This window comes from Chiloscyllium punctatum, chromosome 25 (genome assembly GCF_047496795.1).
Source record: "Chiloscyllium punctatum isolate Juve2018m chromosome 25, sChiPun1.3, whole genome shotgun sequence".
Classification (NCBI taxonomy): Eukaryota; Metazoa; Chordata; class Chondrichthyes; order Orectolobiformes; family Hemiscylliidae; genus Chiloscyllium; species Chiloscyllium punctatum.
This window is the reverse complement of record NC_092763.1, coordinates 9,301,324-10,454,756: the sequence shown is the minus strand read 5'-3', so window position 1 is coordinate 10,454,756 and position 1,153,433 is coordinate 9,301,324. Positions and strand designations below refer to the sequence as shown.

At 40.1% G+C, this 1,153,433-nt stretch overlaps 1 protein-coding gene and 1 long non-coding RNA gene across 7 annotated transcripts; one reads left to right on the top strand and one right to left on the bottom strand.

The window, feature by feature from the left end:
• Nucleotides 1–190,284: 190,284 nt before the first annotated feature.
• On the bottom strand, nt 190,285–970,568 carry diaph2 (diaphanous-related formin 2). 5 transcript variants are annotated; one of them, XR_011964075.1, is made up of 30 exons: nt 970,036–970,568; nt 899,598–899,630; nt 894,952–895,128; nt 852,240–852,344; nt 843,576–843,596; nt 746,650–746,789; nt 720,806–720,880; nt 718,001–718,070; nt 715,104–715,240; nt 713,677–713,785; nt 679,284–679,394; nt 678,144–678,262; nt 675,251–675,367; nt 674,301–674,419; nt 672,275–672,339; nt 668,779–668,883; nt 659,352–659,717; nt 639,447–639,561; nt 529,857–529,955; nt 528,895–528,989; nt 526,615–526,716; nt 513,731–513,970; nt 494,931–495,060; nt 419,954–420,077; nt 371,377–371,542; nt 347,974–348,109; nt 304,828–304,923; nt 303,826–303,873; nt 223,233–224,819; nt 190,285–190,299 (listed from the first exon to the last, which is right to left on the bottom strand). XR_011964075.1 is itself a non-coding variant. In XM_072594675.1 (29 exons), the coding sequence occupies exons 1-29, from the start codon at nt 970,153–970,155 to the stop codon at nt 224,755–224,757; spliced, it is 3,405 nt and encodes a 1,134-aa protein (XP_072450776.1). In that variant the 5' UTR covers nt 970,156–970,568; the 3' UTR covers nt 221,583–224,754. The 5 variants fall into 5 exon arrangements, 4 of the variants coding, with proteins under 4 accessions (XP_072450778.1, XP_072450776.1, XP_072450779.1 ...); XM_072594675.1 differs by lacking the exon at nt 190,285–190,299 and having other exon boundaries at nt 221,583–224,819; XM_072594677.1 differs by lacking the exons at nt 190,285–190,299; nt 899,598–899,630 and having other exon boundaries at nt 221,582–224,819.
• A 164-nt stretch (nt 970,569–970,732) lies between these two features.
• On the top strand, nt 970,733–975,777 carry LOC140495693 (uncharacterized). 2 transcript variants are annotated; one of them, XR_011964077.1, is made up of 3 exons: nt 970,733–971,001; nt 971,106–971,234; nt 975,394–975,777. It is a non-coding gene; the product is annotated as an uncharacterized lncRNA (long non-coding RNA). The 2 variants fall into 2 exon arrangements; XR_011964076.1 differs by having other exon boundaries at nt 970,733–971,234.
• Nucleotides 975,778–1,153,433: the final 177,656 nt, after the last annotated feature.

Below are 1,153,433 nucleotides of genomic sequence, written 5' to 3'. Positions count from 1 at the left end.
CATTTAATTCAAACATGTATTAAAATGTAAACATGCAGAACCAATATAATTAAATGATGACAGAGACTTTTTGCATTTAAGATATTACTAAACATCTCCATTGTGTATTGGAATTTGTTGCAATGATACATATTAGCCATGATATGTTCCATCTCTATATTATAGTTTTAAAATGTTCCAGATTTGCCACAAAAACATTATAATGTTAATATTTTATCATTTCTGTTAACATTAGTGTAAGAATGCTTTGAGAATCCTTGCATATTTAATGCATGATCAAACAATAATTAAGGATTTAGTAAGGAAAATTTATCATAAAGAATTCTGCACTAAGTCATAGAGACTTAACATCACAGTAGGGTAGAAGTGAAGGTGAGACAACTAACCCCAGTGCCACTGAGCTACAGAAGATCAAAAAATAGAACAGCCAAGCTTCCTACTCTTGATTCGCTAAAGGTGTAAAGTGATTATATGCCAATATGGGGGTAGATCTCAATGTCAATGGGAATAAAACTTGGAAGAGAAAGTAAACTGCTCAATCGACTGGTAGGCATCCAGCTGGCACGATCGTACAAAGTCAATGTCAACCCCATGGAGTGAAGAAATGAACAGGCTGGGCAGTAATGCCTTTCATGATAAAAAGCAAACTGCTAATGTCCACTATTCTGGCTTGGTCATGAACAGCCAGGCCACCCGAGTGAGATACTGGAAAATGGCCAAAAAATTGGAACCATACGGAGTCAGAACTCAGAGGAGGAGGCTGAGGAATTGAAAGTGAGGAGCCAAGTTCAACGAAGTAGAAAACAAGCTCTACTGAAGCACGATAAACAAGTTGCTTTACAATCCAAGTGAAAAGGCTCAATTACAAATCAATTAGGTCAATGAAAAACATGCAGAACAATTACTAATGGATCAGTTCTAACACAAAATATATGAGCTTTGAATGTGTTTCTCTAATTCTAAGTTTTAAAATCATTTATTCAAACATGTCAATCAAATTCATATTGTGCTTTCTGTTCATTAATTTCTCTGCAGAAATATTTTCAGAAAATCAATGCAAATCTAAGAGCCTCCATAATAGCTGTTTGAATTAGGCAACATTTATAATTAGTCAGATATTGGAGATGATGCAAAAGAGAGAATTAAGGGAAAAATACACTCAAAGTGTAACTTACGTGTCGCAGCATAGTGACCCAGAAAGCTCTCGTCTTTGAGTTGTAGCAAAGAAGAAAAAGTTTGGTTGTGTTCCTGAAAATCACAACATTCAATGAAAGTAAGTGAATTATAAATAGGTGGACACGGTGGCTCAGTGGTTACCACTGCTGTCTCACAGAGCCAGAGATCCAGGTTCGATTCCAGCCTCAAGTGAATGTCTGTGCGGAGTTTGCACATTCTCCCCGTGTCTGTGTTGGTTTCCTCTGGGTGCCCCAGTTTCTTCCCACAATCCAAAGATGTGCAGGTTATCTGAATTGGCCATGCTAAATTGCCCATAGTGTTCAGGGATGTCTGGGCTAGGTGCATTAGTCAGGCGTAAATGTAGAGTAATGGGTCTGGGTGGGCTACTCTTTGGAGGGGTTGTTGGCCTGAATGGCCTGTTTCCACACTGTAGTGATTCTGTGTTGCAATAAGAAAAAATGTTGAAGGCATTTGCTGTCCGAAGAAGAAAGTGTACAAGTTGAAATATTGCATCATATATATGTGGATCGTAACTGAAATAGCTTGCAAAATAAGTATCGAAATATTCAGGAAAAAAATGTATTAATTATCAGGGGAAGTATGACAGTGGGTTAAAAATAGGGCATTGCTATTCAAAATGTTGACTCTTCTGCTCCTCAGATGCTGCCTGACTGGCTGTGCTTTTCCAGCACCACACTTTTCAACATTGCTATTAAGCGAATGGGAAACTTTTCTACAAACATGAATATCGTATTTATGACATCATGAATTGGAAATCACAGCCCAACAAATGCCTTAATACCAACAAATAATCTCAGAGCTCCGATTTAAAATAAAAAGTTAGAAAGGCGAGCTAAACATGAAGAAAGTGAGATTGATTGGATGAATTGGTGATGTTTTGCTGCTGCTTTTGTCTCTTTTCTGCTCTGTTCATGGCTGACGGTGAATAAAATCCTGGGTGTGGGAAAATGAGGAGGTTATGGGCTCCCACAGTTACTGCCTCCCATCCAGTCCCAGTACAAGATATTGTAGAGCAGTGGGGCCAGACCCTGAAACCATGTGGACACAGCATCTGCAGTAACCAACAATCACCTCCAGTCTCACCCATTTTGATCATCCAGTCTGCCAATGATAGCGTCCATCTTTCTTTCCTCACAATGTCTACTCTTCTGCTCTCAGTCCAAACGCCAAGGACTCAGAATTCCCTTCCTCTCCCTCCTATCCCAATTCATTCCCCAGGATGAAAGCAAATATGCTGCACCAGGAATTACTTGGGTACACAGGCAAGGAGAAAGTCAGGACTGCAGATGCTGGAGATCAGAGCTGAAAATGTGTTGCTGGAAAAGCGCAGCAGATCAGGCAGCATCCTAGGAACACGAGAATCGACGCTTTGGGCATGAGCCCTTCTTCAGGAATGAGGAAAGTGTGTCCAGCAGGCTAAGATAAAAGGTAGGGAGGAGGGACTTGGGGGAGGGGCATTGGAAATGCGATAGGTGGATGGAGGTAAAGGTGAGGGTGATAGGCCGGAGTGGGGGTTGGGGGTGGAGAGGTCAGCAAGAAGATTGCAGGTTAGGAAGGCGGTGCTGAGTTCGAGGGATTTGACTGAGACAAGGTGGGGGGAGGGGAAATGAGGAAACTGGAGAAATCTGAGTTCATCCCTTGTGGTTGGAGGGTTCCTAGGCGGAAGATGAGGCGTTCTTCCTCCAACCGTCGTGTTGCTATGGTCTGGCGATGGAGGAGTCCAAGGACCTGCATGTCCTTGGTGGAGTGGGAGAGGGAGTTGAAGTGTTGAGCCATGGGGTAGTTGGGTTGGTTGGTCCGGGTGTCCTAGAGGTGTTCTCTGAAACGTTCCGCAAGTAGGCGGCCTGTCTCCCCAATATAGAGGAGGCCACATCGGGCGCAGCGGATGCAGTAAATGATGTGTGTGGAGGTGCAGGTGAATTTGTGGCAGATATGGAAGGATCCCTTGGGGCCTTGGAGGGAAGTAAGGGGGGAGGTGTGGGCGCAAGTTTTGCATTTCTTGCGGTTGCAGGGGAAGGTGCCAGGAGTGGAGGTTGGATTGGTGGGGGGTGTGGACCTGTCAAGGGAGTCACGGAGGGAGTGGTCTTTTCGGAATGCTGATAGTGGAGGGGAGGGAAATATATCCCTGGTGGTGGGGTCCGTTTGGAGGTGGCGGAAATGACGGCAGATGATACGTTGTATATGGAGGTTGGTGGGGTGGTAGGTGAGGACCAGTGGGGTTCTGTCCTGGTCGTGGTTAGAGGGGCGGGGCTCAAGGGCGGAAGAGCGGGAAGTGGAGGAGATGCGGTGGAGAGCATCGTCGATCACGTTTGGGGGGAAATTGCGGTCCTTGAAGAAGGAGGCCATCTGGGTTGTACGGTATCGGAACTGGTCCTCCTGGGAGCAGATGCGGTGGAGACGAAGGAATTGGGAATATGGGATGGCGTTTTTACAGGGGGCAGGATGGGAGGAGGTGTAGTCTAGGTAGCTGTGGGAGTCGGTCGGTTTATAGTAAATGTTCGTGTTGATTCAGTCGCCCGAGATAGAAATGGAAAGGTCTAGGAAGGGGAGGGAGGAGTCTGAGATGGTCCAGGTGAATTTGAGGTCAGGATGGAAGGTGTTGGTAAAGTGGATGAACTGTTCAACCTCCTCGTGGGAACACGAGGCAGCGCCGATACAGTCATCAGTGTAGCGGAGGAAAAGGTGGGGGTTTTGCCAGTGTAGCTGCGGAAGATGGACTGTTCCACATATCCTACGAAGAGGCAGGCATAGCTGGGGCCCAGGCAAGGGACTAATCTGTGCCTACTGCCAGCACAATATTTATTGGATGAATTGGTCATGTTTTGCTGCTTCTTTTGTCTCTTTTCTGCTCAGTTCATGGCTGATGGTTAATAAAAACCTGGGGAAAGTAGGAGGTTCTGGGCTCAGTGGCTCAGTAATTAGCACTGTGGCCTCACAACGCCAGGGACTCAGGTTTGATTCCAGCCTCAGGCGACTGTGTGGAGTTTGCACATTCTCCCCATGTCTGCATGGCTCTGGTTTCCTCCCACAGTCCAAAGATATGCAGGTTGGGTGAATTGCCCATAGTGTTCAGGAGTGTGTAGGTTAGGTGTATCAGCCAGAGGAAATGTGGAGTGATGGGGTGGTAGAAGTGGGTCTGGGTGGGTTACTCTTCGGAGGGTCGGTGTGGACTTTATGGGCCAAGTAGTCTGTTTCCATGTTGTAGGGATTCTATGATTCTATGAAAAAGCAGGAAGTGTCTAGGTAGGGAGCCAGAATGCTGCTGTGTGAATCCAACACATGATGCCCATTCACAACTCCAACAACACACACACACACTCCAAGGAAATGAGGGCCTTTGTGCAATTGCTCACCAGTTTGTGCTCACAAATATAACACTAATGTTCTTGCTGAGGTGTCATCATTTGAGTTGGTGGCTGTGTGGGAGACAGTCTTACCATTGAGGCTTTCCCCTGAGGCCTCCGTAGTCTCTTCCAGAGAAGGGAGGGAGTGAGGGAAGATGCCGTAGGTGATAGTGAGAGTGACAAAGCATGAGCCTTGGTGGGAGGTGGCTACAGCAGCAGATTGAGTGAATGCAAGGCACTCACCAAAATAACCTACTCACGCTCACTGTTCAATGTTCATGCTGTCCAATAGAATTGTCTTGACATGTTGATCAAGACGTTATCACAGACATTATTGGATTGGAGTGCCCCCTAAAATAAACATTTTATTACATGTCCTTCCTGTTTCTTTAATGAATGAAGCAAAACAATCCCTTCCTTGGAGTAACCTGACAGTCAGTTTCAATACTCTACGGCTGGGTTTTACAAATACGTAACTCTGAAGTAGGGGTCTGGGTGAGGTTTGAAAAGCCACATTCCCAGACAGCAAGACTGAATCACATCTCATTTGCAATGTGATGTGATTTTCAAAAGGTGGGTTCAAGGAGCAGTGTTGAGGGAGAGATGGGAATCCACTTACCTCCAAATAAGGGTACATTAAAACCTTTGAGGAGTGGCTTAATGGGCCACAGTCAGTGTGGATGCCACTTTCAAAAGTGAGATCACCAAAGCTAAAAGATTTGTTGCATGCCAATTTATAGCTGATGGGCTCAAAGTGGGTAAAGATTAACATTTTATTGCTGAAAAATTTCAAGAGCCTGGTGATCATATACCATGTAACGTTCTTTCCCATGGACATTTGGCCACTCCAATGTGTGGTGAGGCTGGTGGCTGTCTGATGTGCTGACTCCTCTCTTCTCTAAGACAAAGGCAGCCTCCGCCATGGATGTCACCGCCTTTGCTGCTCACACTCTACAGGCAGCTCCCAATTCCAAGTAACATTCTACATGTATGATTGGGCACCAAGTCCATTTCTGGCACAATGAGAGTATTTACATTTCAAGACTGTGTCACGTAGACTCAAGATCACATTGTGGCTCAAAATCTAGACCAACAAAATATCTGGGTGCCAGGTTTCAACATTTGATTGGAAACTTTGGCCACCTGTGTTCACATGAATTTGTCTTGAATGCCGATATCTTACCAGAAGAGTTCATTTTGTAGGTTTCCATTTCCAATGGTTCTTTTTAACCTTCAGTAATTTCTGGATATTCAAGCCCACATCACCTCCTCTTCTGTTAATTTTATCTTTTCAAGAATACTTTCATTTTATTTCTAATCTCTGGCATTAGCCATTTTTATGATGTTCCACTAAACGCTGCAAGATTCCAATTGCGGAATCCAATATCCAGTGATTCACTAGCTCACATCAATATATCTCGCAGATTTGCCTTTTTTATTTCATTGTTGTTTGTGGAGCTTTTTACTCATAAACTGGTTGTTACACGTGCCTACATTACAACAGCAGCCACACTTGAAATGCAAGTCTTCACCTGTGAAGCGGTTGAAGTATCTTGAGCATTTAAAATGTGCTATTTAAATGCAAATTCTTTCTAGGTTGAGTTAAAAATACATACATATTTGTATTTGCTCTGCGTTTTGCTTTGGCATGATCAAAGTTCACAATTTTATGTGAATCTAGATCAAATCAAATCATTGTAACTTAAAAGAGTAAGATTGAGCAATACTGAATTGTATAACTGGCAAGATCATTTATTCATGGAAGGAATTACTTGTGCCAGAAGTAGGCTGGCCATTACAAGTGGTCAAGAATACTGGATTTCAGAGCAGCAGGGGAAAGATGACTTCATCACACTGAGGGGTCCATCACTGTTTGATGTAGCCAAGGCACAATGGAAAGTGTAAAGAGCTGAATTCAGAGATGTAAAGGTGGAGGTGAGAGTATAAAATGTGAAAATAAACCGGTGTTCTGTTCTGCAACCAGTTGGAGGCAACTGCAGGCAGAGAGAGAAAGGAATGAGGTCAAACCTCTTCCAGTGATTGAATGGGCTAAATGTACTAAGGCACAAAATGGTATCTAGTATCAGGCAATAGCCAGACCGGGTGATAGCTGAATGAACAATTATAAAACTGGACAAATGACTACTTGAAAATATTGAGATTAGAGTGGTGCTGGAAAAGCACAGCAGGTCAGGCAGCATCCAAGGAGCAGGAAAACCTACTTTTTGGGCAAAAGCCCTTTATCAGACTTTTGCTCAAAACGTTAATTTTCCTGCTCCTCGGACACTGACTGCTGTGCTTTTCCAGCACCACTCTAATCTTGACTCTGAACTCCAACATCCGCAGTACTCACTCTAAAATGTTGTCCAATCTAAAATGTTAATCAAATGTGACAACTCAAGACCTCATGTCTTAGCAATCAGTTTTAAGTCCATGTGAAATCAGATCTCTTCCAGTTTCTTTACTGAATTACATTCAAATGTGTATTTTTGGAATTGATTGTTGTTGCTCTGTCATATTATTGGCTAAATTCTAAACATGTACTTAAATGTTTATATTTGCAATCGGGATATCAAACAATATTTATGTTCAACTCTCAACATGGCACATTGCTATGCACCAATTTTGCATTCTTTAAAATATGCAACAGATGTTAGAGCAACATTTGTTACCCATCTGTAATTTACCACCCCCGCTCCAGTGTAGATGGTGATGAGCTTATTTCTCGCATCTTCTGGTACAGGTATACATACTATGCTATTTGGAAAGAATTCCAGACTTTTTTTACCCCAAAACAGCAAAGGAATGGCAAAAAAGTTCCTGGTTTTGCTTCAATAAAGCAAGCAGCAAGAGAAGAGGTAGGGAATAAATTGAGGCCCAGGCTCAGGGGCCCAGTGGCTTTACCAGCTGTAGCTTGCGAGGGATACCTAATTGGGGAAATCAAAGAGTAATACAATCATAGGAAAGCTGTGGGTGACTATGCATATATTAGTGATATCCAGTAAGCCCTTAACTACCTATAACTATTAGCAATCATAAGCATTTTACTGGCACTGGTAAAGATTAGAGTTGAGGAGGTTATTTATTAGCATGGGTAAAAGATTGGCAGCAGAAAACAGAATACATGTAAATGGGTCCTTTTCTCATTGACAAGATTTGGCAAGTGGAATCCCAGAAGGGCCTGAGTTAGGGTCTCAGCTTCTTACAATTTAGATCAACGAATTGGATGAGGGGTGTCACAACTTCACAGCTTAATTTGTAGATACTTCAAAGAGAGCTTGGAAAGTATTTTGTGAAAAGGATGGAAAGATAGATTGAGTGAACTGGCAAAATCTGGCAAATGGAATGTCAGTGAAAAATGTGAAGTTGTTCACTTTGGCAGGAAGAATAAAAAGCAGAGTTTTACTAAGATGGAGAATGACCGCATAATTCTGAGGTACAAGAGGATGTAGCTGTTGTAATGCAATGTCATAAAAAGTGAGGGTGAAACCTTATAGGGGCTTGAATTAATTCAATTTACTCCAAACATTCCCAGACTAAGGAGAACAATGCACTTCACATTGAACACTAAAGACATAATATGCAGACATGAGGGCAGAAGGCATTGCTTTGACATGTGAAAGACAGAATTTCCTCGACGCTCCAATTCAAGGAAATGTCAACATTTCAGGAAAGACTCGTCTGTGCATTGTAATGAGTACATTCATTTTATGCATCTGAAAGACAGGACACACACCTGGGGTACAAAGTTACATGCATCAGCACCATCTAAATTGCTCACTCTTCAAGGCAAAGCCCTAACACAGAGGGTATGAGGCTAATCCCCTGTTTTGCTGTAATGCCCTCATATATTCTCTTCAAAGACGGTCACTGGATAGTGGCCAACTTGTATTTTTTCTAAAGTACCATGGTGAGAGGGAGCCTGAAGTCTCCTACTGCCCCGGGATCAATTATGACATCATGTTTCACTGAACCCATGTGATGTAACTGGCTGTTGTACCACAGGGAAAAATAAATTTAAAGATGATTTCACTTTTTTCAAATTCTACATTATGACTCACCGGTCCAAATCACCAGACATAATCATTAAGCGAAATGATTAGCCTGTTAATCCCTTGTCAGGCAGCTGGAGATCATGCTGTTTAGATGAACGCATGATAAGAGCAAAAAACATACTGCTATGATTTTAATATTTTTTTAAAAACAGGATTTAAAAAAAACAGGTGAACTTAGAAGGGAATTTTTTTTAAAAACCTTAATGTTAGTTTATCAATGCTATTGAGATGTATTAATTCTCATACACAAATAATAGTTTATAATTTTGCTTTCAATCCTGTGATCTTCTTTTGACTGAACATAATTGGTTATAAATAAAGAGACAGTATAATCAAGCAATGTGATCCTAAATGCTACCATGGTGAGGTATTTTGCTAAAAACAGTAAGTGCCTTTTGATTCATCTTTGAATGCATAATGTTGTCTTCAGTCTTTCCACAACGAAAAGATCCCAACAAATCATATAATGACTCTCACTCAAACACAATTCAAAATACATCATTTAAAATCCCACAAAGAGCCCCCAATCTGCTATGGACTAGGCCAAAAGGCTCAAAACATTCTTAAGCAGTCAGCCCAGACCATAACTTAATAATTTATTTCAATAAGTGTACAGTGAAAATTACCTGGAGTAAGTTAGCTAGGTTGACTACCAGGTTTTAAAACAAACAAAAATTTATTCATTAAATTACACAATGAAACACAAAGAACAGAACAAATAATCCCTACAAAACTCAGTTTATCTAAACCAGACTTAATTATGCTGCTCCAAATATGCACAACAGTCCCACAAAGCAAACCCCCTTAAAACACAGTAAGAAAAATGGAACAGGTGCTTACAGGTTGAAGTTAGAAGGGCCGAAACAGATCACAAAGTCCACTGCTGAACTCCCAACTAGTTCTGGACTGAATTGCTCAATTAGAGAGCTGATCACTCCCCTCCCATTATACAGGACACTTCTAAAACATGACCACTTTGGCCTGATGTCTCATCTGTTTACATATGAACAAAAAGCCTCTCAAAATCTTTTTCATCTCTGTACCAAACTAGTCTAATCAGAGCCCGGACAGTTTTACGACCCCTCTGAAAAAAGTCAAGGACACAGTCCCCTTGAGAAAATGAACAGCTTTTTTTAAAAAAAGGGACCAACTTTATGACAGTGGGTTACTGTTTGGAGGGTTGGTATGGACTTGTTGGGCGAAAAGACCTGTGTCCACACTGTAGGGATTCTATTTTAAAAAGATAAAAATCACACAACACCAGGTTATAGTCCAACAGGTTTATTTGGAAGCACTAGCTTTCGGAGCTTCCTGATGAAGGAGCAGTGCTGCAAAAGCTGGTACTTCCAAATAAATCTGTTGGACGATAACCTGGTGTTGTGTGATTTTTATCTTCACCCCAGTCCAACACTGACATCTCCACATCATGGAGACAGGTCAAGCACCCATCATTGGCAAGCAAGGTCCTAAGTGTTAGTTCACAAAGGGGCATCCTAGAATGCCAGTCTAGACTTGTGTCAAATACTAAAGTAAAATACCATGGAAATTTGAAAATTTGAATTAAAACAGTAAAATCTGGAAGTACTCAACAGGATGGACAGCATCTATGGAGAGAGAGGCAAAGTTAATAGCTGAATCATACTTGTTTGTCTAAGTGTGAGTTTCACTGAGTATTTTGGAGGTTCTTTTTATTTTTGCCACCAGGCCTAGCTGTTTTTCTCACTGTATCTTACCAAACTTGCCTCAATAACTGTCTATCCACCACCAATTCCAGCTCCATCATCTCATGTGCCGTTCCTGGAACAACTTGCCACACAGCAGATATTCACGGAAATATTGGCATCTCTTGCCACCTTTAAAAGAGGGCTCTGTACCTGAATGAGCACTGGCACTCTGAAGCTGTCCTTGCCTGGAAGGGGGTTACCAGAAGCTGTGGGGGAAGAGAAACTTGGCGCTATGATTTTTCTGACAGACACCTGGGAGACTTGGTTGTGGAGGTGGTGCAAAGAAGAGAAATCCTCTTCCCAGATGACCCACAGAGGTGGCTGCATTGCCAGATCCTGGCAGCCTGGCTTGAGCCGCCACAGGATTCAATGCCAACTCCAAGGTCCAGAAGAATGGTCAGCCATGTCACAAGAAGGTCGATGACTTTCTCTGCTGTGCCAGGGGAAATGCCTGTTCTTCTCTTTGCAACCTCATACTCACTCACCCATATTCTACTGAGATTCTTACTCTGCCATTCTCACAATCTATTCCATCATCTTCCCTCACCCACTCTTACCAACCCTCGCAAATTTCCACACCAGCCGTGCATGCCCTCGGCAAAGCATCCTCACTCGTCGTGCACCACACTACCTATCACCCACCTGCACCAGGACTACCAGCCACATCACCCACTTCTATCTCACTCAATTTCTCCTTTCTTCTCATCACAGGAGAAAACCACCCACATCAAGGCAGAAAGGGCCTGTATGGGTGAATAGGTGTACAACATTAGGATCCAAAAAACAGAGAATCCTGGCACTCACAAGAGAAGGCAGCGATCCATTTTATAGGAATACCAAGACATCGATGTCTCCCAATGAATATGCTTCATTCCACTGGAAATTTCATTTTGACACTGATATCAGAGTTAATCATGATATACCACTTCTAGCCACTGGCCACAGCAGTCTTGCAGATAATGGCAGCAGGACACAGTGAAACAGCCAGCTCTCCCAGAACTCACCTTCTTGACCTTTAAGGGGGAGGGTCTGGAAGCCTCAGAAGGAAGCATTGGCATGGCTATCTCCTCAACCCTCCACCAGCTCAGACACTGACATGTTGCGAGTTAGGATTTTTAAAAATCCTCTAATGGATGAGGCCAGTATTTATTGCCCAACCCGACTTTCCCAGTAGGCAGTTAGGAGTCAATCACATTGCTGTGGGTCTGGAGTCACGTGTAGGCCAGGCCAGGATTGAATGGCAGATTTCCACACTGAAGGACATTAGTGAGCCAGATGGTTTTTTTTCCGAAAATTGATGATAGTTTTATGGTCATCAATAGATTCTTAATTCCAGATATTTCTTGAATTAAATGCAAATTCCACCATTGCTGTGGTGGGATATGAACCTGGGTCTCCAGAACATAGGCTGAATTTCTAGGTTAGTAGTCTGGTGGGAACACCACAAGATCATCACCTCCCCAAGGGTAAAGAAAGGTAGAAATGGCACATGTCACTGGCACTGGGTGGACTGATAGAGACTGGGCACCTGCTTAACACCAGGCCAGGGTTGATGACCCTGTGATTTGGGCCATCAGGGATTTTGTCAGCATGTACAGGGAAGAAGAGGACAGGCAGACAGATGGTCTCCATCAGTCCTCTCTGTGCCAGCAAACCCTCCAAAAAACTCAATGCAACTCAGATTCAGTCAAAACAAAATGTAACATTCAGCCCCAAGTGTCTGGATCAGCTGCAGTGCTATCATGACAAGGATCTTGCCAGATTGTGGATCCTCGCTCTCTATTACAATGATGCTAATGGAGATGTTAGAATCTGGGCTGGGATGGGCTGCAGGAAGTAGCCGATGGTTCCTCTGAGGCTTCTGTGTTCTCTTTCTCAGCAGGAAAGGATGGAGTTTCTGGTGGAGCCAGGGGTTTTGGTGCAAAGGTTGAGGGTAGTGTCATGAAACATGCAAGACAAAAGAGAAACAAGGCATCATGACCAGTGTTTAAAAGTGACGTCCAATGACTGATAGTAATAGCAGAGTTAATGATTACCACTGGCATTCATGTTTACTCGTTTGGTGGAACATGGATGTTTCAGCATCCCTGAAGGAGCGAACCCAGTCTTCTCTTGCAAGAACCAAACTTCTCTTCTCTTAGGAAGTGAGGAGCCTGATGTCCAACACTTCTTCACTGTCCAATCTTTCTCTGTCCTGTTGTGGTTGTCTTCACCTGCAATATGAATAAGGTGGTCGGTGGATCAAGAGTGAGATGACAATGGGTGGCATGGCTGGTAGATGTGGAGAAAGATAGTGAGATGCAGCAAAGGACTGAAGAGGCAGCACAGAGGTCATGGTGTGGGAGGCTGAAGGGGGAAGCATGGCTGAAGAAAAATGTTGCGCATAACTGTGAGAATAGTAGAGCATCAGGTTTAGTGGGAGGTGTATGCAGTGACACTGATTCTGTGTGGCATTTAACTGGTAGAATAGTGAAGATCATTGATCTTTGTGTGGCACTACTGTTTGTTCCTCCACGCCCTGTAATGACCCAGATGGCAACTTCACACCAAGTTGGCAGCGTCTGGTGCTGCAGACTCCTCTGAAGGAAGAGAATGGCCCTCCTCTGCATCACCCATCCACCAGGTCCTCTTGGTCAACCAATGAATCAGGGCACTATGCTCCCCTTCTTCCACATCCTTCTTGTGACCACATCCTTTGATGAGCAGGGCAGTGTGGAATGTCAGTGGAACTTTGAAGATGGCATGGATGCGAGGGGCGCCCATTCTTGGGCAGATATCCACTGAGTGGTGAGATGCTCCTGGATTAGTGTGTGAAAATTGAAAGCGAGAGATGCCATTAGAAGCGACATTGGCGATTAATATAGTGGTTTGGTAAGATAGAGGGAAAATTTGCTAGGCCTCATGAACCCTCTAAAAAGCTCTGGGCAACTCAGATTCAGATAAAACAAAATGTAACATTCAGCCCCAAGTGTCGGATTGGGATTTGAACGCACAACTGACTCAGGAATAAATGTGTTGCTTTTAAACCATGACAGCCAACCAAATGGCACAGAATTGGTGAATGCCAGGACACAATCAAATTCCATTTAGAATGCACAAGTTCATGTAATATAGGACAGTTGGTTTGAAAGGTCACAGAAAGTTAATGTCAAAAGTTTGGATTAGCGCCATCTACTGATATATAAATGCCTGTCTCTGGCTGGAGTCAGTCAATTCCATAATCTACAGCCATGCAGTATAGACTTAGTTGTTATCACTTAGGAGGTAACAATGTCTCTAACCTAATATTGATATGATTAACCAGTCCTAGGCTGATATAACCTATTATTTTCCTATTACATAGTAAACTATTTCTTGTTACTCAAGTATGTGCTTCTTCTATTACTCATTACTCTTCACCATTTCACACTCATAAGCTCTATAGACTCGTGCTACAAAAAGGGTTGATGGCAGCAAATCTAACCAAAGAAAATCCTCATAGGTGTAGGTGTCAAACGCTAGCATGTTTTATGATACTTTAGATGTCTGCTTTCTCCAACTGACCCTGCTGAAGTGTCACATGTCACTGCTCTTCACTGCATTCAGCGGTGGAGTACAAATTCTGATCCCAGGGCTCTTCCTCTCCGGCTTTTGTTTCTTGCTTTCGCTCTCTCTCTGTCTCTCTTCTCACTTCAGTTTAGCAGCATGGTGGACATGATCTATCTGGACTTCAGTAAGGTGTTCAACAAGGTTCTTCATGGTAGACTGGTTAACAAGGTTTGATCACATGGAATACAGGGAAGACTAGCCATTTGGATTCAGAACTGGCTTGAAGGTAGAAGACAGAGGGTGGTGGTGGAGGGTTGCTTTTCAGACACTTGTGACCAGTGGTCTGCCATAAGAATTGGTGCTGTGTCCACTGCTTTTCATTCTTTATATAAATGATTTGAATGTGAACGTAGGAGGTACAGTTAGTAAGTTTACAGATGACACCAAAATTGGAGGTATTGTGGACAGCAAAGAAGGCTGCCTCAGAGTACAATGGGATATTGATCAGATGGGCCATGGGCTGAACAGTGACAGATGGAGTTCAATTTAGATAAATATGATGTGCTGCAATTTGAATAGGCAAATCAGAGCAGGACTTATACACTTAATGGGAAGTGGTCCTGAACAAATAGACCTTGGAGTGCAGGTTCATAGTCCCTTGAAAGAGGAGTCACAGGTAGATAGGATAGTGAAGAAGGCATTTGGCATACTTTCCTTTATTGGTCAGAGTATTGAGTAAGATGTTGGGAGGTCATGTTGTGCTGTACAGGATGTTGGTTAGGCCACTTTTGAAATATTGTGTGCAATTCTGGTCTCCTTCCTATCGGAAAGATGTTGTGAAATTTGAAAGGGTTCAGAAAAGATTTACAAGGATGTTGCCAGAGTTGGAAGGTTTGAGCTGCAGGGAGAGGTTAAATTGGCTGGGGCTGTTTTCCCTGGAGCATCGGAAGCTGAGGGGTGACCTTATAGAGGTTTATAAAATCATGAGGTGCATGGATAGGATAAATAGACAAGATCTTTTCCCTGTTGTGTAGGAGTCCAGAACAAGGGGGAATAAGTTTAGGGTGAGAGAGGAAAGATTTAAAAGGGACAAAAGGGTACTCTTTTCACACAGAGGGTGGGGTGTGTATTAAATGAGCTGCCAGAGGAAGTGGTGGACGCTGATACAATTACAACATTTAAAAGGCACCTGGATCGGGATATGAATAGGAAGGGTTTAGAAGGATATGGGACAGGTGCTGGCAACTGAGATGAGATTAGGTTAGGATATCTAGTCAGTGTGGATGAGTTGGACCAAAGGGTCTGTTTCTGTGCTGTACCTCTCTATGACTCTATCTTATTTTACTTACCCCTTGGTGAAAAGCTCAGTCGCAGCGACGGCACCGGTGGCAAGTAGGCTCAGCAGGACGGACTCACGGTGGTGGCAAGGTTGGGTTTTGGCCCATGTGACACCCAATGATATCAGTGGAGTCTGTGAGGACTCATAGTGGCAAGGCATCAGTGGAAGCGAGATGGTGCTGAAGAGACGTGACTTTCATTCCAGCAGTGGTGGTGCAGAGAGAGGGACTTGTGCCTGGCTACCATGCCCATGGCTGATGACCAAGCACTTAACAAGAAGGACTACACAGTGGACACTTTCTCTTTATTTCTTCATTTTTCTGCCTCTGTTTTGGTTTATTTTTCTGTGTTTTGAGGTGGTGCCGGAGAGCGGCAACACCATACAACACTTTTCACTGTATCTTTGTAACAAGATACATGTAGTAATGAATAAGTCAGATAAATCATTTCAGGCAAGCCCACATATTTGGAGGAAGACAAATAGGAATAAAATAAAATGTTGCCACATCATCAGCCCCACAGAGGGAGAAGACAAGAAACAGCTCATAACTTTGTGATTGCAAACAGCTTCTTGGGTCACTGTTTTGCCAATGTAAACAGAGTCCCACTGCATAACAATCTTTGTTGCACACTTCAACAGTTCCAATAATCACACTGAAAGATATTCAAACTTTTTAGCCAGCTTCTAATGACATTCTGATGATGCTGATACAGAAGTTGCTAAGAAAACACTATACAAATCAAAGTGACTTAAGTAATAAAAGGTGATTTATTTCATGCAAAATATAATAATTGTTTTCCATTTATTTCATACCAATGCATATAACGAGGAATTCCTCACTCTGGTATTTCTACAAGCTGGTCTCCTGCAGAGAATGGAAGACTGCTGTTCCTCACATTCATTTCTTGAAAAGCTCATAGTTAATTGTATTCTTGTGTCTTTGAAGGCACAGTCACAGCCTAGAGCAGTACTTTCTAATTTAGCCGGCTCATGGGTGTTATGGTGCATTTTGCTTGAGCACAGGGCAAATGTGAAGATGTAATGATGTCCTCAGAGTAACTAATATACACTGCTCTGAACATACACTGAAACTTCCTTGAGATAAATCCATTCATTTGCACCAAAACAAATGACTGACCCTTTCAAAGCTTTGATCAGTTCATCCTCCCATTCTGTGTCCACGGAGTTGAGGGTCTGCACAGCAGTAATTTGAAAATCTGCTAATAAACTATCCTGGTTAGATTCCAGTGTGGAGGACCAGCAACAATGTCTTGTACCCTGGGGCTGACTACACTATAACAAGATAGGTTGCAAGTGGTAATTCCATGTACAGTGACACCACAGCGATTGGATAAGGACACTGCATCTCACTCCTCTCACCCAATGAGCTGAAATGCCTTGCTACTCATTCCCACATCTGGAACTAGTAGTCATGTGAGGTCACGGGTCTTCGTCCAGGACCAGGCACTGAAACATTCTTATCTCTGTCACATGTGGATCACCTGACATCTGCTAGTTAGCCTCTGTGGATATGTGAAGAGTGACTGTAGGGGAATGCTAGTGTGGAGCAGCTAAAAGTACCCATATAGAAGGATATTCTTTCACTGGCATTTGTCATGTAGAAACCTTCACGTATCAAGAAGAGCCAGAAAAAAAAAGAAGAGAGAAGAATTTGAGAGAACCCAGTGAGAGTATTAAGAATACAGCTTGGTGTTAACCTTGCACTACCTGTGCTGAGCTGAATGAAGGGATACAAGAAAATATGTAAAGATGTTCAGCCCTTCCCATTCCCAACTTCTTGCCTGGGCCAGTCACTTTGAGGCCTTTGACTACTGAAGAAGGGTCACCGGCACAAAACATTAACTCTGCTTTCTCTCTACCGATGCTGATAGACCTGCTGAGTTTCTCCAGCAATTTATGTTTTTGGTTTAGATTTTGAGACCTTTTTGTTTTGTTTTGGAAACTGTACCTTCCCCATCCTGATCATTCCCTTGATATTGCAATCATGTTCAATCCCTCAAGTTCAAATGATATTTACTTGCAGTATGTAACCTTCTTTGTGGAATTCGATCACTAGAAAATATGCAACCCTAGCCCTGCCATTGAAATTCCAGCATTTGACTCACTATGAGCAACACCACAGGAGATCTGCTAATGTGTATAAACACACTGCCTCTAGTGCCTATTTAGTCTGTCATGTCACATTTAAAGCATCACACCTTTGGCATCATGCCTGATCACATGCAAATCTCTTACAGCTTGGTTCAGTATTTGTCTTCAAAAATCAGTATCAAATCAGAACTGATAAGAAGGAACAGCAAAGCAAAGACAATGGTAACATTAAAGAACCAATGAGGACATAAGAGAGTAACATATCATCAATGAACAATCTGCAAAGTGTACCAATAAATGAAAGAAAGCAAGCTAGTGTAATTGCACCAAACACACTTCAAAAATCCTTCAATCACCATCTCAGTTTCGAGTAAAGTGGAACATTTACAAAGAGCTATTAACTTTATAGCACCTTTCAGCTCCTCATAGCATCCCAAATTGCTTCGGAGCTTTTTTTTTCAGGCGTAGGCGTTCTTGTTATGTAAGCAAATACTGAACAGAAAATCTGCAGTGAAATTATTATCCATGAGATATTATATTACGTGTTTAAAATGCCAATTACAATGTCTTCTGTTGAGACCAATGATGAAAGCCTGAACATTTGACTTCATGGAAATTATTAATGGGACTAACATGATAGCAGACATGCCACATATCTGTATTAGAAATTTCCAAAAGTGTTTATGACTGGCAGCAATCAGAGCCAATGACAGAACATGTCAGAATTTGTTGCTTTTAAGAAATCTTCACACTGTCAAAGCTAAGGCTTTTCACATAGGCAGAAATCTCCAAAAGAAAACTTTGCTGTGTACCTTTTAAACAAACTGCCATGTTATTGATAATCATTTACAAATTATTTCAAGCAAATGTTCATCACAGAATTGCTAATTTAAGCACTACTGCAGCATTTTGGGAGCATGTTGTGTTATTTGTTAAGCAGGTAAACTGGTATAACACAGGATGGAAATTAGATGGAAGTTGTAGGAGGGTGTCTGCTCCCTCAACCACAATAGCATTCTCACCAGAAGTCTTATTGGACCTGTTACAGAGAGAGACAAATAATGGAATATGGCAAACAACATACTTTCACATGACAGAATTTCTCAAAACACTTGAGTAAGTGGGATAAAAGCAAAATACTACAGATTCTGGAGATCTGAAATAAAAACTGATCGTGCTGGAAATACTGAGCAGCATCTGTGGAAAGAGAAATAGAATTTGATTCTAATATGACATGTCTTCAGAACTTCAAAATACAGGAGATGTCTGGGTATACTTGCATCCAATATTGTTCTAAAGCTCAGGGACAAAATGAAAATTAATATTAAAAGGATTGATTCGCCAATGCAATTAAACACATTCTACAAGATTAATGCTGCAGCAATTAAACAATTTGTTTGCATGAGGTAATTCACACAATTGTATACTGGCCACATTGCAATTCCCATTCACTTACTCTGTGGCAGGATACCACAATGGTTTCTGTCCTTCACTGTTGATGTAGACACGTGCAGTGGCCCCATCAATAATACCTGCACTTAACCAAAATATGATAAGTGCTCTCAATCCCAGAAATGAAATAGGTCAGAGTCATGTCCTGGTGCTAGAGAGAGATTAAACCACATTGAAGATGGTCTTATTGCTAGACCATTAGACCCAGGTAATGCTCTGGGGACCCTGGTTCAAACCCAACTGTGAAGATGGTGCAATTTGAATTCAATAAAAATCTGGAATTAAGAGTCTAATGATGACCATGAAACCATTGTTTATAGTCAGAAAAATCCATCTGGTTCACTAATACCTTTTACGGAAGGCACTCTGCTATCCTTATCTAGTCTGGTCTACATGGAAGTCCAGATCCACAGCTCCAGGCAATTAGAGATGGGCAATAAATGTTGACCTAGTTCACCCTGTAAATGAATTAAAAAAGGAAAACAGGCTGCATTGAAGTACCACTGTCACTGCTGTCGTGGAAATTTAATTGTTAATGTTTGTTGCTTTACTTTGATAGATTACATTTTACCTTTCATCTACAAGCAGAACCATGCTACTGCACATGCCATTGAACAGTTTATTTTCTGACAGTTAATTCCCTCCAGACAAATTCTACTAATGGCAACAAATGCCCACTTTGCATTCACAGGCAACAGCAAGAGTTTATGATTGCATGTAAATAATACAGACTTACAGTAGTCCCATTGCTATGGTGTTGACCTTATATACACAACAAATTAGGAACAAATACAAGTATAGGCCCAACCCTGTACTGGGGTGTTCCATAGCATTTTCTACACGGGGACATGACGCACAAAGAGACATCAGGTGCTGTTTGCAATCAACTGTTCTGAACTGGGGTTCTATCCACAAGACACATTTTATCTTGATATGATTATACAATCAATATGAATTTCTATAGTTTAAAATGTTGGTAATGGTTTGTCATCAGGGAATTAGCGATGGAATGAAGTTCTCTATGTAGGCCAGTCAAGGATTCTGACAATGATTGATGTGGTTTCAGTTTAAACAAATGCGATTTACATTTATAGATTAAGTTTTGCATAGCCATTAAAAAATGTAATATCGGAAACTTAGCTTCCATAAGCAGGGAGGTGAGTGTGGCCAGAATGCAAACTGAGTTCAATTGCATTACACTTCAGTTTCCTTGTCAGTGAAATAAACAGGTTCATTCCAACTTTTCCAGTCTTCTGAAGTATAAATATTGATCATTCAAAATAATACTTACATTTATGTAATTACAACCTTATTACAACCTGTTCAAATGGCTCCCTCAAATAATTGTCATTAGAGTGCAGTTACTATTCTTATATGGGGTTACTATAATGTTCTGCAGCAGCATTATCACAAAAAATAATTACTTCATACCTGTCTTTTGTTGATGGAAATGGCTGTGGAATGAATGTTGGTCAATACAGTGACATAACATCTTGTTCTTTACTCAGCAATGGTGAAGAATCTTGGATATCCAAATGAACAAGTTATAGTTTAACATTTAACTCAGAGCATGACATCTCCACCACACAAGATATCTCTTCTATGTGACTTTAGATTAGTGGTTGAGGACATAGTAATGGTTCAAAGACTCACAATTTTATAATACAGTCCTGACAATCCCTAACTTATTTAAAACATTCTTACCACTGTACCCAATATTGTTCATGTGCAGGTCACTGCCAATTCTTCTATTTTAGCAAAATCTATATTGTAATAAATAATGAAAGAACTTGTTAAACAAAAAGACCTTGAATGCAGGTTCAAAGTTCCTTGGAAGTGGAGTCGCGGGTAGATAGAAGTGAAGAAGGCATTTGGTATGCTTTCTTTTATTGGTCAGGGCGTTGAGCATAGGAGTTGGGGGATCATGTTGCGGCTGTAAAAGACATTAGTTCGGCCTCTTTTGGAATATTGTGTCCAATTCTGGTCTCCCTCCTGTAGGAAGGATGTCTTGAAACTTAAAAGGGTTCACAAAGATTTACGAGAATGCTGCCTGGGTTGGAGGATTTGAGCTGTAGGGAGAGACTGAATTGGCTGGGACTATTCTGCTTGGAGTGTCATAGGCTGAGGACTGACCTTGCAGATGTTTATAAAACCATGAAGGGCATGGATACAGTAAATATCAAGGTCCTTTCCCCAGGGAAGAGAAGTCCAAAACTAAAGGGCATAGGTTAAGTTGAGAGGGGAAAGATTTGCCACCTTAAGGGGTGGTGCATGTACAGAATGAACTGCCAGAGGAAGTGGTGCACACTGGTACAATTATAACATTTACAACACATCTGGATTGGCATATGAATAGGAAGCATTCAGAGGGATATGGGCCAAATGTTGGCAAATGGGACAAGATTAATATAAGATACCTGGTCAGCATGGATGAGTTGGACTGAAGGGTTTGTTTCTGTGTTGTACATTTCTATGACTCTAGTATACCTGTTCAGAGGATGGGATTTGGAGTGCAATTTCACTTCAAGTTGAATAATTTGCTAACCAAAAGCTGTCTGAGATAGTGGACAGGCAGTAATGACATGATAGTATGAGTGACAGTCCTGGAATACAGAAGCAAAAAATCAACAGCTTTAATTATTGTGGCTGAAAAAGAGAAAAAATATCCAGCTTGGATTGAGATTTTTCAAGAAGGGAAAACAAGCTGAGTCCAATCACAGGTCATTGTATTTGACAGTAATATACAGGGAACCCATTCTGGTACAGGCAGAACAGTCTTTCATGGGCCCTATAAGTTTCTATGGTTCAGCTTTTGTCAGCTTTACACACAAAGGTTTCTTTTAAAATCATGTGAGGATGTTGTCAAATTGCTACTAAACATATTGTACCAGTGATAATGTATTAGAAATTCCGTTTAGTTTGAAAAACCCATAATTTATCTGCAGCAGACCAATGACGACATTAAATGTTCTTTCCCACAAGGCATATAACATCATTAATGACCCACTAGAGGAGTAATTTGATTTATCCATGCATGTATGCTGTTTGGTTTTAAATCTGCTCTGGATCTACCTCAAGTTGTGGTGTAATCCTTTGCAGTTAATTAGGAACCAGCTTTAAATAGTTTCCTTCATTTCTGCATGTCTCTCTTGCATTGAGGTCAAACGATAGCATTGTACAACACCATTGAGCTGATTCTTTCAAAAATTCTAGAAAGGACATGAGAAGAATTTATTTTGCACAGCAAGCTCTTATGGTCCAGAATGCATTATCTGAAAGGGCAATTGAATCAGATTTATCAGTATTTCCAAAAGGTGAATCATTGTGTATTTGAATAACAAGAAAAAAGATGCAAGGTTTCATGGAATGATTAGGAAAATTGAACAAATTCAATAATTCTTTCACAGAGCTAAAGGGGGAAAATGGGATGAATAGTCTCCTTTTGTACTCCAAGATTTTGCAATGATGTACTCTTCAATGTTCTTGTCCAATTATACAACATGTTGATGTATACCAATGCACTGGGGTAGCTGGTGCCTGTGAGTCCCATGTGTTGACAAGATTGCTGGATTTTAAAGCAGAAAATGAGGAAAAATTGAGCAGCAGTCAATCAAATGTATTGCAAGCAGTTAGCTTAAAGGCTGCAGAGGGATGGTCACCAGCTTACCTCCTAAACTAGGAAATGGGTATGTGGTTCACAGCAGAATGGAATCTAAATTTAGCCAGAAATAAATCTGAAAAAGCAATGAGAGAAAAAAAACAGGAACGTTGTGAGTTCAACTTGTTGACATTGCTCCGGGGGATTTAATACTAATCCACAAGTTGCAAAATTCACAACTTGTCAGCCTTGAAGAAAAATGCGTATTTTAAAAAAAAAACTATCCCCCAAGAGAGCACTTGACGGCAAGACAATATAGAATCGTGTTTCACAGCCTTCCCTACAAAAAATATTACTTGTATAAGGAAAAACAAATCACGATCTTGGGCTGTACAAATAAGGATTCCTCCTTTACGTATCCATGTTGCAGTCTGCCCTATGTCTGAATTAATTAGAGTCACTGGCTAAAAGACAAAGAAACCCTCCAAATGGGAAGTCACCACAAGATAGGAAAGACTGACCCAGCTGTATGGAAGTGGCAGAGGCACTCACTTTTCCTCTCTAATTTGATTCCCTCCCTTACCCCCACCTCCCCCAATCCCATCCCTCCATGTATAAACGTTTAACTTCCACTTTGCCTTTCTGATATATCCAAAGTATGAGAACTTACTAGTCAGAGAAAGATGAGCTTAAATGAGCAGCTTGCCATTTTACAGCCAAGTACAGGTCATGCAATAATACACATTTCATCAAAGCATATTTGCTGTAACATGACTGATGAATTGGGGAACACTGTTTCTAAAGTGCAAACTTTTAAAACGTATGTTGGCAGTTCTGCAATTACAGTGCCAGCATTTGAAATGTTGTTTCTAAAACGCAATTTTTCGATAACACAGGGTTGCACAAGAATGCAACCATCGTTGCATAGAAAAAATGACTGTAGGTTGAAATATGAAGATATTACTGTAAGTTAAAAGCTTAAGTGTGGTTTATGTTGACAACACTCTTGCAACTTTAAAGAAGTAGTGTAAAGAAAAGTGGAGGTGCATACTGAAGGAGAATTTCCATTGGGTTTGCTATAAGAACTTATCCATCAAATTGTGAACACTTAAAGTTTGGTATAGTGCATCAAGAGAGATGGCGGTAAAAGGATCCCAGGTCCCACTAGAATGTAATAAAACAAAGAACTGCAGATGCCGGAAATTAGAAACAAAAACAAAAGTTGCTGGAGAAATTCAGCAGATGTGGCAGCATCTGTCAAGAGAGAAACAGGGTTAGCATTACAACCCAATGACCCTTCTTCAGATCCTTCTCTGGAGAAGAGTCAATGGACCCCAAAATGTTAACTGTGCTTTCTCTGCATGGATGCTACCAGACCTGCCGAGTTTCTCCAGAAACTTCTGGTTTTGTCCCACTAGATTCTGCAGATCAAGAGTCACCCTGATCAGCCATGTGAAGACCCACGGTCTTGAGTAGACATCATCCATGAACTGAAGGACAGTGGAAGAATTAAGGAAACTCTAGGAAAAGACAAACAACAGCCTTTTTTTTCCAGCATTTCAACAGCTCGTCTGTTAAGGTTCCGTTAGATAACCAATATATGTAATAGATATATAAAAGTAAAACAACACAAATGCTTTGAAAATTAGGTTTGTCTTCCATATAAAAAAATTACACACCCACCACCTTCATGTAAGTTAGCTTACTGGAAACAAAAGACACAAGGCTCACGCAAGCCACATAGTCCCAACCCAGGAAAGTAGTTTGTAAGCCTGGATACTCTTCAGGGATCAGTTGTGTTCCAAAAATAACCCCAGAGAGCTAGCAATTCTTAAAACTGAGTACTAATAACAGCTTAATTCTACTACAGCAAATGATTAGGTAAGTGAGTAGCAACGTGACCATTTGCAACCCCTTATTAGACAAACATTTATTTAATGGTTTTCAAATATCATGGTTTGTGTATCTATATAGAAGCTGAACAGTAACTGTGCTATGTGCTGCCCTTACAATGGATACACAATTTCCTGTAATCATCTGCTGATTATTTCTGTAAACCTGCGGTAATGATGTCCCAAGTGTCTTTAATACCCTTCTGTGAACTTCATTCTTCATTGCTCTCAGCTGTCAGTTCACCATAGAAATCCACAAGGAACAAAAAATTATGGTACCTCAAAACTATAGCACTGGAAAAACAACATCAGCTTTGTTAAACAATTTATCAGCATTGCTGTGAAAGAGAAACATATTTTTGTTTATCATCAGAAACAACATACTTAAAAGAGAAATACTGCTGATTATTAACAGAAACTGGTGATAGGTCCTTATTAAATTTGGGAACTTTGACAAATCCACAACACAAATTGGAATAAAACTAATGATTTAGAATGGATTTTTTTCTGGGAGTAAAATATTTTCAGGTGGTAATGTACATTGGCAACAGAAATTCTCCTTCAATGTTTGCCAGACTATCTGAACCGTTTGGCTGGGTTAGAATCTTGCATCACACCATGTTATGCACCATTTAATTTGAATTCTGACAAATTGAACAATGTGCTTACATCTCCTTTTGTTTCTGCCATCGCAATTTTTTGTGCCAATAATTCTCCCGCTTTTCTTGTGGAAAGGTACTGACTCCTTGCTAGGGTAATGATCTATGAATGTCAGTCACCTACTGATACCTTGGTAAAAACAATGACTGCAGATGCTGGAAACCAAATTCTGGATTAGTGGTGCTGGAAGAGCACAGCAGTTCAGGCAGCATCCAAGTAGCTTCGAAATCAACGTATCGGGCAAAAGCCCTTTATTCCTGATGAAGGGCTTTTGCCCGATACGTCGATTTCGAAGCTACTTGGTTGCTGCCTGAACTGCTGTGCTCTTCCAGCACCACTAATCCAGAAACTACTGATACCTTGTCAATGAGGTAATTATCAACCTGCAGTCAGGTATTCTATTTAAGGTCCCAGGTATTAAGCCTGATTCTGTATTCATTGGATGTTTCTGGAGAGGTCAGAATGTCAATGACTCATTGAAAGCTGCAATAGTGAGCCCATATGCAAAACCATAGACCGCACGGGTGGATAATGGGATGGCATTGCAATTTTACTAGGGTGACTTCATAACCGGTCACTTCAGGACCTGGAGATTCCAATGCTCCCAAACCACCACACCTGTGCCCCAAACCAAGGAAAGTGCTGATGACCTCTCCACAATGCAGGGACTGTTCTGATGCTTGCACACTGCTGGCAAACTGGGAAAATGGCTCTTAAGTGGGCCTTTCATTGTTTGCATTCATCTACCTCCAGACAGTGGGCAGTTGAGCCATTGTTGTCTCTGCCATGGGGATACTTCCTCAGTTGTATGAATGCCCTTGGGAAGGCAGTCTGATGAGGTTCCCCAGTGTATGCCAGTCCAACCCTCCATTTCAGCCAGTTACCAGCAAAATACCAGCCATAATTCCAACTAGGTACACTTGATATAACTCCGAAATGAGAACCATTGCTGATTGTGGCTGCATGCAAACATCTTTGGCGAACCTTATCCTTCTCCACCTCAAGAATAGTCTAAATATTTAGGATCAATTTGAAAAGAAAACAGGTATTAAGAGCTCCCGGGCCACATCAATGTCATGCAACACTTTTATACAAGTACACTAACTACTGCTGATCATCACAAGTACTTTGAAAGCTTTTCGACACAATCCAACAGCAATATATGCAAGTCATGTTGTTTGGTGCCTGCCCATCAATTACCTTGTCATCATCAAAAAGTTGCTGGTCATTCAGCTGCTTGTACATTTCAAAACATTTATGTCCTGCTGGCTGATGCCTGCATATAAAATGTACTGAACGCAACGTTACATCAAATGTCATGCTGTAATTTTCACTCACTCCTTTTTCAAAAGAGTCAATAGGATCCATGCTCCTTCATAACTGTAGCTATATGCTTTTGCAAATTCTTCACGAGCCAGAACACTATTGCACATACAATAAACCAGTAACGTGTGAAATTGGCTGCATGCTGCACGTTTCTTTGGCCGTTTGTTGTGACCAGCGGTGTGCTGCAAGAATCAGTGCTGAGTTCACTGTTGTTCACCATTTATAAAAATTATTTGAATGAAATCATCTCACACCAGCCTTTAGTCCAACAGGTTTATTTGAAACCACAAGCTGCTCGTTTATCAGGTTAACCTTCATCACCCGATGAAGGAGCAGTGATTTCAAATAAAGCTGTTGGACTATAACCTGGTGTCATGTGACTTCTGACTTAGTCCATCCCAATCCAAAACCACTACCTCCACATCATGATTTGAATGACAATATAAGAAGCATGGTTAGTAAATTTTGTGGATAACATCAAATTGGTGGTATAGGGGGCAACAAACAAGTTTACCTCAGAGTACAACGGGACTTTGATCAACTGGGCCAATGGGCTGAGGAAAGGCAGATGGAGTTTAATTTAGATAAATGCAAGATATTGCATTTTGGCAGGACTTACACAGTTAATGATAGTGTTCTGGTGTTGAACAGAGACACCTGGAGGTGCAGTTGCATAAGTTCCTTAAAAGTGGTGTCACAGATAGATAGGTTGGTGAAAGTCCAGACCTGTCCTACCTGCCTATCTCCTTTTCCACCTATCCACTACACCCTCTCCTCCCTGACCTATCACCTTTGAATGAAATCATCTCACACCAGCCTCCCCCACTCACCCATTGTACTTTATGCTACTTTCTCCCCACCCCCACCCTCCTCTAGCTTATCTCTCCACGCCTCAGGCTCACTGCCTTTATTCCTGATGAAGGGCTTTTGCACGAAACGTCGATTTTGCTGCTCCTTGGATGCTACCTGAACTGCTGTGCTCTTCCAGCACCACTAATCCAGAACCAGGTTGGTGAAAAAGGCATTTGGCATGCTTACCTTCAGTGGTCAGTGCATTCAGTATAGGAGTTGGGATGTCATGTTACAAGAGATTGGTAAGGCCACATTTGGAGTACTGCATATAATTCTGGACACCATGCTATAGCAGGATGTTATTAAACTGGAAAGGATGCAAAAAAAAAAGACTTATAAGGATATTACTGAGACCAAAACGTTTGAGTGAGAAGGAGAGGTTGAATAATCTCTGGAGTGTTGGAGACCGAGGGGTGATCTTATAGAAGTTTATAGAAATATGAGGGGCATGGTTAAGGTGACTAGCGAAGGCCTTTACCCCAGAGTGGGGAAGTCCAGAACTAAAGAGAATAGGTTTAAGGTAAGAGGTGAAAGATCTAAAAGGAACCCAAGGGGAAACCTTTTCATACAGAGGATGGTGAGTATGTGGAATAAGCTGTCAGAGGAACCTTTAGAGGAGAGTACAGTTACAACATTTAAAAGACATTTGGACTGATACATGGTTAGGAATGGTTCAGAGGGATATGGGCCAAATGCAGATAAATGGGACGAGTTTAGTTGAGGAAATCTGGTCAGCATGAATGAGTTGGGCTGAAGAGCCTGTTTCCAAGTTTTATGATTGATGAAGATTATGTAAAGGTGAGGTCTGTAGTAATTGTAATGAGGACAACCAGGTGGATCTCATAGAATATGAGGTTCCTAACTGGTCTAATCAGGAAGCTTTGTCTGACAAGTTTAAACTAGAGTCTGGATTAGTGGTGCTGGAAGAGCACAGCAGTTCAGGCAGCATCCAAGGAGTTTCGAAATCGACGTTTCGGGCAAAAGCCCTTCATCAGGAATAAAGGCAGTGAGCCTGAAGCGTGGAGAGATAAGCTAGAGAAGGGTGGGGAGAAAGTAGCATAGAGTACAATAGGTGAGTGGGGGAGGGGATGAAGGTGATAGGTCAGGGAGGAGAGGGTGGAGTGGATAGGTGGAAAAGGAGATAGGCAGGTAGGACAAGTCCGGACAAGTAATGGGGTCAGTTACTGAGCTGGAAGTTTAGAACTAGGGTGAGGTGGGGGAAGGGGAAATGAGGAAACTGTTGAAGTCCACATTGATGCCCTGGGGTTGAAGTGTTCCAAAGCGGAAGATGAGGCACTGCCAAAGTGTAGCTGGGAGCTGGGATCTGGTGTGGGTGTCGAGCTGGGAGTGGGGGCGGAACCTGTAACTGGAGTGGATGTGATGGTGGGGGGAATGGGAGTGGAGTCATGAGCAGGGGTAGTGTTCCCCTCGGGGTTCTGGGGGGTGTGGATAGTGACATTGGGGGTCGATGGGGGGCATGTCAGCAGAATGCAGGTGAGTGGCGCTGGTGGGGGTGGAAGTGGTGGTGACCACGGCAGTAGGGGTGGCGGAAGTCACTGAGCATGTGGCATCAGCGATGATGTGAAGGGCGGAAGTGATGTCACGTGTGATGCATGAGGAATTGTGAGGGGTGGAAATGGTTGTGGGAGTGGCCATGATGGGGGCGGAAGTGACATCATCAATCAGCATGGGCATGGCAGCTGCATTAGCCGCATGGCTAATGGCGGAATAGATTCTGAGGCCAGTGGAATCTTCTGGAATGTTTGAGGAGCGTTGGTTATGGAGGTAGGTAGATAAAAGTTTGTTGTACTTATAGTTTTTGATGTTTGAGATGGAATTGAAATACTGTTTGTTGAGAGTATGAATTCTCCTGAGGATGTAGTACAGAGTGGGTCCTTTGCAATTCTGAGAGAGTGTGGCCCTTAGCTGAGGCAGGGCTGACTGTAGAGAGGTTAGGTGCTGGCGCATTGCTGCAAGCATGGAGCGGAGGATCTTGAAGGAGAACTGTTGCTGGTGTTTTTGAATCTGTAGTCTGTACTGTTTGTCCTGTTCGGGTGTCAGGGGTTCTGTTCACTCTGAGAGCTGGTCCTGAGGAAGTTGGACCTGTGTCAAGTGCAACTCACATGTAAATAACGTATGATTTGGTGTTGAGATATTGGCTTCTGTCGAGTTATTTCAAGTTCGCAATCCAAAATTTCAGAAACGCAAAGCTTTGAACACAATGCAGAACCCAATCATTCCTTGAGACTGTGCCATATTAAGCACTACAGGACAGAACTATGGGAAAGGAATATATGTGTTATGACACAGGGTAAACCCCCTCTGTTAATTTTAAACCAGCAACATAGAAAAGATTAATCTTGTGCAGTAATCTGTGAACATTCCAGAGACCTAAAAATAGTTAAAGTAAAAAGTAACAACTTTATTTCTTAAAGTATAACAGAGAATAATTAGCTAACAACTATTTATAACTCCTTCCTCTAACCTAGCCATTACGTTTCCTTCTATAATACTAGTCTGATAAATCCCCCATTAAGATTTACTGAAACATGCAAATTTCAAAACAGCCAGCTGCCGAATTTTCTCTTTGTAGATTTGCTCTCCAGGTCATAGAGTCATAGAGATGTACAGCATGGACACAGACCCTTCGGTCCAACCTGTCCATGCCAACCAGAAATCCCAAACCAATCTAATCCCACCTGCCAGCACCCGGCCCATATCCCTCCCAACCCTTCCTATTCATACACCCATTCAAATGCTTCTTAAATGTTGCAATTGTACCAGCCTCCACCACATCCTCTGGTAGCTCATTCCATACACGTACCATCCCCTGCGTTAAAACGTTGCCCCTTAGGTCTCTTTTATATCTTTCCCCTCTCACCCTAAACCTATGCCATCTAGTTCTGGACTCCCTGACCCCAGGGAAAATACTTTGTCTATTTATCATATCTATGCCCCTCATAATATTGTAAACCTCTAAAAGGTCACCCCTCAGCCTCCGACGCTCCAGGGAAAATAGCCCCAGCCTGTTCAGCCTCTCCCTGTAGCTCAGATCCTCTAACTCTTGCAACATCCTTGTAAATTGTTTCCGAACCCTTTCAAGTTTCACAACATCTTTCCGATAGGAAGGAGACCAGACTTGCACACAATATTCCAACAGTGGCCTAACCAATGTCCTGTACAGTCACAACATGACCTCCCAACTCCTGTACTCAATACTCTGACCAATAAAGGAAAGCATACCAAATGCCTTCTTCACTATCCTATCTACCTGCAACTCCACTTTCAAGGAGCTATGAACCTGCATTCCAAGGTCTCTTTGTTCAGCAACACTCCCTAGGACCTTACCATTTCGTATATAAGTCCTGCTCAGATTTGCTTTCCCAAAATGCAGCACCTCGCATTTATCTGAATTAAACTCCATCTGCTACTTCTCAGCCCATTGGCCCATCTTGTGCAGATCCTGTTGTAATCTGAGGTAACCCTCTTTGCTGTCCACTACACCTTCAATTTTGGTGTCATCTGCAGACTTACTAACTCTTCTTCTTATGCTCGCATCCAAATCATTTATGTAAATGACAAAAAGTAGAGGGCCCAGCACGATCCTTGTGGAACTCCACTGGTCACAGGCCTCTAGTCTGAAAAACAACCCTCCACCACCACCCCTGTCTTCAATCTTTGAGCCAGTTCTGCATCCAAATGGCTAGTTCTCCCTGTATTCCATGAGATCTAACCTTGCTAATCAGTCTCCCATGGGGAACCTTGTCGAACACCTTACTGAAGTCCATATAGATCACATCTATTGCTCTGCCCCCATCAATCTTCTTTGTTACTTCATCAAAAAACTCAATCAAGTTTGTGAGACATGATTTCCCACGCACAAAGCCATGTTGACTATCCCGAATCAGTCCTTGCCTTTCCAAATAAATGTACATCCTGTCCCTCAGGATTCCCTTCAACAACTTGCCCCACCACTGAGGTCAGGCTGACCAGTTTATAGTTCCCTGGCTTGTCTTTATCGCCCTTCTTAAACAGTGGCACCACGTTTGCCAACCTCCAGTCTTCTGGCACCTCACCTGTGACTATGGATGATACAAATATCTCAGCGAGAGGCCCAGCAATCACTTCTCTAGCTTCCCACAGAGTTCTCGGGTACACCTGATCAGGTCCTGGGGATTTATCCACCTTTAACCATTTCAAGGTATCCAGCACTTCCTCCTCTGTAATATGGACATTTTGCAAGATGTCACCATCTATTTCCATACCTCTATATCTTCCATATCCTTTTCTACAGTAAATACTGATGCAAAATATTCATTTAGTATCTCCCCCATTTTCTGTGGCTCCACACAAAGGCCGCCTTGCTGATCTTTGAGGACTCCTATTCTCTCCCTAGTTACCCTTTTGTCCTTAATATATGTGTAAAAACCCTTTGGATTCTCCCTAATTATATTTGCCAACGCTACCTCATGTCCCCGTTTTGCCCTCCTGATTTCCCTCTTTAGGATTCTGGGTAATCCAAGATGGAGGACAGGAAACATTTCTGGCTGTAAGAGCTGCTCCTTTCTTTGGAGGTATTTTAGGTGTTAGATGTGATTTCCTGGAATTCCAGAAGCAGCAATTACATTGTTTTGGAACTTTGGGAAAAAAAAGTCAAAACAATGGCAATTTTAAAAGGGAGAAGTCAGACAAAGGAAGCACATGGTGAGGACAGTGCAGGAGACAGAGAGAGAGAGAACCTGCACAGTTACCGCCTTTGCTGTTTGAATTCGTGTATCACTGGACATCGGAGTACATCTGGAAAAATTAACAAACAGTGAAATTCACAACTAATCTTGGAGGAACAATTGGGCAAAGTTCACAGCACAGAATCAGATAAGTTAATTGTTGTTTTAAGTCTGTCCAAGAGAAAGGCTGCAGTAGTGAGTATAGTGGATTCTTTCTTGATTATATGTTTTTGGAGGTAAGTCTCTTGATTAAACTTAAAATATAAGCCACAGCTATTAATTTAACCTGGGGCAGTGTTTGTAGAGGATTAAGACGGTGTTATTTTCTGAGTGTGTAGATTGTGAAGGAGCAAAAATGGCCTTTGCAGTGATATGTACTTCTTGTCAGATGTGGGAGTTTAAAGAGAGTTTAAGGGTTCCTGCGGATTATATCTGTCATAAATGCTGTTGGATGTGAACCTTATCAGATCGAGTGGATTGGTTGGACAGACAGATAGAAGCGATGAGGAATTTGCAACAGCAACAGTATGTGATGGATGGCAGATATAGAAAGGGGGGAAAGTCTCAGATATAGTCACATAGATGGGTTAACTCCAGGAAGGGTAAGAGAGGTAGGCAGCTAGTGCAGGAGTCTATTGTGGATATACCCATTTCAAACAGGTATGCTGTTTTGGGAAATGTAGGGATGATGGATTCTCAGGGGAACATAGCACAAACAGTCAAGGTTCTGGTATTGAGACTGGCTCTAATGCAATGAGGGGTACGTCAGCTTCCAAGAGATCAATTGTGTTAGGAGATTCTGTAGTCAGAGGTACAGACAGATGTTTCTGTGGCCAGCAGAGAAAAAGCAGAATGGTGTGTTGTTTCCCTGGTGCCAGGATCAAGGATGCCTCAGAGAGGGTGCAGAATGTTCTCACGGGGGAGAGGGGTCAGCAGGAGGTCATTGTCCACATTGGAACCAACGACATTGGAAGGGAAAAGGTTGAGACTCTGAAGGGAGATTACAGAGAGTTCGGCAGAAATTTAAAGAGGAGGTCCTCAAGTTTAGTAATATCTGGATTACTCCCAGTGCTGCAAGCTAGTGAGGGAAGGAATAGGAGGATAGAGCAGATGAATGAATGGCTGAGGAGCTGGTGTATGGGAGAAGGATTCACATTTTTGGATCGTTGGAATCTCTTTTGGGGTAGAAGTGACCTGTATAAAAATGATGGATTGCATCTAAATTGGAAGGGGACTAATATATTGGCAGGGAAATTTGCTAGAACTGCTCGGGAGGATTTAACTCGTAAGGTGGGGGGTGGGACCCAGGGAGATAGTGAGGAAAGAGATCAATCTGAGATGGGTACAGCTGAGAACAGAAGTGAGTCAAACAGTCAGGGCAGGCAGGGACAAGGTAGGACTAATAAATTAAACTGCATTTATTTCAATGCAAGGGGTCTAACAGGGAAGGCAGATGAACTCAGGGCATGGTTAGGAACATGGGACTGGGGTATCATAGCAATTACAGAAACATGGCTCAGGGATGGGCAGGACTGGCAGCTTAATGTTCCAGGATACAAATACTATAGGAAGGATAGAAAGGGAGGCAAGAGAGGAGGGGCAGTGGCATTTTTGATAAGGGATAGCATTACAGCTGTGCTGAGGGAGGATATTCCTGGAAAAAACCCAGGGACGTTATTTGGGTGGAACTGAGAAAGAAGAAAGGGATGATCACCTTATTGGGATTGTATTATAGACCCCCTAATAGTCAGAGGGAAATTGAGAAACAAACTTGTAAGGAGATCTCAGCTATCTGTAAGAATAATGGGGTAGTTGTGGTAGGGGATTTTTAACTTTCCAAACATCAACTGGGACTGCCATAGTGTTAAAGGTTCATATGGAGAGGAATTTCTTAAGTGTGTAGAAGACAATTTTCTGATTCAGTATGTGGATGTACCACTAGAGAAGGTGCAAATCTTGACCTACTTTTGGGAAATAAGGCAGGGCAGGTGACTGAGGTGTCAGTGGGGGAGCACTTTGGGGACAGCGACATAATTCTATTAGATTTAAAATAGTGATGGAAAGGGATACACCAGATCTAAAAGTTGAAGTTCTAAATTGGAGAAAGGCCAATTTTGACAGTATTAGGCAAGAACTTTCGAAAGCTGATTGGAGGCAGATGTTCACAGGTAAAGGGACGGCTGAAAAATGGGAAGCCTTCAGAAATGAGATAACAAGAATCCAGAGAAAGTATATTCCTGTCAGGGTGAAAGGGAAGGCTGGTAGGTATAGGGAATGCTGGATGACTAAAGAAATTGAGGGTTTGGTTAAGAAAAAGAAGGAAGCATATGTCAGGTATAGACAGGATAGATCGAGTGAATCCTTAGAGTATAAAGAGTCAGTGTCCATGTTTTTTCTTGGTGCAAACCCCTTCTCTAGACAGGTACCTCTCAGACAGCTCTGACTAGCTGTTTACACCTGTTAGTCTTTTGGCAGTTCTCCCTCAACTGTTCAATTTTTCCTGGTCTTATACCCTCAAAGCATCAGATTGTGTCATAATATTGTCAATATACTCAATTCAAACTTGATTAGAGTTCGGTTTTATTTGCGATATAATTTAAACTGATTGGTCACATTCAAATTTGCTTTTGTCTACCCAAGCTGCTGGACCAAAAGATTACATTATACCTTGTTCAGAACATTTGGTGCTGTCAGGTAGTTCTGCTAGCTTTTAACTCTCTTAAAGTTCACCTTAACTTCTTCCCATATAACTGTATATATGTATGTAACATTAAATAAATACGTATCTCATCTAAATTTTATCAGTTAAATCCATGATAACACATCTGCAATTACTTTCTTATGACCCATAACATGTATGATTTTTAAATTAAAAGTCTGTAACATAAGACTCCAATGAAATAGTCTCATATTCTTCTCTCTAAAGTGTTCTAAGAATGTAAGTGGATTGTGGTCAGTGTATGCAACCGTCTCTGACATACTGTTCATGACATACACATTAAAATGTTGTAAGGCCAGTACCAAACTCAATAGTTCCTTTTCAGTTTTGGAGTTTTTCCTCTGGTGAATGTTGACCTTCTTTGAAAAGTTACCAACTCGCAGTTCAATCGCATCCTCATCGTCCTGTAGAAGTACAGGTCCAACTCCTATGTCACTGGGACATAGGAGTTTTGAAAAGTTTGATGTAGCCAAAACTAGTTTGATGGTTAATATTGATTTCAAATGATTGAATGACTCCTTGCATTGTTCTGTCCACTGAAACTTTGTGTTTTTCTTCAGCAAATCAGTTAACGTGCAACTACACTGCTGAAGTTTGGAACAAACTTCCAATAAAATCCAGGCAGCATCCAAATAGCTTTTTGGATGCTGCCTGAACTGCTGTGCTATTCCAGCACCACTAACCCAGAATCTGGTTTCCAGCATCTGCAGTCATTGTTTTTACCTCTTCCAATAAAATCCGCTGAGTACCAATAATCAAAGCACCTCTTTCTTTGAGGTTGGTCATGGAAGTTCCTCGATGACCTTCTTCTTTGCATTCCATGGGGTCAAACTTCCATGATCGATGTTATGTTCCAAGAATGTCACCTCAGCTTTCGCGAATTCAGTTTTATTTAAGTTTATCACCAGTTTTGCTTCTCATAGTCGTTGAAAGAGCTCTGCCAACTATACCATGTGATCCTTCCAGGACTCTCTAAAGATCATTACATCGTCCAAATAGACTGCACAGTTTGTTAACCCAGCCACAACTCTGTTCATGGGTCTTTGGAATGTGGCGGGTGTGTTCTTCATTCCAAAGGGCATTACTTTAAACTGATAGAGGTAAAAACAATGAATGCAGATGCTGAAAAGCTTTTTATTCCTGATGAAGGGCTGTTGCCCGAAACGTTGATTTTACTGCTCCTTGGATGCTGCCTGAACTGCTGTGCTCTTCCAGCACCACTAATCCAGTATTTAAACTGATAGAGCCCATTTGGAGTGACAAACGCAGACATTTCTTTCGCTGACTCTGATAAAGGTACCTGGCAGTAACCACGCATTAAGTCCAACTTGGTGATGTAACTGGCTTGTCTGACTTTCTAGATACTGTCCTCCAATCTAGGAATTGGATAGGAGTCTGATCTTATAATGGTGTTGACCTTCCAATAATCCTATCAGAATCGATGAGTCCGGTTTGGGAACTAAGACGATTGGCAAACTCTTCTCGCTCTGGCTTGGTTCGATGATGTCCTCTTCGAGCATGGCTTCCACCTCCATTTGGACCTGTCTGACTTTGAGAGGATTAAGCCAATAGTGGTGTTGTATTCCCTTTGTCGACTTCATGTATAATAGCATTATTCCTCCGCATCTGATTCTTACATATGTCCTTATACTGCAGTAACAAGTCTTTCAACTGTGTTCTATGCTCCTGAGACAGATAGCTTACTAACCTATCTCACTCCTCAAGGACTTCTTCATTTTATAATCTATTTTGAGGCACATCAAAATCCACATCATCTGGATTTGATTCCTCACTTTACAGGGCAGTAACTAACACCTGTTTCTCCAGTTCTTTCTCTCCAGTATAATATGGTTCCAACATGTTCATATGACATACACAATACCTTTTGTTTTCCATCTGGTATTTTTACTAGATAGTTCACCTGACTCAATTTTTTTCTCAATTTGATAGGGACCATGAAATCTGGCTTTGAAGGGATCTCCTATCATTGGTGACAGTACTAACACGTTATCCCCGCAGGAAAACGTCTGAATCTCTGAGCTTTTATCTGCCAACTGCTTCATTCTACACAGTGCCCTCTTTAGGTGCTGTTTAGTTAACTCATCTACTCGATTTAGTCTCTCCCTCACCTCCAATACATAACCCAAGTGTGAGATCTCTGACTTTAGTCCTGTCAACTTTTCTTTAATTAATTTCAAAGGGCCTCTCACTTCATGCCAGATTATTAACTCGAAGGGTGTTAATGGAGTAGATTTATTTGGGGCATCTCTAATGGCAAACTGTACAAATGAGATACCTTTATCCCAATCATTCAGATAATCCTGACAGTGTGCTCTCAACATGGTCTTCAGGGTCTGATGGCACCTTTCTAAAGCTCCCTGGGATTCAGGAAGATACGCACTGGATTTAAAGTGCTGTATACCTAAACTATCCATAATTTCCTTAAACAACCTAGCAGTAAAATTTGACCCTCAGTCTGACTGAATCTTGCTGGGTAGCCCATACTGTGTGAAGAAGGCTACTAACTCCTCTATGCCTCCTTTTCGCCTTGATACTTTCCATAATGGAATTGTCTCTGGAAATCTGGTAGTCACATTCATTGTGATTAAGAAGTACTGGTGCCCACTTTTAGTTCTCGGGGAAGGCACCTACACAATCAATTATAACCTGTGTGAAAGGTTCTTCAAATGCGGGAATTGGCAACAAAGGCACTGGTTTCATTACCGCCTGTGGCTTACCTACCATTTGGCATGTATGACACATATGGCAAAAGTTAACCACATTCTTGTGCATTCCAGGCCAATAAAAATGTTTTTTTTATCTTAGCCTGAGTCTTTCGTACCCCTAGGTGACCTCCTACAGTTCATGTGCTACCCGTAACACCTCCTGTCCGAATGCTACCAGCAACACAATCTGGTGCACTTCATCCCATTTCTTCTCTGTATTAACCTGTCGTGGTCTCCATTTCTGTCTTGGGATTCTATCTTTCAGATAATAATCCTCCAGAAATTTCTCTGCCTCCTTTTCAAAGTATGTATCCACATATATATCTTGTATTGTCTTGTCTTGCTGTTGCAAGTCCCTTAGCCTTTCAGGACTAAACACTTCTGCCTGACCCTCTGCCTGTTCAGGTTTTTCCTGCACCATTGCGTCAAACAGGGTATCTGCTAACTAAACCTCAACTTCTTCATCTCTACTTTACTTTTTGCTTTGTGCTGTGACTTATGATAATGGGATCTGGTTACCACACATTCTGGGAAAATACTAGCATATTTGTGTTTTAACTCCTCAGTTACTTGGTCTTTCTTGGGCTTCTCCACAACAAGAGGTGTCACTCCCACCCTGGATCCTGCCAAATCATTCACAAGAACAAACTGAAATCCTGGAACTGACACTGTCAATCACTCCCACTGTAATGTCCCCAATCTTGAGTTGGCACTCCAACCTGATCTTACATAGGGGAATGCTAAATTTCTGTCCATCAATCCCACAAATTACCACACTCTCAGGTAACAGATCAAGAAGAGTGCATAATTGCTCACCCCTTACTATCAGCAACTGCTTATAAGACCATAAGACATAGGAGCAGAAGTAAGGCCATTCAGCCCATCGAGTCCACTCCACCATTCAATAATGGCTGATGGGCATTTCAACTCCACTTACCCGCATTCTCCCCGTAGCCCTTAATTCCTTGTGACATTAAGAATTTATCAATTTCTGCCTTGAAGACATTTAGCGCCCCAGCCTCCACTGCACTCTGCGGCAATGAATTCCACAGGCCCACCACTCTCTGGCTGAAGAAATGTCTCCGCATTTCTGTTCTGAATTTACCCCCTCTAATTCTAAGGCTGTGTCCACGGGTCATAGTCTCCTCGCCTAACGGAAACAATTTCCTAGCGTCCACCCTATCCAAGCCACGTATTATCTTGTAAGTTTCTATTAGATCTCCCCTTAATCTTCTAAACTCCAATGAATACAATCCCAGGATCTTCAGCCGTTCCTCATATGTTAGACCTACCATTCCAGGGATCATCCGTGTGAATCTCTGCTGGACATGTTCCAGTGCCAGTATGTCCTTCCTGAGGTGTGGGGACCAAAACTGGATACAGTACTCCAAATGGGGCCTAACCAGAGCTTTATAAAGTCTCAGTAGCACAACAGTGCTTTTATATTCCAACCCTCTTGAGATAAATGACAACATTGCATTCACTTTCTTAATCACGGACTCAACCTGTATGTTTATCTTTAAAGAATCCTCAACTAGCACTCCCAGATCCCTCTGTACTTTGGCTTTACGAATTTTCTCACCGTTTAGAAAGTAGTCCATGCTTGTATTCTTTTTTCCAAAGTGCAAGACCTAGCATTTGCTCACATTGAATTCCATCATCCATTTCCTGGACCAATCTCCCAAACTCTCTAGATCCTTCTGCAGCCTCCCCACTTCCTCAGTACTACCTGCCTGTCCACCTAACTTTGTATCATCGGCAAACTTCGCTAGAATGCCCCCAGTCCCTTCATCCAGATCATTAATATATAATGTGAACAGCTGCGGCCCCAACACTGAACCCTGCAGGACACCGCTTGTCACTGGCTGCCATTCCAAAAAAGAACCTTTTATCCCAACTCTCTGCCTTCTGTCAGACAGCCAATCCTCAATCCATACCAGTAGCTCACCTCAAACACCTGTATATCCTGTATCTCTCAAAATTATAACTTCTTGTCCTTCTCCCCCTGTTCTTTCTGAGTAAACTTTACCTACAGAGGCAAATTATTTGTAGACATCAGGTACTAACTCCATACTCAGCCCCTGCCTCAGCAATGCACTCTTCTGCAGCTCCTTGGCTCTTAGGGTCTGCTTTAATACTTTCACTAATGCAGCGGACTTTGCTTCTTTTAACACATTTTTTCCCACAGTGCCTTTCTTTAGCGACCAGCACTGTGACTTTACATATCCCACTTTACCACAGTGGAAACACCTGAGACCTTTCACTTCCTTTCCAACCTCTTGGGCTTCTTTTTTATCCTGTGGTAAATTCTGACCAGGGCTCTTTACTCTTCGTTTCATAGTGTAGGATCTCCCTTTCTCCCCATTTCGTTCCCTCACAGGACGAAATTTTGACCAGAAGCTTGTTTTATTCAGCAACATGTATTCATCTGCTGATTCTGCTGCCCTTCTCACTTCCTGAACTTCCTGTTCTTCGACATGAATTTTTACCATCTCTGGAAGTGAGTTTTTAAACTCCACCAGCAGAACAATTTTTCATAGAGCTTCAAAGGTCTTATCTATTTTTTAAAGCATGCATCCATCAATCAAAATGACTGTTTAATTCTTCCAAACTCAACATAAGTCTGACCTGGTTCCTTCTTTGGATTTTTGAACTGCTGTCTATGTGCTTCTGGTACCAATTCATAAGCACTTAAAATAGTCTGTTCAATCTCTTCATAATCTCTTGACCCCTCATCTGACAGCATGGTAAATACTTCATTAGCTCTGCCAGTTTAGTCTGAACTAGCATTACCCATAAATCTTGGACCACTCCATCTGCCTCACCAATTTTTCAAATGAAGTAAATGTGGTTAGCACTGCTGCCTCACAGTGCCAGAGACCTGGGTTCAAATCCCACCTCAGGCGACTGACTGTGTGGAGTTTGCACGTTCTCCCTGTGTCTGCGTGGGTTTCCTCCGGGTGCTCCGGTTTCCTCCCACAGTCCAAAAATGTGCAGGTTAGGTGAATTGGCCATGCTAAATCGCCCGTAGTGTTAGGTGAAGGGGTTAATGTAGGGGAATGGGTCTGGGTGGGTTGCGTTTCGGTGGGTCAGTGTGGACTTGTTGGGCCGAAGGGTCTGTTTCCACACTGTAAGTAATCTAAAAATCTAATTCTAAATAAGGCTTCAACACCTTTCTCATCAAAACGTGGCAGAGTTTTGACATACTTGTATGTATCACTACCTTTTCTTTTAATCTCCATCCTGTTATCTTGACTTTGCTAAGTCACAACTTCTCAAGTTCAAATTCTCTCTCGTCTTATGTCTCTCTTTCTCCCCTCTCTCTCTTCCCCTCTCTCCATTTCTTCTCTCTCCCTTTCTTCTCTCTCTTTTTCTTCTCTTTTCCTCCCTCTCTCTCTTTCTCCTCTCTCTTTTTGTTTATCTTCTAACTCAATTTTCCTCAATTGTAATTTAGTTTTTTCTACCTCTACTGCACTTGTCAGTTTTTCTGATACACCTCAGTGTTTGAGTAATTCCCTTACAATTTCAGCTTTACTTTTGTCCTTAGTTAAACCCAAATCTAACTTATTTGTTAATTCTAAAAGTATGGCCTTTTTCTTTCCTTCTAAACTTTCTTGGCAAATTTGAGAATTATCTTCAAATCCCAGAACCCTTCACAACTTTAAGAGCCATTTCTCTCACTGTTAATTTGATCAACCACAAGTCACCGAAATTTAACAAATTGTCTCACTTATGTTTTATTTAAAGATCTAGGACAATAACCTGCAAGTGTTTAAATCTACTGGGCTTTTTCATACCTCCAACTCTATTCAAATCTGTCCAAACCAGTTCAAATTTCAACAACAAACTTCCAAACCATTCAAATCCCAGCAATGATCCCCCAAATCTGTTACAATACAGAGTAAACCCCCTCTGTTAATTTTAAACCAGCAACACAGAAAAGATTTATCCTGTGTGGTAATTTGTGAAAATTCAGAAGGCCAAGAACCAGTTAAAGTAATAACTTTATTTCTGAAAGCATAACAGTGAATAATTAACCAACAACTATTTACAACACCTTCCTCTAACCTATCTTTTACCTTTCCCTTCTATAATATTAGTCCGACAAAGCCCCCGATTAAGATTTCCTGAAAAATTCAAATTTTAAAACCAGCCAGCTGTCAAATCTTTCTCTTTGCAGATTTGCTCTACAGATCAATGTTTATGTTTTTCTTGGTGCAAACCCCTTGTCTGGATAGGCACCTCTCAGGTAGTAATGATTAGCTGTCTACATCTGTTGGTCTTTTGGCAGATCTCCCTCAACTGTTCAATTTTTCCTGGTCTTATACCCCCCCAAAGCATCTGATTGTGTCATTGGCTTTTAATATTGTCAATATACATAATTCAAATTGGAGTTTGTTTTTTTTTTGGAGGTATAATTTAAACTGATTGGCTGCATTCAAATTTGTTTTTGTCTCCAGGCAACCAGCTACCCTAGCTGCTGGACCAAAAGGTTATCATTATATCAGAACACTTGGTGGTTCTGCTAGCTTTTAATTCTCTTAAAAGGTACATTACCCCTTATACCTTCATAACATATGGAATATATGTTTACATATAAATGGAATATTTATATTTCTGTACTAATGGAGGCATGTGAAGTAAGCCCATTCCTCTTCACCCTGGAGATGGCAGCAGCCTCGGTGGTGATCTCTGATCAGGCTGGCATAGTAAGGCCTTCTCTGCCAGTCCACCTGTATGAAGACTCCTCTTCTCTCTATCACCCATTCCACAAGGCTCTCTGAGCAATAGGATGCCAGCTTTACCTTCTCCATCATCTCCACTGGCTCCTTTCACATCTGAGCAGCCCTGATTCCCGATGACAGCAATCTTGCACATGCACAGTGGGCACTCTTTAGAAGATGGCGCACCTGCAATGGATGCTGGTCTTGGAGAAGATCTCTGTTAAGCAGTGAGTTGCTGCGGGAGCAGAGCATGGTCAAATGAGGCAGAAATAAGTCATGATTCTCTGCATGAGGGCTGAAACACAAGTTAATGCGACAAGTTTGGTAAAACGCAGCAAGTAAACACACGCAGCCTCATAACAAGAATTAAGTATCAAACTCAATGCTACTCACCCTTGCCAAATATCCACAGGATTCAGGCCTGTGGATTTTCTTTGTCAGAATTTGAAGTTGGAGAACTTTCATTTTGCACAAATATAGAAGTAGACCATAGACCAGAGAGACGGTTCACAAATAATTATAACTTAGTACATTGGTAAAATATGTAGCAATGTGCTCACATCTCATTCAATGAGTAATAACTTTTGTGAGGGTTTTTACAGCAAGATTAATAACATAAAAGTGCATGTTCCCATCAATTCAAGCAATGTCTAAGATTTCACTTTGTTCAGACTTCAAATGGGCACTCTGTGGGGAGCAGGGTGTCACTGAAAGCAACTTGTACACTTCCATATTTACCTACACATGTGCAATCACTAGAAATTGCAATCAGTTTCCGTGAGTAATTATGTTCATTGTTGAAAGTTACACCATCATTACAATTGTAAAATTAATCTCTAGCACAATGAATAAACATGTCTCACATCTTTTAGCAATAAATTCTGCAAAGAAATTGCAACTCCAAAGGATTCCTGTTTGTTTTACAGGGATTGATGTGCATGTTAGCTATTTTCAGGACGTTCTCATGCTGCAATGCCTGCTGATATAGTAGTACGGAAGAATGACTTTCAAAAGCCTCTTATAAATCAATTCAATATTTACTCATTGCTAAATCATCAAATTAGTGTACAAAACTTGACATGTACTTTCCATGCAATGCCTAATAATTGGCACTGAAAACATTCAACAAATCTCCTGTGGAAATTGCAGTTTGCCTCAATGCTGTCAGGTGAGATGGCCATTTGTTTGCCTTGTTACATATGAAGGAGACGTAAGCATGCAATTTAAAGTTCTTTTAAGATCATTCATTCAAACAGTGCCTGCAGACTAACTCCCTTCTTTGAAAATAATATCAACTACCAATTTCTCAAAGTCCAGATTTTGCTTTTAAAAATGATATCCACATTTTCTTTGTTTTAATGGAGCTAATTTTCATGTCATTCAATGTAAGTCAATCGATAATTCATCTAACAGCTTGCTTTAATCTAATGGACTTCAAGTTCTTGCTTGAAGTACAAAGACTTTAAAGTGTCAACAACTTAATAGTTGGGTAATTGAATTGTCAGTCTTTGGCTAAAAACAGAGAAAGGAATTGAGTTAGTCTGCTTCTCCATAGAACTTAACATTTATTACGTCAAGTCTAATAAATAGTGCCTCACTGTTATAATCTGCTAGAATTTTCAGAAAGACACAATGTCATCTGTCCTGATAGGGAAGTTAATGTAGAGACCAGACACAAAACATAGGACTGTTTTCTTCAGTTTTGAGTTAATCAGGGAAATTACCTTTCGCAGTCCTAAAGAATACACATTTCATACTGCCTTGATATTAACAGTAAGGCATTGGTGACACTGCTGTTCTTTCTATAATCCTTTCAAAAGTAACAAACAAAAAGAATGTCACTAAATACTGCATCAAAACATCTAATCAGAGATACACGTGTAACAAATCTCAAATTTAAATCTCTCACCATGGATTTTGGAGTAAGGGTTCCAGAAATATTATACTGGCACGCAGAGACATCACACTTGTTTTCTTGCTCTGAAATTCTGCTCATCAAGATCACAGTGATTGGGTTGAGGTATTCCAAGACTCACTGTTGAGCAGTCTGCAGTTAGGTAAAACATAGAGAGAAGTTATGTAAGGTCCTTCTTTACTACTTTATCACCAATCTCTCTTAAATACCAATCTGTTTTATTTTCTCTCAATTTCTCATACAACACCAACTCCAGAATCACTGATTTGAGTAAGAGCAGGAGGGGAGTTTGGGGGAAATGGACTTAGAGATCAGTGGCTTTCAACAGACTCCACCTGCCCACTGCCAGATCACTCAAACAGTCACAGAGTAACATTGAACGAAAGACACCTCATTACTCTCCATTCCTTCCAAGAAACCACTTTCACTCTTCGGGTTTCCTGTATGTCAAATGCTTCATCTCAAATTCTGCATAATAGCCCTCATTACTAAAGCGCTAGCCATTTTATCTACCAAGTAATTTGAATAAAGCTAGCTTTGATTATTATTTGATGTTTAGCATACACTGTGTAAACCTTCAATTATATAATGCTCAGTCAACTAAATGTTCTAAAATGAAATTAAACTTTATGTTCTTGCTTCTGTACACTCCCTGTGTTGGCTTATTCCTGATACTGTCCTGTTGTCAACAATTTCACAGGAAGATACTAATATTTGGTTCAGAGTCAGTTACAAGGCTATGATGCAGTGATTTAAGAAACTACAGCTATTGCAAACATAAAAGTTTGGAAATATTCCATGAACCCTTTAGGATACAGACTCTTATTTTTGAACTATACCTTAAATTTTTCATACTTAAATTTCCAGCAACGATTCATCTTGAGACAGTAGGAGTGGAGAAGAGGTGACTCACTCAGACTTATAGATTTGAGAAAATAACAATTGCAGAAATTGTCACGACTCACCTTCAGGATACCACTTATCCTCCCAGATGAATGCCAACCTGGTGGGTGAGTACCATGGCAAAACCTTCATCTAGGTTCAAACCAAGCCTGAAATGATTGGCCATTATCGTGCAAATCGCTCCATCACCAATAAACCTGTGAAGCATGGCAGACTTGGATTTTGTACCACACACTCCTCCAGGTTCATTTCACCAAAGTAAACAGTTTGCGATGGAAATGTGCAGTAAAACTTCTTTCAGTGCACCCTAAAAACTAGAAAGTAAGGTGAATAACCTTCAAAAAATATGGATTACTTAAATGTGTAGGTTGAGTAACAGCCTTTAATCCATTACATTGAAAACAGAAAATGCTGGAGGAACTCAGCAGATCCAGTGGCACCTGAGGAGAGAGAAACAGACCCAAAGTGTGACTCAAAGAAGAGTTCTACTCTACTCAAAACATTAATTTTGTTTTTCTCTCCACAGATGCTGCCAGACGTGCCAAGCTTGCACAGCAATTTCTGTTTTTATTTCAGATTTCTGGCATTTAGAGTCATAAAATCATAGAGATGTACAGCACAGAAATAGACCTTTTGGTCCAACTTGTCCATGCAGACCAGACATCCGAAATTAATCTAGCCCCATTTGCCAGCACTTGGCCCATATTCCTCTTAACACTTCCTATTCATCTAATCATCCAGATATCTTTTAAATGCTGTAATTGTACCAGCCTCCACCACTTCCTCTGGCAGCTCATTACACACACCTGCCATCCTTTGCATGAAAAGGTTGCCCCTTAGGTCCCTTTTAAATCTTTCCTCTCTCATCCTAAACTTATGCCCTCTAGTTCTGGATTCCCATACCTCAGGGAAAAGACTTTGTCTATTTACTCTGTCTATGCTCCTCAGGTCACCCCTCAGCCTCCAACACTCCAGGGAAAACCAGGCCAGCCTATTCAGCCTCTCTGTATAGCTCAAACCCTCCAACCCTGGCAACATCCTTGTAAATATTTTCTGAACCTTTTCAAGTTTCACAACATCCTTCCAATAGGAGGGAGATCAGAATTACAAACAATATTTCAAAAGTGGCCGAACCGATGTCCTGTACTGCCATAACATGATCTCCCAACACTTCTACTCAGACGAGGGAGTTGCAGGGTGAGCAGTCCTTGAAGAAAGTGGACAGGAATGGGAAAAGAAATATCTTTTTGGTTGTGGGGTCTGATTGTAGGTGGCAGAAATGTCAGACGATGATGCGTTAATTTGGGAGGTTGGTGGGGTAGTATGTGAGGACTAAGGGGATTCTATCATTGTTATTGGATGGAGGAGATTTGAGGGCAGAAGTGCAGGAGATGGAGGAGATATGGTTGAGCCTTACTGTCTCCAAGTTACAAAAGGTGGTGTGCGTAGCTCAGACCATCACAGAAGCGTACTTTCCATCCATGGACTCCATTTACATGGCTCACTGCTGCAGAAAAGCTGTCAACATTATCAAGGACCCATCACACAATGACCTTCCACAACCCCTTCTGTCAGGCACAAGAATGGAAGTCTGAACATACCCATCAGCAGGTTCAAGAACAGCTTCTTCCCTATCATTATGAGACTGATGAATGGAGTCTCTAGCCTCAAATAATGCTGATCTTGCTAATGCTGATCTTGCCTAAGGCATGCCCTGTGCAATGTAACCTGTATGCCTCTGTTTAAGTCTTTTTGATCTGTACATCCTTGTTTACTGTGAACTGCCTATACTGCTCATAAACAAAGTTTTTCACAATACTTCAGTGCACGTGACAATCAATCAACCAATCAAACATAATATGGAAAAATATAATCAAAAGTGAAGTAGATGTATCTTGGATATTAAAGATCCCTTCTGTCTCATTTGAAGAAAGCAAAATCTTTTTCCCTAGAAATCTAGATAGGATCTCATCTTCAAATAACATTGCCAACAACAGATTAAATATTCATCCATCTCATTGTTGTTTGATGAGTCTCACCATACACAAATTGCCTGCTGAGCTCCTCATCAAAAAATTATCAATTGTGCGTGAAGCACTTTAACAATTTTTCAGATAGCTGGGGAGTAAGCTTGTTTTTCCACTCCAACTGATCGTCCTTTTACAGGTTTGGACTCTAGAATCACAAAGGGCCTGAAATTACCTGAATGTTAAGTGAAGTCATAGATTCTTGTTTAGAATGAAATGCTATTTGCTGCATCAAAACATGATTCCAACTAGAAATGTCACCATGTCAACCATCAGCTGTGCTGGCATTTTGTATGACTTATTATTAAAAAAAGTTCAACTGTGCATGTTTCAGTGCATCAAAAACGATTCTTGAATGATTCAAAAAGATTTTGAAAAGTTTTACTTGTGGTACACATACCCTGTTTTGGCAGGGTGGGGTGGGGAGTAGTTGGTTAACTCAGTTCACTGGCTGATTAGAGTGTAATGTAAAATAAAGGAAACTATGGCTCACATACTGGCTATGCTAGTTCATGAAGGTTCTGCCTCCTCACTTTACCCCATGCTTGTAGAGAGGCTGCCAACAAACTAGATATAACCAATTGTCTCTCTAGCTAATGGAGACTAGATCTGTTGTGCATATGGTTCCTAATATTACATTCTTGCTTTATTTTATTTGCTAATGTTATAATGAAAATCTGCACGTGGTAATTATAACTGTTAAATGTAATCTAGTGAAATCGAACTTTGTGGCTGAGTGAGATTATAAAGCAATAATACATGCAAATTTGTACTGATGAGAAATCCTCACTGAGAAACTCGTAATTTCACTACGTTGCAATAGTTGCCTATGCAAAAGAGCCCAGCAACTCCCGCACTAAAGAAATGAGGAAGGATTTCAGTCCTAGTTTCCTGCCAATGTTGGACAGATGGCTGAAAGATTGGTATGAAACATTTCTTTTATTCAAGTCCTATCATCAGCTCTTGAATGCACTTCATGGACAGGCATAGAGGAAATGGAAGAGAGATGGGAAGAGCCTCCAGCCATCTCGCCATCTTGATTGCCAGAAACTTGGCTAAACATACTGCAAAGGGAGGTGAGGGCCTAGTGGTATTATCACTAGGCTATCAATACAGCAACTCAGCTGATGTTCTGGAATCCAGTTTGAATCCCACCAGGAAGATAGTGGAGCTTCATTTTAATTTTTTTTTAAAAAAGCTATAATTAAGAATCTAGTGATGACTATGAAACTCTTGCTAATTGTTGGGAAAAACCCATCTGCTCACTAACATCCTCAGGGAAGGAAATCTATCACCTTCACTGGGTCTGGCCTACACTTACCCAGCCCCACATCAATCTGGTTGACTCATCTGCACTCTGTTCAAGGGTAGGTAGGGGTTGGCAATAAATGCAAGCCAGCCAGCATACCCATGCCCCATGAGAGAATAAAACAAAAAGTGCACAATAATGGAATTCAAACTTCAAAGCAAGGGCTTGGACGGAGGTAAGGTGGACAGACAGGATGCTTAAGAAGGCGTTCAGCACACTAGCCTTCATTGCTCAGACCAATGAGTATAGGAGTTGGGATGTCAAGTTGAGATTGTACAGGAGGTTCGTGAGGCCACTTTTGAAACACAGTGTACAGTTCTGGTCAGCCTGCCACAAGAACGCTGTTGGAGAGAGTTCAGAAAATATTTATCAGGACGTTGCCAGGAATGGAGGTTTTGAATTATAAGGAGGGTCTGGATAGGCTGGGATAATTTCACTGGGATGTAGGAAGTTGAAGGGTGATCTTATAGGGGTTTACAAAATCGTGAGAGACATTGATAAGGTGAGTAGTAAAGGTCTTTTCCCTAGAATGGGGGAGTTCAAACTAGGGAGCATATTTTTAAGGTAAGATAAGAAAGATTTAAAAGGGACACAGGGTGGTTCATCTGTGGAATGAACTGCCAGAGGAAACGATAGATGCAGGTACATTTACAATATATAAAAGACATTTGGACAGGCACATGAGTAGGAAAGGTTTAGAGGAATATGGGCCAAACACAGGCAAGTGAGTCTAGTTTAATTTGGGAAACTTGGTCGGCATAGGTGAGCTGTAATGAAGGGTCTGTTTTCATGCTGTATGATTCTATGACTCTCGATGACTCTAAGACAAATACTTAGTAATGGGACTCCACCATCCAAATATTTTAAAATACTGATGAACAAACAATAGATTTGATCTCAACATAGCCCTTGAGATGAGAATGGAACATGCCATAAATATGCTTTATAATGTCACTTGACTGCAAAGTGAAATTTCACCAGATTAAATTTAACAGTTATTCGAAATACATGGAGATATTTACAACTATGATCACAAATAATAAAAACAAAGGGGTGAATTTTCCAAACATTTAGCTAAATGTTCAGAGTTTCAGAGAAGGTTTCTCTTCCTGAGCTCTGATAATGTTTCTCACGCAATTCTCCATCTGCTCACCTCATTAATTAAGCTCATTGGCTTCCATGACACTGCGCTTCCACTATATTGCACTCAGCACTGGTGTAAGAGCTTGCTGGTGCCAGGACCTTATAGTGTCCGCGCCTCAGTGGGCATATTTAAACCTCAGCTAGGCACCAGTTCAAACACTGCCAGCTTGGTCTATAGTAGATACCTGCATCAGTGCAGTGTCCATGGTACAGAGGAACATAAAGCGATGTTGCAAGGAGATTAATGACCTACTGTGGCCCACAAGGATAAGTGCCATTATTTTTTCTCTGCTACCTCACACTCACTCTAACTCTTCCATTGCATCCACTTTATAGCAAGGCCTATAGTCCACCGCTCTCAATATTGCATGCAGCATCTTCCCTTTTGGCTTTCACACATCCCATGGCCCTAAACAACTACCCTTTCGTGCCCTCTGTGCTTTACTCACTGGAGATGTTCAGCATCATTCCTGACTGAGGATGGAGTAGCTTCCTTACTGATCATAGTCCCCTTTGACTAAAGACTGCTTCCCTTATACTTTCAGACTGCCTATTTGCTTAAAACACATTCAGTGTGTTTATTGCATGAGCTGAACACATGACATTGATGGAGCATGATACTATGCATCAACATGTCCACCCTCTTAAGTGTTTATTAATGATAAACATTGCAAGCTGCTTGGCTTTTTGTATGACTAAAGTGCAAGGCAAGGGGGAGATGCTGTGAGTATCCAAGTAAGTGAGTGAACATGAAGAAAGCAAACTAAGAGTCCAAAGGTGCGCCCTGTTCCAGATGGATATGATCCCTGTGTATAAAGTGGCCTGGCAGCAAAGGTGCAATATAAAGTATTGGTGCTCTCCAAGGTAGAATACTGAAGTGTTGAACTATACTAAAAGTTATCTCAAGATTAGATTAGATTACTTACAGTGTGGAAACAGGCCCTTCGGCCCAACAAGTCCACACCGCCCCGCCGAAGCGTAACCCACCCATACCCCTACATCTACATTTACCCCTTACCTAACACTATGGGCAATTTAGCATGGCCAATTCACCTGGCCTGCACATCTTTGGACTGTGGGAGGAAACCGGAGCACCCGGAGGAAACCCACGCAGACACGGGGAGAACGTGCAAACTCCACACAGTCAGTCACCTGAGGCGGTAATTGAACCCGGGTCTCAGGCGCTGTGAGGCAGCAGTGCTAACCACTGTGCCACCATGCCGCCCACTAAGATGTGGCCATGATATTGTGGTGAGGCTGGCACTCTACCAATACCCATATCCATGGACAGAGGATGCAAGCCATCACTGTCCATGCAGCCTGCCTTGAACTGGAGGGGAATGCTGGACAACATGGCGTCCTGGAGAAGATGCCAGCAAATTGCAGCTGACAGGTAATAGTTCTAACTTTCATGTTGGGAACTGGCGCCATCTAGTTTCTCTCCAGTACCTGCGAAAACAGCAAACTGTACATAAATGAGTCAAAATTAGGGAATAGGGAAATATTAATACATGCAGATAGGCTAAAACAGGGAAGGGTGGCTACAACTGAAAACATCACAGAATGTCTGTGAGGCCCCACCCAGTACATTGTACAATTTTAGTCCCCATAGTAAAGAAGCATTCTTTAACATTGGGGATTTTTCAAAAGAGATTCACTAAATTGATTTTTGGAAGAAAGGGATTAACATATCACGAGCAGTTAAATAGTCTAGGCCTTTATTCATTAGCTTGTAGAAGAATGATAAATGATCTTATTGAAACTTACAAGATTTTGAGGGGACTTAAAAGGATAGATGTTGAGCAGATGTTTCTACTAGTAGGGAAATCTCAAATGAAGGAACATAGATACAGAATAAGGGAACATTCATTTAAAACTCATATGTGAAGGAATTATTTCCTGGAGAGGGGAGTAAATGTCTAGAATTCTCCATCTCAAAGAATTGTGGCGGTCAAATCATTGAAAGCATTTAAAGAGGACGTAGATCCATTTTTGTAATGTTAGGGAGTTCATGGCTTTGCTGAGCTAGCATGGAAAAGGATTAGAGGCTTGGCACAGATCAGCCATGATTTTATTAAATGGCAGGACAGACTTAAAGGGCCAAATAGTCTTCGCCTGCTCCTATTTCTAATGTCCTTACATTGACTTCAAAGGGAAGACTGGTGTTGCCATTAGATTTAGATGATATTTCAAAGGCAGTACTGATGGTACTTCTGTAATAGATGGAGGTGACTGCTTTAAGTTGTCTAACTCTCCAAAGCATATAAAAGCCTGGGGATCATTGCCACACAAAAAAAAATCATTTCACTTTGGGTTTGAAATCCTGGTCCTCAAATGTTTTTTTCCTCAATCATCTAACATGCATATTGGGAGAAATGCTGAACTTGTCATCTGCATCTGCTTTCATTGAATGGAGACTCAAACAAAATTACGTATGCACCCAGACTCTTGTGCATCTGTGTTGTAGAACCATATGGAGGAGAGGTGAAAGTGCTCCTCCCTGCCAGGACATTACAACATTTACACTGCTGTTGTCATATTCAACCTAGAGTCCATGCTGAAAGCCAGCAAGTGCCCGTCTCACTGTGGTCTGTCCATCACACTGTAATCTTGCACCATTATCCAAAAGGAAATAGCTAAGAAAGGGAAGTTAGTTGATCAGAACTCTGGAGTCCATTGCTGGTGAATATGATGGTGGAAAGAAGGGCAGTGTGCACTTACCTGCTGACCAACAAAGGAAGTCATGCTACCAGAGTCAGGCAGCCCAGACCAGGTCACAGCAGTATCCCAGGTAAATCACAGCACTGCAGCAAAAAAAAACAATGATCTCTGTGCTCCTCAAAGGTAAGTACCATTATCTTCTTTCTGCTACCCCACTCTAACTCTGCCACTGCACACAAACCTTATCATGGCTCAGTGAGTACAGCTCTTATGTTGCAGGCATCATGACCACTCAACAGCTCTCACGCAAAATATTCTCCCTAACTAGTAACCCTTCTAGTCTCCTTTGTACTCACTTACTGGGGACCATCTCACCAACTCCTGTATTGCCATTAACTACTCTTTCATCCACTATCTTCATGGTTAATCACTCCCTTTGACTTACTTCAGGGAAAGCATTGCCCTCTTCACCCTTCTCCCAGAGTAGAATCAAATGAGCCCCTTGACTGAATATGACAGTTTACAGGTGTCCCTGGGCTCTGAAGTGAGCCTTGAATGGTTGGCGCAGTGTAAGAGTTAAACTAATAGTAGGCATGATGATATGGTGAGCTCACTGGTTTGTTTATGTTGACTTGCTTAGCCATGGGGTAGAGGAGGCTGGTGTCCATGGAGCATGCCATGGACATTGTGGTGAAGACAGAGTTGGATGAAAGCACCAAATTGTTGCCATCAAGTTATTGCTCTGATTTTCAAGTCAGGAATTTACACCATTTTGTTTCTTAGGCAAGGAGAGGAGAATTGAGAGCTGAATAGAAATAAGCTAAGTTGGGCTAGTATTCAAATACAAATCCATGGAATTAAGGTAGCCACTCGTCATTAATGAGATTTTGAATTTGCCACTTAAACTTGACACAGAAAATCAGAACCTTTATTCTTGATGTTGAGGTTCTGACTCTTTCAATTTTGCCATATTTGCCCCCATTTGTCACCATTACCCACGTTGCTCCAGGAGTGGAACATTCCACCTTGTATATAGTTTACATGCAGGACTCTACCCTATTCCCTTAATCAGTAACTTGACTCAGCAGCGAACTGTGATGACACTAAAGCCCAGTCCTGTAAATTTTCTGTATTATATTGTAATTTGCCTCAATGCGTATAAAACGGGCTGCTGCATCTTTTTATTTAAACTGAATTCATTTATCTGTCAGGTGGAACAACAAACTAATACTGCCCAAGGGATTTTGTATTTCTTTTGGGAGATTATTTGAGCCAGGCAGTTTCCTGAAGGGAACTTATTAAATAGACATATAAATTAATTGTATGAGAATGGTTCTTATCTCTTTGAAATGCTAAATGCCCTCAGAACTGCAAACATTGTTCTTCGAGAAGAAGCTCTAGGGTCCTTCTTGGAACCAAACTATTTGATATGAAAGTCAGGTGTCAAAAGCAATTTATCTATTTGAAATCTGATGCTTATCTAAACAGTAGATTTGTTGAGTTATGCACTTGGTTTCTATTGGGAAAAATACACTTTTGAAAATAGAACAGGAATTCTCTAGGTATTGTGGCTAGTGTTGGTCGACAGCTAAGAGTTTAATTAGTTGTTCAGTTCACTGCTGTTTGTTAGGCTGTACTATCTATAAATTGGCTGGCATGTTTGCCTACATAATAATAGCGATGACATTCCATTTTCTTCCTCTTGAAGAACAGTGAGGGAAAAGCTACCCTCTCAGAAAGGCAAGCTCTACATGTTAAGACCAGAAGGCCATAAAATGTAGGACCAGAAGAAAGCCATTTCACCCACTGAGTCTGCTCCATCAATCAGTGATATCATGGCTGATCTGATAATCCTCAACTTCACTTTCCTCTATAACCCTTGATTTACTTACCGTTTAAAAATCTGTCTATCGCAACCTTGAATATACTTAATGATACAGACTGAACAGCCCTCTGTGATAAAGAATTCCACAGATTCACTGCCCTCTGAGAAAAGAAATTCCTCTTTATCTCTCTCTTAAATTGTGCAACCCACCATTCTGAGATTATGCCTTCTGGTCCCAGACTCCCTCAGAAGGGAAACAACGGTTTTGCATTTACCCTGTCAAGTCACCTAATAATCGTGCACGCTTCACAAAGTTGCCGATCATTTTTTGAAATTCCAGTGAATACAGTCCCAACTCACTCAACCTTTCCTCATAAATAGTCCCTCCATACCTATTATCAGCCTAGTGAACCTTTTATGGACTAGTTCCAATGCCAGTATATCTTTCCTTAAAGGGCCAAAACTGTTCAGTCTTCCAACTATGCTCAAACTAGTGCCTTGTGTAGATTTAACAAAACCTCTGTTCCCTTTATTATAAAGCCCAGCATTCTATTTGCCTTCTCTATTACCTGCAGAAATGGTAAGCTGGCTTTTTGAAATTCATGAAGTCCCAAAAGACTCTGCTGTGTTATGCCAAAATGCATAACCTCACGTTATCCCACACTGTATTCCATCTGCTAAGTTTTTTTCCATTCACCCGTCTATCTCCCTCTGCAGATTCTTTGTGCCATCCTCACCACTTGCCTTCCCAATTACTTTCATTTTATCTACAAACCTGGCTGTAGCACATTCACTTTCCTCGTCCAATTCACAGATTCACAGATTCCCCACCATGTGGAATAAGGCCATTCGGCCCATCAAGTCCACCTCCACCCTCCAAAGAGCATTCCACCCAGATCAATTTCCATACCTTATCCCTGTAATACTGCACTTCCCAAAGCTACTCCACCCAGCCTGCACATCCCTGGACTCTATGGGCAATCTAGCACAGCTAATCCAACTAACCTGCACATCCTTGGAGTGTGAGAGGAAACCAGAGCAAACCCAAGAAGACAGAGGGAGAATGTGAAAACTCTACACAAACAGTTGACTGAGGCTGGAATTGAACCTGGGTCCCTGGCACTGTGAGGCAGCTGTGCTAACCACTGAGCCACTGTGCCATCCCACTAACATATATTGTAAATAATTGTGACCCGAGTACTAATCCTATGGAACTCCAATAATTACAGGTTGCCATTCTGAAGATGTTCCCCTTTTCCTCACTCTCCTTATTCTATAAGTTAGTCAATTCATTATCCAAGCTAATACATTACCTCCAACATCATAGGCACTTACCTTATTAATCAGCCTAATGTGTAATACATTATCAAACACCTTCTGAAAATCCAAATATATCATATCCACTGCTTCCCCCTTATCAATTTTGTTTGTTGCCTCCTCAGACTGATATCTCTGTTGACATTCTAAGCAAGTGATTTGGAATTCTAGGAAAGCAACCAAGAATAGAATATCAATTTTTTACGTTAAGTAAGCCCATCATTCTTTTAAATGAAAATTGATCATTTGGCAACCCTCCCAGTAATTCCCCAATTTATGTGGAATAGTGTCAGCTTGTAATTACTCTGCCAATTTTGTTGTGAGTGACCTCACTCATCTCAAACAGAAGCTCATCTCTCTCCCTATAAACTCGTTGCACACCAGTGACTTGCAAAGCATACTGTGGACAGTCATTAAAGCTAATTATTGTGCAGAAGAAGCTCTGCCAAAAATGAGGGGCAGGTTGTGGTTTCAGCAAGAAAATATTGAAAGCTGATGAGCTAATTAGCCATTGGGCAGTGTAGCTGTCCAGGGGCATAGATAAATACGCAGACTGATGACAGCAACGTGTACGAGCCACAACACTCCAAATTTAAATTGATTTTAGTGATCTGAATGTCAGAAACAAGAATTTACATTTCACTCAGGGCAAAAAGGGGGAGCATGGAGGTAGCAGGTCAGGTGTTGACAGCCAGGCAATGTGGAGAGCTTTGTCAAATAGGAGAATGGAGCAATTGCAAGTAGAAAATGAGGAGCAATGGAGATTCCAATCATTTAAAATTAGTCCAAAATACATGGTTGCAATTCACACAAGTTTTCTTCCTCTGCGTGCTTGCCTGTGAAAAAAATGGTAGTGGGCTGACAGTCTGCCAATAAATAATTAATACACCAGTCTTAGAAACTTCATGCTGAAGCCACCACAGCCGACTAATTTTTGGCAAAATATCCTTTGACAAATAATTGGCCTTAATCACTGTCCACAGCTTGTCACTGAAGCTGCTGATGTGAGACGAGTTGCATCTGCAATATGCAGTGAAGCAAGACGAGAGGATTTTTGAATAGGGATAAAGGAACAGGTGGATAAGAGCTCAACAGCTCAGAAATGTGTTGCACTGATTGGAATCCGAAAGCTTATATTTTCATCCCAGTTGATAATTATGTTCGGTCATCAGCTATAGTGCAGCCAATTTACATAGCTCATGATTAAGTGACAATCTTGAGCTCAATATAAAACTGTGTTTTCATATGCACAATGCTCAGTACTAGTGACAGGTAAACAATTTTGAGTTGGTATCAAATTCAGATATTCAAAATGGAGACAGTGTTCCAGGCTTCCTGAGATTGTTGCACTTTCACTATTGAAACAAAGTGACATGAATCCACACCTATTCCTGCATTAAGACTTCTTACATTATCAAAAATCATGGGCATGTACCCACTGCATGACCAACAATCCCACCACAAACTACCAAGGATTTGATGTGAAAATGATAATCGACAACACCAACCTCGCAGGTATCACAGGACAAGTGTTTAAAGTGGTAAACAGTTTCTATTTAAGGACATTAGCAAAACACTTGCCACAAGAGATTGTAATGAATACAACACGGACGTAAGGGGAAAAATAATGCATTGTTATCTGTAACAAAAAGCATCCTCAAATCAAAATTGTCTAAATTACAATAATAGGGAAGTATTGACAATTGCATTTAGAATTATAGTTGTAAATCACTCAGTTTCAAAATAAAGCATTTTGTGTTTTGCCTGCTTGTTTTAAAACAAGATTTCATAACCTTTCACAGTTCAACAATCAAGCTAGCCTTACACCTACATTCTGCTGAACACACTTGAGTTGAAACAAATATTCAGGCAATATAACATAACAAAATGATCAAAGTCAAATTCTGCTAACCAATCTGATATAATAGATCTTTCGTTCTACCAGTTAATCAACATAAGTACCTCATTAAGTGGTTGTGGCATTATGTTTCACTGATGTTATTTTTAGCAAAACATTTAGAGCTGGAGGATGAAAGAAGCAGCTTAAAAGAAGACAGTAATATCAAGTGGATTTTGGATAAGTGAAAGCATAGGAACCAAGATAGACTTATTGCTAACTGTCCATTATTACTGTGTCCCTACAGTTAGGCCAATTTCAAAAGGTATATGGTACACTGCATTCAAAATAACCTGCTGACTTGCAGCATTCCATGTGATGTGCTTCTTTGCATCTTGATTATTGCTGAAAGAAATCACATTTTCTCAAAGCTTTTCATCTTGCACTCTTCAGGAAAATTCACAAGAAATACTAATATAAAGGGAAACCAACATTTATACTATATGAGAAGAGAGGCCTGATAGGTGGACAAGGGGGTTTTTATTGATCGGGCATTGCCATGGAGAATGCAGCAATTAGATGACTGACTGACTGCTTAACTGCCTAATGTTTCTTTTCAATTAAGCTAGGCCTGTAATTCTGATTGGTTAAGACATTGTTCTGAGAAATTAACCACAAAATGGATGTTATTCATTTTTTTGAGCTGATACATGCACAAGCTGTTATATGTTTATTCTGTTGGCAAAAATTCGGGCCTTCTGTATAATGTATTCTTACAGTATGCACAGACGCTCCACAATGTGACCCTGACTGAAAATCCTAAACTATTTGTCAGCATAATTCTTAGCACACTCAAGATTATTTAGTAAATCTGTCTTATCATTGATTCGCATCTGATGTTGAATAATATTGTCTGTTGTGAATAGCTGAAAGGATATGTTGCTTCATACAAATTATGCTCAAAACCAATTTAAGATTGCAAGATTAAAAGCTTCAACAAAATCTCTTTCTTTCAGCAATACACATATTCTGTTGTACCAAATGACTACAGTTACGTTTTCAAAAACTGATGGAATAAAGTTCTGCAATAAGCCAACAGAGAATTGGACTTGGCACTACGCACTCACTAAAGTTTCAAAATAGGTGAGCTTTGTTGGTGCCATTCAGACCTCCAAATTGTGATAGTAAAGCAGAAGAGGACTCTGATGAGAGTGAGGAAGAGAAATTTCAAAAATGAGTCTGGAAGTTTTAGTTATGCATTTATATCTCTGCGTTAGAATGATAGAATAGTGTACAAAAGTGAATGCAATTCTTAAAGTGGCCTAAGTTACTTATAGAGTTATCGAATCATATAGCATGGAAACAGACCCTTTGGTCCAACTCGTCCATGCCAACCAAGTATTCTAAACTGATCTAGTCTTATATACCAGCATTTGGCCCATAGCCCTTTCTAAGCTTTTCCTATTCATACACCCATCCAGATGTTTTAATTACTGTAATTGTCCCCAGCTCCACTTCCTCTGGCAGCTTGCTATATACATGCACCAGCCTCTACTTGAAAAGCTTACCCCTTCGGTCCTTTTTCAATCTTTCCCATCTCACCTTAAACCTATGCCCTTTAATTTTGGACTCACTGGAGAAAATACCTTGACTATTCACCCTATCCATGCCCATCATGATTCTATAAACCTCTATGCGGTCACGCCTCAGTCTCTGACGCTGCAGGGAAAAATGCCCCAGCCTATTCAGCCTTTCCCTTTAGCTTAAATCCTCCAATCCCAGCAACATCCTTGTAAATCTTTTCAGAACCTTTCAAGTTTAACATCACCTTTCCTACAGCAGAGAGACCCAGAACTGAATACAATATTTTAAAAGTGGCCTAACCAGTGTCCTGTTCAGCTGCAACATGACCTCCCAATTCCTACTCAATGCACTGACCAATGAAGGCAAGTGTGCCAAACACTTTTTTTACTACTCTGCCCTCCTGTGATTCCACTGGAAAAGAATTATGCACCTGCACATCTAGGTCTCTTTACTCAGCAATAATCCACAGGACCCTACCATTAAGAGTATAAGTCCCGTCCTGGATTGCCTTTCAAAAAACAACACCTCACATTTATCTAAATTAAATACCATTATCAGTAGGCCTGCAAGTGCTATGAGTTATGAAATAAGTCAGGCTGATGAACAAAATATGGGTAAATGCCATTTGACTAATGATCATAATATGACACAAAGTAATCGCTCTACCAAGAACTCAGCCATGCAGGAGATTCCCAGGATTAGAGTGGAAAAGCTTTAAGGATGTACACAAAGATCCTTGTTAACTCATGGGAGCTGCTGGCTTATGGCTGACCAAAACAGAAAAGGGTTAATTTGGGAACTCGCCAATACAGCAAGAAAATTCCTCAGGAACAGGCAGAACTAATGTTGAAGTGTCACAAAGAACATCTAAACAATTTGTCTGCCCAATCTTTCAAACATCACCTGACCCATTAATGTGGCAGAGTCCACAGACCATGTAATGAACTTCTCACATCAGATCCCATCAAGTTGGAGTAGAAGCAAGTCATCCTTGATTCAAAGGAACTATCTCAGAAGAAGAAGAAGACGTAAGTTAAGGTTTAGCCGGTAAGAAAACAATGGCAAAACAAACATTGGAATAACATGTTACATTATGGCAGGTTTTTATAAAGGTGAAGAGCGAATTAGTTAAGACAGAAAAAGTGACTACAGAGCCACAGTGAGAATTTGAAAAGAAAGAGAGTACATAAACAAATATATATAAATTCAATTTAAAAAGTGTGCTCTGCATTTGGTTAGAAACCAAATTAAATGGAAGAAAGTGACAAGTATCTGTTGTTCATTCATACATTCCTTTGAACTGAATGGCTTGCCAGCCCACTTCAGGAAGTAGTTAAGAATCGACCATATTACAATGGATCTGACATCAGAAATAGGCCATGCCAGAGAGAGACAACAGATGTCCTTCCCTGAGGGGCATTGGAGAACCAAATAGTTTTAGCAACATACTCAATATAACAGAAATTAGCTTTCAATTCCAGTTTTAATTAACTGAATTAAGTTCCACGGTGGTGAAGATTAAATGATCAACCAAACCAGTGAGAAGTTGCCATTTTGACCTAATTGTTCAGGTCTAGAATCAAACACATTCATCAAGTATAACAGAATACTTCATAGCATAAGGCAGGAAAGGTTGCAAAAGGGTTCCTATAGATAGAAACATGGGGACAAGAAGAGGCTGTATAGCCCCTCCAGTCCCCAATGGCCCTCGGGATTATTAACCTAGTGACATGATCATCATGTGGAGATGTCATTGTTGGACTGTGGTGGACAAAGTCAGAAGTCACACGAAACCAGGTTATAGTCCAAAAGGTTTATTTGAAATCACAAACTTTCAGAGTGTTGCTCCTTCATCAGGTAATGTGAACTGATGAAGGAGCAGCACTCCAAAAGCTTATGATTTCAAACCAGCCTACTGGACTATAACCTGGTGTCACGTGACTTCTGACTTTGGCATAACCATTATACACCAACTAGATAATGTGTGGGACCTCCCACTCCAATGTCTTCATATATTGAAATTCTTCTTAATTTCATCCCTTAAAGGTTTAGCTCTAATGTTTACAAATCTCCATGCTCAATGGAAAGAGTTACTTGCTACTTCCCCATGAGTTCACCTTAATACTTTGAAAACGTTAATGAAACCACTCCTTCATCTTCTAAATTGCACAGAATAAAACTTTAGCTTATGTAATATTTCCTTCTAATGTAATTTCTGGACTCTGGATTCATTAGATCTGTGCTGCTGGGTGAAATGTTAATTTTAAGTCTGAAAGTGATTGATATTTATTAAGAAAACTTATTAAGTGATATGGCACAGAAGATAAGATATATGTAGTTAGATCACAAATCAGCTGCAATCTCAGTGCATAATGCAATGGACTGGAGTGGCTAAACAGCTTCTTTTTGATCCTATGTTTCTATTTATGGTAATCCTTTTTTCAACTTTTTCTGCCTTATGCTATAAAGTATTCTGTTATACTTGATTAATGTGCTTGATTCTAGACCTGAACAATCAGGTCAAAATGGCAACTTCCTACAGGTTTGGTCACTCATTTAACCAATGAGAGTACAGCAAGAGTAGACTCATCAATTAACAGCGTTGCTATGGCAACAATTAGCTGCAGTCAGGCAGTAACTACCATTATACTTTGTATTCTCTTAATGGGTAAAATTAAACATTCTGATTATGATCTGAACTTCTCAAATTGAGTGTTTTTGAAACCTTTTCATAATTGCCACCTTTAAGGTGTTTTTAAAATGAAAATATCATATTGAAACACATTTTTCTCAAGATGAAATGGAAAAATTGAAAATCTTAACTTCAACTATGTTTGAAATGCACAGCAGGTTTATCAGCATTCAAAGAAAATGATTGAATGATATTTTTGCCATGAACCTGCATGTTTATATCACATTGTGTTTCCTGATCATATATTTGGTCCACACAGGGTTGCACATGTATAGATTGATTGCCAGGATACCCAATAGTAACAGCACAGAGAATGTCACTCAGCACAGGTCATCACACTGCTCACCTTTCCCAGCAATCTTGTTTCTCCCCACTTTGTTATTGAAAGTAATAATTGAATTTATCTCCACCACATTCCCAAAACAGCTCATTCTAGATGCCACGTATACAGTGCAGAAAACCATACGCTAACACAACATAATAAAATAATGAGCAAAACCACATCCAGTGTGGATACAAATGTAAAATGTTATAGATGCTGGAAAACTGAAGTAAAAGCAGGGAACCTTTCTAACACTCAACATAGTAAACACCATTAGTGTTTCAGGTCAATGATCTATCACCAGAAAGTGCTACAGGCGACAGTACTGCTTTAGTATTCTTGTGAGATTCATTCCAAATCTTTTAAGTTGTTCACAGGAAAAAATTACCTTAGGAAAACAAATGGCTATTAGGACATCTATATTAGTAGATGCTAATCATCACTCAGCATGACATCCGTGAGTTGCCTATGGGGGGCTGAATCTGCAGCTGCCCCATTCCCAACTTTCAAATTTCTTTTTAGATTAGATTACTTACAGTGTGGAAACAGGCCCTTTGGCCCAACAAGTCCACACCGACCTGCCGAAGCACAACCCACCCATACCCATTTACCCCTTCGCCTAACATTACGGGCAGTTTAGCATGGCCAATTCACCTAACCTGCACATTTTTGGACTATGGGAGGAAACCGGAGCACCCGGAGAAAACCCACGCAGACATGGGGAGAATGTGCAAACTCCACACAGTCAGTTGCCTGAGGCGGGAATTGAACCCAGGTCTCTGGCGCTGTGAGGCTGTAGTGCTAACCACTGTGCCACTGTGCTACCTGTAATCTTGAACTGATGGCATGAAAAGTGAATCCCTGAAAGCAACCCCTGCAGCTTAGACTGCACTGTTAGGTCTACTGTTCACTAAGTGAGGAGAGTGAATACAGGCACGCGCATTACTGATGCAGAGTGGTATTCAAGAATGCCCCGAGGTGAAGACAGCATTTCTTTGTGCTGAGGGAAGATGCTGCATTGATTTCACGACAGACAATCATCCAAGCAGCTAGCGCGGAAATGAGACTCCATCAAACATTAAAATAGTGAAAGTGAATATAAATTTACAAATGTAATCTTTCTGTACATTAATGAAAGATCCATGCCATGAAAATGCCCCCAAAACATTTTCTTCTTCCATTTGCCATGACGGCTAGATGCAGGTCCATTATCTGGAGGGAACCTGTTGGCGAGCACATCTTGGTAACTTTGATGACTTTGGCAGATATCGAGACTGAGAGAGGCCTGGGTTGGTGATCATCAGGCTGATTCATTGCTCCTCCATCTTTCGCTTTGTGCTAGTAAGGAGTAAAGCTTTCCTTCCTGACATTGCCCAGCTTGTCTCTGCATGTTGAACATGTCATGAGTGGCCAAGCACAGAGACACATCCTCTCATGGGGCTGAAAAGTGTCACATACCTCTGACAGTTCCCTCTTGTCAACATTGTGCTCCCCAGATTGCGTCTCCAAGGTGACAGTCTCTGTGTGCTGGTGGAGGGTGCAAATGAACACCTAGCTGATGCATCCTATGAATTTTTCTCAGGGCTTCATTCTCAGGGTTGCAAGTACGGCAGCAACTCTTGTGCCTTTTCCATCTTGCTCAGGCTTGTGGAAGAGAAGAGAGAGAATTAGTTTATGGAGGTGCAGATACATAGAGGAACTTAATTAAGTATCTATATCTCTGAAAAGAGCAGGCAACAACGTTGCTCACTTGCTTCTACAGTTCCAATCTCTCTATTGACCCAGACTGACCGTGGCCATCACTTGTTCACTGGAAAAATGCTTAACTTTCCATTTTATATACTTGCTCAAACTCTTATATGTTTGCTTATATACTTCTGGCGAGCCTGCTCATCATCTATTTTCTCCCTCTTTATTGTACTTTCTATTATCTTTTGCTGGAAAAATGTCAGTATAATATCTTTATTTTAGAAAGCCAAAGAAACTAAATTAAAAGATACCCATAGACAAGTTGGCATAATATCTGTTACTGGGAAAATGTTAGAATCTATTATAGAGGATAGAACAGTAGAGCATTAAGAAATTCACCATATGATCAAGTAGACTCAGCATGGCTTCATGAAGGAGAAATCGTGCTTGACAAATTTATTAGAATTCTTTGGAGGGGTGACACACACAGTGAGACAAAGGTAAAGCAGAGGCTGTAAAATATTTGGACTTTCAGAAGGAATTTGAAAATGTACACACGTTAAACTACTTAATAAGATAATTGTCCATGATGTCGGAGATTGTGTATTAGCATGAATAGAGGATTGTTGTCAAGAGTATGTTGCTGGAAAAGCACAGCAGGTCAGGCAGCATATGAGGAGCAGGAGAATTGACGTTTCGGGCATAAGCCCTTCATCAGGAAATAATACATAACTGAAAGGATAGATAAGGAAGGCATTTTTAGGTTAGAAATCTGTAACTAGTGGAGTGGCATTATATTCAATGCTGGAATTATAATTATTTGCAAGCTCTACTAATGACTTGGATGAGCAAAGTGAGTGTACTATAGCCAGGTTTATGAATGATATAAAAATAAGTGGGAAGGCAAGTGGTGAGGATGACACATAGAGTCTGCAGAGAGATATGGACAAGTTAAAACAAATGAGCAAAATGTTGGCTGATATAATATAATGTGGGAGAATATAGATTATACGTATTGCCAGGAATAATAGAGGAGCTGAGTATTTTTAAATGGAAAAAGACTGCAGAAAGATAAAGAAGGATTTGATAGTGCAGTGCCATATATCACAAAAAAAACTAGAATCCAAATTCAGCAGGTAATAGGGAAGGGAAATGGAGTATTGGCCTTTATTTCAAAGAGAATGGAACACAGAGGGAGGGAGGTTTTGCTGAACTATTGAAAGCATTTTTTGACCAGAGCTGGAATACTGTGAAGAGATTTGGGCCCCTTTTTTAAGAAAGATATATTGGCATTGAAAGCAATCCAGAGAAGGTCGCAAGGCAGATACCAGGTCGAGAAGGATTGTGAAATGAGGAGATAGTAGTTATGATTTGGAGATGCCAGTGTTGAACTGGGGTGTTCAAAGTTAAAAATCACACAATACCAGGTTATAGTGCAACAGGTTTAATTGGAAGCACTAGCTTACCCCAGACAGACAGACAGACACACACATACACACACACACACACACACACACACACACACACACACACACACACACATGCACACATACACATACACATTTGTAGGGTGAATTTGTACTTGCTGAGTTACATTGTACTTTGCTCAAAAACTGCATGAATCCATGTAAGACTCTGTTAACTCACCTTTTAGATTAGAATCGGTCTAAACATTAAGGCACAGACAGGGAACACATGGGGCTAACACCTTCAATATCTCAACATCTTATCTGGCTGACACCAATTGTTACAGTTAACCTGAGAATGTAACTTTTTTAAAAAAACGTTTTGTGATTCACATATGAAAGGAGTGAAACTATCATGGTCATTCTAACAGATGAGGGACTCAACAAAAAATCAAGGTATTTTTCAATGCATAATTTGAGTTATATCACACTGTAAACTTTTGTTATAAATTCTGTGCCTTACAATGGTGTCCTCCACTACCACCTGATGAAGGTGCGGCGTTCCGAAAGTTAGTGCTTCCAATTAAACCTGTTGGACTATAACCTGGTGTTGTGTGATTTTTAACTTTGAAATGAGGAGAGATTGAGTAAGTTTGGTTTGTGTGCATAGGAATATAGAATATTGAGTCATCCTTATTGGAACATAGATGATTTTGACAGGGTAAAAACAGAAAGGTTGTTTCCCCTTGTGGGAGAATCCAGGACGAGAGGGCATATCTCAGAATAAGGTGTTGCATATTTAAGACAGAGATGACAGGGAATTTATTTTCTCAGAGGGCATAGAGTCTGTGGAATTCTTTACTGCAGATGGCTGTTAGTACAGGGTCATAAAGTATGTTCAAGACTGAGATGGACAAATTTTTAAATGTGAAGTAACAAGGGTTATTGAGTTACAGGGAAAAGTCAGGGAAATGGAGTTCAGGATGATCAGACCAGCCTGATCTCATTGAGTGACAGAGTGGATTTGATGGGTGAAATGGACGGCTTCTGCTCCTGCATCATATGGTCTTATGTAATGACCTTTACTTAGGATTAAGACTTTCATTTCAGACCTAAGTTGAATATAAACTTTGACTATGTTGTGATCAGCTTTTCCTCGAACATCTGTCATTATAATGTCATTAACAAATTCTGTCTCATCACACATTACCAAATCTAAATTAGCCTACTTCACAGATGGTTCCACCATGCATTATTCTGAGGAACTGTCTCAAATACAAACTATGAACTCATCCTTAACTTTATTTTACCAGTTTGAAATACCTGACAGTTATATGAAGATTAAAATGGCCCATGATTGTTCTGGTACCTTTCTGACAAGCTTGACTTATATTCTGTTCAGCTACTGTTAGGTGCACCATAGATTATTCGGACCAATCGTTCTTTTTCCTTCCTATTTATTATCTCCACTTAAATTGATTCTACAACTTAATCTTCTGAACCAAGGTCATTTCTCACTCCTAGGCTTATCCTATTAATTAAGTGAGCTATCACACCACTTCTCTCTTCTGCCAACACTTCTGAAATGTCAAAATTCCCTATACATTCGGTTCCCAGCCTTGGTCCCCTGGCAGTCACATTTCAGTGCATTTGTTGTCTTACCAATTCAGCTACATTGTTATGAATTCTGTATGCATTCAGATAAAAAGCCTTTTTACCCTTTTCACTGCTCGCCCTATTTGATGATGCTCCATTTTCATCTCTAAGTACTGTCCCTTCCTATAACACTCTGGTTCTCATCATCCATATCACTATCTTGCATTATTACCTTGTCTTAGCTCTTCAAAATTTCTAAATATTCCCTCATTTGAACACTCTCCACTTAATTCAAACACCTACCTACAACCCCAACTATTCACTTTGAGGTTCTTTTTTAATTTAGCCTCAAGCCACTAATACTTCTTAGCAGATGCTCTTTTTTATTGCTAACTATGTCATTAGTATTCATGTAGACCATTGCAACTAGACTTATTGAAGGCATATAGCTGACATTTGTCTGGTTTTGATCTGGATGGCCTAGGTTATCAAAATATTGTAACCTGGTTGTCAAAGTATATGCTGGAAGTAGAAAACACAAAAGGTCTCAATTAGGGAAATAGAGAGGTCAGGAACTGTGGAGTACTATGCTTGGCTCAGCCCACAAAGGATTTAAACACAAGTTACACATTTTAAATGCATTAATTATAAAGATTTCCAGTGGCTATTATTCAACTTCAAACATCAATACATGGTCCATACTTTACATTCAAGCTCCATCTTGCAACTTGTCTTATCATGGATCTTACAAGAATCAATCAAAGTGATATTTCTCTGATTGTTTTTAATTTGGCAGTGATATCTCCATAGTGAAATAGCTTGCTGATACCAACTAACTCACACATGAAGATCATGAAATAAGGAACCACAATTCTATCAAGGTCCCTAGCATGAACCATTGCCTCCAGAAAACAGAAGAAGTGTGAGTACAGCAGTATATATTACATATTAGATGCTTCCTGAAATGAAGAAAATTCTGATCAATAACGAAGGGCAGACAGAATCAAATGAAAGACTGAATTGTTACAGTACGCATTGTTTCAACACTTTATTAATTGTCATTATTACTATGAAGCCCTCTTTTCAACAGATAAATTGAAGTTGGTATTAGTAGTGATATATTGTAACCAGAATAATAGGCAGTCAGACATTGACATGTGCTGGCTTGAGACCATTGTTCCTATGCATCTCACCCTCATATTCCACATACCAATAAATGTCATTGATTCCTACCCAACTATCAATTATTTTTTGATTAAATATGCTTCTTTAAACTAATTCCTTCTCTCTGAAAAGACTGGCAATTCGTTTCATGGTCAGCTGAATAGGTAAGGGAATAGGCAGTTTGTAATGAATACTTACTTGACATACATCAAGTGTAAACAAATCAGATATTCACATAACATATAGAAAAAAAGCTTTTAAAGAATCCCAGACAACTCAAAATGATTTATCTGTTGTACCAGGAAAAAAAATGAATTTCTTATAATGTAGTTGATGTTGCCCCGCATGGATTTACAGAACCACTGAAGCTGTTGCTTAAAAACAAAGTGATTGCTTTGTTTCCGAGGAATCAAGAGAAACTAGCATATTGTGAAAGAACTACTTCCAAATGATTTGATTTCCCCTCAGTCTGCTTCACATTTGTGACATTACAAATGTCATTCTTCTCTTGCACAGGTGCAGTATGTCAAGCAACACAAGGCTTTGCATATTTGCATGTAGGTGAGCAACTATACCAGAAAAATAAGAAGCAAGATTCTCGCTGCAACTCCGCCTAGTCTGTTTGAGATTTATGGGCTGGTTCAAAAGACCAAACAACTGGGGAATCAGCTCTCTGCCATGCCAGGTTGCCTGTCATGAAGTAATGCAGCTGAATACAAGGGGAAAAAAATTCCTGTGCAAAATGGCACTCTTACCATAAATCATAAATAACAAGCAAAACACAATATAAAGTACCATTTTATTAACTGTCTTTTAGCATTTACAGCATCATTTTTCTGGTAACCTGTCCAGGGGGAGAATGCTGCAATGCCTGATAAGATCCATATGTGCAGGGGAAAAAGTAAGAAATGAAAAATAAAAGGGCAGGAGAATAGGGATTCTGAGAAAGGGACAGCGCCATAAAAAGGATCAGCTATCCTTCAGTGCTGGTTTCATTATAAATGGTGAAAAAAGAATTGATACTTTTACTGCATGTGCCTGCAATGAAAAATATATTGAGACTGTGACATTTCTTATGATGCAACTCTCTTTTTATTTTCACTGGCCTTTTCTGTTGCATGATCTGCAGACCTCTTTGAATTTCTAATATATACCTCATCCTGTTACTTGACATTACAGCTGTTAGCACCTTCAAAAAACTGTCAGGACAGACATTACTTAGGCTGATTCCATCTTAAATAATATATATGCCTTTCTGCCTCTATTAGAAAATCTTGGAAAGGCCTTTTGAGGCACCCATTGCTGCTTCCTAATGAACAGCAAGGTCAATTTCTACATCCTCTTCTCTTTCAACCTTTCTAAGGTCTGCTCATCTGATGAGCCAATCTTACTAGTTTTTTTCTCCCTCTTTCATCACGCTCAGCTCTGACCCTGGGAACTGTGTCCCTCATCCAACTTTCATTGCTCCCCTCCATATTGCCCTCCCCCATCAGGATGTACATGCATTTACTGAAAATGCCCTGACTATCTGTGAGCCAATTGTGGATTCACATATTGACATTGCCAACTTTGGACAATATATCATTAAATTTCCATCACACATTTCCCTTTAAGTAGGATTCCCCTTCTAGCTAAATCTTTCATTATTTGCCCTTCTCATTATCATTAATCGTTGTAGTCTTTATCTCTAAACCACACTTTGATCTTTCCCCCTGCTCCTATGGTGAGCTATTCTCCTTTGAACATTTCAATTTGTTCTAAGTACATCTCATTTAAAATCCTTGTTCTGTACCATCCGCCCCAAATGTCACTCCAAATATCTGTGATGTATTCTTTGCTTTTCTCCCCTTCCCTTTGCACTTAGCGATTTATTATCCTCTGCAATTTCAAATTCATCTCAACTTCTATTTCCGCTTCTCCACATTTACTGCCTCCCTACATCCCTGACCCTCCCAACCTATGCAAATTCGCCTAACCACTATCAAGGACACCATCACAAGCTTATCATTTTATATCACATCCGTAACCCTGCCTTGCATATAACTGTTATGGCGATCATAGATCATTTCCTGGTATCACTTTGTATTCTTATTCCCCTTGGCCTGTTTGAAATCCATTACCTTCTGTGTCTGAACCTGGAAAAATCCATTACCTTAATTACTTGACAGTGCTCTGAAATTCCCAACTACTTAACCGTTGATTTTTACTTTATCATGACATTTTAACAGCAAATGATTTTGATAAGTCGCACCCTCTCCATCAAATTAAATACCCTTCTCCCAGTTAAAACAACTACTCCTAGTACTCTCCAATGATCTGCACTCTACTCTTTTGCTCATCTGCACGTTGCCTTTAGTGATATCATATGAAACCATGGTATCACTTTCATCACATATGCCAAACACCTGTTCCTCCATCTCATTTGGCCTCTCCACTCCCTTTACACTATTAGACTATCTGTCCAATTGTAGGCAGAAACCTTCTCCAATTAAATATTGGGATGTCAAAATCCATTCCTTCAGCTTCCACCAGCTATTCTCTGTTCTCTTCTTTGTAAATTCTATCTGTCTCCCGGCCAACTATTTGATTCTGAGCCTGATTTTGTTTTCAAAGAAACCTGAAAGAACTGGCAATGCCTGAAATCTGAAACAAAACCAGAAATTGCTGGAAAATCTCAGCAGGTCTGGCAGCAGCTGTGGAGAGAAGTCAGAGTTAATGTTTCAGGTCTGAGCTCTGAAGAGAGGTCACTGGAGCCAAAGCGTTATCTCGGATTTCTCTCCCCAGATGCTGCCAGACCGGCTGAGATTTTCCAGCAATTTGTCTTCTTGTTTATGATTTTTTTCAGCTTTGGTGTTGGTTTTAAGCACAAACCAAGCTGCCTATTGCTGAACACTGATTCATGACATCACGAAAGCTGCCTTTTTCCATCCCCGTAACATTGCCTGACAGTGGCCTTTCCTCAGCTCATCTGCTGCAGTAATTCTCATCCCTATTTCTGTTAGCAGTAGCATTGGTTATTCCAGTGGTCTATTGGTCAGTGTCCTATGTTGTACTCTCCATAACATTGATCACTCATAACTCCACATCCTAACTCACAATCAGCAGTCCTTGCAAGCTGCAGAACTGCAGTCGCATGGAGCTGCCAACATTGACTCTGATTCATTTGTTGTGCACAGCTGTTGGCGATTGATACAACAGACACAGAAAAAAATAGGAGGAACATGGCTCAAAGCATAACTTTATGTTCACTGATCTGTGTTGACTCCCAATCAAATAATCACTTGACTTCATAATTTTCATCCTGGGTTCCAAACCATACCATAGCTTTGACCTCCCTATCTCTTTTGGCCCAAGAATCTCCCTAAACCTTTGCAATTTTCCATTTCTGGACATATGAGTATTTCTGATTTCAATCACTCCGTCTTTGGTGGCCCTGCCTTCAGCAATCTCGGCCCTAAGATCTGGATTCCACTTTCTTGAACTCTCTGCCTTTTCTTCTTCCTTTGGCATACTCCTTAAAATCCATCCCTTTGGCCGAACTTTCCATCTCTCAGGCCTCATTATCTCCTCTGTAGCTTTGTGTCAATTCTGATCCACGGCATTCCTGAAAAATACTTTGAGAAGTTTTATGACATGAATTTTGTAGGCAACACTTACCAAGAGCAGAGCCAGTTACGTTTGTAGGTGATGCTGTGGTTGTGAATTTTAAAATGGTGTGTTTAGTTGGGTAAAATTTTAACACTTTAAAAATCTGAATCCTCATGTGGACCTGTTAACTTCCTGTTTTGGTAAAGGTAGATTGAAAGTCTGGTAAATGATACATTGCCAAGAGGTGGGTGAGTGTTGTAAATATTTTAATAAGACACTCACCTTGTATTTAACATTAAAAATCACACAACTCCAGGTTATAGTCCAACAGGTTTATTTGGAAGTATAAGTTTTCAGTTGTTGAAGGAGCAGTGCTCTGAAAGCTTGTACTTCCAAATAAACTTGTTGGACGAGAACCTGGTGTTGTGCAATTTTTCTTTTTGCTTCGTTCACTCCAGTCCAACACTGGCACCCCCACATCATGGCTCATATTTAACAACCATTTTAAACTTAACCCTGGCTGGGTAACATTTTGGTGACGTTGGGAAATCAAGCAGCTAAATAAAATTGACAGGTTATGGATTCTAAAGATAAGGGCAGCTCGTGCTCATAAGGGCAAGCTCCAGTTTGCTTGCTTTACAAACACCACAAACTCGCTTATTAGTGTCTATCCTCCCCATCTCCAACTCTGATACCATCAGTAGGCTTCTGATCACCTCCATCCTCTGATTTTCAAGCATCTCTCTTTCCAATCCCCCGAAAGTTGGCATCAATCTTTCTATTGGTCCTCAATCTCCATTAGCTAGTCTTTCTAAATCTGTCTCCTCCTATGAATCGGTCGACTGTGCCCTGGTGCTAAATGCTGATACTCTCATAGATTGACAGTCTCTCATTCTGGCTAACTGAAATCCAGAATTGTTTTTAAAAATGTCAATCAAGTCTTGCCATTAAATTGGGAGGATCTTCGTGAAATCCCATTCTATTTCTCCCCCAAATTCATTGTCCAGCATTTTGAGATTTATTTATATCATACTGGTTGTATCTTAACCTCCATTTACATTACAAAGCCATTGTACTGATTATGCATCTTTGCTTTAAAAGAAGTATTGCTTTAAGAGCTCAATATGCAGATGGGCCAAAGGCCAGGATGTCATCATATGTCCAGAGGCCACAGTCAGTCTGCATTTCAGCATCCTGGACCATGGATATGTCTTGACATTACACTGCACCATATCTACTAGCTGGTGTAGATAAATCCAAAAAAGATGTTCATATAAATTGGATATGTACATAATTTGTATTGCAAATAGCTAGCACAAATAATCACTGCTTGGTTTGCAGCAGCGATTGGCTCTTCCAAAAAAGGCAGAACAAAGAAGGCAGCTTGACATTACAAGCTTGTGGACCAAGGGGAAAAGTAGCGGGCAAGATATCACAGCAATTTATAAGGTCGCACAAAACAGAAAACAGAAGAAGATAAGATTTCTTCACAAACTGTAAATTGGCTAGTCCATGCAAGCAGCCACTTGAGTCAGGATCATACTATATAAATTTTAAAAGGTGTTAGGCATTTCCATGCAGAACAAAGAAATCGCATGTGCAAATCAAACAAAGGAGAAAAAGAGCAGGCTTCAGTCTGGAATAGTGCAAAGTCAACAGGATGACTTTACGTAGAAAATAGAAAAGTGACTCCAAGTACAGTGATGAAGACAAATACAAAGCTGGACAAAACAAAATATAAAGAAAAAGTTAGAAAAGACAGCAAGTACATTTCTAAAAGAGGCGTAACAGTTAGACTATTAAAATCCTTATTCTGGATTAGTGGTGCTGGAAGAGCACAGCAGTTTAGGCAGCATCCAAGGTTTAGCAGTAAAATCGATGGTTTGGTTAAAAGCCCTTCATCAGGAATAAAGGCAGAGGGCCTGAAGGGTGGAGAGAAAAGCTAGAGGAGGGTGGGGTTGGGGAGAAAGTAGCATAGAGTACAATATGTGCGTGGGGGAGGGAATGAAGGTGATAGGTTGGGGGCAGGGGGAGGGTGGAGTGGATAGGTGGAAAAGAAGATAGGCAGGTAGGACAAGTCATGGGGACAGTGCTGAGCTGGAAGTTTGGAACTGGGGTGAGGTGGGGGAAGGGGAAATGAGGAAACTGTTGTAGTCCACATTGATGCCCTGGGGTTGAAGTGTTTCGAGGCAGAAGATGAGGTGTTCTTCCTCCAGGCGTATGGTGGTGAGGGAGCAGCGATGAAGGAGGCCCAGGACCTTCATGTCCTCGGCAGAGTGGGAGGGGGAGTTGAAATGTTGGGCCACAGGGCGGTGTGGTTGATTGGTGCGGGTGTCTCGGAGATGTTCCCTAAAGCGCTCTGCTAGGAGGCGCCCAGTCTCCCCAATGTAGAGGGGACCGCATCGGGAGCAAGGGATACAATAAATGATATTAGTGGATGTGCAGGTAAAACTTTGATGGATGTGGCAGGCTCCTTTAGGGCCTTGGATTGAGGTGAGGAAGGAGGTGTGGGCGCAGGTTTTGCAGTTCCTGCGGTGGCAGGGGAAGGTGCCAGGATGGGAGGGTGGGTTGTATGGGGGCATGGACCTGACCAGGTAGTCACGGAGGGAACGGTCTTTGCGGAAGGCGGAAAGGGGTGGGGAGGGAAATATATCCCTGGTGGTGGAGTCTTTGTGGAGGTGATGGAAATGTCGGCGGATGATTTGGTTTATGCGAAGCTTGGTAGGGTGGAAGGTGAGCACCAGGGACGTTCTGTCCTTGTTACGGTTGGAGGGGTGGAGTCTGAGGGCGGAGGTGCGGGATGTGGACAAGATGCGTTGGAGGGCATCTTTAACCACATGGGCAGGGAAATTGTGGTCTCTAAAGAAGGAGGCCATCTGGTGTGTTCTGTGGTGGAACTGGTCCTCCTGGGAGCAGATACGGCGGAGGCGGAGGAATTGGGAATACAGGATGGCATTTTTGCAAGAGGTAGGGTGGGAAGAGGTGTAATCCAGGTAGCTGTGGGAGTCGGTGGGTTTGTAAAAAATGTCAGTGTCAAGTCGGTCGTTATTAATGGAGATGGAGAGGTCCAGAAAGGGGAGGGAGGTGTCAGAGATGGTCCAGATAAATTTAAGGTCAGGGTGGAATGTGTTGGTGAAGTTGATGAATTGCTCAACCTCCTCACGGGAGCACGAGGTGGCGCCAATGCAGTCATCAATGTAGCGGAGGAAGAGATGGGGAGTGGTGCCGGTGTAATTACGGAAGATCAACTGTTCTACATAGCCAACAAAGAGACAGGCATAGCTGGGGCCCATACGTGTGCCCATGGCTACCCCTTTGGTCTGGAGGAATTGGGAGGATTTGAAGGAGAAATTGTTAAGGGTGAGGACTAGTTCGGCCAAACGAATGAGTGTGTCAGTGGAAGGGTACTGTTGGGGACGTCAGGAGAGAAGAAAACGGAGGGCTTGGAGGCCCTGGTCATGGCGGATGGAGGTGTAGAGGGATTGGATATCCATGGTGAAGATGAGGCATTGGGGGCCGGGGAAATGGAAGTCTTGGAGGAGGTGGAGGGCATGGGTGGTGTCTCGAACATATGTGGGGAGTTCCTAGACGAGGGGGGCAGGACAGTGTCGAGGTAGGTAGAGATGAGTTCAGTGGGGCAGGAGCATGCTGAGACAATGGGTCGGCCAGGATGGTCAGGCTTGTGGATCTTGGGAAGGAGGTAGAACCGGGCAGTGCGGGGTTCCCGGACTATGAGGTTGGAAGCTGTGGGTGGGAGATCTCCTGAGGTGATGAGGTTCTGTATGGTCTGGGGGATGATGGTTTAGTGATGGGGGGTGGGGTCATGGTCGAGGGGGCAGTAGGAAGAGGTGTCCTCGAGTTGACATTTGGCTTCAGCGGTGTAGAGGTCAGTGCGCCAGACTACCACTATGCCCACTTTATCCGCTGGCTTGATGGTGAGGTCGGGATTGGAGCAGAGGGATTGGAGGGCTGCGCGTTGTGAGGGTGAGAGGTTGGAGTGGGGGAGGGAGGGGTAACAGGTTGAGGCGGTTAATGTCCCAGCGGCAGTTGGAAATGAAGAGGTCGAGGGCAGGTAATAGGCCAGGTGGGTGCAGTGTGTTGGACGTGGGCGAAGGGGTCCTCAGAAGGTGGGCGGGAGTCCTGATTGTGAAAGTAAGCTCGGAGGCGGAGGCAGCAGAAGTGTTCAATGTCACGGCGTGTATTAAATTCATTGATGCTTGGACAGAGGGGGATGAAGGTGTGTCCTTTGCTGAGGACTGATCGTTCGTCCTCAGTGAGGGGAAGGTCTGGAGGGATGGTGAAAACTCGGCTGGGCTGGGAGCTGGGATCTGGTGTGGGTGTGGAGCTGGGAGTGGGGGCGGAACCTGTAACTGGAGTGGGTATGATGGTGGGGGGAATGGGGGTGGACTGTCCCCATGACTTGTCCTACTTGCCTATCTTCTTTTCCACCTATCCACTCCACCCTCCCCCCACCCCCGACCTATTATCTTCATCCCCTTCCCCACTCACCTATTGGACTCTATGCTACTTTCTCCCCACCCCCACCCTCCTCTAGCTTATCTCTCTACCCTTCAGGCCCTCTGCCTTTATTCCTGATGAAGGGCTTTTGCCCGAAACGTCGATTTTACTGCTCCTTGGATGCTGCCTGAACAGCTGTGCTCTTCCAGCACCACTAATCCATAATCTGGTTTCCAGCATCTGCAGTCATTGTTTTTACCTATTAAAATCCTTAGATATTTGTATAATGCAGTGCTCACAAAAAGCAAAAACAGACCAGAAGGATGGATACCAAATACCTCAGCATGAAATGGAGGGTCACGAGTTAGAATTAGAATTAGAATTAGAAATAGAATTAGGTTTTATTGTCACGTGTCCCCGAGTACAGGGATACAGGAGAAAAGTGAAAAATGGAGAAAATTGCAGTTCTCCGGTGCCATTATAGGTACAAAAAACCAGAATGAACAGCATCAACCATCTAAGATATGAAATCAAAGCAACAATTTTAGATACAAAATACAGATTTTCTTAAAAAATGCAGAAATACAAGAAACAGAGCCAAGAAGAAAGGGAAACATTTGTACAGTCATTTCTTCGAATAGCATGATAGTCACGTTCCTGTGCGACCCTGCACGATACAAGGGTCACTCCATACAAATAACACTTAACGTGTTGGTGATGCAATCACACTATAGCCAACACGTGTTTTAAAAGTTTGCGCTTTAGAAATAGCGTCGCTTATTTGTCAATCGCATTAAATTGAATGCACGTTAATGAAACATGCGTTACAGAAGAACAATCTGTATCTTAAAGTCTTATCTCCATAAGGTAATTGGGCCTCCATCCTCAAAGCCATAAGTCGCTGTTAACTCACTGCTGCTGCCATCCCCCAGAACCTGTTCAAGCGGCTGCCCTTCTTTTTAGACTTTTTGAATGAAAACCTTAATTATGCTTCATAGACTAAGTAAACACAAATACTCACAAATACATAAACAAGCAATGAAATGACTAACTTTTTTCACACTATGTTTTGGTTAAATTCAATCATATGCTAGACTGGACTACAGCTCCAGGGCCACTAACAGATTTCCATGATCTCAACCATCTGCTATTAGACATGTCTGTAATTTCAGTGTAGGCATGCCATTCAACTATAAAAGGATGTTTCAGCTGAGTTAAATTTTAACCTTATCTGAAATCTATAAAAATAATGGACCCTTTAAAATTTAGTGTTGCATTCCCACTTTTTTCAATGCACAGTCCCATAACATTTTCTGTGTGAACTCGCAGACATTTATTTAGTCTGTTGTTCAGTTGCATACATGCAAAACCCAGTGGAAATAGTGCGCACATGCATTGTTCAACAATATCAAGCCTAGCAATAACTCCCCCTCCTAATCTAAGAGAATTGAAGTCAATGATTTCACCCCGAGCATCATTCTAGTTCAAATCAATCAAGCTATCACAAACCATTGAAAGGGAAGCTGTCCTTCTTAGTTTAATTAGTTTAGTAACAAAAAAAACCTGCAGATGTTGGAATCCAAAGTAGACAGGAAGGAGGCTAGAGGAATACAGAAAGCCAGGCAGTATTAAGAGGTGGAGAAGTCAACATTTCGGGTGTAACCCTTCTTCAGGACTGGGGGTAGATGTACGGGCGGCTCAAGATTAAGGGGGTGGTGGGGGCAGAGTGAAGTGGGAATAGGTGAAGACAGGTAGAGGGTACAACCTGGCTGTTCAATGGGAGGAATGAATCTAGTTGGTGGCAGGGAGGAGTGGAAGGGAGGGGGAAGAGCTGGGAAGGGAGTTGGCGGATGTGAAGGGAGGTTATTTGAAATTGGAGAACTCAATGTTGAGTCCTCCAGGCTGTAGGCTGCCCAGGTGGAAGATAAGGTGTTGCTCCTCCAATTTGCAGTTTTGTTCATTTTGGCAATGGAGGAGGCCAAGGATGGTCATGTCGGAAAGGGAGTGTGGGTGGTGACTGGGAGGTCAGATCGGCCCGCAGTGATTTATTCCTCTACCTGTCGGATTCATTCCTCTCATTGACCAACCAGGTTATACCCTCTACCTGTCTTCACCTATCTCCACTTCACACTGTCCCCTGCCACCCCCTTTATCTGCAGCTCCCCCTACATCCACCTCCAGTCTTGAAGATGGGTTACACCCGAAATGTCGACTTCTCCACCTCCTGATGCTGCCTAGTTTTCTGTGCTCTTCCAACCTCCTGCCTGTCTCATCTGGTTTAGATGCAAGCTAAATATTGGTTTTCCTAACTGGAAAGGAACTCTTGCTCACTGTTTTCAGGTATCGGACCTTGGTTAAAGTGATGATTAGTAGTTTATAAGAAAAGAAATGGTAGATAGACCAGGATTAATTTTGTTCAAAAATAATACAAATTGCATTGGAACAGTAATTTTGCACAATGTTTCTCAGATGGAAGGCCTCCTTTAAGAGAAATAGTTGCATGTGGAAGCATTAGAACTAATTTGGCAATAACTATGTACAAGCATCAATCCATAAGAACAGTATTGTCCACTTTTCCCAATGGTAATTTACCACCAATAGCAGATTAAGTCAGCAAATCAGAGCTTTGTTACAATAATAGATTTAACTGAATAAGCTTAATAAGTCAGATCAATACAGATTAGTGCACAGTAAAACTGACAATGCAAATTTGAAGAAAGTGGCTAACTAATGGAATAGACTGAGTAAACCAGGATTTACTGAATAGAAATAGATCAAAGTGGACAAGGTGTCCAAAAGGAGACCAAATACCTTTCAAAGCAAACATCAATCTTTTCTGCCTGTCAACCCAAGAGAATACTGAAGGGATTGGATGAGGATATTCAGCTGTTGAATACAACCCCCCTGTGGAAAAAATAATTTGGATGACTGTCTTAAATATTTAGTGACATTACGAAAAATGTGCACTTCTGTCAGGCTCACAGAACATCTCCAGGAGCAAGTGCTCTGGGAGGAAAACTTCACTGATCACTAAGTATTAGTTTCAATTTACTAAATGATACAATCCCTACAGTGCAGAAGCAGGCCATTCAGCCCACCAAGTCCATACCAACCCTCCAAAGAGTGTTCCACACAGACCAACCCCATTTTTGTTCCCCTGCATTTCCCATGGCTCACCCACCTAGCCTGCACATCCCTGGATACTATGGGCAATTGAGCATGGCTAATCCATCTAACCAGGACATCTTTGGATTGTGAGAGGAAACCGCACCCAAAGGAAACTTGAGTAGACATGGGGAGAATATGCAAACTTCACACCTGAGGGTTGAATCAAACCCAGTACCTGACAGTGTGAGGTGGAAGCGCTAACCACTGAGCCTCCATGTCACCTGCAATGAAACATATTTTGTCGTGGTCAAAATGTGTGGCGCTGGAAAAGCAGAGCTGGTCAGGCAGCATCCGAGGAGCAAGAGAGTCAATGTTTTAAGCATAAGACTGATCAAGCGGGCGGTGCCGAGTTGGAGGGTTGGATCTGGAGTGGGAGGGGAGATGAGGAAACTGGTGAACTCGACATTGATACCGTGCGGTTAGGATGGCGGAAGATGAGGCATTCTTCCTCCAGCCGCTGGGTGGCTAGGATTTGGTGTTGTAGGTGGCCCAGAACTTGCATGTCCTTGGAGGAGCGGGGGGGAGAGTTGATATTTGATCGTGGTGCCTTTCTGTATATCAGTTGGCTGCTATGTTTCCTACAGTGTAATAATATTTCTTTTCTCTAATCAACCTGTTTAAATGATATTATAACACATATCTAGAGCAGATGGGACTTGGGTCTCCTAGTCCAGATGTAGGTACATTACTACTACACCAAAAGATACAAAATGAAATATATTGTATTAAGTTCAATGTTCAACACAGCAGCACACTTAATCATGTTTGCAATCCTGAGTATTGGCTCCACTTTCTTCAAAGGTTGTGCTAATGCAACTAAAGCCCTGCAGTAGCAACATCCACTACTGACATGCAGTGAACTTGCCAGTGCAGAAAATACTGGCAAAGGAAACTAGCAATGCGTGCTAACCAGTCTCCTTTCCTCATTACCAGTAAAAGTATTATCTAACATCTATCTCAGAGATAACACTGAGATTTATGCCAGTGTATGCATCTTGGAATTCAAAAGAAAATTGTAATCAGACCTACATGCAATAGAGGAATAGGCTCATGTACAATAAATGCATTTAATGTGGTTGAATGTCATTTATATGCACATGGATAGTGCCAAAATTAAGGATGTGTGGATACCATACTGAGTTTCGAATTAAAGTCTATTGGAAGAGTTAAAGTCTGGTGCATTATCGTGCACAACTCCTGTGCATTCTTGACCAGTGCCAAGGGGCTATAGCAAAATCGTATAAATCATGTCAGGATATATAAACAGATTGGTCCATTGTAAAATAAGAGATAACATAGCGTCCTTGTACAAGTATTTGATTATGGAATGCAGTCCTAGTTTCTCATGAAGGTGGGAAATATAAAGCAACCTGAGAAAAGAAGCTAAGGCTACCTCACTTACACCCAGTTAAACAACCCTTTATATCCACAATAGGTTCAAAATGCTCGATTTTTTTTTTAAATCTTAAAAATGCAGACTCCAGTAATTTATTTGAAGGATTGCTTTGAAAGAAAAGGGACCAGACGGTATCCAGATGGATTCATTATTTGAATTAGGCAGATGAGGGAGAACCAGGGGACGTGTGCAATGATACAACATGCTAACTCTTCAAGCAGACCTTAAACATTTGCAGGTCTAAATTAGGTTGCATAGAAGGCTGCTTTTGAATGCCCATTTTTTGCCACAGGGTTGGAGATACATACGTACACTTCCAACTGAAAGATCACATGGTGTTCTCCAGTCAAGAGGATTGCATGCACACCAATGATTGTCGGCAGCTTGCAGAGCAGTAAGGTGATTATACAAGCCTGTAAAACAGATTTGACTCTAGTTCTGTCATTCTCCAACCCACATTTCAATCAATATCTTGCCATAACCTTGCACAGCTATGTATAATCTTCTAGGAGAAAGTGAGGACTGCAGATGCTGGAGATCAGAGCCGAAAATGTGGTGCTGGAAAAGTGCAGCAGGTCAGGCAGCATCCAAGGAATAGGAGAATCGACATTTCGAGCATGAGCCCTTCTTCAGGAATGAGAAGAGTGTGTCCAGCAGGTTAGGATAAAAGGTAGGGAGAAGGGACTTGGGGGAGGTAGGTGGAAGGAGGTAAAGGTGAGGGTGATAGGCCGGAGTTAGGGTGGAGGCGGAGAGGTCAGGAAAACGATTGCAGGTTAGGAAGGTGGTGCTGAGTTCGAGGGTTGTGACTGAGACAAGGTGGGGGGAGGGGAAATGAGGAAACTGGAGAAATCTGAATTCATCCCTTGTGGTTGGAGGATTCCTAGGCGGAAGATGAGGCGCTCTTCCTCCAGCTGTCGTGTTGCTATGGTCTGGCGATGGAGGAGTCCAAGGACCTGCATGTCCTTGGTGGAGTGGGAGGGGGAGTTGAAGTGTTGAGCCACGTGGTGGTTGGGTTGGTTGGTCCGGGTGTCCCAGAGGTGTTCTCTGAAATGTTCCGAAAGTAGGCGGCCTGTCTCCCCAATATAGAGGAGGCTACATCGGGTGCAGCAGATGCAGTAAATGATGTGTGTGGAGGTGCAGGTGAATTTGTGGTGGATATGGAAGGATCCCTTGGGGCCTTGGAGGGAAGTAAGGGGGGAGGTGTGGGCGCAAGTTTTGCATTTCTTGCGGTTGCAGGGGAAGGTGCCGGGAGTGGAGGTTGGGTTGGTAGGGGGTGTGGACCTTACAAGGGAGTCACAGAGGGAGTGGTTTTTCGGAACGCTGATAGGGGAGGGGAGGGAAATATATCCCTGGTGGTGGGGTCCGTTTGGAGGTGGCAGAAATTACGACGGATGATACGATGTATATGGAGGTTGGTGGGGTGGTAGGTGAGGACCAGTGGGGTTCTGTGCTGGTGGCGATTGGAGGGGCAGGGCTCAAGGATGGAGGAGCGGGAAGTGGAGGAGATGTGGTGGAGAGCATCGTCGATCACGTCTGGGGGAAACTGCGGTCTTTGAAGAAGGAGGCCATCTGGGTTGTTCGGTATTGGAACTGGTCCTCCTGGGTGCAGATGCGGCAGAGATGAAGGAATTGGGAATATGGGATGGCTTTTTTACAGGGGGCAGGGTGGGAGGAGGTGTAGTCGAGGTAGCTGTGGGAGTCGGTCAGTTTATCGTAAATGTCCGTGTTGATTCGGTCGCCCGAAATAGAAATGTAGAGGCCTAGGAAGGGGATGGAGGAGTCTGAGATGGTCCAGGTAAATTTGAGGTCGGGGTGGAAGGTGTTGGTAAAGTTGATGAACTGTTCAACCTCCTCGTGGGAGCACGAGGCAGCCCGATACAGTCATCGATATAGCAGAGGGAAAGGTGGGGGGTGGTGCCAGTGTAGCTGCGGAAGATGGACTGTTCCACATATCCTACGAAGAGGCAGGCATAGCTGGGGCCCATGCGGGTGCCCATGGATACTCCTTTGATTTGGAGGAAGTGGGAGGATTGGAAAGAGAAATTGTTCAGGGTGAGGACCAGTTCAGTCAGTCGAAGGAGGGTGTCAGTGGAAGGGTACTGGTTGGTACGGCAGGAAAGGAAGAAGCGGAGGGCTTTGAGTCCTTCGTGATGGGGGTGGAGGTGTATAGGGGCTGGATGTCCATTGTGAAAATAAGGTGTTGGGGACCGGGGAAGCGAAAATCATGGAGGACGTGGAGGGCGTGGGTGGTGTCCCGAACGTAGGTGGGGAGTTCTTGGGCTAAGGGGGACAGGACCGTGACAAGATATGCAGAGATGAGTTCAGTGGGGCAGGAGCAGGCTGCGACAATGGGTCGGCCGGGGCAGTCAGGTTTGTGGATTTTGGCAGGAGGTAGAAACGGGCGGTGCAGGGTTGTGGGACTATGAGGTTGGAGACGGTGGATGGGAGATCCCCTGAGGTAATGAGGTTATGGATGGTCTGGGAGATGATGGTTTGGTGGTGTGAGGTGGGGTCATGGTCAAGACGGCAGTAGGAGGAGGTGTCCGCAAGACACCCGGACCAACCAACCCAACCACCCCGTGGCTCAACACTTCAACTCCCCCTCCCACTCCACCAAGGACATGCAGGTCCTTGGACTCCTTCATCGCCAGACCATAGCAACATGCTGCCTGGAGGAAGAGCGCCTCATCTTCCGCCTAGGAATCCTCCAACCACAAGGGATGAACTCAGATTTCTCCAGTTTCCTCATTTCCCCTCCCCCCACCTTGTCTCAGTCACAACCCTCGAACTCGGCACCACCTTCCTAACCTGCAATCTTTTTCCTGACCTCTCTGCCCCCACCCCCACTCTGGCCTATCACCCTCACCTTAACCTCTTTCCACCTATTGCATGTCCAACACCCCTCCCCCAAGTCCCTCTCCCCTACCTTTTATCTTAGCCTGCTTGGCACACTCTCCCCATTCCCGAAGAAGGGCTCATGCCCGAAATATCAATTCTCCTGCTCCTTGGATGCTGCCTGACCTGCTGCGCTTTTCCAGCAACACATTTTCAGCCATGTATAATGTTAAACACAATGAACCACTCCAAACACAAGCATTATTTAAATCGATCACAAAATACTTGCTAGTTAGTTGTTAGATTGTTTCTTCTTTGTGTTGCAATTGTACTTGTTCTTGGAGCTTTGCCATACTTGGCCAATGCTTCAATAGTCTATAGGGAGTGGTATGCCTGTCGCTGAAGTAATTTTTTTACTTAACCATCTTGTGTCAAAAGATATTGTCTCCAATTCATGTTTGACCTGACAGAGATTCTTCTCCAAGTTAATATGATTCGAAAAATGAAGTGAATTGACACAGAGGGCGAAGAAAGAGAGGGAGGAGGGCACTCACTAACAGGCCATGTCCATCAAAGATCTTTAACGATCTCTGATCCTACCTCAACTTCATTCAGGACTGAAGCATTTTTGATACTCAAAACAGATTATGATTGAAATTTGTCAATTGCTTTTTATATTCGTGGGCCTGGATTCATTGCCAAATTGGCCCTTGAACTGAATGACATAATAGGCCAACTTCAGAGGCAGTTTAGAGCCAACTACATTGCTGTGGATTTGGAATAGGTTGAACCAATTAAGGATGGTAGAGTCCTTTCGTCCAGGACATTTGAGAGTCAAATACGCGTTTACGGCAAATGACAATGGTCACCATCGAAGTTGCTTTTCACTCCAGCTCAAGTTTCACCATCTGCCTAGTCAGGTTCAAACCCAAGTCCTCAGAGTATTAGCCTGGTCCCATTACACTACTACATCCAGTCAACTAGTGCAGTCACAGCTCAACCTTAAAGCAGGGGAAGGACTGCATTGCCTGCTGTTGTCATCTTGACTGTAATCCCTAACTTTGACACATCTAGCTTATCCCAGGCTCCTGCTGGATACGTAGGCAACAACTGACAATTTGCCATGCATTGCTGGGTGGTCAATGCAAATGCAAGATCAAGTGATAAGTGTCTCTTCATCCGCCTTGCCTCGATCTGCTTCTACTAACAACTGGGACGGTTCAATTCTTGGGAACCTGAAAGGAAAAGGAACAAGAGTTGAGTTGAGGGGAAAAAGATAAAGAAGAAAATGCAATTATGGATCCAAGGAGGTTGCGGATTGTGGAAGGATGATGTTATGCACTAACCTCTGCTGGAAAAGTAGAGGGAAGTGTATCAATGAGCATCCTGCACAATTATTTGGATAATGTGGATGTTGTAGTTGAATAGCTGCCAGTGTGTCTGAGGTGTGAGTGCTGGTTGTCTGGCTTGCAACAGTGTTGAATATCGGAGAGTGAGGTAAAACATTTGAAGCAAAGTGTTGAGTCCTGATTGATAGAAATTCCTGGTAGGTGAGTGGTGGGAATGTAGTGAAGTGAGCAATGGGTTGTGCTAGTGATATGATGAGATGTATAATTGAAACATAAATGTATTCACCTTGATAACATATGTCAGTTTACTCAACTTCTCGCTCTGTATCCATGTTTTTGGAGCAACGTTCCTGCATTAATCTTCATGCTACTACCTCCCAGTACCTTCACTGTGGATCAGTCAGCACTCACCAAAACAAACTCCCTGCTGATGAAGAAAAAGATAAAAACCACGGGTAACTCAAGCTTCACACCACAACCATTTGAAACAATATTATTTGAATTCAAAGGTGGTGCTTGCAATGCAATTCATGGACATGGGTCAATTTTGTACCCCTATTTTCAGATTTTGGTTTGTCTCTTTTCAATGCAAATCATTGAGAAGCTGCTGGAGAGACTCAGCAGATCTGGCAGCATCTGTGGGGTGAAACCAGAGGTAATGTTTCGAGTCCAGTGACTGTTCATCAGAACCATTCTGTGATGAAGAGTCACTGAACTTGAAATGTTAATTCTGTTTTCTCTCCCCAGATGCCGCCAGACCTGTTGAGTTTTACCAGCAATGTCTGTTTATATTTTCGGATATCCAGCATCCGCAGTCCTTCACTTTTATGAATAAAACATGGTCTCATTTAAAAGATGGGTCCTCAACAGAAAGCCCCCTTCCTATTGCACTGACATCCAACCTGGACTACATGCTTCAACTCTGCAACATGATTTGAACCTGTGCCTTTCTGATGCAGAAGCAAGAATTAACGCCACTGGAAAAAAATTAACAGCAGCAGAGATAGAGCAGTGTGCTGACTGACTGCATGGCCGGTTTCATTTCAGAAGTCCATAATGCCTTACATAATGTGCTCATATCAACTTAGCAAGTACTCACACTGCTATAGAAGCTAATTTAACTCACAAAAGAAAATGATTACTATCTGCTCTTCCTGTTGTTTATGCTGGCCTTGGTGCTGCAATACTATTCATTTGTTAATGTTGAATATGCCAACATAAAGCTTGAATCAGCTCTGAATCACTACAGTAAAGGTTGAATTGTTTATTTAATTCACAGGAAGATAAGAATGTCAATTTCATTGCAAGATCAAATTAGCTTGTTCCCTTGGTTTCCCTTGCAGCATTTTTCCTCTGAAAAAAAGAACTGATAACTAGTTTGCTCCTTTGTGAAGGTTTGATGCAAAGATGAAAAGTATTTATACCTTTCTGCATATGCACCACTCTACTTATAATAGCTGGTTACTGAGATTAATTCAGCATATGTAAGAAGCAAGCTTGAATTTGAGAACTGCCACATCAAAAGTATTGCCTTTGTCATCTACAGATTTAAAGCAGAGTTTGAAAATCATTGTAAATATTTGGTACTTAATTTGAACAAATGTAAACATCACTCGCTATTTGAGGGATTAGGTCACACTTAACAATTGGGAATGTATGAAGCAGGTTGCCTGTGTGTGCAGAAGGGAAGGCTTTTTATTGAACTGACTGACTTGCGTAGACCTCCCAAGGGGCATGTTTTAAGTGTAGACAAGGGAATCAATCTTGGAAAATGCAAGCACCTTTGATCTATTTGTGTCCAAGGGGGGATTACATTTGTTATTTATATATTTAAATGGCTGTTCTGACAGCTCCATGGATTGCCTGAGATCACTAACCCAACCTCATCAACCAATTCAACTCCTCCAAGCCCACTTTTAATTCACTCTATCCTTTCCCTCACCTTCCACTCAAACCCCTTACCTACCTCCTACCACTTTCTTAGCCAGTTGCCACTGAAACCTCTCACCCACCTATCCCACAGCCCATGTATGCACCCGTCACCCTACTCATTCACCCTACCTTCTGCATCCTCACCCACATGGAAACTAGTCCTGTGTCCTATCTGCCATCTTGACCCCCACTGTAGATTCTCAGAGACCAACCTCCATCCCACCTGCACCTGCCACATGAACCCCTTCACCCACCTGCATCCTACTCACTCAACCACTGCCACACAATCACATGACTACTTGGTTTTCTTTCCCCACACCCACCCATTTGCCAATCTAACCCATCACCTACTGATCTTCCATGCTAACCCTTCACCAATCCACCTATTACATTACCTCCGCAACCACCACTCCAACCCCTCACACACCTAGCTCACTTACTTTCTCTCTGTAGTGTTTGAGTGAGTCTTTGGGATATTTGATCATACTGGAATATAGTAGTTAATGCTGTAAAATAAATAGTTATGAAGGGTATCTGTAAGGAATGAGTGAGAGAGTATACAAGAAGCGATTAACTATCAGGTGCACATTTGGAGGTGTGGAGAAGTACATCTGGAGAGAAAGAGGTAGGGGCAGGTTGTTAGAGGGGATTCTAAGGGACAGAATTTACATGCATTTGGAAAGGGAAGGACTGATTAGGGATCATCAACATGGCTTTGTGTGCAGGAAATTATATCTCACTTGATAGAGATTTTTGAAGAGGTGACAAAGAAGATTGATGAAGGCAGAGAGTTAGATGTCTATATTGACTTTAGCAAAGCATTCAACAAGGTTCTGCATAGTAGACTGGCTAGTAACATTAGATCGCATGGGATCGGGGGAGCTAGCCAATTGGATACAAAATTGGCTTAAAGGGAGGAGACAGACGATGGTGGTAAAGGGTTGCTTTTCAGAATGGAGGCCTGTGTCTAGTGATGTGCTGCAAGGATCAGTGCTGGGTCCTCTGCTTTTTGTCATTTATGTCATTTTTATCATTTATAAATGATTTGGATGTCAATATAGGAGGTATGGTTAGTAAGTTTGCAGATGACACCAAAGTAGGTGGTGTAGTGGACAGCGAAGAAGATTATCTCAGCAGACAATAGGACCTTGATCAGATGGGCCAATGGGCCAAAGAGTAGCAGATGGAGTTTACTTTAGATAGATGTGGGATGTTGCATTTTAGTAAGGCAAACCAGAGCAGGACTTATACACTTAATGGTAGGGCCCTGCGAAGTGTTTCTGAACACATTCACGGTTGCAGGTGCATAGTTCCTTGAAAGTGAAGTTACAGGTAGACAGGATGGTGAAGATGTTTGGCATTATTACCTTTACAGGTTAGAACAGGTCATGGGACGTCATGTTGCAGCCCTATAGGACATTGGTCAGGCCACTTATGGAATAGGGCATACAATTCTGATTGCCCTTCTGAAGGAAGAATGCTATTAAACTTGAAAGGGTGCAGAAAAGATTTACAAAGATGTTGCCAGGACTGGAGGGTTTGAGCTACAGGGGGATGCTGAATAGGCTGGGGCTTTTTCCCCAGAATGTCGGAGGCTGAGGGGTGACCTTATTGAGGTTTATAAAAACATGAGGTGCAGGGATAGAGTGAATAGATAAGGTCTCTTTTCCAGGAACGAGGAGTTCAAAACTAGAGGGCATAGGTTTAAGATGAGAGGGGAAAGACTGAAAAGGGACCTGAGGGGTAACTTTAACACACATGAAATCAAGCTCACCCAGAGAAAGTGATGGAGGCTAGTACAATTACAACAGTTGAAAGGCCTATGGATGGGTATATGAATAGGAAGTGGGCCGAATGCAGGCAAGAGTGACCAGGTCAGATTGGGATATCTAGTCAGCATGGACAAGTTGGACTGAAGAGTCTGTTTCCATGCTGTATGACTCCATGACTCTTTATGTGGAGCTGCATGGTGCTAAGGCTGAAATGCAGGAGAATGCTGAGAAAGCAGAGTGTGGGACTTGCTACCTGAAAATGTCATCTTGCGTTGCTTTTGTATCCTTCCATAGCCATTGAACCTCTTGCAGTACTGCTGCCATGCTCTTGACACTGCTGCTGACTGCTTCCAGCCACATCTGTTGAAGTTGGGTAAGTTGACGCTGCCTCATGCCAATGAGAAATAATACATCTCATCAGGCCCTCATTTCCTTCAGCCACACTTTTAAGAATGAATCACAAAAGCTGGATGCAGCCCTCTCATATCCTGCTTGCATTCCTCTCCTACTTCCTGCAGCCTTCAGGAACAACGCTGGATGCAGTTAGTGTCACTCCTGCTGAGGTCCTTGTAATTAGAGAGTCCTTTATTGATTGAATTGGGTTGGCATCACACCCACAATCTTCAAAAATCCAGAGGCAAGACTCTAATTCCACGGCTGAGTTCAACAGCCTTAACAAAACCTGCCACTACTACAAATTCCAGTTTGGTGCTGCCACCCTACGAACCCACTACAAGCAGCCAGTCATTGTACTCAATCGAAAGTTAAGTAGTTGTGTCCTCAGCTGCCTAAGGACTGAACTCTGGAATTCCTTTCCTAAACTTGTCTCTCCCCTTTTAATATTCTCTTGTAACCTACTTTGAGATATTTTGCTGTATTAAAAGGAATGATATTAATACAAATTGTTGTGGTGAAAGGTTCATTGTCTCATTATTTACATATTTTTAATGGTTACTGCGTGGTACTAGTGATATTTATTTGTATCGTTTTGAAAGGTTGTTCTCCAAAATACTAATTTATAATACAGTTGACTGAGTGCATGAAGAACTTTAAAAAAACGCACATTGTACTCATACTATTCTACACAGCTCACCTCATTACTTATGCACTGAGTGTCTATTGTGTCTCGTTTGTTGCAGAGATAAATTGAGTGTTGGGTGGCAGTAAAGGGAGTGTAGCAATTACCTTGATGCAGCAGAGAAGGTCGCTAATCTTCTTTCAACAAGGCTGGCCATTCCTGTGGACCAGGGAGACAGCAGTGACTGGGTGGCAACTGCAGACCAAGCTGCTAGGATATGTTGGCCTTTGATGGTCCTGAGGAAAAGGACCCCTGTTCTTTGCATCACCCACTTGACCATGTCCTTCACGTCCCAGTCTGACAATCACAGTGCCATCTTCTCCTTCTCAAACTGCTTCTAACATCCTTGACTGAGCAGGACAGCTTCAGAATGCCAGTGCTTATCCGAGTGCACTTTGAAGATGGTGTGGGCGCATGCAATGGGGTCACAATCAGATGTGGAAGACACCATTGGTGGTGGGATAGGTATGAAGTTAATAGTCCATAAGGCAACTTTGGTAAGGCAAGGTGAGAAAATATGCTCAGCCATGTGGAGGAAATACTGCCAAAAACTAAACCCCAAAGTCACTCAGACGTAGTTAAAGAATCAGCCCATAATTTCAATATCAAGTATTGCCACTTCATAATCACACCTTTGCTCTGCCGCAAGCTTGTAGCTTCACCCAGTTTAAAATAAAACTACTCTCTACTGCACCCATGTAAGATATGTCCTCCACTCATATCCATATGGCATCTCTGGGTGCCAAGATATTTTCACATAGTCACCTCAGGCAGCTGACTTTGATCGAAATAAATTCAGGTTCCGCAGGAGAAACAACAATGTCCTGAACTAAATACAATCAGTCCCATTTGCAAAGATGTATCGATGCTTTATCTATTATTCCATTATATAAGTTATGGGATGATTTACAATGTGTTCTTATCAATGTTTTATTTGGCCTTGATGTGAAAAGAAATGACCTCTATCATAGTTCTACCACTATAGGACTGAAATATATTCAGCTCTGACTAGCTACATAAGGGATGCTTTCCAGTCTAAGCTGTAAGCACCAGCAGACATTTCGAATGTTATTTACATGGTCCTCAACAAGGCTAATGTAAAATCCGGTTATTTGATTTGGAATCTTTCAGACAGAGGAAGGGCCCTCTGGTTAAAACTGTGCCTTTGGTGTTTTCAAATCCAAGCAATACATCTTTTGACGTGACAACAAAAGTCATTTAATTTGCTGGTGGAAGCACTTACTTTTCCTGAGGCAGGGACAGCAGTAAGTGTCACTGTTCCACCTCTGATCCCAACTCAAAATCCCTCAGAGGAGAAGTTGATGTTTCTCCTCCAGCAGTAACCATCCCAAGCTTCACAAGATAGAAATATTAATTGCAGCAAACTAGGCCGGTCACACAAAATGGTGTTTGTTAAACAAAGACAATTTTGTTAATTATTGTGTACTGCATCTTTACATTAAGTTTATTAAAATCAAATTGGAACCCAATATATTATGTGAAGTATAAATATTGAAATTTCAAGGCAGTTTAATTTGAGGTGAAGCGTTTAGTGTGATGACTGTGTATATTTGTTCAGGGCATCTAGTTTATGGGGTTATGTTAATGATACAAAGACAGACAATATTCTGGGAATGAAGGAGTAAACATGAAGCGACATTAAAAATAAATCATTACCTTCTTTGTATTTTTGTTGCTTTTACCACTCTCAGTCTACCTGTCAGCTGGGAGTATAAGATCCAACAACATTTTCATGCAGATGGTGGTAATTGTATGGAATGAGCTGCCAGAGGAAGTGGTGGAGGCTGGTACAATTGCAACATTTAAGAGGCATTTGGATGGGTATATGAATAGGAAGGGTTTGGAGGGATATGGGCCAGGTGCAGGCAGGTGGGACTAGATTGGGTTGGGATATCTGGTCGGCATGGCCGGGTTGGACCGAAGGGTCTGTTTCCATACTGTACAGCTCTATGACTCTATGAACACATGGTGGCAGATGGACACAACAAAGAAAGATCACATGTAAGTTAAATGTAAAATCGTCAAATATAAGTAGAGAAAAGAAACTCTTAATTAAATATCCCTGACTATCTACCCAACCCCAGAGAGATTAATTTCAAAAGGTTTATGAATGGACTGAACTTATTCAAATATTTCAGCAGTACAGGTACAGCTTCTGCTTTGTATGAAGAGAAAAAATAGTCACAGATAATAGTTCCACTAATACACACAATGGGGGAAAATAAATGTTCTCTGCTTGTGTAAACAAACTGAAAGAAAGATAGAGGTGGTTGTTTGGACAATTTAAAATTAACTTGGATACATATCTACATAAAATTAGTGACAGGTTTAAAAGCACATTAAGTAGCCCAACAAAGGTGGCTGCAATAATCATTTGACTTGACTTTGCAGTAACCTTCCAGAAACTTCTCAGAAGTCAAATTCAACCGGGCGATCAATACCTCATGGATCTCCTGTTGGGACCAGAATGCTAACTATTGCACCATAAACTGTCACAGAGATCTGGTTACTCTAAAGAAGACCCATACACAAAAGAATCTCAGGTTACCCATATCCTTTTAGAAGATGTACTAATGGCTCCAATTAATCTCTGAGATGGGCCATCGACAGTTGCTTATTTTTAATACAAGCCTTTTTCTACAAGGTAACTGTTCGCCTGCCCAAGGAGGATTGGTCACATGACTCCAAAGCACAAAGCCCAACTGCTTTTTAAAAAAAAATATTTTATTGAAAAAATGCTTCTTTACAAAATTATAAAATTACAAAAGTATGAAAATATAACATTATAACAACAACAATAAACAATAAACCAACTACTATACTATTCTGCAAAAGAACTCACAACTACACTCATTACACATCAATAAATAAATAAATAACGCTGCCCAACTTAACAAGACCTCAGCTCTTGACCTTCGAGAGCATCAACTATTAAACCCACGTTTGCTCGAAATTCTTCCTCTCAGGACATTAGGCTTATTAAACCAACCACCATGGCTAGACAAAAGCCCCAATCAAAATGGCAGACTGATCTGCTTCCAAATAATTCAAAATGGCTGCCATGACTTATAAAAATTGTTCATTTTCTGGTGCACCAAGTTTGTAAGAAAGTCCAAAGGAATGTGTTCCCTAATTAACTTATGCCACCCTGACAGACCCGAAGGGTTCTCAGACTCCCAGCACATCAGAATGTTCCATACTTACAAGTTATTTGATCAAATGACATTAATGTTTCATTTTCAAACAGGTCACCCAAACAAGAGACTCCCCTATCTGTCCAGGAGTTAAACCCGAGATCCATTGTCCCTGACTGGAAACCTGGCCTATCAACTATGGGAGTATGGAAAGGTGTTTTAGGTATATTACCCTCCATCTGTCTCATTTCCCTCCATGCTTCTACAGTATTAATTACCATTGGATTATCGCAATGTTCCGCAACTATCCTCGTTTTATCCAAAAACATTAGGTTAATAAGAGGACACTTTGCTTGGGAGGCCTCAATGTCCAACCATATCGAAGCTGAGGCCTCACAGACCCAATCACTCACAAAAGAGAGATATCTTTTGATATCAATTGATATCTTCTGACATCCCGGAGATCCACTCCTCCCGACCCCTGGGACATTTGCAATTCCGTAAACTTGATAAGGGGCTGTTAATGGAATCAAATAAATGAACTAAACCAACTATTTAATTTCAGAAACGTTTGTCTAGGAAAGAGCAAGGGAAGCATCTGCAGAGGGTAGAATAAGAGAGAAAGAACATTCATTTATAAGAGCAACTCGACCTAGCCACGTTATTGGAAGGGCTCCGCATCTTAGAAGGTCTTGTTTAAACTTGTCAAACAAATGAACAAAATTAGCTTTGAATAACTGATCACAACTAGGGGTAATAAAGAGGCCCAAATAAAGAAAATCTCCCTGTGCCCACTTAAAGGGGAACCCACCTTCAACCTAAGACCCCCCCCCCCCATTAGGCACAGCCTCCAATTTTGAAAAATTGATCTTGTAACCTGAGAAAAAGCCAAATTAATTAATACATTGTATCAAATAGGGCACCAAAACTGCCAGGTTTGAAAGAAAAATGAGAACATCATTCGAACATAATGTGATCTTGTGCACCTTCCACCCTACCTTTGGGGGAGCTGTATTAGGGTCGAATTCCCTCAAGAAGTATTCTACAAACTTGCTGTCCTTAAGGATGAAGGGATCCATTCGCCAGTACCGTGATCCCATTGCATCACCCTTACCCATAGCCATATACCGCTGCATGACCAGAGATAGCAATATTCCCAATCGAACAGGATACCACCGAATCTAAAAAAGCCACAGGAGTTAGGAAATAATCAATCCTTGTATGGCATTTATGAAGATTGGAAAAGAATATTAAGTCCCCGACAGTAGGTGTGAATGTCTCCAAACATCTACCAACCTCAGTTCCACACATAGATTGTGCAACTGTTCAGATTGTGAAGAAAGCTTTGGGGGGCCTTTGGGCATTCTATCCAGCACAGGATCCATAATGCAATTAAAGTCCCCCCCTATAATAATATGCTGCGACACTAAGGCCATCAGCTTAGATAGTGCATCAGTCAGAAATTTAAGAGGGTGGGCCAGAGGACAGTAGATATTCAAAATACCATATTCCTCGCCATATATAAGGGCCTTAAGAATAACAAACCAGTCATATTCATCTTTAACACAATCTAATGAATTAAATGGGTGACCCTTCCAGATGAGTATTGCCACTCCTCTGCTCCTAGTACTAAATGACGAGAAAAACACCCAATCAAACCCACCCTGCTGCAACTTCAAGTGTTCCTTGTCATTAAGCTGAGTCTCCTGCAACAAGGCAACATCCACCCTCTCCTTCCTAAGGCTTTTAACTGGCGAATGAATCCCTTTGATATTCTAGGTGCACCATTTAAGAATGCTGCTAACCATGATCCTTTACAATCACCTTTGACCTGCCGAGAGGAAGAATTCATCTTGCAACGCGCTGAGCATACTCAAAAGGAGACTCATAGAGTCTATTTACAAAAAAACCCAAAAAAAACGAGCTACAAAACACAAAAGGCATTTAATGGGGGACTCTACCCCCTGCCCACAGAGGGCACTTACATTTCCCACACACACCTCCATTCCCTCACCCTTCCAGCTCGAGCCACATCCCAAACCCAAGCAATGGAAGAAACCAAACAAAGGACATTGTAAACACAAAGGTGTAACAAAAACAGTAAGTACTCCGCCCACCCACCCCCACACACAATATATCAATGCCACTCCAGCTTGGAGAGAGAAAAAAACACCAACAACAATTTCTTTGGGAAAAGAGTGAAAGTACAAGAAATAAAAGTAAGACAAACAAAAAAAAATGTTATTGTCCATGTCCATAAATACATCCACGTTATTTTAAAGAGTCCAAGAAGTTTTTGGCCCGCTCCAAGGAATCAAACAAAAGCACAGTCTCCTCATAGGTAATACAAAGCACTGCTGGGTATCTCATCGAATATTGAATATCAAGGTCCTTTAACCTTCTCTTAGCCTCATCAAACAATTTCCTCTTATGGATCACTGCCACAGAAAAGTCCTGAAAAAACATTATCTTACTTCCCTGATAGGTCAGGGCCTATGGATCTCTCCCCAACTTTCTAGACCTTTCCATGACACTCTGCTTGTCCCTGTTGCATTGAAATCATATCAGAACTGTGCTGACCCTGACCGGATCTGTGCACTGCAACCTGATGAACTCTGTCAACCTTCACCCGGTCGACCTCAGCAACCCAGCCAAAAAATTGTGGCAACCTGTCTTCAAAAAGACATGCTGACTGCCCACCTTCTACTCTCTTTGGTCAGCCAATGACCCAGTTATTTTTCCTCCTGCCTCTATTTTCCAGGTCATCAACTTGCTTAGTCAGGGCCCAAATCTGTTTTTCAAGCGCCTGGATTCACCCCCCCCCCCACCCCCAACCCCCCACCCCCCACCCCCTCAAGGACTTGATCTCGGTCTCCAGCTCCACATTCCGCTGCTAAACCTCTTCAACTTGCTCCGTGAGCCCTTCCAATTCCTTCTCATGCTTCTGCAGCATGGCCGAGATGGACTCCAGTTGATAATGAGTCTCTTCCCTCATCTCCTGGATCAGCTGTCGGATCAATCCAAGTTCCTCCACGATGTTCTGCTGTGCAAGCATTTCTTTCACAGCTGCAGAAAGAGCTGCAGCTCTCCCACAGTTTCAGTCTTGGGCCCGCCCGCTGTTTTCAAGTGTCCTGAGTGTTGAGACTTGGTCATTTGCTTCCCCTTAGTTATTCTTGCACGCTCAAAAAAGGATTTAAACAGTTGTCTTCCCGTTTAATAAAAATTGCTTCAGAGAAAAACTAAGGTGGGGGGGTGAAAAAATATTACTACCCTGGGTTGGGGTGCAGAGCTCAGCAAGGCTGATCTAGTCACAAAAGGCACTTAACAAAAATAACAAAAAAAAAGTAGCTACAAAACACAAAAGGCACTTAATGAGGGAACTCTATCCCTTGTCCGCAGAGGGCACTTACATTTCCCACACAGACCTCCATCCCCCCCTTCCAGCTCGAGCCACACCCCAAACCCAAGCAAAGGAAGAAACTAAACAAAGGACATTGTAAACACAAAAGTGTAACAAAAAAAAATGAGTGCTCTGCCCACCCCCCACAATATATCAATACCACTCCAGCTTGGAGAGAAAAACAAACCCACCAACAACAGCTCCTTTGGGAAAAGAGTGAAAGTACAAGAAATAAAAGCAAGACAAACAAAAAAAAAGACGCTATTGTCAATGTCCATAAACACATATGCATTATCTTGAATACCCCCCAATTACTTTTCAACATTCTTGAAGTAACAGTCACCTATGGGGTCAACATTGTTTCATGCTGACAATATCAAGAACCTTAATTCATGGCTACAAAGGAAAAGTCTCTAGCCTGTAAAAAGCAAGAACAACCTGTTTTTTGTGTTCAACTGCCAGTTATCAACTTCTTTTCATTAAATCACTAAAGCATTTTAGCATTATTCCTCAGATATCCATTGAAGGAAATTTAGAAAGGGCATCGCTTCCAACTCCTGGACTGCTGGCTATCAAATCAACTAACCTCACAAAGCAATTCCAGTCTGCCAACTCAAGTTTTGGACTTTTGACCTCTGTATGGTATCCCTTGATTTTACTCTACTTAAGCTGTTTTGAATTGACTAAGCTCTTTGTCATTTTTGATTCAATCTCTTATATGTCTATAACCATGTGCATCTTGTGAAGTATCCTCCAACTCCCTAACCACCCCCACCCCACCCATCCCACCTCACTTCCAGGCCACCCTCATCAAACATGTATGATTTTTGGTTTAACTTTACAATACTACCTTTGTGGTCCTCACAAAATCAGGACTCACAAATCAAAGAGAGTAAAGAAACATGCCACCAATAATTGAAAAGAGGAAACTTAAATTTCAACCTGCTGATGGGCAGGTGGTGAGAATTATAGAATGCTTACAGTGCAGAAAGAGGTTGTTCTACCCATTGGGTCTACACTGAACCTTCAAAGACCATCCCATCCAGGTCCATCTCCCAGCAACCCCACATCTACAATGGCCAATCCATATAACCTGCATGGTCATTCACCTAACCTATATATCTTTGGACTGTGGGATGAAACCAGAGCACCTGACGGAAACCCATGCAGACAGAGGAAGAATGTGCAAACTCCATAGAGTCATAGAGGTGTACAGCATGGAAACAGACCCTTCGATCCAACCCGTCCATGCTGACCAGATATCCCAACCCAATCTAGTCCCACCTGCCAGCACCCGGCCAATATCCCTCCAAGCCCTTCCTATTCATATACCCATCCAAATGCCTCTTAAATGTTGCTATTGTACCAGCCTCCACCATTTCCTCTGGGAGCTCATTCCATACACATACTACCCTCTGTGTGAAAAAGTTGCCCAGTAGGTTTCTGTTATATCTTTCGCCTCTGACGCTAAACCTATGCCCTCTAGTTCTGGACTCCCGACCCCAGGGAAAAGACTTTGTCTATTTATCCTATCCATGCCCCTCATAATTTTGTAAACCTATATAAGGTCACCCCTCAGCCTCCAACGTTCCAAGGAAAACAGCCCCAGCCTGTTCAGCCTCTCCCGATAGCTCAAATCCTCCAACCCTGGCAACATCCTGGTAAATCTTTTTTGAACTCTTTCAAGTTTCACAACATCTTTCTGGTAGGAAGGAGGCCAGAACTGCACGCAATATTCCAACAGTGGCCTAACCAATATCCTGTACAGCTGCAACAAGACCTCCCAACTCCTGTACTGCAGACAGTAACTCAAGGCTGGAATCAAACCCGGGTCCCTGGCCCAGTGAGACAACAGTGCTAACCACTGAGCCACTGTGCCAACCCAAACATGAACAGAGAATTGTTTTTAGAACTTGTAATCTGCCCATTTAGGAGGGAAACTGATAGAGTGGTGTGAGTGAAAGAGAATTAGAGAAAAATAAAGAGAAATAAATAGAGTAAAAGAGAAAAGGAAGATAAATGAGAAATTAAGACTAGAAAAAGCAAATGAGAAATAAAGAACATGGAAGACAAAAAGAGAAAGGACTGAAAAACATTTAAAACATTACATTTTACATGAACTTGTATTTGAAATCTATTTTCTCATTGTGGTGGTATTAATCTGTCTCAGGAGGCAATGGACTGTACCCAGGGTATTTTTTTTTTAATTGAACATCATCTGTTGTGTCCGTAGAGGCTGAATAGTGAATGACAGTTCCATTCTCAGCTGGCACAGATTAAAGCATGATTCAAGAACAAGTGATGTTTGTTTCCTTCAGGCAAGCTCGCTTTTCCTTTGCTTTTTCTACATCCTTTCTGACTGCTCAGTCCAAATCTTCTGGTCTGGAAAAATGTTCACTCTGAGGTATAAACATCTAGAGATGGTTAGGCTGCTATGGTTATAGTTCTGATTCAAACTTGAATTTCTGTGAAGTTTTGAACAGTGTATGACCATCGCATCAGCAAGGCTTGGGGAAGCTCCAGCATGGTTGAAAGACGAGTGTGATCTACCATCTTTGAAAATTCGTTATTTGTCAAAGATGATATGAAATTTAGAACATGTCAAAGACGAGTCAGATGTTAAGGGAACCTTAGTAGGTGCAGCAACTGTTAACTGACCAGCTGATGAACAACCCAACCAGCTAGGAAACTGCTCATCATTGCTGGATTGAAAGCAAAATGACAACAAGTTCTGCAGTGCAAAGCAAAGCCTAGAGCTGAAACAGAGAAACAGGCCAATTATTTTGTATTCACCCACACGGCAAATGTGTAAGACTTAAAGGGAGATCTGGAAGTGACAATGGATGCTTTCTTAGTGGCAGGCTAGTTTAGAATTCCAAGATATGATTCTGGCCACAAGCAGGTTATATTTTGTGAATAATTGAGCAAAAGGAGACAAAGTGACACAAAACTTTTGTCCTTAGTATGAGCTTCTTAATAATTTCTAATTAGGATAGTTTCCTTGTTAACATTGATTTCAAGCCACTTATTATTGGGATATAAAAGTGTATTTGACTTACTATTGCAAATAAAGAAACTTTATTGATTTCATGAGGTTCTCTTATATCAACCTTCAAATTCAAAGAAATATCCAAAAATAGTCAATGTTCTAATGTCACATTTTAGGAATTTGCTCATTTTTCCATGGAAATGGGTACAGCTATGAATTATTTCAAGATGTTCTTTGTGCTAAATCTTCCTGCAAACCAGATGCATTTCTCAAGTCAACCTGATGACAAATTGTAAATCTGAAGAAGAGAAAAGGTAATGAATGTACCAACTGGCACTTTGTTTTTGCAAAGATCCAATAGCAGATTTTCATTCATTGACTTGTCTGGATTTTCAGGAAGAACTTTATATCACTGCAGTGAAAACTGCTTCAATGTTTGTTAGTCTGTGAGGTCAACTTTCAAATATAATGCTGTTTAAAAAAAAAGGTTATTAGATAGCTGAACGCTGAGGGAAAGTTGAAATTGCAGACAATTCTGTCAATAGTACTAGTCGACATTCCTTGTCTTTGTGCGCAGTAGTTGGCAGGCAAAGATAATAGAAGCAAAGAGTTAAAAATTGGATAAGGTCCATTCGCATGTCCAGGGTTAAAATGATCGATTAAATGAATTCAATCAAGGTAATGCAAACAGCATAAATCCTCCTGAGCTTCATGTTAGCATCATGCAACCCAGCATTAAATGTACTGTGAAGTGGTTATATACTGAGCTAGGACCTGGATTAACATTTGATAACCAGGCAAGGTTATCTATGTTAACCATGATGAACCATGAGGTGCCGGTGTTGGACTGGGGTGGACAAAGTTAAAAATGACTCAACACCAGGTTACAGTCCAACAGGTTTATTTGGAAATATTGGCTTTCAGAGCACTTCTCCTTCATCAGGTAACTAGTGGGGCAGGATCATAAGACACAGAATTTATAGCAAAAGATCACAATGTCATGCAATTAAAGCGATATATTGAACAAACCTAGATGCTGTTATGTTTTTCATCTTTTAGAATGGGTTGCAGGTTTTGGTTCATTAATATGTAAATCTCAGAACTTCTTTTAAGTCACATTCTCATCTGGACCTGCAGACTTGTCCACACTAATGCCTTTCAGAATACCCAACACTTCTTCCCTGCTTATGCCAACTTGACCTAGAGTAATCAAACATCTATCCCGAACCTCATGTCTCTCACCTCAGAGAATAATGATGCAAAGTACTCATTTAGAATCTTACCCCTTTTCTCTGACTCCACACATAACTTTCGTCCTTTGTCCTTGCTTGGGCCAACCCTTTCTCTAGTTACCCTCTTGCTTCTTATATACGAACAAAAGGCTTTGGAATTTTCCTTAACCCTATTTGCTAAAGATATTTTATGACCCTTTTTAGCCCTCTTAATTCCTCATTTCAGATTGGTCCTACTTTCCTGATATTCTTCCAATGCTTTGTCTGTTTTCAGTTGCCTGGACCTTATACATGCTTCCTTTTTCCTCTTAGCTAGTTTCACAATTTCACCTGTCATCCATGGTTTCCTAATCTTGCAATTTCTATCCCTCATTTTCATAGGGACATGTCTGTCCTGCACTCTAATCAACCTCTTTTTAAAAGCCTCCCACATATCAAATGTGGATTAACCTTCAAACAGCTGCTCCCAATCCACATTCCCCAGCTCCTGCCAAATTTTGCTCTAGATGGCCTTCCCCTAATTTGGTCTTCTCCCAATTTAGCACTCTTCCTTTAGGACCACTCTCGTCTTTGTCCGTGAGTATTCTAAAACCTATGGAATTGTAATCTCTACTCCCAAAGTAATAGCCTCCTGAAACTTGAACCATCTGGCCCGGCTCATTCCCCAACACCAGGTTCAGTCATTCCCGAGTTGGACTATTGCTCTATAAAACCCTCCTGGATGCTCCTTACAAGTTCTGCTCCATCCCGCCTGCTAAGACTAAGTGAATCCCAGTCAATGTTGGGAAAGTTAAAATCTCCTATCACTACCATGTTGTTGCTCCTACATCTATCTATTAACTTTTTACAGACTTGTACCTCAATCTCACACTCAGTGTTGGGAGGCCTGTAGTATAGTTCCAACATTGTTACCGCACCCTTCCTACTTCTGAGCTCTGCCCTTATTGCCTCACTGCTTGAGTCCTCCATGGTGCCCTTCTTCAGCACAGCTATGATATCCTATCTGACCAGTAATGCAACTCCTCCACCCCTTTTACCTCCCTCTCTATCCTGCCTGAAGCATCTATATTCTGGGATATTTAGTTGGCAATCATGCCCCTCCCTCAACCAAGTCTCAGTAAGAGCAATAACCTCATACTCACAGGTACTAATCCAAGCTCTAAATTCATCTGCCTTACCACGTATACATTTTGCATTAAAACAAATGCACCTCAGTCTACCTGTCCCATTACATTCTCCCTGCCTAGTCTTCCCCTTAGTCTTGTTGATTTCATTATCTAGTTCCTTACAGTCTGGAGTTGCTATCTTCTTACTCTCCAGTAACCTCTTCACTTGATTCCCATCCTCCTGCCACATTAGTTTAAAGCCTCCCAACAATATTAGCAAAAGCACCCCCAGGACATTGGTTCCAGTCCAGCTCAGGTGTAGACCATCTAATTTGTAATAATCTCACCTCCCCCAGAACTGGTCCAAATGTCCCAAAAATCTGAACCCGTCCCTTCTGCCCCATATCCAAAGCCACTCATTCATCCAGCCTATTTTTTCATTTCTACTCTAACTCACACATGGCGCTGGTAGCAATCCTAAGATTACTACCCCTGAGGTCCTACTTTTTAACTTGGCTCCTAACTCCCTAAATTCTGTTTGTAGGACCTCATTCCATTTATTACCGATATCATTGGTGCCTATATGCACCAGAACAGCTGGTTGTTCACCCTCCCGCTTCAGAATGTTGTGCAACTGATTTGAGACATCCCTGCTCTGTGCACCTGGGAAGCAACATACCATTCGGGAGTCTCATTTTCAACCACAGAATCATCTATCTACTCCCCTTACAATTGAATCCTCTATGACTTTAGCCCTTCCACATGTTTTCCCACCCTTCTGTACAGCAGAGCCAGCCACAGGGCCACGAACTTGGCTACTGCTGCCTTCTCCTGGTGAGCCATCTCCCTCAACAGTATCCAAAATGATGTACCTGTTTTGGAGGGACATGACTGCAGGGGGTGCCTGCACTGCCCTCCTGCTCCTTCTATGCCTTTTGGTCACCCATTTCCTTTCACCCTGAGCAATCTTAATCTTCGATGTGATCAATCTGCTAAACGTGCTATTGATAACCTCCTCAGCATCGCAGATGCTCCAAAGTGCGTCAATCCACAGCTCCAGAGCCATCACACAGTCTAATAAGAGCTGCAGCTGGTCACACTCCCTGCACGTTAAGGAGTCAAGGATATCAGCTGCGTTCCTGAGCTCCCACATTGAGCAAGAGGAACATAACACAAGTCTGGGATTTTCTGCCACTTTTACTCTTAAACTTAACTTAGTCCAACTATAAAATCAAATTGTAGATAAATACAAAAAGAAAAAAAGAAACATTTTTACTAATCACACGATAAAAAAGAAAAATCAAAAGACGACAGATTTCTTTTTCATTCGAGGAGGAGAGTGGGTGGAGAAACTACATGTGCAGTGTCTCGGGTTCAGCCATTGCCCAAATATATCAGTTCACTCACTTTCCCAGAGTGCAATTCAACTGGTCCCACTCAGCTCTGCTGCCAAAATGAAAGGGAAATTAACCTTCCCAGCAGCCCCCGGTCCTTGTGCTCACCGCTCCCACTGCTGCAGCAATGTTATGGCTGCACAGGAGGTGCACAAAGCAAGATCAACATTATCAGGATCAACATTATTTGAAATCAGGGAGGTCCATTCAGCAGTCTAATTATAGCAAGCTGTTCTTGAATCTGTTTTTGTATGTGTTCAAGCTTCTATATCTTCTGCCTGATGTAGGAGAGCATTACCAGGATGGAAGGGATCTTTGATGATGTTGGCAGCCTTTCTGTGGCAACAAGAAGTGTAAATGGAGTCAATGGATGGGAAGTTGGCTTCTGCAATAGCCTGGACTGTAATTTCATACGATCCTGGACAGAACGGTTGCTAAACCAGGCCATTATGCACCTGGATACTATGCATTTTGTGGTGCATCTGTAAAAGTTAGTGAGGGCTGTTATGAATATGCCAAATTTCCTAAGCTGTCTGAGGGATAAGAGGCAAAGTTATGCTTTCTTGTCTGTTGCAGCTACGTGGGAAGTCTAGGACAGATTGTCAATTATTGTCACTCCCAGAAACTTGGCTCTCGAGCCTTTGCACCTCAGCTCTGTTGATGAAGATAGGAGCGTGTCCTCCTTCTTTCTTCCTGAGTCAATAATCAGTTCTTTTGTTTTGCTGACATTGAGTTAAAAGAAGTGCTCCAAATATTTCAAATAAGTAAGGCTTTCTGTTGGAGTTCATCCTTCTCCACCTGTTATGAACAGCTTATTCACTGTATTGCTGCCTCTGAATTGAATTTAATTGAATTTAATTTATGTCACATGTGCCGAGGCACAATGAAAAGCTTTGTCTTGCGAACAATATAGGCAGGTGACATTGTTAAATAGCATAGGTAGGTAAATAATAGGTAAACAGCAGCAAAAACAAAAACACAGGTACAGGTGAAGGCCAAGAGTTTGTGAGTCCATTCAGTATTCTGACAACAGTAGTGTAGAAACTGTTTTGAAACCGGCTGGTGCATGTGTTCAGGCTTCTGTACCTTCTCCCTGATGATAGAGGTTGTACAAAAACGTTGCCAGGGTGGAATGGATCTTTGAGAATGCTGGCGACCTTTCCTTGACAGTGGGCCTGGTAGATGGATTCTATAGATAGGAGGTTGGCCTTTGTGATTGTCCGGGCCGAGTTCACCACTCTCTGTAACTGTCTCCGATCTTGAATGGTACAGTTGCCATACCAGGTAGTGATACATCCAGACAGAATGCTTTCGATGGCGTACCTATAAAGGTTGGCGGGGGTATTCAGTGTCATGCCAAATTTTCTCAGCTGCCTGAGGAAGAAGAAATGTTGGGCTTTTGCAACCAGTGCATCCACAGGAAGAGTCCAAGAAAGTTTGTTGTTGATGACCACTCTCAGGAGCTTGACACTCTCTCCTTGCTCCACTTCTATGCTATTAATGTGTAGGAGGGCGCTCCCTGTAATGCTATAGAAGAATGCAATACCCCAACAGCCCTCAACACTGACAATAGACTTTCTGCTTAGAAACCTTTCAAGTCCACCTTACTCCCTTTCGAATGAAAAAAATGTCTGTTTACAGCTCGAACAAGATAGAAGACCATGCTTGGACTAGCTTGGCTGCAGCAAAAGGAACTCAAAAGCACTTTGCCTGAAAGTCGTTTCATCACCTTCTTAAGAAAAATGGAGACTGAGGGGAAACCTTATAGAGGTTTATAAAATCATAAGGGGCATGGATATGGTAAATGGACAAGGTCTTGTCCCTGGTATGGGAGAGTCCAGAACTAGAGGACTAGAGGATTTAGGATGAGAGGGAAAGATTTAAAAGTGACCTAAATGGCAACGTTTTCAGGCAGAGGGTGGTGAGTGTATAGAATGAATTGGTGGAAGCTGGTATAATTACAAAATTTAAAAGGCATCTGGATGGTATATGAATAGGAAATGCTGAGAGGGATATGCACCAAGTCCTGGCAAATGGGACGAGATTAGGTCAGAAAATCTGGTAGGCATGGATGAGTTGGACCAAAGGGTCTGATTCCATGCTGTACATCTCTATGCATCTATGATTGGAGGTTTTTCAAGCAGCTGAATACTTATTTACTTCTGTATGTTTAAAATCTGACATGAACAGAATCTACGAAGTTCAAACTGGAAGTTGAAGATCAAATGTGTGTTACATAACTGAATTTTGTACCCCAATTTTTTTTTTGCCATCTTTTTCTAGACTTTCTTAACTTATTTTGTAAATTAATGTATGGTCTTTGTCTTCTCCTGCAACATATTTTGCTTTGTAGATATAGAAGTAGTTTAGTCACACAAGATACATTTAAGGATGGGGATTTAGAGAATAAAAGTTGGGAGTGTGTTGCTGGAAAAGCACTGCAGATCAGGAAGCATCTGAGGAGCAGGACAATTGACATTTCGGGTTAGAGGTCTTCATCAGGATCCTTCAAAAAATGTCAAATTTCCTGCTTCTCGGATGCTGCCTGACCTGCTGTGCTTTTCCAGCAACACACTCTCAACTCTGATCTCCAGCATCTGCAGACCTCAATGTCTCCCATTTAAAGAATAAAAGTCTAGTGGGACAACACTTGCCACTTTCAGAGAGATAAATGTGTCAATTAATTACACAATTGACTGAAGAGCTAGAAATGTGAAATGCTAATTAGTTGACATACTGTACTTCATGTATCAGGATGGTTTGTTTGGGTCTAAAAACCCTTGCAGAACAGAAAGGTCAGCTTTCAACCTTCTAGAAGCTAACAGGAGAGCACAGAAGATACAATGGCATCAACTCAGCTTCTCCACTCATAATGGTGAGGTTGTGAGCCCTCGCCCTTTACGTACTTGTAGACTGCGAGTTTTGAAAGGCTGGCCATCTGAAGAGTTAACTCAAGAATTATCCCAACAGTTGTAATATTCTCAGATTCCAATCCCTGCTATCACTAGCTGTCTTTTAATGGTAATTCATAATGATACACTGAATTGCCTGTGTAAATTCTGCTACGCATTTGTTAAATAACTTTGTCTATTAAGAATTACTACTTAAGATGCCATATGATCTAACTATGTCTGTTTGAAACTAATTGCTCATGTACTCAAATGCTTAATTTTATTCTGTAATAATGTAGTCAATAATTTGTTATTAGTACAAAACCAGTTTTCTGACCACTTCAAAGAGGTTAATTCATCCACTCAGTATCTTGTGGTTATTTTAATTGAGAGGAAGATAATCTGAAAGTGTGTCCAACCTGATTAATTATAAAATGGGTTGGCAAGCCACTTAAGCATAATTAAAATGGGTGATAAAACCCAAATGATCTTTTGGTGATGACTTAAACATTCATATTAAGAATTCATCTCGTTTCTTTACACCTCAGGATAGTAAAACCCAGTATGAATACAGAATCTTGCAGCTCCTCCACAGGTATCAACAGTTCTTGCATAGGGGCAGAGAAGTTAATGAAACTCTCCAGTGAGGGAGAAGAGACAGCAGCATCTATCTTTCTCTGTATTATATTTTTTGTTCCAGTTTGGTAAATTATTAATCAGTGGACGATTCAGAGTCTGTTCAAAATAAGAGTGTCAAACAGGAGTCAAGGATGTTAAAATATCTCGAGTTGGATTTTTATCCCGTGTTAACATTGTAATTTTGCTTTGAAGTTCATGATTACATAAATAAAGAGGAGCAGGAATAAGGCATTTAACCTCGTAAACCTGTTCCGTTATTAAAGGGAGATCATGATGCGTGAACTAACTCCAAATATTCATCTTTTCCCCATATCCTTGAGTATCCTTTAACAAAAATATGTCAGAGTCAGGTTTAAAATTAACAATTGATCGAACATCAATTGTCATTTGCAGAGAGAATTCAAATAGAAAAAAAACCATGAAAAAGAAGTGATTGAAAAAGGTGAAGAGAATATCACATTCATTCCAGGCATGAAAGAGGGGATTGATTACATGTGGCAGTTTCCAAGCACAAATGAGCTACCCATAAAATGATCAATGGAGATGCAAGGCTTCACAAGAAAAGAATCTGCTATCTTAGTATTAGATTTTTGACAATTGATTATTTTGGAACACTGAACAAAGGTTTATGGATCGTTCCCCCACAGGCACCATTTTAAAGGAAATACATATTTGTTTGAACCTATGGTAAAGTAAGAGTAATGTCAGTAAATGTTAATTCAATGGCTGCAATGAATGAACAGCTACAACTGCCAGCAAACTGTGAGGATTAAACATAAATCACCTCACGGTGTGTGGCATGATCTTAATTTTGCATAATTAAAATTAATTTATATCTCCTATGTTATACGTGAAAAATAATCCAATAATACAAGTGTCAAAGAGTTTATTTTCGTTATGACCATTGAAGGTTACTGGAGGTATTTATTTCTATTTTTCTTCAATTCCCTCCACTGCCTTTCCCTATAGGTACTGACTTATAGTTATAGAGTCATAGAGATGTACAAGCATGGGACAGACCCTTCCATCCAACTCGTCCATGTCGACCAGATATCCTTACTTAATCTAGTCCCATTTGCTAGCATTTGGCCCATATCCCTCTAAATCCTTCCTACTCATATACCCAACCAGATGCCTTTCAAATGCTGTAATTATACCAGCCTCCGTCACGTCCTCTGGCAGCTCATTCCATACACACACCACTCTCTGCGTGAAAACGTTGCTCCTGTGGTCCCTTTTAAATCTTTCCACTCTCACCTTAAACTCATACCCTCTATTTTTGGACTCCCTCAGCCCAGGGTAAAAAAAAACCTTGTCTATTCATCCTATCCATGCCCCTGAGTGAAAATAGCCCCAGCCTAGATAGCCTTTCCCTATAGCTCATACCCTCTAATCCTGGCAACATCCTTGTAAACTTTTTTTGAACCCTTTCAAGTTTCACAGCATTCTTCCTACAGCAAGGAGACCAGAAATCCATGCAATATTCCAAAAGCCATTGATTTGCCTGCATTTTCTATGACAGTAGATACCTTACCCCAAATTGTCATTCATTAATGTGGCTGCCTTATCAGTAAGGTTGTTAGTGTTCCCACCTTAGAACTCATACATATTCTTTTCAATGGCTATGCATGGGATCCCTAGCTGAATTTTCCTTCCGTAACTCAAGGGTGATTTGATCCAATAACCTAGTTGAATTCAGCTAACTCAGCACAGACAAAGGATTAAATCAGAAGCCATTCCAACACAGGCTTAGCCTCCCAGTCATGTAGGTCTGAAACTTTGTAGCTCAGCGACGAAAAGCTTGCAGGCTGGAGAACCGTCAAAATGGTGTAGATAGGAATTGGGTAGAGAGTCTAGTATTATCATATGGCTGTTTCATTTTGCCTCCAGTGGGAAAATTGGCAGCTCACCACTTGAGCCACTGAGATGATTAATTAAATGTTTTTTCCCATCTCTGTTTGCATTTGCTCTGTAGGAAAGTAAACCCTGGATGGCTCACAGTCAATTCCTGTGATGGACTCTAATTCATCAGTCTTTCCAAGGCCCGGCCCAGCCTTAATGGCTGCCCTTGTAGAATGGCATCACCAGTGTGCCACAATGTCTCCCCACAAGGAAAACCCCTTCCTTCTCAACTATATCACTGAGGCTTGTTTACCATTCTTAATTGAATAACAAATGTCCTCTCAGTTTGGTGTCCCAAACAAAAACCAGACCAGGTCCCACTTTCAGCCTTGGTAGTAGGACCTCCCATGGTTCATTTCTATTTGTTTCTCACTACCATCAGAATTTTACAACATTTCAAAAAGGTTTCTATTTCCATTTCAGGTTACTGAGATTTAGACCATTTTAAAATATCTCCTCTACTACATCAGTTTTTGTTCCTTTCATCAATCTCATCTCTGGAAAGTTATTCCTTTCTTACTTTTACTAATCATAATGCTGCTGTGCTGTATTCACAATAAAAAAGATCACTCTTGGATGGTTCAGTTTGGAGTTTCTGATTTCACTGTTTTGAAGGGAGGGACGAGCAGCAATCATTTTAAGACCTGACCACAGATTGGAAGATATTGAAAATCTGAGGAGGAGTTGAATCAGGACTCCTTGATTAATATCTTATTAATATCCTGAAAATTGGGACCATTCCTATAGATTTACTATGTCTTGTGCTTCAGTTCAACTGGCACCAAGGTGTCTGCTTTAGATGGTGTGCAGGTATTAGTGCACTGGTTGGGACATTCTTCTGAAGAGGTTAAACCCAAGATGTGAGCCAACTTACGGCAGATACTTTTAAGAGTTCTGTGTTCTTTGAGATTATGAGCAACCCAATTTATCTCTCGTGGATAAACACAGAATATGACTTGATCAGCTCGCTGGTCTTGTAGATGCTTACAATCAACATTTGTCAACAATGTGTAGGTGTGCTCAGATATGAAAGTGGAGGCTAACATCACCTGGGTGTTGACAGGAATTGAATTTTGACATACGAATCACCAGGATTTCCAACCAATGGGATAAATCAGTCACATGTGTTGAGACAGGATGCAAAAGTTTCACACTTCAAAAGGTCAAACATTGACGGAGGAAAAGGAGACAGAAGGTGTCGTGAAAGTCAATCACTCGAAAGAAACTGCGGCACTCAACACAAATTGTACACAATGAGGCACTTGCATGAATCAGCGCTCCAGCAGAAGTTGATAATTGTCGGTTACAATAAAAGAGGCTACAATTGGATTAGGTCACAATGACAAAGAAAGTGAGAAATTTTTGCAGTGTTAAAATAAAAAATTAATTTTAAGAATTTCTCCAAGCTAAAAGATCACCACTCACTATTTGAATTGCTTTACTGCAAAGGAAACACAGATATAAAATTATTTGTGTTTCTCTAATGTAGAAAACAATGAAATTGATGACTGACATCTGTGTGGAAAGTTCACACAAGTAATAACATGTATTCATAATACTGTAGGATGTCATTTCTGTCTTAATTCATCCGTTTTTAAAGATATTAAATGTTGTGCAAGAGTTAATTTTAACGGCTTTGGAAATTAATGTCTTCAAGGAACTGAGAATGGTAGGATTGATAAATAAAGTGCAAAAATAATTCTTTGTGTGCTTATTTGCAAAGTTTTTCTGATTTTATTTTGCCTGTTACAGAATTATCTTGGTTTAGATACACATCTAATTGTCTATGCATTCAAGATATTGACATTAAAACATTCTTTATTCGAGCCTTGCAATAGCACTCCCTGCTGTATCAATATGGTATTCCTTTTTACCATAATCTCTTTCTTTAGACTCTCTGAAGGTGACATTGTCAGGTTAATAACAGCTAAAGCCTATTTTTGCTGTGAATTTATGTTCTTTGGAAACTCAATTGTAACCGTGGCATAAACCATTTCAGTTATGTCCTTAAACGGCCATTAGACAAGGGACTTTAATTCCACCCATTAATGCAAGATTCATATCTAGGTCCCAAAAGTGAAGGATTAGTGTTGAAACTGCTTTCCGTGGATCATCTAAAGCCTCTAATTTATCATGAAGTCGCCAAATCATCTAAAAATGGATAGCTTAATGCAAAACATTTTCTCCTATTCAGATGCAAGATAATTGACATTATTGTCTGAAAGGTTTGTTCTTACTATATTACTCAATTCAAGAAATTTATCTATATCTGAAAAACCCAAGACAAAGTACATAAAAAAACATTTTAGGAAAATTTACAGGAATAAAATGTTCTTCAAATTATGAACAAACACAAGTCTTAACTACTGTGTTCCAGATAGCATTTACACTGTTCCCAAAACATTCTTCCAGTCCTTATTCATAATTGTCATATAGTATTTTATGTGAACCTACTGCATCTCCTGATACACAGTATACCTTGTTCAGAAAACAGCCAGCTATTGTGTCTTGCCAAGCCAAAATACATTGACAATGGTGGCAAACATAATGCTTTCAGCTTATTTTCACAGTCTTGTTACTTTTGAAAGTGCTTCCTAATGTTTTGGTCACAAATCAATGGTTTAAAATTACAGTGAAAATTATTTTCAATCTTTTTAAATCACAGAACAACACAAAAGCACAAAATGAGAGGTTTAGAAAAGTTACATTCAGCCCATCAAGCTAGTTATATCTTCAGTTTCTACACAATCTATTATGTTGTGGATTTTGAGCAATTTATTTAATTGCCTGAGAAAATCTTCCTTCCTGAAGTTATTCCTTTCTTACTTTTACTAATAATAATGCTGCTGTGCTGTCATCACAATAAAAAGATCACTCTTGGATGTTTCAGTTTGGAGTTTCTGATTTCACTGTTATGAAGGGAGGGACGAGCAGCAATCAGTTTAAGACCTGACCACAGATTGGAAGATATTGAAAATCTGAGGAGGAGTTGAATATCTTGAACTTACCATCTTTAGTAAGTGTTTTTCTAATTGAACAACCATTTAGCACTAATTGTTAATTTTGTATTTAGGTTTAGGTTTAAAATTTTGATTCCAAATAGTATACCAATCTACTTTTTTTTTGTTTACTTTACATAGGTTTATATGTTACATGTGCATAAAGAAATGGAGAAAAAATCATTCTGATCTGAATGTTTGGTTCACACATTCACACATTCCAGCTAAATTCAACACTGACTATCCAGGTTAAATAGTTCACTTGCCATCACATCACATCTCAGGATTGTAAAATTTTCATTAACTCTCTTTACAGCTCAATTATTAGGTACATTGGTCATTGCTGCAATATATGATGTGGAACAGGAATATTCCATACTCAAGTTCTATTGTTAAGTCAGAGGTTTATTTAGCAAGAAAACTATAAAGGCATAGTTCTGAAATTTCAATTCAAATTATTTTCATGGTACATGCAAAAAGGTAGACCTGAAATTTTTAGCATTTTTGGGTATGAAATGTGTTTCAGTTGAGGACAGATGGTGGGATAACTTGTCAGTTGCTTCCTCACCTCTCAGCTGACCATGACAGTGCATATTTTTCAGGAGGCGTTTAAAATACTTTTAGTTCTGTGACTTTAGAGAAGGAAATTACCAAGACTGGAGGGAGACGCTGCATAGTCTAGGGCTTTTGTCCCTGCATGTAAGACACTGAGGGATGACCTTATACAGGTTATTAACATCATAAGGAGCATGGATAGGGTGAATAGCTAAGGTCTTTTGCCTAGGGTGGGTAATCCAAAACCAAAGGACGTAGGTATAAGGTGAGAGGGAAAGGATTTAAAAAGGATTTGAAGAGTACCTTTTTCATACAGGGGGTGATGCGTGTATGGAATGAGCTGTCAGAGGAAGTGGTGGAGGCTGGCACAATTACAACATTTAAAAGGCATCTGAATGGGTATATTTAAAGGAAGGGTTTGGAGGGATATGGGCCAAATGCTGGCAAATGGGAATAGGTCAGATTGGGATATCTGGTCAGGGCGGATGATTTGGGTCAAAGGTTCTGTTTCCATGCTGTTTAACTTTATGCCTCTATAACATATATGAACCGACTTTCTGTTAATTTAAAAAAAAACAAACACTTAACTTACAAAATGTCCAAAATGGAAATGCTACCAAGTATGCACTCCCTCAAACACAGAGAGACAAATGCACAGAAGAAAAGATGAGTTACAGAGGTGAAGCATGCACTTTAATTATCATAAAAATAACAAGAAATAGGTCAAATATTCTTAACTAGTTCTTTAAAATAAAAAGCACTGCAGGAAGGATGGACTCTTTTTTTCAGTTCTTTGAAGACACGGGAGGCTAAGTTTCTGATATTTCCTCTGAAATTGTGGTCAAGCTTCTGTCCAGAAGAAGTTATAATCTTACAGATGAAAACAAATTAGTTTCTTTCTTCACTGCTCAATGGCTCTCTGTTCAAGACAGTGTTTTTTTCTTTTATCTGGTAATGTCATCTCTGTGCCGCTGGTCACAGGCAGCCTCACTGGCTTACAGTGGTCATCCTAAGCTGCATGGTTCAGCATCACTTCCAAGATGTACCACTGCCATTTCCAGCACTGGCTTCCAGTTTCAGAAGTCACTGCTATGCCCGGACCTCGGATACCCGCTCAGAAGAAATTAAAAATAGTGGGAATGTAGTTGGGTTTCCCCATGGATCAAGAAAGAATTAATCCTCCTTCCAATTAATTGTAATTGGGGAGATTTTGAATGAATATTTCTCCTCAGTGTCTACTGAGGGGAGAATCATAGATGCTAAGGAAATAAAGGAAACAAGTGAGCATGTTTTGGACCACATACTTGTAACCACAGAGAAGGTGTTTGCAGCCTTAAAGTATATTAAGTTGGATAAATCCCTTGGCCCCATTCATCCTTGGGTATTGTGGGAGGCTGGAGAAGAAATTGCAGAGGCTCTTGCAGAGATTTTTGCTTTATCTCTAGCCACTGATAAAGTTCCAGAGGTCTGGAGGGTGGTTATGTTTTTCCATTCCGTTTAAGAAAGATAGCATGGACAAGCCAGGGAACTACAAGCCAATGAACCTGACATTAGTCATAGGCAAGTTATTGGAGAGGATACTGAGGGATAGGATCAATCAACATTGGAATAGTCAAGGTCTGATTAGGGATAGTCAGCATGGATTTGTGCGCAGGAAGTCATGTCTGACAAATCTTTTAGGGTTTTTCAAAGAGGTAACCAAGAGGATAGATAAGGGTAGGGCAGTGGATGTTGCCTATATGGACTTTGGTAAGGCCTTTGACAAGGTCCCACATGGCCAAGCAGTCATGAAGGTGAAGTCGCATGGGATCCAGAGAGAGCTAGTTAATTGGATTCAACATTGGCTTGATGATAGGAAAAAGAGAGTGACGTTTGAAGGTTGTTTCTTGGACTGGAGGCCTGTGACCACTTTGGGTCAAATGGCCTGTTTCCGTGCTACATTACTGTATGACTTTATGACTCTATGACGGGCATTTTGGTGCTTCCATTTTCCATATAATGGATCTGAGCTGAGGTGATTGATAACAATGGGAGAATATCTATCAACATTCTTGAAATGATTGAAATATTTAATTTCCCATTCCACCAACTTAGGGGCTGCTATGTCTGGTAGCTAATGTCTTTTAAATCTCTTCAGTTAAAATTGTGAACGTAGTTGAGTTACACATGGAAAACCCATGTGTATTTTTAAGTCACTTCCCATATGTTTTTGCTTTGTCTCGATATCACAAAACAAGGTCACCTCATATCATGGAAAGTATTTTGAGATCTTAAGGAGCCCTTGCTTCATGTTACTTCCTTATTTAAAGATATGAAGACCAATATCTGTGACTGCCAGCAAGTTACTTTTAAGGTTGAGAAAACACCATGATGACTTCTGGATATTGGCAGACTGGTATTTTGAGAATTCCTGCCTATATAACCTGCAGTTAGGGTAGGAGGCCATCTTCCATAAGCAGATTTCACCGGAGATTATAGGTAACTAAATTTTTACTCCACAAATTTCCCTTACATGTTCATTTGAAAACAAACCTTGAATAATGTAGATATCAAATAAAGACCATTGATTACTTGCCATTTGCTGAATTAATGTATCATCATTCAAAATTAATATCTACCCCATAGGTACTCTACAATTCTGAACCAGGTTTCAGATGTCAATGAGGTGTTCTGAAATTGAGATTGTATCAGTAAAAAGCCATGTTCTGTATTCGGTTGACAACTAATCAAAGTGAAAGTTCTCCTCCTCTAGATATAAAATAATGATCAAGAATGAGCTTGACTTGAAGCAGTCAGAATTCTGATGCCACCTTTCTTTCCAGCACAGATAATCATAACCACATCTAAAATTCACCAAAGATCCTTAAATAGCATCTTCCAAACCCACAACAGACTAGAAGGACAAGACACATGAGAACACCACCATTTGCAAGATCCCCTCTAAGCCATGTAGCATCCTGACTTGGAAGTACATTGCCACTCCTTCAGTGTAGTTGGGACAAAATCCTTGAATTCTGTCCCCAGTGGCATTGTGCGTCTACATACATCATGTGAATGGTAGCTATTCAGGAATCAGTTCACCACCACTTTCTCAATGGCAATGAGGAATGGGCAGTAGGTGTTGGCCCAGCCAATGACACTAATGTCCCATGACTGGATAAAATTAAATACTTAAGAGTTTTGTGTCTAAAAATACAAGTGCCAGCGCATATGCCAGAGAATGAAATTTGGTCATGTGTACATCCAAATACCAAACAAATCATGCGACTAAAGAATAATTTATCAAGTAGGTCCAGTTCTAACTAAGATAAAGTTTTTGTTTTTAATAAAGAATGTCAAAGAAGTTTTGTTTTAAGAAGATCAAGGCCTCAGCTGCTAATGCCCACAAAAGGTCAACTGAAATGTTAATTTAGTGTTGAAATAAATTAGAATAATTATCATGAAATATAATAAGAGCATGGATATTCTCTAGATTGTATTGGTTGGAGAACATAGGTGAGGGCCAAATGCTGTTAAAGTTTCTTAAAATAAGATAACATTGAAGTTCATGTGACAGAAATTAATCAAACATTGGTCTTTACATTGTTATCATGTTCCATTCTCCATTGTTTTAAAAGGGTTAATCAATTAACCCTTTAACCAATTAACTCATTAACCAATTTGTTATGATACAGCAGGACTTCAACTCCATGGTAAATAGCTGAAGGCCAAGAGAAAAAAATCACGAGCAAGAAAATTGAAAATGAAAGAGGAAGAATCTCAATTGGGGTTCAGCTAAAGCTTTATTGATCTGGCAAAGATTCAAAAAACAATCTGTCATACTATCTATGTGCAAAGCAGCTCTTATCCTGACAGGAAAGTCAATTGATACATGTGGAAATACTGGTGAGATATAATTCAAAATTAACAAGGGTGCAGTCACTGATAGTTTAATGTGTGCAGCATACAAGTATCATGAGAGAATGAATTGGGCTAGGTACTGGTAGAGAAAAGATAAGTGATTAAAATTGCCCTGCATGAGACAGCTGCATGAAATGCATTCAGGGAAGCCTTCTTCAGGAACACAATATTCTGCAAACATCTTAATAGTAAACAAAAAGGACAGGGAGATACAAATCTGAGAACCTTGTTAGCAAAAAAACAACAGACAATCAAACAAAGAGCAATACGAGGAACAGTGCTGTTACAAAATACACAAACCTTCCTCTATTTTCAGTCACGGCAGCTCAGTATGTTATGAATAGATTTACATGCATTGAGATTCTGTTATCTCCTTTGAAGAAGAAACTTGTTCGTCCTTTATGTGGAGGTAAGAGAGAAAGTCACAAGCTTCTCAGTGAACACATGGATCAAAAAAAAGATAAAGAATTCTGATCAACCAATGCAGCTCACCAAAAGTTATTTGTGTCGAACTCACCTGAGAAACATTGATGCAGTTCATCATGGGCAAATATTTTTTGAGTATTGGATTTTAATTTCCTGACTGCAAAATCTCAGCGTGAATAAGGCAGACGTAAAGAGTATATCATCTTATAATGTTCACATTACAGCAACCAGGATTTTAAAGATTGTCCCAAGCCATTGAAAGATTTGAATTACAATCATTATAAAACTCTAACTTTGGAGGCAATGTAAATGCTCTCAAACAATTCAGAGCATAGAAGTGAACAGATCTATTAACTCTTGGAGGTTGGTTTGTGTGTCATGAAAGAAGAAAACAGGTATCTACATAATTCTGGATTAGTGGTGCTGGAAGAGCACAGCAGTTCAGGCGGCATCCAAGGAGCAGTTTACCTAGGTATCTGCATAAGGTTAATTATTATATGAAACTGTGACTTTAAAGTTAACTTTTTCAAACAAGGATGACAATGCGATTCAAGAATTACTCTCACAATGCTTCATTTTGTTTTGAAAGTGCAACTAAAGAAAGAAATACACAGAGAATCCAATCATAAAATTTAAAGCACAAACTAGGTGAGTGTTTACACTCATTTCCTGCACATGACCTCACAAATTGAACCCAGCAGGTCACAATATACAAGCTGGATTATAACCCTAGCCACCACTTTCGAGTCTCTGCAGCTGCTGCCAGACAGTGATAGCAGGTTGTACCAGCTGCTAGATGCACTGCAGTAACTCATCAAACAGGCTTTGACAGCATTCTCCAAACCAGGACCTCCACTACTTAAAGGACAAGACCAGCAGAGGGCTGTGAACACCATGACCCGAAAGTTCCACTTGAATCTATGCATCATCCTAACTTGGAACTGTATGACTCTTTCTTCAATGTTGCTGGGTCAAACCCTGGAACTCCCTACCTAACATGATTGTGGATGTCCCCAAACCCCAGGACTGTTGCAGTTCAAGAAAGCGGCTCAACATCGCCTTCTCTAGCACAATTAGAAATGGACAATAAATGATGGTTCAGCCAGCGACACCATGCATCCCATGAACAAATGCCTTAAAATGTTGAGCTATGCTCATTAATTGGAAAGCTTTCTGCAGAGCACAATCATTTGACAAGTAATTTAATTTAATGACCATGCATGGATTATCACACCTATGGAAATATCATTTAGCAATACTGTGGCATTGTTACACTTCCATTCATGCCAATCTGGAATTGGAATTCAATTGTTGATGACGATCAAGAAGCATATTTAAAGGATGCCTCCTAATCAGCCTGGCTCAAAGTATGCTTAACTGAGTTGGTCAATATTAGCAAATCTACCTCAACCTTGAGCGCTGACAATGTTCCAATTCATGATGCTTGCCTTGCATGACACAGTTGTATGAAACACATTCAGGGAAGGCTGAGCCACAAATAATTGCCTTTCACTTTCTAAATACCCATTGAGGAAGTGATGATCCTTTATTTTGGTCAATAAATGTAGGCCATTTTGCTGCATATTATTCATATTAAAAATCAATAGAAAGTTAGATGAATGGATGGATGATGTACGAGGCTCTCTGCTACAGTGAAGAATGGCTGCAGCTTTTGTGTCACCTTTTATTCTTTCTTGGAAGCCAAAATCGCTGCCTAGGGAGCATTTACTATTCGTCTTTAATTGTTGTGATGTTGTGAGCTGCTTCTTGAACCTCGTTGTAGTCCATACGTAAGTTATTGAGAGAATTGTTCGGAAGGGAATACCAGGATTTTGATCTAAAAACAGTGGCAGAACAGTGATAGAGGTCTAAGGCAAGTTATTGTCTGGCTTCGAGGGGAACTTGGAAGGTGGTGGCATTCCCAAGCATTGGCTGCCCTTTTCCTTCTAGATGCCAGAGGTCGTGGGTTTGGAAGATGCTATCAGAGGAGCTTTGGTGGGGTTGTTGCAGTGTGTGCCATCGCACATCAATAGTAGAGTCATAGAATAAAATTCTAGAATCCCGACAGTGTGAAAACAGGCCATTTGGCACATCAAGTCCACGTCGACCCTCCAAAGAATACACCATCCAGACCCAACCCGCTACCCGATAACCCTGCATTTTCCATGGCTAACCCACCTAAGCATGCAACATCCCTGGATAGTATGGGCAATTTAGCATAGCCAATTCACCTGATTCACATATGTTTGACTGTACTCCTCCAGAGCACCTGGAGGAAACCGACGCAGACACAGCGAGAATGTGCAAACTCCACACAGACAGTCGCCTGGGGAGAAGTGAAATTGACCTAGAGTTGCTGGTGTTGTGAGGCAGCAGTGCTAAGCACGAGCTACTATGCTGCGCATTAATGAGTTTTTAAAGTGGAGGATCAGGTGTCAGTTGAGTGGGCTGTTTTGTTCTGGATGGTGTTGAGCTTCTTGAATGTTGCTGCTTGATCTGTCCACATCATGAAGGAAGGGTAAACAGAATAAGTCCTCAGACCCTGAAATAAGGAATGCAACGTAAATAAATTCTCCATTGTTCCCATTCCTTATGGATATACATTAATCTTATAAATAAGCAAACCAAAATGGATATTGGTCACTTCAATAACTAAGCCAGACATCTGATCAAGTAACCTGCCATAGATTACTGTTTCAATTTACTCAGAAAAAATTGGAGGCACTGTCAGAACCATTGGAACCTTTTGACAGTCTGAATGGAGGATTTGGGATGGAGAAGGCAGCAGAGGGTGGTTAGAGAGAGAGAAAGCAGGATTTACTTTCTAAATGAGGAAGAACAACTGAATTGGCCTATGCTTCAGCCAGAACTTGCAATTCTACTCAGAGTGCAGATTATGTTTCTGCTAGGAATAAAAGATTATCATGGAGTGAGTGGAAGGACTGAAGGGAGGAAGGAATGCTGTCCTACCAACAGGTAACACAATCCCATGCATAGTGAGTAGGAAATTTAAATCTTTCATTCAGTTTCAGAGTAAGGAAAGCCGATTTTAAGTTAGCGAATTTTGAGATATGATAATTATCTCCCAGATTCCTGAATGCGAATGTCAGTGAATTTACGAGGATTCCTTCTCTATTTTATCTCTGCCTGAAGTTGTAGAGAGAGATTTTTTTAAACGTTTGCTACAGTTTATTTATCTTCCGATAACAGCAGTAAGAGATTGGTGAGAGTGTACACGTTTCAACTCAAAATAGCTATCTCAAAGGCCAGTTTTTAAAACAGGTGTGCAAACTCAACAAAACTTTGAGAGAAACAAACAATTGTGCTGTAATATACAACCCAACCAGTGCATATATGGTTCCTGTGTAAGGTGAAAGGTTATTTGTGTAATAGATGTAATGTCCTTTGATAACTTTTATTAAGTCACTTTTATTAAGGCACTTACATGTGTGACTGGTGCTACTCATATAATGTCAACCATGAAAATTCTGATGAAAGTTGCACTCCAAGAGCTGAACATGAATAAAAAGTAGATCATGTTATGAGATTATATGTACGCTCAGAGGTGAGACAAGTTGCTGAAGGATGAATGGCAGTCTTACCCCCAATTGAGTTACAATAAGCTCTTCCTTGCCTTATAAAGTCCAAACTAGTTGGGGCAATAGCTGTATGAGTAAATTATTACAATGCATGATCATGTAGTTCCTATAGCACCTGTGAAAACTGAAGTATAAAACAAAAAACTGCAGATGCTGGAGATCTGAAACAAAAGCAGAAAGCACTGGAGAAACTCAGCAGATCTGGCAGCATCTGTAAAGAGAAAATCAAATGTAATGTTTCAAGTCCAGTCATCCTTCATTAGAACTGTGTGAGGATCAGTTGTGAGTAAGTGAGGACTGCAGATGCTGGAGATCAGAGACAGGAGTGTGGTGCTGGAAAAGCACAGCAGGTCAGGCAGCATCCGCGGAGCAGGAGAACTGACATTTTGGGCATAAGCCCTTCATCAGGATGACCACGAATTATGAAAGCTCATTGGCCTTCTCAGATTTTAGAATGGAATTGTAAAGTCCATCTTAACAGCTGCCATTTTCACATTGTGAAGACAAAATTACGGGGGCGCAACTATTTCATTATTTAACTAATTTAATCATTAACTAATGCATTGCAACTGAGTTGCAAACAGTATATAAAATTATACACAAAAATGTTCAATCATTATATGAAGGTAATGGGATGGCTGGCCATGCTACAATTATTTCAATCAAAATATCTCTGCATATCTGAAAAATATCTCTGCATATCTGTGTTGCTGGAAAAGCGCAGCAGGTCAGGCTTTCTATCTAGAGTTTTCTATCTTTGCATATCTCATGGAATCCTGATCAAAATTCAAATTCTGTTTACATGACTCTTTGACACTCAGTTATTAAAGACAAACTTGTGGGTACATGCAGAAACCTCCAAAGTAGTGTGAGGGAACAGGGATTTTGACACATTTTTCCAAGAAGTGCCTTAAGTGGAAATAAAATAGCCCCTGAATGACCAATTGTCATCCTAACTCTGTAAACCTGTCAATAAAATGCTGAGCAGATTTTACATGGTGATACCCATCTACTCATTTGCTGAACCATCCATAGCCATATCAGTTGAGTGGCAGCGTCTTAGTCACAGACTGACTTTGTCAGGAGATACAGCTGGAAGTGATTAAGATCTGTTACTCTTCTTCATTTTTTATGACAAGCATATTATTTGTGTAACCAGTGCTGACTGTAATAGAACAGAATATTAATGGCTGGAAATGAATTCTGTCACTTCTGGTGACATCAAGTTTTCAGTTTGCATTTTATTTTCAGATTTAGTTGCGCTGACATCAAAATATACATATTCTATTTTATCAGCATTCAATTTTTCACTTTGAGCAAGTGGCAACATTTCAAAAAACTGATAGTCAATAATTTAATTTTGTAAGTGGGTGAATTTGATCTGCACATTTGTGAGATGAACTGTGAAGACTGTCTCCATAGAAAACTGTTTTCCCTCTATGCTTCTCCTTGGCATAGTGCAATGTAGTTTTCACTAGGCACTGAGTCACTGGAGCAGCTCTATTTTTATGTTTTATGAAGGTGAGGATGTTGGAACATCAAACAGATTTACAATGCACTCAGTGATAGCATCAAACACTTTCCAGACAGGCACAAAGAAGATCACCTTCAATACTTCCATGACAATATGTTTTTACACTCAGAAAAAAATGTTCTGCATTGCACAATAGAATTTCAGTTTTCCCTGCTCTCTATCCATGGGATCCCTTAGAATGAGATTTCTGATTTATTAGTCTTTGGAGCCACATTTTAAAATAAGGTACTTTGGCACAGTGGATATTTGCAATAAGAATCATGAGGCTTTAGAATCTGTCAGAGAAAAATGGATTCATTCAACTCATCTGGTCCAATTTCAAACCCGGACTCAAGGAACCAAAGGAACCGATGTCAATAATATTATACTGCCCAATCACAATACTACTCTAAATATTATGCAGTTCAGAAAGCATAATGGAGGCAAGAATGAAATACGATCGGTAGAAATAACAACTTCCTTGTCTTCTCTGGGGTAATTTTCCTGCAAGTGACAGCCAATACAGAAACAGTCACATTCATTTGATGGAGATTTAACAGTTAGTTCTCTCAAATATGATGCAGCAACTTGACTATGGAAAGAATGTGTGATTTACCTGACATTGTCATTGTAAATGTCACAAATGCAAAAGTGTCAAACTAAGTAAAATTCACTGTTGACTTTCAAAAAGAGGATGAGTTTGGTTGCATCAGATATGCAACATTGGAAGAGAAGTAGTGGTAGTCAAATGATTCAGTTAACTTCAAACTAATTGATTTCTGCTATTTCTTTATTTTGCAACCATTTACCTGGATTTAGTAAGCTTACTGGTGCATGGGTTCAGATAGGTACTTTTTTTAAAATAAAGGTTTATTTCAATCAATAATTTACAGAAATATGCTTCATGCAGGCATTAGTTTATTTTAGTTTTTAAAACTTAGAATCTATGCTGAAGCAATTGGTGAAATTTTCTGAACTCACTCAGAGTTTTGTCAGGTTGGCAGAAGTATGTAATTGGGCAGGAGGCAAACGCCCCAGTTCCTGATTGTGGTTAAAGCTTTGCTGTTGATTCCTCCAAATCTTGCGAGTTGGGCTTTCCTGAACTGGTTTTGTGTTTATTAGTGTACTATGAATACTCATTAAAACTGCATCCGACTGGAATTACAAATTCACAGAATTATTATGGTGCATTAGGGGGCCATTGGCCCTGATGCCTGCACTCTCTCTATTGTCTAGTGTCAATCTTCCACCTTGTCCCAACATCTCCCCACTCCAGCGCCTACCAAATAACTGTCCAATGCTTTCTTAAAATGATATTCACTGGCACAATACTCCTAGGTAGAAACATGTGTTCACAAACCCGATCATATATAAGTGTGTATCCAGTGAGGCAAACTTCTTCTTCCAAAATCCAGTGAGTACAAGTTTCTTAAATTAATTGGCTCTTTCATAACTAAGGTATTTCTTTCACTCTTTTGTGGCTGTGTCCATGTCCTTTGAAAGGCAGAGGTCAAATACAATCAGATGTGTACATTCTCCTAGTTATGATAAAAGGTCAGTGACATGTTGGTGCTGTCGCTCCTTTGATCCTTTCCCGGCAGCTGTGTGAGAGGCAATATCACTGTCGTGTGAGTAATAAATAGTAGATGCGATGAAGTAACAAACCATGATTGCATATGAGCTATGTGATGCAGAGCCCTGGCACCCAATTTTCTCTGTGACAGTTCAAGTCAATTGCATAGTTATTGTCCAATTCATGCTCTTAGATCATGGCGAATTGAGCAGACAGTGACATATCCTGCAGAGTGCAGCAGACCATTCATAATATGGCAGCACTGGAGTCAGGTCTATTAAGCCGTCACTGACCTCTGTCGAGATGTCTGTTCAAGCTTCCTTCATCACTTGGGAGGAGCCCTTGTTGCCATCCTCAGAGAAAGGAATTTCCCTGGTCAGCCTTCAGGAAAACCTCGTGGGAAGCATAGATAAAGCATACTTTTTGCCAGGTTCCTGACCTCTCCAGGGAGTGTTTGAGGGTGATGAGCAGAGGTTGACTGATGGTCCTGGGTTGCAGAATGAAGTGTTGTCTGTGTGTTGTTTCAATATGGATGTTAGAGCCTAGTAGATCCTAGCAGACTTCAAAACGTCCTCCTTGTAAAATTTGCCCATGTATGCCTATGTAATGAGATGAGAAAAACCTGAGGAGTGTCTCCATTGAAACAAAAGTGCTGCAAGAAGTTGGGAATCCCAAGTTCTGATCTGGAACCTGGTACTTTCCATTTTCGAAAAGGCAGGAATGGAAGCTATATACATATTGTGAATGTATGATTCCCAAAATTTGCTGCCCATTGAAATGATCAGCTGCCTTCAATGAAATCAAGTTTTGGAATCTCCTGAGTATGGACCCTGGAATATGGAGATTAGACCAGGTTAAGTCAGGTCTGTTCTCAGTGCATTTCCTTTGGATATCCAAGAAATTCCAGTGGAGTTATTTATTCCTGGTACACTATTCAGAGAAACTCCTGTAGTGATGTTCTGTAGCTAAGTTGACTGACGTCCAACATTTGATAACCATCTTTCTTAAGGTATGCTCTCAAGTTCTCAGTATGGAAAGCTTTCTCTTTAATTCCCATTGACTTCAGTTCTTCTAAGTTTCATTGTTGCCACACATGGTTCGATACTGCCTTTCTTGAAGTCACTCTCACTTCTTCTCATTTTCATGTTTTTTTGTTCACCTTTGTAATGAAGTCAGGAGCTGAGTTGTCCTGGCAGAACCCAAACTGGCCTCTCTTTGCAGGTGAATAAGTGCCACTTGGCAGCACTATCAACCATACCTTCCATCACTTTGCCAATGATTGAGAGCAAATTGATGGAACAGTAATTGGCTAGGTTGAAGTTGTCCTGCTGTTCTGAGGAAGGATATACCTGTTTATTTTTCCACATTGTTAAATGGATGCCAGTGTTGTTAATGTGCTGGAGCAGTTTGGCGCAGGACACAGCTAATACTGGATTAAAAGTCTTCAGTCAGTTTACTGAAATGTTTCCAGGGCCACAGTATTTGCTGTATCCAGTGCCGATAGCTGTACCTTGATGTCTCGAATTGGTGAAAGTATGGCATTTGTGATGCTGGGGATATTAGGAGGAGGTTGAAACGCTGTTCATTTTTTATTGCTCCATTGCTTAGTCCCAGCATGGATGACAGTAACAGAAGGCAATTTACCAGCATCTTCTCAATGGCAGTTAGAAAATGACAATAATACTGCTTCACCCACATTCCAGGAATGAACTGAAAAAATTAGGACATGGTTAGAGGTTGAGGGAACGTTTTCAGTGTTGGTCCCATGCATTATTGCCCTTGCCACTCAAGGTAATAGAGATTGTGGTCTTGGAAGATGTTACTAATGAGTTCTTGGCAAATTGCTGCAGTCATCCCATAGATTATGTGTGTCCAGTCTATGATTCATAGAACACATATGCACAATCCCCATTCCCCAGAATATTTTGCACAGCCCAAAACAAACAAAAGCGAAAATTGCTGGACAACATCAGCAAGTCTGGGAGCATCTGTAGAGAGAAAACAGAGTTTCCAGTCTAGTCACCCTTTTTCAGAACTAGAAGCAGCTAGGAAAAGTTAGTATTCATACTGATGGTGGATGGTGGCGAATTGAATTGAGCAGATAGGTGGAGACAGAACCCAGACAGAGACAGAGAAAAATAAGTCAGCAGACAAAGGGATTGTTGATAACAGGCCAGGGAAGAAGGGCAGAATTACAGGTGACAATGGGGACTATGTGTAATTGAAGTAGTTGGTTGTACTGAAAGCAACCTATTTCATGACAGGACTAGGGGTTTGAGGTTTATTAAGGAAATGAATAGAGGTGTCCATGCCCTAAAATTGTTAAACTCAATGTCGAGTCCTGAAGCAAAGTATGAGTTTTGTTCCTGCAGTTTGCATTGAGCCTCACTAGAACACTGCAGCAAACCTTGAACAGAAACTTTGGCATGGAAACTCAGTGGTGTGTTGAAGTAGCAGTCAACTTTAGCCAGCTTTACTATAGACATATTTACAGCTCAGTCATGGGTATAGTTACCATCATCCCAGAGGACCGTAAGGCTGCCCTTGAATGAGCAGAGAGACATTTGGTGGTGTGTTTAACCTGAGAGGCACTATGCTTTCGGTGAGAGGTGAGATTGAGAAGGTGGAAGCATCATGGTAACCTCAGCCCGTGTGGGAATTGAACCCACACTATTGACCAACCAACCAACCAACAAAACTAACTGACCCCTAAGCTCATTCATAGGGTTAGTTTTTTTAGTTTTTTTTAGATTAGAATCCTTACAGTTTGGAAACAGCCCTCCCAAGATTAACCTACTCAGACCCATTGCCCAATATTTACGCCTGACTAATGCACCTAACCTATACATCCCTGAACACTATGGGCAATTTAGCATGGTCAATTCACCTAACCTGTACATCTTTGGATTGTGGGAGGAAACAGGAGCACCCAAAGGAAACCCATGCAGATACAGGGAGAATGTGCAAACTCCACACAGACAGTCGCCCAAGACAGGAATCGAACCTAGGTCCCTGGTGCTGTGAGGCAACAGTGATAACCACTGAGCCATCATGCTACCCCTTATATAACCTTATGCAAGAAGGATCACAAGCCATGAAAATATCAATGTCAGAAGAAAGTTTTTTTTTCCTTTTGCTCATGATTTACTTGAAACCAGATTCCAAATTCAGTTAAGTATAAGTTGAAGATTTTATAAGGAGCCACTCCTTTGATCTCTCTCCGAGGACCTTTTTCCCACATTTGTCCTGCTGCTGATTTACTATCAATAGCAAATGCTGGAGAGAACCGCTCTGTGATTGGAAATGCAGCGAGACCTAGAGCCTTGGTGGTGAGTCTGCAGCCAGGCCCTGGAATAGGAGCTTTCATGGAGATTCTGGCTTGAAGAGGAACAGAAGGAGGTGAGAGTCACACACCACGGGGAGAAAGCAATGAGAATCAGGTGACAGAGAGGACCACTATAGATGACTGGGCATGACACTGATAGGATGAACTGAAAGTCAAACTTCCAAGTCACTCACACTAAGGTTTCTTTCCCAAAACCTTCTGGCAGTGATCATCTTTTTACTACATCAATTGGTTAGCCATACAGCATCCCCGTTTGTTCATTTGGCCTGGACTCTCCTCTTCGAGATTGCAGGGGTGTGTTCAACTTGAACTTTCATGCACATGGCAGAGTGGGAATTCCTACTCAGAAGGATTAATTTCTAGATAAATTACCTTTTACCAAATGGCACTTAAGTCTCTATTGGGAAAAACAATCTTCGCTACTTTCATTTCAATGCAAAAAGTTTGCTGGTGGAAACATTTGGAGTGTAAAGTCTCATGGATTATTTTCTTGAAGTTAAAGGGGGAAGAGAAAAAAACACAGACAAAGTGAGAGGGTGGGAAAGAGAAGGAAGCAAATATGAGAGAGAGACAGGAAAAGGGATCGTGAGATGCAGAATGGTATTGTACTATTGTTAAGATTTGCTGCTTATTACTTTTTAAATTTCTGTATTGATGAATTACTCATTTAATTATTAATTTATTGGTTTTAGATTTTTTTTTGTTTTCTTTTCTGTCAGCCCTTAACTTTCTGAAATTTTGTCACTTCAAGGAAGAAAAAAAATTGAGATATGGTTCACCATGTAAAAATTTTGGACCACAGTGCAGATGATAGCTATTTTATCCAGTTGTGGAAGAATGGACATTTAAACAAAAAGGGTGGGATACCAATCAACACTGAAAGTTTACAATAATTCTCTGCACAGTATCACTGGATTATTTTTCTGCATCAGTGCTTGCAACTTAGTGGATGCTTCAACAATCATATCACGGATTTTATTTCGACTGGTGACTGTAAGAATTACATCGGCAACATCACAAACAAAAGTGAGCGCTGGCAAATATCACTGATTTTACATTTCACATCGCTGGCTTGATAGTTTCAAACAGGAATTTGTCATTAATTTCTGCATTTTGGAATTCACTGGATTCATTTTTACAATAACGATAGCCGTCTTCACCTATGCATTTTTCTCTGCTCATTAAGTTAAACATAAAGTGCTCAGCACATGAATCTTCATGAAATTAGACATTTTGGAACCTGTGACCTTTACTTCTCTTACCATTGGGAATGTACTGGCACAATGATGTACAATGTATCATAATGTATGCTTGCTGTAGAGAAGTAATTACTTACTGCTCATTTGTCATGATTTATTTGATGCTGAAGTAATTGTCCCATCCTTTGTGCAAAATCATAGTGCAATTTCTTTGAACACCCATCGGCATTGAGAAAAGTTGAACTGCATAGGTAACAGGGTATTGCAAATCACAGCCATCGCCTCATGAAAGGGAGATCCAAAAATTATCATTGTAAAATGATCTTGATCAGTGGTAGCTTTGAAAAGCTTTTTGTTCATATCAATGTTACCACATTGATTTTATGTTACATTTCAACACATTAAGATACCTAAATTAGATCAGGGACATAAAATGCAGAGAATCAACTCACCTTGTGAGAAAATGGAAAAGAACAAATGCAGTACATTTATCTTCAGGGAATTTAACAAATGGATGCAGGCTCTGAAGTTGTATATAATTAAAGGGAAACAAGTGAAAAGTACAAGCACAGATGAACTAGTTACTTCAGAAGAGTTTGAATCACACACATCTTTTACATGGTCATGGCAAATATCCTATAATGTGATTTAACAGGAAGTTCAAACTTAATTATTAGTGACTTGAAAGATTACTTTCTACAATGATCAAGTTTTGTTCGTAATTGCCTGTGGAATTTCTTTTGTAAAGGCATTTGTACAGACTCAGCTGGGATATTATAACTCTGATATCGACAAGCATTCTCTGTTGAAAATTAAGTGCTTACAATGGGCAGATCATATCTACACTGTTATTAAAGCTCTAGAAGAAGCTTTAACAGTTATACACTAACCTCAGATATAAGTGATGATCTAAATGCTATTACATTGGTTCCAGTGAAATCAGAGTTAAGCAAAAAAATGACAATTACAATAATTGGCCTTTTAAGTGGTCCACAATTGGAAAAGTCTACATGTAATAGGCAAATGCTAACATACTGATGGAGGAATAATATCTTTGCAGTAGAGTTCATTGATTATTATTTCTTTTATCATCATTTTGTCATATTTATAAAACTTCAGTTATTTTCCTCATTTAACATAAAAGTTTAATTGATTTGACACCAAAATATTTTACTGAGTATTTCTGTGAATGGTAGCATTGCATGAAAATTTGGCCCAATCAAATTAACTTGCTTTCTCGATAATTTTGATTGAAGTATTAATTCTTTTAAGTAAATTAACTCCTTGGTTAAATGTTTACACTATTATATCAGTCCCAATAATCTCCAGGCTAAAAGAACAGTATTGCCATGCCATACTAGCCTTATCTTGTTCCTTCTAATTATTTAATATGCATTTTTAAGGAGTTAGTAAATACCATTGATGGACTTTAAGGCCAACTGACCTCAATGTCACAAACAAATCACAAATCATAAATCAAGTGGGCTGCTCTTTAAAGGATCAGTGTGGATTTGATGGGCCAAATGGCCAGCCTCCACACCGTAGGTATTCTATGATTTTATAACTCTATTACTTTAAATCCAAGCCATTTTCAGTTATTCAAATTTTTTTCTCAACCCCTTAGTGATTTAGACACGGGCAAAGCCTATCTGACTTTTATTATTTTGTCCTTTGATACTAAACAAACCAGTTACACTGAAATATTTGTAGATCTCAAGAGAATCCAGAAAAAAAGAAGAAATGTGGGAGCTTGGGAGATGTAAATTCCAAAGGCAAGTGCTTCCAAGTCTTGATGCTTTTTACATTGACACCATCACTTGTAAAGCAATAATAAAAATGGCCATTGTATTCTCATGAGCTACTTAACTATGCAAATGTTGATAATTATCCTTGGATCTGAAAGTTGCAAACAGGAGCTGATGGTGAATAATTTGTGAGGAATAAAACATGCCCTTTATTTCACAATTAATATTCCAATGCAGCTTTGTATATTTATTTTCAGCAATGGGCATTTGGAAGATAGTTCATAAACCTGTTTTCTGCTCCCTGTCAGAGCCCAATTTAGCTAGCTGTCAGAACTGGTACAGTTGTTTTCTTGAAACTTATTTGTTATAGAATCATAGGATCCCTATAGTGTGGAAACAGGTCATTTGGTTCATCCAGTGCACACCAATCCTCTGAAGAGAATCCCACTCAGACCAACCCCCTCTATCCGTGTAACCTTGCATTTCCCACAGTAAGTCCACCTAACCTACACATCCCTGGACACTATCGGCAACTTAGCATGGCCAATCCACCTAACCTGCATGCCCTTGGAATGTGGGAGGAAACTGAAGGAAATTCACTTCACCCCCAACTGTAAGCAACTTGTGTTCAATCTTTACATCCCTGTCTATTACAGCCATCAGCAATGTCTTCTTATCTTCCATTATCATTTTTTCCAAATGAAAGAAGCAACTAGTTTCATTAGGAACCTGAATGGAGAGTTTCACCTGACTTGTGTTTCACTAACTTGCAGCACTTCAAGCATACACGTCAGCCATGTTTAATGTGTCAGTCAGTCTTTGGACCCAGCATTCTCTTTGTACAGGTTAAGTTTCAAAACCAGCACTGAGTTTGTACCTACTGTCTGCTTCTTCACTTCTAGGCTACTATTCTTCTTCCTTCTCAAACAATGAAAGAGGGAAGTTGTACTTATACAGCAAATTATACAACTCTGGGATGATAAATATAAATCCACAAGCAATGAAGTAAAGTTACAAAGTAGGAAAAGGGACAGTCAACTGGCGCAAGCAAGCTCCCACAAAATAACCTATTTTTATCAATTCATAGAATGTGGCATCACTGGTTAAGGCAGCATTGTTTGCCCGTCCCTAATTGACCTGTAGAATGTACTGATGAATTACTTACTTGGACCACAGCAGGCCATGTGATGTAAGGCACACCCACAGTGTTTTAACAAAGGCAGCTTCCCCAGAATTTTGACGTGAAGGAACATAGATATAGCTCCAAGTCAGATAATGTGATGGCATTACCATACATCAGTTGTGTTTTTCTTTCTAAGTGATACAGGTCTTGGGTTTGGAAGGTTCTGTTGAAGGAGCCTTGGAGCATTGTTGCAGTGCATCTTGTAGATGTGCACTCCGTTGTGTATTGGTAAAGGAGGCAATGAATTCTTATGGATGTGGTGCCAATCAAGCAAGCTGTTTTGTCCTAGATGACATTGAGCTTCTTGAGTGTTGTTGGAGCTACACTCATCCTTGTGGAGCGAATTCCATCATACTCCTGACCAGATAATCTATTTTAGGAAAATTCCTCGAATGTTGGCCAGGATAAGTGAGAACTTCTCGGTTCTACAAAATAATGCCTTGGGATATTTTGCATCAGTCTCAGAGTCAAATGGAGTCTTGGCAACTCTAAAGTGAAATAGTAAAGAATCTGAGTTTTTAAAAAATTATTTACTTATGAATAGATAGCCAAGCACAAAAACACGATCAGAGCACTGAGTTGATTTGTAGGATAGCTGAAGATTTCTAAGGCAGTAAAGCTAGGGCTGAATGAACATATCTGAATTTCTGCTTTGTCATTGCTATTCATCTCACTGAACATATACCATAATTATAAAACAAAATGCACTAAATTAAAATATGTCCATACTCCCATGATCATGAAAAGGATAGTCTTCCAATAAGCAGCCACTCATGTGCAGAATCAAATTAGGAGGAGTGTTGACTTATTCACAATATATTTAAGTTTTACTTTCAATTTTGTTCAAATGTGTTTGTATAAAATTAGTTGTGCATCTGATTAACAAATTCTGCAGTAGAAAATGCATTTATGTTCTTTTGATTTCCTGCATTAATATGAACATGTTGAGGTTTGCGTAATGTGATTTTTTTTAAAAAGCTGCAGTTACCATGGAAATTATTTTAACATAAGTAACTTAATCTTGAAATCAGTCCATTCAATCCACAGCTCATGGGGAAATAATATATTGTGAAAACTGTATTTTGCACAAATAACTTCTTGAGATTTGCCAATATGCAACATGTAAATTGTCACCAGTGTTTGCAGATGGAAGTGGCAATGGTTCAACCAGAATGGACTGGTGCCAACAGGGACTTAATAATAGTGTTTAACTATTATTCATTAAGAACATAGGAAATAGGAGCAAGAGTTCAAGAAGGAGCTTGTCCCCTCAAGCTTGTCCACCTTTCAACAAAATTATCCCAGGCTGTCCTCCTCTTTTGTGCCAGCTCATCTTAGCCCTCAACTCCTTGATCATTCAAAACTCTACCATCCTCCGCTTTTAATACTTTCAGTGATCTAGCCTCCATAATTTTCTTTGGTTGAATTCTTTCAAATAAAAATCAAGAAAATAGCTGTCTAACAGTGGCTCAGTGGTTAGCACTGCTGCCTCACAATGCCAGGAACCCGAGTTCGATTCTAGTCTTGGGTGACCGCCTGTGTGGAGTTTACACATCCTCCCTGTGTCTGCGTGGATTTTCTCTGGGTGCTCCAGTTTCCTCCCACATTCCAAAAGATGTACAGGTCAGATGAATTGGCCATGCTAAATTGCCCATAGTCTTAGGTGCATTAGTCAGAGGTAAATGTTGGGAAATGGGTCTGAGTGGGTTACTCTTCAGAGGGTCAGTATGGACTTGTTGGGCTGAAGAATCTGTTTGCACACTGTAGGGAATCTAATCTCAACTAATTCATTTTGCATATCTCAAATATAGCAGTATTTTGCTCCATTTGTTACTTCATCACTGAAGTTTTAATAAGTTATTGAAATAGTCAAGTGATCAAGGTTTTTCAACATTTGTTATGTACTAAGCCAGACCACTCAAAATGTCCTTAAGCAGGCAGCTCAGACCATAACTTTGCAATTTGTTTTGGTAAGAGTATAATGAAAATTACCCGGATTAAGTTAGCTAGTTTGACTACTAGATTTTAAAACAGACAGAACTTTATTCACAAGGTACACAATGAAACACAAATAAAAGAATAAAGAACCCCTACAGATTTCAGCCTATCCAACTAGACTTAATTATGCTGTTTCAAATATACACAACAGCCCCAATAAGCAAACTCCTTTAAAAACCAGTATAAATGGAACAGATGCTTACAGGTTAAAGTTGAAGAGCAGAAAAGAGAGAGACAGTTTCCACACAGCTCCCTGATGAACTTCCAATCAGGTCAGGACTGAACTAAACCTGCTCAGCTCAGCTAGAGAGCTGACCACTCCCCTTTCTTTATACAGGTCACTTCTAAAATATGAACACTTTGGCCTGAAGTCTCATCTGTTTATATAAACAAAAGGCCTCTCAAAATCCTTTTCATCTGTACAAAACCAGACTGATCAGAGCCCGGCCCGGTTTATTATCCCTCTGAAAAAAAAATCAAGGACGGAGTCTCCTTGAGCCAAGAAACAGTTTTTTTTTAAAGGGACTAGATTTGTGACAATATAGATTTAAAAAATAAATTACATGTGTATTTATAGAGTACTTCACAATTTGTGTCCAACTAAGCAGTAGAATAAGCAGGTGGGTAAAGCCTGAGCTTGACATTGAAGCACCACCAGCAATATACACTTCGGTCAGTTATGATTAGATTAGGTTACTTACAGTGTGGAAATAGGCCCTTCAGCCCAACAAGTTCACACCAACCCGCCGAAGCACAACCCACCCAGACCCATTCCCCTACATTTATCCCTTCACCTAACACTACAGGCAATTTAGCATAGCCAATTCACCTAACCTGCACAGTTTTGGATTGTTGGGAGGAAACCCACGCAGACACAGGGAGAATGTGCAAACTCCACACAGGGAATCCGAGGCAGGAATTGAACCCGGGTCTCTGGCACTGTGAGGCAGCAGTGCTAACCACTGTGCCACCGTGCCGCCCACTATGCTATAGAGATTATACAGTTAGTTCCTGGTTTTGGACTTGATTTTGTCACAAACGCTGCTGAGCAACTTTAAAAATATTAAGCTGGGTCCAAAGAGAGCAGACAACTCATTGAGTTGATCAATGTATACCAAAATAAAATGCAAACAAATGTTTTTAGCTGACATTCATTAGATGATGAAAGAAATGTTGGTCTGAGAATCATCACAGAAAATGCCCATGATTTCATATTTAAAAAAGAAATAAAGACTTGCAATTGTATAATGCCTTTCATGACACCAAAGCATTTTATAGCCTATGAAGTACTTTGGTAAGGTAGTCACTGTTGTATGATAGGAACTTTCACAGCCAATTTGCTCAGCAAACTCCCACAAGCAGCAATGTGATAATCACTGGATAGTCTGTTTTGTTAATGTTGAATGAAGAAAAAACATTGGCCAGGAAAGGGATCATTCTCTTGCTCTTCTACAAGATAATACCATGGAATGGTTGATGGATAAAAGGAGATCTGTTATAACCGCAGGCTGAGGGGTGACCTTATAGAGGTTTACAAAATTATGGAGGGCATGGATAGGATACATAGACAAAGTATTTTCCCTGAGGTCGGGGAGTCCAGAACTAGAGGGCATAGGTTAATGGTGAAAGGGGAAAGATATAAAAGAGACCTAAGGGGCAACTTTTTCACACAGAGGGTGGTATGTGTATGGAATGAGCTGCCAGAGGATGTGGTGGAGGCTTGTACAATTGCAACATTTAAAATGCATTTGGGTGGGTATATGAATAGGAAGGGATATGGGCCGAGTGCTGGCAGGTGGGACTAGATTGGGTTGGGATATCTGATCGGCATGGACAGGTTGGACCGAAGGGTCTGTTTCCATACTGTACATCTCTATGACTCTATGACTTCCATTTCAGTGTCAGTCTTGAATTTTGTCTTCAGTTCCTGGAGTGGGACATGAACCCACAATCTCTTCATCGGAGAGGAATCTACTACCACATTTGTCATATTCTAGTTGGCATTACTCTGTTGTTAGTGAACCATTGCCACTTTTCCACTCTCAATTGCTGATCTTCGTAGATATTAAATTCTGTGACTTCAGCTGACTACACCACAAGTTAAGTTATGACAAGCCTATGTGCCACAGCTATTTGAATATGGCTAATTATTTTTGCTTGCCAGTCTGCACTTCCAGGTCCTCAAATCTTTTCGTGGTGTCAGGTTTTTTTGGCTGTCTCAGTATTTTTGAAACAGTTCTGCAGCTTTTTCTAAATTTCCAAATTGATATGTTGGTTTAAGTTTGCTCCAACTTATGTCACCCTAACTTAGCGAATACTTTAATCACTACAGGAATACATTGGTCATAATTGACAAAATATTCATATTTAGAGGCAATTACAACTTGAATATTGAACCATAAATTGATTTTTGATTGTACATATCCTATTTCTGTTCATCTTGAGTGGATTCCATTAATGTAACTGAAATATAATACTTACAGGGAATTTGAATGGTAGGTTTTCACTTTATTCTGTTTTAACATAAAGAATAAAAGGGCTTATGTCTGAAATGTCGATTCTCCTGCTCCTTGGATGCTGCCTGGCCTACTGTGTTTTTCCAGCACCACATTTTTCAACTCTTAACATAAAGAATGATAAATAAAGATTCCACCAGGGAAATCAACTTATCAGCAAACATCATTAAACTCAATAAAGTCAATGCTTGCAGAGTAGAGCAGCATACTGGATTAGTGGTGCTGGAAGAGCACAGCAGTTCAGGCAGCATCCAAAGAGAAAGCCCGAAACGTCGATTTCGCTGCTCTTTGGATGCTGCCTGAACTGCTGTGCTCTTCCAGCACCACTAATCCAGTATTTGGTTTTCAGCATCTGCAGTCATTGTTTTTACCTTTACAGAGTAGAGCAGCAGTCAAGTCATTGCAGTGCATGCATCTTAAAGGAATTCATGGCGTTTACTTTGTAATTGATGCCATCCATCTGTCAAACCAACAAAACAATAACTGGGCAAAAGTATCTATATAAGACATTAAAGACCAAGTGCATGCAATTACAAACATTAGGAAACACTAACTACTGAATGTGCAATTCTTGACTGTGCCATTTTAAAAAAAATATAATTTTTGATAAGCAGTATTACTCTTTAGTGTCATTAAACCTTTTGACAGACTTTTAGACACAACATATGAATTAGGTACAGAAGCAGAAAGCTCAATGAAAATAAAAATGATCCTACTGAAAATTATGCTGGACTGAAGATACCAATAATAAACAAGAGGATTTTAAAGAAAAGGGATAAATTATGCAACCATATATCAATCTCATTTTCATGTGGTCTGTGTCTATATTCAAAAAGTTTTAAAAAAACACCAAGGCAGCACTTAAAAAGGACTATTAATCATGTTTTTGCGTCTGGTGAATAGTAAGGTCTGCCTCACAAACCTTATTGAATTCTTTGAGAAGGTGACTAAGGAGGTAGATGAGGGGAAAGCGGTAGATGTGGTATATATGGATTTTAGTAAGGCGTTTGATAAGGTCCCCCATGGTAGGCTACTGCAGAAAATACAGAGATATGGCATTGAGGGTGAGTTGGAGGTTTGGATTAGGAATTGGCTCTCTGGAAGAAGACAGAGGGTAGTAGTTGATGGCAAAGGTTCATCTTGGAGTGCCGTCACTAGCGGTGTTCCGCAAGGATCTGTTTTGGGACCATTGCTGTTTGTCATTTTTATAAATGACCTGGAGGAAGGGTTAGAAGGTTGGGTGAGCAAGTTTGCGGATGATACGAAAGTCGGAGGAGTTGTAGACAGTGAGGAAGGATATGGCAGGTTACAGCGGGATATAGAGAAGCTGCAGAGCTGGGCAGAAAGGTGGCAAATGGAGTTCAATGTAGCTAAGTGTGAAGTGATTCACTTTGGTAAGAGTAATAAAAAGATGGATTACTGGGCTAATGGTAGACTACTTGGTAGTGTGGAAGAGCAGAGGGATCTTGGTGTCCATGTACACAGATCTCTGAAAGTTGCCACCCAGGTAAATAGTGCAGTGAAGAAGGCATATGGCGTACTGGCTTTTATTGGTAGAGGAATTGAGTTCCGGAGTCCTGAGGTCATGCTGCAGTTGTATAAGACTCTGGTGCGGCCGCATCTGGAATATTGTGTGCAGTTTTGGTCGCCATACTATAGGAAGGATGTGGAGGCACTGGAACGGGTGCAGAGGAAGTTTACCAGGATGTTGCCTGGTATGGTAGGAAAATCCTATGAGGAAAGGCTGAGGCACTTGGGGTTGTTTTCATTGGAGAAAAGAAGGTTTAGGGGTGATTTGATAGAGGTGTACAAGATGATTAGGGGGTTAGATCGGGTTGACAGTGAGAACCTTTTTCCACGTATGGAGTCAGCTATTACAAGGGGGCATAGCTTTAAATTAAGGGGGGGTAGATATAGGACTGATGTTAGGGGTAGGTTCTTCACTCAGCGAGTCGTAAGTTCATGGAATGCCCTGCCAGTAGCAGTAGTGGACTCTCCCTCTTTATGGGTATTTAAGCGGGCATTGGATAGGTATATGGAGGATAGTGGGTTAGTGTAGGTTAGGTGGGCTTTGATCGGCGCAACATCGAGGGCCTGTACTGCGCTGTATTCTTCTATGTTCTATGTTCTATTAGCTAATAGGCAGTTGCTGGGTTGAGAATGGGTTCTGTTCTGGAGTCCATTCACAAATTGAGTTGTACACAAGTTGGAACACAATGGAGGATAATATAAAGGAGCCATTTGTAAGGATAGGAAATACTCATAAGTTGGATCTTTAAAATTACACCATGGTATGAGATCAATTTATAAGTATGAGCATTTGTAAGTCAGATTTTCATAAATTGGGTTGTCCTTTATTAAAACAATAGATACAAGGTATGTACCAAACATCAAAATTCATGCTTTGATTCAGTAATGCCTGGATTCCAAGGAAGAGTAATTGAGTACGCTAATACTGTATACATTATGTGTCATCTTCTTAAAAAAAAACTAGTTTTTGCCTCCTCCAACTTCTCATTGCTATGCATCCTAAGATGACCCAATTTGCAATCTTATTTAAACTGGGACATGGTTGCTACCTGTAAATAGAAATAACAACCTATGCCATGACTAAGATACATGAAGGCACTATAATATATTAATCGAACATACTGGCAACTTAAACAGATTGCTATTGAAAAGACTTATAAGCATTATTTGTAATGTTGCCTGTCAGGAAAACAATGTTTCTACTCTTCAAACAGCAGTGAATTAGAAATGAACATTCATAATAATGACAGCTTCTTATTATTGCTGTGTCTTTCTGTCTCTCACCACATTAAGTAGCACCGTCAAGGCACCAATCTATGTGTTTTAAGATAATGACATTAGATCAACTATTGTAATGGTTTCCACCTTCCAACCTTTCATAGGATGACGTTCCTGATACAAAGCTTCTATGGTATGCAATTCTGACCTTCTTTCTAGTGGATTTAACTTAAAATGGATTATATTGGTCTTTCTTATTCCTTTGCAAAGTAAAGAACTGCAGATACTGGAAATCAGAAACACAAACAGAAACTGCTGGAAAAGAAAACTCAGCAGGCTTGGCAGCATCATGGAGAAAAAGAATACATTTGCTTTCTCTCCTCAGATGCTGCCAGACCTGCAGAGTTTTTCAAGCAATTTCTGTTTGTGTTTCTTATTCCTGTCTTATCCAAATGAAACACTTCATTTCCTCATATCACCTTGTCAATGCAACTATTTCAGAACTGATGGCAACTAGCACAACTGAGGCAAATTATTCTGAATGATTGACAACAAAACAGAGTTAACGAGCAGAATCTTAAGGCTTTATTTTGCCAAGTGTGATTGCACCAGGTTTTTGTGCAGTATTTTTGCTGCTAGGGTGTTTTCTCAATTTGAGTTGCCAACAGATGTCATTAACCACCAACCCCATCCTAAGACTTTCCTCTCATTTAATTCTGTCCCCACTTCACCACACATCATTCCTGGAACAATTCATCACTCACCAGATATCCCTGAATTGACTGGAATCGCTGGCACCAGCACCAAACTAAAAGGCCAATGTTTACCTGTACAATTATGCTCAGTCAGGAGCTGCCTTGCATGGTGCCGATATTTACCCAGGACATGGCAGACAAGGCATTTGGCAATCCCCATTGCATAGAAGGACCTGAAGCTACTGCTGGATGGAATGTTGCAGAGGAGTGATATATTCCTCCCTTCCCCCCAACAAGGGCCAGCAGTGGAAGCCATTAAACCAGACCATGTCAACTTTGTTCAGCATTGCCATCCAGGTGTACAGTCTGGAGCAGTAGGCAACGATGTAGGAAAAAGGTTAATGTCATATCCATTCTATCAGTGCTACCATCTTCTTTGATACCTCACACTCAGTCTATTTGGTGTCCCATCAAGGCTCATGCTGCATCACTCTCACAATTGCCTGCAACATCTTCCCTCATTCACTTTCATCTATCCCAAACCTCAACAGCATCAAACCTGCTTGCCCTCTGTGTAGCCCAATTGCTTTCTAAGGACATCTACCCATCTGCATCAAAAATAACAGCTGTATCACCCACTTTCATCTTCCATAATAACCTGCATTATTACAATCCAGAAGGAAAATAGCCCAACAAATGGGTAAAAAGAGGCTGAAAGACTCATGACAGGTAGTGGACTGAGTGACTGACATTTCACTCCTCATTCCATATGTGGATAGCATCCTGCATCTGACTGACAGTGTCCAAGCACTGGTATTGGAGGTTGCCCTTGACAGACTGAGCTGGTACCTACTGAGGAAAGACTTTCTCTTGACTGGACTGAGGTCTGTTGACATCTATAACAAACTTCCTGGCTTTGTGTCTGCACTGAGAGGCAAGGCAATGAAGCAAAACTGTGAGCCTGACATCTCTGGGAGGCCAAAAATGCAAAGCAAGGCAATGCGAGACAGGATACTCTGAGCAACTAGGTAGACTGAAAGTCTGTGAGCAGTTTGACATCAAGCAGACAGGCTTCAGATGCAACCTGGTCCAGTCAATAAGTTGGATACACATGCCTGAATACAGAGTGCCCTTGCTACAGCATTGCAATAATCATTGCCAGTGCAACACTGAAGTGTAGAAGCATCCTGGTAGTGGAATGGAGATGTGCCATGAGGCTTTTTAGAGGCACGTTTATGGAGAATACCCTGAGATGTTGGTGCTCTGTGTCCAATATGGAGGTCTTTTGGAGCAAGTGGTGGATTTAAATTCACGAGGGGCAAGCTCAAAAATTCTCAACATCTAGCTTGTTTGGTGCATTTGGTAAAATAGGAAACTAAATGTTAATAAGGGGGGAAACTGTGTTAGTAAGGAAACTGTGTTAGTAAGGTGTTTAACAAGCTTTAATCCACCTTAATTGGCACCTTGCTGTTGCCTAGTAAGAAACTCACCTCACCACTTGACAAATGCATAAAAGGTGGAATGAGTTGCTCCTGACGTCGATGAAGGCCTTGCCCAGCTTTTCATGGGATGCTGCTACAACTCTCACTATAGTCTACATCATTCAGGTCATGAGAAGATTATGCTCAATGTTTCTTTTTTTGAGATTACTTACAGTGTGGAAACAGGCGCTTGGGCCCAACAAGTCCACACCAACCCTCTGAAGAGCAACCCACCCAGACCCATTTCCCCCTGACTAATGCGCCTAACACTACGGGCAATTTAGCATGGCCAATTCACCTAACCTGCACATTTTTGGACTGTGGGAGGAAACTGGAGCACCCGGAGGAAACCCACGCAGACACGGGGAGAATGTGAAAACTCCACTCAGACACTTGCCTGAGGTGAATTGAACCCAGGTCTCTGGCGCTGTGAGGCAGCAGTGCTACCGTGCCGCCCACAGATAATTTCAGATAATTTCCAGATATTATCATGGGATTTCTCTCTGCAAAGATGCTGAGGGCAGAATTCTCCCATTGCATTTAAAGTGTGGGAGTGACTGCTTTCAACAGGGTGGAACATGCTGGCTCCACTACCAAGAAAGTGACTGCATCTTCCACCAATCAGTTCATTAAAACCTGATTGGCGAGCTGGGGCAGGTTCCTTGATGAATTCCACATCGTCGGAATCTGCCAACCCAATCAGAAGCCCGAAACTTCAAGATTCTAAAGTCGAGGCCTATTCTTTGGAGACTCCAGTGGCAGGAAAGTAAGTTTGAATTTTACTTTTCTCATGGGGTGGAGCCCGAGGGTTTGGATGCAAGTGCAGGCAGCTGACTTCCAGATTGAGGCAGTTGGAGGCCACCCCCAACCCAAGAAGCAGGTCTATCCTAGTTTCCCAGTCAAGAAGCTACCCATATTGAGGAAGGAGGGGATTGCGGAGGCAACAAGATGAGAACCTCTCACCTTAGAGCTTAGCTAGTGAGGTAGCAAAAAGGAGGTGTGTTTCTCTCTGGGGCTAACTCTCCTCCTTTCCACCCTCTAAGGAGGGCAAGAAAATCATGCCTTGATTAACTTTTTGAGCTTTTCCAACATTTTATGTTTTCACATCAGATTTTCCAGCATCCACCATGTTTTAAAGCCGTCCAGTCATAAGAGGTCTATAACATGGAGAAAGTCCCTTCAACCCATCAAGTCTACAATGGTCAAAAATAATCCCTTACCTACGCTAATCCCATTTTGCTTCTATTTTAAATAATTGATGGCTTTGAGACAATGAGATTTTTGCCTTCACTTTCACTGAAAACCTTGGATATCTCGCTCTCCATCCGAGTGAAAGAGTTTCCATTTAAAATAATAAGCCTCTTTATGCACACAACAATCACTGAGGTCCTTAGTCTATTCACCAGGCGATCAATTATTTCAGATGTGGTAAAAGCTTTCATATTCACCATCAGCATCCAGAAAAAGCTGATGGCCGTATTGGTTACAGAGATTTTTATTATGTCACCAAAAATCTGGAACTCAGCCACAAATCACTCATCATAGCAACTGCTAATCTAAATGCGGCATATACTGTGTATGGATTTCTCTTCACATCATGATCTGGGTCAGTGAACCATGGAGTAATAATCATATACTGCAGATGGGTCTTCCATATAACAAAAGCATTGGCAGGGAAACAAAAACAGATGTCATGTCTACCAGATGTGGCATCAATTTTAACACCACCTGTGAACCCAATCAGCATTTATCAAGAACAGGTCAAGTAAGTCAATTGCTCAAAAATTGAAACACAGTTTAGCAGTAGCCAAGGAAACTATTTAAATATTTTGCCAAGTATATGGCTACCTCTTTTCATACTGTTCAATACATGTCAGACTTTACAACTTGGACATTTTGAAATACATAACCATTAGAAAGAGCTGAGCTTGCTTCCAGTAATCTCACAAGATGAGCCCAAGACTAAGTGCCATCTATGTAACGTGGAGTACAGGTTCAACGATAGCCAAGTTGCTGAATGACTTTGAACATGTATCAATCTCAAAAAAAGATGGAGGAAATCACTTTCTTTAAAGTGCTTAAGTAAAATGGTTTCAAAACCACAGCAAGTGTTCTCGTGATTCTAAAAATAATTTATGATAGCATGACATAATTGCAACCGTGTTTCTCTGAGGAACACTTCATCCTTTGGGATTGACAGTATATTGGAGTGAAATCCTTTATGGTTACTGCCAGTTTATTGTGCTTTATTTGATAGCAAAAAGAAAGTGACAATAAAACAGCATCATTAAATTTCTGACAATCCTTTCAAAATACAGAAAACCAGAATTGCATCAGATACCACATAAATGATATCACCAGCAGCACAAGGAGTAATTCATCACCTTTATACATCTGGAGAAGGTGCTGAAGCAGAGCTTCATTTCTTCATTTATAATTTTCTTCATTTATAATTTCTATCACCATTCACTAAAAATTGTGCCGACACATTTCATTCCAATGTATGCTGAATCTGTTGATTTTTTTTTAAAAGGAAAAAGGACACTCCTTCATTTCTCATAATTGTGTGCCCACATCCAGCCATTCCTTTACAAGATCACGAGGAAAGTAATGAGATGTTCGACCTCTGTCAGCAAATGAAGAAATACCAGGGCAGTGTGACACATATTCAAAGAATGGATTAGTAGTGCTGGAAGAGCACAGCAGTTCAGGCAGCATCCAACGAGCAGCTCGTTGGATGCTGCCTGAACTGCTGTGCTCTTCCAGCACCACTAATCCAGTATTTGCTTTCCAGCATCTGCAGTCATTGTTTTTACCACATATTCAAAGAAGCCCATTTCAAAATGAGCTCCCTTCCCAGCTTAGCTACCCATCTGACAAGACCATTATTCCTCTCCAACTCCAAATAATCATTGAGTCAGAACCAAAATAGGCTGCTGCATGTATTACTCCAACCTCCCAACTGACTGTATCGCTCTTGGTGCAAGTAAGCTGCTGTGGTAATGTATTCCACATGCATGTAGTCAGAATCCTTGCAATTGTGGCATTAGAATATATTTCTGGGAATGTACAGTTTCTTAAAATCCAACCAAATATACTTTGGGAAATGTATGATATTATATCTGCATATAGAATGGACTCATAAGAGGAATTAATAAGAAAACCACTAACAAGCTCATTGACAAAATTCCTTGCTGTTAGAACATATTCTCCACAATCTCTCCCTAATTTCGGTTGACTTTTGGGGCCTCGGTGATTTTCATTAGAAAGTTGCCTTAACTCATAAGGTTTAGATTTAGTGTTGATTGTTGCAATATCAACCACCAAGAAAGTAAGAATCAGTATAAATAATAGGACATCTGCTCCAAATAACACCTCTTAAAATGGCTTTGAATGAAGTAAGAATCCTGCATAACAAAAGCAAGACACCATCACTCTAAAACGCCATTTCTTTCTGCTCCAAGGGAGTCCAAGGTTCATAATGGATACAGTGAATGCAAAGTTTGCCAATGTCTGATTATTTTGGAATATCTCCCATGAGGAGTTTTTTATGTTTCAAGTTCATCTCTGTTAAGCTCTCAGCCCTGCCATTTTAATCTGCAGCTAAAAAGTTGTTAAATGGCACTGCAGAATACTTCATAATGTAATGTCTAAGTTGATGTTGGCAGCAGCACCTGTCTATCCCAAAAGCACATAAAGTTGAGAAGGACTGCCATCTGTTTTCACACAGATGGAAATACCCATGTCAGTGCTTTGCCCAAGAAATGATCAAATTCATCACACATATGGTATGTGAAGTGCAAGAACATCAGTTTCATCTGGGACACAATCCCAAAATCGTGAAGCGTTGCTTTTATACCAGACTGCATAGAAATTTTAAAAAGACAATAAAAATTGCAGATTAAAGGGCAAGTGTATGCATGTATCTTAATTACAATCGTCGTTATTTTATATAAAGATGCAGATCAATGTAATTCAGAACACTTTTCTACACAGTAACACGAGTTAGGCATAGAGTGAGTCAGAGGAAAGGGAAAAATCCTCCCCAGAACTATCTTTGCAGTGTACTTTCAAGATAAAACATTCACCATTGTATCAGCTAGGACCTTTCAACTTACAAACCATCATTTCTTATGTGGTGAGTGAACATATGAAAATGATTTTTAGCAGTCCAATCTTTTAGGACAGATTCATGCTTGTAAAAACTAAATATAAAATGCAGGTGATTCAATTTATTTTTATTAAAGATGTTTAATATCCAATAAGGGTCAAATGCAAATGGTGACCATTCAAATAATCACAATCCAAACCCACAATAGAAACATATAAGGATTGTTTCTTTCATTCAGTTTGTCAGGCAGTCTTTCTATCACAATGATTTTATGTTTGGTCAACCCTGGTTTTGATTTATTGAGGAAACAAATGAATGTTCTTGGGTGGACAGTTGGACAGTTCCCAACAAAGAGATTTATGAAAGGTTCATGATACCATTCATTGAGCTTGGAGAAAATCCAAGGACTTTTATTTTCAAGGCAATGGTTGTTCTTAGATTCATGAAATGATTTTCATTTTGTTTGCGTTTTTTTCTCAAAAGAACTCTCAACTCTTGAAAGACAGTCACTTTTAGTGAAAAGCTAATCAAGTTGATTCATTGAGGTGATAAACTAACATTCCTAGACAAACAGGCAGACAGGCAACTTTAAGCATGATCATTTCAAATGGAATGCCAGAGTCCCATGAGATGAAGTCATGTTTGTTGAAAAACAATAAATCAATGAACAATTTTTATGGTTATTGAGGAGACAAATTATAGTCTGATGAAAACGTCCTTGTGAGATTTGGCGGAAAGTTGATGGATCTATTTGCAGACAAATGGTTGGACACAAATTATTTCACTGAGTTTAACTCAATGTTCCATTTAAAAGCTAGATTTGTTTGCGTGTGCACAATTCATTTAATATCCATTGGCTATGGTTATTAATGAATAGTGGTAAAATTATAGAATAATTCATTCCATCTGTCAAATTAATTACCAGCACAAACAACACCTAAATTAACTATCAAGCTGTCAAGTTTCATTCATAAAATGGGAACAAAGACTCTTGGCTATGAATATTCACAACATGTTTTTAGTGGGCAGGTTGCAATGTATATTTCTGACTTTGCACAGCTTGACTTTGTTCCAGCTTCATCAAATTGACCCATGGAGCCATGACAAATCCTACCAGTAAATAATAATCATCATTTAGCTGATTCAATGTTCCTGATGTCCATTCAGTATAAAATTCCCTTTAATGATACACAAGAAGTCTGTGATCTATGCAATGTCTGGAACATTTATGTTCTTTAGATTGCAAGCCCAGTATTCAGGAAAATACAAAGGTGGCTCTTAGATCTCAGTTAGATATTACAGAATCAACTTTGACTTTCATGAGCTGCAAGAGGCTGAACACGAAGAAAACATGTCCATTATCTGGGGGAATTGCTGTGGTAATGTAAGCAATAATGGAGAATCTTCTGTAATGTCAATCCAATATATCTCAATCAGAGGCTATTTAAAGTGTACTGTGTAATAGGTGTTCTTGTGCTCTCTTGCTAAGTCTCAGGGCAGAACCTGACCCATTTGTGTTAACAAGTCTGAATGAAGTGTTGGGCACGGTTGAATAAAACAAAATCAAGCAGAGAAACAGGTTATTAATGAGGGAAGTCAGGCCACTGTATTGCTGCAAGTAATCTCAATAGTATACATAATTAAGGCAATTCCAGCATGCTGCACTCTTCATAAAACTGAACAACATAACCTGCATCAAATATGTATTTCTACTTCACGAACAGTACAATCATGATCCGCTGAAAGGCATCTATAGACAATAAATTGGTCTCCACCGAAACCAACATCAACACATGCTTTCAAGTAACAATATTCTGTTCAGTTACAGAGTTGGCATCAGTGAATACAGAGAATGATGACAGAAAGATGAAACCAGGAAAACAGCACACTGGTTGAAATCTTGAAGGGAAAGAGATATTTCAAATTCCAGTCTAATTACACAAGAAAGGTAACCTGGAGGCACTGAGCACTTAGAAATTGAACAGCTTTTTTCACTCATACATTTCAGTGCTGCTAATGAAAGGTTTCGTAACCTTTCCAAACTGCAGCAGCTTGGTCAGAAACAGATCTTCCCTCATCATAACCGCTGAGTTCTTTTCAATATAATTGGATGAAAGTTTTGAAATGTGCTTTCAAGTGCCTTCTACACATTAGGCTCCTTCTTTTGCAAGCTAGAACATCAAACTAAACACCATAATTGGTTCAATTGTATTACAGAGGAATTTGATTGCTTTGATTTATAATTCTTTTCTTCTTTACAGTTTGACTGCACTGTGTGAATACTGTCCTGGGCAGTTGACTAACTCTAAAAAGATCCATGGTTATAATAAATAGCAGAGTGCACTTGCAACTTATAGGTAGATGCAATACTGAAATTACTACATCCAAGACTATCTTAGTATCAACCCTGTAGGTATATGCTATATTCCATCTTATTGTTATTTTCTGATTCTTGAGAAATGTGGTTTGGGGCTAAATAAATAAAATGGAAAGAAAAAAACATAATAAACACACAATTATTAAACATAGAGCTTACAAATTAGACTGGCTGATTAACTGTTCAGCAACCATCTCTTGAGTTCTCCTTGATATACTTATCGGTCATTTATGCTGATTTTTTTTGATGATTGAACAATGATTAGTGAAACATCAAATTTAATTATAGAAGCAAAGTAAAGTAGCATCACCTAGCTTCACCCAAATGAGAAAAGTTCTAAGAATGGCACAAACAATTAAGATGAGACATTACACTCATAACAAAAATACAAACTAAAGTCTCACAACAAAATAAATGAATTGATAATAATATTGAAATAAATGCATTTGATCTGGAAGCCATTACAGAGTTGTGCCTGAAAGATGAACAGGTTTGGGTCCTGAATATTGAGGACTATATGACATTCAGGAAGAATTGAAGGCTGTGTAAAAGTGAAACATTAAAATGCTATTCAAGGAAGACATTTGTGCAACAGTCAATATTGACCTCAGTTCAGAAGATCAGTATGTAGAACTGAGTTGGTTGCAGGTGAGGAATAGTAGAGGAAAGAAGTCATTAGCGGGAGTGGTCTACAGGATTCATAACAGTCACCACAAGGCAGGACAAAAGATGCAAGAAGAAATGTTGAGTGTTTATGATAAAGGGACAGAAATAATTGTGGGTGATTTTAACCTGCGCATAAACTGCAAAAATCAGACCGATAATGATAAACTGAATGAGAAGTTCATAGATTGCTTGCAAGATAGTTTCTTAGTGCAACACATTTTACAGCCAACCAAAGAGTGGACTACATTAGACTTGATATTGCGTAAAGTGACAGGATTAATTACAACCACAGAGTAAAGATATCATGAGGCAGCAGTAGCTATGTGATCGAACTTAACATCCAATTTGAAAGGGACGGGTTGGTCTAATATTTGCACTTCAGACTTAAATAAGGACAACCATCTGGGCATGGAAGCAATATTAGTTGAAATGAAATGGGACACGTGGCATGCGGATAGATTTCTTAAGTGCGTATGAGGCCATTTTCTGATTCAGTATGTGGATGTACCTACTGGAGGAGGTGCAAAACTTGACCTACTCTTAGGAAATGAGGCAGGGCAGGTGATTGAGGTGTCAGTGGGGGAGCACTTTGGGGCCTGCGACCATAATTCTATTCATTTTAAAATAGTGATGGAAAAGGATAGACCAGATCTAAAAGTTGAATTTTGAAATTGGAGAAAGGCCAATTTTGACGGTATTAGGCAAGAACTTCCGAAAGCTGAGTGGAGGCAGATGTTCGCAGGTAAAGGGACGGCTAGAAAATGGGAAGCCTTCAGAAATGAGATAACAAAAATCCAGAGAAAGTATATTCCTGTCAGGGTGAAAGGGAAGGCTGGTAGGTATAGGGAATGCTGGATGACTAAAGAAATTGAGGGTTTGGTTAAGAAAAAGAAGGAAGCATATATATCAGGTATAGATAGGATAGATCGAGTGAATCCTTAGAAGAATATAAAGGAAGTAGGAGTATACTTATAGAGTCATTGAGTCATAGAGGTGTACAGCATGGAAACAGACCCTTCGGTCCAACCTGACCACACTGACCAGATTTTCCCAACCCAATCTAGTCCCACCTGCCAGCACCCAGCCCATATCCCTCCAAACCCTTCCTATTCACATACCTATCTAAATGCCTCTTAAATGTTGCAATGGTACCAGCCTCCACCACATCTGACATGGAGAAGGTACTAGACTCAAAGATATTACAGCTTAGCACTTAGAAAAGCTCAGAAACTTGAAAGTCAGCATTGTTTCAGTTTGTAAATAAATAAAGATAGGTTAAATGAGAAGACAAAAAAATCTGGCAAATGCCAGAGAAAAATGTGAATTCACTCACTTTAGCAGGAAGAATTTTTTTTTTAATTACACACGATTTGGAGGTGCTGGTATTGGACTGGGATGGACAAAGTTAGAAGTGACACAAAATAAAGTTATAGTCCAACAGGTTCATTTGGAAGCACTAGCTTTGGTGAAACACCGGATGAAAAGGCAGCACCTCAAAAGCTAGTGCTTCCAAATAAACCTGCTGGACTATAACCTGGTGTCGTGAGATTTTTAACTTAAAAATTAAAGCATTAGTTAAACGAAGAACATCTGCAGAATTCTGAGGGACAGAGGTATAGGTGTTCAAGTGCATAAATAACAAAACCTTATTATGTAAAACATATCTAAGGCAAGTGACATATTGTCCATTCTTGTGAGACGAATTGAGCATAAAGATAAGGATGTTATGCTTCAGTTATGCAGGGCACGTATGAGACTACATCTTGAATATTGTTTTGGTTTCCTTATATAAGGAAGGATGTATTGTGTTGGAGGAAATTCAGAGAAGGTGTACGATATTAATAATGGAATGAATGAATTATTTTATAAAAATATGTTGGAGAGCCTGGGATAGTTTCTATTGTAGAAGAGTGAGGGGTAGCTTGAGTGAATTCTATAATATTCTGAATGGTCTTGTCAAGATGGATGTGGAAAGGATGTTTCTTCTTGTGGGTGAGTCTTAAGCCAGGAGGCGTTGTTTTAAAATTAGGGGTGGCCCTTTAAGGTCAGAGGTGAGAAGAATATTTTTCTTTCAGATAATTGTGCAACTTCAGACTGCTCTGCCTCAGCAGGTGTGGAAGGGCACTCATTTAATATTTTTAACAGGAAGACAAATTCTTATTGGGAAAGGGAATCAAAGGTTATTGGAGGTTGATGGAAATGTGGAATTTGAAACACAAGCAGATCAGCCATGATCTTATTGAATGAGACTGCATGGGGCTGAATGGCCTACATCTGCTCCTATAGCATATATACATCTGTTTCTATCTGCCACAGCCATTGTATAAAGTAACTGCCTCGTGTATCTGTATGTCAAATTTCACAGATTTGTTTCCCCATTTTTTAAGAAACTTTGTTTGACTAGTAATAGATGCACAAAAAATAAAAAACCAATTATATATTTTGAGCTGAATTAAAATGATCCAACCCTTTCCCCACGGGCACTGTTCTGATCTATTATTGTATTTGAGTTTGCAATGACTTATATAACACATCTTTGTTGCCTGTCAACTACAAAGTGTTAATTTGCCAGTTTGCCTTTTAAATATTTTTAGGTGAGTAATAATACAACAAATGCTGGGAACCAAATTTTTTGAGTTCTAGTTTCCAGTGTCATGTTCGGACCATGTTCGGCAGTGCTCTTTGGCATTGTCCTCACTAGTACTTGTAGAGAGTTAGGAGGGCACCAAATTAGCACTGGGCACATGGCCTGGATCCATCATGAGTGATGTCTCCATTTGATTGATCTCTTTGGCTTCCACACACCTCAACATATAAATAGATCCACAGTTTCTGATTATACTAAAATCCAAAGGAAGACCATGGGCCAGTCTCCTTCCATTTGGCATTTGGCCTCCTTTCTTTTGATAAGGTATGTCCTGAATGAGCATTGGATGCAGATAGTCCCAGTCTTTGGAGAGTAAAATCATATTGGGCTCAAAAGGATTCCTTGATTTCCCTATCCACAGAGACCTGTTGAGTTTTTCTACCCTTTTCTGCTTTATTTCAGATCCCCAGCACCCGCTACATTTTGTTTTCATCCTCCCAAGGTGGGGGGAGGTCCTCAAACTGGCTCCAATCCCAGTAACTAGCTGCTTAATAAGGTGCTCTTTGTAAGGCAAAGAACAGTCTCACATATAAAACAGAAACCCAGTGAGCTTCCACATATCTTCTGAGGCAATTTGCTCAGCTCCTGCTGGAATTATGCTGGGAAGCCAGAGGAACATTCAAGGATTTAGAAATCCTCAGGGTTCAATAGTTTAAATCAAAATAACTGTTCAAAAAAAAACTTATGCTGCTGCTGCTACACATTTCAAAATTGGAACAATTGATAAAAATCACACAACACCAGGTTGTAGTCCAACAGGTTTATTTGGAAGCACTAGCTTTTTGAGTGCTGCTCCTTCATCAGGTTGCTGTGGAGTATAAGATCATAGTACACAGAATTTATAGCAAAAGATTACAGTGATGTAACTGAAATTATAGATTGAAACAGACCTGGATTGTTTGTTAAGTCTCTCATTTTTGAGAATGGGCATGTTGGTTTCAGTTCTTTCATATGGTAATCCCAGAATTTACTTAAAGTTACATTCTCAAGTGAAATTTAACAATAGGCGCCATGTCGGCCCAAATAATGCATTCAGGGTGCATTTCAATATATAGTTTCAGTTACATCACACTGTAAACGTTTGCTATAAATTCTGTGTCATACGATCTTATACTCCACAACCACCTGATGAAGGAACAGCGTTCTGAAAACTAATGCTTCCAAATAAACATGTTGGATTATAACCTGGTGTTGTGTGTTTTTTTAACTTTGTACAACCCAGTCCAACACCGGCACCTCCAAATAAGGGGAACAATTGATGCTATTGTTCTCGTAACCTAAACTACATTTTCATACTTCTCAGAACAATCTCCTATATCAATTATCTCAACTAGTTAATTCATCCAAAATTGCCCGGTAGCATGGATTAAAGAAGAATATGCATTCAAATGCCTGAAATGTGGATTAAAATTGATATAAATAAATGCATTTGAATTATATTATATAATTTATATTACAATGTGTATCGATTATTTCGTACATGTGCATGACGAGACACTATTGAGAACAAGATGGAGAAAAATAAACATCCAAAAATGCCAAGAGTCAACCACTTCTCTTTGTGTGTTTGGAATCAATGTTTTTCTTATGATAGCACGAGATCAAGATGTAGCAAACGCTTCACTGCTTCTGTTTGTAGGTGGTGCTACTGGCCCGACAGTCAGGCAACAGCTGCAGTTCAGCAGGGTATTTCTCCAATTAAAATAGCACGATTGTTTGGTCCCATGGCAATCCAATTTAGGGCAGCCTTGAAACCTTGAAGCCAATCAATTAGGTGGCATTTGTTTTAGTTTTTAAAGAAAATGACTGCCTTATCAATTCTGTTAATTGACATTGGCTGGTGTTTTTTTTTTAAAAGCTGAGAAACACAAATTTTACTTGTGAGTATGTCAAAAGTGCAGTCAAAACACAGACAGCATATAAACATCCACATGACCACAAGTACCTTGGCAGTGACTTTGCCTATCATGTGATCCTGGTAAGAAAGCTTTTATCCAATGCCGGAATCAGACAGTCTTTCTGTCACATATCTTGAACCCAACAGCAAAATGATCGTGAATGACCATGACTAAATTTAGAGTTTGCCATTAGTTTGAGAAGTCAGGAATGAAATAGCAGAAACAAAAGCACTAAGCCAAACTGAAAATATAAGGTAATCCAGCATCCACAGTTTTATATTTTAAACACTTTCACTAGCTTATGTTGAATTACTGTATGTAAAATAACATTTGTGATTCTTGTTACTGATTGTAACATAATCTTAGGATCACAACTGCCTAAATTGCTTCAGCTGTAACCTTGCAGTTTGTGAGCAGTAAGAACTTCAATTATGGAGAAAATCTTTTAAACAAGGTACTCGACAATTCCAGAATAACTCCTTCAGTGATGAGAGTATTATTTTAGGTGATCATGCCCCCATTGAACTGAGTGTTATGTTTTGGTAATTTTTGCCCATTTCTCGACAATGGGAATTGGAAATACTGCTCTTTGTAAATGTATTTAACACAGTGTGTTCACACAAGTGAATCTGAGATGAAAGCCAGTTAAAATACTAACGAGTTATCTTTGATGTTGTTTCCCTACAGACTGTAAATGAGTAGCAATCTGTTGACTTGTCTTCGTAATTGATAATACTTACACCCATTTTGTTAAAAACTCACTGAATCAGAGTGCTCACTAGACAATCTGACTGTCGTACCCTTTTATCTGTGAATACAGAAAGGCAAAAGAGAAAGTGGACATGAATTCCATTTAGTAGCACCTGTTTTTCAGAACTATTAGATTGGTATGGTTTCCAAAAAAGCATTCATGCTGCAAGCACTCACCTTTGATGCGGAATCTGCCAGATTCCTTAACAGTAAAGGAATTAATGCTTGCAAATTAACTTACACTGCAGCAGGCAGAAAGAAAGGACAATCAGGATGCAATGCTATTTTGACACCAGTGCTACTACTTTGGAGCTTCCCAAACTATGGCCTCCCTCAATATTCTACAGGTAAGGATGTATTTAATCCTCTAAAGAACCCAACAATGTTAATCCAAGAGTTCACTGATTACATATAGGTTAATGACTGAATTATTTATATTTGCCAACAGCTTACAGAAACTGGGCTGACTGATATTGAAGTATTTGCCAACTTAAATATGCATGCACAATCCAGTTGCTTCCTGAATTGGTTGGCCAAGTGAATTCTCATCTTGGAATAGAGCAAAACCACAAAGTATAGAGGTCATGCAGAGCTGGACAAGCTGTTAAGAAGTTGGAGGAGGAGAGAAGAAGGAGAAGAATCAGTGCTGTCATCCTAAGGTATTCCATTGACACACGACCACTCTAGTGAGGTGGTGCCTCGGTAATTCTTAAAAGTATGTTGAAGGACAGATTGTTATGACATCCTTTGAACATCAGAGTCTGTAGCTATTGTAGCAACAATCTCACGTGACAGAAAGCATGTCAGGAGTTTCAAATTGCATGTTGTTGTGATCCCAGATGATGTTTCTACTGGACAAATCACATCCCAGAATAAAATCTGGTTTTATAGCTAATACTTCATTTTGTATTAATTTAATGTGGTGGTCTTTGACTGAAACATTAGCACACAAAGCCATAAACTTAGTTTAACAATAAAATAGAAGTGTAATATGCACAAAATAAATAAAAATGAAATAAACCATACCAAGGGATTGAAATATAATATTTTGAAACACACAGCAAATGAATGACCATGACTAAATTATAGCGAAAGAAAATCTTATTTACTCCCCAACACCGTTACATTATGTTTTCTCAAACCACAGAAAAAAAAGCCTTCCCTATCAAATCTGTAGGTTTGATATAACTGCTTATTTCTCTCAGTTCCTATCCTGAGGGTCATGAAGCCTTTTCCTTCAATCTTCACACAACTGAGATTTTTGACTTTCTCAGGTTTGAATAGTCATTGCAGGTTTCTCAGCAAACACTCCTGGTTTGGATGTTTTCAGTAACTACAGTCTGTCACTAAGGTAACTTAGTTTCATGACTGCTCTGAACAATCTCCTTATTTCTAAGACAGCCTGATTCTTGTATCTCACTTCACTCTGGCCTCCTTCAAACTGTCTAAACGTTTTCCAGATTCTGGGTTTTTCTCAGTGAAAGTAATCAACTCTTGACTATTCTGAGCCTGAAAGCAAGCTAATATTTTTCTCCCCCCTGTGGTAAACATCCACAATATAAACAAACTTCCATTAATACTCCAGGAGTCCCTGAGGGCACTTGCTTTCTGACGAATACTCTTTTAAAATCATGGTTCTGAAGATGCTGAGCTAGTTATCAAAGCTCTTCAGAAAAACAGACAAGTATCAACATGCCACTAGTTCAAAGGGGAAATTATATGGCATACAGTCCAGAAAGCAGAATAATCTTCCATTATTCAGATAGAATTAAGACTGCAAGTTTTGAAGTTTGAAGAATGGATGCTTCACAATGCATATACAGTCATGCAAGTTTGCAGATGTAGGATCAGGACAGCAAGTTTAGTAATGATAGAGGAACAAATGGATAATTTTGATATTGGATTTCATGTTTCAGGATTTGCAATTCAGCAAGGCTCCAGGGAAAAATGGACTATAGAACTAAAGGCCAACTTCAGTCTTGTTGATGTTATTTTGGAGCAGCTTTTGGCTTACTGACAGTTTGATGGCAATAAACGTTTAGTGAGTTTTTGATGATCGAGGTGACTGACTCTCCCTTTAATTTACTTATTTGAATCCTGTTAATCACTCTTCAAAAATTCACATCAAGCAAAGCCTGACAAAAAAAAATTCTTAAACAACAAACTGGTGAGAGTATCTTATTCTTGTCACAGCCACAGTTGCATGCCACAGTTCAGACCAGCCTGTTACACAGCAGTCCATGTCTCATCATCTGCAAGAGCAGCATGTAGAACACACCAAGTGAAGCAGAGTACCGTAATGGCTCCAATTATATTACAGGCAGAAAGATCAAATATGCTGGAGATTCCAAATACAATTAGTGAAGATAATGGCCGATTGTTTCTCAAATAGGATGTTCAGAATGAAGTGTTTCTGAAAGTGGTATTAACTTCATTGAAAACATTGGTTTGTCTGAAAAGCTTTATGTCAAGTGCCTCCTTATGATTCTGTCTCTTACACCAACAGTTTGGGTAACTGCTCAGTTTTTTTTTAACTGACCATCAATTATGAAGTATATTTTCTGAGGCATAATTCTTTTGATGCACTATTATATCTTAGAAATGCTCATATCATCAAGGGAACCAAACAATGTTTGCAACTGGGTATATTTGAAGTTGTTGGCACGTCAGTGTCTTTGAAAGGTAGTTATTAATAATTCATAAGTTGCATTTATGAGATACATCCTTGTAGTGTAAAAACAGGAATTCTGACAGCTGACCTGTAAAGCCTCTTAACAACTTAATTTCTAATAAGATGCTTGTTTCATGCATAGTTATCCCAAGTTAATTATTATAATAATGCATTCTGACATCTAAATGATTTAATATTTTGGAGCTCATGTGTTACAGAACCATCCAACACTCAGTGTGATTTGAAGGTTGTTTCTGGTCTGTGGGATCACGTATCCACAGATTGCAGGTGAAGAACATTTTAAGACAGAGATGAGGATCATTAGAATGTGGAATGCTCTTCCCCGAAAGGTAGTGGAGGCCGAAACATTATGTTTATTCCAGATGGAGTTGGATAGAGTTTTAGTAGACAATGGAGTTAAGGATTATGGACTAGAGGAAGCAAAGTGAAGCTGAGATCACAATGAGATCTGATTAATTAGAGGAACAGAGTCAAAGGGCCAAATAGCCTACTCATATTCCTATGTTCCTAAATGTTCTGCAGTGAGGGAATTTAAGATCTGAAGATGAGAAAACAATGGCACAATCATTTGAAAGGAAGTCAAAAATCCCAAGTGAGGGGATGTGTAGTAGTGGTGACCAAATTGCATTCATTGAATGACTGACAGTGTGATTAGAATTTTGCATTGTTTCGAGATTGAACAACTTGATGGGGCAGGAGCTTGCAGAGACGATGGGTCAGTGGGGGGTAGTTGGCTGTGGATCTTGGGAGCAGGTAGATCCGGGCAGTGTGGGGCTGGGGGATAATGAGGTTGGAGACGGTGGAGGGGAGATCACTGGAGGCAATGAAGGCACAGGCAGTGTGGGTGAAAAGTGTGAAGTGATGTATTTTAGCCATAATTTCAAGGTAAAGGAGCACACAATGAATGATAAGCACCTTAGACACAGATTAGCAGGCCCTAGATTTCCATGCATATGACCCCATTTGCCTCCGGTGATCTCCACTCCACCGCCTCCAACCTCATTACCCCCAGCCCCATACTTCCCAATTCTACTTGCTCCCCAAGCCCAGCTACCCTGGCAAACCCATCATCTCCGCATGCTCCTGCCCCACCAAACTAACTTCTTCCTAACTCAATTCCATCCTCTCCCCCTTTGTTTAGACACTTCCCACCTACATCCACGACATTAAACATGCCCTCCACTTCTTCAGTACCTTCCTGTTCCCTGGCCCCCAGCACTTTATCTTCTCTGAGGACATGTCCACAAGATTTGGAGGTCCTGGTGTTGTCCAATGGGCCAAGGAGCGGAAGATGGAGTTTAATTTAGATAAATGTGAGGTGCTATATTTGGAAAGGCAGATTAGGGAAAGACTTATACATTTAATGGTAAGATCCTGGGGAGCATTGCTGAACAAAGGCACCTTAGAGTGCAGGTTCATTGTTCCTTGAAAGTGGAGTCGCAGGTAGATAGCATTGTGAAGAAGGCATTTAGTATGCTTTCCTTTATTTGTCAGAACATTTAGTATAGGAGATGGTCATGTTGCAGCTATACAGGACATTGGTTAGGCTACTTTTGGAATATTGTGTGCAATTCTGGTCTCCCTCCAGATGGAGGGAGGTTGTGAAACTTGAAAGGGTTCAGAAAAGATTTACGAGGATGTTGCCAAGGTTGCAGGGTTTGAGCTACAGAGAGAGGCTGAATAGGCTGGGGCTGTTTTCTCTGGAGCATCAAAGGCTAAGGGATGATTTTACAGCGATTTGTAAGATCATGAGGGGCATGGATAGGGTAAATATACAAGATTTTTTCCCTGGGTTGGGGGAGTCCACAACTGGAGGTCATAGGTTTATAGTAAGAGGGGAAAGATTTAAAATGGACCTAAGGGGCAACTTTTTCACACACAGACTGGTGCTTGTATGGAATGAGCTGCCAGAGGAAGTGGTGGAGACTGGTGCAATTACAACATATAACAGGCATTTGGATGTGTACATGACTAGGAAGCATTTAGAGGGATATGGGCCAAGTGCTGGCAAATGGGACTAGATGAGTTTGAGATATCTGGTTGGCATGGATGAGTTTGACCGAAGGGTCGGATTCCATGCTGTACATCTCTATGACTCTATGACTACAGCAGCCTCTATGGGCTAAAAGGTGTCTTTCCATGCTGTAATATTCTATGATTCCATGACTCATTTGGCATTAAAACAAAACATACTTTGAAAAATGCCTGTTTGTTAGCTTCAACCCTATTTTACAATCTTTGGGCCTCTTAGACAAAGATTCTATAATGTGAAAATTCTAATTTCCATCACAGTTCAATGATCATGTACAGTTGGGGGGAAAAAAAAATCACCTTGACAACAGGCTATGACAAAAAGCTTTGTCATTTATCTCAATCATCAAGGCACACCCACCCCATCCCCACAGCTTGAGTAGCTTTCTAAAATCTCAGCAAATAATTTTTCCCAAAATATTGTTAAAGTAGTCAAGAGCTTCTGACAGTATTGCTCATTTACTAAGCAAACCAGACTGTGACAGTACAACTCAAGGCAGCAACTAAGTATGCCTACATTTTTTTAATGTTGGTTTGCAATAAGGATTTTGACATGAGAGAAACCGGAATTCTGAAACGTATATCGGTCGAACTGTGTGGAATATTAAGGTTGGCAGACACTTTGGCAAATGATTACTGTTGGAACTTTATTTGAAAAAAGATGATATAACCAAAGGGGTTGAAATCATTATGAGGAAAAAATTAAGTCTGTTGTGTTCATTGTTATCAACATTTGATTAACAAAATTGACAGAAATTTAATGCCCTCTCCGAAGGCAAGTTTGGCAGTGACGGGATTTAAAAACACTTAAAAGAACAACAGGCAGAGATGTGCCACCTTTTCCTCTCTCCTTGAACCTGATGATATCCGAGGTGGGAGGTTTATGAATGGTGTCCCACCTCATTCGTGGAGCAGAATAAGAAAACCTGTGCAGGGCTGTTTGCACACTCCCAGGTGGGTGACTTATTTAAGGGTGCACAGGGACCCAGCATTGCGGGGTCAGCCTTGCTGCCAATCATCTCCCCCGTCTGACTATTACTATGACCTGGGATCCAGCTACAATAGTAGCTCTGGGTGGGTATTGCAAACAGACAATGCCTCTGATTGGAAGGCACCATTGAATGCGTGGAACCTTTGCCCTATAGCTTCAAGGAAAGACCTACTGCTCTCTAATTAAGCACTTGAGTGGCATTTAATTCAGTGGACTAAAAGAGGAGTATGGATCTTCAGTCCCTTTGTCTGGCAGATTAGAACTCCATCATTAAATACCACTATCTGTGGCTGTTAAAATGTTGCCTTTTTGATTAATTTCAGAAATGGATTTGATATTATGGCTGAAAATCCCATATCTAGACTGTGCTATATTTCTCTCTTTTCCTCACAGGAATATGTATATTTTTCTTCCATTAAAATTGTCACAAAATTCTAATTTTCTTTTCCCTGCTACATTTTGCATCAAAGTGTTTAGTATTTCTTTGTTGGCTTCCTTCAGTGCAGCAGTTTCCCATTAGAATTTCAGGCAATCAATGCAAAAGAAAGTGGTTAATCTGCAAAAGTTGATGATATTCAGACGGTGAAACAGATAAAATGTGAATGATGTCATGATGCTTTACTGAGCGCCTGGGAAGCCAATAACATGAATTGCCAATAATTTTTTAAAGATAAAGTTGCGTGAGCAGTGATTGGATCAGAGAAACAAGCAGAAATTTAAGTAATGAGATATAAAATAAATTAAAAAGAAGCGAAATAAATTACCTCACTGTTGGTTTTTATTCCCCTTCAAGCAAATTGTTGATACATCCACCCACCATATAATGAAATGTGCTACATTATGTCACCTAATTACAGCTTTCAACCTAAATGAATTATGAGGAGTGAGATTTCATGAGCACAAGTGTGAGACAGATTGCAAAGCCACTGAAGTATGTAAACCTGGAGTTGTTTTCAAGGTGTATGACATACAGGAAAAGTTTTAATGAATGCATCTCAAGACACAATGAAGCCGTGAAACTTGCAGTCAACTATATTGTTCATTCTGCAACTCGAGAATTAAATTGCAAAGGTAGGTACTGGACCAATATGGCTGAACTTAGAAAGAGAACGCATTAAAATACCCTGGGCTCCTGCTACTGCATTAGACATAAGAGAGAATGTGACTAACTGTTGTGGAGCTGTTTCTTTGTTCTCCTGACACAAGACAACAATGATCAGAGATAGACGGTGCAGGTAAGCACTGGGGAAAAATCGTGGCCATCTTGGACAGAAGCATATCAGAATAACATGGCAACTTGGGCTATTGGTAACAGCATTTTGCATCACATGTACTGTTCCAAATACACTGAAATAAAACTTTATCTTTTCGTTATTCCTCCTGCTGCTTCCAAAGGTAGCAGTTACACTTTAATTGCATTCTTTGGGAACCATCAAATCTTTTGGTTTTGTGAAATGGCAATGTCATAAATGATGATCCAAGATGACGTGGGGAGAATTTTCCAGTTCGGAGCAAGAGCAGAACTGACACTCATCAAAGTACCAGAAAGAAAGGTCATGGAGGAGATCAGTTTGTCTTACAGAGTATTCAAATGTAGCATGAAGTTGCAGGCATTTGCAGCTCACCCAGATCCACTGCCTTGATAAGTCCCTATGGTGAGATAGAACATTTAATAATAAAACTGTGCTCGAATAAAAAGAAATGCAAAGAATTCTAAAGGAATGAATCTCAAATTAGTTTTCTATTTTGGACTCTGGAAACAAATAAATGTGAAAATTATATTAGAGCATGGACATTTATGATAGCAGGTCCAGTACTTTTGGGAGATATTATTAAACATCAGCAATGACCTGGTGTTTCTGATTTCTGCAGAGTAGTTGGGAGCTGTGCATTTGGATCCTGTGAAAATCCCCACGAAGCAGACTCTGAAGAAATGGCCCAGGAAATTGAAGATTCCACTCGTCAATTCCCCTGCGCCTGGAACACTCTGAGAGTATCCAGTCAAAGCGAATAATTCAAACGGTCCCATTACAGTTAAGTCAAGTTCAGATAACAGAGGAAAAGTACTACTAAAACCTAGTTAAAAACCACATGACACCAGGTTATAGTCCAACAGGTTGATTTGGATGTACAAGCTTTCGTAACACTGCTATTTCTTCAGATAGCTACAAAGGAGCAGTGCTCTGAAAGCTTGTACTTCCAAATAAACCTGTTGGACTATAACCTGGAGTCATGTGATTTTTTTATAACTTTGTCCACCCTAGCCTAACACCTGCACTTCCACATCATTAATCTGATCCCTCAACTCACCGCCTACTCCCACCATCACACCTTTCACATTTCCCAAATCTCAAAAAAACCAAAAAACCCCCTCCTCACCATGACCAGATTCCCCACCTCCTGCCAATCACTCCCTTTCTTTCACCATGGGATCTTACCTCCCCAGGGTCTGATGTACCCTGCTAACCCCCCGGACCCACGGTTTCAATTTATCGCGTTGAAACTTGACCTCCCCTAAATGCTCCATCACGTCCCTGAACCCTGAGGCATATTGGACCCTGGCACCTTACCCACTTGGCACCTTACTTAGCTGGTTCCCAGCCTCTACAACCCACCTGAAGACCTACCTTCCCGGCATTTTAACCTCACACTTAGTTTATGTCCTTAGTATTTCACAGCAGTTGTGAAAGTGGCTCTCTGTGCTGCTGGAATATTAAATTACAGGATACAGCAACTGACTGCTGTGTAAGAGGAGATATGGCTTTCCTTTCCCTGACAATCTGCCACTTCAAGGGACCTGTCAGACTTAAAGCATTGCTACACATTTCTGGAAGAAGTCCTGATCATAATCTCCATCAGAAATATGGAGCTTTTCCTCAACATAAAAAAAGGAGCAAGTGACAATCTTTGTGTGTTTGCCACTCCTCTGAAAATCCAGCCTAATGTCTAGCCCAATCTTTGATACAAAGCTTGGAGAGTTTTGTGTGTGGAATGTAGAAAAACAAGGTTTTACTGGATGTGATACATGGACCAGCTTATTAAAGGTTCTAATTGCACGGAGAAACAGCAGAACATGGAGGGATGGACAAGACTGCAATAGGCATAACACAATTCCCTAGTTTCACAGACAGAAGTTCTGAGGAAAGGTCACACGAACTGAACCATTAACTCTGACGTTTCTCCACAGATGCTGTCAGACCTGCTGAGCTTTTCCAGCAACTTCTATTTTTGTCTCTGATTTACCGCATCCGCAGTTCTTTCGATTTTCAATTTACACAGACCAGAAATCCACTCACCAAGGGAGTCTTTGGGCACTGGGATTTGAACATGTGCCAGTAATGAGAAACATTGGCTTTTATGTGTATTGTCATCCATCAGTTTCTCGGTGGTTCTGCAGTATCTTGTATTGTACTGGACTCAACATGTAAAGAGTCAAAAAAGTGTAGTGCTGGAAAAGCACAGCAGGTCAGGCAGCATCCGAGGTGCAGGAGAATTGACTTTATGGCTTATGCCCGAAACGTTGATTCTCCAGATGCTGCCTGACCTGCTGTGCTTTTCTAGCGCCACACTTTTCAACTCTGAACTCCAGCATCTGCAGTCCTCACTTTCCCCAACACATTAGGAACCGACAATCAGACTGGCACTATCCATGGGTTTGGCTGATGCCTGCTTGGGGGTGTCAGATTACAGATAGATGCAAAACTTTTTGGACAACATGTAGCATAATAGTAACACATCCAAAAATGGTGACTTGCATTCACTTTTCTCCTTGGATACACTCAATCGAACTACCTTGGATTCAGAATAAACCTGCTGAGTATTGTTGACATTTGACTCCAAATCATTTCCGAGTGGTCACCACCTGTCCTAATTTACTTGAATGACGGAAGCTGAGAATTATATCCTTGTCTCCATCTTGCATGTGGCTGATTTCATTCAATCGTCAATTCCAAGCTGTCTTGTCTGACTCACAAGGAAGAACCAAGTCATTATTAAGACTGACACAAATGTGTTTGAGTGGCACTAATTCTGGACTCAGACCCAAACTTGACTGCAGCAGTTGTGTAGCACTGGTTTAGGACACATTTGGTGATGATCTACTTCCTATCTGGAGGCCAAGCTATTTTCAGTTCAGGACAGGAGCTTGCTCGGTCAATTGAGGCCGATGCAACTGCCATCCACTTTTGGAAATGCCGGTGTTGGACTGGGGTGTACAAATCACACAACACCAGATTATAGTCCAACAGGTTTAGTTGGAAGCACACTAGCTTTCGGAGTGACGCTCCTTCATCAAGTGATTGTGGAGGGCTCAATCGTAACACAGAATTTATAGCAAAAATTTACAGTGTGATGTAACTGAAATTATACATTGAAAAATTGATTGTCTGTTAAGCCTTTCATCTGTTGGAAAACAGTGATAGTTTCACTTCTTTCATGTGTAAATCACAAAACCCTTTTTTTTAAAGTTGCATTCTTGGGTTAGCTGTTAACAATGGAGATAGCTAGACAATATGTTGAAGGTGTTAGCCCCCTTTAAAGAGTTTTGTGATTTACACACGAAAGAAGTGAAACTATCACTATATTCTAACAGATGAAAGGCTTAACAGACAATCTATTTTTCAATGTATAATTTCAGTTACATCACACTGTAAATTTTTGCTATAAATTCTGTGTTATGATCGAGCCCTCCACAATCACTTGATGAAGGAGCGTCGCTCCGAAAGCTAGTGTGCTTCCAATTAAACCTGTTGGACTATCACCTTGTGTTGTGTGATTTTTAACTTTGTACACCATCCACTTTGTAATTGTCCTTTATATTGAGATAATGGGTGAGCAGATCTTTTTTTTAGATTACTTACAGTGTGGAAACAGGCCCTTCGGCCCAACAAGTCCACACCGCCCCGCCCCGCCGAAGCGCAACCCACCCATACCCCTAACCTAACACTATGGGCAATTTAGCATGACCAATTCACCTGGCCTGCACAGCTTTGGACTGTGGGAGGAAACCAGAGCACCCGGAGGAAACCCACCCAGACACGGGGAGAACGTGCAAACTCCACACAGTCAGTCGCCTGAGGTGGGAATTGAACCCGGGTCTCTGGTGCTGTGAGGCAGCAGTGCTAACCGCTGTGCCACCGTGCCGCCCTGCTCTTTGATTTAAATAAAGGGTGACACATCTGGTGACATAGTGATTCATGTTGGTTTAGATTGAGTATCCGGAGTGGCAGCAAACACTTCTGCAACAAAAATAGAAGGGGAATACAGGAAGAAAGTAAAACATGGTTAAAATGTAGTGATTGTGTTCATAATGCACCATAATACATGTAAAATGCGGCCTTGCTTGGCAAGCATTTGTTAGCTTGCCTCACTTGCTCTGCTTGAAAATGCAACAACTTATGGTTAGCACACATCTTTGACTGCAAATGAAATGTTTGAGATATGTGTTAACTGCAATCTGATTGTGAGAAAACGTTAATTACAATATGCATCTCGATTTGCAATTGCTGACTTGATTCTCTGAATAAAGACTTTACAGGAGAAAGAAATAAGCAGTTTTATTTCACACATTAACTAAAGTGCAACATTTTTATCCATTTACAAGCTACAGCAAAGCAATAAAACAATATTACAGTGACCTTGAACGTTTCAGGTGTAGTGAAATAGATTGAGCTGAACATCAGAAATGAATTGTAGGCAGTAGAATCGAAAATCTGACACTGATGCACTATGCACTTTGCATAACCTACCTTCCTAGTGAAGAAAAGTACAGAACAAAATGTCAACATCAGACTCAAATCTTCAAACGCCATAAAACACCATTGGGAAATGAGTTTGGATTATTCCATTTCTGTCTAGACAGAATGCAGAGTTTAAAAAAAGAGTGCAGTCATTTCCAAAAGGTGATATTTGTAGTAGGAAACAATTTTATGGACACCATCCTAACCACACTTATAGCCATTTTGGATGTGGAAGGTTAGATGGTTAGGAGTGGAATATAAATGCCCGGCCTATTCTTTTAGGAAGAAGCTAATTACATTGATGGCATGAACATCATGCCACCAGCAAATTGCATGCATCAAAAAAGTGACCACCACTTCCCAACACTTGCACATCGTTGTTGCTATGGGCCCCTGCCGTTAATGTCCAAATAAGTACTTGCAACATTTTATTTTTTTAATGGACTTTGAAGTTGTATTGAGCAGAGTTTCCACAATATATGATTAGTGTGCCTCACATTTGATTCATGTTTACCATAGCAGTGGGACATCAGAAAAATTACAATAAAGCAGCAACTCACAACCTCTATTTTTATCTCCACCAAGGTCCTACTTTTGGCATTTTGGCATGTGGAAGATTGGATGGAATTGAAATGGTTTCAAGTCAGAAAGCCACTACACTGGGGGGAGGAGGTGGTGGGTGGTGGTTGGTGACAATGGAGTACACCCCTAGGGGGATTTTCCCACTCTCTTCAGTGGTGTGTGCAATAATGAGTAGTTTAAACTTCCTTGAAATACTGCACAGTGCCAATTGCTGACAGGAGGTTTAGAGCAGTTACTTGGTGGCAGCAGCTTGTCAACTGCTTCCCTGGGTCTGCATTCACAGCATCCCCGAATGCTCCATATACACAGTCCTCTTTCATACTTTATGCACGCAAGCCGGCACTGGCAAACCACCAGCCACACCCCACCATTGTGCCTGCTCTTGAACAACCGTGTTAGGGAACTGGAGCTGGAGTTGGATGAACTTCGGATCATTCGGGAGGCAGAGGGGGTCATAGATCGGAGCTATAGGGAAGTAGTAACTCCAAAGATGGCAGATAGATGGGTGACAGTGAGGGGGACTGGGAGGAAGCAGCCAGTGCAGGGACCCCCTGTGGTCGTTCCCCTCAAGAACAAGTATACCATTTTGGATACTTGTGGGGGGGACGACTTACCAGGGGTAAGTAACGGGGCTCAGGCCTCTGGCATGGAGCCTGTCCCCGCTACTCAGAAGGGAAGGGTGGAGAAGAGCAGAGCAATAATAATTGGGGACTCGATAGTTCGGGGCACAGATAGGCGGTTTTGTGGGAACGAGAGAGACTCACGTTTGGTATGTTGCCTCCCAGGTGCAAGGGTACGTGATGTCTCTGATCGTGTTTTCCGGGTCCTTAAGGGGGAGGGGGAGCAGCCTGAAGTCGTGGTCCATATTGGCACCAATGACATAGGTAGGAGGAGTGCTGAGGATGTTAGACAGGCTTTTAGGGAGCTAGGTTGGAAGCTCAGAGTTAGAACAAACAGAGTTGTTGTCTCTGGTTTGTTACCCGTGCCACGTGATAGAGAGTCGAGGAATAGGGAGAGAGAAGAGTTAAATGCGTGGCTACAGGGATGGTGCAGGAGGGAGGGATTTCGGTACTTGGATAACTGGGGTTCTTTCTGGGGAAGGTGGGACCTCTATAAACAGGATGGTCTGCACCTGAACCTGAGGGGCACCAGTATCCTTGGGGGGAGGTTTGCTAGTGCTCTTGGGGGGGGTTTAAACTAACTCTGCAGGGGCATGGGAACCCAGACTGTAGCTTTAGGGTGCAGGACCTGGAGTGTAGGGAGGTTAGGAATATGGCATCAATCTTAAAGGAGGGTGCCTGTAAACAGAAGAGTGGCTTGAAGTGTGTGTACTTTAATGCCAGAAGTATACGAAATAAGGTAGGTGAACTCGCAGCGTGGGTTGGTACCTGGGACTTCGATGTTGTGGCTATTACGGAGACATGGCTAGATCAGGGACAGGATTGGCTGTTGCAGGTTCCAGGGTTTAAATGTTTTAGTAGGGTCAGAGGTGGGGGCAAAAGAGGGGGGGGTGTGGCTTTGCTTGTCAAAGATAGTATTACAGCGGTGGAAAGGAAGATGGACGAAGATTTGCCATCGGAGGTAGTTTGGGTTGAGGTTAGGAATAGGAGAGGTGAGGTCACCCTGTTAGGAGTCTTTTACAGGCCTCCTAATAGTCCTAGAATCGTTGAAGAAAGGATTGCGAAGATGATTCAGGAGAAGAGTGACAGTAATAGGGTGATTGTTATGGGAGACTTTAACTTTCCTGATATTGATTGGGAAAGCTATAGCTCAAGTTCGTTAGATGGGTCAGTGTTTGTGCAATGTGTGCAGGAGAGTTTCCTGACACAATATGTAGATAAGCCAACAAGAGGTGAGGCCATACTGGATTTGGTTCTGGGTAACGAACCAGGCCAGGTATTAGAACTAGAGGTAGGTGAGCACTTTGGGGACAGTGACCACAATTCGGTGATTTTTAGTCTAGTGATGGAGAGGGATAAGTGTGTACTACAGGGCAAGAGTTATAGCTGGGGGCAGGGAAATTATGATGCGTTGAGGCATGACTTAGGATGTGTGGATTGGAAAAGTAGATTCCAAGGCAAGAGCGTAATTGATATGTGGAACTTGTTCAAGGAGCAACTATTGAGTGTCCTTGATAAGTACGTACCTATCAGGCAGGGAGGAAAGGGTCGTGTGAGGGAGCCGTGGTTTAATAAGGAGTTGGAATCCCTTGTTAAATGGAAGAGGGCGGCCTTTGTAAAGATGAGGCGTGAAGGTTCAATAGGGGCAATTGAGAGTTATAAGGTAGCCCGGAAGGACCTGAAGAGAGAGCTAAGAGCAGCAAGGAGGGGACATGAAAGGTCCTTAGTTGGTAGGATTAGGGAAAACCCTAAGGCTTTCTATAGGTATGTTAGGAATAAAAGAATGACTAGGGAAGGAATAGGTCCAATCAAGGATAGTAATGGGAAGTTGCGTGTGGAGGCTGAAGAGATTGGGGAGGCGCTGAATGAATACTTTTCGTCAGTATTCACTCAGGAACAGGACATTGTTGTCGATATAAATACTGAGGCACGAATAAGTAGAATGGATGGCTTTAAGATATGTAGAGAAGAGGTGTTGGAAATTCTGGCAAGGGTGAAAATAGATAAGTCCCCTGGGCCTGATGGCATTTATCCTAGGATTCTCTGGGAAGCAAGGGAGGAGATTGCAGAGCCATTGGCCTTGATTTTTGTGTCCTCTTTGTCGACAGGAGTAGTGCCAGAGGACTGGAGGCTAGCAAACGTGGTTCCCTTGTTCAAGAAGGGGAGTAGGGATAATCCTAGTAACTATAGGCCAGTGAGTCTCACTTCTGTTGTGGGCAAAGTCTTAGAGAGAATTGTAAGGGATAGGATTTATGCACATCTGGATAAGAATGATGTGATCAAGGATAGTCAGCATGGTTTTGTGAAGGGCAGGTCGTGCCTCACAAACCTTATTGAATTCTTTGAGAAGGTGACTAAGGAGGTAGATGAGGGGAAAGCGGTAGATGTGGTATATATGGATTTTAGTAAGGCGTTTGATAAGGTCCCCCATGGTAGGCTACTGCAGAAAATACAGAGATATGGCATTGAGGGTGAGTTGGAGGTTTGGATTAGGAATTGGCTCTCTGGAAGAAGACAGAGGGTAGTAGTTGATGGCAAAGGTTCATCTTGGAGTGCCGTCACTAGCGGTGTTCCGCAAGGATCTGTTTTGGGACCATTGCTGTTTGTCATTTTTATAAATGACCTGGAGGAAGGGTTAGAAGGTTGGGTGAGCAAGTTTGCAGATGATACGAAAGTCGGAGGAGTTGTAGACAGTGAGGAAGGATATGGCAGGTTACAGCGGGATATAGAGAAGCTGCAGAGCTGGGCAGAAAGGTGGCAAATGGAGTTCAATGTAGCTAAGTGTGAAGTGATTCACTTTGGTAAGAGTAATAAAAAGATGGATTACTGGGCTAATGGTAGACTACTTGGTAGTGTGGAAGAGCAGAGGGATCTTGGTGTCCATGTACACAGATCTCTGAAAGTTGCCACCCAGGTAAATAGTGCAGTGAAGAAGGCATATGGCGTACTGGCTTTTATTGGTAGAGGAATTGAGTTCCGGAGTCCTGAGGTCATGCTGCAGTTGTATAAGACTCTGGTGCGGCCGCATCTGGAATATTGTGTGCAGTTTTGGTCGCCATACTATAGGAAGGATGTGGAGGCACTGGAACGGGTGCAGAGGAAGTTTACCAGGATGTATGGTATGGTAGGAAAATCCTATGAGGAAAGGCTGAGGCACTTGGGGTTGTTTTCATTGGAGAAAAGAAGGTTTAGGGGTGATTTGATAGAGGTGTACAAGATGATTAGGGGGTTAGATCGGGTTGACAGTGAGAACCTTTTTCCACGTATGGAGTCAGCTATTACAAGGGGGCATAGCTTTAAATTAAGGGGGGGTAGATATAGGACTGATGTTAGGGGTAGGTTCTTCACTCAGCGAGTCGTAAGTTCATGGAATGCCCTGCCAGTAGCAGTGGTGGACTCTCCCTCTTTATGGGTATTTAAGCGGGCATTGGATAGGTATATGGAGGATAGTGGGTTAGTGTAGGTTAGGTGGGCTTTGATCGGCGCAACATCGAGGGCTGAAGGGCCTGTACTGCGCTGTATTCTTCTATGTTCTATGTTCTATGTTCTAACTCAGACACCACTTCATTCCTTCAGGTTGGACACAGCTTGCATGTTTCTGCCAGGGTATTTTGTTTATAGACATGCATTGGCATCACATGGGTGCCAGCCGCTTATGTGACAAAGACACTGCATGGATTACAACCAAATGGCCATGTCAGAGGACCAGTCCTTAGTCAAATCATCAGAGATTATGATTGGCCAGGTGATACTGCCACACTCAGTAAAGGCTCTCATCTGATGCCAGTCCAGAGGATGGACCACTTTCAGTCAAGCACTGCGTCCTACAAAGTACTGGGCCACTTTCAGTCATGGCTGACCCATCAAGTCATTCCAGAAAGTGGACTATGGTCAGTCTGGAGGTTTGGGTGTTAATACTGGGGGTGTTATCAGAGGGGCAGTCTATGGAGTTTTGGTACGTGGGAAGCTCAGGGCTTTGAGTTGGGCTTCTTTGGATTGGATCACTGAGGGAATGCTTGCAGTGAAAGAGGGCAATTCAAGATCGAATGCTGGGTTCTCCTACAGCAATAGAATGGGTATTGCACATGTTGCAATCACTCTGGCTAAGATGTGCACACTAATTTGCAAAGCTGTGGTCTTGGGGGTAAACTGGGGACATTAACCATTCTATAAAGGGGATGAACAAAAACTAGGTGAACAAAAATTGGGAAAACTGAAATTAGGTGAGTGGGACAGCAACAGCAAGGAAACATGAAGGATGTGAGAATCCTGCATATCAGGCAGAACCTACAAGTCAACCACAAGATCACATAGCTGAAATCTTGCTATCTTTGAATCAAAGCCAACTGCACAATAACAAGCTAAAATAGTTGCCACAAGTGGAGTAGGCAGAGTAACGTACCTTGTTTTTGGGGTAAGAGTCAAATTTTTGGAACTTGTGGCACTGCTCATGGCAATTGAATCTATCGTGCATCTACTGATTCAATAATGCCAGCCATCTGGCATTAGATTATTATTCATTGGCAGGTCATTCTTTTTGCAAGAATGAACACTACAAATTTTGTCCTCAAGCAACTATAATTATGACACCACTTGCACTACTTACCTCCTTGTTATGTCAGATAAGCAAATTTAAATCAGACATTAACTTGAAACTCATCTGTTCTTGTCATTTCTGAATTCCAGTTCGTACCTGACATGGGAAGACAATGCTTCAGATTTGCCACGTTCACTCAACATACTGTATATGAGCAAGGACAATCTCTGTGATTTCCAATGGATAGCATTTTATGAGTGGCAATGGGGGGAGTTATCATAGTCAGAATTTAATTCCACTAATGTTTCTGCTTCAAACATCTGGATAAGGTGTCACAACTCAGACCTCCTTATGGAGGCAACGACATTGGCCCCTCACAATGCCTTCATGGCACTGTGTCAAGTCACAACATTATTCTTCACTGTGGTTTGATGAGAAGCCTCAGGTGTACTATTACTGAAAGAGTGTTTTCCCTTCCTGACATTCCCTACAGATTAATGCCTCATTAATCTGACATGATCATTGCAATTGCTGGAGTTTTTGTAGCCTTAGTTCATAGGCAAAGACACATAAAGTAAGACAGAAATTACAAATTTGGCAGTCAGCTTGATAAGAACTGCAGCCTCCAGAGGGAGAAGCAACAAATAAAGATTCTCTAAGTTGACAATGGAGAACGATGAGACCCCACATCTATTGACTTAGCTACCATTCTCTACAGCTCTCAGAAACATTGTGAAGTCCATCATCACTGAACTGTGTCTTCTGCTGGAGCAGAAATCCACTCAAAAAGAATAGGTGGCCATCTTGTCTCAGTGACATGAAGGTGACACCTGCCTTGAGATGTTATTCTAGTGGTTCATTTCAAGGTGCAGCTAGGAAACTGTGTGGCACTGCCCAATCCTTGACAAATTGGGATGTCATTGATCCCGGTTTCTACACATCACAGCTGTTTATTTCCGTCCCCCATGACAAGGAGAGAGTGGATAGTGGGATTCTCCATCTTTGCTTGCTTCCCTTAGGAAGGGAAGGGCCCTTGGAAATACATGCATGATGCTTTGAGAGTGCCCTAACACCAGCCTGTTGAGTCCATCAACACAAAAGACTTCGATCCCAACCAACGTTCAACTTATCTGTGATCATCAGTGCCAGATTTTGGCATAAGAGGTATAGTTAGTAAGTTTGCAGACGACACCAAAATTGGAGATGTAGTGGACAACGAAGTAGGTTATTAGGATTACAATGGGATCTTGATCAGATGGGCCAATGGGCTGAGAAGTGGCCGATGGAGTTTGATTTAGATAAATGTGAGTTGCTGCATTTTGGCAATGCAAATCTTAGCAGGACTTATACAGTTAATGGTAAGGTCCTGGGGAGTCTTGCTGAACAAAGAGATCTTGGAGTGGAGGTTCATAGCTCCTTGAAAGTGGAGTCGCCGGTTGGTACGATCATGAAGAAGGCGTTTGGTATGCTTTCCTTTACTGGTCAGCGTAATGAGTACAGGATTTGGGAGGTCATGTTGTGGCTGTACAGGACATTAGTTAGGCCGCTGTTGGAATATTGTGTGCAATTCTGGTCTCCTTCCTATTGGAAAGATTTTGTGAAACTTGAAAGGGTTCACAAGGATGTTGCCAGGGTTGGAGGATATGAGCTATAGGGAGAGGTTGAAAAGTCTAGGGCTGTTTTCCCTGGAGCGTCAGAGGCTGAGGGGTGACCTTATAGAAGTCTGTAAAATCATGAGGGGCATGGATAGGATAAATAGACAAAGTATTTTCTCTTGGGTGGGGGAATCCAGAACTAGAGGGCATAGATTTAGGGTGAGAGGGGAAAGATATAGAAGCACCTAAGGGATGACCTTTTCACGCAGAGCGTGGTACATGTATGGAATGAACTGCCAGAGGAAGTGGTGGAGGCTGGTACAATTGCAGCATTTAAAAGGTATCTGAATGGGTATATGAATAGGAAGGGTTTGGAGGGATATGGGCTGGGTGCTGGCAGGTGGGACCAAATTGGGTTGGGATATCTGTTCGGATGATTGCGTTGGATTGAAGAGTCTCTTTCCGTGCTGTACATCTCTATGACACTCTGACTCTAACCCAAGAACTGAGCAGCAAGGATTTGAGACACCTCAACTTAATGGAAATACAACATGTGAATCTGTTGAGGAGCACATTTCAAACATCATTTGGTGAGTCAAAATCCTGGAACTTCCTAACAGCATTGTGGATGTAGCCACAGCAAATGGCAGCAGTGGTTTGAGGTGACAGCACACCCCAACCTTCCCAAAGGCATTGGGATGCCCATATCACATGAATGAATAAGTAAAAACATGAACCAAAGGCAGGGCTGAAACTGAACAATGCTTTGGAGCTGCGTATAGGCAGTTTTATTGATGGCACTATTTGTGCTTGTAAGCTCATCTCAGTGTCAAATATAATATTAAGTTTGCGAGCTATCTGCTTCAACTTCAGACAGTTGTGAAGTTGCAGGATTGATTTGCTGCATTGAGAACGAGCGACGTTTCATTTTTCTAATGTTTAATGACAGGAAATCTTCGCTAATCCAGTATTAGATGTCAGACAAGTAGTGTGACAGTTTAGAGATAGTGAAAATGGTAGTAAGCTCGAGCTGGTGTTCATGCAGAAAGAAAGCTGTGGATCGAACATTATATGCCATTGCTGGGGGTGTTTTCAGTGCTGGGGAATGTAAGCTCGGGTGGATGCCCAGCCAACATGCCATCCACCTTTGAACTCACCCCATTATCACACTAGTAATATTGGATAGATATATCAGAATTTTGACCATTTGCCTCCTGTATCACATTTTGTTCTATAATCATCCTTTGAAGTCACTTGGACATTTTATAACATCAACGTGTTTTGAGATTAGTTTAGATTAATTATAGTGTGGAAACAGGCCATTTGGCCCAACAAGTCCATACCATCCCTCTGAAGAGTAACCCATATGTACCCCTGAGTAATGCACCAAACACTATGGGCAATTTAGCATGGCCAGTTCACCTAACCTGCACATCTTTGGATTGTGGGAAGAAACAAGAGCACCTGGAGGAAACCCACACAGACATGGGGAGAATGTGCAAACTCCACACAGTCGCCTGAGGCTGGAATTGAACCCGGGTCCCTGGCACTGTGAGGCAGCAGTGCTCTACTAAGTCCTTGCCCTCACAACCTGAGTCTGTGTCCCATTCTCACCATTGCCTTAGTCTATGATCAACTTCTCTACCCGTCAAGTCTCAACTCTGTGACCATCGATGGGAGGACAACCAAAATTGGTAGCCAAATGTAAATCCAAACTGAAGGGTTTTTGTTATAGTGTTGGCAAAGAAGGGAGGGGAGTACTCACTGTGAGAATTGTCCTTTCCTACTGGGAATACATCCTGAGAAGAGAGTAAGCCCCTTCCACCAAAGTGAGCGAGTCTTCCCCAACCCAATACCACTCTCACAGCAGAAACTGTGGCTCTCTTGCACATGGGCCTGCCTGCAGTACTGGCAGCATCCACTAAGCTGCTGGAACTATTGGGGCCATCAGATGACTGGCAGCTCCAGAGGTTGCAAATTGTTTCCCATGGAGGGGTGTAAGTGCCACTCTTAACCATGCAGAGAGGAAGGGGGGTGTTGTCCTCTTAAAGCTGCACACACGCGCAGTCTCTCTGTGGATCTGCACATTGCTATGGGAATGCCAATGCCATTTGCAGCACTGACTTCTGACTCACCCTGCGCTCAGACCTCAGAGATCCTTGTCAAAGAGAAAAAAGCCAGTTGCCCGTTTGGAGCAGGGAATGTATTGTGGCAGGGTAGATGTTTTCATTACTTGCTGGTCTCTGACTTTTTAGTTTGGAGCTAAAGCCTTCTGCTTCCCTACAAATGTTAGTCCTGCATTTTTTGATTGATGCCTATTACGTGCTCACAGGATAACAGTCTAGCTTTTACAGTGTGCTTATTGAAAGGGATGGATGTCAGCCACGAGTGTCACCTGGTAGAGGTTGCATGACGATTTTAAACCAGGAAGTACATTAGCACAGCATTGCATTTCCTTCCACACAACACCTAGAAGAGCTGCCTGCAGATGAGAACTGGATGGGTGGGCGAAAGATAGACCGGACTGTTATAGGGCAGCATGGAAAGAGAGCTTAGATCTGCATTGTGACAAGGTCCTCAGATTCAGAAATGCGTTAGAAGAGGGGCTTGGACAAAGTGGATTCTTAATTCAGGCTGTGAGGGGGAAATGTGATGTCAAGTGAGGATTGAGACTTGAGATGTGAAGGCTAATCAATTTTTAACATTTTCATTTTAAATAACTAGTTAATGATGTCTCATTGTGCTCTGTGTCAGGCTGGGACATGTATCGGCCTGACTGTTCCACTGCCGTGCATTTGCCAGTCAAGGACTGGGGAGCACAATGGTACAACTTCCCACTTTTATCAATAATATCTCCCTTCCAGACTGAAGTTCTAAAGGGAGGCACTGAAGAAATCAAAACCTCCATTCCAAATATAAATGTGACTTATTGAATACACATGAATTTCATTACACTAACCATGCTCTTCACAAATAGTGATTGGGATATCAACATGAGAAAAGTTCCATAGCATACCTGTATCAAAACCAACCTTCAGGTTTCCCTGGGTTTCCACATGAAAACACACATTCTTGAATATTAAATATCTCCTGCTGTGGCAGCACTGTTTTCTTTGGTTTGTTGACAGTCTTTCAGCAGTTACCTCCAGGACCACCTCCCCGTTGAGTATTTCAATATTCACAACAGGAATTCATATCAAAGTATGTGAAAATCACTTAGTTATAACGTGCATCATAAGAATCGCACAGCAAATCTGTGTTGGATATTTTAAAGCATTTATATCTTCGAGGTTGAAGATGCATCTAATTAATAATGTAGAGATTAAGAAACAGCAATGATATACTCAAAATATTCTTCTGAATCCATTACGAAGCAAATCCCTATTTTCATCAGTGCAGGGTCAGAGGGAAAGAGTGAAGGAAATTTATCCTCTCGATGACTCCAGCTTTAGGCATCTTGAGCACAGTGTCAGAGTTGATGGACAAAAAGTAATTTATGGAGCTGCAACAAAGCCTTCACTGCAGAATCCACAACAGACAGACAGAATTACAGAGTAAGCTATGGGGCAGAAAGGTGATTTTTAGGAATGCTTTTGTCAACAGAAAAGTAATGCAAGAAAATCTTTATCTCAAGGTGGCTAGAATACAAAGTAGTGGAAATTATGCTTCAGTTACAGACAGTCACATTAAATTTGGACTACTGTGCAATTTTGGGAATCTAACGTCAGCAAGGAAAAATAGACCTTGCAAGGGATCTGGCAGAGATTCACCAGAATTACTTTGAATGTAAAGGGTTAATTTATGCAGCTACACAGTCTAACTTCTCTTGCATCCTTCTTAGTTGACAAGGCTGAGGATGATTGAATCAAGGTGTTTAAAATAACAAAAAGATTCCATATGCTGGCCATGGGATGGAGGAGTTAGGAACAAATGGGTAGAATCTCAAAATTATAACCAGTCATTCCAGTGTGTGACCAGGAAGTACTTTTAAAGGGTAGTAGAATTCTGGAACTCACTCTATCCAAAAGGCTACAAATACAGCATCAAATTAAATCTTCAGGATGAAGAGTGACAGAATTTTGTTTGCTATTAGTGACAAGTAATATGGATCAGGTTGAGGCAGAGAAATATTCTCATAGAATTGTGGAGCTGGTTCAAGGGGCTGGATGATCTATTCCAGTTTCCACATAAACTAACCTTCTTATTAAATTTTTGATTGAAACAGGTCATCTAAGTGACAGCACACTTCAACTCTTCTGACTGCAATTCTCAGAAAGTTGCTTTTCATATTCCCAATCAGATTTTTAAATAGATCTCACAAAATTATTCACAATGGGGAATTCCCAAGATCCAGTGTCAAAATGCATAGTCATGTTTCATAATGCTTGTGAAACCTCATCCATCTGCTTCGATATTTCACACATCGATAGATGAAGTTTGGTGGTGTCATACATCAGCTTTGTTATTGCTACACAACTGCATTTTCATTGCATCTGGGACCAGAGCAGGAATACACCATGAGCTGAGAAATTCTTGGGAAAAACACAAGATGTCATATGGCTTGTTGTGTCACTTGCTTCTGTAGCCATGCACCTGGATTATAGACTGACAGCATGCTCTCTGCACCCCAGAGTAAACACTGGGGCTGAACTCACCTCCACTTAGTTAGGTCAGCCCTCTTTCATCATCTATTTCAGGCGATGGCTCTGTAATGAATACAAGGCAGGATGTCTTGCTTCATGGAGCTGTCAGCCAATTGGAAACTAGCAACTCAGCGTTTCTCCAGGATTGGTGGTCACTGCTGGTATTGCAGGAAGTCCTGGAGGAAGAGTCATCATTGATGTCCCCAAACCCAGGTAAGTGCAGGATTTTTCTCGGTCTGGATTGAGGGCATGTTGCACAGGGTACAGTGGCAGTGGCGTGGTTCTGGGGAGGTTACATTGTGGTGGTGGGGTCTCTAATTAGTATAATGGGCCTGGGTAGTTAACAGCTCATAGGGTTAAACCTGTCGAGCAATAGTTGGGCCTAGGTCTCTTACACTGCAAGTTAGATTGGAGCAGGAGAGGAGGCCTTTATTTGGGATTTAACTGCCCATGAACTCGATTGAGCAGGAGCAGGTGATGTACCTGCAACATTGTTTTTAGGGATGGTGTGTCTGTGAGCCCATAAAACTCATCTCATGGTCTCCTGAATGAAAACAGTCTATCTAACTCATTTGCCCTTTCAACAATCTTTACAGCCGTGCAACAATATTGTCAAACCACGAAAGTATCAATGGTGCTGCATGAAAGGGATCTTAAGCAGAAAAAGTATCCAAGCAATCCTTGTTAACCTTCACCTTAAACACATCAGGCCTTGTCCATTGTCTTTTGATGAATAAGTTCTCCTGTTTCCACAGCAACCATGAGACACAATGAAAAACATTTAAAGGTATCTATGAATGAGACATAAATCAATAAAACTAAATCTTGGTCATGTGTTTGACAACAACACAGCACTGAATAGATGAGAAAGTGAACTTCAGGCCTAATACTGCGAGAGTTCTTTCTTTGACACAAATTTCAGAATTGTACATAAATACTTGAAGCAAATGCGATTTCTAGAAAAAGCAGTAATCAATATGTCAGCACAATGAACAATGGCAGAAAAATGAAGTATCCGAAATTCAAGCGTGATGAAAAATTTAACTCAATAGTTAGTTGCAGCACAAACTGACAAGTACCAAACAGGGAGGATTCCTGGTCACAAAAACAACTAGATATTTTTGAAGCATATGGAAGAGCACCTGCCAATTTACTATTTCCAGAAATTGAGGAGTCGTTAAGCTCTGGAATTTGCTATCCCAGGAGGCTGGTTCATTGAATAAATTTAAATTTGTGGTAGACAGATTTTTGCTGGTGCCAAAGGTTATGGAGCTGGAGCAGGACTAAGCAGAGTTGAAAGCCACAATCAGATCAGCCATGTTCTTATTGAATGGTAGTGCAGGCTCAAGGGAGCAAAAGGCCTACTTCTCCACCTATTTCTTATGTTCTTAGGTTGAATGAAAGTGACATTGATATGAGATTTAGGTCAAACAGCAGGAGAAAACATTTCTTTCTTACTGAAAGGTTTGTGAGATTGTGAATTGCAATCAGAGATAATGCTTAAAGGACAGACTTTGTCATAATTTCAGAATAGACTACACGGTTTATTTAAGGAACCAGGACATGGGGACAGACTCATTGGAATTGGGCTGCTTTTCGTGTGAATGATAAACATCAGTGGGGGCTGGTTGGTGCAAATGCTTGTTTTTATGTTGTAATTTCTTGTAAAAACTAAGGCAGTGAGCTCAATAAATAACTCCCAATAAGGAAACAAAGGTTGCAATTAAGTTCTGTAACAAGGTTCTCCCTTCGAGATTACAAGCCAACCAGTTTACAGAATTTGTTGAGTCACATTTAAGTCATTTAAGTCACATTCTCGAAGTTCTGGGATTTACATTTTAATGAACCGAAAACTACAACCTATTCTAAAAGGTGAAAGACTTAACAACACCTATGTTTGTTCAATGTATCATTTCAGTTGCATGACACTGTAACCTTTTGCTATGAGTTCTGTGTCTTATGTTCCTGCTCCATAACTACCTGATGAAGGAGCAGCACTCCGAAAGCTAGTGCTTCCAAATAAACCTGCTGGACCATAACCTGGTGTTGCATGATTTTTAACTTGCGTGAACGGCAGCACAGTCTCTGTGATTGGTAAAACTTCAAAATGTTGCATGTTGGTTTTACAACGTTGTCAGAAACAAGTAGATTCTTAAAGTAACACATTAAATTTCAGGCAATTTCAGGTCATAAAATAAGTCCATTCAGAAATTGATTATTTCTAAAAGAAGAGTTTTTATAATAAAGTTATCCTGAATCATTATGCTGGATGACCACAATATAGGATTGAATTCCATATGGTAAATAAAAGCGATTGTTATTACAAGGACAGATTGGTGCAAGAGGAATAAGCTTTACTCTTACAGAGTCATACAATCACACAACATGGAAACAGACCCTTCAGTCCAACTAGCCCACGCCAACCATGTTCCCAAACTAAACTAGTCCTGCGTTTGGCCTATATCCCTCCAAACCTTTGCTATTCATGAACTTATCCAAATGTCTTTTAAATGTTATAACTGTACCTGCACCCATCACTCCCACTCACAGTTCATTCCACACACAAACCACTCTCTGTGTAAAAACGTTGCCCCTAATGTCCTTTTTAAAACATTCTTCTTTCACCTTAAAAATGTGCCCCCTAGTTTTGAATTCCCCAACCCTAGGGAAAAAAAACCCTTACTATTCACCTTATCCATGCCTCTTATGATTTTATAAACTTCTACAAGGTCACCACCATCCCCCCCTCAACCTCCTACAAACCGATGAAAGAAGTCCCAACCTATCCAGCTTCTCCTTATAACTCAAACCCTCCACTCCCGGCAACATCCTGGTAAATCTTTTCTGAACCTTCTCCCATTTAATAATATCCTTCCTAATGCAGAGTTGACCAGGACAGCACACAGTGCTCCAGCAGAGGCCACACCAATGTCCTGAACACCTCAACTCCCACACTTAAAGGTATGAGCAATGAAAGCATGAAAACTAAATGCCTTCTTAACCACTGTGTCCACCTGTGATGCAAATTTCAAAGAATTATGTACCTGAACTCCTAGGTCTCTCTGTTCTACATAACTACCCAGGGCCCTACCATTAATTGTATAAGTCCTACCCTGGTTAGCTTTACCAAAATGTAATACCCCACATTTATCCAAATTAACCATCTGCCATTCCTCAACCCATTTACCCAAATGATCACGATCTCTTTGTAACCTGAGATAACCTTCTTCACAGTCAGCTATACCACCAATTTTGGTGTCATCCACAAACTTACTAACCATGCTGGCTATATTCTCACACAACTTATTTATATAAACGACAAATAACAGTCGACCCAGAACCAATCAGTTCAGTTGCAGACCACTGACCACAGACGTCCAGTCCAAAAAAAACAACTCTCCACCACCACCAAAGCCAATATCTTTCCCCCAAAGCCAATTTCATTTCCAATTAGCAAGGTCACCCTGAATCCTATGTGATTTAACTCTACTAACTAGTCTACCATGTGGAACCTTGTCAAAAGCTTTTCTAAAGTCCCAGGTAAACAACATTTACTGCTCTGCCCTCATCAATCTTTTTAGCTGCTTCCTCAAAAAACTCAATCAAGATTGTGAAACATGATTTCCCTCACACAAAACCATGCTGACTGTGAGGGATGAAACAGACTGAACAATAGTGAATGATGAAGAGAGAAGGCTAAGAGAAATGGAAGGAGAGATGCAGAGAAGTGCAGAAACACAAAGAAATTGACAATTTGAGCTTCTGTGAACTGAATTTTCAAGGTGAACCACCTGCTGCTATGTACGAAACACTGTGGGGGATTAACACACAGCAAGATCCAACAAATAGCAATGTGAAATAGTCTCCTCTGACCTCAGAAAGTGCTAAACCCCTCCTCTCAACAAGAGACAATGGTATTGGTTCCTTGTGAGGAGGCTTGGTTTAAGTCTTTAATGTTAAAAGTACATGCAACATAAGAATGATATGGTTGGATACAAAAAAAATCAGACAGTAGTGAATAAATATCAAAATGCCTTCTAAACATAGAATAGAATAGAACAATAATTTATTGTTACTTGCATTTTTACAAAAAATACAGTGAAAAATGTTTAAGTCACCATACTCTGGCACCTATATTAATAACAGAAATCAGACATTAAAAGAATCATAAACATTAAGACAAAGTCCATCTTTGAGGAAAATACAAAACCCATATTCCCCAGCACTGCAGAAAACCAACATCGAAGCCACCAAATCCAGGGCTGTTGGACCCACCAGGACATGGCTGCAGTGGCAACGAGGAACAGAGCACGCTGTCTTCACCACTACAGTGGGCTCCTGAAACATCCTTCCTTCTCCAGCCAGTCGACCCTGACACTGCCACCTCACTGCCAACACGAGAACTCCAGCCCACAAAGGTAAAAGCACCCCCGCCGCTGCTAATAGTCTCCCTCCAGACGATGCTCTTCAGCCACTTGCCAGAAGGCAAGTATAAGGAAAAACCGAAAGGAAAATAAAGAAAGGAGGAAAGAAAAAGAAGTGGACAAGCTCCAGGCTCAGGAGCTTGGATGCTGCTTAAGGGATGGGAGGATAAAGAGGAGGAGAGAGAGAAGGGAGGGAGACAAAGAGGGGAATGAAGAGAAAGGGGAGATGGGAGAGGAAGGAGGGGAAGAGATAAGAGGGGATAAATTGAAGAGAGAGGGGGAAGGGGAAGAGAGGGAAGGGGTGGGGGAGAGAGGGAAAGAGGGATGAAGACTGAGGGATAGAGAGAGTCTTCTTTTGCATAACATTTGAAAGCTTATCATTGCTTCATCTCACAGTTAGCATACAATATACCTCTAAGAGGCATGTTCATGATATCATCACCATAATATGACACGTGACCCAATCATACAAATGTCTCAACTTCCTAGGGCACTCGCAGTATAGCACAGTAAGTGTGCAACAGTTGGGAACTGAATTGCTCAGGGCTAGCCCTGACGCTGCCACCTCACTGCCAACACGAGAACTCCAGCCCACAAAGGTAAAAGCACCCTTTAATGTACAGGAGCAAACTTAAAAACTAGACATGGGTAACATAGCACTGAAAAATTCAACATGACCTGTATTGCAGCTCCTATGATCTACATCTGTGACAAACACAGGCACTAGCCAATCACTGCACAGACGACAGATTGTGTGGATGCTACTGGCTTCTGGGATATCACCAATCATAAACGAAAAGGAGGGAGAAGAGGAAAAATATTTGATGGAGAGGAAGAGTCTGGTCAATAAGCAAATTCAATGGAGATGCAGGCATTTTAAATTTTTTTAATGCAACACCATGTTTTTAAAAGAAGCAAAGTTGTTGACATGTTATGATTATCAAACTCAGCATAAAAAGGAAGCAAGTACAAAAAATGCAAAAGATTTCTTAGAGTGATTGCAAGACTATCTAACTCAATTCCAAATTCTGTCACAGAAGGAATCTGATGGTGATTACAGAGGGGTGCAACACTGGAACTGGGATTAAACTAAAAAAAAAGAACAATTACTTAAGGAGCTGAAAGGGATGCAATTCAGATGTGGAAGAAGCAGGCATGTGAAAAGATGAATCATGGTGTCAGTGGACACATCATCTGGAGGACTGGGAACACTGCTTTGTCAGTTATCAGCTAACAAGCTTTTAGTCACATAAGGAACAAAAGCCTTTATGCAGATACTTAAAAATGTGAAGAGATGGAAAGAAATGCACTCAGTGTTTAGTTATAGAGAGATTATATTGTTACACTTTCAGAATATCAATGGAAACACATCAGGATCCATTCAAGATTTCACTTGAGCCCATTACAGCTGCGTCATTTGGTTTACAGGGACAATGAAGCAACAAAAAAGTCTATGTGAGTTAAAACATACCAAAAAATGTTGCGTTTATATGTTGCCCTTCAACAACCCAACCCATCCTAAATCACTCACATCCAGTGAAGTGTTTTTTTTTGTTCAAACTGTAGTCACTGTTATACTGTAGGAAATGTAATAGCCAATTTGTAAATTAAAATAGTAATCAAAAAATTAAGACGGAGATAACAAACATAATAAAGAAAAATGTTAGGTCATGAGCTGACTGAATTAAAATATGAATGGCCACCCTCTCAACAAAAGTCAATGTACAGGATACATTATTGTTCAAAAAACAAGTTATTAATTTCTAAAAAAATGTCGTCAAAAGCATTTATCAGAATCTTGTGAACATAAAAATACAATTTCATTGCAACCTTATATGTCTGACCATTAAAGGTACAACCATTATAGCGTAAACCCAAAGAAAATATGGCAGAAGACTAAGGGCAGAGTTTTAACCATGATGCACCATTCCCAGGGACAGTTACTGCTTTCTTTATTTTTGCTAGGTCCAAAACAACAATTAAACATTTAAAGCACTGGTGACATTCATGTAGATACAGGCATCCAAACACAGAAGCTTTTCAGCAGTGAAACCCACTTTGGTTCTGCATTGTTGTTGTATGCATTCCTGTTCAGATAAGTTCAAGCCAAGGTATTTATTTAAATCATATTCAATTACACAATGTACTTGAAAATCTTGAAATCAACATTGTGGTCTTCAGCTATTCTAGTTTTAATTTTCCAGCAGAGTTCCTCTTCCATGACACTGATGTCATTGTTATGCTCATCTGCTTGTTTCTTAAATCCCATCTCTCCATATACCATAGCTGGAGCTGGCCTGCCAACCACACTGTCTTTAACATAAGCTTTATTCGTAGCTCAAGAGTGTGATGGTTTTTTTGTAAAAATAAACTTCAGTTATACATTTTTCACATTAGATTGGTTTATACGATATTCTTGTGAATCATTATTTATTGAAAATAGCTTAGTAAGAGAGATAAATATACTGCATGCTTCATGGTTGGCATGCATTGATATTTATAGGAGAGTTAGAGACATTTCCTTTACTGTCAAAAGGCATTTTGCCATTTACCTTTTATTGAATAGTCATGTTAATGTTCCATGTTATGTTTGCCACTCTGTGGTACATAGATGAACCCGTGGGCTCAGCTCAACCTTTCCATGTTTTGTGAAGGGCATTTGTCCAAGATCACTCAGTGGAGAAAATTGCAATTTTGGAAAAACTCAGAGCTCAATAAGCAAGCCATCGCCCAGAATTCCAAGGACTGATAATGTCCCTTAAGCCCTTATTTTCTTGCCTTGACTGTTGTTGATGGTGACCTTCCATCATACCCAGGATGTCAGGCCCTTCGTTCTTTCACTGCCTTATGCTCCTGATCTGACTATTTGTCTTCCCTTAGTTCCCTCATTCACTTGGATTCATCATGCCCCTGAACCCACCCTTCCATCCCAGCCCTCACCATTTACACATCCTAGGCAAAAGTGAGTCCTCATGACCCATCCCATCTGTCCATCTTCCTTCCCACCTATCTGCTCCACTGTCCCCTCCGACCTATCATCTTTCCTCCCCCCCCATCTCCATCCACTTATTGCACTCTCAGCTCCCTTCCCCCCAGCCCCACCCCTCTCCCATTTATCTCTCCACCCCTGAGGCTCCCAGCTTCATTCCTATGAAGGGCTTTTGCCAGAAACATTGATTTTCCTGCTTCTCGGATGCTGCCTGACCTGCTGTGCTTTTCCAGCACCACACCCTTTACCGATATACACATCCCAACCATCTCTGAGCTTCCATGCAGATTGCCATTCCTGTGCTCCAACCACCAAACATATTGTACACATGTGACAATAAATGCTTAGTTTGTGATTTTAAGAATAGAATACAGATTAGAAGTACAAACAGGAAGAATGGCCCAGATTTGGCAGTCCCAATGGGAGCAAATGCTGAGAACTTTAATGCCTTTGAGGGCTGTTGCAGCACAACAAATTCTGGGAAGTTGACTTCTGCTGAACTGAAGGTTATAGTTTGCCTATGTGGACTCCAAGTGTGCACATGTTGATGGTCCTTGCCAGGATGTCCCAACAGTGTTAAATTATGGACGTCAATTTCTAACTTCCAACTGGTAGATAGGATAGTGAAGAAGGCATTTGGTATGCTTTCCTTTATTGGTCAGAGCATTGAGTATAGGACTTGGGAGGTGTTGTTGCAGCTATAGAGGCCATTGGTCAGGCCACGTTTGGAATATTGTGTGCAATTCTGGTCTCCCTCCTATAGGAAGGATGTTGTGAAACTTGAAAGGGTTCAGAAAAAATTTACAAGGATTTTACTAGGGTTGGAGGATTTGAGCTACAGGGAGAGGCTGGACAGGCTGGGGCTGTTTTCCCTGGACCATCGGAGGCTGAGGGAGAGAGGTTTGTAAGATCATGAGGGGCATAGATAGGGTAAATAGACAAGGTCTTTTTCATGGGGTAGGGGAGTCCACAACTAGAGGGCATAGTTTTAGGGTGAGAGGGGAAAAATATAAAAGGGACCTAAGGTGAAGAGGATAGTACTTCGGTCCACGGGTACTCTCTCGGTCAGCACCCTCTATTATTTGTTAGGATGTAGTGTCTCGAAGGACGTTGAGCGGCTGTGCAGAACCTGGACTCAGGAATTGGGGGTCGAGATCTCATCAGATGTATGGGAGGATATTTTGGGGAACATAAGGAAGATTTTGAATTCCAATAGGATGCAGGCTATGCAACTGAAGGTACTCCACATGTCTTATTTGGCACTGGAGCAGCTTGCAAAATTTAAGACAGAAGCACCCCAACCTGCCCCAAATGTAAAACAGATATTGGTACTCTTACTCATCGCTTGTGGTCATGTCACAAGCTTCGTAGGTATTGGGGTGCTATAGCGACTGTCTTGGAAGGGGTCTTAGTAACCGAGGTCAAGGTAGATCCAGTGTCCCTCCTCTTGGGTTTGCCGAATCTCTCCTCTTTGGACACGCATGGGAAGAAACTCTTCAATATCCTTTCATTTTGTGCGAACAAGAACATTCTGATGAGCTGGGTGTCAGATCATCCCCCAGGGCTCTCAGGGTGACATAGGTTAGTTATGGAGCACATCCTTCTGAACTTTCTTACCAGTATGGTGCACCAGAAACAGAACTCTTTTATAGGACATGGCAGCCCTTTTTGAACTGTATAGATGCAGACTTGTCAGCTAGATTGACCAGGGCCTTTGTGTAGCCATGATGGCTCTGTCTGGTGGGCCAGGAGCCCCTTGGGGGGAAGAATTCTGAATAAATACAGGTATGCCAACTGATGCTCCCAGTGATGGGAGCTTTGGTGGGGTTGTGCTGAGTGTTATAACTTAATTTAATTTAATTTGCCTTGCTTCAACTCGATTTAATTGAGTTTTTTGTCTAATTTATTTATTGATTTGTAGTTTGCCTAGGGTTTGTTTTCTTTTTTTCTTTTAAATCATTTGTGGAGTAGAGTAGTAGTCTGTTTATTGTTATTATATAAGATTGTTATACTATTTTGCAGTAATTTTATAATTTTTGTAAGAAATTCAAAATCTTTTTCCCAATTAAAAATATTTACAAAAAAGGGGACCTAAAGGAGCAACCTTTTCACACAGAGGGTGGTGTGTGTATGGAATGAGCTCCCAGAGGAAGGGGTGGAGGCTGGTACAATTACAACATTTAAGAGGCATCTGGGTGGGCAAATGAATAGGAAGGGTTTAGAGGAATATGGGCCAAGTGCTGGCAAATGGGATTAGATTAGGTTAGGATATCTGGTTGGCATGGACGAGTTGAACCAAAGGGTCTGTTTTCCTGATGTACATCTCTGTGACTCTATTTGATCTTAATACCTGGGACTTTCATGAATGTAGGGGATGATGGACTTTCAGGAGAATGTAGCACGAACAGCCAAGTTTCTGGTACTGAGACTTGCTCTAACGTAACAAGGAGTATGTCAGGTTCCAAGCGATCAATTGGGACAGGGAACTCTCTAGTCAGAGGCAAAGACATATGTTTCTGCAGCCGACAGTGAGAGATCAGAATGGTGTGTTGCTGCCCTGGTACTAGGATCAAAGATATCTCGGACAGAGTGCAGAGTATTCTCAAAGGGGAATGGGACCAGCAGGAGGACATTATACACATTGGAATTAATGACATAGGAAGGGAAAAGGTTGAGATTCTGAAGAGAGAATATCGGAAATTAAGCAAGAACTTAAAAAGGAGGTCTTCAAAGTTAGTAATATTTGGATTACACCTGGTGCTACAAGCTAGTGAGGGTAGGAATAGGAAGATAGAGCATCTGAATGTGAGTCTGAGGAGCTGGTGCAGGGGAAAAGAGTTCACATTTTTGGATTGTTAGTATCTCTTCTGGAGTAGAAGTGACCTGTACACAAAGGACAGATTGTACCTGAATTGGAAGGGGACTAATATACTGGCAGGGAAATTTGCTAGAGCTGCTCGGGAGGATTTAAACTAGTAAGGTGGGGAATTGGGACTGAGGGAGATAGTGTGGAAAGAGATCAGTCTAACACTAGTACATTTAGGAAAGGGAGCAAGTCAAACAGTCAGGGCTGGCAGGAACAAAGCAGAGACTGAGATAAATTAAACTGCATTTATTTCAATACAAGAGGCCTAACAGGGAAGGCAGATGAACTCAGGGCATGGTTAGGAACATTGGACTGGGAAATCAGAGCAATTACTGAGATGTGGCTCAGGGATTGACAGGACTGCCAGCTCAATGTTCCAGGATACCCATGCTACTGGAAGGATAGAAAGGGAGGCAAGAGAGGAGGGGGACTGGTGTGTTTGATAAGGGGTAGCATTTCTGCTGTACTTAATTCCCAGGCATACATCCAAGGAAGTTATTTGGATGAAACTGAGAAATAAGAAATGGGTGAATACCTTATTTGGATTGGACTTCCCAATACTCAGCGGGAAATTGAGAAAGAAATTTGTAAGGAGATCTCAGTTATCTGTAAGAATAATAGGGTGGTAATGGTAGGGGACTTTAACTTTCCAAACACAGACTAGGACTGCCTTAGTGTCAAGGGTTCAGATGCAGAGGAATTTGTTAAGTGTGTACAAGAAAATTTTCTGATTCAGTATGTGGATGTACCTATGAGAGAAGGTGCAAATGTTGACCTACTCTTGGGAAGTAAGGCAGGGCAGGTGCCTGAGGTATCAGTGGGGGAGCACTTTGGGACCAGTGACCATAATCCTATTCATTTTATGATAGTGATGGAAAAAGATAGACTGGATTTAAATGTTAGAGTTTTAAATTGGAGGAAAATGGGAAGTCTTCAAAAATGATATAACGAGAGTCCAGAGACAGTTTGTTCCTCTTAGGGTGAAAGGCAAGACTGGGAGGTGCAGAGAATACTGGATAACTAGAGAAATTGAGGTTTTAGTCAAGAAAAAGAAGGAAGCATATGTCAGGTACAAAGTAGACATTGAGAGAATCCTTAGAAGAGTATAAAAGCAATTGAACAAAGAACAAAGAAAATTACAGCACTGGAACAGGTTCTTTGACCCACCAAGTCTGTGCCAGTTGGATATAGTAGGAATATACTTAAGAGAAAAATCATGAGGGCAAAAAGGGCACAGGAGATAGCTTTGGTAAATAGGGTTAAGGAGAATCCAATGGTATTTCATAAATACATGAAGGACAAAAGGGTGACCAAGGAGAGAATAGGACCCCACAAAGATCAAGGCAGCCTATGTGTGGAACCGTGGGAGATGGGGGATGATACTAAATGAGTATTTTGCATCAGGAGAAGGACATGGAAGATACAGAATGTGGGGAAATAGATGGTGATAGATCTTGAAAAATGTCCATATTACAGAGGAGGAAGTGCTGGATGTCTTGAAACGCATAAAAGTGGATAAATCCCCAGGACCTGATCAGGTGTAACATCGAGATTTGTGGGAAGCTAGGGAAGTGATTGCTGGGCCCCTTGCTGAGATATTTGGATCATCAATAGTCACAGGTGAGATGCTGGAAGACTGGAGGTTGGCAAACATGGTGCCACTATTTAAGAAAGGAGGTAAGGACAAGCCAGTGAACTATAGACCAGTGAGACTGACGACTGTGGTGGGCAGATTGCTGGGGGGGATTCCTGAGGGACAGGATGTACATGTATTTGGAAAGGCAAGGACTGATTAGGGATAGTCAACATGATTGTATGTGTGGGAAGTCATGTCTCACTGACTTGATTGCGTTTTCTGGAGAAATAACAAAGAGGATTGATGAGGGCAGAGGCAGTGGATGTGATCTATATGGACTTCAGTAAGGCATTCAACATGGTTTACTCATGGTAGACTTGTCAGCAATGTTAGACCACATAGAATACAGGGAGAGTAAGCCATTTGGATGCAGAACTGGCTCCAAGGTAGAAGACAGAGTGTGGTGGTGGAGGATTGCTTTTCAGGCTGGAGGCCTGCGACCAGTTGTGCCACAAGGATCGGTGCTGGGTCCACTGTTTTTAATCATTTGTCTAAATGATTTAGATGTGAACATGGGGGTATAGTTAGTAAGTTTGTAGATTAAACCAAAATTGGAGGTGTAGTGAACAACGAAGAAGGTTACCTCAGAGTACATCAGGATCTTGATCAGATGGGCTAATGGGCCGAGGAGTGTCTGATGGAGTTTAATTTAGATAAATATGACACACTGCATTTTGGAAAGGCAAAACAGGGCAAGACTTATACATTTAATGGGAAGTTCCTGAGGCCTGTTGCTGAACAAAGAGACCTTGGAGTACAGGCTCATAGTTTCCTGAAAGTAGAGTCACAGTTAGATAGGATATTGAAGAAGGCATTTAGTTTGCTTAGCTTTATTGGTCAGAGCATTGAGTATAGATGTTGAGAGGTCTTGTTGCAGCTGTACAGCACATTGGTCAGGCTACTTTTAGAATATTGTGTGCAATTGTGGTTTCCCTCCAATCAGAAGGATGTTGTGAAACTTGAAAGGGTTCACAAAAGATTTATAAGGATGTTGCCGGGGTTGGAGGGTTTGAGCTATAGAGAGAGGCTGAACTGGCTGGGGCTGTTTTCCCTGGAGTGTCAGAGGCAGAGGGTGACCTTATAAATTAGATTAGATTACTTACAGTGTGGAAACAGGCCCTTCGGCCCAACAAGTCCATACCGCCCTGCCGAAACGCAACCCACCCATACCCCTACATCTACCCCTTACCTAACACTACGGGCAATTTAGCATGGCCAATTCACCTGACCTGCACATCTTTGGACTGTGGGAGGAAACCGGAGCACCCGGAGGAAACCCACGCAGACACGGGGAGAATGTGCAAACTCCACACAGTCAGTCACCTGAGGCGGGAATTGAACCCGGGTCTCTGGCGCTGTGAGGCAGCAGTGCTAACCACTGTGCCATAGAGGGTTACAAAATCACGAGTGGCATGGATAGAGTAAATAGACAAGGTATTTTGCCTAGGGTAGGGGAGTCCAGAACTAGAGGACATAGGTTTAGAGTGAGATGTGCGAAAGATTTAAGAGAGACCTAAGGAGCAACTTTCCCATGCAAAGAGTGGTGTGTATGGAATGAGCTGCAAAAGGAAGTGGTGGAAACTAGTACAATTACATTATTTAAAAGGCAGCTAAATTGGTATATGAATAGGAAGGGTTTAGATGGATATGGGCGAAGAGCTAGCAAATGGAACTAGCTTAGGTTAAGATATCTAGTCAGTATGGATGAGTTGGACCAAAGGGTGGTACAGTGGCTCAGTGGTTAGCACTGCTGCCTCACAGCACCAGGGACCCGGATTCGAATCCAGCCTCGGGCAGCTGTCTGCGTGGAATTTGCACATTCTCCCTGTGTCTGCGTGGGTTTCCTCCGGGTGCTCTGGTTTTCTCCCACAGTCCAAAAGATGTGCAGATCAGGTGAATGGCCATGCTAAATTGTCCGTAGTGTTAGGTGCTTTAGGCAGGGGTAAATAAAGGGTCGGTGTGGACTTGGCGGGCCGAAGGGCCTGTTTCCATACTGTAGGGAATCTAATCTAATCATAACAACACAACAACAGAGCTCCCATAGCTTCAATTTGTGTGAGCTGCCTGTGTCAGCTTGCTTAAACTCAGATCTGCTTTCTGATCCTCAAGTTGAATAATCCCCATCGTTGAGGAAAGTTTTAGCTACTCTAACCTCTGCATTTGGTATAACTTTGACTTCTGATGATAAACTTTGTTTAACCATTACTCTGGTCACCATATACGATGGAAAAATACCTGCAAATTGTTACTGTGACATTCACTTGGATCTCCTGCGATATAGACAAAGCTTTCACTCTCACTCCTGTGTGTTATCACATAGCAGTAAGTTAACTTGATTCACTGGTAATTTCAGAATAACTACCACCACTTCTCCAGACAGTAATTCATATTTTAAGTGCACTTTGTACAAAGGAACCTGTATACGAATCCTATTTATTAAAACTTTGGCTTTCAATAATGCATTCTCTGGACCAAAAATGAGATCCTTCTCTCGCAAAACAGTTTGAGTACCTCTTGTATTCTTGATTAAAATACTGAGTTTAACTCCATATTTTGATGGAAAACCTTCCTTTCAACAAAATGTTTCATCTGCCCTATTCACCTCTCCTGTATGCATGGCATTGTTTAAGTTCAAGGTAAAAACAATGACTGCAGATGCTGAAAACCAATTGTTTAAGTTCAGTTTTGTAGTGGTAGTTACAGCTACAATGTAATCTGTAGAATGTTCCTTTTACGTCCTCTTACGAATTCCAAAGAGTCCTAATAGCTTCCTCTCAACTTCCAGAATTCTGAACAAAAGAATCCCACTTTGTTACAATGGAAACACTCAGACCTGCGACTCTCACTTGCATTCTCAGCACCTCCCTTTCTGCTCTGCGCGGAGTTGTTTCATGCTCAGTGAGAGAGCAGGTTGCCACAATGATATAAAGGTAGGAATATAGTTTTAAAGTAATGAATACCTCCACTCGACTGAAATATCATTTATCATTTGTCAACAATTTACCAAAGTATTTTTTTCCCAAGATCAATGCTGATGGAGCATGAACAGTAACAGATGGCGACAGTAGGATAGGCAACATCTGAGGTCCTGTGCCTGGGCTTGTTCTCTTCGTCTGCTTTTAGTTTTCTTTTTATTTTTCCTTTTCCCCTTCTTTTCTCAGTTTGATTTAGTTTATGTTCAAACTTACCTGATAAAGAGAGCTCTTTGGTAGGAAGGTGGCTTCGATGGGTTCTGGCGTGGTGGTGGCATCTTCAGAGACAGTGTGGCTACAAAGTGTGAAGCCTGGAACAGGAATCCGGTTTCTGCCTGGAGTGGGCAGATGTATCCGGGAGCAGGACTCTGGTGGTGGCATGGCATGGGTTGGGAGGCCGAGAGCGAGGCTGTAGCAGCGGAGAAGGAAAAGTTGGACTCTCTTTAAGTTATCTTTCTTTATTTTTTATTTTACATTAATGTGAATGGTGCCAATGCATGGCAATGACACACACTCTTCACTGTATTTCACATTGAATACACATGGCAATAAATGATTCAATTCAATTCAAATCAAAGTAGATGCAGAAAATGAATAGTTAATACCAAGGTGCTTTTTAGTGAAATCTGTACATTCTCAGTGTAAAGCAAGAAATTTGGAAATTAACAGAGACAAAAAAAGACAATTGTACGGGATACTGATGCAGTGGTGATAATTATGTGACACAAAGAGACGGAAACACATGAGTGCATCAAAGAGTTGTAAGAGTTCCAACAAAAAAGGTCAAAGTAAGGGAAAAGGTACAAAATACAAAATCTCTTTATTCAATTGCACTCATTATAAAATTTATATTTTGCTAAAGCAAATAAAAATAAATGAGCATATGATATGATTGCCATCACAAAGATGTGGTTGCAAAACCTCAACATTATCGGGCAGTTGACATTTCAGAAAGGCAAGGAAAAAGGTAAAGAGGTTTGTTCACAAACAATGAGATCAGTGCAGTTGTGAGAAATAACCTTGATTTGGAAGATCAAAATATAGAATTAGTTCAGGTGGAGATGAGAACTAGTAAAGGAGTTACTGATACAGAGTTTATAGGGCCTTTGACATTATCTACATTGTCGCACCAAATATATATCAAGAAATAATGGGAGCTTGGAAGAAAGGTACTGCAATGATCATTGGTGATCTTAATCTCTTCATATTGATTAAGCAAATTAACTTGGCAAATGTAGCTTGGAAGATAACTTCATAAAGTGCATTTATGACAGCTTTTTAGATAAATATGTTCTGGAACCAACCAGGGAACAGCATAATTTTGACTTGGTAAGCATGAGGAGACAGAATTAATTAATGACTTGTAGTAAAGGTTTGTCTCAGTAAAACTGATCATTACATGGTAGAATTTCACAAGCAGGTTGAGGAAGAGAAATTTCATTGGAAACTAATGCCTTAATCTTAAATAAAGAGAACTACATAAGTATGAAGGCAGAGTTGCCTAAAATTGAATTGAAAATAAAAGGTAAGACAGGATATAAGTACCAATCCTTTAAGGAAATATTCCTTAACTCTTGACAAAGCTATGTTCCAATGAGAAAGAAAGACTCAAATGAATGCACTAACAATGTTAATTATAGAGACTGACATTTGGATTAAATTTGAAGAAAAGATGTACAACACTGGGAAGATTATTGGTAGCCCAGAGATTGGAAACACTTCAAAACCTAGCAAAGGAAAGAACGATTTAAAAAAAGGAAGAGATTGGAGTATGAGCTATAACTAGAAACATAAGTACAGAAGTAAAAGCTTTTACAAGCACATAAATAGGAGATGAAACTGGGGAGTTAAAAAAAATGGAAAACAAGGAAGTGGCAAAGGCTTTTAGCAAATAGTTTGTATTTATGTTTACCAGAGAAGATACAGAGATCATCCTGCGAGGATAAAAATATCAAGGGGTGAAAGGGAAGTGGAACTTAAAACAAAGTTGAAAAGATGTGGCGCTAGAAAAAGCACAGCAGGTCAGGCAGGATCGGAGGAGCAAGAGAATTGAGCTTCAGCCATCATCAGGACTGGGGAGGGGGAAGGGGGAGGGGGTGTGGGGCTAGGGAAAAGTAGTTGGGATGGCGATAGAGGAACTTAAAACAATAATAACTAAAGGTGAGGTTGACCACTGTGGCAGGAATAATAGAGAAGCATAATATTAACTAAACAGAGGGAACAAGCAAAAGGTAGGGTTATCTGGGAAACTTTGCATGTGAATCACAATTAAGTTAAATGCAGCAACTAATTAGGAAGGCAGTTGGAATATCGGCCTTTATTTCAAGGAGGCAGGAAGATAAAAGCTGGGATATCTCACTACAGCTGTACAGGACATTGTGAGACTCCAGGTGTACAAGACATTGAGAGACTACAGCTGCACAGGACATTCTGGGACTATAGCAGTACAGGGCATTGAGAGACTACAGCTGCACAGGACATTCTGGGACTACAGCTGTACAGAGCATTGAGAGACGACAGCTGTACAGAGCATTGAGAGACTACAGCAGTACTGGGCATTGTGAGACTATAGTTGCACAGGACATTCTGGGACTACAGCAGTACTGGGCATTGTGAGACTACAGCTGTACAGGGCATTGAGAGACTACAGCTGTACTGGGCATTGTGACTACAGCTGTACTGGGCATTGTGACTACAGCTGTACAGGGCATTGTGACTACAGCTGTACAGGGTATTGTGACTACAGCCACACAGGACATTGAGAGGCTACAGCTGTACAGGGCATTGTGACTACAGCTGTACAGGGCATTGTGACTACAGCTGTACAGGGTATTGTGACTACAGCCACACAGGACATTGAGAGGCTACAGCTGCACAGGGCATTGTGACAACAGCTGCACAGGACATCCTGGGACTACAGCTGTACTGGGCATTGAGAGACTACAGCTGTACTGGGCATTGAGAGACTACAGCTGTACAGAACATTTGGAATAATTCTAGTTTTGGTTTCTTTTCTTCCAAGGAATATACTTGGAAAGAAGTCCAGAGAATGTCCATAAAGCTGATTCCAGGTTTTTCTTAGAATCAGGTTTTCTTAGAATCCCTACAGCATAGAAACAGGCCCTTCAGCCCTATAAGTCCACACCGATCCTCTGAAGATTAGCCCACTAAACCCATTCCCCATTACTCTACATTTACCCCTAACCCACACATCCCTGAACACTATGGGCAATTTATAGAGTCAGAGTCATAGAGATGTACAGCATGGAAACAGACCCTTCGGTCCAAATTGTCCATGCCGACCAGATATCCCAACCCAATCTAGTCCCACCAGCCAGCACCCGGCCCATGTCCCTCCAAAGCCTTCCTATTCATATATCCAACCTGATGCCTTTTAAATGTTGCAATTGTACTAGCCTCCGCCACTTCCTCTGGCAGCTCATTCCATTCATGTACCACCCTCTTTGAACAGAACGGTGAGGAGAGAGGGCAGAGAGGAACGAGGGCTGCCGGGAAGATTTTAAGTGGGTGAAATCTAAACCTGAGACCCTACACCATAGGGCATCCCTCCCACCCATCTCCTCTAATCTTACTAGGAATCTGTAAACTCGGTAAGTTTTCAGGTTTTCTCATTTTTTTTCTTTTCCTCTCTTCTTCCTTGTTTAGTCCTGTGTGGGTTTTCAGATTAGCGGGGTATGCATGTTCTTCCTGCAGAATGTGGCAGGTGAGAGACACGACACGTGTCTCCGCTGGCGACATCTGCGGGAACTACACCCAACTCCAGCTCCTTGAAAACCGAGTTAGGGAACTGGAGCAGGAGCTGGATGAACTACGGATCATCTGGGAGGCTGAGAGAGAAATGGAGAGGATGTACAGGGAGGTGGTCACTCCTCAGATACAAAATAAGGACAGCTGGGTTACAGTCAGGGGAGGAAAGGGAACCAACAGATAGAGCAGGGATCCCCTGTGGCTGTTTGCCTCAGAAATAAATATACTGTTTTGGATACCGCTGGTGGGGATGGCCTACTAGGGGAAAGCCATAGTTGTCAGGTCTCTGGCACTGAGGCTCAGAAGGGAAGGAGGGGAGAACAGAAGAATGTTAGTGGTAAGGGACTCAACAGTTAGACGAATTGACAGAACATTGATGGCACTCCCGGAAGCTATGTTGCCTCCCCGGTGCCAGGATTCGGGATGCCACCGATTGGAGTTACAGGATTCTGAAGGGGGAGGGGGAGCAGTCAGAAATCGTGCTACATATAGGCACCAATGATATAGCCAGGAAAGGGATTGAGGATCTGAAAAGTGACTACAGAGAGCTAGGTTGGAAGCTGAAGAGTAGGACGAGTAGAGTAGTGATCGCAGGTTTGCTACCGGTGCCACGAGACAGTGAGGTGAGGAACAGTCAGTGAGTACAGCTTAACATGTGGCTGCGAGGCTGGTGCAGGAGGGAGGGCTTCAGATACTTAGGCCATTGGGATGCCTTCTGGGGAAGGTGGGACCTGTACATGAAGGATGGGTTTCACCTGAACTGGAGAGGCACAAATGTGGGAGATTTGTTCATGTGGTTTGAGAGGGTTTAAATTAGTTTGGCAAGGGGTTGGGAATCAGAGCTACATATCTGAGAGGGGGTTAGTTGTAGATGGGGCAGTGACATGATTTAGTCAATCTACTGGAAAGGTTTTTCACGTGATGAAACAAAGGGATTGGTTAAAATGTGTCTGCTTTAATACAAGGAGTGTCAGAAATAAGAGTGATGAACTGAGAGCATGGATCAGTACTTGGGACGTGGGTTTCACTGGGGCAGGAATGGTTGCTTGATGTTCCAGGGTTTAGAACATTTAAAAAGAACAGGGAGGGTGGAAAAAGAGGAGGGGGTGTAGCATTGCTAATCAGAGAGTGCATCACAGCTACAAAAACGAAGGGGCTGTTGAGGAAGGTTTGTCTACGGAGACAGTATGGGTGGAAGTTAGGAACAGCACCTCACTGGGAGTTTTCTACAGATCCCCAAATAGCAGTAGGGAGATTGAAGAACTCATAGGCCGGCAGATGCAGCAGGGTTGTTGTTATGGGTGATTTCAACCTTCCCAATATTGATTGGATCCTCCCTAGTGCAGATGATTTAGGTGGACCCGTTTTTGTCAGGTGTGTTTAAGAGGGTTTCCTTACTCAGTATGTAGACAGGCCAACGAGGGGAGAGGCCATTTTGGATTTGGTGCTCAGCAATGAACCAGGACAGTTGTCAGATCTCGCGATGGGAGAACACTGGTGACAGTGACCACAACTGCCTCACATTTATCATAGCCTTGGCGAGCAAAAGGAGCAGTTACCAAGGGAAGATATTTAATTGGGGAAAAGGAAATTATGACACTTTCAGACAGGAGTTGAGAAGTATAGATTGAGAGCACAGAAAGGGCACAGCAGACATGTGGAGACTATTTAAGGAGCGGCTGTTGTGAGTGATGCACAAATTTGTTCCTCTGAGACAGGTAAGAAGGGGTAAGATTAAGGAGCCCTGGATGACAAGAGGAGCTGCTCGTCAAAAGGAAGAAGGCAGCTTACATAAGGTGGAGGAAGTAAGGATCCAGCACAGCTTTAGAGGATTACAGGCGTACTGGAAAGGAGCTCAGAAATGGACTGGGGAGAACCAGGAGGGGGCACGAGAAAGGTTTGGCAGGAAGGATTAGGGAGAACCCAAAGACATTTTACTCATTTGTGAGGAATAAGAGAATGATCAGGGAGAAGATAGGGCTGGTCAGGGATAGTGTAAGGAACTTGTGCGTGGAGTCTGAGCAGATAGGGAAGCCCTAAATGTGTTTTTTGCTTCGGTTTTCACCAAGGAAAGGGACCTTGTTATGAATGAGAACTTCAAGGTGCTGGGAAACAGGCTTGAACAGATCAAGATTGATGAAGATGTTGTGCTGGAAATTTTGGCAAACATTAAGATCAGTAAGTCCCCAGGGCCAGACCAGATTTATCCTAGGTTGCTCTGAGAAGCGAGAAAGGAGGTTGGTAAACCGCTGGCAAAGATCCTTGCTTCCTCACTCTCCATCGGAGTCGTACCGGAGGATTGAAGAGAGGAGAACGTTGTTTGTCTTTTCAAGAAGGGGAATAGGGAAATCCCCGGCAATTATAGATTAGTCAGTCTTACATCTGGGGTCAGCAAGGTTTTGGAAATAATTCTGAGGGATAGGATACATGACTATTTGGAAAAGCATAGAGTGATTAAAGGCAGTCAGCATGGCTTTGTGAGGGGCAGGAGATGCCTCACAAGTCTTATTGAGTTCTTTGAGGGGGTGACAAGACAAGTTGACGAAGGTCAAGCAATGGATGTGGTGTCTATGGACGTCAGCAAGGCATTTGATAAGGTTCCCTATGTTAGTCTCATTCATAATGTCAGGAGGTATGGGATACAAGGAGATTTGGCTGTCTGGATTCAGAATTAGTTGGCTGACAGAAGGCAGAGAGTGGTTGTAAATGAAAAGTATTCTGCCTGGAGGTCAGTGGTGAGTGGTGTCCTGCAGGGGTCTGTTCTTGGGCCTCTGCTCTTTGTAGTTTTTATGAATGACTTGGATGAGGAGGTTGAGGGGTGGGTTAATAAATTTGCCAATGATACAAAGATTGGAGGTGCCATTGATAGTATCGAGGGCTATTGTAGGCTACAGTGGGACATACACAGGATGCAGAGCTAGGCTGAGAAATGGCAGATGGAGTTCAAAGTGATGCATTTTCGAAGGTTGAACTTGAATGCAGAATATAAGATTAAAGACAGGATTCTTGGCAGTGTGGAGGAACAGAGGGAACTTGGTGTTCAAGTGCATTGATCCCTCAAAGTTGCCACCCAAGTGGATAGATTTGTTAAGAAAGCATATGGTGTTTTGGCTTTCATTAACAGAGGTATTGAGTTTAAGAGCTGCGAGGTTTTGCTGCAGCTCTACAAGACCCTAGTGAGACCACACTTGGAATATTATGTCCAGTTCTGGTCACCCTATTATAGGAAAGATATGGAGGCTTTGGAGAGGGTATAAAGAAGGTTTACCAGAAGCTGCCTGGACTGGAAGGCTTGTCTCACAAAGAGAGGTTGACTAAGCTCGGAATTTTCTCTCTGGAGAGGAGGAGGAAGAGAGGTGACCTGACTGAGGTGTACAAGGTAATGAGGAGTATGGATAGAGTTAATAGTCAGATATATTTCCCCAGGGCAGGACTGACTGGCACGATGGGTCATAGTTTTAATATAATAGGAGGAAGGTATAGAGGAGATGTCAGAGGTAGTTTCTTTCCGCAGAGAGTTGTGAATGCATGGAAAGCATTGCCAGCGTTGGTAGTAGAAGCAGAGTCATTAGGGACATTTAAGCGACTGCTGGATATGCACATGGCTAGCAGTGAATCTAGGGGAGTGTAGCTTAGGTTATTTTAGTTTTGATTAGGAATACTCCTCGGCACAACTTTATGGGCCGAAGGGCCTGTTCTGTGCTGACCTTTTCTATGTTCTTTGTTCTGCGTGAAAAAGTTGCCCCTTAGGTCTCTTTTATATCTTTCCCCTTTTACCCTAAACGTATGCCCTCTAGTTCTGGATGCCCCCACCCCAGGGAAGAGGCTTTGCTTGTTTATCCTATCCATGCCCCTCATGATTTTATAAACCTCTATAAGGTCACCCCACAGCCCTAGCCTATTCGACCTCTCCCTACAGCTCAAATCCTCCAACCCTGGCAATATCCTTGCAAATCGTTTCTGAACCCTTTCAAGTTTCACAACATCTTTCCGATAGGAAGGAGACCAGAACTGCATGCAATATTCCAAAAGTGGCTTAACCAATGTCTTGTACAGTCACAACATGACCTCCCAACTCCTGTACTCAATACTCTGACAAATAAAAGAAAGCATACCAAACGCCTTCTTCACTATCCTATCTACCTGTGACTCCACTTTCAAGGATCTATGGACCTGCACTCCAAGGTCTCTTTGTTCAGCAACACTCCCTTGGATATTACCATTAAGTGTATAAGTCCTCCTAAGATTTGCTTTCCCAAAAAGCAGCACCTTGCATTTATCTAAATTAAACTCCATCTGCCACTTAATAGCCCAATGGCACATCTAATCAAGATTCCATTGTAATCTGAGGTAACCTTCTTCACTGTCCATTACACCTCCAATTTTGGTGTCATCTGCAAAATTACTAACTGTACCTCTTAAGCTCACATCCAAATCATTTATATAAATGATGAAAAGTGGTGGATCCAGCACTGATCCTTGTGCAATCTAATGGTCACAGGCCTCCATTCTGAAAAACAACCCTCCACTATCACCATCTGTCTTCTACCTTTGAGCCAGTTCTATAACCAAATAGCTAGTTCTTCCTGTATTCCATGCGATCTAACCTTGCTAACCAGTCTCCCCTTGGGGAACCTTGCCGAAAGCCTTACTGAAGTCCATATAGATCACGTCTACCACTCTGTCCTCATCAATTCTCTTTGTTCCTTCTTCAAAAAACGCAATCAAGTTTGTGAGACATGATTTCCCACGCACAAAGCCATGTTGACTATCTCTAATCATTCCTTTCCTTTCCAAATACATGTACATCCTGTCCCTCAGGGTTCCCTCCAACAACCCGCCTACCACCAACATCAGGCTCACTGGCCACACATCAGGCTTATCCTTATCATCTTTCTTAAACAGTGGCACCACGTTAGCAAACTTCCAGTCTTCCAGCACCTCACCTGTAACTATCGATGATACAAATATCTCAGCAAGTGGCCCAGCAATCACTTCCCTAGCTTCCCACAAAGTTCTTGGGTACACCTGATCTGTCCTGAGGATTTATTCACTTTTATCTGTTTCAAGACATCCAGCACTTCCTCCTCTACAATATGGACATTTTTCAAGATGTCACTATCTGTTTCCTTATATTCTATATTTTCCATGTCCTTTTCCACAGTAAACACTGATGCAAAATATTCATTTAGTATCTCCTCAATCTCCTGTGGCTCCACACAAAGGCTGCCTTGCTGATCTTTAAGGCCCTAATCTCTCCCTAGTTACCCTTTGTCCTTAATGTATTCCCTATATCTACCAGACTTTCCTTTCACCTTAACAGGAATGTACTGTCTCTGGACTCACCTTATCTCATTTCTGAATGCTTCCAATTTTCCAGCCGTCCCTTTACCTGCAAACATCTGCGCCCAATCAGCTTTTGAAAGTTCTTGCCGAATACCATCAAAATTCGTCTCCTCCAATTTAGAACTTCAACTTTTAGATCTGGTCTGTCCTTTTCCATGACTATAATAAAATTAACAGAATTATGTTTGCTGGCCCCAAAGTGCTCCCCCACTGACACCTCAGTCACCTGCCCTGCCTTATTTCCCAAGAGTAGGTCAAATTTTGCACATTCTCTAGTAGGTACATCCAAATACTGAATCAGAAAATTGTCTTGTACACACTTGACAAATTCCTCTCCATCTAAACCCTTAACACTATGGCAGTCCCAGTCTATGTTTGGAAAGTTAAAATCTCCTACCATAACCACCCTATTATTCTTACAGATAACTGAGATCTCCTTACAAATTTATTTCTCAATATCCCTCTGATTATTAGGGGGTTTATAATACAATCCCAATAAGGTGATCATTTCTTTCTTATTTCTCAGTTCAACCCAAATAACTTCCTGGTTTAGCATGGCTAATTCACCTAACTTGCACATCTTTGGATTGTGGGATGAAACCAGAGCACCCGGAGGAAACCCATGCAGACACTGGGAGAATGTGCAAAAGCTACATAGATAGTTGCCCGAGGCTGGAATCGAACGTGGATCCATGGTGCTATGAGGCCATAGCGCTAACCACTGAGCCACTGTGCTGCAGTTTTGAAGGGGTTTAGCTTACGAGGAGAGGGTAATCAATTTGGGCTTGTATTCATTGGAATTTGAAGAAACAGAAGTGATCTTATTGAAATCTGAAGGGGCTTAACAGAATAGATGCTGGAAGATTATCTCTGACAGAGCAATCTAGAAATAGATTGATGCAGCTAGAAATTAGAGATCTCCAATTTAAGATGGAAATAAAGACAAACTTTTCTGGCATGTTTGGGATTCTGCTCCGTATAGCAGTGAAGACTGGATTATTTATTATTTTAAGGCAGTGTTATACAGACATTTGATTAATAAGGGAGTTATGGGAGTCAGAAAAGTAGAGTTTAAGACCACACTCAAATCTTACTGAACAGCAAACCTTTTTCGATAGACCAAATGGTCAACTGCTGCTCTTATGTCTGACAATCTTCAGAAAGAGAATGTTGCATTTATGTTGCAACTTTTCTGAACTCCGTATGATCCAAATAACTTTCCAAGTTAACTTTTAACAATAAGAGACTATTGTTGTAGTGTTAAAGTTTGAAAAGGTAGCAAAGAGATTGAATTTTTTTTATTGTTAAATTCCAGAAAAGATTTATTTTTCCAAGCACACAATATGGTCACATCTTGAGGTTCAAAGATTCCCTATTGCAATTTTAATAATAGCTATAAATCACGCAGAAAACATCTTGCTCTGTGGTCTTACAGAGTACTAAGTAACAACATACTAACTGGAGGCAACATTGGAAGAAGCAAGCTGTATTAAAGTGAGTGTTTCAACTGAAAATAGATGATTAGTAAGTATCCCAGTCATCAAGTCCTGCTGCTTACACACTGGGTAAGGAACTGGAAAAGAATAATTAGTCTTTGAGTCATCCTGGATTGATTTTGCCCAAGTTCAAATCTGCAAACAAAATAATCATCCACAGAAGTTGGCTTCTCATATTCTGAAGTCGATATGACACAAAAGAGATGAAGAGGAAAAGCTGTTCTTCATACGGTATTTTACAATTCAATAATTTATACTAGTTTCTGGAACTGTTTTGTTTGTAGTTGTATTATGTAACATAGCACACTCAATGCTGCAACGTCCAGCAACAGCATTTCTTCTCGCACAGGCCCAGGACAACGCTCTCTATAATTTTTGTCAGAATACAGGCTGATTTCACAAACTTCATTTTGATTGAATAGGTCTTATACCCGAGCTGCAGACTGGTAGGCAAATTGCGAGGAACCAAGGCAATGTAGGAGGCCAGACCAACCTCTTGAAGCTCTTCAAAATTATGGATGTCAGAAAACCGGGTGGTAGCCAATGAGGCGCAGACTATTTGGTAACTTTCTGTACAGTCACCAAGTATGGCTCTCTCATTTCTCCTCAAGGTACACAGACAGATGTGAATTCGTTGAATTCTAAGAATTAAACTCAGATCTTTTCTCAGCCCTGTCCACTTGAACTGCTAAAACAGTTCAAGGTTCCTTTCCAGCTCTGATGACCTGAATATTGATAAAACGTAACTGTCCTTCTGTTGGTATAAATGGTTGTTCTCTGATATATATCTGCTTATGGCGTCCGTGCATCTGTCTCTCCCCGGTAACACTTTTGCAATAATCCTAGCAGGTAGCTATGCAAGTTCTTGTCAATCTACTTAATTCTGGGTAATCCAAAATGGAGAATGGGAAAAATTTCTGGCTGTAAGAGCTGCTCCTTTTTTGAGGTATTTTAGGTGCTGGAGGTGATTTCTTCAAATTCAGGAACAGCAATTACTGTTTCATATGCTGTTGCATTGTTTTGGAACTTTGAAAAAAAAAGTCAAAACAACAGCAATTTTAAAAGGGAGAAGTACAGACAAAGGAAGCACATGGTGAGGTCAGTGCAGGAGAGAGAGAGAGAGAGAAACTGACACTGCCTTTGCTGTTTGAATTCATGTCTTGCTGAACATTGGGGTGCATTTGGGAAAATGAACAAACAGTGAAATTCACAACTGATCTTGGAGGAACTGTTGGGCGAAGTTCACAGCACAGAATCAGGTAAGTGTATTGTTGTTTTAAGTGTGGCCTATAGAAAGTCTGCAGTAGTGAGTAGAGTGTGTTCTTTCTTGGTTATATGTTTTTGGAGATATATCTCTTGATTAAACTTAAAATATAAGCCATAACTATGAATTTAACCTGGGCCAGTGTTTGTAGAGGAATAAGACGGTGTTATTTTCTGGGTCTGTAGATTGTGAAGGAGCAAAAATGGCCTTTAGTGGAGTGATATGTACTTCTTGTCAGATGTCGGAGTTTAAACAGAGTTTAAGGGTTATTGCAGATTATATCTGCCAAAAATGCTGTTAGTTGCGAATCTTATCAGATCGAATAGATCGGTTGGAGAGACAGTTAGAAGCAATGAGGCATTTGCAACAGCAACAGTATGTGATGGATGGCAGTTATAGGAAGGAGGGAGGGGGGGGGAAGTCTCAGATACAGTCACATAGATGGGTGAACTCCAGGAAAGGTAAGAGAGGTAGGCAGCTAGAGCAGGAGTCTTTTGTGGCAATACCCGTTTCAAACAGGCATGCTGTTTTGGAAAATGTAGGAGCTGATAGATTCTCAGGGGAACGTAGCATGAACAGCCAAGTTTCTGGCATTGAGACTGGCTCTAATGCTATGAGGGGTACGTCGGGTTCCAAGAGATCAATTGTGTGAGGGGATTCACTAGTCCAAGACACAGACAGACGTTTCTGTGGCCAGCAGCAAAAAAGCAGAATGGTGCCAGGATCAAGGATGTCTCTGAGAGGGTGCAGAATGTTCTCACGGGGGAGAGATGCCAGCAAGAGGTCATTGTCCACATTGGAACCAATGACATAGGAAGGGGAAAGGTTGAGATTCTGAAGGGAGATTACAGAGAGTTAGGCAGGAATATGAAAAGGAGGTCCTCGACAGTAGTAATATCTGGATTATTCCCGGTGCTACGACAATAACTCTATTAGATTTAAAATAGTGATAGAAAAGGATAGACCAGATCTAAAAGTTGAAGTTCTAAATTGGAGCAAGGCCAATTTTGACAGTATTAGGCAAGAACATTCAAAAACTGATTGGGGGCAGATGTTCGCAGGTAAAGGGACGGCTGGAAAATGGGAAGCCTTCAAAATGAGACGACGAGAATCTAGAGAAAGTGTATTCCTGTCAGGGTGAAAGGAAAGGCTGGTAGGTATAGGGAATGCTTGATGACTAAAGAAATTGAGGGTTTGGTTAAGAAAAGAAGGAAGCATATGTCAGGTATAGACAGAATAGGTCGAAAGAATCCTTAGAAGAGTATAAAGGAAGTAGGAGTATACTTAAGAGGGAAATCAGGAGGGCAAAAAGGGGACATGAGATAGCTTTGGCAAATGGAATTAAGGAGAATCCAAAAGGTTTTTACAAATACATTAAGGACAAAAGGGTAATGAGGGAGAGAATAGGACCCCTCAAAGATCAGTAAGGCGGCCTTTGTGTGGAGCTGCAGAAAATGGGGGAGATACTAAACAAGTATTTTGCATCAGTATTTACTGTGGAAAAGGATATGGAAGATGTAGACTGTAGGGAAAGAGATGGTGACACCTTGCAAAATATGTCTGTATTACAGAGGAGGAAGTGCTGGATGTCGTGAAACACGTAAAGGTGGATAAATCCCCAGGACCTGATCAGGTACACCCTAGAACTCTGTGGGAAGCTAGAGAGGTGATTGCTGGGCCTCTTGCTGAGATATTTGTATCATTGATAGTCAGGTGAGGTGCTGAAAGGCTGGAGGGTATCTAACCTGGTGCCACTGTTTAAGTAGTGTAAGGACAAGCCAGGGAACTATAGACCAGTGAGACTGACATCAGTGGTGGGCAAGTTGTTGGAGGGAATCCTGAGGGACATGATGTACACCTATTTGGAAAGGCAAAGACTGATTAGGGATAGTCAACATGGCTTTGTGTGCAGGAAATCATATCTCACAAACTTGATTGAGATTTTTGAAGAAGTAACAAAGAGGATTGCTGAGGGCAGAGTGGTAGATGTGATATATATGGACTTCAGTAAGGCGTTCGACAAGGTTCCCCATGGGAGATTGATTAGCAAGGTTAGATCTCACGGAATAAAGGGAAAACTAGCCATTTGGATACAGAACTGGCTCAAAGGTAGAAGACAGAGGGTGGTGGTGGAGGGTTGTTTTTCATACTGGAGGCCTGTGACCAGCAGAGTGCCACAAGGATCAGTACTGGGTCCTCTACTTTTTGTCATTTACATAAATGATTTAGATGCAAGCTTAAGAAGTACAGTTAGTAAGTTTTCAGATGACACCACAATTGGAGGTGTACTGGACAGCAAAGAGGGTTGCCTCAGATTACAACAGGATCTGGACCAGATGGGTCAATGGGCTGAGAAGTGGCAGATGGAGTTTAATTCAGATAAATGCAAGGTGCTGCATTTTGGGAAAGCAAATCTTAGCAGGACTTATACACTAAATGGTAAGGTCCTAGGGAGTGTTGCTGAACAAAGAGACCTTGGAGTGCAGGTTCATAGCTCCTTGAAAGTGGAGTTGCAGGTAGATAGGATAGTGAAGGCGGCATTTGGTATGTTTTCTTTTATTGGTCAGAGTATTGAGTACAGGAGTTGGGAGGTCATGTTGCGGCTGTACAGGACATTGGTTTTGCCACTGTTGGAATATTGCGTGCAATTCTGGTCTCCTTCCTATCGGAAAGATGTTGTGAAACTTGAAAGCGTTCAGAAAAGATTTACAAGGATGTTGCCATGGTTGGAGGATTTGAGCTACAGGGAGAGGCTGAACAGGCTGGGACCGTTTTCCCTGGAGCGTCGGAGGCTGAGGGGTGACCTCATAGAGGTTAACAAAATTATGAGGGGTCGGGGAGTCCAGAACTAGAGGGCATAGGTTTAGGGTGAGAGGGGAAAGATATAAAAGAGACCTAAGAGGAACTTTCTCACACAGAGGGTGGTACGTATATGGAATGAGCTGCCAGAGGAAGTGGTGGAGGCTGGTACAATTGCAACATTTAAAAGGCATTTGGAAGGTTTATGAATAGGAAGGGTTTGGAGGGATATGGGTTGGGTGCTGGGGACTAGATTGGGTTGGGATATCTGGTCGGCATGGATGGATTGGACCGAAGGGTCTGTTTCCATGCTGTACATCTCTATGACTCTAAGTCACATGACTTCTTGGAAATGATGTTTAGACCCACTCTGAAAATGTTTTTTACACTTAAAAATAACTGACCTTCACAGATTGAATATCTTATATCTATTTACCTCAACTTCATACCCCAGGTTCCAAAATAATAATATAGAATAAACCTTCACCACAGGAGAATACCTCATGTAACTGCTGTACTTGTTTTCAGCTCAATAACTGCAAAATTATTTTAATTATATTTTGTATATGAAATAAACAATGCTTAAAGGTGCTTCAAATGCTTGTGAATTCACCAGTCATACAAGCTGAATACATTGCATGTAGATATTTGGAACTGGACTCTGGGACGACTCAATTGTGTTTGTCATCTTCACACAAAGCCCTGGTATTTGGATTCTGTTATGCAAACTAGTAAAAATCCCTCCTTTGACAAGTTTTGTCTTACTTAATAGTCAAAAATTTCAAGTTGGCACTGCCAAGATTGATTTTTTTTTAAAAGAAGAACACTCTTGTGGTTTTAGAGTTCACACATTAATAGATTATAGGCTTTTTTAAAAAACAAATTATAAATGATTTGTTAGGCACTCATTAACACAATTTTAAAACTGCAATTATCACTCTGTATGGCTTTAAAAAAGACGTCATAATATAATTAAGACTTTAAGTAAGCTGTAAAACAAATGATTTTCTTCAATCTGTAACAATGTGAATGTGTTTCAGAAATAGAACATTTTGAGTCTGACTTTCCTCCAGTGCACAAGGGCTTCCTGACTTCATCCTTGAAGGGCCTTGCCTACTTTCAGGTTCTGGGCCCTGTTCTGAACTTCCCCACTAAAGGGGTAATTTCTCTCTGTCCACCTGTTAACAGATTTACCTTGCTTATTTACCATGCAACAAAAGATTGTCTCAAAATTCCATTTTCATAGTCCAGGCCCAAGTAGGCTGAAAAAAGAGCTTTAAGGCATTTTGTATGATGACCATAAAGTTCTCTGTAACTGTGCTACTGTCAGAGATTAAATAACTAACAGTTGACAAGAGTGTTCTGATGAAACTGACCTGGAAATTTAACGCTGTTTCATCCACAACAAATATTGTTAAATTTATATTGGGAATGAACACAACCCAATTCCTCCATTTGATGATGAGATTTGACCTTTCTGGGTTACTTCTGATTGTCCCAAAAGTTGTCATATATAGAAGAAACAGGTGCAACATATATACTATTTGGCTGTTTTGAGCTGCATTTCCCCACCAAGCTGATGCCATGTTCCAAACCCCTCATCCCCTTTACCTTAATCTCAGTTTTACAGGCTCTCCTGACCCCTAAGTTCTGATTCTTCACTTTGTTCCAAATGAAAATCTGTCACTTGCAGATTCAACTAATAATTTTAACTCCGAGCTCACACAGTGCAAGAGGAGCCAGCAATTCACCCCAATGAGTCTGCTGCACCAATATGATCATCGTTGGTCAAGGGAGGTGATTGCTTCCCCCGTGAATCTCACCAACAAATATAAGGTCAGCCAGAGGCAGCTGCACTTTAACAGAAACAACTGACTCCCCGAATCACAGATTTCCAAATTAGAACCAGCCTCCATTTGCCCTTTAACTTCCTGCTGTGCTTAGATACAGCACTTCAGAACTCTACCATTTTCATAATGTCAGAGGGGCTTTCCATGTTGACAAAATTCAGGCCTATGCTTCTCTGTCCACAAACGTTGTCACTTATGTTGAGTATTTCCATCACTTTTTTTTAAACTTGAGATCTCCAGCATCCATAGTATTTTGGTTTTACTTTGGGATCAAATGGGTAAATGGTCAACAAATAGTCAACATTTGAACTACAACCTGTCAATTCCTGTAATCATCTGAAACAGAATTTGATCCCTCTTTACTGCGTATTTAAGGGAACTCCAGCTGATTTCATATAGCCTGTTGTCACAATTTAATCCTTTTAACCCAACTGATGAATCTATGTTTTGTCCTGCACCAAGACCAATATTCCTTTCAAGTGATATTCCTCCCAAAACTTAATTCACCCCTTTCGATGGGACGTAGAGTCATACAGAACAGAAACAGACTCTTCAGTCCAGCTTGCCCATGGCAAACAGGTTTCTCAAGCTAAACTAGTCATATTTGGCAGAAGTTGGCCCATATCCCTCTTTAAAAAAAGAACAAAGAACATTACAGCACAGGAACAGGCCCTTCGGCCCGCCAAGCCTGCGCTGATCCAGATCCTCTATCCAAACCTGTCGCCTATTTTCCAAGGATCTGTATCCCTCTGCTCCTGCCCATTCATGTATCTGCCTAGATAGAGCTTAAATAATGCTATCGTGCCAGTCTCTACCACCTCCACTGGCAACATGTTTCAGGTACCCATCACCCTCTGCATAAAGAACTTTCCACGAATATTTCCATTAAACTTTTTTCCCCTCTCACCTTGAACTTGTTACCTCCAGTAATTGAGTCCCCCACTCTGGGGAAAAAGCTTCTTGCTATCCACTGTGTCTAGATGTCTCATCATTTTTTAAACATCAGTTCGGTCCCCCCTCAACCTCAGTATTTCTAATGAAAATAATCCTCATCTATTCAACCTCTCTTCATAGCTAGTGCTCTCAATACCAGGCAACATCCTGATGAACTTCCTCTGCAACCTCTCCTAAGCATTCACATCCTTCTGGTAATGTGGCAACCAGAACTGTACGCTGTGTTCCAAATGTGACTGAACCAAAGACCTATATAACTGTAACATGACCTGCCAACTCTTGTACTCAATACCCTGTCTGATGAAGGAAAGCATGCTGCATGCCTTTTTGACCATTCTATCGACCATACTGCCTATCACTGATAAGCCCATTTTCTTCCAAATGTAAATACATCCTATCCCTCAGCATCTTCTCTACCAGCTTCCCTACCACTGAGGCAGGCTCGCCAATCTATAATTATCTGGATTATCCTTGCTACCCTGCTTAAGCAAGGAGACATTAGCGATTCTCCAGTTCTCTGGGAACTCACCATGTTCAAGGATACTGAAAGATATCTGTTAAGGACCCAGTTATTTCCTCTTTTGCTTCCCTCAGCAACCTGGGATGGATCCCATCTGGACCTGGGGACTTGTCCACCTTAGTGCCTTTTAGAATACCCAACACTTCCTCCCTGCTGATGTTGACTTGACCTAGAGTAATCAAACATCTATCTCTACCCTCAACATCAGTCCTGACCCTTTCCTCGATGAATACCGATGCAAAGTACTCAATAAGAATCTCATCCATTTTCTCTGACAACATGCATAACCTTCCTCCTCTGTGCTTGAGTGGCCCAACCCTTTCTCTAGTTACCCTCTTGCTCCTTATATATGAATAAAAGATTGTGATTTTCCTTAACACTGTTTGCTAAAGATATTTCATGACTTCACTTTTCTTTGGCAGTGGTTGGAGTAGGAGGAGCGACAGTGAGGACCAGAGGCCTGATGGGAAGGTAAAATTTTAAAAGATATAAAGGTTTACTTCATCTATAGGCAGAGTGCACACTGAACAGGAACAGACACAGGACCGCTGGGTAAGTGAAACGTTATATTTGGGTGGTTGCTTTACCCAAAACACTACTCGGGTAGTGTCTCCTACCCATCTTCCTCCTCTAACCAAGAAAAGGTCCATTACGCCAATTGGTAAGTTGGCTGGTTTCTTTTTAAAAATTTTTCGTTAGTCTCATTGGGAATTTAGAATAGTGGGAATGGAGGTTAGAGCAGTTGAATGTTCCTGTTGCAGAATGTGGAGGTAAGGGTCCCTGCTGACTGCACCTGTGGGAAGTGCTCCAACTCTAGTTCCACAAAAACCACTTGAAGAAACTGAAGCTGGATGAACCTCGGATCATTCAGGAGGTGGAGGGGGTTATTGAGAGGAGTAACAGGGAGGTAGTCACACCTCAGGTTAAAGAAGAAGGTAGATGGGATACCGTCAGGGGACAGAAAGGGAACCGGCAGGCAGTGCAGGTATTCCTCTGGCCGTTCCCCTCAACAATAAGTATACCATTTTGGATACTGTTGGGGTGGGGGGGGAATGACTTACCAGCGTAAGTAATGGGACACAGGTCTCTGGCACAGAATCTGTTCCTGTTGCTCAGAAGGGAAGGGGGAAGAGGAACAGAGCATTAGTCATTACGGACTCCATTGTTAAGGGGGAAGATAGGAGGTTCTGTGGGAATGACTCAGACTAATTGGTGGGAATGACTCAGGTTGGTGTGTTGCTTCCCAGGTGCCAGGGATCGTGATGTCTCTGATCGTGTTTTCAGGATCCTTGAGGGGGAGGGGGAGCAGCCCCAAGTCGCGGTCCACACAGGCACCAACAACCAAGGTAGGAAGAGAGATGGGGATTTAAAGCAGAAATTCAGGGAGCTAGGGTGGAAGCTTAGAGTTAGACAAACACAGTTGTTATCAGAGCCCGGGCCACGTGCTCGTAAAGCAAGGAATAGGGAGAGAGAGGAGTTGAACTCGTGGCTATAGGGATAGTGCAGGAGGGAGGATTTTGGATTCCTGGATACTCGGGCTCTTTCTGGGGTAGGTGGGACCTCTACAAACAGGATGGTCTTCACCTAAACCAGAGGAGTACCAATATCCTGAGGGGAAAATTTGCTAATGCTCTTCGGGTGGATTCAAACTAATTCAGTAGGGGGATGGGAACCAAAATTGTAGTTTGAGTAGACGGAAGGATGAGAGTACTGAAGTCAGAACTAAGATTTTAAGATCACATGGAGGCACCGGCAGGCAAGAATTTGGTTTGATGTGTGTCTACTTCAACACCAGGAGCATCCAGAATAAGGTGGGTGAACTTGCAACATGGGTTGATACCTGGGATTTTGATGTGGCCATTTCAGGGACATGGGTAGAAAGGGGACTTGAATGGTTATTGCAGGGACTTAGATGTTTCACTAAGAACAGAGAAGATGGTAAAAGGTGTGGCACTGTTAGTCAAGGACAGTATTATGGTTGCAGGAAGGCTGTTTGAAGACTCCTATACTGAGGTAGTATGGGCTGAGATTAGAAACAGGAGAGGTTACCCTGTTGGGAGTTTTCTACGGGCCTCCAAATGGTTCCAGAGATGTAGAAGATAGGGTAGCAAAGATGACCCTCGATAGGAGCGAGAGTGAGAGGATAGTTATTATGGGGGATTTTAACTTTCCAAATATCGACTGGGAATACTATCGTTCAAGTACTTTAGATGATTAGTTTTTGTCCAATGTGTGCGGAAGGTTTCACACATATAGGTGGTCAGGCCAACAAGGTGCGAGGCCACATTAAAATTTGGTACTAGGTCATGAATCCAGCCAGGTTGTAGATTTGGAAGGTAGGTGAGCACTTTGGTGTTAGTGACCACAATTCAGTTATGTTTACTTTAGTGATGGAAAGGGCAAGAGTTATAGTTGGGGAAAAAGCAATTACGATGCGATTAGGCAAGATTTAGTATGCATAGGATAGAGAAGGAAACTGCAGGGGATGGGCACAATTGGAATGTGGAGCTTATTCATGGAACAGCTACTGTTGATCTTTGATGTACCGGTCAGGCAGGGAAGAAGTTGTCAAGTGCAGGAGCTGTGGTTTACTCAGGAAGTTGAATCTCTCTTCAAGAGGAAGACGACGACTTACATTAGGATGAGATGCGATGGCTCAGTTAGAGCACTTGAGAGTTACAGGTTAGCCAGGAAAGCCCTAAAAAGAGAACGAAGAAGAGCCAGGAGGGGACATGAAAAGTCATTGGCGGATAGGGCCAAGAAAAACCCAAAGGCTTTCTATAGCTATATCAGGAATAAAAGCATGACTACAGTAAGATTAGGGCCAATCAAGCATAGTAGAGGGATGTTATGCATGGAGCTAGAGGAGATAGGGCAAGTGTTAAATGAATAATTTTGTCAGCATTCACCCTAGAAACAGACAGTGTGGTCAAGGAGAATACTGAGATACAGGCTTCTGGATGAGATGGGATTAAGGTGCATAAGGAGGAGGTGTTAGCAATTTTGGGAAGTGTACAAGTAGGTAAATCCCCTGGGCCTGATAGGATTTATCATAAGATTCTCTGGGAAGCCAGGGAGGAGATTGCAGAACCTTTGGCTTTGATCTTTATGTTGTCATTGTCGACAGCAATAGGGTCAGAAGGCTGGAGGATCGCAAATGTTGTTTCCTTGTTCAAGAAGGGGAGTAGAGACAACCCTGGAAATTATAGACCCGTGAGCCTTACTTCAATTGTGGGTAAAGTACTGGAAAGGGTTATAAGAGAGAGGATTTATAATCATCTCGAAAGGAATAAATTGATTAGAGATAGTCAACACTGTTTTATGAAGGGTAGGTTGTGCCTCACAAACCTTATTGAGTTCTTTGAGAGGGTGACCAAATAGGTGGATGAGGGTAAAGCAGCTGATGTGGGATTTCAGTAAGGCATTTGATCAGGTTCCCCATTGTAGGCTATTGCACAAAATACGGAGGCATGGGATTAAGGGTGATTTAGTGGAAGGAGGTGGTTGATGGGAAATATTCATCCTGGAGTTCAGTTACTAGTGGGTACCACACTGATCTGTTTTGGGTACACTGTTGTTTGTCATTTATGTGAATGACCTGGATGAGGGCATAGAAGGATGGGTTAGTAAATTTACGGATGACACTAAGGTTGGTACAGTTGTGGATACTGATGAAGAATGTTGTAGGTTACAGAGAGAAATAGATAAACTGCAGAGCTGGGTTGAGAGGTGGCAAATGGAGTTTAATGTAGAGAAGTGTGAGGTAATTCACTTTGGAAGGAGTAACAGGAATACTGAATACTGGGCTAATGGTAAGATTCTTTGTAGTGTAGATGAGCAGAAAGATCTTGGTGTCCAGGTACATAGATCCTTGAAAGTTGCCACCCAAGTTGATAGGGTTGTTAAGAAAGCATACGGTGTGTTAGCTTTTATTGGTAGTGGGACTTATTTTCGGAACCATGAGATCATGTTGCAGCTGTACAAAACTCTGGTGCACCCACATTTGGCATATAGTTTTAGGAAGGATGTTGAAGCTTTGGAAAGGGTTCAGAAAAGATTTACTAGGAATTTGCCTGGTATGAAGGGAAGGTCTTACGAGGAAAGGCTGAGGGACTTGAGGCTGTTTTTGTTCAAGAGAAGAAGGTTGAGAAGCTACTTAATTGAGACATATAAGATAACCGGAGGACTCGATAGATTGGACAGTGAGACCTTTTTTCCTTGGATGGCAATGGCTAGCAGGAGGGGACATAGCTTTAAATTGAGGGGTGATAGATATAGAACAGATGTCAGAGGTAGTTTCTTTACTCAGTAGTAGGGGCATGGAACGCACTGCCTGCAACAGTAGTAAACTCGTCAACTTTAATGGCTTTTAAATGGTCATTGGATAGACATATGGACAGGAATGGAATAGTGTCAGTTAGATGGGCTTCAGATTGTTGCACCAACCTGTGGAACCATTGAGGGTTGAAGGGCCTGTTCTGTGCTGTAATATGTTTTATGACCCCTTCTAGCCCTCTTAATTTCTCATTTCAGATGGGTCCTACTTCCCCGATATTCTTTCAAAGCTTTGCCTATTTTCAGTCGCCTAGACCTTATGCATGCTTCCTCTTTATCTCTTAGATAGTCCCACAATTTCACCTGTCATCCATGGTTCCCTAATCTTGTCATTTCTATCCTTCATTTTCACAGGGACGTGTCTGTCCTACACTCTCATCAACTTCTCTTTAAAAGCCTCCCAAATATCAAATGTGGATTTACCCTCAAACAGCTGCTCCCAATCCACATTCCCCAGCTCCTGCTGAATTTTGCTACAGTTAGCCTTCCCCCATTTGGCACTCTTCCATTAGGCCCATTCTCATCTTTGACCACAAGTATTCTTAAATTTATGGAAATGTGATCACTATTCCCAAAGTAATCCTCTACTCAAAATTCAACCACCTGGCTGCGCTATTCGCCATCACCAGGTCCAGCATGGCCTCTTCCCAAGTTGGACTATTTACATATTGCTCTATGAAACCCTCCCGAATGCTCCTTACAAGTTCTGCTCCATCTAGACTTCTGACACTGAGTGAATCCCAGTCAATGTTGGGAAAATTAAAATTTCCCATCACCACCACCCTGTTGCTCCTACATCTTTTCATAATCTGTTCACATATTTGTACCTCTATCGTATGCTTGCTGTTGGGAGGCCCGCAGTACATCCCCAACATTGTTCCCGCACCCTTCCTATTTCTGAGCTCTGCCCATATTGCCTCACTGCCCGAGTCCTCCATAGTGCACTCCTTCAGCACAGCTGTGATATCCTCTCTGACCGGTAATGCAACTCCTCCACCACTTTTATCTCCCTCTCTATCCCGCCTGAAGCATCTATATCCTGGGATATTTTGTTGCCAATCTTGCCCTTCTTTCAACCAAGTCTTGGTAAGAGCAATAACATCATACTCCCAGGTATTAATCCAAGCCCTAAGTTCATCTACCTTACCGAGAGTCATAGAGTCATGGAGATGTACAGCACGGAAAAAGACCCTTTGGTTCAACTCGTCCATGCTGACCAGATATCCTAACCTAATCTAGTCCCATTTGCCAGCATTTGTCCAAATTTCTTCAAACCCTTCCTACTCACATACCCATCCAGATGCCTTTTAAATGTTGCAATCGTACCGGCCTCCAGTACTTCCTCTGGCAACTCATTCCATACACGTAACACCCTCTGTGTGAAAATGTTGTCCCTTAGATCTCTTTTATATATTTCCCCTCTTATCCTAAACTTATGCCTTCTAGTTCTGGACTCCCCCACCCCAGGGAAAATACTTTGTCCATTTATCCTGTTTATGCCCCTCTATCAGGTCACGCCTCAGCCTCCAATGCTCCAGGGAAAGCAGCCCCAGCCTAGTTAGCCTCTCCCTGTAGCTCAAACCCTCCAACCCTAGCAACATCCTTGTAAATCTTTTCTGAACCCTTTCAACAACCTTCCAATAGGAGGCAGACCAGAATCGCATGCAATACTCCAATTGATCTTGGTCCTTACACACTCAGAGTATAACAAGGCCCGTGGCTTGAAAGCGAGTCTTGAAAATGTAGCTACCAACCTTATATGCACAAAATCTTGTCAGAAATCAGTAAAGCGTCATTTTAGGTAAGGTTCGTGGGAGTTTCTGTCCACAAGCCCAAGTGAATTTTCTCACATTAGCTTCCCAAATTCACCTCACTAATTATGCACAATGCTCCATGGTGCCCTGCTCATCCTATTTTCCATCTCACCAAAGATGGAAGTATTGTCCCACGCTGGGACCTTCTAGGAATCCTGGTGCGAGCGTCATCTTTAAAGCCCAGCCATGCACCCTGTTAAACACTGGCAGTGCTCAGCTACTCAGCATGGTTCCTGTCAATTACCCCAGACATGTTGGGGAGAGGGAAATGGTACCTCACTTTCTTGATGGGGACATGGAAGCCGGGTGTGAGGTGCGTGCAGTCACTGCCCATGGACTGTACCCATGGATGTTGGTGACTGATGGCAGGCCAGAGAAGCCAGTGGAGAACTGGATTTGCCAGGTGACCATTCCGACTTGCATGTTGGAAATTGTCATCTGGTTTCTTTTCCGCAGACGGGAGATTGGGAAACTGCATATCAATGAGGCAAAACTTTATCATAATAAGGATGTAAGGATCCCAAACGTCAAACACAATTACGATCACAGATTCATAGAGACGTACAGCACAGAAACAGACCCTTCGGTCCAACTCGTCCATGCTGACCAGATATACAAACCTAATCTAGTCCCACTTGCAAGCACAAGGCCAATATCCTTCAAAACCCGACCTATTCATATACCCATCCAGATGTCTTTTAAACGTTGCAACTGAAATAGCCTCCACTACTTTCTCTGGTAGCTCATTCCATACACGTAACACCCTCTGTGTGAAAATGTTGTCCCTTAGATCTCTTTTATATATTTCCCCTCTTATCCTAAACTTATGCCTTCTAGTTCTGGACTCCCCCACCCCAGGGAAAATACTTTGTCCATTTATCCTGTTTATGCCCCTCTTTAAGGTCACCCCTCAGTGTCCGATGCTCCAGGGAAAGCAGCCCCAGCCTAGTTAGCCTCTCCCTGTAGCTCAAACCCTCCAACCCTAGCAACATCCTTGTAAATCTTTTCTGAACCCTTTCAAGTTTCACAACATCCTTCCAATAGGAAGGAGACCAGAACTGCACACAATATTCCAAAAGCGACCTAACTAATGTCCTGTACAGCTGCAACATGACCTCCCAACTCCTGTACTCAATACTCTGACCAATAAAGGAAAGCATACCAAACGCCGTCTTCACTATCCTATCGACCTGCGACTCTACTTTCAAGGAACTAGGAATCTGCACTCCAAGGTCTCTTTGTTCAGCAACACTCCCTAGGACCTTACCATTAAGTCCTGGTAAGATTTGCTTTCCCAAAATGCAGCACCTTGCATTTATCTAAATTAAACACCATCTGCCACTTGTCAGCCCATTGGCCCATCTGATCAAGATCCTGTTATAATCTGAGGTAACCTTCTTCACTGTCCATTACACCTCCAATTTTGGTGTCATTTGGAAACTTACTAACAATACCTCTTGTGCTTGCATCCAAATCATTTATATAAATGATAAAAAGTAGTGGCCCTAGCACCGATCCTTGTGGCACTCCACTGGTCACAGGCCTCTAGTCTGAAAAACAACCCTCCACCACCACTCTCTGTCTTCTACCTTTGAGCCAGTTCTGTATCCAAATGGCTAGTTCTCCCTGTATTCCATGAGATCCAACCTTGCTAACCAGCATCCCTTGATGAACCATGTCTAACGTCTTACTGAGGTCCACACAGATTACGTCTACTGCTGTGCCCTTCTACACTTCTCACATTAAAACAAATGCATCTCAGACCATCTGTCCCTTTGCGTTCATCATCTCCTCCCTAGTCACGCTGACTTCATTGTCTAGTTACTTACAGGCTTTAGTTACTACCTCCTTACTGTCCAATAAACTCTTCGTTGGATTCCCATCCTCCTGCCACATTAGTTTAAACCTTCCCAACAATGTTAGCAAAAGCTCCTCCAGGACATCGGTTCCAGTCTGGCCCAGGTGTAGACAGTCTGATTTTTCATAGTCCCATCTCCCCCACAACCGGTCCCAATGTCCTAAAAATCTGAACCTGTCCCTCCTGTCCCATCTCTTAAGCCACTCATTCATCCAGCCTACTCTGACTAGCACGTGGCACTAGTAGCAAACTGGAGATCACTTCCTCTGAGGTCCTACTTTTTAAACTTGGCTCCAAACTCCCTAAATTCTGCTTGTAGGACCTCATCCGATTTGGTACCTATATAATTGGTGCCTATATGCACCATGACAGCTCCCCCTTCAGAATGCCCTGCAATCGATCTGAGCCATCCCTGACCTGTGCACCTGGGAGGCAACATACCATCCGGGAGTCTGGTTTTCAACCACAGAATAATCTGTCTACTCCCCTTACAACTGAATCTTCTATGACACTCTTCTTCTCACCCTTTTGTACAGCAGAGCCAGCCATGGTGCCAAGAACCTGGCTACTGCTGCCTTCCCCTACCTCCCCCAATAGTATCCAAAATGGTATACCTGCTTTGGAGGGAGATGACTGCAGGAGACACCTACACTGCCTTCCTGCTCTTTCGCTGCCTTTTGGTCACCCATTCCCTTTCTTCCTCAGCAATTCTAATTTGCAGTGTGATCAATTCACTAAATGTGCTATCCATGACCTCCTCAGCATCATGGATGCTCCAAAGGGAGTTCATCGGCAGCTCCAGAGCTGTCGCAGCTGCAGCTGGACATACGCCCTGAACATGAAGGAGTCAGGGACATCAGCCGCTCCCACATTGAGCAAGAGGAACATAACATGGGTCTGTGATTTCCTGCTATTTTTAACTCTTAATCTTAACTTAGTCCAACTATAAAATCAAATAATAGATAATTGTTTTTTTTAAACCAATCACACTACTTACCAGCATATGATGAAAAAAAGGAAAAGCCTTACAACACACATTTTATTTTGGTTAGAGGTGGTGGTAGGAGACACAACTTGTATAACGTCTCAGGTTTAGCCACTTCCCAAATATGAGTTCACTCACCTTCCCGGAGTGCAATTTGTTCGCTCCCACTCAGCTCTTCGCTCTGACCACGCCTGCTGCAAAATGGAGGCCTCTGATTCCACGAGGTAAGTATTTAAATGGGAAACATACCTTCCCAGCAGGCCCTGGTCCTTGTTCTCACTACTCCTACTGCTGCTGCAAAATGGAGGCCTTTCCTAATCATGTACCTTTCCAAATGTCTTTTGGATAGAGGTCAACATACTATTAGGCTTAATAGTTAAATTGTTTTGTAGGTTGCCTGATTTCTTCCATGTTAATCACATGAAAGTAAGGCCTGACAGTCAATATTGGCAGGACCATCTGATGATAACAATGAAGGTTGGCATTGCTACATCATCACCCAGTGACCTCTTCACATTATTTTGTTCAAAGTGATTATCCATAATGCTGAAGATCCCGCCGTGCTGCACGGTGAAGTTAGCTGGTTGTGACAGACTGCAGGAAGTGACTGCATGTATGCGCCCAGTTGAGAGGGTGAAAAAAAAAGGTCAAAATTGTGCTTGACAAAGCAAATCTTCCTGTTCTTTATGTCATTTCCTCTGCTGTCACTCCTTCATTGCTCTCGCCTCACCAGCACCACCAAACTGTCTCCCGCTGCCACCCTGCTTGGGGAGAGGTCCTTCCCAGAACTGGGAGGTAATGCTCAATAGAGGTGGCTGCTGTTGCGCCTGTTCCTCACCAACCTCCTGCTCCCTCTCAGATGCCAAAATACTCACTGATGCATGTGCAGATAGGGCCAGTAGTCTCAAACGATCACAATGCTGTACGTGCATTCGTTGCTGTGGTAGGGGCCACTTATAGTATATCTGGCCTATTTTGTTACATAGAGTAACACTACGACAATCATTTAGCAAGAATATAATTCTCACAGTACATTTGAAAATTTGTACAAGAGGATCTTCAGAATTATTGAAGACAATGCCTTAAAAAAAATAAGTGCAAAATCAGTTGCCATTGTCTTGTTAGCGCGGCAACTTGTGGAGAGTTTGTTAAGTCAGATTCACATTCAAATTAATCTTATCATGATAAAAGACACTTTATTAGTGTAATATTTATAGACAGCACTAATCCATCATCCACATGCAACTTAATGAATAAGTGCCTTCATCCAATGCATCTAAGGGTATTCAACAATATTTTCAGTGTTGGCAGTTAAATAAATCCTGACTAAAACTACAACAAATGTAAAGATTAGTTTATGCTTCATACATTAATTTCAACTTCACAAATGACAATGTCATGATAAGTTTTAAAAAGCATGCTAGTCTAAATCTTCACATAATGTTCAATATTTTGATAGCTATTGATAAATGTGACCTCACTATTCCATGACAAGTTTAAATTTGGAATATTCAATGACCATAAAGTAATATGAATACCTATTAAACAGTCCATAATATTAAAACATGAAGGCTGATGTGACATTAAAAGTCCTACCACACAACTAGGTTTTGTAATAAATCTAAAAAATAATTCAGAAGAAAGGATTTTACTTTTAAAATTCACCAATTATTTTATTGTAGCAATCATGAAAATTAGCAAATATATATACTTCGTAAACATACATACTTTGTAAACATGTATTCACAATGATCATGCATCTAAAAATCTAACCTCACAATTTGCAAGGACTTCACTTCTTGCTTCTCTTGATATTTTTAGGAATACTGACTGGTTCAGCATAAAACAGGAGATATGAGAATCATCAGCAATTTCTCATGTTTCTGAGTGAAATGCACATTCACACCACATTTTAAAAAATTTGCATATGATGTTTATTTTATTTATTCTGGCTACATCAATAAAATATCTCGAAATACACAAGGATTCACTGTAACATGTGCAATTTAATGCATGGATCCAGCAACTGTTTCCAAATAGATTTTTTTGTACAAATGATCAAATATTAAGATCATCAAAAATGGAACTACAAAAACAAATGGATTTCAAACCAATACAAAACCTCCAGGTAATTCTAGAAATATGTTTTAAAGACCCAATTAATCCCTTTATGAATATTGAAAGTGACATCACTGCACAATTGACGTATGTTCTTAAATGCAATGATATGTGACTCAGCCAAACACAATTAAGAGGAAGTAAATAGTGAAGGAGATAGAGTAGAAATATAGCACATTGGAAAACTGTGATGATTTTAAGGTTGGGCTGTTCTAGAAACCAGTTCCCTCTGCAACCAATTCCAAATTAATGACACAGCATCATTAAGCAATTTGAGATATTCAGAGGCTGTTGAAGCACTCTAGAACTTCAATAATTTGTTTCTACTTTCACTAAGTTAAGGAATTCCAATACAATGCACTGCAAAAATTAGCTCGTGGAATTATCTGCAGGTCATGAAATGAAGTTAAGTGCAAGTTCAAAATAATTTTGATTCTATTCTCTCTTAGCTACAGGTTTTCTGAGGTGATATCAAGGCCACATGATTAAGTTCATTGTTTGTACATCAAGAAGATATATAAACAATTCATCATAAAATAAGTATGCAAATTTAGAAATTGAGAAACATTTGAACTCATATTTAATGAAATGTTCATGTGCAGTGTTTTTTAAATTTATTCACTCATGGGAAATGGACATTGCTGACTGGGCAGCATTTATTGCCCGCCCCTAGTTGCCCTTGAGAAGATGGTGATGTGTTGCCTTCTTGAAATGCTGCAGTCCACCTGTTGTGAGTTGACCCATGACACTATGAGTGAAGGACTTCTTGGATTTTGACCCAGCAGCAGTGAAGGAATGGTAATACATTTCCAAGGGGAACTTGAAGGAGGTGGTGTTCCTATACATTTGCTACCTTTGTCCTTCTAGATGGAAGTGGTTGTGGGTTTGGAAGATGCTATCTGAGGATCTTTGGTAAATTTCTGCAATGCATTTTGTAGATAATACTTACTGCTGCTACTCAGTATCAGTGGTGGAGGGGGACGGAGTAGATGCTTGTGGATGGAATACCAATCAAGTGGGCTGCTTAGTCCTGAATGGTGTCAAGCTTCTGGAGTGTTATTGTAGCTGCATACATCCAGTCAAGTGGGAGTATTCCATCACACTCCTGACTTGTATCTTGTAGATGGAAGACAGGCTTTGGGGGTGGGGGGGTGGGGGGGGTGGGGAAAGTTCAGATGGTGAGTTATTCACCGCTGTATTCCTAGCTTTTGATCTGTTTTTGTACCCACTGTGTTTATGTGGTGAATCCAGTTTAGTTTCTGGTCAATGGTAAACCAAACCTCCACCTGGATGTTGATAGTGGGGGATTCAGTGAACGTAACACTATTGAATGTCAAGGGGCAGAGGTTAGATTGCCTCTTATTGGTAATGGTCATAGCTGGCATTTGTGTGGCATGGCACATATTTGCCACTTGTCAGCCCAAACCTGGATATTGTCTCGATCTTGTTGCATTTGGATGTAGTCTGCTTTAGTATCTGAGGAGTCGTGAATGGTGCTGAACATTGTGAAATCATCAATGAACATCCCCATCCTTACATTATGATAGAGGGAAGGTCATTGATGAACTGAAGATGGTTGGGCCTAGGGCACTATCGTGATAAACTTCTGCAGCTGACATGACTAACCTTCAACAACCACAATCATCTTCCTACGTGCACTTTATGACTCCAACCTGATACCCATTGACTTCAGTTTTGCTAGGGCTCCACGATGCCACACTTGATCAAATGCAACCACTACATCAAGGGTTGCCACTCTCACCTCTGGAATTCAGCATTTTTGTCCATGTTTGAACCAAGGCTGTAATGAGGTCAGGGGCTGAGTGGCCTGGATAGAACCCAAACTGGGCATCACTGAGCAGGTGCTGTTTGATAACACTGTTGATGGCACCTTCCATCACTTTTCTGATGATTGAGAGTATACTGATGGGGGTGATAATTGGCTGGGTTGTATTTGTCCTGCTTTTGAAGTACAGGACATAGCTGGGCAATTTACCACATTGTTGAGTAGATGTCAGTGTTGTAACTGTAACTGTACAGGAACAGCTTGGCTTGAGGAGCGGCAAGTTCTGGAGCATAAATCTTCAGTACTGTTGCCGGAATGTTGTCAGGGCCTGTAGACATTGTATTATCCAATGCCTCAAACTGTTTCTTGATTTCACATGGAGTGAATTGAATTGGGGACCACTAAAGTAGGCTGAGATAGATCATCCAATCAGCACTTCTGATTGAAGATTGTTGCGAATGCCTCAGCCTTTTTTTTTGCACTGATATGTTGAAAGCTGTTGGTCACTATCTTAGACTTTACTTCACTATGTTACTCTTATTTTTTTTCCTTTGTTCATTCACAGGATGAGGGCATCACTGGCTAGGCAGCATTTATTGCCCACCCTTTATTGCCCAGAGGGCAGTTAAGAGTCAACTACATTGCTGTGGATTAGTGGTGCTGGAAGAGCACAGCAGTTCAGGCAGCATCCAAGTAGCTTCGAAATCGACGTTTCGGGCAAAAGCCCTTCATCAGGAATTTGCCCGGAACGTCGATTTCGAAGCTACTTGGATGCTGCCTGAACTGCTGTGCTCTTCCAGCACCACTAATCCAGAATCTGGTTTCCAGCATCTGCAGTCATTGTTTTTACCTCGTTGATTTTAACCCGACTGCGAATCCTCTTGTAAGGATTCCTGCCTTGAAGAAGGTTTCCTCCTCTCTCTACAAGAATCTCAGGGAGTCCCTCTCCCACTGCAACTCCCAGGTCATTTCCTCTGCCCTGAAGCTCTTCAACCATGTCGTGAAACAAACTCGCTACCACAGCCACATTTGCTTCCTCAGTGCTTGCCCTTTTATTCCTGAAGGGCTTTTGCCTGAAACGTCGATTTCGAAGCTACTTGGATGCTGCCTGAACTGCTGTGCTCTTCCAGCACCACTAATCCAGAATCTGGTTTCCAGCATCTGCAGTCATTGTTTTTACCTACATTGCTGTGGGTCTGGAGTAACATGTAAACCAGATGAGGCAAGAATAGCAGTTCCTTTCCCTATAGGATATTACTGAACAAGATGGGTTTTTCTGACAATCAGTAATGGATTCATCATTAAATTCTTAATTATAGATATTTATTGAATTCAATCTCCACCATTTGGCTGTGGCGGGATTCAAACCCAAGCCCCTGGAACATTATCTGGGGCCTCTGGATTAACAGTTCAACAATAATACCACTAGGCTATCGCCTTGTTCCTTCTAAGCCAGAAAATTTGCTTCCATCATAAAATTTAATAGATTTAAACTCTAGATTTGGGTTAATTTGTATGTCAACTTTATTTGTGCCAGTTTTAGATTTTCTTAGCAACTTTACGTTTCCCTATGAATTTACTTCTTTGCTGACAAATCAAGAAGTATCACCAACAGTCTCAGGGAAAATGTGTGGCCTTGACATTCCCATATTTCTAGCCGGAGGAGGATCTACAGTAGCAAGGAGTTTGCAAAAGCACAAAAGTAGGAAAGAGTTCACTTAATTTTTTCTATTATACTCTTACAAGGCAAGAACTCATGAAATCTTGGCAAGTAATTTTGTCATGTACACTGCTAAGAAGCTCGCTCAATTTTTAAAAGTTTAATTTTTCTTTACAATTTGTCACTTTTTCAACCATATTTACTTGAGTCCTACAATGCCTGATTAATTCCAGACTTAATTTTGCACATGTGCATCCCTTCGCTGTAAATCTGCACAATGTTGGATGTTTCTTCAATGCTTACTATGATTGCAGAGGAATCTGGAATCATCGTCTAGCATCATGAACTTTCTCCAATCTCTGCTTGATTCTTTGTCTAGTTTACAGGGGTAATTCAACATATCTAATTGGTTGCCTATTTGAGAAGATTTACTTACCATTGTACATTCTGTCATTACCATTTGTCCAGCTGTCTCCCAAGTTGAAATCTCTCAAAGGCATAGTTTCCTCTGAAGTTTGAATCTAAACTGTACACATCTTTTCTGATGAGGTTTTTAAACAGAAGGATGTGCATATGTTGGACAATAGATTTTGGGTCAGAAAATTGCAGCAAACTGATAAAAAGTCTTATTTCTCTGGTGTAATTCTAAGAATATGAGTCCAAATAGTAAAATTATATCCTAACGATTGAATCACAGTATTTAAATATAGAAAGAGTAGTCAATAACAATACAGTTTCAAGAAGAATTTTGTAAAACAAAGAAATTGTGAAAGAAAGGTTTAAAGTTACCTCTACAGTTCTTTGCCTTGGGGTGGAAGTAATATCAATGAAAGAGTTAACCATCACTCTCAACATTACCCAGACAACATCTGTGGTAGGAAGTAGACCAGTCTCTTGCATAATTAGAATTTGAATTGAATAGTTCCATCAACAAAAGGGCATGTCTGGTCTGTTGGCCTGAAAACAAATGCAGCAGCAATGCAGGGCAAAAAAGGTCAGTCAGAAACAATGGGACCATTCGGGATGTCTACAAGATGAAGATTTGTCCTGATAGACTGAGACAACTTGCTTTCTCAGCACTAGAATTCACTTACGTTTTTATAAAGTACTTTGAATTGAGAAGAAAGCAGGTGCTGTGTGAAAATTGGAAATACTTTAAATGACAACAATCTCAATAATATCAATTTTATTTTAAACATTAAAGGCATTGTGCTGATATACATTCTATTTTCATTTATATAAGACAAGCAACTCTGTTAAGTATTTGCAAATTCATTTACAACAAACCTTCACTATATATTTAATGGATTTGGAACTTGGTTGACTATTTGTAATTGTCATGTGAAGTGAAGATATTTGCTAACATATAAACTGGTTATGGAGTTTAAAATGAGTACTTTATTTGTCTGACCACTTAAACACATATCCCAACTACTGCTGAGATCTGCTTATAATACTTAAAACACATTTAAATGGAATGCATTTTATGATGCAATTTCCAAAATCATAATTTGTATAAAATAAATATGAGTGTTGCAACATTGCTATTGCACAATGTGGATATGACTAAACTTTCACTGCAGCAAAGCGGACTGTGCAATAACTATGTGATATTAAAACTCATACTTAATGTATTTTGCATGTGACTTAAGAAATCATGTAATACAGACACTACTTAATAGATGTCAGTCTCTTGTGACAGGCAGTGACAAAATAAGAATGCTGTATTCATCATTTTGTTTCCTGAAAATATGCATATAAAGTACATACAAGTGCATAATTAGAAAATATTTTTGCTCAAGAAAAATACTTAATTTTAGGGAAAACAGAAATGTAAAATAAATCCTCCTGAAAAGCCAGAGAGCAAAAGAGGGCTATTTTGCCACAGTTGATACGCTGAGTATGTTCAGACTTTGGTTATTTTGGTAGCATTCCATGACCCCAAAGCAGAATAACTTTGAACTAACTCATGTGAAGTACAAACAGAAAAGCATGAGAATCACGCCAAATCGGGATCCAAAGTATTTGAATTTCTTTTTTTTTAAGTAGACAAAAAAATTTAAACGAGTTTCAGAACACAATGGACAATTTTAGGTCAGTTAGTGGGAATATAAAAGTTAAAACTTTCTGAAGGGTCAGAAAAGGGTGTTCAACCTTGTGCATTCTCTGACACAATCTTTTCATGATTCCTTTGGAACCTCCTCTTCGCTGCCTTCACAGATTATTATCTGCACTAAAGTTCTGAGCTGCTCTGATGCCCAAGGCTTGTTAGAAAATAATCTTCAAACTTCAGTCCTTTGGCACCTTGGGATCATGCAAATGTTGTATTTCCATTGTGTCGTGAACGTGATCTCTCCAAAGTAATACGCCTATTTTCTGTGACAAGAAATATAAACATTTGAATTTTAATGGCAAGTTTTCCAAAGAAATTCGTAAAACATGAAAGTAAAATTGAAAACATAAAATTGCTATGAAAATAGAAACAGCAAAATTACATTGCTGTTGAAATGCATTTGAGGATCTGTAAAAAAAAATTCTTAAGCGCAGTGTGATTTAGCAGATAAAGGATGCACAGGCACATTATCTTGGATAGTTATGAAGCAGAAATTACAACTAAAATTGCCTACATATTAGGAATCTATTGAGGTGACAATGAAGTGCACTTCAGACACCTTTGGGGATGGAATTACAGAGTGGTAAAAATGCACAGTGATTGTTAAAAGCAAAAGCAACAAAGATTGAAATGGTAGAAATGCACGCAAGGTCTGCTGGCTCCCTTTCATGTTGAATGTCGGTTATAGACAACACCAAGTCATCAGTTATCCATAATATTAACCATTCCATTACCAATAAGACTAGGGTTTGGTATTGTACAGTAGATTCTATTGAGGACATCTTTAACAAAGTACTCTTGCCTGCAATGTGATTGATTTTTCTTGCAGTGTCTGGAGTCAAGTTGCAAAAGCATTACTGCAACAAACATGTCAGTTCTGCTACCTAAGGCTTAGTATAAAAGAGCTAATTCACTAAAATTGCAGTAATTCTATTAGACTTCATTTTGTTAGGCCATGAAACTACTTCAGAAGAACACAAGATACGGATGATATTTCAATAGGATAATCTGATATATGTTTTCTGCTATAAAGTGCATTATTTACATCATAAATAAAGATAGTACATAATATAATGGGTCTAAGAGACGCTGTTTGTTCTCTTTTCTGGAAGACTGATGCATGGTCAACAAGTACCATGTATGAATCACATAGCTTTTCTCCCACAGTTGATGATCTTTCTCATTAATGAATTGGAACAGCACTGCTCTGCAATGAGCTCATGCAGTATATAAAATAAGAGCTTATCAGAATAGTAAAATGATTTTCAGGACTGCAACTATTACACAATTATTTATCATCAGCAATGTGACCACCCCAGTGCAAACTCCAGAAAAAACCCTGAAACTGAAGATCCTACAAAGTTGTATAACTACGTAACCAAAAGCACAACTGTTTAGTAGTATTCTTGAAACAAAAACTCTGAATAAGACAGCAGGCAAATTTGACAACTTCAAAGAAAATTGACACAATGCAGAACTGTGACAACAAACAATATTTTTTAAGCAAGTTGTTCATATCCAAAATTTCAGCTTTGATAATCAATACAGTATGCACGCCAAACATATACACAATACAGCCATCTGTAGTAAATAACTTAGCAAATTCAATTTCTGTTACGAAGTACAATTTGCAAACTGTTTGTGACAGTGTAAACAGTGCTCTCTTGGATCATCATACCATGCAATAATGTAAAATATTGTTGACCTGACCCTGCTAAACTTAAAAATTAAACTGCAAAAATGTCCCAAATACATGCCAGTTCAATGGTGGAAGAAGTTGTCAGCTCTCAGGATAAGAGTAACCAAGTTCTCTGCAAAATGTTTCTAATACATCCAATTATACACAGGCGGTCTCTGGGTTGTGAACAGGCTCCATTTGCAAGTTGATTTGTAAACACCGAAAACAATGCACAACTACATTAAGGAGTTGTTCATAAATACACAAAATATTTCTTTGCCAGATCTTTAAAATTACAACACCTGTATGAGGGCATGCTCAGAAATAGAGGCATTAGTAAGTTGGACATTTGTGAATTGGGCACCCCCATTCAAGCAACAATATATTTAGATTAGATTAGATTCCCTGAAGTGTGGAAACAGGCCCTTTGGCCCAACCAGTCCACACCGACTCTCTGAAGAGTAACCCATCCAGATCCATTTCCCTCTGACTAATGCACCTAACACTATAAGCAATTTAGCATGGCCAATTCACCTGACCTGCACATCTTTGGACTGCGGGAGGAAACCGGAGCACCCGGAGGAAACACATACAGACACGGGGAGAACGTGCAAACTCCACACAGACAGTCATCCGAGGCTGGAATTGAACTTGGGACCCTGGTGTTGTGAGGCAACAGTTCTAACCAATGGGCCACCGTGCCGCCTCTATTTCAAATCATTTAATATAACGATTTGAAATAGAGTAAACAATTTTTCATTTCTATGTGCCAGTATCTTATGGGGTAGAAGTAACAATTAGAAATATTTATGCAATCAATACATTTGTGGACAACAGATTTTGATGTACTCTCTTTTCAGCAAGATACAGTGAGGAATGGATATTGAATGAATGTACAATTCTAAACTGGATATTACAAAGAAATGGAGAAATAAAAATAAAGTTGCCATAGTCCCTGAGGATCATAGGGCTGCTCTCTCATTGGAGATAGATAACTCATGGTGAGTTTAATCCCAGGTGAAGTGTGAGGTTGAGATGGCGGGACACTCATAAGTACCCTCAGCCAGTGCAGGAATTGAACCCTGTATTGTAAAACAGAGAAAGATTTAAGGAATCCAACATTAATGTGATTTATTTGAGATTGTCATACCTGAAGATTTGGGAGAACAATTGAAATGCTCATGACATTGGGGTGTCAAGACGAAATAAATATTCTTCGTTTTCTTAAACTGTCACCTGATTTGCAGTATATTTTGCAACAGGATTCAAACAGATGTGATTTTCTAAGTAGTGAATTCTTTAGAAGTTATTGGATGCATGCATGATTCAGATTTGCCTCTGCTTTTTCCAGAAGTCCATCAAAACAAAAGAACCTGGGATATTTAAAAGTAACTAAAAGGAACAAAACTGTTTTAACTACTTTTGTTTTAAAAGGACTAAACAATTTTGCACCACCTTATATATGAAGGATCTTTTATGCTGGGACTAATGATATCCTTTTAACAAGATCAAGATCCCGCTTTGCAGGGTCACCTAAAACAAATTGCATATATCTTCAACGAGCATGGATATTCTGACAGAATCCAGCAAGTTTTGATGTATGCTTCTGTTTGTTAATTTATCAGCACTGTGGCTCTGTCAACCTTTGGTGAAAAATCAAAGCTTTTAATATGGAGCTAGTGTTAAACCACTGAATTGCTAGTTGTTGAAAGAAACAAAACTAAATTTTTACTCAGTTTTTGTTTCATTCACAAAGTGAAGCCTTATAGATGTATAGCTCCTAACTCTACAACCCAACATTGGAGTCAATGTACCTCTTTAGATGTGTTGGAATAAATGAGAAACAAATTGACCGTCACTTAAAGGGCCACTGTAGCAAAGAAAAGCTGAAATGAAATTTATAACATTAAATTATTATTTCTGGGGATGATAAACTGCTCCATCCCGTGGCACCAACCAGTCACAGTGGTCTCACATGTACTGGTGAACAGCATGTACTCTGTCACCATGGAAGAGGGTTAGAAATTTGGATCATAATACCTTGCAACCATGTGCTACCTGGACTTGTTAGTGACCACTCAGGCCAGTTCAATGTCTTTTTGTAAACAGTATCATCTAGCCATAGTTCTCAGAGGACCATAGAGATCTCTCTCAATCATAAAGAGATAATTTTGAACGTAAGAAATAGGAAAGGAAGTAAGGCCATTCGGCCCATCGAGTCTACGCCACCATTCAATCATGGCTGATGAGCATTTCAACACCACTTACCCGCATTCTCCCCGCATCCCTTAATTCCATGCGAGATTAAGAATTTATCAACCTCTGCCTTGAAGACATTTAACGTCCCAGCCTCCACTGCACTCTGTGGCAATGAATTCCACAGGCCCACTACTCTCTGGCTAAAGAAATATCTCCTCATTTCTGTTTTAAATTGGCCCCCTTCAGTTCTAAGGCTGTGCCCACAAGTCCTAGTATCCCCGCCTGACGGAACAACAATTTACCAGCATCCACCCTTTCTAAGCCATGCATTATCTTATAATTTTCTATTAGATCTCCCCTCAATCTTCTGAACTCTAATGAATACAATCCTAGGATCCTCAGCTGTTCATCGTATGTTAGGCCTACCATTCCAGGGATCATCCTTATGAATCTCTGCTGGACACACTCCAGTGCCAGTATATGCTTCCTGAGGTGAGGGGCCCAAAACTGGACACAGTATTCTAAATGGGGCCTAACCAGATCTTTATAAAGTTTCAGTAGCACACCACTGCTTTTACATTCCAACCCTTTGATTTGGCTACTTGTAGCTTGAGAGACACTGCTCCACAAGCATGGGGCAAGATCTCTATGAATTACCACTACCAGTACAGAGTACAATGGGTGTCATTTTGCACCACATTCTAGCTAACAAGGTAATTGAACTAAACAACTCCCTCACAGGTCCAAAAAGATTCTCTTTACCTGTGCACAATTATCCAGTGAGTTACCCCCCACTGTCATCATTAATTACTTTATACAGCAAAGAACAGCAACCTTCCCCTTCCCAGAGGCCATTTTATGAGTCCAAACCACAGGTGGACAATGGTTTCTAAGGTTATGCATATTGGAGAATTTAGGTGCACACTGACCATGTTTTTGAAACTATAAGATACAGCTGCAGAGACTTGTAAAATTACTCAGTAGATGTCTATCGCCCCATCCATTTTCTTCAGGACACAAATTTTTTTCGCTTATGCAACCAAACTTGTCACTAAAATTGGTACAACGTCTTAAATGTAAAATAAGGCTCATTTTCTGTTAAATATTTAAGTGGAACTATTTTGTATTTTTAAATTTCTTTCTATCTATATCTACGCCACTATGTATCCTCCATAAGACAGAATTCCAAGTTAATCCAAGTGTACACATTCCAATCAATGCAATCAGATGTATACTTCAAAAAGTAAATGACACGAGATTCAAGCATAGTGCAACACATATTGTTAACTTTTGTCCCCGATTGAATTGAAATATCTCATCTCTTAATAAATTGCATGTTAACTGACTAAATTCACTTGAATGTCAGTTTCACTCTCATTCTTCTTGTTGAGAAATGATAAAAAGCTGCCAAGATAAATTATTATATTAACTGTTGCATCCTAAAGTCATGCAGTGCTTACCAGAATTAAATAACAAATGTTGACAGTTGGGGGTGCCATTATAACAGAGCTGCCAGAATTGCGACATGACTAGTTTAAACTTGAATTTTGTAATCTTGACTCTCTAATGGACATTTAGAACATAGAACATAGAAAAATACAGCGCAGTACAGGCCCTTTGGCCCTTGATGTTGTGCTGATCCAAGCCCACCTAACTTACACTAGCCCACTACCCTCCATTTGCCTATCCAATGCCTGTTTAAATGCCCATAAAGAGGGAGAGTCCACCACTGCTACTGGCAGGGCATTCCATAAACTCACGACTCACTGAGTAAAGAATCTACCCCTAACATCTGTCCTATACCTACCACCCCTTAATTTAAAGCTATGCTCCCTCGTAATAGCTGACTCCATACATGGAAAAAGGTTCTCATGGTCAACCCTATCTAAACCCCTAATCATCTTGTACACCTCTATCAAGTCACCCCTAAATCATCTTTTCTCCAATGAAAACAGCCCAAGTACCTCAGCCTTTCCTCATACGATCTTCCTACCATACCAGGCAACATCCTGGTAAACCTCTTCTGCATCCGTTCCAGTGCCTCCACATCCTTCCTACAGTATAGCGACCAAAACTGCACACAATTTAGTTTAATAGGACTCAATGCTAGTGGTATCTGTACACCCAAGATACCTTGGATACTTAAATACTTTTGCTTGATTGATAGACATGCATTTAATAACCTGGAGTTCAGCCTATCTTTAATGCTGTGAGCATGAGATAACTAGAGTATTGAGATTCTAATCTCCTATTTGATTCTATTGCTATGGTGCACTTTTTCCATACATAATGTTTCTGTCTCTGCAACAGATCTGTTAAGGGAAAGTTACATGACCGAAATGCTCCTCAAATACCCCAAAAATATCCCATAGGAATAATAGTAATCCAGTTCATCTGGTGCAACTGAAGAAGTGAATCAATTAAAATTATTCAGATTACTTAAAGCTGCTCATGAAGAAATTGGTAAGACTCTAAGTATTGTGCCAGGGCCACGAAGGATAACATAAGCCTGTAATGACAGAATTAAGTTCCTGAGATAGAGAATGTAAAATGGAAAGACTCAGTGGGTCTGGCAGCATCTGTAGGAAGAAATCTGTGGTGAGACTGGTGTTTTACCAGTGCTGACTTCTGTGGATGAAAAACAAGCAGGTTGCAGCCTGTGGAGTGTGTAATGTGATGTTGCTGAATGAAGGTAAACATGGAAGTCCACAGAAGCAATCGGTGAACTTCATTCACCAGGTAATTGCACACACATTGAAGCTAGGTAGTGGCATCTCTTAGCTTCTCACCAGTGCCTGGGAAAATCATGCTGATCATGAGGTGGGATGCAAAGATCCCTAAATAAGGTCCTTGACAATTACTAATGAGAACTCATCTAGCTGATGGAATCTTAAGGGAAATGGGACTAGTTTCCCTCAAGAACCTAATTGTCTTTTTGTTTTTGCTATCATCATCCAAATTTCTTACCGTTGCCAATGCCTCGAGGGCTGGGAGAATTCAGTTAATCTCATCGATTCTCGTAATAACTCAAACATTTTTTGAAGAATAAATATGCCCAAGATGAATGTTGGAAGGCCAGAAATGCAGAAGTCAATGTCAATCAGAAAGTGAATCAGCTGCCAAAATAGATTTCTCAAAATAGCCAAATTTTTTTCTGGAGCAAAGCCATCTCAAATGCCACAAAAAGCAAAATAGCCAGCAAATGTAAAAACATTTTAACAGTGTAAAGGGAATGAGTGTCCATTTGAAAAGATCCCCTTCAACATGATCATGAAAGACTAAAACCATTCTTTTCATAACACCAGCAAATTCAACACTCAAGATCTTTGTGAAAATACAATGGCAGTGATCTGGCTATTACTCAAACAACAAAACCTTTGTTAAATTTATCTCATACGTCTATGCAGTGCAAGGACAAGAGCATCTTGATTACATGCTGCATAACATTTTACTTGGATCTCTTTATTCTAAAGGAAATGAACATTTTCAAATTTAAAAAAAATCATTCATTTAAAAAAAAAGCAAATCAGACTTCTCTACTCCCAGGATGGCAAATGTACTACTAATTGAAAAGTCATGCCAGAAAGACACACAAAAAATCAACATTCTCATGGCTACAAGGAAGCTTTCTGTTTATATTGAGTAACTGCCTTGGTATTACTGTATCATATCAGGAAGCTGTCGAAGATCTTGTTCAATAGAGTTAATCTCATTGAGTACAAAGTAATGGAGCAGTTGTTAAGAATAAAAGGAAAATTGAATGTGTCTTAGTGAACTGGATTACAAATACCATTGGGGTATGTCCAGTGTTATGGATGGAATCAAATCACAAGATCCTAATCCACATCAACTATCCAATTTCCAACATTTCCCCCCCCAACTTTCCTCTCTTTAAGTTCTCTAATCATACAAATTGGTCCATCTTCTTGTCAGGGTTAAAATGTTTTCTATAATGGAGATATTAGGGCAAATCAAGACTTTTACCATTGTAAAATCAAACTTAAAATGTACAACACTGACTTTGTACTTGCAAGGAAAGCAACAAAGGAGTTTTCTTTTAATGTGTGAATTCAAGTTAATGTGATAATACAAGGATAAGTGTCAAAATCAGACTAAAGATCTATAGAAAGGCTAAACTCAGAGTGACATGAATTGTTCAATGTTAGTAGTCAGTGTCTGATATCAGATGAGTTCAGATCTGAAAGACTTATCGATATAGACAATTCCTGCTGTCTGTGCAGATAAGGTACATTAAGGCATGTCCACAATAAGGTCACATGTAGCAATCACCATGTTCTCTGATAAAGAGTTGAAATCTGATCATTAATAGTTACTGATATCTGTTTTCTTTAAAGTAAATGGCATATAATCATATTGACGCAAATATTATTATGTTGTTTTAGTCTCGAGCTAGTGACAGGGTGGCTGATTAGAGGGAGAGAGCATGGATTTGCAATAGCTTTCATCATTCCTGATGAAACGAATTAAATCTTTTGAAAAGGCATTGAGAGCAGAATGTCTATGGATGTAATTTACCTTTTAAGCAGATTTATAGAGGCATCTGATAATGTCCCGAATAACAGATACTTAACTAAAGTCGAAAGGGAAAACTGAGGGAAAATTATTCACTTAGTAGGAATTTGGTTGAGCTGAAATAGATTGCAGACACTAACAGCAGGTTAATTAAATAGCAGGATTTGTCCAGTGGTGCTCAAAAGGATATGTATTGGAGCATCAACTATTCACTGCTTCAGTTATGACTTAGGTATTATTTTAAAAATCAGGCAAAAAGTTTAAGCTTTTCACCTTGCACTCATTCGGACTGAAACACACAATTACCAACTTCTAAATGAAACAACAATTCATTCAGCAATGGAAGAGGGTACATACAGTATGGACTATGGTTGGTGTGGAGATGTTAATTATCTTCATTAATAGATTAAATTCAAACCAGGCAAGTCCATTCTAAATGTGTAGAGCACTGCCATGGTGATGCAGAAGGGACTGGTTGTCTCTGTAGCTCTTTTCTCAGTGAGAAAGGTGAGATACATTGGTCTTCTTTTTGCCTAAGAATAAGGCCTTGAGTGTGAATAAATGTAGCTTCTTCAGTGCACTGCTTGACTGAGATGATAGGTTCGAAAACCACATATCCAAATTCACCAGTGACACAAAGATCGTAAACAATATAGGTGGAAGCACACCATGAAGGAGATAGTGATGGATCAAATGATTGAGGAAACTGTGAAATAGATTTCAATGTGAGCAACTGTTAGGTTATCCAGCTAGGATTAAAGGAATCCTAAAATAGTATAATATCCACATGGTGGAAAACTAGAAACAATGTGATACCTGAAGAGACTTTGGGATCTAAGGGTGCATAAATCATTTTTAAAAAACCATGGTACAGGAACTAATTTAAAAGGGCAATGGAATGCTGTTGTTAAAGGGTGATATGAACAAAATATTCACGTGATAAAGCGATAGGCTAAATTGGGAGAAATTATTTATGCTAGCTGAGGTCTCCAAGATAGGGTTGGCTAGGAGCATGGTCAAAGAAACTGAGCTACATGTTTCAGGAATGAAATAAGAAAACACTTCTTCATACGAAGTGGGGTTGAAGCTTGGCATTCTCTTCTACAAATGGCAATTGGTACGAGATCAATTGTTAATTTTAAGCTTGAATCTGTGTCACAACTCATTGGGGTAAGGTGGAAGAGTCGACACAAAAGTTGAAGCTGTTATCAAACTACACAAAATCCTTAATTTACCTGTCTGTTTAGACTCTAGTTAACAGAAAACATGGGCTAGGTTTCTGATACATAAACAGATTCCAATTACAATAAATAACTATGAACTGCCAACACATAACATCAAATGTTCAAACTTCCTTCTAAAACCTGCCCTACATATATAGAGAGATTCAGACAAAAAAGGTTATAAAGATGATGGGAAAAATTGCTGGGGAAATGGTTCAATAGTGTCAATTCTCAGGATTCAATGAATTGTTCATTTTGTTTTCTAAGATCTTCAGTTCTCAGATATTTTCCTTCAGGTTCTCTCAATTATTCACTGGTGGCACAGACTGATTGTTTTCACAAATGATAAAGACTCTGAATTACTGGTTAACAGCAACAGCTTACAGCAACTGGTATGAGAAAACAAATTGTCTTTCTTCAGGTTTCAGTTATTTTACTGAAAGGATTCACAAAATGTCCTTTCAGCAGTCTAAAGGCTTCTGCCAGTATTATTCACATGTATAAGCTGTTCCATTACCCAGGAACTAATCAGATAATTGTTGTCAGGCTAATGGATATTGGCATCTGCAATAGATCACAACTCCACAAACTAATCAGCAACTAGTTGTTGGCTGAATCTCATTTTATAAACTGATCCCGATGTCAGAATACAAACAACCAGTAGCAGAGAAAGTAGTCACTTTCCTGACAAAGAAACCAGGATGAATTACCTACTCAATTTTTGGGGTGGTGGTTTACCTCTGTTGGCAATTGAAAACAGGGATGGGGAACGTTCAGACATGTGGCTAGTGAAAGTCACGTTGCTGCCCTTGCCTCTGATTCTGTTTTCATTGTGATTCTCCCCCTCCATAACTGTCCCCTCAAAAAACATACCTATTCGCCAATGGAATTCTTCTTGGCTGCATAGCTTGGGCCTCTAGCAACATGCCTCAGTTACTTGAGTCTCAGATTCTCCAGGGTGGGATATCGTTGGAGAGCCTACTGGCTGGACAACAAACTTGCCTGACACAGTTTAAATACCTAACTGGTCACTGATTCAGTGAGCTCTCTCACTGGTGGGGTTGAGGAATTATAAATTAACAGCAACAGCTTGCAGCAACTTGTAGGAGAATAGAAATTGGCTTTCTTCAGATTTCTTCAATTTACAGAAAAGATACATGAGGCTCTGCCACCCTGTATCTTAATTTCCATCATCAACAAAAATGAATCTGACTGAAATGAGGGCAGCACCTCCACATCCACCTCCCATTCTTAAAGGTTCATGGAGTCAAACCAGTGACAATCTGACCCATTGTTTCCCCTGGAATCTAGAATGAGGCCCAATTTCAGGCTGAGGGGCTGTTCACAGACTGAGGAGAAATTTCTTCACTATATGGCTAGAGAAGCGTTGGATTTGCTTTTCCCAAGTCTCTGAATGCACCATCACAAGCTGATGTGGACAGTTCTTTGGATTTTCAGGGAATCAATCAATATGGAAAATGAGGAAGGAAATCGTAATGGAGTCTAAGACTGACCATGATCATAATGAATAGCACAGCAGACATAACAGGTGGTACAGTCTTCTCATATTCCGATTCTTAACGTGAAGTGTTCGATTTGAGAAAAGCAACTTATCAAGTGTATGACAGTGCTAGGTAACCTTTCATCACGAGAATGGAACATGATTAAAAAAAAAGAGAAATATTGTGTGTAAGTCAGCAGAACAAAAAAAGTTAGGACTGCAGAAATAGGCAATTAGTGTAGATTCACCTCACATGGAAAATTTATTATTAAACAAATGCAAGGCTTTAAGTTGTTGCAGCCATCAATGTCTTCAGCCAGACATTCAAAACTTGATAGTGATAAGAAATCCAAAGTACAAATTTAACCCGATTTCGCAACATGGAAATTGTGGACACTGAGAATAACTGCTATAAAACAAAATCCAATGAGCACTTAGATAAACTACTTATGTACCGTCATGATATAAACTGTTATTTATTAAAAGGCAACCAAGTCTCTTCTGCAAACTTATTGCTAATAGAAATTGGTTAAATGCCGAGTATTTATAGTCAGCTTAATAAGTTTCATTTTCCTGCAAACTATTAAAGTTTTAATTTCTAAAAACAAATTAGTGGAATGATTATTCCTTGATGATGACATCTGTACTGAGCCTGGAAATGGGCTATGGTTAGATGAGGCCTATCCGGAGAGCAACTGGGTAGGTACTTAAAACAAATAACTATTCTACAATGTGTTGGGCTTTCCAGTTAACCTTGCTTAATTAGGACTCTTGCTGGAATGTAAGTTAATTAGTGTGCAAGAATAGAATAGGAGTTATTTTAGTGAATCACTCTATGGCTCAACAGTCTGATAAGGAATTAGAACAGATAGACTGGTTAGCAGTTTTGAACAGCTCATTAACAGGCAATATGAACAATGAAGTCTCTGAGGATAGTATTTGAGGGAGTTATGAAACTGGGCATGGAGAACAGCTTGAGATAGATTTAAAAAAGGATAGTGCAAGGTTTGGGCCTGATTGATCAAGGACAGAAGGTATAAGCAAAGGCTCAAGAAGTTAATGGCATGTGGATAAATTTAAAAGTGTATGATGCACTTAATGGCTTAGATATAGAACTCAATGTTTCATGGAATATTTCAAAAGCAATTTGCATATGTCAGACGTCCTGTTCGATTTGGTCCAGTCCTCACTACTTGCCACAGCTTTGAGGTTTTTTGCTGTATAACTTGTCTGTCATATTCCATTCCAGACTCTTTAACTCAACATGTCCACCATTTTGCTTGCAGTCAAATGTAATTGAAAGATTAACATTTTCATAATGGTCAATATTGTGGTGGTGATTTCAACTGTTGTCAGAAATCTTTATAAATTACAACAATGTTAATTCCCATATTTTAGCATCCGATGTAATTCTTAATGACTCTAGCAATTAGCCACCATAGTCTGTATTGCAGATAGTTCTTGTGACTGATTTGGTTTACGTAGGTCCATGTATTTTAGAATGGATAATGCAAGGTTGTTCAAAGGCATGATATATCCTTTCATGCTCAACTATTTCTGGTTTAAAGCTATGCATGTTAACAGAAAGGAATAATTTTGAATGATGTTATTTAACACAGATTACCTATCAGACTTTCAGAAAAATTTAATGTATGTGGAACTGGTTCTATCATCTACATGGCAATATCTTCAAATAACTGAGGAACCTGGATAACCTGAGCAACTAAATCACAGTGGTAACTAAAACAAAATCTTTACTGATATGTGGAAAAAGGTTCTTCTTATCAGTTACTGAATAAAAAAGCACAAAATAAAAACTGAACATTTATTTTTTTCATGGGTCAGTTAGGCTACCATTTAATGATCATCCCTAATTGCCCATGTGAAAGCACGAAGAAAGCCTCCCTGAACAACTGCTGATCATGAGATATATCTGCAACACTGTGAGAAAGGGATTTTCAGTTTTTTGAGCCAGTAAAGGAGAAAGATTCCAAGGCAAGACTGTGTATGTCTTGGAGGGGAAGTTACAAGTTGTGGTGTTTTCATGCACCTGCTGCTCATATCCTTCAGATGTTAGGAATCACTGGTTTGCAAAGAGCTATTGACAGATCCTTGGTGAGTTGAAGTGCATGGTGTACCTGGTACACACTGTTGCCACTGTGCCATGGCAAGTGAAAAAAGTAAACACTGAAGGTAGTGAAAGAGATGTCGAGCAGCAGCTACTTTCTCCTAGATGACGTTGAGCTTCTTGAACATTGTTGGAGCTGCACACAACCAGCTAAGTTGAGAGCATTCCATCATACTTGTGGCATGTAGATGGTGGATAAACTTTGGGGTGTCAGACAAAACAAATACAAAATTAGAATGTTATTTACTTGAGATGTAGCATAGAAACACTTTTAGTCCCTTTTCTTAAGGTTATATTTGTAACTAATAAAATTAGGGGCTGTTTAGCTTTTTGTACCATCAAATTTTAATTCCATACCAATCGGTAGAGGCATGTGACAAATGGATATGCACTTCACAATCAGTCTAAAATCTCAACCTGATAATTGCATGAACACATAACAAGACGCTCGGATCAAACAATCAAGCAACGTCAGAAATTCAACATAAGAGAGCGAACCAGATAATCTTCAGAATGATTTACTGTCACAACAGTTTGTGGAATGGATCTTTGTTTCCATGTCATTTAGAACACTAGCTTATGGCCTCAGAAAATGACTGCAGAAAACAGCAGGTGCCGTCATTGGTCACTTGCCAGGAATGTACAGATGTAGACAAATATTTTCAAACCCAAGTAACTACAGGAAATTTGACACTCATTACACAATAAGCACCACTTAAAAGCATTGCTGGATATCACACAGCGCAAGTGCAGTTTGGAACACGTGCTTGCACTGTATGGATTTTTTTGAATAAGTACAAACATTTTAGTAAAGCAGACTGTTCTGCCTAGGTTATGATGGAGATATTCTCTGTGGTCTGAAGATGGATTGCATTTATGTGCCCTATAACTATTGTCTTGATGACTCATTGAATTAATTTCCATGGAAATAATTCTTGCCAATGTTCTGGGAATAAATGTGATTTTACAAAGACCAACTCTGGTCTTTAGGTTCTACAATGTCCCGAGGGTTGAAAGTAGCTATGAGAGTCCAATTTTAATAGCTTACACCCTATAACCTTCTCTTTAGCTGACAAATTGCTATGAAGAACCTTGGGACAATTAACCTCTGAATACCACTGTGCACAATAAATGAAATATCTCAGTAACAGTCAGTTCTTAACAAAATCTTCTGCTACTGATCAGCTTACAAATAAGTTTGGAGTTGTTGTTTACCCACCAAGTTCTATCAAGGTTCCAATGTACTTTCAAGATAGAAAGTGATCAACACATTTAATTCCTTTTAGAAAGACATATCAACTTGGCTTTCCAAATTTTAAGTACTGCCACCATGCACAAATAAATGCTCTTACTATTACAAACATCAAAAATTGATTCTGCAGTTGGGGGGGGGGCGGAGAAAAACTAACAGAATAATTTCCAGAATTCTTTAAGCCTATATACAGATGTTCAAGCTCAATGGATATGTTCTCCATGCATGGATCAGTGGATGAAATTGAAATTACCAATGTAAGGTTTAATGGTTCAAATATGGCATTGAACTGAATGCTTGAATATTTTTTGGATATGCAGAAAATCACCATCGAGTTCATTTATTTGCTGAGTATTGTATCACTAAATATTTCATTTCAGTCCTGTATTAATATTGTTAAGCTAATGAATATAAGTCTTAAATACCAGTGCAAAGTTTAGTAAATTTACCACGCATACAACAGTGAGAGCAGAATATCGAACATGCCAATATTTTACAATCAGATGCCACTAGTCAAATATTAATCCTTTGGTTCTATGCTTCTCAAATAGTTCTTCATTTTAAAGACCCTTGGAGTATCTCTAATGAATTCAAATCGAATTCTGCTTGGTCATTATGTAAGACTGGTTGAGAATGCTTGAGCTTATTTAATTTGAGGGGAATTAATGGTTCAATGTGAAGAGTCTAACCCCACTGAGAATCAACAAGTCTTTAACAGTAGACAGATTTTAATTTTTGGCTGACAACTTTGAATGTCAAGCAATGCTGAACACAAATCAGTAAGCATAAGGCTGTGAAGTTAGCAATGTAATAGCTACAGGTCATTCTGCTGCAACCTGACAGTTCTGTTCCTCTGCCACCTTGCGCTATAGAAAACCGCACTGTAGAAGATTGCTATACCCATTCAGCAGAACATTTGCATATCCAAACAATGAGCACAATTGGTCAATTGCATTATAACCAATTCGCGCTGACGAAATGAGTTATACCAGAATGACCTGTTCTTTAGAGTCACAATTACTTTTTGGTTTATGCTAACTAATAATTCCAGGAACTGCTACTTTTCCCTATTTAACAACTTTTTAAAAGGTGGCAGGCCACAGCTTGATCCTATTTAAACTTTGATCACCAATTTTGAGAAGTAAATGCAATCCATTTGCCAGTTAAAATAACTTACTAAAACAAAAATCTGTTGAAGTAGTTAAAGGGGGCATGGTGGCATTGGTGCCTCACTGGCTCAGGGATCTGGGTTCAATTCCAGCCTTGGGTGACTGCCTGTGTGGAATTTGCATGTTCTTCCCATGTATGTGCGGGTTTCTGCTGGATGCTCTAATTTCCTCCCACAGTCCAAACATATGCAAGTTAGGTGGATTAGCCATGCTCAATTGCCCATAGTGTCCAGAATGTGCAGGCTAGGTGGGTTAGCTGTGGGAAATGTGGGTTTACGGTGGGTCGAGGTGAGATGCTATTCATAGGATCAGTGCAGACCCGATGGGTTGACTGGTCTATATCTGCATTGTAGGGATTCTAAGTGTTCTAGTTGGAAGTTAATTTATTTTGTGTAATCTAAAGTACCTTGGCTACATGCTAACTTTAGACTTGTTTGTGAGAATAACCCCCAAAATATTTTTGCATTCATGTCAGAACACTCAACACTGATCATAATATCCCTCTGTTTGCTAATTTAACAAGAGTACAAAGTTACTCATTTTAAAAGGCTTAATGATTCTCTCAATATTGAGAGTAGAGGAGTACCAGATGAATGTCACAGTAGCACTAATTTCAATGTTCGTTGTTTCTATATGAAATTAAAGGAAAGACACAGAAACCTTACTAGTCTGTGACTGGAGTTGGGAATTAATTTGGTTTTGCAGAAGTAAATTTTGTTTTCTGAAATGGAAGGAAATGCTGGAAGTAAATAGCAGGTGTATCAGCATCTGTATTGAGAAAGACAAAGGCAGTATGTAATGGAGGTAATGGGGTTCCTTTATTGGCTGAAAAGCTGGTTAGAGGTCCATCATGTTATGTAACAGCAAGTTAAGGATCTCAGGTTTAGAATCCCCGCCAATAAAGAATTGCCAGTCAATTAGAAGCAGGCAGTCCTATTGAATGGCAGTGCATCTGGAGGAATATGGCACCCAGTCTCTGCCTAATTTGAATTTCCTAGCTGCAGTTGTTGGATTTGAAATCACAAATTTGAATTATTAATTTAGGCAACTGGATTATTAGTCTAATAATTGAATCACTATGCCACTATGTCTAAAACTGTGAATAGTAATTATAGGTCTTATTCCAATTTGTAGTTTCACTACTGTGAGGAGATTGTTCAACTTCTGGATCCCAAACCACAACTGATGGTGGGAAGGAAATTCTAAAGTGGGGTTGCTGAGGAGTATGGGTAAGGGAAGTGGCAGGCTTTCCTCTCACCAAATTAAATGGCTCCTCATCACCAAATCTGCCACCATGAAGAGAATTAGCTTTTGCCTAGAGTTAAAGCTTTAGATGTGACCTTTAATCAGGCCATTCAATGTGCCATTCTCTTCATACTTTAATGTAAGATTAGCAAATAATTAGTTTGGAATTTTTCTTTCTTTTAACAGTTTAAATCTTGTAGAACAGTTGCTAGCTGACAATTGTCACATCATGTGCCTCTGGAATTGGACAATTCCTCACAGTAGTACTTTTGTGCCACACAAATGCTGGGCCATGACCATCACCAATAAGGAACAATCTAACCCCTGCCCTTTGACATTCAATGGTGTTATCTTCACTGAATCGCACACAATGAACATTCTGTGGGCTTACCATTGACCAGAAACTCAACTGGACTAGCTGCATAAACACAATGGCTACAAGAGCAGGTCAAAGACTAAAAATACTATAACAAACAACTCCTCTCTTGACTCCCCAAAACCTGACCATAATTTATAAGGCACAAGGCAGGAGTGTGATAGAATATTCTCCACTTGCCTAGATGACTGCAGCTCCAACAACACTCAAGAAGCTTGACATCATCCAGGACAAAGCAGCATGCTTGATGAGCACTACATCCACAAGCATCTACTACCTTCACCACTGATGCTCAGTAGCAACAGTGTCTACTATCCATAAGGTGCATTGCAGAAATTCACCAAAAATTCTCAAACAGCACCTTCCAAACCCATTACCACTTCCATGTAGAAGGTCAAAGACAGCAGATACATGGGAACATTTTCACCTGCAAGTTCTCCTCCAAGCAACTCACCATCCTGATTTGGAAATATATTGAAGTTTCTTCACTGTCACTGGGTCAAAATCCTGGAATTCTTTCCCTAATGGCATTGTGGGTCAACCTGCAGTGGTTCAAGAAATCAGCTCACCACCACTTTGTCAAGAGCAACTAGGAATGGGCAATAAATGCTGGCCATTCAGTGACACTCACATCCCATAAATGAACAGAAAAGAAATTTTAAAATAATCAAATGAATTTGGAATAAAATACATAACGGTGACAACAAATCAAATGGTTCAGTAACTTGAAGGAAATCTGCCATCACTGAGGTCTGACCTACTTGTGAATCTATAGCAATGTGCTTGAATTTTCATCGTCTCTGAAATGTATTTACAAAGACAGCTCCCCACACCTTCTCAAAGGCAATTAGAGATTAATGATAAATGCCAAAGACAAATATCTTGAAATAAACAAAGAATGAAGTCTGTCGGACTATAAGTCAATGGGAGCTCTAGTGGCTCTGTTGGCTAGTGGTACTTTCTGTCGATTGCTTATAGAATTTACTGCATAAACAATAAGCAGGTACACTGAACTCTCAAAATAATACTTTCTTCAGTTGTTTCATCACCTGAAAGCCATATGTTTTGCCCTTCACTTAAATTTTTGATTTGTAGTTTGAGCTTACCTTTGCTTACATCAAACCGTTCCACAAGAGACCACAGGAATTATACAGATCTGCTGGCAGCTTGAATCAATTTGAAATCCTAAAATATCTTGACACTCCTCTTCATTGATTACCTCCTTAAATGCTTTCACTCAGGACTATAAACCTAATGGTTATTGTAAAATTCTACAATGAGTGTAGGGATGCTAAATATCTGTGGGAAAGCAAAGTTAGCAAGGCAATTGTCTTTTCAAAGAATGAAACTGACATTGCAGAGGTCTCCTTGCCCCGTGCATCTTTTCACTAATGATATGTAGTGGCTGTGAGCCTGCAATAAGCATGTATGTGTCCATTCAGATTCCCATCATTTTGTGAAGCCAGACCGAGTTTCTCAAAAACAGAGTCACAGGAGACCAGAACCTGCTGAGGCTTGAAGGCATTTTTTGACAACAGCCTTCACTTTGCACTTAAAATGAAAATACTGGATTTGACACAACATACACCAAGTCATATGAGAAACCTTTTTATTCTCTTCTCCGAAGAAAATCCTTGACAGGAGTCAATACCAATCTTAACATCGAGCCACAGAATAATCAAAAACTTGAAATGAAAGTCTGAAAGTTGTCTTGTTTGAGATATTCTGCAAAAAAATATTTTATTAAACAGTATGGAGAGTGCACTTTACGCAGAGGGAATTTTATTTCTATTTCTGTACAATCTATGTTAGCACATGCCTTTTCAAATAGCAGAAAGAGATTGAAAGCAGTCCAGGTGGATTCATCCCACACATAACGCAAAGGACTATATGCAAAATGAGAAAAATACATGAATATACTGTTTCAAGTAATCATTTTACTTCACTGCTACTAGAGTATTGTTCCTTTATATATTTCTGCTAAAAGCAACAGTGTTTTATCCTAAAGCAATACATTTTTTCTTGCTTTCTTCTCGCGTAGTGGTTTTAAAACAAAATACCACTTCAAAAATCAAAGGCAACATTGAACCGGGCAAGTGAAGAAAATGTTTTGTTTCATGAAACACTAAAGACAGAACCACTGTCTTTGTTTCTTGTATCCCAATAGTACAAACTAGTCTACGAAGCAACAACTGGCCTGAATCTTACATGAAGAGGCATTGTATGATGCCAATCAATATTTACTTTTAATCAGGCCATGTCAATGTCAACAAATACATATAATAGCAAATAATGTATTGCAAAATGGAACATTCATAAGGACCTTTGAGTCATGAATGACTGAGGAGTTGCAAACTTTAAAGTCCACTGGTTGCTCACAACAAGGTTTATGGGTATCAACTTTATCTGTTAGAAACACGCAGAAATTCAAAGAGTTACTTGCTCAGCCTAATGGTTTGAAGAATTCTCTCCAATTTCAAAATTATACAATACAATAGTACAAGACAATACAGCAAAGGAAAAGGCCCTACATCCCACCAGGCCTGCAGTGATTTCTAATCCTTATTTAGACCCGTTACCTATTGCCTGTATGTGTGTCTCTCTGTTCACCTCCCATTTATGCATCTATGAAGATATGCCTTAAACGATGCTCACTTGCCCGTTTCCACCACCTCCATTGGCAGTGCATTCTAGACATCCACCACTGTGTGAAAAATGTTCCTTGCACTTCTCTCCTAAACTTTCCCCTTTCATCTTGAAATGCTGAAAACAACAACAAATACAGAGCGTCCATATTTAACATTGCGCCACAAAGCATTGCCATGCTTTAAAGTTGTTTAGTTATTGACACCAGAAATCTTATTGAGGGCTGTGAGATTTTTATGCTGACTTTGGTGGGGGTGGGGGGGGGGGGGGGGGGGAGGATAGAAGAGGTGGCTCTCTCAGTGAACCATGTGCACCAAGTGCCCCCAGTCACTCAGCATGACTGCTGAAGTGGTAGCTCTCCCTCAGTGATAGAACAGCTGCTGTTCAAATGGAAGGTACTGCCACAGCCTCCAGGGCCTGCCAAGATATGACAAAGCCACCCCAGTCAGCCTACAGTGCGCCTTGTCTCCCAAAACAGCAGCCAAACAGTGCTACCAACACCACTACCAAACAACAGATTCCCCACCTCCACGTCCTTCTCCCCCCCGCCCCTCCTCCCCCAACCAGCTAAACCACAGCAAACTGTGGTCCATCTACAGTAAAACAACACAGGGGAGTTGCTGAACTCCATCTGATTCAGAATGGCAATTATTCTTCACCAAAGGCCCCAGTCCTTTGCACACAGTGAGGCAGAGTGTGACAGAGGAAAAAAAAGCAGAATAATATTGACAAGATCTTAAGAAAAATACTGGGAAAGTGAAGCCCAGTGACTTATGCATCCCTGAAAGAAGACAGTTATCTAGAGGAGAATAAGTAATCATAGTATGTATTAAAAATCTATGATGATTATCTCTCCTGATCTTGTTAATCAGTTTAATCAACTCTTTCCAATATTTGCCCAGAAGGAGGCTGCTTGAACTTTATCCAAGAGCAACCCAAAAAGGATACACCCAGGCTTTCTGCATTATCCTCATTCCTGATGAAGGGCTTATGCCTAAAACATTGATTGTCCTGCTCCTTGGATGCTGCCTGACCTGCTGTGCTTTTCCAGCACCACACTCTCGTCCCTTTCTGCACAATCCTCCAATTTCTCAGCTCTCAGGGACTTATCCAATTCCTTTTTGAAAACCCTGACTGACTGCCTTCATCATTCACTCAGAAAGCACATTCCACATTTGAACCACTTGCTGTGTATAATTTTGTCCTCCTCAAGCCAATGTTGGTTCTTTGTGAATAACTTTAAACTTGGGTCTTGACCCTACCACTAGTTGGAACATTTTCTCTTTATCTACTCTGACAAGTCCCCTCAAAATTGTGAACACCTTTAAAAGGCCTCCTCTCAACCTGCTCTTGGTGAAACTATCCATATAACTGCAGTTCTTCATCTCTGCAGTCATTCTCTTAATTCCTTTTCTGCTTCATCTCTAAAGCCTTCAAGTCTTTCACAAAATGTAGTACCAGACCTGGTCAAAATGCTCCAGTTGAAGCCAAAACATCATTTTATAAAATGATTCATCATAGCCTTCTTGCTCTCTCACTCTCAGATTCTGTTTTTAAAAACCAGGATTTCTTATGCTTTTGCTCAAACTGTATTGCCATGTTCGAAGTTCACTGCGTGCATATCTCAGGTTTCTTTGTTATTGCACCACCTTTACAATTGTCTCTTCCTACCAAAATTCCCATGGAATTAGAATTAGAATCCCTACAGTGTGGAAACAGGCCATTTGGTGCAACAAGTCCACACCGACCGTCCGAACAGTAATCCCATCCAGACCCATTCCCCTACACCCATCACTCTATATTTCCCCTAACTAATGCATCGAGCCTACACATTCCCTGAACACTATGGTATTCAAAGTCTGTGAGAAGATTTGTAGCTTGGGTGCTCATTGTTGTGGTTCTGTTCACCAAGCTGGGAATTTGTATTGCAGACGTTTCGTCCCCTGTCGAGGTGACATCCTCAGTGCTTGGGAACCTCCTGTGAAGCGCATCTGTGATCTTCCCTGCAGCATTTGTATTGGTTTGAATCTGCCGCTTCTGGTTGTCAGTTCCAGCTGTCTGCTGCAGTGGTCAGTATATTGGGTCCAGGTCGATGTGCTTACTGATTGAATCTGTGGTTGAGTGCCATGCCTCTAGGAATTCCCTGGCTGTTCTCTGTTTGGCTTGTCCTATAATAGTAGTGTTGTCCCAGTCAAATTCATGTTGCTTGTCAAGCAATTCTTTCAAAATACATCAAAAACCACATGTCTCTGCATTAAATTTCATCTGCACATCTCCCTCTTCTATAGCTTATGATTTTATGAACTTTATCTTCAATACTTTCCAACATTTAACATATAGAGTTTAGCTATAGTATTATTATATATATTCCTTTCGCCTTAACCAGCTGATCTTTAATTTCTAGCGGTCTTACAAAACTTCAGTGATTAGTGAATGTTAAATTGGCTCTTCGGTAAGGCTGTAGGAGTTGCATTACACTGACTTCATTGTCAGTTGAGAGACTGATGAAGTGAATGGAATGATGTATAAAATTCAAGTTCTGTTTTCGTCTTTAGCACTATCCTGTGACAATGATTTTAAAACTGCAGACATCTAAGTGTTGGTAAAAATGGGAGACTACGTTGAGTTGTGACTTTTCCATAGCAGAATAGCTTGCCTAAGCTTTAATTTCTGAAGTGAATAGAGACACTGAATGTCCATTGATATCTCGAAGACTTCACCTTCACATAAATCAATATTTTCAGAGAGTTACAGAGTATTTGTATAACAGAATAATGGCAGCAAAGGCAAACAGCAGCAATTATCAGCATGAAAGTTTGATGGAAAATTTAGGAAAGAGAAGCAGAGGAGAAAACAGACGACAGATACAATGGGCTGGGTGAGGTTCACTTTTTCTTCCCCACTTGTTTTTTTGTAAAAATACACGTGACAATAAATTGCTATTCTATTCTGTGTTGAAGTATAAGGGCAGTAAATGACAGGTAGAGTTGTGGCTTTGTGACAGCCACCTTTCTGGGTAGATTATACTAATGATCAAACAAACAGATATATCCAACCTCAAATACCCTGCAAAACAATCACCAGTATTCTCTGCCAGGATCTGGCAGATAAACTAGATTCCTTGCTTCTTTTGGAATATATCAATGATTTAAACTTGAATGTAGGGAAGCATGATTAAGGAACTGTAAATGATAAGCTGATTGGCTACATGAGTTTTTTGTAAGGAGGAATACTGCAAACTGCAAGATGATAACAATGAATTGGTCAAGTGTGCAGAAATGTGGCAAATGGAGTTCAAAGAAGTTTGAGGTGTTCCATTTGGGAAGACAAGGGATGCACAAAAGAGATTCAAAACTGACTGGCGTAGGTAAGCAGACGGACCATGAAGCCCATGCTACAAATTCCTTGATGATAGCAGCATAGTCACCATGGCAGTTATGCAGTACACTTTCCTTTAGTAGCCGAGGCAATAGAGCAAAACAATTACACCAGGAGTGTAAAAAAAACGAGTTGGGACACAGCTAGAATATAGCATTAATAGTTCTGGTATGACATTACAGAGATGATGTTACCACACTGGAGGGAACACAGCAGAGATTTATGAGAATGTTGCCAGGAATGCAGAAAATTTGCATAGGCTGAGGTTGTTTGTCATGGAACAAAGGAGGGAGATTTGACTGTGGTGTTTAAAATTATGAAGATTTTGAAAGGTAAATATGAGGGATCACTTACTCCTAACAGAGAGGTCAATGAACAGAGCGTATCTCTTAATGCAATTTATAGAACGGATAAAAGAAAGTTGAGGAGAAATCTTTTCTCTGAGGGGTGTTGGATCTGGGAAGCCCCTGCTGAGGGTGGAAAATAGTGGCTGGATGACGAGGGATAGAAGGGAGGAGGGGGACAGGGAAGGACAATTTTCAAAGCACCAACAAAAAATACTCAGCTAAGTGAGAGCCAGCACAACTTGGAATCTTGAAACTAATTAATTCCTTGCAAATAACTCTGAAATCTCTAGCTCAAGATTGCACATGCTTAGGGACTACAATATGGGGTAGAAATGTTGTAAATGCTATTGGAATGAACTGTGATAATTCTAATGTTTTATCAAAGTTTGCAATCAGAGATGCAGTATAAAGGACATTCACTGCCATATTAAAATATTCTAGCATTGCACTCATGTGCAGGAAATACAGAGGAACCTCGATTATCTGAACGACGGGGAGTTTTTTGTTTGGATAATTGAATGCCAGAAAACACAGTTTAGCCAAGCATTGGGATGTTGTGATCTTGTTTGGATAATCCAAATTCGGATAATCAAGGTTCCTTTGTACACTTAACCAGTCTGTGGAAGATATGTTTAAGGTAATTGTTTTTTTTTAAGTGTTTCCCAGTGTGCATGAGTTATTTTGAAAAATACTTTGACTGAAAATTTGTACCTGTTGTCCTGTGCCAATTTAAAAAGTGTGGTACCAAGGAAATTAATGTTTTCCTTCTGTGTTGTGGCTTTAACTTTGATGGAAAGTTGATAATCATTAAGCGCATTGATGAAGTCTTTTAATTGCACGCAATATTCCAAAAGTAGCCTAATCAACATCCTGTACAGCTGCAACATAACCTCCCAACGCCTATACTCAATCATAATTGTACTCATTTTAATATTAAGAAAGATCAAAGATACTGCACAGAATACAATCATCCTTTAAAACATTCAAGCAGTAGAAATGTAATTTATAGTCACAACTATCCTAAGTTGGTCAATAGATGCAATAGAAATAGGACATCTGAGGTGGAATACAAGAGGAGAAAGGGAACAGAATTTTGATTTAATAAACCTTGAATTACAAGATCTAGGTAGCTCATCTCATTGTCAGACCAAAATAGCCACTAGGTTAACCCTGCAGGCATAAATTAGTTCACACAGAGATGCTTAAATACTGTACTGAAAACAACAAGCCTGTGCTAATTTTGAGCCAACCGACTGTGCCACTCAAACTGCCATTTTGTGTAAAATGGTATGATTAAAATGGATCAATAAACACAAGCAACAGCAAGCCTCCATTTATTCTGGATTTTTCATATAGAATCAATGCCGTACTCTCAAGCATTATTAATTTCTTCATATAAATCAATGTCACCAATGGTCTCTGTACCAAAACACTAATAATATTATATTTGTTGTGGGTTGAGAATTATACCTTTTAAATGAAAACAATTCTGACACTCATCACTCATGCAAATCACATTTACTGGGTGATATACTTTTCTATTAGGGGCCCTTGTTACAGAAAAAGGGTAAGAAAAACTGTAGCCAGGAACAGATCAAAGAACTTAATGCGGCTTCCAAACATTTCATCTTTTAATCTGAGGAACACATTCCTAAACTCATCAATTTTTCAAGCATAGAAAAAGCGATATTTCAATTTATCGTGCTAAGCATCAAAAAGCTTCAGGGAATGACACTGATTTGATTATTAGGGGGAAAATAACTCCAATGTAATACATAAGATTAAAAATTCAATTTGTCCTTCCCTTTGTATAAAGTATATAAATTTTTGGCAACCATTTTAAAAGGTATACATAATTGTTTATTACAATGTCCTTCTGCAACTTAAATCCATTTAGAATGGTAGATTAATAATTCCTTTTGACAGAAAATCAACATTTAATGAACAACTGCCACCCTTGAGGAATAACTAGTTATATATAGTATCACTTCCCTGAAATTCTAAAAGCTCTTGTCCAGACAACTCCTGTAAGTGTACAGGAGGCATTGCCACTATCTACCAATAATACAAAATGTCATAAATGAATAAAATAAAAAATAGTTTGTGAGTTCCCTAAATGTAAATTGCTTTTAGAGATTAAAACACATGTTACCTTGATACTTCCATTTGTGGCAATGTTATTCCATTTTTAAATCTAAACTGAAAATACACATTAATTCAGGCCATATGAAAGCCAAATTATCCACTGTATGAATCATTTTAACCATTTATCAACTATCTGCATATATTGAAAATGTAGTTATTTTGGAAGGGTCAGCATTGATCTGAAGTGATTTTGGCCTTATATGGATTCTAAACTTGCATAGTGTGAATCTGGCATTAAGGCTTATTAAGGTATCTCTGGAGCAAAGTTGAGAAAGATGTCCTTCTCCAGGAAATCTCAGTCTCCTCCACTCTGATATCAAGTTAGGCCCTGACTCAAGATTCATATCCAAGATAACAATTCAGTGGTGTACAAGCAGCTCGCAGCAATTGAAATGTGAGGCAAAAATAGACAAACCAAAGTAGAATCGAGATGTTTGTGTATGAAAATATGAATGAATTAAACGTTTAAAGAAATATAAGACTCAATACTTAAGAGCATCTGAACAAGGCCAGAAAAATAAAAATGAATATGGAAAATAACCATTGTGTCATAAAAATGTCTGAGTTCACAAATATTTCCTCGTTCTTACATCCAGTGAAAGATTACGGAACCTTCAAGTGCATAAACTGTAGTATTTTGGAAAAAAAAATCAATTATAATTTCTAACTGGACACGGCAAGTGGCCAATCAGACCATTCAGACTCACATGCACAAATGAATCAGAAGTCAACCATTTTATTCTTCGAGTCTGCTCCTCTATTCCATAAGATTGTGGCTGATCTCTTAATATTATAAATTCCACATTCTAATCTACTGAATCCCTGAACGAATAACAATCCTTCTACCTCTGCCTTAAAGATATTTCTTGACTGACTCCATTGCAGAGTTCCAAAGTCACCTCGACCTCAGAGGAAAAACATTCCTCACTTCTATGCTAAAAGAATGACATGTAATTTTAAAAACAGTTCCCCCAGTTCTAGATTTACAACAGTAAACACCCTGGTCATGTCCATGTTGTCCAAACCATTCAGGATCTTCTGAACTTCAAATAAATCACTCCTCATTCTTCAAAACCCCAATGAAAACAAGTCCAGCCCATATAATCTATTTTGATGACAAATCACTTGCCTACTGCTTCTATATGGACCTGGTAAATACTTTCATTTCTTGTAGTTTTCTTTTTAAAAACTGGTATAAATCTACATGCGACAATTGCTTGTGGTGCAGTGGTGGCACCCTCAACTCTGGACAGAGGGCCTGTGTTCAGGTCCAATTAGCTCCAGAAGTATTTCATAACATGTCCGAACAGGTTGATTAAAAATATCTAAAATTTACTTCTACCACCAACAAGGAACTTTAAACAACATTTAGAACAGGAATAGGGCAGTCAAAATAGCCTGGACTGTAATATCTTCTGACTACAAAGGTAACAATGGGCTGACAACACCCTGCTTAACAGCAAGCTATCTCCTGTGCATGATGGCAGACACATTGTGTTTTTTTCCTTTGAAGAATACAGAAGGACAAGAATTAAAAAGCTAGTTTCAACTTCATTGAAGTGAATGTTCTTGTGTCTGCCATGTTTACTAGCATGGATTTGAGCAGAGCACACTGTGAAGGTCACAGTTGAAGAAATACCCCCTAGTCACCCCTGTGTTGCAGGTAAAGATAGTCTCAAATTTGGAGTGCTGACAATCAGCCAGCCTAGTAAACCAGACAAAATGAAACAAGACAAGAAAAGGACTCTCTTTCCCCATGAATGCTGGAATTCAATCCTGGTTTATCAAAATCTCAAACAAACCAGCAAAACCACGAAACTTGAAATCAACTGTGCATATCAACACGATCAAATAACCTCCACTGCAATTGGATCCCTTTAAAACAGAAGTTCATCTGAGTCTTGAAGTATCCCCAGGGAGGGGATACATTTTTAATTTAATCCTGTTGCAACTAACTGAGGGGGCAGGTGATTAAAGAAAGGGAGCTATTTCATTCCTCCTCTCCTGGCGGTTTAATAATTTGGGTATCCTATGAGGAATTGTATGAATTATATTGTCTTGTTGACTTAAGTTATCATGGTTAAAATACAACACAAAGTGAAAATTGGTAATATTTTCAAAATATACTAAAAGGTGAAATGATCTGCTATAGTCACAGAACATATAAATTCTTCACACATGTAAAAAAATTGGTGATTTAACTCTCTAAAGGTGGACTGATGTAAATTAAGTTCTTGCTTTATATTGGTATCTATAATTAAGGATAAAGAATCAAATTCTGATATGACATCAAAGTGAAGCAAGATGTCCTCTTCTTTGCTCCAAAGACAGTTAAGACCTGAATTCCAGATTGATACCACACTAGATTAGCATCTATACAAAACCAGTACCATGTCAACAATAGAGAAAACCCATGTAAAGTCTATCAATCTCTGACTTATAAAAGAGGAGATTCACTCAGTCTTCAATACTTCAGCTCTACATCAACTTTCATTACCACTGTTTTCATTTTATCGCTTTAGCTTATGTGCCAACCCAAATAAATGACACATATACACATGATTCCTGTCTAATAAACCTCTTGGCCTTGATTTTCTGATCCAGAGTAATTGGATTATCATGAGCTTTAAAGTAATATCAACTGGATAATTTAGAAGCATGTGCTTATTGAAGAAGCCATAAAAGTAGGTGGAGCTAGATTTAAAGCCTAAGTGGTACACAAACTGCTTGGTCTCCAAACAACAGTTGTTACCTTAATGCTACCATTTCCTTGGATACCTGAGGTGCTGCCCTGATGGAGGCAGAACCTGCATAAATATATGCAAGTTATGCTCCAGTCACCCTGACACAATTCTGATTGGTTATGAGGTATCTGATGCAGTGTTATTCCTCTGGATGGCTAAAAATTAAGCTTTAAAATAAAAGCCTACTTGATTTCTAATTGACTGATGTTGGAGGTGTAGTGGACAGCGAAGAGGATTACCTCAGATTGAAACAGGATCTGGACCAGATGGGCCAATGGGCTGAGAAGTGGCAGATGGAGTTTAATTCAGATAAATGTGAGGTGCTGCATTTTGTGAAAGCAAATCTTAGCAGGACTTATACACTTAATGGTAAGGTCCTAGGGAGTGTTGCTGAACAAAGAGACCTTGGAGTGCAGGTTCATAGCTCCTTGAAAGTGGAGTCGCAGGCAGATAGGATAGTGAAGGCGGCGTTTGGTATGCTTTCCTTTATTGGTCAAAGTATTGAGTACAGGAGTTGGGAGGTCATGTTGCGGCTGTACAGGACATTGGTTAGGCCATTGTTGGAATATTGCGTGCAATTCTGGTCTCCTTCCTATTGGAAAGTTGTTGTGAAACTTGAAACGGTTCAGAAAAGATTTACAAGGATGTTGCCAGGGTTGGAGGATCTGAGCTACAGGGAGAGGCTGAACAGTCTGGGGCTGTTTTCCCTGGAGCGTTGGAGGCTGCGGGGTGACCTTGTAGAGGTTTACAAAAGTATGACGGGCATGGATAGGATAAATAGACAAAGTCTTTTCCCTGGGGTCAGAGAGTCCAGAACTAGAGGGCATAGGTTTAGGGTGAGAGGGGAAAGATATAAAAGAGACCTAAGGGGTAACCTTTTCACACAGAGGGTGGTACGTGTATGGAATGAGCTGCCAGAGGATGTGGTGGAGGCTGGTACAATTGCAACATTTAAGAGGCATTTGGATGGGTATATGAATAGGAAAGGTTTGGAGGGATATGGGCCGGGTGTTGGCAGGTGGGACTAGATTGGGTTTGGATATCTGGTCGACATGGACGGGTTGGACCAAAGGGTCTGTTTCCATGCTGTACATCTCTATGACAGAGTTCCTGGAAACAATTAGAGCAAAGTTTTTGCCTTTGATGTGGAATACAGGGTTGAGACTCCCACCTTTGGTTTGGGCATAGGGAAGCCTATAATTGATATGGAGACAGATTGCTATCACTTTTGAAACTTTGGGGGTTGGAATAGAACTGGGTCAGTTCAAGTGTGGGACTCAATTAAACAGCAGTTATTACAGATGGTGTTGGCTGCCATGAGGGAGAGGTCTGTTGTTTGGGTCATAAATTTTCTTACCATCAGGAGAAAGTGAGATGGTATGGGAGCTGGAGACCTGGTTTCTAGGATAGCTCTACACTTCAGCAATTCCAAACTGCATCTAATTCTGGAGGCCATGAGGGAAAGGAGAGAAATTCTTTGCTCATTACCAGAGTTGGTAGCCATGTTGTGCATCTCTGTTCATCTTCCTCTATCTCCAATTCCGTCTTCTCTCTTGGATTTGCATCTCTATGAGCAGTCCCATTCCAGGGTGTCATTACCTTGAAGTTCCACATATTCATGGAGAAGTTTGTTGTGGAAAAGGCAGCAGAGCTTTACAATGACCTTTGCAGGTTAGTGTTAGAGAGCTCACAGATCCTGACACCAGAGTCGCATCTCTAAAACCCCGATGATAAAAGAACTGCAAATACTGGAAACAAAAAAGAAAAGCAGAAACTGTTTTCCAGTTCTGAAGATAGATCACTGGACTCAAAATGTTAACTCTGCTTTCTCTCCTCAGATGATACCAGACTTGCTGAATTTCTCCAGCAATTTCTGATTTTCGCCTGCAGGTTACATTGGTTGCATAATCTGTGTTTCTGTGTATAGAGTAGCCAACTCAGCAAACAGTTTACCTTGACGCCTCGAATCCATTCATGTACTTTTGGAATCAGACTGAAAGTCTGAGTGAGCATGGACTGCTGAATATTGAGAGTCATGAACACCACAAAGTGGAAAGAAAATGCACACATGAAAGAACTTCTTGTTTTAGATGTTTCTATAGATGGATCCTATAAATGATTGGTCACTTGATGGCTTGACGGTGACATGGATGCAATTGATGGTATCCTGTCCTTGGAGGAGTTTAGGAATGCCTATAACCTCATTGTTCTATATTCCCATGAGCCGAAGTCCATCATGAAATAAAAAGTGTCTCCAGCTCTGGCACACTTCATTGATCAGGAAGATGCAGTGGTGTTTTCAGATGCCACTAATGTCAGCAACTGATCCTTAGAATGAGCCAGAACAGAAAACATTCAAGGACAGTGATTTTGACCCCTGCAGGCAGGGCATGGAGACGGTGCTATGGGGTGAGAGTTCTTTGATGACAAGGTCACAGATCGGTTTGGAAAGTCACAATCGCCAGCTGCACTCATTCTTGGTCATCTCCTGGTGATTCATTTTTTGGCAGTAGATCCTATGGTGAAGGTTTGGCCTCCATTGCTTTCCGGCTCCTACTTTCTGTCCTGTGTCCCCTGCTGTTTGAGATTCTGCTATTTCTGTGGATGCTGTTGCTCCTTATTATCACTGTGCTCAAATTCTGAAAGACATTGCTAGCTGCAGCCTTTCTTCTGAGCAATTGACCTTGGCTACCTTCCACCTGCACTTTTGTCCATACAATAGCAGGAGGAATAGCTGATTTAAATGCCCACTCCCCCTGCCACCTGTTCCATTCCAAGGGCACCCCTTCACCAAATCTCCAGTCCATCTTTCCCCATCTGATTCACTTATGGGGCTGTGGTGCTACCCTGGCATATTGGTATGGCTTACTACCATTTCCCCCCTCCCTTTTGCTGGTCAGTTTCTGAAGATGTGGGTAACTCATCTGACACTTGAAGAATTGAGGAGTCTGGTCAGAACAGAGCTCTTAATGAACTTTTATAGTTTTAATTCATCCCTATGTTTCTCTTCCTGGTAATTACTGTCGGCACTGGGAATGGTGTTTTGAAATAGTTTGGCTGCTTAAAACCAGTATTATTGGGGAAACTTCTGCCTCCATTCCTAACTATGGCCCTCAGACTCTAATGGAACTCATTTTATGTTAAACTATGTCAAACAGAGTAAAACCGCCCATTACATACATAATCCAGTGGAAACCCGATTGTCTGAATACCAATTATCCGAAAACTGGATTATTCGAAGGAGATCTCCAGGTCCCAATGGAAACATTACATCAAAGACGGGTTTCCAACAGTGATCGCATCTTTTGTTTACAGTGATTAAACAGGCACAGTCTCCAAATGACTGACTGCCCGCCCTCTCTCTCCCCATACTTTTCCTAGAGTTCTACACAGGGGTGTACCTCAACCACCCCGTTTCCCCCCCCCCCCATTTCCCCAGATAATCTGATCAACATTGTCCTGTACAGGGCAAAGGTATAACCTGTCATAAAGTTGCAGTAAAGGGTTGTGTGGGGGGCTGTGACTGCGTGTGTGTGTATATGTGTACGCGCGCACGCACTATTTGGAGACCTATCCCACAAAAGCAGCAGCAGTCTGGATGTTGGTGGACAGTCCAGCTGCCCCAAGAGGGGGCGCAGCGGCAGGCGGGGAGCGCTGCACGGGGGCGATGTTGGGGGTGCTGCACAGAGGCGGGGCCGGTGTTGGGAGCGGGGTGGCGATGTTGCGCGGGGCTATGCTACACGGGGTCGGGGCAGTTTTGCACAGTGTTGGGGCGGAGGCAGGGCCTCACGTGCTGTGTGCTGCTGCAGTCTCCTGAATGTGGAGCAGACTTTAAAAACTCTGAGCCTCAAAGGAAAGGCATTTAATCGATTAACTGAATAATCGATTATCCGAACGAAATATGACCCACCCATCATGTTCGGATAATTGAGGTTGCATTGTATTTCTCATGTTATTAAGTAGCGGATCTTCATGGAATCACAGAAATGTTACAATTCAGAAAGAGGTTTGTCATGTTTGCACCAACTCTTTAAATGTACACCATTACTTACTGGCAATTACCTAATTCTTCCCACATATCCTTGCACTTTACTTTCATCTAAATGGTCATCGAATATGCTCTTCAATGCCTCACTTGAACAAATCAACACTTAATATGAGTAGTGCGAGATTATCATCCAAAAAACACTTATCAGTAAATTAGGTAGGATTTTTGACTTAATTCTGGATTAACTCATAAAACTCAAAATTCTCAAACCTGATTAAAAATAACAAAATATTAAACATTACATAAAAATGAAAAAATAGCAGAATATTTTCACAAACATTGCCCCAATAGTCCACCATTCCAATAAAAAAAATTCTACTGGTACTTGCAGAAGGCGATAATTTAATTTAGAAATACAGGTAATAAACCATAAGCCACTTGGGCTTCATTCTCATGGGTTACAGGATCAAATGAACCACTGCAATAATGCATATTCATATTGATTATCCCCAGCCATCCGTATCCCTACACAGACAGAGAGGGAAATTGAATGTAGCAGCCATTTTGAAATGATCTGCTTCTGACAGCAACAGTAAAGGTAAGAATACTTGATGCTGAAATAATAGTTAGTCAAAAGCATAGTAGTTACGTTGCTGGACAAGTAACCCAGATGCTAGCATAACTGGAATTCAGAGAATGGGACTCAAATCCCATTGTACCAACTTGACTTTCAGAGTTCAGTATTTGCAAATAAAAAAGGTTTCAAGTTAAAAATGGTTGGAAACATTCAATCAGTGTATCAATGTCACTGAATGAAGTAAAGCTGCTGCTATTACTTGATTCTGAGCAATATGTGACTTCTTATCCATTAGAAATGTTTTTGAATTTTAACTGTCATCTGAAGTGCCCGAGCAGGCTTTGAAAAATCAATCAAACTGCGAGGACCACTGCAACCTTGGCATTTAATCAGAGCAGGAGAAAAACAATTATCTCAAATTTAAGACAGCTGTGCCACAGACTGGACAGGCAACAGCCCAGTAGTTAGATTTCACAATATTAAAGCAACCCCCATTTCCGAGTCCTCCACCGCCATTTCTGGTTTGTCTCCAACTCACTAGTGAGAAAGGCAGACCCAACAGAGTTCTTGCAAAGGGGTTGAGTTGAGTAGTGACTAATCAATGGTGTGGGGAGGTGCTTGGAAGGGAAGACTGGCCTTCAAAAACCATGACAATCATTCTAGATCCAGAACATCTTGTGGATTCAGGCCAAAAAGTGCAATAAAATCCTCTGCTGATTACCAGCCTTTCTGACCTTACATATCACACTTCTATGTTGAATACAAGTTTGAGAAAGTATTGTGGCAGCAAGGAGATGGAATGTTGCCCAGTGAGAATGAGGACCAGGAAATTAAGGAGCCTCAAATGTCCAACAAAGTCACCACAAGGAGAAAATGGCAGAATTTAGAGTCTGCAGTGAAGGTGTTGAGCTGAGTAATATGAGTGTCCTTTGTCCAGACATTGTAGATCTAAATTGGAGAATTTGCCAGGCTTCTAAATAAATGATGAGGTAAAACTACCCAACTCAACATAAATGATAATCGGATTTATGGTAAAATACAGCCTAACACAGTATGCTGTACACTTTGGCAATCATTCTATCCTTTAATATGGGCATGGCCGTATTGCAACAACAAAGACTTTGTGGTGCAGTAATGATTCTATTGCTGTCCATACATTTTACAGGTTGTGCACCTAAAACATCCTGTCAACACAAACCTTTAAACTGTTACATTTTCTTGCACCCATGTATGACAGCAAGCAAGCCTTGAATTGGTGAGTACAATCTCTGCTTTTCCAAATCTGAATATGTGCTGCTTTATATCTTCCTATGGTAAAAGACTACATATAATACACATATGTGTAAAGATACTCGAGAGATGCCAGCTCAGATTTTGATGAGAGAACATTGGCTTTTAAATCAAAAGGCAGAAAGCAATAGGAGTGGGACAGATGGAGGTCAAAAGGGTTTCCCAAAGCTCAAGACTAACAATCTTTTCTTATTTATTTTCCTCTATTCACTAAATTAGCATCATACAAGCACACATTGAACAGTCATGGCATAGCACACAATATATTGGCATGTGATCTCTCTTCTTGAAGGGATTCTTTACTGTTGCCATTCTAACTTACATTGCTCTTTAGATCTCTGGAGCTGTCAGCAAATAAGCCAATATCTCACAACAGGCCATCACTCACTTCACCTGGCAGGCACCAAAGTCCAAAAATAGCACGAATGAAAGCTTTTTAAATTGTGTTTAACGTGGAAAAACATATTCCAAAGTGCTTCCAAAAGATGTGAGCAGACAAAAACAGGCATTCAGCCAATGTGCTATTTGATGGAATGTTCAAAGACCTTGCAAAAGAGGTTGCTTTTAGACCAGGCATAAAATAGGGAAAGGCTGGAGGAAAGAAAAAAACTGATTTTAGGGAAGGAATTTCACAGCATAGAACCTTTAAGGAAGACTTTAATTTCTTTAGTGTTTTTCAGAACCATGACATGTCAAAGCATTTTATGGCCAATGAATTGTCCTGCTGTAATGCAATAGTGAAATGGTGGAATAGTGGCAATGTCACTGAATTACTAATCCAGAGGTCCAATCTTTTCTTCTGAAGGCAAGGACTCAACTTCCACTATGGCAGCTGATTAATAAAATCTGAACATGAAAAATAACATGATGCTAACGTCAATTGTCATTGAAAAGTCATCTCATGGACAGCATGGAAAACCCACCAATATCCATTAAGAAGAAAAGTTTCCATCCTCACCTGGTCTAACCTATGTCGTTGACTTTTAATTGCCCTCCGAAACAGCTTAACAATCCAGTCCATTCAATGGCAATTAGGGATGGCAATAAATGCTTGTCTTGATAGCGGTACCCCATGAAATAAAAATTGGGAACTCGCTAGCTAATTTGCACTCATAAAACACTCACAAACAGCAATCTGTCAATGAGCAAATAATCTTTTTTTGTGATGTTGATTGAAGGATAAATATTGACCAGGACAGTGGGGAGACAACTCCCATTCTTTTCAATGAATTGATGGGGCTTTTTATACCACCTGAGCAAGCAGATTAAGCCTCGGTTTAATATCAGAAGCCAATCGTAATGAGGGCAGTAGTGACCAAGAATTAGTGAATACTGGGTATGGGTAGCAGAGTTCAATTTTATAGATGGATCCATTTTGGGAACGTGAGTAGCCAAGAAAACAGAGGCACTTTTGGATGTCTAGGTGACAAAAGACATGGACATGGGATGCAGCAGCAGACAGAGGTCGGGGATAGCAGCTAATGTTACAGTTGGAAGTTGGTCAACTTTACAACAAAGGGGCTATGAGATAAGAAGCTCATCTCTGGACTACGCAGGATGCCAGTATGCAACAGCTCCATTCAGCATGATAAAGTATGAAAGCATTCACAAAAAATATTTAGTTTGTTGTGGGGGCCAAGTACTGAAGGTTCAATCTTGCCATGCTTTAGCAGGAGTAAATTGTAGGTCAACTAAGTCTGAATGCTTGGTAGGCATTTAGTAGGAAAAAAACAGAAGGACAAAGGGAGAACATTAGTCTCTTTTTCATAAGATCTTGGGACCCCATCAAGAAAATGCAATTTATTTGCCAAGCAACAAGTTTGTGCTTATGTCTAATTCATTAGTCTTAAGTTGAAAACAACAACATTTTCATGTCATGCATTTTTAAAAATCTCCCTATGACATAAACTCTCAAGTCTGCCAATTATGAAATCACCACTGATGTCAGCTTTCCCTATTGTCACTGGTTAACTGGGAGAATGAGATAATTTTCTATAATAAGACATAAATTTTATCCACCAGCATTGTTAGCCAGTAATTCGGATCAGGGGATTAGATAGGGTAGACAGTGAAAGTCTTTTTCCTAGGATGATGACATCAGCATGTACAAGGGGGGCATAACTACAAATTGAGGGGTGACAGATTTAAGACAGATGTCAGAGGCAGGTTCTTTAGGCAGAGAGTGATAAGGGCATGGAATGCACTACCTGCTAATGTAGTCAACTCAGCCACATTAGGGAGATTTCAACTATCCTTAGATAAGCACATGGATGATTTTGGGATAGTGTAGGGGGACGAGCTGAGAATAGTTCACAGGTCGGCGCAACATCAAGGGCCTATTCTGCGCTGTATTGTTCCATGTCCTATATATATCTTTCTCTCGAGAAACTGTCACAACTTACATTTGGGGGTTGAGCGGGTCAGCATACATATATGGTAAACCCAATAGAACTGATTTCACAATGCTACACTTCGCCAGCTTCCACCCAAAACTTATTAAAATAGCCATCCCCTATGGACAAGCCCTACGCGTACACCGCATCTGCTCAGATGAGGAGGAACGTGACAGACATCTGGAAGTACTCAGGGATGCCCTCACAAGAACGGGGTACGATGCCCAACTCATTGACCGCCAGTTCCGACGTGCCACAGCAAGGAACCGTAATAACCTCCTCAGGAGACAGACACGTGCTGCAACCAACAGGGTACCCTTTGTTGTTCAGTATTTCCCAGGAGCTGAAAAACTACGCCATGTTCTTCATGGCCTGCAACACATTATCAATGAGGATGAGCACCTCACCAAGACCTTCCCCACATCTTCACTACTTGCCTTTAAACAACCGCCAAACATCAAATAGATTGTTGTTCGTAGCATGCTGCCCGGCTCTCAGGATAACTCCATACAACCCTGTCACGGTAGGCGCTGCAAGACGTGTCAGAGTGTGGACATAGATACCACTATTATGCGTGGGGACACCTCCCACCTTGTACATGGCAGGTACTCATGTGACTCAGCCAACGTTGTCTACTTTATACGTTGCAGGCAAGGATGCCCAGAGGCATGGTACATTGGGGAAACAGAGCAAAGGCTACGACAATGGATGAATGGACGCCGCACAACAATCAACAGACAGGAGTCTTCCCTCCCAGATGGGGAACACTTCAGTGGTTCAGGGCATTCGACCTCGGAACTTCAGGTGACCATCCTCCAAGGTGGACTTCGGGACAGGCAGCAGAGAAAAGTGGCCAAGCAGAGGCTGATAGCTAAGTTCGGTACACATAGGGAGGGCCTCAACCGGGACCTTGGGTTCATGTCACATTACAGGTGACCACCATTGCACTATACACACACACACACACACACACACAGGCACTTCTATACACACATACACACGGACACACACATACACAGACGTGCACACAGACACCCACACACACCCTTACAGACACACACACTCCCACACGCACCCCCTCACAGACTTAAGACACTCTGCACTCACTACACACACACACACTTTCTCATACTCACAACCCCCAACCCAGACAGACAGACACACAAAGACCCACATGCACATATATATTTTGTGGGGTGAATTTGTGCTTGCAGGGCTACATTGTACTTTGCTCAAAAACTGCATGAATTCATGTAAAACTCCATTATCTCACTTTTTAGATTAGAATCAATCTAAACATCAGGACATAGACAGAGAACACAGGGGGCCAACACCTTCAACATATTGTCTAGCTATCACCATTGTTAACAGCTAACCCGAGAATGCAACTTTTTTTAAAAAAAAAGACATTGTGATTTACACATGAAAGAAGTGAAACTGTCATGGTATTCCAACAGATGAAAGGCTTAACAGACAATCAATTTTTCAACGTATAATTTCAGTTACATTACACTGTAAATTTTTGCTACAAATTCTGTGTTAGGACGGAGTCCTCCACTACCACCTGATGAAGGAACGACGCTCCGAAGGCTAGTGTGCTTCCAATTAAACCTGTTGGACTATATCCTGGTGTTGTGTGATTTTTAACTAAAGAGAACTGAAATGACAATAGTACAATGTAGATACATTAATAGAAACACTAGTATTTGTGAAATAAACTTGGTTTTTAAATGTTAACAAAGGATAATCCTCAACTCACAGAGTCAGAGATGTACAACATGGAACCAGACCCTTCGGTCCAACTCATCCATGCTGACCAGATATCCTAAATTAATCTAATCATATTTGCTTTTATTTGGCCCATAATCGGTCATAATCCTTCCTTTTCATATATGCATCTAGTTGCCTTTTAAATGCTGTAACTCTTCAGCCTCCACTATCCTCTCTGAGCTAATTCCATACATGCACCACCTTTTGTTTTAGGTGTTGTAACTGTACCAGCCTCCACCACTTGCTATGGCAGCTCATTCCAGACACAATTCATGAAATTTGAACGTAAGAAACATGAATCAGAGTAACATTGAATGTGTCTACTGATATGAAATGGAAGAACACAATAAATAGGATAAATATCAAATAGTACCTTGAGCCTACCCTGTAATTCATTATGATCTTCTGTACAAAACCTGTTTTTCTCCCTATTTCTCATATCTCCAATGCAGGGAGACCAAAAATCTGTCTTCCTCAGCCTTAAACACACAAAACAACAGAGTAATCACAAACTTCTGGTGTAGATAATTACAAATTGCTCTTTGGGATTTCTTCCACACTACCGATGTAACTCTCGTAGCCATCTGCAAGAGATTTTGGATACAGTAGCAAACAGGTTTTCCGTCATTCCTTCACCAAAGTTACTGTGTTCAGGAGAACCTCAAGAAACTGCTGGCCAAAGTAATTTCAAAGCATTATTTATTTACACAGTGTGTACTGCAAAACCTCATTATAAACTTCTTTTGATGGATTGGTTATACTTTATCTGCACCCCACTAAGACCTATAAAACATTGAGTCTGAGGATAAACATGGAGTCATACAGCACGAAAACAGACCCTTCGGTCCAACCAGTCCATGCCAAACATAATCCTAAACTAAACTAGTCCCACCTGCCTGCGCGTGGCCCATATCACTCCAAACCTTTCCTATTCATGTATCCATCCAAAAGTCTTTTAAACGCTGTAACTGTACCCAAATGCACCACTTCCTCAGACAAATCATTCCACACTTGAACCACTTTCTGTGCTAAAAAAAAATCGCCTCATGTCTTTTTTAAATCTCTCTCCTCTCACCTTAAAAATGTGCCCCCTAGTTTTGAAATGTCCCATGTTCGGGAAAAGCTAACTACCATCAACTATATACCTCTCATTATTTTATAAACTTCTGTCAGGTCACCTCTCAACCTCCTATGTTCCAGTGAAACAGTCCCGGACTAAGTAGCCTTTCTGTATAACTCAAACCTTCCATACCTGACAACATCCTGAAGCCTCTCCAACTTGATAATATCCTTCCTATAATTGGGCACCCAGGACTGGACACAGTGCTCCAGAAATAGATCCTCTACTAGCCTGCTCTTGCCACACTACTCCCTGACCATCAAGATCCATGTCAAGTCACTGGACAAAGTGGAACAATTCCTATATTCTGTGAGCAGTCTCTCAGCAAGGACAGACAACAATGGTTAAATTGAACCTCGTCTCCAGCATAACTATTTGCTATCTGAGAAACAAATTCATTGAGAAAAACGATTTCAAATTTGACACCAAGCTTATGCTTCATAGGGCAGTAGAATTACCATACCTCCTGCATGCATCAGAGACATGGGCAATGTACCCCAGACACATCAAAGCTCTTGTGAAATATCACTAGTGATGTCTCTGCAAATCCACTGACACGATAGCTGCTGCAATACCAGTATCATCTTTTAGGTCAACATCCCCAATATCGAGGCATTAGTTATGGTCAATCAGTTGCATTAGATAGGCCACATCTTCCAGATACCTGACACAAGACTTCCAAAAGAGACTCTCTAACCTGAGCTTCATCATGGTAAGTGGTTGTCAAGAGGACAGGTTCAAGGATGTTACTTAAAGCCTTTCTGAAAAAATGCAATATCTCCAAAGGTTTGTGGGAATCTCTAGCCCGACGTTGCCCAAAGCAGAAAAGCATACACTAAGGTGCTAACCATTTTGAGTAACTCTGACAGGCCCAGCACAAGCAAAAGAAAAAATGCACAAAAAAGCTTGAATGTCACATGCACCTGCCTCTTTAAGCACCATCTGCAACAGGGTTTGCAGATCTGGTACTGGACCAGTTAATCAGCTCAGGAATCACACAGTGGGGTAGAAGAAAGGCATCCTTGATCCCAAGGAATTGCCTGAGGACAAGATGATCAGCAGCCCAAGAGTTTTGAACCATGAGCTTTGTATATTAATTTTCCAGTCATTGAAACAACAATGGCTGATGGATAGTCTAAAATAAAATGTCTGTAAGTATGCGAATAGATGATTGAGTTCATTAGCCTCTCAAAAGAAAGAAAGTGAGACTTCCTGTTCCACTTATTACACATTTTTTTTGTTCTTAGGTTGGGCATTGGTCACACAGATTCATTTGCACAGTAATTATAAAAGCGGCACAAAGCCAACTCAGTGCTACATGTGGAATGTGAATATGCTCTAACTGTGCACAAATGAACTACTAATTTGAATGCTTTATTCATACTTAAAAAAATAAGTGGTTACAACTAAAACTCTAATGACCTGGCTCCCAGAGCTTCAAATCACAAGTGTTTCTGTTGGGACATTCTAAGGGGGTAACCATATTTGATTCTAATAAGAGAATCAAACAATTTTTGATCGATCAATTGATCAATCAAACAATTGATCGATCAATTTTTCAATGTATAATTTCAGTTACATCACACTGTATATTTTTGCTATAAATTCTGTGTTAGGATTGAGCCCTCCACTATCACCTGATGAAGGAGCATCGCTCCGAAGGCTAATGTGCTTCCAATTAAACCTGTTGGACTTTAACCTGGTGTTGTGTGATTTTTAACTTTGTACACCCCAGTTCAACACCGGCATCTCCAAATCATGATTCTAATAATATTGCTTGTGTTAAGACTTGCTAACTTACAAATGGATTTACACATCATAGTTCAGGTTTAATAGGAAATATTCCGAAAGCCATGGATATGAAGAAGAAAATTTCTGTGCTCTTTTCCACAAGTATTATTTTGATCATGTGCAAACTGTTCATATTTCAAGGCAGCTGAAGGGTTGTGATTCACACGATGTTCTTTGCACTTTAAAATGTTCAGATGCTTCTTAAAAATATTCTTTAGTTACTTCTGCAGACAGGTCAGTTATTACAAAAGTTACCTAATTTGCCACATTATGCTTCACGAATCAGAATGGTGGCTCTGAACCTTTTTTTTAATTAAGTAATGCAGATGCATAGTTCCTCCTGTAAAATCCAAGTGGGCTGTAATAAATCTCATAAAACTTTACAAGATTAATTTATTCAACTGGGGAAAGGAAAATTGCAAGAAAATGGATTGTCACTCCACAATACTTTCCCATTCCTCTCCTCCAAATGGAGTTATGCTACCGAAATATCACGCTACAAAGTATATCTGAGATATGCTCTCAAATATACACCACCACTTGGGATTATATTAACAACGATAAAGATGTTCGCAATTTCCAGTTTACTATGAGAGCACTGTTTACAACCACCCCCTGCCTCATTTACACACACTGTTCTCTAATAACTATGTTGATCAGATTCATGATGATTAATTAGGAAGGACAATTTAAAAATCACAATGCAAACAAATGCAGTTACGTTGATGCCTAAAACAATAATTAGTTCTCCCAGGGTTTATCAATACATTCCAATGGTGTACAGAATTGGTTCAGAGCCCCTGTGCACTGGTATTTGTTACAAAGGTGATTATTTTTGAACATGTTTAAGATATTTAATTTTGCACGTAGTTACTGATCTTGAAAAACCAACCACGTTTTTAAAATGTTGATTTATATTTAAGAAGAAGAAATCTCTGGCTCTAAAATACAGTGGAAAAGTACTTTAGTATTTTGAGACCTCTTAAAAACAAGAGAAGTTAAATTTAAAAAAAGAGTATCATTCCTTTTATAAAACACCAACTGTGGCCAGAGAAAATCGCATCTGCGAATTCATCATAGTTCTTAAATAACAACCCATCCTTGTATGTATAAGGACCACAATTTGGGCAGAAGTGAAATACAAACACAGTTTCACGAATGTACAAGCGTTAAATGTAATGTTTAAAATCCTGAACAGTGAATAATTCCTAATCACACATATCCCATTTCAGCTCTTCATCCTGCCCAGAATTGTCATATCGTTAACAACTCTTCAAACAAAACCTCTCGAGAGATCATCCTTTAAAACAATGTGAAGAGATAAAAGGTATAAAATTTGATTGCATAACACGCTTTCTTTTCTCAAAAAGGATATAATTTATACATAAAATTTTGCAAAAGTATATCACATAATAGCACAATTCTGACATTACATATAGACCAATACAATTCAATTTTTTGCAGTACAACCCCTGGTATTTAGAAGTATCCCCTCAATACTACTGTGGCTCAATAGTTAGCACTGCATCAGGGACTTGAGTTCAATTCCACTCTTCGGCAAATGTTTGTGTTGAATCTGTCCATTCTCCCCGTGTTTGCATGGATTTCCTCCGGGTGCTCTGGTTTCCTCCCACAGTCCAAAGATATCCAGGTTAGATGGACTGGCAATGCTGAATTGCCTGTGCAGGCTAGGTGGATTAGCCATTGCAAATGCAGGGATAGGACAGAGTAGTGAGGTTGTTTTGAATAGGGTCTCTTTGGAGGGGGGGGGCTGTGCGTGACTCAATGGGCCGAATGGTCTACTTCTCCACTACAGCAAATCTATGATTCCACAAATAAAGATTACACTTAGAATATATATTTCATATTTACAGTCACAGGGGGTTTTCATGGATTCAGCCCTCGGCCCCTCAACGTATTATGCCAGGAGGCCCTTAGATTGTGGCCTTTTCCTACTGAGCCTCGACAAGAGCTGCAGTAAGCCTCAAAGTGCTGGGTTTTGGATTGTATCCACAATATTTGTCTGTGGTCAGGTCTTTGCACTGGAAGACTGTACTGTATTTATCACTGAGTTGATGACCTTCAAGCAGCAGTTAGAATTTGTCTCACCATTTCCCTGGGAACAGCCCGCATAGCGCAGAGGACTGTGTTATACAGAACAACCTCGGTTATCCAAATGTCGGTTATCCAAATTTCGGATTATCCGAACCAGATCTCAAGGTCCTGTAAAAATGTCATAAGTTTTCCGAATATTCAGTTATCCGAACAAAATACTCCCCACCTATCTTAGTTGTTCAGTATATTTGTTATACAAGCTTGGAGAGAAAAAAAATTGAACTTTTTTCACACCTGCTTTACATATGCACTTACTTTGCATATACTTGAAGAGAAAATTAAGTACTTCCAGCTTGGGGATTGAGTTATTTCTACTGACTCTTGCTAAGTATGAAGAAACCTTTGATCGATTCTACTGTAATTTAAATTAGTGAAATTTAGAGCGTGCGGTGTGGCAAACATGAGGTCCTTGGCTCTGATTTAAAGTATTCTGTTCTCAGAAATAGAAACAGAAAGTTGTTTCCTCCTTATTTTGGAGCATGACGTAGGAATGAGCAGAGGCAACACAGAGGCACCTCATGTTGCAAGAGGAAAGAGGAGGAGAAGAGGAACTCATCAAGAAGCCTTATCTGTCCAGGATCCTCAGTGAGCAATTCTCTTTCCTCCACTTCAGTATGGAACAGTGCATCAGATGTCCTTGCTTTACCAAGGAGATGCTTACTGAAGACTGCCACCTGCTGCAATTCAAATCAGAGTGTCAAATTAGAATATGGATGGCATTGCCATTGCAAGGACATTGAAAGACAAACTGGAAGAGGTCTACTGGTGACAGGGGATCTCTAGATCCCTCATTTCTGAGGCACTTGCAGGCAGTCACATGACATATCTTCCCTTCTGCATTTCCTTGAACAAGGTATTTATTTGCAGGTCCTTGGGAACCCACTCTCTTCTGTGCGTTGTCATAATTCAGTGATCATCTTGCTCAGCCTGTCTTCTGAAACAAGTTGCAGCATCTCCTTCAGCCAGAATGCATCTCCACTTTGAGGTACAGGCTGAATTTAAGTAGTAGAGACCAACTTTAAGTGGGGTTAAGCTCTTATCATTGTGCATACTCATCTTTTGAGGGGTGCAGCCAATTAACTCAGGGCTACCAATATGAGTTAAACATTTAAATGAACAGGTAGTATGAAGTTTACCTGCTGCTCATTTCAGTAACTGACACAGATTATAACTTATTACCATTCATGTCCCAATGGACACATTTTATCAAATTTTATGACCTGAGACCGTACAGCTTGTTACCACTTGTGACAACCATTCAGATATCTGGTAAGAGAGTAAGTAATTAAACAGAGATAAATGTTGTGTACTTAACAGTATAGTTGTTGACCAAAAGGCGAGTATGCATGCAAAAATAAAGCGCTGATATGTTTACAGCTCAAGCATTATCCAATTACTCAAGGAAGTCTGCAAAGGGCATAAATGAGTATTTCAGGTTTTCTCTCGAAACACGAGAAATCAGAACAATGATGGTTTACAAAATAAGATCTATAAATTTGACAGTTGTGATACAGAGGTCATATGCTTCTGAACTTCCTCTTTAGCTTTTTAGTGAACTCAGAAGAGATCCTTTGGATTACAGTATTCTGATAAACAGTAAATATCAAGGAGAATGAACATGGGTGTGCTGCCAGAATAGTGGGTGGGAGTTACAGATGAAGTTCCTTATTACAATGTACTATGTGATACACATCTAACAAGCAAGCTTCGTCCAACAGACAATACATTGCCTCTTAGCATAATTAATTGTTTTTGAATCAATTCAATTTTCAAAGGCTAAAATAATTCAAAGCTTTTTTAAAAGCTGATACTTTTGTTCACAAACAAAGACCATGCAAAAGGTAGTCCGCTGGCTGAAGTCTGTTAAGAATCAGATTAATTCCATATCGTACTCTTTTATACACCTGCTAGTTCAAAAATGTATCCTGCATTATGTCCCTGTGAATACACATTTTTCTCTGGCTGCTGCTATATGGTCAATCTTGTAGTTCAGCCGGCAGAGAGAGAGAAAAAACTGCTTTCTGGAAGAAACTGGGCCACATGCCTCGGAGGAGAATGTTTGCATTATTTCATTCCCACCTTTTCTTCTTTTTTGGCATCTCAGAGGCTTACTATGCCCAGAAGTGCTTCAGTCAGACTGGACCATCAAATCAATTATCACAGCAGTCTGCTTCACAAATATGAATAGCAATGAATGACAAAGGCGAGGGTAACTTTCAGCTTAGATTTATCAGCAGTCAGGCGTCTTTTGTTTCAGTGAAGTTTGTTGAAGCCCAGCAATTCATCTGAAACTCGCAATGCCTGTCGCATCTGCGGTCTTCGAACCTTGAGTAAAACTGTTTAAAAAGAGACATTTACCTTGCTAAGTTGATATGAATGCACAAAGAATACTTAGTGCTACAAAAGCTTTTAGACTGCTGAGTCCTGAAAGCTTCTGGCAAAGCATATTTATCAACCATTTTATTGTCCGAGCTTTGAATGGTTATTATCAGGAATATTAAGAAGAACAATAAGATGGAAAAGGACAAAAGATGTCGATGAAAATCGTATCCTTTGTCTTAATAAGAAAATTGCTACAATACCCAACATCAGAACTCCAGTGAAATTTTTACATAGCAGTTGAATGATCAATGAGAGGTTTATCATTTATTATCAGTATTTATTCTTATTTAAAGAATTCTGACAGCATTTTAAAGCAGCAACATTTTTCTTGGTTGCCTAATTAAGCTGACCTTTAGAACTACTGAATCATATCTAACAAATATATCTCATTATAATATAGCCTGTATCTGGTGAATACTTATGTATGAAAAATGATGTTGAGATATGAGACAAAAGACCTCTGGTAAATTTTAAAAATTTAACTAGCAAAACAAACACGAAGGAAAACATTTGGACATATAAAGGCATATCATATTTCATACAGCTACTCTAACAAAAAGGAAAGAAGCTATTTCATATGGAAATTTAACTCAACTTCAAAGCTAACAATGCATTTTTGATGATTTATCAAGTAAATTTTATCTCTATTTCGATTTGAATTTTTGGTACATTTGATATATCTTTCAAGTGAGTCATTCACTTCGTTTATTTTAAACAGGACCAATAAATTTCCAGTATGATGTGGAAGGTAAGGAAATATGTAAAATGGCCACAGTTCTAGAGAAAAAAATAGATTTGAATAAACTTGCAGCCATTTTGTCTCTTGGAAGCACAGCCCAAAATCTGAGTGAAACTCTTCTTTCCTATTAGCAGGATCTATTACATTTCTGTAACATCATTCTTCTGGTTACATGAATGAACGAAATGGAACAAATCTTGTAGCCATAGCAATAACAGTCACCAATATAAAATATAAATTCCAGTGGGAAGAAAATATCAATACTATACTAATCATATTTAAATATGATTTAAACTGTGTTTAACTGTATCACAGGCCTGTACAGCCTTCAGTCAGACATCAGTTATTCTTTGTACATCGTAAAATGACTCAGGGTCTATCAGACCTACATGAATTACAGTAAGCCTATTATCCAAAATAATAGTCATAGGAGTTTTATAACCTTTAAAACAGTACATTACTTTTCAGTTGAACCTTGTATGGCCATTTGATAAGATTGCAATCACAGTCCATCATCATAACCTCATAACGCCCATTTTTTAATAATCTTGTAATGAGTATCCTTGCCGAATTCAATGAGTTAAGATATTAAATTATCAATTGTTGAGTCATACATCATCGAAACAGACCCTTTGGTCTAACTAGTCCATGCTTACCGTGTTCTCAAACTAAACTAGTCCCACCTGTCTGCATTTGGCACATATCCCTCCAAACCTTTCCTATTCATGCACTTATCCACATGTCATTTAAATGTTGTAACTGTACCCAATTCACCACTTCCTCTGACAGTTCATTCCACATACTAACTATTCCCTCTGTAAAAAAGCTTCACCTCATCTCTTTTTGAAAATTTCTCCTCTCAACTTAAAAATATATCGCATAGTTTTGAATTCTCCCATCTCGGGATAAGAACTTTGCTATTCGTCTTATCTATGTCACTCATTATTTTATAAAACTTCTATAAGGTCAACCCTCAACCTCCTACATTCCAGTGAAAAAAGTCCCAGCCTATTTTTATAACTCAAACCCTCTGGCAACATCATGGTAAATCTTTTCTAAACCCTCTCCCATCTGTCTCATTCCAAGAATTATGCTCAAGCATTTCATACAAATGAGGTCTTGCCAGTGTCATTAACATCCCTAAAACAAATAAAACAAAAATCAGAGAAGGCTTTAAAGAAAAAAAATCAAGCTCTAACGGTGGGATGCACATAGGATAGAGAAACAACCTAGACGTTGAATATGGGGAAAACTTGGTTTAAAATTTTTGATCAGCTCAGTGAAAGCAAGGAATGGTGGAAAATACTACATGGTAAGGTAATGCTGAAATTTCCAGTACCATGGAGGAGGTAGGAATTTGGCTTGAATCTGTAGAATCTCTGGGTCAAAGTAACTTATATTTTCGAGGGCTAATGCTAAAACTTTCTTGGAGGCTTTTAAATTTTCAGGGAATTGTTTTTCATTCTTACAAGCTCCTTTGTTATATGATATAGTCACATAAAAATATTACCTTCTGTATTTGTGTTAAATTTTCAGGCATTTCATTAGAAAGATAAGATCACACAAACATCAAAGATTGCTTACAAAGAGTATGATTAAATCTTTGATTTAGAATCAATAAATAAGATTTTTTGCATGCCTTATTAAATAGGTATCCCAAATCTTATATTGTTTTGTGCATTCACAAAAATAAATAAATTGTGCAAACTTTATGGAAACATTAAGATTAATAACAACATTAATAATTTTTTAGGCACTATGGATGAAATCTTATATAGGCCTAAATGATGTGGATTATGATGAGGAATTTGGGAGAATCGTGTAAGAAGTCCAGAAGGGTCTTTCTTGCTATTGGGAGCAATAACTTGCATTTTCTAAGAATTCTGAGTGGTGAAGCAAGAATTGGGCTTGCGAGTGTTGAGATGGTTTTTAGAGATGCACCACAGAAAGCATTGTCTTTAGATAGGTCACAATGTGGTATGGTAATTGCTCCCCTCAAGACCAAAACAAACTACAGAGTTTTAAACACAGCCCAGTCCATCACACAAACAAGGCCCCCATCCATTGACTTCATCTACACTTTCTACTGCAGTGGGAAAGCAACCTACATAATCAAGGAACCCTCCTACCCCAGTCATAGTCTCTTCCACCCTCTTCTGTTGAGCAGAAGATATAAAAGTATGTACACAAATACGAATAGATTCAAGAACAGCTTCTTCCCTGCTGTTATCAGACTTTTGAATGGATCTCTTTAATGTTCATGTTGATCTCCCTGTGCTCCTTCTTAGCAGCTGTAACATTGCATCCTGCACACTGTTCTGTACCCTGATGGGAAAAAGTGAGGACTGCAGATGCTGGAGATCAGAGCTGAAAATGTGTTGCTGGAAAAGCGCAGCAGGTCAGGCAGCATCCAAGGAGCAGGAGAATCAACATTTCGGGCATCAGCCTTCCTAAAGAAGAGCTGATGCCCGAAACGTCGATTCTCCTGTTCCTTGGATGCTGCCTGACTTGCTGCGCTTTTCCAGCAACACATTTTCAGCTCTGTACCCTGATGCACTTGTATAGTACGATCAACCTGTAAAGCAGGTAAGACAATACTTTTCATTGTCCCTTGGTATACATGACAGTAATAAATCAAATCAAATGCTTATTTAATGGCTTGATTGCTTGTCAAGATTTGTCAGCCAAATCTTGTGTCATTAATATGAAGATCCCCATTTTACCACCCACTGTAAGGAACAGAGATGCTAATATCTCCAAAATTAAAGTCTGAGCAGGTATCTGACTCCAGCTCACTGCTTCTATTTCTGAAACTCCAAGTTGAATACCTGACACCAGAGCCTTCGGGCATGCTTCGTGGGCAGCGATCACATGCACCCTACATTCATGGACTTTGGCACTTTTCAGCTTCTATGCATTTTCATAACACACCTCCAATCCACTTGAAGTATGCTGCTGTGGGGCCAACTGTAGCCATTAGCAATGCAGTCCTACTGCAAGGACACTTAGTGTGCAAGGGATAGGAACCAACTCATGAATTAGACCAGGTTGCATCGCAGGGCTGCTTGCTTGCTGGCTTAGGAGTCAGTTATCCTGAGCTTTCCTCAAAGCTCACAGAATCCCTGCCTTGCTTTGTCTTTGTGTGCTCTTCTCCTTCAGACTGTACTGGGCCCACCAACATTAAAGTCACCACGATCCGGCACCATCTCTCCCAGTATTTGTTCTACCTTGCCGTTTAGTGCAGATATAAAGCTAGGAAGATTGTTATAGTTGTCAGCAGTTCTCACTCAAGTCAAGGGAAACACTCCTCAGTCAGAAGGTGCCAGTACATTTAAGTCAAATGCAGTCTTCAACTTTAGTTCAAGGGCTTGGTCAGTCAGCTGCTTGGGATCATCAAGGTCAGTGTTATCTTGTAAGTGAGGAGGAACTATATGTGTGCAGCTTACCCCCTTTGTTATTCCTGATCTAATTAGGATTGCTTTCTCCTGAAATAAGAGATGGCAGCAGAGGCACTGTAGCATCATTCGGGCTCCATCTCTTCCATCCATTTCTTTTGTTTTTCTTTTCTTCCACTTTTCTTATCTCTACAGCTCTCTCATACTATTTGCCCTTGGAGACCTTGGCTGTGACGGAATCGGTGGCATTGGCGACCATAGCCTGGACAGTTTCAGGAATAAAGTTCTCTAATAGAAGTTCCTTATTTGCTCTGTGTGCATTGTTGGGGTTTGGGGGGTGGATTATCCACCTATTAGGTAGGTAGTCAAAACGTGAAGGAAGGGAAAAGAGACGAGAGACGGTGAAAGAGAGAAGGTGCAAGGGATAAAAGAGTGCTAAAGAAAGGAGAAATAAAGGTGAGCAAGAAAAATTAAAGATTTGTTCTTTAAATCTGGCACATACAAATGACTATGGAGATTGATGAAATACAGGCTGTGGTAGATTTTTCATTTTTAATTAAAGGACTCATTAGTTACTAAGACAGCTGCTTCATCAAAAACAAAAAACAACTTGCAGTTAAACATAGTCTTTACTGCAGAAATATCTCTCAATGTACATTATACACCGAGTACTAGAAACAGAAGTTAGGAGGGACTAACTAAAGGCAGCAAAAAGGTATTTCTTGGGAAGGCTTTTGAAGTTGGAGGAGATGTTGTAACTGGAAATAAAGGAATTTTACAGAGGAAGGGTCCAGCCATCAAAGTCCTCCATGGAGCAGAGGGCGAGGAATCCATCAGTCAGAAGAGACGAGCATGCAAGCTTAAATGCAGGCATGAAAGGGGGTAAAATAAAGCAATACAAATAAGGATAAGAATTTCAAATTCAGTGCATTGATAGGGTTAAGAAAGGATGGTGAGATCAGAGGTGACTGTTGAGTGGGACTTAATTGGAAGCATAATTCCTAATGCTGTAGATAATAGTGCAATAGTCTCGCAATTTTGTGCCTCATCATCCTATGCATTTTCAAAGTTAAGCATTGTGGCTAATTTGGCCACCGAAAGGTGACACAAGTGAATAAATGGCGGGTCAATCTGATTGTTTTTGATGACTTCAAATGAGGGATGAATGTGATCCAATGATTTGGGAGAACTTGCTTTTCTCCAAACAATGCCTTGGATCTTTTTTTAAATTTCCATCTCAATATTGAAAGCATGGACTCAACATTTGATTTTGAAATAATCTGTCTCAGCCTAGTTTATACACACACGTCTTAAAGAATGAACCAAAACTGGAAATTGCTAGAAAAGTTCAGCATGTCTGGCAGCATCTGTGAATAAAAATCAGAGTTAACATTTTGGGTCCGGTCATCTTCCCTCAGAATACCTGATTTTGTTTTTGTCTTAAAGAATGAAATTTAAATTTATGAGCTTCTGATTTGAGCCAAGAGTGCAGCCAACTGAGCCAAACTGGCAAGAAACTGAGAAGTTGAATGGCAAAAGAGCAGGGATTAAGGATACAAGATGTCAGCATGGATGCATTGGAGTATGCAGCTCAGAGGAGAGATGGACTTGGGATTCAAGGTGTAACATTTCTGGTACAGTGGCTTTGATATCAGTAATACAGAGCTAGGAAATGTTATGCCTTGTCTATGATTTCAGACAGGTAACAGTGGAATGCCGCAACTGTTCAGGAGTAAAAGATGATGGTAGAAGGCAAATTAGTGTAACTGCCTATATATGAAAATTGATCCATGGATATGAATAATTGCCAGCAGAGGGGTAACAAACATGAGGAGTCTGTGTAATTGTGACTCAGTTGGTAGCACATTCACTTCTGAACCACAAGATCTCAGGTCAAAGCCCCACTGCAATGCTTGAGTGCATGTAAACCAGGGTTGACAATGCCCCTCCCCCAAGTCCCTCCTCCCTACCTTTTATCTTAGCCTGCTGGAAAACGTTCTCAACCAGGGTTGACACTCCAATACATTACTGAGGAAGCACTGTACTATCGTTAGTGCTATCTTTTAATAAGACATTAAACGGAAGCTCCATCTGCCTACTCAGGTGGATGTAAAAGGTCCATTCTTATGTAAGAATAGACAAGTTATCATCCGCTACTCTGGACAATATATATCCTTCAATCAGCATCACAAAAAAAAATCTGATCCTGATCACAATGCCATGTTCACAATAAAAACAAAATATGGATACTTGACTTTAAGGCTGATGCAATCAAACAGAAGCAACTCATCCATTATGGAAGAAAACTGATACACATAAAAGGAATGACTGCAAGGACATTAAATATAGGTTACTGCACTAGATACAGAGCATGGCCAGTGTGAGGAGACTTCAGCAGAGTGAGATGAAGGCTGAGTGAGTATATTGACTATACCTATTGGAAATTTGATTCAATAAGGACTTTTGGTTCCAGAGGATTAAGAGGTGCTTTGAGTGGGGTTTACCATGAGATGTAAACTTTCCCGAGCATGAGCTGAAGAGAAAGAGAAGAAAAGGCATGAATCGAGAGGCTGACCTGTAGCGAGACAAGCAGCAGAGTAACGTCACAAACCAAAGGGCAACGCCTGTGCAGGGAAAGAAATTGATTGGTAAAGAGGATTGGTGATTAGATCTGGCTTTTAAACTAAAAGTGAGGTGTTTAGTTTGTGTAAAGATTTCTAATCTTCTGTCTTTTCTTAAAAAGTAGCTGCTTAAATATCAGATTTTTCTTCATTTTAGTTTACACAAACAAAATATCACTACAATTAAGTGTAAAGAGCCAGAAACCTTAAGTAATTAATTTATAAATTAAATCTAATTACTTGTGATGCAGGATGGGTGATGTGTTGCTGCTGCAACGCATAGATGTTGCTGGACACCAATGTGATCCAGAGCAAAAATATCTGTAATGAGTGTTTGCAGCTTGAAGAACTTCAAATCTGAGTTGAAGAGTTGAAGTCCAAGTTTCAGACTGCTCAGGGAAGGGTAGATTAACTGGACACCTTGTTCCAGAGACTAGTCACACCTCTCAAATTTGATAATTCAAAATTAGTCTGTGGTGAGGGATAGGAAGGTATGATGACTATGCAGCAGGTATGAGGGGTCAGTGATTTTCAGATGAGGAGCTCTGGTGTCTGCAATTTTCTAACAGTTATGCGGCTCTTGTAAACTGACCACAGTACCTCGGCACAGGAAGCCATTCACAAGTGGAGGGAAGAAACAGGAATGTAGTCACGGTAGTGGATCTAGATATTCTCTGTAGCCATGAATGGGCGTTCCAAGTCTGTGTTACCTGCCCGGTGCCAGAGTGAAGGACATTTCCTTGAGCAGGAGGGTACCAGTAGTCATTGTCTGCATTGGGAGAACTAGAAAGGAGGTTCTGTTGAAAGGTTTTGAAATGCTGGGAGGTAAACTAAAAAGCTGAACCTCCAGGGTAATAATATCAAGATTGCTCCCTGAACCATGGGAAAACTGACATGGGGTATATAAAGTCAGGGAATTAAATGTATAGCTCAAAGACTGGTATAGGTGGAATGGGTTTGAGCAGAGGGGCCCAAGTACCAGGGTAAAAGGAGCTATTTCAGAATGATGGGCTTCCCTTAAACCATGCTGGAAACAGTGTCCAGGTGAATCAAAAAACTAAAGGTGTGGAGAGGGCTTTAAACTAATTTGTGGTGGTGGTTTTGGTGGGTGGGGTGGGATGGTGGGCAGAGGGGAAATATGGGTTGACAAAGCAAAAAGCTATTGCAGCATTACGACTCAGCTGTCTGGAAAATGGTACCCAGAATGGGACAAGAAGAGACAGAGTATAGAAACATGGAAATATGGCAGTTAAATAGGATAAAAATAGTAGAAAGGCAAAATTAATAGCTTTTTATTTGAATGCATACAGTATTCAGAACAAGATAAATAAATTCATAGCACAAAAACAGATTAACGATTATGATCTTATAGCCATTATGGAGACTTGATTACAAGGAGATCAAAACTGGGAATTAAATATTCAGGGATATGTAACTTTTTGAAAGGACAGGGTAAAGGCAGGAGAGTGGAATTGATGGTTCTCAGATCAGCCATGATCTCACTTGGAACAGATTCCATGGCTGAATGGCCTACTTCTACTCCTATGGTTTATGGTCTTATCCACTAAGAATGTTATGGTGAAAAAGAATGAAACAGCCAAGTGGATCAAACAGAAAATATCAAAGACACTCAGGAGATGGAGGATCTGACCCTATCCAAGACCAGGAAGTGGTTCAGTTGAGATACAAGTTACTGTTCAAATCTGTGGCTTTGGTGAATACGTAGTTAAGAAAAGGAATGCTGATAATAGATTTTACAGAAGGGATCAAACAACATCTGCAGTCTGAAAACAATTGACAATTAGACCGAACATTGAACAAAGAAAGCAGAGTTCAATGACCAGTGTAAGAGCAGATAGTCAAATGTAGCAGTCTCATTTTAGAGATTAATGAAAGCACAAGTTCCATACATATCAAGAAGTGAAGGTAGAGTACATAATGCATCCACCTTATCGAATTTTCTGTTATTATTTTAAGTGCGGTGAACAAATCATCCCTTAAAATCTTAAACTCAAGGGAATATTGAAAGAACTGTGGATGCTATAATTTATCACAGATAAAATTAGAAATTGCTGGAAAAGCTCAGCAAATCTGGCAGCATCTGTGGAGGAAAATCAGAGTTAATGTTTCGGGTCGAGTCACCCTTCCTCAAAACCGGTTTAACCTTTTAATTCCTAGATGAGTCAACATTACAATTTTTGAGGCTAACATATCTTTCTGGAAACTAAATCAGAAAATGGTGAAAAATACAGCATCTGTGGTGAGAGAAACAGATTGATCTTTGGGTTGGTCAACCCTTCTCTGTCAGAATTTAGAGGAGTGAAATATTTTCAGCAAGGCATAGTGGTTAGAGGATTAAAGAATAAAAAGGAAGGTCTGTGATATGGCAAATACACAAGAAATTAAATGTGCAAGATCAAAATAGACAGGTGACCACAGCAAAAGATTTACCTGGACGCAGTACATATGGGAAATGAGAATCATCATCACAATTCTCATCTTAGATCGAGCTTCATGGGAACAGTAAAGGATGAAACTAGAAAGGGTACAGTAGCAGTAGGCCAGAGAATTAAACTGACTAATGACCATAAGTCACTCGTCATATTTGCAAATGCTTCCTAAGGTCTGGTGTCCAAAACTGAATGTGGTATTCCTCAGCGCTGAATTCTGAAATCTTTGAGATGAAGACCAACATTCTATTAAATGTTCTGACTACATTTTTCACAAACGCACGAGCTTTTACTGACATGTCTATATGGATACCTAAATCCTTTTGTTCCTCCACTGCTCTTAGCTTGATGGTAGGTTGATGTAGAATTGATAAGACTTCAGAATTTATATCAACAAAAAGAAACATGAAGTTAAAGCTTTTCATCATGCACTAATCAGGGCTGAAAAGCAAGAAAGCTGACTTCAGCATATTTTGAATAATATTAGAGGTGACTTTTGTGAAGTCAAAGTCCTTTCTGATTTTTAGTATCCTTTTAACTTGTTGAAACAGAGTGATATCTTAGCAATGGAGACAGAGATGGCAGCTGAGTCAATACAGCTATTGCTTTAACTAAAGACCACATTTGAAAGAATTGAGAGGTTGAGAATGAGGTGATATGAAAGAAATATATTTGTGGAAAGAAGGGATTAAGTAAACATAGTTTTGCCGTTCTTGGCACATTGGAGAGGAAGAATAGTAACTCACTAATTAAAAGGGAGCCTATGGAGATAGTACTCTAACACACCTCTATTTGGAAACTTGTTTCAATAACAGCTACAATGCTGCTGCTATTGGTCATTCAATTTACCAGACAAAATTCTTTCTTTTAGTTGTTAGGTAATAAGCTTTACCCATTCTTCTACATCAATTCTATGTCACAGAAGAAAAAACTTCTTTGTAACCATCATGATTCTTCACATTGCTCAAATTATACATCAATATTATGCAAACATAATAAAAAAAGGTGTGAATCCTGCATATTTTAACAACCAATGAACACAACTGAACGGCTCAATATCAGTAACATAATTAAGTGGGTGAAAAGAGCATTCTGTTCAAATAAATCATGTTATTCCAACTTGATCTCAAAATGATATAACACACGAAATACACCTCAAGTAATAGAAGTATTTTATGATGTTCTTCCCCTTCATGCCCCAAACAGAAAAACAGACAACAAGCAAAGCAGCAGCTGACTGAAGATTTCAGTTGAAGTTGGAAACCACAGTTCACTGCCTGAGGTGGTCAGCTACTGCACAAACATTCTTAAACACCAAGCACAGACATTGCACTTTGCAACTAATGTTCAGCAGCTTGCCCCACAAACATTGATCATTGAACTGTTCTCCAAAGTACATTCTTTGAGATGCATTGAATTTTCACTTGCTCTACAATCTCTGAAGTTGGCAGGACAAGGTGATAATGTTGTTATACAGGAATAGGCAATCTTTACCTCTATGAATAGAAACATAGGCTGAGATTTTCTGTTTTCGAGTTCAAGTACGATGTTAGGCTGATGACATATCCATTATGCCAGGGGTGGGTGAACTCCAATAATCTTGTGCTTCTTGAATTATTCGGTATGTGAGTTATGCATGAATTACTTTGTGAATCATGTGGTGGGCAAGCCAGAAATTCTTAGCATTGGTAGGACTTTTGGGGTTCATAGAGCTGGCATCTTATTTAAAGGACACCACTTCAGACTCTCCAAGCCAGAACCTCCCAATGTGATGATTACTCCCAGAAGCTGAGAAATGCCTGTGTTCGCCCAGCCTCCTGCCTACCTACCTTGGATTCCAGCATTTTTTTGTCTCCTTCCATGGAATCAACAGGGAGAAAGTGAGGACTGCAGATGCTGGAGGACTGCTGGGTGGTGCTGGAAAAGCACAGCCAGTCAGGCAGCATCCGAGGAGTAAGAGAGTCAATCTTTTGAGCATAAGCTCTCCATTAGGAATGTGGGGGAGGACTAAGAGGGCTGAGAGACAAATGGGAGGTAGGTGGGGGGTGAGGTAGCTGGGAATACAATAGGTAGATGATGGCGATAGGTTGGAGTGGAGGGTGGAGCGGATAGCTGGGAAAAAAAGATGGAGAGGTAGGACAGTTCAAGAGGGTGGTGCTGAGCTGGAGGGTTGGATCTGGAATAAGGTGGGGGGAGGGGGGGATGAGGCAACTGGTGAAATCAACATTGATCCAGTGTGATTGGAGTGACCCAAGTCGGAAGATGAGATGTTCTTCCTCCAGGTGTCCTTCCTCAGGCAATGGGTGGCTAGAGTCTGGTGATGAGGTGGTCCAGGGCATGCAGGCCCTTGGCGGAGTGGGAGGGTGAGTTGAAGTGCTCGGCCACAGGGTGGTGGGGCTGTTCAGTGCATGTGTCCCAGAGATGCTCTCTGAAACTTTCTGTAAGTTGGCGCCCTGTCTCCCCAACGTAGAGGAGACCACATTGGGTGCAATGGATACATTTGTTGACGTGTGTGGAGGTGCAGGAAAATCTTTGCCAGATATGGAAGGATTCTTGAGGGCCCTGGATGGAGGTGTGGACGCAGGTTTTACACTTCTTGTGGTAGCATGGGAAGGTGCTGAGAGTGGAGAGTCGGTTGGTGAGGGGCACGGATCTAACAAGAGAGTCGTGGAGGGAATGATCTTTGCAAAACACAGATAGAGGTGGGGAAGAAAATATATCACTGGTGGTGGGGTTGGTTTGTGGGTGATGGAAATGGAGGAGGATGAGGCTTTGAATCTGGAGGTTGACGGGGTGGAATGTGAGGACCGAGGGGGTTCTGTCCTTGTTGTGATTAGAGGGGTGCGGTTCAAGGGCAGAAGTGTGGGAAGTGGAGGAGATATGCTGGAGGGCATCGTTGACCATATGGGAGAGGAAATTGCAGTCCTTGAAGAAGGAAGCCATCTAGGTTGCTCTACGGTGGAATTGCTCCTCCTGGGAGCAGATGCGGCAGAAGCGGAGGAATTGAGAGTAAGGGATAGCATTTTTACAGGAGGTAGGGTGGGAGGAGGTGTAGCCCAAGTAGCTGTGGGAGTCAGTGGGTTTGAAGTAAATGTCTGTGTTGAGTCGGTCCCAGAAATAGATATGGAGAGATCCAGGAAGGTGAGGGAGGTATCCGAGAGAACAGGGATCACCTGGACCATCTCGTGGTCAACGATGCCCTTCAGCTCATCTCTTCCATTTCCCACACCTCTGCCTTTGAAGCCCAGCCCTCCAATCGCAACAAAGACAGAACTCCAGCATCCCCTCCCTGGTCCTCACCTTTCACCCAGCAACCTCTGGATACATTGCATCATCCTCTGCCATTTCCACCAACTACAATCAGATCTCACCACCAGAGATATATTTCCCTCCCCAATCCTATCTGCGTACCAAAGAAACCATTTCCTCAGTGATTCCCTTGTTAGGCCCACATTCCCAAACAACCCAGTCTCCACACCCAGCACCCAGAACTACACCCTTACCTTCCCCCTCACCAGCATCCAAGGCACCAAAGGATCCTTTCACATCCAGCAGAGATTTTCTTGCATATCTAAACTCCTCATCTACTGTGTCCATTGCTCTCGGTGTGGTCTCTTCTACACTGGGGAGACAGTATCGGGGAACATCTCTGGGGCACACGCACCAAACAACCCCACCATCCTGTGGCCAATCACTTAAATTCCCCATCCCACTCAGCAAAGGGCACGCAAATTCTGGGCCTCCTCCACTGCCAAATCCAAGCCACCCGATGAATGAAGGAAGAACGCCTCATCATCTGCGTTGGGAACCTCCAACCAGATGGCATCAATGGCAACTTCACCAGTTTCTTGATCTCTCCCCCCCCCCCCACCTCATCCCAGATCCAACCCTCCACACCCTTTTGAACTGTCCAATCTGTCCATCTTCCTTCCCACTATCTGCACCACCTTCTCCTCGGAACTATCACTATCAACCCCCATCTCTGTATCTACCTATCACCTTCCCAGCTACCTATCCCCCCAACCCCACCCCCACGTTTCTACTCATCTTTCAGCCCCCATTCCCCCCACATTCCTGGTGAAGGGCTTATGCCCAAAACATAGACTCTCCTGCTTCTTGGATACCACCTGACCTGCTGTGCTTTTCCAGCACCACACTTTTCGATAGGCATCTCATATAGCCTGACAGCCTGCAAACTTCAGCATCACAAGCTTAATGGGCGCTCAAAGGCCCACATTCACCTCATTGTTCCTGCTCGTTTCACTGCTTTCTTACTTCGTCATGACAGCTCACTTCACACCAAGTTATGCTCTCAAAATTCCCATCACACTGACTCTTTTTTTCTCACTGGAGAACTAACTGACCCTGACCAAGCCGGAAGTGCCAGGATTGAGGGAGGGTGTCAGCCATCAGGATTACCCCATTTTGAGGAGAGGAGTGTTGAGCTAGCCAGGGAAAGCCAGGACCATTGCTATGGCAATGGGGGAGGCAGTGACGGGCCATGAACCTCCTAAGCAACATTGTGATCCCTTCTTCTCAGTTGTGCAGGAAACAAAACACATTGATCTCAATAAACTGCTCTAGATCTTCACTAGCTAATTCTTTTGATCCACTTATGCAGGCACCAGCAGCACCCAGGAGTCCACACAATGAAAAAGGCTGCAGCCTGAACCTATTGTTCCATTACCACCTCTGAGGACAAGCATTCTAAGAGGTCGCAATGGACAAAAAACCTATCTGCACTCTCAGAAACTGTCAGAGTATCTCAGAGACACAATCTGGTGAGCACAAATGGAGAAACACCAAAGATCTCTGACAAGCTGAAGACTGTTGGAGACCAAGCATCTACTCAGTCCCGTGCAGAAAGGTCTGTTGCTGTCCTTGGCCATGTGAGATGTTCAACCTGCAGAGGTAGGCGGAAGTGAGGACAACAGATGCTAGAGATCAGTGTCAAAAAATGTGGTTCTGGAAAAGCACAGCCAGTCAGGCAGCATCTGAGAAACAGGAGAGTCGACGTTTTGAGCCTAAGCTCTGACCAGCTGTGCTTTTCCAGCACCACACTTTTCGACTGCAGAGATAGGCACAGAACAACAGGCAAGAATGCCAGATAGCTTTTTGGTAGACTGGAATGAAAGGTAGAGGTATCCGTCAGTAATTTTCAGCAGAACATTTCTTGGCTGTTAGATATAGCTTCAGACCTGTATTTCATCAGTGTCCATGGCAAGGCTACAGGATGATGAAGCAATATGACTTCCCACCAGTGCCCTATCATTTCAAGTTGCTCTCTCTGGGGTGGAGGTAGGGGTCGAGGAGAAAAAAAACCCTTATAAGGGCACATATATGGCACAGTTTTAGTCATTGTACAGCATAAGCACTTTTGTCAAGATATCTTCATCTGAATTGTTCTAATATCTGTTATAATTTTATTATCTCAAAAGAGCCAGAGAAAGTTCTCCAAACTGAAAGATATGGAGCATCAACAACTAGCAAAAGCATTTGTTGCATATCAGTCATCTCACTTTGTCTCTGATAACTAATGAAGTGGGGATTGCAAATTGTCTAATTGTCAGGGAATCACATAGCTATCAATTAAAGGTTGCAGTCAGGGGCCTAAAGATAAATCTCAGAGACACTGAGCGTCTAGGAGACGCTAGGACTCGGGATATCCAGTTGGTAGACCCCTCACACGCAGCTTGAAGCGACATAGGCATCTGACAGATACCAACAGGCAGGCTACAGGGCTTCTGGAATGGTGTTATACAAGGCCACACATCTCAGCCCTGAACTATGCTCACTTTCAAAAAGACAGTTACTTAGACCTCCACTGTGGGTGCTGCTTTGCTGATACTGAAACCTTATTGTGCAGTTGATTTGCACATCAATATGGTGAGCTTAAGACTTGGCATTCACTTCAGTTACTTCCAGGCTCTGCCTGTGACCCGTAAAATAACCCCTATCCCTTCATACCCGCTTTTGTTTCATAGTCCTGTGCCTCCAATGATCTTTTATTTCCTCAGTCACTGAATACAAGTAGGCAAATGCTCAAACTTGAGCTACTAAAAACCTCAGTGACAGTCTGGACGAATGGTAATGTCACTTACCTTATTTACATCCCACCCCCTTGACATATCATATCCATTTCATGAACGGATTTTCAGGACAGCTCCCACTGATTGAACTGGTCCATGAACCAAATTTGCAAGATGACTATATGATTATGTGACCAGCAAAGCCCGGACTGAACGTGCTCAACTGCCAGGACTGTGTCCAATTTCCAAGCTGCAATGGCTTGGAACTATAAACATGGGTTGGACCAAGCATCTTGATGACCATGGCCAAATGACTAGACTGGACATGGTCCAGCTGCTGGACTGGCATCTCCCCTTTCACACATATCTATTGTGCATGTCACATAAGCTGCCAGCACACCACCATCTCTTAATGCAGCTCTATGGCACACACCATGCACCCCTAACTTTTATAGTGATGCCTCATTGTTTCACAGTTCTTCCCTCTCTTTCGGCATTAAAACCCCCATTTTTGTCACAAGCCACCTGACTGTCAGCCTATACTAAAGTTTCCTTTAAAACCACAAGTTGTGTTTGATGCTAAAGGGCCCTCTCTAAAACAGAAGTTGTTGCCTGACCTTGTCCTTGCCGGTCACAGTTGTAGCAGCTCCAACTCAAGTGAAGAGAATGAGCATTGCAAAGATATCAGCAGAGGCAGCAAAAGCTATATATTTGGTTGACCTGAAGACAGAGAATCAACATCACTGCCACATGCAGATGAGTAATTGGATCGGGCAGAAATTTAACTGGAATAGGGAAGTTAATTCCAACAAAGCAAGGTACTTAATGAAATGCAAATCAGTGCAGATAGGCTTTTTGCCATCTAAGGACAAATAACCAAATTGTGAATATTTTACTTGAGGGTGAGAACCCGATTGTTGGATTCTTGGCCAAGTTTATCAGAATCTCCATTATTTTTGACACCCTGCGGGGGGTGGGGGGGTGCGCATAGAATTTCAGGCAGTCAAAAAAAAACAGGTTTATGCTAAACTCTCACAAACACTCATCTGGTCCCAGCTGGACTACAGTGATAATTTTTGACAACAATATTTAGGAAAGATTTCAAGGCCTTAGGCAGGGGACCAGCACTGAGGATTCAGCTATCCAGAAAGACAAGAAAATCTGGGTTTTTCTCCCGACAGCAGAGAAAGTTAAGGGAAAATTCGATAGTAATGTTCAATAAGAGTAAATAAAAAGAAACCACATCCAATAGTAGGTATATAAGAAAGAAGAAAAGACCATTTTAAATTAAGTGAGAAATTAAAAGTGGATATGAGAAATTAGTTTTAAACACTGAGTTGTTATGGGCCGGAATATGCCACCTGAAACAGCAGTTAAAACAAATTCAATAATAATTCTTAGAAGGAAAATTATTAATCGTTTTGCAAGCGGGCATCAGAGCCGCCCCGCATTTGCCACGGGACTATGCCTACATCGGTAAAACTATAGGAATTCATTTTGTGTTTTAAATGGCAGCCGCAGCTTAAACCCACAGAACTCAGCAGCTGCTGGTCCACCCACGTGACTTGGAGATGGGAACCAGAGGACAGATCAAATCCACACTAGGCCAGACACTAACCATGACTCATAGACCGAAACTCCAGAGCTAATTAAAATGGAGACCCATCTCCTAATCAAATCAAGAGACTGACTGAAACACATCCATATTCATCAATACAGAACCATCCTGACACAAAGGACAGGCATCCACCAGACAGGAACGAACAGACTAATACACACCAGCACCCCAAGGGAACAATGAGGGGTGCTAGCCTCCAGCCCTCTCAGAGAGAGACAAGCAGATAGTACCCGGACCCGTTTACATAATACAATTAGCACCCTATTGTGTGTACACTACAACTCTCCTGGGATGGCAGGAAACCCACCATTTGCACCTACTCCAGCGATGATGAGGAACTATCATCCCATTCATACTCAAAATCCTCACATCCTGACAAAGAAAGGTATATAATGTGTAGCAGCGCGTGGGAACAGCAGAGATTCGGACCTTGGTTGGTCTCCGCCGGTGTTACTGTGTCAATAAACGTTACCGATTGTTGAATCGCACTCTGGGCTCGGACTGATATCATTTCATCCGCGCTAACAGTTTGAATGGGAAAAAAAAATTATTGAGCTATGGGAAAAGAGCTCACTGAATAGCTGTTTCAAACAGTGATACTGGCAGGATAAGCCAATGGCCTCCTCCTACACTGTAAGGTTCTATGAATCTCATGATGTATGAATAACACAAAAATAGAAGTATAGGAGTATAAAGAGCAGGAAACTTTCTATGTTTAAAAAGAGAAAGAATTGGTAATATTAGAGGACAAATACTGAACATGTTCCTGTTGCATTTCGTTTTCTCTATTTTATTGGAGGCTGTAAAACAAAGGTCAAAGAAATGACATAAGAATGAATCAAGTACTGAGTTTGTTGCAGGAATATATCAAGAAAGTTTGTTTCTGTATATATATTGCATACTTAAAGCACAATCTTAAATTAAAAGCAGCTTGAAATTTACACTATAGCTGGATTGTATAGCATGTAATATTTGGGAATGCTTACAAGGCCAAAGGCTTGATATTGTGAATTACAATGGAGACACCCACATCAGCAGCATTATTGTTTTCTTTTGGTTAATTTCACTTTGTTGCAGGAGCTTTCAGTGCAAATGACAACAGTCAGTGGATGACGTATGATAACTATATTAAAGCATTAATGGTTTTGATGCAATCATGTGTAATGAAATGGATTCCATTGATATTCAGCAAACAGATGTTCATTCGCAATGCATAGTGTATCTAAATATATGAAGTACTGGTTATCATTTTTAACACATCAGTAAACAGAGAACAAAATCTGCATTTAGTTTGTGTTAAAAAAAACATGAAATTTCTGATCACTTAAGAAATATTACCTTCTGATTATTATTCTCTCTAAAACAATTAGCTTCGGATTAAAGGAAAGTGTTATCAGACCTGGTCAGTTGCACATGTAAATTGGAAGGAGAATGTCTTGTTACTTCAAGTTTGCTTTTAAAAACCGAACTGAAATGAGAAAGAGCTGTTTTAAGAAGTACTTGAAAGGATGGCTGTTTGTTTTGAAAACAAATAACCCAACAACCATGCCAGACATTGTGTAAACAACTATTTAACAGAGCGGTAACTGTGGATTGGGTCTTATGTAATTGAGCAGCTTGGAGCTGGAAACAATTTAAAGAGAGGTGCGTGGTTCTTTCCCAGCTCAGGAACAGGCTCTCTATTCTCTGCAGTCAAAATTTACTGCAAATTTGAAGAAAACCAGTTAATCTTTCCTGCAGCAGCTATTGTAAGCTGTGGCTTTTAAATGATAGGTTAGAGACTTTTTATGAATGAGCTGACCACCATTTGTCTATTACCAACCAGTTGAATATCCAGAGAAAGATGACTGAAGCAATGTGCTGGCCAGCAGAAGAATCCTAAAGATCATCTCAATGACAGAACCAAAATAGACAAACAACTGAACTGTCTTTCTAGTTTTCCATTCTGTCCATAACTTATTTTAGCAAGTCTTTTTGTCTGTCTGTCTGTGTGTGTATAAAAGGGATGGGTTATAAATGGATTAATGTCTTAATTAGTAACGTATATGCCAATAGTTTATAACTGCTTATTTGTAGCTACAGTCTAATTACTTGGAATAAGTATAATATTGTTCAGTATAGAATCCTGGTCATGCTTTCTATCAATCTGGATCTGAAAGTCAGGCAGATTGAGTAACTTTGTGAACTTCTAACACCCTCCTTAATGATGGGAAACAATTTTGTCATGTGCAAAAGTGCGACTCATCACAGTCAACATGGAAAGACACTAATGGTCCTTGTGGACATGGAACATATGAACAATTTACAAGCAAGTCTAGAGAAGTGGAGGAGAGACTGAAGTGTTTTGAATAAAATATACAGATATGATATATATTTGGTAGAAATTAACTAGTCAGTAATTCAGCAGAATAGTTAAGCCACAAAACACGAGGCACACTTAGTTTTGTCATGAAAAATACTACGCGCAGTTATACTGAGTTGAAAAATTTCAAGTTACTGGACATAATTAGGTTTTTTTAAATGCCATAATTGCAGTTATTAAGGCAAACTAAGAAATAAAGCAAAGTTGTGAAGCTGATTCATTGCTTTAAATATTTGTAATTCTTCATGTTGGATATGATGAATTATTTTGTTTTTTTTACCCACAATTATTCATTGTTATGCCTCGTTTGCTTTGTCCAAAGCTTGAAAATGTATTAGACAAGAGAAATATAGGATCTGAAGGTTAATGACACTATGTAGCTGAGAGACTAGTATTGCAGGAGTACCGGTTTTTATTTCAAAACAGACTGGGAAAAGCATTATACACTATGGAAGATACCAGCTTGGAGGAACGCATTGTTGTATTAAATCTCTGCGGGATACAACAACATATTTGATTTTCGAGTATGCAGGAAGATGAACAAATCTTATGAATAAATCAAGTCTTGCAATGATTGTACCTCAACTGCCTTCAGTTGACCTGTTGGATCATTTCTCAGGAACCAAGCTGCGTTCGTGAAAGGTTAATGCAGACAGTCCCAGTGTGGGACCATTTTTCTCCACCTTGTTAAATGAATGTAGTCCCTCACTGCTCTAGCTGACTGACAGTGGACAAACCCTGGCCTGATGAACCTTTCATGCTCAGAGCTGATGCACCTCTCTAGATAAGTAGTAAACCAAAGTCTAAGCCATCGTACCCTCTATTCAGTCCCTTATGTGCTGAATACTGTATCAAGGTCTGAGAAACCACTGTAAACATTTATGAAGGACAGTCTCTGTAGAAATGTTGTCAAATTGATTTCCTTTCCATCAATTTACTTCCTTTAAAGAAGTTCACATGGAATTATTTTTCTGCTCCTCTCAAAGGTGTGAACTTTAGTATGTAAATGGGGAATACTTCATTATCTTCTCCCCATGCTCAACTTTTTCTCTTTTCCATGTATAGCTTCAGATGGACATGGTCAGCCCCAGCCTGATGGGGAGATGTATGAACTAGAAGATAAATTCAACGTGGCAATGGTGTCCCAAACACCATAAAACCACAGTAAAACTGCATTCTTACTTGAAAGATGGTGCACCCTTTGCTCATTAGGATTCTGCCATCATGGAAATGTACTGCAAGCAATCCTGACTGGCATGTTGAGAAAGCCCTCTGCTTGAATGATAGACCCAGGCAAGAGGTATTAATTCCTTGCCAGAGATTGGCTTCTAAAGTTGTCCCACAATTTGGAAAGAAGCACTTACAAAGGATTCTGGCTAAAATCAAGGATTTATCACTTGGGATATTGCATCTTCTCTGTTTGACAATAAACGCATGCACATGTGTTATCTGATTAACTTACCTCATTTCATATCCCTGTGTTTTTACTTTGCTAAATTGTATGACCTTTCAATATTTTTACAGATAGTTAGGAATCTAAATAAATGTTTCAATACTCGTTCCTTTACTTAACAATCTTTGCAGCTGCTAATTTCTCTCAATTCTATACAGAACAATGTGACCAACTGTCTGATATATTTGGTGGTCTATTTTTCACTTTGATCCTGTGTAATATAATGTGACATATATGCCCTGTTTGGAAGCAGATTTAGATTGAATCAATCCAGCAATAGCTCATAAAACTGAATTTCAGTTGAATACATTGCGAAAATGCTTCACAAATAGCGATATTCTGTACTGCATTTTATTTTAAGTGATGGTATTCTATAATCTCAAGTGCATATTGAACCTAACTGGCCATACCTTCAGCTTGATGAAGGAGAATGACAGATATGAGAGAGAGTTTATTGCTTCTCTCGATGTCCCATGACAGCCTGTGAAACAGGTCAGGCTTACAGGCAAGCAGCACCATGTTGCTGATGTCTTTTCCATTCCCTTTCAATTAAAATGGCAATCCTGCTCACATCTCAGGTCTGTTACTATTTAAAAATAGTGTTAATGCTAACTGCACTGTAAAACATAGCATTTTTTGAATTAGTGAATTGAAATTAGCAGGTCATCGGTTGCAACACCAGGAATTATAAAGACAACTAAAAAATGGAATAAAGGCAATTTGATCCAGCGACCCTGTTTCTTCTCTACTTGCACAAGCTGTGAAAAATTACAGCTTCTTTAACTGTGCATGAGATTTTGCAAATTAAACATTCCTTTGGTTTTCAAAAATAATAATTGAACCATTATAAAGATGTTCCTTCTCTCACAGATGTACAATAGAAAAGAATTAATTATCTGAAGACCAACAAATGATATTATTTTATAACAGCTTCATTTTCAGTGCTGCAGCTACATTCATTCACTGTAGGTGTGAGAGGAAGTGCAGCAATTTTCACATTTATTAATATTACATATTTCATTTTCCTACCTAATTTCCGACCAACTGACAAGGATTAAACTGTCGAACAAAAGAAGAGGAAATGTTTGAGAAACAATTTTATTTAACTTGTACAATGAACGACTAAGATTTAGTTGAATCAAAGTTAACATTTCTTGATTGGATATATCTTCTAAGCAAATTCAGAAGATTGCTTTTAGAGTTTGGTAATGACTATCCTTCTAAAATGGCCAGGATTTTCATAATTTTCTTCTAAATGTGGAAATAGGTGCGTCTGGCGGCAAACTCACTGGAACCATTTATGTGAGAACTCATCATATTGTTCACCCATCAGTTTTTTTTAAAGAGCTGACAGGAAGACAAAGGGGAATATATCAGGCATCTTGACACTGGTGACCAGAAGTTGCCTTTTTGGATCCTAAAGTCTGCTGGTCAAGGTCTAAGCTGGCGATCCAGCAACAAGAAGCTAACTTATTTTTATCTTCTTGTTGCAGATCCAGATCAGGGGAGAAGTGGGTAAGGGGGTCTAGGCAGTAGGCTTGCTTGCAGAGGCATTGGCTCGAGCAACTAGAGGCAGGTGCCATGGTTACCCAGTTGGAAAGGTAACCACCTTTCTTGTCAACCAGAGTGGTTGGAGATCAGCAAGGTGGCATGTAGTTAATAATTGAATAATTAATGGCTTTTAATTGCTGGTGAGTTGAAAAACTCACCCATGGACCTTCTTGCCAAGCATGTAATTGCCAGGGCTGTGAGAAAGGTGAGTATTTTTCTCCAGAGAGACTTGACAGATAATTTCTCATCATCTTTTACACAACCTCCAGTGAAGGGAAAGTTCTGCCTAATAATTCACAAAATTTACTTGGAAAACAGATAACTTGGAGGAGAAATGGATGAAAACACACATACTTTGCTCTACTGCATGTGCTTTCTGTAGTTTGCTCCATATTCGTATAAGATTCATTGGAAAGTCTATTAACAAAGTGGGCACAGTTCTGACATGGACCTGTCTACATCAGCTCCATAACTTTTCTTTTCCTCAGTACTATGTTTTCTGAGAGGTGCGTAATTTTATTTTCATTGGCGGGAACAAAAAAACATGAGGCGGCTTGAAGTCTCTGCTTGGAACATTTGAGCACATTTCAAGCAAAAACAGGCTGAATACGGGAATCAATGCTCACAGACAGAGTGAAACTATGCCATTTACACAGCTGCTTCTCAGTGGAGGCTCTTCCAGTGGGATTTGTTTTTATTGTTTCTGTTTGTGCATGTGCACATTTATCTGCATGCATGTGCAAACAAAGTAAATTTTTTTTATCCCATGTGGGAGTTCAAACAAAGTAGAGGTGGCTGAAAGAAGCAGAAGCAATCATAATCATGGCAACTGTTTATAATGTAGTTCTTCAATGGTCACCTCATATCACATTCTAATGACCTTAGATTTGATTGAAGTGGACACTGTTACATTTAAATTAAATCCAGATTTTGGGGTTACTAAAATTATCACAATAATCAGAAGATTCTGGCAGCAGGGAAAGGAATAGATGCATGTTAAAGCTAAATGAACCAGCTGGTGGACATTGCTACACATTGTTATGATTCCAGTAGCTAACTGTAAACCAAAATTACCAAACTTACTCAATGGACTTCAATGTAGATGTTATCGACAAGATTCCACTATTTCTAACATGAATCAGAACCAAAGCAAATTACACACAAATTCACAGATAAACAATATTTCAAATTAAAAGGTAAATGTCAACTTAAGTATTTGACACACCAAAGCACATCTTACACAACCACAAGTACCCACAGCACTCCCTAAGATACGTGAAAGCATGCATCCATACTGTGCCACAATATACTGCTCTATAACCATGGCAGGAAGTTCAGGAGTTTTCACTTTCAAATCTCATGGCAAGGCACACATCTCTTTCCTTTGGATCATGACAGTCCTGATGGTATAATTTTCCGAAGTCCTTATTCAACTGACTAAATCATAAAAATTTTGTTTGTCTGCATCTAAGAAAGCAACAAGCTCTTCAGCGTTTCTGAACTATTTTCACAGTTTTCTTAGTTTTCAACATTTTCTCCATGGGCTTCCATAATTTTTCCTATCAAACTGAAAACCTGACCTTGTCCTGAGAGTTATTTGTTTCTTCTCACAGGAATTGTGTGAGATTTGCCTTCTGTCTGTTTGCATCTGCATCAGTCTTTGCAGATTCTCTGCTGCTTGTTTTCTTCCATCTGCTCCTCTGTACCTTTCCTTTTGTCTGCCAGCCATGTAGTTCTACTTCGAACTTCCTTATGGCTGGTACTGCTACCAGGTCATGGGATACCAGATCATGTAGACTATTATTTATTATTCAAGAAATTTGCAATTGATCCTTTTATAATTCATGAAAACTATAGAAAATCCTCTTTTCAAACATATATTAATTCAGATTCTTTAGACATTTTACTAAAACTACAAACTTTTCTTCCAGCATTGCTCCTAAATTAATCTCATGGCTTAACACATACATTGAAGTTAATTTTGAATTTGGATGTCTGCTTTTGCAAAAAGTAACCCAATGTCATAAATATGCTAGCCCTTTGAACATAAGAGCATAAGAAAAATGACCAGTAGGCAGCCCTGCAAGGCTGCCCCAGCATTCAATAGGATCCTGCTTGATTTGCTTCATCTTCTGTTGTTCTTTCATGGCAGCTTTTCATGTCTTTCAACTTCTCAAAATTTCAACAAGCAATCTATCTGCTATTTAAATACTTTCAGTGATCTAGACTCTAGAAATCCCTGGAATAGAGAATTCCAGATATCAAAGAGAAGAAATTCCTTTGCATCCTGTAACTCTTATCCTGTAGCTATGACTCCTAGTCTGAGAATTCCTCACTAATGTAAATATCTTCTCACGTCTACAACGTCAAGCCTCCTCAGAATCTTGTCTGCTTCAAAAAGATCACCTCTCTTTCTTCTAAAGATGAACAAATAAAGGCCTAACTTGTTTATCAGGACGTCATAAGTCAACTGCTCTATCCAAGGAATCAGCTAAGCGAATCTCTTTTGAACACCCTCCAATGCTAGCAAATCCTTTTTTAAATACAAGGACGAAAAGTGCACTCAGTACTCCAGGTGCAGCCTCATCAGCATCCTATGCATTTGAACCAAGACTTCCCTATACGTAAACTGAAATCCAAAATTCCATTTGCCTTACTTGTTTTACCTGCATACTAACTTTGTTCATTTCATGTACAAAAACCACAAGATCTCTCTGTGCTGTACATTCTTTGAGTCTCTAATGTCCTGGAACTCAGTCGCCTGATGGTCCATTCCAGAAGAAAACTAAGAGTCAACCACACTGCTGTTGACCTGGAGTCACGTGCAGGGCAGACAGAGTAAAGATGGCAGATCTCTCTCTGGAAAGGACATTAGGAAACTAGAGGAGCTTTTATGACAGTCACAACGGTGACAGAGTCATCATTAGACGAGATTTTAATTTCACCATTTGCCATTGTGGGATGTGAACCCATGTCCCAAGAATATGGGTTCATGGTTGAACAGTTCATTGACATTGACATTGACATTGCCATTACAAAAAGAAATCATGCTTTAAATTAATTTTGTGAAGGTTGCAGCACCTCTGGTCTCCACTGTAATAATGTGGGCCACTGACACCTCATGCTCCACCACTTCCTCTTGAGCAAACCTGGCTTATTGCCAGGTCAATCTCTGAATTGCCAAAATTATGAGGGTGGGAGCTAACAAGCTTCAGCATAACCAATGGAATTTTGAATACAAAATGCATAGGACCTTGCTCTAGTTGGATAAGGCAGCTGGTATCCTAGTTAGCAGTTACTGAATAATTGAGATCTACATTAACAAAGAAATTGTTAGCATATATTTTTGTTTCTTTTCCCCATTCAGACACATTATCTGCCTGACTTTCTTTCTGTTAATTTCAAAGAATGAAAACTTGGGTGGGTTCTGTTATGCACCTGTCACCCTCTTTGCCAGAGACTTTGCATTTTGCTTCCATTCTGATTGACACCCAGGCACTATAGACTAAAATGTACTCCATTATATTGAGATAGCCCTATTTGTTCTGAAAACAGCTGGAAATACTATATAGTGAGCTCAGTTCTAAGGGCAAATTGTGAAAATAAAATGGTAGTCCACTGAACTTACAGCCATTCTGATCAATTCCTGGGAGAGGTAAAGGTGAACTTATGTACTGCACAGTCTGAAGGACAGAACAAAAGCCACTGGATCAGTCAGGGAGGAGGGCTTGCTCAAAGACAAGAAAGACAGGCTTAGGTAGCTTGTTGTTAGGTTTGCACTGAGTGGCCTCGTTGTAGTTTTGTTTGTTTCTACCTAAAGCTTAATTAAATACAATTGTGTATTTGGCCCACTAATTCAACAAGGCACATGTTTGAAAGGCATTTATGGTGAAGTGAACTGAATTTTGATTTTAACCGTTAAGCTTTAAAGCTATGTTTGAATCAACCTGTGCGGACACATTAGGACTAGTTCTGTGGGAAGTGGGACTTGCCACAGTGGAAGTTGGCACAAAATCCAGCGCATTGCTGAAACATATGAATCAGGATTGCATGCACAAATGTCATTGTGCTGGGTACTAAAGCTGAGAGAATATCCAACAGTTTTTTGAAATGAAATCTTTCACACCCAACATGATATCCCTACTTCATCCTCTAAAGAATATACTACAGTTTGAACAATCCACAACATCAAGCTTATGAGCATTAGAAAAATAAAAGGCTGGATTTAGATGCACATTGAATCCGTTCTTTCCAGGCAAAGAAAAATCTTTCAGACAGTCGATGAAAATGTCTCATGACTGCCAATTTATATGCTTTTGCATCTTAACAACAATAAGTTTGGAGCAATCCCACTAAAATTTTATTGTAGTAATCAGTTTAAATTAATAAGATGCATGTGAAAGATTTTATTGCATACATCTTTTCATACTTAAAGTGTCTTTTCTCAGTTTTTCGGTCTCTGTTTTCTTCTTTCTTAATAACTTGTGGCTGGTAAAGAGCAAATTTTCTTGAGAGTGTGGACAGAAGGAGATAAATCATTGAAGAATTATTTTCAATGTTGGAAATGAAATTCAAATACATTTATTCCCTGACATATCCTGTGAAAGCCAAATTTTTGAAAATACATTTCAAATGTTATGGATGTCTGACAAGATTTGTATCTTGATATGAAAGCAACAAATGACTCACGCTGACAACTGCTGAAGCAGCCACGTTCACTGAACCACTGAAATTGTCAAATCCAGCAGGGGCCCTGAGCATCCATTAGTAGTCGGCATTATTTGAAAGTAGCAACCAGTGCTGTTTGGAGTCCAAATTGTCCAACAACCTAGAAGGACAAAGACCTCGGGCTATTGGTCCTCAATAGCCACCGAAGAAATCAGCCACCACACAAAAATGGCCAGAATAACTTCAGGCTGAAGCATCCATTTAGAAGGCAGTGGCATTTTGAATGTCCATTTAGGAGAAATGATAAGTATATTGCGAAACAATTGAAAGCACTTTCATGATAGCTGCAACAGCTTTGGCCTGAAGCCTGTACCTGGGAATCGGCTAATGTTGATCAGAGACAGAACAAGAAAACACAAAAAAAGGAAAATACAATACAGACAGCTAGGGGCTAGAATCTTACTTAAACCTGGATTGCCATACTGGAATCATGGATGATAATTAAAATGAACTTATGGTAGACTGAATCATGTCGTAAATGTTAATGTGAGTCTAACACAAGTTACTCATGTTTGGTAGTCAGGTCTTCACTGACAAAAACTAACGAATCACTTAGATAGTCGACAACAATACAAAATATAGTGAAAACACTACAAGATTCTCTCTCTGGAGCAGGATTAAATTGCGTTACAATTAAGTTATCATATCAGCAAGTTTGGCAAGAACTGAACCAAATTTTTAGATTTGGAATATACAATTATTTGTTATAGTAGTAAATGAGATTTTAGCTGGTTCTGACTATAATTCCTACATATTAGAAAGCTTTTTAATGTTACTTTATACATTGTTTCTTAAACTGACTAATTTACACATATATTGAAGCAAGTATTTTTCACAACATATTTAAGACATACAAATAAAAATGAACTCAATATGGTACAAACCCTGTGGCATTTTAAAAAAACAGTAGATGAAAGAATATTTTTTCTGCATTAAGGATGTCCATAGAAACAGAATTTAATACTAAATTTTGAAAAAAAAAACAATTTTAAATCCACTTTGGTTTGTGTACAGCTAGTAATAGGATTAGAATGAAAATTTCTGCTCATCAATCACTCATACCTAAATGCTGTTATAAAACTTTTTTTTAGAATGTAGATATTTACACCTCCATTTTAAAGTGACAGAAAATAGACAAATTGCCATGAGAGCATTTCAAACCACTGTCAACTAACATCTGAAATCTCTCTCTGTCTGTGGTACGAATGTTACAGGAATGACTCAAAATCTAGGCAGCTACCAGCACTAACCTCAAACGCGCTTTAAATCCAGGCAGGAATATTAAATCAAATAGGCTTAATTCATAACTTATGCAATTATCATTTGTCTGTGTTGGATTTTAATGTACTTTTTCTTCTCTGCTTACAATGATGTGGTCGGTGGGTCAAAAAAACCATGGAACTCCTTGAATAACAGTATTCTAAGTGTAATCACCAGCCCCACCCATGATCCTTACACAGCAGTGTAAGAAGGTGGTGAACCACCACTTTCTCAAGGACAATTAAGAATGGGCAATAAATATCGGTCTACCCACTGACACCAGAGCCCTGTGAATAGATGTTAAACAAAAATCAATGCTGTAAATGAAATATTTTACTTAACACTTCATTGTCAAGTGGCTCAGTTTGTGGCCTTGTCAACTGAGTCTGAAGACTATGCACTCGAGACATTACCTATGGAGGAGACTGATGGTGATTTCACTTCTGTTCATCTGCCAAAATAAGTGTTAAACAAGGAACTGCCTTTTCTCCACCTCCAAATCTCAAGAAGAAAATACCCCACCAATAACAGTATCACATTTGTCGGGAGGGAAGGCCAACAAACATGACAGATACCCTTCTTACCCAGTTAGTTCAAAAGGTTGGATGGCTGGTATGCAATGCAGAGTGATGCCAACAGTGAAAGTTCAATTCTCACAGTGACTGAGGTTACCATAGAGGATCTGGCATTTCAACCTCGGCCCTCACCTGAGGTGTGGTGACCCTCCCTATTGGTGACAATAAATAAATCAAATATTGGAGACTATTTTCCTTGAAAAAGAGAAGAGTGAGAAAAGATTTGATAAAGGGATTCCAAAGCATGAAGAGTCTGGGCTGAACAGGAAGGGAAAAGATTCTTCCATTGGTGGTAGGATTGAGAACCAAACGACACAGGTTTAAAGGGATTTGGCAAAAAAAAAGTGGTGAAATGTGGAAAATGTTTTCATGCAGCAAGTGGCTAAGATTTGGGATGCACTGCCGAAGGTGGTGTTGGAAATAGCGTCAATCTAGGCTTTCATTAATGAATTAGATCATTATTTGAAATGAAAAAAAAGCAAGGCTATGATGAAATGGCATAGGAGTGACATTTGAGAGGACCAGTACAAACACGCCTTTTTCGGTGCTATAATCACTAGATGATTTATGTAAATTTCTTTCTCTCGAAGTACCCTCTCCTTCACGAGCAGACATTGTCAACCCAAGGTTTTCATCCTTTGAAATGGTAGTTACAATCTGAATATTAAATTTAAATTAAAAAACTCTGATAATAATGTTAGAGCTGCCTTATAGCGAAGCCTATCGGGAGCCGGTATAATATAAAATACCCTCAATGTTCCACCTCTATCCTGGGTAAATCCTGTCTGCACATTTATGAAAATAGCAGTCAAGCATTATTTCAAAGTGGCAGCCTCCATTGCTGGACTCTTCAGTGCAACAGGATCACCAACTGTTTCTTATCTTGATACTGCCACCCACACACGAAATCAAAAATTTATTAACTTCCCTTTCCTGTCATTCATTCAGTCCAATATCATGATCTGTCCCTGTAAATTTCTTTGTCACAAGAGAAACCACTTCGCTAAGATTTACAATTATCACCATTATAATCTCTGCATATTATAAATATCATTAATTTCAAGGCTGTTGCTGAAGTTTGCCACTTCTCAGACTCGTGGCAGCCCTTAACCCTTTATCGATTGACTTCCATGTCAAAGACCACCTTTCCCTCCTACTTTAATATCCATGTAAACTGGCTCTCGATGAAATTTTTGGGGTCTCATCTTCTGCTTCTTCATTAAGAGATATTAATGTCTTGTATCATTCTCAATGAGCCTATTTCAAAGGCCAATTTATCTAAGATATACTACACCTATTCTTTTCTCTTTTACTCCGAATTTTTATGCATTCCCAGCTGTTTTTGATCAACTGTCCACCCATCCTCGCCTCTGCTCACACTCTCCACCATCTCTGTTTTCTCTCTTGATAGAAGCTATTTTATCATAATAATTGTTCAGTACTGCATAAGCAGAAATTTCCTCCACTTATGTACTGGGAACATTGAAGCCATTTTTTCCAAACCTTGCTTCAAACTCTGTTTCCTAGCAAGTGAATCAATCAGTCCCCCTGGTAACAGTCTGAAAATAACGCAGGCCGTTTGCAATCTAGATTTCATATGTGACTCTGTGTTGAGCTGCTGGTCACAGATTTGAACCACACTATGACTGATTTCTACCCTCATAACATTGCCCAACTTGGCTCCTGTCTTCGTTTATCTGCCTTAGAAACTCAGTAATGCCTTCCGCGGAACCTTCATCTGGTAAGATCACAGTGAAGGACTTCTAGGGTTTCCTTCACTCCATCTACTTTTCTTTTCATTTTTGTTCCTTTTTCCCACTTTGCTCATTTCTTTTCTTTTTTTATTTTACTTACCTCTTGTTGAAGAGCTCAGTCACAGTGACATCGTTGCCAGCAGCGAGTGAGCCCAGGGATGACTCAAAATGAGCCCAGTGCAGTCTCATTGCGGTTGGCTAATGAGCTTAGCTCTTCTGCATCAACGAGGCGGCCAAAGCACTGACTCACGCTTGCTGTGGTGGAAACAAGTTTGGGTTCCCAGCAGTATCTGTGTCTAGCACAGATTCGCAAAGTGGCAGTGGAGGTGAGTTTGGGGCCAGTACGAGACCCTATGACATCAGCAGTTGTTTCATTGGTAAGGTGGGTCAGAAACAGACTCATGGCAGCTGCGGAGTTGAGTTTGGGCTGGTGCAGTAACTGGTGGCATTAGTGGCAACTGCATTGAAGAGGTCCAGCGCGGACTCATAGTGGCAGAGCCATCAGTGGAGGCTGGATCGTGCTGAAGAGTGCCGACTCATTCCAGTGGTGCAGTGAATGGCACGTGTAGCTGGCAACTATGGCGCATGCCAGAACACTTATCAAGAATGATTGTAAAGTTGAACTTTTTTTTACTTTTCTGTGTTTAAAGATGTCACAAGAGAGTGGCAACACTTTACAACACTCTTCACTGTATCTTTTAAACAAAATACACGTGACAACAAACAAATAAAGTGTACCACTCCTTGTCTTAATTATTCTGATGTTTTCCTGATTGATGTCCCACATTGTGCCCTCCACAAATTTAAGATCATCCAAAGGATCCCATAACCTAACTCACACTAAGTTTCATTCCCCGAATATTTCTGTGCTTGTTGACCTGTTAAGCCTTTGAGTCAAGCATTATCTTCATTTATACATTCTCATCCTTGTTTTCAAATGACTCCATGGCCTCGGTGCTTCCTATCTCTGTAAGCTCAAGTCACATATTCCTCCAAAAAATCTGTACTTCTTTTATTCCAGACTCAAGAGAATCCCCAAGTTTAATTGCTGTGTCATTGCTGGCTGGGTCTCTAGTCATCTCAGTCTGATTTTGCTTCCCTATACAACTCTCTCTATCCATCTCCCCTCCTTTAATAGTCTTCCTTAAAATCTCCCTCTTGTACCAAGCTTTTCTTCATCTGACTGAAACCTTATGCAACTCAGTGGCATGTTTAGTTTAATAATACCCCTTGAAGGATTGTCTGATGCTTTATAATGTTAAAGAACTATACAAACATTTATTATTATAATACATACTTATTATAGAACATGTGCTCCTTTTTTTAACTACCAGAGCTACAAATATGTTTGAAAATGTACACCTTGGCTTTTTTCAAAGACATAACTTATATTTGCAGCCAGTAGCCTGATCTTATTACTCCCAAATACTTGGTTAAATATAAAAATTGGATCATCCTTCTTGAAGTTGGCAACAATGCCTTGGTTGACAGAAGGTAGAATGTATGATCCAGAGTCCCTTATTTTACCACGTTATTAGATTGGATTATATTAGACAGTCCATCAGTTGCAACTGAATCATTCATTTGCTCCTTATTTTCCCTATGCATCTGAATTTTTCTTTCACCCATGGATACGAACGAAAGAAATATTTCAGTCTTGGGCTCAGTACAGTGAATTGGACACAGGAAATAAGAAACAAATATACAGTTTTCAGTAACTCACTAGTGTTCCTATCTCCAGGGTAATTACAAGCAGCTCACCTTCAACAAACTGTAACACAGAGCCCATAATAATTTGCATAATCTTGAAACATTGCAAGACAATATTCTAAGACTGGAGCTGCAGTCAGCCACACATTGTTACAGCCAGCAAGATTTATTTAGTACTGCCCAATTTTTCTGAACAAAAGGAGATATCAATTGCAATAAATAAGAATTGTGTCCAATATGCAGTAATTAATCTTACGCCCATGAAGTCAAATAAGTTGTCAGATTTCCAGATACCTACTAGAATTAATTCAAATTAAGCATTAAAAACTTTCAAAAATAAAACCTAAAGCTTGTTTTACAATACTCTGGCTTTTTTTCCTGACAAATTATCTGCCAGGGTGTCAAACTGTTAATGATATTATAACTACCTCTGGTAACTTAATCAAGAAACACAAATGAATTTAATTGATTCATGAAAATTATGCCTGAGGTCTTACAGTACTATCAGGGAACGGGATGCAATATGCAGCATGATACCTGGGAAATTAGTCCAAAAAATGAAATTGAAAATGGAGTTAATATTCCGTTGCAACATTCCAGAGATGAACCTATTAAAAGTAATAATAACATACACATCTTCAAAGCTGCTGCTTCCCTACGGCAAAAAAAAGCAGATAAGACAGAATATCATACATGTATTTCTGAAGCATGAAATACAGAGTAAAGCCAGATTCCATTAAGAAAGTTTGGACTAGGTACAGTGCTTGACATTTTGAGCTGAATGCCAAGGCACTGGTTGAGGCAACACTGGGCGTGAAATTGATATTGCTGAGAAATCTAAAATAGAGATTTTCTAAGAACTAACATTAAGGGAAAACGTGCCATCATCAAACTGTCCTCCATCAGCCTACTGCCTCAGGCTCAAAACGAAGGTTATGGCCTATTATCTATCTACAGTAAAGAAGCTTTGGGTTAGACGAGAAAGTAAGATAAAAGCAATAAGCGAGAAGTAGCACTTGAATTTTTTCCTTTACCCTTGTCAACAGGCCATCGGGATGTTGGACTAGCTGGACCTTGTTCACCTGCAACGACCAGGAAGCAAGCTATCAAAAACTACTTTAATTGAATGACAGATGAATTTACAATGAAGGAATCCTTTGCAATGTGAAAACTACAGTGCATAAATTAACAGATTAGTCATAATGATCTGTTATGCAACTGGGAATATCTAAGTTGACTCAATAATATCCATTTTAATGACTGAATTTTAAAAAGACAAATATAGGTAAGCATATCTGAAAATGTTAGATCAGCATTACACATTAGTTCAAATAAACAGATTCTCAATGGCAAATCTTTGAATAATTTCTTGTAAACTGAAGTATTTTGGAAGGTGATTAATAACATATATTTCTACTTGCTATTTATAAAATATGTTCAAAGTTCTGTACTCATTCGTGTTGAAATTATGAGAACTCACTTCTTTTACTTGAGGTTTTGTCAAGACATACATTACTATTTGCAAGATATTCAAAATTATGTGATTATCCAAACAAAACTAAAAATGCTAAGAGATAACTAATACCTATGTACAACATTTGCACACATTTAAATAAGTTTACACATAAGTAGTGATTAGTTTAGAGACTATATTGAGAGGAAAGAAAATTAAGGACTGAATTTCAGGTATTATTAGAAATATTTAGTGTAATTTAAACCTTTCCTCCTCTTTTTGCCAAATTAAAATAAAAAAGACCGCTAAGCTGTTAATTGCATAAATTGGCCTTGCAGTGACATTCATTAAGCCTGGTCCATAGTTTCTCATGAGGAAAACTACTTTAATTTCTCCTTTTCGATGACTCTTATGGCTTGCACTTAAGTAACTGCTGATAACTGCTTAATAACAAATGCATACAATTTCTTTAAGTACTCCTTAAAAATATCCCTAAGGTCAGTGATAACACCTCTGAGGAAATAATCAATGCTTCCTTTGTCTTACTTTCTATCCTGCACATCACATAGACTTTATGACTTACCGAGATTTCTTGGTGTGCGCTTCCTGCGATCCCTGAATGCAGCACCTGACTGCAAGGCCTCCAGCAGGCTATCCATTACTCCCGTTTCATTACCCTCTACAGAAGTGAAACAAGAAAATTACTTCAATTTTGCGACATAAAAGTACATTATCTTCCAAGAATATTTCAGTCTGCATACTTCAAAAATCAAATACTTAACAAAGGTAGCTTAAATTAAATGGGAAATCACAAGACAAATGGGGTGTGCAAATTTGAACAAAATGCAGCAGTCAAAAATATAATTCCATGGCAGTTACTTTGTTACTAAGCTCAACAATAATGGAAAATTCACCTTAATGGATATGTTTACAAAAGATGTCAACAAATCAGCACTTCAATAAACTCGATAAATACAACATTGCCAATCAGGGAAAAAAGATGTCTGTGGTATAAAATCATTAGATGTCAACTCCTTTATCGTAAAAGGTTGATGAAGCTTTCCATTTTTACTTCTTTCTTTCACATACTTTGACCCTCTTCCTATCATGATGAAAATTACATATTCTGTGTTCAGCTTGTAAACAAATAGCAGACAGACTATGGCATCACCTCAAAACATCTCAGCACATTTGCAATTTTGGAGAAGATTTATAGCTCAGGTTGTAAGTTTACTCACTGAGCTGGTAGATTTGTTCTCAGTCATTTCGTCACCATGCTCAGTAACATCACTGGTGAGCTTCAGACGAAGCGCTGGTGTTCTGTCCTGCTTGCGATTTGTGTGTCTTGGTCTGTTATGGTGGGTGATATCACTTCCGGTTCTTTTTCTGAGAGTTTGGCAAATGGGGTCCAAATCTATGTGTTTGTTAATGGAGTTCCGGTTTGAATGCTAGGCTTCTAGGATTCCTGTGCATTTGGTTAGCCTGTCCCAGGATGGATGTATTCTCCCAGTCAAACAGGTGTCCCTCTTCATCTGTGTGCACATGCATAGGAATTCCTGGAACATATCTACCAGCTCAGCGAGCAAACTTACAACCTGCTATCATAGCACAATTTGTGATGTTACTGTTCATCTTTCCTCAAGATTGGGCAGTCCACACAGTCTTTGTCAGAATGTGTCTTCAGTGACAAACAACTATTTTCTTTGTAATTAACCCCGACTTTACAAATATGCCCCAAAAATGATACTGTTTTTTCAGGCAGGTTTGACAAATACATCTAATTTTAGTTCAACATGAATTTAGTCTGTAAATTGAAAAGAGAAATAAGCCCCAGCTACCATGAATGCAGGCTGCCTTCAAAAGATATAAAATTTACCAGATCTATAAACGAATACACGACATCTAAAATATATATTACAGGTACTCTGGTTATGAAGAAATGAAGCAGACTTAAAGTAGGGTTTGAAAATAAGTGAAAGGCAATATAATTGTAGGAAGCAGTTCTTCAGACAGAGCAGGCAAAACTTCTTCTGGAAAAAAAAGGAGGAGCATGGGAGAAAGTTGAGAAGGAAAAGCTTGGAAAACATTTAAGAGATATGTTGATGTTAAAATGGACAGATTTATAGGGCCCACATGGATAAATTAATTAGGGTGGAGTAAGTAGACTTTTTCATCTGTAATTATCTTGTGTACAAGCATTTTTTGCTCATTTATAAAGAATCTGGTTGCTATGGAAAAGAGCCTTACTTCAAACTGTCCTTCAGAACAATGAATTTGTTCTTACTACTGAAGGAGCACTTGGAATTAGATGGAAAGACAAGTTAATTTCCCTTGGAGTCCATTTGCTAATTGAATCTCGAGGTAAGTTTCCTCTGGGTAAGAATGTCCTCTGATATTTCATTCCTTGTCACATCAGACAAGATGGTGACTTGAAAAATAACAGTTACTAAACCATTTCATCAAAATAAAACTATTCAGCGATGTTCAGACAAAAAGAAAGATTTAAAATAGTAGTTTTATGCATTGATTAAAAATGTACAGTCCAAATCTGGATATTCTGAGGACATCTTTCCTTTCAAAAGATCCATTATTCCATCAAAATTAAAAACACCACAAAGGAGTCAAAGTATGGTTATTAAAAAATATTCAGTGCACTGCGTCAAATTAAATCCATTGCAAAATAAAACAGCTTGGCTGAGCACAGTTATCCATGTCCTGATAAAATAGGCAATGAAGAAAACTTGGCAAAAATGCCTCAATTAATTTATTCAATATATGATAGGGGGCCTATTGTGGAAATGCTTTGAGAATCGATACGTTCTTACCTGTGACAGCTGAAAAGTAAACATGCCAATTATCTTTCAAATTAAATAACGTAGTCGTGTTCAATTGAGAAGCAGAGCAAGGAACATTTACATTTTTTTTATGATTAAAGTCTTGATTTTCACTGTTACGTACGAGGCCCAGCCCTTGTCAAAATATTTCAAGAAGATAGCCCATACCCTAACTTTTCTAGTTGTATCAAATAGGTGTACAGTGGATGTTGCAGGAGTGATGTAGCTGGCCCAACCACTCAGTTTTAAACAAAACAGAAATTATTTACACAATACTGAATGAAACATGAACAAAAGAGAACCAAATTAAGAATGACTTAATCTATCTGAAAACCAAATTGACAGTACCGCAACTTAATGATACTGTTCAAATACTTGCAACATGCCCATAATCAACCCCCTTGGGAAAAAAAAAGTAAAATCAAACTCAGATACTTAGAGAGAGATATCAAAGAGAGAGAGGGAGGCATCAGAGACGAAAGAGAGTGAGCGATCAGAGAGAGAGATATATATATCAAATTTTATACACACACATATATATATATCAGAAAGAGAGATATCAAAGAGAGAGAGAGATATCAGAGGAAGAGGGAGATATGAAAGGGAGAGAGATATCACACAGAGAAGATATCAGAGAGAAGGATATATCAGAGAGAGAGATATGAAAGGGAGATATCAGAGAGAGAGAGATATCAAAAAGAGAGAGGGAGATATCAAAAAGAGAGGGAGATATCAAAAAGAGAGAGGGAGATATTAAAGAGAGAGAGGGAGATATGAAAGAGAGGGGAACAGATATCTGAGAGCGAGAGATATCAGAGGGAGGGGGAGATATCAGAGGGAGGGAGATATCAGAGGGAGGGAGATATCAGAGGGAGAGATCAGAGAGCGATATCAGAGAGGGAGAGCGCGATATCAGATATCAGAGAGGGAGAGCGCGATATCAGATATCAAAGAGGGAGAGCGCGATATCAGAGACGGAGAGACATCAGAGACAGAGAGAGAGAGTGATCAGAGAGACATCAGAGAGAGAGAGAATCAGAGAGAGAGAGAGAGAGAGAGAGAGAGAGAGAGAGAGAGAGAGAATCAACATGGAACTTCTTTTTTGGGTTTCTGGGTTCCTGGAAAAATCTTGACCAGTAGCTGTAAACAAAACAGCCTGCTCAAACCAAACCAAATGCTGAACTGGGAGAATTAGCTACTCCCTTTTCATTTCAAAACACTTGTACAAAAATACTTAAAAGTTTTTTTTAAGTATGGTATTTCAAGACCTAACGGAATCTCTGCCTTTACTATCCCTCTGAAATAAAAACAAAGGATAACACAACCTTGTTAAAGGAGCAGCATCATGACACCACTGATTTTCATTAAGTAATTATGCTTTGAACTGTACTTTTTTCTAAGTAAAGCGATCTTTATTTCAGATTTCCCCACCTCCCAAAATTCTTAAGTAAACTTCAAGATCCACAAAGGCCAATGATGCTGTGCTTCAGAAGAATATTCTCAAATAATGATATTTCACACTTTCACTCTTTATTCCGTTTTCTAGATCAGCTAATGTTGTGAATATTGCTGGCAAATCTTTTCAACTATTTTACTTTGTTACTGGAATAACAGTTGCGTATCAGCACCTGAAGAAGGTGCACAAAATTTCAGACTTTTAATGTTTAATGCTGAAAAGTGTACAGTCGCTTTGCCTGTATCTGAGTACTTGATAATGTAGGGCAGCCTCCAAGCTGGGAAATAAACAATCAACAACAAACATACTGTTTTTTTAGCACCTCATTTATCTTTCGTGTTATTGTGATGCTGTATAGAAGCATGGTTCCAAGTTGTGTTTGATGCTCAATGCATGGATTAAACCCAAGATTGTATAAGGAACATCTTATACACTTTAGTTATTCAACTAAAGCTATTACTTCTCTGCACTTACATTACATCTATAATACTTCAAACACAAACTCAGATTTAGACCCCAATTTTCACCCATGGCGAAAATGCCAGAATTTGCTGAGAATCACAAGTGCTGCCCTTGAACTTGGCCTCAGCCATTTTTGCGAGGACAGGACGTTTTTTGAATATATGCGATTCCCAGAGGCTAAGAACCATTTAAATAACTCTCTGCCCACTGTGAAATGGGATTCTGGAGTCCTTATGGCGTGAACACTGAGCGTGGAGAGGGAAGAGCATGCCTAATCTCAGTGCAGCCCTCTAGAAAACTGATGTGTTCTTGTGGATAGGCGGACAGGGAGGTTGTGATCCTTATCAGGAGGGAGCATTCAGTAGCCTCTGTGGGTGGGTGCATAAAGTACCGTTTGGATCAGTTAACTGTGGAAAAGATTGCTTGTAAATGCTGCAGAAACCCCTTGGAAACTTTCACCTTGTCAAGACCTGTCAACAAATGCCAATTTGTCCAGAAGTGGCTAGTTGTCTAAAAATGCATGGCACTAACCAAAATATGAACTAGACCAGCCATATAAAAACTGTTGCATATGAGAACAGTTCAAAAGCTGAGAGTTCTGTGTCAAGTAACTCACTTTCTGATTCCTTCACCAATGTCTGCTATCTGTAAAGCACAAGTCAAGACTGTAATATAATACTCGTCAATTGTCTACATCAGTATAACTCAAACAGCACTCAAGAAGGTCAGCGCCAACCACGACAACGCAGCCTGCTTCACTGGTATCAACATAACATCTTCAACATTCATTCCCTTGGCATCGAAGCTCAGTCAGCAGTGCATACTATTAACAAGATGCTCTGCAGCAAGTCACCAACACTCTTTAGACAGCATCTTTCCAATAAAAATAATCTTTCAAACCCTAATCTCTACTGCCTACAATAAGAAGGACTGCTGATGTGAGGTGATACCATTATCTCCCAGTTCTCCTCCAAGCCACACATCATTCTAACTTGGAACTGTAAGGCCATTCCTCAATTGTTGCTCAGTCAAAATCCTGGAATTTATTAGTGCACTTAATCACATGAATTGCAGAGACAGCTCACCAGCAGAGTGAGCTGTTGTAGACATTGGCAAAATCATTTATCATAAACAATGTGCGTTGGTACTGGAGAGACTGAATATTGAAGATGCTAAATAAGTGGCTAATCAAGCAGACAACCTCTTCCTAGATGTTGCTAAGCTTCTTGAATATTGTTAGAGCTGCACCCTATCCAGGATATTCAAGGTGTTTGCAAAATGGGTGACGGATGAAGGGGTGATTGATGGAAATTGGCACAGGGGCATGGGGAGCATTGTGGACTGACATGGACATTAGCTTGCATAGGCTGGTATGAGTGTGCATGGGGAGTGAGAGGGAGTATTGGAGGTATGCTTTAAAGCTTCCACCTTTTCGAGACATAAGGTATCATCTTTGGACATTACTGCTGGAGACAAATCACCATCAGGGATTGTGAATAGACATGTTTACACTTAAGACATGAATAAGCCTTACTGGGACTTGCAAAGGCTTTTGGATAGTTTCTTGACAAACATGGTTTAAAAAGTTCACTGCCACAATGTTTGAGAATGCCAGTTTATATCAGACCATTATAAAATTTGTGCAGCATGACTAATTCCCTAAACTATCATTTTCATGATGGGTGTTTACTGATGATATCCATACTTGCTTACTGAATAAAAAGGCTCATTCATAAAAGTTTTTTTTTAGGTACTTAAAGGAGGTGTTTATTGACATAAAGCTATAAGTGAATGTTTGTTCGCTAAGTCATTGAACATTTAAATTAAATGCTTAATTTTGTCAGGAATTTGTTCTACCAATTTCACTGCATTGTATGTTTATTTTGCATCAAAGTGAGTGCACTTTTTCAATACTAACACTACCAATAAATTGATGAAGGTATTAATACATGAGATATTGAAGATGCTAGACAGATACTCCGAAAGGGATACAGAGCCAAAGGAGATTAGAAAAAGACAGCACAGTTTCACAAAGGTTAAAAGTTTATTTTAAAAAAAACTAGGGTGAATAGTCATGGTTACACCCATGGAGGTGTATAGATTAGAATTTAAACTTCTTTTTAGCTTTCAACACAAATAGAATAAGTATAGCTATGGATAATCATTTTAAAATCAACTGAAAGCAAGAAATATCACACCTTCCACTGCAAATGTTTCTCAGTAATGAAGCTGAAAGATACACTTAAATTATGAGTGAAGTCAGTTCTGACCGTTTGAATTTGCTCATAATTATTAAGGTTTTACATCCTTATCCATGGTATGTGTTTGTCTAGCTTCTATTGAATATTAAACCAAGGGAAAGAGGTCTCACATTTCACATAAAAGGATCAGCCATCTCCATCTGCACTGGAATGAAGGGGCAGTAAATGAAACTTGAATGAGGAAATAAGTGCTGAAAATGTGTTGCTGGAAAAGCGCAGCAGGTCAGGCAGCATCCAAGGAGCAGGCGAATCGACGTTTCGGGCATCAGCCCTTCTTCAGGAATGAGGAAAGTGTGTCCAGCAGGCTAAGATAAAAGGTAGGGAGGAGGGACTTGGGGGAGGGGCGTTGGGAATGCGATAGGTGGAGGGAGGTCAAGGTGAGGGTGATAGGCTGGAGAGGTCAGGAAGAAGATTGCAGGTTAGGAAGGCGGTGCTGAGTTTGAGGGATTTGACTGAGTTCAATGAACTCAGATTTCTCCAGTTTCCTCATTTCCCCTCCCCCCACCTTGTCTCAGTCAAATCCCTCAAACTCAGCACCGCCTTCCTAACCTGCAATCTTCTTCCTGACCTCTCCGCCCCCACCCCACTCCGGCCTATGACCCTCACCTTGACCTCCCTCCACCTATCGCATTCCCAACGCCCCTCCCCCAAGTCCCTCCTCCCTACCTTTTATCTTAGCCTGCTGGACACACTTTCCTCATTCCTGAAGAAGGGCTGATGCCCGAAACATCGATTCTCCTGCTCCTTGGATGCTGCCTGACCTGCTACGCTTTTCCAGCAACACATTTTCAGCTCTGATCTCCAGCATCTGCAGTCCTCACTTTCTCCTTGAGGAAATAAGTGCCAAAAGTTTGTCAACATTGTTCTCAGTTCCAGGAAGTGTGAATGAAATTAGGTTGTTGTGCCTTCTAATTTGCCGATAATGATCCCAGACCTTACGAGTAATAGGTCATAAGATGTAGGAACAGAAATAGGCCATTCGACACATTAAGTGTGCTGTATTATCGGTGCACTCCCTCAAATCACAGGAAGCAATAAAGTGATAATACTATAGAAACTTCTCAACTTCACAGAAATTTAATGCAATATATTTGGCGTGCAACCGTGTGTTGGAATTGTGAAGCAAGCAGTGCCAAATTCAAAATACTGAATGCTTTTACAGTGAGAACTAAAATCTTCATGATCCATACGGTTTGCCATGATAAAGCAACGCTGATCAGGTCAAGCTCAGAAGTTTATAAGTATCTGACACAAAATAACCTGTTACATTTGACCCATTCTTAAAAGACAATGAATGGTCAGGGAATAATAAGGACAGAAAAGTCATTATTTTGGACTTAATATATGTCGAAATGAAGTGGAACCTAATAAAACAAATAAGCTAGTCAAAAGGAAAGACAATAGGAACTAATCAACCTTGACTGAAACTAATTGCAAGGAGTAGCTCAGCAGCAAAGTGGGATTTACAAAATACACACAGGGTATTCCATTTAAATAACAGAGCAACTATGGCCATTCGGATGTTCGGCAATAGAGGCTTAAACTGCCACTTACAGTCTGTAATTTTCCACTCATATTCTGCAATGGCAAAACAAACATTTGTCTTGCAATATACCTCCAATCAAATTTCAAAAGTAGCTTAATTAATCTACCACAGTAATAGAGTTTTGTTTGCTATGTTAAATCCTTTACTCATATGTTCTCTTATTCCTTGTTCCCTATTTAAGTGATTCTTACATCACTATTTTCAGTTTTTATTTCTCTAAACTCCCAAACAATTAGTTATTCTTTGATTTTCTTCCCCCCTGTTTTTCAGATTATAGCTAAAAATGTCACAGAGTCATAGAGATGTACAGCACGGAAACAGATCCTTCAGTCCAACCTGTCCATGCCGCCCAGATATCCCAACCCAATCCACCCCCACCTGCCAGCACCCGCCCCATATCCCTCCAAACACTTCCTATACATATACTCATCCAATGTCTTTTAAATGTTACAATTGTACCAGCCTCCACCAATTCCTCTGGCAGCTCATTCCATACACGCACCACGCTCTGCGTGAAAAAGTTGTCCCTTAGGTCTCTTTTATATATTTATCCTTTGACCCGAAACCTATGCCCTCTAATTCTGGACTCTCTGACCCCAGGGAAAAAAGACTTTGTCTATTTATCCTATCCATGCCCCTCATACTTTTATAAACCTCGATAAGGTCACTCACTCCTCAGCCTCCAATGCTCCAGGGGAAACAGCCCCTGCCTGTTCAGCCTCCCCCAAAAGCTCAAATTGTCCAACCCTGTCAAAATCCTTGTAAATCATTTCTGAACCCTTTCAAGTCTCACAACATCTTTCCGATAGGAAGGTGACTAGAATTGCATGCAATATTCCAAAAGTGGCCTAACTACAACATGATCTCCCAACTCCTGTGCTCAAAAAGGAAAGAGCTTTTGCAAAATACTTGTACTGCTCAAAAGTTGTACATTTTTTCAGCATCCTGAAAGTCAGAATTCTGCAGATTAAGATGATTGCATGTGTCAATCTGGAGGATTTCAACACACTAAAACTGGAACAGTCTATTGGGAAAGGCACACACTCGTCATTAGGTCAATGAGAGTGCATTTTGAGGTGACAGACTTATTCTTAGTGTGCTGAGCATTAAAAGCTGATTGATTTCATTTTCTCTCTCTAGGAGAATTAGCACAAAGCACAGGAATATATGTTAAATAGATGTCTGCACATATTTTTTCAAATGAGTAAGATGATTTTGTTTTCAATGGGAGGGAAGCAAGCACAAATACTTTTTTTTCATTCAGATTAGGCACACCAGCACACCTCATTACCAGGATCAATTTTCAGTTCAGGACAAATGAGAAAATGTAAAATGTTTAAAAAAAAACAAAAACAACTTGTTAGCTGAGCTGGGCTGACAGAAACACTTTAATACAAAGCAGCAGTATGAAATTGGTCACCTGACAAGTAATAATATCAGAACTTCAAGGTGCAACCTGTATCAGTTAGGAGTTTGGAAAAGGAATCCCCTACTGAATGGTAAATATGGTTTCAACAAAAACAAGGAATTTCACAGTGATCTTTAATATCAGTTGACACTGTGTTCTCACTTTTTGTTAGCTGTTAACTCAGTCACCTAAGTCTCAACAGGTTTGAACAAATTTCCTATTATTGTGTTCCTCAGTCTGAAATAGTTTTGCAACAATTATTGTAAAAGTGTAATAACTTGCTTCACAGTTACAGATTCTTAGTTTCAATTTGCAAAACATCTGTGCGTTCAAATTCAGCTACAAAATAGCAATTGTGCATCAAGATTCATCAAATATGTTATTAACCTGAGAGCTGCTAATGGTGTTCAAACAACCCATTTATGCAGCTAAACTAATAAGGACCAAAAGATTAAAAGGACAAGACCATTTTGATTGCTCCATACAGACAGTAGCAAGAGATACGATGTGAGAGTTTGCTCGAAAATTGAAAGTTTTAATTTGAAACTTTGCTCATTTAAGAATGTAATATACTTATAAGTATCAAAAGAAAATTCCAGTCTTCATTACTTCTACACCAACCTCCTCTCCCAACCTTCTTTGTTTTGGCTGACACTATGACAAAGTTTGTCTGAGTGCATCAGCTCTAATCAAAAGTTGCATCTGAAATGCTCACCTTTTCTCTCTGAGGTACTCAACAATTTGCTGTACTTTTCCAACATCTGAATATTGCATATTTAACAAAGTAATAAAGTAATAAAAAACCACATACATTCATGTAGAACTCTGAGCTCAAAAACTGCATGAAATTATGTAAAACTCCATTATCTCACTTTTTAGATTAGAATCAATCTAAACATCATGGCATAAACAGAGAACACAGGGGGCCAACACCTTCAACATATTGTCTAGTTAACACCATTGTTAACAGCTAACCTGAGAATGCAACTTTTTTAAAAAAAGGTTTGTGATTTATACATGAAAGAAGTGAAACTATCACTGTATTCTAACAGATGAAAGGCTGAACAGACAATCAATTTTTCAATGTATAATTTCAGTTACATCACACTGTAAATTTTTGCTATAAATTCTGTGGGTTAAGATTGAGCCCTCCACTACCACCTGATGAAAGAGCATCCCTCCGAAAGCTAGTGTGCTTCCAATTAAACCTGTTGGACTATAACCTGGTGTTGTGTGATTTTTAACTTTGTACATCCCAGTCCAACACCAGCATCTCCAAATCATTACATAGCTATGTTATTGAGCAATTTAGCACTTGACTTGAAATGTAACATGTTTCATTCTCCACAAATTATGCCAGATCCGAATTTTTCTAGCTTTTTCCGCATTTATTTAAATGAGGATAATTTAGAAGATTCGCTTTGGAAACGTTCTTTGCAATATTGCTGAGAACTGCAATTTATAATTTTTTTTTAAGTATTACTGTTTGAAAACAATCATAAGTGAGCAGTGACCCAAAATGTTAAAACTCATGCCTGATTACTGTATTGTCTCACTAGAAATGTGGCACAGCATTAAAACTGAGGTGAAACACATGCGTGCCCCTAAATATCTTCAAATTGAAGTAGACTACTGTGTTTCTGTGGAAGAAGACTTGGCACTCTCGCATTAGCTTATTCAGGTCCTTATCCACTATTCCTCGCGATCCAGGCTGAACTTCAAATTCAGTTCCACCTTTCCATAATCCTCATAAAACCTAATTTATTTAGCATGCAAAAACCTCTTGATACACAATTGCCTACATTTTGTTGTCAAAACAATTGAAAATAAACTGTTCATTTTATTTTGTATTTCTGAAAAATACATTATTGAAGCTTTTCACTTTGGAAGCATCCGGACATTTACAAGAATAACAACAAAAAGATTAACATTTTGTGCTGAATGAGAAAATTGTGCTCATTGGTGTTAAGTGAACTGTCATTGATAAAATTATTACCATGAAGAATGCATCAGGTGATGATGAACAGTTAACTTTGCTAAGCTTCGTTTAAATTTAAACCAGACAGGTTGACGCTGATCATAGCTCTGAGGAATGAATCAGAGAATTTTTGTTCCCTTTTTGCTTAGGAGAAGTGCAATATGTGTTCATATTCTTTTTGTGAAGAACAGGGCACAGTGTACCAACGCCCCTGCATGCTATGTGCCACTCTGTGAGCCAAACTGGCAATCTTAAATATATGAGATTGCCAATAAAGCCAGTGTTATAATGTGTGTAACTGCTGACACCCCAATCGACATACATTGTAAGCCTGTTTTTGCTGGTCAGTCGAAGTTGTAGAGGAGTCTGGCAGATTCCTCAACTAGCATGTTAAGAAAATGGAGCTCAATTGACAGCTCCATATCAAAGGTGAATCTGAGTGCTGAAAGAAGCCCATTAAGAAATGTCATGAAATTCCTGCTTGCAGCTGAGGATTAAAAATAACAATTATATCATCCACATATCAGTAATATCTAAGGGGCTGGAGATTAGGTGTAATTCCATCAAAGACAGGTCTTTCATGAAGCCCAACAAAGATATTTGCAAGAGCTCAGCCTAGAAAGATTCCCATGGCAATACCATTTATCTGAGTTACATGGTTTTGTTAAAATTGAACTCAACTGTATGAGTTGCTGAGTCTGTCGATCTTTTTAAACAAACCTATTTAAGCATGCTATTACACAGCTCTGGAGCAGGTGATACTTGGAATCATGTTCCTGGTTCAGAGGTAGGGACACTACCATGTAAGTTTACTACTCATATATGGATTCACATAACGGTGGTGGGTCTCGAGTGCCATAATGTAGTGCTGTTGTGCAAATGTCTATATTGTTAGCGGTACATTTGTGATTATGTTAACCAAGTCAAACCTGCAACATTGCAATAGTAGCAACACCTCTACTAGCCAACTAATCCACTCTCCCACCTCATACAGCACCTCTTTAAAATGCTGTTCTTGCAAATGTAGAACAAGTTCAAGATGAAAAGCTTCAAAATAATGTTTTTTTCTCAAGCAATACTTAAATAAAGTGTTACTAAGGCACAAGATGTTCAATACAGTAAACCCACAAATTGTGACCTCTTGCGATGTTCTGCCTTAATCCTTACAATACAGCAGCTTGTCCTCAACTTCCCAATGAGCTTCAAGAAAGTCTGCATTTTTGGCCAACAAGGTGGAGCACTACTTGTGCATGCGTAAAATGGGATGATGTTTGATGCACAAGTAATGACAATACCTTCAACTGTAATAGAAAGACCAGTCAACTGTTTGTTGCCAGTTGGATCCGTAATCAAAAGTCCTTAAACAACTCAGAGTCACATTGACTGACAGAAGAAACAGAGTGCTATGGAATACCAAGTAGTTCTGAGTACAGAGGACACTGAAAACCGCCATCTTTGCAAATCCAAATACTTGCAGTGTAATGCACCACATATCATGACTTTCTTTTTGGTTTTGTATTAGCTGCATTGGCTACTTACTAATACCAAGTATTAAAACAAATGGGTGCAACAATGCATGTACTTATAGATTACAGAGGCCATTCTAATGGCTTATCTCCTGTGTTCAGGAAATTTCTGTACCAATTGCTTCACAAACTCGATTCAAGAAACTGCTACATTTGCACTTTAGTTGCCAATTAAACTCACCATACAAAGTTAAGCCTCATATTTAATATTTTAAGTACTTTTCAATGAGGAGATTTGTGTAAAGCCACTGAACCTCTCTGGATCAGAAAAGGAACAACTTAAAAGTGCGAAGGTTCATTCCTACAGGTAGCAAATTACATAAAGAGATTTCAGAAATGCAAAGCTGTTGATTTCCCCTTGTTGGTCATTTGCCACTTTTTCATTTTTTTTGTATTCCATCTGTATTTTTCCTTATTTCTTCTGCATATGTTTTCACATTGGTACCTATGTGCTTTGGTCATTCCTTGGCTTTTATATTGCCAGCCTAAGCCTAGCTGTATTGAAGCCAACTAACTGCTACTTAAAATACTTCAATCCACCTTCACTGCTTGCAGCTTTCACTGTGTTGGCCTCTGTTGAACAGGAAAGGGGATACCCCTTGGCTGTGTTCCCCTTATTTACCAGGGATAACCCAACTCCGCAAGATCATATCTACCCCTCTATCATTCTCCCCACAACCTCTAAAAAACTGACACACCTCTCTCTCCTACCCCTTTCAATGGGTCTTCCAGCTGGGTCTGTCAAAGATCACTGGATTTGCATTAAGTTCAGAAGATAACTTCTCTTCTTCTCTGTGGACTACTTCTAGTCCCAGCATGGTCATTGATCATTTCTGGCTCTACTGGGATTTCGGAGCTACCAGTCAAAAGTAATAATGTTGAGATGGGTAAGGGGGAGGGAGACAGATAATCTGTCCCCCAAGCCTCTGTAAAATCTATTTGACCCAAGTCATAAAATGTAGCTCCCTTCTAGCTTCACAATCTTCTCCAGCATTAGAACCCTTTGAGGTATCTATGTTTCTCTAATCCTGGCCTCTTGAGTATCTCGATTGGGGCTCTATCTTCAGTTGCCTAGGCCCTAAGTTTTAGAACACCTTCTCTAAACATTTCTATATCAATTTCTTCTTTTGATACAATCTCAAGATTTACTCCTTTAACTCAGCTTTTGGCCAGTTGACCTGACATGGCCCTATGACATGACTTGGCAACTTTATTATGCTGTTGCTAATTAGAGCTGTATTCTTAAAAGACACAATTAACACAATCAAATATTAAATGCTCTATTTTTAAAAGCATTTTACTTGTGGAGATCAACAGCTTCATCTTTAAAATGAGATTTGTAATTGTATACTGTTACTTTGACAATATACAACTGATGGTTACCAGGTCTTTTCATTTTGTCCAATAATCTACATATGCACTGTCCAATTTAGTAACTTAACTGGTAAGAAGGAAGAGATGATGGAAGTAGGAAATAATTTAAACGAGGTACAAAACCCCAAAGTCGAACTTAGAACGAATGAAAATAACATTATTCACTAAAGGAAACTCTTGCAAAACTATATTTTTCTAGAAAATCAGCAAGGATAAGACTGTGGAAACTACTCACACTGGATTTGAAAGTGTAACAGCTACTCCCAAAAAAAGTGAAAATATTCTGAGTTTTCATTTGCAACATTTAACAACTGTGTTCAGTTTACAGCAAACCACTTTAAACAAAAGAAGCCCTTTGGTTTGTTGAACCAATATCTGTTCTTTTGAAGAGCAATCGGGTTAGTTTCATTCCCTGGCTCTTTCTTTATATCTTAAATACATTGTCTATTCTCATTCTCTTTATCAAAATATACCACTTCACTATTTTTTGAATTAGATTTCATCATGCAATGTGCTTTCCAATTCCAGCATTCTGATTTTGTCCGTTTTTTCTACAACTTTACTTACTGTTTAATATAATTTCAAATGTTATGTCATTTGCAATTTTCAGAACTTCTATCAAGTCCAAGTCATTAATGTATATCAGGATCAGAAGTGGTCCTAATTTTGAATTCTAGGGAACATCACGATATACTGGACACCGGGGAGTGAGAAAAAACCCGAACTGTTCAGAACTTTAGTTTATAAATTATTTTGCTTCAATGCTGATGCTGCCCCTTCAGTTCCATGGGTTTCAATTTTGCAAAGCAACTCAAATATAACTTCTGAATAATTGTAGAGGTAGTTCTTAACTTCAAATATTAGATAATTTTGGGATTCCCTTAGATGCTGTTCAAGTGCAAGCATTAGCTAGGCAGAGCTTCATGAATGAAAGAGTTGACAAATTCTGAAACAAACATGAATATTTTTATAAATTGGCTCATTTACAAAAAAAAATTTCTTCAAAGCCTAGTAATTTAAGAATGTATAAATCATCTTTACCACCAACTCCCTCTGTAACGTAATCAAAAAAAGGAAAAAAAAAAGATTTTTTTAAACCTATAATTAATGGGGCATGATTTGGAAGTTTCTTTCAACAATGTAAAATGACAAGAAAGATGTGTTTTCTTTTCTTTGGCACTCAGACCTGCTTCTCACGCTGGCAATTACAACCAAAATAGGAAATGCTGATTTTTAAAGGAAGAGAATGAAGAACATGAGCAATCATCAACTACAGAGAGCAAAATGAAGATAAACATTGAGGATAAACCCTTGATCTGAAAATATGTTGGTGATCCAGGACGAATGTCCATAATTTTGATTTTTGTGGTATGTGTAGATTCTTTTCTAAAACTGCTTTGGTACTTCAATGAGTGAAATCTATTCCCAAATAATGATATCTTACATTGCAAAGAATCATACAAAAAAAAATTCCATACAAAAATCACCAAAATTACAACTTATCTATGTTACTTAGTATTAGACAAGAAATGACCAATACATACAGCTTTGAGGAACAGCTTACAGTACATTGTTGACCCTTTAAATAAGTGACCTTATTGCAATATACCTATGCGCAAAGTAAAGCAGTATTGTTTTGAATCTTTTATCAACCTTTGATAGGCCCAAGCTGAACAAGCTAGACTTTATTGTGACCAGCGATGGACTTGTTAAAATTTCATTACTCTTGGGAGATTGTGGAAACTCAAGCTTAGACCCAATATTTACCAACTTTTAAGGAAAATACCTATTCCAATTCATTTTCTATGAAGCATTTTATGATAGAGTAGGTGGTTGAAGCCTTTACCATTTTAGTTCAATAGAGAAAATAAATACCAAGTAATAGATGTTTAAAACATAATGTCTGTTACATTCGGTTGGTCTCAAACCAATTTCTCAACAGCTTAAGGTATAAAACTTCCTCACTTTGGCGTTAAATTGCCAACAAATTGCAATTGTACAATGCTCTGACATCCCTAGGCACTTCCCACATGAAAGAGCAAATAGTTGGTAACACTATCAGAATATTTGATTGGACTTGTGTTGCAAAAGACAGGTTAGAAAAAGATAGGATAACAAGTGTCAAGACGAAAAGGGTCAAAAGGAAGTTCCATAAAGTTACAACTCTGCAGCAAATGCTTTGTCTTCCATTATATGAGGACTATCAGTGAGAAGAGAGTGGAGCACAAAGAAAGACCAGGGGGAGGATTGATGTCATGAAGTCTGATGCACAATCAGTGGAGGATACACTATTAAGAGTCAAGACTGGCAGATTTTGAATGAAGTAAAGAATTCCGAAAACATTGCATTAACAGCCAGAAGCTTATGTGGCTGAGGATTTGGACAAGTTGTTTGCACTGAAAACAGAAGATGAAAGAAGTCAGATCTTGAGACAACTAACACATTCGTAAGGATTTTGGCAATTATATAGGTGATCAAATTTAAGGTGCATGGACATTAATTTCAAACACAAGATGAATAAAATTCTGGTTATTCCATGACTCAAATAGGCAATCTTCTATAACAAAGCTGATCATTTATGGTTCATGTTGGTCAAATATAACTGAATATCTTGAGCATCCAAATGCATATATTTGCAAATACTGTCTCCTTTTTGGGAGCACGTAGTAGAGAAGGAGGTGCACAAGGATAGAATTCTGGCATATACTCAAGGTACTGGACCCAGGAAGGAAATCCATCGCTAGAGATGTCCTGAATGTTGACAATGAGCTTAAGGATCAACAGCAGAAAACAAAAATCAGGAATGGCTATTTTCATTGGAATTGTTTGAAAGTGAGCGTTTTCAGAGGATTTCAAAAAGAGGTGATGCCTCAGCAAATTAAACCATGCATGAAATTAACAGGAAATAATACAAGAGAAGTTTTAATTATATTTAAATATATAGCTCAGGTGTCTTTGACAAGGAGGTTGAGTGAAGTGATTACGCCACAGTTGAAGAGGCTGAAGACATGACTGCCAAGCTGTTCAGTGTGCTGGTGTGTCTGGCTCTTATAAGTGTGGAAAGTGTGTGCACGTTCAGCTACTGACAGAGCATGTTGCAGCACTGATGAAAGAACTCGAGGACCTTAGGATCATCCGAGAGAATGAGATCTTTCTGGACAAGACCTTCAGCGAGGTTATGACACCGACCATACCAGAAAAGAGCAGAAGAGAGCAGACGATGAGGAAGGCAGAGAGGATACAGGTGCAAGACACCCCGGGGGAAGTACCTGTCAGGAACAAGTTGAATCTTTTGGAAACAGTAGAGACAGATGACACTGCCAGTCCACAAGGCGGCCAGGTCTGTCAATCAAAAGTTGGCGTGGAGGCAGAGCGGAACAGTCGGACATCGCACAGAGCCGTGGTAAAAGGGGACTCCATCGTGAGAGGAACAGACCGGGGTTTTTGTGGCAGCAGGCAGGACTTAAGGATGGTGTGTTGCCTTCCTGGTGCCAGGGTTAAAGACATCACAGACAGAGTGCAGAAAATCCTCAAGGACGAAGGTGAAGAGCCAGTACATGTCGGCACAAATGATGTCGGGAAGAAGGGGAGGAACGTACTCCAGCGGGACTTCAGAGAACTAGGAAGAAGGCTGAAAAGCAGGACGTCCAAGGTGGTTATCTCCGGTTTGCTTCCAGTTCCTTGGGCTGGTGAGGCCACAAACAGGGAGATCATGGACTTGAACGTATGGCTGGGGAATTGGTGCAGGAAGCAAGGATTTAAATTCTTGGATCACTGGGGTATGTTTTGTGGGAAGCATAAATTATACAAGAGAGACGGTTTGCACCTTAATAGGTTAGGGACCAGCATTCTGGCAGGCAGGTTTGCTACTGCAACACAGCTACGTTTAAACTAAGTCGTGGAGGGGGGAGGGGACAAACTGGATGTTTAAGGAGGAAATTGAAGGGAAAATTAGAACAAGGGAAGTCAAGGAAGTCAACTGTATCAATGAGGCAGAAAACTCAAAAAGGGATCATGCTGCAAGGTTGAGTGAAATAGGAGTTGATGGGAAGGGTGAGGGCAGTAATAAATTAAAAATACTATATATGAACGCAAGAAGCATTAGACATAAGATGGATGAGCTTGAGGCTCTTTTGGAAATTGGCAGATACGATATTGTGGGGATAACTGAGATGTGGCTTCAAGTGGACAGGGCCTGAGAAATGAATATTCAAGGCTACACGTGGTATCGTAAGGACAGACTGACGGGCAGAGGGGGTGGGGTGGCCATGTTGGTAAGGGAGGATATTCAGTCCCTTGCGTGGGGGGGACCTAGAATCAGGGGATGTAGAGTCAGTGTGGATAGAGCTGAGAAATTCTAAGGGTAAAAAGACCCTCTTGGGAGTTATCTACAGGCCTCCAAACAGTAGTCTGGATGTCGGATGTAAGCTGAATCAGGAGCTGAAATTGGCCTGTCGCAAAGATGCTACTACAGCTGTTACGGGAGATTTCAACATGCAGGTAGACTGGGAGAATCAGGATGGTATTGGATCTCAAGAAAGAGACTTTGTGGAGTGCCTCCGAGATGGATTTTTAGAGCAGTTGGTGCTGGAGCCTACCAGGGAGAAGGCAATTCTGGATCTGGTATTGTGCAACGAACCAGAATTGATCAGGGACCTCGAAGTGAAAGAGCCATTGGGACGTAGTGACCATAATACAATAAGCTTCAATCTGCAATTTGAGAGGAAGAGAGTACAATCGGAACTGACAATATTTCTGTTGAATAAAGGGAACTATGGAGCTATGAGGGGGGAGATGGCCAAAGTTCAATGGTGCAATACCTTAGCAGGGATGACAGTGGAGGAACAATGGCGGATATTTCTGTATATAAATGCAGGAGATGCAAGATCAGCTCATTCCAAAAAGGAAGAAAGAGCCTAGGAAGAGGCACGGGTGGTCGTGGCTGATGAGGGAAGTTAAGGAACATATAATGTTAAAAGAGAAAAACTATAACATCACAAAGATAAGTGGGAAAACGGAGGACTGGGAGGCTTTTAAAGAACAACAGAGGATTACTAAGAAGGAAATACACAGAGAAAAAATGAGGTACGAAGGTAAACTGGCCAAAAATATAAAGGAGGATAGTAAAAGCTTTTTTAGGTATATGAAAGGCAAAAAAATGGTTAAGACTAAAATTGGGTCCTTGAAGGCAGAAACAGGGAAATATATTACAGGGAACAAAGAAATGGCAGAAGAATTGAATTGGTACTTCAGATCTGTGTTCACTGGGGAAGACACAAGCAATCTCCCTGAGGTAACAGTGGCTGAAGGACCTGAACTTAAGGGAATTTATATTTGCCAGGAATTGGTGTTGGAGAGACTGTTAGGTCTGAAGGTTGATAAGACCCCGGGGCCTCATGGTCTACATCCCAGGGTACTGAAGGAGGTGGCTCAAGAAATCGTGGATGCGTTGGTGATTATTTTCCAGAGGTCGATAGATTCGGGATCAGTTCCTGTGGATTGGAGGATGGCTAATGTTGTACCACTTTTTAAGAAAGGTGGGAGAGAGAAAGCAGGAAATTATAGACCAGTTAGTCTGACCTCAGTGGTGGGAAAGGTGCTGGAGTCTATTATAAAGGATGAAATTACGACACATCTGGATAGTAGTAACAGGATAGGTCAGAGTCAGCATGGATTTATGAAGGGGAAATCATGCTTGACTAATCTTCTGGAATTTTTTGAGGATGTAACTCTGAAGATGGATGAGGGAGATCCAGTAGATGTAGCGTACCTGGACTTTCAGAAAGCTTTTGATAAAGTCTCACATAGGAGGTTAGTGAGCAAAATTAGAACATAGAACATAGAACAATACAGCACAGAACAGGCCCTTCGGCCCACGATGTTGTGCCGAACATTTGTCCTAGCTTAAGCACCCACCCATGTACCTATCCAACTGCCGCTTAAAGGTCACCAATGATTCTGACTCTGCCACTCCCACAGGCAGCGCATTCCATGCCCCCACCACTCCCACCATTAGGGCGCATGGTATTGGGGGCAAGGTACTAACTTGGATTGAAAGTTGGTTGGCTGATAGGAAACAAAGAGTATTGATAAACGGCTCCATGTCGGAATGGCAGGCAGTGACCAGTGGGGTACCGCAGGGATCAGTGCTGGGACTGCAGCTTTTTACAATATATGTTAATGATATAGAAGATGGTATTAGTAATAACATTAGCAAATTTGCTGACGATATTAAGTTGGGTGGCAGGGTGAAATGTGAGGTGGATGTTAGGAGATTACAGGGTGACCTGGACAGGTTAGGTGAGTGGCCAGATGCATGGTAGCTGCAGTTTAATGTGGATAAGTGTATGGTTATCCACTTTGGTGGCAAGAACAAGAAAGCAGATTACTACCTAAATGGAATCAATTTAGGTAAAGGGGCAGTACAAAGAGATCTGGGTGTTCTCGTACACCAGTCAGTGAAGGTAAGCATGCAGGTAGTGAAGAAGGCTAATAGCATGCTGGCCTTCATAACAAGAGGGATTGAGTATAGAAGCAAAGAGGTTCTTCTGCATCTGTACAGGGCCCTGGTGAGACACAACTGGAGTACTGCATGTAGTTCTGGTCTCCAAATTTGAGGAAAGACATTCTGGCCATTGAGGGAGTGCAGTGTAGGTTCACGAGGTCAATTCCTGGAATGGCAGGACTACCCTATGCTGAAAGACTGGAGTGACTGGGCTTGTATACCATTGAGTTTAGAAGACTGAGAGGGGACCTGATTAAGACATTTAAGATTATTAAAGGATTGGACACTCTGGAGGCAGGAAACATGTTTCCGCTGATGGGTGAGTGCCGAACCAGAGGACACAGCTTAAAAATACGGGGTAGGCCATTTAGGACAGAGATGAGGAGAAACTTCTTCACCCAGAGAGTGGTGGCTGTGTGGAATGCTCTGCCCTAGAGGGCAGTGGAGGCCCAGTCTCTGGATTCATTTAAGAAAGAGTTGGATAGAGCTCTCAAGGATAGTGGAATCAAAGGTTATGGAGATAAGGCAGGAACAGGATACTGATTAAGGATGAGCAGCCATGATCATATTGAATGCTCGAAGGGCAGAATGGCCTTCTCCTGCACCTATTGTCTATTGTCTATATACACAACCATGATTAGTGTTTCAGGTTGGGATAGCAACTGAAATTAGGAATATTGGTATGTAAACAGGAAACTTGACTTTGGTTCTAATCAACCTGACTTGGGAGTATGCTTCAAAAATTTTCAGTTGTGCTTAGTTGCTAGCACCCGCACTATTGAACCTAAAGCTTATAGATTCAAGTTTCACTTCAGAGATGCTCACAAAAGGTGACATTTTAATACAGTCCTGAAAGATTGCTGACAGTTGGAGATGCTGTCTTTTTGAGAAGATGGAGGACCAAGTCAGTCCTCTCAGGTGGACACACATTATTTGGAGGAACACTAGGCAGCTCTTCTCAGGGCCTGGCCAATGTTTAACTGTCAACTATGTCACTGAATGTATTACTTGGTCTTTACAGACAATTCCTGTTTGCGGGGTCTTACTGTGGGCATATTGGTTGCTGCATTTTCTAGATTATGACGGAGTTTTCAATTTCAAAATACTTAATTAATTGTAAAGTACTTTTGCGATTCCCATTGTTTCAAAGGGAGCTATAACAAATGCAAGTCTTTTTTATTTAATTTTTACAACAGAAAAATTTATCGAAAACATCTTAGAATAGGGAAATTTCAATAAACATGCTAAATCTGAAATAACTGGAAACTTGAAATTAGAAACAAGTGTCATTACTTCACAGCACAGTCTATTGCAAGTTGGTCCACTTCAGCTATTATATGTTGTATAGCCAATTCAGTAAGTGTATTTCTTTCAAATATGCTCCCTTTTATTACTAATTCAGAAAGTGACTTTCAGCAGAAATACTTTTTACAACTCGTCACTAGAAAGTGGTTGGAAGTAGAGGCCACTGTGAAACTTATTCATTTTAACCCTGTCAAAAAGTTCTGACTTCTTTTAACTTCTCCCAAATTAGCAAACTGGTTTGGGAATTGCTGGCTGGCCATCGGAACAGATGCATTTGATGGCAAAATGTGTCAAACACCAAACTGACACATCAATGGCTTTCTCTGCGAATTACGTCAAGACAATAAAATCACCTCGAAACAAGAGTGAAACTGCACTTCAAAAAAAAATTGTAATGCGAACAATATCTCAGCAAGTAATAATGGATATTGAAACAGCATCGAACAAACAGCCCACAGATTTTTCACAATGTTATTAGCTTGTGTAATTTTACACTTAAAATACCAAGGTGTCAGAAGCAATCAAAACTTCCACAGCGACTACTGCGCTTTCGTTAAACCATTATAAAGTAAAATAGGAAATTCAATTACTACAAGGGATTCTGACTCAGAGTTCAAAATCAATTTGCTTTTCTCTGGTTGGTACTATTTCCTCCATAATAAGCAAGACCTAATGAGGATGTAAAAATAATTAAGTTAAAATATCATCTAATTTAAAAAAAATACTGTCCAATCAGCATAGGATAGAATGTTTTACGTTCTGATAATTGCTCATTAACTCACATATTCATCTTCATGTCACTGAATAAATAATGCAGCATGTTGCGGAATGATCTTTAACCAAACCAACCTCAGTAGCCTCCTGCAGCTCCAAGCTTTCTGATCCCTGTCCATCAATAGTCTTCTGCTATCCAGACCTTCAAACTGCAGAATTCACTCTCTGAAACTCTTTACCACTGATATTCACTTTTCTTTTTAAGCTGCTTTCGTATACAATTGCTTTATGTAGTTCAGTTTCAAATCTTGCTTTATAACTCTATGAAGCATTTTTATGTTTTGCTACATGAAAAGTACTATAAAAATACTAATTGTTACTGATGTTGTGACAATTCTGTTGTAATTCTCTCTTCAATTTCCAATCGAAATGTAGCACATAAACAAAATGGCCGAAATATTGGCATTCTGTTGCAAAATCTATCTCCTTGTGCCAGTTTATATCCAATGATGAAACACAGCTTTTGAGTCAGACTGAAAGAACCATGATTCAAATTCACTAGCCCTGCCTCATTGTTTGTGCCTGTGCACAGGTTGGACAGGTAGCTCACTTATCCAGGACAATATTACTACTGATAAAACAGCAAGTTGCCCCAACTACAGAAAATAGGGAAGCATAAATTTAAATGAAACAAAACGCAGAAATGTTACAGTAAAACAATGTTTAAAAGGCAGTTACATATGAGATCACCAACATTCTAGTCTAATCTATATGATGATGAACGGTCTGGCTCTCAAAAGGAACAGACTGGACTTTATGTCTGACAGGCTATCAACACCACTATGCTAGCAAAAAGCACTAATTAGTGAGGCTCTGTCTCCTATTCGATTCAAATAGAATTGGAACTTACTTTAAATGCCATTTGCGGTTATTTGTAGCTTGTTTTTTTTGCTATAGAGACTCCAGATACATTACACATCAATAATGTCTGGAGCAAAACTTTAATAAGAAACATAAGTAATGGTCAGAAAAATCTCTGTCTGACAAGTGTCTTGACACAATGTACTTTAGAAACCATTCACAAAATAATCCAAATGTAACTAAGATCCATACACACAAGGGCATGGAGACATCATTATACATCGAATAAAAATATCCAAAATGCTCTCAATACAACTTTCAGAACTCTTTAAGAGCTAAATCCTTGTTTTGGTATTTACTGATTTTACTTAATGTATTTACAAAATCCCTTTGGAATCTCCTTAACCTGATTTGCCAAAGCCAGCTCATGTCCCCTTTGTCCCTTCACGATTTCCCTCTGAAGTCTACTCCTACTGCCTTGATACTCTAAGGATTCACTCGATCTATCCTGTCTACACCTGACATATCTCATACGCTCCAGGCAACGATGCCCTGAGGCATGGTATATTGGCAAGACCAAACAAAGGCTACGGCAACGAATGAAAGGACACTGCAGAACAATCAACCGACAGGAGCGTTCCCTTTCCATCAGAGAACACTTCAGTGGTCTGGGACATTCTACCTCGGACCTTCGGGTGACTGCCCTCCAAGGCGGACTTCGGGACAGGCAGCAGTGAAAAGTAGCTGAGCAGAGGTAGCCAAGTTGGGTACACATGGGGATGGTCTCAACCGGGACCCTGTGTTCATGTCATACTACAGGTGACCACATTGCACACGCCCGCGCACGCACACACACACATTTCTCACAGACCCTTTCTCATACACTCCCAGACACACCCTCTCACAGACTTAAACCCCTTTACACTCTCACACATACACACACCCTCTCACAGACACTCATAATCCCTTCCCCCCGACTTACAACAAACCCACATGTACACTCACACACAAGTTTGTGGGGTGAATTTGTACTTGCAGAATTACATTTTATTTTGCTCAAAAACTGCATGAATCCATGTAACATTCTGTAAATTCGTTTTTTAGATTAGAATCAGTCTGACCAGTGTGGCACAGACAGCCTCACACAGGGAGCTAACACCTTCAATACATTATCTGGGCCGACATGACACGAATTATTAAAGTTCACTTGAGAATGTAACTTTTTAAAAAAATTTTAAGAAAGAAAGGAGATTCTAAAAGATGAGAGAGATTTAACAAACAAGCCAGGTCTTTTTCAATATATAATTTCAGTTACATCACACTGTAAACGTTTGCTATAAATTCTGTGTCTTACAATCTTATCCTCCACAACCACCTGATGAATGAGCAGCGCTCTGAAAGGTAGTGCTTCCAAATAAACCTGTTGGACTATAACCTGGTGTTATATGATGCTTAACTTAGGGTGGCACGGTGGCACAGTGGTTAGCACTGCTGCCTCGCAGTGCCAGACACCTGGGTTCAATTCCCACCTCAGGTGACTGACTGTGTGAAATTTGCACATTCTCCCCGTGTCTGCGCGGGTTTCCTCCGGGTGCTCCGGTTTCCTCCCACAGTCCAAAGATGTGCAGGTCAGGTGAATTGGCCAAGTTAAATTGCACATAGTGTTAGGTAAGGGGTAAATGTAGGAGTATGGGTGGGTTGCGCTTCGGCGGGTCGGTGTGGACTTGTTGGGCCGAAGGGCCTGTTTCCATACTGTAAGCAATCTAATCTAAAACTTTGTGCACCTGACATGTTTTCTTCTTTTTCTTAACCAAAACCTCAATTTCTCTAGTCATCCAACATTCCCAACACCTATCCATCTTCCCTTTCCAAGAGCCATCCTCTGTTATCCGCTCATTGACGAGGACAAGAGGGCATGGCCTCAAGATTAGAGGAAGCAGGTTTGGAACTGAACTGAGAAGGAACTTCTTCGCCCAGAGGGTTGTTCATCTATGGAATCCTTAGCCCAGGGAAGTAGTTGACACTTCTTTAGTAATTGCTTTTAAAGTTAAGGTAGTTTTTTTTAAAATAAAGGAATTAAGGGATATGGTGAAAACATGGGGAAGTGGAGCTGAGTCCACAAACAGATTAGCCATGGATCTTATTGAGTGGCAGAGCAGGCTCGAGAGGCCGGACGGCATATTCCAGCTCCCAGTTCTTATGTTCTTCCTTTCACCTGAACAGGAATAGCCTGTCTCTGCACTCGAATTTTTGAAGGCTTCCCATTTTTCAGCCATTCTTTTACCTGTGAACATCTGCCCCCATTCAACTTTCCCTAATATCATCAAAATTTCTTCAAATCAGAAATTCAACTTTAGATCTGGTCTATCCTTTTCCATCACTATTTTAAAACTAATAGAATTATGACTGCTGACCCCAAAGTGCTCCCCTACTGACACCTCAGTCACCTTCCCTGCCTTATTTCTCAGATTTAATATTTCACAACAATACCTACAAATTACCTACTGTAAGCTCCATGTTGAGGAAAATCAGTAATCTAACACCACAACTCGTTTTGTTTTAACAGAAATGTGTGAATGACAGAGTGGAGAGGGGGGAAATAGATTTGTAAAAATTAGTCTTTTTTCTTGCACTGTTCTCTATTAGTTATCATTAATCTGCACTAAAAAGTCTTCCACACCTTTCCTAAGATGGTGAGTTTTTCTTACATCTTAATCTTACAACTCTTTACTCTTATTTCAAACAGAGTAATCAGCTAATTATATTCAATTGTGCTGTGATACTTGAAACAACATGCTGAAACAAGCAACAAGGACTTTCATTTTGATAGCAGCTTCAAAATAGGACACAAAAAAATCAAGCAAATTGCCTCACTGAGGCACAAGCAGAAATGAAATGTGAAGTCAAGGAAGAAGTTTTAGTAGATGATCAGATTGAAGAGCTAGGTTTTAAGGAAAATTTTAAAGCAGAGAGAAAGATGGAAGGATTTAGCCAGCATAATATTAATGTAACTGAAATGAGGGTGTCAGGATTGAAAGTATACAGTGTTTGCGATATTTTCTATGAAGTCTGATTCAGAGATGTTAGCACACACCTCTGGAGCAGGTAGGACTTCTGACCCAGAAATACGGACATTACCACTACTCTGCAAGAACCTCATTGACAGCTTTGTTATTGGCCTAATGCAGTGTTCCAATGAGCCTCAAAGCAAGCTCAAGGAACAGAACCATAGCTTTTACTTGGGCATTTCATAGCCTTCTGAGCTCAAAGAAATTCCACAAATTTAGATCATTATTGTTTCCCACCTTTCCTCTGCAGAGGTTGGTCTTAGTCTTTTTCTCGTTGGCAACAACTGTTCATCATTCTGCCATTTAAGCCTTCTTTAGACTTAACCTTTCCTCCTTTACTTGTTCTATTGCTACTTTCTTTGAGTCTGCCTCTCCTTTAGTCTCTTCTATTGTTTGCTAACACCCATCATTTGGTTGATCTCAAATCTTCCTTTTACCTGTTAAGTACTTCCATGATTTTCTACATAAATACAAGTTGTTGCTGTCGTTGTTGTCCAGAGGTCTCTTAGTATTGTGGTTTACACTTTCTCCGGCATTGCCAATGGAAGAAAAGTGCTGTGGTGTGAGCCTTCTCTGTGGTTGTAAACATAGAAACAGCTGCCAAATGAATATGTTTAATTAAATCTCCATCACCTTTCTGTTTTGTGCATATCTTTTGCTTAAAGACGTGGCCTATTACTCAGAGCTTCACGCTTGCAGACTTCAAATTCTCACTTCATAGTAAACGGAACATTCACACATCCCACTGTCTCTTTTCAGTTACTCGTCAGCTCCTAATATGAAAGTTAATTAAGTAAGTCATATTGAGGGGATTGATCCAAATTGGAAATTACTAAAATTGGCAGAGTTCAAATCCTAGGCATACTAGCCATTGTTCTCACTCGCTCTGCAATTTGGCACTTAAAGCCCTGAATTATAACATTATTAAGATTATGCAACAGGGACAGAAGATGACTTTCGGGTAAGTGAGAAAGCCATCTTAATTTTATGATGATGGATCAAAACTTGAATCTTAAACTCTGTTTTTCTCTTCAAAGAATTTGCCAAACTTGCGGAGTATTTCCAGGACTTTTTGTCCATTTAATAATGTTATACTGATCTTGAAAACAATGCAGATGGTGGTAGATGGGGTTTTATTCCCACCCATGACAACATAATCTGATAGAATGGAGGAAGTCCAATTTAAAACTCAGTATAAAATAGAATAGGAATTTCTGACGGAAAATGGAAAATTAGGGGAGTAATTTCTGGTCTTAATCAAGGACAGTCTCACAATCCATTGGCAACAGAAAATTGAGGCACGCTTTATATTTATTATATACACATATATATGTGTGTAATATATGTTTTATATATGTGTATATATGAACGAGCTCAGAACAAAAGAGTGGTTTTAAAGTATAAATCATAGAGATTGCAGTTTACACATTCTTCCACATGAAGGTGGGATGATGGAATTAGTGAAAACAATTAGATTTGGTTTTCACTTTGTTTGTTCTTACAAAATGCTGTTTATTGAACAAATTCTTAACCACACACAAAAAAAGTCAATTTTAACATAAGGTGTTAAACTACAAACAGGATAGTCTTCACCCAAACCAGAGGGGTGCCAAAACCCTGGCTGGGTGGGGGAGGGTGATTTGCTAATGCTCTTTGGGAGGGTTTAGCCTAATTTAGCAGGGGATGGGAACCTAAATTGTCATTCCAATATACAGGAGGTTGAGAGTAGTGAGATCAGATATAAAGTTTCAAGGTTGCAAGAGGGCACCAGCAAGCAAGAAGTTGGTTTGAAGTGTGTCTATTTCTACACCAGGAACATCCCGAATAAGATGGGTGAACTTGCAGTATGGGTTGGTACCTGAGATTTCGATGCTGTGGCCATTTCAGGGACATGATTAGATTAGATTAGATTAGATTAGATTAGATTAGATGATTAGATTAGATTAGATTAGATTACTTACAGTGTGGAAACAGGCCCTTCGGCCCAACAAGTCCACACCGGCCCGCCGAAGCGTAACCCACCCATACCCCTACATCTACATCTACATCTACCCCTTACCTCACACTACGGGCAATTTAGCATGGCCAATTCACCTGACCTGCACATCTTTGGAGTGTGGGAGGAAACCGGAGCACCCGGAGGAAACCCACGCAGACACGGGGAGAACGTGCAAACTCCACACAGTCAGTCGCCTGAGGCGGGAATTGAACCCGGATCTCAGGCGCTGTGAGGCAGCAGTGCTAACCACTGTGCCACCGTGCAACCATTACATGGGTAATGGTTGTTGCAGATTCCAGGATTCAGATGTTTCAGCAAGAACGGAGAAGATGGTAAAAGAGGTGGAGGCCTGGCATTGTTGATCAAGAACAGTATTACGATGGCAGAATGGACGTTTGAGGACTCGTTGACTGAGGTAGTGTGGGCTGAGGTTCGAAACGGGAGAGGAGAGGTCACCCTGTTGGAGGTTTTCTCTCGGCTTTTGAAAAGTTCCAGAGATGTAGAGGAAAGGACAGCAAAGATGATTCTGGATAGGAGCACAAGCAACATGGTAGTTTGGGGTATTTTAATTTTCCAAATATTGACTGGGAATACTATAGTTTGAGTACATTAGATGGGTCAGTTTTTGTCCAATATGTGCAGGAGGACACAATATGCAGACAGGCATTGCCACATTGGATTTGGTACTGGGTAATGAACCTGGCCAGGTGTTAGAATTTGAGGTAGGTGAGCACTTTGGTGATAGTGACCTCAATTTGATTATGTTTACTTTAGTAATGTAAAGAGATAGGCATATACTGCAGGGCAAGAGTTTTAGCTGGGGAAAAGGCAAATATGATGCGATTAGGCAAGATTTAGGATGCATAGCATGGAGAAGGAAACTGCAGGGGATGGGCACAACTGAAATGTGGAGCTGATTCAAGGAACAGCTACTGCGTGTCCTTGATAAGTATGTACCTGTTAGGTAGGGAGAAAGTTGTCGAGCGAGGGAGCTGTGGTTTACTAAAGAAGTTGAATCTCCTGACAAGAGGAAGACTTATGTCAGGATGAGACGTGAAGGCTGAGTTAGGGCACTTGAGAGTTACAAGTTAGCCAGGAAAGACATAAAGACAGAGCTAAGAAGAGCTAGGAGGGGACATGAGAAGTCATTGGCAGATAGGATCAAGGAAAACCCGAAGGCTTTCTATAGTTGTATCAGGAATAAAAAAAAGTCTGGAGTAAGATTAGGGCTGATCAAGGATAACAGTGGGAAATTGTGCATGGAGTCAGAGGAGATGGGGGAAGCGCAAAATGAATATTTTTTCTCAGTATGCACACTGGAAAAAGACAATGTGGTCGAGCAGACTATTGAGATACAGGCTACTAGAATAGATGGGATTGAAGTCCACAAGGAGGTGGTGTTAATAATTCTGGAAAGTGTGAAAACAGATAAGTCACCTGGGCTGGATGGGATTTATCCGAGGATTCTCTGGGAAGCCAGGGAGGAGATTGCAGAGCCTTTGGCTTTGATCTTTATGTCATCATTGCCTATAGGAATAGTGTTAGAAGACTGGAGGAGAGCAAATGTTGTTCCCTTGTTCAAGAAGGGGAGAAGAGACAACCCTAGCAATTATAGACCAGTGAGCCTTACTTCAATGTGGGTAAAGTGTTCGAAAAGGTGATAAGAGATAGGATTTATTATTATCTGGAAAGGAATAAGTTTATTTGGGATAGTCAACACGGTTTTGTGAAGGATAGGTCATGCCTCACAAATCTTCTTGAGTTCTTTGAGAATGTGACCAAATAGGTGGATAAGAATAAAGTGGTTGATGTGGTGTATACGGATTTCAGTAATACGTTTGATAAGGTTCCCCATGGTAGGCTATTGCACAAAATATGGAGGCATGGGATTGAGAGTGATTTAGCAGTTTGGATCAGAAATTGGCGAGCTGAAAGAAGACAGAGGGTAGTGGGGTTAATGGGAAATGTTCATCCTAGAGTTCAGTTACTGGGATCTGTTTTAGGGCCACTGCTGTTTGTCATTTTTATAAATGACCCGGATGAGGGTGTAGAAGGATAGGTTAGTAAATTTGCGGATGACACTAAGGTCGATAGCGTCGTGGATAGTGCAGAAGGATGTTGTGGGTTAGACAGGAACATAGATAAGCTACAGAGGTGGGCTGAGAGGTGGTAAATTGAGTTTAATGTGGAAAGGTGTGAGGTGATTCACTTTGGAAGGAGCAACAGGAATAAAGAGTACTGGGCTAATGGTAAGGTTCCTGGTCATGTAGATGAGCAGAGAGATCTCGGTGTCCAGGTACACAGATCCTTGAAAGTTGCCATCCAGGTTGACAGGGTTGATAAGATGACATACGGTGTCTTAGCTTTTACTAGTAGAGAGATTGAGTTTCGGAGGTCATGTTGCAAATGCACAAAACTCTGGTGCAGCCACACTTTTGAGTATTGCTTACAGATCTGGTCACTGCATTATATATGTGGAAGCTTTGGCAAGGGTTCAGAGGAGATCTACTGGGATGTTGCCTGTGTGGAGGGATAGTCTTACGAGGTAAGGCTGAGGGACTTGAGGCTGTTTTTGTTCAAGAGAAGAAGGTTGAGAGGTGACTAAATTGAGACATACAAGATAATCAGAGGGTTAGATAGGGTGGACAGTGACAGCCTTTTTCCTTGGATGGTGATGGCTAGCACGAGGGGATATAGTTTTAAACTGAGGGGTGATTGATGTAGGACAGATGTCAGAGGCAGTTTCTTTACTCAGTGAGTAGTGGGAACGTGAAATGGCCTGCCTGCAACAGTAGTAGACTTGCCAACCTTAAGGCCATTTAAATGGTCATTGGATAAACACATGGATGATAATGGAATAGTGTAGTTCAGATGGGCTTCAGATAGGTTTCACAGGTCAGCACATTGAGGGCCGAAGGGCCTCTACTGTGCTGTAACATTCTATGTTAAGTTATTTATGAGGGAAAGATTTGTAGAATCAGCGTCCCTTACTTGATACTTCTAAAATACAATCAATATGGTAGAAATATCATGCTAGAAGATTAGATTCTGGATGTCTTTTCCTTAAAACTTTAGATTCTTTCATACTCTTGTTATGATTTATAAAATTATGCTATTTCATTTCATTAAGATGTTTATATTCTCATCAAACCCAAAATTTAGATACATGCCATTCTTGTTTCTCCTGACATACTAATGTTAATGGATTTATAACACACAGAATCCAACCTCTGGAACATTTCAGTTAAAGATGTCAACCCACACAAAATAGAACAGGTGGAATGAATTGAAGTTCCTGAAGGATAGAATGTAAGATGTTTTCCACTGAAGCATTGGATCAGACTAATGTGGAGGTATCAATTGTATGAATGAGGATTTCAATTGTTGATTCACTGAGGTAAGGTGGCGACAATAAATATCTCCTCATAGGAACAACTTGGTTTATATTTTCTCAGTTTTTCCAGAAATGTTAAGTACCAATGTAGTTATTTCTCTCTTTTGAAATAGAATGGCTGTGAGTTGTTAAATGTATTAAGATATTCAGTGAGAAATGCATCATTGCATTATGTTATGTAATGAAAACCTACACAGTGGTATGCATTTCATCCGAGCAGTGCCCAACTGTACTCTTTTGTATGCTGCCTGGAGTTAATGCTCCTTGCTTTGCTCCCAGTTGTTTTACCTCACCCACCAGATCAGATCTTAATATGAAGCATTAAATCATTATCAGGAAACACACAGGACGTATTATACTATTAGTTTGGAAGTAGCTGTACTTATATTCTCTGTGGTATAAGCATCATCAAGTCAATAATGAATTTAAATTAACATTTCACTGTTTTGGATTTCAAAGGCATTGCAAGATAAAGCAGGAGACCTACCTTCTGATACAACAATTAACTGCTGAATTTCTCTCATGGATTAAATAAAGTATTTGATTTTTTAAATTGGTGAGCTTTCTTGCAGCCACATAGTCAAGACTGTGTCAACTCTCCAAGCCTCCTCCAACTGCACCTTCCAAAACTGTAACCTTCACCACTTAAAATATTTAATGACTTGCAACAAATATTTCAGTGAGGAAGGATTCTAGGAAGGGGATAAACCAACCACAGAGAACCAAGGAAGCTAAGATTAGTATCAAATTCAAAGAAAAACATGCAATGTGGCAACGATTAATAGTAAATCAAAGGATTGGGAACTTTTTAAAAGTCAACAAAGGACTATATAAAAAAAGGGAAAATATAAACTGAGGGTAACTAGCATGTAATAGGAAAACAGGTGGTAAGAACCTCTTTAAGTAAGTATAAGGGTCAAGAGATGCCAAAGTGAATACAGGCCCCTTGGAGAATGAGGCAGGGAAACCAGGAAATGACAGAAGAATTGAATAAACACTTTGCACCCAATGTCACAGTAGAGACTTTAATAGAATTCCTAAAGCAGTAAAATCAAGGACGAAAGGTGGGGAAGAAATGAAAACAGTAATTATCACTGGAGTAGTAGTATGAGGTAACTAATGGAGCTAAAAACCAACAAAGTCCTCTGGACCTCATGGATTGCATGGTAGTAATTTTCCAAGAATCCTGAGTGAATGACACAAAAGCAGGTAACTCTAGGCCACCTAGCTCAACATCCATCACTGGGAGAGTGTTAGTCTATGACAAAAATGTAATTGAAGAGCATTTAGAAGTGAGTAACATAATCAAGAGGAGGCTTTACGAAGGAGAAATCATGTTTGAAAAATTTATTGGAATTCTCCGAGGAGACGAGCAGGAGAGATAAAAGGGATGTATTACATATTGATTTCCAAAGGATGCTTGATGCATAAAGCATGCTTAAAAACATAAGAGCCTGTGGATAGATGACTGGCTAACTAACAGAAAAGAGTTGAGTTAAAAGTGGATATTTTCAGGATGGCAACCCGTAAAAAGGTGAGTGCCGAAATGATCAATGTAGGGGCTACAATTATCCAAAGGAGATCTCAAGGTCCCAATAGAAACATTACATCAAAGAACTGTTTCAACCCTGATCACGTCTTTTATTTACAGTGATTAAAAATGATCTTGGCTCACTGAAATGCTGCCGAGAACAGTCCTGGCCATCGATAGGAGCCGAGGTACCGTCTCCAAATGACTGACCTCCCAACCCTCTCTCTCCCGATACTTTCCCTGGAGCTCTATATAGGGGTGTAGTCTAAACCCCCTTCCCCAGATATTCTCTCTAACATTGTCATGTACAGGGCAGAGGTAAAACTTGTCAAAAGATTGCAGTAAAAAGTTGCATACGCGCTATTTGGAGACGTACCTCTACAAAGGCGGAAGCAGCAGTCTTATTGTTGGTGTTCACTCATGCTGCCCTGGAGGGGAGGGGGCTGATGGGGCTGGGTGGGACATGGAGGGCAGGGCGGCCAGGGAGCGGGGGACATGGACAGGGGTTGGTTAGTGGGTGGGGCTGGCATTGTTGGGGGTGGACAGGGATCAGTTTTAGATGGGTTTTGGGGTGGTTGCGGAGCGAGTGGGGGCGCGGTGTTCAGGATGGTCAGGGAGTGGTTTTGGACGGGTTTTGGGCAGATGGAAGTGGTATTGGGGTGGTTGCAGGCTGGGCTGGGGGAGGTGTTGGGGATTGCAGCAGTGTCTGGGGGGCAGTGTTGCAGGTAGGCTACGGGCAGTCTGGGGGGGGACAGGTGTGTTGAGAGAGTGGTGTTGGGGGCAGACCAGGGCTGTGTTGGATGGGGTCCGTTGGTGGGGGTGGGGGGGGCCTGGGCTCACGTGTGGTGTGCCCACTCTCTTGAACAGGGCGGCACGGTGGCTCAGTGGTTAGCACTGTTGCCTCACAGCGCCAGGGACCCAGGTTCAATTCCTGCCTTGGGTGACTGACTGTTGGAGTTTGCACATTCTTCCCGTTTCTGCATGGGTTTCCTCCAGGTGGTCTGGTTTCCTCCCACAATCTAAAGATGTGCAGGTTAGGTGAATTGGTCATGCTAAATTGCCCATAGCCAGCGTAAATATGGTGAATGGGTCTGGGTGGGTTACTCTTCAGAGGGCCGGTATGGACTTGTTGGGCCGAAGGGCCTGTTTCTATACTGTAGGGAACCTAATCTTAACAGAAAACTCCCGAGCCCCAGAGGAAAGGCATTGAATCGATTAACTGAATATCTAAACAAAATAGTGCCCATCCATCTTGTTTGGATAATCGAGGTTCCTCTGTATACACAAATGACTTGGATAAGGATAGTGAATGTACCATAGCCAGGTTTGTTGATGACACAAATGTAGGCAGGAAGACAAGTCTGCAGAGGGATACAGACAGGTTAAGTGAGTGATTAAAAACCTGGCAGATGGAGTATAGTTTGGGAAAATATGGTGTTACTGCTTTGGAAGGAAGAATAGAGGAGCTAAATAGTATATGATGAAAGACCACAGAAAGCTGTAGAACAGATTTTGAGATGTTCATCCATGAAACTTATAAAGCTGGCATCCAAATTCAGCAGGTTATAGGGAAGCTAAATGGATAGTTGAATCTTTTTTTCAAAGGGAATGAAATATAAAAATAGGGAAGTCTTGCAAAAACATATAAGGCAATAATTAGACAACACCTAGAGTGCTATGGACAATTTCGGTTCCATTATTTATGGAAAGATATACTGATATTGGAAGTAACCCAGAGAAGGTTCACTCAGTTGATGTCAGGTATGGGGAGATTTTCTTGTGAGCACAGGTTGAGTCGCGGCACTGTAATCTTTAGAGTTAAGAAGAATGAGGGGAGGCCTTATTGAAAAATAAAAGATGACAGAGTAAATGTGGAAAGGTTGCATCCTCTTGTTGGAGGATCAAGGACAAGAGTAAGGGGTTGCTAGCTTAAGACAGAGATGAGAAGGACTGTTTCTGAGGGTAATGAATCTACGGAATTCTTTATCACAGAGAATATCAAGATGGAGTATTAAGAATATTCAAGGTGAAGATAGACATTTTTTTAACCAATAAGGCAAGGGTTAATTGGAAAAGGCAGCAAAGTTGAGCGTTATCATATTAACCATTATCTCATTAAGTGATGGAGCAGACTCAATGGGCTGAATGGCTTCATTCTGCTCTCCTATCTTATATGATCTAAAAAGGCCAAGGACAGTCAAAGCATAAGAATAATTCCATCGGCAAGCTCCCCTCTAAACCATAAACCTTCTTGACTTGGAATTATATCACTGTTCCTTCACCATTGTTGAGTTAAAAACTTTCCCCCTAATAGCATCACAGGTATATCTATACCATATTGACTGCAATGGTTTAAGAAAGTGACTCAACACCAGTGAACCTAGGACAGTAAGAAATAGTCAACAAATACTGGCTTTGCCAGTGATACAATCACTACACCAATTCTTTTTAAATTGCTGCAGACACTCAAGAGAAAGTATTGAAATTTCATTGAGAGATAACTTGGTTATTAGTAAGGAGGATGGATAATCATTATTGATGGCAGGCTCTCTCACAATGGAATTCATCAATGCCTTGTGGATTTTTGTTATTGGCTAATAACACATTACACCTGTTACTGTTTTAATAATTTTGTGTTTGCTGATCCTATTTATCTACCTAATCTCAGAAGAACATAATCACTTCTGAAGACATGTGGGTGGTCTAACAGTTTCTCACATGATTTAATGCTTATTTTATCATCTTGTCACTTATTGCATTTCTGAATTTTTAAAAAAAATTTTTTAACTGAGTAGCAGTCGAAAATAAAAATAAACTTACTTTTACACGTAAATCTCACAATGGCTTTGTCCCTTTCTGTTGCTGTAACCTATGACTATTGCAAACCGTTTGAGATTTCACCAGCTCTTGAGGGAGACAGTGGCAATATCATGGGACTAGTAATCCAGAAACCCAGGCTCGTGTTCTGGGACATGCGTTCAAATCCCACCATGGCATCATGGTTTTAAAAAAAACAAAATAAAGAGCTAATAGTGACCATTTTACCAGTGACAACGCATTTGGTTCATTAGCGTCCTTTACTGAAGGAAAGCTGTCATCCTTATGGTCATCCATGTGACTCTAAACTCTCAGGAATGTGGTTGACTTCTAATTTCCCTCTGGGTTAAGTAGGAATTGGCATAGCTCATGAACGAACAAAAAACATAATTAAATTTCATTTAACTATCTAGTCCCGACTTCTCTCACTAAACTGCTAACTTTTCACCTCCCTGTTGCTTTTAGCATCAAACTTAAATTTTAGTCCTTTTGCTTCTTAATCCCCACTGTCGTCTTCTTTGGCTGGGCAAAACCTCTTGCCTGATTGCACCCCTGTGAAGGCTTGAGGCTTTTAAATTAAAAAATACTATATAAATATAAGTAGCAGTTGGTAACTTTGAGTGGAAGTTGAATAAATGAAGTATACAGTGGGCTGGCAAAGATGCCAGAACTGTGCTGTGAAGAAAGTGCTGTCGTCATCAGACTGAGTGACAATTTTATTTCCACTCATGACAGTGGTGAAGCAAGCAACTTAGACAGGCCTTAATGAGGTCGATTCTAGACTTTCAGCAGTGTTTTTTTAAATGCAGAAACACTCTGACAAATCTCTTGTCCATTTAATTCATATGGTGCTATACAATTACAATGATTTCACAGATTGACAGTTGGTACAAAGTCAGAGATCAAAAATTAATCTGAGCCTATTATTTGTACACAACAGGATTGTTAGAATGTCAAGTTGGTCTCTATTTAACTACTATCAATTTTCAATTTTCTCATCTCATTTTAATAACCAAGACCTTCAAGGACTCAGGGTTTTAATATGGAAGAAACATGGACTGGAAATGGCTGTAGTGATCACCTGACCAAAGACTGAGGCAAATTTAGGAGACTAATGTGGAATAAATGAAAATCTTTGAAGTGAAATGATCGTTTTATTTGTAAGACATTGAAACCAGTGAACTAAGTCAGAAATCAGGAAATTTCCATCTGTCAATTTGTATTGATCTGATAAGTTGCATGAATGGCCATGAAAGGTTGCCTGCAACTATCCATTTTGCAAAGACAATGAAACAAGCCTTGGGAATACATAAAAGAACCATATTTACGTAGCTGAATTAACAAAAAAGGAAATGGGAGAAAGAAAAAAAACTGGTAATGACAAAGAGGAAAGACTCTCTCTCTTCCTCTTTCCTTATCATCACAAAGCTTAGAGAAACACTCATTCATCGAGTACATAAGGTTCCAGAAATTATGGTACTGATGAGGCTATTGGACATTGACTCAACTTTTGTTGTCTCAGGTTTAACTAAAACATGCAGGGACTTTAAGAACATTATAAACTGCATTTTCTTTATCTTTCTTTTGTCATTAGATACTTTTAAAAAAACTTTATGTCCTCATTTGTGTGTTTTGTATTGGGTTTTATTAGTTTACTCAGGGTTTGGAAGCAATAAAATTCTTTGTTTCATTCAAGTTCATAAATGGTTTCCTCATTTTGATCTCGTAAATTGTGTTTTCACTGAAGTGCGATACAGCTGAGTGCTTAAAAGAATTTTAAAAATCTTTGCTTCAGTCAGCTTGGGGGTTTCAAAGGGAGCTGATTCACACTCCCTACCTGGCTATAACAATAAATATATTCTGTGGTATTTACTGCAAGAAATTAACTCAAGCAGTACTGCTCAAGAATACATGCTCCATTTGTAATCTTGGCCATGATTTTCAAATCATTTTCGACTTTACCAAACCTTTTGTTATACGGTGATAAGACAGAGAAAGTTGTTCTTTGTATTGAGACAGCCATTAATCATACTTGGGAATACCAATAAAGAAAGTGCCAAAGATTAAATGCAAGTTGTTTGTTGAAAATAATAAAAAGAGGAGGGCATCAGTCATTGTACACAATGAACTGCTATTTAGTTTAGATAGCAGTAAAAGATGGTGTGTATTAAAACACCCTAATTATTAAATAAAGGATCCTCCAGATTCTTCCTTTAATACAATTTTGACTTAAAGCCTTTTATGCCTCTACTTTGTTGTTGTAACACAAACAATTTAAGTCCATTTGGATAATAGGTTTGAGAGAGGAGGATCATAAAGTTACTAAGAATATGAAGTGACTGGTCACCTTTCACTAGGTGCTTATTCAATGACATGGTACATCATAAAATCCTGAATTTCACTATACCGCAATAAAGAATATTTTTAGCCTTTCAGCAACATATTCTGAACCATAAAGGATGAATTAACAAACTGCTTTCAATTTGACTTATCTGACATCTTCATTTTACCAGCATTGATTAAATAGGATGACTGCTTTATTGTTTTCACAGTATTTAAGCCTGTAAACCTTTTCCAATTTGTAAAATTGTGGAATCAATCATTCTACAATAGAATGCAATAAAACAAGTTTTTTTTTGAAGTCCTTCTGCCAAAGACTCCAGTATAAACCAAATGCACCAAAATAGATTTTTTTTCCCTGTATTATTTCTTCAAACAACTTGCATTTATATAGCAGTTTTGAGGCTGTATTGCATACCAAAGTGCTTCACAGCATGTTATAAAGCCAGAGCCACATGAGCTGACATTGGGGCAGATAACAAAAATCTCAAACAAAGAGGAAATTGTAAAAGAACACCATAAAGGAAGAATGAGAGATAGTTCTACTTCGGGAGAGAATTACAAAGTGTATGACTTCAGCAGCTGAGTGCACAATCACCAAAAATAGAGAAATTTAAATCTAGCCTCTTGAATCCTGATTTTGAGATGTTCAAGGGCTTATGAAAAGAAAGGGTGGTTAGAATTTGGGCATTGGTTTACAAATGTGCTTGGGTGAATTTTTTTTGAGTAAGGGGTTAATTATGGGAGAGATGATATTGAATCATAGAATCCCTACAGCGTGAAAGCAGGCTATTCGGTCCATCCGGTCTACACCCCCCCCCCCCCCCCACCCCCCCCCCCCCCCCACTTCCCTATCCCTGTAAACCTGCATTTCCCCATGCCGAATCCACTATCCTGCACGTCCCAGGACACTATCGGCAATTTAGCACGACCAAACCACCTAATCTGCACATCTTTGGATTGTGGCATAAAACGCATGCAGACACGGGGAGAATGTGCAAACTCTGCACAGTTGCCTGAGGGTGGAATTTAACCTAGTCCCTGGTGCTGTGAGGCAGCAGTGCTAACCACTGTGCCACCATTTTGTCTCACTTCCTGCACTAGGAAGAGTACTTGAAGAGAAAACTATCAGCCAACCTGGAAACTACGAACAAAAGTTGGTTCATCTGCAGTTAAATGGGAATAAAGTATAAATGGAGGAGATGTTCTTCAGGACAAAATGAACACAGAAAGGGTATGAGTACAGTTTGGAAAGAACAGGAGAATGAGGAGTATCAGGTTAGGTTAGGGGTAATCCCAGTGGAAGTTTAGTCTGGTCATTAGATAGCATCGATCTTAATAGTAAAAAAAAGCATAAATTCCTCATACTTACTAATGGTGGTGAGGGTGGAGGAAATATCTTCAAAACTCTAACTACACAACTGCTGAAATTTGAACTTCTTTTTCCACAAGCTTGAACAAATGCCTTAATTATATTTCAGAAAATAACTTTCTCTGTAGGAGATGCCAGTATGTATGCAAGCTTTAACTAGAACACTTAGTTGTGAAATGGAATCAGAATATAAAATGAGAGAAAATGAAACAGCCTAATTGTGTAGTATATGAACCATAGATTTAGCTGCCACGCCACAGTAAACCTATTTCTGTTCTCGAATATGGAAATTAGCATTTAATTAAACATCCCACAATCTCCGTGCACCACTAATCTCTTCTCAACACCACTGCCTCACCCCTGCATCTATGATTTGGTCACAATCCATATCAAAACATTATCATCAGTCTAAAGTAGTGAAACAGTGAGGTCTGACAAAGCATAGTTTAAATATGATGCTGACAAGGTTTTCGTGTTTGAAATATGCCATGATGATAAGAATCAGTGAAAAGTGCGCCTCTAATGATGTTGTGGAGATGTGGTGAAGGAACTAATGTCCATAGGGGAAATAAAATTTAAACTTCTTGATGATCTCTTTCCAACATGGAAATAGGTGCAAGATCAGATTTAAACAATTATCTATTTGGAGTAGAATAAATGACTGACACAAGGTTTTTACACTGAGGAAAGATCATTTGTACAAGAAGTCATTACTTCAGGAAAGGGAAAACAATAAGTTGAATTAAATCAAGGCATTTATTTGAAGAAAAGTCTACAGAATGTGGAAACGTGCTGTGAAGAATTCTGTAAATCAGCACCTTGACGTGGTGGAAAAACTTGTGTACTCCAACGATCTCTTAAACCATGCGGTCAGGATGTCCTTGTACCTGGTTGAGCCATCCAGGCAACAAGGTCAGGGAAAGGTGCTAGACAATTTATGGTTCAACAATCGACCAGAAAAATGAAGACCTACAACTCAGTGGTTGCAGAAGTAGAAGGGATGTAGCAATAAGGTGATCTCAGTCATTTGACATGTCACTGAATCCTGACCACTAGCCATTTAAGATTATGTAGAGAATGATGGAGCCCCAAGGTACCCAAATTGAATTCAGTCACATTCCAGATTCAAAGAGGGTCAAATTGACAGGTTTTGAGGTGATTGAGGATAAAAAATGGATTTCAGGCTGTGAACCCAAAAGTCCCTGTGTAGAATCTACACACAGGCGACAGATATCTGTAATCTACAGTTTGCATTTGACAGCAGGTTCATTGCTCAATCTGCATCAGAATTGCAAGCCATTCTCTATATCTTCAGTTCTGAATACAAGAAACTTAGCTTCTCTGTGAGCATTCTCAAAATTCCAATCAACCCACAGCTGCTCAGGCACATATTGCATATCCCGTGCACGTTGAGGGTGAGACTCTAGAGTACTTCTTGTACCTCTCTCAAAGGACACCAGATATAACCCCAGCTGCACAGGGTCAATCTTGATAAGCCACAGCAGTGAATGCTTGACAAGCAAGAACTCCACAAGTCTGAGTGTATTGAGCAGTTGCTGAGCACCAAGTCCTGGACTGTGTATCAGCGACACATATGAAGATGAGAGAAATTCCATCAGTAAGACCTTCACTGGATCCCCCATACTCCATAAGCCTGTCAAATGCTAGTCTCCTTCTTCAAACCAGACACAATATCATTGAGAACAAATAATCTCAATGGACTCGGCATTGTATCCACATGGCTAAAAATTGTCTCCTGTACCAGATTCTCTTCTCTCAACTCTCAAATGGACAACAGACCAATGGAAGACAAAGAAAATGCCACAAAGACACTTTGGTGCTTTCCTTAATGCATGGGAACGTTGGTTTTGATTGTGGAAGGAGCCTGCTACGAATGGCTCAGAATAGCTATTTGTCCATTAAGCTGCACTAAGCTTCAAGTCCTAATAGGTTAATGATGAGGCAGTCAAAAATTGACCTGCTTAGTCACATCAAGACTGATGACAGAAACATTGAATCTGATTAGCTATTATCCTTGAATCAAGGAGAAGCTGACAATGGAATTGACACTAGTTTTATGTAAACGGTTGGAACAAAATCTCTGCTCTCATTTTATTACGCTGAAAATTTTATGATCAGTAAACTTTGTAGACAATTAGCATTCATACATCAGTGCATAATTTCATTAGAATTTGTCATACCTCATGCTGATTTTATTTGGAAGTATAGGGATAGATGGAATTTAAAAAGATGAACAAAATATTGTGCATAGAATACATATGTATTTGAGTATTCGTCTAGAAGAGAAACATTTTTATAATATTTGGCACAAACCATTACTATGCATTATATAAATAACCTCATATTTTGCTTGAAGCTACATTGAGAGCTTTGTTGAGTGTATAGAAGACTCATGGAATCTGGGACTCATTTCTACATGGTTGTGATTCCTGCCAACTGATGTTAGGAAAACAATAAGTCAAGTAGAGTTTCACAATGAGAAACAATGATTGGATTTGCTGTTTTCACAATTTTCTGTCAATTATTCAGGCAAATGATTTGTTGCAGCAAGACACTCTGTCACAAGCCCCACAAACTTCTACATTTATACCATTTAGCATGATTTGGTGCCCATATAGTGCAATTTTTTTTCAAGAAAGCCCTAAAGCCTGAAGGAAAATACTTCTTTCTGGTCAGTGGTTCCCTCGCCATCCATTTCTGCTCCTCACTGACCTCTGCACTATTCTATCACAGAAGATTGGAGCATCTCAGAAATTGAATCGCAACGACAATGAGCACATCACTGGTATACCTAGCACATAGAATCAGCAACTGATTAGATAGGAATAAGGCAGAATTCCAGCAATGAGAGTGCCACAGACCGAGAGGTTTCCCCAAGAAACAGCTGCTATTCCTGATACTTCTGCTTCAACAATCACTTGTGAGAAATAAATTTATTTTCAATGCCAAAGCCTTACCTTTGTTCATATCAATCAACTGTTTCTTCTTTTGCTGCCGTTCCAACTTCTCCCTCTCTGCTTTCTCTTTAGCCAGCTTTGCTCTTTTGATCTTTTCTTCAGTTTCCCTCTTCTTAATGTTTTCTTTCAATGCTTCCTTTTTTTAAAGAAGCAAATATTTGTGTTACTGATACATTCAAAACAGATACACTGGCATTGTCATATCACCATCGTCATAAACTACAAGAACGTCCACTAGTAACTGTTGCATATGGGTCTTGAAAGGGTTAATACTGACTCAGTGTCATCGGCATATCTGCCGAGTAACTAAGGATCCTGAAGGAATGAGACTTATGATCAGTCTCTCTTATAAAGTATACCACTTTCTTGTTACACAGAAATAGTTGTAGAAATGCAATGCGTCCTCTTCACTATAACAGATCCTTGCAGTGAGACCTGAAAATGGCTATCCTTATCCATACTAGACTGTAGAAATGTATATCTGAAAGGTGTTTGTGGAAGAATGTGGAATGATAACAGCATTCAAAATACTAATGACAGTATTTCCAAAGGGAATAGATATCAGAAAGACTTCTGGATGTGGTTGCACCATTTTGCATTTGTGACTCCCGAGTTATGGATGAAGAAATAAATCATAACTGTTATTACACCAGCTGGGACACTTTCTAACCAATCTCAGTTTATGGCTTAAAAATATTTACCCAAATTGAACAGTATCTCACTTTACTTTCAAATTTGTACTTCAGGTATCAACATGTTTAAATTAATTCAATGTGAATTTTTCACTTTGCTACCTCAGCCAAATCAAAGGTCAAATGGTAAGAGGTATTATATCAAGCTACAAGTGAAGTAATAACCACTGCTGTTTTAAACTCAAACACTTTCAATGTGTGATGGGCAGGCTCGGAACAAATGAAAACTGGCACCTCTATTATAAATAGGTCTTTAAAAATCAGCAACACCCATATTCAGATTTTAAAGTATTAACCTTGAAAGAAGTTGCAATAAACTAGTTAAAATTTATTGAGAAGATTCATCATATTGAGAAGAGTTGTTATCTTCCCATGCTATTATAAACTGTAAGAAGAGAGAGGGAAGGTGAAAAAATGAGTCGAACTTAAGGTGCTGGCATTCAGGAGACAGACTGCAGCACAGTGAATACTTTAATTAGATTTAATAATTAAGCAACTTTTAATAATTAAATAATTATGCAATTGAAGCTACTCAATTCTTTGTAAATTGTGAATGTAGTTAGTTTAAATATTAAAATGTAAACTACATCTAAATATTAAAGAAATAAAATCTGAAACAAAGCTTTGAAGATGTGCTTTTTTGACAAGTTAGATGAAATTATATGTACAAGAATGGAGACATGTAATCAAAATGAAAGCCCATTTTGCAGCTGTCTCAGAATGCTGTTAAAGTAAATAATACAGTCACAGCTTGTCCATAGTTTCAAAACATCTTGGTGAGATATTATCCACATTTAAAGTGGGACCACTAACCTTCCTACTGGAAAGAGAGAGAGGCCAACATTCTTTCTGGTCAAATGGTTGTGTCAACCAGGTCAGTGTCATGGCTTTTCTCTTACTAACCAGGTCAGGTGTGGCAAGCAGAAAAAAATCCTGAATAATGTCTTTTACACATCATATATACAAACTTACCGCAATAGTATTGTTATTTTGCCCTGTCGGATTTTGTTCCTCTAAAATACACAGAGAAAATCTGACAGCCCAGATTAAGAAGGATAATACCTGAAATATTCCACCTGAACAAGGATTACTGAACACATCATTGGCCAAATTCAAGACATTTTGGAGCATAAAACTGAATGTCATAACAAACTAGAATGGTTAGTCCAATACTACCATATCTGTGTGCCAAACAATAAAATTCTTATATTGTAGGGTGAAAAAAGTTGATGGGTACTGTGTCAGAAATTTGCACAGATGCTTATATAATGAAACAACAAAAATAAGTGTCACCTAAAAGGCTAAGAATTCCTCTTTTATTTTACAAAAACATGCAGAGATGGAATACACTTGCATTTTCTAAAGTGCAGTGTATGGCTGTTTTCAATTTCCATACAAAGATTTGGGTACAAAAACCTATGCTGTGGCAGTGAAACCAAGGCCTCATCTGCTCTCTTAGGTGTATGTAAACTGTTCTGTGATTATGGGATTGACAACTGAAGAAAAACACAGGCGTTCTCCCTGGCATTCTGGTTAATAAATAGCCCTCAACATCACAAACTGATTATCTAGTTATTATCAGAGTGCTTATTGTGCCCATGGCCTGCCACTTTTCCAATATTACAAATGACTCTGCTGTAATGGATTGGCTGCAAAGGCTTTCAGAATATTGAAGGTTGTGAAAGGCTGCGTAAATGGAAGATTTTCGTCTGCTTTGTTAATATTCAAACTTTCTTGCGAAATGATTGAAATTGAATAATATTTCATCTGTTTTCTCACCAAGAAAAGTCTAAGTGCTATTTAGTAGATTTAATAAACTAATTAATCTTTTGCAAATAACACAGTAACATGGGATCAAAAGAAATTTGAAGAATAAAAAGAACGCATTCAGCTGAATAGGCATCAATCTCATCTTCTTACAGCATCCATCATTTCTTTGTCCTCGCAGAAAGGTAGATAATTGACTACTGCAGTAATTGTTACTGCTATCAGGAATTGACTTTCTTGGGATCTTGTTGGGTAATAAGCTCTCAGCAACTTCATCATACTGAATTCTTAAATTTCTTTTGGCACTTCAAACTAACTTCAAAGTTATCACAACCAAATGTGCCAGCTCTCCTCAGATTCTGGAGAACGTCAAACCGGTCATACTGATGTAAACATTTTATACAAACAGTCAAGATATACTTTCCTAAATCTTCCTTGGATATCTATTTTTGTTTTACATCGTTGTGGCCCATGAAATGTACCTGTAATGTCGTGACCAACTCCTCCAACAGCACAATAGCTAGCATTGCAACAGAACAATTTCTGAGTCAGGAAATTATTGTTGTTGAAATTATTGGATTAGCCAGTGGTATTCCTCTGTTGGTTATTTTAATGGTAGCTGGACTTATTCCTTTCAATTTTAGTTTGCATTAATGAAACTTATTTCCTGTTATTTACTGAAGTAGAGATTAATTGTCTGAAATGCCATATAACCCTATGACTGTGCTCAGTCTACTCTAGAAAGTTTCCATTTAGCGAGTGGTTTTCTTCTTTAATTATTTCTATTCTATGACTATTTTCCCCACTCTGGACATGCTCTCTGTACTCTCTCTATGACATCAGTAGACTCAATTTTCCCTTCATCTCTTATCTGTTTTCCACACTTCCACTCAAGTGTCTTTCTTTAGAGATTTCTCTTCAAACTTATGAAGAACACAACCTGATGCTAGCTTTAACTATTTTAGAGTTATTCAAGTCTCAAGAGAGTAAACATTTGGGGGGGGGGGGAAGAAGGTGGAGACACTATACTCAACTTGGGCTTTTATGACATAAATGGGCTTTTATGACATAAATTGGCTGCCTGTCATCAGGGATTGACCTGCCGCGTCTGCTGCTGAGGAGCTTTCTCAGTAGCACAGCTACAGTTGGGAATCTTCTTGCTGCTATACTGCCTCCATCCATGTCCATTCCCACAATCCTGGGGCTAACTTATCAAAAAGCAATTGTACCTTACATTTGAAATTTTGACATTCAACTAACTAAAATGCATAATGACTGTTTTAAAACATGGAGCCTCACTATATGAAAGATTGTAGAACAATGCAACAACATGTGATCTGAAATGCACTGCCTCAAAGAGTGATACAGGTTCAACAGTAACTTTTAAAAGCAAATTAAATAACAAAAGAAAGGGATTTCATGGAAGGGGCTGCATAGGAGGACAAACAAAAGATCTAGTACAGGCACAGATGACCAAGTTACATATTTCTCAGCTGCATCATTTAACAATTATATGACATTACTACACAGGAACAGCTGAGCCACATGTAAGTTATAGGTCCATGGCTTCAGAGTCAAAGGATTAGTCATGTGCCTCATCAGGTGACTCAAATTCGCTCTCCCTTCTGATTTGATTCAACAAGCACTACAAATGTAAGATTGCTGTTGATTTTATACACCAAAGAAAAAAGCTCTTTGCAATACATCACAATGAATTCTACTATTTGTAGAACCTGAGAGGCGGGAGAAATATGTTTGTCATGGCAATAACTTAAAAATTTCCATTTATAAACTTAAGGCCTCTCAGAACAAAAATAATTTCATAACATTAACCATTTAGGCTTAAAGACCGACATTTTTCAATTATAGCTTCTTTGCTGTTCTCTTATAAGCAGATGCTTATTCCCAAGCATAACCTAGTTTACTTTGACTCCTAACTGCAGCAGATTAGTGATGTGATTAAGTTAAAGAGATGGGAGGCAAACTGGCTTAGTGAGCAACAAAATCATTGCTAGTTCAAGAAGAAAATCAGCAACTGTTGTAAAAATCTTGGCTATAAATGATAAAATGGCTATGTGACTTTAGGGTGTGAGCTAATGCCACAGAGATTTATTCAAATGTTAAATTTAAATGTTATGCTCATCATATTAATCTTTATCTCATTGATCAAATGGATGATACCATATAGTGCAAAGGTTAACTTTGTGGTGTGCGTGCACAAAAAGTGTAGTGTGGTTCTTGTTGCAAATCCACTGAATATTTTTATTTAATTTCCATTATAAGCATGGGTATCAGAAAAGTTGACAATCAGAAGAAAGAATTTCAACATAAGAAGTGGATACGTACATTTTAAAAATATAATTGCAGTAACTGAAAGACAATCAGTTGCTATTTTCATAGAATAATGAGCAAACTATAAGATGTAGATGCAGGAGGCCATTTGGCCCATTGAATCTGGCTCTGCTATTCATTCCATTTTTCCTCATAACAATTAGATTACATTAGATTCCCTACAGTGTGGAAACAGGAGCTTCAGCCCAACCAGTCCACACCGACACTCCGAAGAGTAACCCACCCTGACCCATTTCCCTAATGCACCTAACACTATGGGCAATTTAGCGTGGCCAATTCACCTGAGCTGCACATCTTTGAACTGTGGGAGGAAACCGGAGCACCTGGAGAAAACCCACGCAGACACGGAGAGAATGTGCAAACTCCACACAGACAGTTGTCCGAGGCTGGAATCGAACCTGGGACCCTGGTGCTGTGAGGCAGCAGTGCTAATCACTGAGCCACCGTGCCACCCTTGGTTGCTTTACTGATTAGGAATGTCGACCTTAGCCTCAAATTTTCAGCCTCTGCATCTCTCTGTAGTAAAGATTTCAGACTCATTCTCCTGAGAAAAATATCCCTCTCATCATATCTTACAGAGGTACCTTCTTAATAGCTCTCATGCAGCTGTATGACACGTCCCTCAAAGGAGTTGGACGCAAATTCTCTTACTCTGAGGACATGTCTAGACAGACTCACAATGGAAACAAGTTCTAAGTACTGACCCTGTCAATCCCACGAAGAATCTTAATTAGGCGAGATATTCATATGGCCAGATTGTTGGTACCCTAGTGTGGGTTGGAGTTGTGTGTTGAAGAGCTGTGAAAAACCCTCCTAGAAAACTGCAGAAAATGCCTGGAAACCAATTGCAATTCATCTACCCTTGGAAACCTCGGAAAGATTCCATTTAAATTGAATAATGCAGAGGTTTTCATAAAATTAAACAAATACTTACAGACAAAAAGTTATGCTACTAAATGCAAAGTCTAACTCCAAAATACCAACTGAACTTATGTTTATCTCACAACATCCAACTACACCTTTGCCAGACCCTACACCCCCACCCTCTTACCCCGATACACATCTCACTTCCTCAGGAGCTGAAATCTTCCCTTCCCTTGATCTAGTTAAACTATCCCCACCCAACCCCACACCCCTACCCCCACTATGGGCCAGATCCGATCCACCTCCTTCCATTCTCCCAATATCACGGTGATACTGCCACTCACCCCAACTCCACATCTGCCTCTACTCTACTCTGGACCCAAATCCCCTGTCCTACCTTCACACACACCCACTTTCCCCACCACATTACAAAACTACACTGGCCAGGAACTTTTTCTACTCCTCACGCCTGATTGGGACTTCAAACCCACATCCTGCCCCATCATACTCAATGTCAAGATTAGAGTGGTGCTGGAAAGCACAACAGGTCAGGCAGCATCTGAGGAGCAGGAAAATCGACATTTCAGGCAAAAGCCCTTCATTAGGAAATGAGGCAGGGAGCCTCCAGGGTGGAGAGATAAATGGGAGGGGTGTGGGTCTTGGGAGAAGGTAGCTAAGAGTGCAATAGGTGGTTAGAGGTGGGCACAAAGGTGATAGATCGGAGAGGAGGGTGGAGCGGATGTGGGAAGGAAGATTGGCGCGTAGGACAGGTCATGAGGATGGTGCTGAGCTGGCAGGTTGGAGCTGGGGTAAGTTGGGGGGAGGGGAAATGAGCGAACTGGTGAAGTCTACATTGATGCCCTGGAGTTGAAGTGTTCCGAGGCGTAAGATGAGTTCTTCCTCCAGGCATCGGGTGGTGAGAGAGCGACGGTGGAGGAGGTCCAGGACCTGCATGTCATCGGCAGAGTGGGAGGGAGAGTTAAAATGTTTGGCCACGGGGTGGTGGGGTTGATTGGTGCGGGTGTCCCGGAGCTGTTCCCTGAATGCGCTCTGCGAGAAGGCGTCCAGTCTTTGACATTAATGGATGTGCAGGTGAAACTTTGATAGATGTGGAAGGCTCTTTTGGGGCCTTGGATAGAGGTGAGGGGGAAGGTGTGGGTGCAGATTTTGCAATTCTTGCTGTGGCAGGGGAAGGTGCCAAGAGGGGAGGGTGGGGGAATATATCCCTGGTGATGGGGTCCATTTGTAGGTAATGTCAGCGGATGATGCGGTTTATATGGAGGTTGGTGGGGTGGAAGGTGAGGACCGGGGTGGGGTTCTGTCCTTGTTGTGGTTGGAGGGGTGGGGTTTGAGGGCGGTGGTGTGGGACGTGGAGGGCATCTTCAACCACATGGGAGGGGAAATTGCGGCCTTTAAAGAAGGAGGCTATCTGGTGTATTCTGTGGTGGAACTGGTCCTCCTGGGAGCAAATATGGTGGAATCGGGGTAGTTGGGAATACGGGATAGCATTTTTGCAGGAGGTAGGATGGGAAGAGGTGTAATCCAGGTAGCTGTGGGAGTTGGTGGTTTGTAAAAAATGTCAGTGTTGAGTCGGTCATCATTGATGGAGATGGAGAGGTCCAGGAAGGGGACAGAGGTGTCAGAGATGGTCCAGGTAAATTTAAAGTCTGGGTGGAAGTTGTTGGTGAAATTGATGAACTGCTCAACCTCCTCGCAGGAGCATGAGGTGGCACCGATGCAGTCATCAATGTAGTGGAGGATGAGGTGGGGAGTGGTGCTGGTGTAATTGCAGAAGATAGTCTGTCCACGTAGCTGACAAAGAGACAGGCATAGCTGGGGCCCATGCGGATGCCCACGGATACCCCTTTCATCTGGAGGAAGTGGGAGGATTCAAAGGAGAAATTGTTAAGGGAGAGGACCAGTTCAGCCAAACGAATGAGTGGCAGTGGAAGGGTACTGTTGGGGACGTCTGGAGAGGAAGAAACTGAAGGCTTAGAGGCCCTGGTCATGGCGGATGGAGTGTAGAGGGAGGGGAAATTGCGGCCTTTAAAGAAGGAGGCTATCTAGTGTATTCTGTGGTGGAACTGGTCCTCCTGGGAGCAAATATGGTGGAATCGGGGTAGTTGGGAATACGGGATAGCATTTTTGCAGGAGGTAGGATGGGAAGAGGTGTAATCCAGGTAGCTGTGGGAGTTGGTGGTTTGTAAAAAATGTCAGTGTTGAGTCGGTCATCATTGATGGAGATGGAGAGGTCCAGGAAGGGGACAGAGGTGTCAGAGATGGTCCAGGTAAATTTAAAGTCTGGGTGGAAGTTGTTGGTGAAATTGATGAACTGCTCAACCTCCTCGCAGGAGCATGAGGTGGCACCGATGCAGTCATCAATGTAGTGGAGGATGAGGTGGGGAGTGGTGCTGGTGTAATTGCAGAAGATAGTCTGTCCACGTAGCTGACAAAGAGACAGGCATAGCTGGGGCCCATGCGGATGCCCACGGATACCCCTTTCATCTGGAGGAAGTGGGAGGATTCAAAGGAGAAATTGTTAAGGGAGAGGACCAGTTCAGCCAAACGAATGAGTGTCAGTGGAAGGGTACTGTTGGGGATGTCTGGAGAGGAAGAAACTGAAGGCTTAGAGGCCCTGGTCATGGCGGATGGAGTGTAGAGGGATTGGATGCCCATGTTGAAGATGAGGTGTTGGGGGGGGCCAGGGAAACGGAAGTCTTGGAGGAGTTGGAGGGCATGGGTGGTGTCTTGAACGGACATGGGGAGTTTCTGGACTGGGGGGAATAGGACAGTATTGAGGAGTTCGGTGGGGCAGGCCAGGCTGAGACAATGGGTTGGCTGGGGTGGCCAGGCTTGTGGATCTTGGGAAGGAGGGTGAATCGGGCGGTGCGGGGCTCCCGAATGATGACGTTGGAAGGTCTTCTTGATGTGATAAGGTTCCGTATCGTCTGGATGCCTTCTCACAGAGCACTTGAGGGAACATCTCCGGGACACCTGCACCAATCAACCCCACCGTCCCGGGGCTGAACATTTCAACTTCACCTCCCACTCTGCCGAGGACATATAGGTCCTGCACCTCCTCCACTGCCAATCCCTCACCGCCCGATGCCTGGAGGAAAAATGCCTTATCTTCCGCCTCGGAACACTGCAACCCCAGGGCATCAATGTGGACTTCACCAGTTTCCTCATTTCCCCTTCCCCCACCTTACCCCAGCTCCAACCTGCCAGCTTAGCACCATCCTCATGACCTGTCCTACCTACCAATCTTCCTGCCCACCTATCCACTCCACCTTCCTCTCTGACCTCTCACCTTCATCCTCACCTCCATCTACCTATTGCACTCTCAGCTACCGTCTCCACAGCCCCACCCCTCTCCCATGTATCTCTCCACCCTGGAGGCTCCCAGCCTCATTCCTGATGAAGGGCTTTTGCTCGAAACATTGATTTTCCTGCTCCTCAGATGCTGCCTGACCTGCTGTGCTTTACCAGCACTACTCTAATCTTGATTCTGATCTCCAGCACCTGCAGTCCTCACTTTCGCCATCATACCCAATGCCTCTTGCCCACCTTGACCTATCCTAGGCATTACATCATTTCCTGGCCTCTTTATAACTTCCAATTCTGCCTTACTTGGCATCCTATCCCACCTGGCACACTAGGCCCGTACATATTTTACATGCTACTCACCTACTTGTCACCCTTGTGCCCTGCCCTCCACACCACATCACCAATCTGGCACCATACTCTCCACTAACACCATACTAACTTCACACTTAGCTTATGTATGTCCTGTTCAACAGTGTCAACCAAAGTAGCTGTGCCCCCCAAATCTTTGAAGAAGGGGACAGGGTTTGGTCATCCCAAGGAGTCTTGCACTACAAGAGATCTGTCAGAATGGAAGTCCAGTTTTGTATTTCTGAAGGAGTTCTACTCAGAATCTCCTGTCAGAAATGCAGAGTTCTCTCATTTTATGAGAGGAGGTGGTGCAGGTCGCCGCGCGTCAGAAAATTCAGCCCTATGTTGCAATAAAGTTATCTTTCACTCTTCTGAACTCGAAGACAGGGTATAGCTATTCAATGTCTTCTGAAAATCCCTCCATGCTTAGGAATAAAATACTGAACCTCCTCTGGATTGCCTTCAATGCTAGTTGATCTTTTCTTTGATAAGGGGACCAAACTGTTAAAAATATTCTAGGTGTGGCCTGTCTGGTGCCTTGTACAATCTGAACAAGATATCCTGATTTTTATCCTCCTGTTTGCTTTGAAATAAAGGCCAATATTGCATTCCCCTTTGACAATTACCTGCTGAGTTTGTATACTAGTTTTTGTGATTTTTGCACAAAGACCCTCGAATTCATCTGCAGTTTATCTCCAGAAAAACATTCAGCTCGTTTATTCTTCCTGCCAAAATCTCACATTATATCCCATCTGTGAAGTTTTTGCTCACTTACTTAACCAGAGTGGAATCCAAAATGCACAAATAAAGAAAACTTCAGAGCATCATTCAAACGAGCTAATTAGGTCACTGTGGTAATACTAGGTAAAAACAATGACTGCAGAAGCTGGAAACCAGATACTGGATTAGTGGTGCTGGAAGAGCACACAGTTCAGGCAGCATCCAAGGAGCAGTAAAATCGACGTTTCGGGCAAAAGCCCTTCATCAGGAAATACTGTTAATGCTAAATAGCATTAATGCTCTTCTTGCTACACAGTACCATATCAGCTGAGTCACCCTAATCAGGACTGGCAGCAAATGTGCTAAAGTTCATGATCTTTTGTGGCTTTGTTCAGACTAAAAAACACGAATCTTCAACTTCATAACATTTGTAGAGGTACAAACTTACCTAGAGAAGACCTGTTTAATGGCAAAAAGCAAACAGAACAGAGATCCAAAGCTACAAAAAAAAAGCTGTGTTTCGTGTATTACCAACTAACTATGAATCCTAGGACTTTTGCACTCAGTAAACTCAGCACAACTGGGATAAGTTAAGCAGGGGAGATCAAATTAGATCATAGGAGTCATTTTTTTATTCTGTGAAAAAGTACTTTTTAAAGAGTAAGCATGAATTAACATCATTGTTACCTATCAAGGAGTGAGGTATCCTACTAATTTAAAAGTTGCACTTTGAGCTTGTAATCAGCAGTATTTCAAGCAATCTCAGAACATAACATATGGTTCCCATCGAAAGTTTATGTTCCAAAATATGAAATAATGGAAATTGAGGAACTTTTATATCTATGATTTTAGAAATGATACTGTCATACTCAATGCATGTGTGGAGATTTAGGACACATTCAAAGTGAGAACAGACAGGATGAACTAAACTTTGATATTTCTAGCATGTAGCTTTGGCACATGGAGAACAATAAAATCAATGGAATCATTTTTGTTATATCTTTATGTTCAGGATAGATACACAGATTCACACCAGGTTAGAAATCATGTATCTGTCTATAAGTCATTTATAAATCTTGCTTCATTACTCAGTGTAATTTCAAATCTGGGAATCCACACCTTTGGGTTCGTGTTGTATGGACAGATAGAAGAGTATTTTTGTTTGTTCATATAACAACTCACTTGCTAAATTTATGCTCATTTCCAAACACTGAAGACCTTTGAACTGGAAACTGAATGACAGCAGGTGGTAACATTTCTGGGATTTAAGTTGAAGCCAAGAGGCAGAAATACCAAAATTAACACAATTATTACGTACTACAACATGAAATCTGAGTAATAAAAACAGAGATGAAATAGTCTGTTGAATTTCTTGGGTTACACTAAAATACAGTTTCCAAAATATAATGCAAAGTTGTTGTGGTTCTGTTCGCCGAGCTGGGAATTTGTGTTGCAAACGTTTTGTCCACTGTCTAGGTGACATCCTCAGTATAATTAATGTTAGGACATCAAATGTTGAATATACAAGTAAGTAAAGGTAAAGAAAACTAAGGGAGATATTTCTTAATCAAAGTCAGACCTTTTTCATTGTAAATGCAAAATGGCTTTGGAAGAGTTGAAAAGAAACATTAAATCCTTGACAGTATGGAGATTCCACATCAAGGTTTCCTTTCCTGTTAGGCTCATTGTCATGGGATTATTGATTATTGAATCAAGAAACAAAATGGATGCTGTAATTAAATATCAAACATATTTCTGTATTAGAGACTCAAAATCACTTATGGCACAGATGGATCCCTGTAGAGCATGCCAACTCTCAGTGGAGCAATCCAACCATTCCCTTCCTTGGACCAATCCTCATTGCCCTGCAGATCCTTTGAAATGGTTATTGAATTTCTGTTTGAAACCATTGACTGTTTCCATTTCCAATATTGATGCCAGAGTGCAATCAGTCCCAGGTGACTACCCCTCACTGCTTTTAAAAAAAAGTTCTTCAAATTCTCCCTGCATTTCTTGCCCAAAGACTTAAGACTATGCCCTTTAGTCTTTGTATTATTATATATTACCTTATTCAATGGATTTATTTGATTGCTTTAAATGAGAAGTGACACAGCTCGATTTTCTTCCCCTTCATATATTTTTTGTTTTTAGGGACCATTTACATAGAATGGCAAGGCATTTTTTTGAAGTGATAAAAGCAAAGGTTGCAAGTGTAAATTTTCAGTTTGTGGTAGAATCCACGATTCATCTTTTCTGCTTCCAGAATGGATATGAATTGTAAATTTATTTATGTTCAGATCAGAATGTATAAAGCTCTGTAAATCACAGAGTTAACCACTATAGTATTTTACAATTTCAACAGTTTTGTTGAGCTTTAGATTATTTGATAGAAAGGTAGGCACGAGTGGAAAAAAGAATTGATAATACTTAATAACCTAATTTGAAATATTAAGTAATTCAACTGTCAGTTATAGGGTTAGATTTGATTGACACTTCTCACTTACTGGATTAGTGGTGCTGGAAGAGCACAGCAGTTCAGGCAGCATCCAACGAGCAGCGACATTCCACCCTGACCTTAAATTTACTTGGACCATCTCTGACACCTCGCTCCCCTTCCTGGACCTCTCCATCTCCATTAGTGACGACCGACTTGACACTGACATTTTTTACAAACCCACCGACTCCCATAGCTACCTGGATTACACCTCTTCCCACCCTATCTCTTGCAAAAATGCCATCCCGTATTCCCAATTTCTCCGCCTCCGCCGTACCTGCTCCCAGGAGGACCAGTTCCACCATAGAACACACCAGATGGCCTCCTTCTTCAGAGACCGCAATTTCCCTTCCCACGTGGTTAAAGATGCCCTCCAACGCAGCTCGTCCACATCCTGCACCTCCGCCCTCAGACCCCACCCCTCCAACCGTAACAAGGACAGAACACCCCGGTGCTCACCTTCCACCCTACAAACCTTCGCATAAACCAAATCATCCGCCGACATTTCCGCTACCTCCAAAAAGACCCCACCACCAGGGATATATTTCCCTCCCCACCCCTTTCCGCCTTCCGCATAGACCGTTCCCTCCGTGACTACCTGGTCAGGTCCACACCCCCCTACGACCCACCCTCCCATTCTGGCACTTTCCCCTGTCACCGCAGGAACTGTAAAACCTGTGCCCACACCTCCTCCCTCACCTCTATCCAAGGCCCTAAAGGAGCCTTCCACATCCATCAAAGTTTTACCTGCACATCCACTAATATCATTTATTGCATCCGTTGCTCCCGACGTGGTCTCCTCTACACTGGGGAGACTGGGCGCCTCCTAGCAGAGCGCTTTAGGGAACATCTCCGAGACACCCGCACCAATCAACCACACCGCCCCGTGGCCCAACATTTCAACTCCCCCTCCCACTCTGCCGAGGACATGGAGGTCCTGGGCCTCCTTCACCGCCGCTCCCTCACCACCAGACGCCTGGAGGAAGAACGCCTCATCTTCCGCCTCGGAACACTTCAACCCCAGGGCATCAATGTGGACTTCAACAGCTTCCTCATTTCCCCTTCCCCCACCTCATCCGAGTTTCAAACTTCCAGCTCAGCACTGTCTCCTTGACTTGTCCGGACTTGTCCGACCTGCCTATCTTCTTTTCCACCTATCCACTCCACCCTCTCCTCCTTGACCTATCACCTTCATCTCCTCCCCCACTCACCCATTGTACTCTATGCTACTCTCTCCACACCCCCACCCTCCTCTAGCTTATCTCTCCACTCTTAAGGCTCACTGCCTTTATTCCTGATGAAGGGCTTTTTTCCGAAACGTCGATTTCGCTGCTCGTTGGATGCTGCCTGAACTGCTGTGCTCTTCCAGCACCACTAATCCAGTATTTGGTTTTCAGCATCTGCAGTCATTGTTTTTACCTTCTCACTTACCCCCTTCCCTGATTCTCCATGTCGACATGAACTGCTAATCATAGGTTACTCACTTAAGTTGGACTTTCAGCAGAATTGCCCCTTGTATCGCCTTGAATTCAATTCGTGGGGCATACAAAAGGTGACAACTGCAAATAAACTGCAGTATAAAGTTTAAAACATCAAAGCCAACTTGTTGCATATTTTCTGTCACTGTACTTGACTGGAAAGTATACTAAAAGAACTTTTATTTTCCCCAATGTCATGTCAGCACATTTGCTTTCATGATTTTTAAATTTTTCTTGTCAAGTTTCTGCCAGCGGAAAAGATAAAAAAAAATGCAAATTTCTTGAGTGTTAAACCAAATTTCCAATGCTATGGAGGAAGCTTTGTTGTTTGAAGTGATTTTTTTTGCTTTATAAATATACTTTCATGGCGACACTGAAGAAGTCTATTATAAAGATGACATTTTTGTCCTATGAGGACTTGCATATGTAATACACTGCATTCAGGATCTATTAGGCTGAATGACAAGGACTTTTACTCTTGGCAAAAAATAATCGATGTTATAAGCACAACAAAGTATTGTTGTCTGGAAATCAAAAACAAGTGGAGAACGTCTGAAACAGCAGTTGCCCCTATTGGTTTCTATTTGTCAATCATCTAGGATTTTTCCCAAACACCTTTAAAGTCTTCCATATAAATAAATTATTGCAGGGAGGTGGAAAAAGACTAATCCTGCACAACTGGGTTTTTCAACCAATGCTTTGAGAGGATAGATAACAAGTGGTCGTACAAAGCAGTTTTGTCTTTTTAATTGATTGCATGAGGTGACAGCAATACTGGATCTCTATCTATTTTATGAAATCAAACTTGGACATCACAGTTAATTTCGGCTAAAGATTCTGTGAACTTTAGAAACTTTCTTTCTTCATTGCTCTTGAGTTTCTGTGCAAAGTACGTTTTACCTATTAACAGCATGCTCAGTATGAATAAATGCAGTCAACTGGTTGGTAGCGACATAAATCAATATCAGCAGATGCAAAAACTGGTAAATAGGTAATATAAACAAAAAAAAACTGCAACTCAACTGTTCTGAGGTATTTGTTAATATTTGTTAATATTTTGAACTGGAGTAGCTAGTTCACACTTCAATGATAGTTTGTTTCCCTCTCATTTGTCTCAATAAGGACATTCCACAAGGAGAGTTTTTTTGGATGTTAATAACTTTTATGCTATTAAATGATCTTGGCAGTGTAATTCCTCTACCATTTGTTTAGCAGTGTGAATACGTGTAATTATACTTATGGAGTGGAAGCAGATTGATACACATTAAATTAGATGAGATTCCCCACAGTGTGGAAACAAGCCCTTTGGCCCAACAAATCCACACCGACTATCCGAAGAGTAACCCACCCAAACCCATTTCCCTCTGATTAATGCACCTAACACTACGGGCAATTTAGGTTGGAGGACTTAAGCTATAGGGAGAGGTTGAAAAGGCTGGGACTGTTTTCCCTAGTGCGTCGGAGGCTGAGTGGTGACCTTACAGAGGTTTATATCATCATGAGAGGTTTGGATAGGATAAATAGACAAAGTCCCTTCCCTGGGGTGGGGGAGTCCAGAACTCGAGAGCATAGGTTTAGGGCGAGAGGACAAAGATATAAAAGAAACCTCAGGGGCAACTTTTTCACGCAGAGGGTGGCACGTTTATGGAATAAGCTGCCAGAGGAAGTGGTGGAGGCTGGTACAATTTCAACATTTAAAAGGCATCCTGATGGGTGTATGAATAGGAAGAATTTGGAGGGATATGGGGCAGGTGCTGTCAAGTCGGGCTAGATTAGGTTAGGATATCTGGTCGGAATGGACGAGTTGGACCAAAGAATCTGTTTCTGTGCTGTACATCTCTATGACTCTGAGGTGTGGTGGTTGTGCCCCTATCTCTGAGCCAGGATGGATGAGTTGAAGTCCCATCTGCTCCAGAGATGTGAAGAGATTAATTAGAAAATATCTATAAAAATGAGTTGCAAATCCATTTCAGGGTGAAAATAGACAATGTAAGTTCATGAGCTGCATGTAGTCTTCCCTTACAGTAATGTAGGTTGGCACTTGTGACAGAATCATGGAATTGTTACAGCACAGACCATCGTATCTATGCCAGTCCTCCAAATGACCAATTGGTTTTGTGCGATGTCCCTGCCCTCCCTCGCCTTGTGATCCTGCACATTCTTCATTTTCAGATAATAATCTGCTTTCTGACTGTCACTACTGAATCTTTTATCCAACAGTCAAACAGCAGACTCTAGATTTAATCACAGTGCATTAAATGGTTGCTGACATCTCATTTGATACCTTGGGGGTCAGTTCCTGGACATAACACTCTAACAAGCTTAAACAAGTGTCTTATAGAAGTTTAATGTAACACCCTTCCTTGTGTACTCTATGCTTCTATTAATAAACCCAGGATTCCTTTATTAATTGCATCCTTGTGTCCTGCAAACAACCCACTCCTTTGATTACACCTTCCAATACCACGATCTCAATCACAAACACAAAAAAGAACAATAGATATCTGGGAATACGACTACTTGTAAGTTTGCCATCCATATATTCTCATCACAAATCATCTAGACTTGGAACAATTCCTTCACTGTCACTGGGTCAAAATTTTGGAACTTCTTTCCTACCAATATTGTGATTATACAGACATAATCAGAACTGCAGGAACTCAAAGTGGCATTTCACCAGGACTTTGCCAAGGACAAAAGGGATGGGCTTTAAATGCTATAAATTTCCCAACACTTAATCAACTTCAAAACAATGTCTTTTCTGTTCTCCAAGCAATAATTTTGTTCATCAGTCTATTGTGTGGCATTGCATCAAATGTTGTTTGGAAGTCAATTAACATTGCATCCACAATGTTACCCTCAATAACTTTCTCTATTACCTCTTCAAAAAGCTACTGAAATGTTTGGTTGAACATGAGTTGCCCTTGACACATCCATCCTGACTTTGCTTAATTAACTGGCATGAATGCAAAAAAAACTATTAATTTTGTCACAACTTATTATTTATAGGATCTTCACAATCTCTGAAGTTAAACTGACTGGTCTATAGTTGATGGGTTTAAACTTACATCCTTTTTGATCAAAGGTATAACAGTTGCAATTCTCCAATCCTGTGGCATTATCAATAAAACTAAATAAGAGTGGAAAATGATGGCCAGAGCCTCTGCAATTTTCACTCTCACTTCCCTCAATGCGCTTCCCTCAAGGATGCATCTCATTCAGCCCTGGTGCCTTATCCACTCTAACGATAGTTAACCTATCCTTATAAATTTCAATATAACTACACATTAAGAGTGCATCATAATGGCTCTATTCTGCTTGTCAAACTGACTGCATCCATTCATTTCAAGAGTAAATGAGGCAGCAATATTCAATTTATAATGCGCATAACTTACAACGTTCCTGAGGAATTTAGCTTTAGTTTTATAGCTGAGTAAATTGCCTGCTCTTCTCTCTTTCTACTTTCTTCTACTTTTCCAGAAGACAGTGAACTACATGGGACATAGCGCATAGGTACCAGGAACTCACCAATGAATGCCCTCGTTGATCATAACGTACCGCTGGAGAGATGTAAATATTCAAATCAAGGTGAGGAAGGCTCTGGACCATGCAGGGGGTGGGGGGTCATAGCAAGGTAGGACTAGAGGGCTGCCAACTTGAAGCAGACTTGACCAAGATGTGTTTCTAGGTCCAATCTATCACACAATGTTAGGAGATTTCAGTCACAATAGTGGTCAAGTTTGATAACTGACTCAATTCTTTAAAAAAAACAGAATTTTGAGATGCAGTTTTGCAGGAGCTATTGAAAAGTATGTCTGAAAACGTTCAGCACAGACACTGAAGTGAATAATTAGCCCATAAGACAAAAGGTCTTCAGTGCAGAAGTAGGCCATTTGACCCATCGGGCATACTTTTCCATTCAGTTTGTGGTTGATCTGATAACCCACAACTTCCCTTTCCAGCTTTAACCTAATGACCTTTGATTCCCTTACAATTTAAAAATATCTCTTATCTCAGCTGTGAGTAATTTAACAGCCCAGTCTCAATAGCATTCAGCAGTAAACAGTTCCACATATTTAGTACTCTCAACAGAGAGAAATTCCTCCACCTCCTCGGTCTTAAATGGGCGACTCAATCTGTGATCAGGTCCTCTGGTCCTGGACTCTCTCAGAAGAGGGGACAATCTCTATACATCTGCTTTCTCTAGCCCCTTAATAATCTTAATGTTGCAACAAGTTTTTATCTCATTCTTCCAAACTCTAATGAGTACAGGACCAACCTACTAAATCTAATGAACCTTCTCTGGAATGCCTCAAATGACAGTTTATAGTTCCTTAGATAATGGAACGAAGAGAGTTCACAGTATTTGAGATATGGTATAACTAGTGCTTTGTGTAATTTTAAGAAAACTTGCACATATTTTCCTTCATTTACTTTCAAATAAGTATTAATATTACAGATTTTCCCTATTACTCACTAAGCTCAGGTACTTATTGTGATTCATGCATGAAGACTCCCAATTTCTACTGCTCTGTCATCTTCTGCAACTTTTTTCCATTTAAATAAGATTTAGATTCTTTATTCTTCCTGTCAAAATTCATAATCTCACATTTTTTGTCATGTTACAAATTTTCAAGTTTGTTGCCCAATGACTTAATCTCTCTCTCTCTCTCTCTCCACATTCCCTTTGTGTCATCTCCACCACTTACTTTCCCACCTATTTTTGTGTAACCTGCAAAACTGGCTATAGTACATTCACTTTCCTCAGCCAAGTCATTAAGATGTATGGCAAATAATTGCAGCCACAACACTGATCCCTGTAGCATTATACTAGTTACAGGTTGCCATCCTGAAAATGCCCCCTTAATCTCAACTCTCTAGCTTCTATTATTTAGCCAATGCTCTATCAATGTTAATAACACACCTCCAACACCAGGGGCTCTTATCTTAAGCAGACTGAATAAGGCAACTTAGTTCTCTGACCTCTTTGGGCAATCCTACAATTTACATGATCACCTCAACACAGAGAATGGTTATAATCAAGGATATCTACAGCAGAGTCAACCACGTCAGTGTCGACAATTCCAATAATTATCAGGAATAAACAGATTGATGTTTCTCAAAGACTTAATTACACTACCGATTGACCTTTTCTTTCTTAATTATGTATAGTAGAATTTAATTAAAACAAAGTTTTTGAAGGAAGTATACCATACATTGTTTTCAGCTCCCAACAAATTAAGTACTTAATTATGACAGCAGTATTGAGTTTTTTTTTTATTAGCACTGCAGTTGTACGGGCATTTTTTTAACTCATCAATAGAACCAACACATGTGCAAATATTCTGCTGCCAATACCACGTCAATGCAGAATCTTTAACCATGCAGTGTTATCTTCACATTTTAAACCAATTTTGTACTTTGTGCAACATGAAAATGTTTTGCTACATCTCAAAATATTTTTAAGGTAAGTGTGAATAATTTAAACATTTCATGAAAATAAAAACGTGCAAATCAATTAGTCATTGATTCAGAGTTGGTGAAGCCACTTTGGACTATTGCATGCAGTTGTGGTCATCCTGTAATAGGAAGGATATTATTAAATTGGAGAGGGTACAGAAAGGATTCATAAGGATGCTACTGGGGATGGAGGCTTTGAGTTCTAGTAACAGGCTGAATAAGCTGGGTCTATTTTACTAGAACAACAACATTTAAAAGACATTTGGACAGCTACATGAATAGGAAACGTTTAGAGGGATATGGGCCAAATGTTGGCAGATGATACTAGTTCAGTTTGGAAAACTTGGCCGGCATGGATCAGTTGCTCTGAAGGGTCGGTTTTTGTGTTATGTGACTCAATGACTTTAAGACAGCAGAAGAGCTTCCACTTATATTACTACATTAAATAAGATTTGGAGATGCCGGTGTCGGAGTGGGGTGTACAAAGTTAAAAATCACACAACACCAGGTTATTGTCCAACAGGTTTAATTGGAAGCACTAGCTTTCGGAGTGACGCTCCTTGACAACTGCCTGATGAAGGAGTGTCGCTCCGAAAGCTAGTGCTTCCAAATAAACCTGTTGTCCATAACCTGGTGTTGTGTGATTTTTAACTAAATTAAACAAGTGATAGTGAATCTATAACCTATTGTACACTTGGACTGATTTTTTTGTCTGGTCTTTAAATGAAGAGTAAAGTGATCAATAATGTTTACATTTATATACTGTTAGTGAGCTTTGAGAAAGATTGTAGCTCAGATTGAGGTCCTGGATGTAAGTTTGCTCACTGAGCTGAAAGATTCGCTTTCAAATGTTGTGTCACCATACTAGGTAACATCATCAGTGAGCCTCCAGTGAAGCATTGGTGTTATGTCCCACCTTCTATTTGTGTGTTTCAGTTTCCTTGGGTTGGTAATGTTAATTCCTGTTCTTTTCCTCAGAGGGTGGTAGATTTATATGAAGTCTTTTGACTAATTCTGCTGTGTCTTCCATCCTTACCTCCAATAAAAACTCAAGGAACTCATGGGCTTTTTGCCACAAGCATTGAGACAGCTAAAGCAGTTGCCTCTGCTGCTTCCTTGCCTCCACTAGTCAATAGGCCAAACTTCGTCTAAGGATTCACTTTTGGCACAGTTCTTCTCTACTTTGAAGATCTTATAATGAGCATTCTCTTCAAAACTATAGCACTTGAACCCACCCACCATCCTTACAAATTACCACCCATTTCCAAAATCCTTTTCCCCTCAACTCCTTAAAAGTATTATCACTCCAAACCCACTCCCTTCTTGTCTGAAGTCAATGCTTGAATTGCTCCAGTCATGCTTCCAATGCTGCAACATTAATTAGGTCCCAAATATCAACCAACATGACCATGAGTCACCGACAGTGCTATCCAGCACCATTTGCACACCAAGAACCTGCTCACCAATTTTCAGTTGGGTTCCTCTCAGGTCATTCGGTTCCTGATTCATTAAAGTTTAGTCAATTTGAACCTACCGCTGGGAAAACAAAACTTGAGTTCTTGCTGAATTACAACATCCGATTGCCAAATTTCCCACTCTTGCAGGCCTCATTATGGTATTAGTTTTTACACACATCCTGACAAAACAATACGCACCTCAGCACCATCCTTGTTACTGTTGCTCATCAAACTGCTTATCTGACATTCAACACTGAATGTGCAAAAAACATCCAATTAAACATTGCGAAGACTAAAGTCTTTGGTCACAGTTACAGACTCTAATGGGACTGATTGCACTGCTTCCCTTGAATATGAACTATCGTTTGTCACATGTGCGTCATGTTTGAAAGAAACGGAACCTCTCACGATGTAGATGCACCTTTACCAACCCACCCAGTTCCATCGACTCTGTCCCCAGCTACAATCTGATATTTAAACCTTTGATGTGGGTCTGTTTGCCGAGCTGGGAATTTGTCTTGCAAACGTTTCGTCCCCTGTCTAGGTGACATCCTCAGTGCTTGGGAGCCTCCTGTGAAGCGCTTCTGTGATGTTTCCTCTGGCATTTATAGTGATTTGTACCTGCTGCTTCCGGTTGTCAGTTCCAGCTGTCCGCTGCAGTGGCCGGTATATTGGGTCCAGGTTGATGTGCTTATTGATTAAATCAAGGACTGCACAAAACACTACATAGGACAAATAGGAAGACAGCTAACGATCCGCATCCATGAACACCAACTAGCCACGAAATGACATGACCAGCTATCCTTAGTAGCCACACACTCAGATGACAAGCAACATGAATTCGACTGGGACAACACTATTATTATAGGACAACCAAACAGAGAACAGCCAGGGAATTCCTAGAGGCATCCACAGATTCAATCAATAAGCACATCGACCTGGACCCAATAAACCGGCCACTGCAGCGGACAGCTGGAACTGACAACCGGAAGCGGCAGAGACAAACCACTATAAATGCCGGAGGAAAGATCACAGAAGCGCTTCACAGGAGGCTCCCAAGCACTGAGAATGTCACCTAGACAGGGGACGAAACATCTGCAACACAAATTCCCAGCTCGGCGAACAGAATCACAACAACGAGTACCCAATCTTCTCCCAAACTTTGAATTTAAACCTTTATTGATGCAGTTTTGATTATTCAATACACTCCTGCCTGTACTTTCCATCTTACCCTCAACAAGCTTGAAGCCATGCTAAGCTTACTTTAACAGTAGCTTGTCTTTAACAGTAGCATGTCTCATGGAATGCTGTTCTTTGTTATGAGAAGAATTGAACACAAAGGTAAGGATTTTATCTGTCATTCATACAAAGCATTGGTGAGAGCACATCTCCAAAACCGTGCAGAGTTTGGCCTCTTAATAAAGGAAGAATGTAAATGCATTGGCGTAGTTGCAAGTTACTAATAACTGTAGTGGAACGGCAAGAATTTTGTTTTCTCTCTGAGGGTTTTACAACTTTATAGAAGATTTGATGAATGTTTGCCATGGTGGAGGATAATTTGTTTCTTGTTCGGTAAGGAAATCAAAAGTTTTTGGATTGATAGGAGTATAGAATTTAAAACACAAACATACAAGTCATAATTTTATTCAATAACATAGCATGCTCAAGGGGCCAAATGGCCTAGTTTTTCTCTTAATTGTACATTCCCAAGTCTCAGCCAGCCTTCATCTGTATACTCACCCACTCAGGCTGGCTCCCCATCAAGCGATGCATTAATTTAAAAATCATCATCTTTTTCAAATCCCTTTAATGCCTTGGTCCTCCCTATTCCTTTAATATCGTTAAACTCGCAATCCATGAGATATCAATACTGTCATAATTTGAGCTCTTTAGCACCTCTAATTTCAATTATTCCACCACAGGAATTCATGCCTTCAGCTTCCAAGGTCCTAAGCCTCTCCCACCTTCCACAATTTTCCTTAAAATCTACCTCTTTGGCCAAGCTTTTGGCTGTTTACCTGAACATCGCTTGATGTGTTTTACTGTTAAATTATTATTTCTTAACACTTCCATGAAGTGCCTGGAGATGCTTTATTATGTTAAAAGCTACCATAAAAATACAAGATGCTGTTGGAATAATAAAATCACCAAGTGATTAGCAAATTAAATTCCTTCTGAAGTCGATGACTCTATAAAATTTATAAAAAGACCTTTCAGAAAATACTGACTTTGAAGTTGGATTGCACCTTTGCAGATGGAAACATTTTCTCTTTATTCAACTTCCCTGTACTACTCCTGTTTTGTTCTTTTCATTAAAACCCTTTGAGATGTGTTGAAAAAGACAAATTCATACAAGTTAACATTTAATACATATACTAACAAGATGTGAACAAAATTCCATCTTTGAAATGGATGAAAATTCTCTCTTGGTTTGTCAAACTTACCAGGAACATGGACCTGAAGTGTTTGAGATCAGTGAAGAAGTCTTCAATGCTGACTGTTTTGGGATTAAAGACAAAGTAGTCACCCAGTCCTTTGTACAACTTCATCATATTGCTGTACATGTTGGAAAGCTTTTCATACTGGTCTCTTGCATGCTTGGCAAAACTGTGAGTTCTGGTTAAGGAATTTATTCCAAAATAAACTTAATTTTAAAATGGACAGTTAAAACAGTTTTAATTTTTGCAAAATCTCAAGAATCATGCAACTTAAATAGGAAAACAAAAACAGCCATGTCAATTTTATATGTTCCATCAGCAGAAAAAAAAAGTAACTTCCTATTAAAACAAATTGCTTTTCGTAATTTTATTCCATTCATAGCAATACAGTGTATTAATCAGCCATGTTTTCTCTGGCTGTATCTCAATGCTGGTTACAATAGGTAGTATGAAAGAAAACTGGCAAATAACTTCACAAAAGGGAATAAATGTTTTCTCTATAAACACACTGGCGGTGAAAAAAATAAAACACACTGGCTACTAAAAATTGAAGAGGCTAGGAGCTGCGCATTGACAAAATAATTAGACATGCCAATGACCTCAATTTGCAGAAGAACTGGATACAGATAGTGTAAAAGCTCATTGATGAATGAGAATAAAAGGACCAGGTTTTATTTTTAGAGGTGACCTTCGAAAGAATGGTCATTTACAAAGATAATTAGAGATTTCACTCTCAATGAAGTTCCAGATACAACATATTTAAAATAAAATGTTACCAATTATCCAGTTCTTAAGTTTCTTTTTCAATTCAATGGTTTAGACTAATGGTTTAGAAATATCTGATTGTGAGTTTTCTTTTGAATGAAACAGTTGGCTAATGTTCTGCTATATTTGGTGATCTCAAACATTTAAAGTTCAACTTTTCTTGGCAATAAGATTAATACCCTCTAAATATGACCTCCTTTTTACTTTCATCAATTCATCTGCAGTGTGACCATTGTGCAACAACATCTCAGTGAGAAAATATGACAAATTTTTACTTTGGGATAATGGAAAGCAATTCACTTGAGACAGTTTTTAGCCAGCAGTAAATCAACAACTTGTTTCCAGCATAAAACCTATGGACCTGTGTTCTTTTTGCAACAGCTGAGAGTTTGGCTTCACTGCATTACAGCTCAGAAGTTTTTAAAAGCACTTTACATGCAATAAGTTACTTTGAAATAAATTTGCTGTTCTGAAAGTATTTTGTGGATTAAAGACATGGACAGTTATACTCTGCTTTTAGTAACATTGATTGAAGAAGGAATGTTAGCTGAGACAGAAGAAGATGTTCTTTATTTTCACCACTTGAACCTATTGAAATAAATTGACAATGCTGAGTTTTTGGGGTGTAGTAATCATATGCATTTGTTGTCTATCAAGGGATAGGTGGGCCTGGATGTGATGCTCTTCAGAGGGTTAGTACAGACTCAATGGGCCGAATGGCATTGATGCGAATTGTCAGGATTCTTTGATTCTATGACCTTTGTGCTTATCTTCAGTGACTGGTGTACGAGGACACCCAGACCTCAATGAACATTCCCCTCTCTTAATTCATAGCCACTCAAATAATAATCCACCTTCCAATTTTTGTGACTAAAATGGGTAATCTCACATTTATCCACATTATACTGCATCTGTGAGGCATTTGTCAACTTGCTTGACTTGCCCAAATCACACTACAACATCTCTTCATCCTCCTCACAGCCCACCCTTCCACCCAGCTTGATGTCATCAGCAAAATTTATGATATTACATTTCAGTCACTCATTTAAATCATTGATGTATATTGTGAATAGCTGGGGTCCTAGTACTGAACCCATTGGTACCCTACTAGTCACTGCCTGCCATTCAGAAAATAATAAATCCATATATCCCTATGCCTTACTTCTTGTCTGCTAACCACATACGCCTCCAGGACAATACATAACTTTAAATAGTCATTCTGAGTTAATGTAGTTTGTAAGAGAAAAATATATTTTGTTAGCTAACTTCTCTGTGCAAGGTATCTTTACATTTTTTCATGAATAAAGACAGAACAGGTTTCCATGTTAGAATCATGGCTTTTTTTTTGCAACTAAAGGTTTTGATTTACATCTTCCACCAACCAATTTAATATAGTGTTCAGATAAACTTGTACAAATAGTACAGCACAGAGAGCAAAGAAGTGAGATTTATCATGTTCTTGTTAGCTTATTTTCTTCATTGTTTACGTTTCATCCTTTTAGAGAACACCTTTTGGCAGAAGCTCTTTTGGACTTAAGTTTGCTTGCTGAGCTGGAAGGTTCATTTTCAGTCGTTTCATCACCATACCAGGTATCATCATCAGTGAGCCTCCGGTGAAGCACTGGTGTTATGGCCCACTTTCAAAGAAGGTATTTTTGTAATATAGCTAGATTTTCAAAGACTTTACTACACAAGTAAAGTCTGTGCTTGTATTTTGTTGGAATGTTGCATTCAAAAACTTTGGTTGGCTTGTGTGGACAACTGAAAGCTCAGATCTTACATACCTCATCCGTACTCTACAAAGCTAAAAGCCATCAAAATGCATGTGATGTGACTGGCTCCATTTTTGATATAGGAGGCAATGCATTGATGTACTGTGCCCTTCGTGCTGAGGTATGCTTGACTGAATTTAATTTCAGTGTGTTTAGACCTCAATGGACATTATTATCAATGATTTGCATTTTAGGATGCAGAAAGAGAGCGTGGGTGTCTTTGCTTTATTTTATGAACCAACTGTGCAGTTCAAGTAAGTGTTTTTCGTTATACGTGCCACTGAGAGTTTAGAACACAATGGCAATTGCCCAAATGCTATAGTTATTGCATGCAGCCTTTTTTCTCCTCAATTTTTAATTGACAGCAGATTGAAAGAAAGTGGCTTCTTCCACATGCAGCGTAAATTTCTTGATATACAACCATATATTCCATAATCTGTGGGTTATAAGCCATGCATACAACCTAGCAATTGTGCAAATACAATTAATGATGATATATAAATTTGTTCAGCTGCAATGTTTTATTAAGAATTGGAGATCCTGAATACTGATAGTGACTACAGTCAGCTCTTCTATAAAGTGATGGTTGCATGATCTCTTGTGCAACCCATGTTATAGAAAAATCACGCTTCAGAAATAGCACTTAACTGTGTTGGCGCTGTAACTGCATTACAGTCAACATATGTTTTAGAAGCTCACACTGTAGAAACAACACCCCGAATTCGTCAAATGCATCATAGTGAATTCACGATGATGAAATGCGTGTTATTAAAGAACGATCTGTACTTCAAAGTTTCAACATCTTTAAAGGCTACTGTTTCAGAGGTAGAATATTATGGGACAGCTTCTATAACATATACAAAGACGAGGAGAATGCACCCAGCAAATGGCATTATAATTTGGCTCTGACTTTCCCTGATGGTTTCATAAAATCTGTATAGGCAGGCAATCAGAAGGAATATATTATTTATGGTTTTTGTGGCTTGTACTTCTATAGCAACCATAGTTCCTAGAGGAGCTTAAAATATGAAGCTATAGACATTAACAATAGTTATATAGTCTGTTCCACCTTATTTTAGCAGAAATGGCCAACTGCATGTTTACAAGCAAGTTACTGAAATAGTCAACTGAGGGTGAAACAATTTCTTGTGCCACATTATCCATGATTGATTAGGGAGGGTCCAACAAGGCACAATGGTAGAAAACTGTTTGCCTGAATTATTTTGTGTGGTTAGGAGCAGCTCAACTATGTTTTTTTAGCTACCTTATGTGACGCACCATAGAACGTTTCAATCTCTGATCAGAATCATTGCTTTCTTAACATCTGCAATTTGCCACCTGCTTTAGAAGTGGTAAATTGCAGGAAAGCAAAATTTGTAATTTTACTTAAATGAGCTTGTGGAAAATCTAAAGTTGTTAAACAAGCATTTAATTATTTTGATCTTTAATGATGATAAAGCTGTACAGCATGATTCAATAGGCATGAATGAAATGTATCACAGTGGCAGCGTGTGTACTCCAGGAATTTGAGCACTTAATCTAACTTGACACTCCAGTGCTCTACTCAGGGACAGCCACACAAAGGTGTCATCTCTCAGACTCGCCCACGTGTGAACTTGAGCTGAGCTGCTAGTTTCTAAAAGTGCATTTTTTGGTTGAAAAGTTGTTTGTGTGGGATTGATTGACCTGGCATAAAACAATTGCAACATTAACAAAAAAAAACAGTTATAGCTAGCCTCAATCTCTCTGCACGCTTGGGTTAATGATAAATTTACCAATTGTATTTTTTAAGTTTCCTGTGTAGTCTTCAAAAGCAAGTATTGGGTCCCAGGTATTTCTGAGAGGCCTGATGCCAGATGAAGGAGTGTAATGGAAAATTGCCAGTATCTGCCCAGAAATAATTTGTCAGCAACCCGTGATGGTCACAACAAATGTGAAGTGTTTTAATTTTTTTTACCTATGGGAATGAGAGAACAATATTGAGACTTTAACTATCCCAGTATCAACTGGGTTTCAAACAAGCTAAAGGGCATTGAGGGTGAAAACTTCATGTACTGCATGCAGGGAAAAAAAATTAAAAGAGAATATTTGACAAGCCCAGCAAGATGAGACACAGTTCGAAATTTAGTTTTGGAAAATGAAGATGGGCAAGTGGGTGAAGTGACAGTGGATAACCATATCCAGGATAGTGATCACAATTCAGTTACATTTCGTATTATTATGGAAAAGGACCGAGATAAACTAGGAGTATAAGCTTTCATCATGACAGAATGCCTACATAGTGGAAACAGGCCATTTGGCCCAACAGGTCCACACCGACCCTCCGAGAGTAACCCACCCAGAACCATTCCCCTACCCTATTACTCTACATTTACCCCTGACTAACGCACCTAATCTACACATTCCTGAACACTATGGACAATTTAGCACAGCCGATTCACCTAACCTGCACATCTTTGGATTGCAGGAGGAAACCAGAGTACCAAGACAAAACGCACACAAACATGGGGAGAATGGCAAACATCAAGTAGACAGTCATCTGAGGCAGGAATCAAACCCAGGGTCCTGGAGCTTTGAGGCAGCAGCGCTAACGACTGAGCCACCATGCCATTTTTAACTGGCAGAAAGCAAATTTTACAAAACTGGTAAGTGATTTGGCTGAGGTGGATTGGAGAGTAGTGGTAAAGGAAAAATCAGTGGTAAATAATAGCAGGCACGCAAAAGTGAGATCCTTAGGGCGCAAAGCAGGCATGTCCCAGTCAAAAATAAGAATGGTACTCCCAAATCTAGACCCCCATGGTTGTCTAGAAAAATATAGGTGAAGATTAAACAGGAAAAGCTTACGACAGTCACAGAAAATCTCAACCCTGCAGATAGCCCAGAAGAGTATAGAAAGTACAGGAACCAAGTAGAAAAAGAAATAAGGAAATCAAAGAGAAGACATGAAACATTATTAGCAAGCAGGATAAAGAAAAAGCCAAAGATATTTTACCGGTTCACTGAGCAACAAACATGAAAATGAACCTTCCAGCTCAGCTCAGCAAGCAAACCTACATTCAGAACCTCAACCTGAGCTACAAATCTTCTCAAAACTCGATATTTTACAGGTGTATAAAAAGTTAAGGAAAAAGTGGGAACTATCAGAGATGAAGGGAACTTCTATGAAGGTGCAGAGGGGATAGGAAGAATTTTAAATGAATTTTTTGTCTCTATATTCACAAAGGAAAGGGACAATGTGGACATAGTAATCCAAGAGGAGCATAATGAAATATTGGTCAAAATAATTATAATGAGAGAGGAAGTATTAGAGAAGCTAGAATCCTTGAAAGTGGATATATCACCAGGGTTGGATGTTGATGGAGGACAGAGAGAAAATAGCAGCTGGTCTGAGGATTATTTACTAATTTTTGTTAGACACAAGTGAGTTGCCAGAGGACTGGAGGAATGAAAGTGGCTCCATTGTTTAAAAAGTGGCAAATGAAGTTTAGGTCAAATATGTTTATTTCTGATGGGCTGCACAGTGGCTCAGTGGTTAGCACTGCTGCCTCACAGTGCTCGGGACCCGGGTTCGATTCCTGCCTTGGACGGCTGCCTGTGTGGAGCTTGCACATTCTGGGTTTCCTTCGGGTGCTCAGGTTTCCTCTCACAGTCCAGGGATGTGCAGGTCGGGTGGATTGGCCATGCTGAATTGCCCATAGTATTGGGTACATTGCTTGGGGGTGGGGTTGGGTTGAGTCTGGGTGTGCTGCTCTTTGGAGGGTCAGTGTGGACATATTGGGTCAAATGGCCTGTTTTCATACTGTAGGGAAGCTAATCTAAAAACAAACTTTATGGAGCTTAAACAGTAAAAGGAAATAGACAATAAATGGGAACAGACTGAGGGGGGCAGATGATGTTAGGGGTCTTAGTGTACAAGTGCAGAGGTCATAAAAGGTACAGGTAGATAAGGTGATAAAAAGGCACTTGGAATGCTCTCCTTCACTGGCAGAGTATAGAATACAAAAGGAGGGATATAATGATGAAACTGTATAAGACATCTGTAAGGCCATAACTGGAGTATTGCACACATTTCTGGTTACCACATTACAGGAAGGACGTAATTGCTCTGGAGACAGTGCAGAGAAGATTTATTAGAAGGCTGGGGAGTTCTATGAATGAGGAGAGATTGGACAGGTTGGGTTTGTTTTCCTTGGAAAAGAGAAGGCCAAGAGGTACACAAAATTGAGAGGGGTAGAGACAGAGGAGACAGGAGGAATCAGTTTCTCTTGGCAGAGAGTTCAAAAACCAGGTCACAGATTCAAGCCAAATGGCAGAGAGTTAGAGGAAGAGCTTTTAGCCCACAGAGGGTAGTGAGTGGCTGCAAGTCACTGACTCAGTTGGTGGTAGAAGCAGAGATCTGAAACTCTTTTCAAAAGTGTCTGGATCTGCAACTTAAGTGCTGGAAGCTGCAGGACTATGGGCCATATGCAGGAAGATGAGATTAGAACTGGCATCTGGGTGTCTTTGTGTCAACATGGACAAAGTGAAATGGCTCCCTTCAGTACTGTATCATTTCTATGGTTCAATGGTCAACAATCTGTAAAATGTTTGATACAAAACCGTTGACTTGTTAATTACACTTGCTTTACTTTATAATTCTATTTGCCTCATTTATTTAAACTAATTGTTAAAAAAATGCTTGACCTAATCAAGTGAAGAGTAATCTTCTTCACTAACAGCTGGAACTTGTATCAAAATTGGGGGAGAACTCTCCCACAGACTGGTCAGTCATAATTAGACACCTTTCAGCTAATGTCACAGTCAGCACAATCATTGCTATGTTTTGCCTGTCAACAAGGCAGAAATAGCATGAGTGTGGCACTGTGGTATACAGATGGGTCAATGTCTGGTAAGGTTGGTAGAGAAATCTCATTCGAAATAGGAGAAGTAGTAGGCTATTTGGTATATCAAGCCTGATCGAACATCCAATAAAACAACGGCTGATCAGATTAATCCCACTTCCTGCCTGTCCCCCATTACTCTTGATTCTCCTAAATATCAAAAACCTGAGAATGTTCACAGTTGAGACAGGTAATGACACATAGTATCCACTGATCATGGCAAAGAATTCCAAGACCAACAACCATCTGGGACAGGAAATTCCTAATTTCTTTTTCTTTTTCCCAGGGTTGAAATGTCTAATTCTGGGCAGTATGCAATTAAGGTGAGAGGGGACAGTTCAAAGAAGATGTGAAGGGCAAGTTTTTTTTTACAAAAAAAGTCGTAGGAGTCTGGAATGTACTGCTAGGGGTGGTGGAAGCAGATACAATAGGGACATTTCAGGGACTTTTAAATAAACACAAGATTATCTTTTAGATTACTTACAGTGTGGGAACAGGCCCTTTGGCCCAACAAGTCCACACCGACACGCAACCCACCCAGACCCATTCCCCTACATTTACCCCTGCCCCTTACCCTACGGGCAATTTAGCGTGGCCAATTCACCTAACCTGCACATGTTTGGACTGTGGGAGGAAACTGGAGCACCTGGAGGAAACCCATGCAGACACGGGGAGAATGTGCAAACTCCACACAGAGAGTCGCCTGAGGCGGGAAATGAACCCGGGTCTCTGGCGCTGTGAGGCAGCAGTGCTAACCACTGTGCCACCGTGCCACCCATCTGTGCCACCATGCTGCCCATTATGCAAGGTATGGAGGGATATGGACCAAAGGTAGGCAAGAAGCGATTAGTTTAATGTGGCGTCATGTTTGTCGTGACATTGTGGGCCAAAGGGTCCATTTCTGTCCTGTATTGTTCTATGTTCTATCTTTCTATTGTTTAGACCACACTCCTTCTAAGATTTTGAAAATACTCCAAACTTAAGGTTATTAGTTTGAAGCTTGTACAATCAAAGAGCAAACGTAGGTCATTCTGCCCAATGAGTCTGTACTGATTGTATCTCAGAATCTTTTTAAAGTTAGATTCGTCCACTGAGTTAGACAGTTTTACAGTTAAAAGCAGACTGAAAAAAGTCACAGAACAATAGTTGTCTTGCTGAGTCAGGCTCAAAGCATCTGTGACATTTATTTTAATTACATTATCTGCAATTCAAGGCTTCCTCGTCAACTTTGAAAAAATAAACATAAATTCTGAATTCAGCAGCTAGAACTTAATTTTGAAGGAAAAAAATATATTTTAACAAGCTTTAGATTATCAATTGCCTTGAACTTTCTGCTATATCTGTGCAATAGAACACTTATAATTTAAAAAGATATTCTTTCTTGATATGCTGCTGGAAACATTTGATCTCAAGAGCTGTACTGTGCATGAGACAGATTAACATGCTTCAAGTAAATTGTTTATAACAGTTTGTATAAGAGGGTTGGTTGTTTGTTTAGTTTAAGTCTGTACCTAAAAACAATGTGTAATTTTGTCACAATGGAATGCAACCTCAGGGCACTAAGGAAATAAAAGATGGAGATTTGTTTCAAGACTGCATGCATTTCATTACAGAAATAGGGTAACATCAGATGAGCTTCATGTATAGTCATAAAAGGAGTTAATTCGAACTATTTAGCAATAAGGCATGAGACAGACAGAGTTGGGATTAATGTTGAAAACACAGAGCTGTTGGTTGCACACTTTTCCCATCACTGTAACATAATGCTTGTTTTCAGAGAATCATAGAATCCCTACAGTGTGGAAGCAGGCCATTCAGCCCATCCCCAAGTCCACATCGACCCTCCAAAGACCATCCCACCCAGAACCCACCCTCCCTACCTTATCCCTATAATCCTGCATTTCTCTGGCTAACCACATAGCCTGCACATCCCTGGACACTATGGGCAATTTAGCATGGCCAATCCATCTAACCTACACAGCTTTGGACTGGGCGAGGAAACCAGAACACCTGGAGGAAACCCATGCAGACACGGGGAGAATGTCGGTGTAGAGTTTGCACTGTCACCTGAGGCTAGAATCGAACCCGGGTCCCTGGCGCTGTGCTAACTACTGAGCCACCTTGCCACCCCTAACTTCTGTAATACAGTCCTACATAATGTCACTTCAAAGACTGAAGAAGAAAAGCATTACCTGTACTGGCAAGGCTTAAGAAATCTTAGAATTCTGCATGATAAGAAACTTCCACACTGTCTTTATCTTGTTTGTTAAACATATATAACCATCTTGCTTTGTACATTCATGAATTCTGGTTGTTCATACCTTGCTAGATAAGACCCAATTGTCAAATATTAATAATTTGGAGCCTAGACATTCTGGATTAAAAAGGTCTTAATCTCAAAATCTCCAAATCTTATATCTGTAATCCCAGACTCTACAAGAGGGGACACCTTCCCAGCATCTACCCAGCATCTATCCTCCTATATCTGTGTTTCAACAAGATTATCTCTTATTTTTCTACTCTCCAATGAGTAAAGGATCAACCTGCTTAGTCTTTCCTCATAGGACAATTCATCCTTTCCAGGAGAAAGCTTCAAAAGCAAGTATATCCTTTCTAACGTTATGAGACAAAACTGTGCACAGTATCTTAGATGTTACCATTGCAATGGCTTTTACAGCTTGAGCAAGACTTCTGCACTTTTACACTCCATCCCCCTTACAATAAAGGCCAACATTCTGCTTGCCTTCCTACTTAGTTGCTGTACTTGCATGCTAAATTTTGGGATTCATGTTAACAGCGCAAACAAGCAGCACTTGTTTCATAATAACCAACTTACTGATTTCCGTTTAGGTTCTATCAGGGCCATTCAGCTTCTCACCTCATTGCAGTCTGGTTTAAACATGGACAAGAGCTGGATTTTACACATAATGTGAGAATGATTGCCATTGGCATGAAAACTACATTTGACAAAGTGTGGCATCCAGGAGCCATTGAAAAACCTGAATCAATGGGAATTGGAGGAAACTCTCTGTTGGAGGTGTACTTAGTGAAAAGGATCATGATTGTGGTGTTGGAGATCTGTAATCCAAGTTCCAGGACCACTCTGTCGGAATTGTTCAGGGGAGTGCCCTTGGCCAAGATATCTCCAGCTGCTTCATAATAAAGTCACAAGTGGAGACATTTGCTGATGATTGCACAATGTTCAGCATCATTCACAACATCTCAAACACACGAAGCAGCCCGTATGAGCAAGATCTGTTCATGACCCAGAGACAGGTGGACAAGTGGCAAGTAACATTATTCCACACAAATGCCAGACAATGGCTATCCTCAATAAGACAGAGTCAAAATTTCCCTATGACATTCAACAGCATTACCATTGTGGAATCTCTCACTGTCAACATTGTGGTGATTACCATTGATGAGAAACTGAACGAGACTATCCTTATAAATAGAGTGGCTACTAGAGTAGGGTCAAAGCTAGGAATCCTGAGATGCATAATTCACCAGCATTCTCTCCAAAGCTTTTTCACCATCTATTACGCACAAGTCAGGGGTGTGACGGAGTAATTGTCATTTTTCTGGATGAATGCAACTTCAACGATACTCAAGAAGCTGGACACCATCCACATTAAAGCAATCCATTCGACTGGCACCTCATGTAACATTTTAAATGTTAACTCATCAATAACTGATGTACCTTACTGGTGTGTACCATACAGAAGCTGCATGCAGTAACTCCTCAAGGCTCTTTGGACATAACCTCCCAAACTCACTGGCTTTAAAAGCTGGCAGGACAAAGGCAGCAGAGACACAAAAATGCTATCACCTGCATATTTTCCTCTTAACCACACACCAGCTGACTTAGAATGATATCACCATTCTTTCACTGTCACTGAGTCAAATTCTGGGAACGTCCTTCCTAATAGCATTGTGGGTGTACCTACATATACCACGCACTGCAGCGGTTCAAGAAGTTGATTTACTACCAATGTCGGAAGGACAACTAGGCATGGGCACGAAAGATTAATTATAATGGAATGAAAATGACCGAACTTTATTCTTTCTGTTGTGCACTGTCTCTATAACTTTCAAGATTTCCCCACCATCTCCATTCTAAAATATTTTGGCAAGATGCAGATCTACTCAAAAGCTTCTGATAATTCTGCAAGTAGAATCAGTAGGTTCACATCCACAAATGAGCTGATTTTCTTTCCAGCTGCTTTAATCCCAAACCAGACGGCATATTCCAAAATGGCTTAGGACCAGTAACCAATTTTTAAGAAATAGGTTAAGTATGAAATCCAGGGGATTTACTAAGAGAATTAAGGCATACATTGCACAGTTTTGAACAAAAGCAAATAACTGTTCAGCCAGAGCCAATGACAGATCCAGTTTGATCATCCACCTTTCTTAGGTCTTTGCGTCCCTGCACATTGAAAATTATGCTGTGGTACTGATACAGTTACAATTCCAGCTTTTTACTCACAGCTAGCTTCACCAAGCCAGAAGTGCTCATTTATTTACAGTAATCTTGCTAGGTTATATCAAGCGAATACTACGGCAACTGACTCTCTGTGGCACTCACCTTCTCCTGAGCCCCCATATCTCCCAAGACGCTTTCAGAGACTTGACTCCATCATTTTGTTGTCCACTAGTGCCGAGAACATCTGCTTAAGTTATAACAAATGCATAGGTATCCAACTGCTCCGGGACTTCTCATCGAGTTTTCTATATAGAGCCTTGTAGCTTGCTTGCAATATAACTAAAAGCAGCACTGCCTAAAGTGGAAAAGTAGACTTAATAACTATCTCTCATACTCACTCTCGGACCATAATTTGTCCTGTGAGGAAACCACAAAACACAACTTGGACCTTGCAGCATAAGGGAACAAACACTAGGTTTTGCATGAATATTATCTCTTATAAGAATATCATCTCTTATATCAAAAATGTTTACCTTTTTTTCTTGCAGATGCTGGTCCATTTACAGATAATTTCCAACATATAATTCTTATACAACACTCATAAAATTTGTTTTCTTAAAAAAAACTTTCATTTTCTGCACAGATGTTACTAGTTTCAGAACAATTGTAACTTTGAAGTCATCTATAATTACAGTTCATATATCACTGCCTGGGAATGATATATTTGAGATACTAAAAGGAGAGAAGACTACACACAAACCAAAGCTTTAAATTGCTTTTTCATACCTATATTAGATTACATGGAATTCTGAATGTTCACATAGGATTCAATGACAGGTGTAAATAATGCATTTTTTTTTGTTTCGCTGGGTGTTTGACAAGAATGGAAACTTAATGATTTACAGTTAAATAACCATATAATCCATGTGAAGGAAGAATTTGCAGTTACATTGCATCTGTCACATTGCCTGATGTGTCTGAGCACTTCACGACTGATGGAAGTATATTTGAAGAATGACTGTAACTTTGGAACTTTGGATAATATTGCAGCCAGCATGTGCACAACAAACAATCTAGTACATGATGAGATTATCCATTACATGGGCAATGGGGGTTGTGGGGGGGGGGGGGGGGAGAGAGAGACACCAAAACTGCCAATACATGACTGTGACTAGCTTGAGATGTGGCTAATATCTTCTAACTGCACAAGGGAGTCCAGCAAGGCAGTCTGGGACCACAGAAAAAGCATCAAGCAGCAAGAAGGAAGGAACCCTACCACAGACAGACAGTATTCCCAAACTGTGAAAAGAATGGCTCCTTTGACTTTAAATAAACATAATATTTCTTCTCCACAGAACTGATCTCAAAACTGAGACCTTGGCCTCAGCTCCGCCTTCTGCAACTGGACCCTTAGTTTTTAGACCCACAGACCGCAATCAGTGAAATTAGACAACTACAAATCCTCCACGATAAAACTCAACACTGGAGCCCCCCAAAGATGTGTCTTGAGTCCCCTACTGTACTCCCTGTACATCTACACCCATGTTTCCAAATTCTGAATGAATTCCATCTATAAGTTTGCTGATGACACTATCTTGGTAGGGCAGATATCTAACAACGATGTCAGAATACAGAAGGGCGATAGAGGGCTTAGTGCCACAGTGTAAAGAGAACAACCTCTCTCTCAGTGGTGACAAAAATAAAGAACTGATCATTGACTTCAGATAGAAAGGAGGAGAACACACACCCATCTACATCAACAGAGCAGAGGTGGAGATGGTGAAGTGTGTCAAGTTCCGAGGAGTAACATAACTGACAACCTGCCCTGGACTTCCCACGTCAATGCAATGGTTAAGTAGGCATAAAAACATCTCTTCTTCCTCAGTCAGCTACTGTCCGGGTGCATAACGGCCTAATATGGCAACCGCTCTGCCCACGACTGTACAAAACTAAAGAAGTTTATCTGCACAGCTCAGACCATGATGGAAGATGAACCTTCCATCCCTGGACTCCATTTAAACAGCTTGTTGCTGTGGAAAGGCTGCCAACATCATCAAATACCTATCACACCCTGGTAATGTTCTCCATAACCTCGTCTGTCAGGTAGAAGATACAAAAACCTGAACACATGCATCAGTAGGTTCAGAAACAGTTTCTTTCCTGTCATAATTAGACTGATGAATGGATTCTAATTTCAAATAATGCTGCTCGTGTAATGTTGATCTTGCCTAGTTCATGCCCTGTGTGATGTAACCTGTATGCCTCGGTCATCGTTTTTGTTTCACCCGATGATCTGTATGCGCTTGTTTACTATGATATGCCTGTACTGCTTGTAAACAAAGCTTTGCACTGTATTTATGTACATGTGAGAATAAATAAATTAAATCAAATCAAATTCAGCTACATTTTATCATGAAAAATCTAGGATCTTTCGATATCTATTGTCTTCAAAGAACCAAGAGAGAGAAATGTTCAGGCCTTCAATGCTTTCCATCTCAAAAGATTGGTTAAGATTAGATAACTAGCATCTTGCTACTCTGTTAGCAATCTAAATGCACGTTTCATTCTCCTTATCTTAGTTTGTACCTTTGTGTGTCTATGTATCTGACAGCAGGGATGTTTTGTTTCACTTTCATTTTGGATATTGTCAGAATACATGTTTATGCTTTACAGTGATTTCAGAATGACTAGAACAGTTGTTTGTATTTGTTTTTTGATGTCACAGCCCCCCCTAAAATGGCTAAAACAATCCTTCTTGATATGCAGCTTGCTGCAGTCAACTGAGGGATAAAAAGAAAACCCAATCATCTTTCCTGCATTGTGACATGAGGAAAAAACTGTCAATTTCAATCTTGATATTCTCATTGATTCACTCTGCACAGCCATTTGAATGAAGACATTTCAAATATCCATATGTTCACATAAAAAAGAAATGCTTTTTGATTTCACTGCTAAATGGCCGATGTTTTCTATCTTAAGTGCCTGTTCTTTCTGAATATCCCTGGCAATAATTTTTTCTATAACTCCTCTTTACACTTATTTTAAATATTCTGATAAGATTCCTGCTCAATGATCTTAGTTCGAGGAAACTCAAAGTTAAATCTAAGAAATCTGTATTTATAATTTAGCTCATCAAGTCTTGTTATCATTGAGATTAAAGTATATTGAATCTCTTTCAAGGCCAACATATCTTTCCAGAAGTGTGGTCCCAAAAACTAAACACAATACTTCAGACAGAGTCGGATTAAGGCTCTGTGCAAGGGAAGAATCAATCCATAACTTCTGAATTCCGATTCCGTTGAGAAAATAGTTAATACACTATTAGCTTTTCTTATTGCTTTCTGTTTCTGTGCAGTTTCTTTTGCTGGACATATCCAATTCCTTTTTGGACTGCCACCAACACCACCCAAACGATCATCTTACCCCTCCCCCCAAACCAACCCAATATCTCTTAGGACTGGGATGTCAGAGACAGGAAATAATTCCTTAAATGAGAACCCTGAAGTCAGCATGGTCAGTTGAACTTCGGGCTGAGATCAAACACATCCCATTTTCTCTGGAGGAAGGGCCTTATTGCACAGGATGTGAATTATGAATTTTTTGATGCAAATGTTCTTGAAAGATAGTTAAGCATATAGAACAAGCTGTCAAGTTCTTTACATCCATTGGCCTTTAAAAACCTAAAAGAAAAACTGCCTGCATCTTTGAGAGTTGGGAAAAATCAATTCTAGCCATTTCAATAGCTGTTTAGTGATTCAAATTTAATTGTTTTCATTATAGCATTTTAAATGTTTGCCTACTTTCTGCACACTATTATTTATCAGTGAGGACATCTTATTCATAGCTTGACCGACTGCTGAGCTTTCTTTGATGTGGGGTTAGGAATACAAATGCCTGATTTTATCTGGGGTTAAGGCCTTGAGGAGATTGCAATATACTTAATGTTCTTTCATGAATGAAAGAGTATAATTTTATACAGTAAAGTCTATAGGAAGGTTATACAAATTTAAAAGTAAAATCTCAGCATCTCTTTCCATAATGGATATGGGTATGCTGGCATGCACAGCGTAAGGGCAATGGGTGGTGACTGGGGTGCATGAGCCAACACTAAGATGCAGCAGTTTTAAGCATGGACAAGGCTTAGTGGATAGGGTCGTGAAAATGAAATAAGAAGATTGGCCTAAGAAGCAGTTGAGGAGAATGAAAGAAGAATGAAGGCAAGGGAATATTTATGAAAACAAGTGGGATGCAACACAAACCATTTAAATAGTTCCTGTGGCTGCCTCTGATCCACAGCCTGAGTGATATGTCCAACTTCATCTTGCATACAGTCTTCCACACTATAGAATGAAAATTCCACCATTTGGGTCACTTTACTAAATAGAGCGCTGCAAGCAGGGTGATTTTCTTGTTCTGTGATCCACCCGTCCTCATTCCTTTGGAATCAAGATTTAGACCCCAGTCTCCAACCATGAAGGAGATATCCTGATTTGACTTCTTCAAAGCCAAAATAGATGACTCCACATTTCTCCACTTTAACTCAACCTTCACTTATTTTGTCCTTATCCCTTCGTAACTCCCTTCTCCAGCTCCATAGTTTAATACCCTTGTTAATTCATTTGCAAATTGAGAAACATAGTTTTATATTCCTTCATTCAAAAAGATTTGGGGTAATACCATTTGTTATATCCTGCCAAGGGGTTATACTTTCAAACAATCAATAACACATTAGAAGTTACCAAATCTGTGTCCTCTCATGCAGAGAGCAGTAATAAAATACATTTTGGAACCCAACTTGACCTTATTTAGATAAATGCACACACCAGTAGTGCCGTGTTCAGTTGGTTCCTTAACCTCACTTTAACTGCAAAATTAGGTTGTATCATTTTCTTAAAGTGGATCATCACAACGAAATGCAAACACTGCTGATAGTTAATATTGAACTGAGATTACATCAGAGACCACGAAAAACTACTCTGATATTCCTTATTGTAGGAGATTACTGTCATAAGGTTCATAAGAGAGAATAATCAGAATTATTTCACACGTCTAAAGCAAAATTACATGGGAATTAAAAGCTTTATACAGATTATGAGGGAGTTACTTTGCTATTGGGAAATAAAATGAGATTGTCATTTAAGACTGCAGTACTTATGGCGTACTGGCTTTTATTGGTAGAGGAATTGAGTTCCGGAGTCCTGAGGTCATGCTGCAGTTGTATAAGACTCTGGTGCGGCCGCATCTGGAATATTGTGTGCAGTTTTGGTCGCCATACTACAGGAAGGATGTGGAGGCACTGGAACGGGTGCAGAGGAAGTTTACCAGGATGTTGCCTGGCATGGTAGGAAGATCCTATGAGGAAAGGCTGAGGCACTTGGGGTTGTTTTCATTGGAGAAAAGAAGGTTTAGGGGTGACTTGATAGAGGTGTACAAGATGATTAGGGGGTTAGATAGGGTTGACAGTGAGAACCTTTTTCCATGTATGGAGTCAGCTATTACAAGGGGGCATAGCTTTAAATTAAGGGGGGGGGGGGTAGATATAGGACTGATGTTAGGGGTAGGTTCTTCACTCAGCGAGTCGTAAGTTCATGGAATGCCCTGCCAGTAGCAGTGGTGGACTCTCCCTCTTTATGGGTATTTAAGCGGGCATCGGATAGGTATATGGAGGATAGTGGGTTAGTGTAGGTTAGGTGGGCTTGGATCGGCGCAACATCGAGGGCCGAAGGGCCTGTACTGTGCTGTATTCTTCTATGTTCTATGTTCTATGTTCTACTTGCATAAACATATAATGGCGTAAAATAGAAAATTGTTCCAACTTCAGGAAAATTCAAATTTTAAGATTTTGTTTTGCAAATCTGGACACTTGGTTCAGCAACAAAAGTGTACATACTGATCTATATTCAATTTGAACATAACAAATCTAGTTTAGTGTCAAAACAGTCCAGTCATTTACAAATTAGAATAGACTTGTATTCATATCAAAGTGCTTTATAGTCAGTGGATTACTTTATAATAGAGGCAACTGACGGCGTTCAATCAGCAAATGGCTAGATCCCGCAAAGCAATAAATACTGTTTGTTGCAAGAAGAATTCATAGAATCCCTACTTTGCAGTTGAAGCCCATTCAGCTCGTTGAGTCTGCATGGACTCCGAACAGCATCCCACCCAGACCCACCCTATTCCCCATAATCTCGCATTGGGTTTTTACTAAAGTGAACTCACCTAATTTGGACACTGCCAGATACTATAGGGCAATTTTTTTTTGCACAGCCATCCACCTAACCTGCACATCTTTTTATTGTGGGAAGAAACTGAAGCGCCCAGAGGAAACCCATACAGATATAGAGAGAAAGTCATCCAAGTATCAAACCCAGGTCCTTAGCACTGTGAGGCAGCATAGTTAACCAACGTGCTACCGTGTTGCCTTCTGTCCCGGTGACTTCAAGAACTTCTCTTCCTTTTATCCATGGGATCTTTTATGTCTCCTTGAACGGAAAGATGAATGCTGGTTCAACTTTACACTTTAAAGACAACACCTCCACAAAGGTAGCACTTACTCAATATTCTAACTAAGTGTCACTTAGATTCTGTGTTCAAGACCACAGTTGGGTTTGAAATTAGAAACTTCTGAAACATTAATGGGAGGATTAAAACTGGGCCAAGGTGGTACACCTAAGCAAAGAAGTAACAATAGATAAAAAAATTTACAGGTGGAAAGGTGTACTTTTCAATGTGAAATATCCTAAAGAGTTGGTGTAAAATAATATCATGAGCACAAAATGCATGTACGCTCTAATGGTTTGTGGGAGAAATATATGGCTTACAGATTTTATATGGCTTACAAATGACATTGTCAAAGATTACCGAAATATAATTGCGCTGGATATAATACTGCAGTCACTAAAACAGGGTGAAAACTTGGAAAGAAATGATATTTACACAATGTCTCTCAGCCTCAGAGCCTCCCAAAGGGCTTCACAAGCGAGGAATTTAAAGTGTAAATACTGTTGCTATTTGGGCACATCTGATGCTCAATTTACACACAATGAAATACTGCAAACCATAAATAAAACCTTTCTTAGGGGGAAATATTAATTGGAAGACAAATGCCTACTGGGAGTATTCTCTATCTATTTTCAAAAGCTAGAATGGGATCTTTCATTTTTGTCCGAACACAGACAAAACCTCAGTTTAATTTCTCATCTGAAAGATGACTTCTCTAGCAATATAACAGTCCCTCAACAGCATTGTGATCTGCCAACCTAGATTGTGTGTTCAAATTGTGCAGGGGTATCTATGACCTGTGAACCAGAGTAGTGATTGCCATCATTGAGGCATATTGACACTACAAGACATGACAATAAACAAACAGATTTCCAATTGTCTCTGTTTCAAACCCAGGGACTAATTACAACATATGCAGCTGTAGTATCTATCAAAAGGACTGAATGTATTAAATTAATATGACTAAAAAGAAGGCGCAGGAATCCATTTCAGGTTTTTTGAGAAAAGAACATTTTGAGAAGAAATTTTGTCAAAATAGCTGGCACAGAGACCTAGGTTCAATTCCAGCCTCGGGCGACTGTGGGGAGTCTGCACATTTTCCCCAGGTCTGTGTGGGTTTCCTCTGTGTGCTTCAGTTTCCTCCCATGATCCAAAGACGTGCAGGTTAAGTTGAATTGGCCATGTTAAATTGCTCGAAGTGTTCAGGGATGTGTAGGTTAGGTGCAGTGGTCAGGGGTAAATGTAGAGTAATAGGATGGGGAATGGGCCTGGGTGGGTTACTCTTTGGAAGGTCAGTTTAGAGTTGTTGGGCCAAATGGCCTGTTTCCACACCGAAGAAATTCTATAATTCTGTGTGTGTCCAAACAGTCTTTAAGTTTGCATCCAATGAATGTTGTGTTTCCCTTGTTAATAAGTTTAGTTTTAGCATGAGGAATCTACACAATCCAAAATGTATAACCAAGGCTACAGTTAAATGACTAAGTGCATATCTTGAAAAACACTTTTAAAAATTCAAATTGTAACAAGTAAATCTGGGTGCACAAATGAGAGTCTGACTCAAATATATTAAAACTTCAGTCCCTCTAGTGGTGAGTCCCATATCAGTTAGGCTTTGCATTGATATAGCAGTCTACACTGCCCCTCCTGAAAGGTTTTAATATGTGTCTTGGGATCTTTTATTGTGGGAAGAAAGTTGACAATATTCGCATAATATTATAAATGATTTGTAAACAGTCAAATATGATATCTTCTAGGTAGAAATAACAAAATTGCCATCACATTTGAAGATTTTAACAACATTGATATTGGCATAATTTAAATTAATGTGTTCTCTCAAATTAAAAGTATGTTCTCAAGACGGAATCTTTGTATTTCAATTACAGATTAAAATTCAGACAAATTGTCTATTGACTCAAGAAATCTGAATAACCATTAACTCAAAAAGTCCCAGCAGGTTAGGTTACCCAGCATGGTGATAATGGAAAATGTATCATTATGAACAAATACCATGAACAACTTCATCTTCTGGACTCACATGTGGACTAGATGCTAATTATGCTGGTGAACTTAAAATCAGTGAACTCATTCATTTCCAACCTCCTGTTTGGAATCCTTCATCACATCTCAAAGAACAGAAATATCTTTTGAGATCTTCGAACTGCAGCAAACAATTTTTTCAGGCCCCAAACCAGTAGCACATAGATTAACAGGCAACCTGATCAGGGTAAGGGTCTATGCTCATGGGTCTTGGCCAGATAATTAAAAAAATACAGTGAAATACATGGTATAGGAAAGACCAGGTGATGGAAACTATTATCATTTTGTGGCAAAGTTAACATGACTCAGAGAAAATCTTGGTTAGAAAAAGTATTCATTGGCATATCGTGCTTATTTATTATTTTCCATTTTCAAGAATGTGTATTAAAATTACGATTGCTATAATTGTCATTCTAATTATTCATATAATCACTGTGAAATAAATTGGCTAATTGTATCGCATTTAATTTAGCACAATAAACTGTTTATCAGTTAGGGCCGCACGATGGCTCAGTGGTTAGCACTCCTGCCTCACAGTGTGTCAAGGTTCTAGGTTCAATTCCAGCCTCGGACGACAGTGTGTGGAGCTTGCACATTCTTTCGGTGTCTGTGTGGGTGTCCTCCAAGGGCTCCACAGTTTCCTCCCACAGTCCAAAGATGTTAGGTGGATTGGCCAAGCTAAATTGCCCATAGTATCCAGGGATGTGCGGATTGGGTGAATTAGCCATGGGAAACTCAGGATTACAGGGATGGGGTGGGTCTAGGTGGGATGCTCTTCAGAGGGTCAGTGTGGACCTGATGGCCCGCTTCCAACTGTAGGGATTCTATGAGTCCACATTTTGGAAGTTTGGAAAAGTGCAAGTGAAGGCATTCAACTTCTAAGTCACTGTGAAGACAGGAACAGGGAGTGAGACCTGCTACGCTTTTCCATATTTTCTGGTTATTCATGATAAGATCAGATGTTTAGCACCAATCAAAAATTCATGATTCTAAGTGGCATGGATCCACTCACAAAAGAAACCTTCAACTCTACATATGAGCAAACAGCTGAGATGTTGCAGTGGCATAAACAGTGAAACGATTCATTTGTCCACTGAAACTGACAGTAATCTGTTGATGCTTTAAAAGGGATGACAGGTCTTAAGTTACTTGTATTGGGAGAACAAATTTCAGAGAGTAGTTATACAAACCTAGTTACTCAACTGCTGCTCCATTGATAGCACAGTGGGTTGGTGTTGAAGTTGGAGGGGTGGTGGATTTCCAGATATGGAGGGGAGTGAGGAAGGAACAAGAAATATACAGTAGTTAAGAAATGCAGGGTCTAAGTAAGCAGTGAAGGAAATTATAGACAAGGAAGTTGAAGTTTATGCACTGAGGTACACAAAGTTAATACAGATGAACAAGGATGGGTTTCCCAGGCAAACAGAACAGGTAGGCAGCAGAGCATTGAATACATTAAAATTTATAAGTAGCAGAATATAAGAGCCTGGGCTGGGGAACAAATCGAGTTTAGAGATAAAGGAATTAATGCAGGTTCAGGGATGGGCGGGAGGAGGGAGGGATGTCCAAGTAAAAGCATGTAAGATTTTGGAATCATATAGATTAGAGATTGGTTCAGAGTCGGGAATGGCAATGTGGCAGACAGGGGTAGCTTGAGGAGCATCCAGAAAATGGCTAAGGTAAAACGTAAAGAGCAGATTCTGGTAGAAGTTGCTGGAAATTGTACAATATTGTTTAAGACTAAGCTGACTCAGCAGCTTATTTATTTCAATTTAAATTGGATTGTTAATATCATCAGCTACATAAAAGGTTGAAAGGACCAATGATTGTTTTTATATTTTGCTTCCCCTATTTTACTAATTAACATGTAAAGTGCTAATTAGAATAACATTGGCAGGCACACAAAAATTGCTATTATTATTAAGAGATTAATATGCAATATGCATATCATGACTAACTTTGTATATGTCAGCCAAAGGATCCCAAGAATAATGAGAATGGAAGTTACAATCCTCTGAGAGTAATTAAGTAAGGTCTATTCAGATGAAAAAAAATAAACATCAAAAGAACAATGGTGTCGAGGTATTTTAAGTAAATCAAATATTTATAGGCTGGGAACTTATCATGGCTCACTGCATACAGTTTTGTTTTTCAAAATTATGCAGAAAGTGATTCTAATGGGGCTAGTCAACTTCCTGCACATCACAACATTTCCTCTCCTTGAAGCTGGCGACTTGAGCAAGTTGGGTCTGGAGAGATACTTGCTGCCTTCCTGCCACTACAGCAACTGAATGCTGGGCGATAAAGAGAACGAAAGCTTTTCTCAACACATCAGCAATTAAGGCCCTAAAGTGGATAATAATAGCCACTTAAGTGCCTCAGCTTGCCATGGCCTTTCCAGCAGGTGAGAGAGAATGACCTGCCTGCCATGTATCCCTGAGAATGACCTGCCTGCCATGTATCCCTGAGAATGACCTGCCTGCCATGTATCCCTGAGAATGACCTGCCTGCTATGTTTGGGTGTAGCCTCAATTCACCCCAACTGCAGCCAATTAAAGACAGTGATGGAGCACAAGAGGTTGGGCACTAAAAGCTAGCCTATGCTTTTCCCTTTGAACCTCCATCCCATGGAGCTAGAAAAGGCTCACCTTCAGAGTTTTAGATGGGGTAGAAGAGTCAAAGGCAGGAATGTGACTTTCACCAGCACCCTGGCTTAATCCATGCCACTGATTAGCCCAGACTGAGGCAAATTTAGCTTTCTTCTGACTGGCTGGTCGCTTTTGGCAGGACAGGACTCCAGTTGAGGTCTGTGATTTGCTGAGAGGTGCACTGGCTAGATCCAAACAAGCTGACTGGAGATTGACCTGGCGAACTCTCTCAGTGGTGGGGCCAACATATCACTCATAACTGAACACACCTGGCCAACACTAATAATACAAAATCATTTCTTCGGATAAGCTTTTCTCTTTGTAAAACATTGTAACAATTGGCAACTTGCAGCAACTCATTTTATTTTAAATATTCCTTTTCTTTCCAGCATTTTGATCAAACAATTCTCAAGCTTTTCTCTGAAACCCTTTGTTAAATGAACATTGTCCCAAAGAGAACAATTATCTGCATAGAATTCCATATACAAATCTTTCTCAGATTCCTCCTATGAGAAGATTTTCTTCAGAATATTAGACGAGAACACAACCATATCCATCATTTTCACCAACGCCAGTGTTTCACAAGTAAGGTGCTTTTAACTACTCTTTTGTTTTCTTCGCTTCCAACGCCAATAGGCAACATATGTTATTAATTCCCACTTCAAATATGATAAATACTGTTAATTTTGAATGTAATCCAGAAGATTAGCATTATCATACATCGTTGATAAGTGCTACACCTCTCTGAATTCATTTGGTTAAATGGATTATTTGGGCTCAGGACCTCCTCGACTGTAGCATGTTTTATCATGGTATTCAGTCACCACAGAATCCCTACAGTGTGGAAACAGGCCATTTGGCCCAACAAGTCCACACCAACTCTCCGAAGAATATCCCACCCAGACTCAGATACTACAGGCAATTTAGCATGGCCAATCCACCTAAGCTGCACATGTGTTCTGACTGTAGGAGGAAACTGAAGCACCCGGAGGATACCCATGAAGACATGGGGAGATGTGCATACTTCACAAAGACAGTTGTCTGTGGCTGGAACTGAACCCAGGTCCATGGTGCTGTGAGGCAACAGTATTAACCACTGAGCTACTGTGCCACATTCCCAATAGGTCACAACAAACTGAGTCCAGTCTGTGTATGCAACCTGTCAATTGGCCAATCAAACTTCTTAATTGATCTATTTCTACTCTGGATGCAAGATCCTTTTCTGTGAGGCATAGATTCTATTTATTGGGATGCAATACACATGTTTTAAGTAATATTTTTGTTTCAAGGTCACTCCCAACTTACTCTGTTTGATATCCAATCCTACATATTTAAAAGTTGCCAAAGTACCACCAATCTTAAGCTTCTCTTTAATTTTGTTGATCACACATCATTCAAATTATGCAGAACCTCCCAACAGAAAAAATCATCAACATGTATTACAAAAATCCCTACTAATTTCACTTTATATCAGTCAAACATGGCTGGTCTACGTTTAATTGATCATGTTATCAGTAGGATGGACAAAACTGAAAAAAACCACACTTTTATCTCATCCTTCAACCCATAAACTATTTATTTCCACAATTTCTCTTCCAGATCCTCAAATTCTTCAGCTGGCTTTAGAAAAAAGACCTTATGAAATGATCCCCTTGCAAAAATGCATCTTTTATGCTAATCAATTTATATTTACAGGAATGGTTTACTAAAGCAGCTAAGAAACTCATCAGCCTTACTTTTCATGCAGGGAAGGTGACTCTAATCTTGATCACCAAGTCTACCTTCAAAACCCTGAGACCCTTCTCTGTCTTTATCTTAAATGCACTGTAAGGAAACATTTTATTCTGTGCATATCCATCTTGTTATGAAGATGTGGATATACCTTTAAGACAGTTAAAAGCAGCAGAACTACCAGACACAGCATTAAGTGTTCTCAAAAAGGTAACATTGTAACACTGGGTCGAACAACTTGATTAGTTTGTTGCTTGGACACAAAAAACAAACTCAAATTTGGCCAATCAGTTTAAATTATACCTAAAACATAAACTCCAATCAAGTTCAAAAAGAGTTTACTGACAATCTTAAAAGCCAATGACACATTCCGATGCTCTGAAGTATAAGACTGGAGAAAATTGAACAGTTGAGAGGAGAACTGCCAAGTCTAACATACGAGACAGTTTGAAAAAAAAAATCTCTCTTAAAAGCCCCTTTTCAATCAGTAACCTGTAATGCAGAAATTCCTAACAAGGAGAAAAGAAGACACAGGAAGATCTGAAGACAAGAACCTACAGTGCCTGGTTTTGAAATAAGAAATAGCGTTTTTGTAAAATTTCATTGAGAGTTTTATTAGACTAATATTATAGAAGGGAAACTAAAAGATAGGTTAGAGAAAGAAATTGTAAATAGTGGTTAATTAACTATTCGCTGTTATACTTTAAGAAATAAAGTAGTTAATTTTGACTTTAAATAGTTCTTGGCCACCCTATTTTTACAGATTACTCCATGGAATAGATCTTTTCTGTGTTGCTGGTTTTAAATTGAGCTGGAGGGTTTACCCCATGTTGTAACAGTCTGCATAATAAGATTGGCTATCCCTTATTTGGAGGTGGTGGTATTGGACTGGGGTGGACAAAGTTAAAAGTCACATAACAGCAGGTTTTGTCCATCAGGTTTAGTTGGAAGGACAAGCTTTTGAAACACTGCCTCTTCATCAGGTGGTTGTGGAGCAGGACCATAAGACACAGAATTTATCGCAAAGGTTACAGTGTCATGAGGCTGAAACTTGTCTGCTTGTCATTGTCGCGTAAGTGGACCGCTGTATCTTGAGTGCAAGCTGAGTGTGTGGATTCCATCTTGATTTTAAGGTTATGGTGCCTGCTGTACAGTTGGTGCTCGAGATGATTGAGGAGTTTGCGAGAGGTGGGGTGGCAAAGTCTGCCCACATATTGTGAGTTGTAGATTCACTTGAGTGGGTTCTGTAACCTTTTGTTATAAATTCTGTGTCTTATGGTCCTGCTCCACAACCACCTAATGAAAAAGCAGTGCTTCGAAAGCTAGTGTTTCCAAATAAACCTGTCGGACTATAACCTGGTGTGATTTTTAACTTTATCCCTTATTTGGCAGCTTAGTGTACACATCAAAGTTTTCTAGCTTTTGAACTCATTTTGCTTGGCGTTCTTTGTCAACTTATCTTCTAAATTAGTAGTGAATAAAACTTTTCAATTATAATGACTTCTAATTCTCATGTTGTTTAATCCTGTCTACTGTCCTTGCTCTTGTCCAACTTTGCAGGGCATTCATATGCTCAGAAGTGGAGTTAATCATGGTCTCTTCCAAAGCCAGGGGATGACTACTGATTTCCAAAGAAAGTCTGAGTTCTTTGCATGGACTGCTCACCTCAGGATAGGTGTTAATTTACAACCTTGCTCGTCTGCTAAGCTTCTGTGAAGCATATATTTTAATATGACTTCTTCCATAAACTCCATTCGTAAATGTACTTGCTCCTGCCATACAATGTCCACACTTTCATAACTTTCTTAAAATTCATCACTGACAAATTCTCTGCTAACTCCCATTGTCAATGAGGAATTTAACTAAAAGGAATGATAACTCAGGAGATATTATTATTGGAGATGTTGGAATTCATAAAGAAGGTACAAAACTAGCAAAACAGCACTTTACTGAATGCCTGTAGCATTCATAACAAGGTAGATGAGTTAATGGCAAAAATCACTGCGAATGAATATGATCGAGTAGCCTTTGCAGAGACATGGTTGCCGGATGGTCACAACTAGGAGTTATATATGGAGGAGTATCAGACTACTCGGAAGGAGAGACAAGGAGGTAAGGGAGGTAGCGCAGCTCTGATATTTAAGGACAACATCAGGACAGTGGTGAGAGATGATATAGGTTCTATGCAGAATAATGTTGAATCCATTTCGAAGGAAATTACAAATTCTAAGAAGAAAATGTCAGTGATAGGTGCAGTCTGTAGGCCACCAAAAATAACATCACACTGGGGAGGGCAATAATCCAAGAAATAAATGACGCCTGTAAAATGGTTTGGCAATTCGTACAGGGGACTTTTAATCTACATGCTAATTGGTCAAACCAGGTTGGTCAGGATTGCCTTGTGGAGCAGTTCATGAATGTATCCATGATAGTTTTCTTGAACAGAATGTAATGAAACCAATGAGGAAGACAGCTATCCTAGATTGAATTTGTACAAATGAGTGAAATAATATAAGTGTAAAGATGACCTGAATATGCACAAATCCTTGGATAATTTGAAAATCACTTTTAAAAAAAACTGGGATAGTTATCTTGATTGAGAGGAATAACATACTAAAAGGAATTTATAGTACATTTATACAAGAGCTAGATAAGTCTGAACTAGAGCACTGGCTTCAGTTCTAGTCAGTACATTTTAGGAAAGTCAAGGTTGTGGAGAAGGTGCTGAAAAGATTTACCAGAATAGCTCGAGGGATGGGAGTTATGCAGCAAGGGAAATTAAAGCTGAACTCGGAAATTTTAAGCACAATTTTGATAGAAATATTTGTCAGAACGTTTAATCGCCTCCCGGACTTAGTTTGGGAGGGGAGCAGTTCATCTCACTACTTTTCCGTTTCTTCCCCAATTAAATCATTGGATAGGTCAGTGGATGGTGTTCTTGCACTGCTGTTAATTGAGGGTCCTAAATGTCCTATCAATGCCCATTTAAGACCTCTGTTTGTTGCCACTACTATTAATGATACAAGATTGTTTACAGGCTCTTGGGGGCGATGGGTCACTCAAAGATACAATAGTGGCATCTCACACTGGGAAGGGTGAGTACCCCGAGGGCTATTCCCCACCTTCATGTTTCCTTTCCACTCTGTGTTCTCACACCACTCTTACTCAGATACTTGAACCAATGATGCTAAATTGATAGTAGGCAAAATAATCAAATTTTGCTGTGTTGTGAAAAATGTTCATATTACAAAGGAAGAAGTGCTGGATGTCTTGAAATGCATAAAAGGGGATAAATCCCCAGGACATGATCAGGTGTACCCTAGACCTCTGTGGGAAGTGAGGGAGGTGATTGCTGGGCCACATTTTGAGACATTTGAATCATCTATAGTCGGGGGCGAGGTGCCATAAAACTGGAGGATGGTTAACTTGTTGCCATTAAGAAAGATGGTAAGGAAAAGCCAGGAAATTATACACCAGTGAGCCAGACATCGGAGGTGGGCAAGTTGTTGGAGGGAATCCTGAGGGATAGAATTTATATGCATTTGGAAAGCCAAGGACTGATTAGGGATAGTCAACATACTTTGTGCATAGGAAATCATGTCTCACAAACTGCATTGAGTTTTTTGAAGAAGTAACAAGGAGGATTGATGGTGGCAAAATGGTGGATATGATTTGTATCGACTTCGTTAAGGCGTTCGACAGGGTTCCTCGTGGTAGACTAATTAGCAAGGTTAGATGTCAGAGAATACACTGAGAACTAGCCATCTGGATACAGAACTGGCTTGAAGGTAGAAGACAGAGTGTGTTGGTGGTGGAGGGTTGCTTTTCAGACTGGAGGCCTGTGACCAGTGGTGTGCCACAAGGATCGGTGCTGTATCCACTGCTTTTTGTCATTTATATAAATGATATGCATGTGAACATAGGAGGTATAGTTAGTAAGTTTGCAGATAACACCAAAATTGGAGGTGTAGTGAACAGCCAAGAAGGTTACCTCAGATTACAACTGGACCTTGATCAGATGGGCCAATGTGCTGAGGAATGGCAGATAAATGTGAGGTGCTGCATTTTGGATAGGCAAATCCTGGCAGGTCTTATACATTTAATGGTAACGTCCTGGGGAGTGTTGCTGAAAAATGAGACTTTTAAGTGCAGGTTCACAATCCCTTGAAAGTGGAGTCACAGGTAGATAGTATAATCAAGGTGGTGCTTGGTATGCTTTCCTTTATTGGTCAGAGCATTGAGTACAGGAGTTAGGAGGTCATGTTGCGGCTGTACAGGACATTGGTTAGGCCACTTTTGGAATATTGTGTGCATTTCTGGTCTTCCTCCTATCAGAAGGATGTTGTGAAATTTGAAAGGGTGCAGAAAAAATTTACAAGGATGTTGGTAGAGTTGGAGGATTTGAGCTACAAAGAGAGTCTGAAAGTCTGGGACTGTTTTCCTTAGAGTGTCAGAGGCTGAGGGATGACCATATAGAGGTTTATAAAATCATGAGGGGCATGGATAGAATAAATAGACAAAGCCTTTTCCCTGCAGTGGGGGAAGTCCAGAACTAGGTTTAGGGTGAGAGGGGGAAAACTTTAAACGGACCCGAAGGGCAACGTTTTCACACAGAAGGTGGTGCGTGTGTGGCGAGAGCTGCCGCAGGAAGTGGAGAAGGTTTGTACAATTAGAACATTGAAAAGGCATCTGGATGAGTATGTGATTAGGAAGGGTTTCTTTGATCTTTACAGGTTTAGGAAGAGAGCCTGGATCGGAGTAGGCTTGGAGTTCTAAGGGCCTGTTTCTGTGCTATTATTTTCTTTGTTCTTTTATTCATTAGAGGGATATGGGCCAAGTGCTTACAAATGGGACTAGATTAGGTTAGAATATCTGGTCAGCATGGACTTGTTGGACCGAAGAGTCTGTTTCCATGCTGTACATCTGTATGACTCTATGATTGGGCAAAGATCTGACAGATGAAGTACAATGTTAATAAATGGGAAGACATCTATTTCAGCATGATTAAGAGTAAAAAGCACTATTACTTGAATAGTAAGAAATTGCAGCACGCTACAGTGCAGAGGGACCTGGGTGTTCTTGTGCATAAATCACAGAGGTTTGGTCTGCAAGTGCAACAGGTGATTAAAAAGGCAAAAGGAATTTTGTCTTTCGTTGCAAAAGGGATTGAGTTTAAAAGTAGTGAGGTTATGCTGCAGCTGTATAGTGTGCTGGTGAGGCCACACCTGAAATACTGTGTGCAGTTTTGGTCTCCTTACTTGAGAAAGGATGTACAAGCACTACAGGGGATGCAGAGGAGATTCATTAGGTTGATTCTGGAGTTGAGGCTTTGGCATATGAGGACAGACCAAGTAGACTGGGATTATATTCATTGGAATTTAGAAGAATGGGGGGGGGGATTTGAAATCTTACAGAAACATATAAAATTATGAAGGGAATAGATCAGGTAGAAGTAGAGAGGGTGATTCCATTGACGCGTGAAAATAGGACAAGAGAGCATAGCCTCAAAATTACGGGCAGCAGATTGAGGACTGAATTGAGGAGGTACTCCTTCATCCAGATGGTTGTGAATCTATGGAAGGCTCAATGAAGTGGTTGAGGGTTCCTCGGTAAATGTTTTTTAAAGCTAAGGTAATTTTTTGATCGATAAAGGAATTAAGGATTTTGGGTAGAGGGCAGGTCAGTGGAGCTGAGGCTATGAAAAGATCAGCCATGATCTTGCTGACTGGCAGAGCAGGCTCGAAGGGCCAGGTGGCCTCCTCCTGCTCCTAGTTCTCATGTTCATATGCTCCCAGTCCTGTCCCTGTCCATTCCTCTATTATATGGTTCGTCAGGGCTTTTTCATTCTTTACTACATACTATTAACTGGTTAAATTTGGTTCCAGGTCTACAAAACACAAAGTTCCTTTTTCACTAATTGCATTGCTGGTCCATTGTTACAACTACTTCATTCAAGCCTCTTATTCATGAGGGACTCACTGCAGGCTATGATGGTAATCACGTTTATCACTGATCTGATCTATGAGTTTAGTGCACTGTTGTCCCTTACTCCGGCACCCTTCAGTAATTATTTAACTTGAGGAGATTAATGGACAAATTGTGAATGCAATTTTAGGACAATCTGCCTTTTGTTCATATAAATTCTTATATATCCTGATGTCCTTAACACTTCTTTAATACTTTGATTTTAAAAATTACAGCCTTTTTCATTGATAGCCCCCACAGAGCAATAACAGGACTCATTTAACATCACATCTGTACTGATACAATGGCTTCCCCATCATATTTTACATGGAAATAAGTCCTTTTTTTAAAAAACTGACTTTAGAGTGTGGTCATCCCTAAACCCAAAACATGCAGTACTTTAAAATTCCTTAACTTTGCTGTAGTTCTTATTACTTCCAGAATCTAAGTAACATTTCAATCAATCCATTTTGCACTGGGGGCAAATATCCTCTGCACAACACATACAACTGAGTGACAGTGCAAATCAAACAGTCATTACTAACGGAAACTACTTCTAAACAGTACAACTCCTTCTGCCTGCATCAGTATCTCAATCTTCTCTTTCTGAAACTTTAGTATTGTTGTTTTGAAAACATTGTTTTCATGGTGGTTCAGTGGTTAGCACTGCTATCTTACAGCAACATTACCCAGGTTCGATTCCAGCCTCAGGTGACTGTGTGTGTGGAGTTTGCACATTCTCCCCGTGTGTGGGGGTTTCCTCCGGGTGCTCTGGTTTCCTCCCACAATCCAAAGATGTGCAGATCAGGTGAATTGGCCATGCTGAATTGCCCATAGTGATAGGTGCGTTAGTCGAGGTAAATATAGGGTAGGGGATTGGGGCTGGGTGGGTTACTCTTCGAATGGTTGGTAAGGACTTATTGGGCGAAGGGCCTGTTTCCACACTGTAGGGAATCTAATCTAAATCTAACCTAATCTGTTTATAGAAATTCATTATGTAATGGTTTTATATCACATCTAAAACATCTGATGTCAAAATCCCTGGCATTCCTGGACCTCATAGTGATGTTGATAGCTATAATCAATGGTAGGAATTGGGGAACTATCAAAAGTATCTCCATCTTCACTCCTTCGAGTTGAAATTCTTCTTCCACACTGACACTTGCACCCAACAACTGGATGGTTACAAAGTCTGCACCTCCACTTGTTTTTTGTCACTGCTGAGCCAGTTTCAGCCATGAAGGGCTGCTGGGGATGAATGCTTTCTCAAGACTTTTGTAAAAGACGGTGTACGACTGTTCTAAAACTCACCAAATTCACAGAAGTTTCCTTTAGAGTGGAAAATAGCTGATGTAACTCCTTTATTCGAAAAGGGAGGCAAAAACTAGAAACCTCGATGTCACTTCGCTTAACTTCTGTCAGAGTGAAAATTTTAGAAGCCAATACTAAGCATGCTATATTAGGCGAATTGCAGAAGTTCAGTGTAATCAGGCAGAGCCAATATGGTTTTGTCAAAGTGAAATCATGTTTGACTTACTTATTGTAGAGCTTTGAAGAAGTAACTTGTGCTGCAGATAAAGAGGTGCCAGTGGATGTCTTGTATTTAGATTTCCAGAAGGCATTTGATACAGTGTCACATCAAATGTTATTGTGGAAAATGAAAGTTCATAGTGCAGGGAGTAACATATTGGCATGGATGAAAGATTGACTGCCCGAGAGAAGCAGAAAGTAAGAATAAATAGCTCTTTCAGGCTGGCAAGATGTCACGAATGATGTGCCAAAAGAATTGGTGCTGAGGCCTCAAGTCTTTACAATTTATATAAATGATATGGAGGACGGGACCAAAGGTGTGCGTGCTAAATTGTTGGTGACCCAAAGATAGGTAGCAGAGTGAGTTGTGAAGAGTATGCAGGGAGACTACAAATGAATATCAATAGGCTAAGTGGGTGGACAAAGATCTGGTCAGAAGAAAAATAAAACAAAGTTTATTAACTAAATGGTGAGAAATTATTGAGCTCTTAGATACAGAAATTTGGTTGTCCCAGTATGTGAATTGCAGAAGGTTAGTGTGCCTGCCGCACCAACAATCAGGAAAACAAACAAAAAGTTAGCTTTATTGCGATAAGAATTGAATGCATGAGGTTCAACTTCAATTTTATAGCACATTAGTGAGACTGCATCTGGAATGCTGATTAGACTAGGTTAGATTCCCTACAGTGCGGAAACAGGCCCTTCAGCCCACCCAGTCCACACCGACCCTCCGAAGAGTAACCCATCCAGACCCATTTCCCTCTGATCAATGCATCTTGCAATACAGGCAATTTAGCATGGCCAATTCACCCAATCTGCACATCTTTGTTTGTGGGAGAAAACCGGAGCACCCGGAGGAAACCCACGCAGATGCGGGGAGAACGTGCAAACTCAACACAGACAGTTGCCAGAGGCTGGAATCGAACTTGGGACCCTGGTGCTGTGAGGCAACAGTGCTAACCACTGAGCCCTGTGTCATCCCACCATACCGTGTTTGGTACTGGTCACCATACCTACAAAAAAGGTTAATGCATTGAAAGAAGTTCAGAGAAGGCTTACTCGACTAATGTGTAGATTGCCTTGAGGAAAGTCTAGATAGGCTAGGCCTGTATTCTTTGGAGCTGTCTGCTTTCAGAACTCAATATTGAGTTGAACAATTTCAGAATATGAACACTCTCCTCTGTTAGTCTTTCTTTCTGACATCCTAGGTCCTGTTGTGTCAGGCTTGCTCTTAGCACAGCCAACCCTTTTTCAACCATTCATTTATCTCATTATCACTCAATCCAGCATTCATTTCTCTTTCTCTCTCTTGGCTTACCATCAGAAAAGTCTTTGTTTCCTGTCTCTTTTTTTCCCTCTTTGGGCACTGTCTGCATGTACCCCATTCATTCTCCCATCTCCCACTTATTATGTTAATGCGATTGAAATGAAACAGAAGAAAAAGACTTATGTCAAGAGCAAGATTTGTATTAAAAATTGACAGCCAAGGTAAATACAGAAAGTATACAGCAGAAAAAAAACAATGTAGTAAGGAGGATGGTGAGAGAACAAGAATCAGAACAGATTAGGTGATTAACAGAAAGAAAATCCAAAGTCCGAACAAACCTAAGTAGTAAAAGTATAGTCAAAGTAAGATGAAGCTATTTAAGGACACGAAAGGAGATATTCTCCTGGAAGAAGCAAGAATGACTGAGGAACAAAAGATCTACTTTGTTCCCACCTTCACTAAAGAAATGGATTCTGCCAATTCTGCAGTTGTGGTAATATTGAACAGGATAAAAAGAGCAAACATGACGTCAGTGATGGGGAAATCTTCAGAGACAATAATCTGCCATGAAATAAAGTGGACTTGAAAAACCAGCACAAATTAAATGAAAAAGCACAAGCTTTGTTAAATATAAATTGTGCTTGACTAAATTAATTGAGCTCTTTGGTGATGCAAGAGGGATGAGATACCACCTCAATTCACCCCAATCTTTGATGACACACAAGTCAGATCATGAGTCTGCAATTTCCACTGTGGAGCTCCAACACCCTATGTTGCACTTCAAGGGTTTTCTTATCAATGATTCCTGCTCTCTCCGTTCTCATGAAGGGGTCACAACAATTTTCAACCTTTGAAATGGGGTGTCAGCGGGAAAAGGTTTGGGAAGCATTGGTCTCGGGTCATAGAATTGTTGCAAAGATTAATTGTGGAAGTCCTACATTCAAAAGTGGACAAAACATTATTCCATAAAATAAGCATAAAATTTAAATTGGGGAAGATAGTACCATACTATGGCTGCATTGCTGTATAATATTCTTTGTTAGGAATAAAGAAAAAAAATGAACTGTTCTCTGATATTTAATGAGAACTTTCAAAGGGTTAGGAAAGTGACTAGAAATTACAAGCCAGTATCGATGATAGAATCAAGAATGAAAGCTATGTTTCTGATTTGATAACCAACGAATGTGATGAAGACATCAATCAATGACAATGTTCAAAATTGACTCAGCATTTAAAGTTGGAATTAATGGGAGAGGTTCATCAGAATAATATAAACATTCACAAATTTAACAGGAAAATAGAAGCAATGACCTTGCACAAGTTACAGATCAAATCATTCTAATCAGGATCTGTAAAGAATACAGAATAGGCTTTGATCATTGCATTCTTACCAAAGACCTCAAAATATAAATAAAGTTAACTACATCACTGTGAAAGTACTGATCGTGGTATTTAACCACCCAAGAATAGTTAAATAATATAAAGCACTGATAAATAAAATATGAACTGCCAAAACTAAGGAAGTACCTAAATAAACCAGAAATAACAAAAACAATTTTACATTTAGGAGACCCCACACAATTGTCCAAGGAACAATCAACAAAATGGAACCAAAAAATGCCTAACAAAGCAAAACCATTTGGTCACTTAACACAAAGCAGTAGAAAACATGGGGAAAAGAAGGAGTAAAGCAGTTAACAGAGGAGGAATTTATCAATAAGTTAGACATGTTTTCAGCATGGTAAGTCTTTCCAGGCTACTTAAGATGCTGTGAAGTACAACAGTAACCATAGCAGAGATTACTAAAGAAGAAAAAAAAAAGTGGAATCTGATTCTTGAAAGGACAAAGATAATACAGCAAAACAGCTTTTAAATTCACCTAAACAACACATGGATTTTTTTTGACAAGCACATTAAAACAAACATAACAAATTACTGCTTAAAAATGTGTTGCTGGAAAAGCACAGCAGGTCAGGCAGCATCAAAGGAACAGGAGAATCGACGTTTCGGGCTAACACATTACTGACAAAACACATTGCTGGATGCTAGATATTACAAAAATAACTAATCCTATATTTTTATTTACCTGCTATATTAGCAATTTGATAGCATAGGTATTCATTAAAAATGAATTCAGGATAAAAATTGATAATTGCAGACACTAAACAATGACTGAAAAATGAGGTAGAATTGTACCCCAGTTCAGGTGAGTTACAATGCAGAGTGAGATGTAAAATATATGATTTATATGTATTTTAATTTCAATTAGAGTCATAGAGATGTACAGCACAGAAACAGACCCTTCGGTCCAATTCATCCATGCCGACCAGATATCCCAACCTAATCTAGTCCCATTTGCCAGCACTTGGTTCATATCCCTCTAAACCCTTGCTATTCATATGCCCATCCAGATGCCTTTTAAATGTTGTAATTGTACCAGACTCCACCACTTTGTCTGGCAACTAAGGAACCCTTAGTTCCTTTTTAAATCGTTCCCCTCTTACCCTAAACCTATGCCTCTAGTTCTGGACTTGCCCCATGCCAGGAGAAAGACCATGTCTATTTATCCTATCCATGCCCCACATCATTTTATAAACCTCTATACGGTCACCCCTCAGTCTCTGACACTCCAGGGAAAACAGCCCCAGCATATTCAGCCTCTCCTTATAGCTCAAATTCTCCAACCCTGGCAACATCCTTATAAATATATGAGGAGAGTGCGGGTAAGTGGCGTTGAAATGCCCATCAGCCATGATTGAATGGTGGAGTGGACTCGATGGGCCAAATGGCCTTACTTCCACTCCTATATCTCTTGGTCTTGAATCTTTTTTTGAGTGCTTTCAAGTTTCACAAGACTTCTGATAGGAGGGAGAGTAGAATTGCACATCTTATTCCAAAAAAATGTCCTATACAGCCACACGACCTCCCAACTCCTGTACTCAGTGCTCTGACCAATGAAGGAAAGTATACCAAATGCCTTCTTCACTGTCCTATCCACCTGCTACTCCACTTTCAATGAACTATGAACCTGCAATTCAAGGTTCAGCAACATTCCCCATAACCTTGCCATTCAGTGCATAAGCCCTGTTCCGATTTGCTTTTCCAAAATGCAGCACCTTACATTTATCAAATTAAACTCCATCTATCACTCCTCAGCCCATTGGCTCATCTGATCAAGATTCCATTGTAATCTGAGGCAACTGTCTTGTTGTCCACTACACCTCCACTTTTGGTGTCATCTGCAAACTTATGAACTATACTTCCAATATTCACATCCAAATCATTTATATAAATGACAAAAAGCAGTGGACCCAACACCAATCTTTGTGGTACACCACTGGTCACAGGCCTCCAATCTGAAAAGCAACCCTGCACCACCACCTTCTGTCTTCTACTTTCAAGCCATTTCTGTATCCAAATGGCTAGTTCTCCCTGTATTCCCTAGTTATCCTTTTGTCCTGGACATATTTATAAAATCCCTTTGGATTCTCCTTAATCTGATTTGCCAAAGCAATCTTACATCCTTTTTTTGCCCTCCTGATTTCCCTCTTAACTGCTTTTATACTGTTCTGAGGATTCATTCGATCTTTGCTGTCTATACCTGACATATGCTTCCTTCTTTTTCTTAAGCAAAACCTCAATTTCTTTAGTCATTCAACATTCCCTACACCTAGCAGCCTTGCCTTTCACCCTAACAGGAACATACTGTCTCTGGACTCTTGTTATTTCATTTTTGAAGGCTTCCCATTTTCCAGCTGTTCCTTTACCTGTGAACATCTGCCCCCAATTAGCTTTTGAAAGTTCTTGCCTAAAACCGTCAAAATTGGCCTTCCTTCAATTTAGAACTTCAGTCTTTAGATGCAGTCTATTCTTTTACATCACTAATTGAAAACTAATAGAATAACGATGCTGGCCCCAAAGTGCTTACCCACTGACACCTCAGTCACCTGCCCTGCCTTATTTCCCAAGAGTAGGTTAAGTTTTGCACCTTCTCCAGTAGGTACATCCACATACCAAATCAGAAAATTTTCTTGCACACACTTAAATTCCCCCCCCATCTAAACCCTCAACACTATGGCAGTCCCAGTCTATGTTTGGAAAGTTAAACTCCCCTACCATAACCACCCTATTATCCTTACAGATAACTGAGATCTCTTTCCAAATTTGTTTTTCAATTTCCTGCTGAGTATTGGGGGGTGGGGTGGGGGGTTAGATTACAATCCCAATAAGATGATCATCCCTTTCCTATTTCTCAGTTTCACCCAAATAACCTTCCTGCACGTATCACCAGGAATATCCTTCATAAGCACAGCTGTAATGCTAACCGTTATCAATGCTACTCCCCCTCGTCCCTTTCCCACCCTTACTATCCTTCCTCTCGTATTTGTATCCTGGAACATTAAGCTGCCAGTCCTGTCCATCCCTGAGCCACGTCTCAGTAATTGCTATGATATCCCAGTTCCATGTTTCTAACCATGCCCTGAATTCATCTGCCTCACCTGTTAGGCCTCTTGCATTGAAATAAATGCAGTTTAGTCCTACCTTGTTCTCTGCTTTGTTCCTGCCTGCCCTGACTGTTTGACTTGCTCCTTTTCCCAACGGTACTAGTCTCAAATAGATCTCTTACCTTACCCAGGTCCCAACACAACCCCCTCCCCATCCCCTAACATCCCACCATCACTTACTAGTTTAAATTCTCCCAAACAGTTCTAGCAAATCTCCCTGCCAGTATATTAGCCCTCTTCCAATTCAGCTGCAATCCGTCCTTCTTGTACAGGTCACTTCCACTCCAGAAGAGACTCCAATGATCCAAAAATGTGAACCTGCACCAGCTCCTCAACCATGCTCTATCCTCCTATTCCTACCCTCACTAGCTCGTAGCACCGGGAGTAATCTTGATAGTACTACTCTTGAGGACCTCCTTTTTAAATTCCTGCCTAACTTTTTATATTCTCCCCTCAGAATCGCATCCTTTCCCTTTCCCATGTTGTTAGTTCCAATGTGTACAACAATTTGCTGCTGGTCCCTCTCCCCTTTGAGAACATTCTGCACCTTCTCCAAGATATCCTTGATCCAGGCACTAGAGAGGCAACACACAATTCTGAGTTTTTGCTGCTGGCCGCACAAGCGCCTGTCTGTGCCTCTGAGTAGAGTGTTCCCTATCACAGTCGATCGCTTGGAAACCAACATACCCCTCATTACATTAGAGCCATTCTCGATACCAGAAACTTAGCTGTTCGTGCTACATTGCCTTGAGAGCCCATGGCCCCCTACATTTTTCAAGACAGCATACTTGCTTGAGATGAGGATAGCCACAGGAGACTCCTGCACTACCTGCCTACCACTCCTACCTTTCCTGGAGTCAACCTATCTACCTGACTGCATCTGTGGCTTTTCTCCCTTCCTATAACTGCCATCCATCACACCTGCTAGCTCCTGTAAATTCCTCCCTAACTGTCACTCCAACTGATCCATGCATCAAATAGGATTCACAATCAAAGACAGTTCCTGCAGACACAATCGCTACAAACACGGAAACTCTCCCTCAATTCCCACATCCAACAGGAAGAGCAAATCACTCTCCTGAAGGCCATCTTTGCACCTTAACAATCTACAGACCCAGAAAATAACACCGTCTTATTGCTCTAAAAAAAAACCCACTGTTCAAGGCTAACTTATATTTTTAAATTATTTAACAGTTTGGGCTAGTCGCATGTCAGTTTTGTCTATGTTTCTGAAGCGCTTTAATGATCAACTTCAAAGTAGTATTGTAGCTGCAGTAATTTTCAAAAACACAGTCAGAGATAGTTTTTGAAGACTGCTGGATTTTTGTTTCCATTACGAGCTGATGAACTTTTCCAAAGTAAAGAGCTGTGCTCAAGGTTTTCAGTTTAGAAGGTTAGAGATTGACTCTTCTTTTTCTATTGATTGGGGGAAACTGCCACACGTTGAAAAAATTTATTTGAATTTCAGTTTACAGTTTCACAGAAAACTTAGCGAAACCTGGATGTCTGAAACAGCATTAAAGAATGGACATAATTTAAGAACTATTAATAAATAGATTATTTCAGTGTAAGACATTTAGTTTTAAAGTGTCAGGCCAAAAGTGTTTGGTTACAACCTTGAATGAGTTATTTGAAAGTGAGAAATTCTAAGCTCAGTTGCGAGTTGAGGAATCAGTTGGTAAATCTGAGACATTGGTTGTTCTGTCCTTCACTGTGAAACCAATTTAAGAAAAAAGCCCATCTGGAAAAGCAAGCTATTACTCCCTTTATAATTGCATTATTAGAAACTTCAGGTTTTCATGGTCAGGCGATCACTATTTTTATTTGTTAACTGACATGAAATCATCAAAGGCAGCATTCTCAAAAAAAAGAAAAACTAAAGCATTCACAAACAACACTTGATTGCTGTTTTTTGACAATGGTCAAAAATACATTTCTATAGTTTTAGAACTTTGGTAACAATCTGTATTAAATGAGTACAGAAGGAGAACGTAACTTGTTAAAAGATGTACAAAATTAATTTTACAGTACAATCCCTCTTTTGCCTGAAGATAACCTTAAAATTAAATAAGACAATTAATTGTAGTAAGAGACAAAAGGCAATAAACGGTCAGGTAAATAAATAAAATTCCGAGGAGCAAACATAAATTCCTTAACTTATAGAAAAAAGAAGCCCTGATAATTAAAACTTACCTTCTTCTGTAAAGAAGATCCATTTAAGCAAAACATTAATATGTAGCATCACCGAATGCAGTATTTTATGCTCATCTTGACAAAAAAAATGACAACTTCATAACTTTCAAGTGAAGACTGAATTACCTTGCAGTGATCTAATGTCTGAACAAAAAAGATCTGCTATAAAGATAGCAATGGATTTCTGTTAAATATGTTGTCCAATCAATAATCTGATTCACTGTGTTTATTGCATGTAGAATCTAAATTCCACTAATTCTACACTGTCATATTTTCTGAGTACAGTCAGTTTTGTTCTGTGACAGGTCTTCTATTCTTAATTTACTCGGCAAAGGAAAATATGTCTAAAATTTCAGATAGTGTCTATTTATGGGAATAGAAGGGAATGGTCGCTTGAATGATCAAATTCACAAAGCAATGCATCCTGGTGCCTTTTCTGATGAGAACAATTTATGCCCCAACATCTTCTGTACATTTTCTGAAACAATAGTGCTGTGCCAATATATGTTCAGATCATTCTCCATGCAATTCCATAACAATACTTCCTTAGTAGCATCAAAAACCAAATAATCCTACCAGAAATTATTAAACACAACGTTGGGCAGTCTGTAGGAGACTGAATGCCCCTTAATCATAATTCACATACCGCCCTGAATACATACTGGAATTTTAGTATGTGAAGATTGCGATAAAAAGCTCTCCAGACATGATAATTTAAATTGATTTTCAGCACATGGTATGAACTGCAGTTGAGCTCATGTTCTCATATTTTCATGGTTCAATTCAGAGGTAATCAAAAGCTACATTTAGTTAAATTTGCTTAAGAAAGGTAAGGAACAACCTTTGCACAGCATAAGTTTTCAGAAATATTTTAGTATTTATTGGAACCACAAGAATGCAGAATTTTCAACTCAGAAAACACTTAAAAAAAGCTCAAGATCCTTTCGCTCTATCAATTTGTTAATTCATCATACTGAAGATTTGCCCTTTTTCCTATTTTTATTTGCGATCAGAGGAAGCATGCTTTGGCATTTGATTTTTCATTTAAACATTTTCCACTTTCTTTTAAGACTTTTCTACTTTTCTCCTCTCTCCTACTGATGGCACTGACTGCAAGACATATTCCTCAGACAAAGTGACCAGGATTCACCGAAAGCACTAACATAGTACTGGATGGCCAAACCAGTTCACAAATATGTATTTTCACCAGGATTTGCAATATAATGATCAGATAAAGGAATTCTAGCTAATTTTTCTTCTCTCACCAGAAGCATGGAGAAAACTCAAGCATCATGATCAATGAACACAGATAAGAGGAGTTAAATTAGTTGAAAATGGACATTGAATCTGTCGCATTCCTGTGACTTCACATCAGAATCATGTTTACATTGGACAAACTTCATGGATAACTTTACTCTTCATTTCTCTTTCATCCTGTCACCATTATTTTTCGCCTTTGTAGGAATCTGTTTACGATACATGTGCCCAAGTTCTTTGCTACTACTGGTGGGCCAAGTGTATTTTGAGGAAAAATTTCACCTCAGCTATTTATAAACTTTCAAAATGATTGCTAGGAGCAGTGAACATTGTCTATATGGATGTCAGCAAGGCATTTGACAAGTTTCTGCATATAGGCCAGTTAGTAAGGTTAGACCAAATGGAATCCAAGGAGAGCTAGCCATTTGGACACAAGATTGGCTTGAAGGAAGGTGATGTTGGGTTGTTTTTCAGACTGCAGGCCTTTGATTAGTTGTGTTACACAAGGATCTGTACTGGGTCCACCGCTTTTTGTCATTTATATAGACGATTTGGATGTGAATATAGCAGCAATGGTTAGTAGGTTTGCAGATGACACCATAATCTGTGGCATAGTGGACAGTGAAGACAGTTACCTCAGAGTACAATGGGACCTTGATCAGATGGGCCCGTGGACCGAAGAGTGGCAGATGGAGTTTCAATTAGCTAAATGTGAGGTGTTATATTTTAGAAAGGCAAATCAGGGCAGGACTTATACACTGAATGGTACGTCCTGGGCATGCTGCCAAACAAAGTGCAGGTTCTTTGAAGCTGGAGTCTCAGGTTGACAGAATAGTGGAGTTTTGTATTCTTGCTTTTATTGCCAGTACTTTGGTTGGGCCACATAAACCTCTTGTTAAACTTGAAAGGGTGCAGAAAAGAGTTACAAGGATGTTGGAAGGTTTGAGTGAAAGAGATAGGCTGGGACTATTTTCCCTAGAGTGTCAGTTTACAAAGTCATGAGGAGCACAGATAAGGTGAATAGGCAAGGTCTTTTTCCCAAGATAGGGGAGTCCAAAAACTACACGGTATCGATTTAAGGTCAGAGGGGAAAGATTTAAAAGGGATCTAACAGGCAACATTTTCACGCAGAGGGTGATGCATGTTTGGAATGATTGCCAGGGGAAATGGAGGGTGGTACAATTAAAGACGTTGGATGGAGACAGGAATAGGAAGAGTTTAGAGGAATAGGAGTCATATGCTGACAAATGGGACTGCATTAATTGGGGCTGTCTGGTCAGCATGGACAAGTTGGACTGAAGGTTCTCTTTCCATGTTGTAGGACTCTATGATTCGATAACTGCCATAGTGATAGAATGCTAGATTCTCAATTGACAGATCATATTAATTTTTACCATCATAGTTAAGATGCAATAAACTCACATATGTATGTAACAACTCATCTTTTATAACTATTGATAATCATAATTTTTTTTTATAAGGACGCTGAAGTACCAGAGCTGTGTAAGAATTTTATTTATGCCTCAGATAAACTCTGTAGGTAGGGCTGTAATACTGACAATAGCAACAGACAATAACTTTGCTGTAGGCCAGACCAAGTAAGGAAGGTAGGTTTACTTCCTGAAAGGACACCAGATACTACTTAAGCTTGCATTTAGTATTACTGATTTATAACAACGTCACACAAGGTTCCCCTTAGGCCATCTTGACAATAGAAGAGTTTTCAAATTAATTTTTAATTTTCAATTGAGGACTTCAAAGAACATAAAACAATATTTATAGTCCCAGAGGCTTGAGTTTCATTGTACCTTTTGTCAATGCCTTTTCAAAAATAAAATGAATTTAAATTCATAAGCTTACTTGAATATGGAGGCATGATCCTTCTCCCATCTTGAGGACAGTGAGGTGCATCTAAACAGGCACAGAACATGACATGTAGCAGTTATCAGCCAGGATCTACATATCCCTTGACAATGTGAGACTCAGTGAAGACCTATCCACCACTCAACCTCTCATCCTCACTAACACATGCAAATGCGAGGCAATGACCATCTCCATAAGAGACAATCTAACCACCATCCTTTGACTTTTAAAAACATTACTATCACTGAATCCCCACTATCAACATTCTTGGGGTTACGATTGTCCAGAGACCCAACTGGACCGCCAATTAAACACAATGGCTACAAAAGCTGCTCAGAAGCTAGGAGTAGTTCACCCCTGACTCCCCAAAGCCTGTCCATCATCTACAAGGGGCACGTGTCAGGAGTGTAACAGAATACTCCCTATTTGACTGGATGAGTGCAACCCCAACAGCGCTCAAGTAGTTTTACACCATCTAGGTCAAAGCAGCCTGCTTGATATGTCTGTGTGCGTGTATGTGCATGTGTGCACGCATATGTGTGCATGTTTGGATACAAGTACACTTGTATGTGTCTGCATGTGTGGTGACGAGCAGAGGTTTAGTGATGCTCCTGGGTGGAAAGAGTGAAGTGCTTTCCAGCTGTCATTTAAATGTGACATACTGAAGTTGGAGCTAGGAAAGTTGGTACTTTGAGTGCGCTTAGCCATGAAGTTTGGCATTTTGCCCACACAAGATTATGCAATGGGCTGAGAAGAATGTAATTGCATGAGAAACCCTGACCCTTCTGAGCAGAAGAATCTTTTGCCTTAAGAGTCGCCTTGACAATTAATCTTTTAAAAAAAATCCACCCACTTCTTCAAAGGATTTGAACAGGAACCATTCTGATTAAGAAAGGCTGCCTGGAGACTAGTGCCTGTGGGCAGCTCAAAATAATCACACGACAGCATTGCAAAAGGATGAATGATCTGCTATCCTCTGTCAAGTCAAGGGCCATGTCTATGCAATGCTAACTTTAACTCCTAAGGGCATGAAACATTGTAACTTTGCCACTGCAGTAAACTGTCATAGCAATACTGGATGGCAGGCATATCTGTTAAAATGCTTCATGTGCACTGAATATGTCACAATTCATTAGAGCACTTGTTTCACAACCTGGACCACAATGGAATCAGCTCTCTCCCATTTGAGAGGGCTCTCAGTTAAAACAGAATAGGATCTACAACACTCAGTACCTCATTTACTATCAGGTTACTGACTTTTCATCCTCACCAGCAGAACGTCCATATTGATAGTTTTTTGCCCAAAGATTGCATGGGAAAGATGATAATAACAAAAGACAGCTTCAATCAGTACACTGGAGATATTTCAGTTGTATACTTTATAAAATTTTATATATTTTTTTCACCTACTCAAATTTGTTGATAAAATACATGTACGGTTTATTCATAACCCTTAACGCCACTCTTATGGGTAACACAAACATTCACATCTCAGTTTGCCTGCCTATGCAGAAGAGGAGATTGGATATGCACGTGTCAGGAAGAAGTCTTCATTCCACCATTCACAGCTACACATGAGGTGGCAACATCTTAGAAATTCTTGCATAATGGCGGTGGGCTTGATGACAATGATAAATCTTTGTGGCTCCATAAGCAGCCTCTGGGTCCCACTCCCACTCCAGTGGCCAAAAAAAAGACAAACTAAACCCCAGTTCCCCCCTCGGACCACCTTAGGCAGCCATCTCAGATGAAGAAGAACAGGGACCATCAGAAGATGCACTGTAAAAGATGTTCCTCCCCACCCTTGATGCACAGAGAAAACATTTATGTTTTTGTGGTCATTTATCCACAGTTGACTCAGGGTCACATTTTGGACAGCACAGCACTCTCATAAGCCTACATTAAGATACGTTTAAATCTGCTTTTGGAAAATACTTATTAAACAATCCAACTGTGATAAGAGTTACACTGGAAACCAATTTAAGACCATCACCCCATCCTGCAGAGTGATGCATTAGCATGTACTTGAAGCAACATACATATATGCTCAGAAACTTGTTTTATGCAGGCAAAAGGAATTTGTACACACATTGCACCAAAAAGAGGTGACAGCCAAACTCCACTCACTATCCTATGGCAATGCCTAGACCAATCAGAATTGACTTGCCTGGGTCTGAGAATTAAGATTAACGTTTAACTGCTCTTGCTATATCATCGTGGCAATGATCTTTCAACCAATGAACACCTTGTTCTTATTCTATATTAATTGCTGTCATATTTTTACAAATCCATTTCTCGAATCCTGCTTCTGATGAATGAAAGATGAAAAAATGTAACTTCTGGTCTCCTTTTAGCAATAATCTGCACTGCCAAGTACGTACTTAATATTGAAATCATTTTGGGACCACATATCAACATTATGTAGAAACATGTTCACAAATATAGCACTTTTAAGACATTAATAAGATGTCTTGTTATCTATGAAAGCTTCTGTTTGGTATCAGAGATAAAGAACAAAAACTAATGACTGCTGATCATCACTGGTGCTCACGTGAACAACTTGTGGAGCTATGTTCGAAGACTGAGGCTGCCAGACACCACTACTCTCCGGGAGGAACATGACTAAGTGCAAACTTAAATTGATGCGCAGTCACTCGGACTTAATACTGTGTTATTTCCTCTCCAGCTCTCCAATGAATGAATGAAGGTCTGCTGGTCAGAGATGTTGGAGAAATATGTGCATAAACCCCAGTGTATTTCCATGCTAAAGTTCTGGCTTGGAAATGGAATAGGAAGCAACTGCAACAAAACTAAAAAACTTTACACTGAATGCCAAACATAATGGAAAGTCTAAATGTTAGGCAGGAAAGCTTGTGTCCACGTAGACTAGTCAAAATAACTTTCACATGTTGGATACACTCCATTTTACCCTGCGAGAATAACACTGTGCTGATTGGGACAAATATTAAATAGATCCAGCAACTGAAAACTAGACATCCATAAGGAGCAGCAGAATGGTATTTAAACACAATCTGTAACCTCCAATCCATTTCCCCCACTACCTCATTATCATCATTCTGAAGGACAATCAAAAATGTAGCCTGAGTTAATAATCTGGTGAAAACACAGGATTACACATACTTTCATGCTAAGTAGTGGAAATCTACTGCACATTTTCAGCTCTGATCTCCAGCATCTGCAGTCCTCACTTTCTCCTCTAAGTAGTGGAAATATCATGCAATAGACAAGGCTAAAGTGATTTTACAATTAAAGATAAGATCAAAACATTGCATTCCTATCCATCCGAACATGAATAATGGTAGACAATTAAACGACTAACTGAAGGCAGACGGTCCATAAATGTGTGTATCCTCAATGATAGTGGAGCTAACTGAACAACCTGAAGAGGAGCCATATTGGACTCAAAACATTAACATTGTTTCACTCTTCACAGATGCTGCTCAACCTGATGAGTTTCTTCAGCATTGTCTGTTTTTGTCACTTATTATATTCTCCGGTTTGTGACTTGTTTTGTTTTAGCTGAACAGGAATGTCACTGTGAATGTAATTTCAATGGGTTGGGGTGTTAATGAATATTAATGACATACTAATGAATGCAAAATACGTCCCTGACCATCACAGTCAGGAAGGACCATCTATCTAAAAGGTTCTGAGAATTTGACTTCAAAACTTGAAATTGATATCAGGAATCTCAAGTTAGACTGCCCAAACAATTAACTGGCCCCCCAACTCCCTGCCTGGCCCTTCTGAATGTCCTGGACATGCTAGCAATGTTCTGCTCAAGGATTTTCTTCACTTGCGATGCAATAGTACATAATTAGCTCCCATGAATGTCCCCCTAGTGAAGGAGAAAAGTGATGGACATGAATAACAGTTAACTGGACAAAGAAACAAGTGTCTGAAGAGAAGGAAGGGAGAGGGCCTGTAACATGCTAAATCTGTAATGTGAAGTTTGACTGATCCTATTAACTTGTAAGCACTGGCATGGTTTGTTGGTAGTAATCAAAGTTGAAGTGATCTGTTACTCCTAAAGTCTGGCTATATTGATTCTAAAGCATTTAGCGTGATTCATGTGGTATTACTGTGCTACTATTAAAGGAACTGAACAAAAGAAAACCTGCACAATGGTGCTGTAGGTCAGATTGAATATTAAATTGATGAGATTAAAGTTATTGCTAGATTTATAACGACCATGCCACATGGGCTAGTTGCTTGGAGAAATGGGCAGAGATAGCATTAATGTCTTATCAATTTCGTGAGGGCTAGAGGACAGAGAACTAGTGATGTAAGGCGATCAAAAAATTTGATGAGGCTGCTAGAAGACAAATGGCCAAGGTGAGAGCAGATCACTCCCTCTCTTCTGACTCTCAGTTAATCCAAGGCAACTTTGCATGTGAGTATAAGTCTCATGAAGTGTAAGTTTCTTTTGAATTTTTTTCATAATGCATCATGCCCACATGGAAATTTAGGGTCCTGACTGGTGATACCCACAGAAAACATCTAAAACAAAAAGGGGACATTCATTTACAAGGTGTATTATTTCAATAGATTACTAACTTGCCACTCGAAGGCCCGAGCATCACCACTTGTTTATCAGCATCTATAAGCCAGTTCCTTGAAGCTTAATTCTTAAATACACTTTCCTTCGCTATACAGCAGAATTCTAGATTTATTGTTTGTTGCAGGTCTATAACTCATATTGTACACTGGGCTGCTGACTCTTGTTGTAGTCGACAGCAATCCCCAAGTTAATTTGCTAATCTCAAAAGGCCATCAATGAAGAACACAGATTGCCTGGAATCTGGTGTGAACAGATGCGTTTATAAAAACCTTCTGTTATGTCATCTAAAGGATCCATTGGAAGCTTTTATATTCAGATTAATGATTGAAGCATAGATTCCAATGTGTATCAGCTACCTGATAACTTCCAGCTTGCATAAACTTCAAGTCCTAAATGTCAGTCATCTGGAAATATCCAGTTAAAACAATTTTGGTTACTAATTTTGCTGGGTCCTGTTGTTTTAACTTTGGCTGACAACTGGTTGAATGAGATTTGTGCAAAAGGTAGTGCTGACATGGTTCTAGCACAGCACAATGCATGGCCAGCTTTTAATCTTCTTAAATACTGCTTCTTGCGATGATCAGTATAACGAGATTTCACTATCTGTGTAGACTTTTTAAAACTATAAACCCTAGGCACAATATCTCAAAAAGGATATGGACATTTTTTCCACGAATTTATCATGTTCATCTTCTGTTTCAGGGAACTTCTTGATATCCCTTTCAAGACACTGGATTTGTCGTTCCATAGCATCCAAACTGCTCTTCAAGTTTTGTTCTGAAACTGAGCACAACAAAGAATTCTTATGAGAAATCAACCGCGGTTCAGAATATTTCAAAATTTGCTGACAATAACTTCCATATTCTCTAGGCATTTTTAAGTAAACAAAATAATTCTACCATGTGCCGGACCATTTTCCCAAACCACAGGTTACAACATTACTCAGATTTAAAACAATACGAAAAAATATTAAACAGATGACATCACACATTGGGAAGATATCACAATTACAACCAGTCAGTCGAGTGTTGACACTTATTCATTAAATAAATTATAGATCTAATACTTCATGTAATACCAAACTTTAAATAAAAGTGAAGCTTTGAAGTTGAAATTTGATCTTCAAAATCTGTATCATGCTTCCTCATTATGATTTTCTGATCCCTGACACTGAAGGCATCTTTGTGGATGATGAATGACTTTTTTAAAAAATTCAAAAATCTTGCATTTGAGTGCATATTCTGTTCATATTTTACTTCATAGACACTTCCTGTGTCTATACTTCTAACTGTATACGCTCGTGCCTACTTGTTATGCGGTGATTACACCCTTCAGACAGTAGGGATTCTTTAGTACTTTAGTTTTATTTTACTTCTTAGGGCCTGACCTGTAAATGAAACTAAATGTTCACCCAACCTGCAGATTTCAAAATTGGCAATTTTGAAACTAGTTCCTATTTAACTTTAAATCGCAATAGAAACTCACAGTATTAGGTAAATGATAAGGACAGAAACTTCAAAATAGTCACTGGCTTTCATCTGTCTGTCCTGGTACAATAATCTCCCTTTCTCTAAATTTGCAATCCACAAACAACAGACTTGATCTTAAATTGCCCACGAGCAACAGCAAGGAAATTGATGAATGCATATTTAAGGTCATGTCTAGGGCAACATCATATTTCAAACATTTTCTTTATAATCTGTAAAGTTACATCATCTCTTCCAAAGATGAAAAAGCAAGCAGCTGCCAAGTGAGAGAAATTAAGATGGATTAATCTCTAATTAACCCATGGTCATAAAAGACATACGATAATACTATAGATGATTAACTAATGTATCAATAAAAAAAAATCATGCAATAATTCTTTTATTTTGTATTTCTCCAAAACAATGGCTTTTATTTAAGTAATCTGTCTCAGTTTCCATTTGGGTACAAAGTACAGTAAAGTATAAGACAGTATAAAAAGCATTTCACTTGCTTAGCTCAATTTCTTTAAAAAGTCTCATACTTGATATAAAATGAATCACTTTGCAGTCTAGTCTCTGTTAGTAACAGCTCAGCCCTATGATTTGCGGTCATTCAATATGAGAATTGTATATGATATTACCGTCATTGCATTAACAGACAGAAAACAAGAGAACCGCCGATATTGTGAATCTGAATTAAAAATGAAAAATTGCTGGTGAACCTCAGCAAGTCCAGAAACATCTGAGGAGAGAAAGCAGAGGCAACATTTCACGTCCAGTTCTGAAGAAGGGTCACTGGACCAGATATGTTGAATCTATTTTCTCTCCACTGATGCTACTTGAACTGCTGTGGTTCTCTAGCTATTTCAGTTTTTTTGCATCGAACAGACAGAGATGAGAGTCATTAAAAAACACAACATTAAAAACGCTTGTGATGTTGTAAAGTTTGAATTTTTTGCATAAATATCAAATTCAAACTTTGATGAGATCAAATATTTCATTCTGTCACCAAAATACTGATGCTGGAAATTTGAGAAACAAGTAGTTCTGAAAACACTCATTAGGTCAGGCAGTAACTTTGGAGGGACAAGGTTTGAAATGTTTGAAGTCTTTTAGAACGAGAAGACACCAGAGATTGAAAAGCATTTGAACATAACAAGATAAGAGGAAGTCTTAGGATAAGAGGATGGTGGGCATAAATAAGAGAAAATAAATTGAATAGGCTGTGCTTGTTTTGAGTGCAAAATGGGAGTTAGTTAGATAGAAGAAGTGACAAGGCATTACAGAGAGCACAATGAAACAAATCAAAGATCACAGAGCTATTTCCAATTGTTCATGAACATAGAGAAAAGAATAAAAATGAACTTAAAATTCTGAATTTGCTCACTTTCTCGGTGACCTCCTTGCAACCCCACAACCCTCAGAGATGTTTGCTCTCATCTAAAGTTCTGCCCTCTTGAAAATGCCTGATTTTAATTGCTACGTCATTGATGGCTGTGCCTTCACAAGCTCTAGACCTCTTCTCCAACCCTCACTTTATTCCTCTCCCACATCTTTGTCCTTTTAGACAATCTTTTAAGCTTACCTCTTTGATGAGTCCCTTTGTCACTAGATCTGATAACTCCTAATGTGGCTTAGTGTTATTTTTGTTCTAATGCTCCTGTGAAGTATATCAGGATGTTTTGTGAAACTAAATGCATTATACAAATTGCTGTTGTTGTTATGATGTGGAGGTGTTGATGTTGGATTGGAACCGACGAGTTCAGAAGTCACATGACACCAGATGACACTTCACCTGAAGAAAGTGTGGCCCTCTAAAAGCTTATGATTTCAAATAAACCGGTTGGACTATAACCTCGTGTTGTGGGACTTCTGACGTTATTGTTGCTGTTATAGATTTCATCAAAAGCACAGTGTTCCAATACAGGATCCACACCTATGCATTTATTCCACATTAACATAATTCGACTTGTTAAAAAAAAACTTTCAACTAAAGTCTTAAGTTGTTGAAATTAGAATTAAAGTTAAAATACTGAGGACATGCCTTGTGCTGTCCCTTATGGCTAGGAGTTGTGTTGTCATTCTAAAATGAAAACGGAATTTGGTCATCAATTTTGTACAGAATTATGTTTTATGTACAATGCACACATAAATAGATTGGTAAACAAGATTGGTAGTTGGACACTGTTCACATATGGATCAATAACTTGATTTGAAGTGACAGATACCTCACGATGATTTAATTTTTTTCGATGTATAATTCCAGTGACTATACTTCGGAATCAATAGCTACAGCATAGTGTGTCTTAGTTTGCTGTACGACATAATAAATGTGGATGCTTGTTTGTGAAGTATCATGACTATCTTGTTAAGATGATGTGTGGAGATAAAAAAACTGTAGGCCATTCAGCGCTCAGCCTGCTACAGCCTGGTTTTAGATCATGACTGATCTGTACTTCTAGTTAATTTACCTAGTTTGAAACACTCCAGGATCAGCTTACCAAACAAAAGAATAGCAGACACAGAAATGAAGCTCTTTCCTGACAGTTAAAAATGCAATAATGAATAAATAAAATAATTATTGTCACATATATCTAGGAAGCTCCAGTGAGAAGCGTTGTGTCACCACAATCCGGCGCCATTTTGAGTTACAAAAAGAATGGAAAGAAACTACTCAAGTCAAGTTCATCTTCTGTTCAAATTTGGTCTCAAGCATGGCTCCAGGGCTTCTGCAAGGTGGTCTGGTCTTCAAGAAGTCCCTGCTCCGAGTACAGCCACAACAACAATGATGCCCAGGAGACCCCAAGCTCCACTGTTGCCACCGACACCTCCAAGAGTCCCTGCTCCAGGCTTCACTTGACTTATGCTTCCCAATGAAGGTCAAGCTTCTGGTGGTTGGCACCTTTCAGGTCACAAATACACTGTGGGCAAATGGGGGCTGCCTCTAGCCACTCTGGCCCTGTGAGCCCCTTGCAACCGATAAATTTGAAGAAAAATTGTGGGATATGAGGAATCAACTGGAAGTAGGACTAACTGCATTTGTTTCCAAAAGACCCACAGACACAATATAGCTGATTAACCCCTTTCTGCATTATATGATTCTATTCCAAAAAAGGAAAAATATAGATATACAGGTAAAGAAGGGAAGCTATCTCCTCCTGGCAAGGCAACTGCTAAATCTTTTGATCAAGGTAAGTTGGTCTTTCATTGGGAGAGAGAAGACAGTTATACATAAAAACAAATTGATAAATACATAAGTACAAACCTGTTTAAGATTTGTATCAATGTTGGTGAATTTATAACATTCTGAAAGGGTGAAAAAAGGATCAGTCGATATGCCCATCCCATCTGACCCCACAGTACAACCTCACACAGATATTTATCCACAAGTTTATGCTAACCTGGAGAAGCACCACTGCAGGAGGGAAGACACTGCATTGCAGCAAACCAAGAAGCAACAGTGGTAAACCTCCCTTCACTTGACAATCTTTGGAACAAAATAGCGACAGAAGCCACAAGCCAATAATGATTGCGATTTAAGTGCTGTGATGGCCCAAAATTTTGGGCTCGACTTGTGTTACTTTTCTCACAAAGGACAATACTAAAATATTTCCCAATGGACCAAAGTTGAATTTATCAATGTCTTCACATCATTTATGCAATTTTTCTACTATTGTTCCAGGCCATGAACTATCCATGGCTAACCTGCAATACTGCTGCCTTAAACCAGCTAAAGTGTGAGTGGTTGGTGTTATAATATTTCTAGATCTTTCTACAGATCCATATTACTCTGTAGGAAACAATCCCTGCACTGTCCTTGGAAAGTTCCGCAAGATCACAGCTGAAATTCACAACCCAGGAGAATTTCGTTCTGAAAGTTTCTTTCCAAATGTATTTAGTGTATAGGCAAATGGTATGACTGAGAAGATTTGGATGGTGTCTCTGTTTTCTTCCAAGTTAATTTTTGGTCACTGATTAAGAAATTCAATGATATTACATGTACAGTTAGGGTCAAATGTACACACCATCGACTACACCTCTAGATTCACACATTGCTCCAAACCCTCATTACATACCTACCAATAATCACAATTCATATCTAACACTGACAACTTCATCTCATCCTTACAAACTTATCACCATTGAAAACCTTAGACTACATCTCAAGTCGTACACAATTCCAGCTATTTAACTCTGATGGTCACAGTCCCTAGTCACACTTCACTCCTGGATAGTATTTTACCTTTTTTGCAGAACAAGGTGCTTTTTAACTAGAGGGAAAGGACTGAATGGCTGCCTACAGCCATTGTATAGATGTCCTCAACCCCACTGGAGGAGATGGTGGGTAGTGGGTAGTGTCCTTCCTCCATTGAAAACATGTTCAACTGAGCAAGACTAAGAGAAGGCAATATTCAGAGCATGGAGCTTCAAAACATGGAGCTGCCAGTCATGTCACAATCTGTTTGGCCCTGTATAGCTTCTTCATGTACCACTTCCTATTGCGCAAAGTTGTTTGCATCAAATTAGCATCTATTGTGGCTCATAGCAGAATTTACCATCTGCTCTGCCATTGTCATTGTGATGTCAAAGAATACTTTAAAAAAAAAGACAGACAGTAAGGAGCTGAATAAAGTGGTTAGCACTGCTGCCTCACAGCAGCAGGGTCCCAGGTTCAATTCCAGCCTCGGGCAACTGTGTGTGGAGTTTGCACATTCTCCCAGTGTCTGCGAGATTCCTCCCGGTACTCCGGTTTCCCCTCACTGTCCAAGGATGTGCAGGTCAGGTGAATTGGCCATGCTAAATTTCCCATAGGTTCGGTGCGTTAGTCAGAGGGAAATGGGTCTGGGTGGGTTACTCTTCGGAGAGTCGGTATGGACTTGTTGGGCCAAAGGTCCTGTTTCCACATGTAGGGAATCTAATCTAATCTAACTAATATTTTACAGAGGTCAAAGGAGGAAATTGTCATGGGAGGTTGGAAAAGATTATTTTTCTTAAACGTAAGACAAGTTCAGGAAGTATTTCTGGTCTAAATATTCTTCCCTGGTTAGTATTAAACATCAATAGAAAAATAATTCACTAAACCTAACATAAAACATCTTCGGCTAATTGAGTTCTCACAAGGTGTGACATTTTGATTCTCTTTTTATATAGCTTGTTTTGGTGATGGAGGTTAGAAAGAGTGATTGCATTTATCAAGGAGTGGATACATTGTTGTTAATGAATCCCGGGCAAACTGCTTTATTCAAAGAAAAGATTAAATGGGCATGCAGCACAGCAAACTTATATTCACAGATTAGCTCATATTCTGAATCACCATCTCTTACTGAAATCACTCTACCACTGGTTTGAAGCAAAGGTCTCATGAGGATATTTAATACACAGACTATTAATGGCCATTGGTATATGCTCTGCATCAAAGTCTGAGCTGTAAGCAGAATACTCCCATGAGACTTTTCATCCTCTCTAAAGGAAGCCACTTGCATTAATCATGGCCAGGATTCAACTGGTCAATATGATTACTGTTTTCACCATGATGCTACCCGTAGGTTCATAGTAGGGACATAAGAGCAGGAATAAAAAATTATTGGGTTATTATGTGCTGAGAACATTCAGAAGATATTGTTCGCCTTTACATTGAGACTCTTTTGTCAGGTTTAATAGGCTGAGAACTGATCGGTAGAGTGGAGAGTTGGGAGCAGTGATGGATGGGTACCAGTAGTTTACATGTATCCTGTCAGATAAAGACATAATATGAATTTTTTTCTGTTCTCGCCTGATAAGATTCAATATTGCAGAAATTCTTGATTATGACTTAACTCAATGTGTATTTTCTTCTGCATCTCCAGTTGAATAAACTGCAAGAGAAATCAGTATCAATGTCCTGAATGCAAAGCAAATTTCAATTATACCTCTGTTGAATCTGGGAGAAATTCTAGCAAAAACAATTTGTCATTACTATCACTGCTACAAGGCTTGAATTGGATTTATGTCAATAATTAATTGTTAGTGGCTTTCTTTAAAAATCTTGGCTGTCAAACAAAGTAACATGAAATGAAGGTTTGTGTCATGAGGTTTGGGAGGGGATTAGGTTCACGTTCCTGGAACTGATAACACCTGAAACTACTGAAGGAGAATTCTTTACATTTAAGACTTAAAATGTCATGGTGTAATAGGTCTATTATCAGAATCAGCGTAAAATGCAGGCATTAATTGGTTATTGGACTTCCAATAAGCTCATTAGAAGGACTGCAGCATACTTTACACAAAGTCAGAGGAAGAGATGTTCCTGGATAACAAATAAGCACTTCAATAGTGATTGCTCACAGCTTTTCCGTTCAACATAAGGATGGTATTGAAACTCAAACAGTTGCACCTGACCCTCATCGCTAAGATGCACTGCAAATCAATAGTCATTGGGAAAGCAGCCTTTATAAATGAGCATCACTAAGACTGTCACTCACTACTAATGTGAATGCAAAATATACAACAAATCAGTGTAGTATTTACTATGTCAGCCCTATTTCACTAAATAGAGAATCCTGCACCTTCTGGACTGCCATCTTGATTAGTCTATATAAAGGGAAGGACGTTCAAACTCACCAGGTATGAAGTGAATTAGTGGCTGGTTATCAAGCATTGCCCAATCGACAGTTAAATTAAATGTTACATTTTACACAATTCATTCTTGTTATGGTATGCTTATTTTATGAAATAATACTTGTTTCTTGTAGTTGGTATTAAAAGGATACTGGCATAGCAGTAACATCACTGCACTAATAACCCCAACGCTCAAGCTGTTGCTCTGGGTACAGTGGCTCAAATGGCAGTCCGTAGAATTTAAGTTCAATTAATAATTCTGGAATTGAAAGCCAGCCTCAGTAATAGTGCTCATTAAACCACTATTGATTGTTGTAAAGATCCAACTGATTCATAAATATCCTTTGGGGAAAGAAATCTGCCATCCTTAACCGATCTGGTATACATGCAATTTCAGACCCACGGCAACGTATTTGACTCTTAATTACCTTTTGAAATGGCCTAGCATGTGAATCAATTCAATGGTAATTAGAAATAGCAACATATGCTAATCTTGTTGATAACACCCACATCCATCAAAGAATTTTTTAAAAAGCCTGCTTTTTTTGATGCTCATTGCTGGGCTGGGGAGGGCAGTAGGTACAACTGAGATGCCATTCCTTGATGCGTTCTGGCAGAAGTAACTCAACAGCTGTATTTTTTTTAAAAGCTAAATTAAAAGCCCAGACATTTCATGCATTTTGCCTTTTCGAACATCTGATAGAAGTAATTATTTATTATAGAACAGAGGGACCTAGGGATGCAGGCACATAATTCTTTGAAGCTTGCATCACATATAGACAGGGTGGTTAAAAAGGCATTTGGTACACTTGTACTGGATTAGTGGTGCTGGAAGAGCACAGCAGTTCAGGCAGCATCCAACGAGCAGCGAAATCGACGTTTCGGGCAAAAGCCCTTCATCAGGAATATTCCTGATGAAGGGCTTTTGCCCGAAACGTCGATTTCGCTGCTCATTGGATGCTGCCTGAATTGCTGTGCTCTTCCAGCACCACTAATCCAGTATTTGCTTTCCAGCATCTGCAGTCATTGTTTTTACCTCATTTGGTACACTTGTCTCCATTGCTCAGTTCTTTGAATATAGGTGTTGGGAAGTCATGTTGAAGTTGTTTGGGATACTGGTGAGGCCTTTTCTGGAATACTATGTCCAGTTCTGGTCGCCCAGTTATAAGAATCGATATTATCAAGCTGCAGAGGGTGCAGAAGAGATTTACCAGGAGGTTGGCAGGTGTGGGAGGTTTGAGGTATAAAGAAAGGCTGGAACTTTTTTCATTGGAGCACAGGAGGTTGTGAGGCAACCTGATAGAAGTTGATAAAATAATGAGAGGTATGGGTAGAGTTAGTGGTAGTTGTCTTTTCCCGAGGATGGGGGATTTCAAGACTGTGGGGCACATTTTGAAGGTGAGAGGAGAGAGATTTTAAAAAGATATGAGAAGCAATTTTTTTTACAAAGAGGGTGGTTCGAGCATGTAATGAACTTCCTGAGGATGCAGGAACAATTACAACATTTAAAGGACATTTGGATAAATACATAACTAGGAAAGGCTTGGAAGGATATTGGCCAGGAATAGGCAGGTGGGACTAGTTTAGTTTGGGATTATGTTTGGCATGGATGAGTTAAACCAAAGGGTCTGTTTCTGTGCTGTATGACTCTGACTCGATAAATGACTTTTAAAGTTTCACAATGTAGAATTCAGTGGAATAAACAAATTATTATTATTTTGTGGTTTCAACTTATGAACTGATGGGTCAGATCTCAACGGAACAACCCCGGCTTGTTTGTTTTGCTAAGAGTTCATTGGTGATTGACTTGGTCTTAAAACAGAACTATTTCTTATCAAAGTTATTTATCATGCTCCATATACATGTGGCTCGAAGAAATGAACTTCATATATTCCATTGCTCACAATACAAGGCTAAAAAGCACTGTTGTGGTTAATAAATAAAGAATGCCAGGAAAAGAAAAACACAATTAGTTGTCTCTTAATGTTTCTATTTTCATCAAAAGGAATAGTAAATTATTTAGCATTTTATTTGGAACAATAAAACCTGTTTGAAAACACAATCCGATTTGAGTTTGGTACTATAAAATGACAGCATAAAATAAATTTCACAAGGAATACTTTTGTGAATGAAAATATTTTGATAAAACAGCAAGTAATACAATCTATCCTTTCCCCCAGGTTCTCCTTTCTCCCATCTTGCTGCTGAGACTCACTCGGAGTACAAGTGAGGATGGTAAAGTCTCACGCAGCAAGTCAGATACAACAAATGTTTTTTTTAAAAAGAATATCATTGTCCCATTGAATCATAATCTAAAATATCTAAAATATTCAGTTTGCAACGATAACAACAGAAAACCAGTGTAAATGTTGAGAAAAGATGTACACATATGTTTAGCTGCACCTGTTACTGATGAAAGAAAAATCAAACGAAAAGAGATTGACCAAACTTGTGTCCTTCTGGTTGTAGACAACTAAATATGCCACTTACCATTGCAAGGTGCAGATTCCAAACTCGAAACACCTCCTTCAGAATCAAATGTTTTCATAAAGTTGAAGGCATAGCCTCTTGGGAAATGCACATTCTATTGTTTGGCAACTCATCCCATCAGTTTATGGCAACAGAATGGATTTTCCTTCCAATGGAGGATTAAAAATTGGCATACCACAAGAAAGCATATGGCCTCAGGGTGATATTTTTAAACTGATTTTTATGGTGTTTGTTATGTCACTTACAGCCAATCCTCTTTAGGCTTAATAGCATAGTTTCTCAACTCCTTCGCACTCTACAAAGCTGCTTGGCATTACTCCTATATTCACTAACGAGTAGGGCCTTCCAAAATACACTAGCCAATCTCTCACAAACATTTACTTCTTATGCCACTAAGATTCTTTTTGCTTTTTGCTACTAACTTCAGATTATTGAACAGCAGTTGCTTGAATTTTATATTGGAAAGAATGTTGCTACCACAATGACACTGATGTTAACATATATCCAAGTAAGTTCCAACTTACTTTTCATTGCTAATCTGCAAACGATTTTAAATAATACTTTTCTAGTTTATTTTAAATAAGACACTTACTTTACAATGTTATAAAATTAGGCATCTAACATCTAGAAATATAGGAACAGGAGTCGACAATTCAGACTGTTGAGCCTGCTTCATCAGTTAGCATGATCGTGGCTGACTGACCACTTTTAATGTTTCTCACCCACAATATTCCCATAACTCTGCACACCCTTAGTAATCTAAAATATTATCAAATATGAAATATACTCAAAACTGAGCTCCCACACCAGGACAAAGAATTGTAAACTGTCCACCATCCTCTGAATAAAATGAAAAAAACCTTCTTAGCTCTAAATGGCATTGCACTTATTTCTAAATTCCTTAAACAGGGCAAACTTCATATTGACAATTACTCTGTTGATCCCTTTATGTATTTTGTAGGTTTCAATGAGACAACCCCTCATTCTTCAAAGCTCTAGAGATTACTGGACTAGTTTGTCCAATTTTTCTTTTTATGACAATCCCACTTTCCTTGGAACAGGTCTGGTGAACCTTTGTTGCACACTGTCTCTGGCAATAATATCATTCCTGAGATAAAGAAATCACAACTGCACAAAGTACTCCAGGTGTAATCTAACCCAGATCCTAATACAATTGAAGCAAGACTACACTACTCCTGTAAGCTACAAGAATTCACAGTGAAATAGCACCATTCATGAAATGAAACATCTCTACGAGTTTCACAGGAATGCTATAAAACGAAGCATGACACCAAGTAACATAGGAAGATACTACATCATATGACCTAAAGCATGGCCAAAGAGACATATTTCAGGAATTTTTCAAGGGTGGTTTCTCCAGATCTTGGGCTTATGCATCTGAAGGCATAGTCACTGATAGTATAGTGATAATAAGGCACAAGTAAAAGAGCACAGAAATCTTGGGGAGTTGTAGGGTTGGAGAAAATTGGTGATTGATGCTTTTTCAATACTTTGTTTATAGATCAAATCAGTCGCCAACTAAGATATTTTTATCCAAGTAGGGTTTGAAAACAAATCTAAGAACTTTAATCAGAACATTACTGAGTCAGGGCAAATTGACAAAAGCACTGTTGACAGTTGCTGGCTGCAGAGTTTTGGATGGTGTCAAGTTTCTGGATGGTTGAATGTGGGAGACCAGCCACGAGTGGGGGAAATACCTGGGTGGATGAGTGGCAAGTGATATCTGCACTACACAAGTGCATGCCAATAACCATTTCCAACAAAAGAGAATCTAAACACTGCCTGTTAACATTTAATGGCATTACCATCAGTAATTCCCCCACTAACAACATCTTGGGGGTTACCGTTCAGTGGAAACGGAACTGGACTAGCCATATACATACAGGAGCTATAAAAGTAGTTCAGAGGCCAGCAATCTTGCAGTAATTAACTCATCTCCCAACTCATAAAAGCTTGTTCACCATCTACAAAGCCAAATGAAGAGTGTGATGGAATGGATGAGTGGCATCACTTGCCTGGACAAGTGCAATTCTAACAACTCAAGAAGCTTGACACCATCTAAGACAAAACAGCACACTTGACTGGCACCACACCCACAAAACTTTGCTCCCTCCACCACCGGTACTCTGAAATGCAGCAATATGTGCCACCTTTAAAATGCGCTGCAGAGATTCACCAAGGCTCCTTCCAAATCTACAACCACTACCATGGGAATAGCACTACCCCTACAACTTGGAAATATATCACCATTCCTTCAGCATTGCTGGATCAAAATCCTGAGACACCACGGCAGCATTGTGGGTCTATCAACAGCAAGTCGAATAAAACAATTTAAGAAGGCCGTCACTTCTCAAGGGAAACGAGGGAAGGATAACAAATGCTGGTCTAGTCAGTGTCACCAACATCCCGCAAATGACTAATGAAAAAGTATCAGGTTTAGAGGTCACAGAGGGAAGAATGAGTATTTCACCAACAGGTGATCTGGAGCAGAGGTGAAGGTTTGGCACAGAAGATAAACATTTCTACAAAGCTAAAGGTTGGAAGGAAAGAAGTAAACAGAACTTTATAATACTAAAGGTGGTTAGGAATTAAGAAAAAGATAAGCTTTATAAACAGTGAATGCAAAAAAAAACTGACTCGTACCAAATGCACTGCCATGATAATAATGTCAATCCTTTCAAATTTACAGTAAAAATCCGTGTTACAGCTTTAAAAATACATTTTAATTGGATTTCATTTTCATGTAGTTCTAAACTGCACATAATTAATTGGTGAAACTAATTGCAATTCAGATTTTATCACCATTAATTTAATTTTTAAAAAATTCATAAACCATAACATTAAATAACCACCAAAAATACAGCTGAGCTTTGTACATTTAATTTTTATAGCCGTGAGAAATGTCTCTATTCAGAAAGTTGTAAAGACCATTCAGTATTTCAAGGTGAATTTGCAAGCATTGTATAATATAGTTACTGCAAATGACCTTCACTAATATTATGCCAATTTGAACATATTTGGAATCTTAGCATAACCGAAATAGCAGCTTTTCGTTCATGATTCACTAATTAGAATTGAATTTCATAGTGAAATAAATATTGTTGAAGAATATTAAATAGCAAGCTGAAATTCAAAAGCACCATTGAGTCAGCTTGAATTGTATACCAAGAATGCCCAGGAACAGATGGCAAAACACAGGTCTGTAGTGTTTACAGGTAAGCAGTTCTTTCTCATCCAGCTGTCACTTTGCCTGTGATTGTTATTGAAGAATGCTAATTGTTTGCATAAATAATCATGCTTACAATAATTAGGTGTTGCAGCTTATAGGTCATTTGATCTCTTGGCTTTCTGGGTTCAAAACAATCCATTTTGTTTGAAAGATGATTCACTGCCTCATTTCCACTGTTGTTGGTCCAGTCACAATGCAAAATTTGGCACGTAAGTTTCAGAGGTTGACCTAAGTATTCCTGCATATACAAAGTTCTGATGGAGAATTGCAATTTGCCTGTGAAAGGTTCATTTTTTGACAAGGGCCACAATTTAAATCCTTCTCTTAATTCACTATACAAGCTCAAGTGTCTTCAATTGCTCATACAGGCATCTTGGAGTCATGGTTTAGAACGACACATTTGCAGAGGGCAGCAAATAAGCTTTTATATCCTTTCCCCCCCCTCAAAAGGAGCAATAATTGACATGGGTGAATTCTCTAGGTTGTGATGTACTTCAGACTCTCATCTAAAGTATCTCATGGACCTGTTGCTACTGAACCTAGCAGTTACATATGAATTTTATACTTTTTTTGCTCCATGAAAACCATTTATTGAAGAATCAACAGAACTTGCAATAAAAATGTCCTCAGAAATTACATTCAAAATTATTTTTATATATTTAAACCTTCACCTAAACTAAATGTAATAAACGGCTGAAAACATAAAGATTAACAACCAAACCACAACACCCCTTCCACCCGCACACATGCACTGATCTATCTCATCCTTAAACACACTAGGACTCTGCTCCCACAACTGTCTGTGGCAAGGAGTTCCAAAGAATCTCAGCACTCAGAGTGAAGAAATTCCTTTTTATATCAGCCTTTAATTGGCACACCTTTATCCTGAGACTAAGTCCTCTGGATCTAGACTCTCCCAAGAGATAAAACACCCTCTCAGTACTTACTTTGTTCTTAAGAATCTGATATATTTCAATGAGATCTCCTCTCATTCTTCGAAACTATAAAGAGTAGTATCACCACCAATGCAGCATATTTAATATTCTCAGATTGCATTTCAATTTGTTCATGATCTTGTCCCTCCTCCTCCTCCTCCTCCCATAATTTCCTTCAGTCTTGCAACATTTGAATATCTGTGTTCCTCCAATTCTGGCCACCTTTTCAAACTTGATTTTGTTCATAACTGAACAACCATGTCTTCAATCACATATGCTCAAAATTTGAAAATTCATTACCTGCATCTCTCTACCTGTTTCATTTCCTTTAAACCAATTATTAAAATTTATCTCTGACCAAACTTTAAGTTATCTATCTTGGTGTCTCCTTCCTTAGCTCGGTGACAACGTTTATTCTGATAATGTTCCTGGATTAGATATGATTTATGACACAAAAATGCAATACAAATACAAGTTATTAATTAAAGTGAACTTCATTAAAATCGTGATAACTGAGTCCTGGTTCTTCACTTGATAACAGCTAATGCCTCCATGTCCTCAAAAGTGAAATGAAAAGGTAATTAAACTTCAGCAGTTCTAATCATACAAAAACACATGAAACTAAATGATTAAAATCATTCAAGCTCAATACTTGGAGGAATTCATAAAGAAACTTATCACAAACAAAATATCAAGTCATTTCAATTGCAACGTTTGTGCATGCCATACTTTATTTCAACTTACTCAGATGAAGAGCTTGGATTTATTATTATAAGTTTTTGTGTCAAGCAGACTTCAGGAGTGAGATATTTGAGCATCAATCTCAAGCCTGTTAAGTCTTTCATCTCTGGTCAAAGCGTTACTTCTCACTTACTGTACAATGTTAAAATGTCTTCTGGGATTTCTATTTTATTTCATGATTTTGAACATTTTTAAAACAACTAACACAGCACCACGAGTGTTGTTGTGCTAAATCTTAATTTTTTGCTTTTAGTTTTGTTGGGTTTGAGATTTTCTAACGAGGATGCCTTGCGTGATCTCTGCTGTGTCACCCAAATTTGCCCGATTAACTACCTCCCCGCTCTGACGGTGCCTCTCCAGTCTGATTCTAGCTCTACCTTACTACTTCCTGTCCCTGGAAAACTCACTGCCAGACTACTCAGACCCCTTGGCATCATGGAAGTCCACAAACCCACCAACATACTAAAGTAGCAGTTAATGAACTTGAAAGACCCTATACAGGCAACAAGCAAAATTAATGTCATTTACAAAATACCTTGCAAGAATTGCAACAAACACGACATTCGACAAACAAGCAGAAAATTAGCCACCAGGATACATGACATCAACTAGCCACAAAAAGACATGATCCACTCTCACGAGTATCCTTACATACAGGAAGGACACCACTTCGAATGGGGTCACATGTTCATCCTCAGACAAGCCAAACAGAGACATGCATGAGAATTCTTAGAAGCATGGCATTCCAACTAGAGCTCTATCAAAAAAAATTGATTTTGATCCCATTTACCACCCTCAAGAAAAAGAGCTGAAAATGACATCACCACAGGAAATGACATCACCAACCCAAGGAAACCTAAACACATAAATAGAAATCAGGCCATGCCACCAGTGCTTCATTCGGAGGCTCACTGATGATGTTACCTAGTGTGGTGATGAAACGTTTGAAAATGACCCTTCCAGATCAACAAGCAAACCCACATCCAGAATTCAACCTGAGCTACAAATCTTCTCAAAACTTGCTAAGAACTCACTCCTGCCAGCATTGCCTGGAATTGGCCAACACTTCTGGTGCTGGATCCATCTTTACAAAGCCATTGCATACCTGGACAAGCAATATTAGACTGAAGCTGCCCTGTACAGTTGCTGACATCTGGTCCACCTGTAGCATAGTAGGGAAGATTGATGTCCAAGTTTATTGGCTGAGACATTAACATCATAGTAGATTGGGAGGTGCAGAGGTGGGCCACGTCCCCTCGGACCAACGAAGGACGTCATGATTCCAGATTATGCCAGCATGGTCCAAGGTTACTATCCACGTCACAGCATTCCTCCAGACAGCTGAGACTGCACAGAAGTGAACAGGAAGGTTAATGCACTGCCTCACTCTGGCAGCGCAAATGTCACCATTTTCTCTGAAATACCTCAACTGATTGATCTCTAGTACTGTACCTACCTCCCATCATTCTCAATGGGTGGTTTAAGTGTCAAGCACATTCAAATCTTGTTGCGAATCTGAGCATGTGTTAATGTTCAGGTTGTAAGTTTGTTTTCAGACATTTTGTCACCATACTTGGTAACATCATCAGTGAACCTCCAGTGAAGCGCGGGTGTTCTGTCCCACTTTCTATTTGTGTGTCTTGGTTTCTTAAGGTGGGTGATATCATTTCTGGTTCCTTTTCTCAGGGGATGGTAGACCTGTTCCTTGGGGAATCCAGCAGTGGGATGTTAAGTAATTTTATTATACTTCTCAAGGAATGGGGATATAGTGGGGGGTTTAGAGATGAAGGCGGCAGGAGTGGAATGGCTTTCAGATGTGAATGTCTTGCGCCATCACCTGTGCCTCCAACAGTCCTCAGATTGTAACAATTGGAGGCTCCCTGCCGAATGTGGTAGGCAGGTTGCCTTGATTTCTCATTTGGAAACACTGCTTTTCTGGCCCATGAGGAAGGCAGGCTAATGGGGAAGTGGTGAGTTGAGGCCCTTAAGTGGCCAATCATTGACCTTAAAAGGGGCTTCATTGGAGAGGAAAGGGGAGGGGAGGGGAGAAGAGAAGAGAATATATTGCCAGGACCATTTGGTCCAAATTTTTTCTTCTTTCATCATCGCCAGGAAGATCATACCTATGAACTCTTCTACTGTTCCAGGCAAACTGAAAGAGGGAATTACTTTCCGTGTTTTGTACAATATTTATCATAAAGATAATGATCATTCAGTATCATTAAACAGATAACCTAGCCATCAGCACAAAGTTATTTCATGGAGTTTGCTGTGTGCATTACAAAATCCTGCGGTCAATTTACAAGCTGTATAAACATAATTGCATTTTCTCTTCCCATAGCCCCAGCTGATCATTTTAAACCAGTTTTTCTGCTAGCTGTCAGAGCCCATTGCATCAGCGGGGAAGATGCAAACTTCACCTCAGTGTAGAAGTGCCATGGACAACATGGTGGCTAGAGTAAACAATGCAAGCATTTTGCTCAGAAGTCAGTAAGAAAGCATAAATCTGTTCTTCCTCTTCCACTCATAGGATGGAATGTTCACATGCATTCTGTTACAGGAGTAAGAGGGCCGTAACAGGTAAGGTACCTGTAAGGTAGCTTCCTTTTGCCACTAAGAATTAGCGTCAATGATCTAACATATTTCAGCAAAGAATAGCATAGATAATTGCTACTAATTGTTATAGATGTTAGCAAAAAAGGCTCTTATTTGCTTTTTGATTTAACAACTATAATGAAAATTCTTTTTTTGAAGCTTGGGAATGCAATTGACAACACATGGATACAAATAAAGGCATTTCCACCTTTCTATTTTTTCAGACGTTAGGACAGAGTCAGTCTTAAAAAACCTAGTTTACTCTGGTCATATTTTCAGCCCTGGAATGACATGCTTATTGGGGATGTGTAATTCAATAGTAGAAGCCAGGAAACACAAATATAGAGGCAGAGGGCTTTGTGACAGGGCACACAGACAAAGATAAACAAATGGCTGGTAAGCAAAAAAATGAATTGCATTGCACCTATTGGTTTCAGTGTAATTGCAAGGACCCCTTCCCATAGTTACCTTTTGTGCTCTCACTGTTGACAAATAAATATGGGAATTTAGCATAGGGCCTTGAATTCAGAGTTTACAATCAACAAATGGCAGAAAGACATTCCAACTATCTTTTAGCAACTGAACCAAGAGATGGGAGTTTGGAAGACAAGTGAAATTGCATTGCAGGGAGAGAACCAGAAAGTCGAAAACCAATATTTCACTTTGTTTATAACTGTTGAGAAATCACAAATGACCATTTGTGACAGGGCATTTTGGTAGCTAGCAATAATGGCCCATTATTAAGATCCACACTTCAGTTTAAAATTTTGAATCAGGTTTGGCATGAAACAAGCATACATAGTCAAATAGGTCAGACCTGTGCATTGTTGACCACAGCAACCTTTTTGATTTTCCTTTCTCCAACAGGAAATATTACTGTTCATAGCAATCTCATGAAGCATAGTCTTTGTATACAAGTTTAATAAAATCAAACATGTAGCACATTCTAGGAAAATTGCAGCAAGATGAAATATTAATCAGAGTGTATTGAATTTGACTGCGTAGAAACAGCATCCTTATCACCAGACTAAGTAAAATAATCTATTATGTCTGAGCAGTAAACTAAATAAAACGTACATATTACTTTGGACATTTACCTTCAGATAACTGTTAGCTACAGTGTAGAGAATGAACCTGCACAGTTACTGCCTTTGCTATTTTTGAATTCATGTGTTGCTGGACATCGGAGTGCATCTGGGAAAATTAACAAACCGTGAATTTCACAACTAATCTTGGAGAAACTGGTTTAGGCGAAGTTCACAACACAGAATCAGATAAGTTAATTCTTGTTTTAAGTCTGTCCAAGAGAAAGGCTGTATTAGTGGGTACAGGGGGTTCTTTCTTGATTATGTGTTTTTGGAGATAAGTCTCTTGATTCAACTTAAAATATAAGCCATAGCTCTTAATTTAGCCTAGTGCAGTGTTTTGTAGAGGAATAAGACGGTATTATTTTCTGGGTCTGTAGATTGTGAAGGAACAAAAATGGCCTTTGCAGTGATATGTCCTTCTTGTCAGATGTGCAAGTTTAAAGAGAGTTTAAGGGTTATTGCGGATTATATCTGCCATAAATGCTGTTCGATGCGAATCTTATCAGATCGAATGGATCGGTTGGAGAGACAGATAGAAGCGATGAGGAATTTGCAACAGTAATAGTATGTGATGGTCTGATGAAAGGCTTTTGCCCAAAATGTCGATTTTGCCACTCCTCGGACGCTGCCTGAACTGCTGTGCTCTTCCAGCACCACTAATCCAAAATCTGGTTTCCAGCATCTGCAGCCATTGTTTTTACCTAGTATGTGATGGATGGCAGTTATAGGAAGGGGGGGATGTCTCAAATACAGTCACATAGATGGGTTAGCTCCAGGAAGGGTAAGAAAGGTAGGCAGCTAGTGCAGGAGTCTTTTGTGGATATACCCATTTCAAACAGGTATGCTGTTTTGGAAAATGTAGGGGGTGATGGATTCTCAGGGGAATGTAGCACGAACAGCCAAGTTTCTGGAGTTGAGACTGGCTCAAATGCAACGAGGGGCCACGTCGGATTGCAAGAGATCAATTATGTTAGGGGATTCTGTAGTCAGAGGTACAGACAGACGTTTTAGTGGCCAGCAGAGAAAAAGCATAATTGTGTGTTGTTTCCCTGGTGCCAGGATCAAGGATGTCTCAGAGAAGGTGCAGAACACGGGGGAGAGGGGCCAGCAAAGAGGTCACTGTCCATGTTAGAACCAACGATATAGGAAGGGAAAAGGTTGAAATTCTGAAGGGAGATTACAGAGAGTTAGGCAGAAATTTAAAAAGAAGGTCCTCGAGGGTAGTAATATCTGGATTACTCCCAGTGCTACGAGCTAGTGAGGGCAGGAATAGGAGGATAGAGCAGATGAATGCATGGCGGAGGAGCTGGTGTATGGGAGAAGGATTCACATTTTTGGATCGTTGGAATCTCTTTTGGGGTAGAAGTGACCTGTACAAGAAGGACGGATTGCAGCTAAATTGGAAGGGGACTAATATACTGGCAGGGAAATTTGCTAGAACTTCTTGGGAGGACTTAAACTAGTAAGGTTTTTGTGGGGCGGGGGGGATCCCAGGGAGATAGTGAGGAAAGAGATCCGGTGGCACAGTGGTTAGCACTGCTGCCTCACAGCGCCAGAGATCCGGGTTCAATTCCCGCCTCAGGCGACTCTCTGTGTGGAGTTTGCACATTCGCCCCGTGTCTGCGTGGGTTTCCTCCGGGTGCTCCGGTTTCCTCCCACACTCCTAAAGATGTGCAGGTCAGGTGAATTGGCCATGCTAAATTGCCGGTAGTGTTAGGTAAGGGGTAGATGTATGGGTGGGTTGCGCTTCGGCGGGTGCGGTGTGGACTTGTTGGGCCGAAGGGCCTGTTTTCACACTGTAAATAATCGAATCTAATCTAATCTAATCTAAGAAGATCAATCTGAGACTGGTACAGTTGAGAGCAGAAGTGAATGAAACAGTCAGGGCAGGCAGGGACAAAGTAGGACTAATAAATTAAACTGCATTTATTTCAATGCAAGGGACCTAACAGGGAAGGCAGATGAACTCAGGGCATGGTTAGGAACATGAGACTAGGATATCATAGCAATTACAGAAACATGGTTCAAGGATGGGCAGGACTGGCAGCTTAATGTTCCAGGATACAAATACTATAGGAAGGATAGAAAGGGAGGCGAGAGGAGGGGGAGTGGCATTTTTGATAAGGGATAGCATTACAGCTGTGCTGAGGGAGGATATTCCCGGAAATACATCCAGGGAAGTTGTTTGGGTGGACCTGAGAAATAGGAAAGGAATGATCACCTTATTAGGATTGTGTATTATAGACCCCCTAATAGTCAGAGGGAAATTGAGAAACAAACTTGTAAGGAGATCTCAGCTATCTGCAAGAATAATAGGGTGGTTATGGTAGGGCTTTTTAACTTTCCAAACATTGACTGGGACTGCCATATTAAATGTTTAAATGGAGAGGGATTTCTTAAGTGTGTACAAGACAATTTTCTGATTCAGTATGTGGATGTACCACTAAAGTAGGAGCAAAACCTTTGGGAAATAAGGCAGGGCAAGTGACTGAGGTGTCAGTATTTTGGGGCCAGTGACCACAATTCTATTCGTTTTAAAATAGTGATGGAAAAGAATAGACCAGATCTAAAAGTTGAAGTTCTAAACTGGAGAACGGCTAATTTTGACGGTATTAGGCAAGAACTTTCGAAAGCTGATTGGAGGCAAATTTTCGCAGGTAAAGGGATGGCTGGAAAATGGGAAGCCTTCAGAAATGAGATAACAAGAATCCAGAGAAAGTATATTCCTGTCAGGGTGAAAGGGAAGGCTGGTGCGCATACTGAATGCTGCATGACTAAAGATATAGAGGGTTTGGTTAAGAAACAGAAGGAAGCATATATCAGGTATAGACAGGATAGATTCAGTGAATCCTTAGAAGAGTATAAAGGAAGTAGGAGTATACTTAAGAGGGCAATCAGGAGGGCAAAAAGGGGACATGAGATAGCATTGGCAAATAGAATTAAGGAGAATCCAAAGGGTTTTTACAAATACATTAAGGACAAAAGGGTAACTAGGGAGAGAATAGGGCCCCTCAAAGATTAGCAAGGCGGCCTTTGTGTGGAGCTGCAGAAAATGGGGGAGATACTAAATGTATATTTTGCATCAGTATTTACTGTGGAAAAGGATACGGAAGATATTGATGGTGACATCTTGCAAAATGTCCAGATTACAGAGAAGCAAGTGCTGGATGTCTTGAAACAGGTGACGGTGGATAAATCCCCAGGACCTGATCAGGTGTACCCGAGAACTTTGTGGGAAACTAGGGAAGTGATTGCTGGGCCTCTTGCTGAGATATTTGTATCATCGATAGTCACAGGTGAGGTGCCAGAAGACTGGAGGTTGGAAAACGTGGTGCCACTCTTTAAGAAGGGCGGTAAAGACAAACCAGGGAACGATAGACCGTTGAGTCTGACCTCGGTGGTGGGCAAGTTGTTGGAGGGAATCCTGAGGGACAGGATTTACATGTATTTGGAATGGCAAGGACTGATTAGGGATAGTCAACATGACTTTGTGTGCAGGAAATCATGTCTCAAACTTGATTGAGTTTTTTGAAGAAGTAACAAAGAGGATTGATGAGGGCAGAGCAGAAGATGTGATCTATGTGGACTTCAGTAAGGCTTTTGACAATGTTCCCCATGGGAGACTGATTAGCAAGGTTAGATCTCATGGAATACAGGGAGAACTAGCCATTTGTATACAGAACTGTCTCAAAGGTAGAACACAGAGGGTGGTGGTGGAGGGTTGTTTTTCAGACTGGAGGCCAGTGGAGTGCCACAAGGATCGGTGCTGGGTCCTCTACCTTTTGTCATTTACATAAATGATTTGGATGTGAGCATAAGAAGTACAGTTAGTAAGTTTGCAGATGACACCAAAATTGGAGGTATACTGGACAGCGAAGAGGATTACCGCAGATTACAACAGGATGGCCATTGACCAGATGGGCCAATGGGCTAAGAAGTGGCAGATGGAGTTTAATTCGGATAAATGCGAGGTGCTGCATTTTGGGAAAGCAAATCTGAGCAGGACTTATACACTTAATGGTAAGGTCCTAGGGAGTGTTGCTGAACAAAGAGACCTTGGAGTGCAGGTTCACAACTCCTTGAAAGTGGAGTCGCAGGTAGATAAGATAGTGAAGAAGGCAATTGGTATGCTTTCCTTTATTGGTCAGAGTAATGAGTACAGGAGTTGGGAGGTTATGTTGTGGCTATACAGGACATTGTTTCGGCCACTGTTGGAATATTGTGTGCAATTCTGGTCTCCTTCCTATTGGAAAGATGTTGTGAAATTTGAAAGGGTTCAGAAAAGATTTACCAGGATGTTGCCAGGGTTGGAGGATTTGAGCTATAGGGAGAGGCTGAACAGGCTGGGGTTGTTTTCCCTGGAGCGTTGGAGACTGAGGGGTAACCTTATAGAGGTTTACAAAATTATGAGGGGCATGGATAGGGTAAATAGACAAAGTCTTTTCCCTGGGATCGGGGAGTCCAGAACTAGAGGGCATAGGTTTAGGGAGAGAGGGGAAAGATATAAAAGAGACTTACGTGACAACTTTTTCACACAGAGGGTGGTACGTGTATGGAATGAGCTGCCGGGGGATGTGGTGGAGGCTGGTACAATTGCAACATTTAAGAGGCATTTGGATGGGTATATGAATAGGAAGGGTTTGGAGGGGTATGAGCTGGGTGCTGGCAGGTGGAACTAGATTGGGTTGGAATATCTGGTCGGCGTGGACAGGTTGGACTGAAGGGTCTGTTTCCATGCTGTACATCTCTTTGACTCCTTCGATTGTGATGCCTGGTTCTGGGCTTTTAAGTAATTGGGAACATCCTTCCTACACTTACACTGCCAAATCCACCCCCCCCCCCCCACCCCCACCCCCACCCCCACCCCCACCCCCACCCCGCCCCCCCCCACCCCGCCAAAATTGTTCTAAATGTCATTGAATATATCCTAAGTGGTCCAGTGTCTCTACATATGTGAGGAATAAAAACTCAAAAGCCAACTAATATGGATAATGAAAATATAAAATAAAAACAGAAAATGCTGGAAATACTCAGCAGTAGGACAAATACTTCTAAGCATAGTGCACGTCTTGCTGAATTTCAACAATAGCACAAAGTAGACGAAGAAAATTTGAAAGATTAACAAGCGATTTCAGGATTGATTTTTAAACCCAGTTTTTAAAGACATCAGGTGTGGAATAGAATGCATTTTGTCTCTGACCAAAGACAGAAAATTAATAATACTGTACTCCCTTTCAAATGCTACCTCAGTCAAAGGCAGCATAAAATTGCTCTGGAGTCAAATGGGTTGAGGAAACATGGTGTTCTCAAAGCCCTTGCATTTAAAATATTATTTTGCAATATGATTGATATATTTTCAAGCTAAGCAAGCTAAGACAGGAGGCATTGGGTTTATCCATATTCAGCATCTAGAAAACCACTTAAGCAAGAACTTGTTGGTTTTCTCCCTTTCACAGATGCCCTCTTCCCTCAGGTACATTGCCACTAATGCAAAGGCACTTTCATTGCAATTCCCCATTCTGTAGTTGATACTTGTTCATAGAAGGTGTTCTATCTTGAAATGACACAAACAAGCATATGCTGTGTTCACAAGGAAACAAGTTTCTCATCTCTTGGGCTAAAAATGTTTAATATTTATGCTTTTGGAGGTGACTTGAGCTTTGCATTTGGTTCACAGAATCTAGTCCTGAAGTTAGGCATCACACAACACAATACAAAATAGTTAAAATAAGAAGTACTTATACTTCAGCCGCCTTTCCACCACACTGCCAGAACATAAACCTGAACAGACTCAGAGGTTGCTTGTGGAAGTATACATGAAAACCAACAGACTGCCCACAATAATAGCAAACCAACCACATGTCCTCTTCTCACTTAAAATCTACAGTACCCACACAGCTGCATCTTTTACAACTCGCAGTAATATAAACAAGACTTTAAGGGAGGGAAATAAACAGTTTAAACCACAGGTCTCCACATTAAGAATCATGGATACACAATTCATCAATCTTCTATTTAATTAAAAATCACAGAACACCAGGTTATAGTCCAACAGGTTTAATTGGAAGCACACTAGCTTTCCACTAGCTGTTGGACTATACCCTGGTTTTGTGTGATTTTTAACTTTGTACACCCCAGTCCAACACCGGCATCTCCAAATCATTCTTTTATTTACGTAGCAACACATTAAAAAGACACCAAATGTACAGATTTTGCGTGTCACTACACATATTTAACTATTATCATGTTTCTTGTTACAAATAACAATAAACTTTGTTTAACTGGCCATCCATCTCATGTCGCCTTCTGCTTGATCTGTTGCAATTCATGCATTTTTTTGCTGGTCCTACACCAGGATTGGAAGAGAATTCTAGAATATTGACCAAGTAGCAATGTTAAAATAGCAACTCAGGATGATAGACGACTGTAGGAAAATTTGGCACTGACGGGTTTTCTGATGATATTGGTGCTCTTGTTCTTTGCTACGCATGTCACAACAGTACACTTGAAGTTATTGTAGTGGCAGTACTCTCACCTCTCAGAAAGTGAATTCAAGTTGCACTCCAAAAACTTTGATCACAAAAGCCAAAGTTAACATTCCAATGTGGTACTGATGTAGTCGTGCACTATTGGAAATGTTATGTTTTCCGACGCAATATTAAACCAATGGCTCCTTTGCCTTCTCAGGTTTAAGTAAAGGATTCCTTGGCAGTAATTCAAAGGTATCCTGGCCAACATTTGATCTTCAAAGAATATCATCAAAAATAAATCATTGCTGATTGTGGGAGTTTGCTAAACATAAATTGGTTGCCTTGATTCCTCCATTACTGCAATGACAAAGGTCCAGATTAATATAGAAACATCAAAGATAGGAGCAGGAAGCCACCATGCGGTGGCTTTGAGCCTGCTCCGCCATTCGTCATGATCATGGCTGATCGTCCAACTCAATAGCCTAACCCCATTTTCTCCCCATAACCTTTGATCCCATTCACCTCAAGTGCTATATCTAGCCACCTTTTGAATACATTCAATGTTTTGGTATCAACAACTTCCTGTAGGAATGAATTCCACAGGCTCACCACTCTTTGGGTGAAGAAATGTTTCCTCATCTCTGTCCTAAATGGTCTATCCCAAATCCTCAGACAATGACCCCTGATTCTGGATTGCTCTGGGGACAAGAGTTTGAAACCTGGTGGAACTTAATTCAAATTTTAAAAACAGTACCTTGTGGCACACTGGTAACATCTCTAACCTGTATCAGAAAGTCCGGTTTCAAGTCCTAGATGTGTGTCATAACATACCTAAACAAACTGATTTGAAATAAAAAGATGAGTACTTGGCCCATGATGGGCAGCGTTTATTTATTGTCAATTTGACAAATTGGTGGCAGGTTTCAAAAATAAATAATTCGGTTATTATATGCTTTTGCGATGCAATGGTAATGCCCCTAGCTCTGGGCCAGAAAGTACAAATTGAACTTCCTCTAGAAATGTCTGAACAGCCTGATTAAAATGGGCTGGATTATTTTAGTTTTTGATATTTGGCATGGTTTATTATTGGATGATTTATTAACTTTGTGATTAGGTTTCTTTAAAAAAAAGCTGGGTTCTTCCCAAGATGAGGAAATCACTTCTGGACAAGGAAAGGGTCCAGAGGAGAAAAGTGGAAACTGGTGTTTATGCAAGAGGATTATAATATGACTCTTGTCAATCTCAGTACGATTTTTGCTGCCTCATTCAACAAATAGATACTGGTCCGTTCAATAATTATCATATGATGGACAGAAATCCATCATAGGGGCTCTAAATATTAGATGTCAATAATGTTTCCACTTGGAAATATTGTCACGATCTTCTCAGCGTTGGATGTTTGGGTTTCAATAATCACCACTGCAGCAGCAAATAATACACTTAACTCATCAATTCAGAAATCTGGTACAAAAATAGAAATTGCTAGAGAGTGTCAGCGGGTATAGCAGCATCTGTAGAGAGAAATCAGAACTACAGTTTTGGCTCCAGTGACCCTTCTTGTGATCTTCAGAAATCTGGTAGAGTGGGGAGATTCAGATGAATTTCCACAATGTTATAATCTCAGATGCATAATATAAATATTATTGGTTTGCCATTTGATAGTTACGACATGACAGTGACCTCTTTTGCTAATTAAACCAAACACCCAGAAAAGCTCACCTTGCTTCGTAATTTATTAAATATGAGTGAGAGACCTCCCAAATTCCACTATTTAAAACAAAACTTATTCTTTAACTTGAAAAGTGAACATTAAGCAAGAACTATTTAGAATTCTTAGCCTCCTTTCTCTGAACTGCCTACCATCTGCCTCCAATACCATAACAATATACTGTTGTAATTTTAATTGCATCAACTAATTTCAAAATGACACAGCGGCTATCATCTGTGTCTGTCTCCCTCTGGCTGAAGATTTCCCTGGGTCATCTTCAGACTTTTGCTGCAAAGATGTTTCATATGCAAAAGGTACCTTTCATAGAGAGCATTTTGCTGGCAGTTACTCTGTTGATGGCAGTTGGTCTTACTCTGGCTAACTTTCAAACAGCTTGCCTCTTTTATCCCCCCAGCATCGAATCATCTCATTGAATTTATTGTTTTGCCAACATTGAACCAAACTCTATTGTGTGTTAGTAACCTGGGGCATAATTTAAACTGATTGGCTAAATTCAAATGGTTGTCAAAACAGCAACCAAAACTCAGATATTTGTTTCACAGCCAAATGTTACATACTTTCCATTTTTCAGTACACTCTGAAACTGTTAGTCAGTCATATTACAGGTGCCTGCGAGCTCTCAGTGCAAAACAGCTTTCACTCTCTTTTAAAGGTACAGTACATGCCTTCAACTTCATAACATTTTCACTCTTCAGAAAAAAAAATGAACCATTGTAATGAAAAGATGGCTTAATTTTATTTTCTAATTCTTAACCCCCCATTAGAAGGAAATACATAGGACATTAATCGAAGTTCATGTTAACTTTTGCGCGCACACACACATATATATATATATATAAAAATATATAACATTGGTATCTGTTCAACCTTACCTATCCTTTATCCGTTAAATCCATGATAACACATCTGCTATCACATTTTTATGACCCGCAACATGTACAATTTGTAAAATAAAATTCTACAACATAAGATTCCACCAAAATAATCTCATATTCTTATTTTTAAATCATTCCAAGACTGTAAGGAGATTGTGGTCTGTGAACACAACTGTCTCCAACACATTATTCGTCACATAAACATTAAATTGTTGTAACGCTGGTACCAAACTCAATAATTCCTTTTTGATGATAAAGAATTTTCTCTGGTGGGTGTTGAGTTTCTTTGAAAAGTAACCAACTGGCTGTTCAATTCCATTATCATCTTCCTGTAGCAGTATAGCTCTAACTCCTATATCACTCGCATCGATTTCAACTTTGAAAGGTTTCAAACAATTTGGTGTAACTAAAACTGACGCAGTGGTTAATAATACTTTTAAATTGTCAAATGTCTCCTGGCATTGTTCTGTCCACCAAAATTTTCTGTTCTACTTCAGTAAATCTGTTAGTGGTGCCATTACGCTGCTGTAGTTGGGAACAAACTTCCGGTAGAATCCGCTTACTCCCAAAAATTGCAGCACCCCTTTCTTTGAGGTTAGTTGTGGAAATTTATCGATGGCCTTCATTTTTGCTTTCCTTGGGGTCAACCTTCCATGATCAATGTTATGTCCCAAGAACATCACCTCTGCCTTCGCAAGTTCTGTTTTATTTAAGTTATCAGTTTTCCTTCCCTTCATCGTTCAAAGAGCTCTGCCAACTGTACCATGTGATCTTTCCATGACTCACTAAAGATCACAACATCATCCAGATAGACTGCAGTTTGTTAACCCAGCTATAACTCTCTTTATGGCTGGTGTATTCTTCATTCCAAAAGGCATCACTTTGAATTGATGCAGCCCATTTCGGGTTACAAACGCAGAAATTTATTTTGCTTTCTCTGAAGTGGTAATTGCCAATAGCCACGCTGCAACTTTGTGATGTAACTGGATTGTCCAACTTTCTCTATACAGTCCTCCAATCCAGGAATTGGGTACGAGTCTGATTTTGTTATCGTGTTTAATGTTCCAATAGTCCACATAAAACCATTGAAGTCCCATCAGATTTGGGAACTAACACGATCGGCAAACTCTACTCTCTCTGACTCAGTTCAATGATATCTTTATTAGCATCGCAGCCACTTTCTTCTGGACCGGTGTGGCTTTGAAAGGATTTTGCCTGCAGGGGTGTTGTTTTATCGGAACAGCATTCCTACTTCTACCTCATGCACAATAACATTAGTCCTCCTTATCTTATTCCTGCATATGTCCTCACACTGCTGCAACAAACCTTTCAACATGGTTCTTTGCTCCTGAGACAGATAGCTCTCTAACCTATTCCACTCCTCAAGGAGTTCTTCATTGTTTAACGTAGTTTGAGGCACATCAAATTCCATGACATCTGGATTTGATTCCTCATGCTGTGGGGCAGTAACTAACACCTGTTTCTCCAGTTCCTTCTCTCAATTATAATAACTTTTCAACACATTTATATGACATATCCGACACAGCTTTTTTTCTTCTTTCTGGTATCTTTACCAGATAGTTTACCTGACTTAACTTTTTCTCAATTTAAACCTGACTCAACTTTTTATCAAGTTTATAGGAACCATTAAACCTGGCTATGAAGGGATCTCCTACCACTGGTAACAATACTAAGACGTCATTCCAATGGGAGCACATCCAAATTTCAGAGTTTTTATCTGCCACCTGTTTCATTCTATGCTGTGCCATCTTTAAGGGCTGTTTCGCAAACTCACCTACCCAACTTAATCTCTCCCTTTCTTCTCTCTCTCTTAGCTCAGCAAAGAACCTTCTCTCTTTTCCTTTTTCCTCTCTCTTCTCTCTGTTTTTCTCTCTCTTTTTCCCTTTCTTTATCTTTTAACTCCATTTTCCAGAGCTGGAATTTAAATTTTTCTAACTCTATTGCACTTGTCTGTTTCTCTGACACATCTAAGTACTTGACTAACTTTTTTTAAATTTCAGCTTTACTTTTGCCCTTGGTTAAACCCAATTCTAACTTCTTTCCTAATTCTAAATGTATGGCCTCTTTGTCTTTCTAAACTTCCTTGGCACATTTGGGAATCATCCTCAAACCCCAAAACCCAAAACCTATTTAGCAATCTGAAGAGCCATTTCTCTCACTTTTAATTTAACCAACCAACCACAAGTAACTAAAATTGAACAAATTGTCTCATCTACATTTTATTGAAAGATCTAGGACACTAATCAGCAGATGTTTAAATCTTTAGGGATACTCCAAATCTATTCAAATCTGTCCAAATCTCAGACTGGATCTGTCGATATCTGGCCAAATCGTCGACCTGAGCCCCCAAACTGTTATGATATGGCAGTGAACCTTTCTGCAAATGAAACCAAACACCCAGAAAAGCTCACCTTACCTCATAATCTATTTAAGTATGAGTGACAGATACCCTCCCAAATTCCACTATTAAAAGAAAAAATATTAATTCATTCTTTAACTCTAAAAGTGAACATTAAACAACAGCTATTTACAACTCTAAGCTTGCCTTTCTCTTAACACTTGTTATCTGCCTCCAAATGCATAACAATATACTGTTCCAATAAAAACCCATATTAAAATTACATTAACTTAATTTGAAAATGACACACCGGCTATCATCTGTGTCTGTCTCCCTCTGGCTGAAGATTTCCCTGGGTCATCTTCAGTCATTTGCTGCAAAGCTGTTTCATATGAAAACACCTTTGATAGAGAGTGTTTTGCTGGCAGTTACTCTGTTGATAGCAGTTGGTCTCACTCTGGCAAGCTTTCAAACTGCCTCTTTTATCCCCCCAACATCAGATTGTCTCATTATTTCTATGTTGCCAAAACAATAAATTAAAGCTTGATTGGGTTTTAGTATCCTGGGCAAAATTTAAACTGGCTAAATTCGAATGGTTGTCAAAACAGCAACCTAAACTCAGGTATTTGTTTCACAGCCAAATGTTACATATTTTTCATTTTTGAGCACACTCTGAGACAGCTAGTCAGCCACTTACAAGCTCTCAGTGCAAAACAGCTTTCACTCTCTCAAAGGTACAGCACACACCTTCAACTTCATAGCACTAGTTGTAGATGTAAATTGCTTGAGATCCTATCAATGGCAAAGGACATCAGTGACAACAATGTGCAGTATGATAGGTTGTCTTTTTTTCATTCAGTGATAGATATTTTGCAGTCTAAACCTTAAGATGCAAGTACTGACTCTAGTATAGCCAGATGAATGAGTTGATAGTGACAAGCTATCCCTAAGGTTCTTTTTATAAGCATGATAAGACACAACTTTGATGCTGTGCCTCAAGGTGATTAGGAGGAGTGATCAAGGGATATGGAAAAATAGTATCGATAACAGAAGAAAAAGAAAACTATCTGCATGACATGATAAGTAAGTAATTGAACAGGTATCTCTGGTAGGGGGTGAATAGTGAGAATCTGTAGTAATTTTCTGCAAAATGTTAAAAACTATACAAGCCTCAAGTTTTTACATAAACAAAAAGATGCTTCAAAACTCAGAATTATTGTTTTGGAATTATGCCCAACTACAATTTACTGTCTTTCCTAAAAATTATCACAATTGCTCTGCAGATAAACATGACGTCATTTTGACTTCACAAAATGTATAAATTAGGTCTAGGCCTTGCATTATAGTAATTTACGATACCTCATTGCTGCATGAGGCAAAATATCATACATAATTCAAAAATGCGTAATCATTTTAGTTTTGAAAGCTGCAGTTTATTTTATTTCTTTGTCCATGACAGTAAAACTTCAATTATTACCAAGTTACTAAATTGAGACCTATACTTTATTAGAGAAATGCAGAGCAGGCACAGTCAATCTACCTCCCTTTTGAGTTAGGGAAGATAAAGATCAGCCTTATACTCCAGGCAACTAAGTATTGTTTAGATTTTAATGTTAAATATGGTTTATTTACAGTGCTGAGAACTACATGACACTCCTGCTGTCAAAAGCACTTTAATGGATAGGTATCATTCCACAATCCGAAAGGATGTGATGTTCTACACTTCAATATTTTCCTTGAGTTGCCAATGGATTTTATATCCCTTGTATCTGCCTTGTGAATGTAATGAAACACTTTCATTGTAGGCACCATAATGTACAATTGTACACTACTCAGTTTATGTAGCAATGAAAATTACATGAATATTTTAAAATCAAAACAGGACTTCATTGGATTTAGAAGAGCAGCACTTTTCCTCAATAATATTCCTTCTCCACTGTATCAATGCTTCATTGTATATAATGGTGACTTGCAAATTTCGTAAGCATTTGTGAATTTCCTATCCAGTCTTAAAACAGCAACATACACAATGGATGTCTGTAAGAGATCCGCTTAGAAGATAAGCAATCTCTACGAGTTGCCATGTGTGGTTTTATAAATATTCCAAGATTGCTCAATGAGGCAGACTTGCATTTGCTATCAGTTGAAATCTGAGGAAACAAAGTCCAGAATACAGGGATTAAGCTGACATCTAGTACTGTCTTCAGGATTCTTCCTTGCAAGATATGAACATTATCAGATGTACTCAGTTTGATTATTTGGTACTTTGAGACCTTAGAACAATAATGATTGTTTAATCTACCAAAATTGCTGTCTGTTAAAAATACAACTTTAAATAGTGTACACAATAACCAGTTCCAAACCAGGTGACAACAGACAAAAGAAATGGGACAAGTTACTGAGATAAAACAAACTTAAATATTTATTCACAAAATGTCCAAATTGTGTTTTAAGGATTATCATCTTAGACTGTCAAATCAAATAAGTCTGATATACAATAAAGGTTTTCAGTTTGCTTTGTGAATTGAAAAATCATTCTAAAAAACTGCATGGATAAAAATATTTCAGTTTATAAGCAGCAACAAAATTTCACTTCACAAAAGTTCACTGCAATTTAGGCAAAACTTAATAAGAACACAAGAAACATGAGAGTGCATCATATACCATATTAAATCTGCTCTGCCATTAAATTTGATTATGGCTGATCGAAAGGCTGAGCACCATTTTCCTACAGCTTCGCAGATAAATGGATTCCGAGTGACCAAAAATCAGTCAATCTCAACTGTACATGCATTTGATGATGGACCATTCACAACCGTCCGAGGAAAATAATTCTAAAATGATTTACATATCTTTGAGTGAAAAAAAAATCCTCATCCTCAGGATGAAATGACTAGTTCCTTATCCTGAGGCCATGGTCCCATGTTCTCAACCCTCCTGATTCACTTGCTCTGAGGCTGTGCCCTTAAGGTCCTTGTCTCTTCTACCAGTGGAAACATCTTTTGATTAGATTACTTACAGTGTGGAAACAGGCCCTTCGGCCCAACAAGTCCACACCGCCCCGCCGAAGCGCAACCCACCCATACCCCTACATCTACCCCTTACCTAACACTACAGGCAATTTAGCATGGCCAATTCACCTGACCTGCACATCTTTGGAGTGTGGGAGGAAACCGGAGCACCCGGAGGAAACCCACGCAGACACGGGGAGAACGTGCAAACTCCACACAGAGAGTCGCCTGAGGCGGGAATTGAACCCGGGTCTCTGGCGCTGTGAGGCAGCAGTGCTAACCACTGTGCCACCGTGCCGCCCACACATCTTCTTCACATCCACTCCATCAGGGTCTTTCAGTATTCTGTAAGCTTCAATCAGATCTCTTCTCAGCTTCCTAAATTCCATCAAGCACAAACCCAGAGTCCTCAGATGTTCCTCATATGAAAAGCCTTCATCCCTAGGATCAAACTTGTAAATTACTTCTGGACTTTTTCCAATGCCAGCTCATCCTTCTTTAGATACACAGTCCCAAACTGCTCACAATATTCCAAATGCAGTCTGACTAAAGCCTAAAACAGCCTCAGCAGTACATTTCTGCTCTTGTATACTAGCCTTCTTGAAATTAATGCCAACATTTCATATGCCTTTATAATTGCCAAATGAACCTGCATGTTAAGGTTAAGAGAATCCTGAACCAGGACCAGGACTTCTTAATCCCTTTGTACTTCAGATTTCCAAAGCCTTTCCCCATTTAGAAAATAATCTACATCTCCAATCTGCCAAACAAAGTGCATAACCTCTCAGTTTCCCACAGTGTATTCATCTGTCACTTCTTTGCCCAATCTCCTAGTCTGTACAAGTCTTTCTGCAGGTTCCCTGCTTCCTCAACACTGCCTGCCACTCACATCTTTGTGTCATCTGCAAATTTAGCATCACTGCCCTCAGCCCCTTGGCCCAGATTGTTAATGATTAGTTGTGGTCCCAGCATGGATTCCTGCACAACTACATTTGTCACCAGCTGCCATCTTGAAAAAGACCTTTTATCCTTCTGTCTCCATCTTCCGCCAATCAGTCAATCCTCTATCCATGCAAATACCTGACTCCTAAACTCCGTGGGTTCTCATCTAATTGATGCTTCCTATGCATCATCTTGTCAAAGGCCTTCTAGCTCTCTGTTTAACTTGCTCATTACCTCCTCAAAGAATTCTAACAGATTTGTCAGGCATGATCTCCTTGTGATGAAGCCATATTGACTTAGTCCGACTTTGCCCTTCACTTTGAAATGCTCTGCAATCTCATCTTTAATAATAAACTCTAAACTCTTATAAGCAACTGAGGTCAAGCTAACCGGACTATGGTTTCCTGTCTTCTGCTTCCCTTCCTTCTTGAACATGGGTTTTACACATACTATTTTCCATTCCTTTGGGACCGTCCCTGACTCCATGACTCCTCAAAGATCACCAATGCCTCTACCAACTCCTCAGTGATCTCCTTCAAAACTCTGGGGTATAGTCCAACTGGTCCAGTCATTTATCCACCTTCGGCTTGCCCAGCAGCTTCTTGTTAGTGATGGCCAGTACACTCACCTTTGTCCCTGACTTTCGAAGTTTTGGTATGCTGTTGGTATCTTCCACAGTGAAAACTGATGCAGAGTGTTTATTCAGTTCCTCTGCCATTACTACTTCTCCAGCCTCATTGTCCAGTGGCCGAATCTTCACTCTTACCTCTCTTTTTCTTTTCAGATATCTAAAAGAAAAACCTGCAATCGTCTTTTACATTACTAGCTAGCTTACTCCCATATTTCATCTTCTCCCCATGAACTGCATTTAAGTTATCTTCTGCTGGTTCATATAGGCTTCCAATCGCTTGGCTTCCTGCTGACCTTCATCACGTTCTGCGCTTTCTCTTTTGCTTTTAAGCTGACGTTGACTTCCCTTGTCAGCCATGATTGTAGCACCCTCCCCTTAGTATGTTTCTCCTTCCCCAAGATGAATTTCTACTGTGCCTCTCTAATTACCCCCTGAAACTCCTGCCATTGCTGCTCACTGTCTTTCTTGCGAGGGTCTCCTTCCCAATCAACTCTGGCCAGCTCTGTCCTCATGTCTTTGTAGTTACTTTTACACAACTGTAATACCATTACGTCTGATTCCAGCTTTTCCGTCGCAAACTGCAGGGTGAATTCTATCATCTTATTGTCACTGCCTGAATAAAGTCAGCCTCATTTTCCATTGCCAAATCTGGAACAGCCTCCCAAGTTACTTCTACCACAAGTTGTTCTAATAAACCATCTTATAGACATTCCATGAATCTCTTTTCTTAAGATCTGCTAAGATTTTCTCAGTCCACCTGCAAATCGAAGCCCCTATGATTATTGCATACCTTTTCTATCTCCTAAGTTATTTTCTTCATCACATTCTGACTTCTGCTAGGAAGCCCATGCACAACTCCCATCAGGGTCTTTTTTTACCTTTGCAGTTCCTCAACTCTACCCACATAGATTCTGTGTCTTCTGTCTCTACATCACTTCTTGCTATCAATTTGATTTCATTTCTGATTAACAAGGTAACCCTGTCCCCTCTCCCCATCTGCTTGGAGAGAAAGGTTACCATTCTGCAGAGGAGAAAGAAGAACATTCCTGAAGAAGGGCTTATGCCCGAAACGTCGATTCTCCTGTTCCTTGGATGCTGCCTGACCTGCTGTGCTTTTCCAGCAACACATTTTCAGCGACCATTCTGCAGACATGGGTTCAAATCCCACCAAGGCAGGTCATGAAATCTGAATTTAATAAACATCCTGGAATATAATGCTAGTTCATTAGTGACCATGTAACCATTGCCGATTCTCAAAGATCCAGTTGGCTTGCCGATGTCCTTTAGAGACGGAAATCTGCCAAACTTACCTGGTCTGGCCCTCCTGACTACAAACCTACAATGTGGTTGACTATTAACTGCCTTCTGGGCAATTAGTGATAGGCAATAAGTGCCAGCAGTGCCTACATCCTCTGCATGACAAAAAGGCAAGGCAAATCAATAATGCTATGAGCTTCCAATGGGTCAATATCAGGGAGTGCGATGAAAACAAGCAAGGATCGCGGGATATATTACGGTTCAATTCATGACATGGGTGCCCAGCCACGTTTACGTAGAGTCCCAAAGTGCAGAAGCATTACAAAGACAGTTGCAGTGCACTCTAAAGTAGCAAAGTGCAGAAGTGTAATATATGTCATGTAGAGAGATTGGCATGTGGTAAATGCCAAGGTCCATGGACATAGGATGCATGCAGTTGCTATGCCCCGAGATGCTGGTCAGGTGTCCAAGATGGCATTTAGGAGTAAGCAGTGAGCTGGCATTGCCAGGAAACTGCTCAAATGTTCACCTTGATATTTCTCAGCATCCAGCTTTTATTGACGATGAGAAAATGGGAACTGCATTCAAATGAGGAGAGATTAACTAATAATGAGGCTGTTAATATGGGATCATCCATGCAAATAAGCCTCCTGCCATTCAGTAGGGAGAATTTCTTCTTGCCATTCAAAACTTGGTTGTAAAACGGGACTTCTTTCTCGAAATATTGAGAAGGTCCTTGCTGGACATCTCATCCAATTTAACCAACTTTCCCACAATAGCACAGGTCATTCAGAAGCTAGGAAGATTCCACCCTTTATATTTCAACCACAATTTATTCTGTGCTAACTACATAATTTTTTTGGCTACGTTGTGTTTGATATAGCTTGCAAAATGACAAATTCGAAGAAATCACAATCGTGTTTCAAATCTTGCGACTTTTCACATAGCTATGAGACGTTTCTGAAAAGTCAGTTCATTATGCCGTCTTTGTAACAATGAAAGCAGTGAAGCATCCAGGAGTAAACAAATGCCAAAGAAATCTCAGCTGTGCTATTTTCTCTCTTCAATTAAGGTAGTGTGCTAATTTTTCAAGAAAAAGTAGCTTAAAGATTTAAAGGGTCTCACTTGAAAATGTGGTACAAGGGAAAAAAAAGCTCACATTCTCTTTGTAGTAAATAGTTGAGCTCTACAGTGAAGTATACAGAATGGTCATGGGGTGGATATCAAACCTTACTGAAAGAATATGATCTTTTCAGGCAAGGTATAAACTCACTTAACATTTGCAGTTTAGAATCAACATTTCTTTCTTGGAATCAACACATAATCATATTTAAGTATGCACTGTTTTAATATTTCTCATTCAGTTGTCACAAAGTGGTGCAATGGGGCATCATTGTTCCATCCCTTAATAATTGAAGCTGAAGCTTAATTCAGCATCACTGGTTCCTGATTTTATCAATGCCGCTGTTGTGAAATGAAGAGCGAAATTTAGACATTTATCAGCATGGAATGAGACATAATTCAGAGGGAAAGCTGTCCTGAGGCAATGTGCAGATCCAAGCCACCAACAGAGATCTGTATTGGCAGACCAGGGATTAGGTTGCTCACCCTCTGGCAACAGCACATTGATGTACAGGACAGGGAGACGGGCAAGTGGAAGTAGGTACAGTGCGTTTACCCTCAAGTTGTTCAATAAAACTATTTGTGAATAATAAATCAAATGTCGCCACTTTAGTAAAACTCACAGGTTTAATGAAGGTCGAACAACACATTTTTCTGTACCTGAGTAAGATGAAATGATAAAAAAACCCTTTGCAGCCTGCATATCAAAAAAGAAAAGCATGTCTCAAACTTAAACAGCTAGGTTCTGACTACCCATCTAAATCCTTCCATCAGTACTGCTGAACAATCTTTCAAATTATAATTTCAAATTATATATATGAATTTAGTGTGAATACTTGTAAGAATTTATTTCATTATGTATCCTGCAAGTCATTTTTCAGTGAATTAGCGATTTACCTTTAAGCCAATGAAAATTCAGTAATATAAATAGTTATATAGATGCTGCTAACTTCTGTGTGACAATACAGTCTCATGTAAACCTAATTTGCACTGCACAAAGTACTCCTTTCACAGCTCATTCATTGCTGGTAAAATGCATCTTATTCATAAGATAAGATGCAGTGAATGATCATTTTCCAAAATAGCAAACTGGTTGCTTTTGTACATTTTCAGCCATTGCCGCCTTGGTATGCTGCCAGTAACTGAATGTGTATCTTTGAGGAATGCAAAGTCAAAAATATCTGATAATGCCCCACAACAGAATTCCAAAAAAAAGAGCATTCAGTGCAAAAGGAAGGGTAACTAACTTTTGTACGTAATTGACTAAGTGTTCATTGGACTCCTTTCTGACTACAGCGACATACAGTGAGATCACTCATGGGTGGGTATTAGCATCACAGCATTTGCTTCCAGAACCAGTCAGATGTGGGAGCAGGAAGTACAATTTCAAAGTTTGCGATGATGGAAAACTCGAGAAAATGATAAGACCTTTGGAATGGCACTAACTGGTGAAAAAGAAAAAAAAATGCGAGGCAGAATATATTGTGATCAAGTGTGAAATGGCACATTTTCAAGAGGAACAAAATTATGAGAGGCTATAGCATACATCATAAATACATGAAAATTTTGGATGAAGAGAGGAATCTGAGGATGTAAATTTCTAACAGTGATAGAGTAATTTGATAAGGCTGTACATGAAATACTTGGCTTCATAAATATAAAAACAAGAAAACCATGCTGAAATCATTGACTCAGTCTCATATGGCAATATTCTATCCAAGTCTGAGCATGATACTTTAGGAAGAAAATCAAAATGAGAAGATGCAGAGGGTGCTAACCAGGCAGATAAGAAGAATATAGTTTTATGTGCAAAAATGTGAGAATATGGGGTTGTTGTCCTTAGAAGACAGAAGATCAAGGGGAAATATAATGGAGGCTTTCAAAATAACGAGGAATAATTTGCAGCGTTATGTAGCAAATTCTGGGATGTGGTCAACCAAATGGTCTTCACCTGCACTGCAGGATTCTATGATTTTGCAATTCATGCCCTGAATATTAAAAAGTCAAATTGTCTTAAAAGAAAAATGGAAAAAGAGTTTATAAGAGATAGAGGTATGAAAGAATGTTTCTTAAGAGTTAAATCGAATCTCTCTCTCACATAATAAATCCAACCTGGTTCAAAAATACAAGTGATAGCATTACAAGTACCAGCTTGTAGATATTTTTGAAAATAACATTTAATATCTGCTGAAGACATTGACACTGCATTAAATTATGTGGATTTTAACAATTTTCAAATGTAGCTACTCTGACAGGTGAAAATATAGATAATACATCCTTACATCAATTTACAACTTTTGGAATTTGTGCAAAATGCATTCAAAAAAGCATCTTTAAATATATGGAGCATTTCACCTCCCCCCCCCCCACCCCCAGCCACATAAAAGGATAAACACTAACAAGTGAAATTCAGTACATGTGCAAAAAAAGGACAATTTAATCTCAATGACAAGGCAGAATTCTGAGATTTCCTTCAGGATGAATCAGTTTTACGGTGGTATTATTTTCATGTTAAATAAACTGATGTCACAGACATGATCTGCTTAAAGTTACAGGCCAATGAGATGAACATGTTGTTATGAGACTGAAACAATTGTGCAGAACAAAATTTGTATCGTAAACTTCTGAGGTCTAATCCACTAGCAGGTAACCCAATTATCACCTAACTCACCCAAAACAAAAAAAATTAATTTCATCTCTTAATATTGACAACAGAAATATGGCTCTAAATCTAAGCAGGTGTTGTTTAAAGGTAACTGGTGTAAATCGTATAATAAGCATCTCATAAGCATCTAGAAGTGTTAACTGAGATCACTGCTACCAAATGAACATTTGGAAGGCCAAAGCTGAAATGGTTCATTTATGCAAAATCATGTGAATGAAAAGTGACAGTCTGCAAAATTGGAGGTGGCAGAAAGCATCTTCTGCTTCTGTTGTCCAGTGGAATTGCACTGCCCTCGTTCATCTAGTTACAGCTTCACCACCTCCAGCAGTGACTTCTTTTCCTAGTTCTGCACTATTACCTTTGGATTTCCCCACATTCTTGACTGTCTCATTACGCTCGCCAAAATGTTGTGCCTCAGTGACATCACCGAGTCACAAAGTTTATCTTTCCTCAGCCTCTTCACTTCCACCAAGCTGCGACCTAGCATGGCTGTCATCCAGTCCTGAACGTTCTTGGTCAGGTCCACTGACTTCAAGGCGGTGTTCTTTTCTGACCACTACCTCCTGCTGGCCGACTGTCACCTACAGGACGAGCAGCGGGCTGGTAAGGGAACATGGAAGCTGAACACCAAGCAGTTGACCCCAGTAAACATTGAGGAGCTCAAGAGGGATTACGAAGGTTGGAGAACCGTGAAGCCCCTGTTTGAGTCTCCAGTGGACTGATGGGAAACAGTTAAAGGGAACATCAAGAGGTTCCTCATCCTCAAAGGTGTTCAGGAGGCGAGAGAGAGATGGGGAAAGCTGTCCCAACTCCAGGAAAGTATGCAGAACCTGCTCCTGCTACAGACGATGGGGGTCGATGTCGCAGAGAACCTGTAGGAGGTGAAGGGCCAGCAAGCCTTGCGCGTTGCCTTGGAGGCCTCAAAGATAATCTTCCGTTCCAGGGTCCGCTCGGTGGAGCGGGACGAGACGTGCTCACGTTTCTTCTTCTAGAAGGTGCACAAAGAGAGCACTGTGCTCAGCAGCCTGAGAGAAGAAGATGGCTCAGTAACGTCATCTCAGGCGGATGTCATGAGGATCAGCAAATCCTTCTATGCCAGTCTGCATGACTCGAAGCCAACCGACAGCGTGGCCTCCCAGTCGTTCCTGCCCTCTATCACGGGGGTCTTAATGACAGAAGAGATCTTGGACCAGCCGCTATCTCTGGATGAGCTGACCAAGGCCCCCAAGTCCTTCGAAAAAGAATAAAACTCCCAGAAGCGACGGTTTACCGGCCGAGCTCTATTCTGCTCTGTGGGACTTGATTGGCCCGGATCTGCTGGAGGTGTATGTCAGTATGCTTCAGGCAGGTAGCATGAGTGAATCCATGAGGAAAGGCATCATCACCCTCATCTAGAAGCAGAAGGGGGAGAGCGAGGAAATCAGAAATTGGAGACCAATCTCACCATTGAATGCGGATTACAAAATTTTGGCAAAGGTCATCGCCAACCAGGTCAGGTCTTCTCTGGGATCAGTGATCCACCCTGACCAAACCTGTGCTGTACCGGGCAGGAAGATCGCTGAGAATACGCATTCTTCAGGGAAATGATCGTCTATGTGCAGGACAGGGGGCTGGACACCTGCCTCATCAGCCTGGACCAGGAGAAAGCCTTTGACAGGATATCACATACATGTTTGAGAGATGTTCTCTCCAAAATGGGCTTTGGGGAGGGAACTCTCAATCAATTGGTGGGAATCAGATAGCTTCCTAGTCAGATCTGGAGTCAGGCTGGGCTGCCCTCTCTCTCCTGCCTTGTTTGTGTGCTGCATAGAGCCATTTGCCGAGTCCATCAGGAATCATGCGAGCCTGAGAGGGGGAACTATTCCTGCAGCTGGGGCCTGCAGGTTAAGGCCTCCTTGTACATGGATGATGTCGCCGTTTTCTGCTCGGATCTGCTGTCCGTGCACAGACTCTTGTGCATATGTGACCAGTTTGAACGGGCCTTGGGAGCCAAGGTCAACCAAAGCAAGAGCGAGGCCATACTGTTCAGGAACTGGGCTGACCAATCCTCCATCCCCTTTAATGTCAGGACTGACCACTTGAAGGTGCTGGGTATTTGATTCGGAGGGGCTGGGGCGCGAGCCAAGTCTTGGGGAGAGCGTATCAAGAAAGTGAGGCAGAACCTGAGCAGATGGAAGCTACGGTCGCTCTCCATTGAGGGTAAAAACCTGGTCATCAGGTGTGAGACATTGTCAGTGTTGTTATATGTGGCACAGGTCTGGCCTATTCCCAGAACCTGTGCCGTTGCAGTCACTCAGGCCATCTTCCATTTTATATGGAGATCAAAGACGACCATGGTCCGAAGGGACTCGATGTACAAAGATCTAGGCAACGGGGGAAAATCACACCCTGATGGCCACCTTTGTGTGGGGCAGCATCAAGCTGTGCGTGGATCCCCGGTACGCAAATACAAAGTGTCACTACGTACTGAGGTTCTACCTGTCCCCGGTGTTGCAAAGGATGGGCCTGGCCTCGCTGCCGCAGAGCGCTCCAAGTAGTTGGACCGTTCCATATCAGTTGTCCTTCATGGAGAAATTTATGAAGAAAAACACCTTTGATCACAAGTCCATCAGGAAACAGTCAGCGCGTAGTGTCCTCGAGACCCTTCGGGAAAAGGAGAGGGCAGCTCCTGTCGAGCACTTCCCCGAGCAGACTGTCAAAGTTATTTGGCAAAATGCCTCATCGCCAGAACTTTCCAACAAGCACCAAGACATGGCTTGGCTGGTGATGAGAAGGGCTCTGCCTGTGAGATCCTTTATGCACGCCAGGAATCTCTTCCACACTGCACGCTGCTCTCGAAGTGGGGGGGGGGGGGGGGGGGGGGGGGAGGGGAGGAAAACGAGACTCTCACACACCTCCTTCTGAAATGTGCCTATGCAAACAAAGTCTGGAGAGGAATATAGTGGTGTTTGTCGAGGTTCGTCCCGAGCAGCTCCGTGACGTTGTACTCCATGCTCTACGATCTGTTCCCCAGGACACACATTGAGACGAACATCAACTGTGCCTGGAGGATCATCAACTCGGTGAAAGATGCTCTTTGGTCTGTCCGAAATCTGTTGATCTTCCAGCTGAAGGAGCTGACCCCGACTGAGTGTTACAGACTGGCACATTCCAAGGTCCAGGACTACGTATTGAGGGACGGGCTGAAGTTTGGGGCAGCTGCTGCCAAGGCGTGGTGGGGAAAGACCACCGTGTAACATCTGCCTGCCAAAGAAGAACAGGGGCCCACGCAATAAGTGGGCTCCACTGACGCCTCAGCTAAACATATGGATATACGGATGGTAAACGTACAGACCTGTATATACAAATGGTTAATTCCCATCTCTGCATGAAAGAAATAGAACATATACGTATGTATGGCATGACCAATTATACAGATCATCAAAATATTTTATGAATAGAGTATATTTTTGAAATAAAAAAAGTCTGGCATCCAGTTTCGGATAATCAGCAATTTAAACCAGTGATCCATCAGGAACATGAAAGCCATTATGTTTTTGGTACCTGTCAAAATCTATCCAGCCTATTTGAGGACAGTCTGGTTTTCTGGTCCCATTTTCTTCCCATTAACTACTGTTCTGATATTACTGCATCAGTCACTACTTCTGTCGAGTGACAGGATGATGTCAACAAAGCATAACATGAGCATGATGAGAAGGTCAAGAATACATATGTGGGGAAAAGGTAACCCTTCTCCATTTCCGGTCAGACTGGTGCAATGCTCTCAATTCTGTCACTCCTAATGAAGGGCTTTTGCCTGAAACGTCGATTTTTATGCTTCTCGGATGTTGCCTGACCTGCTGTGCTTTTTCAGCGCCACACTGTCAACTCTGGTCTCCAGCATCTGCAGTCCTCACTTTTGCCGCAATGTTCTCAATTACTACTCATAACCCTTATTCATGTATTCTAACCTTCCAGCATGTAGTAATCCCACTACTTGCTGACCACATTGGCTCTTGGTACCTCAAATGTGTTGAACATTCACATCATGAAGTCCAAACTCCATCATGTCCTCACCTCAATGTTCAAGTGCTTATCAAAAGTGTATTATGCATGAACTAAACTAATAATCATTTTGTATCATGGTCTGTTATCTAACCTTACAATTCATTTTAATTCACTTGTCCAAATGCCGCCATTCAAACTCATTGATCGTCTAGAATCATATAGTGCGAAAACAGGCCCTAAGAATGGTTACATGGAAATGACAGTCACAAACTGAGGTCAGATTCTGAGATATATTTCTAACAATAATAAATGTGTTAGCAGAAATCATTTGATTCAAGAAGCTACAAATTTTATTTTGACAAACAAAGGTATGAATTGAATAGCATATCGTACTGGGAAAAGTATTGAGAAACTTTGAAATATATCCATTGTAAGTTTCATGTGCAAAGTTAACATTTGTTTTTTTTGTTAACAAATGAATTTTGTTTTTGTATTTATGCAACATGACAATCTTTGACAAAAAATTTGGAAGGTTTTACATAATAAAATCCATCTACATAGAATAGGTCATAGTGCTCTTGACATTTTTTGAGTTTGCTCAACAAATTACTTTTTCAGCTTATGCTGAATAAAAGAGACAGCTTCCATAGTAAAACAGACAGGACACCATTTTGCCACATTTCCTCAAATGCAGGAGCAACCATAGTAGGAGTTGACTAACATAATGCCCCACACAGTTGAGAGAATGCATCCAATCTCCTATCAGTCAGCTCATGCAAAGATGATAGACAAGCATGAGAGTATATTACCACTTTTGTCTCAGTTTTCAGAAGCTGCTGGACAATCAGAAACTGTCAGCTTCTGGGTGCTAGAGTCCTTTAGTTGGGACCTAAACCTCAGGGACTGTGTATTATTTTCTATATAAGGTGAGGGCTTCAAGGAGGGGAATATCATAGGCTTTCAGAGTTCATCGCCTTGCAAAATATCTGAGCCAACAACTTCACCCAGGCAGGTTACCATGCTCTCCCAGTTGGGAAACCAGACCACTTGGTAGATCAAAAGATTGGCAAATTGACCTTCTGACCCAGAACCTAAATAGTGAGGTAGCAAAAACAGGTGAGTTTTTCTCCAGGGCCAACTCACTCAATTATTTTCCCTTCTCACCATTTCTCTCACCACCTCCAGTGAGGGGAAAATTGTACCAACACTTTTCTGAACCAGAACCAGGAGTAGAGACTACAGACACAGGAAGGGATATGTTCATGGCAGGATTGAAACAAGATCTTTGATAGACTGACGACATCAGTGAACAGAGAGGTGATGAGTAAACAGAGCTTGTTCTGAGTTAGCATATAAGAATAGGAGTTAGAATATGTAAAGTTTTGGATGGGGCAGAGTTGTGTGCATACTGAAGGCTGAGATGTATAGATTCTTGATCAATGGGGGAATCAAGTGTTTTGGTGAAAATGCAGGAAAGTAGATTTGAAGAATAGAAACAGAAACTGCTGGAAAAACACAGGTCTGACAACATCTGTGGAGAGAAAGCAGATTTCACATTTTGGGTCCAGTGACCTTTCTTCAGAATAGTTCTGAAGAGTCACTGGACTAAAAATCTTAACTCTGCCTTCTCTCCACAGATGCTGCCAGACTTGCTGAATTTTTCCAGTAAATTTTGGTTTTATTTCTGATTTCTAGCATCTGCAGTTTACTGGTTTTTTGGATGGGAAGAATGTTCAATCAGCCATAATTCTATTTAATAGCGGAGCAGGTTTGAGGTGTCGAACTTCTTAATCCTATTTCTATTTCTTACAGTCTAACCCAGGTTTATCACGGTTAGGAATTGAGAAACTTGCCAGGTGGGCATTAGCACTGCCGAATCTGTAGGTTACTAAAGCTTTCAAGAGGGTTTATTTCTTGGGTTTATAAACAGCGAGTACATAAACACGTTAAAGTTTGCAATATTTCATTTTATTAGAGAATTTGTTCACAGTAATGTATGTTTCCCTATCCTCTTCTACAAATCTGGATAATATAGTCATAATGGGAAGTGTTTGCACAACTGAAACCTGACAAAGCCTCCAGCCCATTTAGCAGTGTATTGTTAAGGGAGATAAAGAACCAAATTGCCAACTCATTATGTGGTCCTGATTATTTTTCTAATCAAACTATAGAAAATGAAGGTTGAAAAAGGCACTGTCACAATTAATTAAACCTGTCAATCAAAGCAGATTTCAAAGCCTTCAAATCATCAACTGCATAAATAGGATGTTGACAGGCCTTAGGAACAAGAGAATTCTGAAGAAAGATCTGTTAACAGCAGGCTGTTTATCCCTTTTCTGATGCATTATAATATGACACATTTTGCCTTGATAATGAAGACTGCCTCTCCTTGTCATTAACTTTAAAACAAGATGAGACACAGGCAATTCTCTTTTAATGCAAACAATCTCAAACACAGAAAGAGGAAAAAATCTTCAAAGTTTCTCTGTTTGAATATTCATATGCAGGAGATGATGTGCCACGAACCTAAAGAACAGGATGCATATTTCACACTTTACTTAGACTGAGGAACACAGATACCTTTTCTAAAAGCGGTCACAGCAGAAATGTAAAATTGTAGGATATAGCAGCCAAATAAATAGATGAAGCAGAGATTCTTATGATATGAAATAGCACAGGTTAAAATAACATTTTGAGCTCCATACATATACTTTTTTGATTACATTTACATTTCTGAATAGGTTGAAACATACAAGTACAAATGCACTGCTACTTTCTGTGAAGCTTTGCTTTGGAAAAGAGACATCATAAAAAATGTGATTGATTTGTAATCACTGGCAGCGCTGTAAATAGCCACTTATTAAAAAAAAAGTACTCTCACAGATCAATTTTAGACCCATTTGTAAGTCATGGCTGCTTATTGGCTGTGCTGCAGCCCATCACTTGTAGCAGCTTATCATTAACTAGGTGAATTAGAAAGTGGATGTCTGGACACTGTCTAGAAGCACTTAACTCTACTGTACAATACTAACATATTCTCAGTGCTACCTTACACTCAAAGGTCCACCACTCTCTCCTTGCATAGGCCTGTCAACAAGGTTCATGGACTGTAAGTCTCAATATTATATGTAGCCTGTCCACTCAAAGGCTTTCACTTCTCTCATCCTGCCAAACTACTAATTATACCTGCCCTCAAATAAAAACAAAATACTGCAATGATAGAAATCTGAAATCAAAACAAAAAGCGCTGAGCTAAAGTATCTGTGGAGAGAGAAACAAAGTTAACATTCTGAATCCAATATAGAGTCATATAGCACAGCAACAGAGCCTTTGGTCCAATTCATCCATGACAACCAAGTTTCCCAATTTAAACAAATCCCATTTGCCTGCACTTAGCCCATATCTTTCTAAACCTTTCCTATGCATGTACCTATCCAAATGCCTCTTAAATGTTGTGCGTGCACCTGCATCCACCATTGCCTCTGGCAGTTCATTCCACATACAAACCACGTGTTACATGAAAAAAGTTGCCGCCGAAGTACCTTTCAAATTTTTCTCCTCTCACCTTAAGATTATAGCCTCTAGTTTTAAATTCGAGGATAAAGATCTTTGCTTTTCATGTCCTTCCCCATGATTTTATAAACCTCGATAAGATCACCCCTCAACCCCCAGTGAGAAAGGTCAGGGCTTAACCAGCCGCTTTCGAGTCCACAGCATCCTGACTGACTTACCTGTAATCCCTGTACTGATGATATTTGATTTTTGGAATTGAGAAAAAATCTCTTGACTGACTGTGGTCGTGCCCCCAAGTGATCCCACTACTGATTGCTGTCCTTGACTTTCAATTAGAGCTATTTGCTTTAAGCATATGCAGTGTGTTTGCCACATAAACTTTGGCAGTTGCTGCAAGTGTAAAGTTGATGTAACATGGTGCTGTATCCCCTTGGCTGTTCAGTGTATCTCCATTAGCTTTTCAAAAGCAATGCAAGCCATAAAGGATGGCAGACCTGAAGTCAATGAACATGTGCTTAGAAAGCAACCTGAGGTGTACAGCAATAAGTAATCTCAAAGTACGCACAAAAACAATGAATGATAAGAAATGAAACTAAGAGGCACAGATGCATCCCGTGCATACGTATGAAATGTATGGGTGTCTCCTGCACATAAGTCAAAGGTGCCCCTGGTTTCAGGGTAAGGACAGAAGTGGCATATGTGTTGGTCCAAGAGCAGGAATGATATGATGAAGATTATGGTTTGCCAGTTTAATGCACAAGGGTCAAGGAGGATGGTATTCTCGTAGCATGTAGGGAACCAGCATTCTGTCAGCTCTGACCTATGTTGGAAATTTATACTGTCCAGCTTTTTGGGCAAAAGAGGAGAATTGGAAGTGGGATTTAAGGACAGTTGGGACTTTTAATAAGATGGAAATAAGACAGTTGCTGTGAGATTCTGAAGTCACCATGTCAAGTTTGTAGGGAAAATAGCAAAATTTTTTTGATTCAAAATTTTGATTGTTTTTATTTCTCTCTGTATTTCCCATTGTTTTAGTCCTTGTTCATGCTATACTGACGAGGAGAAAATTCCACCCTCTAAATCTGATAATGTAGCGCATCACTGGAATGTCTGCCTAGATTAAATGGTCTTTGGAGTGAGCTTGAACATGACATGATTACTGCCATTTAATATCAATGCATCAAATTAACTTTGCCATTTTACAATACAGGCGTGTGTTCACACATAAATGTAATTTTCCCCTCCTATTAACCCTGATAGATGTTAATCTGCAGCACCCTTGAAGAAAATGAGGCTGCAGGCCAAAAGAGCCAAGCAATATATCATCTTGCTAATTCTCATTTTATAACTACAACAGTGTCTGATGAAAGATATTAATTTGTTGGATATGTCAACCTACAAATGTTGTTTCATATTCCAATGGCCAGTAACAAAATTGTGTGCGTGGTTGGTTGATCTTTATGTAACCCTTTAGTGCAAAATGTTTTGCTACAAGCATGATTGGAGTAACCATGGAATTAGATACATTATTCACAAAAGGAACATGAGCTGAGTTGCACTGAAGATGAATAGCTGTCATAATTCAATAATTGGTTTTGATGTTACTATTTCATAACAACCTGGCCACCAATTTCAATTTATAAAGAATTAAGTAATAAAGATGTAATATCTGGAGAAATACATAGCCTAGATTGACATAGCTTTGTCAGACAGTCATTCAATATCATTAAGCAATGATTACACTATATAAAACCATGAGCTTGATATACTCCACCAGCAGCATTCAAAAGATGTGGAGCTGTGTTGGTTACAATTCTTTCTTATTAAACAAGTGTCCACTTTCATTCAACAAACAACCATGCTTATTTGCCCAATACTTCTCAATTTAAAGGCTGCACAATAGGACATATGACAAGGTCATAGCCTAGTCTTAATGATCTTCAATTCAAATTCATGGTTAAGTTTAAACAAATCATCCAAAATGCAAATTTGCAACTGACGTTCCTTTATGCAGGTCACGAAAACCAAACATTTCCGAGGATGCAGTGCTTTTCATGTTGCTGAGAGGTGGGAGAAAGTCTGTTGGTGGAGGACCCCAGACCAAGGTTTACATCATAATAACCATACCAAAGTTTTGTTTAAGCACTTTGGAAATGAGGAAACATTTATGCTTAAGTTTTCCTCCGAAAACTGACTGGGCATGTTTCCTACATTACACTTCAAAGTATTCATTGGCTGTAAAATGAATTGAGATATTTGGTCGCTGTTCAAAGCACCTGATGACCTATGCCATTCTGATATTGTAGATTTTTCAGAGAGGGAAAAAAAGTTTCAAGGACATTTTAGTTTTAAATTTTCATACTGTAAATCAAGCTCAAACATCTCTTCAAGATGGGGATCATAGCTGGTCAAAATCTAATGAAGAAGTGTTATCTCAGCCTCAAATTACAACAAAGGAGAAATTCAGAATTCAACTCACCCTGAGCAAGACGATGGGTCCTTCGAAAGGTGCAGATAGCTCTCTGCAGACCTCAACAAATCTCAAAAATGAGAACCATCAAAGTTAACAGTTGTGACATTTGAAAGGATAGTTGTTTCAGATAAAAGACAATGGAAGAGTCTAACCTCAGAACCTGGATTAATCAATTCACAAAGCTGGAAAGATAACTCAGCAAAGTGGGGTAGACAGCTTCGCATTTAAGTAGTGCATAAAAAACTGATTGTGTTTAAAGCTCCAAGGAGACAACTTGAACAAAACATACTCGTGGGGGCGGAGGGTTCAGGGTGTTTCTGACTGAGGGATGACAATGAAAAAAAAACTTAGCTGAATGGAAACAGTATGAAAGAGAAGGAGCCTTCCCACTGCCAAAATCTGCTTCCCTGCTGAGTGCACTTGTACCAAAAAAAACTGTTCAATGACCGAAACCATGACAGCCACTTCATCTGACTTTAAATGTTAACCTCATAAGTTTAGCAACAAGGAACGCAGGCAATTATAGTTGTTTAATTATGGTAGCTACAATTTTCTAGTGATTAACTTTGTTCTTAAGGAACCTTCAGCAGTTGTTTGTAATGAAGGAACCTTTAACCTGTGTAACTAAAAGCTTTACTGCTAAATTTACTTTTAACTTGAATCAAATTAAAAACAGGACTAAACAAATTAATTGGCTGCAACGTAATACAATAACCTGCTAGTATATAGTTTGATTGGATTTTATTAAAAAGGGAAACAAATGTAGATTTTATGTGCCATCGGCGATCAAGATGACTTAAATCTAAGCTTGCCTTGCACAGGAAACAAGAATACAAACACCCTTAAGAATATCATCTGAATTGGAGCAAAGTTCATTTCAGTTAATGAGCTTTGTTAACAAGCAATAATCTACATTAATAGACATCCTGCTGCTTCCTCACAAGAATCTCATCTTGACACAGAATTCTGTTTGAAAATGCAATAAGTTTCCCTTGATGGTAAGAAAGGTCTCACTTGATTTCTCATGTAATTCTCCCAGATTTCTCACTATAGTCTACATCATTCAGGACCCTCTAAGATTTCACCTTATGACTCATTAACTAAAGGACCAGAATTAAAGCAATTCAGAACTGGTTTTAAACAATGTAATACGAAATGATCATATTTAATCTCTGAGAGGACAATATTGGTACAATTGAAGGAGGCTAACAAAACATAAGCTTTCTTGCAATACAATGCACTTAAGGTTTAACATCTAACAATAAAATTATGAGTAAGCAAAAATGTGCAACAATTAGTAATTGAAGGGAACCCCACTCCTTTCTCCATCCTCACTCCCATGGAGTGTCTACATATTCCACATTAGCTCTTAAGTGTGGCATATCAAAAATGCATAAGGTGGCTTGATGAACAAACATCACTCTACACAACATCTCAAATCAATTGCTTCAAAACACCAAGATACCATAAGTATGTTTCTTTGGCAGAGAAATAAGCTTGACTATCAATTTGATGAAGTTTCTACTAATCAAATAGCAGATACTTATACAAGTAAATGATCAACTTGATTTTTGAACAGTGCTGGTGTACGAAATAAAGTCTTATCAGTTACAAAGTTTTAATAAACATTGTAAGTAACTATATTCAATCAAAATTATGTTTATGTTTTTGGCAGGCAGATGTTGAAACATAATGGTGCTTCTAAATATTTCTATTAGCATTTTAAATCTAGATTCCAACAATACAACAACATTACACTTGAAAGCACTTCATTGGTTGCTTGAAATGACCCACTTCATGAAAGATAATAAAATAAACGTGTGCTTTATTTTCGAAGGACTAAAAGAACAACACAAGGTCAAAAGACAAAGCCAACTTGTGATTGCAAATTACAATTGCTAACATATAGATTGCAACCACCAATTCTCATAAATGTCCCTCGTTGGCCTCCTGACTCCCATGAGGTTCTATCTAAGAAATCAAACTTTCATTTGATTTTACTTTTACTTCATTAAATTTTATTAGTATTTGGATCTGTTATCTCCGTATCTGCTTCTTAAATCTTACAGCATCAGTTATAACTCCCTCACCTAAGCTCAACTCCCAGATCTAAGCACATTATCAAAGATGACATTTGCAATAAAGAGGTGAGTACAGGGAGAGGTGATTGTACAGTGCTAATGACATGGGACAAGCAATCCAGAGTACCAGAACAATGTTCTCGGGACATGGATTTGAATCCCACCATTCAAAACACGACTTGTATAATACATCAGAATCCATGTAGTTAATACCTTGAGACTTCAACCTTTACACTGGAAGTACAGATAGCTTCATATTGTGCCTATCAAAAACCTGCTTAAATGTACTCATCATTAAATAACCTTTTTAGGGTTTTATCCCAGTACTTTAGATCTTGGACTAACACTAATTCTTTACTCCAAGGTAACTTAGTTTACCATACAGAGGAACCTCGATTATCTGAATACTAATTATCCAAAAATCGGATTATCCAAAGTAGGTCTCGAGGTCCTGATGGAAACATTACATCAAAGACATGTTTCCAACAGTGATCGCACCTTTTGTTTACAGTGATTGAACAGGCATCGTCTCCAAATGACTGCCCACGCTTTCTCTCTCCTCACACTTTCCGTGGAGTTCTACACAGGGGTGAACCCTAAACCCCCCCCGTCCCCACATAATCTCTCCAACATTGTCCTGTATAGGGCAAAGGTGGAACCTGTCAAAAGGTTGCAGTAAAAGGTTGGTGTGTGTGTGAGTGTATGAGTGTATGCCATGTGTGTGCGCACGCACTATTTGGAGACTAACCCCACAAAGGCAGCTGCAGCAACCCCCAGAGAGTGGGCAGGTGTGTATGGGGTTGGGGGGCAAGCAGGTAGTGATGTTGGACAGCGTTGGGCTGGGGGGGGGGGGGGGGGTGGACGGCGTTGCTTGGGAGCGGGGCCACAGTGTTGGACAAGGGTGAGGGCAGGGGTGGGGACAGGGGGCGGTGTTGGACGGGCTTGGGGGTGGGGTCTCATGTGCTGTGTGCTGCTGCTAGTCTCCTGAACAGGGAGCAGACACTAAAGACTCCGAGCCCCAGAAGAAAGGCATTTTATCCATTAACCGAATAATCAATTATCCGAACAAAATAGTGCCCACTCATCACATTCAGATAATCAAGGTTTCCCTATATATCCTTCCCTTCTCAGGGGAGTTTGTTATGCAGGTGCCCTATTCTAAGGATTTCACAAGACTAAAAGTTCACAAGGTGAGTAACTTTGGAATATTCTTCCGGATGGTGGAAGTGGGATCATTAAAGTTTTATTAAAGATGAAGTGGACAGATTCTTGTTAGGCAAGGGAATCAACAGTTATCTGGGGTGGATGGGAATACAGAATTCAAATAATAAATAGGTCAGCTAACTTTGCTGGAATAGTGGAGTATGTTTTAGGGCCAAATAATCTACATTAACTCCTATCGCTTAGGTTTAGTTTGTTGGTTAATCCCGAGTTGAGCATATTCACTCACACCCTGGATCTCTGACAAATCCATAGTTCTTTTCTTGATAAACTTAGCCCGTTTTATGAATAAAGCTAATGCTTTTCTAGTTACAAGAAATCTCTCTTTCAGGTTGAGCAGCTGAATAGAAAGGACTAATAGACTCTGGCGACTCTCTGTGTGGAGTTTGCACATTCTCCCTGTGTCTGTGTGGGTTACCTCCCACAGTCCAAAAAAATGTGCAGGTTAGGTGAATTGGTCATGCTAAATTGCCCGTAGTGTTAGGTGAAGAGGTAAATGTAGGGGAATGGGTCTGGGTGGGTTGCGCTTCGGCTGGTCGGTGTGGACTTGTTGGACTGAAGGGCCTATTTCCACACTGTAAGCAATCTAATTGTAAAAAAAAAATGATGTTTATAGAAGATGATGTACAATCCATCCTAGCAGCACTGTTTTCCTTAACCTATATTGACTTGGACTTGGGCATACAGAACACTATTTCAAAATTGCAGATAACATAAAAAAACAGAAACGGAGCATGATGCTAGGAGGAGAGTGACTGGTTGGGCAACACAGTGGCTCATTGGTTAGCACTGCTACCTTACAGCACCTGGGACCTGGGTTTGATTTCAGCCTCCGGCAACTGTCTGTATGAAGTTTGCATATTCTCTCTGTGTTTGGGCAGGTTTCCTCAGGTGCTCCGGTTTCCTCCCACAGTCCAAAGATGTGCAGGTTAGGTGGATTCGCCGGGATAAACTATCCTTTAGTGTGCAGGGATGTGCAGGTGAGGTGAGTTAGCCATGGGAAATGAAGGGATAGGGTAAGGGGTGTGGGAAGCTCTTTAGACAGTCAGTGTGGACTTGATGGGCCAAATGGCCTGCTTCCACTCTGTAGGAATTCTATATGACTGATCTCAATGGGACAGAGGCAAGCTGGTGGAATAGATGGACATGAAGCAGATGAAACTTAGCATGTAGAAATTCAAAGTGATAAATTTGGCTAGCAACAGTGAGTAGAGGACTTCTATCTAGACTTTTATCAGGGCCAAAGGAATAGTGAGACCTGGCACATGTATAAACATTTTTGAAAAAAACTAGGCCAGTTAAATAAAACAGCATAAGCTGAAATGAAATCCCTGAAAAGAAAGCAGACAAATCAATGCTTTTCCAAATAGAACTAACTTAGCACTTCAAAAAGGGGGACAAAAGTACAATGGTATCGAAGAAGGGATGCATGGGGAGGATAAATTTTATGGGCCTGATAAGTTCAATGGCCTTCTTCTGTGCTGTCACAATTCTATCATTCTCTAAGTTTCGTAATGTAAGCTCAATGCATTGCTCGTTACAGGATTTTTGGCTTAATTAGTCGAGTCATATTGCATGAAAAAGAAGGTATGATATACTTTGATGAAACATTGATTCAGCTTCAACTACATTATTGTGTCCTGACTGTGTGGAGTTTGCACATTCTCCCCGTGTTTGCGTGGGTTTCCTCCGGTTTCCTGCCACAGTCCAAACATGTGCAGGTTAGGTGAATTGGCCACGCTAAATTGCCTGTAGTGTTAGATGTAGGGGTAAATGTAGGGGAATGGGTATGGGTGGGTGCGCTTCGGAGGGTCGGTGTGGACTTGTTGAGCCGAAGGGCCTGCTTCCACACTGTAAGTAATCTAATCTAATCTAATCTAATTTCTGGGCATCACAGTTTAGAATGGATGTGAAAGCAACAGAAAAGTTGCAGTAAAGTTTTGTGAGAATGGTTCTAGGATTGGAGAATAGTTACGGGGATAAATTGGAGAAACTAGTATTGTTCTTATAGACACCTTCATTGAGGGTTCATATGAAGAGATGTTTTAAGATTGAGAATTTTAGACAGGGTAGGTAGGTGAAGAGAAATCATTTCCATTGGTGGATAGGTGGAGAACCAAAGCAGGCATACTTAAGCTGATTGGCAAAAATATCAAAGGCCAACATGAGGAGAACCCTTTTTATCCAGTGGGTTGTTGTGATATGGAATACACTGACAGGAAGAGTGACATGTGCAGAATTAATTGTAGCTTTCCGAGGCAATTGGATGAACACCAAAGAGAAGGGTTAGCAAGTGGAGAGAAAAGAGGGGATGTGGGAAGGAAAGATTGAGAGAGAAAACGTCAGGTGGCAGGTTGAGAATGGGATGAGGTGAACTGCATTTGTAGTAGGCTCTGCAGATCCACTGATCTCTTCTTGTGCTGTAGTCATTCTACGATTTTATAAGTTTATTCATAATTTATATATTTATTTCTGTTACCGAATTATATCACTGTCAGTAGGAGCTTGCTGTGTACAAATTGGCTAAATTGTTTTCTTTCACCCTGACACCACTTCCCTGTGCCTGTTAAGGTAGTTTGAGACAACCAGTAGTTGTGAAAGTTGCTACTTAAATGTATATCTTTTTTCCAAACAATTATAAAGAAAAAGTCCAGTGATTGAGCACACAACATGACAGTCGACCATAGCAGACCGGTCAAATATCTTCTTGCTTTTGATTCCTGGACAGACATTTGCCCTCTAGGTTTCCTTACTCTCCTCACATTTAACAACACAATTATGCAAAAGGATTCAGTTGCCTTCAGAACAGAAGTGGCTTATGATCATTTAAATATACTACATACAATGTGTTTTGGATGGATTTAATCCATATTTGTGGAATTATTTCAAATTATACATGTTTGAATATAACCATTGGTCAGTGTACATTTTAATATACACCACATACAATTTTATACTTCATATACACTATATAATGTGCTTCATATCCAATTTTAAGAATGCACACCTTAAGTACATGAAAGAAAGAAAATATGCACATACATGCAACTTTTCAATCATTCTGATAATTTAATAACTAAAAGCCTGTGATTTATTCTTGCTGTTATGGTAATAATATTTTCTTCCACAATCTGTGGTTTGATTGGACTTTTTTTTCAAACATTGGTTTGAAAGTTCTCAAAGGAATTAAAAACAAATTTTGAATTGTTCATTGTTGAAAACAAGAGTTCAAAGTATATGCCAGAAATGCAATTTGAACTGTCTTTTGTACTTTTGAACCAGCTCAATTTTGCAACATTCCGCATAGCAAAATTGCTTCATGAAAAATGTATAACAAGCACTTTTACTTGGAAGCAAAGATATAAAATAAATACTCAAGATGAAGGGAAATTTATATTACCCAAACCTTTAACACATCTATGAGAATATTAGTGTTTCTTAAAGCTCTCAATTTCTCAAATTGACATCTTCATTATCACTACTGTATCTTGTTGCACTCCTGGTGGTTTCATACCTGTTTAAAACTGCTCACAATAGTCCAAATATGGCATGTAATTGAAAGGCCAACCCTTGCATCTCTTCATTGGATCAGTACTATCCTCACTGGGCAACGCAGACACCATTTTGGATCAGGTGGGTGACTCACTATGTACACAAATTTAAGGCTACCTTGAGACTTAGCAAGTTGCAGCATGGGTCACGCAACAATTAGTTATCTCATTGATGAACCTATCTGTCATCGATGTCAATTGCCCCTCTGAATGGCACTTCCTACTGTAAATATATACCTCATCATTCTGCACACCTCTGTAGCTTTCAGCACATCAAGTCCAACTGGCAGCATAACATTGTCAAATTTGCAGATTGTAAGATTGAAAACTTAGTCCAATTTTGCTTTTGCATTGTTTTTTCCAGTTACTATTTCAATAACTTTCTATGCAGTCAGTCTCTTAAACAATTCAGAATCAGTTAAACTGTTTTCTAATGAAAGGGAAGGAAGGTTCTGCACTTCATATTCAGGATATAGAGTCAGAGAGTCACAGAAACAGACCCTTCGGTCCAACTCATCCATGCCGACCAGATATCCTAACCCAATCATGTCCCATCTGCCAGCACTTGGCCCATGTCCCTCCAAACCCTTCCTATTCATATACCTATCAAGATGCCTTCTAAATGTTGTAATTGTACTGGCCTCCACCACTTCCTCTGGCAGCTCATTCCATACACTCACCACCCTCTGTGTGAAAAAGTTGCCCCTTAAGTCCCTTTTAAAAATTTCCCCCCTCACCCTAAACCTATGCCCCCTAGTTCTGGCTTCCCCCACCCCAAGGAAAAGACTTGTCTATTTACCCTATCCATGCACCTCATGATTTTATAAACCTCTTTAAGGTCACCCCTCAGCCACTGATGCTCCAAGAAAAACAGCCCCAGCCTATTCAATTTCTCGCTATACCTCAAATCCTCCAACCCTGGCAACATCCTTGTAAAATTTTTTCTGACCCCTTTCAAGTTTCACAACATCCTTCCAATAGGAGGGAGACCAGAATTCATATAACAATGACCAAATCATTAAGGATGGTGTCTGTAGCCAGGTCTAATGATGGTGAATGATGAAGCTACAACTCAGCCAGTAAGTTGCAGACTCTGGTTAAAAACAATAACTGCAGATGCTGGAAACCAGATTCTGGATTAGTGGTGCGGAAGAGCACAGCAGTTCAGGGAACATCCAACGAACAGCAAAATCGACGTTTCGGGCAAAAGCTCTTCATCAGGAATAAAGGCAGTGAGCCTGAAGTGTGGAGAGATAAGCTAGAGGAGGGTGGGGGTGGGGAGACAGTAGCATAGAGTACAATGGGTGAGTGGAGGAGGAGATGAAGGTGATAGGTCAGGGAGGGGAGGGTGGAGTGGATAGGTGGAAAAGGAGCTAGGCAGGTTGGACAAGTCAAGGGGACAGTGCTGAACTGGAAGTTTGAAACTAGGATGAGGTGGGGGAAGAGGAAATGAGGAAGCTGTTGAAGTCCACATTGATGCCCTGGGGTTGAAGTGTTCCGAGGCGGAAGATGAGGCGTTCTTCCTCCAGGCGTCTGGTGGTGATGGAGTGGCGGTGAAGGAGGCCCAGGACCTCCATGTCCTCGGCAGAGTGGGAGGGGGAGTTGAAATGTTGGGCCACGGGGCGGTTTGGTTGATTGGTGCGGGTGTCTCGGAGATGTTCCCTAAAGCGCTCTGCTAGGAGGCGCCCAGTCTCCCCAATGTAGAGGAGACCACGTCGGGAGCAACGGATACAATAAATGATATTAGTGGATGTGCAGGTGAAACTTTGATGGATGTGGAAGGCTCCTTTAGGGCCTTGGATTGAGGTGAGGGAGGAGGTGTGGGCGCAGGTTTTACAGTTCCTGCGGTGGCAAGGGAAAGTGCCAGAATGGGAGGGTGGGTCGTAGGGGGGGTGTGGACCTGACCAGGTAGTCACGGAGGGAACGGTCTTTGCGGAAGGCGGAAAGGGGTGGGGAGGGAAATATATCCCTGGTGGTGGGGTCTTTTTGGAGGTGGTGGAAATGTCGGCGGATGATTTGGTTTATGCAAAGGTTTGTAGGGTGGAAGGTGAGCACCAAGGGCGTTCTGTCCTTGTTACGGTTGGAGGGGTGGGGTCTGAGGGCGGAGGTGCGGGATGTGGACAAGATGCGTTGGAGGGCATCTTTAACCACGTGGGAAGGGAAATTGCGGTCTCCAAAGAAGGAGGCCATCTGGTGTGTTCTACGGTGGAACTAGTCCTCCTGGGAGCAGATACGGAGGCGGCGGAGGAATCGGGAATACGGGATGGCATTTTTGCAAGAGGTAGGGTGGGAAGAGGTGTAATCCAGGTAGCTGTGGGAGTCGGTGGGTTTGTAAAAAATGTCAGTGTCAAGTCGGTCGTTACTAATGGAGATGGAGAGGTCCAGGAAGGGGAGGGTGGTGTCAGAGATGGTCCAGGTAAATTTAAGGCAGGGTGGAATGTGTTGGTGAAGTTGGCGGGAGCACGAGGTGGCGCCAATGCAGTCATCAATGTAGCGGAGGAAGAAGTGGGGAGTGGTGCCGGTGTAATTATGGAAGATCAACTGTTCTACATAGCCAACACAGAGACAGGCATAGCTGGGGCCCATATGTGTGCCCATGGCTACCCTTTGGTCTGGAGGAAGTGGGAGGATTCAAAAGGAGAAATTGTTATGGGTGAGGACCAGTTCGGCCAAACGAATGAGAGTGTCAGTGGAAGGGTACTGTTGGGGACGTCTGAAGAGGAAAAAATGGAGGGCTTGGAGGCATGGCGGATGGAGGTGTAGAGGGATTGGATATCCATGGTGAAGATGAGGCTTTGGGGGCTGGGGAAACGGAAGTCTTGGAGGAGGTGGAGGGCGTGGGTGGTGTCTCGAACGTATGTGGGGAGTTTCTGGACTAGGGGGGATAGGACAGTGTCGAGGTAGGTAGAGATGAGTTCAGTGGGGCAGGAGCATGCTGAGACAATGGGTCGGCCAGGGTGGTCAGGCTTGTGGATCTTGGGAAGGAGGTAGAACCGAGCAGTGCGGGGTTCCCGGACTATGAGGTTGGAAGCTGTGGGTGGGAGATCTCCTGAGGTGATGAGGTTCTGTATGGTCTTGGAGATGATGGTTTGGTGATGGGGTCATGGTTGAGGGGGCAGTAGGAAGAGGTGTCCTCGAGTTGGCGTTTGGCTTCAGCGGTGTAGAGGTCAGTGCGCCAGACTACCACTGCGCCCCCTTTATCCGCTGGCTTAATGATGAGGTTGGGATTAGAGCAGAGGAATTGGAGGGCTGCACGTTGTGAGGGTGAGAGGTTGTAGTGGGGGAGGGGGGTCGACAGGTTGAGGCGGTTAATGTCCCGGCGGCAGTTGGAAATGAAGAGGTCGAGGGCAGGTAGTCGGCCAGCGCGGGGTGTCCAGGTGGATGCAGTGCGTTGGAGGTGGGTGAAGGGGTCCTCGGAAGGTAATTGTGAAAGTAAGCTTGGAGGCGGAGGCAACGGAAGAAGCGGTCGATGCCATGGCTTGTATTTAATTCATTGATGCGTGGACGGAGGGGGATGAAGGTGAGTCCTTTGCTGAGGACTGATCGTTCGTCCTCAGTGAGTGGGAGGTCTGGAGGGATGGTGAAAACTCGGCAGGGCAGGGAGCTGGGATCTGGTGTGGGTGTGGAGCTGGGAGTGGGGTCGGAGCCAGTACCTGGAGTGGGTGTGATCGTGGGGAGAATGGACCCATTGACAATTCTTAGTGATCAGTCTGAAAAATGTTGCTTTCTCTTGCCTTTGTTGAAAGCATTGGTCCACTGATGGGGATATTACACCATGGATAATGGCAGCTACCTCAGAACTTGACACTCTCCAAGTACAAAACCGAACAGAGAGCTTCTGGCAGATTACAGTGCTAAACCTGTTTCTATTTCCATCCAATATCTCAATGCATGCTTTCCCTGTTTCTTTCCACTTCGTAACTTGGTCATTCGTATAGACCTCCACCAAATATTTGAAGCTAAACTCTGTTAGCTTGGTCTGAATCAATTGATATGAGAGTGTCATGGAGTCCAAGAGAGAGGTAAATATTATGTTACCTGTTGAACAATTAAAGGAAACCAAAGGAACTCTAAGAAATTTCTGTTTCACTGGTTGACTAAAGAGTATGCAGTTGCCAAAACTGTCCAAAACATGACATACAGATGGCATTGTGCTCTTTTCCCGATTGTCAATGTATTACTGAAAGCTTCACTTTAGTTGTAGAAAATTAATTGTGCAGGACAGATTAGATCTACTTCCTCGTGGAAGTGAGCTGGGAAGCTATTTGCCAGTTGACTAAGTACAAATACTATTAAACAGGTTTCACTCCACCTAATTTCTCTTAACAATTTTCTTATGGTTCAAACAAGAAATAGGCTGACATGCAAGCCATTTTAACATAGTCTGGTCCATCTTGCTGGGTAAGCTGATGGATGAGATCAGGCTCAAAACCACCACTTCAAAGCCTTACAGTTGACTTAAGGAATATTAAACTATTGGCATTTGCTGTGTTAGTTCTCAGACTTTTACCTGAATGTATTCATCTTCAGGCAAATTCCAGCTGGTCAATTTCTCAGCCCAACACACCATGTGAACAACAGCAAGTGTGGCTCAATTTTCTACGACCTGATAGGGAAAGGCATGGAGATGGACAGGCATAGAATTTTATGCTACTGCTCAAAATACTAGATGTATCCTACTCCCAAGCTTTTTTCTAAGGCTGAGGGGTTGGATCGCAAGGCTCCATATCTGGAAGTAATGGGTCGCCACTTGACTCTACTAAAGGTTTTTGGATCTATTGTCAGACATGTCATCTTCAGATTCCTGGAATCTGAAGGAAAGAAAGCAATTGCCATGAACTAACCTCCCAGTGCCAGTCCAAGATTCAACAGCCTCCCTCCCTGGCTGATCTTGGGTCACCCTGTTGAGAGGTTTTCTTCAAATTATCTTGCAAGGTAAGTTGCAATAATTAACTTGCTCTCAGCACTTCAGTTTCAACAGTTCATCTGCTGCTCTTAACTGGTGGCCAAGCTGACCCTCTGAGCCTAAGTAGTTACCTCAAGAAAAATGTACAAATGAGCGACAGCTCCCATGACAGTCTGGGCTTCTGATTCCGAATTTACCCTGGGGTTCAAAAGCTTGCTAGAAAATTCTAACTTTTCTGAAACATCTCCTATAAAATGAAAGACTGTGTCCCATCTGTGATTTACTATATTAAAGTAACAAAAATAGAACCCTGCATGATCATGATCTTTCTTCCAACAGTAAAGAGTCAAATCACATGTCTCATATTTATGAGTTGTTTAACTGCGGGAGAAAAATCCTATTGGGGGAAAAAGGTAGAAGAGGAATTCTGAAATAAAAGGCATTTATTTTAATCTGATTTCTCTTACAGTTATTCAGTTTATGTATTAAACTAAATGACATGTCACATTTGTCTCATCCTAAAGCGGAGGCCTATTGGTGTGGGTGTCAGTTTGTCTCAGGGAGAAATAAATGGTTAGTCAGGGAAAGCTAAATGCCACTGTGGTGAAAAAAAATTGCTGAACACCAGTCAGAAGTGAGACCTCGCAGCAGAATTTGAAGATGAGGTATAGTTATAAGGTATGTTGGAGGTAGGCAAACCACCACAGATTCCATCAATTGTGGTCAATGGAAAGAGGTATCATGGGTGTCTGAGGTCAGAAGCTAGAAATCCTGCAACAATTAACTCACCTCCTGACTCCCTAAAGCCTGCCCATTATGTTCAAGCACAAGTCAGCAGTGTGATGGAATACTCGCCACTTGCCTGGTAGAGAGCAGCTTCAACAACACTTAAAAAGCCTGACACCATTTAAGACAAACAAGTCCGTTTGATTGGTACCACACTGACAAATATTCACTCCTTCCACGACTGATGCACAGTTGCAGCAGTGTGCAGCATCTGCACAAGATGCAATGCAGAATTTCACTAAGGCTCCTTAGACAGTACCTTCCAAGCTTACAGCGACTTCCTTTTCGAAGCACAAGGACAGGAGATGCATTGGAACACCATCACCTACAAGTTCTCCTCCACGCCACTCACCATCGTGATTTGGAAATACATTGCCATTCTTTCAGTGTTGCTCAGTCAAAATAGGCAATGCCTTCCAAATGATCTACACTGAATGCAACAGTTCAAGATGCAGCCCACACCAGTTTCTCAAGGGCAACTAGGGACAAGCAATAAATACTGCCCCAGCCAGTGACGTCCACATCTGGTCAATGAAAAGAATTATATCAACAATACCAAAACCTGTGTTGCTACGAAGCAGTGGCAACATTCAGAACCAGATAGAATAATGAGAGATGCAAAAATATGGCTAAAGATCTCATGCTCTTTCCCCAGCTGTTCCCACCAATGAAACTCTTAATGTGGTTATGTCCTCCAAAAGCATCTCCTGAATCAGGCATTGTCGGTGAATTAAAGAGAACAAAGATGAGGCAAACGTGGACATTCGGGGGCTCAACAATCCTGAGCTGACATGGTCTATTACAGATGCTCAGCCACCTTTAAAATCATGCTACTTCCTTTCTTCCATGAAGATTTGGCTTAAGTGACATCACACACTTCGCTGGCCTGGCCCACCCTCAGGCAAATGGAGGGCCCAAGAGTGGTCTCCAAGATGGTGTAAAAGTGCACTGCGGTGAGACGACCGGCTCACTCCCAGGTCATACCACCCATCCACCCACAAACCAACAAATAATATTTTAAGGGTTGCCAATGAGCAGAAATATAACTCGAATAGCCATATAAATACTCAGGCTACAAGAACAGGTTAGAGCCTGTAGGGAATACCTTATCATGTAACTCCACAAGGCCTGTCCCCTGTCTACAAGGCACAAGTGAAGAGTAGGATGGAATGGGATTGTTGTTTGGAAGATAGCAGCTCCAATACATCCAAGAAGTTAAAGTCTTATATAAGAGAGAGTGTGAGTGAGTGAGTGAATGGGTGAGTGAGTGGATGGGAGAGATAGAGAGAGAGCGAGAGAGAGACAGCGAGCGAGAGAGAGAGAGCGAGCGAGAGAGTGTGTGAGCGAGCGAGAATCAACACTAATCTCGCGTAGCCACATGCAGTTGTGAATGCTGTACTGATATGTGAAGGAGTCGATACCACAGATGTTCCTATCTTCAATAACTGTGGAGCTGACCACAATGCACAAGATGAGACTTAAGGATGTGCATTCACTTTCAGCCAGAAGTGTGAAGAGGATCATCCTTCTTCGGAGGTCCCCAAGATCACAGTTACGAGTTTACAAGACAAATTTGATTAAATCTACCTGACAGCAATAAACAGCTGAACTGGATACAGGAGAGGCTACAGACCTGGACAACATCTCAGTGATAGCACGGAATATGAAACTTTGTAAATCTAGCTGGTGAGGAGAGAAAAGCCAATTTTTAGTCTTTTGGATTAATCACAATGAGACATTACTAATCTATCACTGAGTGATAGAATCTATCATATTCCTTCAGTGGTGCTGTATCAAAAATTTAGAAGCCCCTTTCCACTAGCACTGTGGGTGAAGCTGCATTTTGCCAGTAGCAGCCACATCTCAGGAAACTCAATTTAAAAAAAAGTCAAAATGAAAATGTACAATGAGATAGCAGAAGGTCACTTAACTCTTGAGCACATCTTTTTTTCACGACACATTCTCCCTGGTGATTCCCTCCACAGGTGATAGCTACTACTTGCCTGTGCATACAGAAAATATTGTTTCTTAAAAGTACACTGAACTGCAGTTCAGTCAATAGTCAAATAACATGTTCTATATGGACTACTACATTAAATATAGAGTGTTACATTCACTTCAAAAATGGCAACATTTTTGACCAGAAAATGTAAAAATCATATGGCTTGACTAGACTATTCACTAGTAATCAGCCAAACAATGTTGCAATTCTCAACCGAGGCTGAAGATCAGAAGGATTTACTTTTTCAGTCTTGTATCCATGTGGATTAGTTTCAGCAGATTGTGTAACATTGGGTTAATAGACAGAAGAAGTGACGGCACTAAATAGTATGTGGAGATATTTTATGAAACAAATGTTCATGCATTGAAACAACCATGGACATTGATGCCTGAAAGCAAGGAAACCTGAAATAGTGAATCCCCACTGAGCAGGGGAAAAAAAAGTCCTTAAATAAATATGCACTTCAAGATTCTTGGAAAAATAAACAACCCATCCTCCTGATAATATGTCTATCGCAATTTCTCATCACAGAAATTTGTGCAAAGTGATAGTGTGGTGGGAGTGGGTTCATGTGTAGTCTAGATGTCAGCACAGATCATCTGGGGTGCACAGCCTGTTTCTAAATTGCAGATTTCATATCGCTCAATGCAACTCACAAATGAGCTCTTGGCAAATAGCAATCCAAAGTTGTATTTTGTTCTGAAATACTGTTTTATTTGAATCTTGGAAGTTTGTATCTTGGTACATTATATCTAGCAATAAACAAAACAAGAATGTCCACAAAAGATTAAATGAGTGTGACTCAAAAACTATACATTATATATAAAATAAATCAAAGAACTCCTAATGCTATACATCTGACCAAAACCAGAAACTGCTGGAGAAATCCAGGATGTCTGGGAGCTTCTGTACAGAGAAAAATCAGAGTTAATGCATCAGGACAAAGCTATTGGAGTTACTAGGATACATAGACAAACTGGATGGAAGTTGTCAAGGGGGTGGTGCTGGAGGAGCACAGCGGGTCGGGTAGCGGCCGAGGAGCGGGAGAATCGACGTTTCGGGCATAAGCCCTTCATCAGGATAGATGTTGGTCATTATTCACTCACTGATCTCTCTGCATCTTACTAGCTGTTGGGAAACCTGCATTGGCTGAAAGATCTGCTCAGCCACATGAAGACCTGTGATGGAAACTCATGACCGTAAGTAGACACTGTCCTTAAAATGAGAGACAGCGTGGAATGACCAACTTCTGTACTTTGACACTGAATTGTGGAAAGCAGTGGAAAAAACAATGCAGGGCCATTGATTTTCCTTTCTTGGTTACAAACTTTCTCAGTTATAAAATACAATAACTATGAGGCCTTTTCTTTTCAGAGCAATCACCTTACAAGCATTGTAAATAAAATTGTTATTTATTATTCATTTTTCAGTTTGGAATTATGTTAAGGGCAATACAAAAGGTTGCAACCTAGGTTTTGCTGCTTCACATCTGGGAATGAATAGTAGAAAAGTACCAATTCTAATCTTTGAAAAAAAGTTAGCAAAATCTAATTGGTGATGATATAAAAATATTACTATTTAATGAAAGAAAAGTTGTATCCTTAAATCCTGATTAAATGCAGTATGCCACTGGGAATGTACACTAGTTCCTCTGTTACCCTGCAGCTGTACCAAATTAGATTGTTGAAATGCATTTGTTCAAAGACCTTGGAGTGCAGGTTCATAGCTCCTTGAAAGTCAAGACACAGGTGGATAGGAGAGTGAAGAATGCATTTGGTAGGCTTTCCTTTGTTGGTCAGAGTACTGAGTACAGGAATTGGTAGGTCATGTTGTGGCTGTACAGGACATGGGTTTGGCCACTTTTGGAATATTGCGTGCAATTCTGGTCTCTTTCCATTGGAAGGATGTTGTGAAACTTGAAAGCGTTCCGAAAAGATTTACAAGGATTTGTCAGGGTTGGAGAATTTGAGCTATAGGGCGAGGTTGAATAGGCTGGGGCTGTTTTCCCTGGATTGTCAGAGGCTGAGGGGGTGACGTTAAAGAGGTTTATAAAATTACGAGGGGCATGGATAGGATAAATAGACAACATCTTCTCCCTGGGGTAGGGGAGTCCAGGACTAGAGGGCATAGGTTTAGGGTGGGAGGGGAAAGATATAAAAGAGACCCAAGGGGCAACATTTTTTTTTAAAAAAGGTGGTGCGTGTATGGAATGAGCTGCCAGAGGAAGTGGTAGAGGCTGGTACAACTGCAACATTTAAAAGGCATCTGGATGGGTATATGAAGAGCAAGGGTTTGGAGGGATATGGGCCAAGTGCTGGCAGGTGGGACTAGGTTAGGAAGGGTATCTGGTCGGCATGGACAAGTTGGACCAAAGGGTTCACTTCCGTGCTGTATATCATTATGACTCTCTGAGTCTAAGTCCAGAGACCCTTTGAAGGATCAGTAGACTTTAAATACTGACTATACTTCTCCCTCCACAGATGCTGCCAGACCTACCTAATATATTAGGCGGAAGTGAGGACTGCAGATGCTGGAGATCGGAGTCAAGATTAGAGTAGTGCTGGAAAAGCACAGCAGGTCAAGCAGCATTAGAGGAGCAGGAAAATCGATGTTTTGCACAAAGGCCCTTCATCAGGAAAGGTTGTTGAAGGGTTTTTGCCCTAAATATCGATTTTCCTGCTCCTCGGATGCTGTCTGACTTGCTGTGCTTTTCCAGCACCACTCTAATCTTGATTCTACCTAATACACGCATATTTACAAATAACATAACATGATAAGATTTACAAGTATGTTGCCAGGACTAGAGGGTTTGAGTTATAGGGAGAGGCTTGGGCCTTTTTCCCTGAAGCATCAGAGGCTGAGGGGGGGGGGGGGCTTATGGAAGTTTATAAAATCATGAGGGTCATAGATAGGGTGAATAACCAAATTGGACCAGGTCAGATTGTGATGGCTGGTTGGCTTAGACGAACTGCACCTGAAGTGTCTGTTTACCTGCTGTATGACTCTACCACTCTTCTCTTCTCTGCATTCAACAAAGGATAACACTCTCATGCCGAAGACCCAATGTGAAGTTTCACTGTACTGCTTCCAAAACAGGTATACATTATTTATCAACTTGTTCAGTCATTTACTGACACAAATCTAAAACAGCAGACCAAAGTTGTACAAAGTGTTCCAGGTGTGTCTCATCGAAGACCAATAAAATTGGAGCAGAACTTTCTTGCTCCTGTCTAAGCCATATGCCTTTCTAATTGCTTGCTGTACTAGCATGCCAACTTTGTAGGAGTTCTGTGAATGGGTACGCTCAAGTCCCTTTGAGAACGAACATTTATAAGTTTCACACATCGTAAAACTGAATCTGCCTTTTCAGCCTGAAAACCAAAGTGAATAACCTCTGTCACAAAGTCAGTCCCTTTTTTGATAAAAGCTGTTCCTTTTCTCAAGGATACTGTGTCCTTGGTTTTTTTCCAGAGGACTTACAAAACCCTCCCGGCTCCGAGATGACTAGTTTGGTACAGAGATTAAAGGGTATTGAGAGGCCAATTCATTTATATGTAAACAGATGAGACTTCAGGCCAAAGTGGTCATGTTTTAGAAGTAACCTGTATAATGAAAAGGGAGTGGTCAGCTCTCTAACTGAGCAGTTCAGTCCAGAACTAGTTTGGGAAGTTCAGCAATGGCTTGTGTGTGAACAGGCTGCAAAAACTCTCTCCCCTTCTGCCCTTCTAATTTCAAGCATTTGTTCCATTTTTACTGTTTTTAAGGGGGTTTGCTTATTGGGATTGTTGTGTCTATTCGGAACAGCATAATTGAGTCTAGTTTGGATAGACCGAGTTCTGTAGGGGTTCTTTATTCTGTTGTTTGTGTTTTATTGTGTAATTTTGTGATTAAATTTTTTGTCTGTTTTAAAACCTAGTAGTCAACCTAGCTAACTTACTCTGGGTAATTTTCACTGTACACTTACTGAAACAAATTGTCAAGTTATGGTCTGGGCTGCCTGCTTAAGAATGTTTTGAGTGGCCTGGCCTAGTCCATAACACTTTACACTTCCCACATTATATTCCACTTGCCACCTTGTTGACCACAACACTTGAAGTGTCTATACATATCTTTTCAGCCCCTTTGTGCCCTCCTCACTGCCTGCATATCCACTTATATAGTCAGCAGACCTAGAGAGATTGGTTTCTGTTTCTTGTTTGAGTCACTATTATGAAATGTAATTAGCGGAGTCTCCAGCAACAATCTAGATGGCATCCCATTAGATACAGCTTGCCTGTTTTTTCATTTTACCCCACTCTTTGCTTCTTGTCACTTAACATATCTCCAACACCATGAACCTTTATCTTGTGTATTAATGTGCTGTGCAACAGCTTGCTTACAGCCTTGAAATTAAAGGTAACTGGATCTACCGGTTCCCCGATGTTCACTATTGAAATTGTCCAGTACATTAATATATTTGTCAACAGAAGTAGTGAACACATTTACTACATACCCTTTATAGTCAACGTCAGAAGCAGTCAATTTATCATATAATCATAACATTTGACTTTTGAAAATTGACTTGCATTTCATAGATGCTTAATGATGTAAGTGAGGTACTATGCCTAATCTGTTTTATTCTCTAGGCAATGCATGGTTATGTAAAAGCAGTGGACCTTGGACGTTGGAGATCTGAATCACAAAGTACTGGAGAAACTCAGCAGGTCTGACAGCATCTGAGGAAACAAACAGATCAGGCTTGGTCTTATGAAAGACAATGCAGATTTAAAGAACTTAATCACCTACTCCTGCTCATACTTCTTAAGACTATATGGCTTCACAATTTCACAGAGATCAAAGCATTTTCCACCATAACAAGTGATAGAAGTTTTTAATTATCCTAATGTGTCAAATAACAAATAACTTTTTGTTGTGCTCCAATGTAAAACAATTTTAATTCATATGTTCTTCATTTAGGTCATAATAGAAGGGATTCTTTAAAGCTCAATTTTCAAATTACCTCATTTTCAAATCCTCTGGAAGAACTCACAAATCACAAATTGTGTCAGTGGTTCTTTGTATAGGTTAAAATAAAGCTTATCCCTGATTTTCAAGTAACTCCATGTGGACGAGCAGCTCCTCCAATGATAAAATATATCGACTTATGACAAAAAAAAACACCTCCACCTTTCTAATGGCTCCTTGAAATGTTAATTGTAAAACTTAATGTGTTTTAATGTTTGTTCATCATGAAATATATGACCAGGGTGTGAAGAAAAGCCACAAGATTCACACTGATCACTTAGCATTGATCTCAGAAATACAAATTAAAATTCCACAACACGAATTATCTATCTCTGCAAAAGTGTTTTATATTTTATATTTCCTTAGGGATGAGTTGTTCAATGATTTCAATGACCTAGGGAGAGGAACAAATAACTCTGAATTTTAATAAGGATGTTTGAGCGAATGTGCTTCCGTTATTGCAAATGTCTCTATAAAAGCTGAAGATAACATTGCTCTACAACAACTTAATGAACACTTTAGCTCTATTGTCTTAATATACAGTTATATGAATTTACTTTTCACCTTTTAGAAGGCAAAACAAAATCCCATCAAGTATTTAAATCATGTCATAGAATTTCTAACAGAAAAATGCAAAACAAGATTATAATTTGTTAAAATAAAAAAAAACCTTGTTGCACACATTTCCATAATGAAAACTAAGGCTGAATCTCATAATGAAAAGTTGGTTTATTTACATAATGAGAAAATTACTACTGTAATACACTAACTCTTGTGATTGAGGATGTGATTTTTCATTATTTTCATTGAAGTTTCTGGTCTTAAGATCCCATATGGTGATGCTGTTAGTACAATTGCACTGTGTGAGCTACAATAAATTACATATTAAACAAGTTCGATTGCAGCATATAACAGCTTAATGGCATTTTTGAGGTGAATGAGTGATTGCCAAGCAGTAGTAAATGATGTTGCAATGTCAGTAAGTAATGAATGATTTGATGCCATCTTGAGTATTCCAAAAGGAGTGCATATCTGCATGCTAATTCAGTGAAACTGATCTTTTGGAATACTAAACATCTTCAAACCAGCCAACATTTCCGAACTCTGTGTTGCCCCAAAATCACCTCAATTACCGGTTTCTTACAGAAGTGCAGACCACCAATATATAATAAATGCAAATGAGAAATGCTGGAAATATGCAGCAGGTCAGGTTGCACCTGTGGAGAGGACTTCACACTGAAATATTCACACCGTCTTTCTTTCCACTGATGCTGTTTAATGTATTGAGCAAACCCAACATACTTTTATCATTCCAAATTCTGAAGATCCACAATGTTTTGATGTTTTACACCATATTTTGAAGAGGTCAGGGATCATGTGGTATCGTAATTAACATCCTTGGTAGGACTTGATGAACAAGAAAGGTGCATTAATAATGTATTCAAACAGACTGACTGTTAAACTGCAGATCCTTCCAAAATATATCCAACAATATGCAGCGATAATTAATGGAATCAAAGGAAAGCCTCAATCTGATGCAACACACACCTGGAAACGTTGGTGTAGAGTAGGGCAGTGAAGATGATGATTGACTCAGCCAGAAAGGCTAATGTAGATCAGATTGGTGCAAGGGTTCAGTCCCTGAGCCAGGTGAACTGAATTTTAGACTTTCATGCCCTAATTGTGACAGAGGTCCTGGTGCTGGAAACCTAACTTACCTTTGGCAGAGAACTGAGGGAGAAGAAAAACATGGTGGTTGTACTTCAAGATCTAATATGTCACTCCAACTTATTTTTTTTCCCTGCCACAGATGCACTCAATCTTCAACTTAATTTCAATACTGCTCCTCAGGTATGATGTTAATTTACTAGATTAGATCAGGGTGCATTCATACAATTGTACAGAATATGCAACAACACAATCAAGACCATCTATCTTTGCATTTATTGTTCACTCAGTGTCCACTCTCATCTAACTCTAACCATCAAACCAAATCTTTCTGTCTCCCTCATATATTCATGTTTTCATCAAATGCATCTCAACCATCCATCTCAGCCACTAACTATAATAATGAATTTCAGGTTCTCACTACTCTGAGCAAAGAGCTTTCCCCTGAATTCCCAACTGCATTTGTCATTGGTAACAATCTTATATTGATGGCCTCTAGCTTTATTCTCCCACACAGCAGAAAAATGTGTGCTTTGCAGTCTTCTGGCACTGTACCCCATAATTAAATATAAAAAATACATACTGTTACCATTTCTATTTCTTTGGATTGTTTTAAAATTAGTTTGTGCAAAAAGCACATCTGAAACACTGCATGATTCCTACTGAATCATGTCCAAATTGGACAAACGACCTGAATCTGGGATGGCAGGTTAGGTGAAGATCAAGGTTGAGTTCACCAGCTGAAAAAAAATTCTCCTCCATTTTCTTTAATATTTGCAATTCTTCAAAGTTTTGTGTCATGTTGATATGTGAGAGAAAATATAAACTCACTTTGAACAACATCATGTGCTTATTCAATGAAAGTAGGATTGAATTATGGTCTGGGATTGGATAGTTGCCTGATCCATGGAAAGTTGAAACCATTGCAAATGCTGCAGGTTCCACAAATGTGGAGGAAGTTTCAAGTTTGTTTGAACTTATTACCCACAGTTGTTCCTTCATTCCTGACTTCACTATGTTTTCTGACTCTTCTGCTTTGACAAAGAGACCAAAAAGTGTACATGAACTAAATCACAAAAATAGGCTGCACACCACATCAAACAACAGATGTTGGAACGTGTTTAATATGTAATTTATTGTAGCTCACACAGTGCAATTGTACTAACAGCATCACCATATGGGATCTTAAAACCAGAAATTTCAATGAAAATAATGAAAAATCACATCCTCAAAAGCCTACTTCAACCTTAAGAAAAGCAACCACTTAATTGTGGATGCCAGACCAGTTGCCTTCATTGCAGTTCTTGTGCAGAAAGATAAGACAGGCAACTCATCAATCATTCCAATGCCAAGAAAATCACAAATATCTGTTGAGCAACATTTTTCAGAAGCAGGAGAGAGAAAAGTGCTTTTCATTACATGCCATATGTATGCTTTTACATCTATCTATATGAAAGTGAGTTTGGGGAGAAAACCAATCTCAGAGCTCCACACATAAACCAAACTAGTTACATGAATAGGTAATCAGACAAACAATCTACAAGGAAGCCAGTTTCATTTCGAGTATTACCAAGGCAAACTTGATCCAGAAGGCAGCCTTTAGTGACATTTGTTGCTGACAGTTTGAACTATTAGCTATGAATAAAAGGTTGGCGAAACAATACCTTAAATATATCAGCACTCATATTAGAGCATAACATTAATCACTGCCATGTCAAGTAACCACAATGCAGAGTTTTCACGATCCTCTCAATATGTTTGAATTATCTCCAGGACAATGAATTGAAGTTAGCACTAATTTTCCAGGTTTATACACTAGAGAACATCTGCTTAATTTCATTGGCAACGACAGAAATTTCTAGTCAGAAAAAGTTAGTACTTATCCCAAAGTTCAGTTGGAATTTTTTTTTGTTGACTTGGTCATTGAGAAGAAACAATGGAGCAATGAGTTCAGTAAATTTGTAAACTGTCAGGGCTTCACACTCAGAGAAACGATATCCCTCAATAAATCGATAGTCAATGAAGATTTATGTGGTAAAAACAATAACTGCAGATGCTGGAAACCAAATACTGGATTAGTGGTGCTGGAAGAGCACAGCAGTTCATGCAGCATCCAACAAGCAGCGAAATCGACGTTTCAGGCAAAAGCCCTGCCCGAACCGTCGATTTCGCTGCTCGTTGGATGCTGCCTGAACTGCTGTGCTCTTCCAGCAACACTAATCCAGAATGAAGATTTATGTGCCCAGCTAAAGCAGACAGCAAGTCATGGAATCAAAAACTATGTCTTTTCTTCACAATAAGTGTACTATTCTGCAGTTATCTACTGGTAAACCTCTATATTCAACTACCTGCATCTTGCTGAGCTACTCAGAGTCATACAGCATGGATATAGACCCTTCAGTCCAATTTGTCCATGCCGGCCAGTATTCTAAACAAAACTAGTCCCAGTTGTCTGCTTTTGGTCTATATCCCTCTAAACCTTCCCTATTCGTATACTTGCCCAAATGTCTTTTGAATGTTCTAACTGTACCCACCTCCACCACTTCCTCTGGCAGCTCATTCCAAATATGCACCACCTGCGTGAAACAGTTGACCCCAGCTCCCTTTTAAATTTTTCTCCTCTGATCTTAAACCTATGCCTCTAGTTTTGAACTTCCCTACCGGAGGGAAAATACCTTATCTATGTCTCCCATGATTTTATAAACCTACATAAAGGTCACTCCACAGCCTCCTATGCTCCATTGAAAAAAATGTTCCAGCCTATTGAGTCTCTCTTGTTCATAGATAATGGCAACTAGGCTATATACAGTACTCCAAGAGCGGCACCACCAATGTCCTATATAGACACAGCATGTTGTCCCAATTCCTATATTCAATGTTCTGACTGATGAAAGCAAGTGTATTAAACAACTTCTTCACCATCTTGTCTAACTGTGACGTCACTTTCAAGGAACTATGTACTTGCAGCATTAGGCTTCTCTGGTCAACAGCACTCCCTAGGGCGTTACCATTAACTGTGCAAGTCCTGACTTGGTTTGTCTTACCAAAATACTACACCTCACATTTATCTAAATTAAACTCCATCTGCCACTCTTTGGCCCATTGGCCCAGTTGATCAAGATTACATTGTACTCTTAGATAACCTTCTTGACTGTCATCCACCAACTTTCTAACCATGCTTCTATATTCCTAACAAAAATTGTTTATATAAATGGCAAATAACAGTGGACTCAACACAAATCCCTGCAGAGCACTGCTGGGCCCAGGCTTCTAATCCAAACTCCAGAGCTAATGACCAACTTGCATGTAAACATGATCAAAAGCAGAACAATTTCATTAGTAAATACAGAAGGAAACTTGAAATTGAGATTGACATAGCTAGCCAGCTGTTAATGTGCTTCTAAAACATGACGGCTACACTGGAAAGCAAATAATTCCCCATAACAGCCAGACATTTGTTGTGATTAACACAACATGAACAATAACATCTGTTAAACATGTTTTACAAATCACCCAAAGCATCTTCAAAGCATTGAAAACACCAAGACCAAGCATTGAGTTTGATTTTGACATCAAAATCTCAGTGGAAGATCTGAGTAAAATGAGACTACTTCTGATGCCAACCAATAACCCTCACTTGAGAGATAAAACGCCGATCATACTAAAATGATTACGTGCCAAAGTAAACTATTTTCAGTTGGAGAAGAAAGCTTTCATCGCATAGCACATGACTACTGGTACATCGTTAAATTAATATAGAAGTTAGAATATGTAGTAGTTAGAATAAGTGAAATGTTTTTGAAAATAAACCACAGAAAACATTAAATCTTCATTTATTAAAAGAGAAAGGTAAATTGAAAATTGCATTATGCATTTTGTCCACTTAAGGGAGTCCAGATGGAGAATAAACGAACCTATGTTTTAATATGCTGTTTCAATTCTGAATGTTCCTTGTTAAATCTTAACACATCTTTCCAACAACTTCACAATATCTAAGTTAACTTGTGACAAGGTAAGTTGTCCATTTTAATTGAAGCAGATTCACTGCTTCAGGAGTTAATCATTATATACCTGTATTCAGGAAAACAAATTTCTAGAAACTTAGACAGGGAGTTGAACAGGAATAATAGCCATGAAATTAAAAAAATTAAAGTATTTTGGCGAAACAAAAACACTAATCCCACTCTCTTGATTACATATCATATTTGGTCATTGGCATACCTTTGCTTGCACTTTCTATGTGGTTAATTTCATCTGTGAATTTCAAGATATCGGGATACTTCTCTTCAGTAATCTCTGCTAAAAAGTGCATCAATGTTGCCTTCTGGTCGACTGACTTGGTATCTTTTAGCTGCAAAAGAAATCATAGAAAGCAATGCAGATTTTATTGTTTTAACATTTATGCATTTTATTAACCTTTAGTTGCAATTACTTTTGTTTCCATTTTATTTATTCCATCACCTTCAATAGTGCTGGCAGGCAATCTGTTCCTTAGCCATGCCAATGCAACTGTTCACCAATTCTGTGGAACAGCATGAAGTGACTTGTTCTCTGATTTAATCTTATGTAAAAAAAAAAGTATGCTCTGTACCAACTTCAAAAGGTGTAACTGTCTCGATGCTGTCCACACACTAGAACCTATATATATCTTGAGAGCTTACAAACCCATGCCTTAAAACATTGGAGTACCCTTGTATTGCTCCAACCAATGTCAAATAGTGTCCAATTTACAGTCAATTGTGACATACCAACAAAACAGCTCCTAAATGCTTTAATCTTACAAAGAAGCACACCCAGTGTTCCAACTGATAATGAAAGAAATGTTCTTCATTTTTATTCTTATTTTGTGCCTTTTCCATAAAGTTTGAAGTATACATATAAATTCATCTTTAAGTGGCAATATTTCATCAATGATCTTGCACAATAAGACAAGGTGAAATAATTGAGCAATATTATCCCAGTTTAAACCAAGGCAGAATAAAGTCCCTTGGGATTCTCAGATATGAATACAAAACACTGTTAATTCCTTGTCGATCAAAAGAGCTCTGCCTGCGACATTCATTTTTAAAAAATAATATACATACACATTCTCTTCGTTTAAGCAGCAACATATTTTCAAAATATTGTTCCAAAGTAAAATAATGCATTGATTTAGCTCATCATTAAAACCTGCATCCACTTCTATAGAATATATGTGTTTAATGACTTATGCTGATGTGTTAACCACACCCACACTGGAGAAGCAACAATTAATTTGTCAGAACTATTTTGATTGAGAATATTATAAGCTCTCATTATTACAGTGGTTCTTCCCTTCCATTATTTGCAGCTGTTCTTCTAAAATGCATTGATTATTATTGTTATTATTATTCTCGCCCTTGATGATTATTTTGATGACTTTTTCTCTTGCATTTTATATCACACTTACCTTTCAGTGGATTTCTTCATTTACAAAGTCGCAGCTTCATTGACAAATTATTTCACTTTCTTTTAACTCCCACTGACTACTCTTTGTCTGAATGAATCTTAGCTTCAGCCACAGGTCCTTTTTCTAATTTACTTGTGTTTCCTCACTGAGCCTCTCAATCCCATTTGTCTCTCAGTCAAAACACGATCAGAATTCAATCCACACTGGGGTTTAGTCTGGCAAGATACCTGCTTCAGCAGCATACTCTGCCAGCTATATTTACAGGCAGATTATGTCTGTATGAATGAAAAATAATTTTAAAAAACTAACTGGAATGGCTACATTTCCAATAAAAACATGTGTAATATCAGCTATCAACTAAATAACTATCTCCAGCTAATTAGTTGTGCACCTTAACATCTGTGTTTTGATTAACAATAAATAACTCAGTTTTAAGCTTCTGCATTGATAACTGTCTGTATTAATAAATTTTAATACATGCTTAGCCATAGAAAATGAACAGAACTTCTACAGCGGAGTGCCTATTGGAAGGATGTTGTGAAACTTGAATGGGTTCAGAAAAGATTTACAAGGATGCTGCCAGGGTTGGAGGATTCATGTTATCGGGAGAGGAATAATAGGCTAGAACTGTTCTCCCTGGAGTGTCAGAGGCTGAGGGGTGACCTTATGGACGTTTATAAAATCATGAGGGGCATGGATAGGGTAAATAGACAAAGTCTTCTCCCTGGGTTTGGGGAGTCCAGAACTAGACGGCATAGGTTTGGGGTGAGAGGGGAAAGACATAAAAGAGACCTACAGGGCAACATTTTTAAACAGAGGCCAGTGCTTGTGTGTGAAATGGGCTGCCAGAGGAAGTAGTGGAGGCTAGTACAATTGCAGCATTTAAAAGGCATCTGAATGGGTATATGAATAGGAAGGGTTTGGAGGGATATGGGCTGGGTGCTGGCAGGTGGGACTAGAGTGGGTTGGGGATATCTGGTCGGCATGGACAAGTTGGACCAATTGGTCTGTTTCTGTGCTGTACATCTCTATGACTCTAAGTCAAAATAAATGAATTAAAAGAATTGATAAAAAGACCACATTTGGTTTAAGAACTTAACTTCTGCCAAAATTCTGTCCAATGGTAATGTAGTATCTCATAGTATGCTGGCATAGTGGTAATGCCACTGAATTTTTAATCCAAAATTGAGGGACTAAAGTTCAAACTCCACCATGGCAGGTGGTGGAATTTAAGTTCAATTAACATTTTGAAAAACAAAGTTTTAAGAGCTACGTTTAGTCATGGGAGTTGTAAAAAATCTGTTTCACGAAGATCCTTTAGGGTTGAAAATCTACCATCAGTCGCTCAATAATAGCAAATTTAAAAAGTTGCTAAAGAGTCATTCCTTGCAAATGACTGCAAGACAAAAGAACATAGACTGGGACTGCCATAGTGTTAAAGGTTTAGATGGAGAGGAATTTGTTAAGTGCATACCAGACAATTTTCTGATTCAGTATTTGGATGTACCTACTAGAGAAGGTGCAAAACTTGACCTACTCTAGTCAAAGAAGGCAGGGCAGGTGACTGAGGTGTCAGTGGGGGAGCACTTTGGGGCCAGCGACCATAATTCTATTAGTTTTAAAATAGTGATGGAAAAGGATAGGCCAAATCTAAAAGTTGAAGTTCTAAATTGGAGAAAGGCTAATTTTGATGGTATTAGGCAAGACCTTTCGAACGCTGATTGGAGGCAGATGATCACAGGTAAAGGGAGGGCTGGAAAATGGGAAGCCTTCAGAAATGAGATAATGAGAATTCAGAAAAGGTACATTCCTGTCAGGGTGAAAGGAAAGGCTGGTAGGTATAGGGAATGCTGGATGACGTAAGAAATTGAGGGTTTGGTTAAGAAAAAGAAGGAAGCATATGTCAGGTATAGACAGGATAGATCGAATGAATCCTTAGAAGAGTATAAAGGAAGTAGGAGTATACTTAAGAGGGGAACCAGGAGGGCTAAAATGGGACATAAGATAGCGTTGGCAAATAGAATAAAGGAGAATCCAAAGGGTTTTTACAAATATATTAAGGACAAAAGGGTAATTAGGGAGAGAATAGGGCACCTTAAAGATCAGTAAGGTGGCCTTTGTGTAGAGCTGCAGAAAATGGGGGAGATAGTAAATGAGTATTTTGCATCAGTGTTTACTGTGGAAAAGGATATGGAAGATATAGACTGTAGGGAAATAGATAGTGACATCTTGCAAAATTTCCAGATTACAGAGGAGGAAGTGCAGGATGTCTTGAAACTGGTAAAGGTGGATAAATCCCCAGGACCTGATCAGGTGTACCCGAGAACTCTGTGGGAAGCTAGGGAAGTGATTGCTGGGCCTCTAGCTGAGATATTTGTATCACCGATAGTCACAGGTGAGGTGCCAGAAGACTGGAGGTTGGAAAACATGGTGTCACTGTTTAAGAAGGGCGATAAAGCCAAGCCAGGGAACTATAGACCGGTGAGCCTGACCTCAGTGGTGGACAAGTTGTTGGAGGGAATCCTGAGGGACAGGATGTACATGTATTTACAAAGGCAAGGACTGATTAGGGATAGTCAACATGGCTTTGTACGTGGGAAATCATGTCTCACAAACTTGATTGAGTTGTTTTGAAGAAATAACAAAGAGGATTGATGAGGGCAGAGCAGTAGATGTGATCTATATGGACTTCAGTAAGGCGGGTTCCCCATGGGAGACTGATTAGCAAGATTAGATCTCAGGGAATACAGGGAGAATTAGCCATTTGGAAACAGAACTGGTTCAAAGGTAGAACACAGAGGGTGGTGGTGGTGGAGTGTTGTTTCTCAGACTGAAGGCCTGTGGCCAGTGGAGTACCACAAGGATTGGTGCTGGGTCCTCTACTTTGTCATTTACATAAATGATTTGGATGCGCGCATAAGAGGTACAGTTAGTAAGTTTGCAGGTGACACCAAAATTGAAGGTGTAGTGGACAGCGAAGAGGGTTACCTCAGATTACAACAGGATCTTGACCAGACGGGCCAATGGGTTGAGAAGTGGCAGATGGAGTTTAATTCGGATAAATGCGAGGTGCTGCATTTTGGGAAAGCAAATCTTAGCAGGACTTATACACTTAATGGTAAGGTCCTAGGGAGTGTTGCTGAACAAAGAGACCTTGGAGTGCAGGTTCATAGCTCCTTGAAAGTAGAGTTGCAGGTAGATAGGATAGTGAAGGCGGCGTTTGGTATGCTTTCCTTTATTGGTCAGAGTATGGTGTACAGGAGTTGGGAGGTCATGTTGCGGCTGTATAGGACAATGGTTAGGCCACTGTTGGAATATTGTGTGCAATTCTGGTCACCTTCCTGTCGGAAAGATGTTGTGAAACTTGAAAGGGTTCAGAAAAGATTTACAAGGATGTTGCCAGGGTTGGAGGATTTGAGCTATAGGGTGAGGCTGAACAGGCTGGGGCTGTTTTCCCTGGAGCGTTGGAGGCGGATGGGTGACCTTATAGAGGTTTACAAAATTATGAGTGGCATGGATAGGGTAAATAGACAGTCTTATCCCTGGGGTCGGGGAGTCCAGAACTGGAGGGCATAGATATAGAGTGAGAGGGGAAAGATATAAAAGAGACCTAGTGAGCAACATTTTCACGCAGAGGGAGGTACGTGTTTGGAATGAGCTGCCAGAGGAAGTGGTGGAGGCTGGTATAATTGCAACATTTATGAGGCATTTGGATGGGTATATGAATAGGAAGGGTTTGGAGGGATATGGGCCGGGTACTGGCAGGTGGGAGTAGATTGGGTTGGGACATCTGGTCAGCATGGACGGGTTGCATTGAAGGGTCTGTTTCCATGCTGTACATCTCTATGACTCTATAAACACCTGATTTCAAACGATCACCGCATTTTATACTATAAGAAAAGCATAGGCTGATTTGTTGGCAATTTAACTCACTTATCAGTATTTTTTCTACTCTAATGTAAAAGTGGTGATTATTTGAAGTTTGCCAACTTTGCTTTTGTCATGGTGTTTGCAAGATGAAAACTTCAGCAACAAATTTCCCTTTTAAGTAACCACTATGCACCCCTGTCACGTGACCCCAAACCTACAACAATATGGTTGACTCTCAGTCACTCCCATTTGTAATTAGGGATGGGCAAGAATTATTAGCCTTGCCAGTGATGTCCACATTCAGTGAACAAATTAAATAAATCAACTATAAAATAAATAATCAAATTTGTATCGCTAACTAATAGTGATGGCAACACAGTTCAAGCTTCATATTGAATCACCTTTTGGCTGATTTACATTTAGGTTCACTTCAATTCATTTCTGCAATGAAACTGATTATTATTTGTTTCCTGTCTATGCTGAAAGGCAACATCTACTATAGATTAGGGGGGAATCAGTTTAGCTCAGTTGGCTGGATCACGAGTTACAGAGCAGTGTGACACCAACAGCATGGGTTCAATTTCCATCACTGGTTTGAGGTTACCATGAAGGACTCTCCTTCTTTACCTCTCCCCTAGCCTGAGGTCTGGTGACCCTCAGGTTAAATCACGACCAGTCACTTCTCACTCGAATGAGAGAGCAGCCCCCATTGCCTGGTAAGACGATGGTGATACAACAATAACTCTAAATTAGGTATTTGGCCATGCCTTTTGGAATCATGTGAATGTTTCAGAACATTATGGACCAAAACACCATGGTCCACATCATGAAAATGCAGCCATGTAATCTGGAGTAAATTTTTTCATAATTCTTTGGATTATTATTGTACCTTTGTCACTGACAGTGAGAAGAAGCAATGTTTTCACTTCTAATAATCTGTTTGTCTATAATCACGACACCTCAGAAACTAGGTGAATTTAAAATAAAAACTTGGTATCCAAATTGGGTGCGGCCCAAGTTAGCACTGCTCAATATTTGGCAAAAATATGTTTTTTTTATATTGCAACATTTTAAAGGACCTATTAAGACTGGGAGATGAGGTAAACTGACTTTTTGTGAAGAATTTTGTGGGCTGTTTTATTAACAATGTTGTTGTTTGTTGTATTGTGCATTTTCTCATTTGGTGTGATGGGATCTTTTTGGAGCTGCTAAAGGTCATCAAATTCTTCAGAACAGATTGTTGTACATTGATTTGTATGAAGCTTCTTCAGTCAGGTGAAAGCTCTTAGTAAAATTAGTTTTGTCCTCCCAGTTTTATACTTAGGAAGCATCAAACAAACAGGCAAAAGCCTCAAGCAAGAACTGTCTAACTGTAAAACAAAGATAAAAAAAATCACACAACATCAGGTTATAGTCCAACAGGTTTAATTGGAAGCACTAGAGTTCAGAGTACTGCTCCATCATCAGATGGTTGACAACTATCTGATGAAGGAGCAATGCTCCAAAATCTAGTGCTTCCAATTAAATCTGTTGGACTATAACCTGGCGTTGTGCGATTTTTAACTTTGTACACCCCAGTCTAACACCGGCATCTACAAATAAAAAAAAGAGTTTGGATTAACACAGTATGGCAGAGATGTGCATTATAGTCAATACACTCTTCAATTTTGTCGCTATTACTTTCACCTACAAATAATAGGTTTTCAATTCAGTTATTTGGTATTATTGTTGTCGAGTTAAACACTCTTGCAAAATATTTTCATATGTAACTATATCGAATCTCTCTGAAATTTCAAATAAACATCAGGATGACTTTTATAGATTTATACTTTTGCTACAAAGTGTTGCAAATTGAGATTGTTGCTGAACAACTGGGTCGAAGTGGCTGAATGCCCCAGAGGATTTATCATTCATTAAATGAAGGATAGTAAATCTAGTGTCACCAGCGCACCTTCACTCCTACTATTCAAAGCAATCTTACCATGTGAAGATCAGCAGGAATTTGTAAAAGATATGCATAAGATAATCTTCTTACACTATTTGCATTGTCTTATTAAGTGCAGTATTATCTCTACTTCTATAACCATGTTATTTATTTCTCAAGATATTTATAGTTTTAAATAATCTTCAAAATTGCTTAATTCATTTTATGAATTTTGGTCTTCAGCACTGCTTTTTTTTATTAAAAATCAAATTTTTTGGTTATTTTTAAGCACCTTACTCAGCTGAGTTTTATTTTCTCATTTGGGATGTGGCCCCTCAAGCCTGGACATTTTGCATTACAAGCACTCTTCCTCCACCTTTCAGAAAGAAAAACTTCACTGTAAACTTTTCATCACAGACTCACTGAAACTACCAGAGACCATACACTTGATCTCCAAACTCTGCTTTCTACTTCACACATTGCTCTTGAAACTGGAAGCATTCGCGTGAAAATTCTCATGCATTTTGTGTACACCAACTTTTGTTTTCTGAAGAACAAGAAGTTTATCAACCTTTGCTGCATTTGGCTATCATGAATGTATCTCTCACACTGTGCCAATCTTCATTTAGACCGCGTACCCATGATCAATATAAACTATGTTAATAATATATGGTTTCCACCTATTACATACTTTGCACACATCCATATGTACTTGATATTTAATATCATCAATTGGAACATTATTGAACCAATTCCCATTTCATTACAATAAGAACAGTTGGGTAGCTCAACAGATTCATGTGACATTAATCTGTTATTTTAAGGGAGATAAAAATAGCGAGAAAATGTTACTCAGTCACCAACTATTATCTAGTTATTTCAAGTTCTGAGAAAGAACTTTATTTTTACTGATAATGTAAAATAAGTTGAATCAACAGTCAGAAATCAAGTTTAATTGCTAACAGATCACTACTTGTGCAGAGCAGACCATGATGAATACTGTATAATTATTCAACAGTCTATTATTAGGATATAAATGTCACATATGAAGAACATTGTTGACCCTGAACTGAAGTTCCCTTTGGATTTTTGGATAAGGCCACACAATTCTCCTACCTGACTTGTTTAAGGACATCAACACACAGTTCTCTCCCACCATCATCCCATCTTGAGACAAACAAATTGCAGACTGAATAGAGTCCTTTCATTCTACGTTATAGAGTTGATTTGTTTAAGTATTATGTTTCAACTACTAATTACAATTTCTCTAGATTCACTACGTTCAGTGGACAAGATGGATTCATCTGTTTGGAGTAGGCACAATGAAAAGGTTCTGAAGAAGGGTCACCAGACCAGAAGTGTTAACTCTGATTTCTCTTCACAGATGCTGTCAGACCTACTGACCTTTTAAAACAACTTCTGGTTTTGTTTATAATAAAGGGTCCCTCAAGACTATTCTAGTTCGCTAGCCTGTGCGTAGATGCTTAAAAATATCACTTGAAGTTGAAGAACACAATAGACAAGTTTCTTCCCTTGTGCGCTATGCCACCCTATTTGTGAATGTCGATTTAAATTATCACTCAGTGTACATGAAAAGGGTTGCCCAGTTGAACAAGCGTACCATTACCTGGAGCAAGTTGTTATTACATCATCTGAATGTCTGTTATGTATGGGTCAGTGAAGTGACTGTTTTCTAAGTTACATTCACACAACTAGCATAACTAGGGAAAAATAAAATGTGGAGACAGGTCTGAATAGGAAACATCTCAAAAACCTCCACTTCAATTCTTCTCTTAGTCAGTGAAGTAAACCTACAAGAAGATGCAATTTTTCTATTTGGAAAGTTTAGATGACTACTTCTTATCCAGTTAAAAATCACACAACACTAGGTTATAGTCTAACAGGTTTAATTGGAAGCACACTAGCTTTTGGAACGACGCTTCTTCATCAGGTGATAGTGGAGGGCTCGATCGTAACAGAATTTATCGCAAAAATTTGCAGTGTGCTGTAACTGAAATTATACATTGAAAAATAGATTGTCTGTTAAGCCTTTCATCTGTTAGAATATAGAGATAGTCTCATTTCTTTCATGTGTTAATCACAATACCCTTTTTTATATAAAAGTTGCATTCTCGGGTTAGCTGTTAACAATAGTGACAGCTAGACAAAATTCTGTTATCTCACTTTTTAGATTAGAATCAATCTAAACATCAGGTCATAGACAGAGAACACAGGGGGCTAACACCTTCAACATATTGTCTCGCTATCACCATTGTTAACAGCTAACCCGAGAATGCAACTTTAAAAAAAAGGGTTTTGTGATTTACACATGAAAGAAGTGAAACTATCACTGTATTCTAACAGATGAAAGGCTTAACAATCAATTTTTCAATGTATAATTTCAGTTACATCACACTGCAAATTTTTGCGATAAATTCTGTGTTACGATCGAGCCCTCCACAATGACCTGATGAAGGAGCTTTGCTCCAAAAGCTATTGTGCTTCCAATTAAACCTGTTGGACTATAACCTGGTGTTGTGTGATTTTTAAGTTTGTACACCCCAGTCCAACACCGGCATCTCCAAATCATGACTTCTTATCCAATTGATGATGGCAATATCTGAAATGTGTTTTTACATATTTGCACAAAAGAAATCTCTGCTTCAGGTTTGAAAACATGGAGAAGTGCATGAAAGACACAAAATGTGAAGTAACTTTTAAATTAGCATCAGCTAACAGGATGGAACAACAGCTGGGGTGGCACGGTGGCTCAGTGGTTAGCACTGCTGCCTCACAGCACCAGGGTCCCAGGTTTGATTCCAGCCTCGGGTGACTGCCTGTGTGGACTTTGCACATTCTCCCCGTGTCTGCGTGGATTTCCACCGGCTGCGCTGGTTTCCTTCCACAGTCCCACAGGTCATGCGAATTGGCCATTCTAAACTGCCCGTAGTGTTTGGTGCATTAGTCAGGGGGAAATGGGTCTGGGTGGGTTACTCTTCGGAGGGTTGGTGTGGACTTGTTGGGCCAAAGGGCCTGTTTCCACACTATTGTAAATCTAATGTAATCAATACATAACTAAAAATGATGCCCAAAATGAGAATAAAAATGATTTTTTTAAAATATGGTGTATTACCTTGAATTGGGGATTATTATTTTTTTTCAAAGTTCTGAAACCACCAGACTCTTTTTGGGAAAGAACTGTGAAAAGGTCATTTTGGAAACTTTTATTAAGTCACGTCACTTGATAACAAGCTGTCTCAGAATGCATAATTTTATTCTAAGTTAAATCACTGTTTATCTGCTCAAGAATTACAGCTTAATGTTTTGAAAAGTCAATATTTATATCTGCAAAATGTAATAAACAGAATGAAATGGTTTTGCATATTGGGAGGTTTATCAACAACACGACACCTCAATCTTTGGTCAGTCAGAATTTATTGGGTATTATCCATAGAAATCTTGTTTTCAATCAAGCAACCCACACTCTTTCCACCCAGTGTTATAAGGCCTGTCGTAAAGATAGATGGCAAAAAAAATTGCATGAATTCTGCTATTGATAAGATCACCTTCAACAAATACAAACAGTACAAGAAGGATTTATCAGTGATCTATAAATAAACGTTTATCAATCTACTCTAGGAATCAATTAACTTATTCACAATTACAATAGTTCATTATTTAACAATTCATTTAATTACAGCTCAGTTACGCCACTTTCCTCCTGGCCTGGCAGCAGTTTATTTTGGAACACAATTTCAGTCATGTTGCCATATCATCCAGCTTCCTGCATGGAGTATCAATGGATGGCATCATGGCCAAGTCCATGTTTGCATATGCTATGTTTCATGCATAATAAGGAGTAGAAAATCTTACTGAATCTTTTTCTTGTTCCTGGTGCAGGCAGAAATGGATTGGCGTTTAGTGCCCATTGTTGCTATCCAAGATTACTGGTTGGGTTTCTACAACAATTTCTCCTCCTCTCCGTCCCAAATGACCAACCCATATCCTGAGAGTTTAGGCCTAATTTAACATAGTCTCGCAGGATAATTTTCTCATTCTAGAGGTCAATCTAGAGAACTTTCACTCTATTGCTTCCAATGCAACTGTATCCTTCCTTAAATATGGCTTCCAAAACTGTAAACAATATTTTAGATGTGATCTTACCAAAGCCCTGTACACTGTAGCAGAGTTCTGTATTCTTATATTCCAATCCCTTGCCATAAAGAACGTCATGCTATTTACCTTCCAAAAGGTTCACTCGATCTGTAAAAATGCTTTCTGCTTACCTTGTAGAAACTCACCAAAATCTTGCTGAACAGTCGATATCCACAAGTTTCAAAAATAATCAGCTTTCCTATTCTTACAAACAAAGAGAATAACTTCACGCTTCCTCATATTATACCCAGCAGTTATCTCAACCCACTCACTTCGCCTGTCTCTATCTTTTTTGCAACTTCCCTGTACCTTGCCCATAGCTTAACTTGCCACTTAGCATTGTACCAGTAGCAAACTTAAATTTTAAAGAATATGTTTTAATTTTGAGAAACCGATTGAAAGATCGCTGTAAGAGTTGGGTTTCAAAACCTTTGGTGCAGCAAATTACATATATCATTGATTACCACTGTTCAGTAGGTAGGGTATGCTTCAAACTACAGAAAACAAGTAACTTTTCATCTTTAAATTAGCTATAATACCCCAAATTATAATTCACTCTGTCCCCTAAGTAGACACTTTATTATTCTGGAACCAGTTCAAAGCTATTCTCCACTCCCAAAGGTCTGCTTCCTTTTTCCTTTCCCAGATAAGCAACGTCAACTCCCAGAATTGACCTTTACCAAGTCAGTTACACTGGAAATTCCTCCCTCTAGTCAAAGCTCAGCAAGTCTTTCAGCTTCATCTAAATTCATATGAACTTCTTCAATCTGAGTTTAGCATACTATGAACAACAGAATCTGTATTGTCACTGCATCACATGCAGGACCAGATGTCCTTCTGCCGTGAGATCCTTGCTGAGTGATATGCTTCTCACAGATAGTGATAACTGCAAAACCTGGAACTCACTTTGTTGCTCATGTGGTCACACCTATTTTCCTCTGGAACCACACAAAAACAGTCCGCCCAAGTCAGACAGCAGTGGAGAGGTTTTTGAGTAGATTGCTGTTGTCAACCATGTCAAAGGTTGAAGAAAGGATGAGAAAGATTATGAAAGAACATTTATTTGTGGCAGAGTGACACTGGATGCAATTTGTGACTTGGATAAGAATTAGAGTTCTGAGAAAGATGGGATATGATGTGGGAGACAATGAGACTTGTAGTGCTTGGAGAAGTTGGAGATTAGATGAAATTGAAGAGTTCATGGAATTGTAGAATCCCTACAGTGCAGAAAGAGGCCATTTGGCCCATTGAGTCTACACCAACTCTCTGAAGAGCATATTACCTATACCCAAACCTATATGGGGTCTTACCATTGCTTAACCCAGCTAACCTACACATTACTGAATCAATCCACTTAACCTGCGTATGTTGGACAGTGGGTGGAAACCCATGTAAGCATGGGGAAAATGTACAAACTCTACCTAGACAGTTGTTTACGGCCAGAATCGAACCCAGGCCCCTCACATTATGAAGCAGCGTTGCTAACCACTGTGCCACCCTTCGCTGAGTTGAGGATTGCTTTTTGAGGAGAAAGCTGATGTCAGCAGACACAAAGGAGAGAGGGAAAAAACATCTGAAAAGAGCAAACTGTTCACAGCATTAGCTAACCATTGGGGTCAGGAGGGCATGTTTATTGATCTGCAATTTAGTGAGACTGGATTAAGAGAAGAATTGGTGGATCACTTGGACAAGACATACAAAGGAGAAGAAAGTTGTGTAGTCAGGGAAATCCAGAAGGAAACCAACAAAAAAGGGGAATTACTGCTGTGTTCTGACATGAACAACAAATCCTGTTATTAAACACCTCACAGTTACATTACAATTATGTGGGGAGTTCATTCAGAGGAAATTGAAGACAGTGTTATCTGGCACTGGACATTAACCTTTTAATGATGATAAGTGTGAAGACCAAACACAACCTATTAAAATACAAAAATGCTGCAATTATACTGGTTATTTGTGAAAGAAAGCCTGCTGTATAATTACTTTTGTCAGCCCTGGCTCAGTGGCTGTAATCAGGTCTGAGTCAGAAGCTTGTGCATTCAAGCTGTGCTGTAGGATGTTGGGTCTACAATCGAGGCTGATTCTTCAAATGCACAGGGAGAGCAGACTGCATCTTCAGAGGCGTTATCTCCTAGATGAAAGGTTACACCAAGGCAATGTCTGTCCCCTGAGCTGCATACAAAAAGATTCTCTGTTGGTGTTTGTCCTCCAACAATCACTTCAAAAGCCCAATAACTGGTCATTAATTGTGCTGCTTTTGTGGGAGCATGCTGTGTGCAAATAAACTACTGCATTTGCACACAAAGCAACGTCTACATTGCAAAATTAAGTTATTGGTGAAAAGCTTTCAGACCTTTGGGATATCACAGAGCTGCAGATCTTTTCTTCCCCTTTAGTATACTAAGTTAATTAAATTAAGAGCTCCATTTCTGTATCAATGCAGTATTCCACTGTCCTTCTGGCTAGACTCCAGACCAGCTGTCAAATTCAGCTTGTTCATTGATGTTCCTGTATTTATCTTAATTTGCAGTCATATTGTTTCATCAACCTGATGTCAGAATTTTTGTGAATTTTCTGCTTCTGTGAAGCTTATTAGGTGTTTTGTTTTCCAATATGCATAATATAATCTCAAATTGTTGTTGTGGCTATGGCTCCCAAACTAACGTGCTGTGATTCCAGTCAGGTCAGATTCAAACTGATGTTTACTAGTTTGAATTAGTTGAATTAGGGGATTAGCTGCCTCTGCACAGAAGACGGGGTGGCCTGGTGGCACAGTGGTTAGCACTGCTGCCTCACAGCGCCAGAGACCTGGGTTCAATTCCCACCTCAGGTGACTGACTGTGTGGAGTTTGCATGTTCTCCCTGTGTCTGCGTGGGTTTCCTCTGGGTGCTCCAGTTTCCTCCCACAGTCACAAAGATGTGCAGGTAAAGGTGAATTGGCCGTAGTGTTAGTTAAGGGGTAAATGTAGGGGTATGGGTGGGTTGCGCTTCGGCGGGTCGGTGTGGACTTGTTGTGCCGAAGGGCCTTTTTCCACACTGTAATGTAATGTAATGTAATCTAAAGACATTTCAAGTGCAACTTGGCACACAGAAGCCTTAAGATAGTGTGGAGCTCTGGATAATAAAATATTGGTTGATAACCATTCTAGATAATATAATGATATGGGAAGAAAAACCTGAAGATGTTAAAGTGTACCCAGATCACAATTCCATCTATCCTCACAACACCACCAAGACTCTCTCAAGAGCTATCTTTTGACTTTTAGAGGTTACTTCTAGGTTTTCAGGGACTCCTTTTTCATTCAAGTGACTCATTTATTAAGCAATCCTGATAAGTTGTATGATTAGTTCCTCTAATTGTGTTGACAAATGGGGAAATAGGTTATTTGGACTTGCAGAGAATCAGAAATAAGCTTCATCAATATTCTCAGTTATTAATAACACTCCATTAAACCTACAGCCTTAACATAGAAAGACAAACATGAATTTCTTATACAACGTGGTACAACATAAGTTAACAGTGATTTTTTAAAAATGACTGACAGACACAAAAGATCATCAACCTAAAGACACTTTCCATCAGTTGCTGAGGTCATATCGAATATTTTGATCACATATGCAGGAAACTGGTAGACAGCAACCAGATGCTTTTTACTGTATCTCAAAGCCATGCGTAAATTTAAGTTTACCAAGTAACTAAATGTTCTTTATGGTGCATCCACTACATTTTTCCCAATATCATAGCTTCCGAACATTTGCAGCCTTAGGCAACAAATTCAACATTAATTTGCAGCAAATTCATTACCTTAGGTGATTGAGTTTTCCTTCTTTTCTAGTAAGTTGAAAATTCCTTTGTTAACTAGCTTAAAGATTTGCTCAGGGCAAGTTCATTTTAATTAATTTCATTGAGCATTTCAATCAAGTAGCAAGGAAGGTGTTGAGGGTAATGTGGTTAATGTAGTGTATATGATATTGAAAAGACATTTGACATCAGGCAAAAGAATCAGTTCACCAGCAATGTTTAAACCTATGGAGAAAAAAGTCAATTGTGAGCTTTCCTGGGGTAGGGATTAGGAACACTGGTTTTCTCACTGTATGTTAAAGACTTAGGTATGGGTGTTCAGGGCACAATTTCAATATCTGCTTAAGGTACAAAATTTAGAAAGATTGTGAAATACGAAGTGGTTAGTGAGAGACCTGAAGAGGACATGGAAAGGTGAGTAGAGTGAGCAGAAATTTAATACAAAGAAACGTGAAGTGAGACATTTTAGTAGGGAAAAGCAAGGTAACATAAAACAAATGAGGAAATTATTTTAAAGAGGGTGCAGGAACAGTGACATATGCTGAATGTTCACAGCTAATTACATATGGCAGCACAGGTTCAGAAAGCAGTTGCATGCCAAAGAAAAGCATCGACATTGTGTTGGACCTTTATAAAATATTGGTTCATTTGATGTAATGTGTAAAATTCCAGGGTCCATAATTAAGGAATGTTAAGGCATTGGAGAGGTTGCAGAAAAGACAGATCCAACTGATTCCAGGGATGGGATACTTCAGTTTTGAGGAAAGAATAAGAGAGCTGTCTCAGTTTTTTTTGAGAAGAGAAGGATTCAGAGTGCTCAATAGAGATCAGATGAATCCTGTGAGTGTTCAATTTTGAATTCAAATCCATGAAGTCTCTCAGCATTAGGTCAAACATGGACAAGGAAACCTACAATTGATTATCACCGACCAACGTCATCACCCTTCAAAACACCAGTAAATGAACTAGTACTACTCCATGTTGAATACCAAGTGGAAGACACACTGAGGGTGGAAAGGCAACATAATGCATTATGGGTGGGAGGCTTCAAAGTCCATCACCAGGTGTGGATTGGTCAAACAAGTTGGCTAAAGGACATGGCTGCTAGTCTGATCTGCAACATGAAAACATAAAAGATAATATCTTACTTGACCTCATTCTCACCAATTTATCTATCACAGGTACACCTGTCCATGATAATTTTGGGAAGAATAACCACTGTAAAGTTCTTGTGGTGACAATGTTTTGTCTTCACATCAATGACATCCTCTATTGTGGCCCTACCATGGATAGATTCTGAACAGAGTCTGCAACTCACAATTTTGCAACCATGATGTGCCGTAGACCATTATTAACAGCAGGCTTGTACAATCTGCAACCTCGAGGCCTGGCATATCCCAGAGCCAACTACAACCATCAAACCTAGGATATCAACCTTGGTTCAATGAAGCATGCAGGAGGACAGGCCAGGTGCAGTAACAGACGTACCTAAAAGTGAGCTTTCAACCTGATCATGTTATAACACAGGACTACTTGCACGCCAAAAAGCGAAAGCAACTCGCGAGAGACAGAAATGAGCAATCCCACATTCACAGATCAGGTCAAAACTTTGTAGTTGTCACATCTAATCAAAAATGGAGGTGGACAATTAAACAACTAATACAAGGCAGCTCTACAAATATCCACATTCCAAACAATGGTGCAGTCAAGCAGATCAGTAGAAAAGTCAAAAAGTGTGGCGCTGGAAAAGCACAGCGGGTTAGGCAGCATCCAAGGAACAGAAGAATCGATGTTTCGGGCATAGGCCCTCCATGACGAATGTGATTCCTGATGAAGGGCTTATGCCCAAAATGTCGACTCTGTGCTCCTCAAAAGCTGCCTGACCTACTGTGCTTTTCTAGCATCACACTTTTCGACTCTGATCTTCAGCATCTGCAGTCCTCACTTTCTCCTAGATAAGTAGGAAAGGCTGAAGGAATTCTCCAAGATTAGCCAGAAATGCCAAGAGATTGATGCAGCTTGGTCTCCCTTTGTACTTCTAATCATCATGACTACCAGTTTTCAACTGATTCCATTTGCTACATGTGATATGAAAAAGAGGTGACCATAGTTGTGGCTATGTTCATTGATCTGGGAAGTTGATTTGCAGACATTTCATCACCTGTGTAGGTGACATCCTCAGTGCTTTGGAGCCTCCTGTAAAGCACTGCTATACTGTGAGGCACTGGATATGTTGACCAAATATCCATTACACAAAAAGGAGAATAAATCTTGCTATTATTATAATTCCAATCATCAGAAAAAAAAACAGAATAGGTCATTGACAGTGCTAACAAGAGGCATTCGTTCAGCAATAACCTGTTCATGGATAGAGTTTTGGTTCCGCTCGAGTTAACTCTTGATCTAATGACAGCCTTGGCCCAACGATGGACAAAATAATTGAATTTCAGAGGTGACGAGGGACTGGCTGTCCTTGACATCAAGGCAGCATTTTACTGAATACAGCATCAAGGGGTCTGAGCAAAACTGGTGTCAATGCAAATCACGGGAAACTTCTCCATTGCTTGCAGTGACTCCAAGCACACAGAATGATGCTTGCGGCTGTTGCTGGCAAATTATTTCAAACCCAGGACATGACTGCAAGTGCCCTCAGGATAGGTATTCTAATCTGTTCACACTCACTAATATACACCTTTGGTATAGGCGGGACTTAAATCTCTCTCTCCTGATTCAGAGGTAGGGACACTCTTTCTGTACCACAATAACCCTTGCTTCACTGTTATAACGCTTTCACGTTTGTGAATTATTGCATGACTTCCTCAGAGTAGACATGCTGTTGAGTCATGTCACAATACACTTCTGGAGCAGGTGGGACTTGAACCCTGGCCTCCTGGTTCAGTGGTCGGGACACTATCACTGCTCCAGTTCTTCAGTCCAACCACATTCAGCTGCTTCAACAATTAACTCTGTTCCATCATAAGGTCAGAAGTGGGTGTGTTTGCTGAGAAACACACAATGTTCAGCACCCATTCATGACTTCTCAGATACATAACACCACATGTTCACATGCAGAAAGAACTAGTCAGCATACTGAGTCAGAATAATAAGTGGCAAGAAATATTTGCGTTATAGAAGTGCCAATGACTTTTGCCAACAAGAGAGAATCAACTACCTCCCATTGACATCCAATAGCATTACCATCACTTGGGTTTTTGGGAGCAAAGGATTAAATTATTTTTCAATAATTAACAATTGTGCAAGTGAAGAATTAAACTATGCTTCGTTGTTAAACAAATTCTGTAGGGAGGAAGGCCGCACAAACAGGCTTACTATTAATGTATGGTTTCATTGCAATTTTGTTGTTCAAGTGAATGTAAACCTAGGCTAACACATATGAGAATGTCTTTGAGGTAAAGAATTTTACTGAAAGACATAACTAAGTCTTCAATTTTTTTTCATAATAGCCTATTGCTATAACATATTTATAGTTGCATGTACACATCCACATTCATGAGAGACATATACGCATACATTCCTTTGAAATTAAGTTGTATGCTGGGTTTTGTGATTGCTTTGATATTTTTAGATGCATAACTTTGGATAAGTTTCTATATTGTTTACACTGTCTTTTGAGTATGGTAAGTTTAAAATAGAGTCTGGTTGCTTCTCCTCAGAGAGGAAAATCATAGAGCAAATTACAAACTGCTCAAGCACCTCTTGACGGTCTAGTTAAAACTAGCACACTAACAGTGTGCCAACTTGTTCAATCAGCAGCTGAATGTGACAGTCAGGAGCAATCTGTAAATATATAGGTAATTTCAAATGATGGTAAGGCTTACCTTGCAAAGATAGCTGATCTTGAAGCCAAAGGTTTGTGCATTTCTGGAACCTGAATTCATGTAGTTACCCACAAGAAGAACCAACTCCAAAATTTTACTGAAATTTTCACTCTTCTTCACCTCTTCACAGGCAATTGTTACATTCATTATGTCCGGTTTGATGTTGTTCAAATACTCTTCAAACTGAAGTTTGAAGAGAATATTGTTCAGTCGTGGTCGTAACAACTTTACAGTGCTCATCTGCAAACAAAATGTGCAAAATTGATGCTTGTTTCAAATTTTTTTGCAAAAAAAAACAAGAACAAATCATTGCATATAATGCAAGATTATTTATTTCACAAATAACCAATTGTATAAAAGTACGTGATGAATAACATGACTCAAAATGAAGGAAGACAACAAAGTAGTCTTGATATTTTCACACATGGAAGGGGAAAGAAATGATATGAAAAGGAAGAAGTGTCAGAATTTGGGTTCCTAATCAATCGCTCCAACAATGGCTGGAGAACAAATTAGTGTTAGACTAAATATGTCTGTAATTCCCTGAAATTGCTGCAGGTACTTAACACCTCAGATGAGACATCAATAAACCTTAGTGAGAATTACAGAGTCTTGCTGCCACTGTGGATTAAAACATCAATATAAATTAACATCTTTCAAGTTGAAAGACTAAAAACAGGAAAAGACCACTGGAACATAGAAAGAATGCTTCAATTTCATCACGTAAAATTGTTTTCCAGATTATCACAATAGTCTCTAGATTTTTCAAATACAATTCAGTAATTGCGTGCCAAGTAGTCAAAATCATAAGAAATGTAATAAACATTCCGATTCATATTCATGCATTCACTAAGACTACCTACTTTCACCTCCAAAATTTCACGCCAGTTTCAGCTGATCTACTGTAAAATCCTCATTCATGTATTAGTATTACTTGACCCAACTATCCCAACGCACTCTTCACTGGACACTCACATTCCACTGTCCATGAACGTGAAGTCACCCAAAATTCTGCTGTTAACGATTTAACTCACAATAAATCCTGTTCCCTTATTACTCCTGAGCCCGCTGACCAACATTGATACCTGATCAGGCAATATCTCGATTTTAAATTTTCATCCTTCTCTGCAAATGTCACCAAGGTCTTGCCTCTCTGTAATCTCCTTTAGCATCACAATACTCTGAGATATCAAAGTTCCTCTTGCCATGGTCTCTTATGCATTCTTGACTTTAAATAATGCACTTATCAGTAGGCACCCCTTCAGTCACCAAGACCATAAATTCCCTCCCTACACACCAACATCTCGTTACCTTGATTTCTCTCTGTAAGGCCTACTTTTTGATTAAACTTTTGGACATTGATCACAATACTTTGTATGATTCAGGGTCAAGCTTTATTTAATAATGCTTCTGTGAACCAGATGTTTTATTATGAAACTTTATAGATGATAGTGATAGATGTCAAGAGAACATTTATAGGGTATATGACAAACACAATTTAATGTAGCGGTATGCTGCGAGATACATTTTGGAGAAAGAATGACATATTTAAAGAAAGCTTTGAAAAAGGGATGCAATTGCTTGGCAACGTAAGGTAGTGGTCACAAATTCTTAAAGGTGGCAAAAAAAGGATAAGAAGCAAACTTCAGATCCTGGGCTTCACCATATGAAAGTGTATAAAAATAAAGTACTTGAGGAATTTTTTGCCATTTTATCCTCTGGTGCCTAAAGCTACTGATTACTCTGAAGGGAATAGTTTTTCTAGAAAGTGATCAATTTGAATAATAAATGAAACAAAAAATATATAAATTGCTGGAAAAGCTCAGCAGATCAGGCAGCATCTGTGGAGAGAAATCAGAGTTAAAGTTTCGAATCCAATAACCCTTCCTTAGGAAGGTATCCCCTGCTTCAAGGTCCTCGTTATTTATTTTGTCAAGGTCAAGGAATTTTGTGAATCTGATTAACAAGCAGCTTCAAGCAATACCAAATCAAAGTGAACCTAATAGTGAGGGCAAGGATTTCACATACAGAAATTGAATTACTTGTTGCAAAATAAAGAGGTCCATGTCTACACCTCTCAATCCAACTACTTTCCTGATTTCAATCTCCATGCACACATTACAAAATACCAAAGTAGTACAGGGCATAGCAATGGCATTCCTACAGTCTAATCCACAAAAAACTCAGCATTGTTATTTTGAAGTATCCTTCAATCTGAGATGGCAGATAAACATCAAATGTAAGTTTAATATCAAGGCACTTTTTTAAGAAATGAAAACATGGTGCCAAGATTTTTCTAATAATGTACCTATTACAGGTCATGTAAAATGTTTCAGATTTACAATTTTTAAATTGTCAATTTTCCTGACAAACACTTGATTAATGAATTATTTTATAAAATATTCATGCAAATATTCCACCAAGTGTGCAAACATTCAAATTTGTTTTTAATAATGTCCACAGCAGGGATACATTCCACTTGTTAACTATATTTGATTTTAAGATTCGTACGAAATTTAATTTAATTAGTTTGACAAGCATTACTTATTTAACATTTATCAAATAACATACAAGTTTATTATTAGGCAATTTTCCATTAAAATAAAGCTCAACCAATTTCCCTTTTTAATTAGGTCCACCATTTATTATAAAATGTTGCCTTGTCAACATTGCACTTCCCAAGATTGTGGTTTGTTTTTAAAGCCTCTGCCCACATCACTGTAGATTATTTCAGTGAACAATGAGCTGATCAAGAGGACGACCTGAGAGTAAGATAAAGAAATGGCTATAACCGATGGACTTCAACCAAACAATCTCAATAATGAAACAATGCATTTATGCATTTCATAAATTTATGACAATTATTGACTGAATATATATTAAAATGCTATTTTTATTTTCCCAAAGCAAAAGCTATCCAAAATAAAAATGTCACAAAACTTGGTACATCTTCCAAAATGAATGATCCCAAAATTAAATGCATTTGCCCTTGAGACTTTGGTAGATTTTACATGTTTATTACTTTTCACAATGACTTATCAAAATAGAACTAGAAGCAATAATATGTCTTTCACAATGTTATAATGTTATGAGTGGACTGCCAGCTAATTCTTTTTTAACCACTTACTATTCCAAAGTGGAGGCAGCAAATTAGACTAAGAATTCTTTGCTAAGCAAGGTGATTTTGTTTGACAGCCTGAGCAGCTAAAAGCAGCAAATAACTAAACCATTAGATTAAAAACTCTTCAGCATATATGGCAGAGTACTTGGTCATTGGAAAGATTCTTGGTAGTGTGGATGTGCAGAGGGATCTTGGAGTCCATGTGCATAGATCCTTGAAAGTTGCCACCCAGGTGGATAGTGTTGTTGAGAAGGCATACAGTATGTTAGGTTTCATTGGTAGAAGGATTGAGTTCCGGAACTGCAAAATCATGCTGCAGCTGTACAAAATGCTGGCTCGGCCACACTTAGAATATTGTGTACAGTTCTGGTCACCCCATTATAGAAAGGATGTGGAAGCATTGGAAAAGGTGCAGAGGAGATTTACCAGGATGTTGCCTGGTCTGGAGGGAAGGTCTTATGAGGAAAGGCTGAGAGACTTGGGTCTGTTCTCATTGGAAAGAAGGCGGCTAAGGGGGGATTTGAGAGAGACATACAAGATGATCAGAGGATTAGATAGGGTAGACAGAAAAAGACATTTTCCTAGGATGATGATGTCAGCTTGTACGAGAGGGCACAACTACAAATTGAGGGGTGATAGATTTAAGACAGATGTCAGAGGCAGGTTCTTTACGCAGAGAGTGGTAAGGGCGTGGAATGCCCTACCTGCTAAGGTAGTCAACTCAGCCACATTAGGGAGCTTTAAACAATCCTTAGATAAGCACATGGATGATTTTGGGATAGTGTAGGGGACATGCTGAGAATAGCTCACAGGTTGGCACAACATCGAGGGCTGAAGGGCCTGTTCTGCGCTGTATTGTTCTATGTTCCATGTTCTATATGATGGCCAAACTAATTTCTGAGGTGGGGTATAATAGAGGGAAACAGGTGAGTCATAGAGATGTACAGCATGGAAACAGGCCCTTCGGTCCAACCCATCCATGCTGACCAATCTAGTCCCACCTGCCAGCACCTAGCCCATATTCCTCCAAACCCTTCCTATTCATATACCCATCCAAATGCCTTTTAAATGTTGTTGTGGTTCTGTTCGCCGAGCTGGGAATTTGTCTTGCAAACGTTTCGTCCCCTGTCTAGGTGACATCCTCAGTGCTTGGGAGCCTCCTGTGAAGCGCTTCTGTGCTGTTTCTTCCGGCATTTATAGTGGCTATATATTGCCACTATAGATGCCAGAAGAAACAGCACAGAAGCGCTTCACAGGAGGCTCCCAAGCACTGAGGATGTCACCTAGACAGGGGACGAAATGTTTGCAAGACAAATTCCCAGCTCGGCGAACAGAAGCACAACGAGCACCCGAGCTACAAATCTTCTCCCAAACTTTAAATGTTGTAATTGTAACAGCACACCCCCACCACTTCCTCTGGTAGCTCATTTCATACACATACCACCCTCTGTGTAAAAAGGTTGTCTCTTAGGTCTCTTTTATATCTTTCCCCTTTCACCCTAACCTATGCCTTCCAGTTCTGGACTCCCCCACCCCAGGGAAAAGACTTTGTCTATTTATCCTATCCATGCCCCTCATAATTTTGTAAACCTCTATAAGGTCACCCCTCAGCCTCCGATGCTCCAGGGAAAACAACCCCAGCCTGTTCAGCCTCTCCCTATAGCTCAAATCCTCCAACCCTGGCAACATCCTTGTAAATATTTTCTGAACCCTTTCAAGTTTCACAACATCTTTCCGATAGGAAGGAGACCAGAATTGCATGCAATATTCCAACAATGGCCTAACCAATGTCTTGTACAGCTGCAACATGACCTCCTAATGCCTGACCAATAAAGGAAATCATACCAAATGCCCTCTTCACTATCCTATCGACTTGCGACTCCACTTTCAAAGAGCTATGAACCTGCACTTCTTTGTTCAGCAACACTCTCTAGGACCTTACCATTAAGTGTATAAGTCCTGCTAAGATTTGCTTTCCCAAAATGCAGCACCTCGCATTTATCCGAATTAAACTCCATCTGCCACTTCTCAACCCATTGGCCCGTCTGGTCAAGATCCTGTTGTAATCTGAGATAACCCTCTTCGCTGCCCACTACACCTCCAATTTTGGTGTCATCTGCAAACTTACCAACTGTACCTCTTATGCTCGCATCCAAATCATTTATGTAAACGACGAAAAGTAGAGGACCCAGCACCGACCCTTATGGCACTCCACTAGTCACAGGCCTCCAGTCTTAAAAACAACCCTCCACCATCACCCTCTGTCTTCTACCTTTGAGCCAGTTCTGTATACAAATGGCTAGTTCTCCCTGTATTCCATGAGATCTAACATTGCTAATCAGTCTCCCATGGGGAACCTTGTCAAACGCCTTACTGAAGTCCATATAGAACGCCTTACTGAAGTCCATCTACCGCTCTGCGCTCATCAATCCTCTTTGTTATGTCTTTAAAATACTCAATCAAGTTTGTGAGACATGATTTCCCACGCACAAAGCCATGTTGATTATACCTAATCAGTCTTTGCCTTTCCAAATACATGTACATCCTGTCCCTCAGGATTCCCTCCAACAACTTGCCCACCACTGACTTCAGGCTCACTGGTCTATAGTTCTCTGGCTTGTCCTTACCACCCTTGTTAAACAATGGCACCATGTTAGCCAACCTCCAGTCTTCCACACCTCACCTGTGACGATTGATGATCCAAACATCTCAGCAAGAGACCCAGCAATCACTTCACTAGCTTCCCACAGAGTTCTAGGGTACACTGATCAGGTCCTGGGGATTTATCCACCTTTATGCATTTCAAGATATCCAATTGCACTAAAATCTTACACAATCCAAAATTATTGTGTGACAATGACTCAGCTTACACTGACATCACTGGAAGAAAGTGACACAGCTCAGCAAGACTGACAACAAAAAACAACACTGAATATACACTTAGATTACAATGCAGTTGTTCTGAAAATGTACTGGAACATCAACATGTGATAACTTAAGTTGAAGGTATATTCAATATTTCAGGACACCCAGAAAGTTAATTCATGAAAGCTTGAAAAGGAATGCAGATGTTAATTTCCAAAGAAGTCTATTGGTAAAGTCTTTAAAAAATCTTGATTTTTGTCATGCTTGATTTACTATATTTCCTGGCATTGTAAGCTTTACAGGAATTTAGCAGGGGACTATCCTGTGGCATAAATTGCTGACATTTAGAAGCAATCTATTGTTACCTTAATAGTTAAAATTGACAGTGGATCTAGGCTGAGAAAGTAGCAACCTTGCTCTTCTTAAAAAGCACCTGTGCAATAAGTGTCAAAGTGTCAGACATAAACCTGAGCCATTTCAAAACTGCCTGCAATTCTGTGAAAGGGAAAGGCCCTCAAAGGGAAACACTATGCACTTATATACAGCTTCCTCTGCTTTGATGAAAGCTGTCAGACCCAATCTATTAAAATTCAACCATAGTGGTTCATACAGTGACCTCTGATGTTCAGAAACCTGGAATTGTTGCTTTTTTGAAATCTGTGAATGCTGGCAAGTGGTCAACATTTTGCACCTAATACTCATTTGATAATGCATGACAGATGGCATTTGAGTGAGTGCAACATCCTGGAACAAGTCAAAGTGCTGCCAGTCCTGTCCATCATTTCTTTCTCACTTTGTTTTCTTTTTCATGGCCTTTTTCTCTTGATCATCTTCACTAAAGAACTTTCCATCCTCAAAAAACAGATCTCCTCCACTCCTTTTCTTATTCTCTAAGCCACTATGAGAATATTGGCTAGTTTGTTCAGAATTCTCCATTTTATGCAATGCGCATTTTCCCCTTTCCCTCTCAGAGAACTGGTCAGTAAATGTATTGAACAAGTCTGTAGCAGGCACAAGCAATGAAGCAAGATACATTTTTTTTAAACAGCATATACTGCCTGAAGTTCAAAAATCAAAACAAAATTGGAGTCTCAGCAAAATAAATGGATGCTGGAAATCTGAAATTACAATACAAGATGCTTGAAATACTTAGCATTGTGGAAAAAGCAAAACAGCATTAACGTTTTAAGTCAACTCAGAGGAAGAGTTACCAAGAATTTCCAGCGCTTTCTGCTTATGGATAGAATTCTTTGCAGCTGTGACTGGAAAAGGTAGCTAATGCACCTTTCTGTCGCGAGACTGGATTCGTCAACAAATGGCACAGAAATGCCATCAAAAAAAATTTTCAAAGAACAATGATCAAACAGATAGAAAATGTTCCTGACTTCAATTAAGTGGCTGGCAAAAATAAAACTGCTGTAATGTGTTAATTGTGTGCTTATAAGTAATAAATTCTGGAATCATTTCCTCACACAGCCCATCCAAACCTCTGAAAAATCCTCGCGACACACTATACATCGGAGGAAAGGTTATCGACTTGGAAGGTTCACACTTGCTTTCTCCACAGATTCTACTAAACCAAAGTATTTTCATTAGCTTCTGCTCGTGTTTGAGATTTCCAGAACCTGAAGTATTTTTACTCATGATATTGTGGAAATTTCCCCATCTTAATATGGCGAGATTTGGTGACATAATGAGAACAAAAAAATTCAGATGTTTGTCAATAAGAAAAAATGTTCCTAATTTTTGCTTTGAGTTTTAAATGGTGAATTTAGAATCTTGCCTTTGAGTGCAACAGCCGTATTTCCATCTTATTAAAGGCAAAACTTACCCTTGTTACATCATGTTTCTAAATTCCCTCTATTCTGTCAACAAATCTCAACAGGTAAAACAAAGCCACAGCTTGCCTGAATGCTTGGCCCAGCCAGGAGAAAGTGAGGACTGCAGATGCTGGAGACCAGAGTTGAAAATTGTGGTGCTGGGAAAACACAGCAGGCCAGGCAGCATCCGAGGAGCAGGAGAATCGACGTTTCGGGCGTAAGCCCTTCTTCAGGAATGAGGTTGGTTGGTGTACCAATTATCTCAGCCCACTTGGCACACCAGCCTCATTCCTGAAGGGCTTATGCCCGAAACGTCGATTCATGCTTGACCCAGCCATCCTCTCGATATCACTAAACCTGCTCGTGGATCAACTCAGACACCATTTTGGGCCTGAAACTTGGTGTTGAAGAGTGCCCCTGATTTGCCTGCTTCAGGTAGGTTGCTTTGCCTGCAGGGACATTAGACTTAATCTTGCCTTAGTCTTAGTTTGCTTTTCAGCTCACACTCACTTCAGTGAAAGCCTATATCTGGTTCATATCGTTTCCTCAGCACAAACTGACTTCAGTACTGAGTTAGAGGCTGCCAGCATGCCCATGGCACACATTGCTTTCTTCATGCATCAGGTCTTCAGAGCTCAGTTATAAGTAGTGTTGCTCAGAGGAAGAGCTGGGCAGTCACTTGGGAGATAAGTGCAGATCACCAGGTCATATTAACTCTGGCCTCTGTATGGGGAAGGTGTACGACTAACAATGTCATGAAAATTTCCAAAGCCTGTGAGTAAAGTGGGTACTGAGCATATTAATACTAAAATGCAGTTGCTCAACCGAAATGGGTCACAGGGATTATAGGGACAATGAAAAAGCAACAAGAAGAATAATGGGAAAATTGAGAGTCACAGGTGGAGTTTCTCGCATATTACTCACTAATATGATTTTTGAGCTTGGCATGTCAGCCCTTCTTTTAGTTTTAGATTACCCACAGTGTGGAAACAGGCCCTTTGGCCCAACAAGTCCACACCGACCATCCGAAGAGCAATCCACCCAGACCCATTTCCCTACATTTACCCCTGCACTTAACACTACGGGCAATTTAGCATGGCCAATTCACCTAACCTGCACATCTTAGGACTGTGGGAGGAAACTGGAGCACCCAAAGGGGAGACACGGGGAGAATGTGCAAACTCCACACAGACAGTTGCCCCAGGCGGGAATTGAACCCGGGTCCATGTGCTGTGAGGCAGCAGTGCTAACCACTGAGCTAATGTGCCTTCTTGATGAAGGGCTCTTGCCCGAAATGTCAATCTTCCTGCTCCTTGGATGCTGCCTGACCTGTTGTGCTTTTCCGGCACCACTCTAATTTTGACCCATGTCAGATCAAAAGTCAATTGCACAATAACTGCACAATATACTTCCTAACTGATGTAATGTGGGCAGACCTACGTAGTAAGGTTTACTCTGGATGCAGCAGGGTGGGGAAACTTCAGATTTTGAGGCCCTAATGGGGGCAACTGCAGTAACCAGACCTTTACTGACCTGACAACTTTAACTCATTTATTATCCAAGAACACAGATTAAAAGTTATAACCTCAAGCAATTTTGAGTATGATGTTGTGTGCACTGAGAGTCATAATAACATGGAACTGAAAAGCAGGACCTGAAATTCTCAAGCTTGCAAACACATTACATAACAAGTTCTAGAAAACAATGCTTTCCAGTTTTAAGATTCTCACACTGAAACGCAAGGACATGGGCTATGAAGTGGAAATGAGCCTTCTGAGGGAAAGAGGACTTCCCTGGGTGACCTATTCGCAAAATTCTAGCTCCAGTGTAGCAACATTACAAAATGATAAATTGGATAAGGTCACACACCTCAGAGCTCCTTATTGACGTATGACTGTTACTTGATTGGGAAGCTTCTATAATGTTGTACCCTCATGGTACATAGTATGTTTCACCCAAGGAAACCCAAACGTATAAATAGAAAGCAGGAAACACCAGCAGTGCTTCCTCCGGAGGTTCACTGAAGAGTTACCTAGCACGGTGATGAAACATCTGAAAATGAACCTTTTAGCTCAGCAAGCAAACCTACGTCCATAATGTTTCACTGTTATACTTGGGAGGACTCAGGATTTCCTTCAATAAAACTGTCATTTTTCCCACATTCCTTTCAGACTACTAGCTCATGTCGCTCACATAGGCAAGACTGGAGTTATTGTGGCCTTTCTGTTTTTCCAAAAGCAATGTAGGAGACAGGAAATTCGAATACGATCAGCAAGAACAGTAATCTCAAGTGGCTGCAGCTTGGCTTTCAGGGGAAAGACAAAATGCTAAGATCCAGCAAGGATGCAAAGGTGAATAATTACAGCAGATCTAAAGCACTCTCAGTCACTTTCATCAACTGTCTGAATGGTAGTACAGGTGACAATTAAGGATATCCCAGCCCAAACTATTATCTGCTGGAGGAGGACTTGTGCTAAGAAGTGGCAATCCCAAATCATTGGCTGTCAGGGTCACAAATAACCTGAATTTTTATATCTGTGGCTCATTTCATCTCCCAATCTCCAACCCACAAATGTAAGTGATGGTCGTAAAAAGCACAGATTTTAACATCCTTCCCCTGTGACAATGAGAGTCAAGCAGCTTTGTTACTAGAACGTTCCACTATTACTATTTTCCCAGGTGATCAACTGTACTCTGGTTGCTTTGTGAGCATCCTATCATCAACCCGCATAATTTGTCAACAAAAAGGGCTTCCAACTCCACTGACAGCCAAATTATATGTAACCATCAATGCCACATTTTACAGGTTTGCACCAGATATCCTAGAAACTGCCATACCCCTTATATACCACAGAACTCTCAGGTTCCAGCTTCCTCCCAAGGTACTTGGATTACATAAGGATGTACAAGAGCTACCCCTCTAATAATGGGTCATAGCACCTTTACAAATGCCCTATTCAAGCAGCATGAAGGTTTAATGCTGCTCATGTCAAAATGGAGCACACTACTGAGCTCCTCAAGATGTGTTTTAGATGCTTGGATCCTTTGGTAGTCAACTGGCAAAGAATTGCATTCCTATCCACTAGTGCCTCTAGTTTTGTGTCGTGGAAGTAGGGAGATAGCCTGCCCTCCCTCTGTGATATTTTCTGCATCAGGCACTGCAATGAGACATGTTGCTCTTAACTAGAAGCATCCAAAACCAAGTGGTGTGCTGCAGAGCTTTAAATATGGTGCCAAAGGTATGTAAGCTGGAAGATCTCACTAGTAAGCATGCACATCTGTCTCATTCGTTACACAGTTGCTGGGAAATGCACACAATATAATTAATGCAGTGAAAAGTGGAAGACCATGTGAGCAAATTTGACCCTGGTGACGGTGACTGGGTAATACAAAACTAACTAACCACCAAGTTAGTTTAGCCCATCGTGTTGCATTCAATAGTTTAACTAATTATTGTTCACTTACCGAAAAGAAGAAATGCAAAGTGAATGGTTCCAAATTCAGTTATTCAGACCACTGGAACTCTGATTGCATACTACTTTATTGCAATAAGAAACTCCAACCTCATTTAAAAGTGTGTGCTTTTAACTAATAACTCTATTCACTTGTGCTGGGTCCCACAACATTGAAAAAAATAAACATCATTTAAAAATTCAAACATTGTAATAATCTCAGCAGAGTGTGGGACAGTTTGAAACATTGAAATTCAGTGCCTTTAGCACAACCATAAATAGATTGGTGGTCTGGAAAAAAAAATGCATGCAAAACAGAATCAGTGAAGCAAAATCAAACTTTCAGTTTGCCTACAGACTTAGTGCATGTTATTATGGAATACTGCAGCTTAAAAAATGTAACTAAGGTATGACAGGAAAATCTGTTTCACAATAGCTTCAAGAACCACGTACATAAAGTCAGTAAGTAACATGCTGAAACTATTACTTTTTTTCTTTTAAAGAGGAAAACTACTTTGGAACTCTTTGCTAAACTGACCACTTGATCAAAGAGTATCTGCAAGGCATTGTGTTCTCCAGCTACAGGTACAAAGACTGCCATTTTTCCCTCATTTGGAACAATGATACTGAGGACAGCATTTACAGCAAAAATATATATTATTTTACTCAGTGTGCTGCCTCACCAATTCTGCAAAACAGAAATGGGAAAAATAGAGTGCATAAAACAGAAATTGAAGTTGAAGCCCTTTTCCACATCAAAGCTAAAGCGGGAGAAAATTGGAACAAAACATCAAAAGGGAAAAACATAAGGTCAAGAGAACAGGTATGTCATACGAATGTAAAGAAGATGATAAAAATGGAGCTTAATTTTTTTATCAAGTAATATCTAACAAGTATAAATGCCAGAATATGGCCATCTCACTTCCAAATAAATCCTACACATCTGTATTGAGTACTTTTATCATTTAGATATTTCAAAGGACTTTGTGTATGGTGAGGTACTTCGAACCAGGCAACTGGTAGGGCACACAAAGCTCCAGTTCAGCGATGATACTAAGTGTGACATGAGGTTCTTAATATAGCATATTGCCTGGGGGGCCGGGGGGGGGGGGGGGGGGGGGATTAAATAAAGAGAGAGGGAAAATAATAAGACTTTTTTTTCAGAGCTGGTGGCTAACACCATAATGGTCAGTGACTACAGTGGCTTTACAACATATGCAAACGTCAAAAACAACTTACAATGATATTATGTAACTTTATGTGTAGCACTTGTGGCAGACTGCCTCTCAAGGGCTGACCTCTTCAACCATCAGCATGTGTGTCATATGAACACAACCCAACTGAACTGGCCACCACCATTTACAAATGGAAGGCTGCAGGAACTAAGATATTGCCAGTGAAATATATACACTGCAACAGATTTACAGCTGATATTTTAACATCACTATTTCACATTTTTAACATTTCAATCACTAAGAATGCAAATCATAAGCTCTGATATATGGAATGTTGCAAGTTATGTTAACAGTCAAAGAGAAAATAATGAATTTATTATTGAAAGATGTTCACTTTGCCTTGTTCTGCAGCAATAAAGTATTCTCAAATGTCTTTTCTAAGTCTACTTACCACCACTCCAAACTGCTCAGGTTCACATAGGTTATCATATTCATCTTTGAATTGGGATAAAGTATTAAGCTCCTTTTGCTCTGGTAAGTATCTCACCAAGTTCTATAAAAATAGAAACAGAAGGAGAGAAACACGTAATCAGGAACTGTTTTGGTAAGGAGGCTTTGGAATTCGTGATATAAAAGGAATTGTCAGTGCTGGTGAACATTGCATTGCTGACTTCTGAAGATTGGTAACCCAGTTAGGTTGTATCGATTCAGAAGCTCGATCAAGTGACTCAGATATGATATGAATATTTGCGGAGGATGTCACTGCTTCTCATAGCTGAGACGACAAAAACATTTGGACTCTGTATTTCTTGTTACTGAGACAAAGTTTATAATTTGCTTAAATTGTAGCAAGTTCGGTGTGACAGACATAATTAACTTAACTACAAGTGTATGCCTAGAAAATCAAGGAAACAAAAAGAGTCATCTAAATTGGCAACTAAAACAATATACTTCTCTGAATATTCCCTTTCTCTCTTCACACTGAAACCAGGTGATCATGCTTACCAGGTAAATATCTGCTTAAAATGAGCTTTCTTCAAGAAAAAACTTAATTCAAAATGATGATCAATCACAATTCCAGTGTGCTGAAACTGACTCCAGAAAACTATAAAGTCATGTCACCATTCTTTAAACTCACTCGCAAAACCAAATGTCAAGTACACTGAATGTGAAGTCCTTTTATACTGAGCCAAATAGTTAAGGATTTGAACAGTGAACCCTTAAACCTTAAGTCCTAGGTCTGCCTATCACTCAAACTTCCTTGTTGGCATTGGGGAAGTTTCATTAAATCTCAAATTGGCTGAATGATTGAGAAGTACATAGCAGTAAGTCCTTCCAGCTTTACGAAGGAATAATGAGCCTACTGGTAATAGCAATTACAGTGCATAGGCAGCAATTGTGAAGATGCTTAAAATATAAGCCAATACAATCTATCCTTCCAGGACAAAATGCAATAAACTATTGAGGAGAGGAAAATGTTTTGAAGCATAAACTGATTTGCATTATGTGAAAGGTCAAACGTTTGCAGTTAATTTACATAATGTAACTTTACTTTGTATTTTGCTCCCTAAATAGCTGATATCACTTGTAGTTATATTTAAACAAGCAACTTACTCATTAAATATTATACATTCACTGAATTTTTCAGCCTGGATTAGTAGTCAGTGATGACTTCAATTGCTTTAATGTTTGTCTTACAAAGATGCATGACAAAATTATTTTTTTCCCAAGAACACTAACCTTAATAATTAGACCTGTAACATTTTAAGTTATTAGAATAAATTATTGCCCCAGTAGGCACCTTAAACTTTATATGATATTCAACCTCCACAAATAAATAGGTGGACTTTTTAATCCACCTTTGAACATTGACAGGTGCCAAACAACAGATCTTTTCCATCACTGACCCCATAAAAGCAATGATTTGTTTGCCGGAAAAAAAAACTGTCATTGTAAACAACATATGCATATGAAGTCAGAGACAACAAACTATGCTTTGAAGGTCACTTTGTAGTTGTGCATAGGTTGGCAGATACAGATTGATGGAATGGAAGAACAATTCGAAGAGAAGGTGTTAATCTTGTAATGGACGTTGCATTTTTACCATTTTGAACTATAAACAGAAAGGCAAGGAGAGTTTTGCAACTTGGAAATACCAAATGGTGCACATTTTTAGCTATGGATGACAATTCTGCTTTTTAAAGCCTGATGGGGATAGTTTGAGACAAACTGGCACCAAGTTAAAGAGAGACTGATGAAGAACAGCCCATGGATTGGCTGAGTTGTAGTTTGCTACAAAACTATAAGTGCAGGTCAACCAGAGACACTGACAGCCTGTGACTCTATAACTAAAACATCTCTCCCCCCAGTATACTGATATAACAATTTGTTAATTATACAGTTTTTAAATTATTTGAACTGTAAGGAACTCAAATAATGGTAAGGAACTCAAAATAATGACTCAGATTCCTGAAATAATCTCAAGAAAAACAATGCTTCAGATGGGGTCAAAGAACCTCAGACAACATCGACAGAAAAGATCAAGAATTTCTGGCATGATGCTTTTGTGTTTACACTCCAGTGTACTGGTCTTCCAGCTCTGTCTCAATGAATAGATGTTATATTTTGTGAAATACACTTGGCAAAAAGAGGGATATTATATGGTGAAGAACTGTGGCAAAGCAAAAGGCTATGAATGCTGTTGTGAAAAGAAAATTACTTCAAAGCTTACCTGAATCATGGGCTCACTGAGCTTCTCCTCATCCACTTCTAAAATGATATTCCTGATTTCTTCATAAGCTATGCGATAAGAACCCAGAAAAATTGCTGCACAAAAACAAAAAAGATGATTGTTGCTTCAATAAAAGATATGCATTTTCAATTTCTAAGACAATAGACTCGATTTTGTGTGCTTTCACCCGTTGTGTTTTGACCTGGGACACATTAAACAGGGCAGGTGCCCAGACCATCACCTTGTCATCCAACTCCAAAAGCTCAACACCAAAACTCACAGTGTGCCTATCAAAGGGGAATAAATAACCAAAGGGTCAATTGAATTTGCTATCCTGGTCATGTCAGAGAACGATTGAGGTGCATGGAAAAGTGGGAGCGGCTGCTTTTTTTCTCTCCTAAAAAGCTTTTAAAATGGTTTTAAAACTAATCTATCCTTGGAGGGTGCCTTTTGCCCATCTGAAGCACCCACACTAAGATTTTACATCCCTTCTTTCCTAACTGCCAAAGTGTCAAAACCTGCAACCACACCACACTGCCTTGCCACCACCATCACTCTGCCCGCTCCACCCTACCATCATTTTCAGTCTAATACAGGTTTGTGTATACTATCAAATAGAACTTGAAGATACAGAGAATAGTAGATATGGTCACAGCTAATAGAGTTACAGTGTAAAATAACAGTATTTTCAGGTTTTATGAAATACTTTCAACAAATATAATTTCCATTTATCTTTGTACATCAAATGCTTTTGCTTAAGGTATTTTCTAACCTCTCTGTTCAGAGAAGTTATTACACAATTCTGGAACAGGAGGGACTAAAAGCCAGGTCTCCTGGTTCAAAAGCAGAAAGACCACCACTGAGACACAAGAGCCCCTCACTGACTTTGTTCCATACTGAGCCTGATCAAACATGCATTAAGTCATGACTATCCCAAAATTACGAGAATGTGAAGCACTTACACAAATTCTGAGCTGTTTTAGGGTCCAATATCTTCAGTTCTTTTATTTTTTTCTTGGGAACAGACTTTTTTTCCTCAGTTTGAACATCATCCTTTTTGACTGTCATATAAAACAAAACAGTCACAATGTTAGTGAAATAAAAAGCAATGAGTTGAAGAAACTCAGCAGGCCGAGCAGTACCTGTAGAGATAGAAATTGAGTTAACATTTCAAATCCAAAGACTTATCTTTGGAACTCCAAGTGTTAATGACTTGTGCTGTGACAATTTATCAGCAATTTGATTAAATACAGAACAGGGGAGATGTAGATGTTGAAGAGAAGTTGCACACAAAATCAAATAACCAAAGCTAGTGGCACCGAAATATTTGAGGAAGCTGCAACATGACAGCTTGTGCATCAGTAGGACCTGCAATGTTAACTGTTCAATTTGAGTGTATATATTTGTTGAAACACTATTTGTTTGTGGTTTATCTGTGCACCTGAAGTTAATAATTAACTTGAATAGATTTTTCTGTATCCATCATGCTTTCATTTAAAAGCATATTTTGATGCCTGGATTTATTTGCACCACAAATGAACTGGTATTTATTTCATTTTGTTTTGTGACTCAGCAAGGTAAGTAATTGGACTTAGGAGTTGAGAGAGATTTCTCAAAATTGTTTCTTTGAGCTGAAATACCCATAGTACGGATGGAAGTTTTTTTTTAAAAGTGTGAGGTTGGAGTGGATCTATGAAGCTCTCAGAATAGCATTGGTCATGTGTTGGGTACTGTACTGGGTATTTTTGCATACTACACAAAAGCTATACTTGTTAAATATATAAAGGAGTGATTTGGAATTAATAGCACTGTCAGCAAACTGGAAGCTTGGACGGAATCTAATAAGACCCTGAATAATGTGGGACATGGCGAGAAACCTGAATAATTGCCTGAGAATTTCAGAGAGGCCTTTCCATTTTCAAGCAGACCTCTGAGCATTGGGACAAGATTCTCATTCAGGTAAAGAAAGGAATATTTTTACAGGGATTATTGATGGTTGACACTCTTATTAAGATGTAAGTTCTTTTTCTACCATGTGTCAGATAGAAACTAGATACCAAGAATTCCTGATATGAAAGTAATAGTGGGTATCTGGCACCTCCAGCTCTGTACCTGCTCATCTGGAATACCTTTTTTTACACCAACCACCAGAATCTCAGGACATGCTCGAGGTCAGGGTCCACATGTACCTCACATCCACAACCTTTGGCATTCGACATATGCCAGCCTCTCCACATCATGGCACATTGCCAACCTATGTACTGTATGGTTCTACTGTTCAAAGTTGCACTTCAGAGCCCATTGACATGGAGTGAAAGAAGATGCCGAATGCCATCAAGAGAGTTGTAGTGCGTAATCCTTGGCAGAAGGATGGATTCAGTAGCAGAGGTAGAATGAGTGTGAAGTAAAGGAAAAAAGATGGTGACAGTAAAGCTAGCAGAGTGAAGAAGATCTGAGACTTTGTACACTGCTGGGCATTGCTCTAGACGGTTGAGAACACACTGACCTAGGTGGCAACCTTGGCAAAGATCTGGTGTCCTGGTCTCAACTACTGCAGAAGTGGACAGCCACTTTGGTGCCATCCCATCCACTTGGACCCAAAGGCCCCTTCGATAAAGCAGAGCACCAATTTCTCCTATCTGACAAATTTGGGGCAAATGTCATTAATCATGCACGATAACAAATTGCCGTTAATTTACCAGGCCACAATGGCCTGGTGAAGATGGCACTGGTACCATTGACCACAGTAAATTCTGGGATATCTCTGCAGTGGTGAAGGCCTCCAGCTATGATGAATGGAAGAATGCAACTAGCATCAAATAACAAGGAGCACCACAGGTGTGGAGTAGGTTATTAAGGAGGAGACTATGACACTCACTGCAGCAATTCAAGGTGCATTAGTTAGTTCACAAGTCTTAGAAAAGAAACAACCAAAGAAATGAAGATTGGGCTGAGGTGAATTCTGAGCATGTTGAAGTTAAGCTAAATCAAGAAGGAAGCGTAACCATGAACACAAAAAAACATACTACATGGATGTTATGAAAATCTTCAAACAAAAGGTAATCTATTTCTGCACCCATCTTCATGGCGGTATAGCCAAACAACAAAGATTTCTTCAAGATTGCATTACATGACACAATGACAATATTATGATTCTACCTTCTCTCCCTTTCCAATCAGAAGAATAAGCTAAGATGGATTGAATACTTTCTCTTTGTACCTTGTAATGTTCTCTTTCATACAACAATTGCTGATCATGACTGAAAAGAGGACAGATTTCATAAGCCTGGCTTGTGCTCTGTGTTTAGTATTATAATTTTAAATCTGATTCCACTTATTTATTGACTAATGCACCCTTAAGATATCTCAAAACATTTTCCATCTAAAATGTTGCTTTTAACAATGTGACTGCTCATTCAGGCACACTAAGGTGCCAAAATAACCAATGTCATGAATGGCTCGGTCATTGTTTTTTGATAGCATTGAATGAAGGAAAGAAGAATAATGATCGCTGTATTGTGGGAACTCCCTAAGTTTCTTCAAATAACAAAGTCGTTTTTTTTTTATCCACCTAAACAAGCACATTAAACACCAATGTACCATTTACTTTGACAGCTTGCAGCCCTCACAATTCCATTCCCTTAATACAACACCAAAACATTAACAATAATATGTACAAGTTCTGAAATTGAGGACACAAAGGTTCTAATTCAACAAACAAGTATTAACTCAACAAGAAGGTAAGGTCAAGCTCACTATGATGATTATAATAGATATTAGATATCAAAATCACAAAGGATATGCAAACTAATAGCTGACTAATTCTTTCACTATGCATTCAGAATAGTAACTAATATTTACTGTTATTGTTGCATTTTGGATCAATTGCTCATCATAAGACTCCATCTAAGATAATGTACATGAATCCTGGTATAATATAAGCCTATTATAAATAACATAAGAGTAGATGTGCTGTTTAGTCATCAGGATTAGAGGGAAAATATGGGGAGACAATTATCTGGTATAACTGAATGATTATCATATCAGAAACATAACAACTATCTTCAGAAGTCTATATACTGATGGTAAGTATTTTGTGGAACTCATCAAAGTCGATAGGAATTTAGTGAGACACTTGTTCCTGATAAGATTCACGATGTGAAAATTAAAATAGGTATTCATTCTTTGCATCTCAGTGTTAAAATGCTGGTTCATTTTGAGTGTACAGGGGTGGCAGCTGAGGAATACACACGCAAGCCAAGGCCAATATCATTCAAATTGATCATACAATCAACAAACTCTTTTATAGTTGTGAGTGCTATTCTATTCAGAAGCATTGGCTGGCAAAGCTGTCTTAGGAAAACAGGACAACAAATATATCTGATGATGAAATCTGCTTTTGAAGAATTTTAATGATAGTAAAGAGTGTTATGAATATGAGAATCACCCCTTGTGTCAGTATTACCATTGGATACACTCAGGGAAAAGGCTGCAATCTGTCAGATATTGGACAAACCAGCTCTTGAACTCATTTGTGCCTTCTTCATAAGAACTTGTAACAGGAGCTGATTATGGACAAGAACGCTCAGAATGGGATCACAAACTGATTATCTTAATGACAATGGAATAGTTTTAATACATATGTGGATTAAAATTAGATGTATTTCCTTAGGTCATTTTTAAACATTATTTATTGACATGGTATGCTTTAACAAATGAGCAATATGGTCAAACTAGATTTCCATATACTATTTTCTGCATGGATGATAAAGTTACAGTGAAGTGAAAGTGAGGAGGTAAATTGAACATACTTAGTATGTTAAGAGTTACATTTATAACATAATCACAGTGCTACAGTTCAGACATCAAAACACCATGCATGTCGAGCAGGTTTCCAATAATGTTGCCAAAGATAAGTCAGGAGCTGTGATCATTTACAGCTATAACTGCTTTGTATCAGTCAACAAACTGTCACTGATAAAGTGCTGCAGACTACTTATGAAAGTTACAAAAACGACTTGATGCAATCAAGATTTAAATTTTCAGAAGAAAGGAAACAAAAGCAAAAAGAGTTAGAAATCTGCAAAGGGGCCAAATAAGTGATGATCGTTTGAAAATATTTAACACAACTAAGGGAACAGAAGTATCAACACGGAGTAGATTTTAAATTAAATTGTGAGAAAAGCAAACAAGACAAAACAAAGGTTCCAGTAAAGTATGGGACAGACCTCCAAAAAGAAAGCTCTGGACTGTCTTCACAAAGTGTTTTGAAATTGGAATGGAGACTTTAGAATTTAGCTGGATGGCTAAATTATGATGGGATAAATAACCTTTATTATCAGCAACTATCTTAAGACTGAGCAGAAAAGGAAAAGGCAGGCAAGCATTGATTTTCAGAGTAGGCTCACAGGCAACAAAAAAGCAAAATGAATTATAAATTGGAGTGAGCAGCCTAGCAGCAGCATGCTTATTGGTTTCTCTACCGACTTTAGAATAAGAGAGGCAGTCAATGAGGAAGGGATTCATTTTTACAAAGGAATATCACAAGTTGACTTTTATTGATTTTGTGCAAAGGCCAGCAGAAAAAATATTTTAAAAAAACAAATACTTGGCAATTAGGATGATCGGTGAGAAGCTGCCTGGGATAATTTTGTTTGAAGTCTTTAGGAAATCTTAATTTTGAAAGTCTGGCAGTATAAATTCACAAAAGGACCAATTACAAAAAGACAAGGGTAAATTATGAACCATGGAGAATGGCAAAAACTTCAATGGTCTTCGCTCAACTGAAATCTGCATCCATGCCTTTGTTGCCTCGAGACTGAAGTATTTCGGATTAGCATTCCACCTGGCACCCTTAATGAACATGTGCTCAATACAATACTGTGACATCTATATCTGAAAATGCATTAAGTCCTTGTCACCCAACATCCATGCAGCTTGTTTCTCCCCATCACAGGAGCTATCTCCTGCACAACAACTTTCTGAAACGTTCGTATTCTTCCAATTCTGGCCCTTTGAGATTCCTAATTTCCTTCAGAGCTGTCATTCAACTGCCTTGGCTTGGAAATCTAGGATTCCCTCTGCAGACCTGTTCACTTTTACAGCTTTCTCTTCCTTCACAAAATTCTGACAATCTACCTCGTCTGTCGTAACATGGCTCCATGTCAAATTTTATTTGATCATGCTCCTGTGAAGTAACATGGGGTGATTTACTACATTAAAGGTATTTTATAAACATTACATTATTGTTGTATGGGTACTTCATTATTTTTTTCAGTCAGCTGCACTGGGTTGAAATCTTCATTTTTACCAGAGAACAAAATACGCCAGAAGAAAAAAAACATTAAATCAACTATTTTTAAATCTGTAACCATCAGAAATGATATCAACTTGTTGGACTGAAGAAACAGCCTCAGGGCTTCCACTGAAGATAGCTGGGAGGTACAAGATAGATAGGATTACAGTGCTATCCTTTGTGCTTGGTAGACTGAAAGTGGTAAATCAAGTGTGATGTTACCCACGCAAAGTAACATAAAAAATATTACTGAGTAACAATGGCATAAACAAGACAGAATGGTGGCAATATTGTGACATGGAATGTAAATTGGTACAGTAGCAGGAAATTGTGCAGTCACAGGAATTTACAAATTCTGAAATCAGAGTCTTGGCATGTTCATACTGCATATTACCTACAAAATAAAAATGAATTATCAAAGAGAAAATACTACTACTTTCAGGTAAAATTCACTGCACTTTCTGTCCATATCTATTTGTTACAAATGTTCTCCAGGCCATTAGCTGCAGAAGTTAACTGCAGCTATAATTTTAGGAGATAAACTTATGTAAATGCTCAAGTACAACAAGCAGTCTATCTTTTGAAAAACATGCAATTACCTATTCAAAGCACATCTTGCAGACCTTCTCAGAACTCCTAGTCTCCAAAACTATCAAATGCATTTTCACAATGGTTGAAACACAAAAGAAAAAAAGAGGATAGTGAAAGGCTAGCTTTAATCTTAAATCAAGGGCAGACATCTTTGCAGCACTCCATGCTGATTACGAAACAAGTAGAGTCAGAGATGTGTCTCACGGAAACAGACCCTTCATTCCAACTCGTCATGCCGACCAGATATCCTAACCTAATCTAGTCCCATTTGCCAGCTCTTGGCCCATATCTCTCTCAACCCTTCCTTTCCATATACCCATCCATAACTCTAAGATCTCTGTTAACCCTTGAATGAATGTGGGCTTACTATTAAATCTTAAAAAGAGCTTCTTCACTCTTTTTTTTTGAGAGAAAAAAATACTTTCGAGACTCAAAGACAATCCAAACATTCAACTTCCACTTGGAAGTACTGACCAAATCTACTTGCCAATCAGCTGCTCCCCAGGTACTTGTGACAGACATCATGCCACCATGGTCTTAATCCCTTTTTAATTTTGTCTCCTACTCAAATCTCACTCTGTGGACCTTGATTTATTTGAGTAAACCCTAATTTAAAGTACCTAGTTGGCCCGCTCCCCCAAATTTCCAATTTGGCCTGAATTCACAGTTACTCACACTCTCTTTCTTCTTCATTCAGACCACACACATTAAATAAGCCCTCCATATATAGAAAGCTCTGAAGAATCTCTTAACTTGTGGCTACAGTAAGCAACACCTAACTCAGGAAAATAATTTCAGATGCTTAATAGGTCACTGCTGCTTTGACTAGAGTATTTTAACTTCCTTAAAGGCGACTATTCTAGATATATTTCTGACTTATACTCTAAAACTAAATTGGCAAAAGATTTACAAGTTGGACTTCTTCAGATTCTTAGAACTTTCACAGCTGTGCTGAGGGAAGATATTCCTGGAAATACATCCAGGGAAGTTATTTGGGTGGAACTGAGAAAGAAGAAAGGGATGATCATGTTATTGGGATTGTATTATAGAGACCCCAATAGTCAAAGGGAAATTGAGTAACAAACTTGCAAGGAGATCTCAGCTATGTGTAAGAATAATAGGGTAGTTATGGTAGGGGATTTTAACTTTCCAAACATAGACTGGGACTGCCATAGTATTAAAGGTTTAGCTGGAGAGGAATTTGTCAAGTGTGTACAAGACAATTTTCTGATTCAGTATGTGGATGTACCTACTAGAGAAGGTGTAAAACTAGACCTACTCTTGGGAAATAAGGCAGGGCAGGTGAATGAGGTGTCAGTGGGGGAGCACTTTGCGGCCAGCGACCATAATTCTATTTGTTTTAGAATAGTGATGGAAAAGGATAGACCAGACCTAAAAGTTGAAGTTCTAAATTGGAGAAAGGCCAATTTTGACAGTATTAGGCAAGAACTTTCAAAAGCTGATTGGAGGCAGATGTTCACAGGTAAAGGGACGGCTGGAAAATGGGAAGCCTTCAGAAATGAGATAACAAGAATCCAGAGAAAGTATATTCCTGTCAGGGTGAAAGGGAAGGCTGGTAGGTATAGGGAATGCTGGATGACTAAAGAAATTGAGGGTTTGGTTAAGAAAAAGAAGGAAGCATATGTCAGGTATAGACAGGATAGATCGAATGAATCCTTAGAAGAGTATAAAGAAAGTAGGAGTATACTTAAGAGGGCAATCAGGAGGGCAAAACGGAGATAGCAAATAGAATGGTTGGCAAATAGAATGAAGGAGAATCCAAAGGGTTTTTACAAATATATTAAGGACAAAAGGGTAACGAGGGAGAGAATAGGGCCCCTCAAAGATCAGTAAGGCGGCCTTTGTGTGGAGCCAGAGAAAATGGGGGAGATACTAAATGAATGTTTTGCATCAGTATTTACTGTGGAAAAGGATGTGGAAGATATAGACTGTAGAGAAATAGATGGTGACATCTTGCAAAATGTCCAGATTACAGAGGAGGACGTGCTGGATGTCTTGAAACGGTTAAAAGTGGATAAATCCTCAGGACCTGATCTGGTGTACCTGAGAACTCTGTGGGAAGCTAGAGAAGTGATTGCTGGGCCTCTTGCTGAGATATTTGTATCATCGATAGTCACAGAGGTGCCGGAAGACTGGAGTATGGCAAACGTGGTGTCACTGTTTAAGAAGGGCGGTAAAGACAAGCCAGGGAACTATAGACCGGTGACACTGACCTCGGTGGTGGGCAAGTTGTTGGAGGGAATCCTGAGGGACAGGATGTAACATGTATTTGGAAAGGCAAGGACTGATTCGGGATAGACAACATGGCTTTGTGCGTGGGAAATCATGTCTCACTAATTTGATAGAGTTTTTTGAAGAAGTAACAAAGAGGATTGATGAGGGCAGAGCAGTAGATGTGATCTACATGGACTTCAGTAAGGCATTCGACAAGGTTCTCCAAGAGAGACTGATTAGCAATGTTAGATCTCATGGAATACAGGAAGAACTAGCCATTTGGATAAAGAACTGGCTCAAAGGTAGAAGACAGAGGGTGGTGGTGGAGGGTTGTTTTTCAGACTGGAGGCCTGTGACCAGTGGAGTGCCACGAGGATCGGTGCTGGGTCCTCTACTTTTTGTCATTTACATAAATGATTTGGATACGAGCATAAGAGGTACAGTTAGTAAGTTTGAAGATGACACTATAATTGAATGTGTAGTGGACAGCGAAGAGGGTTACCTCAGATTACAACATGATCTGGACCAGATGGGCCAATGGGCTGAGAAGTGGCAGATGGAGTTTAATTCAGATAAATGCGAGGTTTTGCATTTTGGGAAAGCAAATCTTAGCAGGACTTACACACTTAATGGTAAGGTCCTAGGGAGTGTTGCTGAACAAAGAGACTTTGGAGTGCAGGTTCACAGCTCCTTGAAAATGGAGTCGCAGGTAGATAGGATAGTGAAGGCGGCGTTTGGTATGCTTTCCTTTATTGGTCAGAGTATTGAGTACAGGAGTTGGGAGGTCATGTTGCAGCTGTACAAGACATTGGTTAGGCCACTGTTGGAATATTGTGTGCAATTCTGGTCTCCTTCCTATCGGAAAGATGTTGTGAAACTTGAAAGGGTTCAGAAAAGATTTACAAGGATGTTGCCAGGATTGGAGGATCTGAGCTACAGGGAGAGGCTAACAGCCTGGGGCTGTTTTCCCTGGAGCGTCGGAGGCTGAGGGGTGACCTTATAGCGGTTTACAAAATTATGAGGGGCATGGATAGGATAAATAGACAAAGTCTTTCCCCTGGGGTCAGGGAGTCCAGAACTAGAGGGCATAGGTTTAGAGTGAGAGGGGAAAGATGTAAAAGAGACCTAAGGGGCAACTTTTTCACAGAGGGTGTTATGTGTATAGTATGAGCTGCCAGAGGATGTGGTGGAGGCTGGTACAATTGCAACATTTAAGAGGCATTTGGATATGTATATAAATAGGAAGGGTTTTGAGGGATATGGGCCGGGTGCTGGCAGGTGGGACTAGATTGGGTTGGGATATCTGGGTTGGCATGGACGGGTTGGATCGAAGGGTCTGTTTCCATGCTGTATATCTCTATGATTCTATGACTCAATCATGAAGCATTTTTTAAACAAGCTTTAGCAATAGTATCTGCTACTGCTATTCAAAGTAATTTCCAAAGATTCTTTTTAAATACTTTTAAAAAATAATCTGCTTCCAGCACCTCCTCGTTCGGTTCATTGAGTCATACAGTATGGCCATGCGATCCAACTAGTCCACACTGACATAATCCCAAGCTAAACTGTCCTACCTGCCTGCACTTGACCCATATCCTTCCAAACATTTCCTGCTCATGTACTTACCTTTTGAACATTTTAACCGTATCTGTATTGACTACTTTGTTTGGAAATCCCACACACTAACAACTCTGTGCAAAAAAAACTTCTCACCTTAAAAACATGATCCCTGCCTTAAAATTATCAATCCTAGGGAAAAGACACCTGCCATTCAATTTATCTAAACGCTTCAAGATTTTTTCTATAAGATCAGCCCTTAATCTCCTGCGCTCCAGTTAAAAAGGTCCAAGCCTATCCAGGCTGTCCTTACAACTCTACCATCCATTACTGGCAACATCCTGGTAAATATCTTCTAAATCCTCTCCAGCTTAATAACATTCTTTCGATAATAAGGTCGTGAGAACAGGACCACTGTACTCTAGAAGAAGCTTCACAAATGACCTGTACAACCTCAGCATGACATCCCAACTCCTCTATTCAAAAGGCCTGAGCAATGAAGGCAAGCATGCTAAGCACCTTCTTAATCACCCTGTCTGAAAGTGACAAATATTTCAAAGAATTATGAACCTGAATCCCTTGGTCTCTCTCTGTTCTACAACACTACCAAAGACTCTATCATTAATTGTATAAGGCAAAATTGAGTACTGCAGATGCTGGAAATCAGAGTCAAGATTAGAATTGTGCTGGAAAAGCACAGCAGGTCAGGCAGCATCTGAGCAGCAGGAAAATCGACGTATTGGGCAAAAGCCCTTCATCAGGATGCCCTCCTGATGAAGAGCTTTTGCCCAAAACATCGACTTTCCTGCTCCTTGGGATGCTGCTTGACCTGCTTTGCTTTTCCAACACCACTCTCATCTTGACATTAATTGTATAAAATCCTTATTTGTTTTACCAAAACGCAATACCTTGCATTTATCCAAATTAAACTCCATCTGCCATTCTAATTGATCATATCTCTTGTATTTAAGTTAGCTTGCTAAGCTTGAAGGTTTGTTTTTAGATGTTTTGTCACGATACTAGGTAACATCATCAGTCAGAGTCTTCGGTGAAGCGATGCTGGTATGTCCCGCTTCTCTATTTATAGATTTTGGTTTCTTAAGGTGGGTCATGTCATTCCTGGTTCTTTTTTTCTCAAGGGAATGTAGATAGGATCTAAATTGATGTGTTTATTGATGGAGTTCTGGTTAGAATGCCATGCCTCTTTGAATTCTTGTGCATGTCTTTGTTCCACCTGTCCTAGGATGTGCCTGCTGACCCAGTCAAAGTGTTGTCCTTCTTTGTCTGTATGTATAGAAACTAATGATAGTGGGTTGTGTCGTTTGGTGGCCAGTTGGTGTTCATGTATCCTAGTGGCAAGTTTCCTGTTAGTTTGTCAGATGTAGTGTTTTTTTTTACAGTTCTTCCATGGTATCTTATAAATTACGTCAGTTTTGCTGGTGGTATCTAATTGATCCTTTAGATTTATTAGTCACTGTTTAAAAGCATTGGTAGGTTTGTGGGCTACTATGGTGCCAAAGGGTCCGAGTAGTCTGGAAACCATTTCTGATGTTTCTTTGACTTAAGGTAATGTGGCTATAAGTTTTTAAAATGATCTCTTTTTAATCTTAGATAACCTTGGCAAACCGATGGAAAGGTAAAATGGTAGAAAAGTAGTGACAAATATTAAATATAACATGGAAAGACTTTGAATAAATATTTTATATCAGCTTTTTCAGTAGTGGATATAAAAAAACCAAGACTAGTAAAAAGTCAGGAGCCAAAACAGTGAGAAAAGCATAAAACAATGATCTCAATGGAAAAAGTACTTGGAAAATTAATGGGATGTAAGGTCAACAAGCCACCAGGACTTCAGACTCCTCGGGTCTTAAAGAAAATGGCTACAGAAATAGTACTGATTGCACCTTCCAAAATTCCACAGATTCTCAAAAAATCTAAACAGATCAGAAAGCCAAAAATGTAAGACCACTATCAAGGGAGACAAAGGAAAAAGCACAAAATAAGGAACTGTGGCCGATATGTCTAATGTCTGTCTTGGGAGAATGCTAGGATCCATCGTTAAGGAGGTAGAAATTGGACATTTTAAAAATCATAATACCAACAGCTAGAGTGAGCATCATTCAGTGGAAATAAAAATAAGTTTGAAAAATTTGTTAAGCTTTATTTGAGGATGTAATAAACAAAGCAAATAAAGTGGAACCATTAGATACAGTGTATTTCGACTTCGACAAGACACTTGACAAGATGTCGTATCAAAGGTTGCTGGACAAGAGTTCATAACTTTTAGTGTGCTATGTTAGCATGTATAGATTATTTGTTAACAAGAAAAAGAATCAAGATAAATGGGCTGTTTTGGTTTGGAAAACTACTGGAGTGCCACAGGAATTAGTATAATCTATAGTAATGCCTTGAATTGTATTATAGCCAAAACTACAGTTCATACAAACATAGGTAGGAAAAAAAGTTTAAGAGGGTACAAAGAGCTCGAAACAGAATTAAGCTAGTATAAGTCATGAGGCAAAAACTCAGGTAATTTAACGTGTGGAACTTTGAGGCTTTCAATTTTTTTAAAAAGAAGAATACAAAAGCAGAGTATTATTTAAATGTAAAAAAATACTGCAGAATGCTCCAGTAATGCTCCACCAAGGGCGGCACGGTGGCACAGTGGTTAGCACTGCTGCCTCACAGCGCCAGAGACCCGGGTTCAATTCCCGCCTCAGGCGACTCTCTGTGTGGAGTTTGCACATTCTCCCCGTGTCTGCGTGGGTTTCCTCCGGGTGCTCCGGTTTCCTCCCACACTCCAAAGATGTGCAGGTCAGGTGAATTGGCCATGCAAAATTGCCCGTAGTGTTAGGTAAGGGGTAGAAGTATGGGTATGGGTGGGTTGCGCTTCGGCGGGTCGGTGTGGACTTGTTGGGCCGAAGGGCCTGTTTCCACGCTGTAATGTAATGTAATGTAATGTAATCTAATCTAATCTAATCTAAAGACAGATCTGGCTGTTCTGTAAGATAGACTGCAGGTTGTGAATGGGTTCCATTCCTAAGTCTATTGAAGTCAATTTATATGCAAGTTAGAACTTAATGCAGGCAATACAAAGCAGCCATTCATAATTACAGGAAAGATTTGTATGCCAGATATTAGAAAGTACATCCCAGTATGGGACTGAGTTCATAACAATGAGCTTTTGTTAGTTAGGTGTTAATAAATTGGGTTCCCCCACATGTGAATCACAAAACATTTACATGTGGGTACTGCAAATAGAATGTTAGCCTTTGTTGCAAGTGGGATGGCATATGAAAATGGAATAATTTTGTTATAGCCATAAAGGGCATTGGAGAAGCAACCCTTGGAGTACAGTATACAGTCTTGTCTCCAAACCCAAGGAAGGACATTCCTGGAATATGTATTAAAGTATTTGTTTTATGAGCAAAGGTTGAGCAGTTTGCATCCGCGGTCACTGAATAAAAAGTAATTTTATGAAAACATCTATCTTTGAGGGGGCATGATAGGGTAAATGTCAAGAGAATGTTTCCTGTTATAGTGAAGTCGAGCAACAATGGGTACAGTTTAGAGATGAGGGGTTTCCTATTTAACAACGCAATAAGGAAGAATTTATTCTTTCTGAGGGCTATTAGCTTGGAAATTCTATTCTGCATATAGCAGTGGAGATTGGTTAAGTTAAGACAGATCTTTGAATGAAGAGGGAAGAGAAGTTTAGTGAGGAAAGGGGACAAGAAGGCAAGTGGTGATCAGTTCTCAGTTACATATCATTATCTTATTGAATAACAGAACAGGCTCAAGTGGATCACATTGTTTGCTCCTGCTAATATTTCATATGATATTATGAAATAATCAATTTTAATAAACAAAGGAATTATAAAAACAAATCCAGTGGGCTTATTTTAACTTCAAGGTAAAAACAATGACTGCAGATGCTGAAAATCAAATATTGGATTAGTGGTGCTGGAAGAGCACAGCAGTTCAGGCAGCATCCAACGAGCAGCGAAATCAACGGTTCGGGCAAAAGGGCTTTTGCCCGAAACGTTGATTTCGCTGCTCGTTGGATGCTGCCTGAACTGCTGTTATTTTAACTTCAGTCAATAATGTTAAATGGGCCATATTGTATCTGTCACGCATTCTGCATCTTTTGTAATTTTCCTTCACTTTGAAGGCAATTTAAACTCATCAGTATCAGATCAGTACTTAGCATGGTATTAATGTAGATCACTGCAAGTTAAGTAAAAATTGGGTAAATATTTGAAAGAGTTGAAACAGGGCAATGGCAAAACATTAGGCAGGAGAATTTATTTTGAAAAGTCCCAAAGAACTAACACTGCTATAATGGGTTTTTATGGTCAATAGATTTAACTCAGGAGCATGTTAAGGTAATTTGTAGCCATTAACACCACTTTAACTGAAATTAACTAATGGCAGAAGAGAACATGGATTTAAATTACACTAAGTGACCATATGGCTCAAATTTACCTTAAGAAACTCGCAAGTCATTGGAAGAGCCATGAATCACTGAGGTGACTGAAGGAAATTTTCACTGGCTGTAACAGCCAATTTCTCCAGCCCTGAGCCTTAGTATAAACTGATGAACGTCATTTCCCATTGACATGCTACTCTTCAGCAATAATATCCAATTAATGCAAAGTTTCCAGATTTGGACCAAGGAATGTTGGATGTGTGATGCTTAACTGCTTATTTCCCTTAAATATTATTACTCAAATATTCTCGACAAGGAAGTGGTCAAAACAAATCCAAAGTCAATTAAAGAATAGTTTGGCAATAGATTACTTCTCTATCTTCAGGAAAGGCTCAATTATGCTAAGGTTAGAAAATGATTCCCACTTATTTTGTGTTGGATGTTCACAAAACAGTTTGAATGATAAAATCATACTCTGGCTTTTCTCTATGTAGGGGCAGAGAATACAAAGAAATGAAGTGATGCTGAATTTGGAAAGAACATCTGTCAGCTTACACTTGGTGTGTTGTGTTCTTGACACCCCATTATTGTACAGGTATGTGTTATGAAATACAACACAGAAGATTCATTAGAATAATGCCACAACTGAGAGGATTTAGTCATGAAGACCTATTTGAAAAGTTGTGGCTTTTCTCACTTGAACTAAGAATATCAGGTCAAATGAAATCAAATGGAGGTTCTCACATTTTAAAAATGCTTTCAGAAGTTAATGGAAAGCTTGTTTCTACAGAGTAATATAATTAGTAACAAGATGGGGGATCTACTTATGGGCTCACAGGTAGCTTAGGAGTCCAGTCTTAGCTCTGAAAGTTCTTCTGCATTCAGGACAAGTAGTTCGGGATGGCAGATTGGGTTTTGGTTATTGTTGCTTTGCTTGCCATTTTCTTCTCTTAACTTCTAGTTCTGCACATGTGTTGGCCTCAAAAGTTGCTGTTCCTTCTCAGGTGATGGTTTGCCAGAATTGGCATTGGTTTCCGAATTGTTGATGTCAATGTTACATTTCTTCATGTTGGCTTTCAAAACATCTTTGAATCTATGTTGTCCACCTCTTTTACATTTGCCTTCTTTAAGACGGGAGTAGAAGATTTGTGTCGGCAGAAGTTCATTTTTCATCTGAACAACATGACCACTCCATCTTATTTGGTTCTTGACAATGTCGGTTTCAATGTTCGTTGTTTTTGCTTCATTCAGCATGCTGATTTTGGTTCTTCTACATTCCCAGGTGATATTCGAAATGTTTCGAATGCAGCATTGATGGTACTTTTTAAGTGCCTTCAGATATCGTTGGTATGTTGTCCAAATTTCTGAAACGTACAGGAGCATTGGATCACCACAGCTTTGTACACTTACATTTTGGTGTCTGTCCCGATGTCACGATCATGAAAGACTTTTGTCTGGAGATATCCAAATGCTGTTCCAGCGCATTTAAGGCAATGTTGGATCTCGTCATTAAGGTCGACACTGGAGGAGAGGTGACTTCTAAAGTACAGAAAGAGGCTCATGTCTTCCAGGGTTGTTTTGCCAAGTTGAATTGATGGTATCATCAGATTTGTCTCAGTTAGTGATGGTTGATGGATGATCAAAGTCTTCTTGAAACTGATGGTAAGTCCAAATTTTGTGTATGCACAGTTGAAGGCAGTCAGGATCTGTTGTAGGTGGTTTTCTGAGAGAGCTGCAACACTGTTGTCATCTGGCTTGTTCTTGGACTGAAGATGGGCAAGATTGAAAAGTCTGGCATCTGCTCTGTAGACAATGTTGATTGCTGGAGGGATGTTGCTCTTGATGATGGGGATGATTGCTGCAGTAAAGATGGTGAACAAAGTTGGGGCAATCACGAATCCCTGTTTTATTCCTGATCTGACTTGAAAAGGCTCCCAGTCACTCTTGCTGACCATGACTGTGGCAAGCATGCCATTGTGGAGGAGTGTCAGGATTCGAATGTACTTTTTAGGGTATCCCACAGGAGTCCCCTTGATACAGAGTCAGAGGCTTCGGTGAGGTTGATGAATGCCATATAAAAAGGTTAACGACAGTTTTCATGTTGTTGTCGCATAGTGAAGATGTTATTTGTTCCACTTGATGATCTAAAACCGGCTTGTGTCTCCGAAAGGATCTTCTCAACTAAAAGCTTGAGCGGGTTGTTCATGAGGCAGGTGAGGATCTTTCCTGCTGTGGCTAATAGGGAAATTCCACGATAGTTTATGCATTCAGATCAATTGCCTTTCCTTTTGGAGATGGGAACAGTTGCCGAGTCTCTAAAGTCTGCTGATATGTCTTCATTTATCCAGAACTTGATGAGAAGTTGATGGAGTGGTAATGAAGCAGGTTACCTCCAAGTTTGTAGATCTTGGCTGGTATTCCATTGAGTCCAGCGGCCTTGTTGTTTTTCAAGGTTTTGATGGCTTCCTTGATTTCTTCAAGTGTTGGTATTTCACTTAGGGAATTGCCAACAAGCTATCTTGGAATGAGGAGTGTGTGGTGCTGGAAAAGCACAGCAGGTCAGGCAGCATCTAAACAGTAGGAGAATTAACGTTTCGGGCAAAAGCCCTTCATCAGGAATGTTGTTGATCACATTCCTGTCAAATGGGATGGTTTGATTTAGAAGATCTTCAAAAGTGGTCCCTCCATCTAGAATTGATGTTACCATTGGTCGTCAGGATGGTTGAACAATCTTTGTTTTTGAGAGGGGCTTGACTATGAGTGGATGGGCCAAAATAGCTTTAGCTGCATTGAAGAAGCCTTGAGTGTTGTTGGCGTGCTCAAGCTGTTAGATTTCCTGAGCTTTCTTCCTCCGTCATTGGTTCGTCAGGTTTCAGGTGCTCTTCTGAACTGCAGGCTTGCATTCTTGAAAGCATTTCCTTTCAGTCACCGATTGTTGGTCATTTTGAAAGGTGATGAAAGCTTTTTTTCTTTTTATCAATAAGTTGTCGGAATAGTTTATAGCTGTCATCAAACCAGTGTTTTTTTGTCTTGAACCCAATTGTTTCTTTGCAGGTGGTGATGATAGCGTTCTTCAATTGATTCCAGTATTCTTCTACATATGGTGGGATTTGTTGAGGCAGTTGTTCTTGAAGATTTTGTTGGAATTTCTGTACATGGTTGATGTTTTGGAGGATATTGACATTTAATTTCTTGATAGTGTTCGAATTTTGGTGCTTCCTTTTGGGCCGCCTCTTCATTCTCTTGGTGGATGAGATGCGTCGATGGTCTGCCCAGCACTCATCGGCACATGTATTAGCTCTTGTTATTAGTACATCTTGTTGGTCCCAAGATCATACAATGATGTAGTTGATGAAGTGCCAGTGTTTGGAGCATGGATGCTGCCAGGAGACTTTATGCCTGTTTTTCTGGCAAAATAGGGTATTTGTAATCACCAGATTGTGTTCAGCATATTTGGTGAGGAGGAGTGTACCGTTGATGTTGATCTTGCCAAGTGTTGCCTTGACTATTATTCCAGTCTAGAGCCTATGATCTTTCCCGACACTGGCACTGAAGTCTCCCAAAAGAATGATCTTGTCATTGTTGGGAACAGAGGAAAGGACATTGTCAAGTTGGGTGTAGAAGTTCTCCTTTGCTTTGATTTCAGCATCCAGAGTTGGAGCACAGGCGCTGATGATGGTGGCACATTGGTCCTTGACGAGCTGGTTTCGCAGAGTCATGAGACATTATTGATTCCTAGTGGTTGCTCTGTCAGTTTCTGAGGTCGGCTGTTTCAGATGGCAAAATCTACTCCATGGATCCTTGGTTGTTCACAATCAAACCCTTTTCAGAAAAAGTGTATTGACCTTGCTCTTCCTTTAGCTGTTCTTCTCCAGCTCTGCAGGTCTCACTCAGAGCAACAATGTCAAAGTTGAATTTTTGGAGTTCCCAGGCAACAAAGGCAGTTCTCCTATCTGGTCAGTCAGAGTTTGGGTTATCTATCAGAGTTTATATATTACAGGCTCCAAATTTCATAGTTTCATTTCCCAATGTTATTTGATCCCTCTGGACATGGCCTTCCAGACTGGATGGGGTGAAGCAGACTATTTTTAGGGCATCTATTCTAGCCCCCTCCCAGTTCAGGGTGAGCAGAGTGGATCTTAAATAGAGCTGCTCAGACATGAATAGTGCTACCAAACAACTTTCCTGCTTCTGTCTAAAAATTGGGTGACTGAATCAAGTATTCACTGCTTTTGTGCTGGTTCTTAACTGGGAGCTCCCAACCATCAAATTGCCTGCTCCCGCCACCCTCCCCCGATCACCGAAAGTCTTAAAGAAGTACCCACAGAACAAAGATGCCTATGCATGTATTTGTTTAATGTGCACTTGATGTTGCACTCCAAGAAGCACACAATACTTCACAAATCAACCAGCTGATTCCAGTGACATGGAGACCACAACGATTGGTGCTGATGGATTTATTGCAGCCTTCATCCATTTTCACAGCCCTTGAGTTCGAATGCCTACAAAAGTTCCCTGTAACATTAAATGGATCACCACAGATAGCTCAAAACTTAAAGTGTATCATTGGAAAGTAAATTCTACAAATATTTTAAAAAGATCAGATATGGGAAAAGAATCAAAGGACAGATGAACAGCAAACGTGAACAGAGGCATATCAGCTTGTGCTATAAATTCTATAATTTCATTCAAAGTCTCCACTGGAAGACAACACTAGAAGCAGGTGGTAATTCATGACCATTCAACAGATCAGGGTTCACTCCTTCCAAAAGGACAACCTTTCAAAAAATGTTATGTTCCTGGGGAAAAAAAATGTATCGAGGTGTATCAAGGCATGTATATGTCATTTTTCATCATCTACAAATTATTTTCATTTATAAGAAACAAAAAAAAGTAGCACCAGGAATCACAAATTACTTTTCTGCAGACAGTTCTGTTTGATAACTTTTGAAAAACATATTAATTCAATGATGTGAGTTTATAGTTCTGGTCAACATTTGATTGATTTGTTGATTCTTAACTATACTGAGAAGCTGGTGATGAGCCTCCTTCTTGTATTTCAAATGATAACAGGATTCCCAAAGTGCTGTTTGTTTCCACTAGCAGGTGATGCCCAGAAGCAAGGCCGACAAATATCAAATACTAGTCAAAATTCTCACTAAGTAATCAGAGTGTGCGGCAACAATACAATTTGAAAGGGTCTTACTTGGTGATAAATAATGTGAGCGGTCAGCAAAAAAAAAAAGAGCCCCACACAGTTACAATTTAAAGGGAACTCATCAACCCAAAAGGGAAATCAGGAGAAAGTTCTCCAGCCAGAAAATCTTTTGAATGTGGAATTTGAGACCAAAAGGAAGAGTTGGTGTAAACAGAAGTAATGCATAAAAGAGAGGTGAAATGTGCACCTGGCAGAAAAAGAAATGAAGGACATGTTAACACAGTTAGATGAAGCAAGGTGGAGGAGGTTTGTGTGCAGCACAAACACTGACTGGATTAAAACACCTGTTTCTATTGGTAATACTTCATAAATTAAAAATGGTGCATATTCCAACTTGAATCAAGGCTGAAAATAGTGTGAAGGGGTTCTATTTAGAGTCATAGGAGTTGTGCAGCATGGAAACAGTCCTTTCAGTCCAAATCATCCATGCCGACCAGATATCTTAAATTAATCCAGTTCATTTGCCAACATTTGGCCCATATCCCTCGAAATCCTTCGTACTTTGGTACTTATCCAGGAGCCCTTTATATATGTAATTTTTACAGCCCCCATTACTTTGTCTCGTCGCTCATTTCGTACACACATCACCCTCAATATGAAAAATTTGTCCCTTTTAAATCATTCCCCCCCCTTCACCTAAAACCTATGGCCTCTAGTTTTGGACTCCCCACCCCAGAGAAAAGACCTTAGCTATTCACCCTATCCATGCCTCTCATGATTTTATAAACCTCAGTAAGGTCAGCCCTCAGCCTCAGATGTTCCAGGGAAAATAGCCTCCTTCTATTCAGCCTCTCCCTATAGCTCAAACCCTCCCACTCCAGGAATATTCTTGTAATTCTTTTCTGAACCTTTTCAAGTTTAGCAACATCTTTCCTATAGCAGGGAGTCCAGGATTGTACACAGTATTTCAAAAGTGGCCTGACCAACATCCTGTACAGTTACAACATGACATCCCACTCCTGTACTCAATGCCTGACCAATGAAGGCAAGGATACGAAATACCTTCTTCACTACCCTGTCTACCTGCAACTCCACTTTCAAGAAACTATGAACCTGCACCCCAAAGGTCCTGAATCTTAGCATGAAATGTATAAGTCCTGCCCTGATTTGCCTTTCCAAAATGCAACACTTCTCATTTATCTAAATTAAACTCTATTTGCCAATAATCAGCCAACTGGCCCATTTGATCAAGGTCCAATTGTAGTCTGAGGTAACCTTTCACACTGTCCACTGCATCACCAATTTTGGTGACATCTACAAGCTTACTAACCATAGCTCCTAGGTTCATATCCAAATTATTTATATAAATGACAAAAAAGCAGTGGAGCGAGCACCGATCTTTGCCACACACTGGTGGTCACAGGCCAGCAGTCTGAAAAACAACCCTCCATCACCACCCTCTGTCTCATATCTTCAAGACAATTTTGAATCCAACTGGCTAGCTCTCCCTGAAGCCCATGTGATCTCACCATGCTAATGCATCTACTATACAGAACCTTGCTGACATTGCTTATGTCCATATCAACAACATCCAATACTCTGCCCTTATCAATCCTCTTTGTCACTTCTCCAAAAAACTCAATCAAATTAATGAGACATCATTTCTCATGTACAAAGCCATGCTGACTATCCGTAATCAGTCCTTGCCTTTCCAAATGTTTGTACATCTGGTCCCTCAGGATTCCCTTCAACAACTTACCCACAATTGACATCAGGCTCACCGGCCTACAGTTCTCTGGCTTTTCCTTACCACCTTTAAATAATGCCACAACATCAGCCACGCTGCAGTTACTTACAGTGTGAAAACAGGCCCTTCGGCCCAACAAGTCCATACCGACCCGCCGAAGCGCAACCCACCCAGACCCATTCCCCTACATTTACCCCTGCACCTAACACTGCGGGCAATTTAGCGTGGCCAATTCACCTGAGCAGTCTTCCAGCATCTCGCCCATGAACATCAATAATACAAGTATCTCAGTGAGGGACCATTTAGTGATTACTTGTGACGAGATAGAACAAGTATACCTACCTATTCAAAACAAAATTAATTTTCTTATATCTAAACTGCAATGGACATGGAAGGGAAATTAACTATAATAATGTGGGAGAGTGGGGGTGGGGAGGGCACACAGAAAATGTAGTTCCTCTTTAGTATATGGTAGAATTGCTTTCTCCAGAGTAATTACCAATGAACCAAATTAGTAAGCATAGCAATGAGAAAGGCACTCACGTCTAATTTGGTCTTCCCAAAAGTACTTCAAACAAAATGAAAGGGACAGGCACAGAATTAGTTCATGCTAAGCCTTCAAATGTTGTAATTTTAATTCCATTGTTACAATATCAGGAAGTCCAAGGAGCACAGCATGTTTTCAGTGACTTCTTGCAAGCTGTGTGGCACTTGGCTATTCTTAGATACAAGTCATCATTAGTTGTAGCTAGCTGTGTGGACTGATATGCAAAACAAATACCAGCATAATGTGTTCACTCAGAAGTGCACAGTAGTGGTGCATTAGTTTCTGCTGTGATGGTGTACAGACCATCTACCATTTATTATGGCATTAAGTTATGTGAACATAAAAATATTGATCTTTTCAAAAATAATTGAGTACATCACATATATGTTATTTATTAATTCATGAATTCAGCTTTTAAAATAAATTGCAATAACCTTGTCTGTTTGGGCAAGATGCAAATTGAAATAAGTAATTTTACAAATACTTACACCAACATATAAAATATTAAAACAATTTTTAGATCTTTTCAAGTGCCTTTGAACACATAACAAAACGACTTTTCTACATTCCTCCTCACTATTTCAGAAAATAGATGTTACTCCAAAATCGTTTTTTCCTGTGTGGACATCCCTTCTGTTATTTTTCGACTGGTGAATGGGGTGGCACATATGAGTTGCTCCACAAGGGTTTGGAATGGTTTCTCTCGCACCCCTCTCTTACATGGGGTAAAGTTGCAATTGTTAATATATTACACTTGGGGCTAACAGGAATAACATAAGAAAATATGAATACTGCACATCAAAAAAAGTGGCTTCTTAAAGAAATAATGTTTATCCAGACTAACAAAGCCTATTATTTAATTTTTAAAAAAAGAGAGAAATCTATTTATGAAGCACAGTTTAACTAAGAAATTAAACACAAAATGTTAGCATCCCAGTGCTGAATAATTAATGGCAAATATTCTTAATAAATGATCATATTCTCAGGTTGTTTCTCCTCCCAGACCATCAGGAGGAAGAGCTGTGTCATCCAAGCTGTTTAAAACCTCGATGTGAGAAAGTGAAAGGAATTACTCAGGTGCAATATCTTGGAGCTTTAGTATCAAACTACTGAAGGCTTTTTACTTGAGGAAAGAAATTCAGTGAAAGCTCTTGAAGACATTGTCATGTTGTTCACATAACACTGTCTATTTCTGTAAATACAATTTAAATGCTAATGAATATGACGACGATTGCATCCTCTGACTTTCATCCCATTTGCTAGATTTCTGAACTTAAACTGATGGAAGATGCCAGTAAATTCTAGTATGCAGTGCTACTGCAAAATTAGGTAACTGTTCATCATTGGCAGTCAAAGACGGAAGCACCTGTATTACAATGGCCCAGATCATCTTACGACGAGAACGGTACAGTAATTGAAAGGCATAATTGGAATGTGCATAAAAGCCAAACAACATACATTAATATTGCTTTCAATCGATCTGACACCACATGGCTGAGAAATATTTGCCTGAAAATTTTCATCATATTGCATGAATACATAAAAGTCATGCAAGACAATTTTTCAGGAATCAGTACAGTAAGGAATGGAACCACGGATTTAAGAGATGGCAAAGCATCAATTCATAAAATGCAGCACAAAAAACTAAGTACTAATAAATTTGACATCTTTAATAGAAATACATTTGGAATGCTTCCTAAGAAAATAGCTCTGATCAACAAGATAAATGCAGTATGGCATTATGTAGAAGGTCAGAGTTCAGCAAAAGGCAGAAATCTATGAGACAGATTAACCCAGTATGACCCATTAAAAACTTCCACAAGGCGTTGTGCCATGTAACAGACAATAATAACTACATGTATTTACATAATATAAGTCCCTTTTTCTTACGATCATTATGATTGAATGTGCATTGTGGGCAATATTACAATTAGAAGAGTACAATGTATTTGGCCCACATATTTCAATTACTAACAGAACAGATTTAATCAATGGAAGTCGTCTGTTAATGATTCTTTTGCCTAAGATTCAGAGTCTGCCTGTCTTGAAAGCCACCGTCGTAACCAAGGAAATTCCAGTCAATGCAGGAGTTATAAGTCAACACACACCAGATTTTCACAATACTTGCTGCCATATTTCAAGCAATATCGGTCCAAGTCCAGTTTGATAGGCGATTGAAGACCAGTAACTGCTTAAAGGTGGGTGAGGGGGGAATAGAGTGGCAGATCAGTCAGGGAGAGTGGCTAGTGGGTGCTAGTTGGGGGCATAGGGTGGGTTGGGACACCAAGTTGAGTTGCTACTGTTGGGGGTTGAAGGTGTTAGTGATGGCAGATGAAGGTCATGTCAGGTCCAGGAGGTTTTTTTTTAAAGTCAGAAAGGAACTTAGACAATGACCCAAGTGCAGCAGATCCAAGAAGACACATGATCACAATCAAGTGCCTGAAGTACCCCTTTCATGTTGCTGCTTAAGATGTTTATACCATTGAGTTTCTAATGGGCAGAGGAAACAAAATAAGGCAACTTGCCTAATTTTGACTTCAGTAAAGAATGTTCAAGGTTCAGAAAAATCCAGCTTTGAGTTCAAAGGCTAGAATAGATTCTTTGAGCAGGGAAATTTTTATTTTATCAGCTCATTTCAAGGGAACCAGTCACCTCACTGGAAGTATTTTCTAGTCTGTTGAGTTTCTAAGCTGGGAGAGTATGTATTAAACTCTCCAAGTAGTCAGAACTGACTAAGTTTAGCACCCCCCCACCCCCACCCCACAAATTGTGAAAGTTTCATATCCACAGACTGGAAAAGGAACCGTAAAATTGCCTGCAGAGAAAAGGAATGGGAAGGAGTCAGTTAAGTAGAAATTAAGACATTAAGGTCAAAGTATAGCTTCTGTTGACTTAAGGTTGAAACTTGGTTTTGTTGTTTGTGTTAAAATCTTTTTAAACAACTTATTTTTCTCTTCTGTGTTATCAACACATTTTAAAAAAATCAACAATATTCTGTTGAATAGGTTTCAGTGGCTAATCTCATTAAATAACAAATAAAACACTCATGATGATAGTCAAGAAACAGCAATCAAGGGGATTCCACTGCGTAACAGGCAGCATACAAGATATCTTGCTTTCACTGGTGAATAGAGTTTCCATCATTTATTTGACATATAATTATCCAATGACTTTTTGCAGGTGTGTCAACAGCAATTATTTCTAATCCAGCACCTAATCCTGTGTGGCACTTTATCCAGTGGATCTATCTTTCATCGTAGGTTTCTGGAACCTGATGCTGGAACCAAAGGGAAATTCTGAACACATACTTGCTGATCGAGGAACAGTCTCTACGATTTTACCAGAGGTGGCCTTCTAGTGGCTGCCTCAGGTCCACTGACCAATTAAAAATGACAGGCAATGTGCCAAATGCTTCTGGCCTTCCCTGTAACAGCTGGATGTGCAACAAACTAGATGGTTCTACTATAACGCGGTATTCCATTCTCATGCAATCCTGTGTTATAAGAAAAGAAAATCGCATAATAGCAGCACAATTTAAACTAATGGGGCTGGAATCATATTGTAAACAATCCACACTCTAAATGTTTGTGCTTTAGAAAATGTCCCTAATTAGTCAATCGCATTAGAGAATCTGCATGAATGAAATACAGGTTACAGCAGAATGACCTGTACATGCCAATTTGTCCAGGAGGCATCCTGAAGTTAAACTGCAAAGTGTAAATTTTGCTTCCTCACATCCAAAATCTGCTTGCTGGTTTTGCACCTCAATTTACTCTTTAACAGCATCTCAAGACATTCAAAATTCAGGTATCTCCTGCTTTTCAAACCTTCGCTTTACACCAATTCACTTTTTAGAACCTGTTATCATTAACTGAAAGAGGATTTTCACTTATACCAAAAAGCGCATGCAGCGAGAGTGGCGCCACCGAACACCTTACCCAGGAATGACACTCAGCATCTCTGCATCAAACCGCCGTAGCTTTGAACTGTAAGCATCTGTGTTTTATCTCTATTTATTTTGTGCATCCGTTACCAAGATGCATCCTAAGGTATCCTGTACCTCCCACACCAACCTCTGACAGCCTTTACTAAATGTTAGCGTTAGTTTATGTTTTGTGTGTTATATGGTATGATTTGGTAGGTTATTATTTGGGTCTGGGATCGCTCAAAACTTTTTCCCACATAAATTAACGGTAATTGCTTCTCTTTACACCATTTTGGCTTACGAACAATTTCATAGGAACACTCTACTTTCAGATAGCAGGGGACACCTGTAACAGGTTCAGATATCTGATGTTAAGGTGAAAGCAGCATCACAATACAGTTTCGATCTCATGCCTTGATATGTTTTAAAACGTCTGAAACACATGACGAGTGCCATAAACCAAATAAAGTATGCTGTGAAAGAATTTTTACTTTTCCATCAAGTTATCAGGATTCAATGAGGACTTTGCTATTCTTGTGTCACAGTATCACATTATTTCTAGGAAAATAACTGCTTGAATGTGAATACTATTCTCATATTTGCATCATAAAACATATCAAAAACAGATAACAGAAGGATTCAAACCTCTCTCTCAGAATTCTTTTGCCTGTTTTCTTGTTCTCTGCTAACATAAATCTTCGATTATGTAATAGTGTTACTTGCACAAGCAAAATCTTGAGTAGTGTTGAAGCTCTTACCTAAATTGTGTTATAAGCAATGTTAGTTCAAATTTAAAACCACTGTTTCTACCTTTAATAGCAGGAATATGAGAATGACCAGTCCTTGACATCAATGCAACATTTGACCATGAGGCACCAAGGAGCCCTGGCAATGATAAAATCAATGAGAATCGGGGGAATACATTCCATTGGTTGAAATCATATTACGTACAAATAAATACAGCAGTATTTTTTGGAATCCAATCATCTCAATGCTTGGACACTGTTGCAAATACTTTACAGACCCAGTCATCTTCAACTGCCTGATAGATGTTACATCCATTATAAGGTGAGAAGTAGTGATACTTTCACAAAACTCAGGACCATTGCAACTCCTTAGATACTGAAACAGTCTGTGTCTGTATGCAGAAAGACTGACAAAATTCAGGATTGGGCTGCTAAGTGGCAACTATTGCCATGCAATGACCATCTCCAAAAAGAGAACACCTAAAAACTACCTAGGAAATAAAAACAGGGCTTTTGAGAGCAATCTCAAACGACATTATGGGCATCATGTGTCATTTGTTCAAGAAAGCACAAATGAGATAATCGATATGAATACCAAGTCATCAAAAGAGGTTTGAAATTTGAAACAACAACCTCTGTCCTGATTTTTCATCAGAATTGGTAAGATTTCATGCAACAATTCCTAGTCAAGGTAAGTATGATCACAAATCTGCTGAATACTTTGTAAGCCTAAGTATGAAAGTGTGGCAAACATAGTACAATTAACAATCATTGAAACATGACTGCATATTGATTGTCTTTTCCCTTCTTGCTAAGACAAATTTGAAAGATGACAACAGGGTAGGTAATGAGGAGCTGTAGGGATGAGAGTTTCATTCTATGTTAGACCTATTAAGATTCAAGATTTCTGCAGCATATGGTGCTATTGAAAAAGTAACATCTTTCATCTCCTTTAAGCTCTACCTATCAATGTTGCAGCGACACTTGGACTTTAAATGTGTCAAATCCTTGCAATAATGAAACTCTCCTACTCTTTACACTGCAGTGTTGGGTTTTTTTTTAAAGCAGTGATGCCATGCATCACAATTATCATACAATGCTCCAGACATGGGCTGTCTGCGTTTTAAAAAAATTACTTTAATTTTAAAATGGAAACTTATAACAAATTCAAGATTGGACACTCATTGGAGGATCCATTTCAACTTTCTTTCAAAAGTCCTACATTAAGGCAAATGCATTTTCTCTCTGCAGATTCTTAATTTTAAGCTGAAAACTTTTGAAACATACAGGTCAATTTAAAAATATGTATTTAAATCCCCAATGTAAGCCAGTGGGGGTATGTTAAAAATTCACACTCCAGATTTTGATTTTTTTAAGATTTTTAAATTCTTGCAATATTCCTTTGGTCAAATGAATTTTTCCATGGAACGGTCTAAATAATTAATATTTGAACAAAAACGTTTTGTTTCAAATTAGGTCACACTTAAATCAATTGATACTTCATTTTTTAAACTGCATTTTTTTTTGAGAGTCCCTACAGTGTGGAAACAGGCTCTTCGGCCCAACAAGTCCATACTGACCCTCCAAAGAGTATCCCACCCAAACCCATTACTCTACATTTACCCCAACTAATACACCTAACCTACACATCCCTGAACACTATGTGCAATTTAGCATGGCCAATTCACCTAACTTGCACATCTTTGGATTGTGGGAGGAAACCCATACAGACATGGGGAGAATGTGCAAACTCCACACAGACAGTCACCCGAGACTGAAATCGAATCTGGGTCTCTGCCGCTGTGAGGCAGCAGTGCTAACCACTGAGCCACTATGCTGCCCCGTGCATGTAAAGAAAACCTGGATCAATATTTTATTAAGAATTAATAGTGTCAATTAGTTTTCCATATATCTTTGTGGTAAGTCAGAAATTTAAGTTCATCACTGTGCCATCACTGTCTCCAAGCATCAGCAAGGAAAATTTACTATCTGTCTATAAAGAACTAATCAGCAGCAATTCCTAACTCCCTCTCCCACCCAAACTCTTCCTGCATTTGTCTGGACAGATACATCAAAATGCAGCAAACTCAACAACAACCAGAACCAAGCAGTTAATTACATTGATGCATTATCTACCAAACATTCACTCCTCCTGCAACCATTATGGCTGCAGTGCATGCTTTCTATAGTCAACAATGAAATGACAACCTGTGGCCTCCAACATCTGCAGGATAAGGGAATCATGTCCACCAGAATACCATCCAATGCCCTCCACGAGGACAGAATTCCAGAATTTCCTACATAAATGTACCACAGACTGTGATAGTGCAATATATTTTGTTTACTACCTTTGCATGGGAAACTAAGAATAGACAATACTATTGGTTTTGCCAGCAATAGCAATATCCCTTTTTGTTTTAATTTGACTGATACTGTCAAATGCAAACCAAATGTAAAACTCTCATACCTCACTAACACCAGCTTGTTAGAAAAATCTCATTTGAATTTTCATTTGGTTTGACATCCAGTCCATTTTAGCTTTGGATACTTTCTCCCTTCTCCCTTCAAGGGGATTATGCCTTGCATATTTGGTCACTCCTTCGTGAATGCCCACTTCATTTTGTTACCACTGCACCCTGAAATCAACTTTTCCAATCTACCTCTGCCAAGCTCTTAATTAAATCGCTGAAAAATAGTTCTTTCCCAGCTGAGAATTTAAAAAAAAAATCTCTGACATGTTCTGATCTTTGTTTGTGAGTAAATAATGCAAACATTATACTGAGAGCTAGATTGTCTCCTTCTGTAATATCTTCCATTTTTACTACCTCATTTCTCAGAGCCATATTCAACCCTGCCTCCTCTCTTGTTTCACTGCAGACATATCAAGAAATTTTTTCTTGTATAGATGAGAAATTCCTCTCCCTCAGTACCTAAAGACTAAGTTTTATTTGGTCTATATCGGGGTAATTAAAATCAATTACATGTCTGGTTTGGCTCGAAGTCTTGTTGACAAATTTGTCTTTCTTGTGGTTTAAAGCTCTTTAAGACCACTCCTTACAATATGATGGCTCCCCTCTGTTTCTGTGTAGAATACTACCATTAGTAATGAATACTATTGCAAAACCCACTCCTCTATTCTTATTATTTTGCCATTCCTGAATTCTTGGCAAACAGGAATCTTAAAAAAATCATTAAACCAAGTCTCAATGGATGCAATTATGTCATGCAATATTCTATGCCCCCATCTCATCAACCTCATTAGATGATAAAAGTAAATAACTCACTACACTAATTTCCTGCTATTTATTTCTTGGTCCTCTAATCTGAAGTCTGGACCTTGCTGCCATTTTCTACTCCTCCACAGTCAATTTTGATGATGTGCCACATATAAAATCTAGTAATGACACTGAAAGCTGAGCGAAACCAAGGAAAAACCTAGACAACTATAAATTGTCTGCAGCAACTGAACACAATGGATGACATGAGAGAAATAGTGACACGGATCAGCGAAGTACTGAATTAGGTGCACAGATCACTGTTACTTCGACTTCATGTCAAGTACTTGGATTCTGAAACTATATGGAGCTCAAGCCAAATGAGGAGGAAGTGGGTGACAAAGTTCGTCAAAATATATAAGTGCATATGATCAAACCGGATTTACAGTGAACACAGATAACAATCAGATTTTAGAGAAATAAACAATGATAACTATCCTTAAAAGAGACAGTTGACTGACAGAACACAATTTTAAAGCCCAGACATTTGCACAAAATATGAAACCTAAAATGAAATTCATTAAGTCTATCAAAAGAATCCAATTGCCAAACATTTAACACCACCTCTGCTGTACACCCTTAAAATGCATTATTTTGAACCAAAAGATCAAACTATCCTTTTGATGTACTCAGTAGTACTCATCTGCCATCAAAATTTCTCAGTTTGCCTTTAGTATAAGAACATCACTTGAAAATGAGCATACTTTCACAGTATCTCAATTTATACTGTGCTGGAAAAGTATTCAAATTATTTTAGCAATACCATAAATCTCTCCAATAACCACTCCATAATGTGAAAATTCAGGGATGAAAAGAACCGAAATAAACATGCATGCTTTATATTAATTAGTCCCTGAACATGTAGCCACCTCTCTTTTGCACTCACTACGTGTTCCCATTACAAAACTGCTCATTAAATCTAATACAGTTCACATGATAGAATGGAGACTGAACTATGTGTTTGTAAATCAAAGTCTGTCACATTTCTCGTGTATATCTTGACAAACTTCGGCACAAACAAATGCAGTTTCTAGTTTTAAAAAAGAATTGAAATTCTGGATACAATAAATAAGTGATTCAAGAAATACTGAAAGATTGATGATTGATGGTCAGAGAGAACAGTGTCAGCATAACAGTGAAAACAAAAAATATATTAAAAGATGTCAAATTCACTGAGTTATTGATAAAAGAAATTACTTATCAATCTTAGTGAACCATACACAAAATGTTTGAGAATTTTGAATTATGTCAAAGAAATTTGAGTTTTCCAGTTCTCATTGTTTCATATGTTTAACATGCTACAAATTTTAGGTCATACTGCAACCTCCCACATGCTGTTGATGAGCATAAAAGAATGCCGTGTGAGTTTCCCAATGGCGAAATTAGTTTATCTGTTGAAAGCACGAGCCACAGAGAAAACGACAGAATCTGTGCTGAGTGGGTTGTGGCTGGGGCAAAGTGAGACATTCAATTGACAGCACTTCTTAATTTAGTAAGGAGAAAATCTACCAGGCTGTTGTTCATGATGAATACTGGAAATTCATTCATGACCTGCAGCGAAGATTAAACAATTGTTGTCTGTAATGTGGTCGAATAACTGAATAAATTACCAAAATGCAAAATCTAGGCTCACAGGAAAAATAACTATTTAACCAATGGGATACCATGATCACTGTAGAATTATATCCAAGTATAGTATTAATGCTATTAAGTGATGGAGAAAGAAATAAATTGATCAAAAGTGGGAACTGCAATGTTGAAGAACTCACTGACATGGCATGGTACAGGACACCATTTGAGAAGGGGGAGCAAAAGGAATATAGTCGGGGGCAGTACCACAAGAGGGATTGACAAAGTTCACTGCAGCAAACAGCCCAAGTCCAGAAGGTTGTGTTGCCTATCTGGTGCCAGTATTTGGGATACTTGCTCAGGGCTGGGGAGGAACTCACAGTAGGAAGGGAAATATCCAGCTGTTGTAGTCCCTGTTGGTACCAAAGACAAATGCAGGACTAAGAAAGGTACTGGCATTGTGGTAATGCCACTAGACTGGCAATCCAGAATCCCAGATGTCCCTAATATTCTGGGACATATGTTGAAATTCCAATTTGACAGATGGTGAAGTCTGAATTCAATAAAATATTCTGGAATTGTTATCTAGCCTAATTGTGCTCCTGTATTGATTGTTGTAAATATCCATCTAATGTGCTTTAGGAAGGAAATTTGGCATTCTCACAGTGTCTGGTATACACATGACTCTAGGCCCACAGCAATGTCTCATGGCTGCTCTCTGAAATGGCCCAGCAAGCCAATGAGTTCAAGGGCAATAAAAGATGAAAAATACATGCTGGCTTGGCCACTAATGGCCCAAAAGTGAACAAATTTGAAGACAAAAAAAAAGAGAATCTGTCTGGTTAATATGAGGGGCTCAGCATCAAATTACCAAGCAGAAGTTCAAAGATAATTATGTCAAGATTAATGCCCAAGCCACAAGCAAATTAGATAAATAAGGATTGGCAAATGGAAAAAAAAGGCTCAAAGGTTGGTGAGAGTGAAATGGGTCATGATGCACTGCCACTGTTACTGAGGAAAATGGCATGTTTACCAACGGGATGATCTGCACTTGAACCATGCCTAATTATGGAAATCAAGATGATTTTAAAAAGTGGGAACAAGGAATCAAATTTGTGAAGATGTGATAAATCATAGTGTAGAGAACAGGTGATAGAGCAATGCTCCATTAAACAGACCATGACAGGAAGAGACGTAAAGTACATCTCTAAGAGTAATCTAAGAGAATCTAAGAGTAAATAAGCAACCTCAGCAAGATAACAAAAATAACAAAAGGATAAATTTTAAATCTCTGTATCGGAATGCATCTACCATTTGAAACAAAACAGATGAACTAAAAGTGCAAACAGAAATAAACAAATGTGACCTGTTTCAGCACAGCTACATCACTGGCAGCTGCCTGACAATGCGGCATGCTTGTGAAGGCACATTTCATTGTGCACCACCATTCAAGACGATATGTGGCAGGACTGCAAAGATCAGTTCTGGGTTGCTGGCTGTGGAAGTTCTTAGCTGTGTCTATCATTTATTACTTATACTGTTAGGCACATGGGTTTTGTAACCTCATTTTTGGTATTCCTAGTGCAGCTCCTGACATGCCCTCTTGCAATTTTAATTCATTAAGAGTTGATCTCTGGCTTGATGTCAATGCTAGAGGAGGAATACATCAGGCCATGAGGTTTCTGATTGTGTTGGAGCACAATTCAGCTGCTGTTGATAACCCACAGTGCCTCATAGATGAACAGTCTCCAGTTGTTATATCTGTTTGAAGTCTGCCCCGTTTCGCACGGTAATGCTGCCACACAACATGGTGCAAGGTATTCACAATATGAAGGCAGGTCTTCATCTTCACAAGGACTGTGCGATGGTCATTCTTACGATTCTGTCATGGCACATGCATCTTTGGCAGGTAGATTAATAAGGATGCTATCTACCTGCTGATCAACACAGAAGAATACTAATTCATTTGCCAGCTGGAGGGGGGGTTGCCCATTTTTGCCAGTGCCATGAGACTTGACAAGAATCTGAATTCGATATTGAGAATTCCCAGGGTAACTCACTTCCAAATAAATAACTTTGACACCACCTCTGCTCGGTGTATCCCACCAGTGGGACAAAACCAGGGATGATGATGGGGTTGTCGAAGGTTTGAGTCTGGTAATGTCAGGCTATTGCTTGACTAATCTGAGACAGCTGGAAAAGCACAGCAGATAAGGCAGCATTTGAGGAAAAGGAGATTCTCCTGCTCCTCGGATGCTGCCTGACCTGCTGCGCTTTTCCAGTGCAACACCTCCGACTCTGATCTTGAGCAACTGCAGTTTTTACTTTCTCCTAGTCGGAGACAGCTGTACTGATTTTGGCACAAACACCCAGATGTTAGTTATTAGGATCAACAAGACTGTGTTTGCCATTGCTCTTTCCAATGCCTAGGTTAATGCTAGTTTCATTGCCCTTCTTCCTTTCTAGCAGTTAATGCAGTTGAATTGCCTGTACTGTGCTGTATTGTTCTATGTTCTACGTTCTTTGTCCTATGAATGACTTACGAGGTGATTTCCAAATGTTAACCACAATAGTGATGTTGTGGAGTTACATGTCGGCCAGACAGGTAAAGATGGCAGTTTCCTCCTGAAAGAACATTAGTAAACCAGATGAGTTTTCACGACAATCAACAATGGTCATCAATAAATTTTTAATTCCAGATTTTTATTGAATTAATCTGCATGGTGGAATTTGGACCCAGGTCTTCAACACATTATCTGGGTCTCTGGCTTCCAAGTCCAGCAAGATGACTGCTAGATCATTGTCTCGCTCCTAGATAATGCATTTGATATCGTGAAATTACTTTCCTGTGATAATCCAGATTCTAACATGCCACAATATTTGTTTCTCTCCAAACAAAACAAAAAAGGGAAAGACAAAATGAGCATGATGCTTTCAGGTATGCAGTCAGCAAATACTTTTCAATATGAATGGCTGTTTATGACTTCATGATTATTGCTGGAAATCCCCTTGACTCAATGCCAGAATCAAATCAGCGTCAGAAAACATGTATTCCATGTTACAGAGCTCATAACAATTGTCTGAGCAGTTTCCTTCGATGTTAATGGCAAGGATCGTCACTTTGTTCATAACCAAATAACTATTATACTTGGTGCTGTCTCTGTAGCTGCTGCAAAAACAACATATTACGGTACTGTGATAGCTGAAGGTAGCAGGTAGCAGCATTGTGCAGGCTTTCATGCACAATGTGTTGTTTCTTCCAGCAAGCAGAAAATTAAAACTTGTTAATTTATAGTTTACAGCACATACAAGAGGAGGTTATTTCATCAGTCATTCCACATTACCACACTTTCAAACTCTGTATAAAATACCAAAGTCCATTTGCCTTTTGGAGGATTTTCAACCATATTTTCCCCCAGATTTCAAGATCTATTTATCTCCAATCTTTAGATCTGTTTCATGACTCCTTCAGGCAATATAGTCTCATCTAAGATGAACTTTAATCAGCTGACAGATTTAGATTGCGTATTTTTAAATTGCGCAGAAACTTCTCCAAACTAAAGTTATTTTTCCGACAGAATATTCGTTAAACCATGTGAAGTTTGTGTAGACTTCACTGGACTGTCATAAAATTGGCAAATGTTGCCAGAGCAAGAAACTTCCATAATTTACACAGCTGATAGTACTGCAATGATGAGACTGAAGATTTTTCACTGCATGAAACTTGTGTTGAACAAGCAATTTCTGCGAAGAACATTGGGCCCTGAGCAGACAAAGATATATTTGTTGGAGCATGAAGCCTTCTGTACCTCCCAAGTACATATGACTTACTTTGAGCAGAGGGTGAATACTCTGCAATGTTTGTGACAGGAAATTACAGCAGACATGTGTGCAAAACATCTATGGGACCTTTTGTTAAATTTAGGAAATAAACACTTGATCAGCCACACTTGTTTTGTGTAATTAAATGTGAATGTTATGATAGAATAATATTACATGAAATTGCTAAATTATTGTGTGCAAAGAAAGCCTTCATGTTGATTAACCATGCTCTCGCTGAATAACTGCGCAGACTCTGGGCTGTGTGGCCTCCTGCTCCAACATCTTATGTTTTCCAAAATGTAGAAAAATTAGAGGTGGCACCATCACACGGTGGTTACGACTGCTTTCTCACAGCATCAGGGACCTGGGTTTGATTCTAGTCTTGGGTAAGTGTATGTGTGGAGTTTGCATATTCTCCCCATGTCTGTGTGGGTTTCCACTTGGGTCTCCAGTTTCCTCCCACAGTCCAAAGGGTCGGTGCATACTTGATAAGCAAACAGCCTCTATCTGCACTGCATTGTATGATTTGATTCGTACACTTTAATGAATTGGTGATTTCCTTGTTATAATTGTTATTTAAATTCTCTCACCAACATCCAGAATGCAAGGCTTCTCAGGACAAAGGGCCATATTTTAAAATAAAAATAAACTTAACTACATGGTGAGTTAGCTTGAGACTTTTTAAACCTTCAGTACACTTGGCACGATTTGAAGAAGTGGTTCTCCTAGTGTCCAGGTCAACACATGACATTTAGCTCACATCAAATACTGATTAATTGCTATTCAGTCATTTGTCAGGTGCAGAGTAGTTGCTCATTTTCCTAACACACATGACTGACTTCAGAAAATATCACACATGGTGGAATCCGAGAACAGAATCGTGAATGCTGCTTGCAGTAGGGCCAACGGATCAAAATATTAACTAGTCTATGTGGTTGATCAGTTGTATACTCCTAGCATATCCACCTTTTGTTTCAAAATTAATCTTCTGGTTTTAAATATCTCGGTAGGGGACAGTGAGGACATACTAAATTGCAACATAATTCTTGTTTCTCTTCCTACTTAGGAAAATATGCGAATGGCTAGATTGCAACTGTACAGAGCTATTCTCAATGTCAGACACTGAACTTTCAGACTGCAGCTTTGGATATTTCTGCTTTTAGATTTATAGAAAAATGCTCTCAGCACAAACTATCAACTTACAAGCAAACTAAAGAAAGCAAAGTTCATCTAATGATGGCATTTTTACAATGTGTCTGAGGATGTGACTGCATACAAAGAGTGCAGTATTCATGCAAACACAAGGTCCAGATGTAACCTGATAAAGATCAACAGCAGATAAGCTAGGCCAATGTTTACAAATGTCCCTTGTTGGTGCTTTGGTTTACTTCGGCGTCGCTGGAATGCATCCTTTATGCAGTCCTTTTGTATGAGGATGAATGGAATGGCTTCTGAAGCTCTGGAAAAGAAAGGCCTCACATGCTCCCTGAATAGAAGCAGGTGCTATCAGAGACTACTGTTTGCACAGTCGCTCCCAAGACCAAAAAAAATTACACAAAACAACACACAAATTAATCCCATGCCATGTACTCAGTCGTCACACAGACAATAGTCCAGCTGCAGTTTATCCACATGTGTCATTCCTAAGGTCACACCAGTTTGACGACCATTCTCTTTTGATAATCCCATGTAATTTATGACTCATGAATCACAGCATTCTGATTTTAGGGTTAAATTTATTGTACTTGGTGATCATATAACTGTAAGGAAATAACTCTTTCAGTTAACTGTATCTGGTGAAATGCCATTAGTGGCTATAACACAAAAATGCTGCAGCATTCTTAATTGTTTATCACCTTATAACTTGTTTCTCAAGAGACCTATTAATTGGAACAAGTAGAAAAAACATGTAGTTTCCTCCAGCTTGAAATGTTAAAGTCATAGATGATATGCAAAATCTTTGCAAAAGAATACTTTATACATGTTGCAAAAAATAGATTTATACGTAATCTTGGTGAATGTCTTCTAAATTTCTTGTTTAAATTTACCAAGATAATCAAAGCAAAATTCCCATCAAACTTAAATTAGGTATTTAAAATCAGCAGAGAGGCATGTTTGCACCCTTATACCATCCTTGTCTAGGTAATGATTCTGAAAACGTTAAGGTTGAAATTCCTTTAGCTCCACCCAATTAAATACGTCACACAATCTTTGAATGGAGAAACATGCAGTCTTGCATGAGATATGTCATCTCTGGCTCTTGGTAATAATAACACCTAACAATCTAATTTCAGGTTGACAGTCAGACTCAGACTCTCAGTGTGGCTTATTTGCATGTTCTGGAGACAACATTAAAACAGTTTTGCATTGTTGCAAAGAGAAAAGAGCATGTCTTTGTACCACACTTGTTTCAACACAACAAAATAGATGACAGCCATTCAGTGATGCATTTTTCACCAAGATGCCCTGACCAATCACAGTTCGCCTGCCTGGTTTTAAAATTAAACAATTATAAATAAACACACGGCAATGCCATTATCATTCACACTGCACTTACCACCAATCAGCACTCTCATGCAGTTCACATATTGGGTTTCCCCTTGGAATAGTATTTTCACAATTATCCTAACGGGTGTAAGATGAAGAGGTTTGAAAAATATGCTGTTTATTAGCAATACAAAACTGATTTATGTCATTTGGCCCTATTATTGCTATCATGCAATAAATTATACTTTGCAATACAAGAGAGATGCCTTTTTTTGTAAAGACACTTTACTGAATTATCCTCCACCAGTCACAACTAGACTTGCCCTTAGATTTGACATAGAAGGATGGTAATGAACTACCTCAATTATAACTCTCCAATGGTTGTTATCCAAAGCCTGCAGATGCAAATAAAATATTAGCTGAATAAGTGGAGGATGAATCTGGGTCATGACTCTGGTTTGTCTCATGTTCAACAGCTTCATACTTAAATTCCAACAGAAATTGCCCGACACTTGTACTCCTCTTTTCAGGTCGTTGAAATCAGAAGAGACAGGACTAGTTGGATAACATTTTCCAGAGGAAGTCCTGCCAATTCAGTCTCTGTTGGCCCAACACAAAGATGATCTCCTGATGTGAGTTTACGCATCATGCAAAGATCATACGGTATATACTGTAGTAATAGTCAAATTTCTTTGACTACGTTTTAAGGTTAAAGTTGGGGGGCTGACTATTACATGAATACTACTTTCGAGGGGCTGAAATTCATGCCCATCAAAATTCATACCATATCAGAAGCAGAAGCCCAAATGATTACCAAACCAAAAAAATACAAATTATGGTAATTCCAAAAACACTGACTGAAACACAACGGACAGCAGATTGAAAGACCAGGAGCGGAGTACTGGAAAGCTGGAGCGGAACGTGACAGCTGGCACACTGACTCACAAACATTGATCTGTTATCTGTGAAAACTAGGGTTGACTCTTACACGAGATAAGTGGAAAATTCCAGGTTATTTGGCCAAAAATACAGGATCGACTTTTACATGAGGCTGACTATTAGTCTAGTATATGGTACTGTGGAAGTACAATCCATAACTGTTTGATGTGTTCATAACCAAACAGCCATCAAGAAAGTGAATGCCATAATTAAAAAAAAACTTTAAACTAATTACTCAATTCTCTTTAAATGATGGGTACTAGACAAGAATATGCAAAGTGCTTTGCTTTGGATATTTCAAAGGATTTAGGAATGTATGAAAAGTTGAAGGATGTTCTGTTCTGACTGGAGGCTGCCTCAGGAATTGCAGATTTTATAAATTTCATAAAGTTGTAGCAATGATGTTCATATGCTTGTTCTCAAAGTTCTTTTGCTTCATTAAGTTACATGTATGTTGCTATTTACCACTGGGACCGTACAACAATTTAAGGATTAATATCCAGACTACTAAAATGTTGCTAGCTCCAGATTAAAAAAAGATACAAAGCATTCTTCTGGAATAACTGTGCTAGTAGAATGTTACTTATCAGTGATTATAAACCTGAAATGTAAATATGTTGCCATTATGGTTGATATCTTGCCCTTAATACCAAAATGAATGGATTAAACTTATTTCTTCAAGCAACTCAAACATACAGAACAGCTTCAAAATCTAACTTTTTTTTATACATGTTCTTATAGTTTTGAAGTCCACCTAAAAGAAAACACAGCAGTCTTAAATGAAAAAAAAACCTTAACGGCCTTGAGCTAAATTCTTTCAGATCCACAGTTCTGAAGACTTGGAATCTTAATTGTCTTCTAAGTTATTAAGTGTTCAGCTTTTATTCTTCTCTAACTCATTCAAAAATGCCTTGCCAATGAACATGACCACACAGCGTCAAAAGCTTTGTTCAAATAATCCACTAAATCTGGTCATAAAACTGGTCATTTGATTCCCATAGACTTGTATACAAGGCACAATCTGTTTCAGACCAGTGGCATAATGAAGATGATCCACAGGAGCCACAGGAAAACATTCAATATGAAGAGATGAAAAGAATAAAATTTATATTACACAGCAATTTTAGACTTTGCTCAGCCCTATGAAATGTAACTTTATCTAGCACACAACCAAATTAACTTTGAATCAGAGGTCTCTGACTATAAAGTGCAAGATTCTAGGCAAGACTTTACTACACATGGGCTCAAATAAATACCGTTTATACTCTAGTAATAGTTAATTCGACCCCCTATTTTTGGTTAAAAATATGGAAATTTTTCATAGATCTCATGTAAAAGCCGACTCTAGTTCTTCACTTCAACCCCTCAAAAGTAGCATCGATGGACTTTTGATCCTCTAAATTTAATCTTAAAAAGTAATCAAAAAAATTGACTATTACTTGAGTGAAAAACAGTAATTGTCCAGAAAAATAAATGATGATTGGAACATTTGTATCAGAGCACAATGGAGAAATTAAACATGTGTTGCAAGATAGGTTCCTAAAAAAACAATTGGGAGGTAGATTTTGTTTTGATTATTATGCAAAAAAGATTGAACTCCAGCAAATCATGCAATTGAATTGAATTCAATTTCAGAAATAACATTATTGTGAATGAACCAGTAATCTGCTGGAAGTTATACACCGCTTAGTCCCAACTTTGACAAATAAATCTTTTAACCATGTGCAAATTGGCATTTGCTACTTCAGCATCTGTGCATGTAATCACTTGGATGTCTTTCTACTGTGAAATCTGCTATGCAAATCCAGCTACTCCTTCAGTGACAGTCCACATTTATTCATAAAACATACACATACTAAACTAAACAATGCTGCCAAACATACTTTCCTCATTTAGTAGTCAAAAATTACATTGTCCAAGAGCAATTTTGAAATGGTCTAATTCAGCAAGACCCAAAAAGTCTCAGACAGCTCACCTGCAAAACCTGTAAAGCAAGTTGCACTTAGTTTTGACATTTTCATGCCTAACAGCAGAGTTGGGCACAGTATGATCCCCAAATGATGTGCCAGATTGACGCCCTGCAAAGGGAGTTCAGGGAATTACGTATGAAGTTGAAAAGCAGGACCTCTGGTATTGTAATCTTGGCATTCTTCTGTTTACCACATGCCAATAAGGCTGGGAAAATAGTAAACAAGCAGCTAAAGAGCTGGAGTCGGAGGGAGGGCTTCAGGTATGTGGATGATTGGGATGTCTCGAGAGGGGCAGGTGACACCTGTACAAGAATGACGGGTTGCACCTTAACTGAAGGGATACTAATATCCTGGCTTGGAAGTTTGCTAGTGCTACTCAGGGGGATTCAAACTCGTGCGACAGGGGCAGGAACTATGGCAGTAGGTAAACAAGTAAAATGACTGAGAAGTCAGAGACTAAGATCAGTAAGGTTGGCAGGAGGAACAGACAGGGAGAGATTATAGAATACAGCAGGACTGGCGGTCATTAATGTAGTATGACAGGTAAAACAGATGAACTTACAGCTTAGATTAACACATATAACTAAGACGCTGTAGTTATTTCAGAGACTTGGTTGAGAGGGGTTCGAGATTGGCAGCCTAACCTTCCCCGATTAGGATGTTTCATATGAAGTAGAGAGAGATGTAAAACGTAGGGGGATTCCATTATTGATAAGGGAGAATTATCACAGTTGTACTGAAGGAGGACACCTTAGAGGGTCATCCAGTGAGGCTATATGGGTAATGCCCTGGAATAGGAAGGGTGCAATCATTTGATGGGATTGCACTACAGGCCCCATCAGTCAGTGGCTGATAGAGCAACAAATATTTGGAGACATTATGGAAGATGAAAAAGCAGGGTTGCTGTGGTGGGTGATTTCAACTTTCCCTATATTGCCTTTTAGGGTGGAATTTGTGAGGTATGTCCAGAACAGTTTTTTGAAACAGTATGTAAAATCTAAGTAATCCAACCAGGGAAAGAGCTAAGCTAGCCCCAACTGTTCGAAGTTTCAGTGTGGGAGCATTTTGGGAACAGTGATCATAATTCTTAAGTTTTAAGTTACTTATAGATGAGGACAAGAGTAGTCCTCAGATAAATGTTTTAACTACCACAGTATTAGGCAGGAACTGGGAGTGTAAATTGGGGGTGACAGTTTGAGGGTAAATCCACATCTCGCATGTGGGAATCTTTTAAAGGCCAGTTGATTAGAGTTCAAGACTAGCATGTTCCTGTGAAAATAAAGGCTAAGGATGGTAAAATTCAGGAACCTTGGATGACAAGAGAAATTGAGAGTTTAGTCAAAAAGAAAACAGAGGCATACCTAAGGTTTAGGAAACTGAAGACAGACAGAGCACTCTAAGAACACAAAGATAGCAGGAACGAATTTAAGGAATTTAGGAGGGCTAAAAAGGGCCATGAAATGTCTTTGGCAGATAAAATTCAAGAAAATCCAAAGACATTTCATACATATATAAGGAAAAATAGGGTAGCTAAAGGAACAAATTTATGCATAGAGGGAAGGAAATGGGTGAGCTTTTTTTTAGATTAGATTAGATTACTTACAGTGTGGAGTAACTCTGAGGCGGGAATTGAACCCGGGTCTCTGGCGCTGTGAGGCAGCAGTGCTAACCACTGTGCCACCGTGCCGCCCACTAAGCTTGTTGCCAAATACTTTACATCAGCATTCAAAGGAGTGAATTTTTTTTAGATTAGATTACTTACAGTGTGGAAACAGGCCCTTCTGCCCAATAAGTCCACACCGACCCTCCGAAGCACAACCCACCCAAACCCATTCCCCTACATTTACCCCATCACTTAACATTACGGGCAATTTAGCATGGCCAATTCACCTAACCTGCACATTTTTGGACTGTGGGAGGAAACCGGAGCACCTGTTGGAAACCCACGCAGACACAGGGAGAATGTGCAAACTCCACACTGACAGTCGCCTGAGGCGGGAATTGAACTGGGTCTCTGGCGCTGTGAGGCAGCAGTGCTAACCACTGTGCCATGTGAATGGTGGATCTAGAAAAAGGTATGTTGATATGCCAAAATAAAAAAGGTGGTGGTGATGGGATATTCTGAAAAACAGTAAGGTAGGAAAGTCCCCAGTACCTGATGGGATCGATCCCAGAATGCTGAGGGAGGCGGATAAGGAAATTGCTGGAGCCTTGCATTAAACCTTTGTATTGTCCTCAGTCACCGCAGAGGTCCCAGAGTACTAGATAATAGCCAACCTTTGTTGAAGAAGGGCAACAGGGATAATCTGGGAAGTTAAAGGCTGGTGAGCCTTACTTCATTGATAGACAAAGTATTGGAGAAGATTCTTAGGAAATAGGATTCTCTCGCATTGGTAAAATATGGACTTATTGGTGATAGGTAACATGGATTTGTGTGGGGAAGATAATGTCTCACAAACACAATTGAGTTTTTTGAGAAAGTGACAAAAATGATTGATGAGGGCAGGGCAGTAGATGTCTACATGGATTTTAGCAACGCCTTAGGTAAGGTCTCTCATGGCAGGCTGATACAAGAGATGAAGTCGCATGGAATCTGCGGTTAATTGGCAAGATGGATACAGAACTGGCTTAGTCCTACTAGACTGATTGTAGCAGTGAAAGAATGCTTTTTTTCAGATTGGAGATCTGTGACCAATGGTGTTTTGCAGGAACCATTGCTAGGAACCCTATTGGCTGTAATGCATAGAAATGATTTGGAGGAGAATGTAGGTGGCCTGATCAGTAAACTTGCAGATAACATAAAGATTGGGGAAGCTGCAGATAGTGAGGATTGCCAGAGGGTACAGCAGGATTTAGATAGGTTAAAGACTTGGGCAGAGAAATGGCAGGTGGAATTTTATCCTAAGATGTGCAAGATATATTTTGGAGATCTAATGCAGGAGTGAAGTATACAGTAAATGGCAGAACCATTAATAGCATCAACATAGAAGGAGCAACATGTTCAGGTCCACAGTTTGCTCAAAATGGAGACATAAGTGGATAGGGTGGTCAAAAAGGTAAATGTCATGTTTGTCATCATTGCCAAGGCATGGAATATAAAAATTGGCAAGTCATGTTGCAGCTGTATAGAACTTTAGTTGGGCCACATTTGCGATATTGTGAACAATTCTGTTCAAATGATCAGAAAGATGGGGAAGCTTTGGACAGGGTACAGATATGGTTTAGCAAGATTTTGCCGGCTTTGAATAGGTTAGATTACTTACAGTGTGGAAACAGGCCCTTCGGCCCAACAAGTCGACACCTACCCTCCGAATAGCAACCCACCCAGACCCATTCTCCTACATTTACCCCTTCACCTAACAGTACGGGCAATTTAGCATGGCCAATTCACCTAACCTGCAAATCTTTGGACTGTGGGAGGATACCGGAGCACCCAGAGGAAACCCATACAGACAGTTGCCCGTGCCTGTGGTGGGAATTGAACCGGGGTCTCTGGTGCTGTGAGGCAGCAGTGCTAACCACTGTGCCACCGTGCCGCTAATAATATTAGCTTTGAGGAGAGATTGAAGAAGCCTGGTTTGCTTTCACTTCCACCTTGAAGAATGAGGGGCAACCTGACAGAAGTTTAGAAAATTATGAGAAGCATGATTAGAATGAACAGTTGGAGTCTTTTTCCCGGGATAGAAAAGTCAATTACTAGAGGACATTGTTTAATGTAAAAGGGCGCAAATTTAGAGGAGAGTTGAGTTAATTTTGTTTTTAAACAGAGGGCACTAAGTGTCTGGAATGCATGCCAGAGTTGGTGATGAAGGCAGATACAATAACAATGTATGGATAGGCAGGAAATAGAGGGACATGGGATAGTAAAGGGGCAAAGGTTGTTAGTTTAATTTAGTCATGTGTTGGTGCAGTGTTGCTGGGCTAAAGGGTCTGTTCCTGTGTCATATGCTCTTTGTTCATTTTCTTTGTTGTTTGATTGTCTGAGCTCAACTACATTGTTAATCTCCAACCTAACAATTTGGTCATCCGTTCTAATGTAGCATGCACAGTCAAATCTTTATAATGTTTTTTTCTTTTTAGCAATACTGACCTGAAGGCTTGTGTTGCTTCCTGTATTTTTAGCACATATTTCCAACATCTCTGGCTGATTCTTTTTCAATTTTCTGCAAGTGTTTAGAGATCTGCAAGGATAGTTGGATACAACCTTCCCAATCTGATACAATGAAACTACAATATACTAATTATATTTTTATTGGTACATTTAAAAAAATGACAGAAGTACTTAGTCACAAACATTATGAAAAGCCATTTGGATCCTATTTGCCATTCTTGCTCCATAGCACCATCAGATTTCAGATTCCACCAATGCAGTTTAATGCTGCCTATTCTAAATTACACACCCCTGATCTGCCCATAAACAGGATCCTGGTAAATCAGAGATTCAATTGCACGCTTACTCCACCTACTCCAATATTTCCGTACTCTTCCAGAGTCATCACAAACTCAGACTGCATTTATGCTTCTTTTTAACATAACTTTAACTTCTGCACAATCCATTCAGATTTCTGGTATCCCTATACACCCAAATCTTACTCACTACATCAAAAGCGCTCTTTTCAGGTGTTTTAAAATCTTACACATTGCCCAGCAGTTCAGGCATCAGAGACCCTTGAATTCAAATTTAACCATCTGCCGTGGTGGGATTTTACCCCGAGTACCCAAAGTCTGGGTTCTGGACAACTAATACAGTGACGTTACCACTGCACCACTGTCACAATGGGGAGGTAATGCCTTTGAACTAGTAAACCAGAACTCTAGTGCAACATTTTGGTTCCAGTAGTCTTTCATTTCCCAGCATGTCTACAAGTTACTAACTTTTAATTCAAGTAAGGACTCTCGTTTCAACGTTTTCTCTCATCCAAATCCCCAAAAGCACCACTTTGGCAAAGCAATTTTTATTTCTCATTACTGAGCAGAAATAGATTGTCACTATAGGCTAAATTTGGTCAACAGAAGAACTGCAAACATCTCAATGTGTCTTACAAAGACATTTAGAAGATAAATACAATTTCCTTTGTGCAAACAAAGAACACCCTAATAGCACTTACCAGTCAACTTTATGAATGACACAAAAAATTGCTTGACTGCTGGCCTCAGCTTAGTTGTTCACAGCTAAAACTAAATGTCAGCTGAAACGCTACATTTTACTTACAAACAAACCCTAGCAATATGTTTGACCTTCACTAGATAGTTTGAAGACTGCTAGCACGTCAATGCCAGTCAACAAGCCATTTTCTTTCTCTAAACTAGACCACAATTACACATGATAATTGACAACAATGATCGAAATAAATAATTTCTATTAAGACTGGTCCAACTGCCTCAATTATGAAACTGGAGAGTCAAAAATAGACTTGTTTAAATCAATTAGTGTGGCATCATAGTACAAGCAAATTAAAAATCAAACTGGACTTATTTTTAATTGCAAGTGATACTGCAAAACAAAAATAATTATTTGTCACTTTCATTATTCTTGAGTGGGTCAGCATTCACCAAGGAGTCAAAATAATTTGGCTGTTCAAATTATTCAAGTACGTTGTTACCTTTTATTAGTTTGTTTGGTCAAATGACAGAGTAAATTATCATTTTTTCACATGGAAATCAAATTGTGCTAGTCTCAGCTGAAGAATCTAAAATGTGAGAAGCACAAAGATCTGTCAGCATCTTTTCAGGAGAACAAAGGTCATGACTTTTGACAAGGCCAAATCCCCTGAAAGGGTTCAGCTCAGAAGCATGACTGTCTCGTCCGTTGGCAGATGCACTGTGTATTTTCACCACTTTATATTATTTGATTTCTATCGTCGAATTAAAGATTTGGGTTTGGAGTGAGAAAGACGATTTCGCAGTGACCAGAGACCTAGCAGTGATACCAACCCAGTGGGAACTGTTGAAGTCTGTCTTACAGAAAACAATTGCAGAAGTGGTTGGTTTCTCAACCAAAAGAAGCAAAGAATGGTTTAATCAAAGTGACATGAATTTCTTCAAAAGAAACACTGGTGCTACAATAGACTGAATACTTGCATGCCTTGACAATCAAATAGTTTGAGCTGGATGAACCGACCCATGGAGTGTCACACCTACAGATCCAAAGGGAACTTCAAATAGTAGTGCTTCAAAAGGCAGGGGAGGTAGTTTGGGCAATAAAAACAGACTAGACTGTAATCTCTTTTGATCACAAAAACAACAAGTGGCTGAACCTCAGTGCATAATGCCCCAAACTGCAGATACATATTTTGTTTATCCATTTAAAAACCAGGGATTTAAAAAGCCACTTTCAAATCTGCTGGTGTGTGTTACTGGGACTGAATGTTCTCATGTGTATCAACCTGTGTTCAAATGTTAACATACTATGAAGGTCACAGTTGAAAAACTGTTAGTTATCCTTATGTTGTCAGTAAAGAAAGACCTTATCATTCTGAGTGTTGAATACCAGACAAAATGAAACAGGCCAACAGAAGGACTTAACCCTGAATATTACAATTCTATCATGGTTGAAATAATTCAAAACTACAAAATCTCAGCAATCAGCAAAAGTAAGATTCATGAAAAGATCTGTTCAATCATCAATGTCAACATTACTAGTAACCTCCACTGCAACAGCAGAATGTTCAATATTGCTTTTCACAAGTAATTCAGAGACTGCTTTGCATATCTGTTTTATTTTAATTTTTATTATTTTGAGAATCACCTCTTATTTTTACTTTGTGTATGCTGTGTTAGTAATTTTTCTCACGTTTTGCAATTTATAAACTTACTCTTTGTTAAGATTAGATTACTTACAGTGTGGAAACAGGCCCTTCGGGCCAACAAGTCCACACCGCCCCGCCGAAGCATAACCCACCCATACCCCTATATCTACATCTACCCCTTACCTAACACTACGGGCAATTTAACATGGCCAATTCACCTGACCCGCACATCTTTGGACTGTGGGAAACCGGAGCACCCGGAGGAAACCCATGCAGACACAGGGAGAACGTGCAAACTCCACACAGTCGCCTGAGGCGGGAATTGAACCCGGGTCTCTGGCGCTGTGAGGCAGCAGTGCTAACCACTGTGCCACGTTGCCGCTCACCAAGGAAGTCAAGGAAGTCTGGGTAAATTGGCTCCTTTTAAAACATAACTTCAATTGGATCGAGGAGAAAAGTATTCACAAATTAATTGATCAGTTTTTAAATTAGATTTGTCGTGATCAAATGAGGGGGTGGGAAAACAAAGAGGGGAGCCCGTTCATGCCTCCTAACTTGGGGTCAATTTGTAACATGGAAGAATGGGAAAGTGCCTCAGGATCTTTGAGATGAAATGATTGTTGCCTCTAGAGCCATAGAGGTCTACAGCATGGATCAGGCCCTTTGGCCCAACTTGCGCATGCTGCCCAGTTTTTCCAATTAACTTAGTTCCATTTGCCTGTGTTTGGTCCATAGCCCTCCACACCTATCCCATCCATAACCTGTCTAAATGATTCTGAAATAACAAGATTGTACTCATTTCCACCACTACTGCTGGCAACCCATTCCAGACACTCACCACCCAAGAGAAAGAGGAGGCAGAGAAGCCTGAATGTATAAACTACAGGGGCACCATCTTCAGTGCTCCCGAATAAACTTGACCCAGAAATAGCTGAGGGAAACCCAATGTGGATGAAACCCTAATCTGGGAACAACAGACAAGTTTTGCACTGAAATACATCCAGGAGAAATGTCGACATTTTTTATTCATTTAGGCCAGCATTTGTGACCCATCCCTAATTGCCTGGAGGGCTGTTAAGAGTCAACCACATTGCTGTGGGTCTGCAGTCACATGTCAGGACAGAGTTTCCAAAGGAAGAGGTATTAGTGATACAGATGTTTTTTTTAAACAGCAACTGGTAATGGTTCCATGGTCATCAATTTTTAAATTTGACCATCTGCCTTTGGGTCTCCAGAACATCACCTGGGACTCTGGATTAAGAGTTTAGTGATAATATCACTAGGACATCACGCATAAACAAGAGCTTGAATTTAATCTTTGTAAATCTCACAAGGTGTTGGATTCAGTCAGCTGGTTTGGACTTCAGAAGATACTACCTAGATTGGGGTACACATACCTTTGGTAAAAACAATGACTGCAGATGCTGAAAACCAAATACTGGATTAGTGGTGCTGGAAGAGCACAGCAGTTCAGGCAGCATCCAACGAGCAGCAACACATACCTTTGCCAACTGCATAGATATAATACAAAGCCAAATCAAGCAGAATGGAGCCCTTCTCAGACAACTTCTCTGTCTCCAACAGTATTCGGTAAGGCATGTCCTGGCATCAGTTCACTTCCCTATTTTCTTCAGCATGATACTCCAGGAAGCCACGGTAGGCTTCCAAACAGACTGCATTTTCTTTAACCTGTGGTAACTATAATGCTATAGTAAAATTACATAAGATTACATCATCAAACCACTGGTTGCTGATATTGTCACCCATTTGGAACATAAAGTGGCCGTGCAGTTCACTATATACAGTTCCTGTGACTCATCAGATGTCTCTGGTTTTATTATTAGATTTGAAAAAAACAATAGAATAATCGACTTGCAATGACTTAAGAAAAGCTCAAATAGACATCTGTCTGGCATTGACCTAGGCATTGGAGACAACAGTGGCAAATACAGTCCTGTAAGCCCTACAGACTCCCCCTTACTCATATCTGGAGGTAATTGCCAAAACTAGGAAAGCTATCTCACCGAACTAATCAAACACGAATTTAACAGAATCACCACAGAATCATACCTTACCTCAGACGACAACATCACCACCCCAACGGCAGGACACTTCTTTCAAAGGTGACAGCTCAATGGTGTTGAGTCCGGAGGAAGCTGCCCTGGGAATCCTCAACAATGACACCAGACCCTCATGAAATCTCATTACATCAGATCAAACATGGGCAAGGGTGCCTCCTGCTAATTACCATGTACTGACCTCGCTTGGCCAATGATGCTGCGCTCTTCTGTGTTGAGCTACACTTGGAGGAAGCACTGAGGGTGGAAAGAGCACAGAATGTACTCTGGAGGGGGTTTTTGATGTCTACCACCAGTAGTGGTTTGGCAGCAGCACTACTGATTAAGTTGGTCAGGTCCAAAAGGACGTAGCTGCTAAACTGGGTCTCTGGCAGATGGTGAGGGAACTAACAAGAGGGACAAACATACCTGATTTTATCCTCACCGATCGGCTGGTTGCAGATGCATCTGTCCATGACAATGTCGGTAAGAACAACTACAACAACAGTTCTTGTGGAGATGCAATCTGCCTTCACATTGAGATTACTAGACATCATGTTGTGTGGCATTTCTGTCATGCTAAAAGGTACAGACTTCAAACAGACCTAACATCTCAAGACTGGGTATCTATGAGGGTCATCAAGAGCAAAATCATACTCCAACACAATTTGTAATCTTGTGGCCCAGTATATGCCCCACTTTACCATTACTATCTAAACAGGATATTAACCCTGGTTCGATGGAGAGTGCAGGAGGGCATGCCAGAAGCAGCACCAGGCATACCTAAAAAATGAGGTGTCAATGTGGTGAAGCGGCAAAATAGGACTACTTGCATGCTAAATAGAATATGCAGCAACTGGTAGATAGAGCTAAGCGATTTCACAACTAATAGATCAGATGTAATCTGCAGTCTTGCCACTTCTAGGCATGAATAGTGGCAGAGAATTGAATTACTCACTGGAGCCAGCAGCTCAGCAAATAGCCCCATCCTCATGAAGAAGGAATTCAGCACATCAATGCAAACGATAAGACTAAAGTACTTGCAACAAGCTTCTGCCAGAAGTGCCAAATAGATGATCCATCTCATGCTTGTCCAGATGTCCTCACAACCACAGGTGTCAGTTTTTAGACAATTCAGTTCAATCCATGAGATATTAAGAATCAGCAGAAGACACAAGATACTGCAAAGGCTATGGGCCCTGTCAACATTCCAAAAATAGAACTGAAGACATGCTCCAAATTAACTACTTACTGATACTGCACACTGTTTGCACAGCTTGGCATGCATTTAGTCCAATGAATGTAGTACTGCCATGAATACATTCTATGTTTGCGTTTGCCTGGTGTTGCTCCTGCACACCGTGAAACAGAGTTGATCCCCTAGTTTGATGGCAATGGTATAATAGGTGATATTCCAAGCCATGAGGTTCCAGATTGTCGATGAATGTAATTCTGCTGCTGATGATGATGATGATACATGGCACAGTATAGATGTCCAGATCTGAGTTACTGGACCTGTTAGAAATCTATCCCATCTATCAAGATGGAGGGTATCATCAATGTGAAGACAGGAATTCATCTATATTTATACCAATATTTGCCATGGAGAGATACATCTGCAGAGAATGAATTCAAATGGATTTTGCCTTCTTGTTGGTTCTTTCAGTACTTGCTGCAGGCCCAGTCAAGCAACTATATCCTTGATAACAGCTGATTTGGTCATTTAGCAAGTTGATCTCACTTTACTGGAGCCCAGTTCACCATCTCGAATCATTTTGGGTATTCTGGAAACCTCCATGTGTGACACAAATCATTTCGGAAAGGAAAACTGCTGCCCTTATCTGGTCAGGCCAAAATGCACCTCATTACCAGTACAAAGACCAGGCAAAAAAGACAGTTCTCTTGAGCAAACAATGACAACAAGGTATGGGAGAAGAAGGAGATTGCCGACATAGCCAGCACACATCAGCCAATAAACTAAACAAGTTCGAAAGATGTGAGGCTACTATAGGCATGGAATGACAGTTTTTTTTAAAATCAGAACTCCACCAAAACTGGAGATTCTGTTGTCTACCTATTCAAGAGATTCCAGATTAAGATTTGGCCTTCTTAGTCACCAACGATTATGCCAACGACCACAGAGGTGAGTTTATTCATGATCATTGCAAGTGATGCATATACAGTCATCATTGCAAGCAAGGACCTACTTTTGGTACAGAATCAGTTTTTGTCATGACAATGCAAGAAATCAGAGTATTAATGTCTTGCAACTGGAAATATAAAACAAGAAACCTTGTTTATGTTTATCTCAGCAGTCAGTGTCCTGCCCTGTGCATCATTCAAAGGCTGTTAATGAAACTGCACTAATCACTCTCTTCTGCCAATCTAAATAAAATTGAAGTCTGTGTGTTACAAATTGCAAAATAAATCTGCATAATATTATCACAGATTTAACTCTTTTCAGATATAACATACTTGGCCCTTGATGCGATCAAAATTATTATTCTTTTGAATTTTTCTTTGCAAATTGAACTGTCTCATCAAGTAGAAGAGCAAATTACTGCGGATGCTGGAATCTGAAACCAAAAGAGAAAATGTTGGAAAATCTCAGCAGGTCTGGCAGCTTTGACAAAGGGTCAATTAGACTCGAAACGTCAGCTCTTTTCTCTCCTTACAATGCTGCCAGATCTGCTGAGATTTTCCAGCATTTTCTCTTTTGGTGTCTCATTAAGTAATGTGCAGGTGTGTCCTTTCCATTCTAAGCACTTGACACAATGTCAGCTTATAGACTAATGGAAGGCATTTTTAACCAACTGTCAAATGTGCAAAACATTGTTTAATCAGTCTCAATCTAGTCTCAACTAAAACCTGACCAGCATTTTGTTCGAGAAGACCATATGAATAGGAAGTGTCTGAAATGAGGGGAGGAAGTTCCATGATGGTTTGGGGTGCCTCAAATTAAATCAAAGTAGGAAGGAGCCCGAAATGCCGATTTTCCTACTCCTTGGATGCTGCCTGACCTATTGTGCTTTTCCAGCATCACACACATGTTTTTGAAAACCCATGAAAACTAAACTGTTAAAGTGACCCATTCCTCAGCATTGAGGACCTTCACCTGTAGACTACAAACCTCACTTAAATGAATGCAAGTTAACTAAATACAATCTATTAGATTTTGTCCAAACACTCAAATAATTACAGAGTTGTCCATTTGATGGAGGATGAAAACAGTGAACGCCGTGGATTTAAGCCCTTTTACAATACTGATATTATTTCTGAACTAGTTTTCAAGTGACCAGGTATTGTATATCTAGCATTTGCAGTTCATAAAGGTAAAACTGTCAAAAAATTACAAAAAAATTGTCCAGCAAGTGAATACAGTTTGAACACAGAATTTCTAAGTTGTTCTCAATGATCTGCTGCTCCTCAACAGAGTGCGTTGTTGCAGTTATTTATCCATTCAATCAACACAGAATCAGCAAACATTAGAAACTACAGAATATCTAGAATGAGCAAACTGACTCAAACTTCAACATTTTATGCACTACTCTTGCTATAAAAATGACTGAAAATGTTTAGGTATAACCAGAGGTTTCAATAGGGACCATAATTTTTTTTTGGTTTGTCTCATTTACCTGTTAACAGTTCTTCAGACAAGTCTATTTGGATTTAACTAATTAAATGCTATTAGTAAGTGCTTCCTGCCATGTCCTTCTCCATAGCTCTGACGCTCAATTCTCACATGTCCATTTACCTTGCAGTCAGAATGCTGAAAACAAAATTAGCTACAAAGTCAGCAGATTTGGTTCGTAGAAAAATCATTTTATTAAAACAAAATTCTTCTTACATGGGGTGCCAGTTAGAACTAATCATTTCCTATTATTCACATTTAATGCACCGACATAGACCCCAGTATCATATATTCCCTCCACATACTTTCTTCCAGCATCATTTTTTTAAATTCCGCATTTATTGAAACAAACTCATTTTGAATTTAATTCCTGCACTCTAACTTTCAAATACACTACTTTGACGCTCTATGCCAGCTGTAAAGCTAACTAATATGTGAAGCAATTTATTTTACAGTAATTCAACAGCATTACAATCTCTTCTACAAGCTTTTTGTTCCAGGTTCATTAAGCTGTAATTTTTTTTTAAATGTATTCAAATTCAAAATATGTTGTATGAAATTTGAATCCATGTTTTCCAGCTTACAAAATCCAGGCCTCTGGACTGAGAAATGCAGTAACATACGTTACGTAGTGAACTGCAATGCAAACAGTGGTGTGATTTCTTTATGCCTGTAAACATTCAATTGACCATCCTGTAAACAGACTGCACGATGGCGGCCACTTAATTCAGGGATAGATTGCCAACTTTATACTTGTGACACCAAGTCATGACTTCAAAACAAACAAATAAATGCATACTTGCATGAGAATAGTATGAAATACTGCAAAAGAATGTCATGATCACTGGGACAGTACATTTCTGGAGTCAATAAAATAAATAGGAGAAATGCATTTTTCGTGGGGCTACTTGTGGCTCAAGATCCTTGCCACAGGAGTAAATTGCTAAAGAATAACTCTGAATTACAACAGTGAATTTGGCTTATTGTGCCTGCACCCATTCTATTATCTGATGCCAATTTCCTATCTTCTCCCCATTCCTATCCATAACATTACGATCCAACATCTCAATTGAATCTACCTCGTTATCCAGGCAGTGTATTTTATACCCTAACTACTTGCTGAGTGAAAAAGATTTTTTCTCACATCACCTTTACTTTGTCTGCATATCACTTCAAGTCTATCACCTCTCCTTCCTGTTGAACAAGCAGAAACAACTTTGTCGTATCTACTCTGTTGAGACTGCTTGCAGTTTTGAAACGCTCAATCAGATCTCGAAGGTGAACATTCCCAACTTCATGTTACTCCACAACTGAACACAATACTCCAGCTGAGGTCTAACAAGTGTCTTGTGCAAGTTCAACATCATCTCCATGCTCTTCTAGTTTATGTCCCTATGATAAAGCCAAGAACACTTCATGCATCTTTTACTGGTATAGCTATTTACAAATATTCCTTACCAAATCATTGCATCAAACAAATCTATAATTAGACAGATTTTCTACCTTTCCAAAAATATTTATTTATTTATATTGCATAACATTTACCACTCTTCAGCCTGGAGATGAAATTGCTACTTTCAAAAGAGGTTTGCCAAAGTTAAATGATCAATGACACTTCATGACGAAACATTTTATTACTGTAAAAACATACACATGAATGCTAACCAATATCCAGAATTTGTAAGCATGCAAACAAACTTCTTTTTTGTTAAGTTGCTGGAAAATTAAACGTCCAGAGACACCAACCTTCAATTAGTTATGCACTGTGACCTGACCTTGCCACGAAAGATGTTACAAGCTGAGCCTTTCAGTTTGTTTGTCAGCAGAGGGCAATATCCAAAAATATTTTCAGCTGCTTTAATTAGTATACTTCAATATTAGAAGCTACGTAGAGAACTGCTGATTCATTTGATTGAAACATTACAAAATCTTTCCAGCTGTGATCAACTCAGTCTAAAACAACTAACCAAAGCAAGACATAAAAGGAAAGCAATAAGCAGGCAACTGTGAATTTGCCTGGAGCAAACCTAATCTCTCTTTGCTGCTTCCAAATGCTAACATCAAGGCTGTGATGGAACCAGATAACTGAACAGGTTTGACAGGGCAAAGAAGTAAAATAATACTGTTAGGGCACGATAATTATTTAATACTGAAGGGGAAAAAGGAAAGCCCTGGTTTTCAAAAGGCATTATTTTTAAAGGAGATATCAAGGAAGAAGCACCCCATCCCCAAAGAACGTATTAGTCCAAGCAATAAACTTGTCATTAACCTCAAAATGCAGTCACACCCTGTCAATAATCCTTGGATTAATTCAAATGCTTTTTTTTCCCCATATTACAAATTTTAAGTTACTGATTTAAAAAAAAGAATTAAAATATAAAATCCTACACAATACAAAAAGACATGCTTCCTTTGTAGATCAGGACATGAATAAGCCTTTCAAATACTAACCACAATTGTGGCAAATCCATTTTATACTCCTTTAAGTAACTAGGTAATTTCTGACAACAAAAACAGCATTAGAAACAATCTGTTGCTGATGAAGGCATAAAACTAAGTCTTAAGTGGAATATTAATTAGTGCCTCTCAATGCAAGTGATACATGCAACATTAATCTATTTCCCTCCGTATTATTTGCAGATTCAAGATTTTGAGTCTGGTTCCACGTACATCCATTCAGTCAAGCTAACAGTACATTTCATGACTGCTAAACTATACAAGGGTTTTGCGAAAAGGCTTGTAAAGTTATCAGTGCTCTGAAACCTGCAATTCTTTAATTTCTCTCTCTAATGTCACTAGGCCTTCTCTGAGTTTAACATGACCATGAAATCCAAAATGCTTTTTCTGTTTAATATAATCATAGAGCAGAAGCACCTTCCCATTCCTAACTGCCCTCAAGAGGGTGTTGGTGAGCTGCCTTGTTGAAGTACTACAGTGTGTGGGGTTTAGGCACAAGTCATCATAGTTTTACTCAACCTGTTTCATTAGAGAGAGAGAGAGAGAGAGAGAGAGAGAGAGAGGGCTCTCATTTGACCATGCCTCAGGTGAGGAAAGAGGCTGAGAAGACGGTCCCTTCGTGGCAAGCTTAGTCAGTGTGGGAACTGAACCCAGACTATTGGCATCACTCTGCATCATAAAACAGCCAACTTAATAACCGATCCCCACTACCTTGCTGTTAGGAAAATAATTCCAAGTCTCTGGACTGATTAGGGATAGTCAACATAGCTTTGTGCTTGGGAAATCATGTCTCACAAACTTGATTGAGTTTTTTTTGAAGAAGTAACAAAGAGGATTGATCAGAGCAGAACGGTAGTCATGATTTATATGGACTTTAGTAAGGTGTTCGACAAGGTTCCCCATGGGAGACTGGTTATCAAGATTAGATCTCATGGAATATAGGAAGAACTAGCCATTTGGATACAGAACTGGCTCAAAGGTAGAAGACAAAGAGTTGCTTTTCAGACTGGAGGCTTGTGATCAGTGGAGTGCTACAAGGATCGGTGCTGGATCCACTACTTATCGCCATTTACATAAATGATTTGGATGTGAACATAAGAGGTATATTTAGTAAGTTTGGAATGACACCAAAATTGAAGTGTAGTGGACAGCGAAGAAGGTTACCTCAGATTACAACAGGATCTTGACCAGCTGGGCCAATGGGCTGAGGAGTAGCAGATGGAGTTTAATTTAGATAAGTGCAAAATGCTGCATTTTGGAAAAGCAAATCCGGGCAAGACTTATACACTTAATGGGAAGGTCCTAGGGAGAGTTGCTGAACAAAGAGACCTTGGAGTGCAGGTCCATAGTTCCTTGAAAGTGGAATCGCAGATAGATAAGGATAGTGAAAGCGGCGTTTGGTATGCTTTCCTTTATTGGTCAGAATATTGAGTACGGGAATTGGGAGGTCATGTTGCAGCTGTACAGGACATTGGTTAGACCACTGTTGGAATATTGCATGCAATTCTGGTCTTCTTCCTATTGAAAAGATGTTGTGAAACTTCAAAGGGTTCAGAAAAGATTTACAAGGATGTTACCTGGGATGAAGGATTTGAGCTTTCAGGAGAGGTTGAATAGGCTCGGGCTGTTTTCCTTGGAGCATCGGTGGCTGAGGGGTGATCTTATAGAGGTTTATAAAATCATGAGAGGCATGGATAGGATAAATAGACAAAGTCTCTTCCCTGGGATGGGGGAGTCCAGAACTAGAGGGTAAGAGGGGCAAGATATAAGAGAGAGCTAAGGGGCAACATTTTCATGCAGAGTGGTACATGCATGGAATGAGTTGCCAGAGAATGTGTGGAGGCTAGTACAATTGTAACATTTAAAAGGCATCTGGGTAGGTATATTAATAGGAAGAGTTTGGAGGGCCATGGGCCTGGCAAGTGGACTAGATTGGGTTGGGATATCTAATCGGCGTGGATGGGTTGGACCGAAGGGTTTGTTTCCATGCTGTAACAGCTCTATGAATCTGACATAGCCACACTAGACTAACAGTGGCTGTGAATTCAGCCCTGCCAAACTATTCACCACCCAATTTCCTTCTGGACCACATTGCAAATGGATCCCACAATGCCTTGTCCTGAATTCTAAAATCACCAACATGTCACCTCTGGAAAGACCCATCAGCTGTCACTTCAAATGACTGTGCCATTTAGATCTTCATTTTGTTGCCCATAATGCCAAATTCATGCCAATGTTTGTGTGGTCAATTGTTTGAATCTGTTTCAGGTTCCTAACCAGACTATAACATGAAATCATGAGCTAACAGAAATTACAAATACCATTATCACTTCTTTGTCTTCAACCTCTATAAGGACCTTCAACTTTTATAGTCAAGCTATATCTGTGCAATTGAGAACCTTACTCATGTAAAATAAATTCAGTTCAGCTTTCTTTAATGTTTAATTAATTTAGCCTTTTTAACATTGTACCCTTCAGCTACCAACTTGGCAATCCTGTTGCCTTTGTCACTTTCTCTACAGATTCAAAAATTTGCTAAGCCATCGTGAAAATGTCATACTTAACACAGCTTTCCTTATAATACTATATCTAGTACAGAAGACACCTTTGTGCACCACTTCATGTTTATGGAGCTCAATACACACTCTATATTAAATAAAGTGCTCTTCATGCTATAAGTGAAACCCCAAGGCTCATCCATGCTCCACATGCCTGTATGGAAGCTCCTTGGAACATTGCTGACAGCAGCCAAACATTCTTGGTGTACATGCATGTTCAGAAGCAGGGGTCTCAAAACCAGAATGAAATGCAACAAAATTATCATGCGATTTTGCCTTCTGGAATGCTGGTATTTGGGGAATCCAAAACATTGCCCTAGCTCCTGCAATTTTGTGGTCAGTGATTCACATGAAAACCTTTCCTTTAACCCACTCTTAAGTGCAGACAGTATCAGTCCTTGAAACAGTCTTTTCTAAAATGAAATTAATGACTCAGCATCTTAAGGAAATCTTACATCCTCTTCCTAAAGTAGGAATAAACAAACACCTACACAAAGACAATAGACAAGTCTTTGTGAAAGTCTAAAAATTAACATTAGCCTTTTTAAACACTCACTCAAAAGCTCAACATGTGACTTTAAATTATTTAGCTACATAGCTATGAACTTTTAAAATTCAGATTAAATTAATTACCTCTCTCATCAAGGAAGTAGACTATTGTGTTAAACTTGGTGGGAAACATTAATGAAGCAATCTTTCCAACTGAGGGAATATTCACAATTTCGCTTGTGTGCCTGATGCAAAGACATGTGTTTCTTTTGAATTCAAAATATAAATTAAGTCACCATTTACATGAAAGAAAAACGCAAGTAATTTAAAAAGCATGCAAAAAAACTAACAATCTATTCATATACAAAAGGTGTCTGAGCTCTTAATTTGAATAATGTACAGTTCAACATTCATATCAATAGACACAGTACCATTACAACTGCAAGTATTTTATACCAGTCTAATAATTATGTGTATATATTGCATTGGGTTACATCTACCAGAAAGATACTAAAGGGCTGCACCAGAAGGATAAACAAAAACAAAGATATATGGGATTGTCAACACAAAAGAATTGGAAGATATTCTATTATACTAACATCAGAAACATTAATATTTGAAAATCAAAAAGAATGTTGCATTATTTACATAGGTTCCAAAAACAATCTTTTTGCATTATAAGGTACGTACTGCTGAAAAAAAAAACAAGCTGTGTTAAGAAGCAGAAATATGAAGAGTCTTGGGAATGTTTTTCTATGTTAAAGGCGCCAGATAAAGCAAAGTTTTTCCTAACGTAATGTGTCCAGTCCAATCCACTGTAGTTACTACCAAACTATTTTAGTGTTTTCATCAGACTTTGCACTTTCTTTTTTCTTTAAAACAAAAGAGACTGAGTAGAACTATAGCCCTACCAAGTTTTTTTTTGCTGGGCAGGTAGGCTTATAATCTAACCAACAGTATGTTTACTGTTCAAACAAAAAGAATTACAGGTTACTGTTTTTGGGACAAGATCTTTAAATCAAGGTAACATTAAAGGAATCATGTGGCATGTTCTGAAATCTGCCTGACAGCAACTTAGGTTGATAATAAGAAATCCTGATTATATTGCATCACTTGTCTTCTTGTTTGAAAGTTACATTATGGGTCTCTGAACTTCTTATAGCCTCCCAAATCCCAAAAAGATAGGTACCACGTTGCAAGCATTTTCACAGTAAACCATCTACTTACTTCCAAGATGCAAGAAAGGTTTATTTGGAAGCACTTGCTTTCTCAGCCTGCTCCTTCATCAGGTAGCTAGTGGAGTAAGGTCATAGGACCCAGAATTTAAAGCAAAAGATCATAGAGTCATACACTGATGAGATATATTGAACAAACCTAGATTGCTGTTAAGTCTTTCATCTTTTAGAATGGGTTGCAGGTTCGATTCATTAATATGTAAATCATGGAACTTCTTTCAAGTCACATTCCCGAGATAACTTAAGGCTTTATTAAAAAAAGGTGAAATCTCAGCTCAGACAATGCATTAATGATGTGAGGTTAGAGTCTGCATGTATTCCAATCTTGAGTCAGATTGGTTCTATTTCCAAAGTAGGAATTTATAAAATGTCACATGGATTGTAAAAAAAAGTGGATTGCCTCCAGATTGTGCGCTTTTTAAACAAAATAGAATGTATCTGCAAGTACAATTCTGCAAATGCAAATTCACCCCATACACTTACATATGTGTGTGCATGCATATGATGGGAGAGAGAGAGTGAGAGTGAGTGCTTGTGCATGTACACACATGTGCTTGATGGATGCATGAGTGTGATGGAGTATATATCTGTAAGAGGGTGTGTGCATGGGTGAGAATGCGGGGATCGTGTGTACGCCTGAGAGGGTGTACATGAGAGAGGGTCTGTGTGAGTGTGTCTACTGTATATAATAGTATGTGTACATGTGTGCTTGTGCAAAAGTATATAGTGTAGTGGGTTCACCTGTAGGTCTGGATTGAGGCCATTTTCATGGGTACCGAACTTGGCTATCAACGTCTGCTCAGCCACTCTGTTGTTGTGTATCCCAAAGTCTGTCTGAGAGAATGGCTGCCTGAAGAACCGAGGCTGAACATCCCTGACCACTGAAGTGTTCCCCGACTGGGGGGAGCATCCCTGTTTTACGATTGTTGCACGGTGTCCATTCTTCCATTGTAGCATCTGCTTGGTCTCGCAAATGTACCATGCCTCGGGGCATCCTTGCCTGCAGCGTATGCGATAGACAGTGTTGGCCAAATCACATGAGTACCTGCCGCAAACATGGTGGGTGGTGTCCCCACATGAAATGGTAGTATCCATGTCGACACTCTGACATATCTTCCAGTGGTTGCTACAACAGGGTTGTAAGGTGTTGCGGTCTGTTGTGATGTTGGCCTGAAGGCTGGGTAGTTTGCTGTGAAAAAATAGTCAATTTAAGGTTTTGTGGTTGTTTCTGTTTAATGATTGGCGTTGTTTGTTCAGTATATTGTATCAGTGTATGACACTATGATCCTTTGCGGGAAATTCTGTGTTCTACGATCCTATTCCACTAGCTGACAAAGGAGCAGAACTTAGAATGCTTGTACTTGCAAATAAAGCTGTTGGACGATAATCTGGTGTCATGTGATTTTTAACTTTGTCCACCCCAGTCCAACACCTGCCCCTCGATATCAGAGGCAATCCAAGATCGACCATACATCGTCCATGTACAAATAAGCCAATTAAAAGTTTGAAATGCCTTTGTTCATGTACAGGGTGTTATGGCTAATAAGGATCAATAATAATAATGATAATAATCACAATTTTAATAAGGGCTTTAGTTGTTCAATGCACTGGAAAGAAAATCAAAGACATAAGAACAATTTCAGTGAATAGAACAGTACAAGACTGACATGGCCCAGTCAAACTAGTGTCTCAAATTGTTATTCTAACATGAATAGACTGAAAACCATTGTCTTCATTAAGTATCTTTTTTTTGTACTGATAAACTTAATAAATTCTGGAAACATACTTGTACCAAAAACAGGAGTTGTAACTAATCAGGACTAATGAACTTTAGACTGGATCATTTAGAATTCAATCTATTATTGTAATTGACTTAGGTCTTACAATTAAATTTAAAGTGCACCCTAAAGTCTTAAAAGCTATGCATTTCATTTCTTGCTCTTCAAAACTTGACATAAAATTGTAAAACAATCCAACAGACTAAATGAATGACACTCGCACAAAGTCAAACTCAAGAATACATTAAACAAGTAGACAGTACTAACACCATCATACTGATGTGCAATGATTTGAGGAAAGCTATCAATCTAATTAGTGAGAAAGAAATTAGACACCACGAATTAAAAGAACAAATGTGCAAAAACACTCATCAATGTTCATTATAATTTAAATTGTGACTTAAATTTAATTTTCAAATTCACTTGAACAAACCAAGATTAGTTATTCAAGCAAAGACTTACAACAGAGAATATGCAAATTCACATTCAGAAGCTACATTACATCCATAACTTACAACTTCACCTTTAAATTCTACAGCATGCCGTCAACAGTGCTGAATCCTACCATTAACATTCCACAGGTCACCAGGCCTAGAAACTTAATTGAAGCAAAAATATAAACTCTGTATTTACAATAGCAGTCAGGAGACAGAGGATCTTACAGCACATAATTCATTATGACTTTTGAAAACTTCAAAAGGTAAAGACACCATAGTCCTATTGGACCACAGGCTGCTCTCTCATTAGAGAAAGATGTCTGGTAGTAGTGGTTAACCTGAAGGTTACCATGCCTCAGGCAGGAGGAGAGCTCTTCATGGTAGCCCCAGCAAGTGTAGGAATTGAACCCATGTTGTGGGTGTCACTCTGTTTCTCAAACTAGCATCCAGACAACTGAGCGAACTGACCCCCACACATCCTGATCAAATTTTAAGTTTTTTTAACACTGGATATGTAACTCCTGATAATATGCACTTCATTTCCCCATAAACATTGTCCATGTCACTCCAAATAATGCTGTCATGTTTTGTCACTAAATGAATTGAAAAGTCTATTCAAATTGAGTCATTTTTTCCTATTATCCCTAAACGTTCAGTTCGCGAATTACAATAAGCACCGGATTCATGCATGACACAACATTAAGGCCTAAAAACAAAAATTCTACAGCTAAGTAAACTTCCTTACCTTCAATGGAACCAGCCTGTTAACAGCTTCATGTCAACACTATGCTTTCTTTCCAGGAATACTGTAGGAACAAACTTGAGGTGTAGACATGAGCACCAAAGCAAATCTTGTTCTTCCAAACTAAGTTTGGCCAAGTATCTACACAGAATATCACTAATTTTATATTACTGCAGAGTAGCCAAAGTATTTTACAACACAAGAGCACATTACCTTTTAATCACCATTAGCACTGATGTGAAATTATCGAGATGGTTGCCAAAGTAAGCCATATATGGGCTGAAGCACTATGAATGCAGAACAGTTTGCACCAATACAGTTTTAATTACCACATGACGTAAGGTTAAGAAACAGTGTTTCTTCTCAGCTGACTTGGGCAAGGAGGGGGAGTTGTCTCTCACTTCTAACTATTCCCTGAAGGAGCAGCGCTCAAAAAGCTAGTTCTTCCAAATAAACCTGTTGGACTATAATGTGATGCTGTGTGATTTATTTAAACTTTGTCCACCCCAGTCCAACACCAGCACCACCACATCACAATTTTAAAAAGTCTTTCTGATAAATTGTCGACTTTTAAACTATGTATTATAGTACATGTGTTTTTTTAATTGATTGGAGTCATTAGCAAATTGAATGATGCACTGCTAATACCCAATGTGTTGTACAATGAGACAACCTCCCCGTGTCTGTGTGGGTTTCCTCCGGGTGCTCCGGTTTCCTCCCACAGTCCAAAGATGTGCAGGTCAGGTGAATTGGCCATGCTAAATTGCCCGTAGTGTTAGGTTAGGGGTATGGGTGGGTCGCGCTTCGGCGGGGCGGTGTGGACTTGTTGGGCCGAAGGGCCTGTTTCCACACTGTAAGTAATCTAATCTAATCTATTTTTATATCATCGGAGAATGAAAGAACATTGAAACAGACCACTACTGGCACTTTTCCTTAAGTGAGCCCTTTGTTTAATCTGGCTCACCAATGCTACATACGCTACATTTTTTTGTAAACTGCTTAATCTGCTTTAACTAACTTATTCAAAAATGATTTATCATACAATGTTTAACACTTCATAAAAGCGATTTTTAGCCTGTTTTTTGAAAGAAAAACATTGCAGTTTATGTTCAATTACAGTTCTGCAATGATCTCAAGATCAGGTTGAGAGACAGAGAGAGAGATTGAAAGAATGGCCTTTAGTAGAGTGATATGCTCTTCTTGTCTCATGTGAGTGTTTCAGGAGAGTTTAGTGTTACTGAAGATTATATCTGCAATAAATGCTAGTCTCACCATTGGATGAAGGGAAAATGCTTTTATTTACATAATCTTAAATATTAGAAACTATAAAGTATTTCTGAAAGATGGGAAGGCAAATTCACACACTTGATGTGTGGCATAATGAGTTGCTGACATCAGGCATGCTGTTGCATGGAGACTCTAAATGGAGGGTAGGAACTTAAATAATAACTGAAGAGCTGTCAATAAAACTTGAATTGAGTTCAAGAATGATCAGTGTGCTCATTTGTAAATATTATTTTTTATTTTAAATCCTTTTTTTCCTTCTGGGACCTGGCCTTCCATTGTGCTAAGCAATAAAAGTTAACTCGCAAAGAGCTGGGGTGGTGGTGAAAACTTGACATAAATAAATGGGCACAGGTAACATACTCTTCAGGTAAGTCTTAATGTTCCCACCAGATGTTAAATGAAGCCAGGTTTTGATGATCAAGGTAAAAGCTGTAAACGCCACAGATTTATGTTCAATTACAGTTCTGAAATGATCTCAAGATCAAGTTGTGTGTGTGTGTGTGTGTGTGTGTGTGTGTGTGTGTGTGTGTGTGTGTGTGTGTGTGTGTGTGTGTGAGAGAGAGAGAGAGAGAGAGAGAGAGAGAGAGAGAGAGAGAGGATGAAAGAAACAAAAATGGCCTTTAGTAGAGTGATATGGTCTTGTCAGATGTGGGAGTTTAAGGAGAATTTAAATGTTACTGAAGATTATAGCTGCAATAAATGCCGTTGGTTGCGAATCCTATCAGATCAAATGGATCAGTTGGAGAGACAGTTAGAGACAATGAGGAATTTACAAGAGCAAGGGCATGTTAAAGGAAGGGAGAAAAGTTGCAGATACAATCACATAGATGAGTTAACTCCAGGAATAGTAAGAGAGGTAAGCAGGTAGTGCAGGAGTTTTCTGTGACTATCCCTATTTCAAATAAGAATGTTGTTTAAGAAAATGTAGGTGATGATGGATTCTTAGGGGAATATCACACCAACAGCCAAGTTTCTGTTAGCGAGACTGGCTCTAATGCAAGGCGGGGTACGTAGAGTTCCAAGAGATCAATTGTGTTAGGGGATTCTTTAGTCGGAGGCACATACAGATGGTTCTGTGGCCAGCAGCGGAAAATCAGAATGGTGTGTTACCTCCCGGTGCAAGGTTCAAGGAAGTCTCAGAGAGGGTGCACAAGGTTCTCGAGGGGGAGAGGGGCAAGCAAGAGGCCATTGTCCACATTGGAACCAACGACATAAGAAGGGAAAAGGTTGAGATTCTTAGGGGAGAGTATAGAGAGTTAAGCAAGAATTTAAAAAGGAGATCCTCGAGAATAGTAATATCTGGACCACTCGCGATGCTGTGAACTAGTGAGGATAGGAATACGAGGATAGAGCAGATGAATGCATGGTTGAAGAGTTGGTGTATGGGAGAAGGATTCGCATTTTGGATCATTGAAATCTCCTCTGGGGTAGAAGTGACCTGTACAAGAAGGAATTGGAAGGGGTGTAATATATTGGTAGGGAAATTTGCTAGAACTGCTTTGGAGGATTTAAACTACTAAGGTGCTGGTGGTGGTGAGGGGGGGGCAGGGGGGGTGGCGGGGGGGGGGGGGGCGGGGTTGCGACCCAGGGAGATAGTGAGGAAACAGATCAATCTGGAGACTGGTACAGTTGAGAACAGAATCAAGTCAAACAGTCAGGGCAGGCAGGGACAAGGTAGGACTAATAAATTAAACTGTATTTATTTCAATGCGAGGGGCCGAACAGGAAGGCAGATGAACTCAGGGCATGGTTAGGAACATGGACTGGGATATCTTGGCAATTACAGAAACATGGCTCAGGGATGGGCAGGACTGGCAGCTTAATGCTCCAGGGTACAGGAAGGATAGAAAGGGAGGCAAGAGAGGAGGGGGAAGAGGTATTTTTGATAAGGGATAGCATTACAGCTGTGCTGAGGGAGGATATTCCCGGAAATACATCCAGGGAAGTTATTTGCGTGGAACTAAGAAATAAGAAAGGGATGATCACCTTATTGGGATTGTATTATAGACCCCCAAATAGTCAGAGGGAAGTTGAGAAACAAACTTGTAAGGAGATTTCAGCTATCTGTAAGAATAATAGGGTAGTTTTGGTAGGGGTCTTTAACTTTCCAAACATTGACTGGGACTGCCATAGGGTTAAAGGTTTAGATGGAGAGGAATTTCTTAATTGCGTACAAGACAATTTTCTGATTCAAAACTTGACCAACTCTTGGGAAATAAGGCAGGGCAGGTGACTGAGGTGTCAGTGGGGGAGCACTTTGGGGCCAGCGACCATAATCCTATTAGTTTTAAAATAGTGATGGAAAAGGATAGACCAGATCTAAAAGCTGACGTCCTAAATTGGAGGAAGGCCAATTTTGATGGTATTAGGCAAGAACTTTCAAAACTTGACTGGGGGGCAGATGTTCGCAGGTAAAGGGACGTCTGCAAAATGGGAAGCCTGCAGAGATGAGATAACGAGAATCCAGAGACAGTATATTCCTGTTAGGGTGAAAGGGAAGGCTGGTAGGTATAGGGAATGCTGGATGACTAAAGAAATTGAGGGTTTGGTTAAGAAAAAGAAGGAAGCATAAGGAAGGTATGGACAAGATAGATCGAGTGAATCCTAAGAGTTTAAAGGCAGTAGGAGTATACTTAAGAGGGAAACCAGGAGGGCTAAAATGGGACATGAGATACCTTTGGCAAATAGAGTTAAGGAGAATCCAAAGGATTTTTACAAATACATTAAGGACAAAAGGGTAACTAGGGAGAGAATAGGGGTCCCCCAAAGATCGGTAAGGTGGCCTTTGTGTGGAGCTGCAGGAGATGGGGGAGATACTAAATGAGTATTTTGCATCAGTGTTTATTGTGGAAAAGGACATGGAAGATGTAAAATGTAGGGAAATAGATGGTGACAACTTGAAAAATGGCCACAGTACACAGGAGGAAGTGCTGAATGTGTTGAAACGCATAAAGATGAATAAATCCCCAGGACCCGATCAGGTGTACCCGAAAACTCTGTGGGAATCTAGGGAAGTGATTGCTGGGTCCTTTGCTGAGATATTTGCATCATCGATAGTCACAGGTGAGATGTTGGAAGACTGGAGGTTGGCTAACGTTGTGCCACTGTTTAATAAGGGCGGCAAGGACTAGCCAGGGAACTAAAGACCAGTGAGCCTGACGTCAGTGGTGGGCAAGTTGTTGGAGAGAATCCTGAGGAAAAGGATGTACACGTATTTGGAAAGGCAAGGACTGATTAGGGATAGTCAACGTGACTTTGTGCGTGGGAAATCATTTCTCACAAACTTGATTGAGTTTTTTGAAGAAGTAACAAAGAGGATTGATGAGGGCAGAGAGGTAGATGTGATCTATATGGACTTCAGTAAGGCATTCAACAAGGTTCCCCATTGGAGACTGATTAGCAAGGTTAGATCTCACAGAATACAGGGGGAATTAGCCATGTGGATACAGAACTGGCTCAAAGGTAGAAGACAAGAGGATGGTGGTGGAGGGTTGCTTTTCGGACAGGAGGCCTGTGACCGATAGAGTGCCACAAGGATCAGTGCTGGGTTCACTACATTTCGTCATTTACATAAATCATTTGAATGTGAGCATAAGAGGTATAGTTAGTTTCAGATGACACCAACATTGGAGGTGTAATGCACAGAGAAGGTTATCTCAGATTACGACGGGTTCTGGATCAGATGGGCCAATGGGCTGAGAAGTGGCAGATGGAGTTTAATTTAGATAAATGCGAGTTGCTGCATTTTGGGAAAGCAAATCTTAGCAAGACTTATACATTTAATGGTAAAGTCCTAGGGAGTGTTGCTGAACAAAGAGACCTTGGAGTGCAGGTTCATAGCTCCTTGAAAGTGGAGTCGCAGATAGATAGGATAGTGAAGGTGGTGTTTGGTATGCTTTCCTTTATTGGTCAGAGTATTGAGTACAGGAGTTGGGAGGTCATGTTGTGGCTGTACAGGACACTGGTAAAGGCACTTTCCAAATATTGCGTGCAATTCTGGTCTCCTTCCTATCGGAAGGATGTTCTGAAACTTGAAAGGGTCACAAAAGATTTACAAGGATGTTATCCAGGGTTGGAGGATTTGAACTCGAAGGAGCGGTTGACTAGGCTGGGGCTGTTTTCCCTGGAGCATCGGGGGCTCAGTGGTGACCTTAGAGAGGTTTATAAAATCATGAGGGTCATGGATAAGGTAAATAGACAAAGTCTCTTCCCTGGTATGGGGCAGTCCAGAACTAGAGGGTATAGGTTTAGGATGAGAGGGGAAAGATATGAGAGAGACCTAAGGGGCAACTTTTTCATGTAGAGGGTGGGGTGTGTATGGAACGAGCTGCCAAAGGAAGTGATGGAAGCTAGTACAATTACAACATTTAAAAGGCATCTGGATGCGTATATGAATAGGAAGGGTTGGGAGGGATATGGGCCGGGTGCTGGCAGGTGGGACTAGATTGGGTTGGGATATCTGGTCGGCATGGACGGGTTGGACCAACGGATCTGTTTCCGTGCTGTACATCTCTCTGACTCTATGACTGTCATACTTCTATCTTCATTCCTAAATCAACTGACAAGATTGACAGCATTTCTTTTAGCAAGGTTTACTACGTTCAATCAGATGTTATTTTCTCCATCTCTCCCTGAGACACACAGGCTACTTCATTGACTTTTCTCATTGAATTCTAAGAAAACAAATATGGTTTTTTTTCCCCCCATTTATTTTGAATACTTTCAGGCTACTAATCAGCACATCTGCTGGTATGGATCTTTCTGCTGAACTGAACCGGTTTCTGACCTCTGGCACCTCTTTCTCTTTCTTTGGATCATGGAAACTCAACACAAATAAACATTTCAGCAATTATCTCACCAGGAAGCTTGTCAAGTCATTTAATTTAAATCACATGATTTCTTGAAAACATTACTTTGATCCTCTGCTTCAAAAACATTCAAATTATTTTTTGAAAAAAGGCAGCTTCACAGAACTAGGAGATAGTGAGTACTGCAGATGTTGGAGAGTCACACCGCACTTTTTGACCTTCACAGAACTGAAAAGCAAAAACTCAACTTTACAGATAGTATCCAATTCTGCCACATGTAATTTCTGATGTTAAACAGTTACTTCTGATCAATAATATTTTTTTTCCCTGACAGTAAAATTAGTGAAAGATAAAAATCCTTCATGATTTCATATGTGAAGGGTTACTGGACCCGTAATCTTAACTCTGCTTTTTCTCAACAGATGTTGCCAGTCTTGCTGAGATTTTCCAGCAACTTTGGTTTGCATTTAAGATTTCAGTTAATATTAAAGCAAATACATTATACACAGAATTACATCACCTGAATATAGGGTACATAAAAATGCTTTAGCAGCACAGTTTGATGAACTTTACATTGTACTCACAAAGTCCAAACCTCTCCAGTCTTTTTATGCTATACTGTCAATCAACCATGCAACATGCTTTGAAATATACCGTATATGTTGACAAGTATCTACATTGCACAATTATTATTGACACATAATATAATCATGAATTGATGACTAATTGCAGGGACTTGCTTTAAGGGTTGAGAGGACAAAGGAGAGGGACTATGGAAGCTACGTCTGTTTGCCACTTTTTCTACTTCAATTGTGAAATGCACAAAACGGCTTGAGAATGATAAACACTGAGCAATGTGCAGTTGAGTAAAATCTTCTGTATTACAAATTCTTACTCTGCCTGTTATTAAATAAGCCATTCCAATTTAATAATCTAATAAAATTAACGTTTTCCAAAACTAAATAAAACTCAATGCATCATGAACTCAAGACGACAACACAAACAAATGTTTATTTTTGTATGGATACCATTTTAAATACATTTCAGTTGTAAAAGCATGGATTCAACCATTCTGGTTACCAAGCCAGAACACACACGCAGATGCACTATTAAGCATTCCATTCTAAAACAAGACTTTTCAGTGTCATAATTCAGGGTTAATTTTACTCTCCCAGTTGAGTTGAGCATCATAGAGATGTACAGCAGGGAAACAGATCCTTTGGTCCAACTTGTCCATGCCAACCAGATACATTTGCCAGCATTTGGCCCACATCCCTCAAAACACTTCCTATTCCTATACCCATCGAGGTGCCTTTTATATGTTGTAATTGTACCAGCCTCCACCACTTTCTCTGGCAGTTCATTCCATACACATATCGCCCTCTGCATGAAAAAGTTTCCCCTTAGGTCCCTTTTAACTCTTTTCCCTCTCATCCTAAATCTATGCCCAACTATTTATGCACTCCCTCACCCTGGTGAAAAAGATCTTGGCTATTCACCCTATCCATGCCCCTCATGATTTTATAAACCACTATAAGGTCACCCCTCAGCCTCTGATGCTCCAAGGAGAACATCCCCAACCTATTCAGCCTCTCCCTATAGGTCAAACCCTCCAACCATGCCAACATCCTTGCAAATCTTTTCTGAACCTTTTCAAGTTTCACAACATCCAGGAAACCAGAAGTGCATGCAGTATTCCAAAAGTGGCCTAACCAACGCCCTGTTCAGCCACAACTTCTATACTCAATGCACTGGCCAGTAAAAGCAAGCATATCAAACTTCTCAATCACTATCCTATTACCTGCGAAGTCACTTTCAAGGAACTATAAACCTGCACTCCCAGGTCTCTTTGTTCAGCCACACTCCCCAGGACTTCAGTACATGACAACTTTGGAATTCCATAATGACAGAAGTAGGTAAGTTAATATGACTATGCCTAGAGATCTGTAAATCAGAGCAACAAAGCTAATAAAGAGTTACCTTGATTAGCTAAGAGTGGGCAGAAGGTTCTGCTTAAAACAGAACAGCAGAATTAGTTAAGATGGTGCCAAAATAGGAAGCAATATTCAATAAAATTATATTTCAACAAAGCTAGCAGACCTTTCCTGCAGTAAAGGTCAATCTGAGACTAAAATGATGATATTTGCAATTTAAATTGGGTGCATTTTGTGAAACAATTTTCCTTAAATGCAATGCAGAACAGAACTGACGGGCTGAATGACCTACCTACATCATCCCATCATATGCTCTAATTTGAACACAATTTTCTTTCCACATAAGATTCTACAAATGCAGACGAAATTTGGAAGCATCACTACCATGTAGTTGACATATTTAAAATGTAATGGGTGAGACATGCTTTATCCTGAAGTGACTTCGACTAAATTTTGTGGATTTTCTAATACTGCAGCAACACTCATCTATAAACTTGGTGGAAAACAATAGTGTGAATTATTTCTTCATTTGGAATTTATCTTGTTACAACATTGTGGATCTTCACTTCTAGTTGGTGAGAAGATCAGGGGAAGACGCTGCCTCTTCCAGATAATTTTCATCCAATAAGTGTTACCAGCCTTTGTGCGCAGCACCACCACTGATGCTGCTGTGCTTTAGTTGGAACAACACTCCCCAGATTCCCAGGATCAAAGATGGCCCAGGCCTAAAGAAACAATGGGGAGCTTTTGGGGTCGACACGATTGCAGTTCATAGGAAGAGCTTGAAGCAGGGGCAAGGTTTTTTTTAATTTGTCAGTGGTCATCCTTGTCTGATCCCCAGTCACTCAATAGGGCACTAATTGTTTTGATCAAGCATCCTCCTCTTCTACAAGTTTACAAGCTGTTCATAAGTTAGCACTAACTGGGAAAGTTGCATTACCACAGACCCTCCTGCAGCTGTATTAATCTGAGTAGTGATGAGCTGAGGCCCTCTAGTGGTCATTAAATGACCACTAAAGGGATTCACAATTGTTGGCAGCGTGGGAAGGCTGACCATTGCGCATTCTGGTGATGGGTTGGTGGCAGGGTTTGGGAATGCATACCCATTCTGTTCTGCATTGCATTTCAGGAAAATTGTTTCACAAAGTGCATCCAATTTAAATTGCAAATATCATCATTTTAGTCTCAGATTGAACTTTACTGCAGGAAAAGTCTGCTAGCTTTGTTGAAATATAATTTTATTGAATATTGTTTCCTATTCTGGCACCATCTTAACTAACTCTGCTGTTCTGTTTTAAGCAGAATCTTCTGCCCACTCTTAGCTCATCAAGGTAACTATTTATTAGCTTTGTTGCTCTGAGTTGTCAAATTAATATCTGTCCTGCCTCACAGAACATCACCGCCATGAGCAGTAGGTCTCACCAATGGAATGAATGCCAAGTTGACTTTTGGACAGTATGTGATACAAGGAGAAACCTATTCAATACGTACGATACAAGCCAAATAAAAATCAGACAAAAAAGTCGATCAGGGGCCTCCACCTCTTGTCATTGACCTGACCATTCAACTACTGGATTAGCGGTATTGGAAGAGCACAGCAGTTCAGGCAGCATCCAGGTAGCTTCAAAATCAACGTTTCGGACAAAAGCCCTTCATCAGGAATAAAGACAGTGAGCCTGAAGTGTGGAGAGATAAGCTAGAGGAGGGTGGGGGTGGGGAGAAAGTAGCATAGAGTACAATGGGTGAGTGGGGGAGGGGATGAAGGTGATAGGTCAGGGAGGAGAGGGTGGAGTGGATAGGTGGAAAAGGAGATAGGCAGGTAGGACAAGTCTGGACAAGTCATGGGGACAGTGCTGAGCTGGAAGTTTAGAACTAGGGTGAGTGGGGGAAGGGGAAAATGAGGAAACTGTTGAAGTCCACATTGATACCATTTCCCTCTCCACCCCTTTCCGCCTTCCGCGAAGACCGTTCCCTCCGTGACTACCTGGTCAGGTCCACGCCCCCCTACAACCCACCCTCTCATCCTGGCACTTTCCCTGCCACCGCAGGAATTGTAAAACCTGCGCCCACACCTCCTCCCTCACCTCTATCCAAGGCCCTAAAGGAGCCTTCCCCATCCAAAGTTTTACTTGCACATCCACTAATATCAGTTATTGTATCCGTTGCTCCCAATGTGGTCTCCTAGCAGAGCGCTTTAGGGAACATCTCCGGGACACCCGCACCAATCAACCATACCGCCCCGTGGCCCAACATTTCAACTCCCCCTCCCACTCTGCCGAGGACCTGGGCCTCCTTCACCACTGCTCCCTCACCACCAGATGCCTGGAGGAAGAACGCCTCATCTTCCACCTCGGAACACTTCAACCCCAGGCATCAATGTGGACTTCAACAGTTTCCTCATTTCCCCTTCCCCCACCTCACCCTAGTTCCAAACTTCCAGCTCAGCACTGTCCCCATGACTTGTCCGGACCTGTCCTACCTGCCTATCTTCTTTTCCACCTATCCACTACACCCTCCTCCCTGACCTATCACCTTCATCTCCTCCCCCACTCACCCATTGTACTCTATGCTACTCTCTCCCCACCCCCACCCTCCTCTAGCTTATCTCTCCACGCTTCAGGCTCACTGCCTTTATTCCTGATGAAGGGCTTTTGCCAGAAACATCGATTTTGCTGCTCCTTGGATGCTGCCTGAACTGCTGTGGTCTTCCAGCACTACTAATCCAAAAACAAATCAGAGTAACTCTCACTACTAGAAACCGATGGCTCAGGATGTAGGAATTATTGAAAACAACAGTACAGAACCTGTACATTCTGCTAATCAATGCTATGCTTGTTTTCTTTTTCTCTCTGTAAGATTTCTGTAATCATTTTCTGATCAACCACTCGATCTTGTTTAAAAAAATCTAGTTTTATATAACCTGGTCCATCTCCTCCAGTCTACTTTTGCGGTGATGAATTCTGCATTCAAACCATTCTTTCCATGCTATTTTTTTTCTGTAAATTAAATAAATATGTAGACATAACTTTTCTTTTGAAATGCTTTTGTGCAAAGATAAAAAGATTTTAGATCTTTCTGACATCATCACATTATTTTAAGAAATGCACACCAGATTAGATTCGAGAGAACTTGCAATTCATTGCATTGAGGATCTTAGATATTCCATGCAATGCAAAGAGCTGTAATCATTCTTCATCTTAACAATGATTTTAAGGAACATGGATTGGGGACAGAACGTCAATCAATACTTCTCGGAGTATCTGCAAAAACTGAAGGGAACGTCATGGTCACCTTTAGAGTCACATGAGTTGTGGGAATAATTGAGATGTCCAAGAGGAAGGCTGATACTTTAATGATATCATTCAAATTGTACACACCCAAACGATATTTTGAAGTTATGATGTTCCATTATTCATTATCCATACAATGATTCTGATCGCTATGCATTTACAGGTGAAGACATTTGCCACCAAAAACAACATCAGTACAAATCATTATATTGTAGGGTTTCTTGTTACTCAATCATGGATGCTATTAAACCTAGTGGTACAATATGTCTTCATAATCTCAACAGAACAAAGCTTTTATGTCCACTATGTCCATTAATGTTAATTTATCAGATCCATTGAAGTATTTGGAGCTGGTCTCTGATTCTGCTGCAGAGTCAGTCTGAAAAAAAACTACTTCCCTTAAGAATAGAAGGCAAAGTCTTAACTCCGGGAGAATTTTAAAGGTCACGTCACTGGCACTGAACAGAGGATTATTGCGAGAATCTGAGCTAGATTTTACAGTAAGCTTGCAAAAGAAACAAACAAAAGTAACTATTATGTGAGGATCAAAAGTGATTTTTAAATGATAAGTGTGAAATGATAAGACAAACTAGTTGCCCTATTTTCTCTCAATAATGAAGAAACAAATATTCAAATCAGTGTGAATTATACTTTATTTAAAAAAAACTAAACTTATTTTGCAAGTGAAAAAATGTTCAATTTTATTCAAATTACCAAAACTAATTAAGTGGCCGCAATGAGTTAATAAATTTGGATGCAATGCCTACATTTCAGGATAATTAAACAAGACGAAAACATTATTTATTACATCCAAATCTTTCCTGCTCCTAATTCTTCCTTATATAAACATATAACATTCACAGTATCCCAGCGGTATTTACCAAAATTTGAAAACTAGCTTGAAATAGCATGTCGAAATATACCATTTATATTCTTGTGATTGTTAACGGAACTTGCTTCTTTATCTGGGGTCTGGGACTTGGAACAATCAGAAGGGTGAATAATTCCTTTTCTTGCTTCCGAGACCCACATCACAGAGATGAATTTTAAAATCCAAATATTTTACAGTTTAATCATAACTATGCTGAGAAATAAATTGGGCAGGTTATCTTATAACATCAACTTATTTTAAAAAAGTTATCAAGACAGTTTTACAAAAGACTATTGAAACAATATGTGCAAGACTTACAAATTTTAGGATCTGGAAGGACACGTTGGTTTGGCCACTTTTGGAATGCTGCACTCAATTCTGGTCTCCCAGCTATAGGAAAGATACTGTGAAACCTGAAAGGGGTCAGAAAAGACCTACAAGCATGTTACCAGGTTTGGAGGGTTTCAGCTATAGGGAGAGGCTGAATAGGCTGGGGATATTTTCCCTGGGGTGTTGGGGGATGCAGGGTGACCTTACAGAGGCTTATAAAATCATAAGGGGAATTGATAGGGTGATTAGTCATGGATAGGAGAGTCCAAAACTAGAGGGCATAGGTTTAAGGTGGGAGGGAAAAGATTTAAAAGAGGGTGGTGCATGTATGGAACAAGCTGTCAGAGAAAGTTGTGGAGACTGAGACAATTACAACACTTAAAAGACATCTGGATGGATAGATGAATAGGAAGGGTTTAGAGAAATACAGGCCAAATGCTAGCAAATAATTTACGACATCTGGTCGGCATGGAAGTGCTGGACCGAAGGGTTTGTTTTCCATGCTGTACATCTCTATGATTCTAAAAACAATATCAGACTCTTAAAACTTTCAATCACAAAAGCACTGGATACAAAGAAAAAGCAAACGTGTAAACTAATCTAAAAATAGGAGGCAGGTGAACATTGAAGTCAGCATTTTAAAAATCCAGTAACAAACGAGTTAAATCTTCTTTGGTTCATGAGATCTCAAAGTTGCTAATTTGTATTAAATACAACTATTTCCCAGACCGGAGCTAGTGAAGCAGGCTTTCACATTTTAAGAAAATCTTGGCTCACAGTCAGAATTCTTTCCCACCAGGGCTGTCAACCTGGTACATTTCTTCTTAGGAGAGATGAGCCTTTTCCGCCTGTGTTCAGTTCTGCATTCTTAATTACATGTCTGCTTGACAGAAGTTCTTTAAAATAGAAACAGTTTGTACACTCTATGTTTGTAGAGGTTATTATTTCCAGACTGGCAACTGCAGAAGATATTTAATCTCCAACATGTACAAATTCTCATTGTGTTTTAAGTCAAATCAAAAATGAGGTATCATTGACTGATATCATTGCCTTTTGGAAAAATGTTAGTTTCAGCTCTAACTTTATAACTAATCCTTGTCGACTTCATGGCAAACCTGTATAGGTCATGTGATCCCTGTGGTCATGTTCATTCGGAGTTTTTGGCCCATGTTTAAAATATCACAATAGACAATAGACAATAGACAATAGATGCAGGAGTAGGCCATTCTGCCCTTCGAGCCTGCACCGCCATTCAATATGATCATGGCTGATCATTCCTAATCAGTATCCTGTTCCAGCCTTATCTCCATACCCCTTGACTCCACTATCTTTAAGAGCTCTATCCAATTCTTTCTTAAAAGAATCCAGAGACTGGGCCTCCACTGCCCTCTGGGGCAGAGCATTCCACACAGCCACCACTCTCTGGGTGAAGTAGTTTCTCCTCATCTCTGTCCTAAATGGTCTACCCCGTATTTTTAAGTTGTGTCCTCTGGTTCGGCACTCCCCCATCAACGGAAATATGTTCCCTCCTGCCAGAGTGTCCAGTCCTTTCATAATCCTATACGTTTCAATCAGATCCCCTCAGTCTTCTAAACTCAAGGGTATACAAGCCCAGTCGCTTCAGTCTTTCCGTGTAAGGCAATCCTGCCATTCCAGGAATTGACCTCGTGAACCTACGCTGCACTCCCTCAATAGCCAGAATGTCTTTCCTCAAATTTGGAGACCAGAACTGTACACAGTACTCCAGGTGTGGTCTCACCAGGGCCCTGTACAGCTGCAGAAGCACCTCTTTGCTTCTATACTCAATCCCTCTTGTTATGAAGGCCAGCATGCTATTAGCCTTCTTCACGACCTGCTGTACCTGCATGCTTGCCTTCATTGACTGGTGGACAAGAACACCCAGATCTCTCTGAACAGCCCCTTTACCTAATTTGATACCATTGAGGTAGTAATCTGCCTTCCTGTTCTTGCCACCAAAGTGGATAACCAGACATTTATCCACATTAAACTGCATCTGCCATGCATCTGCCCACTCACCTAACTTGTCCAGGTCACCCTGTAATCCCCTAACATCCTCATCACATTTCACCCTACCACCTAGCTTTGTGTCATCAGCAAATTTGCTAATGTTATTGCTGATACCATCTTCTATGTCATTTACATATATTGTAAAAAGCTGCGGTCCCAGCACGGATCCCTGCGGTACCCCACTGGTCACTGCCTGCCATTTCGAAATGGAGCCGTTAATCACTACCCTTTGTTTCCTATTAGCCAACCAATTCTCTATCCAATCTAGTACTTTGCCCCCAATCCCGTGCGCCCTAATTTTACTCACTAACCTCTTGTGTGGGACTTTATCAAAAGCTTTCTGAAAGTCCAGGTACACTACATCCACTGGATCTCCCTCGTCCATCTTCCGAGTTACATCCTCAAAAAATTCAAGAAGATTAGTCAAGCATGATTTCCCCTTCATAAATCCATGCTGACTCTGTCCTATCCTGTTACTATTATCCAGATGTGCCGTAATTTCATCCTTTATAATAGATTCCAGCATCTTTCCCACCACTGAGGTCAGACTAACTGGTCTATAATTTCCTGCTTTCTCCCGCCCACCCTTCTTAAAAAGTGGCACAACATTAGCCGCCCTCCAATCCTCAGGAACCGACCCCGATTCTATTGAACTCTGGAAAATAATCACCAGCGCATCCACGATTTCCCGAGCCACCTCCTTCAGTACCCTGGGATGCAGGCCATCAGGTCCCGGAGACTTATCAACCTTCAGACCTAACAGTCTCTCCAACACCAAATCCTGGCAAATAGAAATTCCCTTAAGTTCAGGTCCTTCAGCCACTGTTACCTCAGGGAGATTGCTTGTGTCTTCCCCAGTGAACACAGATCTGAAGTACCCATTTAATTCCTCTGCCATTTCTTCGTTCCCAGTAATATATTCCCCTGCTTCTGTCTTCAAGGGCCCAATTTTTGTCCTAACCATTTTTTTTGCCTTGGACATACCTAAAAAAGCTTTTACTATCCTCCTTTATATTCTTGGCCAGTTTACCTTCGTACCTCATTTTTTCTCTGCGCTTCCACGAAAATCCCACATATTAAATCAGCCGATGGAATTCGAATATCCAGAGTTGGCATTTTATTTCATTGTGACAGATTTTTAATGAACGGCTTTCAATAATAGCTTTGTTTTCTATTTTTCTTTCTGTTGAAGTCAATTATTAACTCAGAATATGACTGAAATTCTCTTCCAGTGGCACTAATACGTGTTACTTTTCCTATGATTCCTCCCCTCCTAAAGGTACTAATTTGTCGTGCAGTATTGCTCTATCAACAGCTTTCCAGAAATTCACTGAAATTAGCTACTCAATAATGGGGGGAAAGAGCCCATCACATTTGAGTCAGACTGTTTTCTTCCCTGACACAGACACAAACATCATAATTCTAACAAAACCATATTATAGCTATCAAAAGAGGGTACTGTAGCTGACTTCACTCCCTATTATAGCTGCATTAACCAAACCTACAAAATCAGCTTTAAATGGTAAGTGCAAATATACCATTTACAGGATTTTTGCTCCTGTTTACTGGAATGCATTTCCTCAACTTCTGGCACCCAGGTTGAGATCAGTTTACACAGTATAGTGGGAATCAATCCCTTAGTCTGGATTGCCCGTACCCCTCCATAATAGTACACTCATTGAATGGGTTCAACAGTTTGGTGCACAGCACAGTTCTCACCATATCATAAAGGTGCCAACACAGCACCCAGAAGTTTCATGGCACATCGTCTTTTGGGGAAGAAAAAAACTTCAACTTGTAGTAAAAACGTAATGGATCAGCTTTGTTAACATATTGCCACCAGAGCTGAAACTGCTGCTTAAAATGCCAAGAATGGCTTAGCCAAATTTAATACTGGATTAGTGGTGCTGGAAGAGCACAGCAGTTCAGGCAGCATCCAACGAGCAGCGAAATCGACGTTTCGGGCAAAAGCCCTTCATTCCTGATGAAGGGCTTTTGCCCGAAACGTCGATTTCACTGCTCGTTGGATGCTGCCTGAACTGCTGTGCTCTTCCAGCACCACTAATCCAGTATTTGCTTTCCAGCATCTGCAGTTATTGTTTTCACTTTAGCCAAATTTAAGGCAGCACAAATGACCTGGACTTGGCCAGCAATTTTGAGGCATCTTTGAGATCATCAGCACGAAGTTCATCAGGCAGGGCAGGCAGCCAAAAACACTGAATAATTGACACTTAAAGGCAAATCAGGAATTAAAATACATTGAATTTTTTGAATGTTTTATGCAAACTTCACAGAGAGCAAAATAAACCGAGACAACAGAAACTGAAATATCATTCAAAACACTGAACCACCACACCCTCCCACTCCCCCACCCTAAAACAAATTGAATTATCACAATTTAAAAGTTTTAAAAAAGTTTGGTCAGCAATAATATACTTTAAAATTTCAGGAGAGGGGAGTTAATATTACATTGTGCAGCGTAAAAGTGCTGATCAGCTCAAGTTTCTAAAAAAAACTACCATCAGTAAGGACTTCAATTATGCAGGACCAAGCATGCAAAGTGACTTCTGGATGTCCATATTTAATTGTGTATATACAGACACAGAAACTACTAGCAATTTCATTGTGTAGTGATGGCAAATATTGACAATTACATTATAATTATAGATGCAACCTCCAATCCAATAAAAAACTACCATGAGTTAATCTTTCAAAGTCCCAGTGAAGAACTGGACTCAGTAAAATTATTGCACCAAATTGCATAAATCCTCATAAATGTCACTCTCCCCTCAAAGGGAATGATCCAGGATGTAGAATATAGAATTATCACCCAAGCCACAAAATCTGTATCTATAGTAACTTTCACCATGTCTCATTCTATTATGGTCAGCATTCCTTTCTAGTTCTTGTCTACATATAAAGTGGTTCCATTGATTATAGTTATAGATTTGGAGTTTCTTTGTATCTTCATTCTCCTCAATGATCAAACAGTTATGTCATGAGGTGTTAATCTCTATGATCAGCATGTTACAATTGCACTTTGCCCTGATGTGCAGACCTAAAGATTTATCAACAAAAACAGGAGGATCCTGGTAACTAAAGTTAACAAATTAGTGCAATGCTGTACAATCCTCAGATCGTCTTAGTAGCTAATAAATGTCATATGAGCTACATCGAGAGACTAATATCAAAAACACTCCAACAATGCCAGTTCATTGAAACAAGGATGGCGTTTGCTTCCTCAGGTATCTCTGCAAATCAATCCTGAAGCCTCAAATCTTTGGTTGGAGCAGGCAACTTGTGCGTTCCAATACAAAGATTTGAATGCATGGATCAAGGAGACAAAATAGTCCAAACTTTTGGCCATTTCTTAATAGAAGGATAAAGGTATCAGATACATGAGAACATCACCTTCTTCAAACTCCCTTCCAAAGTACTCACCTTCTCAACTTGGAAATACACTGCCATTCCTTCACTGTCACTGAATCTAATCTTGAAACTCCCTCCCGACCAGCAGTATGGGTGCACCCACATTAAAAGAGATTGCAGCAGATCGACAAGGAAGTTCATTACCACTTTCTCAAGATAAATTTGGGATAGGCCATGTTTATCCAACCAGCAACATCCATATCCCCGAATGATTAAAGAATATTTGTGCCTCCCTCCCTTTTTGAATAAAGGCATTACATTTGCTCTTTTCCAATTTAAAGGAACCTTCCTGAATCTAATTGGCTTTGGAAAATTTAAACAAACACATTAACTAGCTCACTAGCTATTTCTTTTAAGACTATACAAAAAAAAATCATCAAGCCCTGGAACTCGTCAACACACAGTTTCAATAATTTACTCAACAATACCTACATGGTAATTGTGATTTCTGAGTTCCTTTGTCTTATTTTTTAACTTAACAGTTATTTCTCGGATGTTACTTGTATCCTTTCTTAGGAAGATGGACACAAAATGTCCGTTCAGTTCACCTGCCATTTTGTCATTCTCCCATACCAATTCCTGAGATTCATTTTCACAGGAATAACATTTACTTTATTAATTCTACTTCTTAAGTAACTTAAGAAACCTTTCCTGCATGTTTTATATTTTTGGCTAACTTTCTCTTGTACTGTAGTTTTTTTTTCGTAATTAACCTTTGAGTAATTTGCTATTGATTTAAACATTAAAAAAAGTAGGCCATTCAGCTCTTCAAGCCTGCTTTGCAGTTCAATACGATCATGCCTAACCATCCAAATCAGTATCTAGCTCATGTTTTCTCCCCATATCCTTTGATCCCTTTAGACCCAAGAACGAGATCTAGATCTTTCCTGAAAGTTTTCAAGAAAGCAACAAGCCGACATGGTGTTGTGCTCAAGTGGAAGGAAACTCGAAGTTTGGGATCATTTTTCGACAGAGAACATAGGTGCTCTGCAAAGCAGTCACTCAACCTGTATTTCATCTTCCCAATACAGACAAGACCAGGGCTTTTGCCCAAGACGGTGATTCTCCTGCTCCTCAGATGCTGCCTGACCTGCTGTGTATTTCCAGCACACACTCTCGACTCTAATCTCCAGCATCTGCAGTCCTCACTTTCGCCACGTTGTCAGCAGTGAAGACAGTAGACCAGTTTGACAGAAGTACAGGTATATTACTGCTTCACATGGAAGCTATCTAGGGTCTTGGATAGTCATTGGACAAGCATTCCACCTTCTGTGATTGCATGGGAAGGTGCTGTTGGGCTGAGGGGTCATTTTGGGAATGGAAGAGGAGTGGACCAGGGTGTCCTGGAGAGGTGGGGAATGATCCCTGTGGAATGCTGACAAGGGAGGGAAAGGAATATCTACAATTAACATTCTGCTGGAGATGACAAAAAGTGTCGTTTGTGATCATTTGGATGTGGAGACTGGTGAGTCATTAGCACCCTACTCCTCCATTATCTCTCAGTTTATCAAAACCAATCCCTTTGTTTGTCTTGCACTTTTTTCTCTCTCTCTCTCAGTCGCATCTCCATGTATTCTATTGCCTCCTTTGCTCTCTCCCAATCCCCAATCAACCACAAAACCAGTCATCAGCATAAATAAGTACTAAATCCAAAGATGTCCAGGTGAGGTTGATTGGCCATGCTAAACGACCCATAGTGTCCAGGCACATGCAGACTAGGTGGGTTAGCCGTGGGAAATGAAGGGGACAGAGATAATGGGTCTGGGTGGGACGCTCTTTGAATAGGCGATGTGGACTTGTTAGGCCAAAAGGCCTACTTTCACATGGTAGGAATTCTATGATTATCCTTTCCCAGCTGCTTTCAGTTCTGATGAAGGATCACTGGATTCAAAACATCAGCTCTCTGTAGATGCTGCCAGATCTTTTTGTTTTTTGTTTCAAATTCCTCATCTCAGTCTTAAAAGGCTTACGCTTGATCATCAAGAACATCCTTGGTGCATTTGCCCTGTTTAATACTATTAGGATTTTGTAGGCTTCTAGAAAACACCCCTCATCTTCCAAGCTCTCGTTAATATTGTCCCAACAATCCAGTCTCTTCTTGTATGAGAATCATGCTATCCCATAAATCAGTTTTTTTAATATTCTGCCCAATCTTCTGGCCTGGAAAATATCTCTGCACAATTACATTTTTTTGAGTTTGATAAGCATCTTTTTTTTATCTACCTACAATGGCGGGTCTGTCCCTTAGAATGTTTCTTATTTGTTGAAATCTATCAATTCTGTGCTTTCAGGAACTTCCCCTGAAATGTCAACCACTTTATCTCTGTTGTTTCTTGAAAGTGGAGGTGCAAGTTGATAGGATAGTGAAGGCGGCATTTGGTATGCTTTCCTTTATTGGTCAGAGCATTGACTATAGGAGTTGGAAGAGCATGTTGTGTCTGTACAGGACGTTGGCTAGACCACTTTTAGAATATTGTTTGCAATTCTGGTCTCCTTCCTATTGGAAGGACATTGTGGAACTTGAAAGGATTCAAAAAAGATTTTCAAGGATGTTACCAGAGTTGGAGGTTTGAGCAATAGGGAGAGGCTGAATAGGCTGGGGCTGTTTTCCTTGGAGCACTGGAGGCTGAGGGATGACCTTGTAGAGGTTGATAAAATCATGGGGGCATGGGTACAGTAAACAGACAATATCGTTACCCTAGTGTGGGGGAACCCAGAACTAAAGGGCATACTATTAAGATGAGACGGGAAGGATATAAAAGGACTTAAGGGGCAACGTTTTCATGCAGAGGGAGGTACGTGTATGGAATGAGCTGTTATTGTGGTGGAAGTTGGTACAATTATAACATTTTAAAGGCATCTGGATGGGTATATGAATCAGAAGGGTTCAAAAGGGATATGGGCCAAGTGCTGGCATATGGGACTGGATTAGTTTAGGATATCTGGTTGGCATGGATGAGTTGGACTGAAGGGTCTGTTTCCATCATTACGACCTCTCTCTTAACTAAACTGCCAGTTTATTTTTGTTCACTCTGCCTCCATGCCCTCATAATTGCTGTTGCTCAAATTCAAAATAGTAGCCTTGGATCCACACTTCTCTCTTTAAAGTGGATGTAATATTCAATCATATTATGGTCACTGCTTCTCAGGGCACCTTCACTACAAAGGCAGCAATTAATACTGTTTCCTTGGTCAAAACCACATCTACTATAGCCTGCTCTCTGGTTAGTGCCATACATTCAAACATTCAATGAATTCCTCATCTAAACAATCTTTTTCCACCTAGTTATTCCAATCTATATGTTGGTCAAGATATATGATCATTGCTGTGACCTTTTAAGAAGCTCCCATTATTTCTTCTTTAATATATTGTCCTACCATGTGGTTTCTGTTAGGGGGCCTATACACAACTCCTACAGGTGACCACTTGTCTTCGTCATTCCTCCCAGATTGCCTCCATATCCTGGCTTCCTGAATTTATGTCATCTGTCTGTATTGTGCTAATATCATCTTTAATGAACACAGCCACTCCTCTGCCCTTTCCCAGCTTCCTGCCCTTCCTAAATGTCACATCCTGTCCAATATTCAGGTCTCATCCTTGAGCCATATCAGTTAGGTGCACTATGCATTCAATTATAGCACCTTAAGTTTCATCAATTTATTATTTTTAAAATCTCTAGTCTAATCTGCTGATTTTCTCTTAGATGTTAATTCTATTCCATCCTGTTAATGTCCATTTGTCACTTCTCACATTAATTTTCCTCTTTTGCGTTCTCCCCATTCTTAGATTCACCACAGCTTTCTAAATCCTGGTTCTCACTATTTAATTTAAAATCCACTCTCTTTCCCTCGTCGTGTAGTTTGCAAGAGTACCATTTTCAGTACAGTTTACGTGTAGTCAGTCTCAAAGGCACATCCTACTTATCCCAGTATTAATGCCAGTGCCTCATGACCCAGAATCCACTTTTCCCACCCTAATCTTTTAGCCATGCAGTGTAACCTTTTGCAATTCATACAGAAGGCCACACAACTCCCTCAATTACTTCTGTAACTGCTCTGTCCTATTTTTTCACTCCCCTCTTTCTCTGCCTATATATTTGCTAAAAATTAGTTTATCTGTAATAGCTTCCAGGTCTAATGAAAGATCACAGGCACTAACTCAGCTCCTTTCTTCATGGATGCATTTATCCTGCTCAATATTTGCAGCATTTTATATATTTTTTAACGCTAGCAATGAAGAAAACTGAAATAAATTTTGTTCAAATACTCAATCTAGACATTTAATAAATCCAAAAATAATTCAAATATAAACAAAGTTTTCATTTTTTTTTCAGCACGTCATATCGTTTGAGTTCTGGAGATGAGCAAAAAGATCTACTAAACTTTGAAAAGTAACCTTTCTGCTGGATTAGCATTTTTGGAATCTATTTCATCAAAAGTGCTTCACAATAATCACTTCTACTTTAAATGTAGTGTCATATGCAGCATTCACAGTCTCCACTTACAGTAGACATTTAAGAGTGACCAGGTCTGAGTGAATTTTCAAGAGACCCATCAACAGTCGATATTTGGCACATTCTCATTGTTGGATGCAAAATGATCCACAAGCCTTCCAAGTGATAAAAGGTGTGGATTTCCATTGAAATCTCTAGACCAACTATTGTTCTCAACAGGAGTCTGAAATGGTTGTAAATCTCAAAATACAACAATTGCATTTGACAACTTTATTATAGTTGTTACTCTGAATGGAGTGTGTCTGACCTAGAAACATGGCTTCTGGCTGAAAACATTTTCCTTTGTCTCAGTTGTATCTCAATCAAGACAAAGCAGCCCAACATTTCAGCGGCTACACCACCAGCTTGTGAACTATGGCACCAGAAAATGTATCACTTAATACATTAGCCAGACATCACTGCAGCTAATTCAATGGCATGCACCTTAAAGAAAGCACACCCATACATTAGCTAGAACCACTGTTAACAACATACATGAACCTTTCAAATGCTGTTGCATTTCTTCTATCTATGTTTAAATTCAAATTAACTGCCAGTCATATTGTACAAAACACAATACTGCGAACATTTCAAGGGGCTGTACAAATTTAGAAAATCATTCATTTCCAAGTGTATTGATTAATATCTGTACTTGTTGCAAAATTTTCAGGTTGCAGTTTAAAGGTATTCCTTTTTTTGTTTATACAGGGTATGATTTTGTACTTTGACAATTTAATGCTGATGTTCAAATATGACATTCTCAGGGACCATAAATGGCAAAGATCACTTTTTCCCCAAACCAGATTACTTTCTCTTTACTGTAAAGTGAACAATTCCCATTTCAACAATTGCATTCTGCATTCCATGTGAACTCAAAAGAGGAAGATATCTCTTGAAAGTGGCTGTGAATGTAAGCCTGCGGCAGAATGCTTCATCTTATCTTAATGCTAAAAGCAAGAATGAACTCTGTGTCATTAATAAAATAGATTTCCATTGTCATTGCAACATGTCACCCATAATAATGGGAACATGCATGACACAAGTGGTTTGGCATAACCACTTCGAATCCACTCCATAGTTAGCACCTTTCACAATTGGTGCTACTTTAGTTGAAAGATGATCTTCATTTCACAAAATATTTAAAAGAAGCTACTAACTTCCAACTGGTGTAATAGGAAATTTAGGTTTTTTTGTATCAGAAAGTCATTATGGTGTTATATTCAGGCAAGATACAAAAAAAAGGTTCATGGATTGAAAATTAGAAATCAGAAATAAGATATTTTTCTCCCCAAATTAAAAGTGTACATGAAAATCAATATATGGATGAAATGCCATATGCAGAAATCATTAATTAAGTAAACTTTCCAGAGATTCTCATGGGCAGATTTGAAATGCTTGTAATATGGGATGTAATCAGTGAATTGTTACAAAGGCAATCAGCATGGATTTGTAAAAAGCAGTTACTACCTAATTCATTGTATGTTTTTTTTAAGAATATATGGATTTTCAGAAGGTGTTTGTTAAGGTATCATATACAGAACTAGCAACAATAAATAAATTGCATACCAGAACCGTGAGGTGATAATACAAAGGGCTAGATTTTAGCTTTATTTTCAGGAACTAGGCATCATGCATCTTTTCAAACCCAGCATCATGTTGATACCTGACATCCCACACAACCATTGATTAGAATCAGGCCTTTGCTCTGGCCATAGAACAAAAATGGATTGTACCAACATCAAACCCGACATCCTATATGCTTGTGACAAAGACGAACTATCCTTTCTCATTACTCTTAACTTGTTTGTAGCACTTGAAATGATTGACCACACATCCTCCTCCAATTCATCTCCACATCATTCACCTGGATGGAACTGTGTCCATTCGGTTGCACCTAATTTTATCCAGAGGATAATCTGCTCCAATTCCTGCTCCCACTCTGCTATTTTAGAATCCCCAAAGAATACATCCCTTACTACTACTTTCTTTTTAAACTTCATATTCATATTTAAAATATAGCATGAGACTGTACACAAATAGTCACCCCCATATCTACCCTTTAACTCTTCCACTGTTGGTAAATTATAAGGTAGTGTGGCCAATATCCAGCTCTAGATGAGCAGAAATTTTCTCCAATCAAATATTTGGAAGACTAAGCCTTTTCTTTTGATCCCTGTTCTGTCACTATGATTGTTTCCCTCTTCCTGGGAACAGTGAGAGATTATGCCATTCTCGGTTCATACGTTCTATCTTCTGCAAACCTAGGGCCACTCAAACCTCTGCTGTTTTAATCTGTACCAAGACCTGTTCTTTTATAACTCTTTTGCTTCCTCACTTCCGTCAACTCTCGGAGCACGAACACTTGGATTTTAAAATTCTCACTTGCAGATTTTATCTCTCCAAGGTTTTGTGCTTTCCCACCTCTATAATCTCTTTCAGCGATACAACTTTCTGAGATGATCCACAGAGATCTTTGTACTATCAGGAATACGTCTGCAATGGAAAAAGGGACTTCAAACTGTAATGTAAGGACATTGAGTTAGAGTGAAAAAAAATCTTCAAAAACGAGTTCATTAGCACTTGAACATTGAAAATTAGGGTGAAGGATATACCACAGATATTCAAAATGGGGAAATATTTTTAAGAGTGAAACAATTTTTATGCTTTTTGATGCAACAGTAAAACAAAAGGATAAATTCATGACTGGAGGAGGTTAGACAAGCCGCAAACAGCTTATTCACAGAAGTTGCCAAAATTATCAGATGGGTGACTAAACTTATACTTCTGAAATGAAAATTGCCGACAAGTGAATCTGGCAAGCATGTGAAGGGCAAAGAAGAATCTAAAATGATGCACTTAAACAGCAAGTCGGTATTGATTAGGCAGCAAGGTTCTTTTTGTGGGAGTTCTCAACTGTACTGAAACGCCAACTCTTGTGGACATAGTTTTATTTATCTAAATTAACGGTAATGAAGATTTCTATATTTTTAAAAAAATAACATTTGTGATAACGGTGGAAGCTCTAAGGGACAGGTTGCTAAAGTTTCATTTCATATCACATTCACATTTACTGCTGCCAATTAATACAAATTCAAATTTGCCCTAAAAATCAATCATGGCACAAAACTGAGCAAAGGACAGTAAAGTAAACTTTTTTTTCACTTGTCAATGTAATCATTTTCATTCTATATGAACACATGCTCTGGCCAAGCAGATGAAACTGAATGGCATTAATGCTACTATTATCTTGTTCCAATGACAGTGCTCGACATATATATTCACAAAGCGTACCCAAATTCTCTCGGCGTCTACACTCTCTGGGCGGAGCAGGTAACTGCTGTCTGGTGGGTTTTTTTAAAGTCGCAGTATAGTCCAGTTATTGTTTTTTTAACGGCTAAAATTTAAAGTTTTTTTTAAGCGCCTAGCGGACCCGGAAGCTGGTGTCGCGCTAGCTTACCTGGGAAGGTTTTTTTTCTTATAAAAGTGCGCAGGCGAGGAACCCGAGGCACTACAGGGGTAGAGCCTCCCACCCGCCCTCCTCCTCTAACCTAATAATACGACCCGTTGTGACAAGCAGGTAAGTGCTGCATTTTGCTTGTTTGTTTCTTTAGATCTAGTTTTTAAAGTTTACCTTTTAGAGGGATGACAGCGAAGGCAGTGCAATGTTCCTCTTGCAACATGCATGAGGTGAGAGAAGCCATTAGCGTCCCTCCTGATTACACTTGCAAGAAGTGCACCCATCTCCAGCTCCTCCAAGACCGTGTTAGGGAACTGGAGCTGGAGTTGGATGAACTGCGGATCATTCGGGAGGCAGAGGTGGTCATAGATCAGAGCTTTAGGAAAGTAGTTACTCCGAAAGTTATAGAGAGATGGGTGACAGCGAGGGGGAGTGGGAGGAAGCAGCCAGTGCAGGGACCCCCTGCGGTCATTCCCCTCAATAACAAGTATACCGTTTTGGATACTTGAGGGGGATGACTTACCAGGGGTAAGCAACGAGGTTCAGGCCTCTGGCACGGAGCCTGTCCCCGTTGCTCAGAAGGGAAGGGTGGAGAAAGGTAGAGCGATAGTTATTGGGGACTCAATACTGAGGGGCACAGATTGACGGTTTTGCGGGGGTGACAGAGACTCACAATTGGTATGTTGCCTCCCAGGTGCAAGGGTACGTAATGTCTCTGATCGTGTTTTCCAGGTCCTTAATGGGGAGGGGGAGCAGCCCCAGATCGTGGTCCACGTTGGCACCAACGACATAGGTAGGAAGAGGGGTGAAGATGTTAGACAGGCTTTCAGGGAGCTAGGTTGGAAGCTCAGAGCTAGAACGAACAGAGTTGTTATCTCTGGTTTGTTACCCGTGCCACGTGATAGAAAGTCGAGGAATAGGGAGAGAGAAGAGTTAAATGTGTGGCTACAGGGGTGGTGCAGGAGGGAGGGATTCTGGTATTTGGATAACTGGGGTTCTTTCTGGGGAAGGTGGGACCTCTATAAACAGGATGGTCTACATCTGAACCTGAGGGGCACCAGTATCCTTGGGGGGAGGTTTGCTAGTGCTCTTTGGGAGGGTTTAAACTAACTCTGCAGGGGCATGGGAACCTGGAGTGTAGCTTTAGGGTACAGGACCTTGAGTGTAGGGAGGTTAGGAACATGGCATCGATCTCGAAGGAGGGTGCCTATAAACAGGAAGGTGGCTTGAAGTGTGTATACTTCAATGCCAGAAGTATAAGAAATAAGGTAGGTGAGCTTGCAGAATGGGTTGGTACCTGGGACTTCGATGTTGTGGCCATTACAGAGACGTGGGTAGAACAGGAACAGGAATGGCTGTTGCAGGTTCCAGGGTTTAAATGTTTTAGTAGGGTCAGAGATGAGGGTAAAAGAGGGGGAGGGGTGTGGCATTGCTTGTCAAGGATAGTATTACAGCAGTAGAAAGGGTGATGGAGGAAGACTTGCCATCTGAGGTAGTTTGGGCGGAGGTTAGAAATAGGAAAGGTGAGGTCACCCTAATAGTCCGAGAGAAGTAGAGGAAAGTATTGCGAGGATGATTCAGGAGAAGAGTGAAAGTAGCAGGGTGGTTGTTATGGGGGACTTTAACTTTTTAGATTAGATTAGATTAGATTACTTACCGTGTGGAAACAGGCCCTTCGGCCCAACAAGTCCACACCGCCCCGCCGAAGCACAACCCACCCGTACCCTTACATCTACCCCCTACGGGCAATTTAGCATGGCCAATTCACCTGACCTGCACATCTTTGGACTGTGGGAGGAAACCGGAGCACCCGGAGGAAACCCACGCAGACACGAGGAGAACGTGCAAACTCCACACAGTCAGTCGCCTGAGGTGGGAATTGAACCCAGGTCTCTGGCGCTGTGAGGCAGCAGTGCTAACCACTGTGCCACCATGCCGATATTGACCGGGAAAGCTATAGCTCGAGTTCGTTAGATGGGTCGGTGTTTGTCCAATGTGTGCAGGAGGGTTTCCTGACACAATATGTAGACAGGCCAACAAGAGGTGAGGCTATACTGGATTTGGTTCTAGGTAATGAACCAGGCCAGGTGTTAGACTTGGAGGTAGGTGAGCACTTCGGGGGCAGTGACCACAACTCGGTGACTTTTACTCTAGTGATAGAGAGGGATAAGTGTGCACTGCAGGGCAACAGTTATAGCTGGGGGCAGGGAAATTATGATGCGGTGAGGCATGACTTAGGATGCGTGGCTTGGAAAAATAGGCTTCAAGGGAAGAACACAAATGATATGTGGAGATTGTTCAAGGAACAGCTAATGGGTGTCCTTGATAAGTATGTACCAGTCAGGCAGGGAGTAAAGGATTGTGCGAGGGAGCCGTGGTTTAACAAGGAATTGGAATCCCTTGTGAAAGGGAAGAGGGCGGCCTATGTAAAGATGAGGCGTGAAGGTTCACTTGGGGCGATTGAGAGTTATAAGGTAGCTCGGAAGGATCTAAAGAGAGAGCTAAGAGCAGAGAGAAGGGGACATGAAAAGCCCTTAGTTGGTAGGATTAGGGAAAACCCAAAGGCTTTCTATAGGTATGTCAGGAAGAAAAGGACGACTAGGGTAGGTATCGGTCCAGTCAAGGATAGTAGTGGGAAGTTGTGTGTGGAGGCGGAGGAGATTGGTGAGACACTAAATCAATACTTTTCGTCAGTATTCACTCAGGAACAGGACATTGTTGCCGATGTGAATATGGAGTCACAATTAATTAGAATGGATGGCTTTGAGGTATGTAGGGAAGAGGTGTTGGAAATTCTGGAAAGGATGAAAATAGATAAGTCCCCTGGGCCTGATGGCATTTATCCTAGGATCCTCTGGGAAGCTAGGGAGGAGATAGCGAAGTCATTGGCCTTGATTTTTATGTCATCATTGTCTACGGGAATAGTGCCAAAGACTGGAGGATAGCGAATGTGGTCCCCTTGTTCAAGAAGGGGAGCAGGGATAGCCCGAGTAACTATAGGCCAGTCAGTCTCACTTCTGTTGTGGGCAAAGTCTTACAGAGAATTGTAAGGGATAGGATTTATGAACATCTGGATAGGAATAATGTGATCAAGGATAGTCAGCATGGTTTTGTGAAGGGCAGGTCGTGCCTCACAAACCTTATTGAATTCTTTGAGAAGGTGACCAAGGAAGTGGACGAGGGTAAAGCAATAGATGTGGTGTATATGGATTTTAGCAAGGCGTTCGATAAGGTACCCCATGGCAGGCTAATGCAAAAACTACGGAGGTATGGCATTGAGGGTGCATGAGAGGTTTGGATTAGGAATTGGCTGGCTGGAAGGAAACAGAGGGTAGTAGTTGATGGTATAGGTTCATCTTGGAGAGCAGTTACTAGCGGTGTCGCACAAGGATCTGTTTTGGGACCATTGCTGTTTGTCATTTTTATAAATGACCTGGAGGAGGGGCTTGAAGGCTGGGTGAGCAAGTTTGCGGATGACACAAAAGTCGGTGGAGTTGTGGACAGCGAAGAAGGATGTGGCAGGTTACAGCGGGATATAGATAAGTTGCAGAGCTGGGCAGTAAGGTGGCAAATGGAATTCAATGTAGTTAAGTGTGAAGTCATTCACTTTGGTAGGAGTAACAAGAAGATGGATTACTGGGCTAATGGTAGTAGTGTGGATGAGCAGAGGGATCTTGGTGTCCATGTACACAGATCTTTGAAAGTTGCCACCCAGGTAAATAGTGCTGCGAAGAAGGCATATGGTGTACTGGACTTTATTGGTAGAGGAATTGAGTTCCGGAGTCCTGAGGTCATGTTGCAGTTGTATAAGACTCTGGTGCGGCCTCATCTGGTGTATTGTGCGCAGTTTTGGTCGCCATATTATAGGAAGGATGTGGAGGCATTGGAACGAGTGCAGAGGAGGTTTACCAGGATGTTGCCTGGCATGGTAGGAAGATCGTATGAGGAAAGGCTGAGGCACTTGGGGCTTTTCTCATTGGAGAAAAGAAGGTTTAGGGGAGATTTGATAGAGGTGTACAAGATGATTAGGGGTTTAGATAGGGTTGACAGTGAGAACCTTTTTCTGCTAATGAAGTCAGCTGTTATGAGGCGACACAGCTTTAAATTAAGGGGTGGTAGGTAAAGGACAGATGTTAGGGGTAGATTTTTTACTCAGCGGGTTGTGAGTTCATGGAATGCCCTGCCAGTAGCAGTGGTGGACTCTCCCTTTTTATGGTCATTTAAGCAGGCATTGGACAAGCATATGGAGGTTATTGGGCTAGTGTAGGTTAGGTAGGCTTCGGTCAGTGCAACATCGAGGGCCGAAGGGCCTGTACTGCACTGTATTTTTCTATGTTCTATGTTCTATTAAATTAAGTTTGAAAGATAAAGCAGTGCTGAAAATCAAAGCAGAAAATGTTCCTAAAACAGCTCAGTGAGAATCAGGAAGGTTTAAAATTTTGGACCTTCACCTCAGGAGAAATCGATTTATAAACCCATATAAAGAGGCAAGGATCTACAATAAAATATCCTGATTTCATGTTGCTATTGCAACAGCTGACAAATGATATACTGCACCACAAGAGTAATATCAGTGCAATTCCGGCTGCTGGTAAACGGGGGAAACTGGCAATAGTGAAATACAGTGCAGTCTGGCTTTCATGGAACCATCAATGCTACAACAATCATAACTAGATTCAATATGTTGCAAACAGCAAAGTTAATTTCAGATCAAGATTTGAAAGTTGACAACCAACTCTCACAATGTTTTATTTATTTCCACTGGAAATCTGAAATAAAGTATTGGAGAACTTAGAAGACCCAGTGGTGGACTTGATCTATATGGACTTCAGTAAGGCATTCAACAAGGTTCCCCATGGCAGACTGGTTAGCGAGGTTAGATCTCACGGAATACAGGGAGAACTAGCCATTTGGGTACAGAACTGGCTCGAAGGTAGAAGACAGAGGGTGGCATTGGAGGGTTGATTTTCAGACTGAAGACCCTGTGAACAGTGGAGTGCCACAAGGATCAGTGCTGGGTCCACTGCTTTTCGTCTATATATAAACGATTTGGATCTGAATAGAGTGGTTATGGCAGGGGATTTTAACTTTCTAAACATAGACTGAGACTGCCACAGTGTTAAGGATTTGGATGGAGAGGAATTTGTTAAGTGTGTACAAAAAAATTTTCTGATTCAATATGTGGATGTACCTACTGGAGAAGGTGCAAAACTTGATCTACTCTTGGGACATAAGGCAGGGCAAGTGACTGAGGTGTCAGTGGGGGAGCACTTTGGGGCCAGTGACCATAATTCTATTAGATTTAAAATAGTGACGGAGAAGGATAGATCAGATCTAACAGTTGAAATTCTAAATTGGAGAAAGGCCAAGTTTGATGGTATTGGGCAAGAACTTTCAAAAGTTGATTGGGGGCAGAAGTTCACAGGCAAAGGGACTGCTAGAAAATGGGAAGCCTTCAGAAATGAGATAACGAAAATCCAGAGAAGGTATGTAGGGGAACCTCGATTATCCAAACGAGACGAGCGGCACTATTGCATTCGGATAATTGACTGTTCGGTAAATCGATTAAATGCCTTTCCTCTGGGCTCGGAGTTTTTAAAGTTAGTTTCCTGTTCAGGAGACTGCAGCAGCACACAGAGTGTGAGGCCCCGCCCCCAATACCACCCCCATCCCGGTCCAACACCTACCCTGACACCAACACTGTTCCCCGTCCCCAACCAATACCACCGCCCAACTCCAACACCAACCAAAAACACCCCGCCCAATCTCACCTCCAACCCTGCACAACACCAAACCCGCCCCGAAACCTATCCAACACCCCTCCCCGACATCAACCCTCTCCAACACCACCCCCGACCCGCCCCACACCACCCCCACCCTCAAAACCATCCAACTCCTCCCTCAAAACCCCGCCCCGAAAACCTTCCAATGCCGCCCCCGACCCCAACACCGCCTACCAGCCCCCCACCCCGCCCAACACAGCCCCCCGCCCCACACCGTCCCCACCCTCACAACCATCCAAGACCTCCCTCCACCACCAAAACCATCCCATACCGCTACCGACCCCAATACTGCCCCCTGCACCCCACCCTGCCCAACACCACCCCTGTCCTGCACCCTGCCCAACACCGCCCCGCCTACAACACCGTCCATCACCGCGCTCACCCCCAAACACATCCAACACTGTCCCCCGCCCCCAAGCCCGTCCAACACTGCACCCACCCGCAAACCTATCGAACACACACCCCCGACCCCAACTATGACCAACACCACCCCCGCCCCCAAATCCATCCAACACCTCACGACCCCAATGCCACCCAATATCGCACCATCCCCAAACCCATTCAACACCTCCCCCGACTCTGCTCAACATCGCACCCGCCCCCAAACCCATCCAACACCTCCCTTGACCCAACTCCGCCCAACACCAGCTCCACCTCCACATTCATCCAACACCTCCTCCTGAACCCAACTCCGTCCCGCCCCAAATCCATCCAACACCAACCTCTGACGTGTCCAACACCACCTCCCCGCCCCACCCAACACTGTCCCAACTCCCAGTGCACCCCCACCCTTTCTCTGGGTCATCTGGACTGGACATCAACAACAAGACTGCTGCAGCTGCCTTTGAGGGGTAAATCTCCAGTGTGTGATACATACACACACACACACACACCCCTACCTTTTTGACAGGTTCCACATTTGCCCCTGTACAGGATAATATAAGAGAGATTATCTGAGGAAGTGGGGGGTTTAAGGGTACAACCCTCTGTGAAACTCCAGGGAAAGTGTGGGAAGAGAGAGGGCAGGAGGTCAGTCATTTGGAGACGGTGCCTGTTTAATCAATGTAAACAAAAGACGCGATCACTGCTTGAAACACATCTTTGATGTAATGTTTCAATCAGGGCTTTGAGATCTCCTTCGGATAATCCAATTATCGGATAATTGGTATTCGGAAAATCGAGGTTCCTCTGTATTCCTTTTAGGGTGAAAGGAAAGGCTGGTAGGTATAGAGAAGGCTGGATGACTAAAGACATTGAGGGCTTGGTTAAGAAAAAGATGGAAGCATATGTCAAGTATAGACAGAATAGATCGAGTGAATCCTTAGATGAGCATAAAGGCAGTAGGAGTATACTTAAGAGGGAAATCAGGAGGGCAAAAAGGGGACATGAGATAGTTTTGGCAAACAGAATTAAGGAGAATCCAAAGGGTATTTACAAATACATTAAGGACAAAAGGGTAACTAGGGAGAGAATAAGGCCCCACAAAGATCAGCAAGGTGGCCTTTGTGTGGAGCCGCAGAAAATGGGGGAAGACACTAAACGGGTATTTTGCAGCAGCATTTACTGTGGAAAAGGAAATGGAAGATATAGACTGTAGGGAAATAGATGGTGATAGCCTGCAAAATGTCCATATTACAGAGGAGGAAGTGCTGGATACCTTGAAATGCATAAAAGTGGATAAATCCCCAGGACCTGATCAGGTGTACCCTAGAACTCTGTGGGAAGCTAAAGAAGAGATTGCTCGGCGTCTTGCTGAGATATTGATCATCGACAGTCACAGGTGAGGTGCCGGAAGACTGGAGGTTGGCAAACGTGGTGCCACTGTTTAAGAAGGGCGGTAAAGACAAGCCAGGGAACTATAGACTGGTGAGCCTGACCTCGGTGGTGGGCGAGTTGTTGGAGGGAATCCTGAGGGACAGGATGTACATGTATTTGGAAAGGCAAGGACTGATTCGGGATAGTCAACATGGCTTTGTGCGTGGGAAATCATGTCTCACAAACTTGATTGAGTTTTTTGAAGAAGTAACAGTGACGATTGATGAGGGCAGAATGGTAGATGTGATCTATATGGACTTTAGTAAGACATTCGACAAGGTTCCCCATGGGAGACTGATTAGCAAGGTTAGACCTCATGGAATACAGGGAGAACTAGCCATTTGGATACAGAACTGGCTCAAAGGTAGAAGACAGAGGGCGGTGGTGGAGGGTTGTTTTTCAGACTGGAGGCCTGTGACCAGTGGAGTGTCACAAGGATCAGTGCTAGGTCCTTTTTGTCATCTATATAAACTATTTGGATGCGAGCATAAGAGGTACAGTTAGTAAATTTGCAGATGACATCAAAATTGGAGGTGTAGTGGACAGCGAAGGAGGTTACCTCAGATTACAACAGGATCTTAATCAGATGGACCAATAGGCTTAGAAGTTGCAGATGGAGTTTAATTCAGATAAATGTGAGGTGCTGCGTTTTGCGAAAGCAAATCTTAGCAGGACTTATACACTTAATGGTAAGGTCCGAGGGAGTGTTACTGAACAAACAGACCTTGAAGAGCAGGTTCATAGCTCCTTAAAAGTGGAGTCGCAGGTAGATAGGATAGTGAAGAAGGTGTTTGGTATGCTTTCCTTTATCGGTCAGAGTATTGAGTACAGAGTTGGGAGGTCGTGATGGTTAGGCCACTGTTGAATATTGCGTGCAATTCTCATCTCCTTCCTATTGGAAAGATGCTGTGAAACTTGAAAGGGTTCAGAAAAAAATTACAAGGATGTTGCCAGGGTTGGAGGACTTGAGCTATAGGGAGAGGCTGAATAGGCTGGGGCTCTTTTCCCTGGAGCAGGTAACCTTATGGAGTTGTTTACAAAATTATGAGGGTCATGGATAGGATAAATAGACAAAGTATTTTTCCTGGGGTTAGGGAGTCCAGAACTCAAGGACAAGATTTAGGGTGAGAGGGGAAAGATATAAAAGAGACTTAAGGGGCAACTTTTTCACACCGAGAGTGGTACGTGTATGGAATGAGCTGGCAGAGCAAGTGGTGGAGGCTGGTATAATTGCAACATTCAAGAGGCATTTGGATGGGTATATGAATAGGAAGGGTTTGGAGGAATATGAGCCGGGTGCTGGCAGGTGGGACTAGATTGGGTTTGGATATCTGGTCAGCATGGACGGGTTGGACCAAAGGGTCTGTTTCTGTGATGTACATCTCTATGACTCTATGAAGATAGGAGGTATATTTAATAAGTTTGCAGATGACACCAAAATTGGAGGTGTTGTGGACAGTAAAGAAGGGGAACTCAGAGTACAATAGGATCGAAATCAAATGGGACAATGGACTGAGGAGTGGCAGATGGAGTTTAATTTAGATAAATGTGAGGTGCCGCACTTTTGAAAGGCAAATCAGAGCAGGACTTACAGACATAATGGGAAGGTCCTTGGGGAATGCAGGTTCGTGCTCCTTGAAAGTAGAGTCGCAGGCAGATAGGATAGTGAAGGAGGCATTTGATACGCTTTCCTTTGTTGGTCAAAGTATTGAATATAGTGTTGGGAGGTCATGTTGCTGCTGTACAGGACATTGGTTTGGCCACTTTTGTATATGGAGTGCAATTCTGGTCTTCTTCCTATTGGAAGAATGTTGTGAACTTGAAAGGGTTCAGAAAAGATTTACAAGGATGTTGCCAGGGTGGGAGAATTTGAGCTAAAAGGAGAGGCTGAATCGGCTGGGGTTGTTTTCCCTGGAGAGCGGAGGCTGACCTTATACAAAGGAACCTCGATTAACTGAACACGAATTATCCGAATTTTGCATTATCCGAAGAAGATCTCAAGGGCCCGATAGAAATATTACATCAAAGAGGTGTTTCCAGCATTGATCACGACTTTTGTTTACAATGATTAAAAACAAACTAGGCTTACTGAAATGCTGCTGAGAACAGTCCTGCTGCAGGTCCCTTACACACAAGTATGTCCCTGCTCAGAAATAAACCCTGAGATAGAGAGAGGGAGCAAAGTAGGCAGTGCGAGGAAAAAGGAAACTTCAGAAAACTCCAAGCCCCAGAGCAGAGGCTTCAATTAACCGAATAATCACTTATCAAACAAAATAGTGCCTGCCCATCTCGTTCGGATAATCGAGGTTTTTCTGTAGAGGTTTATAAAATCACGAGGGGTATGGGTAGGATAAATAGACAAGGTCTTTTCCCCAGGTTGGGGAAGTCCAGAAATAGAGGGCATAGGTTTCGGGTGCGAGAAAAAATTAAAAGGGACATAAGGGGCAACTTTTTCACTTAGAGAGTTGTGCATGAATGGAATGAGCTACCAGAGGAAGTGATACAATTGCAGCATTTAAAAGGCATATGAATAGGTATATGAATAGGAAGGGTTTAAGAGGGATATGGGCCAGGTGCTAGCAAATGGGACTAGAATAGGCTGGAATATCTGGTCGGCCTTGATGAGTTGGACCGAGGGGTCTGTTTCCATGTTGTACATCTCTATGACTCTATCTGGCAGTATCTCACTTATATTAGTTTGTGATAACTTTATGTTCCTTACAATAAAAGCAAAATACTGTGAATACTGGAAATCTGAAACAAACAGAGAATGTTGGAGAAACTCAGCAGGTCTGGCAGGATTTATGGAAAGAAAAATAGATTTAATGTTTCAAGTCTGCTACGGCCCTTCTTCAGAACTTAGTAACATCAATAACATTTTTCTCTTCATCGATACTGCCAGACCTGCTCAGCGTCTTCAGCATACTCTATTTTCCGTGTTCCAGTAACGGACAGATATAATAGAGAATAGAAATGTGGCAAGCACAAGGGCACTCTTAATTATGGGCAAAGAGGTGAGATAGGAAAAAGAAATCTGTTACAGACAGGCCTTTTGTGCAGTTTGCATCTCATCCTTAAATTTCTGAATTATTTTGGACACTAACAATTTAAATTCGACACCTCTATGAAAAAACTGCTCATATATCTGAACTTAATATCTACGCATGGCCCTCCATCACATCTCTCTTTGACCTTGATTAGTTTCCAAGAGCAGCCTGTTCCTTATCTGGGTAGATTAGCTCAAATGCTAGCTTTCTCTTTTCCATTTTCATGTCAAATGACCCGTTGTGCATTTGCAGATTTTAAAAAATTTATATTTGAACTCGGCACAGCATTTGAAAAACATTGGCATAAATCAAGTTTAAAAGTAAACATGTTGGAAAAAAACACTTTGTTTATGAAATAAAACTGAAAATAAAAAACAAAGCCAGGCAGACTTGAGTACATTACTATGAATGACACAGTGGCGTCCCTGATAAAGGTGTCTGAAAATACTTTAACAAAACTCCATGACCCATTTAATCCTGTCTTTTTTCAAGATGAAATGAAAACAGCCAAATCAAAAATTGTGATAACTGGTTCCTACGCATGTCAATACACATCTTGCATGCATTAAAAATATATGCGAAGAAAAATAATATACTTCAAGGTGAAATTAAATCAGTGCTGAAATGATCACACAGTAGTCAAATTGGATAATATGAAGCACTATATTAGAAAGTGTTTCAGTTTCAAGTGCTATAACATTACATTTAATGTTAAATAAAACACATCTTATAATCAGCAAAAATAAAATGTAAAATTGATATGTAAGTGTTTTAGCTAGTTGGGCTCTATTCCCTGCCATTAGCAGAAAAAACACATGAGCAAGCAGATTTGTTACCCAGAGCTAATTTTAAAGTTGTGACTTGAAAAAAAATCTAGTATGTTAATTTCAAAGAGCAACATATTATTAAACAAATCTTTTTGGCCGTTCCATGATACATTTAATACTCTCATAAGTTTAATAATCCTCAGCATTACAAAACAATTCAATTGCAACAAAAAGAATAATTTTGTTGCATTGAGTCAGGAGTTCTCACATGAAACTAATAGTTTGAGGGATAGTCAGACTTGCGTTTAAAAAAAAAATTAATATAGTTCACTTAAGTTGGCAGCGTCACTGACAGTCTTGATCTTTTTCCCATGAAAATAAATTCTAAGATGAAAAAGCAGGTTAACAAGATCAGCACTGTCAAAATGTACTTGAAACAAGTTGTGAATTATGAAGCACATGCAGAACCAAGTACTGTTTTGAAAGACAATTTATCTTTTGAGCAGTTAGTTACACCAGTACTGCTGGAAAACCTTACACCTCCCTCTCGCTCAACTCTTCTCATTTAGGCCAGACTAGTTTGCCTCAAGTCTGGCTAGCTTCAATGTTGATAATGCCAGGAAATGTACTTTCTTTCTCTCAGAAACTCACCAAAAATGCTATTTCTGACCCGGATTTTGAATTATTACAGGCAGTTAGATTGTGAATAAAACGTGAAAAAAAATGAACCAATATGCTCTTCATCTCCAAGCTTTCTTGTACAGTCCAATGAATAGGTACCAAGAACAGGAGGTAGTGCCAATCCTGCCATTGTTCTCCACTGCTACACTTCTAACTGACATCAATTAATATTGCATGTTGCTGATTGAAATTTGATTGTCATAAGGGGTGTATGCTTAAGATAGCAAGAAACTCTACAAGCTTTATTTCACCGATATGGGAAATAATTAATCCCATACAACTATAGTCCACGACCATGTCCCCTCAAAAATCATATGAAGAGGCGAACTTATACCTTAAATCACAAAAATTCAGTGCGTTATCATTCAAACTCAAGTTGCGATATTGGACTAATTTATTTGTGCATTGAACAAGTTTTACCAGTTTCTAAATGTTCATTTTTTCTAAATACATTTTGAAAAATGGTATGCCAACTAAAAGCTTGCATGACCACGGAAAATCCTGTTTCCTACTTGTTGACAAGACTTGTTGCAAAAGACACTGAATGATCTATTTTTTTGCAGAGGTTTCACCAATTAAAAAGTTACAAGTCAAAAGTGGTAAGGCCATTCATGTCAGTTGTAAAACTGAGTTAAACAGTTGTTCAAGAAACTGAAAGAATTTATGCAAATACAAAATAGCATATGGATTTTAAATGTAGTTAGAAGGACAATTTTGAAGTGTTCTTAAGAGGCAGCAGAATCAACATGCATTACTTTTAAAAAACCTTTTTAAAAACTCTTACAAAATAGAAAAATGAACATGACAGTAAGAAATGACAAGAACTAGAAGCAGGTATTAGTAACTACTTAAACTAATAATTAGGTGAGGATGCCTCAGGTGAGACTGATTAAAGAGCACCAGGTGGCACTGGAGATACTGACAGTTAACAAGATGATAAGCTAGTCGTGTATTTTTGATGATGTCAGTCAAAAAAATGTCAGAAATTGGCTGTCCCCAGAAGATAGAAGTAAACAGTACATACATGAGTAAACTACTTTCCTGAAATAGCCAGGATTAAAAAAATAAGCTAAGCCAAAGCCTATTGCCATTATTTGAAGAGGAAAGTGACCTGGCAAAATATACCAATGTTACTTTACTGAAACCTTCTTTCAAGCAAATATGAACTATAAATGCCCAAACTGACTGATAAACATAATACAAAACTGCACTGTAAAGAACAACCAACTAACTTAGCAACAATAACCCAAATGACATTTGTAAAATGGAGATTATGTCACTCATGTAGGTCAATAAATTATATTTTACATACTTCAAAATTTCAAAAAATGCCAAAGACCAAGAGTCAGGTATGAAATGAATTAAAAGCTCAACTTCAAATAATAGAAGGGTTCAAACCACAGAGCCAATTTTCAGTAGAATGCAAGTTGGACATCTTTCTACGTGTAATGATGTAGCTGGAGGTTAAATATATACAGAGGTGTTCAAAAACATAAATTCAACATGCAAATCAAGTACAGGGAAAAGTGTTGGAATAGACAATGATAAACATAAGATTCGGCAAATAAAACAAATGAAAACATTAAAAAGATGATCCAAAAGTAGAACAACACAGTTCGGCAAGACCTCATTATTATAATACTAACAGCAGTCACAAAATAGGGAAAGTATGAAAATTTTTACTGGGGGGTGGGTAGAGGCAGGGCAATTCCTAGTATCACTGGATAAATTGCATAAAGTATCACTTTATGCAATTAATCCTTTGACTTCTGTTTCCGAACTTATTTAAACAATCCTGTTGTCAATATCACTGGATATGTGGTTTAACTTCATCTCTCCTCCAGCTTCCCAGATGAAGTTTCTTTCAAAAAGCTCCCCCACTTAACCTTCAACCCATGTTGCTGACACTACCAAAACATAACTGTTTTACTGCTCTCTGTAAAAGCAAGAACATTCATTTTCTTAAAGAAAAATCTTTACTGTACTTAGCTATACACAAAATATACACTTGAATAATTGACTGACCTGGAATATACTTGTGCAGGGTAACTTTCAGCGTTCAATTGTGCAAAAATACTTGTTAAGGATGTCAAATTATTTACACAGGATGTTCCCTCAGAAATTTAACAGATAGTGTCATCCATGTCAGGTCAAACTGTGCTGTGGAAGGGATGAGGCTGAAGCCCAGAATGAGTTCTTTTCCAGCATATTCCATGCACTCATGCCCTTGTAAGGTTCAAGGTGACATGATTCTATATGATACAAAACTATTGGAGAGATAGTATGAAAGTAATCTTTTAAAGTAGATGGTATCCCAAACAAATGTGCACGGAAGCCAATACCATAGCAAAAATGAAAAACTTTCATACATATACTTATTAAAATTCAAAATTTTGATAAAATTTCTTGGAAGGAAGCTGTACAACTTGAAGCGATGATTCTCGATCTTCTACTTACTCCAATCAACATACATATGATGGAAGGTGGGCACTTATAATTGCAAAAGTATGAGTTTACATGAATACCATGATGTGGGACATCTTGAGATGTTCTACCTCCATTTAAATATGACAAAAGCGATAAGAAAATAAGTTATGGAATCGATTTGAAAACCTCATAGTGAAGAATAGTATAAGACAGGCTCCTAGACAGCATAACACCACCAGAGACATCACAAGGGCAAATGTAGTTTTCCCACCCCACCTCAAATCTTAACCAGTTCCATTACCTTAATCAGGGAGCAAATATGACTAAATGAGGCAGCGTTTCATTATTGTACAGAATGTGAAACAGTGCCACATTCCATCCACGTATCTATAATTATATTTTTCAACAATGCCTGCAAGCTATTAGAAAGTTAAAGATCTGTAAACAATGATTGAACAGACTTAATCTATGTTTAGATGAGTCATAAAGGTACAAATTTGATGCTTGGTTTGTGCTGAGTTATCTGGTTGAAGAAAAGATAATCATTGGGATAATATAATTGGCCTCAGAACTCGAATGTTAAAAGAGAAGAAATTGGACTTCGCTCCAAATCTGACAGGAATCTTGAAATCCTGTGTTTGTGAATCTGGATACTGAACAGAACTACAAGGAAAAGCAAAGAGGAAAAAGAGAGTTGGGATATGGATATAGGGCAGGGAAAGGGAATTAGTGTTAGAACAATAGTAAGTTTGAATGGAAATACAGAAACATCCCAGAGACAAAATATGGCTTTAACCCCCATTTTCTTCCTTGGCAGAACAATTCTGAAGTGAACCTCAGTCTTCAACATCCCAAAAGATGTTCTCTTTCAGAGTTATTATACTTATCGGATTAACGAATGATGAATCAAACCCTGGTTATGATTCCCAAGTACAGTGATTCATCTCTCACAGATTTCAAAAATCTACCTTTTGTTGCATTAAGGGCCTCTTGCTGAGATATTTGCAACATCGATAGTCACAGGTGATGTGCCGGAAGACTGGAGGTTGGCAAACATGGTGCCACTGTTTAGGAAGGGCGGTAAAGACAAGCCAGGGAACCATGGACCGGTGAGCCTGACCTCGGTATCGGGCAAGTTGTTGGAGGGAATCCTGAGGGACAGGATATACATGTATTTGGAAAGGCAAGGACTGATTCGGGATAGTCAACATGGCTTTGTGCGTGGGAAATCATGTCTCACAAACTTGATTGAGTTTTTTGAAGTAACAAAGAATATTGGTGAGGACAGAGCAGTACCTGTGATCTATATGGACTTCAGTAAGACGTTCGACAAGGTTCCCCATGGGAGACTGATCAGCAAGATTAGATCTCATGGAATACAGGGAGAACTAGCCATTTGGATACAGAACTGGCTCAAAGGTAGAAGACAGAGGGTGGTGGTGGAGGGTTGTTTTTCAGACTGGAGGCCTGTGACCAGTGGAGTGCCACAAGGATCGGTGCTGGGCCCTCTACTTTTTGTCATTTACATAAATGATTTGGATGCGAGCAGAAGAGGTACAGTTAGTAAGTTTGCAGATGACACCAAAATTGGAGGTGTAGTGGACAGCGAAGAGGGTTACCTCACATTACAGCAGGATCTGGACCAGATGGGCCAATGGGCTGAGAAGTGGCAGATGGAGTTTAATTCAGATAAATGTGAGGTGCTGCATTTTGGGAAAACAAATCTTAGCAGGACTTATGTACTTAATGGTAAGGTCCCAGGGAGTGTTGGTGAACAAAGAGACCTTAGAGTGCAGGTTCATAGCTCCTTGAAGGTGGAGTCGCAGTTAGATAGGATAGTGAAGGCAGCGTTTGGTATGCTTTCCTTTATTGGTCAGAGTATTGAGTATAGGAGTTGGGAGGTCATGTTGCGGCTGTACAGGACATTGGTCAGGCCACTGTTGAAATATTGCATGCAATTCTGGTCTCCTTCCTATCGGAAAGATGTTGTGAAACCTGAAAGGGTTCAGAAAAGATTTACAAGGATGTTGCCAGGGTTGGAGGATCTGAGCTACAGGGAGAGGCTGAACAGGCTGGGGCTGTTTTCCCTGGAGCATTGGAGGCTGAGGGGTGACCTTGTAGAGGTTTACAAAATTATGAGGGGCATGGATAGGATAAATAGACAAAGTTTTTTCCCTGGGATCGGGGAGTCCAGAACGAGAGAGCATAGGTTTAGGGTGAGAGGGGAAAGATATAAAAGAGACCCAAGGGGCAACTTTTTCACACAGAGGGTGGTACGTATATGGAATGAGCTGCCAGAGAATGTGGTGGAGGCTGGTACAATTGCAACATTTAAGAGGCATTTGGATGGATACATGAATAGGAAAGGTTTGGAGGGATATGGGCCGAGTGCTGGCAGGTGGGACTAGATTGGGTTGGGATATCTGGTCGGCATGGATGGGTTGGACCGAAGGGTCTGTTTCTATGCTGTACATCTCTATGGCTCTATGACTCTAAGTGTTACATATATCAATCTTGTATCCAAAAGAATATTGGAGGAGTTAGTCTGACTGAATTGCATAAATGAAGGACATTATGTGGGCCTCAAAGTGCTTTCAAACAAACCTCAAAGATACTCATTTCTGTTCTTCCTATTTGCTTCATATTGGTTTAAGTATTATATAGTGCTGTTGGTTGCTTTAAAAAAGTATTTTTATTGCTCAAGTGAGCATTGTTTTACAAAACCAAGTGAAGCCATAATGCAGACCTCAGATTTTTTATTATACTCTATTTTGCCCTGGGTACTGAAAATTGATGGCACCTCTGGCATACTCAAATCTCATTGGTGTTCTGCACAGCGGGTTCCATAGGGTTCACTGGGGAACTGAAGCCAACAGTATAATGGTCAAAGTAAAATCTTTTCTGATCATTCAAAAGACAGACAGTAACTCAGGAATCGAGTATGTAGATACAATAACAAGCAACCAGACAGCAGGAAGATTGACATGTCTATTTATTTCTTCAAATGAGTAACGGAGCCTGATAATTTTATCAAACTATAACATTTCACTCAAAAAATGTAGCTAATTTATCTGATTATTTGGGGCAGGTTAATTCTGTAGTCAGAATTTTCCACAAAAACACGGTATACACTAGTACTTCAGACAGATTCCAGTGATATGACTTCCTTTTCCTATTAAAGCTACGTTCTTCATTGAATGTATTGCCCAGACTTTCCAATCACTGGCAAGCAAATGGCATTCATTACATTTCACAGTTAACTTTTAAATGGCGACCTTTTCAGAACAGCATTCGAGGGGAATCTTCAGATTTACAACGAACACTAAGGAAAAGTGTGTCGCTTTATTCAGATTGAAGAATCGTTACCGAGCCGTGCAAAGTGTAAGCCAAGTGCAATTTAGAATATTCAACAGAATGCAAAATAATGCGAGATAAAACAGTGGGAATGAATGATAAGGTTAGAAAGAGAGAGAGAGAGACAGACAGACAGACAGAGAGAGAAAGAAAGAAGAGACAAAGAAAAAGCTTTTTTTTTCTGAAGTCTCCAACAAGCAATCGTTTTCTGTCCTTACAGAAGTGTTCCTTATAACATTAAGGCATATCTTGCTATTGCCATTTCATTTACATTTGACTGAGCTAAAACCTAGCTAACTTTGTTTGGTGTGCTTTGGTACTCTCTAGAGAGTTAAAAACCACATCATTAATACATGAGAATGTCAAATCGCTCAGTGAGGTATCAGTTTTGCAAAGTCTGCAGTTGAACAGGACAATAAGAATGCAATGCTCAAATCTGCACATTTGACTGAGCACGTTTCGATATCTGAATAGTTTAACAGCATGACTACAGAACCACAGAAGTTGATAGTTGTTCCTTTTGGTTGCTTCCACTCACTTTCATTGTTTGCAAATGACAAGAGGTTGTTTCCATTCACTGGTTGAGAATTTGCCCTTTTTGGTGTCGCTATTCTCTTTTCCCTTTCAACATGCAATTTGCAGAAAGAGCAGTTTGCAGGGAAATAGTGTGAGAAAACAAGTATGGGAGATTTTCTGTTATTTCTCCATGCAGGTAGGAGAGAGAGAGTTAGATGCTTTCTGCTTCCTAGGTCGGATGTTTCTGCTCTGTTGCCTGCATACAGGGCTGTAACTATTTGACAGGGAAACAATCAATTGGTTGTTACCTTGCTGAGCACGCCTTTAAACACAACGATCCTGGTTTTAAAAAGCACATCAAAGGACTGTGAGCAAGACAGCCCTGAACACACACCCATAGGTGTGTCAGGAATTATGTCCCATTGTTTCAATATAGCAACAATATAAGTACGGCTCATAGTGTGTTCTAGTGACTTGTTTCTAAAACTGAAAACATCTCCTTCCACACTTTGACTGATTCAAATTGGTAACCTTTTGCATTTTGCAGATCACAGTCCAAAACAATAATAGTAGTATTGACATCAGGTGGAAGCACCCACCAATGCCAACATTCATGCTGCTGCCTCCATATTTCAAACCAAACAGGAGACCACTACAGATGCTGTTTGCCAGAAATCATAGACCTTGCAGAGACCCTACAGTGAGGAAGCAGGCCATTCAGCCTATTGAGTCCATACTGAAGTCTCGGCATCTGAACTCCCTGGCCTATTCCTGTAAAGCCCCCTTTCCTAAGGCCAATCTACCTAACCTGCACTTGGACTGTGGGAGGAAACTGGAGCACCCTGAGTAAATCCACGCAGACACGGGGAGAACGTGCAAACTCCACACAGACAGACAGCCAAACCTAGGTCCCTGGTGCTGAGGGGCAGTACTGCTAACCATTGAGCCACCATGCCGCCAAACTGTGGTGCTCGAATCTCTGGACCCTGCACATGGCCCAGAGCAAAGGAAAGATTAGTCTCTCCATCATGGATAGAAATTTTGAGTTCTTAGTGGATGAGGTTGTGGAGAGGATAATCCTTGTTCCAGATGATTTCCATAGGAGGCCTCATCACCAGACCAAGCTTGCTGGACACATATTTCAAGCCAATTCACTGCAGTGATCTATGTGAAGCAGGATGCTCGCAGGATAAAAAAGGTCAATAAACCTCTTGGCTCCACAACTCTCCTGCTCATGCATTATCACTAACAGCACTTCAATCAATTCAATCTCTCCCTTTCTCCAACTGCAGGAGAAATTGAGCCTGGCCCTTGATTAATGTTTCAAAAACTCCCAACTGACCTTCTTGTAATCCCTAGACTGCTTGTACTTGACCTGCAGAATTGATCATGGTCCAGTCACCAGAGTGAGGACATGGATTCTGGGAGTGGCAGACCATCCACAAACTCCAGACTAAAATCAAATAAGCACCCTGACTGACTACATCCCCTTTCACCTTATGGAAGATTTATCTCCTTTGACGTGCACACAAGGTCATTATCTTTCTGCACACACAGTGTGTTTGCAGTGTAAACTGCTGGCATATGCAACTGGTGTGATGTTGATGAACAACAGTGTCACACAACAACATGGTGGGCCCTATTATTGTACAATGATGCCCACCTTTCTCTCTGCACTAACAAGCAATACAAGGCATGGGGCAGGCAGCCCATAACTAGGCACTGAAGATCCTGTGCTTTATAAAGCAATAATGTCAACCTGTGTTGAAGTCAGTGTGTGTTGAAAACACAATGGGATGTAAACAGAGGCTCCAAGTAAGTGCAAAGTGAATGAGCACAAACAGTGATAAAAGTCATTCTATGTAAATACACATGCTAAGCAATTATGACTATATAACCTAAGTCATATAAGTCTCTGAGCTCCAAAGAGTTGACAGGCTGAAATGGTGGTGGAGGTAATTTGAGAACAGGTGATTAATGACATGGTGAGGCTCGTGGTTTGCCGATATTAATCAGCAAGGATGAAGGACACAGCAAAACAGTAGCAACTGAGCATGTAAGAATTTTGTTATGAAGAAACAATTGCACAATGGTTTGGAAAATTAGGCAGCACGCCACAGCCATCAGATACCTGCCCTGATTCACATGCCAAGAATTTGCGCCAACTTGTTTCTCAGTTAGGGAGAGTAGAATTGAAATTTGCATAAAAATTAGGTGAGCTGAAGCTTTAATGAGATGCAAATGCATGAAAATGAGGTAGTTGTTGTTCAATGGTGAGATTCTGAAGTGCCATGTAAAGCTCACAGGGAAAATCAGAAATCTTGTTTTTAACATTGGGATTCTGGTTTTTCCATGCTCACTGTACTGTAGTCTCCTACTCTCGCATCATTATTCACGCCACACCAGGAAGGGCTCAACTTGACTGAAAGCTTCCATTGCATCACAATTAAATGTTCCAGCCAAGAGCCATAAACTATATGTCAACAATTTGCAAATTTAAGTTAAATTTAATTATAGACATTGGATTACTTATTCAATCAAATATTTCACTTTAAACAACTATTTTGTTTATTGTAACAAACCCGATGGCAATATCACCTGAACGTGTTACTGGATCTGGTATGGATTCTTAAGTTCTTGAAATAGCAAAACTTTAAACTTTTAGATCTATCGCCTTCAAAAGAACAGGACTGTGAGGTACATATTTTGAAAGACCAAGCCGAACTCCCTTCAGGGAAAGTAATGTTTGAAGTATATGCTGAAATGTTTACAATGTTGATAGAATGGGTTATAGCAATCAAAATGGTTACCTTTTGCTTGCGTAGCAAAACTAAGCACTAGTTTAGCAAATAGATCCGGACTCTCAAACTTTTCTTCTTTGGCTTTGATCCAAAAACACGTCTCTGTCATTTCCTGAGGCCCAATCTGGAATTGAGGAAGAACATTAATTAATATTGTTCATAATTTTCCATGTTTATCATAACTGTAACAATGGATCACCATCTGAGAACAGATTATAATCAAATATTGCAGAACATTAAGACTTAAATTAGTTTTTCAACTTCAGCCGATTGTCTGCTAACCTTTGGGACTACACAGAAAGGAAACATTAATTCCTCTTTTTTCCCAGTGTTGCTTAAATGGGTCCAATTCTTCTTAATTGATAAAATAATTAGTAAATTCAAAACAGAGTTTCTAACACAAAAACAAAATTTCTTTTTGTCAGCTATTTATTTAAAATTGGATGTTGACCTCTTCTCAAAAAAAACTTTTCAAATGTTGTTAGCTGTTTGAGAAGAGACAGCTGCTATTGTTAACAAAGTACAATAAAATATTATAACATTAAATATTACTGGTGCAAGGAGGCATTTTTCATTGTAAGCAACGCGCTGTCAGCATCTTTAAAATAGCTTAGACATTAAATCACAGCATACTCTAGTAGACTGAGTTTAAAGTACAATTTCACTCAGGATTCTGCGGTCAAGGAACCATTTCTTCATTTGGATAGATGCACAGAATTTAAAAAAAACCTTGTAATTTATTTAATTCACAGTAGGTCTGAGTAGAGTATATTTAGTCTAAATAGTCCAAGGATTTTTTTAAAAAAGATTAATTTCTCAATGAACACACATTCTTGGTATGTGGTCATGTAACATACCTGTAAATATTTTGGATAACCCAGTAATTTTATATGGAAAAAGCAGAAATCAGAAAACAGAACAATGTCACCATAAGCCAGATGATGTCATTTTCAACGGATGGTACTGCAGAATGAATCCCCTGAATGACCAATAAAATCTGACCATTTCAGGGAACAAAAATGAAATCTGAAGTTGTTTGCATTAATGTGGATCTGAATATTTATGAAGTTTCATGGTAACCTTGAACTTCAACTCATTTTTCGACCAAGCAGTTTATGTAAGTAAGTCTGATGCAGTAAATGTCTGTCACATTACAATTGTTGATTCAAATATCATATTTCTAGAAAAGTAATGTTTGTTCATATACTACGCAATATATATTTACATTAATGACAAAAGACAGAAGTTATTGCTGCAATTAAAATGGATTTTTTTTTAAAAAGTAAAGGTATTGAAGGAACAAAAGAACAGGAATAGGCCATTTAGCCACACTAACCTGTTCTGACGCTGTAATTATTGGTGATCTGACACAAAGCACATAAAGATAAAGGTATGGAGAGTGAGCAGAAAACTGGAACTGAGAAGTCTGAAAATGCTTATCACAATCCATGGACATTCCAAAGCATTTCAAAGTCAATGAAATTCTTTGCAAGTGTAATTATCACTATTATGTCAAAAATGAGGCAACCAAGATGCACGTAACATGCTGTTAAAACAATAATCAAATAAATATGTCCGTACAAAGTAGTTCTTGAGAGATACCTTTGGTCCAGACACCAGAGAAGCATAGAAGCAACAGGCAACCATTCAGCCTATCAGTACCAAATTTTGCAAGTCCAATTCGCCTCATGTTACATTGGTCCTTTCCCCACACTCCCATAAAAGCTTCCTCCTCACAAAATGATCCAATTAGCTTTGAAATCAATGCTTTAACAAGAATTTTCTTCATAGCATTGTTCCTTCTGCAAATCAAATGAAAGTACAGTCCTGTGTATTATGGAAAGTACCAAATGTTCTTATCTTACTGGCTTTGATCACTACATTCAATGTCAGGAATGTGTATTTTTGTAACCTCAACGTGATCGTGCCAATTAAATATTTTCAAGCAGCAAAAAATTAGAAAGGATATTTATTATCATATTCTTAACACATATATTGATACCACAGCATCTCACTCACAAGATAAATCCATGCTATCACCCAGACAAAGACTAGATACACACAGAATTAAAACTAAGCAATTAGGATGCATCATTTTCTCAATCTCTTTCATTGCAGGTCTGTAGTTTCTTAGATGAGTTGAAATTTCAAGTAAAGGGAAATTGTCAAGAGCAGAGGATTCTTGGTGAAATATGAGGCTTCCTATATTTGAATTACCAGGAGGCTGGTAGAAAGCACTCCTTAACCCACTTTTAAGACAATGTTCTTCATTACCTTGGTTAATTAAATGGCACACCGCTGGTTCAGTGATTTCTATATGGAACTCTAACTGCAGAACTATTTGATTCTGTTGTTATATTACAAGTATAGGTTGTGTCCTCCGTTATATGAATTATATATGTTTGAATGTGTTTCCTCCAAAAATACAGGAGTGTTGGTCACACATCCTGTACTTTCATTTGATGCATTGAGATGCACTCAGCCTAGTTTGGAGAAAGGAAACTGACATAACAGAATGAACATTGATGGGATTCATTCACATTAATCAAAACATTAGCTTTTGACTTAAAAATAAATGAAACCAGAAAATTCAACAGGTCAGGCACCATGTAGACAGGGAAAGAGGGGGACATTTACAGGTCAGTGATGTTTCATATTTCATAATTCATCATGCTTTTGAATTTTGATGTAACCATTTTCCATACAGATGATGCCTCGTTAATGATGCAACCTTAAACAAAGGTATGTAGGGTTACAAATGTCGACACTTAATTAGATAAGTGCTGAGACTCAAGATCAAGCAGAGCTCAAAATTCCCAAGGTCACAGTTTGCTGACGACATTTTAACAGCCTCTGTACATTTAATTGTTTCTGAAGTAGTGACTCAAAGTTCATCATGTTCTGAACTATGACAGCTGGGTCTCTATCATTCCATTGATGAAAACGTTTGTACCGACCTACTCTCACTAGATCCCTTATGATACTGCATACTCCTATCAAATTTTCTTTGAAACCACTCTTCTTGAAAGAGCACAGCATCAGCTTCTCCAATCTATGTAACTGAAGCTCCAGTCCTTTATGCTTAAAACTAAAATATAAAAAAATAGTTTGTGTGAATCTCTGAAATGGTCATTTCCATTCTGAAGCATGCACCATTCTCAGAGTGAAAACTACAATTTTTGCAAAATGAATGAAAAAGTACAGATTCATTGCCATAATAGAATAGTATTGCCATTCCTGCAGTATCACAGAATCAAGATTCATAGAAATTTTTCCAAATAGCACCATGGCTTTACCACACCACGTGGCTTTTAACAGTTTAAGAAGGTAGACAAAGCAAAAGGTAAATGTTAGCACAGACAGTGACAGTCACATAGTCATACTGCATAGTGTTATGAAGTTGAAGACATGTGCTGTGCCTTTAAAAGAGAGTGAATGTGGTTTTGTACTGAGAGCTGACAATCATCTATCATAACTAGCTTACAGTTTTGGATTAGACTGAAAAATTGAAAATATGTAACATTTGGCTGAGAAATAGATACCCCAGTTGGTTGGTGTTTTGGCAACATTTCAAATTTAACCAGTTTAAATTATGCCCCAAAATACGATAACCCAATCGAGATTGAATTTATTGTATTTGCCAATATCAAACCAATGAGATGATACGATGTTGGGAGCATTAAAAAGCAGACACTTTGAAAGTCAGACAGAGTAATTGCCATCAAGAAAGTACTTGACATCAAGACAGACCCAAACTCTATCAAAGGTACCTTTTCATGTGAAACATTTTCTCAGTAAAAAGAAAGACAGCAACCCAGGGAGATATTCAGCTGAATGACAGACAAGACACAGGTAACAATAGCCACTGTTTGGTATTGAAATTAATTTGATGTAATTTTAATAAATATCTTATTGGAACTGTATTTTGTTGTAGAGTTGGAGGCAGATAATAAGCAGTTAAGAGAAAGGGGGATTTAGAGTTGTGAATAGTTGTTGTTAATGTTCATTTTTAGAGTTAAAAAATAAATTGAAGTTATCTTCTTCAAATAATGGAATTTTGGAGTTCTTTGTCACTCTTATTTTAACAGATTACACAGCAAGGTGAGCCTTTCTGGGTATTTGGTTTAATTAACAAAAGGGTTCACCACCATGTCTGAACAACAGAAACAGACCCTTTAGCCAACCAGTCCATGACGACAATAATTCTAAACTAAACTAGTCCCATATGCCTCCAAACACTTCTTATTCATGTATTTATCTCAGTGTCTTTTAAAACATTGTAACTGTGCTCTCATCAACCTTTTCCTCTGCAAGTTCATTCCATTGAACCACTTAGTGTGTAAAATTGTTGTCCCTCATTTTTTAAAATTTTTCTCCTCTCACGTTAAATATATTCTACAGGAATAGTGCCAGAAGACTGAAGGATAGCAAATGTAGTTCCCCTGTTCAAGAAGGGGAGTAGAGACAACCCAGGTAATTATAGACTAGTGAGCCTTACTTCAGTTGTTGGTAAAGTGTTGGAAAAGATTATAAGAGATAGGATTTATAATCATCTAGAAAAGAATATTTTGATTAGGGATAGTCAGCACAGTTTTGTGAAGGGTAGGTCATGCCTCACAAACTTTATTGAGTTCTTTGAGAAGGTGACCAAACAGGTAGATGAGAGTAAACCAGTTGATGTGGTGTATATGGGTTTCAGCAAGGCGTTTGATAAGGTTCCCCACAGTAGGCTATTGTACAAAATGCGGAGGAATGGGATTGTGGGAGATATAGCAGTTTGGATCAGTAATTGGCTTGCTAAAAGAAGACACTCATTCTGGAGTCCAGTTACCAGTGGTGTACTGCAAGGGTCGGTATTAGGACCACTGCTGTTCGTCATTTTTATAAACAACCTGGACGAGAGCGTAGAAGGTTAGGTTAGTAAATTTGCAGACGACACCAAGGTCGGTGAAGTTGTGGATAGTGACAAAGGATGTTATAGGCTACAGAGAGACATAGATAAGCTGCAGAGCTGGCAAATGGAGTTTAATGCGGACAAATGTGAGGTGTTTCACTTTGGTCGGAGTAACCGAAATGCAAAGTACTGCGCTAATGGTAAGATTCTTGGGAGTGTAGATGAGCAGAGAGATCTCGGTGTCTAGGTACACAGATTCTTGAAAGTTGCCACCTAGGTTGACAGGTTTGTTAAGAAGGCATATAGTGTTTTAGCTTTTATAAATAGAGGGATTGAGTTCCAGAACCATGGAGGTTATGCTACAGCTGTACAAAATTCTAGTGTGGCCGCACTTACGAGTATTATGTACAGTTCTGGTCACTGCATTATAAGAAGGATGTGAAAGCTTTGGAAAGGGTGCAGAGGAGATTTACTTGGATGTTGCCTGATATGGAGGAAGGTCTTATGAGGGAAGGCTGAGGGACTTGAGGCTGTTATCGTTAGAGCAAAGATGGTTGAGAGGTGACTTAATAGAGACACATAAGATAATCAGAGGGTTAGATAGGGTGGACAGGGAGAGCCTTTTTCCAAGAATGGCAACGGCGAGCACAAGGAAACATAGCTTTAAATTGAGGGATGATAGATATAGGACAGATGTCAGAGGTAGTTTCTTTACTCAGAGAGTAGTAAGGGTATGGAATCCTTTGCCTGCAATGGTAGTAGATTCGCCAAGGAATAAATTTTTCCATTTTCTCCCCAATAATATCAAAATTCACTTAGACTGGAAAATCATTGCCAAAACTTATATGTGAGACATCACTAAAAATTATTAATATATATTGTTGGGATTGAGACAGAAAGCAGAAAATTACAGGGAAGCTAGCTTAATGTCTTTCCTAGAGAAAATGCTCAAAAAATCATGAAGTTAGTTAGAGCAGGGCACTTGGATACGTTCAAAGGAATCAAGCTGAGACAACATAATTTTGGAAAGAGAAATCATGTTTAATCAATCTATCAGGAGTTCTCTGCGGATGTAACATGTGGTGTGGATAGAAGGGAACTGGTGAATATACTACCGTGAAGAGGATGAAAGGAGCTACAAAAGATTCATATAAATATCATACAGATCTGCAAATCCAAGTGTATAATGCGAAAAAATGTTAAGTTGGACAGGAAAAATGAAAAGGAAGCACATTATTTCAAAATTAAGATACTCTAACACTGAAATGCACAGCTATTGGGGTGCCAAATGTATCAATCATGAAAGGTACCATTCAGGATATTAAATAATTAGAAAAGCTAATAGAATGTTATAATTTAATGCAAGGGAAATTGAATAGAAAAGGAAAAGGCTGTCCTTCAGTTATACAGGACACTGACACTACATCGGGAGTACTGAGCGTAATACTGGCTACCTTATTTAAGGGAGAATGTAAATGTGTGGGAAACAATTCAGAGAAGGTCTACTAAACTAATACGTGGAATGGGTGGACTGTCTTATGAAGAAATGTTGGACAGGCCAGAAGTTTAGAAGGCCAAGTGGCAACACAATTGAATTATAAGATCCTGAGAGATCTTGACAGGTGGATATGAACATCATATTTCCTCTTAAGGGAGAAACAAGGACTAGGAGTCACTCCTAAAAAATCAAGAACTGTCCATTCGAAATGGAGATGAGGCATTTTGTTTTCTCTCAGACAGTCTCGAGTCTTTGGAACTGTCTTCCTGAAAGGTGGTAGAAATAGGGAACTTGATTATTGTAATGTAGAGGTGGATAGGTTCTTGCTAAGTAAGGGGGTGAAAGATCATCAGATGTAAGTATTAATGGGGATATGAGGTTACAATGATATCAGATATGACCAAATAAAATGATAGAGTTTGGCTCAAGGGACCAGATGGCCTATCATTGGTTCATGTTTGTACAGCATTTGGAATTTTGAGCTTACAGCAGGCACAGGAGTGAAAGGAGATCGAGAAAGGGTCATGCTTTCTTGGAGGTCATGAGATACTGCAGTGAGCAGAGATTTCCCTAAGACTAGAGGAGGGAGACAATGCATTCATCAAAGTAGGCCTGAATGAGGACAGCCAAAGAGGTGACAGTGCGCTCCCTCCAATCTGGAGACAGTGCATCAAGAGGCTCCAGGAGTTCAGAGTGGCTTGTTAAGTCAAAAATCACACAACACCAGGTGATTGTGGAGTACCTGATGAAGGAGCAGTGCTCCGAAAGTTACTGCTTTCACACAAATCTGTTGGACAATAACTTGGTGTTGTGTGATTTTTAACTTTGTACACCCCAGTCCAACACTGACACCTCCAAATCATGGCTTGTTAAGTTGACTGCTATGATACGTAGCAGCTCAGTCTAATGTGCCTAGAATTCTGCAGCATACAATTTGTCAGGGGAGTATACCTTTGCAGCTCACTCATTCCTTTCTTGCAGGTATCACACATCTCCATGTTACAGTGAAATTCCCTCCCTCACATACATCTTAGTCCAGCTCCACAAATGATGCCCTTCCCTCCTCTGCATATAGTCAATTACAAGCACTGAAACCTTCTTATTTCTTTTCTGTTTATCTTTCTATCAGAAGTTAGCATACCACTTTGCCAATTGAGTAGACTCTGGTTTCTTCTGGTTGAAATCCAAGATGATAATGACACTGATTTGACTTGTGGAACTTCAGTATGCAAATCGCAATGCCATTTCTGCTCTACTGGAAGAGAATCTTTAAGTCTCACTTAATCTTGTCATGGAAGGGTATCCAAGAATTGGATACAGTCTCAACCTCAGAAAGATTCAAATTTTTTGCTAACCAAACTATGTCAAGTTCTGGTCCATCTTGTCATCAAGATCAATACAGAAATATAGTACATTTCCCTTCTGTGAGAAGCTACCTCTCATCAAAGCCTGATATTGACATGGAGATTCAAAATTGCAACATGCAAGCTCTGCCTTCGACACCCAAGGATGAGAGTCTTCAATGACAGTGACATCCATTCTGATACCAAGATCCTCGTGTATAAGGCAGTCATCCTTCCTGCTCTTCTACATGGCTCTAAAACCTGGACTGCATATCGATGCCACCACAAAATCCTTGAGAAATGCCATCAACACTGGTTGATACAGTTTCTCAGTATCAGCTAGGAGTACAGGCATATTAACATCTGCATCCATGAAGCAGACAATAGCACAAGCATCGAGGCCATGAACATCTGAAATCAACTCCACTGGATCAACCCCATGCTTAGATATGACTGCCCAAAGCAAACCCTTTTATCCAGCTCAAGAAATTTACTTGAATAAACGGAGGACAAAGGAAGCATATCAAAGGCTCAAGAAATTTAAAATAGATATTAACACAAGGAAAATTCTCTTTGATAAGAAACCAACTTGTGAGGAGCCCCTGTATGAAAGGACACAATTCTTTGAGAACACACAGCAGCAAGTAGTAGTAGAAAAGGAACTGAAGAAAGGAATATCAATGATCTCAAGGTCAAGGACCACTCCCACCTCCTAGAAACACCTGGTGAATGCATGGTCAGAGAAGCTACTCTAGGTTCGGGTTCATCAGCCACACAATGACCCACAGAGCTCATGACCAGTCATATGGAATTTACTAGGCAGACAATGCTATTCATTAGCAATTGATTGTCGATGACAGTCCAACTCCACAAATACTGTTCTTCCCTCCTCTACATATGTTCCATTACAAACAGTGAATCATTTTTTTCTCACTTTCTATCAGAAGTCAGCATATAACATTGGTAGCGACAGAGACGCTGAGGGAGTGAAGAGGATCCTGCGAGTCACAAACACTGCCATTAACATTGACAATGTATGCCCATTCGATCTACTAGTAAGGATAACTTGTGTCAGGCAGCTTCAAACAACAATGACTAATAACTCAGAAGGTAAAAAGGTAAAAACCCTATCTCTTGCAAAAATGCCATCCCGTATTCCCAATTTCTCCGCCTCCGCCGTATCTGCTCCCAGGAGGACAAGTTCCACCATAGGACACACCAGATGGCCTCCTGCTTTAGAGACCGCAATTTCCCTTCCCACGTGGTTAAAGATGCCCTCCAACGCATCTCATCCACATCCTGCACCTCCGCCCTCAGACCCCACCCCTCCAACCGTAACAAGGACAGAACGCCCCTGGTGCTCACCTTCCACCCTACAAACCTTCGCATCAACCAAATCATCCGCCGACATTTCCGCCACCTCCAAAAAGACCCCACCACCAGGGATATATTTCCCTCCCCACCCCTTTCCGCCTTCCGCAAAGACCGTTCCCTCCGTGACTACCTGGTCAGGTCCACACCCCGCCTACGACCCACCCTCCCATTCTGGCACTTTCCCTTGCCACCGCAGGAACTGTAAAACCTGTGCCCACACCTCCTCCCTCACCTCTATCCAAGGCCCTAAAGGAGCCTTCCACATCCATCAAAGTTTCACCTGCACATCCACCAATATCATTTATTGTATCCGTTGCTCCCGATGTGGTCTCCTCTACATTGGGGAGACTGGGCGCCTCCTAGCAGAGCGCTTTAGGGGACATCTCAGAGACACCCGCACCAATCAACAAAACCGCCCCGTGGCCCAACATTTCAACTCCCCCTCCCACTCTGCCAAGGACATGGAGGTCCTGGGCCTCCTTCACCGCCGCTCCCTCACCACCCGACGCCTGGAGGAAGAACGCCTCATCTTCCGCCTCGGAACACTTCAACCCTAGGGCATCAATGTGGACTTCAACAGCTTCATCATTTCCCCTTCCCCCACCTCATCCTAGTTTCAAACTTGCAGTTCAGTTACTGTCTCCTTGACTTGTCCGACCTGCCAATCTTCTTTTCCACCTATTCACTCCACCCTCTCCTCCTTGACCTATCACCTTCATCTCCTCCCCCACTCACCCATTGTACTCTATGCTACTCTCTCCCCACCCCCACCCTCCTCTAGCTTATCTCTCCATGCTTCAGGCTCACTGCCTTTATTCCTGATGAAGGGCTTTTGCCCGAAACGTTGATTTCGCTGCTCGTTGGATGCTGCCTGAACTGCTGTGCTCTTCCAGCACCACCACTCCAGTATATAATAACTCAGAAGCCCTAATCAGCATTAAAAAAAAATCATTGGGTACCCTGAGAAGTTAAGTAAGTATTTAACAGAGCACAGAAAACAAACTTAAAATAGTACTTACAGTAACTAAAAGACAGTAACACAAAAGAACAGAGGCTTCTGGTTAAATTAAAATTTCAGACAAACACCAGAAAAATGTATTTGAACAGAATGTCTGGAACAGCTAAAATAGGTTGCTCAAAAGAATAGATTAAGTTTTCTGCAGAAGTCTCTCTCAGAAACTGCTAGATGCCAAAATATTGATGATAAATTAAATTTGATATTCAGAAAGAACAAGATCCAACTGCATTTACTTATCTTACATTATATTTTTATTTGCTTTGCATAACATCCTGAAAAAGAAATTATCAAATATCTTGATGAGATTACCACTTCATAATCACTGTCAAACTGGTTTTGAAAATGCACTTATCCTCTCAGGTTCAAAGTTATCTTTGTCAGTTTTATGGTGACAAACAAAATTTCTAATGTCATCACTGTTGACACCAGCAACAAGGGTTCAATTTCTGTACCAGCTAAGGTCACCATGAAGGCCCCAGCTTCTCAAATGTGCTCGACACATAGTGACCCACCAGTTAACCTCACCACCAGTCATTTCTCTCTAATGAGACAGCAGCCTCTGGTTCTCTGGGACCATGGCAACTTTCACTTCACTCAGGGGAAGAAAAAAAAATACAACGGCATAATTTTGAAATTCTTCCGAAGCCACATTACAAGAGCTATTCTATCTTGGAAATTAACAAATCACAGAACAATTCAATGAAACAATACATTTGTTAATATTAATAACCTTATGAAACGGTCATCCTACAATTCCTTTTCATTAATTTCTCTCTGTTGGACTTCAAACAGCAGTCATGCACATTTCAATATTTTATCCAATGTAGTTACATTCCAAAGTAAGAGGTGGTCCTGGAATATATCTACAACAGATATCTTTATAATATTAGAATGACAAGACAGTAGCTAAAGGCAATATGATTTTTCTCCCTAGTTTCCATCATTAAAAACCGCAAGTCTCAAAAAGGCCCTTATAACATCAAATTCAACAACATGTGACATCTTACATTTACATTTTTAAAATTTGAAGTAAATAGTCCAGATACAGCTCAGAGTTGAAAGAAAAGAGTATGGACATGAAACTAAAGAAAGATTAACCTTTCAATTGCCTGAATGGTGGGCTCAATTGGAATTTTATTAAAGTACAGGGTTAAGTGGAATTGAATGCTGGGAAGTGACAGGCAAAAAACAGCTGATCAAACAGAGAGTGGCTTTTAAGGAACAAAGGCTCTCTCAACTAATAAACCCTGAAGGTCTTCGAAGCTAAAAGCTATTCAGTTTTGTGCATACAAATAAGATGTGCATTAGCAGTGTTCTAAGGTCATTTAGAAAAGAGATGTGGCCGGCAAAGAGTATTTGCATATAGATATCGTATTCTGTTGAATTTTTGCAGAAACATTGATATCCTTAAAATGCATAGAGTCAGACAGTCCTTAAAATTCCAGATTTCACTAAGTTAGATTTCTGAACAAATGTACTGGCAAATACAGATGAACCTCGATTATCCAAATACCAATTATCCAAAAATCGGATTAGATTCCCTACAGTGTGGAAATAGGCCCTTCAGCCCAACAAGTCCACACTGATCCTCCAAAGAATAACTCACCCAGTCCCATTTCCCTCTGATTAATGCACTTAGTACTATGGACAATTTAGCATGGCCAATTCACTGGACCTGCACACCTTTGGACTGTGGGAGGAAACCGGAGCACCTGGAGGAAACCCACACAGACAAGGGGAGAAGATGCAAACTCCACACAGACAGTCACCCGAGGCTGGAATCAAACCTGGGACCCTGGTGCTGTGAGGCAGCAGTGCTAACCACTGAGCCACCATGCCACCCAAAGGCGATCTCAAGGTCCCGATTGAAACATTACATCAAAGACATGTTTCCAACAGCGATAGCATCTTTTGTTTACAGTGATTAAACAGGCATCATCTCCAAATGACTGACCTCCCACCCTCTCTCTCTCCCCAAACTTTCCTTGGAGTTCTATAGAGGGGTGTACCCTAACTGCACGCCCCCCCCACCTCCACCCCACTTCCCCAGATAACCTCTCCGACATTGTCCTTTAGAGGATAAAGGTGGAACCTGTCAAAATGTTGCAGTAAAAAGTTGTGCGTGGGGCTGTGGCTGCGTGCATGCGCTATTTGGAGACTTGCCCCACAAAGGCAGATGCAGTAGCAGTCTTAGTGATAGTGTCCAGTCCGGCTGCACCAGAGAGGGGGCAGGCGTGGGGGGGGGGAGGGGGGGGGGGGGGGGTGAGAGAGGGGGGCGGTGTTGGACGGAGTTGATGGGGCAGGGGCGGTGTTGAACATGGTTGGAGTGTGGGGGCAGGTGGGGATGATGTTGAACGGGGTTAGGGGCGGGGGCAGCACTGGACAGCGCTGGGGTGGTGTTGGTCAGGGTTGGGGGGCTGAGGCAGGCGGGGTTGGACGTGGTTGGCGGGTATTGGGGGCAGGGGCTCACGTGCTTTGTGCTGGAGGCAGGGTTGGAAGGGATTTGGGTGCAGGGTCTCGCACACTATATGCTTCTGCAGTCTACTAAACAGGGAGCAGACTTTAAAAACCCAGAGGAAAGGCATTTAATCGATTTACCGAATAAGCGATTATCCAAACGAAATAGTGCCTACCCATCTCATTTGGATAATCGAAGTTCCCTGTAATTGACAATGGAGTAAAACAAACTTGACACACATGACATTCAAATTGGTCAATTAAATACAAAGTTTCTTTCAAACTTCAAATTTAAAGACAGGGCACATGCACCCTGCTAGTTAGTTTTAAAGTCGTAGCCTTTCTTTGTCATGTTTAAGCTTAAATTCTGTCAGTGTTTCAGAGAGAGTACAAAGTGTTCTCAAAAGGGGAGAAGAACCAGCAGGAGGTCATTGTACGCATTGGAACCAATGACATAGGTAGTGAAAAGAATAAGATTCTGATGGGAGAATATACAAAGTTAGGCAAGAATTTAAAAAGGAGGCCCTCGGCAATAGTAATCTCTGGATTACTCCCAGTGCTACAAGCTAGTGAGGGTAGGAGTAGGAAGATAGAGCAGATTAATATGTGGCGAAGGAGCTGGTGCATGGAAGAAGGGTTCACATTTTTAGATCACTGGAATCTCTTCTGGAGTTCGAAGAAACCTGTAAAAGAAGGATGGATTGCATATGAATTGGAATGGGACTAATGTACTGGCAGGGAGATTTGCTAGAGCTGCTCCGGAGGATTTAAACTCGGGAGGTTGGGCGGGGTGGAGATTGGGGTGGGGAGCCACAGACATAGTGAGGAAAGAGATCAATCTGAGACTGGTACAGTTGGGAAAGGGAGCGAGTCAAACATTCAGGGCAGGAAAGAACAAGCAGAGACCAAGGGAGGACTGATAAGTTAAACTCCATTTATTTCAATACAAGAGGCCTAACAGGGAAGGCAGATGAACTCAGGGCATGGTTAGGAACATAGTACTGGGATATCAGAGCAATTACAGAAACATAGCTCAGGGATGGAAGGACTGACAGCTTAATGTTCCAGGATAAAAATGCTACAGGAAAGACAGATAAGGGAGCAAGAGAGGAGGGGGATTGACATTTTTATAAGGGATAACATTGCAGGTGTACTTAGGGAGGATATTGCTGGGAATACATCCAAGGAAGTTATTTGGGTGGAACTGAGAAATAAGAAAGGCATGACCACCTCACTGGGATTGTATTATATATCCCCTAATAGTCAGAGGGAAACTGAGAAACAAATGTGTCATAATTCCATTACCTTTTAATGGAATAATAAGTTTGTTATGGTAGGGAATATTAGCTTTCCAAACATAGACTGGGACTGCCATAGTGCTAAGGGTTTAGAAGCAGAGGAATTTGTTAAGCACGTACAAGAAAATTTTCTGATTCAGTATGTGGATGTATCTACTACAGAAGGTGCAAAATTTGACCTACTCTTGGGGAAATAAGGCAGGGCACATGACTGAGGGGGTCAGTGGGGGAGCACTTTGGGGCCAGCAATCAAAATTATGTTAGTTTAAAATAATGATGGAAAAGGATAGATCAGATCTACTAGTTGAAGTTCTAAATTGGAGAAAGTCCAATTTTAACAGTATTGGGCAAGAACTTTCAAAAGCTGATTGGGGGTAGATGTTTGCAGGTAAAGGGTGGCTAAAAAATTGGAAGCCTTCAGAAATGAGACAACAAGAGTCCAGAGACAGTATATTCCTGTTAGGGGGAAAGGAAAGACTGCTAGGTGCAGGAAAGGCTAGTAGGTGTAGGGACTGCTGGATGACAAGAGAAATTGTGGTTTTGTTTGAGGAGGAGGGTACAGACAGGATAGATCGAGTGAATCCTTAGAAGAGTATTAAGGTAGTAGGAATATACTTTAGAGGGAAATCAGGAGGACAAAAAGGAGACATGAAATAGCTTCGACAAATAGGGTTAAGGAGAATCCAAAGGATTTTTATAAATACATTAAGGACAAATGGGTTAACTTTGGAGGAAATAGGGCACCTCAAAGGTCAGCAAGGCAGCCTATGTGTGGAGCCACAGGAGATGCTAAATGTGTATTTTGCATCAGTATTTACTGTGGAGGACATATGGAAGATATAGAATGTCCATATTAGAGGGGAAAAGGTACTGACGTCTTGAAATGCATAAAAGGTGGCTAAATCCCCAAAACCTGATCAGGTGTACCCTAGAACTCGGAGGGGAACTGGGGAAGTGATTGCTGGGCCCCTTGCTGAGATATTTGTATCATCGATAGTCACAGATGAGGTGCCGGAAGACTGGAGGTTGGCTAATGTGATACCATGATTTAAGAAAGATGGTAAGGAAAAAACAGGGAACTATAGACCAGTGAGCCTGACGTCGGTGGTGGGCAAGTTATTGGGGGGGGGTATCCTGAGATTCAGGATTTACATATATTTGGAAAGGCAAGGACTCATTAGGGATAGTCAGCATGGCTTTGTGCGTGGAAAATCATGTCTCACAAACTTGATTGAGTTTTTTGAAGAAGTAACAGAGGATTGATGAGGGCAGAACAATAGATGTGATCTGTATGGACTTCAGGAAGATGTTCGACAAAGTTTCTCATGGGAGACTGATTAGCAAGGTTAGATCTCATGGGATACAGGAAGAACTAGCCATTTGTATACAGAAGTGGCTTGAAGATAGAAGACAGAGGCTGGCGGTGGAGGGTTGCTTTTCAGACTGGAGGCCTGTGGCAAGTGGAGTGCCACAAGGATCAGGGCTAGGTCCACTCCTTTTTGTCATTTATATAAAATTATTTGGATGTGAACATAAGGGGTATAGTTAGTAAGTTTGCAGATGACATCAAAATTGGAGGTATGGTGCACAGCGAAGGTGGTTACGTCAGAGTACAACAGGATCTTGAACAGATGTGCCAATGGGTTGAGGAGTGGCAGATGGAGTTTAATTTAGATAAATGTGAGGTGTGGTATTGTGGATAGGCAAATCCTAGCAGGTCTTATACACTTAATGATAAGGTCCTAGGGAGTGTTACTGAATAAAGAGACCTTGGAGTGCAGGTTCATAGTTCCTTGAAAGTGGAGTCATAGATAGATAGGATACTGAAGGTAACCAATATTTTCCTTTATTGGTCAGAGTATTGAGTACGGGAGTTGGGAGGTCATGTTGCAACTGTATGGGACATTGATTAGTCCTGTCTTGGAATATTTTGTGCAATTCTGGTCTCGTTCCTATCGGAAGGTTATTGTGAAACTTGAAAATGGTTCGGAAAAGATTTACAAGGACGTAGCCAGAGTTGGAGGATTTGAGCTATAGGAAAAGGCTGAATATGCCGGGGCTGTTTTCCCCGGAGCATTGGAGGTTGAGGGGTGACATTATAAAGGTTAAGAAAACCATGAGGGGCATGGATAGGATAAATAAACAAAGTATTTTCCCTGGGGTGGAGAGTGCAGAACTAGAGTGCACAGGTTTAGGGTGACAGGAGAAAGATAAAGGCAAGAAACCTAAGGAACAACGTTTTCGCTTAGAGGGTGGTACATGCATGGAATGAGCTGCCAGAGAAAGTAGTGGAGGCTCGTACAATTGCAACATTTAAAAAGCATCTGGATGGGTACAGGAGTAGGAAGGGTTTTGACAGATATGGGCCAAGTGCTGACAAATGGGATTAAATTAGGTTAGGCTGCCTGGTCAGCATGGACGAGTTGGACCAAAGGGTCTGTGTTTCTGTGCTGTACATCTCTATAACTCTATCAGTAGCTAGAAAATTTCCTGCTTTCTTCCATGGGCAGTCTATATGAAGTAGGTCAAGATGTTTTTTAAATAAACTCTTCAAGATATAAATGGTTGATTTTTGCCATAAGCGTACCAATCACATAAAATTAATGAGAATGAAAACAGATCATTCATTTAGAAGAATAAATGGTTGATTGTTTGTTGCAATCTTTTTGTGAATAGTTTCTTAAGAAGCCACTTCCAGGAACCACAATCTAATGATGAGTAGCATTTGGGCATTAGACAGAGGGCAGTTAATCAGAGCAGCACAGGGGAAGATAGCAGCATCATTAGGATGAAAGGCATGTGGGTGAATGCAGAGGAAAAGGTGAAGATAGAGACATGGCACAAACTGGAATGAACAGAAAAATCCTAACATCTGAAACGGTCAGATTTATCAGGAGGGAAACACTTCCACTTGAATGTATCTGCATGGAGAAGCACTGAATGCAACCTGGGTGTTCACGCCAAGATAACAATACATTCATGCTCCAATCTCCAAATGTGTTCTCGCTTCTGACAATAGAGAAGCTGTTGACACAGCCAGGGTCTCCTGCACCTTTGGCAAATTGCCAATGCCTGAGGAAAACAACAATTGATTAGTAGCATAACGGCCTTAATTGGCCTCCAATTGCTGTGCGGGTCATCTCCCAGGCATGCAAATAGCCCTGGGGAAATGCTGCCGGAGGCTGAGCATCTGGTGGTTAGTCAATGCATTTCTAAAAATATTTCTGGTCCCTCTCCCTCTAAAGCCGCCACCAAGGGGCTGGGAAAAAGCTTTCCAGAGTCATCGGATTTCAACGTTAAAATGTGCATCTAGCACAAATACAATTGTGTCAATTCGCTGTACAATTGCTGAGATCAAGAAAGGTGAGAACATCAATACTCATATTGGTGTTCAACCAAACCTGAAGATTCAAATGAAACACATAATCCTATCTCCATTGGGGCTCAGCAACTTAAGATGCCAGAGGCAATTGCCTCAGTGTCAGTGAAGGAAGTTACATTCAAGCACATCTCAACCAGGGACCTGACCTTTTAAGTTATGAAAATGTGTGTAATCACCAGCATTTGGACATGAATAAATAAAACAAAAATCTACCAACTAAAAACTGGCAATCTAATATTGTTAATTTCTCAATTTACTGAGATGGAACCCCAATTGTACTCCACCAATTTTCAGTAATCTCAGACAGAATTCTAACACCCACAATGCATGATTGTTCAATTGTGAACTACAGATGTATCATAATTGATTTTCTTAAGTAACTCTGTCCATTAATGGGTTATTTCAAATTATTAGATAGCCCTGACTGAATCTATTCATATTTATTAATTTTTGTATATCTGATGTTTAACTGGGAAGTTGTGCTCGATCAGTCAATGCAAACCTGTAATGCAGGGCTTCTTGTCTGACTTCATTCTTATTATTTGGCAAGGAAAGAGAATTCATGAACTCATTAAATCGTGGGATCCCAACTGACAGTTGTTCAAGTAAGGACATATTCATTCTTAAATGGGTGATACAAATTGGCACAATGAGTTGACTTCGAGTATCAGTCACACTAAAACTGCACGGTTTAAATCCCCAAATGATTCCTTGATAATATTGTAAGCTAAAGGGATCATGTTTGACTGGTTTCATAGCATTATACATTACAAGAGACAGCCATTTAGCCCATCATGTCTGTGACAGCTCTTTGCCACTCCTATTCTTCTCACTTTTTCCAAGTTGTTTACAATTGATAACAGACAACTTGACAAGTGCTAAAATCCAATGCTGTTATAAAGCCAAAATGGTGTTGGGACTATTAAGAGATTTAAGCAATAGCTTGGTAAAGATGGACATTAAACACATGTTTAAACAAGGAAATGGAGAAGCCACAGAAGTGACGAGTGAAAAAAATCCTACATATGGCACCTCGATACCTGAAAGTACTGTCACTGATGGAAAGTTCAGAGTTTGGGTTATTGGCACAAAAAAAAGCAGAGGGAAAAGTGAAACATTTCAAGCATTTAAGCAAATGGCACACAAGTATGCATATGAAACATTGGAGAAAAGGGAACAAATACACGTCAGCAGGCATGGGAATGGCAAAGAATGTCTTACAGCAGTAGGGTTTTGGATAAGCTGACATCTTTGGAGAATATGACAAGGCAATTGGAATTGTTAAGCTTGGAGGCGGCCCAAACATCAAATGATTTCAGCTACATATAGACTGAAACAGTCACATTGGTAGATAAGTGGAAAAGAATGCCTTGCTGAGGAACAAGCATTGAAGTCAGAATATTAGCGAGAGAATAACGAATTTCCTACAGACTCGGTTTCTGACAATGTTTAAAGAAGGGGTATGGTCAGTGGCAAAAATAAAATACTGGAAGAGATCATAAATTATCTGAGGCTGGAAGTCAGATAATTAATCCAACAGTAGATTAGTAGCCTAAGAGTTGAAAGAGAGGGAATATTTGGTACATTTAGGTATCATAGTTAGACATGTGCAAAATTATTCTGATCCTAATGAATGTTTATACATGATTGGGAGGAAATAATGCACAAAAGTTTCAAAGAAAATTATCAGTCTCTGATCAAGATAATTTTGATGTTGCAGGGGGGAAACCTGGATGAAAAAAATTCAAACAGGAATCTGTGAAAAGGTAAACTATGGTTAAGCATATATAAGGATTTTGTTAGGAAAAGGTGTTTGCAGTTGGATGGTGGTTAACAGGAGATGGGTCATTGGAAACCTTTTTTGAGGAGATGGAAGTTGGTGGTGGTTTTGAAAGGGAGATGGACTGCCTGAACAAAACTAAACACTTAAAAATTTTAGGTGGCTTGACTTCCCAAAAAGGAACTTAATTGCTTAGGTATTTAACTGAGATGGGTTTAAGGGATTGAGAGCTCAAACACGCACGGAAAAAATGGGAGATTATGGTCAGAATAAGAACAAGTTATGAGCAAGAAGCGATTTAACTTGCTAGTAACAGGAAAGGATATGAAGCAAAGCAGCTGAAGTGGCTTCCATTCTGTAAACAATGAAATCGATTGGCTTCTCACAGGACAGATACCTGATAAGGCAAGATAATGAAGGTTTCGCATGCAATGTAGATGTCAAAAGTAGAGGTGTGGAATTTTTTTTTGCATCTTACTTTTGAGGGCTACAAGCCTAGAATAATAACATCAAAATCATAAGGCAGAGGAGCAATGTTAGATTCAAATAGAGATGAAGAACAGTAGTTTCATGAAGAGGAATGGAATGTGCAATGTCTCCGTGACAGGAAAAGACAAAAGTAATTTGAACATACTGAAAAGGTGAGCATTTCGTTATTTAGAATAATTCCTTCAACTGTTCTGTGAACATTTAAATTACATATCTTGGTTGCTTTGACTTTCGTGCAGTGCAATTTTCAGCAGCAATTGACTTGAAAGAAAATCTACCTAGAACAGTCATCTTTCAGGCTGGCAGCTAGTGTTAGCAAAAACATAAATGACAGAATATTTGACACTTGAAGAAGTACATTTTCATTTTACAAATGCTCACCTGAGACCAGTTGGCTCTTCGCATAGGAGCTTCTGGATTATACTGCTTTTTTGGCTGTAGTCCATGTGGTAGTGGTGCAGGAGCCTGCGACCGAACAGCTGGACCTCCGAAGGGTGGAGGAGGAGGAGCCGGGCCCCCAAACGGTGGCGGTGGTGGTGGTGGTGGTATGCCTGGGCCACCAAAAAGTGGAGGTGGTGGCGGTGGCCCACCACCTGGCAGGGGTGGTGGTGGAGGAGGAGGGGGGGGAGGTGGGGGAGGAGCAGTGCCTCCTGGAAGGGGAGGTGGGGCTGGAATTCCACCAGGGGGAGGTGGTGGTGGTGGTGGTGGAGGAGGCGGCGCATTAGAAGGCACAGATGCTGCTTTCCGCTGTGTGAAAATAATTGAATAAGAATTACCATATTAAAAATACATAAAAACATACAAGCAAAATTTGCCAAAGCAAATTTATAACTCAGGTGAATTATTGAAATATTGGGGGAATAGATATACCATGGGTGATCTAATCTGCATCATAAATAGATTTCAAACATTACATGTGATAATCAGTTGCAAAGGGTTGATTGAAAAAGCTCATGTCCATTGTTTTCAAAATCATAACTGAGAACTGTACTCATTAATTTAATGTATTTTGTTCAACTACTTGCCCTATTTATGCATTTTAGCATTCAACAGGCTTATTCGACTCAAAACAGTAGCTCTGTTTTTCTTTATCCACGAATGGTGTCAGATTTAAGTATTTCCAGTGCATTCTCTTATTACAGATTTCTACCACCATTTTGACTTTATTTCGGTCTGTTCAGTGGTTAGCTAAATCTCCTTCAGCATAACATCTCAGGAGTCAATATCTTGTTCTGTGTTTAATTTTCTCATTTCAGACTAAACTTGCAGACAGAAACATTATAATTGGTCTCCATGCCACTACTTTAGGACATGAAACAATCAACTCTGATGCAAAGATCCTAAATCAGCACTCAGCAGTCCATGTAGGGGAAATGCACATGGACACTGAATATGGAACTGGGCTCAGCCTTGATGACTGGACTGCAGATAGGAATAAAATTACACAATTACTAGGTCTGTAATGTTTAAATAGCTTACCAACTACATTACTCAGCCAAATTGTCTCTCAATATCAAGATGGGTATTAAACAGAGGAAGATTGTATCATCCATATCTCTGGCTCACTGAGTGGCGATATTGCCCATGTAATCCATTAAAGTTAACACACTTTTTCTGGACCCAACTTCAAGATAATTGAAATTAACATGACACTTCAGTAATTTTATTGAAAATTAGAACCCCATGGTGTAGAAAGGTTACATATTTTTTGGCATTTCACAAATTAATTTGGTCTAAAAGTTGACAATTTGGTTGCTTTTGTGAGTATTCGTTACTTGCTTTCACACAATGTATAATTTATTTGAACCATTTTACCTTTCATCAAGTGCAAGAGAGAAGGATTCAGTTAAAGGCAATCAAGTACAATGTGAAGGGTTTCTTTAATTAATTTTTAAAGGATTTCCCTAGAGTGCGGAAGTTTGAAATATTATTTGTGTCATGTCAGGTATCACGTAATTGATAAATATAAGAAACCATACAGTCATTGATTGATTGTAGCAGAGGTCAACACTGGAGCAAGTCAATTTTGCATAGCTGCTTTTAAAAGTATTCTGCTGGTAACATACAATACCAAGGGTGTTCATTTATGATCCCAATTAACATATTATATCCCTAAGCAAGTTTTCTCCTGCAAACCAGCAACAGTACTTTTTAATCAAAGATAGACAAGCCAAAAGCAAACAATTATGTGTAAATATATTCGTTTGACAACTGTACTGCCTTCCTGAAATGTCACTTCAGTCTGGGAAATGGCTGAGTAAATCTTCACATTCCTTGCAATGTATGGTAAGGGGTCAAGAGACTCTAAACCTAGATAAAACATTAAGAATATTACAAGCATGTATCTACTTAACAGAAATAGTCCTTTTGTCTTGAACCAAACATGATTAGAATTTAATAATTCAGCACTAGTTTAACACAAAAAATGACTATCATTACAACTACTTCCACTATTAGACATTTTGGGGTATTTGTTCCTTTCTTGTTTAAGATGTGCCACTGAGATTTTTTTAAAAATCAACAATGGTTAAAAAATCTAAAATATCCATATCTCTTTTAAGTCCTGTGCATGCTTCACCATGCCGAGTGGCATAAGTAAATTTTTGATACTCATTAAAAATAAAAATACTAGAAAATACAACATTGGCATTTAAATATAAAATTGATTATTGAGAACTGCAGGTGTCAGAAAGTTAATAAGACCACCCTGGTTAATGATCAGTCCGAAGAACTTTTCTTTCACACCTCCTTTCTCATCTCTGCTTTCATTTACCTGAACAAAAAGCAGTGTTAACAGGAGCAGATCACTTAACCCCTCAAAACTGCTCCACTATTCATTTAGATGCTAATTGACACGTACCATAAATTCACTAACCTGTCTTTTCACCACATCCCTTGATATCTTTATCTCTATAAAAATCTTAGTTGTGACCACTGAATTTCCATTTTGTCCTTTGTGCAAGAGATTGTTTCTCGATTTCACATTTGAATTGTCTAGTTCAAGTCTTAATGCTGAATTATGTCTTTCTTGTGCCTTCAGCAGTAGTTGGCATCACTGCAAGGCTGGGAGCTTCAGTAATGACTGCCATCATAGAATCCCTACAGTGTGGAAACAGGCCCTTTGACCTGACAAGTCCACACCGACTCTCCAAAGAATATCCTACAAAGCTCATTTCCCTTTACTCTACATTTACCCCTGATTAATGCATCTAACATAGACATCTCTGAACACTATGGACAATTTACCATGGCCAATTCACCTAACGTGCAGATCTTTGGATTGTGGGAGGAAATCTAAGCACTCGGAGGAAACCCAGACAGACACGGGGAGAATGTACAAACTGGACATAGGTTTGCTTGCTGAGCTGGAACATTATTTCAATGAGCCACCACACACAGCAGCAAAAAGGAACTACGAATAGCAGAGGAAAATTACCGATACAGTGTATTCAAAAAGAATGGGTACCAATGAACAGAGTCTGCCAATTTCTCAGCAACAAACCCAAACAAGCAGACAAAACACGTCCAGAAACCATAGCCACTCTCCCCTACATCAAACACATCTTGGAAATCACTGCCAGACTGCTCAGACCTCTTGGCATCATGGTAGCCCACAAACCCACCAACACGCTAAAAGAGCACCTAATGAACTTGAAAGACCCTTTACAGACAACAAGCAAAACTACAACATACCTTGCAAGAACTGTAACAAACACTACATTGGACAAACAGGCAGAAAACTAGCCACCAGAATACATGAACACCAACTAGCCACAAAAACGGCATGACCCACTCTCACTAGTATCCTTACATATGGATGAGGAAGGACAACACTTCGACTGGGACAACACATCCATCCAAGGATAAGTCAAACTGAGACATACATGAGAATTCAGAGAAGAATGATATTCCAACCGGAACTCTGTCAACAAACACATTGACTTAGGTCACCCCCTGAGAATAAGAACAGGAATTGACATCACCACAGGAAATGACATCACCAACCCAAGGAAACCAAACACATGAATAGAAAGCAGGCTACATGACCAGTGCTTCATCTGGAGGCTTACTGAAGACGCTACCTAGTATGGAGACGAAACATCTGAAAATGAACCTTCCAGCTCAGCGAGCAAACCTACATCCAGAACCTCAACCTGAGCTACAAATCTTCTCAAAACTCGCTAATGTGAAACTCCACAAAAACAGTCACCAGAGGCTGGAATCGAAGCCAGGTCCCTGGTACTGTGTAGCAGCAGTACTAACCACTGAGCCACCTGGCCCACTTCTTTACATACTGGTTAGTCTTACAATTTGAGCATATGCAGGTAGGAAATGGGTGACTTCTTAGCACTAAAGGAAAGCCAGGCAGGTACAGGGGGACTCCCTTGAGTGCATCTCACACTCCGACCATCATACCTTTCTGAATACTGATGACAGTATTGATTCTACAATGGAGTGCCAAGACTTTGACACCATGGATTGTTCAGTTGTACTGATGAGAGTGAGATAGAGGGAAGAGAAGATTCGGAAACGAACAGCAATAAGGAAATTGAGAAGGGAATGTACAGGCTGCATTAGCAGCCCAGAATGGTATGTTACCTCTAGGTGCATGGTCAAGAATATATTGAGCAGGTGCAGAACATTCTGAGAGGGGTGGTTAAATGGCCAGGAGTCATAGCAAGTGAGATTATGTCTAGATTATTAATGCATGGACCAGGTAATGTTTCAGGAAACTAGGTTTGAATCCTACCATGGCAGATGGTGAAATTTGAATTCAGTAAAAAAAATTTAGAACTAACAGTGTGATGATGACCTTGAAACCAATGTTGAACAGGGTCAAGGGGCTGAAGTGCCTACTCCTGTTCTTATGTTCATAGTTCTCATCAGCACCAATGACACAGGTAGGAAGAAGAATGAGGCCCTGCAGATGGAGCTCATGGAGCTCAGTAACAAAAAAGCAAGCTGAATTTTGAAGGTGATAAATCCGGAAGTACTCTAGGAGCCATATGCTAATACAAAATTGACCACCACAGACCCAAACAAACAAACAAACAAAACAACCAGAAACCGTAGCCTCTCTCCCCTACATCAAAGTCATCTCAGAAATGATTGTACGGCCTACAATTATGCAGATTACCACAATATCACTGCCCACTCTACACCAGTGAGAGACACTCTTCGCCTCTTCAATTCTGATTCAAGAAACCCGGCCAAATGCTATAAAACAAAAATCATATTAACCAAAACTACCTCATCCAGATCCCATTACAGTACCTTATCCAGCCAACTACCCAAAGATCTGCAGATCAAATATCAGCTTATTCAGACACATGAAGATGCACAGCAGAAATTCATGACGCAATGTAAACATCATCCACAAAGTGACTGACAGTTAAGTGAATTTAGACTGTTGATACAAGTTGCTGACAAGCTTCTTCTCTGAAAAATTAAAGGCCAAGGAATAAAGGAAAAGTAGGAGCATGGATGCAAAGTTGACATGGTGATGGATGACAGACAGTAGTGGTGAATGGTTGTTTTTCAGATTGGAGAAGATATTTCGTGAGATTATCCACAAGTCAGCTTTAGGACATGGGTATACAGGACATAATTTCAAAAGTTTTGGATGACACACAAAATGGGGACGATGAGGTATGTAATGATAAATCTCAAAAGGGAAGGTGTTGGAACAATTAGTGGATCAGTGGCAAGTGGGATTTAATACAGATACGTCTAAAATGAATAAATGGGGTTAGGATCTACCCAACACTGTTAGACTGCAGGGTGAATAATTCAGTCAAGGCTCTCAGAAGGTAAGTGGAAAGTCATCCAAAGAGAAGGTACATATAGAGCTAAGGGGAAAAAAGCAGGAAAGCCAAGACTGGGGGTTGCCGTTTGCTGAGGCTGGGACTGGGAGTCCATTGTTAGATTTGGGAGTTCCATCTGCCAGGAGTGGAAAGTCTTGGAGAGAGGAAAAGAGGCAGCCTCAAGAGGGTTAGGGGGTAGAAGGAGGCTGCAATATGGGTATGGAGGTAGAGGGAGGCTGCACCAGAAAGAGGACAGTTTTAACTGAGTCAACTGGGATTCAAAGAAACTTGAAACCACTGGAGAGAATTAACTCCTTTCAAGTGCATGTGGAACCTCTGGTTCAAATTTGCACAAGTTTGACAGTTATAATCAAACATCGTAGATTCTGTAATATTGAATGTGATGTTAATGAGTTCTGAGATTAAGACCTGAGATGCAGTAAAAAGGTTAGTAATTGCCAGGCGAAAATATTCCAGCTTTGCGCATAAATGATGGAAACATATTAGCTCTGACCTTTCCAATCTACGGAACTTGTCTTTAAGGTGATGGTGTTGTGCATAAAGAAACATGCCAGTTCTTCTAAAAAAAATTTCTAGTGCCAAATTATGCCTGTTGTTTTGTATGAATATAAACATGTATCACACATGAAATTAATATTCTCTATTCATGCTGTGACTTGAATTTAAATGGACAGTTACTACTGAAGATATTTATAATTCTTTAATCTGTTTTTTGCAAACCAATGTCAACATAAATACAGAACATATTGTTATTACATGAAAGCATTACCTAAAAAGTTATTTAGTAAAAATTAAAAGTCTTCTCAAAAATTAGGACATAGCCTCCAAAAAAACTCAAACTCCCAAACATCTTTCTTCACCTGAACAGGTTATTCCTTTAGTTACATGTTAGCTTGGCCTGTTTGCTCCATGTATAATAATTCACATGTAAATGGCATTTGTTACTGTCACTTGTTTAATTTAAACATTTTGCAATTTTCTTCAGATTGCCTCAGTCCACCTCATGTTGTGATAGGAATTAGATAATTGGATATGATGTGGAGGTGCCAGTGTTGGACTGGGATGGACAAGGTCAAAAAGCACATGACACCAGGTTATAGTCAAATAGCTTAATTTGAAATTGCAAGCTTTTGAAGCACTGTTCTTTTATTAGGTGAAGTGGAGAGCATGGAGGCAAAGACTTTATAATCAGAGACATCAAAACATCACACAAATGGATTGAGTAGTGTGTCGACAGGCTAAATAGGTCTCTGCAGGTGATCAAAAGTGTCAGACGGTGTGAGTAAAGTGTCCACAGCTGAACAGCACATGAAGGGATGACCTATAATTCAATTAACTGAGGCAGAGAGATAATTACAAAAAAAAGTAAGGTGGTGCTAGAGACAAACCAAATAATTAGAACAACATGCTAGGTTATAAGTGTCGCATGCCAAGGGTCTAACCAAAGTAACAAGTAATCCAAAACTATATAAACTAATCAATTAATTGGATTATAGGGTGATCCCATCACTTGTTATTCAGCTGTTGACACTTTACTCACACCATTTGTGTCACCTTGTGATCTCTCTGATTATAAACTGGGTGCGCTCTTCACTTCACCTGATGAAGGGGCAACAATTTGAAAGCTTGCGATTTCAAATAAACCTGCTGAACTACAATCTGGTGTCATAAGATTTTTGACCATATAATTGGATAGATTTTCATATTTTTGAAATGCAGATATATAAAATGCAAACACCAATCCCAGTAAAGAGGGAATTTTCACAAAAAGATCAGTTTCTTACACTTTCAGGTACATTCTTTACTCAAACTCCTACCATTCTTTATTCAAAATCCTGTCATAGTTTTACCAATCTGATATACTAAATTTCCTCAAATATCCCTGAAATCCATCATGTACCAAATCTATCAATGTCCCTTCTATGTTTCCTCCAACAACGCTACCAAAGTTAATTGGACTTGACCTATCTTTGATAAAGCATACAAAGTACACTTATACTATTCCTGATTATGGATTTTCCCAATTTTTGCATCTTGTCATGCAAGTTGCTGGTCTGCAGTTAAACTTTGCTCTTTGTTGAGCAACAGGTTTTTTTAATGGTCTAATCCAATAGCCAGCTTCTAGCATGTGCTTAAACAACATTTTTCTTCAGTGGAGAACCACATTATCTGGTTAAGCATTCACTTTAATCCCATTATTATATCATTAAACATTCTTTCCTTGCATTTTTCTTTCCTATACCACGAACTTTGCACTTTCTCCACTGAAGATGAATCAAAATATTAGGGTAATTTTTTACAGTCTATTCACACTTTCTATCATCATTTAGTAATATATTAATTGGACCCACCTGTTCTTTGTGCGGATTTTTAAAACGTACTTACAAACCAACTTTGTTCATTCTCATAACAGCTGCAGATCTTTATCCCTGTATTTACAATTCTGGTTTTACTAACCTGTCATTGCTTTGTCTGCCCAATATTCATTCTTGCCCTGCCTTTCATACTTATATAAACCTTTTCTATTTTATGTATTACTAGTCCAATCTAGTTTCATAAACCAAAATTATATCACTCCAGGAACATCCTTTGCCTTTCTATGGCATGCATTTATCTTATAAGCCACCTTCATGAATAGATTTGGCAGATGTACCAATAATAATAATTCCTACTAAATGCAATAAATCTCTTAATTATTTATCGGGAAATTAATTTCATTCTAAATTCAAGACCAAAGTCTGTGACCCTTTTTCTCTGAAATATCTAAAACCTAGCCACCCTGTCGCACCATGGATTTTTAAGGCACTTCTCCTCTATCATTCACAGGAAACTAATCCTGTTGTTTTAAAAGATCCTTTGCTGTGCTGATGCTTGCTGAGAATCATGTGTTCTCAAGCTGCACTCTCCATGTGCAGTTACACCATGTTTTTTGACAAAAGCTTTGGATGGAAAGAGAAATTCCCACAATAACCCTTACTGTTGAACTCAATTCAGGAAATTAGAAATTACCTGAATGGAAAACAAGGAAGCTGTCCATCAAGACTTGTAAAACAGCTTTGGACTGGGCCCTGATGCGCATTTAAGAAACAGCAGTTGTTTGATAACTTAAATGGGTGACATTTTCTGTAAATGAGAGTGCCTGCTGCTGACTGAATGGGATTTAGACAATGTCACTTTCAGTTTCCCACCAAACAAGTTTTGTATGATTGTTGTATGATCCATTCAGTCACTCAAGTTCATTCCTTTTGAAAGTTTTAGTCTCTGCAAGGATCTCACTATATTCTACTCGGCTACTTTTCCACTGAGATTGAAGAAATTATGAATTTTGATTGCATATTAATTTCATGTTATGCACAACAATTCAAGTTACCATAGTTTCTTAGAAAGCACGTTCCAGACCAGAATCTATGACAACTCCAAGGACAAGAGCAGCAGATACACAGGAACCTCACCACTGGCAAGTTTCCCTCCAAGCCATTCCACTTTCTGATTTGGAAATATTCTCAAGGACAATTAAGATTTGATTTAATTTATTGTTTTCACATGTACCTAATTTCAGTAAAAAGTTTTGTTTTGCAAGCAGTACAGGCAGATCATAGCAAACAAGGACATACAAGTCATAGGGTGCCTAAACACTGTGAGGCATATAAGGTTATGACTGCTTGGGAGGTGTACAAAAGCAAGGTCAACATTAGATTTGAAATTAGAGGTGTCCATGCAGCAGTCTGATAACAGCAGGGAAGAAGCTGTTCTTGAAACTGTTGGCGTTTATGTTCAAACTTGACTGGCAATAAATTTTGGCTGAACTAGTAACACCCAGATCCCACAAACTGATTTTTTTTAAAAAATTACTATCACTGTGACATGCATTGAAAACAAAATTACTATACGGTTCTCCAAAAATGTAAAATTTATTCTCAATACATTCTGACCTTACTCACATTATTCAACTATTCTTGTGCTGCAAAGCATAGATTTATTACCTCTGCTTCCAACTGATGGAGTTTTGTTTCAAGCTCTTTGATTTTTTCATCTTTTTTTTGACTTTCAGCCTGTGCCTCTTGTCGTGCTGTAAATTCTTCATCAAACTGAAACACGCATCAGTGAAGCCTTCAAGACATGCTCAGTTTAATCACAACATACACACATGTACTGATATACACATAGTTTTATTTTATATACATATCACCTAAATAAAACAGTTTGCTTTATTTTTCATATTCCAACTAACAAGCACACTTTTGGCAGTCTACTTTTTTATTTCTATTCAACTTAATCAGTTTTATCACAGATGATTCCCAACATATAATACTCTCTATTAGCAAGTGGATATTTCCAAAAAAATCATTCTTGATTATAAGGAAGGAGGATCAAAACACACTACAGTCCAAAAATAAGCATTGCAAATAGCAGAATGAAAATTGCCACAAATGCCAAGCTCTGTAAAGATCAACTTTAAATGAATGTCAACCAGTAAAGCTTTGGAAAGAGATGTATCAGAGCTGAAAATGTGTTGCTGGAAAAGCGCAGCAGGTCAGGCAGCATCCAAGGAACAGGAGAATCAACGTTTCGGGCATCAGCCTTCCTGAAGAAGGGCTGATGTCCGAAACATTGATTCTCCTGTTCCTTGGATGCTGCCTGACCTGCTGCGCTTTTCCAGCAACACATTTTCAGCTCTGATCTCCAGCATCTGCAGTCCTCACTTTCTCCTCCAAAGAGATGTATCACTTTGGTTTACAGACAATATAACCATATTAAATCACAAGGATATTTGTGCTCCCTAAAACGCTACTAAATCAGCTAATTAACTTGCACGATGAACAGATTAAGAATGCCCACAACTCAGTAAATCAAATAAGGGCCCAGATTTTCCAAAGCTCAGATAGCGGTTTCCATGGCAGTTGGGATATGCATGTCAGTACGCCTATGGGATCTCAGTATCGCAGTCTCCAAAGGAATAGCTCTGGAAGTTTAAGATTTCAAAGTGCAATTTCTGTGTGTTCAAAATCCTCAAAAAAAACATCCATTTAAATCAGAGAACTCTGCTACAATTAAAACTTATGCAGGAAAATTTGGAACATTAAAACCCAAAATAAAACTACTGGGTAACTATTAACCTGATCCCCCAACTTATCAAATACACCTGCAACTGCAACTCTCCTCCAGGCCTCATACATCCCTCAGACTTGGATCCAACACATCACTTCTTCTCCCTGGACCAGAAATACCGTTCCTATACCACTGAACCAGATATCCACCCTCCCACACTGCTGGAACTGACATCCCCCACCCCTCTCCAGAGGCCTGACAACACCCCACCTCCCCTCCAAGACCCAGTGCAACCTCTCTTTCTGCTAGCTCCAGGGTGTGACACACCACTCCCTCTCCACAAGACTTGACAACCCAACATCCTCACTCACCCACCCCATCGGGGTTAATTCACCAACTCCCTCCCATCTCAGTCCACTCCAAATGCTCAATTATACTGGGTACCCTACCCAACTGGCAACATAACCTCATGTTTATCTTTCCAATAAGCCCATTCAGAGGTGTCATTACACACCTCTCGTATGTGGGACTGAATCCAAGTCTCCTATTTCAGAGGTAGGGTGACTATCACTGCACCACAAGGGCATCTCTTGCCTACCTTACACACGTAGCCTTTCACTGGAGCTTTCCTAAATTGCTGTCTGTGCAGTGGGACATTTAAATCAAAGGTGGTGGAAACAACTGTCATGAAGAAGAGGGCATGATTATTTTATTCCGACTATCCTTCACAAGGACATTCTCCAGAAATAGGAAGCTCTATCTTTATGGGAGGATATTGGAGCAGAGTAGCAATCTGACTGTGATTGGGCTCGACTTTCCAAGGAGTGACAATGTGATTAAAGCTAACATTGATCTTCGAGTGCATTTGAAAAAATTAGACAAATGTAAAAATCAGGTGAAACTTGGTTCAAAAAATTTTACGTTTTACCCTGTCACACCATGATATGGTCCTGAAGAATAAAAAGCTCTATAATCAAAAAGACACAAAGCCTATTTCAAGACAATAAAAAAGCAAGTCCTCAAAGGCATTCCTTTTTGATCACTGTAAAGAATAATGACTCATTGCAATTCATTCTGCAACAGGACAAAGTGTGGAGCCACTTTACCTCACCCATTCCACAATCACTATGCTTTAGAAACTCAAAAGCTGGTGTTACTCAATCACTATTTAAAAGAGTAACACAGGAATGAAACATTTAGACAAAAGAACAGTACAACAGCACTGTCATTTTTTAGGTGTTTCATTATGGAAAAGAATGGACATGAGAGCTAGAGAATGTGCACAAAATAGATTCACCACCGTGATCCTGAGGACTAGAAATTTGTAAGCAGAAACTTCAGAGACTACATCCATTGGCTCCAAAATGTTAAGTGGACATTTTAGAAAAGAACTTTATAATCATAAATAGGCTTTCCTTGAGCAAACCAAGAATAATTCTCCATTTGGAGAATGAATGATGAGGAGTAATGTGCAATTTTACTAAAAGAGGGAGGAGAGAAATTAGGAGAGATTAATTTATGGACAGGCTTTTTTGGAGTATAGACTGCTTGACAAAATAACGTCTGAAGCTGAGACAGATAGGGAGAGAGCAAGGTGGTGGCATAATTTTACATTTCTTCAGCAAAGAACTGGCAAAGACACGATGGATCTAAAGGATTGTCTGTGCTCAAAACATTGATCCTTTTTGCACTCATTTATCAAATATTTTTGCTACTCCCTTAACTTTATGGTATCCTAACACTGGCCTCTCAATAACAAAAAAATGTAACTTTCTGGATGAAACTCATCATTCATATTATTGGGAGAGTTGAGTTTCATCATACTTGGATTCAGCCCTGCATCTGAGATTTTTCTCCAGCCTGCTCAATGCAAACCAAATTCAATTAGCAGTTTACTACAATGAACAGATATAAATATACATTTGAATGAAGAAATTTTATGAAGTGTTGGTAATAGAGTAGGAAGATACAATTAAACAAATAGCTCTTTGATGATAAATATAAAGGTGCAAATGATAAATGTCTTCCTCCTTTGTTTAAAACTTGTGCAATTCCTAAAGACTTAGGAGGGTAGATATAATTCTGAAAAAAAGCTATCATTCTTGTGACTGGACAGTATAAAAGCAAATAGACAGGATTGTCTAATTAGATCATTTTTTATAGGGTTTCTACTTTCTAATGTCTTTCTGTAGTCCTGAGAGTATTCCTCTCAAATTGAAGACTCAGGACATTCTGATGTATACGTAATGCTGATGTCTGTAATATGGGACAAATTGTGGCTTGATCTTATTAACATAACATGAACTTGAAGAAAAGTCCCCACCCCATTCACCTTTTTTGCCTTCGTTGATGACCACACGAAAAATACACAACTTTTTCAATAACATATGTAGCAAATTATGGCTTCAATTTTTTTTTTCTGCTACCTACCTTTTTGGAAAATTCTAATGCCTTTTGTTCACTTTCTTCTACTTTTGCTTTGTCAACACATTGATCTGTTGAGATAGACCAATTGATTATGTGTTCACACTTTCATTGCATCTTACAAGAAGAAACTGTATTTGAGCTGAACTCCAATACAAAGAAAATTCCTTTACACAGTCAATATTTGTGTGAAGGTTACATATAAATCTTCATAATCCACCATCAAATAAAAACAGTTCACCCACCTGCGGTGGAGTTTGGTTTTACAAGCTATAAAAAATACTCACGAGCATGGTATGACAAGCCCAATAAAATGCACACACAGTAATAATATGAAATAATTGAACATTGCTCTGGAAGTTTGCTAATCCCAGACTATTAAAGTCTTTACTGTTGTATGACCAATCATTTAATGGTGGGAATAACTTGTAAGAATTCTATCTAATATTCCTGGAAACTTCCATTAGAAAGTCAAGGATCTTCTAACTGTGCAATGTAGCATTAAAAATCATAGCACTTGTGAAAATATCAAAATTTCTATTAAAGTGCATTTAGTTCAACTAAGGAATATGCAAAACTGAATCTGAATAAAATTAACATAGTTAATGTAAGCATCTTTCAGTTAATTTCACAATTTATTCCAAATTTCTGCATTATTCAAATCTAATGAAGCAAAAGAATGGACTGAAGTGTTTTTGAATGCTTTCCAGGGTCTCATCATTCTGTATTTTCTGGCATCATCTGAATGCTAGTTAGGTTCAGCAAGAATTCACTCATTCCAAAACTTGGCTGTGCGTGGACATCCACAAATAGGCATTTATGTTCCAACTTATTTGGGTTGAATTTTTATCCAATAGTTAACTCAACTGAGAAAAGAATATTTGGCAGGAATTTCTGAGGAGTAACAATCACACACAGATTACTGCTCTGCACTTTACAAAACCAAAGAGTCTGTAGATCTGACAGAAGAGCACACAATGAGGGCTCCTTCAGGAGTGTGTTGGATGCTAAGTGACTATGCAGTAGGTTACCGAATGGGTAAAGTGACAGACAGTACTTCCTCTAATCTTTTCTTTTGTGTAGACTTCTGAGGTCCATGCATAGCAGTGACTTCGCGAACCAGAAGTTAATGTTGCAATCTGTACTGGCACATTCAGAATTATGCACGGAACATCAGAGCATCTGCAGGTGAGCTCAAAGGGAACACTGGTGCTGGGATGCGAAGTGGCAAGTGGACCAGGTATGCAATGGATTGCTGAAACATCAGGTACAAACATCTAACAACACAAGGTGGGGAGATGGCAGTGCCCTTGTAACAGGAGACGGGTGTGTTTGCATCAGAGCAAGAAAGGAGTAAAGGGGTGCAGTATCAGTACAGGAGAAGGTGTTGTCAGGTTATGGAGGGGTCAGGTCCAAAGTAGTTGGGCTGGGAAAAGCAGTGAGCTACTTTGGGGGATTAGTTGAATAGTTTGTCAGGAGTTAGACCATGTAATTAATACTCTAACATTTTTGAGTAACTATTTACATAACTGCAATTAAACACAGACATTCATAGAGATCCAGACATAGAGAATTGTCCAGTAGAATATTCCATGTTTCAGGAGTCTCCCTCAATGGGGACTCCAGGGGATCCCCATGTGAAACCCCCATCTCTGTTTCAGAAATGATCATCTCGCCATTAGAAAGTCTGGGCCATTAACTTGCGTTGCACAGCATTTTGTCACTGCAGAGACAAGAGCAAAGATCTGTACCCTTGAATCAGATCTATGTGGTATTCCTCAATTCTACCACATTGGCGGGTGCACTGATGACTAAATTAGCTACTTAATTCATCAGTTCATGAAAATGTTTATTTATTAAAGAGTCTTATTTTATTTCAAAGTATGTCATACTATTATCTACGTGTTTTTGGAACTTCCACAAAATTACAGCTGAGAATCAAGCAATAGAAAACTCAAGCATTATAAAAACTTCAAAATTGTTAACACAGTTTAAACGTTCAATCAAAAGCTGAACAAGTATTCAAACATACCTATAAGATGACTAAAATCTACATCTAATCGTTTACGGTATTCAAAGTCAGGATCTATTCCATTCCGATGCAATACTATCTGGGATACACATTCTTCAATAATCTTGTAATACTGAGGTCTAGAAGCACAATAATATAGAAAATGATTTTCATATAGAACTAATCAGAAGCAGCACAACACAAAACCTCACTGAAGTTCTTAACACTGAATTCAAAAGTGCATTGAATAAACTGAGCAAAAGATTCATACTCAATCACATCATGTTCAAGCTGAGAACATTTCAAAAAATATCCTACCCAAGACTTGCACATATGGTGTTAAAAAAAATCCGAGGCTCTATTAGAAAAATCAAACCTTAACCAGCTTGCAAAGAATTGGATTGGGTATTAGTGTCTTTTCAAAATGAAGGATAAATTAATAACTTGCATTGAAATATTTATTCGGTTTGAAAGTTATTCTCTATTCTCTACTAAAAATCAGATGCAATCACTAGATCTTCACATTTCCATTTATCTCATAAACTGCTTATCTTAGAAAGCCAATTTTAATTACCTCATAGTAACAAGACTCTTTTTTTTCTATTTGCGGAAGCAGAAACAAAAAAGAATCAAATACCATACAATAAAGTAGTAGGAAAAAAATTCCTAGCTTCTCAGTTTGACTTCCATATCCTTGTCTACATTTTGAATAACGATGAAAATTATACTTTCCTTTTGTGTCAATTACTCCAATCTAGGTTGAATACATTACTCTTACAAAATTTGCTTAGATGAACTGAACATAACCTGTTCAAAAACCATATTCACCAAGGGTGATACTGTGTACTACAAAAATTGGACATCTCATCTATTTACGCAAACTATTATTGAAATGATGATTATTTGGTTATTGTCATAAAACTTGACGGGAATTCAAAATATCAAAAATTCCACTCAGAGCGACCTCTCACCTGACATAATAATCATTCCTGATGAGCAGTAGATGTTGCAGCAGTGACAGAAAATAATTCTCCGCTGCAGTGTCCTTCACCATATTAGAGAGCAGATGGTACACTTCATTCATATCAGTACATCGGAAGTTAAGAATAAAAAAGCTAATAAAGTTTGCATTAGATTTTTATTTACATGTACAACATTAGGAAATAAAGTAACACCCAACATAACTTTTTTTTTACTGGAATTGAAAGTAAGTTCACACCTAGAAGTATAAAACTTGAGCATATTTTTCCAATACTGATTTGTCTGCTCGATTGTGGCATCTGATACTGAGATGAGTTTCAGAATCCAAATCTTCTCATCACGAAGACTGGCTATTTTCACCTTTCTCGCACCCTTGTATTCTGACTCATCACATCAGCTGCTAAAATCCTCATCTGTGCCTTTGTTGCTTCTTTACTCAACAAATCTAACATACTTCTGAATGGATATGCACACAGTGCCAAGATATGCTTGAAAGCATATAAACCTCCACGTATTATCACCTTAGAGTCACTTTGTCTGGCAACAATTCAATTTAAAAATTCACATTTTCATCTTCAAATCTCTCCATGGAATCACTTCCCTTATTGATATAAAATTCTCCAGCCTTACAGCCCTTTGAAATCTCTTCGCACGTCTAAGTCTGGCCTCTTCAGCACCTCAAGTTCCACCATAAGCAACTGTGCCTTTATCTTTGGATTAGATTAGATTACATTACAGTGGGGAAACAGGCCCTTCGGCCCAACAAGTCCAAACTGACCGCCAAAGCGCAACCCACCCATACCCCTACATTACCCCTTACCTAACACTACAGGCAATTTAGCATGGCCAATTCACCTGACCTGCACATCTTTGGACTGTGGGAGGAAACTGGAGCACCCGGAGGAAACCCACGCAGACACGGGGAGAATGTGCAAACTCCACACAGTCAGTCGCCTGAGGCGGGAATTGGACCCGGGTCTCTGGCGCTGTGAGGCAGCAGTGCTAACCACTGTGCCACCGTGCCGCCCATCAATACAGTGGGGACCGAAACAGCATTTTAACAAGCTGCAGCATTGGAGCTGATCAGCAGAAATGGCAGTGGTGGGATTCGAACCCACACCCCTTTCTAGACTGGAACCTGGATCCAGCGCCTTAGACCGCTCAGCCACACTACTCCAGAGATGTCCAGCCCTCTAAACATTTGTCCCCTCCTTTAGTGGACTTTAAGATGATCTAAGCAATTTCTTATCCAGACATTTGGACACCTGTCTTGTATCTTTTCATGTGGTTCATGCTCAAACAGATTTGATACTGTTCCTGTGAAACATCTTTGGATGTTATGATGGCAAAGATGTTATTTACGTGGAAATTTTTGGAATAAATAAAACACAGCAAACTATGACAGCAAACTGTCGATACAAATAAGAATATAATGAAGTAAATCTTTATTTCCTAAAAAAGAACAGGTTTGCCCTCATGCAGTTCATTTCAAATATAAATCAAGAGAACTTTTAGATATACTTCATGACCGAAAAAGTGAGGCATTTCACTGGGATGAAAAGAGCTTCAGCAGAGAGATTATGTTAAGCAAACAGTATGCAATCGCAATTGGAGCTAAGAAGCATTGTGTATTTTTTTTTAAACAGAAAGAGCACATTATTAAATGAATGGTTAAGCCAAACTAAACAGAACTGCAAGTTAAAGAAGATGTCGACAGAAAATAGAAGAAGTCATGCATATATTCCCTATAACTATGACCAAAGACAACATTTCACAAGAAGGAATAACATGACTAAATTCTGATCCAACTACAGTCAAACTAATCAGTTTGTTATACTGGTCTCACTTTCACTGACAAACCATTTCCTATCCATAGCCCTTTCTTCTATCCATACAGAACAATAATTTTAAAATGCCATGAACAACCAAACAGACCAGCCATTTCAAATTGTTGGCAAATAAGTTGACATTTGAAATCTTTATAAAAAAAGCTCCCAAATCAGGTGCCAACTCACTCATCAAGTGTTAAAGTGAATCAAATGTCACTGTTTTGAAATGTCATCAGCATCTAATGCAAAGAGTGGACATGTTTTAAACTCCCCATACATCTTCAAAACACAGTTCATGTCACCTGCTTGAACCTTTACGCTCAGGTTTCAGAAACTGGTAAATAAAAAAAATGAACTTGAGAGTGAAAAATTGAGTACTAATTAGAGTACAGCATTTCCTGGATGAACAGCAGGTATTATGTTACTCACACAGCAAGTATGTGGTTTTGGGACCAGAAAAGTTGCATCATTTTTTATACAGCAAATTATGGCAATTGTAAGTTTTCTGTAATAGATAATTTAAGTATATAACATTTCTGCTTTCTCACTCACTTTCATATATGCAACTAAAAATAAGTTATTGAAAGACACATTGTGAAGCATAGACAAATCATGGTTGCCAAAAATAACAAAAAGAAACAAATTGCATTAATACAACATGCTCAGGAGAAGAATGACTTCAGGGAACATCTCATGAATGGTTTTGTTCATTAACAAGAATCTGTAATTAAAAATACGATTCAGAGACTACTGTTTAACCGAAGATGGGGTTGGCAGGTCTATTTGTGCCATCACTTTAATTAAGTTAAAAATATAAGCACACTTCTCATGTTTAATTGAGTAATAAAATAAAATGCATAGAGAGATGCATTTGTTTTGATAGATAATGAGCTTGCAATGAAATAATCTGTCATTATTTTAACACGACAAAGCTTTCCTACTCTAGTTTGTTGACAAAATAAATTGGCTCAAAAACCATAAAAAGTAGAAAAGAATTGCCATGTTGAAATGAACTAAACAAAAACAAAAAGAAATAATAATTTGACAAGGATATTCCATCTCAGACCGGATGTCTTCCAGTCGATGTGACACCTCAATGAAGTCTTCTTCTTTGTTTTCATCGAACACTTTTAACTGAATATCTAGTTCTTCATTTTCTTTCTCTTTCAGCACCTAATAAATCCAAAAATACACTCACATACACATCATATGAAAGTTGAAGAACAAAAGGAAGTAGGGCCTGGACCAGGTTATCACACCAAAGATTTTGATTAACAGATTCTTTGTTTATGTTAACAATGCTGCACAGCTCACTTCAAACTTCAATAAGCTTCTTATATCTGTCCAACCATTACTAAAGAAAGACAAGGAAATGGATTAAACTTGGGCAGTTAAAAACCAACAACACTGAATTCAAAGCATTATTTTAAGCATTTCCCTTGCAACTACAAATACAGCGATTCCTCCAGAACCAATATTCATAAATAAGCTATCACCATCAAACCAACAGCAAATACTAAGCATACATCATGTCAAGGTGATACTTCCCTTTCAATGGACACCTTGCCAGATATGGAGAAATTTATTGCCGAGGATATGGAACACACAGCAAATCAATGTGAATGATGGGCTGTACTAAGCTTGTCAATTTTGGAGACCTGTTTCCACATTCTTCCCATCTTCAGAGCCAATGCTCCTTCCTAACAGTCTATTACAATAGCTTTTTTTGTGTGAAATAATGTCAATTTCATCAAAATCACATGCAATACTTTCAATAAAATACAAAATGCTTTGCACTGTAATAACTTATAAAATCTGATAAATGAAATGTCAGCTAAAAATTGAAGTCATTAGAAACATATTTTTCCTTCCCCAACTTCCCTGCCATCCCTACCACAAATGGATGACACTCGAGCTATCAGAAAGATCACCTAGCAAGAAATGCTTTTAACAAGTTAAGGAGCTTGTGAAGCTTTATGAAGAACTTTTCTTTTAAAAATGCTTCATTTATGATTCCCTTGAAAACCTTGCTGAAGCCCTTTGTGAGGTAAAACACTTTTATATCAGTGACTATTTTATTTCAATCATCACAAGCCATGATGTAACCTTATAACCCAATTACTACCATTTTCAAACATTTTTGTTACTTTGTTTCACACATGCTATATTAAAAAAAACTCTTAATTCTTCTTACAGGAAGTATCTTTTTCAACCCACAACGCAGGAATTCATTTCTCAAGTGTATCCTGAAATCTAGATCATCTGGAGATGTGACCAAAGCATTAATTAACTGCATGCATGCGACCTAAAGAAAGAAAGAAAAGCACTCAATTTTAGATGGATAAACTAGTTCAAGCAATATTACAATCAACACTAAATTTGCTTAAATGATATCAAAGGAGTTTACAATTTAACAAAGAATGGAAATAGCAATCATATTTCATTGATCACTTCATTTAATTTAAGATTTCAGATACAGTCATCATTTAGTTTCATAGAAATCTACTCCAATATCAACAACAGGTACTGCGAGCAAAACAAAATGTTCAGAATGGGAATGCAAATCACAACTTTTCTTCCACTGATTGCAATCTGCTTGTAGCGAACAACTATTGTAGCTCATATGTCAGATATAACAATAATGAAGAAAAAACTAAGCTGTTAAAGGATAAGTCAAGGACAGTGCTATAAATATCACTGTTGTGAAGTTTAATGAATATGTACAGTCCAAAGAGAATGCACATAATAATTAATGGCACGGATGTAAATGAGCAGTAATTAGTTGTACAGCAATTGAGTCCAAGTAGTAAAACCTCATTTAATACAGTATTACTTACATATAAATTGTAAAAGACCAGCATATCTACAAATTACAAGCGGGAAAAGATTAAAAGGGTGAATGGTGTTTATGGATAGATATGGAAGGGAATACAATAATAAGCCAGAATCACATTAATCAACTCAAAGACAAGACCATTAAAATACCCACACAGTCCCAAAGAAATAAATATCTTACTAACTTTCTGAAAGCTTAATTCATTCCATAACTATCATGTTTCACAAAATAGCTGAAATCACCATTGTCCCTTCTGCAGGGTCTGACAGTGAGATGCAAAGATTACTGTACCATCACTGGGCAGAGCAGAACCAGAAAAAACCTCTGAACAAGCATGGCCACATCTTATAAATGCTCTGCCTCCAACTCAAATACAACTGTGGGTCTTCACAGGCACCCAGATGACAATGGTGATGTGCCCAGTGCAAGTGGGCAGCAGATAAAGACAAAGGCAAAGGCAACTGCAGGCAGTCCTTCTTGGAGGATGGAGGATAAACACAGCCTTGTTCAGCTGGACATGGGTGCAAATCCGCCAAACTCACAGCAAAGGAGATTCTGCCTTGAACATCAGTTTCTTAATCAGTTTGTGTGCATCACCCTGACTCGACACATGAACTTCTGTTGAAGGGCTCCTGCCCGAAATGTCAATTTTCCTGCTCCTCGGATGCTGCCTGATCAGCTATGCTTTTCCAGCATCACTCTAATCTCCAGCATCTGCAGTCCTCACTTTCGCCTACATGAACTTCTCCATTCAGAAGGTACTTAACCTCATTGGGAGTCCACATGAAGTACCACATAGGAGGGCCAGCACGGATTGTGATCTGATGTTGTAGAATACACTTTGTAATCTTGACCAATCAGTGGTTTGGAGAATGTTTAGAGAAGATGTCAGTCAAACATAAACTGGTTTCCAAATCTAGCAATTCAAAGGATGAGGCAATTACTGGGGAGGTAAGGTGCCATCTTTTGCAAGAAGTCTGTTTGTGCCTTCAAACAGAGGGATGATCTCTGGAACAGGGACCAGCTAAAGATTGCTGTTGCACCGATGGGAAAGTAGCTAGTACTGGCACTTGAATGACCAGGACAACCATCACATGGATCTCAGCTGAAAGGTGAAATAATTTGAACAAGTGGTTGAGCACAGAGATGACAGCACAGGGTCAATGATATGCTTCATTTTTTAAACAATAATTATTCCTTTTTTTCAAATTTTGAACATCATTTTAATATTGACACACAAAATCAGCCATCTGATTTCCCCTCTATGTATGGTCAGCACAGACAGTGCGTGAAGTGAAACATTTGTGTGCTGACAGTGAAAACGGTGGGCAGATGAACATTCCACATACACTGGAAGAGTTCATGACTTGGTGGTGCAAGGTCTTAAATTTGGATTGGCTTAGATTCCCGACAGTGTGGAAACAGGCCCTTCGGCCCAACAAGTCCACACCGACCCTTCAAAGGGCAACACACTCAGACCCATTTCCCTCTGACTAATGCAACGAACACTATGGACAATTTAGAATGGCCAATCCACCTGATCCGCACTTCTTTATTTGGATTGTAAGAGGAAACCGGAGCACCTGGAGGAAATCCATGCAGACATGGGGCGAATGTGCAAACTCCACATAGACAATTGCCCAAGGCTGGAATCGAACCAAGGTCCCTGGCACTATGAGGCTGCAGTGCTAACCGCTGAGCCACCATGCCACTCCATTATTTATTTACGTTATTTAGACTTTGTGGCTCTTGATGTGTGTTGGAAAAGATTTAATAATCAACTTGGCAGTATTTCTGGAGTCACAATTTTAAGTCAACATGTGTCAGAGAGCATGTGGCTACGATGGGAATTTGTTTGGTTTGTAAGACTTTTATGATCAAAGAGAGTAAACATTGAATGCAATTAGCTTGCTTTCAGTTTAAAATAATTTAGGTTTTTGTTTATTTCAGTCATACAGATGTATAGCATGAAAACAGACCTTTCGGTCCAACCGGTCCACGACGACCAGATATCCCAACCCAATCGAGTCCCACCTGCCAGCACACGGCCCATATCCCTCCAAAAACTTCCTATTCATATACCCATTCAAATGCCTTTTAAATGTTGCAACAGCCTCCACCACTTCCTCTGACACCTCATCCCATATACATTACCACCCTCTGTACGGAAAAGTTGCTGCTTAGGTTCCTTTTATATCTTTCCAGTCTCACGCTAAACCTGTGCCCTCTAGTTCTGGACTCCCTGACCCCAGGGAAAAGACTTTATCTATTTATCCTATCCATGCCCTTCATAATTTTGTAAACCTCTATAAGGTCACCCCTCAGCCTCTGGCGTTCAAGGGAAGACAGCCCTAACCTGCTTAGCATTTCCCCATTGCTCAAGTCCACCAACCCTAACAACATCCTTGTAAATTGTTTCTGAATCCTTTCAAGTTTCACAACATCTTTCCGATAGGAAGGAGACCAGAACTGCACACAATATTCCAACAATGGCCTAACCAACGTCCTGTATAGCCGCAACATAACCTCCCAACTCCTGTACTCAATACTCTGACCAATAAAAGAAAGCATACCAAACACCTTCTTCACTATCCTATCTACCTGCGACTCCACTTTCAAGGAGCTATGAACCTGCACTCCAAGGTCTCTTTGTTCAGCAACACTCCCCAGGACTTTACATTTAAATGTATAAGTCCTGCTATAATTTGCTTTCCCAAAATGCAGCACCTTGCATTTATCTGAATTAAACTCCATCTGCCATTGGCCCATCTGATCAAGATCCTGTTATATTCTGAGGTAACCTGCTTCACTGTCCACTACACCTTCAATTTTGGTGTCATCTGCAAACTTACTAACTGTACCTCTTATGCTCACATCCAAATCATTTATGTAAATGACAAAAAAAGTAGAGGACCCAGCATCGATCCTTGTGGCACTCCACTGGTCACAGGCCTCCAGTCTGAAAAACAACCCTCCACCACCACCTTCTGTCTTCTACCTTTGAGCCAGTTCTGTATCCAAATGGCCAGTTCTCCCTTTATTCAGTGAAATCTAACCTTGCTAATCAGTCTCCCATGGGGAACCTTGTCAAATTTCTTGCTGAAGTCCATATAAATCGCATCTAACACTCTGCCCTTATCAATCTTCTTTGTTACTTCTTCAAAAAAACTCAATCAAGTTTGTGAGACATGATTTCCCGCGCACAAAGCCGTATGGACTATCCCTAGTCGGTCCTTGCCTTTGCAAATACATGTACATCCTGTCCCTCCGGATTCCCTCCAACACTTGTCCATCACCGACGTCAGGCTCACTGCTCTATAGTTCCCTGGCTTGTCCTTACCACCCTTCTTAAACAGTGGCATCATGTTAGCTAACCACCAGTCTTCCGGCACCTAACCTGTGACCATCGATGATACAAATATCTCAGCAAGAGGCCCAGCAATCACTTCTCTAGCTTCCCAAAGAGTTCTAAGGTACACCTGATCAGGTCCTGGAGATTTATCCACCTTTATGCGTTTCAAGACACCCAGCACCACCTCCTCTGTAATATGGACATTTTGCAAGATGTCACCAACTATTTTGCTACTTTTTATATCTTCCATATACTTTTCCATAGTAAATACTGATGCAAAATACTCATTTAGCAGGTCCCCCGTTTTCTGCGGCTCCACACAAAGGCTGCCTTGCTGATCTTTGAGGGGCACTATTCTCTCCCTAGTTATCTTTTTGTCCTTAATGTATTTGTCAAAACTCTGGATTCTCCTTAACTCTATTTGCCAAAGCTATCTCATGTCCCCTTTTTGCCCTCCTGATTTCCCTCTGAAGTATACTCCTACTGCCTTTATACTCTTCTGAGGATTCACTCAATCTATCCTGTCCATACCTTACATATGCTTCCTTCTTTTTCTTAACCAAACCCTCAATTTCTTTCGTCATCTAGCATTCCCTATATCTACCAGCCTTTCCTTTCACCCTAACAGGAACATACTTTCTCTGGATTCTCGATATCTCATTTCTGAAGGCTTCCCATTTTCCAGATGTCTCTTTACCGGTGAACATATGCCCCCAATCAGCTTTTTAAAGTTCTTGCCTAATACCATCAAAATTAGCTTCCTCCAATTCCTCAACTTTTAGATTGGTCTATCTTTTTCCATCAATATTTTAACTCTAATTCTATTATGGTCGCTGGCCCCAAAGTGCTCCCCAATTGACACCTCAGTCACCTGCCCCGTCTTATTTCCCAACAGTAAGTCAAGTTTTGCACCTTCTCGAGTAGATGCATCTACATACTGAATCAGAACATTTTCTTGCACACACTTAACAAATTCCTCTCCATCTAAACCCTTAACACTATGGCAGTCCCAGTCTATGTTTGGAAAGTTAAAATCCCCTACCATAACCACCTTATTATTCTTACAGATAGCTGAGATCTCCTTACAAGTTTGTTTCTCAATTTCCTTCTGACTATTAGGGGGTCTATAATACAATCCCAATAAGGTGATCATCCCTTTCATATTTCTCAGTTCCACACTAAAAACTTCCCTGGATGTATTTCTAGGAATATCCTCCCTCAGCACAGCTGCAATGCTATCCCTTATCAAAAATGCCACTCCCCCTCCTCTCTTGCCTCCCTTTCTGTACTTCCTATAGCATTTGTATCCTGGAACATTAAGCTGCCAGTTCTGCCCATCCTTTAGCCATGTTTCTGTAAATTGCTATGATAGCCCAGTCTCATGTTCCTAACCATGCCCTGAGTTATTCTGCCTTCCCTGATAGGCCCCTTGCATTGAACTAAGTGCAGTTTAATTTATTAGTCCTGTCTTGTCCCTGCCTGCCCTGACTGTTGGACTCACCTTTGTTCTCAACTGTACCAGTCTCAGATTAAAATCTTTCCTCCCCCTTCCCAACCAACCTACCACGTTACTAGATTAAATCCTACGTAACTCTGTAATCTCCCTTCAGAATCTCAACCTTTTCCCTTCCTACATCATTGGTTCCAATGTGGACAATAACCTCTTGCTGGGCCCTCTCCCCCATGAGAACATCCTGCACCCTCTCTGAGACATCCTTGAGCCTGGCACCAGGGAAGCAACACACCATTCTGCTTTTTCGCTGCCGGCCACAAACGTCTGTCTGTACCTCAGACTAGACAGTCCCCTATCACAATTGATCTCTTGGAACCCGACATACCCCTCATTGCATTAGAGCCAGTCTCAATACCAGAAACTTGGCTGTTCGTGCTACATTCCCCTGAGAATCCATCACCCCCTACATTTTCCAAAACAGCATACTTGTTTGAAATTGGGATGGCCACAGAAGGCTCCTGTACCAGCTGCCTAACTCTCTTACCTTTCCTGGAGTTAACCCATCTATGTGACTGTATCTGAGACTTTCCCCATTCCTATAACTGCCATTCACCATATACTGTCACTGTTGCAAATTCTGTCTCTCCAACCGATCCATTCAATCTGGTAATTTTCCCAGACGCACTCCGATGTCCATCGATACATGAATTCAAACAGCAAAGGCAGTAACTGTGCAGGTTCACTGCTGTGTCAGTTTCTCGCACTCTCTCTCTCTTGCACTGACCTCACCATGTGCTTCCTTTGTCTGTTCTTCTCCCTTTTAAAACTGCTGTTGTTTTGACTTTTTTTTCCAAAGTTCCAAAACAATGCAACAGCATATAAAATAGTAATTGCTGCTCCTGAAATTCAAGGAAATCACCTCCAACACCTAAAATACCTCAACAGCCAGAAATTTTTCCCATTCAAAACACAGACTGGAATGCTTTTAATGCCAATTTACAGAAGAGGGTAGATGTAAGAACAGCTTCTCCTGGAGGTATGACTTAGTTCAGAACAGTTAAGAAAGAGGGTATGAGAGAGTAAGGTTTACAGTTGGAAAATTCTGAGTCAGAAACATTATGTCAGAAAATTGAAGGAAGCATTTGAAGCCAAAAAAGTTTAAACTCAGTTGTGAGAATAATCAAAGAAAAGTTTATTAGATTAGATTAGATTCCCTACAGTATGGAAACAGGTTCTTCGGCCCAACAAGTCCACACCGACCCTCCAAAGAGTAACCCACCCAGACCCATTCCCCAAACCTGTCTTTCCCCGACTAATGCACCCAACACTATGGGCAATTTATCACGGCCAATTCACCTGACCTGCACATCTTTGGATTATGGGAGAAAACCGCAGCAACCGGAGAAAACCCACACAGGCACAGGGAGATTGTGTAAACTCCACACAGTCACCTGAAGTAGCCTACTGATTTTCCCTCTATGTATGGTCAGGACAAAAGAGGCACTGCGTGAAGGGAAACATTTGAATGGTGACAGTGAAAACGCTGGACAGATGAACATCCACATAGTTTATTAAGCTGTCCAGATTGGGAATAGGAGAAAACAATTAAGTCAAACTTGCAGATTTGACAGAAAAGGTAACACTGTCTCTGATATGAGAGTATTGCAAAGTTGTGGTGTTGAAATAGGTGGAATTTTGTTCTTTTGTTTACAAATCTTTCAAATTGTGTTATATGTAAATATCTTGGTTTGTTCTAGTTTATCTTCTCCTTTATTTTATTGCTAAAATCAAGTCTGCAGCAATGTGTGCTTGTGGTTCATGAAAAACCAATACATAATAACATCAGCTGAGATCATCCTAACTTCTAAATACAATCTTTGATGAACATGATTTGCAGGTGCTGGTGTTGCGGATTGGGGGGCACAACATTAAAAATCACAACACCAGGTTATAGTCCAAAAGGTTTATTTGGAAGCACTAGCTTTCGGAGCACTGTTCCTTCATCAGGTGGTTGTGGAATATAAGATTGTAATTCACAGAATTTATAGCAAAAGTTTAGTGTGATGCAACAGAAATTATATATTGAAAAAGACCTGATTGTTTGTTAAGTCTCTCATCTTGTTGAATGGGCACTTTGGTTTCAGTTCTTTCATATGTAAATTCCAAAACTTTCCGGAAGGATGCGTCGGACAATTTGGGTAATCCAATGATTAAGCTAATCCCAGAGTCCCCTGTTCCCAAAACCTCTTCTATCTGGATTTGAAAGTACAGTCTACTTCTCACAAGTATGGCATCGGTGAACCATGAGATGAAATGTGCATTTCTATTGGTAAGGTGCCATCAAGGTCCACAGCTAAATCTTGTAAGGAATTTGAAGATGTTCAAAGCCACAGAGACTTTCAAGGCATAAGCAAGCAGAGCTATGAAGTCTTCCATGCGGAGGACACAAACATGTGCCTAGAAGGTTAAGCTCTCCTGTGAAATCAGTTTTCCATCATTTATACACAGACGGTACCACTGAAAGCTGCACTCTGTGATGGTATGGACCTTATTGCCTGCTTGAGCCCTTCTTCCCTGGAATGTGCCTTTATTACAGATTTTGCTCCTTAAAAACATTCGCTCTGAACATGGGTACTATGCTACCAATGCCTACTCAATTATATCTAAAGGTCAAACTAACCTCTTCTAATGCACTTAAAATGCCAACTGAGTTACAACCACTTGCACCACACAACTGCAGAAAAACGATCTCCCACAGCCAAAGTGAGTCACAAATAGCACCTAGCACATTGGCTTAGTATCCCAAACTCTTTTTTAAACAATCATGACAGGTTTTCTGCCATGTATCCACCCTTATGCACCTGCTTTGCCCAATTGCAGCTCCAAACAAATTCACCATATCTCTCACAAGCTCTCAATTACATTTTTAACAAAGTTAATTCCACTCAGCAGACCAGATAGGTTAGGACTGGCTCTCCTCCACCTTGATGAAGACTGCCTGTGGCAGGAGAGGCCACACTAGTAATTTAATCACTTGTCTGCATTCCTTCCAACACATGAAAGACATTAAAAATACAACCCTAGGTCTTTAATGTGTGTTCTTACCTGCCTTTTTAGTTCTATCAAGGCAAAAGGGGAGAAATTATTTCTGGTAATCCAACTAGATGAATACAACACACTTATATTAGTAAACCTGTCAACTTTAATGCAAATATTATGACTTTTTTTATTAATCAATTAAAATCAAGAATTGGCATAACAGCTTAGCTGTTGAATTTTGAACACCAACACTAATTTTTAAGTCAGATGCTTTTTAAAATTTGGGATATTATCTGGACTTGGTATAATCAATGTTATGGTCTACAATGCTTCTGTAACAGACAGTACAGGTAACACTTATTGTTCAGTCTGGTCCAGCATGTAAAGGTTTCTCGGACTGCCCCATGGCTCAATGGTTAGCACTGCCACCTCACAGCATCAGGGACCCGGGTTTGATTCCACCCTGTCTGTGTTGAGTTTGCACGTTCGCGCGGTGTCTCAGGTTGCTCTGAATTGCGCTCTCAGTCCAAAGATGTGAAGGTTGGATGGACTGGCCATGTTAAATTGCCCATAGTATCAAAAGATGTGCAAGCAAGATGGATTAGCCCTGGGAAATATATGTTACAGACAAAGGATAGGGAAGTTGTCTGTGAGAGATGCTCTTCAAAAGGGCCAGTGTGGATTCAATGGCTAAATGGCCTGCTTCCTGACTTAGGGATTCAAAGATTCTAACAAAACTTCAAAACATATCACTGATTGGGTCCTTTATAATTAGTGTTTTGCATTTATGCTCACCAACTTTACTATACAGTCGGTTCTACTATAATGCGCGTTCCTTCAACTCAAATTGGCTTTAACACGATTAAAGAATTTAGACCATTTATTTGTAGAACACAAACTTTCCACACCTATATTGGCCTAAATGCAGTTCTGGCCCCATTAGTTTAAATGGTGTGGCTGCTACACAATTTTCTTAACACAAGATCACACGAGAACAGAACTACCACGCTATATCAGAAACAACTGCACAATAAAGTTGGTGAGCATAAATGCAAAATATTAATTGTAAAGAACTAATCAGTGTTACGTTTTGAAATTATGCCAGAATCATAGAATCCCTTCAGTGTGGAAGTGGGCCATTTCTAAAGTGTCAGGAGCAAAAGGAATGCTTTCCTAGTGGTCAAGGATATTCAGCCTCTGATGTTCAGGTGAGCATCCTCCAAGGTGGCCTTCAAGATAAACAACGTAGACACACTGAGTAGAAACTGATAGTCAAGTTCCATACCCATGAAGATGGCCTCAAACGTGACCTTGGGCTCATGCTACATTTCATGTAACTCCAGCCTACTGTTCTGTATTTCTAAAATCTTCCTTACTGCCCTGTTTGGACGCTGATTTATTTCCAGCACCACTTTAATTTCATTTTTTTTGTAATTAACTCTTTGTCTCAATTAATCACATTATAGGTCATTCCTTCATTTGCTATTCAGTTGTTGACATTTTACGCACACTTGATCACCAGCAGAGAGGTATTATTTAGCCTGTCAACAGTCAACTCACACCATTTGTATGATCGTTTGATCTCTCTGCCTATAAATGTTCCTGTGTGGTTCTTTTCATTCCACCTGATGAAGATGAAGTGCTCTAGCATTGTTCTGGTTTCAATATAAGCAAGAGACTCAAGGAAATATTTACTCATGTAAAAAAAACTCAGAAAATGAATTTTTAAAATTCTAGATCTCAAAATTATATTTAGGTAATGGTCTTGTGGCGATGAGCAAAAACACAACGTAGAAAAATTGCAATTCTTCCACTGCAGGGGATTGGTCGATGTGAGCCCCAAGTTTCCATAGGTATCATAACAATTTAATTTCACTGATACACAAACCTGGCAAGAAAGATGCAACATTAAATCTTCACTACTTCAGCATGACTGTAAGGAAAAATGGTTCTGCCCTTTTGTCGTTGCCAGTGCCTTGTTCATAATATTTAGGCTTCTGTGAAAATAACTTAAATGTGACATTTTCTGGACAAAGGCTAGTTTTATTGCACTGGCAGTGAACTTTTATTCATTCATTAAGCTGAATGTGATACTTTTAACAAAACAGAAATGAAAGCTGACAATAAAAGATTAAATTTAACTGGAAATGCCCAGAAAAATGAATTTGTTCTTCCTCAATCATGTGAAGGAGTTGCATCATGCTACTTTTTGGTTGAGCATGCATCAACAGGTCACAGGTAGTCGAACTCAAATGTTAGAATTAGAATCTCTACAGTGTGGAAACAAGCCCTTTGGCCCAACAAGTCCACACTGACCCTCCGAAGAGTAACCCACCCAGACCTACTCTATATTTACCCCTAACTAATGCACCGAACCTATAGATCCCTGAACACTATGGGCAATTTAGCATGGCCAATTCACCTAACCTGCATAACTTTGAATTGTGGAAGGAAACTGGAACACCCGGAAGAAACCCACACAGCCACAAAAAGTAAGTGCAAACTCCACAGAGACAGTTGCCAAAGGCTGGAATCGAACCCAGGTCCTTGGCACTGAGACAGCAGTGCTAACTATTGAGCCACCATGCCGCCCATGTGGCTTCACATAAGCCTAGATGCTGAGAGCTTTAAATCGGAACTCCATCCCATCCTTTACAAATGGAAACTAAGGACTTACCACCAACAATTAGTGGCACATTACTGTAAAGGAAGTCTCATTTTATCTTGTTATTTTACCCACTCTCTCTTTCTTGCTTAGAAGATCTGATATCACCAGACAGCTGAGATTAACCAACTCAATGTATTCCCAATTTGTATGATTCAGTCGTTATGGACTATCCCTTGATGCAATGATGGCATTTACACAGGGTCACAAGTTTCTGTAATAAGTTTTCTTTTGACTGAACAGATCAATTCCTGAACCACATCTCATTAGGCACAGTTTTATTCTTTCATGCAGATGTGATTGTCGCTGGCAAGATCGGAACTTGTTCTCCATCCCAATTTCTCTTGAACATGGACGAATTTGCAACAGATCATTAAGAATATTTTAGCATTGCAAATAAATTCTTTATTAAAAAGACAAATACAAACAATGGCTAACATTACAACTATTAGTAAATAAAACCTCCGTTTAAATGGTTCTTTTTTTAAACCAGCAATGTTACTGCTGTTTGTAACTACAGCAAACTTTGTTTTAACTGGCATGCGATAAACCAGCAAAACCAATATACCTAAAAGACTGGAGGTTTACTGTAGTACCACAATCGACCGGGGAAACAGTTGAGGTGCAAGTAAGAAGGATCTCTGCCACTACGTTTTGTTCAAGGTAAAGTTGCATTAATATTTAAGTGATTTATGTTGTAAATAAAGTCTAACAGTGATATGTGTACCCCCTGCATTGTGTTATTTACTGTGTGTTTTTACATTATGTGGATCTCTTGATCAACCTGAATATTTGATCAATCAGCACACTCCTGGTTCCACAGGTACAGGTTAATCAAGAGCTTGCTGTACAAAAGCCAGGAGATCTGTTGTTATGCATGTTACGTGTATCTGTCCTACACCATCCTCATACATCCACAATAGTTCGTGTGCAACTATTCTATCATACACCAGATCCAACTATTGACATTTCTTTCTGCTACCCTCCATTTCATCTTCTAGAAGCAATCTTCATATTTTCAGCTCTGATCAAATGGCCAAATCCTGGCATTTCCTTATTTGAATGTCACCTTTAAAGAATTCTAATTATTCATACAATTTCACTTCATTTGTCTAGTGATCGCCATATGGGATCTTTTAGCATACAATTTAAAAACCACATTTCAAAGGCTCTACTTTTGTCCATTGACCTTTAATTATTTACCAGCTTTTTGAGGCATAGACAGAATAAATCATCTAAAACATTTTTGTTCCTTGTTAGAACCTTCTGTTGCCTTGTAGCTAACAGAGCTTTCATGTTTACCGAGTTACTTTTGGCTAACTCTATCCTGCCAATGTCTGCATCACATCTGTCATCTTCTATCATCATTCTGCTATCAAGGCAAAGGAATTTTCTTCCTCAAGAACTGACCCCCAGTGCTCCTTTTTGAGCCCTGTTCAGAAATCTTGAAGTGAACTTTATCACAAACTAACTTCAGGCAAGCTTCCTGGAAAGTCACTGCAGTCAATTAATCCTTAATTTCTAAGGTTTGCCTGCATATACTATTGCTTAATTTGGATTGCATTGTATTAATTATTCATATTCAGATTATTCTGCTTATTTGTCCTCTCTGCAGTTCAAATTTACTGCATTTAAAATAAATTTACTAATATTCCACGGAGATGCTTTTTGAGTTATTGTACAGAATTGGTATAGCAATTATAGTACATCTAAAAGAAAAGAGGTTATGCCTAAAACCAATGAAGCGCAGCAATTGTTAGCATGGAAATAAAAAGGTTGAAATGTTATATTCAGTAAGAAGCATCATCATATTGCAAAACTGGTGTCAAGAGCAAAATGTCAGTCATACTTTTTGCATTTTTGAACAAATGTCTCAAGGGCTAAGACACCACAATCTCATTCTGACGTATCAGAGGTAGCTTAATAGTAGTGTTTAGCTCGGAGAGAGTTGTTCCGAGTCCTCAACACTAACTCCAAACCCATGAAATTCGATGGCATCAAGTTAAACCCATGAAAAGAAACTGATCACCACCTTGTGCTGCCTCCCTCGACTGATAAATCAGTAATACTCCATGCTAACAGGACTTTGATGGAACAGAGCACGCTAATGGCAGTATGTCCTCTGCGTGGGGACATCAATGTTTATCACCAGTAATGACTCAGCAGCTCAACTCTTGACTGAGCTGGTCAAATCTAAAATGACATAGCTACCAGACCGTGTCTGCAACAGATGGGCAGGGAAGCAACAAGACGGAGAAACGTACTTGGCTCCATCCTCACCAACTTGCCAATACAGATGCATCTGTCCATGACAATATTGGTAAATGTGACCAACACACAATCTTTGTGAAGACAAAGTTTAGCCTTCACATTGAGAACACTGTCCACCATATGTGACATGATTACCATGATAAGTAGATATTGAACAGACGCAGCAACTCTCGACTGGCCATCCATGAAGTCCTGTGAGGCATCAATAGCAGATGAATTGCATTTCAACACAATCTGCATCCTCATAGCCTGTCATATCTTTTACCTACCATTACCATCCAGTCAGGTGATCGGCCATGCTTTAATCAAGAGTACAAAGGGATATGTCAAGAACAACAGCAGATATAACAATGTGACAAAGCTACAACATAGGACTACTTGTTGATCAAACTAGAGAAGATGCGTGATAAACAAAGCAAATCACAGCCAACGGATCAAATCTAATAAACTCTGCAGTCCTGCCGCATCCAGTCATGAATGATGGTAAATAATTAAATATCTCATGGAAGGAGATGGTGCCACAAGTACCTCCATCCTCAATGATGGAGAACATAGTATAATAGTGCGAGGGATAAGCCAAGAATGTTGAGCTAATGATGCATCTTGGCTTCTTCCTGAGGTCCTCAATGTGTCCTTAGCCAACCTGATTCACTCTAGTGATATCAAGAAATGACTAAAGGCACTGTATACTGCAAAGGCTGTGAGAAATGCTAACATTCCAGTAGTTGTACATAATACATGCTGTTCTAGTATAGCAACATTGAAACCTACCCTAAAATTTTAAAATTGCCCAGGCATGTCTTGCACACAGAAAAAAAGGTAAATCCAACCTCAGTAATACTACTCAATTAGTCTATTCTCAAACATCGGCAAATGATGGAAAGAATTATCAATGCCGTTGACATTCACTTGATGTTCTGCCAGGGACACTCAGATCGTGAATTCATTATAGTCTGTGTTCAGTGTTCAGTGTTCAAAAATGGCCAGTAAAGGTGGGATAAGAGGGAGTGCCCTTGACATCAAGGCAACATACAATGCACTGTGGTATCAAGGAGCCTCAGCAAAACTTGAGTCAGTGGGATTCATACAAGAAAACTCTGCATACAGAGTCATACGGAGCACAAAGAATAATGGCTGTGAATGTTGGAGGTCAGTCATCACTATAGAAGTTCCTCAGAACAGTGCCCTTGCCGAACCATCTTCACTTGTTTCTGCAATGAACTTCCCTCCATGTTAATGTCAGAAATGTGGATATTCACTGACGACTGCACAATGCCCAGCATCATTTGCAACTCCTCAAATACTGCAGCAGTCCAAATTCATAAACAGAATGGTTTGTACAACATCCAGGTTTAGGCTGACAAGTGGGCAATAAAATTCATTTCAAACAAGTGCCAAGGAAAGTATCTCTAACAAGAGAGAAATAAGTATCACTCCTCAACATTTAATACCATTACAATTGCTGAATTCCACATTATCATCCTGGGGTTCCCACCAACTAGATACTGAACTGTATGAGCCACATACTTTTGTGGCTACAAGAGCAGGTCAGAAACTAGGACTGCTAGTGGTTAGCACTGCTGCCTCACAGCGCCAGAGACCTGGGTTCAATTCCCACCTCAGGCGACTGTCTGTGTGGAGTTTGCACATTCTCCCCGTGTCTGCGTGGGTTTCCTCCGGGTGCTCCGGTTTCCTCCCACAGTCCAAAGACGTGCAGGTCAGGTGAATTGGCCAATCTAATTTGCCCGTAGTGTTAGGTAAGGGGTAAATGTAGGGGTATGGGTGAGTTGCGCTTTGGCGGGGCGGTGTGGACTTGTTGGGCCGAAGGGCCTGTTTCCACTCTGTAAGTAATCTAATCTAATCTAATCTAAATAACTAACCTCCCAGAGGGTTCTCACCATCTACAAGGTACAATTCAGGATTGTGATAGATAACTGGATAAGTGGAGCTCCAGCAACTCTGAAGAACATCCTGGACAAAGGAACCTGCATGATTGGCATCACTTCCCTCAAACCTTCATTCTCTCTAACACTAATGCACAGATACAGCAGCACGTACGACAGGTAAGAGGTGCTGGAGAAGTTCAAGGTTCCTTTTTACAGCATCTTCCAAACCCACAACCATTACCATTGAGACGACAAAGGAATCAGATTTATGGGAACACCACCATCTGCAAGTTGCGCTCCAAGATACACAAGATTCAGATTTGGAAATATGTCACTGATCTTTCACCGTTGCCAGATCAAATTCCTAGAATTCCTTTTCTAATAGCATTGTGGGTACACATACACCAAATAGACTGCAGTACTTCAAGACAGCAGCTCATTGCCAATCACAAAGGGAATTGGAATGGGCATTAAACACTGACCCAGCCAGCAAAGTCCACATTTCAGGAATAAAATTACAAAAAAGTAAAATTAAAGGTAATACAACCTCCAGATTACTCAAAAATGATGCAGTATTGTGTATAAAAGAGCGACTTTAGACAGTAACGTTAGGTAAATGCATTGACGAGCCAATCAACTGCCTGGATCTCTCTCTTACTGTTAAGCACAATCTGCTCTGCATTCATAAAATACAGCTTGAGTGTAAAGGATTAAAATGGCTTTAAAAGCATACTTTTTTCTTCCTGATCTCCCCTTCCCCACTACTGGATGTGCAGCTACTTTGCTCCACCACTCTCCCAGCACCAATACTCTGACCCACCCTAACTTACACCTACCCTAACACTAACAGCATCCAAGCACCCAACCTACCTACTCAACTGACATCCTACTCATTTGGAACTCTACATTCCTGACCATGATATACCATCCCTAGGTATCCATGGATGGAAAGGCTAGGTGGATTAGCCGTGGTCAATGCAGGGTTAGGGTCGGGGGCTGAGTCTGGTTGGGATGCTGTTCGGAGGATTAGTGCAAACTCAATGAGCTGAAAGACCTTGATCTGTACTATAGGATTTTATGATTCTTTAACTGTACTGCACTAAAAGGACTTGTCTAAAAGAAAGGATGACTACATTTCATATGGATCCATGATCTGAATCTTCTGTTGCAAATGTGGAACTCCTTAGTTTCATAAAAAGGCAGTGGAGTGATAGCCTAATGGGACTTTGACTCCTTGCAATCCCTTTCACAATCCCTATGCATAGTTATTAAATTCTTACTACAAATAACTGTCTTTTGAAACTTGTCTATATTCAACAATGTTGTTTCACTAGTGTTGGTGCTGTGTCCAATTTTTGTATAACATAACATTAAATAACATTAGAAAAGTGACTGACGCTTTTGCCTGCATATTCTTTCAAACTGTGTCCCCTTGGTCTTGACTCATGTGCAAGCTTATGCAGATCAATTAGCATAAACACCACATAGGACATCTATTCTCACTTTATTCCTCATCCATACAACAAGATCTGAGTTGAAACAACCGATTGAAAATAGAGTAGACTGTCCTTTAGTAGGAAGAGGATGAAGATCGATTATATTCATAAAATAAGTGAGACAGCACATTGAAATATGTGCGTAAAATTGAAAGGTTATTCGATTATCAACTGGGAGATGCCAAAAATGTATTCCTCAAGGATTAATGCAGCCAATTAGACTCATAAGGAACAACTATATTGTACAACTTCATCATGCCTGAAACAGCAGGAAAAGAATGGAATCTAAAGTTAAGTTTTGGGCTTCACTATGTAAACTAGCATTTGTTTCTTTTATATATAATAGATGAGATGCTAGTCACCAAATGAACATTGCCAGGTGTCATAATTAGCATTCTTCCAAAGCACTGGTAAGTGTCTATAGGAATCACCAGCTGGTTTAGAATAAAGTTAGACTGAATAACTGTGCATTTTAATTAATTTACTAAAACATAAACAGACAAAGTAATTTCAGCCATGCTAATTGACTTTAGTTGCCGATATGAGATGGCTGGGGAAGTCTTGGTGTAATTATTGTAAGCTTGACAAGAACAATACTTTCACAAAGAAGTTGTACTTTTAAAAACACAATAAGCACAACCAATGTAAAGTGCATTAATTGTTTTGGTTAGACTCTTAAATGTCTATTGGTTAAAAAAAACACAAAAGCATAATTTTCAAGGTTTCTGATACAAGCAGCCTTCAGCCTTCTGCATCAGCTAGCGAAAGATAATTTTCATGCAATGACCTTGGCTGTCAATCTTTCCATTGAAATGGCTCAAAATAGAAAGTTAGATTGCAGAGAGCATCAAAACAGATCCAAGGAAAACATTTTAGCAGCAGAGGTAAGTGAAATGATTATGATGAGAATAATCCTTCAATAAATGAGTTGAGTAGGTATATTCCGGGGACTCATTTATGGAAGATTTTTGATCTGAATGTCTCACATAATTATTCACAACAAGTTGCTGTGATCCACAGCCAGGTCCTATCAAATTGATTCAGGAATCTTTATTACACAAAGGGCAATCAGCAGATATGGTGGTCAAACCTCATCAACTGAAATCACAAAACAATTTTTGAATTCAAGCAAAAAAGAAACAGGCATGGCTTTCGCTTATTCAGTAAGAAACAGCTTTTTAAATGGATTAAATTAGTTAGACTGAAGGTCAAATCTGAATTGTCGTCCATTGGGAACAAAACCACAAAAGTAAATTGCATGGATAAAGGATTTGCCTTATAAATCTGCTAGAATTTTGAAGTGAGAAATTAATAAAACAGCTAGCAAAAATTAAACTTTGATTTTCCACAATGAGACTCCTGAGCAGGCAAAGCACAATGAAGCTTCAAAGAGTCATAGAGTCTGACAGCCTGACAGCATGGAAACATAGCCTTCAGTCCAACCAGTTCATGCTGAACATAATCCCAAAGTAAATGAATCCCACCTACCTGCTCCTGGACCATATCCCTCCAAACCTTTCTTACTCATGTAATCAATCCAAATGTGTTTAAATGTTGCAGCTGTACCCGCCACTTCCCCAAGAAGTTCCTTCCACACTCAAAACCCTCTGTGTAAAGAATTTGCCTCTCATGTCTTTTTTAAATCCTTCTCCTCTCACCTTAAAAATGTGTCCCCTAATCTTGAAATCACCCAAGTTAGAGAAAAGATAACTACCATTAACTCTGTCTATACCTCTCATTATTTTACACACTTGTATCAGATTACCTCTCAACCTAGCCTCCAACACTCCAGTGAAAAAATCCCTGTCTCTTCAGCCTCTCTTTATAACTCAAACCTTTCACACCCAGCAACATCCTGGTAAATCTCTCCTGAATTTTCTCCAGCTTGGTAATATCTTTCCTGGGTGACCAAAACTAGACAATTTTCCAGAAGAGGCCTCATAAGCCCCACCTTTGTATGTTGCACCAAAACGCAATACCTCACATTTATCCAGATTGAACTCCATCTACCATTTTTCAGCCCAATGATCGATTTGATCAAGAATTTTTGGTCATAATACAGAAGCAACCTGAAGGTTTCCCAAAAGAATGCCTCTATGTGGACTGAGTTATTTCACTTCATTCAGATGCAGTACAGGTTACTTCACTAAACAGCACTGGCAAGTTATAAATTTGACTGGATTATACTTTCATTAACCACAAAGTACATGTAAGACATGTACAGTTGAACATAGGTGACCATGTTCATACCAAATTACTGTTCAGTGTGCAAAGGTATCAGCTCTGCGATATCGCTTAGCAATGAGACCTGTGGAATAAGTTTGTGAATTGATGACACTTAAGTTCAACTTTAATACCAGCTTCACAGTGATGACAAGGATTCAATTATTACAAGCAGTTAATGCGCACAATTGTTAGAAGTCAAGATTAGTAATGTGCAATGTTGATCAATACATGAGTTGCAAATGAAGTATGGTTTTTATACTAACACGTTTGATAATAGATTCTCTGAATCTATAGATGTCTGATTAAAGCAGAAGTGTCCATGGGGACTCTAAAATGAAGTCCTGAGGGGCTGAAGTAGAGTCTGAATTCATGTGAAAGCAGCTTTGATGATGTCATGAGGTTGGTGATATGGATGAAGGGTGAATGTGGACAATATCATGAAGCATGTCGGAAAATGGTGGTGATGGTGATTTTGGTTGAAGGCCTGGAGAAGCAAACAGTGATCTATGTTGCCAAATAATTCCCCTGACTTTCATTGTAGGACTTGGTACCATCAGCCTTTTTTTGTCCTGGAAGGAAGGGAGAATGGCAACCAGTACAGAAACGAAGTGAAAATAGCTATTACTGAGATACAAATGCATAAAAAAAAGGATACCGCAACTCGCAAGATTTACAATTCACTGCTTGCACAGTGAGGGAAAAATCTAAATGTTCTCTGTGATCACAAGGAAATCCAACCTACTCATGTACCTATCCAAATCTCTTTTAGATGTTGCAACTGTATCTGCATGTAGCATTTCCTCTGGCAGTTGATTCCACATACAAACTGTACGGTGTGAAAACTTTGCCCCTCAGGTCTCTTTCAAATCTTTCTCCTCTCACCTTAAAAGTATGAACCCTTGTTTTGATCCACGTCACCCTAGGGAAAAGACTCTTGTTATTCACCTTATCTCGGCCCCTCATGATTTTATAAACCTCATAAGGTCACCCCTCAACTTTCTACGCTCCAATGAACAAAGTGCTAGCCTTTCCAGCCTACTTTTATATCTCAAACCCTCCATTTCTTGCATCATCCTGGTAATTCTTTTCTGCACCCCCTCTATTTTAATAATATCCTTCTTATAATAGGGCAACCAAAACTGTAATCAGTATTCCAGAAGAGGCCTCACCAATGCCCTGAACCAGTGTAACATGACATCCCAACTCCAATACACAAAGGTCTCAGTAATGAAGATAAACATACTAAATGCCTTCTTAACCATCCAGTCTACCTGTGACTCAAATTTCAAAGAAGTACATGCTTGAATCCCTAGATTTCTCTGTTCAACAACATTACCCAGAACCTACCATTAATTGTATTAGGCCTGCCCCTGTTTGGATTACCAAAGTGCAACATCCAAATTAAATCCCATCAGCCATTCTTCAGCCCATTGACCCACTTGATCAAGATCGTTTTTTAACCTGAAATAACCTTCTTCACTGGTGTTATCTGCAAAATTACTAACAATGCTTCCAATATTCTCATTAAATTTACTTCTATAAATGACAAGCAAAAGTGGATCCAGTACCAATCCCTGTAGAACACCGCTGGTGATGGGCTGCCAGTCCGAGAAACAACCCTCCAACACCACCCTTTGTCTCCAACCATAAAGCCAATTTTGTATCCAATTGGCAAGCTCACTCTGAATCCCATATGATCTAACTATACTAATTGGTCTACCATTCTGCCCTCAATCTTTTTGATTACTTCATTAAGAAAGTCAATCATATTTTCCTCACACAAAACCAGGTTGACTATCCCTAATCAATCCTTACCTCTCCAAATGCATGTAGATTCTATCTTTCAGAACCACCTTTGATAGATTACCCACCACTGATAACAGATGAACAGGTCTATAGTTTCCAGGCTTCTCCTTATAGCCTTCTTAAACAATGGCACGACAGTAGCCATCCGCCAGTCCTCCGGTACTTCACCCATGTTTATAAATTATAGAAATATTTCTGCGAGGGGCCCTGAAATTTCCTCCCTAACTTCCTTCAACATTCTGGGATGTAACTGATCAGGTCCTGGAGATTTATCTACTTTTATGTTTTCTAAGAACTTCAGCAGGTCCTCTTCTGTAAGGTGAACTGTTTTCAAAACATCAATATTTCTTTCAGAGTTCTCTAGCCTTCATTTATTTCCCAATAGTAAAAACTGATGCAAAATATTCATTTAATATCTCTACCTTCTCCTAATGTTCTCTCTCTAGTTGCTCTCTTCCTCTTAAATGTATTTTTTGGATTATCTTTAACCTTATTTGCCAAAGCTCTCTCATATCTCCTCGATACTTTCCTGATTCCTCCTCAAGAACGCGCCTACACTCTATTCTCTTCAAGTGATTCAGTTGATCCCAGTTGTCTATATCTGATTTTTTTTTTAACCTTCATGGCTAGAACTTTAATACATTTAATTCATTCATTGTTTCCAAGTCTTACCAACCTAGTTGTTCACTCTAATGGGAACATGATGCCTCTGAACTTTTGGTATCACACTTTTGAAGGCCTCCCAGTTGTCAGTTGTCCCTTTATCCGACTCCTACCAACTTTTGAAAGTTCTTGATTCATACCTTTAAAATTTGCCTTACTCTAAGAATTTTAACTTTTATGGAAGTCTTGCCCTTTCCATAACTATTTTAAAACTAATGGTATTCTGATCTATACCACAAAGTGTTCTCCTACTAACACTTCAGTCACTTGCCCTGTTGTATTTCCCAACAGCAGGTTAAATTTTGTTTTCTCCAGTAGGAACATTTGCACACTGAAAGAAATTTTTCTTGAACACACTTAAATTCTTCATCATCCAAATCTTTAACACTATGGCAGTCCTAATCAATGTTGAGAAAATTAAATTCCCCTATGATTACAAACTTAATATTCTTAGTTATATTTAAGATCTCTCTTCATGTTTGCTTCTCAATTTCCCTCTGACTATTGGGGCCCTACAGTGCAATCTCACCAAGGTGATCAGCCCTTTATAATTTCTAATTTCAACCCATAATAATATCACCAAAAGATCGCTCAGAAATATTTTCTCTAATTACAGGAGTAATGCTTTCCTTAATCAAAACTGCCACTCCCCCTCCTCACTTGCCTCTCCTTCGATCTTTCATTTAATATCGAAAGCCTGAAACATTGAGCGGCCAATCCTGGTCTTCCTTCAGCCAAGTTTCTGTAATAGCTACATTGCCTCTGTCCCATGTCCCTATACATGCCCTGTGCTCATAAGCCTATGCATAATAAATAAACGCAGTTTAGTTCTTCAGAGTTACTTCATTCTCTGACTTACTCTTGTCTGTCTTTTCTAATTAACTTGCAATTTATGATTCAGAACCATCCTCGTCTTGCTTTCTATTTTCACTGTTACTTAAAAAGGTAGCAAGCCCCCACCAGCCTCCTCTAAAGGTTTACAGGCTCCTGAAATAGAACTAGCAAGTCTCTCCATCAGAATTTTGGTTCCTTTCCAGATCAAGTGAAACCCATCTATTTTCAACAGATTTTTGCTGTCCCAAAAGAGATCCAAATGATTCAAGAAACTGAATCCCTGCACATGGCACCATCTCTTAAATCATTAATTCATCTCTCCCCAGTCCTTTTATTCCTTCCCTCACTACAGCGTATCACCGGAAGTGAACAAGAGATTACTACTTTTGATGTTCTCGTTTTTAATCTACCTAACGTCTTAAATTCACTCGGCACAGCCTTAACCCTTTCCCGAACCCATTCCTGCCAACGTTTACAACAACTTACAGCTTCTTACTCTCCCTTTTGACAATATGTTTCAAATGTTTTGAGACATCCTTAATCTTGGCACCAGGAAAGCAACATATTATCCTAGATTCATGTTCACTGCTGCAGGATCTCCTATCTACACCCCAGATAGGAGAGTCCCTGAACAATTATCCTTTTAAATTTGACAATCAGGACGTACAGGGTTACATGGGGTGGACAGTGAGAGCCTTTTTCCTTGGACAGTGAAGGCTGACATGAGGGGACATTGTTTTAAATTTAGGGGTAAAAGATTTATGACAAATATTAGGAGTAGTTTCTTTACTCAGAGTAGTAGTTGGGGCATGGAACGACCTGCCATGGAACAACTTGCCAATGTTAAGGGCATTTAAATGGGCACTGGACATACATATGGACAATAATGGAATAGTTTAGTTTAGATGGGCAGAGTAATTTTGCAGGTCAGTGCAACATCGATGGTCGAAAGGCCTGTACTGCACTGTAAAAGTTCTATGTTCCATTTTCCTCTGCGAGGCTCTCTTTCAATAGCACCCAAAACGGAATATCTGTTTGAGACAGGAATAGCTGCAGGAGACTTCTAAACCACTTCTTACCTTTCCTGACAGGAGAAAGTGAGGACTGCAAATGCTGGAGATCAGCGCTTAAAAATGTGTTGCTGGAAAAGTGCAGCAGGTCAGGCAGAATCAAAGGAACAGGAGAATCGACGTTTCGGGCATAAGCCCTTTTTCAGGAAGGGCTTATGCCCAAAACATCGATTCTCCTGTTCCTTTATTTACCTTTCCTGACAGTCAACCATATATTTTTGTGTTCTTCTTGCGTGATCACTTCTCTAAATCTATTAGTCTTCACACTTTGTTTGTTTGCCCGCAGTGACTTTAAATCTAAAAAGAATTTCTCAATAGCTTACATGTAAAAAAAAACTTTCCTTACTCTCAGATTTAATATTAAGCATGAAATTAAAAAAATTAAACCTATAAATATTAAAAAGAAATCAAACACTTAACTGAACAAATGGAAAAAAATCTCCTGAAATAATCCAACATGCAGTTTTCAATCTAAGGATAAAAAAGACTTTCCAGTGTCCATATGTAGGCTTACACCAGGTATATAAATAATCTTTCCCTTTTCATGTATTGTTTTTACATTATCTTTTTTAAAAGTAAAAATAATCACTCTGCAGATCAAAATTCAACAAACACAACTCTTAAAAATAATTCAGTTGAAGAAACTCTGCTAGTTAGCAATTTTTTTTTTAAAACTTGCCTTCTTTTCTAAGGTAGATATTTTTAGAAATAAAAACAGAAATAAAAACAGGTTAAAACAGAGAAAGAGAAAATAATTTTCTCCTCAGATCGATACTTGACAAACATGTGATGGCCCCTGCCACATAAACTCTGATGGGGAAAAAAAACTTGATTTCTTCACGTATTTTTGTAACTATTTAGATTTCAAGAATCCCAACATTATTCAAAATAAAAAATCTTATGATTCTGAAATGTAAAAACCATATGAACAAGAAATCCTGCAACTCAGAAGCATTTGCAAAACCCACACTACTGTCAGTTCACCATTTTGATCAGTTGACATGAACTGTTATATTAAACAATACATCAGAAATTTATAAGTTGTGAACCAGTAGCTCTGTGCCTCCTGCAGCAAATGATAATTCCTCAGGAAGGAAAATCGAGGGGCAGCAAGACCTGGCCAGCCAGAAGAATAATCTCAGCAAACCGGATAGACAGGGATCAGCAAACTAGTTTGTAAAACATGATTTTAAATTTCCAGAAATTTGAGAGTACCTGCACTCTTTACATCATGTTGAAATTGGGCATGGACTCAACACCAAGAAAACCAGATCTTTGTGAGTCATTTAACAAAAAAAATCATCATTCATTTGGGAATTTAAAAATTCCAAGTCACAAAGGTAGCATGAAAAATTATAGATCTCATATCTGCAGAAGCAAAAATAAAGACTATGAGGGACGAGCTAATTATTTAACCTGAACGATGATCACAAGGATAAAAAATATGAGTGCAAATTAATCAGACTAAAAGTGTAGAGTAAACTCCCAAATAATGCTTAAATAGCATTTCATTGGAAATATTGCAATGGTTACATTTCGCTTAACATTCTGCTCCTTCTTTAATTGCTATTACCAGTTTCTCATTGATCTTTTCAAAATCAATGAGAAAAACTGAATAAATATCAACTTCATTTTGAAAACTGGCATAAAAAATTCAATATTTCAGTTATGATTCCTATGCTGCTGAAGTTGCAGACTTTTATTCTTGGAATTAGTCCGAGCTGATAAATGTGGATTATAAATTGGATTCACATTCTGAATTTGTGATGAGACTGACCAGCAGAAAACTCATGACATTATTTAATTTAAGATGCTACCTTTAATTTGCTCCAAAAATCAATCTGATTTTATAGATTTCATGAAAAAGAAATTGGATGTATGCTCTGAAATTTAAAAAAAAATTACAGGAGAAATTCCTCTTTCTGGTGATGCATTTCTATCTTAACAGTACTACGACTCTTGAAAAATCAGACCCTGGAGAAAAAGTATAGATATAAAACAAAACTGCAGTATTTTGCAAGATAGATTTCTGATAAACTATATAAATGGTAAGATAAATGAAGTTTATTCAAATATAAACAAACGGCTTGAGGGACAAATCAGAGATAGCAAGAGAAGACAAAAATCATAATAAAGCCTTTCATTAACATACCTTGGTTTGAACAAAATGGACTCTGGACAGAATTAACATATAAATAACCTGCACACTAATACAAACCCTTCAAGTTAGCAAATAGGATATGCAAAAACATGTATACATGGTGAGCATTTATTTTTGTATGTATTACATTTTTAGCCTTATTTTCTTTTTTCAATAAAGAAGCAGTGATTAAAAGTCTTCTTCATTCACCTGCAAATTACCATCAATTTGTTTAGTGATATTTCACTCCATCCTTATAAGGATGCTCTATTAGCCATTCATAAAAAGCAATTGGTCAAGGGCATGATTTCTTTCTATGTGTTACCCCAATGCCACACTCAAATCAGATACTCTAAGAAAGTGAGGACTGCAGATGCTGGAAATCACAGTCGAACGTGTGGTGCTGGAAAAGTATAGTGGGTCAGGCAGCATCCAAGGCTTCATCAGGGCTTATGCCTGAAACGTCGAATCTCCTGCTCCTCAGATGTTGCCTGACCTGCTGTGCTTTTGCAGCACCACATTCTCTACTCCAATCAGATACTCTCAAATAAGGCCAGCAATTGCCAAATGAGGCAACTTTATATTTAAAAAATCCCCAAATTTTTGGTGGCATGCTTATTGTATCCTGTGACATGTACCCATGTTTCCTGTAAAAATCGCAAATTATCAGAAATGTTAATAGTTGAATTAAAGTAATATAAATTGCCATGACTTTTCTTCCCCATAAGGAAGAAACATCCACTACATTTCAGGTCATTATGTCATGAAACAAAGACGACTAAAGTTTCTAATTAAATAACAACTTGAAAAGAGGCTACTATTTACAGTACATCCAAATGAAAAATAGTAATGGAGGATCAAATTACCGAAGAACTTAGATAAATTACAGGAAAACATCTACAGGTTGGTACCTCAAAATATGCCATAATAATGTCAAATTTTCGATGATAAATTACAACCACAATACTGTTGAGGAGCTTCCATAAAAACAGGTAGCAGGAGTAGAATACTAAGATACAAACTCTAGCCATCATAATATTGCAACATTTCCAATTAACTGTTAAATGATGCAACAATCAATATCAACAGATGCTCAAATATTTCCTTTACAGCACAATTTGATGCACTTTTGCATAAATTTCATAATGGAAGGATCATTGCATTTGAAGAATTAATTTGTGTCTTCAGAAATATTATAGGATTATCTGGCATGCATATTTTTACTTGTCCTTTATTCTCCACAGTGTGTGGGCTATACTGGCAAGGTCAGCATTTAACAACTTTCCCACTGCCCTGAGGCAACTATCCTGCAAATTGAAACAGAAAGGCCACTGCAAAGAGTGGTTAAGAGAGAATCACTGATGTTGGACTGGAACCGCACAGAAGACAGAGCAGGGGGAAAAAAAAGTGCCTTACTAATTGTACATAAATGTTTGGGGTGTACAGCAATTTAATCTCTGTTCATTTTTATTGAATATCGAGATATAAACATTAATTATCTGGATTGATAGCACAGGCCTTGAAACTGTGCACAGAAACTTAATTGAAACACTACTATACCTCTGCTAAATGATATATCCACATTCAGCTGTATGTACCAGAAGCATACACAGATTGAGCAGTCTCATCCTGTTGTGACGAACACCTTTGAGGATGTGACCATCCACTAAATATTTCCAATTTGCACAAAATCAATAGCAAGCTCAGAACTTATATCCTTGACAGCTTTTCCATATTCAAGATGAGTAGAATGGAAGGTGCATTTCTTCCTGATGAAGGGCTTTTGCCCGAAACGTCAATTTTACTGCTCCTCGGATGCTGCCTGAACTGCTGTGCTTTTCCAGCACCACTAATCAAGAATCTGGTTTCCAGCATCTACAGTCATTGTTTTTACCTATATGCTTTATTGTGCACACTGTAAGTGGGTAGATTGATATGAAAAAGACAAAACACTTCCAAGCCCCTCAAAATTAATATTCTTTCATGTCCTTCAAAATAATCTGATAAAATGCCCAAAAACAATTAAGTTGATTTTGTAAAAACGATCATATATAGTGTGTTCCAAGTCCAGAACATTGCATTATTCAGATACATACTAAATAGTGTTCAACAGTGCGCTGCTACACATGGATTAAACTGGGAAAGATCAACTTTCCGAGTGGGCTAACCACTTAAGTGATAAATGATTTTTATTTAGAAGTCTGGAGGTTGGCCACACCAAACAGCAACCTGGGGGAAGATCTCAGGAAAGCACAGTAAGTGACAAGTTTTTCAACACATTCCCACAAACCAGTATTTAGCAATATTGACCCAACTAATGAGCAATCTATATATTCATGAAATGGCAGTCTTTCTTAGCCATTCATATGAAATTTAACAAAATTGTTCAATCTCCTGAACTGCCAAGGTGGAAAACCAATTGAGGTATGCTTTCTGCATGAGATTCATATTTGCATCAATAATATGTCCGAATATTTTGGCAATCTCTTCTAAATTCAGTACTCTCCACATTCCATGCACTAAAAATATAAAATCCTCAGGACTGTGGAGGATGTTGAGAGAATTCTGGCACGAGCACACCTTTATAAGTAGAATTTTATCAGGCAATGAGGCCAAACATCAGTCATTTAATGTTATAAATTTTTAAAACAGCCAACCAGCACGTATGAAAGGACAAATTACTGGTCTATAACTTTTCTGACAAAAGCAATGGCGACAGAGAATGAGTCTTATTTTACAACCACTTTTTTGGGAACTGTTGCCAAAGTTTAAACTCTTATCAGAGATCTAACTATCACATCTGACAAAACACATTCTACATAAAAGGGTGCAAAACCGTGCAATCAAATTAACAATGGAAGCTCAGATTGAACTCAAATGTGAGAAGAGGAAGAAAAAAAAAGGACAATACTTTCCTGACGCATGTGAAAGTAACAAATTGACTTTCACAGAAACAAAGCATGGGTTAAGTTAAGTTATACAGCCTAGCATCATAGAGATGTGCAGAACGGAAACGGGCCCTTCGGTCCAACTTGTCTATGCTGACCAGATATCCTAAATTAATCTAGTCTGATTTGTCAGTATTTGGCCCATATTCCTCTGAACCCTTCCAATTCATATAACCATGCATGTGCCTTTTAAATGATGCAATTGTACCAGCCTCCACCAGTTTCTCTGGCAGTTTATTCCATACACGCACCACCCTCTGCATGAAAGAGTTGCCTCTTAGGTCCCTTTTAAGTCTTTTCCCTCTCACTTTAAAACTATGTCCTCTAGTTTTGCACTCCGTCATCCCGGTAAAAAAGATCTTGTCTATTTACCTAGTTCATACCCTTCATGATTTTATAAACCACTATAAGCTCACCCCTCAGCCTCTGACATTCCAGGGAAAACAGTCCCAGTCTACCTGCAACCCTGGCAACATCCTTATAAACCTTTTCCGAACCCTTTCAAGTTTCACAACATCCTTCTAGGAGCAAAAGGCCAGAAATACACAAAATATTCCAAAAGAGGCCTAATCAATGTCCTGTACAGCTAAAACCTTACACTAAATGCACTGGCCAATAAAGGAGTAGAAAGTGAGGACTGCAGATGCTGGAGATCAGAGTCAAAAAGTGCACCGCTGAAAAAGCGCAGCAGGCCAGGCAGCATCTGAGGAGCAGGAGAGTCTATGCTTCAAGCGTAAGCTCTTTGTCGGAAGGGGGCAGGGCACACAAGGGGACTGAGAGATAAATGAGACGGGATGGGGCTGGGGGGCAAGGTAGCTGGAAATGCAATAGGCAGATGAAGTTGGGGTTAATGGTGATAGGTCAAAGTGCACTGTGCAGCTGATAGGTGAGAAGGAAGATGGACAGGTAGGACAGTTCAAGAAGGCAGATCTGGGAGAAGGTGAGGGGAAGGGGGAAGTGAGGAAATCAACTGGTGAAGTGAAAGAAGAGGCATTCTTCCTCCAATCGTGGGTGGCTAGGATCTTGCAGTAGAGGAGACCTCGGACTTGCAAGTCCTTAGCAGAATGGGAGGGGGAGTTGAAGTAGTCGGCCACAGTGGGATTTGGTGCGTGTCCCCCGGAGATGTTCTCTGAAATGTTTCGCAAGTGTTGCTCCATCTCCCCAATGTAAAGGAGACCAGATCACGAGCAACAGACACAGTGTATTTGGAGCTGCATGAAAATCTCTGCCGGACATGGGAGGACCCTTTGGGGCCTTGGATGGAGGTGAGGGGAGAGGTGTGAGCACAGGTTTTACACCTCTTGCGGTGGCAAGGGTAGGTTGGTGGGGGCATGGACCGAACGAGGGGTCGTGGAGGAAATGGTATTTGCAGAATGAAATTTAGCTCTGGTGGCTGGTTCTGACAGTAGGTAGCAGAAATGGCAGAGAATTGGTGGGTGGACCAGCAGGATTCCGTCCTTGTAGCTGTTGGAAGGATGGGGTTCAAGGGCGAAGTGATGGTCCACTTCCAATTATGGCACTGACCAATAAAGGCAAGCATACCAAACTCCTCCTTCACTATCCTATCTATCTGTGACTCCACTTTCAAGGAACTACGAACCAGCACTTCAAGGTTTCTTTGTTCAGCCACACTCCCCACCACTTTATGGAACTCCAAATTTGTCAAGTACTAATGACAGAGCTAGTAAGGCATTTGATAAGGTTCCCCATGGTAGGCTTATGTGGAAAGTCAGGAGGCATGGGATAGAGGGAAATTTGGCCAATTGGATAGAAAACTGGCTAACCGGTCGAAGTCAGAGAGTGGTGGTAGATGGTAAATATTCAGCATGGAGTCCAGTTACAAGTGGAGTTCCGCAGGGATCAGTTCTGGGTCCTCTGCTGTTTGTAATTTTTATTAATGACTTAGAGGAGGGAGTTGAAGGGTGGGTCAGTAAATTTGCAGATGATACAAAGATAGGTGGAGTTGTGGACAGTGAGGAGGGCTGTTGTCGGCTGCAGAGGGACTTAGATATGATGCAGAGCTGGGCTGAGGAGTGGCAGATGGAGTTCAACCCTGCCAAGTGTGAGGTTGTCCATTTTGGAAGAACAAATAAGAATGCGGAATACAGGGTTAATGGTAGGGTTCTTGGTCAGGTGGAGGAACAGAGGGATCTTGGGGTCTATGTACATAGATCTTTGAAGGTTGCCACTCAGGTGGATAGAGTTTGTAAGAAGGCCTATGGAGTATTATCGTTCATTAGCAGAGGGATTGAATTCAAGAGTCGTGAGGTGATGTTGCAGCTGTACAGGACTTTGGTTAGGCCACATTTGGAGTACTGTGTGCAGTTCTGGTCGCCTCACTTTAGGAAAGATGTGGAAGCTTTGGAGAGGGTGCAGAGAAGATTTACCAGGATGTTGCCTGGAATGGAGAGTAGGTCGTACGAGGATAGGTTGAGAGTTCTCGGCCTTTTCTCGTTGGAACGGCGAAGGATGAGGGGTGACTTGATAGAGGTTTAAAAGATGATCAGAGGAATAGATAGAGTAGACAGTCAGAAACTTTTTCCCCGGGTACAACAGAGTGTTACAAGGGGACATAAATTTAAGGTGAAGGGTGGAAGGTATAGGGGAGATGTCAGGGGTGGGTTCTTTACCCAGAGAGTGGTGGGGGCATGGAATGCGCTGCCCGAGGGAGTGGTAGAGTCAGATTCATTGGCGACCTTTAAGCGGCATTTGGATAGGTACATGGATGGGTGCTTAATCTAGGATAGAAGTTCGGCACAACATCGTGGGCCGAAGGGCCTGTTCTGTGCTGTATTGTTCTATGTTCTATGTTCTATGTTCTAAACTAATATGACTGCTTAAAGATCTGTAAATGACAGCAAAAACACCAATAACATATAGTTACCTTAATTAGCCAAAAGTGGGCTGAAGGTTCTGCTTAAACCGAAACAGCGGGATTAGTTAAGGTGGTGTAGAAAGTGCCAGAATAGAATACAATATCCAATTATTCAATAAAACTATACTTTCAACAAAGCTAGCAGACATTTTCCATGAAGTTCAATCTGATACTAAAATGGTAATATTCGCAATTTATATTTTGCATTTTGTGAAACAGTTTTCCATAAATACAATGCAGAACAGAATTGATGAGCTGAATGACCTACCTACATCATATAACCTTATGCTCTAACTTGAACACAATTTTCTTTCCACACAAGATTCTAAAAATACGGATGAAATTTGGAAGCACTATTACCATATAGTTGACATATTTAAAATGTGAAGGGTGAGACATCTGTGGAACGGAATCAACTTTGATTAAATTTTGAGGATTTTCTTTTACTACAGCAACAATCTCCTATAAACTTGGTGGAAAACAATAAAGTGATTTACTTTTTCATTTGAAACTTATCCTGTTGCAACATTATGGATCTTCACTTCTAGTTAGGAGAGTAGATCAGGGGAATATGCTGCCTCTTCCAGGGAATTTTCATCAGATAAGTGCTACCAGCCTCTGTGCTCAGCAACAGCACTGATGCTGCTGTGCTTGCAAATGGAACAACACTCCCTAAGATTCCTGAGATCAATTTGTTATGTTAGTCGAAATTTAAGTACCATTGATCAATGTCTAGTATAATTTAAGCACAAGAGGAAAAACTATCTAAATTTGCTGGAAAGCTTCAAACGACTAGCAACTTATAAATCCCAAAACAGTTGTATTTGATCATGAAAGCTGATATCATCTGACACAGCATGGTGATTTAGTGGTTAGCCTCACAGTATCAGGGACCCGGGTTTGCACATTCTCCTGTGTCTGTGCGGGTTTCCTCTGGATGCTTCTGTTTCTTCCCAGAATCCAAAGACGTGCAGGTTAGGTGAATTGGCCATGCTTAATTGCCCATAGGGTTCAGGGATGTGTTGTCTAGGTGCATTATTCAGGGATAAATGTATGGTAATAGAGTAGAAGAATAGGTTTGGGTGGGATACTCATCAGAGGGTCAGTGTGGACTAGTTGGGCTAAAGGGCCTGTTTCCACACTGTAGAGAGTCTATGGATGACTTTTCCACCACTGCAAATCATGCAAACAAGAAACAGTGCAAGAAATGAGCATGTAAAGCCATAAAGCTGATGTCATTCGTAAGCAATGGAAGTAGCTGCCTCATTTGGGATTAACCAAGGACAAGCCTCATTTGGTGCTTGAAGCTATCATAACATATTAATGAAGCCTCCTCAACTCCACTTCCACCTCTATTACTATCCTGCTGTCAACTATCATTCTCAGCCTGAATCATCAAAATGTCTTCTCCTCTGGAACTGTAGTACCGTGTTTTGCCAGTATTACTTCCAATATGCACATAAATTCTCTTGCAGCCAGCTGATGTCACGGGTCCAGTCTGCACATGCACCAGTTGCCATTTGGAATAAACTTTCTGTTGTTTCCCTGCAAGTCGGAGGAAGATGCTGCACGTCAAAATGGCACTGTTGCTAACACCCGCCATATGGCTTCTCCACACATTTGTGAAACTGAGTCTTATACTAGTGTAAAAAGAACAGTGAATTTGGCAGAAGAAAGGTCAGAGTTTCATAACATTTGAGCTGACAAAGCTGACAGTCTCAGATTTTCTTTTCAAATCAGTGATCATGTCAGGTATGATATCAGATAAAAGATATGCAACGCATATGTGTAAAAAGATGAGGGGTGTCACATCAACAGTACTATCAAACAGCTTTTCAATAAACTGCTCATTGAGACTTGATTTTGGGTTTCATAATGGTCGCTTAGCTCCTGACCTCATTACAGCCTTGGTTCAAATACAGACATATGAACTGAATTTCAGAGATGAGGTGAGTGTGGGTGCCCTTGATGTCAAGACTACATTTGACTAAGTGTGACATCAAAGAGCCCTAGCAAAATTGGATTCAAAGGGAATCGGGGAAAAAATCTCTTTGATTGGAGTCATTCTTCACACATATTAACAGGGTTGTGGTTGCTGAAGTTCAGTCACCTCAACTATTGGACACCTCTGCAGTTTATCAGGGTAATGAGTTTGGGCCAACCACTTTCACCTGCTTCATCGTAAACTATTCTCCATTAAAAGGTCATAATGGAAGATGTTTGCTGATAATTGAACAATGTTTGGCACTATTTTCAGCTTCTTAGATACTGAAGCACTCCACATTCAGATACATGTTTGGACAACTTGTTGGCTTGGTCTGACAAGTGGCAGTCCATGACCATCTACAACAACAGAGAGACTAGGTATACTGCAAGCTGTGACTCATCTCCTGACTCCTCAAAGCCAGTCCAATAGCTGCAAAGCATATGACAGGAACATGATGAAATACTCCCAACTTAACTGGATGAGTATAACTTCTACAACAGACAAGGAGCTTGAAGTCATCCTGGACAAAGCTGTTTGATTAACATGACATCCAAAAACATTCACTCCCTCCACCACTGAACGCCAGTAGCAGCTGTGTGTGCCATCGACAAGATGTACTGCAGAGATTTACACAGGTTGCTTACACAGCACCTTCCAAACCTGCAATCACTACCATCTGAAAGTGGGAAAGCAGCAAATGCATGGGAAGATGAACAATAGCAAATTCCACTCCAAACCACTCACCATCCTGAAATGGAAACGTATAAACATTACTTTAGTGTTACTGGATCAAAATCCAGCAGCATTGTGGGTCTCCAGCGGTTTAAGGCAGCAACTCAGCACCGCCTTCTCAAGGGGAACGAGGGACAGGTGATAAAGGCTGGTTCAGCCAGCAATACCCACTCCCAATCAATGAACAACTAATGAAACAAAATGAAAGCACTAACACACACAAAGTATTTAAATAAATTGCCACGGACAAAGTGTGCCTTCGACATGTACACTTAATGCTACTCAATGAACAAAGAACAAAAATTCACCTGCAGCTGAAGTGCTTCATGATTGTCCAATCCCTCGACAATGGGTGCAAATCGTTCTCTATTATTTTGTTCCGCAGCTGTAGTTATGGCCTCCAAGATTTTATCAAGGCTAAAATATTATAGAAAAAGTCATAGCATGATGTAGAAACACTTTTCCTTTTAATTTTTCTCTAGTCATAAATAAGTTAAGTAGTACATTGCTATAGTTAAACTGAATTTTTGAAAGTGGAGAAAATCTATTTCATATTAAAATAATCATTTATAATGATTATAATAATCAGTAAAATATTATAATGCTTGCCAAGCTCAGTCAGTGAAAACAATACTCTGTAGCATAGCAAATTGTTTACTATAGCCAGCTAGGGGATTAACACTGATTTAAATTCAATAAACACATTCCAAAATATATATGTAGATTCCGATGCCACAGAATAGAAATATTTTTGAAGTGTTCCACTAAAGATTACTAATTCTACTGAGAAAGCTTTGTTTTCTTGCCAAGTTATATAACTTTCACTTTTCAAAGAATCAATAAATATTTGCTCTGACTGAAACTTTACTGTTCCGTGATCAAATTCCTAACAGCTCGAATTGAAAGGCAGAACAAAAAAAAATTACTTTGCAAAAAACAAAAAATATCAGGTTATTTAAAGTGAGATGATTATCTACTATGAGGAGTGGATGCAGTGGTACCTACCCCTGAACCGTGCAACTTAACTTCATATGCAACCTGCTCCAGAGGTGTGTAACAACATCTCTAAACAAGTCGATTAGAAAAACAGCTCAAATTTTAAAAATCCACTGGTAAGAGGTCTTTCATGGTGCAGTGATAGCATCCCTACCCCTGAGCCAGGAGGCCCAGGTTCAAGCCCCACTTGCTCCAGATCTGTGTCATAACACATTACACAGATTGATTCAAAAGAAAATCCACTAATAGGTTTGTTTCAGCTTCTAAATTTCTTTCAAATGATATAAAAACATCCATGTGGAGTCAGTTAGCAAAGCAACTACTTGTCAGTCAGGCTAATGGCAACAGCATGGGTTTAGATCTCCAGCTGAGTTAGATGTGAGATCTGTCTCATTGCCCCACCTGCAACTAAATAATCACAGCACTTCACTGTGGTGTGGCAAATAATCATCAAGGACCCGTTTTCGGGCTGAAAACTCAAGGTGGAACAAATAAATAATAATAGAATCAAAAGAAAATGTATTTAGATGATGTTCTTCAGAGCTCAACAAATTAATTTGTTTCTCACATGCCTCGCTTCTCCTCCCTGACCTCATCAAACGTAGCATAATAGGCAACAAATAAAAAGTATTTAAAAAGGAAAATTTAACGGCGTTTTCAGAATCAAATGCTGAACTTCTTTTTAAATAGACTAACAGATAATGCATATGTGTAGAAAACAAATACATGTTCAACTTACATATTTTCTTCTCCAACAATGCAAATTGCTGACAGAATTTTGACAATTTCTATCATCATGTTTGTTTGTTTTGGGTCAATCGCTCTTGCCAATAATAATAGGCTCCTTTCATCGCCAAGTATTCTTTGCAAACCAAACTATGTAGAAACAGATAAGTTATAGGTAAGACAAAGAGCTTTCTGAAGTGATATTGCAGTGCTTTATTAAATGTCTAACCATAACATTCATATATGGAACTCTGTTGTCAAACATGTGACCAACAAGAAATGCACCCTTCACGCAAGGTTGAATCAAACGTCTACTTTCCCTTATAGCTTCTCTATTCAATATTTTACCTAAAGCTAGATCTTTCTTTATAGGCCTATGACTGGCTGCTCATGGCAGTAAAACTGTCTTTATTTAAGTCACCAACATGCATTCAGCCGCAGTATGTGGTCATAAGCAATTCTATCCCTTCCCAAGTTCAACACTGGAATTCATTCTCTTTGCTGATACCATCTCCTCAGTGTCTCTATGATACAGCTGACTCATGATTCTACTCATACCCATCCGAACGGTCCTGTTCTCCTTCCATGTCCTGCAGTTACGTATATTTTGCATGAGATTGCCATCTTTAATACCACAAATCAATTTCAGGGACAAGATTCTACACGATGACTGCCACCATGGATATTATTATAATATTTCACTGTTGATCCTACAAAGTTGGAAAGTTTCAAATTATGCTTCGTTTAAAATGAGATTGTAATAAATCTAGTTTAATCTGCATCTACAGGGAGGCCATACTTAAGTTTGCCCCTTTCGAGTTATTTTGCTGTAATGAATTGGTGTCATTTTGGAACAATACCTCCCTCTCAGACTTGAGGCTGCTCTGAGCCTTCCAACCTACAGCCATGCTGCTTGTTGTCCAAGGTCTTCACTGAGGAGACCATACTCACCTGACCCCAGATCACCTGCCAGAGCTGTCATTTACCAGTATTCTCCCTGAGACCCTGCACAGGCTGCCATTACCTCCCGCACACAACAGAATCAGTGACTGCCAGGTTTGGCAGCCCTTCAACCATGGAGTATTGGTTTATTCTGAACTGGGCAGCTACCTGCGTCCAATCCCTCAGGTGCCAACGTAGTTTGAAACTGGTAGCTGCCCTGGTCTGCTGGGCGCCAATCTAGTTGGAGGTCAGCAGGCCCCAATCCCCGATTGGGAGTCACAGGACTAGTTTTGAGTTTGATGCGCCCTCTTGGGGACAAGCTACTACCAAGCTCGGCAACTCACCTCTCCTCCTCTTTCTCAATCTCTCCTATCACTCCCCTACTGCCTCTCCCCTCTTCCTATACACTGTGTCCACAAGTTAGCAGCCACAGTTAAGCTCAGCAACAACACCGCCACCTCCCCCCACCCCCCCAGTTCCTCGGTCCCTGGTAGGGCCTCCTATGTCAGATTTCAGCCCTCGGCCAGCAGAACACCACAAGAGAGATCTTCATCACAACACAGACAAAGATCCCTGAACACTGCAACAAACCATGAATCACAATCTGATGCAGAAACACCACAGCACTGGCCAGCATCCCATTCAGAAATGTAGCCAGGAATAAAAAATACAATCAAAAGACACCCCCACACCACAATCCCCGAGGTACGCTCCTCAAAACAAGGTAGCAGACCCCCAGCTCTATTGTCAGTGGATCCACTACAGGAGCTACTTTAAATAGAATGTTATATGTATCTTCAATTTTTAAAACTTAAATAACAGTATAAAAACGAAACATACTTGGAGATAAATGTACTGCAATTCCATTTAAAGGTAAATGCACATTAGATCAGTACACATCATGCACAAATGCTATTGTCTTTTATTTCTGGAATGAACAGTTACTTTACTAACCAGTATAGGAATTAGATTTTTAAGTACTGTACTTCCATCTACAGGGACGGACCAACAGACCCTAACTCCAATTTCAACATTTATTCCTTTGGGAAATCCCACATAAAGGTTGGATTTTCAGGAATGCAACCCTGACGTTTAGGTAAGAGCAACCTATATTTAGATGCACTGAAGCTCAAATCCCATCATCATCATCAGGTTAAATGCAATAATATCTAGTTCAATGTATGAGAAAGAATGCATTAACTTGTGAATCCTCTCTCTCTCCAACACTGCTCAATAATTTTTGTACTGATTGTTAAGCATTTTTCCCATGCATTTGCTCCACCTGATCTCGAAAACTATGGTATGCTTCTCCTCCATATACAAAATCACAAATCTATCTTGCAAATTCTTGTCCAGCTACATAGGCTTTGTAACCTACTGAATCAACTTAAAAACGTTAGCTTTCAACACCCCCGAAACTTATCCCAATTTACGCAAAATTCATCATACATTCTTAATGTGTCCTATACTCTCTGCGACTTCAAATCACTGCTTTAGCCCATCTTCAATCTGTCATTGTACAAGGTAAATCATTCAGTTTCACAATTTAATTTTCAAACAACACTGGGAAACATTTTTCTTTAATGTGCACTATGAACTGTTGACCTTGCAACATGCATATCTTGTGCTATGTACAAAATTCAGTCAGATGCTCACAATTGTAGTAGCTAGTTTAGTATGGATTTTACATTGTGTAAACTTAAAGTTAGAAGATGAATAGTGCACAATGTAACATTTTACATAATCCAAAATTCAAATGTCAAACCTAAAAATCAACGAAATGTTGATTAACATTAGATTTTCATAAATAAGCTCTTACAGATACATAACACATGGAAGTGAATTTCCATATTAGCTATGTAACACTTTTTGTTTAGGAATAGTGATTGACCATGAGTGTGACTACAGGGAAAATTCTGAATGTTTAAACAAAATTACATGTTATTTTGATGAAAACAAATGTCTTACCTTGTTGTTCATAAATGCTTTTAAACATTGGATAAGCTTATGTTGGTTTTTCTTGTCAATCATTTCTTGTCTGGAATTTTAAAAAATGTATGAATAGATACACATTCTTCAAAGAGTTGTCATACTTTATTAAAACTTGAATGAAAAACATGTTTTGAACTAGAAATTTGTTTTATATTTTGGATGGTTAACACAAAATATTCACACAGAACCATCCTGCTAAATATTACTGGCCAATTGTCCAAGGATTAACATAAATGGACTCAAGGCCAAAGTTAGAATACACATCTGTAGCATTTTGTTATTCTTCAATAGTTAAGAATTTTGACTTCAGTAAAACAGATGAGGAATAAAATCATGTTTTGTTCAATCATAGTTTGTTGTAAAATAGTTTCCATAATGAAGAAGCCACATGGCCGGGTCAAGAGTAAAGGCTTTGATTTGTGGTTTTATTGTTATTTTATGGCTCAGGCTAACGTAACCTAAGCAAATACACATGAGAATGAGTAAAAACTTTTTTATTTGAGAAACAAAGACCAGCAATTTTTAAAGCTTAAAATACAAAACTCAACTGTAGATATTAGTTTGTAGGATAACTACATTTAAATTTGCCTCAGGAATCAGTAATTATTGTGCAGACACAAATGGTTGTTATAATTTAAGAACATTGAATTTTTTTGGAGAAAATTCAAATTGAACATTTGCAATGATAGCTAATCCCTGCCAGTATATACTCTAAGCAGACAAATCAATTGTGACTTGGTTCAACCTTATCTTGGTAAACATCTACAGAACTGATAAGCTAAGGGGGGCAGGCTGTTATAAAAGGGTTAATCATATTTCAAAAAAAAATTTAATTTCATGAGGTGACAGGAAGATGTGGCGCAGGATGACCTTTGCTTTTCAAGATACCAATCAGTAATTAAGCTAACTAACTAGCCAATCCAACATTAACTATGAACTGTTCATGCATTAATAAATTGACTTCAAGGTGCCTCTGATCATGCAGAGAGTGTAGTGGCTTGTAAGAACTGGGGAATGTCATAACTTCAGATTAGAACTCCTGAGTTGCTTAAGGATATTTTTTATTTTTGAACTAGACATGCTTATTTTCAATTACCTGCAACCCAAGCATGCGAGACAATCCTACTTCTAAGAATGGAATTCACTGACTGCTAAAAGATTCCCTGTGAACCCCTGAAATGTTGATTCATGCTAAAAGGTCAAAAGACATCTTCTTGCTCTGTGTACTGGAAGCAGTCAGCAAACCAGCCACAACTGAAAAGGAAATGTGACCAAAAAAATTTCAGCTAATCTGCAAAGAAAAGAACCTTGAAATCAATTGTTCAACTACTAACATCAACACTAAGGCTCTCTCTTAATTTAATGGACACATCATTTCACCTTCTACTCTTCAAAAACAACCTAGAGGTTGAACGTATTTCTTTTTCTTTCTTTACTCATTTTCATTTGTAATTTGTATGCATTGTGTTACAACTTCTTCTCACATTTAGTCACGAAGGAAGGCACGCACTCTTTAAAGTAAAGTTTGGTTAAACTGTCTCCTTCTTAAGCATAAATTCATTCAGTCTGAGGGAAATGTGCTCACAAAGGAAAGGAGCATTTTAAAATTAACTGAGATCAGTAGGTGAATAAAGAGGAGCCAGCTCATCCCTCCTCACCCAAAAGTATAATTACTTGGGCTACCCCATCTGGAATCACAATAAATTGAAGAATCTTCCACAGGAATTAATCCAACAAGGAAGAGGAAGATCAAGGACAAAAAAGAACTTTAGTCAATAGAACAGGAGAGTTGAGTCCAGACGAATCAGGGTTGTAAACGGATATCCCGTGGATAGGCTGGAAGCCTTTTTTAAAAATTATGTACTTTTATCAAGCATGCACTTATCATGACAAACTTGTATCACGTTTGGGTCTTGTAACCAAGTAGGACTAGCAAACTTTACATTACTTTTTCCAAATTGTACTTAATTGTAATTGGTTTAGGTCTCAATTAGAGTGTGCCCAAAAATCTTACACACTCATCAGGATAAGAGTAATTAATATTCATTATGGTTCTGAGGTGAATTGTGCAGAATGACTTGCAACACAGAGTGTATCACACATAAAACCTGGAGACTTCATTACTAAAACATTTAAATGCCTTGGTGCGCTCCAGCCAAAATGGAGAGATTGAGTGGGAATCTGGAAGTGAAGCAAGAAGCCTCAGTATCACAAAAGAACACAGCACTGCAAAGGTAAAGTATGTTTCAAGATTTCCAGGTCCTTTTCCCATGAAACCTTATAAAATCAGCAAATGTTTAATCTATCATGTTTGTCATCCATAATTGTCTTCAGTAAAACCAGAATGTTTCCTTGCACATGTGTGAATGTGAGAGAGACAGACAGAAAAACAAGACAACGAAAGAAAACAAACTTTGAAATAGCATTAGTGGAGGTTGGAAAGGAAACTTAATTTCCTCTGGTATCTCACATGAGAAAAGCCGGAGAGAAGCAGCAGAAAACAGATGGCAACATTGGATCTATACTCAAGCACCCCCAAACATGCACGAATAGAGGGAAGAATATGAAGTCTGAAATAAATTGGGAATAAAATCCACCATTTTGGAAGGAGTACTCAATTGTGTATTGTTACCATATGTGGAGGAGGTTGAATAACTGGTCAGAATATCATCTGAGTATTATATCACAACGCTTTTTAAACACCTTGGGTTTTCATTTCGTCACCAACTCTTCTCCACATCATCTTGTGTCTTTAAATTAAAAGAACTAATTCTGACTTACTGTTTTTTGTCCAATAGTTTCTCCAAAGCATCAAGCATGAGACCAAGTCCTTCATGACCAAAGTTATTAACCCAGCTGAAAAACAAATACATGCATAAATTACATTTATACTACTTAAAAAAAAAAGTGAAAGATTGTGACAAAACAGAATCAATGATCCATAACAGATATGTTGAAAAATTTACAATTGCAAATGTTCATACTTCATTGGCAGAGTTGGTAATTGCCTCAACTCCTAAAAAGAAATGTATGCAATTAGGCCAAACTTTTAAGAGGCATGACATAAAGGTGCTTCTGACTACATCTAAAGAGAAGGATAATTATATTGATGAATTCTGAAAAGGTATTTTTTTGTTCCGCATTTTATTTTGTAAATTACATGTTGCAGTTTTGAGAAACCAGCACAAGTAAATGGTCTTAGACTATTTTTCTTGAGAATTTGATTGGACCACTCTCTCAGTTCTTTCATTTTTTTTCCTGGTCTTTCAAATGGGTTGTTTCCATCCAGTCATTTCCTGTTTTCTTCTATCAAATTAAAAAAAAGAATTAGCTAAATCCAAAGTTATTGTTAACATATAAAATCTCTGTAAACTAATAATATTGTGGTTAAGGCTTCTCCTCATTTAAAAGATTGACATAAACAACTGTGCTCCTAATGAAATAAAATATTCATTATTTGCATTTGGCCATACCATTAGTCCAATGAAGTTTTAATTGACTTTATCACAGTAAATTGTGTTTTTGAGACAAAACAGGACATCCAATTCTGATAGCCAAACTATCAGCAGATGCTTCACTGAACTATGTCAGCATATAAAATTATTTACAATTTCAAATATAAACTCTAAAAATAAAAAAAAAGTACCGAACCGAATAGGGCAATATTTAGATGTGTATGATTATCAGTGCGACTGAATGGGGAGTCAGGAACCTATAGGAAGCCAAGGGGACTTTAAAAAAATGTGCTGGATTTTCCTCCTGAATTGACCTAACTCTAATTATGTCCCAAACAAATTAAATAGTTTCTCCATATCAAATAATTTTAACATTATAAACACCAATCAGTTCACTTCTAAATTTCCTGCATTTGGAGAATTACAAAGTAAATTTATGCTACCTGTAGTTGCAAGTTAACCCTCCCAGTACAAGTACCGTTCTTGAGGGGTGTATATCAGGCCTTCTCAGAATTCCCAGCACACTGACAACTCGACATGCCCACAAAAATGAAAATTCTGAAGCACAATAACCCAATGTCCAGTACTGGATGGAGTTTCCACTTCCCTCTGAAGAAGTCCTAAGTCTGAGTTAGATTCAGAGATGCTGGATGATTCCAACATATTTACCTAATGTTGAGCCAAAGATGAAATGCATTAAAACCTGCTCTATCCCTAGATAATACTGCCTACATAATATTAACTCCCAATCAGTCATACTGACACCGCCAGTCTCATGCAATGGTGCCCCACCCTGCCAAATTCCAAACACCCATTCACCCCCTCAACCACACCCCTAATAATGAACATTTAACAAAATTAGAGTGATGGGAATATGTTCTTATTGGTTTCAGTGGCAGAATAAGGCCTCTAACACTCTTACTATTCCTACCACAAAATTTAGGCTTTTTTATACTGTACAGTTGGATATTATACAAACAATGGCAAAGACAATATGTGCAGTATTCAAATAGAAAGCCAATATCCATTATCAATATTGAAATCCAAACATAATTTTATTTTATGAATATCAAAGTATCTTCAAATTAGCATTCAAACCATAGGAAAGTAATGGAAGTCAAAGCAATTATTCAGACCATTCTGTCCATTTCAGGTTTCTGCAAGAGACACACAATTAGTCTGATTTCCTTCACTCTTCCCTCAAAGCCGAGCACACTTCCTTCAAAGCCGAGCAAACATTTCTTTTTAAAATTATTTTTGGAAAGTTACCACTCTCTGTTTCCACCACAATCAGTATATTCTAAATCATAATGACGTGCTGAGTAACAGAATACTCATCAAACCCCTACTGCTTTGCCAGTCATCTTAAACCTGTGCATTTTGGTTACTAGCCCAGCCTTCAAATGGAACCAGTTCCTCCCCATTTATTCAACTTAAAGCACTCATGATTTTGAAACATTGTTTTTAGATGATGCCATTCTAAAATTAACAATCCCAGCTTCTCCTGTCCATCCAACTGAAGTCCCTCAATTCTTGGCATCTTTCTGGCAAATCTCCTGTACACCGTCACCAAACTCTGGACATCTTCCCAGAAGCCAGTGGGCAAAAATTGACAAAATACTCCAGCTGAGACCCAAGATTGATTTATAAAGATTTATCATCGTATCTTTGTAGTTTATTCTATGTGGCTATTTTTAAAACCAGGATATTAAAATGTTATTAAATTTATCACTTTAAATACATGAGAGAAACAAAAGTGAATAGAATATAAAAGAAAGGTTTTGCTACCACTGCAAGCAGCATTGGTGAGGCCATCGGTTTTCCTAAAGCAGAATTAAAACCTCCTTGTATTTGAAATATCCTTCATGACTGATCTTCCTATAACCTGTCTTCTCAGTGGCGCACCTAAAGGGTAAACTTTGACAAAAAGTGTCCACACTTAAGAACATAAGGTTGGTAGATGTCTTTTCCCCCAGATAGAGGATGTCAAGACTAGGTGGCACATTTTTAAGGTGAGAAGTGGAAGATTTAAAAAGACTTGAGGGACAAATATTTTACATAGAGGGATTGATATACTTCTTGAAGAAGTGGTGGATGTTGGCACAATTATCATGTTTAAAAGACATTTGGGTAGATACATGAATATGAAAGGTTTGGAGGGATATGGGCCATGAACAGGCAAGTGGGATTAATTTAGTTTGGGATTATATTCGGCATGTACTAGTTGGACCGAAGGGTCTGTTTCCGTGCTGTATCACTCCAAAAATACATGTAAACAGTCATATCCTCCTTTCGTAAATATACTGAGTAGAAACTTCAGAGTTTTTTTTGGGGTGTGGGAAGGGTGTGGGTGGAATCACGTGTCATCTGAAAAAGCTGCAGGTTATTCACAACAATTCTTAGCAAGAAAGTTTGCCCTATCTTCTGCCCATCAGACTTCTAAGAGGATAGCAGTAGGAAACGAGCCCAAGAGTTAAAGTCTTACTCACTGAAAGATGTTGGCCAATCAAACACCAGATAGTCATACAAGTCGTTCGAACACTCAGCAGCACTGGGTGAGTATGGCAATGCTGGCACGACTCCACCTGGAGTCCCAGAATCAAGCAGCAACTCAAGGAATAGGAAACACAGGTAGTGGAAGTCAGGGGTAGAGCAAAGCTATGGCAACCAGAAGTGATGGCTCAGGAATGGCTCTCAGCAGCCACCCATCTGCATCATGTCCATACCCTCGACAATGCAGACTTTAGTATAGATCGAGGGACAACCCCATCCCTTAAGCTGATGTACAATCCACAGTTTTACCTGTGATGCAGGGCTGTGTGTCAGCAGACTCACCAAATATGGAAATAATTTCAGCCAAGATGGTAAAGAGCCTTGTGCAGTCATTAATTGACTAATTAAGGATCTTAAGTGGAGGTTGGATGATAAGATCGACCAGGAGTCTTCCCTGCCCTGAGGTTTGTGCAAGAGGCAAAAAGGTAATGGTACTGAGCCCATCACATTTGCAAGCCTTCCTGCCTCCTCCCTCACATTCTGCAGCACAAGAACATACTGGCCAATATCACTATCTTGCCCAATATGAAGGCCAGAAATGAATTCAACATGCAGATGTAACTTTAAATAAGGTATTTACACTGTTCAATTTGCAAACTATGGCCTGCATTAAAAAATATGAATAGTCCAAATCGAATTATGCTTTAAAAAAGTATGCCAAGAACAAGTGACATTTTTTAATGAAGTGAACAAACACAATAATAGTTTTTAAAATAATTAAATATCAGACATTTTTCATTTTTGAAAGAAACAGAAATTGTTTATTTTGGTCTAATTTGTGTCTTCATTAGTCTGCAGTTTTCAATAAACTTGCACTACCAAACATAACTTGTTAATGCTTCCACTGAAAATCCCTTAAAGTACAAGTTTTGCAATGAAGCAGCAGCTCAATTGAAGCCATACACCAGAGTCCAATCATAAAGCAAATTACATGAATTAGAAAACATTGAAGAAACCAAAGCAAATTACAAAACCAATTTTAATATCCAATTACAATTAAGGCAAACTCTGAGCTCAGACAATTGTCTTAACCCATTGGGTTATAAAACAATTCATGCTGCATCACTGAAAAGTCATGCTACAAAGATGATGTTAATATGCCATGCAGACAAGACTGCCTGCTAATCCATACGTAGATTTCCTAATTAATACCATTGAAGAAACCTATGATAGTCATACAAGTTGCAGCTAGCTGCATTATCTGCCCCCAAAGAATCAACTCATTTTACACAGCTTGGTTTTGAGGTGGTGGTGCGACACAAATGAATTTTTAGCCTTTACCTCGCTGAAATCAAGGATGAAACAGAGTTGTTTGTCCATGTGGCTTAGAATTACTCCAGACAATGCAGTCCAAGAAGCAATAAGATAAATGGCTAATTTTTACATATTTTATCTGACTATATAGTCTGGTGCTATCTTAAAAGCCAATTGACAACCTTAGTAATGTAAAATTACATGACTACCAAACTTATCTGGCCCATTAAAACCAACCACAATCAGGTAACAGTGTGACTATACACAGTTATCATTACTTTCTGGGGAACAATGAAGATATGGTGGTGGCATATAATGCTTTCTGAAAGAACGCAAGAAATTATTCTTAGCATCTAATCCAGCTCTTAGTTTATGAGGCTTATACCAACTGGATTTCTAGTTCATTTCAGAAAAGACATTGAAACAGAGACATCCTTGTCAGCAGGACGATGGTACTGGTAATAGGAAATAATTTGCACTGTCAACATACGCAAACCTCTGAGAAACAAGATTTGTAAATAATGTTTGTTTTGGCAATGGTAATGATTTCCTAGCCAACGAAGTACTCCAGCTAGGCTTTTGCTGCCATAGCAGGTTGACAGACCGGCAACTGGAGGCCCACTTCAATTGCTGTAGCTGTTTTTCATCACTAGCCCGCATAATGACTTTAAGAAATAATGCAAGCAAATACAGTGAGAGTCATTATGTTTGACCATCTGCATGGTGAAGGTGCCCTAAGGTAAACTGCCATTTATCCAGTGATCTCTAGTGCTTGTGGCAAATATGATAGAGAGTGTGAAGCCACGAGCATGAACCTTTCATTTTTATCATGAGGGTGACTTCTGTCTGGTTGGTCATTACCACAAGTGGATTTGCCCAGGTGGATTCAAGACTAATGGGGCAGAGTCACCTAATACTGTTTTTTAATCCTTAGAGTTTCATGTTTTCACAACTTGCTAGGCAGAGAAGCTTCATCTGATTTTTGTCTTTGGTTCCTTGGATTTTGAAAATCTGAAAGCTTAGGTACATATCATTGAAAGGAGCTAAATATTTTTATGTTGTGTTGCAGGGTATCCAGACAAGTTAACATCACAGGAATTGGGACTTAAATAAGGTTGGGATATTCTGCTTAAGTCTATTAGACTACCTGCCCAAATTACTTAACAATAAACATATAGAGTAGTAACGTTTTTTTTCATGTACTAAAGTATTCAAAGATGCTTCATTCCCTCTCATTTCTCCAGCTGATGCACAGACCTCCACGTTCCATGTGTTACAGCCACACTGAATTATATGCACTGGTATGTCTTCGGCATGATAAACAGCATGTGTTCAACTTTGGGGTGGCTGAGAGAGAACATTGCAGGGCTGCTATTATGCAAAATTGGGCACTGAAACATGAAAGGAAAGTAAGAGCAGAAGGCCAATAGCTTGGTAAAATAAGTTCATTAAAAGGTTCCTGTAAGGACCAAAGATAGATAGGGATCTGGAAAGGTTTGGGGGAGAGACTTTCAGACCTAAACAGCTGAAGGCATGACCACCAATTATATTTGGCTGTGCCAACATGAATGCAGATATCCCAGAAGGGTGCTGGCTTGAAAAGATTGCATAGATAGTGAGACACAACACCATCAAGGGATTGAGAACAAGGAAAAGAATTTCGAAGTCAAGGCATTGTTGGATCAAGAGCCAATGCAGGCCATCAGGCACCAAGATAATATGTGAATGTGATAGTTGTGAACAATTATAGAGGGTGCAGAATTTTGGATGACTTCAGGTTTACAAAGGATAGAACGTGGGATAACAGATAGCAATACGTTAGAATTATCAAGCCTCGAGCTAATATTAAAGTCGTAAGTGAGGGTTTCAGCTGCTGAAGGACAGGAGAAAATCTGTGTGATACTACAGAGGCAGAAATCACCAATCTTTGTGGAGGTATGGACATGTAGTCAGAAATTTATTTCAGGACCAAATATGACACTTAGGTGGATTTAGTTTCAGACAGTAACCAGGAAAATGAATGTGCTTTGAACTTTGCACATTCGCCCTGTGTCTGCATGGGTTTTTGCCATAAGATCCAGGTTCTTCCCACAGTCCAAAGATGTGCATAGATGGATTGACCATGCTAAATTGTCCCATAGCGGCCAAGGAATTGTAGGCTAGGTAAATTAGTCATAGGAAATGCAGGGATGAGGTCATTTGGGGGGGTGGTGTCGTGAATGGGCTGGGTTGGATGCTCTTCTGAGAGTCAGTGTAGACTTGATGGGCCAAATAGTGTCTATTTGCATTGTAGGAATTCTGTGATTCTGTGACAGAAATAGAATTGGTAGTCAAGGAACACAATTTGGATACGGAATCAAAAACAATGATAAATAAATGTAAATTAAATAAAAATTGCAATTTTTTTGTAAAATCATCAAGTAAAACAAAACAATAGTTGTACACTTAACTATACCTCTAAGTGTAGGAAACAAAATCAATTTTCTTGCATTAACCTTCATTATCAAATTTGTTGCCAACCAATCAGTTGCGAGACAGCTTTGAACCAAGATGGGTTAAAATGATTTCTAAACAGATGAAGGCTGCTGAATATAAAACTCCTCCATCATACAGCTGTGAAGCAAGGAGCTGCCTGTCAAATAAATTACAGTACATGACCCATCAAGTCTCCCTTTGAATCCTTGGACAGGAGGGATTTAAAATTATGTTTACTCAAATCACTACAGTGACACAGAGGGAGTCAAATATATTTCCCAGCTTGCGCTTGAATTGAATGTCTTGACCCCTGCTTGGGAAGCAAAATATCTTGTCGCAACTGATTGGTAACGGGAACAATCCAGGAAATTGCTCTATTGGTGGCCCATTTTCATGGATCAGTAAGCAGGTACTGAGTCCTAACGTTTAGAAGGAGGTATCCTTGACAGGGGTTATGCCATTTGGCCATATAATGTGATAAGCAAGATAAAATGCCATGATATAATGTAGTACAAAGAATAGCTCTTCATTTGTCACATACCACTGTGAATAGATACAAGTAAGCACACCCTTCACTGAAACAGTTTAGTACATCACTTATAAGCAACCTTCTGTGGATGCTGGTGATCTGAAATAAAAATAGAAAATCCAGTAGGTCTGGCAACATCAGCAGATTCTGAATAAGAGTCACATTGGAGTCGAAATGCTAACTGTGTTTCTCTTTCCACAGATGCTGCCAGTCCTGCTGTGCTTTTCCAGCACTTTGTATTTAATAGACAACTTGTTTCTTTGCCTACGCCATTATTACCCACTTTTGTCGAGCTGAGTACGTACGTCTTCCCAATGAGTTCCAACATTTCCTGTCTTTTAATCCAAATGTTAAAATATCCATAAAATTATTTCCAAAGGAATTCAAATTGAGAGACTGGAATCCATGAATATGTTATCACCGAAGGGAAAATGTAGAGACAGAAAATATGGCATAAAGAATAGAAAATGTGCAAAATATTACAGCGTGCTGCTCAGCATCAGCAGAGGGAAGAAAAGAGACAGGATAATGTATTGTCTTGTCACAGCTGAAAATGAAGACAATGAAGCCACTTTGTAGGATGGAAGGTAAAACAAAAAAATGAAGATATCAGACAGAATGACAGATAAACTACTTAAAGTGAAAGGAATATTCACCACGAATATAAAACATTTTCCACACTGTAATGAAAATCCATTTAGAATGTAAGAACATGCAAATAACTTGGGACAAAGGAAAATGCTAGAAATATTCAGCAAGAAAGCATATATGCAGAGGGAAAAATTAATGCTTCAGGTCAAAGACTTTCCCTCAGAACAAGATTAAGTCAATGGAATAAAATTTAAACAAATCTAAGGGCAGGAACAGTACAGAGAGAAAGCTCTGTGATAGGTTGAAGGGCAAGAAAGATTACATGTCAAAAGGAACAATGATGTAAGGGAATAGTAGCTAGTAACGGGTCAACTAATCGAACAAAGAAGCATTTTGAGGAGATATAGATGGTAATTGCACAGTTGTCACCAACCGTTGCTGTCTGCAAAAGAAATTAGGTGACAGTGAGGACTGCAGATGCTGGAGATTAGAGTCAAGTGTGTGGTGCTGGAAAAACACAGCAGGTCAGACAGCATCCAAGGAGCAGGAAAATCGATATTTCGGGCAAATGGCCTTCATTAGGAATGAGGCTAGGAGCCTCGGGGTGGAGAAATAAATGGTAGAATGGTGGGGCTGAGGGGGTGGGGGAAAGAGGTTGCTGAGAGTGCAATAGGTGGATGGAGGTGGGGGTAATGGTGATAGGTCGGAGGGGAGGGTGGAGCAGATAGGTGGGAAGGAAGATGGACACGTGGGATAAGTCATGAGGAGCTGGAAGGTTGTAACTAGGGTAAGGTTGGGGGGAAGAAGGGAAATGAGAAAACTGGTAAAATCCACAATGATGCCATGGGGTTGGAGGGTCCTGAGGCAGAAGTTGAGGCGTTCTTCCTCCAGGTGTCAGATGGTAAGGGAGTGGTGATGCAGGTGGCCCAGGACTGCATGTCCTCAGTGGAGTGGGAATGGGAGTGGAAGTTGAAATGTTCAGCCACGGGACGGTGGGGTTGGTTGGCGCGTGTGTCCCGGAGACGTTCTCTGAAGCACTCAGTGAGTAGGCGTCCTGCCTCCCCAGTGTAGAGGAGACTGCATCGGGAGCAAAGGATACAGTAAATGACATGTGGAAGTGCAGTCAAACGCTGATAGATGTGGAAGGCTCCTTTGGGGCCTTGGATGGAGGTGAGGGGGGAGGTGTCGGTGTAAGTTTTGCAATTCTTGCAGTGCAGGAGAAGGTGCCAGGAAGGGAGGGTGGATTGTTTTGGGGTGGGGGGGTTGGACCTGACAAGGTAGTCGCAGAGGGAACGGTCTTTCCAGAAAGTGGATGGGGATGGGGAGGAATATCTTTGGAAAGATATGAGGCTGTGGTTACAGTATGCACATATGTGGAATCCAAAAGACTGGAAAATGCCTTTGAAATAGGTGAGGGAGCTGTTCCTTGAGGTTGCGTCAAGTTTCTTTGGAAACAATGTAAGAGGTTTAACTGAGACCAATGATTCAGATTAAAGCTGTAGTGGGGAATTAAACGGTAGCCAACAGCTCAGATCATCACCAGTATAATGATTAGACCATTCCGCATACCAATCACCCAATCTCTGTTTCATCTGCACAAAGTAGAGGAATTCACAGCTTGAGCAGCAGATGCAGTATACTCATAACTGCCTTGTGGTACCGAAAAACTAGACTGCACGATTTCCAATCATGTAAGTCAGAGTGGGAGTATAGTAGCTGCAAAGCATTAATAGCTTAAGCTAGCCATTGTTCAATTATGTCTTAACATAATGACCGTGTAAGCTCCACATACATCGTCTGCCTCAAACCTCTGTTCTCGGACTAGCAACAGTAATCCACCAGCCTCACCACATCATCATATCTTCTCTGACCAAATCTTATACCACCTCAACCCTTCAACACTTCATTTCAGAGCTCACAGGCACCAATGAGATGCATATAAGGTAAAAACAAGGAAGGGCTTTTGCCCGAAACATCAATTTCGTTGCTCGTTGGATGCTGCCTGAACTGCTGTGCTCTTCCAGCACCACTAATCCAGTCATGAGATGCATATGTCTGCCAGTTAATTTTGCATGGGGCTACACAGATGCATTTTATGATCTGCACAAGTGCATAGAATGCATATGAGATACATTGACATCAGAATCACACCTACTGTATGTGCCATCAATTTAAGATTAGATTAGATTCCCTACAGTGTGGAAACAAGCCCTTTGGCCCAACAAGTCCACACTGACCCTCTGAATGCACCTAACACCACGGGGAATTTAGCATGGCCAATTCACCTGACCTGCACATCTTTGGACTGTGGGAGGAAACCAGAACACCCGGAGGAAACCCACACAGACACGGGGAGAATGTGCAAACGCCACACGGACAGTTGCCCGAGGTGGGAATTGAACCAGGTCCCTAGCGCTGAGAGGCAGCAGTGCTAACCACTGAGCCACCATGCCGCCCTCGAGGTAAATACACTGCTTGTGCTTCATGCAAATGACCACGTCCTTAAGTCAGAGGGAATCAGTCATTTGTGGGATCCAGGGGACTTTGATCACTCGGGGTGGCTGACACAGTCAGTCAAGAAGCTTGTCCAATTCCAGTCTGAGGGTTAACCACTGTCAGTGATGCCTAGTCTGGAGTCTGAGGTTTTGTGTACTTGCATTTGAGGGACTCAGCCATGTTCAGCTCTCAGAGCCAAATGCAATGAGCCCAGAGATTACAGGTAGGTCAGACAGGATGCAATGCAGATATTAATCAGTGACTGGACTATGGTCAATTTGAGCTGCCCTACCAAATCAATCCAGGGTTGGACTGCAGTCAATCAATAGTGTTTTGTTAATAGTGATAAGTGAGCTAATCATGTGTTAGTCCATGGAGTCCTGGGAAAAGCAGACATCTTAAGTCTGGGATGGGCTTCAATGCACTGAATGACTAAATGAATTACTACAATAATAGTAATTCTAGATTGAAGAGTGGGACCTTATAGACCGTTTGCGGGAACAGAAATATCTGGAAATGGGGATTTTGGGGTTTCTCCTAAATCACTCTCATTCTCACCACAACATAGAGTGTGCAGAGACATCAATGTCGGGCAAATTCAAAAGCCTTGCGCACAGAGTATAAAGTCGGGACAATAATAGTTATTTTGAAGGGGCTTCTTAGAAGCCAGAGGAGGTGGAAGGTCACAGAAGACACAAGGATATAACATAAAGAGGCATATGAATGAAGTGGGGGAAATCATCATGCATCTCAGGCAGAGTTTGGGTCACTCACAAGAAAGTGGAGCTGGAATCTTGCCAGGTCGAATTGAAACTCAACAGTATAATAACAGCTCAAAGTTCCTAAGGCCACGTGCAATGAGGGCTAATTAATTTATTGCCTTTTTCTCCTTCAGGTGCAGAGTGCCATCTACAGAACTTGAGACCCTGCTCAGGGCAATTCTAATATTCACATCTCCAGCGATTCATAAATGCCACCCATCTGGCTACCTCACAGCTCTCCAAGGAGGCATGACTTGAGTAGCCTGCAAAAAGGAATAAAATGAGGCCGCATTGTAATGATTGACAGGGACACAAGTTTCTTCAATAGAACTGTACAACTTTTCTAATATTCCTCCTGGAGGCCCTGTGGCCTTGTTTGAAACCTGCAGAGAACGTAGAATTTGAGAGCCATCAGCAGGAACAGCAACCTCCTGTGTCAACTGCACAACCTCCTGATACAGAAACATCAGCTGAAAATCCACCAATGAGGGCAGAGCACAATCATGAGTCTCTGGATCGTCTGGCCTGGTCATCATTTTATTTGTCGTCATCCTAAAAACAGTGCAAATGCAACTTAACGATGTCCCAGGCCATCAGCCTCAACTGGGGCAAGTTCTGGAACAGAACTTGGACTCAGAGGACCTCCAGCAATGCCATCCCTGAATTTTAATGCTAACAGCTCATTTCAAGAAGTAAACAAGGACTGATGCCATTTCCTCCACAGTACAGATCTTCACATCCTTTGCCAGGATGAGGGGTGTTAAACTGCCTGGGCAGCAAGATTCTCCATCATGATTGATGTCTCTCAGATTCAGGGCTCTATCAACTGCAGCTTCATTGCTTTGAGGGCACTAACCTGCAGAATACACAACAAAAAAGGATTTAATTCCATCCATATTTAAATGAAGTATGACCAGCAATGCTAAATCTTGACTGCCTGTACCTTGGGAACTGCCATGATTCTTACATACTAGAGATCCCAGAGGTTCCTGCATATTTTCAGGGTCCTCAGTCTCAACATGGATTGCTAACAGGAGACAAAGGTGAACCCTCCAAACATAGTTAACCACATCTTTATTCATCCCTCAGACTGATGCAGAATGAAGATACAATGCTAGTTATATTCGACCAGAGCCATCGTGGAACAGATCAAATGTCGCCTTAAGAGAAGGTTTTGATCCCTGGATTACTCTGACAGGGTCTTGTAGTACAGCGTAGAGGGGATACAGTCCATCAATGTGGTGTACTGTACCCTTCACAACTGGAGCCAACAAAAGGGGAGATGGCTGAGATACAGAGAAAATCGGGAATCAAGAGAAAGCTTCTGAAGATAAAATCAATAATTGATCAAAAACACCATCCAAGAGAGCATGACAGAGCAATGCATGGTCAGTTCCATTTCCAGGATCAATGAGATGGGTTTCAAGACCATTTAATTAAGGTCCTTTTTGTAATCTAGGAACCAGGCCTTTCTTTGTGTAGAGGACACATGGATCTGATAACTTTTGCGATCTTTGACCTTTTCTGTTGATGAGTAAATGTCACATTATCCATCATATGGCTGACATCTTCAGGTGATCAGACTTGATTGAAGCTTTGTGTTCTAACTATCCTTGGTCTCAATGACATTAGCTTCAATGAGTGTACAATATGTGAGTGCAGCTTCGTGAAGTTTCTCATGATAGCCAACAGTTGAGAGGAATCCTATAGGTACCTCATTTTCTGCCTTCCTCTTTGGCAAACCTTCAATGTTTCAGGGTGGATGCAGACTACTAAGTTGCCCTGAAATGTTAGAGTATCAACCAGGAAAGCACTAAACCTGCAAGATACAGCACTTTCTGAAGATCACAGATCAGTCTTAAGAAGGAAAATGTGAGCAGTCTATCCTTGATTGACAAAAGCTGAAGGACAGAATGAACCTTTTCCTTCAGGAATGTGTGAAATCATCACCATTTCTGTACTCTGAATAATGTGTGCAGGTTGGAACCAAGCAGAATCACTGAATGTTGCCTCAGTGATGTCCATGCTAAAGTGTAATGCCTTTGCTGAATTCCTCAAGGTCACGGTTCAAGGATCCCTGACATCTGAGGCTATATGCAGTAAAGGAGTCAGTTGCTTGTGAAATGAGCAATGTTTAACCATTATAATTTTGTTTACCCTTGGGATATCTGAAGCTGCTGCGCATCTCTCACATGAATGAAACATAAAATCAGTTGTGACAGGGACAAACACATTGAACCAGTCATATAAAGTATACAACTGAATATATATTTACAAAATACAAGATTACTTACAATTATCCATCACCCGTACGCCATTATTTTCTTATTCTCCTTCTTACCATGTCAAAGTCTAATCCAGATTTCTGTCACTGGAGTGGAAGAAGCCTGCTTTGTAGTTAACTCTACTGGCCTGAAAGACTTGTTTGGTTGTGCACATATCTGCCAGGTATTAAGGGTGCTGAACTTGGATCTCCTTGACGGTCATCAATCCATCCATCAACATAGACCAACATAGGTCAGTGGGAGCCGATACACACTGGTAACATTGGTGGACACCTCCATCATATTGCTTACCGAGTGCTCTAGTCAGAGTCTAATGTTTCTCTGCCTGTCTGTGCACTTTGGTGAATTCGCTAATGGCAGAGAATTTGAGATTGTGGCTGAGCAGGTCTCCGGAATGCCAAAGACCAGGAGCATTTCTCTATCAGCAAACTGAAGAGATGTACCAGCAATCTGCTCATTTGGTTGTCCAAGCTATAGAAAGTACCCACCGATATGGAGGTTTCTGAACTGGTAGATAGTCAGGTGAAAGAAAGCCTTGTCAGTACAATATATGAGGATTCAGTGGGTTCCTGCTCAGAAAAAGGTGAAGCTGACAATCTCCATCAGTGGTCTACTTGCAGAGGGTCACCAGATACCTCTAGCATCTTCATCGAAGAGCAGAGGAAAATAGCTGACTGACAGGGATAAAAGCTTAAATAAATTAACAATGACTTGCTGATAAGGCTGATCTTCTAGCCTATAGAAGGTGAGGAATATTAATACAATGTAATATTTGCTGAACATAAGCTTACAGCAAATAGTAGAAAACCAACTGAGAGATTCTCAATAAATATTTCAAAGAAAGCGAGCTGGTTTGTGTACCAAATTTAAATGAAAGGAAATCAATATTTCACGTGGAAGGATTGTTTGCAGCCCTGGATGTTGCAAAGCCAAAATTCAAAATGTGGGTGTTTCACCTTCAGTGCTTGAAAAGGCATCTTTTTTAAATTGATAATTATTTAAATTCATTAGTTTTGTAATTTCTCAAATTTGCTAAGGCACAAAGATTGTTCTTAAATTTTCCTTTTCTTTTTCAAATTGCTCCAAATTTTATTTTACTATCTTAGAAACAGCAAAACTCAATGTTTAGAGCATGGTTCAAACTGTTCGAATCAGTAGTGACTAGCAATGTTTTCCTGACTAAAATGGATCCTGTACCAAAACTAATTAACTCTTATTTATACATAGCTTTTAGATTATGAACTTATGTCGTGATCTGTAATTATATTAGGTTTTTGTACAGAAAAATGAATGCTCCTAAAAGTAGTAGAAACATAACCATGCAAAAGTGACCACAGAAGTCATACAACTGCTGGTATTCATAACAGCCAAAGAAAATGCAAAACAAAGTCACGTCTTCTTTTCGCAAGCAAAGACATTTAGAATTCTGTTATTTCTTGGACAACACAATGGGTCCTTCTATAATTACAAGAATTCACAACTTCCATGAGAACAAGAGATTGGTAGGACACCATGAAGAAGTTCAGCATAATTGCCTTTGATTTGTAGAACAATGATTCATCAAGTTCCACACACTAGCAATATTTCTTTGGTCGTGGGAAAACAAGCTGGTAAAATTCCCCAGGGAGGACTTTGAGACACACTCTCAGGAAGAGAATTTTCAGTCAAAGACAGTACAAGGAGAAAGTTGTTTGGATGTCAGTACCTGGCGTGCATTCAGACAATCTGCAAGTGCCACATCCACAGAACTAACAAGGGAAAAATCCACTTTGCCCCAAAGTCTGATCTAATTGCTGAAACAATTTGTACAAGTAACTTCCAATTAATCGACTATAGAAGGAATCTCAGCCGCTCAATTCTGACCTCAGCTTTTCATCCTTTTCATTACAGAAGGAGCAATCTTGAAGCAAGTTAGGCCAACAATGAGTACAGATTGATCTGACTTTTATCATTCTAAGTATATTTATCTACATCTATTTTAATCCTGTGTCTGTATTTTTAGTAAATAACTTTACCATGTTTATTTGAATAGCCCACTGCGCTAGTTTTGCCACAAACTAACCGTCAAGTTACTTAAAATTAAAGCTTGATTGCTGGTCATTTCTTTAAATTGGTATGCAAAAATCTATACGGGGATTGGGTTAGCTAGAAAACTCATGATTTATGGACTACTCCGTAGACACGCCTCCACCTGAAATAAACTCAATACGTTCTGTCAATGTAAACTCAGTTCAATTGAAAGGATTAAAAACTGGCAAATCAAACCATCTTTGAAATGATTTGTAGGCATACATTTAATATTCAAAATAAATCAAATTTAAATTTTCAGCATCGATCCAGAATTTCTGAAATCTAGAAAAATATTTAGAAAAAAATGTTGTTGTTCATTATTTGAATAAATAAAACTAATATCTAAACTTCTTGGAAATGTTTCTGAACTTTATTCAAATTGTTGATCTTGTGCATGCTGTGATACTAATAATACTGTTACACATTTGCACATGCAAAGTTTGTAGTTACTACCAAAGGCAAGATATCATGAGAAATGCAGTGCGTGCAGTTTCTTGTTTCTATTTTATTTCAACTTTCCATCTGAAGTGAACTCAGGGGGCGGTACGGTGGCTCAGTGGTTAGCACTGCTGCCTCACAGCGCCAGGGTCCCAAGGTTCGATTCCAGCCTCGGGCGACTGTCTGTGTGGAGTTTGCACATTCTCCCCGTGTCTGCGTGGGTTTCCTCCGGGTGCTCCGGTTTCCTCCCACAGTCCAAAGATGTGCAGGTTAGGTGAATTGGCCAAGCTAAATTGCCCATAGTGCTAGGTGCATTAGTCAGAGGGAAATGGATCTGGGTGGGTTACTCTTCAGAGGGTCGGGGTGGACTGGTTGGGCTGGAGGGCCTGTTTCCACACTGTAGCGAATCTAAGTATTATTTACAGAAAAGATAGAGGACACACAACAGTCCTAAAACTTTTGATTTTCAGCTGGTTAAAATCAGTCTACACTGATGCATTTCACTTATATGCGTTTTCCTATAACTTTGACCCCTAATTATACATGCCACAGGGCTTGGCTAATACATTTTGCATGTTCAGAGGTTCCAAAGACCTGGGGGGACATGACAAAAGATTAGTAGCTGCCAGGATTGGAAGTTCATTTGCCGCTGCTGAAGGATATATTTATGTGAGCAAATACTTATTTATTACTTTACATCTGAATTTGATTCAAAGAGTACACATTTATTTAGGCTTCATGTCGAATATTCTGGTATCAAAGATATACTATGATAGGTCACTGGAGAGTAAGGTGTCTCAACAATTATAAAACCTTGATGATGCTATACGAAAAGCAAAACTAATCCTGTGGTTTTCCCTAACTGCCACATTAGGTTTTAGTGGTTAGTCAAAAAATTCACAAATAAGTGAATATATTTTGATTTTTGATCACTGAGATGTCACTTGCCAGGAATGACTCTATTACTCTTAAATGGTATGTGCTTTTTGGTATTCATAGATCATGAAATGTACTTTAGAAATGCAAGCTTATGTATTACCGGATTGATTACATTTCACACTAACACAAAGTTAGTGGTACAATTGGGTCAGCACTGTGACTCAATGGGTAACACTGTCGCCTCACAACACCAGGTACCCAGGTATAATTCAAACCTGAAGCAACTGTCTGTGTGGAGTTTGACAATCTCCCCACGTTTGCTCTGGGAGTTCCAGTTTCCTCCCACAGTCCAAAGATGTGCAGATTAGGTGGATTGGCCAAGCTAAATTGCCCGTAGTGTTGAGGGATGTGTAGGCTAGGTGGACTAGCCATAGTAAATGTAAGGTGAGACACCTGAGGCACTCCACTAGACACAGGGCTCCAGTTCAACAAACATCTTTCCACTATTACCCTCTGCTTCCGACCATCAAGCCAAACGTATATCCAATTTGCCAGCTCCCCCTGGATTCCATGCGATCTAACCTTCCGGAGCAGCCTAGCATGTGGAAACTTATCAAAAGTCTTACTGAAATCCATACAGACTACGTCTACCGCCCTGCCCTTGTCAGCCTTCTTGGCCACTTCATCAAAGAACTCTAACAAACTTGAGGTATTATCTCCCATTTAGAAAGCCATGTTAATGATTAATCAAACCATGTCTTTCCAAATGCATGTTTCTCTTATCTCTCAATCTTCTCAAGTAACTTACCTAAATCAGGAGTCAATGCTGGGCCCACTGCTGTTTGTTATTGATATCAATGATTTGGATGAGAATGTTCAAGGCATGATTAATAAGTTTGCAGATGACACTAAAATAGAAGGTATCGTGGACAGTGAAGATGGTTATTAGAAATTGCAGCAGGACTTTGATTAGTTGGGGAAATGGGCTGAGAAATGGCAAATGAAGTTCAAAATAGATAAGTGCGAGGTCTTGCATTTTGGAAATTCAAATCAAGGTAGGAATTTAATAGAGTCATAGAGATGTACAGCATGGAAACAGACCCTTTCGTCCAACTTGTCCACACCGACCAGATATCCCAACCCAATCTAGTACCACCTGGCCCATATCCTTCCAAACCCTTCCTTTTCTTATACCCATTCAAATACCTCTTAAATGTTGCAATTGTACCAGCCTCCACCACTTCCTTTGGCAGCTCATTCCATACACGCACCACCCTCTGCATGAAAACGTTGCCCCTTAGGTCTCTTTTATATCTTTCCCCTCCCACCCTAAACCTATGCCCTCTAGTTCTGGGCTCCCCAAACGCCAGGGAAAAGAGTTTGTCTATTTATCCTATCCATGCCCCTCAATTTTGTAAACCTCTACAAGGTCACCCCTCAGCCACCGACACTCCAAGGAAAACAGCCCCAGCCTGTTCAGCCTCTCCCTATAGCTCAAATCCTCCAACTTTGGCAACATCCTTGTAAATCTTTTCTGAACCCTTTCAAGTTTCACTACATCTTTCTGATATTGCACGCAATATTGCCTAACCAATGTCCTGTACAGCCGCAACATGACACCCAACTCCTGTACTCAATACTCTGACCAGTAAAGAAAAGCATACCAAATGCCGCCTTCACTATCCTATATACCTGCAACTCTACTTTCAAGGAGCTATGAACCTGCACTCCAAGGTCTCTCTGTTCAACAACACTTCCAAGGACCTTACCATTTAGTGTATAAGTCCTGCTAAGATTTGCTTTACCAAAATGCAGCACCACACGTTTATCTAAATTAAACTCCATCTGCCACTTCTCAGACCATTGGCCCATCTGGTCAAGATCCTGTTGTAATCTGAAGTAACCCTCTTCACTGTCTACTACATCTCCAATTTTGGTGTCATCTGCAAACTTACTAACTGTACCTCTTATGCTCACATCCAAATCATTTATATAAATGACAAAGTAGAGGACCCAGCACCGATCCTTGTGGCACTCCACTTGTCACAGGCCTCCAGTCTGAGAAATAACATCCACTACCACCCTCTGTCTTCTACCTTTGAGCCAATTCTGTATCCAAATGGCTAGTTCTCCCTGTATTCCATGAGATCTAACCTTGCTAATCAGTCTCCCATGGGGAACCTTGTCGAATGCCTTACTGAAGTCCATATAGATCACATCTACTGCTCTGCCCTCATCAATCTTCAAATCAAGTTCGTGAGACATGATTTCCCACGGATAAAACCATGTTAACTATCCCGAAACAGTCCTTGCCTTTCCAAATACATGTATATCCTGTCCCTCGGGATTCCCTCCAACAACTCGCCCACCACTGAGGTCAGGCTCACCGGTCTATAGTTCCCTGGCTTGTCTTTATCGCCCTTCTTAAACAGTGGCATCATGTTTGCCAACCTCCAGTCTTCCAGCACCTCACCAGTGACTGTCGATGATACAACTATCTCAGCAAGAGGCCCAGCAATCACTTCTCTAGCTTCCCACAGAGTTCTCGGGTACACCTGATCAGGTCCTGGGGATTTATCCACCTTTAACCGTTTCAAGATATCCAGCACTTCCTCCTCTGTAATATGGACATTTTGCAAGATGTCAACATCTATTTCCCTACAGTTTATATCTTCCATATCCTTTTCCACAGTGAACACTGATGCAAAATATTTATTTAATATCTCCCCCATGGTGAATCATAAGGTCTTAAAGAGAGCACTAGGACAGAGGGACCTTGGATTCACATGCATGGTTCTCTGGAAATAGAGTCACAGGTAGACAGGACAGTGAGGAAGACTTTTGGCACACTGGCCTTCATTAGTAAGGGCACGGAGTATAAAAATTGAGAAGTTACGTTGCAGTTGTACAGGCCACACTTGGAGTATTGTGTTCAGGTCTGGTCATAGTTCTTGCTTTAGTACGAATGTTTTTTAAACTGCAAACAGTGCTGAAGAAATTTACAAGGATGTTGCCAGGACTCAACGGTCTGAATCATAGGGAAAGGTTGGACAAGTTAGGACATTTTTCTTTAGAGCTTAGGAGACTGAGGGGAGAGTCTCATACAAGTGCTGAAAATCATGAGAGGCAGGGATAGGGTGAATACACTCAGTATTTTTTCCCAGGGTTGGGAAATCGAGGACTGGAGGGCATCAGTTTAACATTAGAGGGAAAAGAATAAAAGCGAACCTGAGGGGCAACCTTTTGACAGAGGATGGTACGAATATGGAATGAGCTGCCATCGGACATGATTGAGGCATGTACGTTAACAGCATTTAAAAGGGATTTGGACAAATACATGGATAGAAAAGGTTTAGAAGTATATGGGAATAGCGTGGAAGGACATTTTGGCCTGCATGGACTCGTTTGGGCCAAAGGGCCTGTTTCCGTGCTACAAGTCTCTATGTTTCTACTGATTCCAGTGCATACATCTAAGAGGTTTTTGTTTGGATGGATCTGTCCCCGACAGCCAGTGTGTCCATGTCTAGTACTTCGTATTTGTTAACATTGCCCTGTGAATATGACAGTTTTCGACAGGTAATCTTTTAATGAGGATGGAGAGGTGATGTTTAACCCTCTTTATGTATTGAGATTTGTAGTTATCCTTAATCCAGCAAGACATCTAGCTAATAAGTCTCACAATGCAATGAATGGTGAATGTTGCATTGTGAGCAAATTAATGCAGATGAAGAATTTGAATATATAGGTAATTACTCTTTAGACAGCATTTTTTTTCCCAAGCACAATACTCAATCCCAACTAGAAGACATTATTTTATTTATTACTGAGAGCTTGGCTACTTTCAGACCAGGTGACTTTGGCAGTCATTGGAAACTACCACAGCTGACATTTAGGTGTTTTTCTCTCAACACCAAAAGTCTAAGGCTTTAAAGTTACTGGGATTTTAAAGAGTAATAGACCATATTTCATATTCTTTCCCATGTGTTCCCAAGCTACATTTCCCTGGATATTAAACAACAAACTAGCAAGGAAGAAATTACCTGACTGTGATTAATCTTCAATCTAAAGTTATAAAATTGGAGTCCATACACTTACAGATTCATAGGGTCATACAGCACAGAAACAAACCTTTTGGTCCAACCAGTCCATGCCAAACATAATCCCAAACTAAACTAGTCCCACCTGCCTGCTCCTGGCCTATAGCCCTCCAAATCTTTCCTATTCACATATCCATCCAAATGTTTTTAAACCCAGTGATTGTACCTATATCCATCACTTCCTCAGGAAGTTCATTCTACACGCAAACCACCCTCTGTCTAAAAAATTAGCTACTTAAAGAAGATTTTTAGCTGATTTAAATTGAAAAGGCAACTGAATTAAGATGAAAAACTGCAAAGAGCAATAATCCATCTGTGGAAAAACAGACTGGATCATTTGATCAGGTAAAGAGTGGGATTGTGACTTTCAGATTCACTTAACTGAGCAGTTTGAACAAAAGGAAGAAAGGCTCAAACAAAATGTGGACATCTGGCTATCAAGTACCACCAGCATTCTGTTTGGATTAGATCCACCTTGATTGAAATTATTGAATGATTGAGCTGGTAAAAATTCTGTCTGATGCGTTATTCTGTCAGGCTATTGTGATGAGAATGATTGTAGTGAGCGTAAAGCCACGTACTTATCTAAAGAACTCAAAATAGTGAAGAGTTGAAGAATGGTAACAATTTGTCTATCAAGCTCAAGAAAAACGTATTGTGCCGACGTAAGTTAACTATCTTTCCACAGGTTTATTCCCACAATTTGTCAACTTAGATTCTCTTTCTATTAACAAACAATGGTATCCAGTTTTTTTTGTAATGAGTACATTGTATTGCCTCCAATATATGCTGTATGATACCTTTAGTTCACAAGATACACAAGTCTACACATAAAAGATGCTACTTGAAAGGGAATAAGCAAGTAGTACTGGCAGAAGGCACTAATCAGAATCCAACATCATCTTCACTTATTGTAAACAGTCTCATGTAGTCTAAGTGAGACCACGGTTACTGTGCATCGTTTCATTTGCCTTACCAAAGGAAGGCAACAAATATTCACTAGACTGACTCCAGGGGCAAGAAGATTGACATATGAAGACAGGTACAGTAAGCCTACTTTACCTGCAGTTTTAAACAATATATAGCAATCTAATTAAAACAAGATTCTGAATAAACATGACAGGGAAAAATATTTCCTCTGTTTGGGGAGTTGAGAATCGAAGGTTTGATAATAAGGGAGTAGCATTTAGGATCGAGATGGTTGAAATATATTCATTCAGAAGATAGCAAACCTTCAGAATTCTTTATCCCTGAGCACTTAGTTATAGAGAATAATCAAGACAGAAATCAATAGATAGCGTGGGAAAGTTGAGCTCAGACAGAAAACCAGCTATGAGCTTACTGAATGGCAAAGCAGGCTTGAGTAATGGCCAAATACTTTTCCTATTTCATGAGCAAATATTGCAGTGAAAATGGAAGTATGAATACATTTGTCTATTTTTAGTGGAAGGCATTTCCTGAGTTTAAAACATTTTAAATCATAACAGCAGGTAAAGGATTTGAAACCTTGGAATTAAGAAATAAACAGACATATAGCCAACTTCCCTGAATCTAGCATGAACAGTTGAATGGTTGCAAACAGGACTATTCAAATGCTATTAGTGAAGTTTGATCACAGGAATGAGATAGAGAGGGGCAACCACATGATCAGTTCCACAATGAGGAAACCTACTCCCATTGATTAATGAGTTCATAAGAATTCTGAATAACAGGGTACTGGATAATGGGGACTTTACTGTAATCTTTCAATCAATGCAGTGGCAATTCGCACGACTGAATGCCCACATATATTGCTGCTTTGCTTTGCGTATTGTTAAGTGCTATATCCATTCAGACTTTCTGTGTACTTTCTTCTTACCTTGTTAACACTGGCACGTTGCTTTTAAATTTGTTCAATAGTTTTACTTCTCATCAGTATAAAGATGCAAAGTCCCAGACACCATTCCACATCCCAAACACACTTATCTACATATTCCACTCACTGGTTCCATGTGGTGAAATCATTACCATCAATACACAGAGCTCAAATTAAATAAAATTTGTCAATGTCCAATACAAGACTCATTTTGTCATTCTGACCACTAACTCAAACACTGAATTGACTGCAATATTTCAATATGCTCTTAAACCATATTTTAGAATCCCTACAGTGTGGAAACAGGCCATTCGGCCCAACAAGTCCACACTGACTCTCCAAAGAGTAACACACGCAGATCCATTCCCCTATCCTATATCCTGTATTTACTCCTGACTAATGCACTTAACCTACGCATCCCTGAACACTATGGGCAATTTAGCACGACCAATTCACCTAACCTGCGCATCTTTGGACTGTGGGAGTAAACCGGAGCACCCGGAGGAAATGCATGTACTTTACCCTTATCTAACCACAGATGTAGCTTCTTTGCTTGGGAACCCAAAATTAGATGGTAGATACAACTGCACAATACACCAGTATTTCGAGGAGTAAAATGGCTAAATGGCTCGAGTGTGGTGGCACATGATGTCAACCGGTTTAATCCTGCTGGCAGCTGCAGTAATTCATGTAGGCCTCTCTCTTTGCCTTGCCCCACACTTAGATTTGCATGGTGCTCCTTAATCCTCAAGCTATATAACCAATTGTCCCTCTCAAGTGGCAAGATGTGACTCTGGTCCTTCATAGATTGCAGCTAATCACCTAAACTTAATAATAAATAATTCCTGATGAAGGGCAGATTGCGGTGATTCACAGACCCCTAACCCAACTGCTGTGCAGTCCGTGGACGATGTACATATGGGGTGTGGGCATCTGCACTCCCTTTTCACTTTCCTTAAAGACCTTCTTCCATGTTTTCAGTTGCACTTCAAACCCATTCTCCTAATCTTTGGGTACCCAGAGCGGGGGGGGGGGGGGGGGGGGGGGGGGGGGGGGGGGGGGGGGAGGACAAGTCAGAGGAATCCTCGTAGGTCTGCTCCTAGGCCTGACCAGATTGGCTACAAACAGGTCCTGGCAGCAGGCTGTAGAGGGGGTCATTACGGTCAATCGCCTGCCCCTCTTCGGCAGTTACATTTAGACGGGGTGTCCCTAGAGAAGGAGCACGCATTGTCTCCAAACACCCTCAAGATTTTCACGGAGAGGTGGGCACTGCAGGGTGTGGAGTGTTTTATTTCCCCCATTGACTCAATTTTAATTTAATCCCTGCCCTCCCGTTCACTTTTTTGATCACCCAGCATTGTCTTTGTTGAGAAGGCCACTGCTTGTCATTGGCTACTCAGGTTTTTCCTTTCTTCCTGGTGGTGGAATATAAATAAAGATTTCTGCATTCGTTCTTCTTCACTGTGTCCTACACCTGCACAGACATAATATATGTACGAGGGGAAAAAAAAAGAGAAAAAAAGAAAAAGAAACAAAAATACAATAAAGCCACCATTTCAAAGGGGCTTATTTTGGCAGAGAAAAGGAATTGAATTCTGGACTTGAGAACTGAACACAGGTTGTGGAAGGTTTTCTCTTTGTCACTCAAGAAGAAAGCAGCAGGTGACAACACTTAAAGAATGAAAAATCAGGAAAATTTAAACTTAAAAAAGAAGTCTCGATAAAATATTCACTACTTCCATTGGTCCAAGAAACCAACTGAGACCATCATGGTCTCAGGATAAAATGTTAAGCTTCAAGGACATGCAGAGAATTTTTCCTTCATCTTCCTTTTGTACTGAACACTATCCCTTTTAGCTTTGCACTTGTGTATGCAGTTGATATCATAGCTTTATTATTTTTCACAGGATAGCAGGTAATACAATTGCTGTCACTCAAAAAACATTATGATTGGCTCTGTATTTCAACAGTAAAAAATAGTTCACTACATTTTAACTGGAGAAATGTAAGGATAATTTAAACCTCTACAGTGGTTACCCGACAACACTGAAGAGGGGAGCCAGAGCATTCGTTCGCATCTATCATAAATTATGTAAAAGTACATCACTCTTCAAATTAATTAATTTGATTTAAGTTGAAGGTACAACTGCCAGTTATTGTTGAAGTCATTTAATATTGAAAAACAGTGACATTAAAAAATATAGCTTCGCTTTGTCTAAGCACACTAATGTACTACTTTTACATGAGCCATTCTCATTTCTCTATTTAAATCTGCTTACTGGAGTCCTAAGAAAAAGCTCTTTCACGAGAAAGAAGGGACAAATCTAAACTCGAGGTCTCTCCACAATGTTATCCAAAGTCTATACCATGAAAACAATGGTGGATGAGCTTGATCAGCATATATTTAAACCTACAATCAGCTGATAATTATTTAACCATCCATGTTGTCAGACTGTCACAGATTCTTTCTGCTGTGTCTTGCTTCAAACTTGCTTAATTCACAGAATCCCTACAGTGTGGAAACAGGCCCTTCAGCCTAACAAGTCCACACAAACCCTCTGAAGTGTAAGCCATCCAGACCCATTCCCTACCATATTACTCTACATTTACCCCTGACTAATGCACCAAACTTACACATCCCTGAACACTATGGGCAATTCAGCATGGTCAATTCACCTCACCTGCACATCTTTGGATTGTGGGAGGAAACCCATGCAGACAGAGGGAGAAGGTGCAAACTCTACACAGACAATCACCCGAGGCAGGAATCGAACCCAGTCCCTGGTGCTGTGAGGCAGCAGTGCTAACCACTGAGGCACTATGTTACCCCCTCTTGTGCATTATACTATAGTCTGTAATTTGACTACCATACTAAAGTTTCACTTACCTAACTGGATTGCTGGTCAAAGAAACTCTCAGCGATTCTAAGCAGTTAAGAAGTTTATCATCAGTGATTCCAGAACGTAACTCATGAACATATTCTTGGGATGAGAGGGTACTTTCATGCTTGCTGTTCCTCAGCCCACCCTGTAGCAAGAAACAAACAGTTACTCATCAAGCAATTGTTGATTACCTAATTATTCCAGACTCCTAAGATCCATGTATAAAAGTTTATAATCAGTCAATTTTGTAAACTGCACTTCAGAATCATAGTTGCTCAAGTTATTCCATAATATTTCTGGAATCTGGCAGATCAGATGTAAAATTACTAATTTTTTTTAAGGATACTTCCAATATATGTACATATTCATAGTACCAACAGACATTAGTGATGAAATCTTGCAATAATTTCAATGAGGGATTGTTGCTGACCAAAATCAGTTTCAAATAAAAAAGTAAAAGTAAAATGTTTACATTTACAAGTAATTTCCTATATGTCCATAAAGGGATCATTTTAAATAGAATATGGTGCTGCAATAATTTATTTAAAGAAAGCAAAGGTTATTTTCAAAATACTTATTGTAGTCATCACTTACAAAGTTAACAAATCTGTATTGCAGGTTGTGTGCTTACGTGGTTGCTGTTAACTACAAACAGTCTCCATATTGCTCCATTTGCAATTTAATTAGAACGCAAGTCGGAACACAATGCAGGACAAGATAAAGCAGCTCAGCAGTAAAGGAAATGTTCATAAGTCCTAAATTTATATTGCCACCCCTGCATGGGATCACATTTGTAAGTTTGACTGTTTGTGTATCAGTTGTTTGTAAATCAGAGATCCCCTTCAATCAGTTTCAAAAAACAACTCTATCCTGTCAGCCGTCACATCAATCTAGATTATATTGAATTGCATAGAAGTATAGCACACAATCAGGTCTTTTAGTTCAATTGATCCAAGTCAATGTTCACATTACCCAAGAGGGTCTTCCCACTGTATTTCATTTAAACTTATCAACTATCCCCTTTCTTTCTCCCTCATCTGTTTAAGCCACTTTTCCTTAACGTACCTCAGCCACTCATTTTGACTATTCCTTATGGTAGCAAAATCTATGTTCTATCTACTTTCTGGGTAAGTAGCTTTTGTTTCCTGAACACCATATTTGAATTATTACTCATCATCTATGTTTCTGACCCTTTATATTAGTCTTAATTGAATTGTGGGAAGGTCTTATTGACATCTCCCTTCACAAACCAGGTTAAAATCACCACCAATGTGTCTGATGACAGAGCAACCTAAGGTCCTCAGACAGTGGTGAGTTTATGTTTGATGTTAAAGACTTCTCAAATCACCCCTCAACCTTATCTTGCCAGAGAAAAGATCCCAACTCGTTCAATCTTTCCTGAACAATATTCCAGCTCCAATGTCATTCCTGAAGATTCTTCTGGCATATTCTCTCATGGAAGATGTCCCAAACTTTGAAATTAGATTTCTCTGAGGCAACAATAGCAGTTATGGATGTTAGATTGAGTTTTGACAGTTATGAGGTCCCTTTCAGTATTTGCATTTATTTTCAGTCACTCGGCACTGTGTCTTTTCTCTGCTTAGATAGCAGCCTGTAAAAAGGTTGGGGCACAATCTTTATATCAGATTTAAACATCACCACCACCTCACCCCCATCTCCCTCTCCAATTAATGTCACCCCTCCCCACCAATCAAAAATCCAAGTAAGCACCAATTTGTACTCTGGGGTCACAAAAAGACTGAGTCATTAAAATGAGATGACCACGAGAGATAAAGTTTGGTCAGTCTTGCCCTTGTGCGTTTAATGACCACAAAATATAATATGGAGAACAAAACTGTTCACATGATTTCACACAAGTTTAATTTCTTCTCTGCTTTTGAATTGATCATTTCCATTCTTTAATGATTTATGTTCCTGCAATGATAGATCCTTTTGCTCCTCCACATCATTCATACAAAACAATGACTTACCAAGGTAGTGCACCATGGAATCCTCAGTAATGTGGAGAAATGATTTAGAAACAGCGATAGCTGGGTATTTCAAATATTCAGTTCTCCACTCAATGTGAGTAATGTACCCAAGCCATGAAATTAGCATGCTCTTTTTGAGCCTTTATTGTGATTACTTCAGAATTTATCAGAGACATTTACCGTGCACAGACATGTGAAAGCATTATTTCTTCGTACCACTGAAACCTTATTCTGCTTTACATTTTCAATAATATACAAAAAGAACTAGGCTGGTATAAAATCTGCAACTTTTTTTTTTAAAAAGTGGGGGGGTGGTGGTGGTGTGTGGGAGATGAACAACAAGGGGAAGATACAGTGGAGCTATGAAGCCAAGAATGAAATCCATCTTGAACCCTGTGCATGAGGATTGTGAATGTAACCTGTGACAACTTTTCAAAGTGAAAATAAGATTATTTTCCACTCAGTTGGTCCTTCCATTCAGTAATTCTTGGCAGAAGTACAGAGTGAAATTATCACTGAGAGTCACAAAGGAGTTCTGAGGCCATCTGTCTGACCCACCAACTGAAGGAATTATGCATTAAGGTGAGCAGCTATCATTGAAACTTATCCTTGAAGGTTTCTTCTCAAAGATTTTTTTAAAAGTGAGTGACCAAAGGAAATATTCCTTTCAACAGAATAAAATATATTTTGTATAAATATTCATTTTATTGAATACAATCCACAATTAATAATAATTATTTGTTTATACAGTAGTGCATGTGTGTATATATCTCCAGACATAAAGGTCAACACAAGCCTTCTGATAAAACATTCAACTTCCCATTGTTAACATTTTTTTAAACATGGGATACTGTACAAGCTTGAGACATACAACGATTACAACTCCCAAGATCGAAACACAATCTGTTTACACTTAATTCCATGAGGAATGACCATTGAATCAGGTGTGATCTAGCAAGAAACTTGCATTGCACTATTCAAGTTAAGGTCACAAGTGTGCTACAATGATTTCCCAACCAGTATCATCAAAAATCAGATTGCAGTATTTACTGTTACAAAATTCTATTCCATTGTTGAAACTTTATGAAATATAGAATCATAGAATCGCTACAGCGTGAAAGTAGGCCATTTGGCCCATCAATTCCACATCAGTTTTCTGAAGAGCATCCCATCCAGACCCATCCCCATTCCTGTAATCCTAAATTTGCTATGGCTAATCCAATTAGCCTTCACTTCCCGAATACTATGAGCAATTTAGCATGAAAATGTGCTGCTGGAAAAGCGCAGCAGGTCAGGCAGGATCCAAGGAGCAGGAGAATCGACGTTTTGGACATGAGCCCTAAAGAAGGGCTCATGCCCAAAACATTGATTCTCCTGTTCCTTGGATGCTGCCTGACCTGCTGTGCTTTTCCAGCAACACATTTTCAGCTCTGATCTCCAGCACCTGCAGTCCTCACATGGTTAGACTGTGGGAGGAAACCGGAACACCCACAAGAAACCCACGTAAGCATGGGGAGAACGTGCAAACTCCAGGCAGACAGTTGCCATTGAGCCACCTTGCTGCACATTTATAACCTTCAAATTTTGGAATTAAAGGGTTAAACAGCAGACAAATTGAAAACCCTGAGAATTTGGTAATCTCGCTTATGTAAATGCAATTGAAAAAGCTGGGAATTAGTTACACTTGGAAGTTGAACTTATATTTATCTTCACGTTCAGACCATGAAAGCCAAAAAAAAAAGGGGATGGGGTGGAGTTTCCAACTTTGCATAATGAAACCAGAAGGCCTGCCTTTATTTCAATATTTCTAGCTGGAGATAGTTGCAAGTCCAGAGTGCTTCAACCTTGCCTTTTGACATCCCAGACTCTGACATCATTGAATATGCTCAGTATAGCACAGAAATCAAGCCCTGGGGCCCATGATGTCTGTACCAACCACGCTGCCATTCTAAACTAAACCTATCTGCCAGCACATGGTTCGTATCCCTCTTTTCCTTGCCTGCTCATGCATCTGTCGAAATGCCTCTTAAACGTTGCTATTGTATCTGCTTCTACCACCTTCCTGTCTGCTTGTTTCAGGCTCTTACCACCCTCCATGTGAAAAACTAGCCTCACACATCTGCTTTAAACCTCCCCTCTCACCTTAACCCCTAATTTTGACATTTACATCCTTGGGGAAAAAAAAAGTCTGGCTATCCACGTCTTTCATAATTTTATATATTTGGATCAAATCATTCCTCAGCCTCTGAAGGTCTCGCAAAAACAATCCAAGTTTGTCCAACCTCTCCTTACGTTTATTACACTCCAATTCAGCAATATCCTGATAAAACTCTTTTGCACCTTCTCCAAAATCTCTACTTTTCTATTGTGTGACGGCCAGAAGCACACACAAAGCTCCAAATGTGGCCAAATTAAGAGTTGGTATAGCTACATCATGACTGACCAACTTTTGTACTCAGTTCTGCAACCAATGAAGACAAACATGCCATACATATTCTCTCTCTCACTTTATCCACTTGTGCTGCCACTTTCAGGGAGCTGTGGATTTGCATTCCAAGTCATTCAATGCTCCGAAGGGTCCTGCCATTCACTGCATACTTTTCTCTTGGATTTGACCTCCAAAAATGCAACACCTCATGTCTGTCCAAGTAAATGCCATCCTCCTTTTCTCACTCCACTTTCCAACAGAACTTCTGTATCCTTTGACAACTTTTACCACTATACATCATTCAAATTTTCATGTCATCTGCAAACTTACTGATCAGACCACCTACATTTCATCCGAATTATTCATATATTATAAACAACAAAGGACCCAACATTGATCCTTGCGTAACATCACTGGTCACAGATATCCAATCAAAAACATGCCTCCAGAACTACACACTGCCTTCTATGACCAAGCCAATTTTGCATCCAACTTATCAACTCATCATGGATCACATGTGATATAATTTTCTGGACCAGATTATCGTGAAGGACCCTGTCAAATGCTTTTATAAAGTCCATGTAGACAACATCTACCTCAGAACCCTTAATCATCTTCATCACTTACTCAAAAAACTTACGCAAATTTGTGACATAAGACCTCTCCTGCACAAAGCCAAACTGACTATGCCTGATCAGTTAGTTCTTGTACAAGTGAGGGTAAAGCCTGTCCATAAGAACTTTCTCCAATACTTTCCCTATTACTGGTGTAAAGCTCACCAGCCTCTCATTTCCTGGATTAGCCCTGTTGATCTTCTTAAACAAAAGAATAACATGGACCTTGTTATAACCAGTCTTCGAAACCTTGCCTGTGGCTTAAGAGGGTTCAAAGACCTCTGTCGATGCTCTAGCATTTTCCTTCCTTGCCTCCTTCGGTATCCATATGTGCCCAAGGCCTCATCTATGTTAATGTTTGTCAAAACACTCAACACCTCTGCCTCCTTAATATAAACATGCCCTAGAATATCAACACACCACTCCCTAATGATCCATGTCCTTCTCCTTGTTGAATACCACTACAAAGAAATCATTAAAGACATCACACATTTCCTCAGGCACCACCATAAATTCTCCTCTTTGTCCTTGAACTCTTTCCCTCTATGTTCTCCTATCCTACCTGTCCACCTTCCTTCCCAACAATCTGCTGCAACCTCCTCACTGACCTATCACTATTACCTCCTCACCTGCATCCAACTTTTGCCTTCCCACCTACCTTCCACCCAGTCCCACCCCCACTATGTATCCCTCATTCCCCCTCCACATTCCTAATGAAGGGTTTATCCCAAAATGTTGACTCTCCTGCTCCTTGGGCTACTGCCTGACCTGCTGTGCTTTTCCAGCACCAATCTTTTCACTTCTGACTCTCCTGCATTTGCAGTCCTCACTTTCTTCTAGTTTCCTTTCCTAGTTGGACTAATTAGACACTGTTTCATGAAACCTCCTGGATGCACCGACAAAATTCTGACCTATCTAAGCCCGTGGCACTAAGGGAATCCCAGTCAATATTGGGGAAGTTTAGATTAGATTACTTACAGTGTGGAAACAGGCCCTTCAGCCCAACAAGTCCACACGGACCTGCCGAAGCGCAACCCACCCAGACCCATTCCCCTACATTTACCCCTTCAGCTAACACTACGGGCAATTTAGTGTGGCCAATTCACCTAAACTGCACATTTTTGGACTGTGGGAGGAAACCCACTGACACGGGGAGAATGTGCAAACTCCACACAGACAGTCACCCGAGGTGGGAATTGAACCCAGGTCTCTGGTGCTGTGAGGCAGCAGTGCTAACCACTGTGCCACCATGCTGCCCACAAATGAGTGTCTCTGGTGTTGCGAGGGAGCAGTGCTAACCACTGTGCTGCCCCAACTGAGCCACATTAGCAACTTAACTGGTTATCATAACTTGGTTTTGGTGACTCTAGGAGCATACTCGGAATTGTTCAGTCATTGTTACTCAATTGGAGAATTGCAACTAATGGTGGATGTTTTATGTTGGATTTTGTAGGGAGGGGAGAGCGGGTTGAATTTGGTCTCGTGAAGAACTGAAGGAACATGCTGGATTTGATCAGCCGATCACTGCAGCATACAGCTCACACTCATGACCTTGAAAGGTGCACGTGAAGTTGCTCAGTTGTGAATCTTTTTGGACTGAAAGCAGCATCCTGTTAGTGGGAAACATGCTTCTGCAATCACTTTTCCTTAACCTGTTGATATTTTTGAGAGATGTTTTCCCAGGGTCAATAGAGGTGGGCTTGGATACATTCACAATGAGCAACTTTCCTGCTACCCATCCCCCCGCCTCAGCCCAACCTCCGTCCACCAATCTCTCCTCATCTCCATCCACTGAACTTTCCAAAATGATGGCTCATTACCCACATGAACTCCATAACCCGTGCTCATGACACTTTCCCTTCGGATCTAATGTTCGTCATGTGGTGATGGAAGTGGTGACCATTTGGAGTCACCACTGCGCAGCTGGGTCAGTCTGTCAGTCCAGAGATTGGCCAACCTTGATCGATCCACACTCACTACATACTCTCCAGATAAGGACCAAGAAACTGGATAAAATCACTCACAACAACAATCCTGTTGTCTTCACATCTTTCCTGATCTGCTTACATATCTGTTCCTCTATTTCCTGCTGTCTAATTTGAACACAATAGGATAACCTCAGCACAGTGACTGTACCTTTCTTATTCCCGAGTTCTACCCAATGGCCTCATTGAATGAATGTTCCCAGATGTGCTCTCTTAGTGCAGCTGCAGGAATTGTGCTAATCCAATTGTTACTTGCTCACCTGCTACCATTCTCAAGATAATGTGGCTAGATATAGAGACATACAGCACAGAAGAAGTCTTTCAGCCCATCAAGTCTGAGCTGACCTTTCAACACCAATCCCAATTCATCTGACCAATCAATTTTTGGATTGCTTTCTTTGTCTGGACATACTTAGGGATGATAACGGAGGAGTATAGGACACTAGCTGGAATGAGTGATTCAGTGAGGGTGATTTTGTCAGACTGTTAATAAAATGAAAAACAGTATAGTCAATTTCTGATTAATCCCTTAGAAATGTGGAAATGGAACAATTTTCACCTGTCCTTGAACAGGTCTGACTCAGCAAGTCGTAATTAAGAATTTTGGAAGCTTTCTGTTAAATAGTAAGATGGACATTAACAAGCTGGTTTTATGCCCAAGTGGAAAAACGTTCCATTTGTTTCATACAAATTCTACCTTTAGATTGCTGCCATGTTAACATGCAAGCAAGCGTGGTCATTTGAATACTATCATTAGTGCATTACCTTTGTCATTCAGAGCTTGTGAACTGAGTCCAAAACTTAAAATGATAGATTCCTTACACACACTTGATAATAAACACTGCCATCTACTGCACCGCATAGCAGAACCAGGATATGAAAGGAAGATCGAACATGAAATAAAAGTGTAATATCATTGCTCAAGTAAATTCCAACACACAATCACTTGACCATACCATTCTGAGCCAGAAAGTTCTATCGATCACTTAAGACATTTTTTCCATCAATATGAATTGCCTAACAAAAAACATTTGCAAATCATTTATTCCATAAGTGCATTTAATAGATGCATTTACTAGAAATCTCCAAAATGAGCTTTTATGAAAACAAAAGGAAGTTGCAGACATAAAGCATTTTTTTATTTAAAAACAGACTGGGGGTAGATATTCTTAAGAAATGTTTTAACTTCACTCCATTACTTTAGCAGAAGATTGGAGGCAATGCTCAAGAAATGGACTAATCATTGTTTCTAATGTTTGAACTAGAATACCTCTCATTTTCCATTCAAGTTATGGTGGGAGGTCAGAACTCCTGGAGGTATTTCTGATAAACACTTCTCAGGAGTTTGACTATTTATATCACTCAAGATCTTTGAAGTTATGTTTTTGTCAACATCACAATTCAGGTTTTCATTAATATAACTTGAACATTATAAAGCTAAACAACATTGATAGATCCTAATCAAGAGGTTTTTAATGACATTAATGTAAACTGCTAAATACTAAACAGACAATTAATTAATTTTATTTCAGGTTAATGAGGTGTTCGCAAAAACAAAATCAATTGTTCATAATCACATCCTCTATTAGTTTTGATATCAGAAAGTGGCTAATCATCCAAAGTTGAAATATATCAAAATGAAATGAAACATCACCCCACATTTGTAGAAGTTGCATTTCTTTCCCTTTAGCTTACAGTCATGCTTGCTGAGTTTCCAGAAGTTGTTCAGCACCTGATGTGAGTGGCCAATCCATACTCAGTCAGAGCAGTGTTGTCCACTAGAAATTGCTGATTTGCAATTATTACCGTGGTAATACTGCTTTTGTTCTATGCATTAATATTAGCAGAAAACAGATTACAAGCACAATATGAATGAAGTTACTTCACATATGCATTTACTTGGCCTTTACCACCATTTACTAAACAAGAAGGAAAATTAACGTAAAAGACTTGCACACACTATCTTTAATATTGTTACCAAAACAATTAGGGTCATAGCATCATAGAGATGTACAGCATGGAAGCAGACCCTTCAGTCCAACCCATCCATGCTGACCAGATATCCTAACCTAATTTAGTCCCATTTGACAGCACTTGGCCCATATCCCTCAAAACTTTTCCTACTCATCCATCCACCCAAATGTCTTTTAAATGTTGTAATTGAACCAGCCACCACCACTTCCTCTGGCAGCTCATTCCATACACGCAACACTCTCCACGTGAAAATGTTTCCTCATAGGTCCTTTTTAAATCTTTCACCTCTCACCCTAAACCGATACCCTCTAATTCTGGACTCGCCCACCCCAGGCAAAATATCTTGTCTATTTACCCTATCCATACCCCTCATGATTTTATAAACCTCTGTAAGGTCAACGCTCTGCCTCCTATGCTCCAGGTAAATCAGCCCTAGCCTCTTCAGCCTCTCGCTGTAGCTCAAATTCTCCAACCCTAGCAACATCCTTGTAAATCTTTCCTGAACCCTTTCAAGTTTCATAACATCATTCTGACAGGAGAGAAACCAAAATTGCACTCAATATTCCAAAAGTGTCCTCACCAATGTCCTGTATAGCCGCAACATAACCTCCTATCTCTTATACTCAATGCTCTGACCAAGAAAGGAAAGAATACTAAATACTTCACTATGTTATCTACCTGCGACGCCACTTTCAAGGAACTATGAACCTGCACTCCAAGGTCTCTTTGTTCAGCAACACTCCCCAAGATCTTACCATTAAGTGTATAAGTCCTGTTCAGATATGTGTTTCCAAAATGCAGCAACTCACATTTATCTACATTAAGCTCTATCTGCCACTCCTCAGCCCACTGGTCCATCTGACCAAGATCCTGTTGTATTCTGAGGTAATCTTCTTCGCTGTCAACAACACTTCCAATTTTGGTGTCATCTGTAAACTTACTAACAAGACATCCAATGTTCACATCCAAATCATTTATAGAAATGACAAAAAGCAGTGGACACAGCACCAATACTTGTGGCACACTACTGGTCACAGGCCTCCAGTCTGAAAAACAACCCTCCACCACCACCCTCTGTCTTCTACCTTCAAGGCAGATCTGTATCCAAATGGCTAGTTCTCCCTGTATTCCATGAAATCTAACCTTGCTAACTAATCTACCATGAGGAACCTTGTTGAATACCTTACTGAAGTCCATATACATTACACTCACCATTCTGCCCTCAATCATCATTGTTACTTCTTCAAAAAACTCAACCAACTTCCCGAGACACTATTTCCCACGCACAAAGACATATCGACTATCCCTAATCAGTTATTGCCTTTCCAAATGTATGTACTCAAACTACTGGACCTGTGCCTCACAACACACTTCACATTCAACAACCAAATATATGAATCAACGGCACACACCCATGGGCTCACCCATCTCTGGACTCATAGCAGAAGTGGTAATGCAAAGATTAGAACAAACAGTCTTACCGCAAATTTAACCCAAACTCTGGGTCAGATATGTGGATGACACCTTTGCAATCATTGAAAACACAGAAATAGAGAACACACACCGGATCATCAACGCCACACTCACAGGAATCCGATTCACTAGAGAGGAAGAAAAGGACAACCAACTCCCATTCCTAGACGTGATGGTACAGAGAACACCGAACGGAGAATTCACCACAAAGGTTTACAGGAAAGCCACACACACAGACCAAGTCCTAAACTACGAAAGCAACCACCCCAACACACACAAAAGAAGTTGCATCAAGACACTATTCAAAAGGGCCACAACACACTGCAGCACACCAGAACTGCAAAAAGAGGAAGAAGAACACCTATACAAGGTATTCGCCAAAAACGGATACCCTCGCAATTTCATCAACAGATGCCTAAGGGAAAGACAACGGAATAAGGACATGCCGCAACCCAAAGGACTACCCACACTACCATATAACAAGAGCATTTCCGAACTGACAGCCAGACTACTGCGACCACCAGGACTCATAACAGCACACAAACCAACAGCCACTCTCAGGCAACAACTCACCAGAACGAAGGACCCGATACCCAGCATGAGCAAACTAATGTAGTGTACAAAATCCCATGCAAGGACTGCACAAAACACTACATTGGACAAACAGGAAGACAGCTAACGATCCACATCCATGAACACCAACTAGCCACGAAACGACATGACCAACTATCCTTAGTAGCCACATACACAGATGACAAGCAACATGAATTCGACTGGGACAACACTACTATTATAGGACAAGCCAAACAGAGAACAGCCAGGGAATTCCTAGAGGCATGGCACTCATCCACAGATACAATCAATAAGCACATCGATCTGGACCCAAAAGACCGAACACTGCAACTGACAACCGGAAGCGGCAGATTCAAACCACTACAAATGCCGGAGGAAAGATCACAGAAGCACTTCACAGGAGGCTCCCAAGTACTGAGGATGTCACCTAGACAGGGAACGAAACATCTGCAACACAAATTCCCAGCTCAGCGAACAGAACCACAACAACGAGCACCCGAGCTACAAATCTTCTCACAAACTTTGACCTCATTTAGTATCTCCCCCACCTCCTTTGGTTCCATGCATAGGCTGCCTTGCTGATCTTTGAGGTGCTGTATTGTCTCCTTTGTTATCCTTTTGTCCTTCAGGTATTTATAAAATCCCTTTGGATTATTCTTAACCCTATTTGCCAAAGCCATCTCAGGTTCCTTTTCTGCCCTCCTGATTTCCCTCAAAGAAAATCCTCCTGCCTTGAAACTCTTCAAAGGATTCACTCGATCTCTCCTGTCTATATCTGACATACGCTTCCTTCTTTTTAACCAAGACCTCAGTTTCTCTAGTTATCCAGCATTTCCTACACCGACCAGCCTACCTTTCACCCAAATAGGAACATAATGTCTCTGACTCTCGTTACCTCATTTTTGAAGGTTTCCCATTTTCCAGCCTTCCCTTTACCTGAGAACATCTGCCCCCAATCAACTTTTGGAAGTTCTTGCCTAATACTGTCAAAATCAGCCTTCCTTCAATTTAGAACTTCAACTTTTAGATCTGATTTATCCTTTCCATCATTATTTTAAAACTAATAGAATTATGGTCGCTGGCCCCAAAATGCTCCCCTTCTGACATCTCAGTCACCTGCCCTGCTTTATTTCCCAAGAGTAGGTCAAATTTTGCACCTTCTGCAATAAGTACATCCATGAACTGAATCAGAAAGTTTTCTTGTACACACTTAAATTCCTCTCCATCTAAACTCTTAACCCTATGGCAGTCCCAGTCTATATTCGGAAAGTTAAATTCCCTACCATTACCATTCTATTATTCTTACAGATAACGGAGATCTTACAATTTTGTTTCTCATTTCCTGCTGACTATTGTGGGGGGGGGGGATCTATAATACAATCTCAATAAGGTGATACAATTGTTGTACATAAGCATAGAGCACGTGATCACAGAATGATGAAACTACATGCCCACCAACTGTATCTAATTAACTCATCATCAATTCTAAATCAATTATTAGCAACTAGAATGCAAGTAATCACATGGAATCATAGAATAGAATTATAGAAGGGTTAAAACATAAGGTTGCCATATGCCCTATTGTCTCCAATCTAATTTGTTCTAAGAGCTATTCAGCAAGTCCCACTCCTGCAGGTTTTTTATGCCATGCCAAATTTCTCTTCAGATAATTATCTAATTTCACTTTTTAAAGATATATTTGTATCTGTATCCAAAACACTATCAAGCAAGATTATAATTCAGATCCTAATCACTTGTGTGAAGATGTTTCTCCATATGGGATGGCACAGTGGCTCAGTGGTTAGCACTGCTCCCTCACAGCATTCTTGTTCAACTCCAGCCTCAGGCAACTGTCCGTGCAGAGTTTACACATTCTCCCATTATCTCCAAGGGTTTCCTCTGGGTACTCTGGTTTCCTCCTACAGTCCAAGATGTGCAGGTTGGGTGGATTGGCCATGTTAAATAACCCATACTATCCAGGGATGAGCAGACTGGTGGATTAACCATGGGAAGTGCAAGGTAATCGGGATAGGGTAGTGTGGGGTGGGTCTGGATGGGATGCTCTTCACAGGGTCAGTGTGGATTCGATAGATGGAATGGCCTGCTTCCACACTGCAGGGATTCTATGAAAAGCTGTGGAATAAGGGGTGGGAAACTATCTGAACTCTCATGTGATGAGTTACCTTTAACTAAGTGTACTAAATGGTCTCATTTTCTGCTGTACGACTTAGGAACATAAAAACAGGAGTAAGTCATTCAGTCTCTCTAACCTGTACCACCATCCACTGTAATCATGGCTGCTCTGTTGCCTCATTCAGAGAATCCCTACAGTACAAAAAGAGTCTGCACTGACCCTGGACATTACAGGGCAATTTTCAGCCTGACCAATCCATTTCACCTGCACATTTTTGGACTGTGGGAGGAAACCGGAGCACCCAGAGGAAACCCACACAGACACAGGGAGAAAGTGCAAACACCATATAGACAATTGCCGCGGGTGGAATTGATCCTGGTTTATTGGCACTTTGAGGCAGCAGTGCTAACCATTGAGCCACCATGCCATCGAATTCCAAATGCCTGCCTTTGGCCCATATCTCTTGATAACATTTTATTTTTTAAGCAAAGGTATCAATTTCAGATTTAACGTTAACTACTGGTCTAGTATCAACTAATGTTTGTGGAAGAGAGCTCTAAAATTCAAGTTTATCACAAATCAAAATCTTATTTCTGCAGTTTAGTCAACAGAAAAATAATCTAACTTTGAGTTTCTGTCTTGATTTATACTCAACTATCATTTGAGATTTAATTACTCTATTTCTTTGCTGAACTTCCACCCATTTAAAACAACAGTTTTTCCAATGCATTGTTTTATCAATGTTAAATGCTCAACTCGCTCCAAAACCTCCACCCCTCACAGGGATTGTCTGTTGGCTCTAGTTTCTTTCTTAAGTAACACATATCTAGTCAGTCTTTACCAAATGACAACATCTATTTTCAAGGCAAACCTGTTCTCACGCTAAACTTTCACAATGTCAAATTTCATTAAAGTCAACAATTACTCTAGTTGTTAGCAGCTGCAGGCAAGAGTTTGATCTGCCTTGGGTCAATTTTCTGTTCTGCTGCTCAGTTACATCAACTGTGGTTGTACTGCATCTTGTACTTAGTCCAATCATAGAATCATCAAAAGTAAAAGAAATCACGACACCAGGTTATAGTTCAACAGATTTACTTGGAAGTTTTAGCTTTCAGAGCGCTGCTCCTTCATCAGGTAGCCTAATTAAGGAGCAGTGCTCTGAAAGCTGGTATTTCCAAATAAACCTGTTGGATTATAACCTGGTGCTGTGCAATTTTTAACTTTGCCCACTTCAGTCCAACACCAGCACCGCCATATCATAGCAATCAAAAGTAGTCATTAACTGTGTCAACGAAACAGACATCCACAATTTGTTTTAGTCATGGCGTCCGACTCTTCCTCCTTACAAAACATACAGCCTTTCCAAGTTTCATCATACCACTGCATTGAGAATTTCAATAAAAAGGACATTTCCTTCCACGCTTAAGTTGTTAACTTACTTACACAGTTAAGATTTTCTTTGGTTTCCTTTTGGAAACCCAATGTCAGGGTTAAATGAGGTTAGAACCTCAGACAGTATGGTGTATAGTGACTTAGCAGCATATTTTCCCCAAGTTGACCAATTAGTGATCAAAGGACAGGTTTGCTATTCAGTTAAGGATAGCTGGTACTGTGAGGCTAAAGAATTAATATAATACTCTGCAAAAACTGAAGAAACAGCAACCTGCCTTTTCAGGTTTTTCTTAAATAAAAAACAGTAGCCACATTCTGGTGGAAGAGCCGCTCAAGTCAGCCTTGAGTACGAACTCACCACTCTACCAGGGTGTTGCTTCCAAACAGCTAAGGAAATCAATGGTCAGAGATTGAAAGTGAGCCAATAATAAATGGTTATCTGCCACTTGTGGTCACAAAGCATCATTACCCTCAATGCTGCCTCTGAGACAATGATTAGGGGCAGCAACTTTCTTGCCAGTTTGTGTCTAGAGTCTCCCCCACTATTATCCTGCAAATCAGACATAACATTTTTATCAAGATACACTGTATACACTAAAAATGAAATTGATATCTATGGGGTGTAGGTTTGCTCGTTGAGCTGAAGGTTTGATATCCAAACGTTTCATTACCTGGCTAGATAACATCATCAGTGGTGACCTCCAAGTGAAGCAAAGCTGTTGTCTCCTGCGTTCTATTTATATGTTTGTCCTGGATGGGGTTCCTGGGGTTTGTGGTGATGTCATTTCCTGTTCGTTTTCTGAGGGGTTGATAGATGGTATTTAGATCTATGTGTTTGTTTATGGCGTTGTGGTTAGAGTACCAGGCCTCTAGGAATTCTCTAGCATGTCTTTGCTTAGCCTGTCCCAGGATAGATGTGTTGCCCCAGTCAAAATGGTTGTTTTTTTCCTCCATGTGTAGGGCTATGAGGGAAAGGGGGTCGTGCCTTTTTGTGGCTAGCTTGTATTCGTGTATCCTGGTGGCTAACTTTCTTCCTGTTTGTCCTACGTAGTGTTTGTGGCAGTCCTTGCATGGAATTTTGTAGACGACGTTGGTTTTATCTATGGGTTGTACTGGATCTTTTAAGTTTGTTAGTTTTTGTTTGAGAGTGTTAGTGGGTTTGTGTGCTACTAGGATTCCAAGGGGTCTTAGTAGTCTGGCTGTCATTTCTGAAACTTCTTTGATGTATGATAAGGTGGTTAGGGTTTCTGGCTGTGTTTGGTCTGCTTGTCGTGGTTTGTTCTTGAGGAATCTGCGGACTGTATTTTTTGAGTATCCATTCTTCTTGAATACGTTGTATAGGTGGTTCTCCTCTGTTTTCCGAAGTTAGTCTGTGCTGCAGTGTGTGGTGGCTCGTTGGAATAGTGTTCTGATACAGCTTCGTTTGTGTGTGTTGGGATGGATGCTGGTGTAGTTAAGTATTTAGTCAGTTTTTGTCGGTTTTCTGTATACGCAGGTTTGTAGTTCTCTGTTGTCTGTTCTTTCGACTGTGACATCCAGGAATGCGAGTTTGTTGTCGGTTTCTTCCTCCTTGATGAACTTTATGCCTGTGAGGGTGTTGTTGATGATGTTAAATGTCTCTTCTATCTGGTTTTGTTTTGTGATGACAACTACGTGATGTCATCTACGTAGCGGACCCAGATTTTTGGTTTGATGGTTGGTAGGGCTGTTTGTACTAGTCTTTGCATTACTGTTTCTGCTATGAATCCTGATAGCGGAGACCCCATGAGTGTGCCGTTGGTTTGTTTGTAGACTATGTCATTGAAGGTGAAGTGGGTGGTGAGGCACAGGTCCACTAGCTTCATGATGTTTTCGTTGGTAATGTGATTGATGGTGGTTGGGGGGTGTGTGATGGTCTCTTCTAAAAGTGTGGTAAGTGTTTCCTTTGCCAGGTCGAGTTTGATGGAGGTGAACAGGGCTGTTACGTCGAATAAGATCACCAAAAACCCCAGGAACCCCATCCAGGACAAACATATAAATAGAAAGCAGGAGACAAAAGCTTCGCTTCACTTGGAGGTCGCCACTGATGTTACCTAGCCACGTAATGAAATGTCTGGATATCAAACCTACAGCTCAGCGAACAAACCTACACCCGAAACCTCAACCTGAGCTACAAACCTTCACAAACCTTGCACTGATATCTATTTCTGAAGGTTTACCTTGCTGTCTGGAGCTTCACCAATATTTATGCACAACTTACATGAGTTAGGCAAATACAATCAATATAATAGCACCGGCAAATGAATTTTATTTAAAGTACAAAACAACAGGATAAATTCAGTGAAAGTATTAGTAAACAACTTCTGTCCACTTTTGATATTTTCTAATCAAGTAAGAATATAACCACTGAATCACTGTATCCCACATATAAAAGATTAGTTATTTTAACTAATCAAAAAAATGTGCTATGCATAGCTTTTCAAGTTGTGCCAATACAGAACTTGAATTTCAGTGAACAATTCAAGCACATGAACTTAAGCAGGTAATTATAGTAATTTTCTAACATATTTCTATTTGGAAAATAGAGGATTAGCGATAATTTTAATGTAATGAAACTAATTAACATTTTGGCAAATTAAGTTTTTATTCAAATACAAATTGAAAATGTAATCTTACATTCAAAAGTTACTGAACACTGAAAAAGGGCACAAATTTAATGGTCTAACAAGAATCCAATGCTGTTGTGGAGAAAAGCTGCCCCATTTCATCATTATTCATGTGACTGCTGTTTAATTTTGATGCAAATCCAGGCAATTTTAAACAATCTCTTCAAATAGATATGGATATGCCAGTGTTGGATTGGGATATACAAAGTTAAAAATCACAGAACCCCAAGTTATAGTTCAACAGGTTTATTTGGAAGCACTAGCTTTCGGAGTGCTGCTCCTTCATCAGGGGGTTATGGAGTATAAGATCGTAAGACACAGAATTTATAGCAAACGTTTACAGTGTGATGTAACTGAAATTATATATTGAAAAAGACCTGGATTGTTTGTTAAGTCTCTTTTAGAATGTACATATTGGTTTCAGATCTTTGATATGTAAATCACAGAATTTTTATTAAAAGTTACATTCTCAAGTTAACTTTAACAATTTTTTAACAATCTTCAAATAGATATTTACCAGCTACTTTTATCAATATACATACACTTGTGAGAGATGGCCCATGTGCTTTTACAGGAAAACCTAAATTTCACACTGTGATAATGCCCCTTTATGGAACAGATTTATCTGGAACATGACTGCAAATGAAAGGCAGCTTGTGTCTTGTAAATTCCTATATGGTCAAGCTACCTGACTGATAAACAACCGTAAATGATGCATAAAGTAGAATTTAACAATGGGAGTGGGAGTGGAGGAGGAGCTTGCATGTTTGATTCTGTTTCAGAAAACACAAGCTGCACATGCCAAATTCAGCTGAAATTTTCAGTTCCGACCAAAAGCTTCTATAACTGTTGATAACTAAAGACTTCACTCAATGAAATGCACTTCTGGGATAACCAAGTTTAGGGAATAGTGAGCAGAAGAGGGAGCATTGTATTGAACTAATCCCATAAATGTGGAGCAGATTTGAAGGAGCAACCTTACTAGAATTAATGGAAGGCCCTACATATCTCAAACCTTATCTCGATTAGTGAAACAGTACTCAGAACAAGTGGTTAATCTTCCAATTTCTGACAACTCTCTCATATGAATTTTTATTTTGGAGATTTAAGTCAAATTGGTACAGAAGGAAATCTCACACAAACATTCAGCTTATAAATTACTTCTAATATCTTCAATGAACGGTTTTCTGATTGCCAAGAGCATGTTACTGGCTGAGCCAAGATCACGACATCTATCTATATACAATGCTACAATCTTCATGAGGACCAGTAACTTGCCAAGAGAAAACTGACCACCCAGTAATTAACTTGAAGGACTATGCCACTATGACACAAGATTTTATGTTAAGCAAATTCAAACTTTTTTTGTAAGAATGGAATACACAGTTAACATCAGTTTGGCAAGACTCAACGAGCAGAAATCAAGTCACATTTCTCTTCCCAATTCCCATTGGGAATTCTCTTATTGGAATACTGTGTGCAATTTCGGTCTCCCTTCCATAGGATGGATGTTGTGAAACTTGAAAGGGTTTAGAAAACAGTTACAAGGATGTTGCCAGGGTTGGAGGGTTTGAGTTGCAGGAAGAGGCTGAATAGCCTGGGGCTGTTTTCTCAGGAGCATCAGAGAATGAGGGGTAAACTAAGAGAGGCTTATGAAATCATGAAGGACATGGATAGGGACAAAAGACAAGATACTTTCCCTGGACTCCAGAACTAGAGGTCACGGGTTTAGGGTGAGAGGGGAAAGATTTAAAAGGGACCAAAGGGACAATTTTATCACGCAGAGGGTGGTGCATGTACAGAATGAGCTGCCAGAGGAAGTGGAGGAGGCTGGTACAATTACAATATTCAAAAAGCATCCAGATGGGTATATGAATAGGAAGAGTTTAGATGGATATGGGTCAAATGCTGGCAAATGGGACTAGATTAATTTAGGATATCTGGTCATCATGGACGAGATGGACTGAAGGGTCTGTTTCCGTGTTGTACAACTCTATGACCCTGTGAGGTTCTGAAGGTCTATTGACTTCTCCTTCCAGGTTTAAAACAAAGTGTGCCACATAACTCTGGAATTCACTTTGATTTCTCATCAGTTCCAATTTGTGGGGATCCATCCATTATTTGGCCAAGTGGCCCTTCAAAATCTCAAATGCAGACCTCTCATTCTTAAGCCCTCATTGCACTTATGGTCAAAGACTTAAAAATTAGTAACATTCCTGTTCTAATTGGATAAATGTTTGTGTCTGTCCAAAGCTAGGTCAAAGATTAATTTTTCCCAGACTGTTCCAAAGCTTTTTCAAAAAGGGCCAACAATAGGTTTCTTCCTATAGTTCCAAGACAGACAAATCACCCAGCTTCTTTTCCCCTCTCAAATTTTGTCCCAAACTCAGTGGAAACTCCTATCTGTATTTTGTGTGGTGAAGAATGAAGTCAGTTTATTCTCCATTTAACACGCAAACCTACCTAACATTGATCATCTTTGCTCCTTCAACTCACAGTGAACAACAAATGACCTAAGACCAAAGTAGTAACTATATGTCTGTGATATTATGGGTTGAAAGAAAAGTCTGCAGCTTGATTTTAAACACTGATTCCCCTATCATCTTCTCCATTTCACATGAAACACCAAAGCCCTAAGTCCAATTCACAGGATTACAAAATTGGTAAGGTGAGGAAAGAGGCCATTCAGCCCACTGTCTCTGCACTGGCCCTCAGGACATTTTAACTTGCTGCCAATAGAAATACTAACTAGCTATCTTGGACTTCAACAGGGAAAGGTATTAGCACGATTCTTTAAACGTTTTTGTGGACTCCAAGAGACTTAAGTATTCTGATTTTGGGAACAATAGCTGTGATTCTCCTCAAATGTCATCATTAGTCACTTTCATTCAGCAACACAATGCTTCTCATTGATATGAACTCATTACCATCCAGGAAGATGACAACATCATTAGTAAAGCAGGTGACATTTTGGCCTCATGCTGCGATTTCCTTGTGCTGCGATCATTGAACTCCAGAAGAAACACCGCAACCACTAACCTCTCTCCTCTCCACCCACTAAATTCCCACTGGCTCTACTTTTGCTCAGTCTCTTTGATACTGAGTCAAAATGCTACCCTGACACTGAGGACAATCAATCTTACCTCACACCTGTCGTTCAGTCATTTTGTCTAAGTTTAGACCATTACTCTGACAACCATGAAATGACCCTAGTTGGAATCCAAACTGCATGTCAATAAGCAGCTTATTCATTTGCAGGTGCTGCTTCATTACACTGTCTACTACCCCTTTTCGCAGTTAACAAAGACAATTGCTGTAGGTGATGCTAAAGACTCAAATTCTATTGAAGATGGACAAGCAGCAAAATTGAGTAACTGATATACAGTAAGCAGATACATTCTGTGGGACATAACAGAGTTGGTCACTCAATTTTCCAGTTTCTCAATCTAGACTTGAAAACATCAGCTTCTCATTACTGTAACATTCAATAACTGGAAGAATATACTATGAAATAGTGATTGACATTTAAAGTTAATGCATAGGAAATAAAAGAAAGACTGCATGAAAACATCTATGACTTTATTAACATTGACGTCTGCCTGGAAGCAATGGAATCACATATTACTCCTTGAAAACAAAAGCCGTAAAAGTGCTCACTCCATTCTCCAAAAAAAGATTCTCTCTGTCACAAACAAGAAAAGCTTGAAAGAAAAGTAATTTAGCTTGGGGGAGAATTTGTCTGCTCAACTGCAGTTCAGAAGCAGAAAGGACATTTACTGTTTAGTCATGAAGTTGTACATTTCTTGGAAACATTTACCAGTGATTTGTTGAATTCCTTAATGCACTGAGAACTCTAATTTATGTACTGGATTATTATCATAGTTCAAAGTCAAAGCTTTGCTTTGGTGTCCGAACCCAATTAAAGCTCAACACATTCTTCAATTCAAACAGCTCACATGCATGAAAACACACCATCCCATGACAGGATGAGCATTAACAGTAAAAACCATCTCTGGATACACTACATTATCCTCCACCATTTCCGCCACCTCCATTCAAGACCCACCACCAGAGATATATTTCCCTCCCCACCACTATCTGCATTCCACAGAGACCATTCATTCTGCGACTCCCTCATTAGGTCCATGCTGCCTACCAACCCACCCTCAACTTTTCCTTGTAAAACCTATGCGCACACCCCCACCCCCGGCACCTCTGTTCAAGGCCCAAAAGGATCCGTCCACATCCAGCAGAAATTTTCCTGCACATTGAAACACCTCATCTACAGTGTGCGTTGTTCTCGATGTGGTCTTCTCTACATTAGGTAAATAGGACACCAACTTGCGGAAGGTTTCAAGAAACTTCTCTGGGAGATGCGCACCAAACAACCACACTGCTCTGTGGCTGTCCATTCCAACTCCCCCTCCCACTCTGCAAAGGACATACAAGTCCTGGGCCTTGAACCATCAAATCCAAGCCACCTGACACAAGAACAAAGAACAAAGAAAATTTACAAGCCCAGGAATAGGCCCTTCGGCCCTCCAGCCCTCCAAGCCTGAGCCGATCCAAACGTACTATCTAAACCTGTCGGTCAATTCCTAAGCATCTGTATCCCTCTGCTCCCCACCTACTCATGCATCTGTCCAGACATGTTAAATGAATCTACCGTGCCTGCCTCTACCACCTCTGCTGGCAATGCGTTCCAAACACCCACCACCCTCTGTGAAGTACTTGCCGCATGTATCTCCCTTAAACTTTCCACCTCTCACCTTGAAAGCGTGACATCTCATTATTGAATTCTTCACCCTGGGAAAAGCTTGTTGCTATCAACCCTGTTTTATACCTTTCATGATTTTGTAAACCTCAATCAGGTCCACCCTCAAGCTCCTTTTTTCTAATGAAAATAAACCTAACCTACTCAACCTCACTTCATAGCTAGTACCTTCCATACCAGGCAACATCCTCGCAAACCTTCTCTGCACCCTCTCCAAAGCGTCCACATCCTTTTGGAAATGTGGCGACCAGAACTGTACACTGTATTCTAAATGCGACTGAACCAATGTCTTGTACAAGTTTAACATGACTTGCCAGCTCTTATACTCAATACCCCGTCCACTGAAGGCAAGCATACCATATGCCTGCTTGACCACTCTATTCACCTGTGCAGCAACCTTCAGGGTACAATGGACCTGCACTCCCAGATCTCTCTGCCCATCAACTTTTCCAAAGGCTCTTCCATTCATTGTATAATTCGCTCTAAAATTAGACTTGCCGAAATGCAGCACCTCACATTTGTCTAATCGAAAACCATCTGCCACTTTTCTGCCAAACTCTACAGTCTATCTATAACCTCCTGTATTTTCTGACAGTCCTTTATGCTTTCTGCTACTTCACCAATCTTTGTGTCATCTGCAAACTTGCTGATCATACCAACAGTACCCTCTTCCAGATCACTTATGTATATTACAAACGAGTGTCCCCAACACTGACCCCTGTGGGACACCACTGGTCACCTTTCTCCATTTCGAGAAACTCCCTTCAACTACTACTCTCTATTTCCTGTTGCTCAACCAGTTCTTTATCCACCTAGCTAGAACACCCTGCACACCATGTGACTTCATTTTCTCCATTAGTCTACCATGGGGAGCCTTACTAAAGTCCATGTATATGACATCAACAGCCCTTCTTTCATCTATCAACTTGGTCACTTCCTCCAAGAACTCTAAGTTGGTAAGGCACGATCTCCCCCGAACAAAGCCATGTTGCCTATCACTAATAAGCCCATCCCTTTCTAAATATAAATAGATCTTATCCCTCAGCACCCTTTTCAGCAACTTCCCCACCACTGTCAGGCTCACTGGTCAGTAGTTACCCGGAATAACCCAACTACCCTTTTTGTACAGGGGGACAATATGGGCAACCTTCCAGTCCTCCGGCACCTCACCTGTAGTTAAGGATGCCACAAAGATATCTGTCAGGGCCCCAGCTATTTCCTCTCTCGCCTCCCTCAGCAACCTGGGATAGATTCCATCCGGTCCTGGGGATTTGTCCACCTTAATAACCTCTAGCCTACCCAACACATCTTTCCTACTTATGCCAACATGATTCAAACTAATCAAACTTCTATCTCTAATCTCAAGATTCAACAATCCACATTTCCGAGTTCTTGCCTAATTTTGATATAATTGGCCCTGGCCCAGTTTAGTTCTCTTCCCTTAGGACCACTCTCTTTATCTATGAGCATTCTAAAACTTACAGAATGGTGGTCACTGTTCCCAAAGAAACCCCCCACCACAACTTTTACCACCTTTCCTGGCTCGTTCCCCAGTACCAGGTCCAATATGGCACCTTCCCTCGTTGGACTATCGACATATTGCTCTAGAAAACTCTCCTGGACGCTTCTTACAAATTCTACCCCATCCAGACCTCTTACGCTAAGTGCACCCCAGTCAATGTTGGGAAAATTAAAATCTCCCATCACCAATACCCTATTGCCTCTACATCTTTCCATAATCTGTTTACCTATTTGTCTTTCTACCACATGCTCACTGTTGGGAGGCCTGTAATACAGCCCCAACAATGTAACTGCAACCTTATTTCTCAGCTCCACCAATAATGCCTGACTACCCAAGACCTCCAAAGTATCCTCCTTTAGCACAGCTGTGATATCTTTCCTGACCAGCAATGCAATTCCACACCACCCCCCCACCCCTTTTACTTCCCTTCCTGCCCTGTCTGAAACATCTATATTTAGTTGCCAATCTTCATGCCCTTCCTTCTTCAACAAAATCTCTGTGATTGCAATAATGTCATACTCCCAGGCACCAATCCAACCCTAAGCTCATCTGCCTAACACACCATACTCTTTGCATTAAAGTAGATGCATTTCAGGCCACCAGTTTTTTTGTGCTCATCTGCCTATGCTTCCCTTTATTAATGCTATCTTCATAATTCTTCCAGTCTCCACCTCACTGCCTACTTGTTTTCACTTCTGGTTCACAGTCCTCTGCCACATTCGTTTAAAACCTCCCCAACAGCAATAGCAAAAACTCCCCCAAGGACATTGGTTCCAGTCTGGTTCAGATGTAGACCACCCATTTTGTAATAGTCCCACCTTCCCCAGAACCGGTCCCTTTGTTCAACCAATCTGAACCCCTCCCTCCTACACCATCTCTCAAGCTATATGCTCATCCTGCCTATTTTTTCATTTCTACGCATGTAGCACTGGTAATAATCCCGAGATCACTATCTTTGAGGTCCTTCTCTTTAACTTCTCTCCTAGCTCCTCGAATTCTTCTTTCAGGACCTCATCTTGTTTTCTATTTATATCGTTGGTGCCGAGATGCACCAAGACAACTGGCTGTTCACCCTCCCCTTTTAGAATGCTCTGCAGCCGATCGGTGATATCCCTGACCTGAGCACCTGGGAGGCAACATACTATCTGGGAGTCCCGTTTTCAGCTACAGAACTGCCTATCTACTCCCCTCACAATAGAATCCCCTATGACTATGGCCCTACGAGTCTTTTCCCTGTCCTTCTGAACAGCAGTGCCAGCCACAGTGCCATGATCTTGATAACTGCTGCCCTCTCCTCGTGAGCCATCTCCCCCCAACAGTATCCCTGTTTTGGAGGGAGATGACTGCAGGGGACACGTGCACTGCCTTCCTACTCTTTTTCTGTCTTTTGGTCACCCACTCACTGTCTCCCTCAGCAATTCTAACCTGCGGTGTGACCGGTTCACTAAATATGCTATCCACGACCTCTTCAGCATCGCGGATGCTCCACAGTGAGTCCATCCGCAGCTCCAGAGCAGTCATGCAATCAAACAAGAACTGCGGCTGGACACACGTCTTGCAAGTGTAAGAGTCAGGAATGCCAGACACATTCCTAAGCTCCCACATCAAGCAAGAGGCACATGCCATGGATCAGAGGTCTCCTGCCATTGTAAGCTTAGCTTTATGTGAACTAACTAAAACCAAACAATGCACTTAAATATATGAAAAAGAAAGATAATAAATAAATAAAAGCCTTATCTTACAAAGTCTTTTTCTTCAGGTTAGAGGAGGGGGGAGGGAGATACAGCTTGGAAACTTGTCCATGCTGACCAGATATCCTAACTTAATCTAATCCCATTTGCCAGCACTTGACCCATATACCCCGAAACCCTTCCTCTTCATGTACCTATCCAGATGCCTTTTAAATGCTATATTTGTACCAGACTCCACCACTTCCTCTGGCAGCTCATTCCATACTTGCAACACCCTCTGTGTGAAAAGGTTGCCCCTTTCATATGTATCTTTGCCCTATCACTCTAAACCTTGGTCCTTTAGTTCTGAACCCCACCCCCTGCCCCCCTCAGCACCCCAGTGAAAAGACTTTGTCTATTTATCCTACCCATAACCCTCATGATTTTATAAACCTCTATAACGTCACCCCTTAGATCCAGGGAAAACAGCCACAGTCTATTCAGCTTCTCCCTATAGCTCAAATGCTCCAACCCTAGCTACATTCTTGGAATTCTTTTTCTGAACCCTTTCAAGTTTCACAACATCCTTCTGGAAGTGAAATCCGCTGTTTTTATCCAGTTCACCGAGACTCCACAGTATTGCAGATGACTCTTCACTGGCCCCTTAAATTTCTTGGTAAGCCACTCAGTGTTCTTTGCAAAGAAGGTATAGAGAAACATGTAGTAGCTTTTGTCAAGATTCCGACTAAGCAACTCCTTGACACAGGACTGGGAACTCTCCGAGCTGTTCCCTACGAGAAATGTGCAGGTTAGGGTGAATTGGCCATGCTAAATTGCCCACAGCGGTCAGGGATGTGTAGGTTAGGTGCAGTGGTCAAGGGAAAATGTAGAGTAATAGGGTAGGGAAACAGGTTGGGAAGGTTACTCTTCGGTGTGGACCTGTTGGGCCAAAGGGCCTGTTTCCACTGTGTCGGGATTCTATGATTCTGTTTTAGATTAGTTTAGATTAGATTAGATTAGATACAGTGTGGAAACAGGCCCTTCGGCCCAACAAGTCCACACCGACCCGCCGAAGCGCAACCCACCCAGACCCATTCCCCTACATTTACCCCTGCACCTAACACTATGGGCAATTTAGCATGGCCAATTCACCTGACCTGCACATCTTTGTTCTTACTGTATTTTCTTCAAAGTCTGATTTGAATTGTTTTGTAATGTTTATAAATACTTTATGGATAAAGTACATTTTTGCAAAACAAATTAGACATGGAAAACAAATACTGAACTCATGAACAACACCCAAATCTCTTGCAATATGTTCACTGCAATCTGCCTGCAGGAGACAGTTTTTTTTAAAATTATCAATCATATGGTCAAGTTTTTAATCATTTGCACAATGCCATTGTCATGCTCCCACCACATTAAAGTCTTCATCAACTACAAACATTAACAGTGCTCACCCAGCACTGATCCCTGCATAACACTATGGGAAACAACCTTCCAATCACAAAATCACTGAACGACGTTATCCCATTGCTTTCAGCCAAGTAACAAATTTGGATTCAAATCAACACATGTTCCTGGATTCCACAGGCTCTGACTAGACTACCATGTTGGAGTCTGCAAAAGCCTTGCTAAATCAAGACTACATCAAGCTTGGGGGCCTTGATCAACAAGCTTTAAAAAAACTCCGTCAAATTCACAAGACACATTCTTTTGTTTGCAAATGCTGGCTGACAGTGCATGGTTAATCTGTGTGTTTTGAAATTCCTTTTCATACTGCCCTTTAAAATGTTGTCCGAATGCCAGCCTCTCAGAGCTTGACCCTGCTCTTACTCAGTTCTATCCCTTTGTCCCTTTCAAAGCAATGGCACAACAATAGAAGCCCACCAGCATCATATCTCTAGCCAGAGAGTACTGAAAGCCTACAGACAGAGCCTCTCAACTTTTTCAAGAAGTTTCATTTCATCCAAGCCTGGTCATTTACCTTTCAAAGATCTTCACACATCTGTCACTAACTTTATCCCATCCAGCACTTCATAGTCCTCCACTACATATTCTCGGTCATCATTCTTTTAAGTGGAAATAAGTCCAAATTATTCACTATGAATCATATCAGAGTTTTCATCTCTGGACACACATCAGTTTTTCAGTCTCCACAGCGTTTGTTGTAGTATTCCTCTATATATTTTTACTTAATTTCATGTGCCAATACTTTTCATGTTCTGGCTTTGTTTTCCAAATTTCAAGTTTAAATTTCATCCCTGATCATTTATACTTGAACGCTGTATTGATATTAGCTACCCTCTTTTGCCTCATCATACTCTGTATGGTTGGCAAAAGTGAGGACTGCAGATGCTCGGTGCAAAGTATAGATTTGTGTGGTGCTGGAAAAGCACAGCAGGTCAGGCAGCATCAGAGGAGCAGGAAAATCAACGTTTTGGGCAAAAGCCCTTCATCAGAAATGGAGGGCTTCTGCCCGAAATATCGATCTTCCTGCTCCTCAGATGCTGCCTGACCTGCTGTGCTTTTCCAGTACTACTCTAATCTGTACTCTGTATGGTCTTTGACATCCACAACACTTCAGATTGGTGAACTGCACTTTTTGTACAAAAGTATTTGGCTTGAATCCTGTCCTTTCCTTCCTGGATACCTATCATCATCATCCCCTTCCTCAGGGTTATTTGATCAGTCACCTTCCACAACGCAAATTGTACTAAATGGAATTATTTTGCAAAAGGAAACTGAAAGAGAGACCAAAAGAAAATAGCCCATTGCTGCCCAAATGGAACGGTGCCTCAACTAACATACTAAGGTTTTGAAAGGACATGAGGGTATGTGGGTTGTTCACGAATGACAGCTGCTACACACAAATAGAGGAGGCAGCGTCAATTGGGATGTCAGAGCGTGATTTCTTGACAATCGCTAGGAATGGGATATACATGATGATTCACTATTGTTGTATGAAAAGAAACTCTGAGAACTAAAATCACTGCTAGGGTTAAGGGTAGAAACAGTGTTTAGGCTGATGGTCAAATAAGGCATTTCTTTTGGCTAATTAACACTACCAGTTAAAGCAAAATGCACCTCTGTGGCATCTAGTTGTTGCACAAAAGGAAACAGAGCTGAAAAAATTTGTCTATTTGAGGCATATTATCTCAACACAACCTGCATGAGGCAAAGCTAAGTCATTCCACAAACATTAAACCAAATCTAAGTTCTACAGTCCTGCACCACTGAGCTGTGACCCCAGCATCTCAGTGCAAAAAGCAAGTCTGAAATATTTGCCACTATATTCATGCAAAAGCACCAAGTTGATGATCTGTTGAGGCCTCCTTTCCAGGTCCTCTGCATACAACTGTGAGGGTTAAGAGCAGGAGAAGACATCTGGTCCCTCAAGCCAATTCAAAAGATCTCAACTGATCTTGTTGTTGTCCTGCTTCTACATTCCCACCTACCTAAATTAACCTTAGATTATTCACTAACTATGGAGTTACTGTACCTCTGCCTTAAAAGAAATCAATTAACAGCTCTCTGATGAAGAGAGTTCCAAAAATTCTTAACATTGAGGAAGAAAAATCATCTCCAGCTTAAAATGAAGTTTCGTTATTTTTAAATGACCTGCCCTGGTTCTACACTCCTCACAAAGGGGACACATTCCATTAGCATCAACCCTGTGAATTCCCTTGAGGATACTGATGATTCAAAAAGATCACTTCTCATTTTTCTAAACTTTAATGGTTACAGACCAGCCTGTTCAACCTTTCCTCACATAGCCCACCCACCCCTGCATATTTTCAAATTTAACACGGTAAAACTTAAAATTCAGTATGCTGTGTTATTTCTCTTGCCATCATCAGAAATCATGAACAATTCCTTAACTTTGCCAGCAGGTATTCAATAATAAAAGCTTATCAATCAAATGTGATGGTAACTCTATTAGAAGCATATTACGCTGTATTTAATGGCCTTTGTCTCCTGTTAATGGTAACACAAATGATTAATTGTAACAGGGATTTATGCAGACTCAATTTGGCTGTGTGTTATACTTCTCAAACTCTGGAGACCAAGTAATTTTGATTTTCTCCAGTTGTCTGGAGCTTTACCCTGCCTAATGTGAACAGATTCTAGTCTATATTAGGCACAGCTCTTTTACAGTGTAAATCCCAGATTACAAGCACTTTATGACTTATTCTCTGACTAATGACTACAGTGGAGAGCGTGGCACTCTCCAATTTCCTCCCACTTAACAAACATTTCTTGCCAAGTATTTGTATGATTAAAGAACAATATGCTAACACTATAACAGTACCACTGCTGCTTACCAGAGGAGCCATTAAGAAGTGACTCTGGGGCACTTATTAAATCATTGCTTTTTATATAGCCATTCTACTTTGCAGATAATTGCTAGAGACAATTACACTTTCATTTCAATGGCATTTCATTCTCGGCAAAACCAATCTGGTCTATTTTTGCACATACTTATCATCTTTTTTATGCAAAAACAAAATAGAGGTACCTTGATTATCCAACATTCGATTATCCGAATATCAGATTATTCGGCAAGAGCGCAAGGCCCTGATGCTTGGCTAAACAATGTTTTCCAGCATTCGATTATCCGGAATTTGATTTACCAAACAAAATTATCTCCGCCCACGTCATCTGGATAATCGAGGTTCCTCTAATGCAAGGTGACACTGCATCGAAATTCAGTCACCTAATCAGTCATTTGTTGCTCAATCACAGTGTAAAAGTTTCACAATCACTTTTCATTATAAAGTGAAAACTAAATGATGCAATCGTTTACTTCCGTAGTTGAGGAGGTTTCCAAAAGTGAGGCAATGAATAGGTACTAACAACTTGAAGGAAACATATCTTCACATATTTACTTTTGGATCAGCAGATATTAAAGATGAAGATTGGCAAATTACACATGAAGTAGCATATTAATTACAAGTGCTTAAATAAGATTTTCATACATCCCCACAGCAAAATTTGACAATTTTGTCTTTGAAAGCTGTATGATGATGTTTAATAACATTAGGTTGCTGAAGCTCTATCTCAAAATGTAAAGCAATAACAGAAATTTACCAGTCTAAATAATAGCAAAAAAAATATCACAAATTAAGAGAAAATGCTTTCCGCAATAAAAACACAAGAATAGGGTGGATTGAAAATTAAATATTGCTGAAGGCAATGATCAAAAGGTTGGTGCTACACTTAAAACTGTCAACACTTAAGTTTGACTACATTATGAGACATCCACTAATTTAACATATTGACAGTAAATTTAAAGCTTGTTCAAAATATTTCATAAAAAAACTAAAGCTGAAAGCTAAGGAAACTGCCCAAGTGAAGCTAGCTAGTGAACTCAGATCTTCAAATTTCACCATTGGTACCAAGTATTATTTCAAAGACATCTCCCTTGCTTTTTTTTTTTAAGTTCAAACACCCGTTTCAAACATAACAATTAAATTTACGAATATATTTCCCAAGACATTAGCATGTCAATATTAAGACCAGTGAGCATATAGAGTCATAGAGATGTACAGCATGGAAACAGACCCTTCAGTCCAACCATCCATGCCAACCAAACATCCCAACCCAAACCAGTCCCACCTGCCAGCACCCGACCATATCCCTCCAAACCCTTCCTATTCATATACCCATCCAAATGCCTCTTAAATGTTGCAATTGTACCAGCCTCCACCTCATCCTCTGGCAACTCATTCCATACATGTACCACCTACTGCGTGAAAACATTGCCCCTTAGGTCTCTTTTATATCTTTCCCCTCTCACCCTAAACCAATGCCCTGTAGTTCTGGACTCCCCAACCCCAGGGAAAAGACTTTGCCTATTTATCCTACCCATGCCCTTCATAATTTGTAAACCTCTATAAGGTCACCCCTCAGCCTCCGACACTCCAGAGAAAACAGCCCCAGCCTGTTCAGCCTCTCCCTATAGCTCAAATCCTCCAACTCTGGCAACATCCTTGTAAATCTTTTCTGAACCCTTTCAGGTTTCACAACATCTTTCCGATAGGAAGGAGACCAGAATTGCACGCAATATTCCAACAGTGGCCTAACCAATGTCCTGTACAGCTGCAACATGACCTCCCAACTTCTGTACTCAATACAGAAAGGAAAGCATACTAAACGCCTTCTTCACTATCCTACCTACCTGCTACTCCACTTTCAAGGAGCTATGAACCTGCACTCCAAGGTCTCTTTGTTCAGCAACACTCCCTAGGACCTTACCATTTAGTGTATAAGTCCTGCTAAGACTTGCTTTCTCAAAATGCAGCACCTCACATTTTTCTGAATTAAGCTCCATCTGCGACTTCTCAGATCATTGGCCCATCTGGTCCAGATCCTGTTGTAATCTGAGGTAACCCTCTTGACTGCCCACTACACCTCCAATTTTGGTGTCATCTGCAAACTTACTAACTGTACCTCTTATGCTCGCATCCAAATCATTTATGTAAATGACAAAAAGTAGAGGGCCCAGCACCGATCCTTGTGGCACTCCACTGGTCACAGGCCTCCAGTCTGAAAAACAACCCTCCACCACCACCCTCTGTCTTCTACCTTTGAGCCAGTTCTGTATCCAAATGGCTAGTTCTCCCTGTATTCCATGAGATCTAACCTTGCTAATCAGACTCCCATGGGGAACCTTGTCGAACGCCTTACTGAAGTCCATATAGATCACATCTACTGCTCTGCCCTCATAAATCTTGTTTTACTTCTTCAAAAGACTCAATCAAGTTTGCGAGACATGATTTCCCATGCACAAAACCATGCTGACTATCCCGAATCAGTCCTTGCCTTTCCAAATACATGTATATCCTGTCCCTCAGGATTCCCTCCAACAACTTGCCCACCACCGAGATCAGGCTCACCGGTCTATAGTTCCCTGGCTTATCTTTACTGCCCTTCTTAAACAGTGGCACCACGTTTGCCAACCTCCAGTCTTCCAGCACCTTACCTGTGACTGTCGATGATACAAATATCTCAGCAAGAGGCCCAACAATCACTTCTCTAGCTTCTCACAGAGTTCTCGGGTACAGCTGATCAGGTCCTGGGGAGTTATCCACCTTTAACCGTTTCAAGACATCGAGCACTTCCTCCTCTATAATCTGGACATTTTGCAAGATGTCACCATCTACTTCCCTAAAGTCTATATCTTCCACATCCTTTTCCACAGTAAATGCTGATGCAAAATATTCATTTAGTATTTCCCCCATTTTCTGTGGCTCCACACAAAGGCCGCCTTGCTGATCTTTGAGGGACCCTATTTTCTCCCTAGTTACCCTTTTGTCCTCAATATATTTGTAAATACCCTTTGGATGATCCTTAATTCTATTTACCAAAGCTATCTCATGTCCCCTTTTTGCCATCCTGATTTCCCTCTTAAGTATACACCTACTTCCTTTATACTCTAAGGATTCACTCGATCTATCCTGTCTATACCTTACATATGCTTCCTTCTTTTCTTAACGAAACCCTCAATTTCTTTAGTCATCCAGCATTCCTATACCTACCAGCCTTCCCTTTCACCCTGACAGGAATATACTTTCTCTGGATCCTTGTTATCTCATTTCTGAAGGCTTCCCATTTTCCAGCCGTCCCTTTATCTGTGAACATCTGCCTCCAATCAGCTTTCAAAAGTTCCTGTCTAATACCATATTGCAGCAATGCACTGAGGGTCAAAGGCAAATTGTAACAATATTTTTTTTAAATGGAAATCGGTATAGCTATCATGTAGGTTAAAATCATGTCCAATTAGGGATGCCAAATTCTACTGTTAACAAATATAGAAACAGATCTTAATAGCTTCACTAAATATTTAAAGAATAAAGTGAATGTTGGTCCTCTAGGAATCAGACAAGTGAACAGTGGAACATGAGGAATTGGCAAGTAAATTGAACTATTATTTTGCATTCGTCTTCAGTGGAGAGGATAAAATAAATATCCCAGAAGTAGTGACATAGCAGGAAAAGGGTTGGAGGAAATCAATCACCAATGGTACTGAGTAACTTGCTGAATCTGCAGCTGACAATTGCTCAGGTCTTGATAGGCTTCATTTCAGGATCTTGAGAAGTTGTCTCATGGGATATTTAATGTTTTAATTTTCTAAAACGCTCTTGATCTGGAGATGTCCCACTGGATTGGAAGCTAGAGAATGCAACTTAAAAAGGGAGGGGGAAAGTAGAAAACTACACACCAGCCAGTTTAACATCAGTCTTACAAAAATGACTTAGATAAAGGAGTACAAGATATGGTTGCCAAATTTTTGGACAACACACAGGTAGTAAAGTAAGTTGTGAAAATGACAAAGCAGTTACAGAAAGATATAGATATGTTACATCAATGTACAAAGATGTGTTAAATGGAGTACAATGTGGGGAAATTTGAAATTGCCCATTTTGGCAGGAACAGTACTAGCAAAGCACATCACCGAAATGCAAAATGATTGCAGATCTCTGAGATGCAAAGAAATCTGGGTGCCCTCAACATGAATCATAAAAGACTTGTATGCAAAACCAGCAAATAATTAGGAAAGCTAACAACATTTTATGATATATTGCAAAGGGAATGAATACAGAAGTAGGAGGTGATGCATCAATTGGACAGGGCACTTGTGAAATGACACCTGGGATACTGTGCACAGTACTGGTCACCTGATTTAAGGACAGAAATGCACTGTAGGGACTTCAGAGAAGGTTTACTACCCGACTAATACCTGGAATTGGAAATTGTCTTATGAGCAATGGTTGCTGGCTTGACTTGTTGCTGCTAGAGTTTCGAAGAATGAGAGGCAACTTGACTGAAACATAAAATCCTGAGGGATCTCTACAGACTAGAGAGGGTTTTTTCTCTTGAGGGAGAATCCAGAAGTCACTGATTCAACATCAGGGATTGAGTCTTCAAAACTCTTGCTCAAAGTGTGGTGGAATTGGAGACCTTGAATATTTTTAAGTAGAGATGGATACATTCTTGTTAAGCAAAAGACTGAAAGGTTATGGGGGTAGGCAGGAATGTGTGTTTCAGGTGAGAGGCAGATTCTATCATGATCTTCTTCAATAGCAGAGAAGTTTAAGGGACTAAACAGCTTACTCCTGCTTGTGATTCATACAGATTTATTTTTAATTTAATCAAAAGCCTGCTATCTCTATTTTGCAGAAATATCTCTGTAAGCTATTATTAAAGTGTTTTATACTTATAGAAAGCTTTAAAACATAATAATACCATTAATAACAAGTGTTCTTCTGAATCCATTCCAGGGTCTGGTATTTTCAATCTGAACAATATAGTTACTGTACCTGTTCCGCTGTCTCTACCATTTTACTTCTTCTCTTAACCGACAAACTGACCTAATGTTCCCCACTGCTCATGCTGTATGATGTAGCCTCAATATAGCTCACCTTGGTGAATGACACATCCAGTAGATTTGCTCTTTCTTCGTGGTGATCTACAGAGAGTGTGGTCTGTTGTCGTAAGGGAAAACTACTCGGTCATCAAAAAAAGAGGCACTTGTCTGAAATAACATGTATTTTATTGCCTGATAGCAACAAGGTGCCAAATACGTTGATATGACAGACTATGTTATGAAGACTGAGGGAGGCTTTGATGCATGATCTTACTCCTTTGACATCCATGCCCAAGTCTATATGTGACAGTTTCATGCTTCCAAAGCTTAATCCTCAATCTCAAAGCTCAAACATCAACAATACCCCTATCAGACCCTTATACAACAGCCTTAGCCTTAATCGCTTTTATTTCTATTGATTATAACCCATCTGCTGCCTTCCCTCCATCTAGATGTCCTATGTTCCCTCAACCCTATTCAAGCCTATTAAATCGTTAACCATTCAATTTCCTTTCCTGTCCCCATGTCAGCATATGTTGATAGTGACTGCCTTTTACAGATACTGTACACTTCAAATCTGCCGTCATACCCTACCACTTGAAAAATAACCACCCTTGATCTGTCTTACAAATTATCACCAATCTCTGATCTTCCGCTTATCTCCAACTCCTTAAAAGTGTTATCACCTCTCAAATAGGAGTCCTTCCAAAATCCACCCTATCCATGCTACAGAAACAGCCCTTACACAAATAGTGAATAATAGGATATGATTTAACTCAGTCGACTATAACTTCTGATCTCTGCCAAACAATTCGCAGTCTTCACAGTTGATCACACCTTACCCTGCCAAAACCTTTCCTCTACTGTACTTCCCTGATTCCATTTTATATCACCAATTACAGCCATACAATCACTCACAATAACTTATCTTCTCCTACACCATTACGCAAGAGCGCCCCAAGGATCTATCACAGGGAAGTTGATGTTATAAATTACTTTTAGTTTAGTAGGGAGAGGTTGAATAGACTGGAGCTATTTTCCTTGGAGCATAGGAAGTTTAGAGTTGACTTTATAGAGGTTTAAAAAATCATGAGGGACATAGATACGGTGAATAGACAAGGTCTTTTCCCTGGGGTAGGGGAGTCTAGCACTAGAGGGCATAGGTTTAACAAGGGAAGGAAAGATTTCGAAGTGACCTGGGGTCAGCCTTTTCATATAGATGGTGCGTGCATGGAATGAGCAACCAGAGGAAGTGATGGAGACTGGTACAACATTTAATATGCATCTGGATTGGGTATATGATTAGAAAGTGTTTAGAGGGATAATGGCCAAATGCTGGCAAATGGAACTAGATTAATTTGGGATATTTGGTCGACATGGACAAGTTGGACAGAGGTGCCTGTTTCCATGCTGCACAGCTCTAGGACTCTAGTCATGATTGATAATCAAAGTGTATTAATCAATTAGTCTATTATTACTTTATTCTTAATTGCAGTTCTTATAAGCCACAATCACTGCATAAAACCAGTTTAACAGAAACCTAGCTAAGACTGCAAGTTTGTAAAACTGGACAACTTTCACAGCTTGAATCAAGCGTTTCAGGATGAAAGGTAGGATACACTGTCAGGTCGTTATTGATAATAAATGCCCCGGAGATAATGAGAACCTGAACATCATCTCCAAAGTATGCTCAGCCCTGTTTATTGATAAGGCTATGTGATGTAAATGTTTAGATAGTAAATGGCAAGTGAATTCCAATCACATTATAATAAAATGTGAAAATTCAGTCTAAGTTGTCATACTGACTGTAATTTGGATACAGACCTTGCGTGGATTTTAACCAAGTGAGTCTATAGCACATGGTTGAAAAATAAAGTGTAATTGCTGAGCCCAAAACTCAAAGAGGCTGCTAAACCAATCACAACAGTAAGATTACAGTGTATACCTTGACTTTGTGACACATCAGATACAAGAATTCTGATAGTATGAGAAAAACCAATAAGTTATCTGACATCATTGGCATGTTACCTACCTGGAAGTCAACTGACTACCAGACTTGCTTCAAAATCAGCTGTGGAACATTGAAGCAGCAACTATAAAGGTTAATTAAGTCCAACTGGAGAACTGTGGCTGATCCTGGTGATTCAGAGTGCTCAGATCCTGTGATGGTCTCGTATGTAGGCAGGATCTAACACTTCAAGTATGGAGCAACCAGAAGGAAGCATTCATGTTCCCTATGTCTATACTTGTCTTGCTGTGACTGTCTAGATGCCTCCACGTTTTGTATCAATTCGTTGGCAGCCTGCCCCTTTGTTAAATGCCAGCTTCCAAATATGCTTTATTCTGTTATTATTAAACTTACTTCAACTTACTTTTACTTTGTCTCATCGGTATGACTCTCATATGTCTGCTAGAAACATAATCAATACTTGACTTGCAGTACTTTTGAAGAATAGCTTTGAGGGCCAAATGTCAAAGAAAAAAATATACCAGCACCAGGTGAAAAACAGATAGTGAAGCATGCACAGGTAAAGATGTAACTGGACTGCCTGAGTGCTCAGGAAGCAGATAATTTAGAAAAGTTGGAATATGGGGGCATATGACAAAACAATATTCTGTTTGAGAAGCCAAGGAGGTGATGAGGCCTGAAATCACAATGCAGGGATAGCAAGTTTAAATTTCCAAACAGCATGTAAAAACCAAGTATGATATTTTATCAGTTCAATAAGATCTATTTTTGTACTTATGACAGAATTATAAATACCAGAAAACACAGGAAGTAACTTTTTGAAAGAAAATATGGTGTACCAACACTAAGTTAAAGCACGTATACCTCTGCACTCTGCTTTTTTTTTCTCCCCACAATTGATTAGTTTATATCTAAAGCACTTGAGAAGTTTGCAGCTTATTGGAGATGACATCAGGTCAAACAAATTATCATTTGTCAGCTTTGTGCATGGCTGCTATCCGTCTGTTTCTTCTGCGGCAAGGTTCATGCCCAGGTATCACTGGAAGAGAGCGTATGGTATCCATCAAATATTCTGGACACCTCAGAGAGAAGAGTCACTTTGGGAGGTACAATGCCTTGTCGTCTCTTCCAAATCAATTTGATTTAGCCCTCTCTCTTACTTTTGGTGGCCTTCATCACCCTCAATGGGCTTTTCATGTAAATTAACCATATTGGAACACATGGGTGATTTACTGGGTGTGATTAATAGATGAAAAATGTCATGGGTGATTTGGTGATGGAGAAAAAAAAACGGGTTTTGTTGTATGCAAAAACACTTCTGAATATAGAAATTTCTAAATGAGGTGGCTGGAGAACTCGTGGTACTGGTAATGTTGCAACCTCAGAGCACAAAGTTCTTGGTTCAAGCCCCACCTGCTCCAGGGATGTGTCAAAACACATCTGAACAGGTTGATTAAAAATATGGTTTCTAAACTTACAAAGGATGGAAACAGCCCCTTCAATCCAACCCATCCATACCAACCAGATATCCTCAACCAATCTAGTCCCATTTGCCAGAACTTGGCCAAAATCCCTCTAAACCCTTCCGATTAATGTACCCACCAGATGCCTTCGAATGGCTATAACTGTACCGACCTCCACCACTTCCTCTTACAGCTCGTTCTACACAGGTACCACCTTCTGTGTGAAAAAGTTGCCTATCTGGTCCCTATTTCTTTCCCTTCTCACCGTAAACCTATGCCCTCTCATTCCCCCACCCTGGAAAAAGACCTTAGCTATTTCACTCTATCCGTGCCCTTCATGATTTTATAAACCGCTATCAAGTCACCCTTCAGCCTTCTGTGCTCCAGGGGAAAAAACATCACAGCCAATTCAGCCTCTCCCTGTAACTCAAATCCTCCAAACCCGACAACATCCTTGTAAATCCTACACTACATTATATGTAAGTATGTGTATTTTACAGAGCCTGGTGACATGTATTGAAGGAGAAATGGTCCCTGAACTTGAAGCATTAACTGATTTTCTCTCGACATGCTGCCAGACAGCCAGAGTTTCTCCAGTGCTCTGTTTTCGTTTCAGATTTCGAGCATCCTGAGCTCTTTGATTTATCTTATATATTTTGCACCTTTTTGGGTCACTCTCATTTTTTGTGGACAGTCCTGTTTTGTTTATTAGAAGATATAATGTACCAAGGCACAAGCTTCTAAGATTCCATACTGTAGGAATCTAATCTGTAATCATTCTTTTGCAAAGCACTTTATGTTTTGCACCATTCTAATTCAAACAGAATTGAGAAAGTTTTATGATGGGAAAGTATTCAAACCAATGCTGCAGAAGAGAAATGCATAACTCTCCAACTGATTTACTTTTATTAAAAACAACACAGCTTTCTGTATTCTTAAAATGGTTTGGACAATAATGAGAAAGATAGATCACTCACTCAGTCATTGATAAAGCCACAGACCATTTATTATGAATGCACTGCCATCAGTACTTATATCAAACCCAATCGTAACATTTTTCAGTAAGTTGTTTGTACACCAAGTACGTAAATTAACTTTTCAGGAATAAAAACAAAATGAAAGCAAATGAAGGGTCTTATTGTTTTCAAAACATTGACTATGTCTCACTCTCCCACAGTTCCTGCCAGATCTACTGAGTTTCTCCAGCATTTTCTGTTTTTATTTAAGTTTTCAAGAATCCTCAATTTCTTTTAACACAAATTTTAACTAATTTTTGACTTTCCAAAAGTTGAGAGCTTGGAGAGAAATTTAACACATATCTCTCCAAAATATGGCATTTGAATATGCCTAATATGGTGCATCAGAAAGACTTAGGTAAATGACTATTCAGTTCCAGAAAACAACTTTTCAAATCTACTGGTCACCAGCACCAAATATTTGGCAGCACCCTCCACATCAGGCCAAAAAAGTGCAAGGTAAAAAGATCAGGTGGTTTTGGTTCCACAAACAGACTCTGCAAATCAAATATAAAAAGAAGCTAACAATAGAACTGCTTACAAGAACATGCTGCAATTGTACTTCCTCAGGACTGACACTGCCAGGAATACTTCTGCTTCGAGACCTCATGGTCTTAATTCAATCAATGAAAAGTGAGTCGTCTGACGCATGCAATGCCACTGAAACATACCAAGTTAATGTAACTGCACAGGCACCTGTCAGAATTCTATGACATTTTGTCACATATGAAAAAATGATAATTCAAAAGTATTCAATCATGGACTGTGACCTAGAGTTGTTACTGTTTTATATTGTTAACTGATTCCAACATTTTGTTTTATATTGTTAACCGATTCCAACAGACTTACAAGTGGTACAAAGAACCTGAAATCAGAATGTTATACTTGACAGAGACTTGAAATGACATAACCAGATCAACATCTAAATAATGCATAGTGCTCCAGTATGTCTACATTGACACTTATTTTCAAAAAAAAAATCAGAGACAGCTTTTAACAGACAGGTTCCGATCAGAGATGCTTATGAGTACGCAGGAGTTGATGTTTTGTTATACCTGCTCAAAAACCTAAATTTATCATGTGTGGAATCAGTCTTCTATTGCGAGCAGATGACATCCAGTTTCAACAATCAATCACGTCCCTTGATTCCACAATATATTGGCAGCTGGTCTAATATCAGAACACTGGTGATCCACAGGGGTCTGTTTGGCACAGTGGTAATGTCCCTGCCTTTAAACCAAGAGGCTTCAGTTGCAAGCCCCACCTGCTCTAAAGTCCAGAGGTGTGATAATAACATCTCTAAACAGGTTGATAAGAGAACATGTTCAGCCCTGACAATGCTTTACCCTTACCACAGTTTTCCCATCTCCCTCTGCAACTGCTCATTCAAGTTGAGCCAGGCAAAGTCTGAAAATGGTGTCCTACTTGATATCATCTTCTGTCCAAGATTGCTGACTTGTACCTTTAGAAAGTTAAGTGTAACATCTAATCTCATTCCCAAAACAACTGATGCAATAATCCACATCACCTCGAGAATGTTTTAAATATCTTACCTCTAATCTCCAGTTCCATGTGTAATAAATATTAACTCATCCAATATTTTGCAAGTCACATCCAAACCCACACCTTATTTCAACAACCTCTTGTGAAATATAATACAATGAAATTCAAATTTGTATCCTAATAAACAAAATCCCTCCATAACTTCACCAAGCTCATCTCTTTTCTGACCTGCTCCAAGTTAATTGTTGTGCTCCATCACTCTGCTTTACAATTATGAGAAGCACTTTCAAAGTCTTAAACACCTAAGAACTTCAATGTTTAACAAGATATGACCATTTCTTTGAACCATACACTGAGGATACATTGAAAAGCAAAGTGTAAAAGAAGTTCATTGCTTCTCTTTTGGGAAAACAAAACATCACTCAACAAAACTTGAATCTAAACATTGACCAGTTACTTATCCTCTTTCTGGTCTGCTTTCCATCACTTCTGCAATTTCTGGACAACTTATTACACAGAATTTTATTCAATACCTTGATCAGAGCTTCAGATCAGATTGCTGAATTCAGTAGAATGCTTGTGACCATATAGTTGAGACTGTCAACAAAACCATGTATTGTGTCAGAATAGCCACCATATTGATTGAACAACAGCACATTCATCACATCTATTCAATCTTTTCCACATTCTTGACTATTGGACAAGTCTGAAGATTCAAATATAATTGCAATTTTTGTCACTTGTGACATACTCTTCCAGTCAAAGCAAACACAGTAAAAGTAAATGTAATTCATCACAAAGGCTAACCTTCCATCTATAGAATCCATCTACCAGGCCCGCTGTCAAGGAAAGGCCACCAGCATCTCAAAGATCCATCCCACCCTGGCAATGTTTTTGTAAAACCTCTACCACTGGGGAGAAGGTACAGAAACCTGAACACACAAACCAGCCAGTTTCGAAACAGTTTCTACCCTACAGTTGTTAGAATACTGAAACTCTTAACGTTCGCCCGTACCTGTGTTTTTTGTTTTTGCCACTGGTTACCTATTATTTACTTACCTGTGCTACTTAGCTACGTGATCTGCCTGTATTGCTTGCAAGACAAAGCTTTTCACCGTGCCTTTTCACAGACCCTTCTGTCCAACTTGTCCAAGCTGACCAGATATTCCAACCCAATCTAGTCCCACCTGTCAGCACCTGGCCCATATCCCTCCAAACCCTCCCTTATCCATATACCCATCCAGATGCCATTTAAATGTTACAATTGTACTGGCCTCCACCACTTCCTCTGGCAGCTCATTCCATACACGTACCACCCTCTACATGAAAAAGTTGCCCCTTAGGTCTCTTTTATATCTTTCTCCTCTCACCCTAAACCTATGACCTCTAGTTCTGGACTCCTCAACCCCAGGGAAAAGACTTTGCCTATTTATCCCATCCATGCCCCTCATGATTTTAAAAACCTCTATAAGGTCACCCCTCAGCCTCCGACGCTCCAGGGAAAACAGCCCCAGTCTGTTCAGCCTCTCCCTGTAGCTCAAATCCTCCAACCCTGGCAACATCCTTGTAAATCTTTTCTGAACCCTTTCAAGTTTCACAACATCTTTCCGATAGGAAGGTGACCAGAATTGCACGCAATATTCCAACAGTGGCCTAAACAATATCCTGTACAGCCGCAACATGACCTCCCAACTCCTATACTCAATATGCTGACCAATAAAGGAAAGCATACCAAACGTCTTCTTCACTATCCGATCTAGCTGTGACTCCACTTTCAAGGAGCTATGAATCTGCACTCCAAGGTCTCTTTGTTCAGCAACACTCCCTAGGACCTTACCATTAAGTGTATAAGTCCTGCTAAGATTTGCTTTCCCAAAATGCAGCACCTCGCATTTATCTAAATTAAACTCCATCTGCCACTTCTCAGCCCATTGGCCCATCTGATCAAGATCCCGTTGTAATCTGAGGTAACCTTCTTTGCTGTCCACTGCACCTCCAGTTTTAGTGTCATCTGCAAACTTACTAGATGGGCGGCACGGTGGCATAGTGGTTAGCACTGCTGCCTCACAGCGCCAGAGACCCGGGTTCAATTCCCGCCTCAGGCGACTGACTGTGTGGAGTTTGCACGTTCTCCCCGTGTCTGCGTGGGTTTCCTCCGGGTGCTCCGGTTTCCTCCCACAGTCCAAAGATGTGCAGGTCAGGTGAATTGGCCATGCTAAATTGCCCGTAGTGTTAGGTAAGGGGTAGATGTACATGTAGGGGTATGGGTGGGTTACGCTTCGGCAGGGCGGTGTGGACTTGTTGGGCCGAAGGGCCTGTTTCCACACTGTAAGTAATCTAATCTAATCTAATCTAAATATACTGCTTATGCTCACATCCAAATCATTTACATTAATGATGAAAAGTAGTGGCACTCCACTGGTCCCAAGCCTCCAGTCTGAAAAACAACCCTCCACCACCACCCTCTGGTTCTACCTTTGAGCCAGTTCTGTATCCAATGACTAGTTCTCCCTGTATTTGATGAGATCTAACCTTGCTAACCAGTCTCTCAGGGGAAACTTGTCAAACGCGTTACTGATGTCAGTTAATGTGTCCACATTTTTTTTTAAGCAGAGCAGTAAATTCTTATCTACACCCACACACCAACCAAAGGCTTTGCACGTTAATGACATAGTTTTACGTTCCATTGATTGCAAAAATATTTTCTTGTTAAGGTGGAAGGTTACAGTGACAACAACATTCATTACAACACCACTAAAATGATCTTAACTTTAAGGTATGTGTCTCTGTATACAACTTTGTGTAATAGATGACATTTGGCAGTTTTTGACTGTCCAGACTGTTTTGATTGGTCAGGCGAAGGAATAGATTTATTGCTGAGTGAATTTGGTATGCAGTCCCTAAATCAGAAACACATGGGTCACACAATTTTCAATGCCACTTTTGACTGGGACAAAAGGGCACTTGCACAAATTACATTTTCAGGAGACAGAAGCAGGAGATAGGCGATAACTTTAAATGTCAGCTATTTGTAAGCCACTTCAGGGAAACAATTGCTAACTATGACTCTAAAAAATTTCTTGAATTAAACGAAACTTTGCACTGAGTGACACTTCCATCGACTGCCAATAACTGGTGTCAGCAGTTTGATTGGAGGCAGAAATTAAAAAGGCAATGGCAGAACTCTGAGGGGCAATGCTATGCAGAGAGATCTGGGTGTGCAGGACCACAGATCACTCAAGGTGGTAGCACAGGTAGATAAACTATCAATAAAGGCTTATGGCATGCTTGCCTTTATTGGATGGGGAATGGAGTAGAAGGACAGCCAACTTGTGCTGCAGGTTTTACAGGTTTATAGAACTTCAGTTAGGCAACACTTGGAATATTGCATACAGCTGTGGTCACCACACTACCAGAAGGATGTGGATGTTTTGGGGAAAGTACAGAAAACGTTTACCAGGATGTTGCCTGTTAGGGTGGAAATTTTAGCTATGAAGAAAGATTAGCGATACTGTGGTTGTTTTCAGTGGAATGCTGGAGGTTGAGGGGTGACCGAGTAGAAGTTCATAAAATTATAATTGGTATGGATAGAGTGGAAATTATGAGACTCTTTCCCAGGATGGAGGGATCAAGGTAAAAAGAGGGAGTTTTAAAAGCGATATGTGAGAAAAATTTTCACACAAAGAGTGGTAACTGCCTGGAACATGGTGCCACAGGTGGTGGTAGAAGCAGAGACATTAGCAGCATTCGGATGAATACATGAATAGGGAGAAAAAAAGACTTACAGATCCTCTCAGTGAAGACAGTTTTAATATGCAAGGACAAAATGTGGCAGTAAAGGCTTGGTGAGCCAACGGGTCTGTTCTTGTGCTGTATTGTTCTTTCTTCTTTGAGATATGAGGAAACAAGGGGCTGACTTTCTCTCTCTCTCTTTCCCCTCCGCTCTCCCCCGCCCCATCCCCAAGGTTGTCAAGCAAAGTGCCAACTTTCTTTCTGCCCCAGAAGTACAGTGAGGCAAAGAATGAACTTTCTCTCCATCTCAGTGGAGTATGGGTGATGCAAGGATGTGATCGACCAAGGATACAATTTGAAATAGTGCATGCTTTCCTATTCTCCTGTCACCGTCTTAGGCTTTTATTCTATTTGAAAACGTCCAATGCTACCTTGTGAGAACCAATTATGATGCTGCTGCCTCCAGAAGATAGCAACCTCAATTATCTCATTGTTCTCTTCCACCAGCCTTTCTGCTCAGCATTTGTTTCAGACCAAGCCTGGCCAACACCATCGTATCCCATACATCTTAGCACCACAGATTCAACAGTACGTCAATGATCACAGTCCATCTCAGTACTCTACTTCAGACCATTAAAGTGAGAGACTATGCTTGATATCAAGCCTGCATTTGAAAGATGTGGCAAAGAGCCCAAGAAAATCTGGAGTAAATGGAAATCAGGAGGGAACCTCTCCACTAGTTAGAGTCATTAATTCCACTGGAGTGTTGAAAGTGAAGGGTGACTTGACTGAAGTGTTTAAATCCCTAATTGTTTTCATAACGTAATTTGGAAAGGACATTTCCTCATAACGGAGAGTTCAGAACCTTTGAAAATTAAAGGTCATATTTTTAGGATGGAGGTAAGTAAAAATTGTCTCTCACCGAAGGTATGCAACTCTGAAACTGTGCTTAGAGGATGGTGGAAGCTAGATCATTGAATACGTTTAAGGAGACTGAGGATGGATTTTTGTTCGACAAGATTATCTAAAGTTATCATAAGCAGATGGGAATGTAGAATTCAAAACATAAATAGATCAACATGATTTGACTGAGTTGCAGTGGAGGCTCAAGGAGCTGAACATTTGGCATGGTTCGGAAAAGAAGCCTAGCGGAAAGCAGTCTGGGAAGGTAGGAGATATAAAAACTTGCCCCATGGACCTGGGGCCATCACCTCAGGAGAGGTGCTGAGCAGAGAGCTGCTTGGGAAGTTAAGGGATCCTGTTTCTGAATCTGAGTGGGAAATTGAAAGGTAATGCACAAGGCGGCTGTGATTTAATTGGGTAAAAAAGGGGTCTGCTAAATTTGAAACAGTGCTAAGTTGAACCTTGTTAATTTATTGGTTACAACTTGCATAAGCAGAGATACAAAAACAGTTAAGTATAAAGAAAAGACAAATTCAAAACTAATTAAATAACTTTAGGATGGAGGGTCAGATGATGTGTTGTTTCTACATGAGGGAGCTGGTGGATCCCATTGTGATTCCCAGTGACCATGTCCGTTGTAAATATTGGTTGCTGGAAGAACTCAGGCTCAGAGTCAATGATCTGGAGTCTGAACTTCAAACATTGTGACAGGTCAAGGAGCGGGGGAGTTACCGAGATGCTGTGTTTCAGGAGAGTCAAAGCCCTTTGACTAACTAACTCTAATTCAGCCAGTGATCAGGAATTGCAGGGTGTGGCTGAGAGTGAGGCAGGTAGAGGGATCTAGGAGGCAGAGTTGCAGGAGCCTCAGCCCTTATCCTTGTCCAACAGATTCAAGAGTATTGCTCCCTGTGTAGAAGGGAATTGGAACTGCAGGGAGATTTAGCCGACTGACCGCAGCATTGTGGTGCAGGGAGCCATTGAAGTGGGGAGAGAAGAGAAATGTTGTTGTATTTGGGAATAGTATAGTTAGGGACATAACACTGTTCTTTGTGACCAGGATCAAAAGTCCCGGAGGTTATGCTGTCTGCCTGGTGCTTGGGTTTGGAAAATCTCATCTGGGCTGCAGAGGAACTTAGAGTGGGAAGGTAAACATCCACTGGTTGTGGTCCACATAGGTACCAATGACACAGATACAACTTGGGCAGAGGTGCTGCTAAGGGAATATGAACAGCTCGGAGCGAAACGAGAAAGCAGAACCACAAAGTAATTATCACTGGATTATTACCTGAACTATGAGCTAATTAGCCAATAAGATTGAGCAGGTAATGCATGACTCAAAAATTAGTGTAGGAGAAATGGGTTTGAATTCATGGGACATCGACAGCGGTACTGGGGAAGAAGGGACTTGTTCCGATGGGACGGTCTTCATTTTAATCATGCTGGGACTAGAGTCCGAGTGAATTGCATAACTAAGACTGTAGACAGGGCTTTTAACTAAATAGGGGAGGGGAGGGCTCAGTTACAGGGGAAATTAGAAAACCTGAATTAAAAGAGGAGGTAATACTACATAACTCAAGAGAGGTTATTAAAGTCTCCATTACAGGCACAAATAGGACAGAGTATCTGGAAGGGGTTAGCAATCAAAATTCAAGTGTGCTGGACCAAGTTTATGACAATAACAAGAAGGACAGTTAATACAGGGCTGACGGTCTTATATCTGAATGCAGCAGGATAAGGAATAAGGTAAATAAGCTTGTGGCGCAAATCAAAGTTGGGAGGTATGATGTACTCGGCATCACAGAGACGTGACTGCAAAGGGATCAGGATTGGGAGCTGAATATTCTAGGATATACATCCTATGGAAAAGGCAGGCAGGTGGGCAGTGGGGCTAGGGTGGCCCTCTTAGTAAGAAATGAAATTAAATCAATAGTAAGAAACAAAGTAGGGTCAGATAGTGTAGAATCGGTGTTGGAGAGCGAGGACTGCTGACGCTAGAGATAAGAGTCAAAGAGTGTGATGCTGGAAAAGCATTCCTGATGAAGAGCTTACGCTCAAACATCGATTCTCCTGTGCCTCGGATGATGCCTGACCTGCTGTGCTTTTCCAGCACCACACTCTTAACTGCTGGAAAAGCTCAGCCGGTCAAGCAACATCCAAGGGGGCAGGAGAATCGAAGTTTTGGGCAGAAGTATTCACATTCCTGATGAAGGCCTTATGCCCAAAACATCAATTCTCCTGCTCCTTGGATGCTGCCTGACCAGCTGTGCTTTTTCAGCACCACACTCTTTGCCAAGAATCTGCGTGGGTAGAATTGAGGAACCATAAAAGTTTAAAAAAAAACCATAGTTGGAGCCACGTAGAGGCCTCTAAACGGTAGTCAGGGGCTGGTACGCAAGATACACCAGCAGATAGAAAAGATGTGTAGGAAAAGCAAAATCAGTGATCATGGGGGATTCCAATATGCAGGTTGACTGGAAAAATTAGGTTGGTAGTGGTTCACAAAAAAAGGAATTTGTGAAATGTGTATGAGATGGCTTTTTGGAGCAGTTTGTGATGGATCTGACTAGGGAACAGGCAATACTGGATTTAGTGTTGTGGCAGACTTGATAAGGGAGCATAACATGCTTGAATTTACTCTATAATTTGGGAGACAGAAGATAGAATCAGAGGTAATGGTACTTCAGCTGAATAAAGGCTACTGCAGAGGCATGAGGGAGGAGCTGAGTAGAATTGAAGGGGAGAGGAGCCAAGCAAGAAAGACAGTGAAATAGCAGCAGCAGGCGTTTTTGAGAGTAATTCAGGAGACACAGCAGAGATTCATCCCGTGGAAAAAGCAGCATGGTACAGGGGGCCTGACGCAATCATGGCTGATTAGGGAAATCAGGGATAGCATAAAAGCAAAAGAGAAAGGAGATAAAGTAGCGAAGAACAGTGGGAAACTTGAGGGTTGAGAAGCTTACAAAGACCAACAGAGGACAACAAGAAAAATAAAAAGAGGATAAACTAGAGAGTAATATAAAGGAAGACTATAAGAGGTTCTTCAGACATACAAAGGGCAAAAATGAACATTGGACTGCTGAAAAATGACACAGGAGAGACAGCAGTGGGGAACAAAGAAACGCGTGAGGAGCTGAATAAATACTTCAAGTCGGTCTTCACAGAGGAAGGCACGAGTAAATTCCCAAAAATTCAAGAAAATGAAGGTAGAGCTGGGTATGGTGGCCATCACAAAGGAAAAGATGCTAGAAAAACTGATTGGCCTGAAGTTGGTTACACCATCTGGACAGATGGACTGCACTCCAGAGTTCTAAGGGAGCTGGCTGAAGATATAGTGGAGGTGTTAGTGGTCATCTTTCATGAATCACGATAATCAAGGAGGGTCCCAGAGGACTGGAAAATCAGTAGCATAACACCCCTGTTTTAAAAGGGTGAAAGGTAGAAGATGGAAAATTACAGAGCAATTTGCCTAACCTCAGTCATGGGTAAGATCCTGAAATCTATCATGAAGGGTGAGATTTCTGAATACTTGCAAGTAAAATAGGGCACAGTCGGCATGGTTTCATCAAGGGGATGTCATGTCTGACAAATCTGCTAGAACAGCAGAGGGTGATGGTGGAGGGTTGTTTTTCAGACTGGAGGCCTGTGACCAGTGGAGTGCCACAAAGATCAGTGCTGGGTTCTCTACTTTTTGTCATTTACATAAATGATTTTGATGCGAGCATAAGAAGTACAGTTAGTAAGTTTGCAGATGACACCAAAATTGGAGGTGTAGTGGATAGTGAAGAGGGTTACCACAGATTACAACAGGATCTTGACCAGATGGGCCAATGGATTGAGAAGTGGAGATGGAGTTTAATTCAGATAATTGTGAGGTGCTGCATTTTGGGAAAGCAAATCTTAGCAGGACTTATACACTGAATGGTAAGGTCCTCGGGAGTGTTGCTGAACAAAGAGACCTTGGAGTGCAGGTTCATAGCTCCTTGAAAGTGGAGTCGCAGGTAGATAGGATCGTGAAGGTGGCGTTTGGTATGCTTTCCTTTATTGGTCAGAGTATTGAATTCAGGAGTTTGGAGGTCATGTTGCGGCTGTACAGGACATTGGTTAGGCCACTGTTGGAATATTGCGTGAAATTCTGGTCTCCTTCCTATCGGAAAGATGTTGTGAAACTTGAAAGGGTTCAGAAAAGATTTACAAGGATGTTGCCAGGGTTGGAGGATTTGAGTATTAGGGAGAGGCTAAACAGGCTGGGGCTGTTTTCCCTGGAGCGTCGGAGGCTGAGGGGTGATCTTACAGAGATTTACAAAGTTATGAGGGGCATGGATAGGGTAAATAGGCAAAGTCTTTTCCCTGGGGTTGAGGAGTCCAGAACTAAAGGACATAGGTTTAGGGTGAGGGGGGAAAGACATAAAAGAGACCTATGGGGCAACTTTTTCACACAGAGGGTGGTACGGGTATGGAATGAGTTGCCAGAGGAAGTGGTGTAGGCTGGTACAATTGCAAGATTTAAGAGACATTTGGATGGGTATATGAATAGGAAGGGTTTGGAGGGATATGGGCCAGGTGCTGGCAGGTTGGGACTAGATTGGGTTGGGATATCTGGTCGGCATGGGCGGGTTGGACCGAAGGGTCTGTTTCCATGCTGTACATCTCTATGACTCTAACTAACGAGCAGATTAAATCAAGGAGAGCCAATGAATGTTATCTTCCTGGACTTCAAGGAGGCAACTGAGTAAATAAGGGCCCATGGTGTTAAAAGCAAGGTGCTAGCATGGATAGAAGCCTGGCAGTCTGGCAGAAAGCAGACAGTGGGGATAAAAGGGTCCTTCTCAGGGCGGCAGCCAGTGACAAGTGGTGTTCTGCAAGGCTCAGTGTTGGGACTGAGGGCATACTGGCTAAGTTTGGAGATGATACAAAGATAGGTAGAGGGACAGGTAGCATTAAGAAGGTAGGGGGGCTGCAGAAGGATTTGGACAGGTGAGGAGAGCAGGCAAATAAGTGGTAGATGAAGCACAATGTGGGAAACTGAGGTCATGATGCTTGGTAGGAAGAATAGAAGCATGGACTATTTCTTAAATGGCGATGAAATTTAGAAGTCTGAAGTGTCTTGGGAGTTCTAGTCCAGGATTCTCTTAAGGTAAACTTGCAGGTTCAATCAGGAAGGCAAATGCAATGAAGGCATTTATTTTGAAAGGGCTTGAATATAAGAGCAGAGATGTACTTCTGAAGCTCTACAAGGATCTTGTCAAGCCACATTTGGAGTATTGTGTGCAGCTTTTGGGTTCCATATCTCAGGAATGTTGTACTGGCTCTGGAGTGTGTTCAGAGGACATTCACGAGAATGGTTCCAGGAATTAACAGCTTAACATATACGAAGGGAGAAACTTAAGTTGAATATTTGTGTTGTGAAGCTTTACATACATATCAATTAAAGAGAATTGCATCCAAATAAAAATGTTTCATTGTACCATGCATACATAAAATCAAAAGTAGTTAACGAATTAAATTTATGTTGGTGAGGAGAAGTTTGTGTAATTATGTTGAAATTACTGTGAACATTATGTTTTCCTATGGTCTTAATAACAGAAAGCAGGTTTTCATAAAACTTATTCCTGTCAGAATTGCATGATGGTTGAATTCCATCTACCATCCAAAAATTGTAAGCTGTCAGGGTTGCAGCAATCATGTTCAGTATCAGTTGTACCTAATCAGTTCATGGTTTTGAACCACAGCCCATCAGCTAATATGACACACACAGTGCAGAACAGAAGATGTGCTGCATCTTCAAAAATGATGCCTTTTGAATGAGATAATAAACCAAGGTTATGGATCTCTCAGTTGGATGAAAAGGATTCAGTAGCAGTAGTTCAACCAGCATCATTGAAAATGCAGTGTAATTGTTACAGCTAGTAATTATTACATTGTTGTTAACGAGGTCTTTCTGTAAACAAATTGTTCAAACATTTGTTCATCACAACAGTGCTAAATATTTCTTACTGGATCCTCCAAGCCCAGCTTGTTCAGAATTTACACAGTTAATAGTTGGGCCCTACAGAGTATTGTCAAACAGGGAGACAGAGGGCTTCAGGTACACAGTTCGCTGAAAGTGGTTTCACAGGTAAACAGGGTGGTGAAGGTGGTATTGGCATCCTTGCCTTTATTGATCAGAGTATCAAGTATACGAGTTGGAAAGTCAGGTTATGGCCACCTTTACAGTACTGTATCCATTTTTGGTCACCCTGCTGTAGGAAGAATATTCTTCAATTGGAAAAGGTACAAAAAGGATGTACAAGTATGTTACCAGGACTGGAGGGTTTTAAGTTGTAAGGAGAGGCTGGATGGGCTGAAACCTTTTTTCCCCTGAGCATCGGAGGCTGAGGGCTGATCTTATAGAAGTTTATAAAATCATGAGGGGCATAGATTAGGTGAATAGCCAAGGTCTTTTCCCGATGGGAGGGTTGGGAGGACAGTTCAAAACTAGAGGGCACAGGTTTTATGTTGAGAGGAGAAAGATTTAAAATTAACCTGAGGGGCAGAGGATGGTTTATCGTGGAATGAACTGCCAGAAAGAGTGGTAGATGCAGGTACAGTTACAACGTTTAAAAGACATCTGAATAGGAATGTGAAGAGGAAAGGTACAGAGGGATATGGGCCAAATGCAGGCAAATGTAACTAACTTAGTTTGGGAAGCCTGGTCGGTATGGATGAGTTGGACTGAAGGGTCTGTTTCCATGCTGGATGGCTCTATGACAATACGACCTGACTATTTCCATCTTAGCACTGCAGCACGAGGTAAAGGGAGTGAGGGAAAATACTGAGAGAAGACATACCCTTTGTAGTAGCTGCACAAAAATTAGTTTAAAAGTTCAATATGCATTGAGTGGAGGAACATTAGTGTTTAGACGGATGATAGATGGTGCATTGAGGAAGCAAGTTGAGTAGCAAGTAGTTGGATTGGGTAAGTAGGTTATGGATCAAATTTGAAGAACACTCCGGTCTGATCAGAGTTAACAGTTAGCAGTAGTCCCATTGTGGGTAGGGAAGGAGTTGCAGCCAGTTCCGTAATTCCTCAGAACTTGACGTTTTTGTCTGTCTGAACATTTCCTCGATAACTATCCAGGCACCTACCATGGAAGTCCCCAAATCTCTGACTCTAAATCCGAATCAAAGGCTATTTTGGAGAATCCAGAGAAGCAAGAAATTATCCAGTGTAAGTTAAAACTTCCTGGGTATTTCTCAAAGTGGTGTGCACATCAAGACTTCTGCTGGGTCTCAACCTTAGTTTATAACTCCAGGTTCCAATTATCTGGAGACAAAAGATACAAAACCAATATTTTTGTTTACATTCAAGATATTTGGATTTAAAATACTTTATTCAACATTATTGGTACCTCAGAGTTGAGCTGTTCCTGAACTGGACAGAGAGAATAATTCTTTCTCTAAACTAGCATTACTTAGGTTACAAAGTCCCAGAACTGAAGATACCAAAATTTCCTCATTCTGAAGAAACTGTCTCGTATGATTTATCAGCTCCTAATTGAAATGGCATACTCATTGCCTACCCAAGCACATTGAGCAGAAGGAACTACTTTTTTTTTTCAGTCCTACCAAGCGCTCTCAGTTCTCAGGCTCAATAGATTTAGAAACCCCATTGTTTAATGCAAAAAGAGATTTTGCCAATTGTCTAACACTTGGATGCTATAGTTCACATGGAGCTATCTGGTCTAAAACATAGAAAAACATTAAGACAGCTCTGGGAAATCGCAAAAAAAAGTTCACTTCAAATTAAAAATGTATTTTTTTAAGCATCTTTCAGTAGCATTGGGTTACAATATAGTGGCATGTTACACTTAGATTAGTAGTACTATTTTAACAAAGCAAAGTTATCATCCTATGGCTGCGGACTCCTGCAGAATTTCACCTATCATGTTGAAACAACAGGGTAAACGTATCTGCGTTTACTTTGCAGGCACTTTTAAGGCCTTAAAGGTGAAATGAATACCAAAATATATGTTGGGTTCTTTTATCAGCTACACTTGCAATAAACAAAACCTAAAGGAGTCCAACTTCCCAGTGGTACTTGAAACTGGTATTTCAGTGTATACAGTATCGAGAATGTGATGCTGAAAAAGCACAGCAGGTCAGGCAGCATCTGGGCGGCACGGTGGCACAGTGGTTAGCACTGCTGCCTCACAGCGCCAGAGATCCGGGTTCAATTCCTGCCTCAGGCGACTGACTGTGTGGAGTTTGCACGTTCTCCCCGTGTCTGCGTGGGTTTCCTCCGGGTGCTCCGGTTTCCTCCCACACTCCAAAGATGTGCAGGCAAGGTGAATTGGCCATGCTAAATTGCCCGTAGTGTTAGGTAAGGGGTAGATGTAGATGTAGGGGTATGGGTGGGTTACGCTTCGGCGGGGCGGTGTGGACTTGTTGGGCCGGAGGGCCTGTTTCCACACTGTAAGTAATCTAATCTAATCTAATCTAATCTAATCTAATCTAATCTAAAAAAGAATCGACGTTTTGGGCCAAAGCTCTTCTTTTTGCCCAAACGTTGATTCTCCTGCTCCTTGTACACTGTCTGACTTGTGCTTTTCCAGCACCATACACACTACTCTGATCTCCAGCATCTACAGTCCTCACCTTCTCCTACTTTCAGTGTATGCAGCTGAACAAAGAAAAAACTATATTATACTTTGATTCCGACTGCTGCTCCCCACAATGAGCTCCATTCTACCTCTCCTACTCCCACCCCAAGTTATTTTCTACAGAGCTATTTAATTCCTAGAACAGAACAGCCTTCTGCTGCATGCCTAGTCAGTGTGATTGGAAGTCCACTTAGACCTCAAGGAGAAAAATTCTGGATTGAAGACAACTCCTGATTGATCACTTTGAAAATCTGGAAACAGCTAGATTCTTTTTGCTCAAACAATTTCCATCTTTATTGGCTATCATGTTTACATCAGTTTCACTAGAGTTACCACGAAATTAAAGTGGGTCAAAAAAACTCTCCAAAGCTGTAATTATGCTAGTCACACAAGAGGTTTTCAAAAGCCATTTGTCACAGTCACTGTATTGACACAATATAGAAGTCCCTAAAGAAAGATTTGACCCAACTACCTTCAGCTGCTACATCAATCACTTTCCTCTGTCCTAAGGTTACAGTCGAGACTGTACTCTTCTGATTCCAGTATGTGTTCCATTGACAATTTTTACAACAATGAACAGGCATCTTCCAGCTGAAAACAGAACCTATATAACATTCACGTTTGGCCTATGAATTCTCAAAAAGTATACAGAAGATAAAGCATCACCATTACAGGTCCACTACCATATAAATAATATCGTGGGGGTTACCATTGATGAGATGCTGAACAACATCATTATCATGACCACAACAGGAGGACAGAAATTGGGAACACTGCAAACAGTGACTCAACTCCTCACATCTCAAGGCCCCTTCAACAACTGTAATTATTCAAATCAAGAATACTCACTGTTCACCAGCAGTGACACAGCTGAACAATGCTTCAACAAGCTTGACATAATACAGGACAGAGAAATTTGAATGTTGTTACTGCCACAGGAATTGTCACTCTTTCCCTCCAACACACTGTATGGTACGTAAAATGCACTGCAGCAATTAATTAACATGAATATAGAGCAGCTCTCTATTCCTCAGTCAACATCAATAATAAGGTTGCAAGTACCACTAAGTTCTATCTCAAGACACTATTCTGACTTGGAAATTTATTGCTATCTTTCAACACAGTGGGAGGTCACAAATTCTCTCAAAGATATTAGGATATTTCCTGGTGTTCAGGAGGTTGAGAGATCAAATGAAGGTCTGCAAAATGATTTTTAAAAAAGAGAAAGGATGAAAACAAGGAGTGGTTGCTTCTGCAAATGATTCCAGAAAAAAGAAAGCTAAAAATAGTCAAATAGTAAAAACAGAACCATGCTGTCAGAGTGAGCTTCCACATAAAGGTCATCAGGCATATGAAATTTGTATTGCCCCCTTTCTCCTACAGATGGTTGTGGACACTAGTTAATTGTAATGCTGATAACTGAGATCAACAACCATTTAATAGGTGAGGGATCAAGGGATAGAGATCAAAGGCAGATAAATAAAGTTGAGATGGAAATCAGTTGTGCTGTAACTGAATGGCAGTGTAACTTAACAGGTTGAAGGTTCCTGCAGAAGCTGCAATTTGTAGGATTTGATGTGAATAGTTTAAGCTAATCACATTGTTTAAGTATGCTAAATGAATGATTTATCCCTAATTTAAATCTGAGATTGTTGAATTCAAATTGAAGCAGTTCGCCATTTAGCTCTGAAGAACACTGCATTGTTAATACATTCTTTCAGGTAGGGGAGGAAATCAAGCACCACAACACCACAAGATAATGAAATTATTACGATGCTGTACAAAACATAATTAAAAGTGTTGCATAATCCTCAGAGAATATATTCAGTTTTTTTTTTGGCAATCACAAAAGTTCTATCATTGATTTATCATATCTTGATTTGTAATGGCATTTCAACACAACAAATAACTTAAGGAAAACACCATTAAAAATTCACCTACACAGAATCACTTGAGGTTCAGCAATAGTTGGTTTCTTAAGAAAATGCTCAACCTAAAGGTGTCCTGAAAGAACCTATTCATGTTCACCTTGTAAAGTGCAGACAGCTCTTCACGATATCAGAAGCTGACCACATTTCATATGTCAGCTCTGACAATATCATTGAACATTCAGGAAACCAAATGTCTCTGCAACTAATTCCCACACACACTACAAAAGTCACCTCATGCTATTCAGTAATGCATATACAATGCAAATGCAACCAGGCTCTCCGGCCTTCTGGACAGGGAAAATTCCAGCTTTAACACCCTGTGAAAGAAGAAATGCCTCTTCATATTCTTAAAAGGACAATCCCTTCCTCTGAAATTACATTCAATGGTCCAAAATTCGACCAAAAGAAACAACTTCTTCGCAACTACTCTGTCAAGTTCCCTAAGAAGGTAAGAACATAACAACTAGGAACAGGGAGTAGGCAATTCAGCCTCTCTAGTCTGCTCCACTATTTGATACAAACATGGCTGATCTCGTCTTGGCCTCAACTCCACTTTTCTTCGTGCTTCTCATAATCAACGAAAAGGCTATCTCCTCAAGCTTACCCAATGCCCCACTACTGAGATGTAGTGAATTCTACAGATTCCCTACCATTTGAAAGAAGTAATTTCTCAAGTTTTAAATCTGCCACCCTTATATTAAAACCACAACTCTCACTCTAGATAAGTGGAAGCATCCTTTCTATGCCCACTTGACCAGTCCTGTCAGCATTTCATACACAATTAGACCTCTTTTCATTCTAATCTCCAGCGAGAATATAGTCCTAAACTATTCATTCTCTCTTCATAACACAAATCCTCTATTCTTTGGAATCAATCTAAGAATGTTAATTGTTTTAATAAGGTCTCCTCTCATTCCAAGCACAAGCCCAAACTAACAAATCCCCCTACTTATGAAAATCTCTCCATGCCCAGAATCAACCTACTGAACTTTCTCTGGGACTGCCTCCAATGTCAGTATATCTTGCACAATATTCCAGATATGATCTGATTAGTGCTTTGTGCAATTTCGGGTATCACCTCCCTGTTTCTCTCAACTTCTCTGCACCACCCCGACACCCTCCCATGTCATTACAGAAGACGTAACACCTGTCCACTTACTTACCCCTCGTCACCATCCAAGACCCCATAAACACTTTCCAGATGAAGCAGTGATTTACCTGCACTTGACTCAATCTAGTTCACTGCAATCACTGTGGTGTCCTCTACATTGGGAAGATGAAGCACAATCTGGATGACTGCTTTGCAGAACATCTACATTCTGTCTGCAAAAATGATCCTTGGCTTCCACTTGCCTGCCATTTTAACACATCACCTTACGTTGTTCTCTGGCCAATATCTCTGTCTCAGGCTTGCTGCTGTGTTCCAGTGACACTCAGTGCAAGCTGGAAGAACAATACCTCAATTTAAAATCATCAGTCTGATGTCAATGCCATGGACATCTACAACAGCAAAAAAAGGCCCTTCAGCCCAGTGAGTCTGTACCAGTTAAAACACCCACCCAACTATTTTAATCCCATTTTTAAGCACTTGATCTATAGATCTGCATGCTTTGGCATTGCAAATATACATCTAAATACTTAAGTGTTATAAGGGTTTCTGCCTCTACCACCTTATAGGCAGTAAGTTCTGAATTCCTATCACTCTCTGGGTGAAAAGATTTTTCTCATGTCCCCTCTATACTTCCTGTCCCTTACCTCTCCATCAAGCAGAAAAAAATTCTTCCTGTCTATGCACTCCCTGCCCGCCCCCCCCCCAGCCCCCCAACAACTTCAGCATATTGTCTAGCTAACACCAATTGTTACAGTTAACCTGAGAATGCAACTTTTAAAAGAAAGTTTTGTGATTTCCACATGAAAGAAGTGAAACTATCATGGTATTCGAACAAATGAAAGACTCAACAGACAATCAAGGTATTTTTCAATGTATAATTTCAGTTACATCACACTGTAAACTTTTGCTATAAATTCTGTGCCTTACAATGGTGTCCTCCACAACCACCTGATGAAGGAGCGTCGCTCCGAAAGCTAGTGTGCTTCCGATTAAACCTGTTGGACTATAATCTGGTGTTGTGTGATTTTTAACTTTGTATAAAAACAGTACAGGTAAAGTCAGCATAGTCCTACCAGACCATAAGACTGCACTCTCATTAGAAAGAGAAGATTGGAGGTGGTTTAGTCTGACGGTCACCATGACTTGGGCAAAAGGAGGAGATTGAGAAGGCAAGTCCTTTGTGGCAACTTCAGGTAGTTCAGGAATTGAAACCCATGCTCTTGGCAACACTCTGCATTGCAAACCATTCATCCAAACAATTGAGCTGACCGACCTGCACTTACATTGTACTTTATTCTTGTAAAAAGGATCATGGTCACTGTCAATCTCTGCTGGCTGTCTTCCCATGGCAACATCCTGACCAATCAAAATCTAGGTACCTGGTCTAAGAACTAAGATTAAATTTAACTATGCTTGCTGCATCCCATGTCAATGGTGACCAAACCAATAAGCATCCTCTTCTTATTTTGCATAAATTGGTTTACCCTTTTTCAAATCTGTTTCTTGATTCTAGTCCCAAAGAATGCAAGAGAAAAAGCTTAAACTTCTTGTCTCATTTTAGCAATGTGTAAGTTCTGTGCCTTCAAGCAAGAATATTGCCTATATCAATGAATATAAATCCAGATGGTTTACTTACCTGAAGAAATAAAGCAGCATTTTAAAAACTATAATTAATGGTCATTCAACTGGACATTTTCGAACCATTGGGAATAGCTGAAAGGGAGAGATGGTATTGATGTTCTTCATCTTCTAGTTATCACAATGGTACAATTTAAATGGAAGGATGACAATTTATAGTACAAGAGAAAACAGTGCTGATTATCCAAGAAGTTGTGGAGAATGCACCAGGCAACTTTTGTCATCCCCATAGATGCAATGCCTGGGCATGTTCTTTCTACTTACAGAGGACAGGGGTTCTAGTAAGGGTACATAAGCCACAAACTCAACAAATAATCTTAAAATTGTTGGAATTTGTGAGACACTCTTGAATTCTTATTGCACCTTGTGGCCGTTGCAGTTGTCAGGCCCACAGCTCCAACAAGTCAATCATCCAATGTTGGCACTCCATTTGACAATGATAATTGACATTTGTGTGTTGCTACTATCTCTGGGATCTGAAAAGGTGTTTTTTTCCCTCTACAATAGACAGAGAAAAATACCAAAGTCAAGTATCAATACGACATTTATCATGTGCCATGTCTTTTTCTGGCATCAATTTACTCCCTGCTGATGTTGTGAGACAGAAATAAATTCCTAACATGTTAATTTGGAAAAAAAAAGTACACAGTAATCCCACCAATTCAATCAGCTCTACTGTGCCAATGTTACAGCAAAATAAGCTTTTACTTGAAACATGTAAAAACAGTGGGATTAAAGCACAGTTGTAAATTAGGTAAGCCAATACCTTTATTACTTCTTTCTGCAAAATGGAAACATGTTTACCAAAAGCAGCTCCATATGCTCAGATTTAATCCAACTCTTCCAATAGAACTTGAGTCATATCAAGTTTATCTCAATTAATTTCATGAGCAATGAGAGCTCTCCTCCAAAACCAATCAATAGTACTGCTTAGGGCTACCTGAAAACAGTTGACATTGAGAAACATGCTACTCACATAAATCTTCACCATGTCTTGCACACAGCAAGGATCCACAAATACACAAACCATTTGACCTTGGTAGAGCAGTAGGATGAGATGAGCATCGGCCAGGACACCGGCACAATTCCTAGGTTCTTCATAACCTTCTCATGTACAGGTGAGAACATTGAGCCAAATGGAAATAACAGAACCATGCAAAATCATACCACTTCAGCTTTTTCAGTCTCTATGATTTTTTCTCTGCACACCCAAAAATATATTAACCCTGAAAGCATTCTTGCAATTTCAGTTCATCTACACACATCTTAACATAATGTAAGTATGTTAAGGATTTTACGCATTTGTAATTCAAACGTAAGTCAGATGTTTAATAAAATGTTTGCCTGCAACCCCTCAGGATTCCACACCACAGCAGATAATGAATACTACCTTCAAAATTCAACAATGTTCCGACATTAATCAGTGCAAAACTATAGTGATTGATTTGTGTGGTAATAGGGCTCATTGCTATAATAAGGACGAGAAAGGTAATACATAATATAAAAGTACTTGCTGAAAACAATTAAACATTATCAAGTCTGCACAGTGCTCAAATCTTAATTATATCTCGTCTCCATGTGACTCCTTTGAATGACTGTTTCTAAAACTACAAGGACGGATTGCTTCTCAGCCACCTAAATTTATTTAACTTTAGAAGGCACTTGCTGAAAATCCTTAATGCTCTTAATTACTGGAACTGATTCGTTTCATTTCCTGCACCAAACTAAGACTCCAAGGAAATCTATTTGGTTCTTTACTCAAGCTTTTGTATTCAAAATTCAGCAAGGATTTGACCATTGAGATTGCATTCACCAAATCCTTTCGTACTCTATTAAATCTCTTGCTAATCAATTCAATTTTGATACTATTTCAGTGAATATTTGCTGCCAGTCCCTTGGGCAATGACAATATTTAAATAACATTGGAAGTAAATCAAGGGCATATTTACTGTCATATGGCTATAATTCAACACAGAAAATGCTAGAGAAACTCAGCAAGTCTGGCTACATCTGTGGAAAGAGAAACAGTTAATGTTTTGACTGTAACATGAGTGTTCTTCACAAAATGGCCTCGCCCGTATCTTTCAACGGTGACTCTTTGTTCTTGACTCTCTGATCAGGAACCCCCTTCCTGTGTTCATTTGTGTCTAGTCTGGTGGAGTATAATCTTTGTGAATGTGGTGCCAATCAAGTAGGCTACTTCATTCTGAATGGTGTCAGGTTTCTTGAGTATTGTTGGAACTATACCCATCCAACAAGTGGGGAGTATTCCATCACACTTCTAACTTGTGTCTTGTAGAAGGTGGACAGGCTCTGGGGAGTCAGGAGATGAATTACTCGCCATAGAACAATCAGTTCCGATATAACGCGATAGTTCCACTCTCATGCAATCTCACATTGTAACTAAATTGCACTACAGCCGCACAATTTAATCTAATGGGGCAGGAATCGTATTTTAGCCAATAAGGGTAAGGAGAGTTCACATTCTACAAATAAAGGTGTAAATTCCTCAATTGCATTAAAGCCAATTCACATTGAAGAAACACGCGTAATAGCAGAACCGACTGTATTTCCAGCCTCTGACCTGGTCACATAGCCAGTGTTGAAATGGCAAATTCAGTTGAGTTTATGGTTGATAGTAACCGAAAAGATGTTGATAGTGGGTGATTCAATGATGGTAACATCATCAAGCGACAAGATGCAAAGGTTAGATGATCTCTAATAAGAGATGATCATTGACTTGCATTTGTGGGCACAAATGTTTTTGCCACTTGTTAGCCGAAACCTGGATACTATCCAGATCTTGTTGCGTTTGAACCTAGGCTGCTTCAGGATCTGAGGAGTCACGAATGGGCTGAAGATTGTGCAATTATTGGTGAACATCTCCACTTCTGACTGTAAATCTTTGATGAAGCAGTTCAAGATGATGGGAGCAGAGGGGTTCTGGGACAGAGATGACAAATCAACAAACATCTTCCTATGTGCCAAGTAGGTCTCCAACTAACCAAGTGTTTACGACCTGATTCCCATTGATTCCAGTTTTGCCATGGCTGCTTGATGTCACACTTGGTCGAATGTGACATTGATGTCAAGGGCAGTCACTCTCACCTCACCTCTGGAATTCCGTTTTTTTTCCTATGTTTGAATAAAGGCTGTAATGAGCTCAACACATGAGTGGCTCTGGCAGAACCCAACTGGGTGTCAGTGAGCAGGCTATTGCTGAGCAGCTGCTGCTTGGTAATACAGTTCTGACACCTTCCATTACTTTACTGATCATCACAAGGAAACGGATGGTGTGGCAATTGGCCAGGTTGGATTTGCACTGCTTGTTGTGGAATGCACCTGGGTGATTTTTCATCACGTGGGTTGATGGCAGTTTTATAATTGTACTCAAACAGCTTGGCTAGAGGTGCGGCAGTTCTGGAGCACAAGACTTCAGTACATTGCTGGAACGTTGTCAGGGCTCACAGCCTTTGCAGTATCCAGTGCCCACAACCATTCCTTGATATCATGTGGAGTGAATCGAATTGGCTAAAGACTGGTATCCATAATACTGGGGACCACTGGAGGACAAGATGGATCACCCGATTGGCACTTCTGGCTGATGATTACTGCAAATGTTTCAGCCTTACCTTTTGCATTGTTGTGCTTGGCTCTTCCATCATTAAAGGAGGGTTTATTTGTGGACCCTCCTCTTGCTGTCAGTTGTTTAACTGGCCACCACTATTTACAACTGGATGTGGCAGAACTGCAGAGCTTAGATCCGATCCATTGGTTATGGGATCACTTTGCTACGTCTATCACTTGCTGTTATACCGTTTGGCATCCAATTAGTCCTGTTTAGTAGCTTCATCAGGTTGATATCTCATCTTTACACATGCCTAACACTGCTAGGGGCATGCCATGACATGACGGTAATGGGTCAGTAGGTGATGTGACAGGCCAGGTGGTTGTAGATTGTTTTGGAATACAATTCTGATGCTGTTGATGGTCCACAGCGCCTTATGGATGCCCAGTTTCGAGTTGCCAGATCTGTTCGAAGTCTGTCCCATTTACCATGGTGGCAGTAGCACACATTATGATGGAGGATATTCTCAATGAGAAGGTGGGACTTCATCTCCACAAAGACTGATCACTCTTACAGATACTTTCAAGGACAAATGTGTCTGCAAATGTGTCTGCAACTGGCAGACTGATGAGAATGAGATCAAGTATGTTTTTCCCTCTTGTTGGTTCCCTCACCATCTGCCAGAGACTCAGTCTAGCAGCTACATCCTATAGGACCCAACCAGCTTGATCAGTAGCCACTCTTGATGGTGAACATTGAAATCCCCAGCCAAAGTACATTTTGCACCTTAGAATTTTGCTCCCTCCAACATGGATAAGAATTGATTCATCAGTCAAGGGAGGACTGTATGTGGTAATCAGCAGGATGCTTCCTTGCCCATGTTTAACTCAAAGCCATAAGACTTCATGAGATCTGAAGACAATGCTAAGGACTCTCAGGGCAATTCCTTCCTGACTTTATACCACTGTGTTGCCATATCTGATTGGTCTGCTCTGTTGGGGGGCAGGACATATCCAGACAATGGTAGTGGTGTCTGGGATATGATTCCATGAGTCTGACTCAGAGGGAAGGCCTACTGGTATTATCACTAGATTATGTGGGCGGCACAGTGGCACAGTGGTTAGCACTGCTGCCAAACAGCACCAGAGACCCGGGTTCAATTCCCGCCTTAGGCAACTGACTGTGTGGAGTTTGCACATTCTCCCCGTGTCTGCGTGGGTTTCCTCCGGGTGCTCCGGTTTCCTCCCACAGAAGTGCAGGTTAGGTGAATTGGCCATGCTAAAATTGTCCGTAGGGGTATGGGTGGGTTGCGCTTCGGCAGGGCGGTGTGGACTTGTTGGGCCGAAAGGCCTGTTTCCACACTGTAAGTAATCTAATCAAATCTAAATTAGTAATCCAGAGACTCAGATAACGTTCTGGGAACCCAGGTTCAAATCCCACCATGGCAGATGGTGGAATTTGAATTCCATTAAAAATCAAAATTGGAATTAAGAATCTACTAATGACCATGAATCCATCTGGTTAACTAACATCCTTCAGGCAAGAGAAATCTATTATCCTCACCTGGCCTACGTTTGACTCCATAGCCACAGCAATGTGGTTGACTCTCAACTGCCGTCTGAAATGGACTAGTAAGCCATTCAGTTGTACCAATTGCAACAACGTCTCAAAGAAACAAAACCAGACAGATCACTTAGCATCCAATGAAGCACCAAAAAAAGACAACGGCAGAAACAACCCTGGTCTCCTGCAAGTCCTGCTTACTAATAGCTGAGGGCTCGTGCCAAAGTGGGAGAGCTGTCTCACAGGGTAGTCAAGCATCAGCATGAGTCACCCTCATGGAATCACACCTTACGGACAATCCAGACACCATTATCAGGAGGGGAGGGTGGGTTGTTAGGGGACGTGGACCTGATGAGGTAGTCGCAGACGGAAGGGTCTTTATGGAAAGCAGAGAGGGGTGGGGAGGGAAATATATCTCTGGTGATGGGGTCCGTCTCAAGGTGGCAGAAATGACAGAGGATGACGTGATGTATGCGGAAGTTTGCACCGCAGTGGTTCAAGAAGGCAGCTCACTACCACCTTCTAAAGGGCAACTTGGAATGGGCAATAAATGCTGGCCAGCCAGCGACGCCAACATACCACAAAAATGAACACTTTTTTTTTAAATGTCTGGCTGTTGCTTGCTTAGTCCTTGAGACAGCTAAGTTTGGCACTCATCCCCAGATTATAGTAAGGAGGTCTTTGCAGGGTTAACAGGGCTGTTTCTGCCATTTTCTTTTTACATGCCTCATTCAACGTCAGGTAGTCCGTCTAGTTTAATTTCTTTGTTGAAACTTTGTAGGAATGAATACTGCTGAGTGGCTCACAAAGCTATTTCAGAGGGTAAGTTTAGAGTCAACCATACTGCTGTGGCTCTGGCCTCACACATAGGTAAGACCAGGTGAGGATAGCCGATTTCCTTTTTTGGAGGACATTAATGAACCAGATGCATTTTAGCAACAACTGACAACTGTTTCATGGAACTCAGTCGGTTCTTAATTTCAGACTTTTTAAAAATGGAATTCAAATTCTACAATCTGCCATGGCAGGATTTCAACCTCAAAACAGTAGCTGAGTTTTTAGATTAATATTCTAGCAATGATACGATTTCCCGGTGGATGCCATGGCATCCCCCTCATAGTTCACCCTCCCTCCCGCCTGCCCACCTTTATATTGGCTTTTAGCTTGGAGATATAACATTTAGTTCCCTCATCTAATCATTAATATGTACAGTGAATAACTGGTATCCTACCACTGATCCCTGCAGTATCCCACAAGTCACTTCCTGCTACTCAGAAAAACACCCATTTATTTCTACTTTTAGTTTCCTGTCTGCCAGCCAGTCTCTATCCATAGCAGGACACTACCCCTAATTCCATGTGCTTTAATATTACATGCTTATCTCTTACTTAGGAATGTATCGAAAACTTTCTGAAAGTCCAAGTAAACCAAGTCTATTTCCTCTCCCTTATCAACTCTGGTGATTACAACCTCAAAAACTTTCATAAGATTTGACAAATATGTGCACCCTTTCATAAATCCATGCTGACTTTCTCTGATCTTGTCACTGTTTGTCAAGTGTTCTGTTATTAAATCTTTTATAATGGATTTAGCATTTTCCCCATGACAGATGATTGGCTAACTGATCTATGATTCAGTTTTTTCTTTCCCTCTTTTTTTTAAAAAGAAATAGTGGGGTTGCATTAGCTCCTGTCCAAATCACAGAGACTGTTCCAGACTCTATCAAACCTTGAATGACAACAATCCAATTTTTAGTGCCATTTCTTTAAGTAATATGGTATAAAGATGTTTAGGCCTGGAGGAATTTGTCAGCTTTTACTCTCATTAGCTTTCACAATATCATTTCCAAGTAATAATGATTTCCTTCAGTTACTCCCTCTCATCAGATTCTGATTTCCCAACCTTTCTAGGACCTTACTGCATCTTCCTTTGAGAAGACAGAAGTTTTTTTAAAATTGGTCTGCCATTCCTTTTTTGCCACTATATGTTTCTCTGATTCTGACTGCAAGTGATCAACATTTATCTTCCACTAACCTTGCTTTCCCCTCACATACCCACTGAAGCTTACATTATCAGTTTGCACATTCTCCACAAACTTACTCTCATATTCGATTTGTCCCCTGTTCATCAATAACTGGCTGTGCTCCATCAAACAAGCTACTAGCCTGCAACTGAGATGGGACAAAAGCTTTGGAATATCCTCCATAAATTGCTGAATCTCCATATTACCCCCTTCTCCTTTAATATGTTTCTTCAAATCTATATTTTCCACAAAACTTTCAGTAACATGTCTTTTGTTTCGGTTTTATGTCAATTTTTTGTTTGAGTGTGCTCATCTGAAATATTGAAATCTTTACTTCAAAAGCACTGTATAAATGAAAACCATTGTTACTATAGTCATGCAATACAGGAAACATTATTTTGGTAAACCTACTTCATATAGCATAATTGGTTCAAAAGTCATCTAAGTTTTTAGAATAAATATAGAAAATATACAAAGAGAAGATAGTGTGTCACATCATTCAGTGGTTACAGAGCCTCTTGCACAAAAGCTTTCTGGATTTAGTTATACATTATATTAACAGAAAAAACACAATAAATAGAAGACCACTAAGTTTCCAACAAATTTAGAATTTGGAAAAATGTAGTCAATTATAGAACACAAACAAATGCCCACTAATAAAGGCTTGTTGATATTACATATTCAAATGTGACAAGGTGAAAAAAAAAAGACATCACTAAAAACTCAACTGGTCAGAAGCTATTCAGGAAATGGTCATTCAGGCTCAGTGTGGTGCACTTGCATGTTTGGGAAGCAACATGCATGTACTAGATACACATATTGATAGACAGGCTCTGTACTTTGCAGCAAGAAAGGAACATGCACACATACAGTACCCGAGACTCAACAAAATATCTAATAGCCATTATCTGGTTTACATGAGGACAATGCCTTAACCAAAGTCAACCTGTTTTAAAAATTAAACAAAGCTTGGTAATTAACTACAACCATCATCCAAGAAACGCATTCACTATGACAGTACCACTACTAAGTAGAGCCCACTTGCTAACCAAATCATCATTACCCTCTCAGAGTATAAACATAGTTTTCCACTTACATTGTTATTTCTAATGAATTGTCGTAGACTCAAAATCTATACAGTTTGAAGTAGGTAATTCAGCCCATCACATTCACACCAGCACTCTGAAGAGGATTCCACTCAGACAACCTCTTATCCCTATGTCTGTAACCCTGCATTTCCCATGGCTAGCCTGCACACCCTGGGCAACGTAGTATGGGCAATCCACCTAACCTGCAGATCTTTGGTCTGTGGGAGGAAACTGGACCACCTGGACGAAACCCACGCAGACAGGGAGAGAATGTGCAAACTCCACACAGAGTCACCAGAGGGTGGAAGCGAACCCAGGTTCCTGGTGCTATGAAACAGCATGTGAGAAAGGCCACCATGCCACTCCTTGTCGCATTCAGTACAAGACAAAATGTTTTGGCACTTTTTTTTAAGAAGTATTTTCAAGACAGAAGAAGTTTTTTCAAGACGGAAAAAGTTGAACTAAAAATCAGTCAATACAATGCCAGGATAACCACTAAAATTCATTGATGCAGTATTAGCTCAATACTTCCTGAATTTGGTCAAATTGTCATTGGCAATGCACAGCGCCTTGGATCTGAAATATTAAGCACCCTCACAGTACTAGAGAAAAATAAACAATTTAATTCAATAATTACTCCTGTAACAACACACTTGATCGAGTAAATTTTCTCTTCTCTCCAAGAAATACAAGAATTAATGCACTAGCAAATCTACAGAACAGTCCAATACGGAGGTGACTGGGAACCATTTAAATTCAAGACAAACAGCAAATTTTTAAAAAATCACTGCCTCAAAATATAAGTTCTTTGTTCCAAACATACTTGTACAGAGTAAAAAAGAAACTTGCAAGTTTCCTCAAGATTGCACTGATGAAACCTTGAGCATCTGCTAAGTGACTATTAGCTTGTCATTTATAAGATCATGCCTCCATGATTCAATGAATAACCCACAATTTGCAACTACATTGTGTAATAAAGGATAAATCACAAGATTTCTCAACTAAGGACCACCTTATATCTGCATGCTTTTTCAATTTTTACCAGCTGTTTACAACTAAAATTTCATTTGCTTAAACTGACACTTATTCAAATTCCTTGAAAATTATTGTCACAATTACGCAGTCAAGCAATGCAATTAAACCACTGATCTAATTAACAAGTCTGCTCCTCCTGTCAGTTTCCAATTCATAAATAATGAATGTTTAACAGCAGCATGTGCATTTCTGTGCCAAAATACAAATAATAACAGGCTACAACATTTCAAAATGTCAGACTTTACAAAGAATGGGAAAATAAAACTGAGCACCACAGGCCAGAATTGTCCATTATTTGTTTTTTATCACATGCAACTAATTGAAAAGTAATTAGCATGCAGTTCAAGTTCATCAAAAAAAAAGACAAGCTATCGTTGGCCAGAAAAAAAACAGCAATTGCTGGAAATACTCAGATGTGGGAACATCTGTGGAGAGAGAAACAGACTTAACACTATACATAAATGATCTTTGCTCTAATCTTCAGAACCAGTCACTCTCACCACAGATGCATGCACACCAGAGTACATCCAGCATGTTTAGCTTTTTTTTTCAGATTTCAGACACCCAGTTTATTATTTATGTACTCTTGTTAAGCACGTGATGTCAATACTTCTATTCACAAGTCTTTTGCAAGAACGCTTGATGACAAATGCAAACAACAAATGCTAGTTTTTTTCCCTCCCCGTGTGTTTACTTCCTTGCTGAATGGTGGTAGATACTTGTTGAGTCATGGGACATTAGTTAGTTTGCTTAGCTGAATAGTTGACTTGATGCAGAATGACACCAACAATGTGCGTTTAATTCCTGTGCTGTTTGAGGTCACCATGAAATTTCTGCCTTCTCAGCATCACTGCTTGCCTGAGGTGTGGTGACTCTCAGGTTAAGCTCACTACCAGCCATTGCTCTCCAATGAGTGTTCAACTTTATGGTCATCTGGGACTTTGGTGACTTTACTCACTTTCAATATACACATATGAAGTAGACAGAGAAAGGTCAACCTGTGGACACAACAAAATTGGATTTTTGAAAGCCTTTCAAACAGGTGCCACAGAAGAGGTTGTTTTACAGGATTAGGCATATTACATAAGGTATTAACATAGATAAAGGATGCAAGTCGATAAGAAATAAGGTTGGGGAATAAAATGGTCATTTTTGGATTGAGAAGTTCCAACTAACAGAATGCCACAATAACTAATGCAAGGGTTTCAACTGCTGGAAATCAATGTCAACAGTGATCGTTGTTCTGGTGCAGTGTTAGTCTCCTTATCTCTGAGCCAGGAGGCCAGAGTTAAAGTTTCATCTGCTCCGGAGGTGAGTAATAACATCTCAGAATACATTACTTAGAAAATCTCAATGACTGAACAGAGTATAAGGGTTTGTGATGATGCAAGGCAAGGTAGGAAGGGGAATGTAAAGGTAAAACCAAACAGGCAGAGAAGGAGTTTAGACCAGTTGAGCCATGGGACAAGGTAGCAGAGGGAGAATAATTTGGGGAGAAGGTGAAAATTATCCACTTCGGAAGAAATAATAGAGAAGGAGCTTATTTCATTTTTAAAGGTAAATCTAGTGAATGTTGGGTATCTGGCTGGTCTTGTACTCCTATACCAAAATTAATTGGCAGAAATGGTATGCAATTAGGAAGATAAATATGTTAGATTCCACAAGAACATTAGTGAATTGTATTCAACACAAACATCAAGTGATTTCTGGGCACTAATAAAGGACTGGGAAAGCAAGTGGAGTTGAGGTCAAAGATTTTCCACATTTCTGTTGAAAGAGCAACATATAGTTGTGGTATCAGGCTGCATTTCTGTAGAAGAGGATGAATTAGGCTTTCAGAGAAGTCAATGTGAACTAAATAGATTTGCAAAGAAAAAGTTGTGTAATAAATGACTGGGTCAATGACCCAGAGTTAGACCTCAGCAGACGAGGAGGAAGGGTGAGGAATAGAGATGGCAAAGCTGAAAAGAGGAAGCTTATGTCCGCATACAAGCGCATTATTAGGGGATGTTCTTGATCAACGATCAAGCAAGAACAGAAAATGATTTCCCTTCCCCCAGATTGGGGTACTTCCAACTGTCAATAGCCAACTGAGTGGCATTTCTGGCATTTTCTCACACAGAAGAGAGCAATATATACCTTCTGAAAATCACTTCCCAATTAAAATGAAGTAATTTTTACATGTGAAATAATTTGTTGATTGTAACAAATAATTTGTTGATTGTAACTCTGATCCAGGTACCTCCTCCCATGATATTCTGTTCTCACCAAAGAAATAGTTTTTGTCCCCCATTTAAGTCAATGAAGCAGTTGCAACATTAAACATCTGACTGAAGTCATTTGATAGCTGAAAATAAAAAGCCCAAAACAATACAAGAAATGTAATGTGAAGACCAGATTTTAAAGATTTAATAACGTGTTTTCTGAATTTTGAAGCCAAACATATTTTGGAAGTATTTTCCAAACTTTGTTTTCCAGGTAACCATTTCAGATACATCTTTTGCTTCTGCACACAAAAAAATCTCGAAGTTTTCTGATACTTAGCCTGCATTTTACTTTCAAAAGTAGGTTGATTATACAGTTCTAAGCAATGGACAAAGTTACATGAGAACAAAAATGGATTTAGAAAACAAAACTTTATCGAAAAACTTAAATATAATGTTAAATTCAGCTAACATCCTTCATATTACACAGAAGAGATATCACAACTGAGGATATTTGTTCAAGATTACATAAAACATAATTCCTCAGATGTACCGAAGTGATCTATATCCATCTGCAGAGAGACTAGGGTAGCATCCAGGCTTGGGATAGTGAGTAACTGGTATCACTCACACCAGACACGCCTTGCAATGTCCAACTCCAGCAAGAAAATCTAACAGGCAAAGTTAATCCCATCATTGATCCCTCCCATGGGCAACACTCTAGAGGTTAGCATTGACTAGAAGTAGATAAACCTTACAAATACCGTGGCTACAAATTCAGGTCAACAACTGGAAATTCAGCAGATAGTAATTCTCATCCTGACTCCAAAAAGCCTATCCACCAGGAATAAGGCACACATCGAAAGTGTGATGCAATACTACCCACCTGCTTGGACAAATGCACCTCTAACAACATGCAAGAAATTCAAAATCATACAAGGAACAAAGCATGCCACTTGACTGGCACCACATGCAGTCATCTTCAACATTCCATTTCACCCCACCATCACCAGCAAACAGTGGCAGCAAGGTGCAGTGCAGCAACTTAACCAGGCTCTTTCTACATCTCCTTCAGCAGCACCTTCCATAAAGGCTACTTTTTGAACATTGCGTACAATTCTGGTCTCCTTATTATCGGGAGGATGTCATGAAATTTGAAAGGATTCAGAAAAGGTTTACAAGAAAGTGGCCAGGGTTGAAGAATTTGAGCGAGAGGGAGAGGCTGAGTAGGCTGGGGCTGTTCTCCCTACATGAACTTATTGAGGCTTATAAAATCATGAAGGGCATGGTTAGGATAAATAGACAAAGTATTTTTCCTGGGGTGGGGGAGTCCAGAACAAGACAGCATAGGTATAGGGTGAGAGAGGAAGGATATAAAAGGGACCTAAGGAGTAACTTTTTCACACAGAGGGTGGTGCGTAATTGGAATGAGCTGCCAAAGTGGTGGATGCTCGTATGATTGCAGCATTTAAAAGGCACCTGGATTGGTATATGAATAGGAAGGGTTGAGGGGGATATGGGCCAAGTGCTGGCAAATAGGACTATAGTAGATTAGGATATGTGGTCAGCATGGACAAGTTGGACTGAAGGGTCTCTTTCCATACTGTACATCTCTGACTCTACATCTTTTAAACAATTTCAAAACAGAGGATGGGCTGTTTCTGAATGTATTTTATTCAATTAGTTTCTAAAATTCACTGAGATTGTGGATAATTAAAAAAACTGATGAGTTAAGTTTTGCTAAACATTTTCCAAAGTTTGCAAATACTTTGGCGTTGCAAGAATGACATTACATTCACAATCAAGGTTTGATGGATTTAAAACCCATCAGAGCCAATCGAAAAACTAAATTCAATTTGTGGAAACAGATACCTCTCCGACATTTAAAAGACATTTGGACATGTAAATGAATAGGAAAGATGTTAAGGGCTTGGAAAGAGAGCAATTTGTTAAGTGTATACAAGAAAATTTTCTGATTCAGTACGTGAATATACCTACTAGAGAGGGTGGAAAACTTGGCCTACTCTTGGGAAATAAGGGCAGGCTAGAGAATGACATAGGTGAAAGTGAGGATCACAGATGCTGGAAATTAGAGTCAAGATTAGAGTGGCGCTGGAAATGCACAGTGGATCAGGCAGCATCTGAGGAGCAGAAAAATCAATGTTTCAGGCAGGAGCCCTTCATCAGGAATTCAGAGGGGCCAGTGATACATAATTCTATTTATTTTAGAAGAGTGACAGAAAAGGATAGACTGGATCTAAAAGTTAAAGCTATAAAATGAAGGAAGACCAATTTTGACAGTATTAGGCAAAAACTTTCAAAAGTTGACTGGGGGCGGATGTTCGCAGGCAAAGGGACAGCTGGAAAATGGGAAGTCTTCAAAAATGAGATATCGCAAGTCCAGAGACACACTGTTCCTGTTAGGATGAAAGGCAAGGCTTACAGGTATTGGGAATGCTGGATGACTACAGAAATTGAGGTTTTCATCAAGAATAAGAAGGAAACATATGTCAGGTATCGACAGTAGAAATCGAGAGATTCCCTGGAAGGGTATAAAAGCAGTAGTAGTATACATAAGAGGGAAATCAGGAGGGCAAAAAGGGGGCATGAGATAGCTTTGGCAAATAGGGTTAAGGAGAATCCAAAGGATTCCACAAATATCTTAAGGACAGAAGGGTAGCTAGGGAGAGAATAGGGCCCCCTTGAAGATCAGCAAAGCCACCCTCGTGTGGAACTGCAGGAGATGCTAAACAAGTGTTTACTGTGGAGGTGATCATAGAAGATAGATTGTGGGGAAATAAATAGCAACATCTTGAAAAAATGTCCACATTACAGTGGAAGTGGTGCTGGACTGTTAAAATACACAAAGGTAGATAAATCCCTGGGACCCAACCAGACGTACTCTACAATTCAGGAAAGAGATTGCTGGGCTCCTTGCTGACATATTTATATCATCGATAGCCAGAAGAAGGATGCTGGAAGACTTGAGATTAGCTAACGTGGTGCCACTATTTTAAAAAGGTGGTAAGGAAAAGCCAGGGAACTATAGAACGGTGAGCCACACATCGCTGTCAATATTCAGATGCCTTGGCACCATGGTAGCCCACTAACCCACCAACACATTAAAACAGAAGCTAATGAACTTGAAAGACCCTTGACAACAAGCAAAACTAATGTCATTTACAAAATACCATGCAAGGACTGTAACAAACACTACGTTGGACAAACAGGCAGAAAACTAGTCACCAGGATACATGAACATCAACTAGTCATAAAACGTCATGACCCTCTCTCACTAGTATCCTTACATATGGATGAGGAAGGACACCACTTCGACTGAGACAACACATCCATCCTAGGACAAGCCAAACAGAGACATGCACAAGAAGTCCTAGAAGCATGGCATTCCAACCGGAACTCCATCAAGAAACACATTGTCTTGGACCCAATTTACTACCCGCTGAAAAAAAAAGAGGAAGTGACATCACCAACCCAAAGAAACCCAAACATACAAACAGAAAGCAGGAATCATCAGTAGTGCCTCGTCCGGAGGCTCACTGAAGATGTTACCTAGTATGGTGACGAAACAGCTGAAAATGAACCTTCCAGATCAGCGAGCAAACCTACACCCATGTACTTGGAAAGGCATGGGCTAATTAGGGATAATCAATATGGCTTTATGCTTGGGAAATAATGTCTCACTAACTCGATTGAGTTTTTTGAAGAAATAGGAAGGAGGATTGACGAGGGCAGAGCAGTGGACATGATTATATGGGCTTCACTAAGGCATTTGACAAAATTCCTCATGGCAGACTGGTTAGCAAGTTTGGATCACATGGAATAGAGGGAGAAGTAGCCATTTGGATACAGAACTCGCTTGAAGGTAGAAGACACAGGGTGCTGGTGGAGGGTTGCTTTTCAGACTGGAGGCCAGCGACCAGTGGTGTGTCACAAGGATCGGGTCTGGGTCCACTGCTTTTTGTCATTTATAAATGATTTGAATGTGAACATAGGATGTATGGTTAGTAAGCTTGCAGATGACACCAAAATTGGAAATGTAGTGGACAGCAAAGAAGATTACCTCAGCGTACAACGTGATCTTGATCAGATGGGACAATGGGCTGAAGACTAGTAGATGGATAAATGTGAGGTGCTGCATTTTGGAAAGGCAAATCAGGGCAAGACTTATAAACTAAAATGGTAAGGTCCTGGGGAGTGTTGCTGAACAAAGAGACCTTGGAGTGCAGTTCACAGTTCCTTGAAAGTGAATCCCAAGTAGACAAGATAGTGAAGGCAACGTTTGGTATGCTTGCCTTTATTGGTCAGCGCATTGAGGATTGGAGAGTCATGTTGCAGCTGTTTTGAGAATTAAAGTTCAACTGTAGAAGACAGGATAAATGCAACTGAAGCAGCCCGGAGTCTATGGCACTTAAACTTGTGAGACCATGTTAAAAGTTAATAACTAAGATATGAACATATAGAGGTGAGGGGTAACTTAGCTGGAGACAAAATTTCTGTACACCTTGCAGTAATGGCAGTTCAGACTGAAGTTTTGTTTTTGGATTTAGATATCAAGGAATTAGTTTGAAAGCATTCAATACTGGATAATGATTTGAAGGTCAGTCCAGAGCAGGAAAAATCACGATGGGGGTGAATGGTATTTAGAGAAGTTCTGTTTTCAGTTGATCCTCGTGCCTATTGGGAAAGTCATTTGCCGTTTGGACTTTGTGCAGCTTAGAGCTCAAATAACAGAAGGAAATAATAGTTGGCTAGGTCGATATAATAAGCAGAGATTAAAAAAAGCTAACTTCTTCATTTATAGTGTTGAATGCAGGGAAGACGTAGTCTCAACCTTAATTTTGCAACAGAACAGAAATTAGAGGATTACTAATTTGAAGCCAGTAGAACTTTTGCATTGGGCACTAGAGCATCCTTTGGCTAAGAAAGCAACAAACATTCTAGCATGGAAGTTTTGGAGAAGTATCCAGAAGAATGGATAGGTATCCTCAGTCAAAAGGTAACAGATGAAAATTTTTCCTCTGAGAAACACAGGAGCTAAGGAAAACGTTCTAAAGGATTGTGGCAAACGCATAGATGGTATGATAACTGATTTATTGAAGAAGAAAATTCTTGGGGAAAAGAAAGAAGTAAACCTGAGGGCACTACATTATAGCTATAAGTTAGTGCTAAATGACTTGCATTTGTTTAAAGTTACTTGATAAACAATAAAATTAGTGTTTTATTAAAATAAACTGAATGGTGCAATGAAGTTCTGTTCTTTATTAAAGCACCCTAACCAAACATAACTACATAAGTAGATTGTTAGCAACACACTAAGTCAGGTCATACCTAAGGAAACGGTGCACATCACCTACGCAGGTTTATGTTTATCAATGTTTTTTCTACCATGATTTCAAACTCTAGTTGAATCTCAATCTTTGTATTGCTCTCCATAAAGTTAGAAAAAGTAAACCGTTAACTTGCTCGTACCTTCCTGTCTCACTGTCCATCAGAATTTTGAAAATGACTACGGAACCTAGTTGATGGCATAACTTACTGGGCCACAGGCATTTTCTATAACTGACAAGAATAAAATTGCTGTGGAAAGGCAAGATTGAGGTTCACTTATTTTTTGAGAAAATTCCTTTAAGGTCAACATTAGTGCCATCAATTCAGCGCAAAACAGCCAACAAGGTTATAGAAAAGAAGCAAGTGCACAATTAACAGCCCTTTAATTGATTTTCTGGCCTTCATTTCACAATGCTATGTAAATACCATTTCAAATGATATGATGTGAAAGTTCAATACACGATCCATAGTGGCAAATTATATAGAAACAAACACATTCTTAAGATGTTACAATGAAATTAATTTTCTTTGTCAGGAGAGGAGAAAACCTGTGCAACGTCTATAAGCATAAAACAAGAGACCATTCTAATTTATTTATAGCTCTGAACCAAGTCAGAATATCATTTCAAGACCAATTGTCTTCACTATTCAATCTTCACAGTTAAGGCACAGAACGTACAATGGCCAAGCAGCATGCAGAGAGAAGAAATAAGAAAGGATATCAGACCAATCTAGTAAATTGTGGAACATAGTAGATAATAACCATTAACATGGCCTTAAACAATATTATTCTGCTATGCCTTAATCAAAAGAAGGAAAACATTGTAACAGTGAAGCACAAGCCACAAAATTAAGGGCAGTCAGGTGCAGCTAGCAAATATATAATGACATTAAACTCAGCCATTACTATATACAAATGAGTTTACATTTAGTATCAAACTGGATAAAACTGGGAGAAAATTACTCTTGATGTGTCATTACATCTCACTCACAGAAGCTACAACAGAAGTTGTGTAAAAATGGCAAATGTACTGTGTACCTTGAGATTGTCTCCATTACAGACAACAGCATCAGAGTCACAAAAAAGTCATTTTAAAAAGTGGGAAGATGAGAAACATCAATATTGAATTGGAGGAAGCCACCCAAAACTGATATATAATATTTTCAGTTATTAATTGAATGGTCCCCTTTGAAAATTAGCCACTGAACAGAAAAGTAATCTTAAAGTTTTAAAAAGCGAATAAATCACAATGGTTTTCTGGTAAAGTCATTAGTCATTGACAATCGTCACTGCTGCAATGATATGAACTGCACATCACTTCAAATATTAACTCTGGAAATTAAGATTTGCTATAGGATTAACTTTTAAGAACAATTAAATGTGAATTTTGAAATGTTTCAGCTTCAAACTGCTCAAATTAAATTCTAGAAAATTCTCTGAACCTTGATAAAAACCGAAAGAACAGGGAATGCTGTAAATCAGAAACAAAAACAGAAGTTGCTGGAAAAGCTCAGCAGATCTGGCAGCACATGTGGACAGAAATCAGAGTTAACACTTCAGGTCCAGTGACCTTTCCTCAGAATTGCAGTTTCAAGGAAACGTCACCAGACCTGAAACGTCAGGTGTTTCTCTTCACAGATGCTGCCAGACCTGCTGAGTTTTTCCAGCAACTTGTTTTTATCTCTGGACCTTGACATTGTTTCAAGGTGAAATCAATGTAGTCAAATAAAGCAATTACTGTTCTTTGTAAGAAAGCAGTCCTCCTTTACAAGCCTATTAAACTTACAATGCAGCACTGTACAGGAAAATTAAAACCAGCACTGATTTTTGAATATGTTTTTTAAAGCAAAATATTCTTTGTCAGTTTATTTTAAATAGAATAAATTTTAGCAGCTGGTTCAGTCCTTTTATATGAAGCATACTGTGCACTTTCAAAAACTGTGCTTTGGTTAATAGTTTATACACTGATTTCTGACTTCAGCCCTCAAGATGCAAACAAAAAACTAGTCAACAAATATTTACTCAACTTAACACAATATATGTCTGCAAAACAGCTAAACAGTTGTCACAACTAGAGGAATTAATTCCCAGCTCTGCATTTCCAGCTACGTTTTTAAATATCAAATAAGCAGTTCATAATTTTAGCCAGCAAACCTCAAAACAGTTTAAACTTCATCTTTTTCTCACACTGAATAAACAGCATCATCATGCTCATTCTTAGCTGATTAAATAACATGGAACAATTAAAATATGGCAAAAGATGTGCCACCGTCAGCAAATTACTTCCTAACTTTATCAGAAATTGTGGTTTGATCTACACAAATTCTTTTTTCACAATTAAATATGAATGGCAACATCAGCCTGATATTTGTACTGTACTTTAATGACTCAAATCTGTTTACACTGCAAGTCAATTTACATTTAGCAACTGACAGCACAGAAATCACAAAAAGCCACCGAACCCTTCAGTCTGCGTTGGGGTTTATCCGTTAATGATTGGTCATCCTAATTCTCATGTACTACTCTCTTCCCACATTTCTTAATGTCTGTCTTTCTAATTACCTGTCTAATCTATGCTTAAGGAAAACATGATCGCTGCAATATCACGATCAAGTTGCCCATTAACCCAATCATTTCTATTGAAAACATCAAGCATTTACATGGCTTTCACCATTTTTATACTTTCTCAAAGCAGGCAGGATTCCAGTGATTCTGTGCTGTAATCCCTCCATGGCTCTTAGTATGCAGGCCAAAATTGTGACCATATTCCAATTATTTATGTAATCCACAGGTTCATCATGCACTTCCTGCCACAAAACACAGTATGCCAAAAGTTTCCATCAAGTTTATATTTTGTTTGAAGTGCAACTTTCGATGTCTTTCAACATGAAATCCCCAAGAATTGGTGATGCCAGGTGTTATAGAAGATCGAAGTATTATTACCAGCTGACACGGAATGCCAACTGCCACTTTCTTAGTCATTCTGCAATTTTACCAATCGTGCTTTGGTCCTCTGAATTACTTATAAATAACCTATTTTAATATTGTCAACAAATATGAACACTATTAATTTTGCTTTTGATTCAAACCATTGATATCCATAGTAAACAGAAGCAATACGAAAATAGAACATGCACTGAACGTGCTAAGAGATTAACTGGTTAATAGCTTCAACACAGTTGAGATTCAGCTTATATTTTACATCGTAATCAGCTGTCTCAATATAACAGCATGCACTCAATATAGAGTTTCTGTTATGGGTCTTCACATGAAGACGAATGAACAGGACAATTTTTCATCCTCAAATCTGTGGGCACATAGGATGAAACTTTCCAATAAATAGTGGGATCTGGTAGTGCAGAATTTAGTTTATTTTCTTCCCTTCATTGACATTGATAAAGAATCAACAAGTATGTAGGCTTGGGAGCAGCAGAGACCATGAGTCGGCAGAGCATGAGGGGTCCTAAAGCTCAAGGTTCAACAGTGAGAAGGCGAGTTAGAAAGCAAGCGAGATCATGAGACTAGAGGTTAGCAGTGAAAGGGTGGGCCAGAAAGCAAGATGTATGGCAAACAGAAGGCTTGAAGAAGTAACATTATAACATTAGCAATACGCATGACTCAAATGAAATAGTCTCTTTGACAGTTTTAGTGTTACTTTTCTAAATAATTTATTTACCATCATGAGAACTTAGCAATATAAAATGTGTCATTTTACAAAGCATAACATTTTAACACCCCCCCCCCCCCCCCCCAAAAACCGAATCAGAGGGTCCATGCAAAACCCAACCTACCGCTTTTACTTTGGTTTTAATGGGCAAATCTGATTTGCTTCAAGTCATTTCATTTAAAGTTGCACTTTTCAGGAATTCAATGACACCTTCAGGTCAGGATTTACAGTATGCAATATATATATGTGTAACACACAAAAGACTAACTACAAAATTAAGCCTTAAACCTCATATCTGTGTACCACCCTTTTATGAAAAATCATCTCTTCTAAAGCATGTAAAAGCTATATCACACTGGGAAACACATCGCCAAATACAGTATTTTAAAGAAAGAAATGACTGGGGCACTGGATAATTTATCAAACTGCAAAATACCTTTGTCTTTGGCACAGCAGCAAAACTGAACCTCAGTTTAATGAGAAGCATGTCTCTTGCCTGTGCCAATGGCAAGAATTCCACACACAAGATTTTGAGTACTCTCAAATCCATTAAGGCAGGATTTAGGTCTACAGCAACAAAATGGCATAAAAATAGATAAGAACTAGCAACCCTTCAATGGAAGTACAAATAGATACTTCAGTTATGAGTACAGAAATTGGACAACAGAAGAAAATGCTGTCCACGTTGATAGTTCAGACTGAGTGTAGCATTGAAAAAACTGTAAAATCAAATGTGTCTCCATCTACAAATTCATATTGTAGGTTTGTGTGCCCTAATCAACTTAAGTCATGTTTTTTTTTTAAAACACCAGTAAAAAATATACATCTTCTATTTCTGTCTAATGATTTAACAAACAGCTTTAGTATTATTTAAAAAGTATATAAAATCCAGTTATCAGTCCCATGAATCCTCAAGCATAGCCTCAGTATAAACTCCACACAAATGGGTTCCAGAGACCACAGAAACTAACAAACAGGAGCAGAGTTAGACCATTCTATCACCCTGTTCCAGCATTCTATAAAGTCAAATCTGATCTAACTGTGATTTTAACTCCACTTCCAAGTGTTCCCCAAGTAACCCTCAAGATGCTTGTCAATCCAACATCTGTCAAACTCAGCCATGAATATATTGAATGACCTAGTTTCCACTCAGAGAAATTCCTTCTTACCAACTTAATCTCATTTATAGATTCCGACAGAATAGGAAACATCCTCTCAGCATCCACATTGTCATGCGCCTCACAATGTTACCTGCTTCGAAAAGATTACCTTTCATGAACTCCAATGGATGGAGGCCAAAGCTGTTTACTTTTTTCTCATAAGGCAACTTCTTCATCCCAGGAATCAGTTTCTCTGAGCTATTTCGCTTGCACAACTATCGATCTTAAGGTTGCCAAAACTGAATTAAGTAACATGTGTGGACTCACCATATTTCATGGCATGAGGACATTCTTGACAGGGTCAGCATATGTTGCCTTGAACAGAACAGCTTGCTAAGTAATTTCAGAGGGTAATGAAGAGTCGACTATATGACAGTGAGTGTGAAGCCTGTGGGCCAGACCAGCCAAGAATGACGAATCTCCATCTTTCAAGGACAATAGTAAACCAGATGAGTTTTTACAACAATCAATAATAACTGCATAGTCACTGTTACAAAACATGGCTTTCAATTCGAGAACTTTTAATTGAATCTAAATTGCACCAGCTGTCAAGTCTCCTAGGCCTCTATCAGTGACTGTACCACAGTGCTTGCATGTGATGATTAAGGTTTATTATATTATTATTTGGGAACTTGGGTTACAAAGTAAAGGTAAATATGTTTTAGCTTTCAATTCAGTGAAGGTGATTTTCCACAATTCAAAAACATTTTTTTAATCAGCTGGTCAAACAGCATTTCCAATAAATCATGAAGTTTGCAGATGACACCAAAATTAGAAATGTAGTGGACAGCAAAAAACGTTACCTCAGATTACAACAGGATCTTGATCAGATGGGCCAATGGGCTAAGAAGTGGCAGATGAAGTTTAATTCAGATAAATGCGAGGTGCTGCATTTTGGGAAAGCAAATCTTAGCAGGACTATACACTTAATGGTAAGGTCCTAGGGAGTGTTGCTGAACAAAGAGACCTTGGAGTGCAGATTCATAGCTCCTTGAAAGTGGAGTCGCAGTTAGATAGGATAGTGAAGGCGGTGTTTGGTACGCTTTCCTTTATTGATCAGAGTATTGAGTACAAGAGTTGGGAGGTCATGTTGCGGCTATACAGGACATTGGTTAGCCTATTGTTGGAATATTGTGTGCAATTCTGGTCTCCTTTCTATCGGAAAGATGTTGTGAAACTTGAAAGGGCTCAAAAAAAGATTTACAAGGATGTTGCCAGGGTTGGAGGATTAGAGCTGTAGGGAGAGGCTGAACAGGCTGGCGCTATTTTCCATGGAACGTTGGAGGTTGAGGGGTGACCTTATAGAGGTTCGCAAAATCATGAGGGGCATGGATAGGGTAAATAGGCAAAGTCTTTTCCCTGGGGTCAGGGAGTCCAGAATTAGAGGGCATAGGTTTAGGGAGAGAGGGGAAAGATATAAAAGAGACCAGGTGCTGGCAGGGGTGGCTAGATTGCGTTGGGATCTCTGTTCAGCATGGACAGATTGGACCGAAGGGTCTGTTTCCATGCTTTACATTTCTATGACTCTAAATGACCAGCTAAGCTACCTTGCTCAAGCATTTTCTAAATTGAGCTTTTACAACCAAGAAGCTAAAAGCATGTCAGTAAAGAAGATCCATCCAACAGATATGCTATTTAGCAGCCTCGAAGTAGTCAAAGTCAGAATGGATTCTATGATTTAGCGAGTCAGTGTGTCTCAAGGAGAGAAGCTAGTGAGTGAGCAGAAAGTTGTCAGGAGGTCAAGAAATTACTTCTGAAAATAAGGATAAGCCAACATCCGATATAGTTTTAAAATCAGTATCTCTCCCATTGCGTCTTTCTCAAATTTGCTAACAGTGCTATAGCATGAATTTATATTAGTCTTCTGCTGTAAAAAGCACATTCTTATTGCTAAAGCATTACTGCATTTCAAAAAATTAATAAACATAATGACTGGTGCTTTTGAGATGTTTATTGCAGTTAATATGCTGATTAGAAATGCAATCACTGTGCATGAGTACAAATGATGAGTAATTCAACATCAGGATTGTTGGATTAATTGGATATTGACTAAATTATATTTCAGTCCAAGAACACCTGCTTGAATTATACTACAAATGCCACTCATGAATATCGCTTCAAATATCTGAGAGTGGTTATTAAACAAATTTCAGTTTAATACCGTGAAAGGTGTTGAGCGGTATGGAGAATTGTCTTCAGTTGATTTGGATTTATTATTGATCAGTAAAACTGAGTCTGAATCTATAACAATCGGGATAAAGATAAGAAATTGTCTGAAGATTCTGAAATTACTTTGCAAAACAAATTCCCACATCAAAAAATTACTTAATGATTTTGAACACCTGATCTGTAGCAATTCAATTATGGTTATAGAATTCTGTCAAATGTCAATTTTTAAAATATAGTTTTAAGCCTTTTTATTTCAAAGTTACAGTTATGTCTCTTGCAGGGTTTCTTTTTTTATTTTCTGCAGTTACAATACCTAAGTACTGAATCAGTTTCCAAAACACAGAATTAGATATTTGCTACTTGTACTCAGAATGTGAACTTCATGAAAAACAATATATTCTCAAAATAAAAAAAAGGTGCTTTCAATTTACAATATTGCTTTGCTCCATGTGTAGCATTAAAAAAAACCCTGAAATAAATAAATAAATTACCATGGATTTAACAGTCAAATTACTATTAACATCAAAACCGAATACAGGACAGGATCTCTTAAAAATTCTCATCAAATTTTCCATCAACTGCTCTTACCCAAATGCCATCCTCTATTCAGTTAAAAACATACTGCACTACTAAACAGAAAGATTCTGCAAAAACTTTAATACTTTCTGTAAAATCTATAAATAAAGGCTTCCAATGGCATCAATTGCTTTGCAAGAAGGTGACATCCAACGCAACAATATTTTGAATGTGTAAGTAGTTTAATATTAATAAAACTATCTTGACTGGGAAAGTTTGCAGCAAGTCAGCACCACAGTAAAGCTGACTGGGAGAGGAGAACAGCAAGAACAGCTGCCACAGCAGGACATAAAACCAGCAGCAAAACGCCCCTTCAACCTGTTTATACCTGTCAGAGATGAAGTTTGACATTGCAGGAAAACAGGTCAGTGATTAGTGGACATTGCTATCATGTCTCTTTTGATTGGTCAAGTGGTTTAAATTCTGGGATGCTATTATAGCTGAAGAGTAGTTTGAAAATTTACTTTTAAATTATATAACAGAATACATTATTAATTAAACAGAACACAAATAGCTGCTCAGATAATGTGCAGCTGCTGCAATAAGTGAGAGCTGGTTTACAATGACGATTGCTCAAGAAACTTTGACTTGAATTGATGAGTTGGAATTTAAGTTTCACACACTGCAACACATCAAGAAGGGGAAAAATTACCAGACACTTTCATGAGACTGCCAAACTGTTCAGATTAATTACATCAAATCTGGCCCAAGGTCAAGAATGGGAGGGTGTGATGATGAGTAAGCCAGCTTTGGAATCCAGAATTTAATTCTGGAGGAGGCTCAACTAGTTCCTTGTCCAATAGGCATGAGGTTTTTGCTCCTAGTATGGATAAGGCACAAACTGCAGGACCAGGTATTTTCAATACAGTAATGTATAATGAAGTATAATGAAGTACAATTAATGAGAGATCCTGAACTTCAGGATCCCCCCCGTGAGGCAGCGATCACAACATAGTAGGATTCCAAAACCAATTTGAGGGGAGAGCAACACAGATCTCAAACTGATGTCCTCAGTTTAAAAAAAGGCAATTACAAAAATGCTATGAAAGAGCTGTCTAAAGAGGGCTAAGAAAGTAGCCTGAAGGGCAAGATCATAGATTTCTTTTTAAGAATCCCAACAGCATGGAAATAGTCAATTCAGCCCAACAAGTCCACACCAACTCTCCGAAAAGCAACCTACCCAGAGTAATTCCCCTACATTTACCGCTGACTAATGCACCTAACCTATACATCACCGAACACTATGGGAAATTTAGCATGGCCAATTCGCCTAACCTGCATATTTTTGGATTGCGAGGGGAAACTGGAGCACCCAAAGGAAACCCACGTAGTGCTAACCAGTGTGCCGCTTCTCTTTTGATTGGCCAAGTGGTTTAAATTCTGAGATGTTATTATAGCTGGAGAGTACAGTTTGAAAATTTACTTTTAAAATACATAACATTAATATATAATTAATTAAATAGAACACAAATGATTGCTGCTGCAATGAGAGCTGGTTTACAATGGTGATCGCTCAAGGAACTTTGGCTCGAGTTGATGAGATGGAATTTAAACTTTGCACACTGCAACTCATCAGGAAGGGGAAAAGTTAGCAGACACTGATGAGCAGTGAGAGACAGTGAAGCAGATATTTCATCAGATAGGTGCACAATCCTTTATTCGAAATGCTTGGGACCAGCTGGTTTTCAGAATTCAGAACTTTTCAAATTTCAGAATAAGTGACAGCTTGATGGTGAAATTTTTAAAAATCTTAAAGGAGGAGCAGACTCACTGAATAAATCGGGCCCTGAAACAAAACTGAGGCCTGCCAGTGCTGGGCCAGCCTCCCCCAAGTCGCATCGGAGTGACATGCATCAAGTGGGTGTGGAGTTGGGTTAACAGTCTGCACGCCAAACAACCTTGTTAATGAGAAAAAAACTCAAAAAAAAGAGTTCGGACTTTGGAGCTTTTCAGATTTCAGATAAAAGGTTGTCTACGTGACAGCAAAAATTTATTCCAGTCAAAAAGGATGAACTATCCTTAATTAACAATGAGAGTCAAGCAGAGTATCCAACCAAAAACAAGTCTTACAAAGCAGTAAAATCTCATGAAGATCCACAAGATTGGGAATTTTGTTTCAGTACCAGACACAGATGATGAAAATGCTAATAAAAAATGAAGAATATTATTGAAGAAAATAAACTGGCAATAAATAATATAAAGAAACAGTAAAGACTTCTACACATACCTAAATACTATCGCTAAAGTGAGTTTGGGGCTCTTGAAGGATGCAACTTTGAATTGACAAAAGCTAAAAATCACACAACACCAGGTTATAGTCCAACAGGTGTATTTGGAAGCACAAGCTTTCAGAGCACTGCTCCTTCATCAAGTAGCTCGTGACCTGACAAAGGAACAGCGCTCCGAAAACTTGTACTTCCAAATAAACCTGTTGGACTATAATTTGGTGTTACGTGATTTTTAACTTTGTCCACCCAGTCCAACACCAGCACCTTCACATTATGAAACTGACAATACGGAACAAAAAATGGCAGATTATTTCAACCAAGATTTTGCAGTCTTCACAGTGGCGAACATTATAAACATTCCAATGACGTCAAAGAAGGAAAGTGCTAATGGGAAGCCTTGCAATAGTTTCGACGGCAGAAGGACAAAATGTTTGACAAACTAATGGGAGCGAAGGCAGATACTCCAATAGGACCTGATGGCCTGAATCCAAGGGTTTGAAATGAATTGTCTGAAAAGATGATGGCAGTATTTAATCAAAACGTTCCAGAGCTTTCAGGATTTAAGGAGCAGTCCAATGATTTAGAAAACTGCTGGTGCAAGACTTGTTCAAGAAGGGAAGGAGACATGCAGCCGGAAACGATAGGTCAGTTACCCTCACATCCATTGTTGGAAAAAATGCTAGAGCCCATTATTACGGAAGTCCATTTAGAAAAGTTTAACACAAATGAAGCAGTTAAGATGGTTTTGCAAAAGGGAAATTCCTTTTGACAAATTTGCCAGATTTCAGGATATGGCAAGCCAAATTGATAAATGGGAACAAATAGATAATAATCCAGAGGTTTTCTGTTCAAATAACTCATGCATTCATATAATGGCCCATATTGGTGTATCGTTATTTTCTTTATCTATTTATGGAATATGAAAACAGCTTGCAATTTGTTGTCCTCTCGTATACACCTGAAAATATCATGAGGAGTTTCCTTCTTGAACTGCTATGATCCATGTTATTTGGCTACACCCACTTATATTTGTACCGCAGCAATTCCAACACTTTGACACAGCAACAATGAAAAAGGGGCGATAACATTCCAGGTCAAGATGGCTTTTGTTCCAAAAGTATTCTGCAGGTGCTGATGTTGACAAGAACCTACTACACTCCAAGATGAATGAAGTCACAGGTTTGGAAGATGGTCTCAAAGAATTTGTGGCAAGTTGCTGGAATTTATCAAGTGAATTATATGCACATTGCTGTCATAAATTACTCTAAGGGAAAGCGAATACTTAAAGTAGTAAGTGGGTTTTAATCAAGAGGGCTATTTATCCACAATGGCATATAGCTTCTTGAGTGTTCTTGGAGGTCCCTCACCCAGACAAGTGGTCACTATTCCAATACACTCCTGAGTTATGCCTTGGACAGATTATATGAGTCACAAGACAAGCTGAACACCACAAAATTCTCAACTTTTAAGCTGGTCTTGTAACTACAGTATTTAAATAGCAGTGCTGATCAATCATGACCAAAACTTAGTAATAGTGGGAGTTCAAAAAGAAAATAATATATCCAGTGTCTGTCATGACCACCAGACATGAAACAGTGTCTTACAATGAAATATACTTTTCGATGTGTTGCAATGTTGGAAAATTAGGAGCAATAGCACATAGCAAACTTCCTCAATGTGATCATGGCTAGATAATCTACTTAAGTGTTTTGGTTGTGAGGTAAATATTCACTAGGACAGCCTGGATAACATCCCTCTTCTTCTTTGAAATTGGTACCATGGCACCTTTTGCATCTGCCTGAATAGGCAAGTGGAGCATTGCTTTAATGTCTCATCAAAAGAGCATCTCAACAAATCAACACTCCTGTATTGGACTAGAATACCTGCCTTGATTTTTGTACTCAAATTCTGAAGTGGAATTTGAAAATAAAACTTTGTGGCTCAGAGACTAATGGGCTATCGGTGCCACAACTGACATTCAAAAATGGGAATGCCACTTACATGGCACAAATATCATCAATCACTTATCAGGCGAAGTTTGAACGTTGTCCAAGACATGCTACCTGTGAGCACAGACTGCTTCAATACCACAGGAGTTGTGAATTATATGAAACCTATACAATAATCAATGCACATCACACTTCTGACCTTAAGGTAGATGGGTCAGTGATGGAAATGTTGGAAGATACCTGGGCTTAGAACATGACCTTAAAGAACTCCAACATTGATGTCCTAAAGTCGAAATGACTGGCCTTCAACAATAACTAATGTCCTTCATGTTAGATGAACTCCAAACAACAGAGTTCTCTAATCAAAAGTGACCCCCAAAAATCCCACCCCAACAGGAGTATTGTTCAATTCTCTCAATGCCACAATTGGTCAAATGCCTTGATGACAAGGACAATAGCTCTTACCTCAATGAGAATTCAGCTCTTTTGTCTACACTGGACCATGGCTCTAAGAAATGCTGGAGAGCAGGAGTAATGCAGACTTTGTGCGTTTTTGGTGTAATTTTGATGGGTTGAAGGCCCTCTTTTGTACTGTACAATTCTGATTCTTATGATACAAGGTCTAAAGCTCAATGATGCTGATGTTGTTTTACAACTTAATTAGCACATTTTTCAGCAAAGACTATGTTACCAAGATTTTACAAATTTATGTCCAGTGCGTCATAAATATAAGCAGTATTGATTAAAACCATCCATCAAAACTCACTGTTCCCTGCGAAGTCACGAGTGACAAAATTAGACACTGATCATTTAAAGGCTTAATCTCACAACTAAACATGAAATGAGTAATTTTCCAGTTCAATGAGCAGATGCATATATCAACTACATTCACAGTGCAGACATGTCTTTCAATGGTAAATGGAGGGCGTGCATCCTAAGGAGTATAAATTTTAATTTTAATAAAGTCAATGATATTACCTCAGAAAAACCAAATAATCACAGATAATCAAAATCAATACAAAATGCTCCAGACGATATTGACATATACATAAATTTTATATATAATGTGTATCACAAGTATATATACTTTGAAAACATATAATTCTATAATTTGTTTAATAAATCAGCTTTTTTGGAAAAGTAATGACTGAAATATAGTCAAAGTCATCTGCAATTTTAAATCCTGTTCTGATAGCTTTCTACTTTTGATACCTAAGAGAGGTGAGGCCACTTTTAGAATACTGTACACAATTTTAGTCTTCCTTCTATAGAAAATAACTGAGCGTGCAGTCCAACTCATCTGGACCGACCAGATATTCCAATCTGACTTAGTCCCATTTGCCAGTGTTTGATCCATATCCATAAGTCCATAAGACATAGGAGTGGAAGTAAAGCCATTCCGCCCATTGGGTCCACTCCACCAGTTAAGCCCTTCCTATTTACATACCCATCCAGATGGTTTTTCAATGTTGTAATTGTACCCACCTCCAACGCTTCCTCTAGCAGCTCGTTCCACACACATACCATCCCGTTTGAAAAAGTTGCCCATCAGGTCCCTTTTAAATCTTTTTCCCCCCCTCACCTTCAATTGAAATTCTCCAATTTTGGACTCACCTACGCACGGGAAAGGACTTTATCTATTTACTCTATCCATCCCCTTCATGACTTCATAAACCTCTGATAAGGTCACCCCTCAGTCTCCGACGCTCCAGGGAAAAAAGCCTCAACCTACTCAGCATCTCCCTCGAACTCAAAACTTCAGTTCCAGCAACATCCTTGAAATCTTTTCTGCACCTTTTCAAGTTTAACAACATCTTTTCCATAGAAGGGCAACCAGAATTATGTGCAATATTCTAAAAGTGGCCTCACCATATTTAGATATTGAAGTAGAAAGCTATCAGAGCCAAATTTGAAGTGTTACTTTTACAGAGCTCTGCTGCTATATGTCGACCATCTCAGGAAAACCAGAATTCTTTTTAAAATTGAGCATGTCACAAAAAATTAGATTATCTAATATAAGCATGGTTGCACTTAATTATTTTATTACAAACTAGTTCAGCCTCAAATTAAAATTAATATCTACAGTATGAAAATAAAACAAAAGCCACCTTTTACAATGCCTCCGATAATATTGGCATTTGGAGTCAACTGGGTGTCATCCTGCTTTACACCATATTCTTAGCGCACACTAAATTCATTACCAAAGAATGGCATGAAGGTAATAAATATTATGAGAACACGATAGATAATTAATAATTCACAAAATTAGACAAGAGTTATTTAATATTCTCATTTTCAAACTTGCAATTTGCAGAAGGTATGTGAAATAATCTTAAGTGCAGTGCAATGCAAGAACTTAAAACTTCATGGCACCGAGTAACCAAGCAACACATTCATAAGAGATAATGAGAGTTCAGAGACAGTATGTTCTATTAGTGTAAAGGGCAAGGTTGGCAGGTGTAGGGAATGCTGGATAACGAGAGTAATTTAGGCTCTGGTCAAAAAAAAGTATGTCAAGTACAGACAGATGGAATCAGGTCAATTCCTAGACAAGTATAAGGGTAGCAGGAGTGTACTTAAGAGGGAAATCACGGAGGCACAATGGGAATATGAGATAGCTTTGACAAACAGGGTTAGGGAGAATCCAAAACGATTCTACAAATAAATTAAAGGCAAAAGATTAACTAAGGAAAGAATAGGGCCAGTTAAAGATCAACAAGGCCATTTGTGTGTGAAACCACAAACACACACTCAGACACACGCACACACTCACACTAAACGAGTATTTTCCATCAATACCTACTGTGGTGAAGGACATTGAAGCTAGGCAATTTGGAGAAATGAATATTTATGTCTTGAGAACTGTCCACATTACAGAAGTGGTGGTGCTGGACATCTTAAAATGCATAAAGATAGATAAAATCTCTGGACCAGATCAGGTTTATCCCAGAACTTTGTGGGAAAATAGTAAACGGATTGCTGGGCCCCTTGCTGAGTTATTTATGTCATTGATTACTACAGGTGAGTTGCCGGAAGACTGGAGATTGGCGAATGTCATGTTTTTATTTAAGAAAGATGGTAAAGAAAAGCCAGGGAACTATTGACCAGTGAGCCTAATGTCAATGGTGGGTAAGTTGTCAGAGGGGATTCTGAGGGACAGGATTTATGTGAATTTAGAAAGGCAAGAACTGATTTGGGATCGTGCTTAGGAAAATGTGCCTCACCAACTTGATTGAGACTGGTTAGCAAGGTTAGATCACATTGAATCCAGGGTGAGCTAGCCAAATGGATTCAAAATTGGCTTGAAGAAAGGAGACAGAGGGTGGTGGTGGAGGATTTTTTTTTGGACTGGAGACCTGTGACCAGTGCTGTGCTGCTAGGATCAATGCTGTGTTCAATATTCTGGCGTGAACATGAATGTGAACATGAATGTGAACATACGAGGAATGTTTAGTAAGTTTGCAAATGACACCAAAACTGGTGGTGTAGCAGACAGTACAACAGGATCTTGATCAGATGGGACAACGGGCTGAGGAGTGGCAGCAACAGTTTAGATAAATGTGCGGTGCTGCAATTTGGTAAGGCTAATCAGGGCAGGACTTATTCAGTTAATAGTAGGTCCCAGGGGAGTTCTGCTGAACAAAGAGACCTTGGGTTCTTAGTTCCTTGAAAGTGCAGTCACATGAGGACAGGGCAGTGAAGGCTGAATTTGACACATTTGCCTTTATTCATCAGTGCGTTGAGCACAGGAGTTGGGATGTTGTGTTGTGGCTGTACAGGATATTGGTTCTGCCACTTAAAGAATATTGCGTTCAATTCTGGTCACCCTGCCAAAGGAAAAAATGTTGTTAAATTTGAAAGGGTTCAGAAAAGATTTGCAAGGATATTGCCGAGATTAGAGGGTTAGGTTACAGGGAGAGACTGAATAGACTGTAGCTTATATTTCCCCCAGAGTGTTGGAGACTGAGGGGTGATCTTTTTGATGTTTATAAAACCATGAGGGGCATGGATAAGGTCTTCTTCCCAGAGTAGACGATTCCAAAACTAGACAGCATAGGTTTAAGATGAGAGACAAAAGATTTAAAAGGCACCTGAGGGACAATATTTTCTTCCAGAGTGTGGTGCATATATGGAATGAGCTGCCAGAGGAAGTGGTGGAGGCAGGTACAATTACAGATTTAAAAAGTATCTGGATGGGTAGATGAAGAAAAAAGGTTTTTTGTGGCAAATGGGACCAGATCAGATAAAGATACCTGTTTGGCATGTACCTGTTGGACCGAAGGGTCTATTTCCATGCTGCATAATTCTATGACTCTACATAGGAAGTACCTTGAATAGTTCAAGAGAATTGTTCCAAATCACATTAATGTTGACAGTAAGCAACAGAATGACTGTAACAAGCTAACAATGAATCACAGCAGTGACAGATATCTAGCAGGAGACTTCACTGGTGGGGAAATTTACAGGTTTTTCACAGGAACACATTTAAATTTGATCAGAAGAATGTGAAATTTGCTTGGACTTTTCAGTAATAATAACACATTATATTAACACATTACGTAAAACACAGTAATATCTGAACACATCACAGAGCAATCATCATCAGTGCTCCACCAGAAGGCAGATCCTTTTCGCTAATAACAGCCTTTCCTGGTCACTCATATGGAAACCGTATTGAAAGCTGCAAGTGAACCATCTTTGATAACAAAGATAGCTTTATTTTGTTTCAAGGCTACATTATATCTGGTTTGGAAGTGCTCAATCCCATCAGCAGGTGCAAAAGTTGGAGAGGTTCAAGTGAACATCACAAACACAGCATCTAAGTACAAAATATTTCTCCAGTTTCACACATCTAAAAACATTTAAAATATTTAATCATGCACACTAAGTGCAGTCTGTAAGCAGAGTGAGCAGATACAAGTTTGGTGAATGACAGTTCAACAAAGACAGCAAAAGTGTACTTTTTTTCCCCAATTTCTCACTCTCATTATTTAGTTCTTAGCTCAGTGCAAGAGAAGAAGTGTTTAGAGAGTGACTAGTTGGCTATTTTACTTGGAATAAATCGCTTTTAAAGTCAAGGCATGCAAGGAAACTTGGCCAAATGTTATGTGCAATCTGTATCATGTCAAGAAATCAAAGGCCCACCACATGTACCAAGGCAAATACATTTGTAGCAAGTGTGAGCAACTACACAGGTTTGAGCTTAGGGTTTTGAAACTCAGCCACTGACTAGAAACATGATAGAATTATTTGAATAGCACATTTAGAATTATGGTCACACTAAAGGGTAGGAAAACACAGGCAGATAGGGAATGGGTGACCTTCAGACAATCCAAGAGAACAAGGCATTCACTGAGACAATCAGGCTCGCTGGATGACTATCCACTTGTGTGCTCGTGACAGCAATGGTTCCACAGTGAAGCACAGTCAAAGCCAAAACTCTGATATCAGGTGTGGCTCAACACCAGAGAATCAGAAGACCAAAATGACAGGTGATTCATTCATTATAGGAAGAAAGGTGTTGATGTGGTTATAAACATGACTCCAAATTGGCTCAGTGCCTCCCTCATGGCAAGGTCAAAAACGTAATGATACAGGGATAGGACATTCATCAAATGGATGACTCACAGTCTACAGCAGGTACAACATGACAAGTGGAGAGGATGATGAGGCTCTGAAAACAAACTTTAGGGAGTTAGGAATATTAAAAATGATGAACAGCAAACTCAGTAATTCAGAATTATACTTCATGTTGAATTGAACAAAGGAGAATTGAGGAATTGAACAAGTGGCTGGAGAAAGGAGGGCATCAGATTTTTGAGATATTGGGACCTATTCTGGGGCAGACGTAACTTGGACAAGATGGATGGACTACATCTTTGCAGGACTGACACTAGAAACAAAGAACAATACAGCACAGCAACAGGCCCTCTGGCCCTCCAAGCTTGTGCCGCCACATTTTGCCCTTCCATACCAAAACTGGCTTCACTTCCAGGATCCATCTCTCTCTTTTCCCTTCCTGTTCATGTATTCATGCAGGTGCTTCCTGAATGCTGCTATTGCATCTGCTTCCACCATTTCCTCTGGCAAAGCGTTCCAGGCACACTCACTCTGTGGAAAACTTGCCTCGCACATCTCAATTAAACATCCCCCCCCTCACACCACGACCCTGAGTCCCTTAGGAACTGGCTCCTCCACCCTAGGAAAAAGCCTCATATATTCCACTCTATCCATGCCATTCACAATTGCTAAAATCCCCCCATACCACATAACACCCTAGTAAACCTTTTCTATACCCTTGCCAAAGCATCAAAGTCCTGCTTGCAGTGTTGTGACCAGAACTGTAGGCAAAATATTAAGTGTGGTGCAACTAAAGTTCTGTAAAACTGCAGCATATTCTGTCTGTCCTTACACTCAATGCCCCTTCCAATGAAGGCAAACATGCCATAAACCTTTTTTTAACTACCTTATCTACTTGTGCTGCCACTTTTAGTGATTTTGGAACTGCACACCCAGACCCGTCTGCATATTAATATTCCTAACAGTTCTGCCATTTACTGTATAATTTCCACTGGTACATGACCTTCTAAAATGTATCACCTCTCAATATCCGGATTAAACTCCATCTGCCATCGTTGTGGCCATGCCTCCAATTTATCTATATTCTGCTGTATCCTTCAACAATCCTCCTCACTATCTGCAACTCCATCAATCTTGGTATATAAGTGACAGGGGATCTCAGATCAAAGGATCAGGATGTAGAATCAGTTTGGGTGGAGCCAAGAGACTGCAAACATTGGAGAAAATGATTTATACACAATCAAACAATAGTGGTAGTGTTAGGCCTGGTATAATCAGGAAATTAGAGATGCATAGAACATGGATAATAGAGTAATAAAAGTTAGTTTAAATTTACATACAGCGTGGGTTAACAATGTCAGTAGAAATGTAATGAAAGGCAATTTCCTAGAGCATTAAGGATACGAGTTCCTTGAGTATCACAATGAAGAACCAACTAAGGATTGGATTATCATAGATTTAGTATTAAGTAAGTCGAAAAGACTACATAATAACTTCTAATTCTGAAGCTCAGATCTTAAACCTTAAGGGAAACTATGGAGGTACAAGAGCCAGGTTGGTCATGGTGTCCAAGAAAAGTACACTGGAAGACTGATGATAAACAACAATAGCTACTATTACATTGCCAACAAAATATAGACACAAATATGAAGCGACCATGGCTAACGAAAGTTAAAAATAATATTAGGTCAAAGGGAGTGACATCAAAAAGTGAGGAAGCAAATCAAAATCTAGCAAAGCAAAACCAAGAAACTGGAAAAGAAACAATAAGAATGCAAGATAGAGAGAAATGTAAAGCAGACTGTAAAATATTATTTTCAGCTCATGAAAAAGACAAGATCAGACAGGACAAATGAAGGCCTACTACAGGTACAGACCAGAAAATATACAATGAAAGACAGGAAAATGGCACAGAAGTAAGAAAACTACATTGGAGTGGAGGAAGATTTAGAGAATCTCCCATACTTACTCAGCAATCAAGGAACTTGTGAAAATTATCCTCTAAAATAAATTTGTATTAGTTTTAGATGAGTGCTTAAAAGGCTAACCAGCTCAGGACCATTTCAGTTACATGGCAGCATATTGAAAGAGGACAGCATGGAGACACACTGGCAATTTTCTTTTAAAAACTGTATCATTCCAACAGAATGGATAAAAACCACTGCAACATTTAACAAAGGAAGAAGGGAAATGGAGAATTACAAACCTGTTAGCTGAATGTATGTAGTTGGGAAAAGTTGGGTTTTTTAAAAACTTATTCAGAAGATGTGAGCATTTCTAGCGGGGCCAACATTTGCCTATCACTTAAGAAGATGGAAGTAAGCTTCCCTTTTAAAGTGTTGCAGTTCATCAGGTGCATGTGTACCCACAACACTCCAAGCAACAGAATTACTGTGATACAGTGACACTAAGGAATGGCAAAATATTTCCAAGTCAGGATGGTGAGTGGTTTGGAGGATAACTAGAAAAGTGGTTTTCCAACATATCTGCTGCCCTTGTCTATTTAAATGGTAGTGGCTGCAGGTTTGGAAGGTGTGTGATGTAGGAAGCCTTGGTGAATGCCTGCAGTGCATCTTACAGATGGTACACAGTCCTTCTACTGAGCGCCAATCATGAAGTGAGTGAATGTTTGTCGAAGTGCTGTCAATCCGACAAGCTGCATTGGCCAGGATGGCGTCAAGCTTCTTGAGTGCTGTTGAAGCTGCACTCATCCATACAAGTGGGGAGTATTCCATTGCACTTCTGACTTGTACCATGCCCTCTGCAGAATTTCTAGCCTCTGACCTGCTCCTGTAGCATTGTACTTATAAGGATATTGCCCTGTTCAGTTTCAGGTCAACAGCAACCTCCAGATGTTGACAGTGGGGGCTGCAATGATGGTTTTGAATACCAAGATGGTTAGAATCTCTCCTGTTACAGATAATCATTGCCTAACACTTGTGTAAAGCAAATGTTCCTTTCCAATGGTCAGCCCAAGTCTGAATATCATCTTGTGCCATTCAATCTTGCTGTATTTAGGCAAGGACTGCTTCAGCGTTTGAGTCATGGCAAATGGTACCGAACTCTCTGCAGTCATTACTGAACATCCCAACTTTACACCTTGTGATCAAGATTGTAAAGGATGTTGTGATTATAAAGTCATGATTTGGAGATGCCGGTCTTGGACTGGGGCGTACAAAGTTAAAAATCACACAACACCAGATTATAGTCCAACAGGTTTAATTGGAAGCACACTAACTTTCGGAGCGACACTCCTTCACCTGATGAAGGAGCGTCGCTCCGAAGGCTAGTGTGCTTCCAATTAAACCTGTTGGACTATAACCTGGTGTTGTGTGATTTTTAACTGTGTGATTATAAAGCTTTTTCATCAAAGATGTGATAATTGGACACTTAGGAAAAAATAATAAAATTAGTCAGAGTTAACATGATTTATGAAAGAAATCATCTTCGATAAACCTGTTAAAGTTACTTGAGAAAGGTCAAGGCAGAAATTAATTGATTTTTGCAGACTAATGACATCAAGATATGTGTAAATAATGTAGAAAAGTAAGACTAGGGTAGGCAATCAGCCATGATCTAACTGAATGGCAGACCAGACCAATCCTATATACAATTTACACACTACAAACAAGCCAGACTCTTAGAAGGGCAAATTCTAATTATCAAAAAACATGCAATGTAACGTCAAACACGGAAGTCAAGAGAGACAATCTGTCAAACATAAACAATGAAACGATGTAGATTACAGCATGGACTTTGTTTTATACATAACACAGCAAATTTCAAGTGCTTGCCAAAGTTCAAATTTCTAAAAATATTCCAGATGATTATTTGATATCCCTCTTTACTTATTAGTCTAAATCGAATTTGGTAAAATCACACAAGTGTCTTACCATAAGAAAGCTGACTAAATGAGTGAATGAGTGAAAACGTATTAAGTTTTTTTCAAAGATGAGAGTTATTAAAACTAATAGTTTAAAATAAAATCCTCAAAACATAATTGTTGTAACAGGTATTAGTTTCATCAATCATTCAAATCATCGGTTATAAATATTGAGACGGTGCCACTGTAAACAAATGATAGTTTTGCATTTTGGGTTCATTTTCATCTGTAAAATAGATATAGAAAAAGGTTATTCAACAACATCTATTAGCTTGAATTAACGTACAGCACCTTGCCTTTTAATGAAAATATCTTATGCAGTACTATTACTTTTCCTCATCAAAAACTCGGACTCCTCACTTGAAAGCATGTGTTTGGGTAAATTGAGATTAAAAATTACTGTTATAAGAATAAACAAAACTAAGCAGTATTACTCACCGAAACTTTGCTTCCAGTTATCTGAATGCAGTGGTTAGTGTAGTGTGAATTAGTAGTAGTTGGAGAGACAAAACAAAAAATCAAAACAGCATTATTAGTGAGCTCAGCTTTACATTGATTAATCATAATGTTGTTTAGTTACAGTATTAGTAATACATTTATAGCTTTGAGCAGTGTAGATTACCATACAAAACCAATTATTTTTACAAAAGGATCTGATGAAGTATTTCAGCAGGTTTCACAGTAAGATGTTACCAATTTTCAAAAATACACTGGTCAATTGAAAATTGTTTAAAGTTACTGACTCCAAAATACAACCCTGAATTTCACTGAGTCAAAATATCAAAAATGTGTTTTGAATGTTGTATAACTTTCATATGCCAGGTCATTCATCTTGCTTCTATCACTTAAATGGAATTCTGGATGCAAACATATCATTTTCCATGAAAGTTGGCAGAACCTTCATATTGAATCATATAAAGTATTACATACTTATTTCACAACTTACACATCTTGCTTCATTTTGTGTCAGTAGCTCCAAAATTAAGTACTGCACCTCAAACCTAGCACACACCATTTGTACCACCATAAAAGATCGATGTGTCAAATGACAATAAACATGAAGCATTTCCCAAACTGTAATTACCTCCAATTTCTCTGTCCTGATACTTCAAAATTGTATTAATTTTTGCTTTTCTGTTGCTAATTATGCATGTAATTTCTTGTATGATTGCTGTTCAACTATAGCCACTGGCACTGTAATATTTTATTTTGCAATTGCATTAATGCAGATTTATTTTACAAGGTCAAATTTGTTTGTTTATCTTTGCCACTTTTCATTCTCAGTCTAGCTCTGCTGAGAGATGCTGGCTGTAACTAACTTTTTATTTGTTTCGAAGATACCTTATGAAAATTTTAAGTGTGATAGCAAGTCAAAAAATGCCTGAATTAGATGGAAGAGTACTTGCTGTCCAAAAATGTTGAGTAAACCTGATCTGATATCCAATAATATTAATATCAAAGCCATGTTTTATTTGCTGCAATGCATTAATTTTCAAATAATTCAGACTTGCAATATTTATCCCAAAGAAATAGAGGTACAAGCCCCTCAGATGGAGATAGATTCCAAGTTTTAAAAATTCTAATTAGTCAGGACAACAATATGTTTGCACAACTAAACAGGGTCAGAAGATGGAAATTTGCTTCAAGCATAGAGCTAATGGCTCTTTATCAGAATACGCATGCAGTACACTTAAAGTAGATGAATCAATGTCACAATCAGAAATCAACAGGCATAAGCTAACTATTACAGAGATGTTGTTACAGCTTGACAAGTTTGAGAACTGACCATTCAAGGATACTTAACATTCTAGAAAGAAAGCATAAAGGCAAAACGAGGTCAGGTAGATCTGTTATAAAAAAAATTAAGGTCAATAGTGAGGAATGGTTCCATCTCAAAAAGATCAAAATGTGGAAGTAATTTGGGTGAAGCAGATTAGAAACTGGGAAATCTAGAGTGAGTTATTCACCTCATGTGTTCCAAATGCCTACCCACTATCTGCAAGGCACAAGTCAGAAATGCAGATGTCCCTAAATCGCAAGAACTCCAGCAGTTCAAGACAGCTCACCATCACTTTTCCAGTGGTATCAAGGATGCACAATAATTGATGCTCATATCCTATGAATTAACTAAAAAGTAAGAAATAGCTAGGGTGATAAGTTACTGTTGGGTGCAATTTCCAGGTCTCCTTTTGTTTGAATTCATTCAATAGTAGGTTCTGAAAGTATAAAATATTAACAGCAATAACATAGATGGATCCTGACAGTAGTTACATGATAGGATAGTGTTTTAATCGATAGATAGTTGGATCCTGGAAAACAAACAGACTGTGAGTACCATGGGTGATTTTAATCATATTATGGTTTGGACAAACTAACCTGGCAAACGTAACCTTAAAAATAAGTTCATTGAGTGTATTCAACACATTTTCTTAGGACAATACTCAAGAACTTAAAACAATCAGTATCGTTGGGGACAAAGTAATAAGCAAAAAAATGGGAAAAAAGGAGGACGTGCAGCCTAGGGTCTTGAAGGCAGTAGGTACAAAGATGGTAGTGCAATTGTACTGTCTTTCAAATTTTCTTAGATTCTTGAAAGGTTCCAGTCAATTATACAAACTACAAACACAATGCCCCTATTTTAGGATGGAAGAGGGAATAGAAACCAGCAGAGGTAGCTTAACGACATCAGGAAATATTGGAATCTATCATGAAGAAAGAAGTAGGTTATTTTGAAAAGTTAGTAGTGGAGCAGCAAATTTCAGTGGTTAGCACTGCTACCTCACAGCAGCAGGGACCCGGGCTAAATTCCACCCTTCGGCGATTGCCTGTGTGGAGTTTGCACATTCTTCCTGTGACAGCATGGGGTTTCCTCTGGTTTCCTCCCACAGTCCAAAGATATGCAGGTTAGGTGGATTGGCCATGTTAAATTGTCTGTGGTGTCCAGGCTCACTGATTAGCCATGGGAAATGCAGGGTTATAAGGAGAGTAGATGGGGGTATGTCTGGGTGCAATGCTCTTCGGAGGATCGGTATGGACTCGATGGGTCGAATAGACTGCTTCCACACTGATTTTTGTCACTGTGATTCTTTGATTTTTGAAAACAATGTTCTTACATGGATGAATTGAATATCAACAGAGTGAACAGCAGTTAAATTTGTTAACAATACAAAGATAGGTAGGAAATCAACTTGTAAGAAGAACAAGAATCTAATAACAAATATAGATAAAATGAGTGAGTAAGAATTTGGTAAATTGAGTATAATACAGAAAAGTGAGAGACCTTGCACTGTGGTAGAAAAGCAGAACATTATTCAAACGAGAAAGATTAAAGAGTCCTGTGATAGAGAATGATCTGGTTGCCCTCATATTACAAATCACAAAAACGTTGGTATGGAGCAAGCAATTAAGATGACAAACGAACACTGGGCTTTATTATTAAAGGAGTGAAATCTTGATACAACTGTGTAGGGACCAAGAGTATTGCACACAGTTCTGGTCTTCCAAGACAGAAGACATGCATTCATTGGAGGCAGTTCAATGTATTGTGGGAGAGCAATCACACGATCCAGGGTGGAGAATCTAATATGGAGCCACCAATCTAATTGGTGACTGCACCAATTAAAAAATAACAGGCAATGTGACAAAATTCTGCTAGAGGCAGTTAAGTTTGCAGTGCGCTTGTTTAGAAATAAACAGGAAGGCTGGACTTAAGAGCAAAGATAAGGAAAAAATAAAGTTACAGCTTCACAATAAATGAAGTGGTTGTCCAAAGCCAGCCATACAGTGCACCCAGTGTTATGAGGCTTCAAGCGAAATTGTTCCTCGTGAAACCATGGCATCAAGACTGATGAGTGTAAAGCCAAGGAGGTTCTGAGGAATCCCCTCAGAGATTCGAATGAAGACCATAATCACAGAACTCAGGTTGGTCCAAAGTTGATCCGTGGTTACACTAAGTCTTCACTGAAAGTTGCTGTAACATTCCTGAAATTCCAACTTTACCAGGGAATCTGAGGTTCTGATAAAAAATCAAGACTAAAAGCAGAGTTTGGTTTCTTCAGACATTTTCAAGTATTTAAATAGTACTTCAATTTTTTTTCCCCCAAAGTGCACTCACCTGCATTCTTAGATTAACCAAACTCCATGCACTGACAGGCAACAGTCAGTGTAGAGAGCTGTAGAGTCCCTGCAGGGACCAACACCTGCTCCGAGATGGAGCAATCTAGTAGGAATTTGAAACCATAGCCAGGAGAAGGAAATGACTTCATTGGCAAAGGGAGCAGCCTAAAGTAAGGACAGAGGGAGGCAAGATCAGACAGGAGAGGCAAGTTAGGATGAAGGGAGGCAATGCAAAAGTGAAGCAAAACAAAGCCAAGCCATAAGAAAGCAAGGGCAAAGCGGAGGCAATTCTGGGAGGTGAGCATTGGGGAGCAACCAAGTTAAACAGGCTTTGTAAACATAATTTGATGAAGCAGATCTTAAAAATAAAAGAACACTCCAAAAGAATTGTGTTAATTAGGGAACCTTACAGCGAGGACTAGAGTTTCAGAGAATTGAAGGCGGTTTTTAGCTGAAGTCACTGCCATGTATGTCAACTACACATGCAATCTATTCTTGTTATACCTGTTATTTACTGCAATCTACCTGGGAAATCTTTCTTAATGTGTTTATTGTTAAAGTACAAAGATGATTAAAAAATGTGAATCCTTGTCTACAGATTTTCTCACTGGAATCACTCAGTAAATTGATGATTGTGATTTATTTTGTCTCCATTAAATCATAAAGGTAAGTTGCCAAAACTCTAGAGGACCATTGCGCTGTTCTCTCATTGCAAAGAGAGATAACTGGTGGTGTAACACAGTAAGCACTGTGCTGCCAATATAGTACTTTCACAATTTATTAAGGCAGCAAGCCAAAAGATTGCAAGACTGAATTAAAACTCCACTTAAAGATGAATGAAAACCAAACCTTAACAATAATATAATGCACATGATTGTATGTGTGCACAATACAATAAACAGCACAATTTCTTGAGATTCTATAATCAGCTCTACTCCCAAAAAACAAACAATGATCCATATATTTCAAAATGCTGAATGCTGACATCTTGGTGACCTTTTACTGCAAAACCTGCTAAATCATATTAAACAAGTGACAGAGTGGCAACACAGGTCTGTTTTACATAGCAACTCAAAACGTATTGCTTCCTCAGTGCACACATCTGTACACTTCATTCTATTTGCATTTCAAACTAACACAGTATATTCTCTTAATGTAAAGTCACATTTCAAGTTATGTGATAATGTAAATATTTTAACATTAGGTTCTAATTTAGCTGTCTGTGCTTTTTACATAGTTAGTTCAAAATTTTGGATAAAGCAATTTTGATTATATGTCCACAATTACATAATTTAGCCAATGATTTCTGAGTAATTGGGTACCTTATTCTTCACCTTAAGAAAAATGAAAATCAGAACAACATTCTTCAGTGAAGTCAGGTTTTAAATCTGATAAGTGTTATGGTCCCCCAGTCTTTGCCACTAAACTGTTGAATTTAAGTTCAAAGTTTATCATTTCTTTTCTGACTAAACACATTAAAGATCCCTTTAAAGATGCATCACAGTAATGCCACCAGTTCTGTGTTACCATACACTGACCCACACTATTGAATACCGCAGAAACAGGTTATTATAGTTCACAACTGCACAACTAATCCCACTGAATTCAATTTTAGCTCCATGTTGTAACTTAGTGTTGAGGAAGCAAAGATAAAATGTTTTAATCAAATGAGAACAAAGAATCATTTCACCACCACTCCATACTCCTGGAGATTCAAGTAAATTTATCCAATTACTTATGCCAGCGGAAGGAACGTAATCGAGTTTAAATACTCAGCATTGAAGATACATCCAGTCCAAAGACCAGCAGATTAACATTATCAAACTTTCTGCATAAGTGTATTTTGGTCCAAATCTAGTTGCATTTTAAATTTCAAAATTCAAAAGATTTATATCTATTACAAACTCTAGCAAAGTAGAAAGCTTAAATTCCAAAGGGAAATAAAAATGTAATGACAAAGGAAGATGAAAAAAGTACCTTATCTCACTAACATGAAAGAAATGTTTGTTAAAGTTCAATGGAATCGATAAAACCAGGATTTTCAAAAACCTAAGCATGTGCCAATGACATACAAAAGCATTTCAAAGAGTGCACCGAGGAACTCAATGTGCACAAGGTAGCAGCATAAAGTTAATCTAAATACAAGTTGGTTTGAAGCTCACCCAAGGAACATTCAGCATACTTTAACAATCCAAGACAGTTATTTGCCCAAAACAAAGGAAAAACTGAAACAAGTAAGCAAAGAAAGAGGAGGAAAATATTCAGTATAAACATTGTACAAACATGGAAGCCTTCAGACATTTATATCTTTGCAAGATTGTGAAGAGGACAGTTAATTAACTATTGAGATTTCCAAGGATCACAAAAGGAAATTAAGTGCAGCTGGATTTTTATATCACTAGCAATGAAAAGAAAATGCCTCATGTTCAAGAAAATTATCTCATGTTTATTTAATAATTGAAGAGGAACATATGCATTGAAGTTAACAAAACAAACCTGATTACCAAATCATTCACGACTCTCTTTTATGCTTCTACTCAAACCAAAAATAAAGTCATGTGTAGAATTGTATTGCTAAAATGTATCAGATGCTTTGGTTTAGACACCCGAAGCAAATTCTGATCTAATAGGTTACAATAGTCAGTTTGAATAGTTTTCACCTTATGTCAATGTATATTTTAATTTAGTTTTAATGCTCACATTTCACAACTATGAATGGAACTGTAGTTTCCAATTTATTTCATTTCACTGCTCTGATTTTCCATGTATCAAATCCAAGATTTAGGAATCATGACAATGCCTTTCAGGAAAGTACTGATCACCTTGTAGACTATCACAGTGCATTGTTTGCCTGGTTAAATATCCAAATGCTTAAAGAAAGTCTGTTTATTTTTTAGTTCAAAGCTTTGCAATCTAACTAAAACGTCAGTACATTTCTCGATTACATACTGCTATGTTTTAATTAACAAAGCCTCAGAAGATACTGTCAACTCAAAGGCAATTAATTTTTAAATTGCAAATATTTTTAAAAGGAAGTCAAAACCGTAATATTGAACTGATCATCATCTGGAAATATTCTGACTTGCTTGTATAGCACCAGTGTAAAATGCACAAACAGCTTAGACTTTATTTTCTTACACAAACACAGTCACTAACCATTCCAAAGAATGAACATTCTAACAGCAGCCATATGCAAGGGCCTGCAATCTTTTGGAAACAAGAAGCTAACAATTTGCCTCTGCACGAACAGGTTTAGTCACAAAGATATCACAAAAGGATATTTCAGAAACGTTTGCTTGACAAAGGCAAATAGTTAATCTGACAAACTGTATGGCAATTAACAAGTATTCCTGTCCTGTGATTGACAGGTCACCACAGGGAAGGAATGCTGGGCAGCATTTTAGACAGTGGCATCAATTTTAAATTGAGATAGCCAGCTGAGAGAAGATCAAAAGTGATACCAAAAGAGCAGCTGAAGCAGCAGTTTCAACAGAAATAAAACTTTCAAAACATTTATTCTATATCTAAGGTACTGGTTGATAATGTTGCAGAAGGGCAGAATTACATTTGTCTGACTGTAATAGCTTTCAGCTCACAGGCTGTCTTAGTTTTTGGATTTTTGTTGTGTACTTTTAGCTGCTGTGCTTCACCCAGGAAATATGCTGTTATATATCATTTCCTTTATCTGCTAAACCTGGGCAAATCCTGTACATCAGTTACAGTATTAGCACTTTAAGCAAAATTTGAAGAACAATGCTCAAAATCAAAAAAATCTCAAAGGTTTAATACTTCAAAAAAGTATCTCAATTTATGAATTGTTAATGTTGCTAACATTAGAATAATTTTAGAACAAATGAGTGCTTACTAAAAGAAAAAAAATTAGTGATCAAACATAGCTAATTAAATAATGAAGCACATACTACAGAATATATAAAAAAAGAAATTCAATTCATTACATCACCCTTGGGTGCTTTGCAATTCCACCCATTTTGAATTTTTCACTGAGGAAAAAATAAATCAAATAATTACTGCATCAAAAACCCATCTACCAAGGCATATCCAGGTACACAGCTCTACAAAAATAAATGACAGGAAAATAAAATCAGAAAATACAAACTGAAACCTCATGAATGGGATAAATGGTCTTGTTCACAACATTTTTTGTTGTCATTTGAGATATATTTCTGTTCTCAGATACTAAAAAAAGTATGAGGTTTCTTCTGGTTGTAACTATTATACTTCATGCTCAGAGAAATGTCTTGAACTGGAGCTCTGCTTGTTTCAAAAATGTTTGTTTGAAGATTGTGAGCAGGTGCTGTTCTGATACTATTCAATTGTGTTTTCAAGAAGGTGGTAAACTTTAGACAACATTATATTCATAAATTTCATATTCCTCAATTTAACCTAAAATTATACTGCAGGTTTAAACAATCAACTCAATACATGATGAGCAAATACATTCAATGGGGTGATAAACTCCCATTCAATTTCCTCAATATTGGTAATCCAAAACAAGTCATTGTGGAATATTCATCTATTCTATAACTTTTTAAATTATTAAAATTAATAACCAAGTGCAATTACATATTGAATATGTTAAACTGTAACAACTAAAATTGGCCTCCATTCCTCTGGACAAAACATACCACCCAAGATTTAAAAATCACATGGATTACCCGAGGGCAGTCGATACAGAAGACACTAATCGTTTATAGCAATTAAAAGCATCATGTTTCAGATTAGAGCATTTTGTGTGATGTGTGCCAAACCCTCAAGCAATTTATCCACAGGAGGAAGGCATTTTAAAACCACATTAAGAAATGCAGCTCTAAGCAATGAAGGAGGAAACATTCAGGCAGCAATTATAGATTACAGTTTAGCCAAAGCCAAAAGCAGATCACTCCAAGCTGATCATATCTGACGATCGAAGGAATTGCATATACTCTGCTATCTTAAAATAGTTATTTACTCAAAAATAAACCTTACAGATTTGGCAGTTGCAGAGATGTAGTGAACCACCATTTCTCTCTTTGTCATCAGATCCTTTCCTCGGAGTGGAACTTTACGGTCCTCATTCAGATTCATGTCTTCCTGTGGTCAAACAATTGACGGAAAATATTAAGTAATTGATATTCACTAAGTATAGCTGTTAGCTTTAAAAAGCAATGGCAAATGTTTCTTAGAAAACAAATCATGGACAAATTATAAATGTATATTTAACCATGAAAATGTGTTACTTGAACATTCTCAGAGTCCAAAAAAATTAACTGTACCAAATGCATGATAAACCTGGCATCGTAAAAGCAACTGTTTTTCTTGGTTCAACATTTGCATTTCAGCTTCCAGAATAATACATCAGAGACTTTTAAACAATTTGACACATGAACCGCAACCAAAAGAACAGGAAATAATGGACTTGCTACTTCGAATTGAAATACCATAGCCTGAAGGTTTCTTTTGGAGAACTGTCATTTAAACCATAAATGTTGGACTTGACGGCTTCTTGTGGTTCAGCCTGAAAGGTTTATGAACAGACCATCAGAAAGCATACATTTATCTAAGCAATTTTATTGGAAAGCCAACAGATTTTTTTTTCAACATAGCTCATTTATTTAATTTAAAGCTTCTGAGTGTCATGCTATTTTAAAATAAAAACTCCAACAAATTTGTATTTGTATAGCACATAATACAACATTTCCAAGTACTTCATACTAACCAAAAACTACATGATTGACAAAAGATATGACGGCAGATAACGAATAGTTTGATCAAAGGCAAGTTTTAAGGAGATCCTAAACAGATCAGAGAAGTATAGGGAGCAAATTCCACAGCTCAGGTAAGCTAAAATCAACAATAATAGTGAAGCAATTAAAACTACGGAAGCTACAAAGTACAGAATTGGAAGAGCACAAATATGTCAGAGGGTTGTTCAGTACAGAAGATGAGAGATGGATACAGTGAGAACGCTTTCATCAAACTTGTGAGGAATGTGATTTTTGTGAAGCTTTGTAGCTCAAGTTTGTGGTTCAGCTTGCAAGTTTGCTCACTGAGCTGGAAGACTTGTTCTCAGATGTTTCATCACCATGCGAGGTAACAATATCAGTGAGCCTCAGTTAAAGCGCTGGTGTTCTGTCCCGCTTTCTATTTTTGTGTCTTAGCTTCTTAAGGTCGGTGATATCACTTCCAGTTCTTTTTCTAAGAGGTTGGTAAATGGATGTGTTTGTTGATGGAATTCCAGTTCGACTACCAGGCCTCTAGGAATCCCCGTGTGTGTTTTTGATTAGCCTGTCCCAGTCGAATTGGTGTCCCTCATCGTCTGTGTGTAAGGATACTCTGCAGGATGCCTGCAGGACTGCAACAAACATTACATTAGGCAGACTAGTAGGAAACTAGCCACCAGGATACATGAGCACCAACTGGCCACCAAACAATACGACCAACTATCACAAGTATCCTTACACACAGACGACGAGGGACGTCAATTCAACTGGGATAATGCATCCATCCTAGGACAGGCTAAACAAAGACACGGAGGGGAATTCCTAGAGGCCTGGCATTCAAACCGGAACTCCTAACAAGCATGTCCGTTTGGACCCCATTTAACAACCTCTCAGAAAAAGAACCAGAAGTGATATCACCAACCACAACAGACCAAAACACAGATGGAAAGTAGGACAGAACACCAGGGCTTCAAAGGAGGTTCACTGACTATGTTATCTAGCATGGAGACAAAACGTCTGAGAACAAACTTTCCAGCTCAGTGAGCAAACTTAGAACTTGAGAGGATGATCGAGATCAGTGAGCTGTGCCATGGCAAACGATGTCAGCAATTATTTAAAATTTAAATTATGCATATACATATTTAAATAGTGGCCAAAATCTCATTAAACGTGAGAAAAGTGCTCTGCTTTACCACATCTGGTTAGTCAAATGACCCCGAACCCACTTCGTTAAATCTGAACTGCACGGGGAACATAATACACCTCTAATAATTTCAATAGTGTAATCTCAGTTGAGTGCGCGTTGCTGGAAAAGGACAGCAGGTCAGGCAGCATCCGGGGAGCAGGAAAAATCAACATTTTGGGTCGGAGCCCTTCATCAGGAATCCTGAAGGTCTCCGGCCTGAAACATCGATTTTCGTGCTCTTCAGATGACGCCTGACTTGCTGTGCTTTTCCAGCAACACACTCAACTCTGACCTCCAGCATCTGCAGACCTCACTGTCTCCTAGTGTAATCTCACTCTATCTGCGCACAATCCTTCCCAACTGTCTGCTGTGCGCCAAAGGAAAATTCCAACCCATCAGTCCAAGGAAAAGCAATTCAAGAAATTTATGTATTTTAAAACACATGTTTTATTAATTTTATAGGTAGTCTGTGTTGATAGAACCATTAAAGAATCTAAAGAGCAACTGCTGTAATGAGAATTTCTCAATACTTCAGGATTACTTGAGGTTATAACCTTATGAAGCGTACGTTTCAGGTGTCGTCAAGCAGAGAAAGTTGAAAGGGGACATGACAGAGGAATGTAAGATTATGAGAGGCATGGACAGGGTGAATAGAAAACAGCTCTTAGTCAAAGGACAAATAACAAGGGGGCATAATTTTAAAGTGAAAGGCAGGAGGCTTCACAGGGATTTAAGGAAAATTTCTTTCACCCAGAATGTTTGGGGGGAGGGGGGGGGGGGGGGGGGGGGGGGAGAGAGAGAGCTGGAATGCAGTGGGAGGGTAGTTGAGGCAGGAAACCTCACAACCTTTATCAACACTTGAATGAGCACTCGAGTGTCATAACATTCAAAGCTATGGGCCCGGTGCAGAAAAGTGTAACTGTGTAAATAATAATATGTTTTTGATAGTAATGACACAATGAGCTGAAGGGCCTCTTCTGTTCTGTACTATTCCAGACTCCCCACAAAAGGAACTTCCTCGAATCCTGTCAAACCTCCACAGAATTATACTTCTGTCAATAGGATCATCCCTCATGCTTCTAAACTCTCAATGAGTAAATGCTCAATCATTCTTCATATGACAATTGCTTCATTGCATGGAATTAGCTGAATGAACTTTCTTTTGAACTGCTTCCAATCTTAAATAAAATGATCAAAACTGAATAAAATATTCCAGATGCTGTTTCAACAATGCCCTGTGCTGTTGCAGTAAGAACTTCCCATTTGCAATACACAAGACTATTCCATTTGCCTTTTTATTTGTTTGTCATACCTGCGTGCTAATCTTTTGTGATTGAAGCACATTGAACCCCAGATACTTCTGCGCTTTTTGCAGGTTCTCTTTCATTTAAATATGATGTTCTGTTTTTTTGAAAAAGTTAACCTCTCATTTTTCCACATTATATCTCATCAGCCAATTCATGTCCAATACCATCTATCCAGCTTTGCCAACTCTTTGAATCATCCTCACAGTTTGCTTCTCTATCTACACATCAGCAGCAAGTATGATCACACTACAAATGGCCTTTTCAAAGTCATTAATAATTCAAAAATAATAAAGGCCTGTGGAACTCCACTCATTACAGTTTTCCAACCTGCAAACTACCCTGACTTTGTGTTTCCGGCTTATTAGCTATATCTCTATCCATGTTAATATATCAACCCCCAACAATTTCAGCTTTTTTTTTGTGTCGGAACCTTTTATGTAGGATCTTATTGAATGTCTTTCAGAGATGGAAATATACTACATCTAGTTTCCCTTTATATATCATGTTTGCTACATCTTCAAGAAAGTTTGGCTAATACTATTTTCCCTTGCAGACAACAGCGATGATTTTATGATTTTCCAAATTTCCCACTATTACCTACATAACAATAAATTCAAGATTTTCCACAGTGGCAGACATTAGACTAACTGGCCCCGAGTTTCCCGCGTTTTTTTCCCCTCCTTTCTTTAATAATGGTGCTGTATTCACTACTTTCCAATCTGTGGGCCTTTAGGAATGTAAAAGATTACAACCAGTACATAACTACATCTTTTGAGAACCCAAGATGTGGACCAATAGGTCCAGCAGTCTTGAGTCTTCAGCTTTAGTTGCATTCTTAGTACTTTTCTTCGAGTATTTATGATTGTTTTAAGTTCATATCTCTTTTTTAGCCTCTTCACTTCCTACAAAACCTCGGATGCTATGTCTTCTACTTTGAACACAAGTATTTGTCATACAAACTATTGTTCAAAGTCTGCCATTTCTTTGCTTCTCATTAATTTCCCAATTTCATTCTCTAAGGGACCAAAACTTACTTTAGTGTGATATAAAGACATTTTACTATCATTTATTTTAAGTTTGAGACTTGAGTCGTGTGTTTGAGAAAATCAAGACTAGTTTTTCCCTTGAACAGCATGCTTTGAACAAAGTTGACAAACTGAAGGCTGTTTTGAAAGCTCAGTCATTTGATGATAAATCAACAAAAGCTAAGCAGTGAACCATCATTTCAATTCTTCAATTTCCTTCAAAGTGCAAGAAATCATCCACAGATGACAAGTAATTAAAGAAACAATGACTTCATTCAAAGACTCTAAGAAAGTAGTATAACGGCAAACACAACCATGTCACTTAGCAGCAAAGCGAATGAAAACTTTGGCTGAAGACATCTTTCAACAACTAAAGCAGAACCTGAAGGACTGAATAGTTTTCAATACACGATAATGAGTCCATCGACATAGCCAATGTAGCCCAGTCGATTGTTATGTCCTTAAGGACCGTATGCACAAAAACAACGAAAGAAAATCTTATCCTTTGTCTCTCAAAGACAGTACAAATAATGATAGTACCACAAATTCAAAAGTACAGGCTTGAAAAAAAAACATTTCAATTACGAAACTGATTTCCACCACAACTGATGGTACAGCAGCCATGCTTGGTGCCAATGCAAGCTTTTAGTGCATTTTGTACAAATGATCATGATTTTGCCTCTTTCATCAAAAACACTGTATAATCCAGCAGCAAACATTAACAAGTAAAGTCACGGACTGTTCTCATGTAATGCAAGGTAAGATTGTAAATTTAATTTGAGCAGGAATCCTTCAGCATTTCCTTTGATCCTTACTCGGCAAACCCAATATTGCCTGCACTGCAGTAATCCTCCATGCTGATATGCGATGGTTAAGTCAAGGAAGGCCCTGTAAAGGTTTTTACATCTGTTGCCTCAAATGGCCATTCTTCTTAAATGGAAGAAGGAAAAATGCAGTGAGCTGTCAATGCATGGTTGTTTGACTTTGGGTTCATAACAGACAACGTCAAAACTAAACTGTATAGTACTTGGAAAACGCAGAGACTTTGTACATTCATTCAAACTGAAACTGGGTCGACAGGTCTCCCAATGGAAAAAGTAAAATGCTAACACTCCCCAAGTCTAGAAAAGTTAATAGGAAAAACGTCAAAGACAAAAATTGAAACGGTTTCACCCAGAAAACATCTGTGCACACTTGAAGATCTTAAAATAAAAATTTGTTTATTCAAGAATTAGAAGTGATAATATATTTTCATGTATATCTCAAATCTATTCCTTCAAGTGGACATTGGTGGGTTGGCTGTCAAATTGCATCACTGTTTGATTTAAAAAGCAGTGGATATAAAATTGAGATGATTCCTGTGCAAAATAAGATTGAGCTCAAAGTCAGATCAAGGGACAGGGATTTGTCAAGACCTGCAAAGAAAAATACCTAAGCATAAGTGGGTACTGTAGATGGTGGAAATTAGAGTCAAGATTAGAGTGGTGCTGGAAAAGCACAGCAGGTCAGGCAGCATCCGGGGAGCAGGAAAATTGATGTTTTGGGCAAAAGCCTTTCATCAGGAATCAAAGAAAAATACCTGTCATCCTATGCTTTCAAAGTTAAAGCTTACTTTGAGTCCACATACTTCTGCAAGACAGTGTTCACCCAATGAAGTCCAACTGTTGCACCTTTTTCACAGATACAAATTTGGTAGTTTAGATGTAACTAACAGCCTCAGACTACAACCAAAATTTCAAGACACTGGCAGAAATCACAAGTCTCACATTATGACCTGGTGAGCAGAGGACAAAACGATTGAGATATACAAACCTAAATCAAAGCATAAAATGAAAAATAAAACACTTATTCTGTATTTTCTTCAGGGCAGATCCTGGGTGTCAGTTAAATTCAAAAAGCTTAAAAATGTTGGAGACCCCTGGATAATATGGTTGCATTGGTTAATGTGTTTCAACATTATATAGGTATTTCAGTGGCTTCAGGCTACTTTGGTCTTTATTCCTGATGAAGGGCTTTTGCCCAAAACGTTGATTTCGAAGCTCCTTGGATGCTGCCTGAACTGCTGTGCTCTTCCAGCACCACTAATCCAGAATCTGAGTCCCAGCATCTGCAGTCATTGTTTTTACCTACTTTGGTTCTATGGTCATCATTGTTGTTATAAAAGTGTAAGATTGCCTTTTATCCTCCCAACATGTTGCTAGACACTTTAAATACTTATAACATAGCAAATTATTACCTTGAGCAAAAGTGATTTTTAAAAGATTTCACCTGTTTCCTCTGTATGCCACCTTTACAAAGATCCCACCATGTCACTGATGAATTCTGTGGAACAGGAGCAGGCAGAAACAATAGGTCTGCCTGGGCAGTCCTGTTTGCCGATATTTCAGTTAAGAAGTTTATCAATTTCACTAATTTCCACCGCCCTCGCCTGAAACTGATCCATTACTGACTCTGCCCATTCCTTACTTGACACCCGTTTCCATTTCTGGGGATAGGTGGCCACCAAAATCCACTACAAATTAACCAACTCCCACAGTTACCTTCGCTTTACACCTTCACAGCCTGCTTCCTGTGAAGACTCTATTCAGTTCTCTCGGTTCCTCAGTCTCCATTGCATTTGTTCTCATGATGCCAATTTTGAGAAGCGGGTCGCCAAAACATTCATCATCTTCCTCAACACAGATTCACCAGCACTGTAGTTGACCTCAGCCGGGTCTGACCCATCTCTCACACTTCGTCCCTTATCCAGTCTCTTCCCTCCCACAACAACTATAGGGTCCCCCTTGTCCTCACCTATCAGTCTACCAGAATCCACATCCAGAAGATCATGAGCTGCCACTTCCAGTGGGATGTCACTACAAGTCATATATTCCCCTCCCCTCCCTGTCAGCTTTCCAAAAGAACCATTCCCTCTAACACATCATAGTCCACTCTTCCTTTACTCTCAATAACCTCCCACAGCCTCTGCTACAATCACACAAGGTGTAATACTTGTCCGTTTACTTCCTCCTGCTTCAGTTTCCAAGGGCCCAAACACATCTTCCAGGTGAAACAGTGCCTTATCTGCACTTCTCACAATCTAGTCTACTGCATTTGCTGCTCACAATGTGGTCTCCTCTTCACTAGGGAAACTGAACTTCCAGTCATTTGCCACTTTAATACACCACCCTGTTCCCTGGCCATCATCTCTGCCTCACACTTGCTGCTCAACGCAAGCTTGAAGAACAGCACCTTATTTTCCACTTGGGAACTCTCCAGCCTTCTGGACTCAACACCGAGTTCAGCAGTTTTAGGGCTTGAGGCATCTTTCCCCATGTCCTTACCGCAACCCCCACACACCAGGCCTTGTTATCACATTGTTTGTTATTCACACAACCCCACTGATCGCCACTAATAGTCCTCATGAGTAGCTATTTATTCTCAGACTGACCTTTAACCACTCCATTGTCTGTCCAACTGTTGATCTTTCTATTTGTCCTCTGTCTCCAACTATTGTTTATTTCTTAACCCCTCCTCCACTCTACCTTCTGCATATAAAAAACAACTTTTTCCTAGCTACCAGTTCTCAGGAAGGCTTACTGGACCTGAAACATTAACTCTGATTTCTCTCCAAAGATGCTGCCAGACCTGCAGAGCTTTTCCAGCAATGTCTGTTTTTGTTTCAGATTATGTTACTTGAAGAATCAGAAGTCACACAACACCAAGTTATAGTTCAACAAGTTTATTTGAAATCACTAACCCATTCTCTTCTGACTTCAGACTTTGTCCATCCCAGTCCAACACTGGCGCCTCCACATCATGATTTAAGAGCCACCAGCCACAGGAAACATCACATTGAAAATCACCCTCTCAAAGGTCACCTCCAAGTCTTGTAAACTAAGCCTAGACTCAGTTTCCTCAATCTTCTTCATAAAATAATCATGCCATCCCAGTGACTGATCTGGTAAACCTCCACTGGCACTCAATGGTAGGTATATCATTCCTTTGAAAAGACAAAAACTGTGCACAACAGTCCAGGTGATAAATCAGCAAGACCTTTGCACAACTGCAACAAGACATCTTAATCTATTTCTATGAAGGACCGGCAATGGTATGTCTTCACTTGACAAAATCTGACACTGCTATTTACTGCCAACAAATTAATAAAATGCTTCAAAAGGTATTGCCTGTCAGATTCTCTGGTGTGAAGTTGTCTTCGGTGCACTGCCAAAACTTTTGAAGTATCTGAACGATGTTTGTAACAGGTGATGCTAGACATTTTGCGCTGCTACTTTACAGTAAACAAGTGGTATTCACACTAACAGAATGCTTCCAACAAGTCGAAAAGATCTGTTGCCTACCAAACATGGGTAATGTGTCATTTGAGTTTGTGTTGATGTAATGCAAACAATAAAAGCTAATGCAATTCAAGCTATAAAGAAACCATATTAAACAACATATCCCTTTGACTGTCCTCAGCAGGCAGGATGCCGAACATGACCTACCAGCCTATGCTTGCAGACTTCAGAGAAGTGTGTTCAACAATACATGATTCTGCAATAGGACAATATTAGAATATCAGAAATACACATGAAACTAACATATTTTCAGTCAGGCTTGCAGTGTGATTCATTTACATGCACTGGAGGTGACATTTATGCATACTTGGAGGCCTGTAATTTGGAGGCTGAAGTAACATGCCCAAACGAAAAATGTATTATGTCTATGACGAGCAAGCTATGAGATAGTCAAGCACGCTGCATCTCCTGGCAATGTCCTGACCAGTCACTCAATTTGCCACATTTGAATTTAGTAAGTGAACTGAGATTGATAGTTTGTACTTCTTCATGACAACCATTTTTCAATCAATCACCACTCTGCTGCCATGTTGGATAAATTTTCACAGTTGGTCCTTTCTATAGTTGGCTTTGTTCCACTTCAGTCCTAATGAGTGTGGAAGTCAAAAAGCTTCATTTTATGTCTCTTTTTAGCAATGTTTAAAAGCACAGTATTTGCTTCAACCATTCCCTGTGGTCACAAGTCACACTCTTATTACTCTTGGAACAAAACTACCTTCTGCATTTTTTTCCAGTAATTCTATTAGTTTGATGGTCTCCAATTATAATTTTCCCCACAAAAGAAATATTCACTCTGTAATCACTCTCATCAAAGCCTTTCATCGTTTTTAGGGGCACAGCTGAGCTTCCTTTTTTGAGAAATGAAACTCAGCTAGTTAATTTTTTCCTGGTATGTACTGTATACCTATGAATATTGAGCATCATCATTGTAAACCTTCCCTGCACCCTCTGCAGTGTCCTACATTCTTTAAAAATTATAGCAAACCAGTATCTAACACAGTACTCTAATTGTGATCAATAATGAAAGGAGCAAGTGGATCAAGTAGTTACAAGTTGGCACAGAGGATGTGCATGTTTTAGCATTTTTCTTTTGTGAGCAATTATTAATTTAACAGCCACTGTAGATAATGTGACAACTATTGACCTGAACACAGCACAGCAAGGAGAACATGCAATTTCTTTAAAATGTCTGCAATACCTGTCTGTTTGAAGAATGTCTGAAATTTTGACATTAAGGGCTTGCATTAATAGTGAGAGGATCAACTATAACTTTGTTGGATAACAAGATGATAACTGGTCCATGAGACTTGCTGACACTGAATTTTGAACTTGTACTCACAAGAAGAATGCAGATGGTGTATGGCCAAACATAAAGGACAGCTACAAGTGCAGGAGCTGAAGCGTGAAGACCCATATGCAGACACAAGGAAAATGAAAACAGATACAAAAAGGTAAGCTCAGACTATTCTTTTGAGGAGAAACAGTAAATCTCTGGAATATATATCAGATTTTCATTTCGGCAAAAAAGGAAGACAAAGACAAAATGCAAACTAGTTATGGAAGTTCTAATACCTGGAAAGCTTTGTGAATTGCTCAGGGATAATAAAGTGTTGTGTGCTTTCTCAGAAGTGATCAAACTGTGCACCAGACTATTATTGGTTAGTTGGTCACAAAAGAACTGAAAAAGTACATCATCAGGATTGCAGTGACCAGAGGGAGAAATAATTTGTGGAATTCCGTCTGGTTAATAATAAATATAGTCACGAATATAGAGGTAAAAGTTCGTGTCAGATAGAATGCCTGACTTGCCATGTGCAAATAAAGAATGCCATACGGTGGAATCATGTAGCGACATCGTGTTACATTTACATGGAACTAATTGGGATGTTCGGGGTTGTGCAAAACATAACTTTGTAACATCAACTATTTAAAGCAAAATTTACCATTTTACCTTATTTCCCATTAATTCATGCTTAATTATACAGTTCTGACCCTTGGTAAAATAAAAGTATGGACTCTATTTAGCAGCAATAATAGATATATTTCTCAATAAAGGGATTTCTTTTCTTATGCAATTGCACATGGTACTATTGGTAAAAGCGCCATAATCAAGTATTCTTTCAAATGAGGAAAATTCTTCTGTCTAAAGAGAATATAACAGCTTACCACATCTCCAAATTTAAAATATCCTCCGTGAATAGATTTCCACAAGCCAATTAATATTCAGTTCAACAGGAAGGAACTTAGGTGGAAACTGCCCTATTCAAGCAGGGAAGGTGGCAAAATGTGGAAACTATAGGTTGACTAACCTTATTTTATTGTTGGAAAAGTCTCTGAATCAATTATTCAGTAAGTAATAGAACATTTGTAAAATCATAATCTAAACAAGCCGAGTCAGCATGCTTCAAGACAGGGAAATCATGTCTGATTAACATATTGAAGCTTTCAGGGAATTCTCAACCAGAATGGACAGAGGAGGCCAGTAGATGTGATGTATTTGGACTTCCAAAATGCATTCAACAAGATACTTCACAAAAGATTGATTCGTAAGAAAGGAGTCCATAGTATTGGAGGTAGCATATAGGCATGGATAGAGAAGTGGTTAACGGGCAGAAAGTAGTGAGTGGTGACGAACTGTGACCAGTGGGATTCCACAGGGATCAGTGCTGGGACCTCAACTGTTCACAATATATCTTAATGACTTGGAGGGAGGAAGCAAATTACTGTAGTCAAATTTGCAGACGACACAAAGACAGGTGGAAGAGCAGATTGAGAGAAAAAGACAGTTTACAAAGAGATATTGATAGGTTTACACATGTGGGAAAAATGTTGTAAATGGAGTATAATGTGGCAAAATATGAAGGCGTTCATTTTGGAAGAGAAAACAAAAGAATAGAATTTGATTTTGTTGGAGGGAAACAATAGAGTGTAGCAACACAAAGGGACTTGGGGATACTTCTGCATGAAGCACAAAGCTAGCACACAGCTGCAGCAGGTAATCAGGAAAACTCATGGAATGTTCGCCTTTATTTTAAGGGGAGTGAAGTACAAGAGTAGGGAAGCCTTAATGCAAATATATAAGATGCTAGTAAGACCACATCTGGAGTACTGAGAGCAGTTTGGTGCCCTTATTGAAGGAAAGATACTATTTCATTGGAGGCAGTTCGGTGAAGATTCACTAGAATGACCCTTGGGATGGAGGGATTGTCTTGGGAGCAAACGCTAAACTGATTGGGACTCTACTCAGTTGGAGTTTAGAAGAATGAGAGATGATCTCATTGAAACATATACTGTTCTTAAGGGGCTTGACAGGGTAAAAGCTGAGAGGTTGTTTCCCCACATGGGAGAGGCGAGGACCACAGGACATCATCTCATAATTTAAGATTCACATGAGAAGGAATTTCTTCTCTTAAAAGGTTGAGTGTCTTTGGAACTTCTTAACACAGAGAGCAGTGGGAGCGGAGTTGATCAATCCAGAAATCAAGGGTTACAGTGGACATGAGGAAAGTCAGATCAGCCATGAGCCTAACAAATGGTGGAGCAGGTTCAAGGGGGCTTAGCAGTCTACTTCTGGCCCTTTTTCTTTTTTACAAGCTTGAGTATCACGAATCTGAGCCCACAATGGACTTTATGCACAAAAGCTTGGCCAACACTTCAGTCCAGAAGGACTACTACAATATTGGAGATGCCACATGCCAGCCTACCATTTTAGTTTCTTATGACTACAGTTCAGAAAATGTGCTTTGTTTTTAAAAAGGCGGCGAATACTGTAACCCTTGATTTCTGGACTGATCAACTCCAAAAATGGCTGCAGATATACATCAAGGGGCTGATTGGAGATAGAACCTCTCAGATTGCACCCAAGATGCAAAGGGAACTTCAAATAACAGCCTTTCAAAGTGGCAGGGAAAAGGTAACTCAAAACAAACTGGACAGTGATTACATGACAACAAAAATAATTAGAGACTAATGACCCTTGCTCAACAGCAAACCATCTTTCTACAGAATATGTGCCAAACTACAGATACATTTTATCTTTCGCCCTTTAAAGAATACACGAGGATGTGTATTTTGGAATACTGTCAATCAAATTTTGTCACCTTTTCTTGGAGTTATTCACTAATAATCTTCGACTAAGCGGAGAACATTTTGAGTCGTTTAATGCTTTTTCTAATTGCCCCACTAAAAAGCCAGTTTCCATTATACTGGAAAATGCGAGAGGATTGAAGACAAAGGAGAAGGAAATGGATCATGGTAAGAGAAGGAGGGATGTGTCAATGAGGTCATGGCAATGTTAAGAAGGAGTAGGTGCTAGATTGAAATTTTTAAAGTACATGAAATTTTCCACTTTACCTGTCTTTTCAACCCAGATTGACAGAAAACATTGTCTAGGTTTCTGTACTTAATAAGAATGAATATCTTTTGCAAACAGGTGAACAATGATAAACTGAGTAATGATGAACCTCTACTCATTAAACACAAGTAACCCCCTTATAACCTTCCCTTCTATGTACACAGAGACAGACAATAAACATGGGAAAATAAACATGGGCAGAAGAAAAAACTGGCAAGACACAGGATCTGTTTAAGTGTTAATATGTCAGGCCATATGGTCCTTGATTCACCTCCAGATACTTTCACCTGCTTGTACAAAGGTGCAGGATGGCTGATTCAGACCTATAAAGTTTCTGCCTTACTGGTTAAAGAGACAGGGCTGACAGCAACCACGCTGCGGGGGGGGGGGGGGGGGGGGGGGGGGGGAGAGAACTATCTTCAGGCTCGAGACAGATTATTATTAACTTCTCTTCCCTGAGGTATAATGATTTCCCTTAAAACAATCATGATCCTAAGCTGTTCAGCTACCTGAGAACGAATCAGGTTGTTGCTGCCAGACAGAATGCCTTTGTTGTCGATGCCTGTTTACTCATCCATTGAACAGACAGCTACTTGTTCCCAGCCAAACCTACATTTATAGACACTCCTTGGCTTCAGCTCATCTCGTTTCCACTACTACTTGAACAAACAGCTGTGTGAATAGCATTTACAATGAGTATCAAGCCACTGGCTTTTAAAAGGTCCTGCAATCCTTCAACAATCCTCAGTTTTTTTTTTGCAATGTTTCATTTCCCATTTGAGTGCACCGTCAAAAATAAAAAGACGCAGCTTTTAAGTGACCAAACAAATTTAACGACTTTCTGGATTAGTGGTGCTGGAAGAGCACAGCAGTTCAGGCAGCATCCAAGTAGCTTCGAAATCGACGTTTCGGGCAAAAGCCCTTCATCAGGAATAAATTCTAAAAGCTCCTTGGATGCTGCCTGAACTGCAGTGCTCTTCCAGCACCACTAATCCAGAATCTGGTTTCCAGCATCTGCAGTCATTGTTTTTACCTCGTTAAATTTAACTACTTGCCAAAATGCCAAGTTGTAATGTCTCTTTGCAAAAAAAAATTCATTCTCCAATGACAAGTTACAGAATTATTGATCAGCTCGAGGTTCAGAATTGGCTCAAGAAGTTCAACAGACAGATTATACACATTTTTAAGACATTGTTTTCAGATATCCTATAGTACTATGGACTTGTTGATTGGTACAACTACAATAATGTGCAGGTAGTGGCAAGGGAGCAAGGTTAATATCAAAGGTTGAGCCAGATGGTTGAAAAATAAAGCAGAGCCAGAGACAGCAGGATGGATGTTGAGCTCTAAACTGGAAAGCAGTAGACAGGGGATGCCAGGTAGATTTCTCAACCATTCAGTACACCTCAGATCACAGCTTTTTGAAGAAAATCCACCTAACAAATTACAGCCACGTGGCAGTTAAGTGCCCAAGGATAGGTCCTCAACTCATTTTCTCCACCTCACAGTTAACTGCTTTCCTCTTCAGTTGTTTGAAGGAATCCCCCACTTTCAATTTCAAGTAGTCTAACATTGTCATTCTGTTTCTTACTCTTGGTCTACATCTGTCTGACCTTCTTTCTGCCACCTCCTTCAACAAACTTTCGTACTTTGGAATACTGTCAATCAAATTTTGTCACCTTTTCTTGGAGTTATTCACTAATAATCTTCGACTAAGCTGAGAACATTTTGAGTCGTTTAATGCTTTTTCTAATTGCCCCACTCCATTCTTCGCCATTTCAACCCTTTCAAATCTTTGGGTATCCATTTTACTCGAGGTCTACACTTCAGCTTGACACAGCAAGAAAACCAAAACACAGTTTTTCTAATTCAGGAAGATCAAATTATTTCTATGCAGAGGATTCTTTGTTTAGAGAACACATGCTTTCTGTTGCTAGTTGAACTCTGATTTGTAGATGTCAGTAACCATCTTCAATTGAAACTGCTGCAAACGTTTGGTTTTAGAGATATCTGTCAAAGGAGAAAGTGAGGACTGCAGATGCTGGAGATCAGAGCTGAAAATGTGTTGCTGGAAGAGTGCAGCAGGTCAGGCAGCATCCAAGGAACAGGAGAATCGACGTTTCAGGCATCAGCCCTTCTTGTGTATTCCTGAAGGGCTGATGCCCGAAACGTCGATTCTCCTGTTCCTTGGATGCTGTATGACCTGCTGCGCTCTTCCAGCAACACATTTTCAGCTCAGATATCTGTCAAAGACAGGCATTAAATATTAAGTAGTACAGGCACGAGATGCGCCTTTGTCTTGAAAATTAATTAGAAATTTTTGAAGATTCATATTTTGCCTTGGCTACTTTGGTACACGTGGTTTAATGTGGACTGCATCATACTATATCCAAGTACATAATTTCTCAAATGCCCATTTAGTTTTATTGAGCAAAGCTGATTAGACAATGCAAAGGAAACAATGCATCAATGGGGTGCTGTAAACAGAACAGCAGCAAGAGGAAAGCTATGTGGTAGCTGATTTCTTTCCCAGTTTAAATATATTTCCCAAACAGAATTCAAAACAGATTGTGAAAGAAGATGCCAGTGATCCTGAGGGCCTTTTGCTGTAACATGACCTAACAGTTGGAAGGCCAAGTGACAGTCTAAGAAGCTGCTAATTATAAGAATTCCTATTATAAACAAACAGCATATGCAGCAATTTGTATGGTATGAGAGCCATTCAAAATTGAGATGTGGAAAGGGGTGCCAAGTAAAGATTTTTCATGCACTTGGATTCATAGTCTAATCAACTTTGCTCAATAAAACTAAATGGGCATTTGAGAAATTAGGTACTTGGTTACTTTGGTACACGTGGCTTAATGTTGAGTATATTATACTGTATCCAAGGCAAAATATGAATCTTCAAAATTTTCTAATTAATTTTCAAGACAAAGGCGCATCTCATGCCTGTACTACTTAACATTTAGTGCCAATCTTTGACAGATATCTACAAAACCAAAAGTTTGTGCCAGTTTCAACTGAAGTGGAAGTTGACACAGGGCAGACTGACATAGGACGCACAGACACAAGATGGCTGCTAAGCCATAATTTGGTCACTACATACCCAAGATGGCTGCTGAGCCATTACATGGAGAAGTACAGCGAAGTAACCACAGATACTGCTTCAGCCAAACAGAATATCAGCACAATAGACACAGAACACAATTAGTTTAAGGTGGATGGGAGAGTCAATAAGCATCAGTAACATCTGTTGCCGACCAAAGTGTCTGAGCCCAGTCACCACCTTCAAGAGAAATGTTAACTACCTGAGACTGCCTGTATACAAGTGTTAAGACCTTAGATTTGCAGCAATGGAAAATTATCTTTCTTTCAGGAAGAATGATCACGACCGCTTACTGCAGCAATAGAATTCTGTGTAGCTGATGAAACTGACAATGACTCTAATGTTTTATGGAAACAAACCATGCGACATAACCAAAGATTCAATATCTGGTCCATTATACCATGAAATGTATAATATCGTGACACGTGCTCAGAGGCTGAGAGAAGGTTCGCAGCTGACAGCCGTGCTGCCAGACATCTCTCTTTCTCTCTCTCTGGAGCTCCGCTTTCTTTGTACAATAAACTCTGTCGCCGAATCCAGATTCTGACCCAGAGACTGGTGATTTTCCCCACATCACAACCAAATTTATTTGGTGAATGAGGGCCGACATCAATATGATTTGAAACAACAATGCCATCACATTTTTAGGTCACAGTTGCAAGTGCTGCATTTGTATTAAATGGATAAAACTGGAGCACAATTGGCCACTAGAGGGCATTCATATTCAACATTTTTCATTCAAGTTGCACAACACAGCACAATGTATAAACCCCAAACGAAACCTCTTAGAATGCATCAAAGTAAAATAACAGTTACTGCTGCTGTATTCCAATTTATTGGCCCAGATTTTCCAATTTGTGCCCAAGTCAGAAATCAGACAAAAAAGTCTATCAGGTGCCTCCACCTCTTGTCATTGACCTGACCATTCAACTACTGGATTAGTGGTATTGGAAGAGCACAGCAGTTCAGGCAGCATCCAGGTAGCTTCAAAATCAACGTTTCGGGCAAAAGCACTTCATCAGGAATAAAGGCAGTGAGCCTGAAGTGTGGAGAGATAAGCTAGAGGAGGGTGGGGGTGAGGAGAAAGTAGCATAGAGTACAATGGGTGAGTGGAGGAGGGGATGAAGGTGATAGGTCAGGGAGGAGAGGGTGGAGTGGATAGGTGGAAAAGGAGATAGGCAGGTCGGACAAGTCCGGACAAATCATGGGGACAGTGCTGAGCTGGAAGTTTAGAACTAGGGTGAGGTGGGGGAAGGGGAAATGAGGAAACTGTTGAAGTCCACATTGATGCCCTGGGGTTGAAGTGTTCCGAGGCGGAAGATGAGGTGTTCTTCCTCCAGGTGTCTGGTGGTGAGGGAGCGGCGGTGAAGGAGGCCCAGGACCTCCATGTCCTCGGCAGAGTGGGAGGGGGAGTTGAAACGTTGGGCCACGGGGCAGTATGGTTAATTGGTGAGGGTGTCCCGGAGATGTTCCCTAAAGCGCTCTGCTAGGAGGCGCCCAGTCTCTCCAATGGAGAGGAGACCACATCGGGAGCAATGGATACAATAAATGATATTAGTGGATGTGCAAGTTAAACTTTGATGGATGTGGAAGGCTCCTTTTAGGGCTTTGGATAGAGGTGAGGGAGGAGGTGTGGGCGCAGGTTTTACAGTTCCTGCGGTGGCAAGGGGAAAGTGCCAGGATTGGAGGGTGGGTTGTAGGGGGGCGTGGACCTGACCAGGTAGTCACGGAGGGAATGGTCTTTGCGGAAGGCGGAAAGGGGTGGGGAGGGAAATATATCCCTGGTGGTGGGGTCTGTTTGGAGGTGGCGGAAATGTCGGTGGATGATTTGGTTTATGCGAAGGTTTGTAGGGTGGAAGGTGAGCACCGGGGGGGTTATCCTTGTTACGGTTGGAGGGGTGGGGTCTGAGGACGGAGGTGCGGGATGTGGACGAGATGCGTTGGAGGGCAGCTTTAACCACGTGCGAAGGGAAATTGCGGTCTCTAAAGAAGGAGGCCACCTGGTGTGTTCTGTGGTGCAACTGGTCCTCCTGGGAGCAGATCCGGCAAAGGCGGAGGAATTGGGAATATAGGATGGCATTTTTGCAAGTGGTCGGGTGGGAAGAGGTGTAATCCAGGTAGCTGTGGGAGTCGGTGGGTTTGTAAAAAATGTCAGTGTCAAGTCGGTCGTCATTAATGGAGATGAAGAGGTCCTGGAAGGGCAGGGAGGTGTCAGAGATGGTCCAGATAAATTTAAGGTCAGGGTGGAATGTGTTGATGAAGTTGATGAATTGCTCAACCTCCTCGCGGGAGCATGAGGTGGCGCCAATGCAGTCAGTCATCAATGTAGTGGAGGAAGAGGTGGGGAGTGGTGCAGGTGTAATTACGGAAGATCAACTGCTCTACATAGCTAACAAAGAGACAGGCATAACTGGGGCCCATACGTGTGCCCATGGCTACCCCTTTGGTCTGGAGGAAGTGGGAGGATTCAAAGGAGAAATTGTTAAGGGTGAGGACCAGTTCGGCCAAACGAATGAGAGTGTCGTTGGAAGGGTACTGTTGGGGATGTCTGGAGGGGAAAAAACGGAGGGCTTGGAGGCCCTGGTCATGGCGGATGGAGGTGTAGAGGGATTGGATATCCATGGTGAAGATAAGGCATTGGGGGCCAGGGAAACAGAAGTCTTGGAGGAGGTGGAGGGCGTGGGTGGTGTCTCGAACGTATGTGGGGAGTTCCTGGATTGGGGGGATAGGACAGTGTCGAGGTAGGTAAAGATGAGTTCAGTGGGGCAGGAGCATGCTGAGACAATGGGTAGGTCAGGGTGGTCAGGCTTGTGGATCTTGGGAAGGAGGTAGAACCGGGCAGTGTGGGGTTCCCGGACTATGAGATTGGAAGCTGTGGGTGGGAGATCGCCTGAGGTGATGAGGTTCTGTCTGGTCTGGGAGATGATGGTTTGGTGATGGGGGGTGGGATCATGGTCGAGGGGGCAGTAGGAAGAGGTGTCCTAGAGTTGACGTTTGGCTTCTGCGGTGTAGAGGTCAGTGCACCAGACTACCACTGTGCCCCCTTTATCCACTGGCTTGATGGTGAGGTTGGGATTGGAGTAGAGGGATTGGAGGGCTGCGCGTGGCGAGGGTGAGAGGTTGGAGTGGGGGAGGGAGGTAGACAGGTTGAGGCGGTTAATGTCCCAGCGGCAGTTGGAAATGAAGAGGTCGAGGGCAGGTAATAGGCCAGCGCAGGGTGTCTAGGTGGATGCAGTGCGTTGGAGGTGGGCGAAGAGGTCCTCGGAAGGTGGGCAGGAGTCCTGATTGTGAAAGTAAGCTCGGAGGCGGAGGCGACGGAAGAAGTGTTCGACGTCACGGCGTCTTATTAAATTCATTGATGCGTGGACGGAGGGGGATGAAGGTGAGTCCTTTGCTGAGGACTAATCGTTCGTCCTCAGTGAGGGGGAGGTCTGGGGGGGAATGGTGAAAACTCAGCAGGGCTGGGAGCTGGGATCTGGTGTGGGTGTGGAGCTGGGAGTGGAGGCAGAACCTGTAACTGGAGTGGGTGTGATGGTGGGGGGAATCTCCCAGACCATACAGAACCTCATCACCTCAGGCGATCTCCCACCCACAGCTTCCAACCTCATAGTCCAGGAACCCCGCACTGCCTGGTTCTACCTCTTTCCTCATTTTCCCTCTCCCCATCTTGTCTCAATCAAATCCCTCGAACTCAGCACCGCCTTCCTAACCTGCAATCTTCTTCCTGACCTCTCCGCCTCCACCCCAACTCCGGCCTATCACCCTCACCTTGACCTCCTTCCACCTATCGCATTCCCAACGCCCCTCCCCCAAGTCCCTCCTCCCTACCTTTTATCTTAGCCTGCTGGACACACTTTCCTCATTCCTGAAGACGGGCTCATGCCCGAAATGTCGATTCTCCTGCTCCTTGGATGCTGCCTGACCTGCTGCGCTTTTCCAGAAACACATTTTCAGCTCTGATCTCCAGCATCTGGAGTCCTCACTTTCTCCTTTGCACTTTTGATGGCTTGTAATGCTGGGCTTTTTATTCATTTTGCTAATTTTTTTTCCAAAGAATTTATAATCAAGACTCTCTGTACCTCAGCTGGCATCATAGGTGACAACTTGCAAACTTTTCACTGTACTCATGTAAGAACATGTGACAATAAAGATAATTCAATTCAAACACCCAAAAAAGGGTTCCAACACTGGCTTGGTCAGTTAGGTCATTGCACCAATGAGCATAAAGTATTGAGAGAAATCTGACTTGGCAATTCTGCTGCATTGAAACTGCTGATATTTCTGCAGCACAGAAACTAGATTCTAAGAGCGGCACAGTGGCTCGCACAGCTGCCTCACAGCGCCAGAGACCCAGGTTCAATTCCCGCCTCAGGTGACGGTCTGTGTGGAGTTTGCACATTCCCCCCCCCCCCCCCCTCCGAGTCTGCGTGGGTTTCCTCCCACAGTTCAAAGATGTGCAAATTAGGTGAATTGGCCATGCTAAATTGCCCGTAGTGTTAGGTGCATTAGTCAGGGTGGGTTGCTCTTCAGAGGGTCGGTGCTGCCTGACCTGCTGCGCTTTTCTAGACCCATTTTTGAATTGCTGATTTCTTTTCTTCCAACTTTTTTTGAAAATCAATTTCTTATCCTTTTGATTTCTTATCTTTCCTCCAGTTCCCTGTCCATGAAGGCTTTCCTGGTGGCCTTTTAAGTAATACCTTGCCAACATCTTTCTGAAAGTCCCCATATACCAAAATTCTCCCATCTCACAATTATTATCATGGTAAAGCTCAGGAAAAAGGAAACACAAATCATGGAATCGCTGTCAGTGAGAATCAAGAGATTAATTGAGAAGGCTAATGTTGTGTAGATACAAAACAAGCAAATCAAATTCAAAGGGAGTTTCCAAAATTCTTAAGTTTGGAGAAAAGGCAGCAGAGGCCTCAAATCTCACCAAGACAGTTGTCTCCAGCCCAGCAAACATTTAAGAAGAAATTAAGAATCCCAAGGATCACCTTCAAACCCAGCATTTCTCATTGTTGGACAAAGTTCCATGGATTCTAGCAGCATTATATTGAAAGACTAAACAGTTATCTCCAAATGCACGACAAAACAGTAACATCCCCAGTGCCTCATATTGTCCAAAGCACAGACTACAGCTCATCAACTCAATGTAAATTGCTGAACGGATTTCATTAGAGTTTATGGTTGCTGTGGATCGCACTGGTGTCGGTGAATTCCCACGTAATCCAAGAGTCTAGTCATCCCAATTTGCATTTTATTTGACCTAAGTAGGGTTCAAGTTAAAGAATTCCAGGGTTCTAAAAACAAGTTAACATAACAGTAAATTTAAAGACAAAAACTGTACCTATATTTTAACAGTACATTATCAGGTTGTCTCAAAAGTTGTCACAGCTAATAAAACACAGTATTATAATTTGAGGAAATTCATGGACAGCCATATATTAAGGAACATAAGTCAGGCTTGGATTTCTATAGCACCTTTCATCATCCACAAAGATACCAATTAGATGTTTGCAATATTGATCAGAGGATAAATATTTAACAGGTCAACAAAATGTGAATAAGGGTGACTTGGACAGGCTAGGTGAGTGGATGGATGCATGGCAGATGCAATTTCAGGTGGATAAATGCGCGGTTATCCATTTTGGTGGCAAGAACAGGAAGGCAGATTATTACCTAAATGGAGTCAAGTCAGGTAAAAGGGAAGTACAACAAAATCTAGATGTTTTTGTACATCAGTCAGTGAAAGCAAGCATGCAGGTGCAGCAGGCAGTGCAGAAAGCTAAAGGTATGCTGGCCTTCATAACAAAAGGAGTTGAATATAGGAGCAAAGAGGTCCTTCTGCAGCTGTACAGGGCCCTGGTGAGACCGCACCTGGAGTATTGTATGCAGTTTTGGTCTCCAAATTTGAGGAAGGACATTCTGGCTATTGAGGGAGTACAGCGCAGGTTGATGAGGTCAATTCCCAGAATGGCAGAACTATCATATGTTGAAAGATTGAAGCGACTGGGCTTGTATACACTTGCGTTTAGAAGGATGAGAGGGGATCTGATTGAGACATAAGATTATTAAAAGATTGGACACTCTGGAGGGAGAAAGCATGTTTCTGCTGATGGGTGAGTCCAGAACTAGAGGACACAGTTTAAAAATAAGGTGTTGGCTATTTAGAACAGAGTTCAGGAGAAACCTCTTCACCCACAGTGGTGGATATATGGAATGCTCTGCCCCAGAAGGCAGTGGAGGCCAAGTCGTTGGATACTTTCAAGAAAGAGATGGATAGAGCTCTTAGAGATAGTGGAATCAAGGGTTATGGGGATAAGGCAGGAACAGGGTACTGATTGCGGATGATCAGCCATGATCATAATAAATGGTGGTGGTGGTTTGAAGGGCCGAATGGCCTACTGCTGCACCTATTGTCTATTGTCAAAAGGAATTCTTTTCCTTCAAAAAAGTTTTTTAGGATGTTTCACACATGCGGGGGCAGGAATAAACCTCAGTTTAATGTTTCACCTAGAAGATGGCAGATTCTAAGGTTTTGGAGAATTTGTTTGTCTCTAACTGGTGCACAAACATACAATCTTCTGACTCAAATGTGTTACGAACTTAGCCATAGGTGATACTAAACAATGTACATAAAGAAACAGATTAATTTTTTTTATTTCACAGAGACTTTTTCCATAGTCTCTACACTGATCTTTTTAAGTCTCATTAAGATAATTCACAAGATCAGTTTCATTTCCATTTCTAAATTGAACAGCTAATGACGTGTCAACAGTGTTAATATACTAAGCCCCAAGTCGCATGAAATTGGAATGAACACAAATTAGCATTACACTTTGCTCAATCCCTGTATGGTTAGATTATAGCTGTGGGGCTGCCTTGGAACACTGCCCATGAATCTGAAGGAATGCCACACTGAAGACAGGCATGTTGCCTTTTGAAAATGCAAAATACAGTAGAGATGAGAAATCTGAAACAAAAAGAATACTGGAAATTCTTAGAAGGTCTGGAAACATCTATGGAGAGAGAAACAGTTAAAATTTGAAATGGAGTATGATGATTAGTCAGAATTTAAAATGTTGGAAAATACTTCCCACAGGGGTGGAGGAAAAGCAAGGTGACAGATGTTGTACAGCTGGAGGGTTGCAAAACGAGGGTGAAAAAGAGGAGATGTACACTGTAAGTAATCTAATCTAATGTAAAAAGGGTGTAAATTAAGATGTGAAAGGGAGAGATTGGGTACTTTCTTACAAGATCAAAGAAAACAACACCAACAAAACCAGGCTGAGTTTGGGGAAGGATGTACGAAAAATTGAGAACTGACCACATGAAGTCAGTCTTTTTAAAGTTATCAAATTCAATACTGAAACCTCAAGGCTAGTTCCTTCAACTTGCACTATGTTTCACTGGAACATTGCAGCAAGCCAGGACAGAAATGTCATGCTATATTTCTGATGAATGGCATACCCCTCCAAAGTTTTTGTTGGTCATCTGAGCAGATCTTACCAAACAAAAAGGAAATGCTTCCAAAGAAACCAAATTGCTTTGAACGGGTCATTGACTGGATAATGTTATTGAAGAATGACAAATATGAGAAATAGAATATATTGAAATAATGCCTTAAAAGTGTCCACTGTAACATGTCTTTCTGATTTATATAATTTGATTTGAAACTGCTAGGTACATGTCCAGAATAAGACTCAACAGCAGATTACCATTAAAATTGAATGAATAATTCTCAGTTTTGTGTCACACATTTATACTCTAATTAAGGTGTTTCATTTTGTGCTTAAATTAAAGAAATACTCAAAAATTACAAAGATTTGTGCCATTTTGCTCTTAGCTTTTCAAAATAGCATTTCACTCCTCACCTTTTCCAAATGCAGCAGTTTAATGAAACTCGTGTCTATTGCTCAATAAACCTGCAACAAAAATTAAACCTAATAAATCATGAGTATAGTACTGCTCTAACGATATGATATTCAACGTCTTTGGACCAGTAAGTCAACAAAATGCGGAATCTCATTCCTGCATGCATTAGACCATGACTGGAGAATTTTAAAAATGTCAAATATTACTTTTTTTTGAACAAACTTTGCCAATCTGCCTTCTTCCCCCCTCACACAATCCAAACTTTTCTTCTCCTTTTCTCTCCAAGTGATTTGACATTGAATTCGCCCACTCTAATTTATTTGCTTCTCAGTCCTTCCCAATTATTTCTCAATCATTAAATCCAGAGGAGATATGCTGTTTGCATTGCCATTCATCAAGGTCCCAGATATGCAAAGGCACGATGATCTGTTAGCATTTCTGGCAATTCACAGGGCAAAATATTTTGAAGTTAATGAGTACAAGAACAAGTCAAAGTGACCATACACTAAGAGGTGTCGCACTAGTAACTGAGTGTTCAATCTGTAATGAATGTTTGTCAAGTAAAAAGAAATTCATCCGTCACAGAGATATCTAATTACTGAATACTTACATTAGTCATTTCTGAACAGTAAGCAAAATATGACTAATAGATACATTCATTGAAAATGTATCCTTAACACTCGATTTCACAAGTCCTTTAAACTTTTGCAGGCAAAATGTTAGGATGGAAAACAGCACTGCTGCAGCGTTATTGTTACCTTCTTGGTTACAGATTGGCGGCAGTTGTTTATTAAGTAAATATAATGGTGTGAAAAACATTTACTTGCATTATGTGGCAATGAATGGTCTTTTATATTAAAAGCAATGCATGTAGTTGAAACAATGCAATTATAGTTATACCTGTGTCGTAATCATCAAATGCTATTGGGATTGGACAACACTAGCCTGAAAACCATGGCAACTGCTAATCTTGAAGTTGATTGCTTACATTTTCCTGTCGGTGAAGCAATCTAAATAAACTATCACAAAAACCAGCTCCCCCCCCCATTGTTTGAATCACTCTGAATTTACTGCCAGATGGCCACAAAGCTTCAGAATGTTGAGTCCCTGGAAGACTCTCAATTAAATCACCCGAAGTGGAATTCCTTCCCTTGAATGATATGCAAGACTAAAAAGAAATTGTGGAATTCAGAACTTTTACTGGCTTTGGAGTTAGCAAAACCCTGTTTGTGACTTTTAGTCAATTCACATTAGCAAAGTTAAGCACTCACTGACAAACAATTTGCAGTCAAATGAGGATTGGGCAAAGAGGAAAGCCATAACATCTTTCCTAACTGGCTCTTAACACAAGGGCCTGATGTGAAACTAAATTAACTTCTTATGCTGTCTGAACAAGCTGGTAACTCCTGTAACCTGAAGAACCAGTGCACATCTGAGGTCACACAAAACAGGTAAATCATCTTTTCCAAAAATAAATATTACAAAATTTCTTCCTTTTCATGTCCAAGAGTGAATTTGTCTTACTTTCTTGGTTCTGTTAATCCAACCCAAAATTGTCAGAGAATACCTTTTTTGTTGATTTTCCCTTAAGGTACAAGATCAAGAATGTAGGAAAACAAGATGAAATTCACTAGCTAAGAAATCATCTTTACAATATTTAATTTTCTAACAGACAAATTTGACAAAGAATTTTTGGTTTGCTTTTTCATGGGGTATTGCTGATGGGTAATAAATGCTTGTCAATCCTCAATTGTCCTTGAAGGTGGTAGTGGCTGCCTTCTTCAATTGTTGTAGTCCACATGCTGCAGGTAAATCTATAATACTTTCAGGGAGGGAATTTCAAGATTTTGACCCAGCAACTGTGAAGGAACAAGCAATATATTTCCAAGTCAGGAGCTTGAAGAGGAACTTGTAGGTAGCGGCATTCCTATGTATCGCCAATCCTTGTCCTTCAAGATGGAAAATTGTGCATTTGGAGATGCTGTCCAAGGAATATCTGCAATGCATGCTGTCAATAGTACATACTGTTACCACTAAACGTCAGTTTGGAGGTTTTTTTTTGGGGGGGGGGGGGGGGGGGGGGGGGGGGAGGTGCGGTAGGGGGCAGAGTTGGACGGAGTCGATGTTGGAGCTGCATGCCTCCACTAAGTGGACAGCACTCCATCACACTCGACTTGTGCCTTGCAGATAATGGACAAGCTTTGGACAGTCAGGTGGTGAGTTACTCACCAGAGTTTTCCCTGCCTCTGATTTGCTCCTGCAGCCACTATTTATGTGGAGAGTCCAGTTGAGTTTCATATCAATGGTAATCTTACGGATGTTGACAGTAGGGGATTCAGTAATGGTGACACCACTGAATGTCAAGGGGAAGTGTTTCAAAGAAAATAGATCAATTTTACACTACCAGGATAAAGAGTGCCTGTCCATTTAATGCATTGTATTATCATTTCAATTTTAAATATGACCATAATAAATAGGCTGTCCTCTTAGCTCTCTGGCAAGAAGTTCAAAATACTCAACCCTCAGAAGAAATTCCACCTCACCTCAGTCTTAACTTGGCACCCCTTTATTATGAGACAATGTCTGAGACTCTCCTATGAGGGGAAACATTTATTCTAATAAGCTATTGTCCAGTATTTATGTCAAATAAGCAATGCAACACACCATATGTAGATGAGGAGCCCAAGGAAATGATGGCGAGATGGAACGAAGTATTAACAACACACATGTGGAAACTGATATTTTCCTATGATACCAAAGGGTAGCACATATAAGAGAAATAGCAGAGACACAAACAGATACTTGAGTTCCTAAGGCAAATGTGGGATAAGGATTTTTACCATGAGATAGGTAAGAATGAAGCCAAGCTCCAGAGTTCTATCCAGTTGGACAACCAGAATTGGCAATGGAGGAGAATGGTGTGGGTTTGTTTTATTCACTCATTAGGATATGGGTGTCACTGGCTATATGTTGCCTATCTCTAATTACCCAGAGGACAGTTAAGACTCAAGCAAATTGCTATGGGTGTGGTCACGTGGGTCAGACCAGGTAAGGATGACAAGTTTTCTTCCCTGAAGGTCATTAGGGAACCAGATGAGTTTTTCTGACATTTGACAATGGTTTCATCATTAGACCAATAAGTCAGGATTCTTTATTCAATTTTTTTACCTGGAATTCAAATTCCACCTACCAGCATAGTGAGATTTGAACTTGGGTCCCCAAAAGATTATCCGAATTTCTGGACCAATAATCTAGTGATAATACCACTAGGCCAGTGCCTCCCCATTACTGAACAATGGACCTGCATTATACTTAACTTATCTACATTAAGGTTGCTTATCCTTTTTGTTTCCTGAAACAAAGTGTTGCTAATATTCAGTCTACTGAGGATTATAAATTGCAATCAAATTCTCAGCTACTTTCTCTGACTTGTCACAACAGTCCGAAGTCCATATAGCATCTATTTGATGCTGGATTCACTTCAGAAACTGCTATTTTTTTCAAAACTGATTGTCTAAACCCTGACCTTTGGAAGTCTTCCCCACATTCCAAAAAACATCAATATTCTCATTTCTATCTTCATTGATTAAGAACTTCTGCAGTTTTTTTCTCACCATGAAAAGCAAACATTTGGTATTCATTCAGTGGGGCAATTTGATTCGTTTTCTTATGTTATAATTCAACTAGAAAGTACAAATGGTCGAGTCAGATCTCTCAATGAAACCTGACTTCAGAGATTTATTTTGTTATTTAACACACTGGTTGGTCACAAACATATTCACACGAGGCAGATATTCTTTATCAACAGAAAATAAATTTATTATACAAAAGCAAGGAAACAAACCAAACTCAGGATATAAATATATGCTAATTCAGAAAGATCTAAACACAAACTCAAAAATAAAGTTTCAACCTGTCTTCCAACACCATCCAATACAGAGATTCAAGTGCAGAGAAATTACACTTGTATCTCATACCTGGGTACATTGAAAGGAGTCAGTTATGTCAGGTTCTTTCCTATGGACTGTAGAGAAAGTTGATAATTCTTTTCCAAGCTTATTATGATGGACGTTTCACAAATCTGACAGCTTAAACTTCCTGAATTTTAATAATGTGCAGTTTTTTTAAAATCAAACAGCTTTCTGGCTGAGAAGCTTCATGAACTAGAAATTTTAGCTGAAGTAACTAACGGGCTTATGTGAACTTATGCTAGGACAAAAACCAAAACTTGCTTCTCAACTCAAATCTGAATTTTCTAAATAGAACTGAAAATGAGATGAATGGCCTTAATTTGTTTACATTGCCCATTACAAACTAAAAGGTATAAAAGCATCTTTTCATTAACACTCCAGCTGTTTCAGTGACATACTTTCTGAACAATGTTGGATTTAAGTCACTGTTCCAAAATGGCTACTTGTTAAACTTTGTAAAACAAATAATCAGAGCAATAATTGATATCCATCTGCCTCATTTTACAAAGTCCAAATTCCAGAAATGATCACAGCTTTAACACATTTCACCACATCTTAACAGAATCTGGACTCCATGAATGCAAATTATTTGCAAATGTTTAGACAATAGACAATAGGTGCAGGAGTAGGCCATTCTGCCCTTCGAATCACCAGTCAGAAAAACTTTCGGTCTCTTGCCATTCTGGGAAGCTCGACATTCCAACAAATGCAAACATGACATTTCACAAACCACTGCATATAATATCCAACCAGAAAGCAGTCAGCTATTTTGAAAGATTGTGCCTGATTGTTAGAACAGCAAACACAGCAGCGAACAAAGGTGTGATACTTTAAAATCATTCAAAGTATGTGGACAAAACTGTGAAAGCCATAATCTATTTACAATCCCTCAACAGATGCTACGAAGGAGACTTCTCCCACCACTGTAGTCCATGTTGTGAAGATATCCCACAATGTTGTTAGTTACTGATTGAAATTTTAATTCAGTGATGAAGGAGGAACAGCAATGCATTTCCAAGTCAGGGCGGCCTGTGAATATGAGGGGAACTTGGAGGTAATGGTGTCCTCAAGTACCTGTTGCCCTTGTCCTTCTAGATGTACACATGGAAGGTTTGGGAGCTGCTGTTAAAGGAGGCTTGGTAATATTCATGAATAACAGACTACATTCACATTAAATGGCCATACAATTTGATGATCCATTTGTTAATAATTCTTACTGTATTTATACATCATCCAAAAATCAGAACTGTTAAATAAATGGGAATGGCCAAACTATGATTACATATTATGGGAAATGATGCGTCAACTTTCATGGTATGAAAGTGAACTTTCTCGGCTACATTAGATCAGGCTGTTACAAAGTGTAACTTGACTCAACTCTGACAGTAGCTGAGGAACAGTAATTTCTTTTCATTTTATCTAATGATTCACCACAGATATTTCTCTAATGCACATCAAAATTTGATCAAAGTAATAAGCAAATAACTGAACTGTACATTAATATTTTTAAAGACAGTTGTATAGAAAAGTCCATTATTACCAAACAAATTACCGAAGGCAAAAAGTAGTTCAGCACCAAAATCTCAATAGGACAGACTGTTGAGTATTGTCATTAAAGTTTTCAGGCAAATTTAAAGAAAAGACCAACAGGAGCATTTAAAAAATGCACCTCCCAAACTGAAGCACAGCAAAATAAGTAGAAAATGCTGGGCTCTTAATTCCAAATCTCCAACAAAAAAAGCCACACATGAACCAGATGTAAATCTTGCTTCTTCAGGTGAGAAAAATTGAAGTACTGTACAAGTGAGAAAAAAATGTTTAAGACTCAGCACAGTGGCACAGTGGTTAGCACTGCTGCCTCACAGCGCCGGGTTCAATTCCCGCCTCAGGCGACTCTCTGTGTAGAGTTTGCACATTCTCCTCGTGTCTGCGTGGGTTTCTTCCGAGTGCTCCGGTTTCCTCCCACAATCCAAAAATGTCCAGGTTAGGTGAATTGGCCATGCTAAATTGCCCATAGTGTTAGGTGAAGGGGTAAATGTAGGAGAATGGGTCTGGGTGGGTTGCGCTTCGGCGGGTCAGTGTGGACTTGTTGGGCCAAAAGGCCTGTTTCCGCACTAAGTAATCTTATCTAATCTAAATCCTGTAAAGATGAATGCTCAGCAGAATCAATACAGGACCAGGCAGAAACTTGTGAAAAGAATGATTAAAGAGCTGGAGACACAAAAACAGAGGAACAGAAGAACACAGAAGCAAGTGTTAGCCATTCAGCTCCACCGCAACCCTGCTCTGCCATCCTCAATCATAGCCAACCATCCACTAAAACATTTTCCTGCACAACCCTATTTGAATGTTCATAATGACAGAGCTTTCAAAGCCCTCAAGATGTGCCACCAACCTAGGTGAAGAAATTTTGTCTCAGCTGTCCAAAATAGATTTCCCCTTAATCTGAGACTGCCCCCCCCAACCCCAGATTCTAGATGCCTCCTGAACATGCCCTCCATTCCCACACACAGGGAAAACAACCTTTCTGCGTCTATCCCAGCAAGGCCTTTAAAGATATTTGTAAGTTTCAATTAGATCACCTTTCTTCTAAACCTTAGAGACTGCACGCTCAGAACAATCCCACCATCTCAATAAAAAATTTGATGAACACCCAGTGCACCCCTTCTCAGAGAGATGGCCACTCTTCCCTAGGTAAAGACACTGGAACTGCACACCATGCTACAAATGCCATCTCATCAAAGTTCTATAAAATTGAAAAAAAATCACTTTTTAAACAACATTGAGGGTAATCAAAATAGGAGGTAAAAAGCATAAAGGTAAAGCCACCATAATCTTACCAGACCATAGAGTTGGTCTTTCATGAGAGGGAGAGCGAGCAAGCGCGCGCAAGAGAGCAAGTGAGCTGATGGCAGTTTAACCTAGATGTATCGCAACACCTCAGAAAAGGGGAGAGGTTGAGAAGGCAAGTACTTCACTGGGAACTGTACTCTCAATATTCACATCACCCTGCATCACAAAAAGACGTCCAGTTAAGTGGGATAACCAACCAACATAAAACTGAAGCTATTTCAAAAGTAGGGCAGAAAGCAAGAAACTAATGAATTAATCTCCTTTACTTTAAAATCTAAAAACAGTAGCTAATCTGCTGGAAAGGTCTTTTTCCATTAGATGTTTTGTTCGTCACAAACTGATGACCTTGCTTGATTATGCTGATATGTGCAGACTATTACCATGCAGATTCTGCAGAAACATCAGCATGACTTCATCTTGGCAAATGATGTGTCTCCGTCCCACTATATATTCAGCCTTGCCAAAGGAAAAAAATAGAAGAAGGGGAACACCAGAGGAGTTAAATGAGGCTGAACTGATGGAGTGGAGCCAATTGAGGGGTCCCAGTGAAAGCTCTGAGTAAGTGTAGACAGAGAAAGGGGGAGTACCCAAATGCATTTGCCACAAGGTTGTGGCTACAGATCCGGAGAGCAATCGGCCCAATTTGAGACTGTCAAAATTTGGCTGCACCTTTTGACAATCAGAGGGTCAGTGCATTGGAGGTCCATGAGATAAAAGAATTGTGAAAGGAGTGTAAAAGGTTTGACCCACCCCAGACAACACACACACACAGACAGGCAAGGACGTTGAGGCAAATGGTCAGAGCTTGGGAAGAGGAGACAAGAGGACAAAAGCTCAGGGAGGATGAATGGTGCCTTTTAGAGTTCAAGGAGCGGCATAGGGAAATGAAACAAAGGGACCAGTCTCAAGAAGACCACCATTACCTTTTCAAAAAGGTAGGAAGGGGACCTGGGCATGGACAATGAGCCCTGCCTGCAGCCACAGGAAGTGGTAGGAATCCTAAGAGCTCACAGAAGTGTTTTATTTGCAACAAAGTGCACAACATCCCTCTAAATCTTTCCTATTCATATACCTTTGAAATGTTACGATTGTACCCACCTCTTCCTCTGGCAGCTCATTGCATACAGCACCACACTCTGCATGAAAATATTGCCCCTCAGGTCCCTTTTAAATCTTTCTCTCCTCACCTTAAACCTGTCCCCTCTAGTTTCAAACTCCCCTACCCTGGAAAAAGACCTTGACTATTCACCCTATCCATGGCCATCATGATTTCAGAAACGTCTATGAGATCATCCCTCAGCCTCTGACAGGAAAATAGCCACAGTCTTTTCAGCCTCTCAATAGCTCAAACTCTCCAAATGGCAACACTCTTGTGAATGTTTTCCAAGTTTAACAACATCCTTCCCATAGTAGGGCGAGCAACATTGAAAGTAGTAATCCAAAAGTGGCATAACCAATATTCTGTACAGCCACAACATGACATCCCACTCCTTTACTCAATGCACTGACCAATAAAGGCAAGTATATCAAACACATTCTTCACTGCCCCATCTATCTGCAACTCCACGTTCAAGATACTATCAATCTGCACTCTAAGGTCTCCTTGTTCAGCAACACTCCCCAGGTCCCTTACCATTAAATGGCAAAGTCCTGCCTCAATCTGTCCTACTAAAATGTAGTACTTTTGATATAGAGCTTAAAGTCCAGCTGCCACTCTTTGGTCCAACTAATCCAAATCCCATTGTACTGTGAGGTAACCTTCTCTGTCCAATACATCACCACTAACGATACCTATTATATTCACATCGAAATAATTTAAATAAATGATGAAAAGCAGTAGACTCAGCACCAATCCTATGGCACAGACCTCCAGTCTGAAAAGCAACCCTCCACCACCACCTTGTCTCCTACCTTCAAGACAATTTTGTTTCCAAATGGCTAGTTCTCCCTGTATACCATACGATCTACCTTTTCCAATTGTTAAACACATTACAAAGTCCAATGCTCTGCCTTCACGAATCCTCTTCAATACTTCTTCAAAAAACTCAATCAAGATTGTGATACGTGATTTTCAAAGCACAAAGTCATGTCGACTGTCTCTCATTAGTCCATGCCTTTCCAAACACACATAAATCCTGTCCCTCAGGATCCCCTCCAACAACTTTTGCCCACCACTGATGTCAGGCGCACCAGTCTATAGCTCCCTAGCTGCTTCTTACTACTTCTCTTAAATAATGGCACCATGTTCGCCAACCTTGCCTATGACTATCAATCATACAACGGACCCAACACTAATTTCCTTTGCTTCCCACAAAGTTCTGGGGGACACCTGATCTAGTCCCAAGGATTTATCTGCCTTTGTGTATTTTAAGCAATTCAGCACCACCTCCTGCATAATATGGACACTAAGATATCGCTATTTATTTCCCAAAGCTCTCTAGCTTCCATATCTTTTTCCACAGTAAACACTGATGCAAATTAAGTGTCTAGTATCTCCCCCATCTTTTGCAGTTCCACACAGACAGCCTTGCTTATCTTTAAGTGGCCCTATTCTCTCCTCAGTTAGTCTTTTGTCCTTGATGTATTTTAGAAACACTTTGGAATTGTCCTGAACTCTTTGTCAAAGCTCTCATGTCCCCCCTTTTGCCTTCCTGATTTCCCTCTTAAGTATACTTGTATTGCCTTTATACTCCTCTTGGGATTCACTCAATCCCTGCTGTCTATACCTGACATATGCTTCCTTCTTTGTGACCAGAACCTAAATTTCTCTAGTCATCCAACATTCCCTATATCTACCAGCATTGCCCTTCATCCTAACAGGGACATACTCTGCCTGGACTCTCATTACCTCATTTTTCAAATGTTCCCACTTTTCAGCCTTGCCTTTACCTGTGAATGTCCGGCCCCAATCAACTTTTGAATGTTCTTGCCTAATATCATCAAAATTGGCCTTCCTCCAATTTCAAACTCTAACTTTTAGGTCAGGCCTCTCCTGTTCTGTAACTATATTAAAACTAATAGAATTATGATCAAAAAGGGTTAAAAGCATGACAATGCAGCAGATAATTTACCAGAGGACAGCTCACGAATGTTTGCTGGTGTTAACAAATGTTCCCAAGGAAGCATTTTTATCAAAACAAAAAGGAAGGAGATCTGATAAAAAGTACACAGGGAATTCCCAAGACAAAGGACAGATAGAAACAAAAACATGAGAACAGCAAGAGAATGCCAAATCACCCTTAACGATTTTTGTTGACATCTCTTCATCTGTACAGGATCAAGAACGGAAAACTAGCTGGAAGATGAACAAGGATGGGGAGTGGACAGTGTAGCTCTCAAACTGCCAAAGACCAATAGTGCTCAAGCAGGTGAGTTGGCAGTAGTGGCACATAAATTGAGCCACCCAGATAAATTCCCCCAAGTATCTACTGACTATTCACATAGTATTTACGTATGCAACAGACTTATGGAATACCTAACCTAATGGGAGGAGAGGCGCTTTGTGTCAGATTGGAAGGCCCTACTGCCTGCTCCATTGCTGAGGTTCATGTTTGAAAAGGCCATAGGCAAAGAACAGTGATCGAAATAAAAACTAAGTTATCACCTGAGGGAAACAGATAGATAGATAAATCAGCCAAGCAAGGAACAATAGCTGGAGAAGAATGGCAGCCACAAATCTAGGAAATAGAAGCGCAGAAAGAGAAAGAAGCGACGCCAATTGATTTAGCAGAACAAAGAAAGAATAAAAAATTACAAAAAGTATTGGAAGGGAAGGAGTCAGAGGAATATAAGGAACAAAAAAAATACAAGTTAAAGAGGGTGTGGTACTGCATGAAGGGAAATTTGTAGGGCCAGACTGTGAAAGGAATCAGATGATTTATTGGCATCATGAAAAATATGAACACCAAGGATTAGAAAAAACCTTGGAGGTTGGAGAAGGTATGTTGGTGGCCACAAATGAAAGGGGATGTGAAACATTATGTGAAAATTGTCCAATGTGCCTAAAACCACCCTGACAACAAAGTAAAGACATGAACCCTCAGATAAGGCCAGGATAAAGGCCCCAGATACATCTACAAATTGATGTTGTAAATCTCCTACCCTCAACTATGAGAGGATACAAATACATCTTGATAATAGTAAATCCTTCACCAAATGGGTACAGGAATTTCCCACTCTAATCAAGACTGCTAAAATTACATTAAAATCCTGGGGTTGACCAAGGAGTATTGAATCAGATCAAGAGACTTATTTTACGGCCCAGGTGATCCACAATATCATGACACTGCAAGGGATAAAACAAAGGTTCCATCGATCCTATATGCCTCAATCCAGTGGGATAGTCAAAAGAATGAATCGAACTTTGAAGAATATGCTTGCCAAAATGGTGCAGCAGAAGCAGTAACAGACCATTTGACAGTGTTTTGTTTTGTCTTGATGATAATAGGAAGCACTGTAGCTTCCTCCACAGGATTTATCCCTTATAGGTTGATTGGTTGAGAGATGCATTGCCTGAATTAGACCTATCTGAGCTGGAATCAGATGGAATAATGAAAGCTAAGCGAATACTAAGCGAGTCTGTAAAAGAAGCAAATTATGTGGCTGAAAATAATATGGATAGTAAGGTCCACTTTGACTCCAAGACAAAGCCAATGGAGCTGTTGATGGGGAAAACAGGTACCTCTACAAACATCTTACCTTACTGCTGGATTTGCACGACCATATGAAGTGATAGATGAAGCAAGGTCATCAGTATACAAGGTGCTAACAGCCCCTAACAAGAGTAGCTGGTAAAATATTAACCAGCTACAACTATTTGGAGGGAGGGACATTTAAACCATGTTGGAAGAATGTGACACCCTAGAATTAGGAAACTAGGAATGGGATTGGGATTGGTTTTGGAACCCAGACCAAGGGGATCGTGGGACCAAAACAACCCAAACCAAATGGAGATCCAGCAGGTGCCCCATTATCTCCTAACCCCTTAGGGGTCAGATGGACTCCTCAGGCTCACCAATGGAAATGAAAGTGAAAGAAAAAGAAAAAGGGAAATAACAGACAAAACATCCACCCTCCAACTGAATTGGTTGAGGGGGAAGAAAATGGAAGGCTGGAACATGCCTTAGATGTACATGAATTGGCTGAAGGGGTGAGGAGACTAGCGTTGTAAATACAATAAAAAGTATAGAAAAAACTAAATAAGAGCAGAAACGTTTGGTTTGCAAGAAACTAAGACAACGGAATAAAATAGAGGAAGAGACAAACATGGGAGAATCGATGGTCATCATCCTCCTCAAAATTGCAATCTGTGTGGCCACGAAATCTTGGGACAGGCAGCTGACGGAATTGTCTTTTGGAGTGAAGGGGATAATCAATTGCGCACATAAAACTATATTTTCGATTAAATGTCACAGTGACAATCGCATGTTGGGATGAAATGTGGCTTTTTTTTTGAAGATCAAGCTTTGGGATCCATCCCTTCCTTTAGGGAATGGCTCCACCAGGCAAAAAAGATGTTGACAGTTTTTACATGGTCAGAGACAAGAGTAAGCCTTGAGGATTGGAGACCTTAACAGCTTTTAATTCACTTGACTGAACCATCAGAGTATAAAGATACATTTATCTCAAAGCCAAATGTACCTGGAGGGATGGAGACAATTTGAATAGGTGCAATGGGCTAGGATCTTCACATTATAGAAATGGCCCACTAACTGCCACCATCACGATCACTGGAATTACTCCACAGCCACACTGTAGCAAACCCCAGAGATTGGGGGGGGGGGGGGGGGGGGGTATAGGGTAGGGTTAGTTTTAGAAGAAACGAAACGAAAGAGAATAAACTCTGGTTCCACAACGTAGACACATACAGATAATGTTTAACCTGACAGACATGCAAGTGCCATATTGGTACAATGGCACAATCCAGAAGCACTTTGACCACCTACCCCAGAGACAACTTAGTCACAATGAATTTACAGAAAGAAAAAGGAGAAAGAGAGGGTTGATAGAGATAACAGGAGCAGGCCAAACATCAAGGGTGGCCACTGTTAACACACACGACATAGCAAAATTAAGTTCTCTCCAGGAAAAGATGAGGATAGTAGTTGGCAAGAGATCCCAGGATCAACAAAAGACAAGGAGGATAGGACGGCAAGCAGTACAGGAAGCCTCAAGCACCAAAATGTTGAGATCAGTTCAGAATATTACTAGCAACCTGCAGTAATAATGCAGTATTTTGTTCAACATATACTAGCTGGTTCCTGTCTATGGTTTTTTTAGATTAGATTAGATTACTTACAGTGTGGAAACAGGCCCTTCGGCCCAACAAGTCCACACCGCCCCGCCGAAGTGCAACCCACCCATACCCCTATATTTACCCCTTACCGAACACTATAGCCAATTTAGCATGGCCAATTCACCTGACCTGCACACCTTTGGACTGTGGGAGGAAACCGGAGCAAACCCACGCAGACACGGGGAGAACGTGCAAACTCCACACAGTCAGTCGCCTGAGGCAGGAATTGAACCCGGGTCTCTGGCGCTGTGAGGCAGCAGTGCTAACCACTGTGCCACCGTGCAGCCCTAAAATAGCACAAATATGTTGCAATTAGGTGCTCAGAGTATTGAACTGGGTGTCAGATGATCAACTGACATGGGTGGGGAGAAGGCACCCATAGGTCACCTCAGAAGCCTCACTCTCACCAACCAGGTATTGAGCACCTGTAATGGCAATAAAGGTCAGCTTTACATTGATGCAGTGCTTCATATACCCAAACATGGGGATAATCTGATACACCTCCAATAAGAGTTCATAATGTGGGTAAATATGAAGGACCTTGGATATCATTAAGTAACCCGCCATTCCAAGCTATAGTTCTGGAGGGATCCAAAGGTTTGGGGGGGGTGCCAAGGGAGAGGGTGATTTGTCTGAATGCCATCAAGGAGGAAACTATTGGGCAAAGGGCTAACTCACTGTGAACTTCGGAGGAGACATCTGTATCACCACAGCAGCCTCAGGATTTAAGAAAGGACAGAAATGGTGCACCTTAGATGGACAACACGGGGCTATCAGCAATATTTCTTCCTACTTAAACAGAATTTGGTGGCTAATGATTAAGCCAGAACCCAATGAGAAACCGCACACAACTCTAACCATCCACCCATATGATACAGACGATGATTTACAGCTGGGGAAGTTCCACCTATTCCACAACTCACCGCAGACTCTGTGAAGCTCATTTTTGAGGCAAAGGAAGTTATCCATAAATGGACTATGCACATGAAGGAGACAAATACTCATGCAGAACAGGCAGATAGGCACTTCCAGGCTCCAAGTTTCTGAAGTAAAATTTGGAATCTAGGATTGAACCTAGGTCCATCCATGGATTAGAGTTGTGTCTCACATGATTGTTGTACTGCAATTTGTTATAATGTTGCAATAGTCTTGTTTTGTTACAACGTAAAGTTAAGAAATGGAAGAGACTGACAATAGGGATTGGTCTCCTTAAAATAGCTTGTATGGAAGAGGGTTTGTAATGGTTGCCTACGTAAGGCAAGAACAATCGAAGCATAGCTAGTTTGCAGTTCTTTTTACTATGCATTCATCATTTGTTTTGATATTGTAAATTTCTTGTAAGATGTGCAAAGCATATAACAGTATATTTGCCAAGGAAGAAGAGAAAAATGAGTAAGATATTCAAACTGATTTATAAATTTGATTATACTTGTGATTACGTTTTTGATAAGTACAAGGAATATTCTGTATGGAATGAAACAGGGTGTCTGTATGGCACTTCAGTCACTGCTCCAACAACAACTTGACTGTTCGAATACTGAGGCCAAGATAGTGTTTTGGATACAGACTTACAACTAAATATCAAACCCACAGCAAAAGTATAAAAAAGTTGCTCATTCATTCATGACATAGATACTACTGGAAATAAAGTGTCATGGTCAATGGATATTTTCCAGGCTGGAGGAAGGTTTGTATTGGAGTGGTCAATATTGTGACCCTTGTTTTTCCTGATATATTTTAATAATTTAGATCTTAGTACACAGGAGACAATTTCAGAATTAATGAATAACACAAAACTTGGGAGTACTGAGAAGTCAAGGACAGCTTTAAGCTAAGTAAAAGTAGGCAAACTGATGGCAAAGGTCAAAGCACAGAAGCATGAGGTGATGCATTTTGTGAGGAAGAATATGGACAGACAATAAAAAAAAAGGTCTAACAGTTAAAGGGGGCAGGAGCAGAGGGAAGTGGAGTGTATACATGCACAGATCACAATGTGGTAGAGAGCAGTTAATAAAGCACCGAATATCTTGGGCTTTATTAATAGGGACATAGGTTGCAAGAGCAAAGAGGTCATGCTGAACTTAGGTAAAAGGTATTTGTTTGACCTCAGTTGGAGTGATGTGTACAACTCTGGGTATCACATTATGAGGAGGTTGTGAATACATTCGAGTGGGTGCAGAAATTATCACAAAGATTAGAAACTTAAATTAAGCGACAAATTGGACTGTTCTCCTTGGTGAGAAGGAAGTTAAGAGGAGTTCTGATAATTTTCAAAACCATGAGGTCTGCACTGAGCAGATAGGAAGAATCTTTTCTGCTCCTAAAAAGGATCAAGAATGAAAAGGAATGCATTTAAAGTGACATGCAAGCATAAGTGCAGGGAAACCTGGCAAATTGGCTCAATGGCAGGACAGTCAAAAGGTGTTTGCCTAACAGGAGGCCTGTGTCCAGTGGCATATTGTAGGGCTCATTGCTGCATCCCTTGATCTAGATGAGAATGCAGATGTGATCAGTCAGATCACAACAATTGGTGATGTGGAAAATAACAAGGAAGAAACCCTTTGATCAAAGGACAAAACAGACCAACTAGTCAGATGGTCAAAAGAGTGGCAAATGGAAGCTAATCCTGAAAAATTAGACATCATGCATTTGGAAGGACAAACAAAGCAAGAGAGCACAATGAATGATATAACCATAGACAACAAAATATCAGATGGACCTTGGTGTGCATGCCCACAGATCCTTGAAGGCCACAGGACAGAATGATTAAGAAGGCATCCATGACTTCATAAGCCAAGGCACTGACTACAAGAGCAAGGAGGTTATGATAGTACTCCAGCTGGAGTACTGAGTGCAATTCAGGTCGCCACATGACAAGAATAATACGATTGCAATTGAAGAGGGTTCAGGGGACATGACCAAGACATGACCTAGGTTGAGGTATGGATTGAAACTAGATAGACGAGAGTTATTTACTTTGCACAAAAAAGGCTGAGTGGAGTTCTGATGGAGGTTACAAAGTTTGAGGTGCATGCACAAACAGGATAGATAGGAAGAAATATTTCCACTTAATAGGAGGTCAATAACCATCTTTAAGGTCACCCCTACCTCCTGGTCCAAAGGTAGGACCACTACCACAGACTCAATTCCCCATAGTGTCAACAAAGGTATTCAAGAAGAAACTGGATAATTATTTGACTGGAAACAATGAGCACGTGTGTTGGTAAAGCCAGTCAAACATCACTAATCCATAATTCTTATGTACTTCATGATGGGCTAAATAGACTCTTTCTACACTGCAACAATAAATGAGACATTATAAACATGAATAAAAATTGGGGGCTCTTTCATCCTGAACAAAGAACAATGCTCAACAGCATATTGACTGTTTGAGACGATCTCAATGAACCAATAGATCTTATCCAGTTTAAATTTTTCTGCGGTGCATTCCAACAATTAGTGGGGTAATTTGTAAAATGTAAAAAAGGTAAGGTAGGTGCTTGAGAGATCTTTAAGATCAAATTCCCAACAAATTAAACCTTTGAAAGGTTTTGAGTTAAAAGGTTTTCAGTTAGTGAAAGCCAGCATGGATTCAAGACAGGTAGATCATGCTTGACAAAAAGCCTCACTGAAGCTTTGACAGGTGACTAAGATAGAGAATAGTGAAATGTCATGGAAGTTGTTTATAAGGACTTCCATAAAGCAGTTAATATAAGTCCCATAAAAGAGACTGTTAACCAAGCAGAAGCTCACAGAACTGAGGGCAATTAACTAACATGACTGGGAAAGTTTTGACAGGAAGTAGTGTTAATGGGTGTTATACCAATGTTAGTGTATTTAGCAGGATGCGACCAGTGGTGTCCCACAAGGATCTATGTGAGGGCCTAATTATTCACATTATTTATTAACAACTTGGATAATGGTTTAAAGTCTTATATCCAAGTTTGCTGATGATAAAAAATTAAGCAGAATTAGAGACAGTATCAATGATAACAAAATTACAAAGGGATGTTGAAACACTAAGTGAATGGGAAAACTGTAGCAGATAGAGTTCAAGGTAAGCAAGTATGAAGTTATCCATTTTGGACAGGGAAAGGATAAATCAGGGTACTTTCTAGATTTTACAGAATTAAAAAAGTGGATGTACGAAGAAACGTGGCAGTTTAAGTACATAAATCTTTAAATGCTATGAACAAGTGCAAAAAATAATTAAGAAGCCAAAGTAATGCTATCCTTGATATAGAAACATGTAATATAAAAGATAGAGGTTATGCTGTAGTAATACAAAATCATAAGTCAGACCTCCATCTAAAGTACTGTGCACTAGTGCAACTGGGCACACCACCTTGTGAAGAATATCTTGGTCTTCGAAGGTATACAACTTAAGCTTAGAAGAATGATACCCTGGATCTCACTGACTAAATTATGAGAGATTATACAAATTTAGCCTGTCTAAATTTTAGGCAAGTGTGATCTGATCAAAGTCTTCAAGATGTTAACAGGGAAAGATAGGGTAGAAGATAAACCGTTTCCACTGGTTGTGGATTCTAGAACCAGGGAACAATGTGAAAATTAAGGTTCATGTGTTCAACAGAGATGTTAAGGAGCACTTCTACACACAAACCATGATAAAGGTTTGGAACAGTCTTTCACAAATGGCAGTTGACACTCAATCAGTTGTTAGTTTTAAATTTGAGATTTTTTTTTAATTTAGCAAAAGTATTAAGGGACATGGGTCAAAGCTAGATGCACTGAGTTTGGCCACAAATCAGCCAGAATCTCATTGAATGGAGAAACAGGGTCAAGGGACTGAATGGCCTACTCTTGTTGCTATTTCAGACAATGTTATAATTGGCAATTGCTCGTGTAGCTCATAAAGTAAGTCACATGACAGACCAATTAGAGCAGTGAAAGGGAATCTGCAGGCACACACAAAGTTAAGAATGGGAGAATACATGGAAATCCTACATTATGCAAGCTGCGCCAAGTCACTACTGCTAGCATAAAGTCATCAAGAAATTGAGGCAATCAATAGTTTCCAGTTAATGTCCAGTGCCTCCAAGTGAATGAAGAAATGATTCAGTAAATGTGTGGCTGACATAATAGCCCCTCAGAAGGCATGAGGCAAATTTGAATCACGTCCTGATGTTAAAATGGCATGGGCAAAAGTAGCTTTGACTTCTTGTAGTTTTTGATTGCCAAACTGCTATTCTAAATCCTTAAGTTGTATTATTAAAGGTATTTTCTGAAAATATAAATAGAGATCAATTATTTTAGAAAAATATTGAAGTTGTCACTGAATGTGGTATTCTTTAAAAAAAGCCTTGCAAAGAAAAGTTGCACATTTTGGTAAAAATATATCCTGTAACTGAAATATTCTGCAGGACTTAACCGGTGACTCAAATATCCACTTTAACTGTCAAAGTAAACAAAACAAGTCATGACAATATCAAGTCTTCAATTAAAATGCTGACCCTGCTACTTCATGCATGTTTAAACAAATCATGATGTAGCAGATCATAGCATCACAATTCCTCTACAAATACAGCTAAGTGCACAGCTACGAGCGATGTCATATCCTGTCCATTTGCAGTTAAAAATGTCTAGCCAGTAAAGTTTTAGAGAAATTATAGAATTGTTCTTTCAGTTAAAAGCAGCATAGTACTCACCATCATTTTTTCAAAGAGATCTAAAATTTCTTTCTCAGAAAGATTCATAAAACATTCCTCAAATACTGGTTGTGCTAGTGGTAAGTCACACATGGCTGTTTGGGAGTCAGTAGGATGCTGTATGTGAGGTTTCTCTTTTTTTGTAGATGACTTTCGAAAGCTGGTTAATCTGTCACGCTGTCAAAATAAACACATTATATCAAAATCATTTCATAAAGATTTCTAGATCTACACAACTGCCTAAAATATTTTATTTCAAGCACATTAGTTACAAAAGCATGCATACTTGCAGTGATTCTCTAAGTGATTAAAATACAGCTTCATGCTTTATTTCTGACAAGCAGCAAAATTGAAGAGTCAAGTATCAAAATTAAAAGTACACCTTACTTTTAAACTGTTCATGAACAAAAGAATTTTAAGGAAGATAACTTGTTTTTCAACTTAATAGGCAGTTTAGATACACAGAACATCTTGAAAATCGAAGTTTAGTTAAAAAACATGCAGTGAGAGTTTGTTGTAAAATATTGTTTTTGTCCTTGTTCCAGAAAAGCTTCCTTTTAACTGAAGAGAAGATCAATAATATGAAACCAAACAAAGAATGATAGATCAGGCTGTTGCTGCCCCACTGAGCTAATTTCCTCCTATCTTCACTCCATCCTCTCTCCACCAGTCCAGACCCTGCCCACATACAAATGCGATTCCCCTAATGCCCTCTGCCACTCTGATAATGTGCAGTCCCTTGGCCCTAACTGTCTCCTGTTCACTACGGATGTCCAATCTCTTTATACTTCCATTCCCCACCAAGATGGTCTGGGAGTTCTTGGCTTCTTCCATGAACAGCCTGAATAATCCCCATCCACCATCACTCCCCTCCATTTGGACGAACTTGTTCTTTCACTGAACAATTTATCCTTTAATTCATCTCACTTCTGCCAAGTCAAAGGCATGGCTATGGGCACCTGCATAGGTCCCAGTTATGCCTGCCTCTTTATGGGGCAAGTGGAACATCCTTGTTCAAGTCTGACATTGGCTCCCTCCCATAACTTTCTTTGTTACATCAATGACTGTTCTGGCGCCAACTGTACCTTGTCAACTTTGTTCATGTTGCCTCTAAATTCCACCCCTCTAACTTTCACATCATCCATTCCTGACACATCCTTTCAGTTCCTTGACCTGTCTCCATTTCAAGGGATAATCTGTCCGCTGTCATCCACTACAACGCCACAGACTCCCACAGCTGGCCTTCACTACAGCTATTCCCACCCCATGCCCTGCAAGATTCTGTTTCATTCTCTCAGTTCCTTTACCTACATCTTATCTGTTCAGATGATGCTACCTTCCAAAACAAAGCTGCTGACATGGTTTCCTTCCTCTAAAACCATGGTTTCTGTCCACTGCAGTTGACAGGACCCTCAACTATCACCCATGCTTCTGCCCTTGCTTTCCCATCACTCACAACGTGATCATGACCTCCTTGATCTCACTTCTCATCCCACCAACTTCCAATATTCAAAAGGATCATCCTCTGCCATTTCAAACGACTCCAGCAGAAGGCCACATCCAAACACATCTGCCCCTCAATCCCTGTTTGCATTCCGCAGGAATCATTCCTTCCTGGACATCCTGTCCATTCCTCAACCACCAATGTAACCACAGAAGGTTTAACACCTGCCCGTTCACCAACTCCCTGATCACCATCCAAGGGCCTACGCAGTCTTTCCAGGTGAAGCAGCATTTCACCTGTACCTACTCCAATCTTGTACATTATATTCACTTCACGTAATAAGGCCTACTCTTCACTGGAGAAACCAAACGCAGATTTGGTGACTGCTTTGCGGAACATCTCTGGTCCGTGCACATGCATGACCTCAACCTTCCCGTAGCCATTTTAATACAGCTCCAGTGAATCACAGCGAAAACAAGGGGAGCAACATCTCATCTTCAAATTATGCACTTTACAACCTTCTGGGCTCAATATCGAGTATGCCACCTTCAGATTACGAACCCATTCCTTCCTTTTCTTTTAGCTTTGTCTGTTACATTCTGTCACCATGTCCTCGCTCCCCTTCCCTGACACCAGTGAAACTGTCTGTTCTTTCCAGTCTGGAATTTAGATAGACCATTTGTTTTCCGTTCTCACATTTCAATCACATAGCTGTTGTCCTGCTGTAACACATGTTTCATTAACACAAATTCACCGCAACACAACTGACGAACTGGCAATACTGTTTCTAACAACTGAACTTTTAAAATATGTGTCGACTGTAACGTAATTACATCGCCAGCACTTTAAGCACTATTTCTGAAGTACAATTTTTCTATAATCAGGATTGCACAAGAACACAACCATCGCATGATAGAAGAACTATCTGTAATCTGAACTACCAAAATCCTCTCTCCCCCAGTACTCCAATACCATCAGCCCCACCCCACGACTGCATAAGTACTGCCCCCTCAACACTTCACTTCAGCCCTGATGAAGAGTCATTGCAACTTGAAACATTAGCTTGCTTTCTCTTTATGGACGCTGCCTGACCCACTGTGATCTCCAGCATTTTTGTTTTCAGTAAAGAGTTCCCTGCTTTGTCAGGTACAATGCACAAGGTAGCAATCACATTTCTAAGCAACAATGTTGTAGATTCAAATCACATCCCAGGACTTAAGTGCAACCATTCGGGTTGACACTTCAATGATGCACTCAGATTGACACTCAGGGCTTGCTGCACTTTCGGAGGTTTATTTTGATTGAGGCATTAAAAAGACACCATCTACCCTGAAATAGAGACAGAAAGATCCCTTGCTCCATCTTAAACAGCAGAGGAGTTATACCTAGCATCCTAAACACTATCCCTTAATTAATACAAACATACCAGATTATCTAAATGATAACATTCATGTTCATGGGACCTGTACTCAAATTTGTTGTCACATTTTACATGTTACAATACTGGGGACACATTGTCATTACGATTAGCACTGTTTAAATGCAAACAATGTGTTATATTGCGACTTGACTACAGGTTAAACTGTAGGCATCACAGCACTTATCTTGACAACTTTATTCAAATTATGTATGACTAAGCTATTTACACAGTACAAAACTTAAAAAGCCGAACTGGAGGAAGCCATATGTTAGAACACAAGTACTTCCATACACATTGTCATACAATGAAGTGTTCTGCCTTTGTAACAAGTCCCTCAATTCAAGTCTGCTGTTTGAAGCAATGCAAAGACTTGACCTTTCAAGCAAGTCATGTTAAGACAAATATTAAGCAGACCTAAACAGTTATTAGTGCTCATCTTAAGTAGGTTGTTTCGATGTTCTTTTAATGGTGATCATTGGGAAACCTAATGATAAATAAAAAGGACACTTCAAAGTGTGTCTAAAATGAAATGCAAGATCCTTGGATAGTTAAGTCTTGGCCATCTGAATAGCAAAGTCATCGCAGTCATGCAATTATAGAAAGTGCATCAATGCTGTGTAAAGACAATAAAACGTACAAAAATTCATTAGTTTCAATTTCCCGTTGTTAGATTGGCATGCATAATTAGAACATACAGAGTTTAAGAAAGTTAGGAAAATGTCATCATGTATAAAGATACTTGTAACTGGCTTGCTTATGAATGATCTCGGTGAAGCATCCATGATTATATTTCTGCCCATTAAGTTTATACTCAGCTAAATATCTTCTCAGTGACAAAAAACACATCAGGACAATCATTCATAATGGAATAGGCTTGTGTCATGCTTAATATAACAATTCAATCTGGAAAGAAATAATCTTAAAATCCAATTTTGCAGTTAGTTATATGACCTTAAATTTGATTAATTGGTTCAAAATTCTGTTTAATAAAATAATGGTCACCAGGGACAAATACTTTATTAATTATGTTAGAAATATATTCCAAAGTGGGATCATCATGAACATGAAAGAACTTGCATAATTTATTGATCACATTATTATTGCAATTGTTTTCAAGAACTGTAAGGGACTCCCAGGTTAACACAGTAAGGGACACGCTTTTTTTAAAAATTTACTCAAAGTTTAGTAGCGGCCAAGATATCTCTGCAACATTGCAATTCAATTTTAATACTTGGAAAAGAAAATAATGTATTTTATATAGAAGATTGAATTGTAAATATGAACATGCCACAGATTAGAAGAACTAATTATAATCTCGAGTTAAATTCCTTGGGGGGGGGAAATAAAATTAAAAACATCAAACAAGTTGAGATGGATCTGCTTTTTTTCTTTGAGACCCCAGACAGTGGAATTCAATTTTCCCAAATCATTTAATTGATTCATTGTCCATTTTTGTTTGAGACTGAGGTACTTTGCAGCTCTAAGTTTATTCTAGACATTATTTGCAGAGGACATAGATAAAACAAACTACGCCAAAAAGAAGTCCGACTTTGATGTTCCATCCCACTGGGCAGTAAATAGTTTGATTCAGCAAACAAAGTGGATTTTAGAAACTAGAAGCAAAATTGAGGAACCACATTAATTGTTCAAGTTATTCTTGAAGGAGAACAAATAATGATGATTTCCACAAATACTACGAAAGTTAAAAACTAGTTTTTTTTAGCATGCACAATTTAGTGATTTTAGGTATACAGTGAAGAGTAGATTCCAGAACAGGCTTACCACATCATCCGCCAAAGTTTTTATGTTAAGGTTCTGTAGAAGGCAGAAAAAAAGAAAACATCACCTACAGCTGCAAAATACTCAACCACCATATCATACTTGTAAAGTAGTCAACCAGTATACTTAAAAAGAGAGTAGAGTCTACGAAGTCCAGACCTAGAAAATTCAAAATCAAAAATGGGTGTTGGTTATGGCTTAAGACTCAGTTCCATTGCGTGACACCTGGAACTCCCAAAACTGAACTGCAATTATTTTAAACATCTTTCGGCATAGAGTTAAACCAACATTTTTTTCACACAAACAATCTAGTGATATTGCTCATAGACATTGCTGACATTACCTTGTGACACATAAACATTAACAAAAACAAGTGAAATGGTCGGTCACAAACATATAACCATTTTTTACAACCTCCAAAGGGAAATCAGCACCTCATCAAATCTACCACATGACCTCTTATCACCCATTTAGAATTTTTTTTAGTTAGGAGGTCTTACTCTTACTCTTCCACCACTTCTCCATCGTCGTTCCATTCCCCCCCAGTCGAAGAAAAACACTCAAACAGTATAGTTTTACCTCCTTCATCTTTATTCTGGGCCCTGGAGGGAGCAAGAACTCTGTGCACAGAAACATGAGTTCATGGTCTTCTCTGAAACAGCAGTTTCTGAATGAACTATGTAGCCATTTTACAGGGAGGAGCATCTAGATAAGGCAGCATACATATTGATTGCAAGTCAGACAGCATCCGAAGTGCAGGAAAAAAAAATTCGATGTTTCAGGCATCAGGAACGAGGATGAAGGGCTTCTGCCTGAAACGTCAATCTTCCTGCTCTTCAGATGCTGCCTGACCTACACTACTCTAATCTTGAGTCTGACCTCCAGCATCTGCAGTACTCACTTTTGCCTCTACATACTGATTGGGTGACCATTACAATCAACAAGTATCAATAGTAATGATTAAGCCATCTGCTCTGAGACAATGAATAACTGGCATCACATAATCAATACTTTTCACCTTGTTAAACTGACCTCACATACCAAATGCTTGCAATATTGTTAAATGGCTCTACATAATGAATGCATTTCCACCTTGTTAACCTATTACCCTTTCCTGCAGCACCGCATTGTTAACTGTGAGTTCTTATCTGATTGGAGTCGTGCTCAGCTGAACCTCTTGTTTCACAAAGCTCAGAACTTAACTCTTTCCCTGCCTACTTATATCCTATACATATTCTTACCATATCCCTAATTGGAGGTATAGAGACCTGTTTTTGACTAAGTTGAGACAGACCAAAACTAATTTTCACAGAAAAGAAAGTAATTAACTTAATTTGATACTTTCTTACATCGCTTCATACAGGTTAAAAAGCACCAAGGACAACAGCATCACTTTTACATTTTACACTGAACTACATACAATTACATACTATGCACAGCAAACAGATCATGAGATGAAACTAGTCCATGATGGTGTTCACTCAAATCTCCCCCCCCGCCGAACCACGCTCTTTATCTGAATCTGTTCTGACCATCTTTACCTTTCTCCATCATATATTTGCCGAATGTGCTTCAAATGTATCTAGAAGATTCTCTTCAAACATGTCTTGTGTAACTGTTGCTGGAAAAGTGCAGCAGGTCAGGCAGCATCCAAGGAGCAGGAGAAGCTATGTTTCAGGCATGGGCCCCTTCTTCAGGAATGAGAAAACTGTGCCCAGCAGGCTAAGATAAAAGGGAGGGAGGAGGGACTTGGGGAAGGGCGTTGGAAATGCGATAGGTGGAAGGAGGTAAAGGTGAGGGTGACAGGCTGGAGTGGGAGTGGGGGTGGGGGTGGGGGTGGGGGCGGGGGTGGGGGCGGAGAGGTCAGGAAGAAGATTGCAGGTTAGGAAGGTGGGGCTGAGTTTGAGGGTTGGGACTGAGATAAGATGGGGGGGGGGAAAGGAGGAAACTGGAGAAATCTGAGTTCATCCCTTGTGGTTGGAGGGTTCCTAGGCGGAAGATGGGGCACTCTTCCCCCAGCCGTCCTGTTGCTATGGTCTGGCGATGGAGGAGTCCAAGGACCTGCATGTCCTTGGTGGAGTGGGAGGGGGAGTTGAAGTGTTGAGCCACGGGGTGGTTGGGTTGATTGGTTCGGGTGTCCTAGAGGTGTTCTCTGAAACGTTCCGCATGTAGGCGGCCTGTCTCTCCAATATAGAGGAAGCCACATCGGGTGCAGCTGATGCAGTAAATGATATGTGTGGAGGTACAGGTGAATTTGTGGCGGATATGGAAGAATCCCTTGGGGCCTTGGAGGGAAGTAAGAGGGGGGAGGTGTGGGCGCAAGTTTTGCATTTCTTGCGGTTGCAGGGGAAGGTGCCGGGAGTGGAGGTTGGGTTGGTGGGGGGTGTGGACCTGACGAGGGAGTCATGGAGTGAGTGGTCTTTTCGGAACGCTGATAGGGGAGGGGAGGGAAATATATCCCTGGTGGTGAGGTCTGTTTGGAGGTGGCGGAAGTGACGACGGATGATACGATGTATATGGAGGTTGGTGGGGTGGTAGGTGAGGACCAGTGGGGTTCTGTCCTGGTGGCGATTGGAGGGGCGGGGTTCAAGGGCAGAGGAGCGGGAAGTGGAGGAGATGTGGTGGAGAGCACTTCCCGATCCTCAGGAATAAAGGCAGAGAGCCTGAAGGGTGGAGAGAAATGCTAGAGGAGGGTGGGGGTGGGGAGAAAGTAGCATAGAGTACAATAGGTGAGTGGGGGACGGGATGAAGGTTATAGGTCATGGAGGAGGGTGGAGTGGAGAGGTGGAAAAGAAGATAGGCAGGTTGGACAAGTCATGGGGACAGTGCTGAGCTGGAAGTTTGGAACTAGGGTAAGGTGGGGGGAAGGGGAAATGAGGAAACTATTGAAGTCCACATTGATGCCCTGGGGTTGAAGTGTTCCGAGGCGGAAGATGAGGCGTTCTTCCTCCAGGCGTCTGGCGGTGAGGGAGCGGCGGTGAAGGAGGCCCAGGACCTCCATGTCCTCGGCAGAGTGGGAGGGGGAGTTGAAATGTTAGGCCACGGGGCGGTGTGGTTGATTGGTGCGGCTGTCCTGGAGATGTTCCCCTCAGGGTTCTGGGGGCCAGGAATGGTGACAGTGGGATCTGGGGGGGGGGGGGGGGGGGGAATGTGTCAGCAGAATGCAGGTGAGTGGCGTAGGTGGGGGTGAAAGTGATGTCACATGTGATGCATGAGGAATTGAGAGGGCCAGCGCTCCTCAAACATTCCAGAAGATTCCCTCGGCCTCTGGAACTGGTCAGATGCCATTAGCCATGCGGTTGGTAGAACTGCCACCCCCACGCTGATTGATGATGTCACTTCTGCCCCCATCGTGGCCGCTCCCACAGCCACTTCCAACTCTCAGTTCCTCATGCATCACACGTGACATCATTTCCGCCCCTCACATCATCGCTGTCACACGCTCAGTGACTTCCGCCACCCCTACTGCCGTGTCTGCCACCACTTCCGCCCCCACCAACGCCACTCACCTGAATTCTGCTGACACGCCCCCCACAGATCCCACTGTCACCTTTCCCAGCCCCCAGAATCCTGAGGGGAACACCACCCCTGCTCATGACTCCACCCCCATTCCCCCCACCATCACACCCACGCCAGTTACCAGCTCCAGCCCCACTCCCAGCTCCACACGCACAACAGATCCCAGCTCCCAACCCTGCCAAGTTTTCACCATCCCTCCAGACCTCCCCCTCACTGAGGACGATCACTCCTCAGCAAAGGACTCGCCTTCATCCGCCTCCGTCCACGCATCAATGAATTTAATACACGCAGTGACGTCGAATACTTCTTCTGCCACCTCAGAGCTTACTTTCCCGATCAGGACTCCCGCCCACCTTCAGAGGACCCCTTCGCTCACCTCCAACACTGCATCCACCTGGACACCCCGCGCTGGCTTATTACCTGCCCTCAACCTCTTCATTTCCTACTACCGCTGGGACATGAACTGCCTTAACCTGTCTACCTCCCTCCCCCACTCCAATCTCTCACCCCCTCAACGCGCAGCCCTCCAATCCCTCTACTCCAATCCCAACCTCACCATCAAGCCAGCAGATAAAGGGGGCACAGTGGTAGTCTGGCGCACTGACCTCTACACCGCTGATGCCAAACGCCAACTCGAGGACACCTCTTCCTATCGCCCCCTTAACCATGACCCCACCCCCCATCATCAAACCATCATCTCCCAGACCATACAGAACCTCATCACCTCAGGAGATCTCCCACCCACAGCTTCCAACCTCATAGTCCGGGAACCCCGCACTGCCCGGTTCTACCTCCTTCCCAAGATCCACAAGCCTGACCACCCTGGCCGACCCATTGTCTCAGCATGCTCCTGCCCCACTGAACTCATCTCTACCTACCTCGACACTGTCCTATCGCCCCTAGCCCAGGAACTCCCCACATACGTTTGAGACACCACCTACGCCCTCCAACTCCTCCAAGACTTCCGTTCTCCTGGCCGCCCCAACGCCTCATCTTCACCATGGATATCCAATCCCTCTATACCTCCATTCGCCATGACCAGGGCCTCCAAGCCCTCAGTTTTTTCCTCTCCCGACGTCCCCAACAGTACCCTTCCACCGACACTCATCGTTTGGCCGAACTGGTCCTCACCCTTAACTATTTCTCCTTCGAATCCTCCCACTTCCTCCAGACCAAAGGGGTAGCCATGGGCACACGTATGGGCCCCAGCTATGCCTGTCTCTTTGTTAGCTATGTAGAGCAGTTGATCTTCCGTAATTAGACCGGCACCACTCCCCACTTCTTCCTCCACTACATTGATGACTGCATTGACGCCACCTCGTGCTCCCGCGAGGAGGTTGAGCAATTCATCAACTTCACCAACACATTCCACCCTGACCTTAAATTTACCTGGACCGTCTCTGACACCTCCCTCCCCTTCCTGGACCTCTCCATTAATGATGACCGACTTGACATTGACATTTTTTACAAACCCACCGACTCCCACAGCTACCTGGATTACACCTCTTCCCACCCTACCTCTTGCAAAAATGCCATCCTGTATTCCCAATTCCTCCGCCTCTGCCAGATCTACTCCCAGGAGGACCAGTTCCACTACAGAATACACCAGATGGCCTCCTTCTTTAGAGACCGCAATTTCCCTTCCCACGTGGTTAAAGATGCCCTCCAACACATCTCGTCCATATCCCGCACCTCCGCCCTCAGACACCACCCCTCCAACTGTAACAAGGACAGAATGCCCCTGGTGCTCACCTTCCACCCTATCAACCTTCACATAAACCAAATCATCCGCCAACATTTCCGCCACCTCCAAACAGACCTCACCACCAGGGATATATTTCCCTCCCCACCCCTTTCCGCCTTCCGCAAAGACCATTTCCTCCATGACTACCTAGTCAGGTCCACGCGCCCCTACAACCCACCCTCCCATCCTGGCACCTTCCCCTGCCACCGCAGGAATTGCAAAACCTGTGCCCACACCTCCTCCCTCACCTCCATCCAAGGCCCTAAAGGAGCCTTCCACATCAAGTTTTACCTGCACATCCACTAATGTCATTTATTGTATCCGTTGCTCCCAATGCGGTCTCCTCTACATTGGGGCGACTGGACACCTCCGAGCAGAACGCTTTAGGGAACATCCCCCCAGAACCCTGAGGGGAACATCTCCAGGACACCCACACCAATCAACCACACCGCCTTGTGGCCCAACATTTCAACTCCCCCTCCCACTCTGCCGAGGACATGGAGGTCCTGGACCTCCTTCACCGCCGCTCCCTCACCACCAGACGCCTGGAGGAAGAACGCCTCATCTTCAGCCTCGGAACACTTCAACCCCAGGGCATCAATGTGGACTTCAACAGTTTCCTCATTTCCCCTTCCCCCACCTCACCCTAGTTCTAAACTTCCAGCTCAGCACTGTCCCCATGACTTGTCCAACCTGCCTAACTTCTTTTCCACCTATCCACTTCACCCTCCTCCTTGACCTATCACCTTCATTCCCTCCCCCACTCACCTATTGTACTCTATGCTACTTTCTCCCCAACCCCACCCTCCTCTCGCTTATCTCTCCACCCTTCAGGCTCTCTGCCTTTATTCCTGTTGAAGGGCTTTTGCCCAAAACGTCGATTTTACTGCTCCTCAGATGCTGCCTGAACTGCTGTGCTCTTCCAGCACCACTAATCCAGAATCTGGTTTCCAGCATCTGCAGTCATTGTTTTGTAATCATCTCAAAATTGATGGCCTCAGAGTCAGAGTTTTTACAGCACTGGTAGAGGCCCTTCATTCTATCGATTACATACTAGTTCCAAAATATCCACCTAATCTAACCCCATTTTCCAACTTTGTATGCGATGGCATTTCAAATGTTTTATTTAAATAATTTTGATTGTCTTGCGGGTTCTCACCTTTACCAACTTTCTGGCAGATACCCACAACTCAAGTGAAAAAAAATTTCGTCAAATCTTCTGCTCATGATTTTAAAACCTGGTTATTGGCCCTTTTTTAAAGGGAAGAAATTTCTCCCTACCCACTATGCCCCTACAATTTTGTACACCTCAAACACATCACCACAAACCATCAAACACATCACCACAAATCAAACTCTTTCCAGTCCAAGCAATACCTTGGTGAATCTTTCTCCCTGCTAGAATGCAATCACATCATCCCTAAACTGTAGCAACCAAACTGTACTCAATAATCCAGCTGTTGCTGAACTCTTGCCACAATATATAACTTCTGTATCCACTTTATTGAAGACTTTGACAATTTTGAAGACTACTATTTGATATCCCTCAGTGTTCCATTTCGTAAAGAAAAGATTAGCTTGTCAACTTTTTCTTGATATGGCAAACTCAAGCATCCCTCGTATCATATTTGTAATCTATACACATACAGACACACACACCATAACCTCCACAACTTATTAAACCAAAATTGAAATTAAGGTTTAGCATAACTTGTCCGTTTTCCAAATTTATCCCTCCAGAAATAAAACTTTATGCCTGGTTTGCTTTTGTTTTAACCTTGAAAACCTATGGTTCAATTTTTAGCAAATGGTGTTATTTGGATTTATTCATAGTTTAACACAATGGCAGACATGCAAGTTATTTCAAATAGTTGGCATGTATGAGTTTGAACAAGATGAATGTCCCAAGCACAGAATAACTGGTGTGCAACAATAATGACAAGGGATCCTTCTTCATATGGAGCTGTCATCACAAGTTGAAGAATTACATAAAATCCATTGTATCATAGGCTACAAAGAAAGAAGTTTATTTCAAGACTGACACGAAACATCCACCATTCCTCAGCAAATTGCAATGGAATAATACAAGATGAATTGCCCCTTTAGTGATCCAGCACAGAAACAATTCGTATACTGCAACCATTCCACGATCCTAATGCTTTTCACTGATCTCGACAATGCTCAAACTCTCAAACAAAGTGTTGTTCCCACTCAAGAAAGAGATCATGTCATTCTACATTTGAATTTTTATTTGATCCTCCAAGTAACAAGGTTAACACAGGCTTTTCCGCAACAAATTAAAATGTTTCCAAGTTAATTATCCTTCAATGCAGATCTTTTCGAGATCCTTAAAACAATCATAAAACAAATAAAGACATCAATAACTTAATGTCCAATTACCACAAGAATAATCAATGTGTTGTTCCAAAAGTGCAGAACTAAGGACTGAAGCAGAAAGGAGTGTCAAAAGAAATGTAGGCTTTTGAATCAATTGGTAGTAGTTCATGTGTCCTGAATATCAGGTAAGTCAAAGATATTTCATGAGGGGAAGCTGAAAAATGAGTTTTAAAAATTACACAAGGAGTAGATTCAAGGGGTACACAGTACTGCCCTCCAAACAGAAACCATAACTCGTAGCTGATTTTGGACTTCAATTCTATTTCTGCTTGATCTCCTTAAATTCCTTGAGGAACCAAATATCCATCTCAAATTTAAATATCTTAGACAATGGACTATCCATGTACAAAAAGGAGAAATTCCAAAGATTTACAATCCTGTAAGTGAAGATATGTCTCCTCAAACTAAATCAGGACCTTAATTCAAGACTGTATTCCTACAATCCTAACCCTAGCTGAGGACATCCTCTCAGCATCTACCCTGTCAAGCTGCCTCAGAAACCAGTAAGCTTCATCAAGACCATCTCTTATTATATACATGACCAATATTTTTCAACCCACTATTGGAAAACTCAAGCCAGCAACCTTCCATGTAAACTTCATCGTACTTTCCTCCAACGCAAATATATTTTTCCTCTGATATGGAGATGAAAACTGTGCACAGTACATCAGGTGTGGTACAATTCTTGCAAGACTTGCTTATTCTTGTACTCCAGACACTTTCCAAGAAAGTGAAACATTCAATTTGTCTCTGTTTTCTGTACATGTATGTTAATGTTTTATGTTCCTTATATGAGCACACACCCAAGTCCCTCTCAACATCAAGATATTTTTCAAAATATTCAGCTTTTCTGTGATGACCAATTTGAACCACCACTCATTTCCAGATACCATATTCCTCCCGCCATCTTTATACCCATTTAGTAAATCTGTCTGCAGCTTTTGGTTGTTTCTTTGTATCCTCCTTATTGCTAACACTTCCATCCAGCTTTGTTTCATGACAGTTAGATATGTTACACCATCTATTTGTCAAAGTCATTAAGGAATATAGAAATTAAGGAATATAGGAGTCATTCAGCCCTTGAGCCTCTTCCATTATTTAATGAGATTGTGGTCAATCTGTTGACAATAGATTGCAAATAACAACCTGCAGCAACCTTTGCAGCAAGCTTACCAATTTGAAAATACACTGTTTATCCCTTCCCATTGTTCTTGACCATCAACCAGCTCTCAATCCACGCTAATATATTAAATGCAAATCCATGAGCTGTCACTTGTGCGAAACTTCCCACATAGTCCGTTAGCAAATGAAGTGGCACATTGTGGCTCAAAGGTTAACACAGCTGCCTCACAATGCCAGGGACATGGGTTCAATTACAGCCTTGGGTGACTGTCATGTGGAGCTTGCATGGTCTCCATGTGTCTGCATGAGTTTCTGCCAGGTGCTCTGGTTTCTTCCCACAGTCCAAAGTTGTGCAGGTTAGGTGGATTAGCCATGTTAAATTGCCTATCAGTGTCCAGGGATGTACAGGCTAGGTGGATTACCAGTGAGAAATAGGGTAGGGGTTGGGTAGGGTTTGGGTTTGGGTTTGGGTAGGGGTAGGGTGCTCCTCACCCAGTGCAGACTCCATGGGCAAAATGGCCTCTTTCTGCTCTGTCAGGATTCTATGAATCTGTAGAATTTTTTTGAATGACACTATCTCTCATGTCTCTCTCCTTTATCTTCCCTCTGAAAACAACTCAAGCTGTATCTTTCATTTGAAAATTTACTACTTTCTCTTCTTAATTACTTTATGATACAGCTTTCCCCTTACAAACATTACTTTAAAATGGGAATAATCAGTGTAAGATTCTCCTTTGCATTTTTCTTTTAGGGATAAGCTACTTTTAAGGCATTAGGTTAAACAGAAAGCTCTGGAATGGATCAATAGTGTGAAATCCTTCTTTACTTTGTCCAGAGACAAGTCTGTACAATTTGGTTGTTTTGGGAACAGAGGGCTGTGTGAATACTCAAACGAGAGTTTCAGTTTTTACACCTGGACAGTTTCCCACAGTGCCTCCACTTCCCTCTGGTGAACAATTCCAAAACGTTACCACCCTAGAAATGAAGAATTCCCTCTTACATCACTCTCAGATGGCCTGCTCCTTATTTCGAGATTGTGTTGCTTGGTTTTACAGTTACAAGCCAGGGAAACATTCTATCTACATCAACCAAGCTCTAAAATTTTTCAATGAGATCACATCTTATTTTTTTTGAAAGTCTAGGAAATACAGATGCTGTTTCTTCAAATCTCTTCAATTTGTCTATCCTCAGGATTAAATTGGTGAAATCTTGAAGTTCCTCTGCAAATGTATAATTTCTTAAGTAAGGGGACTGAAAATGTAGAATGTCAAGTTTAAAAGGAACATTGAGCTTGCAGTTGTTTGAATTAAAAGGAGAAAACTCAATTTCTATTGTTCAATATATTAGAAAGAAACCAAGTTATGGTCAGCCAAGAGAGAAACATTTAACGTTTCGACTAGATGTGAACTTTCTCTCTTCACAAATGGTGCCAAACCTAAGTTTCTCCAGCATTCTCATCTGTTTCAGATTTCCAACATCCACAGCATTTTACTTTGATTTGAATGTTTAGTCAATGCTAATTTTCAAAATATAAAATCTTGAAGGTTAATATTTCAGCCAGTCACTAGAAAATTCAATATTTTAAAAGTTATGCGTGTCCATAGACCCCAAATCTTCCTTGGATAGTTCAATAGACAAACTGTACGTACAAAGCACTGAGCATAATGCCCTATATTTTACTCGGTATTAGTTAACTGACCAATTCTCCCTTCAGCTGGAGAGAAACCCAGTAATGGCAGTGCTTCAGTAATAATTAACATTCCAGAATTTACTGATGGAAATTAAATGGATGGCATACTGAGAGGGAACCACAGTACACAGCTTACATGATAGTCAACCAACTCCTGCTATTTAGTCTGCGTATGTACATGGCAACATTTTTCAAGCAATTCAAAGCTCCACCAACATCTACACACGGTCTTGAACAGTCAGCTAAAGGTGCAATGAAATGCATAGGAACTCAATGAAGTGGAGGTATAAAGTTTGAATTTACATTGAATATTCTTCCTGAAGACATGAAAGCTGTGCTGCACCATTACAACATAGAACTAAGAATAGTACAGCACAGTACAGGCCTTTCAGCCCACAATGTTGTGCTGAGCATTGATCTTAAATTAAGATCAACTTAGTCTACACTCCCCCCAATTTATTGCCATCCATGCATTTGTCCAGCAATCGCTTAATATGTTCCTAATGTCTCTGACTCAACCACCATCGCTGGCAGTGCATTCCACGCACCCACCACTTTTTGCGTAAAGAACCTCCCTCTGACATTCCCCCATACCTTCCTCCAATCACCTTAAAATTATGGCCCCTCATGACAGCCATTTCTGCCCCGAGGAAAGGTCTCTGTCTATCTACTCTACCTAGGCCTCTCATTACCTTGTAGACTTCTATCAAGTCACCTCTCTCCCTTCTTCTTTCCAGTGTGTAAAGTCCGAGCTCACTCAATCGCTCTTCATAAGACAAGCTCTCCAATCCAGTCAGCATCTTGGTAAATCTCCTCTGCACTGTCATAAGGTCATAGAGATCTACAGTATGGAAACAGACCCTTCGGTTCAACCCGTCCATGCTGACCAGATATCCCAACCCAATCTAGTCCCACCTGCCAGCACCCGGCCCATATCCCTCCAAACCCTTCCTATTCATATACCCATCTAAATGCCTCTTAAATGTTGCAATTGTACCAGCCTACACCACTTCCTCTGGCAGCTCATTCCATACACGCACCACACTCCGCATGAAAAGGTTGCCCCTTAGGTCTCTTTTATACCTTTCCCCTCTGAGCCTAAACCTATGCTCTGTAGTTCTGGACTCCCCGACCCCAGGGAAAAGACTTTGCCTATTTACCGTATCCATGCCCCTCAATTTTGTAAACCTCTATAAAAGGTCACCCCTCAGCCTCCGAAGCTCCAGGGAAAACAGCCCCAGCCTGTTCAGCCTCTCCCTGTAGCTCAAATCCTCCAACCCTGGCAACATCCTTGTAAATTGTTTCTGAACCCTTTCAAGTTTCACAACATCTTTCCGACAGGAAGGAGACCAGAATTGCACGCAATATTCCAACAGTGGCCTAACCAATGTCCTGTACAGCCGCAACATAACCTCCCAACTCCTGTACTCAATACTTTGACGAATAAAGGAAAGCATACCCCCTTCACTATCCTATCTACCTGCGACTCCACTTTCAAGGAGCTATGAACCTGCATTCCAAGGTCTCTTTGTTCAGCAACACCCCCGAGGACCTTACCATTAAGTGTATAAGTCCTGCTAAGATTTGCTTTTCCAAAATGCAGCACTTCGCATTTATCCGAATTAAACTCCATCTGCCACTTCTCAGCCCATTGGCCCATCTGGTCAAGATCCTGTTGTAATCTGAGGTCACCCTCTTCGCTGTCCACTACACCTCCAATTTTGGTATCATCTGCAAACTTACTAACTGTACCTCTTATGCTCGCATCCAAATCATTTATGTAAATGACAAAAAGTAGAGGGCCCAGCATCGATCCTTGTGGTACTCCACTGGCCACAGGCCTCTAGTCTGAAAAACAACCCTCCACCACCACCCTGTGTCTTCTACCTTTGAGCCTGTTCTGTACCCAAATGGCTAGTTCTCCCTGTAGTCCATGAGATCTAACCTTGCTAATCAGTATCCCATGGGAAACCTTGTTCAACGTCTCACTGAAATCCATATAGATCATATTGCCCTCATCAATCCTCTTTGTCACTTCTTCAAAAAACTCAATCAAGTTTGTGAGACACCTAAAGCAGCGACATCCTTCCTATAATGAAGCAACCAGAAATGGACACAACATTCTAAGTGCGGACTAACCAGGGTTTCATAAAGCTGCAGCAAAACCTTGCAGCTCTTAAACTCAATCCTCCTATTATTGAAAGCCAAAACATCAAATGCCTTCCCTACCACCCAAGTTGATAGGGGTGTTACTTTCAGGGATCTATGGACGTGGACCCCAAGATCCCACCGTTCCTCCACACTGCTCATAATCCTGTCTTTAACCCTGCATTCAGCATTAAAATTTGACCTTCCAGAATGAATCACTTTGCATTTTTCCAGGTTGAAGTCCATCTGCCACTTCTCAGCCCAGCTCTGCACCCTGTCAATGTCTTGTTGCAGCGTGCAACAGCCCTCGACACTATCTACAACACCACTGAACTTTGTGTCATCGACAAACTTACTAAACTACCCTTTCACTTCTTCATCCAAGTCATTTATAAAAACAAGATGCAGAGGCCCAAGAACAGATCCCTGCAGGATACCATTAGCCACCAACCTCCTGGAAAAATACTTTCCATCCACTACCATTTATGGTTTTTATTTGGCCAGCCAATTTTGTATCCAGACAGCCAAATTTCCATGTATCCCATACATAACTTTCTGAATGAGCATACCATGAGGAACCTTATCAAGTGCCTTACTGAAATCTATATATACGACATCCACTGTTCGACTTTTGTCAACTTGTCTCGTCATCCTCAAAAGAACTCAGTTAAAAGTCACACAACAACAGGTTATAGTCAAACAGGTTTATATGGAAGCACTAGCTTTCGGAGTGCCGCTCCTTCATCAGGTGATGGAGCGTGTGCCGAAAGCTAGTGCTTCTAAATAAACCTGTTGGACTATAGCCTGGCTTTGTGCGATTTTTAACTTTGTCCACCCCAGTCCAACACTAGCACCTCCAAGTTAAAGAACTCAATAGGCTTGAGAGGCATGACCTGCCCCTCACATGGCCATGCTGACTATCTTTCATCAAACTATATTTTCCCAAATAGTCATAATTCCTACCTCTCAATTTTTTCTAGTACCTTGCTTACCATAGATGTAAGACTAACTGGTCTGTAATTCCCAGAGATTTCCCTATTCCCTTTCTTGAACAGAGGAAGAACATTCACTGCTCCCCAAACACCTGGTACTACTCCCCTGGAGAGTTAGCATGCAAAGATCATCGCCGGAGGCCCAACAATCTCATTCTTCGCTTCCTATAGTAACCTTGGATATATCTGGTCTAGTCTTGGAGACATATCTATCCTGATGCTTCCCAGAATTTCAGCACATCCGCTTTCTTAATATCAATCTGTTCAAGCCTATCAACCTGGTCCATGGTGTTCTCACTATCAACAAGGTCTCGTGAATACTGAAGCAAAAAACTCATTTGAGGTCTCCCCTATCTCTTCAGGCTCCAGGCACAAGTTCCCTCCACTATCCTTGGTTTGCCCTACCCTCTCTCTGATATTCTCTTATTCCTCATTAATATATAGAATGCTGTTGGGTTTTCCCTAATCCTTCCCACCAAGGCTTTTTGGTGCCCCCTCCTAGCTCTCCTCAGTTCCATTTAAGTTCTTTCCTAGCAACCTTGCAATCTTCTCATGCTGTGCCAAATCCTTGCTTCCTCAACATTAAGTAAGCTTCCTTCTTCCTCTTGAAAAGAAGCTCCTCTTGTCATCCAAGGCTCCCTCACCTTACCATTCCTTGCCAGACTCAGTGGGACAAAGTTATCCAACCCTCGCAATAAGTGCTCCTTAAACAGACTCACATTTCTCTTCTGCATTTCCTGTAGAACAATTGTTTCTAATTTATACTCCATAGCTCCTATCTAATAGCAGTATAAATTTTCCCTCCCCCAATTAAATACCTTACCTTACTGTCTGTTCCTATCCCTCTCCATGGCTATGGTAAAGGCAAGGCAGCTGTGGTCACTGTCACCGAAATGCTCTCCAACAGAGAGATCTGATACCTCATTGCCGAGAACCAAATCCAATACAGCCTCCTCCTTCGTTGGCTTGTCTACATATTGAGTCAGGAATCCTTCTGGACACACCTGATAAAATCTACTCCATCCAGACCATCTGCACTGAAGAGGTTAAAATCAACACTGGGGAAGTTGAAGTCACCCAAAACAATAACTGTTACATCTGCACCTTTCCAAGATCTGCTATCCAATCTGTTCTTCCATCACTCTGCTACTATTGCTGGGTCTATAGAAAACACCCAATAAATTAACTGCTCCTTTCCGGTTATTGACTTCTACCCATACTGACTCAGTCGACAAACCCTGCCCAACAACATCCTTTTCTGCTGCTGTGATGCACTAATTAACAATGTTACTCCCCCTCCTTTTTTACCTCTGTCCCAGTTCTTTTTAAAAGATCTTAACTCTGAAACATGCAGCAACCATTCTTGCCCCTGTGAAATCCATGTCTCCATTACGGCCACAACATAATTGTTCCAAATATTGATCCATGCTCTAAGCTCACCACTCTTATTCCTGACACACTTTACATTAAAAGAGACACACTTTAACCCATCCCTTTACCCTATCAACGGTGTAATCTTCCCAACAGACTCTTTGCATTCTATTTCTGCCCGTTCAACAACTATCATCTCCTCTGATCTGTAGCTCTGGTTCCCATCCCATTGCCAAGCTAGTTCAAACCCTCCCAAAGTGGTCTAGCAAATCTCCTGCCCAGGATATTGGTGCTCTTCCAGTTTAAATGCAACCCATTCTAATTTTATTTCTTCGTCACAGTTTTCAATTAAGTGGAGAAATTATTTGCATCATGCCCATCACTCTGACATCCCAAATACAAATTATAAACAAGTTCATGTACTCAAACCAGTACAAGCATTAATGTTGGACAAAAATGATTGTGCAATAGATTCTAATTCTTTGCAAAGACCAACATAAATTTCAAAGCTATACAGCTTTCAACAATTGGTCCCAAAGAGTAATCTTAAAATGTACAAGTTAGTCTTCCCTGACAACCATGTACCCTTCAGATTATTCCTCGACCCATTAAGATGAGATGGTGAAGCAACAAAAACTGTCCTTTATCGCTGACTGATGTTTGAATCATGCCTGATTTACCAACCAAGAGCCTTTCCTTATCATGCTTAAAATGTTTCAATTTACACTAATTTGGGCACTCAATAATCCAAGTAGTTAAAAAACATAAAACCATTATCAAGTATATGTTGCTTCATTTGAAGTTCTGCTCAGATTTAGTTGTATTTAAAAATGGTGTCAGGCACAAAAAACACACACTAAAAGTTTAACTGTAGCATAAAAAAATCTGTCCGTTAAAATCAAAAGACTGTATCAAAGATTTTAATACTAGCATACGACTTGAGCAATGTTACACTGCTACCAGAACACGAGTATAAACTGAACAAAAATAGCCTGCATATTTCAATAGAAAGTATCTTGAAATGTCTTAAAAATAATGAAAACTCCTCGCACTTCACTTATGGTCAAGACAAATACAGCAAATTCACAAAGCGCATTCAACATTTTTGCCTTCACTCATGCTTATTTGACCCAGTAACAAAACAATTTTTTACACATGGGTAAAAGAAGCAAAATCAAATGACTTGCAAACAGCCGTAAATTTGTTTCAGATACAATTCTGCAGTGCAAGTTGCGCAGAAAAAGTTATAGTTGCAGTATCTTGCCTCTGCCACTAAAAGCCACCATGTTATTGCATACCTCAGGAGAAAGTGAGGACTGCAGATGCTGGAGTACCAGAGTTGAAAAATGGGGTGCTGGAAAAACACAGCAGGCCAGGCAGCATCCGAGGAGCAGGAGAATCGACGTTTCAGGCATAAGACAGTTACTATGGATTCTTCTATATCCGTCGCAAATTCACCTGCACCTCCACACGCATCATTTACTGTATCCGCTGCACCCGATGTGGTCTCCTCTACACTGGGGAGACAGGCCACCTACTTGCTGAACGTTTCAGAGAACATCTCTAGGACACCCGCATCAACCAACCCAACCGCCCCGTGGCTGAACACTTAGCTTCCCCCTCCCACTCCGCCAATGATATGCAGGCCCTTAGCCTCCTCCATCGCCAGACCGTGGCCACACGACACCTGGATGAAGAGCACCTCATCTTCCGCCTAGGAACCCTCCAACCACACAGGGTGAATGTACATTTCTCCAGCTTCCTCATTTCCCCTCCCCCCACCTTATCTCAGTCCCAACTCTGATTCAGCACCGCCCTCTTGACCTGCAATCTTCTTCCCGACCTCTCTGCCCCCACCCCCTCTCCAGCCTATCACCTTCACCTCCTTCCACCTTTCGTATTCCTAGCACCCCTCCCCCAAATTCCCTCCCCAATACCTTTTATCTCAGCACACTTGACACACCAGCTTCATTCCTGAAGGGCTTATGCCCGAAACGTCGATTCTCCTGCTCCTCGGATGCTGCCTGGCCTGCTGTGTTTTTCCAGCACCACATTTTCAACTATTGCATACCTCAGCAAAGTGTAGCAGCACCATTCAGTATTGAGTACTATATAAGTTCAATATTGAACAGAATTGAGAATTTTATCTCAGCACTTCAAATCTTTTCAAAATGTTGATTGATGAATATATATTGCCCTCTTTTTCAGAAAAAAAGACTTGTGAATAGAAGACCTACAAACAAACCAGTTAGAAAACATTAAAAACAATTAAGGCTGTTCTGAACAGAAACCCAGTCCACGTAAAATGGAACTAGAGTGAATTTTTACATACTTGCACTTATTTATTGAGGTACTCTTTGTGAGCATCCAGCTCCTCATCCAACACGTTTCAGTCCGTCTCTAACTATACTTTCTAAAAATGAAAGCTGAGTATACAGCTGTAAGTTTGCTTGCTGAGGCGGTAGGTTTATTCTCAGACATTTCGTCATCATACTCTGTAACATCATCAGTGAGCATCCATTGAAGCACTGGTGTTCTGTCCCGCTTTCTATTCATGTGTCTTGGTCTGCTAAAGTGGGTGATATCATTCCCAGTTCTTTTTCTCAGAGGTTGATAAATCGGGTCCACATCATTTCGTTTACTGATGGAGTTGCGGTCTGAATGCCAGACCCTCTAGAAATTCCAGTGCATGTCTCCGTTTAGCCGAGCCTAAGATGGATATGTTGTCCCAGTTGAAGTTGTATCCTTCATCCGTAAGGTATTTGTGACAGCTGGTCACAGCTTTTGGTAGCTCGTTGGTGTTCATGTTGCCTGGTGGCGAGTTTTCTGCCTGTCTGTCCGAAGTAGTGTTTGTTACAGTCCTTGGAGGGTATTTTGTATATGACATTCATTTTGGTGGTTACTGGTACAGGGTCCTTTAGTTTCATCAGTAGCTGTTTCAGCGTGTTGGTAGGTTACCATGATGCCAAGAAGCTGGAATAGTCTGGTAGTCATCTCTGAGATGTCTTTGATGTATGCTAGTGTGGCTAGAGTCTCTGGGCGTGTTGTCTTCTTATTTGGGTTTATCAGGTATATATCAGGTACCCATTGCTCTTGATAGGTATTTTTCTTCTGCTGCTTGTAGTCCCTGGGTGCTGCAGTGTGTTGTGGCCAGTTTAAATAATAGCCTGATGCAGCTCAGTTTCTAGGTGTTGGGATGATGGCTTCTGTAGTCAAATATCTGATATCTGATACTCAACTGCAAGAACAATCACCTTCAACAACTCCCTGAAGGATCAGCACTTTGAAAGCTAGTGCTTCCAAATAAACCTGTTGGACGATTGGTGATTGTGTAATTTTTAACTTTGCCCATCTTCAACACTCCATCTTTTTTAAAAAGATCTAGCTGAAATACTATTCAATAGTTAAGTAGGGCAAATTGAATTGATGAAACAGCTTTCTGCAAGCAGTATTTGTCAAAATGACCAGAACAAAACCTTGGCAAGAGGTGAAAAAAATTATACGCTATAATAAAAAACATTTTCACTCTTACTGAGGTTTATGTTCAGAACTTTGCAACTACCAGGTAACGTACTATAATTCAAATGCAATATACTCAAGTCGAGATAGATTTCCTTAGAACAGAATGTTGGCAGCTCGTATGATCAACGATCTGCTGAAAAATTCTCTTCACTCATTTTGTGACTAGTATGCAAAAGCCTGCAAATCCCTGAAGATTTAATGCAACACTTATTTTTAACGCAACTGCAGTCACTTCACATTGACCCAATTTCCTTCCAACCCTTCTCTGTCTGAAAACAGAACTATTAGTATTTTAGCTGTGGTTGATTCACAAGACATAACAGCATTTTATAAAGATGGTAAAAATATTTGATCCTAAAGACTTGGTAACATGACGCAGGCATTCGACAAGACCAGAGACTCAGGGCTACCAATTGTTTAGACAATTCAAGCGACTTCAACGTATAGGTGTCACATTGGAATCCAAGCTGAATACATTGTATCCCATCAGGAAGTTAACTGAACATTTGATCAAGAAAGCAGTCACACTTCTAAAGTTAGTGGTCATGCAGGTTAATAGTCAGGAACATGAGGTGCAACTGTAAATCCAATAGGTGAGGAAATCCCCAAGTGTAATACCAGAGGAGCCTAAGCCTAGCTCCCTTTCCAACAAACATAAGATCCGTGCTTCTAGGTCCCTAATCGATTGAAGGTGGTGAAAATGAAATTTAAGTGATTTTAGCCCCCAAAGAAAATCCAGATGCAAAATTATTTTGAGTACAGCGAAGCAACAAAGACAAAAAAATGCCATGGAAACTTATAAACTACATCGACAAAAGTGATAATACCATAGACTAGAGCGTAACTCAGCAAATTAGAGGTGGTACATAACAGCAATAAAGCAACAATCACAGGTGACTGAATTCTTATGGGGCAGGCAAATCAAATTTGCAGGAATTATTCAAAGCAATTTTCTAGGTCTGTGTTTTGAGAACAGGGTATTTAGATTCAATATCACTCAATAGCAAAGAAGCAGTAAAGGAGCCTCTGGAAATAATTGATTACAATTGTTTTTATCTAACTTATCATACAATACTTTCAAGAAGAGACAGGATAAACACCATCGAGAAATATGCGATGTCACAGGATAATATTTTATATCTATCTTCACAGGTAGGAAACAAAGATAAGTTTGAAAGTTTGGAGAACCAAGACTCCAATGAAATTGGGGAACTTAGAAAATAGCATTTGGTTTAAGAAAAAGTCATGGAAAAGTTAACAGACTGAAAGCTGACATCATAAGGTTTTAAAAGGGATAGTTACAAAAATAGTGGATATATCAGACTCAAGTGTTCAGAATTTACTCAATTCTAAAAGTTGCCACAGATTAGAAAGTAGCAAACCTAATCTCAGCTCAACAAAGAAGGGGAAGAGAATAGAGGAAACTTCTGTATTTACATAGGCAGTTAGCCTCACAGTCGTATTAGGAAAAACGCTGAAACTTATTATTATAGGCACTTAAATAGAGTCAAGGTGGATTTATGAAATGGAAAATTCAGTTTAACCAGTCACATTTTTGAAGTTGTAACGAGTTGAGTAGTGGATGCAATATATTTGAATTTTCAAATGTCATTCAATGAGATCTCCACAATTGATGGCTCATATTTCCTTCATGGTTCTCTCAACATAAGTGTTGCTTAACTAATGTAAGAATAAATATACTGGGTTCAAGCTGTTCATAGAAACATCGAAACCCTGCAGTGCAGGAAGAGGCCATTCTTTTGAAGATTGAATGCAATTTATCTAATCTGGAGGTCAATTAGGGATGGATAAGGACAGTGACAATGCCCATATGCCAAGAAAAATTTTAAAACAAATAGCAATACAGTTAGTTGTGAAAGTAAACTGAGGGCCACAGACTGTAAAAGAATATTAATAAAATCAATGAAATAGGGGATAAATGCAGAAAGGTACAAGACATGGGGGAATCAGCTATAGTTTTAAAAAATGGAAAAGGAAGTTGCAAGACCGAATGATCTACTCCTGCTCTTACCTTTTGTTCTTTTGAATCATCTGCTTATAGTTAAGCCAAGAACAACCAATTTGAACAGATTCAAAGAGGAATTCGTGGCCAAGATGAGTGCAAAACTGGGCAATAATGAAATACTCAACAGCCTAAGAGGAGTGACTAACAAACACAATTATTGGAGCAGATGAAAAGAGTGGAGGCAGCATAAGTGAGTACAAAAGCTTGATAGGGAAATAAAGAATAGATCTGCAATTATTAATTAAATATTAACTTTGGAAGAATATCAATTAAACATTTTACTTTCCTCAACAAACATTGTAAATTTGCAAGTCAATGGGTACAAAGTTAGAATGCTGTGCAAAAAAGTTACTTCAAATGGATTTGAAAAAGTTGGCGAAACAAAATACACCAAATTTCATGTCCTGCGTAAGCTGCAGAAAAAAAGTTCAAACCTAAGGAGAAGTTCAACAAAGCATGAAACCCTCCTCCAGAAACTGGAGCCAAACATTACAGCAGCAAAGCAGTTACAATCCATTGGCTCTGCTACTCCATATTTTACAATGTTACCTATTTCTATACTGCAATGACAAAAAGATTTGTGAACAGTCTGTGGAAGATGTCCTGTACTGTTTTTAAAAATGTTACATCTTTCAAGGCTTAGCTAACCCAAAGCAGAAGCGTTGGTTGAGATCTTTCAAAAGTCATTGGAGTCAGGGAAAGTCCCGGATGATTGGAAGATCGCTGTTGTAACCCCCCTTATTCAAGAAAGGATCAAGACAAATGATGGAAAATTGTAGGCCGATCAGCCTAACCTCGGTTGTTGGTAAAATATGAATATGAAGGTAGGCTAGCCAGTAATATTAGAAATAATAGTAAAAGTTTCTTTCAATACATAAGAAACAAACGACAGGCAAAAGTAGACATTGGGCCACTTCAAACTGATGCTGGAAGCCTAGTGATGGGAGATAAGAAAATAGCAGGAGAACTTAAGTACTTTGCGTCAGTCTTCACAGTGCAAGACATGAGTAATATCCCAACAATTAAAGGGAGTCAAGGGGCTGAGTTGAGTACGGTTGCCATTACAAAAGAGAAAGTGCTAGAAAAGCTAAAAGGTCTTAAAATTGATAAATCTCCTGGCCCCGATGGGCTACATCCTAGAGTTTGAGGGAGGTGGCTGAGGAAATAGCGGAGGCGTTGGTTGAGATCTTTCAAAAGTCACTGGAGTCAGGGAAAGTCCCGGATGATTGGAAGATCGCTGTTGTAACGCCCCCCACCCCCTTGTTCAAGAAAGGATCAAGACAAACGATGCAAAATGAGAGGCCAATTAGCCGAAGCTCAGTTGGTGGAAAAATTCTAGAATCCATCATTAAGGATGAGGTTTCTAAATTCTTGGATGAGAAGGGTCGGATTAGAACAAGTCAACATGGATTTAGTAAGGGGAGGTCGTGCCTTACAAACCTGTTGGAATTCTTTGAAGAGGTGACAAGTAAATTCGACCAGGGAAACCCAGTGGATATGGTCTATCTAGATTTCCAAAAGGCCTTTGATAAGGTGCCACACGAGAGGCTGCTGAGCAAGGTGAGGGCCCATGGTGTTCGAGGTGAGCTACTGGTATGGATTGAGGATTGGCTGTCTGACAGAAGGCAGAGAGTTGGGATAAAAGGTTCTTTGTCGGAATGGCAACCGGTGACAAGCGGTGTCCTGCAGGGTTCAGTGTTGGGGCCGCAGCTGTTCACGTTATATATTAATGATCTGGATGAAGGGACTGGGGGCATTCTAGCGAAGTTTGCCGATGATACAGTTAGGTGGACAGGCAGGTAGTACTGGAGGAAGTGGGGAGGCTGCAGAAGGATCGCGACAGTTTGGGAGAATGGTCCAGGAAATGGCTGATGGAATTCAATGTGAGCAAATGCGAGGTCTTGCACTTTGGAAAAAAGAATACAAGCATGGACTACTTTCTAAACGGTGAGAAAATTCGTAAAGCCAAAGTACAAAGGGATCTGGGAGTGCTAGTCGAGGATTCTCTAAAGGTAAACATGCAGGTTGAGTCCGTGATTAAGAAAGCGAATGCAATGTTGTCATTTATCTCAAGTGGGTTGGAATATAAAAGCACCACTGTGCTACGGAGACTTTATAAAGCTCTGGTTAGGCCCTATTTGGAGTACTGTGTCCAGTTTTTGTCCCCACACCTCAGGAAGAACATACTGGCATTGGAGCGTGTCCAGCGGAGATTCACACGGATGATCCCTGGAATGGTAGGTCTAACATACGAGGAACGGCTGAGGATCCTGGGGTTGTATTCATTGGAGTTTAGAAGATTAAGGGGAGAGCTAATAGAAACTTACAAGATAATACATGACTTGGAAAGGGTGGACACTAGGAAATTGTTTCCGTTAGGCGAGGAGACTAGGACCTGTGGACACAGCCTTAGAATTAGAGGGGGTAAATTCAGAACAGAAATGTGGAGACATTTCTTCAGCCAGAGAGTGGTGGGCCTGTGGAATTCATTGCCGCAGAGTGCAGTGGAGGCCGGGACGCTAAATGTCTTCAAGGCAGAGATTGATAAATTCTTCATGTCACAAGGAATTAAGGGCTATGGAGAGAATGCGGGTAAGTGGAGTTGAAATGCCCAGCCATGATTAAATGGCGGAGTGGACTCGATGGGCCGAATGGCCTTACTTCCACTTCCTAATGAAGAGCAGCTTCATTAGCACGACTCTGTATGGTCAGTTGCAATTTCTGGGTGTTTTACAAAAATTACATTCAAGGTAACCAACTACAGGCATGATACTTTGAAGTACAACACTGGTACTAAATACAACAAATTTTTAAGTCCTAATTTTGTGATCTTGTCTGCTTATGTTGAGTTTTTATTTAAATTGCAGAATTTATGGATTTCAAATTTCACTGTCTGCCATTGTGCGATTTAAATCCATACACTTTGAATTACCAGCCCATTGACAATACCATTATGTTGCTACCTCCTCTATGACAGTTTGAATACAAGTTCAACCAAAGTTATAAAGTTGCTGACAAAGTATAATTATTATTGTGGCATAAAGGCACTGGATAATGTCAGGTGAGATCCCTATTTTAGGCAAACCAGATCTACCATCAAGGAGATCAGATGCTGAACATTGGCATCCTCATTGGATTGCTATAAAGACAATAGACCAAGACAAAATTAGAATCAAGTCATACTTTGCTGGAGCCAGTTTTAAAAATATCTCAATTGACATGAGTCTCTTTTTCGGAGCAGAATCCTCATCATTGATACTGCAACTTTGCCTTTACTGTTGTACTGGAGATCTATCAAAAAGGAAAATTCAAACCAACGTGTACTTTACCAAGTTAACTAAATTTGATGCTATGTTTGAACCCAAAAGGCAGGTATCACATTAGGTTGAGAATATTTGGAATCCCAAACACACATTCGTAATGGTATGGTTAGTAAGCTTGCAGAGGACACCAAAATAGTGGACAGTAAAGAAGACAGCAATCAGATGGGCCAATGGGTCGAGGATGCAGTTTAATTTAGATAAATGTGAGGTACTTTACACAATAAACAGGAGGGCACTGGGAAGTGTTGCCAAACAAAGAGTCCTAGGTGTGCAGGTTCATATTTCCTTCAAAGAGGAGTTGCAGTTAGATAGGTCATAATATTGAGTATAGGAATTGGGATGTCATGTTGAGGCTGTACAAGACATCGGTGAAGTCACTTTTGAAATACAGCGTACAATTCTGGTCACCATTCTCTAGGCAGAATGTTGCAAAACTTGAGAGGATACAGAAAAGATTTACAAGGATGTTGCTGGGACTGGAAAGTTTGAGCTCCAGGGAGAGGCTAAAAAAGTTCAGCGTTTCTTCTCCTGGAGGATCAGAGATAGGGATACAGAGGTTTAGAAGATCATGAGGGGCATGAATATGATGAATAGCTGATGTAATTTTCCGAGGGTAGGATGAGTCCAAACATTTAGGGCATACATTTAAAGGTGAGAAGATGAAAGATTTAAAAAGGAGGGGTACTTTTATCAAGCAAAGGGTAGTGTGCGTCTAGAACAAAATGCCAAAAAAGGAAGTGGTGGAGGCTGGTACAATAACATCTAAAAAGACATTTGGATGGATATATGAACAGAAAGAGTTTAAAGGGATATAGGCCAAATATCCCTTTAACAGGACTCGGTCAGATTAGGATGTCTGGTCCAACCCCTCTATACCGAACAGTCAAAGACTCCACTTGCCACATAAAATGTTACCACACAAGTAAGAACTCAGTGTTGAGCAAAACAGTTGGGATAGAAAACTGACAAAGAGAAAACAGAATTAGAATAAGTGGATAATTTTCAGGTTGGCAAACTATAAATGAGTAGGGCAAGGCAGGGGTCAGTGCTGATACCTCAACTACTAACATTCCATTTCCTAATTTGGACAAACGGATCATGTGTATTGTACCATCAACAAATTTTGTTACAAAGTTAAGTGGGAAAGCAAATCATGAAGACAACAGAATCTGCAATAATGTATAGATGGGTTAAGTAAGTGACAAAAATTTGGAAATGAGGAAGAGAAATTTTCACTTTGATCAATTGAATACAAAAGAAACACAGAAAGTAAAATCAAAAGGAGACCATTCAACCCATCAAGTCTGCTCTACTATTCAAAATGATCATGGTTGAGCCTCTATTTCAAATCCATGTCCTCGCTTTGCCCTTTAATGCCTTTAAAATCTATAAACTTAGATGTTATTTTCCGAAATATTTTCAATGACTTGGCCTCCACAGCCTCCTGCAGTGGAGAATTCCACAGATTCACTATTTTTTGAGTGAAAAAATATTTCTAGTGCTAAATGCATCCTGAGACTCTGCCCTCCTGTTCTAAACTCTCCAACCAGGAGAAACAGCCTTCTTGTATCCGACCTGTTCAACCCAGTTAGAATTGCATACTTTGCAAAAACATCCCCCTCATATCTTTGTTGACACTTGTGAATACAGGCCCAATTGAACCAAACAGTACTGCCATCCCCAGTATCAGCCCAGTGAACCTCTGGTGTACCTCCACTATACGAATACATTTTTTCGTAGGTAGGGAAATCAAAACTATATGCAATACTCCAGGTGTGGTTTCAACAAAGCTCTGTATAAATTAAGAAAGACATTCCTACTTTGTAACTCAAAACCTCTTGCAATGAAGATCAATATACTATTTGCTTTCCTCACTGACTGGTAAAAAAGGATACCTGGGATACCTTTGCACATCCTCACATCCCAATACTTCCCAATTAATACTCTCTCCTTTGTTTACAAACCAAAGTCTATAACTTCATATTTACCTCTGTTGTATTGCATTTGACATGAGTTTGCCCACTATTCAACTTGTCTAAATTCCCCTGTGCTCTCCTTACAACTCTCAATCTCACCCAGTTAACAAATTTGGAAATGTTGTTTATAGTTCCCTCAGCCAGATCATGCTTAAATATCTATTGTGAACAGCTGGGTCCAAGTATTGAACGTTGCAGTAACTCACTAGTCACTACCTGCCACTCTGAAAACAAATCAATTCATACCCACTGTTTCCTGTCAACCAAATCTCGGTCCATGCCAATGTATGATCCTGTCACCCATTCGCTTTAAGTTAGCTAACTAACGTCTCATGAATGACCTTAGCAAAAGCCTTCTGAAAATCCAAATACCACGCTCACTAGTTCACTATTTACTCAAAGAAAAACTCCAGTAGATTTTTTGAACATTATCTTCCTTTCATTAACTCAATTACTGCCCAGTCCTGTTAATGCTTTCCAAATGTATTACACCACTTGTCTCTATCATTTTCCTCGTTAGAACAGCAAATTAATCGAAAAGAGATACAAACTTCTACAGAATAGAAAGCTGTGGCTGTCCTAATACAAACATCACAAGCAATAAACTAGAAAGGCAAGTAGAATGGTGGTCTTTATTGCAGTGGATAATATCAATAGGGAAGTCTTGCTGCAACAACACATTGGTGAAACCACACTTTAGGGATTTCGTATAGTTTTGATCTCCTTATTTGAGAGACAAATTATGTTGACACCTGGCATGATTAAGTAATCTCAAGGCAAGATTGAGCAGTTTGGACCTATATTCAGTTAAGTTTACAAGCATGACAAGTGCTCTCATTGAAGATTCTGAAGGATTTGACAGGCTAGATGCTGAGAGTGTGTTTTCTCAGATGGGAAAATCTAGAACAAGGAGGCAGTTTAAAAATTAGGAGTCTCGTCTCCTATTCAAGGCGAAGAGGAGCACAACTATTTTTCACCCAGAAGGCCAATAGTTTGTGGAATTCTATCTCAGAAGGCAGTGGAAGCTGAATCATCAAATATATTCAAAGCTAAGTTAAGCTTGACTGTTGATCAAGAGAGTTGACTTAAAGTGAAAGCAGGAAAACGCAAATGAAGCCAAAATCAGATCAGTCATTATTTCATCGAATACCACAGCAGTTTGAAGGGCCAAATGGCCTTACCATGCTACATCTGTCAATGTCAATTATAGCCTCTGCTGGGAAACAGTTGCTTGGACACAACGTAGGACTAAAATCAACTACGATGCTGTGCTTGCCATCATTAAAAAATCTGTCACTGACAATGCCATAATATCAGTTACCAGAAGAATGATCACAGCACAACGAGGTCACCTTCTCATCTTCTCAGCAGTTGTAGGAGCACTCTTTAAAAAGCTGGAAAAAATCATTTCTTGCTCCTCATTGACATCTTTTTCATTTCTCTCAAAACAAAAATATTCACTCTAAAATTACTTCCAGAAATTTAATCTGTTCAAATTTTTTGTCACACTTATAGTTATGTTTATCTGAAAAACATTGTGCCAATCTACTGCAAGAAAAATGCAGAAAATTCATAAATATTGAACTTTTATAAAGCAAATGGATAGCTTTAAGTTATTGACTGCATAAATTACTTTCTTTTTTTAAATCCAGAAATGAAATGTACAATAACTAAGGAGTACAACTTGTGCTCAAATTGCGCAAGTACATGGGACAAGGAATCAAATCCTTGGAGTGTGCTGAGAACAAAATGGAAAAACTAAAAGCATTCTCAACTTTCTGCCAAAAAGTAATCACTATAATGATAAGACTCTTATCAAGTCATCTGTCTGACCTAAGTTTAAAGGGACACAAGGCATGATGACATGCAACAGCATTACAGTATAATTTGTTAACCCGTAATGGATGAAGATCTCTAAGTCAAACCCATAATTTTCACTCGCAACTTATTTTCCAGAAAACATGACATGACCCAATATTGATGAGTCTGTTTTTAAATTTCTCAACACACCATTTCAGACCATTTTCCAACTCCCATAGTTCCCTCAACTATGCATCCTCACACCCTATTTCCTGTAAGGGCTTCATCCCATTCTCCCAGTTTCTTGATCTCCGTTATTTCTGTTTTGATGATACTACCTTCTGCCGAGGGGCCTTCAAAATGTCTACCTTTTCTCCTCAAGTGAGGATTCCCCACTACTGTGGTTGACAGGGCCCTTAGCTATGCCCGATCCATCTCCTGCACTTCTGCCCTCATCCCTTCTCTTCCCTCCCACAGCAACAACTGGGTCACCCTGGTTTTCATTTACCATCCCATCAGTCCCTGCATCCAAAGGATCATATGCCACCATTTCAGCAACCTCCAGCAGGATATCACAACAAGACACATGTGCCTCACTCCTCTTTTGTCAGCATTCTACATGGACTGTTCCCTCTGGGGGACCATAGTCCACACGTTCACCATTCGTAATACCTTCCCACATCCTCAAGGCATCTTACGAGAAGGTGTCCATTTACTTCCTCCCAATTCAAGACCACAGACATACATTCCTGGTGAAGCAATGATTGAGTTGTATTTTAATTAATTGAGCTGACTGCATTCACTGTTCATAATGTTTCCCATTCTATGATGGGGAGATGAAATGCAGACTGGATGACCACTATGCAGACCATCCATTATAAAAATTATTCAGAGCTTCCAGTCACCTTCTTTTTCAACACATCACTGTGTTCCCATACCAATATTTCTGTTGTACGCATGTGACAGTGTTTCAGCAAGCCTCAGTGCCAGCTCCAAGAACAACATCTCATTTTTCACTTAGGCACCTTATAGCCTCTGGGACACATCATCAAGTTCAATAACTTTAGAGTCAGCTTCCATCCTTCAATGTTCTTGACCTACATCCACACCCAGACCTGTGTTATGACATGGATTGCTTTCGCACAGCCAACACATTTTCATCCTGACCCAGGCCTATTTTACTTTATATATACTTCAACACAGACTACCCATTCTTTGCTACGCTCAGCTCTCATTATCATTTATTCAGTTTTGAATTTCCTGTCCTGTCCAGTCCTGGCCTGCTATGCATAATCCCCTTGTTCACTTACCCCTTTCATCTCTCTCTCAGTTCCATCTCAACCTTTCTGCTCATCTCTCTACATCAGCACCACCCACCCATTTCCTCCTCCCAGCTTCCCTGATCCCCATTCCTGACTCCCTCAGTCGCATTATCATAAATGCTACTTTTTCATTGCTATTATCCATACTAAAGAGGAGTCACCGAACTCAAAACTCTGCTTTCGTCCCACAGATGCTGCCAGACCTTTTGAGGTTCACCAACAATTGCTGTTTTCATACTGTTTCAGAAATTGCGTAATTCCATTATGCTCAAATTTTACCTAATCCCATAACTAACGTGTCTTGTAGGGTGCTGAATTCAGCTCTGGTAATATTAGCATACAATTTGACATCAGTATAATTAACTTTGTCTGCTACATACAAAAGAAATCATGCATGGCACAAGTAAAATTCCACAAATGCTGAACATCTAGAACAAAGGCAGAAAATGGAGAAATTCATCAAGGCCCTGACCTGGTATAAAATCGTAGACCTAAAATATGGAGTCTAATTCCCTCTCAACCGGCTTTGCAAGACCCGCAGAAACATTTCCAGCATTAAGACTAAACATGATTAGTACATAAATTGAGAATGAAGTAATTAGTTTGCTTTATACTAATAAATGAAATATTAACCAAAGCATAAACGCTTGCTCAAATTATAACAGTAACTGTTAATTAGTTATTGGTGACAGCAGAATTGACTAATTCAGTTGCCAGTTTTCAGTTTTCCTAAACAGCAACCTTTTAACAGTTTTGAAAAAGAACATCTTGTTCAGTGCTTGCGTGGGAAATGACATTAAATAGTCTTAGTATAGATTGTTCACACCCAAGATCATAATGGCCGATTCAGAGACTTTACACAAATATGCTCTCCTGCAATGTGTTTTTTTTTTAAAGCTGCACTGGTCTTCAGCAAACTAAACTAGAAAGAGTAGGTGAGGAGGGGAAGATGCTTCACAGACAGAAAGCCAGTATCAGCCAGGATCCCTCAAAACTCTCCAGCACATTCTGAATATTAACTGACAAGAGGTGTAGCCAAACCAAACCTTTTCTACTTTATTTCATAATTTGGATTCAGAAACTGAAAGCAATTTAATCCATGTTGCAATTTAGTAAATTAGCATGAATAAATCGGAGCAGGCAACTCAAGCCTAGAAAATGTAAACAGGTAAGTTAAATGACCAGCACAAATATTAAGAGTGTTGAAATAGTTAAGTTTAAAGTTAAAAGAGATCCTGATCTTTCAAGAATACTCTATGAAAGATCTCTACTAGTACCGTAGCCATCAAGAGGGCAAGTAGGCTTCTTGAAGTTGATAGCTGTAACAATACAGCACAATTAGTCCTTAAAATCAGAAATGAGCTATGAAGAAAGCTTGAGCTTTCAAATTTGGAGGATGATAGTGGAGAAATATAGACATAGCACATTGCTTTCTTTATCATTTCCTATTTCAGACAAAGTTACATCGGGTTACAGTCCAACATGTTTATTTGAAACTACAAGCTTTGTGGGCGGCACGGTGGCACAGTGGTTAGCACTGCTGCCTCACAGCGCCAGAGACCCGGGTTCAATTCCCGCCTCAGGCGACTGACTGTGTGGAGTTTGCACATTCTCCCCGTGTCTGCATGGGTTTCCTCCGGGTGCTCCGGTTTCCTCCCAGTCCAAAAAAAAATGTGCAGGTTAGGTGAATTGGCCATGCTAAATTGCCCGTAGTGTGAGATGAAGGGGTAAACGTAGGGGAATGGGTCTGGGGTGGGTTACGCTTCGGCGGGTCAGTGTGGACGTGTTGGCCCGAAGGGCCTGTTTCCACATTGTAAGTAATCTAATCTAATTTTTTGGAGCCCCACACTGAAAAGTGGTAATTTCAAATAAACCTATTGGACAATAGCCCAGTGTCATGTGATTTTTGACTTTGTCCATCCCAGTCTAACACCGGCATCTCCACATCATAATAAAATGACATTAGTGAGGCTAGTATAATTCTTCAAATACAGCAAATTTTAACCTGTTATCAGGTTAAAAATCCTAAATATCCTTGTGGATGGTAACTTCGGCTTCCATAAAAGTACTGATTAAATTCTGAGAGATGGTGCAGATAGCACAGGGCTCAGCGGTTAACACTGCTGTCTCACAGCGCCAGGGAACCAGGTTTGATTCCAGCCTCTGGAGACTGTCCTGTGGAGTGTGCATGTTCTCCCAGTGTCTGCTTGGGTTTCGTCCGGGTGCTCCAGTTTCCTCCCACAGTCCAAAGATGTGCAGGTGAATCGGCCCTGCTAACTTTTCCAGTGTTCAGGAATGTGTAGGTTTGGTGCATTAGTCATGGGAAATTTAGAGTAATAGGGTAGGGTAATGAGTCTGGGTGAGTTATTCTTCGGGGGGGTCGGTGTGGCCTTGTTGGGCCAAATGGCCAGTTTTCACACTGCAGGGATTCTATGATAGGAGTTGAAGTTGGGAGAGTAAGGAGGAATGGTCAGCAATAAAAATGTTTCCAAGTTGACAAAAAAAACCTTCATATACACAAAGTGCTAATTACTAAATGAGTCATTACTACATACTGAAATTTGTTTAATTCAGTATTTTAGTCCAGCTTTTCCCAGACTGGCTGATATACATTCTGATTCATTGCTTCAGACTAGTTAGCTCGTCATTTATCCAGCAGCATAGATACTTAAAATGAATCCAACTTTCATTTCATTAAAGCTGAAATTCAATCAAAATATCCTGCGGAAGACAGCCAAATATTCACATGACAGCTTCTTCATTTGACATTTTTGGGAGGAGAGAAAAAATTTAGAATTACAGGCGGTCTCCACTGAAGTCTGGATGCCTGTGGTCGACAGAAAATGAGTATTTAAGATACTAATTAATTAGAAAGTAGACTTGGCCAGAAAATGATCCCAATTGATGATATTACTCAGATTGACATATGGAGAGGATGTGGTCGAAGAGTGTAATGCTAGAAAAGCACAGCTAGTCAGGCAGCACCAAAGGAGCAGCAGAGTCAACATTGAGGATAACCTCTTCATCAGGAATGAGGGGGTGACCAAATGGGGCTGAGAAAAAAAAGGGAAGGGGATGGTCCTGGGGGCAAATTAGATGGAAATGTGATGGGTAGATAAAAGTGATTGGTCAGAGCGGATAGGTGGGAAGGAAGATGGACAGATAGGACAGTACCGAATTGGAAGGTCGGATCTGGGATAAGGTGGGGGGAGAGCAAATAAGGAAACTGGTGAAATCCACATTGATCCCATGTTTTTGGAGGATCCCAAGGAGGAAGATGAGGCATTCTTCCTCCAAGCATCAGGTGGCCAGAGTTTGGCAGTGGAGGCTGCCCAGGACTTGAATGTCTTTGGCAGAGTAGGAGGAGAGTTAAAGTGTGTGGCCACAGGGCGGTGGGGTTGTTTAGCACGTGTGTCCCAGAAATGTTCTCTGAATGGATCACAGACAACCATAATAGTAGTGTAACTGCTTCTCTTCCTGCAGGGAGCTTGGTTTCATGATTGCCATTGAACTGAACTGACCTTGTAAATGTTGGATTTTCAATAGTAGACAGCATAAGTGGTCAACTCTGCTGACGGTGTTTCTTCTGACGAAAAGTCTGTATCCAGTGGAGTCCCACAGGGGTCAGTATTATACCCTTGCTGCATTTGTGGGTTATACAAATTATATAACCTGGAAGTAGGAGGGTTGATGGATAAATCCACAGATGACTCAAAAATTGATGGAGCGGCAAACAGTAAGGAGGATGGTCTTAGACTACATGAGGGCATAGATTGGCTGATCAGTGGAAAATGGAATTCAATCCTGATAAACTAGGGAAGAACAAACAATAAGGGAATACATGATGAACAGTAGGGGACCCTGGGAAGCAACGAGGATCAAAGGAACTTTGGTATGCTTCGACATCAGTCCCTTAAGGTATCAGGGCAGGTGAATAAAATGGTTAACGCTCCTTATGGTATACCTGCCTTTATTAGTCAGGGCAAATCAACTCCCAGCTTGAACATACCCGCAACCACAGCAGGGCACAGAGATTAAGAGCAGAGAGGTTATGTTGAAATTGTGTATAACTGTTTATGCCACAGCTGGAAGAGTGAATACAACTCTGGAAACCACATTATCGGAGCGACGTGTTGCCAGTGGACAGGGTGCAGAGGAGAATTACCAGGATGTTGCTTGGGCTGGAGAGTTTCAGTCTGGAGAAATTGGACAAGTTAGATTTATACATAGAAATTTATTGCCATGAGTACTTTCATATGAAAAGTGTTATATGTTGCCCTACCACTGTGCCAAAATGTATACATGCACACCAGACAGTGGTTTTCCTTAGAGCAGAGAAGACTGAGGGGATATGACTGAGATGTATTATATTATGAGGGCCATAGATAGGGTAGACAGGGAGAAATCTTTCCCCTCAGCGGAGAGATCAATGAACAGGGGGCAGAGATTTAAGGTAAAAGATGTAAGGTTAAGGGAAGATGGGAGGGAAAACTTTTCACCCAGAGGATGGTGAGAATCTGGAACTCACTGTCTGTAAAGGTGATAGAGGCAGAAACCCTCATAACATTTAACTAATGTTCAGATATACCTGTGCAATACCAAAGCATTCAAGGTTATGGCTCAAGTGCCGGAAAATGGGATTAGAAGAGGAGGGGGGGTGATTTTGACGAGTGCAGATGCAATGGATCAAAGAGCCTTTTCCAACGCTGGAGATTTTGACCACTGTGTGACGCCCCGATTGCATACATCAAGTATCAATACTTCCTAGCTCTAAGTTTCAAAGGAAATACTTCGGACGTGAAAAGCAACTAATAATTTTTGTTGTGCTCCACAAGTAAACATTTCTCTTTCTTCTAGACAGTGAAGTTTTGCTGAAATATGACACCTACATCCTCAAAAGCCTTGTCAATAAATTGTCTATAACTCTTCAACTGCTGGTTAACCAATCAACCATCCAAACAAAGGAATTCTGGACTGATAACACCAAGCTAGGGCCTTTGAACTCCATCATTCAAACAAGGACATTGTTAAGTTGGTATCCCACAGCGGTTTTCTTTTGTATTTGGTGATATATATTGAATCTACTATCTTTATCAATGATATTTATACTTGTACGCCTCTCCCCCGAACCAAATTGGAATGCTGGACCAAACTACCACGAAAGAACTGCGACTTGAAAACCAAGTGCAATGTATACAGTTGAGCTGCACAATACAATGTTGCCTTTTGAATGACATCAAGAATCTTTGGGTTAAGGAAATACTGCCTGATAACAGCAGGCTGATTAAGTGTACTGCAGTGTGTGAAAAAGCTGAATGTCAAGAGCAAACTGGTAAGAAACATGAGTTTCCAGACAAAAAGACAGAAACACGAAAGCTTAAAAGAAAGAACTTATACAAGAAAATCCCAGTTCACCTGATCAGCTATTGAATTGGAGGTTGACCATCACCTGATACATCCCGACAGAATAAAAGTACTAATAGTAAAATTACTTGCAGTCTGAGCCTTAAAATCTTTGGAATTTTCTTTGACCTGACTGCATGTTTTTTCCACTTAAAAGATGTGACAAACAATATGCTTTGTTGTCTGCCTTAACTGTGATTGAGAATTTGTTCACTTTGGGTTTTGAAGTGGTATGGTTTAAGTTGCATAAATTAGAAATTCTTTCTTTTCACTGCCCTTATTAAAACTAGCGTGTTATAGAACATAAAACATTACAGTGCAGTACAGGCCCTTTGGCACTCAATCTTGCACTGACCTGTGAAAATAATCTTATGCCAATCTAACCGACAGCATTCCATTATCCATATGAATGTCCAATGCCCATTTAAGTGCGGTTAACACGGCGAGTCTACTCCTGTTGGAGGCAGGCCATTCCATGTCCTACTACTGAGTGAAGAAACTACCCCTAATATCTGTCCTAAATCTATCACCCACCAATTTAATTTCATGTTCCTTTGTGTTAGCCTTCACCATCTGAGGAAAAAGGATCTAACCGTAGCTAACCCTCTGATTATCTTATACGTTTCAACTGAGTTACCGCTCAACCTTCTTCTTTCCAATGGAAAACAGTCTCAGTTCCTGGAGCTTTGCCGTAAGATATTCTCTCCATACCGGACAACATCCTAGTAAGTCTCCTCTGAACCCTTTCCAAAGCTTCCATATCCTTCCTATAATGGGGTGATCAGAACTGCATGCAATACTCCAGGTAGGGCCTTACCGATGTCTTGTACAGCTGAAGCATGACCTCGGGGCTCGGAAACGCAATCCACCTACCAATACACACTATATGCCTTCTTAACAACCCTATTATCCTGGGTAGCACCTTTCAGGGATTTCTGCACCAGGACACAGATCTCACGGTTTATCTACACTGCCAAGAAATTTACCATTAGCCAGTACTTTGCATTCCTGTTACTTCTTCTGAAGTGAACTACCTCACATTTATCCACATTAAACTGCATTTGTCACCTCTCAGCCCAGCTCTGCATCTTATCTATGTCGCTCTGTAACCTACAACATCCTTCGCACTATCCACAACTCTGCCTACCTTAGTGTCATCTGCAAATTTATTAATCCATCCTTCTATGCACACATCCAGATCATTTATAAAAATGACAAACAGAAGCGGCCCCAAAACAGATCGTTGCAGCACTCCAAGATGAACATTTCCCATCAACCACCACCCTCTGTCTTCTTTCAGCTCGCCAATTTATGATCCAATTTGCTAAATCACCTTCAATCCCGAAACTCCATATTTTGTGCAATAGCCTACCATGTGGAAGCTATTTGTATCATCGATAGTCACAGGTGAGGTGCCGGAAGACTGGAGGTTGGCAATGTGGTGCCACTATTTGAGAAGGGCAGTAAAGACAAGCCAGAGAACTATAGACCGGAGAGCCTGACCTCGGTGGTGGGCAAGTTGTTGGAGGGAATCCTGAGGGACAGGACGTACATGTATTTGGAAAGGCAAGGATTGATTCAGGATAGTCAACATGGCTTTATGGGTGGGAAATCTTGTCTCACAAACTTGATTGAGTTTTTTGAAGAAGTAACAAAGAGGATTGATGAGGGCAGAGCAGTCGATGTGATTTATATGGACTTCAGTAAGGCGTTCGACAAGGTTCCCCATGGGAGACTGATTAGCAAGGTTAGATCTCATGGAATACAGGGAGAACTAGCCATTTGGGTACAGAACTGGCTCAAAAGGTAGAAGACAGAGGGTGGTGGTGGAGGGTTGTTTTTCAGACTGGAGGCCTGTGACCAGTGGAGTGCCACAAGGACCAGTGCTGGGTCCAACACTTTTTGTCATTTACATAAATGATTTGGATGCGAGCATAAGAGGTACAGTTAGTAAGTTTGCAGATGACACCAAAATTGGAGGTGTAGTGGACAGCGAGGAGGGTTACCTCAGATTACAACAGGATCTGGACCAGATGGGCCAATGGGCTGAGAAGTGGCAGATGGAGTTTAATTCAGATAAATGTGAGGTGCTGCATTTTGGAAAAGCAAATCTTAGCAGGACTTATACACTTAATGGTAAGGTCCTCGGGAGTGTTGCTGAACAAAGAGACCTTGGAATGCAGGTTCATAGCTCCTTGAAAGTGGAGTCACAGGTAGATAGGATAGTGAAGGTGGCGTTTGGTATGCTTTCCATTATTGGTCAGCGAATGGAGTACAGGAGTTGGGAGGTCATGTTGTAGCTGCACAGGATATTGGTTAGGCCACTGTTGGAATATTGCGTGCAATTCTGGTCTCCTTCCTATCGGAAAGATGTTGTGAAACCTGAAAGGGTTCAGAAAAGATTTACAAGGATGTTGTCAGGGTTGGACGATCTGAGCTACAGGGAAAGGCTGAACAGGCTGGGGCTTTCCCTGAAGCGTCAGAGGCTGAGGGGTAACCATATAGAGGTTTACAAAATTATGAGGGGTATGGATAGGGTAAATAGACAAAGTCCAGAACTAGAGGGCATAGATTTAGGGTGAGAGGGGAGAGGGGAAAGATATAAAAGAGACCTAAGAGGCAACTTTTTCACGCAGAGGGTGGTACGTGTATGGAATGAGCTGCCAGAGGATGTGGTGGAGGTTGGTACAATTGCAACATTTACGAGGCATTTGAATGGGTATATGAATAGGAAGGGTTTGGAGGGATATGGGCCGGGTGCTGGCAGGTGGGACTAGATTGGGTTGGGATATCTGGTCAGTATGGACAGGTTGGACCGAAGGGTCTGTTTCCATTCTGTACATCTCTATGACTATGACTCTAAATGCCTTACTGAAGTCCAAATACACCACATCAATTGCATTACCTTCATCCACCTGTTTTGTCACCTTCTCAAAAAAACTCAATAAAGATTAGGTGAGGCACAACTTACCCTTCACAACTGTGTTGACAACTCTTAATCAAATTATTCCTTTCCAGATGATTGTAAATCCTATCCCTTATAGCATTTTCCAACACCTTTCCCATAACCGAAGTAAGGCTCACTGGCCTATAATTACCAGGGTTGTCCCGACCCCCCTTCTTAAATCAGGGAACAACATTTGCTATCGTCCAGTCTTTGAGCACTACTCCTGTCGACAATGATGACATAAAGATCAAAGTCAAAGGCTGTGCAATCTCTTCCCTGGCTTCCCAGAGAATCAGAAGATAAATTCCATCCGGTCCAGGGGTCTAATCTACTTTCAGATTTCCAAAATTGCTAAAGCCTCCTCCTTTGTCAACCTCAATCCCATCTAATCCTATAGCCTGTATCTCCATATTCTCACTAACATTGCCCTTTTCCAATGTGAATACTGACGAAAAGTATTCATTAAGCGCTTCCCCCATATCCTCAGATTCCACACCTGAACCTTACTCTAGCCATCCTTTTATTCTGGATATACCTATAGAAGACCTTAGGGTTTTCCTTGATCCTACCTGCCAATAAATTCTCATGTTCCTTCTTGCCTCTTCTTAGCTCTCTTTAGATCTTTTACGGCTAACTTTTAATTCTCAAGCCCCTAACTGAGCCTTCATGCCCCATCCTCACATAAGCCCTCTTCCTCTTGACAATAGCTTCAACTTCTTTAGTAAACCATGGCTCCCTCTCTCAACAACTACCTCCCTGCCTGATAGGTATACACTTATCAAGAACCCACAGTAGCTGTTCCTTGAGTAAGCTCCACATTTCAAGTGTATCCATCCCCTGCAGTTTCCTTCCTCACCCTATGCATCCTAAATCTTGCCTAATCGCATCATAATTGCCTTTCCCCCAGTGTTCATGATAAATAGTTATTTTCCTGTTACTGAAGCTACCTGGTGTGAGTTTTATTTATTACTGGCTCTGGGTAGAAATCATGCAAACAAATTGGTCATTTTCATGGTCTCACTGGGATTTGATACTTTTGGATATTTGGTGAATACTTGTCACCAAATGAATATTGGTGCATTTTTCCCAGTTAAATCATGTCAATAAGTTCAACTATGCAGAGGATGGTAGTAATGGATAAGGACTGATTTCATCTTTGAAATTGTGGTGCTGGAAAAGCAGAGCCAGTCAGGCAGCATCTGAGGAGCAGGAGAATTAATGTTTCAAGCATAAGCTCTTCATCAGGAATTAGACTTGTGGGCCAAGGAGTCAGAGATAAATGGATTGCATCCTCCTCCCATTTTTCTCTCAGCCCCCTTGCCCCACAAGCCTTATTCCTGAAGAGTTTATGCTTGAAACATTGATTCTCCTGCTCCTCAGATGCTGCCTGATCAGCTGTGCTTTTCCAGCACCACACTCTTGATTCTGATCTCCAGCGCCTGCAGTCCTCACGGGTTTCTCCTTGTTAAAAGGAAGAGAAGGCAAATATTCTCAGTCTAAGTGGGGCTCTTGTAGTGTCTCCATCTCTGAACCAGAAGGCCTGCACAGTTCAAGTTCCACTTTTTCAGAGATGTGTCATCTGCGACCGGTTGATTAACAATATGTATGTGGGAGATGAAGATGGAAAACAATTGAAGAATCATAATGAAAACAAAATAATTAGGGTCAGGAAACTGGGAATTAAGTCTTTGAAAGAATGATGAAACGACTGAACAAAAAAAAAGAAATTTATTTGGAGAAATGAACAGGCTGAAAAGGTCAGTTCAGCAGTGATTCTTGGGAAGGAAGTACAAGCTGGCTGAGAATGCAAGAGGGTCTTAAAAAGCGTGGACCCCCATAGGACATGAGGTCAGTGACAATCATGGAAACGATATTTTGATGTTTAGTGGTGGACTATGACTGAGGAATGGGAGATTAGAGGGGTCAAGCAAATTGACTTTCAGTCTCTACTAATAGATAGAGGTCAGTTTGCCAAAAAAAAAATAGCACTACCCTTACGTGCAGGTTTATGATAAATTTTAATGTTGGACCTGAGGAGCAGAAGGCTGAAATTCCTGTGTTACTTTACTTATAATAATTTCATTTGAACCTTATTTTCCCTTATACTATCAGCCTTTTTGTCAATTAATCTCTCCTGTTTTCCATTATTACAGACAACTTGTTCTTCATCCCACACCCAGTTTTGAAACAACAGTCCAGATTATGATTTCTGCAACATGGAAGGGAGTTGTCCATCCCAACAAAATAGAGTCTGATGGAACAGCCCAAAAATTGATGATTCTGATAGACAATCCTCCCCAGCAAATAGTTACCCAGGCAAACTCAGACATCTAAAAACCTTGTTTAACCCTTGGGCACTTATCAAATGGACCTCAAAACTATAACTCCTTTAAACCCTTTCCATCACAAGGGAACCAACACCCCTCCCTCTTTTAAATCCGGCAAACTGCTTTTGAGTCATAAGCTGATACAACCACTTCTCCAAATCTCTCCCCGAGACCAGACACCTCCCACTCATGCCACAATCTCACCCTCCCAGGACCCTAAACTCTGCCTGCTGCTAGACCAGACACCTCCCCTCCCCATTATCAGACAACTCTCCCAACCCCTCTCACAGCTGGACTCAATATCCCACTGATTTCCCTACCCTAACTATCACTTACCTAGCATAAAATATGATAACCTCATACTTAATCTTTCACAGGAACAAAGTAACAGGCAGTGTTTCTTAATACTTAAAGCAGAAGACTACTACCACAATAAAGGAAAAATAGTTTGACTTCCCCCGATTATATTGCACTACAACCAACATGTTAGATTTTACTTCTGTTCCACATTTCTGAAGGAGTCATCATCCATTTCTCAGCAATGTCCTATCTTAAGTTCAAGGAGTGGAATCTGACAGTGAAATTCTACCTATGTGTTTCACTTCTCTATGCAGACCAGCTGCTTAATATTTCCCAACATTTTTTATTTTTCATTGCAGATTTCCAGAAGCTAATGCATTTTGATTTCGTAAACATTACATGAAACGTATAAAGCAACAAAAAGACTTGTACCATGGTATTCAAACAATTTCTTCATGAGTTATGTACACCAAATGTGTGACCACATTCAGTTAAATTCACTTACAAGTTAAATATTCTTCAGCTAACCAATGTATCATTTGAAAGGAGTGACATAATATTGAGAAAAATAATCAATGATTTAAATTTCAAATAACATTGATTTAAAGTTGATGTGATTACCTACATCAGGATTCCAAGCTCATTCTTCCTATTTGGTAATCCAATTCATTAATGGTGTAATGAATCAGTCATACAGCATGGAAACAGACCCTTCAGTCCAAATTATACACGCCAACCAAGTTTGCCAAACTAAATTAGTCCCACTTGCCTCCAAGTGGCCCATATCCCTCTAAATGTTTCTTATTCATATACCTAGTCAGATGTCTTTTAAATGTTGTAACTGTATCTGCATTTAACACTTCCTCTGGCAGTTCATTCCACATAGCAATCACCTGTGTGAAAAAGTTGCCAGTCAGGTCGCTTTGAAGTCTTTCTCCTCTCACCTTAAAAATATGCTGCCTACCTTTGAACTACCCCACCCTCAGAAGACACCTGCTATTCACCTTATCTTCACCCCGCATGATTTTATAAACCTCTGTAAGGTCAACATCTCAACCTCCTATGCTCCAGGTGAAAAAAGCTCCAGCTTATCCAGCCTCTCCTTAACTCAAACCCTCCAGTCAAAGCGACATCCTGTTAATCCTTTTCTGAACCTTCTCCCATGTAATAATATACTTCCTATAGCAGGGCACCATAATTGTACACAGTATTCCAAAGGTGGCCTTACAAATGAGGAGACATTTCAGCAGCCAGAGAGTGGTGGGACTGTGGAATTCATTGCCACGGAGAACAGTGGAGGCCAGGACGTTGGGTGTCTTCAAGATAGAGATTGATAAATTTTTGATCTCGCAAGGAATTAAGGGCTACGGGGAGAGTGCGGGTAAATGGAATTGAAACACCCATCAGACAAGATTAAGTGGCAGAGTGGACTCAATGGGCCGCATGGCTTTGCTTCCACTCTTAAGTCTTATGGTCTTACGTCCTGTACAATCTCAATGTGATGTCCATTCAATGAGGCAAACTGTTGCTATAAAGTATATTAATTCCTTTAGTCATTTGCACCAACTTCCTGTGAATGATTGGTCACTCCATGCCATCGGTGTCTGTTAATGTTAGCCTAAAACAAATTTATAAAAAGAAATCAGCTATAACAAATTGCAATTGGCAAGAAACACTAATTCCATCTTTTCCTCAAGGAACACATTCACCCAAATTCAAGTGAATATTTTCCCAAGAAATGCTCATGACTCAAAGTCAACAACAACATATGTAGCATCAACAACACCAGATTCAACCACCTTTTCAACATAGTGACATATATATGTATCTATTATATCGCACAGTATGTGTATGTCAGTTACATCTTGCTTACATACAATTGCTGAGGTCACATGAACTAATTTTGCATTGAAAGCTGACAGGATTCAAAAATGGCTGAGAGGTAAGGCAAAGTCACCATTGTCCCACAGCACCACACATTTAATTCGAGACACACAACTGGGGGTGAGTTTAACTTCAGAGCAAGGGTGAAAAGGTGGGATCTTAACAGTGACCTCAACTGGAATGTGAAGTGAACCCCAGCTGTTCGTATCATTTTGCATTGCAAAGCAGCTGTCCAGCCAACTGAGCTACGAACACTAAAATTGTCATGTACATCCATGCTAAACCTGGCATGATTCACTCGGGTAGTATGCTGGAAATCAAGCCCTGCCATTCCTCGAGACACAACAAAATTCAAACTTTCTTTAACAAATATGCAGAAGTCCTCCAATTTACCTTTCTCTTTAGATTCAGCCAAAAAAGAAAACATAGAACAAGTTTCTGTATTTAACAAGAATTACTTTTATTATAAAATGTATTCTAGCTATGAGCAAACAATTACAAATTGTCAACAAACAACTGCTAGTTAAAATTCAAACCCCTTTACAAAACTCCCCCTGCACACCTAGATAAGAAACATGTTAATACCATGTACGGAGGAAATAAAACCAGAATGATAGTTCATTGTCTCCCATCTACAAGTTTACTAAGATGATCCTTTTGTCTGCCAAGACTTCTTGTTCTTCAAATCTCTCTTCTCCAGATTAGTTTCACTCCAGTGCAGGAGGGTCAGAGTGAATGATTCACAAATTTACAAATAATATTGGTCAAAAGCAACAGTTCAAAGCAACGGGTGAGAGGTTTTCTTCAAGCTTCAGGTGTTTTTTTTAAAACTAGAGAAATGCACCACCTCCCTTCTCTGGAGACTTGAAGACTTCAAACAATTTTGTTCACAACCACAAGTTGTTCAGCTCCCCAAGTGACAACTGCACAGTTGTTGGCAAGTAGATGGCCTTTATAATGCATGGCTGGTCACAACTCCACAAGCCAGTTATCTGTATTCAGCAGACTTACTCTGTTCACATCCCTTGGTGCCACGCCAGCAGCTCCAAGCCTCCCCCACTGGTTGAACAAAACAGCAATGTAAATGCCACTTAGAATGAGTATCAGTAGCTAGCTTCTTTAAAAAGTAGCACTGTCACTTCTTTAATCTTTGCTGTTGAAAAACAGTCTTTTTCCCATTTCAATCCACAATCAAAAACACAAAGTAAAACAAAAGGGTTTTTACAAACCAAATAAAATTAAGCTGGAGTTGGTTTAGAAGTTTAACCAATTCTGACATCTAACTTTTTTGATACTCAAAATTAATTACAGTTCAAGAAAGTTGTATTTATTAGATAAACTGCTCTCCCCAATAAACTATTTTCAGAGCAATATATATTCATATTTTCTAGTTTCTATTTGACTCAATTGACATCTTAAATACTGGCTCTTTCACAAACATTGCATTGTTAGATCAAGTCAAAATAAAAACAACAATATAGGTTTACAAACTGGAATATCATGTAGGTCAGTTGGGCCTACCAACATACGTTGATAAATGTTTCAGTAGCTTCTGTTCTGAGAAATGGGGATAACAAGACAGGGTGCTCTAAGATACAATCAATCAGCAGAGTTGAATAATATTTTGATATCGATTATCCAATCTTACAAGTAATTCTCAACAATGGCAAATGAAATGATAGATGTTCACTGTACTCTTGCATACTTAACTTTCCAAGCTTAAACTTTTAAAAGTGTGTTACAAACTCACTGAAAGGGATTCAATAAGTCAGCTTACAATTCGCGAAGTTCAACGACTCCCCAAAACTGATCTATTAATTGATGAACGAAAATTAGTAAAGCAAAAAAGGTCCAAATAATGAAGTGTCAGTTTGAAGCTAGTAAAAGACATCAGAGTAAAGATTATGAGAAGTAAAAAGATTATGAGATAAGACTTGGAGAAAGCAAGCAGCTTTAAGTACCTGGGGTCAATACTGGAAGATGATGGACTCATAGAAAAGGATATTCCGAGATCAGGCAAGAGTTGAGGAAGGGTTACTTGACCTGAAGCATTAACTTTGATTTCTCTCCACAGGTGCTGCCAGACCTGCTGAGCTTTTCCAACAATTTCAAGTTTTGTTTCTATTTTACAGCATCTGAGTTCTTTCATTTTTTAAAAAGATAGTTTACCGTAAATAGCTGAAGAAAGTCGCATATTTTGTGTGTGATTCATGTTTTAAGACGTTTACTTTTAGAAACAGCTAAGCATACAATCAACTGAACACTTGTGGAAAACTAATGCTTAATACTACAGGAAAGAAATTGGTTGGAAACATGAACATTATTATACTTTGCAATTTTCTACCACAAAGCATCAATTCTACACATTCTAGGATTTTGCACATGCATGTTTTGAAGAAATCAAAAAATACATACACAGAGGGACTGTATTTTAAGGATCATGACTGTGGTTCATGATAAATGGCAAATGACAATATGAAAATTGATAGATAACGTCAGACCATAGCACAGGCAGCGCTCCTATGGGAATTAAAAGGAATTGAGTTCAGTGCACAGATTTGAAGATGACATCAGGAGAGACAAAAGAAAACTTGTCATAAGGCATCTGCAGCCAAGAGAGGTCACCAGGAAGCAAGAACTGATTTGATCAACAATTTTTATGCTTGATAAATTGTTGCAATTATCACTGCATCAAGTGTCTCAATGTCTGAAACAGAACTTAATCTCAAAAATATTAACATTACTTTTCTTGCACTCAAGTCACAAATTTTATACCAGCCCACAATTGCTCCCAGTTTCCAATGGATTTGTATCTCCACATTTCAACAAGTAGCTACTGAGTTACCTAGCTCTCCTCATTTTCAGCATTGCCTAAATTTGCTACCAGGATTAAACTCTGTCCCAAGGATTTTTGCCTCTGACTAAGTGAGGACAAAGATCCCAGAATCCTTTAGGTGGCTTCAGGATCTGTCTCTTCAACTAGCCCAATGTCCTCATAGTTCGTAAAGCTGAACAGAATCTTCTCTCAACTGAATACCCAAGAGATGCCATCTGTGATGTTTGTAACCTGGTCTCAAATATTGGCTTAAATACTTAAAAAGAACTGCAGAGACCAGAAACCTGAAATAAAAGTGACAAATAAATGTTGTCATTTGCCATTTATCGTGAATGCTGGAGAAACTCTGAGCCTGGCAGCATCTCCGAAGAGCAGTGAAGGTCAAACATCAGATGGAAAGATGGATTGATGAGAGATTTAAACTCAGCAGAACTGGAAGACGACTGAGCGACTGACAAGAGCTCACTATCAAATACTATTGTGGCAGCTGCAAGTAGTGCAGGATTAAACAGAAAGGATATTAAAAGCTAAATACCTCCATTAGTAGGCTCTAAGTTTATAATTTTTTAACTGTAAGTGTCTTCAACACTCAAATGAGGTAAGTCAATATTTATTAAATGATAACAAGAACTTCAAAATTCCTGTAAAAATATAAGAAATAGGAACTGGAATAGGCTGTTTGGCCCCTAGAGTCTGTTATGCTACTAAAATAGGATTATGGCTGATCTGATATCCTTCAACCACGTTCCTGCACTTTTCCTATAACCCTCGATTCCCCTACTGATCAAAGACCTCTCAGCCTTAAACATATAAAAGCCCTCTGCCCCCACAGTTCTGTGACAAGAAGTTCCAAAGAATCAAAATCCTTCGTAAAAATTTCTCTTCATCTCAGTCTTACATCGACACACCTTAGTTCTGAGATTATACCCTCCAGTCCTCAACTATCCCGTGAAGTCCTTTTACCATTTACCCTTTCATGTCCCTCAAGATCATGTACATTTCAATTAATCACCTCTCCGCCTAAATTCCAAAGAGTAGATCACAATCGGTTTAGCCTTTGCTCATTTGAAAATCTCTCCATATCAGAATCATCCTAGTGAAATGCCCTCCAATGAAATTATACTTTTTATTTTGATTTGATTTATTGTAGTCACTAATTACAGTGAAAAGTTGTGTTTTGGCGATCAGTACAGATAGATCATAACAAATAGGACATATAGATCATAGGGTGCTTATACAGAGCAAGGCATGCAAGGTTACAACTGCACAGAAGATACACAAAGCAAGATCAATATTATTTTATTTTAAGTTAAAGAGGTCCATTCAGCAGTTCACTAATGGCAGGGAAGAAATTGTTCTTGAATCTGTCGGTGCATGTTCAAACTTCTGTATCTTCTGCCTGACGGAAGAGATTGGAAGAAAGCATTGCCAGGGTGGGAGGGGTTTTGGATGATTTTGTCAGCCTTCCACTGCAACGAGAAGTGTAACTGGAGCCCATGGATGGGAAGTTGGCTTCTGTGATGGTCTGGGAAGTGCACACCACTTTCTGTCATTTCTTACAATCCTGGGCAGAGCTCTTGCTGTACCAGGCTATTATGTATCCAATAGAATGTTTCTATTGGCTGCTTTCTTTAAAAGGAGACTGTTCACAGCTGTGGTCACATCAGCACTTTATACAATTGCAAGATTTCCCTACTCCAATCCACCTGAAGAACCAATATACCATTATACATCCCTAATACCTGCTGAACCCACATGCTAGCTTTCTGCTTTTGTGCCCAAGTCCCTTTATACTGAAACTGTCTGCAGCTTTTCTCCAATTAAATAATAGCCTACTCTTTTGCTCTCTGTTCAAAAGTGAGCTTCACATTTTCCCATATTATGTTTCATTTGTCAATGTTTTGCCCACCTCTAGCTGAACAATATCTGTGTAAACTACAATTTTTCCCATCTTCCAACCTGCCTTTCCATCTATTTTTCTGTCATCCACAAATCTGGCAACAGGACATTCCCTTCTTCCCTCCAAGTCATTGGTATATTGGAAACTTTTGTGATTCCAGCACTGATCCCTACGGAACCGCATTGGTCACTAGTCACCAACTTGAAAAAGAACTCCTTACTACCATTTGCTGTTTCCTGCTGATGAACCAGCTCTCTATCCATACCAGAGGGGTCTTACGTTGACTTAAAACTTCTTTGAGGTATCTCAGCAAATGCCTTCTGGAAGTCCAAATATTACACTGATTCCCCTCTACCCACTCTGGTAGTTATTGCCTTGAAAACCTCTAATATGTTCATCAGGCACTATTTTCCTTTCATGAAGTCATGATGACTCTGCTTAGATTATGATTTTCCAAACATACTATCATTACTTCCTAAACAATTGATCCCACTTCTCTTTGGTCTACAGCTAGCTCTTTTTTTGAATAGGCAGTTTCTAAATTCTCTGTTCTTCTCCACAATACATGGCTTTTTGGAAAATTGGAATGAACGTATTCACCAACTCTGCAGCTACCTCTTTTAGGACCTAAAAATGCCAGCCATTAGGGCCGGGGGACTTATCTGCTTTTAGCTTCATAAATCTGTCTGATACTATTTCTCTAGCATTGGTGATAGTAGTACTTAATTCTTCCTCCATACGCTTTTATACTGATGAGATGTTCGAAGTATCTTCCGCCCTAAATGCTGATGCAAAATATTTAACTCCTCTGCCATTTCTGAAGTCAAGGCCCCAGTGTAGACTAGTGACTAGGTGCCAGCACAGACTGGGTTGGAAGGACTGTTGATCTGAACTTGTTATTACTCTATTTTCTAATTTATTTCTACAATATGCAGTGCTGAACATTTCTTTATTTTTCTTTTTCCCCCTAAGATTTTATACTGAAGAATCTGTACCTATGTACCTTGTACCTAAAATGGTGCTGTACGTGGCCACTTGTAAATGTTTCACTGTGTTCATTTGAATAAATGTCAATAACTCCCCATGGTGGTCTCCCCAAATTCCTTTTCTAAGGGGCCTATGCTTACTTTGAACTATCTTCCTTTCTTTATGTTTGGAACACCTCTTTTACAGATTAAGTCTGCTCACTGAGCTAGAAGGTTAGTTTTCAAATGTATCATCACCGTACTAGGTATGGCAACACAGTGGCTCAGTAGTTAGCAATGCTACCTCACAGCATCAGGAACCCGGGTTCAATTCCTGCTTCGGGCGACTGTTTGTGTGGAGTTTGCACATTCTCCCAGTGTCTGCATAGGTTTCCTCCGGATGCTGCAGTTTCCTCCCACAGTCCAAAAATGTGCAGGTTAGGTGGACTGGCCATGCTAAATTGCCCGTAGTATTCAGAGATGAATAGGTTAGGTGCATTAGTTTGGGGTAAATGTAGATAAGTAGGGGAATGGTTCTGGCTGGGTTACTCTTTGGAGAGTTGGTGTGGACTTGTTGGGCCAAAGGGCCTGTTGCTACACAATAAGGATTCAATGATCTTGGCTTTGGTAACATCATCAGTGAGTCTCCAGTGAAGCACTGGTATTAGTGACCCACTTTCTATTTATGTGTTCAGGTTTCCTTGGGTTGGTGATGTAATGTCCTGTTGTTTTTCCTCAGAGGGTAGAAAATGGGACCCAAGTCTATGCGTTTGTTGAGAGAGTTCTGGGTGGAATACCATGCTTCTAGGAATCCTCATGCATGTCTCTGTTTAGCTTGTACTAGGATGGATGTGTTGTCCCATCCTCATTTGTTCTGTCTTTTTGTGGCTGGTTGACATTCATATATCCTGATGGCTAGTTTTCTGCCCGTTTGTCCAATGCAATGTTTGTTACAGTTCTTGCAAGGCATTTTATAAATGACATGAGTTTTGTTTGTTGTCTATATAGGGTCTTTCAAGTTCATTAGCTGCTGTTTTTGTGCATTGGTAGGTTTGTGGGCTACCGTGATGCCAAAATGTCGGAGTAGTCTGGCAGTCTATTCCGAGATGTCTTGGATGCAGGGCTGGGGTTTCTGGACGCATTCCAGGAGAACACATCTGCTTTAGGCCAAGCCAAACAGACACGCACGAGAATTCCTAGAAGCATGACATTCCAACTGGAATGCTATCAACAAACACATTGACTTGGATCCCCGTTTACCACCCACTGAGAAAAAGAACAGGAAATAATAACAACACAGCAAATGACATTGCCAACACACGGAAACCTAAACACAAACAGAAAGCAGGTCACCAATGCCAGTGCTTCACCGGAAGCTCACTGATGTTACTAGTATGGTGATGAAACATCTGAAAATGAACCTTTCAGCCCAGCCAGCAAACTTACACCCAGAACCTCAACATGAGCTACAAATCTTCTCAAAACTTGCTAATAGCTCTTTTAGTCCATATTTATATTCCTCACTAGTTTGAACTTAGTTTATTTTCCCTGTTTTTATTATCTCTTCATTACTTCTTTGTTCAGTTCTGCATTTATACCAGACTTCAGGGCTTTAACGGACTTTGCCTCCTTAAGTGCTTTTTCTTTCAACTTAATACTCACATTAGCTTCTTTGGTTCGCCATGGTTGGCTTATTCCTCTCTCGGTAGCTCAACTGACCAATACTTGTGGTCACTATAAACTACAATGGTGTCCATCAACACACATATCAAGCAGGTACAGCACATTGCTTAGTTCTTAATTTGTTTTTTTTGAAAAAAGAAAATTTTTCTGAATTTTCAGTTTTCATTCTGTAAAGTATTTTTCCTATTTATCTTCAATCTGCAAGTAAAATCATCAAATTAGCAATTACTACCAAACGAGCTTACAGTTTTCCTTTGATGTCTTTTTTTTGGGCTGAGCCCCTAAGCTGGGGTTCAATTCTGGAAATTTGATGAAACTTGATAGAACTCAGATAAAGACATTCAAATAAAAGATTCAAATAAACTTTCCAGGCTGAAGTATCATGAACACAAAATAAATTAAATTACTGGAATTCTGATCATACAGTTAAAGTTACCTGCTAATAATAAAGTATAACTTTTTGGGGTTGATTTAACTGTGTTATAGCATAAAAGGATGCTTATCCAGCGAGTTCCAGAGATTAACATCTCTTGACATTTCAACAGCTGATACTCTAGACAAGTGGAATCAATGACAGCAACATGGCAATTTCACTTTTAACTACATGTGTATGGACACCAGAAGTTGCTGTAAGTTGCATTGGGTAATGACAATAAGGAATAACAATTCTGCAATTCTCAAGACTTGAAAATCTCAGACAATATAGAACAATTAATATAAAAATATTTGTCTGATGATTTTAAAATAGCAAGTAATTTGTTCTTTAATGCAATTTTTTTGTATAAAACCTTTTAACAGGATGCAGTATTGTTAGCTAACCCAGCATTTGATGTCCATCCCTAAATGGCTTCAAGATGGTGATGGTGTTTTGCCTTCTGAACCAGTGAAATCTTTGGGGTTTAAGGTCACTCAGTGTTGTTAGGAATAATTTTAACACAGAAGCAGTGATAGATTTAACTCCAAGTCAGGATTGCACATATCTTGGAGGGAAATTTGCAAGTGGTCACGTTCTCATGGTAATGATGTCCTTTCCTTAAATAATAGAGATCTCTGAGAATGTATGTGGGTATAAGCAGGCAGGGAAAGAGTTAAGTTCTGAGTTTTGTGAAACAAGAGATTCAGCTGAACATGACTCAAATCAGAGAAGAACTTACAGTTAACAATGGGATGCTGCAGGGAAGGGTAATGGGTTAACTAAGTGGAAAAGATTTCATTACGTAGAGTCATTTAACAAGATGAGGTGGCATTCAGTATGCAACATCAGTTAACAAGGTGAAAAATATTCATCATGTGAAGTCAGTAATTCATTGTGTAACAGCAGATGGCTTAATCTTTACTATTGCCACTTGCTGATTGTAACAGTCACCCAATCAATATGTATGTTGCCTTATCTGGATGCTCCTCCCTATAAAGTGACTATACAAGTTCATTGAGAAACTGATGTTCCAGAGAAGACCGTGAACTCACGTCTTTGTGGCGATTGTTCTCCTCCCTCCAGGGCCCAGAATAAAGATGAAGGTAAAGCTACAGTCTGAGCGTTTTGCTTCGATTGAAGGGGGGAAATGGGATGATAATACTCAAGTATGATAAGCGCCATAAAGGGATCATTATGAGTCACTATTCTGCAGCTTGTAGATGGTGCACACAGCTATCACAGTGCAATGGTGAAGGGAGTGAACAGTGAAAGTGGTAGATTGCAGCTGTCGGAGCGGCACCTTTCAGAGGTGGGGAGAAAGTATCCATTACATATTTGATTTGTACGTTCCAGATGGTGGCTAGGCATTGCATAGACAGGAGATGAGTTACTCACTGAAGAATTCATAGGGTCTGTCCTGTTCTTATAGCCATTGTTACCTTTGTCAGAGGTACTGCACTTAAATGTTAACTCTGTGCTTCTCTCAACAAAGACTTTCAGACCATCCATGTTTCTCCAGCACACATTTTGTTACAACTTTAAATATAATCAATAAGTCTGTCTCTGTTTTTTGGGGGTAGGTAATTCCACAGACTAATGATCAAGGAAAAAAAAATTCTCAAAGCTATCACAATGTTCTCATCTCTCACAAAGCAAAACTTCCTCTCAGAATCCACCCAGTTAAATCCACTTGAGTTCTTAGATATTTAAATAAGACCACATCTCATCTTTCTAAACTTTGGTGGGTAGAGCATTAACCTGTTCAACCTTACTTCATATTATTACAATCCCTGCTCAGATTACTGGACAAATCAGATCTCTGACTGAAATGTGGCAAGACATTTTTTTGGTTTTAAAAAGGTAATCTCTGTCTGAAACAAAAGCAAGCAATACTACAGATTTAGGTTTAATGATAAAAGTTTATCATTTTAAGTTTATGATGCAAAAGCAAGGAAAATAAAAAAAAGCAAACTATTTATACACAATACAAATTTAAGATTTCAATATATGTCATCAAAATATATTCTCAGTAATGCCTAAAACACTACTACTTTACAGACCCTCCCAACATACCCCAGCACAGCAGTGACACCAGTGAGAATTTCATTCTCTCTATTAGGTCGAGAGGCTAACTTAATTGTGACTTCAATTCCTCTTTGAACGGGCAGCTCGGTGGTTTGTACTGCTGCCTCACAGCAGCAGAGAGCAGATTCAATTCGACCCTGTGTGTATATGGAGCTTGTACATTCTCAGCATCTGGCTGGGTTTCCTCCAGGTGCTCTTATTTCCTCCTGCAGTCCAAAGATGTGCAGATTAGGTAAACTGGCCAGGCTAAATTGCCCATCGTGTCCAGGGATGTGCAGGCTAGGTGGGTCAGCTGTGGAAAATGCAGGATTTATAGGCATTGGGTGGGAGGTTGAGTTTGGATGGGACGCTGTTCAGAGGGGTGGTGTGGAGTCAATGGGTTAAATAGTCTGCTTCCACATTGTAGGTATTCTATGATTTTAGCTGCAGAATCTGATAGCTTCTTAGAGCCATCATACATCTGACCGTAAACATTTCCAGATTCCAAATACCCTTACTGGGTTTTACTCAAACACATTTAGTATGGAAGAGTAATTAAGCTCCATACTGAGGCAACCTACTTTTAAAACATCTAAACCATCTCTCTTTATCAGGAACAGCTTCTTTACTTGTCAATCTTCAGATAAGAACTCTGAAGAACTACTCCACACTAAAAGTAAAATTGAAGGTTTCTCTCAGAGATATGAACATTTCCCCAAAGCTCAAAGCAAAAGCAAGTCCAGAATCTTCTTCAGGAAATCTAACACACTGCACTGTGTATTTTATTCTTAAACCCTCCCAAGGGTAAACAAGAAACTTCTTTCTGGCAGCTCCCTCTCTCAAACAGTTTCAAAAGAAATCACCATGGCTATAGGTTTACTTGCAAGTTAATCAGTAAAGTCCTTCCAATCCGCAAAAACAAATGCCACTCATGCAAAATTCACAGATCCAAACTGAAAACTATGTGATATTAAAATATACATATTTAAATCAATCTCGCACCTACCGCACAATAAGAGAAGCTCCTCACCCCAGACAATAGTCAAGAAAGCCTTCCCTTAGCTATCTCCAACAGAGAACCCAAATTGTACACATTACACTAGATATGGACTCATCAAGATTCTGTACAGCCTCAGTAAAACTGTCCTCCTAGTAAATTTCAGGGGAAATGGAATAAGTGCCAACATTCTATTCAGCTTCCTAACCAATTGGTGCAGTTGCATAACAAGTTTTCTATTTCACATACAAGGATGCCCAAATCCCTCTATTCTTTGAAGTTCTGCAATCTCTTTATTCAAATTGTATCCAGTTTCTCTGTTCTTCCTATCTTCTGGAAAAATAATTGCTGTTGGCATTCTCCACCCTATAAATATAACAGGTTCATTCCAAGTATCAAAATTTTGTACTGTTTTATTGTGGCAAGCCCAAAATTACATTTGATGCCTTTAGAAGAAAATTTCTGTAAGTGACAATCCCTTAATTACTGACAATTATTTTTCATTTGATTTTGGGCATTCCTTTTGAATACAGACAATAATATGTGCCCTTGCGTTACTACAGCATTTTCTAATGATTGCAAAACTGATAAAAAAGATGGTAACAGGATAACTGACACATGCAGCCTTTCAACACTGACGACATTGGGGCTTCATCATTCTGCATCTACCTTTATTCATGAAGCACACCATTATTTATAACACCATAACATCCAAGAAATACACTTTCTTTTGCTGTTATTGGGAAATCTACTCTTCTTGTGTAATTGCATCACACTAAATGAGACTGGCACTCAACCAAATTCTCAAAACCATTAACCGAATCCGCTTCAAAATATGCGGAGTGCTGCACAAGACAGCCCCTCAGAATAAAATGTGCCAATGGCTCGCTTCCTTTACTTCCACCATTATATTTCCTGAATCATGGTCAAACTGTCCAAAGAAACATTAAATGGAATACATAATAGCCAGCCAGAAAGTCAAAACCATTTTTGTTTTACATAGTCTTAGAACTTAAATTTAAATTCAAAAGACTGAGAAAAAAAATTCTGAATGTAATTTAAAGCTTGAAATATAATTTATCAAGGTTTTGTTATAAAAGTGCTTTGAAACTGCAAATAAAGTTTCCAAGCCTACAGCTAGAATGCAGCCTCAACCAAACTTGAATTTTCAAGTTTATTCAGTGTGTAAGTGTTGTAATAATTCCTAATCTGGAATTGACCTTTGGCTTTCTGAATGTGGAGATTTACATTTCTTAACGTAGGGTGGCATGGTGACTCAGTGGTTAGCACTGCTGCCTCACAATGCCAGGCACCCAGATTCGACTGCATCCTGGGGTGACCGTCTGTGTGGAGTTTGCACATTCTTCCAGTGTCTGCATGGGTTTCCTCTGGGTGCTCTGATTTCCTCCCACAGTCCGAAGATGTGCAGGTCAGGTGAATTGACCATGCCAAATTGCCCAAAGTGTTAAGTGCATTAGTCGGGGGTAAATATAGGGTAAAGGAATGCGTCTGGGTGGGTTACTCTTCAGAAAGTCAGTGTGGACTTGTTGGGCCAAATGGCCTGTTTCCATACTGTAGAGAATCGAATGATGGGCTGAATAGCCCACTTCTGCAACAATGAATTCATGAGTCAGATTGTATTTGGTGCACACAGATGCCATCTCAAGAATAAGCAGAATGTGGTTTACTGCAGGATATCCCCTTTAAATTTCTATTAAATAGAAATCTTTACAAGTTATTCAAAGGGCTATTCGGATATTCTTACATAAGAAACATGATTTATATATAATGTTTCAACATGAAGTAAACCCCTCTGCTAATTTAAGCCAGACAGAGAGGCTCACCTCGCACTGAGATCTGTTAAATCTCAAGAGGCAAAGAACTATTCCTGAGGTCACTGTTTCAAGTAAAAACTAACAATTTTATTCTTTAAGTCCAACAGACAACATAAAAACAACAGCTGAATTCCTTTCTCTTAAACCTATCTTACCTCTCACTCTACAATACTGTCCTATAATAAACCGTAATTAAGATTTACTAAAAATAATCACGTTTCCAAACTAGTCAGCTTTGTTGACTCTCCTTTGTAGATTTTTCTCTAGGTCTGTTTTGATGTTCTGCTGAACAAACTTCTTATAGACAGGTAACTTTCAGAGAGCTCTTCAGCTAGCAGTCTATATTTGTTGGTGTCCTTGGCAGTTCCCTCCTTAACTATTCAAAATGTCCAGTTTTATACCCCAAAATACTGGATCATTATGTCATCCCAAACAGTAAAATTCAAATTGGACTGGATTTCGGTATCTGGGTCATAATTTAAACTGATTGGCCAAACTTGAATTTGTTTTTGTTCCATGGCAACGCAACTCCAGCTATTTGTTTCGACCAAGTGATATATATTTACCTTGTTCAGGGCACACTGTGCTTTCAGTCAGTCCTTGCTAGCTTCCACTCTCAAAGATACAGTACACCTCTACACTTTCATAACAATAATACATCATTTATTTTAGATATGGGATTTGAGCAGTGACACACTGTTTTGATCTGAAGTGAAGTTGATTGTAAAACATTCACGATACAATCAGAGAGAGTAAACAAAAGGATTAGATGACTTTTGGTCTAAAAGAATTAAGAATTTTTTTCCTTTAGAAAATGCCCATAGACTATAAAGCTTTGGGGCAGTCTGTGGAAGACTTGAGATCAGATATATGGATAGTTCCTTCTGGACAGGAGTTAATTTGTAAGAGTTAGGAAATAGGTTACCCTTTGAAATCCATGCTGACTCCTGCAATATCTTCCTTTGCTAGATATTCTCTAATTCAGTGAGAATACCATTATTTTTCCTCACTCTGATATTGAGCTGACAGATCGACAAATTCCCTTGATATGTTCAGACCTCCTTGTTAAATACAGGGACTACATCAGTTCTTTGTACTACAGCTTCTTCAAATAAATTAAATGATATTTGCAATCCTTCTGCTATTTTTTCTAGCTTCTGGTTTCAAGGCTGAGAAAGACAGACTTCTAAATCAGTAAGGGAATCAAGGATTATGAGGAAAAGACAAACTGGAGAGGATTATCAAGTCACTCAATCTCCTACAACGGTGCAGCAGACTCAATGGGCTGAACAGCCTAGTTCTGCTCCTACGTTTTATGTCTTAAAATGTACGATGGAATCTATCCAGAACAGAGACTTCTTTGTCAAACTTTAATTATTCAACAGATAATTTTATTCACACCAAGTTTACCGTGCAATTATTTATCTCATTATTGTTTACATAACATTGATTACAGTCATTATTACCGATCCCTTGTCATCTCCCTCTCATTACATATGGCGATAGTCTGTCAATCCTTTAACGATTCTACTCCCTTGGCAGTCTTCCTTCTTTTAGGAAATGGTGATGATTACAGGGCAGAAAACAAAAACAAAAGCATGTAGCCCATTGTGTCAATGCGGACGCTCTGAAGCAGCATCTGGATTAGCGGTGCTGGAAGAGCACAGCAGTTCAGGCAGCATCCAAGTAGCTTCGAAATCGACATTTCAGGCAAAAGCCCTTCATCAGGAATAAGGGCAGTGAGCCTGAAGCGTGGAGAGATAAGCTAGAGGAGGGTGGAGGTGGGGAGAAAGTAGCATAGAGTACAATGGGTGAGTGGAGGAGGGGATGAAGATGATAGGTCAAGGAGGAGAGGGTGGAGTGGATAGGTGGAAAAGGAGATAGGCAGAAAAGAAGATAGGCAGGTAGGACAAGTCCGGACAAGTCATGGGGACAGTTACTGAGCTGGAAGTTTAGAACTAGGGGGAGGTGGGGGAAGGGGAAATGAGGAAACTGTTGAAGTCCACATTGATGCCCTGGGGTTGAAGTGTTCCGAGGCGGAAGATGAGGCGTTCTTCCTCCAGGCGTCTGGTGGTGAAGGAGGCCCAGGACCTCTATGTCCTCGGCAGAGTGGGAGGGGGAGTTGAAATATTGGGCCACGGGGCGGTGTGGTTGATTGGTGCGGGTGTCCCGGAGATGTTCCCTAAAGTGCTCTGCTAGGAGGCGCCCAGTCTCCCCAATGTAGTGGAGACCGCATCGGGAGCAACGGATACAATAAATGATATTAGTGGATGTGCAAGTAAAACTTTGATGGATGTGGAAGGCTCCTTTGGGGCCTTGGATAGAGGTGAGGGAGGTGGTGTGGGCACAGGTTTTACAGTTCCTGCGGTGGCAGGGGAAAGTGCCAGTATTGGACGGTGGGTTGTAGGGGGGGCGTGGACCTGACCAGGTAGTCACGGAGGGAACGGTCTTTGCAGAAGGCGGAAAGGGGTGGGGAGGGAAATATATCCCTGGTAGTGTGGTCTGTTTGGAGGTGGCAGAAATGTCGGCGGATGATTTGGTTTATGCAAAGGTTGGTAGGGTGGAAGGTGAGCACCAGGGGCGTTCTGTCCTTGTTACGGTTGGAGGGGTGGGGTCTGAGGGCGGAGGTGCGGGACGTAGATGAGATGCGTTGGAGGGCATCTTTAACCACGTGGGAAGGGAAATTGCGGTGTCTAAAGAAGGAAGCCATCTGGTGTGTTCTGTGGTGGAAGTGGTCCTCCTGGGAGCAGATCCGGCGGAGGCGGAGGAATCGGGAATACGGGATGGCATTTTTGCAAGAGGTAGGGTGGGAAGAAGTGTAATCTAGGTAGCTGTGGGAGTCGGTGGGTTTGTAAAAAATGTCAGTGTCAAGTCGGTCGTCATTAATGGAGATGGAGTGGTCCAGGAAGGGGAGGGAGGTGTCAGAGATGGTCCAGGTAAATTTAAGGTCAGGGTGGTACCTCTGAAGCAGCAATTCATCTTCCAGCCATCTCCTAAGCCTTGCACCTTCTCAGTTTACAAATAATGATCCTGTTCATTTTTTAATGTCTTAATTGAATCCACTTCTATCACACTTGCAAGCAGCACAGTTTGGACCTTAACAACTCTGCATGGGAAAAAAAAACTTATGTCACCATTGCTCATTTTATCAATTACCTGAAATCTGCACCCTTTGATTTTAGATTATTCCACTAACATGCCAGTAATTTTCCCCAATCTGTTCTGACAAGACCCCTCAATTTTATAAATATACAGCAAATCTCCTTTTCGATGCCTCTTTACTGGTGGAAAAGAAATTCAACTTTTCAAATCTACTAAAATTCCTCATTCCTGGAACCATTCTCATAAATGTCTTCTCAACAGTCTCTAATGCTTTCCCATCCTTCAAAATGTGCAACACCCAGAACAGCACATAATACTCTGGCTGAGGCCAAAGTGTCTCACGCAAGCACATAGTGATGCACTACAAAAATAATTTACTGTCTGTATACATTTTTGTATTGACTATTTACTGAAATCTCCCTTTTCTTCCTCCCAGTTGGTTAATTTGTGTTTCTTCCAATTCCGATTCACTACCAGATAGTCTGTAGACCACGCATACAACTATCTATGATTGAATCGTTATCTTTTAACATCACCCACAAAAATTGTATTTTACCTAAATTTAATCATTATAGGCTCACTTATCTCACCTTCTTAATATACTTTAAAACTGACATATTTCATTTCCAGTCCAGACTTTTCTGCAGCCAATCTCAATAATCCTCATACAGGATTCCTCCCATTGTATTAACTCCAGCTCTGTTTTATTATGTACATTTCTATGTTTTAATACATCTGCTGAATTACCTATTCAAGATGGTTCAGTGAATTCCTGATGGACTCTACCTGTAAGCCTCTCCTGGTTCGTCCCAGAGATCGTACTCTATGGTAGTCGGAATGTAAGACTCTTACAGACAGTTTAGTTTACATCATCTTTGGATGTAGGTTTGCTTGCTGAGCTGGAAGGTTCATTTCCAGACATTCTGTCACCATACTAGGTAACATCGTCAGTGAGCCTCCGGATGAAGAATTGCTGATGATTCCTGCTTTCTATTTAGATGTTTGAGTTTCTTTGGGTTGGTGGTGCCATTTCCGGTGGTGATGCCATTTCATGACCTTTTTCTCAGGGTGTGGCAAAGCGGGTCCAAGTAAATTAACACACATTGACTTGGACCCGATTTACCACCCCCTGAGAAAAATGACTGGAAATTACATCACCACAGGAAATGGCATCACCAACCCAAAGAAACCCAAACATATAAATGGAAAGCAGGAATCATCAGCAATGTTTTGTCTGGAAGCTCACTGAAGATGTTACCTAGTACAGTGACAAAAATTCTGGAAATGAACCTTCCAGCTCAGTGAGCGAACCTACATCCAGAACCTCACCTGAGCTACAAATCTTCTCAAAAATCGCTAAATATTATCCTTATTTACCAATGGCATCAATGTTCCACTACAACATAGATATCTACAAGCCAGGCTTGAGCTAAGTTTCAAAAACCATTAGCAGAGTAGTCACGCCAGCTCTTAACCCTAAGAGCTCTCTCTCAGGTTACTCTCCGTATTGCTGCAAATAAACTATCTTTATACAAAATTTGGTATTAAAATTACAAAAATGCCACATGTCCTTAATCAGATAAGCAGCAATAAAATGGTAAAAGTTGCAGAGCAAGCAAAACTCAATGTACGCTTGACCAATTAAGCTATATGCAAATCAAAGTGGGAAAACTTGATCCAGCCAGGCCCAAATGGTCAATTGCTTTGGCTCGATAACCTTCCTTTTTAAACAGTACATCATAAAGAGGGGCTAGTCTAAACTATGTAGGAAAGGTCATGAGGTAATCTTCTCAGCTAACATCTCTAGTATCATTGTCCTACAGAATGGTATTTTTCTTTTTAAAAAATCTTTGATTCCCGTTTTGCAAATTAAATTCATAACCTTCCTGAATCTCGAGCTCCAGGGAACAACATACAATCCATGACAAACCAGTGTTCACTGAAATCAGACCACAAAGTTAAATCTTTCCACCAACTTCTGTCCTGTCTGTCTGTCTCTCTGTCCCTTGAACTCTTCAGTCAGTGAATGTACAGAAGAATGTTTTCGCACTCTCACATGAATATCTGCCAACTTCCTTACGATGTCAGTTTCAACCTTCATATTTTCCTAGCCTGTAAAGGTTAATGAGACATTCACAATCCAGAACAGTCAAGATGAGGGAGCAGAGCTTCATAAATTCAAATCTGCTCAGTGTGATATGCATGAAAACTTATCAGAATTGCTCTATTACATGCATATTCCATGGAGCTAATTAAATTACAAGTTCTTTGAGTTTTATGTCTTCAATATAACCAGATTTTTTAGTTATCCAACATCCTACTGTGAAATATGCAAGCCTCCAGCCCCTGGGTAAGTAGTACTACCACACATTCCACAAGTAAACAAATGTTATCATCTTATTTACACCAATCCCTTGACACTAAACACAGATATCACCAATTCTTCTTAAGGAATGGGCCTCCACCGCCATGGTCAAGCGCTTTCCTTCGCAAATGTGTAACACGTAGGGCTACAAGCTTTCTCACATCGTAATAGGATGTTTCTTCATTAAATCTTTAAAGATATTTCTAATCACCCTCTTTAATTGAAATTGTTTCCTTGGCCTCAACATTCTGATTTATTTTATTTATTCTTTTCACTTCACTCCTGCGTTATTTTGTTTACATTTGGTCAATCTCCCGCTCTATCTTCCTTACTACTTTAAAGCTTTTGCCATCTTCTTACTTATACTTTCTCCTAGCAAAGGAATCCTATTCCAGCTCAGGTGGAGCCCGTGTCATTGGTACAGTTCCTTTCTGTTCCACAATTGGTATCAGACTTTACTTAAATTCACAGTAAATTGTTACGTATTGCTCATCTCAAAGTTAGATTTGTAAGGTTCTAAAGATGCAAACACCTGAATTGACAATCGCTGTCAAAGCAAGTAAACACAGTAGCTGTGGAAATGCACAAGTGGAATAGAACAAATGTATGTCTTAATTATTAATCTTAATAATACATTTACCCAAAGTTGTGTTGCACTTTTCATCTCAAATACTTCCAGCCTGAAATATTCTTATATTAACTTATTTTTGTATCATACCTAGTCTATTATTTCACTTTCTAACTAATACACTGTTGTTTATTGCTGCCAGTCAGAAACAAAGTTTACTTCCATAGTTCCCCAACAAGACACTTTTGGTTTCAATTCAGTTCAGCAAGGAAGCATCAAACAGAATTAAGCCTTGGCTATCACTTAATTGACTGTGAAGAGATAGAAAGCAAACTTCATGTTTCAATGATGTCAGGATGGTGCAGCACATGATCAACAATGCACACCTGCACAATACACAAAGCAAGTTTGAAATCTGTTCAAATAACCAGAGGATGAAATACATCTGTCCTTAAGCAGAAAATGACTGTGTGGGAGACAATTGTAAGTTGTTTTTTCACACATTACCTTCCACTTTTGACTCAAAGAACCTGTGGACAGACAAAATCTATAATAGAATGTGTCATTTTCATGCAAATTGTGTGACTACTTTTATGTTGCTATGTAACCAACTACCTTTCTGCAAAGAGTGACACAGAATTCTACAAAAGTAATTGCACAACTATAATTAAAAGTCAGAATGAGGTTGTAAAGCATCTCGTAAACTGATTCTAGACAGACTAGAAGACAACCCGACAACACGAAAGAAATGTTGAGAGATTTCTTGCAGCCTTACACCAACTGCATTCGACACAGTTTCGAGCACCAGGCATTTTAAATTGGGCTCTGGACTTCACTTCTTAAAACAAATTCTGAAGTTTATTTAAATTATTTCTGCTACAGCGATTAAGATATATCCTGGGCACAGGGTCAGCTGCACAGAAATCTTTTCCAATGTTTGAGACAGACCATCAGAGGCTTCTGCCTGTTTGAATCCAATTTTCAATCCACACGTCTTATGCAGAACTGAAGTATAAGCACCACACTAAATTTACAAAAACACCAAGTATAATTGAAAATGATGATTTGCAAAGTTTGGTAAGAAATTATTTCCACTTTTCCTTGGAAAGCCGTTTAGGATCGAAGATAATGGTCATGGAGGAACTGTTTGGGCAAAGTTCACAGCACAGAAGCAGATAAGTGTATTGTTTATTACTGGGACCTAAGAAAGTCTGCAGTAGTGAGTAGAGTGGGTTCTTTCTTGATTATATGTTTTTTGAGATATGTCCCGTGATTACATTTTAAAACATAAGCTATAGCTATTAATTTAACCTGGGACAGTGATTTGCAGAGGAATAAGACGGTGTTATTTTCTGGGTGTGTAGATTGTGAAGGAGCAAAAATGGCCTTTATGAGAGTGATATGTGCTTCTTGGCAGATGTGGAGTTTAAAGAGAGTTTAAGGGTTACTGCGGATTATATCTATAATAAATGCTGTTGATTGCAAATCTTATCAGATCGAATAGATCGGTTGGAGAGACAGTTAAAAGCAATGAGGAATTTGCAACGGTAAGAGTATGTGATGGATGGCAGTTATAGGAAGGGGAGGAATGTCTCAGATACATAGATGGGTTAACTCCAGGATGGTTAAGAGAGGTAGGCAGCCAGTGCAGGAGCCTTCTGTGGCTATACCCATTTCAAACAAGTATGCTGTTTTGGAAAACGGTGGTAATGGATTCTCGGGGAACGTAGCACGAACAGCCAAGTTTCTGATATTGAGACTGGCTCTAATGCAATGAGGGGTACGTCGGCTTCCAAGCGATCAATTATGATAGGGGACTATCTAGTCCAAGGTACAGACAGACGTTTCTGTGGTCGGCAGTGAAGAAGCAGAATGGTGTGTTGCTTCCCTGGTGCCAGGATCAAGGATGTCTCAGAGAGGGTGCAGAATGTTCTCACTGGGGAAGAGGGCCCAGCAAGAGGTCATTGTCCACACTGGAACCAACGACATAGGAAGGGAAAAGGTTGAGATTCTGAAGGGAGATTACAGAGAGTTAGACAGGAATTTAAAAAAGGAGGCCCATGAGTGTAGTCATATCTGGATTATTGCCGGTGCTACGAGCTAACGAGGGCAGGAATAGGACGATAGAGCAGACGAATGCATGGCTGAGGAGCTGGTGTATGGGAAAAGGATTCACATTTTTGGGCCATTGGAATCTCTTGAGGTAGAAGTGCACCTAAATTGAAAGGGGATTAATATACTGGCAGGGAGATTTGCTGGAGCTGCTCATGAGGATCTAAACTAGTAAGGTGGGTGGCAGTGGCAGGGAGGTGTGGGGGGGGGGGGGGGGGGAGAGGTTTAACCAGGGGATAGTAGTAGAAGAGATCAACCTGAGACTGGTACAGTTGAGAACAAAAGCGAGTCAAACAGTCAGGGATAAGGTAGGACTAATAAATTAAACTGCATTTCTTTCAATGGAAGGGGCATAACAAGGATGGCAGATGAACTCAGGGCATGGTTAGGAAGACAGGACTGGAATACCATAGCAATTACAGAAACATGGATCAAGGATGGGCAGGACTGGAAGTTTAAAGTTCCAGGATACAAATGCTGCAGGGAGAACAGAAAGGGAGGCAAGAGGGGAGGGGGGAGTGGCATTTTTGATAAGGGATAGCATTACAACTGTGCTGAGGGAGGATATTCCTGGAAATACATCCAGGGAGGTTATTTGGGTGGAACTGAGAAATAAGAAAGGGATGATCACCTTATTGGGATTGTATTATAGACCCCCTAATAGTCAGAGGGAAATTGAGAAACAAACTTGTAAGGTGATCTCAGCTATCTGAAAGAATAATCGGGTGGTTATGGTAGGGGATTGTAACTTTCCAAACATAGACTGGGACTGCCATAGTGTTAAATGTTTGGATGGAGAGGAATTTGTTAAGTGTGTACAAGAAAATTTTCTGATTCAGTATGTGGATGTATCTACTAGAGAAGGTGCAAAACTTGACCTACTCTTGGGAAATAAGGCAAGGCAGGTAACTGAGGTGTCAGTGCGAGAGCACTTTGGGGCCATCGACATGATTCTACTAGATTTAAAATAGTGATGGAAAAAGATAGACCAGATCTAAAAGTTGAAGTCCAAAATTGGAGAAAGGCCAATTTTGACGGTATTAGGCAAGAATTTTCAAAAGCAGATTGCGGGCAGATGTTCAGAAACGAGATAACAAGAATCCTGAGAAAGTATATTCCTGTCAGGGTGAAAGGAAAGGTTGGTAGGTATAGGGAATGTTGGATGACTAAAGAAATTGAGGGTTTGGTTAAGAAAAGAAGGAAGTATATGTAAGATATAGACAGGTTAGATCGAGTGAATCCTTAGAAGAGTATAAAGGTAGTAGGAGTATACTTCAGAGGGAAATCAGGAGGGCAAAAATGGGACATGAAATAGCTTTGGCAAACAAAATTAAGAAGAATCTAAAGGGTTTTTACAAATACATTAAGGACAAAAGGATAACTAGGGAGAGAATAGGGCCTCTCAAAGATCAGCAAGGCAGCCTTTGTGTGGAGTTGCATAAAATGGGGAGATACTAAACTAGTATTTTGCATCAGTATTTACTGTGGAAAAGGATATGGAAGATATAGAAAGTAGCAATAGATAGTAACACATTGCAAAAGCATAAAGGTGGATAAATCCCCTGGACCTGATCATGTGTACCCTAAAGCTCTGTGGGAAGCGAGAGAGGTGATTGCTGGGCCTCTTGCTGAGATATTTGTATCATTGATAGTCACAGTTAAGGTGCCGGAAGACTGGAGGTTGGCTCATGTGGTGCCACTGTTTAAGAAAGGTGCTACGGACAAGGCAGGGAACTATACAGCAGTGAGCTTGACCTCGGTGGTGGGCAAGTTGTTGGAGGGGATCCTGAGGGACAGGATGTACATGTATTTGGAAAGGCAAGGACTGATTAGGGATAGTCAACACAGCTTTGTGCATGGGAAATCATGTCTCACAAACTTGATTGAGTCTTTTGAAGAAGTAACAAAGAGGATTGATGAGGGCAGAGCAGTAGATGTGACCTATATAGACTTCAGTAAGGTGTTTGACAAGTGTCCCCATGGGAGACTGACTAGCAAGGTTAGATCTCACGGAATAAAGGGAGAACTCACCATTTGGATACAGAACTGGCTCAAAGGTAGAAGACAAGAGTGTGGTGGTGGAGGGTTGTTTTTCAGACTGGAGGCCTGTGACGAATGGAGTGCCACAAAGATCAGTGCGAGGTCCTCTACTTTTTGTCATTTACATAAATGATTTGGATGCGAGCATAAGAAGTACAGTTACTAAGTTTGCAGATGACACCAAAATTGGGAGGTGTAGTGGACAGCGAAGATTACCTCTGATTACAACAGGATCTTGACCAGATGGGCCAATGAGCTGAGAAGTGGCAGATGAAGTTTAATTCAGATAAATACGAGGTGCTGCAATTTGGGAAAGCAAATCTTAGCAGGACTTATACACTTAATGGTAAGGTCCTGGGAGTGTTGCTGAACAAAAAGACCTTGGAGTGCAGGTTCATAGCTCCTTGAAAGTGGAGTCACAGGTGGGTAGGATAGTGAAGGCGGCATTTGGTATGCTTTCTTTTATTGGTCAGAGTATTGAGTACAGGAGTTAGGACGTCATGTTGCTGCTTTACAGAACATTGGTTAGGCCACTGTTGGAATATTGCAATTCTGGTCTCCTTCCTATCGGAAAGATGTTGTGAAACTTGAAAGGGTTCAAAAAAATTTACAAGGATGTTGCCAGGATTGGAGGATTTGAGCTATAGGGAGATGCTGAACAGGCTGGGGCTGTTTTCCCTGGAGCGTCGGAGGCTGAGGGGTAACCTTATAGAGGTTTACAAAATTATGAGGGGCATGGATAGGATAAATCTACAATGTCTTTTCCCTGGGGTGGGAGCCAGAACTTGAGGGCATAGATTTAGATTAGATTAGATTACAATACATTACAGTGTGGAAACAGGCCCTTCGGCCCAACAAGTCCACACCGACCCGCTGAAGCACAACCCACCCATACCCCTACGTTTACCCCTTACCTAACACTACTGGCAATTTAGCATGGCCAATTCACCTGACCTGCAGGTCTTTGGACTGTGGGAGGAAACCGGAGCAAACCCACGCAGACACGGGGAGAATGTGCAAACTCCACACAGTCAGTCGCCTGAGGCGGGAATTGAACCCAGGTCTCAGGCGCTGTGAGGCAGCAGTGCTAACCACTTGGCCGCCCATGCGGGTGAGAGGAGAAAGATATAAAAGGGACCCAAGGGGCAATGTTTTCACGCAGACAGTGGTACGTATATGGAATGAGCTGCCAGAGGACGTGGTGGAGGCTGGTACAATTGCAACATTTAAAAGGCATTTGGATGGGTATATGAATAGGAAGGCTTTGGAGTGATATGGTCTGGGGCTGGCAGGTGGGACTAGATCGGTGGAGGGTTGGGATATCTGGTCAGCATAGACGGGTTGGACCGAACGGTTTGTTTCCATGCTGAACATCTCTGTAACTCTATAACTTCCACTCTGGTTTGATGAGTGCTACATGTGTCTGTTAAGTTCAATGCACAATCAGCAGTCTCTGCCACATGCAGGGTACACAAAGCTTGAAGGAACAAACAGATAAGATGCTTCTAAGTCAGTGCATTCTCTTCAAATGCTCAAGTTAACCTCTGCATACTCCCGACAAAGTCTCATAATGTGCTTCAATCCTTTCCAAATAAAGCTTCTCCATTTCCATCATTCATAATCAGAAATTTCCAGTCAGTCAGTCAGTAGGGGGTGTTTCAGTTAGAGTCATAGAGATGTACAGCATGGAAACATACCCGTCAGTCCAACCCGTCCATGCTGACCAGATATCCCAACCTGATCTAGTCCCACCTGCCAGTACCCGGTCCATATCCCTCCAAACCCTTCATATTCATATACCCATCCAAATGCCTTTCAAATGTTGCAATTGTACCAGCCTTCACCACTTCCTCTGGCAGCTCATTCCATACATGTACCACCCTCTGCATGAAAAAGTTGCCCATTAGGTCTCTTTTATACCTTTCCCCTCTCAGCCTAAACCTCTGCCCTCTGGTTTTGGACTGCCCGAATGCAGGAAAAAGACTTTGTCTATTTATCCTATCCATGCCCCTCATAATTTGGGAGACCTCTATAAGGTCTCCCCTCAGCCTCCAACTCTTCAGGGATGCTTTGAGGACAAGCCCTAAACTCTTCTGCTGTCCTCCTGGGAGTTGTCTGCCACAACAATGGTCCAAATAGAATTTCCAACTGCACCTGTGCACACTAACACAAAACTATGAACATCTTCATAAACATCAAGACAAACTACCAAAACATACAGCCTGGCATTCTTTTATTCTTTCATGGGCTGAGGGCATTACCGACAAACTCCGTATTTATCTATCCCTTAGTGGCTTGCTGCACCAGTTCTGTGACTAGATAAAAGTCAACCACACTGCTTTCCATCAAGAGTAACATATTGACCAGAGCAGGTAAAGATGACAGCTTTTCCTTAGCACACTAGCAAACAAGATAAGATTTTACAACAACTGAAAGTAATTGACATGATCACCACTTTATACTCCAGATTTATTAATCAAATTTCGTCCAGCTGTCATCACTTCCTTTTTGGATAGCTTTCATTTATAGAGGTTGAATGTTTCTGATCTACAACTTAAAGCAATGCCAGAGCACTCACCTCCTCCTGTCAATCATTAAAGTTTCATTACATGGCAGCTTTCCTTTCAATGGAACAGCAAAGCAAGTGTATCCACCCATTCAATTATAAATACAATATATTTGGCAGATGATAGCTCAACTTAAAATTCAACATCTGCTACAGTACACATAATTCACAAAATGACAGATTCTTAAATTTATCAGAGGACATTATGTTATTATAATATTACATTATGCTAACAGAAGTTTTTTCTTCAATTTTGCAAGCATTCTACGCCATCTGAGTGTGCACAAAGACAAATCAGTACAAAACCCACATGATACTTCATGGAACACAGTAGTGACATAAAGTCATGTTGTACAAAAGAGAATCATTCAGACCACGGTGCCAAAGCCAACTGTTATAAGACCATGTAATTTAAATTAAAAATAACAATTCGTTGGGCTGAAAACCACTGGTTGACTGAAAAAAAACTGAACAGCACTTTCAGGGCTTTAAACATGACCAATATTCTCTCACTGTACCCTCACCAACTATTAAAACTGAGTCGGCTTTTTTCTTTTGGTGGTGGATTGAATTATTAAAATACCAAATGGAGTCATTTTCACACGAACTCATATTGCAAGTACAGGAATTGAAATGCCGAATTTGATGATTCAGCCGCGAGGACTATTCTTTCATGAGCTGAGATAACTGATCTGCAGTCTCACACTTAACCTATTAAGGAATATGGTGCAAATCCAGTTACGAAGTTAACATAACTTTGAAAATCGCAGCTTTCAAATTAATTGATATCACATCAATATCTATTTGAAGTCAGTTCCAAACTTCCATCATCCTTTGGATAGTGACATATTTCCCACTTTCATTTGCAACATGTTTTGCTTTAGTTTTTTTTAGGTAACTCCCCTTATCCTAGACTTATCATTCAGTGAAATTTTTCTCTCATGCTCTGATCTCTTCTCCTTAATATCTGTCTGGATATGTGTAGTTATTGAGTAGTCTAAATAGGTTACAAATGAAAAAAATATAAAACAAGTCCTGATGAACAAGTTTAATTTATAAAGCAAAAATTTTTAAGATCCGTAAGGGGATGAGACCATTGCAGAATACAGTGACCAGTGTGTCATGGAACACATGAAATCAACTTACGTCTCACGTAAGAAAAAAAAAGGCAAACTATATGAAATAAATCATGGATTTCAAAGTTTGTTGATCACAAAGGAAATGGTTGCATTGTGATAATCTTGTCTGGGTACTTGGGTTCAAAGCATGGTTGGTGAGATTTGAATTAATTTCATAAGTCTGGAACATAAAACTAGTCTGTCAAATGGTGACCACGTTAACAACCGCATACTGTTGTAAAAGAAAATCCCATCTGGTTCACTCAATTCCTTTTTAGGAAGGAAATCTACTGTCCTTACCTACTTTGGGTGACAGCAATCTCTCAGCAACGTGGTGACTCTTAATTACAGGGTGTACTCTCAAATAGCCTCGCAAGCTATTCAGTTCAAGAGCAGTTAGGGATGAACAACAAATGCTAGTCTTGCAAGGATGCTCACATCCCATGAAAGAAATTTTAAAAGGAGCATAGCACACAGATTGCAATCATGAATTTCAGAGTTCCGGACCAAGTCATATTAAGACAGGTATAACACATTATCATGTTTTTGTTTGACACACTGAAGCCAGAAGAATGCCCAGGGTGAGGATAAGTAACTCAGTTCAAAAGTTTGGTAGTTTAGATTAATAGTTGTAATGGGGTATTCAACTCCTCAACTGACAAATACAAGTTTTGTTCATCAGTACTGAGACACAGATGACAGACAATTGAGAATATTTCATCTCTTCTTCAACTAACACGCTAAGGTTTAAAACAGTTGTGCAGACTGCTATCAAAAACAAAATTTGCTCGTTGAAGAATCCTAACCAGTTTATTGGGCCTGAAGCTGAAAGATACAAAATTTCAAAGCACAGTTATAAATCTTGAAATCCACATGTTTATATTTGGTACTCATGCTTGGTAAGTTATTCTTTCTTACAGCAATGAAAATATACAAGACGATACAACAACTGTGAAATTTCATTTGAAATATGGAAAAACTAGACAGTACAATACACAAACCAAAATTTGGAAATACAATCCAGGACTAGATTACTTGTTTTCCACAGCTGGTATTACACATAGGAAGGAAAGTGTCACAATCCAGTGCCTAACCATACTACTTTTACACTAACTACATTATGAAACACACTACTTTTAAAATTAACAATAACTGGTTACTTGATCTATCATTTACAGGGTGTCAAAGAGAATCTTTCTTAAATATTCTGATAATGATCAGTGTTGTAAGTGATTTAACAACTGATGCTCAACACGTGGAAAAAAATGTCATAAATTTCCCTTTAAACATCAGTGTCAAGCTAACACATCCAGAAGCTTGCTAGCTTTAAAAAGTTTCTTTTTAAAAAAAGACGGTTATAGAGAAATTTTGATCAACTATAGGGACGACGAATTGTAAAAGCTGTCCAATTTCTTATTCTTATATGAGGGCTAATCAATATTACCAACGGGCCTGTTGAATGATTTGATTTTAAAATACTCCCAACTCCATGCATGACTATCGTTTACAGTCAAATCATGACAACCTTTTGTCACCTTTAATCGCCTCTCTTCCCAAACACGTTCTTAAAACAGGCGTTGTACACAATGTGTGGGGTAAACAGATATTAACATATCAAAGCAAATGCTGACTTTATTCAATGGGATAAATGAGCGACGAGGGACTCCTTCTCTATCCAGCGCAAGCAATTTACAGAATATTAAAAGTCTGAAAAATATGTTCAATGCACGAATCGTGAAAACTTACATCTTTTAGCCCTCAGGATCTTATAGAAGGTACAAATGAGAAGGCCAGTGGTTCACTCATGTGCGCGCCAGCCAACACCATATTTGAGCAAAGCGCTGATAAATTGCAATTCTGCACCTGACAGCAAACTAACCGAAGGTTCAGCGTGTTTTAAGAAGTGCGGTGTCGCTCGGCGTGAGGGAGAAGGGCCTGCAAACTGCACCACCCCCTAATCTGGCGATTTACACCTGGCTGTCTCAACACAAAACCGCGGGGGTAGGGGCAGAGGCGACAGCCACGCCGCGAGGGTTCGCCGCGGAAAGTGCGGAGCGCTCACCAGCTTGGTTTTGTTTCTTGGGTCGTCTTCGGCAGGTTTCTTCTTCGAGGAGGACCTGTCAGATCTGTCCCGGCTGCGGGGAGGCGACTCGCTTCCTGCAGCCGGCGGCTGCCCGTCCATGTTGTTGGGAGTGAGTGAGGGAGGGTGTGAGGGAGGGAGGGAGGATCCGGGCTCCCCCGGGAGGCGCTCTGTTTATCTACAAGTGTCGGTGCTGGGCGGCAGCAGCCCGGCCCAACATTGCACACTCACACAAATCCTCCTCGGTCCGCTCACAGCAACGTCCCTTCTTCTTCTCCCACCCTTAACGGCTTCTCCTTCTTCTTTATTTTAAATCCACGGCTCCTGCTTCCTCCCCCACCCCAAAAAAAAAGTTTTACTTCCTCGATCTCGTCGACAACCAACAGTACTCCCCCAAGTTCAGTCCCCTCTGGCCATAACTAAAAGAGGAGGAAGGTTAGAGAGAAGCCACGGCACCTTCTTCTTCTCCTCCTCCTCGTCTGTCAACGGTTTGTCCCTTTCACACCCACAACCGCCATCAACTCCGAATGCGCAGGCGCAGGCATCGGTCCCGGCCCCACGCCCACCCAGCCTCCCTTCGGTTGGCTGAATGGGACGTCACTCACTTCCAATCCCGCCCTCCGCCCCTGGTAGTTACGTCACTGGGTTCCTCCGGAGTGACGTCAGGTCAGGCCTGACTGATTACACCGTGAGTGCATCAGGGAAGAGGTGAAAGCTCCATTCTGAAATAATGCCCAGAGAGACACTTACACACAACACTGGAAACGGTCTTAAATTATTCAGAGGGAAGCCTTTCTTTCTCTCTCTGTGAAATTATTCTTTTCTTAAACTTATGTCCTGACGCCAAGCTACCAGCAACGTCTGAAAATAGTAGCGGAAGCAAATTCAAAAGAGAAGTGAGACTTCACTTACAAAGAACATTGTCGTGAAAATAAAAACAGGAATCAGGTTGGCCTAGTGATATGGTCCATGGACTAATAATCCAGAATCTCAGGTTAACGCTTAGTTCTGAAGAAGGGTTACTAAACATTAACTATGATTTCTCTCCACAGATGCTCCCAGACTTGCTCAGTTTTCACAGCACTTTCTGTTTCTGTTTCTGAGTTCCAGCATCTGCAATTCTTGGATTTTCTTTATTAATACTCTGGTGAGATCAGTTCAAATCCGACTGTCACAGATGGGTGAGTTTGAATTCTCTTTTTAAAAATCTGGGATAAAGTAAGTGGTCTAAACTCTAATTGTTATAAAAGAATCCGCACCTGGTTCATTAGTGTTGTTCTTTCTCTTCTTCTGAATCATCAATATTTCAATGTGGGTTGAAACCCAATTGTGGATATCCAAGGGGAGGGTAGCATGGTGGCTCAGTGGTTAGCACTGTTGCTTCATAGCACCAAAAACCTAGCTTCAAGTCTATCCTCAGGCAACTGGCTGTGTGGAGTTTGTACATTCTCCCCGTGTCTGCGTGGGTTTCCTCCCACAATCCAAAGATGTGCAGGTTAGGTTAATTGGCCGTGCTAAATTGCCATTGTGTTCAGTGATGTTTAGGTTAGGTGCATTAATCAGGGATAAATGTAGAGTGATGGAGAATGGATTGGGTGGGGTACTTTTCAGAGGGTCTTTGTGGAACTTGTTGGGCCAAAGGGCTTGGTTCCACACTGTAGGAATTCTGTGACATTCTCACAAAAAAATGATGTCATGGCATAAAAGACACTTTCCCTGCAAGATGATAGACTGTTGTACCACCCCCTGCTCATCCTTTCTGTTTCTTCGATCTTACACTGCACAGGGTTATGTCTTACTTGTTACTGTTGCTTTCATTATGCAATACCAACCTTTATTCCACACATCTCTTTTCAGATCCAGTCCAAAATCTAGGCTTAATCTTATTAGATGTACTCATCCCTTGTTGTTCAGAATACTGCAGCAGGTCAATTTGAGGTATACCATAGCAGGTGATTCAGTGATGATAAGTGAACACAAAAAAAGGCAGGGGGAGATATTAAACCAGAGACCCATTCTACAGAGAATCTTGTGTCCAAGCCCTGCTATAGAGGTGCAGATCAAGACTTTCAGCCAAGCTGTAGACTGGCAAATAGTCAGTGTTCTAGACTGCATCCCTCAGAGCTTTCACATTGCAGCAGACTCCCAGATGATTAAATAGCCTTTGTCACAATTCCAGCACACCAAGGGCACCTGAAAACCTTAAGGACTATTATCAGCTGACACAGATGGTTATAACCAAATATTATCTGTTTCAATACAGACCATTTATTTTCCTGAATTTGATCTTAATTGTGAAAACTCAACAGGGCAATTGAGTATATGCAGAAACATGACTTTTGGAGCCATAAAAAAAAGAGGTATACTTAACTACTGTAGTTTATGATATCTAAAAATAGTGTAAGCTGAACTGATTGGCTTTGAGAAAAATCTCAGAATAACCTTATTGGACTTGGCTTTCACATGAGAGACTAGATCTTAATGAAGCAACATAGTGCAATCGGGTGGATAAATGAGGATAATAGATAAGGTGAAACTAGAAGAGGGAGTTTCTTTGAAGAACAACTCCATCTTTACTCCCTATGTCCAGGTCATAGAGTGTGATATGTTTCAAACCTCATTTTTACATTATCCCTAATGAGTTTTGAAAAGATTTGTAACTCAGGTTGAGGTTCTGGATGTAGGTTTGCTTGCTGAACCGGAAGGTTCATTTCCAGACATTTTGTCACCCTACTAGGTAACATCTTCAGTGGGCCTCCAGGCGATGTATCCTGGTGGCTAGTTTTCTGCCTATTTGCCCAATGTAGTGTTTGTTACAGTCCTAGCATGGTATTTTGTAAATGACATTAGTTTGCTTGTTGTCTGTATAGGGTCTTTCAAGTTCATTAGCTGCTGTTTTAGTATGTTGGTGGGTTTGTGGGCTAACATGATGCCAAGGGGTCTGAGTAGTGTGGCAGTCATTTCTGAGATGTCTTTGATGTAGGGGAGAGTGGCTAAGGTTTTTGGTTGTTGGGGTTTGTTGCTGAGAAATCGGCAGACTATGTTCATTGGGTACCCATTCCTTTTAAATACACTATATAGGTGATTTCCTCTGCTCTGCATAGTTCCTCTGTGCTGTAGTGTGAGGTGGCTCATTGAAATAATGTTCTAATGCAGCTTCATTTCTGGGTGTTGGAATAATTCATTCTATAGTTCAGTATTTGGTCAGTATGCGTTGTTTTCCTGTAGATGCTGGTTAGAAGTTCCCCATTGGCTGTTCCTCTACTGTGACATCCATTAATGGCAGTTTGTTGTTGTTTTCCTCCTCTTTAGTGAATTTTATGCCAGTAAGGGTATTATTGCTGGTCTTGGAGGTTTCTTCTAATTTGTTTCATTTAGTGATGACAAAGGTGTCATCCACGTAGCGGACCCAACACTAAAACAGCACCTAATGAACTTGAAAGACCCTGTACAGACAACAAGCAAAACTAATGGTGTTTACAAGTGCAAGGACTGTAACAAACACTACATTGGACAAACAGGCAGAAAACTAGCCACCAGGATACATGAACACCACTAGCCACAAAACGACATGACCCTCTCTCACTAGTATCCATACATACAGAGGAGTAAGGATGCCACTTCGACTGGAAAAAAAACAATCTAGGACAAGCCAAACAGAGTCATGCACGAGAATTCCTTTGAGCTTGGCATTCCAACCGAAACTCTATCAACAAACACGTCGAGTTAGACCCTATCTACCACCCCCTGAGAAAAAGAACAGGTAATGATGTCGCCACAGGAAATAACATCACCAACCCAAAGAAACCCAAACATATAAATAGAAAGCAGGAGTTGCCTGGAGGCCCACTGAAGATGTTACCTAGTCGAGTGAGGAAATGTCTGAAAATGAACCTTTCAGCTCAGTGAGCAAACCTACATCTGTCATCCTTAATATTGAAAAGGTAATATTGAATTTGATAAATGTGGTTTGGTGGTGCAAACAGAAAAGAACAGAAAATTACTAGGTTTTTGTGAGACCTTTGATGGGTGGGAGGAAAGTTGTGTCAACTATAAATACTAGCATGACCTTTTGGGCTAAATGGCCTGTTTCTGTTATGTATTTTTATACTTTGTGAACTAAACTGGGGAGTCCTACTTTTTAGGGTATGTTATTTCTTGTTCTTCTGGGTTTGGTGGAAAGGTCACTGGAAACCTGTTTATTTCCATCCACTTTTAACAAGATTTGCAGTCCTTGCAGTGAATAATGGGGATTTAGAAGTTCAATGCATTAATATGTTTTTAAAAATCCCTGCTGTTCATTAGTGACAGGGGTGCAGGGGCACACCGAGAAACAGCAATTTCTGAATATCAGTCAAAGCATGGTTGCACCAAGGAAAGATTGATAAACTGAACAAAAACCCAAAAGAACTGCAGAAGCTAGAAATCAACATCTGAAGAAGGGGCACTGGATTTGAAATGTTAACTCTGATCTCTCTTCACAAATATTGCCAGCCCTGCTGAGACTTTCCAGCAATTTCTGTTTTTGTTTCTGATAGAACCTGAGTTTAAGGAACTCATAGGTTGCGTGAAGTTAATGTATGAGTTTCGTTTGTAGTTTATTTTAGGTATGACAGGGACATATACCAGCTGAGGGAAAAAGCATCTAATGAATATGCAGAAATTCACTACAAGGAAACTAATTGCAGCTGCACCAACATGAGCATAAACATTGTTGTGGAGGTTGTAACTGTTCACTGGAGTTTTATGTTTATAAGGATGTTGCTGGTGTAAAAAGGGGAAGTGTGAATTCGAATCCTTTTCTCATGTGTGTAAAGATGTCTTTCTAACCTTTTTTGTCGAGTTATTATTAGATTCAATTCAATTTGATTCCCTAGTGTGGAAACAGGCCCCTCGGCCCAACAAGTCCACACCGACCCTCCGAAGAGCAACCCACCCAGACCCATTTCCATACACCTACCCCTGACTAATGCACCTAACACTATGGGCAATTTAGCATGGTCAAATCACCTGACCTGCATATCTTTGTGAATGTGGGAGGAAACCGGAGCAACCAGAGGAAACCACGCAGACACTGGGAGAACATGCAAACTCCACACAGACAGTCGCCTGAGGCTGGAATCGAACCTGGGACCCTAGCGCTGTGTGGCAGCAGTGCTAACCACTGAGCCACCACTGATATTCTAAATAATTAAAGTCCTAATTGTTCCTAATTTTGGAATTTAAATTTAAATAAATAATGGACCACAAAGAACTCATACAAGTAACTAATAATCCAAAGACAAATGTCACAAATTCTTGAGTGATGTATGTGTTAAATGTATGTTCTGTCAATAACAGGGATTCCCTAGTATGGAACAACAAAAAGAAAACACAAGTCGGGCATTTCTGTTGGCATGATGCTACTGACACAATAAAACCTCATTAAAAGAGCTATTTCAAATGATGCTTTTCCTTCAGGAATATGACAGTTGCTGATTTGTTCTGTTGAAGCCAGGAGGATGCATGTTACAGAGGAATATGCATATGCTGTTATGCTCAAATATGTAGTCCTGCATTGGAGATGTTTAAACAAATACTTGAGTTGCAGCATGGAAGAAAATTACAGACTCTTCACTGTCACCCATGGTCATCTTAATTCAATTCTTTTTTAAAAGCACATTATGCAAATAACGTTTTTTGATACAATATGTACTGTAATAAATAAACAGTTGCAGAAGACTAGTTTGTCTTTTTTTACTCTCACTTTGATATCTACTTTTTACAATATGTTTGTTTTCAGTTTGAGAAGTTTCAGTTTGTGAAATTGTTCACAATTTTGTGGCTAATGGTGAATTACTTAGATATTTAATTCTTTTTCATCACTCCCCCTTTTACCAACACTTCCTTTACCCAGCTGAATTTTATTTTGTATTGGGTTTTTCTTAAGATATTCCAACTCTCTGATCTCTGGGTGCCACAAAATATTGCAGCCTGACTCATGCTGATGCTCATATGAGGTCCAATCTCACTCTTAAATTTTGGTTAACCTTGTAATGTGTAGAAGGATCACAGCGGTAACACTGAGTTGCTGAAATGTGACAATGCACAGACCATGTTTTGCAGCTGTGCTACTAACCGAACAACAATCTCATTAAAATAAATCCCTTTGATCTGTCCAGGTTTCAAACTTGAATCTGTGATACCTTGATGGGGATTATTTGGCTCTTTGAAGAAGATGAAAAGTGAAAAAAAGAAAATATCTTGCCTGTCTATGTTGCTATTTAGCTTAAGGCAACATGCACCCTTACTAAAAAAACATAAGTTCAGAAGTTAAGAGCAGAAAAAAATTAAAAGTCTGACCTCATTAGGCAGTAAGAAACCCAGATCCAATTTTTTCTATGTCAAGAACTGTGTGGAGTTTGCACATTCTCCCAGTGTCTGCGTGGTTTCCTCCGGGTGCTCCGGTTTCTGCCCACAGTCACAAAGATGTGCAGGTCAGGTGAATTGACCATGCTAAATTGCCCATCAAGAACGGATTTTGAGAGTCAAAAGTCTTTCACTGGTGCACAAGTTATTTCGACAGGAGACTAACTGCAGAGTTCTCAAAAAATTGCATCCTGCATGTTATATCATCAATATCAAGGGGGGTGTATGCTGGTCAATAACAGACCAAGAACTGAATGAAATGCAAAATGCATTGTTTATGCATCCAAGGGATGTGCAACAGATATTACAGGTCATTGCAGATAGTGTTTATTTTGAAATGGTCCAAAACTACTAATGATATTTTATAATTTATAATGATATTTTGGGAGATACGCAATAATTGAAAAATATATTGTTCTGCCCTTATGCTGTGTCACAGATGGTGGTGAGAATGAGCAGACTCTAAGACAACGGATGAATGGACATTGTGCAACAGTCACCAGGCAGGGGTGTTCCTTCCCAGTCAGGGAACACTTCAGTGGTCAGGGACATTCGGCCGCAGACCATCGGGTGACCATCCTCCAAGGCGGACTTCGGGACAAGCAACAATGCAAAGTGGCCAAGCAAAAGCTGATAGGCAAGTTGACTAGCCATGAGGATGGTCTGTCTCTCTCTCTCCCCCTCCCCTACATATTCACACATGCACTCTCTCACAGGCTTATACCCCATCACGCTCACACACACTTTACCAAGCTTACACACAGACATACACACACTCTCTCACATGTACTCGCGCCCACACACGCACTAACTCTGTCTCTCCTGCATGCGCACATATATAAGTTGATGGGGTGAATTTGTATTTGCCAAATTACATTTTATTTTGATCAAAAACTGCATAAGTCCATGTAAGATTCTGTAAATCCCACTTTTGAAATAGAACCAGTCTAACTTAACATTGGGACACAGACAAACTTTAATCTCACACTTTTAATGCATTGTCTGAACTGAGATGGCACTTTTTGTTAGAAAAGCTGAAGATACATTCTTGAGAATGTAACTGAGAAGGAGTTCTGAGATTTTCATACTAAAGAACCAAAACTTCCATATCCCATTCTAAAAGATGAAAGACTTAATCTACATTTGTTTAATATATCATTACACCTCCTTGACACTGTAATCCTTTTGCTATAAATTCTGTGTCTTATGGTCCTGTTCCATAACCATTTGATGAAGAAGTAACACTTCAAAAGCCAGTTTTTCCTAATAAACCTGTTGGATTATTACCTGGTGTTCTGTGATTTTTAACATAGATGAAGTAATACACTTTTACCTGTAGCAAGGTATTGTATCTGATGCGGCAATACTTACAAGACCACAACATGTAGCAGCAGAAGTAGGTCATTCAGCCCATTAAGTTTGCTCCACCTTTCACTGAAATCATAGCTGATTTGATCATTCTTAACTCCACTTAACTTCCTTTTCCTTATAACTCTTCATTCACTTACTCATTAAAAATCTGTCTATCTCATGCTTGAATGCACTTACCAACCCAGCATTGACAGTCCTCTGTGGTATAATTCCACAGACTCACCACAATCACACAAAGAGTTCCTTCTTACTTTTGTCTTCACCCATACTCTGAGACTATGCCCTCTGAACCTATACTGTCTTATAAGGGAAAACAAATTTCCGTATCCACTCTGTCAGGTCACCTAAGAAGCTTGCATGCCTCATAAGGTCTCCTTTAAATTCAAATGGGTACAGGCCCAAACTACTCAACTTCTGTCATAAAAAACTTGCCACATCTCAGCCGACAGAACCTTCAATGAATCGCCTCAATGTCAGTACATGCTTCTTAAATAAGGGGCCTGAAACTGTTCACAGTAATCCAGCTGTAGTTTGACAGATGCCTGATATAGTTTGAGCAAAACCTCCGCATTTGTATACTCTATTCTCTTTGAAATAAAGGCCAACATTCCATTTGCTTTCCCAATTACACACTAAACTTGTCTGCTAGTGTTTTGTGAGTATTGAACAATTTGGTTACAAACTGTTACAACTTTCCCTCAGCATCTGCTATAAATGGTCCCAGTAAGATGGAGATATTCCATTAGGTCACATACTATGATTTGGTGATTGTATCATGAACCTGTCTCTTAAAGGTATATTGCATACTAGCTCTGAGAGATAAAGAATGGAAAGGTGTGAATTAATCTCAGATTATCATCTTTGATTTGGTGAAGGGTTTTTGTTTGCTTCCTTGCTTCCTTCCTGATACTTTGAGAAATTGGCTATTCTTGGCAGTATATGCAAAGCACAATCTGCTGATCCTTATTCCCACATGTTTGTGCACAATTACACATTGGAATTTGATTAAAGTGTCAGGGAACACGCATACATAAAATATTTGATGTTTCTAACAAATGCTCATTTTTCTACATGATATTATGAAACATTATCATATAAAATAAACTCTGGACTCAGAAGGTTCATGCAAACTGGGCTGATAATGAATTTCAATATCATTTTGAAAACAACACCCACGATACTGCAAAGGCAATGTGCATAATGTTAACTTCATTAGGTACTTATGATAAGGGCTGCTAGGTTGCCAAGCAACATAGACTCAACAGAAGTGTCACCTTCAAGGCATAAAATTATTCTGTTAGTGATGGATGCAATTTTAGGCTGAATAGACTTATGCTGTTCACAATTTGTTAACCCGCATATAAATGTAAATGGATACCTCTTGTTGTATTGCAGAAAGCCAGTGATAGAAGATTGGCTCCAATCATATCTTTACCCATTTCTATGAATATTTAATTACAGAGATGTATATGGCACTTTTTAAACTAACAATTACAACTTGTGTTTCTATTTAAAAGAGCAAAAGTGAATTCTGAAATATTGCCCATCACCTGCATACAATGCAATACCAACATACATTTCACAGCTTGGGTTAATTTCATTCCTTGTAACATTGTGTAAGTGACATTAAATGTATACCTTCTTAGCTATGTCTATACCTTTGAATGAGATTTTCCATTTAGATGCATTTACATTTTGAAAGCTGTTCAAATGTGTAGTTATATGATCTCAGATGAAGTTGTTACTGGACAATTAAGGTCCCAGACCAAAAGGAGGCTTGCTAAATCACAGTGATTTATATTGATTTTAACAAAGTGGTCTCTCTGAAACATATGTATTTGATGTTGCAGATTTTGCTATATCCATAAAACAGAAGTCAATGACAAAACATATGAAGGGAAAATACACCACACCATCTATTGAAAATGTGAGTTCAAATATTTTTCAACACCCAATTAAGGTATAATCCCAAAACACTTAGTCATGGAGATGTACAGCATGGAAATAGACCCTTCGGTCCAACACATCCATGCCGACCAGATATCTCAACCCAATCTAGTCCCACCTGCCAGCACCAGCCCATATCCCTTCAAACCCTTCCTATTCATATACCCATCCAAATGCCTCTTAAATGTTGCATTTGTACCAGCCTCCACCACTTCCTCTGGCAGCACCTTCAATAGACGTACCTATGTGTGAAAAAGTTGTCACGCAAGTCTCTTTTATATCTTTCTCCTCTCACCCTAAACCGATCCTGTCTAGTTCTGGACTCCCCGACGCCAGGGAAAAGAGTTTGCCTATTTACCCTATCCATGCCACTCATAATTTTGTAAACCTCTATAAGGTCACCCCTCAGCCTCCAATGCTCCAGGGAAAACAGCCCCAGCCTGTTCAGTCTCTCCCTATAGCTCAAATCCTCCAACCCTGGCAACATCCTGTAAATCTTTTCTGAACCCTTTCAAGTTTCACAACATCTTTCTGATAGAAAGGAGACCAGAATTGCACGCAATATTCCAACAGTGGCCTAACCAATGTCGTGTATAGCCGCAACATTACCTCCCAAATCCTATACTCAATACACTGGCCAATAACAGAAAGCATACGAAATGCCTTCTTCACTATCCTATCTACCTGCAACTCCACTTTCAAGGAGCTATGAACCTGCACTCCAAGGTCGCTTTGTTCAGCAACGCTCCCTAGGACCTTACCATTAAGTGTATAAGTCCTGATAAGTTGAAAAGAAACAAAACAGCTTTTGTATTGTACCCAAAATCCAAATCATGAGGTTCACCCTGAAGTACTGGTACCTAAACCTCAATAGGCTTGGCAATCAACGTTTAGTGAGGAACTGCCCCTTCTTCCTGCAACCATCATGCATCTCAGCTAAAATGTACTACAGCTTAAAAGAACCTCTCGGGTTTTAGCCCAATAATTTTGGTCTGAAAAAATGCTATTTTTTCTCACTAAGGTAAACTAGTTCACTATGTACCTTTAGTTTCTCAGGAGCACTAGTCTTTTCAGCTATCCCATTCCATCTGCTGATTCAAGACTAGGTTACAGAGTGGTAATTTTTTATGTAAAGAACATGCCTGGGCACTTTTCCACATTGTTGGGGAGATGTCAGTATTGTAACTGTATTTTGGCAATAGTTTGGCAAGGAGTGCAGCATGTCTTTTGTACTATAACTGAACACTGTCAGAGCTCACTGGAGGTATCCAGTGCCTTGATATTACGTAGAATGAACCGACTTATTTGAAGATTAGCATTTGCGTATGTGTCAGTCTGTCAGCCATATTGACTTTCAGAGTAATTACTCCATTTAGTAATTCTTGTCCATGGCTGTAGAATCTGCACAAGTGTTTCAAAGTTGGCAACTTTTATTTGGTGTTAGTACCATCTACGAACAAAGATTTAACCTATTCAGTTGTAGGAAAACATCTGCATCACATTCTCACAAGAATTTGGGAGCACATTGACCAGGCATGTTCACAGTGAACAGATTTTGAGGTATCCTTTGCCTCTGATGGCATTTGACTATGGGAGGAAGATTGAAAGCTAAAGCCATAGTCTTTGAGAGGTGTAACAGTTCTAACAGTAGTTGTATCATGCTGTTATCTGGGTAATTTGTTGCAAACAACAATAGGGCAGTCAGTAGCATATTCCTGAATCACCAATTATTAAGCTACTTGGAGGCACACTAGATTGTTGCATTAATAAATCCTACAGAATAATATTATTCATTATTGTATCCCTCATCCCAATCAGAAAGACAGTAACCAGGTAGAACCTGCAAGCTTCTTCTTTTTCAGGGAGAAAGGGCAGGCAGGTTACTTCAACGTGCTATCGGTACTCCATATTTTGGAGACACAAGACAGAGATCTGCTCTGTCAGCCTCAGGAATGTCAGACCCCCATGTCAATCCCACTTTTACCCTTATAGTACCAAATTCTCAGACTTTTCCACAGTTGTGTCAGCCCCAGAATTGGACATACTGGCTGCCATCTCTCAAAATCTATTCCATAATGCTTTAAAAGAAACATCATCCTTTTCATTATATCTATGGTCCAGAGTATTTTCGCTAAGGTTCCAGATCCTGGCACTTTCTCAAATACTACAGCACCCAGAATGTACCTCCTAGCATTACCAGAAATCTGTTGCATCAGAGGAAGCTCCTTAGTTTTCTGTACCCAAGAGGCCATCTCTTGATGCCAAGTAATAGAACATTCCTCATGACCTCCAGATCGCCTTCCTCACCCCAATTGTCATGCTACAGTGCACTGAAGATCCCAGTGCTTCAATAAACAGATGCTAAGAGTCTCTGAGAAAACCAACCTTCAAGTTCCTCTTCTGGTGCAAACAATCGTGATACTGATTTGACAGTGTATTTAATGACAAGTCTTTAGTCCTCACCAAGGTTAATAGATTCACCACTCCCCCCACCTTGATCCTTTACTTCTCTATCAGTGACAGAACATATGAACCCCAAGAAACCTATGCCCTAATTCTGATAGATTCCAGAAATCTCTCATCGCAATGGTCCTGACTCAAGAACTACCTTGAGCACTGTTACATCCTGCACCCCTCTATGCGGGCAGATTGTTTGTTTCTTATCAGCGGTCCCGAAGGTTATTCTGCACCACAAATTTTGCTTACTTCAGTATTCATAGGCTTTGGTGAGTAATGAAGAAAGTACGCAACGGTTGTAGCCAGTCAACAAAACTTTTGATCTGCTTTCATTTGCAGTGAGCTCTTTTCATCCCTGTCACAACACTACTCAACAGTAGTTTCTTTTCTCCTGGCCACAATATATCTAAGTTAAAAAGTGGTCTCTGCAGTCTGTACAGAATGCAAAGCCGAGAAAGAGTGAAGATTGACTTGTTTTCCTCCTTCACAAATTGACTGTAAGTTGTGTAAACTGATGGTGGTTCCCTAAAGCTGAAAAAGAGAAACTGAGAAAATTTGTTGAGGTAGGAAGTTACAACTTCACTTTTACGAAAAATAACGGAAAACATATCCAAATTGTCAGAGAATGATAAACAGCTAACGTTGTCTGATTCTGAAGCATCTGAACAGTTAAGCAAGGAAGGGGATATGTGGACACATATTATGTATCTACCAAAGAGGAAACAAGATATGGTCTTGGCATTATCACTTTCCCATATGATCTGAAAGCCTATCAGTTGAATACTGAGAAAGGTTCAGGTCACGAGCTTGCTCACTGAGCTGGAAGGTTTGTTTTCAGATGTTTCGGTACAATGCTAGATAACATCATCAGTGAGCCTCTGGCAAAGCACTGGTGTTATGTCCCACTTTCTATTTATGTGTCTTGGTCTCTTAATGTGGGTGATGTAATTACTGGTCTTTTTCTCAGAGTTTGGTGCCCAAATCGATGTGTTTATTCACGGAGATCCATTCTGAATGCCAGGCCTCCAGGATTTCCCGTGCGTGTCTCTGTTTAGCCTGTCCTAGGATGGATCTGCTGTCTCAGTCGAAGTGATGTCCTTCTTTGTCTGTACGTAAAGGTACTAGTGATAGTGTCTTTTTGTGGCTAGTTGATGCTTGTGTATCCTGGTGGCTAGTTTTCTGCCTGTTTGTCCAATGTAGTGTTTGTTACAGTCCTTGCATGGCATTTTGTAAATGACATTCATTTTGCTGGTTATTTGTATAGGGTCCTTTAGGTTCATCAGTCACTGTTTAAGTGTGTTGGTAAGTTTGTGGGCTAACATGATGCCAAGGGGTCAGAGTAGTCTGGTAGTCATGGCAGAAATGTCTTTGATGTATGGCAATGTGGCTAGAGTTTCTGGGCACATTGTGTCTGCTTGTTTGGGTTTGTTGTTTAGGAATCGGCAGACTATGTTTATTGGGTTCTGGATTAGTGGTGCTGGAAGAGCACAGCAGTTCAGGCAGCATCCAAGTAGCTTTGAAATCGACGTTTCGGGCCCGTTCTTCTTGAATACGCTGTATAGGTATTTTTCTTCTGCTGCTCATAGTTCCGGGTGCTGCAGTGTGTTGTGGCCCATTTAAATAATGTCCTGATGCAGCTCCATTTGTGGGTGTTGGGATGTTTGCTTCTGTGGTTAAGTATCTGGTCTGTGTGTGTTGCTTTCCTGTAGGCGCTGTGAAATAATGTTCAGACAACACAAACATGGACTCTTTGAAAAACTAAAGATTGATCTTGCTTGTGTCAACCAAATGTATTGAAATCATCACTATTTTTCTTTTATTTTTCTCATTTTAAATTTGAAACTGTGATTTGCAGTTGAGAATTAAATTTTGAACTTGGAACAGCAGCTTGTCTTTAGAAAAAAAGAACAAAAGACCAAATGTTTGCTGTTGGGAACTGGTCTGGAACAATAATGCAGGTTAATTACTACTCTAGTACTACAGTAAGCAATTCAGCACTGAGATATTGTTATACTCAGGGTCTGGCAGCTATTTGAATGATTGACCAATTCAACAAGGGAGGACTGGTGCTGGCCAGCCCACCATAGAAAATGTTGAAAAAGAAGGAAAAACAAGGAGAACTGGTTCTGAATGGAATTTTTGGCAGAAGGCAGTTTTTGCTTTTGAAACTTCCTCTCTCTAGTTATTCCCATTTATTAACTTGGATAAATTCTGTGAAAAGAATCTCAGTTGTAAGAAATAAGCAACTCTCTAGCAGCCTGCGCAAGTATTTGCATTGACCGGCGCTTTAGGAATCTTGCAGGATGTAGAGTTTGATATGCATGTAATAAAACCCATCATCAAAGGATTTTATGATAATCATTTCAGCAATAAATGCCATGATATCAAACTGGCTAGTTATGATTCTTTTATTTTCTTTTATTAATTTATCCCTTTACATGTCTCTGTTGGTGTGAGACTATATTCAAAGAAGATTAGGCTCCTATCATAGACATTAATTAGATTGCCTGGTTTTTTATATGTGTTCTGCTAAAGTTATATTATCAATTATAAGTTCTTAATTTGTGTTTAAGTTATACACTTGATATCTGAAATATTTGTATCATCAATAGTCACAGGTGAATTGCCAGAAGACTGGAGGTTGGCTAAAATGGTGTCACTGTTTAAGAAGGGTGCTACGGACAAGCTAGGAAACTATAGACCAGTGAGCCTGACATCGGTGGTGGGCAAGTTGTTGGAGGAAATCCTGAGGGACAGGATGTACATGTATTTGTGCGTGGGAAATCATGTCTCACAAACTTGATTAAGTTTTTTGAAGAAGTAACAAAGAGGATTGATGATGGCAGAGCTTTAGACGTGATCTGTATGGACTTCAGTAAGGCGTTTGACAAGGTTCCCCATGGGACACTGGTTAACAAGGTTAGATCTCATGGAATACAGGGGGAACTAGCCATTTGGATACAGAACTGGCTCAAATGTAGAAGACAGAGGGTGGTGGTGGAGGGTTGTTTTTCAGACTGCAGGCCTGTGACCAGTGGAGTGCCACAAGGATCGGTGCTGGGTCCACTACTTTTCATCATTTATATAAATGATTTGGATGCTGAGTAAGGTGAGGGCCCACGGTGAGCTACTGGCATGGATTGGGGATTGGCTGTCTGACAGAAGGCAGAGAGTTGGGATAAAAACTTATTTTTCAGAACGGCAGCTGGTGACAAGTGGGGTCCCGCAGGGTTTAGTGTTGGGGCCGCAGCTGTTCACTTTATATATTAAAGTTCACCGATGATACGAAGTTAGGCAGACAGGCAGGTAGTACTGAGGAGGTGGGGTGGCTGCAGAAAGATTTAGACAGTTTAGGAGAGTAGTCCAGGATGGTTGATGAAATTCAATGTGAGCAAGTGCGAGGTCTTGCACTTTGGAAAAAAGAATACCAGCATGGACTATTTTTTAAACGGTGAGAAAATTCATAAAGCCAAAGTACAAGGGAATCTGGGAGTACTAGCCGAGGATTCTCTGAAAATTGATATGCAGGTTGAGTCCGTGATTAAGAAAGCAAATGTAATGTTGCCACTTATCTCAAGAGGGTTGGAATATAAAAGCAGTGATATGCTTCTGAGTCTTTATAAAGCTCTAGTTAGGATCCATTTAGAATACTGTGTCAAATTTTGCGCCCCATAGCTCAGGAAGGACATACTGGCACTGGAGCGCGTCCCATGGAGATTCACATGGATGACCCCTGGAATGGTAGGCCTAACATATGATGATCAGCTGAGGATTCTGGGATTGTATTCATTAGAGTTTAGAAGGTTGAGGGGAGATCTAATAGAAACTGACATGATAATGCAGGCTAAGAAAGCGTGGATGCTGGGAAGTTGTCTCCCTTAGGCGGGGAGTCTAGGACCTGTGGGCACAGCCTTAAAATTAGAGAGGGTCAATTTAGAATGGAAATGAGGAGACATAGGGTGTAGGTTTGCTCGCTGAGCTGTAGGTTTGATATCCAGATGTTTCATTACCTGGCTAGGTAACATCATCAGTGGCGACCTCCAAGTGAAGTGAAGCTGTTGTCTCCTGCTTTCTATTTATATGTTTGTCCTGGATGGTGTTCCTGGGGTTTGTGGTGATGTCATTTCCTGTTTATTTTCTAAGGGGTTGATACATGGTATCTAGATCTATGTGTTTGTTTATGGCATTGTGGTTGGAGTGAAAAAAAACCACCATTTCGACTGGGACAACACATCTATCCTGGGACAGGCTAAGCAAAGACATGCCAGAGAATTCCTGGAGGCCTGGTACTCTAACCACAACGTTTAGGGTTAGAGGGAAAAGATATTAAAGAGATCTAATGGGCAACTTTTTCACGCAGAAGGTGGTACATGTATGGAATGAGCTGCCAGAGGAAGTGGTGGAGGCTGGTACAATTGCAACATTTAAAAGGCATCTAGATGGGTATATGAACAGGAAGGGTTTGGAGGAATGAGGACCGGGTGCTGGCAGGTAGGCTAGATTGGGTTGAGATATCTGGTTGGCTTAGACGGGTTGAACCGAAGTGTCTGTTTCCGTGCTGTACATCTCTACAACTCTGTGACTCTAAGTCTTGTTTTGAGTGTCATTGAATTGTTTTATTTCATTGTGTTAGAGTAAGGCTGATTTTGTTTGGCTTGCTATTCCTGTGTTGTAACAAATATAAGGAAGAAAGTAAGTCTCAATGATTGAATGGATTGACATGTCATCAATTATTTGATTTGTCACAAAAAATGAGGGCCTATTGCAAAGGCTTACTGAGGATCCAAGAAGTCAAGCATCTTTTAAATGATGCTTTGTAGAGAGTATGAAAAATCACTTTTATTCTTCTTTGATTTGTTTTGAAATATCATTGCTTATTTGAAGAAATGAGAAAGGGATTCAATTAATGGTGCAAAGTACAGTTAAGTACCTACAAGTGGGAGTACTGTAGTTTTCCAATGAGTGCTATCACCTGAAGACAATGTTCAGTGGTTGCAGGATTTGGACTGATACATTTTTAATGTCTGACTTTGTGAACAAACCTTAAACCAAGTAAAGAATAACTCTTGGTTTTCACCTTCACCCACTGTCTGTAAGATGAATAATAGTTCAGGCCATGCAAGAAATGGCTGGCAATGCAGGCCAGTCCCGGCAATGAAAAGGTGGTGGTGTCAATCAAAGGAATTTCAAATCTCCTTTTATAAATGACCTTTGGGTTCCCTTCAATGGTATTCACTAAAGCTTCCTCATCTTCTCTTTGGACCTTGCTCATCACCTTTTTAACTTCCCACCGCAATCGCTATGCCCTGTACACTTTAGCAGCCTTCCTTTTCATAGACAACAGTTTGCGTCTTAGTGATCAGTAGCCTCATGTGTCTCTGGACCCTCAGCCGAGTGGTGTCCTTCTTCATCTGGAAAGCAGTCTTTGGTCCATTTGCTGCACATAAGAACCATGGGTTGAGAAATTGTAGGTTTCACTGACCTCTTTTTTTTTTTCCTCTGAGCATTTTCCTTCATGCTCTTGGTCAGATTATTGTTGCTCCAGTACTCTAACTCAACTTGGATGTAACAGCTGCAGCTTATATTATGGACATATTGATTTCAATATCAACTGATAGGTTTGCTGGAGGTTTAGGAGACTATGTGAATCTAAGATAGACATGTGAACAACCTACAGCATCACATTGCCACATCACCATTAATCGGTACTGGCAATGACTTTAACCACAGCATTTATTTTCCCAATTATGACTATCAAACTGTACTCTTTACAGACATGGCTCTGAATAAGTTTGCCACTGAAGGTGCATATTGATGTACCATTCTGGAGCAAAATTAACATGAATCAAATTAAATGAAAAATCTGTCATGATCTCAGGTAGGCAAGGCTGAAGCAGATTTAATACAGTTTTCTGTACCTGATAGTTGCCAAACATTTGGTTTGCTCTGGACCTGGAGTATCTCCTCTTTTCAGATCTGCCATTTCTCATTGAATGTTTTCCTGGCAGGTTTCCAGTCCACCTGCACTAGTGCCCTCTCAAAACACTCAAATACTCGAAAATTGTTGATTGAACAAAGACGACAACCACTGTTTTGGTTTGGAGGTTAAAATAAATGTGTATTTTTATTGTTTCAAAAATTTAATCAGTATATCATTGTTACTTCTAAGCTAATTTTGATACTGATCCAATGTTGCAATTTTGAATACATACCAAATATTCCAAGGCCAGCATCAAAGATCCCTGCCATAATTGATTCTTTGTTGTTTACATGCACAAGTATTAGCCAATATGCACAAAACCCACTGTGGATCATGTTGTTTAGTTAGTTCAGTAAGTTCAGTGGAAATGCAAAATACCGTTTCAAGTTTGTCTAGTCAGCAGACAATGGAAGAATAATAATTCTTTCATAGTCTGAAGCTCAGGTAATAACCTACCAATTAGGTTTATTAGAAGTCAATGTTATATGCAAACAAAAGATCAACATAGCAGATTCCAGTAAATTACTTTAACTTTGTAGTTTTTGATTTACTTAGTTAATAAAGGACATGATGCTTCATTAACACTCCAAACTGCGATAAAACTATACCAGGAAGGTTAGGTGATGGCCGAGTGGTATTATTGCTAGATTAATAATCTCGAGATCCATGTAATGTTCTGGGAACCTGGGTTTGAATCCTGCCACAGCAGATGGTGTCATTTGAATTCAGTAATAATCTGAAATAAGAATCTAATGATGACTATGGAATGATTGTCAGGGAAAACCCATCAGATTGCTTAGGAGAAGTAATCTGCATTCTTAACTGGTCTGGCATACATGTGATTCCAGACCGCCAGCAGCATGGTTGACTCTCAACTGCCCTATCCCAGTAATACCCTATCCCAAGAATTTAACCAAAAAGGTTACATATGAAATTAAGGTGACCACAAGGAACCTTCACACAATCACTTCTACATTGAGATGGAGCAAAAGAGAAGCATAGTATTGGCAAAAAGGAGCCACATATATCTTTGCTGAGACATCCAGCTTCCACTGAACTCCTTCCTCTATTAACAAGCCATAGCACATAACTGGCTGTAAACAAGTTATTTACATTTAGCGTTTCCAAGCATTTGAGATTTCTGCCAATTGAACAAAACATATAATAGCAAATGAGGCTCTCATGGTGCAGTGGTCTTGTCTCTACCTCAGGACCAAGCACCTTGAGTTCAAGTCTCTCCTGCTCCACAAGTGTGTAATACAATCTGTTAACAGATTGGTTAAAAATATCTTTGAGTAGCAAACGCCTGGCCCAACAGATTGTCAAGAAAAGTTTATCCTGTCTGATGACACCTACTTATTCTGACAACTCACATTTTTGAACGTTTGCCTATTGTTTAGATTAAGCAGTTAGAATGTGCACATGGCCAATAATACTACTTGACTTCCGGAGAATGAAGTTCTGATGAATGAAAAATGAATCAACATGCTCAACTTGCTTTACATTAAAGATAACGGACCCAGGGCTAGACTTTTGCCTTTTTGTGAATTCACTTTGGCATCAAATATCCAATGCAATTTCCTTAGAGACAGCCAATTATTGGCCATAAAGCATGCACATCCTCTAATTAAGCATGGTAGGTGGATTTCTATGCCTGCAGGGTCAATAGGAGACCATCCAGCAATGCCACATCTCCGGCTCCAAAATCCAAGGTAGAAGCTGTTGATAAAGGTAAGAAGGAGCCTCAAAATAGAGGTGGCTTTTGAAAATAGGATAAAAGATTTTCAATATGAAAAGGTCACAGCTTCCTCAATAACACTTCCATTGAATGGCTATTGGCAACAACTGTGACAGGATGGACCATGATGGCCTGAGTGAAATTGTAATTGTACGATGGATTACTGTCCTAACACATTATGTGCTCTTTCCAGAGCAAAACTAGTCTGGAGATAGGAATGTGCAGGCAAACTTGGGCTCTTGATGCAGTGGTCTTATTTCTACCTCTGAGAATGGATATCTAGGTTCATTTAAAGGTACGGCATAACATCTCTGGACAGGCTGATGAGAAAGATATCCATGCAGACAATCTGGCAATTGCTCTCTGATGTTAGATTATAGGCCGTTCCATCTCTAATGAGTAAACCAGAATTCTGCCTATGGTATTAGATGTAAGTTAATCCAATTATATGACAAAATGTTTTAAATATTTATGAACAGATTCAATTCTAAATTGAAATAAATTGCATGTCTAAATATATACAGATTCACAGATGTAACTGTGAATATAAATGTGTAAAATATTTACAATTCTCATGAGATCTAGAATGTAGGATACTTAACTAATAGCCTGTTCTGTCCTTTTAAGGTCATTCTCAGGTACTCCAGCCCAGTACTTCACTGAGACTGAAGGTGTATTAACCAGTCGCCAAGTATCTGGCTGCATCATATGCTAACTCCAATAAAAATGCTTTGCACCTAACTCATTATAACAATTGCTGTACACTGAGCAAAATTATGAAGACAAAGCTTTAAATTGTTGGTCTTCTCATATTGGCAACAGTTTGTAAATCTCAGTCACCAATTGTGAAAAAATGGGTTTCACTGACTAGTCCAGCTTCACCTCAAAATGTCCTTAGAAAAGAGGTGGTGAGCTTCCTTCTTGAACCACTGCAGTCCATTTGGTTTAGGCATGTCCACAGTGATGTGGGGGAGGAAATTCCAGGATTTTGGCCTTGTAGCAGCAAAGGAATGATAGCACATTTCCAAATTAGGATGTTAAGTTGCTTGGATGAGTGCTTGATGATGGTGTGTTCCCTTGTATCACCTGTACTTGACCTTCTCGATGATGTTGTCTGAGGGGCCTTGGTTAATTGTTCAATGTTATGTTCCAAGAAGGACCTGGAAGTCATAACATTTAATAGCAGCAGCTTTATTAAGGAGATGTTCACTCTGCAAGCACCAAGCTGTTTCAACCCCAAAATTGCTGATCCCATCATCATTTCATCATCTGATCAGAACTTTAAATTGACAGTCCACCATACTTACACAAACACACAACAGCATACACAGTTGCTACTTTATGTTGAAGGTGGAGAGTGTGAATGGTTGTGAACATGGTGCCAATCAAGTGAGCTGCTTTGTCTTGAATGTTGTCAACTTTCTTCAGTATTGTTGCAGCTGCACTCATTTAGTCAAGTAAGAAGACTTGTGTCTTGCAGTTGGTGGGCAGATATTAAGGAGTCAGTTTCCTAGTATTTTACTTTCTCTTTTAGATACTATTTATATTCAGTTTCTAGTCAACAGTAAGTCCCAAGATATTTATGGAGGGGAATCAGTGATATTAATGCCGTTAAATGTCAAGGGGCAATGGAGATGCTCATTGCTTGACACTGATGGTTGAGACTCGGAGGAGTTGAGAGTGTGGTGCTGGAAAAGCACAGCAGGTCAGGCAGCATCCGAGGAGCAGGAGAATCGATATTTCAAGCATAAGCCCTTCATCAGGGATGTGTGAGAGGAGTGTGCAGCAGGTCAAAAATCACCCTGTGATGCTGTCTGAGACTGTGGACTGGCATGAGGAGGACAGTGGCAGTGATAAACAAAAAAACCACCAGCAGAGAGCCCCTTCAACTTGTTTTCACCTGTCAGAGCTGAAGTCTAACATCACACAAAAATTGGAAAGTGATTAGTGGGTGTGAGGCAGTTGTAGATTGAAACTCCATACCAAGAGTTTAGTACACAAGCCCCAGGCAGTCACACTCACCCTTACTTACATTGTTGAATATGAACTTTGACAGACATGCTATTAATCTTTGGCCCCATTTAACTTTTTTAGCAGTGAAGGTACCACAACATTTTTCAAAGGAAAAGATTGTTCTCCTGGAGCCCTGACCAACATCTCTCCTTTAAACAACAAAGCCAGAAAAGACTTAGCTTAACTATTGTTCACCTTGCTGCAGATCAAAGAATCTTACATTTTTTCTAAACAACACATAATTACAGAATTATTATGATGCAGGAGGAGACTATTCAGCTTATCATGCCCGCACCAGCTCTATGGTCCAGTACCAATTTCCTGCCTTTTCCCAATATCCCCGCACACCATTGCTATATGACTCAATGACCTCTTGAATGCCTCAAATGAACCCACCTCCAACACATATCCAGACTCGAGGGTCACCACACTTCAAGCCAGAGGTGAGGTTAAGAAGACTGTATCTTTATGGTGACCTAAGCCGGTACTAGAATTGAACCTACCCTGTTGGTATCACTCTGCATGACAAATCAATCAAACTTGTTATTGAAAAAAAACTATTCTTTTTTTTACTTTTCAATCCTGCATTGTATCAGTTCCTTTGGGGCTGGTTAATAATTATCCTTTCCACAAGCTTATGCAGCACAAAGTCATTTATAAACTGTTATTTCAACCTTTTAGCTTGCAGTTTTTTTTACCATGGGCTTGTCCGTTGGAGAATTTCTTTTTAAAATTAATTCAAATATTATTGGAATTGCTGTTTAGGGAAGGAGTTGCACAATTTTGATCCAGCAACAGTGAAGCAATGAAGGCTGAACTAATTTTTTCTCGTCCTTCAGTCAGATACTTGGACCCATTGCATCATATGTATTTTGACCCAGTTCAAGGGAGAAACTGAATCTGGGGTCTTCCAGCTGCCGATGTTGCAGGTGTTATGACATAGGGTAAACTCCCCCTGCTAATTTAAATCTGTAACACAGAAATGATTTAACCCGTGCTGTAATCTGTTAAAATTCGAGGCAAAGAACTATCCCAAAAGTCACTGCTTAAAGTACAAAAAGTTGAAGAACTATATTCTTTAAGTTGAACATAAAATATTAACTAGCAATTTTTTACAGCTCCTTTCTCTAACTTATCTTTTCCTTTCCCTCCTACAATACTGGTCCAATAAAACGGCTAATTAAAATTTACCAAAAAATTCAAATTTCAAAACCAGCCAGCTGTCGAATCTTCACTTTGTATCTTGCTTTGTCTCCTTTTCTTCTAATTAGGGATTTCTGTTTCACAGGTAATTGATAGGTAAAGGAACCTTTAAGAGAGCTATTCTCTGGACAGTCTGCAGATGTTGGTGGCTTGGCAGTTCTCCCCCAACTGTTCAATGTTTCTTGGTCTTATACCCCAAAGCATTGGATCATTTCATTGGTCTTAATATCGTCAAAATATCAAATTCAAACTTGATTTGAGGTTGGTATCTTGGGGTATAATTTAAAATGATTGGCCAAATTTGAATCTGATTTTGTCTACAGACAACTCAGGTACTGCTAGCTGCTGGACCAAATGTTACATTGTAAATTCTCCAGCACTCTGTGTGCTTCTCTAAGTCCTTGCCAGCTTTCAACTTTCTTAATGTTACAGTACCCCTTACACCTTCATAACACAGGGATTGAATTGGAGTGTCCACTTACTGCAATAACTCATAAAATCATACAGCCGGAAACATACCCTTCAGTCCAACCAATCCATGCCAAGCATAACCGCAAACTAAGCTAATCCCACCTGCCTGCTTCTGGCTCATATCCCTCCAAACCTTTTCTATTCGTGTACTTATCTAATTGTGATACATAAAAGTACAGATCAGTGTCAAGTATTGTAACCAATTGGTTTTTGCTTCTGTTGATTTTATTGGAATTGGAAATAAAATGTTACTGCAACATTTGGTTGATTCACAACTGTAATTTTATGGCAGCATCTTTGGGCATCCTACTTTTAGAACATTCAAAGTTAAATTAGATTAGATTAGATTCCCTGACAGTGTGGAGACAGGCCCTTCAGCTCAACCAGTCCACACCGACCCTCTGAAGAGTAACCCATCCAGACCCATTTCCCTCTGACTAATGCACCTAGCACTATGGGCAATTTAGCATGGCCAATTCACTTGGCCTGTACATCTTTGGACTGTGGGAGGAAACCCACGCAAACACAGGGAGAATGTGCAAACTCCACACAGACAGACGTCCAAGGCTGGAATCAAACCCAGGATCCTGTTGCTGCAAGACAGCAGTGCTAACCACTGAGCCACCATGCCGTGATTTAATATAGCAATTTAATCTATTTATTAATTCCAAACTACAAAACTTTTGAATAAATTACTGGTTAAATGTCAAAAACCTGCCTTTGTTGTAAACCCCTCCTATTTATTTCCTTCCTTTGGCTTCCCATGTATTGTTGTCTTGGCTAAGATGGAAGTGGTAGCTTACTTCCCAAGCTTTTGCTAATGCCGTGATGTTCCAATTAACATGCACAAGTGACAGAGCAATCATTTCTCCTGACTGTCTTCTCCTCTAAAGTCGAAAATTAATCCCATGAAGCAGCCTGTATCTCAGAGTTTCTGATTCCAGAAAGTCTTAACTTCTAATTCCTCATGTCTTTATTATTAATGTTTGTTAACATTGACTTGCATTTTATCGAATAATTGATTACAGTAGTGATTGCATAGAGTCCAGTGTCTATTTCTATTATAATTATTACTTCCACTCATAAATCATGACAACTGCTTTCCTTCTGGAACAACATCATAATTAATCATAATTTATTCATGGTGCTGATATTTGCAGTTAGTTTGCAGACAATTCTTTTGATCATTGATAGTTCCAAAAAACTGATCACTTCCAATGCACTTTACCCATGCATCGTCGATTCTCAGAATCTGGTATGAAGTATTTTCGAACAATCTGAGGTCACTTTTTATCATTTTTAATCCCATGATAAGAACACTACATCAGACTGAAAATGTCTCTCAAGTGTTTTTAAATGTAGATTAATAGGAAAAATAGTACTCACTTGCAGGAGGAAGGAACTGTTATTTAGAAGATATGAACATTCAGAACATTTTAATTCATGTTGGATTTTAAGATGAGGAAGGTGACATGGTGGATTTTTGCCAAATAGACCATTGTTGACTGTGTCACATCTTTGTACATTGCTTTGCTATGTGTACTGAGGGCGAAATCTTAAGCTGTTAATGCATTGGGGTTGGGTCATATGATTTCCAAGCGCACACAGCAAGCACTTGTAGCACACTCTCAGGGTGTTTTTTTTAACCATTTCTGTATTTACCAACCATTTCATCTAAGTAGTGATGATGACCAACTGTATATTCAATCTCAATGTGAGTTTTTACAGGCTCACTCCAAACAAGTAATGTAATTTAGTGGTTTTTGGAATTCCGTGCATAACAGAAGGATTAGGTGGAAAGGAATTCAGATGTTCAAAAGTTCTGAAGAAGAAGCATATTCTACTGGAAACATTAACTCATTTTTGTCCCCACATAGGTTGCCAAATCTAATGAATATTGCTAGTGCTTCCTGTTTTTCTCCAGATTTCAGGCAGATGCAGCATTTGTCTTTCATTTTGGTGCTACTGGGGGTTGTAAGATGCCTCAGGGAAATATGTTTCCTATTGACAGAAGAGAAATCAAGCAAGGGAAACAAAAAAAAGCATAACCAGAGGTCGCTCTTGAGGTCTTCAACAGGAATTGAATACAAAAATTGTGAAGTTAATGCTGAAAATGACTAACTAACCAAGAGGAAAGTTGAGTAGTACAAAGACAAATTCACTGAGATCCTGATTTGTGTTATTATCATCCCAGTTCATTCTTCCACAGCATGCAGTAGCACATCATTTCTTCTACCACTGACTTTGCATACCTATCTCTGTTTGTCATCGCATTTTCTGATCTGTCAATCCTCAATCTGCCACTTACCCTCCATTCCTATCCAATCTACTGCCCTTTCTTTAAGGTTTCCCTCAAGAAGTATACCATCCACCATTCAACACTTTATTACCATTCAATACTAGCCTCCACCACCTCTGCGAGCTCATTCCATATATGTACCACCCTCTGCATGAAAATGTTCCCCCTTATGTCTCTTTTATATCTTTCCCCCACCCCAGGGAAAAGACTTTGTCTATTTATCCTATCCATGCCCCTCATAATTCTGTAAACCTCTATTAGGTCACCCCTCAGCCTCCGACACTCCAGGGAAAAAAGTCCCAGCCTATTCAGCCTCTCCCGATAGCTCAAATTCTCCAACCCTAGCAACATCCTTGTAAATCTTTTCTGAACTCTTTCAAGTTCCACAACATCATTCTGATAGGAAGGAGACCAGAATTGCATGCAATATTCCAAAAGTAGCCTATACAATGTCCTGTACAGCCGCAACATGATCTCCCAACTCCTGTACTCAATACTCTGACCAATAAAAGAAAGCACACTAAACGCCACAGAAGCAGGGGAATATATTACTGGGAACGAAGAAATGGCAGAGGAATTAAATGAGTACTTCAGATCTGTGTTCACTGGGGAAGACACAAGCAATCTCCCTGAGGTAACAGTGGCTGAAGGACCTGAACTTAAGGGAATTTCTATTTGCCAGGATTTGGTGTTGGAGAGACTGTTAGGTCTGAAGGTTGATAAGTCTCCGGGACCTGATGGCCTGCATCCCAGGGTACTGAAGGAGGTGGCTCGGGAAATCGTGGATGCGCTGGTGATTATTTTCCAGAGTTCAATAGAATCGGGGTTGGTTCCTGAGGATTGGAGGGCGGCTAATGTTGTGCCACTTTTTAAGAAGGGTGGGCGGGAGAAAGCAGGAAATTATAGACCAGTTAGTCTGACCTCAGTGGTGGGAAAGATGCTGGAGTCTATTATAAAGGATGAAATTACGGCACATCTGGATAATAGTAACAGGATAGGACAGAGTCAGCATGGATTTATGAAGGGGAAATCATGCTTGACTAATCTTCTTGAATTTTTTGAGGATGTAACTCGGAAGATGGACGAGGGAGATCCAGTGGATGTAGTGTACCTGGACTTTCAGAAAGCTTTTGATAAAGTCCCACACAAGAGGTTAGTGAGTAAAATTAGGGCGCACGGGATTGGGGGCAAAGTACTAGATTGGATAGAGAATTGGTTGGCTAATAGGAAACAAAGGGTAGTGATTAACGGCTCCATTTCGAAATGGCAGGCAGTGACCAGTGGGGTACCGCAGGGATCCGTGCTGGGACCGCAGCTTTTTACAATATATGTAAATGATATAGAAGATGGTATCAGCAATAACATTAGCAAATTTGCTGATGACACAAAGCTAGGTGGTAGGGTAAAATGTGATGAGGATGTTAGGGGATTACAGGGTGACCTGGACAGGTTAGGTGAGTGGGCAGATGCATGGCAGATGCAGTTTAATGTGGATAAATGTCTGGTTATCCACTTTGGTGGCAAGAACAGGAAGGCAGATTACTACCTCAATGGTATCAAATTAGGTAAAGGGGCTGTTCAGAGAGATCTGGGTGTTCTTGTCCACCAGTCAATGAAGGCAAGCATGCAGGTACAGCAGGTCGTGAAGAAGGCTAATAGCATGCTGGCCTTCATAACAAGAGGGATTGAGTATAGAAGCAAAGAGGTGCTTCTGCAGCTGTACAGGGCCCTGGTGAGACCACACCTGGAGTACTGTGTACAGTTCTGGTCTCCAAATTTGAGGAAAGACATTCTGGCTATTGAGGGAGTGCAGCGTAGGTTCACGAGGTCAATTCCTGGAATGGCAGGATTGCCTTACACGGAAAGACTGAAGCGACTGGGCTTGTATACCCTTGAGTTTAGAAGACTGAGAGGGGATCTGATTGAAACGTATAGGCTTATGAAAGGATTGGACACTCTGGCAGGAGGGAACATATTTCCGTTGATGGGGGAGTGCCGAACCAGAGGACACAACTTAAAAATACGGGGTAGACCATTTAGGACAGAGATGAGGAGAAACTACTTCACCCAGAGAGTGGTGGCTATGTGGAATGCTCTGCCCCAGAGGGCAGTGGAGGCCCAGTCTCTGGATTCTTTTAAGAAAGAATTGGATAGAGCTCTTAAAGATAGTGGAGTCAAGGGGTACGGAGATAAGGCTGGAACAGGATACTAATTAGGAATGATCAGCCATGATCATATTGAATGGCGGTGCAGGCTCGAAGGGCAGAATGGCCTACTCCTGCATCTATTGTCTATTGCCTTCTTCACTATCCTATCTATGTGCAACTCCACTTTCAAGGAGCTATGAACCTGCACTCCAAGGTCTCTTTGTTCAACAACACTCCCTTGGACCTTATCATTAAGTGTATAAATCCTGCTAAGATTTGTTTTCCCAAATTGCAGTATCTCACATTTATCTAAATCAAATGCCTCAGCCTATTGGCCCATCTGATCAAGATCCTGTTTTAATCTAAGGTAACCTTTTTCACTGTCCACTACACCTCCAATTTTGGTGTCATCTGCAAATTTACTATATATACCTCTTGTGCTCACATCCAAATCAGTTATATATATGACGAAAAGTGGTGGACCCAGTAGCGAAGCTTATGGTACTCCACTGGTCACAGGCCTCCAGTCTGAAAAGCAACCCTCCACCACCATCTTGTGTCTTCTACCTTCGAGCCAATTCTGTATCCAAATGGCCAGTTCTCTCTGTATTCTATGTGATCTAATCTTGTTAACTAGACCCCCATGGAGAACTTGTTGAACACCTTACTGAAGTCAATACAGATCACGTCGACCACTCTTCCCTCATCAATCCTCTTTATTACTTCTTCAAAAAACTCAATTAAGTTTGTGAGACATGATTTCCCATGCACAAAGCCATTTTGACTATCCCTAATCAGTCCTTGCCTTTCAAAATACATGTACATCCTATCCCTCAGGATTCCCTCCAAAACTTGCCCAGCACCAACGTCAGGCCCACCGGTCTAAAGTTCCCTGGCTTTTCCTTACCACCTTTCTTAAATAGTGGCACCACATTAGCCAACCTCCAGTCTTCTGGCACCTCACCTGTGACTATCGATGATACAAATATCTCAGCAGGGACCCAACAATCACCTCCCAAGCTTCCCACAGAGTTCTGGAGATTTAACCATTTTTATACGTTTCAAGACATCCGGCACTTCCTCCTCTGTGATATGGACATTTTTCAAGGTGTTACCATCTATTTCTCTACATTCTGTATCTTCCATGTCCTTTTCCACAATAAAAACTGATGCAAAGTACTCGTTTAGTATCTCCCCCATCTACTGCAGCTCCACACAGAGGCTGCCTTGCTGATCTTTAAGAGGCCCTATTCTCTCCCTAGTTACCCTTTCGTCCTTAATGTACTTGTAAAAACCCTATGAATTTTCCTTAACTCTATTTGCCAAAGCTATCTCATGTCCCCTTTTTGCCATCCTGATTTCCCTCTTAAATATGCTTCTACTGCCTTAATACTCTTCTAAGAATTCACTCGATCTATCCTGTCTAAACCTGACATATGCTTCCTTCTTTTTCTTAACCAAAACCTTCAATTTATTTAGTCATTCAGCATTCCCCACAACAAGCAGCCTTTCCTTTCACTCTGACAGGAACATACTGTCTCTGGACTCTCGTTATCTCATTTCTGAAAGCTTCCCATTTTCCAGCCGTCCCTTTACCTGTGAACATCTGCCCCCAATCAGCTTTTGAAAGTTATTGCAGAATACTATCAAAATTAGCCTTTCTTCAATTTAGAACTTCAACTTTTAGATCTGGTCTATCCTTTTCTATCACTATTTTAAAACTAATAGAATTATGGTCACTGGCCCCAAAGTGCTCCCCCACTGACACCTCAGTCACCCGCCCTGCCTTATTTTCCAAGAGTAAGTCAAGTTTCTCTAGTAGGTACATCCACATGCTGAATCAGAAAATTTTCTTGTACACACATAACAAATTGCTCTCCATCTAAACCCTTAACATTATGGCAGTCCCAGTCTATGTTTGGAAAGTTAAAATCCCCTACCATAACCACCCTATTATTCTTAAAGGTAACTGAGATTTCCTTACAAGTTTGTTTCTCAATTTCCCTCTGACTATTAGGGGTGTCTATCATTCTATCCCAATAAGGTGATCATCCCTTTCTTATTTCTCAGTTCAACCCAAATAACTTCCCTGGATGTATTTCTGAGAAAATCCTCCCTAAGTACAGCTGTAATGCTATCTTTTATCAAAAACGCCACTGCCTCTCCACTCTTACCTCCTTTTCTATCCTTCCTGTATCATTTGTATCCTAGAACATTAAGCTGCCAGTCCTGTCCATCCTTGAGCCACATTTCTATAATTGCGATGATATCCCAGCCCTATGTTCCTAACCATGCCCTGAATTCATCTACCTTCCCTGTTAGGCCTCTTGCATAAATGCAGTTTAATTTATCGGTCCTATCTTGTCCTCTGCTTTGTCCCTGCCTGCCCTTACTGTTTGATTTGTTTCTGTTCTCAACTGTATCAGTCTCAGATTGGTCTCTTTCCTCACTATCTCCCTGGGTCCCACCCCACCACCTTACTAGTTTAAATCCTCCCGAGCAGCTCTCGCAAATCTCCCTTCCAGTATATTAGTCCCTTTGCAATCCGTCCTTCTTGTAAAGGTGACTTGTATGCCAGAAGAGATTTCAATGATCCAAAAATGTGATTCCTTCTCCCACATTCCAGATCCTCAGCCATGCATTCATCTGCTTTATCCTCCTGTTTCTACCCTAACTAGCCCGCAGCACTGGGAGTAATCCAGATGTTACTACTCTCAAGGACCTCCCTTTTAAATTCCTGCCTAACTTTCTGTATTCTCCCTTCAGAATTGCATCCTTTTCCCTTCCTATGCCGTTGGATCCAATGTGTCCTACTGGTCCCTCTCCCACTTGAGAACATTCTGTACCCTCCCTGAGATGTCCTTGATCCTGGTACCAGGGAAGCAACACACCATTCTGATTTTTCACTGCTGGCCACAGAACCATCTGTCTGTGTCTCAGAGTCCCTAATACAATTGATCTCTTGGAACCCGATAAAGCCTTCATTGTATTAGAGTCAGTCTCAATACCAGAAACTTGGTTGTTCATGCTACATTCCCCTAATAATCCATCGCCCCCCAACATTCTCCAAAACAGCATACTTGTTTGAAATGTGGATACGCACAGAAGACTCCTGCACTAACTACCTACCTCTCTTACCTTTCCTGGAGTTAACCCATCTATGTGACTGTATCTGTGACTTTTCTCCCTTCCTATAACTGCCATCCATCACATCTCCTTGCTCTTGTAAATTCCTCATTGCCTCTACTTTTTGCTCTAACTGATCCATTCGATCTGATAGGATTCACAATCAATGGCATTTATATAATCCTTAGTGACACATAAACCATCCTTAAACTCCCACATCCAACCAGAAGAGCATATCACCCTACTAAGGGCCTCTATTAACACTCTAATAAATTTTTGCTTCTTCCAATCTACAGACCCAGAAAATAGCATTGTCTTATTCCTCTATGAAATACTGCTCCAGGCTAACTTATACTTATGGTCTTATATTTTTAAGTTTAATCAAGAGACATATTTCAATAAAACATATAATCAAAAAAGAACCCACTCTACTACTGCAGACTTATAACAAGGCCATACTTAAAACTGTTCACTTATCTGTTTCTGTGCTGTGACCTCTCCCAAACAGGTTCCTCCAAGATCAGTTGTGAATATCACTGTTTGTTAATTTTTCTAGATACACTTCGATGTCCAGCGATACATGAATTCAACAGCAAAGGCAGTAACTGTGCAGGTTCACTGCTATGTCAGTTCACAATGTGCGTTTCTTTCTCTCTCTCTCCTGCACTGACTGATCAAGTGCTACCATTGTCTGTTCCTCTCCATTTTAAAAGTGTCATTGTTTTGTTTTTTTTTCTCCAAAGTTCCAAATCAATGCAACAGCATATAAAACAGTAATTGTTGCTCCTAGAATTCGAGGAAATCACCTCCAACAACTAAAATACCTCAAAAAAGGAGCAGCCTGTTGCAGCCAGGAATTTTTCCCATCCTCCATCTTGGAATTACCCTATAAAAAGAGGAAATCCAATGCCTATTCATCTAAACATAATAATAGACCTTTGACATCAAAAGCACACAAACAGGTAGGTAGTAATATTAAAAGAACCCTGGCGGAGTGGGTACTTCGTACAAACAGGAAGATAAAGGCAACTGAGGTCTTTGCCTTTGATAGAGGTCTATTGTATTTTTAGGTGAATAGGTATTGAATTTCCTCTTTTTACAATGAAGAATACCTTGTGATTTGGCTCCATTATTTTGATGTGACTCGTTAATTTAAATTGAAGAATGATCATTGTGTCTTAAAAATATTTTAGCTATGTGATGTGATTAACCGAGAGAGGTTTAAAGAGAGGTGAGCTGATTACCCCTCGTCATCTGGCCATAACCATGGGTCACTGTTGAGTCTTAATGAGGAGAGGTCATTCTTTTTTAACAAAATGTAATTCTAGAACTAATTTCCAGTTCACACTTGCTTCTGTGCTTCTTACCAAGCCTGAAGCAAAAGTGTTTTACTATTAATTCCGACTTCTCCATTGTTAATCTTCTGTGACGTTCTCCACAGGCAGTTTCACTGTTTAACAGTTTCACTGAGCAGCTGCTGTAACTATTGATTGACCAGATTAATATTTCATAAAGCTGTAAATTCTTTAAAGCTGTACATGTCCAGTGAGGTTTTTGGGTGTACTGGAATTTTCGATACTCAGGTCCTTTAGAAATCTCACTATTGTTTCCTTGTCATATGGGATTTCGCTGCTCGTTGGATGCTGCCTGAACTGCTGTGCTCTTCCAGCACCACTAATCCAGTAGCTAAATTGGAGTCAATTCTCATTTCTGATCACCATGTTGTATTTGGTTTTGGGTAGTCAATGACTGGCAAACCTTGGTTGAAGAATTTGTTTCCACTAATTAAATCTTACTGAGAATTAACTTGTAAATGAATAGTGTGGCATGAATTAATTAAAAGTTACACCAGTTACTATGATTTTTGGGAGACTTTAAATTTTGATATTCACTCTGCAAGATCCTATGTTGCTCTTGCTTACTTCCACACAGGCAGAATGATATCATCAGATTGTATGGAACTTTCTAACATTAATCCATTCAGAACCATTGCTTATACAACACTCAGAAACAAAACCAGAAATTGCTGGAAAGCACAGCTGGTCTGGCACTATCTGTGGAGAGAAATCAGAGTTCACATTTTGGGTTGAGTGACCCTTCCTCAGAACTCAGACCCTTACTCAGAAACCCACTTCTGAGGGAGGGTCACTCAACCTGAAATGAAAACTCTGATTTCTCTCCACAGATGCTGCCAGACTTGGTGAGCTTTTGTCGCAATTTCTGTTTTAGTTTCTGTTTTACAGCATTTGCAGTTCTTTCAGTTTTTACTTATAGAACTCTGGTTGACATTTATCACTCAATTAAAAGGACAAAAAAAAGAGCATTAGGGAAATAACCTCCAATAACATGAAGATTCCTTCTCAGGACCAGTATTGTGAATAAACACTTCACACAAAGTTGACAAGAAAGCACTTTTAAGATTTTAGTACTTGTTAGTCTATTTCACTATCGTGGCTTCAGACCCCTCAGTTGCCAATGAATTCTTGTTTTGCTTTCACTGGTGAATAACAATAAGTTTGGGATACCTCCAGAGGCACGGTTAAAATGCAAATGCCATGTTAATTATAGAATAGAATCCCCACAATGTGGAAAGAAGCCATTCGACCCAATGAGTCCACACCGACCCTCTCAAGAGCATCACACTCAGATCCACCTTATCCCTGCATTTCTCATGGCTAATGCACCTAACCTGCACAGCCCTGAACACCATGGGCAATTTCACAAAGCCAATCCACCTAACTTGCCCTGCTTTGGACTGTGGTCGGAAAACACACACGATCACACAGAGAGAATGTGCATATTCCACACAGACAGTTGTACAAAGGTGGAATTGAACTTGAGTCCATGGCACTGTGAGGCAGCAGTGCTAACCACAGATTCAATGGGTCACCCATGCTTTAATTGACTAATTAACATATTAAAACTAACAATTCGCATCTCACAAACTGATTTTTGCCCACACCCTAAGATGCTGTTGTTAAAATAGAAAGTTAGCAACTTACAACAGACTCCAAATACACTGTCAATTTCTCCAGTTTTAAGTTCCAACAGCTCACAAACCTACAAATTCCAAGACATTAAAGTTCAATCCCATACTAAAGCCATGGGAACTGATGTGCTATCAGCCTTGATAATAAAGCTGTGCAGTATTTGAAATTTTACAGTCTACTTCTGTGAGATTAGCAATTTCAGTGGCAAAATAAAATGCAGCAGCCAATGCTCAAGTTTCATGTACAATGCCCTCTGTTCCTGTAATATTTGTAATGAGAAGGAAATAGGATATCCTTGGAAGGGACAGGAAAGCCCTTGACAATACAACTGCAACTTCAGGCATAAGAACAGATGTGATGCGTACTTCTTAAAAGTGAGGGAAGGAAGAAAAGCAATAAGGTAGATAAAATCCTGGTTGCCACTATATGTGTTGCATGCATCAAAAAGGTATTTTCGTATGAGCTATTTGTAAATTGTAGTATGATCAGAAATGCAGTACATAAAAGGATGGTGAAAGCAGATTAATGAATAACTTTTAACAGAAAATATAATATATATTTGAAGAGGAAAATTTTGCAAGGCTATCAGAAAAGAATAGGGAATGGGATTAATTAGGTAACTCTTTCAAAGTTTAATAAACATAGTAGTCATTTAAATGCTCATTCAAATCATGAGTTCTGTGTAAAACTATGCCAGAAAGCTCCTTTTGCTGGATTAGCTGGCATTTAGCAGAAGAATGCATTCAGCCGTTTGAAATGGGCATCTCCACGATACATGTAGTAACCATCTTTGATAAATCAATTGCAGGTGTTAAAAGACAAACCTTTGTAGGATGTAGGTGATGCCCACATTTGGACTTGTTTGTGCACTGTGAAAGGCATATGATCTAAGCATTGGTACATTTGCCCTGTCTGCACAATAACTTTGATGCTCTGCCACAAAAAAAGGAAATACCAGCAGTTGTGTGTCATACACATATGAACACCAAGGACTACTTCCTTTGACAATGCCTTCAGAAGAAATAGAGCCAGATACTGACTCATCCAGCAGTCAAGAGTCAACATTGCATCCGGAGTCACTGCCAACAGGCAAACTCAGCAGTCAGAGATTTATTCACGAGATTTGAGAAGATTTGTAGCTGAAGTTGAGGTTCTGGATGGAGGTTTGCTCACTGAGCTGGAAGGTTTGATTTCAGACAGTTCATCACCACACTGGTAATATCATCAGTGAACCTCTGGATGAAGCACTGGTGGTATGGCCCACTTTCTGTTTATGTGGTTAGGTTTCCTTGGGTTGGTGATGTCATTTCCTGTGGTAACTTCATTTTCTGTGGTGATGTCATTTCCTGTTCTTTTTCTCAGGGGGTGGTAAATGGGATCCAAGTCAATGTGTTTGTTGATAGAGTTCCGGTTGGAATGCCATGCTTCTAGAAATTCTCATGCATGTCTCTGTTTGGCTTGTTCTAGGATGGATATGTTGTCCCAGTCGAAGTGGTGTCTTTCCTCATCTGTATGTAAGAATACTAGTGAGAGTGGGTCATTTATTTTTGTGGCTAGTTGATATTCATGTATCCTGGTGGCTAGTTTTCTGCCTGTTTGTCCAATGTAGTGTTTGTTACAGTTCTTGCAAGGTATTCAATCCCAAACTGAAGCCGTGGGAACTGATGTGCTATCAGTTTTGATAATAAAGCTGTGAAGCATTTGAAATTTGAATCAAGCAAAACTTATGTCATTTACAAAATACATTGGAAAAAAATAGGATATCAGATTATTATTTCAACTGCTGTAAATTGAGGGAGGGGAATGTGCAATGAGATATGGATGTTCTCATGCACTAGTCGCTGAAAGCAAGTGCATAGATGCAGCAGGCAGTAAAGAACGAAATTGTATGTTGGTCTTCATAGTGAGACGATTCAAGTACAAGATCAAGGATGTTTTGCTGCAAACATACAGAGCAGTGGTGAGGCCACACCTGGAATATTGCGTGCAGGCTTTGCTGTCTCTTATCTACGGAAGAATGTTTTGCTATAGAGGAAGTGCAGTGAAGGTTTATCAAATTGATTCCTGGGATGGTAGAACTGATGTCTGAGGAGCAATCGAGTCAGTTAGAATTGTATTCAATGGAGGGAAGTATCTCAAAGAAACTTAAACATTCTAACAGGACTGGACAAATTAGATGCAGGAAGAATGTTCCTGATTGTGGGGGAGTCCAGAACTAGGGGTCATAATTTAAGGAAAAGGGGTAATCGTTTTAGGATTGAGATGAGGAGAAATTTCTATCTCCAGACAAAGGTGAGATTGTGGAATTCATTACCATAGAAAGTGGTTGAGATCGTTATGTTTTCAAGAAGGAGATAGAAATAGCTCTTGGAGCTAAAGGGATCAGTGGATGGGTGAGGGTGGGGGGTTCAGGATGGGGTTCTGAGCTCGATGATCAGTCATAATTGTACGAGTGGTGGAGCAGGCTCAAGGGGCCAAATGGCCTACATCTGCTCCTATCTTCTATGTTTCCAAAGGAGACCAGTAAAAAGATATCTTGAGTGCTAAGACTGGGTTATGCAATGGGTGAGAAAACAACATGGGAAGAGACTCAGGTCGGGAGTAAACATCATTCAAAGCTGACCATGTATTTTCAGCCTGTTCAATGGTTCTGGAGAATTTATACACAACTGGGTGTATTCTGGTTTGGCCAGCAAGATATAAAAAGCAGTGCCTGACCTATGAGGCATGAACAAACACATCACAAAGTATATACCTCACCTGCGCAGCACTGTTGCATTATATTTGTAAACTGCAGTGTATGTTATGCAAATAGGTTAAAGCTGAAAAAGTTTTCTCAACAGTGTTACGACTGAGACTACGTTCCAGTTGATGAGCACTCTTTTCTGAGTCAGAAATTTGTGGGTTCAAGTCTTGGGCTTAAAGGCAAAATCAAATGTAACACTCCAGTGTGGTATTGAGGGAGTTTTGTAGTCCTTTCTGCATAACAGATGATAAACTGAAGACCTGTTTGTATTGCTAGGTGACATTAAAAAAAAATACAGAGCACTATTTCAAAGAAGAGCCAGAAAATGAACCCCGGTATTCTGCCTAAAATGTATTGCTCAATCAATATAACAAAAGTAGATGAAATGATTATTACCACATGGATGTTGTGGGAACTTGCTGTGTACGAATTGGCTGCTTCATTATTCAGGAAATGTGGACTCTGCTGGCTAACCAGTATTTATTGCCCACCTCCAACTCCCCTTGAGAGTGGGCAATATATGAACTGTCTTCTTCAACCACTAGAGTCTAACAGTAACTTCACTTCAATACAACTGTATTGGGTGTGGGATGTTTCAGAAGGACCATTTAGTAGGAAGGGTGCTACATAAATGCAAACCTCTTTTTTACATGGCACTTAACAGATTTGATACACTTGGAGCGAGAATATGGACATATAATATTGATGGATTGGGCAAAATTGTTGGTGGAACATTTGTTTACACTTGCATTGAGCATCGATTGCCATAAGGGCTCATTTTTAACAGAGTGAACATTAACAACATGCATGATACTATGTTGATGTTGACTTTAAGTTCCCAAAAACAGATTTAAATCATTAAATACAGTCATCCAAACTGTTCTGACGCAGGCACCCGCTGTTAGCCAGCCTTGCACTTGCCTGTTTCATATCAATGATATTTTGCGCTGCATTTACTTGAACTTCAACTAACTCAGTATTCTGTACTGAGATCTGATTGAAGAAGACAAATAACTGTGCATGTCTGTAACCTGCCAGAATGAAACTGTGTGAAGTTAACAGTAGAAAGATTGAGAAAGATATGAAAGTAAAATTCAATTGAAAATCAGGTAAAGACAAAGAAATAAATAACAAGACAAAAACTTGGACTTCAAAAAGATAAAAGAAAGGCATAAAATAAAATCAAATGAGGCTTTTTGAAAAATTTCCAACAGCAATTAAAAGTTGAAGGAATAAAATTCCATATTTGAAATAGTCAGTGCAAGACAGCAAGACTAGAAGTGATGTATACTTACAGTGATGCTAAAACTACCCAATAATTTGCTATAATTTTCTAAGGTGAGTTTGCTTTGTACCTGCTGTGCAAGACTAGGAAGCTTATACATCTTAATGCGTTCACATGAGGAGCCAGACAGTGAAATATCATTTGTTAGGAGCTGATGGCTGAACAGCACATCTCTGATCAGAGCTTTTCAATTATTTTTCTTCAAATAAAACAAATAATAGTGAATGCTGGGGATCTCAAACAAAAACAAAAAGTGCTGGAGAAACTCAGCCAGTCTGGCAGCAACATTGGAGAGAAAAACAAAATTAACATTTCAAGTTCACTGATCTTGTGAAAATGACCCCAGACTTCCAGTTGCCAATAAGTCAGCATGCCATTATGTTCCTATACCAATATTTCTGTCTCAGGCTTGTCCAGTATTCCAGCAACACTCAATGCATGCTCATCCTCGACCGAAGTATCTTAAGCCCTCAGGACTCAAAATTGAGTTTAACATTTTCAGAGTGTGAACACCTCCCTCCATGTTTGTTACCAAGTTCACACTTATACAGATAGAACCATTGTTTTGACAGCAAACTTTGGGGCTTTTTAAAAATTGATTTGTGTACCATTTTACTAATGGAAGTTGAGGACAGAATTTTCCTGGGCCTGAATGATATGGACTGTGGCGAGAAATCTGCAAAAAAAAATTGGGTAAGATATCAAGTGGGGCCCTTCTCAAGCATCAAGACCATTTTCCCAACATGGTTCTGACACTGAGATGAGATTCTTGCTTGTGAGCTGTGAGAAGTCTTTTTAACAGGGATTAAAGTTCATTATCAGACTCATTGCTACCTAACCTCACCCAATCAATATGCAGTCTTCTACTTTCCCACTCAGCAGATAGAAACTAGACACTGACTCTCTCTGGAATGTAGCTAACCAGATTGGAATTGCTGGGTGTGGGCTTGTAATCTGAACCAAACCACACCCTCAAAAGATACTCCAAATCTTTGGGAATCCTGGAATTGGGACCTGGACAATATATTTAAAAGGCGTTCAAGTTAACCTGACTCAGAGAGTATCTAGTCCAATGTCAGGAAACACTTTGCACACCTAGGAAAATTAGGAAAGTTTGGTAAATTTTTGTTAGGGAAGATTGTTAAGAGTTGAACAATCAGGATGAAGATATGGAATGAAGTGGCAGATAAACCATAATATAATTGAATTATTGGAGGTGGGGATGGTGAATGACCATTTTCTCACAAACCTTCCTTAGTTCCTTTCTCTGTGTTTCTCTATTTATAAAATTGTCTGAAAATAATACTTCTGACTTGGTTGGTAATTTTTTTTTCCCAGCTTTCAGTAGAGTCTTTCAAGATAATCCTTGGCTACAATTAAGAACCCACAGGACAGGCATCCATTAGTCTAAGTATCACTTAATGCAAAGTAGAGCAATCCTACGCATTGACACCATGATGATATCATGATTTTTAAAATTCTAAAATCTACACATTATTACATTATTTAACACTAAAATTTAGTGATATGTTAAGTTGCATAATGAGAGCGACAAATGGAGAAACAGTCAATTATGTTGTACTGCCCTTCACTTAAAATGTTCCCAATTGGTTCTCTTGAGAATTAGAACTAATTAGCAATTTAATGCCAAGAAATGCTCAACTATTCATTGGCATTAGACTTAAGTAACTCATGCAGTTTCTCCACTTAACTAATGACTGACACATTTTGACCCAAGGCCAGAAATTACTGAAAATGTTTTCTCAGTTTCTGCACCATTTATGACTGTGAGAGAAAATAGATGGCAATTGTCCAAGCCTATAACCACCCTGATTAGGACTGCTGTGGCACAATGTTAATATCCCCACCTATAGCCAGTGAAGGCTTGAATTCAAATCCTGTCTACATCTCGAGGTATGTTTGAACAGATGAATTAAAAATATCAACAATCTCTGGTTTTTGGAAGAATAAAAAGTGATTTTCTTGAATCACCCAGGGTAGACATTGAGAGGTTGTTTCACCTGCTGGAGAATCTGGAACAAAGGAACCAGACCTCAGGATAACGATTGAAATGAGAAGAAATTTATTTCACTCAAATAGTTTTGAATCTTTGGAATTACAGCTTCCAGAGTATTGTGGATGGTTTGTTGAATAGTGTATACAGTGCAGAAACAGGTCATTAACCTAACCTGGTAAAAACAATGACTGCAGATGCTGAAAACCAAATACTGGATTAGTGGTGCTGGAAGAGCACAGCAGTTCAGGCAGCATCCAACGAGCAGCGAAATCGACGTTTCGGGCAAAAGCCCTCGTCGATTTCGCTGCTCGTTGGATGCTGCCTGAACTGCTGTGCTCTTCCAGCACCACTAATCCATTAACTTAACCTGTCACACTAACCCTTATACTCGAGTTGACACCCTTCCCATTTTCCACGTCTAAATTAATTATGACCTCTGCTCCCTTGCCTTTCATATGTTAGCTCTAGATTTCCCTTAAATGCATCAAATTCTTGAGTTGAAGCATTCCCTACAGTGGTGAATTTCACATGATTTGGTTAAAGAAGTTTCTTGCATGTTCCCTGTCAAACTTATTTGTTAATTACATAATGTTGATAACCAATAGTTATGCTTTTGAATGGGAAAACATTCTCTCTGTATCCACTCTATCAAAGCCTTGCATAATTTCTATAACCTGCTTTGAGTCACCTCTTTGTTTTCTTTTCTTCTTCTCTCAGGTAATCAAGGGATATAGGGAAGCTGACAGAAACACAGAGTCGAGTTAGAAGATCTGCCATAATCATTTTGAATGATGGAGAAGGCTTGTAGATTAGAACTGCTGCTCTGAGTTCATATGCTCAACATCAAACATCTATTCGCAAAGCTTGTTGAAAAGAATGAAAAGCCTCTATTTGAAGACAGAGAACACAGGGGGCTAACACCTTCAACATATTGTCTAGCTATCACCATTGTTAACAGCTAACCCGAGAATGCAACTTTTAAAAAAAGGTTTTGTGATTTACACATGAAAGAAGTGAAACTATCACTGTATTCTAACAGATGAAAGGCTTAACAGACAATCTATTTTTCAATGTATAATTTTAGTTACATCACACTGCAAATTTTTGCTATAAATTCTGTGTTACGATCAAGCCCTCCACTATCACCTGATGAAGGAGCGTTGCTCCGAAAGCTAGTGTGCTTCCAATTAGACCTTTTGGACTATAACCTGGTGTTGTGTGATTTTTAACTCTATTTGAAGAGTCAACTTAACTTTTAAATGACTTCCATACAAGTTTTCTATCATATGTACTGTTTCCTGTTTGCCAATGAACTGCAATGTTATGATGTCAACTGCAGCCATCACAGAACTTGAAACCCTGATATCCTGAGACTTTGTTAATTACCCATTTTTACAGGATTCAGCCACTTAGCCCTTCAAACATGACCCAGTAAAAGTCATGGAAAAGCACAGCAGGTCAGGCAGCATCCGAGGAGCAGGAGAATTGATGTTGAGGGCATAATCCCTTCATCATAAACTCTTCGGGCTTATGCCCGAAATGTTGATTCTTCTGCTCCTTAGATGCTGCCTGTCCTGCTGTGCTTTTCCAGCATCACACTCACGACTCTGATCTCCAGCATCTGCAGTCCTCACTCTCTCCCAGTAAAGGTCATGTCTGAATCATTGCAGCAAAGGAATATACCTTGGAGTTACAAATGGAAAGAAACATTGGCATACAGACATGCCACCAAAATGGTAAGAATTTTTATTCAAAAATAAGGCCTGACTGAAACTCACTACATCCACCTGGTACAATCTTGTAGAATATCTCTTTCTTTGAGGTTTTTAGTAGTCAAGCATGACACCCCACTCCAGAATAGGCTTTGATTTTGCCAGAAAACCTGATGAGTTATTAAAGGTTGATGGTATGATCCCATCAACAATTTGCATAATGCATTGTACAACAGATTTATTCCAGAATGATAGACTAACCTCCCTATTCCAAACAGGAGCCATCCAAGTAAGATTTAAAAATGTAAACATATTGGTACAAAATACCATTACCAAAAAGTGATAATCATGAAGTCGTGACAGTGAATACCTTCAGAATCAGTGAATATCACTGAACGTAACTTGGCCATGCAAGTTACTATTTTTGAAGAGAAATGCCAAGTTTGCAGTTCTCTAGCTGACTAACATAATTAATCTCAAACATGACCAGACCTTTACTGAGAGGAGCTAAAAATCTCACATTGGGAACTTATTGTTGCTTCTATTGTTTTTTATTAATTTCTTCATGGGATGTGAATATCATCAGCTGAGCTAACACTTATTACCAATGCTATTTAATGGAGAGCAGCAGTGGAATTTATTTTGCTCAACTTGTTCCTGGCTGGCTGGGTACATAATGTGTAGATTTTGAAATTAAATGCTGCAGGAGTTGACATGAAGAACATTTAGATCAAATTGAGACACGCAGGAAATTTCTGCTAATCTGTTTTCTAAACGAGTCCAGGAGGAAATCAAAAAGCAATTGCTTAAATATAAGTAGAAAGCGATTATCCCCAGATGGGCTACAAAAATTGCTCTCAGTGCACTCTACTGATGAATCTAACATGAATAGCATTTTTCACTTGTAAAACAGATGTTCAATCAATGCATTCCTTTCAAATATTAGATTACCTGAAGATCCCACACATTAACGTATAAAAAGAGAGGAATTTTGAATGATTATTAGCTGAATTAATGAGTGAAGAGATTGAGATAATTTCCTTTTTGAGGCTAAGTATGGAAGTGTGTACAATAGGTGACAGGGCTTCTGCTTGTGGGCGGGTCAGATTTCCCTGCAGTTACACTCTCCTGAGCTCATTACATTTACATGCACTGGTTAAACACTGAATTTTATGGACAGCAAGTTCTGTCCCCTTGTTGGGAAGCTCTGGGCTGCAACACCTGAAAGCCACATTTCAAAGATGCACTTCTCTAATACAGGAATATCACTCAAACATTCCTAATCAACCATACCTACCACTTGAGATGTCAGAGAACAGGCAGAAGGTGGGACTGTGTTTTATTGATGCCTACCCAGACATTTCTTGAAGATAACCAGGGAGAGGAGGGAAGTTCTTTTCCTGAGGAATGAGAATAAAGAAAGCTATTCTGACTGACAAAAGCAGTCTGGAGAGAGAAGGCTATGGAGATCAGCACTTACAGGCAGCTCAAGAGATCCTGGCTTCAGTGCTGAAACAGGACCATTGACCGATTATGCTCAACCAGGTTATGTACCACTATTGTCTCGATGTTTCATGCCTCTATGTGTGTGAGTTAGCATTGTCAGGTTGCCACTGCTGAGGACAGTTTAGGTATTAAGCATCTCCATCAGATGTTTCATGTGCATGCAATGTCTGTCACTTCATTGTGGCTACCAATGAAGCACTACTTGCACCACAGTGGTATAACCTGTAGGGAATCTGCCAGATTTCATACTTAAAAAAATAAAAGGAGTTACGACATTTAGCAGCTCACTGACCTCCCACCATAACTAGGAGATCAGACACATCAAGTAGCTATTCACTCAAGGGTTGCATAGGACAAGGACACACCCACAAAGGATAGTCCCTTGCATTGAGTATCTCTTTGAGTTTTGCTCTCTCTTGCTTCCTCTGGTTTGGTGAGGCTTGCTAGCACCAAACAGTCTTGGTGCCCCATCTGGCCAGGCTTATTAGTCTGGTCAGGTTTCACCACTAGAAACATAAGTCACAACAACAAGCCAGCTTGAATATGAGTGAAACTTCTCATGAGCTGATCAAATGGAAAAGTTTCACTCCTTTACTATGTATTTACGCAAAGAAATGCCTTGGTTGTGAGGCAGCCAAACAACTGAAGGACTTTTTTACTCACTGGATCTTGGAGGAAGAAGTTTTACCCACCAGATAAAGGTCTCAAATATAAAATTAGACTTTTAGCTAACAAGATTACACCCATGAATATAATGCCAGTGGGCTGAAATGTTAAAATGGATTAACAACATGATAATAAAATCCAGATAAGTTCAGGAAAGCCCTCCTGCCTGAAAGCTTCTGAAGACTTGATAGCAAAACCTTAACCTGTTGCTGGGAGATGGAAGATTTGCCTCCTGTCCAATTAAGATGCCTCACCAGCCCTGGTAAAAGTTCTGGACAGGCCCAGAAAATTTCATCTACTGTGTTTCTTTCACAGTCATTTGATTTTATTTTCATTTCAGTGCATTTAAATTGCTCACTTTAATGATCAACCATCCTTGATTCAGATAAGGAACAGCAAAAATTGATACTTACACATTGCATTCATGAAATGTAATATCCCAAGGTGAGAGTTAAAGGACAAAGTATGGCACCCAGCCCCATGAGGAGATAATGTACTTGATTATATGCTCTTCATTTTACTTGAATGGCATAGACCATGAGCATGGATCCATTTCTTCCCACTTCTAAGTTCCTCTCTAGCTCTGAGCATATGTCCCAATCCCTGGCACCAAACAAGCAACTCAGCCATCTGGATTCTCGCTCTTTGCTGCAGAGAATGGTGTTAATATCTCTTACTATACTATTCCTTTCTCCAACTACATTCCTTGTTGCATATCCCACTTGAATGGTTTTGTGTACCACTCAGCTGTGAGCCATTTGTTCATCCATCCTGAGCCCTTGCTCCAACACAAACAGGCTGAGAGAACCTCTCACTTATTGGACAATCGCATAAACTGACAGTCTGTCTTTGGGTTCTCTTAACTGCCTCATTCGCAGTGAAACTCAACTGTCCCTGACCATTGACCAAATGTGAAGTCCCTATTGTAATCGTGTAATAACTTCATTTTACAAAGAATCCAAGTAACTTTCCCTCTTCTTGATGCATCACTGTGCATATAGTTCAACCTCCAGCTCATAAACTCTGAACTGACACTGCTAAAATGTCAAAACTCTTAATGCAGATGTATCTAAGAGCTCCTGCATACTGTAGCCTTGGCACATTGCCTGTCTGGCCATCATTACTGGTTTTTTAATTGATGTGATTCAATTGTTTATGTTGCTTTTTAAAGAATTAATTACCTTTACTAATTTGCATACTATGTTAAAACTTCAGAATAGAAAATGCCTTAACCACTTAACAAAGATTCACTAAACAGCAAGTTTCTTTCTCTGTGTTAAAGTAGGAAACAATTTCAAGCAGCTCCTATGAATCAAGCACTGTCTCTGACTGTCCACCTCACTGTTCTTTTCTTGTATGCTCCTCCAATTATTGATGACTGCTTGTCTTGGGGTCCTCAACCCCCCTGCTCCTCTGGAAGCCTGGAAAGTTTCTGCTGTACATCTTGTGTAGGTGTGAATGTTAAAGGCTCTAGACGGGGTGTCAGTCAAGTTGGTTGTTTTGTCCAGAATAGCATGAAGCTTCTTGAGTATTGTTAGTGTTCGCCCAATTCATCTCATTTGCATTCGTACAGTTTGTATAGAAATGGAACTTCCAACTACTTTCTTTCCGAATAGACCGTATATATCTGCGGACACTGATTCAACTGAATACATTGATTTTAAATGTTCATAACTAAAATCAACTACGTAATAATGTTTCAAGTTATTACACAGTGTCACAATAAAGTTAGCAAGCCATAATAAAAGAGTACAGCTGTTCTCTGGACTTCAAAATAACCTGCACACTGCCTGTTGAAAGTATTAACTTGACAAGCCGTCAAAAGCACTTATGTTAAAAACCATCTAAACAGCTTATAAAGTGAAACGGCTCTTACTTCCATACTGTTTCAATGCATGACAGAGCTAGCAGCCAACTCCTATCCTTGAATGATAGAAAAACACTCAAATCCTCATTGCTACAATGAAAGTGAGATTTGTAGATTTATGTGAACCTGGATTAAAATGTTTGAACTGTTTTGCCACTTATCATCGCTGTTTAGAAGCATTCTGTGCACAAGCAACTATTTACTTAACTTTTAATTGTATTATTAATATTACGAATTCTGTGCTGGGTTCTTATCATTTCCTTGCAGCAATGTGAACCCTTGTTTCCTCCTCTAATGTCAAGCATGCAGTTTTCAAACACTATACAATCTAAAAGTAACACTGAGGCACCACTTTCCGATTTCGACAGCAGGAAGAACTCACAATTGATTTGATTCCTGCGGTCCTTCAATGTCCTGTGTGTTACAAATTTTGCTTTAGAATTGTGTGTCAGATGTTTCAAGGATCCAGCAGCCCCACAAAACCCAGCAAAGGAAGGAAACAAAAATATGCACAAAGTTTCTTCTGTACTTTCTGGAACTTACTGGTTTCAAAGTCAAAATATAAGCCAATAATTTGAGAAATTGAATAAATCTCACCAGGATTTCAAACTTCACATGCTTTCTGCTGAAGGTAATAGAGTTAAATGATGTAGTTTGGGAGTAAAAGTGAAGACAATATAAATTAAATGGTACAATATTGAAGGAATTTGTAAGAACAGAGAAACCTTGGGGTGTACATACACAAGTCTTGGAGAATTGACAAACAAACTGAGAAGGATGTTTTAAAAACAATAGGATCAAGGACTTTATAATTAGAGACAAATTGTGAATTTTAACACAGAACATGAATATATAAATGTTGGGTGGAAGGAGAATGTTTTAAATATCAGAATCCCAACTTCGGCTTGCCTCCAACATCATTTCAACTATGATTATGAGACTGTTTGATTCATCATTATTCAACTTCTCAAAATTAAATATGAGTAGTCTATAAGATGGCCAAGTTTCCTGTACCTCAGGAAACCATAGATAACCCATCTAAGGGCTTGTAACATAGAGGAATTCAATATCTTGTAGCTTAGAAGGATTAAATTTGCAACTATCTACTCATTCCAGCATGCCTGCATCGCAGCCCCCATGATTAACCACCCAACCCCAATCTTCTCTAAGAAGCCGCTGACTTCCACCTGGGCCTTCAATTTGTGCCCCTTTCTTCCTGGCTTTTATCCTCACTTTTTGTTTTCTCGAACGTTTTCCAAATCCTCAGATCATCCCTCGACCCTGTTGATTTCCCATCTCACCACTGCAGTTCCAGTAACGTGCAAGAATCTCAACACCATCCAAGAGAAAACAGGTGTTTGTTTGTTGCCCTATTCAACACCTTAAACATTCACTGCCTCCAATAAAATTGAATTGATACATTGCAGCAAGTTGTCAAATCTCCTGCAATAGGACCTTCCAAACCCACAACATTTACCATCTAAAAGGACAAGAGCAGCAGGATCATGGGAATAGCACCACCTGAAAGTTTCCCTTACAATCACACACCATTCTGATTTAGAACTACATTACTGTTCCTTCATTGTCACCAGGTCAAAATCGTGGAATTCCCTTCCTAACAGCAGTGTGGGTGGACTTACATCATAAGGACTGCAGCCGTTTAAGAAGATGGCAATTAGAAATGGATCATAAATATTTTACTTACCAGTGACTGCCAGATCTGGTGAATAAATATAAGATGCATGTATTATTACAGTAATTAGTGGATGCCAAACAGGAAAACTACACGTCTTCCCCAACTTCACCCCACCCTTAGTCTGTAATACCAATAAACTTCAGGTTGAGTTTGGGTAGCACATTGGTACTCATGGATGAACCATCTATTGTGTGTCTAGCCTATTTTTGTATTCTATATGGAAAGGAATGTCAGGCAAATTGAACAACAATCTGCTTTGCAACCCATTAAACTACTGTCTAAGGTGTGCTGCCGCTCCAAGGATCCATATACACAAATCAGCAAGCTGAGGGCATTCCCAACATTGACATCTGGTTTCAGCACTCACTGCCTTCCATGGACCTTGGACGTCAACACCGAAGAAACCAAAATTATAAGGAATAAATCAACACATGCCTGTGAATAACCATGGATTTCTATTTAGGATCTTGATGGAAAAAAAAATGTTGTGCTATATCTCAGTTAATACATAGTATGCCTTAAAGAAACGTGCTCATGATATCATTACTGCAATTTTGTATTAGACCTGAGGTTACAAAGGTCTCAGCTTCCATCTTAACTCAGGACACTTGAAGCATTTCATGCTGATGAAGCAATGACTCAATTTCAAATATGCATATAAATATTGCTGGGTACAACAAGAGTAATTTATGATTTGGGAGAAGGCCAATTTTACTTTTCAACTTCTGATCCAATTTATTTCTTTGTTGCTGCTCATTTGAAACTTCAGTCCCACATCAAATGTTCGATTTACAAATACATTCTTGTTGCAGATTTCAGCTGCTAGATGGCATTAATTTTCAAATAAGGGGTAATAATATCACATGCTGTTCTTTGTGGTCATGTGAGAAGAATTAGTGAAACCAGCTGACCTCTTCACACAGGTTAGTGTTTTGTAATGGGCGTGATCATGCAAGAGAGCTTTGTGTTTATGCTGCGAGTAGCCTTTGACTGCCATGTTTTTGCTCGGAAAGCAGGCTATTGTTTTGTATTCTGACGTGAAAGATCTTACATTTTAAGCTAAAAAGAAAGTGGCTTTGTTACCTGGCAGTCAATTTACATGTCTCTAGTTATAGCAATTGATTTTCAATGAAGTTTCCAAATTTTTCCCATTGAAATCTTGAATTTTTTAAAGCCCATTGATGCCACTGTGAATTATCTCTGTAATGTATACTTTGCCTGCAGGAAGATATTTGTATCTGGTGCAGCAATGTTTGTTTGTTCCAGTAACTTAAAGACTACAGGTAGGTAATGTGTATTGAAAAATTTAACAAAAAATTATAAAAGCTCCTGATTATGCACAAATATTATGGCCATATGAGTGTCTGGGTTTATATTACTCTATTTGGTTGCAAAGAGTAGATCACTTCCACCTGCAGGCCACACTTCAAATGGCATCAGTTAAGATGGAGTTTGTGGCCTTTACATAATCAGGTCACATGCTGTGATAGTGATGATCTCATGAGCATGTCTTTTAAATGTGTGTTGCGCACTAACTAGGAGACAAACAGGTCACAAAGCCCTTTGCTCATTTTTCTGTAGCAAGGTAACATTCAGTTTCCAGATGACACAATAAGGAAGGTGAAGCTCTGCTCCATTGCTTGGATTCTCTGTGTACTATGGGATTTTTTGGCACTGAAAAAGGAGAATAGTTGGTCTTTTTTTTCAGTAGCAGGAGCAGTTTGTGTACCTTTTCAAATTAGGTGGGAGTCAGTGTTAACATTAATGTAGCCTCGGTTGCAATGCATGTAGAAGAAAATCAGAATATGTCTTTATTATCCTGGGTCCAGGAAACATCAGTGTCTCCTGGCTACTGATGAATATGTACATTGAGAGGACTCCTCTGCTCCATGCTGTATGCTCATGTTTGGGCTTAGTTTCTGCTCTCTTACTAAAATCCCAGTGGGACACCTTGTATTAGCACTCAATTGAGACATGTGTTTGTGTCAAGACAGGAAATTCAAGAAGCCTGTGAATTCATGAGGCATTTTTTTTTTCGGCATCATTGTGCATCCAGATGGAATGCCAAGGTGGGGTCGGGGTCTGGTCATGAAATGGACAAAAGTGGACTGGGTCTTAAATTCTCTTTTATAACAAATTTTGTTTTTTCTTTCTTTATATTTTTGTGGAGGAACTGTTATTCCAAATTTTACATTCTTTATTTTTCTAATTCATTACTTTGATTTTTGAAGGTCAGAAGTGTTGGACATTTTATTTCTTTATTTTCTAATTTTTTTTCTGAAGAATTTGTACACAGGAATCTGTACCTAGATATTCATGTGTCCATATGACAAAGCTAATTCAAAATTGTTATGATAGTACAGATTGGGGACTTTATATCTACTGAGTGTTCAACACATGCCCACTGGGGAAATTGTAGTCTGTCATTTCCATGCTCTTTTCTCCCAATATATGGCAACAAGTTCAAAAGGGAAATTTGTGCATCAAAGTGTGATAGAAAAACATGGGCATTGTTGTCATTCTTGGTTTATTCAGCAGCTTGTTCGGAAGCAGCTTCTTAGTTTGAGAAGTTGATTCACATATATTCATCTAATTTCTGCTCAGCCCATTAATTTTATGCTTCAAGTCAACAGGAAATAGATTCAAGAGGAAATAAATTACAGCAGCAGCTTGAACTCTGCAAAGAAAAAAATGTGCTCAACATCTCTGGCAGCATCTATGAAATGGAAGAGCTGGTGTTGGACTGGGGTGGACAAAGTTAAAAATCACAGAACACGAGTTTATAGTCCAATAGGTTTATTTGGAAGCGTTAGCTTAAGGAGCGAGACAACTACCTGATGAAGGAGCAGCGCGGCAAAATCTTGTGCTTCCAAACAAACTTGTTGGACTATAACCTGGTGTTGTGTGATTTTTAACAGCATCTATGGAGAAATAGTTCATGGCTAGATTCCATTGGTGCCATGCACAACCCCAGCTAAAAAGGCACGGGAATGCTGCCTACAATCCTGATGCAATTTAATACTGGGAGCAGGAATTAATTACTTATAGGGAGACCTTCACCCCTTGACCTCTTTGAGAGCAAGCAGATCATTCATTTGATTGGCACCTCTTCAGTCCCTACCACAGAGGAGATTCCCAGAGCCTCACCCCTTAACAGATGCCTGCTAAAAGCTGCTGGGTCTCCTCGTAATGTGGATGAGTTGGTATTGATGGTAGTGAGATGAGGCTGGAAATGGCATCTTGCAATATTCAATGGGCACAATTCAATGCTCCCCATGTCCTCTGTAAAATTTCAGACTGGGCAGAGCAGGTGGTTGACATTAGTGCCTCCTGTTGGATTTTGTGCATTTCCCACTTTCAAACCCACTGGCCAGCCCGTACAAAATCCAGTCCATGTTTCATGTCGTTGACCTTTCATTGGAATTCAGTTTACTCTATATCTAGCTCTATCTCCCAATTGCTGCCAGATTCTGATGGAGTGCAGTTATTTTTCTGACCAAATTGTTTTTTTAAAGAAAGGAGGAAAACAGTCCTGAATCACAGCGGACCAAATTATTCAGGCCAAAAATAGTACACATTTTGATGGTTACACGGTTTTTTTGTTGTGAGGATCTTATTGGTTGACTGGCAATCTTCCAAAAATAACTTGTTTATCTTTTTTCTGGAGATTATGAGCATAAATACAGTGTGGTTATTAGAAATGTCCATTTTATAAATCAAGTAATAATTGGAATCAAATGGATCCTTGCAAGCCATCAGTGGAATGACTACCATGAATAAATACAAATTACCTGTTTCTGAGGTATAGTCCTCTGAAGATAGGGTCCATACAAAATCTATATAACTATGTCTAATCTGAGCTGCATCCATTATTCTGCTTCTCTGTGCATGATGATCATTTAGTTCCAGATTGGATTGTATCCAATACTTGATTTCACTGGGAACACAGGCCAAAATGCTCATTGCAGCAACTATGTTCCAGAAGAATTTTCCCAGTCTGCTTGTGTTTATTTGTCTGTAAACTTCCCACACATGGGGGCATTAGAAAGGACTTTTGTGGTTCACGTTCAGTTCCTCAGAGTCTTTCCTGAACGTTGCAATGTAAACCTATTTAAGTTGTGATATTTATATTATTGTATAGAAAAATAAGATGAATTTAAACCAGTAACCTATTGGAAACCACTTGAAAAAATGCAAAGCCGATGGACTGAGGTGATGCAATCCAAGGTCAGACCTTTGAGCTGGTCAGCGTTAATGAGTGTAGGCCATTGGAGTCTAACCCCTGAACATCAGTATCTTTCCACTAAATATGGAATACACTGCAGTGCTCCTCCAGAACATAAAGAGAAGACTAGACAGCTTACTGAGCCTGTGCCACTATTCAGTATGTCTATGGCTGACTTTCAACTTCAACTTCATTTTCTGGGCTGATTTCCACATCCCTTATTTCCTGGAAAGAAGAAACGTCTTCCTATTTTAGCTGAAATATTTCAATGGCAGTGCAGCTGCGACCTTCCAGGACGAAGTATTCCAAAGATTCTCAATCATTTGACTGAAATGAATTCTCCTCATCTCAGTCCTAAACAATCATTCCCTCATCCCGAAACTGTTTTAACCAGGGGAAATAATGTCTCAATGTATATGCCTTGTCAAGCCAGTTCATAATCTTCACTGTTTCCGTGAGATCATTTCTTTTTCTCTTTAAACTCCAGAGGAAGTAGACACAATTAACTTATCCTCTTGACCCCAGGGAGCACGTTAGTGTTCCTTTACTGCCACCACTTTGAATGCAAATATATCTTTAGAATGTGCAGTCTGAAACTGTACAGAGTATCTCAGATGTGGATTTTATCCCTTTTTGAGGTTTTAACCCTTTCATCTCAGGGCCCAATAGGGTAATCCTTTACTGTATTGCTTCAAATGAAAGTATATTCTTCCTTAACATTGGAAACCATATTATTTTTAATTCTCTCATGGGATGTGGGCGTTGCTGGCTGGGCCACCATGTATTGCCTGATCCTAATTGCCTACAAAGGTGGTGGTGCTGAGCTGCCTCTTAAACTGCTGCTGTCCATTTGCTGTCATGATTCGGGTGGGAATTCAGGAATTTGACCCAGCTGCACTCAAGGAACTGCGATATATTTCAAATTCAGTTGGTGAGTGGCTCAGAAGAGAGCTTACAGGTGGTGATGTTCCATCTTACTGTTGCCCCTGGCCTTCTAGATGGAAGTACCGAGTGTTTGAAAGGTGCTGTCTGAGGATCTTTGATGAATTTCTGTGGTACATCTTTGCAATGGTACACACTGCTGTTACTGGCAGTCACAAAAGTTGCTTAAGGGGCTCACCTTGGTAATCCTAGACTTTGTGGTACAAGTTGGAATAATGAAACAAAAAACAGACCTCTAGCCTCCACCTCTCGTCTCCCACACACTGTCCATATTCCTTTGATGCCACCTCAGTCCTGACCCGCACCAGACCCACACACCCTCCTTGGTAACCTTTGCACATGGTCCTTCATGTGGATGTAGTAGTCCCTTGATATGAAGATGATGACAGCTCAAGCAAGAACCTGTGGATGGTGTCTTTTAAACTGGGAAGTATGTTATGTTGCAACTGCCACATGGTACTGGCTGACCAAAAAGCTCTTCTATTCTTGCCACCTGCTGTAGGTATTATCAGAAACACTTACAGATAAGTAACATTTTCTTCATGCCAACTTAATGATAACTTGTCAACTTGCTGTGTTCCTGATGAAGGGTTTTTGCCCGAAATGTCGATTTTACTGCTCCTCGGATGCTGCCTGAACTGCTGTGCTCTTCCAGCACCACTCTCATCTAAACCCCAACATATATTGACCATCATCACCTTACTGCCAACTTAACCAGTATCCATTAAGAGATGACAAGGAGTCGTGGTGAGATGAAATAAAGCAATGTTTATTGCAGATTTCATTATATGTGAATTCTTAAAATAAAAAGAACACTTTTGTATTGATGAGATCACATCTATCAAAATATTACCCATATTAAAGTGCAACTCCTTGGTTGATGTAATCAATTCCATGACCAATTCCATGTTAACAGTAGTCAAGGAGTAAGATGCCTGTGAGAAATGGACAATGCTTGGCCATTACAATTTCTTTCATCCTTGCCTGAAGAGGCTGTTCCTTTTTTTCACATGAGAGAAATGTAACCAGATCTGACAGCCAAAATGACATGAGAATAGATGTTCACAGAGAGTAAGTGAGGATACATTTACAAAAGTGCAAGTGCAACTATGTGTCACCCATGCCATCTCTGTGTAGCCTTGGTAAGCTTTTTGTCGTCCCCACCCTCCCACTGATGCCTAGGTACAGTCCCAACAACCGTCTTTGGAGTGGCCATTTTGGCTTGGAATTGGGCAATCATTCCTGAGGCACTTAAACTTAGAGGGCCCAGGCTTTTTGTGAATGTCTTGCTCTCCTTGGCTTGAACACCCAGGGTTTTTGGGATCACAGGCAGAGGGTCGGTGAGGGGCCAGTCAGCTCTGGAGTGTCCTGAAAAGAACCTTGTGTGTCAGGTCTCCTTTCGAGAGGTGTCTCCTGGCACTACCTTTTCTCCCTATCAGGAAAGGCACCTGCAGGACATTAGAGATCCCTTGTCCTGTTCTTGCCAGGCTATTGATGCTGAACACCTATGGCTGGACTGATGGAGTACAGGTCCGTGTGTATCTCCAGTAGACACTGAATGCACTGGAACTGGATCAATTCATGAAGACAATTAGGAACCAGAATGGAACCAGAATGATAAGTTAGGTGAACACCTTCACCCTTTAAACCAGATTACTGATTGCTTTCAGCTAACCTACCTACTGAATCCTGTATCTCTGTAATTTGACAAAATCATTTATAGATAAGAACATGGAATCATCTTCTGCCTGGTGTTGATTTGGTACCTGTTCCTGAGAAATCCCTTGACTGCTGGCAAACTAGGATGGTTCTCCTTCGATCAGCTGCTGAGACATGCCAGCAATGTGCTCCTGAGACGATCCTCGATCGCGAACACCCCGAGCTGAAAATCTCAGAGCCCTTTGGAGGGTGCAAACAAATGTCTTGCCAGCCCACCCTCAGATGCCTCATTGGCTTCCTCTGTAGAGGTGGAGATGAAGCTGAGAATGTGTTGGCCTCTTCCTGATGTGGGTTCATTGAGTTCTGCTAGTACCTCCATAAGAGAAGAGAGAGAATTAGTTTGTGTAAGTGGAATAAAAGCTTGTTCATGTTCAGGTTACGTTAGCCTTCCTATTAATGGGAGAGCAGTGCACACAATGAAATTGACTGTGTTCATTTATCTTTTGAGGTCTCTCTATTCCCACATGAGTTCTCCTGCGTTCCTCTGGTCGAATTGCATATGACCTTCTCATAAGAAGCCTGTTAACTGCCACCTCCCCTCTGATTCATCCCCTCAGTCATGCTGTGGGTCACTTATTCCTGCTGTGAGACAAAGAGAGTGAGTACAGCGACAGTGGATGAATGAGCAGTTAGTGTTGGTGCGGGGCAGGAGAGGCGATGCGGTGTACTCAGTGAGTAGGAAGCGGAGGGCAGGAGTGGTTGAGTAGTTTGGGAGATGGGGTCAGTAATATGGCACATTGAGTGGACAATGTGAGAGGCGTGTGCAGTTAGAGTGCCCTGCCTAGTTTTTGACATTTGCCTAAGATATGGCTGACAGGGAAAATCAGTGCCTTGCTTTGGAGGCAGGGATCTGGGTGTGCTGCTGGAAAGGTTAGTGCATACGTGGGAATTGGTCCCCTCCTAAAACAGCAGATCATCCCAACTTGGTCTGAAGTTAGCACCAGTATTAAAGCAGTCTCCATTGTCTGGGGGAGTTCTCAGCACTTTATGAAGAAGGTCAATGATCTTCTCCACCCATCAAATTTTGGCGTTTTAGATGAATAATATCTCATGTGATGCTCTTAGTTCAAGGTGCTGCCGTCCAGTTTTTGTTCAAAACTAATTAATTTAAATATTAAATGCATGCAGACTCTGTTCTTGTTATCTGCTGTTTCACTACACGCCAATCCACATACTTGCAGGGGCGCACCAGACCCTTCCTTTAGTTTTTTACTTTTTGTTGACTTATTTGGTGTGATTGTGCCGTCTTTTATTATATGTTGGAGCAGTATCCATGGAGTTTTGTGTTATCCCTGGAGAGTCCATGTCCCAATCTTTTGTCGAAAATGAGAATGTGGCGTATGCACTGAAATACATTATTTTCTTTTAAATTCTTGATGTGCCTTCTGATCTGGTGCATTTTGTGCCCGAAATGAAAGAATGAAGTAGTAGCGAGGTGATGATGATACTTAGCTTTGTGGAACTCAGAAGATCATAAACCGCCTTCTTGCACTGCTGGTGTTCCTTATAATCCAGTACACAACCCTTGAGTGGGGTTACTACCTGTGCTCAGACTAGCTGGGTTTGTTGGCATGAGTTATTGTGCACTCTGCAGGAACATTGATGGCTATCTTTCTCCACCAGACCATCTCTTACCACCTCAAGGACACCACCTGTGAGAAGGGGAGTGAATGATCCTTTCTCCTGGCTCTGTGCTAAGTGACAATGGAGAAGCACCCCAGGGTGAAGGTCAGTTCCTGGCTTGCATTGTTTGATGGGCTTTAAATATGGTGCCGGTGGTGTGAACACATGAAGCTCCTGGTAGCAGCGAGTGCGTCTGCTTTTCCTGCTGCATGAGCGGTACACTAAAATATCCTGCTTTGAGATTAATGAGGTGATGAGCAGAAGATTGTGAGAAAAGTGGATTTGCGCCATGGTAGACTGGATGCTATATTTTCCCTTGACAAAATACTTGTACTGAAAACAGGAAACTTCTGCTCAATATTTCCATCTTGCTGAGAAGCCTTTTTACTCCCAGGTGTTTATTTTCAATGACATGCCACTAAACAGGGAATCTACAAGTCAGTGCAAAGAAAAAACAGCTTGTGCAAGAGTCTGAGACCATTTGTGTCTAGGAAAAGCAGCAAGAAATTTGTGTTGCCCGTAATTAAATAACAGTTCATGATGATTTATGTGGATCAAATAGATGCTACTTTTATGGACACAAATGACAGTTCCCACAGGCACGTTCTTAAGGTCTTTGCTTCCCTTCTTTCATTCTCCTGCCATTCTGAACACTACCTGCTCTATTGTCATTGGTCTGTCTTCAGCACATTGCAATGGACGTGTGCACATTCTCACTTGCTTTAATCCTCTATCATCAGGAAGAAAAATCTGTTAAGCCAGCACGAAATGGCAGGTCCAGTAATACTAACCTGTGCAATTTTGGTTTCTTCTGAATTTCGTGATGGGAACAGCTCACACACCCATGTGCGAGTTCTGCCATTGCCACCCACAAATAGAGGGGGCTATTACCCTTCTGAACCTGAAAGGTTTGATGATTCCTTTGAGTTTCCAACTAACTGAGACTGGGAATTTATGGATACAAATTCTAAGAGGTCATTTTGGAATTCCTCGGATACGCAAGTGTGTTACACACTGGTGCACTGAGCAATTGCTTTATGTAGCGGACCATAAGGCACAATTTTCTTCTGGAAAAGAGTCACCTCAAGTTGCTGTGGGCTGAATTTTTTTTACTTTGGTTCGATCTGAATTGGTTTGAGTTTTATGAAAGGATTCTAATCGTGAGGCCAAGTGAGTCACCTTGCTGTATCTCAGCAAACTTGCCTAATGAACAACTTATCCTGCCCCTATGATGTCCCTCCCATACAATTCTGACCTCATCTTTATCATGTGCCATTCATAGAGCAACTTGCCACTCAGCAGATGTCCCAGAATTCAATGGCATCCATTGTGCCCTCAACGTCAATAAAGCTTGTACACACAGACAAGCATCGTCAATCAAGAACTGCCCTGCCTAGTTTTTGACATTTGCCTAAGATATGGCTGACAGGGAAAATCAGTGCCTTGCTTTGGAGGCAGGGATCTGGGTGTGCTGCTGGAAAGGTTAGTGCATACGTGGGAATTGGTCCTCTCCTAAAACAGCAGATCATCCCAGCTTGGTCTGAAGTTAGCACCAGTGTTAAAGCAGTCTCCATTGTCTGGGGGAGTTCCCAGCACTTTATGAAGAAGGTCAATGATCTTCTCCACCCATCAAATTTTGGCGTTTTAGATGAATAATATCTCATGTGATGCTCTTAGTTCAAGGTGCTGCCGTCCAGTTTTTGTTCAAAACTAATTAATTTAAATATTAAATGCATGCAGACTCTGTTCTTGTTATCTGCTGTTTCACTACACGCCAATCCACATACTTGCAGGGGCGCACCAGACCCTTCCTTTAGTTTTTTTACTTTTTGTTGACTTATTTGGTATGATTGTGCCGTCTTTTATTGTATGTTGGAGAGCTTCATAGCAGCAGTATCCATGGAGTTTTGTGTTATCCCTGGAGAGTCCATGTCCCAATCTTTTGTCGAAAATGAGAATGTGACGTATGCACTGAAATACATTATTTTCTTTTAAATTCTTGATGTGCCTTCTGATCTGGTGCATTTTGTTGTGCAGCATTTACAAATAATTTGAAACACCTTAGAAGATTTGTTGAGCACCGGAGATGTGAAGTGGGACCAAAGACGTAAGAAAGCTGAGAATCTTTACTAAATTGTGCCAAGGAAAGGAAATACATCCAGAAAATAGAATCCAAAGCTTGCACAATACAATGACCTAAACCTCTGCACTCCATTATTCCAACAATTTACAATCCAGTAAAAGCCCAGGCATTGAAAATGATGCCTTAGGTTTCAGTGCAAAAGTTTAGCTGCTTTGAGAATTTCGCAGTTCCAAGGGTTTGAAGATTGCCATTTCTTTTTCAGGTCATCTAAACCTTATGCTTTTGAATTCAGTTTCCATGGACAACAAACACTATTCACAATGTTTTTTTCCAACACATGATTACTGCCAACTTTATGAAAATGTGAACTTCTTCAGATTGATTCTGTTCTGTGTAAAGGATCAACTCCAGCAGTATGACTCAGAGGTTAAGTTTTGATTTGCAATGAATGCTTTGACTTAGTTAAACGCTAATTGTCTTAATACCAATCCATCAGGATTTGTAAAGAATCTCTTTTAGTCTTGAGTAGTTTGTAATTTGCTCGTGGATTTGCTCATATTGGTCTGGCATATTTTAACTTTTAAACAGTGATGCTTGTATTCATGCTTCAAATCTATGGGACACATTAAGGTTCCACTATCTTTGAAACTGAAGTAAAAGAATGGAGAGAGCAGTGTAAGACACATTGTTTAAGATTCTCTTCAAGTGTTTTCCTCCATGCAATCATTGGTTTGACTTGATATCTTTTACTGAAGGAAAATTAGAATGAACAACACAAGTGATGTCATTGCGCTGGAGAGGATGCAGAGGAAATTTTACCGGGATATTTCCTGCGCTGAAGAGTTTGTTATGAAGAGAAACTGGATTGACGAGGGTTGTTTTACTTTGAGCACAGGAGAATGAGGGGGACATGAATAAGGTGTATGATATGGTGATGAGCATGGACAGGGTACACCAGTCATCATCAGACAGATTTAAAGGGCAGGAGATGAAGATGTGATATGAGGAAAGTATTTTTTCCCTCACATCACCTCTAGTGGGAATCTGGAAGTCGCTGTAAGAGTGGTGGAGGCAGAAATGCTCATATCATTGAAGACATATTTTGAAATACACTTGTGATGACAAGGCTAGGATGAGAGTAGTCAGATGGTTTTTCTTTTCTGGAACATACACGATGGGCTGAAGGTCTTTTTTAGTGCAGCAGGCTGCAAAGTCTGCTAGCCATATATTATAATTCAGCATTGCTAGTACATGTTGATAGTATTCTTATTTATTCTATGTCAATAATATATTGATTGCAGTTCTTGTGTTAATGCACACAAGCCAGGGGCAGAGCGTGAGAGAGGAAAATGATATCTTGTTCTTCAATATTTGAGATTTTCTCACTAAAACAATAGTGCAAAATCAATAGATTATTGACAATCATGTTGACAACACCGATTTATCCTTCTGAGTGGAGTCCATCCAACTCAGATGTGAAATCAATATTTGAACCTAATGCAGCACAGGGACATAAATATCTTGTGTTGTGGTGCTCATCACTTGATGTCATAAGACTCTTTTATGCTCAAACTAATTGGTGATTATAGCCATCCCTTTAGCGACAGTGAAGTGACTGCTTCAAAGGTTGTCTATTTTTAAAATGCCAAGTCATGGATGTGAATGTAACAAGCAAGGTGGATAATGGGGAGGCTGTAGTTGTAATTTATCTGGACTTTGAGAAGGTGCTTGATAAGGTGCCGCAAAAGGTTGGATCATAAGGGATTGGGGTCATTTATTAGCCTGGGCAGATGACTGGCTGATGGACAGAAGACAGAGTCAGGATATATGTGTATTTTTCTGGAAGGCAAGATGTAACTAGTGGGGTGTCACAGGGTTCAGTCTTTGGACCCCAGCTACTTATAATCTACATTAATGACCTTGGATTCTGAGATAGAAGTCTCTATAGCCAAATATGCGGGCAACACAAAAATAGGCGGGATGGCAAATTACAATGAGGAAATAACCTTACAAATGGATATAGGTTAGGAGAGTGGGCCAAAGTGTGGCAGATGGAGTTTAATGAGGAGAAACTACTTCGCCCAAAGGGTTGTGGAATTAGCGACCACAAAGTGGATGCTGGGACAGTGAGTAAATCTAAGGAAGAGTTAGACATATTTTTAATTGGTAATGGGGTAAAGGGATATGGAAAAAAGGCAGGAAAACAGGGGTGAGGAGCATATCAGCCATGATTGAGAGGAGGAGCAGAGTCAATGGGCAGAATGGTCTAATTCTGTTCCTATATCTTACGAACTTTTAGGAATGAAATTTTAGCTTTTTTAATCACAATAAAAGGAATTTAGAATGACATCTCAGCACAAAATACATATTTCAGGATGATATGTTGCTTTTCTGGTCCTAGAATCATTGATGTTACAGACCAGCTGCACAACATTCCTGTCGGAGAGGTAATGGTCCACATTTGGAACCAAAGACAAAGATAGGAAGAGGGACATAGTCCTGCAATCAGAGTTACTGGGGCTAGGTATCAATGCAGCAAGCAGGATCTTGAATGTTGCAATCTGTGTGTTACTCCTAGCTCCATGTATGAATAGAGAGATAGGAAGGTAGATAGATGAATGTGTGACTGGAAAGAAGGTATAGGAAGGAGACTTTAGATTCCTGGGTTACGAAGCTGGGACTCTGGGGAGAGAGGTACCTGTAGAGGTTGGAGGGTTGCAGCTGGACAGAGATGGATCCGAGTTTCTTGTGGTGTGTTTTGCTAGTGCTGTTGGGGAGGGTTTAAATTAATTCAGCAGGGTGTTACATATTCCTGGTTGTAAGGTATTCAAAAAAAAGGAGAAAGAAAGAAGCAATGACTTTTTTTTTTGATTGAGGAGAGCACTGGAGATTGTCCCCAGAGGGTTTAAAGACTGAATCGATTTTGCTGAGGATAATTGCTCTGTGTAATCTACAAAATTCCCATGAGTAGGAAGGATGTAGAATAAGAAAGCAATAGTGTGAAAAGGAACTTGGGGCAAATATTTCTAGATAACAAGTGAACCAGGAGACCATATACTGGGGTGCAGAGTTGCATATAGCACTGGGATATAGTAAGACTAGTAAGTCAACCACTTTTTAATAGATTTTTTTTTACTTCAACATGTAGATCCAACGAGGGGTGGTGCAGTATTGGTCCTAATTCTGTGGAATGAAGCCAGACAGGTGTTTCAGGTGGCATTGGGAGAACATTCAAGTGATAACAATCAGGTTTGTTCGAGAAAAAAACAGCCTACAAAAAAAAGGGTTTTGAATTGGGCGAAGGCAGATTTTATTAAAATACAACAGGAGCTAGCCAGAGTGGCCTGGGAACAGTATTTCTGGGGAAAAGTACAGGCACACGCTAGGGGTATTAATAACTGAATTGGTGGAACATCCAAGCTTGGATAGGTGGTTGACAGTGAGGAATAAGATCTTAGGTTACAGGAGAACGTAAACAGATTAGTCAGACCATTGGCAGATGAAAGGTAATCCTGAGAAGTGTGAGGTGATGCACTGTGGAGGAATATGAGGAATCTTGAAAACAAAGGGATCTTGGGGTGTTTGTCCCCTGATCCCTGTAGGTGGCAGGACAGGTTAATAGGGTAGTTAAGAAGGCATATGACACATTTGCGTTATCTGTCATGGCATGTATGTTAAATTGGACATGTACGAAATGGTGCTTAGGCCATAGCTGGAGTATTTTGTGCAGTCTGGTTAATGCACTGTTGAAAGGTTTTGATTGCACTGGAGGGAGTACAGAGGAGATTCACCTGGGCCTAGCCTAGGATGGAGCAGTTTAGCTATGAAGAGAGGTTGGACAAGTTCTCATTTTTTTTTCTTTCCCTTCAGGGCTGAGCGGGGACCTGACTGATATGTGTAGCAATGTGTGGCAATGTCAGGGTAAATATAAAACAGCTGTTCCAATAGTTGAAGGGTCAATATCAAGGGATCTAATTTTAAACTGAAAGGCAGGAGATTTAGAGGGGATTTAAGGAAATGTTTTTTCACCAGAGGATGGTGGGAATCTGGAATGAACTGTCTGGGAGAGCAGTTGAGGCAGGAAACCTCACAACATTTTTAAGAAGTACTTGGATGAGCACTTGAATTGACTTGACCTTTAAGGCTATGGACCAAGTCCTGGGACATGATATTCGTGTAGATTTCGAGCAGTTTTGTCAGAGTAGACTTGATGAACTGAAGGGCATCTTCTGTATGGTATATATGAATCGGTGACTCACTGTCAGAGAAAGTTGTGAAGACTAAACCAGACTGTATACTGCATGTTGTGAATGCATGCATTGTCATTAATAAGACTGGCAAATCATAGGCACAGATGTAGGATTATGATATTTTGGTTTGAGCAGGAATGAGACAGGGTATTACATATTCCTGGTTGTAAGGTATTCAAAAACAAAATAGGAGAAAGAAAGAGGCAATGGCTTTTTTGATTGAGGAGAGCACTGGAGAATGTCCCAGAGGGTTTACAGACTGAATCAATTTTGCTGAGGATAATTGCTCTGTGTAATCTATAAAATTCCCATGAGTAGGAAGGCTGTAGAATGGGAAAGCAATAGTGTGAAGAGGAACAAGGGGTAAATATTCCTAGATTATGTTCATGAAAATTTCTTACAGCAGTATGTGTGTCCATCCAACAAGAAAGGAGGCACCGTTATACCTGGATCTTGGGAATAAGGAGGGCCGAGTAAATCAAGTGTGAGTAGCATTTAGTGGGGGCAGAGATCATTGTCATCCTAAATCTTATGATAAAATGTGAAAGGAGAAAGGGCAATCCAAAGTAAGAATAAAGTCACCAGAGTCGCAACAGACCATTGGGCTTCTCCCTCATTAGAGAGATAACTGGTGGTTTAACCTAAGGGATACCACACCTTAGGCAAGGGGAAAGGTTAAGAAGGAAAGTGTTGCACTGGCTGACGTTACCATGATGGAATTGAACACACGCTATTGAGATCACAGTCATCCTGCTAACTGACCTGCTTAAAAAAGTAAGAACACTTAACTGAGGAAAGTTCAATGGGGCAAGAACAGAGCTGAATCATAGAGTGTAGAACCAACTGTTGACAGAAAAATTAGTAACTGAATAATGGGCTATCTTCAATGAAGAGATGTTTGAGGCACAGTCAAGGTACATTCAATCAAAAGGGACAAACATGTCCACATGGTTACAGAATGACCTAAAGGGAAAAAAGATAGGTTAAAGGAAAAGAAGTTTGCTTATGACAGGTTCAGGTAGAAAATACAAAGGAGAACCAAGCTGAAAACAGAAGATTCAGGTAAAGCAAGTGAAGAAGGATTATGAAAAAATGTCTGGCAACTAACATAAAGGGGAATCCCAAGATTTCTGCAAATACTTATACAGCAAAGAGTAGAAAAAGCAGAGTTGGTGCAGTGCAGGTATGCTAGACCCATAAGTGGCCAGAATGTGCTCCAGTACACATGTACTGCTAGGGCACTTATGGCACAATGGTAGTGCCCCTCCTTCTAAAATAGGAGGCTCAGTTTCATGTTCCACCTGCTCCAGAGGTATGTGATATCACAGAATTTTACATAACAGAGGAAGCCATTCGACCTATTGTGTCTGTATCAGTTCCTGAAAGAGCTACCCAGATAATCCCCGTCTCTAGCTATATCTCTGTAGCCCTCTGAACTAATCATTTTCAAATAAATATCCAGTTTTTCTTTCATCTCCTATGGAATCTGCCTCCATCACTCTCCCAGGCAGCACATTTCAAATCCAAATAGCTGTCATGTCTGAACAGGTTGATTAGAAAATGTCCAAAAAGGGAGGAAGACCTATCAGATATACACATGGAGACAGGAGGGAGAGCAGAGGTATTAAATGAATACCAAATTTTGCTATCTGCTATCGGTTCTGAAGAAATGTCATTGGACTTGAAACATTAATGTTGTTTTTCTTGACAGATGCTGCCAGACCTGTTGAGTTTCTCCAGCAATTTCTGTTTGTTGTTTGTATGAAATGAAACTTTGCATCTGTCTTCACTAGACCATGTTGACAAAGGAGGAAATTCAGTAACTTGAAGGGTTTAACATTGGAAAGGAGGAGGGATTCATTGTCCTTGGTAATAAAGTTGACAAGCCACTAAACTTGGATGAGAAACATCCTTGAGTATTGAAGGAAATGAGATTGGAAATTGCAGAGGCACTGACAATAAACATCCAATCTGCCCAAAACTCTGGCATGATACTGGAGAACTGAAGAATTGCAAACATTAGGTCCTTGTTCAAATATTGCTACAAAGATAGACCAAGCGATTACAGACCAGCCAGATTAATATTGGAGAAACAATTTTACAGTATAAGATTAATACCCACAAGGAAAAAAAAGATTAATTCTGGAAAAATAATTATGGATATGTAATTAAGGGAAGATTGTGTTGAACTAATGAGCTGGAATTTCTTTAAGTGACAACAGAGGGTTGATAAGGGAAATGCTATTGATTTGCTGTACACGAATCTTGAGAAGTTATTTGATCCAGTGCCAAACAACGGACTTGCGAACAACATTATAGCTCGAGAATAAAAGGGAGAGTAAAAATTTGGACACAAAATTGGCTGAGGGATAGAAATCAGAGAGTAATGGTCAATGGGTATTTTTTGGGCTGGAAGAAGATTTATGTTGGAATTCCCCTGGTGTTTTTCCTGATGCATATTGATGATCTTGATCTTGGTTCGCAGCAGACAATTTCAGAAGTTTAAGCACAAAACGTGTGAGCTTTGAAAACTGGAGGGCACTGTAAAATTTCAAAAGGACTTTGATCATTTGGTGGAGAGGACAGGTACTGGTAGTTGAAATCCAGGGCAGAGAAGTGGGAGATGACATATTTTTATACGAACAACATGAAGACACAGAATAAAATAAAGAGTATTCTATATAGTGTGGAGGAACAGAGACACCTGGGTGTTGTTGACTGTATTTGCCTTACAGTCATCTGGAAAAAATGAACATTAAGCACACAGCACTCACTTCTTAGTATCTATGTGGTTGTTATTACTGAATTCCCCAAAATCCCCTTCATACAAGTAATAGCTTTACTGAGTTAGAGACAAAAAAAAACTTCAGATGCTGGAATTCCAAAGTAGACAGTCAGGAGGCTGGAAGAACACAGCAAGCCAGGCAGCATCAGGAGGTGGAGAAGTCGACATTTTGGATGTAATCCTTCTTCAGGAGTGGGGGTGGGTGTAAACGGAGCTGCAGATAAAGGGGGTGGCAGAGGCAGGGTGGTGAAGTGGGGATATGTGAAGACTGGTAGAGGGTACGACCTGGTTGGTCAATGGGAGAAATGCATCCAGTTCATGGCAGGGAGGTGTGGAAGTGAGGGGGAGGGGCTGGGAAGGGAGTCAGGGGATGGGAAGGGAGGTTATTTGAAATCGGAGAACTCAATGTTTTGTCCTCCGGGCTGTAGGCTGCCCAGGCAGAAGATGAAGTGTTGTACCTCCAATTTGCGGTTTGGTTCGTTGCTTCACTGGAGGAGGCCAAGGATGGTCATGTCGGGAAGGGAATGGGAATGAGAGTGAAAATGAGCAGTGACTGGGAGGTTTGGTTTAATTCCCCTTCCCACACCCTTTCCGACATGACCATCCTTGGCCTCCTCCATTGTCACAATGAACCAAATCGCAAGTTGGAGGATAAACACCTAATCTTCTGCCTGGGCAACCTACAGCCCGGAGGACAAAACATTGAGTTCTCCAATTTCAAATCACCTCCCTTCCCATCCCCGGGCTCCCTTCCCAGCCCTTCTTCTCACTTCCACTCCACCCAGCCACCAATCAGATTCATTCCTCCTATTGACCAACCAGGTTGTAACCTCCACCTGTCTTCACCTATGCCCACTTCACCACCCTGCCCCTGCCACCCCTTTTATCTGCACCTCCCCTGATAGCCACCCACAGTCCTGAAGAAGGGTCCCACCTGAAATGTCGACTTCTCCACACCTCTTTATGCTGCCTGGCTTGCTGTGTTCTTCCAGCCTCCTGCCTGTCTACAATAGCTTTACTGAAGCAGTTAAATGGAGCACTTCAAGATGTGGCTTTAATGGAATACTTAAGTAGAGCACTTTACAGAAGTACATTTACAGCAAAATGTTTTATGGAGTACTTTTAGGTGGAGCACTCATATTGAAGGCTTGAGAGTTAGATGTTCCCCATTTGTAATTGAACTGGCCAGGCTGTGCTATGGAGCAAGGGGTTTCACTCAGGTCCCTGACCTGAAGTTTTCCTTCCTTCTGGCGATAGTTTGTCTGTGGAATTATCACCGAAGCGAGGTCCAAGTGCTCCATTTTATGTGTTTTTTTTCTCCAATCATATGGAATATTCCATGACTGTATGATTTGATGTGCCCCTGGTTATTTGTGGGGTCACAAATCTCCTGAAATGCTTTTGAGCAGTTTCTTGCTATTTTATCAAACTGACCCACTAAGCTGGAGTCACAGTGATTCCATAGCTCTCAGAATACAAACAGCAGTGAGTGTTGAAACTTTCCGTGGCAGTGGGCCCCCTTCCCAGATGTCCTTTTAGGATGTTTTTGTGATTGATCAGATTTTAGTAAAACAGTGTTCCTTCTACTTGGCTCCTCCTGATGTCGACTGTGTCTGACCAAATAATGAACCCTCTTCTGACATTATTCACCTGACTGGGAGAAAGTGAAGTTTGCAGATGTTGGGAATCAGAGTCGAGGGTTTGTTGCTGGAAAAGCACAGCAGGTCAGGCAGCATCCAAGGAGCAGGAGAATTAACATTTCGGGCCACAGCCCTTCATCAGGAACGGTTTGTCGTTGAACTAATCAGGTCAGCAATTGATCCAAATGATTGACCTCTTTGCCCCACAAATGGATAATAAGAGGAAATTAGTCCGGGATTTTATCTTGAAGTATTGTCTAGTTGCTGGAAATTGAACATGTGGAGCTTGAGTGTGATTTGGAGGTGCCAGTATTGGACTGGGGTGTACCATAAAACCTGTCACCGTAGACACTGCAAGACATGTCAGAGTGTCAACACAGATATCACCATTACACGTAGGGACACCTCCCAAGTTGTACATGGCAGGTACTCATGTGACTCGGCCAGCATTGTCTATCTCATACACTGCAGGCAAGGATTCCCCGAGGCATGGTACATTGGTGAGATTGAGCAAAGACTATGGCAATGGATGAACAGACACTGCATAACAATCAACAGACAGGAGTGTTCCGTACCAGTCGGAGAACATTTCAGCGTTCCGGGACATTTGACCTTGGACCTTCAGGTGACCATTCTCCAAGGCAGACTTCGGGACACGCAAAGTGGTCAAGCAGAAGCTCTTAGCCAAGTTTGATACCCATGGGGATGGCTTCAACCGGGACCTTGGATTCATAATCACACTACAAGTAACCCAATTGCACTACATACACACACACCCACGTGTACATACACACACACACACAGAGGTTTGTGGGGTGAATTTGTGGGGTGAATTTGTACTTGCACAATTACATTTTACTTTGCTCAAAAACTGCATGAATCCATGTAAGATTCTTTTAATTCCCTCTTTTAGGTGAGAATCAGTCTGAACATTGGGGCACAGACACCCTCACATAGGGCACCTCACACCTGCAATGCATTATCTGGGCCAACATAGTACCTATTGTTAAAGTTCACTTGAGAATGTAACTTTAAGAAAGTTTGGGAATTTATATATGGAAGAACTGAAGACAACATACCCATTTTAAACAATGAGAGATTTAACAACAATCTACATCTTTTTCAATATATAATTTCAGTTACTTCACACTGTAAACATTTGCCATAAATTCTATGTTCTACATACTTGTACTCCACAACCAGCTGATGAAGGAGCAGTGCTCCGAAAGCTACTACTTCCAAATAAACCTGTTGGACTATATAACCTGATGTTGCGTGATTTTTAACTTTGAGCTTGAGAATGATTACAATGGACTTGCTTTGATACCCTGTAATTACTAACAATTGAGCTGCTAAAAATCGCTATCCACATTCCCTTGAAGAATGTTCACTGGGTGAAATAGCAGAACCACAGCCCTGGAATTGTTACCTCATGTGTGCAAAATCTGATTTTTCTAAAAAGCCTCGTGACAACTTAATTTCAAATATTATTTCAAAATCATGCCCAATTTATAAACAAATCTGGTATTGCCAATCTTCAGCTTTTCACTCATGTATTACATTGCATGTTCATAATTAAGTAATCTTTATGAAATGGAACACAAATTTCTCACATATTCCATTTAGTTCTCTGCAGTAAGAGCATGACCCCTTTTTATCTCAGTGGAACCATTTTTGTAATATTCAGTGGCTCTATTTAGAAGAGATTATTTCACCTCTGCCAACTGTAAAACACCCAATACTGTTTTGTGAGCTTTGAAAATTGAATTCTGAGCTAACATTGTGACAGTCAGTTTCTTCTTTCTTCACCTCCTACATAAAAGAATGAGGCAAAGAGCTAAGAAGCTTCGTTGCCATAGTGAATGCTGCACAATTCTTGGAAGCTGCAATAAAGATTGAACTGTTGGGAGTATTACCTCCTCATTGTTGCCAGTCTTCCTGGCTTCCACACTCTGTTTCTCTACCACTGAAATGGAGCAAATCACCCTGATCAGAAAGTTGGCAACCCATTTCACTGTCATGATGTCTTGTTGGATAGGGTGGTGGAGAGAAGGGAGTGCTCTTTTCTGCAGATCAGCAACGTAGACCATGCCTTCAGATGCAGCCAGTTTAGATTGAGATAGCTGCCTTGGTCAGTGCTGTTTCCAGGGAATAAGGGAGCACCCAGAAGATCAGTAAAAAGGTGAACAACCTTTTGGCCTTTGCAAATTTACGTGCCACCTACTTTCGCCTACCTCTCACTCAAGGGACCACAATGTTGACACTAACTATGCCACTGAATACAACCACACCAAGACTCTCCAAGCTACCTTACCATTCCAAATTACTAACAATTCCTGCCCTCTGAGTTTCCTATTAAACCACTGGATCACCTCTCTCCCTCTTCTGCCATACCGTGAACTCCTCTCCCATCTACTTCCATTATATTGGTTCTCTCCCTTTGTATCGTTGAAAGAAGAAACATCTCTATTGAACTGTGAAGGTAAAGACCAGTGGGTTGTGGATGTTAGACTCCTCAATCCATCTGAGGGGAAAAGTGCTGGAGTTAGCCATGGAAGGGTACAGCCACGTAAGTGGGAACACAGAGACCTCCATGCCTAACTAGCTGAGTCAGCTTCCTTCTGCTGTACTGCACTGTTGTTCCATTGATGCCAGTCATATTGCATTCTTATCCTGAACAAACCTTTATTCCTTTTCCACAATGTATTGCCACTGAGCAGGAAACCATTGAACCCTCTGATGCTATACTAAAAAAACTTTCACTTGCATCCTTCACCAGTTCAGGGACTGTCACCCCAATGGGTTCTCTTTCCAGATTCGACTTCAGAACATAAGCTGGTGAGCACACCATTGAACATATCTCCACAGCTAGCCAAAACAAGAAATACCTCAGGTCATTGGCATTCAAACGACTGACAGAGACCATGTGCATGCTCAACTCCAAGCAGAGTATAATCTCATGGTCTTGGCCATTAATGGCTATGTCAAAATGCACAGACAAGCTCAGGAACTGCAGAGGCAACCGGTAAACTAGATCAAAGGGTAGAGGAATTCATCAATGTTGTCATCTCTGCGTTGGCATTGGCACATGTATCTCAGGCTGGGTTACTGTTATGGAATGGCCAGACCACTCAATACATTCTTAAGCAGGAAGACCAGACCATAACTTTGCAATTTATTTTGGTATGTGTACAGTGAAAATTTCCCAGAGGAAGTTAGCTCGGTTGACTACCAGGTTTTAAAATAGATAGATTTATTTACGAAATTACACAATGAAACACAACAGAATAAAGAACGCCTACAGATCTCAATCTATCCAAAATAGACTTAATTATGCTGTTCCAAACATACACAACAGTCCCAATAAGCAAACTCCATTTAAAACCTACTTTAAATGGAACAAATGCTTACAGGTTGAAGTTAGAAGGGCAGAACGAGAGAGAGTTCTTACAGCCTGTTTCCACACAGCTGAACTCCTAACTAGTTCTGGACTGAACTGCTCAGTGGGAGAGCTGACCACTCCCCTTTCATTATACAGGTCACTTCGAAAACACTTTGACCTGAAGTCTCATCTGTTTACATATACACAAAAGGCCTCTCAAAATCCTTTTTCATCTCTGTGCCAAACTAGTCACCTCGGAGCCGAGAGAGTTTTATGATCTCTCTGAAAAAAAATCCAGGACACAGTATCCTTGAGAAGAGGAACAACTTCTGGAAAAAAGGGACCAGCTTTGTAATACCTCCCCCATTAAAAAAAAGAACCATCAATATCAAACGATGGCTTCACTTTTAAAAACCTTCAAAAACCTGATTAGTAGTCTCAAACACACGTATACACTACACTAACTATGCACATGCAAACATGTGCAACCATGTGCAAATTCAGGCTGTGGCAGACCTGCCACAGAATGCCTCTGTACCTCATTCGAGTCTTGATAACACATCGGCAATCACATTTTCGCGACCTGCCAAATGCACAATTGTCAAATTGAATGGCTGCAACAACAAGCTCCATCTAAACTTTCTGGCATTTTTGTTATTAAATATTTCCACAAATGTCAATGGGATATGACCAGTGTATACAGCTGTCTCAGATGCATTGCTGGTAATACAAACACTGAAATGTTGTAATGCCAACACCAAGCTTAAAGTCTCTTTCTCCACCATTGAATATTTCTGTTGATGAACATTCAACTTCATGGAAAAAAACCCGATGGGTCTTTCTATCCCCTTATCATCCTCCTGCAGGAGCACTGCACTGATCCCCACATCAGTCCATTGATAGCCAACTTGAATGGCTTCATGTAGTCCGGCGCGGCTAATACTGGGACAGTATGTTCTGAAGTCGAATCTGGAAAGAGATCCCACTGGGGTGGCAGTCCCTGAACTGGTGAAGGATGCAAGTGAAAGTTTTTTTAGTATAGCATCAGAGGGTTCAATCGCTTCCTGCTCAGAAGCAATACATTGTGGAAAAAGAATAAAAGCTTGTTCAGGATAAGAATGCATTATGACTGGCAATACCACAGTTTTTAGGCTGTTAAATGCCTTTTGATAGTCCGCTGTCCACTGAAGCTTCTTGCCATTTTTAACAATTTGGTGAGTGGACCAGCCACACTGCTAAAGTTTGGCACAAAATTTTGGCAAAATCCACTCAATCATAGGAATCGTAGTACTGCTTTTTTCCATCGATGGTATAGGAAATTCCCCATTTACTTTCGTTTTTGAATCCCATGGGGCTGTTTGTTCATGTCCAGTAACATGGCCCAGGAAGGTGACTTGGGCTTTGGCAAATTCACTTTTAGCTTGGTTTACCACCAAGCCTGCCTTCTGAAGTTGATTGAACAATTCCGATAAATGCTGTAAACATTCCTTTCATGAGTGACTAAAAATCACCAGGTCATCAATGTACACCACACAGTTAGGTAATCCGACAGTGACCTTATTAGTCAGTATCTGAAATATGGCTCAAGTGTTTTCGATGCCAAATGGCATGACTTTGAACTGATATAGTCTGTTTGGTGTTACGAAAGCTGAAATTGCCTTTACTGTCTCTGACAGAGGTCCTTACCAGTAGTCTCTGAGCAAGTCCAACTGAGAAATGTAAGTTGCTTGTCCCAAGTTTTCAACATAGTCCTCCAACCTTGCAATTGGATATGCAACAGTCTTTGTAACGGCATTGACTTTGCGATAGTCCACACATAATCGTTGGGTACCATATGACTTTGGCATCATGACTACAGGTAAGCTCCAGTCACTGTAACTCACTTCAATTATGCCACCTTGGAGCATGCGCTCTATCTCCTTCTGAACCTGTGCCAACTTTAGAGGGTAATGCCTATAAGGATGTTGCTTAATCGGAACAAAATCTCCTATGTCTACATCATGCACAATTAGGTTAGTATTTCATAGTTCATTTCAGTATATCTCTCAATGTGATAGTAAATCTCTTTCAGGCCATTTCCATTTTCTTTTGGAAGGTAACTCAATAATTTATCCCAATTTTTGACAACTGTCTCATTGTCCAATTTGATTTGAGGAATGTTCAATTCAGAATCCTCTGAACTTGGTTTTTCCCTCTGTGCTGTAATCATTAATACCTTCTCCTCTTGTTTTCCTTTCCAATCAAAATACCTTTTGAGCATATTCACATGACACATTCTGTGAGATTTCTTCCTATCTGGGGTCCTTATCAAGTAGTTCCCCTCACTCAATTGCCTCTCGATTTGATAAGATCCACTAAACCTTGCTTTTAAAGGCTCACCTTTTACTGGAAGTAACACCAATACCTTATCCTCATTTGCAAAATTGTGAATTTGTGATTTCTTATCCGCTTCTCGTTTAATTGAATGCTGTGATATTTTTAAATGTTGTCTAGCCAATTCTCCAGCTCTATTTAATCATTCTCTAAAATTTGACACATAGTCCAAATGAGTGGTGTCTAAATTCTGACTTATTAATTTCTCCTTAATTGATTTTAATGGTCCTCTTACTTCATGCCTAAAAATTAATTCAAATGGACTGAACTTGGTTGATTAATTTGGTGCATCTCTGATCTCAAAAAGCAAAAATGAAACTTCCTTATCCCAATCAACTAGATAAGTCTTTAGTGTTTGATGCCATCTTTCTAGTGCTCCCTGTGATTCTGGATGCTACGCAATAGGTTTGAATTGTATTATTCCCAAATTATCTATAATCTCCTTGAATAGTTTGGATGTGAAATTTGATCCTTGATCTGACTGGATCACTATTGGTAGTATGTATCTGGTAAAAAAGTTTAAATAATTCTTCTACAACCCTTTTAGCTGTGATGTTGTGTAATGGGATTGCCTCTGGAAATCTAGTCGACGCATCAATTATTGTTAATAAATATTTATTCCCACTTTTTGTTTGAGGTAGGAGACCAATGTAATCATTCAAGACTCTTGTGAAAGGTTCCTGAAATGCTGGAATAGGTATTAAAGGTGCAGGTTTCATTACTGCCTGTGGTTTTCTGATTAGCTGACTTGTATGATACTTTTGGTAAAATTTAACTACATCTTTGTGTAGTCCAGGCTGGTAAAAATGTCTTTGTATTTTCACCTGTGTTTTCAACACCCCTAAATGACCTCCAAGTGGTAGCTCATGTGCCACTCGCAGCATCTCCTTTCTATACTCTACTGGCAAAACAATTTGATGAATCTCTGCCCCTTTCTGATCTGCTTGGCTGTGTGATGGTCTCTATTTCCTCATTAAGACATTGTTTGTTAAGTAATAACACACAGGGATGCATTCACTCTCCTCTGTATATGCCTATTGATATAACTGTTTTAACTTCTCATCTTTCTGCTGTAACTCAATAAGTGTAGCAGCGCTAAAGATACTTGCATGTTTACCTAGTTGCTCATGCTGTGCCCCACTTTCCCGATCAAAAGAAGTCTCGGATAAGTCTACATCAGCATCCTTATCTGTGCCTTTTGATCTCTCCTTCAACTTGTGCCTCTGTGACCTTGCGTAACTGAGCACTTTTTGTCTCACCATGAATTCTTGTTAAAGGTAACTTTTCTGGCAATAGTCCCTCAGGAGTACACATCTCCTCACCCATCAGCATTACCAACTGAGAGGATCCTATGTCCCTTCATGTTGTAACCTCTTTACCTACTACTCCTGGCCTATGTGAATATACTTTACCCTTGCATGTATACTTTTTAAGCAGATCTGGCACTTCCTCCTTAACCAACTGCTGATCATCTTATACACTCTGAGGCAATTATCTAACTTCCCTTGTGCTTTTTGTTACTAGTCCAACAAAACTCCCAGGCTTGTCTGATTTTCCTACATCTGGCTTTCTCCTAGCTCACCAATGCTGTGATTTTGTGTGGCCTACTTTATTACAATGAAAACACCAGAGCTTTTTTTAACATTTTTGTCCCCTTCAAGGGTTTCTTTTTCACCCTGTAATAAATTATCCTTGTGATCTTCACTGAGATCTATCTTCCCATTTCCACGTGAGGATTTCTCTTTGTCCCAGTTTCTATCCCTCATGGACTGAAATTGATTCTGGAAGCCAAACCGTGTTTTATGGGCCAGCTCATAATCATCAGCCACTTCAGCTGCTAATCTTGCCATTTTAGCTCTCCGCTCTTCCACATGAGTTTGCACTACTTCAGGCAGTGAATTTTTGAATTCCTCCAAAATAATTACCTCTCTAAGGGCATCATAGGTTTGCTCGATTTTTAAAGTTCTTATCTATCTATTGAAATTACTCTGTTTGATCCGTTCAAACGCAATATAGCTTTAACCTGGGTCTCTCCTTAGATTCATGAAACGTTGTCTATAAGCTTCTGGTACAAGCTCATAAGCACTTAAAATGACTTTTTCACCTCCTTATACTCCCCAGATACCTCCCTTGATAGTGATGTGAATACCTCATTAGCCCTACCGACAAGTTTGATTTGGATCAACGAAACCCACATTGCCACTGGCCACTGCATTTGTTTAGCCACCTTTTCAGATGAGGTGAAAAAGGCTTCCACATCCTTCTCATCAAATTTAGGCAATGCTTGAACATACTTAAATAGTTTCTCACTCGGCTTCTGACTGCCAGGGGTTTGCTCCTCCTCACTCTCTTCCTCACTAAGCCTTTCCTCAACCTTTATCTCAAGCTTTTTAAGCCGATTTTCCTTTTTAAGTGTCAGTTTATGAAGTTTAAAAGCTCTCTCATTTTCTCACTCTTCTGCTGCTCTCTCTTTTTCCCCTCTCTTCTGCTTTTAATCGTAACTCAAGCTGTTTCATTTCTGCTGCCCTTTCCTTATTTCTCACCTCTAACATAAGCTGCTTCATTTGCGATTGAATTCTGGCCATCTCTATAGATTCTGATAGTTTCTCCAGCATGTTTAAATGCTGAGCTACTGCTATAATTATCTCTCCTTTCCTCACAGAAGCAGGCAGATCCAATTCCAGCTTCTTTGCTAATTCATGCAGCTTATTCACCTTTTGCAAAACTTCCAAAGTCACCGCACCCACTTCCAGAAAACTTTTGGAGACTGAAAGAGCCATTACTATCCCAAGCAAACCAACACCCGAAATAAAGAGGAGAAAGTGAGGACTGCACTTGCTGGAGATCAGAGCTGAAAATGTGTTGCTGGAAAAGCGCAGCAGGTCAGGCAGCATCCAAGGAACAGGAGAATCGACGTTTCGGGCATGAGTCCTTCTTCAGGAATGCCATTCCTGAAGAAGGGGTCATGCCCGAAACGTCGATTCTCCTGCTCCTTGGATACTGCCTGACCTGCTGCGCTTTTCCAGCAACACATTTTCAGACCCGAAATAAAGACACTAGCATCTACCACTTGCTATTTAAAATCCTGCAAAGAACGCCCAATCTGTTATAGACTAGGCCAGGCCACAAAACATTCTTAAGCAGGCAGCCCAGACCATAACTTTGCAATTTGTTTCAGTAAGTGTACAGTGGAAATTACCTGGAGTAAGTTAGCTAGGTTGACTACCAGGTTTTAAAGCAGACAAAAGTTTATTCACAAAATTACACAATGAAACACAAAGAACAGAAGAAAGAAGACCTGCAGAACTAAATCTTTCCAAACTAGCCTTAATTATGCTGTTCTGAATATACACAACAGTCCCAATAAGCAAACCCCCTTAAAAAAACAGTAAAAATGGAACAAATGCATACAGGTTGAAGTTAGAAGGACAGAAGGAGAGAGAGAGTTTACCAGCTTGTTTCCATACAGTTGAACTCCTAACTCGTTCTGGTCTGAACTGTGCAGCTGGAGAGCTGACCACTCCCCTTTCATTATAAAGCTTCTAAAACATGACCATTTGGCCTGAAGTCTCATCTGCTTACATATAAACAAAAGGCGTCTCAAAATCCTTTCTCATCTCTGTACCAAACTAGCCTCCTCGGAGCCGGGGAAGTTTTATGACCTCTCTGAAAAAAATTCAAGGACACAGTATTCCTTGAGAAAAGGAACAACTTTTCGTAAAAAGAGACCAGCTTTGTAACACTAACACTGTGGAGAGCCACATCCAGTGCACTGAGTATCTGCTGGATGGATGCATACAGTGCACTCCATTGTTCTACCTATAAATGCTTAGCATCAGTGGCAAGGTGAAATGGCGACAAGGGACTCAAACTCACTACAGGGGCCTCTTTTTCTCAGGGAGACAGGATGACGCCAGCAGACACCTAGATAGAGGTGGTGTCACATAAACAGGGCATTCTGATCACTGCTGCCCTGTCCCCTGCCTGTGATGCCAGTAGCTGCTGAATTTCAAGCAAAGGCAGGTCCATCTGCATCTGGGCAGGACACTATTAGCAGGCCTTGGCTCTCTGACTCCAAACTCCACCAGGGACCACCAATCAAATCTTTGAGGCCAGCATAGCTAACTGCACAGGCTCCCTCCAGATGCAGAAGTCAGAATTGCACTTAAACATTAAAGGAAGTAAAAGAAGAGAAAAGTTTTTATTGAGGACACACAGGTGGCATGGATGAAACATCATTGTAAATAATGCCGCTCTTTTTAAGATCTGTTTTCACTTATGTTCTTAAAATGTGTTCTCCAGTCTATGTATTGGACCTGGCAAAGTTACACCCACATGAGCAACCTCTTCAGACATCCCAAGGATGAAAGAAGTTAAAACAACAAACCTTGTTCATCTCGCACTAGCAGTGGACTCCTTTGCAGCAGATAGACTTTGACAACAGGGATCCTAGAACCATAACTTGGACTGCAGCCAAGAATGTTGCACTTTGCTTGCAGCCTTAATGTTGTCTATATTTATGAGCTGGGATTGTGGCAGAACCTGCTGTGCAAAACCCACCAATACACTCTGTGAGAGAGAGGACAGAATCAGTGATGATCCCATACATCTCTGCAGGTAACATATCATTCTATCTTCAAGTCAAGGCTGGGAGGTAGCTTCAGATATCCACTCCCCCTCAAAGTGCCATGGCCTGCTGAGAGGCTGCACAAAGCATTCTCTCTCTCTCTCTCTCTCTCAGGTTAAACTTGTCCCACAGAATGCTCAATCACCTCAGTGAATTTCTCAATCAGTAATATCTCTGAAATATTGAAGGCTGACAGGTGATGGAAGGTGTAAATGAAGGGCCTCAAGATTGTTGCCAGGCTGCTGCCTACCATAAAAGACTGCCCTGCACAGCACTTGGATTCCATCTGCCCATCATAAAGCCTTAAAGCCAGCTCACCTCCATGCCATGTATATTAATGCCAGTCTCGCTAACTGTCGCAGTGTCCTCAATGGTAAGGAGGCTTCTTAAAGTGCAGATTGTTTTATGGTAGGATCAGCTGAAGATACATATGCAATCATATGGATCACATAACATTTATTTTTCAATACTGAATTTGATCAGAGTGCAGAAATAAACAGATCTGAAGTACACTGCTGAAAATGTGTTGCTGGAAAAGCGCAGCAGGTCAGGCAGCATCCAAGGAACAGGAGAATCGATGTTTCGGGCATCAGCCCTTCTTCAGGAATGGCTGATGCCCGAAACATCGATTCTCCTGTTCCTTGGATGCTGCCTGACCTGCTGCGCTTTTCCAGCAACACATTTTCAGCTCTGATCTCCAGCATCTGCAGTCCTCACTTTCTCCCTGACGTACACTGCACTGACCAGGGCCTGCTTGCTGTAAACTTCCATCGGGAAATCATTCCAGGAAATCCAAACTCAGCTTATTCCTCCTGAAAGTGGGTTTCAATAAGGTTCCATCAGGCTTCTCAAGCTCACTGGTGTATGGCTCTGTCAAAATCACTTGTCTTTTCGTTCGGGTCAATGACCTCATCCTCATCTTCAGCAGGTTGCTCCTGATCCCTCATGTCAACAGCATGCGGTCGCAACTACTTTGTCTCTTTCATACACATTGAGTTTGGTGTGAAGAATACAAGGCTTCAGTGTCTGGTCCCATGTTAGTGAATTGCAAGTTCCATCTAATGTTAACTATGATCTCCTACCTCTTGCACCCCTCATATTTCCTTTGGTGTCACTGACACTGTCTGATGACCTTTCAGCCTCCCTCCATTTTCATTCAGCCCCTTTCATATGACTGTTAATATTTTAATTTACTCCTTGGCTTTGCAAATTGCCATCCACTTGTTAGCTATTCACTGTCCTCACATTGAGGCTAATGTGATTGTAACTTGTGTGAACCCCATCCCACAGCACCCAGTTTCCTCCGATGTTGTATGGGATTCCACCTTTATCTGAAATTGCCTTCTTTCACCAATACCCTTCCCGCGGTTCACCCCACCACCAGACACAGGCTTCCTACTTTCCCCAAGTCTTTGTGAGTTGGTCCCTGACAAGCCCACTGTGAATTGCTGCTCTAACAACCAGGACTGACTATACCCTATGAACCCGGGCAGAGTTGAATGATAGCTCTGACTGAATACAACCCAGGCCCCAGTCCAATTTCTCCACAGCTCGCCAACCTCCAGACTAATCGCTCTGAACCTGAAAAACTGATTGTAGCCCAGTCTCCAAACTGCAAGGACACTGATCTCTGGACTCTGGTTGGACCAGTGCCTGGATCACCATGATCAAATACGCATATTGAGATCAGATGCGTCTTGACTGAATTTAGCTGTATCCCTGAGTGATATTCTTCCCCCCTTATTCCTTTAATGTAAGAACCTTTGACTTTCAGACACGGACATTAATTTAAAGCACATGCAATGTTCTTGCTACAAAGTTGCTCAAACATGCTGCAAGCATGATGTTGACATAACATAGTTCCATTGAGTAACCCCCTTGTCCACTGCCTTCAGTGGTCATTGCTCTGGACAGTGCCTGTGTTATTCGCAAAGCCACAGAGACTGGTAGCTTGTAATATAAGAGTGAAGAGCCTATGCCCTGAAAAGCAAATTAAGCCACAAGAGGCAGCAAAAGATGCTAAGAAAGAAACCTAAGAGACATCTAATTAAGATTGAGCATTTTACATTGATACGTGAGGTGCATGGTTGACTCTGTCGCCAAAACAGGCAAGACTCAAGTGTCCATGAGCTTCAAAATGAAGTCTTGAAGGGCTGGAGCACTGTATGGGTTTTTCAGAAAGAAACCACTATGTTGTGGTGAGGTTGATTGTTTGGTGATGCCCAGTTGTGTGGAGGAAGATGGAAGAGGATGCTGTCCATGCAGCATTCAGGACAATGGCGATGACCATGCAACAGATAAAGATATGGAGAAGCAAGTGATGAGCTGTGGCACTCGATAAACATTTGGACTTCCATGTTGGGATTTGGCAGACTCTGTTTTCTTGGGGAAGGAGGGGAGAAGGTGTCACTGTATAGATAGGAAATGAATTTAATTAGGAATGAAGTGTAAATTCAAAGAGATAGTCACTGGTCATTTGTGAGATCCAGAACTCTTTACTGAAAACTAAATGGGAAAATTGGAATTTTTTTTTGACATTGGGAATTCAACTTTTTTGTAATTCTCACAGCATTTTCCCAACTATCTCACAATCATCTAGGCTGCTTAAGAGATGTTAACTTCCTATCCAAAGTTATGGTTTGCACATGAAAACCTGACTTGGTCATTTGTAATCATCATCTCCTGAATTTTCTCCTTCCAAAGTTCCTTTTTTGCTTTCTGCTCAAAGATATTAAATGTTTCATCCTGAAATCCAAGCTCCATCCCAAGAATCAAACTGGGGAAATCCAAGTTTGCTCCTTCAGTGAGCTGGTGTGTATCCAAAGATTAAATGTATTGAGAAGCTGCATGCTTCAGCAAGTGGTGAAATCAGCCTGCACCCTTGTCTGGTGTATTCTGGCCACAGTAGGTGCAGAAGTGGATTGGTTCCTTTGTTGTGGTTTTTATTTCTGCAGTGTAACCAAGAGGACACTGTCATGTCTATGACATATGAAAAGTATCGAGCAAAGACTGTCATAAAATAGACATTTAAAGATGTGTTAACTGGAATTAATTCAGTTGAGCTGACTGTGAGCAACCTGACTGGTAAAGTGAAGCCTTGATTTCCTCCTTCCTTCCTTCTGCTCCTGTTAATCCTTGTCCTCAGCTAGTCTGTATATGGTAGTATGGCCTGTGCTTGCATGACATTGAGGGTGTGCAAGATTCATCAGTGCTGAGTAGAGTTGTGCTTCTTAGCAATAATTTCAGCAGAGTTCTGTTTGGAGTGTAACTGTATCTTGTCCATGCTTGGCATGTGTGTGCTTGTGATAGTCAGACAGCCAGCAGCTAGCCCTTGTCACCCAGTAGATACGCTCTTGTTTGACAGGTGTTTCAAATACACATGGAACAGCCAGTTGGCACAGAATGAAGACATTATGACTGCTCTCAGGATAGCAGACATTTACCTTCATGATGTCCCGAGCATGAATGTGAAGCAAATGTACACTGAATGATAACTTTTGTGGTTACAGTGCATTTCAGCATTTAGACTTGCCACCTCTAAACTCATGTGTGTTCAGTCAATGCCACCTGACACTGGAGTATTCAGCTGTCCTGCATGCTGTGGGAGCTCCCTTTTCTTCACAAACATCAGCCTTAAGCTATAGTTGATGGTGAGCTGGCAGATATCATAAGTGTTGCCTCCAACCTGGAAGGATGACAATACAAAGAAATTAACTGTTAAAAATCACACAACACCAGGTTATAGTCCTACAGGTTTATTTGGAAGCACTAGCTTTCAGAGGCTGCTCCTTCATCAGGTAAGGGAGCAGCACTCTGAAAGCTAATGCTTCCAAATAAACCTGTTGGACTATAACCTGATGTTATGTGATTTTTAACTTTGTCCACCCAGTCCAACACTCCATATTAAGAAATTCACTATCATTGCTTCTTTAACAGTCACTGACAGCTCCATCCTCATCCTGCTGTGAGGCTGCAAGTCTGCCTGCAAGAGGAGGCAAATTTCAATGAACGCTACTTTCATTGTCTAGCAGACTGTTCTTCACTGAGGTTGATGTGAGAGGAATGTCCTCATCATCGTCTCTCTGCAAGCACCTTTTCATTTGCCATTGGTTCGACTTCCGTCATGTCACAGGCTGAGGGGGGTGTCAACTACAGACCCAACAACTGGGAATACATGGTCTAATACATGATCTCCAAAATCAGAACCAAAGCATTCACCACAAGCAATGACACTCCTTTCAGACTTCACCAATGTTAAGAATAACTGGAAGACTGTCTTCTCAAAGTTTGACAAAGCCAATCAAAATCACACGGCAACTAACTTGAAAGTAGTTGATAATCCTGAAATTTGGAGACAAAGTAAGTGTGGAGGGATTGTCCTTTTTTTACTATTCAATGCAGTGTGACTCTGTGTGTTTAAGGGAGAGTGATTAACTGGAGCATTTGATGTTGAAAATGGCAATACTGATTTCAAATCACCTGTCACCATGCAATTTGATTATGTCACAATCTGCCTACGCTTCAGAATTTCAGTGCATTTCTCTTAATGTCCACACTAACATTCTCGTCATAATAATAAATTATCTTCTAAAATTATGTGCATGATGTTATTTAGGTAAGAAAGCTTTGGGTGCCAAAATTATCACTGCTACTTTGCCTTAGTTTTTAGCCTCATTGCTAGATAACTATATTTAAGCCTAAGGACTTAAGAATATTTTACCCACAGAAAGTATTTTGAAAGATAAGTGGAATTGGTTCATGCTTTTGGTGAATTCCTTTACAAAGGAGTTTGATCAAAGTTTGTGAGAAGACTTGTAGCTCGGGTGCTCGTTGTTGTGGTTCTGTTCGCCGAGCTGGGAATTTGTGCTGCAGATGTTTTGTCCCCTGTCTAGGTGACATCCTCAGTGCTTGGGAGCCTGATGAAGGAGTTTGATGAAATAGAATTGAATATTTTTGACCAAGGTTATTAAATACTCTGCAGAGCAAAGTAGTTGTTGTGTTCTTTGGAGTATGTGAACTACACCATTTGGCATTTTTTGAAATAAGAAAAGCACTTCGGGGACAATTATTCCTTGACACATTATCCATGGTTGTGGTTCAACCAATCAGAGGCAAGTTCATAACTAATTAACAGCCTTTTTCTCATGAAGGATGAATTGTTGCTCCCTTCGAAATTTTGTAACTGTCCCGATGAGGGCAAGACAAAAAGTATGGATGATGTGTTTCTTTCCTCAGGAATATGCAGGCTCTGTAATATCAAATTATTGCACTTTTATTTCGTATATGTACACATGTATTGTAGAATATTGTAGAAACTTATGTTGATTTGGATACTTTGCCTGTTTCTGAGCTTGCATTTCAAATAGATACATAAAAGCACATGAGAGTGAGAATTGTTTTTTTACGTTGGATCTAACCCAGAACTATGAGTAAGATGAATGTATTTATCTTGTGCTACCATTAGCTTTGATAAGAATAACAAATGACTGAGGAGACAAGCTGACTACTGAGACAAAATGCCTCTCGGTAGCACTCCTTAAAGCACTTATTCAGCTGTAACCTGCATAGTATTCCGGACAACGAAGAAAGAAAAGACCTTGTGATTTCCAGAGGGAGAGACCCATATGTTAGCTTTCCTCAGTGTCTTCTATCTGCATGTAGAAGTCAAGCAGCATCAGATATCTGTAAATCCACAAGCCTTTCATGACATGTTTTATCTGTAAAATGATTAATTCAGTACTAAAGACTCAAAGTCAGAGTCTCTTGTCATTTTCTGATTTTCACTTACGATGGTTTTGCTATTTTATTCAGTTGCCTAGAATTAGCTTTCCAAACTCTTTCTTTTGTTGTCAAAGTCGCTTCTCATTCAGTATTGCATTTGTTGCTGCATGTAGTATGCAATGACAGTACTGTCGACATTTTTAACTTGTATTTCTGAAATATTATTTTGGGTAAGAGGTCTCATACAGCCAAAAGTGGTTGTGGATATTATCTAAGTGACTCTTTGGACAGAGAGATCCATTGAATGTCACACCCAAACATGCAAAGGGGACATCAAGCAACAACATTTCAAAAGGATGAGAGGCAAATAAAAGTCTAGATTGTGATCTCTCAAGATAATAAAGGGCTATTGACACATTATTCAAAAGCAAGGCACTCCCATGTGGGTTATGTTCCATCCACAGAAATATTTTGTGTTGTCCCTTTTGAAGAATACGAAAGGTCAGAGCTTAAAAAGCCATGTTAAATTTTCACCAGAAATATGGGAAGATATCTGGGGGAATGTAAGAAAAATTTCAGTATGTAACAAAGCACAGGCTATGCAATTGAAGACCTTACACAGGGCTCATATGGGACCAGAAAGTTTAGCTAAGTTTAAGAGAGGAGCATCACCAGAATGTCCCAAATGTAAAATTAATATAGGTGCTCTCACACATTGTTATTGGTCATGTTGCAAGATCCAAAGATATTGGAGTACTATAGTATGGGAGTTAAAGGACATTCTGGGGACTGAAATTAACATGGATCCAGTAATTCTTCTTTTGGGGCTGCCAAACTTGCCCTCTCTGTGGGAACATGGGATGAGACTGTATAATATCCTTGCCCATTGTGTGAGGAAGATCATTTTACTGATTTGGACGTCAGGTCTTATGGGGTGGCATAAGCTGGTGATGGAGCATCTTCGTCAAGATTACCTCACAAATATGTTGCACCACAAAACGGAACATTTTAATAGGATGTGGCATCCTTTTAAAATTATATTGAAACTGACTTGCCAGCAATATTAGTCAGGGCCGTGGTGTAGCCGTGGGAATCTTTATGGGTGCCCGTGGGTCCCAGGGAGGAGGAGACTGGAAGGAAAACAATATGGGTACTGTAGGAAGTACTCCCAGGGATGGGAGCCTCAGTGGTGGTGTGATGAGTAAGACTGAATAAAGTAGTAAGACATTATCTAATTTAAGTAACTTGAATGTAATTAAAGCTAGTATTTATTAAGTATATTTGTAGTTTAGATTTAGTTAAGTAGATAGGTTTGTTTTGGTAGAATAGTGGGTTGTTTAGTAACAATGGTACTATGTTATGGCTTTGTGCTTTGTATTGTTTTTTTTCCTGTTTTGATGGGTTATTTTTTCTTTACATATAAATGTTTTATAAAAGTTTTAAGAATGCTTTTCAATAAAAAATATTAATAAAAAAACTTCTACTGGAGAGTGCTAGTGAGACTGAATGGTCCAATGCGTGTCAGTAAGTTAAGGTATTCATATTTCCAAGCCTGACTTTGAATGTTAGCATTGCTGTGAAAGTCACAATTGAAGAACTATCCTTTAGTGTTGTAGGTAAAGAGAGTATCGTATTATAAGTGCTAGAAGTCACATTGTTAGCGAACCAGAAGAAAGGAAATGAGACAACAAAAGATCTCTCGCGGTGAGTGCTGGATTTCAGTTAGAGCTGAAAGCAGTCAAAACAAGTGACTCTTCACCAACTTGCAAAACTAAGAGGAGAAAGTGAGGACTGCAGATGCTGGAGATCAGAGCTGAGAATGTGTTGCTGGAAAAGCGCAGCAGGTCAGGCAGCATCCAAGGAGCAGGAGAATCGACGTTTCCTGAAGAAGGGCTTATGCCCGAAACGTTGATTCTCCTGCTCCTTGGATGCTGTCTGACCTGCTGCGCTTTTCCAGCAACACATTTTCAGCTTGCAAAACTAAGAACCTGACAATGAATTACTAATATCCATTGACCTTGGCTGCAATATTTAACTATCCCCTCTTCACAGACTACAGAGTCTGATCCATATATCTTTCTTTGGGACTCACCTCTTAGTTCTCATCTGGGCGTGTGTGTGGTCTTACTTATTCATCGCACATTTAGTCATTCATAAGCTCTCTCTTTGTTAAAGCCGGAAAGCAAAATTAAATTGGCTTCTTTCAAAGAGCATGCTCATTTGGCCCGAAATGTATCCACAAGAGAAGCAATTTGCTTTTGAATTAGCCTCGTCGTGACTAATTGAGAGGCAAGTTGAATAAAAAGGGAGGGTCAGACCACACACTGGGAGTTTAACAATTTGGAATATCCCACCTGAAACTATAAATCAGGGAACCTTGCCTGGGGTCCAGACGTAACAAGGATAACTCTCTAATTTTGTTGTCCAATGAAGATGGTGAATCTGTGGATTTTTAATGTATGTCTTCATTTTGGGTTATGTCTTTCTTCTTGTCAGAGAATAGCAAGCATCAATCTGTGGAAAGGCTTTTTCTTTCTCATTTTGTGCACAGTGATCAAAATGATGGACCAGACCACAAGTAATATGTATCAGATTGCAGAGCAATTTGCTTAGTTTTTGACTAGATTAATCCCATATCCCTATTGCCAGATTATGACGAAATGTGAGTGGGTGGCACACAAGCTGGTGAGTGCAGGATACCACTGCTGTATGCAGTGCTCATCTTGTCTCATACATTCTCACCATTGTCAGCTCTCTCGGGATATCTTCATTCTGCACAATTTATTGAAAGTGGTTTTGACATTTAAAATTAATAGCAGTGAAGAAGTGGTGAATGAAGCCACACCACCATTATTCTGCGTCCACCTATGGACTGAATCTGCATTGAGATATCAGTCAATTATCTTCCTGGATTTTCAACATAAATTTGAAGTCCATTTCAGAAATGCACAACTCTTGTGGCTGTGATGACTTTGCAATAAGGTATGACGTATTACAATACTTTGCACAATCTGGCCCTCCCTCTACCCATTAGCTAATTAATTCAAGAAAAATTACCCCCCTCTACTTAAGTGTTGCTGATTGTTGTTTTGGTGACAGTGTGGCCCCATGTGTGCAGTTAATTCTCTTGATGCAATCGAGCACAGTTTTCCCAAGTGGGATTCAGATCTCCAGAGGAATTGCGTACTGAAAGTTTGGTGTTTTGAGGTCTGAGACAGCAATTGCCATCATGATTTGGATTATAACAGTTGTATTTTCACTCCATTTGGATAACTGCTTTGCACCCCACCCATGTCTCAGTTTGCATGCGGGATGATGACAACTTTCCAGCCTCAAAATGGAGTCTCAATGGAATAACATTGGGGAAGCGCAGCAATTGGATTTTGTTGCGAATCTCCAACTGTTCAGGTCAGTGGAGAGAGTGATGAGCTCATTAGCTTGTGTGAGAATTTTGTTAGTAATCTGCTTAATGCAGCTCTAACATGGAGACTATGATAGGTGAATGTTGTCCCCTGCAGTTGACTGGACTTAGCCCATAGTGGTGTTAGGATTGTGCAATTATAAGGAGCATCAAGCACTTGACTAATAGGTTCAAGAACTGACTCATGACCTAGACATCTTGATAGACCTAACTGTTTTGTTGGGGCTCCTGCCCATATTGGATGGGGCATTAAACTATGCTGGAGTTCTAATTGTGCTATCAGACCACAGTCTCTACATATTCTTGGCCCTTGCTCAGCTCTGGATACAGTAGCCAAAAAAAAAATAATCTGACCGCATTACTAATGTAGCAAAAAAAGGAAACTGAACAAGTAATTCTGATTTTAAGGGCCAGCATGTAAATTTCAATATTACCCAATCCAGGCAGGTGTTCTGTATCTCACTGTTCTATCGCAAGACTTGGAATATGTTGTTATTTGTCCATATATTGGGATTTGAAGTTTGTGTCATGTTAAGAAATTACATAACATGTGCTATAATTTTAAAATGAGGCCAAAGTGGCACATCTGTATGAAAATCTCTGGAAAGTTTGAAGGCTGATTCCTCTTGAGAATCTAGAGAATGATCCTATTTTTATATCATGAGACTAAGAATTATGAGAAAATGACCAATTGGTTTTGAAGTCAAATTACAGCGAACAGGCCTTTGGATTTAAGTATTGTCTGCTCATTATTTCATGTGACTTTCCTTAGTTTTGACATGATTAGCAGTGGGATGCTTGTTTACGGTTATTGGGTACTACCTTTGATCCCTGGAGTTTAATGCTTATCACTTTTTGCCTTCAAGGCATCTGAAAGTACAGTAACAGAAAATGTAATTCTTCCTTCAAACTGAGAGTTTTGGAGACCCAATTTGATTGAAGTTTTTATCAATTATTTTCATTCCATCAATTGACCTTGAACTGTACATGTGATAACAACACATGAAGATGTGAATACCAAGTTGGAATTTATCATCAGCATTACTTCTTGGACTAAATATACTGAGGGGTTGATGATTAATAAATATGTCAAGTCTGCTGTTATCATTCATTGCATTTTTTTCCCAAAATCAAGCACTCGGCTGTGAATTGACATACATTTAGCATTTCGCACTTATGTGGCTGAAACCTTCAGGCCATCTTTTGTGTCACCTGTGGCTCAGCTGACAGTACTTTCACATCTATGTCAGAAGCTCTGCATTTAAGTCCCAGTTCAGAAAGAGAAAGTGCAACTTTTTCAGATGCGAGGCTAAGCATGGCCCTATCTACTCTCTCAAATGTTCTGTGATATTATCTCAAAGAAGATCAGGCAAGTTATAATTGGTGTCTTGGCAAATGTTACTCCCTCAATCAGCACGATGAAACAGATTATTGCATTGCTGTTTGCAGAAACTCGCTGTATGCAAATTGGCTGCCACAATTTGCATATTATTCATGTCTAAACTTCAAAAAAAACCTTAATTGATTCCAAAGCGTTTTGGGGAGTCTGATGGTCTGAAAAGTTATTAAATAAATCTAAGTCTTTAACTGGTGGCATATTTATGGTACAACTTTAATAGCTTTAATCAAGAAATTGGGTAAAGTGCCATCAAGTGAAAAGATGTTCATTTATTTTGCAGTTTTCATGAACACCTCATGGTGTCATGTATTCTTAAGCCAATGACGTACTTTGGAAACCTCAGGGGGTGGCACAGTGGTTAGCAGTGTTGCCCCACAGCGCCAGTCACCAGGGATCAATTCCAGCTTCTTGGTGACTGTGTGAAATGCCGCAGCTAATTTAGTGCACTCCCACAAGCAGCACTTTTGTTAATGACCAGATATTCTGTTTTGATTCAGTGACAAATTGTGTCCCGGGTACCAAGAATAATTCTCCTTGTCTTTTTTGAAATAGTTCGTAGGATCTTTCACATCCATCACAGCAGGAAGATTTGACCTCAGTTTATGTTTCATCCAAAATGATCCGATTCTATGCTGCAAAGTTTGCATGATTCCTCAAATAGTAATATCATGAAAGTCATTTTGAACATCTCTTGTCAGTGTTCCTTCTAAGCTCTGAGTGTGTATGTGCAGCTTCAGGTGTGCAGCCATTCTGATGTTCCATCCACAGTGATCATGCCGGTTAACTTCCACTTCTGGAACTCATGGCTGTACACAGGCCCTGGAGGTCCATGAAGTCGGTTAGAAAATTAGAGGGAATGTTGCCTTCAATCCACGCTACCGCACCCCCCCCCTCACACCCTCCATCCCAACACCCTCACTCAAAGCGTCACAGAAGTACTATGAAATACAGTTCAGAATATTCATTGTCTCTCTGAACCCATCATTTTAACTCCACTTCCTCCAAAAATCTAACATAAAAACAAAATAAAAGGAAAGAATACAGATGCCAGAAATCTGAAACAAAAACAGAAACTGTTGAAGAAACTCAAAAGGTCTTGATTGGTCTTTAGGTTTGGCCTTACTTGTCAAATAGACTTTAAAATTTCAAACAAAAAATGCCAGTCAAGTACAAAAGATTGAATAATACAATGTCAGGAGACTTTTTATTGTTCATATCCATTTATTAACCTTTATCGCTCTAATTGACAGAAAGATCTTATTTATAACCCATTGTTATCTAGCAGCTTTTAAAGAAGCTGTCTTCAATTATGTACAAAGATGAACGTTGTTGTGCAATTTCATGGCAAGTAGATTAAATTAAAAATTTAGACATTGCTAAAAAGGGAAAATCAATTGCTGATATCATGGACTTTCAACTCAATCAAATATGCTTTAAGGTTTTAAGTATCTGACATAGCATTTAAAATCATATTACAGTAGACCAATGCTGATTGGCAGTAACATCTTGTACTATGTTAATTCATGCCAAGAAATTAATGAAATTTCATGCTCACTTTAACTGGAGAAACATAATTGAAAATGTGTGATGAATGGTTCGTCTTGTTGTCCTGGCAGAAAGCAACACATGGTGGTGTAAGGTCATGGTGGGTGACACAACTGTGAAATAATTATTGCAGTCGTGGTGAAATCAGATGGTTTTGAGCACTTCAAGATCATTCATCACAGCCTACTCTGTCTGATACTATGATTATTGAGGAAGGATGAAGTTAGTATTGTTAACATGAAATTTACTGAATTGACACTCAAAAATATTTTATAGATTAAAAAGCAGAAAGGTGTGACCTTAACTTATCAGGATATATTATCACATTGAGTTTCAATTTGCTTCCAGCCACAATCTGTCAGGAATGTGTGTGATTCCATGATCCATCCAAACATGAGCTTTGCAGTGATGCTTTGTACTCTTTTGAATGATCGTCTTTGAATTGTTGTGTTGAGCTTTGAAGATCTCTCTTTATGGTGCTTTATGTATACGATTTAACCATGGCTCTCCTTAATGGTTTATCCACAAATAGGGTGGATTGTTCCCATTCGCTGTTAAATTGCATTGTCAGGTGAGATTGGTGACACCAAGTCTGCCATGGATCACAATGACCTTTGTTGGACAATCTTCTGCTCTTGGCCAAACATCTCAGGAAAACATCATTTAGCTTGAGAGTTCAGGCTGCTGGCACAATATTTACAACTCACACTGCACATCAGTTCAGATGCTGAAAGCCAGGAACAGGTCCTCACCGTCCAGTGCTCGACCATTATCAATAAAGACATGGCCCAGATAGACAAGGATCTCGAGATATTGGTGGATGGGAGGGGTTGGAGGGTGGCAGTACCTTTAACCAGCTAACTGCTACTGGAGGCCACTCAATTATACCAAGCTAATCTGAGCCAGTTGTGTGTTCCAGCTAAAATGGGACACCCCCAGTAGTGAATTCTACAAGCCCAAGAGTGACCATCTTCTCTTTCTGACCTCATGCTCATGGGAGAACCACTTACCTAAACCTGCCACTGTGCACACTTCTCACCAAGATTCACTGACTACAAATCTCATGATTTCATACACCGTATTCAGTTAATGATTCTTGCCAGCCTCATCCTTCCAAATAACTACCACTTCCTGCACTCTTGGCACATCATCCGCACTCACTTCACCATTGCTCCTGCTCCTGCATCAACACTAATTGCTCATTTCCCTACTTCCATCGAATTCAATCCCTCCCTTTTTGTCATTGTGGGAATATTTGGCTAACATTGGGCCAAGGTGACCAAGATAGGCTAGGGAATGACAGACATCAGGTTCTTCAGGAGAAAATACTTGCTTTGATTAGTAATAAATAGGACCTATAATGTGGGAATCAGGCTCTGACTGTGAGGCATGAATTCCCCCAGTCCTTGATGTTTCCTTTTGTATTCCTATCTCTAAGGCACTTATGACCTTTTCAGTCTCCCTGCATTTCAGTTGGGTTCCTTCATACAACTAATAATGTGTCCACTTCATTCCCCCAACCGCCACCCCAGAAACAGGGACTTTGGAAATTTCCATGCCATTGGTGGTCCTTCACCCTTGCCATGAGGAGGCCAGAGTCAATGTGACTGTTTCTGGAGATCCTAATCACGGCTATTCACTATGAGATCTTACTAGCTCTAGGTGCTCCATATCACTGACCATTCCCTCTGTGACTCATTACAATGAAACCTATCCCCAGATTTGAATTCTCCACCCTTTTTCTTTCCAAAGTGCCATGAACTCTTTTACAACCCTTTTCACTGTTATTGACTAACCCTTTGGACTGACCAGGGCCCACTCCATTGACTGGGTTGGCAGGACATCCCTGACTGACCATAGCCCAGCACCTGGGCTCTCATCTCCACAGCACCCTGTTTAAACCAACTGCAATCCCCAGACTGTTACACTTAGTGAGACTAATGTTGCCTCAATCCCTGAACGACAGGACCCTTGCGGGGATCAAACCTCTGACTGACCAGTGCAAAATCTCTCGACAAGAATCGGACAAGCCCCTTGACAGATTCTGGTGGCACCTCCTGACTGACCACTGTCCCCGATGATCCCACTAAGTACTATTCCCATTTGACATTGACACAAAGCTATTTGCTTGAAGCACATGTAGTGTGCATGGTGACATAGCACAGTGCTGCACAGTGACATACCCAGCCCTTGATTCTCCAGGGATTCCCACTGTGGCAAGCAACTGCCTTTGCCTCTGCCCCTCACTAGTCAGCAGCCATTAAATCAGTGCCAACTCAGCGGGCCAGTATGAAAGAGAAGCAATTTGAAGTGTATACAGTCTGTCAAACTCCAAATAAGTGCAACTCGAGTGAGTGCTAAGAAAACCAAGTAAGAGCCATAAGACACATCTTGTTTAGATGCATGAGCTGTTTCTGGGTCCTTGTGCACAAAGTGCTCTGGAAGAAGCATGAAAATTGTAGGCGTCCTTGAATTCCAAATGGAAGTGTTGAAAGGCTGATCTGGTGCCTGGGTTGATATGAGAGTAGGGCTGATGATATGGTGAGATTGGTAGTTTCCTGGTGCTGACTTGGATAGAGGAAGGGCTGATGATCGTGGTCACCATGGAATCTTTCTTTCAGTTCATTGATTAGTGTCACTGGCTGGGTCAGCATTTTTTGTCCATCCCTGGTTGCCCTTGAGAGGGTGTTGGTGAGTTGCCTTCTTGAACTGCTCCAGTCACTGAGACCCATAATTTCCCAAGGGAGTTCCAGGATTTAGATTCAGCAATATTGAAACAGCATTGTATATCCAAGTCAGGATGATGGGTAGCCTGAGGGAGTCTTGCAGTTGGTTGCATTCTCATGTATCAGCTGTCCTTGTCATTCTAGATGATGGTGTTCATGAGTTTGGAAGGTATTGTATAAGGAGCCTTGGTGAATTTCTGCAGTTTGTCTTGTAGATAGGAGTACAGTATTAGTGGTGGAGTTACTGGATGTTTGTGAATGTACTGCCAAACAGGCTGCTTCTGTTCTGGATAGTGTCAAGCCTTTTGAGTGTTATTCGAGTTACTCTCTTCTAAAATGCTTGATAAAACCTATCTTTTTTAACCAAGCTCATAGCCATCCCTTATAATACTTGGCTTGCTTTAAAGTGCTTCTCTGGCTTGTTTCATTATAGCAAAGGCAAATAAATAAGTACACTGGCATCTCCAAATCATAAATAACCACCAGTTAACCTCAGATATGCTGGATCTAATAATAATCAAAATCATTCAATACATTTGGGAATGCTTGTTTCTTGTATTTTCTGTTTAGTGAAATGCTTAACTTATAAACCTGATCAATCCACCTCATGTAAAATTAACTTACCTGGAGGTGGAAAATTACCTGAGATTAGAAGAAGTACAAAGCAGAAATTGAATGTGAGGACTCAATAAAAGGAAGAAGGCTTAATTTTTGGCATTGATTATGCGATTGCAATTACAATGAATGGGGAGTCTGATCATTTATTCAGCCTTTTTTGAACTATGTTGTTCGCAAGCCATAATTGCACGAAAGCTTTTGAAGCAAAATTACAGAGTTCACAAAGTCAAGATGCCACTGCAGATGTAGTCTGTACAAAATGAAGAAGAAGCAATGTTATCCCTCAGTTACAATATCACAGGAAGTATTTTTCATTCAAAACCACAGCTGACAAAATATTTGGCAAAAATTATGAGCAGAATATACCCCTCTCTTGTCTGGCAGGAACAATGAATGTGGTGAGATAGGTGGGAAAATAGAGAGAGATGAAAAAGAAAAATCAGAATATCTATGTTGGGAAACATTTTTGATATTTTCTTCTTCGGCTCTAAATGACAACATCAAAATCTTAGGATTGAGCAGTGAATATCTTATTAATTAAAGCTCCAACTCATTTCATTTATACGACACATCCAATCATTCTCTCCTACCTGGCAAAACTAGACAATGCAAATTCTCGACATGTAAAGTTGGGCAGGCATGCAGCAGCTGTAACTTGTTGAATGCATGCCTTAGCCACCATGCAAATGCTTCGTCAAAATACACATAGGGTAGTGGTATGATTGCTAATTTAGCTATATTTGCACAGAGAATGGTGTGTGTGTGAAATGCACTACCAGCTGTGGTAGTAGAGTCGCATTTAAGCGACTCTTGGACAGGCACACGGAAGATAGTACAATGAAGGGTTGTAAGTTAGTCTGATCTTCGAGCAGGATAAAAGATCGACACAACATCGAGGGCTGAAGGGCCTGTACTGTGCTGCACTGTTCTATATTCTATGTTCTAATCCAGAAATCCAGGTAATGTTCTGGGGGACCTGATTGGAAGTCCACTAAAGTTAATAGAATTTGAATTCCTCAAAACTCTCTGGAATTTTAAAGTGTAATGCTGATCAGAAATTGTTGAATGTTGGCCAAGGTCCATCTGGTTTATTGATGTCTTTTTGGGAAGGATATCTGCCTCTTGACCTGGCCTTGCTTACATGTGACTGCCGAGCCAGGGCAGTGTGGTTTACTCTCAACGGCCCTCTGAAATGGCCTAGCAAGGCCACTCAATTGTATCAACAAAGGGATAAAACCAGATGGACCACCAGACATTAATAAGTGTGCCGGAAATGGTGACGGCTAAAACAATTCCGTCAACCCTGCAAAGGTGTTCTTAATGGAGTCAAAAACCAACATTACACACACTGTCCCAGACAATGCCATCATTTTCTCTCAAGAGGTCCTGTTCCACCGGTAGGACAAACCCAGCAGAGATTGTGGCACAGTGGTATGCAGTCAGGAGAGAGCTGCCCTGAGTGCCCTCAATATTGATTCCAAACCCCATGAAGTCTCTTTGCATCAAATCAAACACCGACTGCCTATGGATTGCTAATGCATTGGCATTCTACTATGCTGAAGAGAGGAAGCACTGCCGGTGGCAATGTAGGCTGAGTGGGGATTTCAATGTTCACCATGAAAAGTGACTTGGCAACAATACCACTGTTAGAGCTGGTGAAATCCTAAAGTACGTTACTGCAAGATTTGTTTTGCAGCAGATGATGAGGGAACCAACAAGACCCATACTTGACCCCATCTGTCCATGACAGTGTTGTCTTCTTGTGTGACATTCAATATACCTTACAACATGTTCTGCAGCACTATTACCATGCTAAACGGGATAGACCCTGGAAAAATCTAGCAACGCAACTGTACATCCACAGAAATCTGTGCAACATCTACAGCAGCAGATGTTTCGACATAATCTGTAAACCTGCGGCCAAGCATTTTAGTCACTCTCTCTGGACTCTTCATTGAGCTAGATTTGATCGCTGGCTTGATGATATTCAACCTAAGGATCAAATCTAGTTCAATGAAGAATCCAGGAACAGCACTTCGCAAACTCCAAACCTGCTGGATTAGCCATATAAATATAGTGACTGAAGGGTAGATCAGAGGTAAGGAATTCTGCAGCAAGTAAATCACCTCCTGACTCCCCAAAGCCTGTCCTCTATCTAGAAAGCATAAGTGAGAAGTGTGATGGAGTGTTGCCTGGATGAACAGGTTCAAAAGAATTCTGTTATAAAGGTAGAAAACACTGGAGAAACTCAGCAGGTCTGGCAGCATCTGTGCAGAGAAAGTGGAGTCAAGATTTCGAGCCAGGTGACTCAACTTCAGGAAAAGGTAGTCTATAGGCTGAAGATAGATGGTGGGTGGAAAAGAAGTGAGCAGAATATGTAGAGATGGATCCCAGAAAGTGAGAAAAGCAACTAGGCAGACTAAGGGATGGTTGATAGCAAGCCAGAGAAGAAGGAAAGCTGATAATGAATGCAATGAGTAGATGAAAATGTGTTGGCTGTGCTGAAAGCAGCCCATGTCATGACAGGAACTGGGATGTAAGGATGGGTAAAGGACATGAAAGGAGGTGTTCAGACTCTAAAATGATTGAACTCAGTATTGTGTTCTGAAGGCTGTATGGCCCCCTGGTAGAAGATGAGATGTTATTCTTCTTGGTCTTCTTTTAAACACTACTTTCAAATATCAGCTCTGGGTTGAATCTTGCATTTTTATTTTGGCTAAATGCAAGATGCATTGAGTTTCTTGAAGTAATTTTTCTTGTGAAATAGAGTGAGTTCTCTCACTATATCTTCCCAAACTCGTTGCATTAATGAGTATTTCAGCCCTTATGATGAGCATCACGTCTGATACACCATTTACAAACCCCGAGAGATCCTGGAATTGACCTACATTGCTACAGCTGACACCATCGTTAAAAGGCCATTGTGCACCCAGTCAAGCACTATCAGCCTGGAGCTGCCCTGCACAGTTCGTAACATTTGCCCTGAACATGACAGATCGGGGGATTTCCACACACTACCTTGCAGGCTAGATCCCGGAGTTCCTGCTAGATGGGGTGGTGCATAGTAGGACGACTTCTTCCTCCAGAACCAACTATGCTACCTTGGTCCAAGGTTTCCACCCAGATTAGAGCAGTCTTAGCCATTTGGAGGAATGCCCAATACTGTAAGAAAACTGTCAACGACTTTCTTCACTCAACCAATATAAGTACTGCCATCTTCTCTCCAATGCCCCAGACTCAATCTCTGTCTGTTACTAAACCCACCTTCCACCAATGATCATGATCCACCTAATGCATGATATTTCCTTAACTACCCATCCTGCAATGTCACTAACCCTGCCTGTCCTTTGTACTGCCTACCCACCCACTCGGGACACATTTTCACGCACATCAACATAATAGTTGTGCCACCTCCTCTTGCCATCTATAATACCTGCCTTTCTCTCAGGAGTCAAACAGCTCCCAGGGCAGAAAGCATCAAGACAAGTGCTGAATGGCCCAAGATATGCCTCCTCATCTCTTATCAGGAGAAATCCTGATTTTGATTGCCCTGAGCAGAGCAAGGACTGATGCGAGACAATGCCTTTGTTTACTGTGCTGGGATCTCCTGAACAATCTCCTATCCCCTTGATAGTCCCCATAGCTTGCTGACAACCATGGCAAGCTTCCTGGCTTTACATCTGTGCTTAATGGCACAGCAAGACAGCAGTAACATATGTGCCATCTCTGGTTTTTGGGGCAAAGTGCAAAGAGGCGAAACAAGGCATCCAGCTAGGTTCAGAATGAACGAGCACTGTGAAAGAGAGTGAACATATCTAAGATACCACGTGGTGCAGTCCATGAGCTGGATGCTCAGAGTCTGGTAAGATTCCAAACTCAACTTCAGTCTCCACAGATATAGCCACACTTTCTGAGAGATACTGAAATTTTCTGTTGTCATTTTAGGTTTCCCACTTCCACAATGACTTGTCTTTGTTAACGTCTGGGCTGAATTTTACCAATCATTTGTTAACTGTAAATTTCAGGGAGTTTCCTGGAAGCGCTATCTCACACACTTCTCCTTATTTCACCTCATTATGTGTGCACCGTGTCTTTATGGCCCTGGGATCTCATCATCTTGTGCTCACCAGAAGCAAAATGGATGGTATTCACGTGACATTCTGGGATTTCTGTCACTAACACCACATATACTGCCCATACGAGTACCAGCTCAATTGCTGCTGGCCCTGAATGACCTTTCACAGTACATGTAGTAGATGTGAAATGAAAAAGAGCAGCTTTTGAGGGTGAATAGGTAGAATGGACAACACTTCATTACAATTAGAAGATGTTCATATTAGGAAATATATTGCTACTTTTCATCAATCATTTTCTGATGGACTGCCATTTGGAATCATAGATTTGAACAGCACGAAACAGACCTTCAGTCCAACTCATCCATGCAGACCAGATATCTGAAATTAATCTCATCCTATTTGCCATCATTTTGCCCATATCCCTTCCTATTCATGTACCCATCCAGATGTCTTTTAACTGTTGCAATTGTACCAACCTTCACCACTTCCTTTGGCAGCTCATTCCATACACGCATCACCGTCTGCTTGAAAAAGTTGCCTCTTAGGTCCCTTTTAAATGTTTCCCCTCTCATCCTAAACCTCTAGTTTTAGTCTCCCCTACTCAGGGAGAAAGACCTTGGTTATTCACTTGATCCATGCCCCTCACGATTTTATAAACCTCTCCTGGGAGATTAGAGGGAATTTTGATGTTCTTGATGATTCTGCCTGCAGGAAGTGTTTTATTGCAAATCCTATTGGATCACATGGATCAATTGGAGCTATAGTCAGAGACAATGAAGAATTTACAGAACTTGTAGGAAGATGGACTGTTCCACATAGCCTACGAAGAGGCAGGCACAGCTGGGGACCATGCGGGTGCCCAACGCTACTCCTTTGGTTTGGAGAAAGTGGGAGGATTCTTCCGCAGCTACACTGGCCCCACCCCCCACCTTTTCCTCCGCTACATCGATGACTGTATCGGCACTACCTCATGCTCCCATGAGGAGGTTGAACAGTTCATCCACTTTACCAACACCTTCCACCCCGACCTCAAATTTACCTGGACCGTCTCAAACTCCTCCCTCCCCTTCCTAGACCTCTCCATTTCTATCTCAGGCGACCGAATCAACACGAACATTTGCTATAAACCGACCGACTCCCACAGCTACCTAGACTATACCTCCTCTCACCCTGCCCCCTGTAAAAACGCCATCCCATATTCCCAATTCCTTCGTCTCCGCCGCATCTGCTCCCAGGAGGACCAGTTCCAATGCCGTACAACCCAGATGGCCTCCTTCTTCAAAGATCGCAATTTCCCCCCAGATGTGATCGACGATGCTCTCCACCGCATCTCCTCCACTTCCCGCTCTTCCGCCCTTGAGCCCTGCCCCTCCAATCGCCACCAGGACAGAACCCCACTGGTCCTCACCTACCACCCCACCAACCTCCATATATATCGTATCATCCCATTGTCATTTAGGCACCTCCAAATGGACCCCACCACGATGGATATATTTCCCTCCCCTCCCCTATCAGCGTTCCGAAAAGACCACTCCCTCCGTGACTCCCTTGTAAGGTCCACACCCCCCACCAACCCAACCTCCACTCCCGGCACCTTCCCCTGCAACCGCAAGAAATGCAAAACTTGCGCCCACACCTCCCCCTTTACTTCCCTCCAAGGCCCCAAGGGATCCTTCCATATCCACCACAAATTCACCTGTACCTCCACACACATAATTTGCTGCATCCGCTGCACCCGATGTGGCCTCCTCTATATTGGGGAGACAGGCCACCTACTTGCGGAATGTTTCAGAGAACACTTCTGGGACACCCGGACCAACCAACCCAACCACCCTGTGGCTCAACACTTCAACTCCCCCTCCCACTCCCCCAAGGACATGCAGGTCCTTGGACTCCTCCATCGCCAGACCATAGCAACACGACGGCTGTAGGAAGAGTGCCACATCTTCCACCTAGGTACCCTCCAACCACAAGGGATGAACTCAGATTTCTCCAGTTTCCTAATTTCCCCTCCCCCCACCTTATCTCAGTCCCAACCCTCGAACTCAGCACCACCTTCCTAACCTGCAATCTTCTTCCTGACCTCTCCGCCCCCACCCCCACTCCGGCCTATCACCCTCACCTTTACCTCCTTCCACCTATCACATTTCCAATGCCCCTCCCCTAAGTCCCTCCTCCGTACCTTTTATCTTAGCCTGCTTGGCACACCTTCCTCATCCCTGAAGAAGGGCTCATGCCCGAAACGTCAATTCTCCTGCTCTTTGGATGCTGCCTGACCTGCTGCGCTTTTCCAGCAACACATTTTCAGCTCTGATCTCCAGCATCTGCAGTCCTCACTTTCTCCTGAAAGCTAAGTTTGTCTTGCTCAATGTCCCCCTTTGAAGCCAGGGCGGAGGTGACCATGGATAATTCTGTCTTGCAGTACTCCATGTCCTCCAATGACAAATCTCTTGTGTTGAGTTACCATAATCATAATTATTGTCATCTTTGCAGCCCACGTGCTGCCACTAATCTACACAATAACTTTCCCAATTTGCCTACCACAGCGGTGACTCCTGACAACCTGCCTTCACTCTTGTGAACAGACCCCCCCAGGACTATCCATGGCACACCCCTCAGACCAACTTGGAATGAAAGCTCTAACGATCGAGCGTCCAAATCTCTGACCAATCTCTCTGCTGTTTATCTAACTGACTGACTGTGAATGCTTGGACTAGTCATGCTAGACCTAAAGAACTGGCTGTAATGATATGGGACCTCTGATCTTGACTGCCATAAGTGGACCTCTTGCCATGTCCAAGATTCTGGACTGAGATCAAGTGCTGCCCTTAATATATTATGTCAGTTCCCCTTGATTGATGCCATTCCTCTTGATTGATGCCACTCCCCTGGACATAACCAAAAACTACTCCTGTCAGGCTCTGAAACATTGCCATTTGGTTGAAGCACACGGAAAGTGTGTGCCAGGCAAAGCAGCTGGCACATGCTGTCGATGTGAAATTGATGTGGCAAACAGCAACACTTCCATCCCCTTGACTATCACTGCTGACAACCATGGTGCTCTGCCTGGCTTTTGTGTCTGCCTAAAGGGCAGGTGGATATACAGAGAGTGTGTTAAGTTCTGACAGAGGCAACAGAATTAGCAAGGCAAAGAAAGGCAAGTCTATGAGCATTCAAGTAAGAGGTAAGTGAGTCAGTGCTAAGCAAACAAGAGCTCTGAGATGCATCCTGCTCCAATGAAATACATGAGATGTGTGTCTGGTAGCCACATTATAATGCGAGATGTCAGTGTGCAATAGTGAAGTGGAGAACTCTATTCCAAGGGAGTTGGAGTTGTATCATGATGATGTAGTGAGATAGGAAGGTGTGAGTTTGATGGATGGGAGGTGACAGTAACCTGCTTTTTTGGGTGTGGCTGACTGAGCTGGAGGCCAAGAGGAGCAAGTGGTGATCTGGAGTTGTCAGGTATCCACTTTGAGTGACATCTTAGGAATTAGAGTCGTTGAGTCAAAAAGGATGGCAACAGACCCTTCAGACCAACCAGTTCATACCGAACATAATCGTAAACTAAACTACTGCCCCCTGCCTGCTCCTGGCCCACATCCCTACAAACCATTTTTTATTTCTGTACTTACCCAAATATCTTTCAAATGTTATATTTGTGCCCACATCCACTACTTCCTGAGGAAGTTCATTCCACACACAAACCACCATCTGTGCAAGAAGAAAATTGCCACCCTGTCTTTCTTTTTTAAATCTGTATCCTCTCACCTTAAAAATTGTTGCCATCTAGTTTCTCTCCATCCTGGGGAGAACACCAAACTGAATATAAATGAGGTGAGAAAAGGTATTAATGAGATCTAAGTACACACAAAGAGGTCTCCTGCCACTCACCAGTGAGAATATCAGCTTAGCTTTCGAAACTTGGGTGGAAAATCAGACTTTTTTTTTACCCCAGGGAGAAAGCGAGGATCGCAGATGCTGGAGGTCAGAGTCGAGAGTGTGGTGCTGGAAAAACACAGCTGGTCAGGCAACATCCGAGGAGCTGGAGAATCGATGCTTCAGGCATAAGCCCTCCATCAGGAATCGCTTTTCTTTCAATGTTGTCATATTTGCCCAGCTGACTCTTCATTGCTCACATCATTCAAAGGCATTTTAGCACAAAGTTTCTTGATTAAGTTCTTTTTGACTAAGGTTATCCTGATAATAAAGTGGTTGGATGGTTTGTAGCATTAAGCCCACTGTGGTCTTCTATGGACAGTAATACTGTCACCTTGTGGTCACTTATTGAAAATTGCTGCTGTTTTAAATTTAACTCTGTTTGTGTTCAAACACACCTGTAAAGCAGGTAAATTATTGTTTAATCTTTTTTGTATCATTCCACCTCGATTTCAATTCTTTGAGTTGTCTCACATTCATTTAATTTAATTTATCAAATGATAACTAAAAAATTCAAGGAGGGGTAATGGGTGGGGACAGGATGAGAAGAAAGAGATATTTACATGATCTAAGAGGATTCACTTCAATTCTGAGATCTGACTTCGCAACTGCACCAATATATGTGCTGAAGATAATTGCGGATGTGCATTTGATGTGATGTCCATTGATACCAGTCAGTAACTTAAAATACTTAATGAGGATAATGAAATTATTACCTCTATTCATTGAATTGAGCTCTTTGTCTTATGAAATGCCTTATCCCATACATTCACATGTTTCACATACCAATGTTTGCAAATCAACTAAATTGTAATTGAATAATGATTCCCAACTATATTTCAAAACAGTCTCTAAATACTGTACTCAATGGAGACAACCCATTTGGATCTTACTCCTTTTAACTGCTGTTGTGAAATACTCCCAGGAAGGATTTACTTTGTTCCAAAAATGAGTGACCAATGAGTGACTCAGAAATCTGAGTGGTTCTACAAATTCACATAGCATGGCACAGAACAAAACTGGCATCATTCAGCTCCAGTGCATTTTTGATTTTTATTTTTACGAAAATTCCATTACTTCATGATTCTTGCCCTACATAGGGGCTCCATAATAAAGTTACTACAGCTAAGGACTGCAACGTTTGTGAGTACAATCAGTTTTTGATGACTGCTTAATGTAACTCAACTTCATAGCTCAAAGCTAAGTGCCATCTTGAAACAAAAAACTATGTCAAGTTTTATTTTCGTAACAAGGTCATGAGAAGAGTTTTATTTTATTTTATTGTACTGTTCACAGTTGCAACTCAGAAAAAGTTTAGATTAGATTACCTACAGTGTGGAAACAGGCCCTTCGGCCCAACTAGTCCACACTGACCCTCTGAAGAGCAACCCACCCAGACCCATTCCCCCTAACTAATGCACCTAACTCTATGGGTAATTTAGCATGACCAATTCACCTAACCTGCACATCTTTGGACTGTGGGAGGAAACTGGAGCATCCAGAGGAAACCCACACAGACACGGGGAGAATATGCAAACTCCACACAGACAGTGGGCCAAGGCTGGAATCGAACCTGGGTCCCTGGTGCTGTGAGCCACCATGCTGCTTCTCCCAAGTTGTCTTGCAATAGGGTTTGTGGTCTCTTGAGATATGTAACATTCCCTAAGTAGTTGTTTCTAACAGATACAGCTTGAATACCAACCAGTAATTATCAATGCAAACTTGGCTCATGTTTATTGTAGACTTGTTTTTTTCATATCTTGTTGCCTGCAGGCAACAGATGCAGGTATTTTACTTCCATCTGAATGGATGATTTAAGCAAACTTTGCACAACATTTAGCAAAGTTATCACAGCCGAATTTTATTGTTCTGTTTCACAGTTTACTGCAAAATGGATGATGGTGAGTGCTTTCCAGGAAAGGAATACTCATTATGGAATACAGCTTGCCATCTTTTTGGGGCTAGAAAGTGCAAAGTGATGCTAATTAGATTCCACGCTGGTAAATTGAGATATCAATTGTTGATGTATTAAAGGCTGACATGAGCATTATTACCTTTGAAGGGTGCACCTGTCAACTCCAGCTTACTTTTTGTTTTTCAGTCTGGTGAGGAGAGAAAAGGAGCCAAAATAGTCATTGCCAATGAACATAGCGAAGGTGTTTTGCAAATCTAATTCAACAAACAAGGATTGGAAACTGTATTCATTATTATTGCTTGAGACATACAGGTCAACCACTCAATATATCATCAAAAATGCAATATCCTTCTTTGACCAAAATTTCAATGTCTCAATTTCAAATAAAATATTTCTCTAAGCTTTCAATTAATTATTTGTCAACGTAATTTTTTAGCAATTTATTTGAAGATATTTCAACAGAGATCAGCTGGTTAACTTCCTCATCTTATTTGCATAGAATGCTGAAAAATATTAACAGGTAGTATTGGCCAAGTTATAAGTGCTTCTTGCTCCTATTTATCACACACACTATGGAAATCCTTGCCATTCATTAGTGCAAGACGTATGACTTTGCTTTAATAGTTTGCACTGTGAGAAATACAATGCCCTTAATCCAACATAAGGGTAACAAAAGGCATCAACTCAATCTCACCACACAGGTCTTTAAACCTACAGCCTTTTAGCCTGGGAATCTTATTATGCTCTACAACCAGATTGAGTGCTCTGAAAGAAATATTTGATTAATTTCTAACTTCCCCATGATTTGGTTACACTTTGTGTAAGGTTTCAGGTTGAATAATTTATCAGAGGAATAACAGCTGGCTAATTGTTGCAGGCAAAGCATAAAAATCTGCTAATAATTTCTGCTTTTGCAGTCTCGCACAGAAAACTTCTTCACAGTATATCATTACAAGATAATAAGGCCTTGATTATGTGAGCAGAAATCCCCAACATGGTGCAAAACAATTTAAAACAATTACTGTCAGCTGAAAATTTACTGTTGGTTTCATGCTGTTTGTTTGCGTTCATTTACATGGCATGTATTTTTATTATCCAGCCTCAATTCATTTCTGTTATCAGTCAGAAACATTCAGCTTCTGCATACTACATTTATTTAAGCACTGCTTTTGGAGTGATACAAATAATGAGTTACTTTGGGTCATCCCAAGAAAATTAAGCTTAAAAGACGCACAAAGCAGAAAATAAACTCTGGTCATATAACCTTCCAGGACTTGAAAGCAGGTGAAAGGATCACAGTGACCTGCTATACTTGGAGCATTCAGCATGCCAACTTCATGATGCCAGCTAATCTCTGTGAGTGCTGTGTGAAATGTGCATGTGGTGATTTTCCAGGACAATGAACAACATTTTTGAAGTCTTTGGAAGGTTGGAGAGGAAAACACAATTGCGGAGAGGTAAAAAATTTCTGTTTCCCAAAAGTTGATGAAAGTTTTATTGTAGAAGCCTCAAATCTTTTCAGATGACTCTGAGGTCTCTGAACTTCATGGTTCGGGAGCTGTTCTGCACTATTACCCCAGTCTACTGGAGTTATGTTTACAGAAATGATTTTGGTTACCAAAAGATCGGAAACACTTAATTCACAATCTTGACTGTACAAATCTAACGGGGTGGACTGCTTCCTCCAAGTACTGGATTAGTGGTGCTGGAAGAGCACAGCAGTTCAGGCAGCATCCAACGAGCAGCCTCCAAGCTCCAGTCAGTACAAGAGTCTAGATTCTCCCAATTCCTTCAGAAACAAGCCCTTATCTTTGATGGAAATGCTTCATGTTTGAGTTGAAAGCACTCCCTGTTGATTGTTTCATGAGAAGTCTCATTCATATACCGTCCATTTTCTTGCAGTTTGGCCTGCAGTGTTAGGGTTGAAGACTGTCCCTGTTGAATGGCTCATGAATATATAGTATGTCCTTGAATTTTGACACTTACATTATTTGTCCAGCAGACTCAGTGGACTCACTTGCCTGCCCATACTAAGCAGCCTCAGTGGCTGTTTTCAGCAGACCTAAATGGGAGAGGTTTTACGGGAGTCACCTTAACAAAGAGGGTATGCAGGAAAAGCAAAGTTCGACCGATGCTGAAGATTTTGTAAAGAAAGCGAAACACTGGAGAATTTCAGAACGCCTGGCAGCATCTGTTGACAGAGATCCAGAGTTGATATTTTGAGGTCAGAGCATTGAGTATGGGAGTTGGGAGATCATGTTGTGGCTGTACAAGACGTTGGTTAGGCCACTTTTGGAATATTGTGTGCAAATCTGGTGTCCCTCCTGTAGCAAGGATGTTGTGAAACTTGAATGGGTTCAGAAAAGATTTACAAGGATGTTGCCAGGGTTGGAGAATTTGAGCTATAGGGAGAGGTTGAATAGGCTGGGGCTGTTTTCCCTGGAGCACTGGAGGCTGAGGGGTGACCTTATAGAGGTTTAGAAAATCATGAGGGACATGGATAGGATTGATAGACACAGCCTTTTCCGTGGGGTGGGGGAGCCCAAAACTAGAGGACATAGGTTTAGTGTGAGAGAGAAAACATATAAAAGGGACCTAAGGAGCAACTTTTTCACACCTGGTGCGTGTATGTACTAAGCTGCAAGAGGAAGTGGTAGAGGCTAGTACAATTGCAACATTTAAAAGGAATCTGGATGGGTATATGGATAGGAAGGGTTTAGAGGGAAATGGGACAAGTGCTGGCAAATGGGACTAGATTAGGTTGGGATATCTGGTTGGCCTGGACCGGTTGGACCAACCGGTCTGTTTCTGTGCTGTACATCTCTATGACTCTATGACGATAAGAGTCCAGCATATGTGCACTAAAAAAGGGTGGATCATGTAGAAGAATCTTCAGCTTTTAGTGGTGATCAGTAATCCACCTCAGCTCCTCCTGAGGCTTCCAGCTCATGGCTGATGTTAGCTTTTAGCCAATTTGATTCACTCCATGTGATAGCAAGAAAGTTGAAAGCTTTGACTTTAGATAGCATGTCGGCTACAGTATTGAAGTCTTATGCTCGACAATTATACATGTAGCCAAGCTGTTCCAGCACAGCTACAACTCTGGGAAGTATCTAGCACTGTGGAAAATTACTCTGGTATATTCTGTCCACAAAATGCTGGACAAATCCAGCCTGATCAAGTACAATCGCATCACTCCACTTTTGATGAACAGCCAAGCATCAGCGGACTGTTTCATTCCCACTCCAGTATTGTACAATAGTATTTGTTTTTCACTTTTCTGAGTTATATGTGTACATTCTGCTGAGATTCCCTTTGAGCCATTTGTTTATTTCCAAGTTTACACTGTTACTGAACAGATGTATTCTCTCAGTTTAGAATTACAATGGAAAAATATAATAATATGAGGAGTAATATGACTCCTCATTATAAAATGTTAGTTTGTAAAATATAGGAGAATGGAATAATGGAATATGCAATGTGTCCATTCAGCCTATCATAACTGTGAAGGCTCTTTGAAAGAGCTGTTTAATTTGGAAATCTTGTTATTTATACAAACTCTGCAATTTTTCACTTTCATGATTTTCCTAATTAAAGGTAATTTTCGAATTCATTTCCAACATCATCTATTAAATTTCCATTTTAGCACCTCAATTTCACCTTCTATCATCAGTAGATATAACTGAAGTCCTTTGTAACATTTTGAGAATGGTCCGTCAAAGGTTTCTGAAAATGTGGTCTCCATAATGGGACATAATACTTCAATGAATGCAGAACCAGTGATTTATAAAACTTTTGAATAGTTTCCTTGCTTTTGTGACGATACTATGGCTTTGAGAAGTGTGCTTTATCCTTTTTTAATGAAGAAAGGTTGAGTAAGAGGTAGCAGGCAGTCTGTTCAAAGCCAATAAACAGTTTGTAAAGTCTTGGGGATTTTTTAAAAGTTGGAACAATTGGACTGCCTGAATGGGTGGGGTTAAGCTCCCACAGAGCCAGGATATTTAGTTTTAGCTTTCAGCAGTTGCTGGGGTTTTAAAGCTGGATGTGGAAGCTCTTATTCCTCCATGTTTCAGCTAAAAGCTGGGTGTTCTCTTTCTGCTGCTAGACTTGCATATGAGACAATCTATTTTACTGAATTTGCCTTTGCCAAGGGTGTGCTTATTAGATGCTACTATATTGAAATAGTTAATTAATAATTATTTTGTTAAACATTTAAATCAAGCTACAGTTAAGTTTGTTTTTTCTCTTATATTTTTACTTTGTATTTTAATTGTAGTGTAAAATAAAATGTGTTTTGCTTATAAAGTTGAGAAGCTTGACTAATCAAATTGCATCTGGAATGCAACACCTTATACTTACTTTTAAAACAGGAAAATGTTAGAGTCTAGGCTATCTTCTTAATACATTTTGAGGGTGTTTGGTCTGGTCCGTAACACTTTTGTGGGCTATACTTCTACCTACCAAGCCATCAACCTCTCATGCTTTTTAAAAGACATTTTCAACTTAACCTGCCATTGTCTGATATTTGTATCTGTGCACTTCCAGGTATTTGTGTACCTAGTTTAAAATTAAGCCATTTCGGTCATATGGCATCTTCTCATTCACCCATCTGCCTTTCTGGGTCTGGACATCAGGAGCATTTAAAATTATGCCCTCGAAATAGTGAATGTTAACAGGTCATGTGTATATACAATAAAAAGAGCTCTGGATAGAGTATATCTCCTGCAATTGTTGGTTCTCATTGTGAAGAAGGGGACACCTGGAATGCTCACCATTTCATTGTTGCCATACCTTTCAGTCATAGAGACCATTGGGCAGGGTGATGGAATGCAAGTGTGTACACCTCTCTAGCAGCCCCTCAGAGAGTTGGATCTGGCTCTCAATGACAATCACCAACCTGTCAATAGAGCAGACATGTGGTTATTTGGCTTGCAGCCATTACATCCCACATACCTATCTGCAATTTCTGTTCCTCCCTGTGTATATGGGCTAATACCATAGGCTTATCTCCTGTCTGAGTCTGAGCAGGTACATGGCCTCTGGCAGCCCTCCAAGTGCTAAAGGGGCAGGGCATTTCTTCTTTGACCAGCTGCAGAGCTGTTATAGTGACAGCTTCTCAAGCTAGAGGACAGCATTTGTCTCTCTGTCTCAAAAGAAAACAGATACACGTTGTCACAGAAATTTGCAAAAGAAACATAATTAAAGCTAAACTTCATGTTCTTGACATTTTTCAATGACGGAAATTTCTAAAAATCATGCTCCATCTTTAATTTTTCACTGTTGTATTTGTCCAATTAATATATTCAATACTGATATTTTTCATACTTGTGTTCGACTTCAATACTTTAGAACTCACACCTGTATCCTTTGGGTGCTGAGCCAATTCAAGTGGTCAATTCCTTCCTTTCGGTTGTGGAAGGGCCTACTTCTTTTTGTGATGTCCAACTTTGAAAAATAACAATGAGGCTTTTGTTTTCCATATAATATTGCTGATGCATGGATCAAGTGACTCTTGATTCATTCTACCTGATTTCAAATTCAATGTCCTTAAAAGTCCCAGACCCTGACTTACAATTTTGAATTCTGCTTTACCATCATTTTTGGCAATGTTGTAAATGCATTAGTCTCCCCCCCACAAAAGTAAATCTATGTGCACCATAAAGATATGTTGAAGTTCCCCTCACGATTCTATTGAAACATGGCAGGCTCTGCTTTTAAAGGAAAGAAACCAAATTTTCATGATCCGGGCCTTACTGAGAAGTACCAAACTCTAGAACCACCTACAGATATAGTGAAATATTCCGAGAATACTCCCATTGAATTTAGTGCCTCTTTTGGAGGATGAAGAAATACTCCTATCTTGAACTGATCACCCCACAGAAATGTAGATTTAATATCAATTGATACACATACCCAAGCATTTGTTGCTAACAAAGCCAACTGACATTTCAGGATTACTTTGTCCACCATCTATGGTTCTGCTCATATCTTTATTCCCCAGTTTTGTCTTCAAAATCTTGTGCTTTACCCATGTACATTCAATCAGGTGACACCTTTTCTGAGTATATCCATGCTCATCCACCTCTGTGAATGAACCAAACTTCCTCCACCTTCTCAGTTTGCTTATTTGGGATCTTTTATTAACTAGACTGCCTGGTCACATGTGCTTCTGCTCTTGGTGATAATCTTGGTTTGGCCTGTCCTCGTTAAACTCGTTAAACTATACCTATTAATTTGCCTTCTGTATCTTTCTGGACTGCTACTATTTTACCTCCCACCTCCTATTAAGAGGATCTCTTTCATGATCCATTTGTAGGGGATAGGTAACTTCCAGATCTTCTGTTTGAGCTTACACTTTGTTTTTTGCTTTCTATCTTTTTTACTTTCCATCGGTTTACTGTTCTGCCTGTCATCCTACATGTTCATCTAGCTTCTATGTATTTCTGTGGCTTTCTTTGCTCTATTTATATTAGTCTCACTTCTCCATGAACTAGCCAATTCTGATAAGTATTTGATTCTCGGACTTGCTTTTGTCAACTGTACTTTGGAACCAAATGGCCCCTCGTTGACCTTCCAAACTGATCTTTGATCCTCACAACTGTCCAGGATTTGGGAGGTATGGAAGGGTCCTGGCTCTTCAAGATTTTCTATAAATTCTTCAGAAACCTTGTAATCCATACAAAGCAAACTTGAAGAGTGTACCTGATCCCATGCTGTACAATTAATGCACTTCCATTTTTGCCATTAGCCACCTCCAAACCTCTTCATTCTTTATGCTCTTTACTCTTTTGATGAACTGTATTTCTTTGATTGAAGCTAGTTTCCAATGCCCTTATCTTAAGGCTCATGGAATTCTTTGAATAAAGCATTTCTGTCTGTATGCATTGCATTTGAATGTTCTTAAAATTAAAACTAATTGTAACCCTCCCTATGCTGGGGGCTGATCACTTGTTACTGATGAAACTTTGGGACTCTTAGTGAAGACTAACCAATACGGACTATCTCCTCCAACCATCTTAGCATGGATAGCTCACATTAGTGCAGATGATCTTTTATAGTTTATCTATTCTGACAAAATTTTATGAACAATTGTGGATGTGACACATCCCATTGCATAAAGGGTTTTCTGCACAAGCCTAATATTCATATTCTGACTGATATCTATAAATCCTTTGTTTGTAAATTAGCCTTTCCTATCAGTTAGAAGTTTGGTAGTGAGAGATCAGTCACAGAGTCATAGAGATGTACAGCATGAAAACAAACCCTTGGGTCCAACAGGTCCATGCTGACCAGATATCCAAACCTAATCTAGTCCCATTTGCCAGCACTTGGCCTATATCCCTCGAAATCCTTCCAAGTTATATGCCCAACCAGATGTCTTTTAAATGTTGTAATTGTATCTGCCTCCACTACTTCTCTGATAGCACATTTCCATTCACACCGCACCCTCTGTGTGAAAAAGCTGCTCCTTAGGTCCCTTTTAAATCTTTCCCTTCTCACCCTAAACCTATGTCCTCTAGTTCTAGACTCCCCCACCCCAGGAAAAAGACCTTGCCTATTTATCCTATCCATGCCACACATGATTTTATAAACCTCTATAAGGTCACCACTCAGCATCCATCTACCACTCTGCCCTTATCGATCCTCTTTGTTAGTTCTTTAAAAAACTCAATTAAGTTTGTGAGACATGATTTCCCACGCACAAAGTCATGTTGACTATCATAATCAGTCCTTGTCTTTCCAAATACATGTACATCCTATCCCTCAGGATTCCCTCCAACAAATTGCCCACCACCGACATAAGGCTTACTGTTCCATAGTTCCCTAGCTTGTCCTTACCACCCTTCTTAAATAGTGGCACCATGTTGGCAAACCTCCAGTCTTCCGGCACTTCACCTGTGACTATTGATGATACAAGTGTCTCAGCAAGAGGCCCAACAATCTCTTCTCTAGCTTCTCACAGAATTCTAGGGTACACCTGATCAGGCCCTGGGGATTTATCCACTTTTATGCGTTTCAAGACATCTAGCACTTGCTCCTCTGTAATATGGACATTTTTCAAGATGTCACCATCTCTTTCCCTTCATTCTATATCTTCCATGTCCTTTTCCACAGTAAACACTGATCCAAAATACTTGCTTAGTATCTGCCCCATCTCCTGCAGCTCCACACAAAGGCCGCCTTGCTGCTCTTTGAGGGGCCCTATTCTCTCCTGAGTTACCCTTTTGTCCTTAATGTATTTGTAATAATCCTTTGGATTCTAATTAACTCTATTTGCCAAAGCTATCTAGTGTCCCATTTTTGCCTTCCTGATTCCCTGTTGTATATTTATACTACCTTTATACATTTCTAAGGATTCACTTGATCTATCTTGTCTATACCTGACATATGTTTCCTTCTTTTTCTTAACCAAAATCTCAATTTCTTTCATCATCCAGCATTCTCTATACCTACCAGCCTTTCCTTACACCCTGACAGGAATATACTTTCTCTGGATTCTCGTTACCTCATTACTGAAGGGTTCCCATTTTCCAGCTGACCCTTAACCTGCGAACATCTGCCTCCAATCAGCTTTTGAAAGTTCTTGCTCAATACTATCACAGTTGGCTTTTCTCCAATTTAGAATTTCAACTTTTAGATCTGATCTATCCTTTTCCATCACTATTTGAAAACTAATAGAATTAAGGTTACTGGCCCCAATGTGCTCCCCCACTGACACCTCAGTCACATGCCCTGCCTTATTTCCCAAGAGTAGGTCAAGTTTTGCACCTTCTCTAGTAGATACATCCACATTCTGAATCAGAAAATGTTCTTGTACACACTTAACAAATTCCTCTCCATCTAAACCCTTAACACTCTGGCAGTCCCAGTCTATGTTTGGAAAGTTAAATTCCCTACCAAACCACCCTATTATTCTTGCAGATCTTATAGAGATCTCCTTACAAATTCATTTTTCAATTTCCCTCTGACTATTAGATGGTCTATAATACAATCTCAATGAGGTGATCATACCTCTCTTATTTCTCAGTTCAACTCAATTAACTTCCCTCGATGTATTTCCAGGAACATCCTTCCTCAGCACAACTGTAATGCTATCCGTTATCAAAAACACCACTCCCCCTCCTCTCTTGCCTTCTTTTCTGTCCTTCCTATAGTGGTTGTATCCTGGAACATTAAGCAGCCAATCCTGTCCATCCCTGAGCCATGTTTCTATAATTCTTAAGATATCCCAGTCCCATGTTCCTTACCATGTCCTGATTTCATCTGCCTTCCCTGTTAGGCTTCTTGCATTGAACTAAATGCAGTTTAATTTTTCAGTCCTACCTTGTTCTCTGCCTGCCTGCCTTGACTGTTTGATTAATTTCTGTTCTCAACTATACCAGTCTCAGATTGGTCTCTTTCCTCTCTATCTCCCTGGGTCCCACCCCACCACCTTACTAGTTTAAATCCTCCCGAGCAGTTCTAGCAAATCTCCCTGCCAGTATATTAATCTCCTTCCAATTTAGGTGCAATCCATCCTTCTTGTACAGGTCACTTCTACCCCAGAAGAGATTTCAATGATCCAAAAATGTGAATCCTTCTCCCATACATCAATTCCTCAGCCATGCATTCATCTGCTTTATCCTCCTGTTTCTACCCTAACTAGCCCGCAGCACGGAGAGTAATCCAGATGTTACTACTCTCGAGGACCTCTCTTTTAAATTCCTGTCTAACTCTCTGTATTCTCTCTTCAGAATCGCAACCTTTTCCCTTCCAATGCCATTGGATCCAATGTGTGCAATAACATTTTGTTGGTCCCTCTCCCCCTTGAGAACCTTCTGCACCCTCTCTGAGACATCCTTGATCTTGGCACCAGGGAGGCAACACACTATTCTGATTTTTCACTGCTGGCCACAGAAACGTCTGTCTGTACCTCGGACTAGAGAGTCTACTAACACAATCGATCTCTTGGAACCCGACATTTCCTCATTGCATTAGAGCCAGTCTTGATGCCAGAAATTTAGTTGTACCTGAGAATCCATCACCTCCTACATTTTCCAAAACAGCATACTTATTTGAAACGTGGATAGGCACAGAAGACTCCTGCACTAACTACCTACCTCTCTTACCTTTCCTGGAGTTAACCCATCTATGTGACTGTATGTGCAACTTTTCTCCGTTCCTATAACTGCAATCCATCAAACCCCCTTGCTCTTGTAAATTCCTCATTGCCTCTAACTGTCACTCCAACTGATCCATTCGATCTGATAGGATTCACAACCAACAGTATTTATTGCAGATATAATCCCCAGTAACACATAACCTCTCCCTAAATTCCCACATCTGACAAGAAGAGCATATCATTCTACCAAGGACAATTTTTGTTTCTTCCAATCTACAGACCCAGAAAATAACACCTCTTATTCATCTACAAAACACTGCTTCAGGCTAACTTAATACTTATGGTTTATATTTTTACGTTTAATCAAGAGACATATCTCAATAAAACATATTATCAAGAAAGAATCCACTCTACTCATTACTGCAGACTTACAGCAAGGCCACATTTAAAACTATGCACTTATCTGTTTCTGTGCTGTGACCTCTCCCAGACAGGTTCCTCCAAGTTTAGTGGTGAATTTCACTGTTTGTTAATTTTCCCAGGTGCACTCCGATGTTAAGCGATGCATGAATTCAACAGCAAAGGCAGTCTAGCATGCAGTTGATTGCATTCCATCACAAACTCTTCCATGATCTTATCCTCAGTACTGTCCATGGTACTAAATTTATCAAAGTCTGATGACACTCTGAAGCAGCCAATAAATCACCATTTTGATAATTAGTTTGCAGGAGATTTTTACAATCTGTCAAACCTTTATTCAAATTGTCATGTTCTAATCCTTCAAAACAAAAATCATGATGCTTCATATCCTGATTCTGTTTGACAATAAAACAGCAAAGACTATATTTTGTTTCCTCTTTGGTAAAGCTGTAACACAGGTTCACATGGTTACCTCATTTTTCCACTGCTTATAGCACTCACTTTCAGAAAACAGAGATAGGTAATGATGCACTGAAAGATCACAATTTGACTCAACAATGCTCTGCTACCAATGTTATACACTGGAAGATAACTTATTGAACAGCGAGCATGTCTATGATCATAATGAGACTTTAATTTAGTTAGCCACACACTATAATTCCCCATATTTATGTGATCAATTAGTTCCCCATACTTATGCAATCCATTTACACCAATTAACCCTTAATTAACATGTACATAACCTTAATTCTGTCATTCTGTTGGGTCTCAAGCCTCCCTTCAGACCAAGGAAACAATAAAGACATATTAATAACTTATTGTTACATTGTGTTTGAAAATTTGTTAATTCAATTTGAAGCAAAGCTGTTAACTTTGAATAAGGAAAATAATGAAAATGTGAGGCACGAATTAGCTAAAGTCTCTTGGGAAAATCCATGAATGTATAAAATTGGCTTTAAAACATTATTACACAACTTAGAGCAATTATACATTCTGTCAAGGTGTAAAAGTTTTTAAAGTCAATTGTAGCTAACAGAAATCTCAGGAATGTCAAAGATTAAAAGGAAAGGCTTATAAAGTTGCCAGAAATAATGGTAAACCTAAGGATTAGGATGTTTTTGAATGCAACAAAGAAGGCTCAAGAAACTGATACGAAAAGAGTGAATTGAATATGAACATAGTATAACCAAAAATACAAAACTGGGCTGTAGAAGTTTCAATCAGAATCTCAAAAGGAAACATTTGGATAAAATGAATGTGGCCATACATCTCGAGGAAGAAGAATTTATTATGGGGAATAGAGAAATGAACAGCGAAGCTAAATAATTACTTTGTATTTTCTTTCATCAAGTAAGATACAATAATTTTTTCAAACCTACAGGTCCATGTAGCTATAGAGAATGAGGAGTTGAGATAAATTAGTATGAGAAAGCAGATTACACAGGAGAAATTTCTGGTGCTGGTAGCTGATACGTTCCTGGGACCTGATAGTGTAAATCCCAAAATGTTGAAGAAGGTATCTGTAGAGATAAGCAATGCACTGGTGAGCATATTTCAAAATTCTCCAGATTCTTGAATGATTTATGAAAATTGGAAGGTCACAAATATAACCCAAAAATCTAAGATAGGAATGATACAGAAAACAGGGAAATACAAATCTATTACCCTTACATGAATAGTAAAGACAATGCTAGAATCTAATACAGATGATATCATGAACAGACATATAATAATGATCTGATTGAGCATAGTCAGCATAGATTTGTGAATGGAAAATCATGTATGGTGAGCTTGTTGGAATTATTTGAAGGTATTACCACAAAATTAACAAAGGAGAGTTGATAGAAGTTTAATAGGTAGATTTTCAAAAGGCTTTTGATAATTTGCCCACACAAGGCAGGTTAGCAAAATTAGAAATAAATTAGTCATTTGCATATAGGCAGGCTGTGACTGATGGTTATTGCAATGATCAGTACTTGGATCCCAGCTGTTCACAATAGTTTATCAATGATTTGGAGATGGGGACAAATGTAATATTTCCAAATTTGTGAATGATACAAAGCTAAATGGGAAAGTGTGTTGTCAGGAAGATTCAAGAGGATTTGGACAGGTTTTGTCAATGAGCAAGAACACAAGAGACAGAATAACATATGAAAAGTATGAGGATATCTGATTTGGTAGGAGAAACAGTTGTGCGGAGCATTTCTTAAGTGGTAAGAGTTTCGAAAACATAGATGTTTAAAGGGACCTCGGCATCCTCCTTGACGAGTCACCGCTAATATGCATATGAATACGCTATAAGCTAGGCTCATGCAATGTTAGCATTTGTTACAAGAGGATTTGAGTAGAGTTGTTGAGAAGTCTTGCCTCAATTGTATAGGATCTTGGTTAGATTACACTTAGAGTACTATGTGCATTTTGGTTTCCTTAACCCAACTACATTATTACTGCCATAGAATTACAGCAAAAGTTTACTAGATTTGTTTCCAGGATGGCGGGACTGTCCTATGAACACTGTTTGGACAAACTGGGTTTGTATTTTCTATAGATTCAAAGAATGAGCAGTAATCTCATGGAAATTTACAAAATATTTAAAGGGATAGCTGGGGCAGATGCAGGTAAGATGTTTTCCCTGGACGGGTAGTTGAGAACCAAGGGCACACTTTAAAAATAGAGAGATCTGAGATAAAGAGGATTTTTGTTTCGTTGGAGGACTGTGAACCTTTGGAATTTTCCACCACAAAGGATTGTGGAAGCTCAGTCTCTCATGTTTAAGATTTCTGATTTACTGATGGTGCACAGGGTTATGTAGATGAGGTCGTAAAAGGCATTGAAGTGATTGATTGGCCAAGTTCGTATTGAAACACAGCATAGACTGAAAGACTTGCTCCTGTTCCTATGTTTCTTCATTCGCTGAAAACAGTGACCACAGATCAGGCCTAATTGATCCAAACTCTCCTCAAATGACAAACCTGCCATCCCAGGAAACAGTCTAGTGAATGTTTGTTGTACTCCCTGGATGTCAAATATATCTTTTCTTAGGCAAGGACACCAAAACCATACCCACTACTTCAGGTGTGATTTTACCAGAGACCTGTACAGCTGCAGTAGATTGTGCTTGCTCTTGAACTTGAATCAACTTGAAGTGAAGGCCAACATGCAATTTGCCTTCTGAACTGTTGCACTTGCGTGGGGTACAATGACTGGTGTACAAGGACACCCTTTGTGCATCATCATTTCCCAATCTATCACTTTTTAAATGATACTCTGCCTTTCTGTTCTTCCTACCAAAGTGGACAACTTTGTACTTACCCACATTATATTGCAACGGCCATGCATTTTCACACTCTTTCAAATTATTTAAATTCCCTTGAAGGCTCTTTACAACCTCTTCACCACGCTCCATCCCAATTCATTTTGTGCTGTCAGCAAACTGAAAATACTCCATTTTATTCCTGTATCCAAGTTGTTGATAATTATTGTGAATAGCTGGGTCCCATGCTTCAATCCCTGTGGTACTGAAGAATCTGTACCAAGGTACCTTGGACCTCAGTTAATGTCGTAAGTAGCAATTTACAAACCTTTCAGTGTACTCATTTGAGTGCACGTGATAATAAAGTTAATTCAGTTCAACTTCACTAATACTGCCTCCCAACCTGAAAAAGACCCATGTATTCCTACTGTCTGTTTCCTGTCTGCTCATGAATTCTCTATCTTTGCCAATATATTACGACCAATCCCATATACTTTCATTTTCTAACTAATCTCTTATGCAGCAGTTTATCAAAAGCTTTCTGAAAATCTAAATAAACCCATTGGTTCTCCCTCAGCTGTTAGTTACATCCTCGATATATTGCAGTCAGTTTGACAATTTCCCTTTCATAAATCCATGTTGACAATGTTTTGTAAGTGTCATGCTGTCACATCCTTTACAATAGACCGCAGCAGTTTTTTGTACTATTGATGTCAGGCTAACTGGTCTGTAATTCTCTACTTTCTCCAGACCTCTTTTTAAATCGTGATGATCAATTTGCCATCCTTCAGCTTGCCAGGGCTGTTCCACAATTTACAGAATTTTGGAACATGCCACTCATTGCATCCACTGTTTCCATGGCGACCTTTCTAAGTACCCTGGGATGTTGATTACCAAGCCCTGGGGAATTCTCAGCTTTCAGTGCCATTAATTTCTCCATCACTACAGTTTTTGAAGTAATTTCTTTTAATACCTCCTTCCCAATAGACCCTTCCTTCCCTCACATTTCTGGGAAGTTATTTGTGTCTTTTGTGAAGACAGAATTAAGGTGGTGGTGTAATTGCTTGGCCATTTGCTTCCTTTTTGTTATCCATTTTCCCATTTCAGACTGCAGGGGACCCTCCATTTGTCTTCGCTAATCCTTTTCTTTTCACATACATATAGAAACTCTTACCGTTAAAATTCACTGAGGCATAAACATATCACCAATTCCTGCTATTAATGTTATTACATGTCAAGAATTAATCAATCATGGTCTCAGGTTTAAAATCTCACATATCAAAGGCTTTCGGGACTCTTACACTGCATAACCTAATTTGTTTCTGTTTGTAACAGAAATTCTATCTTTTAAACTGATGATTTACGTGTGTGTGTGTGTTTGTGTGTGTGTGTGTGTGTGTGTTGAAAGTCCTCTTTGCTTCACTCAAGATAGCCTTAATAATTAACTCGGTCATTCAGCAAAGAAAAGACCCTTTAACACATTGAGTACTCTACACTAACGTTACTTTCCAGCACTTGGCCCATAGCCTTGAATGTTATGTAATTTCATGTGCTCATCCATGTACTTTTTACAGGTTTTGAGGTGTCCTGTCTCAATTGTCCTTCCATGTGGTGCATTCCAGATTTCAACTACACTTTGGGTGAAAAAGCTGGTTCTCCGATCCCCTCTAAATCTCCCACCCCTCACTTTAAAATGATCACTGCTTTTTAATTTTTATTTAATCTATTTTCCTAAATAACCTGTTCAGAGATGTTACTCCACACGGCTGGAGCAGTTGTGACTTGAACCTCGGCTTTCTGGTCTAGGGTAGGGATCCTATACTGCCCTGCAAGAGGACCTCATTACTCCTTTTATTGACCTTTCAACTAAGGGGAAAAACTACTTCCTATTCACCTTGTCCAAGTCCCTCATAATCTTATACAACTCAATCAAATTCCCCCTCAGCCTTCTGTGCTCAACAGAAAACTACCTGAGCCTATCCCAGCTCTCTCTGCACCTGAAATGCTCCAACCCAGGCATATCCTGAAGAATTGAGAGTGTGGTGTTGGAAAAGCGCAGCAGGTCAGGCAGCATCCGAGGACCAAGAGACTTGATGTTTTCGGCACAAGCCCTTCATCAGAAATGAGGCTTGTGGGCTCAGGGAACTGAGAGATAAATGAGAGGCGGGTGGGTCTGGGGGGGAGTAGCTGAGAATGCGATAGATAGATGAAGGTGGGGGAGAAGGTGATAGGTTGAAGAGAAAAGTGGAGCAGATAGAAGGGAAGGATGATGGACAGGTCAAGAGATGTGCTGGGTTGGAGGCTTGGGACTGGGATAATGTCGGGGGAGGGGAAATGAGGGAACTGGTGAAATCCAATCGATCACATGTGGTTACAAGGTCCCAAGGCAGAAGATGAAGTGTTCTTCCTCCAGGAGTCAGGTGGTAAGGGTTTGGTGATGGAGGAGGTCCAGAACCTGCATGTCCTTGGCAGAGTGGGAAGGGGAGTTGAAGTGTTCAGCCATAGGGTGGTTGAGTTGGTTGGTGCGGGTGTCCCAGAGATGTTCTCTGAAGCAGTCTGCAAGTTGGCACCCAGTCTCCCTGAAGTTGAGACCACATTGGGTGTAATGGACACTGTAGATGACATTGGTGGTGGTACAGGTAAATTTCTGTCAGATGTAGAAGGATCCTTTGGATGGAGGTGAGGGGGGAGGTGCGGATGCAGGTTTTGCACTTCCTGTGGTGGCAGGGGAAGGTGTGGGAGTGGGGTGTGGACTAGTTGGGGAGGGTATGGTTCTGACAAGGGAATCACAGAGGGAATGGTTTCTCTGGAACACTTGCAGACGGAATGGTCTCTCCCGATATTCTGAAGAATCCCCTCTGCACTCTTCTGAAGCCATCACATCTTTCCTAAAATGCTGTGGCCTACAACTTCAACATAGCCTTCCTGCCTGTATAATTTATGCCAAGACTGTTCAAAGCAGCTGCCCAATGTGTAGTCTTAACTACCTTGCCCATCTTCAGGGATCTGTGCCACCCAAACTCCATCTGTTTTTCCAAGCTTCCACATGTCCTGCCACGTTCTAGTGAAGTATGTTTTGATTGAAGTGTGATAGTTACAAAAACTAATAAAAGTATTTGCAATGATTGTTCCAGAGGGTATTAACAATAAAGGGTAATTGCTTCTTCTCATCCCCTTGTGTGTTTTAATGGAAATGTTCTTCCAATAATTGATTCTGAAAAATTTGCAATGTTCAAGCTATATAATGTAAATTCTGTGTAAATCTTTATATAACAAACCTTACGGCCTGGAACTAGCAATATTGTTGTTGACTGCTAAAGAATGGAAACCAAGATAGCTACCTAAATAAATAAATAATGGTGAAATAATCAAGGCATAAGTTGACTGAGCAACAACACAACCTGATCAAATAATGCCTGTGGCAGCTCAGAAAAGACACTGAAGTGTATAACTCTGTTCTAGTCACATTCAGGGACATTGTGGATCCAGTTCGATGTCATTTAATACAACAAAAATATGATCCAGATTTTTCTGAAATTGTATGATGGATGATGGACATTGTAAATCTCACAAGCTAGATTCTGAAGCTGAACATGGTCCAAATTGCTGCAACATTACTTAGAATATAACAACATGGTGGCTCACTGGTGAGCACTGCTACCTCTCAGCACCATGGACCCTGGTTCGATTCCAACCTCGGGTAACTGTGCAAACTCCACATAGGCATTCTCCCTGTGTCCGTGCGGGTTTCCTCCGGGTGCTCTGGTTTCCTCCCACGATCAAAAGATGTGCAGTTTAGGTTAATTGGCTATGCCAGGTTGCCCATAGTGTTCAGGGATATGTAGTTTAGGTGCATTATTCAGGGGAAATGTAGAGTAATAAGGTCGGGGAATAGGTTCGGGTGGCCTACCCTTTGTAAGGTCAGTGTGTTGTTGGGCTTAAGAGCCTGTTTCCTCACTAGGGATTCTATGAATGTACTTAAGTGAGCAAAGAGGTGAATCAGAAACTGCACATGCAGTAATTGGATGACTCTCCCTCATGCTGCATTCGGTATTTAATCAGTTATGCACTGATCAGTAATAGTACTCAATAGACCATTGTGAATAGCTTGTGGGACAGTAACAGCTTAAACTCCAGGTCAAAATCTGACCTAGATCACTGCTTGAGAAATTTAGAGTTTTCCAGTTAATCTTGCCGATCCGGGGAACTTAATTTCTTGTAATGAAGCTGCATTATACCTCAGAGACTTAACTCTAAAATCTGAATTTGCCCCCATTGACTTAGGACTTAACTTTTACATTATTTAGAATTACTCACAGTGCAATAGACTTGTGTGGGAAATCGGAATTTACATCCTGGATCAGGTAGTGTATTTGATCAACCACATTCAGAATACCAGACCCCCACTGTTTTGTTCATGCTTTCATGATATATCAATACAGCTTATCATCATGGCAAAAGTGCCCCTGCTGCCACAGCCTGAATTCTTTCCAGAGATAAACGAAACATTAGCTGTGTGGGCTGTGATTAAAAATGCATAATGGCTGGGAGCATAATGCTCTGCTCAATTGGATCATCGTTACATTGGAAAAAGAAAAAGAAAATTAAAAATTCCTTCTAACTCTGACAATAAATCACTGCAAACTTTACTAATTTAATTATTTGATAAAGGCCTCAGACTAATAAGACTCCCTGCTGTTTTTCAGAGTAATGGGTCAAAACCAATGATTTACCAGAACATACCATCATGTAGCAAATCAAATATGCATATTATATATATATATAAAACACTTCAGAATTCATTAAACAAATTTTATAAAGGTCATCGTTATATTATTCCTTCCCACGACCAGTGCATGTAATCCATTTTTTCATTTAAAACATTATTTATCCTACCCTTAGGCTGCAATCGTAACTTTAATAGTTCTATGCCTCCATTTTGTCGCACTCTGATGTCATAATGGCACATAATGGTACATACATACAGCACATAATGGAGGTTTTATCCATCAGCTGGACAGTTGGTGAGAACGCTGTCATCTCCTTTTGGGAAAACCTGCCAAATTCAGTGCTTAAATGGGGAGCAGCCAGCCTTTCTTGGGATCAAGGCACCACCCCTCCTCACCCACCCACCAAAAGGACAAACCAGTAGCACTGGACCAATGAAAAGGCCAGTGTACCATGAGATATGGAACCAGTCGATAAAACTAGTCCTGAAACCAGTAACACTGGTTCATGTGCCATTAGGAAGAATCCTGCCACCAGTAGCATTGGTCACTGCCAGTCAATAATGTTGGCCTCGGAACCAGTACTGGTTTTGAAGCCAATAGCTCTGGAAGCGGAAACTCCACTCTTCAGGATTGGTTGTTTAGAGACCAATTGGATCAAGGAGAAGGGGGGATGCTTTCAGTGGCACCATTCCCAAAATCAAGTTCTTTTGATAGACCACTGACTGCTTTTGAATGAGACACTTCCCACCTTTTTCCACACCACCCCCAACCCCAATGCCTCTGAAATTGCAAGCAACCCCAGCAGGAGCCTCTGCCCATCAATGGGTTAATACCAGTGAAGAGATGAGACTTGAATTGTCTGTTAATTGAGAATGGGGCTGGAATGCAATCCACAGATCTGTCCATCTCAGACTTGCAGAAAGGTGGCGAGATCCTCACCCCACACTCTCTAATCTGATTAAATGCCTTCTCGTGATCTAACACACTTAGGGGGAGGGCATTATATTCCACCCTCATTCTGATGGAAAGAGTCTATGTTTGAGCCTCACTCTAGAGATGTGAGCACTGGCTCTTGGATGACATTCCTGTGTGACACTGAGGAAACACTATCTTTCAGACAAGCTATTAAACTGAACCCCTAAATATTGTCATGTGGATGTAAAATCACCAGGGCCCTTTTCTTGTTCTAAACAAAGGGAGATCTCACTGATGTATTAATTGATATTTATCTTCAATAACAGCACAAAGACAGGTGACCTGGCTATTCTCACAACTGTAGGTAAAAACAATGACTGCAGATGCTGAAAATCAAATACTGGATTAGTGGTGCTGGAAGAGCACAGCAGTTCAGGCAGCATCCAACGAGCAGCGAAATCACCTGCTGTGCTCTTCCAGCACCACTAATCCAGTATTCTCACAACTGTGTTTACTGTGAACAAATAGTTGGCTACATTTTTCTACATTACAACATTGGACTACACTTCAAAAAGTACCTGAATAGTGGTAAAACAGCTTGGGGTCACTTGAGGCAATGAATGTTGCTATTTAAAAACACATCCATCGTCTTAAAAAAAATCAGAGACTTCTGTAAAGATGAAAGGCCGAGCCTTACAAAGCTCTGAGTACCATGGGCTTTAGAAATATTTATGACAGAATTGGGTGAGGAGCCCATTTTGACATTGAGATCATCTCGTTGCATCTTGTAGACTTTCTTCAAGTGGTGTGGAAAGATTCTTGCTTGATAAACATCATGATAACAATATATTTCATCACAATTTGTTATCTTACCAAAATTGTCATTCAAACTAGCTGTTGGGAAAATGTAACGTGCAACCAGAGTACATTCTTGTGGGTTCAAAGTGCTGCTTGCTCCAAAACAGGTTCATTTTGATACCACTAACACCTCAAATACACTCAATGGCACTGGCCACATACACCCCACATTGACAGACATTGGCATCTGACATGTGCCAGCCTCAATTAAGCCTCCTGGTACATCTCTGACTGACACGACACCTCAATGCTGCAACTTAAGTTCTACCAGCAACTATTATTGTAATGGTACAGCAAGGACACTGTGCACTGAGGGAGAGACACCCAGCTCATGGAAGAGACCTAGCTGCATCTCTGGGCTTTTCACTCACTGTCAGAACGTTTGCCCATGCTAAGCCTGCCTGGATGCTCAGAACATCTCTGCCTTGATTGCCTTGCCTTGCCTTTTAACCTTTTGCCCTTCAACTAGAGATACTGGGTTTATGCTGTTTTGCCATGTCATTTAATACAGATACAAAGCAAGAAAGCTTACCATGATTGCCAGCAGACTTCAGCCTAATCACTGGGGACAACCTAAATTTGGGGTACCCAGCACAGTAAACGAAGGGCAGCTCTCGATACCAGTCCAAGTCCTGCTTGGGGCTGTCAGAGTCAGGATCCTCTACGCATGATGGCTCAGTGGTTAGCACTGCTGTCTCACAATGCCAGAGTCCCAGATTCAATTCCGGGCAACTGTCTGTGTGGAGTTTGCACATTCTCCCTGTGCCTGCATGGGTACCTTTGGGTGCTCAGGTTTCCTCCCACTATAAAATGTGCAGGTTAGGTTAATTGGCCATGTTAAATTGCCCATAGTGTTCAGGGATGTATTGTTAAGGTGCACTAGGAGTAAATGTAGAGTAATAGAAGGGGAAGGAATCTGGGTGGGATGCTCTTCAGAGGGTTGGTTGGGCTAAAATGGCCTGTTTCCACAATGTAGGGATTCTATGATATGTGGTGAGGAACTGAATGGCAGGCAGTCCACTATCTGTTATGATTCCTTCTGATCTATTGTGGGCTGCTTTGCTCCTGGAATGAGAGAGGCACGAGCATTATGGACAATGAAATTTGGGAGCATAGCTGTTAGTTTTGGCGCTGGGGAGGAAGTGTACCAAGTGAGCGAATGGACAGCACAGAGGGATGCAGAGATAGTGGTCACAGGTTGGGATGAGTGATAGCAAGTGGGGAAAATGCTGCATCCAGTGATGGTGGGAGGGAAGCATGAAGTTTAGTGGGAGGTAGGTACAGTGGTAGAGATTGTGTGAAAACAATGTATGGGATAGAAGATAGTATAGTAATTAATTGTCACATGTATTGATGAGAATACAGTAAAATGTGTATAAGTTGTCATAATCAATTTGGCACCATTTTAATTACATAAGTTATATAAAAAATCTGCAAGCAAAGTTAAGGCAAACTTCATTTCTTTGTTCCAACCACGATGTCTTGATTTCACAAGTGGCTACAGGACACTCTTTATTCCACAGTTGTCATAAGCTGTCCCTGAGGCCACACAGCAAGGGGGAAGCAGGCTGAAGCAGCCTCTTCTTTATTCTGGCCAAGAGGACAAGGTAATTGATATTCTTCATAAAGCGATGGGCATTCCACCTGATGTGTGGTAACCCTGGACAAGGTTGGGATAGTCCTGAGAGAGAAAGTCAGGACTGCAGATGCTGGAGATCAGAGTTGAAAAGTGTGGCACTGGAAAAGCACTGGATGTCAGACAGCATCCAAGGAGCATAAGCCCGAACCCTGACACTCTTCCCTAACCCTAACCCTCTCCCTATTCCTGACCGTCTCTCTCTCTCTGACCCTGACCCTCTCCCTAACGCCTCATCTTCTGCCTTGGGACCCTTCAACTACATGGCATCAATGCTGATTTCATGAGTTTCCTCAACTCTCCTTCCCCCATCTCATTCCAGACCTAACCCTCCAACTCAGCACTGCCCTCTTGAACTGTCCTACCTGTCCATCTTCCTTGCCACCTATCCATCCCACCCTCCACACCAACCTATCACCATCACCCCGACCTGCACCTACTTATTGCCTTCCCAGCTACCTTCCCCCAAACCTCCTATTTATCATTCAGTCTCTACCCTACACACACCCCCAACACACATTCTGATGAAGGGCTTTTGCCCGAAGTGTTGACTCTCCCGCTCCTCGGATGCTGCTGTGCTTTTCCAGCACCATACTTTTCGACTCTGACATAGTCTGGAGTTGTGGCTGCCACAGCTGGTCCTGGGGGAAGATGAAGACCTGCCATTGCACCATCCCAGTTAGCAGGAGCTCCAGGTCCCTGCCACAAATCAGGGTGCCAATTTCCCATGTCTGCCGTGCCCAAGACAAGGGCAGGGCGGCTCCGGACTGACAATGCTTGTCTGGGCACACAACTGACTTTTACATTTGCCATCGGCACCATTGGTGTTGGCCAATTCCGAAAGATCCGGTGAGTGCTGAGTTGCTCTGGGAACAGCGTGTGGTAAGCTCGGGTGGAAATGGCACACAATACTCACCCTCAAGGCGAAGACGTCAATCTGTGTGTTAATGTTTTTAAGGTATGGTGAGAACACACTCTTGGCCTCAGGGTGCGAATCACTTCACCAAACACAACTTTACGTGCCCTTAAACAAAAAAAAAGTAAGATTCAGCTCACAGTAAGAGCAGCTCACAAGAAAAGATTGCCACCAGCAATCTGCTGAAGTAACTCCTGCTGACTGTCTATGAGTGGAGGTGCACGGCACTCTTCATTTACTTTCTAAACAAAATAATGTAGCATTCACAGTACTTCAATGGTTGTAAATCACTTCACAACATTAGGATGTCTCCAACGGGCACTATACAAATGTCAACCTACTTTTGAATCTATCCATCTTTGTTTTCTTTTTTGCCTGTGTCTGTCATCCTGGCTGGCTGCTTTATACTGTTGTTTAATTGTAAAAGAACACAAAATTTAAAGGGAAAAGGAAATAATTGGAGCTTTACATAACTTCTTTAGACATTTCAGAGCAAATTAATTGTAAATGTCGCCAAATATTTATGAAGCTGAGCAAGTTAGGTGAATTGGCCATGCCAAATTGCCCCATAGTGTTAGGTCAATTAGTCAGAGGGAAAATGAGTGGGTTACTCTTCGGAGGGTTGGTGTGGACTGGTTGGGCCGAAGGGCCTGTTCCACACTGTAGGGAATCTAATCTAATGTGTAAAAACCAAGAGGAAATGGGAAACACAAGGAATATGTTTAAATAAATCTGACAAACCTTGCTGCTCTCAGAATCATTATTTTGGAATCTAGATGCTGGTAGTATAAAATCAGGCTAAACTGTTTGAATATCATGGTCATTATTGATTCTAGTAGCAGAGATGAGTGATGATAATGACTTTACTCTTACCAAAAGCAGATTAAATGAAGGAGAGTAAAAACCCCAGAAAGTGCACCTAAGCGAAATTAATTGTCGAAGTTTCTTTCTATACAATTTCCTTTGGTTTTTGCGGTTTGAGGGGCCCAAAACTGCAACTGAACCTTACACTGATGCAAGACCCCAGGAAAATAGTGGGCATTTACAGACTTGCTATCAATCATAAGCATTGCTCAGCAGTAAAAATTCAACAAATTAGACTTTAAGTGTTTGATTTTCAAAACAATCAGGGTTCTTTTCAAGCAATACTCCCTTTCAGCCATCTGCATTCTCCCGAACAACACACTACAGTCAATACTGCTCGTTTATAAACTATGCAGCATTTTCTGCATTCTAAATACTGAAATTTGTTGCAAGGACAAACAGCCCCTGGGTATTTAATTAGATGTGAAATGAGGATGACATCAGTTGAACCGATAATACCACTGCAGAGCTCAATTAGTATTTACCAATCAAAAACAAACACAATGCAATGTGTTGAAGCTGAGAGACCACATTTATCTGGAACGACAGCTGTTCAGTGGGCACTCGGGCACTACCCAATGGAGGAACACTCCCTGGATCTACCGTTTGGAAATGCCCTTTGTTATATAAAACTAAGTCAAATATGCACAGGAGGCTGAGGGGCGGATCTCACAAATGTTTACGATGTAACATTATTGAATAAGAGTGTTGAAATGGCCTGGGTTTAATTAATGCTTTGTCATCTCTCTGCACATTATTCTTAATAGCAAATGTTTTACTTTGAAAGTCCAGTGCATAAAGCAACATATACAATGCAAAATGCTTTGGCACAAGAGTTGGCTTTCATTGATTTAAATACCCTGAACTGCATTGCAATCAATACCTATTTCATATTGCATTCTGAACAGATAAAATATTAATTCTATGCATGCAATATCACAATAGACTAACTGTGTGCAACACTCATTTAAATTGATGTCTTACAGACAGGCATTTTTCATAGACAAGGAATGTGTTGAGCAGTGTTATTCACATCATGGTCTCTGAAAATGCTTATCAAGCGTTTTTTTTGGACGAGGAGTGTGTGAATGGGACTGAAGCCCCTATTGAATACTACTGACCTACACAACAAGTTCATCTCATCAAAAATACCCCTCCTGTTGTGGGAGTTATGAGCCAGTGAACTGTTGTTTATTTCTAAGGTGATGAAATAATATACATCTTGTGTAAATGCAACAATCGACCTTGATCCCTTCAGTATCATCAAGTAATTATGTCATCTTTGCTTCAATATATTATCCTTTCATTTCTTTTCATCCAATCCATCAGGCATTCGTTTATCTGACTGGCGTTTGTTTGTTCTCAATATTGGATCTTTCACATTTGTCAGAATTATCAACATTTTCATAATCTCTTGACCATCTAAGATGACAACAATAAAAAACAAATTGAAGTAACAGAAGATATGACCAATACATTTCATTGTAGCATGTGGAATGAACATACAGCCTGGTTTGTTTGCAGACCTGCTACTGCTTTTTTCTGGCCCTTTGTTGTTTGATTTGGACATGTTGAGGTAACTGGTCCTGAAGGAGTCTGTTATGCAAAGATGGTATCACAGATGTTTCTCTCCCTGATGAGGGAGACAAATGGATTCTTAAATATTTAAAGCAAATTCAAGCAAATTTCCGTGTAGAGAAATAGGAAAAACAACTGGAAAATGTCCTCATTGTTCTTTGACTAATCCTTGATATTAGCAAGTGTTAAAGCTCTGGGGCCTTCTTGGTTTGTCTTTCTGTCATCCACTTTGGAAACTTCCAGAGCTTTGACAGATTGAAGTTGCAAAAACCTCTGGCAGTCACCAGAGTCTGAAATGTCCATTTTAAAAAGCTTAAAATGTAAACCCAGCTGGTGAAATTAAAAAGTAACATTTGGGGTGGCACAGTGACTCAGTGGTTAGCACTGCTGCCTCACAGCACCAGGGACCTGGGTTTAATTCCAGCCTCAGGTGACTGTGTGGGGCTTGCACATTCTCCCCATGTCTGTGTGGGTTTCCTCTGGGTGCTCTGGTTTCCTTCCACAATCCAAAGATGCGCAGGTTAGGTAAGTTGGTCATGTTAGATTGCCCATGATGTTCAGGGATATATAGGTTAGATGCATTAGTTTGGGGGAAATGTAGAGTACTAGGGTAGGGGTATGAGTCTGGGTGGGTTACTCTTTGGAGGGTTGGTGTGGACTTGTTGGGCCGAATGGCCTGTTTCCATACTGTAAGGGATTCTATGATTTGCTGTAATACATCTTCATAATAACCTTAGGTCTGTTCTTCCAATTGGGATGCATGATTAATTAGAATTAAATCAGAAAAATAGTCAGGGAACAGTCGGAGTAAATTACTACACATTTCTCTGATATTCTGGCTAATTGTTGCTGGGATCAATATTGAATTTGCAGTGACTTATATCTTTAAAGTTAAGGAGCAAATTACTGCAGTTTCTGGAATCTGTACTGAAGACAACAAATGCTGGAGATCGCAGTTTGTCAGACAACATCCATGGAGAGAGAGCCAGCTAACGTTTCAAGTCTAGATGACTCTTTCGATGAGGAAGAGTCATCTAAACTTGAAACGTTTGCTTGCTCTCTCTACATGGATGTTGTCTGACCCACTGCGATCTCCAGCATTTTGTTGTCTTCACTATCTTCAAAGTTACAAGAGCAACAGTGTCCCAGCATTCAGAGATTTCAAGCTGACAACCTGCCCCAATGCTGTCAGTCTCTGTGTTGAGAAACATATTTAACAGCATCCTACAATATGTCTTTTAATTGTATTTTGAGATTAATTTTTACCTTTTTGCCATTTAATATGCTTTAAGTATCTCGATTAACCAGGAAGATTCATGTGAAATGTTCTGCAACCTTTTTCTTGATGCATTTATCATTTAGTGATAATGGTTGGGCTAAAATGAATAGTAGGTTGAAGAAGCAGAAGAGGAGGCTTTTCAGTACTTCATGCCTAGCCATACCCTGTAAGAGTGTGATCCTGTTGGTTCTACTTCCTTACTCTTGCCCCACATTCTGTATTTATTTTCAATTTGTAAGTATTTATCCAATTATTTTTGAAAGTTAGAACTGAAGCTGCTTCCACCAGAATGTTCATTTCAGATCATCACAGCCTTTTCCCCATTCTCACTGGCTCCGTTTTTGTTTGCCTTGGATTTGTTACCAACTCTTTGCTGCTGAAAATCAACTTTTCCTTATTTACCTGATCAAAATGCTTCAACATTTTCAGCAGCTCATTCAAATCTCCCCTAAACTTTCCCCGAAGGAGAATACACTCAGGAGTTAATGAATGTCACACTGCCTGATTTTACATCTGCCTTCTCTTTCTAACGAAGGGTGTTGATACCAGCTCTGAGTTTGCCAATTTTTGCTTTGACAATGAACAGCTCTAATCCCAATGGTGCAAATGAGCATTCTTACAGTACAAGCTCTGCTACCCACTGTAACTTTGCTCCCTGTTCTATTTTGCTCCATTTAACTAATGTGAATGCATTTAAATGCAATTTGCACCTCAATTAAATCTTGCAAGCATATCAAAACATCTTGACATATATGACTCCGGGGGAGTCAAAATTATGATTAGTGAGAGAAAAAGAATGAGAACTGTTTTTTACCCAAGACAATAATATTTGCCCGGATCCTGCAATGATTGGCCAAATCAGTAATGTAAATCTTAGCAGTGACTAGTTTGGATAATTTAACTAAGCTTCATGTGAGCAAAGAAAACAGCACTTCAATATTGCTTTGCAAGCCCTTTACAGCTGTTAACAACAGTATTTAGATGTTGAAACTGATGATATTTGTTTTGGTTTACATGATTTCTGGTGGCAATAAAGGGTATAATGTTGGAGCAAAAGGCAAGGTTCATTGCTAATATGGATGGAGCGCAGAAGCAACAAAAGTACACCTGGTGGAGTATAGAAACAAAATGGATCACAACCCACCTCCTTCCCCCACCCCAGTGGAGATTATAAACATTGGAAAACATAACATGTTTGAAGAAAGTGGAGTCTGCTTCATGAAACAGTTGGCAGGATTACAGAAGAACATCAAGGGAGATGAATAGAAAGAAGAAAATAAGCAGGTTCACTTGCCATCCAGTTGCTATGTAGCAAACTGCATATGCCTGTACCAAGATGTTGAAGGGTGAATAGTAATCGGCATTCTGATCTTATCAGTTTAATCAAGCTTACCTTAATGCCAGGTCAGTTATCACACTGTAAGTGACTTTGACATAAATCCTGGAAAGGGGTGATAATTTGGGGGGGGGATGGTGAGTGAGGGAAAGACAGGAAGGGGGGGGAAATGAAGTGTGTAGTAGATTGCAATGTCTTTTGTATCGGAGAAGCACTTCTAATTCTGGATAAAACATTAAAACAAAATTCTGGAACTTGTTGGCATCTGCAAGGACCACTTTTGATAAATTACTACTTTTGGCTTTAGGCTCTCGAATAAAATTGGCCAGGTGCCTGAAAGCTTTTTTACCCTTTATGAAGGCTAAATCATCATTCCTTGTGCCCACTTGTATTTGAGAAACAAGTCCACAAGATGCTAATTTCTAATCCTGTAGATGACGTCCTAAAATGCAAATAAGCATCAATAAAGGATTTGCGCATCTTGGAGCAGTACTTGTTGTACATTCAAGCAAATGATTATTATTGACACAGCTAAAGCTTTGAAAAACACCGTATCAGTACTACCCATGTAATATCAACTGTGCCTGGGCTATTCATATCTGCTGCTGTTGCAGCTGTTGCTAAAACCAAGCTAGAAATTTCTTCATGGTGGCAGAGGTTACTGCCTGAGCAGTTGCTAAATTCTCCAATGAACAAACGCCGATAGGTAGAGTGTCAGCAGAATTTTAATTAGCCACTTTGCAATCAACTCCTTTCATTAAATTTTCAAAAAGAGGTACAGGACAATGGGTTAGTAGATAATACAATAGAGGTCAGCATGCTGGTACATCATTGTACATACATTGTTAGTGCACATATAATACAAGCATTTAATGTTACTATTACTTGGAAAACTATCAATTAGTATGCAAACAGCCTAGGGGATTTAACAATGAAGGCACAAATAAATGCCATGCAGTACTCACATAGATAGGGAAAGAAAGCTTGACTGACTGAAATGTATGAATGTGCCATTTTGAAAAGGCTATGTTGAAAAAAAATTATTTTACTAGAGGCAAATTGACCTTCCCACAGCATCTGTACTGTGGGGGATTTTGGCCATCTTCATTATCCTCCTGTTCCATGCAATGCTGTTGCTCCTTTTGTAAGCCTAAGATTAGTTTATTTTGGTGCCAAAGTGAGACAGATGAATGTTATCTTGTCACTTTATCTCAGATGCAAATCTCTGGAGTCATCAAAGTACAGAAAAGTTTGTTTCATGAAAGCAATTCTGCCCAGTGAAACACTGAAGAGCTGTCACATTGAGATGCATTATAACTGTTCAATGTTAAAAATTATGAATGATGTATAAGGTTAACAGTCATGAATGCAGTGGATTGGGATGGTTTCCTTGAAGGTAATCTTTCTAACCTGTCATCCCCTGGAAAGAGTTATGGCCGATTGCTCTCTGTTAAGAAGTGGGCACCATGAATATTATCAATGAAGGTAAATGTTTTTATGCATGATCTAAGGATTTTCATCACAGATCATAGTAAAGTTAATTGAAAACAATACATTCCTGTTAAGTAATTGCCCTGCATAAGTCTTGGTGTTAAGGTCATTACATATGTGCAGTCTACTAAGCATTCTACTCAAGGATGCCATGCCAGTCTGGCCACAATATTCAAAGTCACTCTATTGCTTTTGGTGTTGCTACATGTTTATTTTTTTTAAAATGTAACTCAATATGCTGGACAATGCAGAACTTGACTTCTGACAGTCAGAGACTTCAGCAGAATAACATAATATATACTAACCCAAAGGTTAGAAAGGTTAGAACAGCAAGTTTGAGTTGGTGTGAAGAATCAGAAAATAGCACAGAGCAAAAAGTTCAAATGGGGTGCCATTTCTTCAGTGACTGAGGTGATACTCATGTAAGGAAATTCTTGTATAACAGTAAGATCATCAGATAAAATTAAAGGCAATATTACTATTCAACCTGCAGAGCAATTATCTTGAACAAATCATGTGGAATCCCCAACACAATCTAAGCACCTGAGTATGCTGGCTTTGAGAGTCTCTCATGAAACAGATTACTTTGTGTGGATGCACACACTACATTTGTTTTTGCAATAACAAGAAAACAGTTAATCCTATTTGGAACTATTTCCTGCAAATGACAATTCACACCAAGACAGTGCAGGCAAGAATTTACTGTGGAATTCACCATGGTTTTAGTTGCAATGAAGCGAATGGTTTATTAATTTTCAGTTGATGTTATTATCCTTTTTTGTTGCAAAATGAAGCACATAGCTTTTGGGCACTTATGTAGAAATGAAACCTAACCGAGAACATTGAAACTTATGATAGGAGCAGAAACTGCCATTGGGCAGGTAAGTGTAATTGCACCATTACTCCAAACTATGGCTAAAGTTTTTCATTCACCCAGATCAGTGATATCCTCTTGTGATGAACTTATACCTCACAGGTCTCTGTGCCAAGGAGTTCCAAAGGCTCTCAACCTTCAGAGAGAAGAAATTTCTCCTCCTCTCAGGATTAAGTTGGCACCCCTTTACTGTGAGATGATGTCCTCTGGTCCTACACTATCTAAGCATTTACCTTCCAGCCCCTTTAGAATCCGATATATTTCTAATGAGATCACCTCTCATTTTTCTAAACTCCACTGAGTAGACTCCCAAACTTTTTAATCTTTGTTCAAAAGGTGATCCCTGCATACCAGGGATCATTCAAGTGAATCTTATGGTCTTTTTCTATAATAGCCGGCCTTATATTTTCCCAGTTAGTATCAGCTTCTCTTAATCACAATGACAGCATGCAACAATACTCAATTAACCATGTTAGCAATAGAGGCAATGTGTTAGTGGTAGCATCTGGACATTTTGTTAAACATTGCTTTGTGGCTCTGGGTGATTGCATGTCAGGGAATGCCCTTCCTTAAGGAATCTGAACAAAGGCTTTAATCCCAAGAGATAAGACAAAATCTGAAGACCGACTCTGATTTGTATTCAGATTTTGAATTGGAATTTTTACTATGTGGGACCTCTCAAGGCACAATTTTGACCAGATTCTCTTTTATACTCCTGTTACTTTAAAAGACAATGATGTTAACAATGAGGCACCAAATTTACGATCAAACAAGTCATAAATATTGTAAATTGTTCTAAAATGTAACATCGTAATTTTATAACAAATTCACTTTCATTATTTGATCCTTGATGTACTGTGGGAAGTGATACATTGAGTTTGTGGAGTGTGGTAGCACACACACATGACAATTCAATTTGAATGGTGGTCTTGTTTAGGCTGTCAACTTTCTACTTGCAACTGAGTGGAATATACTTGAATGGGTTTGTCTTTATTATCAAATAGCAAAGTGACTTTGCTGACAAAGACTAATTATCGATCCTTCAGTTAACATGATCAGTTGTAGGCGATGTAATTATTTATTCACTGTTATCATTCCTTAAAAAATGGTTCCTGGGTTGTCACAAGTATCAAATGCTGGAAGCTTTTTGGAATAACTGAAGAGGAACTTATTTGAATTTCCTCATGAGATTACAGCTCAGTAAAATATTGTGGAAACTTCTTATGCTCAACATAATTCCACTTTCATTACTTTTACTGATTTTCATAATGCTTTCAATTCAGTGTCTCATACAGCCCTCCTGAGGAAGTTGGAAGCAAGAGAGTACTTTGCCGTATCTTGGATTTTATCCAGGATGTGCAATTCTGCTCCAATACCCATGCAAGTGTTAATGTGAGATTTACTGAAATTATTTCTCCTGAAATAGAAATGAAGGAAGACATGATTTATGCAGTCACCAAAAAGGAACTAGGTTCCAAATAGAAAGAATGAACAGGCTTTGTGAATGTCCATTTCAGACATGAATGAATGCACTCCTTTTTTGCAGGTGATATTATAATACACTGCTTGTAATCCTCCTGGAATTATCTTCTGTTGCAATGATGGTTCCGAAACCCAAAGTATTTCTTGACATTTTTCACTTTTAGATTCAAAATGTGTTGTTTTTGAATAACAGGACTGCTGTGGAAGAGTTGTGGATTTAAATTCAGTGACTGGCAAAGTTCTGTGTGAAGTCCATGGAATGTTGCACATGTAACGTATCAAGGAAACATCAAACAGATTAAACTGTGATCTCTTGTGACTATAAAAATAACAAAGGGCTGGTGACTGCCTGCTCAGCAGCAATCTACTCTACAATTTGTGATTTTTCTTTCCTTTGAAGGTGACAAAGCAACAGTTTAATACTTTACTGGAGTGGACTAATATAACTGAACACTTGCGGGTACCAGTCTGTGTTCAAGCTTTAGTGTGTCATGACAGTCAAAATTGAAGAACTATTCCCTAGATTCCTGTGCTGCAGGTAAATGAAGATTCCCAATCACTCCGAGAGCTGCAAACTCTTCAAAATAAAAGGAGCCAGAACAAAAGAACTTCAATTAATCAATAAAACCAAAAGTCTCAAGAAAACAATTGTTCAACTGTCACAATCAATGCTCCTTGTCATCTCCATTGCAACAGTTCCAATGTTCAACAATCCACTCTTCATGAACAATTAAGAAATGGATCCTTATGTACTTTTTATTCATTTGTACTCAACTCTTATTTATAATCTGCATTTATATGTGTTGCATTCTAATTTTTCTCAGGTTTAGTAATTAATCAACTGACTCTTTTTGTTAATTCAAAACAACCTGCTTAAATTGGCTCCCTTTTTAAATTAAGTACCTTTGGATCTGGGAGAAAAGTGTTAACAAGGGAAGTGATCCTTTCGAAGTTAACTGTGTTGAAACCAACCAAGGAGGTGGATAAATAAAGAAAGGGAGTGAGTTCATCCCTTTTTAACCCAGGAGCTTAACTTTTGGGGGATCGCAAAAGGAAATAAAGTAAGATGCAGAATATCTGTTGGTATTTTGATGTAATGCTTCATAATTCTGAGAAAAAAGGCTAACCAGTGTGGGGGTTGACCCGATGTGCAGCTTTGATTTACTCAGCGAACCACAAAGGCATTATCTGGAAAACCCAAAAAGCATCAGTCTCAATGGTTAGTTTATATTAGAATCAGGGCCAGAGAAGATCCCAGCTCTTCAATTGAAGATAACATTCTTCCTTGGTTTTCCTTGAATGCTAGCAAATCCTCCATGCACATGCAGCTTGTGATGTATAAAAAGTCACATCTAAACCGTGTTCTTTCCCTCTAAATAGAGTCATTCTGGCCCATGTGCAAGATACTGTGCTAAACCATACTCTTTTTTAAAAAACGGATTCGTTGGCAGAGAGGGAGACCTCTAGTCTATTGATGACACTTAATCCTATGATGGACAGACTACTTTGTGAAGGGTTCTCCCATTGAGATCTCACTCTGCATTTGGTTACAATAAGATTGGTAAATCACATAGGACTGAGTTGTGGATATTGACACAGATACAGATTGGATAACACTTTTTAAGAACACTTCTACTCAGTCTTCAAACATGATCCCAAAGATTTATTTTCTTGTTCCATCTTGCTCCCAAATGGACATCTCCATCATCGGCCTGCTGCGGTGTGCCTAAGAAAATCAATGTAAGGTCGGGCAACAGCACGTCAACTTTTCACTTGGCACTCTGTAGTCTATGTCCCAGCAACTTATAAAAAACATTATCACCATTGAGATGTTGTTAACATTTGAACTTCTACCCCTTGTTTGTGATGCATTCTCTCTTTTGTGTCCTGGAAGTGGATCAGCACAGTCCTGGCAGGCAAGAAATTGGATCTGCAAAATATCATCTCTTCCTCCTCCTCCTCTGAGGAAGAAAGCATAGATGTCTCAGTGGATGCACCAGCAAGGATTCCTCCCACATCCCTCAGCAGCTCAACACTGACCCCTCAATAGGTATTTTGGCTGAATTAGGTTGGGAGCACATGCTGATGATCACCTCACTGACACTGCTCGCCAGGTAGCCAAGGAAAAAAATGGTTCCAGGTAACTCCTCTACCACATGCCAACATTGGGATCCTGCTGCCTCCAGGCACAAGTTGGTTTTGGACAGCCAGATTCAGTACATTCAGTGTCTGCTGGATGTATGCTCAGTCCTGTACGCCATTACTCCAGCCATTAGTGTTTAGCACCAGCAGAGAGGGAACAGGGGGATGAGGAACCTTGATCTCACTTCAGGGTCCTCTTCATCACAATGAGGACACATAGTGCCTGTAGCCATCCAGGTGAAGGAGGAATTGCATTCAGACCAACCAGAAATCTTCTCTTACCACACCCAAGTGGCAGCTAACCCTGCAACCATCTCCGTGCGTACCAGCCTCAGTCTGCAGCAGTTCAAACAGAAGAAGTTGGCCTTGCCTCTGGGCAGGACACATTCAACATGTCTGGGCCTTCTGGACATAAATAGACTCAGGGTCACTTGACCAAGGGTCCACTGTAGGGCAGGCTTCCTTCACACCAGCCGCAGAACCGGGACAGCACTATGGGAGGGAAAGAAGAGGGCACAATACACTTCATTGTCAATACAGTCTCACATTTGGAAACATACATTCACTTTTTTCATAACCAGCTGTGTGGGCAAATATCTGTCGCACTGTAATTACAAAATTGAAGGTACAAAGCCGAGCAACCTTCATGCTATACGATGTTTTATGGTTCTTGATACGGGAAGTGATCAGCTCCTGCACTGTGTGCATCCTTTGGGAACTTGGAAGGCCCTTGATGCTTTGGCCACAATTGTGAATCTTTCTAGGCTGCAAAACATTGTTTGTGCTTCACGACCATTGATTCCTGATGCTCATTGACGTGGCCAAGAGTGCTCCAGGCCTGGATTTGGACTCACAACAGTAAATTAGATTCTGAAGATCAAATCCAGCCTGCAGTGCTGCCAGGTGTCTTTCACCCTGCTGCCTGTGGAGTACAGTTGTCCTCGGAAGGATCTCACATTGCTCACAGGTGAAACCCTGTCCCTCACACAATAAAGCACTTATCCCGCCCACTTCAGGTGTGGTCGCAGTCATTTTCATTTCTATCCTGCACTTGTTATTTATCACACAATGTAAGGTAATAATGGTCGTTCCCCATGCAGGAAGTCTCTGGCCTCAAATGTACACATTCTCTTCTTGGTAATCTTAGGCTGTCCCTCTGTGTGCAGTGTCCTCACAGCAGCATTACAATGAAAGGTGGTGGTCCACTCCAAAGTGCAGCATTGTACTGAAGAAGGATACTGTAACTGGGCCAGAGATATGCAAGGATGGTTCTGCGAACTTGGTACACATTGAGTGCCAAGGTCAATGGACATGGTTGGGGGATGCGTGTGTATGACCACCGAAATGTGCCCCAAGACATTGGTACTTGGTTCCAAGATGAAGGACAGGCAGAGTAAGCCAGGTATCTCCTCTGCTTTTCAAATGTCACTGTGTAGTTTCTATCTGGTGGGTTAATGAGATGACATTAGGTAATAATTAGCTCATGAATGGTAATGTTTGCAAATAGATCTCTTGCTGTTCATCAGCAAGAGTTTCATCTTGCTGTTTAATATTGGTTGGAAGATTGGACTTTTTAATCTTGATGTTGAAACTATCCTCCCTGGCATTCTCATGCAATTTTCCCAAACTTGTTGCCTTAGCTGGAGCTGGGAAGATATCCCCCATTAACTTTTTTCTCTCCATTGAAGTTTCCAGGCCTGCTGGGTTTTCTAGCATTTTCTGCATTAGGTTCAGATTTCCAGCATCCATTCTGTATTGCTTTTGTTGTGAGATGCAATCATATCCTGCTTTCCCATTAGAATCAAAGCAGAAATTTATCAATTCTTTCTGAATTCTCTTCAGGGGACGTTGTTAAATAGTTGAGATATTGACATTCATCAATGTTTTCCCTGTCAAATGACATGAAAAATTTCTTCTTCTTCATCTTCTTTGTCATCGCCATTCCTCAGGGTTGACAATGGTTTGGTTCCACTCTGGTCTGATGTCTGATCAATCCAAAATGTAATCTGCAGGCCCTGATGCATGTGCTTGAAGGCTAAGGCAGATGAATTTTTGGACATTGGTGCAATCCCTCTGGCACTTTGAGGTCACTCTGTGTGCTTTCCACAAAGTATCTCAAGTTTGGAACAGTTCAGCAGGTCTGGCAGCATCTGTGAAGAGAAATCATAGTTAACATTCCGATTCTGGTCACCCTTCCTCAGAACCATTAATTCTGATTTATCTACACAGATGCTGCTAGACCTGAGTTTTTCCAGCAACTTCTGGTTTTGTTTCTAATTTACAGCATTCATAGTTCTTTTCATTTTTATATAGTCAAACATATGAACATCATTTCTGTCTTGGAGCTGCCTTCAATGTCAGACATTTCAGCTTTGAGAAGGCATTGCTATCTTAATCCAACAAAGAGTTAAGCATGCAATTTGGGTTAATTGATTATATTTATCTTGCCAAAGAGGAAATGGTGTATGGAAGGAACTGTAAGACTGAATAGTTCATAAGCTATCCACAAACAAAGTGGCTTGAATCCAAATTGATGTTCTATTGGACCACTTTTCTTGCCACTAGAGTGGAACAGTCTGGTGAAAACCACTGCTGGTGGTATTTCTCCAGTGTTTTGAGATGCTGTAGGTTGTCCAAATCTCCAAAGCATATAGGATTGCAGGGATTATTTTTGTCCAATAAGCCATGATATTAGTTTTGATTTTGAGACTGTGCCTCTCAATATTCTCACCCCCAGTTGGTGTGAATGGCTGAGCTAACACATTGGCAGTGATGGTGAATTTCATCATCTATGTTTGTCTTTATCAAGGGAAGGTTACCAAGATGTTGAAAAAGGCTCTGTTCTCCAGAATCTTATCTTTGAGCTTAATTGATGGGGAGGATGGTATGTAAATAGGTTACATTTTAATTGCAGTGTCTGGCCTGCTGTCTATTATTCAAAGGACCGTATTCTGTTTGAGTGACACACTATGCTTATTTGTCGTTGTTTAATGGAAGCAATTAGTAGAAATTTTCCACCTTTAACTTGAAGAAGGAAAGTGTTTTCTATCACACTGTGAAATTCAAACTTCGAAAGCATTCCCTGTTCGGACACTCATTGCTTTATGCAATAACAGTTAAATAATAACAACATACATAAAATTGTTACACTAATTTGAAATATAAAATAAATAGAAACAATCACAAACAGCTTATTGTGTTTTCAAATATCATCTCCTCTATTATGACTATAAGGAATCGAATTGACCTAAATGTCAACCTATTTCACACATGCTCAAATTAGTTTAACAATGACAACCTCTGCCTATTGTGTCAGATTTTCCCATATCTAAGTGAAAGCTGCATCAGCATTAATAATACATATTTTGTGATATGTATGTCCACAGTCCCTCACATTAAGCATTCCCATTCCTCTAACAAGCATTTATCAGCCTACCTCAGTACCATTGCAATGATTTTTAATGGGAACTGAGTATGGACTAAGAAAGCATTTCTCTCAAGAAGTCAATGCTGGTTTGTCCCCAGGGTAACCATTTAATACTTGTTCTACAGTATTTTCAGTAATTGTGTCAAGGTTAGCTCTTCAGAGGCCTATACATTTTGATTGTATGTTGCAATGCTGGTAAGTAATGCATACTCTTTTGTGCTGTCAAGTCATAGTGAATTCGTAAATTGACATATAGTTAAATAAAATTTTTAAAACTGACAGATGAGATCGAATATTCTACGCTCCAGGAAGGATAGAGGTAATTGTGAAAACAACTTAATGGCACCCAAAGTGACTTGGAAGATGTTGGCTTAATTTATAAATTCAGAAACTTGGTGCAATTTGGGCAATCGTGGATTTTAGACACCACTCATTTTTCACAGGATTTTTGCTCTTTTGTAATATCTTGCTCTGTGAACATGGATCATTGGTTATTGCTCTCCTGCCATCACAACCAACAGAAATTGGTATTGTAGCTGTTACCTGGTTTCTAGTATGGAACTAGAAATAAAACTGTAAAGAATATTGTAGAATTTTGAAAGCGACGTTAAGAATTAATGCATGTGTTTAATTTTGTCAGGCATTCATGATCTGTTTTCTGAGCATTTATCACTGTGTATTGCATTACATTTAATGTCATTTAGTAGACCTTAAATCTGATCATACTGGATCAGGAATGTAGAACATAGAACGAAGAACACGACAGAACAGGAACAGCATCTTCGGCCCACAATGTTTGGGCCAACCTAATTTATGAGTGGTGTCTAAAATCCACGATTGCCCAAATTGCACCATTTTATAAATTTATAAATTAACCCAACATCTTCCAAGTCACTTTGGGTGCCATTAAGTTGTTTTCACAATTACCTCTATCCTTCCTGGAGTGTAGAATATTCGATCTCATCTGTCAGTTTTAAAAGTTTTATTTAACTATATGTCAATTTACGAATTCACTATGACTTGACAGCATAAAAGAGTATGCATTACTTACCAGCATTGCAACATACAATCAAAATGTATAGGCCTCTGAAGAGCTAACTTTGACACAATTACTGAAAATAATGTAAAACAAGTATTAAATGGTTACCCTGGGGACAAACCAGCATTGACTTCTTGAGAGAAATGCTTTCTTAGTCCATACTCAGTTCCCCTTAAAAATCATTGCAATGGTACTGAGGTAGGCTGATAAATGCTTGTTAAAGGAATGGGAATGCTTAATGTGAGGGACTGTGGACATACATATCACAAAATATGTATTATTAATGCTGATGCAGCTTTCACTTAGATATGGGAAAATCTGACACAATAGGCAGAGGTTGTCATTGTTAAACTGATCCAATCTGTCTGCACTTTGTTCGCATTCCTCCATTCCCTGCCAGCTCATGTGTCTGTGTAAATGCCTCTCAAATGTTACTGCTTCTACCTTCAAATACCTGCTTCTACCAGCTGCCCTGGCAGTGTGTTCCACCTAATACCCCCTGTTAAAAAAAAACTTGCCTCATACATCTCCTTTAAACTTTTCCTCATTCACTTATACCTATGCTCTCTAGTATTTGACATTTTCATGTGGGAAAAACATTCTGACTATCCACCCTATCCATGTCTTTCATAATTTTATATTCTTCTAACAGGTCGTCTCTCAGCCTCTGACATGAGTGAAAACAATCTAATTTTATCCTACCTCTCCTTACAGCTAATACATATCAAATTAAATCAACATCCTTGTAAACCTCTTTGCACACTGTCTAAACCCACTACATCCTTGCTTTGGTTTGGCAAACAGAACTGCACCCAATGCTCCAAATATATTCAAAGAAATTCACCTGATTTCAAATTGAAGTTTGTGTTATATACATGTGTGTATTATACATTATACATATAAATAATAGAGTATATCTCATACTTCAGGATACTTCTTATTTTGGAAGTTACGTTTAAAGGTTGGCATTTATCATAGCTCTAACTAGGTTTACACAGACTCGCAACCAAAGGCTGCACAATAACTAATACAACAGAAAGTGATCCTGGGAATTGTACAATCCAGAAAGATAGTTGCACATCTCCCCCTGCTGCTGAAATATTGTCCTATTTCATATTTTTAAAAGTCCATAGTTTGTACTTACAGCTAAAATTAGATAAATGTACTAGCAGGAAAATGATTCAGAAAGCATTTACCTGACTGTGATGGGTCAAGCATGGGATCAGGTCATTTCACTTATGATGGGGTGAGTGAGTCATTTATAAAATTTATTGCAAATGTTCTCACATTATTTCTATTAATGACTGCGGATGGAAGTTAAACAATGGAGCTTGAGTCCACGGTCTGCTCATTGCTCCCACACAGCAGACAGTTTGACTTCCCAATATGGATGCAATAAACCCACACATTAACCTGCTCCCTAAGCCTATCCCTGATTCCTGGGATATGCTTTCCCTGTGAGCATGTAAGTGCCTTTTTGCTAGTTTTCAGTGGCACCACCTCTGCTGGCTTTCCACAATGTCATTTCTTCTGGCTTCTCCTGGAATAATGTGGAAAATGAAGTGTGTAGTGGTGGTGTTAGGGGGTGCAGCCAACTGATATTCTACCTTAAAAAGCAAATACTCTTCTAATGTATCTAAAAAAAATTAAAATCAACTTCACATTGATGAAGTCTGAGGTTTGCTATATGCAAGCATATGTAATATATATATCACAAGGAATAAAAATTTTATTGAGTCAGATATCTCGAAGTTTATTTCAACACTTATTAGTTACAGTCCTACTATATCACAGATTTACACATGTAGTCTGGGTTCTGTGATTATTGGCTTTATTGTACGTTACATACACAACTGATTAAAGACACTATACAGACTCCATCACACACACACTCACTCTCTCTCTCCCTCTTTTACACAAACATACGTATATACCCAACTGTGATGTATTATGATGTCACATGATTTTCTTAAAGGCACAGACTTGTCTGATCTGGAATCTGAGGCATAATACAACACTGTTGGCATTGCCATCCCACTTCCTACTCAGCACCGGGATAATTCCTTGCTTCCATAGTAACATCAGGGGTTTGAAGATGCTCTTTGTAGTGATTGGAACCAGGTTAACCTCATTGACTATGAGATCGTTGGTTGAGGTTGTAACCTGGGCCAATCAGGATATGCCAATATAACCAAGAGATTATTAAAAAATAACCAGGAGATTTGAATCTCCTCAGGTCAGGAGACTGACTCCGAGCTGGCTGGCCATAGCCAGTGTACTGTGCACAGGTAGATAAAGGGTGACTTGGTGCTGGGATAACTCTGTGCAATTATTTCGCTCTTAACTCCTCTGCCGATTCCTTTCCCCTCTCCAGCATTACATTCTGCATGCAGACCTCTGGGCTTCTGATGTGCTACAGGACCACCCTACTCCCAGCATGTCTGTAAATAAAATCTCCCGACTTCCAGAGAGCATGTGAATAACTTGAGCTAAGTAAAAGCCAGGCGTGATGGAAAGGAAGAAATGCTGGAATAATTCCAGGGGCTGAGAAAGACTAAAATCAAAGCAAGTCAATACCAAACAATTTGGCTCACCCTTGCTCCATTAAACCATCTCTACCTTATGCTGTACAGATAAGTGAGTGTGCGACTGTACTTTTTCTCACCAAACATTTTCCTTTCCTTTAATTGTACTGTATCTTCTAGTTTCAACACTGCTAAAGCACCAACTTGGTTTCTCTTTGTAGATACTGTGTGAATTGCTGAGTGTTTCCAGCATTTTCTGTTCCTTTCCATCAAATTGGAATTGTGCACATCAGAATGAATTCTGAATCCTGAAAACTTACAAAATGAAAGTGACATTGGGAATAGTATTTTTGAAAAATCAAGAAAAATGACAGATATATCTTAATAGCATTTATGTACTATGTCAACTCCATGACATTAATAGTTTAGTTACAAAAACTGACATTTAAGCCAATGTGTGCAATGACACCTTGAGTACTCTAGTCCAGGCAAAGCAGCAGATGAAAAGCCCATTGAAACTCAATTATGAAAAGGTTGTTTCAGTTGCAGTTTCAGATTGAAGCATTTCTAGTAAGCTGCTCCTTAAAGGTCTGTTTCATAAATTGTGTCGCCAATAATGCAACAGTCCTGATAATCAAATAATTTTCCCTTCAGCATTTGGTGATTGCCTTCTATCAGCTCATGATGCATTCAATGTTATGTCTCACAACTAGCATGTAACACATCTATCAAAGGACATGCACAATATCATCACCAGATCATGGCAGTATAGTATCCTGATAGTATAAAGGTTTCAGTCTCCATCTTGCCGAGCCCTCTCGCAGCTTGACAAGCTGAGCGAGTTGTGTTTCAGTTTACAAATTGCTCAGTACTCACTCAAAAATACAAGTGATTCGAATATACATAGATATCAGGATCCAGAATAAAAGTCAATTACAGTACAACTTCGATTATCCGAATTTCGGATTATCTGAAAAAGACCTCAAGCTCCCCATGCGTGGGTGAACTGTTATCCGAACATTCGATTATCCAAACAAAATACTCCCCACCCATGTTGCTCAGATAATAGAGGTTGCCCTCTAAATCCTTTAGTTACTGCATTACCAATATCTTTTTTAAATTATTCGGGCACAAATAAATATCACCTCATCCAGTACAAATACCTTGCTAAAGTTTCAAAAGAAAACTCAGAACCAATAACACCAACTCAAAAGATTATGGAACAGTAAGTGCAAATAGCTACTAATATTTCTTCAATATTTTGCGGCAGTTTAAAAAGTATCATACTAGAAACAGGTCCAATCTACAAAACTGGCCACACTGCAGTAACTAATTAATTACAACTGGGAGTTCATGCTTGTTGCTTTCCTTTGCAGCTTTTGAGGGGACAATTAAAATTTAGCTGGATCTTTTTGACATAAGTACTCCAAAGTGAATGGTTTAAGAGCTCCTCAGTATATTTTTATTTTAATTTACGAGAAACCTGACTACTTGTCTCCAATATAATCAGGAAATAATTCTGTATACTTTAAAAGTAATTTTCAGCAATTTGAAACTGTGTTACTCATAGGGATTGGACTGACTCTTATGAAGTTGTTTTTCTTGTGATAAGCCCATTTTCAGGCTGTATTATTCAAATTGGACCAGGTTACCATTTGAAAATATATCAAGGGATATTTTGAGACATACAGCAAGGAAACAGACCCTTCGGTCCAACTAGTTCATGCCTACCATGTTCTTAAACTAAACCAGCCTCATTCTCCTGTATTTGGTCCATTTCGCTCCAAATGTTTCTTATTCATTGTACTTATCCAAGTGTCTTTTAAATGTTGTAACTGCACCTACATCCATTACTTCCTCTGCCAGTTCATTCCACACACCACTCTGTGTAAAAGAAAGTTGCCCCCATACCATTTTTAAAACTTTCTCCTCTCACCTTAAAAATATGCCCCCTGATTTTGAACTCCCCCACTGAGGGAAGTGACCCTTGCTATTCACCTTATTTATGCCTCTCAGTTTCATAAGCCTCTATACAGTGACCCTTCTCAACTTTCTATGCTCCAGTGAAATAAGTACCAGTTTATTTTTATAACTCAAACCCTCCATTCTGATAAACCTTTTCTAAGCCCCCTTCAATTTAATAACATCTTTCCTGTTGCAGAGCGACCAGAACTACACACAGTACTCCAGAAGAGGCCTTACCATTTGGGGTGGCATGGTACTCAGTGATTAGCATTGCTACCTCATGAATGCTAGGGACCCAGGTTCAATTCCTGCCTTGGGCAACTGTCTGATTGGAGTTTGCATGTTCTCCCTATGTCTGCGTGTGGTTTCCTTCCACAGTCCAAAGATGTGCAGGTCAGGTGAATGAGCCAGGCTAAATTGCCCATAGTGTTAGGTGAAGGGGTAAATATAGGGTAGGGGAATGGATCTGGGTGGGTTACTCTTTGAATAGTTGGTGTGGACTTCTTGGGCAGAAAAGCCTGTTTCCATACTGTAGGGAATCTAATAAACCATTTCATCTTGGTTCTGAAATGTTCTCATTCTCCTTTGTGGAATCTGCCACTGTTGTAACATTGAGGTAGTTGAAGAGATGGTGGCATAATGATCATGTGAATTAATTAATAATCAAGTGCCCCAAGGCTAACAATTTTGTGACATGAGTTTGAATTTCTCCAAGGTAGATGGTGAATTCAATAAAATTCAATTCAGGCCAGCCGTTTTTCTGTATTCAGTCATGTGAGCAAGGAGACAGTGCTTCCTGCTGGCAGTACACCTACACAATGCCTTGGATTGAATTGAGAGAGTGTGTCAACAGCAAGGGCAGGCAGGCGATGTAGTTTTTAGAGATAGCCCACTGACTTCTAATTTTTAAAAATTTTAATCAAGAACTGAGTGCCATGAAATAGGGTCCTGCCTCTTCCTTGGAAAGGAAACACATAACATTAGTGCGCCCCCTGCTTCTGCTAGGTTCATATCAGCAGCACATGATGATGTCCTCAGGTGGATATTTATTGCCTTCCTGCTATGGATTGATTGGGATGGGAGTAGGAAGAGGATGCTGTCCCTTTCTGTGATCCTTCAACCTGATTAAATGCTCCCCACCAACAAAATTGCCGCAAAGGTACAGACACCATTCTGTTCATTGCATTGCTTTATTCAGTGAATATACTTTGGGATTTAATCCAAATAATTAAGACAACATAAATGCGCCTGGCTCAATTAGGTATTTTGGATGCTTCTTTTATTGATTTACAAGAAAAATCACCCAGATTAAATTCTTTTCATTAAAAGAAGATAGGCATTCATTTGGAATAATGAAGAATTAAGCAAATCCAGTTTCAACTAAATTGAGAGGATAAATGCAACAGTATTGAAGGGAAACTTTACTTAATTTTTAACCTGATCTTGTATATTCTCAGCGGCATCTATTTTACATGCTGATGGCTGCTTTTTTTTTGCAAATGCCTGTGTTAGCTGTGTAAATGTTTACTAGCTAGTTACTTTCATATATTGAATCAGGGATGATATGTTGTTTGAATTATTGGCAGTCGTGTTTAAAATCCCCTTTCTGGTGCAAAGTCGTTTGAGAACTAAATTGATTTGAAACAAATCAAACTTCTAACCCAATAAGTCTCAACTGGCTGGCTTATCCCTTGAGCTGGAGTTCTTGTTTTAAATACATCATTTAGTTTCAGCTGTCAGGAATCCTATTAAAATTATGCAAAAGAAATTTCAAGCTCTGAGCCGATGCAAGTTTATGTCATAAAATTATTTTCTTCATCAGTCTATATGTTAAAACAATTTTTTTTGGTTGGGTGCAGAAGAATCGTTGTTTAGTAGTTGTCAAAGTGTGTCTAGTGATGTATACTGATTACATTACTTACAGTGAGGAAACAGGCCCTTCGGCCCAACAAGTCCACATCAACCCGCCACACATTTCCCCCTTCACCTAACACTACAGGCAATTTAGCATGGCCAATTCACCTGACCTGCATGTCTTTAGACTGTGGGAGGGAACATAGCACCCAGAGGAAATCCACGTAGACAATGTGCAAACTCCACACAGTCAGCCACCTGAGGTGGGAATTGAACCCAGATCTCTGGTGCTGTAAGGCAGCAGTGCTAACCACTGTGCCACCCACTATCAAGGAATATTTCTTGCATCAAAGCTTACATCTGAGGAAGATTTAATAGGAACCTGGGTTGATGCAACATGGAATGACAGGATATAAAGGGAACATTAAAATACAACAAAGAACTGCAGATGCTGAGAATCGGAAGCAAAAGCAGAAATTGCTGGAGAAACTCAGCAAGTTTGGTTGCACTTGTGGAGAGAAAGCAAAGTTAACCTTTTTGGATCCAATGACCATTCTTTAGAATGTCCTGGTGAAGGGTCATTGGACTCAAAATGCTAATTTTGCTTTAGATCTCACCAGACCTGCTGAGTTTCTCCAGCCATTTCTGTTTCTATATCAAAGGAACCTTATTGATTGACCATATATTAAAGTCATGATGCCAACTAGACTATCCAGGGGAAACTGAATCTTGGTTCCAATTGACAAAAAATTGCAAATTGTATCATTTAGCTTGAGTTACTCTTGCCTGCTTTCCACTTCCTGGATCAACATTGCTACCAACTGAAGATTACGCACATTGGAATGATTTTCCAACATTAACTTTCCGCTCACTGATGAAAATGAAAATTTACTGCTTCATGCAAACCTTCCCATCTGCCTTTCTCAAAAAGAAATCCCTTTAGGGATGTGGGTGTTACTGGTAAGGCCAGTATTTGAGCCATATCCTAATTGTCCCTGAGATGGTGATGGGGACCCACTATCGACATAGTCGCTCTGCTAATAGGAAGGGAGTTCCATGTTTTGACTAGTGTTATGACTAATTCCAAGGTGAGGTTCCCCAGTTTATTTGGCTTTATATGGGATACCCCAAAATGGAACATGAACAAGCACAGAGTCTCATTCAACTCAAAACAAAAATTGTCGTTCACTGGTTCATTACTCAAGTCATTGCTCTGACCAAAAAGAGCCATCTTACCTTGTTTAAATATGTTTTTGAAAGCCTGGCTGTTAATTGGCAATCAGCATAATTGAGTGTATGCTACATGGTCTTGCCTCAACTTATCAGCTTGCACTTGCCAACTGATCAACGTCATGCAGTATAAATGTTGGTCTTCCCCTTTGCAATTCTTCTGAGTTATCCTGATGAGTGCAAAATGAAAAGCTTGGACAAAATATCTCTTTTCTCAGCAATACTTTTTCTCATTCATTCATGGAACATGGGATCCCTGGCTAGGTTCACATTTCTTGCTGTCCTTCATTGATTCAGAGAAGGCAATGGTGTACTGGTTTCTTGAACTACTGCTGACCTAGAGATGTAGTGACACCTGAAGTGCTGTTAGAAAGAAAATTTCAGGAATTCAACACAGTGACAGTGAAAGACAGCACTATTGTTCCAAGTCAGGATGCTATGTGGCATGGCGGAGAATTTTCAGATAATGGTTTTCCCAAACATTTACTGACCTTGACTGTCTGGGTGGTAGAGGTCACAAGTTTGGAAGGTGCTGTGATAGTGGATTAGTGGATTGCTGCAGCACACCTCATAGATGGTACACATTGATCCCACAGTTCATCAGCATTGAAGGGAGTGAATGTCCAAGGTGATGGAAAGAATGCCAGTTAACCAGGATTCTTTGCCCTGGATTTGTGATTTTTTGGAATTGCACCCATGCAAAAGGATGGTGCTCTATCACACTCTTGAGTTGTATTTTGGAATGGTACATGGACTTTATAAAGTCTGGAAAGTGAATTATCTGCCACAGAATCCAAGTCTCTGATCTGCTTTTGTAGCCACAGTCTTGATATCACTGATCTAGTTCAGTTTCTGGTCAATGGTAACCTCCAGGATATTGATAATGGTGGATTCAATGATGTTAATGCCTTAGAATGTTAAGGGAAGATGGTTAGGCTTCCTCTAACTGGAGATGGCATTGTCTGGCACTCGTGCGGCACAACTTCCTTCTGAAATAAAACACCTTGTTGTAAAGTACAATTTTACATGTAGAACACATGACAGGTGTGCTTTGCAAATGAGAAACATTATAGTTAGCTAATCAAGAGCAGAAGAGAGTTGCAAAGCAGTGAAATAATAGAAGGTTAATAAAGCCTAATTTTTCTGACAGAATTGTGTTAGCATTAGTGACCTTTTTGTGATAATACAAGAAACAAAATTTCCCTTAATACAAAATTTTGAGCAAGATCTTGACAAAAATAACTTTGTGGCAGGGCCAATTTATTTTTATTTTACAAATGCTGGAGTTGTCATGGCAGCGCAATAATTTCATAACAAAATCAAGAATAAACTTCCAAACATACAAGGGATAAAATACAATGAAGTGATAATTGTAAAGCAATTCAGGACTGAAATTGCCTCCTGCATTGAGATGAACGTTTATTTAATTTTAATCATAGAAAATTGCACATCTATTTCTTTTCAGACTCGACCTCGTTCACTACCTCCTGTCTCTTCTCAAAAGTGCAGTCGCTAGAAGATCCAAATGAAGCCTGTAGTCCTTGGTTCAGCCAATGCATGATAATGGTAGGGACTGAAGTGTTCAATTTATTCATGTTTAATTGATCTGTTCCATGTTTTGGGATTTCAACTACAGTGACTGATTCATCAAGCCATCTCAATGCACATGTTGCTGTATTCCAACACCCAATAAAATGTTGGTAGTGCTGTCTCGGACATGAACCTGACTATTATGTTCCAGCTGGTTTGCTGAGAAATGTTCCAGACACTTTTGTCAGAGTGTTTTTTGGTCTCTGCCAGTGATCACATCACATTTACAGCTCAGTTAATGTGTTCAGGCAGGAAATAAAGCCCAATTAAAAGAGACTAAAACCTCTATATATCAGATACAGCAGATTGAGACATGATATTAGCAAAATAACAATCATTAGCCAAGCTGAAATGTCCTCCAGGCAGAAACTTATTATGGTTTCTTATTCTTTTTGAATTTGAACTAGCACAAATTTGTCTGAAACATCTAAATGTAACCAGGGAGGATACATAGATCAGAAAAATCCAGCTGCAGTCTTCTCAAATTTTTAAACTCTTCTATGCCCCCAAGTCATTTTCTTCCACTGTCAGTTAGAGACAGTAAAACAACATAAAGAAAGAAAGCAGAGTTAATACCTGGCAAAGGGGAAAGTGGTCAAAAGGTACCATTATTGAAACTGGTCTTCAAAGGATGGAAAGCAACTTTGGACAAAAGAAGGAATGATACATTCTAAGTCCTGCTGTCCATATAGATGAGGTGGTGGTGTTGTGGCAAACGGTGATGTTACTGGATTAAAAATCCAGAATCCCAGGCCACTGTTCTGAATACAGTGGTTTGAATCCCACTGTAGCAGATGGTGATATTTGAATTCCATAATGAAAACTGGAATATTAAGTTTGTTTAATGGTGACCATCTAATCACTGATGTCAAAACAAAAATCTGGTTCACTCATGTCCTTTAGGGAATAAAATCTAGTGTCCTTAGCTGATTGAGTTTATATGTGACTCCAGACCCACAGCAAAGTGACTCTTAAATGTCTTCCAGACAATTAAGAATTGCTAATAAATGGGGGCCTTATTAATGACGCCCACATCCCATAAATAAGTTTAGAGAAATTAAATAAACATAATTGTCAATATTAATTAGGGATTCAGCATTGTTAATCGGAACAAAATTAAAAGGATTCAGAAGATTAACTATCTTTGACTATGGATTAGGACCTGGTCTCTCCAAAATGTGGATACTTCTATCCGTCTCCTCTTCCAGGTCCCTATGTGCCACTTTCTAAGGTTGTCAGGTAAGGAAAGCAGAAATCAAGAAAACTGACACAACGTTAGAGTGTTGTGCATTACCATTCAGCCTGACTGATGAATAACCTATTCACCTCCTGTCTTGCCAATGCTGAGTAAGATTAGAGAGCCAAGAGGTGAACCATTTGATATCAGGTCATATCCCTCCTTTTCATATAGCAACCCAAATTTAAGACTTTCAAGTGACAAAATACCTTTCACCGTAATTTGCAATAGTATAACTTTTAACTAAAACAATTATATTTACAATTGGTAGCAGTCAAGATGATTATGGAGCTGTTGGAATATTGAAGGAACCTGATTGCTTCATGAGTGCCTTTTAGGGAAGGGAATTTGCAATCCTGTTTGGTCTATGTGTTAGTCCAAACTGTGAGCAATGTGGTTGATTCTCAACTACCCTCCAAAGTGACCCTAGGAAGTCCTTCAATTGTACAGACACATAGGCAATGGGAAATAATAGTCAAGCCTCTCTAATTATTGGCACTAACTGAGATAGAATAAATGAAGTTCATTTGATCTGAGTACTGTACTTTTATACCCATCAAAGTGCATTCTCTGAAATAAATTATCAGTTATATATGCACAAGAACCAAAGTTCAACACCATTGTTGATGATTATAGATGTTTTATAGTAATTTCTTAATTCTGCTTAATATTTCCCATCTTTGGAGAGCTTTAATGATAAGAGAAAAATGTACATATCTTAAAAATGTCAGCCCTGTTATAGCATGTAATTTACACAAAGATTAATTTGATCCTTTGATCACAACATTAAATTGATTTGCTTCCTTGATCTATTTAGTTGCATTTTTACTTTGATCAAAACTACTTGGTTTATTCTCTTGTGAAATGTTTTATCTGTCCAACATGCAATTTGTTCTTATTTGCTACAAGATTAGCTGGATTTTTATTATTTGTTCTGAGATGTGGGTGTGATTGGCCTGGCATAATTCCTCATACTTAATTGCTCTGATGAATAATATGTTATTGTCAATTGTCAATTCAAGCCTGGATTTTTCTTCATAAGGCAGACATGGACTGATTATTTCTGAGGAACCATTAATGGTGCTGACCAATAAGCAATGACCAGCTATATTCCTCAATTCTGATCTTATGATGGAGGGAAGATAATTGATGAAGTGGCTGAAGATGGTTGGGTCTATGACTGTATCTAAGGAGCTTATGCAGGGGTCCTGACTAAGATATTTAAGATTCAGTGACCACAGTCATCTTCCCCTGTACTAGTTATGGTTCCCACCAGTGGAAAGATGATGCCCCTGAATCCCGGAGAGATTCTTTCTGCGATACTCAAGTCAACTGTTGCCTTAAGATCGAGGGCAGCTACTCTCTCTTCACCTTGTCATGTTTGGAGACAGTGAAGTACTTTTGAAATTGTCCCTCTCAAGGAATCATAAATGGCTTGTAGGTAATCTGTTTTTCATATTGATGATATTGAGATGCTGGTGTTGGATTGGGGTGGACAAAGTCAGAAGTCACACAGCACTAGACTATAGTCCAACAGGTTTATTTGAAATCACAAGTTTTCGGAGTGCTGCTCCTTCGTCATGTGAAGTCTGATGGGTTTTTCACATTGTTTCTAGAGGGTTAACTGTTGATTAGGACAAAAGAAGAATTTCTTGCTCTTCATGCTAAAGCTTCTTTGGCAGATATTCAGCTGAAATGTGGCAGCATTGAGAAAACTCTCTGAGATCTGCAGTGAAGTGTTAGTTGACTGGCGCTGAGTCCATACTGTGCTGATCCATGTTAAGTTGAGAGCACCAATACTCAGCAGAGCCAGATCCTGATTAACACGTTATTAAGATGAGATGCAAATTGTTATGTGTCTTCATCTTACATTAAATTGAAAAACATCCAAAGAAATAGTCAGAAATAATTCTAGCTTACTTTAACTTAATTCTTGTTTGTCCTTGCAGTAGGCCAAATATAAATTTTATGCCATCTTACTTTTAGGGTGTTAAGCATTTGATGCCGCACCTGACACTATTTGGAGTGTGGATTTCTCTTGGCTTCTTTTGCTCATTTTATAAGCAAGGCTAAACTGGGCCCTTGCACCGCAAAACATACTAAGTAAACTTTAAAGCATTTGCCCATTCTTCTGTTCCAGTTCTTGACTTGATTTTAGATCACCCACATCATTATTGAAGGATTGGCAATGAGATGTCAATCAAATTAGCTACTTCTTCTGCCGCACTTGGAGGCCTTGAGTAAATAACCCCAGTTGTTCATCAAAACAAAACAGGCAAGCCTAATAAAATGAGTTGGGTTGATTAATAGAACAGGCTCAATGATCCTTTTCTAAAACAGATTGCATTCCACAGACTGACTAATTTCACTTTAATGTTCATCTATTCAATCTATTTGTTACAGTACATTTCTTATGCTTGTGAGTGCAATGCAGAGAATTGTACAGTATAGAATTCCACGAAATGTACCATGGACAGAAAATCCATACAATTTTGGATGTCAGTTATCACTGACATTTAGGCTCCTCTCAAGTCTCCATTCATCCTTCCTTACCTAATTCTCTCAGCGTGGCTCTTTAGTTCTTTCTCTCTCACATGCTTACTAATTTTCCCATAAAATGCATCTATGCCACTCATCTCAACTACTTCCTGTTGGAGTAATTCCACGTTCTCATCACTTTCCTAGTACAGACATTTATTCTGCTTTCTCAATTTAATTCTTCATTGACTCTCATATTGATAGTTCTAGATTTGCTCTTTCCCATATTTGGAAATCTGTTTTCTTTGACTTCACTTTGCTAAATCTTTTATGATTTTCAGCATTTCATCAAATTTTAGTAGAGAAAAAACTAGTATCTTTTAGTGATTTGAAAATTTGTGCTCTCAGATCACTAAAAGATCAATAAAAATCATTTCCTTATTTTCTGCAGTAACACTACCTCTGCTACAAGAACATTGCACACACAACTGCATTCACACTTCCATCATATTTTTGCCAGTTACTATCCCAGGCAAATTACTTCAAAGATTAATCAGTTATCATCCATCAAGCAGAAAACAAATCCCTCTATTAAAGCCAGGAAGCAGCTTACTTCAATTGCTGCAAGTTGCAATTGATAGTACAGCTCACAGATTGAGAGAGAAATGGGAACCAGGAATGATAGAAGTGTTACAGTGCTGAGAGGGATCATTCAGAAGGAGAAAGCGGTTCTTAAAATCTGAAAGCTAAACTTGTTTGAAACTCAAATCAAATTCTTAAAAATAAAAAGGCAGATTCTTACCAGAAATTGGTACCACATCCCTATGGTGCCTCTCTCAGGTGATGCTAGTCTGATTCTTCTACTCAGTGTGGGCAGAAGTACACAGCACTTCCAGGACATCCCGGGATTCCTGCTACCACAACTATTGTTAAAAGACTTTTTGGCACCTGGCCAAGTGCTGACTAGGTGGGAGCTGCCCTTGCATTGTTCATGATGTTTGCCCCAAATATGGCAGATAAGAGGCCTACTGTTCTGTGGTCAGGGACCTCGAGGTCCTGGTAGATGTGATTGTGTGGAGAAGGAATATCAGGACTGGCAGAGGTGGCCACGACCTCAGACCAGCCAAGGATCGTGGCTTGGTTGGAGGTGGGTGCAGTAGGAGTGAGAGAGAGTGAGTAATGAGGTAGCAACGAGAAGATGGTGCCACTTAGCCAAGAAGAAAGGAGAAGTTAATTGATCTTCCTACAACATTGCTGTGCGTTCTTCCAATCAGTGGAGACCTCATTGATATGGGTGGGAATTTTGAGCCAGACTCGCACTGCCCAGAGTCTTTCGGTATCTGCCCTGACTTCCACGTTGGGAATTCCCGGTGCCCAGTTTCCATCTGAAGGGGTGGTAGAATGAGCGACTACATATTATGAGGCAATATTAGGTAACAGTGAGGGTGACAATGTACAATGATCTATAACGACAGGCCTCTTGCCACTTTCCAGTGAAAATCTTGTATCAACATTGAGGACTTAGTTGTTTTTTTCTGTCTGAATGGTGAGAAAGGATGTGTCGCCCAATTTTCCAAATTTCTCCCCACAATCAGTGCAATCCATCTTAAATGGTCAATCCCTCCTCAATGTTCCAGCCAAGCAAAAGACAGCACTATCATCTTTCATTAACCGAGTGAGACAGAATTTAAATTATCTACCATCAAAATTTATATACATTCCCTCCTCTGCAATATTGTCAGCTTTGAGATACCTCAGTTTCAAAGTTGCCCAAGGTATTTTTCACATTCTGAATGATGACAGTGCTTCAGTATTCTGCAATGTTTCTGTCCTTCTCCCAAGGACAGCCAAATCAGTCTGTGTCAGTGGCATTAATTTTTCAGGATGAATGCAATGAACTTCCCGACAAGACTAATGCATCTTAACACAATCATTGTTACAGATGACATTAAGTATTGTCAAAGATCTTGATGGCATTACTTGAACACTGGACAATGTCTGGTATTTAAGTAAAATAGAAGGTATGACTTTGGAAAGATTTAAATCTGATCAACTTTTCTTACTGGCTGATTATAACATTAAGTAAAGAGTTATATCACTGAACAAGCTAGAAATGATATGGATTAAAGGCATGTGATCACACACAATGATGCCATAAAGAAAAATGTTGCAGCTCTAGAGTTAATGGGTGTAATTTGAATCTGATCTTTTCGCTTGAAATAGAAGCCAGCGATATGTGGGTCGATAGTAAGGAATACTAGTTACAGGAACAGATACAAATATACATCACCTGCTAATGTTGTTTTGTGATTCTGTGGTCTGTGTAACGAGGTTAACCTCAGTGATGCTAATTAACAATACCATATGCTCCAGCCACTTTTGCAGCTCATATTTCAAGTGTCGTTGACACATGCATATGTTATAAATGAGATAAAGGTTACAGGGTGTGATTTGGAGTCAGTGCAAATTGATCAGATAGGAATACATTAACATTTATCAAGAAGCTGTTCATAGAGGAGAAACAGTCCCATACATTAGGGAGGCACAATGAGTTTGCTCACTAATGTTCTGGTTATGCACATGGTTATACACACAAGGACATTCTGTTGCTCAAACCTACTTAAAATGGAGAAAGAGCTATTTGCTAAAATATCAATACCTACACCGGATTGTTTGGTTTCAGAAAGTCTGTTCACAATTCCAACAAGGAGATACAGACTTATACTAGAGATAGTTTGAGGAGTTGTAATTATAGTGAGATTTTGTCTATTTCTTATGATTTGTACTGAGCTCTGCATTCTAGCAGTGAATTCCAATCCTGGGTCCTTCAGCAACTCAGAGCGTATCAGAAATCATAGAGGTTCTAATATAACTTTGCAGCCTGGGAAAGGCAAGCCAACACCCCTTTTGTGTGCTGTCTTCAGAAATTTCAACATCTGCCAACACAGCCAGACACTTTAACAGCTGCTGTTGAAGGGAAAGTATTTAAGATGCTTCACCTCATGTGGGTATCATACTGAAATCAGGCTTCATTATTCCCGAGCTGTCACAAAATTTAAAGATTTTTAAATTGAGGAATTTCGGGTACTTCTATCTGTCTTTTAGACCAAGTTGTTAGAAAGCAAGGAGAAGTTTTCTGTACTTTACCAGAATTGTTATTTATTACAAATATATCTATTCTAGCTACAGATTAACAATTATGAACTATTGACAAATAAGTCCATACATTAAAACTCTAACTTCCTTATAAATTCCCCTCCATACAGATATACAGACAAGAAGGAAAATGTGCCTGTTGTGGCTGGAAAGAAAGATTGGGAGCTCTGGGAATACTGTTTTTCAATCTTCCTTCTTTCATTTGATTGCAGGAAGCTCAAGGTAACTGCATTTGCCTTATAAAAGTCTACTTATCAATTACGTGGCACAGCATACAGCCATTGGAAAGGGGAAATTAAACAGCTGTCTTCAGTCTTGAAATGTTATTGTACCGAAGAGCCAAAAACAACTCCTTCTTCTCTCGAGGTCTGGTTGCTGCCAAAACATTCACACCCCAAAGCTGTTTCATTCTCTGGGAGGCCTGTCATTAATAACTGATCAATCAGCTACTTGTTGTTAGCCAAAACTTCATTCAGACACAATCCTGCGAACTAGACTTCCACAAACTCATAAAAAAAAGTAGTTGTGTAAACAGGACTTACCATGAGTGTCAGGTTTCTTACTTTTAAAAGTACAGTAATCCTTGGTTTTAAAAGTTTATTTTTCCCACTTTGGGTCATAATCAAAAATACAGAAAGATAAAAAGATGGAATTTTTATAAAGATAAGCATGGTATTAGGATGTCAGTTCGTTGAGTAGTTAGGATACCTGATGGATAGGGTGCCAAAATGTGCTCAAGTTCAAGAATGGAATTGATGAGAAATAACAAAAATAAACTCTTCAGGTAAAGTGATTCAAATTAATGCATTTTTTTTTAGCAGTTTTATATATATATATAAAATAAAATGTGGTGAAGCAAGAAATTTATGTATTAAGCGATAAGTTTACATATTAAACAGTAAATATAAGCAGTAATTTTAAATACATAAAGCTGTAAATGTATTTTGATGATAAGTCTCATGGCCTTCCACCCGTGAGGACCTTCCTTTGCAGCGGATGGTCTAGAGGACACGAGGTTTCTGGCACTTTTTGTAAATCCTGATCCATGGTGAAGTCCAGTAGCAAATAACACATGTTAAGTTGACAAGTCTTACTGTCTTCTTACAATCACAAATCCCAGCCCGAGGTGAAGTCCACTGAATAGGACAAAGTCCCTGATATTGGTACCATTCTGAATCTAGGGTTACATGCTATATCATCATTTTGTGGCACTTTCAGTACTTTTCCAGATATTCAATTACACAGAGAAAACATCTCCAGGTAGCTCTGTTTGGTGGCCCAGAAGGAAAGTTCTCAGACTGTTGTGTGTCATGTCATCAAAACAGTCAAAACAGGCTGTTTTTGCATTAGGCCTGTTTTCCACATACTTTTCTACTTTAGACATGACAAAGAGAAATTGAAACAATTAACCCTCAATGGTCTGGTTTGAATATATCTTTTTTAACCTTACCAATACAGAGTGCCAGGTGGCTAAGCTGCTAGGTGAGTGATGGAGTGCTTATGGTTGATTGGTGCGAGTGGGCTGGGGAATTATTTTGGGTACTGAAACCAAGGGTGGGAGTACTGGGTGGAGGGGGGATGTAGCATAGAATGGCAGGTACAGCAGGGGGATGGTATTGGATCAGTTTAGCACTGGATGAGTTGGCATGGCCTTTAGCAGGGGACAGTGCTGGGGCTGGCTGGCAGTGGGTTTTCAGGATTAGTATGTGTGGGCTGACAAGAGTTCAGGCCACAGCAGCAGAATGGGGTGATGGGTCTGTCTTTTGGAGTCTGGAGTTAGGGCACACCAGTCAAGAATAAGTCTTACTTTTAAATTGAAGATGATGACAACTTTTGTTCTCTCAGAGTCTATGGAATTCTCTTCCCCCGAATGCAAAGGAAACTGGGTCATTGAATTAAATAGATTTTTGACAGACAATGATTATTGAGTGTGTATGTGGGATGGTGGGCAGGGTGGGGGGAGCAGTTCAGTAAATGGAGTTGAGATCACATGCATGATTATATTGAATGGCGAAACACAATCTAAATGGCCTGCTCCTGCTCCTAAGTCCTATGTTCCCGTGGCCACCTCTTTTAAAGCATCATCCCCAAGCTGGTGGAATGATATTCAGATCTTGCATTACAAAGAAATGTGGGAATGAATTCACATCTACCATTTTGTGGGCACTATATCACATTTTTCTAGTCATAACAACTGTTGGGTTATATAGATTCCAAGTATGACTGTTTCATTTTCTGGTACGGTCAGTTCTGCTAGAACAAGGTAGTTCCATTCTTGGGCAATCACGTGTAATAAGAAAATCATGCAGTAGGTATGCCATTTAAACCAATGGGGCTGGAATTGCATCATCACCAATACAAAGGAACCTCAATTATCCGAACAACATGGGCAGTGAGCATTTTGTTCAGATAATTGCATTATCACCAATACAAAGGAACCTCAATTATCCGAACAACATGGGCAGTGAGCATTTTGTTCGGATAATTGAATGCCGGATAATTGAGGTTCCTCTGTACATGCTTAAGAACTTAGCACTTTAGAAACAGTGTGCCCAATTTGCCAATTTTGTTATAGTGAAGTTGTGTTAATGAAATTTGCCTTATAACAGAATGACCTGTGCTTGGCAAAAGTGCATATAGATATTTTGCTAATTCCTCAATGTGATGTACAAGCCCAGTGATGGAAAAGCATTGCTAGTTCCAAAATTTCTATGTTGCTGTTGGGTACAGTCTCTATTCTGCAGCTACTCCCTTCATTGGTTCAAATTTGGTTTGGCTGCTCATATATTTGACAGTCAATTGTAAGAAGTTAAACGCTAACTATGTTTGCCTTTGAAATATCACAATGATTTTGTGGCTGTAATTTAAGATGGCAGGCAGATTCTTTCAGTCATGATTGAAACAGAACCATCCTCAGTATTTGCAGAGAGTGTGCCCAGCTAAATCAACATATACTATTTATGAGGTGATGGTCCAAATATGAAATACTTTACAACCTGATGGAAGAGGATTTTGAATGCTATGATTCTGTTAGTTCCAGATTGTCAGTAATTGTGGAAGTTGTGCTTACTCTTGCAAGTTTTGGACTCTGGCAAAATAGTCATAACATTTCTCAGACAGCTGTATGCAAAGTAATTTCACTTCTCTTACTAAAGGAGACTTCAGTGGCTCAAACAATCTTCTGGGGATCAAAGAGAACTTCATTTCAAAATTTCTGCTTCATGCAGAACACCACTGACAATAATCAGATACTCATTCTTTTCTGAATGGGCACTTCTGTGAGAGAACAGGCTTTTATTTTATTTATTAGAAATTGTTGGAGATTTATATATTACATATTTTACTGAGATGGCTAAGTGAGGGTTAAAAACCCAAATTCTACAAAAGCTTGTAACTTGTATTTATGTCATCATTTTAAAGTAATAAAACATTCCACGGTGCTTCAAGTTGCATAACAAAGCAGGAAAGATAATGGAGTGGAGGTATTATTTCTGAAATAATTATCGAGAGACCCAACTGAAGTTCTCGAGACCTGTGTTTGAATCTCACGACAACAGATGTTGGAAGTTGAATTCAATAATATCTGGAATTAAAAGTCTAAGATGACTATGAAACCACTGTTAATTTCATAAAAAACATATCACTAATGTCCTTTAGAGAATTACATCTGCATGTGACTCCAGGCCCATAACAATATGGTTGACTCTTAACTGCCGAACAAGATATTCAGCTGTGTTAACTACAAAAAGACCTCAAAGAAGGGATGAAAATGGATGAACCACCTGGCATCAACTAAATAAAAATTAAGAATAATTACACTCACAAAATGAAACAATAACCCAGACAACATCACAACCAGAGGTGGTGACACAGAGGTACATATTTGGGAAGGAATTGTCAGGGAGTCCTCAACAGTGACTTTAGACACCATGATGTTTCATGACATCATGTCAAAAATATGCAAAGAAGTCTCCTGCTGATTACCATGTACGGTCACTCCTGTGAATCAGGAGAAAGTGAGGACTGCAGATTGCTGGAGATCAGAGTGGAGAGTGTCGTGCTGGAAAAGCACAGCAGGTCAGGCAGCATCTGAGGAGCAGGAGAATCGACGTTTTGATGAAGGGACTTTGCCCAAAATGTCAAATTCTCCTGCTCCTCGGATGCTGCCTGACTTGCTGTGCTTTTCCAGCACCACACTTGACTCTTGTGAATCAGTAATCCTCCATGTTAAACATCACTTGGTGGCTAGAACGCAGAAAATTATCTCGGTGGGAGATATCCATGTCTATCACCAAGAGTAGCTTGGCAATACTGCTAAAACTAGAGTCCTCAAACTAAGCTAGATCCTAGCTGTGAGACTAAGTTTGCAGCAGGTTATGAGGGAACCAACAAGAGGACAAAACATATTTGATCCCATCCTCTCAAGTCTGCCTGCAGCAGATACATCTGTCCATGACAGTATCTGTAAGAGTGACCACTGGACAGCCCTTGAGAGATTAAACCCTATCTTCAGATCAAAAATACCTTCCGTCATGTAGTGTGGCACCATTACTGTGCAAATCCAAGAGACATTGTGATCTGTCAGCGGCAGCAGAATTGTATCCAATCTGCAACCTTATGATCTTGTGTATTCCCTGCTCCACCAGTACCATCAAGCCAAACAAAAATTAAACCTGATTCAATGAAGGGTGTGGGAGAGCATACCAGGGAGTACAGAATTCATGCCTAATGATGGGGTGTCAACTTGGTGAAGCTATTAAACAAGATGAGTTGTGTGCCAAGTGGCATAAGCAGCAAGTGTTCATCACAGCTAGGCAATTCCAGAACTAATGAATAAGACCTATTCTCTCTAGTTCAGCCACATCTAGTCATGAACGGTAGTGGGTAGTTAAACAATTCATTGGAGAAGGAACCTTCTAAAATATCCCCATCCTCAAAACTGGGGGCTCCCCACCACAACAGTGCTGATATGTTACATCATAAAATGTTTGCAACAACCTTCAAACTGAAGTGACAGATAGATGATCCATCTTGGCCTCCTCCAAATGTCCATAGAATCACAGATGCCGGTTTCCAGCCAGTCCGAGTAATCTACATGTTAGCAAGAAATGGCAAGACACACACATTGAATTCTGCAATAACGTTGAGCACCAACACAATTCCAGTATAGCACTAAAGAAATGTGCACTCGAACTTGCTATGCTCATGGCCAAGTTGTTTCAGTACAGCTACAACATTGGCATCTACCTGACAGCAGAGGAAATTGCTTGGGTACACCAAAAGTAGGACAAAGCAGCTTGGGCCAATTACAACTCCATCAGTCAAAGATCATCAGTAAAGGGGTGGGAGCTGTCATTATTTATGCTAGAAAGCAGTACTTGCTCAGCAGTTTTGTGCTCACTGACACCGAGTTTGGGTTCTGTCAGGGCCTCTCAGCTCCAGTATTCATAACAGCTCTCATCACCTCATCCCTGATGAAGGGCTTATGCCTGAAATGACGATTCTCCTACTCCTCAGATGCTGCCTGACTGGCTGTGCTTTTCAAGCACCACACTCTTCGACTCTGATCTCCAGCATCTACAGTCCTCACTTTCTCCTAATTGATTATAACAGCCTTGATCCGAGCATGGACAAAACAACTGAAGTCCAGAGGCAAGGTGGGAGTGACAGCACTTGACATCAAGAATGTGCCATCAAGAAGACCTAGCACATTTAGAGTTAATAGGAAACAAAAAGGAAGGTCTCCACTGGTTGGAGTCATAGGTGGTGCAAAGGAAAATGATTGTGTTTGAAGTTCAGTATTATAACATTACTGCCAAAAGGCCTGAGGGTGTAAAGTTAGAGTCCAACCAGAACAGAGGGTTACTCTCTTATTACAGACTGAAAACTAGTGGAGATTTAACCTGAAGTTCATCACACCTCAGGCAAGGGGAGAGTTTGGGAAGGAGAATTGAATCCATGTTGTTGGCATCACTGTGCATTGCAAACCAGCTGTCCAGCTAACTGACCCCCAAAAGTAGACTTGTAGTGGCAAGCGAAGTGGGATAAATGTTAATGGCCAAAATGGGTATTCTAAATGGTCTTGGGGAGAAATATGGTGTACAGGTTAACCATGCCTTCACTCTGAGAATATCTACTGGGCATATGAGAAAGAAGCTGTATCATTAATGGTATCAGATCACATGGAACTATAACCTGTGTTTGTAGGGTTCAAGAAAGAAATCCTGAATTACCTTCCTTCTAAATGGTTATGTTCAATGAAGCCTTTTAAGACTCATTCGCTAGAGTGTAGACAGATATTAGGACAAAAGATGTCAAAGGAGGAATAGTTTACCTTTGTCAATTCACAAAGGATGTCATTTGCTTAAAGATTAACTCAAAGCTGTTTTGATGCTACAGCAGTTGCAAAAACCTGTTTGAGAGATTCAGGTGTAGAGTTCCTACATGGAGGCGTGTAAGAATTCTGAAGAAGAAGGGGAAGATGGAGACAATGAACATCATTGATAATGTTGAAAAGAATTATAGGAAAGAAAAGCTAAATCTTATTGTCTTGCAATGACCATGAAGTATTAAAGTATTTCCTTACAAAAGGCTTTTCCTTTCATGTGGAAAATGAAGAGCTAATTCAACTGAGACATTCTGATGTTTCACGAACAGATAGGGTGGTTGGAAAGAATTACTTTGACTAAGGGTGGATCCAGGACATGGATATAGCTTTCCAATTAAACCATGGGCATTCAGGGATGATATCAGGAAGCAGCCTTCACACTAAGTACTGGGAAAAACCAGGGACCCTCCTCAAATAGGTGGATGTCTCCTGTTGTCATTCTCCTGTCTCCCTATGCAAAGCTGGGAGAAAGCAACAAAGTGGATTCATGTTTAGGTTGATGCATTGTTGCAAATATTTTCAGAGGAGCAATGACCATGGTAGCATTACAGTATTCAGAAAGTTAACAAAACAACGAGAAGACTGAAGATCGAAAGACAGAGAAACTGGATTCCCTAGATGCAGTCTTGCATCTTATTTGGTAACTCAGAATAAGACAGATGGTTTCTCAATGAACACTCGTTTGCAGACAGTTGCTCAATGAAGGCCTAACCTGTGATTGCCGGTTGTCTGGTCTACATTCCTCAGGTAACAGATGTCATCTCTCATTGGCTTGGCAGATGTCTCCTCAGCTCGAAATGTTCTCATACCTTCAATCAGGGGCAAAATATAAGGAACATTAATTCTGCTGAATAGCTTTTACAGCAAACCATACAGTCATTTAAAAAGTAGGTTCATTTTTTTTAGAGTTTGGGAGTGTGCTTGTTGCCTGTATGGTATGTCATGACTATTGTTCCCATATTTTAGCAGCAATGACAAATATCTGATGGAGGTAGAGGGCCCAGATGGTGTTCCTGAATAAGACCACTTTGCTGCCAAGAACATGCGCTGTCGCATAATATAAAATTACAGTTCCAAAGTGTTGTATCTAACAATTCTCAAATGCTCAATGTAATGGATGAGAATAAAGGTTTTGTGTGCAAGGAGGATCACTTTAGAGCTGATTCTCAGAGGTGTTGGAAGGCTGCATGTGCAATTATTGCTGTGAAAAATAGACTGCTCGATAGAGAGAGAGCAAACCAGTCTCATCAGTGTACTATTTTTCTTCTACCTTCAATTTTATCCAATCTATTCCATGCCTTACACTGAATTATGAGGAGGCACAGTCTCACAGACACTAACTACCCTCGGCTATCTTGGTGCAGTGGCTGTTCTTCATATAAGACATTATTCAAATATAGGTCACGTCGCAGTTAAGCCCCATATAATCTCACATGTATTAAATATTAGGTTGTACAAAAGGCCTGGATCTCTGGCTACTTGTGAATGTTTTGCCAAGAATAGACACCCCGTGGAGTTTCCTTTCCTGAAGCTTGGAGTGTGGTGAGAAATCTTTTCTTCTTGTCAACATTTTGTTTGAGATAAGGCAGCTCAAAGCAGAACGACACAATCATTAATTGCAATCACTTACTAAACAAATAAAAGCCATTCATGTTTATGTCAATTTTCTATAGGCCTCAGAAAAGTTCCAGAGATGTAGAGGAAAGGATTGCAAAGATTATTCTGGATAGGAACGGGAGTAAGAGGGTAGTTGTTACGGAGGACTTCAACTTTCCAAATATTGACTGGATATGCTATAGTTTGAGTACATTAGATGGGTCAGTTTTTGTCCAATGTGTGTAGGAGGGTTTCCTGACACAGTACGTAGACAGACCAACAAGGGGTGAGGCCACATTGGATTTGGTACTGGGGTAATGAACCTGGCCAGGTGTTAGATTTTGAGGTAGGTGAGCACTTTGGTGATAGTGACCACAATTCGGTTACATTTACTTTAGTGATGGAAAGGGATAGGAACATATCGCATGGCAAGAGTTCTCGCTGGGGAAAAAACAATTACTACGCAGTTAGGCAAGATTTAGGATGCAAAGGATGGGGAAGGAAACTGCAAGGAATGGGCACGATTGAAATGTGGAGCTTATTTAAGGAACAGCTACTGCATGTCCTTGATAAATATGTACCTGTCAGGCAGGGAGGAAGTGGTTGAGTGAGGGAGCTGTGGTTTACTAAAGAAGTTGAATCTCTTGTCAAGAAGAAGAAGGAGGCTCATGTAAAGATGAGACATGAAGGCTCAGTTAGGGTGCTTGAGAGTTACAAGTTAGCCAGGAAGGACCTAAAGAGAGAGCTAAGAAGAGCCAGTAGGGGACATAAGAAGTCCTTGGCAGGTAGGATCAAGGAAAACTCTAAAGCCTTCTATAGGTATGTCAGGAATAAAAGAATTGCCAGACTAAGGTTAGGGTCAATCAAGGACAGTTGTGGGAAGTTGTACATGGAGACTGAGGAGATAGGAGAGGCACTAAATGAATATTTTTCGTCAGTATTCACACAGGAAAAAGACAATGTTGTGGAGGAGGATACTGAGATACAGGCTAATAGATGAGACTGGGATTGAGATTCATAAGGAAGAGATGTTAGCAATTCTGGAAGAGTGAAAAAATATAAGTTCCCCGGACAAGATGGGATTTACCTGAGGATTCTCTGGGAAACCAGGAAGTCCATTGCAGAGCCTTTGGCTTTGATCTTCATGTCTTCATTGTCTGCAGGAATACTGCCAAAAGACTGGAGGATAACAAATATTGTTCCCTTGTTCAAGAAGGGGAGTAGAGTCGACCCTGGTAATTATAGACCAGTGAGCCTTACTTCGGTTGTGGGTAAATTGTTGGAAAGGATGATAAGAGATAAGATTATTAATCATCTAGAAATGAAAAATTTGGTTTGGGATAGTCAACATGATTTTGCGAAGGGTAGGTCATGGCTCACAAACCTTATTGAGTTCTTTAAGAAGGTGACCAAACCAGTGGATGAGGGTAAGGCAGTTAATGTTGTGTATATAAGTGTCAGTAAGGCATTTGATAAGGATCCCCACGGTAGGCTATTGTAGAAAACATGGAAGCATGGGATTGAGGGCGATTTAGTGGTTTGGAACCAAAATTGGCTAGTTGTAAGAAGACAGAGGATGGTGGTTGATGGGAAATGTTCAGCCTGGAGTTCAGTTACTCGTGGTTTAACACAAGGATCTGTTTTGGAGCCACTGCTGTTTGTCATTTTCATAAATGACCTGGATGAGGACGTAGAAGGATGGGTTCGTAAATTTGCAGATGACACTAAGGTCGGTGGAGTTGTGGACAGTGAGGAAGGATGTTGCAGGTTACAGAGCTGCTGAGAGGTGGCAAATGGAGTTTAATGTGGAAAAGTGTGAGGTGGTTCACTTTAGAAGGAGTAACAGGACTAAAGAGTATTGGGCTACTGATAAGACTCTTGGCAGTGTAGATGAGCAGAGAGATCTCGATGTGCATAGCTCACTGAATGTTGCCACCCAGGTTGATAGGATTGTTAAGAAGAAGGTGTACAGTGTGTTATCTTTTATTGGTAGAGGGACTGAGTTTTGGAGTCATGAGGTCCTGTTACAGCTGTGCAAAATTCTGGTGTGGCCTCACTTGGAGTATTGCATACAGTTCTGGTTGCCACATTACAGGAAGGATGTTGAATCATTGGAAAGGCCGCAGAGGACATCTACCAGGATGTTGCTTAATATGAAGGGAAGGTCTGATGAAAAAAGGCTGAGGGACTTGAGGCTGTTTTTGTTAGAGAGAGGAAGGTTGAAAAGTGATTTAGTAGAGAATACAAGGTTATCAGAGGATAAGGTAAAGTGGACAGTGAGAGCCTTTTTCCTCCGATGGTGATGGCTAGCAAGAGGGGACATAGCTTTAAACTGAGGGGTGATAGATATAGGACAGAGGTCAGAGGTGGGTTCTTTACTCAGAGTAGTAAGGGCGTGGAATGCCCTGCTTGCAACAGTAGTAGACCTGCCAACTTTAAGGGCATTTAAATGATCATTGGGTAACATTTGAATGATAAAGAAATCGTGTAGGTTAGATGGGCTTCAGATAAGTTTCACAGGTTGGAGCAACATCAAGGGCCCAAGGGCCTGTACTGTGCTGCTATATTCTGTTATTTTATTCAGATTTGTATCTAGTTATATGCATTATATTTCCAGTAACCTATCTGCCATGTGCTATGTCCAGCCCATGATCACATTGCTGATTCTGACTCATGCTCCACAAAACTGACACAGCTATGTATGGTGTGAATGAGACCTCTTATGAGAACAGGAAGTTCTATTAAAATATAAATCCCCAAGAATCAGCAGATGACTGAAGTTAGGAACATTAGTTTTACAGATGGATTTGGTCTATTAGGAGAGGAAACACCAATGGTATCATGCAGTGAATGAAGTTGGGACAGCTGGTCTTTATTAATTTGTATTCATATTCTCGGTGTCCTTGATGGGCCTACAATTTGCAAGTTTTCAGAATATGCTAAGTTCTGTGCAAGTGTCTGAATTGTGAACACTGCTTGAAAACAACAGGCTAATCTTGATGAATCAGAGAATTGTGTCTGACAAACTTTGTTCAATTCAGAAATCTTCAGTGTGACGTATGAGTATGATGAAAGTTCAATGCATTTTCACCTTTCAGGGCAACGTCTTAAAGAAAGGGGGAGAGAGGAAAGGCGGTAGACATTATATTTCTTACTTGTCTTTGCATGAATTTATTTGAGCAACACCATGAGATGATAATCGGTGTGAACAGGTCTTGCGGTACATTTGGCTGACAATTAATTTTTGAGTTGAAGCATGTTCTGTTGTCCTTGTACAAAACCTTGGTCATGCTTTGTTTGGAATATCTTCTCCTCATTTGGTAATCTCATGAAGGGTGAAATTCAGGCTTTGGAAATGGTGCACTGAAGGTCTAAAAAATAAATTCTTTAAATAAAGCATTTTCACTACCAAGATAACCTAAGAGTGCTTACATTTTATGGAAATGCAGTGATCTAATTGAAGTTAGTAAAATAATGAAGTGAATGGTTTGTGTTCAACTGGCCACAATTAAATAGGCTAGGGAAGACCAATGGTCATGATTTGAAGCTGTATAAGGACAGATGGAGATAAAATGTCTCGGCAGGTATTTTTCTTTCTCCCTAAGAATCATGATCACCCTGGAATAGATTGCTCATCCAGTGAATTCACAATTTGCAGAATTTCTCCAAGCAAGAACTGCTATTGTTGAGACTGGGGTAGAGATCAGTGCTGCATGGAGTTGAGATCCAGTGACCTCCTGGACAAGTATTTATGGTGGATTGGTTGGGGATAAATTTCCCAGATATTTTCACCATTTTGCCTAAATTGTTTTTCATCCAGTGTTTCATTTTCCCCAAGAGATCATATGGCTTTTGGGTGGGGTGGAGAATGTATGAATTGAGAAACATTAGGTAAACTTTCACCATTATGTTATGTGTGGTGTGGTGGGTGGGGGGGTTTGTGGTGGGAATGGAAATGGGTTGGATGGAAGTATCCATCAGTGTTCATATCTTTGTCCTGACGTTTGCAGGGAGACATGACAGGAAGAGAGAAAGCTAGGATTAATGAGAACGAGACAGAAGAAAAAGAAATGCTGGCACAAACAGAAAGAGGAGAGGAAAGCAAAAGGAACAAAAGAGGTGAAAAGAAAACAATGGACCGACTGAAATAGCATCTCACCAACTTTCTCAGCAATGCACCAAAGCACTTCATATTAGTTTTTATTTTGAATTGCGATCATTGATGATTTGTGAGCAAATGTGGTAAACATTTTGCTCATAAGGTGCCAAAATAAAATTTTCTATAATATAGGTTGCAAACTGTTTAATCATTTAATGTTCTGAGTCTAAATGCCTATATTTTATTCTCTTTATGGTATTTGCATTAATTCAATGTTACTTGGAAGTTGGTATAATGAACCTGTACTGAAGAGGTTAGCCTTCAGCTTCTAGAACATGATTTGTTTTCTCCTTTGAACAACTGCCACAGAGGACTGACATAAAATAAAGGTATCATTACTGCTGCAGGAAATGTGGACATTCATGACAATGATCCTGTGCCAGTCGTCACTGACTACTTGACAATGATCGAGTAAAAACTCTTGTGCTTAATCATTGTCTGGGCATTTTGTATTAGGGCAATCAATAATGCCTTGGACTTTGGATAATTCTGCCAGGAGAAAGAATTGCAGTCCTTCTCTCATAAGATTGCCAGTTTTACATGGAAGAAATGATGACAGAGTCTGCAGTGGTGTGTAATGCATCAGTGACCTACTCAATGTGTCTGTTCTGTGCAGACTGATGGATACTGTTTAATTACCCAGAGATAGCTAGAAGCAGCCAAACACAATACAGGTTCAATATTACAGCCATTGTCAAAGCAATTATGAAAAGAATAGCTTATATAATATCATGCATGACCTCAGGATGATCCAAAAAATTTTACAGTTAATTGCAAACTTTGCAAGTGTGGTCACTGTCATAATGAATGAAATGCAGTGGTCAGTTGGTACAGTTCAGTTTTTCCACTAATAACAATGAGAAAATGAACAAATCGCTTGCTTTAGGTGTTGGTTGAGGGATAATTGTTGGTCAGGGCCGAAATTACAGCTCAACTGTTCTTCTGCAAAACATTGACACTGGATCTTGTATGTTTGCTTGAGAGAGCAGTTTGGGTCTCAGTTTGATATCTCACCCAAAAGATGGCACCAATGACAGTGCTGCTGTTATTCAGTACAGTACTGAAATGTCAGCCTAGACTACATACTTAAGTCTACAGGGTGGGTTTATGAATCTACAATATTCTACCTCAGTGGCAAGAGCACTCTCTACTGAGCTAAGGCTGGTAGCAGATGACCAAATTATATCCATTGTCTCCTTGGTGAAGTGAAATTTTTGAAGTAAGCTATTTCTGGTGCATGCCTGTGTTGTACATGTATTTGCCTGGGTACAGCCAATCAACTGCTGGTATAAATAGAGCCACTCTACACATTTTCTTTTTTGAAGATGGAAGAAGGATATGACTTACAATCGATCCTCCAGCAAGGGTCTCCAATTTATGAAGGTTTTGGGAGCGACGTTACTCGGTGATGTGAAATGAACTGGATCCCCTACTTGATTCAATCTCTCTTTCTCGGTTGGTCACAAAAAGTTTATTTTAAAAAAGGATCCCTTCGCTTGTGGACATCTTTTCCCAATCCAAATATTTAAGTTTTGAAAGGAGCCAAATTAACTTGGCTCATTTGAGATAACGAATGAGTGATTTTATTAACGATGAAAAATGAGACCGATAATAAAAGACGAAACACCTACGCAGAAATCTGAAATGCAGATGAAGTAGAAAGATAACAGTTAAAAAGATATGCAAATCAGTCTGTGGGTTGGATGAAGATGGTGAAATACTGTGACATGTCAGCTGATGCCAGTAATCCTGATGCTTGCAGTGAAGCAGTTGATTTGAAAATTCTTGACTTTTCCAGCAAGCTGACAGGCTTTTGTCCGTTTCCTTTGCCATGGTGACTTCACCAGTTTGCCTGGCTTCCAGCACTCAGAGTGAGAGATTTTCTTTAACTACAGCACAGGGGAATCCAATGCTGTCCTCAAGTTGTAACCTTCACAGCACACTGATCCACATCAGCACGTCAATCGACTTGCAACCGGAATATAGGGCTTCAGGGAGATTTACCCCCTGTTCTCGTGTGTTCCTGAGAGGGTAAATCACAAAATATCTTTTGGACAGTTCTGAAGAATGGTCACCGGACCAGAAACATTAACTCTGATTTTTCTCTATAGAATCTGCCATATCTGCTGAACTTTCCCCAGTCATTTCTGTTTTCATTTCTGGTTTCCAGCATCTTCAGTTTTTTCAGTTTTTAATTTGACTTTTGGTCTGGCCTATAATCCAAAGAAGATGGCTCTCCTGTCGAGGGAGTAATTAGTTTTTATCCTTACATTTCTTGCTTTTAAATATCTCCAATGTTTTCCTGATAATCCAAGAGGTGATATTCCATGGGATCACAGTGGGAATTCACAGAGAATTGCATTCTTGGGATTTAAATTATCACTGATCTTTGTTTATAGGTCTTCCTTTTTAAAAATACATGTCCTGCTTAAAATTCAATGTAACCTCGTAATTTGGGGTTATGATCCATTGACATGACAAATGGAAAACAGAACTCAATCCAAAATCCACTTTAAGCATCTGAAATGCAATAATGAAAATGCCTTAATTTTTGATTGATATGAGCAAGCTAAGTGCTCAACATGGCCCTAAACAAGATCACAAAGAAAAGATTGAAATTCACCACAGGGATAATTTCACTCAATTTCCATATTATAATGCTTTGCGTCCCATTGTATGCAAGAGAACTTTACATTGTCTTGAAAAGCAGTGGGAAGATTGAACACAGCACAAAACAGTAGATTTGGTAAAATGGATTATCCTGTTGCTTTCTTAGAGCTGGAATTACTCAGTTGCTAAATGGTACAGCTGTCCTTTTGTACTCACATTGGCTGTTCTGCTGCTTTTTTTAGTAAATATTTTTATTGAATAAAGGTTTTTGGGTTTTTTGTTTACAAAATTACAAAATAGTGTAACCACTTTACAATATAATAACAGCATCTACATAAATTGAGAAAACGAATTACTAATCTACTCTACAGACTACCAAAACACAAAGTAAGATATAAGAAAGAAGACTCTCTCTATATATATATATGAAAAAAATACAGTGTAGTACATAACTAACAAAAATGAAAAAGAAAAAGGTAATAAATAAGTAAGCATTCAAAATAAAATTATGTTGAGTCATAACAAGACCTGTACTTACACGGGATTCTTCCTCCCAGGGACCCCCGAACCAACAAATATCATCCTCATGGCTAAACAAAGACCCTAGACAGTATGTCCAATAGATCTGCATTGCTGTAGTTCAAGAAGGGCTGCCATGTTCTATAAAACAATTCTGTTTTTTGGTGCACCACATTCGTAAGGAAGTCCAGGGGAATATGTTCCACAACTATCCTATGCCAATGCAAAAGTCTTGGGGGACTTTCCAATACCCAGCTTGCGAAAATACTTTACCTCACACAAAAGGAGAGAATCGTAAACAGTTTCTTCCCATATGCATCTAGAGAAGGAAGATTTGGAAAACCCAAAAGGAGAGACATTGTGTCCAGCCCAATCTCCATTTCCAAACGCTTTGCCAATGCATTCACTATACTGTTCCAGTATCTATGAATCTTATGGCATGTCCACAAACAATGAGTGAGAGTACCAACTTCTACCGGGGACGTTCTTGCCTTAAACATTGCAAGCTGCTTTGGTGCTATATGAGCCCTATAAGGTATCTTCAATTGAATATCTTGAGTCCTTTTACACATAGAGATCTTCCTGGCATTTTCCCAGATATCCTCCCACATCTCTAAGTTGATTTCCATCCCGAATACTTGAGTCCAGGTTTTATATTGTTGTTCTGTGTCCTTTGATACCTTATTACCTAGCGAGTGATAGAGAGTACTGACCAAGGATCCACCCATCAGCCGATGCATTCTCCTTTCCATATCTGATTTGTAAGGATTAGTCATCAATGTGGTCTTTTTTTGTACGGAGTCTCGTACTTGAAAATATCGAAAGAGGTCCTTGCTAGGCAACCCGAACTTCTGACACAACTGTTCGAAGAGCATCATGATCTCCCCATCGAACAGATCTCCATAGCAGGAGATTCCTCTGGACTCCCAAATGTTAAATCCAGCATCTGTCAAGCCTGGCTGAAATCCCAACTTTCCCACTATAGGAGTAAAAGGGGAGTTTTTTGAATAAATTATCCTCAACCTGTCGTATCATCCTCCAAGCTTTGATTGTGTTTAGTACAATTGGGCTTTTATAACGATCCGTGATAATTCTCATCTTATCCATAAATAATAGATTGATGAGGGGGCATTTTGCTTGGGAAGCCTCAATATCCAGCCAAATTGATTGTGGATCACAAGAGACACAATCAGCCACATATGATAGCAGGGAACTCAGTTGGTACTTCTGGAAGATCTAGACCTCCCCGTACTTGTGGGAGCTGCAACTTATCTAATTTAATAAGGGGCTGTGTATGATTCCAAGTAAAAGAACCAAGCCAACCATAAAGCTTATGCAGCGCCAGTCTCAGCAACATCAAAGGAAGCATTCTCATGGGGTAGAATAGGCGAGGGAGAATATTCATCTCGACCAAAGCTATTCTTCCTAACCAGGATATCGGGAGATCTTCCCAATGTTGAAGGTACTGCCTTATTTTCTCTAATAAATTTGCATAATTAGCTTTATATAGCTGACCAAATAACGGGGTAATAAAAATACCTAAATAGAGAAAACCTCCCAGTGACCACCGAAAGGGGAAGCGGGATCCATCCGCAAAATTGGAAATGCTGGTAAGACCTCCTCGCGGCATGGCCTCTGATTTTGTAAAATTAATTTTGTATCCTGAAAGCATACCAAATAAAGCAACCACTTGAATTAAGTGGGGCATAGATGTCAATGGATCATTTCAGAAAAAAGGACGTCATCTGCATAAAGAGTAATTTTATGCTTGCCCGATCCTACCTCTGGGGCTGTTATATTGGTATCAGTTCGGATGGTTTCTGCAGCGGTTTGATCACTAGTGTAAATAGTAGAGGTGAGAGAGGGCATCCTTGATAACAACCTCTGCCAATACTAAAACTATCCGATCTTATGCCATTGGTAATCAACGCTGCTTTCAGGTCATTCGACCCATTTGTTAAAAACCTCTCCAATGCCAAACCGCTCCATAGTATAAAAAAGGTATGGCCACTTCACCCGGTCGAATGCTTTCTCTGCAAAGGAGACGATTATTCCTGGTATTGTTCTTTGCTGGCAGACTTGTACCATATTTAACACTCTTCTGATATTATTAGTAGATCTGCGACCCTTAATAAACCCTTTGTCTGAACCTCTTTTATAATAAATTATAAAATCCTCTCCAGTCTTAATGCCAGCATTTTTGAGAGGATTTTACAGACTACATTCAATAAGGATATAGGTCTGTACAAAGTACAGTTATCTGGGGCTTTTCCTTTCTTAAGAATGAGAGAGATATTTGCTTCTCTCAGAGAGGGTGGGAGACTACCCTGCCTATATGAATAGTTATACATATCTATAAATGGTCTGGCCAATTCGTCTACAAACTATTTATAGAACTCAACCTGAAATGTGTCTGGCCTGGGCGCTTTACCACTCTGGAGCTGCTTCACTGTCTCCTGCACTGCCTGATTCACCCGGGGCGGGGGGGGGGGGGCGGCATTCAAAAGAGACACTTAAGGTTATGCCCAGAAGGTTCAGATTCTTAAGAAAAGACTCCATCTTCCTCGCTCTATCGTCACAGCCCTCCGACTGATACAGCTCAAATAGAACTTTCTAAAAGCTGCATTGATCTTTTTAGAATCACAACTCAATGTACCAGCACCTTCTCTAATAGATGTAATGGATTGGGGATTCTTTTTCTTTCTGGCATGGTATGCTAGATACCTGCCTGGCTTATCACCATGCTCAAATAATCTCTGCTTTGCAAATAGTATCTTCCTCTTTGCTGTTTGAGTAAGTGCGATATTCAAAGTAGCCCTGAAGGCTGTAATGTACTGCGATTTAGTAATGGACAGCCTATCAACATACACTGACTCAGCTGCCTTCAGGCGAGCCTCAAGCTGACGCTGTTGTTCTCCCTTTTGTCTTTTCCATGTTGCAGAATATGAGAGAACCAAGTCGTGCACATATGCCTTAGCAGTCTCCCACATCACCGATGGGTTACTGGCTATACCTAAGTTAATTTCCGAGAAAGCTTTAAATTCCTGCGAGAAATATTCTATGAATTTATTATCCTTCAACAGGAAAGGGTTCATACGTCAATGTTGGGAGCCCATCTTGTCACCACTAGTCTTGACCTCAATATACACTGCTGCATGGTCAGAAATAGCTACCTTCCCTATTTTACAAGACAATATTGAATTCAGAAATGTTGAAGGGGCAAAAAACTTATCGATTCTGTTATGGCACTTGTGCGGGTTAGAATAAAAAGTAAAATCTCTGCCTTCAGAGTGAAGACACCTCCACACATCTATCAATCCCAACTCCCTATTCAGGTCAGCTAGCTGCCTAGATCTCAGAGATATACCCACAGAGCTCCTGGGTATTCTGTCCACCTCGGGATCAATAATACAATTAAAATCACCCCCCCCTATAATTATATGACGCACCCCAAGGGCCATCAACCTGGAGAGCGCATCTGTTATGAATTTAAAAGGATGTGGCGGGGGGGCAATATACATTCAAAATCCCGCACTCCTCTCCATATATTAGAGCTTTAAGTATTATAAACCATCTGGACTCATCTTTTATCAGGCTTAGCATTTGGAACGGGAGATTCTTCTAGATAAGAATGGCCACTCCCCTACTTTTCGAATTGAAAGATGAAAAGAACACCTGACCAAATCATCCCGGCTGCAGCTTTAAATGCTCCTTATCTATTAGATATGTGTTCTGGAAAAGGGCTACATCAACCCTCTCTTTTTTAAGACTTCATAGTATCTTTTACCTTGTAATTGGTGAGTGGCTCCCTTTAACATTCCAGGTGCATGATTTAAACGAATGGCTAGCCATGATCATTCAAGAAAGCCCATGACCCCCCAGGAGGAAGAACCCCACTCAAAAAGCATCAAGTAGAGACCATAAACAATTCGCATAAATTTCAAAATACAACCTTTGAAACAACTAAATCAAAACTACTAAGAACTACTCCGAAGAAATAATAGCATAAGACATAACTAAAAGGAGACTTTCTCCCTTGTCCCCAGGGGGCACTCCTACCATCCAATAATCCCACTATAACTCCTTACAGCTAGAGCCATGCCAATGTCTTATAAAACAGAAATTAAAAGTGGGCAACCAACCCGCCCCCTCCATATTATGAACCTGAGGCATTCTTAACAAAGCAACAACATGAAATAAAATATATGAAATTACAATCCCAGCAAATATTGAAGGAAAACTCAAAAACATCCCCCAACAACCAGATAAACTAAGCAAGTTATAAATAAGAGTTAAAAGAAAGAACACTCCCCAAAGGAAGGATGAAAAAAAGAAAGGGGGAAGGAGGACGAAAAAAGGGGTAAAATAAAATAATTGTCCACAGAGTTCAAGTTCCTCAGTCCTTTGCTTTTGCTTTTTCTGTCGATATGGCCCAGCAACCGAATATTCTTCCAACGATCTTGAAAATCAAGGTAATCAATCTGCTCTTCTAAGGCCCGGACCTAGCACTCCAGAGCCTGAACCTGTCCCACAGAGGATTCAGTAGTGGTCTGAGAGGCCGTGGCTCATTGGTCCGCTCCTGCAACACGTTGCCCAAGCTCCTCAACCTCTTGGTCATGCTTCTGCAGCACGATCGAGATCGACTCCCACCTGGGCCGCATCTCCACAATCAAAGCGACAATCTTCTCTTGGAGCTTGACAAACTCCGAGATCAGGCTCGCCTCTGCAGGTAAGTCCCCCGGAGCGGCTGCCGATGCACCTGTTGCTGCGGTGGTCAGGGTGGGGGTGGGAAGGCAGCAGGTGGACCCTGCCTGTTGCGAACTCCGTGATCCTTTACCTTTAGTCATTTTAGAATTTGCTAAACTGCTAAAGTTTGGTGCAAAATGACTATAGCCCCTTGGAAAAATCTATTTTTAATAGTTTAAAAAGTGAGGGGAGGGTATGTACCCCACTTTGTCTGGGTGCTAGGCAGAGCTCAGTGGACTCAGACCTACTGGGTTGCTGCCATCTTGGAATCCACCGTTCTGCTGCTTTTTGATCAATAGGTTTGTGGCCCTCCGAAAGACCTGTTTATGACAGGCTACTGAACAGTGGAGTTTGTGGGGGAATAGCTCCCAATCTATCCACCCTTTGAGGTAACAAATGGAGTGCAGTGAAATCTCATCAAGATTCAATTAGGAATCTTATTTGTCTTGAAGGAGTTAAATGAGTTGTATGCAGGTAAATGCAGACACCATGTTCGGAAATGATCTGTGTTGTTTTTAAAGCCTTTCTTCATTAGATCACTTAGAAATTTATGGATCTACAGAATCATAGGATGTTATAGAAAATAAGGCCGCCATTTGGTTCATTGTGCAACCTGTAGCTCTTTGGAAGAACTATTCAAATAATCCTCCTCCTCCTCTACTTCACTTTGTAACTCTTTCCTCCTTCATGTTTGTGCCCAACTTCCTTTTGACTATTGCTATCAATTCTGTACCATACATTTAAGCTATACATTCCAGATCAGAAAACCTCACCGGATTAAAAAAACTCCATGTCATCCATGGCTTCCTCATCAAACACTTCAAGTCTCTAATGCATGAATGAACAGCTTCCTCCATTGGAAACAATTTATCTTCATTTATTCTTTCAGAACTATTCATGATTTTAAACACCCCTCTCAATATTCGCCTGAGTTTATTTGCTCAAGAGAACAAACCTAGCTAAGTCTCCCCATCAAACTGAAGGCATCCATGGGAGTTACTGTCATAGAAATCATTAGCACAGGAAAAAGACCCTTCAACCCATCACCTCCACATTGCTCAAAACAATCACCTAACTATTCTCATCCCATTTTCCAGCACTTGGCCCATAGTCTTGTTTGCATTTATATTGTAAGTGCACTTCAAAACACTTCTTAAATGTTATGAGGAGTTCTGCCTCTACCACTCACACAGACGGTGAATTCCAGATTCCAATCACTTTCTGGGTGAAAATGTTTTCTTCACATTTCTTCTAAAACTTTTGTGCCTTACCTTAAATTCTACATTCTTAGTAGCATTCCAAATAAGTATATTCTGCACAGACTTTAAAGTTTGGTTCCAGAATTAAAATTAATCATCTGACTGAGGCCTAACCAACTTTGTTCACAGTGCAGGTTTGATACTGTAATACAGCACATCAAAGTCAACTTCAAGATCATGGCTACCTCAATGAAATCATTTCTAGACACACCATGTGAATGCATGAAAGGCTTTATGGCAGTTACACTTGATCTTAAAAAGTTTACCTCTGATTACCCAGGGAGGGTAATGTATCTCAAAGGTTTGAATGATAAATGAACCTAGCTGTTTCATGCTACTACTATGCAACAGCTGCACAAGTGATTCTTGCCACTCACAGGATGCAAAATAAGACATTTTACCTTTCATATAAATTAGTACTGTGGTAAATGAATTTCAGTGGTGTTGTGATATCAGGCATGTATGTCCCAAATGCTGGCAGATCATATCAAACATAAAAAGATTGCAGCTTTCTATTTTAACTTATTTTTGATTTTGGATTGAATTGGGAAAAAGGATGGAGTTATAAAAATGGACCAAAGAAGAAATAGCTGTATTTTCAAAAAAGCATGTTACCGAAAACCTTTGTGGTTGTGGTTATACTGTTGCTTTGCCAGCAGTGGGGGATGGTGCAAGAGGAGATGGTCCTGCACTAGGGTGTGTATACAAAGTGAGGTTTAGCTGGCAAGAGATGCCAAAGGTCATGAGCTCAGTGACAACTCTCTGACATCTCTTAGTAAAATACCTAGTAAAAAGAGGCCAGTCATTTTCTCCTACCAATTGCTGTAAGCTGTTGCTTTTAACCAATAGGTTAGAGACTTCATAATTTATGAACCAGTCACTCTGTACCTCCTGTGAAGAGGTAAAACAAACCTGAAAAGATCAGAGAAGTGAAGGGATTGGGAAACAAAAGGAACGTCCCATTGAATCCTGAGGACTGGTGCTAACGAATTATTGTTGCTCCAGTATTTTACTTCCCTTCAACGATAACATCATTTTTTTGTCTGTTTGTGTGTATAGGAGGATTCTTGATGTGAGTTTGAGTGTTAACTTGAAGTTATATGTTGACACTTCATAATTGTTTGTGTTTACAATCTATTTACTTGTAATAATTAGTTCTTGTTAAGTATAGAAATCTGGTGGGTTACTCACACTGCACCAAACATTACCGTCAGTGAAGCACGTGACCAGTCTCAGTTACGATAATGGACAGAATAAACATATTAAACTACAAAAACTTAGTGGTTCATCAAATTCTGCCAACCAGCTGAAGTACAAAATGTATTCAAGGTGATCTCTTTGTGGCAGGAATTTTCAGAGGTTGAGGTTTCCCAGAGTGCCATTTGAAGAGTCAGCATCCATTGGTTGGAGATAGAAATTAAAGCTCTCAGTTGGGAGGAAATCTTACCTCAGAAAGTAGCTCTGTCATCTCAGCAGCACCAGTATCAGCAGTGGCAAGGACTGGGACTGCAAGCAATTGGCAGATTGAAAGTCCAGGAGTTCAGGATCAGATAAATTTGGATGGTCTCATGATAGGCTGGGGAGGTGAGGCTTAGGAAGGTGTTGGATGGCTCGTTGTTGGAGAGGCCATTTTGGGGAAAACAATCACATGGAAGGGGCAGAGCAGGGTGTTCAGGGTGCCACTTGATATGGAAGTAAGGCCATTGAATTCAGGTCCCCTCCTCTATCCAGTTGAGTTGCCATGTAGTCCCTATCCCTATACTCCTCCTGCCTGCCTGAAAAAAATTGAAGCTGGGTGGCAAATGACCCTTAAGTCATTATTAATTTCCCACTTAAGGGCATCAGTTGGATAAAAGGTGGGTGAGTTGGCCATCCCCTTTAAAGTTGGGGACAGGTCAGTGTGGGGGTGTGGAGGGGGTGTGGGGAGAGCAGTTGGAAGGCCATTGTACAGGCCCTTTCCCTCCTCCAAAATCTGCTACCCAGCAGCATAGGTCATGAAATTATGCCAGTGCAATTTTCAGGTTGAAAGTGAAGCCAATGCATAATATTTTCTATCTCCAAGCAAATTTGAGAGTGAATTTAACTCAGGCATCCAACTTTTAATCAATTCTTTTGTAAAATGACTAAAATAGTTATTGTGCATGATGAACTTCTGCCAAATGGTTATCACTGACTTTCATGAAAAGGCTTGTTATAGGGAACTGGTGAGAACCATGAGAAAGAATTAACTTTGCATCGCTGTGGGATGAGGGTTAGTTATTAGTGTGGTCAGTGCAATTTAATGGACAATTGATTTTGCACTGCAATATAGAAGTGATTTCATTGGCAACACTGCTCTCTTGTGGGCTTGATTGCATCAAACCTACTCAACCATTCTTTGTTCTTGCAGCACCACCTGCAGCTATTCTCCCAGAATTGCTAATGATTTCAATGTTTTGTCATAACTCCCTTATGTGAAGTGGAAAGACATTTTTTTCACAGCAGTTATGTGAAATTTGCATTTATTTTCATAGCAGCCAAAATCACTACTTTGATTTCATTTATTTTGATCTCTGTCAGGATTAATAGGCTTTTGAGCTGCAGCACAAAATGCATTGGCTGATCTTGTTTTGATAATTGTTGGTTGCCAAAGGAGACCCTTAAAAATCAAATCAACTACTGTTATTCAACTACACGTGGCATTAAAAACATTTCATATTTTAAAAAGTATAATGCATAATAAATTGAACATTAAAATGTTCATGCGTTGCGTAAATCTTTCCTTAAAATTGGCTTAAGTTAATAGCCATTAAATATTGTAAAGCAAAATTCACAATGCGAGAATTCTAATGACCATATTGTCTGTTCCATGAATGCTCCAGCGAGATTTTGCCACAAGCAACTAACAATTTCTTGAGGGTCAAGTTGAGTTACCTCAGATCAGCCTGAATGGTATGAAAAATACTGCACTTGGAATGAGGTCGCTCAGCACACACCAAGGTCTTGTTCAATTGGCATTCAGAAGGAACTGTTTTTAAAGAAAAGCAAATTGTTCTAAAGCGACTGATGAATGTGACAGGGCTATAATTGGTGTTGGGTGGTCTTTCTCCTTGAATTGTTGCTGCCCTTCTGTTGAGTATGCTTCCATTACATGCTTAGCTCAGGCTTTGGCCTCAGCAACATGAATGAGTGACTTTACCCACCCAGGCTGAAATAAATGAGTGAACTGGAAGGGAACTTAGTCATGGGGAAGTAAAGCATTGAAACAAGCTTTGAGTTTTTGCAGTTGCACTCTCTAAATAGTCAAGAGTGTAGTGCTGGAAAAACAGTGCAGGTCAGGCAGCATTGGAGGAGCAGGAGGATCGATACTTCAGGCACAATCCTTCATCAGATGAAGGGTTTATGCCTAAAACTTCGACTCTCCTGCTCCTTGGATGCTGCCTGACCTGCTGTGCTTTTCCAGTACCACACTCTCGACTCTGGTCTCAAGCATCTGCAGTCCTCACTTTCTGTTATTCTCTAAATAGTACACACTTCAGCCAAAGTGTGCTGATGGAGGAAGAAATATATATTGAGTTCACTAGCAAGGGTACCAGTCAAATTAACTACTTTATTCTGCACCACTTTTGAATTTTTTTTGTGAGTGAACTGATCCCGACCAGAAGTGAAAAATCTGTCACACTTCAGCTTTGAGGCTGATGGGAAGATCTTGAGAGGGACAAAGGTAACGATTAACAGAAGTATATATATCAGTCTCAGGACTTAAGCAAATTTGACTCAAATATTGAGTATTGAATATTCAATGGAAGTTCAAGCTTTAATATGAGCAATAAAGAGTGTGATGTATGTCCATAGATCCATTCCTTAGCAAGGAGTCAGTGTCTTCAGAAGCAAGGGGAGAAATATTATACATAATAAAAATTGCCATTAACACAATACTGAACAATAATGGAGCAGCCACAGTTATCCTTTTTATTTTAGAAATTGCAGTTTTTAGTGATTTCACTCTTCCACCTTTCTCACGGTCAGAATAATCTTTGTGGTATTGACATTCCATTATGATTTACTGCCTAACCTTTTGTCTGTGTTCATACGTTTATCCCCACTTATATAATCAAATAAAATGAAAGCAGTTAATTTGGTGAGGGCAAAGGTTTAATTGAAAACTTGTGTGTAGAGACTGCAATAATAGGTTATGATAGCTGACAGGAAGAAAGGCAATCATCATCCACCTGTCACAGCAATAATGACAAGATAAAGCATCTACACTCATTGCTTTGCTGAGCGGGTATTTTTGCAGTTCCTGAACACATTCTGACTTACAATTAAGCTATACATTGTACGGTCATGTTAACAATAAGAATAGTGTTACTTTTACGAGTAATATGTACATGTAAAAATCTAATGTTTAAAATTATCTGCACAGAATTAAATGAGACTGTATTGTATGATAATCTGGAGTGAATTTTCACAGCCTGCTGTGACATAAGCACATATAATAGCTCCAACTGTTTAGAATACTGCTTAACCTTTGAAAGAAATTGGGCACATTTGTTTCCACTTTTGGGCTCTAAGTGTGTTCATAGATCTCATAAACAGCATCCATGGTGGACGTGCACACTTTTGGGTAAGTAGTATCAAACACCATCGTGGCACTTCAGCGAGATGAACCAGTTCTGGCCAGGTTGTCTATGAAAATGCATACAGCAGTTTCTGCAAACTCGATTCTCCATTCACCAATAGACGCCTATGTTACCTTCTCTCTGTCACCAAGGATCACAGCCTTTGTTTGGTCAAATTGAAAACCAATGTAGAATAAATATTCTAAACTAATTTTTAAATTACATTATACCAAATGGTGTGGGTGTTACTAAATATAGTTTGCAAATGGCTGTCAGGGGTCAATTGCAGAGCAGATAGTTTATAATGTCAATGTAACATGGAATTGATATAAGCCATACTCTGTTGGAGTGCCACTATTCAGCTAATACTCTCCCTAATACTCTTGCACAGATGAATATGCATTCATTAGCAGGAAGGACCACCACCCCACCAGTGCTATTTAAAGGGATCAGCAACAATTTGCCGGTTAG

Bases quoted from the DNA above. Each gene is read 5' to 3' on its own strand.
- diaph2 (XM_072594675.1), bottom strand. From the start codon at position 970,155: ATGGACGGGCAGCCGCCGGCTGCAGGAAGCGAGTCGCCTCCCCGCAGC. The intron at 718,071-720,805 runs GTAAGTCAGAAT...TTAAAATTCCAG, and splicing joins AAACTATTGGACAAAAAACA to ACAAGAAATGATTGACAAGA. The intron at 420,078-494,930 runs GTATGCCAATGA...TGTTGTGCTCAG, and splicing joins CATAGAAAGTGCAAGCAAAG to TTTCAGAACAAAACTTGAAG.